General features: G+C 36.4%; 4 protein-coding genes, 1 non-coding gene and 3 pseudogenes across 11 annotated transcripts; 5 read left to right on the top strand and 3 right to left on the bottom strand.

Moving 5' to 3' along the window:
• The first annotated feature begins 3,808 nt into the window (after nucleotides 1–3,808).
• LOC115802059 (U6 spliceosomal RNA) lies at nucleotides 3,809–3,915 on the top strand. Its single transcript, XR_004022439.1, has one exon. It is a non-coding gene; the product is annotated as a U6 spliceosomal RNA (small nuclear RNA).
• A 132,098-nt stretch (nucleotides 3,916–136,013) lies between these two features.
• Nucleotides 136,014–136,183, bottom strand: LOC115802078 (U2 spliceosomal RNA; annotated as a pseudogene).
• Nucleotides 136,184–187,019: 50,836 nt separating this feature from the next.
• On the top strand, nucleotides 187,020–187,103 carry LOC149747886 (small nucleolar RNA U3; annotated as a pseudogene).
• A 71,809-nt stretch (nucleotides 187,104–258,912) lies between these two features.
• PTPRK (protein tyrosine phosphatase receptor type K) lies at nucleotides 258,913–837,097 on the top strand. 3 transcript variants are annotated; one of them, XM_089921990.1, is made up of 31 exons: nucleotides 258,913–259,009; nucleotides 388,116–388,238; nucleotides 475,215–475,486; nucleotides 557,131–557,212; nucleotides 559,720–559,835; nucleotides 577,879–578,053; nucleotides 614,345–614,638; nucleotides 714,182–714,484; nucleotides 721,683–721,792; nucleotides 722,843–723,044; nucleotides 726,632–726,737; nucleotides 734,732–735,005; nucleotides 737,989–738,025; nucleotides 788,847–788,985; nucleotides 796,977–797,137; nucleotides 798,959–798,994; nucleotides 803,247–803,431; nucleotides 805,142–805,229; nucleotides 806,319–806,395; nucleotides 809,086–809,122; nucleotides 810,425–810,522; nucleotides 810,954–811,070; nucleotides 815,546–815,700; nucleotides 818,416–818,551; nucleotides 818,737–818,886; nucleotides 819,768–819,941; nucleotides 822,785–822,916; nucleotides 823,056–823,181; nucleotides 825,831–825,994; nucleotides 826,524–826,659; nucleotides 830,151–837,097. In XM_089921990.1, the coding sequence occupies exons 1-31, from the start codon at nucleotides 258,913–258,915 to the stop codon at nucleotides 830,202–830,204; spliced, it is 4,356 nt and encodes a 1,451-aa protein (XP_089778116.1). In that variant the 3' UTR covers nucleotides 830,205–837,097. The 3 variants fall into 3 exon arrangements, with proteins under 3 accessions (XP_089778116.1, XP_022412086.2, XP_022412079.2); XM_022556378.3 differs by lacking the exon at nucleotides 798,959–798,994 and having other exon boundaries at nucleotides 788,850–788,985; XM_022556371.3 differs by lacking the exon at nucleotides 798,959–798,994.
• Nucleotides 837,098–850,144: 13,047 nt separating this feature from the next.
• Nucleotides 850,145–850,905, bottom strand: LOC111168253 (ADP-ribosylation factor-related protein 1 pseudogene; annotated as a pseudogene).
• A 37,199-nt stretch (nucleotides 850,906–888,104) lies between these two features.
• Nucleotides 888,105–1,061,135, top strand: THEMIS (thymocyte selection associated). Of its 5 annotated transcripts, XR_016395200.1 has the most exons (8): nucleotides 888,105–888,392; nucleotides 892,066–892,301; nucleotides 926,815–926,973; nucleotides 949,337–949,795; nucleotides 964,254–965,302; nucleotides 1,034,825–1,034,993; nucleotides 1,052,599–1,052,789; nucleotides 1,055,142–1,061,135. XR_016395200.1 is itself a non-coding variant. In XM_022556242.2 (7 exons), exons 2-7 carry the CDS (start codon nucleotides 892,211–892,213, stop codon nucleotides 1,052,628–1,052,630), a joined length of 1,959 nt encoding a protein of 652 aa, XP_022411950.2. In that variant the 5' UTR covers nucleotides 888,105–888,392; nucleotides 892,066–892,210; the 3' UTR covers nucleotides 1,052,631–1,054,254. The 5 variants fall into 5 exon arrangements, 4 of the variants coding, with proteins under 4 accessions (XP_022411950.2, XP_022411976.2, XP_022411969.2 ...); XM_022556242.2 differs by lacking the exon at nucleotides 1,055,142–1,061,135 and having other exon boundaries at nucleotides 1,052,599–1,054,254; XM_022556261.2 differs by lacking the exon at nucleotides 1,055,142–1,061,135 and having other exon boundaries at nucleotides 888,111–888,392; nucleotides 1,034,840–1,034,993; nucleotides 1,052,599–1,054,254.
• Nucleotides 1,061,136–1,104,811: 43,676 nt separating this feature from the next.
• Nucleotides 1,104,812–1,111,250, top strand: LOC111168242 (protein LEG1 homolog). Its single transcript, XM_022561866.3, has 4 exons — nucleotides 1,104,812–1,107,182; nucleotides 1,107,499–1,107,683; nucleotides 1,108,574–1,108,674; nucleotides 1,110,184–1,111,250. Exons 1-4 carry the CDS (start codon nucleotides 1,107,065–1,107,067, stop codon nucleotides 1,110,428–1,110,430), a joined length of 651 nt encoding a protein of 216 aa, XP_022417574.3. The 5' UTR covers nucleotides 1,104,812–1,107,064; the 3' UTR covers nucleotides 1,110,431–1,111,250.
• Nucleotides 1,111,251–1,115,448: 4,198 nt separating this feature from the next.
• C12H6orf58 (chromosome 12 C6orf58 homolog) lies at nucleotides 1,115,449–1,132,455 on the bottom strand. The gene is given in 7 exon segments (XM_089921989.1): nucleotides 1,115,449–1,115,652; nucleotides 1,115,655–1,115,780; nucleotides 1,123,565–1,123,803; nucleotides 1,127,533–1,127,633; nucleotides 1,128,567–1,128,751; nucleotides 1,130,205–1,130,291; nucleotides 1,132,134–1,132,455. Coding segments are annotated over 7 exon segments (1,086 nt in total). The 5' UTR covers nucleotides 1,132,435–1,132,455; the 3' UTR covers nucleotides 1,115,449–1,115,605.
• Between the last annotated feature and the right edge of the window lie 20,978 nt (nucleotides 1,132,456–1,153,433).

Here is a 1,153,433-nt window from a genome sequence, read left to right as displayed (position 1 = left end):
TACCTCACTGTAGTTTTGATTTGCATTTCTCTAATAATTACTGATGTTCAGCAGCTTTTCATGTGCTTCTTGGCCATCTGTATGTCTTCTTTGGAGAAATGTCTATTTAGGTCTTCTTCTGCCCATTTTTGGATTGGGTTGTTTGTTTTTTTAATATTGAGCTGCATGAGCTGTTTATATATTTTGGAGATTAATTCTTTGTCCATTGATTCGTTTGCAAATATTTTCTCCCATTCTGAGGGTTGTCTTTTTGTCTTATTTATGGTTTCCTTTGCTGTGCAAAAGCTTTTAAGTGTCATTAGGTCCCATTTGCTTATTTTTGTTTTTATTTCCATTACTCTAGGAGGTGGATCAAAAAAGATCTTGCTGTGATTTATGTCAAAGAGTGTTCTTCCTATGATTTCCTCTAAGAGTTTTATAGTGCCCAGTCTTACATTTAGGTCTCTAATGCATTTTGAGTTTATTTTTGTGTATGGTATTAGGGAGTGTTCTAATTTCATTCTTTTACATGTAGCTGTCCAGTTTTCCCAGCACTACTTAATGAAGAGACTGTCCTTTTTCCATTATATATCCTTGCCTCCTTTGTCATAGATTAGTTGACCACAGGTGTGTGGGTTTATCTCTGGGCTTTCAATCTTGTTCCATTGATCTATATTTCTGTTTTTGTGCCAGTACCATATTGTCTTTTTTTTTTTTTTTTTTTGCGGTACACAGGCCTCTCACCATTGTGGCCTCTCCCGTTGCGGAGCACAGGCTCCGGACGCACAGGCTCAGCGGCCATGGCTCACGGGCCCAGCCACTCCGTGGCATGTGGGATCCTCCCAGACCAGGGCACGAACCCGTGTCCCCTGCGTTGGCAGGCGGACTCTCAACCACTGCGCCACCAGGGAAGCCCCCATATTGTCTTGATTACTGTAGCTTTGTAGTATAGTCTGAAGTCAGAAAGTCTGATTCCTCCAGCTCCGTTTTTGTCCCTCAAGACTGCTTTGGCTATTCAGGGTCTTTTTTGTCTCCATACAAATTTTAAGATTTTTTGTTCTCATTCTATAAAAAATGCCACTGGTAATTTGATAGGGATTGCATTGAATCCCTAGTTTTTAAAGCTGGATCCATGGGGTTCTATTACACCATCCATTATAATTTTGTTGATTTTAGAATTTCCTTAATAAATAGATGCTAAATGATGAAAAATTGCCAGAAGCCCTTAAGATGAAAGAAATTTAACCTAACTTGATAGGAAATGGAGCTCCTAGAGGGGTTACATCCAACACATCCTTCCACACCTCCCATCCACTAGACCCAACTTTTTATTGCAGCTGTTGTTGCAGCTACCAGCTGTGCAGAGGTTGACACCTGCATCTTACTTCAGCTCATCCTCATCTCTCTCACTTTCTAGCAAGAGGATGATTCTCTATCCCACAGTTGAATTTTCAGTAGGAGTCTATTCAGCCATTCTGATACACAGGCAAATCTGGTAATGTAAGGGAGTTAACACCCCAAGGGCATCCCTTGGCCAGTGAGAGACTGGGGATGATGAAAATTACTCCACTTTTCCATTTCTCCAGGAGACAATTCTGCAGCCTCCCCACTGGTCTTTAGTGGAACTTAGTCCCAGTAGCTCTCAGTGGTCATCCTAACTACCTTTGGATTATCTGTTTCACTCTGTCAACTGCCCCATCCTTGTTCCCTAGAATAATTTAGTAAAATAAGCTGTCTGGACATAAGTTCTTGTCTCAAGCTCTGCTTCATAGGGAACTTAAGGAGTAAAAAGGTAATTAGATTATAAACTATGGTGAATTTTTTAAGCATTAAACAAAGCAGTTAAAATATTATGTCAGTTAAGTGCCCTGGGAAGTCATCTCTGAAATAAAGGCTTTGTTTAGCTATAATGCCTATAAAAGATAAAAGTTGGAGGAAGCAGAATCTTGCAGAGAAAGACTTGAGGTCATGATAGTGAAAATCTGACACTTATGAAAGGAAAAGGAAGCTGTAAGAAAGATTGGACAAGGAGATATTCTAACAGTGACGTAGGTTTAACAAAATCTCAGCCAACCAATTGGGAGCTCTGAAGTAAAGACTGTCTCATAGTAGAGTTCTGTATGTATTGAACAGATATGCCAGGACCAGCACCTGTAGCGGGCTCAGTCATGACTATGGGCTGGCTGGGAACAGCATGGATTGTCTCAAAGGCTAAGATAGAGACTGCAATTCTTCCAGCTGTAGATTATGAGATCACTGTATTAACTACAGTTGAACAAAATGTATTGATACTTTCTTGGAGGAAGATTCAAACAGCCCACCTCCATGGCTGCCAAAGGTACATTAAAAATAATAATAATTCATATATTTGATTACCTCTCTTTTTTCTAACCTTAGTGAAAAGGACTATATGAAGCTGAAGTTAAAATGCAGTAATCATTGAGAAATATAATTATACATTGTTAGTCACTTGTGCTGAAATCAATGAAGAAAATTTCACCAACTCTATGATCTTGTAAAGCAGTCTGTGGCTGAGTTCAGAGATGAGTGAGAAAAAGAAGTTTGAATTAATATTCTAAAGGTAGACATGAGGGATGTGCACTCAGAGTCCTGCAGGAGCTTCTCAATGGTAGTGGAAACAGTCACCACAGTAAAAGATTACAAGGGCTCCCAGAGAATGGGAAATTGAAAACATAAGTACATGAACCATATCAGCACCAATGTATTTCTCACAGACTGTGATCCTCCTTTCAAAAAGTCTCTTTTCTGGCCACTTTGAGTCCATAAACAGGAAGTCAGATATTAACAAGGCAATGTGATTATACATTAAAAAGAAGGACCAATCCATAACTATTGAAGAGTTAAGTATTAACAGTTACAAAGCATGTGTAAGTGCACCACAAAAAAGTCTAGACATAAACCTCACATCATCCCATTTGCCATTGCAAAAAACCAACAATCAAAACCAGTACTACATGTCTATCATATTGAATCTTTTTCCTTTTAGAGTTCTGCCTCACCTTATCATATTTAATCAACTTTAGATAACATTTAGGAAGCATATAACTGGTCACTCTTTTTTTTTTTTTTTTTTTTTTTTGCGCGGGCCTCTCACTGTCGTGGCCTCTCTTGTTGCAGAGCACAGGCTCCAGATGCGCAGGCTCAGTAGTTGTAGCTCATGGGCCCAGTTGCTCCACGGCATGTGGGATCCTCCCAGACCAGGGCTCGAACCCGTGTCCCCCGCATTGGCAGACAGATTCTCAACCACTGCGCCACCAGGGAAGCCCTATAACTGGTCACTCTTAAATTGATCTCACCAAGTATTTCCAAACAGTCTTTCTAGTATTAATTTCTAACGCTATTCAATTTCAAGATAAGAATCAGTTGAAAGGTATTGAGGGAGCATAGCTGAGGCATTAGACCTGAAGTGCTGTAGCAATGCCCATGGGAAAGGCTTCATTTGCTCACAACTCTCCATGGCTTTCGAGAGACTGCTTTTTGTCTTTGAGAAAGTTTATAACTGGAGAAGAGGACCCTTAGGCAATTTCTCATGGGAATAACAATCACAGATATTCTTAGAGAAAAAATGACTGTCTCTCCTTCCCTGTCACAACTCGGGGAGAAAACTTTTGTTATGGTCAGTAGAAGTAAAAGCACAGCTCTGTCTGAAGTACAAATGCAGAAAATATATCATCTTGCCTTGCCTATCAGTTACTCATTAGAAAACTACTACCATAATTCAGTTTATCAAATTTCCAATTAATTGTGTACATGATTCTCATTTGCTACTTAGGATAACTTAGAAAACTATTATTCAGAAAGTTCTGTAGTGCTCGCTTCGGCAGCACATATACTAAAATTGGAATGATACAGAGAAGATTAGCATGGTCCCTGCACAAGGATGACACACAAATTCGTGAAGCGTTCCATATTTTTATGAACGGATAAAGAAGATGTGGCACATATATACAATGGAATATTACTCAGCCATAAAAAGAAATGAAATTGAGTTATTTGTAGTGAGGTGGGTAGACCTAGAGTCTGTCATACAGAGCGAAGTAAGTCAGAAAGAGAAAGACAAATACCATATGCTAACACATATATATGGAATCTAAGAAAAAAAAATGTCATGAAGAGCCTAGGGGTAAGACGTGAATAAAGACACAGACCTACTAGAGAATGGATTTGAGGATATGGGGAGGGGGAAGGGTAAGATGGGACAAAGTGAGAGAGTGGCATGGACATATACAGACTACCAAACGTAAAATAGATAGCTAGTGGGAAGCAGCCGAATAGCACAGGGAGATCAGCTGGGTGGTTTGTGACCACCTGGAGGGGTGGGATAGGGAGGGTGGGAGGGAGGGAGACGCAAGAGGCAAGAGATATGGGAACATATGTATATGTATAACTGATTCACTTTGTTATAAAGCAGAAACTAACACACCATTGTAAAGCAATTATACTCCAATAAAGATGTTAAAAAAAAAAGCTCTGTAATAAGGATATTGAGAGGGATAACAATTTTATATCAGCAGTCCAATTTACTATACTGATTTTTTTGTGCAATATTAATATCGTTCATAAATGTCCTAATGTTCTTGATTTTTTTTATCTTTATAGAGCATAAAAAGAAAAGCTCAACCAAGCGCTATTCCATTTTTTATTTATGTAACAGTAAAATCTGTATGTATCTAATAACTGGTTGACTAACCCAGAGACACTGGAGCTAGGTCTACAATTAGTTGTTACATTTATATATAACAGAGCAAAATACAAGCAGCTATTTATGGTTACTGCTTCACCGATTCTGAGAATAAATTTGTAAAGTCATGTGTGCATGGTGTAACCGTTCCGTTTTTGTTGTGTTCAATAATATACACAGAACATTCCAGTGATTAGGGGATTGCCATATCACATTACCCCGTGATGAGCAACATCTCTTATTCAGTGATGAATTCAACAAATTCTTTCCATGTTTACCTCATGTCATTTTATAATTATAAATATCTCATAGATGCAGAGCCAAGCAAATCATTGATGGCAGAAGGAAAATAGTAGAATGACAAAAGGCAGGTCATAAAGATGTCTGACAAGGAAGAGAAGTGGAAGAGGCACTTGCCAACACTGAATAATCTGCTAACCACTCCCTATTAGGAAAGATCCAAGTGTTGTATTGTCCAGAGGTTCAAGAATCCTTCCTCCACCCACACAAAACCTTTCTTTAAGTCAGTAAGCACAAGCACTTAATGAACATCTGCCATGTTCTTACCTTGGAATTTGCACTACGTGGGATTCAAATATACATCAAGTCCGGACAGACGAGGAGTTTACAATCTATTTGTAATGCTGTAGCTAACACACAAAATCATTAAGGCCTAATGAGTGGGACTTATCTAAAGGAAATAGTAGACTGAATCCAAACAAACTCAGTAGGGCTGAGGGTATCTTCATGGAGTAGGTAGGGCCTGTGATGAGGCTTAAGGGTTGGCCATGATTTTGTGAAACTAAAGGAAAAACAATTTCAAGCACTGGAAATAAACACATAGGGTTAAGTTGATGTTACGTATCCTGATAGAAATAATCCTCTGATTTCTAATGGAGTTGATTAACATGGTTATTGGAGAGAATGTGGGTAAGCATTTTAAGGTACAGGGAAAACAGAAATAAAAATTGTCTATACAAAAGAAAAGAAAAAGATCAAACACTAAATGAGAGGTTCAATGATACAGAGCAGTGAGAGACAAATAAATACTTGTGATGACTGAAGTACTCAGTGATATAGGGCAGAGGAGACAAAGGCAACTAATATTTATGCACGACTTCTATGCCCAAGAAATGTGCTAAGTGTCTTATTAAACTGTAACCAAATTAGGTATCAATGGCTTTATTGCAGTGTCCTCCAGATATCCCTGATGGTATCCCTAATATTCTACAGTCAACCAGGACCAGTTTATAACTTTGGACATGACTCCCCCTAAAGACTGGGTGATAATGGAGGAGAATTCTTGAACAGTAAGTAACTTATACTATGATATAGAGTAGCCCAAGCCCTAGGAGCTATTTACCCTGGCCTGCCTCCCCAGGTCCATAGGCATCTCAGACCTCACCCCCAAAAACTCTCCTAGCACCTCCAAGCCTCAGAAATGTCTCTGCCCTGATTGAGGTACCCATTCAAACCTGTCTAAACCAGATTTTTTAAAGCGTTGAAACTCATTTCCTTCAAGAAGAAAATTTCTTTTTCTTCCAAAGTCTCCATTTTTCTCAATCTTCCATTTTTCTCCATCTTCGTTTTGCTTCCATTATCTCAGCAAACATCCATATCAAATCCTCTACATTTCTGATCCATCTAATGCAATGACTGCTGCCTGCCTCTCCAGGCTCTTCAGACTTCAGAGACTTCATTTCTTCCTACAAGGTTGACAGCCACTACTGGCTGTTGACCAATCAGCCTGCTTCTGTGCCATTGGGCATACTGGTATGTTGTTTGCCTGCCTTTTCTAAAGAATCATTACCTCCATTGTGAAATCTAGCCTAACTCCCCAAGGCAGATTTAATTTTTTATTCTTTTAAAAATTTCTGAGTACTCTTCTAGGCCAATCACTATTCTAGGAACTGGAAATTTAATGTTGAACAAAACAGGTAAGGTCTCTGCTCTTACAAATTGAGCATCCAATTCTGAGAATTGGAGACATTAGAGCTTTTTCATCAATATTTCATACCAAGCATACCTCTCCAAAGTACATGGTAATGTACTTTCTTGTTTCCTTGTCTCTTTCTCATTATATTATAAGAAGCTTAATAGCAAGTACTGGGACTGTCACCTGAGGGTCTCTGGTGCCTAGCAAAGCACCCGGAAAATAGTTCTGCTATTCAGCACTCAAGGGAGCATTGTCATCAGTCAATGTCAGTGGAATCATGGAATCACGTTTAATAAACTGAACTTTTCACATATCAAAAGGCTTTTTAACATTATTATTATTATTATTATTATTATATGATAGCAGCTTTTCAGAAAACAGCTCTTGCTATTTTCCAAATTTGGAAAGTATCCCCTGAGCCCAATACCAAAGAGTTTATTATTTTTCTTCTAAGGATACATTCCCTCTAAAAATACTTCAAGAATTGTATAAATATCATAAACCTTTTGCTAAATGATTTCTTGTTTAATAAACATCAATAAATGTTTATTGATTAGTTTCAATTTTGCCCTCCTCCTCAAGTGTTTTTCTTCATAAATACATTGAGTTGTTATTGTTGTTGTTTGGAGGGGGGCTGCTGGTGGTGGGTTTTTGCTTTTGCCATTGTTTTGCGTACTATTTAATGCATCTGTCTTCCATCTCTGGAAACTGGGAACTGACTGAGAGAAAACAAAGAACATCAGTAATCCTAAAACATGTTCATTCTTTATCTTTTTTATTTTTCACTCTAAGTCAACAGTTTCTGTTTAGCTCTCCTCTAAGGTTTAGATCTTTAGGCTTCACAAACTTCTGTTTCTTAGTTTATATACTCTAACTTCTGAAAGAAAAAAATGACTTCTACTTATCTAATTGTATCTCCACCAATTTCCTATAACTTAAGCTGTCACTTTCAGCTGCTGAGTCAAAAATATTCTACGGGGAAGATAGCAGCTTCTGCTCATCACCTTTTCTCTATCACAGATGGAGGCCAAATGTGCAAAATATACAGAAAGATTTTAGGACATTATTTTTCTGAGGCAACATGACTGATGTCACTTTGTATTCTTTCTCATCAACTTACTATCTTTTTTTTTTTTTTTTTTTTTTTTGTGGTACGCAGGCTTCTCACTGTTGTGGTCTCTCCCATTGCAGACCACAGGCTCCGGACGCGCAGGCTCAGCGGCCATGGCTCACGGGCTTAGCCGTTCCGCGGCATGTGGGATCTTCCTGGACCGGGGCACGAACCAGTGTCCCCTGCATCGGCAGGCGGACTCTTAACGACTGTGCCAACAGGGAACCCCGAACTTACTATCTTTATATTGCAATATGTTTACTATTTTTTTTATATTCCAGTATATGGTTATGACATAATTCCTTAACTAAAAATCAGCACTTCCTAACACCCCTTTTACTTTCTAAAGTCTCAGTAATGAGTCTTTATCTCCTTCTCAAATATCATCCTCTCATTGTTTAGACATCTCACTGTACCTTCTAGCTTCCCAGAGTTGCTCCTACTGTATTTAATCTAAACTACCAAACATTTAATATTAGAGCCATCTTGTACCAGTCAAAATGCAGCTGTCCTGGGTCAAATTCTCCAAATATTAGACTAGTTAACTACTTGAACTAATAATTTGCATTCAAGATTCCATTTGTAATTTTTACTGGTAAAACTTCGGCAAATTAAACTGACTTGTCACTATCATATGGTTGTCTCCATTGCACACTAGTTTCAAATTTTATTTCTACTTTGAAGCAACTTCATTTATTTACCTTGAATATCAATACAGTATTTCTTTATATGACATAAGTATAATTTCTTGTCCTCTCCTTTACCCAGCCAAGTATTGCTGTGCTTTTTTTTCCCTTCATGTAACCTGAAGGCACACTCAGAAGCTTTCCTAAATTTTTATTTTAAAATATTTCAGGGATGCCAATCCTCTCAACAACCATATTAAGGAATTATAGGGAAAGCAGTTGTGTTGCCACTTTAAATAGGGAGATGCTGGACTGCAAATAAAAGTGTGCACTTTTTACACAAGTCAGTTGTTGGTCTGGGAAAGGAGCTCAGGAAACTTGCCTCTTATGTTAGCATATCAGTAAATAGACTAATTTTTATTTTCACTTAAGATAAAATCATAAGACTGGAAGGGACTGGTTTCAGTTATAGCCTAGGCAGAATTCTATCAATGCTCTGCCAGAAGAAAGGTTAATTTCCCAAATATTTATAGAATTCTTTGTAATATGCTTCCATGATTTTTTTTTCTGAAATGATAAAGTCAGAGAACTGTAACTCTGTGTCTCAAATTAGAAGCCAGACTAACCAAGAGAAATGGCATGCAATTATTCTTGAAGAAAACAATAGCGTCATTGTGATATTCATAAATGCTTTTTTTGAGCATGCTCTCTAAGTCCAAAGCTATCTTGGTCTTAAGCTGTCATTTATTTATTAATTTGTTCAATAATTATTTATAAATATTATATGCCTATCCCACCCTTCAAAAACATAAGCCACAGTTCCTTCCTCACACAGCTTACAATCTTTTAGAGATTATTTATAGTGTGCTAACTCTTACAGTTGAAAATGTACAAAGCGCAGTAAAAGTACATGGTCAGGGCAACTCCATAAGATTTCAGGGCTCAATGACGTTTTCTAAAGGAAGCAGCATCTTAAAATGAGGCTTGAAGGGTGAAAAAAAGGGACAACACAGTCAAATTGGAGGTAGGGTAGTTAAAGAATATTGTAAGTAGAGCACGTACAAAGCCACAGATGAAAGACAGCATAGCATATTAGATGATCTGTAAGAAGTTTAACATGGGTAGAGTGCAAGAGTGGGAAATGACAAAGATGGGGGTGGTGAAATACCCAGGGCTAGTGTGGAAAATAAAATAGAGCAAGAGTTGACAAACTTTTTGTAAAGGGCCGGATGGCAAATATTTTAGGATTTGCATGCAGTCTCTTGTCTCAACTACTCAAATCTGCTATTGCAGAGCTAAAGCAACCTTAGACAATACATAAATGAATGTAATCCAATCGCTATATAGATCAATTTGTGGAGATCAAAATATAGAATATAGATCAAAATATTTAACAATATTTAGTCTTTTAATCCATGAACACAGTGTATCTCTTCATTTATTTAGCTGTATCATTTTACTGAGCAACGTTTTGTAGTTTTCATTGTATAGGTCTTCCCCTCTTTTTTTTTTCAGATTTATTATTTTTTCGTATTTTAGATGCCATTGTAAGTAGCATTATTTTATTTAATTTTCCTATAGTTTGTTGGTAGTATATAGAAATATATTTTTATATATTTATCTTGTATCCTGCAACATGTCTATATTCACTTATTAATTATAATAGCTTTTTTTGTGGATTCCAAGGAATCTACAAATCATCATGTTCTATACAAATGAAGTGACTTTCTTTCGAATCTGGATTCCTTTTATTTCTTTTGCTTACCATATTGTACTGGCTGAAACCTACAATATAAGGTTGATTAGAAGTGGTAAGATTGAGGGCTTCCCTGGTGGCTCAGTGGTTGGGAGTCCCCTGCCAATGCAGGGGACGTGGGTTCGTGCCCCGGTCCAGGAGGATCCCACGTGCCATGGAGCGGCTGGGCCCGTGAGCCATAGCCGCTGAGCCTGCGCATCCGGAGCCTGTGCTCGGCGACGGGAGAGGCCACAGTAGTGAGAGGCCCGCGTACTGCAAAAAAAAAAAAAAAAAAAAATCAGTGGTAGGATTGAATATCTTTGCCTTTTCCTCATCTTAGGAAGATAGCATTAATCTTTCACCATAAATTTTCACCTACAAGATTTGCTGTAGGTTTTTCTTGGAAAGCGTTTATTGTGTTAAAGGAGGTTTCCTTCTGTGATGGTTAATTTTATGTAACAACTTTGCTAGGCTATGGCACCCAGTTATGTCATCAAACACCAGTCTAGATTTGCTATGAAGATATTTCTTAGATGTGATTAACATTTAAATCAGTAGACACTGAGTAAAGCAGATCACTTGCCATAACGTGTGTGAGTCTCATCCAGTCAACTGAAAGTCTTAAGATAAAAGACTGAGATCCCTCAAAAAGGAAGGAATTCTGCCTCCAGATTGCCTTAGTACTCAAGGTTGCAACATCAACTCCTCCCTGGGCTTATAGCCTGAGGGTCTGCCTGGCAGGTTCTAAACTTGCCAGCCCCCACAATTACATGAGCTAATTCCTTAAAATAAATACTTTATTTTACCTCTCCCTTTCCCTCTTCCTTCCTTCTCTCCCTCCTTCAACCTCTCTCCCTTATCAACCCTCCCCCTTTCTCCAGGTAGATAGATAGATAGGTAGACAGATAGATAGATAATAAATAGAAAGATAAAAGTATAGATATCTTATTGGCTCTGTTTCTCTGGAGAATACTAATATACCTCTATTCCTAGTTTGCTGAATATTTTTAAAAGGAATAGAAGTTGGACTTTTATCAGTTTTTTCTGTATGTGTTGAGATGATCACATAATTTTTCTCCTTCAATTTTTTTCATTTTTGAATCATATCTTTAATTTTCAAATGTTAAATCAAACTTGTATTAACCACATGAACCTTGGTCATAATACTTTATCATTTATGTATATTGTACTTGATTGGCTAAAATTTCTTTAATAATTTTTGCATCTATGTTTATATGGGATATTAATCTATATTTTTATTTCCTTGTAGTGCATCTGTTTGGTTTTGATGTCAGAATAAAGCTGGCCTCAAAGAAAGTATTACTTCCTTTTCAGTTTTCTATCTATTTATATATTTTCTAGAAGAGTTTGACACTGCTAAATAAACTCATTAGATCTAGTAGGCTTTGTTTTGTTTTCTTTTGTAAAATGCATAAAGTTTATTAAGTATACATGTCATCCTTAAGTAAAGTTTTACATCTTCTTTTCTAATTTTCCTTCCTGCTTTATTTTACTGGCTAGAAGTTTAATTTCAATGGTGAATAAAAGTGGTGCGACTGATGCATCTATCATTCCCCATAAGGAGACTTTCTAGTCTTTCACCGTTATATGTACTGTTAATTGTAGTGTTTTCACAGATGTCCTCAATGAGGTTGGAAAGTTTCCTTGTTTTGAGAAAACTTTTTTACAAATCATGAATCAGTGTTGAATTTTGTCAAATGACATTTTTGCATCTATTGAGGTGATCATATTTTTTTGCTATGTTTATGTTCTCATTTTGTTCTGTTGAAATTACATTGATTGACTTCAAATATTAAACCAACCTTGCATTCAGGGAATCAAGTGAGCTTGGTCAAGACTTATTATCTTTGTTATATATTGTTGCATATGATTTGCTCATTGCTAGGGCTACCAAAAAGATGTACATGACTAAGTGGTTTGAAAAGAAATTTATTGTCTCACAGTTTTGGAAGCTAGAACTTAGCAACATTTAAATGGTAAACTCTTTTTTTTCCGAGCAATGATCAGTGACTGAAACCTCTTCTAATTTCTTTAACCTCCCAGCTTCTGCTTTCCTTTTGGCTCTTTGGAGTCTTGTTTATCATATACACATTTTAGGAATAATCTAAACAGTTGAAGGAAATGTGTATACAGAATTTGGGGGTGGGCATCCTTTCCTTCTTTGCTTCCTCACTTCTGAGGTCTTCCCTAAATTTCCATCTGTTCATGTCTTTTTCAACCTCTGTCTCTTCAGTCCGGTAAGACTGCAAATTTTTATTTGAATTCTATTATTCTCTATGTCTCAGGAAACTGGGGAGTGGCCTAGAGGGAAAACCAACTAAATAAGAATGTCATCGTGTTTACTGCTTTTCTGTAGAAGATTGTGGCCCATACACTTTCTGATGCTTTCAATTGCTTTTAATGTCACTAAAAAGTTTTTTTTTAATTCAGAGTTATAATAATTATCAACAGGAGGATAAGTCTCATAAAAATTACTATTTCTGGAATGTGAACTCTAATCAGTATTCTATTGGTTAAAAAAAAGTTTCATAATGCAACCCCCTTCATGATTTCTATATATTAATTTACTTTTTTTTTAACAACTTTATTGGAGTATAATTGCTTTACAATGTTGTGCTTTCTGCTGTATAACAAAATGAATCAGCTATATGTATACATATATCCCCTATGCCCTCCCTCTTGCGTCTCCCTCCCACCCTCCCTACCCCACCCCTCCAGGTGGTCACAAAGCACCGAGATGATCTCCCTGTGCTATGAACCTGCTTCCCACTATCTATTTACATTTGGTAGTGTATATATGTCAATGCTACTCTCTCACTTCGTCCAGGCTTACCCTTCCCCCTCCCCGTGTCCTCAAGTCCATTCTCTACATCTGAGTCTTTATTCCTGTCCTGCCCCAGGTTCATCAAAACCTTTTTTTTGTTTTTAGATTTCATATTTATGTGTTAGCACACAGCATTTGTTTTCCTCTTTCTGACTTACGTCACTCTGTATGACAGTGCCTAGCTGCATCCACCTCACTACAAATAACTCAATTTTGTTTCTTTTTATTGCTGAGCAATATTCCATTGCATATATATGTCACATCTTCTTTACCCATTCACCTGTCGATGGACACTTAGATTGCTTCCATGTCCTGGCTATCGTAAATAGAGCTGCAATGAACACTGGTACAAGGCTCTTTTTGAATTATGGTTTTCTCAGGGTATATGCCCAGTAGTGGGATTGCTGGGTTGTATGGTAGTTCTATTTTTAGTTTTTTAAGAAAACTCCATACTGTTCTCCATAGTGGCTGTATCAATTTACATTCCCACCAACAGTGCCAGAGGATTCCCTTTTCTCCACACCCTCTCCAGCATTTATTGTTTGTAGATTTTTTGATGGTGGCCATTCTGACTGGTGTGAGGTGATGTCACATTGTAGTTTTTTTTTTTTTTTTTTTTTTGCGGTATGCGGGCCTGTCACTGTTGTGGCCTCTCCCGTTGTCGAGCACAGGCTCCGGACGCGCAGGCTCAGCGGCCATGGCTCACGGGACCAGCCGCTCCGCGGCATGTGGGATCATCCCGGACTGGGGCACAAACCCGTGTCCCCTGCAATGCCAGGCGGACTCTCAACCACTGTACCACCAGGGAAGCCCCATGTTGTAGTTTTGATTGGCATTTCTCTAATGGTTAGTGACGTTGAGCATCCTTTCATGTGTTTTTTGGCAATCAGTATACCTTCTTTGGAGAAATGTCTATTTAGGCCTTCTGCCCATTTTTGGATTGGGTTGTTGGTTTTCTTGATATTCAACTACATGAGCTGCTTGTAAATTCTGGAGATTAATCCTTTGTCAGTTGTTTCATTTGGATTTTCTCCCATTCTGAGGGTTGCCTTTTCGTCTTGTTTATGGTTTCCTTTGCTCTGCAAAAGCTCTTAAGTTTCATTAGGTCCCACTTGTTTATTTTTGTTTTTATTTCCATTTCTCTAGAGGTGGGTCAAAAAGGATCTTGCTGTGATTTATGTCATAGAGTATCCTGCCTATGTTTCCTCTAAGAGTTTTATAGTGTCTGGCCTTACCTTTAGGTCTTTAATCAATTTTGAGTTTGTTTTTGTGGATGGTGTGAGCGAGTGTTCTAATTTCATTCCTTTACATGGAGCTGTCCAGTTTTCCCAGCACCACTTATTGAAGAGGATGTCTTTTCTCCATACTGTATACTCTTGCCTCCTTTATCAAAGATAAGGTGACCATATGTGTGTGGGTTTACCTCTGGGCTTTCTATCCTGATCCACTGATCTATATTTCTGTTTTTGTGCCAGTACAATACTGTCTTGATTACTGTAGCTTTGTAGTATAGTCTGAAGTCAGGGAGCCTGATTCCTCCACCTCCATTTTTCTTTCTCAAGATTGCTTTGGCTATTCGGGGTCTTTTGTGTTTCCATACAAATTGTGAAATTTTTTGTTCTCGTTCTGTGAAAAATGCCATTGGTAGTTTGATACTGATTGCACTGATTCTGTAGATTGCTTTGGGCAGTAGAGTCATTTTCACCATGTTGATTCTTCCAATCCAAGAACATGGTATATTTCACCATCTGTTTGTATCATTTAAATTTCTTTCATCAGTGTCTTATAGTTTTTTGTATACAGGTCTTTTTTCTCCTTAGGTAGGTTTATTCCTAGGTATTTTTTTTCTTTTTGTTGTAGTTGTGAATGGGCGTGTTTCCTTAACTTCTCTTTCATATTTTTCGTCATTAGTTTATAGGAATGCAGGAGCTTTCTGTGCATTGATTTTGTACCGTGCTACTTTACCAAATTCATTGATTAGCTCTAGTAGTTTTCTGGTAGCATCTTTAGGATTCTCTATGTACAGTATCATGTCATCTGCAAACAGTGACAATTTTAGTTCTTCTTTTCTGATTTGGATTCCTTTTATTTCTTTTTCTTCTCTGACTGCCGTGGCTAAACCTTCCAAAACTATGCTGAATAACAGTGGTGAGATTGGGCAACCTTGTCGTGTTCCTGATCTTAGTGGAAATGGTTTCAGTTTTTCACCACTTAGAATATTGGCTGTGGTTTTGTCATATATGGCCTTTATTATGTTGTAGTAGGTTTCCTCTATGCCTACTTTCAGGAGAGTTTTTTACCATAAATGGGTGTTTAATTTTGTCAAAAGCTTTTTCTCCATCTATTGAGATGATCATATGGTTTTTATCCTTCAGTTTCTTAATATGGTGTATCACATTGATCGATTTGCGTATATTGAAGAATCCTTGCATTCCTGGGATAAACCCCACTTGATCATGCTGTATGATCCTTTTAATGTGCTGTTGGGTTCTGTTTGCTAGTATTTTGTTGAGGATTTTTGCATCTATGTTCATCAGTGATATTAGCCTGTAGTTTTCTTTTTTGTGACATCTTTCTCTGGTTTTGGATCAGGGTGATGGTGGCCTCATAGAATGGGCATGGGAGTGTTCTTCCCTCTGCTAAATTTTGGAAGAGTTTGAGAAGGACAGGTGTTAGCTCTTCTCTAAATGTTTGATAGAATTCACCCGTGAAGCCATCTGGTCCTGGGCTTTTGTTTGTTGACCGATCTTTAATCACAGGTTCAATTTCAGTGCTTCTGATTGGTGTGTTTATATTTTCTAATTCTTCCTGATTCAGTCTCAGAAGGTTGTGCTTTTCTAAGAATTTGTCCATTATTTCCAGGTTGTCCTTTCTTTTCTTTTGTGGTACGCGGGCCTCTCAGTGTTGTGGCCTCTCCCGTTGCAGAGCACAGGCTCTGGATGCACAGACTCAGTGGCCATGGCTCATGGGCCCAGCCGCTCCGCAGCATGTGGGATCTTCCCAGACTGGGGCACACACCCATGTCCCCGGCATCGGCAGGTGGACTCTCAACTGCTGCGCCACCAGGCAAGCCCCAGGTTGTCCATTTTATTGACATATAGTTGCTTGTAGTAATCTCTCATGATCCTTTGTATTTCTGCACTGTCACAGTTGTTACTTCTCCTTTTTCATTTCTAATTCGTTGATTTGAGTCTTCTCCCTTTTTTTCTTCATGAGCCTGTCTAATGGTTTATCAATTTTATCTTCTTAAAGAAACAGGTTTTAATTTTATTGATCTTTGTTAATGTTTCCTTCATTTCTTTTTCATTTATTTCTGGTCTGATCTTTATGATTTCATTCTTCCTACTATTCTGGGGTTATTTTGTTCTTCTTTCTCTAATTGTTTTAGGTGTAAGGTTAGGCTGTTTATTTGAAATTTTTCTTGTTTCTTGAGGTAGGATTGTATTGCTACAACACAATAACTTCCCTCTTAGAACTGCTTTTGCTGCATTCCATAGGTTTTGGGCCATCGTGTTTTCATTGTCATTTGTTCCTAGGTATTTTTTGATTTCTTCTTTGATTTCTTCAATGATCTTTTGGTTATTTAGTAGTGTATTGTTTAGCCTCCATATGTTTGTATTTATTACAGCGTTTTTCCTGTAATTGATATCTAGTCTCATAACGTTGTGGTCAGAAAACATACTTGATACAATTTCAATTTTCTTAAATTTACCAAGGCTTGATTTGTGACCCAAGATATGATCTATCCTGGAGAATGTTCCATGAGCACTTGAGAAGAAACTGTATTCTGTTGCTTTGGGATAGAATGTCCTATAAATATCAATTAAGTCCATCTTGTTTAATGTATCATTTAAAGCTTGTGTTTCCTTATTTATTTTCAGTTTGGTTCATCTGTCCGTTGGTGAAAGTGGGGTGTTAATGTCCCCTACCATTATTTTGTTACTGTCGATTTCCCCTTTTATGGCTGTTAGTATTTGCCTTATATATTGAGGTGCTCCTATGTTTGGTGGATAAATATTTACCATTGTTACAACTTCTTGGATTGACCCCTTGATCATTATGTAGTGTCCTTCTTTGTCTCTTCTAATAGTCTTCATTTTAAAGTCTATATTGTCTGATATGAGAATTGCTACTCCCGCTTTCTTCTGATTTCCATTTGCATGGAATATCTTTTTCCACCCCCTGCCTTTCAACCTGTATGTGTCCCTAGGTCTAAAGTGGGTCTCCTATAGACAGCATATATTCAGGTCTTGTTTTTGTATCCATTCAACCAGTCTATGTCTTTTGGTTGGAGCAGTTAATCCATTTACATTTAAGGTAATTATCAATATGTATGTTCCTATTACCATTTTCTTAATTGTTTTGGGTTTGTTTTCATAGGTCTTTTCCTTCTCTTGTGTTTCCTGCCCAGAGAAGTTCCTTTACGATTTGTTGTAAAGCTGGTTTGGTGGTGCTGAACTCTCTCAGCTTTTGCTTGTCTGTAAAGGTTTTGATTCCTCCATCAAACGTGAATGAGATCCTTGTTGGGTAGAGTTGTATTGGTTGTAGGTTTTTCCCTTTCATCACTTTAAATATGTCCTGCCACTCTGTTCTGGCTTGCAGAGTTTCTGCTGAAAGATCAGCTATTAACCTTATGGGAATTCCCTTGAATGTTATTTGTTGTTTTTCCCTTGCTGCTTTTAATATTTTTTCTTTGTATTTAATTTTTGATAGTTTGATTAATATGTGTCTTGGCATGTTTCACCTTGAACTTATTCTGTATGGCACTCTCTGTGCTTACTGTAATTGACTGACTATTTCCTTTCCCATGTTTGGGAAGTCTTCAACTATAATCTCTTCAAATATTTTCTCAGTCCCTTTCTTTTTCTCTTCTTTTTCTGGGACCCCTATAATTCAAATGTTGGTGCATTTAATGTTGTCCCAGAGGTCTCTGAGACTGTGCTCAATTCTTTTCATTCTTTTCTCTTTATTCTGCTCTGCAGTAGTTATTTCCACTATTTTATCTTCCAGGTCACTTATCTGTTCTTCTGCCTCAGTTATTCTGCTATTGATTCCTTCTAGAGAATTTTTAATTTCATTTATTGTGTCCATCATTGTTTGTTTGCTCTTTAGTTCTTCTAGATCCCTGTTAAAAGTTTCTTGTATTTTCTCCATTCTATTTCCAAGATTTTGGATCATCTTTACCATCATTGCTCTGAATTCTTTTTCAGGTAGACTGCCTATTTCCTCTTCATTTGTTTGGTCTGGTGGGTTTTTACCTTGCTCCTTCATATTTCTCTGTCTTCTCATTTTGCTTAACTTACTGTTTTTGTGGTCTCCTTTTTGCAGGCTTCAAGTTTGTAGTCCCCGTAGTTTTTGGAGTCTGACCCCAGTGGGTAAGGTTGGTTCAGTGGCTTGTGTAGGCTTCCTGATGGAGGGGACTGGTGCCTGTGTTCTGGTGGATGAGGCTGGATCTTGTCTTTCTGGTGGGCAGGACCACATCTGGTCCTGTGTTTGGGGATGTCTGTGAACTTAATATGGTTTTAGGCAGCCTCTCTGCTAATGGTTGGGGTTGTGTTCCTGTCTTGCTAGTTGTTTGGCATGGGGTGTCCAGCACTGGAGCTTGCTGGTCGTTGAGTGGAGCTGGGTCTTAGCATTGAGTCAGAGACCTCTGGGAGAGCTCTCACCGATTGATGTTACGTGGGGCCGGGAGGTCTCTGGTGGTCCAGTCCTGAACTTGGCTCTCCCACCTCGGAGGCTCAGACCTGACACCCGGCCAGATCACCAAGACCCTGTCAGCCACACAGCAACTGAGGAACTCCCAGGCAGACAGGAATGTTAGAGAGGCTTCTGAGCCTGATCCGCCATCAGCCACTGAGCTTCTTCTGCCACCACAGCCTCCCTCTACTCTGTAGATGTATTTTTAATGTATTTGTGGGGAGGAAGGTGATCTCTACATCTTACTCCTCTACCATCTTGAAGGATCCCCCTAATATTTATTATAACAATAAATTTAATACATTTATTATTTATTTTAATAATTAAAATTTGATTTTATGAAGCTTTTAATTTTATAATATAATAAGCAAAAAGCATTTCTAAAAGTAACATTCAATACTATTAGTGAGGTGCAAATATATATTCCTTATTTTTCAACATAATTCCATAATTTAAAATTTTTTAACATAATACTTTAAAATAACATCATATAAGCATAACTTAAAATATTATATGCAATAAACTCCTTGGTCTGTCCATGTTTTTATTACTATTAGCATCTCTTGTTTCTTTTCCCTGTTTTGTGCAGACAACATGGTAACATACTTATATTAGCCAAAATTTGATGTAATCAAGAGAGGTACAAAAATCATTCTGTGTGTAGAATCATAAAAGACTAGAAATCAGCCCTGGGAGAAGGTGAAGGTAAAATGAGCTGCTTTTGAGCTAAATTCTATTCCCCCAAAAGAGTGACTTAACTAGTGACTACTGCACCTCTTTTCCTTCCCTCAATTTTTATTGGTACTTTCAACTATTAAGTAGACTTATCTCAGACCCACAATACATAGGACATAGTTGACCACAAACTTAAGAAAAATGACTAAAGACATGTTTCCTTTTAATATGTAGGACAATTAAATCCGTAATGATTAATTACACACTATTAATGTTTCACCTTTTTTTTTTAATGGGTGGGAACACAAAATTACAGAATGCTGTTTTGACTTGCATAATACTGAAAATGATGTTCAGCATTGTATTCCCATAAAAACTTTTCAAGAGACTAATATGTTGCCACATTGTGTTGAGTATAGGAGATGTGAAAATGAGCTAGATGTAACCCTTACCTTGCAAAATATATGGTCATTCAATAACTCATCCTCCTTCCCCAAATCTCTCATGCCTATATCTGCCTCTCTGTTCTCATTGCTTAGTCTCTAATATACATTTTATAACAACACCTCTAAAATATAGCTACTTCCTGTGAGGCAGAGCATTATGGTGGAAAAAACATGATCTTTGAAGGCAGAGAGACTCTTAGATTCAAATCTTAACATTAACACTCATGAAATGTATGTTTTTGAAGAAGTTACTTCAACTCTCTTGGCTTAATTTCATCATTAGTAATATATGGGCATTAACACCTATATCAAAGTGTTTTTGCAGGGAGTAAATGAGATAACAGTTGTGCAAGTCTCCTCAGAAATTATCAAGTCGAAATAAGTCTTTATTTCCTATCTTCTACTGGCATTGAGAAAATGGATGTAAACATATTTTATAAACCATAAATTAATCTAGTAATTTTAATTTTGTTTTGAATCCATCAATCATATTGCAGATAGACTAATCTCCTTAAATTTGCTTTAACACACAATATGCCTCAGAAACCTTGATCAGCTTTCCATTTTCTTCCTCAGGTAGTCTAGCTCCACCATCCGACTTTCAAGGTCACAAAATGTTGTTCACATCATCCCTATCCAATCATTTCCCGATTACATCTTGAGGTCTACTGTAATTTCTAAATCTTCTCTGTACAATTTGAACAGGCATGCACATTCTCTCCCTTCTAGGCCTTGGATCTCACTTCTAGGACTTCTAGTCTTTCTTAGGATGGTTTAGCAAACTAATACATGTCATTTTCGAATCTTTGTTAATGTTCCCATAAAACCAGATGGAACACTCAGGGTAGCAAAATCAAACACTGTGGAAAATAGGTGATGATACACACCTCAAGAACAATACCCAAATAGTTTTGTGGGATGACTCTGCAGGAGGAAGTAGAGGAAAGGCACAGGGATCTTTTAGAGCCATAAGAGCTAGAGAACCCTCAAATTATCAAGCTCTGAAAAGCTTGGGAAGGAAATATGGGAACATTAACTGATTTGGAAAAGGACTTGACAGCTTCCAATTTGTGGGTACAATACAGGAAAACATGGTAAGATCACATGGTGTTGGAGTAGTCTGAACCCTCAAAACTCTATTTAAAAAACAAACAAAACAATCAAAACTCCTTCCAAAATCTGCTGGACAGTAGAATGAGAAATAGAGGAGGGGCAAAGAAAGAAAAAGTCATCTAATATTGGAGAAGGGAAAAAAGACATAAGGTCTTGGAGAGTATGAAGACATATTTTCTCCAACACTTCATTAAACTAACAGAAGAGAGAGGTCTAGAACCATGAAGCTAGGAAATACAATTGTACCCACTTTTCTCTCCTAAGAATACAAGAAAATTAATCTGAAGCATTAGCAACGAAAAGGATTGCAGCCAAATCACAGATAAAATTATTGTAGCAAAACTGAAATTAAGGAGAAAGTTTATGTCCCTACAGACAATGAAAGTGCACTAGAATAATATTCCCACAAAACAGTTACCTAATCATTAAATATTAGTCCAAAGAATTTAAGAAATTTTTACAAACTATGAATTAATAGCTTAACTAAAGAATTATACAAATTCATAAATGTGATGACTAGACAAAAGTATGATTTGAAAGACTGCTGTAAAAAACTTAGAAAGAATTCTAAATAAAAGAAAAAAATCACTTCAGAAATGAAGACTAAACTAGAAGGGATACACATATACACGCACACGCACACGCACACACACACACACACACACACACACACACGCGCGCACACCAGCATGATTAAAGGCTTAAGAGAAAGAAAAGATGGAAAGGGCTTAATGTTTGAAAAGCAAAACAAAATAGAGATAGGGCTTCCCTGGTGGCGCAGGGGTTGAGGGTCCGCCTGCCGGTGCGGGGGACGTGGGTTCGTGCCCCGGTCCGGGCGGATCCCACGTGCTGCAGAGTGGCTGGGCCTGTGAGCCATGGCCGCTGAGCCTGCGTGTCCGGAGCCTGTGCTCTGCAACGAGAGAGGCCGCAGCAGTGAGAGGCCCGCATACTGCAAAAAAAAAAAATAGAGATAAAAGGGGATTCAAAAGAAAATGATAAACATCACTGGAAGTTAGGCAAGATCCAACATATGAAAACCATGACCATAAAACAGAACAAATACTAAAAACACAATTCAAAAACACTTTCTTGAAAAAAGAAAGGTTGAAAGTACATATTGTAAGGCACATTATATATGTGGACAAATGATCCAGAAGAGGATACACTGTCACATTTAGTAAAAAAAAAATGAATTTTTAAGAAAAAGGAAAAGGGGGCGGGGGGGGTAGTTTGAGCAGTTAGGCAAAAACATCAAGATATCTAAAAGGAAAAGAAAATTAAATTGTTGTTAGACTTTTTGACAGCAGTGCTTTATGCCAGAAGACAACTGAAGAAACAGATTTGAGAAACACAATAAAAGAAAATGTAAGCCAATAATTTTTATATTCAGGCAAATTGCCATACATACGTACAAGCATACTACATATACAAGCTGAAAAGCGTCCAACTCTTAGGAATATCAGGAGCCCAGAGAATATTACTTCCATGAGCATCCTGAAGGAATCTATTAAAGAAAAAGTTTCAGGCAAGTTAAATAAATTGGGAGTCATCAGCAAGATGTTTAGAAGAAGCTTTAAGGATATATTTATCTGCAGAACTAAAAGTAAATGATGGTTATAAAGGAAATAGTATAGTCACAAAAAACTACATTCTCTAAAAGTATAGATACACTACGATTATTTTACACTGAGTATGGGGAGCAAGAACTGATACTAAATGAGGTAGTCCAACAGATGGCACCCCAAAGTCATTTAAACCTAATTTTAAGTTTCTATATATAAATACCTGTCTATAGGTAATACTGCAGATAGAGAAACAAGTTAAATGATACCACAGGAAGAAAGGTGTCAAACCCAGAATTCCTCAGGACACCTGACCCAGGTTCTTCAACAAGTCAATGGCACGAAAAACTAAAGGAGAACCATTCAACATTAGAAATAACCTAAAAAACATAATAACCAAGCACAGTGAGAGTTCCTTGTTTGGATCCTAATTCAAACCAACTGCAAAAAGACATTTTTTAGATATTTTGGGACATTTGAATATGAACTGGATATTAGATCATAATAAAAATTATAATTATGTAAGATGTGATAATGGCACTGTGGTTATGTAAGAAAATGCCTCCCCTTTTCGGAGATGCATATTGATGTATTTAGAGGTTGAAATGACATGAATTCTGCAATTTGCTTTGAAATACTTTAGTATAAATAATTGGAGGATAGATGGAGCAAGTTTGTCAAAATATTGATGATTGGGTGATGCCAGTGTTTCATAATAAAAGTTTAAAAAAAGAAAAGAAAAATGGCACCCAAAAGATTCCCAAGTCAAATCCCTGGAACCTGTAAATGTTACCTTATTTAGAAAAAGAATCCTTGCAGATGTAATTAAGGACCTTGAGATGAGATCATTCTGGATTATCTGAGTGTTCCTTAAATCTAATGAAAAGAACCTTATGAGACAGACAGAGGAGAACAGACAGAAGAGCAAGGAAGTAATGTGGCCATGGATGCAGACATTGGTGTGGTGCAGCAAAGGACTGCCAAGGAATGCCAACTGCCACCAGAAGCTGGAAAAGGCAAGGAATGCGATCTTCCCTAAAAGTCTCTGGAGGGGATTTGGCCCTGCTGACAGTTTGAGTTTGGACTTCTGGCCTCCAGAACTATGAGAGAATAAATTTGTATTGTTCGAAACCACTAAGTTTGTGGTAATTTGTTATGGTAGCCCTATGAAACAAACACACTAAATTCATTAATAGTCATAGTATGGTGGGGGAAACTCAGCAGGGCCTAGAGTCCACTCTGTCCCATTGTCTCTGCATGGCCCAGCAAACATTTGTTTTTCCATCTCCATGTGAATTGCCTTCTCCCCTCTGTAGTCCCAAACAACTACTCCCATATCTTTTGTCTTCAGCTGAGAATAATATTTAAGGTGAGAATTTTGGCCTTTGTGGTGAGTTACTCAGTTTTCCTAGGTCTCTCCTATGTATACGTGTTATTAAACTTTTGTTTGATTTTCTCCTGTTAATCTGTATTATGCCAATTTAATTCTTAGATCAGCCAGAAGAACCTAGAAGGGTAGAAGAATATTTCTTCCTCCCTAACATAGGAAACACATTCACCTCTTAAGGTTCTGAAGCAACACATTTCTCACTGAGGAATACTGATCTGGTTCATATACTGGATACCATGAGATACTGCTGTCCTTGACTGGAGCAGATAGGGTATATGAAATGGGTTCAGGCATGCTGTAAGGAGCCTGCTGCTTAGGCTACACAAGTTAGTCCATCCTATATTGAAGTGGAAGTCTCAGTGGTAGCTAAAGATAGTGAGGGATTTATGGAAAGCCCCAGTAGGTGAATCACAACGCAGGCAGCTGGGGTGATGGAGCAAAGTCATGCCATCTACAGTATAATTCTACAGAGAATTATACACTTTTTGAAAAAAAGTTCCTGGTGGGCTACTGGGCCCTGGTAAAGATGAAACACTTGACAGTAGAACACCAAGTGGTCACACATAAGGAACCGCCTATCATGAGTTGTGTTCTGTTAGGTCCACTAAGTCATGAAGTCAGGTAGACACACCAGCCATCATAATAAGATGGAAGTGGTACATCTGGGATCAAGCTCAAACAAACCTAAAGCACATTAATAAGACACTAAAGCAGGCATCCCATAATCCTGTATCACCCACCATGCTTGCACCAGTGCCATTCCCTCAACCTACACTGATGGTCATATGAAAGGAGGAAGGTCCAATACAAACAAATGAAGAAATAGGAAAAAGGCTGAGTTTGGTTTACAAATGGTTGAGATTGCTTTGTCTTTGTATTTATAGATGACATGATGCAATATGGGAATTTCCTTGAAAGTAATCAGGAGTGGATAGCATAGAGTAATAAAGATTGGTCATAGGTTGATAATTGTTAAAATTGTATGATGAATACATGGAAATTTATTATATCATTTTCTCTCATTTTTTATGTTTGGCGTTTTCCGTAATAAACATTTTTGAAGTAAATTAAAGGTGATTATAGACAAGAAAATAAGGAAGTCCTTGGTAAATTCCATAATATTAAATCTTCAATATGAAATATAATTTCTTGGAATGATATTCCATATTTTTCCATCACCAAGCCAATTAGCCTACCAAGAAATTTATAGTGATGAATAGCAGTAGATTGGAATGTTGTGGTATTTAAAGGATTATTTTGTATGTAAGGGGTCATTTTGTGCCTATCGCATTGGCAAGATTATGAATGCTGAACTGAACTGTAAAAAGAATAATGTCTTTATCTTCAAAATCAAGAGCCCACAATATATTTATTGTCCTGTTACTACAAAATGTTCAGTTTGCAATCCAGTTTCTTTTGCATTTTAGTAGAGCAAATCTCTTAATTACACAGTCACATAAGTAGAATCATAGCATTTTAAAATTCAGAGAAAATTGAAAGATCATTTACTCTAACTCTTGTATTTTACAAAAGAGGAAACAGGATCTTTTAAAGTTCCCAAAGTACAATATTATTGACTGAGCTGAGACTAAAACCCAGAACTTCTGCCTCCCGACGCAGTGTTTCTTCCACTACTCACCCTAAAAACATGATAAGATAATGTCCCTTTCAAAAAAATCCATTCTGACTGCAACTGATGCAAACTTTCCAGTGAATATTGAAGAATATTGAAGAAAGGTTTCAATTTCAAAGGTTTCAATTTCAAAGGTTTCAATCAATTAACTTTAATTCTCCAAGATCTATCACAGTACCTGACATACAAGAGGCAGTTAATGAATGTCCACTGGAGAATAAAGGATGTGGCAGATCTACATGTCAACAACTGCAAAACTTCATCTGAAAACAAAATAATTGTCACTTTTTGTCAATGAGATGACAGAGGTGATGTGATATGTTTCTGATATATAGACGTAAATAGGTTTGAAGCATTATTGTTGGTGTGGGTTTTTTCTTTGTTTGTTTGTTCTGTGAAGTGAAACAAAACTCACTTCCAACAGTCCAACTTGGTATAAGCAGTATGTAAAGTGTTTCTTGATTTATGTAAGGCTCATAAAAACCCAATATATAATTTTACTTAATCTAAGTAATGAAGAAAAATTAATATAATGTAACATAATGTATTAAAGTTTTATACTTCATAATTAGAATACATGCTAAAATCTCATCACTATTTCTCCCAAATAATTTAAAATTCTTTTGAGTGGAAAACTATTTTTTAAGTGTCAAAGAAATTTAAAAAAAAAAACCTGACTAAATTCATTTCCATGCCTGAAACAATCTATGAAACAATTTTTAAAACTTAATAATTTTTATAAATAAATTCTTATCTGTTGTCTTTTATTTGTAAGGGAAATTCATTTTTTGCTCCTATGCACATTATCTCTAATAATGTAGAAAAGTTCTTTGAGTATGAACACCTCCATGTGAATCCAATAGAAACATTTTACTGCTCTAGACAAATGAGTTACAGCAAATTAAATAGCTGATTCTTGTGTTTATGAGGGCTTCTTAGTGCACCCTTGTGGTCAAGTCATACCTTACAAATGCAACCTGAAAAATTTCAGAGCATAAAGCGAAATGGAAAAGAAGCAACTGTGAGTCATCTGTTTGGTACTTTCAGAAAGCACCAGCCGTTGTGGCTGTGGAAAAAAAAGGTTTACTGTGACTTTTGTTTTTAGAAAAGGAGATACAAGATAAATGATTTGAATAAAAAGGCGAGGACAAAAAGATTATCTCAAATTAAGTTTGTAAGAAAGGCTATTGAAAATGATGTTGAATAATATCAACACTGAACAAATATCAGTAGATTCATTTGCTGCAATTTGCTTGTTCAAACTTCTGTGTTCTGTCATATGAGAAAATGGTATTTGGACAGTGCTTTCCAGTTTCTTTCAGTTTGTCAAATCTACTCAAAACTCTTCTCTACTTTTTTTTTTTTTTTTTAGTGGAACACAAATCCTTGTCCTGGACAGAAATGGATGTTTTCTTCACATCAACTGATATACCAAGTGAGATAAAACATAGTATTTACCTTTTTTAAACAATTAAGCAAAAGAGCATTGTGCATACCTTTGAAAATAAGACAACAAAGAAAAATATTTGCAGGTTGGACAGCAAATTTGAGATTTCTGACAAAATTAACTTTCAAAAAAAGTATTAATATTACATTTCTAAACATGTGTATTTCACAAGAAATAGAATTTGTCTGGGATACATAAGTTTATATAATAGCAAAACACAGTCTAAAACATTTCTCTTTTTCCTGATAACTTTTAATAAACTTGTGGTTAACTCAGATAATTTTATATTAAAGAGAATCCCATGCAAAAGTAAATAGACATATATACAGAATATTTATATAAGTAGTGTTTGTAATAACAAAAATTTGTAAACAATCAAAAGTACACTGACAGGCAAATGGATGACTAAATTATTGTATATTCACGAAATGCAATAATGTCAAATAATGAATGAATAAATGTTACATATAATAACACTAAGGAATGTAAGCAATCTAAATTTAAGTGGGGGAAGGTCAGTTGTTTGATAGGGAAGAGAAGGAGTGAGGGAGTGCAGACCATGTCTTGGCTCTATAACCTTGGTCTCCATGACTGAGGTAACTAGTCTCTGGGAGTGGAACTGACTACATTGATGGAGAATTATCAACACAGAGAGAAATAGACAAGATGAAAAGGCAGAGGGCTATGTACCAGATGAAGGAACAAGATAAAACCCCAGAAAAAACACTAAATGAAGTGGAGATAGGCAACCTTCCAGAAAAAGAATTCAGAATAATGACAGTGAAGATGATCCAGGACCTCAGAAAAAGAATGGAGGCAAAGGCCGAGAAGATGCAAGAAATGTTTAACAAAGACCTAGAAGAATTAAAGAACAAACAAACAGAGATGAACAATACAATAACTGAAATGAAAACTACACTAGCAGGAATCAATAGCAGAATAACTGAGTCAGAAGAACGGATAAGTGACCTGGAAGACAGAAGGGTGGAATTCACTGCTGCAGAACAGAATAAAGAAAAAAGAATGAAAAGAAATGAAGACAGCCTAAGAGACCCCTGGGAGAACACTAAACATAATGAAATTTGCATTATAGGGGTCCAAGAAGCAGAAGAGAGAGAGAAAGGAACAGAGAAAATATTTGAAGAGCTTATAGTCGAAAACTTCCCTAACATGGGAAAGGAAATAGCCACCCAAGTCCAGGAAGCTCAGAGAGTCCCAAACAGGATAAACCCAAGGAGACACACGCTGAGACACATAGTAATCAAACTGGCAAAAATTAAAGACAAAGAAAAATTAGTGAAAGCAGCAAGGGAAAAACAACAAATAACATACAAGGGAACTCCCATAAGGTTCACAGCTGATTTCTCAGGAGAAACTCTACAAGCCAGAAGGGAGTGGCATGACATACTTAAACCGATGAAAGGGAAGAAGCTACAGCCAAGGTTACTCTACCCAGCAAGGATCTCATTCAGCTTCGATGCAGAAATCAAAAGCCTTACAGACAAGGAAAAGCTAAAAGAATTCAGCACCACCAAACCAGCTCTACAGCAAATGCTACAGGAACTTCTCTAAGTGGGAAACACAACAGAAGAAAAGGGCCGACAAAAACAAACCCAAAACAATTAAGAAAATGGTCAGAGGAACATACATATCGATAATAACCTTAAACGTGAATGGATTAAATGCTCCAACCAAAAGACACAGGATAGCAGAATGGATAAAAAAATAAGACCCATATATATGCTGTCTACAAGAGATCCACTTCAGACCTAGGAACACATACAGACTGAAAGTGAGGGGATGGAAAAAGACATTCCATGCAAATGGAAATCAAAAGAAAGCTGGAATAGCAATACTCATATCAGATAAAATAGACTTTAAAATAAAGGATGTTATAAGAGACAAGGAAGGATATTACACAATGATCAAGGGATCAATCCAAGAAGAAGATATAACAATTATAAATATATATGTACCCAACATAGGAGCACCTCAATACATAAGGCAACTGCTAACAGCTATAAAAGGGGAAATCGACAGTAACACAATAATAGTGGGGGATTTTAACACCTCACTTACACCAAAGGACAGATCATCCAAAATGAAAATAAATAAGGAAACAGGAGCTTTAAATGACACAACACACCAGATAGATTTAATTGATATTTATAGGACATTACATCCAAAAACAGCAGATTACACTTTCTTCTCAAGTGTGCTCAGAACATTCTCCAGAATAGATCACATCTTGGGTCACAAACCAAGACTCAATAAATTTAAGAAAATTGAAATCATATCAACCATCTTTTCTGACCACAAAGCTATGAGATTAGAAATGAATTACAGGGAAAAGAAACATAAAAAACACAAACACATGGAGGCTAAACAATACATTACTAAATAACCAAGAGATCACTGAAGAAATCAAAGAGGAAATCAAAAAATACCTAGAGACAAATGACAATGAAAACACAACGATCCAAAACCTATGGGATGCAGCAAAAGCAGTTCAAAGAGGGAAGTTTATAGCTATACAAGCCTACCTCAAGAAACAAGAAAAATCTCAAATAAACAACCTAAACTTACACCTAAAGGAACTAGAGAAAGAAAAACAAACAAAACCCAAAGTTAGCAGAAGGAAAGAAATCATAAAGATCAGAGCAGAAATAACTGAAATAGAAACAAAGAAAACAATAGCAAAGATCAATAAAACTAAAAGCTGGTTCTTTGAGAAGATAAACAAAATAGATAAACCATTAGCCAGACTCATCAAGAAAAAGAGGGAGAGGACTCAACTCAATAAAATTAGAAATGAAAAAGGAGAACTTACAACAGACACCACAGAAATACACAGCATCTTAATAGAATACCACAAGCAACTCTATGACAATAAAATGGACCACCTGGAAGAACTGAACTAATTTTTAGAGAGGTACAGCCTTCCAAGGAGAACCAGGAAGAAATAGAAAATATGAACAGACCAATCACAAGTAATGAAATTGAAACTGTGGTTAAAAATCTTTGGGGCTTCCCTGGTGGTGCAGTGGTTGAGAGTCTGCCTGCCGATACAGGGGACACAGGTTCATGCCCCGGTCCGGGAAGATCCCACATGCTGTGGAGCGGCTGGGCCCGTGTGCCATGGCCGCTGAGCCTGTGCATCCGGAGCCTGTGCTCCGCAACGGGAGAGGCCACAACAGTGAGAAGCCCGCATACCACCAAAAAAAAAACAAAAAAAACACAAAAACACAAAACTACAACGAGGTATCACCTCACACCAGTTAGAATGGGCATCATCAGAAAATCTACAAACAACAAATGCTGGAGACGGTGTGGAGAAAAGGGAACCGTCTTGCATGGTTGATGGAAATGTAAATTGATACAGCCACTATGGAGAACAGTATGGAGGTTTCTTAAAAAACTAAAAGTAGAATTACCATATGATGCAGCAATCCCACTACTGGGCATATACCCAGAGAAAACCATAATTCAAAAAGACACATGCACCCCAATGTTCATTGCAGCCCTCTTTACAATAGCCAGGTCATGGAATCAACCTAAATGCCCATCGACAGACGAATAGATAAAGAAGATGTGGTACATATATATAATGGAGTATTACTCAGCCATAGAAAAGAACAAAATTGGGTCATTTGTTGAGATGTGAATGGATGTAGAGACTGTCATACAGAGTGAAGTAAGTCAGAAAGAGAAAAACAAATACCGTATATTAATGCATGTACGTGGAACCTAGAAAAATGGTACAGATTAACTGGTTTTTCAGGGCAGAATTTGAGACACAGATGTAGAGAACAAACGTATGGACACCAAGGGGGGAAAGCCGTGAGGGGGTGGTGGCGGTGGTGTGATGAATTGGGTGATTGAGATTGACATGTATACACTGATGTGTATAAAATTGATGACTAATAAGAACCTGCTGTATAAAAATAAAATAAAATAAAATTTAAAAAGAAAAATAAATAAATTTAAGTGGGAAAAATAAGTCCAAAACTTAAAATATTGCATAACATTTTTATAAAGTTAAAAAATTAAAACAAAACAATCTACTTGTTAAATACGTCTTAGCAATGACTAAGACATATTTTTAAAAGCAACATAATATCCATATATGATCCAAGATCATAGTGACAGAAGGTGGTGAGACTCAGGTTGGGGTAGAAATAGTAAAAACCAGGTCATTAGATGTTTCATTTTCTAAATTGGGTGTTACGTTAATTGGTACCGGTTATACTACTGCTTACAAACTAAACTAATATATAAAAACAAACTAATAAGATATGCAAGAGCCACTGATGAGTGTGTGTGGTAAAATAAAGATAAATATTAGTCCAATCCTGTTCCCCTGCGATACAAACTTAGAAACACTAAGATACAAAGGAAGATAAATGTTAATTAATGTATGTTTCTACAAAGTGCAAAAAACATAATAGGTATGTAGCATAGTTAGGCATTATAGATGCTGTAAAATTTTGTAGTTCATCCTGAAATCAATAATTCGCCTTCTAATGATCTATTCACATAATTTTACATGACGGCAGAGAGCACATGTCTTTTGTTGATCCTTATGTGTCCCACATAAGGATCAACAAAGGATCAACAAAGCACAGTGCTTTGCATAGAGCTCTGCTTAATAAATACTTTATGACAAATGGATATATGATTCAAATATTAACCCAGTCTATATTCAAGAAGGTCCCTAAAATAAAAAGCAGGAGAAAATAATTATTTTCCAAAAAACATTATACACATACTTTAAAGTCATTTATATAAAAAACACTCTGAAACACGTTCCAAAGTATACGACAATAATGAATAACATCATCTTTTTATGAGAATATTCTCTTGAGGATCTTTATCTAAAGTGTAGAAATAAAATTTTGCACTTTATTTTCAACCTTTATTATTTAAAAATTTTTAAATGCCGTATTTTCTTTCTAGTTAAATAATTTCTACTTGGTGGTTTATAATGAGACTAGGAATTCTGCCCACCAGCAGTCAAGACAAATAGTCTTTGCCTCATTAGAGAATCTGGTGTGTTATGAGAAAAAGCCAAGGCAAGAACCTGGAACATGAGATAGGCCATGAATATGGCAAAGGATTTTAAGAAGATGCCAGTTGGCTTGGGGAAGAAGTAGAAGAGCCTTTCCTGGAATAAAATTGAATGATCATGCCAACCTAGAACTGGGTGAAATTTGGCACTAAACAGAGAGCCCTGGAGAAAGGCCAAGATGACTTAGTAGGAAAGACGAGAAAAGGGAGCAGGTGGGTAAACTCCATTGCAAACTCAAGTGTTGAAAACAGCCACGCTCATAACTCTTCAGTAGAAATGGAAAGATCTTGAGGATATAAATATTAGTAACTTAATTGTACTTAGAATTCATTTAATTTAAAAAATAAAATGTCCCAGACATACAGAATTAGTCTATTTTCAACATATCCTTCCCACACCAACCCCCAATAACAACATGCTAAAGGAAATATTTCTTATTTGCCTGTTATGTGCTAAGTATTTAAGTTAAACCCAGAGAAAATATACTTCAAATGAAGAAGTGAAGGGTGAACAGAGTATACCTAGGAGAAGGGGGTAAGGACGTGTGAAGATGTAAAGATGCATGACTATCTCACATATTTGAAGAACTCCAGGTTAAGTGAGGCTAGAGTACAGGGTATAAAAGGAAGAAATGGAAGATACTGGATTGAAATGATTATGGCCAGATTTAGACAGAAGCCCTCAAAATCATATTAAGCTTTAATTAGATTTTATTTTTCATGCTAAATGCTATGAGAAGTCATGAAGTGTTTTAGCAGAGTTCTTGATCAACTATGTATTTTAGAAGGATTACTCTGGTTGCAGCAAAAGGAATTTATTAGAAGAGAGTGCAAATGAAGGAAGGGAGAGATATAGGAAACATTAAAGATGTCCAGGTAAAATAGAATGGTGGAACTTACACATCTGGCCAAGAAGGAGTAGCAGGGACTGAATTTACCTTCCTACTTGAAACAACTGAAAAACGAAAAGAAAATATATGAAACATTTTCAATATATCACATGAAGGGCAGTGATTCCTGAGATATGAGACTCAAAGTGGTGACTTCTACTACTGTCCCAGCTTACTGCCTTAAAACAATTTCCAGGTGTCTTTGCAGGGAGGGGTCACGAGGAGACTAACAGATTCCCTGGGTAGAGAAAACAGAGCTGAAAACCCAGAAAGACCAAGGTGACAAGAGTCAAAGGAAAGGGTATCAGTGAGAATACAGCTTCACAGAGATTGAACCCCAGAGAACTACTAGGTTCCCCTCTAGTATACAGACAAGTACTCACTGGTGCATTAATGTGAGGAGATCACCCAAGGCCAAGGAAAAAAAACCACCTTAAATAAATAAAGGGAGCAGTATCTGGTGCTCACCCAAAACCAGAAATAGTGCCTGTTCCCACCAGCATGACTGGAAAAACCTCGTAGTTCAAGGTGCATTGTGTAGAGTACTCAGAAGGGTCTCAACTCAGTAATGGAGTAAAATTAGACTTAAATGGTGCACTTGTCCTGAAAATCAAATTTTAAAAACAGGACCAGAATGAATCAAACTATTTCCAAGTATTAATAACTGCACTGAGAATAAAGATCAAGACTATTTCTAGAAATACAAAAGTACATAGCACCAAAGAAGTAAAATTTATATTTCTGCCATTCAATTAAAAAAAATCAGCAAGCACCCAAAGAAGAGGAAATTATGTTAGGACAAAAACCAATCAACTGTAACTGACTCAGAATTGGAATGGATGTTAGGATGAGCAGACAGAACATGAAAACATGTTCATCGTTATAACTGTTTTTTATATATTCCAAAGCTAGAAAAATTGAGCATATTAAGTAGAGACATATAAAAAGATACATAGAGATCATATATCATGATCAATTGGAATTTATCCCAGAGATGCAAGGATGGTTCAATATCTGCAAATCAATCCATGTTATACACCATAGTCACACACTGAAGAATAAAAATTGTATAATCATCTCAATAGATGCAGAAAAAGCTTTTGACCAATTTCAACATCCATTTATGATAAAAACTCTCAACAAAGTGGGTATAGAGGTAATATACTTCAATATAATAAAGGTCATATCTGAGAAGCCCATAGCTGACATCATACTCAACAGTGAAAAGCTGAAAGCATTTCCTCTATGATCAGAAACAAGACAAGGCTGCCCACACATACCATTTTTTTAAACATAGTATTGGAAGTCCTAGTCAGAGCAATGAGACTAGAAAAAGGAATAAAAGGAATCCAAACTGGAAAGAAAGAAGTAAAATGGTCAGTTTGCAGATGGAATGATACTACACACAGAAAATAATTAAGACACTATCAAAAAACTACTAGAGCTCATCAATGAATTCAGTAAAATTGCAGAATACAAAATTAATATGCAGAAATCTGTTGCATTTCTATATATTAACAATGAACTATCAGAAAAAGAAATTAAGGAAACACCCCATTTACCATCACATCAAAAAGAATAAAATATCTATGAATAAACCTACCTAAGGAAATAAAAGAGCTATACTCAGAAAAATATAAGACATGGATGAAAGAAATTAAAGGCAACACAGGTGGAAAGATATACCATGTTCATGTACTGGAAGAATTAATATTATTAAAATAATCATAAAACCCAAGGCAATCTACATATGCAATGCAATCCTTATCAAAATACCATGGGCATTTTTCACAGAACTAGAAAAAATAATTCTAAAATTTTTATCGAAACACAAAAGACCCTGAATAGCCAAAACAACTTTGAGAAAGAAAAACAAAGCTGGAGGTATCACGTTCCCTGAATTCAAACTATACTACAAGGCTACAGTAATCAAAATAGTATGGTACTGGCACAAAAACAGACACATAGATCAATGGAACAGAAGAGAGCCCAGAAATGAACCCACACGTATATTGGCAATTAATCTATGACTAAGGAGACAAGAATATACAATGCAAAAAAAGACAGCCTTTCAATAAATAGCATGGAGAAAATGGAACAGCCATGTACATAAGAATCAAACTGGACTACTCTCTCACACCATGCACAAAAATAAATTCAAAATGGATTAAAGACACATGTAAGACCTGAAACCATAAAACTTCTAGAAGAAAACAGGCAGTACTCTCTTTGACACTGGTCTTAGTAATTTTTTTTTGGATATGTCTCTTCAGGCAAGAGAAGCAAAAGCAAAAATAAACAAACAGGGGGGCTTCCCTGGTAGCCCAGTGGTTGGGAGTCCGCCTGCCAATGCGGGGGACGCGGGTTCGTGCCCCGGTCCGGGAGGATCCCGCGTGCCGCGGGGCGGCTGGGCCCGTGGGCCATGGCCGCTGGGCCTGCGCGCCCGGAACCTGTGCTCCGCGGCAGAAGGGGCCGCGGCGGTGAGAGGCCCGCGTACCGCAGAAAAAATAAATTAATTAATTTAAAAAAATAAACAAACAGGACTACATCAAACCAAAAAGGTTTTGCATTGTGAAGGAAACTATCACCAAAACAAATATACCACCTACTGAATGGGAGAAGATACTTGCAAGTACTATATCTGATAAGAAGTTAATATCCAAAATATACAAAGAACTCATACAATTCAACATTTAAAAAAAGCTAACAAACTGATTTAAAAATAGGCAGAGGATCTGAATAGAAATTTTTCCAAAGAAGACATACAGATGGCCAACAGGCACATGAAAGGATGCTCAGAATCACTAATCATCAGAGAAATGCAAATCAAAACCCCAATGAGCTATCACCTCACACCTGTCAGAATGGCACTTATCCAAAGCCCACAAATAACAAGTGTTAGCCAGGATGTGGAGAAGAGAGAGCCCTCCTGCACTGTTGGTGGGCATGTTAAGTTGGCGCAGCCACTACGCAAAACAGTATGGAGATTACTCAAAAAGTTAAAGACCGAACTACCATATGATGCAGCAATTACAATCCTGGGTATTTATCCAAAGTAAACACAAACACTAATTAGAAAGATATATGTACCCCTATGTTCACTGCAGCGTTATTTACAATAACCAAGATATGGAAGCAAGCCAAGTACCCATCAATAGATGAATGAATAAAGAAGATGTGGTTGGGCTTCCCTAGTGGCACAGTGGTTGAGAGTCCGCCTGCTGATGCAGGGGATACGGGTTCGTGCCCGGGTCTGGGAAGATCCCACATGCCGCGGAGTGGCTGGGCCCGTGAGCCATGGCCGCTGAGCCTGCGCGTCCGGAGCCTGTGCTCCGCAACGGGAGAGGCCACAACAGTGAGAGGCCTGCGTACTTCAAAAAAAAAAAAAAAAAAAAGAATATGTGGTTATATACATACATGTGTGTGTGCGTGTGTGTGTGTATACACACAAAATGGAATATTACTCAGCTATAGAAAAGAATGAAATCTTGTCATTTGCAACAAAATGGATTACCTAGAGGGCATTATGATAAGAAAAATACGTTAGACAGAGAAAGACAAATACTGTATGATTTCACATATATGTGGAATCTTAAAAAAAAAAAGTGAACAAACCCCATAAAACAAAAACAGAGTTATAGATAGAGAACAAACAGGTGGTTACCAGAGGGGGTTTGGGGGAAGGAAAGAAATAGGACACAGAGATTAAGAGGTACAAACTTCCAGTCGCAAAATAAGTGGGTCATGGGATGAAATGTACAGTGTGGGGAACATAGTTAACAACTAAGTAATATCTTTGGTCAAATATCATAGTTAGACTTATTGTGGTGATCATTTTGAAATCTATAGAAAAAAAATCACTATGTTGTTCAAAAGGATCTAACAAAGAATTGTAGGTAAACTATACTTCAAACATACAAACTCATAGAAAAAAAAAAGATCAGATTTGTGGCTACCAGGGACCGGGGATGGGGTAAGGGGATTGAATGAAGGCAGTCAAAAGGTACTACAAACTTCCAGTTATAACATGAATAAGTACTAAGAATGTAACGTACAACATGATAATTAACATTGCTGTTTGTTATATATGAAAGCAGTTAAGATGATAAATCCTGAGTCCTATCACACAAAAAATTTTTTTCTGTCTTTAATTTTTTATCTATATGAGCTTTTGGATGTTCACTGAACTTTTTGTGATAGTCATTTTCACGACATATGTAAGTAAAATCATTATGCTGCACACTTTTAACTTACTTACACAGTGTTGTATGTTCATTATATCTCAATACAACTGGAAGAAATTAATTAATTTAAAAGTAGAGACATAAATAAATAAATAAATATATATATATATATGTATATATATATATATATTACAGTGTGTGAAAATTAGGTAGTGTGATTCCTCTAGCTTTATTCTTCTTTTCAAAACTGCTTGGGCTATTCTAGTTCCTTTGCCTTTCCATACCTATTCTAAGATATATTTGTCTAAGTCTACAAAAAAGATCTTTTTGACAATTTGATAAGAATAGTGATTAATCTATAGATCAGTTTGTGGAGAATTGACATCTTTATTATGTTGAACTTTCTAATCCATGAACATTGCTTCCCTCTCCATTTATTTAGATCTTCTATATTTCTTTTACCATGGTTCTGTAGTTTTTAGCATGCAGACACATTAATGGATTTTCAAGTGCTGAACTAGCCTTGCATAGCTGGAATAAAATCTACTTGGTTATTATACATAGCATTTTTAATACACTGCTAGATTCAATTTGCTAATATTTTGTTGCTGATTTTAGTGTCTATGGTCATGAAGAAGTAGTTTGTTTTTTTGTACAATCTTCATCTGGTTTTCGTAGTAGGGTCATGCTAGCCTCAAAAAATAGGGAAGTGTTTCCTCCTCTCTTGTCTTCTGGAAGAAATTATGTAAAACTGATCTTAACTATTCTTTAAGTACTTGGTAGAATTCTCCAGTGAAACCATCTGGGAATGTGTTTTCCAGAAGCTTTAGAGATTAAATTAAAGATTAAATTAAAGATTTAAATTAATTAAAGATTTTAATGTGTTTTCCAGAAGCTTTAGAGATTAAATTAAAGATTAAATTAAAAAATAAATTAAAGATTAAATTAAAGATCAATTTCTCTAATATTCACAGAAGTATTCAGATTATCTATTTCATCTTGAGTGAGTTTTGGTGGTTTGCAGTATTTGAGGAATTGGTCTAGTTAATTGTAATTTGCCAATATCTATATCCTGTTTTGGATAATGTACTTTGTAATATGTCACCACTGACAGAAGCTGGAGGATGCATACTGTCTGTACTATTTTCGCAACTCCTAGTGAAATAAATTAAAAGTTGAATAAAAAGAAGTACATGTATTTTTAATAGTAATTGTTAACAGTTTTTTATATTGTACAAATTAATTCAACTATTTACTACTATGAGAGTACGAATAAGTAAGAATCTACCATGTGATTCTTAGTTTGTTGTTTATTTCTTTGATTGCAACCACTTCTGGTTTGAAAAGGCAAAAAAATAAAAATAACAAAATAACACTCAGCCTTCTCAATCCTTTAATTTAGTAGGAAAAAATCTCTCAATACTGCTGTCTGTACTCACTTCTTGTAGGCAGTATACCATACAATCGTGATAGGTAAGCTCCTTCAGACTGGAAGAAATCTTTTAGGATATGCTGATATTATTTCAGTTGATAGGGATTTATTTTAATTATAACAAGTATTCCCAAGACTCAACAGACTGTGAATTTTTTTTAAATTGAGAGATATTTAATTATGAGTCATAAACCTCTCTCCTACTTGCCTAAGCAAGAAATAAGCTCCCCTCAACTTGTTCTCCAGGTTATCTTTTTCTGGAAGTGCTCAAAGAATGTTTTGATTATGCTAAAAAACAGCCTGTCGGCTGCAGTCATCATGTCACATTTATACTCATCTTCAGCTCTCCTTTCAGGTTTAACATAAGTTCACACCCCCCAATAGCAGAAGCCCTTGGAAAAGAGTGGCTGCTTCTAGTAATGAAAACTCCAATGCCCCATGTTGTTGGGCTCTAAAGGACTAGAAGGATGCTGTATTCAATGCAGATGTGGGAAGAATAACCTTTTACTAACTTTGGGCTATACTTTGACTGTGAAAATAAACTCTGCTCTGCAGGGCCCCTGGGTGTACAACATCGACACAAAGAGTTCTGTCAAATTTGATCACAATCTCTTGCCTGAATACCACAAAGTTCTTTCAAAGGATGAAGGAAAGTAAATCTCTTTACAACCCCTGTGGTTGAGTTTAATTCCCTTTTAAAGGGCTCAAAAGTTGAAGAATCAGTTTCTCTATCCTCTTGCTCTCAAAAAATCTATACTCTAAAATTCTTCCCTCTTTTTCTAATTAGGAAACAAAGATACTTCTCACATGTGGATACTGATATTTGTAGCAGGTAGAGCTAGAGAAAAGTGTCAGCAGCATCTTTGCACTATCTTAGCTAGTCAAAACTTTCCTGTTACTAAAGGATATGTGGGAAGAAAGGAAAATGAGAACAGCAACAAACCAGACCTCATAGACACTGAAATATAGTGGTAGCTCTAGCAGAAAATCAGACAAACCTGGCTCTTATTGTTTTATCAGAAGTGAGTGTTTTGAGCCTAGGACTTAACCATTATGGCGAGCTATCAACATTCTGGCTCTCCATCCAGTATTCATGAGATTAAAGACTCCCTCTCAGTATGTTCAATATTCAAATGCCATAAGAGAAAGTCTGGAATTGTTCATTTAATCACCTATTATCGCTGTTTGGAAGAACTCATCAGGCAACTGATCATCCATCCTTGGGTCAGAAACTTACCTCTGATGCAATCAGCTATGGAAAAACCTATTAGCACTCTTCAATGTGCCAAGTTCCAAGAACATAACAGATTCTTCTGAAATTGAGATCTTGGTAGTAGATGGTCATGTTCAATGTCTGAAGTATCTTAAATAAACAGAATAAAACTGTTAAGCCCATCCATTGCTAGCATAAGCTTTGGAGTCAGAGAGACCAAAGTTCTACTATATGGGTGTCTCTTACCTACAAATGTATGTCTGATACATTTTGCCATGTGAGTATTTGTTGATTAAATGAAACAATTTAATCTATGTTTCTGTTTGCTTATCTTTAAAATAAAAATAAATATTAGTAGTACAGCTGTTAGACTGTTTGTGTCCCCCCTAAAATTCGTATGTTGAAATTCTAATCCCTAATGTGATGATGGTAAGAGGTAGACCTTTGAGGAGTAATCAGTTCATGAGAGTTGGACCCTTTTGAGTGCGATTAGTGCCCTTATAAAAAAAAAGAAATTGAATCTTGCTTCCTCACTCTCTGCCCTGCATCATGTGAAGGTACAAGAAGAAGACAGCCATCTATAAGCCAGTAAGTGGGCCCTCACCAACACAGGATCTGCAAGCACCGTGATCTTGGACCTCCTAGCATTCATAACTGTGAAAAATAAATGTTTTTGTTTAAGCCACTCAGTCTGTGATATTCTGTTAGAGCAACCCAAACTGACTAACACAATAGCTCACATATGACCAGCATTTGTGAATTAGTCAGTGAATGATAAGTGAGTTATTAATAACAAGCTACTAGTAGGTGCTACATTTTTTTAAAAAAAAAGGATACCAAAGTTAAATCATAATCAAAATCTTTTGGGAGCACTTACATCAAATACTATTCTAAGCACTTGACGTATATTAACTCATTCAATCTTCAAAAGAAACTTATGAGGCAGTTATTATTATTATCCCCACCTTATAGATGATGAAACTGAGGAACAAAGATATCAAATAAAAAAAAATGGTGGTAACATTCGTGACAATTTTTTTCAGTTCTTAAGATTGCTCGGTTGTCCAGAGAGTAGGCATAGAGGGAACTTTCCTCAACATAATAAAGGCCATATATGACAAACCCACAGCCAACATCGTCCTCAATGGTGAAAAACTGAAACCATTTCCACTAAGTTCAGGAATAAGACAAGGTTGGCCACTCTCACCACTATTATTCAACATAGTTTTGGAAGCTTTAGCCACAGCAATCAGAGAAGAAAAAGAAATAAAAGGAATCCAAGTTGGAAAAGAAGAAGTAAAACTGTCACTGATGGCAGATGACATGACACTATACATAGAAAATCCTAAAGATGCTACCAGAAAACTACTCGAGCTAATCAATGAATTTGGTAAAGTAGCAGGATACAATATCAATGCACAGAAATCTCTTGCATTCCTATACACTAATGATGAAAAATCTGAAAGAGAAATTAAGGAAACACTCCCATTTACCACTGCAACAAAAAGGAAAAAATACCTAGGAATAAACCTACCTAAGGAGAAAAAAACCTGTATGCAGAAAACTATAAGACACTGATGAAAGAAATTAAAGATGATACAAACAGATGGAGAGATATACCATGTTCTTGGACTGGAATAATCAATATTGTGAAAATGACTATACTACCCAAAGAAATCTACAGATTCAATGCAATCCCTATCAAACTACCACTGGCATTTTTCACAGAACTAGAACAAAAAATTTCACAATTTCTATGGAAAAACAAAATACCCCGAATAGCCAAAGAATTATTGAGAAAGAAAAATGAAGTTGGAGGAATCAGGCTCCCTGACTTCAGACTATACTACAAAGCTACAGTAATCAAGACAGTATGGTACTGGCACAAAAACAGAAATATAGATCAATGGAACAAGATAGAAAGCCCAGAGATAAACCCATGCACATATGGTCACCTTATCTTTGATAAAGGAGGCAAGAATATACAGTGGAGAAAAGACAGCCTCTTCAATAAGTGGTGCTGGGAAAACTGGACAGCTACATGTAAAAGAATGAAATTAGAACACTCCCTAATACCATACATGAAAATAAACTCAAAATGGATTAAAGACCTAAATGTAAGGCTAGACACTATCAGACTCTTAAGAGGAAAACATAGGCAGAACACTCTATTATATAAATCACAGCAAGATCCTTTTTGACCCATCTCCTAGAGAAATGGAAATAAAAACAAAAATAAACAAATGGGACCTAATGAAGCTCAAAAGCTTTTGCACAGCAGAGGACAATGTAAACAAGTTGTAACGACAACCCTCAGAAAAGGAGAAAATATTTGCAAACGAAGTAGCTGACAACGGATTACTCTCCAAAATAAACAAGGAGCTCGTACACCTCAATATCAAAGAAACAAACAACCCAATCCAAAAATGGGCAGAAGACCTAAATAGACATTTCTCCAAAGAAGGTATACAGATTGCCAACAAACACATGAAAGGATGCTCAATGTCACTAATCATTAGAGAAATGCAAATCAAAACTACAATGAGGTTATCACCTCACACCAGTCAGAATGGGCATCATTAAAAAAATCTACAAACAATAAATGCTGGAGAGGGTGTGGAGAAAAGGGAACCCTCTTGCACTGTTGGTGGGAATGTAAAGTGATACAGCCACTATGGAGAACAGTATGGAGGTTCCTTACAAAACTAAAAACAGAACTACCATACGACCCTGAGTCCCACTACTGGGCATATACCCTGAGAAAACCATAATTCAAAGAGAGTCATGTGGGCTTCCCTGGTGGCGCAGTGGTTGAGAGTCTGCCTGCCGATGCAGGGGACACGGGATCGTGCCCCAGTCTGGGAAGATCCCACATGCCGCGGAGTGGCTATGTCCGTGAGCCATGGCCGCTGAGCCTGTGCATCTGGAGCCTGTGCTCCGCAACGGGAGAGACCACAACAGTGACAGGCCCGCGTACCGCCAAAAAAAAAAAAGAGTCATGTACCACAATGTTCATTGCAGCTCTATTTACAATAGCCAGGACATGGAAGCAACCTAAGTGTCCATCGACAGATGAATGGATAAAGAAGATGTGGCACATATATACAATGGAATATTAGTCAACCATAAAAAGAAATGAAATTGAGTTATTTGTAGTGAGGGTGATTGATCTAGAGACTGTCATACAGAGGGAAGAAAGTCAGAAAGAGAAAAACAAATACCGTATGCTAACACATATATATAGAATCTAAAAAAAAAAAAAAAAAAATGGTCCTGAAGAACCTAGGGGCAGGATAGGAATAAAGATGCAGACATAGAGAATGGACTTGAGGACACAGGATGGTGGAAGGGTAAGCTGGGGCAAAGTGAAAGAGTGGCATGGACATATATACACTACCAAATGTAAAATAGATAGCTAGTGGGAAGCAGCCACATAGCACAGGGAGATCAGCTCAGTGCTTTGTGTTCACCTAGAGGGGTGGGATAGGGAGGGTGGGAGGGAGATGCAAGAGGGAGGAGATATGGGGATGTATGTATATGTATAGCTGATTCACTCTGTTATACAGCAGAAACTAACACAGCATTATAAAGCAATTATACTCCAATAAAGACATTAAAAATAGTTAATTAATTTAAAAAAAAAAGACCTGGATGACATCTCAAAAAAAAAAAAAAAAAGATTGCTAGGTTATTTGCTTGGTATAAAATATGCAAATATAATAAAGTAGTATTTTTAAAACTGGAAAATATTGATATTAGGCTAACGTAATTCATAATATTAGCATGGTTATCATTAATGTTATAAAATTTATAGATCATATATCTATTCATTAAGAGAATAACTATATTACTTTTAACATTTGTATAAAAATTAATTTGATCTTTATGAACATGTGAATTCACTGAAGTTAGAGAAAGTCTTATATCACTTTATTCTCTCAATAAATATCCATGTGTTATACTGTAGATGCTAACTAAGCTCAATAAATGTTTGTAGACTGAATAAGTCAATGAATGCTCAAAGTGGAATCCTCCTAGAGTCAAATGAACAATTTTTCTTCTTTCACATACGTCTCCTGCATTTACATAAGGTTTTTAATATTTATGTTTCTTTCTGCAAACTTAATTTCAACTGTAGCTTTCATATATGAATTTCTCATATCTCTATATAATATTATATTCAGTTTTCAAAACTTCATACTTTTATTGGAATTTTGTTTTATTTACTTAGTTCAATTCAATATCTTTCATAAATTACTCAATCTTCAAAAATATACTTCTGTTGTTATAAGACTGAATCAAATCAAGTTCTCAGTTCCTTAGGTAGACTGTTCATCTTAAACCCTTACATTACATTTAACATTTATAAGTTTAAAATTATTAACATTACTTTGAATTTTTACAAGTTTCTTACTAATAGCTCAGATATACCAGTTCATCCATTCATCTACAGCATAGCATAGAGAAAATAAAACTGTTTAAACAAAGAATAGTTTCTTCAGACTAACCTTTTCTTGTTCTTCATCAAATCTAAACACTACTAAACAACTAAGTTCAGAAAAATATATAATTTACCAAAATAAGGTTAAATTATATTTTTAATAAAAGAAGAAAAATTCTGTGGATAAATGACATATTAAAAACAAATATACAATATCTTATATTCCTATTTTCATCATAGCATATCATACTTAATCAATTATAAGAAATGAAAGATCATTAGAAGGTATTGCACTACAAGATTCTAAAATATATTTTCAACTTCCTACTATTAAACTATTAGATACTTTCTTAAGTATAAACAAACATACGAATAGCAGGAGAACAGCAAGTCCAGAAAGAGATATAAGTAAAATTAAGAATTAACTTTATGATAAAGTTGATATTTCAAATCAATGAATAAAGGTTTAAACAGTGCTTTGAGAACTCATTTACTAATTAGAAATTAAATTATTTGGGCTTCCGGGAAGATGACGGAAGAGTAAGACACGGAGATCACCTTCCTCCCCACAGATACACCAGAAATACATCTACACATGGAACAACTCCTACAGAACACCGACTGAACGCTGGCAGAAGACCTCAGACCTCCCAAAAGGCAAGAAACCCCCCACGTACCTGGGTAGGGCAAAAGAAAAAAGAATAAACAGAGACAAAAGAATAGGGACAGGACCTGCACCAGTGGGAGGGAGCTGTGAAGGAGGAAAGGTTTCCACACACTAGGAAGCCCCTTCGCTGGCGGAGACTGCGGGTGGAAGAGGGGGAAAGCTTCGGAGCCGCAGAGGAGAGCGCAGCCACAGGGGTGCGGAGGGCAAAGCGGAGAGATTCCCGCACACAGGATCAGGGCCGACCGGAACTCACCAGCCCGAGAGGCTTGTCTGCTCACCCGCCAGGGAGGGAGGGGCTGGGAGTTGAGGCTTGGGCTTCTGTCGGAGCACCGGGAGAGGACTGGGGTTGGTGGCGTGAACACAGCCTGCAGAGAGTTACTGCGCCACGGCTAGCCAGGAGGGAGTCTGGGGAAAAGTCTGGACCTGCCGAAGAGGCAAGAGACTTTTTCTTACCTCTTTGTTTCCTGGTGCCCAAGGAGAGGGGATTAAAAGCGCTGCTTAAAGGAGCTTCAGAGACGGGCGCGAGCCGCGGCTAAAAGCGCGGATCCCAGAGACGGGCATGAGACGCGAAGGCTGCTGCTGCCGCCAACAAGAAGCCTGTGTGCGAGCACAGGTCACTATCCACACCCCACTTCCGGGGAGCCTGTGCAGCCCACCACTGCCAGGGTCCTGGGATCCGGGGTCAACTCCTCCAGAAGAACGCACAGCGCACCTCAGGCTGGTGCAACGTCATGCTGGCCTCTGCTGCCGCAGGCTCGCCCCACACGCCGTGCCCCTCCCTCCCCCTGGCCTGAGTGAGCCAAAGCCCCCAAATCAGCGGCTCCATTAACCCCGTCCTGTCTGAGCGAAGAAGAGACGCCCTCTGGCGACCTACACGCAGAGGCGGGGCCAAATCCAAAGCTGAGCCCCTGGGAGCTGTGAGAACAAAGAAGAGAAAGGGAAATCTCTCCCAGCAGCCTCACAAGCAGCGGATTAAAGCTCCACAATCAACTTGATGTACCCTGCATCTGTGGAATACATGAATAGACAACCAATCATCCCAAATAAGGGGGTGGACTTTGAGATCAAGATTTATTATTTTTTCCCCTTTTCCTCTTTTTGTGAGTGTGTATGTGTATGCTTCTGTGTGAGATTTTGTCTGTATAGCTTCCACCATTTGTCCTAGGGTTCTAACCGTCCATTTAAAAAAATTTTTTTTTCTTAATAATTTTTTATTTTAATAACTTTATTTTACTTTATCTTCTTTCTTTTTCTTTCTTTCTTTCTTTCTTTCCTTCTTTCCTTCTTTCTTTCCTTCCTTCCTTCCTTCCCTCCTTTAGAAAACGAATCATCCCAAATTGAGGAGGTGGACTTTGAGAGCAAGATTTATGATTTTTTCCCCTTTTCCTCTTTTTGTGAGTGTGTATGTGTATGCTTCTGTGTGAGATTTTTGTCTCTATAGCTTTGCTTCCACCATTTGTCCTAGGGTTCTATCCGTCTGTTTTATTTTTGTTTTTTATTTATTTTTTCTTGTTTTTTTCTCTCAATAATTATTTTTTTATTTTAATAACTTTATTATATTTTATATTACTTTATTTTATTTTACTTTATCTCCATTCTTTTTTTCCTTCCTTCCCTCCTTCCTTCCTTCCTCCCTCCCTCCCTCCTTTCTTCCTTTCTTTCTTTCTTTCTTTCCTCTCTCTTTCTACTTCTACTAATTCTTTCTTTCTACTTTTTCTCCCTTTTATTATGAGCTGTGTGGATGAAAGGCTCTTGGTGCAGCAGCCAGGAGTCAGTGCTGTGCCTCTGAGGAGGGAGAGCCAACTTCACGACACTGGTCCACAAGAGACCTCCCACCTCCACGTAATATCAAATGGTGATAATCTCCCAGAGATCTCCATCTCAACACCAGCACCCAGCTTCACTCAACGACCAGCAAGCTACAGTGCTGGACATCCTATGCCAAACAATTAGCAAGATAGGAACACAACCCCACCCATTAGCAGAGAGGCTGCCTAAAATCATAATAAGTACACAGACACCCCAAAACACACCACCAGACGTGGACCTGCCCACCAGAAAGACAAGATCCAGCCTCATCCACCAGAACACAGGCACTGGTCCCCTCCACCAGGAAGCCTACACAACCCACTGAACCAACCTTAGCCACTGGGGACAGACACCAAAAACAACGGGAACTACGAACCTGCACCCTGCAAAAAGGAGACCCCAAACACAGTAAGATAAGCAAAATGGGAAGACAGAAAAACACACCACAGATGAAGGAGCAAGATAAAAACCGACCAGACCTAACAAATGAAGAGGAACTAGGCAGTCTACCTGAAAAAGAATTCAGAATAATGATAGTAAAGATGATCCAAAATCTTGGAAACAGAATAGACAAAATGCAAGAAACATTTAACAAGGACCTAGAAGAACTAAAGATGAAACAAACAACGATGAACAACACAATAAATGAAATTAAAAATACTCTAGATGGGATCAATAGCAGAATAACTGAGGCAGAAGAACGGATAAGTGACCTGGAAGATAAAATAGTGGAAATAACTACTGCAGAGCAGAATAAAGAAAAAAGAATGAAAAGAACTGAGGACAGTCTCAGAGACCTCTGGGACAACATCAAATGCACCAACATTCGAATTATAGGGGTTCCAGAAGAAGAGGAGAAAAAGAAAGGGATTGAGAAAATATTTGAAGAGATTATAGTTGAAAACTTCCCTAATATGGGAAAGGAAATAGTTAATCAAGTCCAGGAAGCACAGAGAGTCCCATACAGGATAAATCCAAGGAGAAATACTCCAAGACACATATTAATCAAACTCACAAAAACGAAATACAAAGAAAACATATTAAAAGCAGCAAGGGAAAAACAACAAATAACACACAAGGGAATCCCCATAAGGTTAACAGCTGATCTTTCAGCAGAAACTCTGCAAGCCAGAAGGGACTGGCAGGACATATTTAAAGTGATGAAGGAGAAAAACCTGCAACCAAGATTACTCTACCCAGCAAGGATCTCATTCAGATTTGATGGAGAAATTAAAACCTTTACAGACAAGCAAAAGCTGAGAGAGTTCAGCATCACCAAACCAGCTTTACAACAAATCGTAAAGGAACTTCTCTGGGCAGGAAACACAAGAGAAGGAAAAGGCCTACAATAACGAACCCAGAACAATTAAGAAAATGGGAATAGGAACATACATATCGATAATTACCATAAATGTAAATGGACTAAATGCTCCCACCAAAAGACACAGATTGGCTGAATGGATACAAAAACAAGACCCATATATTTGCTGTGTACAAGAGACCCACTTCAGACCTAGAGACACATACAGACTGAAAGTGCGGGGATGGAAAAAGATATTTCATGCAAATGGAAACCAAAAGAAAGCTTGAGTAGCAATTCTCATATCAGACAAAATAAACTTTAAAATAAAGACTACTGGAAGAGACAAAGAAGGACACTATATAATGATCAAGGAATCGATCCAAGAAGAAGATATAACAATTGTAAATATTTATGCACCCAGCATAACAGCACCTCAATACATAAGGCAAGTACTAACAGCCATAAAAGGGGAAATCAACAGTAACACATTCATAGTAGGGGACTTTAACACCCCACTTTCACCAATGGACCGATCATCCAAAATGAAAATAAATAAGCTTTAAATGACACATTAAACAAGATGGACTTAATTGATATTTATAGGACATTCCACCCAAAAACAACAGAATACACATTTTTCTCAAGTGCTCATGGAACATTCTCCAGGATAGATCATATCTTGGTTCACAAATCAAGTCTTGGTAAATTTAAGAAAATTGAAATTGTATCAAGTATCTTTTCCGACCACAACACTATGAGACTAGATATCAATTACAGGAAAAGATCTGGAAAAAATTCAAACACATGGAGGCTAAACAATACACTACTTAATAATGAAGTGATCACTGAAGAAATCAAAGAAGAAATCAAAAAGTACCTAGAAACAAATGACAATGGAGACACGACGACCCAAAATCTATGGGATGCAGCAAAAGCAGTTCTAAGAGGCAAGTTTATAGCAATACAATCCTACCTTAAGCAACAGGAAACATCTCGAATAAACAACCTAAACTTGCACCTAAAGCAATTAGAGAAAGAAGAACAAGAAAACACCAAAGCTAGCAGAAGGAAAGAAATCATAAAACTCAGATCAGAAATAAATGAAAAAGAAATGAAGGAAACAATAGCAAAGATCAATAAAACTAAAAGCTGGTTCTTTGAAAAGATAAACAAAATGATAAACCATTTAGCCAGACTCCTCAAGAAAAAAAGGGAGAAGACTCAAATCAATAGAATTAGAAATGAAAAAGGAGAAGTAACAACTGACACCGCAGAAATGACACTGCAGAAATACAAAAGATCATGAGAGATTACTACAACCAACTCTATGCCAATAAAATGGACAACCTGGAAGAAATGGATAAATTCTTAGAAATGCACAACCTGCCAAGACTGAATCAGGAAGAAATAGAAAATATGAACAGACCAATCACAAGCACTGAAATTGAAACTGTGATTAAAATCTTCCAACAAACAAAAGCCCAGGAGCATATGGCTTCACAGGCAAATTCTATCAAACATTTAGAGAGGAGCTAACACCTATCCTTCTCAAACTCTTCCAAAATATAGCAGAGGGAGGAACACTCCCAAACTCATTCTACGAGGCCACCATCACCCTGATACCAAAACCAGACGAAGATACTACAAAACAAGAAAATTACAGACCAATATCACTGATGAACATAGATGCAAAAATCCTCAACAAAATACTAGCAAACAGAATCCAACAGCACATTAAACAGATCATACACCATGATCAAGTGGGGTTTATTCCAGGAATGCAAGGATTCTTCAATATATGCAAATCAATCAACGTGACACACCATATTAACAAATTGAATGAGAAAAACCATATGATCATCTCAATAGATGTACAGAAAGCTTTCGACAAACTTCAACACCCATTTATGAGAAAAACCCTGCAGAAAGTAGGCATAGAGGGAACTTTCCTCAACATAATAAGGGCCATATATGACAAACCCACAGCCAACATCGTCCTCAGTGGTGAAAAACTGAAAGCATTTCCACTAAAATCAAGAACAAGACAAGTTTGCCCACTCTCACCACTCTTATTCAACATAGTTTTGGAAGTTTTAGACACAGCAATCAGAGAAGAAAAGGAAATAAAAGGAATCCAAATTGGAAAAGAAGAAGTAAAGCTGTCACTATTTGCAGATGACATGATACTATACATAGAGAATCCTAAAGATGCTACCAGGAAACTACTAGAGCTAATCAATGAATTTGGTAAAGTTGCAGGATACAAAATTAATGCACAGAAATGTCTGGCATTCCTATACACTAATGATGAAATATCTGAAAGTGAAATCAAGACAACACTCTCATTTACCATTGCAACAAAAAGAATAAAATTTCTAGGAATAAACCTACCTAAGGAGACAAAAGACCTGTATGCAGAAAATTATAAGACACTGATGAAAGAAATTAAAGATGATACAAATACATGGAGAGATATATCATGTTCTTGGATTGGAAGAATCAACATTGTGAAAATGACTATACTACCCAAATAAATCTATAGATTCAATGCAACCCCTATCAAAATACCACTGGCATTTTTCACAGAAGTAGAACAAAAACTTTCACTATTTGTATGGAAACACAAAAGACCCCGAATAGCCAAAGCAATCTTGAGAATGAAAAACGGAGCTGGAGGAATCAGGCTCCCTGACTTCAGACTATACTGCAAAGCTACAGTAATCAAGACAGTATGGTACTGGCACAAAAACAGAAAGATAGATCAATGGAACAGGATAGAAAGCCCAGAGATAAACCCACGCACATATGGTCACCTTATCTTTGATAAAGGAGGCAAGAGTATACAGTATGGAGAAAAGACATCCTCTTCAATAAGTGGTGCTGGGAAAACTGGAAAGCTCCATGTAAAGGAATGAAATTAGAACACTCGCTCACACCATCCACAAAAACAAACTCAAAATTGATTAAAGACCTAAAGGTAAGGCCAGACACTATAAATCTCTTAGAGGAAAACATAGGCAGAACACTCTATGACATAAATCACAGCAAGATCCTTTTTGACCCACCTCCTAGAGAAATGGAAATAAAAACAAAAATAAACAAATGGGACCTAATGAAACTTCAAAATTTTTGCACAGCTAAGGAAACCATAAACAAGACCAAAAGACAACCCTCAGAATGCGATAAAATATTTGCAAATGAAGCAACTGACAAAGGATTAACCTCCAAAATTTATAGGCAGCTCACGCAGCTCAATAACAAAAAACCAAACAACCCAATCCAAAAATGGGCCGAAGACCTAAATAGACATTTCTCCAAAGAACATATACAGACTGCCAACAAACACATGAAAGAATGCTCAGCATCATTAATCATTAGAGAAATGCAAATCAAAATTACAATGAGATATCATCTCACACTGGTCAGAATGGCCATCATCAAAAAATCTACAAACAATAAATACTGGAGAGGGTGTGGAGAAAATGGAACCCTCTTGCACTGCTGGTGGGAATGTAAATTGATACAACCACTGTGGAGAACAGTATGGAGGTTCCTTAAAAAACTCAAATAAAACTACCATATGACCCAGCAATCCCACTACTGGGCATGTACCCTGAGAAAACCATAATTCAAAAAGAGTCATGTACCAAAATGTTCATTGCAGCTCTATTTACAATAGCCCGGAGATGGAAACAACCTAAGTGTCCATCATCGGATTAATGGATAAAGAAGATGTGGCACATATATACAATGGAATATTACTCAGCCATAAGAAGAAAGGAAACTGAGCTATTTTTAATGAGGTGGATAGACCTAGGGTCTGTCATACAGAGTGAAGCAAGTCAGAAAGAGAAAGACAAATACCGTATGCTAACACATATATATGGAATTTAAGGGAAAAAAATGTCATGAAGAACCTAGGGGTAAGACAGGAATAAAGACGCAGACCTACTTGAGAATGGACTTGAGGATATGGGGAGGGGGAAGTGTAAGCTGTGACAAAGCGAGAGAGAGGCATAGACATATATACACTACCAAACGTAAAATAGATAGCTAGTGGGAAGCAGCCGCATGGCACAGGGAGATCACTCGGTGCTTTGTAACCGCCTGGAGGGGTGGGATAGGGAGGGTGGGAGGGAGGGAGATGCAAGAGGGAAGAGATATGGGAACATATGTATATGTATAACTGATTCTCTTTGTTGTAAAGCAGAAAATAACACACCACTGTAAAGCAATTATACTCCAATAAAGATGTAAAACATATATATATTAAAAAAAAACATAGCTTGAAAGTCTAAAAGAAAAAGAAAGGATACCTAGTCAAATATAAGCAAAAGAATGTTGCTGTTGCTATATTAATATGAGGCTACTCTTTAAGAAACAAAGCGCTATCAGGGAGCAAGAGGGTCACTACTAAAGGACAAAAGGTTCATTTTATCAGAAGTATTGCTCTGTTCTAAACTTGAAAGCTTATTAACAAAACCTCATAATGCAAACATTCACCATCTAAGATTTTTAACTTTCTTACTAAATTAATAGATCAAGATGATACAAATTTATAGAAACTATTTTAGCAATACAATTTATCAGCTTTATTTCTCTACCTCCCAAGTTAGAGAATGCATATTTATCAAGTTTATATTAATAAATAAAGCATCACATTTTAAAGAAATTAAATTATTTTCTTTTCCATTACATACAATGATTTTTAGGAGTTCTGCTTCTGACCAAGGTAGAGTACCAAAAGCCAACTAGCTCTTTCACCATTCATAATGAAAAATCTGCACAAAAATATATGAAACAACTAAGAGACAGGAAACAAATCAGTGAGACTTACATTGCCCTGGATTTCTGTCTGGAAGCACAGTCCATATCTAAGTTCATGGGGAAGATTCCAAAGAAAACAGAGTGATTTCATTGAATTAAAGAGTGAAAAGCTGGATTGAGGGAAGTTTAGGTAGCTGGAAATTACAGAACAGTATTCTACAGATGAGGGAGCTACACAGAAAAGGAAGTCCAGAAAGATGCACAGTGTTGCCCTTAATTCTTTGGCTGACTATGTGACTACTTTATATATTAAAGACTTCAAAACATTGAAGGACAAAGTTTTAAAACATCTAAAGAAATGGTGAGGTAGACCATGTTCATGAATTCGTAGACTTCTAATTGTTGAGATAATTCTACATAAATGAAATATAGCTTTAATATTTACAATTCCAACAAAACAAGCAGGCTTTCTGTGATAATTAATAAGTTGATTCTAAAATTATATAGAAATACAAAAGACCAAGAATAGTTTTTAAAAAGAACGAAGTTGAAGAGCATGCACTATTTGACATCAAGACAGTATAAAGCTGAAGAAATCAAGACAATTTATCTTTGGTATAAAGATCAAGCTATGGATCAAAGGAACAAAATAGACCTACACATGTATGGTTAATTGATTTTTGACAAAGGCAATTTAGTGAAAAAAAAAATGTAGTCTTTTCAATAAATGGTGCTGGAACAACTAGATATAAATATGAAAAAACATAAACCTTGACCCTTATCTTACAGCACACAAAAAACTTATCTCAAAGTGGATTATACACATAACCATAAGACTTAAAAATATAGCACATCTATTAAAAAACATAGGACAAAATGTTTGTGATTCTGGAGTAGGCAAAGATGGGGGAAATAGCATCATCCATTTTGGAAAAATTGGCAAGCTGGAATTTCATTAAAATTCAAAACATCTGCTCTTTAAATGACAGTGTTAAGAAAATAGAAAAAGCAATCCACAGACTGAGAAAAAAATGTCCTCAATATGTATATTTGGAAACTGACTTTTATCATCAACATATAAAGAACTTTTACAACTAAATATTTAAAAGACAAAGCACTTCCCCACCAAAATAGACAAAAGACCTAATTAAGTACCTCACAAAAGAAGACATACTAATGACAAACAACTACATGAAAAACAGTTCAATGTGATTAGTGATCAGTTAAATGAAAATTATAACCACAATAACTTACCACTATGCTGTAGACTGAATATTTGTGTCCCTCAAAATTCTTATGTTGAAACCTAATTCTGAATGAGATGGTATTTGGAAATGGGGCCTTTGGGAAGTGATTGGTTCATGAGGTAAAGTCTTCATAAATGGGATTAGTGCCCTTATAAAAGAGACCCCAGAGAGCTCTCATTCTCTTTCTGTCATGTGCAAGAACAGTCATCTATGAGCTAGGAAACAGGCCCTAACACTAGCACCTTTACCTTGGACTTCGTATCCTCTAGAGCTATGAGAAGTATTGATACATGTTTGTTGGTTCCCCAGTCTATAGTATTTTTGTTTTGGCAGCTTGAACTAAGACACACTATGCACCCGTTAGTATGGCTAAAATAAAGAAGATTAACAATACAAAGTATTTGTAAAAATGGGGAGCCCCTGGAACCCTGATACATTACTGGTAAGAATGTAAAATGATTTAACCATTTTGAAAAACTTTTTTGGCAGCTTTTTTATAAAGGTGTACACATTCCATGCAACTTATTAATTCCGTTCATAGTTATTTACCAGTTGAAATGGAAACATCATATGTTCACATAAAGACTTGTATATGAAGATTCTTAGCAACTTCATTCAAAATAGCTAAAAACTGGAGCCACACAAAAAGTCCACCAGTAGACAAACGTATAAATTTTGGTATATCCATATAACGGAATACAACTCAACAAAACAAAAATAATGAAATACTGATAGATACTAGAAAATATTTAGCTAGACAATTTTATACTAACAAAAGATTCAGACACAAAGAGTACATTGTGTATGATTTCATGCAGGGCAAATCTTATTTATAGTGACAGAAAGCATCAGTAGTTGCCTCTGGCCAGGGTTGAAGAAAATTTGTGTTTAAAAAGGAGGGACTGATAAGAAAAAAAAAAAATCCAAAACTTAGAAATAGGCAAATGTATGACTGCATGTCCTTTCAATGTCATGTTAGATCCTTTTGTAGCAGGTTTGTCTAACAAGTATTAGCTAACTCCTAGGGGCATGTACATTTGATTGTGGTATTTTGCAACTCTGTAAAGGTAGGTGTTGGTGAGTATAAAACTGACAGTGATGCGGATGATCCTGTTTCTATAGCAAGGCAGATTAATTTTGTCCTGTAGATATGCAAAATATTTTTATGCCATAGAAACCCTTATATATCCTGTAGGGTATTAAAATTTTTTGTATGTAATTTTTAAATCTTAATCTAGCATTCTTTCTTTCCATGGCTATAAATAATTCTATCTACCCTATAATTTTTTTAATCAGCTTTACCATTTTATTGATTCCATCAATAATGAGTTAAATATATCTTTGATATGTTATCATTTTTTAAAAATAGCCTTCTCCAAAGATTCCTGTGAGTTAAAATATTCAGATTACCACTTATTCCTGCTGCCCATTACTGTAAATGTACCTACCTTGTCTCTGATCCTATTTAAGCACTGACACTTAGGTTACGTCATTCTGGATCCCATCACCCTTAATAAAGCCAGAGAATAGATCTCACTGGCAGCATCTCCTGTGGTCATCACTAGCCTACAGAATACAGTCATCACTAGGCTTTTTAAGGACACTGGTGGTCAATGCCCTAGTTAAGTGAGGATCTTTTAGGTCTCTTTGGAATATATAAATATTAGGGAATGCACAGGTCATACATGATAAATATTTCAACACTCATATTTCCTTAGACTTTTGGATTCCTTCCTTTACATTATTCTAGGGAAGTTCCAGATATCAACCTCTTTCAATCTAAGTATCAGTCAACAACAAAACAAATTATTAAAGCTCTTTCCAGCTGTTCAAGTTAATATATAAAATCTAACATAGCTAGCAAATTTACACATTTCAAAAACTGATACAATCTAATGTTACATTCTGTTCTCCTTGGTCTAATACTCTTAAAAGGCACTCCCACATCTATTCCTCAGGCATCTGCAACATACATTAGAAATTTTCTGCAATTTTTTTGGTAAATGAGTTATTTCCTCCCTGCTCAGACTTTGTACCTGGCACTCTGAAGCATGCTGATAAATAACTGTAGTTATGAGTCCAGTAGCAACAAGGGTACTTGAAGGGTGTGGTAGGCAGGGTAATGGCCCACCAGTGCTTTCTACATTATAATCCCCAGAACCTGTGCATATGATACCCTACATGGCAAAAGATGTTTCAAGTGTGATTAAGTTAAGGATATTGAGATGATTATCCTGAATTATTCCAGTGAGTCCAATGTAACCACAAGGTTCCTTAAAAGTAGAAGAGGGAGAGGGAAGGGGAGGTCAGCATGATGGGATTTGAGAAGGACTCAACCCCCATTGCTAGTTTTGAAGATGGAAGAAGGGGATCATGAATTGCAGGTAGCTGGAAAAGGCAAAGAAATGGATTCTCTCCTAGAGCCTTCAGAAGAGAATGCAATAAATTATCCTGGATTTTATGAAATGTAAACGTAAATATCAAAAAGCATATATCAAGAAAAAATCAGTCCATTATACAAATTTGAAGAATTAATTTTATATATTGTCTAAAAAATTTTCTAATCTTGCTTTTGTCTATTTTTCTGTCTGTATAAGAGGTATCAGTATACTAAGTGGTCCTAGAGTTCTTCTTTCTACTCCCAGGAGCAAAAAACAACAAATCTTTTCCTGCTAATTATAAAGGAGAATTAGTATAACTGATTCACTTTGTTATAAAGCAGAAACTAACACACCATTGTAAAGCAATTATACCCCAATAAAGATGTAAAAAAAAAAAGGAAAAAATAAATAAATAAATAAAATAAAAAAGAAATTTAAAAATTCTCCAAAAAAAAGGAGAATTAAATCAATTTAATTTTTAGCATTTAAACATTTAGTACTGATTTAAAATCCAACCATGTCAGGGAAACTTCTCTATTTCTTTTACACTAGCAAACAAATGGTGAAGTCAGGGACTCTCTGGTAAGACTGACATTTCTTTAAGCTAGTGGATTTTTTAGGCCACTTGCAGTCCCTAAAGCCACTTAAGTAGTCATTGTTTCTGCCTGTCAAGCAAGATAGTTGTTAGCCTCTGTGAATATTTCCCTAATAGCTTCACCAATCATTTTTATCCCTGCTGCCAACCTGAACTTTCATTAGCAAGTGTGAAAAATGCTCACAAAGTAACATAAAGAGGTCCTGGACCAATTCAGTCTTTCTGAGTTTTTACTTATATCCTGTGAGAATTGTTATACTCCTAAGAAAGACTTTGGAAATCAGTACATATCTAATATTTTTTCCCTCTCAGTAAAATAGTAATGTCTATTTTTCCAGGTTTTCAGTCAAAAATCATGGAGTCATCTTAGTTTTTCTTCTTCTCACATTCCATATCCAAACATCAGCAAAGCCTGTTGGTTCTACCTTTGAAATGGAGTGATAATCTCACCCCTCTACAGATCCCACATTAGCCCAAGCATCACCATTTCTTGTCTGTTTTATGCTAATAGCCTCCCAATGTATCTGCCTGCTTCTACATTTGTTCCACTATAGTCTATTTATACACCACACACATAGCATTTTTTTAAAACACAAGCCAGATTATGCCCTTCCTCAACTCAAAACCCTCCAGTATATGCCCATTTTATAGAGAAAAAATTCCAAAGTCCTTATTAAGGCCCACAAAGCCCTGCATGTCCTGGCTCCTGGTAACACCTCAGACCTCATTTCTCACTCTCCTGTCCCAGTGCTCCAGCTGCATCACTTCTTTGTAATTCCACAAACATACAAAGCAAGCTTCTTCCTTGGTCTGAATTGTTCTTTCCTGAGATATTGTCCTGTCTCACTCTTTCACTTAATCTACGTCTGTACTGAAATGTCACTACATCAGGGAGGTATTTTCTGACTAGCTAAAATAGCAACCCTGTGAATTTCTCTGTCCCTTTCTTTATTTTTCATATTAGTTTGCATCACGAAACACACATACATATATATACATTTAAATGTATGTAGACATGGCATATATGTGTATGCGTACATATGTAGAGATACATATATGTGTGGTGTATATACACAAAATCTTTACCAACCAGACTGTACAACTGTAAATTCCAAGCAGATTATAAATTCCATGAGAGCAAAGACTTTGTTTTATTGATTGCTTTGTGCCCACGACCTAGGATAAGGTCTGACACATAGTAGGCACTTAATGAATTTTTTTAAAAAAATGACTAGGGCTTCCCTGGTGGCGCAGTGGTTGAGAGTCCGCCTGCCGATGCAGGGGATACGGGTTCGTGCCCCAGTCCGGGAAGATCCCACATGCCGCGGAGCGGCTGGGCCCGTGAGCCATGGACGCTGAGCCTGTGCGTCCGGAGCCTGTTGCTCCGCAACAGGAGAGGCCACAGCAGTGAGAGGCCCACGTACCGCAAATAAATAAATAAATAAATAAATGACTAAATCTCTACTAAAAGACTGTAATCCAGATAAGAGTTTATATACACACATATTTAAGAGAAAAAGAAAGTCCAAGACGCAACAGAAAATAAGAGTATCTTTCAAAGCTCAGACATTAAATTGAAGGACATGAATGAATTTATATAGTGCGTATGTGAATAAAAGATGATGAAATATTTTGATCTGACTAGTTTGTTTCTGAATTTATGCTCTTGAAGATTCACCCAAGAAGCAGGTAACTTGAGCAGGGGCTGACAGATCCCAGGTGCGTAACTATGCGTCTTTTCATCCACTTGTCCTTAGTGCCAGAAAAGGAATATGCACCACTACTGTCTGCTGTCCCCTAAAATTATTCTCCTAGTTATAGTACTGTCTGAACTTATGAAATTAGTGAAACCACAGTATGGAAATGCAAACCAGATTGGCTGGATGAGTTAATCAAAATTAGTCCTTAGGGCAAGAGCTCTGACATTTTTCATCCTTGATTAAAGATTCTAACAATATGTTTCAAAACCTAAAATAATAAAAGACAAAATATGTTCAAAGACTGGTAAAATTGTCTTGATATCTTTGAGTTTGTCAGGAAGCATCAAACTAAGACTAACTCAGGCAATTCATATTTGAGTATATCTCTTCCAGAGACCCTCTGCTTTACAATATTTAAGGGAAATCAGTTTAAAACAAAAAAAGGAGGTCAAAGAATCCATGTACATTAAATCCATTTGTGAATTAAACTGATAAATCATTACTGGCACTAAGATAAGTTTAAGAGGGGTATAGTAAAACACGAGGCATTAAAAACAGCATTGCATTTGGAAATGGGAGACATGGGTTCTAATTCTAACTCTTCACCTAATTTTCCAGACCTAATTTTTTGTTCAGTGTTGAACAAAACTGACTCTCAGTTGCCTTGTTAAAAATATGTACTAGATACAAGCTTTTAAAGGAATGGAAAAGGATACAAGAATTATTCGGAGGGTTTTGTCAAAGTATCCAGGCCCTTCTGTAGCCTCCCAGTCCCTCGCCAAGAGGCTAACCTTACACCCTTTTGGGAACCACTCCAGTTGTTACCTATAGGAGTTGGTTGTTTCCATCAAGTGTGTTGAGTAGGGAGAAAAATGGTTGAGGACCACAGGGAAATAGCTCTTTTCAGCTCTAAAATCTCATTTGTTATACAGAAATAAACTACAGATAAGTCTTTAGAATGTACAAAATCATCAAGAAGATATTTATCCTAGAGGGATGATTATAAGGGTTCCTTTAAAAATTGTCCAAAGTTGGTAGCTATCTTCCTTGTTTATACACTCCAATTACAAGTATTCCCCTATATTCAATGTAACCATTGTTTCTGCTATAATTTAAAATCTCTATTATTCTAAAAAAATAAATGTGTACTTAAAATACTAATAAAATTCCCCTTATTTTACTTGAAACTATTTCATAATTCCTTTTTCCATCTCCTCTCCTAATAATAATATTCTCTGGAAGAATCAACCTTAAATCTAAATTTATAAATTAAAAAGTTCCCATTAGTTCCAAATGTAAAAATTCTTATAGTTAGATGAATACTTTAGGTAGCAGTTTACTTATTTTTCATTCCAATTATATTCTATTTTATTTCCTGATTTACTGCTTAATTTAATAATGGGAAAGTTGTGATATTCAGTAAGTATATGTAATCTGGAGAGAAAAAAACACTGGTGAGGAATTTTGTGGGTTTAATAACTGTTTTTTTCTGTATTTTTTATGATTTACCACCAAATTTTTAGAAACCAAGACTATAAGTGATCATTTGAATTTGTTTTTAATTCCAAGAACAGTCTTTAAAATATTTTTAAGTAGCAACACCAAAAAAAGATGTTCAGTTACAGTTAAGACCACCAATTATAGTTAAACAATCACAAGTCTCGGTGCTGATGACCCCAACAAGCTGGAAGTGCTCCTTCTAACACAGGTGTAATCAGCAGCCACATTACTGGGCGGCTTTGAAGACCACAAGCTTCTGTTGCCTCTTGGAAATACCTTTGTCTCTGGTTTGAAATTCCCATTAATAGAATCACTTATATTGGATTATGACACTGACATCAAAAGACCACTATTACCTTGTGCATATGTTATATGAGTTGAAAATTGGGGAATTAACCCGTTCTTATTCACTTACAATGCAGCTCAGTTTTGTCAATTTGCTAACTGTCATCTTGAAAAACAGGAAGAAGAATGCTGAGGAAATTATCCTCATGAGAGTAGTAGAATTCAGAGAGAAGGTCTTGGGTATAGGATACAGTGCAATGAAACTAAACTTGGAAAGTGTTCAACAGTGGGGCTCTGGGCATTCATCCTAGTTGTAATGTGAATAGGGTTGCCAGATAAAATACAAAACATCTTGGTAAATTTGAGCAAATATTGCAATTTGGGACATACTTATATTTAAAAATAATTCCTTGTTTATCTAAAATTCAAATGTAACTGGATGCTTTTTATTATTATTATTATCATTATCATTTTTGTTGTTTAGTAAGTCTGGCAACCATGGTATGAAAGCAATACAACTTTGGGTAAGTGGTTTGAGAAAACAACCATTGTCCATTGTCCTCTTGCCTTTGGATGTATTCTTGTTTGCAACTACAACTAAAGGGAAAAAAAATCTTCAAAATTTACCTTGCCCACAGAAATGTTGCTTTTTCTCATCGAAATTCATCCACATTATTACACTCATTATACATCAACTCCTCCATTGAGTGTATAGCTTGTGTAATGTATTGCACCGAGCATGCACTATGATATAAAGAATGTAAAAAAATTCCTTTCTTTGCTGAACTTACACTCTTGTAGCACAGCAAGAACAAGCATGCAAACTAGCAATGATATAGCAATAGCACAGAGCATGTTATAAATATATAAAAAGAGAACTGAAAAGTACTGGCAGGTTTCAGAGGAAGAAAAAAAGTATTTCCAGATTGTTTGAGCAAAAGGTTAAAAGCTACATGAAGGCCTAAGAAGTGACTTATGTTTCCTGAGAATATGACACACTAGATATTGTCCAACCACAGAACACCTAGAAATGTGGGATAAAATATAGAAAACATGCTTTTATAAGCATAATTTATCTCATTTGAGAGTGAGGAAATTTCCAATGGTGGCTAAAAGAGTAAGAGAAGAAAGAAAAGAAAAGAGAAAGCACTGACAACCTGCATAGTATGCTAAAACCTCAGGATGATTCTTCAGGAAATATTTATTGATTTTAATAAACTAAAGGCTTGGATTTTAAGGCACAGATGGAAGTAGGAGACAAGATCTTGGACATAACTATACACTGAACTCATGCAGGTAAAAAGGTTTAGTAGGAAAAAAATTGGTCTGACAGCAAACATAGACAATAGGGATAATTCTGTATCTTTAAGAACAGAAAGAACAATATAATACAGTAGAAAGAATTTCTGCTTCTAAGTAGGATGTAGAGAAATGCAAAAAATACAGGCCTTTCATGGTAGCCACAAGAAAAACGACAAATAACAAACCTATACATAATAGTCTATGGGAATATCAAAGGCTGATGGATTCATGGAAGCCTTGAGAAGCTAAACCCCAGCAAGAAATGAAGCATGCACAGAAAAGTAGTGGGCCAAGATAGCTTCCATGCCTGGGGTGCATGCCTTTTCTGGGTACAAGTGGGCAGTAAGTGGGCTTGTCATAGAAAGACTTGGCAGAAATGAGGAGAAACCAGCTTAGCTTTTTAAAAGTGTACACTGGCAAAGAGGATTAAAATCTGGAAGATCCCCAGATATCAATGTACCTGACAATTTCTCCCAAAACTCCCTGAATTTTGGTGAACACTGGCAGTGGAAGAAGAGTATGAAACAGAATTCATGCAGTGTTATGCTTTCTGGGGTGCAAAGTTTCCAGAGCCCTGCTGAAAATGAATCCTCAGAGTCATACCTGAAAATGGCATCAAAAGAAAAGAAAATCACAGAACAATATCTATCATGAATATAGATGCAAAGATCCTTAAAATATAAGCAAACCTAATCCAGGAATATATAAAAAGATAATATATCTTGACTAAATGGAGTTTAACACAGAAATTCAAAGTTGGTTTAATATCAGAACATCTGTCAATGTAATCCACCATATTAACATAAGTCATATAATCATTTCAGTAGGTGCAGAAAAAAACATTTGACAAAACCTAGCACCCATTCATGATAGAAATCCATAGCAACTAGGAATAGATGCAATAAATCTATAACTACTTAAGTAGAACATCAAATGCTTTCACTTGATATATGAAACAAGACAAAGATGCCCACTCTTGACACTTTTACTCCAAATTTTACTGCAGTCTTCAGAGATACAATAAAGCAAGAAAAAGACATTTTTTAAAATAATAACAATATGAAAGCAAAAGGTAAAACTGTGTTTATTCACAGACTGCATCATTATATATAGACTTAATCTATAAAATGAATGACTAGAATGGATAAATGAGTTCAGCAAGGTCATAGAATACAAAGTCAATATCTGTTAAAAATCAGTTTTGTCTCTATTAGCAAGAAACAATTGTGAAAGGAATATTTTTTTAAATAGCATTTATGTAAGCATTAAAGAATACAAAATACTTGGAAAGAAATTTAAAGTAAGAGATACCTGTCCTATATACTGAAAATTACAAAAGTCATCCGAGAGAAATTAAGAAAAACAAACAGGGATATTCTATGTTCACGGAGGAGACTGGTTTCATGAGAGGCTGCTACAAGGGCTTTCTCATTCATCTCTCCAGTGCTGGTGAGGAATGAGATTCTGTTTCCCTCTCCCTGCTCCTTCCCTCACTTCCTTCAGTACCCTTGCAGGCTATAAAACTGCTTAGCTACAGTATAGATATAAAAAATATCTAAGACAAGGTTTTTGCCCCCAAGTAATTTATAATATTCACAAAAGACCAAAATTTCCTTGATTTTAGCAATGAACTGTACATATTAATTTTTCCAGTGTTGGCCGTAAAGGCAAAATAAATACCTCACAGGCAGGTCTTCCTCTACTTTGTCTATTAAAAAGATTCCATTGTGGACCTAGAGATTATCGTACTAAGTGAAGTAAGTCAGAACGAAAAAGACAAATGCCATATGATACCACTTATATGTGGAATCTAAAATATGACACAAATGAACTTATTTATGAAACAGAAACAAACTCACAGTCATAGAAAACAAATTTATCCTTACCAAAGGGGAAAGGGGGTGGGGGAGGGATAAATTAGGAGTCTGGGATTAGCAGATACAAACTATTATATATAAAATAAACAACAAGGTCCTACTGTATAGCACAAGGAATTATGTTCAACATCCTGTAATAAGCCATAATGGAAAAGAATATGAAAAAGAATATATATATATACATACATATATACATAAACTGAATCACTTTGCTGTACACCAGAAATTAACACAACATTGTAAACCAACTATACTTCAATAAAAAATAAAATAAATAAAAAATTTTTAAACTCTAGTGTGAAATCAAAAAAAAAAATCCTGTATTAAACAAGAGAAAAATCAACAGGTCAATTATACTCTTAATGATGATTATAAAGTTGAAATCAATTCATTTGCTATCAAGTTAAAAAAATGTAACTACCTTACTCAATAATAAATCAAGCAAAATGAACTACAATAAAAATTTACTATGTATTTGATCAGATCTAATTAGCACTTAATATGTTGTTTAAAACTTTTTAATGGTGTCTTTATTGTGTCATACTGGAAGGTGCCTTTTGAACAGGAACTCAACTAGAATGAATGAACTCAATGCATTATAGACACAATATTTCAGCACTAATTTAATAAGGATACTGGAAATGGATAACTAGTAAGAGGTTTTCATTAAATCTAAATGGGTTCTGCAGACTAATAGGAGGCATAAGCTCAGTATGTAAGATTGAGCAGTTTCTAAACAGCCATCTCATTTGATTCTGAGATGCAAATAAATATATCCATGGATGAATGTAATTGTTTTAAATGTTGCTATTTGAAAATTAAAACCTAAAAAGTAGTGCTTCCAGGGACTTCCCTGGTGCAGTGGTTAAGGATCCGCCTGCCAATACAGGGGACACGGGTTTGAGACCTGGTCCAGGAAGATCCCACATGCCATGGTGCTACTAAGCCCTTGTGCCGCAACTACTGAGCCTGTGCTCTAGAGCCCGTGAACCACAACTGCTGAACCCTCATGCCACAACTACTGAAGCCCTCATGCCTAGAGCCTGTGCTCTGAAACAAGAGAAGCCACTGCAAGGAGAAGCCCGCACACCGCAACAAAGAGTAGTCCCTGCTCACCACAACCAGAGAAAGCCAGTGTGCAGCAACGAAGACCCAACGCAGCCAAAAATAAATTAGTTAAAAAGTAGTGCTTCCACATTAAATGCTTAGTATAAATAATCAAGAGTAGATATTTAATTTAGATTTAGTATTATAGGACTCTTTTTGTGTTATGTTGTTATTGCATCTCACAAAATATGTTCTCCAATTAATTGGGCTTGATACTGCAGTGTGTATCTAATATATGCAAATAGCCTGTGAGTTTGAATTTATACTGTCACAATATTCATCTCTCTTCTCTGGAAGTATGGGTTTAGGTCACAAATGAGAAGACCATAATTATCGTTTGTTTCTTCCACCATTAAAGTATGAGTGATTTTGAGAAATTAAGCATTTCAGCACAATATCTTTAATTATACACATTTTTATTTGTGTTATACTCTCCCATGTTTAAGAGGAGCTAGTTTTGAAAGGCTAATCTAAATCTTGAAAGTTTGTATAACTTCAGGACTCTATTGCTATTGCAGGTAGAATTAAATGAGGATTTATACAAGATTCACATATAAAACTCATCAAGACGTTTTTATTTTTAGTGTCTTTAATTAAATTCACTGTGAATAGGTTAAAATTCACAAATATTACTCTCAAGTAAAATGTATGTATTTTTAACATATGTATCATATAATAGAGTGCGTGCATGATTGCTTTCAGCTTTCACTTATCATTTTAGTGATACATGCTCCTAGATAAGTGATTTAACCGAAAGGTTTTACATAATGGCACAGAATATATGGCATTTCCATTCCCACACAATGGATACCTCATCAACTCTATTTAAATTTGAATGTGGGTATAAAGTTATAGTGATGAGAGGCTTCTGTGACAGGACTGGTTAACTGTACAAAAAAATTCTGATCCCTCTTCACTAATATAAGAGTTCCTGTGGGAAGCCTACCCATCTGAAGTCTAACTGCCACCTTTAGGCAGTGACACCGATGTAATGTGAATCAAAGTGATGTCACCTCAGGCTGAGAAAACAGCCCTGCTTTATTTACACTCTCTTTTCTTATTTACCAACTAAACGCAGAGGACTTCGAGGTCCTAAAGGATGGTGGAAACACAAGATGAAAGGAGCCTGAGGTCCTGAATCACTTAATAAAAGGCAAATTATCAACCAAGAGCAACTATATTAGATATTATTTGAGCAAAATATAATCTTCAGTCATATAAACCAAAATTTTGTTTTGTTTGTGCTGTTTGTTAATTTTATAGCACCTGGTTTTATTTTAATTAATATAGATATTAGTAATTTGAAGTGGGATACTTCCTTTAAGAAATATTTTGCAGGGCTTCCCTGGTGGTGCAGGGGTTGAGAGTCCGCCTGCTGATGCAGGGGACACGGGTTCGTGCCCCGGTCCGGGAAGATCCCACATGCCGCGGAGCGGCTAGGCCTGTGAGCCATGGCCGCTGGGCCTGCACATCCAGAGCCTGTGTTCACAATGGGAGAGGCCACAACAGTGAGAGGCCCGCGTACCGCAAAAAAAGAAATATTTTGCGGTGTAGCACTGGCTTAGTGATTAGGCAGTAGACAGTGAGGAAACTGATATTAGAAATGGAAAAGATGGATAACTATATTATCCAATAGCAAAATATTTGGTAAAACTATAAACATCAATACATTGAAAGTTACCCAGCTTGTAGCTCTAGGGAAAGAGGTTAGAAAAAGTAAGAATGTTAATAGCATAGATTGGTTATTATCCCCTCCATATTTTGTATTTTCATGGATTTTAAATCTTCACATATTTTAAGCACCATAAATCATTACTATTATTGTTGTTTTTATGGACTCTCTAGGTTTGGATTTACCCACATATTTATCTGACCTCCTGAATTTCCATATTTCTATATGAAATTATTTTACTTCTGCCTGAAGAATTCCCTAAGTATTTCTGTTCATTCAGATCTGCTGGTGATGACTTCTCACTTTGTTTGTCTGAAAATGTCATTAATTATTTTGTCTACATTTTTGGAGGATTATTTTGTTTGATATAAAATTAATTCAGGCATGTCTTTTCTTTAATATTTTTAAGATAGCATTCTACTGATTTCTGGCTTCCATCATTTTCACTGAGTAATTAACTGTCAGTCTATGAAGATGAAGTGCCTTTTTCATTTTTGCTGCTTTTGAAATTTTCTATTTGTCTGGTTCTCAAAGTTTTGCTATGGTATACCTGGGTATGATTTCTTTGTATGTATTCTGCTAAAAGTTTTCCAGCACAGTTTTTCTTCTAGTCATTCTACAGCATCATTCATCAATGTTAGTAATTCTTAGTCATTATTTATTCAAATATTGCCTCTGCCACATTTTCTCTCTCCTTCTAGAACTCTAGATCATATCCATATTTCCATAGGTCTCTGATGTTCTTTCTCTTTCAATGATTCAAATTGGATATTTTCCATTGAATCCAGTCTTCTGTTGTTTCTAATCTTTTATAGAGTTCTTAATTTTAGTCCTAAACTGTCAAAGTTTTTTCAATTTCTAATTCTATAGTAACATTCTCTAACTTTTCATCTTTTCACACATTTTCCTCTTTTTTTTGGAACATATTAATTATAGTTATGTTAATGTTCCTATCTGCTAACTCTGGTTACTAGATTCCCTGTGATTCTGCTTCTATTGTCTATTTTATCTCTTAATTTTGATCCCATGATTCTATCTCATAACGTGCCCAGTGTTAATGAAATAGCACAAATTTTGTGTAAAAAATTGTAACTCCAGATAATATTGACTTCCTCTAAGGAGTTTTCTTTATGCTTGTTTGTTTTGTTGTTTTGTTTTTTTAATTCTCTCTGCCTAGAAAATACAATTGTATGGAGTAGCTATCATCTTAATCTAATCAGGGACTAAGCTAAGTAGAGTCTGATTACAGTTTTGTTAAGACTCCTCTGATTTTTACTCACTCCTAAGGTGAGCCTCTCATTGTTTTCATCTGAGATTCAAATGTGTTTACTAGTGCCTCTTTCTCTGGTGGATCTTGAACACTATTCTTGTATAAGAGAGGTAACAGTAGGCCAGGTCATGCAGGGACTTACATGTCATTGTATGAACTTTGGCATTTACACTAATTAAAATGGGGAACCAATGGAGCTTTTCAGTAAAGAAGTGACATGAAAATTAATTGTGTTTTAATGCATCACTCAGTTACTGTAATGGGAATAAATGGTAAAGAAACCAGACAAGAGGTAGGAAGACTATTTAGAAGTCTAATGAAATTGTCTACCTGTGGTGGTTCAAACAGTACTAGTTAGATGCTATATATACTTTGAATTTACTGCAAACAGGATTTCCGGATGATAGAATGTGGGATAAGGGAGAAAGAGAGCAGTCAAGGATGAATTTAGCTGCTTCCCTGGTGGCACAGTGGCTAAGAATTTGCCTGCCAATGCAGGGGATATGGGTTCAAGCCCTGGTATGGGAAGACCCCACATGCCAGGGAGCAACAAAGCCTGTGCGCCACAACTACTGAACCTGTGCTCTAGAGCCCACGAGCCACAACTACTGAAGCCCAGGTGCCTAGAGCCTGTGCTCCCCAACAAAGAGAAGCCACTGCAATGAGAAGCCTGTGCACCACAATGAAGAGTAGCCCACTCGCTGCAACTAGAGAAAGCCCGCATGCAGCAATGAAGACCCAACGCAGCCAAAAATAAAATAAATTAAATAAATACATTTTAAAATATTTGAAAAAAAAAAAAGGATGAAGTCAAATTTGGGGGCCAGAACAACTGAAAAGATTTAATGATATCAATCAAGATGCAGATGACTTTTATGGGGTTTGAAAAGAATGAGGTGGTGAAGAGGGGGCCAGATTGGGAATTCAGTTTGGGATTCATTAATTTTAAGCAGGTAGATATACAGTCTGATATTCAATGGAATGATCTGGCTGGAAAGAGAAATTTGTGAGTGGTATTTAACCACTGAAATTGATATAAATAAAACATGAAGAACCCCTAAATGCATGGAATTCAATTGAAAATTGAGAATATTTTTGTGAGATTTTTTTTCCATTTCTGTCATTTTTTTTTTTAAACATCTTTATTGGAGTATAATTGCTTTACAATGGTGTGTTAGTTTCTGCTTTATAACAAAGTGAATCAGTTATACATATACATATGTTCCCATATGTCTTCCCTCTTGCATCTCCCTCCCTCCCACTCTCCCTATCCCACCCCTCCAGGCTGTCACAAAGCACCGAGCTAATATCCCTGTGCCTTGCGGCTGCTTCCCCCTAGCTATCTACCTTACTACGTTTGTTAGTGTGTATACGTCCATGACTCTCTCTCGCCCTGTCAAAGCTCACCCTTCCCCCTCCCCATATCCTCAAGTCCGTTCTCCAGTAGGTCTGCGTCTTTATTCCTGTCTTACCCCTAGGTTCTTTATGACATTTTTTCCCTTAAATTCCATATATATGTGTTAGTATACAGTATTTGTCTTTTTCTTTCTGACTTACTTCACTCTGTATGACAGACTCTAGGTCTATCCATCTCATTACAAATAGCTCAATTTCATTTCTTTTTAAGGCTGAGTAATATTCCATTGTATATATGTGCTGTTATCATTTTAAGGCCATGTTGTCCATAAACAGCTGAGATAACTGCCTAAATTCCAATAAAAAGAATGTGGTTTTGCCAGAAGAAATGAGCTTATCAGCACTCAAATGGGAGAAAATTTGAAACTTTCAACACATATTTTTCAACTGTCAGTAACGCCCAGGCTAAATTTGATGTGAAAGATGTTCAGAACATTCAAATTCCTATCTAGGAAGATGACTGGATTTTACCACCATAGTACAGTCACTCTCTATTCTGTATTCATTTTAATCATTTCCATCAGTCTTTTTCATTACATATCAGTTCTTACAACCTAAAAATTTTCAATATGTCTTTATGTTAGTAGAAGACAGTAAACTAGTAATGACATAATTTTAAATTGCTTGGAAAGAAAATAAGCTATTGTAATAGAGATTAGGGTAAAAGACTGAAAAAGAAAATACTAGACACCTTCTTATAATTGGGAGTCAAAGATCTAGAGAACAGCTATATATGAAGTTGAATGATTTTGACAACATTGTTAAATAGGTTGGTGATACTTGATTTGTTTTCAATTTCTGACCAGAATTGGCATTTAGAGAAAAGGTAGAAAATGTAAGATACATCTGCAAACATTTCAGAAAGTCAGCCTCCTCATTTCAAATAAGTTGGCGATAAAAGAAAAGAAATAAAGTTATTATTAGTTTAAGAAGGCCAATTTAAAAAGACAAAATATATGTGTGATATATGTATACGTATATCATTTTTCTTAACTATGGTGCCTATTTTGAAAATAAATTTTAAGATGAAAATTTAGAATGAATTACAGTATTTCTATAATTAGTAGACATGTTTATGTTCAGGATACTGAGAAATGATACATACAACATAGGCTAGTTCATCTTAAAAACTAATCCATGTACAATCTGTGAAATATATTTGCAATCACCTATCACTCCCACTAAAAAAATGATGGTTTTGTGTGTGAGTGTAAAACAGACTTTCAAAATTTTTTCATGGTAAAGAAAAGTAATAAAATATTTCTAGAAATGTTACGAAGCAATAATAGAATCTGTCCAATTCATATTTCCAGCCCATGAAAAGAAACAGAATACTTTTTTTAAAACACAATAATATAAGTTTAAAGCTCTGCCTTCAAAACATATCCAGAATCCTACCGTGCAAAATCTAGAGTCTGGATCACCATCATTTCTCATCTGTTTTAACAGCCTCCCAACTATTCTTTCTACTTTGTCCTTTTCTCAGCACAGCAACCAGAGTGATCCTTGAGATAATATGACTCTACTGCTCTCACTTCTCTAATATTCACTTCACTCAGTCACTCCTGCCTCTTGGCCCCCTTGCTATCCTCCATCACCCCAGGCATACTTCTCTTCAGGGACTCTACTAGTTTCCTCTCTCCACCATACAACTTACTCCCTTCCTCTTTCAGGTTTTTGCCCAAATATCACCTTCTCGATGGGGCTTATCCTGACTCCACCATGCCCCTAATACTCCCATCTGCCTACCCTCCTCTGCTTCCTTTTCCATTGTGCATTCTTCTTCCCTAGTAGAGAGTGAGCTCTGAGAGGGCAGTAATCTTAGCTGTTTGATTCACTGATATATTCCAAATGCTTAGAATCACTCCTGCCACTTAGTGTTTACAGTAAACACTTCATTAATGAATGAATAAAAAGTTCAGCTTCAACTTGAAGAAATTATCAAAAATATTTTCTGAAAAAGAAGAAAATTTAAAACTGTCCAATATTATCCAAAAAAAAAAAAACAGTCAAGAGACATCACATAGCATGTTATAGCTATTGCTTTTGGATTCCAAGCTCGTTTCACCACTTAATTCCCATACATACAAGTGATTCTGCTTTGCCTAAAATTGCTGAATGAGAAATCACAATAGCAGCAAAAAGAAAACTACAGTTAAGTTGGGTTCATTTTGGTAAAGAAATAGGAAGGAGGCAAAGTTGAAAAAAATAGTGTTTTGTTTACTGACATAGTGGGAGTGTTCTAATGGACACATTATCACATTGTACATGTTTAGTATTTGTGTTTACATAAAAAGAATCATAGTCCTCTGTTTCTTTTCTAAATTTCCTTATGACATTGCTAAAGTACTAATATGACATAATATGGTATTAAAGTACTGAATAGATTTAATAAATAAGTCATTGAAAAGAAAAAGAAAAAGTTTTCGAACGTTACTTTGTGGTACTGACAAAAATAGTTATAAGTAAGCATATTTCTTATTATTAAAATATTAGTTTTTAGATAAAATAATAACAATACTGACATATCAAAATAGGATAAAAACAGCAGCATTTATATTTTCTGAAAGAAAGCATTTTCAGCGTGCCAATCAGAAAAAATATATATATACCTAATTGTATTCTTATGCCCCCAAATTATAATAACAAATTTATATGAATATTCAGTCTACTTGACTGACTCAACAGAGTAAGCTATTCTCTCCATTTCTACTATAAGGATACTGACTAATGTCCATTGATTCCTGAATGCTGCCAACTATTATCCAAGTGCCCTTACACTTCTGCTCAAAGAACTCATGCTAAAGAAAATCTTCAGCCAGAATGCATACCTTGCTCAAAGTAAAAAAAAGAACTTGTGGTGGATGGCTGAAAAGACTGTTCACATATTTAGCCATATCACATATCTTTTTCAACCACAGAGAATTAACACTAGAGAAAAATCCTCTGAATGCATTGAATGTGGGAAGGTCCATAGTAATAGCTTCTAACTTAAACATCAAGGACCTCAGGCAGAGGAAGGACCACACACTTGTTGTGAACCTGGGGAAGTGTTCAGGTAGAAAACATCCCTGATTTGTCATAGAGAGGCTATAGTTATTTACTAATAAATATTTATTTATTTTCTAATCTACCTTTCCATGCTGGCAGGGATTCTCATCTGTTTTACTTACTCTCATATCACCAGGACAAAGCTCAGAGCCTGGTATACTAAAGTACTGAAGGAGTTCAGAATATACCACTTTAGCCTATTTATTATTTTGAGCTGAAGGCACTTGAGAAACAGCAGATGCAAGAAGGGGTTTCTGACCTACCACTTTCTACCTAAAAGCAAGTCGTAAAATTTCCCATGAGAAAGATGTGTTTCCTGTACCATAGCGAGAAGAACATTCTTACCACCAGAGACTAGGAATCAACAACAAAATGGATCTATACAAACAAATCTGCTAAAATAACCTTTTTCTTCCATTAGTTTCCCCCGTATATTTCCTAATAACTGTACCACTGTCCTACTTGCCCCTAGCCCAAGACCGTTTGTCTTGTCACATCCTTACAATTTATTATTCTTTATTTAAAGATATATAAGTTTTAAGACCTAATGGCTTGTTTGAATCTTAATTTTTCTTTTCAAAACTCTCATGTACATGTAAAAATATTAAATAAAACTTGTATGGTCTTTTCCTGTTAATCTATGTCTGTTTAATTCTTAGGCCCAGCTACCGAACCTAAGAGGACAGAAAGAAGTTTTTCTCTCCTGAATAGTCAGTGAATACTTTTTTAAGTGGATATGCTTCCACTAGTAGAATTGTATGCTTACCAAGATTCAGTTGAATTTCCTAACTGTTGATGCCAGTTGAACTTGTTACTACAATTATGTAATTAAATTAAATTTTATGCAAATTGATGAAATGTGATTGATGATGGGTGTGCTATGTAAACTAAGTTAAATGCTGTGAAAGATTTCATAATTGTGAGTCACTAACACGTATTCTCTGTTGTATGAAGTACAGACAAAACTGTTAAGAGTTGACAGGAGACAAATCTAGAAGGAATTTGCTCTCAATATATTTTTTTTCAAGGGCATGGGCTCTCATTCTAATTTTAAGGAAACCAAAATCAAAAATTACGGAGTGCATTATAGATATGTTTATATAAAAAGGAAAAAGTAGAACTTCTCTCAGCCATTCCATCAAAGTAAAGATTTTGGATTTCCATCAGCAGATTAGCAAATATACAAACTGACTTTTTAAAATTAAAGTGGAATGTTGAAATATGTATCTATATTTGTTTCTGATATTCAACTTAAAGCAACTACTTCAGTTAGCTTTCTACCACTACTCCTGAATTGAGTAGGAGGGATATTGTTACATAATGTATAGAACCTGTAACCTAATACAGACTTTGGAAAGTTTTTTTTGTAATTATTTCATGTTGTTGATGAAAGTAACCAAGGTTTGACAATCATAATGAAAGAGCATAAAAATATTGTAGTTTTACTTCATGCTTTATCTGAGGCAAACTATTAATATTCCTCTTCCTTTGGAAACATTATCTTTGATGAAAACATTGTTTATGTAAATAACTGTTCCAGACAACCCAAATTTCCAAGGAAACATGCTTCAAATTCTTGAACAGAATATGCAAAAGGAGACCTCTGAGTGAGAGACAATGCCTGAAACAATAAGCCAATTTAAAGATAAAAAGAAACAACTGGCAAAGTGACTCCAGTGGCTTTTTTCAAAAGCCATGAAAATCATTCTCTTCTGCTCTACAGATTTTAGTGCCCAGTATCAATATTTGCCTATTGTCAATGGGGGAGAGATTAAAAATAAATTGGGTTTAAATGTTCTTGAATTTGCATGGTGGTGCCTTTGCCCCTGAATTATATCCATTCAGCTAGCTGATTGTTGAGATTAAATTGCCTTGTAGAGCAGTTTGTGACAGTTTTTAGCCTTCTTTCTACAGCTGAAATCAATGTGACTTCCCTGATGAAAAATGGAAACAACAGAGACTATAAAAGATATAGAGGAAACTAGAAAGCTCCTGCTACTTGTAACATTGTAAGTTGGTTGTGTATCCAGAATACATTTACAAAGATTTACCATTTGACCAATTAAATAATTATCTTATCACTATACAAAAAGAGGAGGATGAGAGAAAGAGAAGTAGTAGTGCTACAAAACACAACTACCTCTGACTCCTATAAACCAAGCTCTCAACCATACTATCTACTACTCTACTCTTTTAAACTCATAAGTCTAACAAATAGGTCTAATTTTCTATCCCCTAAATACACCATGCAATCACTCCTTTGCTGGTACAAAATGAACCAACTCATAGAATCTGTTTTGGAAGAGAAAGTTAAAGCCTTTGCCTATGCCTGCTCCAAACTGCAAAATTGGTTTTAAAGACTACCTTGTGAATCTAGCTTTTTTTTTTCTTTAGCTTATAATATTTTGAAAGAGGAACAACAGAAAAAAAAAAATCTAAAGAAGAATCATGTCAAAGAAAACCAGAGCTGGAGAGCAAAGAGTAAAAACATTTTATTCAAGACTATTGCAATAAAGGGAAAGAGACCTCAGTAAAGAACTGGTCTCAATTCCAAATCCAACAAGTAGAAACTGGAATTTATAGTCAAGGAGCTGAGGGTGGGGGGTGGAGCGGCAGTGAGTGGAAAATTACTAAGAGGAAACATGAAGATTACCTAAGGGAAGAGTCTAGCTAAACTGACATAACAGGATTCTTGATGAAGGTAAGCCAGGATGATCAGATAACAACTGGGCAATGGCAAGAAATGAAGAACCTGATCAGAAACCAAAGGTGATCAGATACCCAGAGTAGGGGATTCTGGCTAAACCAACTTAACAGGGTTCTTGCTAAAAGTGGGCAATGCAAAGAAGAACACAGAAGTCCAAAAATCAAGGCCTCACTAGACAGTATTCAAAGGAGTCTGACTAGGGACTTCCCTAGCAGTCCAGTCGTTAAGACTTTGCCTTCCAATTCAGGGGGTGCGGGTTCGATCCCTGGTCGGGACCTAAGCTCCCACATGACTCACAGCAAAAACCCAAAACATAAAACAGAAGAAATATTGTAACAAATTCAATAAAGACTTTAAAAATGGTCCACATCAAAAAAATCTTTAAAAACAAAAACAAAAGAGTCTGACTTAAGTTTGGTTAAAGAGAGACTCTTTGTCAGGCCCTAGGAGTAGGCAACGGAGAATTTTTTTTATAAACGACACTGGTAGAACTTTGCACCTTTTGCAAAAATAAGGTCACTTCTCTTATGGAGTAGTGAAATAGCATATAGAAAAAGCAGGCATGAGTGTAAAGAGCAAACTAAAATATTCAGAAAAGAGAGCCAAAATGCTGTACCAATATCTACTGTGACATCAAGTAGGAATGGATAAACACTAGTTAGAGTATGTGGACAAGATGGTTGGTATCTGAGTTTGAAATCCCCCTGAAGCAAACCCAGAGAAAAGGGCTAGAATAAGTAATTTGATTGGGAAATGATCCAGGTAAATATCTATAAAAGAGTGGAGAGAAAAGAAAGGAAAGGAAGCCAACAAAATATGTAATACAAGATACCACTATGGGCAACTGGAACTAAATCCACTAAGTAACTATGGTAGATGGTGTAGAACATGCTTTGGAGTTATCCTAAATGAGGGGCAGGAACCTGTGATGGTTACACACCATGTCATATCCAATTTTCTGTGGACTGTTTCCAAAGGCATTAACATTCTAGTACTTTTTGTTTGTACTGCATTTAGGTTAAGCAAGATACTACAGCCATAAAGTGCCCTCAACAACTCTTAGGAGAGTGGAAAAGCTTATAATTCAATAGCCAGATACTAAACAAATTTAAAAGGAGCTTACAAAACCTGTAGCTAACTTTCAAAAATTATCACAATACCAAGAAAACAAAACAAAGCATGGGTCAGGGCAAGAAAGCATGATGAAAGGGTGAACATTAAGCTGAATAAACATATACACAGGTCAAAATAGTACAAAGGGTACACCCTTTGATGAGCTCCCTTGATTCATAGTAATGACAAATAAAAACAGAAAAACTAAAATGGCATAGCCATACTGAAATTCACAGCAAATATCTCCATTGACCAGGAACGGAATATAAATGCAAAACAGTGTGAGAGCTTGATGTTTCAGGACAAGGAAATAGACAAAAAGACAAACAACCTTGTGACAGGAGGCTGAACCAAATTGATCACTGGCTTTGTGAATAGATCTGGTATTCCCAGTATCACCACTGGGCAAGGAAATATTGATTGTCATTACTTGACTTGTTTCTGAAATAGACGATCAAGGACCAGCTAGAAGCAAATTCAACATCCTGGGTGGGGAAGTGTGGCAGAGTGGGAGAGAAAGAGAGAGAGAGGAAGTAAAGGAGGGAGGGGAAGAGAAAGGGAGAGAAAGAAAGAAGGACAGTAAAAATAATACACATAAAGAAATATAATGTTAAGAGACAGCCAAGAAAATCAATAATTAGAAAATAAATTCATTTTAACTAATTTTATTGTTAAAAATTGGGGCAAGGATTTAAAACTAAATATGTTGAAGACTTTCAAGGGAAAAGGGAGACACAGTTCTCTTTAAAATTTCAAATTTTCGAATTCTTAAGAAATAAATTAAGAATATAGAAAATATTTAAATATACTAAAAATGAAAAATAATGTTAAATTAAAACACAATATATGTAATTAACATAGAAATATACAGAACGGCTAGGAAGGTGAGCATAAGGAAGGGTCTCATCCAGAATACAGTTCAGAGAAGGAAAATAAATATGACAAAGCAGTGAAGAAACATGGAGGATGGATTGAAAAGTTAAAATGCTGGTCCCATAGGGAGACTGATGAATATGCAACATTTGAACACATAACTACTTGAGAATTCTCCAGAACTAAAGAAAAGCATGAGCCCTCAGATCAAAAGTACACTCTGATTTGTTGGTAACTTCTATACATAGACACAGTGCACTAATACATACTATAGGGCATCAGGGATAAAGTGACACTCCTGAAAACTACCAGAGCAAAAAAGACAAATTACTTACAAATGACAGAACAGATACTTCTCATCTGCAACAAAGCATTTCAAAATTCTATAGAATAATTATATACAAGGACAGATAGATGGGAAAAAAAGAAAACTGCCAAGATAGAATTTATACTTAACAAACTATTATTCAAGAGTGAGAACAAAATAAAGATGTTTCAGACATAAAAATATCTAAGATCATTCACCCACTAGCCATTCTCTTAAAAAAAATTGAACCATGTATTTTATGGAAAGAAAAGTGAAGAAGGAGGTAAGGTAGGGAAATGATGAGCACTGAAATTTATAAAAATACTCTAGTAAATTCAACTAACTACCCTTCAAAAATAAAAATTTTGTTTTTTAAAGTAGGAAATTAAAATTCTTAGTTAAAATAAAAAGGTGAGGCAGTTTCAGACATTGTTCAATGAGCAAATCGTGCTAAGATCTTTATTGTTGTGAGTTTGAGAAACAGAAGTTCTAAAAAATTATAGATTTGAATTAAAAATTGTATTTATTTATGTTAATTTAGAATTAAACAAAACAATAATATTTAACTGCCAAATCCATACAGAAAATAATTTAAACAAATATATATATTCTACTTTTAAGCATCATGCCTCAAACAAAACCACACAGAAAGTTTGAAAATAAAGAGGTTAAAAAGATACAGTGTGCAAACAGAAACAGATACAAAGGTGTTGAAGCAATATCGATAGCAATATAAGGGAAAACAGAATTTTAAGCAAAAAAAATTAATAGGAATAAAGGTTGCTATACAGTCACAAAATTAATAATCATCTTCTGAGAAGAAAAAATAACCATAAAATTGTATGCACTTAACAATACAGGCCTGAAATGTAAAATGTAAAAGTCTGCCTGAATTATAAGTAGAAATTTAAAAATCCACAAACATGATGACAATTTCTGACAAACCTCTATCAGAAATAGATAGAATAAGGATAAAACACATAAGACAAACTATAAAAGATTTTGATAGAGCTATTTAGGATATTTATTAAACATATGGGAACAGGCACCCAATTAATTTTCCTCAAATTAATTCTTCTCTTCCCCCTTTAAAATAGAATTACCACTTTTTTCTGAGCATACATGAACTAATTGTTTTTGCCATAAAATTCAATAATCAGTAGAAAAACTGAATAAACCAATTATAATTAATGAATTTGATTTTGTAAATATATATGTGTGTATATATATATATATATATATACATTCACACATATTTATTTACTTAATTTTCACTCAAAGAGGTAATTTCCATAAAAAATTCAAGGAACAGATCTCAATCATATGTAAAATGTTCCCAAGATAGAATACTTTCCAACTAATTTTATGAGCCTAGTGTAGTCTTGATGCTAAGACTGGACCAGGACAGTTAGGAAAAAGGAAAATAGACATCAATATCTTTTATAAGCATATTTGCAAAAATTGTAATATTAGCAAGTCACAGTCAGCAGTATCTTACACACATATGCATACGTACACACGCATACACACACACACACACACACACACACACACACAAACATCTAGTTTGGTTTTACCATAAGGATAATTGAATGTTAATGTAAGATACCATTTTCTCATATCAAAAGAGTAAATCCATAGGTAAACCTCAATAGATAAATACATTTGAGCAAATTCAGCTTTCATGGTTTTTTTTAATTATAAAAATAGAAATAGAAGAGAATTACTATATCCTGGAAAAAGACATTTTAAAAAATTTGTAGGAAATATCCTTGACATTGAAGTCAGAAGAACAAGCAGACCTGATATCACTATCCTACTGAACATCATACTGATGGCTTCAGCCAATTCAAAAAGACAAGAAAATTAGAGAGTTACAAGAATATGAATTGAGAAGATAAAAGTGGACATATTTTCATAAAACATGGTTGTTTAATTAGAAAATCAAAGACAATCTAGACTCATAATGTTAGAAACAATGAGGCATTGAAAAACTTATTATCAGTAATCTTCCATTATAAAATAATAGAAAATGAGATCCAATTTGCAATGTCAACAAAAAGTAATTTATAGTTTCTTTGCAATTCTAAACAAAATCCTGACAGAATTTCATGGAACTTGATTTTATATTCCTAAAATTCATATGGAAAACAATGACTCTACCAATAAAAAATAAAATTTTGAAGAAGAAAAGTGGAGATGCTGCCCTACCATTATAAAAACTATAATAATTATGGCAATTATTACCTCAATTATAAACAAATAGAGAATAGACAGCCTAGAGATAGATCTCCACACATATGGAAAAGATATGTAACAGAGGTAATGCAAATCAGTGGGGAATGATAAAAAAATCCAATACTGAGTTTGTCCAAGTGGTTGTCTGTCAGGATACTTTGAGAGCATCCTTCTCTGTTTATCAGATCAAACTTGTTAATGTGCTGTATTTTTACTATTTATTTTGTCTCCTTGAAATATGAATTCCTGTTTTAAAATCTACTCAGATAGTATATTTGTTCATTTATCATTTAAATGTTTTCATTTTATAGCAAATTTAGTACCTTTTTCATATTTAATAATGCATTTTGCTTAAAAGTCTAAGTTGTCTGATAATATAGTTTTCTTTGATTTAGTTTTTTTTGAAGGGTTATCTTTTTCAATTTTTTCAATTTTGTGTCTTTATAATATTAAACATGTCATATAAGCAGCAGATATTCTGATTTTTACTCTAGTTTTGATAATTTTTGTGTTAACTAGAAATTTAGTTCAGTCATTTATATTTATTGTGATTATGGCTATGTTTAGATTTACTTGTATCACCTTCTTACATGTTTTTATTATTGTCCTGTATATTTTTTCTGTTTCTTTTTTGCTTTTATAAATTTCTAGCTTTCTTTTGGACTAGAATCTTGTTTTCCTCATTACAGTCTCCTATTAGTTTGGAAATTATATGCTTAGAGTGTAACCCATTTATATTTGTTGTAATTACTGCTGTGTTTGAATTCATTTATACCAAATTTTTATGTGCTTCCTATTGTTCTGAATTCTATTTTCCTCTTTCTTTTTTACTTTTACTAATTTCTTGTATTCTTTGAGATTGGTTTCCTTCATGACATTTTTTCCTTCTACCTGTTAGAAATTATTCTGTCAGTATACACTTTTTTAGTCACCCTTACAATTTTAAGAGGCATAGCTAACAAAGTCTAACGTGTTGAATCTTAATGTGAAATCTATTGTTTCATCTGACTCTCTCCTGTGGTCTATTATTTGTGTGTGTGTGTGTGTGTGTGTGTGTGTGAGAGAGAGAGAGAGAGAAAGAGAGAAAGAGAGAGAGAGAGAGAGAATGAGATTTTTAAAATTTTGCACTCATTTTTGTGAACTTGATGTGAGGAAATTCTTTGAGGACTTTTCTGAAGTTGTATTTCTCCAGAGAAGAATTGTGTTTGTGTTTGGAAATTGCCTAGAGGCACTAACAATTCTAGATAATTTTAAACTATATTCTCCATTTAAATGTTCTAGATCAACACAGTGTGAATTTGGATCTCAAATCTGCTTGAGGGTTGGTTTTTGGATATGAATTCTCATATTAGGTTTTTTTCCTTCTTCCCAGAACAAAAGTTGAGACAGGAAAATGCCCTTGCTGCCCACTTCAGCATTGTGGTTCTTTTCTCTGTATCTTTATAAAGAGTCTCAGCTTTATGCAAATGTCTCCTATAAGACTCTGCATCCTGCATAAGTTCTAGGCTTTATAGCCTATTCCCTGCATCATGTGCCCTTCCAAAGATAAGCTTCAGATCTTTCAGAGTGAAAGCAAGTTTCAGCTCTTCCTTATCTCCAGAGGTTACTGCTTTCATTTTGTGTTTGTCCTTTTTAAATTCCTTTCCTTTGTGCCACCTAAGCATTATATTTCAAGATATTTACATATTTTTAAAGCATTGTAATTATTTTGTTTGGGAGGGTCGTTTAAAGTATCTCACCCACTATATTTTTGGAAATAGTAGCAAACCAGTATTATACAATTGAGATCAACTAGCTCTTTTTTATTTTCTTAAGTTCCCAGTAAAAGCTCACATTAAATTTTATAAATCAAACTCTGAAATAAATTAGACAAAGTGAAATTTCTAGAGATAATTATATTAGTTCCAGTTAGCAGCCTAAATGTGCATTAAAAAAATTACTAAGCAAGTTTTAATACATGGCTTCAGAATAGGGACTAACCCTGCTTGAATAGTTCAGTAAGCTTGAAGTTCACAAGCCAGGACCAGATTTCCCTGTTCTTGATGTTTAAAAGTTGCTAGATAAGATATTCCTGTTTGCCATCCTTAGTTTCAAATAATAGGAGCTGGAGGCAATCTAGTCTTTGGAAATTTATATTCCATCCATTCTGACAAACTTAAAATTTTGTACACATTCTGAGGTGTGTAGTAAAGCCTGGCTTTCTAATCTGAATTTTCTTGAAATAGAGTGGACAGTCTAATCAGGGAGAAAACTGTGAACGTTGTTTTCTTTCTTCTGCTTTTGACCATATTTATTACTATGGAAATTGGAGCAATTTTCTAAGTCTATTTAATCTTTCCTGTCTCTGAACCTTCATAGCAATTTGCTAGAACTTCTGTTCTTATTCTTACAGTCTGCCTTGAGGTTGAGCTGCTTGTGGGCTTATCTTAGGCCCAGGATGAATGTTAAATTTCTAGACTATAGGGGTCTCTGAATTTTTTTCATACTGCTGGAAACCTTCACAGAATTGCATGTTGTAGATGTTCAATAAATGATGGGTGAATGACACAAAAAAAAGAAATAATAAACAAATACATAAATAAAATAAAGGTTGCCAGATCAGAAATCATGAGAGGAAACAAATTTAAGTTGAGCTTGCTATTTTTTGACACTTTCAACAATATTTATTTTTTATATTCTGGCCTCATAAACATAATAATAGCAAAAGACCATCTGATAATTATTTCTTGTTAATAAATAATTTATATAATGAAAATTTGTTCATTCTAATTACCATGACAAAATATTCAGAATTAGTCATTTATTTCATTGAAGTTAGGTGTTTCTATCTATGGTTTAATAGATTACTAATTATATAGGGGTATGTGTTTCACATTTTAATAAATCCATTTAACTTTGCACATTTGTACTATTGTAATGTCTGGCCTGCCCAATCAATAGTTTTCATTGATGAAGAAGAGTTGCAAAAAATAAGTGTAAAAAAATCATCCTTCAGGGCTTCCCTGGTGGTGCAGTGGTTGAGAGTCCGCCTGCCGATGCAGGGGACACGGGTTCGTGCCCCGGTCCGGGAAGATCCCACATGCCGCGGAACGGCTGGGCCCGTGAGCCATGGCCGCTGAGCCTGCACGTCCGGAGCCTGTGTTCCGCAATGGGAGAGGCCACAACAGTGAGAGGCCCGCGTACCACAAAAAAAAAAGAAAAATCATCCTTCAAGCTAAGATTGTGAATCTCAATTCACTTATCCAAAAAACAAAAAGAAAAGAACCAAATGTCTTATGAAGATCCTTTTCATATTCCATTAATTTCTGTGAAGCAAGATATTATAAAGGAATTAATAGGAATCTCACCATGGCATTTATTTAGAAATATTGCAATACTGAAATAACGAAAAATTATTAACAGTTAAAACTCAGACTTCCTCTGAATTTCCTGTGTATCAGTGTGGGTATGAAAAACTTTCATTGTGAATATGAAATAGTTATCTGTGTCTTTTGTATTTGCTGATCTCTTCCTTAATTCATCTGTTCACCAGTGTTGTTCACTGTGTGAATCTGAGTAGAATGTAGAGCCATTCAGAATTGCTTTCTACTTTGTTTACTCAGATGATAAGTTTGAGCAAAGTTTGATATGTCAAGAAGCAAGCTTATAAAAGAAAAAAAACAACAGACCTTAGAATATTTTGCCAAGACAACGGCACTATCCTTCGACTACTGATTAAAATGAAGTCAAATGAAGAGCCAAATAGAATTCAGTAGCATTGTATCCATATACCTTTTGGTAACAGATTCGATCTGATTGTTCAAGGTTTAAGAATTTTTCTCAGGGGACTTCCCTGGTGGCGGAGTGGTTAAGAATCTGCCTGCCAGTGCAGGGGACACGGGTTCAAGCCCTGGTCCAGGAAGATCCCACATGCCTCAGAGCAACAAAGCCCGTGCGCCGCAACTACTGAGCCTGCGCTCCACAACCACTGAAGCCTGTGTGCCTAGAGCTCGTGCTCCGCAACAGGAGAAGCCACCGAAATGAGAAGCCCGTGCACCTCAACGAAGAGTAGCTCCTGCTCACCGCAATTAGAGAAAGCCCGCACGCAGCAATGAAGACCCAAAACAGACAAAAATAAATAAATAAAATAAAATATATTTGTAAAAAAAAAAAAAAGAATTTTTCTCAGAAAGATGGGAAATGATAATGGTTGAATAGTGGACATGTTATTCACTGGTATCTAACCAACCACTTGGAGGTATGCTAAGTATATAACTCTCTGCAACTCTCTGCATACATGACCAGTGCTCAAACCTGAAATCAAAGGAAGAGACAATAATATAGTACACATGATATTAGAATATCATGTAGAATATAGAATATCACATCTATTTTATTATTGTTTCTTGCTGCTGATGAAGATGATAGGTAATAATTAGAGTATTTATTATGAGCCAGGTCTTTACCATGAATCAGTTTCATTTACTTCTCCAAGACCCAATGGAATAAATAGTGACATTAACTCTATTTTATAGAGGAGGATATTTCCCAACCTATACCATATCAGTCTCCTTAGTTAAAAAAAAATCAGTTTTTAAAAATCATATAATTGATATAATTGTTCTTTGTGATTAAATTATGAGGACAATCTCTTTTTAAATAATGTAAATCGGATCATTTTATTCATTTTTCCTAACCTCTTGGCCCCTTCATCTAGAGCAAAAAAAAAAAAAAAGAGAAAGAAAGTCACCCAATCAGTGTCACCCACTTAATCCAATACCAATCATTCTAAGAGGACAATCTTAAAGACACATTATATTCGGCTATCTAAAATCACTGACTCTTAAATTAAGCCAATAAAAATTTATTATGAGAACAGTGGCACAAAAGAAAGAATTTGAATTGTACCTACAATTCAAGAGGAAATACTTTTCTAAATTAAATATTTTCTAATTATAAAAGTAATATTTTTTAATTGGAAATGTACAAAAGTATAAAAAGGAAAAAATAATCATTAAAAAAATCCCACCTATCCAGGATAAACAACTGATAACATTATGGTACATATATCCTTTCAATCACATAAATATATACATGCTTTTTAGATTTCTTGTAAAATTGGTTATGTGTTGTTTTGCAATCTGATTTTTTCACTTAATAAAAATATTATAACATTTTCCTCTGACAGTAAGTATTCTTCAAGATGATTCTGAGATTATTTCTACTGTTTGTAATAAACATTCTTGAACATAAATCTGTGGGGATGCCAAGTACTTTTCCTTAGGGTGAATTACTAGAAGTGGAATTTTTAGCTCAACATATACACACTTTGGCCTTTGATATCTGGATCTTTTTCACTGGTTCCCTCAAAGTAAATACAAACGTGGCTATTGCAGTGTGATAACACAAATTAGGAGGAAGTTTGGTGTTTTTCCGCTTTACCCTCCAAATTATTCCTCCTATAACTGCTGGGCTAGAGGAGTAGAGGGAGGTATCACAGTTCTGTAGTCCCCCTGGTGGTTGCCCTCTAATCATGCAGTCTTCCTGCTCTTTTCCATAGCCGGGGCTCAGCGGCCCTTCTTTCTTCTGGACTTCAGAATACTGGTGCTTTTTTTTACTTGTCAGCCAACAAGAAAGCTCTCTCCTTTTCAAGACCTTGCTCTTTCACAGGAAATTGGGCCCCGGGTGACACAGTTCTTTCCTATCATATCCCTGGCCTTTTTCACAGGTAACAAAAACAGGATTGGGGATGGACAGATTTCTGGTTAGTGGATGGTCGAGCATGCCCCATGCATGGACCCTAGGCACAGACTTCCAGCTGAGCATCTACTTCCCAGTTCCCTGCAAGCAGGAAAGTTTGGATGACCAAAGAATGATGACCTCTAGAGGGCAGTATTGCCTAAAACCACAAGCTAGCTTGACAACTGTAGCTGACCCAGACTAAGTACTGCCCTCTGGAAAAAATGGTGCTGCTAGAACGTCTGTGTATTACGGTGTCCATTTCTCCACACGTTTGCCAACACCATTATTTTTTCTTTTTCTTTCTTTTAAACTAATTTGAAAGGCAACAACAGTATCTTATGTTGTTTTAATTTGGATTTCTTTGATTACTAGTAAGGGTGCCCATTTTTTAAATTCTGATTTTTACAAACAAAATGTACCTTTTAGAAAACACACAGCACTTAAAAATACACAAAGAAAGTACAGTGTGTCATAATTTCACCTCCAGAGGAAATCATTTTTATGTATATGCTACCAGAATGTCTCCTATGAAAACATACTTATATACACAGATAAATATCTTTTATGCCCAAACTCACAGACCTAAGCTTACCTCACTATTTTTACTAGCTACTGAAGATTTTACACAATGAATACCATAACTTATTCAGCTAGTCCTATATTGATGAACTTTTAGCTTGTTTCTAATTTTTCACATGACTAACAGTGCTACAGTGAATATTTTACATAAACCTCAGTGCACTTGTGCAAGCTCTAAGATAAATTTCTAGAAGTGTAATTATTGGGGCAAAGAGTTTGCACACTAAGTTTGATAGAATGAAATTACATGAGGTCAGAGATTTTTGTCTATCATGTTCACTGCGTTAACCCCTGTGCCTAAAACAGTAATTGGCACATTTATAAGCACTTAATGAATATTTGAGTGAATGCTTGAAAATATTTTGCCCAATTCTCCAAAAATTTTCACCAATTTACCCAACTGTTTATTAAAAGACCTTCTTGTTACACAGTTCTCATATTAGAGCCTGTTGAACCTCTCCTGAAGCCTTGAGTGCCACAAACAGGATGAGAATCACTGGAGTCACAAAACATGCACACAGCCTGAGAGCAGAAAGACCTTGGTAGATTCAGTGCACAACAATGTGAATGTACTTAGTGCAACTGAATTTTACACTTAAAATGATAAAATGGTAAATTTTTTTTACATATATTTTACCACAATAACCAAAAAAGTAGATTCTGCCATTTACTGAATAGGTGACACTGGGCAAGGATCTTAACCATGTGGACTGTTAGTTCTTTTTCAGCATGTTGGCATAAGTCAGAACTTGGTTAACAGGGCATTAAAATTGAACTGTTTTATCTCAGTTTTCTGCTAAAGCCCTGAGACCACATATCAAAGTCAGGTGCAAGACCACCAATGAGATTTGCAGAAAATGGTGAGAGGAACTGATTTTGTGGGTCTTCAACTCCCACCCATACTGAGTGTATAAAAGGGCTGGAGAATTTTGGAGAGTTGGTGTGTTAAGCTTCTCCCCTAGGAAAAGGAATTAGGGGTTCATTTGTCTTAATGTCAAAACCAAAGAGAAGGCCTTTGAAGAAACCATTTAGAGAGAGTGATGTATGTCTAAATATGAAGGTGAGACAGGAACTCTCCCTCGAGGAAACAACTGCTGTGAGACTTTCAGCAATGTGAGGTGAAAGGAGAGGAGCCTGTGAGGAACTCGCAAAAGTGCCTTAAGAGAAATGGGTAGTTTGAAACAACATCAATTCCCAGGGAGCTTAATGCCAGCTCATGAAAACATCAGTCAAGAAAGAACTTTCCTGCTCATTTCTTCTTTTCTCTCCACCAGCTAGCTGAAAGACCACAGGAGGGAGGAAGAAGGATTTACTCAGAGAAAACAGGAAACAAAGTCTAAGAGCAGACAGAAGACAATATAAAGTTGGGCAGGTGAATGCTGTCTATGCTTCATCAGTCTTAGAGTTTCTAAACTCAAAAAATACTGAGGGTGAGTGAAAATGCTGCAGCAAACATGGGAAACTGGCAGATTTCATGACCTGACTGCTGGAAGAGCAAACAGCACGTGGGGATGCAGTGAAAGAGATGCCTTAGTGGGCTTCTAGATTGCAAGAGGATGCTTGCTCAGCCCCCAAATCAAGTTTTAGTCAACTCTGAAAATGAAGTGAGGAAAATTTAATTTCCTATACCAAACTCAATTTTGCAAAAGATTATTTGAACCTTACAAGTACAATATACAGACTGCCATCTAGAAATTGACACAGAACAACTACCTTGGTCCAGCAATGGGACAAGCCTCATCACTTCCCTTCCCTTTCTGGAAGTTCAATTTGGGCTTGCTCTCTCTCTCCCTTTCTCCTGATCACCTATATCACCTTCTGTATCTGCCTAGCAAAGCATTCTTGTACAACCCAGCCCCAATTTCTATCTTTTTGGTGTTGAACAATATGATGATAGTCTCATATTGAAAAATATGGCAAAGAGTCCTTTAAAAATTGAGAGTTCATTTCTTCACAACCATTTTTTTTAGTTTCTCATATGTCTGACAATGTGATACATATTGGGCATGCTACAAAGAAAAAGACATTGTCTCAGCTTCAGTGAATTTGTAGATTAGGTGCAGAAAGAAGAAACTGAAGACATAATTATCAGGTAATGAGAAAATTATAGTAAAATATATATACAAATTGCTATAGGAGCACAGAGAAAGGAGAAATTTGTTCTTCCTCTGGACTTACAAAAACCTACATGCAGGAAAAAAATAGCTAAAGAACCAATTAAATGTAATTGAATCCCCATTTAACCATTCCCTTTCTTCCGGTTCAGCACACTGGAACATCACTGTGAACAAGCAGCAGGAATGCATCACCTGGCTATTGCCATGGAAACTGCTGGCCCTGCCTAACCACCTGAATGAGACTCTTCCCTCCAAGCTGACATGGCTCCCTTTGTATGGAAAATTTAGGGTTTTGTGTGATCCTCACTGTCCGTAAATAGCTGCCCTACTAATCCAACTACTGGCCAAAATGCCACTATTAGAATCACTCCTCTGAAATTGCATCACTATCTTCAGATGGCTACAGATAATCATACATTTGTTGCCTAATGTTTAAATGTCTCTTTGGGTGTTTCTACATGTGTGCTGTGTAACTGGTATACAATTTTGTGGTCAGCTGGCAAACTTAGCATAGCCTAGAGCTTAGCAGCATGCTTTCTGCAGTCAGGCAGCCTCAGTTCAGACCCTACCTCTGGCACTCTGCATAAACCATTGTGCTTCAGTTTCTTCATCTACAAAATGAAGATGTTATGAAGACTTAATGCCTAGCACATAATAAGCATTTTTTAACTAAAAGTATTGTCTTTATTTTCTGGAAACCCATTTAAAACAAGGAAAAAGGAAGAAGAGGACAAAAGTAAGAGTTTCTAAAGGAAAGAAAAAAAAAACTTAAGACTGTTAAACAAAATTCTTGGAAGAAGAGCACTCTTTGCCATTCTGAGTGATCTCTTTTAGTGCCACTTTATGTTTGAAATATTCCAGAGAGAAACATGCTTCCTAATAAAACTGTAAAACCTATCCTCAAAGTTGAACTGTGGAATAAATTTTGAGGTAATGATTGCTAGTCTGCAACTTCTTTGCATTATTATAAATAGAAATATTCTTTCAAGCAGACACACACACACACACACACACACACACACACACCAGAGAGTGAACATTATATAGTTCAGCATATCCTTTATCTACAATTTTATTCTAAGATAATTTTCATAAACCCATAGTTACGATATGCATAATCATTAATCACCTAACTCCTCCCATTTCATTTTATGAAGATATTTGTACTATTTTATTAAGCAACATCATTATCTTATCTATAAGTAAATTATTAAGTGAAAACCTCATTTTAAAATTTAATGGTTTTAAGTAATGCCCTATATATTATACCCTAAAATGCTTACTGTCTTAAGAGCCCTGCTTCAAAGCAACTAAGCAGATTTTTATTCTCAAAATAGTTTTTGCCCAAAAAAGCGCAACAACATTCCCTCATTCATAAAACTCTGTTACAAATTTGGTCTTTACAACAGGGCAAGGACAAGAAGCAAAATTACTAGCACTTAGTGCCAAAAGTCTTTTGCTCTTCTTTACAAAGTTGCTTAATTCCTTCTGAGATTAATGGACTGTCAGTGGGTTCTCAGCAATGACTAAAATTTTAATATAAGGAAGGGTGACCCCTAGTGTTGGCCTTTAGAAACCAAATTCAAGTAAAACCACAAAGGTCCAAAAATGTGGGGAAAAATTCAGTAGCATGCGTTATACGACAAGTCAAAAGACCTAATTTACTTGCCTTAATTGTCTATTGACACATAAATCATTATTATTTAAGATATTACTAAAACGTTTAAAGAAAATCTTTCAAACAACACAGTTCCTCCTACATAAACTCCTCCTACATAAAATGTACAAATTGAAAAAGAATAAAATAAGAGGAAAAGGCACAAGATTTGCTTGAATGAGAAAAGAGAAAACTAGCTAAGGAAAAAATAATGCCCAAACATTAACTCCACATTGCACTGTAGATGACAAATTATATAAGCCACAGCATTAGACTTGTGTGAAGTATTTAGTAAGGAAGTCTTGAGAATCATTTACTTCCTTACTAGTTTTTGCATAGAAAGGTTCACCTTCAACAAATGCAAAGTCACCAGTTCTGCAGTAAAAGGAAAATAATTCAGCTTAAACACCTGTCACTTGTGACAAAATGAAATGAGAGATCAAAAGTGACTTACTGCGTCCTTTGAACTCATTGTCACTCAACAAGAGAGACTTTGGCAAAAAGAAGACATGCTGGGACAGAGAAACCCTACATGTGAAGGGGAGTTCTTCCTGGAGAAAAAAAAAAAATGTAGTATGTAGGAAAGTCCTGCAGTTCTTTCCTATTAAGTTTTATTGCCATTATTTACTAACATTCTTGACTGGAGCTGACTTGACACCAGCACAGAGCTAAGCAAAAATTAGACATTTAATGCTCTCCTTTTGAATTTCAGGTGCCAAAGTGACATAAGAGTTGCCTAGGCAAAGTTTGTGCTGAGGACAGCACTGCTACTTCCTTTTACTCATATGAACTCAACAGGGAACAGTACAGACTGATGGAGAAAATAAGGAATAAGAAGGAAATTGAATGTAGTGATGAACTTCTTGATTTAATATGGGAGGTAGAACTTAAAAGGATAGCAGAACTTCTGCTATTAACAATGACTGCTGACACATCACCCATTACTCATACAACACATTGGTTCTTGGGATATGGATTCATTTTCTTGCTTTGTTCTAATGTGTCCATGAAAACAGAACCTTTTTCTTGGTGAGTGCTTCACAACTGGGACCTTAACCTTTCCAAATGCCAGTTCTATCAGCAAACAATTTCTATTGGTCATTTAAAATCTAAACTTTCCTTAAGTCCCTAAATTTTGTTCAAAGTGGATTTTTCTTTTTATTTTTCTTTTATACCCTCTGATTTTACTCTGTAGGTCCCCTTCACCTTTATCAAGAAAGAAGTACCTTTATGTTTCACATAAATGGTTCCTAATAAACATCTTTTATCTAACTTGTAACTAAATTATTTAGATCACACATGCTAAATTAAAATAATGCTTTGAAAGAACTGTATTAACAAAAAACACAATTTTACTCTCTAAGATGATTTAGTACTAAAAGATTTATTTTATTTCTTTTATGTTTCTGATTTCAAACATTTAGGAGAAAGTAAAATACCCTTTTTTAATCTGCATTTTGCATATTTTGTAGAAAGAATTTATGCAAACAGGTGGCCTCAAGTTTCTGTTGTCATTATACACCCACAACCAAGGACTTTCAACTACAAGAAATATGTCTCATAAAAAAATTTCATTTACTTAGCAAGAAGGTAACCCTTAATAGGTACATACATAATTTCATTTTGTATGACTGATTTACCTGCCTACTGATGCTCGTTCTATCAGAGCCTTTGCACTCTCTGGGAACTTTCGTTGCTTGTAAAAGCTGCATCAATTCCTTCCAGTGACTAGTTTCATAAGACACTGAAATGGTTTTTCTGAAGTTCAGCTTTCAAAAATGCTGAAATCCTAGAAAAGAGCTTATGCACATTTTGCTTTCTTTTATATATAACTCCCACCAGGAGCATAGAAAGCTCCTAAGAAAGGTTGGGAAGACAATCTTTCCTTGTCAAATAATAGTACAAAATAATGCCCTATTCAAACACACATATACACACACACATACACACACACACTCCTAAACCCAAATGCACATGAAAGTTAAGTAGTAAATACAGTGCTTTGGCAAGGTGCTATTCAAGGAAGCATGAGAGTGATGATATTAACAAGAACACATCTTCTTGGAGATGGAGAATCAACTTTATTCAAGATTTGGTGGAATAAATGATTTATTCTATTTCATATTTGAAGCCACAATTTCATATTAAAGTAAGCATATTACGAAGTGGAATTCAGCCAGACTTGAATTTTAGAGATAAAACATGGGCCTTCAAAGAAATTTAGTATTTGCTGGGTGCTTTAAGCTATTTTCCCAAGTCCTTTGGGTTTATAGAGATTTTATTTTTCTATTTGGAATGTTTCTATGGAAAGGCTTGTGGTCAAGTTCTCTGTTCAAATTTAGACTCTCCTGGGAGGGGTAACAAATAAAGCTGTTAAAGGGAAAGTGTATGTATCATATCCATGTGAAAATCAAGGGCAGCTGCCTATACAGAAAAAAATAGGTGATAGATGGATAAATAGATAGATAGACAGATAGATACATAGATAGATAGACGATAGATAGGAGAGCAATTTGACAGAGGGTGAGGTCCATATTTAAGGGCTACATAGGGAAGCAGGGATGGCTATGAGGAAAACTTGGGGAAGAATGACCATACAATGCTTATGGGTGGGATCAGGTTGGAGACAGGGCAACAAAAAGAAAGACAGAAATGTGGGAACATCCCAAGGATAAATAGCTGACATCACAGTTTTGTGACTCTACCTTTCTTTTACCATCTATATCCTTGAAACAAGGAGACTTTTGATACTAAAACTCAGACTTATATCCTCTCTTTGTTTCTATACAATGAAAACATTTAAGCTATAATTTAGATATATGTGTAGTATATCATAAAACTAGGAAGAAAATATGGGATTTTTTTGGTCTACCAAAAGTTCCCATACCATTTGGATTAGGTGCAGAGAATAGGCTAAATTAACAAAATAATATTAAATGAGATCAATGTAAGGTCTTGTGCTTAGATCTAAACTTTTGATTGCAAAAGCGAGAGTGTGATTTAGATGAAGTGACTGAATCTGGTTTCTAACACAGATCTGCCCAAAATTATTAAATGGAGAAGAGCCTATATGGAAAGAATTTTTCTGAGCCTAACTTTTGTCCCAAAAGTCTATGTCTCCGACTGTAATTCCAAGCTAAGCAACATGTTTATCCAATATCTCTGCCAACCTTATGACTTTTCCTAAGACTAGATTTTTATTTTAATCATAAAAAATTGTGTTCTTGTTGTTTAAAAAAAACCCAGTGTTATAGAACTGTATGCAATAAGTAGTAAAGTGTCTCCAGTGCCTCATGAGTTAACATTTGGATGTGCATATTTTGAGCATTTTCCTCTATATATTCAAATATATCTAAATGTATAAATATAGATTTTAAGCGAAATGAAATTAAACATAGTTTTTCAACTTGCTTTCTTCCCTTACTAATATCCCCATCAATCAATCAATATCCACCTCATTGCTAGGTCAAAGAATATGCACATTCCTCATCTAGATATGTAATGCCATATTAGCCCCCCAAAATATTGTAGCAAATAACATTCCCACCAAGCATAACTGAATATGTCCATTTCTTTGCCAACATTGATTAATTTAATTCAGATGAAATTTAGAATCATGACTATTAAAATTTTTATTTGAATTACACTCAATTTATAGATTAATTTAGGAACAAGTGATATCATTCCATGCTGAGTTTTCCTATCTAAGAACATCCTATATGTTGGTATTTCTCAGGTCACCAATTCTGAATATAAGTAAGTGGTATGGTTTTTTTCTTAGTCCTGTTATAATGATAGTTTCTCTAATGTTTAAGCAAGGTTATACTCCTCGAGTAAACTAAATTTTAAATCATATTTTCTAAGTGAGATTTAACGTGTCTCTGTGTGTGTGTGTGTGTGTGTGTGTGTGTGTGTATAAATGAGTCCTTTATGTGACAGGTTTTGTTAGCAGTATAATGCTACTATAAATATAGGAATTTTCATCTTGTCCTGTTTTGGGAAGCAGTTTTAAACAACCTAAAAATCTTACACAAGTTAGAAGAATTTGTTCATAAAATCATCTAATCCTATTACCTGTCTTAAGTACCATTTTTTTCTGTAATTGTTGCTCTGTTCAGGTTTCCTACTTTATGTGATTAGAATTTACCAATTTATATTTTCTCAGAGATAAATTCAATTAATCCAGTTTTTCACAGTTATTTTGTCAAATACTTGTTTTAAATATTCTCATATTCCTTCCCATATGTTTAATTAGAGCCCATTTCTTCATGATACCAACAATAACTAATATTTCATATTCTTAATGTATGCCAAGCACTGTATAAACGTAATTCTTACAACAACTCTTGAGATAGGTACCATATTTTTTCAGATGAAGAAATTGAGGAGTAAATCAGTGTTACTTATCCAACATCATACAGAGAGCAAGTGGTCTCTCAAGGGTTCAAACTCAAACCCTATGTTCTTAACATGTACACCATAAAAATCTGGCAATTGTTAGGTTCTTTAGGTTGCAAATTGAACTTATTTTTGTGAAAGGGAGAAGTTCTCACCAGACCCCTGCAGCACAAGTTTCAGGAGTTGGTCTTCTCTTTAAAACAGAGGTCATCAAACATTTTGCTTATGTATCTTCATAAGAATTGTTTTATTGAGATATAATAGACGTATAACATTTTACGTTTCCGGTGTACAGTATATTGATTTGATACTTGTAAGGAATTTTTAAGTTGAAAATTAAAATATTGTATTGTAAATTTAATTAGCTGCAAAAAGATAATTTTCTGTGTGTTATAAATATATGACTTTAAAAATGAAACTCCTCTATCATTTTAAAATGTATCCAGTGGACTCTAAATACCATAATGATTTGACACCCACCACAATCCTTTTCTTTTTAACAATCCATTTCTAAAAAGCTTTAAAAAGTCAAAAATTTCCATCATTCCTTGTTTCCTTTTTTATGTTTCACTTGACCCCATAAAACTTATACCAAGGTGATACATATTTTTATGTTTGAGCATCTTTTATTTATTAACCTTTAAAATTTTTCTTCAAGAAAACTATGCATATAAATTTAGTGTTTAATTTCCTTTGATTATAAGTTTCCAAGTGTTAAATTATTTTTTTTTCTTTTGGATTGAATTATTATTACTAGTTGCTCTCTGTTGAGTTAAACAAGTTCACAAATTTTAACAATTACCAATCATAAAGTGTAAACTTCAATTAAAAATACATTTCTTAGTGAAATGGAAGGGACTAAAGATTTTCTGTCTTTCCATTTATTTTTTATTATTAATTCATATATTTATTGGTGAATGTTAATATTGCTTGAATGAGATAGGGCTCAAAATTCAGATTATCTGTATTTTCATTTTCATAGATTTAAGTGCTGAGAAAGTTTGTTCATATAAATTAATAACTGGTCCTAGAAGGAGTTTTGATATAGTAATGCTTTGGATCCTTTTAACTCATCATCATTTACATGACAAAAATTACTTAGTGATATATCTTTTAAAATTATTATTAATGATTAATCAATGGAAATTCTATTAAGTTCTCGTGAAATTTTATTTAATTCTATGACAAGAAATCTCCTGACTTGCAAGAGGATTTGTTACCCAGTCATTAGGCCTTCACTTCTTCAATACTGACATCAATATTTCCAAATGTTCTTTCTTTGGCACCCTGGTGTTTTTTACATACTGCTGCAATTAACCATTGTAACATTCAAGAAGTCTGAGTGAGATGTATGTCATTTTTGTAAAGGAGAAAAGGGATATTGTGAAAATTAAAATGAGAAAAGCATAACTAGAGTATGAATGGACGATAAGGTTGTGGAAATTGATTCCTTTAATCTATCCATGAGTCCCAGTAACTTCTGGAGAGTCTGCACATATGTGCAGAAGCACAGTGAACCCCAGATGAAGTCTACTTCTCTAGGCTCTAACCATTCTGGATCTTGGTTTCTTACAATTTTAAACGTCAAAATTTCAGGGGGCAAATCATAATTGGTCCAGCTTGGGTGAGTTCTCCAGCTTACTCAGTGAATGATGGCTACTGGGAGAGGATCACATACTACAGACAGGGCCACTAAGAATCGATCACTGTGCTATACAGTAGGTCCTTGTTGATTTCTACTCAATATTATGTAGTAACCTATATGGGAAAAGAATCTGAAAAAGAATGGATATATGTATATGTATAACCAAATCACTTTGCTGTATACCTGAAACAACACAACATTGCAAATCAACTATAATCTAATATAAAATAAAAATTAAATTAAAAAAATGAATCAATCACTATTTATTGGAGGCCAATCCTAGAAAAGGTGAAGTTGTGAGCCGTACCACCCTCACAAAAGTTACCTGCAACAGGTCTTAATGTGTTTTCTCTCTTTTTTTTCTTATTCTTCAACTTGCCAATTTTCTCCTTTTCATTTGTTTTCTCAAAGAACCAGTAAGAACTTAGTCTTATTTTATTTATATTCAATTCCTGCTTATAGCTTTCTTCAGCCTTTCCACCTATTTTACCTTACTTTCTTAATTACACTTTTGTTTAGCTAGATGTTTAGTTTATTTACTTTCAACAATTTAAATAGATCATTTTACTGTTATAAATTTCTCCCCAGTATCACTCTACCTATATCCTTTAAGTTTTAATATGTAGTAATGTCATTCATTTCTAAGTAATCTATAATTTCAGTTGATTTGCAATGTCAAGACACAGTATCTTATTCTGTACTTGCCTATTGTCAAATTTCAATGGAGTATCTATAATGGTCATGTTTTAAATATTTTATATTTAAAATATGAGTAGTTCATGGCATGCTCTTCTCAAAATCCTACAAAAGATGTTCATCAAGTTTCAAATAAATTCCAGACTCCTTACCATGGCTTAGGTCACTTCCTTGATTTGGCCCTATACCACACTATCGTCACCTGCTATGATTTCATCCTCACTCTCCCAATCTGTCTACTCTGGCCAGTTTGCTTTTCCTGGAGTACGACAAGCTTGTTCCCACATAAAGGACCTTGCAATTGCTGTTTACTCTCCCTGGAATTTTCTTTCCCCAAATTTTCACTGGATACGCTCAGTCACTTCACTAAGGCTTCTGCTCGAATGAGACCTCCTTAGGGACAGCTTCGCCACTCCCTTCATTATTTGTATTAAAAGCGGGGAGAGGGGAAGGGATGAGGATAAAATATATATATTATATTTGTTTATATATAGAACATCTCTGGGAGGAGTTAAATGGGGAGCTGCTAAGGGACAGAGACTGTATATGTCCCATGGTACCTTCTGAATCTTATACTAAGCGAGTAAATCATCTATTTTAAAAGACTATGTATATGACATTAAGAAAGGGGAAAGATTAACAAGAATAAGAGGAAAAAATTGATAGGGGAATAAAAAACATTTGTTGGGTCATGGAGTTTCCGTAGATTTATGTAATGTGATGGGAGAGAAGAAGGCAATCCAGGAGATTTAAACAGCATGTATGAAAGCATAGAAGGCGGGAGAAAAATAAGGAACATGCTACTGAGTATTTTATGCAAATTTGTATCTTCAGGGCCTAGTTTACTAGAGACAAAAAATAAACCTGTCTTGGTAGGGCAGTGGAAGCTTGTTAAGGAATAATGGAAAATATTATTGCCTAGGAAGAGTAGGAACAGATGGAGATTTTAAAATTCAACGGAGAAGCTTTGTTGTGCTAGGAAAAAGCAAGCCATTGAAGGTTCTTGAACAAGGATATCGTATGTTCAAATGAGTGTCTAAGGAGAATTATTCTAAATCATTGTAATGAAAGGATTAATAGAGCTAAAACCTAGGGGCAAGGTGTCCAAGTAGATGACACTTATAGTTATTCTCAAAGGATATTGGGACCTGATTAGGAAAGTGGCTTTGGCTTATAGAAGAAAGTAATAAAGATAAGACATTTTTGTTTTAATCAACAGGATTTGGAAAGTGTCTGTATATGAGAAATGGAGAAGTGATATCAAAGTAAATTCAAACCACAAATAACCACAGGCTTTTTATATAAAAGCCACTCTGTTATTCATGTTTTTTCATGTAATGAACAAAATGCAAAGATGTACAAAACCTGACTCCTCTGTTCAAACACTTGATTTTAGTCATTATTTACATTTTACCACAAATCTTATAGTTTATAAACATCTCATAGAAAAATTTCTCATCATATCCCACAAATACTCACTTGAATTATAATCCATCCCATTGTATAGCAGAGATAATAAAAGTACTATGGGTTTAGGTGCTATGACCAGGTCACAGCACTGTTAAGCCAAGGGGCACAAAGCTGGGAACTGAATATTCAAACTCCAGGTTCTGTATATTTTCCCAATATTATGCTTTAGGAGGTGATCTTTTGAGTATTTACTATGTTCCAGCTATGTGCATTATTTTCTCATTTAATCTTTTTAAGCATCCCACAAACTAGGCATTATTAGTATTGTTTACCGCTATGGAAAAATGAAGATTCAGAAAAGTTAAGTGGCTTGCAACAAGTCATCCAGCTTATAAGTGATGGCACAAGGATCAGAATACAGGCCTGTCTAACCCAAGAACCTGAGCTCTGAAAACCACAGTATTCAGCAGTATCAGGATGGGAATAAAAAAGTGCCACAGGAACAAAGAGTTGTGAAAAGGTTCCTAAGAACCCTGGGATCAGGTGAAATAGCATTTTAGTGGGCTTTTGAAGAATGAGTTGACAGGTGATGAAGAGGACCACTGTGATATTGTGATATAATAAGAAATATATATTTGGTCTTCATCCCCAATTCCTGGCACAGAGCTCCTAAAATCCTTGAAGCTTCCTGAGTGATAGGGATGAGTATGGTCTTTTACTATTCATAGTAAGTCCCTTTCAACTGTATCTGAGTTTATGTTGAGAAGGTGATTCTTGATAGGTCCTTAGATAGCTTCAGGATTGGCGATGGTTGCCAGAGGAATCAACCATGTGATTAGAGGGTTGGAACTTTCAGCCCCACTCCCTAACCTCCCTCTGAGGAGGAATGAGGGGGCTGGAGGTTGAGTTAATAATCACAGTGGCCAATGACTTAATCAATTACTCCTACATAATGGAACCTTCATAAAAACCTTAAACGAAAGTGTTTGGAGAGATTACAGGTTGGTGAATGCATCCTTGCACTGGGAGGGTGGTGTACTCCATGGGGACAGAAGCTCCTTTCCTTCCAGACCTTAATCCATGTGCCTCTTCATCTGGCTGTTCATTTGTATCTTTTACAACATCCTCTAATAAATTGGTATTACCAAGTGAAATGTTTCCCTGAGTACTGTGGGTCATTGTAACAACGTAAAGAGGTGGTCATGGGGACCTCTGATTTATAGCCAAATTGGACAAAAGTGTGGATAACCTGGGGGCCCTCTACATGTGACTGGTATCTGAAATGGGGGCAGTATTGCAGGACTGAGTCCTTAACCTGTGGCTCCCAGTAGTTGGTGTCAGAATTGAATTAAATTGTAGGCAAGTCAGCTGGTGTCCACAGAGAACTGGAAGATTTCTTAGTGTGAAAAACCCACACACTTGATATCAGAAGTGCTGTGGGTAGAAACAGATCATTGTAGCCACCACCAGATGATAATCCAGGCTAATTGGGTTAGAAGTCTCTATTAGTTAAAATCAAACTTAAGTGAAGATTTTGAACTAAATGACTTGGCTAGTAGTTGTATTATTAACGCCCATAGGAAAGTTAGAAGACACTGGATGGGACAGAAAAAAAAGATTATAAATTTAATCCTGAATGTGTTACTGCACTATATTGAATGCCTAAGTACAATGTATGTCCAGTTGACTTTTGGAAAGTGGCCAGATAGTTGGAAACTGAAAAATATGAATTCAGGAGTCTATAAAATGAGTACAATAATATCAACCTCACGGGTTCATATTGAAGATTAAATATAACCATACAAACAAAAAACTCTTTAAAAATGGGAAGCCATTTTTTAAAAAATAATTTTTCACACAAAAGGGAGAGTTGCAGTTCTGGGGGAGATGGGATCTCTGAGGTGTATTATTTAATAGAGAGCACAACAGAGGAGTGAAAAGAAATATTTGAAAAAGATTGAGCATTTAAGAGATAGGAAGAGGAGAATTTGAGAACTGCAGAGCAATTTAATGTGCTTCCCCAGAAGTCAAAGAAACACAATTTTAAGGAGTGAAATGCATTAAAGAATTAAGTAGATTGAGGACTTCCCTGGTGGTGCAGTGCTTAGTAATCTGCCTGCCAATGCAGGAGACATGGGTTCAAGCCCTGGTCCGGGAAGATCCCACATGCCATGGAACAACTAAGCCTGTGTGCCACAACTACTGAAGCCACGTGCGTAGAGCCCATGCTCTGCAACAAGAGAAGCTACCACAATGAGAAGCCCGCGCACGGCAACGAAGAGTAGCCCCCATTCACCACAACTAGAGAAAGCCCGTGTGCTGCAACGAAGACTCAACACAGCCAAAAATTAATTAATTAATTAATTTTTTAAAAAGAATTAAGTAGATTGAGAGTGAATACTAAAGTTGACAATGAGTGGATCTTGAGAGGGTAATCCCAGTAGAATGAGAGAGAAGAAAAAACAATTACATGAATTTAAGATCATATGAATAGACCTGAAAGGGACATTGAAGATGTTTAGCAATAGAGGAAAAGAAGGAAAGAGGGCTGTAGCCAGAGGGGGATATGGGAACAACTGTGAATGTTAAGAAGGAGATTCTAGTCTGGAAAAGAATATCTGTAAGAATAATACTGCTTATGAAACAGGAAGAACTGGGTCAAGGACAAAGAGACAGTTTGGTTTTATACTATAAACATCTCTTTCTTAAAAATTGAAGGGAATCACAAACTGACAAGCCGAGAAGGAGGGAAAAGTGCCCTGAATCTTTCCAAATAAATTGGAAGAATAAAGAATAATCATTTGATGAGGACTAAGGATGGAACTTGAGGAAGAAGGGAATATGGAATTGGAAAGATTAGGGGAAAGATAAAAAAAACCTCACAGCAGCTACTCTTTTGAATATTTTGTTAGAGAACTATTGAGATAATTTTTTTTAAAAGAGAAGGCATGAGCTCAGTTAAAATTGGCATGAAATTGTGGTGAGCAAGAGCTGAACAATTCCTTGGGGTTTTTTTGTATGTTTGTTTTTGTTTTTTTTCCTATACAGTTGTGACGCCAGGGATAAGAATCAGATTACACAGGCAAAGCAAAACCCTGGTAAATCAGAAAATCAAGAGTGCTTCAGCCCTTTTTTTTTTTTTCCTGCAAACAATGCATTGAAGTCAGAATCTAGATTTCTACATTTCAGCTTCATTATGAGATAAAGAAACCAGTTTGGGGATCATTCTTGGACCAAGTCCTACTCCTTAATATTGCTGCAGTGGGAAAATTTTTCCAAAATTTGTAAACAATGATATTATACATGAAAATTTTTAAATCTCACTCATTAGTTATTAATTGCCTGTGTCAAAGAAGTTGATTTTTAACAGAAGACTGTGTTTAATAAGTAGTTGAAGAAATTAGTTATGATGTTTTCATATTTGCAGTTCCATAGCTGGAACATTGAGAAAAATATCATAGGAAGATCTACTTGTGGCTATATTTCAAGTTAAAATAAGTCAATATGGACATTTCTAGTAAGCAAGAAATTTTAAGGAAAGTCTATACCACAGGGATTCTGAACTGTTTACTGCAGTTTGTTTCCAAAACTATGCAGAATTTGTATAAAATGTTAGGCAAAAGAGAAAGATAATACATTCAAATTTATATTTTAAATTTTCTTAGAAGAAAAACGTCAACACATACACACACACGCCTTGAACTTGCAAAACTAAATGTAAGGACACTGGCATTCTAAAATTCTCCTCAAAGTGGAACCATTTCTTGTTCATGGCAGAAAAATAATTTGGTGGGAAAAAGGAGAGAAAAGAAACAAAGGAATGAGAAAGGAGAGGAGAAAAGAATAAAAGAGAAAGGAAAATTAATGAAGGGAAAACCAAATACAAAAAATTACAGTCTAAGAAATTGTATAACATTTGTCAAATACACATTAAGTTCAATGTTGGTCATAACATTTCTCTCATCTTTATTTTTTCTCCATTTTAGTTTGTTCCTAAGTGGTTCACTAACATTCTCACATCCTCCTGTACTATACCTATTTTCTCAGGAGGGTCAGAGGGGAAAAATGCTTAGAGTATAACCAATTACTCTACAGATACAGGCTTTTGGGAATTTAGTACATATACTAGTAAAAACCAGTGAGCTTATACAGCACAAATATTAAGTACAAAGTTCTTTAAACAAAACATAGTTCTAAAGTTTGAAGCTTTGTAAAACATAAGCTCAAAACATTATCTTACTTCAATTCTTATACTTATTTCACATACAACAAATAGAAACATATTTCCTAAAGCACAAAGAAGGAGGGAAGGAGGAACAGAGGAAGAAGAAATAACAGGCCATAGCATTGGATTTTTAAAAGTTACAGAATATAATGGAAGACTTATGTACAAAATATTAACTATGAGTCCAATATTTCTTTTTAATCTCAGCAAAATCAAATATTTTAATTTAACAGCTTCCAGATAACTAGCTTATTAGCAAACGATACAAAAGTAAAAAGCTTCAGGCATACCCCCAAGGCTTCTCAAACGGTACTTTCCTTCCAGATGGCTGTTAACTCTGACTCAGATGTAGTTTTCAGTCCAAATAAATGAATCACCTCTTACCATTTTCAGCTTTTTAAGAAACAATAATAAATTAATCTGGCACCCAGAAGTGACAATGAAGCTTCTTTTTATTATAACAAGCTTACTTGTTGATTATGACGTCTGATTGCCTTTAAGCAGTTGATATATGTTTTTAATGATATCATCATTAAATTTTAAACAGGAAATTTTCTTTATTGTTTTATTTTACATCTTTTTATGCATATGTTTTGGGGGATTGATTGTTGGTAATTTAACAGCTTTAAACTTGTGGTTAAGCAGCCATGATTTACTAAGACTACAAAATATAGGCACTCACTTGCAAAAACTAGTGCTAATTCTTGCCCTTAAGGTTTTATTTCTCTTATTGTTTCTTTCCCTCTTACTTTCTTTTTCTTCTATATGGACAATTTCCATCTTTCCTGACTGAAGACATGCTCTTCTCTGCACTCACATTATTGAACTGTTCTTAACTTATTATCCTGTCACAGGGCTTGGTTGTTAAATGGCAAAATTCCAATGACATACCTATGAGCTAAAATAAAGGCTAGGCATAAGAATGAGAAGCTCAGAAGATGACGTTGCTGACACCTGGTATAAGGAGCTGTTACTCAAATGAGATAGCAGTGTTATCACTGTGTCCAGGTCTTGGATCATGATTTACATTCAGCATCTTCCTGTTAGTAGTAACTTGCTGATATTTAGAATTGCATCTGTTTGAGAGAATTGCATGAACTTTAAAACAATTATTTATATATATTTACAAATTTATATATATGTAAACTTATTTTATCTTAAAGTTATACCATACATTCATACGCTGCTTTACTTCAAAGATCACTTAAAATAAGCATTATATTTTAAGTGCTGACTCCCTGTACACGTCCAAACTTTCAAATTTATAATTAAGCTTAGTCTGTTTGGTTTTCTAGTCCATTCATTTTTGTTTTATGGTGAAGACTTATTGTCTGACCAAAATATATAAGGAACCCTAAGAAAAAATTCATATTGCCCAATGAGTTTGCAAACTGGTATGATAATTTTCAGTTATATTCCCATAATTTCTTTTTCTCATGAAAGGGAAGTCACGTATGTGTTGAGCTGCACATTCTTTCTGTCCAGCGTATGTAAGGAGATGTTCATACTACATCCCCGACCCAAAGAAAGAGACCTAAAGGAAGGGTCATTAATAACTTCTTTCAAATGCCAGGGAACCTGGACCTCATTCTGAACACTCAGCTGTCTTCTCCATTTCCTTCAGTTACATATGCAGAAATACTTAATACTTTGACATTTTACTGGCAGCTGATTTCCTCTCCAAGCTTTGATTGTTCTTAAATGTTCTTCCATGTAAAGTAGGCTTGTACCTCTGCCCCATTGTGCTTGGAAAATGGGCCAGACCAGCAACATCAAAGGACCAATCATGATTTTTACTCTTTCCCTCACTTGTTCAACTGAAGGTAAGGGAGTGGGGAGTGGAGGTGATTGTTTTTGTTGAAATATGAAAACATTTATGTTCCTTTGGGTTTAATTTATAGCCCAAAAGTAATAACATGTATGAGGAAAGGATTACGAAAAAATTTGAAAGAAGGAAAGATGGTTGCTCAAATGCTAAAATCTTAAACACTTAAAAAATAACTTAAATGCATTATAATGAAAATATTGGTGAATAAAATTTACTTTTTTCTTCATATCATATCTTCCTAAAAAGAGAGCTCTTTCTGAAATCCCACAACAAATAATTTACTTCTCTAAACTTAACTTCCAATCAATACATCCTATTATTTTATAAGCTATGCCCTTGGTAATTTATTAAAATCCACACAGTTTGGTAGGCTTCAAAATAATTAGAAGAAAAATTGAATCAAATTAATGTCCCTATATCAGACTGACCAAAATTTATATTTAATTGATTTAATGTTTTGTTAATAATTGAATTTATTATAGACACACACACATACATTTAAGATTTTCATCTTAGTAAACCACACAAAATTGATAAAATAATATATAAACAACTCATGACAGTAATAAAAGACAAATTACAATTGTTAAAATGGACCAAGGATCTGAATAGATATTTTTCCCAGAAGATATACAAACGGCCAATAAGCACCTGAAAAGATGTTCAAAATCATCAGGGAAATGCAAATCAAAATCACAATGAGATATTGCTTTATTCTCACTAGGATGGCTATAATAAAAAAGGCAGATAACAACAGGTGCTGGCAAGGATGTAGAGAAATCAGAACCTCATACACCACTGGTAGGAATGTAAAATGGCACAACCTCTTTAGAAAACAGCCCAGCAATTCCTCAAATGACTATTCATAGAGTTACCATATGATCCAACAATTCCACTGCTAAGCATATACCCAAGAGAAGTGAAATATCCACTTAAAAACTTGTACAGGAATGTTCATAGCAGCATTATTTATAATAGCCAAAGGATAGAAACCACCCCAATGTCCTTCAATCAATGAATGAATAAATAAAATGAGGTATACCATATAATAGGGTATTATTTGGCATTAAAATGCTATGACATACTGATACATGCTACAACATGGATGAGCCTTGAAAACATTATGCTAAGTGAAAGATACCAGTCATAAAAAAACCACATATTGCATGATTCCAGTTATATGAAATGTCCAGAAAAGGCAAATCTATATAAAGACAGAAGTTAAATTAGCTGTTGCCTAGGGTTAGGGTGGTAGGAGGATGGTTGGGAGGAAATGGGGAGTGATTGTAAATGGGTACGGGGTTTCTTTTGGGGATCATGAAAATGTTCTAAAATTAACTTTGCCAATGGTTGCATAACTCTGAATAGATTAAAAACCACTGAATTGTGTACTTTAAGTGGGTGAACTGTGAGGTATGTAAAATATATATCAATAAGACTTGTAACAAAAAACTTCCTAGAACAATAGCTGTTGAGAATAACACATCACTTAATATTCACGGAAAGGGACCTGGCTTGTTAAATCACACTAACTAAATAACACAGTCATCTAGCACTCTTATTATTACCAATTTGGTGAACAATCCCTCTCCTTCCAATAAGAAAACCAAAAGATGATGTTTAGAACAACTAAAAGTTAGTCTTGAAGTTGTTTTCTTGCTCTGCTTAATAAATAAGAATTTTTTAACAAAAACTTTAACTAGGCATCCAATGGACAATTCAGGCTTTAACTTAGAGATTATTTGTAGTAGTAGAAATCTGTAAATGATAGTAACATTTCTGCCCTGCATTTGTAAGTGTGACTTCAAACCAGCGTATCCATCTCTGATAAAGTACTTTGGGACATGGAACAAGACCAGAAACAGACATTTATTTAATAAACATATACTGAAAAAATATAAAATTTTATAATTAATTGTTATAAAACTCCTCTAGCCTACTTCCCAGAATTCATGCCTGCATGAAGACACTTTATGATGAGTTTATTACTATTAAGGTTAGTTCTTTATTTTAAATATTCAATATATCGTTCACTTTTCTTATTACATAGAGTGATGCTGTTTGGATTTCCTTCATTCAGCAAAAACACAGTTTTACAATTTATGATGCAGTAAAGCAAACTTAATAAGCAAAAACACAAAGGACTTACCTTCTTTGTTCTTAAGAGATACTAAATAAAGAGACCAATGTCACCATTTATTTCATACTGTTTACAATTTATTACAATAGGAAGCAATTCATAAAGGACTCTATTAAATACATACCAATGTTTTATATTAAATATATTACATTTATATTTAAGTGATTAAAGTAATTTGAAAGAAAAAGTTGAAATTTTCACTCTGAGTAGTGTCAACTCTTATTGAATTATATTAAAATCACCCATCAACATTAGCTTGGACATATCTGCCTTTTAGTAACGAACAATTTATCTACCAGTAATATTTTATGCAAACCAGACTTTGAAACAGTCTGAGATGTATTTGGCAAAAGAAAATCTAATTTCTTATTATTGTTATATAAGCAACTAAAACCAATTTGAAGTCATATTTTTGAGATGTGAACTAGCCGAGATCTGTAGAGTTAAGTATAATGTGACAATTGAAAGAATATTAAAACTAAATTTTTGTAAAAAGTTACAAGCATCTATAGAAATTTTAGCACACATTAACAAGGAACTATAGTTTTCAGATGCCTGTGAATTTATTTAAATAACAACCTTTTTCCTTAAGAAATAATATAGCCTTTTTATTTTTATGCATTATGTACAATAAAAGAAAGAACAAATGTGCAGTGATATGGTTGAAAGGTTATTATTACTCCAACGACAGAAACAAAAGTATATTATCACTTGGATGATGTCAATGAAAGGGTATCATTACTTTTTCTGAGGAGAATATTCTGGTAAGTAAACACACAAATACAGTATTTATTACATTTTATTCCACATGTGTCTCCAAGGAAATCAAAAAGAAATGCAATTAGTTTGTGATGTTGGGGGAAAAATCTTTGGTTTCATTTGTTCAACAAAAATCTCTGAATCAATTATACTTTTATCAACTTTCCCTTCATATCCTAGCATTCTATTTCACCATCCACTCTATATTTCTCACACATATCTATCTCAAAGTTACCTTGCTAGGGAGAGTGAAAACAAAAATCCAAATTCTAAAAGCAAGTGTTTAAACTTTCAATGTTAAATCTATCCACAGTTATGTACATTAAACAGAATCGTGTCTATTGTATCTTTTTAAGCCTCTGAAAATAAGCATATTTATGCTAAGAAATGTCATTGTGATATACAAATAAATAAATTTTTCCAAAATTTAGATTATTGTAAACTAAAATTAAGCTAATTTGTTAGTTAAATGACTACTTATTAGCTCCTTAAAAATCAGTGTTCATTGTTCTTTGCATTTGTCCAAGTAAACTGTCAGGTGTAGAAACTTTTAAATACCACTAATGATGCTATAGGTACAACAGATCACACCTAAAGGAAAATACTTCAAAAGCAGAACTATTTTTGCATAAAAAAGGTAGCAGCTGAATCATAATATATTTTAACACTAATGTTTCTCTCACCAAACTTTTCTCTCCACATCTACATAGTACCAACCAAAAAAAAAAAAAAAGGAAACTACAAGCTCCAAAGCACATTGCGTGTCTTACCTCTATTGTCAGTCAGGTATCTGGGATAAAATATGTAGTCTCTACATAGACAAAGCTTTCACCATGAAAGTCAAGGAAGATACAGCTGGGCATGCTGGCTAAATGACATTTTCCTGTTGCCTATTGTAGTTGTCATTAACTAAAGAAAGTGTCTAGGTAACTAACGGTCAGGAAGAATATATACTTCACCTTGCAGTCTTGTGTAGACAGCTTGATTAACCCATCAATGGGTGGATCAATTCAGAATGATCACCTTTATACTTCTTTAGTCCCCTTCCAGAAATTTCTTCTTTTGAGTTTTTTTTCCCCTACATCACTGATAATTTACCTGTTCTTTTTCTTTTCTTCTCCTCAGAAATCTGTCATTGATATTTTGATTTTCTTATCTTTAATTCCCATTCGTTTTCAATTATCTAGGACAAAAGTCATGGTTATTACCCCTCTCTGTTTTAGGGTAAGTCTATTCTCAGCTTTTTTCACAATCCCTGAAAATGGACCATAATTCACTGTAATCATGGCAAGAATGAATTCCCAGTTTCCCACATAATTCTAATCCTAATTCTAACACGGCATCTAAGCAGTGGGAAACGATTGACATACGTGACTTATACCTAGACAAACCTGTTAGGAGGAATCATGCATTTAAAAGGGTGTGTGCCACAGTGGCATATAATTAGTATAATAATATCAGGACACCAAGTTTTTGTAATCATCTCCTTTATATGTACACACTTTAATTATTTTATTGATAGCAAAGACAGTATTTTCTTGTTGACAGTATTAACTCATGTGTTTTGAGCTTCAGATGGCAGAATGGGGACCAGTAGGTAGTAAAAGATTTTCACTATACATGAAAAAGACTTTTGCAGTAATTAAAACTTCCAACATTTCAGCACACATATCCTAATAAGGGCATGCTTCTAAAAAGGTACAACACCACTACTAAAACTAAGAAATATTAATAAAAATTTCATAATATCTTCTAATTCAGTTGTCATTCAAATTCCCCCAATTATGCTCAAAATATATTTTAATAGCTTTTTGAACTCCAATATCCAAATAGTCACATATTTCAATAAAGATTGTTATGTCTCTGAAATCACTTTTAATCTAGAGAATCCTTCTATTCTTTAGATAGTATTTCTTCTTTTCTCTCGACTTTTTAAATTTTTTTCTCTTGACTTTGACTTTTTAAAAAGTCCAGACAAGTTGGCTTTGAGAATGTCCCAAATTATCAATTTGTCTGATTGATTCATAATGATGCTATTTAACTTGCTTCTTTAATTCCAATACTTCTTGTAAAATGTAAATTAGATAGATGCTTTATTCAGAATAAACATTCTTGGCAAAATCACTTTATTGTCAATGATTTATATATGTTATATTACATAGAAGAGAAGACACAAACTGTCAGATCATCCTACTATTAGCAAATACTAAGACTGTCTACTTGGTTGGGGTAGTGACTGACAGATCTTTTTGTACTAAAGGTACATTTTCCCCTTTGCAATTAGCAAGCAATCTATGGAGTGATGACTTATCACTGTGAGACTATCGTGTTACCCAACAATCCATTGGCCAAAAGTTTTAGCCTCCATTGACATTCCTGCCTGAATCAGATACAACATTGATGCTGCAACAGTGATTTTTTTTAATGTATCTTTTTTCCTATAATTTATTAGTCTCTCTCTTTCTTTTCTTTTTTGGGATATCTCTGTTGACTGATGAATTTTTGTTTGTTTATTCAAATTTTTGTGATCACTTACCATCATTGTTATTTTTTTTTATGTTCAAATTTTCCCAAATTAGACCAGTCAGAGACCCTTCAATGTGATCTCTGAGTCCTTTTGACATGACCCCATTAGTCTCTGACCACTTCCTTTATTTCTAGCACCACAAGATGATCTGGCTTGATTGTATTTTCCTGGCCACAAACTGTAATCTCAGCCATTTCTCCAAAGAGGCTTGGTTCCTTTAGAAGTTAATGGTATTCAGAAACCAAGATCTGTGCCCTAGGTGTCTGCCGGTGGGATGTCACTACTTTCATGACAGTACCTTATTATTAACGAAAAAAGACAAAAACAAAGAAACTTAGTAACTACCTTAAAAAATAGAAAATAATTTTAAAATATATAAAAAAAGATAACACAAGTATTTCAAAAAACTACATGAGTCTGGAGATGAAGATGACTTTCCTAACCAATACTAGGAAAAAATTCTTACAGCAAAGAATACCAAAAGCAAAACCAATAATCAAACAATATGACTGGGGGAAATATTTGCAATCCAAATAGCAAAAGCTAACATCTATAATATAATATCCAAATAGACTTACATTCTGAAAAGAAAAATGCAAATGACCAATGGAAAAAAATGTATGAAAGTTTAAATGGGAGTTAATAGATGAACAAATCCAATCAACTACCAAACGTGTGAAAAATGCCAAAATTTGCTAGTCATCATAGAAATGTACATGCCTAGTCACATTTTACCTTCCTCACTGGCAAGCATGTTTAAATGGACATCTCTCTGATTTGTGTGGATATGGGAGAAAAGAAGCTCAGATATTTGGGAGAAAAGTGAGTTATCGCATCCATTTCAGAAAGCAATCCAGCAACATCTATCAAAGTAAAAAGTCAATACAGCCTTTGAGCCAAAAATCTTACTCCTATGCCTCAAGCTATAGAAACAAATGCACCAATACTTAGAACATATAGGTATGGATATGAGTGTGCCTGTTGTTTCACTGGTTGCTGCGAAGGGAAAAAATAAACCTAGAAACAAACTGAACACTCTTCAACGGGGAAATAAACACCATGGAATAGTATGCAGTCATTAAAAATAATTAATTAGAGCCACTGGAAGAATTTCCATGAGGTAATGCTGAATGAGAAAATCAAGGTGCTAAAAGGTATGCAGAGTTAGATTTTATTTTAATAAAACCAAAAGACCAAATAAAATCTCTAACATATGTACATGTGTATGGATACATATGGTTATATATCCAAGGCTTTAAAAGACACCATAAAGAAAATGAAAAGACAAGACACAGGCTGAGAGAAAATATATGCAAGTTATATCTGATAAACGTTTTGTGTCCTCGCTTCTGAAGAATGTGAGTCTATGCACTGTGACATCCACAGAGAAATGCTGGCTAGCTGAAAAATGTCACCTGAACTTAACATTTTGCAGGATGTGATTAAAATTATCAGCCACGTTAAAGTACGTGCCCTTAACTCACGTCTGTTCGCGCAGCTCTGTGAGGAGCTGGATGCAGAGCACACACAAGTCTTCTCTTATACACAGAAGTGAGATGGCTTCCTAAAGGCAGATCACTGGCCAGAGTTTTTGAGTTATGAGAGCCGCTCCAGAGCTTTCTTTTAGAAGAACAGTCACCACCGGCAGCACACTTCAGTGACACATAATGGGTCACAAAACTTGCTTCCTTGTGTGACATACTCAACCTGCTCAATGAACTCAATCTGTCGCTTCAGGGGAGAATGACAACTGTGTTCAGGTCGGCAGATAAAATGGCTGCATTCAAAGCTAAACTGGAATTACGGGGACGACGAGTGAACATTGGGATTTTTGACATGTTTCAAACATTAGCAGAGATTTTGCAAGACACTGAGCCAGGGCCTTCTTTCTCCCAGCTGGTGCATGATCACCTATCTCAGCTTTCAAAAGAGTTGAGCATTACTTCCCAAACACGAAAGACCCCTGAACTAGGGAGGAATGGATCTCAACCCATTTGTGAATAAGCCAGGTGAATCGACTGTCCGGGCTAGAAGAGAATCAATTGCTTGAGATCGCAAATGATGGTGGCCTTGTGAAGCAGGGTTTTCTGCAGTGACAGCAACCAAAACGAGATTACGGAGTAGACGACATAAGCAACACACTTCACGTGTCACTGTCTCCCACCGCCCCCAGATGGGACCAGCTAGTTGCAGGAAAACAAGCCCAGGGCTCCCATTGATTCAATTGATCCCATTGATTATGGTGAGTTGTACAGTTATTTCATTATATCTTACAACGTAATAATAATAGAAATAAAGTGCACAATAAATGTAATGCGCTTGAATCATCCCAAAACTATCCCCCCCCCACCCCGCCCCAGTCCATGGAAAAACTGTCTTCCACGAAACTGGTCCCTAGTGCCAAAAATGTTGTGGACCACTGACATAGAGAATATCAAAATGGTTCTGTGAAACAACGGAAATTTGAGGTGTGTCACACTTAAAAATAAACAAAACAATAAATAAGCTAACAGATAAATTCTTCAGTAGATCTTCACAGGTCATAATATGAAATTTAAACTTTTCTGGACTCTTTCCTTTGCAGAACTCTTTTTTGCGGAGCACAGGCTCCAGACACGCAGGCTCAGCGGCCATGGCTCACGGGCCCAGCCGCTCCGCGGCACGTGGGATCTTCCCGGACCCGGGCACGAACCCGCGTCCCCTGCATCAGCAGGCGGACTCTCAACTACTGCGCCACCAGGGAAGCCCCAGAACTCTTTTTATAAGCAGCTACCATATGAGCATTACCCAAGTCATGTTTTCCATACATAAAAATGAGGTCCTAGATGGGTAATATGAGGAAAGCTTAGAAAGGACTTTTTATAAACGTGTAGACAGGTTCATAAAGAGGGACAATGTAAATTCAAAAGGCTTGCAACAGGTGAGGAGTACTGCCAGCCTTAGGTCTAAAGGGGTTAGGAGAAGGAGAAGTTATAGGAACTCAGAGAGGGTAGCTTTATGAGAAAGGCCATCGAAAAGGAGTTGTGGCCTTCAGCTGAGGGAGCAGCTAATCTGTGGTGACCTGGTTACTTGGAAGAGGAATAAATATCCTAAATACTCTCTCCTCCCACTATTACCTTCTGAAAGTACAAGTGTCCCAATTAGGCTAAACACAACCAAAAACAAGCACAGGGACACTCAAGCATGAAATCCATAAACATCAGCATCCTGGGAACAATGTGAAGAAGAGTAGAGAGTAAATCTGGAAGGGTCAACAATGGATGCTACCCAACACATCACAGGTTGCTAACAGCTACACAAAAGGAAAGAAAAGGTATGTTGGCAAAATAACTGTTGGCTAACATAAAGCCAAATCCTAAGGCATGAGGAAGGATATAGTGTGTACTCTTTTCAAAACTTCATTTTTAATTGAACTAATTTAAAAGACACTTAGTAGAATTGGTGTTTCACAGAAATCAAATGCAAGGATTCACTACCCATACAATGGCTGGTTTACCTGACTCTCTCCAGCTACGTTGTAACCTTGAGAGCAGAAACTGTTTCTCATCTCTCTGTCCCCATTGCCTGAGATATATTTACTGAATGAATAAGTAAGTGAGTGAAAAGAATGAATCAACTCTATAGTCTAACCTAATACTCAAGGCTCACCTAATAACATTTCTTTTTAAATTTTTTTAATTCAAGTATAGTTGATATACAATATTATGTTAGTTTCAGGTGTACAACATAGTGATTTGACAGTCAAATACATTATGAAATGATCACCACAATAAGTCTAGTAACCATTTGTCACCATACAAAATTATTAGAGTATTAATAACATTTTCAGTATTACCTACCTCTATTTCTCTACTCCTGTCAAACTAATTCCAAGCATCCTATACTTTCTCCATTTGGTAACTTTGATAGCCCTGTGTTCTCTTCAAGAACGGAATTTCTCTATTGACATTAAGGTCTGATTATTCTTTGTTGTGCAGAGCTGTCCTGTACATTGTAGGATGTTTAGCAGCATCCCACTAGATGTCAGTAGCACTTCCCAAGTTGTGATGACCAAAAATCAAAACTGTCTCCAGACATTGCTAAATGTCCCCCTGGAATGGGAGGAGGAGGTAGGAAAGGGGAGTATTGTCCCCCATTGAGAACCACTGTTCTACAATACCACTCCTCCTTTTTTTCCTAGTAAAGCCACCTCTAAGATGCTACCTTTACAGAAATTTTGTATTTCTTGAAACTGTATCTCCCTTTTCTCAGCCATTGTAATAATGACTTTTAACCTTCTACAGAGAACCTATCTCTTTCCACCTTGAACTGAATTGCTTGAATTCTTCTATTAGATGCATTTGCCATGAAAATGAGAACATTTCTATATTTCTCAATGTAATTGGTGATTTACCTTTTGTATGTTTTAGTATATGCTCAATAAATGTTTTTTAAATAAATTAATAATTTTGCTTTTTCCATATGCAGAAGTGCCATAATATAGTCATGGGTGCTCTTTGCATTAAGTAAAGGGCTTTAGAGAAAGGTGAGTCTTTGAAGCTCTGGTATGACAAATTTCTTTTTACAATAAGGAGGTGGGAGCAATTTTGCTCACTCCCTGGGATATAAAAGAGGCTTATGACCGTGAGAAAAACAAAATTCAGAAAAACAAGCTATCCATGATTTCACAGCCTAACCATCAAAATTCAAAGCAGGATTTCACATCCTCTTTATAATAGTTTTTTTTTTAAGATTCCTAATTAACATAGGGATCCAAATTAAATATTTGAAGAGAAATTGAAGAGACCAAATGCGTGGTTTTCGTTGGTTGGCATTTACCATAACAATTTACCTTTAATAATGAGGCCTATAAAGTTGTTTTCATCTTCAAAATGCTCTAAGACATTAGTTATTGCAAGACTCCTGTGCAATAAATAATTATTATTATCTCTGTCTTTATTGATGGGAAAATGAAACAAAATTGTTTAAGAACTTTCTCCAGCTTACTTAGGTCAGCTACAGTGTTAAATACCTAATTCCTTTCAGCACACCTTTTTTTTTCACTCTAAAACCTGATTTAAGAATGATTTTTACAAAATATATTTTATGAAGTTTGTTAACAGAAACCTCAAATAATTTTTTTTTTTTTTTCTTCAGTACATGGGCCTCTCACTGTTGTGGCCTCTCCCATTGCGGAGCACAGGCTCCAGACGCGCAGGCTCAGCGGCCATGGCTCTCAGGCCCAGCCGCTCCGCGGCATGTGGGATCTTCCCGGACCGGGGCACGAACCCTTGTCCCCTGCATTGACAGGCAGACCCTCAACCACTGCGCCACCAAAGCCCTCAAATAATTTTTAATATCAGAGATATAAATAACAAACTCTCCTCTTCCACTAAATATTAAATCAAACTTCAGTCTTCAGTATTCCAGTTTAAACTATAAAATTTTACAAAGTGATAAGTGATTTCTAGAAATTACTTTTCCATTCCTTCAGCATCATTAGTAGTAACTGGATGAACATTTTCTTCAAGAAAATATGTAATCTTTTAAAAATTCTAGCTCAAAGAGAAATAAAGCTCAAAACATAGTCTGATGATATTCCAGGATTTACAAACCTAGAACTTCCCTTGGGAAATAAATGACATGAAATATACTATGTTGTCATATTTTATAATGTTTTTGGAAATAAAATGTTGGAAAAGTTTTGCATATTTCTGTCAATTTTGTGTTTGTGAATTTGCAGTTTCAGATGCATTATAGGATATGTTCACAGAATTAGGAAAACAAATTTCTTGTCCTATTAATTCCATAGACTATGGATGTGTCTTTGTATTTGCACCACTTACTTATAATATATATATTCAAAATGATGTCTATATCCACCCAGACAACATAAATGGATCTTTTCCTTGAGATTGTTAAACATTTCTGTGCCTCTTTTCCAAAGTGGTCACTTAAGTAGCAGCTTCTCACTAAACACCCAGTTTCTACAATCATACCTTGTCTTCTGTTGAGCATATTAACTTGTATGTAATAGGTCAATCTACAATTTCACTTCTTAAGAAAATACAAACTAACTCACCAGTTTTAAAATTGTATCCCTTAGCTGCTTAATAGTTTAGGATTGAAATGCCGGAAGCATTTAAGAAAGGAAGGAAGCCAAGACAGTGGATGATGAGAGGATACATGTCAGTGCTTAACATTTCAAATAAAGGTTGTCCACTCAGTGTAAAGGAAGGTGAGGAGAGGAAGGGATGTGATGGAGAAGTACTAGGAGTTTCCATAGTAGCAGAGAGGAGAGGTTTTAGAAGAACCATGGTCAGCGCTATTATTTCTTCACCAGTGGAATGACTTGACTGCTAACTCTCATGGAAGTCTTGAACTCTTGGCAGGAGAGAGACATGGCTAACCACCCACAGAACAGCCACTTCAGAGTGCTGCCCTGAAACAGCCTTTTTCTTACTATGTATACATTTTTAGGCATCCACATGCTTGCCACCACTGTGACATTAATCAGAATGTGTGGGTGAGTGAAATCAAAAGTAGAATGAGAAAATACCCCTGAGAGGAAACAGAAAGCAGCCAATGCTAACATTTCCCCTAAATTCACACGGAATATTCCAGTGTAAAACTATGGTCAGAAATATTTCGTTTGCTCCTTTGTTTTCTTGCAGAAGTTATCTGAGTCTCCAGTGACTGAATAAAAATTTGGCAAAAAGTGACTTAAGAGGTATATTAAAGTTAAACCTTAGATTAGGATATTGTTGCCTTTATTAAAGTACAAACATTTGGAAAGATGGAGGCAAAAAGGGAGGGATGGAAAGATGGATGGACATAAGAAAAAGGGACAGAAAATCTTCTTTGACTACCTATCTACCTACTCTATAAGATGCACCTGTTAACCATTTTATATACATCATGTTTAATTCTCACAGTATGCCTGTAACACGGATTTATATACTAATTTTTATAAGTAAAAAAGTGCTCGGGCTTCCCTGGTGGCGCAGTGGTTGAGAGTCCGCCTGCCGATGCAGGGGACATGGGTTCGTGCCCCGGTACAGGAAGATCCCACATGCCGCGGAGCGGCTGGGCCCGTGAGCCATGGCCGCTGAACCTGCGCGTCCGGAGCCTGTGCTCCGCAATGGGAGAGGACACAACAGTGAGAGGCCCGCGTACCGCAAAAAAAAAAAAAAAAAAAAAATGCTCAAAGCTATTAGGCAATCTGCCCAAGATTACTCAATTAATGTGAGTAATAATAGTAATTTTAAACCAGATCTAATTCTGAAGAACAACCTTTTTGTACTTCACAATTCTAATACCTTTTTACTAATTTATACTTAAGTGAACACTTAAAAGTCTAAAATCTTAGTGAGAGCATTGGGGCCAAAAAAAAAGTGGCAAAGAGAAAACAGTGGGACAGGGAGAGAAGACCATTCAAGAAAATAGGGCAAGAAAAAAGTTCTAGAAGAAAGTTGTACCCTCTCCAAAAAACTTTAAGAATAAAGGAAACCATGTAGATCAGGAGACTGCAAAAGAAGCTTGCAAACACTATATCTATGAAATGCAGCTTTGTGAAAAGCAATGACATTAAAATTAAACAAAACCAATTTATGATCAATTCATCAGTAAATCATAATTCATCAAAATTCTTAGGGAGTACAACAGTCCAATATGTGATAAATATTTATTTATTAATTGGTTATAAAACTATATAATATGATCCTTTCATAAGACTAATAAAAATGTGCTGAGAAAGAGAGAGAGAGAGAAAAGAAAGAGAGACCTTCATAGCACTGACTTATTTCTGGACAGCTCTGCCAAAAATTAATGCAATGCCATTAATCTTAACATGTATTTATCACCATCAGACAGTTTTCAATTCATTCAATGCCACTCATTTTTCAGCTACAATGACAGTGCCAATTAAAATTAATTTTTCACATATTTCTTCAGGTACTTTTAATGGTTTATTAAATTCCAGGAACTACATACTCCATCTACTATCTTTCTTCTATTCTCAAAGTTTGTAATTCGACATGAAGCTATCAATCTTAACATAATTTATCCTTTATAAGACCATGTTATTGTTAATTGATCCCAGTGCCCTCTAAATTTTCCAAGATGCTATATATATAACAGCTTATAGGAAAAACAGGTTTACCAAAATTAATTAAAATTTTTTTATGATCACATACATTTTCTATTTCACCTTCCACAGTATCTATATATTTCATATAGATATGAAGATCTAAAAATAGAGTACTTTCTGTTATTTGAATGGTTATTTTCTAAAAATATTGGTTCCTTAAACATCCAGAAAGTCAAAGAGGTTACTTATTTTACAGAAAGGAAAATAACAGAGAGCTCTAGATTATTTTTTCTTGATAAAATAGATTATAATTTTGAGTGGTTTGAGAATGGCAGAAAGTCAGAGGTTACATCTTTTATTGATTTTCTTTTTTTTTGGTGATTTTACTATCATGAAACTCTGATGTCCATCTGGAAACAGTGTGCCATGGAGTTATTTACGTTAAATGTTGGTATACCTTGATATACTATTTAGGATTTAGGATTTGGACCAGCTGCATGAGACAGAAAACAAAAATTACTAGTGGGCTGAACAAAACAGTAGTATACTTTTCTCCCATGTAAAATAATTTTGGGGGAAGGCAGTCAGAGTTTTCAGAGACCCAGACTTTTTCTCTCTTTCTACTCCACAATCCTAGTACATGCTTCGCATTCTAAAGGTCAATCATGGTTCAAAAAAGAGGAAAGGAAGACAAAGAGCATACTTCCTCTTTTTAAAGAAGGCTTTGCATAAATCCCACACAATATTTCCACTTATATCAATGGAAATAAGTTAGTCACATGATCACACCCAACAGCAAGACAGGAAATAGTCTTTTAGCTGGGCAAAAAATCAGAATTTTCTCACAAAAGAAGAAATGGACATTAGGGGGCAATTAAAAATCCATGACATGAGAGTGTTCCCTACTTGTCCCTCATTTTTAAAAGCATTCTTCAAATACTTTTTAAATCATCTGTTATATTCTTTCTTTGGGTAATGGCTTTCATTATCCAATATCCAACTTATCAACCCAATGTAATTGTCATTATCTTTAAAGCTATATTTATTATTCAGTCCTGTCTCCTAACTTCCTAGTTTCAAAATGCCTATTGTCATCTCTACTTGGATTTTCTACAGTGTGACAGACATACTGCTATGTACTTACCAAACCATTCTATTTTTTTGGCAGAGAGGGGGATGGTGCACACAAGAAGACTACATTTACCAACCTCCCTTACTATAAACTGAAACCATATGACTAGATTCAGGCCAGTGGAACACTGGAAGAAGTGATGTATTCTTAAAAGGCCCCATTTGATAGTTCACTCTTTCTGCTATATCTGAGTTAGGGGTGATGGACTCCAAGATGGTAGAACTAAAGAACTGAAGGAGTCTATAGGTGTGAGTCACTGCTTAGAGATGGGCAATCCAGGAAAAACCATTACACAAACCCCTATCAGACTTCCTATTAAAATTATGAGATTTGCAAGGTTATTTGTTCCATAAACCATTAATTACACTGATGAACACAAACAGGTATCAATAATTTAAAGGTTCACTATATGTTCTAGTGACTCAAATATAGTTCATACCAGATTAGTTTTGTTAGGTGGACAAACCATGTTTAGAATTACAGGTTTTCTTGATATCAACTAGATAGACTGAAATCCAATGTTAATCAAATTATGAACGTTAGAGGAATTATATATAATAGCATAAAGGGGAAACATCACAATCAATGAGGGCAAATTCTGGGGACTCTTCAAGTAAGTCTAATGGTTTTGATTAGCATTCCTTCAGTGCTGTGTATATCTACTATCTCTACTCCTTGTGATCAGAGCTGTTGTCTAATTTCTGTTTCCGCACAAATACACAGTATCTTACTTTGTATGGAATGAGTGTTCAATGGTAATGATGATAATGTTGATGAAGATGACAGTGATAATGATAGTATTAATAGAGTTGAAGTAAAACTATACATTGGTGTCATTTTATCAAGATTAGTGAATATATAATAAATACTTTCAAATAATGAGTTTGGAGGGGGAATAGTTTAAAGCTATTCCCCCTTTATTTAACTTTTCTTTTTTTCCCTTTTAATTTTTGGTTGCCTCACCTCTTGTATATGTACCAAGTTTTATCATATGATCACTTTCTCAAATTTTTTCACTTTTGAGCTTTCTTCTAAATGTGTATTTGTGTAAATGAAGCAGTACATTTAAAGCCTAATTGGCATCCTCACCTTTCATTAAAAACAAAAGTCAATACTTGCCACCTCACTTTTTTCCCTGCTGACATGTGACTAATTATTCTTCCAATGTCTCCACACCTGAAAGAAGTCACAAGAAGGATTCTCTACCCAAATAAGGAAGAATTTGAGTAAATAAGCAATACTGCTCCATCTACAGTTTTTGAACACTTAAACATGAATTGCAATATATATAAGTGTTTTTAGATGAAAAGTACAAGGACAGAGTCTTTTTCATGCTGTGTAAGCTGTGCAGAAATAATGGTGATATTTATTCTAGTTGTTTGAGCAGAGGGCACACTGAAGTCAAATGGAAGATGTATGACGAGAGGAATGAAGAGAAACTTTTACAAATATAATAGGACCCCTATTAAAGGAGCTTTAGAAAAACTTCAGTAAAAACTTGTACTGTTAACTATGACAAGAAAGACAAAAGAGAAGAAAGGGGAAAAGGGGTATTCAAAAGAGAAAGAAAAGCATGGACAAAAGTTTGTTTTTTGCTTTTTTAAGTACTGCAGAAAAGAGACAGAAAAAATTATGAGATATAAAAAGAGCACAAAATAATACAGGTTTATCCTATTCTACTTTATTCCAATTTTCCCTGAAAAGAAAAATGGTCATGAAAACAGAAAAGAGACAGGGTTATCGCAGGTAGGAAACCATTAGGAAACAAGCATGTGGAGTACAAGGACAGTATCAACTATGGAAGAAGACTGTTGCAAGTATAAAGGAGAAAATAACCTGACTCATTTGGTAACAGACCACTCTCCCCAATGCCCCCCCAAAAAAAAAGATTTTAAAAATCCTTCATGTTTAAATAGAAATACAGTCAGATACTAAGGAATTAAAAAGGCCTCCAAGTGCCTTCTTTGTGAGTGTCTGCCTTTGTGCTCACTTTCATGTCCTCATCCCCAGTCCCCAGCCTGAGCTCCCACCTTATACAGAGTGTCTGGCACAGAGTGAACTGTCATTAAATGTCTGAGGAAATGTTCATGAATTCAAAGTGCTCTTCTATAGAGGGGTACAAAAAGCCTTCCTTATGCCCAATGAGGTTTTATATGTTGGAAACTGCACTGAACTGATGTTACACTTATGTACTTGGTTTTCATACCTTCGATGAAAACCCTTCTCTATCTTGGAAGGTATCTTTAAACTGTCCAAGACTGCAGACTGGTAAAGGACACAAATGGAGCAGTAGAGAAGAAAGAGGATAAACAGAAAACAAATTAATTCAGCCAAACCTTCCTTAGTGATTAATGGACTGACAGATGTCAATGCCAAATCACCCTTGTATCTATAGACTCTAAGTGTTACTTCTCAGTATTACTCTACTTCTTGGATTAATACTTACTCTAAGTATTACTAAAGAACCAATTTAGAGGTTCATAATACAATGACTTTTGACCGGATGAGAGTGATGCGTAGGCATGGAATAAATATCAGAGTTGGCTATTCTATCAAAAGAACCTACCAATTCCAAATGATATGTTTCTTAAAGACCTAGAATATCAGAGCACTTGCTGATCAGACATGATGGAAGATAACAGGGAGCTCTAGACATTTTTTTCTTCCTGAAATAGATTATAATTTTGAGTGTCTTGAGAAATGACAAAAAGTAATGAGCTACCTCTTCTATTGATTTGTTATGCTTTTGTTGTCAGGTACCTCTGATGACTACCTGGACAAAGTCAGAAATATGCAATATCCAGTCGGGTTTCAGTGTGCCATGGAGTTAGGTTAAAGGAAGTGCAAGATCTACAGAATTTAATTTTTACATTTAGAAGAACAATGCGTGGATAACATAAACTAGGAAAATATGAGGAAAGCCATTAAGGAGTAGATAACAATATAGAATAGTCTATTTAAAAAAGGAAGAAGGAGCAAAATCTAAGTCAACAATGACCCCAGACATAGGCCTTAGGGGTTTTTCAGCCTATTTGGCTGACAGAGAAGTCATAATTACATACTGGAATTGATTTTATATAACAATCTTGTTCTGCAGAGGATGTTCCTGGATTTAGTACTTTTAACTATTATCTTGTAACACTGTACAACTTAAATCTGTATAATGCTTTTTATTTTTCCAGGTTCTTTCATTCATGTTAATTTGCTCTGTGAGATAAGATAAATATAACTTCTCCTGGTTTTGAAGATGAAGAAAACAAAGTATCAAAAGGTCACAGGGCTAAATCAAAGTATGGAACACACCTCACAATTCCCAGCTCATTGAGAAAATGGAAAAGTTAAATTCTTTGCCCTATATTTACCCCAACCCCCATCCAGCTGTACATTTCAACCACACACTTAACCTAGTTTGTAATTAAATATTAGTGAGATGTTTTAATTAATATCTTACCTTCCAAGAATAAGCTCCATAAGTGTTTTGTTTTTCTTCATCATAACTCTCGCACAAAGCATGGTCCCTGGCACACGAGAGATGGTCAATAGATGCTTGTTGCATGAACGGATGCATGATTTTTTTCATCAAATGGTACATAATCTTTGTCCCTTCATCTAATTGTACTTCAACTATATCACTTGCAGCTTTCTGTTACACTTGGTTATCTCTGCATGCATACATCTATTTCCTTCTGCTAGAGTGTAGATTCTTAATTATCTATGACCATCAAGACCTAATACAGGTCTCTGTCCTGATGTGGTAACCAATAAATGGTTGAGAAAAATTAATTTTTCTCCATGCAGTCTAGGAAATTTACTAGAATGATTTTTTAAATGCTATGATCACTGATTAGAGACAAGCCACCTACACAGTAAGCCCTTGATGAATTTTAGGACATACAACATTTTCCAAGTGAGTGAATAATTCTCTCTTGGTCTAGAGCCATGACACATATTACATGAGTCATGACTGCTGCCTGTCAATCCATGTGAGATCACCTTCTTCCTTCAAAAGACACCCTTCTGGGCTTCCCTGGTGGTGCAGTGGTTGAGAGTCCGCCTGCCGATGCAGGGGACACGGGTTCATGTCCTGGTCAGGGAAGATCCCACATGCCGCGGAGCGGCTGGGCCCGTGAGCCATGGCCGCTGAACCTGCGCGTCCGGAGCCTGTGCTCCGCAACGGGAGAGGCCGCAACAGTGAGAGGCCCGCGTACAGCAAAAAAAAAAAAGACACCCTTCTTAAGCCAGTATCAGAGAGCAGGTAAAAACTGAACATTCAGACTGGCCATTTGAATTCTGACATTTCTTACTAACATGTTAATACTGCCAGTAATTGCCCTCGGTTGGGGACTGAATTCCCTAAAACAGGTGGCGATTTTTTCTTGTTTTTACATGGGCATCAAGCCCTTACCCTTGAATGCGAGAAATGCCAGCGGTAAAAAATTCTGACCTAACATTCTATACAAGTGGAAGCTGCACTTCGTGAAACTAGAAAACTGAACATTTCCTCACACCTCAAAGGGAGAAGTGACATCTTCAGTTCTTGCTTCTCAATCAGGAATAAAGATCTCCCAATGTAAAAAGGGAAAACAGCAGTAATTCAGAGACATTTTAAAGTTCAGTAATATAAGACATAGAACTGAAGTCTGTGAAGAAAACCACTACTTTGAAAGGATAAAACTATCCACTCAACCTTCAGATACACTAATTAAAATGATATCTTCCTAAAGAAAAAATGCTAAGTCAGATACTTTACAAAATAACAGCCTAGTTTCACTGAAATTCAATTTCATATAAGCAAGAGGTTCTTAAATGTCATTCAGATCCCTACACAAATGGTATCCACAATGACACAGAGACAGTTTATTGATCATATGATTCAAATCTCTGAATTTCCTTATTCCCAATCTTTATTTAAGGGTTAAATTTTGTCTCACTTATAGGGACTTATAGGGACAGCTAAAGGCCATCCACTTGCTTAAGTTCCCTACAGAGCTGCATTTAATTTTATACCTGAAAAATAGCTGTCTGCCCGATCCATCACTAGTTCTTAATCACTTGCTTTTGGTCTTTCTGTTTTTACTCTTAGTAATGATAAAAATAAGAAAAGTGTCTTAATTGTAAACTATTAAAGCCTTAGTTTAAAACCTGCCTGTGGATTTCTTTGTAAATCATTTTAATTTTGTTCTTTATTTCTCAACTTATATATCACCTCCAGCCTTGCTCTAATGATGCTTAAGATTTGGTTTTACTATAGACGTGAAAATTATAATTTATAAATATGTCTAACATGAAAAAAAAAAACCCTCCAATCTGCTTTAGCTCCTAGAGAACACATCAGCTTGAACAAAAGGCTCCAGTTGAGTCTCTGGGAATACAAGAGTGGGTATCTTAGTTAGCCCAGGCCACTAACGAAAGACCATAAGTTAAGTGGCTTATAAACAACAAAATTTTATTTCTTACAGTTCTGGAGACTAGAAGTTCAAGATGAGCATGCCAGCATGACTGAGTTCTGATGAGAGCCCTCTCCTGGGTTGCGCACTGTCAACTTCTTGTATCGTCACATAGTGGAGAGCAGAGAGGGAAAGCAAGCTCTTTTGTGACCCTTGTAAGGGAAATAATCCCACTCATGACAGCTCATCTAATCCTAAATACATCCCAAAGTCCCCACCTCTTAATACATCATTTTGGGGGGTAGGGTTTCAACACGCGAATTTTGGGGGGACAAAACATTCAGTCATAATATGAAATAATTGCTATATCATGTAGAATGCTGAAGGGGAGTAGAATATACTACTTCAACATATGTCACTTGGCATAAGGACTATTTTGAGCCGAGGGCAATAGAGAAGCAGCAGATACAGGAAGAACTTTCTGCACTCCCCCATTTTTCCTAAAAGGAGAGCATAAGTTTCCATTTGTAAATGTGTTCCCCACTCCAGGAAGAGGAAAACAACTCTTATCTGCATAACAAACCGCACTCAATAACCCTTATCTACTATATATTTCCTAGTCATAAATCTAACTCTCTGTGTTTTCACTTTTTATCTGTGTGGTCTGCATACACATAAAAATATTTATATCAATAAAGAAACATATGCCTTTCTCCCATTGATCTGTCTTTTGTCAATTTAATTTGCAGTCTCCCAAACTTTGGTACTAAAAGGGAAGAGGAAAAGTTTTTCTATCCCAGCAATGCTTTTGGCTGCAAGAAAGAAAAAAGCCATTAAAACAAAATTGGCTTCAGTAAAGACATTTGTTAGGTCATATAGGAGTTCATAGGTATGGCAGGGTAGGACTGCTGAGTTGGTTAATTTGTCAGTCCATTATACCATGAAGAACTCAGGTTCTTTCCATCTCTTCCATTCTGCCATCATCAGAATGTAGACATATGTCCTTGGGCTTGTCTTTTCCTGATAGCAAGATGGCTACAGTAGCTTCAAACATTACATCCTCACACAACAATATTCAAAAGCCAGAATGAAGAGAGGACATATTCCCCTTCTTCACATCCCTAAATAAGAATGGCTAAGGGTTTCCCTGGTGGCACAGTGGTTGAGAGTCCGCCTGCCGATGCAAGGGACGCGGGTTCCTGCCCCGGTCCGGGAAGATCCCACATGACGCGGAGCGCCTGGGCCTGTGAGCCATGGCCGCTGAGCCTGCGTGTCCAGAGCCTATGCTCCGCAACGGGAGAGGCCACAACAGTGAGAGGCCCGCGTACCACAAAAAATAAATAAATAAATAATGGCTAAAAGTGTCCCAGAAGCTGTCCAAATGATTTCCCTCTACATCTCACTTGCCAAAATTCTGTCACATGCCCATGCCAGAATGAATCACTTGGCAGGGATATGGAATTACCATAATTGGCTTGGACTAATCAAGCTTCACCCCTGGAGTTGGGGAGGAAGCCAAATTCTCCTGATGCTCAACATCCCTGGGCAGAGCATGAATAAAATCAGTGAATGTTTGCATGTAGTCCCCCAACCAACACTATCTGTCATGGTTTCTAATGCTATCTCTTTGTTCTACTCATGCATTTCTTCTCTTTTACTTTTGCTATATACTTAAAATACTGACTTACTTGTTTTATTTTCCACCACCCCAACTTTGTAGCACGAGCTTAAAGAGTTCCCACTAGACCACTTTGTGGCATGTCTTATAAATAGGCTAACATTCAGTTCACAAAAGAAGCACTTACAAGCACATTAAGAAATGCAATTGTCCATTAACCTTCCTGATCTTTGATGATCACCAACATAATTCACTCAGGATACCTGGGGGGCAGGAAGTAGCCACAACATCACTCAGCAGATTCTATTACTTTAGTTCTTCAGACTCAAAAGATCGTGATGTTTGTGGTAACTTATAAATTCCTCAAGAGCAAGACTGTCATCTCCCACAGTGATATGTTATGGGTAGTTAATAAAGATTTATTGGATTAATTAATAAATTAGAATTATTCGTTTTGTGACTCTCTTCTACAGTCTGACTAGATGAAGATTGCCTTTTGGAAGCTCATTAAACCTCCTCTATTTATGGTCTGACTCTCCTTCACCCCAGAGAATCTAGATTCATCTTGCAAAAATGACCACTTGCTGTACATTAGACCAGGGGTCCCCAAGCCCTGGTACCGGCCCACAGCCCATTAGGAACCGGGCCACACAGCAGAAGGTGAGTAGCAGGGGAGCGAGGGAAGCTTCATCTGCCGCTCCCCATCGCTCACGTTACCACCTGAACCATCCCCCCACCCCCCACCCCTGTCCAGGGAAAAACTGTCTTCCACGAAACTGGTCCCTGGTGCCAAAAAGGTTGGGAACCTCTGCATTAGACTACACCATCCTACTTCACAACACTCCATAGGTTTGTGTTATTGCTTGACACAAATGTACGTTTGGGGATTATAATGACAGCATTATTTCTTCTCACATTACAGAGTTCAAAAGAGTCCACTTCAGAATGCTCTAACACGTGCTAGTGGGCAAGGCCTTTCATCAGTCGGCCTTTGTCACAGTCCAGGGTCATGTCATGCCTTTTGACAACTCCACCAATATTCTACCATTCAGTTTTCAATTTCCTCAGCGTTCTCTACTTTACACCTCTTCAGTGCATTTGCCTGTAGAGTTTCCTATGCCTGAAATGCCATTTCCTGCTTGGTCTACCTTTGAGACTTATCTTGAGATTCATTCTTTGGGCATAGCTTGCCAGATAACCTCAAGCAGAATTAGACATACTTTTTCTAAGCTCCTTTAGCTATGTTTTATTATAGCTTTGTTTTGGTTTGTTTTAACTTTTAACATGCTTGTTTCCCTATTTAGATGGTGAATTTCTTGAAGACAAATTCTGTCTTTTATTCTTTTTTATAAAATTTCCATTGCCTTTTACAGTACCTTGAACATAGAAAGTACTTATTAAATATTTGCTAAATTAAAATTTTGAATTTCACATAAATCTAAAACAACCAAAGAAAATTTCTAATATCATTATAGGACTGGGGTCCTGTGTGACTTTTAGTAACTTATTGCCAATCCTTTCTCAGTGCTTAGTAAGACTATAACTAGTCAGTCTCACAGACAGAAATACTCTTGAGGGAAATGTATTTCTCAGACTTAAATCTCACTATTACAAACATGAATGAAAACTGCCATATGTTGAAGACTTTTTGTTTTATAACATGTTTAATACCCAGGCAATTCAATGCCTCTCTCCAGCTATCCAAAGCACTTCAGATTTTTTTCCAATTCTTTTTCCTTATCTTTCTTTTTTCTTTTCTTTTTACTTTTCTGTCAGGTCACTGTAGAACTTTCAGACTGATAAAGTATAAGATGATTCTGAAATGTTTAATTTAAATACTCTTCAGTTACTTTATTCTTTTGTTCAAATGGAATATTAATGACAAGTAATATCATCTCTTCCAGACTCCAAGGAGCAAATTTCTTGCCTACTATTTTGGCACAAAAAACTAGAAATACCTCCACAGCTTTGTAACATTTTACCCTTTCACAACTAGCACTTTGTGGTGCCATAATTGTCCCGTTCACTTAGGACTTCTGTATCATCCCCTAGAATGTAAACACCTTAGGAGCAGTAACGTTGCTTTGTTCACTGATGTATTTCAAATGCCTGGAACAGTGCCTGGCTCATAGCATAGGCCCTCAGTCATTTTTGTGGGGGTGAATGAATGTACTTATAGCTCCTATATCCATGCACATATAGTTAAAAGGAGCTTTCAGGGTTTTTTCTTATTTTCTCTCATCCTAATTTCTTCTTTTTCTTCCTCATATTAAATCTTATATGAACTTATATATGCTATGCAAAGAAAAAAAATCTTACACCAACTTCATCTCTTTTCACTTCCCAGTCTTTTATACACCACAATCAATTTTAACTTTCAAAAGCATTTAAAGACCCCATTCCACCAATACTATCTTAATTGGAATCCAAAGACTTCTATAATTTGGCCCAACTTAATTCAGCTCTAATTCAATTTGGCTGCTTACTCATCATTTCTGAACCAATTTACTTTATATTTTCCCTTCTTATCATTTGTACTCTTGATCTCTCATAGAATGCTCTCCCTTTATCTGTATGTGTCTCCACCCATAGGCATCTTATGCAACTTTTAGGTGCTATGTTTATCTTACTTCCTCCAAGAAACCATCACTGATTATTGCAAAAGACCCCCAACCATGAAAGCAGTTATGGTTTTAAAGTTTGAGGAGAAACTAATGGAATATACAAATCCTTTCTTCAGAGAAATATGAATATACACATCTTCCCAATATTCTCCTAAGGAGTCAAAAATGCCTTTGGTATCCTGTGCCACTCACAAGTTAGCTTGTGTCTTCATGGTGTCAACATTTTTCTCTCCAACTAAATTATAAATCCTTGTAGAATATGGACCATGTCATGAATGTGTATACATTCTTATATAAGTGCCACAGTGTCTTAATTAGAGCTAAAAAAATTTTTAACTTAAAAATCTGTAGTTTATTGAAGTCCATCTTATAAACAATTGTAATAGAATTAATGACAACTGAGCTTGCATAAATTTTCTACTCATACTACCTACCGCATAATTACTTATGCATGTGCTCATAACTACACTTTAAAAAAAATTCCAAAATCATTTAATACCATTCCAATTTGAGAAATTCCAAAAATCTAAATATACTTTTTATAACACTTTGTTTATATAGGAAGAAAAAAAAGCAACCTTCTGGAGAATTTTGTGCCTTTGTTGTCCCATAGCTTCACTTTTCCATATACTTTCTGCTCCAAAATCAACCATCATATATATATTTCATAATATATAACATATATATATATATTATGAAAACAAATGGATACCTCAAGTCAAAACTGTAGTCAAATGCTTAAGTGCCAAAGTGCAAAAATGTAATGGTGGCCACAGAAGAGAATCAGAGAGAGAGAAAGTATCTCCACAAAGGAGAAAAATAATTTCACATCTTTAAAAATTTCATAGTAACATGCAGGAAAATATATTTTTAAATCCCTAAATGGAGTTATTTTATGTTATGAAATACTCCGCTCTAGAAGAAACTAAAATCCCTTCTCTATTATAACTTGTTTCTGCAATCTTACCTCTGCTATTAAAAATATGAAATACTGTAGCTTTTTAATATACAGCAATTTGTAGAGAATTGTCACAATCAAAGATAAAGCCAATTTCAAAGGAATAGGTAACCATATTAGAATTCTTCTGCAAGAATGTACTTGTTTCACTCAGATTCTCCAGAGGAAATAACACATTTCGAATATACAAAGTACCATTCATCATTTTGTTAAAAGTATAAATAATCCATTAGAGGGAAATGTGGGGGAAAAATAACCCAAGAGCACTATGTGACTCTGGAATGCAAAATTAGTTTAGACAAATTATTAGAAAACATACTGTAAAAAATAATCCTTTGCTCTTCACAGACTGAACAAAGTGATCTAGAGAGAAATTCACATTTTTTTTCATCCAATAAAACTCTCCCTCTAGAATAACTGAGAATATGAATCAACCTTTCAACAGGACAATTAATCATTCCTTAATCTGCATCATTCTCCAGCTTCTGCAAAATATCTTCACATTTTTAGGACTCTCCAAATGGATATATCACAGATTCAAAGATGGAATGAGACTTTCAAATGTCAGAAAGTCCCAGGTTCTACTTCCAAAAAAACTATGCAAATCACAAAAACCAGCTATTTATTAATGGGCTATACAGGTATAACAAACAGCCTCTGGACCAGCTCTAAAAGCCTTTCAGCTTCTGTGTTTGACCTGTTTGTTCAGTCTGCAGATTCATGTAGACTCTGTGGTATGATATTTTTATCAGAAGCCCCAAGGTTTCTAGCCCTGAAGATAATTAAGTCCCATGGAAAGAGAAGTTTGATCCAAATTTTGCTAACTCAGGAGTGAATTTGGGAGTCTCAAAACAGCTCTTGTCCCTTCAAGTAAGATTTTGAAATCTCAGATTCTTCTAATACTTATATGACTGAGCTTATGATACATCCAGGCTAACTTAGCATGTCTGGGCAAGATCTGGACTGTCCTTGTAAAACTAGAGGAATAAAAGTCTAGATCCACTCTTCCCTCTGCATACCACAGGCCACACTCCTAGTTCAAACCCTAATTACCTCATATTTGCCTTTTTTTTTCCTGTAATGGTATATTATTTACAATTTCTGTTATGAGCTATTCATGCATACAGCCTTTATTTGATGTTTAAATATTTTATTTTAATTTCATAAAATAACTTTAATAAAATTTATTTTAACAACCATTTACTTTGGCCAGTCATGTTTCTAACACTTTACAAGTATTATTTCAATTAATCCTCATTACAATTCTATGAGGTGTGTACTATTACTTTTCTCATTTTAAAGATAAAAATGCCACAAAGAGGTTAAATAATTTGCCCAAAGCCACATAATTTGTAAGTAATGAAGCTGAGATTTGAATCCAGGCAGTCTGACTCTAAAGTACATGCTCTTAATCACTAGGTTCTCTGAAATATCCTCCTTAGATAACCATTTTGATTCTAGAATTGCCATATTTCTTCCTCAAGAAAAAAAGAAAAGGAAAAAAAAACAGCTAGCCAATCAATTTAAATTAATACTCTTGACAAGGGCCCACTTGTTTTGGCCAATTCCACCATGGTCCAGCTAATGCTCACCAATGAAGACAAAGGGATTTGCTTTGTCTTATAATGAACTTGTCTTCCTTGACAGCACAAGCCACTACTTGTACCTTCTTCCTCCTTACAGTCCATGCTTTTTCTGCACCATGCACCTTCCCTCATAAGGTTCTACTAAAAGGCCACGTGGAACTGCAATTTGTTTGTAATTTCCTTACCAGAATCATTGTCTAATAGAATCTCCCCCTGCTAGCTGGAACACGACTTCTTGCCTGCTAGATCTACAGTGCCTACAACATTCTTTCTACATAACTGGGCTTTTGGACTTGGTCCTAAATAGCCAATTTTGCCCTGAAACGGTCATTGCTCACTCATGATATCATCCCTCCAAAAAGTATGGCTCTTTCCTTCTTCAAATATTGCTCAAGACTAATCTTAACAGTACTTTTAATCTAAGAAATATATGCATTTGTTTGTATGGCAACATATTTGTCATTACATTAACACATTTTACACCCAGTGAGCTCTCAATATTCATTTGTGGAAGGAAAAGAAGTTAGGAGGAAGAAGTAATGGAGGTGGGGGGGGGCAGAGGGCAAGAGATGGAGAATGACATGAAAAGAGTTGCTCATTTAAGGTATTGTTTAAAAGGATAATTTTAAAGCAAATTTCTTGTTCCCTTAAATTTTTAATCTAGACTTTGACTTCCAAAAGACAATTATAACAATTAACTCTTTAATTATATCTATGGCCTAACAGACCAAAAAATGCAAACAAGGATAATACATGTACCACCGACCCCACCCATAAAACTTTATCTAATAACCTTGAATTCCATTTTTAAAGCCCAATCTTTTAAGTAATGATTTTTTTTTATCATTTCTAAAAATATTACTCCAGGGGGAAAATGAGACCCAAAAAGAGAAATGTTAGCAATTAGAGTAGAATCTTCTATCTTATGCTAGATGGTGCATTTATAAAGCCACATAGAAAATATGAATCATCTTTATGACAACTGTTAAAAGAATCATTAGTACTAGTCTTGCATTAAGTAAGGAAATAAATTGCTTTGCTCAAAATTTATTCCAACTATTTTTTTACATATTTGCTAAAGCGAACAACACTTTAATTCCTAGAAGGGCAGCTAAGGACGCTAAACTCCTTGAAGCAAACAATTAATATGCATCACTACTATAAAACATCTAAGTGTTAGTATAATTAGACTAGATAAAATGTAGAGGCTTATTGCATTATTTTGATTGACCTGACTTGTCAAATCAAGTCACTGCCATCAAATAATACTTGATATGGACAAACAATCCCAGGCATGTGAATCCCATTTCATAACCCATTACAGTAGGGATTTTGAACAGCATAAATAAGAGAGTAGAGTTTTTTTAAAAGACATCTTATATAGCAATAACAATAATAACTTTCACAAGAGTTGCTATTTTCAAAACCCATGACATATTAGCTTTTCATCTTTCAGCTATACAAGAATTAAACTTTTGATATATTCCTTATTCACATACTTCTTCTTTTCTCTTTAGCCAGATACTTATTAGATATTTATCTAATAATTTACATTATGTCTGCTTTTGAAGAAGAGTCAAGTAAAGGAGACAAAACACAAACCAGTTCCTTATGCTCTTGGATAACTGCAAAATATTGATAAAGGAGACTTATATTTACTGTTTAAAAAAAAACAGTTTTGAGGGCTACAGTGGAGTTAATTCGTCAGCCTGATGGACCTCTCAAGCAACATGTATCACTATCATTTCTATATAATTGGCTCTGCTGCATCTGTTCCTGTTTGGAACTGCCTCCACATTGCCACTTTTTAATTTTTTTACAAAAATCCATTCATTCATGTCAGTCCTATGCTTTAAAATACTGGTTAGTTCTCCATGCCTACAGAATAATTCTTTATCATGGCAATAATACTCAATAATTTGACCTTAAATGAGTTCTAAGCCCCTTATTACTTCTCCACCATCTTGTTCCTTTACCCAACTCGATAGGCCTCAATCACTCTGGCTTCTCGTAATTCACTATACTCTTTCATACCATTTTTTCTGTTGGAATGATCTTCACTGCCTCGCAAACTCTTATGCATCTCTCAAGGCCCAGTATAAATGTTATTTCCTCTGTGAAATCTTTACCTACTACTCAAGGAAGAGGGGGTTGCTTTCTCCTCTGTTTTCCAAATGGACATTTATTCATAATTATTATATCATGCATTAAATTATTTGTTTACATGAGAGATATTGTAGTATATCGACAACAGTTTGCCATCTAGAGTCAGCCTAAGTTACCTCACCGGGTTTTTATATTAGATGATGTAGGTAAGTACTCAGTCCTTTATATGTGTTTTGCTAAATGAACAAGTGATTAAAAACTTTCACTTTCCTCTATATGAGTTGATAACTGAAGGATATCCTTCAAATATATAAAATAATTTACTTTTAAATGAAATGAAAGGAAAAAAGAAAGCACAAGGGTAATTATATGTCTTGGTTTATTTACATGTTCAATGTTTATCTCTATAAAGTAGAGATTCCATATCCTATATACAGACAGTAATGTCATAGAATTTAAAAGTATAACGTCATACCTAATGACTTTTAAAAAGTTTATTTTTAAGTGCTAATAATGAGTCTTTCATTGGTGATCTCAAGTCTCTTTTTAAACATATTTTTGTTCAGATTTTATATTTTTAATTTTGAATGCCGTCTTTTTCAAAATCTATGGTTTTGCATAAAAGGCACAATAAGTTATAAAACTAATAAAATACGTTCTTAGCTGGAGGAATAGTTGTTATTTCAAGGAGAAACCCCACAGGTGGCACTTTAAAATGAGTAATAAAAGGAGTTTAAAAAGAGGGACAAAACAGAGGATATGAAACCAACCTGTACATCCCCTATCACTAGTGATGAATAAATAACTAAACCTAAAATAAGACCAAGGTAAGAAAATCTAAAATAAGCCACGTCCCTGAAATAAGTGGACTGAAGGGTTACATGCAGAAAGTATTACTAATTTAAATATTCAATATTTTTGGTTTCACAGATCCAGATGTAATATAATCTTCATGCAGATTCTTTGAATGTGTCTTTCATGAACAGTTTGGGAAGTTTCTACACAGAGAATTGGGGGGTGGGGGGGAGGCAAATCTAACTTGCATCTACAGGATAAATACATACTTTTCCCATAAATTATATTTGGATGGGGGCACATTATTAAAGCAACATCACTTGAAACAAATATCAGAAAGCAGATTTTGTGTTTTGCAATAATTTTACACTGACTGAAAAGCTACAAAGGTTGGATCATAATCACTGAGACCCAGAGTGGAGCAGATGGATCATTATCTAAGTGCACAGGCTAGACCAGCAGAGCTCAAGCATCTTTCTGCCCATGGAGCTTTACGGGCCTTGTTAAGTAGGTAAATTTTCTGTATTATTCACGATAAAATGTCATCACAAACAGCGTTATAAACAAGGACAAAACAGATGTGCACTTATATGTGTATATTCTCTATATACAACATTTCAAATTTATGCCTTGCAAATCATTTAGAGAAAAACTATAGTATAATTCCAGATGGCTGCTTAATTTTATCATGAAATTTATTTCAAAATCTTCAGACTTTTACCACTGATAAACTATAGTGGCAAAGATATATGTGATTGATTAAAATCGATGTTTATAGCAGGTGGTCAAATTACACAAATCTGCTTTGCTGTGAAGCTGTATTAAAAACACTGCTCATAAAACTAATCTGCCATTTTAAGGAAACAGTTCTAGCCAATCCAGTAGCTGTTGCTTTCTTTAAAAATTTGACCATGCCCTACCAATATGCTAATACCCGTCTGGGACATAATCCATTAAAATAATCCAAAGATGCCAAATGAAATGATGACCAGACTCTTTCATTTGTTGACCCAAAATAAGCTGAAAACATTTCTAAAGCTTTATTTTTCTCAACTATTTTATGTTAAGTTTTATATTATGTTGGAAACTTGTGAGCAAAATTTCATGCTGACCACAGAAACATCTAAATTCTCTTACACTAGGATTTGTTATATACTTAAGTAAGACTGGCGAATGTTTCCCAATATGCCACCTGTCCACTCTAGTTTATAGAACCCAACACTATTTACAAAGATGGTATCTAGGGGGTAAATAAATTATGCAGATGATAACAAGCAGAAAATAAATGACTCCCATTGACCATCTCATGTTTGGTAACAGTGTTGATGGGAACAATGTAGTGACAGGACTGGACATCAAGATATGTCATCTACAGCTGGCTAGTAATATGCTGACATCAGCTGTGCCACAAGCACAACCAAGTGGATCATTTTGTTAGAATTCATTACTAAAAATAAAATTAAAATAAAACAAATCAAAAGAAACTAAATAAAATAATTGGTTTATATTTTAAAAGTCATAGATCTGACTTCAAGGAAATACTTATGAAATCTGGATTCCTATCAGAAACTCTGATTGTTGGGGGTAGAAAAAATGGGTGAGCGGTTTTTGAATTTTTTGTTTAGTTTAAATAAATTGAATTTTTAAAAAAGAAAAAACCCAGAAACTCTAATGAAGTAATTTTTTTAAGTTTTCACAATTTCATCTCATGGAATTTAAAAAAATCTAGTTAATAAGTGTGTGTGCATAGCACTTATATATATAGCTATATATATAATTTTGGTGTATATATTTACATTTTTTTTTAATTTTTTTAAATTTTTTTTTACATATATGTTTTTTAGATGGCATTTTGGTTTTATCACTCTAGCAACAGTTGATATTGTCACAACACTTGCTGGTATAATTTGAAGTCTTTAATGTTACAGGAAAAAAAAGTGCTATTAGGCTTGGGAAAGACGGATTGGTTATAGTCCATAGGATATGGAACCACCAAATTTATATCCAAGTACAAGATGTTTTGAAGTTTCTTTATCATTTATTTGGCTAACTCCTTCCATTGCCTGTAGGCAACTTTACATAAGTTTAAATATGTACAATGTTGAGTAGGATTCTCTCTTTAAAGCTGAAAAGTTTCAGTTCTCATCCATCTAAGAACTTGCAACTTTGCTCTGTCCATCAAAGGAACTCTAGCATTTCTGGTCACAGAGTGGGAAACAATTTATACTCATGATATTTCCTTGGTTCCTACAGGGTGAAGGCTCAAATCCTCTACTAGGTATTCAAGACTCTTTTTCATTCATTCATTCACCATTTATATTGAGTACAATTGCATCTGTTACAATGTAAGACTATCTACAATATACCCAATTTTATGACTCCTACTTTATTTTACACCTGGTTCATACACACACACACACACACACACACATACACACACACACACACACATACACATAGCACTCAACTGGACTGACCTGTCTACTCCTCCCTCAAATACACACTATTCCTTCCCATTATTGCTGTTTTCCACACACCATTTTAGGCAAGGATGACACTAACCCAATACACGCAGACTCAGAATCCCTATCTTCAAGAAGACTGCAAGCTTCTAAGGGTAGAGACTTTCTTTACTAAACTCTTAAAATCACTCTCTCAACAGTTCTCATTATTTCTCAATAATTACTTATTGGAAGAAGAAATACCTATAATATATAAGATTATAAGAAGCTAATTTAATATGTTGCATGGGTGCCTTTAAATGAGCTCTACATAATAAACCATGGCACTACTACATAAAAATATTTTGAGGGTTTTATGCAGCATAATATCCCTTTTATTAAACTGATAATAAGAGATACTACACTTGATCTTAGCCAAAAGACGGAGAAGCAATGTAATATCTCCTTTAAATCCAACTGAAATAACTGCTCTGAAAATTGCAAAATTCATAGATTCTCACTGTTAGTGTTCATGGATTATTGTTTATTGAAAAGAGTAAAATATTCTTCAGGCACATTTTTAAAATTCTAAATTTGCTTAATGCTATGAGTAATTATATAATCCAGCATCTCTAGTTTTAAGCCAAATCATTTCTCTATGCTTCTAAAAGTCAAATCTGTCCGATATCCCAGCATGATGAGTAACATCTATTAGTTTGGAGAGGATACACCTGCATGTGTAGTAGGTTCTGTTAAACATTCAGTATTCTCTTTGACAAATGACCAAGAGATTAGTTTATCTAGACACAGAATACCACACTCTGGAACCCAGCAGTACATTGGAATGACCATTATTCTTCCAAAGCAAGTTAACCCATCTGTCCAGAGCATACACTGGCCAGTGCTCCTGAACTATCTCTTACCCTCTTTACTTGTGTCCAATTTCTGGGCCTCAGAAGGCAAACAGAAAATGCCAACAGAGATCTGTATTCCTTAAAGTCAAAATCAGGAGAGATTAAGCAGGGTTTAAGAATGAAGCAGGAGACTTTAAATGAAACTCTTTAAGACATATTTCTTTTCCTTTGTTCTCTTATTAAAAGAGTAATCCATGGAAGTTATGGAGTAAGGCAAGAGAGAAAAGGACAAGGCTGCCTCCACCTTAGCCCTTTCTCCCATGGCTACTGCAGGTGTTTACTTGACCCAGACTCCCCCATGGCAACCTTACATAATGTTGTATAACTCTTATGACAAAGTCTCTTAAATCATCCAACTGCAAGATTGAAAATTTAATATAAAAAATATTCTACAGGGACAGTGGAGTAGGTATGGGTGGGTTCCTGTGTGGGCTGGAGGAAAAATAGGTACTGTTGTAAAAAATATCCATGCAGTTTTAGGCTTAAGGCCATCCATGGAACTTCCCTCACATTTCAGTAGGCCATTCTGCCATTCCAAATCTCAGACAACAACTAATCTACAGTCAGCAACGTGTACGAAGTCAGATGGCAGTTACATTTGGTGAGGAAGGAGGGACACAGTAACTGAGCAGAGAAGTTTGGGGTGCCAGTCATGTTGTGTTTCTCGATTTGGGTGTTTGTTACACCAGCATGTTCACTTTGTGGGAGTTCATCAAGCTTTTCACTTATGATTTGTGCAATTTACATGATATATATTTTTAAATTTTCTAAAAATGATAAAATTAAATCTGCTACCAAGTTAAAAATCTAACACTTTCCCTACTGTCAAATGACTTCGAGCCTTCTCAATTTCACATTTTATTTGCCAGTACAGAAATGGCCTTCATGCTAAGTCCTGAGAAGAAAAAATGATTCAACAACTTGAAAATTAATAAAGAAAATATGATACTTTCTGTCCTAGTATTACAAATGATGTATATCATCTAATATAATTAATGTCTACAGCTATGAATCTATTTATTTTTCTTTAAACCACCAGAATAGTACTATAATATCCCAGTATCTCATAAAAAATTCCCCTCCAGGGACAGAACTCAACTTTGGATATCACCATGACTTTTCACTGGGGGCTGTTTCTTTCTCTTATTCACTTCTTTGAAGTTTAGCAAGAACCAGTGTTTAGCATCCATGATCCTCTGCAACACTAGCCATGCTACATGGAAAGAAGAAGGCAATAAGGCAACAATTTCTGCACAAGTGTTCCAGCCTAGAAAGTAAAAGTGTCATTTTGTTCCTTTGCCTTTGCAGCATCCTGGGCTCTACTAAAGTGTATTGTTAGTGATCTCTCTTTCAAATACCAGTTTTTCACAGCTATTCACTACAGAAGAAATTCTAGTTTAAGATAAGTCCACCTTGTTCCCTAACAAGGGAAGGAAGTATTTATTATTACGCTATCAGCATAAGAGAGATGACCCATGGCAGCTATTTGTATAGCATGCCTGGTTGGCTGGCCGCTCATGCCTGCCTTCACTGCCCTCTTTTCAGGGTAAAGCAAGACAGAAAGGAAGTGGGTTCTGGATAGAATACTCAGCATTTGAAATATAGAAGCACCCAAGCTCCTCTATGGGTATGGAGGTAAAACATATTTTATTACCTAGGACTGTTTCAGTTATGAGTAACAGAAAAAGGCAAGTCATGGTGGCTTGTGGGAAACAAAGGGGGTAGGATAATCTATAGGCTTAAGAAACTGAACATTCAAAAGGCTCTAGATCCAGTGCCTCAAACTATATTGATAAGGACTTGGTCTCTCTTCTTCTCTCAGGTCTGCTTTTCTCTGCCTGGGCTTCTTTCAGTCAAGCTTACCCAGGGAGTAACAAAATAGCTGCTAGCAACTCCAGGCTACATTTTCTACTTTCAGCAACCACAATGGAAAGACCTCCTCCTTTTCAATAGTTTAACCCTAGGATTGTTCTGCAAGGTGTGATTCCCACCCTCCCCCGAAAACCATGTTCTGTAGGCACAGGAATTGAATAAAGTCATTGTCTAGGCCTGGATCATAGCCATGTAAGGGTCTAGGTGGGTGCTCATCTCTTTCAAAATATAAACCCTAAAACTGGGAGCAGGGTGAAAAAAAATTTTAAGAGAGAAAGGTAATGGGTTCTAGTGAGCAAAAGTAGATATTCAGTAGTAGGTATATTCAGATGAGTATTTTAAAATAAAATGTCAACTTCCTAAGGACAGTGGAAAAAAACACAGTATGTCAATTTACAAATAAAGTAATCACAGCTTTGTTCAGTGTCTTGTGTCAGTCTGAATTAATGTTCATAGTTCCCATTGTCTCTGACAAAGACAATAGTCTGCCTCTCCAAGAAGTCTCCTCTGAAGACAGAGTCCCATCTTTCCCTCTTATTAAACTATCTACTTAAGCCCTTTCACACTCAGCCTGTATCTTTCATCCAACTTTAATTCTACTACCATTTAAAATATCCTCCATCATTATTTCTTCTAAACTTTCTCTAAAGCCAAAGGAGTGCTACATAGAATACAAAAGACAAGACATGATCTGTATACAAGTTTACACTTTAGATAAAACTAAGGAAGGAAGTATATATATAATTTCAAAAGAATAAACTCATTCCTCCCAGGGGTCTATTAGTTAAGATACTAGAATGACATGATAATAAGATGGGCTGTTGACATCCTGTGCTAGTACTATATTAAGAACAGACTTGGAAAAAGGAAAATCTTTGAAAATGTATCTAAAAACAGCCTGCCAATTAGATGTTTTCCACAGAGCTTACAAAGGAAAGATTGTGGCCTCTTCTTCACAGATTTTTAAGAACCAAGAGAGATGTTTTAGGTTAGTTTGAATGGTATTGGGCCTGGAGTCAGGAAAATAAACTATATATAAGGCTTCCCAGGCTATAAATTCAGGGACGGTCAAACCACTCAAAGGATAATCTACAAATCAATTGTTATATGAGACATTCAGGAACAGGCTAAGTAAAAAACTTAAAGACAAATTGCAGGGTAAAATCCTGGACTGCTAGAAGATGGAGTCTTTTACCCAATTTTACCTGTTGTTCTCGCTATTTTACTAGTTGTTATATGGTAGATTCTCTCTGAGAAAAAAAATAACGTTCAGTATCAAATATTGTGAAAATAAAATGCCCCATAAAATCTGTATGATGGTATCCTTATTTCTTTAGGGATTTGAACATTCTAAGCTTTCAGGCTTTCGTGTGGTTTTGTAAATAAATGGTTTTCTAACCCTTTAAGACTGCTTCATGAAGATCTAGACTTCATTTTTCCTCTTGAAGGTTACAATTTTTATATTAATCTTTCTGCCAAATTTCTGTTGATTTCCACTTTTACTTATCAATATAAATAATATATATATTATATATTATATAATATATATATTATTATATATTATATATAATATATATTTATATTATATAAATAACATAAACAAAAATCAATATAAAATATTCTGTAAGTAAGCTTCTTGCTTTAGAATCTTGAACTCTTCAAACAAAATATGGTAAAAACAAAAATAACAGAACAGTATTGCCAGTAATTAACTAGTGAAAGATAAATAGAAAATTCTTATCTGTACAAATGATACATATGAAAGAATGCATAAAGCTAAGTCATAACAGGCAGTTTATCATTCCTCCAAAGTTACACCTTTTTTTAATTCCCTTCTTCTGATAAGAAAGAAGCTTTAGGGGAGACATTGTGTTCAACTAGATGAATGTTGTTTGAATGTTGTTTAAATGTTTTTCATGCAATACAGGTCTTTTATGTAAACTTTTTTGGAAATGTGCTAAAAGTTTTCTTACAAGAAATTTAACTTAGCTCTGTTTCTAAAAATACTGTCTGAAAGTGTAATCCAATCTCAAAATTCAAGAGAACTACTTGTTACTGCTTTGATACAGGTGGGAAAAAATAACAACCTCAATTTCAGTTTTAGCTCAGATTATAAAAGGAATCTCACTACATTCTTTTAATTTGAGATCATTTCCACAACATATCGGCTTAAAAAATTCCTGCCATTGCCATCAATCTCCTTAGCTTGTTTGTTTCTTCTGTCCTATTAACAGCTATTAATAGAGATAGACATTTAATCAACATTGGGAACTTCAATCAAAATCTTTAAAATAATTGAAAGAAATTAAAGCGTATGTGCTTTTTACTTGATTATTTCAATACATTTTAATTGTGGCTAGTCTTTTCTGTTACATTTACTTTTTCATTTCAATCAGCTTCAATATAAGTATGGATATTGAGTTACTTATATTACTTTAAAAAATATAAAATCTACACAGGCACTTTACTAGTTTCTTTATTAGTAGAAAAGCCATTCAATAATTCTGTGAGCTAATATTTATTGTCTCCATTTTACAGATGACATAACGGAGACTAATAAAGTAATTATTTTGTCCAATCTATATCCAAGTCTCTATAGTTTCAAAGTATTGCTACTTTGTTTGAGATTCTAAAGCAAAACAATAAAAAATTTGAATGCTTTTAAAATGTGAGAGGCATTACTAATCACATTAAGTTAAAATAACTGTTAAAATTTCACTTGTCTCAAAAACTGCATCCCCTTTTAGGTGTCATCTCAACTTGCTGTGTTTTTTCCTTACCACTCCTCCCCACTTTTCTCATCTCTTGGTACCTTTCTTTTCATAATGATTTATACTTCGCTTCACCTTCTGTAATGCTATATTTTCAAAAACTCATCTTTATCCATTCTAATCTTTCCTTTCTACTTGAACATCTTTCATCCCCAAATGCCAAATTTCTTCCCATTATAATTTATATATATTATCACTTGGTTAGACTTGACCCTATTTGTCACATTTTTTAAGAAGCCACGGATAATATTCACGTATTCATGTTGTAGTGCTCTGTCACCAAGATAAAAGTTATAGTTCACAACTTCTTTAAGTCTGGTGTTTGCTGTTTATGTTGGTGCAGTACTGTGTACGCATAACCAAAAATCAATAGGAAGTTAATGGAAAGCAAATATCATAGGGAGAATCAGGCACTATACTTAATGTACTCATACAGCAAGAGAGAAAACATTTCAAGCAAATGGATAAAAACAAGTTTGGAAAGTTGAAGAAAAAATGGATCACTTGTTGCTTGTTTTTTTTTTTTTGCGGTACGCAGGTCTCTCACTGTTGTGGCCTCTCGCGTTGCGGAGCACAGGCTCCGGACTCGCAGGCTCAGCGGCCATGGCTCACAGACCCAACCGCTCCGCGGCATGTGGGGTCCTCCCGGACCGGGGCACGAACCCGTGTCCCCTGCATCGGCAGGCGGACTCTCAACCACTGTGCCACCAGGGAAGCCCAGATCACTTGTTTTATATGATGCTTACCTTTAGGGAATCTATAACTTGGCCTTAGGTTCAGTATGCTTTCACTCTCTCATCCTATAAAAAATGTCTGTTTGGAACACCTTGAGGGAAACACCCAGATTAAGATGGTTCACCAGGGTGTGCTAGGAGGTTCATGTATCTTCTTATTCTCAGAATTCTAAGAAATGAACTCTCAAAGGCTTGAGTAGCTCTCAAAAGATAGATGTAATGAATAGCTAAAATAGAAAAAGCCAAGTTCTAAGTTGCTCCAGCCACTGACACCTCTATCCAGGGAGGTAGAATAACTCCAGCCTCCTGAATATTCCTATTGACCAAAATGCTGCCCTTTAGAAAATTAAGAATTGGGTTCTAATAGAAAAGGCAATTTTAAATTACAATATTAATTATTCATAAGCATTTCCTGAGCACTTCATTTACGCTCCATATGTACCCACCTTGGTGTTACATATCTCAATTATTCATTCACTGATTTATAAAAGAGGAGGTTGCATAGCACAGTGGTTAAGACTATAGGCTTTGGAGTCAGAGTTTGATTCAAAACTGCCTTCAGCCTTCTGCTGTAAAAGTCTAATGCATAAAGTTGTGTGAGAACAACAACAAAAAGAATATAGACTATTTAACCAACGATTTTGTGCACAGTATGTGGACAATAATGTAATCTAGTGTTATTATTTCTACCTGACAGTCATATTAAGTTACCTGTTATCACTGTAACAAACTACCACAAATTTAGTGACTTAAAGCCAAGCTGATTTATTATCTTAGAGTTCTGGAGGTCAGAAATTCGAAATGGGTCTCAGTAGCCTAAAATCAAGGTGTCAGCAGGACTGCATTACACCTGAGGCTCTAGTGGATAGTCTGTTTTCTTGCCTTTGCCAGCTTCTAGAGGCTGCCTACATTCCTTGGCCCATAGCCCTCTTTCCTTTTCATAGCCAGTAATAGTCTGGCTAGTTTCTCACATCAAATCACTCTGACTCTAATCCTTTTGCTTTCTTCTTCCACATTTAAGGGGCTTTGTGGTTACTTTGTACCCACCCCGAAAATACAGGATAATTTCCGTATTCTAAAGTCAGTTGGTTAGTAGCCTTAATTCTAACACCCCCTTGCCATGAAATTATGCCAATTTAATTTATTCACAGACTTGAAGATTAGCAGGTAGCTATCATTGGGGTGGGGCCATTCTTCTGCTTACCACATACTGAGTAGTTAAATAATATTATTTAATTTACTAACTATAACATTTTAAAAAGTTAGGCATAATAGGAAAAGATTGATATTTACAAGATCCCTTTTCAAAATAACCCAGTGGTATTAGATAACAACAAAGTCAGCAAACTGTCTATGTATTGTTCATTAAACTAAACATATTTTATTATTATTTTTACAAATAAAAAAATTTCTGTGAACAATAATCAAATCCAATTGTAAACTACAGAAATGTAGAAATATGTGATGGTAGATGAATTTTCACTAGAAAATTCAATTTTTTATAATTTTAAGAAGCAATAATATAGGTTACTTGTGAACAAAATTTTTAATTAACCTTTAAGATTAAACCCTTGTGCTAGAAATGAAGGGGAGATACAAAAGTCATAAAAAAACTATGCCTCTTGGAATTTTCTATCTGATCTCTAACAGAAGCCATTCATTTCCCAAGCCAGTAAGTAGCATGTGAACCAGTTTATATTTAAGTACATTAAGTCTTTCAGAACTACTTCCAGAGTGAGATAAACGTGGACTAGAGTCTTCAGGGACAAGGCAGGATTTTTGAGCAGCTACCTACAATTTTGACTCATTGTTTTCTCTTAAAGCTGGTAAATATTATGGACTCACTTCTCTTGTCCAATCTTGACTCTGAAATACAATTCTAAGTTTTCACTGACCCCCTGAAGCCTATGCACAAACTCCAAATGTGTCTACAGCCTTGGTGAAAAAGGTCTGTTCTGTTAGAGAATTAGATATGATTAGACTGATGAGGAAAATAATAAGTTTCTAAGGACAAGGAAGCATCCAAAAATGCCCAAGCACCTCCTATACAATCTGGCACATAATTCATGCTTAAAATCTGTAAGTTCTCCTACATTCTTTCTCCCCCCAGTGACTGAAGGTCTGGAGAAAAGTCTGAGCAATATGAGTTGGATAGCAGAAAGAAAACAAGTCTTACTGAAACAGTGTAAGGAAATATATATAACCAGCTAAGTTTACTTGATAGTTAAAGCCTTTCTACTTAGAATGGTAGATTTCTTAGGCAGGATAATTATTTGCATTCAATGCATCCCACTGACAAAACTAGACAATGTGTATTATTCTCTGCATTTTAAGCCACAAGACTAACACTTATTTCAAGAAGAAAATTAATGTCAAAGGCATAAAAAAAGAACTCGGAAATTTAAACCCATACACTTTTACATTTCTCCACTTTTTTATTACAAGTAATTATAAACTGATTTTTTTTTTTTATTCCACAGGCCTATTGGAACAAGTCTGCCACTTTAACATCTGACTTAGAAAATATATACAAAAACACTTTATTTCAGTTCCTCAGAGAATCATTCCATGTTATTCAGACTTGGTCAAGTTCCTTCTCTTAGTGGTTCTCCTGAATAGTACTCATTACAGTTAACAATGAAGTAAATAAATGTGTAACTAATCATTTAATATCTTCCTCTTCCCTCCCCACAAGAATATGCGTTCCATAAGGAAAGGGCAGTGTCTGCCTTGGTTTCTGCTATATGTTCAGTGCCTTATGCTTCTATAGCTGCCCAATGAAAAAAATTAACTGAATAACTAAACTGCTTATCCTTGAGATTCACCCTAGATTAATTCTGCATGGATTACCTCATTTTCCTAAATGTTACTTCCAGCCTTTTCCTATCACCCTTCCAACCTGCTTCAGTCCCATCTCCAGCTCTAGAGTACCTGGTACTTAAACTTCCCACACAGAATTTTTTTAAACCTGGCTCAAGTCTAACCTTCTTAGAAATTATAGAATCTGATATAAATCTGCATTATCAGCCTCTGACTTGACCTTATCATCTTTCTTCTGCCAACTGACTTCATCTGCTTCCCAGGAGATGATATACAGTTTATATAGTTTAGGGTAGATGTTGAATAACATATCTGATGGTTTATACCAAAATTTTACTAAAATAAGTTGAATACTTTATTAGTTGGAACTCCTGCCTTATAAGCATTATAAACTAATTTAGCTAGATTAAGCAAGAGAAAGAAAGAATTTATTATAAGGTAATAGGTACATTTCATTAATGCCTAAGGACAGGAATGTAGGTTGGCTTTTGAGAAATGCTGGAACTAGAAAAGTGGAACACATCAAAAACCTGGAAACTTTCTCCTCCCCTCTGCTTCTTGCTGAGTACTAACTTCACCTATTCATCTCTCTCTGAAGGTTACAGAGATACAGTGAACAAAGATGCCCATCCTACAGCATCCTAACATTGCATCTTACCCATTCAAGTGGCTCCCCTAATTTTCAATTTAAATTTTAGAGCCCAGATTTAAAATCCCATGAACATCCATCTTGATTCAGATGATGGGTAAACAAATTGGTGATGGGTAAATAAATTGTGGTATATTCACACAATAAATATTGTGAAACGGAATGAACTATTGAAACATGCTGCAACATTAATGGATCTCAGAAAAATTACACAGTGATGTATATAAATGTCAAATCACTATGTTTTACACCTGAAACTAATGTAATATTTTATGTCAACTGTATTTCAATTAAAAAATATATATATTAGACAGTTAAATGAAGCCGGACATGAAAGACTCTATACTGCTTGATTCCACTTATATGAAATTCTAGAATAGGCAAAACTAATCTATAACAAGTCAGTGTTTGTTTGGGAGGGAGGTAAGTGGGGGTTTTGACTGCAAAGAGGCACAAGGGTAGTTTTTGGATGAAGGAAATGTTCTATATTTGCAGTTTTGTGGAGGTTACAGTGTACACATTTGCCAAAATTCATCAAATTATCCAGAAATGAATGCTTTTGTGTATATAAATTAATGCCTTCAATTGTTTACTTCTTCTTAAAAAAGATGGCAGAGCTACACCATGGAAAATGGATAACAGTTTTCCCGTTGCTCGGACTTTTGAAAGAAAAAAATTAAAGGATTGATAACAAGATTTGAGTAAGAAGTGGTAAACTTCTGGGAATGAGTAAGAGTTTTATTTGTGCCCAAGTAAGTGCTCACAAACAGGCATCAACTGCAAAGAATTTCCTCAATAATAAAGTGGAGAAAATAACACTTTCTGTGGATATTAGCTACACTCTTTCCCCAGCCACTCCAGCTTGACCAATGAATGGGCTCGTGAACAAAGTACTCAAAGCATCAGTGACAGAGGCTATGCATGGGTTAAAAAACATGGTCTTCCCTTGAACAAGAACAATTCTGACTGTTATTATTGCTAAATATCTGACATGCCATCAGCTGAGCCGGATGCTAATCCCCTTTTGTGGCACCGTACCCAAGGGGATTAGCTAGCCAGGATGACCATCCCATCATAGAGGAGGAAGCAACATGTCATGAGAATAAACACGATAGATATGCATATGCCTTCCCTGTCTGCACTGTTTTGTAAGCACCACTACCCATAAGCTAATGAAATTCCTGATTTTCTATTGTGATAGCCACAAAACTTTGCTTCTGGCCAAAGAACACATTTACCGGCAAAGAAAAAAATGAGGAAAATGTTCACACCCATGGAATTTATCAGTTTCGTTATGTGTCACATCACTTCAAATTTCCTTGCTTGATAGAAAAAGTGGAATACCCTATTAAAGACAAGTAATAATACCTTGTTTAGCTAGGTGCTATCCTACAATATTTTGTGTATGTTTGGAACCAGCAACCAATATTATGATATTTTTCTCATAGCCAGAAGATATTGATTAAGGAACCAAGAATTGGGAATGGGAGTGTTTCCTCTCCCTGTTATTCTTAGCATCCAATCACAAAAGCTTTTGTTCCCATTCCCCACCTTTTGGCTTTACAGGTTTAGAGGACTTAATTCCTGAAGAATAAATGTTTCCACTAGTAGACCTAAATGTGATTCCACCGAACTTGAAGCTTAAACCTTGAACTCTTCATGCCCCTAAGCCAATAGGCAAAGAAGGGTTTGCTGTACTAACTGGAGTGATTGATCCTGACTATCAAGGAGAAATATAGTTACTGCTACATAATTAAGGCAGAGAGGATTCAAGGGATTCTCTGGGTTGCTTCTTAGTACACATATGTCCCATGAAAAATAGGTTAATAAAGTAGTGGAGCAAGCCAAAAAAGAACGGCCAGTAATACCTCCAGCCATTCAAAAATGAAGTTTTGCATCACCCAATCAGGTAAAGAACCATAACCAGCTAAGGTGCTAACTGAAGGCAAATGGAATGGGTAGTGAGAAAAGGAAATTATAAACACTGACTATGGCCTCTTATTTACTTGTGAAAATAAGGCAGGTAGGAGCTAAGCCTATTTCCTTTTCTGACTTATGATATACATATTTGCATATATCAATCCATTTGTTTTCTAACCTTCCTCTTCTTGTATCTAATATAAAGTGTATTAGTAGAGATTAATCTTATAATTCAGTCTGTAAGTTATAAGCTATCAAAGGAGAATTGGAATTAAGTTAGAAAAGGAATGGACATCACCTAGGGATAGATAGTGACTCATGGAATTGTGTGTCAACCTTTTTGAAGAAAAGGTGAGCTATATGTGGCCAGATGTATATATGGCTATATAAAGCAGAGTTATATCATATTATATAGAAGCATGAAGTTGAATGGTTGTTGTTTTTGAAGTTAAAATATGAGTAGAAAGGCATATATAGACTTTGAGTTGACAAACTGTGAACTATGCCAGACTGTTCAACTTGGCATCACTCCTGTTCCCACTTGCTTTGGACTGAATGTTTGTGTGCACCTAATATTTGTATGTTGAAGCGCTAATCCACAATGTGATGGTATTTGGAGATGGGGCCTTTGGGAAGTAATCAGGGTTAGGTTAGGTCATGGGTGGGGCCCTCATGAAGGGACTGAAGCCCTTATAAAAAGAGTAAGAGGACTTCCCTGGTGGCGCAGTGGTTAAGAACCTGCCTGCTAATGCAGGGGACACGGGTTCGAGCCCTGGTCCAGGAAGATCCCACATGCCACGGAGCAATTAAGCCCGTGCACCACAACTACTGAGCCTGTGCTCTAGAGCCCGTGTGCCACAACTACTGAAGCCCGCGTGCCTAGAGGCTGTGCTCTGCAACAAGAGCAGCCACTGTAATGAGAAGCCCATGCACCACAACCAAGAGTAGCCCCCACTTGCTGCAACTAGAGAAAGCCCACGCTCAGCAACGAAGACCCAATGCAGCCAAAAATAAATAAATAAAATAAAGAACTTAAAAAAAAAAAAAGAGTAAGAGACATGAGATCTCTCTCATTGCCATGTGAAGATAGAGTGTTAAGATGGCAATCTGCAAACCAGGAAGAGCTCCCTCACTAGACACTGGATCTGCTGGCACCTTAATCTAGGACTTCCTAGCCTCCAACACTGTGAGAAATAAATAGTTGCTGTTTAAGTCACCAAGTCTAAGGTATTTTTGTTATAGCAGCCCCAACTGACTAAGACAGCATTTTATCTTTTGGTCTGCTTAAAGGAGAAGAACTTGAAACTCCATTTCCCAGACCCCCTTTAGATGGTTCCAAGTTAGTCTGCAAAGGGCAAACAAGCAATAACATGCAGAAAGTAGCAAAGAAAAGAAGCATTATTTTCTGGCAGCAGTTAAAGAAATATGCATAGGTAGACATGAGATTCTGAGATGAGGGCTTCCAAATCATCCACTTCGGGTGCCTGAGGCAACATGAACATTAGTATAGTAGCCACTTCTTGGAGATTTTAAGATTCACAGCTTCCAGAGGAACTCCTGAAAATCCACTCTAGGTCTGCTAGCCTCTGGGTCTTGGCTTCCCTACCCTCAATCACCAGCCATAACTATGGTTACATCTGTAATTCTTGTGTCCAACCCCTTCCTGTTGAATAGTCAGAGAGGCTCCTGCTTTTTAAACGGAAACCTTCCAATACAGGAAAATATCACAAGTTTGAAATGGCCAAAAAGTAACTGAGAAATAAAAAGAAAAAAAGGAACAAATTACAACCAAAAACCACCCTTGATATCAGTTCTGATGAAACCATAGATCAGGGGATTTTGCTATATGATAGTCTACCTCAAGGGCTACTTGTATGGGAAATAGAAGAGCTATTGTTATCTTCATTTATTGTAAGAAATTATTCAAAAACTTTTTTCTGGTTATGCATTTTTTTGATAGGAAAAGTAGTTCACTACATGACTGTGAACTCAAAGCTTTAGTCGAAGGAATGAAACATCTTTTTGGTTCTTACTCTCAAGGCAGGATAATCCTTCACAGGCATATCTCTCAGCCAGATTTCAGTTAATCTCAGCAAATTTATTATAGGTGAGCTCATATTACTGTATATAATCTACCACATTTAATGTTATAACAATAGAATTGAAGTGTTTTGTAAATTATGCAACATTTTAGATCACTGAAAATATGTCATTTAATATCAGAGGGCATCAAATGATGAATGAATTAGTGCTCAAGGAAAACAAATTCCAGTTTCCTGCTCCAAGAAACATTTCATGCCAGTGACTAAAACTGGGGGGTTTGTTTCCAAATTAATCATAAAACTAATGCTGATTAGGAAGAGATCTTTATGCATGCAGCAGTTAAGTTAATCTGAACAAAGTCTCACTTCTAAGTATTAAAAGTTCAAAATGAAAGCTCTCTCTGTGATTTTACGTTTAGCTTAAAAAAGATTACTCATTTAACAGAAAATACTTGTGGTTGTCAAAAGAAACGTTATGGTCTATTAATGGTGCTGGTAAGAGCATTTAAATATTTCATTGTTACAGAAAACTCATCATTCAAATCACTGAATATTCACTTTTCATGTGTTAAGAACAAGGCTAAATTAAAGAGGTTATTCATTAAATATCTATTTATCCTATAAGAACTAAATGAAGATTTTCCAACTAAAAATAATCGTGGCCTCTTGCTACATTTTTAGCATGCTAGCAAATGACATATTGACGTATGAAGAGCTAAACAGCTACAGTGAACCCAATGCGCTTTTGGCAAGAAGTCAAACAACGTTCTATGAAGCAACACTACTGTCTACTATACAATGTGACACCTAAATCTATCAGTGACATCATATTCAGCTTCCAGATAAGTTTCACTGTTGACATGTTCCTCTTAGCATCAAGTGACAAGGGAAAAGTGTCCATTAAAAAGTTCTGAACTTCAGGCACTCCAGAGGCATGACAACCAAATCTACGTTCAACTAAGCATTTTGGTCAACTGATAAAAATGTAACAAGTGACAACCAATTGTGGAAGAAGTTGATTCTAAGGCAGTTGCACAGAGGGCAGAATACCTGAAACGGTTCCAGAACATGTTACAATCCAATCTGAAACAATGCATGAACAGGACAAGAGCCAGAAAGTGATAACAGCAGAGCAGCTACAGCTGTCAGAGATGGAGCAGAAGAGAAAATATAAGTTTGAGAAAGACTGAATAAAGCCACAATCTGCAAATGACCTCCAAAGAAGCAGCATTTTCTAATGGGCAGAAATCGGTAAAGACAAGAGCTGATTATTTTTAGGCAATATTGTTTAGTCCTCTGACAATGTAATGTTATTTATGAGAAAAAAAATGATAATAATTGTCATTTGTTGATACCTACTAGATGCCAGGCATTGTATCAGGACTTCTATTTCTTTATCTTACTTAATCCTGGTGATAACACTTCAAGATAGTCATTATGTGAATTTTATAAATGAGGAAAGTAAGGTTCAGAAGCTAAGCAACTTGCCCAAAATCACATAGCTAGCAAGTAAAAGTGCCGCAGAGGATAGATTAGGAGGATGTAGAAACTGGCCCAAATGATTCAGAAACTGGAGGTTGATTTTCTGGAAAAAGTGCTAAAAAATATACTCCTGCATTAAACAAAAAAAGTTCTGCAGACTGTAAATACTGTATTGTTATCATGTTTTTTCCTCAAGTTTGAAAGTAAGAATGGAGTCCTCTTCAATTTATTGAGACTGATGATTCAGTCACATGCTACCTCTTCATATAATTACCTTAGGTAGCTCTCTTTAGCTGTCTTCAGCTATTTTTTAAAATTTCCTTTCTTACTTTGTTGAGTCAACCTAGCAGAAAGTTCAGAATATCTACGATGTGTTTCCCTAGTAGTTTAAGAGAAAAATCAGGTGAATAAAAGCATCTGTATACTCAGGTGATGTACTAGCAAACCAACAACTTTTTCTAATTAGCTGCGCAAACTTCAGCAACTCAATAGCTTTGTTTTGTGCCTCATTTTCCTCCACTATAAAGTAGGGGAGTTGGACTGGATGACATCTAACAAATTTATCAGCTCTAAATTCTGCAGTTTTGTACACCAAGCTATTAACTGTGGCTGACTCCAAGGAGTGGACATCCATAGGAATGTCTGCCTTTACTACAGCTCTTGTTTTTTTCTTTTCTAATAATATGTAGTACTTTTGTAAACAAACATTACTATAGATTTTTGAATCCATTATTTTGTGATAACTGGCATAACAGAATTCTATTATCTTTGGTGCATACCACAGCAAATATCCACTAAGTGTCTTTTAGAAGTAATCCTCTGCATACACATTTTAAATATCTAGCAGAGTACCCTCCCTTCCTCCTTTTACACTCAGAGGGGATTGATTTCATTGGTCCTTTCAGTAACTAAATACCCCATTCTATTCAATTTCTTCTTTTCTTTCCCAACTTTATTTTACATACTCTAACAAGTGACTTGACTGGGCCCCTCACACTATCTGACCAAACTCAGTGTGACTTGAACTCTGAAAAGAAAACCTTTGCATTTCCCTTTTGATCGTTTTAAGGGTATGTCAGTCTCTGAATATCACTCTCTTGTTCTAGCAAGAATAAGTCTGGTCGCCACTGCCAGGTCGTTATCAAATTTCTCTTGCTTTTGTGATAAGCGTTTGGGATTTCAACTAACTGAGGGAAGGCTCCCTGAGACTGGGGCTACAGCTGGATTCCCTGAATTATCTGTCCCACATCTCTGTGCATCAATGGAGCTAAGCCTGACAGCTAGATTATAATGTTGCCTTTGTGTAACATGAAAAACTTTTCTTTTGTCTGTCAGATGTAAATTTACTAGGTCTGGCATCCACAAGGTCATTTTGAGGAAAGAATGCTTTGGAGTGGATCTAGTTTGAGTTTTGAAGCAGCAGTTGTTTTTGCCCTTTTTTTTTTTTAAACCATTTCTTTAAAAAGAACTGTTCTTAAGGTCCAGAAAAATGACTCAGACAATTTTCCTTCTATTGGTTTCTTTATTTATAAACTATAGCATACATCCTATTTACTCAGTCATGCAATTTTGAAGGATAATCCAGGACTTGGATTAAAAAAAAGAAAAAAACCAGAGTATCTGGCACCCATTCTCATCCAGTGTTGTAACTAACACAACTTCATTCCATCTAGGTGGTTAGATTTAATATCTCAACTAAAAGGGAGACTGGGGCACTCAAAAAGAGACCTTTTCCCTCTTATTCTCCCCTCCTTTCACTTTCCAGTTCTATTACAATAGCAAATGTTATTGTTGCCACTGTACTGCTAGATACCTCCCACATTGCCTACCTGCTTTTCAAATTTTACCTTTCACCATACTAAAAGCACATTTAGAATCACATTTCTCCCCAACAAATTGCAATGAAGATGTTCTCCAAGGCAGGAGTTATTTTAGTTACTGTATTCATTTCTTGGGTTGCAGTAAGAAATTACTACAGGACTTCCCTGGCGGCACAGTAGTTAAGAATCCACCTGCCAACGCAGAGGATACTGTTTCAAGCCCTGGTCCAGGAAGATCCCACATGCCGCGGAGCAGCTAAGCCTTTGCGCCACAACTACTGAGCCCACGTGCCACAACTACCGAAGCCTGAGTGCCTAGAGCCCGTGCTCTGTAACAAGAGAAGCCACCACAACGAGAAGCCCGTGCACTGCAACAAAGAGGAGCCCCTGCTTGCCACAACTAGAGAAAGCCCGCACGCAGCAAAGAAGACCCTATGCAGCCAAAAATAAATAAATAAATTTATATTTAAAAAAAGAAATTGCTACAAATTTAGCGGACTAAAACAATAGGAATTTATTCCCTCTCATGCTGAAGGCCAGAAGTCGAAACTCAAAGTGTCAGCAGAACTTTATTCCCTCCAAGGCTCTAGGGGAGTATCCTTCCTTGCCTCTTCCACCTTCTGGTGGCTCCAAGCACTTTCTTGGCTTTTGTACACATCACTCCAATCTTTGCCTCTACAGTTACATGCGTGTCTATGTGGAGTTCCCCTCTGCCTCTAACTTATAAGGACACTTGTGATGGTATTTAGTGCCCAGGGAACAGGCCACGGTAATCTCCTCATCTCAATATCCTTAATTTAGTCACATCTGCAAAGACCTTTTTTTTCCAAACAAAGTAACATTTACAAATTTGAGAGATTAGGATTTGATATATTTCAATGATATCTGACATAGAGGGCCTAGGCCATAAGTAATTTTACTTCTTTGGATCTGTAGAAAAAATATTCACAATTTATCTTATTAAAGAGTTGATATCAAGTATCTTGATGTTCATTTACATGATATCAACCTACACTGTCCTCTTAATTTTCCTTATCAACCTTGAATATTTGTCCCAAGATGGGGCAGTTGTCCCTAAACTGTCCCTACCTCAGAATGATTTCTCTACCTCCTTCAAATGTCTTCTCTACTTTTTATCAGTTCTCTGAAAAACAAAGTTTATTCTTCTGATTAATAAAAATATTTATTATATTAAAGGCTACCTTTATCTCACTCTGTATTCTGTATTCCTTTTTTATCACTTATTTTTTGAGTCTCCATAAGTTTCCAAGGTCTATGAGAGACACTGATTTTAATCCCAAAGTCCCCTGCTCTTAATTTACCCAGGAGTCCTAAAGGCTTTCGTGAAAACATTCTTGTAGCCTGTCTTGCCAGTAAAGTCTCCAAACTAGGCAGGCAGGTGTGTAGAAAGGTATGGCCAAGGCTCTGAGGACTGCAAGATATCCCCCGCTGACATACCAAAATTTCAAATACTTTTTGAGACACTCATTATACCCTCAGAAGTTCTAAAAGAGTACCTTCAGTAAAGCATGAAGCCTGCCAGCATGTCAGTGAATAACTAAAGGTAGAATGGAATAGTTTACCATTTCAACCTGAAGATCCCTTCACCCAAGGGAGGTGCCACAATCAACAGCCTGCCATGGGGAATGGTTTCTTAAGAGGGAGAAAAACTAAGTACTCAAAGTCCAGAAGAAAGTAACTCTAACCTGGAGATCCAAAAGTTAGCCCAAGCAAGGAATTGTCATATGAGCAGGAGATCCCACTGACAAGGTAGTTGGTCAGGGAGCCAGATGAAAGGAATCTTCCTGTAGAGAAATCAGGAATTATATTGTCAGAAATTTTTCGAAGCTTGTTTTTGTAATTATAAACTTAATGTAAACTTGTGGAAAAATTGAAAAGTAGAGATATGCATTTTAAAAGACTTACAGGGGCTTCCCTGGTGGCGCAGTGGTTGAGAGTCCGCCTGCCAATGCAGGGGACACGGGTTCGTGCCCCGGTCTGGGAAGATCCCACATGCCGCGGAGCGCCTGGGCCAGTGAGCCATGGCCGCTGAGCCTGCGCGTCCGGAGCCCGTGCTCCGCAACGGGAGAGGCCACAACAGTGAGAGGCCTGAGTACCGCAAAAAAAAAAAAAAAAAAAAGACTTACAAAAATTATTCATAATGCCGATCACCCAGATAAAACCATAATTAACGTTTTGCTGTATTTCCTCTAAGCCTTTTTATAAAAATACATGTTTATTGTAATATTAAAGTTATTTTATATATATTATTTTGCATCCTATTTTGTATTTTTGCTTAATATTACATGGAGATCATTTTCCAATTTTATGGGGTATTCTTTGCAAACATGAGCCCAATGAGTGCATACACACACACACACACACACACACACACACACACACACACAGAAACACATACCAACAAGCATTTAAGTGTTATTTTCCATAGACTTAGGTAGTCCATCTTTGGTCACGGTAGAAAGAATATAATCTTATATCTGACTCTAATATTTATAATTGTGTTATATCAGGGTATCACTTTTTAATAATAAAAGATTTTTTGTAAAGAAATGTACTTTGATTACAATTAGTTTTATAGTTTGCTTTCAAAATTATAAAAGTAGAATTATTTAAAAATTAAATAAATTAATTTTGTTTATTTAAATAAAGCAAATTAATGTTAAGGAAATCACCATTTTTACCATGCATATTTAACAGTTTTTAAAATATCTAGTTTACCCTCTTACTAATTTATTTTGAAACTTTTTCACTCATGCTTTTTATTTCCTAAAAGCTTTTTATTTCCTAAAATACAGATTATCATAGAAAATCCCAAGTTTCCCCATATCTTTCAGAGCATATAAAATCAGGGAATTTGAGGGTCAAAATACTGCCTTCTGGGATTTCATCTCCTTTGATCTTAAAATTCCATACAAATAAATTCTCATATTCTTCAAATTTAAAATTACTTTAAAGTAATCAATTAATTACTTTTAACTTGACTGTGAATTTTTACTTGTGAATGTTGTAAGTTATATTTAATTAGTAATCAAGAAGATAAAAATCCAAGTTTGAATGTTCTGGACTCCATTTAATCTATGTCTGGATCATTAGAGAAGCAGAAGGTGCCCAAAGAAGACTTCAGGACCACCTGGCGTAGCAGCAACCATCAGACAAATTTAGGGGCAAAGACGGCAGCATGAGTTAATGTGATAATAATCACATCATCTTAGGTAACACAAGCAATCAAATTTATTTTCTTCTGTGCCATTCTCCTTCCCACCTTTCGCTTTAATCCAATAAAAATGCCGAAGAAAAACCTTACAAAAGATCATGCCAAGGTTACGAGTTACTAAGAGGCACGACTGGAACAGCCAAGAGATATTTGGGACACAAAACTGATGGAGCTGAAGGTCCTAAAACGGTGTCCGAAGTGGAGTTGGAAGTATACAAACACCAAAGATCAAAGATGAACTAAACAGCTGATTACAAGTGCAGCAATAAGGTGACCTTGAAATTATAACAACTTAGGCTTCCCTAAGTAACTCCTAAACATTTCCTGCTCTGGCCAGACGGGGACATGATCATTCTAGAACCCAGCAGTAGAAGGCCAGTGAGCCAAGATTAAAATATAATAAACAAACTATTATAACAAGAGTAAAAAGCATGTGGTCACCAAAAAAGAGCTAGTCCCACATGGAGTGGCATAATGCTTCCAACTGTAGGTCATTAGGGTGCTGCTGATGAAGATCGTTTTGACCAGAGCGTCTTCTCTCTTTCTAAGTCCTTTTGTGTCTACTTGCTTTTCCTCTCTATAATTTTAATTTAAAATAAAATATTTAAACATCAGCTATCTATCTATCTATCTATCTATCTATCTATCTGATACTGGGCTAAGGAGATAGAGAATACAAAGCTGAAAAAGAAACTCTGTGCCTTTAAGGAGCTCACAAAATAGTGTGGCAAATGAACAGATTAAGCAAATAAGTGTAACTATATGAAGAGTGAAGTATTTTGTGCAGTCAGAGGAAGGAGAGATTATATTCAGTTTAAAAGATTCGGAAAAGGCTTCACAAAGAAGTGACATTTGAGAAAGAAACTGAAAATGATTCAGATTTTTGTCAAGTAGAGCTGAGGGAAGAGTAATTTGCTAGCAAATATGCAGTCACTGAATATTTTTGAACGAGAGTGGCAGGCATTGGAAGTCAGGAAGATGTCACTCTCTGTAGCCAAGTTTTGACAAGGAGGAGCTAAGGTATTGCCTCAACATCTTCAGTGGCAATTTTATTCATTCTGAAGGGAGATTTTGATACTCTTTCTAGCACTGTTTAATTTGTCCCAGCAACTCCCACAAATTTAAAACTGGTAAAAAATTTTATGGAATAATTAGCCATTCCTATGACAATTCATTCACAAGATCATAGAAATCTGAACAATGACCTGTTCCTAACTGATAACCTTTGGTTATCATTTGGTTGATAACCTTTCTAGAGAAGTATGTCTCTTTTCTAAAGCACATTTGTACATTTCTTAAAAAATTACCTACTCACATCAAGCAAGACAGACATAAATATCAGGACTTGAAATTTGCATTCACAGAGTGTAATCTCATATTTTCTTGAGTCATGCCCTGAAAACCTTGTGTGTGTTCAGGTATATGTGATCCATGTGCTTATATGGATACATGCAGTGATTTTCAAAGGCGTGTTAAGTTGTATGTACGGTGCTAAATTATTGAAATATTTAGGTAAAAATTCTAATTCACTTCCAACAGAAACATTTTTAAACCAATAAGAATTATAAAGGAAACTGCCGCTTCCAGGTATAACTCCAAGGGGGATTTCTAGAAAGTGCCTCTCTGTCTCTGTAGAGACAGAAGCTCTTCTGACCCTCACAAACTGGATTAGAGGACATCAGAACTCTATGGATGTTCTGAAGGCCAAGGGCTCCAACCAGCTCTGCTAAATTCATTGATAGAAATCTCTTCATCATTCTTGTCTTTGCCCCTTGTGTGAACAACAGATCATGGAAGTAAGAACACATCTACATATTCACTAAGGAGACCCTGACTTAGGAGGTGTTATACTTTCTGGAACTTTCCTTTTTAATTGTAAAGCAGTTCTATTTATTGAAAAATGTTTGCATTGGCCTGGAATGAAATAATTAATCAATTTAACTTCTCTGAAATTCTTGTTTTTTTTTACATCTTTATTGGAGTATAACCGCTTTACAAGGTTGTGTTAGTTTCTGCTGTATAACAAAGTGACTCAGCTATATGTATACATATATCCGCATATCCCCTCCCTCTTGAGCCTCCCTCCTACCCTCCTTATCCCACCCCTCTAGGTGGTCCCAAAGCACCGAGCTGATCTCCCTGTGCTATGCAGCTGCTTCCCACTAGCTATATATTTTACATTTGGTAGTGTATATACGTCAATGTTATTCTCTCACTTCGTCCCAGCTTACCCTTCCCCCTCCCCGTGTCCTCAAGTCCATTCTCCACATGCTGACTACTGTAAATAGTGCTGCAATGAACATTGTGGTACATGTCTCTTTTTGAATTACGGTTTTCTCAGGGTATATGCCCAGAAGTGAGATTGCTGGGTCATATGGTAGATCCATTTTTAGTTTTTTAGGGAACCTCCATACTGTTCTCCATGGTGGCTGTATCAATTTACATTCCCACCAACAGTGCAAGAGGGTTCCCTTTTCTCCACACCCTCTCCAGCATTTATTGTTTATAGATTTTTTGATGATGGCCATTCTGACTGACCAGTGTGAGATGATACTTCACTGTGGTTTTGATTTGCATTTCTCTAATGTTGAGCATCCTCTCATGTATTTGTTGGCAATCTGTATATGTTCTTTGGAGAAATGTCTATTTAGGTCTTCCGTCCATTTTTGGATTGGGTTGTTTTTTTGATATTGAGCTGCATGAGCTGCTTGTATATTTTGGACATTAATCCTTTGTCAGTTGCTTCATTTGCAAATATTTTCTCCCACTCTGAGGGTTGTCTTTTCATTTTGCTTATGGTTTCCTTTGCTGTGCAAAAGCTTTTAAGTTTCATTAGGTCCCATTTGTTTATTTTTGTTTTTATTTCCATTTCTCTACGAGGTGGGTCAAAAAGGATCTTGCTGTGATTTATGTCATAGAGAGTTCCGCCTATGTTTTCCTCTAAGAGTTTTAGAGTGTTTGGCCTTACATTTAGGTCTTTAATCCATTTTGAGCTTATTTTTGTGTATGGTGTTAGGGAGTGTTCTAATTTCATTCTTTTACTTGTAGCTATCCAGTTCTCCCAGCACCACTTATTGAAGAGGCTGTCTTTTCTCCATTGTATATTCTTACCTCCTTTGTCAAAGATAAGGTGACCATATGTGCATGGGTTTATCTCTGGGTTTTCTACCCTGTTCCATTGATCTATCTTTCTGTTTTTGTGCCAGTACCATACTGTCTTGATTACTGTAGTTTTGTGGTATAGTCTGGAGTCAGGGGGCCTGATTCCTCCAGCTCCATTTCTCTTTCTCAAGATTGCTTTGGCTATTTAGGGTTTTTTGTGTTTCCATACAAATTGTGAAATTTTTTGTTCTAATTCTGTGAAAAATGCCATTTGTTGTTCGACACGGATTGCATTGAATCCGTAGATTGCTTTGGGTAGTAGAGTCATTTTCACAATGTTGATTCTTCCAATCCAAGAACATGGTATATCTCTCCATCTGTTTGTATCGTCTTTGCTTTCTTTCATCAATATCTTATAGTTTTCTGCATACAGGTCTTTTGTCTCCTTAGGTAGGTTTATTCCTAGGTATTTTATTCTTTTTGTTGCAATGGTAAATGTCCAAAATTCTTAACCACCTACATTGCAGGTCCTGCATATCTAGGAAACATAGTTCACATAATCTTGTTTCAGGAAGTGGGTAGCCTCTTGGAAATATCCCAGCCTTTCTTAGGCCCAAAATGTTATTCCTGCTGCCATTTTTCACCAGTTCTCTCTCATAATATTTCATGTTTGGCATCCAGTTCAGTACTTTCTCAGCTCTCCTGTAGTGCCCAAGGCTATTTTGAGCTTTTGTGATCACTCTACTTTGAAATAGAAGTTGACCTGTGGTTTACAACAATACTGTTAAGTAATGGAATTAAGTATTTCTCTCCTCTCTCCTGTCTTCACTGTCACCAAGTTCAAACTTCATGTACAATGTTTTTCATATTTTTTAAGGGTTAAACTGGAAAACCTGAATCAGTTGGAAAGCAATCCAGCTCTGGGCATACATTTTCCTTGATGCTTTTAGTTTACTTATTAACCTGGGGAAGCCCCTCTTCCTGAGAGGTTCTATGGAGTTAAGAAAAAACAAAATTAAATACTGTCTTAATTTCTTCCAATACTGATGTTAAGTTTTATACTATATATATAATGACCTCTTAGAATGGCTATTATCAAAAAGACAAGAGATAAATACTGGTGACAATGTGGAGAAAAGGAAACCCTTGTACGCTGTTGGTGGGAATGTAAATTGGTGTAGCTGCTATGGAAAACAGTATAGAGGTGCCTCAAAAAATTAAAAATAGAACTACCATATGATCCAGAAATTCCACTTGAGTTCATTGCAGCATTACTTACAATAGCCAAGACATGGAAACAACCTAAGTAAGTGTCTATGGATGGATGAATGGATAAAGAAAATGTGGTATTTACAGTTGACCCTTAAACAATATAGGTTTCAACTGTGCAGGTCCACTTATATGCGGATTTTTTTCAATAAATACATACTACAGTACTAAATGATCCACAATTGGTTGAACTCAAAGATGTAGCACCAGGGACAGAGAGTACTGCCTGGAGAGTAAGTGTCCTTAACCTCTAGCTTGTTCAAGGGTCAACTTTATATACAATGGATATTATTCAGTCAAATATAGAATGAAATCCTGACATTTGCAACAACATAGATGGAACTTAAGGGCATTATGCTAAGTGAAATAAGTCAGAGAAAGACAAATATTGTATGATCTCACTTACATGTGGGTTCATGTAAGTGAGAAAAAAAGAAACGCATAGAAACAGAGAATAGATTGGTGGCTGCCAGGGTTGAGGAGGGTGGGGGAAATGAAGGTGAAGGTGAAGGTGGTCAAAGGGTAAAAACTTCCAGTTATAAGTGAATAAGTTCTGGGGATCTAACATACAGCATGGTGACTATAGTTAATAATACCATATTGTATACTTGAAAGTTACTCAGAGAGTATATTAAAAGTTCTCACCGGGCTTCCCTGGTGGCACAGTGGTTGAGAGTCCGCCTGCCGATGCAGGGGACGCGGGTTCGTGCCCCGGTCCGGGAGGATCCCGCGTGCTGCGGAGTGGCTGGGCCCGTGAGCCGTGGACGCTGAGCCTGTGCGTCCGGAGCCAGTTGCTCCACGGCGGGAGAGCCCACGGCGGTGAGAGGCCCGCGTACTGCAAAAAAAAAAAAAAAAAAAAGTTCTCACCACCAAAATAAAAAAAAAGGGTAACTATGTGAGGTGATGGATGTGGTAACTAACATTATTGTGGTAATCATTTCACAATATATATATATATCAAATTATCATGCTGTATACCTTAAACTTACACATTATATATCAATTATATATCAATAAAGCTGGAAAAAATTTCACATTACAATAGCTACATTATGAATTTAGAACCATTAATGCTAGTCTAGAAAACGACATTCAGAATTACTATTTAAATTAATAAAAGAAATACAAATAATATCATGAAAAGAAAGAAATAGAATCTGAGAGGCCAATTTTGTCATTTTGATTATATGAATTTAAGAAAATCAACAATTCCCTGAATTAATAAGGGTGTTGAAGGAGCAAATGTAACTCCTCCCCTCTTTTTTTTTTTTTTAAAACAAATGAGCAAAGGGTCTTGTAACATTTAGAAAAAGAAGTAAAGGAAATACTTTCATGGTATCAGAGTGGGTTTTGATTGATTTGATTTGGCTTCATCCTTCCAAGGTAAATCCTTTTGCTTAACAAAAATCCTTAAAATATCACCTGAATTTTCACAAGTGAGGCAATACCCACCCCTGACTTTTTAACTTTTAAATTGAGTGAACACTCGTAGGTCCCCATCTTACTTGACCTCTCAGTCACTTTTGACATGGTGACTGCTTCTTCTACCTTGAAATTATTTCCTCCATTATCTTCCAAGATTCTGCTATGTCTTGAATTTATTCTTACTTCTATGGTACTCTTCCTCAGCTTTCCTTAAGTTTCATCTTCCTCCTTTTCCCTGTAAATACTGGTTTTTCCCAAAGTTTCTTCATTTGTACTTTTCTGATTCCTATTAACCCTTTGTCCTGAAACATCTTAGCCAATCCTGTGATTTCATCTGTTCAGCAATGAGTTTCAAATCTATATTTGTCTCTCAGATCTCTCTCATACATCACTCATTTCTAAAGCAATAGATCCACAACTGAACTCACCATTTTTCCTACCTCTTTTTCATACCCACTCCTTCAAAACTCTCTGATGTGGATCATTAACTATTAGGCCAAGCCAGAAACTGAGCAATCAACTTTAACCATTCTATAATTTCCATCCCCTATTTAATTTTTCATACTGTCCTACTGATCTAACCTCCTTAGTATCTCTTAAACCAACCTCATTCTCTCAGCTCCTACCACTGCTGCTTTGGCTCAGGCACTCTTCACTTCTTACTTGGAATACCCAATAGCCTCCTAACAAATCTCTCAAGTTTATTCTGAAACTTCTCTATCCACATTTCATACTGATCCTAAAGCTGTTATTCTTAACTGAGTGACTAGAAGAAAATCACATAATCTCATCTAAATGTTAGGGAAGGAGTAGGGTGAAAGAAGAGAGTCTTCTTTAATTAAACAAATCATATTATTAATAAAGTAATTTGGAAAATCTTATTGGAGAGTAATAATTTTTATTTTGAACTTTAAAATCTTTTAAAGGAGGCCATAGTATTTCTATGTATATTGAAAAAGGGCATGTATTTTAAAAGGAAAGAAAGGAAAAAAAATATACTGAATAAGATTCTTCAGTGGGTCCACATTATCCTTAGAACAAAGAACCATTTGTTTAGCATGCTTTATAAGGTTCTCAATGATCTTGCTCCTATTTATCTCCCCTCAGCTTCTCATCAATGATTACTAAACATAAATACTATATAGAGCTACAAGTGATAAAGAGCTATTTGATGCCTTAATATCTTTGCAAATGCTATTTTCTCTGTTTGAAATACCCAGCCTACAGGCGTGCACACAGACACACACACACACACTTTTCCTTCTGGCTGGTATCTTCTTTTCCTTCAAGAAACCCATCAAGTATAACTGCCTTTAGAAAATCTTCTTTGACAACAAAATAAATTATTTCTAGTACAAAAAAAATGTCTCTAACTCTCTGCTCTCATCTTTAAATATTGTGTGAATTCCTCTATTATATTACTCATCACACTGGAATGAAATGCTTATCTATATTCCCTACTAGACAGTGAGCTTCTTGAGAACAAAGATCACGTTTTTCATCCCTATATCCCCAGTATCTAACCTATTATTTATTAGATGTTTTCTGAAACCACTGAGACTTTTTTAATGTTTTAGTAAATAAGAGGTAGTAAACAAACACCTTAATACAGATTTGTTTTGAATATTTCATACGTGAAATTCTTTAGCTTAAAATGTAATACCTCCATAATATTCAGAGAATAATCATCAAATGACTAACTCCAGTCTACAGATTATGTAACAGGGAAACTGAAGTCTGAAGTACTCAATGAAAGTCACTAAAGACAAAATAAAACATAAAATTCCACATTTTTTTAATTCTGTAAAAGTAAAAGCCAGTCAGTTAGTTAAATTAGGCTTAGTTCGTTTGGTGATTTTCTCTTTAATTGGCTTTAAAACTCAAATTTATAAGCTTATTAACAAAAGAAGACAAATTACTTCCAGTAGACAGAATGTAAAGAAATTTGGTGAATGCAAACTAGCCTGAATAAATTATATTGCAAATTGTTCTGGGAAAAAAATAGCCCATTTAAGGAAAATAAACTTGCTATTATTAGCTAAAATGGTCCTTTAACGTCTTTATTATGTGTGTTAATTATTATACAACCAACTAGTTAGGTCAGCTTAGATTTGTTCCTATTGAACATACAATTAAGAGTTACCATGAAATTTGAGCATACAAATAATGATGTATTCATGACCACCCTGAAAATATGCTTAAAACATTTGACTGCCTGCCAAAGTTGTTTATCATCTCATGCTAAAGAATTGCACAGGGAGCTGAAGAAATGAAAACAGCTTTTGTTTACAGCTCACCTGGCCTGTTACACAATTACTGTATACACAGTGTGTAATCAGAATCCAGGGTAAGATAACAGCTTTGCTGCTACCAACACAATCAGGAAAAAGAGTCACCTCCAGGTCTCACAATGCTCCCTGGCCATGGCCAACACTTGGGCATTCAGGCCACTGGTACCCAACAGGCTATAAATCAGGGCACAGAGCACAGAACCTTTAGTGTTTTATTCAAGGTCAACTCTGCTGACTTTCTGTGGTATCCCTGGACCTACTTCCTTCATTGTCTAACCCCCTAATTATCTACTAGGTTCATTCATTCTTCCACTCATTCATTTATTCTTTCACAAAAAATGTATTAAGTTCTCGCCTTGTAGAGGCTCTGTGTATCATACACAGTACATGGAGGATTCAAGATGAGAAAAAATGAGCAAGGTTCCTGCCTTTATGGATTTTATAGTTTATCTGAGGAAACAGGCATTATTCACTTAAATAAATATAATTCTTACCAAGTGTCATAAGGTAAAAATATATAGGATAATGAAGATATCTTATGAGGAAGTGAGAAAAGGATCTCCTTTAACTCCTCTTAGTCTTACTCCCTCACTCAGAAATTGTCTAGTAGCTGTCCATTGATCAAAGCCTTATTTTTCAAACATCTTCATGACTCCATACGTGAAACATGAAGATGTTTGAGAAATATTTTCAAGTGACAGGGGTATTCCTCAGATGTACCTAAATGTTTTTAAAATATTTTAAGTGTATGCCTTTAAATTCCATATATATTTTCAGCTTGTGTAATTTCTTGGAGTAATAATTATCATAAGCTTATTGTCCATTTTGTAAATGTAAAAAAGAGATCTTTTGGTCAGTGAATGGACTTATAGGAGCTTTTGGGCCTATTCTAAATGTTGAAGCTTTGATGGAGTTGTCCAGAAGTTATGGTGAATAAGAAAATTTAGCTAAGACTCTTTTCCATTAGAGTTAGACAGGAGGGAAAAAGAAGAATAGTTTCAAAAATCTCATGGTTATCTTGAAGGATAATAATAAAGTTATCTTGTGGGAGACAATTACTGTGCACTAAAAATGGCCCAGCACTCACACTACCAAGGTAAGATTCAGTCATACCAGGATGATATTTAAAGCATCAGAAACTGTAAACCAATGTCCACTGTTTAAAAACTTGAGCCTGACTGGTTTTGCATATGGAGCAAATTCTGTAAAAAATATTAATTTGACAACTGTCAGTTCCACATATTCAGAGTTAGTGTTACATGAACTGTCAACCACAGTCTGGTTGAAGAGGGGGTGGATATACTCTGGGGAACCTATCTTATCAGTCTGCCTCACATCATTTTTTTTAAATAAGGGAGCTGACAAAGTCAAGGGCAAAGTAAGGAGAGCTACAGTTTACAAATCTCTCAGATTAGAGTTTTACTGCTTAAGTACAGATGCATCCTTGGCTTTAAGATTCCCCCTTTCACTAGCACAAACTCCTCCTTTCCTAGCACCAGGGAATGATTTTGCCACTGAGGACAAAGATCAATAACATGTCCTAATTCAGGACACAATGAATTTTCCTGGGAGACCAAAGATATGATGTTACTTTCAGGTAACAGGGATTTCCCCAATTTTTTCAAGATTTCAGACTTGAGCATTCCACCTCATGGGAGAGTAGAAAAGGCAAAGAACAACAAAGCAGCCCTTAGCCAAAAAGGTCAGGTGTCCCCTCTCAGAGCCACAAGTTCTTGGAGTTCCTGCCATGCCTGCCTCTGCCCAACCTGTATGACCTACTTGACTTTGTGCCAGTCCAAGTGTTTCAGATCAAACCACCTGCTTAGTCCCTCCCCAGGACCTTGATCTAGGCTGCTGACTGAAGCTTCTCAACCCCGGCAACAGGCTAGGCCAGCTCGTTAGCCAGAGCTAGGGTGCTGCTGGCTAGTCCACTGCTCCCTCCTGACTCCTGTGGCTTCTCACCCACCTGAAGCTGTCAAAGCCATGGGCACAAGCTAGGTTTAGCTTTGAAAACAATAAATACATACACAGTCACTGCTTTTTGCAGAGTCTTGCCCTGGGCATTCATACTTTATTCTCGCTTGGATCAGCTCAAAACTTCTCTTGAAAAGACTCCCAGTTTGTGTTTCGTATCTGTTCTTTCTGACAAGGTTATTTTTTTTCTGCGTCTTACCATACTGCTTCACTTTTATTTACTTATATTTGCCAACTCCTGGTGAAGGTTTTCTACCTCAACTCCATGGAATCGCTATTTAAATATCCTAAAATTATTAAACTACCCATATCCATCCTGTCTAGCACAGTGGTACTACAATAGCATCATTTGTTTTCCAAAGAGTTTTGAGACTGTTACCTTTATCACATGTCAGTTAATATTAATTGCGGTTTCGAGATGACAATGATAAAAATGCAGTATATTTAGCAGATATAGCTTAATAAACCACATTCAAAATTGGAAAGTACTATACTATCCAGTGTAAGTACTTCCCTGCATGAGTGGCTATTTGCAAAGCTGATTTACAGTGTAGCAAATAAGAAAATGGGATGACATACAGCAGTAGAGATGCTGCAAGAATTGCCGTGCAGGCACTGTTCGCAAGTACTACCTACCATAAATTCTCACAAGATAAAGTGTATACCAGAGGATGCAATGAACCATTTTCTTTATACTTTTTCCATTCTGCCAGAACTCTAAAAGTAAAATAGGAAAAGTGAAAAAGAGCCTCTACTTTGAAATCAGAGTGGACAGTGCTAAAGAAGAGATGTGACTGGTTCCAACTCTGGATGGACTTACGTGACCTTGGGCAAGACTGAATCTCAAAATTCTCAGTTGCTTTCTTTTTTATTTTTATTTTTTTAAGGAACAAATATCTTCTCTATCAATGTGAGGATACTATAATATAAAATTTTTATGTGTCACTAAAAAATGGTATATACATGTGTATGTGATAAAACTATATAATTTGACATGTGACATATAAAAAATACATATGAAATAATGTCATAAAAGAAATACAGTGGTTGCATATACCTGGTTACTATATATGCACAGGGCAAGTTTGCCACTGCTCCAGTTCCTGATATTATGAGCTCCCCAATAACATGAGAATTCTAATTACAGGTAGGTAAGGGAATTTATTATCTTTTCTATTTACTTTAAAGAAGCGAGATAATTTTTGAATTAGTTTTAACTAGCAATATTGAAAGGGATACAAAAGCCAATAACTTGAAAATCGGTCTGAAACCAGCAAAAACATACAAAACAACAGAAATGCATAGCAATCAGACATCATAGAGTCAACTGTCTCTCAGATGTCCCTGATATATCTTTGAAATGATCTTGATAAAAGAAACAACCAAAGGATTTTTTCCCAATCCAAAGTGATAAATTTATGGTATATAAAAGCTATTAATACTAAAGATGTTGATAAACTTTGATGCTCATTTATATTTTAAACTTTTTATAATAAAGATATAAATAATTCCACATATTGGGTAGAATTTTATTTTATTTTTTAAGTTCCCAAGCAATAACAACAAGAAATCATCATTCTTATAGTAACATTCCAAACAAATCTGAGAGCTTTTCAGGATATTTTGCAACTAAAAAGAGAGAGTAGATAAATGAAAGTAAAAATTACTTCAGGCTTTCTTCAAAAATCAGTGAAGCTTGGCACATAAAAAGTATATTTTAGAAGTAACTTATTTGGGAAAGTCCTACAAATATTAAATGCCTAATATATACCAGTCAAAATGTTAGACGTGGGGGATATATTAGTTTAAAAGATAGCCAGGTTCCTACCTTCATGGAGCTTACACCAGTAGGAAATACACAAATTAAACAGATAATTACCAGGGTTAAATAAATAATTATAAGGGTACAAAGTGCTACGGACTGAGTGGTTGAAATACATGTATGATCACTACACAGAAAATAAAGTTTTAATTGGATGAAGAAAGAGTTAATAATAAGGACTATGAGTCGCTTGAGATTCTTGATTCATGAGATGAGAATTACACCATTAGGAGAAAATAAAGATCAGCATCAGTGAGTAAGTAAGACTGGCCGGTTGGATGCAGAGACCTTTTCAACTTAGATAGCATTTGAGTCTCTTCTCAGCAAGACTTGTAAGAGTTTCAGAAGCACAGTGAAAAAGTCTGTTGTATCCCTAGATTTATGTTACTATGAACTCCTGAAATTTAGTGATTACAAGACAGAGTAGACATTTCCTGGACACTGAAACTTACATGTAGAGTCAGTTGTCTTTATCATACTTATCTGAAATTCATAAACTTGATGCAATTGCACCCATTAAAGCAGAAAAATAAGATTATTTTTTCCTAAAAACTGTTAACCCACAGTTTTTTATATTCTAACTAACATGGAAGGAATGAAATAAAAATTCATATAAATTTGTAAGATATAAGAAGAAACTTAAAGACAACTACCTTCCCAGACACTCCCCAAATACATGCCTATGCACATAACTTCCACAGGGACATAATTTTACTCTCCTCTGACTTTATTGAAACTGTAATCAAAAGTTTTTTGGGCAGAACTTTTCCGTGTATATCCTAGCTTTGCAACTAAGTGGCTTTTTGACCTTTAACAAATTACTTAAACTTTTTGAGTCTTGGTACCTTCATCTGTAGGAATAGAATTAATACCTCCTTGACAGATTTGCGAGATTCCAACTGTGAAATGCTAACTCTTACCTAAAAGAGAGAAGGTACTCAATAAAGTTTCCCAGTTTCTTTCTTTCCCAGCTTCTATCCTTCTCACTTTGCTAAAACTAAGCAAGAGAAAGGAAAACAAAAGAAGAGAGAAGAGGAAACTTGTTTCTCCTTCCAACAGAGCTGGAATCAGAATAAAAGATGACTTCTAGGCACAAAGAGAAATTAGTGAAAACAAATTTGCATTTTAGCCATCAAGTAGTGACTGAGTGGAGAACCTCTGCCCCTATTTCAGTGACAAATACAAAATAGGTGCTTAATAATTATTAAATTAATTGAATACAATGAAAAGAATGACTAAACTGAATGCCTGAACTGAAGGAATAAATAAATGAACAGAAAAGGAAAATAAGGAAATAAGGAAAAGAGAAAAGAAGGAAAGAAAATGTAAAATGCAGTCAGTTCTTTAACTCAACATATTAATTCCTAAAAATGACTGTCTTTTGCAAAACCATGCAATTAAAAGGCTTATGGGAATAATGGGGCTGGGAGTACAACGCTCAAAGACTTTGTCAGTGACACATTAATAAAAAGATCAGAACCTAATAAAAATGAGGGACAGTTTTTCCCTCTTCTATATGCCCCCAGAAAAACTATTTAAATGCTTTTATTTTCTCTCTTATCCATTATAAACTCTGAGGTTTTGCTCAAATAATGTACTTTTGGTGTGAGTAATAGTCAGTTCTCATATATCCTTTCAGTTTCAAGATTCCATAATTAACACTACCTTAACAGTCCAAATCAGTAGGATATTATTATCCACATAGACTTAGCTATATGGTTTCATATCCTCCTCTCCTCTCCTCTATTTCAGTGTCTCTCTTCTATTTTACTTGTGATTTGAATACATTGTTATCTCAATTATTTTCTTCTAATGCAGAATATACTCCATGGTTTGCATAATCATAAATATCTTTCCTACACTCTGAAATATGGGTATCTTTCATGAGTGCATTACGATTCTTGGCTTGAAGTCTTTCTCCCTTCAAGATGTTATTCCACTCTCTTCTATATTACCTTTTATAGATGAGAAGTCCATTGACAGATTCTCTTTCCTTTGTAAGAATTTTTTTCCTTTTTTGGATAAAGGCTTATAAGGATCTTTTAAAAAACATTTTACCATGAAATCCTTAGGTGCATGTATTTTCTCATCAATTTTACTTGAACATCATTAAGTTCTCTTGGTTCTCTCTTCATCTCTAGGAAGTTTTCTACTGTTGGTTTAATCATCTATCTGGTTTTTTTTCTCGTTCTGGAACTCCATTTCTTCACATATTAGTTACCTTCCAAATGTCCTATGATTTCCATAAATCTTTTTTTAAAATGTACACACTGAGATATTTATTTCCTTTGATCTTTCAAGCCACTAATTTTCAGGTCACCGTATTCATTAACGTATACTTTAGGCATAACAGATAAACTCAGTTGCTTAACACAATTGCAGTGGATTTCTTGATCGCATAAAGTGTAAGTGGTAAAAGTTGGGATGGGGGGGTCTGCTCTGCTCAATCAAGCTTGTTTGACAGAAACTTGTTGTCTTCAACATAGGGTTTCCCAGGTTACCTCAGACATCTCCATCCAGCCAATAAACAGGGAGAGAGTGGAGGCTCACCATTAGAAGTTTGTCAGTTCTGGAGCTGGTGCACATCACTTCTACTCACATTCCATTAGCAAGAGCTCTATGGCATGGGCATTCGTTAGTGCAAAAGGGGCTGGGGAATGTAATCTACCCACACGCCCAGGACAAAGAAGGGTCAGGTTTTGTGGAACATATAGCAGTCTCTGTCACCTTACCGAAGATTGTCAATCCTTCAGTTCTTCTGGTAAATTCTTCAGTTAGAAAATCATATTTTATCTCTTTTGAGGGGAAGGAGTGGATTTTATTTTTGTTTGTTTATTTTAGCTTAAAAAGACTTCTTGAGAAGTACTTGAATCTCTTTGAGAGCTCTAGACTGCAGTTCAAATTATTATCTACCTCATCCAGAAGTTCAATTCTGTTTGGCATGTGTTTTGTTTGTTCTAACCCATCTTCCTCTCTAGTTGCTGGGCTCGTTTAGATGTTTTTGGTTTTGTTTCATTTTTCCTACTCAGTGGCACTCAAGTCTGGTTGTATAGTACCAAAGTGATGAAAGTTACACATATATTGGAGGCCTCTTTGGTGACCCACCAGCAGTGTAGAAATTCTTGCTAAAGCAGCTGTCATTCTCTCCCAGACTTAGGTACATGGAAAACATCTGAGAAGGGTGCAATTCTCTTCTCCTTTATTAAAAACAAAATGTTATTTCTCCTTTGGAAACCAATGAAAACCATGCCCACAAACATGGTGATCTTCCACTGGGTTTCCATGAACCTCTAAGGGCCAAGCTCTCTACAGATTCTGGTGATTAACAGCACAAGGCTCCTTTAGTGGTCCTGGGCATTTGCCCCACCAGAGTGGGAAAAATGAACGCTTTCTTTCCACCTAGTCGTTCTATGAGTCCTAGCAACCATTTGACTCAGGAAAGACAGTTTGGATGGCGTAGGTACGTAGTGGAAAGGAAGAACACCAAATGTAGGTTACCATCTTCCTAGAATCTCATGTTTTTGATATTGTTTTTAATCTTTGCACATTAATTTAAGGAAACATTTTTTTCCCAACAGCAAAGATTCAGTGTTAATCTTTTAAACTCTATCTGCTTGTTCCTGTGTTATTTAATGAAGAAATATATGAACAAAATGCAAAAAACAAAGATTCTACGATATTTTTAAAGAAATATAGTTGCATCCACCCGAAGTATATATAGTAATATAAACTCAATTACTGATGAATCAAGATCTTATTATATATACCTTGGGAAATAGCTACGATTTCATTGTAATTAGCATTGACTCTATAAACAGAACTATGCCTTTTTTTTCTTTCTTTAAATACCGTATGTAGGTTAACCAAATCGTCTAAACGTTCATTTTTACCATCAACATTTTAAAATAGACAAACAAAACAGAGGCTTTCCTCATGGCGCAGAGGTTAAGAATCCCCCTGCCAATGCAGGGGACACGGGGTCAAGCCCTGATCGGGGAAGATCCCACATGCCGCGAAGCAACAAAGCCCGTGCGCCACAATTACTGAGCCTGTGCTCTAGAGCCCGTGAGCCACAACTACTGAGCCCATGTGCCACAGCTGCTGAAGCCTGTACACCTAGAGCCCGTGCTCTGCAACAAGAGAAGCCACTACAACGAGAAGCCGGTGGTCTGCAACAAAGAGTAGCCCCCACTTACCGCAACTAAAGAAAGCCCGTGGCAGCAATGAAGACCCAATGCAGCCAAAAATAAATAAATAAATAAAAATAAATTTATAACAAAAACAAACTTCAGAATAAAATATTTGATTTATCATAAATTTTAAGCAATTGTCAATTAAAAATAATAAGATTTTATTCTGAAGACAAAATATAAAATAAGGTTCTATGTAACAGTAATATTCATGTGTCAGTGTATTAGTATTTTTTGTACAGCAGGTTCTTATTATTTATCTATTCTATACATATTAGTGAATATATGTCAATCCAAATCTCCCAATTCATACCACCACCACCAGCCTTACGTTCCCCCCTTGGTGTCCACACATTTGTTCTCTACATCTGTATCTCTATTTCTGTCTTGCAAACTGGTTCATCTGTAACATTTTTCTAGATTCCACATATATGCATTAATATACGATATTTGTTTTTCTCTTTCTGACGTACTTCACTCTGTAAGACAGTCTCTAGGTCCATCCACATCTCTACAAATGACCCAATTTTGTTCCTTTTCATGGCTGAGTAATATTGCGTTGTATATATGTTCCACATCTTCTTTATCCATTCATCTGTCAATGGGCATTTAGGCTGCTTCCATGACCTGGCTATTGTAAATAGTGCTGCAATGAACGTTGGGGTGCATGTGTCTTTTTGAATTATGGTTTTCTCTGGGTATATGCCCAGTAGTGGGATTGCTGGGTCATATGGTAATTCTCTTTTTGTTTTTTTAAGGAACCTCCATACTGTTCTCCATAGTGGCTGCATTGATTTATATTGCCACCAACAGTGCAAAAGGGTTTCCTTTTCTCCACACCCTCTCCAGCATTTGTCGTTTATAGATTTTCTGACAATGTCCATTCTAACTGGTGTGAGGTGATACCTCATTGTAGTTTTGATTTGCATTTCTCTTATAATTAGTGATGTTGAGCAGCTTTTCATGTGCCTCCTGGCCATCTGTACGTCTTCTTTGGAGAGATGTCTATTTAGGTCTTCTGCCCATTTTTTGATTGGGTTGTTTGTTTTATTAATACTGACCTGCATGAGCTGTTTATATATTTCGGAGATTAATCCTTTATCAGTTGATTCATTTGCAAATATTTTCTGCCATTCTGAGGGTTGTCTTCTCGTCTTGTTTATAGTTTCCTTTGCTGTGCAAAAGCTTTTAAGTTTCATTAGGTCCCATTTGTTTATTTATTTTTTATTCCCATTACTCTAGGAGGTGGGTCAAAAAGGATCTTGCTGTGATTTATGTCAAAGAGTGTTCTTATTGTGTTTTCCTCTGAGAGTTTTATAGTGTCCGGTCTTACATTTAGGTCTTTAATCCATTTTGAGTTTATTTTTGTGTATGGTGTTAGGGAGTGTTCTCATTTCGCTCTTTTACATGTAGCTGTCCAGTTTTCCCAGCACCACTTATTGAAGAGACTGTCTTTTCTCCATTATATAGCCTTGCCTCCTTTGTCATAGATTAGTTGACCATAGATATGTGGGTATATCTCTGGGCTTTCTATCCTGTTCCACTGATCTATATTTCTGTTTTTGTGCCACTACCACATTGTCTTGATTACTGTAGATTTGTAGTATAATCTGAAGTCAGGGAGTCTGATTCCTCCAGCTCCATTTTTTTCCCTCAAAACTGCTTTGGCTATTCGGGGTCTTTGTGTCTCCATACAAATTTTAAGATTTTTTGTTCTAGTTCTGTAAAAAATGCCACTGGTAATTTGATAGGGATTGCATTGAATCTGTAGATTGCTTTGTGTAGTATAGTCATTTTCACAATATTGATCCTTCCAATCCTAGAACATGGTATATCTCTCCATCTGTTTGTGTCATCTTTGATTTCTTTCATCAGTGTCTTATAGTTTTCTGAGTACAGGTCTTTTACCTCCTTAAGTAGGTTTACTTCTAGGTATTTTATTCTTTTTGTTGCAGTGGTGAATGGGATTGTTTCCTGAATTTCTCTTCCTGATCTTCATTGTTAGTGTATAGGAATGCAAGAGATTTCTGTGCAATCATTTTGTACCCTGCAACTATACCAAATTCATTTATTAGCCCTAGCAGTTTGCTGGTGGCATCTTTAGGATTCTCTATGTATAGTATCATGTCATCCCCAAACAGTGACAGTTTTACTTCTTCTTTTCCAGTTGTACTCTTTTCACTGCTTTTTCTTCTCTGATTGCCGTGGCTAGGACTTCCAAAACTATGTTGAATAAGAGTGGCAAGAGTGGACATCCTTGTCTTGTTCCTGATCTTAGAGGAAATGCTTTCAGTTTTTCACCATTGAGAATGATGTTTGCTGTGGGTTTGTCATACATGGCCTTTACTATGTTGAGGTAGTTACCTTTTATGCCCACTTTCTGCAGAGTTTTTATCATAAATGGGTGTTGAATTTTGCCAAACACTTTTTCTGCATCTATTGAGATGATCACATGGTTTTTATTCTTCAGTTTGTTAATAAGCTGTATCACATTGATTGATTTGCATATACTGAAGAATCCTTGAATCCCTGGGATAAATCCCACTTGATCATGGTGTATGATCCTTTCAGTGTGTTGTTGGATTCTGTTTGCTAGTATTTTGTTGAGGATTTTTGCATCTATATTCATCAGTCATATTGGTCTGTAATTTTCTTTTTTTGTATATCTCTGTCCAGTTTTGATATCAGGGTGATGGTGGCCTCATAGAATGAGTTTGGCAGTGTTCCTTCCTCTGCAGTTTTTGGGAAGAGGTTGAGAAGGATGGGTGTTATCTCTTCTCTAAATGTTGGATAGAATTCACCTGTGAAGCCGTCTGGTCCTGGGCTTTTGTTTGTTGGAAGAGTTTTTAATCACAGTTTCAATTTCATTACTTGTGATCGGTCTATTCATATTTTCTATTTCTTCCTGGTTCAGTCTTGGAAGTTTATACCTTTCTAAGAATTTGTCCATTTCTTCCAGGTTGTCCATTTTATTAGCATAGAGTTGTTTGTAGTAGTCTCTCATGATGCTTTGTATTTCTGCAGTTTCCGTTGTAACTTCTCTTTTTTCATTTCTAATTTTATTGTTTTTGAGTCCTCTCCCTATTTTTTATGATGAGTCTGGCTAAACGTTTATCAATTTTGTTAATGTTCTCAAAGAACCAGGTTTCAGTTTTATTGATCTTTGCTACTGTTTTGTTTCTATTTCATTTACTTCTGCTCTGATCTTTATGGTTTCTTTCCTTCTACTAACTTTGGGTTTTGTTTGTCCTTCTTTCTCTAGTTCCTTTAGGTGTAAGGTTAGATTGTTTATTTGAGATTTTTCTCTTTTTTTTTTTAACTTATTTATTTTTGGCTACGTTGGGTCTTTGTTGCTGCACATGGTCTTTCTTTAGTTGCAGCGAGTGGGCCTACTCTTCGTTGTGGTGTGTGGGCTTCACATTGTGGTGGCTTCTCTTGTTGTGGAGCATGGGCTCTAGGCACGCAGGCTTCAGTAGTTGTGGCACGTGGGCTCAGTATTTGTGGCTCATGGGCTCTAGAGCACAGGCTCAGTAGTTGTGGCACACAGGTTTTGTTGCTCCATGGCATGTGGGATCTTCCCAGACCTGGGCTCGAACCCATGTCTCCTGCATTGGCAGGCGGATTCTTAACCACTGTGCCACCAAGGAAGTCCCAAGATTTTTCTTTTTTCTTGAAGCAGGATTGTACTGCTATAAACTTCACTCTTAGAACTGCTTTTGCTGCATCCCATAAGCTTTGGATCATCATCTTTTCATTGTCATTCGTCTCTAGGTATTTTTTGATTTCCTCTTTGATTTCTTCAGTGATCTCTTGGTTCTTTAGTAACGTACTGTTTAGCCTCCATGTGTTTGTGTTTTTTACATGTTTTGCCCTGTAATTGATTTCTAATCTCATAGCACTGTGGTCAGAAAAGATGCTTGATATGATTTCAATTATCTTAAATTTACTGAGGCTTGATTTGTGATCCAAGATGTGATCTATCCTGGAGAATGTTCTGTGTGCACTTGGGAAGAAAGTGTAATCTGCTGTTTTTGGATGGAATGTCCTATAAATATCAATTAAATCTGGTCTATTGTGTCAGTTAAAGCTTGTGTTTCCTTATTAATTTTCTGTCTGGATGATCTTTCCATTGGTGTAAGTGAGGTGTTAAAATCCCCCACTATTATTGTGTTAATGTCGATTTCCTCTTTCATAGCTGTTAGCAGTTGCCTTATGTATTGAGGTGCTCCTATGTGGGTGCATATATATTTATAATTGTTATATATTTTTTCTTGGATTGATCCCTTGATCATTATGTAGTGTCCTTCCTTGTCTCTTGTAACATTCTTTATTTTAAAGTCTATTTTGTCTGATATGAGAATTGCTACTCCAGCTTTCTTTTGATTTCCATTTGCATGGAATATCTTTTTCCGTCCCCTCACTTTCAGTCTGTTATGTGTCCCTAGGTCTGAAGTGGGTCTCCTGTAGACAGCATGTATATTGGTCTTGTTTTTGTATCCATTCAGGGAGCCTGTGGCTTTTGGTTGGAGCATTTAATCCATTCATGTTTAAGGTAATTATTGATATGTATATTCCTATTACCATTTTCTTAATTGTTATGGGTTTGTTTTTGTAGGTCCTTTTCTTCCTTTGTTGTTTCCCACTTAGAGAAATTCTTTAGCACTTGTTGAGCTGGTTTGGTAGTGCTGAATTCTCTTAGCTTTTGCTTGTCTGTAAAGCTTTTGATACCTCCATTGAATCTGAATGAGATCCTTGCTGGGTAATCTTGGTTGTAGGTTTTTCCCTTTCATAACTTTAAATATATCATGCCCCTCCCTTCTGGCTTGTAGACTTTCTGCTGAGAAATCAGCTGTTAACTTTATGGGAGTTCCCTTGTATGTTTTTTGTCATTTTTCTCTTGTTGCTTTTAATAATTTTTCTTTGTCTTTAATTTTTGTCAAATTGATTACTATGTGTCTCAGCATGTTTCTTCTTGGGTTTATACTGCCTGGGACTCTCTGAGCTTCCTGGACTTCGGTGGCTATTTCCTTTCCCATGTTAGGGAAGTTTTCGAATATAATCTCTTCAAACATTTTCTTGGGTCCTTTCTCTCTCTCTTCTCCTTCTGGGACCCTTATAATGCAAATGTTGTTGCGTTTAATGTTGTCCCAGAGGTCTCTTAGGCTGTCTTCATTTCTTTTCATTCTTTTTTCTTTATTCTGCTCCATGGCAGTGAATTCCACCATTCTGTCTTACAGGTCACTTATCTGTTCTTCTGCCTCAGTTATTCTGCTATTGATTCTTTCTAGTGTATTTTTCATTTCAGTTATTGCATTGTTCATCTCTGTTTGTTTGTTCTTTAATTCTTCTAGGTCTTTGTTTTTTAATTCTTCTAGGTCTTTGTTAAACATTTCTTGAATCCTCTCAATCTTTTGCCTCCATTCTATTTCTGAGGTCCTGTATAATCTTCACTATCATTATTCTGAATTCTTTTTCTGGAAGGTTGCCTATCTCCACTTCATTTAGTTCTTTTTCTGGGGTTTTATCTTGTTCCTTCATCTGGTACATAGTCCTCTGCCTTTTCATTTTGTCTATCTTTCTATGAATGTGGTTTTCGTTCCACAGGCTGCAGAATTGTAGTTCTTGCTTCTGCTGTCTGCCCTCTGGTGGATGAGACTGTCTAAGAGGCTTGTGCAAGTTTCCTGATGGGAGGGACTGGTGGTGGGTAGAGCGGGGTGTTGCTCTGGTAGGTAGAGCTCAATAAAACTTTAATCTGCTTGTCTATTGATGGCTGGGGCTGGGTTCCCTCCCTGTTGGTTGTTTGGCCTGAGGCGACCCCACTGGAGCCTACCCAGCTCTTTGATGGGGCTAATGGCGGACTCTGGGAGGGCTCATTCCAAGGATGACCTCCAAGAACTTCTGCTGCCAATGTCCTTGTCCCTGTGGTGAGCCACATCCACCCCCAGCCTCTGCAGGAGACCCTCCAACACTAGCAGGTAGGTCTGGTTCAGTCTCCAGTGGGGTTACTGCTCCTTCCCCTGGGTCCTGATGCGCACACTACTTTGTGTGTGCCCTCCAAGAGTGGAGCCTCTCTTTCCCCCAGTCCTGTCGAAGTCATGCAATCAAGTCCTGCTAGCCTTCAAAGTCTGATTCTCTAGGAATTCCTCCTCCCCTTGCCATCCCCCAAGTTGGGAAGCCTGACGTGGGGCTCAGAACCTTCACTCTAGTTGGTGGACTTCTATGGTATCAGTGTTCACCAGTTCGTGAGTCACCCACCCAGCGGTTATGGGATTTGATTTGTGATTGCACCCCTCCTACTGTCTCACTGCAGCTTCTCCTTTGTCTTTGGATGTGGGGTATCTTTTTTGGTGAGTTCCAGTGTCTTCCAATCGATGATTGCTCATCAGTTAGCTGTGATTCCAGTGTTCTCACAAGAGGGAGTCTCTCGTTCTCCAGGATGGAATTTCTTCTGGACTCTGCTGTGTACCTTCCACTCTCTCCTCTTCAGAAATAGGACAGCCAGTAGTCCTTCCTCCAAGGAAACGGCAAGCTATGTCATGACTATGCAACAAAGTCGTTTTTACTCCATTGGAATCACTGTTTAAAATTTCATGTTGAGTTTTTACATTTCCTTAATATTCATGAAGGGGCTTGGGTGGTAGACAGAGTACAATCTTTAGTCTGTATTGGATTTTTGTAACCAGTACTTCCTAGATCTATTTGTACTAATTATTCTCTAGAATAATCCTGCATAACAAAGGCATTTTCTGTTCTTTGTGATTTTAACAATCACTCATTATAATTAAAATGGCTTGAAAATATATTATTTGCCCTGGAATGATGAAAAAACTTAGAAAGAACTAAAAGAGCTATTATTTTGACTTGAACAACAATTACCCTTTCGCTCCCATCACAACTCTTTCTTACTCCCAATACAGGGTTTGGTAATTTGGAAAAAAGAAGAGACAGGTAATGAAAAGAATTATGTGAAACTATCTCTTTTAAGCAATTCAAAACTTCACTTTTAGAGGCCAAGTGACTACTGTATTTATTATTCAATAAACTTGTAATTTCTAACAATGATGCAAAATTTTATAACAATCAGGCCATTTGCTTTTCCCAGGAAGCTTGCCATAATAGAATTACCTTTCAAACTGCATACTGTTATTATTCAATGGTATTAAAACACTCCTACTGTGAGCATTAATTTGCACAAACTACCATTACACTTGCTACTCATGAAAATACAAGTAATAAATTACACATTTCAAAACTACATTTGAATTTGAAAATATGTCCAATATCACTTGTTATCCCAAATAGAAGGAACTAGCTGTGGTAACTGGGTAAAAATATGATGGCTTACATCTGATGTTTTCCAATAAGAGAATTTCATGTGCAAGAAAAAAATGTAGTTGGTTATAGTTATGAGGACTGTTTTTTGTGAGCCATCCTCCTCATTTCTTCTTTGAGAGAAAGCCAATACAGTAAACTGTGGCTCTCCCATAAAATTTTAGGGTATATGTTTGTAACACCTAATTTGTACCCGATACTGGGAATATTGATAGAGACTAAGTCTGCAGGACGGGCACAGTCTAGTGGAACAATAGACATATCCATCAATTACTACACTTTAAGTTATAAGGGGGCTAAAAGATGCAGTGAGAGCTATATTAGTTAAGATTAAATTAGCGGCTATAATGGATAAATTCCAAAATTTCAATGATTTAACACCATGGAAGTTTGTTTATTTCTCACTCCTACAATGGTCCCATGCAGGAGTTACTAGTTGGGCAGTTCTCCTCCAAGCAATGACTCAGGCACCTGGTCTCTCTTTTTCCGACAGTTCTACCAGCCTCAATACACAGCCCCTGAGATATCCTTGAGGGGTTCTTAAACCAGCCATCTGAAAGTGGAGGATGTCATTTGGGAAGAATTTAGATTGGAGACTAAGAGCTCCACTAAACAGATTGTTTCCACTCATATTCTATGGCCATGTCAAACAAGTGAGGCTCTGCAATGTTTCCTTATGTGCCAGAAAGAAAAACAAATATATTTGTTATTCTCCAGCAAGGTCTGCGTAGAAGTAGGGAAATAAAGGGAAATTTCACAGGGATGTTAATTCTGCTACTAATTTTTCAGAGACATATCCACTTTCCAGGTAAACAATGCATTGCTAAGAACAGTTGAGGCAGAGGTAACAGCTTGTAAAAGCAAAGAAACATGGAATCATCTGGAGTATTGGTGGAAGAGTAGGCTGTACAGTGTGGGTGGAGTGTAGGATGCAAGGGTAGCAAGACATAAAACTAGAAAACCAGAGACCAGATTATTTAGTTCATCTCCACAAAATTTATTGCATATTATATTTTATATGCTTTTAGGAGTTGAAATGAGAAAGAACATACAGAAAAACCCTCATCAACAAAAAGCTGCTTCCAGTTCAGTGGAGATCACAAGAAGAGAAACCTGATTAAGAAAAAAGATAGACTCATGACATATTTAAGGAAAGAATCAATAGGACTTTGTGTCTGATGGATGGGAGGCGGCAGGAAAGATAAGAGGAATAGGCAGGGATGAAAAGAGAAGTATAAAATGACTTCCAGGCTTCTCATTTGGGAGACTGGATAACTAGGAGGGGGAAGGCAGCAATAGAAATATATTTGAGAATGGGTAGGGTCAATTAATGAAATTTATTTTAAACTTTTTGAGCTCTAGGATATGGGACATCTATCTCAAGACTAGCAAGTCTTAAAATTCACATTTTGTGTGATTACGATTTTGCTCAATCATGGTGAAATGCATCATGGTGGAGTAGGGGGGAGCACATCATGGAGAGTGGCCAGTGAGCTGCACTTGGAGATCTGCCTGAAAGACCCAGAGGAGAACCACACCTGCGTTACTATCAAAAAAATCCCACCCGGATTGCAAATTGGTGCAGCTGCTAGGAAAAACAGTATGGAGGGTCCTCACAAAACTAAAAATAGAGTTGCCATATGGTCCAGCAATCTCACTCCTGGGCACATATCCAGACAAAACTATAATTCAAAAAGATACATGCACCCCTATGTTCATAGTAGCACTATTTACAATAGCCAAGACTTGGAAGCAACTTAAATGTCCATCGACAGATGAACGGATAAAGAAGATGTGTCATATATACACAATGGAATATTACTCAGGCATAGAAAGAATAAAATAATGCCACTTGTAGCAACATGGATGGACCTAGAGGTTATCATACTAAGTGAAGTAAGTCAAAAAGAGAAAGACAAACACCATATGACATCACTTACACGTGGAATCTAAAACATGACACAAATGAACTTACCTATGAAACAGAAACAGACTCACAGATATAGAGGATAGACTTGTGGTTTCTAAGGGGGTGAGGGAGGGAAGGGTTAGGTGTTCGAGATTAGTAGTTACAAACTATTATATAGAGAATGGATAAACAACAAGGTCCTACTGTGTAACACAGGGAACCATATTCAATATCCTGTGATAAATCATAATGGAAAAGAATATGAAAAGGAATATACATGTATAACTGAATCACTTTGCTGTACAGCAGAAATTAACACAACATTGTAAATCAACTGTACTTCAATAAAGTGAAAAAATAAAAATCCCACCAGTCATCTAGTACTAGGGAGACCATCAGCAAGGAGTCCCCACAAGCACAACAGGCTGTACATGAAGGCAGGGCCCTCCCTCGACTCCTTGGTTGAGGACACCGTCAAGGGCCAGGTGTCGGCCAGCCAGGAGCTCAAGTAACGGGCCTCTATCTGGCCAAGAAATATGAATGGAACCTGTCCCAGGCCGAAAGAATGCCGTCCTTTGGGCCGGCCAGCACCAGCCCTATCATTTTCCGCGACATCAGCAAGGGTGCGCAGAGCCTCAAGGAGAACAGTGCCACCTGGCGGCCGGCCTCCCGGAGCCACCGAGCAGGAGCGCTGCGCCTGTAGCACAGGCGGGGCCCTGCGCCTCGACGTGACGTGACGCTGCGCGGATCCATCCTGAGCGTCTCCACGCCAGGGCGCTACCTCTACGCCACGCCAGCCACCAGCCCTGCCCCAAGCGCCCATCTCCTTGTGGAGGTCTGTGTCTGCACCGAGGGCCGGGTGGCCTCTACCAGGTCCTGAACAGGTAGCGGGGCCATGTCTTAGAGGAGGCTCCGGTGGCCGGCACCCCCATATTTGTCATGAAGTCCCAACCGCGAGGCCTTTGGCTTCACTTTCCATCTGAGTTCCACACCGGCCGCCAGGCCCTGTGCGTGTCTGACCGCCGCCGACCCTGCCCGCGGACCCCTTCCACCACATCGGCAACCCCAGCCAGGTCACGCGGAGACACGTAAGCACAAAGGCCTGAAGGAAGGCGTCCCAGCCCCAGACAACTTACAGGACAGATTATAGGCGGCCTCGCAGCCCTTCTTCCCAGGCGGGACTCAGCGCAGCACCTGCGTCCAGCTGGCAATCGACCGCAGCCACGAGCCCTCGCGTCCTCCTGGCGACGCCTCGCGAGACTGTCCGGAGCCCAGATGCCCCGCCTGACAGGGCTCTGAGGCCGACTGCGTGTCATCTCTCCAGGTGAACACTTGATACCGTTTCTTTCTTTATCTATTTCAAGATTTCAGAGCAACAGAAATGCCCTCGCAGCAGGTACTTATTGGCTGGTGGAAGTGGCTTTGGGGGTGAGACCCAACACTTTTTCATTTCTTCAGGGGGAAACTCAAATGTCCCCCCCAAACATTTAAAATTAACGCATTAAGAGGTTTATGTGGGTACAATTTTTTTCTTTTTTTTTGCTCAGTCATTCACAGCTGGCTGGAATCAGGCTCTATCTATTGTTTCTGTCTCTTCACGCTATTTGCAGTTATCTCCTGCTCGAACTTCTTCCGAGTGGGTCAATAACACTTTTATTCTATAATAAAAAAGCAGCCCTCCTATAAAATACCTCATCTAGCTATCACTCCATTAGACAAAATACTTTCCAAAAAAAAAAAAGAGAGAAAGGAAAAGGACTTCCTCACTTCCTCTGTCCACCAGAGTTCTGTCCAATCACAGGAATGAAACAGCTTTCATTAACGTATGCCATGAGTCATCTTCTAATTAACAAAACCAGTAGATTCTTTTCACCCAGGCTACCAGGAGTCTTTGGGAACGTGGCTTTTTTTGACCACACCCCTCCAATTAACACTATCTGCCCCCTCCGAGTGTGATGATAACGCTCTCTCTTGCCTCGTAAATATTACCCTCTGCTGCTATTCCAACATACACCAACTTGTGATGATTGAAGCTGAGGTTCAGAATGTTTTGAAAAGTTTAAGTAAGAAATCTATCATAGATGATAAACTCTCCTTCCAGAATGGTGCCATGAAATCATGACCTTTTGACCAAGGCAGATACTCTCCATCTGTGAGAACATCAACAATTATATGTCCAGCGTCACCCTCTCCTTCTTCAAGTCATGCAACCTCTCCTTTCCTCCTGATGACTGCCTGTCTCCCATTCTGGAGTTAGTGGTTGGGTGGGCAATCAAAGGGTCACGTTTACCCTGTCACACTACAGGATTGGAAATGTGTATTAGTGTGCTAGGGCGTTCAAGACAAAGTACCAAAGACTGGATGGCTTAAACAATAAAAATTTATTTTTTCACAGTTCCAAAAGCTAGAAGTCCAGGATCAAGGTGTCAGTAGGGTTGATATCTTTCGAGGCCTCACTCTCTGGCTTGTAGACGGCCATCTGCTCCCTATACCTTCACATAGTCTTCCCCTCTGTACACATCTGTGTCTAAATTTCCTCTTCTTATAAGAACATCAGTCATATTGGATTAGGGCCTGCCCTAATGACCTCATTTTAACTTAATTACATCCTTAAAGAACATATTCCAAGAAATACAGTCACATTCTGAATTACTAGGGGTTAGAAATTCAAAATACGTATTTGGGGGAGAATACAATTTGGCCCATACCTGGGTGAACCAAAGCTGGCCAATCAGTATATCCCATGCCCCTAAATAGAGAGGTTGGTCCCATTTGGGGATTATTTTCAGGCAAGATTATGCAGTGTCTTTTTGAGGATTGATAAATATGTGGAAAAAGGAAGGTCATATCCTACTTTCTGAGATCCACAGTTCCAGTAATGTTATAGGTTTGGAGCTTACCTATAAGCTTACAAAGCTTCTTTTTTGTAGCCACGTAGAGAAAAACTGTCAAGGATCAACATGAGGAAAAAAGACGTGAGAGATAGGAGGAGAAAGAATTCTGATATTATTTGACCACACATATCCAGCATGTCTAAACTAGGGAACTTCTATAATTTTTACCTGAGGCCATATGTTTTTCTTTTACTAACTAACGTCACTTCCAATTGAAAAAAGCCAAACAAACTGTACTTTGGAAAAATAGATACATTTGGCAAAGTAAGGTAGACTGACTGTTGTGTTGCTGTAAATACGAGTCAATCATAGGTTACCAAACATTGCTAACAGTCAGTGCCCCTACTGAAACGAATCTAAGGTGTGTTGCAGATCAAGTGATCACTACCCTCCAGAATTTTTCCCTGTATGGAACTTCTTGGTAAAGGGAGGCCATGGCAAGTCCTTGGTAATAACTTGAGAACAACTTCAGTTCCTCAACCAACTTTTTATTGGACTCCACCAACATACCCATTAATATGCAAGACAAGAAGAGCATGAACAAACAATTCACAAAGGAGAAATTTCTCAACGTTTCTTGCGGTATTAATGCAAAATAAGGCAAGGTGTCATTTTTCCACCATGAAATTTGTGAAAATGTGTCACAATCCGAGTGCTGATCTCATGAAGTATTTTCTAGCTCTCTTCCTTTTTTGTACATGGTAGATTTGTATTTCCTGGGCAACTGATGACTGGGTGAAGCCATATGACTAGTTATGGCTAATGGGGATGTGAACCTAAGTGCTGCTTTTCACTTCCAGCTTAGAATATTCCATTTCTGATTTAAAACCCTCCAGATCTCTCCTGGATAGGATTCCAGAGCAGAGTGCCCATCGAGCCTGAAAAAGATATATAGTTTGAGCAAGACATAAACCTAAGTGACTGTAAGTCACTAAGATTTGGGGGTTGTTTGCTACTATGGATAATATAGCCTTTCCTGACTGAAACAAAATGTAAAACATGACAACACCCTATTTTGACGATGCAGATTAAAATTGCATATTTATATATTGTTAGTGACAAGTAAATTGGGGTAAATTTTTGAAGTATACATTGGCAGGATGTCCTATGAGATCATTAAATTTTTAATCTCCTGGTGATATATCCTAATATAAAAAGGACAAAGGGAGAAAAGAAGTATTAGCACTGATAACAGAAGTTTTATTTTCTAGAAAATTTAGGGCCAAATTAGTTTTCATAAAGTTCCAGTGTATTATAAGTTAAAAGTACCTAAGCTGAGGTCAGGCCCTGTATTAGTCAGGGTTCTCCAGAGAAATAGAACCGATAGGCCATATATGGATATTTATTTAGGAATTTATTATAGATTTATTATCGGAATTGGCTTATGTGGTTTTCGAGGCCAAGAAATAGGACAATCTGCTGTCTGCAAGTGGAGAACCAGGAAAGCTGGTGGTATAATTCAGTCCAAAGTCTTGAGAATCCTAGGAGTGATGGTGTTAAGTCCAAGTCTGAGCACAAAAGATGGATATCTCAGCTCAAGTAGAGGGTGTGAATTCGCCCTTCCTCCACCTTTTTGTCCCATATAAGTGCTCAACAGTTTGGATAATATCCACATACATTGGTGAAAGTGATTTTCTTTACTCAGTTTACTGATTCAAAAGCTACTTCCTTCCAAAGATACCCTCACAGTCACACCCAGAAATAATATTTTACCAACTATCAAGGCATCTCTTAGCCCAGTTGAGCTGACACATCACATCTTCCCCTTGTAAGCTAATTTTTCAAAGAAATTAAAGTCCATACTTGTTCCTCTACAATTACTGCTGAATCCTGGCAGAAGCATCTCACTCAGACACCTGGGTGGGTTTCAAGTTTCTTCAGCAGCTGTGGCCTGGGATTTTTTATTACTGGAATGCTTGTGGTCTCTCATTAATGTTGATAAGTCCAGAGAGTTAGATGATCACACAAGATAATCAAGGCATGCACCTGTTAACAGTTTAATTTGTTTCTTAAATTGGCCTCTTTATTTTATGTAGGTCTCTCACCATTTGTAGGTTTTCGGTGACTATTTTTCATTTTCTTGACCTCTCAGTTTCTCTCTCAGGCCTGGCCATTTGTTTCATTTGTTTTTCAAATCATACTCTTTAGATCTCTGGGGTAACCACATGAAGTCAGTGAGTTTTTTATGTTCCAAAGGTACCTTCCCCACCCTAGAGTGGATAATCTCACCAAAACAGTAACAAACCCTGGCCTGGATTTAATCTTTTGCCTGGTTTACGTTTAATATGGTTCAATTTGTCTGTCTTCCCTTAAAGTCTCCATCTACTCATTTTTTGAACATATTCCCTAAGGACACAGGACTCTTAATGCTGACTATCCACCAGTAATAGCTTTGTCACCTCAAAACCCATCCAGCAGTTCTTTGAAGTGTTTACATTGCTCTTCCTTTCTCATATCTGCTCAGATTTCTGTAACCATTTGGTGTAGCTCCCCGATCTTCAAGGGGCAGTTCACTACTTGCCCTTTCCATAAGTATGATTGGAGTGAAAGGTAAGTAAATGGATTCCAACACCATTCTTGACTGGAAGCTGGGAATTAAGACAAATGACATTAGTCATGCAGCCCAGCTCCAAATCTGCTTAAACTTCTAGTTGTCCTTACTCCTTCATTGAAGAACTAATCCACATTAGAATGGGATCTTCAATCACATATCAAAAGAAGTGAGAGGTTTTAAAAGTTACAGTTTGAGCCTTGGGGCATTTCATTAGATTAACAGATGGTATGCAACATATTGGGAAGTACAGGAGCTAAAAATGGGATTAGCAAGGCTGTACTCTCAGGGATCATTTCTATAGCTCATTACTAGAGAAGTTTCCCTGAACATGTAGAGCACTGATAATAAACCAGTGATCTAGTAAGTTTAAAAAAAAAAAAAAAAAAAAGGCGGGGGGGGGGGGTAAAACTCCCATAATAATGGGAGTTTTGTGTTTTGTTGTAGAGGAACTCTATTTGTCTGCAAGACCCAGAGCCTTTAGACTTTAAAATAATAGAACAAACTCTGGAATTTACTAGAATAGCTTTGAAGTTCTGGAGGCCAGAAATCCAAAATCAAAGTGCCAGCAATGTTCTCTTTTTTTTTTTTTAATTATTATTTATTTATTTGGTTGTGCTGGGTCTTAGTTGCAGCATGCAAACTCTTAGTTGAGGGATGCACGTGGGATCTAGTTCCCTGACCCCGGATCGAATCCGGCTGGGCCCCCTTCTTTGGGAGCGTGAAGTCTTATCCACTGTGCCACCAGGGAAGTCCCCACCAGCCATGTTCTCTTAAGGCCTCTCTTTTTTGGCTCGCAGATGGCCATCTTCTCCCTGTTTCCTCCCGTGGCCTCTTCTCTGTGCATAGCCATCCCTGGTGTCTCTTTATCTTCTTATAAGTATACCAGTTATAATGGAATAGGGTGCCATCTTTAGGACCTCATTTAACTTTAATTACCTTTTTTTAAAGCCCTGTCTCCAGATATAGTCACATTGGGGGTTAAGGTTGGACACATGAATTTGTTGTGGGGGAAGGGGGCACAGTTCAGTCCGTAACACCAGGTACATGGTGTACTTCAATAAGAAAGTTAAAAAGAAAAGATGAAGCAAACTCCATAAAATGGGAACACTTTAATGTAAACAAAGAGACTGAATTCACTGTATGAGTTTAAGATATCCCAAACCTTCCAAGAAAAAATGTGATGGTGGGAGTGGGCATGAAGGTAGAGATGGGAGGCAGATGGGGGAGAGTAACAGGAAGGAGGTGAGAGAGAAAGAGATGTGGGGAAGGAGGAGAGAGGGGAGAAAAAGGGAAAGATGGAGAGAGGGGGTAAAGAGAGGAGAGGAAGAGAAGGAGAAAGAGGAGGGAAAGAGGAAAAGGGAGAGAACGAATAAATGGGACTCCACAAGAAGCAAATGTATGGTTTAATGGTTACGTAAATGAACTCTGGAGGGTGACTGCCTAGGCTTATGTCTCAGTTCTGTCACTTAAGAGCTATGTGACCATGGGGAAATCACTAAATCGTTCCATGCCTTAGTTTCTTAACCTCTCAAATGAAGTAAAGAATATACCTACCTCATATTATAATTTATAGAATCAAATGAGCTAATACATGTACAGACTGGCGTATGTTTAAGCAAGTGCTATATAAACATCTACTATTATCAGTCAAGTTTTAAGACTTCCACCTGAGATCCAACGTATAAACAAGAAATGAGGACCTGCCTACCTCTGTGAAGATCCAGTGACAGTGTGCAGCTTGGGAAATAGCCCGTTCCCTTTTTTCACTCCCATGCTTGCCTCTCCTGCTTGGGCCTAGGTTTGAATAATCACAGCCAGCTCTGAATATAGAACTAGACAGATTGCTCCACTGAGCTGTGCTGAGGTGGCTGGGATGTACACTGTAGTTCTCATGTGATTTTATTTATGCCTGATATTTCCCAGCATAAACCTAATTTCCCATCTAGGAAATGCTCATATCCTGCCTTTCCATGATAAGGCTAAGTGAGAAATCTGTAGTTCTCAAATGCGATTTTTTCTACATGGGTTATCTTGATACATTTTTTGCATTGAAACAACCAAAACAAAACAACACCTCAGCAAAGACCCTTTTATTCCCCTCCAGTTCACTGTGATACAGGTTGACAGAGCACACCAACCCTGAAGATTATCCTTTCTGAAATGTGAGAGTGTCGGTGTTTTGCTCATTTCCTACGTGGGCACTTCCAGAGGCTACAACACCATGCGGTAACTGGGAGCTGGAAAACCACAGGTAACGTTCACTCTGTGTGTTTATTAAAAGGTGTTAACAAGTAATTGCATGGCATCACCCACTTAGACACATCTGAAATGGTATGTTTACCCTAAGTCTGAGGTATGTTTCCTTGGCATAGATTTTTATAGCTTTTAAAAAGAATATGGTTCTATAGTAGATGCCAAATGTGTGGCTTCATCCAGTGCAATTCAGATGGCGGACAAGATGTGGTTCAGCAGTTATGGGGGTTGCAGTGAGTCAGCTATGGAGACAAACGTTTCCATGGTGACCTTCCCCATTCATTCAGTGTGAGGCCTCCTTACACCCATGAGGATTAATGACATGGCATTAACACAGATAATCATAATGAAGAGAGCTCTCTGACAGTGGGGCAACCCAACCCTGAATTTGTGAGGAAATAGGATGGAGGAATTTAGCCAATGTGTAGAGGAAGAAAATATTGAACTACAGGGAAAGGAAATCAATTTATTTTTCTTTTATAGAATAGTTTTCCTGCCAGAATGGACCCTGCTGCTGACAGACTTCTATAGTCTCCCCTCTGAGAATTCTCTTACTACTACGACAAAGTGAGGGTGGAAATAAGTAACCCAAAGAAGTGATTCACTAAAGGTCAACAGACACAGGATAAGAGAATATAGAAGGGGCATAGGCTTAAACTCTACTCAGGGACATAGGCTTAAACTCTACTCATCCTGGTTTGTTTGTTTGTTTAAATACTTTAAAATGTTCTTTAGGAGGTCCTTTTAGGAAAAGTCTTTTTCCTGAAAGACTTACCTTTTTCTATAGCTTCATGGCAAAATTTTTGTTCCTTTCAGGGGAAAAGTGCTTTTCACATTGTCCTAATAGCAGCAGTTTACTTCTGTGTTCACAGATGTAGGACATTGTACAAACAGAGAATGTGAAACATTAGGAGTCTACTCTCTAACTCGGATGCCAGCCTGGGTAAAATTATAGACACAAAGAGAGATTATGCTTTCTCAGCGCAGGATGCAGATTTTCACAGGCTCCCAGAGGATCGGGCCTTGTGATTTAGCTAGTTGTTTGCATGGTTATCTCATTTATTAAATTTTAAGATTCCATAGAGCAGAGACTTCATCTTATTCATCTTCGGCATTATCAGCTCCACTCCCACTGCACGCACACATGCAAATATACACAAGTACCTGTGCACACACAGACATTAATCTAGCATTGTTCTTTACACACCACACACCATGTTACTACATATTTATGAAATGAGTGCATTTGATCAGCAACATAAAACCTCAGGTGAGGCAGTTAAGCGCTTTGTATGTGAAGTTTTAGAAATCCATAGAGCTAAATTATAACAGTTTTTAAAACTATGTAGCACTGTTTTGCTTTTTTGAATGTTTACACAAGTAGATTTGACACAAATACAATAAAGCCTGAGAGGCAGTAAATGAAAAACATGTGTGAAGAAAATCAAGAGGCTCTGAAGGCAGCTGGACTATTCAGATTGATGAAATGACATGTGCAGAGTGCTGACGGCTGGACCTACTGTGGCATTTCTTAATCTAGCAAACATTTATTGAGAACCTACTCTAATAGCCATTTGCTCTGTGCCAAGCACTATTCTAAGTGCTTTATGCATATTAACTTATTTAATCTTCCCCAAGAGGTAAACACTATTACTAAAATACCTATTTTTCATGCAAGTAAACTGAAATACAAGTAATTTAAGTAACTTGCCAAAATCCACACAGATAGTAGAGCTGGAGTCATAAATTGAACCAAGCAGCCAGGCTCCAGATCACAAACTCTTAACCGCTATGTGATACTGCTGATCCTTGGGCTGGGAACTCAGAATAAAGCCATCATCAGGAGGTACATACGTTTTCTTTGTTTTCATAAAGCTTAGAGTTTTGAAGGAGAGACATGCTGAAAACAACCAATTACAATCACAAGTGACAAGGGCTATATGAGAGCCAAGGAAGAACTGTAGAGACAGGGCAATATAAATCATCATAACCTAAGGATTATGAGGTTTCTCATAATGAGAAGATCGAGATAGTAAACGAGGCGAGTGCCATTTCTGTACTGACCTTGTTTCCTGACGGTCATTGGTGATGAGATATGAATGGCTGAGCCAGAGGTGTTGAGTCATATTCAGGAGGGAATCTTTCCAAGTGATTCCTAAGGTCAGCTGATGATCTTTGAGAGACACACCTCTGGTAAGTGTGTCACAGGATAGAAAGATAGCATCTGACTAGACAGGGACCATCATACCAGGTAAAATGTGTCAGCAGAGACTTTTGGGAGGGACAGTATTGCCACAAAGCTAGAAGTGTAGATGTGGACCTTCTAGAAAACAGCACAGTAATAATACTGAGAAGCTCTGCTAGGGTAAGAGAATGCCATAGATGTGAGAAAATTTGGGGGAGCCAGGCACCTTCTAGAGGAAGTCCCTCTAAAAGTCAATCTAAATCTTAATGATCATTTTTATTCATCACCATAAAAGTTAGTACATATTGAACAGTTTCTATTTATCCAGCTTTATGCTAAGACTAGGGGGAAAGTATCATTATTACAATTGTTGTCGTCATCATCATCATCATTGTTTTATCCTGATCAAAGTTACAACATAGTAGAGCTGAAGCTTTGACCCATTGTCATCGCACAACCCCCAGAAGTTGTTTGTCACTTAAGGTTGCTGATTGCCACCCTTTTGACTCTGAAGTTTGATAGTCAAATCTATGGGGACACATTGAAAATAATGTAAGTTTTTTCTTTCTCACTTCACAGTTTTTATGAATTTCAAGTATTGGTTGATTAGCTTCTTTCATACAACACTAATTACAGCAAAATATGTAGGGACAGGGCAAAGTGGAGGTCAGAAGAAGCCCTAAAACTGGGGAGAAATGTATTTTAAAACATCAGGGAAATGAATAAACAAAGAATCAAGAAGACAGACATAGAAGTCAGAGCAAGTCAGGAGTTTTAGAGGCCCCAGCAAACAGCTTCTAGATGATACGCAGAAATAGAAGGGGTAAAAGCTAAATGTGTGGCCAAACAGGCAGGCCATCAGAAACTGCCAGGGGAGCCAAAGAACTGTAAGGACAAAGCATGACTTGTGGGACAGGAGGCCAGGACGGGAGCCCTGAGCCCAGGCGGCCTGCTCTCCTGCACCTACTTCTTAGGTTCCCTCCCATCCTGCTGAGAATGAATGAGCCTGGGTGGAGAACCACATATGGGGAGAGCAGAAGGCAGTAACCAGGAGTGAAGCTGTGAGTGGAGGTGCTGCTACATCTGAGTTAGTTTAAATTGTTAATGGCCTTTCAGTGTTCCCTAGGTATACCTCAATGATTAAAATAGCATTCGTTTTTAAGAAATAAATGACGGAAAAATCATTCTTAAAATCTTCTGAGATAAGAAGGGTCTTATTTGGGAGCCACAAAATTTTAATGCTTTCTAGTACAATTCTTTCCTTCTGCAATTTTGCAATTGCCCTGTACCTTGCTTTCTGTATCCTCTCCTAACCATCATCCCTTCCAGGCTCTTCAAAGAGAACAAAATGTGGCATACTGGGGCATCATTTGAAATACGTACTGCTCCTGACACCCATGTTTAAAGGCACTTTATGCATGCCCTAAATTGTACCTTTACATTTGATTACAATTACTTTACAGGATATTTGTTCATCTTTCATGCATCATTACTAGGACTGCTAAATATTGGGATAAGGGACTTGAACATATCCTTTATAAATTATGGCAATGCTTAGATAAATGTATTTTCAATATCTAGGCACAATTAGTTAACTATATTATTCCTTTTTTAAAATATAGGTTCAACATAAGGTTGTTGAACTCAAATAATGTACTTATTTAAAGATCTATACCTGAATGAGTTTCAAGGAGAGTCCTCAAAATCTAACCAGTTCACTAATATTGTGGACCAGGAAGTAACTTCCTTATTTTAACAATAGGAAGTATTTTTATGACCTATAGTACCTTGGGTGGTACTTTGGGGAATTATGAAGCAAGAATTTCCTTCCCTGTTTGCAAACTTCTAGCTACAAGTTATTGCCCTTGGTCTTGATGCTTCTGGCTGGCTTATTAAGGGTCTGATGTATTGTCTTTTGTCCTTTTGGCTTCTGTCACTGTCTTCATTTTCCTGTCCTTTTTGTGGTATCTTCTTGGTTCTGGAATCTCTTTTTGGTTGCTTTTTCTCCCTTGTACAAAATGCTGTCCTGTCTTTTCAGCATTTCAAAAGGTTTCCCCAGTGACTTGAATTTGAAGAAAGCTGCAGGGTCGCAGATCAGTGGAAAGCTTAGAATGACAGTGAAATCCCTAAACAGGGACTACTCTTTCTGAATAGGGAAACCTAAAAATAAAAGCTGTCTGCAGCTGGGACTGTGTGCCAAGACAACTATCACTGAAATGCAGAGGAAATCGAAAGCATAAATAAAAAACAACCTTGGTAGAAAGGACTAAGGTGTTAAATTGGTGCAAAGATCGAAATGTGGAAAAGGCCAACTTCATAGTAGGTGGTTTATCACCCACAGATAGTTTAATATGGTGGACGTTTGATTCATCCAAGAAATGTCAGCCCAAAGAATGCAAGGATACAGCAAAGAGGCTCTAAGTCAGCCTAACTGCCCCCAAACAACTGGAGAGCTCCACGTTCCCGGGCACCACTATCTGCTTTTCTTCATTCTGCATGATGAGCCCTGATCATTTTCCACCAACGTGCTCCTTTGGAATGGTGATTTTTTTGAATCAGCAGCCCCAATTCCAAGCCTCCCTCTCCTTAACCCCATTCTTGCCTGGACTGCATTTCACATCATCCCACTTCTGTGCTCCTGTAATCTTACTCTTACTGCTGTTCCAGTGCATTTTGACCTCCAGCTTTTCAACCCCTCCGTCTTAATCCTGTCTGTCATCCTTGCATAGTTTCACTTCCTTTTCTCCTGGAAAAGTTTAGACCCCCCCCCTTGGTTATCACTTGTTTGTACCCAGGCTGTGATAACATTTGAGGAAAAAGAAACATACAAATGTGCAACTAGTGCTACTGAAAATGTACAGTCATCTCTTCACGGGACCATCCAAGGCTGCTCAGCAATCCAACGTGTCCCTGTTTCAGCTCCCTCATCTATGAGCCACAAATATGACTGCAAATCTTCACCAAGCTTCAAAATCCTCTTTATTCTGTATGTCCCATTTTTTCTTAACATATGATCTATATGGGAAAAAGTGGGGCTCTCTATAGTACACAAGACTTCAAATTATTTCTATCTACGTGGCATGTCACGTACTTTCTACCAGCGTAGTTGAAAAAGTGCTCCTTCTAGTTCTTTTTATTTGATCACCCACTCTTCTGGCTTTCCTTCAGATTATAAAATCATGCTTATTTTTCTTAATTTAGCAGGAAAAAAAATCTCTCAAACCTATGTTCCTTCTCTAGCTACCTTTCCTGCATTCTCCATCCTTCTATTGTTAAGAATAGCCTTCACTTACCATCTTTACTTATTACTCACTTCACCATATTTCATTTATTTTAAAGAATATAATTCTTTAACATCATCATAAAGGAATGCATATACCTATTTTTAAATGAAGAATAGTAACTTCCAGATCTACTACTGTCCACCTCCCGATTTGGCTACTCTTAGGCACCTCTTTTAACACTTTTGGCAACATGAACACTACCATTTTAATATTTCTCTTCACCAATGGATGTATTTTTTTTTCTTCCCTTATTTAAATAGAGTGGATTCTTCAGTTCTGATAAGAGCTTTCTGAGTTCTTGTGTATCTGAAAATGTTGCTGTTCTACACTCATGCTTGATTAATAGGTGGCTTGGGCATTGAATTATTTGTTGAAAAACAGTTTCCCTCAGACTTTTGAAGTCAGTACCCCTCTATCTCCATCATCTAATGTAACTACTGAGAAGTTCAGTGTTATTCTGATTATTGTTCTTTTTTTTAATAGTCAATTTTAAAGTTAAAAAAAAATTCTCAAACATACAGAAAAGTTGCATAAGTAGCACAAAGAATTTCTTTTCCTGTTCTATTTGAAAATAAGTTATCAATCTGAAGCCTCAATACCCTGATTATTTTAGTATATATTTCCTAAAAACAAAGATATTCAATATGCTCCTACATAATAAAATGCAGCCATCAAAATTAGAAAATTAACATTGATGCAACACTGTCAGCTAACTGGTTTAGTTCTTTAGGCCACCTCTTTGGACCCTATTCAAGTTTGCCAGCTGTTCCAATAATGTTTATATTTAAAGGATCCAGTTCAGAACTACCTCTTACAGGTCTCTTTCGTCTCCTTCAGTCTGGGACAATTCTTCAGTTTTCCCTTGGCTTTTATAACATCGACACTTTTGAGAAGGACAGGTCAGCTATTTTGTGGGACAAATGACCCTCCAGTTGGGTTTGTCTCATGATCAGATTCAGGGTATGCATTCTTGGCAGGACTATAACAGAAGTGGTTCTATATTCCTCTCAGTGTATCATAACAGCTTTATAATGCATGGTCCATCTCTTTCCATTCTTTAGCTTTTAAACCTTTAAACCTGTGTCATTATATTAAAAGTATATCTCATGTAGACAACATGTAATTGGGTACTCCATTATTTTATCTCTTCCGACAGTCTTGCCTCTTAATTGGTGTACTTAAATCATTTGAATTGATGTAACTATTGATAGGGTTGCATTTAAGGCTCCAATCTTACTATTGCTTTCCATTTGTCCCATTTCTTCTTTGTTCATTTTTTTTTTTTCCGCTTTTGTGTCTTTTGGATCATATAATTATTTTGTAGTATTCAATTTTCTCTCCACTGTTAGCTTATTAGCTATATCTATTTGCTTTATATTTTTAGTGGTTTCTCTGTGGTTTACAGTATGCATCTTAACTTTTCACAATTTGCTTTTAAAAATTATTAAATTATTTAAATGATTTATTCAACATAAAAATAATATTATACCTCTTGATGTATAACGTGAGGACATTACAACTGTAAACTTACATCTCCTCCACTTGGCACTCTTGTTATCATATACTTTGCTTCATCAATCCCAAAATACATTGTCATTATTTTTGCTTTAAATAGTATGATATCATTCAAACAAGTGAAAAATAAACAAAACCAAAAAAAAGAATTTTGTGGAAGCTGAAAAGATTCTGGAGATGGATGGTGGTGATGGTTATACAATAATGTGAATGTACTTAATACCACTGATCTAGATGTACACATAAAATTGTCAAAATGGTAAATTTTATGTTATGTATATTTTATTACAAGAAAAAAGAAAATATTTTATATTTACTGCTAATTTACCATTTCTGGCACTTTTGAGTCCTTTGTATACATATATGTTTCCATCTGGGATCATTTACCTTCAACCTAAGAACTTTGTTTAATATTTCTTGTGGTTAAAATATGCTAGCAATTCTTCCAGCTTTTGTTTCTCTAAAAAAGACTTGCAACAAAAGCAAAAATGAACAAGTGGGACTACATCTAACTAAAAAGCCTCTGCAACAAAATGAAAAGGCAGCCTACTGAATGGGAGAAAATAATTGCAAATCATATATCTGATAAGAAGGTAATATCTGAAATATATAAAGAACTCATTCAAATCAATAGCAAAATGCAAAACAATCAGATTAAAAATGGGCAGACTGGGGCTTCCCTGGTGGCACAGTGGTTGAGAGTCTGCCTGCCAATGCAGGGGACACGGGTTCGAGCCCTGGTCTGGGAGGATCCCACATGCCGCGGAGCAACTGGGCCCGTGAGCCACAACTACTGAGCCTGCGCGTCTGGAGCCTGTGCTCCACAACAAGAGAGGCCGCGATAGTGAGAGGCCTGCGCACCACAATGAAGAGTGGCCCCCGCTTGCAACAACTAGAGAAAGCCCTCTCACAGAAACTAAGACCCAACACAGCCAAATATAAATTAATTAATTAATTAATTTTTTTTTAAAAATGGGCAGACTATCTGAACATACATTTTTTTCCAAAGAACACAAACAGGTAGCCAACAGGTACATGAAAAAAAAAATGCTCAACATCACTACATCAGGGAAATGCAAATCAAAACCCCAGTGAGCTATCCTCTCACACCTGTTAGAATTGCTATCATCAAAAAGGCAAGAAATAACAAGTGTTGCCAAGGCTGTGGAGAAAACGGAAGCCTTGTGCACTATTGGTAGAAATATAATGATGCAGCCACTATGGAGAACAATATGGATGTTCTTCAGAAATTTAAAAATAGAACTACCATATCATCCAGCAATTCCACTCCTGGGTATTTATCTGAAGAAAACAAAAACACAAACATGAAAAAATACGTGCACCTCTGTGTTCACTGCAGCATTTTTTACGATAGCCAAGACATGGAAACAAACAATTGTCCATCGATGGATGAGTAGATAAAGAAAACATCATATATACATCCCATGAAATATTATTCAGCCATAAAAAAAATGAAATCTTACCATTTGCAACAACATGTATGGACCTTGAGGGCATTATGCTAAGTGAAATAAATCAGACAGAGAAAGACAAATACCATATGGTCTCACTTATATGTGGAATAAAAAAAAAAAAAAAAAGACGAAACGGAGCTCGTAAATATGGAGAACAGATTGGTGGATGCCAGAAACTGGAGGTGGGGAGGTGGAAAGGGGTGGAATGCCTGAAGAGGATCAAAAGATACAAACTTAACAGTTATAAAATAAGTCCTGAGGATGTAATGTACAGCATGGTGACTATAGTTAATAATACTGTACTGCATATTTGAAAGTAACTAAGAGAGTAAATCTTAGAAGTTCTCATCACAACAACAAAAAATTTATAACTATGTTTGGTGACAGATGTTAACTAGACTTATTGTGCTGATCATTTTGCAATATGTGCAAATATCAAATTATCATATGGTACACCTGAAATGAATATGTTATATGCCAATTATACCTCAAAATTTTTTAAAATAAATAATTATCTAAATAAGTAAATAATTTAAAGTCCTTATTTGCGTGCTGTTTTTGAAAATATTTTGTTGGATATAAAATTCTTTTAGCATTTAAAAATACTGTTTCATTACTTTCTGACTTGCATGTTTTTGAAAAGAAGCCATTCTCATGTGCCTTTTTTGCTTCTGGCAGGTAGGGCTTAACTCATTTGTGAAGGAATTACAGTGCTCTGCTACCTTTTGGCCAATGTCTGAAAATAATTGTTTCATATATTTGGTCCAGTTTTCTAATTGTTTACGGAGAAAAGGCATATTCTATACCAATTTCTTCCTCATGGATAAAGCAGAATTTACCATCTCATCTCACAAATTATGTTAGATATAAATAAATTACTTCTTCCTATTAAAAGACAAGAGATTCTTCACCTGGATTAAAAAACAACCACCACCAAAAACTCAAGACCAAACTATAACTTTATTCATTTTCTATTTCTCTCATCTGTTTATTTGTTCCTGTCTTCTTTCTTGCTTACTTTCTTTTAGATTAACTTGATTATTTTTTCTTTGAATTCCTTTACTGGCTTTTTATTTTTAGTGGATATTTAGGGGATTTCAACATGCATTCTTAACCTACCATGGTCTACTTAGAGTTAATTTTATAACATTTTAAATAAAATGTAAGAACCTTGCAAAGAGTTCCTTTTATCCACTCCTGTCCTTTTTGTTATCGTTACCATACATATTATTTCTACAAATATAGAGTTTATAGTTTCAATCATATAGTTTGTTTTCTCAATCATAGGTTTATAGTTTTGGTTTTCATCATATGAGTTTTACAGAAACTAATTGAATATAATTATATGTTTAGCCACATACTTACCAAGCATAGGTGAAAGAGATGGAGTTAAGAATGTGCTTGGGTCCCCATATTCTCAGAATTCTATATTCCACCCTTCTTGTCATTCATGAAGGAAAGCAACTTCTCTCCCTCTCATGCATACTTCTGTTTTTGTTCCACTGTAGTAGAGACTTTGTTAACCAGAAGCAAAAGCTAGACTCTGAAATGTTTCATCTCCATTTCTTCCAGTATCTGGTGTGTTCTCTCTAAAAGAAAAAAAAAATGTATCATATTATTTTTCTTGCTTAACTTTGCTGACTCTTCCCCTGACCCATATTTTGCTGTTTGAAATCCGCTCTCTGTCTTGATATCATCCATTAAATGGGCCTTGACTCAGTCTTGTGCCTTGTCTCTCATTCTGCTTTAGCCAGGCTGAGCTCCTTGTTGTTTCCTGAATCCACCCTGCCATTTCCCAGCCTGTGTTTTTCCTCTGGTTCTCCTTTGGAGGAAGAGTACCTTCATCCATTGACCATCTGGAAAAGCTCATTTGAACACTCAGGTCATGCATCATCTGTACCCACAACGCTTCTGTTTCATCTCCCCTCTCTCAGATGGTAAAAACCAAACCTTCCTTTGGGCCCCCAGAGTGCCCTGTATCTCCTTCTGCCTTTGTTCTCCTAACATTTAACTGCACTTGTTTGTTTACCTGGCCTTTACAAGCATTTTTATATCATATAACACATCTCTTTCCTCTGTTTCTAGCACAGTGTCAGCACTAGAAGTTGCTGAATGAACAAATAACTAATTGACTGAATATATGAAGGAAGGAATATAAGTTTGAATGTATTAAGTTGTAGTGGGTAATTTTAAGGTGGTAAATATTTTAACAAGGAAGCAGTGTCTTAAACTGAAGAAGTTAAAGTGAGACGAAAATGTAAAGATTATATCACATAGAAATAGTTAAGAATGACAAAAGATCCTATATGAGATTTCTAAATATAAATTGGATCCCTGTGTACAAAGTTTTCCATTTTTCCCTTGAGAAATATATATTTGCATGCAATCTATAGCTGATTGGCATAGGATGCTCACAGCATCTGACCAAGCATAAGAAGCCAGCATAAGAGAGTTCAAGAAAAAGAATGTCTTCCATGGAAAGACAAAATGCAAATGCAAATGTGCTCAACCATTTCAGGAACTGGTAGAGGAATGGATTTAAAATTCTAAAAAATTTAAGTCCAAGGCAGAAAAGAATATGTCTCTTAAAAATCAGTGTTTCAGTGATGAACAATTTTGGCCAATTAAAGTTTAGACTAATTGCTATGGTGATTTTGGAAAAGAATGAAGCTAATGAGTTTCTGAATGTCAACTGCAATTTTTGAGTACTTTTAATTTGCAATCTCTTTATTTAATGGAGAAAGCATTGAAGACTCAGTCTAAATGTATTCAAACTGCATTTTAGTCTTTACAGCTGTACTTTACCATAGGAATTATATTTTACTATAATATCCACTCAGTTTTTTAGAAGTAAAGTCTTAGATATCTCCTTTAGGAGTGTCAAATCATACCCTCTGTCAGATTCTAAAAATAAGTTTGTTCAATGTTATACAGGATAAGACTCTGGCCTGATATACTAATCCTCTGATCTAGAGGAAAATAGTTGACAGATTGCTTGACCTAGCAAATCATTCAGATAGCTCTGCTAGGAGCAATGGCCCTGCCATTTTTTTTTTAATATAAATTTTTGATTCTTATCAATTTTCACTGGAGGAAACTTCAAGAAAAATGTCCAAGGGTTTTTGAATTCACTGTAGTTTAAATGTCTATTTCAAGCAGATAGAAAGCAATCCCCTGTCTTTCCTACTTGTGCAGAGGCAATTGGGGGAAATAATGAGTGACAATTTGTCTTCTCCTTCCTGCTTTATATTAATTACAATAAATGTAAAAATACAGCCCAGCCACCTACACATTTAAATCTACTTCAGCCTAGACATTTACCTAAAGATCAGTAGTTAGAAACCCTCACAAACTATGTGCATACATAAATAATGGGTGCTTTTCCTCCCACTTTAGAACTTCCCTTTTTATTTCCTAGTATTGATGTCTACAAAGAAAGGAGTGAAATGACACTACAAAGTCTAATGCACCAATCACATGAGCCCCATCATACATGGGAGAGAAGTAATGAGATGATTTTTTTTCATTTTTATGCCTGCACTTTCCCCTCTTGATTTTTAGCACCAAGGTAATATTTGATATCAGAAAAAAATACACCAAAATAAAAACATGAAAAGCAAAAAGAAAAACATGGCATCAAACCAAGGGTGACTTTCTGTGTCTGCATTTCAGATTCACACTGCCAATTATTTCAGACATAAGGAACTCAGAGACACAAAGATTACCTACTCCTACAAATACATTATTTTCCCCTTAGTTGTCAGGGTGGCAGGCAACACAAAACAAACATGAAAATATGTATTTTCAATGTTTTTATATTCAGTTAATGGTTTACTAGTCCAACATTCACTAAAGCAAACTACTGTAGAAAAATGCCTGCCCTGTGGTTTCTCTCTCTCTGTCTCTCTTGCAATTGAAAGGCTTTAATGAGAAATACCACTAGTTCTGACACTTTTAGTTAACATGCATAGGACTGAGTTATGAGCTTTGACCTTTCCCTGACTAACTCAGGGGCACTGATCTTTGCCTTTCTTTTTATTTTATTTTATTTTTTTGTTATTGTCATCCATTCTGTTTGTTTTCTTTTTTAAAATTGAAATATAGTTGATTTTGAATGTTGTGTTAATTTCTGCTGTATAGCAAAGTGATTTAGTTAAACATATATATACATTCTTCTTTTTTGTATTCTTTTCCATTATGGTTTATTACTGAATATTGAATATAGCTCCCTGTGCTGTACAGTAGGACCTTGTTGCTTATCCATTCTATATATAATAGTTTGCATTTGCTAACCCCAAACTCCCTGATCTTTGAAATAAACTTTGCTCAAGATAAACAAACACACAAATGAGGAGCTCAATACAATTACTTGAGCGCTAGATGGCATTAAATTTAACGAATAATATGTAGGTAATGGTCCATGTTATCTATAGATCTATTATGCTAAATTATATCTAATTGTCTGTACTTTTACAATAGACATTCATATACTTTTATCTCCATCAGTATTTGAGGCAAATAAATTCTAAGAGAGAACTTGCACCCCTCTCCAGTAGTGGTCAGTTATTGGAGCAATATTACACTTCAGTGATTTTTTTTAGACTCTCTACATACTACCTCAGTGTGCCTTCAAAATATTTTTCTGTAAATATTTAAATAATTTTTCAAAATCATACCATGGTATCTGAATAATTTAATAATATTTTAGAAATAGGAGGACTTTAAAGATTTTACAAAAAAAAAACAAAGATTTACACGCAAACCACTTCCTTTGACATAAGAGATACAGGGCCCTAAGAGATTAAGTGATCTTCCCAAAGTCAAACGTTGAGTTAGTGAACAAGGCAGAACTAGGAAACAAAGACTTCAAGTGTGAGATACATTCATCAGCACTAAATCATGACGAGATGTCAGAATGTTTTCATTGTCTTTTTTTTTTTTTCTCCAGCAGTTTATATTTTTTAAAGCTGCTTTTAATGGATTATTTCCTATGTGGTCCGTAGGCAGAGTCAAGATGGCGGTGTGGAAAGATGCGGCGTTAGCACCTCCCCACAACTAGGGTGCCTGCCAGCCACTGGTGGGGGACTCTAATGCCCAAGGAGATGGGAGGAACCCCAAAGTGAACCTGTGGCTTGCGGGATCTTGTTTCATGAGCGTGGGGTTGGATGGAAGTTCCTGCGGTGGGAGCTCCAAGTCCGAACCACTGGACTAATAGAGAACCTCAGACCCCAGGGAATATTCATCAGAGTGAGGTCTCGCGGAGTTCCTCATCTCAGCACCAAGACCCAGCTCTACCCAAGAGCCTACAAACTCCAGTGTTGCAAGCCTAAGGCCAAACAACCAGTAAGACAGGAACACAATCCCATATATCAAAAATAAAAAAAAAATTGAGATGGCAAAAAGATATGTCACTGATGAAGGAGCAAGGTAAAAACATACAAGACCAAATGAAGAGGAAATAAGCAATCTACCTGAAAAATAATTCAGAGTAATGATAGTAAATATAATCCAGAATCTCGGAAATAGAATGGAGGCATGGATTGAGAAACTACAATAAATGTTTATCAAAGATCTAGAAGAACTAAAGAACAAAGAAACAGAGATAAAAAACACAATAACTGAAATGAAAAAATACACTAGAAGGAACCAATAACAGAATAACGGGGCTTCCCTGATGGCACAGTGGTTGAGAAACTGCCTTCCAATGCAGGGGACATGGGTTCGAGCCCTGGTCTGGGAAGATCCCACATGCCGCAGAGCAACTGGGCCCGTGAGCCATAACTACTGAGCCTGCGCATCTGGAGCCTGTGATCCGCAACAAGAGAGGCCGCGACAGTGAGAGGCCCGCACACTGCGATGAAGGTGGCCCCCGTTTGCTGCAATTAGAGAAAGCCCTCGCACAGAAACGAAGACCCAACACAGCCAAAACTAAAATAAGTAAATTAATTAATTTTAAAAAAATAGGGCTTCCCTGGTGGCGCAGTGGTTGAGAGTCCGTCTGCCGATGCAGGGGACACGGGTTCGTGCCCCGGTCCGGGAAGATCCCACATGCCACGGAGCGGCTAGACCTGTGAGCCATGGCCGCTGAGCCTGCGCATCCTGAGCCTGTGCTCCGCAACGGGAGAGGCCACAAAAACGAGAGGCCCGCGTACCGCAAAATAAATAAATAAATAAATAAATAAAATAACAGAATAACTGAGGCAGAAGAACGAATAAGTGAGCCGGAAGACAAAATGGTGGAAATAACTGCCAAGGAGCAGAGTAAAGAACAAAGAATGAAAAGAATTGAAGACAATCTCAGAGACCTCTGGGACAACACTAAACACACCAACATTTGAATTATAGGGGTCCCAGAAGAAGAAGAGAAAAAGAAAGGGTCTGAGAAAATATTTGAAGAGATTATAGTTGAAAACTTCCCTAACATGGGAAAGGAAATAGTCACCCAAGTCCAGGAAGCACAGAGAGTCCCATACAGGATAAGTCCTAAGAAAAACACACCAAGACACATATTAATCAAACTAAAAAAAACTAAATTCAAAGAAAAAATATTAAAAGCAACAAGGGAAAAACAAAAAATACCATACAAAGGAATTCCCATAAGGTTATTAGCTGATTTTTCAGTGGAAACTCTGCAGGCCAGAAGAGAGTGGCAGGATATACTTAAAGTGATGAAAGAGAAAAACCTACAACAAAGGTTACCCAGCAAGGATCTCATTCATATTTGATGGAGAAGTCAAAAGCTTCTCAGACAAGCAAAAGCTAAGAGAATTCAGCACCACCAAACCAGCTCTACAGCAAATGCTAAAGAAACTTCTCTAAGCAGGAAACACAAGAGAGAAAAAGACCCACAAAAACAAACCAAAACAATTAAGAATATAGTGATAGGAACGTACATATTGATAACAACCTTGAATGTAAATGGATTAAATGCCCCAACCAAAAGACACAGCCTGGCTGAATGGATACAAAAACAAGACCCATATATATGCTGTCTACAAGAGACCCACTTCAGACCTAGGGACACATACAGACTGAAAGTGAGGGGATGGACAAAGATATTCCATGCAAATTGGAAATCAAAAGAAAGCTGGAGTAGCAATACTCATATCAGATAAAATAGAGTTTAAAATAAAGACTGTTACTAGATATAAGGAGGGACACTACATAAAAATCAAAGGATCAATCCAAGAAGAAGATATAACAATTATAAATGTTTATGCACCCAACATAGGAGCACCTCAATACATAAGGCAAATGCTAACAGCCATGAAAGGAGAAATCAACAGTAACACAATAATAGTAGGGGACTTTTAACACCCCACTTACACCAATGGACAGATCATTCTAACAGAAAATAAATAAGGAAACACAAGCTTTAAATGACACAATAGACCGGATAGATCTAATTAATATTTATAGAACATTCAACCCAAAAGTGGCAGAATACACTTTCTTTTCAAGTGCACATGGAACATTTTCCAGGATAGATCACATCTTAGGTCACAAATCAAGCCTCGGTAAATTTAAGAAAATTGAAATCATATCAAGCATCTTTTCTGACCACAACACTATGAGATTGGAAATCAATTACAGGAAAAAAACTGTAAAAAACACAAATACATGGAGGCTAAACAGTAAATAACCTACTAAATAACCAAGAGATCACTGAATAAGTAAAAGAAGAAATAAAAAAATACATGAAACAAATGACAATGAAAACATGAATCAAAGCCTATGGGACGCAGCAAAAGCAGTTCTAACAGGAAAGTTTATAGCAATACAATCTCACCTCAAGAAACAAGAAAAATCTCAAATAAGAAATCTAACCCTACACTTAAAATGACTAGAGAAAGAAGAGCAAAGAAAACCCAAAGTCAGTAGAAGAAAAGAAATCATAAAAATCAGAGCAGAAATAAATGAAATAGAAATGAAGAAAACAATAGCAAAGATCAATAAAACTAAAAGCTTGTTCTTTGAGAAGATAAACCAAATTGATAAACCCTTAGCCAGACTCATCAAGAAAAAAAGGGAGAGGACACAAATCAATAAAATTAGAAATGAAAAAGGAGGAATCGCAACTGACACTGCAGAAATGCAGAGGATTATAAAAGACTACAACAAACAACTATATGCCAATAAAATGGACAACCATGAAGAAATGGACAAATTCTTGGAAAGGTACAATTTTCTAAGACTGAACAAGGAAGAATTAGAACATATAAACAGACCTATCACAAGTAATGAAATTGAAATTAAAAATCTTCCAACAAACAAAAGTCCAGGACCAGATGGCTTCACCGGAGAATTCTATCAAACATTTAGAGAAGACCTAACACTAATCCTTCTCAAACTCTTCCAAAAAACTGCAGAGGGAGAAACACTCCCAAATTCATTCTATGAAGCCACCATCACCCTGATATCAAAACCAGAAAAAGATATCACAAAAAAAGAAGATTATAGACCAATATCACTGATGAATATAGATGCAAAAATCCTCAACAAAATATTAGCAAACAGAATCCAACAGCACATTAAAAGGATCATACACCATGATCAACTGGGATTTATCCTAGGGAGGCAAAGATTCTTCAATATGCACAAATCAATCAATGTGATACACCACATTAACAAACTAAGGAATAAAAACCATATGATCATCTCAATAGATGCAGAAAAAGCTTTTGACAGAATTCAACACCGATTTATGATAAAAACGCTCCAGAAAATGGGCATAGAGGGAACTTACCTCAACATAATAAAGGCCATATATGACACACCCACAGCAAGCATCATACTCAATGATGAAAAACTGAAAGCATTTCCACTAAGATCAGGAACAAGACAAGGATGTCCACTCTCATCACTCTTATTCAACATAGTTTTGGAAGTCCTAGCCACAGCAATCAGAAGAAAAAGAAATAAAAGAAATTCAAATTGGAAAAGAAGAAGTAAAACTGTCACTGTTTGCCGACAACATGATATTATACATAGAAAATCCTAAAGATGCCACCAGAACACTACTAGAGCTAATCAATGAATTTGGTAAGGTTGCAGGATACAAAATTAATGCACAGAAATCTCTGGCATTCCTATACACCAACAGTGAAAAATCAGAAAGAGAAATTAAGGAAACACTCCCATTTACCATTGCAAGAAAAGGAATAAAATACCTAGGAATAAACTTGCCTAAGGAGGAGAAAGACTTGTACTCAGAAAACTATAAAATCCTGAAAGAAATCAAAGATGACATAAAGAGATGGAGAAATATACCATGTTCTTGGATTGGGAGAATCAACATTGTGAAAATGACTATACTACCCAAAGCAATCTACAGATTCAATGCAATCCCTATCAAACTACCAATGGTATTCTTCACAGAATTAGAACAAAAAATTTTACAATTCATATGGAAACACAAAAGACCCTGAAGCCAAAGCAATCTGAGAAAGAAAAATGGAGTTGGAGGAATCAGGGTTCCCAACTTCAAACTATACAACAAAGCTACAGTAATCAAGACAAGTATGGTACTGGTACAAAAACAGAAATATAGATCAGTGGTACAAGATGGAATGCCCAGAGATAAACACATGCACATATAGGCACCTAATTTACAACAAAGTGGGCAAGAACATACAATGGAGAAAAGAGCCTCTTCAACAAGTGGTGCTAGGAAAACTGGGCAGCTACATGTAAAAGAATGGAATTAGAACACTACCTAACACCATACACAAAAATAAACTCCAAATGGATTAAAGACTTAAATGTAAGACCAGACACTATAAATCTCTTAGAGGAAAACATAGGAAAAACGCTCTTTGGCATAAACCACAGCAAGATCTTTTTTGGCCCACCTCCTAGAGTAATGGAAATAAAAACAAAAATAAACAAATAGGACTTAATTAAACTTAAAAGATTTTGCACAGCAAAGGAAACTATAAACAAGACAAAAAGACAATCCTCAGAATGGGAGAAAATATTTGCAAGTGAAACAACAGACAAATAATCTCCAAAATATACAAACAGCTCATGGAGCTCAATATCAAAAAAACAAACAATCCAGTAAAAAATGGGTGGAATACCTAAATAGACATTTCGCCAAGGAAGACATAAATGGCCAAGGGGCAAATGAAAAGATGCTCAACATCACTAATTAGAGAAATGCAAATCAAAACTACAGTGACCTCACACTGGTCAGAATGGCATTATCAAAAAATCTAGAAACAATAAATGCTGGAAAGGGTGTGGTGAAAATGGAACCCTCCTGCACTGTTGGTGGGAATGTAAATTGATACAAACACTGGAAAACAGTATGGAGCTTCCTTAAAAAAACTAAAGATAGAACTACCATATGACCCAGCAATCCCACTACTGGGCATATATGCAGAGAAAACCATAATTCAAAAAGAGACATATACCACAATGTTCATTGCAGCACTATTTACAATAGCCAGGACATGGAGCCAACCTAACTGTCCATCGACAGATGAATGGATAAAGAAGATGTGGCACATATATACAGTAGAATATTACTCAGCCATAGAAAGAAACAAAATTGAGTTATTTGTAGTGAGGTGGTTGGACCTAGAGTCTGTCATACAGAGTAAAGTAAGTCAGAAAGAGAAAAACAAATACCATATGCTAACACATATATATATATAGAATCTAAAAAAAAATGGTACTGTTGAACCTAGCTGCAGGGCAGGAATAAAGAGGTAGACATAGAAAATAGACTTGAGGACATGGAGTGGGAGGGCAAAGCTGGGGCGAAGTGAGAGTAGCATTGACATATATACACTACCAAATGTAAAATAGTTGGCTGGTGGGAAGCAGCAGCATAGCACGGGGAGATCGGCTTGGTGCTTTGCATGACCTAGAGGGGTGGGATAGAGAGAATAGGAGGGAGGCTTAAGAAGGAGGGGATATAGGGACATGTGTATGCATATGGCTGATTCACTTTGTTGTGCAACAGAAGCTAACACAGTATTGTGAAGCAATTATACTCCAATAAAGATCTATTTAAAAAAAAACAGAATCATGTGGTCCTGTGGAGAAAGCCAAACTTATTCAAATAAATGCTTAAATCCTAATTATTCACTAACACTTCATAGATAATCCTCAAACCTACTCAGCTGTGGGTCCCTGAATTTCTAACTGGGTTGATCTTATTTATACTTTATATCAAGCAATAATGTTAAGAAATTAAAAAATAAAAATGGATTATTTTCTCACCAATTTCCTAAAATATAAGCTTTTATTTTCAAACTTTCAGTTTTTTTGGGGGGGAGGGAATTAAAAAAAGTATTTTCTGTTGAAGACTTAAGGGTTTTGTACATTAGGAAAGAATAACTTAGAATTTGGAAATTAACTTTAGAACTTTAGAAATGTTTGTCAGTTTATATTTCCCCTGAAAATCCATTTGGTATTCAAGACATTCATTCATCAAAGATTTAGGGGTACTTCGTTATACAATGCCAAAAGTGCACATGTATGTTTGACATCTGATTTTGGTTTTTCCCCTTTCCTACTTTAAGCCCGTTTGGTATTTGGTGACAAGTAGAAGACTGCAAACTCAGTCAAGAAAAAAAATATTTTTAAAATAGACAAGTTAATAACTGTTTCATATTTTTTCAAGGGGTTTTATAGAAACTGACTGGCCCATTGAACTAACTGTGTTCTTTTTTTTAATGTGAACATCTTTGCAAATCCTTTAGTTTAATTTTGAAGAAGAGTATTTTGTTTGTTCTGTAGGATCTTGTGTCTAATGATGTAGCAGACATTAAGCAAATGTTACTGGAAGTTATTTGAGACTATGGCCTGGGACTTTTTCATTGTACAAAGTATAAAATCTGATATTTTATATTTATACATGTAAATGCCTCACCACTTACTGAGTCACTCGTGAGAGAAATAGACTGCAGATTTAAGAGATCAAACCATAAGGGATCAGCAAAGCCATTCAGAGTTCCCCAATTAACAAATTTATGAATCGATCTTTTTTATAACTCAATTTAATTGCTTTTCCTTTTGTTATAAATTAAGAACTGAATTACACAAACATACACACACATTGGCCTGGTGTACCATATTGAGAGATATGCATAAGTGATGGTTTTAAATTGACTTATCGTCTGTCCCGCCCTTACACGGATTGTACCCAGCCAGCCATTGCTCAGTGACAGAAGCTGCTCTCTGTGGGATACAGCTTTGTATGTACACCTCTAGTCTAACAATTATAATGGTGCTTTTTATCATAATCACAAAGCATTTAATTGCACAGAGCAATTTAGGAAACAGAGTCTAGGTCAAGACAGGTCATAATCTAAGACAGATAACACTGATGTGGAAAACATACAGGGTAGGCAGACAACAAAATAATAAGCAATGAGTAATTACAAAGATAAAACTTAGCAGTTTCACTGTATTTTTGTTCAGGGTAAATGCATTTTAGACAACTCACCTTTGACTGCTAAATGCTTTAAAGGGTCATCAGATGCTACTATTTCCTCACTGAGCTTTCATTACTCCAGAAATCATACTTTCTGAGCACTTTATCACTGGATAAAGCAATAGGGGTGAGGTGAGGAATATAGTGAAAAATAAATAAGTTCCAAGAGTCATTTCTGTACATCATTTAAGCCAGGTGTTCTCACCTCACACAGCATGTACACAGCTATTTACTAAAGACCTCCGTCCTTCATACAAGGGATGACTATAATTATCAAGCATTTTTTGCATTCCATAAAACATTGATTAAAACCACAAGAATAAAAATATTTTGGAAAAGGGTAAATAGGACAAAGAAATATATATTCAAGGAAATAGTAATAACAGCAATAATGATACTGATAACAAACAGCTATTCCTATTAAATCTTCCTACAATGATGTCAGACTCCTAATATTCTTTAAAAACCTTTTGGCTCTTATCAATATATCTTTATTTCAAGAAGAGAAGGAAAATTTGGGCATTTTCAGGTATTTGTGTATTAAGATGATTGGTTAGCAAAAAGAGAGGAAATTAAGGAGAAATGCATTTTTTTTCTTGGAATCTTTTCTGGTATGGACTAATATATTTTAGTACCTACAACCTGCAATTTTGGAGTCAAACAAAATACATCAATATGTAAACTGGTAAATATTTTAAAGGCTATCACTCCCTGGTGGTAAAAACTTTAAATTCAGTTTTCTATGCTTGCTAACGAGGAAACAAAATAATTATAAGTGTAAAACAAAAAGTTTGCCCTGAAATAAGGACTATAATAGTTTTAAGTTGCTAAGTTCTGATCAAGTCACACTCAGTTCTGCTTTAATGGAACATAGGTGTTTCTAAAAATCTCCACACTGGGCTTCCCTGGTGGCGCAGTGGTTAAGAATCTGCCTGCCAATGCAGGGGACACGGGTCCGATCCCTGGTCCGGGAAAATCTCACACGCCCCGTGCGCCACAACTACCGAGCCTGCGCTCTAGAGCCCGTGAGCCACAACTGCTGAAGCCTGCACATCTAGAGCCCATGCTCCACAAGAGAAGCCACCGCAATGAGAAGCCCGCACACCACAACGAAGAGTAGACCCCACTCCGGGCAACTAGAGAGAAAACCCGCGTGTAGCAATGAAGACCCAATGCAGCCAAAAATTAGTTAATTAATTAATTTTTAAAAATCTCCACACTATGCAAAAGAATGCAATTAAAACCATAGGGGCTGGGGCATGATACTCCAAAAATTTGTCAGCAGAACATTAAAAAAAAAAAAGTAAAAAACCTAATGAAAATGGTAGCACAGTTTTACACTTGTTAAATGGATAAGAAATACTACAATAAATATGGCACTTTACTTTGAAAAGGATCTGAAGTTTGTTTGTGAAAGGGTTGCAGTTTGTGAGTCATTGTGAAGTGTGGAAGGAAGGTTTTCTGAGTCACCAGGAAGTGAAGCATCAGATATGGATGAGTGTGAACCACTAATTATCCTTGTAACGTGTGAATGTGTGTATGTTTTGTACATTCCTAGGAGGCTCAGCTCAGCAGTGTACAGTTTCTTGTGTTTACCTGTTTTTTTTTATAGCAGATGAAACGGTGCATAAGCAAAATTTGTCTGATGTGAAACTTCTTTCTTAAAATATCAATTGCATTGGAACAAATCCACATTTTTAAAAAATAATCATTATAACATAACTGACTGTACAGGGTTGGTTGAATTCAAATTTTTATTGGTATGTACCAGAACATAACAAGAAAACAATTTATCTGGGTCTCAATTGTCTGGTACAGCTGAGTCTCAAATAGCAATTAAATGAAAGTAAATGATCCTATGAAGTACACATGGAAACCACAGAATAGTGACAGTTGAAGGAATTGTTAGACCAGAGCACTGGTTCTCAAACTCTAACGTGATCAGAATCAACTGCAGTGTTTGCTAAAACTCAGATTTGCCCACTCCCAAAGTTTTTATTTCAGTATTTGCACTTCTAAATATTCCCAGGAGATGCTGATGCTGCTGGTCCCTGGGCCATGCTTTGGGAACCACTTGGTTGAACCATACTAACTACTGCTGAAAACAGTTGACAGTACTGTGTGTCAGTACTTACACAAATGAGAAAATCTGTTTTCATCGTGGTTACCATTAAGAATGTGACTTGGGGCTTCCCTGGTGGCACAGTGGTTGAGAGTCCGCCTGCCGATGCCGGGGACGCATGTTCGTGCCCCGGTCTGGGAAGATCCCACATGCCGCGGAGCAGCTGGGCCCGTGAGCGATAGCCGCTGAGCCTGCGCGTCCGGAGCCTGTGCTCCGCAACGGGAGAGGCCACAACAGTGAGAGGCCCGCGTACTGCAAAAAAAAAAAAAAAATGTGGCTTTCTCATCAAAAGGATCCCAATAACCTTTCTCTAACTTTCTTTGCTCCTCTGTTAGTGGAAAAAACAAACAACAAAAAGAATAAAGACAAATTTAATGTTTAGGTTCACGCGGTATGATGGGCATTTTGATGACCACCTACAAGTATTTGTCATTCTCCATTGTATAGAAACCATGCACATGTGGTGCAATTGGCCTCCTCCAAGGATGAGCCTTGATTAGAATAAATCATTTAGGTTAAACTCATTCCCCCTGGGCATCCATGATTGATTCACTCAGAGAAAAATTTAGAACTTCAAGAGTTTGGGAAGCAATGTTTGCTTTTCTACAAACCTGAATTAAGAAACAGGTCACTCCAGAAGCTGCTGGCAGTCATTTTATAACCATAAGGCAAGACAGGCTGAGGGCAAAGCTGAAACTGCGGGAGGCCAGAGCCAAGAGAATTACTGAAAAATAGGGCTGGATTCTTCACTGAACAGAACATGAAGCTCAGGCTACCACTAGGACTCTCAGTTATGAGAGTGAATTAACCACTTTTAATATTTAAGCCACTTTAAGTTAGGTTTCTTGTTACTTTAACCTAGAATAAAACAAACAGGGACTTCCCTGGTGGTCCAGGGGTTAAGACTTCGCGCTTCCACTGCCGGGGCTGGGGGCGCTCAGGTTCCATGCCTGGTCAGGGAACTAAGATCCTGCATATGGCATGGTGTGGCCAAAAAGTTAAAAATTAAAAAAATAGAAGTAGCTGTGGGGAAAAATAAAAGAATAAAACAAAGTCAAAAAAACCCCACAGGGTCTTCCCTGGTGGCGCAGTGGTTGAGAGTCTGTCTGCTGATGCAGGGGACACGGGTTCATGTCCCGGTCCGGGCAGATCCCACATGCCGTGGAGCAGCTGGGCCCGTAAGTCATGGCCGCTGAGCCTACGCGTCCAGAGCCTGTGCTCCGCAACGGGAGAGGCCACAACAGTGAAAGGCCCGCATACCGCAAAAAAAAAAAAAAAAAAAAAAAAAACCCACAAAACTCCTACCTGAATAGATACAGACAAAGGCAAGAAAAGACCAGAGCTAATAGGTAAATCAAGCAGCAAGTATATGGGAAGGATGCAACGTCTCCATAAAAATCTATTGATAAACCTTCTACTTAAATCAAACTTTGGCTATTTATACATCCAAGGAACAAGATCTTATTAGTAAGGATTCCAGGGGGAAAAAATTTCAGTTCCAGCTAGTAGAGCCTGGAGAAATCCCCAAAAGGATCAAAGGAAACAAAGTGTCTAGAACGATTAAAGGTACCAGCTATTTCCATGGCCACCCTAGCTAAACTTAGGTGACCTATCCAGAAGATGAATGTAATCCCCATTCAGGAGTGCAGTTAGTCATTCTTTTTTTTTGGGGGGTGGGGGTACGCGGGCCTCTCACTGTTGTGGCCTCTCCCGTTGCGGAGCACAGGCTCCGGACGCGCAGGCTCAGTGGCCATGGCTTACGGGCCCAGCCGCTCTGTGGCTTGTGGGATCCTCCCGGACCGGGGCACAAACCCGTTTCCCGTGAATCGGCAGGCGGACTCTCAACCACTGTGCCACCAGGGAAGCCCACAGTTAGTCATTCTTAATAATTATTTTGGTCAACTTCACAAAGTCTCAAGTAAAAAGCATCTTTCTGACCTATTATCACATATAGATATCTGGACTGAGTAGACTCTACTGATTATTATAGAATTTTGGGCAAAAAGTGAGCAAACCCAGTTAGGCAGTCTTACTTCCACTCAACTTACAAAATTTCACCTTAACCAAATTTACTTCTGCCTAAATATGTTCAATTTTTACCAACAGAAAACAAACAAAAAACAGAGCCATGAAAAGTGAAATATCCAGAGTCAAGAAAAATAAATTTAATTTGCCAGTTTGCCTATCAGAAGAGAGATTCTTTCACTGTCATTTGGCCTAAGGGTAAATTAGGCCCACTAAACAAAATAGTAAACAGAAAGAGCTTTATTTTAGGAGTGAGATAATCTGTTGAAATCCCACCTCTGCCACTTAACTTTGGACAAGCTATTTAACGTTCCTGAGTACCAGATTTCTCATCTGTAAAATAGGGATAATACGTAATTTATAGAGGAAGTTTTCTGGTGTGAAAATTAAATAAGACAGCATGTAGAAAGCACCTCACAGTGCCTGATGGATATTAGATGCCTAATATATGATGGTTTCCTATCTTTCCCTTACTCTAAATACCTCATTAGCCTCTTAAAACAAAATATAAAATAGCTATATTTCACCAGATTATTTAGGCTATTCATGGAGGTGGGCAATCTGAGTCCTGTTAACCATAGGTGCCTTGAGGGTATGGCTGTATTGGAGGGGTTATCATTTTGAGGGTCCTCTGAACAGTACTGGGTAAGGGGTATCTACTGGCAAAGGAAGCCATAATAATATCCAGGGCAACGTTCAGGTATATACAAGAAGGATAACAATTAGTTCCATAGAAACCAGATATACAAAGTGTTTCCTATTAACAAAAAGGCAGAAATTCTTTATGTGCCACTTAACCAGCAGCTTTCACATTTGGCAGTGAGACATGAGACCTAAGGACTGAGTGTGTCCATGGAAAGTAAGTCATCAAACAATGAAGCTGCAGGAAAATCATGTGGCATTTTAGGACTCATTTATAAACACATTCTCCTGGAACACTTCTACAAAGCTGGTGAAATTGTGGTCCAATTTACTCCTGCTTGCCAAACAGTAACAATCTCAAACTGCTGAGTTTAAGAAGGAAAAAGATACCTTACCATGTATTAATGGATGAGTAGCTAGAGTTTTGTTTTGTTTTTTTCTGGTTGTTTTAACCTTATTTTGTCACCTGCAGTGTACTTTTTAAAAAGCCTTGTCTGAATGATAGGTTCAGCTAAGAAAATTGTAGAATATAGTCTGAAAAACAGAATGCATAGTTGTAATAGTTTTGTGATTTTGCTGCCTGCCACTGTCACCTCATTATTCAAATGGTGTACCTGGGTGTTATTCAGAATATGTAATGCTATAAGAAAATTTAATTTCATGGGATATTAATTCATAAAGCATTCAAAACTTTCTATCATATTTATGGTGAATCTGTAGGACTCTGCCTAAAAGAATATAGAGAGATTAAAGAAAATATTTGTCTGGTGTTTAGCATACAGAGATGATATTTTTCAATGAACGTGTCTGGATTCCTCGTTGCACCATTACCAGCTAGATGACCTTGGACAGATAACCCAACAATTCCACACCATTAGGTACCAAAATTAGAGAGGGCTCAGTAAGTACCACATAGATCGTTGTGAATAACAAATTAAATAATGAATATAAAGATATTTTCTAAATTGAAAAGTACTGAGGCAGTTTTGGAATATTTAATTGTTCTACGTTCAAGCAGCTCAGCTACTTACACCTGTGTTACCTTGAGAAGTTGTTTTGTCTAAGAGCCCAAGTTTTGCACCTATACATTGCAAAAAAGCAGTAATAACACCTATCTTCTTATCTGCAGAATTCAAATGAAACTGTATTCTCCAAAAGAGCATGGTCAACTGTAAAATATTATAAAATTTTAAGTGAATAGGTCTTCTTGTCCCAGGTATACTAACATGAATTCTTAAAACAGAGACACTTCAGTTAAAAATATTAGATTGTAAACTCCATGAAGTTAGCGATTCTGTTTTGTTCCTTGATGTATCTTGAACTCCTAGAGCAATATCTGATACATAGCAGGTACTCAATAAATACTTTTTCAATAAATATTAACATAAATATATAGAAAAATATATTGAAGTTTCTATGTTAAAAGTGACAGGTTGGAAAAAGGAGATGATTTGTGTGCTACTAAGAAATCAACTGACAATGAGAATGAAGAATTTTCCGGAGGGTAAGGAAATTATTTGAGAGAGGACTGTGTACTTTTATTCCATGATTTACATTGGGAAAGAATAGCCATATTACATTCTCCCGGGGGCCAAGCAATACATTGGTTTTCTTCCATATATATGAAAAAGAAAACAAATCAGTGAAAATAAACTAGAAGCAAGCATTCAGCAATCTAGGCAACTTTTCAAGAAAAAAATGTGATGTACCTCCTCAAATTGACATCCATTTGTCCCTACATCCTATATCTCTATCTGCATGTACACCTAAAGCTGAATTAAATAATTATTGATCATAATAGTGACTCAGAATTCTCAAAGAAATGATGTCACATTCAGTGTTGTTCTTTCTAATTCAGAGAAGTAGGTAATATGTTTCATAAGTATATCCTACCAAAAAAAGAATTATTACTTTTTTAAGTTGTGGTATTTACTTCTTTCCTCCAAACATTTTAATTAAGCATCTGCTATGTGTCATGAAATGTAGATAATTCAAAGAAAGAATAAATATTACCCATATTGTAATGGAGATTATAACTCAAAGAAAGATAAAGAGAAATTTAACCTCTTCTTTATTTAAATTATTTTATTCAGTCAATCTATTTTCCTAGACCACCAGTAAGTATATATCAGGTTTATTTTCTGTAAAATTTTAAAAACTAAGACATATTAATAAGCATCTGGGTTGATATGCATTTTCCTTTCTGGGTAGCTTTGATTCTTACTATTAGTTTTTTGTTTGCTTTTGTGTATTTTTGTATGTGTAAGTGTATTAGTCAGGGCACAATAATGTTATCCTGTGTTATTGTCTAGCAGCTTCCAATGTATATTTCTATCCAAGTATTCATCCACAGTGTATTATAATTATTAATTTACTTGCCTGTCTCCCCAACAACTATAGTCTGGGTTTATTGGGTTATGGATTATCATTTGACTTTGTTTCTCTAATATGTATCTCAGTACCTGGGATATTATATACACTAAATAAATGTAGAAGGATGAAAGAAAGGAAGGGAAGGAGGAAGGAGATAAACATTAATGTAAATACATGTCACAGTTTATTCCAATGATCACATGATCTGAACCTGAAAAAGTTTTAATATAGAAGTGAATACATTGATGCCAAACTATGCTGGAGATTTAAGGGCATACAAAAGCAAAAGAAATAAGGCAATAAGTGATAAGCTTGGAATCAGGAATTAGATCATGTCTATCTACATGCCCTAGTTAACCTCATATATTCTTTTTTTTAATATCTTTATTGGAGTATAATTGCTTTACAATGTTGTGTTAGTTTCTGCTGTACAACAAAGTGAATCAGCTATATATATACATATGTCCCCATATCCTCTCCCTCTTGAGCCTCCCTCCCACTCTCCCTATCCCACCCCTCTAGGTCATCACAAACCATTGAGCTGATCTCCCTGTGCTATGCAGCAGCTTCCCATGAGCCATCCATTTTACGTTTGGTAGTGTATATATATCAATGTTACTCTCTCACTTCGTCCCAGCTTGCCTTTCTCCCCCTGTATCCTCAAGTCCCTTCTCCACGTCTGCATCTTTATTCCTGCCCTGCTACTAGGTTCATCAGTACCGTTTTTTTAGATTCCATATACATGTGTTAGCATCCGGTATTTGTTTTTCTCTTTCTGACTTACTTCACTCTGTATGACGGACTCTAGGTCCATCCACCTCATTACAAATAACTCAATTTCGTTCTTTTTTATGGCTGAGTAATATTCCATTGTATATATATGCCACATCTTCTTTATCCATTCATCTGTCGATGGACATTTAGATTGCTTCCAGGTCCTGGCTATTGTAAATAGTGCTTCAATGAACATTCTGGTACATGTATCTTTTAGAATTATGGTTTTCTCAGGGTATATGCCCCAGTAACCTCATACATTCTTTACACCACACAAAGAGAAGTCACAGCCTACTGAGCTGGATGGAGTCTACTTTCACAATACAAGTCACCTTGAGCCACGAGAGGTTCAGATTTACCTAGCCAGACGAAAGCAGAACATTGTGGTTGTTGCCTCAGTGACACAAGCAGGAGGTAGAGGAAGCCTTAATCATCCTCTCTTTATTTTTACCTTTGGGCCTAAACTACCTAGATAATTGGCTTACCTCTCCATTCTGCCTAGAATGTGGAATGCTGGCAGAGCTGCAAGAGGAAACTTGCCCAGACTTAACCCATGGTACCAGTTTCTTCATTATTATTCACCCCACACTCTAAATAAACAATAAAACAACTAGAAACTCGCTGAGAAAGGTTCTGCCAGAATGACATGCCTGCTGCTTCCAGACTTGAGAAACAAACTCAAAAGTGATTTGCAGGAAAACGAAAGCACAAATAAAAATCTAGTCTGTTGCAGTCCTACAGAGCAGGTTTTACTGGTAGATCGGCAGTCTCACTACTACACTATGTGAATGCTCTGTGCTTCAGCCCTAAGGGCATGCCCTCAGGGTTCTGGGATGGCTTCCCACCACCATTCTGTCCACAGAGGGCATTTCTCACTGGTATCTGTTAGGACAGCTGGAAAGATATTATTTTACCAAAATAAACTTTTTTTATTAAAAGTTATGATTGCACCTGCAATACAGCCCAGCATGTGGCATGTCAGCTTTGTTGTACCTTATTTTCCTTACTATTCCAGGAAAGAATTCTATCAGTGACTGCCTGCAGAGTAGGGAAGAAACCCAAAATGGAGCATTATAACTTATAGCCTAGAGGATACCAAAAGAAAAGAAAAAACAGACACAACAACCTGGGATTCCATATCCTCCTTTCCCTTAGGAAAGGGAAAGATTTACCCGATTTTGAGTAGCTTAGTTCACATATGCAAGACTATTTTTTATAAGCCTATGAGAAAAGAAAGTGCTGCATCCAAGCAATTTTAAACAGATTTAAAATGTGGATGGATATTGCCAAATTACATGCCAAAAAAATGCCTTACGTATATGACCTCTCAAGTCTTACCCAAATCACATGCAATTCATCCTCCATACTGGCTGTGTGCAGGCTTGGGAGGCTGTGTTTTTCCCTATCTTTCTCCCTGTCCAATCCTTTGTCTTTCTAAATATTTAGCTTAGGGACTTCCCTGGTGGTGCAGTGGTTAAGAATCCACCTGCCAATGCAGGGGACACAGGTTCCAGCCCTGGTCCGGAAATATCCCACATGCTGTGGAGCAACCAAGCCCATGTGCCACAACTACTGAGCCTGCACTGTAGAGCCTCTGTGCCACAACTACTGAAGCCCCCGTGCCTAGAGCCCATGCTCCTCAACAAGAGAAGCTACGGCAATGAGAAGCCCGCGCACCGCAACGAAGAGTAGCCCCTGCTCGCCACAACTGGAGAAAGCCCGTGCACAACAACGAAGACCCAATGCAGCCAAAAAAAAAAAAAAGGTCTGGGAGTCAGAGAAGTATTAAAAAAATAAAATAAAATAAAGGTTTAGGTTAACCAGTCCCTACTCAGAGACACCTTTCTTCCCTACTGGGTTCCTTATGTGTTTTCTTCATCAAAATGTTTACAAATTATTACTGCTTAATCTATTTCCTTACTTGTATCTGTTTCCTTCAGTAGAATTTACATTCCCAAAGGGCAGGTACCTTCTTTGTCTTTTTGATCATTGCATTCTCAACACCTAGCTCTCTGCTTGACATATATTAAATACTCAGATATTTTGTTAAATGAATGAATGAATTGTGTAACCTGGTGTTAAATAACCATATTTAATTTATTGGCCTTGCTATTTATTTACTGCATAATCTTGAGTTAATTACCTCCCTAAATATCTTTTCATTTCCTTCCTTTTAAAAAATAATAGTAATTCTAACCACATAGAGATGTTGTGAGCATTAAGTGAAATTATGAGTAAAGAGCACCATGTGTAACAAAATAGAACTCAAAACAGTTATCTGTTATTGCCTAAACTAGAAAGAGGGGCAGGGAGATAGGTGAATGAGTGAACCCAACCAGGAACTCAGTGGGAATTGTATATTCACTCATGGCAAGTGGAGGCAATTTGAGTTGTTGATTGGCAGTTTCCTGGAGGCAGAAGACCAATATGTGGTCAACCACAATTTGATTAGAAGGTGCACATATGCCTCTAGAAGAAGGAAATCGTTAAGGATACTTCTCCCATAAGGCATTCAAGGGATAGGATTTCCACGAATTATTTTATTCAACTCCTGGATGCTGTGGTGTCTTTCTGTAGGTCATCCCTGGAAGGAACCAACTGTGAAACAGTTGTGAGAGGGATAGGATTTTCAGAACTTTATGTTCAATGCCATCCTACCATCACCGCCCATCACTTCATAGCTACAGACAGAAAAAGGTTGGGAGAAAAAATCTGAAACAGAATATTGAATCACTCTATTGCCTTTATTAAGGAAGCCAGAGAAATCTGTTGGAGGTTTGTGTTTGACTTGTAACATAAGAGATGAGATTTACTCAATTGGAAAATGGAAAATGTGGAGAATTTTTTTTACAAACTTAAAACATTCTACTTTGATACATATTTGTATGTAAACTATCCCCATAAAAGTAAGGAATCTTTTGGTAATGAATTACATTATAAATCATATAAGTGAATTAAAAGTGTCACAAGGACAATACAATATTTATTTTAACTTTGAAAATGTGTGCAGATTATCATTTGGTAGCCAACATAAAATTAAGACACATTTTAATTTTTACCTAAAAATTTTTTAAAACTAGCCCATTGTTGATTTGAATTGTTTAGTTAATTTGCTTAATCTTCTCCTATTGCTTTGTGAAGCCTTTAACAAAGTATATTAAACATGCTCTATTTCATACACTAGTCACAGGTTTACCAGAAGTTCTTTTTCTTTTTAATTAAAAAATATATTTATTTATTTATTTATTTTTGGCTGTGTTGGGTCTTCGTTGCTTTGTGCAAGCTTTCTCTAGTTGTAGTGAACGGGGGCTACTCTTTGTTGCGGTGCACAGGCTTCTCATTGCGGTGGCTTCTCTTGTGGAGCACGGGCTCTAGGCGCGCGGGCTTCAGTAGTTGTGGCTCACGGGCTCTAGAACAAAGGCTCAGTAGTTATGGTGCACGTGCTTGGTTGCTCCGCAGCATGTGGGATCTTCCTGGACCAGGGCTCGAACCCATGTCCCCTGCATTGGCAGGCAGATTCTTAACCACTGCGCCACCAGGGAAGTCCTCATTGATTGATTTTGATTGGCTGATTTTTCCCCTTAATGTGGGTTGTATTTTTCCCATTCTTTTTATGTCTAGAAAAATGTTATTAAACATCAGGCAATATAGATTTTACCTTATTAGGTGCTGGATATTTTGTATTCTAAAAATATTTTGAGCTTTTTCTGAGATAAAATAGTTTGATCCTTTGGAGTCCTGCTTTTAAGATTTTTTAATGCAAACTAGAGTTATTTTTTTAATGCAAACTAGTTAAATATTCCCAGTGCCAAGACTAGACCCTACTACCCAGGGCCCTGTGAATTGTATAGTTTTCCAGTGTGGCTGATAGGTGCAATGACTATTCTCCATCCTACTTGATAGATGGGTCCTGTTCCCTTTAATCACTTTGGGTGTTCTTTTCCCCTCAGTTACTATGGAGGTAGTTTTCTCAAATTCATGCACTGATTACTACTTTGCCGACTGTACGAGGGTGATTCTCAGTAGTTATCCAGAATTTTATTTTCATGTAGCTATTTCCTTTCTGGTACTCTAGCTGCCACGTGAACTTTAACTACATTCTCCTTGGATTCTTAGCTCAGCCTCCTCAAATCAGGAAGTCCACTGATCTCCACCTGAGTTTACCCTCCGTATAATCTGGACATTCTCTCAAGGTTGGTGCAATCAGAAGGTTCACCTCATTTGCTTCCTATCTGTGAGAGATCACTGTCCTTTGTTATTTGAGGGAAATGTCTTGAAAACTGTTCTTTCCTATATGTGTCCAGATTTTAAGTTCTTTCAGATTGAAGAGTAAATCTTATTTTTCTTGTTCTATCTTGGCCACAAGTAAGGTCAATGTGTCTTTTAAACTCCATCTATGTCTATATCTATCTATCTATATGGATTTTTTATATATTCAGTTTTTAAGTTGGAGTTTAAATTCATGAGTCTAACCTATTTACATTCATCATTATTACTCATATACTTGAATGTTTCACCAACCTTAACTTATTTTTGTTTACTGTTTCTTTTTAACACTTTATCTCTTAAAAAAAAACAAATCTAGTCTTCCCTATTAAGACAAGGAATTAGCAAGTTCTTAAATTCCTTAATTCTCCTCCACAACAATTCACATCATGTAATTTTTTTTCAAGACTTTTAATTCTGGATTATTGTGGATGTATTTCCTGTTTTTATTTAGTCTTAAATAAATGGCTACAATAAGAACAAACTTTGCCAAGCCTGTCAGTCACCTTTAATTCATATATCTTTTGCAGCATCTCTTGGATTTTTCTCTCATCCTACTTTACTTAAAACTGTTGTCTCTGTGCATTATCTCACGGCAATTCTCTTGAAACTTTCCATGCCTGAGAATTTTTATTTTTATTATGCTGGCATATTTGAAAATTCTATATTTTAAACTATTTTCCTTTAGTACTTATAAAATACCTCTTCATTATCTTCTTATGTATGTTTGTTGAAAAATCTGATATCAATCTGATTTTAGAGTCTGTTAGTCTTTTATATATGTATATGGTGTGAATTTGGCTACCCACACTCTTATTTATGTATTTTGTTTTTTATTTTTCTAATATCTTCCATAATTTTAAATTCATAATCTGCTTCTGTGGAGATCTGTAATCCAGAAATTCGTTTTGAAATGGCTGTGCTCCTCACGTGTCCTGTTATGTTATTCTGAGTGCTTTTTCTTTAGGGGTAGCTTCCGAGCTTTGCTGCCCATTAGAATCACCTGTGGAACTTTCAAAATCCCCAAAGTCAGGTCCCACTCCATAGCAATTAGATCAACATGTCTAGGAGTGGGAGCTAGGTGTTAGTATTTTTTAACATCTCCATGAGATTTCAACAAAATTTGGGAACCACTCTTCTAGAAGTATCAGCTTTGCTGTCAAGCAGTGTGTATTTCCCAATGTGTCAGCTCATTGAGTCAGGGAGTACCTGTGAGGGGGTTTGATGACTCCTAAGATGAAGAGTTCCAAATTCCAGAAAAATCACGCCTTACTCCAAAAACCTCTCAGGTCAATGCTTCACCTTTCACCACCCTTGGTAGAGTCAGTATTAGAGGGAGATACTCCTTAGATTATAATTCTTTAGTACTAAACTGTATAGAGAACCACTTAATCACCAGGCCACACCCTACACCAACAAAATCCAAAGCTGTTAAGGGTGGGACCCAGGCATTCATTAGTATTTCTTAAAGTTCCATAGATAATTCCATTGTGCAGCTAAAACTGAGTACCACTCTCCCAAGAATTTGGAGAATGAGGGTGGAGACACAATTGCCTGAAGTTGAATTGTCTTCACCTATTTTTCTTAGTTCCTTAGAAGGAAAGAACTGTTTCTACTGACCAAAATTTACTCTTGAGGATATTGGGACAAGAGTTCTGAGCAGGGATTTGGAGCAGATGTTAACTGTACCAAGATAAAAGGGGACAGGGGAGCAAAAACAGAACTGCATCTTATCCCAGGCTAAAACCATCTGAGGGCACACACACACACACACACACACACACACACACACACACACCAGTTGCTGAGAGAGCAACAGAGAGGTGATAACCCAGTGTTGTTCATGTTCCTGTTCTGGTTGCTGAAGGTTGAAAATAAAAGAGGAATCTAGCAGTCAGACTAGTTTAGTATCTTGGTTGAAATCAGCATCAAAATCAGTGCATATGAAAACCATTTCAAAAAATTAAATAAAATAAAAGCTTTGTACATAATGAAAAACAGAGTTAGGCTCTGGGTTCAGATGAAGTTTTGAACACCTTGTGGGCATGTGAATGTCATGCAAGATTTCTTGTTATGTAATTCCCTGTTATATAGAGCTGCCCTGCACATTGCAGGACATCAATCATCCCTGGCTCCTGCCTTTCCCTCCAAATAATAATATATTGTGCCAAAACGTGAAGGGTCTTGCAAGCCCTGATAAATTTGAACCTTATCCTAAAAGTCACTGGAATATGTTAAAGCTTTTTTTTTCTTTTTTAAGAAAGGAAAATACAAGGTTTAACTGAGCAGTAGTGAAGTAGACCAGGCTGTTAGTTCCTTAAGGGAGGCACCACCTTGGTGCCTTGACTAAACCGGGGTTTAGTCAAGAGCACGGCAAACGATAAACAGTAAATAGATAGGTAGACAGATGGGTGGAAACAAAGAGAAAGAAAGAGACAGGGACAGAGACAGAGAGAACAGAGGCAGGAAGACCAGTTAGGGAGTTAATATAATTATTTAGTTAATTATTAAAGAAGTACCAAATTAAAGTAATAATAGTGGAATAACGAGAACTGAATAGATGAGAAATACTTAGAAGAAATAATCAATAGGTCCTGTGAAATAATGCAACGTAGTAGCCAGAACAAGAATTCTGTAGCCCAGATAATCCCTGATTTAGGTAATAATTTCTTTTTTTTAAATTATTTTTTCTCTATGTAGTTCATTTTTGTTTTGTTTTGTTCTGGCCGTGCCACACGGCTTGCGGGATCTCAGTTCCCCGGCCAGGGATTGAACCCAGGCCAGGGCAGTGAAAGCCTGGAATCCTAACCACTAGGCCACCAGGGAACTCCCAGTAATTCCTTTTAAGCACAGAGAAAGGACAATCATATGAGAAGTCCAAAGATAAAGCTACTAAATTGTTCATTTCTGTATGATATGCAGTTTCTCAAACTCATCTATATTTTTCATATAATGTAGCAGCATACTCAGGTATATAATAAACTTCAATAAATACCTGTTGATTTTGTATAAATAAGCAAGGCTATATTTTATTCACATAATCAAGCTGCTCAAATTTCCATCACTGTTGCAGCTTCAACAGTGGGTCTTTCTGATATTAGCTGTTGTTGAATGAGCAGGGTTTGGTGCACATGTACAACCATTTTTTAACTGTTTTTCTAATTTTACACTTTATCATTGTGGATTTTTGCCAGTTCTTTTTGGACTGATCATATTTTAAAAACACCTACTCATGCACATCATTAATTATCAAAACCAGTAACATGTATATTTAAAAGAAAGCTTAGGGTGTGGCAAAGGAGTTTGAAGGGTGTTAGGTATAAAGGATATACATTGCTAATGTAGAAGTGAATTGAACAAACGCAGCAGTTTATGAGAGAATAAAATCATTTGGAATGTAGGAGATTAAATAGATTAGGAAAAAAAAAAGCAAAAGGGCAAGAAAAATTAAAGAGAAGTAGGTCATAGATATCAGTGCAAAGAAGAGGAAGTCCCTGACAACCAGAGTGCCAAGGGCTAAGATAAAATGGAGCAGATTACAGAGAGTTTGAAAAAGAGAGAGAAACAAGAATGAGCAAAGGCTTGGTCATTGATTGATTGGGGTGACTTTGAACATCTTACAGAAGGATATAAAGAAGATGGGTTTAGTGAGGAGAAGAAAAAAATTAAACACCAAAAATATTTATTGCAGCATTATTCATAAGATATTCACAAAATTTGGAAACAACCTAAGTGTCAGTCAATAGGTGAATGGATAAAGAAGTGGCATATATATACAAAGGAATATTATTCAGCCATGAGAAAGAAGGAATGCTACCATTTGCAACAATGTGGCATTATGCATTATGCCAAATAAGTCAGAAAAAAATACTGTATGATACCACTTACATGTGATGTGGAATCTAAAAAAGCTGAACTCAACAGAAACAGAGAATAGAATAGTGGTTACCAGGGGCTGGGGGTGGATGGGGGTGGCAGGGGGGAGATATTGGTGAAAGAGAAAAAAAAATAGCCACAAAATACAGAGAAGAAAACAACAAAAGACATGTTAGTAAAATTAAAGTCACCGTATGAAAGTTATTAAGTTATTAAGTGAAGCAACAGAATTGAGAGTGTTGCTACGGAGATGATAACTGAACTCAGAAAGAGAAAAAATCTTTTAGAGAAGTCAAACTGTAATAAAACCCAAAGGAAGACACAAGTATTTATGATGTTTTTCATATCATAGTTCCAAGTAGCAAATTTGTTTAATACATCTGAGCACAGAACAAACAAAAAGCTTTCAATGGTGTCAGAGAAAAAGTATACCTGGGAGGATATTGAAGAGGGCAACCTACCTGTGCTCTCAAATCTAATGCACAGAAACTAAATTATAGCAAGAGATGAGAATTAACTATCGAATAGTCAAGTAATTATGGCAAAGTTTTGGACATTGGGACAGTTGGAGCACTTGTGGTTGGCAAGACCATCAAAATGATGAGGCAGTTTGTCCTCAGTTCCTCCCATGTGTTAATCTTCCTTCCTTTTGAGTCCATCTAACCTCCCAGGTTCTTTGTCTTCTCAAGGCCCTATCTCTTTTCCCCAGGGCCTGCCACTGGATAAGCATGGATAATCACCATTAAAATGTTGGTTGATAATAGATTAATGTGTTTTGCATTTAAACAGGAAACACTTGTACAAATCCTTTTAGGCAAGTGGACAGCGGCATGTATCACTGGGTGTTAACAATATGACTGAGAGGAGGCAGAGATGTCAAGACTGCTGGTCTCCCCTAGGCCCTTAGATGCACATCTTTTTGTTGTTGTTGTTGCATGTACAGTATTCTATAAAGAAATATACTATACGTATGCCATGCCCTCCCAAAGGAAGATTTTATATCCCCATAGTCTAGAAGAAATTAAGGAAATTTGAATTAAACCTAATATTCATCATCCTTCATCCCCACCCTTACCTTTATGGAATTATAAGCAGTGGGGAGAATTTTAAGGTGGACAGCATTCTAGGTGATAGAAAGGAGAAAAAAAATGACTAAAAAAGAAATGTGGTAGTATAGATTAATGTGAGTGGTGAAAATGTACATTTTCCAAGCTAATAGTTCTTTGGAAACTTAATGATTTTGAAGGCTAAGGTAACAAAGTGTAGAAAATGGAAAATAATTGGAAGAAAGGGAAAAAATAGCATAGAGAGTAGGAAAGCAAACAGGATAGAATAACCTTATAATAATAATGTTATTTTTTAATAACTTACTAACAGCAGATCTTGATCAATTATAAAATGTTTCTTCCACTCTATTCTATTCTTACATACTTTGTGCCTCTTATCTATTCACAGCAGCAGATGAGCTTGTTCTCATCATAAGAGTAATTGAGTGTGAACATTATTTGAGCAGAGAAGGCTTTCTGAAGAAAGGTGTTGTATTGTTTATTGGTGGATACTGTCTCACACAGACACAATGCATACACAGATCTCTGATAATATTTTATATCACATTTTGTGAAAATAAAGTATTTTATAAACACTAATTAAATATCATAGAAGCTCCTATTAACAACATCTAAAGGGAAAGAGCACAGTGAACCTACCAGTCCTGAGATTATTGGACAAGTATGAAGAACACAAATTCAAGAAGACTGTTGTGACCTCCAGATATCTATTCTCTTCATGGTTCTGACAAATCTATTATAAACCTCTCCAATCACATATTTGATCAAAAATAAGCTGCATTTACATAATTATTTAGTAGTTGTTTTGATTCAAATTATCATTTTATAAAGATATTTGTGAAGTTATAATCCTATATATTATTCTAAAATGTTGCCCTAAAATGCAACTTAGGTTATTTTTTTTTTCTATCTCTAATATTGTTTCAAGCTTTCTTGTTTTTCCAGGGCACTGTCTGTTTCTGATTCTTCCTTTCTCCTGTTTCCTTTTCAATGTTTATTTCCTCTCCTTGATGTAATGTACCATCTTTTAATTATTTTGTGTGCAGCCCACCTGTTAAAGTTCTGTTTCTATCTTTTTCTTCTATTCTCTCAATCTAATACATTATCCTCTCTGAATCATCTGTGTTTTGCTCTCTCAGTATTAGGGGATTCCTAGTTATTTGCAAATAATATCGCAAGCTGATGCTAGATTGTAATAAGCCAGGGCCAAAATACAGAAAGGCAAGGGCCAGGGAAGGAGGCCAACAGAATAATAATTTGACAGGATCAGTGCTAAGACTTCCAGTCCTAAAATTATTTGAAATTTTCATTCATTGGTTTGCTTATATTGATAATTTTCCACTTTGATAATTGCTCAAAAAATGTTTTTAAAAGAGAACATCAGGGACTTCCCTCGTGACGCAGTGTGTAAGAATCCGCCTGCCAATGCAGGGGACACGGGTTCTATTTCTGGTCCGGGAAGATCCCACATGCTGCGGAGCACCTAAGCCCGTGAACCACAACTACTGAGCCTGCACTCTAGAGCCCGCGAGTCACGAGAGAAGCCACCACAATGAGAAGCCCGAGCACAGCAACAGAGAATAGCCCCTGCTCACCACAACTAGAGAAAGCCTGAAAAAAAAAAAAGAGAAAGAGAACATCAGCTGTGTTAAGTAGCTGATAAAGTGATGGTACACATATTGTGTTTTTCTTTGCAGAATTTCAGTATCTGAAGAACATCAAAATGTGTCCTCTTTTTGTAGTATAGCTTATTGACTTCATCAGTTAGATGTAGGTAATTTTCCTCTTGTAATTGTGCACAAAAGCAGTTTATGATTTGTCATCTTTCCTACAAACTGTTCTCTCAGCATTGTCTGCATTCCCAGCCAAGTCATGTGGTATGTAGGGCTTGAAGGGCCCTAATAAATAAAGAATCTCCTTGATTAGGAGTTATCTCACTTGGCTGGAGGGTATTGTGTTAGTTTCCCAGGGCTGCTGTAAGAAAGTGCCACAAACTCTGTGGCTTAAGACAGTAGAAATGTGTTGTCTCAAAGTTCAGAAGACTAAAAGTCTGAAATCAAGATGTCAGCAAGGCCATACTCTCTCTGAAAGTTTAGCAGAGGATTCTTCCTTGCCTCTTCCTAGATTCTGGTGGTAGCTGGCAATCCTTGGTGTTCCTTGGTTTGTGGCAGAATAGCTCCAATCTCTGCCTGTCTTCACATGGCCTTCTTCCTGTGTGTGTCTCTGTGTCTCTGTTTTCTCTTCTTATAAGGACCCCAGGCATTGGATTAGGGTCCACTTTAATCCACTATGGCCTCATCTTAACTTGATTACATATGCAAAAATTCTGTTTCCAAGTAAGGTCACATTCATAGATCCCAGGGTTAGGACTTCCACATATGTTCTTTGTTGACACAGTTCAATCCATAACAGATACCTTTCCTTTTGTTTCTCCCATTTGAAATCACAGTGATGAATTATCTAATATGATGTCATATATACTAGAGATGTTTAATTCACATTATTTGATTTTGATTTCTACACATATGCTTTTTACTATTAGTTATACTGGTGGTAATGGTCATAAGAAGAAAACTGCCGATGAGAAAGGATTTTCTGCTCTCATCTGTGAAAAAGAGGTTGAAATACAAGTTTTAGTAATGTATGCCACTCGATATTTTATATGTTGCTCAAATAATATTTTTGCTTTTATTTTTAGTACATTTTTAGAAACACAAAATCCTTATAAAAATAAATTGAACTATGCTAAAATATCCAGGAGTAAATTGAGAAACTATCTTCATATGAAATAAAACTAGGCCTACTTTAAAGCAAAGTAATGCAACTCAGGCTTTGCTTGAATGAAGAGCAGATGTAAGATCTGAATATTCAATGACTACTGAGCAGAAAGAGTAAATCTCTATTTTTTGTTTGCTTCAGTTAATTATACTAATTAAAATTAGAACTTCCACCATTAAAATTACCTGCAGCTGTATGGTTCTTGATGCTATTGTTGGTGTACACTGAAAATACTCCAACAGAGGGCACCAAGAATTGCTTGTGATTAACATACCCACACATTCTCGTCACTTTGGAAAGATTGCAGACAGCATAACAAAGTTATTGTGCTCTTGTGAAAGAATAATAGCATGTTTGAAGAGAGTGTATTAACCCTGTTGTAAAGTATTGATTACACTCTGTATTAAAGGAAATGAAAGAACAAAGATAAAGTGTTTTTAATTCTTTCCGTTTGCTCTTGCTTGTTTTATTCCATTTCAATTTACACCTATATTCAAGAACACTAAAAATATATCACCCAGCCTCAAAGGCAGTTTTATTTTTCCTACACACTTTTGTAACAATTTGATGCTTTAAAGAACAGATGTATAATTTAACCTAGGAAGTGATGAATAAGAAATAGTGTCCAATCTCAAATAACTGTGAACTCAATTTGCTATGTTCACTATTATAAAAAAGGAAAAAGAGGAAGAAGGAGGATAAGAGGGAGGGAAAGGAAAGACAGACAGAGACAGAGAAAGAGAGTTTTGTTATTTTTACTCTTTTGTTGACCTTCTGAAATTTCTATTTACTGGATAATCCTGGTTGTAAACTCCCAGAGAATATAATAATAAGCGAACAATCAATATTTCTGAAATCCCAAGTTTGAAATTAGAAATTTTTAATATTGTGCTGATCCTCATTAAAGACTATTAATGCCAATAATATGTTCACAAATATGAATATTCATCCAAACCAGCAACCCCTGTATATAAAGAACAAGCTCTTTGAAGATACAGAAATAATGGAAATTATTTGAATGTTGGACTGTTTTGTCATTGTTGAAAACAGGAAAGGGAATTACTGAAATTTTTGACTACAGAATTTATATTTACAACATTGTTGCTACTCCTTTGTTATACTACGTAAAAAAAAGCTATGCCTGAAAATAAGTAATATTTACATATTGATTGCTTCTCTATTCATTGTGGTGTAACAAGTCTTCAGGGTATAGCTTATGAGTATTGATGTATAAAAATAAATTGGATTCCAAATAAATTCTTTTTAATGTTCAAAGTTTAAAATTTGAAATATTTTTTTAAATGAAAAAAATCACAAGATGAAGCTCCACAGTTTTGAGTGGCAGCTGATGGCCATTTCATGCATTTTATTAGATATAATCCAATATTTAAAAATCAGATCAAATTCTCTTTTATTGTTAATGAACATGATTTGAAATTATCCTTGTGTGGTGATCTAGTAAGTATAAAAATCAGTCACTTTTTTTGAACTACTTTTAAGAGTAGAGTTCCTGTAATTGCATTCTCATCTTTCTTTCTCTCTTTCCTTTTGAGATGTATCTGTAAAGACATTTGGCATCTCATCGGCAAAAACAGCAGCGGGAGAAAGGCCTTCCTATATGCTCTTTCAAGAGAATTGCAAGTTTACGTGGGGTTTTAATAGACCTCAAGAATTTACTGACATAACATAGATTGCATGCTTTCATTCTATCTATTATTTGTGCCTTTCTCTTTTAATGGAAATGAAAACAATTATAGAGCAGAAAAGATAAAGCTCCCCTTTGAGAGTACTGTGTTATAGCCCATGAAGAGGTATAAACTGACAAATACACACATAAGGTAGGTATTTACACATCAGATGACACTAGTTAAAATTAATTTCTATTTTCAAATTTTGTAGGGAACATCTGTGAAAACCAACCTAAGGAAACAAATCAATAATATTCCGTGTAAGTCAAGGAAGGTTTTATTATTATTATTTTTATTCCGATTCACGTTTTTCTGGAACTGCTAGTGATTATCTGACATTTTTATACTTCTAATGTTGTTAATAAATTTTTTAAAGTTTGAACTTAAAAAATATACAAATTAGACAAAATTCCCTGAATCTAGCCCTGAAGATTTCCTTCATAGTGTGCTGATAGTTCTTCAATGTGCAAACCCCATCTTACATGCTGTGGTCCTGCATCAGTCAGGATCAAAATAAATTTGTTGATTTATTGCTGTTCAGATGGCTAATTTTTTGGTATTCAAATCTGCCCATCCTCTTTTAATGGCTATTTTAAAAAATGAAAAATTTTCCACATCAAGACTGTATCAAATATAACGATAGTTCATTTCTTTTTATTGCTGAGTAGTTTTCATGGAATGGATGTACTTTTTTTTTTTTTTGATGTTGGGGGTAGGAGTTTATTAATTAATTAATTTATTTTTGCTGTGTTGGGTCTTCGTTTCTGTGCGAGGGCTTTCTCTAGTTGTGGCAAGCGGGGGCCACTCTTCATCGCGGTGCGCAGGCCTCTCACTATCGCGGCCTCCCTTGTTGCGGAGCACAGGCTCCAGACGCGCAGGCTCAGTAGTTGTGGCTCACGGGCCTAGTTGCTCCACGGCATGTGGGATCCTCCCAGACCAGGGCTTGAACCCGTGTCCCCTGCATTAGCAGGCAGATTCTCAACCACTGTGCCACCAGGGAAGCCCTGGATGTACTTTTGAAAGACATTCAACTATTTAGGGACATTTTAGCTTTTTCCAGCTTGAGGCTATGGCAAATAAAACTGCTAAACAATCATGTACAAGTTTTATGTGCACATTAATTTTCATTTCTCTAGGATAGATGCTCAAGAGTACAATTGCTGGAATGTATGGTAAATATATATAGTTTTTAAAGAAGCTGTCAAACTATTTCCCACAGGGGCTGTAATTTATATTCCCAACAGCAAGTATGAGAAATTGAGTTTCTCCACATCCTTGCTAGCATTTTGTATTGTGACCATTCTTTTATTTTAGCTATTTTAGTATATGTGAAGTGATATCTTATCATGGTCTTAATTTGTATTTCTCTAGTGGCTGATGATGCAGAACATCTTTTTGTGTGCTTATTTGCCATCTGTATAACCTCTCCATTTGTTTTGAAATGTCTCTTCATTAGTTTTGTTTGAATTTTTTTTTTGTCTTTTATTGTTGAGTTATGAGAATTCTTAAATATTCAAAATAGGAGTCCTTTGTCTGATGAGGTATACAGACAATTTCTCTCAGTCTGTAGCTTGTCTTTTTATCATCTTAACAGGCTCTTTTGAAGAGCAAAATTTCTTAATATTGATGAAGGCAAGTTTATTGGATTTCTTTTCATCTAGAGATCATGGGGTATTTTTTGTTTTTTGGCAGGGTGTCACATCTAAGACTCTTCACTAAGCCCTAAATTGTAAAGATTTTATCCTATATAATCTTTGAAACATTTTACAGTTTTTGTTTTACACTTAAATCTATGATCCATTTTGAGTTAATATTTGTATAAGGTGCAACGTTTTGGTGAAGGAATTTTTGCCTGTGGTTATCCCATTGCTCTAGCACTATTTGTTAAAAAAGACTCTCCTTCCTCCATTGAATTGCTTTTATCATCTCTGTAAAAATTCAGTTAGCCATAGCTGTTTAGAGCTATATATGAGTCTTTTATTCTGTTCTATTGATGTATGTGTCTCTCCCTGAACCAACACCACAACAGTTTTTATTACTGTAGTTATGTATGTATTGAAATCAAGTAAAATAATATTTCCTACTTTATTCTTCTTTTTCAAAATCCTTTCCTGTTTTAGTTCCTTTGCCTTTCCATATAAATTTAGAAAAAAATCTTTTTTATTTCTAAAAGCAAATATCTGTGGAATTTTGACAAGAATTACATTATACTTATATATCAATTTGGGAAAAATTGACATCTATACTATGCTGAAACTTCCAATCCGAGAACATATTACATCTATCCATTAATTTAGAAATTTAATCATGTCTTCCCTCATCATTTTATAATTTTCAGCATACAAGTCCTGGACATGTTTTGTTAGGGTTACACCGAAATTTTTTGAGTGATTGTAAATGGTATTGCATTTTTAATTTTAGTGATCATGTATTCATTGTTAGAATATAAAAATGCAATTGATTTTGTGTCTTGATCTTGTGACTTCACTGAACTCAATTATTAGTTCTAGGAGTTTCTTTGTAAACTCCTTAGGATATTTTATGTAGAATATGGTATCTGCAATTAGAGACAATTTTGTTCCTGTTTCATCTGTATGCCTTTTATTTCTTTTTCTTAATTTATTGTGCCAGCTACAACTTCCAGTACCATGTTGAATAGCCATGGTGAGAGTAGACATACTTGCCTTGTTCTTGATGTTAGGAGAAACACAATAAATCTTTAACCATTAAGTATATCGGTTAGAGGTTTTCTGTAGATGTTCTTTATCAATCTGAGAAGTTCCCCCTCTATTCCAAGTTTTCTGAGAGTTTTTATCATAGGTAGATTTTGAATTTTGTAAAATGTTTTTCTATAATATGATCATGTGATATTTCTTCATCTTATTAATATGATGAATTATATTGATTGCATTTCAAATATTGATGTATCCTTATATATTTGGACTAAATCCCACTAGCTCATAGTGTATAATTCTCTTTACATTGCTGAATTCAATTTGTTAATATTTTCTTAAGAATTTTGGCATCTCTATTTGGAGGAGATATTGATTTATATTTTCTTCTTTTGTACCATCTTGTTTTGGTTTTAGTATCAGGGAAATACTAGCTTTATAAGATGGTTTAGGAAGTACTCCTGTTTTATGGAAGTGATTATATAGAATTAACATTGACTCTTCTTTAAATGTTTGGTAGGATTCTGCAATGAAACCATTTGAGTCAATATTTGGGAAGAGAGTTTTTAATTATAAATTCAATTTTCTTAATATTTGTAAGGCTATTCAAATTACCTATTTCATATGAGTTGTTAATTTGTGCTTTTTTGAGAAAATATTTCACCTCAGATAAGTAGTCAAATTTATGAGTTTAATGTTTGTAGTACAGTATTCCTTTACTATCATTGTAATGGCTGCAGGATAACATAGTGATATCCCCTGTTTCATTACTGGTGTTCATAATTTATGCCTTTTTGTTGTTGTTAGTTTTGCTAGAGATTGTTAAATGTATTGATCTTTTCAAAGAACTGTTTTTTTCTTTATTTTTTCCATAGTTTTTGTTTTCAATTTCATGTATTTCTGTTCTTTACTTTATTATTGTTTTTTAAATTATTTCCTTCCTTTAGGTTGCTTTGGTTTTTTCTTATTTTTCTAGGTCCTTAAGGACCTAGAAAATAAGTTTAGATTATTGATTTGAGACTTTCCCTTTTCTAATGTAAGCATTTAGTGCTATAAATTTCCCTCTCAGCATTGCCTTACCTATGTCCCATAAATTTTGATTTTTTTTTTCATTTTCATTTAGTTCAATGTATTTCTTTTCCTTGAGGCTTCTTTTTTGACCCATGAATTATTTAGAAGTGTGTTGTTTAGCTTCCTAGTGTTTGGAGATTTTCCTGTTACCATTTTTGTTATTGATTTCTAGTTTGATTCTGTTGCCATCAGAGAACATGCTCTTTATAATTTCAATTCCTTTTAATTTGTTGAGGTCTGTTTTATGGCCTACAATATGATCTATCCTGGTATATGTTCTGTAGCACTTGTAACTATTCTGCTGTTTTGTGGTAGAATTTTCAATCTCAATTAGATCTCACTGCTTGATGGTGTTGTTGAGCTCTTCTAAATCCTGTCTTGTTTTTCTATCGATTTTTGACAGAGGATGGTTGAAGTCTTCAAGCATAATTATGGTTATACCTATTTCTCCTTTCAGTTCTATCAGTTTTTACTTCACACATTTTACAACTCATTGTTCAGTGAGTACACATTTAGGATTTCTGTGTCTTCTTGGTGGTTTGACCCTTTTGTCATTGTATAATGGCCTTTTCTGTGTCTAGTAATTTTCTTTGCTCTTAAGTCTACTTTATCTGATATTAATACTGCCACTCCTGCTTTCTTTTTTTTTTTTTTTTTTTTTTTTTTTTTGTGGTACGTGGGCCTCTCGCTGCTGTGGCCTCTCCCGCTGCGGAGCACAGGCTCAGCGGCCATGGCTCACGGGCCCAGCCGCTCCGCGGCATGCGGGATCCTCCTGGACCAGGGCACGAACCCGTGTCCCCTGCATCAGCAGGCGGACTCCCAACCACTGCGCCACCAGGGAAGCCCACTCCTGCTTTATTTTGATTAAGGTTTCCATAGTATACCTTTTTCTATCTTTTTCGTTTCAATCTACCTATGTCATTACAGTTGAAGTGACTTTCTTGTAGACAGTATATGGTTAGGCCATGTATTTTTATCCACTTTGCCAATATCTGTCTTTTCCTTGGGTTTGTATAATTTACATTTAGTGCAATTATCAATATGTTAGGGTTCAAGTGTGCCATTTTATTTTTTGTTTTCTGTTTGTTCTCTTTCTTTTGCATTTATATGTTTTTTTCTTGCTGTCTTGCAGGTTACTTGAACATGTTTTAGAATTCCATTTTGATTTATCTACAGACAGTCCCTGACTTTGATGTTTCAACTTATGGTTTTTTGGCTTACTATGGTATGAAAGCTATATGCATTCAGTAGAAAATGTACTTCAAATTTTGAATTTTGATCTTTTCCTGGGCTAGTGATACAAGTGTGATACTCTTTCATGATGCTGGGCTGTGGTAGCAAGCTGCAGCTCCCGGCCAAACACATGATCCCAAGGGTAAACAACCAGTATACTTATAACCATTTTGTACCCACACAACCATTCTGTTTTTCACTTTCAGTACAGTATGTAATAAATTACATGAGATATTCAACACCTTATTATAAAATGGGCTTTGTGTTAGAAGGTTTTGCCTGACTGTAGGCTAACGTAAGCATTCTGAGCACATTTAAGGTAGGCTAGGCTAAGCTGTTCTATTCAGTAGATTTGGTGTATTAAATGCATTTTCAACTTATAATGAGTTTATGGAGACATAACCCCATTGTAAGTTGAGGGGGTTGTATATAGTGTTTTTAAGTGTATGTCTTTGTAGTTTTTAGTGGCCATGCTGTTTATCACATTATATGTACCTAACATACCACAGTCTACTGCTGTTGATAATTTACTAGGTAAAGTGACATATAGAAACCTTAGCTCCCTTACAATCCTTTACCCATTTATAATAAGTCTTAAATATTTCCTCTACATACCCTTAGAACCACATCACACAGTGTTATAATTATTGCTTCAACTGTCAAACACAATTTGAAAACTCAGAAAGAGAAGAAAAAAATTATTGTAAGTAAACACGTATTTACCTTTCCATTTTTTTCAAGATTTATTCTTTTATTATTTCCTTCCTGTTAGGGAACTTCCTTTAGCCATTATTTGAGGATTGGTCTACTGGGAACAAATTCTGTAAGTTTTTCTTCATCTGAACATTTCTTGATCTCCACTTTATTCTTAAAGAATATATTTGCTAGATTTAGACCTCTGGGTTGACAGACCTTTCCTTTAACCACTTGAAAAATATTGTGCTGCATTTTAGTGGTCTTCATGGTTTCTGATGAGAAATCTATTGTCATTTGAATTGTTTTCTCCCTTTGGGTAATGTGTCATCTCTCTCTCTCTCTGCTTTAAATAGTTTTTCTTTGTCTTTAGTTTTCAAAAATTTGATACTCATGTAGCTTAGTGTGAATTTCTTTGTGTTTGTCCTATTCAGGTTTATTCACCTCCTTGAATCACTCTATATTTACCTGAAAAAATTAAATTTGTAGTTAAAAACTTTCCCACAAAGAAAATTCTAGTCCTAGATGACTTTACTGGCGAATTCTGCCAAACATTCATTAAAGACATAATACCAAGTATTTGCAAAATGTTACAGACAATTAAAGAGGAAGGAATACTTCCCATGTCACTCTATGATGCTAGCACTAGTATGCTAATACCAAAATCAGACAAATATTTATGATGGACGTAGATGAAACAGTTCTTAAAATTTTAGCAAAACTGAAATCAATAATATATAAGTTAACCTAAGTAATTCACCATATTAACAGACTAAAAAGGAAAAACTCTTTGCAGAAAAAAATGCAGAAAAAACATTTAACAAATTCAATACTCACTCCTGATAAGAACTCTCAACTGACTAGGAATAGAAGGAAAGATCTTCAACCTGATAAGGGCCACAATCTGCAATTAACCTACATGTACTTAGAGTAACAGCATGGATGGGTTTCAAAATAGACTGAGCGAAATAACTCAGTGAGAAAAGAAATACACATTGTATGATTCCATTTATATAAAATCATAGTAAATACATACTAATCTATAGTGACAGAAAACAGATTAGTGGTTGTCTGAGGACAAGATGGAACAGAAGGCCCAGAGGAGTGGAAGGAAAGGGTGACAGAAAATCTTGAAGAAACTTTTGGGGGTGCTGAATAAGTTCATTATCTTGAGTGTGTTGATGTTTTCACAGATGTATACATATGTTGAAATTTATCAAATTGTGTACTTAAATATGTGCAGTTTATAGTGGGATATTTTTACCATTCTGAGTTGATAGAAATTTTACCAAGTTAAAGAAGTTTACTCTCAAATTCGTATGTTTCTATCCAGACCAAATGTCATTAACATATGAGCTATGTTTGCTTAATTTATATGATCATATTATCATTTGATCAAGTGCTATCTAATAGCATTTTCATAATAAAGACAGAGTTAATTACAATTGTTTTAAATAGGGCAATATTCATGTATTTAACTTTCATATGAGAAAAAAAAGCATTGTATTTCAAGAGAAGGGCTCCACATTGCATCAGATTTCTTAAAGATAATATTCATTTGAAGGAAGAAAGGACAAATGAGCAGGAAGCAGGGAAGAAAAGGTGGAAGGAATAAGGGAGGGAGAGAAGAAAAGAAGGAAGAAAGGAAGGGAAAGACCTAACATGGGCAAAAATTTATATCTTTTTGTTTTACTAACTTGACTTCTGAATTCCTTTATATAAAAATCATAAAATTTTTTTTATCATCAAAGAAAGGAGATATAAATATTCTGGGTTTATATATGAGATATAGTACTAAATGGAAAAAAATGGACCGGTACAGTAAACAATTACATGATTCACAGAGCAGGATGGCAGAGCACCAAGGGCCATCTATCAAAAACTTTGAAAACAGCTGGATTATAGTAGATAATCATGGGACTCTTAGCAGTTAGGATACAGTGCCAGGCATCACTTTTTGAGATGTGTTGCTAAAATGAAACTTCTACATTTAAACAAGATTACCTAGAATTTAGCATTCTATTTCCCACCATGATAAGGAATCATATCTTTTTGTTTGTTGGTTTTCAAATGGATATCCTTGTATAACATCTAGTGTTCTCCCCTGTTCTGTAATAGAAATAATTTCAATTCCACTTTTAATAGCTCACAAAAGAGGCTCTGAATTATTAACCCCTGATCAATTTCTAAACAAAGCTGACCTTTAATGTAATCCAAGTTTACTGAAATTTTACAAAATAGAAATAAAAAAGAAAAGTTGAGAGTCAATACAACAAGAGTGATCCTAAAGGAAATCCACGTCTACTACCTCTTTCCTGAAATTCATGGGGCAAGATGTATATCAAAGTTAAGAACTTTTAGAATTTTAGAGCAGTGATATGGTACATGTACCATATATCACATACATCTACAGTGGGGTCTGTAGAAGCACTGTAATCAAAGGCTCAGCTATTTTTGCAGGGAAATGTGTTAACATCCATAAGTGTGTAAAATCGAGATCATAAATAATCTCATGTTCTGCTAGGTTTTGCCATCATATGAGTTTCAAAACATCTTCTGGTATTCAGACTATTTTGGATTTCAGATTTGCAGATAAGGCATTATGGACCTGCAATTTCAATATGTTGAGAAGAAGAGAAGAAAACTGGCATAAAACTGGAGGAGATAGCCTTAAATATGAAAAATAAAGTATATGCACACATTTTAACAGATTTCCATTAACTTTCAAAGAGCTGATAATATAGATATAGGTCTGGTAGTTTTCAACTATTCTATTTCAATTTCATTTTTCCAGAATTTTTACAGAATGGCCATGTATTTTCTGAAAAGTGTGGCTATGGATCACGAAACCAATGTTTTTTTAGAGAAAACCTCAAGAATTATGAATGGTGGTGTGGTAGGCAGAACCGTAAAAATTATAATATATCATATTTAAGGTAGCATACTTAAGATATACTTTTATATATAATTATATTAAATTTAAGTTAGTAAATTATGTTCCTATTACATTGGAACCTCATTATGATACTATCATCAGGGTCTGTGTAGAACAAACTTATAGATAAGACCATCACAGTGAAATCTTTCAGGTCTAAAATGTAGTACATTGAGACTGAGGGCCAACTGACTTCTGTTTCCTTTTTAATGAAAGAAAACAAGATAGCAGGAAAGGAAGAAGAGAAGGTAGAAAGGAAAGAAGGAAGGGGGGAAGGGAGGGAGAAATCAAAGTGTGTTTCATTCTGGTGAATAATGTATTAGACATTTCATATTGGATGATAGAAATTGTTAGCTCAGGCTTCCTGCTTAAATTAAAATATGCACTTAATTTCAGCATGGTTTTCATACATAATATTGTTTTTTAGAAACTTGATTTTTATTCAGATTAGGTTGGACTTTGTTAAATTGAAAAGAAATTCTGAGTGCACAAAGTAGCCTGAGTATTTATAATGTTAGTACTATTAAAATGCCATGTGCCCATTCCCACTCCTAAGCAATTATAAACTCTAATGTTATTCTCTGAATCATCTAATGAGTAAGTCTTTCTCTTCATTTCGTTGACATCTTCTCCCTTAAATTTCAAAATGTTTACCCATATAAAGAAACAAAATTATTGTAATTAATTTCAAAATATAGTAGACAAGCAGCTTTCTCTTAAACATGATTATTTTTAAGCGTAGCTGAGGTCAGATGAGGGAAGAACAGAATAACTATTAAAACAACAATAAGAAAACCATTCTGTTCCCAGCACCATGTGAAGTCATTTCACATATGTTACTATTATTTAACCTTCATCACAACACCCTCATATGTATACTATTGTATATTTTACAGGTAAATTAATGAGATTTACCGAATTCACAGTTATGAACGGTTTCTCTGTCTCTGGATTTGGTAGCCTTTTCTTAATATCAGACTACTTCCTTTTTTCCTCATTCTGCAAAAGATTGTATCTATAGACCCATGTAAATATTTTCCTGATGCTAAGAGCTTAGTGGAATTCTCAACTAAATTCTCCCACTAAAACATCCAAGCATACAGATTCTCCCCCAAAGTTTCTGGCAACAGGCTTACCTGATCACTTTGGAGCTACACAAAGTAGAGTATAACAAATTGAATCAGGATCTCAGATGCTTAATTTGTTCTATTATCCCCACACATACAGCCTACTAGTTGTTTTTGCTTCATATATTCCCTAATCTGCAATCTGGGGCTTTCAATGCCCATCATTCTTGTGTCTCTCTATTAGAATGGGACATTTTAAGATTGAATGAAATTAGATATGCTTCAAGAGCAGCATCTCTGAAATATTATTATGCCCTATTGCAACTCACATTTCTCTCTCTTTGTCCAGAATGTTCGGGCAACTTCAAGTAGTGCCCAGATGTTTTGAGACATTTGATTAGCAGTAGTTATTCCTCTGAAAGTGTGAGGGATTTATTTTGAGATGTGTGCTGTTACTCTGACTGCTGCTATAAAGCAGCGGGTTGTTCTTTCCTTTTTGCCATAGGAGTACTTTATAATTTCAGTAAGATTCTCTCTGCATGAAATAATGTACTTTAATGTAGATTTCCTGCAGCAATCCACAAATACTTCTCTGTGGGATTTTACATTTCAACCAATTCAATGTACTCATATCACTTTTAAATTCATTTTTACTTACATTTTTATAATGTTCACCCTGACTAGTAATTTTAGCCTTACCATAGATATTTTTTGTCATGTTCTCTCTAAATCTTAAAGCCCTAGAACTCTGAACCACAAGGCAAAAGTTTTTTTTTTTTCTTGGACCTCCTTTCTAATATGGAATGACAAGTCTTAGGTCATAAAATATTAAATAAAAATGAAAAATTTCCTCAATGTTAACATGATTAGCTTGGATTAAAAAATAAAAGAGTCTGGCTTTTGCTAACTTGCATTACAATCTGACCGAGGTAGAGCAACATTCTTATTTGGGTACAGCCTACATACATATTTTTTTCCAATCCCAGACTGGTTCTTTTGGTTTAAGCTTTTTAATTCCAGTTCCAATTTCAGTAAACTTTATTGGCATGGCAAGGAATGCAAGCATGGCTAGAATCCATAAATTATGTTTGTGACTTTAGGGCAGAAGGTTTCACAGAGGAAATGGGATTTTTCTCCTTGCATCTTCATTTTCCATTAAGTAAGGGAAATGGAAGAGAATATTTCAGTCCTAGTAAGAGAGCAGAAGAAGGAAAGAAATGGACTTCTCAGTGGGGCTGCTTTTTGCAATGAGCCATGAGCTAGAAGCAAACGTTGTCTTTAAAGAAACAAAAGAAATACCAATTCAGTATTTTATATCAAAATAAAATGTATATATAAGAGAATATGTAGGTTCTGTGAGGCCTGAAGTCTAATACAACTATGTGGACCCTTTTTAAGAAAAGAAATTACAATTAAAATTTAATTAGATTCAAAAGTGAATATTTAAGGTGATAAAAAAACAATAAATTGTGTATTTTTAAAAGCTGACAAATAAACATCACAAAATTCAAGAAAAGCCTAACATTATTGTCATTAATTATAATTAATTAACTGCCCATCATACCTGTATAATACTTTTTTATGTGACGATTCCTATGTTTTCTTTAAATGGAATGAAAAGATAGTTCAGCCTGTCTTCTAGTCTTGTAGAACAAATGAGTTTTAATTAATGCTGGCTTAGAAACCTTTATTTCAGCCTCACAACTGGTAGTTGGTATTGTCATGCCAAGATGCCCCTATATTGGAATGCCCAAAATAGGTGACTTTAAAAAACAGACATACACAATGTTTGTAGTACTGCTTTAGCTGTGTGCCCTACAATCAATCTGAAGAGTTCTATAAATTCCATTTTGCATAATTCTCATCAAAAACAGAAAAATGTATGGTGCATTTACAGTTGTATATGCTGTGTTATTTAGCATGTTTCCAACAGAAGAGGACTTCTGTTTTGAGTAGTCAGCCTCCCCTTGCTTTCGCTATTCAATGTTTGGAAAAGTTATCTCAGGCTAGCTTCTGGCTCCACAAATTTCAAAACCCTTTTCTCCTCCGCAACCTGCTTATATACTCTACTGTCAATTACTGTAGAGCCAGTTCACATACAATTTCTGCTCTTCCATCTTCATATCATGACCCTGGGAGTGTCAGCACAGAATATCCATAGAAGTCATTTCTACACCAGGACAACCAGAAATAACTTAACTCTACATGAAAGTGATTGCAAACCACAAAAATGTGTTCCACTAAATCAGGATTTCTCAGCCTGGCAATATTGACATTTTGGGCCCAATAAATCTTTGTTGGTGGGAGGGAGGGACATTCTTTGAATTCCAGGTGTTTGGCAGCCTCTCTCTCCTCTATATGCCAGTAACATTCCGATCTCCCACCCAAGTTGTGAAACCCAAAAATGTCTCTAGACATTGCTGAATATCTCTTGATGGGCAAAATTGTCCCCAGCTGATAATCAATGCATTAGACAATCAATTGCATTCCCAGCTCATCTAATTAACTGAATACCAAAAAACTTCACCACTACTCCAATATGTCTCAGTAGGGCAAAACATGGCACAGGGAAAGATGAAGAGGAAAGAGACAAAATCTTAACCAATTGCACATATAATAACTTTTATCTTCCACAAATTTTACAAAAAGCTTATGGTGATATGTGCACCTTGTTAGGGACTTCCCATGGTTTTGCAAGGGGGTCAATGTAAGAGGCTTTATAGATTAAGGTTCATTAACTTTAATAAATCCATTTCTGTTTGTAGTTGAGACTAGAAAGAAAATAATAACCGTTGATATTTTTATACTCTATTATTCAAGGGTTCCCTAAACTTGGATAAAATGTTGCTGGTAGGCAGTGGTTGTTTAAATTGTACTGAATAGGGAAAAGCCTGGGTTTCCTCATTCATTATTACTCTCCTTGGTCTCTAGGGTGATGTGGCTGAAAGTCTGTTAGTGAAAAACATATGTGTAGTGTTCAAATAATAAGGAACTGAGCATTAAATTAAGTTAAATATGTTTCTTGCCCGCAGTGTGATGTTTTTCAAGCACAGTTGGTGATAAAGCCCTTTTTCAGGGAACAGTCTTATTTTCTCACCAGACACTAGTATCATTGGGAAAAGAGTTTGATGAATGCTGGTGTTATGGTAAGAAGATGGCATTTGGCACGAGGCAGTTTGGGGTCCAAATCTTGGCTCAGCTCTTTACTGCAATATGTCTGTTATAAAGTCAATTAACCTCTCCAAGTCTCTGAAATCTTATCTACAAAACTGGGATCAAAATACCTGCCCTATTGTATTATTGTGAGGTTTAAACACAACCCATAGAAAGTACCTTGTGCTTTCTATGGTACATGGTACATGGTACATGTACCCATAAATCACACCTCCTGTTAATGTTTTAGTGTGTTCCTTGAAACACTTTAAGGAAGCATTAATCTGAAATCATAGGGAAGACATTTGTATGGAGTTGTAATTCTATTAGTTTTTACTTAATGTAAATTGATTGAGTTTCTAGGGAGAATGAAATCTGCCTGGATTTGTTGAACTCCATGAAATGCTCAGTAGTAATTTGTGTAAAAATCTCTCAGCTCTAGAAGAAGCAAACAGCTTTTTCTAGTAGAGACTGATTCACCATTAATTTAATATGGTCTTACATGAAATAGTAGTATTCTTAGTAAGGTTATACATCAAGTAGCAACCATGGTTGTGTCTAAGTGGGTAGGAGTTGTGACATTTTACAGGTTTTCTTCTTTCTAATTTTTCTGTCATGGGTGTATATTATTTTTTGTAATGAGGAAATAAGTTATTTAAAAAATTTAAAATAGTAAACTCCTGAGTTCTTTGGTGTCAATGTTCTGGTAATGCTTATGTTCCTAGTAGGAGGGTAGTGCTATACAAAACACAATTCTTCTGAGACCTAAAAATAATCATAGCCTTTAAAACTAAAATCAATCTTAAGGATTATCTTTTCCTGTGATTTCCTATGAAATATGAAGAAATGGATTCCTGGAAGTTTAGAGTACTTGCAAGCAGTTAGTTAATGATAGAACCAGGACTCCTGTGCTTTTCAACATGTTTCTGTGTAACAAGCAATGAAGATCCTAGGTGACTGGGAGAAGGGTTGATTAAAAGGAATGTTCACGATTCATGTACTGTCAGTTCCATTATTCATATTTTAATTCCTTCCAAATTATCCTACTAGTGGAATCCCAACTGCCTTGTTGCTTTGCCTCTTAAAACAAACTCTCAATGGCAAAAGTCTAAAATAGTCACAGACTGTCTTATGATCTTCCCCTGTCCCCATCTCCCTTTTGACATTTTCTCCCAAATTCTGAATCTATGTCTTCTCCACTACCCACTGTCTTTCGCTATTCCTGGCTGCTTAAAGTCTCTATCCTGGCCTTCACGCCAAACCTCCCTATTTTAAAATGTTTAGGATTCCAAATTCTTCCCTCCTTCCCTAGCTCTGGTTAACTCCAACTTAAACTTCAAGATTTACCTCAAATCTGTGATCCTCACTCTGAAGCCTATACCCAGTTCCCAAGGCAGCACTGGTGGTTGTTCCTTACAGTTTTCATTTATTAATGTTGTGGTGTGTTTCTTTTCCCAACTGGCATATGAGTCAGACAAGTCTTCTCCATTTTTGTAACAAGTTAACCTGAAATAGGATGCTAAATAAATAGAGCCTGAATGAGTGAATTAGCCTCCTGAAGGTAGCTCATGACCGCTAGATGTTTAGGGGAAACGGATATGATAAAATAATTCAAACTGTGGTATAAATGACTGATAGAACTTCTACTCTACCCTCACAGGAACATTTGAATGCTTGATAAGACAAGTAAAATGATGGCATTTTAGACAAAGTGACTCTGGAGAGTGTCTATAATTCATAACACATAGGCAACCAGGCTGTCCTGTTACATAGTCTGATCTGTACTTGAAGTACGCAGCAACTAGAATAGTCTGGTACAAGGAACTAGTGAGGCAAAACACTGGGAAATCCTAGGAAGGCATTGGGAAGTTGGAGGGAGAGGAAGAAATGAGAAAATATGCCTCAAACAACTAGTATTACAGGTCCTAAAGCAGAAACTGGCAACGGAAACCTAGGATCACTGTTCCTCATAGAGATTTGGTCACCAAACTGCTCTTTCACGATATTAAATTAAATACAGCCTCTTCTATGGTTGACATCAGAATAAATTTCATCCTCCAGTTTCACATTTCAGTAGCGGAAACAGACAACCCAGATCCCAAATTGTCCCCATAAAAAGTGAGAGAAACAGATGGGAGGGGAATAAGCACAGTGAAGATATTTTGTCACCCATCCTTGCTTAGAAAATGACAGAAATTAATTGCTTCTCTATCTGTGTTTTCACAGCCGATTGTTTGTACCTCAGTTGTGCCTATCATTTTTGCCTTTACTCCTAATTCTTTTCCACATGTCACCCTCCAAGTCCCCACACTCACCATTAGATGGTAGCTTAAGCTCATGGAGGTATGGGACACTGTGTGCTACCTCCTTACCCTTCAATGCCCGGTAGAGAGCACTAAATATATCAGTAGAAAGAAAGGGAGGGGACGGAGGGAGGGAAAGATGCAGAGAGAAATTGCCCTATTAGAAAGGTATTGATTAGCATGAAGTGGGCGTATGGGGTGGCCGGCGGGCAGGGGGTGGCGGCTGAGGGGGGGTGGAGGTAATTGGATGAGCTGGAGTTGGAAAAACGGAGGTAGAAGGTTAAGAGGAAGAAAAAGGAGATGGAGATGATAGACCAATTGCAAAACCTAGTTTCAAATTCACTTGCATTTTCTCTGATTACTGCTGAGAGTTTTGCAGTCTGGTGTTTCAATTTGTATTGAACTAGTTAGGGCCAACTTTTCAAATTATTTCACTGCTAAATAATTAATCTACCCCTGGGCTCCTTAGTAAACTGATCAGCAGCTGTATTACTACCAGACAAAATAGTTCTGTTATGTGTCTTGTCACTTGCCAACTCAGGTGTAATTTTTCTTCATTGAGAAATCATACCGTTGGATCTGAATCACATACTTTCTTTTTAATGCAGGAGTAGGTTGCAATAATGTAAAGGCATTTCTAGTGTCTTACCTAGGCCCCTCAAACATGTCTATTTGTAAGATTTATAGATTCTGTACCAAGATTTATTTTTCTTAAGAATTTGGAAGACCTGGTAGGTCATCCTAATCCCTTTCTCTCACCAAAATCCAAGGATAACTGGCAGAATGTCACATAGAGGAGATAGAAACTTAAAAGCTACTAGAATTCTGTGATTTAGAGATGAATAAACTTAGGTTACATTTTAACCAGTAGCCTTTCCTTATGTAGATACCATTCCTGGCACCATTCACCCTGACAAGGGGTTAATTAGCACATACTTGAGGATGCACTATTAAATCTTAGGGCACTTTGACTTCCTGTGACTTGGCAATTTTTATCTAAAAAGGTTTACGAAGCAGGAAGGTTGAGTTATGCTATAGATCTACAAAACTTAAGTACCCATTCTCCTGGGGTAGTTTTGCTTATTTATTGGGAGACTTAGCTTTTGGTTTACAAAAATAAAACTAATACACTAAAATATAAATAAGTAAATGTATCAAGGTAAAAGGAAAACCAAGGTAGAAGAGTAAAATGAGACCACTGGAAATTTAGTATATAAAAATAGAGACCAATAAGTTGTACATAATTGCTAAATAATGACCACAAATTTAGCTCTGAGTTTCCCAGCAGCCCAAGTAAAAAAGGAAACCCAGATAGTTACACAATTATTCATAAAATATAAAAAGAAATGGTTTCAAAGAAAAAAAAATGTTATCTCTTAATCATACAATCTTTTCTTATACTGAGTAAAAATTTTACTTTTGCTAACATTATTACCAAAGTGACTTGAACCCAGGCTTGGTTTCAAATGCAAAATACAATAAAATTATCTATGTTTGTGACATTTTTGAGATATCACAATATCAGTTGTAATGATGGAAGTTATTTCTTGGCCATCTATATATTTTACTTGTTTATCATCCATCTCCCTCTGTTAGAATATAAATACAGTGCAGAGATTTTTGCCTACTTTGCACCCTGTTGTTTAAGCAGAATAGTACCCAGCACTGTGAGGCACACAGTGAATATTTATTAAATAAATGAAGAAAAAATCAGGTTGTGTAGGACAGGCTGACAGGAGAGATGTCTGAGTCATACCACCCTAATTAAGGGTGTATAACCAGTAACTGGATCCTACGCTATCAACCTGATTACGATTTGTTTACTGAGATATTTTACAATGGAAAGACAACATTCTGAATATGAGGTATGAACTTACCTTTCCTTTCTTGAAGCTATCTAGAAAGGGACAAAATCCTCAAACACTCAGATCTAAGATGAATTAAACAGCCCTAAACTGTTTTAGGGTGCAATCTCACTTTACCCAGGATGCCTTGGATTTAGAATCACAGCTCTCATTGCTGCAGCAGGAACTGAGTTCCGAGTATCATACGATGAGTTGTAAACCTAAACCTTCATTATCTCTGGGTGCAGATAAGTGATGTTGACAGCTGTTTGTTATGCACAAAAGAAAATATTTCATTAGCAGGAAGAACACAAAAAGAAATAAATGAATATGTCTGTATTCTTTATCAATATTGTAGCTATAAACAAAAATGTATTAGAAATGAAATAAAGGAAAAAATGAGCTTCAATATCTTGCATCAGAATAATAGTTTTAAACTCCAATGGCCATAGGAGTTAAGATTTTCTTACCCTGTTCTTTTGTTCTTAAACCTTCTCTTCAGGGGTTTGTTCTTTCATTATCTCAGAATTCTACATCTTTTCCTGCCAGACTATAAAGCCATTTGACCTTGAAAAGTCTTTTCATTCATCCATCCATCCTTTCATTCATTCCTCAACTATCATTAATAGAACAACTATGTGACAGTAGTTATTTTATGTGTGGAGATACAATGATAAACAATACACAATCCTTGAGTTCCACCAAATTAGAGTGACAGCGTATGCACCAATGAAACAAAGATTTGATTTCTGAGGAGGCAATTATCCCTAGAATTAATGACCAACTGATTCAGGTAAAAAAGATTCAAGCAAGTGGTTATGATGACATGGGCTGTGGGCCTTGTAGAAAATAGAGGAAATATAGTCTCAGCCCTTTCAATAGGTTATAATCTATAGAAGACAATACAGTGAAAGTTACCACAGGAAATATACCAAATGTAAATGATGGTTAATCTTCAAGATAACTATTATAAAGGCAATTTCCTAGTTTATGTGTTCCTCTGACTAAAGAATATAGTTATACCAAACCAAAATATTATTGCTAGCATTTATAGTAAAGGATTTGTCACAGAAGGTTAAGAAATGTATTCATTGCAAATACAGAAACTTACAAATACACTTTTAAAATTTTATAAATTTTCTATCACAAATGAACCTTTGTATGGTATTTCAATATATTTTTACCATTCAAAATTAGCGGGAGTTTTTAATTTGGAGGAAAGTTTATTTTATTTTTTTTCCAGTTTTATTGAATATGTTGACATACAGACTGTATAAATTTAAGGTGTACAGTATAATGATTTGAGTTACATACATCATATGATGACCACAAGAAGTTTATTGAACATCCATCATCTCATATAGATACAAATAAAAGAAAAAGAAAAAATATCTTTTCCTTGTGATGAGAACTCAGGATTTACTCTCTTAATAACTTTCATATATAACATACAGCAGTGTTAATTATATTAATAACGTTGTACATTACATCCCTAGTACTTATTTATCTTATATTTGGAAGTTTGTACCTTTTGACCACCTTTATCCAATGCCCTGTGCCCCTCCTCTGGCAATAACAAATCTGATCTTTTTTTTTTTTTTTTTAACGCGGGCCTCTCACTGTTGTGGCCTCTCCCGTTGCGGAGCACAGACTCCGGACGCACAGGCTTAGCGGCCATGGCTCACGGGCCCAGCCGCTCCGCGGCATGTGGGATCTTCCCGGACCGGGGCACGAACCCGTGTCCCCTGCATCAGACTCTCAACCACTGCGTCACCAGGGAAGCCCAAATCTGATCTTTCTTTTCTATGAGTTTGTTTGTTTTGAAGTATAACTAACACTATGTTAGTTCCTTTTGCACAATGTGGTGTGATTTGATATTTCTATAACATTTCAAAATGATCACCACAATAATTCTAGTTACCATCTGTCACCATACAAAGATATTACATTATTATTGACTATATTTCCCACACTGTACATTTCACCCCATGACTCATTTTGAAGTTTGTACTTCTTAATTTCCCTCACCTATTTCACTCATCCTACACTCCCATCCCCTCTGGCAACCACCTGTTTGTTCACTATAGCTATGAGTCTGTTTCTGTTTTGTTGTTTGTTCATTTGTTTTGTTTTTTAGATTTCATTGTACATATAAGTGAAATCATATAGTATTTGTCTTTGTCTGACTTATTTCATTTAGCATAATGTCCTCTAGGTCTATCTAGGTCTAATCCATTTGTTGTCACAAATGACAAGGTTTCATTCTTTTTATGGCTGAGTAATATCCCATTGTGTATATATATATATATATATATATATATATATATACACCACATCTTCTTTATTCAGTTCAACTATTGATGTCCACTTAGGTGCTTCCATATCTTGGTTATTGTAAATAATGCTACAATGAGCATAGGGGTGCATATATCTTTTCTAATTAGAGTTTTTGTTTTCTTTGGGAAAATACCCTGGAGTGGAATTGCTGGATATGTGGTAGTTCTATTTTTAATTTTTTGGAGAAAACTCCATACTATTTTCTATAGTGGCTGCACCAATTTATGTCCCCACTAACATTATACAAGGGTTCCCATTTCTTCACATCCTCATCGACATTTATTATTTCTTGTCTTTTTGATAATAGCCATTCTGACAGGTGTGAGGAGATAACTCATTGTGGTCAAAGTGAGTGTGGTTTTTTTTTGCGGTACACGAGCCTCTCGCTGTTGTGGCCTCTCCCACTGCGGAGCACAGGCTCCGGACGCGCAGGCTCAGCAGCCATGGCTCACGGGCCCAGCCACTCCACAGCACGTGGGATCCTCCCGGACCGGGGCATGAACCCGTGTCATCAGCAGGCGGACCCCCAACCACTGCGCCACCAGGGAAGCCCAAAGTGAGTGTTTTGAAATGGTATATTTCTTAACACTGCAGACTGTAGAGTCAGAGTGCCTGGATTTGTGCTTTAGCTCACCACTTAAGCAAATTGCTTAATCTACTTGAGCACCAGTTTTCTTATTTTTCATTTGAGTTTGTAAAGTAGGTATAATAACTTTAAGGATCAAATGAGATAACCCATGTGTATTAAGCTTCCTATTGATGCTGTAACAAATTATTACAAACTTAGTAGCTAAAAATTATACAAATTTATTATCTTAGAGTTCTGGAAGTCAGAGAAGTAGATTTCAGTGACTAAAATGAAGGTGTTAGTAGGGCTGCATTCCACATGGAGAATCTATTCACTTGACTTTCCCAGCTTCTAAAAGCCACCTGCATTCCTTGGCTCCTGGCCCCCTTCTCCGTCTTGAAAGCTAGCAGTGTAGCATTATCTCTCTCGTCTCTCATCTCTGCTTCCATCCTTCCATTTTTTTCTCCCTTATTCTATTGCTTCTCTCTTATAAGGACCCTGTGGATTACATTGGGCCCATCCAGATATTCCAAGATAATATTGCCATCTCAAGATCCTTAACTTAATCACATCTGTAAAGTCTCATTTGCCATGTAAAGGAGTATATTCACATATTCACAGCTTCCAGGTATTTTGGGGGGAGGGTGGGAGCTTGTCATTATTCTGCCTACCAACCCACATAAAGTGTTTTTTTTAATTAGCTAATATTATTATTTCCATGTACATTCCCATTGACCACCAAGCTTCTCTAAAGTTTATAAAAATTAGTTAACTGACCATTTTACATTATGCAGAAACTGAAACAAAACTAGGTTTTAATCAACTCAGCCTCTGATTCTTTTCCCAGACTATTGTAGTTTGTCATCCTTTGACTTTCTGCTGAGATCAGTGGACCATTAGCTTATATCAGCTGTAGTTGTCAACAAGTGAAGAGCTAATTGACTATTTCATTATGGCCCCGAAGAAATTACATGTGATTTTAATACTCCACTGTGCTTGTACGGCTATTTCCTAATGAACTCTGAGTTTATTTAGTTTAGGCAGTTGTGAAGCTTTAAAAGCATATAAACGGATGTTACGACATAAAGGTATTTTATATGTCTTCTGACAGAACTTCTCAGGTGATTTAAAACCGTTAAACAACGAAATGAGAGCTTACTTCCAGGATAGACAGGTGTTGCAGTCAACGAGAGGCACATTTTGAGAAAACTACTTCACAGAAAGCCTGTTCAAGGAAGTTCAAGCTCAAAAGAGTAGTTTACATCTCATGCCTTTTTTCCCCCCTGCCAGTCACAACTATCACTTTCTTCAAGATATAGCTTAAAACTGGTCATCCCCAAAAGCTTTTCCCTCCTACTGCACTTCATCAGGACCTAATATTTTGCTATCTATTTCTTCACATTTTGAATATATTATATCACACACACACGATTTGTTTTCTCTTATTTTTTTTGTCTGTTAATCTCAAATGTAAACTGCTATCCTGTATCTCCCATAGAGTAACTAGCAGCGTGTTGTACACTTAATAAATGCTTGCAAGTGGCAGAATGAGTTCTTTGCTTTGATTAAAGAGGACTTCAGCACTGAAATGAGCCCCTATGTTTGTGTGTAGGTTTTAATGGTTCATTTTCTTGTCTGACTTCCCCTGGTTATGAATGTGGTGGCAGCACCAACAGTGTAGGGAGGATTTTATTGGAGAACATTTAGAGGATTAGAAAAATCTCTAGAGCTTTGGAAGCACCACATTTTGTGTTCAGAATTCTATTTCATTCTTTCTCAAGACCAGAATAAGCAAAGAAGAAAGATGGCAAGATCCACAGGGCTCCATATGTGAAGCCAGCCCCCGCCCCTCCGAAGTAAGTGGGAGGAAGGAAGGAACATGATCACTAGAGAATTTCTCATTCGGCTGTATTAACTCTCCTCAGGCTGCAACTTTGCATACAAGCTTTTAACCCTGCAAAATGTATTATTAAATACATGATGTATTTAATTAGTTTTAAGAGTTATCCTCTTTCTTGGGTTTTACTAAAGTAAAAAACAAAAAAAATACCCCAGGATAATTTGTCTATTCAGAACAAAATAATTCAAACAGGATTCAATAGGATGCTGTATAGCTGGTGCCCTTTATGCCTTTTTTCTTATAGTGAGCCAGGGAAAAATATACTTTTTTTGGTGTGGAAATTGCCCACTAGTATAAAGGGTGAATAAGATACCATATAGATACCATATAGTACCCCAGAAAAAGTGATTTATCAAATACATACTAGGGTATCATGAAGACCAAACATTTTTTCCCTCAGTCTTTTATTAACATCATTAGACTAGGCTTTTTGAAAATGCGGAGAGACTCTGAAGTCAGAATATACCAGATCTGGAAGTGACTGTCACTGTCCCATCCCTCCACCTCAATCCAATTCACACTTTTATGATTAGCTTCCTTTTTGACCCATGCTTGTTAATTATATCCAGCTGTAGGCAAATTGCTCTTCCAAATTGACAACACTGAGCTCTCAAGCTGCTCACATTTTTTTTTTTCCCTTCCCTGGATAAAACCTTTGGATCATGCATTATCTTGACTAGTGTTTTCTAAACTAATCTTCAGTTATGGATATTTTAAAGGGTTCAAGGGACTCACAAAGTAACTCTGGGTTTGCGTACAGTGTGTTTCTTTCCACTTGATCCAAAATTTCCTAAGAGCATACAGAGAGGAGGATTTCCTTAGAGACATAAGCACATAGCTATCACAATTCCATTTGTTTCTGGATGCTCTGGTGTCAAGATCTCAGTAGTAACTGGCCAGGTTCCAGCACTACTCGTGGGATCAATGGGCTTTGCCCTACAGTCTCCAACGCTCATCCAGAACAATAGCTTTCAAAGGCATAACACTTTTTTTTTTTTTTTCTGGAAGTCCCTGTTCTGTTCAAGGGCTTTATTGTCAGAAATTCTCTGTCCCTTCCTTCCTGGAGGACTCTACTGACAACATACATACCCATGCAAGGCTATCACTGTGAGGAAGTGCTTTTAGTTTTTTGTTTGTTTGTTTTTGTTTTTTCTGCTTTCAGAGAGAAAATAGAATCTCATTTCCATCCACTAGCCTAAGAAGCTCTATCTGATGAATTTGCATTGAGAGTTTTGACAACTAATTCAAATGAACGTTTTTAGAGATGAGAATTAGGTACATAAATATTGGGGGAATGGGGGAAAAATGAAATTCAGAATCAGAATATGCAGTTCAGAGTGACAGCTTTGCTATTGACCAGCGTCAGATTTTGGCCAAGTATTTTAATGACTCTAAACTTGAGTTCCCTTATCAGTTAAGTGAAAATTAATAATGCTACCTGCCCTGCCTACTTCGCAGGGTTGGAGCGAGGATAGATTGAGATCATGTGGGTGAAAAGGCATTACAAACTGAAAAGCATAATATAAGCAATCAGTTGTTATTAACAAACTGAGAGTATTATCTAATTGCTTATAAATACATGCTGTGGGTACACTCATGGTCTCTCAGTGGGTAAATAAAACCTTGGTTTTGCTGGGTACATGTTTGTACATAATCCTTCAGTGGAACAAGAAAAGAACCTTTACTCAGCAATTAATATCATCCGGGCCCTTTCATATCTATACCTATAACTAAATTTACATCTTTACAAAATACATATTAAAATAGACTATATTTCATTTAGTCCTCTGAAAAATCTGATTGATAAGCCTCAGTTTCATATGAAAGAAATTGAGACACAGAGATGTTAAATGCTGCTTAAAGCAGTGCTTCCCAAATTCTGTTCCCTGGAACCCTAATCCTGAGAAATACTTCTCTTTTAAAGAGTTCTATTGTCCAAAACTTTGAGAAACAATGTATTCTTTTCCTCTCTCCAACAGATTCACTTTGCAAAATACCATACTGGTAACCATTGAAAAGTTCTGCAGTAAAGAAGCCAGCTGTAGTAAAGGAACCTGTTTAACTTTGCTCAATCTAGAGTTAAAGCTAATTTGATCTGAAGACCCTATTTTCCAATTTATCTTGCTAAATTTTGATAGAACTGGGATTCTACAGAAAACATTTTGTCAAATGTAGATCTAAATTTTTGACTGGAGTTATTTCTTGGTAAATCTGCAATCAATCAGACTACAAACCTATCTTCTTTAAAAAGATATACTATAACCACATACCAAAAACGGTAGGAAAATAGGGAAGGGCAGTTATAAAAATAAAAAAAACCTATCTTCTTTAAAAAGATATACTATAACCACATACCAAAAACGGTAGGAAAATAGGGAAGGGCAGTTATAAAATGTTACTATTCTACATTTACTTCTAATTATATCAATATTATGGTTTATCGGGATTTTTTTTCAGCCTTCTTCTTTTCTTATTTGTAATCATAGTATATGTTGACTTCATCTTCCAATTATTTAAATGTAGTAAAACATGCATAACATAAAAATTACGACTTTAACCATTTTTAAGTATACAGTTCCATGGCATTATGTACTTTTACATTGTTGTGCAACCATCACCACCATCCATCTCCAGAACATTTTCATCTTCCCAAACTGAAGATGTATCTGTATTGTCTTCTGATCTTTTTTTTTCCCAACATTTTATCAGAAACATCTTCCCACTTTGCAGCTTACTCTTTTTTTAATACCTTCATTTCTAGTGGCTGTGAGATATTCAATCCAGATAATGCTCATGAATCTGCCTATGGTTGGACTTTTGTATTATTTCCAGTTTTCCCTTTTGTAAGTGATAAATATCTTTGCGTCTGTAACACTTCCCATATTTTAGATTATTTCCTTAGAATAGCTAGTAGATTAAAGAATACAAACATTTTAGTGATTTTTTGAACACATGTTGACAATTTTTTTTTGTTATATCAAATTTACTCTTCTATTGTTTAATTGATACATTCATCCATTCTTTCAAATTAACAAAGACCTAGTAAATTCCTAATATTTGCCGAGTACTATGTGAAAGAAACATATATTCTCCACTCAAATGATTTCAATATACCATGGCCAGCATTAGGTATTGTGGCCAGCGTTAGTGACAACTAAGGACAAAAGTACTGATTTACTTGTCCAAAAGTTTTGTGGCATTGCTTTGATTTTTAGTGAGAAGACATCCTTGCTAGTTTGCTGACTCCATTTGAGGATTTCCTTGTCCCTCTTTGTTTCCCCTCCCCCACTTCTTACTCATATATGTGCTGTTGGACAAATTACTTAATCTCTTTGTTTCCTCATTTGTCAAATGAGAGTAATAACTGTACTGATGTCATAGGATTGTTGTCTTAACTCAAGGGGACTTTGTATATCTTAATGTCTCAACGAGACATTATGTATTTTAAACCAGTGCCTAGCACACTGTAAGCGCTCTAAACATTACTTGTTATTGTTATTACTTCCTGAATGGAGAAAATGAGATTAATCTTCTGTCAGTTGACCCAAGGAATGGGCAAGCTAGAACTGTGCGCACTTTGCCCTGGCACTGTATGTCAATTTTTAAACAAGCTTTCTGTGTGCTTAAACAAACAAACCTACCAAGTCATGAACTCTCTGTCAGGAATAGAACAGATTAATTAGTTTATGGATGGGGGAGGAGGGGTGTTTGTTTTTCCTGAGACATATTATTGCTAAGTTTTACAAAGTTCTGCTAAGTCCTTTAAAAGGAAAATATATGTCCTTCAGTTTTTTGTTACCTAGGATTTAGGAATATTCTTCAATCAAAGAAATAGGAACAATGATGTGCTAACAGTTATAGGTTAATGACTTAAAAAATAATCTACATTTCACCCTAAGGAAGAATGAACTTATTGCTGAATTGAATTGACAAATGCTGAGCTAGTCAGTGTGCCAATGAGCCAGCTATAAGACTGCCAGTTACGTTTAATCAAGCATCTATTCTTATCAAATTTTTAAAGAAGTATTTTCCTTGCTGATTGGTATATATATATGTGTATACACATATATATATGTGTGTGTATATATATAATGAGTTCTACCATCAACCTGGTCTTTAATAGCGTATACTTAATCTGAATAAAGGGATATGTGTCCTGGGAAATTGTGTGAATATTATATTAAATTGAATGTCACATTGTCCGTGATTTACAAAAGCTAAAGGTGTCTGAGTAACTGACAGATGTCAATCAAGAGATTCCATTGTTCTAGGAATTGTATATATGACACCAAAATTCTGAATAAAAATTGTTTATTCTACTGTGACCACATCTATTTTATTCGCTATTTTACAAAAATGAATAAAGTATGCACTATACAGTCTTCACAGAAGCAAGTATTATAAATGTGGCATATGGTGAAACCACTTCAAGCTTCTGAAGAATCAGCAAACTGTAAAATACTTTACTGTCATAATATAGCATTATTTTCCAACGGATGAAATCATTTGTTGCTGTTTTCATTGTCCGTGTAAAGTTCTTTTGTTAAATACTTATGTCTTAAATATCTCTTAGATATTAAAATCAAAACCAAAAGCCTTTCTACTCCAGCATACCCTCGTGAAAGGCAAGGATAATAAGCCCTGATGCAGTTGTTAGGTTCTTCCGGAGGGAAGTAGAAAGAGGCCGGAAGGTTTCAGAACTACAAGCAAAGTCAGTGAAGCAGAGAGTAAATCCAAATATTCGGCAAATGACAAACCAAAAAGGAGACATGCCAGCTGTTCACACTGGGAAGTTACCGAACATTTATTTTGGTTCAAGTTTTATTTTTATATGAAGAAGGAACAATAAGTTTTCTACGGGGGTGGGGTGTCTCATTCCTTATTACACGAATAGGGAACAGAGAGTTTGCGATGCAGGTGGGTGTTTCCTCTGGGAGCTTCTACACTCCCCTTCTTCCTACCGGCCACCGATACGGTAGGACCTCCGCCTTGGGGACAGAACGCCGGGGCGCCTCTGCTTGGGCGGCGGGGTTTCTCCGCGTTCATCCTCTGGGGTCTGGCCACACTGCTTACCCAACTCTCGCTTTTCAAACTGCGATTTCTGAAACAGGGCAGACAACGGCGCAGGTCCCCTTTCGCGCCCGCTGCCCCCGAGCGGCGGCGGGCGGCTGGGCCAGGGCGGCGAACAAAGGCGGCGCGGAGCGCGGGGCGCGCGGCCGGGGTTGGCGCGCGTCTCTCCGACAGGAGGCGGAGGCGGCGGCGGCGGCGGCAGCAGCGGCGCCGCGCCCGAGCCTGCATTCCTCAGAAGCGCCCGGAGCCCGCGGGGCGACGTCACCCCCGGCTCCGCCCCCATCCCTCCCAGAGCAAAGTAACTCTTGACTAACAGGAGAGCCTCTGCCGAGCATGGAGAGCTGCTGCCGCGGCCGGCCGGCGACTCGGGCAACGCTGGCGCCCCAGAGGTAGTTTGGCGACCGCGGAGCAGGAAAAAGTGCGGGCGGGAGGCTGTCCACTCCCCGCCCTCACCCCGCCGGGCCCGGCCGACCCCTCAGCTGTGGATTTCGCTGCGATACCCCCCGGCAGCTCTTTGCAAAGCGGCTTGAAACTTCTCCCAAAGTCGACATGGATACAGTGGCGGCGGCGCTGCCTGCTTTTGTGGCGCTCTTGCTCCTCTCCCCTTGGCCTCTCCTGGGGTCGGCCCAAGGCCAGTTCTCCGCAGGTGAGTGGCCGAGGAGGCGTCCGGAGCTCCGACGAATGCCCCCGACCCGGGGCTCGCCAGGGGTGGAGCCGGCTCCTCTCTAGGGCCGGGGGGCAAGGCGGGGAAGCTTTCGCGACCCGGGGTGGGCAGAGGGAGAGATGTCCCCAGACTCCGTGCCGGCTGGGACGCGGGGCACGGGGCTTGTCGCCACGGGGGCAGGTAAGTTTCCTCGTCGCGACCCATTGTACCCGGCGGAGGATCGCTCCGGGCGCAGGCGGGCAGGGCTGTGCGGGAGTGCGCGAGACAGTGCTTTTCTTGGGAAACTGGGAGCCTCGGCGTCCGGCGCCGGCTGCACCGCGCCGGGGAAGATAGAAGGAAAAAGTAGTTACGACTCTGGGGACTGCTACTCTCTTGCTCGTAGTGCGGGCTTGTTGCTCTCCGCCGCTAGAGCGTTCCAAAAAAAAATTCCCGGGGAAGCCATTGTCAGAAAGGTGGAGACTTGAAGGGAGTGACCTCGGCGCGCTTTGCCAGGTGCTTTTTGTCCCGGGAATAACCTCTCCTGACTATTGTCTAACTACTTCCCCGTCCCTCCCCCAGTCCTTGTCGCCTTCTCCAGCGTGGGGCTGCTCCTGCGTTCGCCCTGTGGGTTAGGGAGCTGCGCGGAGTAGGTTCCGTGTGTGTGTTGGCGGAGCCTGTAAGATGTTTTGAAACATGATTCTAAGGATCCACGCCGAGCAGTCCTGGGCAGCGAGGTCTAGGCGCCGGGTCCGGGAAGCCTGACCCGCGGTGGGGGAGCCCGCTCATCCGGCAGAGCCACCGCGAAGCTGGCCCAGCTCCTCCCGGAGCCGGCCTGCGTGATGGGGGCTACAAACGACTGCCGCCCGCCCAGAGAACCCAAGAGGAGGCATCCGGTGCGGTCTCGCCAGTTAGCCCTTTGGGTCCTAGTAAAGCCGCTTAGAGAAGTCCGTGAAACCCCATTTCTCCCTGTGCCGTCCTCCGTTCCCTTCCAGTTCTGTGACCCTTCCTGGCGGTTGCTTCTTTCGTTCTCTCCTCTGGGGGCTCTGAAGTTTCACCAGGTGGACGCTGGGGAGCAGGCTCCCGGGCGATTGTCAGCCTCCCGCCAGTCCAGACAACTTTTCTGGCCAGCCCACCCAGCTCAGCTTGGCTGGCGAGCGCATCTGCTTCCTTGGTTCGCGCGGTGCAGATGGAGACGCAGAGGTGGCCGAGGGCTGCTGGACAAAACGGGGGAAGCGACAGCCGCGCTCCTGGCTGAGGCCACAGGACGCGGAGAACGGACGAACTTTGCACTGTCAGTTTCTCTCGTTGTTGTGGCTGCCTGGTTTCCTGGAAGTAAACTCAAATCGTTGTTTTCCGGAGTAATGTTTATTTCCCTTCCGTTCTCTTTCCCCCCTTTAGAACTCTGTAAAAGGAGGTAGATAAATTCAGATGGCAGCATGTGCTGTGCACTCAGGCAGGTTATGAAATGCAGCGTGTACAGGAAAAGTTATGTATACAGGTGATGTATACAGAGGACAACAGCTATGTGCAATGAAAGCCTAATTTTAATTCTTTCTGGAGTAAGCATTACTGCAAGCATGTCTGACATATAATGCCCGTTGGTACTGGAAGCGTGCTTGATGTAAGACATTACATGCAGGCAAGTTGGAGTGGGTATTGATTTCTGCACGGTGTTTGTCAATGCACGGAGAGCCTACGCTTGAAAAGGCATGTAGTTTGTTAATTGAAAGTTGGAATTCTGCCAATTGTATGATTAAACTTATATGTATTCAAAATTTGCAACTATTAATGTCTCAACAACTGATGGATATATTTTCATCTATAAAGAAACTTTTCTTTTTCTCTTTTCAAATGTTATTTACCGTTTAATGAGCAAATAAATATTAAATTTCCTCCAGCGGAATGTACAGATGAGCTTTTCTGATCCCTGGAGTTCAGATATCTCTAATGAACAGTTATGTTCTTAGACATGCAGTTCCAAGTAATTTAACTAAATAAGCCTGGCTTTTCTTTTTTGACAAAGCAAAACATTCGACTTTATTTTATAGTTAAGTGAAAGAATGTGCAGTCCTAACAAATGCAATTGTGGCAGGACTGTATCTCAAAATTTTGCCATTCAGGTTTTGTACATATGCCCAGAAATGAATGTCTTTTATTCCCACAGTTCAGATTGTGGATCTGCCTTTCTCCATAAGCTAAACGTTTGTTTTGTAAAAATTTCCATTTTCTGCTTCGCATAAGTCATTTGTTATTCTTCTGTCATCAGATTTTATGGCAGTCAGATTTGTTGCAAAGACACGGGGTCAGAGATTGGAGGTGTATTCTTTCTTGTTTTTTTTTCTTACATTCTTTAAATGATGAACTTTTATTTCTTTTGAGAAATTTAAATAAAAATGCTTTAAAAGTGTAAAACAAATACATGTTCAGAACTTTAAAGTATGTTTTAAAATCACACTTATTAGGCCATTTTCCACTTTTAGATATTATTGTGTGCTTCCTAACATGGTGAGCCTCGAAAGCAAAACTTGAAAGACTGCAGATTGTTGGATCTTTGATATATCATGTACTCATCCAGTCTGCTTTGTTTAAACCACAGTTTAGGAACATTTTCATCATTTTGAATTTTTTCTTAGCTTTTGGGGTTAAGGTGTAAAAATGCTACATGGTGAGCCTCTTGAAAACCTGAACTTCCAGAGCTTCTTATAAATCTCAACTTATATTCTTTCAGTTTGAGGGCTCACTTAACACCTAAAAAAATGTGTTATATCTGTGTTACATCTGGGGAAATTGAGGCATAGAAGCATAAGGATGTGCTGAAGTTTATTCACTGGGTTGTGTAGTTGCCATCTCTTGATATAATGTGAGAAAGTTTTTTGTATTAGGACTCAGATGACTGACAAAATCAGTCATAGATGAGGTACCTGGAGACTCAGCTTTCTCATCTGTAAAATGGGGATAATAATACCTGTTCTGACCTTTCCTCATGCTTTTTATGAAGATGGTGTGAAATAGTTTAAATGAGCTGGAACTGTATATTGTCAAACATTATGCAGCTATCTGGGGTGTTATCATCATATATTAAAGTAGCTAAGTGCCTTGACTTCAGTCTTTTCTTGCTTCCCTAGTCTGTCCTGGTAAGCACAGACTGTTCAGGAGTGTGTGTGTTTGTGTGTGTGTGTATTTGTGTGTGTGTCACTCAGCCATTCATTCCTTTTAATTGTTGTTAAACATAAACATCCTAGATTGGCCAGACCATAATTTTATCAGCACATTGAGAGAAATTATCCTTTAATTTTTTTTTTTTTTTACTTACCTTCTGTAAATCCTTACTTGAGCTGAACCTGTGGAAGAGTCACTATTAACATTCATAGTATTCAAACTATAGAAGAAATTTATTTTTAGTCAATTTCTTTAGCTGTCTGTTTAACTATTGGCTGTTCACCCTTTTCATCTCAGTGGGAGAAAAATATGTGGCTTTTTAGATGCAGTCTTATCAGTGACCTAGAGAGGGACTATTGTCTCTCTAGTATGATGTGAGCCTGGAAATGCAACTCCAGATCCTGCCTTGGATATAGTTCCTGGCATGTCACACTGTAAGCATTTACTTACTTGATTCCTTAGAACCTTGCAACTCATCTAAGCAGTGCCACTTTCCCAGTGTCTCACTCTTTGCTGTCTCTGTATGTGAGTTAAATTTCTCTTATACTTATTATCTCTACTGGGAAGATACATCAGAGAGACAGCTTTTTAAAGGTTTGCCTGTTGGTTTTCTGGTTTTGATTGGCCACAATCTCTCGATCCCTCAATTCATTAAAACTCCAAGTTCTAAACTATTAATAATATGTAACCAGACATTTCTGGGACTGGTTTTTCTTTCACCAGTCTCCATATAACTGACTCTGTTGATTTTCCTACATTGCAAGATGTCATTTTGTGTCTGGCCAACCCAGACGGGAAGAGGCAGGTCTGGCTGCTATTTGGGCTTTGGCATGTGTGCTGCTGACAGCTCTTCTCTTTGTATTCATAAATGTGAATTTGAAAAATAAATCAACCCCTCTGCCATTCTGCCCCTCTCCCACACTCCTTCCCACTCCCCTCTAGCAACAACAAAGCCCCACATGCAGATACACAAAATCACAGCCTTTTTGTTTTCACCAGATACCTTTTGGTGCTGATCATGTTCTTAGAAACTGGAAATATGACTCAACCATTAATCAGAGCAAACGCCAGTCCTCCCACCTAATCTCATATTTTAGGCAGTGATGGTTTACTACACGTTTTTATGGCCTTTATTAAACATTTAATTCATGTGATATGGTCCTATATAGAGAAACTAGGTTGTTGCCTACTAATGCTTTTGAAGTGCTGTGTTCTAGGTCTGCTCAAGATGGTGTTAAAGACAGTGTAAGTCATGCTAAATATGGATCTGCTTCTCTGAGGCATGGAAAATGCTGTCCTCCTCTGCCTTGTGCTCTTCCTATTTCCCCTACTTGCTCTTCACGCAGGGCAGGAAGAGGATTGTTGGAAGACTGAGAGCAGGAAACATCAAGGGAGTTTACAGATTGTTCTTAAAGACAAAACAAAGCACTGGGATCGTGTGTGTGTGTGTGTGTGTGTGTGTGTTTGATCTTTAATTTTCTAAAGAGGGAAAAAAGCCCTATTTTTGATTTGTTTATTGGAATCAGCCTTTGCCTTTGCCCGAACACATTCATTTCTTATTCTGTGGATGTAAAAACTTCCCTCTGTGTGTTCCTCTCAGACTTTACCCTTTGATCATATGTGTCTGGTTTGTGTTCCTTTATCAAATGGTGTTTCTTTTTGCCTAAAAACGTTATAATTGCTTTTGAACATGACTTGTTTTTCTTTCATCAAAACTCATGCTGTTTGTCATAGTTCTGAATAATGGTATTTTGTCAATTCATGATATCTTAAATGGGTATTTGATAACAAAGTAAGTACATCAATCAAGCTAATTTTTTATTTCAATTGAAGGTAGAAATAAATTTGTAAATCCATGAAATAATCTTTTAATGTCACAGAGTATTTGTTTGTGCTTATATATCTCTCAATGCAAGAGAGACTTTGAGTTCCTTTTCTTTTTTTTTTTTTTTCTTTTTGCGGTACGCGGGCCTCTCACTGTTGCAGCCTCTACCGTTGCAGAGCACAGGCTCCGGACGCGCAGGCTCAGCAGCCATGGCTCATGGGCCCAGCCGCTCCGCGGTATGTGGGATCTTCCCGGACCAGGGCACGAACCCGTGTCCCCTGCATCGGCAGGCAGACTCTCAACCACTGCGCCACCAGGGAAGCCCATGAGTTCCTTTTTGTAAATGGGGTTAGAAAAAATTTGAGTGCCACATTGCCTGTTATTTTGAGATAGTGACATACATCTGGGCTTTGGAAAACTTTAAAAGTTATGTTTTAATGTGTGATGTCAATGAGAAGTCTGGAGGTAGATGGTTTACAAACTTCAAATTCCGTCTTAGTGGAAATTGTGTTTTTATGAGAAGTGCTCTTAAACATAGTTCCATGTAAAAGGTTTTATTAATTCCATGAAAATTCTGTTGGGAAAGGTATGTTTATTTTCCTGCAGTATTCTTATGGGAATTCTTTTGATTTGTAGTTAGTATTTTAGTAATAAAAACTGAACTTACATAATTAAAAAAGTTTTGTGTGGTTTTGCAGATTGTTGAGCTTCTGGGAAACATTGGGCTTGGGATGTAAGGATCACATCAATCCTGTTGTGGAACACTGCCATTTCCCCACTTAACTATGGTTGAGTTTTTTGGCATTCTCCTCTGTGTTTTGGTAATCCATAAAAATTACAAGCGGCTTATTTTGTCACTTACAATTGTTGTAGGAGCAAATTAAGTGGTCCTGAATGAAATAATCCATGTTTCCACTTTATACGATTGTAGATAGAGCTCTGTTAATAAAAATGATGAACAGAGCCGTGCTAGCTGAATCCTTTTACAGGTGTCATTCTAGGAATTATTTTCAAAAGAAGAGCTCAGAAACAAATCCAAATAAAATAGTGTCTAGAGTTACTGTTTGCATTTATTTTGTTGAGAAAATTGAAAGATGTAAATATGTGTATTCACACACACACATATCTTAACAATGATAGAACATCATTGTCCAAAGGTTCGAGTGAGAAGGAAACCAAGAATATCTACAGATGGGATCAAACTCCTATACTTATATTCTAGATAGAGTATTGAAAGTAGAGAATTATTTTGTCAGCTTCATAGATGAAGAAACTGAAATGGAAAATTATGAACTATATAGTATATAGTATACTGCACTGTACTGTACTTTAAAGGAGAAAATAAGAAACCTCATTCCAATAGATTGGTATCTATTTATATAAACTCTTCCAAATGCAGCCTGTGCCTTAACCAGCTGCTTGTAGGCTGATTCTCCAAACCCAGTCCAGGGCAGCAGCCGATCAGCTACAGAAATTCCCCTAGTCCTTGGTGGACGGTAGGGTGCTAGCAGCTGCTTAAGTGGCAGACTGGCCTCAGCTCCTTGATGTGATTCGACTTAGGTCGTCCAGCAAATTCAAGAGTAGAGAGAGGAAGACTTTCTAATGCCCTCATTGCCCATTTAAAGGCTGATGGCTGATTGCTTCATGGTCATTGGATTCATCAGTGGTAAGATGCCCTAGAATTTTGCTTACTTGAATTATGGTCCATGGACCAGCAGCATCAGCATCACCTGGGAACTTGCGATGATCTTGTAACCACATATCAGAGCCCACCCCAGACCTACTGACTCAGAATCTGCCTTTTAATAAAATCCCCAGGTGATTTGCTTGAACATTTAATTTTTGAGAAACACTGCTCTAGGACAAAGAAAGATCAGCTTGAAAAGATTTGCCACATGCTCTTTACTGTAGAGTTGTAAGAGTACTGTGAAAGGATTAATTACAACATGAAACAGATTTCCCTGGAATTATATTTCTGATCAGAATTTACTGAATTATAATTTAACACCCCAGATGCATCAAAACAGCAATACTGTTCAGGTTTTAAAAAAGAATACTCAGACAATTTTGAAAAAAATATTTCATGAGAGAATAAAAATAAGGCTAAGTACTTTTAGTTGTGAACGTATTATATAAGAATATTTAAAGGTAAACATATCATCTGAGGAACCAAACATGATATATGCCAATCATTTTTACTTTGCATATTGACATGTTGATATGGAAAACGATAATTCCCTCTTTTTTTAACTAGTAACTGCAGTTTCTTGTTTTATATTTCTCTTTCTCTTCGAAGTGTATTTTAAGGATTTTTGTAATAAGGAGCTCATTTATAGGACAGTCAAATTTAATGAATGGGGAGTTAGGTAGAATGCATTAAATATCACTGGTGTTCTTTTTACTATCCTTTGTGCTCATATTTAAGAACAGAGATTCTCGTCAGTTTTCTCCAGAGAAAAATTATGATGTAATAGACAGTGTACACTGTTCATATCAAAACACAGTTTTACTTGCATTTTGTAGCTTGCTTTAGCATTCTTTGAGAAAATGAATTTTCCCAGAAGACCTAATTGCCTTCTTATTAATGAGCCTGTAAGTGTGTTTTGTTATCCATTTACTATTCTAAATGTGTCTACTTTTGCTGGCTGTTTGAACAGTGAAGTCTCTGATTAAATCACGATTGCTCTATTTGTTTTTGCCATTCACTAGTGACTCAGAAAATACTGGCATAATGACATGGTTATGGCAGAAATTAATTGAAAACAAGAGATATAAATTAATGTTAACCCATAATGGTTGTATTGTGATATCAGGAGATGGAGTTTGGGGCAGTGCACAGCAGAATTCTCTACATGTTTGATAATATAAGTGAAAGTCTGCTTAACCTGTATTGTTTTAAATACACAAAATATAGTTACTGGATTAATGAACACAAATACAGTGCACAGCAGAATTCTCTACATGTTTGATACTGTAAGTGAAAGTCTGCTTAACCTGTATTGTTTTAAATACACAAAATATAGTTACTGGATTAATGAATACAAATCAGTGGCTTCCACATTTACTTGATTTAGACATTAGTGTTCAAAGGAAGAGGTTTAATTGTGGACAGATCAGTGTTAGAGAACTTAGTGATGGAGAGAAACTCTCAAAGGTACTTCCATACATCTTGAAGAACTTTAAAGTCTAAAGTCTCTGATTTGTTACCTTTTCTAGTTTTACACCAAATTCTTGCTGTTTGTACTAATTCTACTTGTCAGCAAAAATTAGGTTCATTTATTCCCTCACACATTAGAGGACAGAGCAAAAAGCAGTTGCCCAAACAACAATAGGAACTGCCATTTACTGAGTGCCTACAACCTGCCAGGCCTTATGATCGGTGTTTTATGTAATTTAAAATCCTCACCATAATCCTTTAAGATCAGCATCATTTCCATTTTGCAAACTGTGGCCTAGAGAGGTTAAGTATTAACTTGCCTCAGGTGACAGTGTGAGGGACTAGTAGAGCCAAGATTCATTATTGAATATATACACAGATGTAGCAATAAGACATTTTTTTGGTTACTTAGTGGCAGAAAGTGCAGCCTAGACTGGTTGCAACAAAAGGGGAATTTATTGTCTCTCCTAACTGATAGTTCAGGTGGAGCTTTACTTAGGAGTTCACATAATTCCACTGGGATGTGACCTTTCTCTGCCTGCTCAACTTAGCTTTGGTGTGCTCCAGAACTTCGGTCTTAGGCTTCTTGTAGAGGCGAGGTGGTTTCGGCAGCTTCCAGATTCTGGTCCTTTAGGAAAATGTGCACTATGTGCTGGGCACCTGAAAAGGCCCTGCGATTCACTGGCCTTGGATTCGGTGAATCATATCTCCAGCTCCTGAGGGGAAGTAGGCTGATTGGCTTAGTTTACTAGCATTCTGGGTTCAGCCCTAGATCCCCCAACCAGGTCGTGTGGACTGATGGGGGTGAGGGGACTGTGGATGAAACTATCAGTTGTCAACAGATAGAGGGATAGGTTCTGGAAAAGCAGCCAAACCACAGTGTGGTTACTTGAGATAGAATTAAATAAGTCGTGAGCAGTGAAAGCAGAGAGGGGTGCACCTGTGTGTGTATTTATACTCCTTCTGAGCGGGGGTGAAAGGAGGTGGTGGGGAAAAGATAGGTGGAGCAGATAGTTCCCTGCTCTGAACCAGTAGGTGGTAACATCAGGAAGACGCGGTGGTCTGAGCCTTAGTCTCTAAGGGGAAGGAGGTGAAGGAGGAAGAGAGGAAGGAGGCCATCAGATTGTGGCAGGTTTGTGTGCATTGCCGATCAGCTGTTCATAATTTAGGGAGTGTTTCTTTTTTGGTCTTTAAGCCCTGCTTTAAAGCATGCATTTTATTATTTTCATGGTTGTATTCTCTTTGCCTCAGTATTGAATAAGTCCAACATTAAAATTTGACAGAATTTTGAGTGTTAAAAGGGACCTTTGAAACAAATGCCTCTTAATTTGCTATAACTTGCCCAAAGTCATATAGCTTGAAAGAACTTGAGGTCAAACTTGAGATTTTGATTTATTTGGTCACTGTTATTAAAACATATGCATTGTTTTTGCTTAGTGGTTATTTATATAGATAGTTATTATTTAAGGTTTTAAAAAATTATTTTAGTTTGTACTCTGAAGTTCTAAAACCAGTGTTTCCAAAGGCAAACCTGACTTGACTGGCTTTGATTAGAACAGTGTTCCAAGTATGAGGTGATAATAAGTTGTGTGTCTGTGAATGAAAGAGATCATTTTATTTATTTATTTATTTTTGGCCTCGCCGTGTGGCTTGCCGGATCTTAGTTCCCTGACCAGGGATCGAACCTGTGCCCCCTGCAATGGAAGCTCAGAGTCCTAACCACTGGCCACCAGGGAATTCCCAGAAAGAGACCATTTTAGATAATTGCTTGTTTTTTTCAGTTATCCTGCAGGATTTATTTACATATATATGTGCGTGAACAGGTGTTTGCATGTATGCATTTGTTTGTTTTTAATAGATGCCAAAGGGTAAGCTACCATGATAAATGATACTAATTGACACAGAGAAATAAAACCTAGTTAACTCTTCACTTTGGAAACAAATTTTGAAAAACGCAGGAGGTGAAGGTGAACTTGTTTATAGTTTTGATCTTCTCACCTCTTGCTGCCTGACTTTATAATACATATCTGAAAACATGGGATGTTGGACAGAGTTGCTGTGAGAAGGTACTGAATAATGAATGAAGTGTAGAGAAGTAGCAGCTGTTTGCCTAGCCTCCCCCTCTCACGGTGAGAGATTTATCTCCCGGGCCTGAGTTAGATAGGCGGCCTGCCGCTGGCTGTGCCTGAGGATCAGGCGCCCAAATGTGGCTGTGCCAGTTTAGACTAGAGTGTCCTCCCTTCTCTGGCCAGAGCACCTGGCCTGGCACTTAGGGGTGAAAGCAGTGGTTAGGGAGGAAGGTTGTTGACTGCTGTTTGTTCAGCATGCTTCCTTCTGTCACTGGAGGTTTGCTTTCACACACCTTTGTTATCTTAAAGAACTTAATGAATTATTATTTTCTTCTCTGTGTGTTGCCTGTTTTCTCTGACTCTTTTTTTACCCCTTATTATACCTTCATCAGGTGTGTTAGCTGTGACTCCTGAATGGTGAAGTTTGTAATAATTTGCCCAACACCCTGCTTCTTTGAGGCAGAGTGCTGTATAGTCTTGATCTATTTTTGCCTCTTTATCTAAATTCGTATTTAAGTACTTGGGGAGTACATGAGGTGAAGGATTTAGCAGCGATCTGCTTCAGAGAGAGCAGAAGGATTCTTTGGATTCTTTGGAGGTCTGTGTACAGAGCATTTTAGTGCACAGAGCATTTGGGCTTCTATAAGGCTGTGTCCCACTCTTAGCTCTGTCACTTTCAGGCTCTGAGATTTGGAGTAATTCCTTTCTACTTGACCTTGATTTCCTTATCACTAAAATGGGAATATTACAATGAAGAGTCATTTTAATAGCTTCTCTAGTTACTCAATAGGACACTTTTAAAGGTAGAATGAGTAACATATGTGAAAGTATTTCTGATTGGAAAGTACCATAAAAATGTAAATTTTTTTGGGGGGGAATAGGAACTTGGATAATAAAGAAATTATTGTGTTGAAGGCACAAAATACATGGTGAAGAACGGAAATGAAAACAATAGATGCTTTGTATATTTGCATATCTAAGTTATGCATTGCCATCTAAGTTGTTTGCATATCTAAGCTTTTGGGGAAAGTGGTATGGAAAAGAAGAGTCAGTAAGATTCTTGTGAACAATGAGTAATTTTGTTATGTATCATAAAACTTAGCCCCCATTTTCACATATCTGTGTTTTACTCTTATGTAAGTTTTAATATATATGTGTAAGTTTTATATATATATATGTAGGTTTCATATATACATGTAAGTTTTACTCTCTTGTGTTCCAAAACATTTTTTGTACTTTCGCCAGATATGTTAATAAAGATTATGTGATTATAAAATATTTTTACTGATAATTTTTGAACATATGTTTTAAGGACTGTGTTCATATATAGAAAGTTGTATGTATAGTTTTTCTTCTTGAATATGTTCATGAAGAGAGAAAAAAATGCTCTTGCTTTCTGAGCTGGTTTGCCTAACTGGTGAGAGCACGATTGTAAGGTTTGCATCGGTTTATTTACTCTTCCACTCCACAGTTCTTTGAGCATCTACTATGTGTCAGTACTGTGGCAGGGCCTGGGTATGCTGGTGGGCACAGATATGACTTTTGTGACAGTTAAGCAGTGGTAACCTTCGCATAGCTCCGCATTTAGCAACTCACGGGTGAAGCCTGGATCTGTTTTGTGATTGACCTTACCCCTGTGGCTTGGCAAGTCTCAAAGCCGAAGTCTGTCTCTCACAATTTGTGGGTCCACAATGCAGTGTGTCAGCAGTCTTTCCATATCCTTGAGTCTACACATAAAAAACTAGAAGCTTACGAAAAAAGAAATTTTCAGAGATATGCTGCAGTGATAGTAAAATTCCACCAAGTGGAAATTCCCCAAAGTTGACTAATCGGAAGTGTAAACAAGTCGGGCAGAGGAGAGAGCACGTTTGTTTTCTGGAAGCTCGCTTTTTCTCTCTTTTGAGGCAGGATGAGGAAGGTGGGGAGGCATCCTCACAGCGGACAGTGTATGTAAATATGTCTTCACAACCTGAACCTTCTTGCTCAGAGGCCCTGGATTTTGGGCCGCAGATGCATACTGGCTGTGCCTGCAGCTGCTTATCAACGGCCACTGGTGCCTCGACTCTGACCTGTCTCCTCTCTACTGCTTCAGGGGGGCGGCCGCTAGGGAGGGGATCCGGAGAGGCAGCTGGGAATGAGAGTGGACCTTGACCATCCCCCAGACTGCCCTTGCACCTGCATCCTGGAAGCGGAGCAAATTCTATTCCTGGCGCCTGGGTCAATCAGTTTGAAGGGGAGCAACAGTACTGTCCTTTCAATACACCTATTGCCCTACTAGGAAATGGAGATTCTGAACATCTGTATTAAAGGAGGCCCACAGGACTTGCAGTGGGTGAATTAAGGAGAAAAGTAATTTTGGAAATGTGTAAATTCTTTTGAAGCAAAATCAAAGTTGCCAAATTACAAAGACCCAAGCTTCGAAAGTAGAAATTTAGAAAACTGTTTTAGTCGAGTCACTAACATTTTATGCCCATTTCATATTTAAGCAAAGGACAGTCAGAATATATAGCATAATATTTAATATCACAGACTTTGGAACCTGACTGCCCGAGTGTGAATACTGGTTCCGACATTTCCTTGCTATGTGACCCAACCACATTCCTTCAGTTCCCACATCTGGTAAAATGGGATGATTCAAGTACCTATCTCAGATGTTTGTTTTGAGGAACACTGAGTTAAAGTGCTTAAAAGAGTGTCTGGCACACTAATAAAATTCATCCACTTTAGCTTTTATTATCATCATCATCATCTTTTTGTTTCTGAGCAGAGAAATGTTTATTGCAGGGCCAAGCAAGGAGAATGGGCCCTTGGCCTTGGGGTTCATGCTCAAAACCCCCAACTCCCTGATGGTTTTCAGGGAGAAGTTTTTATAGGCAAAATTTGGGGTGAGGGCTGCAGGGTGCATGACTTTTTTCTGATTGGCTGGTGGTGAGGTAACAGGATGGTGTTCCAGGAATCTTGTGCTCAGCCTGAAGTTGCCATCCCCCATCTGGGTGGGGACCTTAGTTCCTGGTCTCAGGACTTAATGAAGCTCAGGTTCTTGATGTCTCATCACAGAAAGAATTCAGTGAGAGACAAAGTGATAGGTAAGAAGTGGATTTATTTAGAGAGACACACTCCATAGACAGAATGTGGGCCATCTCAGAAGGTGAGAGGCCATCGTCATCATTATTACTGGACTAAATTAAACAATGCTTGCAGAATATCCTGATCCCATGCTGTTATCTTTTAAAGTTTCTGACTGCATTATCTTTTACTTTAAAATAAACCCCCCAGAGAGTAGATAACAGGATGCCTGAAATAGATCAACTCATCTGCCAGTTAACAAAGACCACAGCAAGCACTATAAAGAATATAACTCAGTGTTTATGAAAACAATAGGCAAATTTACACTGATTCCTAAGAATCAGAATCTTAGAACGACAAAAACAAAACAAACCAAAAAACACTATCAAGTGATGGGTGGGGGAGCTAGAGTGAATGGGATCAAGTTTTTGTTGTAAAATACCTAAAACAACCTGTGGAAAATGCATTTAACATTTTTTAGGGAACTTGCAGGAGGTGGGAAATTTGGGACATTGGTGAAACAGCTTACTCCCTGGAGAGGTGTAAGCTCAGTTAAAATATGAAAACTCTAATTCAGGAATAAGATTAAAATGAGAATTGACCAGAAAGTTAAGTGTGGTCTATACCACTTCAAGAAGTGTCCATCCCAGTGAGACTAGTGTCTTGTTTAGGAGCAGCACTCCGATTTAGAAGTGAGATTATTAGAATTAAGCAGAGATAGGGAGGCTCCTTAGCTCCTAGAGAATGTAGTTTAACTAAAGGATATCTGTACTGCTTCATTTGCATTTGACACATGGTAAGTAAATTCATTACTGGCATTTAGAATAGCCATTTACCTATGAATTTTAGATAACTTTTTTTGTTTTCTTTTTCTTTTTGTTGATGTTTAGTCCTCCTTAGCCTTGGTAGTTTCAAATCCGTTTAAACCCCCAGGCTTTTTCAAGCCATTATCAACAGGGTAAAGCCCTTTTAGAGTCCTGCTGTATGGAGCCTGGGGCTGGTTGAACTTCTGACCACTGTTAACTCACTTGCACAGTTGCCCTTTGGCCAGTCAGTGCAGAGGAAAGCCTTCTAAACTTGAACAAGGATTTCATGTCCAATTCAAGCTTTGGATTTCTTGTTCTCTTTCACCTTCTTACGGCATCTCTTCTAGTTTTAATTGAAATAAACTTCCCTTTTCCATGGGTTATATCTGTGAAAATGGTTGCTCTCCAGATATAATTAAACATTCTTGTCAGTTTTTTTTTTTTTTTTAAATCAGAGAAGCTATTTGCACTGCAGGCTTGAATCTTGCAGAACTAAGTGCTCTTATAATATTCAGTTTACCATAATAATGCAATTTTGTATCCTCACTGGATGCTCCTACTGACATGGGTCTTTGTGATTCTGGTGGTAGCAGGTGTCTTCATAAGCCCCTCTCCATTTACAAAGTAAGTTTCTTAAGATGTTGTCATTTTGGTACGCTGTATGACCAGGTTCATGTCTTAATAAAAAGGAGCATTAAAAAACAAACATCTGGGCCTTCCCTGGTGGCGCAGTGGTTAAGAATCCGCCTGACAATGCAAGGGACACGGGTTTGAGCCCTAGTCCGGGAAGATCCCACATGCTGCGGAGCAACTAAATCCGTGTGCCACAACTACTGAGCCTGCACGCTAGAGCCCACAAGCCACAACTACTGAGCCTGTGAGCCACAACTACTGAAGCCCGCGCGCCTAGAGCCCCTGCTGTGCAACGAGAAGCCACTGCAGTGAGAAGCCCGCGCACCGCAACAAAGAGTAGCCCCCCACTCGCCGCAACTAGAGAAAGCCCGTGCACAACAATGAAGACCCAATGCAGCCAAAAATAAATAAATAAAATAAATTTATTAAAAAAAAAACCCCAAAACTTCTGTGGCACATGTAATCTTAAGTGAGTTGTTGGGTTTTTTAAAATTAATTAATAATTTATTTTTGGCTGCATTGGGTCTTCGTTGCTGCGCGTGGGCTTTTCCAAGTTGTGACGAGGGGGGGCCACTCCTCGTTGCCGAGCACGGGCTTCTCACTGCGGTGGTTTCTCTTGCTGCGGAGGACGGGCTCCAGGTGCGTGGGCTTTAGTAGTTGTGGCACGTGGGCTCAGTAGTTGTGGCTCGTGGGCTCCAGAGTGCAGGTTCAGTAGTTGTGGCACAGGGGCCCAGCCACTCCACGGCATGTGGGATCTTCCCCGACCAGGGCTCAAACCTGTGTCCTCTGCATTGGCAGGAGGATTCTTAACCACTGCGCCACCAGGGAAGTCCCAGCACATGTAATCTTAAGTATTGATCCATTCAAAAAAGTGGATATGTACCTTGACTGTTTGTTCTCTGCTCCAGAATCATGACCCAGTTATTTGGAAAGCAGACTGTTCCTTATATATTTCATAACAAACATAAGGGATATTGAATCAGAAAAAGACTGAGAATGACAGACCTATGTATAATAGGCCGTATACTTAAATATAATAATCTATACAGGAACTATAAGTTCTAGTTAGTGTGGTTCAGACTGTGGCTTCCAGTCTTTTTGCATGAGGGAATTCGACAAGCCCACAACCAGGTGCAGATATCTCTTGAAGGACCAGGTGCTCTGACTTCTTGCTCTTAAGGCAAAGTCTTAGATTTTGAGAGTGGATTGTGACCTTTCCTGGTCCATTCTTTTTTTTTTTTTGGATGTTTATAACATCTTTATTCATAATTGCCAAGACTTGAACCAACCAAGATGTTCTTCAGGAGGTGAATGGATAAATAAACGTGGGTACATTTAGACAATGAGATATTTATTTAGCACTAGAAAGAAATGAGCTATAGAACCGTGAAAAGACATATATATTACGAAGTGAAAGAAGTCGATCTGAAAGGCTACATACTGTATAATTCCAACTATATAACATTATGCAAAAGGCAAAACTATGGAAACAGTAAAAAGATGAATGGTTGTGGGGCAGTGGGGGAGGGGAGGGATGAACAGGCAGAGCACAGAGGAGCTTTAAGGCAGTGAGACTATTCTGTATGATACTGCAGTGGTGGATACATGTCATTATACATTTGTCAAAACCCATAGAATGTACATCAAGAGTAAAGATGGCCTTTGGGTGATAATGATGAGTCAATGTGGTTTGTCCATTGTAACAAACATACCACACTTGTGTGGGGTGTGGAGAGTAGGGGAGGCTATGAGTGTGTGAGGAGAGGGGGTATATGGGGAAAAATATGTATATATATATTATAGCTTATACAAATGATAATCCACTTAAAAAATAAATTTATTTTTATTTTTGGCTGCGTTGGGTCTTTGTTGCTGCTCTCGGGCTTTCTCTAGTTGCGGTGAGCGGGGGCTACTCTTTGTTGCGGTGTGCGGGCTTCTCATTGCCGTGGCTTCTCTTGTTGCAGAGCACAGGCTCTAGGTGCGCGGGCTCATTAGTTGTGGCTCGCGGGCTCTAGAGCGAAGGGTCAGTAGTTGTGGCGCACGGGCTTAATTGCTCTGCGACACGTGGGATCTTCCTGGACCAGGGCTCAAACCCATGCCCGCTGCATTGGCAGGCAGATTATTAACCACTGCGATACCAGGGAAGCCCCAGTAATCCACATTTAAGAGAGGAGAGGTAAGAAAGAGGGAGCTACACAATCAAATATACTGGGTATGAATCTTAGTTTGCTGAATTTATTTTCCTTAAATCAAGTTAATTCTGACTCTAAGACTTCATCCTTCCTACAAAAATCCATCTTGGGCACTGTTGGGCCCCTCCCCCTGATGCTGAAAGCTCAGCTTCTCTGTGCACCGGTGCCAAATCAAATCTTGGAGACGGAGTTTTGGGTGAAGTAGAAAAGGATAGCTTTATTGCTTGGCAGGCAAAGGGGGACACAGTGGGCTCCTGCCCTTGAAAACTATGTGCCCTCACCCAGGAGGATTTGATAAGGAATCTTGTTTTATTTTTTGGACGCTTGGCATGTGGGATCATAGTTCCCTGACCAGGGATTGAACCTGCACCCCCTGTATTGGAAGCACAGGGTCTTAACCACTGGACCGTCCGGCCCACTCTTATCAGGAATGCAGATCCTAGGTGAGGCCTGCAAATTGCTTTGAGGGCTGTTGTTCACTTCTTTGGCTTAGGTACAGGAATCCATAGGGCAGTGCTTTGGGTTTCCCACAAGTACATGCTGTTCACTGAAGTATCTATTTAAGATCTTTCCTGGTCTCTTCACAGTTTGCTCACAGTTTGCAATCAGGACAGTAATAGATAAAAGCACTCTCTCCAACCCCATCACTCATTCATAATTACACCACAAGCTTCCCTGGTTGCCGACACATTTTAGAAAAGCATGTAATTTTATTAAGAGTGTCTCATGTTGCTTTCAAATATAGTCAAGTAAAGAGGAGGAGAGAAAGGAGGGGCAGGATGTCATATCAGCATTTATTTTTTCAGGTGCCAATGCCTTGAAAGCAGTGAGAGTTTTCCTTTGAGGTGGAGACTTATACTTGTTGACACACTCATCTATTGTTGTTGGGATTATGGCTAGCCCAAGTGTTGTCTTTTATGTGAGCAATGACAAAAAGGATGTATCTATTCTGTACATTATGGCAATAGAAAACTTAAACTTTAATGACAGCATGTCAAATATAATATTCTTTTGAGCTTGTTAAAGTAGGAGATACCAGTCTAAATTATTAGCACTTTCCTTTTAGCAATACCTTGTTGGGGCAGGCAGCGTTGTTATGTGCATTCATATGATAGCTTAAGATCCCTGTTAGAGGCTGGTAAGCTAGTGGCCTCTTGATTCACTAAGATGTATATGGCAGAGCTTGTCTCAGTTCTTTCATGTTAATTTGGTTAAGTTCACCAAGCCTTTAATGCATGTCCATTTTGTGCCAAGCAGTGTGTTTAGCCCAGAGGGCAAAAAGATGAAAAAGTTGACTAAGTCTCTATACTCAAGGACCTCACAGACTAGTTGGGATCTAGAAATATATAAGGTATAATTCAGAGTAGGGGGGGTACTCTGAATGAGAGAGACATGGGGCAAGGACCATCAGGACATGGGCAAAGGATGCTCACTCCGGGGGTGATTAGTTAGGCCTTTCTGGATCGGAATGCCAACCATGGCAGAATTCCCAAGAATGGGCACACAATGCTCATGGAAAAATGAGGAAGTAATGGTGATGGTGGTAAATGTTTAATAATCCACTCTCAAAAAAAAAAAAGAACCCACCGAAATTCAAGTTTTAGCATTTGCCAGTTTCCACCATGTAAATACTCCTGCCTATGGCTGATTTCAAATTACCAACGTTACTGACACAGAGTTGGGAAGAGGTGCATTGTAGCACAGCACAGCATAATATTTGCACCATACAAACACAAGAGAAGGAAATAACCTCAAAACATAAATATAGTAATAGTAAAATAATTAGGACGTGAAGAGTTTTGAGTTAATAGCTCTGTTTTAAATGTAATTTATTCAAATGTAAGTTTTTATAATTTAATTTTTTAATGGCTGTGATTAACAACTGGCTCACAAAATTGCTGAAAATTTTAATAACTGACTGTCAGGTGCTGGTATAGGCTTGCTCAAGCGTTCCACGCGGTGCATTATAATCTTGGATATGGGTGTGAGGGGCCCAGTGAGGGAGTCCTCTTTAATTATGGGGCTTTTCTAGAACACTCTTTCCGAAGAGCAGAATTTAGTGTGAGAAAGACTAAGTCCATCTTGAAACCCATTAATGAGGATTCGGTTATCAACAAGGTTTAGGTTCATCGATATAAAATGCTGATGTCAGAGGCTTTGGAGCATCCACTGTAGAGCCTAATCTCAGGAAAAGTCCCAAGAAGACTGTGTTTCTGTTTAACTCAAGTTTCCTCACTGCCCAGGGTGAACATCTTTGGTGGAAGTTGTTGGTGTCAGTAGTCAGGCTCTTCTTAAGGACAGTTAATGTAGAGCCCTGCTAAGTCTACTTAAAGAGTAAGCTTGTCATTGCCTTTGAACTATGTGCATTTTCATGCTAAGCCATCTTTGCCAGAATATTACACAGTAGGTAGTGGGTTTCCAGCCAATATAGCACAAAAATTATTATATAATCCTGATAATAACACACTGCTTGTGGCCTACCCAGCATTTGTGTATTCAGAAATATTTGGAGAATAAATGTCAGTGACAGTGATTGGATTTGCATCACATTCTGCTTTACATTGGTGGATTTTTTTCTTGATGTATATGAAATTAACATCTACAAAATCTACCTTTTTTATATAAAGCGTATGTTTCTTAAATTTATTTGAGGTCTTGGTTTAATAATATATTATTATAAAATATAAATAATTTTATAAATAATAAAATATTTTATATTATTATGGAAAATACAATGAATTATGCAGTTGATAGCTAAAGTTACTTCTGTTTTTTTACTTGATTTAAACATTTTTTTCATTATTTAATCTCTACCAGTGTCAAATACAAGTGAAATGTTTGCTTTAACACATGCTCCTTTTTTTTTTTTTTTTTTGCGGTCCGCGGGCCTCTCACTCTTGTGGCCTCTCGCGTTGCAGAGCACAGGCTCCGGACGTGCAGGCTCAGCAGCCATGGCTCACGGGCCCAGCCGCTCCGCGGCATGTGGGATCTTCCCGGACCGGGACATGAACCCGTGTCCCCCTGCATCGGCAGGCGGACTCTCAACCACTGTGCCACCAGGGAAGCCCTAACACATGCTCTTTTATATTTATTTCTATAAAGCAAGAATATTCCATGTTCTAAAAAATGTCTTATAGGTTAAACCTGCTAAATGAAAATTCCTGTGCATGCCCGTATGCCTTTTTTAGGCTCTGCCCACAAAGAAGTTAGTGTCTAAAAGTAAGATATGCATACTTTAGAGTATATTGCAAGATTTTTTTTTGAAATTGGCAGACAGTGAATATGTTGTGTATGTTTTTTTCTTTTTGATAGGAGGGTTTGTGTGTTTGTGTGTGTATGTATGTGTTCATTGAGTTTTGCAATATGACAAAGTGCTGACAGTGCCCAAGTGACTTATTTTGGCAAAATGGATTTCTCTCTGTATATCTAATACAAAATCTTTCATCTCATATCTGGGGAAAATCTGTCTTCCAACATATAAGACAATTTCAAGAAATTGGAAGCATTCCAAACTTTACAATTTGAAACTAATTCCATAACAAAATGTTTCCAGTCTAATCAAAGCAAAATCTAGATTTTAATTCTTCTCAGTTAGTGGTCTCCCATTCTTGAAGAAACTGTGGGAAAAAAGAGACAAATATTACTGAGTATTAACAAAACATGTACAGGCATACCTCAGAGATGTTGTGTGTTTGGTTCCAGACCGCTGCAATAAAGTGAACATCAAAATAGAGAGTCACATGAAGCTTTTGGTTTCCCAGTGCATATAAAACTTATTTTTACACTATACTGGAGTCTATTAAGTGTGCAATAGCAGTATGTCTAAAAAACAGTGTACATACCTTAATTAAAAAATGCTTGATTGCTAAAAAAATGCTCACCATCCTCTGAACCTTCAGTGAGTTGTGGTAGTAACATCAAAGGTCACTGATCACAGATCACCATAACAAGTATAATAATAATGAAAAAATTTGAAATATTGTGAGAATTACCAAAATGTGACACAGCGACACGAAGTATGTAAATACCGTTGGAAAAATGGCGCTGAAAGACTTGCTCAACGCAGGGTTGTCACAGACCTTCAAGTTGTAAAAAACTCAGTATCTGCAAAGTGTAGTAAAGCGAAGTTCAGTAAAACAAGTTATGCCTGCAGTATGTAATTGAAACTTCTGTTTTCTGCACTTACATGGTCATAGAAAAGAGGCATATGTTCATATAAACTCTCAGGGATTTACTTTATAAAATCAGTTTCTGCTGTGTGACCTGGGATCAGTAGACTTTAAACTCAGTCTCTTATCTTTAAGCCTAGAATACTCTAGCAATTAATTGATATTCACAAAGATGACTGAATTAGCTGTATAATCAAAGATTTAATTATGCTAGGTATATTGTAATTCATAAGGCTGGAAAGCTTACCGAGAGTGGTCACAGTGATTGAAATGAAAGACTCCCCCCACCCCCATTCTGAGTTAATCACATGATTGTATTAGCTGGGACCACCCATTGTAGAGCATCTGTGTTGCATTATTTTGTATCTCAACACTGTTTATTCAGCAGGGCCTGATAACGATCTGTAATTCATTTCTCACTATATTTAGCCACTTCTTCACTGAAGCCTGATGACATGACACAACAATGATTTTACCTGAGCATCAGGATTTTACCTGATTCTGTGTCACTAACTGAAGCCATTAGTGTATATTTCTCTGGGTTGTTTACATGTCATGTCTAGACTGTCATTTCAAGGGCAAAAAATATATTCTTTTTAATGTTTTATGTCCACTAACCTATGATGACTGACGTTTACTTTTAGAAGTATTATTTTCAGTAACTAACATTTTAGGGTTTACTGGGTCCAGCACTGAGCTAAGAACTTTATAAGCCTCAGCTCAGTAGTTTCAAAATGCACGTGACCACCCATTTTGTGGGTACCAAATTCAATTTAGCTGGTAGCAACCAGTTTTTTAAAAAATGAAACAGAAGAATATATATTAATAACAGCAATAATAAAAATAAGCATGTATCTTATAGAGGATGTATTGTTTCTTGAAACTTTGGTCTTTATTACATAGATTTATTTATCTTTATGTTTCTGTGTACTGAGTCACAACGTGAGATGAATTTTCCTCTGTGGCTCTGACCAAAAAAGTGGGAAAGCCTCTACACTTCTTTTTCACATAATGCTCCCTACAATCCTATGAGGTAATCCTAGGTCTGTGATGTGTCCTAAGTCAACAGTTTATAAACTCCAAGGTCATTCTTTAGCTATTATGTTGTGGCACTTCTGTCAGATTACAAAGAGCACAGGTTTTGCTTAATTTGGCAAATTACTGATTTAACTTACCCAGGCCTCTTTCCTTACCCTCCATTGGGGAGAATGCTACCACCACCACCCTAACTCTTTACAGGCTTGTAAGGATCAAGTAAGGTAATTGATGTAAATATGCTCTTCTAACCTTAAAGGAGCTATACACAAAATAAGGTATTAGTAGTACAATAACTTGCTCTCTACCTCTTCAGAGGCTTCAATGACTACCAGGTTTGACTAGAGATGGTCGGATTTAAGTGCCTTTTAAAGTATTTTTCAAACTCAGAAGTCTCCAATTGTTGTTTCATGAGTAGAGATCATTCCTGTCGAGTACTTTTAATAGTTTTTGTTTCTTGTTTATGACAAGATGTTGTGAATAAAGTAGCTATGATTTTTATTTATATTTACTTTTCCTATTTTGGTGATACTCTTTACAAAACAACAGAAGGCAAGTGTACTTTGGACATACCTGTACAAGCTCATTATCTACATTTGTCTTCAAATAAACCCGCATCTTGGTTTTAAAAGAAAAACAACACTGTGTAAATAAAACTTGATTTTCAACAAAAGTTTGAAATACCAATGGTGATATTCAGTGGAACATCTAAAAAGTTCTAAATAAAAAGTTATCCAAGATGTATAGAAAGCAAAACAAACATAAAAAGAAAGCAAACATAAAACCTCCAATTGATTATAAAACTTTATTTTTTAAAATTTATTTTAATTTTTTTATTTTTGGCTGCGTTGGGTCTTTGTTGTGGTGCGCGGGCTTCTTATTGCAGTGGCCTCTTTTACTGGGGAGCACGGCACGCGGGCTTCAGTAGTTGTGGCGCACAGGCCTAGCCGCTCTGCGGCATGTGGGATCTGCCCGGGCCAGGGCTCGAACCCGTGTCCCCTGCATCGGCAGGCAGACTCCCAGCCACTGCGCCACCAGGGAAGCCCTGATTATAAAACTTTTGAGTGGAGGTATTTTAATAAATACAAGTAGCCAGTAAAGTAGCTAGTTGTCTACTGCCTGTCTCCTCTCCTTCTGTCTCTGTCTCTTTCTTTTCTCTTTCACTCTTTCTCTTTCTCTCTCTCTCCCCCAGTCATCTGTCTTTCTATCTATGTGGCCATCTGGTATGTTTTTACTCCGTATTTATTCTGTGGCCTAATTTCAGGATATAATGACAAAAACATGCATATTTTGCATTTTGTATGTCAGTATGGAATAAACTCATAATTCAGGATACATTCAGAGGCTTAGAGTTATGAACGTTATCGTCATTAAACAGATTTCTCAACATTTAGAGGAACAGGCAGTTATCTGGACAGAGGAGCATTGATGTCTCTCTTCTCCAGCAGCTCCTGAGTCTAGTCTTAACTAAAAGCACAGGAGGATATTGGGATGCAAATTAAGTAGAGGCAGGCTCTTTGCCAAGTGTTGTTTATTGAGCTGAATAAATGTCTCATGAGTGGGTTGGAGGGAGGTGGTTAGTTTAAGTGGGCAGGAAGAGCCCCCATACTCCAAGTGCTGAGATTTCTCAAAGAAATACCCCAAATGTGGATTCCTGGACCCCTGCAGGGAGGGGAAGGCCTTCCGGAATTGTCCTTAGATTGAAGTTAGGATCCTTCGAATGCAAGTGTGCCTGTGATTTATCTTTTTAACAACTTGAGAAAAAAAGTGTTAAGGAAATAAGATAACTACAGTTTCAGGGGACTTATTTACAGTTCCTAAGGGAACTAATTGTCTTACTTTTTCACACTTCAGATATAAACAGTATGCTAATAGCAAAGCACCCATACCTATTCATGAGAAAAATCCTCTAGAGGACTTAATGTTAGTCAACATGTTATAAAACACTTACTGTTAGAAACAGTACTTCGAAGTATAAAAAATTCTTTCTTTTAAAGTATTCAGCAATTCAAAATTTAAAATGATTCACAGAATCACCTCACACCACCTTCAATTAATGAGATTTTACTGTTTTTGTGTTAGTTAGAGCTGACAGAAAGGGAGGGGAAAAAACCCTTCTGATAAGTGATAATCACTTAAACTTTGGATCTAAACTAAGAGCACAGGGCTTCTCAAAATATGCATGAATTAATACTGGGAGAGAATGTGTAAGAGTGATGGAATAATGAGAAATAAAGGAGGGGAAATGGGAAGGATTCAGTCAAAACAAGAAAGCCAAAGTATTTAAGTGTACGACTCTCATTTTTGATGTTACTTGGTTAAGTGTGACATTTTACATTTACTCATTTCAAAGCAAGATAAAAATCTCAAGTGTTTAGAGTTAATTTTATTTCTGTCTACTTTGTGTTAAAAGTTTTATTTTTTCAGTGTATAGCCAGGGATAATTAAGTTAAAAATATTTAAAAAGGGAGTTTAACGTTATTCATTCCCTCATTCCTTGGCAGCTTAAAACTATTATATTAAGATTAGTGTTCTGTTACTGATTAGCACTTGAATGTTTATTTTATACCCCTGAAGTGAAAATTTACTTCACTGCTGGCAGTGTAGAATACAGTCATCTCCAATGTTGACAGTTACCATAAGGCAATTTTATAAGTGATTAGTCCCATGCTGTTGTGTGTGTGGAAGGGTTATGGCATAGGGTTATTTTGTTATCCTTTTCGGATACTATCCCTTTTAGTTTATAAGTAATCTAATGTTTGTTACCTGTTATGTTTTACTGAGTCCAGAGCCCCTCTGGCCTTCTTTAGTTTACTGTGATGCCAAGCATTATAAACATATTTTGAGTAAAAATTTCTGAGGGAAAACTATCCTCTTTTCTGTTTATAAAGAATTTTATTATAAAATGAGAGCAGTTCCACAAACCGCACCTGAAAATGTCACATCACATCATCATTAGTTCATTATCATACCTTGTGTAACATTTATTTAGAAGCAGAGTTGGTTTATACAATGTTTGTTTAGAAGATAATGAATTTCACTGGATAATAATAATTTTAAAGGCTGTGTATGTTGTTACTAATGGTCAAGCTAAAGGAAGTGACATTATTTTAAATATTGCTGTCTTTAGGATCTTCTAGGACAAGGCCATGTACAAATTAAATCTGGACCTGGTCTCAAAATCCCAGATCCTAAATTAAATTTAAGTTATTTCATTTTGACTTAATATTTTATATTAAAAATAGTCATTTATTAAATACTACTGTATGTATAGCATTTAGATAGAAACTTTCAAGATATAAAGTATATGATAAATTCCTTACTAGATAAAGTATATAACAATCATAGGAAGAATTTTATAATTAATATTCTTTGTTTTTTACTTTACTACAGGACAGGATTTTATGACTGGCTCCCTCTCTGTCTAACCTACTTTTCAACCTCAAGATTTAAGAAATTGTTTTTTTCCAGCTATCACATTGCTGTAATCTAAGATCAGACTTCCTCATTAGGCCTGCTTCTTCTCCCAAGACTTTGGAGGACACTCAATGAATCTTTAAATATACATTGAGCATCTTCACTGTGGCATGTTTTTAGGGACTGAGGACATGGTCCCTTACATCATGGACCTTTCCTCATGGTCCTTAAAGTCTAGGGTAGACTGATGTTAAACAGATACTTATACATAATTAAGTAATGATAAGGTTGTAAAGTTCTATAAAGAAATGTAGGGAGAAATATAAGGAGAAGTTCTCTCAGGAAGATTACCCTTGCCTTGAAGTCATTGAGAACCCAAGAGTGAACAGGAATTCTTGACTTGAAGAAAGCTGGGCAGAAGATACCAAGCAAAGAGCACAGCCTGCCTGAAGGCATGAAGACTGGAGAGAAGGTGGTATTTTGTAGCAACTGACAAAAACCGACCCTGGTTGGAGAGGAGACTGTGAAGAGGAGCTTGGCTATAAGTAATTGTGAGGATTTTGTTATAAGGAAAAAGGGGAACCAAAGTGGGCGAAAGACATCATCTGATTATCATTTTATAAGGATCACTCTGAGAACAGTGTGAAAAATGGTTTGGATAAGGCCATATGTATTTGGGGGAGACCAGTTAGGAGGACATCCTGGTAATCTCGGGGATGATAGTGGTCTGGGTGAGGGTAGGGTGAGAGAACGGACAGGTAAGAGAGGTATTTTGAAGGTAGGAACGGTAGAGCTTACTGATAGATTTGTGGGGATTTAGAGGAAAGGATGAGAGATGCTGCCTAAGCACCTGGTTTAAACTGTAACATTTACCAAGATAGAGAACATGAAAGCTGGGCGTTTTGGACCTTTGCCTCCCTAAGAATTTAAAAACAAATTTGCATGTTACTCTTCCCCTGCTTGATTCTATTTTAGGCATCATGACTGAATATTCTTACTTTACAAAATTGTTTCTCTTTCTACTGTGGTTTAAGGGATATGTGTAAATATATGTACATGTGTGTCTGTTGAAAACTTAGTCACTGAAAATTACCCATTTCAGTTCCAAACAACTGGCTCCTTATCCTCGGTCACCTTTCTGTATTGATTCTCTCTCCTTTATACTTTAGCTTCCTTGAGTGATAACCTTTACTCTTTTTGAAGTTCTTCCCCTGTTACCTTTCTCTTCTTTAGAGTATATATAAATACATATATCTGTATATGTATGCCCCAACCCTTACATATATACACAGCTTCTTTTAGATTGCATGGAGTTGGTGTGTAATAAGATATGGAGGAAGGAAGAACACTTTAAAAAAATTGCTTTCTTTAATGACTTGTCTTAGAAAATGGACACATACAAGAACTGAGAATCTTTTTTTTTTTTTGGAAAATAGCAAAGATTTTACCATTTGGCTGCTTACTAAAGTCAGAAAAATAGGAGTTCAACTCTTATTTTTCCCTACATACTTTGAGGGCATTCTGACAATTTTAATGTGAATTGTAAAATGTAGGAGGTACACTCTTATTCCCTTTCATGCACATAAATCAAGTTTCAGGCTCTTTCGGAAATGTTTACTAGAAAACATCACGGGCAGACTTTAAAATGCTTTTGGATTGCATGATGGCATGGTGCCCCTTCGATCGAAGGCTTGTAATATTTTATTTTCTTTCCCAAAGAGTCAAGATAAATCCTGTAAACGTTTTTTTCTTGTTTTGTTGTTTCTGTTGTACCATTGTGTTTGGCTCTAAGCTTTTACCCCCTAGGAAACAAGGGTTTTCTTACTTTGGAGCTCCTACTGAGTCCTCCAGCTGTTGGGCAGCGGTTTCAAGGCTGTTCCTTATTTACACACTGTAATTCTGGCTGGTCAGAAAACTTCCTAAGTCTTGTCTGAAGTATAATAATACGAATTGTAAGAGATGTATTTTGAAGGGAAAATCTTTGTCAAAACTTACCAGAATGTAGCTTATTTTATTATTTAACATAACACCTGATTTAATTAAATTATTATACGCTTTTAAAAAACTGGTCACGATGAACTTCAGCATAAGACCTAGTCTGCAAAACCTCAAGCAAATTCATGAATAGCCAGTTAGTAACAGCAAACGTGTTAAGCCATGAGTATATGCTAGGCATTATGTTGGGGTCTGTTTAGACTTTGCCCTCCAGGAACTTCAGTCTGTTGAGAGAAATGGACTTGTTGAGAAACGTTCTAACTCACTTAGGAATGAAATGCTGAGAGAGGACAGACTGGGGAAAAACTGGCTCTCCCTGGAAAAGTTGAGAAAAACAGCACAGGTGAGGGAACAGTTGGGTTAAGTCTTACCCTTGGAGCTTCCAGATGAAGAACAGGGGAGTGGCTTACATATTTACAGCATACCAGTATGATAAATTCTATAATAGTGTTAGGTTTTGGCATTGTGGGAACACACTGAAGAGCCGGATTACTCAATTGGGGGGCGGTTGGATGGAGTTTACCTAGTAAGTGATAGCAGCTTTGAGATCTAAAGACGTGCAGGAATGAGAAGGGTAAGAGAGAGCCAAGGAGGATTTTCTAGGTAGAGAGAGTAGCCTGTGAAGGGCCCAGAAATAAAGCAGTAAGAACTGGTACTGGTGTCTTTGAAGACACTAGAGGCGAATGTGACAATTTGTTGGGGCTAGATTGGAAAACCCTTGGGTCTTGTGCCACTTTTGAGTGTCGGCTTTATCTTGGAGACAACCTGATGATATTGAAGGGTTTTAGGCAGGGGAGCGATAGGATCAGACTTCCATAATTAGAAGATTATGTTAAATTCGTTTAAAAAATTGGGAACATTGGTGAATCAATTCCCAGGGGAAGCTTCATCACCTAGAACTCTTCCTGCCTTAATGCTTGGGCTCTTAGTTACCTAGCAGCCTCGCTTAGCTTTTAGCATCCTTTGCTTGTGGTAATTTTTGCTACCCTTGTCCTTTCTGCTATCAGCCATTTTCTTCTGCACCCGTCATGTTTGTGGTACACAGAGCCCTGACCAGGATCATGAAGGGCGATTGAAAAAGTAACAAGATAAAAAATTATATATTAAAGTAAGCCTAATACTTAAGTTGGTGGTAGATTTTGGTGTTCGTATGAGTACTTGAGTCTGTCTAAATTAATCTTTCTCATCACTGTTTTCCAGCTTGGGAATTGACCTCAGGTAAAATAATTGGAAATTATTGGTATAACCCAAACTACAGCACAGCTGCCGAGTGTGGATACATGGGAGCCAGGGTGCTTTTGTCTGCTTCCTCATAAACATTCTTTCCGCATTCTTTATCAGTACATAATCCTGAGATACAAAAAGCCTTTGTGTCCCACTGGGAATGTGAGAAAATCAAACCTATATATTGGTTTTGCTCCTGGTTAGGAACTACTAACATTTCTATATTAACCACACTGGTTTTGAATTGAGATAAATGTTTCCAGCAAATGTGTCCTACATTTCCCCAGAAGATATCACCATTCCCGTACAAGACATTTTAAAGACAGATTACTAATGTCTGTTTTCATCCACCTGGTACTGTGATTTGTGGGTACTCGTTAGAAATGTAAATTTAATGGAACTTAGCCTAATAGTAAGCACTTATATAGCACTTCCCATGTGCCAGACACCTTATGTAAATTAACACATTTAATCTTCACTACATCATCTGAGGGTAGGTATTATTGTTATACACTCTTAGGAACTGAATTGTGATCCTCGCCACCCCCCCCACCCGCCATTCATATGCTGAAGTCCTAACTCCGAATGTGACTATATTTGAAGGTAGAACCTTTAATGAGCTAATTAAAGTTAAATGAGGTCATAAGGGTGGGGCCCTAATCCAATAGAACTGGTGTCTTTATAAGAAGAGAAAGACACCAGGGATGCAAGTGCACAGAGAAGGGGCCATGGGAGGACACAGGGAGAAGGCAGCCATCTGCCAGCCAAGGAGAGAACCCTCAGGAGAACCTTGATAGCACACTGATCTTGGACTTCCAGAAATTCAAGAAAATAAATGTGTTGTTTAAGCCACTTAGTGTGTGGTATATTGTTATGGCAGCTCTTACAGATTAATAAAGACCAATTTTGCATATGAGGCATGGAGATATTAAGCAACTGGATCAAGGTCATACAGCTAGAAAATGACCAAGTCAGAAATCACACTTGGAAAGTGTGATTATTTAATCAATGTTGCCACTATGCTGTACTGCTTCGCATGTGGACAGAGCTTCCCACTAACTGGGCCTGGGTTGTGTGACTACATACTGCCTCTGGCATTTTCCCTTCCCTCCTTTCCTCTGCCCACCTCCTTGCTTTCTAGTGCACAGTATCCATGGCGTGTTCACTTTGGGCTGTACTGTATAGGAATGATATATCTGTAGAATCCCTTATTTTTATCATGGTTAGTAATTTGCATGGCTCAAACAATTTCATGGTTCAGAATGAGCAGGGTCAGCAAACACTGTTGACATTTTTCTTGTCATGCATTAACTTCTCAAATGATAGCAAAACTCACCTTCATTTTTTCCCAGCATTAGTCTCATTATTTCTGTTACAGGATGCTTTCATAGTATATCCCTTATTGCCATCTTTTGGAAAGGAATTTCTGGGAAAGGACAGGAAGAGGGAAAGGGAGAAATTAGAGGAAAATTTGTTAGAATTAAAGTGTCCATGTTGGGACTTCCCTGGTGGCGCAGTGGTTAAGAATCTGCCTGCCAATGCAGGGGACATGGGTTTGAGCCCTGGTCCAGGAAGATCCCACATGCCTCGGAGCAACTAAGCCCAAGTGCCACAACTACTGAAGCCTGTGTGCCTAGAGCCCGCGAGCCCCAACTAGAGAAGCCACTGCAATGAGAAGCCTGCACACAGCAACGAAGAGTAGCCCCCACTCGCCCCAACTAGAGAAAGCCCGCACATAGCAATGAAGACCCAGCACAGCCAAAAATAAATAAATAAATAAATTTATTAAAAAAAAAAAAAAAAGGTCTCCATGTTAATGCCCAAGACTGGTCTAACTAATGGATTGAGCACTTTTTAATTATTTTAAAGTACATTTAATATGTTGTATGTTTTAAAATGGTCTTTAAAATATGATAGTGTTTTTGGTAGATATTTACTTATACCTCACTAAACCTAAAGAAATGGTATGGTTGTAAAAATGCTGTGACCATTGAGGGTAGGTACATTGTGGGATCTTGCCTGAAAATACATACAGAATGGATTACATACATAGCTACATTGGGATTGGTCAGGGAAATAATTATTTCTGAGCTTATTAACCATTTCCCATGCATCTGCAAATGTGTAGGTTGTATAGGAGAGCAAAACTTAAAAACGAATACTTGGACTCTTGTCCTGATCTTCCTTTTAAGATGTAAGTAAAGGGAGACTATTTTATGTACTTAGTCAGGTGCCTTTCATATAAATAAAATTTGATACAGATATTTAGACACAGATGAAAATAATTATATGTAGTGATTAATGTTAAGATTTTATATTTTACTTAATTTTTTTTTTTTTTTTTTTTTGCGGTACGCGGGCCTTTCACCGCCGTGGCCTCTCCCGTTGCGGAGCACAGCCTCCGGACGTGCATGCCCAGCGGCCATGGCCCAGAGGCCCAGCCGCTCCGTGGCACGTGGGATCCTCCCGGACCGGGGCACAAACCCGCGTCCCCTGCATCGGCAGGCGGACTCTCAACCACTGCACCACTAGGGAAGCCCAATATATTTTACTTAATTTTATATGATTGACTATTACATGATAAGCATAGTTTAGTTTCTGAAATCATGTTAATATCACTTCACTTTTTATTATGATAGATTTGAAGAAACAAGAGAAGGTATTATGCTTTAAGTGTGAAACTTTAAACATAAACTGCTTTAGAATGATTTATGAAGTGTTTTTTTTCTATCATGGAATCACTTTGTTATCTATTTCTGTGTATAATTTCAGTAGAAAATATATTTTATTTTCAAAATAAGATACTTGTCTTTATAAAATAGTTACCTTATTTAATACCTGAATGTACCCTCCTCAATTTATGTTACTGAAATTGGTTGCTGTGGAAATATTTTCAAAACACTAGGCTTATGATTTGTGGAAAGTATATTAGAGAATCACATGAATTGTTGTTTTTTTTTTAAAGTATGCTCTTTTCTGAAGCCTACTCACAATAAAAATAAAAGGATGTAATTTATGAGAAAAAGAAATTATTTTCATATACAGTAGTTTTTTTTTTCTTTCCCATTAGAGATCAATGACTTTATGTCAGTGCAAAAAGTTTTTTTTTTTTATGTCTCTGAGCTTGGTCTAGTTTTAAACCATTTTATTTGCCAGTGAAAGGCGAAAGAAAGTAATTATTGCATGTTTCATTATAGATGAAACTCAGTTTTAAGAATTCTAATCAGATTTTAAAGAATTAAATGACATTTAAATTTATTTATTGAAAAACTTCAATACCACTGTAACAATGTAAGTATAACGATTTTCTTCCTGAGCGACATTCCCTCAATACTTACTCCCAGAAATGCTAAATCAGGGCTACTTATTGGCAAAACTAACTGTAAATAGTTTTTTTTTTCTTTTCTCTGCATTCAAGCAATTTTAACATGGAATTATCTAACAGGCCTCTGATACTGACACCAATTCCAATGTGTGTTTTTTTTTTTCTTTTTTCAACACCACCAAGCAATTAACTAAGTTCTGACACTGTTTACCTGGAGATAACATCAGACTCCACAGGTTAAGGGCTCAGCCCTGTAAGGCTATCCCTGCTCCTCCTTCAGATGCCAATCTCCAGTCCAGGTTGTCACCTATGCTTCTGATAGACTATAGATCGGTGGTTCCCACAGCCTCCTCCTTGGTTTTAATTAATTTGGTAGAGTGGCTACAGAACTCAGAGAAACATTTTACTTACTAGATCACCGGTTTATTAAAAAAGGATATAATTCAGGAACAGCCAGATGGAAGAGATGCACATGGCAAGGTATAGGGAAAGGGCTCAGGGCTTCCATGCCCTCTCCAGGCACCCACTCCCCCCAAATCTTCATGTTTTCACCAACCCAGTAGCTCTCTGAACCCAGTTCTTTTGGGTTTTTATGGAGGCTTCATTACAGAGGCAAGATTGATTAAATAATTGGCCATTGGCAATAGAGTTAACCTCCAGCCTCTCTTCCCTCCCCAGAGGTGTTTTGTGTTGTGAGGGGGTGGGACTGAAAAGTTCCAACCCTCCAATCACGTGATGGGTTCCCCTGGCAACCAGCCCCCTTCTCTGGGTACTTTTCAAAGGTCATCGCATTAACATGAACTCAGGTGTGGTTGAAAGGGATTTGTTATGAATATCAAGACCTTTATTGCACTTTTCACTTAGGAAATGCCAAGTGTTTTAGGAGCTCTGTGCTAGAAACAGGGCTGAAGACCAACATATATTTCATATTATAAATCACAGTATCACGGTGCTTAACATGGAAGGTGAGGTGGAACCCTTGTTTCAAGGATAATTATGTGCTGTTATTTAGGTTCCAAATATTATATTCTTTTGGGTCCTAGAGTAGGCAACTGTAGTTTGTGGATGCCCAGCATCTATTCTGCATTCTGAGAGCAGCATCCAGATTTTGCATTGTGAAAGTACACCTCTTCATTGTATGCAGTCTTGGAGGAACTTTTAGTCAGGGTGTCCTTTATCCAGAGGTGGATAGCTGAGACACATTAGGAAGATAAGCATCTTACCCTGGGATTTCTTAAAGTGAGACAAGAAAGTCATTTGCTAACAGGCGGTGAATTTGTAAGATTTAAAATGTTAGAGCTCATGGCATCCATCTTTCCTCCCTTGTGGAGAAAGCAGTAGAAGAGTATTAGAGGAACTGAAGATTTCCCACCCTGTTAAAAATCCCTGGTTCCGACTATTAAAACCAAGGCAGCAGGCTCCAAATGGAGTTGCTTATTCTAAGCCTCAGGTCACCAAACCAAGATTTAATTACAGTTTTATCTCCCAGAAGTGGAATCTTAAACCAGTCAATCAGGAATCACCTGATCAGCTCTAATTAGGTAATCTGCCAAATAGACCCTAGGGAAAGTAACATTGCAATAACCATTCCACTTTTTAGCCTAATATTCTTTGTTCTTGCTAGGAACTATGAAAGTCTTTCATTTCGTACAGCAGCTTGGAGCTGCTATCTATCTGCTAGATTGGGTGCTGCTGATTTGTGAATTGTTGAATACAGTCAATAAGATCTTTAAAATTTACCAGTTGAATTTTGTTTTTTAACTCAACTATTTATGAGAACTAGCTTTTTCCTTGCATATCTTATGGTTTATTATTCAACACTTCCTTTGATTCCACAAGTCAATACATTTCTCCTTTTGCCTAAGCTAATTTGAGTTCACTTTCTGTCACTTATGACCAAACTCATAATCAAATTGTTTTTTTCTGTGTTCATATTTCTTTTAAAATTTATTTATTTATTTGTGGCTGACTTGGGTCTGTTGCTGCATGTGGGCTTTCTCTAGTTGCAGCGAGTGGGGGCTCCTCTTCATCGCAGTGCACGGGCTTCTCATTGTGGTGGCTCCTCTTGTGGAGCACGGGCTCTAGGTCTGCGGGCTTCAGTAGTTGTGGCTCGCGGGCTCTAGAGCGCAGGCTCGGTAGTTGTGGTGCACGGGCTTAATTGCTCCGTGGCATGTGAGATCTTCGTGGACCAGGGCTCAAACCCGTGTCCCCTGCATTGCAGGCGGATCCTTAACCACTCTCCCACCAGGGAAGCCGTCTGTGTTCATGTTTTACCTCTTTTTTAATGCATAAATTATTGTCAATAGTTATAATCACAGCACGGATACAAGTTTGTTTTAAGCTTTTTTCCCAATTAATACATCTAATAACGCCTTTTTTCCCCCTAAATATTTTCTTTGTATTTGTCAGAAAAACCTGTATGATACATGAATTCTCACTATAATTTGTCATTTAACCTATGTTAAATATTTAGGGTTTTTTTCACACCTTAAAATTTTTTTTTTTCAATTAAAAATAACAAGGAACTTTGTACATATTTAGTAGTGTTCCCTGGGTTAATTTCTAAACACTTGATTATTGAAAAAAAGATGAGACTATTTTATTTTATTTTTATTTATTTATTTTTTTTGCGGTACACGGGCCTCTCAATGTTGTGGCCTCTCCCGTTGTGAAACACAGGCTCCTGACGTGCAGGCTCAGTGGCCATGGCTCACGGGCCTAGCCGCTCCGCGGCACGTGGGATCTTCCTGGACTGGGGCACGAACCCGTGTCCCCTGCATCGGCAGGCGGACTCTCAACCACTGCACCACCAGGGAAGCCCGGATGAGACTATTTAAAAACGTTTAATTCCATATTGGATTCCTGAATGGATATTCCACATTTGTATGGACCATAGCAATATATGTTTCCACCATTTACCTACAATTGCACCAGCTTTTGTTTATTGTAATTTCTAAAAATTAACACATTTTAATATGTTGTGTATTTAATTACTTATCAAATCCTATGTAGTTTTTGTTTAGACCATATGATCTGTCCCTTCCTTATAATTTTTATTGCTTTCACCCTATTTCAATCCTTTATCAATTTACTCATGTATTATTGGAATAAATTCCTAGCTAACATTTAATGTATCCAGTCTCTCCCATTGCGACTCATATTTTATCTACATCACCTATTAAGTGTATCACCTTGAGCAAATATTAAATTCTCAATTCACTAATCTAGATGGGGCTAACAATGGTACCTATCTTAGAATGGTATAATGCATGTAGAATACTTAGCACGGTATCTGGCACATAGGATGTAAGTTAATTATGAGAAATATATGCTTCCCTTGAAATCATTAGAATTTGCCTAATCTAGGGAATTTTTCTTTGCTGACTCATAACTGGTTTCATTACCCCTGGGAGTATCTTTTCTCTTTATAGGCAGCATCCTTACATAACTCCTTTACCTTTTTTGGGTACACGTGGTTCACAGTTATTTGGAAGATAAAGATTATTGATAAAGAGAATATAGATATGAGACAAGTATTAAATTTTTAGAATGCTTAAATTCTAATAGTCTGACAGAGTCCTTATTCACATTAAGTATGCTCTGTCCCCAAAGAAATGTTGGCTTTAGAGAGAAAACCAAATGTGTGGTACAGCAGTGTTATAGTTGGGGGGCAGGCACTTAATGATTTTTGTCACAGAAATCAGAATAATGAAAGAGCATGGACTCTGGAGACAAAATAAAACTGAACACAAATCCTCTGCCAGTCGCTATCTAAAGTTACATTAGTTAAACCATTGTTTGACTTCTCCTTGGTCCAAAATGGGGATAAAAATGCCTCTATTATAAAGATTAAATGAAAAACTGTTAGCTAGGTTTTCTTCAAAGTATGTTTAACACTGAACTGCTGATTATTCTTCATTCCTAGAAGGTATTTTGCATTATTGCTTTTCTGATTATTGTTAATTTGTTCTTTAATAACATGTTTCTAGCAGGAGCACCATTCTGTTTCTTCTTGGACCCTGTCAGCTTTCCTCCTCTGCTTCTACATCCTCTCTGTGGCTATTACATCCAATCTTGGTCCCCGTGGAAGATCTCCTTCCGATTGCTATCAATACATGGTATTTCCCTTTGTTCACTAGCATCACTGTGACAGCAACTGTAGCCCAAATAGTTCTCTTTTCTTTTCTTGCCTTTTCCTCCTTCTTTTGCTTCACTTCATTTTATTATAGCAACACACATGAGTTATCTCTGTGTGTCTTCTCCAAGAATGGGACTTTGTATTTAAGGTGTACAACATGATGATTTGATACACATAATACATAGTGAAATGACTACTACAATCCAACTAATTAGCATGTCATTTCCTCAGTAGTTGCCATTTTTTGTGTGTGTGATGGGTGTACCTGAGATCTACTCTCTTAGCATATTGCAGTGTTCAATACATTATTAAATATAGTCATCTGTATGCATTTTGTTTTTTAAAATTTATTTTACTTATTTTTGGTTGCATTTGGTCTTCGTTACTGCATGCGGGCTTTTTCTAGTTGCGGACAGCGGGGGCTATGCTTCGTTGCGGTGTGCATGCTTCTCATTGCGGTGGCTTCTCTTGTTGTGGAGCACAGGCTCTAGGCGCATGGGCTTCAGTAGTTGTGGCTCACCGGCTCTAGAGCGCAGGCTCAGTAGTTGTGGCTCATGGGCCTAGTTGCTCCGCGGCATGTGGGATCTTCCCGGACCCGGGCTCAAACCCGTGTCCCCTGCATTGGCAGGCGGATTCTTAACCACTGCACCGCCAGGGAAGTCCCTGTATGCATTTTCAACGAATGAATTGTTAGGCAAAGCATTTTAATGATACAGATCTTTATAAGATCACATTAGTATCGGGTGTTAGGCAAGTTTTCTCCTTTCCACTTTATTTTTCCCTCCAGTGAAGGGAATTGTTAGAAATTTGATGGTGGCATAACTGAGTGAAGACTTAGTAGCACAAGCACTGGTTTCTTGCCTAGAACCTGACAGTAAATGTGTAATGTGTGCTATTATAAACAATTGTTCTGTATTTAGAATGCCATTATTTTTTAAAGTGTCATCATGGGTTGATTGCAACAAAGCCAAAGAATACTACTAGGTACTTCTGATAATTTTCCTAATCGTATAGTTGAATTGTAATTATATAGCTTGTATTTATTTGTGGGTAGCATTAAAACTTCACATAATTGAGATTGTTATATGTAGATCATTTTTATTGTGGGTTCAGAGACTTCATTCTAATGCTTTAAATATGAACATCCTGTTGAGATTGTCTGCTGGCTAAAATGGAAATTTAATTTTTATGGGGTGAGTGTGTGTTTTGAAGCAAATTAAAATTTCAGCAGTTAGGGTTGTGGATTTGATTTGTATATATATATTTTAATTTATTTATTTTTGGCTGCATTGGGTCTTCGTTGCTGTGTGCAGGCTTTCTCCAGTTGCGGCAAGTGGCGGCTACTCTTTGTTGCAGCGCGTGGGCTTCTCATTGCGGTGGCTTCTCTTGTTGCAGAGCACAGGCTCTAGGCACCCGGGCTTCATTAGTTGTGGCTCGCGGGCTCTAGAGGGCAGGCTCAGTCGCTGTGGCGCACAGGCTTAGTTGCTCCGCGGCATGTGGCATCTTCCCGGACCAGGGCTCGAAGCCGCGTCCCCTGTATTGGCAGGCAGATTCTTAAGCATTGTGCCACCAGGGAAGCCCTGATTTGTATTTCCTGAAAGGAAGGAACGGTTGAGTTTTAAAACGTGATTTGATTTGATCAAACTCTGCTAAGTAAATTTATTTTTGAGGACACTATTTGTAGAAAAAATATAGAGGGGGATAATTTTCCATTGCCTCTTTCTGCATTACTGAAGTATAACTCAGTATTTTCTTAACATTTTGTTTTTTAAATAGAGCATTACCAAAAGTCATTTACAAATGACTAATTTGCATTTTAAAAGTTTACTTTACAAAGGATTACTCAGGAAATGTTTTCTTCCCTAGTGTACTTCTGACCCTGGGAACAGATAGTCTTATCATTTGATAACTGGCTCAACAACAATGAAATTTGTATCACAGATTCAGTTTTACTCAAGTTTGTTGAAGCTGGTGTTAGATTGTTTAACTTGTTAAAACTTGGAGATAGATGTTTATTGATGGTTAATAATTCACTTGAAAATGTAGTTAAGATTATAAACAGGATTAAAACAACCAGTAGAAAGCATTACTTTTTAAGAAGATTTAGATTTTAATTTTGCTCTTAGGAACGTTGCTAAGCATTTACTGTTAAGGCTTCTTTCTGTAAAAGGAAGTAGAAAGAAGAATTAGTGGAACTGAAACCCACTATTCTTGGGAAAATCTAGCTTTGATAAAAGATTACTGCTTATTAAACCTGTTTTATACTGTCTTGGAAACAATTTAAGACCAAGGGTGATGGATAAGCCCATGAATACCACATGAAAAAAACCAGCTTTTTTTTTTTTTTTTTTTGATTTGATAAATGTGGCCATTATGGCCATTGTAATATGTGTATCATCAGTTCCTATATTTGAAGGACACTTTGGTCAGTAGTCAGGGTATGTTTCTGAGGAATCCAGGGACATTGGGGATATATAACAAAACCATGAAGAGGAGAAAATAAATTGAAAAAGAAATGACTGACTCTGGAAGTTACCAGGACATCCTGCCCAGGATGTCATTATCAAATCTGTGTTCTGTTATTTTTATGAAAAGATAAAATCTATACACACCAGAAGACAATGGCAAACCGAGACATAATTGGTCTGTGATGATCAAGGACGTTTCATATTGCATTAGCCTAGTGCTTTTAATTAGAGTTTCAGTTTAATTACAGTATAATTCTAAACTAGTTGTAGGCACTATCTGATGATAGAGTATAGAGATTTTACTTAAGACTTCATATCAAGTGATAGCCATGATTGCATGCAAAATGACATTGAATGCACAGCGTAGCGTCCACGAGCTGTACATGAGGGAAATGTGTGGGTTCCTTTACTACATTAGATTTCCATTATTATGTTGTTTTCTGTTCCCTTGTTCATCTTTATGAGTAAATAGTTACTCAGAAAGTCAGGCTCAATATTACTATACTTAAACTACACTTGTTCATATGAGGAAAAGAAGATGAGAAAGAAAAGGAAGTGAAAAATCAGAATTATTAATTTTGAATTATATTCTATGAAAGGCTGCTTTTTTGTTTTTAAACACTCAGAGTAGTGGAAAATAAGATGTAAATGGGTCAACAGGATAAAATATGTTGGTAGAAAAATATCCCTTTCTTGTAGGCCTTGATAAGGTAATGTATTGCCCAAGCATTAAAAATGAATAAATAGAAAAATTACTGAGCCTAGTATTGGCGGTATTACTGCGCTATTAAGAGCCCATGTCTAAATACTTAATAATAGATATTCAGATTAGTAAAGTTTTATTTTATCAAGAATCTAGCATCTAAGGAAGTTAGCCCTAAGTTGGCTCAGTTAGGAAAAAAACGTGATGTCGATGCATCAAGTGGTTTTATGAGCAGGATACCACCTGGTTCCTCCTTGCTCTGACTTCATTTATTGTTGTCTGGGATAATGAGAACTGTTCATTGGCTTAAGCCTTTACTTGTAAGAGACAGATGCTATCTGATCTCTCCTGTCAGAAGAATTCCCAGAATAAGCCATTCAACCAAGAACAATCGGTGTCTTGTTGATTGCAAACAGTAGGGAATTCTCTGTATTCTCTTGTACCCAGCTTTTTCTGTTTTTGTTTGCCCACCAGTAGCAGAAACTGTTCATTGACTGACTAACTGAAGGGGCACATCAGTGGCTTTTTTTTTTTTTTTTAAATTAAATTTATTTATTTATTTATTTATGGCTGTGTTGGGTCTTCGTTGCTGCGGGGGCTTTCTCTAGTTGTGGTGAGTGGGGGCTACTCTTTGTTGCGGTGCGCAGACTTCTCATTGTGGCTTCTCTTGTTGAGGTGTGTGGGCTCTAGGCATGCGGCCTTCAGTAGTTGTGACACTCATGCTCAGTAGTTGTGGCTCACAGGCTTTAGAGCGCAGGCTCAGTAGTCGCACACAGGCTTAGTTGGTCCACGGCATGTGGGATCTTCCCGGACCAGGGCCCGAACCCGTGTCCCCTGCATTGGCAGGCGATTCTCAACCACTGCGCCACCAGGGGAGCCCCACATGAGTGGCTTTTGAGAAGATACTGCTTTTCTGTGATTTGGCTGTCCTTTATTACTGTGATGTAACCACTCAGTATCTGAAAATGTCCACATTGCCAGTACACTTTTAGCATTTCTGTTGAGCCTCTCTCCTACTGTGTGTTTCTATTTGTCTCTTCTGAAATATACCTTTTATTTTAAACAGGTCTCTCTTTTTAGTCTTTCTTTTCTTTCTCCACCTCCTTCTCTAATTTCTCATCACTATGATCACACATCATTGATAGTCCAGATTTTCTTTCAGTCTGTTCCCATTTCAGAGTAGTTTAAGCCATACATTGTGGCTAAAAACAAACACAGTGCAGTGTAATATGAATGATGAGAAAATATAGATACTGCCAGATCACAAGGAATATGTATTTGATTTCATTTATAGGCTGGGGTGGATATTATAGCTCTGGCTATTTCACTTGGTACTTCACTTCTTCAGAGGGCTGGGGAATATTGTTCAATATTATCCAGGTCTTATTAGGGCTCTTCAGTCACTTTTCTTGTTTGAATACAGCAAGAACATGCTTTCTGTCACTAGGAGTGAGGGTTAAAAACAAGCAGACAAACAACAACATATAAGAATACCTGTAAACTGCTAATTTGTATTAATGCCTGAAATCCATGCAACAGGATTTATGTATTCATTCATTTATTTTTATGTATTTTACTTTTTTGACAGTGATTCGATTAGAACAAAATTATATTCTGAGAAGAAAATGCACAGCAGCCAGTTGGTCCATTTTAGAAGCACTCTTTTTTTTTTTAATTTTTTTTTATTTTGCGGTACGCGGGCCTCTCACTGTTGTGGCCTCTCCCGCTGCGGAGCACAGGCTCGGGACGCGCAGGCTCAGCGGCCATGGCTCACGGGCCCAGCCGCTCCGCGGCATGTGGGATCTACCCGGACCGGGACACGAACCCGTGTCCCCTGCATCGGCAGGCGGACTCTTAACCACTGAGCCGCCAGGGAAGCCCTAGAAGCACTCTTGAGTTAGTTAGCAAGCCTTTACAGAGTGCTTGTCTTCTGGAAAATAGTATGCTATATAGTCCTGGAAGAGGTAAAAGACCTGTAAGACCTGGTTCCTTTAAGTATGTACATCTTGTTGGCAACTCTTGAAATGTCTGTTTATAAAAATTCTTGGTAGAAACTGAAGACCAGCTCACACTAAGTTAACAATTTCACAGTTTTAAACAAATGAACTGAAGGGATATAACATGATAAAAAATATGAGGTAACTGAGGAGTGATGTTTGAATCTGATCAAGAAGGGTGGAGATAGATTTAGAACTGGAAGAGAAAAAGGTGTGAACAGGTTTTTTTTTTTTTTTTTAATAAAGGGGGCCTTGATACCACAGTCTTTGCAGTACAATATTGCAGATGTTGCATGGGGAAATACGAAAATAATGAATCACGTCATCACTTACAAAGTGAGTCTGCATTCATTCATCTTATGTCAGCCCACTGACTCAAAGTCTGGACTGGTTAGTCTCTCAGCAATTGTTGTAGGTTGTAAGCATCCAACACTATAAAGCAGTATAAATACAAAACATTTGGTATGCAAAATTTTAAAAAGATAAAGGATTTCATGTTCTAAATCTTGACAAAACCATTGGTATATGAGGTAAGGCAAGTGACCAGTTAACAGTTGAGCTTAAGTAATTGGCTGTATATTTAGTTTTTGTGGTAGAACAAAGTTAAAGAATTCGTATGAGATGATGAAAATGCATTTTCAAAATTACTCCAAAAGATAAGGTGTAATTAGGGCTCTTAAATAATTTTTTTGCTCTTTGAAATTGGAATTAGAAATTCAAGACTAATTGAGTCCCATATTTGTCTTAAAACTGTTGTCAGGACTCAAGCATGGGTCAAAAATAGAGGATTGCCTTTGCAGGGTATTGTATGTACACTCAGCAGTGGGGTTAAAAGTTATGTTGGTATGAGCATAGCAAAAAGAGTGACTTAGAGAAGAGGGGTATAATGATGAGTAATGAGAAATGAGTTTGGAGAAACAGTGAAAGTATATTTAAGGGCTTGAATGGACCAGTGTAAGATTTTAGGCCTTCTATAGTGTGATGCATTCAGACTCAGAGTTGGCCTTGGCCATGGTGGTTGATGTGATTTGGGGAAGTGTCCAGATACAGTGGGTAGAACACCAGACTGGAAGTCATGAACCCTGTGTTCTGTAGCCTTAGCTCCATCTCCAAACCATTGATATATATGTAAACATGGGAAGTTACTTCACCTCTCTGAGCCTTTGCTTTTCATCAGGAAAATAAGGGTGTTAGACTGATCTGTCAGGTGTCCTCGGTATCTGGTAAAGGTTATTCTGACAATTCAGTTATAGAAGAAGAAAATGAAGGTGGGTGGATGAGCAAGAGACTTATTGTTAATTTATGTGTGAGGAGTAAGGGCTTGGGCTGGACTGACATTTAAGAATGAAGAGGAAAGGAGAGATCCGGGAGATATGGTAGAGGAAGAAACGGCAGAGTTTGCAGATGAGTTGAAGGTTGAGGATGAAGAAGAGGGAAAGATTCAAAAATAACTCTACATTTTGGAGCCTAGGGGATTGGGAGGACTGAGTGAACACTGTTGACAGTTATGGGAAATTTGCGAACACTTGCTTACTGTTGGGGGGAAGAAGATGAGCTCAGGTTTTCACATGTCAAATGTTAGTTGACATCTGAGTGAGTTGTCCTGCAGGCATCTGGAAGTACCAGAGTGAAAGAGGAATGAGAGAGGTCAGGCCTGGTGATGGCTCCTGGGTGTCAGCCACAGACTGTCTTCAGAACTGAAATGAATGAGCTCATTGAGGAAGAAATGGGAAGAAGAAAAGAGCATGGGGCTAAGGTTGGAGGGAAGATGGGGGAAAATCCTTCATGTAATTTATAACCAATGGTGTGGAAGTTAAGACCAATAATCAATTAGAGAAATGAGAGAAGGCCAAGGGGACCCGAGAGGTTGAGAAAGCCACTGAGTTTGGTTTTGAGACAGTAGGTGACCTCGGGTAGTCTCCTTGTACTATTTCCAGAATATTAAAGTGTAAGAAAGAATTTTATGGAAGAAGTAGAAATTATAAGAATAGATTCCCTATTTTAACCACAGGACAGAATATGGAAGTTCTAATAAGTAGGAAAATAAACATTATGAAGTAAGATTCAAGACACTCAATTTAGTGTGCCAAGAGAGAAGAAAAATGTTTTTCCCCCCTTTAAGTCTGTCTTCAGTGAGCAATTACAATCCTTTCTAATCATTCCAGTTTCAAATCCTACCTAAACTGTACTACCCTTTACTCAAACAAAGCATATCCTTTGCAGGAAGGCAGAGAGAGGAAACCCGTGTGTGACATATCCTCTTTCATAACTATTGAGATTAAAAGTATACCGCCTCCCAATCTGTTTACTACCAAGAGGCCCTGGGCCAGCTTTGTTTGATCACCCCCATCTGTAAACACTATTGTGTGAGTTCAGATGGATTTTGTTACAGTGGAATTTGGACAGTGGGATTGAGTCAATACAGGACTTTATGATGCTGTTTAGTTTGTAAATAAGAACTTGAAGGAGGATTTATAGTAGGTAACATCTACCCGAGAATGGCAAAGATTACTGTCTCCCTCTCTCCCCCCAGCTAATTTTCATTGTCGTAATCATTTCAGAAGTAAAATGCAGATTTTTTTTTTCCCCCATCTGAGACATCTAATTAGTTTCACTAACTTGGCACTGGAGCCATACATTTTGTTGAGCCTGGGGAAGTAAAGCACTAGTGAACACCTGGACTACTAAGTATACCACTAGCATTGTGGCAGGACCAGAAGTCTCCTGGATCTCAGATGGGCTAGTCACTGAGCAGTTGTGTTTTTTTTCCATCTAGAGCTATACCAGGTCCACTCTGGTATAGTCAGTATTCGCTGAGGCTTCACCCCAGCCTCAGAACCACCCTTCTACCCACTGAGAATATGTGGCTTTCTCTGTAACCTTCTTGGAAGGATTGGGTACCCCACTACCTTGGGTGACGAAGATTAACCCTGGAGGATGGTAAATGCTCAACTCACCCATTAGTCCAGGAAGAGGAAGTGCTGTAGGAAATGGCTGCTGAATTGTGAATCCTAGGAATTTTATTCTGAACAGTATATCTTATCCTAGAGCTGAATGCACTTTTCTTTTTTTTTTTTTTTTGGCCTCACCGTGAGACATTTGGGATCTTAGTTCCCGGACCAGGGATCAACCCCATGCCCCCTGCAGTGGAAGTGTGGAGTCTTAACCACTGGACTGCCAGGGAAGTCCCTGAATGTACTTCTTAATTTGTCTGCAAATTAACAAAACTTCTAAGATAATTGTTTTACTAATTTTTTTCTAGTTATAATTCTTCTTTTCTTTGATGTGGGTAGAACTATGAAAATGTTCTGCTAAGTAACAGAAACCCAAGGCACGATTATCTTTCCTTTTGCTGAAAAACAAACAAACAAAACCCCACATGTATGTGAGATCATCTCTTTCCTAGAGTGGCAAAAGCATCCTAAAAACGCAAAATGGCCTGTATCCACACTCTTGTTTTGCAGCATTATTTTGTTTGCCTTTGTCAAGATAAAGGTCATGTTCGGTTTCCCTGAAAACATGTATTCCGCTTTCCAGAGGCGATAGGTGACCAAAGGCATGTGAGAGCAGTCCCAGCATAAGTAAATAAAAGTACCCAGCAGTACTTCAGGTAGGAGGCAGTTCACAGGGAGGGAGAATAAACCACTACAAGTATTTGCCTCTGACCGGTGCATGCATCCCATTGCAGCTACCAAAGCTCAGACACAGTAATGGCGCTGGACTGGATCCAGTGAGGAAGGAAGAAGTGAAGTTCTTATGTATATTCTGTTACCGCTATCAGAAAACAAAGGCATGGGGAGGAGAGATGTGGGCAAGGTGGGAAGGAATCCATGAACCACAAGCAAAATTGTGCCGGTCCTTAAACTCTTTGATCTTTGATTCATTGAGGATTGATATCAAAACAGTGTCTCCAAAGATTGCCTGCATTCATTAGTTCCAAGTTGGGAGGAATGCCTTGCCCCTTCTTTCATTTACTTTTATTTAAAGAGCATCAGCACATCCCTTTATATGTAGTGCCCCGTTCTTTCTCTAATTTAATGATAGTGGCAATGGCATATGGAGAATGATGGCAGAGAGTGGAGCTATTAATGTCTCAGAGTTGAGCTCTGCCTCTTCCCTCAGACCTATGAAATGAGGGTGGTTTTTGAATAAGAACTTTATTATCATCAACTTTGCTGTATTCTGAATGGAAAAAAAAAGGCAGTATTTAACTTGTAAATTTGAATATGTTCTATATGTGCCAAGTTTACATCACAAATATCGGCTGCTTTTTTACACAAAAGTTTTTCTTCTCCGAGTGTTTTAGAAAGCACTAGGTAAGTGTGTTCTTTTTTTTAGTGTTTTTTAAATAATATTAGTTGATTTATGTTGGTTACTCCTCTTGAAGTTTAGCTTTAAGACTTTATAGGTTACAAAACAGAGATTGCAGCTTCGTGGTAAATGTTGAATATAACCATGAAAATAATGGTATTAACTTTTTCTTTTTTCTCTCTCTCTCTCTCAGCTATAATATATCTGCAAGAGATTCCTAAGTGTAACTGTGTGTATTTTTTTTAATAGAATTTGTTAGCTTCCTGAAATAAAATTGGCTTGCTTTATTTGTCAATAAGGGTGTTACTTTTTCTAACATTTAATGCAGGGTAATTTCACACCAAAATGGGTAAACATTTTTATTCTATGTGGCATTCTTGACTGTTCTGTTTCTTTTTAAAATCACATTTTAACTTCTTATTGCCTCTTTATTAAGTGTTTGGAAAACCAAACACATGGAAGCGTTCTTATTTTACATATTGGTGGTAACTAACAACCTAGTAAAATTTGATTTTTTTTTTTCAATTTCAAGATTGATTTTTTTAAAAAGCAGTTTAGAAAGAACCCATGTTTGTTGACATTTATCATCATCTAGACCTTAAATCACATGGTCTAAGTTCCTCATTAATTATTTGCAGGTTTCCAGGACTTAAGTAATAAACCATAAACCTGAAAAATATGCAGTAATTTGCTGCATCAAATCAAAATGAAATTATGATTTTTTAGCCATGAGTGAAACTAAATTATTTTAAAAGTCTACCAAATCATAGTAAAGAGAGTGTTGAAATAAAACTAAATCTACATATTTTATACACTTATTAAACCAAACCTGCTTTATTAAAATAACTTTATGATTCTCTAGTGTACTATTTATACATATTTAATCCAAAGATTAACACCTACCTGACAATACTGCTTACATAGTTTTGGATGAGTTGACCTCAGACAAAAAGGATGCTCCCCAGTGCACAGGACATGTTGGACATATTCACAACCAGGATACTATGTGAGATGTTTTTGAGGTTCAGTTTACATGACCCCAGTACAAACAAGATTGCTTTTTGGTGTGAGAGGAAATGATGCTGGTGAACATAAGGATTGCCATTGGGAGGTGTAGTTCATGGACAGCAGAATTAAATCTCTTTGGGGAATGACATCGAAATAATAAATGAAACATAACAGAAAACCTAAGCTGGGAAAACATCTTTTCTAATCTTTTGATCTGTCAAAACCAGCGCTAATTTTGAAGAATTGATGCAATGTTGATAGAAGGACTTTGATGTAAGTATGAAATACTGTACAGAAATACTTAACACTGAACATGGTACTAGGATGTGGCTGTAAACCCCCTCTTTATTAGGAAGTGCCATCTGTTTCTTCTCTAAAAGAAATTTAAAATGTTTTTCTCATCAGTGAAATATGATTGACTCTCACCCAAAATGGTATCCCAGCTTAGTCCTTACCTCTATGCTTCAGATCTACTTAAGGCAATAACCCACTGGGATGCTCAGGAGTGTTTATCTTAATCTCAACATATTTATAAGCAGCTGTATCATTTGCTCTCAAGCATGCTTCATACCAGTCCTTCAGAGTTACAGTTACCAAACTGATTCTTTCTCTTTCCTTCCTTACACCAAAACCTCTACTGTCTCTTTAAATTTTCCCATACCTGCACCTTCTGCTTATTGCAGCTGCTTTTTCGAAGACCCTCAAAATATCCTTCCTGGACTATTGCAGTAGTCTCCTTATCTGCTCTCCTGCCTTGGCTTCATAGATAAACTCCTCTAACCAATCCATCTTTCACTGTGCTCTTAAAGTGATTTGTCTGACACAAAAATCTGATCATGTGAGTCCTTTCTTAAATGTTCACTGCTTCCCTATGGCCAAAGGAATATAGCTTTTCCGTTTAAATGGTTTCTATGTATGAGGTACTCTTTAAATATATTATCTTGTATAATCCTCACAGCAAGTAAATGAGGTACTTACTAACCCATATTATCTCCATTTTACAAACGAGGAAACAGACACAGGGTTTAAGTACCTGGCCCAGGGTCACATAGCTGATAATGACAGGGCCCGAATCCGGCCCAGGGAGCCTGACGTTAAACCCACTGTCTGTAAAAACTATGCTATGATGCTTCTAACTTCTTAGCTTCTCATAAAGGCAGGGTTTGAAATCCAAAGTGGATGGAGAGAGGATGTACTCATTTTATATCTTCATACACTTGTGTGTGTGGCCTGCCTTGCCACTTCCTATAAAGGTGATTGTTTTAAATTTTATGGTATAAAATTAGTGTGGAAAGGCAATAGTTCTTGGTCTGAGAGCTGGTATATGATAACTACTAATGGTTCTTAAAATATTAGGTACATTGTATGGCTTCAGCTTTAGTTGAGTTATTAGGCATTTTTAAGTGTGTTTGCAGCACTCATATATGATCTTTTTTTTTTTTTTTTCTTTTGGAGGTGTCCTTTTCTGTCCTTGTGTAGTTGACCATTTGCGGTATACATTTTGCTCCAGAGAAAAATATAATGACACTGAGCATTGGTATGAAGATTCTTCACTTCTTGCTCCAGCCTCAGGCAATCATGAGTTTTTAGTTGTTGCAGAAGTTCAGAAAACTTAAATTTTGATAGAGCCATTTGGAAGCTTTTTATCTTAAAGTTTGATTTGAGAAAAGGAATATACAAATACAAATATACAGCCTCACTTTACCAACTCCTTACCATTCTTTCAATTCACAGTTTATTCTAAACATTTACTCTGTCTCCTGAGGCCACTGATTTTCCTTCTAGTGTCAGGTAAGATAGAAAGATTATTTTTTCCATTGAAAAATGTATTGTTTCCCGGTCGTAGTTCAAACGTTTGAGAATGACTCCAAACAAGTCAATGTCTAATGTATCTTCCATATGACAACCCTTCATCTATTAGATGACAGCCATCATGTCCCCCTGTGTCATCTCTCTTTTAAATACATATTCAGGTTCCTCCCACAACATGACTTTCAGGGTTTTTTTTTTTTGCCATCATGGTCCCACTTTGAATTAGAAGACCCAAGTATACAATAAATAGGTATGGTTTAGTGCCGCCTAGAATATCAGTGGCGGATATCTTAAATAGAACCTCATTATTGGTTGCTGTTATGGTTGAATTGTGTCCCTCCAGAATTCATGTGTTGAAGTCCCAACTCTCAGTACCTCAGAATGTGACTGTATTTGGAGATAGAGCCTTTAAAGAGGTACTAAAATGAGATTATGAGTGGGCCTTAATACAATGCAACTGGTGTCCTCATAAGAAGAGGTTAGGAAGAAAAAAAGAAGAAGAAGAAGAAGAAGAAATTAGGGCATAGACAAATATAGCGGGAAGACCATGTGAGGACACAGTGAGAAGGTGGCCATGTGTAAGCCAAGGAGAGAGGCCTTTTAAGAACACAATCTGCCAAATCCTTAATCTTGGACTTCTGCCTCTAGAATTGTGAGAAAATAAGTTTCTGTTCTTTTCAGCCACAAGTCTGTGGTATTTTGTTAGGGCAGCCTTAATAAACTAATATAGTCCCTCAATTTTGTACCCTAATTCCTCAAGCCCAAGACAATGGTAATTGAACCCTGTGGCCCTGGTAGGTTAAGTGGAAAGGAATGATTTATGCACAGACTCACAATTGAGATTACACAAAATGTTAGAGTTTTTTTTGTGTGTTATTTTGTCTTGGATGTCTCTTTTCTACTTTGTACTACAGAAATCAATGTTCATTTTTGAGTGAAAACAGTGGAAGTTAAAAATATCGCTTTTAAACATAACTGGTAATTCACAGGGTAGGTTTTGTATAATATAAGTGGGAACTTTACAAGATAGGTTTTGTGTGCTGATGAGCAAGGGATTCTGATTATTTGAATGTTGAGAACATTTGCCTGAATTGGTATTCTGGAGCCTGAGAGACTTTAGGACCATCAAAAACTAAGAGTTTTAGAAGTTCTAAAGCTCTCTAAGAGCTCCTTGAAAAATAACTAGCAACAGATGAGTCATTTAATATTTCTGAACATCTGATTTCTGATCATAAACTGATAACCATCTTGGATTCTGTGATATTACAAACAAATTAAGAGATTACCATTTTGCATCTATCAGTAAAAATTGACTTGAGAAAGAATCATTAGTGGATGTTAAATTGGGGGCAGAACAAGTTTGATGGAGGGCAGAATGTTTACCTGGTCTTGAAGCATCACTACAGATAAGAGTACTTATATAGTGGAGAAACAGGACATCAAAATTAACATCATTAAGGAGGGGCACACAGATATCATATGCACCTGGGTATGATACCATGAGAAAAACACAAAATTATTTTTGTAGTGTTCTGACAACAAGTGCATTAGCTGAATCTAATTGTGAGGAAACATCAGATAAACCCAAATAGTGGAATATTCTAAGAAATACCTGGCTTGACTTCTTCAAAATGACAATGTCATTAAAGACAAAGAAAAGCTGAGGGATTGTTTTGGATTAAAGGAGGAAGAGAGATGTGAACATTAAATGCAATGTATGTTCCTGGATTGAATCCTAGACTGGGAAATATAGGTAAAAAGACATTATTGAGACAACTGACAATAGAACATGAAGCATGAATTACATCAGGTATAAGCAACACTTTTTTTCTGTAAAAGACCACATAGTAAAATTTTTAGGCTTTGCAGGCCATATTGTCTCTCTTGAAACAACTACCCAACTCTGCTGTTATTCACATTGTTGCCATGGACAAAGCAGAAAAGAATGGGCATGGCTGGGTTCCAGTAAAATTTTATTTACAAAATCACTTGTAGGTCAGGTTAGGCTCAAGGGTTTGCTGGACCCTATATTATATTATATAGTCTTCCCGCTATATAATGTTAAAGTTTCTGAATGTGATAACAGTATTGTGGTTACCTAAGAGAATATTCTTGTGGTTTGGAAATATACACCATGGAAATACTGGGGGGTAAAGGACATGTATGCAGCCTACTAATTGTTTAGGAAACATAACTAAATTGTATACAGTTATATAGAATAAATATTAAATATATGGAAAGAGAAAGAAAACAAATGTGACAAAATGTTGAAAATTGGTGAATTTGGTTAGTAAAGGATATACAGGAGTTCTTTGTATCGTTCTTGCAACTTTTCTGTAAGTTTGAAATTATTTCAAAATAAAAAGGTAAAAGCAAATCAACAGAGTTCCCGATACTGAAAGCAGGTAGGGAAGCAAAAAACAAAAGTAACAGTCAACACACACGGGCACACACACATACAGCCACTCCCTGTGTTTGGCTGTGTTGCACCATCTGTGACATACAGAACCATGTGAATAAACAGAAGCTACAAAACCAGGCTTCTGGGGGACTATTCAAATAAAATAGGCAGAATTCATGAAGGGAAAAAAACAGAACAGAATTAAGAACAAAGGCTCAGCAGAACCTCCTGATTTCACATGGCTTTTATGCTGTCTTGAGGGACAAAGCCTTGGGGAGAAAGCAAGATGTGGAGGCGTTGCTTCTGCTTTTGCTCTGCCTTCCTTATCCTCCTCCCAGTCTCAGTCTCTCTTTCCTGCTCTCTCTCCCCACCCCCACCCCCCCACCTCACCCTTTTTGTGTCTGTTGTTGGCCTGTTTTTAGTCTTCTTCCTCTCTTCCTCTACTTTTCACCTCCTTCTCATAAGGTAACGCATGGATTTGCTTCTGATATATTCTTATACCTTAACTCTGGTAAAATCGTTGTAGAGAAACCATAATCAGCACAACTATGTTCAAAGCATTTGAAACCCAGGCCCTAAACTGCAATATGAAAATATCCAGTGTTAACCTCACACACACTCACATATACCTGCTGGACCTCTAGCTTGTGATTAAAAATAGGAAGGAATGTGGTTCAACTGTGAGTCCATTAGCCTGGTCCATTTCACAGTCAGGCTACTTTCTCTGTATTGATTGGCCTGCTTTTGGGGTGTGTGTGTGTGTGTGTGTGTGTGTGTGTGTGTGTTGGAGATTGTTTTGTATCTATTAAGTGCATTTCTGATTTCCATTTTTCACTTATTGGTAATTGTTTCCCTTTAAGACCTCTCTTTTCCCCACTAATATAGTCCCTATCCCATCTCTATCGCCCCATTTGCACCAAACTCTTCTTGACAGCTGTCTTTCCTTTTTTGTTGCATGTAAAAGTGTTTATTTTATTTTAAAAAGATGTATGATGTGATGATTTAATATACATACACACTGTGAAATGATTACCACAATCAAGTTAATACGTTCACCATCTCACATAAGTTACCATGTTTGTTGTATGTGCTGATAACACTTAAGATCTAGTCTCTTAGCAAATTTCAAGTGAGCAATGCAGTATTATTAACTATACATTATCACCATGCTGTACATTAAATCCATAAACTTACTCATAACTGAAAGTGTGTATGCTTTGACCAACACCTCCCCATTTCCTCCCTCCCCACCACCCCCATCAGTCCCGGGAAACCACTGTCCTGTTCTGTGTCGTGGTTCCACTTTTTTTTTTTAATCATCATTGTTTTTCTTCTGGAACAGGATTGTCCCATCCTTTTCTGCTTATATTTCGTAATATCTAGAATCCTCTGCCCCATTCATTTTTCTTTTTCCTATGCATTTCCTGCCCCAATTTTTGCTTCCAAATACACATAAAATCACATAATTATCAGAAAACTGGATATTCTGCAAATACCTTTATAATTAGGCATATTTGTGATAGTGGTTGGGAAAATGTTGCTTATATACGTACTCTCTGTTTTCATCTCTGGCCTCAATTGTTAGTTACTCTCAGGCATGGCATACTAAATTCATTTAAAGCCAAGAGAACATTGTTGCATAAAATTTGTTTTTAAATGTTGTCCTTCAGTAGTGTTTGTTGAAAGCACTATCACGGATTCTAACGATATGATATTTTGACTCTCCAACTTAAAGGAGACTTAAGTTAGCCCTTAATGTAATGTGGCTTTAACTCTTCTAATCTGGTTGCTTTTCACCTTAGTGGCACACTCTCCTTTTTAAGAGAAAGAAATTCACTGCACGGTTAAATATAGTGAAAATGAGTAGTTTTTTGTTTTGTTTTTCTTAAACTGTGGATATTAAGCAATATAACCAGGACTTGTAATAGTTTACAGGAAAGGCTTTTTAGACATTAAAAAAGGAGATACTGTTTCTTCTCTAGATAATGCGTTATTGAACCTGTAAAGGTCTGTATGTTAAGAATTATTTAAAAGCAAAATTCTTCACTGATTCTTCATTGATTTTTTTTTTTTTTCTGCCTTGCCTCTTCTAAGATAACAACAGTGAACAAAGGTGACTGAAACTCCTAACTGAAGCATTCTTTTGCTTGAACTTGGTCTTTTTGAAAGATGAGAGAAGTGACATAGTAAAACAAAGAAATTGTTAGAGGCCTAAAGTAAAAAACAGTAGGTTACAATGAATAATTCTGTGAACTTAGATTTACTTTAACATGATTTTTTTTTGTTAAAAAGCTCATTAGAGGTTAACAAAATGACTTCATAGAAAACAAGACTCAAACAATTCATAATTAGCATTTGTGAAACAGGGAAACAAAGAACTTTAGAGATCAAAGGAATCTTAAGAACATTCCAACAAACTCCATTATATGAAAAATAAGGACATTGAGGCCCAAGGAGAAGTAACTTAACTAATCGTTTTAGTGAGGCCTTAAGTAGACCATGAGTTTTTGTTTTTTAACTACATGGGGTGGTTAGTTTACCATTATGCTTAGGAATAACAGAATGTATCAAATATTTTGTTAGTTTTAAAGTTTTTATTATATTAGTTTTCTATGGTTGCTGCAACAAAGTTAGTGGCTTAAAATGACAAAAATGTATTCATTTATATTTTTGGAGGTCAGGGCAGATGGGGTCTCACTGGGCTAAAATCAAGGCAGGTCTGGATTTCTTCTGGAAGCTTTAGGCAGGGATCCATTTCCTTGCCTTTTGCAGCTTCTAGAGGTTACCTACCTTCCTTGGCTCCTGTCCCCTTTTCCGTTTTTAAAGTCAGCATGGTCAGGCAGGCCACACACTTGCCACAGTGCTGTCTCTGGTTCTCTTCTTCTGCTTCCTCTTCCACATGTAAGGACAATAATGATTACATTGGGTTTACCAGGTAATTCAGGATAATCTCCTTGTCTCAAAGCCATCTGATTAGCAACCTTAATTCCATCTGCAACCTTAACTCCTCTTTGTCACATAATCTAACATGTTCATGGTTTCCAGAGATTAGGATATAGACATGTTTTGGGGTCATTATTCCATCACAAGTGTTAATCTAAGTACTCATGTTAAAATAAAAATGTGACTAGAATCACCTAAATGCTTATTTGTTTGGAGGCACAGATACAGACTTTTTTGATTGTTTAATGTTCCTGTTTCTCCCATATCCTCAACTGTTATGTTAGGGCATTTCCTTAAAGGTGCTCTAGGGTGTTAATAAATAACAACAATATAAGAAATGGCCAGCATTTTGTTTTACTGGATTCGAAGTGGCTTTCCAGGTCAGGATATAAATTATTTTGGAGGTATTTTCAAGTTACTGGGAGTTGAGCAACTGAGCTCTCTTCCTGCGGATTCTTACCCTGATAATTTGTAACAACAACTTCCCTTGGCATATATCTACAGCTAAGCACACAAGATAACCTTTTGTTTCTTGATAGATGGCTTAATATATGCTTTCTAGGTAGATAAAATAAATGGAGGAAAGCACTCATTTATAGCGGTCATTTCTATTTTTTCAAGGTTAGATACTGGTCAAGTTTTGTTAATCTTGCCGTGGATATTGTGATCTTATTTTGCTACAACTGTGAAAAGTACATTTATCATTGCTATCAACAGACTACCTTGTTTCAAAGTTGTGAGATGTATTTATCAAAGGGAGCTTCTGTGAGAAAGGAACTTACATTGTGGTGATGAAATCAGATACATTAAGACTTTTTTTGGGAAAAGGTGTTTAATGTGTATATTGAATTACCCCAGCCTGAGGCAGTATTTCTGTTTGGTACACAGATTTTAGAAAATTATTTCTGATTGAGAGAGATGAATTGCAACTTTAAAGAAAGGGTTGGAGAAATATCTGATTAAAGGAAAGTGACAAACACTAGTTAGGTGGGAGGTAGGAGAAAATAGAACTAGTAGCAATATGTTTCTTTGTGCCTGGGCGGGGTAGGTGGACATGTCTATAAATGAATGGCCAATGAGGAGGTTTGGATGCTGTCCCTGGAAGTTGTGGAATTACTGGTGGGTTTGTTAGGAAATCCTTTTCTTTAAACAGATTCCAGAAGAATTTTTTAGTTATAAAATTTTATGTTAGAGATAATAGATTGAACAGTGATATGAAGTCGAGCACTGAAAAAAATAAGGAGTCAGTCTAAATAGAGACAAATTACATTACTTGAAAATACACTTTATATAATAAGAAATGTCCAGCAGTGGTGTTGACAGTTAAATGAGGGTCCTAATAAACTCCTGCCAAAGAGTATAGTTAACTAAAACCTTGGAATTCAAGATTTGTGTAATGCTGCCAGACTGAAATTTGTCCAATGTTCTGTGTGTTTTGCTTATATATTTAGTAAACGTAGGAATATCAACTTGTTAATATTTGTAGAAAGTGTGAATCCCAAATTAATTTGTCCTGATGACTCAATCACCAATAAAAAAGATTATCAAGTAAGATTTCTCAAATTAGGACAGTCTTTATTTATTTGACAAGGACTTGAGTGTCTACTAATTACCTGGTACTATGCCAGATGGTAGATGGAGGATACTGAATATAAGCAAATTTAGTCCTTGACCTCATGGAGTTTATAGTCTAATGAGGAGGATACTGGAAAAGCTTCCCGCAAAAGGTGAGTTGTGATTTGAGGGACAAATATAAATAAAGAGAGATGAATTGGAGGGCAAAGTGTTCTAGTTTGAGGGAACAGCATTTACAAAGATTGTGTGACTGAAGGTGCTGGAATCCACAGAGTACAGAGTGGGAGAACGTGTTGAGTGAGATGAAGATGAAGAGGAAGGTGATGCTCAGATTAAGGGTGGACAATAGGAAGTCATTCAAGGGTTGGAAAAAGGAGTGGTAATGGTGGTGATAAAAATGCATTTCTGTTTCAGAAGATCATTTTGGCTACAATGTAGAAAGCAGAATGGAAACAGGTAGGAGTGGCCCTGAAAAAGGAGTTGAAACCTCGGTAACTATAGGAGTGAGAGAAGTTGGTAACTTGGTTGTCTTGGAGGATATGGAAAGAAGGGGATGGACTTGAGAGAAAGTAAAATCTCAAGATTTGGTGATGGTTTGAATGGGGGATGAGAGAGAAGGTGGAGTCAAGATTGTATCCTGTTTTTTTCTGGGTAAATCTGGATGATAGGAGGTATTATTTACTGAGAGAGGGAGCCCTGGAAGAGGACCACGTTTGAGGGTGAGGATGGGGATGTAGATTATAAGCTTAGATATGAATATGTCAAAAATGTCTTTATGACAGACAAGTTGAGAGATCAACTTAGGCAATTGGATATATAGGCCTAGAGTGCAAAGGAAATGTTTGGATTAGAGAACTTTATGAGACATCTGTTTTAGTTTGTAATTGAAGCTATTGATACTGATAAGAGATTCCAACATTTAATAGCCAGTGAGAGGACAGTGAATCTGCAAAGAAAACCTAGGAGTGGCCAGAAAAGTTGGAAGAAGTAGTAGCTACACATCATGGAAAGCAAGAATGTGAAGAGGATGGAGTGGTCATCAGTATTGAATTCTGCCGAAATATCAAGAATAGTGAAGGCTGAAAAATGTGCATTGCATGGGTGATGTGTAAGTCACCTGTGACTTTAGTCAAAGTGGAATCAATGGCATGATTTCTTATGGTGGGTTGTAATTCTTCTGGGAATGGATCCTTAAACTTGCCAGAAGTGGTCATTTGCTATTTTATAGAATTCTGATCTGTATGCAGGGTTTACTTTCTTCTTCTTTTCCTCCTTCATTTAACTTACCCTCTCAAAACCAAAATAGGATTTGCCATTGTTAACAATGCACTATTTGCCCTGATATGAACATAACTTTTCTTTGTTCCTCTTGTCCAAAATATAATAGTAAAAGCATCTTTTGTTATTTTTAGTATCTCTCAGGAGTCTTAGTTCATTCACAGCTTTAGTCTCCCAACATTATTTGAGGGTACATTTCATCCGTGTAATTTAATTCTCTTAGTTTTATTTAAATTTTATGTATAGTAAATACCTTGGCTCAAAGAAAGTAATGTGTGCATTGCTTTTAAGTATACCCTACCTTTTCTAGCTGATTCATTTAAATCTCATATTCAGTTGTTTGTTTGTTAGAATGAGCCATACCCCCTTTCCTCTGTACTAGCAAAGTCATTATTAGTTTTTTCCCATCCCCAGTTAAAAATGATTTATTTAAAAAATGTCTGTATATCTGACCATAGCTGCTCTTCCCCGCCCTGGTTATTAGGAAGGAAACTAATTCTCTCCCAGGTTTCTAATCACTTTGCATTTCAAAGATTTTCAAAAATTTAAAAATTTCTAGCCATTTTGTATATTTCAAAGGCTTGAAATGCAGCTACCGGCAGTTCTTAACCTAGGGCCAGTAGGAGTCTTGTACATTATGCATAGAAAACTTTTCAACTGTAATTGTTTTATTTTTTAGGTAAAAAAAAAAAACCCCTATTTGTTGGTATACTTGCCATTCTTGCCCATACTATTGTCTTCTTTAAATGTCAGGACCGACTTGCAGTTTGTATGGATCGTCTGACACATGAATTAATAGGTAAGATATTGTATAGCCAGTGTATTTTTCTTCGTGTTAGATTTCTGCTATTTGTAATTGTAGCATTGACAAAGACTTGGAGGTGGATGTTATGAAGACAGCTTGAATCAAGTAAAGTGGCAGTAGCTGCTACAAAGAAGAGTTCAGTAGCTGTTTCACTTCATCTGAATCACAGTTGTCGGGGCTTGCTTCATGGGCAGGCAACCAGTGCAGTCATACAGGGCCTCAAATTCAGAAGAGGGCACACACTTGGGGTTTAATGCCCTGAGATTGCTGTCTTGAAATTCGTATTAATTTTATCTTTGATTTGAGTTTTGTAAATGGAGCCCCATGGGACAATGGAGCAGGAGATTAAGTAAGGCTTGGGTCCTCAGCTCACATGTGGTCCACCTCCCATTGCCTCTTGTCCCCATGGGTTGGGTTCTTGGCCACGTGCTCTTCTGTCCCACCCAGTCCAGTGATTCTTCACCCTCTGCCCTTGAAGGGAGCTTGGGTGCTGGTGAAGGGAGGGTTGAATCTAGTGTGTGCCTCCTGCTTATTGAGTTACAGTAAAGGGGCCCAGGCACATTTGAGGAGCTGTGATCACCCCGTGAGTATTCCCACGTCCAAGAGAGCTTGACATTAAACAGCAAATAAAAAATATTATGAAATATTGAGACACTGTGAAAGAAAGAAGGATAAAAGAAATATTTCCTGTTTTTTGTTTTTTTTTTTTTTTGCGGTACGCGGGCCTCTCACCGCGGTGTCCCCTCCCGTTGCGGAGCACAGGCTCCGGCCGCGCAGGCCCAGCGGCCATGGCCCACGGGCCCAGCCGCTCCGAGGCATGTGGGATCCTCCCGAACCGGGGCACGAACCCGTGTCCCCTGCATCGGCAGACGGACTCTCAACCACTGCGCCACCAGGAAAGCCCGGAGACTTATTTTTAAGTTGAGCACGATCATTCATTACCTCTCCCTGACCCCCATTGTGCATCTCAGCCATTCTTTCACCCTCAATGCACTTAAGTTATCAAACTGCTTTCGATGGAAAATATAAATTTTATTTGTTTTACTGACGGTCATATTTGCTTTGGACAAGGCCTTTTAATACATAAGGGTAGTGTAGGGCTGCCCATGGCAAATTCTCAAACCGCTTTTCAGCATAAAAATCAAACCCAAGAGAAAGAGAGAATAAGTTGTATTTAATCTTTACATCCGTAGCTCGTGTGACCTGTTATTACCGTTCCTGTAGACCAGCAATATTTTTGTCATGTTGTTGTTATCTTAAAAAAAAAAAGAAACCTCAATGACTTTATTTCTAAATTAAAAAAAAATTGGTGTTTTTGTTTGAATTTTCTCTTTTGTCATGAGTTGGAAGAGTTGATCACACTGGTGTTAAAGATGCTTACTGGGTGGGGACTGTGCTGGAGCGGTTGGGTAGCTGTCGTCGTTTTAACTAAAAGTTTCTAAAGGGCTCTTTGTGAAATACATAAGGGGATGTTCAAAGACTGCTAAGTTATTGCTTTTGATTTAGAGTTATATTAGTACAGCTTTTTTTTTTTTTTTTAGATTTCAGAGATCTGCTTTGTTAATTTTATACAAATTATCTTTTAGCTTTCTTTAACGTCTACTAAGGCAGATCACACAAATGGATATTTTGGGCTATTAATGCATGCCTCTGTTTCTCAAAAGTTCTAGTGATTTTAAGGAATTTACTTTGGCTTCTATGCCAGTATTTATCTAGTTTTTGGCTTAGCATTTTCTTTCCATCTAGAGGTTAGACTGACCCTCTGACTTAATAATTATTTGTGATTTTCGAAATGATTTCGCAGTTGAAGCAACTGTTTATCTATATAAAGATACAGGAAGCTTTTGTGTTGATTTTAATTTGGCTTTTTGCCTATATTATGCAATAATGAATAGGTGCTTGCATACCAGGCATAATTTAGTTTATCTCTAAGTTTGTCATGGAGTTCAAAGGTGAAATCATTTATTTAAAAGTAAAGTTTGACTTTTCTAGAGAAGGCTGAATTATTTTGTAGAAATTATAATAAAATTTGAATTAAAATGTTTCAAATTTTGCTAATAGCTACCTTAATTTTATGTTGTAGTTATCTAGAAGGGCACATTATTTAAAATTAAAGTGTAAATTTGTTGTATATAAAACAACTTAAGGTAGAATACTAATGATGTAGCACTACATACCAATAAGAAATCTTAGAGTGGCTGGTGGATGTTGGCTACATATGGCATGAAGTTATAGTTTATAGGTAAATTGAGGCTTTAGTAGTTTGAAGAAGAGAATGCACATCACAGACATGAGGCATATGTAAGTAAGCAGAGCTCCAAATCTTACACTGGTCACTGACCCTGGGAATCGCATGCTAGAGGTTACTGGGTGATGAGTACACTAACATCAAGCAGGCTTTTAGTTTTAAACTGTTCTAATACAGGCAGTTCAAGTATAAAAGAGCACAGAGCGAGGACAGGGCAAACTTGGAAGGGTAGTGCTGGATTCTCCCAGTTGTGAATAAATTCCATCACCTCTAAACCATTTCCAGTCACTTTATCTGCGTTTGTCATATAGGGGGTATCGCTTTCTAACTTAGAGTTTTGAAAAATGTTTCTCTCTCTTTCTTGGTGATATTTTGTCGAGGACAGGCATATATTGCCTTTCTAGTCTCCCCAGTAACCCAGTTAGTCGGTTAATTCTACCATGTGTCATACACTGTGGTAAGTACTATAGATGTGGGACTCAAAAAATGTTTCATTTAGAATTAAAATATGTCTGTTTTTTTTTTCCCCGATAGTCTTCCATTCTCAACTCTGTTTACACTTTATGTTCTTCATTTCTCATTGTTTCTAATTATTCTCTTCTTTTTCTGCTGTCCCTCTCCTGTTACTCACTAAATCTATCCTGTCTAAATGGTAGCAACTAGCCACATGTATCTTTTAGGCCTTAAAATATGGCTAGTCAAAATTGAGATCTGAGATAAATGTATGTTACATAGTGGATATGTCTTGAAGAAAAGAGTGTAAAATATTTTCATTTTTTTATTGATCACATATTGAAGTGTTAATATTTTGTATATATTGCATTAAATAAAATATTATTAAAATTAATGTCATGATTTTTACTTTATAAAATGCAGCTAACTAGAAAATTTAGAGTTACGTCTATGGGTTTAATTATGTGTCTATTGGAAAGTGCTTCTCTAGATCCTTCTACTGATTTTTTTTACTAATCCTCTTCAGACACCTTCCTTCCTGTTTTATCCTCATTGCCCCCCTCCCAATATTCTCAGAGGTCAGAAATTAGAAAAATGGCAAATCTCCTGAAACTGTCTTAACAAACAATAAATGCTGAAGAAGGTGTGGAGAAAAGGAAACCCTCTTGCACTGTTGGTGGGAATGTAAATTGATACAGCCACTAAGGAAAACAGTATAGTTACCGTTCTGTTACAGTATAGTTAAGTATAATTCCTTAAAAAAACTAAAAATAGAACTACCATATGACCCAGCAATCCCACTACTGGGCTTATACCCTGAGAAAACCACAATTCAAAAAGACACATACACCCCAATGTTCATTGAAGCACTATTTACAATAGCCAGGACATGGAAGCAAGCTAAGTGTCCATCGACAGATGAATGGATAAAGAAGATGTGACACATATATACAATGGAATATTACTCAGCCATTAAAAGGAACGAAACTGGGTCATTTGTAGAGATGTGATGGACCTAGAGACTGTCATACAGGGTGAAGTAAGTCAGAAAAACAAATACAGTATATTAGTGCATATATGTGGAATCTAGAAAAATGGTACAGATGAACCTTTTTGCAGAGCACAAATAGGGACACAGACGTAGAGAACAAACATGGACACCAAGAGGAGAAAGGGGAAGTGGGGTGAATTGGGAGATTGGGATTGACGTATATACAGTATTATGTGTAAAATAGATAACTACTGAGAACCTGCGGTGTACCACAGAGAGCTCTACTCAGTGCTCTGTGGTGACCTAAATGGGAAGGAAATCCAAAAAAAAAAGGGGATATATATATACATACAGCTGATTCACTTCACAGTACAGCAGAAACTAACACAACATTGTAAAGCAATTATACCCCAATTAAAAAAAAGAAAGTTAGATTGATTATTTAGCAATAACGAGCCGTGAAGTACTGATACATGCTACCACATGGATGGACCTTAAAAACATTATGCTAAGTGAAAGAAACCAATCATAATAGAAAGTATACTAAATGAGTTCACTTATATGCAGTGTGTAAAATAGGTAAATCTCTAGAGACAAAGTAGATCAGTGGTTACCTAAGAGAGGGGGGAAGTTGTTGTGAGGAATGGCTACTGGTAGGTACTAGTTTTTTTTTTAGGAGAGAAGAGATGTAAAATTACATAGTGGTGATTGTTGGGCAACTCTGAATATACTAAAAAACCACTGAATTTTATACTTTAACAGGATGAATTTTGTGGTATGTGAATTATATCTCAATAAAGCTGTTAAAACTAGATCATTCTTATCACATCATACTGTCATGAGGTTGGTCTTTTTGGTACTCCGCTTTCCTTTTTCTGCTTCTTAGGGCAAATTTTCCTTATTCTTTATTAATCAATTTAGCCTTCCTAGAAATTAAGTGTATGTCCTTTTTAATGTTAGTAGTGGTCAGGTGCTTTTGTGTTAAAAAAGGAAGAAATAGGTCAATATGTGTTAGAACTTTTGCAAGCAGTTAAAATCCGTTTTTAAAATTGGTGTGTGTGCAGAATAGTTATTTTAATGCAGTTTTCCCCCTCAGGGGACTTGTTAGGCAAATGTATTTAAGTATCATTTTAATGCATTCTTATAGCTTTTATTTATTCCTTATATCTCCATGATGTTTCAACGTCTGATGAATTGTGGCTTTTCAGTAGGACATCTGGATTTCTTATATATAAAAAAAGAGTGACAAAAGAAAAATAAAATCTTTTCTTCCAAGATTGTTACACATATCTATTTTATACTACAAGTGCATAAATATGTATTTTTTCCTAACAGTTCTGGACAATACATGGGTCTGTGTGCTGAAGAGAAATATTTTGATTGAATTGGTCCATTATAAAAAATGAAAAATGATTAGTCTGAAAGAGTATTTTTTAAACAATTTCTTTCAAGCTGCAGTTTTTTCTTTCACCATTTTCCTTTAAAGATGGCTGCAAGTTGTAATATCTTAAGAAAATATTATTTTTATATTTATACCTATAAATGTTAATTATTTTATATCTGTCCTCCATTTTGAGGTGCTTACTTTTCTAACCTTCAAAAATAAATATGTAAGTAAACAGTTATAAAACTAATATAAATTTTGACAAATGCTACCTGCCCCTTTCATCCATTTGACCTTAAGTGAGAAAAAAGTGGAGAAATTAAAGTTTGACTGTTTTATCATTTCTTATAGAAGTTCAGCGTCATTAATGGAGAAGCTTTTTTCTTGCATCTTTTCCATCAGCTGCAATTGTGTCTCCATTACATTAGGTGTGCTTTGTTTCTCCTAAGTGAAGAATATTATAATCGCCTGAATTGTGCCAGTAGCTTAATGAGCAAGGAACCCCCAAATTTGCAACTATAATCGTCCTTAATGATTGCTTCTTTTGGAGGGAAAAGGATGTTCTTCATGGGTTTCAAGCCACAGTTGGGCCATATAACAAATAAATAATCAGTGATGTATTATGACTCTCTGTCTCTTTGCGTCTTTTCCCTTTAACTATAGACTATTTGCTATCGACTGAATGTTGGTGTTATCCTAAAATTTATATGTTGAAACCTAATTCCCAGCGTGATGGTATTGGGAGGTAGGGTCTTTGGAGCTATTATTAGGTCATGGGGGTGGAACTCTTGTGAATTGGATTAGTGCCCTTATAAAAGAGTTCCCAGACAGCTCCCTTGCCCACCTCTGTCATATGAGGACACAAGGAAAAGACAACCACCTATGAACGAGGAAGTGGGTTCTCACCAGACACCAGATCTGCCAGTGTCTTGATCTTGAACTTCCTAGCCTCCAAGACTGTGAGAAAGAAATTTCTGTTGTTTATAAGCCACGCAGTCTCGGTATTTTGTTATAGCATCCCAAATAGACTGAGACATTACTGTTATCTTCAATGTAATGTTGTTATTTTGATAGATAAACACCATTATTGCCTTATTTATTAGAAATGGTAGTCCATGAAGGTTTAGCGCTCGGAGGAACTTAAAGAATTATAGTAACAGACTATAGGCACAACTCATTTTACTGTGCTTTGCCTTATTTTGCTTCACAGATAGTGCATTTTTTAAAAACTGAAGGTTTGTGGAAACTTTGTGTTGAGCAAGTCTGTCAGCACCATTTTTCCAACAGCGTTTGCTTACTTTGTGCCTCTGTGTTACATTTTTGGTAATTCTTGCAATATTTCAAACTTTTTCATTATTATTATATTTGTTATGGTGATCTGTGATCATTAATATCTGATGTTACTATTATGACTTGCTGAATACTTAGATATTGGTTAAAATTTTTTAGCAATAAAGTATTTTTATTTATTTTTTTAATTTTTTGCGGTACGCGGGCCTCTCGCTGTTGTGGCCTCTCCCAATGAGGAGCACAGGCTCCGGACGCGCAGGCTCAGCGGCCATGGCTCACGGGCCCAGCCGCTCCGCGTCATGTGGGATCTTCCCAGACCGGGGCACGATCCCGTGTCCCCTGCATCAGCAGGCGGACTCTCAACTACTGCGCCACCAGGGAAGCCCAGCAATAAAGTATTTTTAAATTAAGATATGTACATTTTTTAGACAATGCTATGCATACTTAGTAGACTACAATTTGGTGTATACATAACTTTTATAAGCACTGGGAAACCAAAAAATTTGTGTGACTTGCTTTACTGCAATGTTTACTTGATCACAGTGGTCTGGAACCAAACTCTTGGTATCTCTCTGAGATATGCCTATGCTAGCAGCTTCTTGTAGTCCATAGAGGGAGGGGCCAGCCTGAGGGCCTTTGTTTTTTCACTGGTCCAAATGACTGTTGTTTCTGTGGGTGTCAGGTTGTTTTTTTATAGCAGCTCTGGGTACAAAGGTTTCAAAGTCATCTTTTCAGAGTCCATAAAAAGCACTCAGATGGTGTGAGGATGGCCTATATCATTTGCCTCCAAGATAGAACTTGGTGGGGTGGGAAAAGGTGCCCTGATGGCTGTGGGTTTCCTTTCCTTTTTTCCATTGTAACAGTGGGCGGTGAACTTTGCCATGTTTTGGTACCGTGTCCTGACTTTTGTAGAAAATGGGTATATTAGTTAGTGTGATAATCTAATGACAAGGAGATGTTTTGAATTATTGGATATTAAAACTTTAAGGAACATAGAGATAATGATTTTCCAGATGTGGAGTCTACCAAATATCGCACCACACTTAGCATCCTCTTTCTTCCTTTATAATACACTTCTGATAAATTTAACCCATAGTACCCATCTTTAGATGTACAAGCTTTCAAGCTATGAGGATAGATTTTTATATGCACATAATTTTAAAATAAATGCATGTATTTTCAAAATTCAGTGGGCTTTAATAATCAAAGGAATATGTTTATTATTTAATGGCCATGAGAAAAGTTACTGATCAATATGTGTTTGCCTTTTTACTATGGTGATAGAGATGGGTGTGGGGAACAGTAAGGAGAAGATGAATATAATGGATTTCTTTCATATGTTTAACAAAAGATTACATTTAAAAATGCTCTGGTTCTTTCAAGTGGTGTGTTTTTTTTCTTGTGAACAATTTAAATGAGATAACCATTTATTTCTAGTCAACACTCAGATATCTAGTGTATTTATGAGCTTTTCTGAGGTTGTATTTTAACTTTCTTTGTATAGAGTTACCTATCTATCTATCTTGCAGGTGTGTGGCTACATACTCCTAATCTGTGAGGAGATTTGTAGCTTTTTATTAACTTTATTTTGTCTTTATTTTATAATAAAGACGATAAACTGGTTGGCTTAATTTCAAGGATAAGCAATGCCTGTCAGATGAGTTACTCTTCATCTCTCCTCCCTTTCCTGGCTTTGTTTCCATCTGTTCCCCAAAACATTTACATCTTTTCCAATTTTTAGTTTTGATGAGGGAAGGGGATTGATTTTGTTGTTGTTATTGTTTATCTTTACAACTCGCACCATTAGATTCAGGTGAAATGGCTGGAAATCTGCCCATATTTCCGCATAGTGTTGCCCCAGCAGAGAAAGTTGAGAATAGGAATCGGGCACTTGTCTACCGCTTGTACATTTGACAGTACAAAGTGTTTGAGGGCAATACGTGTGGAAATGTTAAGGAGTAACATCAGTAATGCTGTGGCTACACAGATGGTGTAATTAGCCCACAATGGGGAAGAGCAACGTTTTCATGTTTGGATAAAAAGAGCTCACTGTGGGTGGTAGAGTAAGAGGTTCCAAACGACAATATCTTTTTCTTTTTTAATTAATTAATTAATTAATTAATTTATGGCTGCGCTGGGACTTCGTTGCTACGCGCGGGCTTTCTCTAGTTGCCATGAGCGGAGGCTACTCTTCGTTGTAGCGTGCGGGCTTCTCACTGCGGTGGCTACTCTTGTGGAGCACAGGCTCTAGGCACATGGGTTTCAGTAGTTGTGGCACACGGGCTTAGTTGCTCTGTGGCATGTGGGATCTTCCTGGACCAGGGCTCGAACCCGTGTCCCCTGCATTGGCAGGCAGATTCTTTTTTTTTTTTTAAACATCTTTATTGGATTATAATTGCTTTACAATGGTGTATTAGTTTCTGCTTTATAACAAAGTGAATCAGTTATACATATACATATATCTCCATATCTCTTCCCTCTTGCGTCTCCCTCCCTCCCACCCTCCCTATCCCACCCCTCTGGGTGGTCACAAAGCACTGAGCTGATCTCCCTGTGCTATGCGGCTGCTTCCCACTAGCTATCTATTTTACATTTGGTAGTGTATATATGTCCATGCCACTCTCTCACTTTGTCCCAGCTTACCCTTCCCCCTCCCCGTGTCCTCAAGTCCATTCTCTGGTAGGTCTGCGTCTTTATTCCCGTCTTGCCCTTAGGTTCTTCATGACAATTTTTTTTTTTTTTTTTAGATTCCATATATATGTGTTAGCATACGCTATTTGTTTTTCTCTTTCTGACTTACTTCACTCTGTATGACAGACTCTAGGTCCATCCACCTCACTACAAATAACTCAATTTCATTTATTTCTATGGCTGAGTAATATTCCATTGTATATATGTGCCACATCTGCTTTATCCATTCATCTGTCAATGGACACTTAGGTTGTTTCCATGACCTGGCTATTGTAAATAGAGCTGCAATGAACATTGTGGTATACGACTCTTTTTGAATTATGGTTTTCTCAGGGTATATGCCCTGTAGTGGGATTGCTGGGTCATACGGTAGTTCTATTTTTAGTTTTTTAAGGAACCTCCATACTGTTCTCTATAGTGGCTGTATCAATTTACATTCCCACCAACAGTGCAAGAGGGTTCCCTTTTCTCTACACCCTCTCCAGCATTTATTGTTTGTAGATTTTTTGATGATGGCCATTCTCACCAGTGTGAGATGGTATCTCATTGTAGCAGGCAGATTCTTAACCACTGTGCCACCGGGGAAGTTCCGAATGACAGTATCTTATAAAGATTAGGAGAGTGATGGTTTCATACTTCACGGTTTAGGCATGTATGTATATACGTGTACATATACATAATCTCTCAGCCTATTTTATTTAAGTGTATTAACCCTTGTTACATTTAGAAAAATTCTCTGTAAGTGAATTCAGCTTAGTCCAGGAGCTATGGCTAAGTACTGTGGAGGATTCAGAAACAAATTTGGTCTTTATATCAAATAACCAATTTTCTGGAAGAAGTTCATAGGACAGTGGCAAATAGAGGACCCCACAAACATTTTTATAGCAAAAGTATATTGTTAATGATTAGTTGTATAAGTTACTTAACCAAGTGCAGTATTCTTCAGAAGGAAAATATTTTCAGTAGATGGTGGAAAGACGTTCAAGGACTGAGTGTGTATCTTCATCATCTAACATTGCCACCACTTCTCTACGTGAAATAGTTTGCTTTTGTCAAATTTGGTTTATTCTGAACGTGGTTATTTATATTTTTACGCAGCACAAAACTGATACAACAAGCAAGAAAACATACTGAAATGGATAAAAAGACCATAGCAAGCCCTTCTGTTTGTATAGTTTGAACGTTGTCCTCAGCAAAAATTCAGAAGTTGAAATTAGTTGTATTCTGTTCAAATTGATCTTAAACTCAAATTTTTATAATAATGTAAATTTAAAATAATACCTGACACTTTGGTTAATTATTAAAGAGATATTTGCAAAGATATTTTCCCCCCTTGTCAGCCCGTCTGCTCCTATGGTACAGTCATAATGCAGAAACATTGACATCTCAATTATTTCCATGGCAACAAATTGATGTCAGGATATCACATTTGACTTCACTGCAGGACCAAATAGAATTTGGATTACAGGGGTGGATTGGGAGTTCTTATTGAAGCCCAGGTCTTTAAGAAAGAGAATTTAATATCTTTGGGAAATAATTTTAAGCTTTTAAAACATGTAAGTGGGACTTCCCTGGTGGTGCACTGGTTAAGAATCCGCCTGCCAATGCAGGGGACATGGGTTCGAGCCCTGGTCCGGGAAGATCCCACATGCTTCAGAGCAACAAAGCCCATGCGCCACAACTACTGAGCCTGTGCGCTAGAGCCTGCGAGCCACAACTACTGAGCCCGCGCGCCACAACTACTAAAGACCGTCCTCCTAGAGCCCATGCTCCACAACAAGAGAAGCCAAAGCTATGAGAAGCCCGCACACTGAAACGAAGAGTAACCCCTGCTCGCCGCAACTAGAGGAAGCCCATGCATAGCAACAGAGACCCAATGCAGCCAAAAAAAAAAAAAAAAAAAAAAATTATAAAAAGAAGTAAGTGTACTTTTAAAGAGAAAAGTATAAAACTATACATAGGGCTTCCCTGGTGGCGCGGTGGTTGAGGGTCCGCCTGCCGATGCAGGGAGCGCGGGTTCGTGCCCCGGTCCGGGAGGATCCCGCGTGCCGTGGAGCGGCTGGGCCCGTGGGCCGTGGCCACTGAGCCTGCGCGTCCACAACCTGTGCTCCGCGGCGGGAGGGGCCGCAGCAGTGAGGGGTCCGCGTACCGCAAAAAAAAACTATACATGAAGTATATGAATACTCTTCTATCTTTCTATGTATACAAAGACATAATGAAGGGCATTTACTCTCTGTGTGACATTTGCAAGTAAGAGTTTGCATCTGATTTAATGTTCACTCAAAAACTTAGAAAACTAGAAACTCAGGCAGTTGTCAGTAGTACAGAATAGTAAAGGTCCAAAACCATCTTACTTTTCGTTAAGTAATGTATATAAACTGTCAATATGCGGTAGCTCAGCCTTAAATTATATTCTCTCTTTGTCTTTGGTTTAGGATATCATAATTATAGACGATCCTCCACACTGTATGGATGGCTTAGTTTCAAAGGTGTTGTGGTACTTTGCCTTCCTTCTTGTGTCATTTTGTGCTCCACTAAAGAATATTTAGTATTCTACTACTTATTCCAGATACGAGTTCTGCCCATTCTTAATTGCTAACTCTCAGGGGAAACAATTAGATTTGATCCCTATGAACAAGCTTCTCTATTGAATCTAATGTTATTTCTGACAGTTCTCTGTTCCATAGCCCTTTGTGTGTAATTTGTCATAAGGCTGGTCTCATATTCAAGTACGTTTGGGCTTCTGCCCTCTCTGACTATATAGTGAAGGCAGGGACCATGTCTTTATACTCTGTGTCTGGCAGTGGGTCCTTTGTTTTTTTTTTTTTTTTGAGGTATGCGGGCCTCTCACTGTTGTGGCCTCTCCCGTTGGGGAGCACAGGCTCCGGACGCGCAGGCTCAGTGGCCATGGCTCATGGGCCCAGCCGCTCCGCGGCATGTGGGATCTTCCGGACCGGGGCACGAACCTGTGTCCCCTGCATCAGCAGGTGGACTCTCAACCACTGTGCCACCAGGGAAGCCCTGGCAGTGGGTACTTCGTTTGTTGAAAAATAGATGTGATCTCATGGATTGTCAGGGTATACAGATTTTTAGAACCTTGGCGATGTCACTTCATTTGACTGCTAGAGTTTGAGTTTTGCAGGTGTAAAATTTTGGTTTAATCTGTTTTTAGGAGACTGATTCATCATAAGCAAAGTGAAAAGAAACTGACTTATGATGTATAATTGGAGGTAATTTCCTGATTCTGTCTATTAATTTCTTTTTTTTTTTTTTTTTTTTTGCGGTAAGCGGGCTCACTGTTGTGGCCTGTCCGGTTGCGGAGCACAGGTTCCGGACGCACAGGCTCAGCAGCCATGGCTCACGGGCCCAGCCGCTCCGCGGCATGTGGGATCTTCCCGGACCGGGGCACGAACCCACGTCCCCTGCATCGACAGGCGGACTGCCAACCACTGCGCCACGAGGGAAGCCTTCTATTAATTTCTTTTGCTGACCAAGTCCATGAAAGAGATAGCATTATAGATTAGATGTTTTCTAGGTGAACCAGTGCTGGAACTTGGTGAATTAGGTGTTCAGAGTATTTTGGTTGCTGTATAAATTGTCTCTGGACATTGCTGTGCAGTTACCTGCTAACCATCTCTAGGATGAAAGAGTTTTCTCACTCTGAACTGTACTGGACAAATACCACTGCCGCTGTGACGGCTAATTTTATATGTGAACTTGACTGGGCTAAGGGTATGCCCAGACAGCTGGCAAAACATTTCTGTGTATCTGAAACCCATGGTGAGGGTGTTTCCCCATGAGATTTAGCATTTTAATTGATAGACTGAGTAAAGAAGATCACCCTCACCAGGGCTGGTGAGCATCATCCAGTCCTTTGAGGGTCTGACTAGAACAAAAAGCCGCAGGAAACGTGAATTTGCTCTCTGGTTGAGCTGAGACATCCATCTTCTGCTCTCGGACATTGAAGCTCCTGGTTCTTGAGCCTCCTGTTATCGAACGCAAGTCCGTGTGCCGGATGCACAGTGAGGCCAAACAATAATACCAAAACGTCGGAGTTTGGAGTGGAGAAAGGCTTATTGCAGGGCCATGCAAGGAGACGGGCAGCTCATGCCTTAAAAAACCCCAAACTCCCCGAAAGCTTTCAGCAAAGCCCTTTTATAAGAAAGGTGAGGGAGGGGCATAGTTAGTTTTTACAAGCTTCTTGGTGTCAGATCCTTTGTTCTTGAGGTCAGGTGACGAGGTTCCTGTAAACCTCCACCAAAACAAATGTTATTCTCTGTTCTGACAAGAAGGGGCAAGGTCCCAAGGCTCAACTTTCACTCTGCAAGGTCCAGGCCCTGGCTAAGAGGAGGGGTCCCTGCGTGGGCCGGTTACCCTGACCGGTAGTGTTTGTCCAGCACCCAGTCTGGGTCCTCCTGCCAGTGCCCAGGCCCCGCTGAAGAGGTAGATCTCAGCTGGTGGCGCCCTCGGGGCCAGGTCCTCAGACCCTGCCAAGCTGTCATCACTGAGGGAGCCAGGTGCCCACGACCCACCCGGCTCTCAGGGTTTTCATTTAAACCGGAGAGAATCATTTGTATAGGATCAATAGGAATACATGTAGCAAACACCAATCAGGTGAACTCCCAGCTCACAGCAATTGCCCTTTTTTGAGAATAGCCCCAGCCACAGAGGTGGACCTGAACTAATGATCTGCAGTGTCCTTGCACCTTAACCGTGACCTCTGGCCACCTCCTAGGGGTAGATGGCTGATCTAAGCTGGCCCAAGTTTTGAAACTTGAACGGAGAGACTGAAGCTGGTTGAAGCTCTTACCTTGATGGCAGTGTCTGTACACTCCAACTGCTGAGGCCTCCATGCACTGTGACCCATGGAGACTTCTATCACCATTAGGTCACAGAGCTAGCGCTGGGGGAGAGGTTCTCTGCTGCTTCAAGGCCTGGGCCTGGCCAGTGGGTGGCCGTGAAGAGGACTCTGGAGCTCTGCGGGACACAGCCCTCAGCATGTCCCCGGGCCCCCCAGTTCACTGGCCGGCCCCAAGGCCAGAGGGCCTGGAGGGGTGCTGGTGAGAAGGCCGCCTCCATCCGCCTCTCACTGCACTCTTGGCCTCGAGGACCACTGCGAGGCTGCGTGTTGGCGGAGCAGGATCTCTAACCGCAGCACTAACGGTTGCACGCTAATGGTCACGCGCTGTCGCACGATAATGGTCCCCCGATAACGGTTGAGCTAACAGCTGTGCTCCCACCCCTGCCCCTATTACATTCCCACTCAGCCCAGGACTTACACCATTGGCCTCCCTCTTCTCAAGCCTTCAAACTCAAACAGAATTATACCACTGGTTTTCCTGGTTCTCCAGCTTGCAGATGGCAGATCATGGGACTTCCTGACCTCCATAATCTTGTGAGCCAATTCCTATAATAAGTGTGTGTATACATATGTATGTATATACATATGTATAATATTATGTAATTATTTATGTGTAATATATATAATATATATTATATTATGTATTTCTATTGGTTCTGTTTCTTCGGAGAATACTGACTCATACAACAACCAATAATTATGTTCTCTTCCCCTAAAATGGCTTGCATATCTTCGCCCTTGCTTTAATTATTACTTCAGACAATAGAGTGTGAGTAAACTTGTAATAGTTCACTTATGTATCATGTTCTAACTTTCCTAAGAATACACTCTGGGACTCTGCGACGATGACTACCAATGTATGTCAAAGGTTTACTCTGTACCTGACATTGTGCTAAGTTCTTTATGTGCGTGATCACATTCAGATTGTTTTAATAACCCTAGGCGATAACTACTCTTGCTTTCCTATGTGACAGAGTGGGAAAAAAGAGGTAGAGAAACATGCAGTAACTGGCCTCAAATCACATCCTGGGATAAGTGAGGAGCTGGGATTTGAATCTGATTCTGGAGCCAGGGCACTTGCCATTGGGCTCATATCCAGATTGATAGATTTTTTTTTAAAGGTGGGATATGCTGCTTTCTAGTATTTTTGTTGTTTTATTGTTGTTAATTTTTATTGTTTTCAGTATTGGAAGGTGCGCTTGTTTCCAAATTCTGAGAAAGTCTCACTGTAGTGAGAGCTTAAGTGGGAATGGTAGTTTCCTACCTGCAGTATCCCTGCTTCCAAGGTCACAGAAGCAGAGAATTGGCATGAGGCTAAAAAGAAAATGAGTGTACTTAATGATAAGAATTTTAATGAGATTTCAAATGAGCAAATATACCCATTTTGGGATCATTTAATTTTTTCCATGCAGCTTAATAGCATTGCAGTAAAAACTTACTAATTTAAGAATTGTGGGCAACACCTGTCTGAATTAACAAAGTCTAAATCATAAAATAATTTTGTAGAAATTAAGTTTTATTATTTTTCTGATACATATAATTAGCCTATCAATTAGGGGCCGAAAAAACTAAGCTTCTGAGTTACTTACTAGAATAGCTCATTTTACATTAGTACTCTATCTTCAATCTTCTTTATGCTATTAATTGCCTTCTAAATTACTCTGATATTTTCTACATAGAGATCAGTTCTTGGTAAAAGGCTTTCATATACAGCATTATATTTAATACTCACAAGAACCCTTGGTTTTCAGACTAGTCAATTTGATGTGAAAGGAGAACAGTAAAATGATTTCTTCAGGACAACATGGCTGGTTAGCCAGAGCCTGGTCTGGAACCTGTGTCATTTGAGGCATTTTATTATCAATACATTACTATATACTGTTTAGACAATCTTTTTTTTTTTTTTTTTTTTTTCCGGTACGTGGGCCTCTCACTGTTGCGGCCTCTCCCGCTGCGGAGCACAGGCTCCGGACGCGCAGGCCCAGCGGCCATGGCTCACGGGCCCAGCCGCTCCGTGGCACGTGGGATCCTCCCGGACCGGGACATGAACCCGCGGCCCCTGCATCGGCAGGCGGACTCTCAACCACTGCGCCACCAGGGAAGCCCTAGACAGTCATTTTTGAATTATCATCAAAGTTTGTTTAACAGCATCTGAACTTGTGTTTTTCTCCTTCATTCATCCCTCCCTCCCTCCTTCCCTCCCTTCCCTTCCCTTTCCTTCCTTCCTCCCTTATTATGAAGTATGCAGGGAATGTGTTTTTCTTTGGCAGATTTTCTGCTTTTTAATTTTCTTTGTGGTCATTTAAAATTTTCATTAAGTTCTTGTTACTATTCAAATTTATGCTCATTGGATCGGATTATTTTAGAATGTGGTTAAGTTACTGATTGCATTTGTTTCCTAGTGTTTTGTCATTTGGAATATCTATCTAGATTTAATCTGAAATAGTCCTTGTAATTGACTATTGCAGTGTTTCAAGACAGGAATAAAATAGATCCCTCTTCTGTTCTCTAAATTCTACTTGTATTCAGAGCCCTGAAGATTGTAAGTAATAGAATTGGCACTGGCTATTTTGAACAAAGAAACAAAAATCATTATAAGGACATTGGGGTGCCTAGTTACTAAGGGACGATGGTGAGTTTCAGGATCAACTAGAGTCAGGAACTTTTTGTCTGTTTATCTTCTTTCCCTTCTCTGCTTCCATCATACCCTCTTTTTTGCTTCCGTCTCCATCACCGCTTACTCTTCGTATCCTGTCCTCCTTCCTGACCTCCCTTATTCCTCTTTTCTCGTTCTTCTTCATGCCTTTACTCTTACCTATTTTTCCTCTTCTCCCTTTTCTCTCTCTTTCTCTTCCCTTTCCTCTTTTGTTTTCCCTCTCCTCCTCTCCTCAAACCCCTCCTCCTTTCCTATTAACCTCTTCCCCCTCAAGTACTTCTACTGCACCATATCTCAAGGAATATAAGGACTGATTGCCTCACATTTACTGGTGGTAAGATTGACCAGTGGCTTCAGGTGGTAAAATCCTAATTGTTCTATTATAAGATTTCTCATCAACCTTATACCTAATGATTCATTTGTCATTCATTGATGACCATTGCCTTATTCCATTTAGGGTTGTAAAATGGAGATTTCCTGATTATATCGTTCCTTCTCCGTATATTATCTAGAAATATTTTCTATAGAAGAACTTTTTTTTTAATCTGCTAGGGCTATTTGGTTACCTTGAAATACAGTTCATAATGAGAAGGTGGGACAATTCTCTTATGTATCAGTTTTCAGCATGCTAAGTTGGATCCTCAGCATGCCTCGTATTTTTAAAAATTTCTCCAGATGATTCTTATGTGCAGCTAGGATCGAGAAGCACCAGTCCAGAGCTTGGATGTATCTCAAATCCCAAAGTCTTATTGCTTATTATAAAAGCAAATTTACAAGATAACTATTGTTTTTACTACATGATATATTCTTTTGCCAAACTTTATCACAGCATACAGATTTCATTCAAAGCAATTTATGTAGGTGTGTTCTGGGAGTTGCTTGTTTATTTCTGTTAAATTACAAACTAAAGTAAATGAACCATAGAGGAAGCACTCTCAAGGCAACCTGAAAATAATAATATGCTAGCTAACATTTCTTCCAGGCTCATTCTGTGCCCAGCTTTATGCTTAGCCCTTTACAATCATTAGCCCATTTGGCCCTCAAAACATCTTGCAGAGAATCTAATTCTTCATGCAGTGGAGGAGGAACTGGAAGCTGAAATGTATCTACTTGTCTAAAGTCATGGGATTAGCAAAGGGTGGGGCTGGGGCTGATAGGTGCAGACAGCTGGGAGACCCAGAGCCTGTGCAGTGGATCCTGGTTCTCTGCTCCTGTCAGAGTGGGATATTTCCTATGTTTAATCCCATCCTATCCTTTGTGTGGATTTCTTTCACTTTTATTCTTTGGCAAAGAAATGGAATGACTCTGCGTTTTTAACCTCAGATTATGCCATAGAAAAATGGTCATATGTATAGTTGTATATGATGATTGGAATTTTATTAGACCATTATAAGTAGCATTTTTTGAATGGTTACAATGTGGTTACTTACCTTTATGATATCTTTCAATCAAAGTCTTCAGGTTAGCTGCGTTTAGTCCTTCTTTATGTCTGAGGAAATAGGCTTAAGGAGGTTAAGTGTTCAGTATCACACAGTGAACTTTGAACCAAGGCTCCTCTGCACAGGGTTTATTCTTAACCACTTTATGCTGACAAGGTAGAGGAAGAGTTAATAGGAATTAAGAGTGGTTTGGAGAGCAGCATGTAACCTTTTCCAGAAGCCATTTAAGGTTGTTTCTCAGCCAGTACAGGAGACCTACCTAGCAATGAACAACATGAATTTTAGAGTGTGATCCAGTTAACTTTCTCAATGTCAGAACTTGGTCATTTCTCTGGAGCCTGTTTACATTTTTTTAGTTACTCCCTAGTGTTGAACAGTGAAGGAATAAGGTGTTGACTAATCATGACCAGCTTAGAATTTTGCTGTGGTTTTTCAGTAGGTGTTGATCATTATTTGGAAATGAGCACTCAAAAGAGATCTTGTTGTATCTTACTCTTCTGTGGCTTGCCTCATTGTAGATGTGGAATTTAAACTTAAGAAAGTATGCTTGTATTATTTTCTCTAGTGATTAAAGCTTAGGTTTTAGAGGTACATAATTTTACCTTATCTAAAGTTTTTAAAATCTTTAAACTTATAAAGAGGATACAGTGAATCCCTACAATACTCTTGGGCAGTAAAGAGTAACCAGAAACAAATTAACTCGGCGGGGAAAAAAGTGATTTCAAGGTTATACCAAACGCACTTTTGCATACTTTAAGTGAAAAGGAGAGAAGACTCAGATGGGAGGCCTTGCTTATTTAAAAGGTGGGGGGGACCTTTTATATGAGAGTTGGAAAATCCAGAAAAAGTGAAGGGAGACCAAAACAAACAAAAACCACAGGAAATATGATGAGCAGAAATTAATAGTGGCAACTTGAACTGGTAAGAAGCATTCTGCATTCTGAACTGGCAGAACAGTGATGCTGACTTTGAGCGTGGGTTCAAGCTGCCACATGTCCTGTACCCAAACAGTCCTGGGATGACGAGGACATCTCCTTGTGAGACTGTAAGCAACTTGAGGGCAAGAACTAAGCACTTTTGGGCTTCCCTGGTGGCCCAGTGGTTGAGAGTCCGCCTGCCGATGCAGGGGACACGGGTTCGTGCCCCAGTCCGGGAAGATCCCACATGCTGCGGAGTGGCTGGGCCCGTGAGCCATGGCCGTTGAGCCTGCGCGTCCGGAGCCTGTGCTCCCCAACGGGAGAGGCCACAACAGTGAGAGACCCGCGTACCGCAAAAAAAAAAAAAAAAAAGAACTAAGCACTTTCATCTTGTATCCTGAGGAATTAACATAGTGCTTGACATTTTATAGGCTCTGTTGTGTGCATAGGAAAAGCGTATCTTAATTTTATTAAGGGTTTGGTAAAAATCCTATTGGAGAATTATGTTATAAAGTAGTTAATGAGCCTTTACTTTAGGTCAGTGGTTATTTTTTGTTTTTTTTTTTTGCGGTACGCGGGCCTCTCACTGCTGTGGCCTCTCCCATTGCGGAGCACAGGCCCTGGACGCGCAGGCTCAGTGGCCATGGCCCACGGGCCCAGCCGCTCCGCGGCATGTGGGATCCTCCCGGACCGGGGCACGAACCTGCGTCCCCTGCATTGGCAGGAGGACTCTCAACCACTGCGCCACGAGGGAAGCCCCAGGTCAGTGGTTCTTAAACCTTTTGGATCCGTAAGGATCCATTTATGATTTTAAAAATTATAGGGGACACAAAAGAACTTTTGTTTATGTAGGTTATGTCTAACGATATATACCATACACCATGTAAGAAATTAAAACTGAGAAGTTTAAAAAATAATAATTAAAAAATCCATTACATGTTAACATAAAACATATATTTGTGGGGAAAAAACCCTGCATTTCTGGAACAAAAAATTTAGTGAGAAGGCTGGCATTTCTCTACATATTTTACAGTTCTCTTTATTTTTATTTTATTTTAATCTACTTTTTTGGCTGCATTGGTTCTTCATTGCTGTGCGTGGGCTTTCTCTCGTTGCTGCGAGCGAGGGCTACTCTTAGTTGCGGTGCACAGGCCTCATTGCGGTGGCTTTTCTTGTTGTGGAGCAGGGCTCTAGTTGCACAGAGCCCTGTTGTGGCCCTGTTTCTAGTTGTGGCATGTGGGCTCAGTAGTTGTGGCTCGCGGGCTCTAGAGCGCAGGCTCAGTAGTTATGGTGCACAGGCTTAGTTATTCTGCAGCATGTGGGATCTTTCCGGACCAAGGCTTGAACCTGTGTCCTCTGCATTGGCAGGCAGATTCTTAAGCACTACGCCACCAGGGAAGCCCCTACAATTCTCTTTAATTTCTAGTTTATTAGAAGACAGCTAGGTTTTTGTATGTTTCTGCATTCAGTCTCTTGTAATATGTTCTTTTGGTGGAATATATGAAAGAAAAGGGAGGTGTATTTTAATAGACTTAGAAGATGTTCTTCTTTGATACTGCACTAAAACTTTACAGATTGTAATTTCATAAAAGTTAGTTTCAACGAAGAATCGAAACCTTTACAGTGAACATTTTGTACTTTGTTACAGTAACATACGTTGGTATTTTTGTTGTTTGTATAGATCTTTACCTATGCATGATTTGTAACATCATGCATTGGTCAGTTGGAAAATATCAGTTCACTAAGTTGTACAGATCTTCTGGATGTGGATGTATTTCATTATGTGTGTAATCAAACTAACATTTCTTAATATCAGAAGATGGTTTAAGTGTTGGAATGCTGTCAGGCTCAGGATGGTGGATAAAATTTTCAAGATATTAATTTTCACTTAAAAGTTCAGTTTTTATCATTGGCAACAGACACTGTCAGTTATTTTCCTTGAAGTGACAGGCTCACTTGCTCTTTTTCCCGAAAATATTAGTCATACCCAATTCTGAATAGGTTGTCTTCAGTTATTCATTCAAGTAAAAAAATAGTGTTTTATGAAAAGAGTGGCTAGTTCACCCCATATCTCAGTCTCATAATAAGTTAAGGGTAATGAGTTAAGGGTGTTTGACTCTTCAGTTACTGCATTCACATAGGGTCTAATCTACACACAAGTATTAAATATTTATTCCTAATTTTGGTTAACAATTTAAAAAATTGCACATTGGGGAGAAAACCCATTTTTTCTTTTAACCTGGGGAGTAGAGATCGTATTGTCTTTCTGTTTCCCACCCCCCCCCCTTTTCTTTCAGGTTTCCCTTGTGGGGAAAAAAGCAACACTAAAGTATTAGTTAGAACCATGAGAGACGTGTCCTTCTAACAATAATAATGCTTATAATGCGTTTTCTTCTTTTTTAAAAAATAAATCTACTTATTTATTTATTTTTGGCTGCATAGGGTCTTTGTTGCTGCGTGTGGGCTTTCTCTAGTTGTGGCAAGTGGGGGCTACTCTTCATTGTAGTGCGTGGGCTTCTCATTGTGGTGGCTTGTCTTGTTGCAGAGCACAGCACGGGCTCTAGGCACATGGGCTGCAGTAGTTGTGGCACGCGGGCTCAGTAGTTGTGGCTTGTGGCCTCTAGAGCACAGGCTCAGTAGTTGTGGCGCATAGGGTTAGTCGCTTCACGGCATGTGAGATCTTCCCGGACCAGGGCTCGAACTCATGTCCCCCGCATTGGCAGGCAGATTCTTAGCCACTGCGCCACCAGGGAAGCCCTGCGTTTTCTTTTCAAGTTATACAAGAACTTAAAACAGTTCCATAGATTGATATCAAATACCAGGAAAGACCAAAATAGTAAATTCTAATGAAATAATAAAATATAGATATTATTCTGTGTTTTAAATAATGCAAAGTTACATAGGTAAAGGAGTAGGTTTGTTGTTTTTTTTTTTTACGGTACGCGGGCCTCTCACTTTTGTGGCCTCTCCCGTTGCGGAGCATAGGCTCCGGACGCACAGGCTCAGCGGCCATGGCTCACGGGCCCAGCCGCTCCGCGGCATGTGGGATCTTCCTGGGCTGGGGCACGAACCCGTGTCCCCTGCATCGGCAGGCGGACTCCCAACCACTGTGCCACCAGGGAAGCCCCCGAGGAATAGGTTTTTAAAAATGTTTTACAGGAGGCTGTTTTCAACTATGTGCAGAATGCAATTTTGTGACGCCTCTTCCTGATGCATATGCATGTTTATGTTTAAAAATTACTCAGTACAAACATTTAAACACAATTTGTAAAACTGGAATATAATAAGAAAGGAACGCACAAGAATTGATGTGATCTTTCCTACTGACACATGGCAAAATATTTTGTCAGGGTACCACTTTTAAATGTTGTACTTGATTAATATTTTTTTGCGCTAGGTTAATGATTACAGTTGAAGTTGTAAATGATATTTGTAATTTCTTGCCCCTACCCTACTACAAACATACAGAGTAAAACATCTTTGATTCCTGATGGCAAAGAGCTAGCATCTTAAAGAGCCACACACATAAATAATTTATTTCCAATAATTATTTAATGTCTCATATATGCCATGCTCTGTGCTGGGGGCTAAAGATAAAAGAGGAGCAAGATAATAAGGTCTTTATACTTTAACAGAGGGAGACAGTGGGGAATGTAAGTGAGGAAAAAGTGTTATGAGGTCTATAATAGGAATAGATACGGGGGGCTCAGAGTTTAATTTTATGGAGAAGGGAGTATGTGAAACGAAGAGACCAGAGAAGTCTTTGCAGAACAGGTGACCAACTGGAATTATATGTACTCAAATGATGTAATAATTATAAATAGGAATCATTTATTGATTCTCTAGGACTGTAGAACCAAGGTTATTAAAAAAATTAATAGTTCTTAGTTTAGTCCACAAAAGGTTTATGAAACATCTATAGCATCTATTATGTGGCAGACCCTAATGTTGCTGGCATGAATGGCCTGGTCCTTATTATTAACTGGGTCACAGTCTAGTGGGAGAGTCACATAATTTCAGTATAATATAGTAATAAGTACTGTGAAGGTGAAATACACAGAAGGGCATCTAACATGGCCAGTGGCTGGCCAGATCAATAACACATTTGTGTTTGCTAAAACGTAAAGAAAAATGTTCAGTAAGTCATGGAATATTTTCTTATGTACATGACACCAATATTTCTAAATAAAAAGAGAGGCTTTGGGGCTTCCCTGGTGGTGCAGTGGCTAAGAATCTGCCTGCCAATGTAGGGGACACGGGTTCGAGCCCTGATCCGGGAGGATCCCACATGCCGCAGAGTAACTAAGCCCGTGCGCCACAACTACTGAGCCTGTGGGCTAGAGCCCACGTGCCACAACTACTGAGCCTGTGTGCCACAGCTACTGAAGCCCGTGTGCCTAGAGCCCGTGCTCCGCAACAAGAGAAGCCACTGCAGTGAGAAGCCCGCGCACCGCAATGAAGAGTAGTCTCCGCTTGAGGCAAGTAAAAGAAACCCGAGCGCAGTGAGGACCCAACGCAGCCAAAAATAAAATAAATAAATAAATTTTAAAAAGAAGAAAAGAGAGAGAGGCTCTGCTTTTGCATTGTGCCTATTTCTTATCATTAAGGAACATGGTCTTGATTATGCACACTGGAAAATGGCCAAGGTTTTTCCACTACCTTCAAGCACCCCTAACAGGTTAAGCCTGGTTCAAACCCTAATCCCATCACTAATTAGCTATTAGGTTCTTGAATCAGTTATGTAACTCCTCTAAACTGTACTTTCTTCATCTGTAATGAGAGTAAACATAGTAGTTAACTCCTTGGGTTTTAGTGAGCATTTAATGAGATAATCTACATACAGTGCTTAACGTGGTGCCTGACATATGGTAGATACTTGTTATATGTTAGCAATTATTATTTTGTCTTAAACTACTTTAACAAATCACATAGCAGTTAGACCTCAAAATAACTCCAAAATAGACTTCTTTCTTGTTTCCCAGTTTAGGTGGAAGTATTGGCATTCTTGCCTAGCCCCATGCTACTAACCAAGAGAAGCTTGTCTGCTCAGACTAGTGTTGGTAATGATTTCGTAGAGAGTAATGCTATCCAACTGTTTTCCGTTAAAGTGGGATAATAAATATTTTCTAATCCCACACTGTGTACACAGTGCTGTGCTAAGGATTCTAGAGGTAAGAAACTGGAAACTGAAATTATCTTTGTCCATAAGAAGCTTACACTTTATTGTCATAAGTAAGATAAGTATTTAAATAACTAGACATAGAACATACAGTAAAAAAAAAAAGGATCGATTATTACTTAGCTTTGTCTCATTTAAGCTTTAGATTTTCTGAGGGGTAAAAAACCATAAGATTGTAGTTGTTAGAAAAGGCCATTGTTAAAAAGATGTTTTGAGAATATTCCCCTACTGTTTTCCTTAGTTTGATTTGCAAGCTGGAGCAGGTATTAAAGATGAAGTGTTCTGGTGTGAACGGTAGCCTGGAGTGCTTGAAGCATTGCTAATTTCGAACCTTGTAATTTAGTTAAATTAAAACATAACTGCATTTAGATGAATGGGCCGCTAGTTTCCCTTCCCAAAGCAAACATGCCAACCTTTCATTACTTCTTATCTGTGCTATGGCTTCCGTGCTATTCAGATCTGCTCTTTTACACATAATTGACATGTTACGGTGGCGCAGATTTTTTTACTTTGAAAAAAAGAGCTTCAAAAAAGAAAAGAATTAGGGATGCTTTCCATAGCATATCGCATCAGTCATTTTACGTTTTGAAGTGAGAATGAGGGAGTGATTCCAGGTAACTTGATGTTCCTGGGGAAGGTGGTTTGGCTCAAGCTTTTACGAACCGGGGGGAATGAGTAAGTGACACAGTAGGTCTGATTACAAATACAGTTTATCTTCATTTGGAATCCATGACTTCTATTAAATTTAATTACTTCCCCCGTGGCTTCTATTAAATTTAATTAATTTCCCCTGCAGCTGGCGTAGTGGAGGTGCTGTTCCTAGATGAGGGTGATTGCTAATTGAGGGAGGGTTTCTTAGGCTTTCTCTTGTTTATCTGGAAATCTCTTACCCAGCCAGACATCTCAGGACATTAGTGAGAAGTCCCAGGTTACAGAGTCGTACATGAGTTCATCACCATTATGTAGAGAAATCTTTGAGGTTTTTTGTTTTGTTTTATTTTCTGTTCTGATCTTTCAGTTAACATGTCTTTTTGGTGAGAGGCCAGCCTATGTTTCTAAGCAGAGAAAACGGGCCCAGTCTTACCCTCGACAAGATGGGACGTGTTAGGCCCATCTACACATGGAGGTTTCTGGCAACTGTACCAAGGTTAACTGCTGTTCAATTTCGAAAACACAGAGGAAGAGAGGCAAAGAATTCAGCATTTGTGGACAGTGTATTACCCGTCTAACAATTATTATTTGGGGAACTCTCTCAAATTAGACAATCTTATTAATTTGGTTTTTCTCACCGGGACTGTAGAATTGTACTGATAATATAAACATCAGCATATATTCCTAAGGTAAAACCAAAAATTTCAAAACATTAAAAAAAAAATCAAGATATGTAGGGACTTCCCTGGCACCTCCAGTGGTTAAGACTCCATGCTTCCACTTCAGGGGGCATGGGTTCCAACCCAGGTTGGGGAACTATAAGATCCCACATGCTGAGCTGTGTGGCCAAAAAAAAAGAAAAAAACAAAACTGGCATATTTTCATTAAAAAAAATCAAGATATGTAAATGTTACATACCTGTTGCCCTTGCTTGGTTCCTACAAGTTGGCCACATGGTAGAAAGAAAACAGTGTATAACGTAAATAGATCTATATTCATTTAATGCATTCTTATTCTCAGCCTTTCAATTTTTAATAGAAAAGAACTTTCATTTTTGAGCATCAGTATGTGCCAGAAATTATATATACATTTTATATACACACATATTATATATATATGTATCTATATATAAATTTTCTTAGCAGCCCAGTATTCTTTATACATGAAGAGTTGAGGCTCAAGTTCTTGTTTTTTCTGTCAATAATTAAATGCCCATATATATCTATATGTAAATTTTCTTAGCAGCCCAGTAAAGTATTCTTTATACATGAAGAGTTGAGGTTCAAGTTCTTGTTTTTTCTGTCAATAATTAAATGCCCATTTAAGTGGTATGTGAAAGTCCTGGCTTTGGAGGAAATTCTCTTGTTCTTTGAATGGACAATACTTGGACGATACTCTTTTATCAACAAGCTCCTTCGAAAGCTGTTTCCTGTGTTTTTCATTATTTCATTCCCTGTTTTTTCTCCTACCTTTCTAGCCCCATCTGCTTAGCTCAAACTGGGAAGTCCATTATCTCTTCAAATTTCAATTTTAGTTTGATATCCTTGGGGCTTCATAGTGGCCTTCTCTTTTTTATTCTATATTCTCTTCTTGATCATTTAATCCTAGAGTTATTAGTACCATCAATAAACCCATTCATTACCCTAAATTTATAACTCCTGTCCTGACCTCTCTTCTGAGCCTGTTAAAACCAGAGTTGGACAGTAGTTAAAGTGGTAAAAACAGATTTTATTCAGGAACTATTGCAACAGGGAAATAGAGACCTTAGTATATAACAGGGCTTCATTTGAATACAACATGGACAAGTGGGGATTCATAGCCAAGGAGTAGGGTGGGTGTCAGTGGGTGGAAAATTCCTAAGAGGAAACATCAGGAGTAAGGGGGGGATTCTGGTTGAACCTCCTTGGCAGGATTCTTGCTGAAGGCAGGCCAGGGTGATGAGATATCATGAGGGGAAATGGTGGAAGATGAGGAATTTGATCTGATACTGAGGTCAATCAGATTTCCAGGGTGGGTGCAGGATTTTTGCTAAGATTGGGCTATGCAGGTCTGGCAAACATGGGGCCTAGTCAAGAAAAGGGCTCAGAGGAGCCTGTATAAAGTTTAGTCAAGGAGATGTCTCTGTCTAGCCCCAGGACCTTCCTTTCACTCATTCCATGTCTCCATTTGGTTATTTCCTAGTCATCATAAATTGAAATAATTGAACTCCTGTACAAAGCTGTGTTTTCTTCTTGTAGCCCTCCCTGCCAGCCTTGACTCAGTGGTTGCTATCAGAAACCTGGAAGTCAGTCTTAATCTCTCCCTCTCCTTCGTGCCTTGCCTTCAAGCATTAAGCGCTGTTTAGTCTATTATCAGATCTTTCTTCTTTCTTTCTTTCTTTTTTTTTTTGGCTGTATTGTGTCTTCCTTGCGGTGCACTAGCTTTCTCTAGTTGCGGCGAGCGGGCTTCTCATTGCGTGGCCTCTCTTGTTGCAGAGCATGGGCTCTAGGCGCGCGGGCTCAGTAGTTGCGGCACGTGGGCTTGGTAATTGTGGCGCACAGGCTCTAGGCACACGGGCTTCAGTAGTTGTAGCGCACAGGCTCAGTAGTTGTGGCACACAGGCTTAGTTGCTCCACGGCATGTGGGAGCTTCCTGGACCAGGGATCGAACCGTGTCCCCTGCCTTGGCAGGTGGTTTCTTAACCACCGTGCTGCCAGGGAAGTCCCCAGATCTTTCTACTTTATTACATTTACCCCATCCTCACCATTTTAGTCTATGCCACTGAGACTACTATATTTGCTCACTAATTTATTTAGAGTTCCCTCAAATCCATTCTTCACAGAGTATGTTATCTTGAAATTGTAATTATGATCCTTTTACTTTTCTTTTTCCCTCCTCCTCTCCTCCTCCCCTTTTCCTCCCTTCCCTTCTCCTTTACCTATGTACTCTGTCTACTCTGCCCTTATCTCCTCCTTCCTTTCTTCTTTTCCAATCTTCCTCACTCCTCCTCTCTTATCTTCTCATCTCTCCCTTCTACAGGTACCTGGCGAATGGAATGATTTAAAGACTTCTGTGTTTAACTCAACTGTGGAACTTATCCATGACTTAGACTGAGCTTATTAAAAGAAAGTATAAATTATCTTGTTATTATTTTTTTTAGAATGACCAGAATGTTTTTCTCTGCCACCATTTTAAAGAAGTTAATCTATTTGTTTCTCATATTTATTTCTTTGTGAAATGTAGCCTCTCTTGCTATGTTATAATGTTTTTATAACTTGATTTGCCAGATTTATTTTAAAATTGCAACCAACTTATAAAGTTTTGAGCTTTACAGTTCTGCTAAAAATACACATTTGTGTGCTATTCACCAATGCTATCAGAATTTGAATTGCTTTTACAGTAAATCTTGATTTTTCTTCTCAATTAGTCATTAAGGCTCCTGATCACTCGTTACTTCACAGATACTGTATTAATGTACTGGCTATACTAATTAGGGCCATGGAAACACATGAATTAGCACTCTCCGTTAACCCTTTGTATGCCTGTGACTGTCCTCAGTTATTCTACTCAGGACATAGTGGAGACTGCCCTAGCATTTTGGTACAACTTTAGTTTGAATATATTTTTTTGCCGTGTATGTATGAAGACATACTTTTATTCCTTGGAATCTCATCACTGCATAGGAGAAATGACCTAGGTGGTTGTTAGGGGACAAGAACCTGGGGTTAGAAACAAGTAGGTATATTTTATGGGCACTGGTGGCTCAGTTTTCTACAAGGGAGAGGCTTATGGGTGGCCATGGGTTGTGGGCAGGAGGCCAAAGGGCTTGTTATGAAGCTGCATTTGATAGCAAGCAAATGTTTATTTACTTGGAATGTAGTTTAATTGAGGTGATTTGGGGGGCCTGAGAAAAGGAGGGGGTAGGAGGTTAGACTTTATATTTCTCGTACACTCTGGTCCCACCAACGTTGAAGGAAATAAAGAGATAAATGACAGAGATAAAGTAATGGAAGAGAGAGTTACAAAAGGGGGTAGACAGTGTACAGAAAAGTGAGGTGACTATGGCAGTAAGGCTAGAAGCATTTTATCTGGCAGGGAAGAAAGAATTCAGTGAGGAAAATCCACCTGCTTCATTTATTTAGGGTTCCAGAACTAACTTTCGGATATTTAAACGTTTTACAAATCTGCATCTCTATTCAGAATTGTAACTAGCATAATAGTATTATAAAGTATATTGAGGACATGTCCACTGGTATTCATATTTGTCTTTTTTGATATTTATTCAAATATCTTTTTAGTACCTGAGATTTGACTTTTGGTGGTTCCTTGGTTGGTCTGGATTTAGAAGTCTGCGGACTCTGAAGGGTTAGTTATGCCTGCTCTTTACATGTGAGTAGCTACTGAGTGTTAGTGGCGGCTGTGGTTTCTTCTGAACTGTTTCTCGACTTTCTTTTCTGCTGGCTTCTCTTTAGGATGATGGTACAGACCATTTGTGTTTCTTAACCTTTTCTTTTTACTGTAATAGTGAATAACACTAGCTGCCTAGCTTTCATGTGTAACCACCCTATACATGTCTGCTTAAATTACTAATCTGTGATTACCTTTTAGGAAGGCAATATAAGTGAATCTGTCTTAATTTTTTTTTTTTGGAACCGATTGGGTTATACATTTATTATTTTGCCTTTCTTTATGGAAGACAGTTTTGTCTGACTCCCAAGCTAACATAGATTAGTGCTCTTCTGGGTTGTCTAGAGGAGAAAGATAAGTGCCTTAATATAGGGAGGCCAGGACTGGCCTTAGGAAGAGGAGCTTTGAGTGTGAACTCTGGTCCTCACAAGCAAGAAAACAAGTGCTTTTAATCAACTGACTTAATTTTCTAATCTTTGGTTTTCTTATTCATAAAAGAGAACTTCAGAACACCTAGGCCAGGCTGACCTAGCTCTTTGTTGATTACTTCTGCCCAATCATATGTTCTCCCTGCACTGCCTGAAGTTTTCATTTCACATTTTCATATTTTCTGAAATAGCACCACTTAAGGGCTAATGTGGATGATTAAGTCTACTTAAAAAAACATCAAATGCTTTTCAGGGGTTTAAGTGGCTACCCAAAGTTCCTATTGTAGGTAGGATGTGAATAAACTGTTTATAGAAAAAGAAATATAAACCTTTAAATAGGTGAAAAGATGCTCAATTACCCTCATAATAAAGAAATGCAAATTAAAATTATAGAGAAATGCTATTTTTTTCACCTATCAGATTGACAGATGTCCAGAAATTGGATAATTCTCTGTTATCAGAGGATTTGGAAACAGGCATTCTCTTACATGTTGTTGTTTGGTGTGTAAGTTGGAACACACACCATAGAGGATAATTTAGCAATGCCCATCAAATACAGATGGGTATATCCAATAACACCTCCCCTGGGAATTTATTAAAAGTATCTATGTACAAGATGTTCATTGCAGTATGTTTTTAATAACGAAAGATTGAAAGCAACTAAATGCCTACCAATAGGGAACTAGTTAAATCAATTTGTCCATTTATGCAGTGGAATACTCCCCAGCTGTTGAAAAACGAATGAGGCAGTCCTTTATATACCGATATGGAAAGGTCTTCAAGACATTTTATTAAAGATAAAAAAAAAATTTTTAAGGATACCCAACAACATGTATAATTTGCTGGCTTTTCTGTTAAATAAGGGAGAAAATAAAGTGTATTCCCATTTGCTTGCATACACACATACATGCGTATAAAAAACAACTTAGCAAGAATCCAGAAGATAAATGGATGCAGTTACCTGTGGAAGGGGAAATTTTCACTATATTCTTTTAAATTAAAAAAAAATTGAAACATGCAAATATATTATCTATTTTAAATTTAATTTTTTTAATTAATTAATTTTTGGCTGAGTTGAGTCTTTGTTGCTGCGCGCAGGCTTTCTCTAGTTGTGGCCAGCAGGGGCTATTCTTCGTTGCGGTGCGCGGGCTTATTGTTGCGGTGGCTTCTCGTTGCAAAGCACGGGCTCTAGGCGTGCGGGCTTCAGTAGTTGTGGCACACGTGCTCAGTAGTTGTGGCTTGCAGCCTCCAGAGCGTAGGCTCAGTAGTTGTGGCGCACGGACTTAGTTGCTCCACGGGCATATGGGACAAGGGCTTGAACCCGGGTCCCCTGCATTGGCAGGCAGATTCCTAACCGCTGCACCACCAAGGAAGCCCTTAGATTTAATTTAAAAAAACAATACTTTAGTATGAAATAATTTAATTACATTGTTTCCTTCTTAACACTTACTTGAAATGAGTTGCCCTGAGGTGAGGGAAAAGTTTTGATTAGGAAGGAAGGAGGAATGTGGCAATTGCCTAGCATTCAGTCCTCAGGTGAGGCAGGAGACGCCCCCCGCCATTCCCTACAATGGGGGACATCTTACAGCCCCTAGGAGATCTCAAAATTAGGTAGTAGGAGCTTTGCAAGAAAATGGAGGTAAAAGGATGCCAAAGGCTAGTTTGAATTACTTTGAAATTTTGCATACAGCCAACTAACTCCAAGCAAAGCAAAAGGTAGGATAGGGACATTCTTCTTCCTTATCCCTCTCCTGCTTCTTGTGTGAATCAGAATTGAAATCAGATTCAGAACCAAGTTTTAAAGCAAAGCTTTGAATTAGCACATGGTTGAGGTATATTACAGGCCAAATATATTTAATTATCTACTCTGGGAACCTTAACGTTTAGAAGCCTGGTTGCAATGAGTTTTCACTTTCAACAAGCTAATTCTCAAACATTTGGAAGACTAATTAGGAATAGCATGTAATCATTTGCAGGGCCCTAGACCCTGTCATCCATTGTAGACTTTACTCTTTGGTGTTTGGCCTTTTTTTCCCCATACTTTCTCTTTACCCTAAAGCATAGATTTTAGAATCCTGAAATCATACTATAAATCATGAAGATAATATGTTAAAGGAGATTCTGTTATTGTAAACCTACTATAATTCTTTCACAGTTGAATTAACCCTACGTACTAAGGCTGATGGTTTCAAATTATATCAGTGTGAACAGTTTTTCATAATTATTCTTTTATTAAAAATATATTGTACACTTGCCATGGGCAGAATTTATTTATGGCTGTGTGAATTCACTGGTGAATCAGACAGAGTTTTGGTGCCATTTAATTTGTAGTTTTATAGAAAAAGATGTTTATCTACTTTGTTCCTTCATAACCACCTCCCCATGCCCTTTGGTAATTTAATTGTAAAATATTATGAAGTAGGAGGAGAGGTGAAAGATGCATAATTGCTCAGCTGTTGTTTCTCTTTTAAGTAGTCAATTCACGTTTAGTAAAGAACTTTATCACCATTTATTGGACTTGATCTGTTAAGAAATGTTTCTCATTTTTAAAATGAGAATTAAAATTAAAAGTAATTCCTTGATTGCTGCTAAGAACTTTGTAAGCAAATCTTGGTGTGCTCCTTGTATTATAAATATATCATTGTGTAATGGAAAGAACATAAGATTTGGAGATCTGATTGGAATACTGACCCATAACTTCCTAATTATATGGTCATATTTAAGTATTTGTCTTTGAACTTTAGTTTCAGTGGGGAAGCAAAAGCTACCTCCCAGAGTTGATGCGGAGATTGGAGGTGTTTATTGTATGCCTGGCATAGAGTAGGAGCTCTATAAATGCTAGCCATTATTTGATAATTAGTTCAAAAGCAGCTAGCTGATCACTTAGAGCTTAAGAGGTGGTACTTGTATTTGGTAACATGTTCACATTTCAGCTTTAGAGCCTTATCTCCCTTCTCTTTAGGCTTTTCTCAGCCTAACTTGGCACCGGGGGCAGCCCTTGTTGGCTATTTATATCTCTTTGTAAGTTGATAATGCATTGCATCGGAGGTGGGGCTACAGCTCTTTGATTTGATCCCCAAATCAAAGGAGGTAAGATAAAGGCAGATGGAGAGAGCTAGAAGTAGATAGTTGGACAGAGGTAGAGGGATGAAGGCTGACTGGTTCTCTCTTCTCTATTCCCTCCCTGCGGCAAGCAGCCAGCTGTTTCCTTAATTCAAACTTCTCTGGGCCCCAGCAGTGATAAAGCACATTCTTCTTAGAGAAATCCCTTCTGGCAATTGCCATTTCAAAGAAGAAACTTAGAGTAGAAGAATCATTTTGATTTAGACTGTTAATGTGTGTGTTAAGAGTAGATAGAGTGAAGAGCCAGGGATTGGCAGCCATTTAAAGGTGGCATGCCAAATCTTCATTTATTCCTTCACTCCTAAGCAGAGGTGGAAATGTCAGTGGGGGTCACTCAGAGACAAGCCTCTCTTTTGAATCCGCTGTGCTGTGAAGTGGTTGAGTGAATCAGCTTCAACATACACATTCCATTGAACCCAGTACTTCTAGGAATAGCGACGCCTTCTAGCCAGTGGTAGGAAATGTCTGTTTTATCAATAAGTTCCACTCACTCACTCTCCTCAGGGCCCTTGTGCTATATCCCTATGGCACCACCCAACAGGAAACAGCACTGCCTGTACTGTTGCTTTTGGGTGTGCCTTCATAATTTCTCCACTCGCCTCATTTAATTTTATCTCATTCAATTTCTTTCTAGCAAGAACTTCTTTATCTCCGTTCTTTTCTCTCTTCCACATTTGGCCAGCTAAATTTTAGAAGAATCTTTCACAAAAGCAATATAGCATTAAAGGTTAAGGCTGTAGAGTGTGACTACCTGGGTTTTTAATTCCTCTTCCTACCTGGTGGTCTTGGGCAAGTTAGCTTGTACTCTGTGTCTTTGCTTTCTGTAAAATGGGGAAAATAATACCTACCTTACAGGGTTGTTTTGAGGCTAAAATAAAATGATGTATGTAAAGTTCTCAGCATGTCATTTTTTTGCAGAAAGTTACCCACTGATTGTTAGCTTTTATTATTTGGCTGCCACTGTGCCCTTTCATTTATGTGCCATAAATAATTTAAATTGATGAAATTAGTGTCAGTATATACTCAAAGCATGGAAGAGAAAAGGTGCTTTAGAGAAAGTAGCTTTGCAACAATTTCTAAAGTGAGCAAAACTGTCAAAAGTTGTCTTCAGAAACTTTATGTATCTCCAAATACGCCTCCTCCACAAATTTTCAAATTTCCTTTTCTTCAAGCTCCAGCAGGTGAGATAGATATATTTTGAAAGATTCCTTCTTCAGTTGGATTATTTTACCATTTTAATTGCTAGTATTACTACTTTATTATTTTCTGTCATTTTCTAATTTAAGTGCAGAATTTCAAAACTATACTTTAAAACTGGATTTAAACTGCCTACCAGTCTTTAGGGGGCTATCCTGGGAAAGTAAGCATTGTTTTAAATGATTTGGAGAAATGTTGGTTGAGACCTTAAAGAGTAACTTACAAATGATTTTTTTGTATATCGCCTAGGAGGTTATTCTTTGTTACTCTACCTGTGACTCTCCAAAACTTGTAAGAAGTCTAATTCTTGCCTTTTATATTGTCTTATTTTTTATATTTTATTTTTTTCATTTTGGCAAGCCAATTAGTTGGCTTCTCTTCTTAAACTACATTCAGTCCTAATGCCAAAATGTTTATTTCTGGTTATGTGAGCGCTTGATTGGATGACTAGAAAGGCAGGTTGTTTACAGTCTAATTTCTCAGTACTGGCTTTTCTGACAATTTTTGTCCAGCTTCACATATTGGCCAAGCTGTGACAATACAAAAGGGGTTTACTTCACAAATAGTCATGATTGCTCTCCTGCCCTTGATCCATCAACTCTTTGTGACTTGTACCTTGAGAATAGTCTCTAATCACTGTTTGGGTCAGCATTTCTCTTTCAAGTAACAAATAAGGAACTGCTTTAAAATCACCCACTAGCAAGACAGAAAACTATCATTTTCTTCTACTTTCATAAGCTGACCCAGGCTGTTCTGTATGACTCTTGGTCTTTGCCCAGCCTCTTCCTGGGTGCTATAGTAAATTCAGACCTAAGCCATTGGATAGTTATGTTGAGATAATTTCTACATCAAGAAAATAAATTTAATTATCATTATTGGTGATAAATGTACATTATACCTTCAGTCAAACTATTTCATCCTCAAAAGTCCAGCTGATTTTTAGGAGAAGCTATTTAATTACGCATTTGTAGGACTCAGAATATTAGACCCGGTCATAATGGCTATTGCAAGCCAAGCTTTTGGAAGTTTTAAATTTTGGAATTGTTTTAAACAACTGTGGAATCTATTTGGGAGAATTTCAACCATAGGCATTTAAAAATTTTTTATAATAATGACACATGAGGTTTACACATGAGGAATATTTAAATTCCTTCCTTGAAGTGAGATAATTCTATTTATTCAAGTTTATCTTGGAATGGACCAGCATAAGAGAGATTCTAGCACTTTGAATTTGATTTTTTTTAAATAAAATTTTTTAAACCTGTATTTTATTTTTTTAAACATCTTTATTGGAGTATAATTGCTTTACAATGGTGTGTTAGTTTCTGCTTTATAACAAAGTGAATCAGCTATACGTATACATATATAAAAATAAATTAGATAACGTTTACTGAGTTTTTGAAGGGTCAGTCATAGTCCATGTGCACAATCTCATTTAATACTTCGATGTATATATTTATATGGCAAGTTCTATGCCTGACTCATATAGCAAGTAAATAAACTGAGATTTCAGGAGGTGAAGCAGTTTGGTCAAGGTCACATAGCTATTAAGTGGTAAATCTACCCTACTGTTGCTGACAACTTTGCTCTACTGCCCTCTGTATTGCACATGTCTCCAAAAAAGGTGGAAGGGAGGTTCAGAAGTATCTCCTTACTCTTTAGTACGAGTAGTTTTGAAACTAAGTAAAACACCTTATTGGCAAAGCCCTGTATGCCTTCTTGTCTATCCTGGCTGGTTTGCTCAGGAGAAGAAGCCACATCCTGTAACTGTGCTCAGAGACTGTGGATTTTAGTATATCTACCTGTCTCCTCAGAGAGGTGGTGAAGATAATATAATATTATATTATCGCTTAATATAATATTGTCGCTTCAATTCATCTGGGCTGTTTTGTAGGCTAGCTTGTCATCCTTCTGAAGGAGTGATTTTACCTGTGTGGTTCCTAGACTGTTGTCTAAATGGATTAAAAAATAGGTGTGTCAGCTGCTACTTGCTAATGATAGTTGGGATCAAATTCTCCAGGATTGCCTGGGAGATCTCTGACTTGGGTTGTGGGTGGCTCTGTATGGAACTTCTCAAAAGAAAGTTGTCCTTCTGTCTTCTCTATTGTGGCTTATGGATCGTGTTCCTGTGACTGTCTGCTCTGCTCTCGTGCCTTCCTCATTATCTATTCAAAAGAGGGTGAAAGTTTCTTAGAAATTTCTAAAAAAAAAAAATTAGAAAATGCTATGGAAATTGAATAATTAAAGAATAAAAGATAAAATACTTAAATACTTATAAGATAAAATATTTAAAATATTAAACTCAGAATAAAATAAATTTACAAAATCAGCTAAATGAATACTTTGATTAAGGAAAGTATCAAGGAAAGAAAATTTAAAGTAACAAGATAAATACTAAATAAAAGTTTATAGCAAAAATATAAAAGTGAAATTGAATAAACTACATTGATATGTATGTGTGTGTGTGTTTGAGTGTGTGTGTGTGTATGTGTGCGTGTGTGTGTGTATATCTGTGAAACACAACATACCTATATGCTAGAGGTAACATTGGTTTAGACTAATCTCATGTTTCATGCTTTTGGTCAAATGACACAACTGAGCCCTTTGTGAGAATATTAGTTCAACTTTGGAAATCTTGAATTGATGACCCACCTTAAATAGTTTCATTTTGGGAGGAAAATAGGAACATAGGCATATTTTTGTAGGGTTCAAATGAGAGCTGATAATCTTATGGTTTGTAATGGATAGGTTCTACAGTTTTATATAAAGCATGTTAAATTGCTACATAACCATAGTTCTACAAAAGCAGTAACTCGCATTTGTTTAGCCCTTTGTCTCTAAGAACTGCTCTCAATTACATTATTGCATTCTCAAATGCACCAAAGGCACACTTTGATTTTATATATTACAGTAATAATTCCTAAAAAGTTTAGTTTACGTCAGCAGCTTTTTTCTCCCTTTGAAACTGAATCCTATTTAAAATATAGCAGGGTATGCATACAATAATATGTTATCACAATTTACCTGTTATGTAAGTGACGATTTTTGAATTTCTGTGGGAAATTCAAAAATTTTTCAGTGGGATTTTTGAATTTCTGTTTGAGGGTGTTTTTTGTTTTTGTTTTTGCGGTATGCGGGCCTCTCAACTGTTGTGACCGCTTCCGTCGCGTAGCGCAGGCTCAGCGGCCACGGCTCACGGACCCAGCCGCTCCGCGGCATGTGGGATCTTCCGGACCGGGGCACGAACCCATGTCCCCTGCATCGGCAGGCGGACTCTCAACCACTGCGCCACCAGGGAAGCCCCGTTTGGGGTTTTAAAAACAAAATCCTTTGAAAATAGTAGTTATAAATGTGACCTGTGGTGGTTTATGACAATTCTAACAAATTATATTACATACAACTGTAAGGGGCTATGTTTTCAACACTTTCTCCTCTCTCACCTTCCCCTCCCTCCCTCCCTTTCTTCCTGTATCAAAGGTAAGAAAATACTTAATACATTTTCCTCCTATTTCTACAAAGATAGGGGGTGGAAAACAGTAAATTTTTTAATGAAAATGTCAGGGTACCACGATATCTCTACCCTGTCCTTAGGCCAAGTCTTATTCATTTGGGTATTTCGCTTGGCTTTATAAGGAAACAGTTTTACTGTTGGTATCCGTGATTTAAAAGGAGATCTCACGTTAAGTTTTACTGTGCACTTAAATGAGGTTTTATAAGAGACTCTTGCTTCATTGAAAAAGAAAGAAAAACAAGCAGTTAGATCCAGTAGGATGCTAGACTATTTAATGGTTTAAGATAAGCATGTCTTGAGCTTTTCCAGTTCACAATGAGGACTGCCTTTCGGTTGATATGCTCTTGACATTATTTGTAGCATGTGATAAGTTTAAAAGCATATTTTAAAAAATGATTTTATTCTGGTATCATCAGCCTTGACTACTAGTTGAGTTGGAGAGATTGGAATCTGTTCTCTTATTTATTAAATGAAACATTTTTCGGAATGCTTAGCTCACAAGACAGTTTGTATTGTTTTCCAAATATGTTTTAGATATAATAGACACTTGTGTTTTAAGACTGTATATTTATTTAAAATTTATAAAGAAGCTCTCTAAAGAACATTCCCAACACAACACAAAATCCAAACATTTGCATAATAATGAAGAATATTTTAAAAATCACCATGTTGACTAATATTTATTTTTATGTGGGAGTGTGTGATAGGCATTGGAGAGGGAGGGCCTAGTATGTACTTGCTCTTTCTGGAAGATGCCATGTATATTCACATCTCCAGACCTCTGCTTAGGCATACTTGGTGCCAGTACAGGGCCTGGCACATTCTAGGCTGCTTAATCAGTATTTACTGAATTAACGTCTCCTTTTTTCCCAGTGTGGCCTTTCTTGTCTTTTTCCCATGACAAATTTTTGCTTATATTTCAATGTCAAATCTAAAAGTCACCTCTTTGTGGTTTCCCTTCTTTTTTTTGTATCAGCAGAATTAAATATTTTATGTGTGTTTTGTTACACTCTTATAATAGTATCTACTATGCTACATTAGTTATTGTTCTTTCTGTCTTTTTATCATCATTAAAGACATGTAACATGTTTTAGTTATCATGACATCACCAGCTTTTAAAATACTACTCCCTGGGCTTCCCTGGTGGCGCAGTGGTTGAGAGTCTGCCTGCAAATGCAGGGGACACGGGTTCGTGCCCCGGTCCGGCTGGGCCCGTGAGCCATGGCCGCCTGCGTGTCCGGAGCCTGTGCTGCGCAACGGGAGAGGCCACAACAGTGAGAGGCCCGTGTACCACAAAAAAAACAAAACAAAACAAAACAAAATAAAAAACCTACTCCCTGATATAATTGGCATACAATAAATGCTTGTTAAGTCAAATAAAATCTAACAGGGTTCAAAGGGGGGTGACTTAGAAGGGGAACTAACATGTGTTGATTGCCTAGTCTATGTTAAGCTCTTCATTAGTTACTTGAGAATTCAGTGCCACATAATATTTCAAATAATCTTGGGAGAGGTGGTACTATCCCTATTTTACCTTTTTACCTTCAATGAGGAAACTAAGTGGCTGACAAGTACAGAACTAGGCTTTCTCCTCTTTTGTCTCCTATCAAAGCTGTATTAAGCTGTCTCCAGAGTTTTTTTGCAGCTTTTTAATTTTTCTTTCTTAAGTCATTGCTAAGCTCAGATGGTAGAGTCTACTACTTTCAAATCTAAGTTTCTTCACTTAAATTGCTCATATTATAAAAGCACACCCAATTTCCCATTCATTTATCAAGGTGATTCCATTATTCCTACAAGCAACCTTTTCATCATCAGAATCACATGTAAAATCTCTTACATGGATTGAATTCTGATTGTTTATGACTAAAATACCTTAGAAGTGAATTAAAAAATGAAAACAACACCCATAATTTAAAATTAACTTTATACAGCATTGAAAATTATGCAAATGTATCTCATCATAGTGGATGTTCTCAATTGTATTTGATCTTAATTACTTTAAGTCTTTCAAGACAGAAGTCATACAATTAATAATATACACTGCGTTGTGTAGAGTAAGTTTACATTCTGAATCACTAAGGCCAACTTCTAGAAGGGCCTTTAGTGTGTGTGTATATATATATATAGATATACACATTTATATATTTGTATTTATATTTATTCACAGTGATGCCTCTTACTTTAAAACACTTCTCTGCCCCTGTGTCTCATCACTAGAATGCATTGGAATACATTGTAAGGGGATATATTTTACAGATGAGTTGGATAGGGATGGTTTTAGTTGTCAGACTTTCTTTTGCTCTCACTCTGGAAGTGGTGCTGTTACCTTTGTTTCAGCATAGTCTAGCTCTTGCTGTTAAAATGGTAGGTTTTAGGGTCTTATTTCCAGATTATTTTTTAATTAGTAGGAGAGGATCAGGGAATATGAATATTTTTATCAGGAATCCAGATAGATTCTGATGTTGGTAATTAGCTCAGTTGCTTGGAATAATGTAGTAGTCAATTTGAAGTCATAGGTTTATTACCTGGTGGACCACCTGGTGGTTCCTGAAAGATTGCTTCTACCTGGGCATTTTGTACTTGATGTTTGCTCTGCCTGGAATGACTCTTCACCACAAATCTTCACACTGGAATCCTTCATCCACTCATTACAGCTCCTCTTACGGGACGTGTGCATCCCCACTACTGTTCTGCATTACATTCCCGAATTTACCTGCCATTGCTTGTGGAATGTAGACTCTGAATATTTCATTGTGTTTTATTTTCGGAATGCTCAGAACAGTGCCTGGCATTTAATAAATATTTACAGAACAAGCTGAAAGTTTGTATAGATAGTTAGGCCTAAGATCTTTTTAGTGGCCTACTACGGATGCACATCTTTAGAGTGCTAGGCTGGCTTTCCCCTAGCCTAGGGGTATGATGCTCAGTGATAGGGTAGTCCTGCTCTAGAATTCCAAGCAGCTTCAGTTGTTGAATAGACTCAGTGCAAGTGAATCCTTAGGAAGAAGATTCATCAGTCCACAGTGCCTACAGATTCTTATATGATTCTTTATTTCACTGTATATGGAAAGGACAGTGCTAAATGTTTTATTGTTTATTGTCTCGCTAGCTGGTGTTGGTTGGTACTGGAAGTGGGGAGGCTGGTGGAGGGAGAGGTTAAGGAGAAAGGACTGATTCTGGTGTGGCAGTCATCTGGGACTGACAAAATTTTTAAAATTTTACTTTGAGGAACACAGAGGTAATTAATAAATTAATTAAATCTTTAAAAATAATTAAGTCATGAAAAGTTTTGAAAATCATGTTTTGTCTTTTATGCTGTCATTTTCCTAGAGAACACATTTCACTTGTCTATGAAGGAGTACAGACATTATTTTCCAGTATCTTGATGTACCTTCAGACTGTCAGTAATGGCAGGAAGTGTGCTGGTTGAGAGGAGTGGCTCTCCAACCACTGAATGTAATTGCAGAGTATTTCTTGTGTGCTTTATAGAAGGCAAGTAGGAGAGGATGGTGGCTAAGAGTTTGAGCTCTGGTGTCAGATTACCTGGGCTAAAGTCCCGGAACTATCCTTAGTGTCCCAGCTGTGTGAACTTGGGTGAATTATGTAACACCTCCCTAGGTTTTCTTATCTGTGGCGATAATGATAGTGCTTTCTTCATAGAGCTGTGGGGAGGGTTAAATGAGATAATGCATGTAAAACACATAAGCATCCTCTGGCACATCATGAGTGGCAACAATTGTTGTTATTAATACAGTCAGTGCTAGCTCTACACCCTTAACACATGCCTGTTCAGTACTGATGCCCATGAGAACACATCATGGGGAAATACATTAAAGGATGCTCATAATCTTTCAACTTACTGGTGTTTTATGTTTTGAAAGGAGAACTTGTGCTTTGGCAGTTGCAATGCTGGCTAAGTGGAGGACTCCCTATGGAAGGGTGAAATTGATGAATACCCGAAAAAGTCAAAGCTCTGAAATCTTCAGAGTGTTATCAGTTTATTAAAAAAAAGAAAAACGTTTCCTTGACAGTTCTAATTTGAAATTGGAACATTGTGTATTTAATTTCAGGTAAATCAAGAAAGAATGGCTTTTTAAGGTTATCTTAGGCAGGAACAAATGCTTTTCTTTTGTTTTCACCTCCTCCCCCTAAACATGGGTTATAAAGCCTTTTTAGTTACAAATGACAAGATAAAGTGACAAAATGTTCAGTAAAACTTTAAAACTACAACTGTTTCTTTTGAAGATGTTAGATTTTGTTCCTATATAATTTTAAAGATGTAGTGAGTATTGAAAGTGCCGACTCTTTTTATTCATTTTCTCAAAGCAGAAAGCATTTGATGGAGCATAGTGTGTGATCGAGGTCATAGGGAGTTATAAGAAGTTATAAGGATTAGGCTACATTTGAATTTTTCACTTAAGAAATAATCAAGACCCACTCTTGGGTGCTGAGAAGAATAAAAAGGTGAATAAGGCCCAGATGCTCCTTTCAAAGGGATTATAAAGACTGAATAAAATACTAGAAAAGTAGCTTTAATAGAAAGTAGAAGGTGGTAGATAATGAAAGAAAAGTAGAATCAGTGTTCTCTGGGAGGTATTTCTTCCAACGAGGGACCTCAAGAAGAGTTTTAAAAATGAGTTGGTGTTTGAACTGAACCTGGAATTGATAAATACCAATGCACTTTGGAGGCCACGAGGGGGAAATGCATCCTTGACAGGCCCAAGGGCCACAGGGCCTTGCATTATTGCAGGGCCAAGCAAGGAGAATGGATGGCCCGTGCTCAAAAACCCTGAACTTCCCGATGGCTTTTGGGAAACGTTTTTATAGGCAGAATTTGTGGTGAGAGCTGTAGGGTGTGTGGCTTTCTTCTGATTGGTTGGTGGTGAGGTAGCAGGGGTTGCTTCCGGAATCTTGCCCTCAGCCTGAAGTTGCCATCCTCCACCTGGGCGGGGGGCCTTGGTTCTGCGGAAGAACTCAAAGATATTGTTATATATATTCCTTGAGGAGGAACCAGGACCTGCCCCAAGGCTGCACTATTGTTTCTTGACTGCTCCTTCCTTGTTTCTGCATTCCCGCCCTTCCCTGATTAACAGCTGTTAGAATCTGCCCTTCAGAACTCAGGGAAGGTCAAGAAGGCTGAATGAAGCCTATTTCCTACAATCAAGAAGTAGGGGACACAGAAAGGATTTGTACCCAGGAGCCCCACGCGGTCCTGCTCGGTTTCAGTGTTCTCTACTCCTTTTTGGAAGAGAGAGGATACCAGAAGAGTCTCCTCCAGTCGTTTGGGCCAAAGGAAGTACAGGTTTGATTGAGAGAAAAGGAGTGACTGAGCATCAGAACCAGGATTCCCTCAGGATTTTTGCCATAGGCTTTTTCAAGCTGTTAGTGAAAGGGAGGGAATCCTTCTGAACTTCCACAGGTATCACTTACGTATTTACTTTCTAAGCCCTATTTCATCCAGCCACTGTGAATAGTGTGCCTTGAGGTTAAATGCTGCATTTTTGAGAGGTGTGGACCTTACCCTCAGTCTTCTGGATATTAATTTGACAAGATAAACAGGCTTAAACTTCCCTTCGCAAAGTGATTTTTCAGTGGTAGCCATTCTTTCCCTTCAGAAGATCTTTACTCTCTTGCTGGAAAAATAAAAAGTTTGTACCACATTTTATTTGCTATAGTTCTCTTAAGAGTAATTTAATGTGTTATTTTTCCTTAAGATTAAATGAATTAAAATATATGTTCACCGCTATACATTCTATTCTTACAGTCTGAAGAACTCAAGAAATGTTTATTAAAGAGAAAACACCAACCCTCTCGCCCAAACAGAAATATCGATCCAGCAAATTATTATGAAAAGACATAAGGTTTAAATATATAATTCTTACATTGCTCCAAAATATACTGTTTGACTCTATACACTGGCATAAATGTTAATGTCATGAAACTCATGATTGTATTTTTTTCTTCTCTTACTCCCCTGTCCCTGCCACCTCAATGAAACAACAACAAAAACTATTAAAGTCCCAGAACTTGTCCATACTAGTTTCATGGAGTTTAGTCAGTTTTTAAAATGTTAAGCTTTTCTTTTTCCTTTTATAATTTTTAGATTGATAGTGTTCCTAGGTCATGAGAAGAATCTGAAAATAGTTTTTATTTATTGTTAGTCACAGAGCTGTTATTACTAACCAGTGGTCACATCCTCATTAAAAAAAGCAAGAGGAAAAATTCCGTTTCCTCTTTTTAAATCAGAAAAGCTGGACTTCCCAAGGTTTTTTGGCCAGACATTTTAATTTGATCTTAGGTGCTCAGAACAGAACACACCCAACTTTACTCATCAAAGGGTTTTTAACTGCCTGAGAGAGCTGAACTTGTTTTAAGATGACTGTATGCTAGTCTGAGTTTGAACCGCAGAGATTAGGGAACACAGAGAGTAATTTTGAGGATTTTTATTTTAGCACAGCATGTATACCACTGACTGCCCAGGTTATTATGTTAGTCCCTTAAAGTTTTTAACCTCAGTTTTTTAACATTTCTAAAGATCAGAAATGCTCAGTTTATTTTTTTAAAAACATCTGTGATATGTTATAAACTATTTTGAGATCTTTGGGAAAAAACCATTCTCCCATGCTATAACGAATGGGACCAATATTTTGTTAGTTAAGAATCGTTTGGTTGTAGACAAAGATCTGATGGTTTGAGGGGGAAAGGAAATGTATTAGAAAACTACATGGGAATCTAATGAAGTCCAAGGATAAACTGAATAATAAACAAGTCATAGGGAGGTCAAGCACGCAGTCTGACCTCTGGAACAAGTAGAACCAGGACACAGAACCCCTCACGGTGCCATCTTCATTTAATTTCTCTATTTCTTTGTGTGTTGGCTTCATGTTTCTTTCTTTGAGGAAAGAAAGAAAACACAGTAGTGTTTTTTTCAACACAGTAGTACGACCATTGAAAGTTCTTAAATTTTATATCCTAATTTCTATTAGTGGAGTGAGTCTTAACCAGGTCCAAAATTCCAGGCAGGGAATTCTGATGTGTTGGGTTTGGTTCCACCCTTGTGCCAATTCACTATGGTAAAGGGAATGGTCAGAGGAACTGGCATTACAGTTCCCTGAATAACCATGTTGATTTGGAGTGAGGCTGCTGTAGGACCTACAGATATGTGCTGTGCAAAAATCCCATGTGTGGCCATGGCAAAAATAATGACTTGCATATGGTACTTGATTTGAAATTTACTGAATAAATTACTGGTAATTGTATCTGTATGAATTATCCTAGTGGCACGTGTTTTGTTTTCCAGAGTATAAGACAGTTTTGTGGTACTTCAGATCTTTCACAGAAAGAGAGTTGTATTTGTTGGGAAAAAGTGGAGAGGAGTGGATTTTTATTTTAGAATGATTATAAGGTATTAAAATAAATTTATACACACGTATGCACACACACAAGAACTGCAACATTAAATTCATAGCTTAAGTAACATAAAAAATGTGTGCATGGGGAAAAATAATGCATGATAGAAAATCTAACCTAACCTTTTATCAGCACACTTAGGAAATCTACAATATGAAAAGGGCTGCAGGCAGGGGGAACTCGGAATAGAGGTACAAAGCAGCTCTGTTGGCTCCTGGTTGCTGGCCTGGGCTCTGAGGTGGGTGAGCCTTTGTATGTTGCTTAGCAATGTGTGTTTTTTTTGTTTAAATGGATCTTGCCTCATGAATCATGAATTGTTAGTTTACAAGAGTAAGGTGTTCTTACAAGCCTGCCAAAACGGTAACCAAACCCAGGCCCATTTTATACCAGAAGGATTTTAAGAACAGAATTTTAGCTTCTCAGTTTTATTGTGGAGCTTGAAGAAATATTATTTGATGATAATTCTGTCATTATAATCAACCTCTCACTCTCTGCTTTTTGTATGAAGATCTTTGTGATTCCAGCTGAAAAAGAACAATACTGACTAATTCTACTGTTTAGCAACTCATTCTGGGTATATTGTGTGGGGTGGGAAGCAGAGAGGTGCTATCTTGTTTAGTTACTGAGTCCTTCCTTCCTGAAATGGATTGTAACTCTGGAAGCGTGAGTATTCAAGATAGTCTCGAATGCTTTGTAAAAAATCTTGTTCTCACTATTCAAGAAGTTTAGAATCTCTCTCAGAAGAGTGTTCTGTTTGATTAAAAAAAAAAAAGATTAAAAAAAAACCACCCAACCAAACAATAAATACTTATTTCCCCACTTTTACCTTATTTCCATTAAAAAAGTGAGAATCCACTTTTTTTATCCTTTCATCCAAAAAGGGAAAAAAAACTGACTAGTATCTTCTGCCACAAACACCAGTGTTCTTTTAAAATACTAAATGGAGGACTTCCTTGGTGACACAGCAGTTAAGAATCTGCCAGCCAATGCAGGGGACACGGGTTTGATCCCTGGTCCGGGAAGATCCCACATGCCACGGAGCAACGAAGCCCGTGCGCCACAACTACTGAAGCCTGCGCGCCTAGAGCCCGTGCTCCACGACAACAAGCCACCACAATGAGAATCCATGCACTGCAACGAAGAGTAGCCCCCTCTTGCCGCAACTAGAGAAAAGTCTGCGCACAGCCACAAAGACCCAATGCCATAAATAAATAAATAAATACTAATGGGACTATTTCTGACAACCAGTCCCCCTTTTCTGTTTTTATACCCCCATTTACTCCCACCTTTCCAAACTAATAAACTCAAAAATTATATTCCCCAACTTAATATTTTATGTGGTGAGATTCCCCCCCCCCCGCCAAAAAAAACCCACCTTTGTTGCTTTAATAATTTTTAAGACAAAATATTTTAATAGTTTTCTTTACTGGTTAATATACTAAAATAGAGTAAACTTTTATTATTTTAAAAATGACAAGTGGGAAAAATAAACTTGCTGGTTTCATGAATATTGGTTTAAAATAATCTGAGAATGAATGAATTTGTATATACAAGCAACTAGAAGCTGATGTAGGAAGGGCAGTGTGCAAGTTTGAGAGAGGCAGAGGAGCTGTTGAGGCAGGAAGATAGGATATCTCACCTGGGCAAAGAAAGTCTCTTCTGAATACCAAAATTGGATTTTATCATTTTCTCTAGAGTTGAGGATGACTTATACTAAGAACAGCCATTTAATTTGTCTTCATCTCATTCAGATAAAAGCTGCACACACTGTTTCTGTCCTATGCTGTTCACAGTCTGAATGTCCTCCTTCAGTGCTAGTTGGTTGAATCTTTTAAGGCTTAGTCTTGGTGCTGTCATTTCCATAAAATCCTGGCCATAAGTGGCAAATGTGAAAGTGTTCCTGCTTTCTTCTAAGCAGTTACATAATTTTGCTTGTGCTTTCTGTTGTAATTACCACAGATTGCTCTGTGTTGTTGTTTTGTATCCTTGCCCAGGCTTCTCCATGCAACTCTAAGCTCTCTGAGGGCTGCTGCAAGGTCTCACTCATCAAAGCAGGAGCCACTTATCTAGTGTAGGGTCTTGGATTTAGTAGGTGGTAATTAAACAGTTATTGATTTAAAACAACAGTTGATTCACAGATCAAAGAAGGAAAAAGATAATGCATTTTAGCTTTTTACTAGGAAGACTTTCAGGCAAATTTGTGCAAAGTTATAGCTTTGTATTTATTTTAATGATTACTTTCACTATGTGTAGGAAAAAAGACCATTCCCAGAATTCCAACCTCATTGGACAAGTTATATTTTTATCTTTTAATTTGAGTTAGTCATTTGGGCTGACTGTTTTTCTCTGTAGACTTTATAGCCAAAGACATCAAAGCCCTTTCCTTTTTTGGGGAGAACAAACAACAATATTTTAAGCAATAGGCAAAGTAGAGTGAGCACACATGAACAGTGTTTGGAAATGTATTGGCATAAACTCACGACAAAGTAGATCTTATACATGTTCGCTATTATGCATGATTATTCATTTGCTGTGTATTAATTGGGCTTCCTTACTAAGCATCTACTGTGAAGGATTTCATACCTAGCAAAACCAACCTCCTGAGTTTCCACAAGAGGAAAGTGTTGATCTTGGGAATCTTGGAAGCACACTTTTGGATCCTTTGGTACTTTCTTTTTTGTAGGGAAGATTTTAGATGAACAGATGTTTTTCTCACCATTTTTGCTTAACAGCTTTTTGTTGAAAACACAAAGAACATGTGATCCTTTTTTTTTTCTTTTTTTTTTAAACACCTGGAAAACATGCTGGTATCCCCCCGCCCCTAGTCCATGTCCTGGCAGATATTGCTATTGTCTTTGTACTTCCTCACTGGCTTTAGATCAAGCTTTATTATTCTCAACATAGCACTCAGCACAACCACCATCGGTCAATGAGATTTTTTTTTTCTGTACGCGGGCCTCTCACCTTTGTGGCCTCTCCCAATGCGGAGCACAGGCTCCGGACGCGCAGGCCCAGCGGCCATGGCTCACGGGCTCAGCCGCTCCGCAGCACGTGGGATCCTCCCGGACCGGGGCATGAACCCGCGTCCCGTAGCATCGGCAGGCGGACTCTCAACCACTGCGCCACCAGGTAAGCCCTGGGATCCTTTTTAATCCCAGAATTGTTCTTGCCTGGTTCTTCAGCACTGGTAGGGAGGGGTGCCCAGGGCAGCAAGTTTGTTGGAAATTTAAAGTCTTTAGCATGTTCTCAGGTCTATTTCCTATTGAATTCCAATGACCTGTTCTTCTACTTTCCATTGTTTGAAAGAGGCAACTAAAAGCCACATCTACTCCTTTTGGTCTCCATTTTCGTCTTTTCTTGGTCTGTAATACACAAATTGAATAGATCCCTATGTTTCAAGTAATAGCCCCTTTCCCCCAAATGTTTTATTATTATTTTTTTTTTGTGGTACGCGGGCCTCTCACCGTTGCAGCCTCTCCCGTTGCGGAGCACAGGCTCCGGACGCGCAGGCTCAGCGGCCATGGCTCACGGGCCTAGCCGCTCCGCGGCATGTGGGATCTTCCCGGACCGGGGCACGAACCTGTGTCCCCTGCATAGGCAGGTGGACTCTCAACCACTGCGCCACCAGGGAAGCCCTCCCCCAAATGTTTTTTACTCCCAAATGTTTTCTGAGCTTCATGTAGTAAGATCAAAAAGAACCCTGGTGCTACTATTTATAATTTACTTGGGGTTATTGGATACTACTTATTTGTAGACATTTGGAGAAGCCTACGTGAAGCCCTGATAAGAATTTCAGAAGGAAAGAAGGCCAAAGCCTTTATGTAATTGACTGAGTATATTGAGGAAGTGTTGTGGATGGTGACATAATAGAGTGCTTTACAGAACTAGAGGGAATCATTGGAGTGTAGCATTAATGAGCAGGGGGAGGCATCAAAAATAGGGATAGGAACCCATGCTCTTGGATTGGAAGAATCAAGATTGTTAAAATGGCCATACTACCCAAAGCAATCTACAGATTTAATGTGATCCCTATCAAATTATACATGACATTTTTCACAGAACTAGAACAAATAATCCTAAAGTTTATATGGAATCACAAAAGACCCAGAATTGCCAAAGCAACCCTAAGGGAAAAGAACATAGCTGGAAGCATAACCCTCTTAGATTGCAGACAATACTAAAAAGCTATAGTAATCAAAACAGCATGGTATTGGCACAAAACAGACATATGGATCAATGGAACATAATAGAGAGCTCAGAAATAAACCCACACACCTATGGTCAATTAATCTTCAACAAAGGAGGCAAGAATGGAGAAAAGAGAGCCTCTTTGGCAAGTGGTGTTGGGAAACCTGGACAACAGCATGCAAATCAATGAAGTTAGAACATTCCCTCACACCATACACAAAAATAAACTCAAAATGGCTTAAAGACTTAAATATAAGACAGGATACCATAAAACTCCTAGAAGAGAACACAGACAAAATATTCTCTGACATAAATTGTACCAATGTTTTCTTAGGTCAGTCTCCCAAGGTAATAGAAATAAAAGCAAAAATAAACAAATGGGACCTAATCAAACTTACAAGCTTTTGTACAGCAAAGGAAACCATAAACAAAATGAAAAGACAACCTATGGACTGGGAGAAAATATTTGCAAGCGATGCAACTGACAAGGGCTTAATTTCCAAACTATACAAACAGCTCGTACAACTCAATAACAAAAAACAAACAACCCAATCCAAAAAATGGGCAAAGACCTAGAAAGATATTTCTCCAGAGAAGACATCCAGATGGCCAGTAGTCACATGAAAAGATGCTCAACACTGCTAATTATTAGAGAAATGTAAATCAAAACAGGTATCACCTCACATAGGTCAGAATGGCCATCATTAAAAAGTCCACAAACAATAAACACTGGAGAGGGTGTGGAGGAAAGGGACCCCTCCTACACTGTTGGTGGGAATGTAAACTGGTACAGCCACTATGAAGAACAGCATGGAGGTTCCTTACAAAACTAAAAACAGAGTTACCATATGACCCAGCAAGTCCTCTCCTGGGCGTATATCCAGAGAAAACTCTAATTTGAAAAGATACCTGCACTCCAGTGTTCATAGCAGCACTATTTACAATAGCCAAGACATGGAAGCAACCTAAATGTCCATCGACAGATGAATGGATAAAGAAGGTGTGGTACATTTACACAATAGAATATTACTCAGCCATAAAAAGAATGAAATAATGCCATGTGCAGCAACATGGATGCACCTAGGGATTATCATACTAAGTGAAGTAAGTCAGACAAAGACAAATTTCATATGATATCACTTACATGTGGAATCTAAAATATGATACAAATGAACTTTTATTTACAAAATGGAAAGAGACTCAACAGACGTAGAAAATAAACTTATGGTTACCAAAGGGGAAAGGGGGGGAGGGATAAAATAAGAGTTTGGGATTAGCAGATATGACCTACTATATATAAAATATATAAACAACAAGGTCCTACAGTATAGCACAGGGAAGTATATTCAGTACCTTGTAATAACCTATAATGAAAAAGAATATGAAAAAGGGGAGTCCCCTGGTGGCCTAGAGGTTAGGATTCCAGGCTTTCATTGCCGTGGCCTGGGTTCAATCTCTGGTGGGAGAACTGAGATCCTGCAAGCTGCACAGTGCAGACAAAAAACCAAAAAAACAAAACAAAAAAAAGAATAGGAAAAAGAAACCGAATCACTTTGCTGTACACCAGAAACTAACACAACATTGTAAATCAACTATACTTTAGTTAAAAAAAATAGGGATGGGAAAAGAGAATGGTGTAGACAAAAAGGTGGTTTGATTAAAAGTCACGGACACTCTGTTCAACCTTTAAAATTTGGCAAGAACTGTGATGTGTCAAGTAAGTTACCTGCTGCTGCTCTTTAGTAGTGTTCTGGTACTGAGGAGGAGACAGGCTGTTTCCCAAGGGACACGTTTACAAGACATGGGTGCCATAGACATATGCTTGTGGTGCATGCTAAGATGTTTAATAAGGACTGTGGTGTCTGGTTCAAACCACATTTTTTCCTAAACGAAAAAACTTCATTTGGAATATTTGGAATTTTGAGGGGAGAGTTTGAAGGAACTATAATAACTATGTTAAGAAAATGGCACCTAATGGATTTTAAATGGTCATTACTTTATAATAAATAGAATTCATTAAATGTAATATTGGTAAAAATGCATTTTAATTATTTTTTGTGACAAGATACAGTATCTTCTGGAATGGTGAGCGTTTATCTTGCATGTTTTTTATAAAAACCTTAGTTAAAAAACACAGCCACTTGCACCTGATCCCTTTTTACTTTCCTTTTCATCTCATGGATATGGGTAGGAAGTAATGCAGTGCATTACCCCAGACTGTGAAGAGTGGGAGAGGAGTTGCTGAGAATGTCTCTGGGAATTAGAGATGAAAAGGGCCATGTTCTTTTTGCTTTTTCACACCTCAGGTAAATGAGATATACTATGATGCAGTTTGTTCCTCAGGGAGGAAAGGGGAACTCTGAATTCATGACAATGTTATTAGGAATGAGAAAATTAAGGAAGAGGGACTGTGTGACAAAAATACTGCTGTCATCAAAGAAATGTTATTAAGCAGATCAGGATGGAAGCTTCATTGTTATTGCCTAATTATTAAATATTTGTCTGTTGGTGAAGTTGGAGTGATTTATAATAACGTTAGATTCAGAAAGAACATCTAATGGTACGCCAACAAATTAGTTTTCTTGTATTAAAGTGATCTGTGCCTGTTAACATTATTAAATGATTCTCATGCTTTCTAATATAATATTTTTGAATTTGCAATATTAACCATTATATTTTTTCTATGAAAACAGTATATAAACTTCTCTTTGGAGGTATTGATATTTAATGCCTTATCCTTGTGTAAGGTTGCAGGGAGAATTGTGTTATCTATAGAGCAATTTTTTTTTTTAACATCTTTATTGGAGTACAGTTGCTTTACAATGTTGTGTTAGTTTCTGCTGTATAACAAAGTGAATCAGCTATATGTATACATATATCCCCATATCCCCTCCCTCTTGTGTCTCCCTCCTACCCTCCCTATCCCACCCTCTAGGTGGTCACAAAGCACAGAGCTGATCTCCCTGCGCTATACGGCTGCTATAGAGCAATTTTGAAATTAGGGTTAACCCTCTGTTGTTTTCCTATGTACGACCTTCAAAATGGCTCGCTCATGTTAGTATTTTAACTCCTAGGGTCTCTTACCCCTCACACATACCACATCTTTAATCCTGGACACTTGTTAAACCTAAGTAGTTTGTTTTCTGAAAATATAAACATTAAACCGAGGGAAAAAATGGGATTATTTTTTCACTGCATATCAGAGTATATACAAAAATAAGAGGAAAATATGAATTTTAAATAAAATTTTCTGCTTCACAGGATTTATACACATATTATGACATATGTAAACATATGATTTGCCCTTACTTAGTAAATGTCTACTGAATGATGAGAACATTCTCATTTGTTTTAAAATGTTTTTTTAAATTAGTTTAGAGAGTGAAAAGAATAAATCTATAAAATCTTTAAGATAAAGGAATTCATACTAAGGAATTTAGAAAATAGAAAGAAGCTTGTAATCCCACTAGTCTGAAAGAAATATAGCAATTTTTTTGACCTATCCTTTCCATCTTTTTTTGCATGCGTTTATGGATGCATAGGTATGTTTTTGTGTATCCATGCATCATCCTCTCATTTTAATTCTAAAGGAAAGCCAAGATACATTGAATATGTAAGCTTTTTATTTAAAAAATAATGCCTATCAATTTATAGTTTTAAATTATTTTCCTCAATCGCTTGCAAAAAAGAAAACATCTGTATACTACTGTAGTACTGTAACTGAAAGTGGGGTCCGGCTGCTTGCCGCTCAAAAGCCAATAAAGAGGCAAAGCTGGTGGAAAGGAATGTTTGCTTTATTTTGGATGCTGGCCTCGGGGGTGGGGTGTGGACTCCTCTCTGAAGGCCGACTCTCCCCCACTGACAACCAGGGGGCAAGGGCTGTTATAGATGGAGGGAGGGGGCTGCATGCAGAAACAGCACAGTCAGCTCTGACAGTCATCTTGAAACTGGTCTTGTGGTGGTCTGACCAGCGTCATCTGGATTGTTTTAAGTATGATTAATCTGCAGTTCCAGGGTCGGTTTGTTCCCGTTTCTTTGAGGCCAGTTCTCAGAACTGTGGCAGTTTATGTCATGGCTACAGTCTGGCCATCATGTAGTTAACTTCTTCCACCTGGTGGGAGTTTCAGTATCTATAAGACAGCTCACAGGATATGGCTCAGAATATCATCTATAGCCTGTGAGGGGGAACTAAAGGTCCTTGACTTGGTTAATGACTGAACTATTATTATTTGCTTCTGTATTTTCTCACTTCTCTGATTAAACTTATTCTTTGGCTACAGTTTTTCCACAGACAAGAGGCAGGCTGAGGACATGGGGGGAAGGACCATAGGGTCTGGCTCCGTTTCAGTAACAGTAGATCTGGTTTTAAACCTTGGTTCGTTCAGACCTTCACCAACTCTCACCCAGACTATTGCAGTCACTTCCTCACATCTTGTCTTTCTCCCTTGTGGGTGGCCCTCTACAATCTGTCCTTTGCACTACTTCCAGCCTGGTCTTTTTAAAACAAAAGTTTCACTGCTGTCTGTCAATAATAAGGTAAGTCTGGGATACTTGGCATGACATACAATGCGTGTTGTTACTGAGCATTGTTTACCTCTTCAGCTCTTCTCTTAGGATCCCTCTTTAAACCTGACACTCCCCCAAAACAAAGCTAATCCGACTTTAGTCATCCTTATTTTTGCACCTGCTGTTTTCTTTGTCTGGCGGTCTTCATTCTTCCTTCAAAACTTAGTTCATGTGTCAGATTTTCTGTGAAATCTTTGTTAACTACCTACCCAAGTATAGTGTTTATTAATCACTTCTCCTGTTGCTATATGTATGCTGTATACTTCTCATATTGTAATCGCTTACTTACATTTCTCCCGCTCCCTTTATGGCAGCCACTTAGTCCATTATCTAATGCAGTACTGATACTACTGGTACTTCAATTAGTGTTTATTGATTTGAGTTCTTTACTGGTAATTAGATTCATTGAACTCTGATATTACCTGAGAAGATGTTATCAGCCCCAAACATTTAATCCCAGCCATCACAAACTTAACACAACCAAGCTTTTTAAAAATCATACATATAATAATAAGGGTTTTCATCTTGTATTTTCAATTATTTGCAACAGTTTTTATTAAAACCTTTCTATGTTTCATGTACCTAGCTATGTTCACACAGCGTACTGTGATTGAGGGAACAAAATCCAGTCTCTCATAGATGGGGACTTAATGTTACTGTAACAATTGTTGGGTTATGGGTTTTTTTTTCATGACATTATCTTCTACAAGGCTCTTCTGCTGCCTCTTGTGTTCAGGTGCAACTCCTTAGCTCAAGTCTGTTCTCTCAGAATTGAGAAGGGGACTTGACAATTGGAAATTATCCTCAAGAGTCATCTCTGCCAAAGTGGTTTGTGAGAGTGATTTGTGAAAATAATGTTTTTTTTTCCTCACTACTGTACATCTCAAATGGAGCCTTATTCACTACTGAAATATGAATACCTTTTTGTGTGTTTATTAAAATAATAAAATATTATTTATTGAAAGGAAAAGCTTTCTTCAATTGTGGCAGTTGTGGCCTTGGGCATTAAAGCACAAATTAAGTTTTTATATGCTGCCTCATCCAGGTTTTTCTCAAGAATAAAAAGCAAAATTCTTAGAGAAAAATCTCTTTTTAAAATTTTTCACATAGAAGCCTTAGCATTGGAGAATTCTAAGGTTGTTGAGGAGGAGATTTGGAAGGGGACATGCAGAGAATAGCTCTTCCAGTTTGTGCTGACCCTTGAATCATGGGAGCAAGTGAGCAGAAATTAAAGAAATTTTATTAAAGAAAAACTGATTACCTGCTTTACTAACACCTAATCTAGACTGCTTATGAACAGTTACTGCTGTTTCCTCATTCTCCTGTATGTCATCAAGACCCAAGTTGCTTTTGTTTTTCACATGGATTGAAAAGTATACAAGCTTTTGAAAGAGATACAGGTTTCAGTTTACCAGTTAATAGTTATAGGACCTTGGCCAAATTGATGAACTGTTCTGTATCTGAGTTTTCTGAACTGGAAAAAAAAAAAAAAAGACTCATAAAAGTTAATAAGTCCCTAAAGGAAGCAGAAACTAAAGTACTGAGATTCTGATGCCCCATGGGTCACAACTTGGAGAAAAAAAAGAAACTGGATCCATTCAGTTTCATTTTCTGAAAATGAGAACATTTTCACTGATTCTGTTTGTAGATATTAAATGAAATTAAGTATTCATATTAAATGAAAAAATCTGAAAGTTAATATTTGTAAATATTCAATTAATTATATAAAATTAAAAAAATGTTTGTAAATTTTAAATGGTAGTATTACCTACAGTATCTGACACATAATATGTGATTTACAAAAAATACTTAAGTTTCTTTCTTTTTTCAAAAGTTGATCTTTGTTTTGAACTGTTTGGTTTCTCATATTCTAAACCACATTTAGAAAAGCTTACAGATGGCTTTATTACAATAGATTAACTGGGACAAGGCAGTGAAAGAACTAATCTCCAGAAAATGAAGTTTTGAAAATAGTGGGAAAGCAATCCAACTTCTCTTCTGTTTGATTCATTTAAAAAAAAAAATTAGGTGAATGATATACAATATCTGCTATCTAAAAAAATCTTCCATTCTGAGGAAATTTCATTTGTGCGCACTAGCAAAAAAAATATTTTAAAAATTAAATAGGCTGATAAAGCTGAACAATAAACATTGGAGGACAGTGTGTAATAGAGGAAAAAGAATTGCTGGACAAGGAGAAAGGGATCCTGGGACAGAGTGTCTCTTTCATCATTTACTGAGTCTGGGAAAGTCAGGTAACCTTAGAGAGTCCCCAGTGTAAAAGGAGGCTGGGATACCTTTCCTGCCTGGAGGTAGGGAGCTGATTAAGGTAAAATCTTGATGTCCCTTTTCGTTCTGATACTTAACATACCAGGAGTTGGATAAAATGTAGTCTTTTTCTATGAGCATTCATTTTACATAATATTACAAATATATTTAGTACAAACAGTCTTGTGCCTTAGAGTTTGGGAAGTATCACATAGAATTTTTTTCTCCACGTGCAGTTTCTCTTAAGGGCTGGATGGATCCAGTTTCTTTTTTCCCCAAGTTGTGACCCATGGACTCATCAGAATCTCAGTACTGTAGTTTCTGCTTCCTTTAGGTACCTATTAATTTTTATTAGTCTTTTTTTTTTTGGATCAGGGTTGTAAAGTCAATTCAATAGGATGGAAAGAGAAAAATTAAGAAATAGACTTCAGTTTGAATACGAAAAAGTCAACAGAAATGAAGCTTTGTTTGGAAAAGTTGGCTCAGTAGGGGAGGGCAGTCCTCATACAGTGATCATTATAGGCTAAGCTTCACATATATACACCTGTAGACCTCCTACTTAACTAAATTGTGGTCAAGGTTAAACAAAAAGTGACCTATGCTTAAATGATCATTACAGTCTTTTCCAATTCTGAAGTTTAATGGTTCTATTACACACAATAGGCTGTAGTCTTTGGGAAGATAAAATTTCTCAAAAGTGTCATACCATTCCATCGGAATTGTTAAGTGAGTTCACAGCCGTCATGGTGCAATACCATTGATACCACAGAGGTCCTTGCCTTGGATGTGAAAATATCCAAGCAGATGCAGAGAGGCCATCTGTCCTGAGACTCTAGAGGACATTCCTGTACTGGGTGGAGAATTGTACTCAGTGAGCTTGAGGATCTTTTGCAGCTTCTCGCATTCTCAAATTCTTTAATTTAATTTTATTTCATTTATTTACCTTTAATTTATTTTTATTATTTTTATTTTTGGCCACGCTGTGTGTCTTGTGGGATCTTCGTTCCTCAACCAGGGATCGCACCTGGGCCCTCAGCAGTGAGAGCGCAGGGTCTTGACCACTGGACGGCCAGGGAGTTCCTAAATTCTTTGATTTTAAATAAATGGGCATTTAAAATAAGTGGAGCCCTGCATTTTCCTAGAAAACTAGGGTGGACTTCATTGAGGTAAGGGAAAAATTAATGTTCTTTTAATACACTGGCCTAAACAGCACTCCATGCAGATAGACACTTGGCAGATATCCCTGATGTTTAGTTTCTTTTTCCTTATGGGTGCTTTGAGCTCTGTCAGGAGTCAGGTTAGAATGTCACTGCCTGTCCTGCTTTAGTGGTATATAGGCAGGCTTAAATACAGTCACCATCCTCAAATAGCTAGCTCTAGTAAATTAAATGTCGTCTACTACTAAAGAAATGCATGGGTTGTAGATGTTGAAATAAACTGGGTTAAAAATATTTATTACACAAAAGAGATGCTAGCTGAAAGAGGCATGTATCTTTGCTCTCCCAACAGTTTCTCACTTGTAAATGGCATCTCTGAAGGGATGTCCAAATTCCTGGTGTGGGCATGGAGAGTAGACAGCTGAGTCACAGCTGCTAAAATGAGATTATGCCTCCTTCCCCCTCTCCAAGAGAAGAAATGAAGAAAGAGGTGAAAGAGAATTCATGCCAATAGCTTACTTAAAATTCATGGTTTGAGAAGTCTATGAGATTCTTAGGCCGAGAGGAAGCCATTACTTGACTACATGGGAGTGTTTGGAGCATGAAATCTGCTTTTCCTAAGGGACCTCTTGTAATTGGTCATAGTTTGTGCAAAAATGTATCTTATTTCTCTAGAGATTTTTCCTGCGTTTGTAGGAATGACTGTGCTATCTGGCCTGTATAGGTTGCGGCTGCTTGTTTACTCTGCATTTTGATTTGGTAATACCTGGCTTGCTTGTTGGCTTTTCTCCTCAAGTTTGATGCTACTCTTCCCTTTGAAATGCTTATTCCCATCCATTTGAAGAAAGTTCAGAAATGTCAACTTTGCTTGGATTTGGATCCTGGATTGGTGCCTTACTAGCAATGTGACCTCGAACGAATAACTGAAGCTCAGGTAAACTGAGCTTACCTTAGCTTCTTCATCTACAAAATGGAAGTACTGATAGTACCCACTTGTTTAGGTTACTGTGAGGATTGAATGAATTACTTCACATAAAGTGTTTAGAATAGTACCTTGTCCATAGTAGCCACTCGGCATAGTTAGCTGCAATTATTGCTGTTGCTGCTGGTGCAGTTTTCATCTCTACTATAGTGACATGTGTATCTTTTACTACTTCTAACACATTTATACTTCTGTATAAAGAATATCCTATATATATAAAGAATATAAAGATATAAAGACTATCCCCTTTTGGTAGTAGCATTGAAGGTGAGTACAGAGAGATAGTAATCTACCAAAAAAGTTAACATGCCAGCTGAGAGGAAGAGCACCAAGAAATTAACATCTGTTCAATATCACCATTATAAATATTGTTTTAGAAATTCCTGTGGATTTAAATAATTATACATACACAAACACACAAAGGAGAACAAAAGTAGCATTATATAGACATTATGAATTTATACTTTGGAGTCCTGGGAGCGTGAATTGTAACATTATTAGATTTACAGCATTGGCAAAATGGCTGGGTACTATAAATTTTAGGAAAGTGGTAGCTTTCCTAAATCTTAGCAATAAGCAGTAAGATAATATAATGTGGGAAAGCCTAGAAAGAAATACACACCAAAATGTTTGCACTGATTACCTCTGGTTGGTGGGAATATATGTGATTATTTTTAAGTAACAAAAAAAACAAACCTGCTTACTATGTGCTGTGAACTGTGTTAAATATTTTTTTTCATGTGAAAAATAACTGTTGGCTTTACACTTTGTTTGCATTCTTATCAGATATTTTCATTAATCTCCTCTGAGAACCATAAAGCCTTTCTGAGTTTTATTTGTGAATTCTAATGCATCTAAAAATTGTAATTGCAAAAATACATACCAAATGGTACATATTGTAATTTCCTATTACTTTTATGTCTGCTTGAAGCTGTCAATATATAGAGAATAGTTCTGATTATAGGATTGAAATAAAGCTGCTCTCAATTTTGGAGTGGAAACTTGAAAAATCTCCTCCTTTCTCTGTATGAAAATACGTGTTTATATGTTCTGGTGTATAATGTATACAATCACGTTGACTGGTTTAGGTCTGCCTTTTCTCCATGGTAACATTGAGATTTGGAAAAAAAAAAAAAAGCTATGCCAGACACACTGTGTCCTTAGAGAGATTTACTTTGTGTCTTAAATGTTTAAGAAGAGGAGTGTGTTCATTGGTTTTCTTTGGAAGCTGTGGTTGTTATTGTGATTATAAATTTAAGTCTGGGAAGAAAGTTTTACCACTGAAGGCTCAGCCAAGTTAGTGATTGGGCAGGAAGTCAACTCTCCTGCCTTCAATTACTTACTTTGCAGTTCCCTTCCCCTGTGCCTTCTACACCGGTTTTTTATAGTACTGTAAAATTTTATTCTTTGACTCACACAGTTATCACTTCACCCTTGGAGGTGTAATTAATGTCATTGAGTTAGATTCAATAGTCTTTCACTCATTAAGCTTTTGTGGTCTTTAAAGAAATTACAGATAACCCAGTTCAAGACTGCATTTTGTAGACATTGCCACAGCCTGGGGCAAGGCCACATAACAAGTCACTAGCTTTTAATGACTTTTAATGTTTTGGTAGAAATAATTTTTCTTGAAAATATGACCATGTTGTAGCCAGTATCCCCACAGCAAAAATAAGTCTTTTGGTCTGTGTTACAAGATGCTTCACATACATGAAAAACAAATCCTAATATGAAGCATAGCCAATCCCTTTTATGGACTATGGAGGGGTGGGGTAGGGGTGGACTGCAGAATCCTGTAAATGGATTATGCTCATCTTGTGGGGAGATACTTGCTTGTAGACCTGATCGCAGCAAGGAGAAGATTCCTAGCCTCACACATTTCCCCTTCGTGTGGCAGTCCTTAACAGGTTGGAGGTTAAAACCTGCTGAGCAAGAATCTGAATGCCTCTTACTTGTCTTAAAAACTTCTGTGTATATGTGGGCAGTTCTTAAAGAGATGCAACTTCATACGATTCATGGTATCATGCGTGGTTGGCCACTTATACCTGAATTATGACTTTGCCACTTAGATTGAGTCAGGTACAGACTTCACTGTCATATCCATCTAGGCCTCACCTTAGTGGTCTCTTCCCCCTACCCTCCACCCCCTTGGACCCTTCACGCTCTTAGTCTATAGCACAGCTCCCCCACTCCCACCCCTCCCAAGTCTCTCTTGTTTCTTCCCCAAAAGATGCTTTCATTTCTCTGAGTCTCTGTCACCTAGTTTCTGTAACCCAACAGCCCTTCTCCCTGTTACTACCCACTCCATAGAGCATTTCCTGAAAGAATCTTAGTCAAGTACAACTACTTGGAATATCAGCTGACTGCTTGCTCTAAACCATGATTTTCGTGTCTCAGTTCCTCCAGTTCTACTTCCTCCATGCATCATCTTGATCAAACTAAAATCTGTGTTAACATCTAACTTGTGGTCTAAAATTAAATGCAAAATTGAGAGATAAGAGGAGGGGTTAGGAAGGTACTTGAAGTTGGAAGGTATTTTCCTATTTCCTCTAATAAGGTTAATTGCAAAAATTTCACTAATTGAATTATATTTCACTAATTGATTGAATTATATTCTACCAATTGAAAGTGCTTTTCTAGAAATAGGTTTTATTTTACTAATATCAGATTATTAGAAACGTTTTGAATTAAATAATAAGTCAGATAGTCATAATCATAATCCACGCATTTCATATGGAAATACATATATGTATGCATTCTCTGACAGAGTTATTAACCCATCCTTTGCAGATAAAGTAGCATCAGAAAAGTTTTAGATATGTTTAGCTCTCTATTATGCCGTAATCTACTTTTCATTCTGGTTGTACCTTCAGATGAGGCCTGAACTTACTGAAGTGATAAGTGGAAAGGAACTATGTTATATTATTAGCTGTCAGGAGAATACTAAGAAGTTATACTCAAAGCCATTCTTTTAGATACTTTTGTTTTGGAATGACGATGCTATTGCTGTAATCAGTCTTATCTTGAATGGTTTATCATAGACTGTTACTTCTCATAAGCAGTTTTTCTTTGTTTTCCCAATCTGGTTAAATATCCAGTTGAAAGAATTGGTGGCTATGGAGGGATACTTTCATATCATTGATCTCCTGCGGCATGTTCTTCTTTCCGTTTGTGCATTTGATTCAACATTTTTTTTACCTCTATCTTTGCATCTTTTTATTGTCTTAACATTTACCAAATAATTGTAGATTCTATATTGCCTCTTAATATATGCTTCATCTTTATCTTCATGAATCGATAGTGTTGAATATTTACGTTTCTCATGTGAATTAAGTACTAAAATACCTTACTAGTGCTCATTAGTACAAAGTTTGTGATTTTATTTGTGAATAATTTTGCTATAAGTGCCCTTCAAGCTTGAAGTTAGCCCTTGTCTTTGGATGCTATTGAGAAGACCCATACATAATTTGTTTTTCTTTTTCTTTTTTTGGAAATTGGTTGGCCTAGCTTGTATTTATAGGAATGAGGACTGCACGTATGTGAACATTTATGTAGGGTAGATTTCGAGAAGTGTTATTGCTGGTTTGAAAGGCAAGTGATTAAAAACCAAATTGCCCTCCCCCTCCCCCCAGCCAAAAGTGCCTTTTGCTCTCCTGTTGTTACCCCGTGTACTGTCAACACTAGATAGTATTAATCTTTAAAGTTTTGCAAATGATATGAACAAAAATGCTCACTTTTGTTACAATTTTCCTTTACTGTAATAGGATGGTAAACTTAGGTTTACTAAGACATTAATTAGGGGCAATTTGTTTTTACTAATTATTTGCTAGGATGGGCTTGTCAGATTTGCACTGTAATAATGTCTTTTATTTTATCTATTTTTAGAGCTTTGACAATTTCAAAATACAAGCTATGGCTTGAGGTGAGAAGTGAGGCAGGAAAGCTGTCCTGCTGCACAGCAGATACCGTACTTCAAATGCTATCTCCATACTGTTAACTGGTTTTAATCTATTATTCAAATCTGTGTGCCAGCTTCTCACCCCTCATATTTGAAAATAAAAAATTTCCAGGTTTTCATGGTTCATTCTGAAGAAATGTGTTTGCCTTTTATCTGTAAACTGTACAGTTCAATGGATTTAAAGTCGGTTGTTATGTTTTAGAGCAAAACCTGGAGGGAAAATTAAAGTATGTTAAATAAATGGGATATAATGCTTTCAGTCAATCATCCAAATTTGATGAGACAAAGATATTTCAAGTCTGTAGACAGTTTTATACCTACTATTCTTGGGAGCCAAGAGCCGCTGATATGCATGGAGTTTGCAACAAAAGAAAGTTAACTTACCTGTACGAAATTATTCTTCCAGGCCCAGACCTCTTTTCTGCACTGAAGCATTTTTTTATATTTTTGAATTTCACATGAAATTCTATTACAGGCAGAGTCAACATCTTTAAAATATTTTTATTATGTAAGAATAGTTGAATTGTGGTAGTTTATATTTTAGGAGTTCTGCTAGGGAGTAGAGTCAGTGGTGGCATGAATTTCTGACATATAACCGAATTTTTTTATCATATGAGCCGCTTTATCTTTTTACAAAGGCCCAGGAATGATGGGATATTGTGGTAAGCTCATTTTCTGTTTTCTAATCCTTCAAATTTTGGTCATACTACTTTAAAAATGTCATGTAAATATGAAACAATAATAAGGATCTCACCTAGATGTTTTCCAAACTAAAACCCAAACTTGACGCCTTAAACGTGCATAGCATGTAGCTTTACTAGTCATAGGGTATTGTGGAGAGATTTTTAAAATTAATTGGCACAGCATTCCTATGTAGTAGGTGGAAGTAGAAATGGGAAAGTGGAGCCAAATTGGTTGCTTTTGTTTTTTTGTTTTTTTTGGTATTGAAATGAGAAAATAAGGATACAGCCAGATCTGAATCTCACTCAGAGAGGCCCTGTGTAAAACCTTATTCGTCATTCTCCCAATTATGACTCTCTTCATTAGGGTTAGACTGACTGTTGACTTACATATCACTTAAATGTCTGTGTTGAGCATTGGTGTTTGCTGGTTGAGGGATCTTTATTTTATGTGGTGATTGCACTAAATGGTAACCATATGCACTGTCCTGAGAAAGGAAATTTGAGCAGAGAAAGTTATAATTCAGCCTTCAACACTGACTTGGTCAGAAGTCGAAGTTTTTAAAGGCTATTAAAAGTCTCACCAAAACATTGGTTAAAGCCCCGATTACTTTCTTTATGAGAAAGGGGGTAGAGATCTCTGACAATAAGGTCTCTAACATTACTCAATATTAATGTAAGGATTTCCTTGTGTTTGGGTGAGTGGCTTGTTTGCTGTGGACTTGGTAAAAGGCCAAACTGACTGTTTAAATGATGCTTAGAATGAAAGAACTGGTTAATACATCTGAAATCAGTAGTTAGAAATGATAGAAATGATAATGTCCAGCTTTTTTTCCTAAATAAAGAAAATGGCAGAAAGAACTGTCTTTACTCTTAAGAATATATTTTAAGAACTGTGGAAAACCCAAACATTGACCTGTATACCTTCTATATTACACCAAGTCAAGAAACATTTCAATAGGAAAGGGGCTTCATATTAATGAAAAAGATAATTTTTTCTTTTTACTTTCAAGATGCATTTTATTTTTTTCGAAGTGTATTTCAGTCTTACAAAACCGAACTGTTGAACTTCTTAAAGTGTAGCTAAGAATATTTGATTCCTTTGCCAATCTGCTATAAGATTTTGAATAAAAAACCTCAAGGCAGATCTTTGCCCTTTCTCTAGGAGGTTGGGTTATGGAATTCTGTTTTACATGGCTTCAGCATTTTGCAGAACTCCCTTCGTAAATGAAAAATGATCCATCACCCATCATGCTTGAGCTGAGTCAGGAGCAACTGCTGAAATAAGCCAGAATGTGTCTGATATGGGTGAAGTGGAGCCCACCAGGAATCCCTCCATGAGAAAGAAAGCAAAACAAAGAAATGTTTAAATGTGAGCTTGGATGGTTTCCAGTTTTACCAAAATGTAAATAATGGCTTCAGTTGTGAATTTTATTTTTCAGTACATTTACTCTCTATTACTTTGTTCAATGGGTTTCTCTAGATTGTGTATCTAACGCTAGACAAAAAAGATAAGATTTTACTGGAATAGAAAAAAATGATGAAAAATAGGAAAAGAAACTTGGGTAAATACATTAATGATCTTTGCAAAAGCACCTGGCTTCTTATCCTAGGATTCATGTCAGGGCTATGCAAAAATTGCCAGAACAAAATTGCTTTTGATTTATTTTAATGTTTTTAAAGGTAGAAAAGCCACTTGTTTATATGTGTTTTAGGGGAGATGAGGTGAAAGTGAAGGTTTCCAAGCAAGAGTGATAGGACAGTGCTATGATCATATACATTCTTAGCCTTAAGTCACTGTATTGAAATAAAATTCTTTGCTGAAGTTACTAGTTAATCAGCCTGGCTTTTATAGCTCTGTCCAAAAAAGAACCTTTCCTATTGCTGGCATCAAGTCTAGGAGACTTTGACATGTAATATGGTTGGAAGTTTACTACATTTTGTCCACAAAGGATGCAGCACCCCGTACTATCTCCTGGGTGAGATGGGTAATGAATGCTGTCTTTGTTGAGCAGTAGCTTGAGGTTATGCTGATTGAAGGGAGCTGTACCGTATGATTCTGAAGATGTCTAATCACACTTCATTTGAGGAGCCATTTAATGTCATGGTCAAGAGTAAAGAACCTATATAGTACCTGGGTTCACATCCTGACTCTGACACTTTCTTGCTCTGTAACCCTGGGAAATTTTAATTTTTTCTAGTATGAGGCACTTTTTATTAATATGTTCCTTTTACATTTTAATAAACCTCTTTTCATCTGTGAAATCATTTCTATGGCTGTTTGGCATGTAATCATCCATTAGCTCCATAATGAGGTTGGATGAAGTCACATATGTACTGTCAGGGCTGCCCAGGTCTCAAAGGCTTATTTTTGGACCTCAGCTTGTATCTGAGACCTGAAAATTAGGCATAGAGACTTGGATTGCTTACGTCTGTCTTCTGGGTACCCTCCCACAATGGACATATGCTTGTGTGTATTAGAAACAGAGGATTGCCATCTTGTTTTCTTTATCTCATATCTATTGGGTTGGCCAAAAAGTCAGTTATGGAAAAACCTGAACAAACTTTTTGGCCAACCCAGTACTTCCCTGATTCACGCAATTACTCTTAATTTTATTTCACTTATAGAAAGAGCACCCGACTAGTGACCCATAGTTGGAGATAATAAATGATTGAGTGAATAAGTGTATTTGTGTTCACACATACTGTATATTTGACTATTTGCATGCATGTATGCATGTATCAATATATTCTGGGTCACAGTGTAAAATATATTTCCCTTTGTTGTCTGAAAAGCTTGAAGCCCAGACTACAGGACCTTGAAAGCTCTCTCATATTCTCACTTTCTGATTTAGACCTCTGTCCAGCCAGACAGTCTGATGTGGTTTTAGATGTAGAACTGTCATTCAGACCCCATTTCCAGTTTCAGTTTCCTGGCTGTGGCCTATTGCCACTCGTCTTGATATATGAGAAAGAAAATCAAGTCATATGGAGGTGAGGCAGAAATCAAAGACCCTTGTTTGTAAGCTTTTAACCAGACTGTGTACTACCTATAATTTTCAAGGATACTTAAGATCAGAGTGATCTAACCCAAGGGTTGGTGAACTATGGCCTGATGGCTAAATCCAGCTTGCCACCTGTTTTTGTAATAAAAGTTTTTTATTTTTAATTTAATTTTATTATTATTTGGCTGCATCGGGTCTTAGTTGCGGCACATAGGATTTTCGTTGCAGCATGCGGGATCTTTCGTTGCGGCACCTGGGCTTCTCTAGTTGCATCACGCGGGCTTCTCTCTCCTTGTGGTGCACAGGCTCTAGAGCGTGCAGGCTTAGTTGCCCTGCAGTGTGTGGATCTTAGTTCCCCGACCAGGGATTGAACCCAGGTCGCTTGCATTGGAAGGCGGATTCTTAACCACTGCACCACCAGTGAAGTCCCATAAAAGTTTTATTTGAACACAGCCATACCCATTTGTTAGGTATTCTCTGTGGCTGCTTTCTTGCTACAATGACAACAGTTATGTAGTTGTGATAGAAATGATATGGTCTGCAAAACCTAAAATATTTATTAATTGGCTTTTTACAGTTGAAGTTTGCTGACACCTTGATCTAAAGTAAGGTGTTTCCTTATTGAAAGCATATCTGAAGAGTGTTCACAGGGAAAACTGGTAATGGTAATGTGATAATATTGTCTTTATGGGAACTCTCTTTAGTCTTTCTGGATAAACTATATGGAAACCATAAGTTTCTTTCTTCGACTTTTGCTGTTTAATATGTGCATAGGTTTGCATTTGTATAGCATATATACAGAGTACACTGTTAAGAAAGGAACATGAAAAAATAAGGTGCTGTTAAAAAAAACTTGTTGAGTGTTAGGGGCTTTACATGCATTATCACTAATCCTCATACAACTGTACTGTAGCTATTATTATCTTGATTTTATTGGGAAGGAAATTGAAGCTCAAAGAAATAAAATAGGAAAGCTGTATATGTGCTTAGCCATCTCTCCAGGCTTCATCTAGAAATGCTGTCTCTTTCTTGTACCATCTGAGTGGTGGTGTGTACCAGTTCCTTAAAATTCCTTAAGTCTTAATTGACGTTGAGGAGATGTTAATATTGCTTCTCTGCAAAGATGGAGGGGAGTAAAACTGGACTTATTTTTCTATTCTGGTTAATTTAGTCTTGATTATTCAGTCAATTGGAGTATAGCATTTGCTTCAAATCATAGACAATTTGAATAGAAGTCTTACTAGCTAAATAATCTTGGATTGTATGTATTAAACATATATTCTTGGCTAGAAATGGAACTCTAGAGATGAACAATTAGATAATTTAAGGGTGTGTTTGAAATGAGCTCTTCTCTCATCATTAAGAGTCATTTGTATCTATCAATAAATGTTGGGTTTGGATTTCCATCATGTGTTTCAAGTTCCTTTTCCTTTATGGAGGAGCTAGGCTCAAATAATATTTTCTTCTACTACTTAACTACTAGCAGGGCAAAAGAGTTTTTTTCTGGATCTGAAGTTGTTATCTTTTAAGGAACTCTTATTCATAAATTTTCTTATTTTTCTTCATTAGATCTTCTTTGTTATTGAACCAGAGTGACGCATTAAGACCAGTGACTCATACTTATGACCTCAAAGGCATTCGTCCTTTGCATCTACTTGGATTTGTTTTCCTATTTGAATTTCAGTACTTAAATTGAGAACAAGCATTGTTTATCCTTAGACTGGAGGTAAACTTTCTAAGCATTGACTATGATAAGTCAATTCTTATTTTGTATCTTCAATATTCCCAAAAGTTGAAAGGAAAAAATATTTTAAGATATCCCAGTAGATTTCAGAGGAAATATGAACTTTATTTAAAAGCATCAATTTTTACACTTTGTAAAAATCTGCTTTTCTGGGAGAAGACAATATTGACTCAGATTATGAATGGAATTATATTTAAGAGATTCAGTAATAAGTTACTTGTCTGTTCTTTTAAATTTTTTTGTGTGAAATGTATCGGCTTCTTTGTGATGAGTTTTGGGGCTTATACCAGTAAAATTATATTATGGTTCTGATTAGCATAGACAAAGGTGATCTATTCAAAGTTAGTTTAATTCAGTATTGCATGTGTCCTAATGTGACATATATTAATCTTTCATTGTGTTCTTAATGGAAGAAAGATTATTTCAAAGTTGATGATCACTTACATGAGCAAATTTGTGTATCACAGCTTAATTCACAATTGGAAAATATTAATTTGCCCATTTTTGAGGGTCATAAAACAACAGTGTTAAGGACATTGCATTTGCCAACATATTTTGTCTAGGACTTTACTCTTACTTTTCAAAACCCTGTATGTTCCAATCATTTTAAGAAAATAATAACAAAAATGATCTGTATTTTGAGCTAAATGAAGCTTGTTCTTTACAAATAGTAAAGAACCATGAAAGATAATTCTGTGTGTTTCTTGCTATTAGATTCAATCAGAAAATTAAGACTGCATAGGTGCCTTGGAGGGGAGAATGTGGAAGGTCCTAGTACAATAGCTTTCAAAAGAATGTCCTCCATAACATGTTCACAGCTGTGCAGGGCCTTACGGACCTTTTATTTTTCTCCAATTCAACTTTGTTCTAAATTAACCTGACCCTGGGTTTTATTGAAAAGTTTGATATCAGAAGGGATTTGAGTTTAGTATTCATTCTTTTATGATTCCACAGAAAGAATCTCTATTTCCATACTCTCTCATAGAGCTGTCTGTTTAAATAAACACTCAAGAATCTCTCTAAATGCTAGATGTTTGGGCAATATAATTTTGGGGATAGGAATACTTCTATTTTTTGTACCTAATGTTTCTTAGTACCTATCTTTTATTTGAGTTGCTTAGGAATGTAAAGAAATTCAGGCAAGTTCAAATTAGCTTGACTTTTATTTTCAGGTGAACAGCTTGCAAAGCCCCACAAATGGGTTGTCACAGTGGAAGCAGACTGTTGCAGTGAAAGATCTGTCCTTTAGCTGACTGACTGGCATAGAGGAATTAGCAATCTGTGAAATGGCTCTTCAGAAGTAATTTTCCTCCAAGGGTCAAGGAACTTGCAGTTGCTGTTTTGCTGAAATGATTTTGCTGTACTCCCTGTAGTCCTGTCACCAGTAGCAAATACAAAAACTGAAAATGTAAGGTGTTTTCCTTGTTCATTTTCATCCCCTCTGCCTCAGGACATTTCTTGAGCACCATTTCAGTATTGCCTCCTTTTGTCTAGCTCAGTGAAACTTTAAATTCATAAATTATGTTTTTATTTATGAATTAGAACCTTGCTGTTTCTCTTTTAAATAGATCATAATACTATATATAAAAATGTCTGAACAGAGGAGCATGTGTATAGAAGACTATGTATTAAAGAAGACTTTGTTTTTAGGGCCTTCTAGTGAGCCTTAAATGGTAAACTGGGATTATGCAAAATGGAATTAGCTCAAATTATATTATGTGCTATCTGTTGTAAGGTTGAACCAAATTATCTACCTCCGTTTTCCCCCATTACTCTTTAAACTCTACATAACTGTTGTTATTATTGTTGTTATCATTATTATTATTAATGTAGCTTGAATTGTGTCATACTCCTGGATAAAATCCTTTAATGGCTTCATACAATTATAGAATAAAATCTAAATGTTTTATAGTATCTAAAAATCTTTCATATTTAGTTTTGTTTCTGTTTTGTCCCCTACATACTTTTCATGCTCATTACACAGAATTATTTGAGATTACTTGAGACTGTCCAACATCTCATGTTTCTTTAGATTTGTTATGCCCTTGCTTTTGCTTTTTTTCTAATTTCAATCCAATTTCCTTTCTGGCCTGGCACATCCTTACTCATCTTTAGGCCTAACTCCGTGAAGCCTTCCAAAACCAACTCAGGTATAGGTAGCCAATTCATTTGTCATTTGTGTTCTTTGTGACTTTGGTCATACTGTTATGATCCCTTGTAACATACTGTATTTTATATATATATATATATATACTCTTCCATGCATGTCTGTCTATCCCATTCATCAGGCCAATAATAGTATTTTTTTGTATTTTTTTATACCCAGTCTGATACACTGTATTAGTCCTTAACTTTGAAATACAAAATTCTTTACAAAAAGATTCATAAACATCTTTTACCAAAGATTTATTCCTATGTTACACATGTGGTGGATAGATATATTGTACCTCTTAGATTAGAATTTATTGTAAATTATAAAATAAAAAGTCATCTTTAAAAAATTCTTCTATCACTCAACTCAGATCGACCAGGAACTTTCCCCAAGACTCTTGACTGATACAGGAGTGAAGTGCAGCAAATAACAGGGGTTGACCCACTTATTTTGTATAGCTCTTCCTAGTTGTTATTGCTAATAAGAATCCTGGAGGCTAAAATTAACAGTAGCTATGAAGGACAGCAATTAAGCCCATTTGTCTTCCAAATGAACCAATGTAGGTTCCATTGGTAGTTTAAATTTATATACAGAGGTCACTCACAAAGGGCAGTGGAAGCCCTGAAGGTATGGGTTGCACAGCAGTAAGTTATTTTAGGATTGTGAGAGCAAATTATATATTGAGAAAAACTTTCCCCTTGCTATGTGAAGATTCATTTCCTAGCAACCTCTTTTCATTGATTAATTTTAAATTAAAAAATAAATCATTTTTCATGAGAGCATTTATATAAAGGCTGTTTTAGGCATATTTAAAAGACAACATTAAGCTTTCAAGCTGCTGAAGTTTGGTTATCTTAAAGGATTGATGTGGTCATACGAGTGATTCAAGGATACCCATATATATATATTCCACTTTTGAAAAAGGTTCTTTGGGCCGTAGTGTCATCTGGACATTTCTGATTTTGCCTTCTTTGCATGTAATGCTGGCTTGTCTCTGTCATTGGTGAGGAATATAACTTTTTCATATTCAGATTGATAAATTTTTGATGAGGAAAGTGAATTCTCTGTTTACAGAGAAGAATTTACAGGCCTGAAGTTTACCACCCCCTAGCCTGCTGCTTGGTCAGAGAATTCACTGAGTTTCTTCACAAAGATTCCCATGGAAACTAAACAACTAAGCTACTTGAAGGGAGACAGGTTATTGGTTTTTCTCATTAAACCTACTGCTGAATTTTCATTACTTCTAATCCATTTTCTTTCAAGATTAGACATATAGGCCAGTTCTGAATTTCATGAATTGAATAAACTAAATATGTTGAGTTGTGTGTGCCTGTATATGTAGGCTGAGAAGCAAAAGTAATTATTCTACTTCTGCCATAAAATTACCCCAGAAAAGAAAGCCAGGAAAAATGACTGATGTAAAGGGGAAAGGCTACCTCCATTTTTTAAAAAGAGGTTATTAAATAAAGTGGAAGTAGTGAGAGTGATTGTAGGCTAATCTGATCGGTTTTATGCTTCGTTCAGTTTTTCCCACTTTTAAGTCGTAATTGTGTGTGAAAGCAATCTAAATGAAGTATGGAAGCATGTTTCACTGACCTCAAACACTTTAGACCTCATAAAGCTGTAAGTATTTCGTTTGCTATTATGAGTGGATTTCAAAGTGTTCTTCTAAAGCAAGAAATTTGGTAAATTTAAACTTCACCTTTTTGAACTTGCTGTGTAAAGAAAGACAATTTTCACTTTTTTCTTTCCTCTCCTTCTCCCTGCTAAAGTTGTTAAAAACTATTTAGATTGAAGGTGGTTTGTATATTTCCGGAAAGCCTCACTATTACATATATCTTCTAATATTATTCATATCTAAAAATCTCAGCCTTACTTCTGAGGCTCAAACCACTATCTTATTCACACAAGATACGGATAGAAATTTCATTTTATGTGAACATTTAGTGAAAATAGTGATAAATAGGAGTACATTTATTATTAAATTTATGAGTACCATATTGTACATTTCAGTATAATGTTTTCTTCTCCAGCACATTCTAATGTTTAGAATGTAACAGTAGTTCTTCTTTTCCCCTTTCAGGTGGCTGTACTTTTGATGATGGTCCGGGAGTTTGTGATTACCACCAGGATCTATATGATGACTTTGAATGGGTTCATGTTAGTGCTCAAGAACCTCATTATCTGCCACCCGAGATGCCACAAGGTGAGAATCCTTCTGTTTATCCAGTGTTGGAAAAATCCCTCTGGAATGAATAGCATTTTCTTATGTTAGGTATAGTACAATAATTTAATTATTATAATAAACTATTGTGGTCAAACTAATTGACCCCATCAAAGACCCTCGATGGATTCTTTGCCTTTCCCTCAATAACTTTATATAATCCTATTTTCCTCAAGAATGTTCACTGTATCTTCATTATCTCTAACTCTGGAAAAATAGAAACATTAGTTTTTTTCCCCCCTGTTCAATAAAAAAGCAAAATGGAAATGAAACCAAGTAATAAAAAAAAAATAAAATGAAGAACAAACCAAATAGTCTAAAAATGAGTTCAGCTCACTTAACTACCTATTCTATTAAATCACAAGATTTGATATAATCAGACTGAAGGGAAACATCTTTATTTCATGGTAGGGAGAGAGCTTATCTCATTCCACTGGCCATGAGCGTGCCAGTGGCTCTGAGGAGAGGCAGCCTGGAGACCAAACTGTCAAATGGAGAGATCTTTTCTGAGTGGATTGTAGAAAAATAGGGCTGAGCCCTACTTTCTTTACCTTGACCTTGTTATATCCTTTGAATTTTGGTTTTGTGAAATAGTACATCTTCTTATTGTTTAAGCCAGTTTGAACTGTGTTTTCTCTTAACTGACATAGGATATTAACATATACATACCATTTTATACACTAGCAGACTAATGTTTGTGCCTTTAATTCTGCATATTAATTTTGAATTAATTCCAAGCTCTGTGCATATATGTTTACCAATAACTTATTAAATTGAGAAATTGAAAATGCAGACAGGAATTTTAAAATACTAAAGAGAATGCATTATTTTTCTAAAATTTAGAAATAAACCAGCATGGAATATAATTATGTATGATCACATATATAATATACAATATAATTATATTTAATAATGTAATACATTAGTTACTATTTAATAATATGTAATCACTTTATTATAGTATATTATCATACATAATTGATGGGATGATTGCCTATTATTAGTAACTTAAGTTTTAAAATATATTTTCAGTATTTTAATCATGATTATAAACACTTTATAACTAATTTTTCTTATTGGTCCACAGTGTGATGTGCTGTTTGAGAGTAGAGGGTTGTCACTTATCCCCACCCCCACCCCCCCACCCCCAACCCCCCCAGACTTTCCGTTTTGGTATCCATAAGTTTGTTTTCTAAGTCTGTGAATCTGTTTGTTTTATAAATAAGTTCATTTGTATCATTTTTTTTTTAGATTCCATATATAAGTGTGTCATATGATATTTGTCTTCTTCTGTCTGACTTACTTCACTTGGTATGACAATCTCTAGGTCCATCCATGTTGCTGCAAATGGCATTATTTCATTATTTTTTATGGCCGAGTAGTATTCCATTGTGTGTGTGTATGTGTATATATATACACATATATACCACATCTTCTTTATCCATTCATCTGTCAATGGACAATTAGGTTGCTTCCATGTCTTGGCTATTGTAAATAGTGCTGCTATGAACATTGGGATGCATTATCTTTTTGAAGTATGGTTTTCTCCAGATATATGCCCAGGAGTGGGATTGCTGGATAGTATGGTAATTCTGTTTTTAGTTTTATAAGGAACCTCCATGCTGCTCTCCATAGTGGCTGTACGAATTTACATTCGCACCAACAGTGTAGGAGGGTTCCCTTTTCTCCACATCCTCTCCAGCATTTATTGTTTGGGGACTTTTTAATGATGGCCATTCTGACTGATATGACGTGATACCTCATTGTAGTTTTGATTTACATTTCTCTGATAATTAGTCATGTTGAGCATCTTTTCATGTGCCTACTGTGGCCATCTGAATGTCTTCTTTGGAGAAATGTTTATTTAGGTCTTCTGCCCATTTTTTGATTGGGTTGTTTGTTTTAGACTCATTTAGTTGTGTAAGTAGGTTTGTATTTTTCTGTCAGAGGTACATAACCTTATTTCTCTGGTATATTTTAATTAAAGAAACTCCTGTAATATTTCACCTGAGTTTTCTCTGTAGTACATTTAGACTGAATTTTTTATATAAAAGTAAAAAGGGTAGGCTGGGATGCACATATTTTGACTGTTTATCATCAGAGAACAATCAGAAAGATGTTGATTTATGGAAATGTTACCATTGTTAATTACTGTTGAAGATGGGTAATGAATAACTGAAGAGATACTGCTCTGGTGACCTTGCTGGTTCACCTTTGATGAACAGCTTAATCGGTGGTTACAGTACGGGATGATGTGCACAGAAAATGAAAGTGTTAGAAATTCAGCCACATCTTCCAATTAATAGGACATTAATTAATTAATCATGCAGAGGAGGGAAAAAGGTCACAGCCACTTTATTTTTACCAAATATAATTTGTGCTTGGTTTTCAGAGAAGGTGAAAGGAAGCATCCATGTATATATTCTTCTTTTACTGTTCTCTTTTTACAATCTATACTGTTTTTTTCATTTTCCTTCTGATATTCCTTTAAAATGCTCACTGAACATTATCTATTCATAAATTGGGAAAAAGGAGACATTTAGATTTATCTTATTAAAATTTTATGAATGATAAATTTATTTTAAAGTGAATAGTCAGTAAATGTTAATGCTTACTTTTTTCAGTTATTAAAAAAAGAGAACTCAAACATTTACCAACTCAAAAGTAAGAAGCCTGGGCCTGTGATGCACACTTGTTATTGAACTCTCTTTACAATACTTGGACATTGTTAATTGACTTCTGTTTATTGATCTTTTTGGAATGAAAAGGTAGACGGGAAGATGAAAGTGAGGGTGAATAAATAGATTAGAATAAGAAAAGAATTGGGCTTCCCTGGTGGCACAGTGGTTAAGAATCTGCCTGCCAATGCAGGGGACACGGGTTTGAGCCCTCGTCTGGGAAGGTCCCACATGCCGTGGAGCAACTAAGCCTACGTGCCACAACTACTGAGCCTATGCTTTAGAGCCCACAAGTCACAACTACTGAAGCCCGCGTGCCTAGAGCCTATGCTCCACAGCAAGAGAAGGCACCGCAATGAGAAGCCCGCACACCGCAATGAAGAGTAGCCCCCGCTCTCTGCAACTAGAGAAAGCCCACGCGCAACAATGAAGACCCAGCGCAGCCAAAAATAAATAACTTAATTAATTAAAAAAAAAAGAAAGAAAAGAATAAGAAAAGAATGAAGATGGGTAGAAAAGAAGAAAATTATTTCTTCTCATTTGAAGACGTAATGCTGTCAATAATTGCTTAAAGTGTACTTCAGCAAAACTGCCTTTGTCAGGTGACAATGATGGTGGCTGAAAGGCCAGCTAAGTACGTTTAAAATAGCATGCAAAAGAATGAGTATATCCTAATGGCCAAAAATCATATGAAGGTGTGAGCACCTGCTCAACTCAGTCATCAAAGGAATGCAAATTAAAACCACATTGAGAAACTTCTACACACTGAGCAGAAAGATGAAAATCAAAATTTGAGTGTTGGTGAGAGTATGGAGAAAGTAAAACTCTTCATATACTGTACTATAGTCAGGTATAAATCTGTACAACCACTTTGTACAGCCTAATGACCCAACAGATCCATTTTGGGGTATATGCCCAGCAGAACTGAGTACACATGTTTTCCAAATGACATGTACAAGGGTATTTACAACATCAGTATCCAAAATAGTCCCAAACTGAAAACAATCCAAATGTCTGTCCACAGTGCAATGAATAAATAAATGGTGATTAGTCACATAATGGAATATTACACTGCAGTGTAAATGAACAAACTGTTGCCATATATGATGTGGATGAATTTCACACACATAATCTTGAGGGAAAGAAACACAAAAGGATAATGTACTGTATTTCACTTATGTAAATTTCAAAACCAGGCAAAACAAATTGATGATGTTAGAAGTCAGGGTATTATTTACCTCCAGGAAGGGCTGGCAGGGGTTGGGGATGGTTAGTGCTTGGAAGGTGGCATGAAGGGGGCTTCTGGATGCTGGTAATACAGTCTTTCTTGATCTGGATGGTGTTTTCACAGGTGTACTCAAACTGAAAATCATTGAGCTGTACAATTATGAGCTGTGTACTTTCCTCTAGGTATCTTATATGTTAATAGAAAATGGCAAAAAACAGAGTAAATAAAACCAATGCTCACAAGGATACTTTGGGGAAACTAGGCTAAGAATTAAAAAATGTTATAGATTAGGATGAAAGATATATAATAGGATACCTCAGATGGGCTCAAACTCCTTTTTTCTCACCAACCTGGACCCCCCACATTCAAAGATAATGTGATCTTTGACATCTCTGAGCCTTTGTATGTTCTCTTCCCTCTGTTGAGACAATTCTCTGTTCACTTACCACTCACCAAACTGCTACCCATTCTTACTATGTCTCCTTAAGTTCCATCTGCTTTGGGAAGATTTTCCTGGTTGGCATGGAGCTTTTATATAATATTTCTTCTATCTTCACATTCAGATATGCTCCCCACTGTACTTGATACGTATTTCAATTGCTATTATAGTACTTTTTTTTTTTTTTAAGAAGATGTTGGGGGTAGGAGTTTATTAATTAATTAATTAATTTTTGCTGTGTTGGGTCTTCGTTTCTGTGCAAGGGCTTTCTCTAGTTGTGGCAAGTGGGGACCACTCTTCATCGCGGTGCGCAGGCCTCTCACTATCGTGGTCTCTCTTGTTGCGGAGCACAGGCTCCAGACGCGCAGGCTCAGTAGTTGTGGCTCACGGACCTAGTTGCTCCGCGGCATGTGGGATCCTCCCAGACCAGGGCTCGAACCCATGTCCCCTGCATTAGCAGGCAGGTTCTCAACCACTGTGCCACCATAGTGGTGGAAGCCCTATAGTACTTTTAAAAATACCTCCTTCTTTCCACTAAACTATAATGCCCTCATGAACATAAATCATATTTTTCATCTTTGATTTCCTAAGGCACTATTTCATTTTACTTAGGAAAATTGTCAACTTATATAATGTGGTTTAAATATTTTGGTCAAGGGTTAAACAAAAAAGGTCTTTCTCTTGCTAAAAAATTAATTGAATAAGAAAAAATACTTCATTTCCCAATATTATATTCAGCTCAGATTTTAATGTAGTTAGAAGACCTTCACATACTTACTAATATTTAGCTTTGCCTTTATAAATGATTTCACCTGTTTATTTTTGATATAATTTTAAATGTTATTAATACTAAAGAAGGAGCTCCCTTTTAGGATCTCGCTCTTTCTTTTGTCTTTTGCTAGTCAAATTAATCCCAATCTTCTACTCTTCAAAAGTCTAGTCTATAAAAATCAAATCCATAGAGAATGAGAAACGTTGCAGGGAACTGGAAATTGTTCTTCTATCTCAAATATATCTGTGTTCATGACCTTGTTTGTCAGTTGTTCCTTTATACCTGTGACATCATGAAACAAATTGGATAATTTTACTACATGTTCTGACCTAGATCTGAGCATAGAGATCATGATTGACATCTCAATACATTTATCTTCAAGTATAATTATAACTGCTTTTACTTTTTAACAGGTTTTTGTAAAATGACTAATTGAATTTTAGAGTCTCTAGAGTACCCATTTGACAGCATAAAATTACGCTACATTGTATCCTACCTTGAATTTGGTACCTTTCACTGATAATAATGTAAATCACTATACAGAGTTCCATCTGTAAAATGGAATAGAATAGACATTCTTTCTGTCTATGTATCTATCTCTGTATCTAAAAGGCATTTGTCATTAAATTAACCTGAAGATTGAAGTAAGAAAGCATTCCTCCTTTGTTGTAAAGCTTAGTGAGGTGTGATTCAGTAGTTTAAGGCCCTACTAGATCTCAATTTTGCCCCCTTATCAAATCCTCAAACTAAAATTTAGAGAGCAAATGGCATTACACTGAGAACGATAAGAAATGAAATGTGCCTTTATATTTACATATTATTTTTAGAACTGTGTATCCTTTTTTTCTTTCTTTTATTTTTATCCCAGAGTTTAAACATAAATTATTAGCCACGTTGTTAAAATAAGGCTTGCTTTCTTCAATATCTATTTGGAGAAACTAAATGTGTTTTGTACTCGATAGTGAGCATGCATGGGTCTCATGATTTTGTGCCTGGCTTTCTTCTGAGAGTGTTATATAGTGAAAATTGAATAAAATATTTGATTTATATGATAACATATATAACTAACAGGATTTCAGCTAAGTTTTTCTATGTAATGATAAGTCTCTTAGCTTTCTAAGACAAGACTTAGGCAAAATTTACTAAATAATATTAGTATCCAGTGTATCATATTTTAATATATCTAAGAAATTTCGAGGGAGTTTTTTTGTTATCTTACCATTTCTAACCTATAGTCTGTCTCTCTGGGAACCTTAGTCACTCATTAAAATGAGTGGATCACCTTGCCTAAGATTTCCATTACCCTCTTGTAGACAATTGATAATAAGGCATGTGTTTCTTTTTTGTTTAATTGATTTTTGTTTATATTTTTTACTTTAATTTTTTTTTACAGCAGGTTATTATTAGTTATTTTACACATATTAGTGTATATATGTCAATCCCAATCTCCCAATTCATCCCCCCCCCATCTTCCCACTTTCCCGCTTTGGTGTCCATACGTTTGTTCTCTACATATTTGTCTCTATTTCTGCCTTGCAAACAGTTCATCTGTACCGTTTTTCTAGACTCCACATATATGTTTTAATATACGATATTTATTTTTCTCTTTCTGACTTACTTCACTCTGTATGGCAGTCCCTAGGTCCATCCACATCTCTACAAATGACCCGAATTCCTTCCTTTTTATGGCTGAGTAATATACCATTGTGTATATGTACCACATCTACTGTACCCATTCGTCTGTCGATGGGCATTTAAGTTGCTTACATGACCTCGCTATTGTAAATAGTGCTGCAATGAACATTGGGGTGCATGTGTGTTTTTGAATTATGGTTTTCTCTGGGTATATGCCCAGTACTGTGATTGCTGGGTCATATTGTAATTCTGCTTTTAGTCTTTTAAGGGACCTCCATACTGTTCTCCATAGTGGCTGTATCAATTTACATTCTCACCAACAGTGCAAGAGGGTTCCCTTTTCTCCACACCCTCTCCAGCATTTGTTGTTTGTAGATTTTCTGATGATGCCCATTCTAACTGGTGTGAGGTGATACCTCATTGTAGTTTTGATTTGCATTTCTCTAATAATTAGTGATGTTGAGCAGCTTTTCATGTGCCTCTTGGCCATCTATATGTCTTCTTTGGAGAAATGTCTATTTAGATCTTCTGCCCATTTTTGGATTGGGTTGTTTGTTTTTTTAATGTTGAGCTGCATGAGCTGTTTATATATTTTGGAGATTAATCCTTTGTCCATTGATTTGTTTGAAAAAATTTTCTCCCATTCTGAGAGTTGTCTTTTTGTCTTGTTTATGGTTTCCTTTGCTGTACAAAAGCTTCTAAGTTTTATTAGGTCCTATTTGTTTTCTTTGTTTGTTTTTATTTCCATTACTCTAGGAGGTGGGTCAAAAAAAGACCTTGCTGTGATGTATGTCAAAGAGTGTTCTTCCGATGTTTTCATCTTAGGGTTTTATAGAGTCTGGTCTTACATTTAGGTCTTTAATCCATTTTGGGTTTATTTTTGTGTATGGTGTTAGAGAGCATTCTAATTTCATTCTTTTACATGTAGCTGTCCAGTTTTCCCAGCACCACTTATTTAAGAGACTGTCTTCTCCATTGTATATACTTGCCTCCTTTGTCATAGATTAGTTGACCATAGGTGCATGGGTTTATCTCTGGGCTTTCTATCCTGTTCCATTGATCTATATTTCTATTTTTGTGCCAGTACCATATTGTCTTAATTGCTGTTACTTTGTAGTATAGTCTGAAGTCAGGGAGTCTGATTCCTCCAGCTCCGTTTTTTCCCCTCAAGACTGCTTTGGCTATTCAGGGTCTTTTGTGTCTCCATAGAAATTTTAAGATTTTTCATTCTAGTTCTGTAAAAAATGCCATTCATAATTTGATAGGGATTGCATTGAATCTGTAGATTGTTTGGAGTAGTATAGTCATTTTCACAATATTGATTCCTCCAATCCAAGAACATGGTATATCTCTCCATCTGTTGGTGTTATCTTTGATTTCTTTCATCAGTGTCTTATAGTTTTCTGAGTACAGGTCTTTTACCTCCTTAGATAGGTTTATTCCTAGGTATTTTATTCTTTTTTGTTGCGATGGTGAATAGGATTGTTTCCTTAATTTCTCTTTCTGATCTTTCATTGTTAGTGTATAAGAATGCAAGAGATTTCTGTGCATTAATTTTGTATCCAGCAACTTTACCAAATTGATTGATTATCTCTAATAATTTTCGGTGGCATCTTTAGGATTCTCTATGTATAGTATCATGTCATCTGCAAACAGTGATAGTTTTAGGTCTTCTTTTCCAATTTGTATTCCATTTATTTCTTTTTCTTTTCTGATTGCATGGTTAGGACTTCCAAAATTATGTTGAATAAGAGTGGTGAGAGTGGACATCCTTGTTTTGTTCCTGATCTTAGAGGAAATGCTTTCAGTTTTTCACTCTTGAGAATGATGTTTGCTGTGCATTTGTCGTATGTGGCCTTTATGATGTTGAGGTAGGTTCCCTGTATGCCCACTTTCTGGAGAGTTTTTATCATCAATTGGTGGTGAATTTTGTCAAAAGCTTTTTCTGCATCTATGGAGATGATCATATAGTTTTTATTCTTCAATTTGTTAATATGCTGTATCACACTGATTGATATGTGCATATTGAAGAATCCTTGCATTCCTGGGATAAATCCCACTTTATCATGTTGTATGTTCCTTTTAATGTGTTGTTGGATACTGTTTGCTAGTATTTTGTTGAGGATTTTTGCCTCTATATTCCTCAGTGATATTGGTCTGTAATTTTCTTTTTTTGTAGTATCTTTGTCTGGTTTTAGACTCAGGGTGATGGTGGCCTCATAGAATGAATTTGGGAGTGTTCCTTCTTCTGAAAGTTTTTTGGAAGAGTTTGAGAAGGATGGGTGTTAGCTCTTCTCTAAATGTTTGATAGAATTCACCTGTGAAGCCATCTGGTCCTGGACTTGTGTTTGTTGGAAGATTTTTAATTACAGTTTCAATTTCATTACCTGTGATTCGTCTGTTCATATTTTCTATTTCTTCCTGATTCAGTCTTGGAAGGTTATACCTTTCTAAGAATTTATCCATTTCTTCCAGGTTGTCCATTTTATTGGCATAGAGTTGCTGGTAGTAGTCTATTATGATGCTTTGTATTTGTGGTGTCCGTTGTAACTTCTGTTCTTTCATTTCTAAATTTATTGTTTTGAGTTCTCTCCCTCTTTTTCTTGATGAGTCTGGCTAATGGTTTATCAATTTTGTTTACCTTCTCAAAGGACCAGCTTTTAGTTTTATTGATCTTTGCTATTGTTTTCTTTGTTTCTATTTCATTTATTTCTGCTCTGATTTTTATGATTTCTTTCCTTCACTGACGTTGGGTGTTTTTTGCTCCTCTTTCTCTAGTTCCTTTAGGTGTAAGGTTAGATTGTTTATTTCGGATTTTTCTTGTTTCTTGAGGTAGGCTTGTATTGCTATAAACTTCCCTCTTAGAACTGCTTTTGCTGCATCCCATCGTTTTTGAACCGTGTTTTTGTTGTCATTTGTCTCTACTATTTTTTTTTTTTTTTTTTTTTTTTTTTGCGTTACACGGGCCCCTCACTGCTGTGTCCTCTCCCGCCGTGGAGCACAGGCTCCAGACGCGCAGGCCCAGCAGCCATGACTCACGGGCCCAGCCGCTCCGTGGCATATGGGATCTTCCTGGACTGGGGCACGAACCTGCATACCCTGCATCGGCAGGCGGACTCTCAACCACTGCGCCACCAGCGAAGCCCTGGTAGAGTTCTTTTTTTGAAAGCAATACTTCTCAGCACTCAAATATGTAAAATTGATAACAAGGAGCCACTGGTTCCAGAACCTGCTTGCTTTGTACTTCCTACCTCCCTCCTCTACCTGTTTCCTCTCTACCTTCCAGCTCCATCAAGATGGCTTCTCTGAAAAATACTTACAGAAGTAAGGCTCCAAGAGACATTTTGCAAACAATGGTTAGATGCACACGAAACACTTTGAGATAAGCATCTCTGAAATGAGGGTACTTGCTACCATTACCTGTGACTTACTGGTAGTTTACTGGGTTTTACTATACCAGGAGCATGAGATATATTTTTAATCCTCACATGAACCCTACAAAATTAGTGACGTTTTAGACATAAGTAGAGTAAATAACTAGGTGAAAGCAACCGAGGGGCAGAGTTTGAAGTTAGGTCTGTTTGTCTAACATCACAGTTACTCTTGCCACAGTGCCCTCCTGCTTCATAGTTGTAGTGTGGCTGATAAATTTCCTTGACTTGGTCTTAGATCTCTAAATCCTGTATAAAGTCAGCTATATATTAGCTTTAATCTAGAATGATTTCCTACTACTTCATTTAAAATACTATTTCTTTCCAAAATTTAAAAGCTTTAAATGATTGTGTCTTAATCATCATATGAAATGAGATCTGAGACTCACTGTTGTTCGGAATTTCTGCCGAGCTTCAGGGTTTCCTCTGTGACATTCTCACCCCCTAGTGAGATGCTTTGTCCTTTTTTTGATTTACCTGTATGTTATTTTTAGTTATTTGATGAATACTTGCTTGCATGGCTGTCTGTCTAAGCAAACTTTTTGAAACACATATATTATCTGCTGTCTCATTAGAGCATGTATGTTAGCAGAAAAATTTTTGGACTAAAGAACTCAGACTAAAGGTTAGGGTTTGAAAATAATCTTAAGACTTTTTTTGCAATGGGGTATTTTAGGACTAGAATTATGGGCTTATTTCCATGTGCTCTTCCAAAACCATGTCATCATGTGTCTGTTGGTGCTTTTGCCCTCGGCACAGAGAAGACAGTTTACCACATTTAAGTTGCTTATTAAAAACAGTGGGAGTTGGAGGCAGTGCAGGGTCAGAGAGTGAAAGGCTGTAAAGGACTACGTGAAGGGTGAGTTACTTCATGAGGTCCAGTTTTTAATGTAAGTACTATTACCCTTGTGGACATAAATGCAGCATGAAGAATATCCAAATTACAGTGGACAGAAATGGCATGCTGAGACAGGAGTATTTTCCTGTTATTTCAAGTATGAAATGTATCTAGGTTGGATATGTCCCGATATATCTCAGGGGAAGAAAACAGGCCAGTATTTAAAAAAAAAAAAAAAGAGGAAGAAAAGAAATTAATATTGGTGTCAGTGCTAGAGAACTTCCAACCTCCTAAATGAATTAGGGCTAAGAATACAGAGTAATCTCAAAGACTATGCAGTCACCTTTAACATATGCCTTAAAATAAAATCAATACATGGCCCAAGGAAACAAAATTACTTTTCCTTGGGGGGAGTGTGACTGAAAGTACAGTTACGACCTTATACTTTCCTCTCTAAAAATAAACTTGCCTCATGATGACTAAAGAACTCTCTTAGACACTCTCAGCTTAAAAGCTTTGCCTTCAAACACAAGAAGAATAACAGGGGAAATAATTATGCAAAAAAGCAATGAAATCTAAGTGATTAAATTAGAGATTATTTAAAAATATGTGACGTTAATTTTCTCATATGGTTAACATTGTGAAAAATATAGAGCTATGCATATATATTTATCATTACATAAAAAGATACTTTGGAAATCTTGGAAGATTTTCAGTTTTCCAACCTTATGTATGTTGAGAGTATGGTGGTATGTCGACAGACCTCTTCCCCCTACTTCAGAAAGGAAATTACTGATTGAGAAATATTTCTCAACAAAAGTGAATGTTTTATATATTTAGAGCACGTGACAACTTATAAATGCCAGCAGCATCATGAAGTCTTCACCTCGGGACAATAAAAAGATATGCTGACTTGCTTCTTGTTGTTTATGAGAATAAAATTAAATAGGACAGTTCCACAAATTTCATAAGGTCAATTATATATTTCTGTACCTCCCTCCCTTCCCCAGTTCTGAAATAGTTGGTGAATTAAATAGAAGAGTAGAATGTCAATTCTGGCTATTTAAAAATTATGTTTTGAGTGTGTGATTTTTATCCAAGCTAGGTTAGACTTAATAGATAATTTAAAAAAAATGCTTTTCTGACCAATTCTATCCATTCCTAGGCATTTTTATATGACATTTCACTTAATTCTCATAAAAGCCCTTTCAGGTATGTATTAATGCTTGCTATAGATGAGGGAACTGAGGTTCCTGGAGGTCAAATAAGTTTCCAGAGGTTTCATGTCTTGGGAAACTCAAGATTGGGAATCCAAGTATGTAGAAATATAGGAGAAAGATCTCAATTTTGAACTCTATGTAAACAAATTGGAGTACAGATCCTTCTTTAGAGAATACACAAAAAAAAGCTTCAGGGCTGACTTGGAAGTATGGCAAAAGTTAATCTGTCATGCTTTCTCCAGCTCCAAATAATGGAAAGCCCAACTCAAAATGTCTTTAAACCATAAATAAGGAAAGCTGCTTTCACATAACAGGAGGTCCAGGATTGTCTAATTAAGTGGTTCAGTGATGTCCTCAAGGTTCCAGGTTCTTTTGTCTCTCTGCTCGTCTACTCTTAAGGTCATCTTTTAACCTCAGGCTAGCTCCCCTCATGGGTATAAGATCTGCAGCTATTCTAGGTATTAATTTCAGACATGAAGAAAAAGAGGTTGTCTCTTCCTTATGCCTGTTTTTATTTTTTTAATCAACGTAAAGAACTTTTCTGAGGTACTCATCAACAGATTTCTCTTCTTGTCCAACTGGCCAAAATTATGTCCCATATCTATGCCTAAACCAATCAGTGATGAGCAGAATAAGACATGATTGGCTGATACTATAAAGCCTGTCCTCCTCCCCTACCTGGAGCTGAGATTGAAGTTAATGCCGGTTTCTCCTGGTACATGTGGCTAGCCAGGTTGTAATGGAGTAAGGACGGGAGGATACTGGGGAGGTAAACAATGGTGCCCATTACAAAACTCTAATGCAGATATAGTAGGAGAGATATATAGGTAGTAGAATTCAGAAGCTGTGATATTTAGAAGAGTGAACAAATAAAGCAGTTATTATAGCAGCATGATATTCTCTTGTCAGCCTAGTGAGTTTTTCCTTGATTTCAAAGCATTTACTGTGTCTGAAACTTGAGAAATGGGGAATCTTCCCGCCTTAGTAAATTTGTTTTCTAACCGCAATTGTTACTATTGAGAGTTTCTATATTCTCTTTTTTTCTTATGACATAGAAGAAATAAGCCAACATAGTTTATAAAAACTCAAAACCTAAAAATGACTGAAGTATTATATAATGTAAATGAACACATGCTAAAGATATGTTTAATTCATTAATTCAGGAACCAGCAATATAGTAAGGCTGGTTCAAAAGATTATAGGAACAAGGGAGGCATTTATAGTCACTGAAAGAAAGAATGCTGAAGTAAGATTCCTAATTTTATACTAAATAAATTAATGTCTAGCAGGGCAATACATTTGAAACCTTTGAGGTTATCTTTACTACCAAACAGAAATCATTTGCCACTCTACTAGACAAAATTTTTTTGTATTTTTCTCATTTAAGTTTGTATTGCCATGAGCTTTCTGCAAATTAACATCTTCTCTCACAGATTTATGAAATGTCTTAATCAATAATGAATAGTGACTCAGACAAAGGTACATACAATTAAAGAATCAGCTAATTCTTGGGTGAAGGATGTGTAGTCATTCTTTTGCCTAGTTGCAAGTTTTGGAACTTTTTTAACCGTTCCCCCTTATGATCGTAAATACTCTCCAAAGATAATTCTTGTTAAAAACAACAACAAAAAAAGATGGTTGAAATATATGGAACATACCAAACAATTATTTTTAGTTTCTGTGGTCTCATAAGTTAAGGGAACAAATCTTTGTGGTTGTCCAAAGCCCCATAGGAAACTTCACAGTTTATGAGGAAAGGCTTTTTGAAATTTTTGTTTTTCTGAATTTAGGGTCTTATTATGCAGGCAGAATCAAACGATATATTGCAGGAGATTAGTCACTTGACTAAGATAGTAGCATAGGTGTCTGAGAACAAAGAATAATATCAATATTTTAATATTACTCATAGTAATATTTATTACCATAGTAATTATATTAATTTCTATTAATATTTAGTATTTAAAAATAAAATAGAATATAATGTCATTATAAGAAAACTCTTCTAGAAGTAATGAAGTTGTGTGTTTGTTTTTAAAAATCAAAACCATAATAAAATCAGCTTAATGCACAAAAGAAGTTATCTGCAGAGGTACAGAATCTCTGCTCAAATTACACAGAAAGTTGGGAATAATTTTTACAGCCTCTTTTTAAGAGGAGATTGAAATTGCTAAGATCAATTTGTTATTTTAACAGAAAGAAAACATAATTCTAGTCTGGCATTAATGTGATGTTTGGCAGTAAAAGCTAAGAAAAAATTACAAAAAAGCCTGTCAAAACTGAGCCAAAGTTTTCAACACAGTTCATCGCCTCTTTTCAGGACACATTATTTGCAGGTGTTATACTTCAAAAATACTCCAAAATAAATAAATTTTCCTCTGCAAACTTGTTACAGTTTCTTATATCCACTGAAGTTTTACCTGGACTAATTTCTTTCAACTTTCTAAAACAATTATACTTATTTTTTCCTTTAAGACAAACTTTCTATCTTTTCCCTTGCACATAATAGGTCATCCCTTGGTTCATAGACATCTCCACTTAATGTCAAAAGTCTGTTTCCAAAAAGTAGATATTCTATGTGGGAATGTTAAATAACAAGGAGTCAATTTCCTGTTGTTTTAAATGGGAAAAAATGTAATGTGTTAGATTGCTAACTAAAATGCCTGATCAGTTAATTAAAATGTAGCTGAAACATAGCATACATAATAGGTTATCAAAGTAGGTGGTATAATGCTTGAAAAAACTTTTTCCTGATCCAAAAAAATTATTATGATCCAAATAACTAAATTTGTTACAGAGTTTCTTTGTATGGAATACGTTGCTTTATATTCATTTTATCTGCACACATACCACTTGTAGTCACTCTGAGCTTTTCAAAATATTTACATAATTCTGATGTTTTACTGTATTTGGATGTAACACACAACTCTTGCCATGCATAGTTTTATTTATCAACTATATTGATGTTTTGAGTCATAAGTAAAAATATTTTTTCAGAAAAAATATTGGCCAAAAATCTTTGTATTGAGAGGTATCTCTATTAAGTTGGATATTAAACCAAGAATCATTCTGCTGATAAAAATGTTAACAAGGGAAACATTTTGTGGGAACACCTGTGTATGGAATATATCAGAAGTTCACCTGACACTGGTTGTCAGGACAAAGGTTTTATTTATTTATTTTTTATTGGGTAAGATTGGTTTATGACATTTTATGTTTCGTGTGTGTCACATTATATTTCTACTTCTGTATACACTATGGTGTGCTCACCACCAAACATTTATTTTCTATCCATCACCATACAGTTGATCCTTTTTACCCATTTCTCCACCCCCACACTCAGCCCCTTTCCCTCTGGTAACCACTACCCTGTTCTCTGTATCTTCATGTTTGTTACGACAAAGTTATTCTTTAATGAGAAAGGAGTAATTTTTAAAAAAGGAAAAAGTTAATTTGAAAGTGTTGATTTAATTGTTCGTAAAGAGCAAACCTGTTAAGGTACGAATATACTTCCTAAATTAGTAGCTGCTTCAACAAATAGATGATTCTTCTCTGAAATGTTTAAGAAATAAATTCAGTGTTAACTATAGATAGCATTTAGTATGCAGTTTGTCTCATGGTTCTAGCGTTTTACTCTACTCCATACAGGGCTAAGAAGTAACTTAGAATTTTACAGAAAGTAAAAATCTGTCCAACTGTAAATGACTTGTGGATGTAACCCTACTGCTGATTTTGACTTTCCGTTATTTTATTTATTTATTTATTTATTGTTGTGTTGGGTCATCGTTGCTGTGCGCAGGCTTTCTCTAGTTGTGGCGAGCGGGGGCTACTCTTCGTTGCGGTGTGAGGGCTTCTCATTGCGGTGGCTTCTCTTTGTTGCAGAGCATGGGCTCTAGGCGCCTGGGCTTCAGTAGTTGTGGCATGTGGGCTCAGTAGTTCTAGCTCGCGGGCTCTAGAGCGCAGGCTCAGTAGTTGTGGCGCACGGGCTTAGTTGCTCCAAGGCATGTGGGATCTTTCCAGAGCAGTGCTCGAACTCGTGTCCCCTGCATTGGCAGGTGGATTCTTAACCACTACGCCACCAGGGAAGTCCCTTGACTTTCAATTTTGTGGCTTAATGCATTGATATCTAAAACAAAGCTAAAGGATATGGTAGTGTTCATAAAGTTACGTATTTCTTGAAAATAAAGTTAAGAGACTGAAGCTTAAAATAAAGAGTAAGGTGAAACAATACCACCATTCACTTTCATGCACTGTGTTTGTTACGTAGACCTGCAGTAAATAATTGCTGAATGAACGACTCAAAATCTTTTAAAATATGATTGAGCTTTTCTCCACATTTTTTCTTGAGCGCATATATTATCTTGAAATTCAAATTATTTTTGCATAAATAAGTACAAGGAATGATAATATTGATAAAAAAGAGAAAAGGGGGTGTTTTAGAAAATGATTTGAATTAACTGCTGTTAATGTATTCTGTTGCTAAATTGGCCTTTTTAAACATTTCCCCATAGATGAATGGAATGGATCTAGTACTTACAAGGATGGTCTGAGTGGGTTTAATTCCAACCCTGTTGTATTTCATCTTTCTGTATGTAGAAATGATCTCTGGTACTTCTCTTGTCATTTTTATACTATTTTCTGATGGTTAACACTATAATAATATTTCATTGTGTTTGTGTGTATGCTATGTGAAATTTTTGGAGTTTCATATCTTTGCAGCAGTTTTGGAAGATGATATTTCTTGTTATGTTTTATAGTGTAACTTGGCTACTGAGAGTATAATTGTGACAATGAAACCTTGCTTGATGTGATAGGCACTGATTTTTAATTTCTTTTTTTTTTTTTTTACTGAATTGCTCACGTAGATTCATTGTCAGTGAAATCGAGAAAGAGTCTTCTTAGCTTGGTAGAGGTGAATATTTCTTCTGTTCTCTTTTACTCAAAACTAAATCAATGAAGACAATAAGCCAGTGGGAAGAGCTGACTATTGCTGTTATATGTCACATTCCTCATCATAAAGTCCAGGTTTCTCTCTAGCCACAGTGTTTATATAAACCCTTTGTACTGAAATCCATTTTAAAAAATAGGACAGCTTTCATGTTATTCTCTTGTTTGTGCAGGCTGAACAATTTTTTACTGGACCAGTGGCAGTGATCCAAATGTTGTTTGGAATTTCAAATGCTCTGTATCTGTATTTAGAAAGTGGATACCTATAGGCCCCAAGAAATCATTTAAGTGGAATGAATAAAGAGAAATGAGTGGTCAACAGAAATGATTTATAATTTTCATATAGGTTCTCGCTGCTTTTAAATATCCACTACCCTTTTTTTTTAATGGACACTTGACTATACAAGTTTTTACTGTAATACTATATTATAATAATATAATAATAATAGTATACCATTAAAGAAGGCATTTTCCTTTGTGCTCAATTTTCCTTGTATTTTGACACTTGAAATCCCCAAATTCAGTGTATTGTACCACCCTTGGGTGGTAGCACCAGACTAGTACCCTTAGCATCATCAAAATGAGTTTCCATTAAATCTAAAAGAGACTTCAGAGATTGTCTCTAGACCAACTTTTCATTTTACAAATAGAATAGTGTAGGAATAGGTTAACTGACACAGGAACCAGAGTAACCTGAATTCAAATCCACCTTCTGTTGCTTGCTATTTGGTTATGATACAGAACCTTTCTGAGTTTCCATTTTCTCATCAGTACATTTGGAATAATAAAATTCTCTCTCAGTCTCTCTCCCTGCCTCTTCCCTCCCTCCCTCAATTTTGTAGTATCAGTGAAAGTAAATGTCTGTGAAGCATTTGATAGTATCTAGCATGTAGTTGATACTTATTAAATATTATTTCTCTTTTTCCCTATGGCCCAAGGTGACATGGCTGGTTAGTAAACTCATTAAGCTGTAAGAAATTGGTTTGAATTTCTTTCACTTACTTTTTTTAGCAAGGAATAAATTGCCTTTCCCCATTATACTTTTTCAGCAGCTTTTTAGGAATTATTTTATGTCCAATTCAGAAAATTACCTTTCCTACATAATTGTTCACTTAATGCAGGTGCGTTGCACTATGACACATAATAATATCTGAAAATGATTTCCACAGAACAGTATTGCGGGTCAACTTGAACTTCTCAAACATTATTCTTAACAAGGATAGGATATTTAGGATACGGAAGTAATTTTGGAAAAGGTTTATTCTTTCTTAACTTTTTAAGACTTTCTACATAATTCTGTCTCTATTTGGCTTACTGAATTGCTCTGTGATCATTATTTTAACATTTGAAAAATGAAATACATCATTTTACTTTGGATTTTATTTAATGTTGAAAGCAGCTGCAGCCTATAATGTCCTAAAAGCATAGAAAGAAGATATGTGAAACCATTTGAAACATTGTGAAACTGGAAACATTTAAAAAAAGTGTCTTGTGCCACCAAAACTGTGTCTGTTACTATACAAATATCTTCAAGCAAACGCCAGCAAGCAAATCCACATTTGAAAAATTGCATCTGAATCTGTCTGATATGGTTTATTGTTATTATCTTTCAAATCTGAATTTTATGTCACGCAAACTGATTTTTATAGCTTAAAATAAAACTTGTACAAGTACTTACTCATCAACTACATATTTGGGAAAATGTTTAACCTTTCATCAGAGACTAGAGGTATGCTCAGGTTGCTAGTTGTAAGTTCTTGTTCTAATGAGAAAATAGATTATGTCGGCTCTTTTGATGCCTTGGTTTCCTCTTTTGAAGAATGAGAGAAAGGTAAGTTCAATTCCCTCTGCTCTGTATATATCTCATCTACATATTGCATTAATAATGAATTTTTACGGGGTTTATGAACCTTTAAAAATTGTCATATTGTATATATGGTGTTTGTGTCTGTGTGTAAGTATGTATGTGATTTTCCAGGGAAATAATAGATGCTGAATATCAGAAAAAATCACACAGAATAGTACAGAATTCTTTAATAGACTCCAAAATTGGACAGTTCTCTAAGGCACAGTTCTTAGGGGAAGGTTGAGTTTTTAATGGGGAACAGAACTCGCACTTTGCTCCTCTCCTACTCTGTTATTTTGTACTGACTCAATCAAAGATGATATATTTCTACAGAGTTTCCCCTATGTCCTTTTAATTTTATCTTGACTACTTCAAAGAGAGTCATATCTAGATTTTAAAGGATTTTAAAATCCTTCATTTTCAAAGGATTTTTCTCTGAAATTTTTTTCCTCCCACTTAACCTGTTCCTAGGTTAATTCTGTACTAGATGAACCCCCTGTTTGTTTTGTTTTTTTTTTTTCGGTACGCGGGCCTCTCACCATTGTGGCCTCTTCTGTTGCGGAGCACAGGCTCCGGACGCGCAGGCTCAGCGGCCATGGCTCACGGGCCCAGCCGCTCCGTGGCATGTGGGATCTTCCCGGACCGGGGCACAAACCTGTGTCCCCTATCATCGGCAGGCGGACTCTCAACCACTGCGCCACCAGGGAAGCCCATAGATGAACCCATTTTTGATGTTCTTCATGCCACATGGTGTTGGGATTGAAGCCTTATTTTCAGAGGTTTATATCCAGGATGAACAGGAGTTGGAAAGTCCCTTCCCTACTTTTTCTTCCATGTACGTGTCCATGGGAAAGCTTAGATAAAATACTTCATTGTGTTCTCCATTTCCTGTAACTTACTGTTGATTATTCCAGGTAAAACCATCAGTAAAAACAAGCAGAATAAATAAGAACAAAACATTATGAAACAAACAAACAAACAAAAAACTGAGGGGATTTGCTCTCCACTCTGTGAAGTGAATACCCTGGACTCAATACCTTGGACTCAAAGCTTTTTCTCCCTGATCTAGCCAACTAGTGTTAGAGAGGACAATATGACTTCCTAAGCATTTCCCAAGAGTCTGTGAATATCTACAACCTGTAAAGGATTTAATGTTTTGGGGAGATATACCCAATACCTTATGAGGAAAAGGAAGTAATCGAAGCAATTTTTACTGTGAGCTTATTATTTTGGAAGATGGAGGCTCTAGATTCTAACACTTACGACTTGGACATAAGTCTACATGATTTGGACAAATGGTCCCTTCTTTAAAGATAAAATCAGGATGCGACTTCCCTGGTGGTCCAGTGGTTAAGACTTCACCTTCCAGTGCAGGGGGTGCACTGAGCTAAGATCCCACATGCCTCAGGGCTGAAAAACCAAAACATAAAACAGAAGCAATATTGTAACAAATTCAATAAAGACTTTAAAAATGGTTCACATCAAAAAAAAAATCTTAAAAAATAAGATAAAATCAGGACATTAATAGTTGCCCTTCCTTTCCCAGATGGTAGTTGTAAGGACCAAAATAATACATGGTTGTGAACATACTTTGAAAACAGTGAAAGTAGATTTTAATAACCCCGACAAGTACCAAGGGTATCGTGTTGGTAACGTACATGGATTGGTCTTGTGTCTTTAATTATTCCATGTCATTTTAGTAGCCAGTACTTCAAAGGAGAGAGTGAATTATATGGTTTCCAGAAGTGCATTGTATTTCATATAATTGATTCATGGTATTTTATCCCATGACTGTAGGTAGCAATGGGAGAGTGGAGAGAGAGAGAGTGGGAAGCAAGAACCAGGTACACTGGAGTATGTGGAAATAAAGTGGCTGAAATAGGAGTTGACTAAGTTCCAAAAAGAACAGAGTAGAGCTTTTAGTCAGAAGCTAGGCAGTCTAATAGAAGACTTTCAGGGAGATGAGGCAAGTGGCCAATAATTAGGTACTGTGTTTTACTTTCTTTTCCTAATAGTGCCTACAGTAATACTTTACTGTGATAAATATTCAAAAATTAAAATAGCTTCTTACAATTTAGTCTCTAAGATCATTTTAGTCATAACAAATAACTCATCATTTCGTTCTGTTATCTTCAGTCTTATTTGAACTTTACATAATGTAACAACTATACTGGAATGGAGGTAAAGGTAGAAGATAGTTATACATAAGTAACACTAGCATTTTAAAAGAGAAAATAGAAGACATCAGGAAGTGACAATATTCTGCTCTGTAAAATTTCCCCCAAAGGGAGTATATATAATTTTTAGTTATGTAGAACATTTCATGGAATTATTTGGGCTTCTTTGAAAAAAAAGAGGTTCTACATATGCATTAACAGTAATTATTTTGGAGAATAGTCTTTGCTTTCAGATTCATGATGGGTGTTTTTCTCAACATTTATTTCTTCTTTATTTGTATTTTCAGTGGAGATTTGTCATGCTTATTTTTTCTCTGATCTTATAACTATACATGTATAGTGTACAGAAATTTATTTATTAATTTAATATTTATTTATTTGGCTGTGTTGGGTCTTAGTTGTGGCACATGGGCTCTTTGCTGCGGCGCGTGGGCTTCTCCAGTTGTGGTGCGTGGGCTCAGCTGCCCCACAGCATGTGGGATATTAGTTCCCCAGACCAGGGATTGAACCTGAGTCCCTTGCATTGGAAGGTGGATTCTTTTTTTTTTTTTTTTTTAACATCTTTATTGGGGTATAATTGCTTTACAATGGTGTGTTAGTTTCTGCTTTATAACAAAGTGAATCAGTTATACATATACATATGTTCCCATATGTCTTCCCTCTTGCGTCTCACTCCCTCCCACTCTCCCTATCCCACCCCTCCAGGCTGTCACAAAGCACCGAGCTAATATCCCTGTGCCTTGCGGCTGCTTTCCCCTAGCAATCTACCTTACTACGTTTGTTAGTGTGTATATGTCCATGACTCTCTCTCGCCCTGTCAAAGCTCACCCTTCCCCCTCCCCATATCCTCAAGTCCGTTCTCCAGTAGGTCTGCGTCTTTATTCCTGTCTTACCCCTAGGTTCTTCATGACATTTTTTTTCCCTTAAATTCCATATATATGTGTTAGCATACGGTATTTGTCTTTTTCTTTCTGACTTACTTCACTCTGTATGACAGACTCTAGGTCTATCCATCTCATTACAAATAGCTCAATTTCATTTCTTTTTAAGGCTGAGTAATATTCCATTGTATATATGTGCCACATCTTCTTTATCCATTCATCCGATGATGGGCGCTTAGGTTGTTTCCATCTCTGGGCTATTGTAAATAGAGCTGCAATGAACATTTTGGTACATGACTCTTTTTGAATTTTGGTTTTCTCAGGGTATATGCCCAGTAGTGGGATTGCTGGGTCATATGGTAATTCTATTTGTAGTTTTTTAAGGAACCTCCATACTGTTCTCCATAGTGGCTGAACCAATTCACATTCCCACCAGCAGTGCAAGAGTGTTCCCTTTTCTCCACACCCTCTCCAGCATTTATTGTTTCTAGATTTTTTGATGATGGCCGTTCTGACTGGTGTGAGATGATATCTCATTGTAGTTTTGATTTGCATTTCTCTAATGATTAATGATGTCGAGCATTCTTTCATGTGTTTGTTGGCATTCTGTATATCTTCTTTGGAGAAATGTCTATTTAGGTCTTCTGCCCATTTTTGGATTGGGTTGTTTGTTTTTTTGTTATTGAGCTGCATGAGCTGCTTGTAAATTTTGGAGATTAATCCTTTGTCAGTTGCTTCATTTGCAAATATTTTCTCCCATTCTGAGGGTTGTCTTTTGGTCTTGATTATGGTTTCCTTTGCTGTGCAAAAGCTTTGAAGTTTCATTAGGTCCCATTTGTTTATTTTTGTTTTTATTTCCATTACTCTAGGAGGTGGCTCAGAAAGGATCTTGCTGTGATTTATGTCATAGAGTGTTCTGCCTGTGTTTTCCTCTAAGAGTTTGATAGTTTCTGGCCTTACATTTAGGTCTTTAATCCATTTTGAGCTTATTTTTGTGTATGGTGTTAGGGAGTGATCTAATCTCATACTTTTACATGTACCTGTCCAGTTTTCCCAGCACCATTTATTGAAGAGGCTGTCCTTTCTCCACTGTACATTCCTGCCACCTTTATCAAAGATAAGGTGTCCATATGTGCGTGGGTTTATCTCTGGGCTTTCTATCCTGTTCCATTGATCTATCTTTCTGTTTTTGTGCCAGTACCATACTGTCTTGATTACTGTAGCTTTGTAGTATAGTCCGAAGTCAGGGAGCCTGATTCCTCCAGCTCCTTTTTTCGTTCTCAAGATTGCTTTGGCTATTCGGGGTCTTTTGTGTTTCCATATAAATTGCGAAATTTTTTGTTCTAGTTCTGTGAAAAATGCCAGTGGTAGTTTGATAGGGATTGCATTGAATCTGTAGATTGCTTTGGGTAGTAGAGTCATTTTCACAATGTTGATTCTTCCCATCCAAGAACATGGTATATCTCTCCCATCTGTTGGTATCGTCTTTAATTTCTTTCATCAGTGTCTTATAATTTTCTGCATACAGGTCTTTCGTCTCCTTAGGTAGGTTTATTCCTAGATATTTTATTCTTTTTGTTGCAATGGTAAATGGGAGTGTTTTCTTGATTTCACTTTCAGATTTTTCATCATTAGTATATAGGAATGCCAGAGATTTCTGTGCATTAATTTTGTATCCTGCTACTTTACCAAGTTCATTGATTAGCTCTAGTAGTTTTCTGGTAGCATCTTTAGGATTCTCTATGTATAGTATCATGTCATCTGCAAACAGTGACAGCTTTACTTCTTCTTTTCCGATTTGGATTCCTTTTATTTCCTTTTCTTCTCTGATTGCTGTGGCTAAAACTTCCAAAACTATGTTGAATAAGAGTGGTGAGAGTGGGCAACCTTGTCTTGTTCCTGATCTTAGTGGAAATGCTTTCAGCTTTTCACCATTGAGGATGATGTTTGCTGTGGGCTTGTCATATATGGCCTTTATTATGTTAAGGAAAGTTCCCTCTATGCCTACTTTCTGCAGGGTTTTTATCATAAATGGGTGTTGAATTTTGTCGAAAGCTTTCTGTACATCTATTGAGATGATCATATGGTTTTTCTCATTCAATTTGTTAATATGGTGTGTCACGTTGATTGATTTGCATATATTGAAGAATCCTTGCATTCCTGGAATAAACCCCACTTGATCATGGTGTATGATCCTTTTAATGTGCTGTTGGATTCTGTTTGCTAGTATTTTGTTGAGGATTTTTGCATGTATGTTCATCAGTGATATTGGCCTGTAGTTTTCTTTCTTTGTGACATCCTTGTCTGGTTTTGGTATCAAGGTGATGGTGGCCTCGTAGAAGGAATTTGGGAGTGTTCCTCCCTCTGCTATATTTTGGAAGAGTTTGAGAAGGATAGGTGTTAGCTCTTCTCTAAACGTTTGATAGAATTCACCTGTGAAGCCATCTGGTCCTGGGCTTTTGTTTGTTGGAAGATTTTTAATCACAGTTTCAATTTCAGTGCTTGTGATTGGTCTGTTCATATTTTCTATTTCTTCCTGATTCAGTCTTGGCAGGTTGTGCATTTCTAAGAATTTGTCCATTTCTTCCAGATTGTCCATTTTATTGGCATAGAGTTGCTTGTAGTAATCTCTCATGATTTTTTTTATTTCTGCAGTGTCAGTTGTTACTTCTCCTTTTTCATTTCTAATTCTATTGATTTGAGTCTTCTCCCTTTTTTTCTTGATGAGTCTGGCTAGTGGTTTATCTATTTTGTTTATCTTCTCAAAGAACCAGCTTTTAGTTTTATTGATCTTTGCTATTGTTTCCTTCATTTCTTATTCATTTATTTCTGATCTGATTTTTATGATTTCTTTCCTTCTGCTAGCTTTGGGGTTTTTTTGTTCTTCTTTCTCTAATTGCTTGAGGTGCAAGGTTAGGTTGTTTATTCGAGATGTTTCCTGCTTCTTAAGGTGGGCTTGTATTGCTATAAACTTCCCCCTTAGAACTGCTTTTGCTGCATCCCATAGGTTTTGGGTCGTTGTGTCTCCATTGTCATTTGTTTCTAGGTATTTTTTTATTTCCTCTTTGATTTCTTCAGTGATCACTTCATTATTAAGTAGTGTATTGTTTAGCCTCCATGAGTTTGTATTTTTTACAGATCTTTTCCTGCAATTGATATCTAGTCTCATGGCGTTGTGGTCAGAAAAGATACTTGATACAATTTCAATTTTCTTAAATTTACCAAGGCTTGATTTGTGACCCAAGATATGATCTATCCTGGAGAATGTTCCATGAGCACTTGAGAAAAATGTGTATTCTGTTGTTTTTGGATGGAGTGTCCTAAAAATATCAATTAAGTCCATCTTGTTTAATGTATCATTTAAAGCTTGTGTTTCCTTATTTATTTTCATTTTGGATGATCTGTCCCTGGGTGAAAGTGGGGTGTTAAAGTCCCCTACTATGAATGTGTTACTGTCGATCTCCCCTTTTATGACTGTTAGTATTTGCCTTATGTATTGAGGTGCTCCTATGTTGGGTGCATAAATATTTACAGTTGTTATATCTTCTTCTTGGATCGATCCCTTGATCATTATGTAGTGTCCTTCTTTGTCTCTTTTAATAGTCCTTATTTTAAAGTCTATTTTGTCTGATATGAGAATTGCTACTCCAGCTTTCTTTTGGTTTCCATTTGCATGGAATATCTTTTTCCATCCCCTTACTTTCAGTCTGTATGTGTCTCTAGGTCTTAAGTGGGTCTCTTGTAGACAGCATATATAAGGGTCTTGTTTTTGTATCCATTCAGCTAATCTGTGTCTTTTGGTGGGAGCATTTAGTCCATTTACATTTAAGGTAATTATCGATATGTATGTTCCTATTCCCATTTTCTATATTGTTTTGGGTTCATTATTATAGGTCTTTTCCTTCTCTTGTGTTTCTTGTCTAGAGAAGTTCCTTTAGCATTTGTTGTAAAGCTGGTTTGGTGGTGCTGAACTCTCTCAGTTTTTGCTTGTCTGTAAAGGTTTTAATTTCTCCATCAAATCTGAATGAGATCCTTGTTGGGTAGAGTAGTCTTGGTTGCAGGTTTTTCTCCTTCATCACTTTCAGTATGTCCTGCCACTCCCTTCTGGCTTGTAGGGTTTCTGCTGAGAGATCAGCTGTTAACCTTATGGGGATTCCCTTGTGTGTTATTTGTTGTTTTTCCCTTGCTGCTTTTAATATGCTTTCTTTGTATTTAATTTTTGACAGTTTGATTAATATGTGTCTTGGCGTATTTCTCCTTGTATTTATCCTATATGGGACTCTCTGTGCTTCCTGGACTTGATTAACTATTTCCTTTCCCATATTATGGAAGTTTTCAACTATAATCTCTTCAAATATTTTCTCAGTCCCTTTCTTTTTCTCTTCTTCTTCTGGAACCCCTATAATTCGAATGTTGGTGCGTTTAATGTTGTCCCAGAGGTCTCTGAGACTGTCCTCAGTTCTTTTAATTCTTTTTTCTTTATTCTGCTCTGCAGTAGCTATTTCCACTATTTTATCTTCCAGGTCACTTATCCGTTCTTCTGCCTCAGTTATTCTGCTATTGATCCCATCTAGAGTACTTTTAATTTCATTTATTGCGTTGTTCATCGCTGCTTGTTTCATCTTTATTTCTTCTAGGTCCTTGTTAACTGTTTCTTGCATTTTGTCCATTCTACTTCCAAGATTTCGGATCATCCTTACTATCATTATTCTGAATTCTTTTTCAGGTAGACTGCCTATTTCCTCTTCATTTGTTAGGTCTGGTGCATTTTTATCTTGCTCCTTCATCTGCTGTGTGTTTTTCTGTCTTCTCATTTTGCTTATCTTACTGTGTTTGGGGTCTCCTTTTTGCAGGCTGCACGTTCGTAGTTCCCGTTGTTTTTGATGTCTGTCTCCAGTGGCTAAGGTTGTTTCAGTGGGTTGTGTAGGCTTCCTGGTGGAGGGGACTAGTGCCTGTGTTGTGGTGGATGAGGCTGGATCTTGTCTCTCTAGTGGGCAGGTTCACGTCTGGTGGTGTGTTTTGGGGTGTCTGTGGCCTTATTATGATTTTAGGCCGCCTCTCTGCTAATGGGTGGGGTTGTGTTCCTGTTTTGCTAGTTGTTTGTCATAGGTTGTCCAGCACTGTGGCTTGCTGGTCGTTGAGTGAAGCTGGGTGCTGGTGTTAAGATGGAGGTCTCTGGGAGATTTCCGCCGTTTAATATTATGTGGAGCTGGAAGGTCTCTTGTTGACCAGTGTCCTGAAGTTGGCTCTCCTACCTCAGAGGCAGAGCCCTGACTCCTGGCTGGAGCACCAAGAGCCTTTCATCCACACGGCTCAGAATAAAAGGGAGAAAAAGTAGAGAGAATTAGTAGAAGTATGAGGAAAGAAAGAAGGAAAGGAGGAAAGGAAGGAAGGAAGAAAGAAGCAAAGAAGGAAAGAAAGGGAGGGAGGGAGGGAGGGAGGAAGGAAGGAAGGAGGGAAAGAAAGAAAAAAGAAAGAAAGAAGATACAGTAAAAATAAAATAAAGTGTAATATAGTTATTGAATTAAAAAATATTTAGAAAAAAAAAAAAGGGACGCATAGAACCTTAGGACAAATGTTGGAAGCAAAGCTATACAGAGAAAATCTTACACAGAAGCATACACATACACCTTCACAAAAAGAGGTAAAGGGGGAAAAATCATAAATCTTGCTCTCAGAGACCACCTCCTCAATTTGGGGTGATTCGTTGTCTAAAGGAGGGAAGGAAGGAAGGAAAGAAAGAAAGAAAGAACGAAGGTAAAGTATAATAAAGTTATTACAATTAAAATTAATTATTAAGAAAATTTTTTTTAAAAACCATGGACGGATAGAGCCCTAGGACAAATGGTGGAAGCAGGAGTATACAGACAAGATCTCACACAGAAGCATACAAGTACACATTCACAAAAAAGACGAAAAGGGAAAAAAATCATAGATCTCGCTCCTAAATTCCACCTCTTCAATTTGGGATCATTCCTTGTCTATTCAGGTATTCCACAGATGCAGGGTATATCAAGTTGATTGTGGAGCTTTAATCCGCTGCTTCTGAGGCTGCTGGGAGAGATTTCCCTTTCTCTTCTTTGTTCTCACAGCTCACAGGAGCTCAGCTTTGCATTTGGCCCTGCCTCTGCGTGTAGGTCGCTGGAGGGCGTCTGTTTTTTGCTCAGACAGGACGGGGTTAAAGGAGCCGCTGATTCGGGGGCTCCGGCTCACTCAGGCCGGGGGTGGGGGGGGGGGAAGGAGGGGCACTGCGTGCGGGGCGGGCCTGCGGCGTCAGAGGCGGCGTGACGTTGCGGCAGAGGCCGGCGTGACGTTGCACCAGCCTGAGGAGCGCCGTGCGTTCTCCCGGGGAAGTTGTCCCTGGATCCCGGGAACCTGGCAGTGGCGGGCTGCACAGGCTCCGCGGAAGAGGGGTGTGGAGAGTGACCTGTGCCCGCACACAGGCCCCTTGGTGGCGGCAGCAGCAGCCTTAGCGTCTCCCGCCCGTCTCTGGGGTCCGCGCTTTTAGCCGCGGCTCGCGCCCGTCTCTGGAGTTCCTTTAAGCAGCGCTCTTAAACCCCTCTCCTCGCGCACCAGGAAACAAAGAGGGAAGAAAAAGTCTCTTGCCTCTTCGGCAGGTGCAGGCTTTTCCCCGAACTCCTTCCCGGCTAGTCGTGGTGCACTAACCCCTTCAGGCTATGTTCAAGCCGCTAACCCCAGTCCTCTCCCTGCGCTCCGTCCAAAACCGAAACCCGAGCCTCAGCTCGCAGCCCCGCCCGTCCCGGCGGGTGAGCAGACAAGCCTCTCGGGCTGGTGAGTGCCGGTCGGCACCGATCCTCTGTGCGGGAATCTCCCCGCTTTGCCCTCCGCTGTGCACTACTCCGCGGTCCCGAAGCTCCCCCCTCCGCCTCCCGCAGTCTCCGCCCGCGGAGGGGCTTCCTAGTGTGTGGAAACTTTTCCTCCTTCACAGCTCCCTCCCACTGGTGCAGGTGCCGTCCTTATTCTTTTGCCTCTGTTTTTTCTTTTTTTCTTTGCCCTACCCAGGTACGTGGGAAGTTTCTTGCCTTTTGGGAGGTCTGAGGTCTTCTGCCAGCCTTCAGTAGGTGTTCTGTAGGAGTTGTTCCACGTGTGGATGTATTTCTGGTGTATCCGTGGGGAGGAAGGCGATCTCCGCGTCTTACTCTTCCGCCATCTTCTCCATCCGGCCCCGGAAGGTGGATTCTTAACCACTGGACCACCAGGGAAATCCTCCAAAATTTAAATAACTCAGAAAACAATCAAAAAATCACAAATAAGTTTCATAACCAAGAGAAAACCACTATCAATATTTGATGTTATTTTTATTTTGCTCCCAATGAGAGTATATGTACATTATATTGTGTTAGCATAGTGTTTATGTGTACATCTCTATGTATGTATACGTATGTTTACGTGATGAAATAATGACCCTATAGGATATAAGATTCTTCCCTTTTTTTTATTACCTAATATATTATCTGTATTTCCTTATCTTTCAAGATAATTTTGGAATGGGTAACATATAAAGATTCTTTGTCATATGAAAGTGACATACATTTTAAAATATTTCCACAATACCAGGCATATATATCTTCCCTTCTTTTTTATTATTATTATAATTAATGCTGCAATAAATATCCCAAACTTATATAGGTTATAATTGTCATCTTTGAGAAGGTTGGTTCAATAAGAACTATTCAGTCTTAGGCCTTCCTGGCAGTCCAGTGGTTAAGAATCCATGCTTCCAATGCAGGGGCCACGGGTTTTATCCCTGGTGGGGGAACTAATATCCCATGTGCCACGTGGCACAGCCAAAAAAAAAGGAACTACTCAGTCTTGTCCAGAGGCAGAGCATAGCTTATGTTTTATTTACCTTACTTTACTAATATATTTACTCTCTACTATATAAATGTAATAATTTATATATATATAAATGAAAGTAACTTATAATTCACATTTATTAAAATACAACTTTCACTTTAATATGTATAGTTAATTTGTTGTATTTCTGTAAAGATTTGTGAGGCTTCAGATCCTCAAAAGCATACAGTGTCCACAGATTACATCTGAAACATATTTCTTGACTGTATTGGAGTTAAACAGGGCAAGAAACAAGTCTTCTTTTTCACATTAAGAAAGGAAGAGTTTTAATGTGTTTAAAATACAACCTAATTTATATGCTCATAACAGTTCTGAAATGGATTAAAGTCTGTAGAGTGAATGGAAATTGCATGTAGTTCTCATTTTAGTTGACCTTCCATGTTAATTAGGACATTTTTTTCATTTATTTTGTAGTTAAGTACATTTTCTTTGTCTAGTAAACTTTGATTCTGGTTTTTTTTTGTTTTGTTTTGTTTTTTTTGGCTTCTTCTTGCTTTAATGAAGTTGATCACTTTCAGATCCCTTTTGACTTTCCTCAGTATTTTGGATAACATTTAAGTACTGTGATGAAGATAATTCAGTCAGTTCTAATGACCACCTATTACTTACCAACTCATTCATTAATTCACTTTACAAATATTCATTTAATAACGTATGTGCCAGGCATTCTTCCAGGCACTTGGGATAAATTCAAGAACAAAACAGATGAAATTCCTTACCCACAAGGAGCTTATATTTTGAGGGAAGAAAGATAGTAAAAAGTTAGAAGTAAAATATACAGTGATTCTGAGTGCCATGGAGAAGAATAAAGACTTAGAAGATTGTGATGGAGCAAACCATGCAGATATCCAGGGGAAAAGCATTCCAGGCAGAGGGATCAGTGAGTGGGAAATCTCTGAAGGAGGAACATGCCAGCATTTGGGCTGAACAAGAGTGAGTGTGAGGGGCTATAGTAGGAGATGAAGTCAGGGCAGTAATGGTGATTGTATAGGACCATCCACAGGACTTTGCAAGGTTTTAAGTGGAGCGACGTGATTTGACTTGTATCAAGACTTGTATCTCTTGTATCTCTTGTATCAAGAGATTGTTTCTGTGCTGAGACCACGAGATACCCATAGGTTGGCAAAAGGTTTGTCTCATAAATTTGGACTGACCACTAACACAAGGACAATTGGATGATGGAAAACCCCACATTCTTGATCACTATATATGAAAATGTATTTATTATATAATTGCCTTTAATAATTTGTAATGTATTAGTATTAGCATAATGGACTATTAGGATACTAGGACTAAAAGAGAAGATAATTTCAAGTAACATTTAGGGAATGTATTAAAGCAATTGTTGATCACTTGTTCTCAGAGCTCTCTGCATTTTAGAATATCTGGGGATTCTTTATAAAGGACCAATGCCACACCTTCAGAAACTCTTGTTTAATTGGTTTGAGTTAGGGCCAGGGCATAGATATTTATTTAAAGTCCCCCAGGAGATTCTAATGTACAACATCAAATTAATAAACATCAAGTAATGGAAGCAAAGGGCATGTTTATCTGTGTATGTTTTATGTAAACCATTTCTAGCATTTTGTGTTACAGTGGTCCATCCTGTTTTGTTATAGATGCATCCGTGCCTGATTGATGTATATGTACTGCACATCAAAATGTGAATTGACATAGATGCGTAGTGCATAAAGTCAGGGAATAAAGTTTAAGGCCTAAGCCTTGAAATTGTATTTAAGCATATCATCATTGGGTGAAAAATTCTAAAAATAGCATATGAACACTAGGAACAAATTGAGTTGGTTGACTAGAAGCCTTAGTACAAAATTTTTGGCAGGAACTTATGGTGTGCTGTTGTGCACCTTGCTTTTACTTGGAAATACTAATTAAAAATATATTGGAGGGGGCTTCCCTGTTGGCACAGTGGTTGAGAGTCCGCCTGCCGATGCAGGGGACACGGGTTCGTGCCCCGGTCTGGGAAGATCCAACATGCTGCGGAGCGGCTGGGCCCGTGAGCCATGGCCGCTGAGCCTGCGCGTCCGGAGCCTGTGCTCCGCAACGGGAGAGGCCACAACAGTGAGAGGCCCGCATACCGCCAAAAAAAAAAAAAAAAATATATATATATATATAGGAATGTTTCCAGTCTTAGATTACCATTTCCTGCCTTGAAATTGCTTGTCTCACTTTCCAACATTTACAGTGTATGGTGCATCCACATGGGACTGTATACACACCCAAATTCACATACACAGATGTACCAGCCTTTTCTGTTCATTTCCCCATTCCATGTTCTATTCAAAATTTGGCAAGGGGAATTGAAACAATTTATGACACTGACTTATTAGAAATGTCTTTGTGAAATACCAAGAAGTTAGATACACTCTTTTGAGAGCAGAGTGTCTATTCTATATTCCATGGAGTAGTCATTTGTACCAGTCATCAGAATATCATGTTTGAGCACTTAAAATATAGCCTAACTAAAATTGTCAGTCCTAGTTATCATTATCTGTCCTCAGTAACTTAAAGTTAAGTAAAAAAGACCAACTCCAGATAGCCTTTATTTGTCCTTAGGTTTCTGGCTTACTCTTTAACTCTTTGAAATTCATTTCAGGGATTAAATGAACAATGTATAAAATGTGCCTACTGTACCCCTGTCACTTTTCCTTTGATTTCCCTGGATATATTGAATGTGGGAATGGATTGACACCTACTATTTGGCTTAATTCTCTTGTTCTTGGATGTTCTTGTGGATGTGTATGTGAATCACCACATCCAGAGCATTAGAAAATCTTTTCTACAGACTCTCCCTCAGTTTTACTTATTTCTAGCTTGTGTTTATCACCATTCATTACCTAGTATGCTTGTGCCATGCCTCTGAAGTCCATTCCTTTATTATGATATAGGCACCTGGTAGCAGAGCTGTTCCTGGAAAACCTTATTTAGAAGTTTAAAAGTTCTATAGTCATAACTTGGATATAGAATAAGAAGACTTAGGCTTCAGACTACGTAAACCAGTTAATTTATGCTAGAGAAAGGTGTGCTAACTGCATAGGCCCAAAATAACAGGGACAAACCTAGGACAATTGGGACAGTGTTCATTCCATGCAGCTGTGTGTAATCTCTAAGCATTTTTCCTTGCAATAAAATGCCATTGAACTCATAGCTTAAGCAGTTTCATCAAAGAGCTGAGAACTTGGGATGAGGAATGAAATCTGGAATGGCCTGTCTTTCTTGGGGTTAAGTACACATTTACTTGTTATTCAGGGAAGCAAAAGTTTGTGTTTGGTTGGGTGCGTTAGTGGTTACAGTGCTCCCAGTATCCCATTTTGACCTTTTGGGAGGAAAGAGGTTGGGTAGCAAAGAAATGAGCTAGGGTGGAAATATGCTGATGAGGTGTGAGAAGGACAGTGGCCGATTGAGGAGACATTGAGTTGCTACAGTTGTTATAGTAACTACCATTCAGATAAGAGTAATGACAATATTACAACAGTAGTCAAAATCTAAATAGATTGCATTAAAATACTTTTATGAGAATATACACAATGAACATATGCTAAGAAGCTGTGCAATTTGGGTTAGAAATGCTTTGCAGTAAAAGTGTTATTTCATGTGATTGATATGGAAGTAACCATTTATTTTTACTAACTCCACATTGTAGTACAGATAGAGTCCAAACTGATTAAACAGAGGCAACTAATAAAATAAGTTGGCAGGATAATAATGGAGAGGGGCAAGAATCGAAGAGAAAGCAAATGTTTTTTGAGTCTCTTGTTGGTAGGGGTGGCAGGAGTGACAGAGTGTGGAAGAGCATGGTATAGTTCACAGACAAATCCCAGTATTTCTGTTTATTCAGTTTCAATTCACTGAGTTGTCTGATTATATAATTCAGTTGTTCATATTGTGCTCTTGAAATGTTTTGAGGCAAATGAAATCTTCTAAGAATTCAATTACACTGAAACAATAGCCCTAAGACATCATAAAGTTATTGCCTATGCTAACAAAGGGCAAAATGAGAAAATACGATGTATATTTAGCTGTGTTGGTGTGATTGCCTCGAACCAAATACTTAAAATTATTTCGAAGGCAAACAGACTTTAACAGTGAATTTTTTGTAATAAATCACAAAGGTAATCTTTTTATCCTTCAAGTAATAAAAGTTCTTTTTAATAAGTTAATGGATTTAAAAAAATATATAGTAACAAAAATCTAGAACTAGTTTACAAAATGGTGATTTTCTTTTTGGGTGGTACTTTTATAGTGAAATTTGAAATGTTTAGGTGATAATTTTTTGTTTTTTTCCCCACCAGATTAATTTTTAATGCAGATCATTGTTTATACTTTGGAAATGTGATAGACAAATTAATAAACCACCTACTGATGTATTTCATTCATTTTTCTGTTGGGAACATTTTATTTTTATTTTTAAAATGGGGATAACATTGATTTGTAAGATTATATAAGTTTCAAGTGAACATTGTGTTTCTACTTCTGCATACCCTACATCGTGCTTACTACCAAAACTTTAGTTTCCATTTGTCACCATACAGTTTATCGTCTTTACCCATTTCACCCCCTCCAACCTCACCCCTTCCCTTTTGGTTATCACTACTCTGTTCTCTGTATCTATGTGTTTGGTTTGGTTTGTTCATTTATTTTACTTTGTGTTGTTGTTTGTTTGCTTATTAGTTTTTTTATATATCACCTGTGAGTGAAATTGTACCATATTTGTCTTTTTTCACCTGACTTATTTCCAGGTGATAATTTTGAATTTAAAACTTAAGAGTTTTCTTGAGTGGAAAAGTTTCATCAGAAAAAAGTGTCCATTTAAATAGGTTTTGAAATAGAAAAATGCAAACTTGATAGGATGAATTATCTTGATGTTAAAAAAGGCACTGCTTCATGGATAATATTACTATGAAAAACTACTTGAGACCCCTAAAGGCCTATAAAAGAGAAATATTTTATTTAGGAAATGAAAAAAAATATTTGGAGCAATAGCTTAGGGAACCCTGAGTTCTATTCCCTATTTTACTGTTAATTCTGTAGCTGTGAGCAACTAATTTAACTTTCCAAAACCGTTTCCTCATTTGGGTAAAGAATGAATAATACTTTCCAGCTACATCAATAACAGGGATGCCCTGTTGGATGATGATGTTTATTTAGTACATTAAGCTCTGTAGGTGGGAAGGCAAGTACTACAATATGAGCACAAGCTTTTATCATTGAACTGCTTGTTATTTTAAAAAAATGTTTATTTAAAACGATATTTATTTTGGGTCTGTTATGTGCAAGAGACCAAATGGCATGTCCTTCCTGGTAGATTCTAAGCCTCTGAAATGCTGCTTCCATTTTTTACTCATTATTGTATCCTGTCTGTTTAAGATCTTGCTTTGAATCTTCTACATGGGAATAATCAGCAAATGTTTATTTAGGCCGTCAATATGAATGATGTAGTTTTATAAGTATACCTTAAGACATAAAATGTGTGTTATGTGTGTGTGTATGGGGGAGACAAACTGAATTAGGAGGGACTTTTGTTTTGAACAAGAGCTCCTAACTTTATTTGCCTTCACTGTTATTTCCTTCATGATTAAACTGTGCCTTACCCTCAAATTTCAATCTCTTATGTGCTTTTGTTTTATTCTGAGTTTTTTCCGCCAAATTTTGAATGGTTTGTCCCTCTACAAAACTGTTGGCTTTAGAGAAAAGGGACTCATGTTCCCTACTTTCTACTTATCTTCCCTCATGAGAATGAAATGCTCAGTTCTGAAGTAGATTTCAGAAATATGACATCCACATCTATATGGCATAGGCCACATTAGGTACACACTGAAATGCAAAAGAAGAGATATAACTTAAATACATTTTTAAGAATTTCTAAAGCTTATTTTTTAAAAGATTTATTAAATTTTCATAATCTGTAAGTTTCTCAAAAAATGTATATTGAGTTTGGAAGAAAGTAATTTCTATAAAATTTAATCGACTAAATGTAATTATTTGGGAATGTAATACAACAAAATTTCTTTTAAATATCCACCTCTATGTCAAGAATTTAAGGATGAAGAATAGTCAGTTTTCATCTCTAGCATTTTATTTCACCAGGTGAAAGGCAAAATTAAATCTAGATTTATCAGATCATGGCCTGATACATTTTGAATGTCTTATAGATGTCTATCCATATTGTGCTTATCTACTGAGGTTTTACTTAGAATGCTCAGTTTTGAACCTTATTTACCTATGGAACCTTTTCATTTTCTCTTCAGAGCTCTTTGAAGTTAAACTGTACTTTGGAAAGATCCTACTTTCTAAAATCATTATTATTGCACTTTCGAAAACTGCATCTCTTCTTCAGGAGTATATAAGTAGAAAATGATTCAGTGAAACTTCGGTAAGAGTGGTGGGACAGTGAGGAGGCAAAAATCGGCATCTAAATATACTTTCACGATAACTTTCTTTCCCTTGGTGAAATGCCTACTATATCTTAAAGGCAGAAATCTTGACTTGTGAAGTGCTGGTGGAATTTAAATTGCATGCAAAGTCAAGGCTCTTTAAAAGAAAGTGAACTAAGTCAACTGTGCAGTTTAGCTCTTGGGTGACTTTTGTTCTTTCGGAAAGAAGTGAAGAGTTTTATTCTTATATATTCTCTGAATAATGGAAAGATTTTCTGGTATCTGAATTTTAAATACCATTATTGTATTCTGTAATCTTACAGTACTTTGGAACTAGGGAGCGCTTTAGAAACCTAGCTCGATTTCCTTACTTTATGGATATGAAAATTTAGTCCCAGAGAATTAGCCATACTTGCTTGGCGAAGAGCATAGAGCTACTTAGAGTTCAGTTATAATAGGGGTGGCTGGCTGGTCTCTCACTCTGAACCTGTGACCCTAAAGAGTTAAAAAAAAGAACTTCTGACTCAGATACTCCTCATTCCAGTTAGTAGGAATCTTGGGTAAGTAGCACTTACTTTGTGTTAAAAATAAATTTGAAGTAACTTGAAAATAAAGATAAAGCTTCACTGGGGGAGAATTAGGATTACTCAAAGGAAGCTACAGCTAGTCAGAGGAAGCAACTCGTAAAGACAGGATCTTGCTCATTGGCCTTGTAACAGACTGCCTGCATTTTTATTTTTTTTAACAGGAGTTAATTGTTAAGGCACCTCTCTCCCTTTATTGGAATTGCTCTTACACAAATTGATTTTCTTTTGTTTGTTTAATTAGAGTAAGCGTGGATCATGGCCCTGTCTCTTTCTTTTCATCCCAGACCCTCCTTCAATTTATTTTCTCTGCTCTCTGTCACCCTAAATTCAGTTATTCTTTCCTTCAGTCTGTGCTTCCTGTTTCCCTCCTTATCACTAACACGCTTCCTTTTCCATGTCTAAATTTTAGTGAAATTGATTTTACAGTTTCCTGACATTTGTAGATTTAATGCCAATGACATAAAATAAGCACAACGATTCTGGAATGAGATGACATCTATGCATTTTGCATTATTTTTGATTGTGGAAGTGGGGAAGGCTATGGATGCACATTAGGGAGTCAAATCATAAAAATTAGGTGCTATATTCACTTCATTTTAATTACTTTATAACATTGAACTAACATTGTAACTCATCAAAGTGAGAATATTTTTTTCCCGAAGGTTCTCTCAAACTCTCAAGTAGGGCATTACTTTGTGTTGTTTTTTTTTTTTTTTTGCGATACGCGGGCCTCTCACTGTTGTGGCCTCTCCCGTTGTGGAGCACAGGGTCCGGACGCGCAGGCTCAGTGGCCATGGCTCACGGGCCAAGCCGCTCCGCGGCATGTGGGATATTCCTGGGCCAGGACATGAACCCGTGTCCCCTGCTTCGGCAGGCGGACTCTCAACCACTGTGCCACCGGGGAAGCCCAACTTTGTGTTTTTTATAGTAGTTAATGGTTTCCATTTTAGCACTGCTATTATGTGCTGAGAGACCTGTGTTTGACGTAGAGACCTAGTATTTACGAGGCCCAAGTTAGGGGTTTGATTTATATATGAAACAACTTCTGAGTGTCTAGAAGGAGAGACACTCTTTATTGCCATACTTACTATTATCATTTGTTTTAATATGAGCCTCTGTCAACACGACTCAGAGATTCAGCAAAGGGCAGTGGTAATCAAACCTGATTGCATAAACTCTAAGGGAGCTTAAAAAAAAATACCGGTGCTGGTTCCACCTGAGGCCAATAAAATTTAACTCCAGAGAGAGGGCCAGAGTGTTGGTGTTTTTAAAAGTGATCCAAGGTGTGTCAGGACAGAGAATATTGGATACACTATGAGGATTTCTGAATTCACCAAGATTTGGATTTGAGAAGTCTAGTATTTTGGGCCCAAGTGGGTATTCTCTTGAGTGTTTTACAGATATCTAAAATTCTAGAATCCTGTGATATATTAGTAATTTTTCTTTAAGTAAATGTTGTCAAACTGGATAGAATCAATGGTAGAAGTGTTGGGGGGGCCTGGATAATTCAGTATCGCTTATTGCCAATGCCGGAAAACAGCGTGAAGACTACCACGTGCAGTAGAACTGCATTTAATTTAACCATACATCACATCAACAAATATTTATTTAGGGCCTGCTATGTATCAGACACAGGGGTTAGAAAAGTGAACAAGATAGTAAACTATTCTGCCCCATGGAGTTAAGATCCTTAAAGGAAGATACTGCGTAACGACCAAGGTACTTTCATTTAGTAGGTCCAACACAGCTCCTATCCTCCATGCCCCCACCCCTGACATCCCTAGTGTTGGAACAACTGAGCATCAGATGAGTAGTTTGCTTGGAGTTAGAAGTCCTCTTCTATGAAGACACATATTTTCTTACATTGGAGTCATCCTCTGCATCTAAAGAAGCTGATACTGTGAGCTAGAGGAAGGAAGTGACAAGATGAAGGGTATAGCAGATCCACGTTTATTGTCTCATATGCATGTTCATGAAATCTAAAAGCAGGCAAACTGCATTTAAATTCCAGTGATTCTAATTCACTATCTTTCCTGGTTCTTGAACCCACACAGTTAATTTGATATCATTTAAGTACGTATATGAGCTGCCTCCACATCCTCATTGTATATTATTATTATTGCTATAAAACTGCAGGGCACTGTGGTCACAAAGGCTGGGGTCAGAAAGACCTGGTTCATTTCTCAACTCTGTCTCCTATAGTGATTGGTACCTTAAACTTCTTTAGGCCTTTATTTTATTCAGCCATAAATATGATAAAATGATACCTACTTTGTAGGGATCTTGTGCAGGTTTGACAGATATAAAGCCCTTAGCCTGGTACTTGGTATATATAGAGATGCTTAGTAAACAGAAATATTTGTGTTATTATGGAAAGGAGCAGCAATTTTTATTTAATACTTAAAATCGAGAAATAGGGACATTGTAAGAACTTTAACATACCACAACAGAAGAAGTGTGAGACATAATTTGTATAAATCCTTTAGTTTAAGGTTTAAGTGTTTTAACTAAATCTGTTGGATTAGTTAGAACTGCTTTGGATAGCTACAATGTTTTTGCCCAAGTGATTCAAACCTTCTTTTCTGCAGACTTTTTCAGAAGAGTGCCCTAGCATCTATAATTTAGCAGCTAAAGAGCTGGTCAGAGTGATAAGCTACACAGAAGCATCTAGGGTTCAGTTCATTTCTGTGCTTACTTTGGGCTTCTTTGACTCCTATAGTGACAAGTTTTTCTAATGGTGAAGAGCTAGTCCATCAGGTGTACTCTGGAAAGGCTTATCTGTTTTACACTCAAATAACTCATATCTTGTGACTGATTTGAACACAGAGGAAATCTCCTGGCTCAGTTCTTCCACCATGTTTGCAAAAAGATTCAGAAACCAGGAACACACTACTTTCTGTGGCTTGAGATATGGGTGACAGGTATCATGGTTATGATACGACTGATAGTTTCTTTGGAGTACTCAAGAGTGGCTTGGCATTTGGATATCAAACCTGATAGGGTTTAAACCAATCTTATCAGGTTTTCCCTCTTTTTGATTTAACTTAAACATTACGCAGAACAATTGTCTTGGAAAACACCCAACCCTGGAGCTAGTAGAGGGACCTGTTCTCTCTGTTCTAAAAGACTGATATCGACAGGTTATGTAACAAACACATAATCACAGTCCCAAAGTGCCTAAATGCTATCAGTAGCTGAAGTAGGCACACCATGCTAGTGGGTATGTACCACTGAGGTACTTGTACACGTGAGTGTGAATGGCCACTGACTAGAAGAAAAGCCAATTCCACTTCAGGTCAGTTATAAAAGGCTTTGGAAGGACTTTTATAATCTGAATTTTAATCTGCTGAAAGTACTTGCATTTTGCCAATAAATTTGTTCTTAGATAGATAACACCTCAATTTTCCTTTCACCTCTGCCTCTATTCAAATGAAATAAAGTCTCAAATGACACTAAGGCCCTTAAACTTTAAACCCAGAAATGACTTTTATTTTTTAAATTAATTAATTAATTAAGTTATTTTTGGCTGCGTTGGGTCTTCGTTGCTGCGTGTGGGCTTTCTCTAGTTGCGGCGAGCGGGGGCTACTCTTCATTGCGGTGCGCGGGCTTCTCATTGTGGTGGCTTTTCTCGTTGCAGAGCACGGGCTCTAGGTGCACAGGCTTCAGTAGTTGTGGCACACGGGCTCAGTAGTTGTGGCTGATGGGCTCTAGAGCGCAGGCTCAGTAGTTGTGGCGCACGGGCTTAGTTGCTCTGCGGCATGTGGGATCTTCCCGGACCAGGGCTCGAACCCGTGTCCCCTGCATTGGCAGGTGGATTCTTAACCACTGTGTCACCAGGGAAGTCCCAGAAATGACTTTAAAACTGACTAAATATCATTTGATTGTTCCTGGCTATGGAAATTTAGATTAAGATTGTTAGGAAAAAGAAAACTGAGCATGTGGGTTATACCCCAGGTTAGAGCTTGAATGTGGCCTATGATACCTGCAAGCTTTTATTCACATCCATGTTTACTTCCTGTGGCCTATTGTGCTAGGTTCTGTAAGGTGCTTCCAGGAAACTGGAGATAGGTTTGAATCACATTGTTTATTAGATATTCTTTGCCATTTTTGAAATATATCTAATGCAGATATATGCTGATACAGTATTTTTATAATAACCTGTTCTCAATTTTGCCACTAACAGTACAGAAATATAGCTCATCATAATCACACTGTGACTAGGAAAGGAAGTCATTGATTCCATCACAGCAGTACTGTTTAATAAACTCATACTTGCATATATGAGATGACAGGAAAAGGAAAGTTATTTTCTTTTTAAATTGATTCAGAATATTAAAGACATTATAGGCCTATGGGTCACCCTAAAAGGAAAAACCAGTATGTGGTAGAAATGATGTGACTATTCATCTATATTTAAATTAAAATGTGCACGTGTAAACTGTGTTTACATAGGTGAAATAAACAAGTGAGGTAACTGTTATCCATATAGTTTAAAGTAAATTATCTAAGCATTGTTGCTTGGGAAGTATTATTTATTTATTTGTTTGTTTAATTTGTTTTGGAGAAGTCAGTGATCATTATTGACTCTTGAAAAGCTTAATAATGCCTTCACTTTCCTTTTTGAATGTTTTCAAAAGCTTATCAAGATGTGAGAGATATTCATGAGAATAAATTGAACCTGTTTTCATGCAGGTGACATATCAGTTATCTGTTTCTAATGATATGTTTTTACAGTCATCCTGTATTACAACATGTGTTGAATTCAGTAAAGGTAACGCAGACGTCTGCAACTATCTGGCAGGTTTATGTATGGATCATTTTCCCCCCATAATAGGACAAGAAATAAAATGTAATTGTTTGAATGCCATTTGCTTCTAAGAAATATATAAAAATCTGAAACTCAGCATTGAGAATGTTTAAGAAAAATTAAGCCTTGAACAAACCCATGTGACTCTGAATCACAATATGTTAGACTTTTATTATATAACACAGTGTAGGTTTCCACATTTGAGTTACTATAATTATATAATAATGAGATGATAAAATTTGAGTATGGTCTGTTTATTGCATAAATTGTTAGATATCTAATTTGGAGGTCATGATAACACCAAAAAGTTCAGGATTTTGCTCTGTTAATTACTAACTGAGGGATTTGGTTTCCTCATCTATATAATGGGAGGGGGACTGATTAAATAATTTGTTCCTTTTACTTCTGAAATGCTGCAAATTTGATAAGGTAATGAACCATGAATATGACTATGGAAGTATCATTGGAAGGGTATTGTCTATCAAAAGCAGCATGTTACAAACTTAAATTCTGGGCCCGAAGGAAACACATAGGAAATTCTCCAGATTTACAAAAGGGGAATTTGCTCTTTAATGGGCTTTCTAGGGACTGTTTGAATTGTGTTGTGAATGTTTTTACTTCGCCATGATTGACCAAACATCAGTGGTAAAAGTAATAGATAGAAATGAGTGATCAGGAAACTGATCCCCATATAAAGAAGATGTAGTGTTTATGCCTGTTTCTAGTGAGACTGCAATTTATGAGCCCCAATAATAGGGAGGGACCTGAAGGAGGCTTCCAGATGTGCAGTTAGGAATGGAAGCAGATACTATTATACCAAGTAGTTTAGAACAGTCCATTGTTATGACTATCTCTTTGATTTTGGAAGGTCTTTTGGTTGAGCTAGACTAGATTATGTTGTAGTTCCTGATTAATCATGGCATTCAGGGAATTTATTTCTTATTGATGTTACATGTCCATAGCAGGTCATTGGGAACTTTGTACCCAATTGTAGTTGTAGTGACTACAACTCAGAGACCCATGCTAACTGAAGCTCTGCATGTTTGTAGTTGCACCGTTTGGATCACTGAACTTTCTCTATCTCAGTGGTAAGGGAAGACAGTGACTAGAAAATCTCCATGGGCATTCTGCTGCTTTTTTCATTGGTCAAAAAAGTCACATTACATCATCTAACTACAAGTGGGATGGGAAATGTGGACAGCAGATGGAATGCTTGATGCTCATCACTGCCTGTGACGCAGAGATGGTACAGAAGAAGGTTGCCTACTTCTTTCTACCTTTTTAAGTTTAGAGAGTTGTATTAACTACAAAAAATTTGAGTTTTATTACTGGATTTGCAGTACTTCTTTTCCTTCCTATCTTTATTTCTCTTTTTGGTACCAGTTATCTTCAGTTTATAATGACCTATTTCATGATAGTTCAATTTTCTGTTTACACTGTGTCATTAGCACACTGACATCTTTGTTTGAGGGGAAAGTATATGTACATTTGATATGGAAATTTAAATTTATTTTACTTTATTTTTTTGGTGTACATGTATTTTTTTTAATTTTCAATTTTATTTTTTACACAGCAGGTTCTTATTAGTCATCAGTTTTATACACATCAGTGTATACATGTCAATCCCAATTTCCCAATTCATCCCACCACCACCCCCTCCGCCACCACTTTCCCCACTTAGTGTCCATACGTTTGTTTTCTACATCTGTGTTTCTATTCCTGCCTTGCAAACCGGTTCATCTGTACCATTTTTCTAAGTTCCACATATATGTGTTGATATACGATATGTGTTTTTCTCTTTCTGACTACTTCACTCTGTATGACAGTCTCTAGATCCATCCACGTCTCAACAAATGACCCAATTTCGTTCTGTTTTATGGCTGAGTAATATTCCATTGTATATATGTACCACATCTTCTTTATCCATTCGTCTGTCGATGGGCATTTAGGTTGCTTCCATGACCTGGCTATTGTAAATAGTGCTGCAATGAACATTGGGGTGCATGTGTCTTTTTGAATTATGGTGTTCTCTGGGTATTTGTCCAGTAGTGGGATTGCTGGATCATACGGTAATTCTATTTTTAGTTTTTTAAGGAACCACCATACTGTTCTCCATAGTGGCTGTATCAATTTACATTCCCACCAACAGTGCAAGAGGGTTCCCTTTTCTCCACACCCTCTCCAGCATTTGTTGTTTGTAGATTTTCTGATGATGCCCATTCTAACTGGTGTGAGGTGGTACCTCATTGTAGTTTTGATTTGCATTTCTCTAATGATTAATGACGTTGAGCAGCTTTTCATGTGCTTCTTGGCCATCTGTATGTCTTCTCTGGAGAAATGTCTATTTAGGTCTTCTGCCCATTTTTGGATTGGGTTGTTTGTTTTTTTAATATAGAGCTGCATGAGCTGTTTATATATTTTGGAGATTAATCCTTTGTCCGTTGATTTGTTTGCAAATATTTTCTCCCATTGTGAGGGTTGTCTTTTCATCTTGTTTATGGTTTCCTTTGCTGTGCAAAAGCTTTTAAGTTTCATTGGGTCCCATTTGTTTATTTTTGTTTTTATTTCCATTACTCTAGGAGGTGGGTCAAAAAAATATCTTGCTGTGATTGATGTCAAAGAGTGTTCTTCCTATGTTTTCCTCTGAGAGTTTTATAGAGTCTGGTCTTACATTTAGGTCTCGAATCCATTTTGAGTTTATTTTTGTGTATGGTGTTAGGGAGTGTTCTAATTTCATTCTCTTACATGTAGCTGTCCAGTTTTCCCAGCACCACTTATTTAAGAGACTGTCTTCTCCATTGTATATACTTGCCTCCTTTGTCATAGATTAGTTGACCATAGGTACGTGGGTTTATCTCTGGGCTTTCTATCTTGTTCCATTGATCTGTGTTTCTGTTTCTGTGCCAGTACCCTATTGCCTTGATCACGGTAGCTTTACAGTATAGTCTGAAGAAGGGGAGTCTGATTCCTCCAGCTCCATTTTTCTCCCTCAAGACTGCTTTGGCTATTCGGGGTCTTTTGTGTCTCCATACAAATTGTGAAATTTTTTGTTCTAGTTCTGTGAAAAATGCCATTGGTAGTGTGATAGGGATTACATTGAATCTGTAGATTGCTTTGGGTAGTAGAGTCATTTTCACAATGTTGATTCTTCCAATCCAAGAACATGGTATATCTCTCCATCTGTTTGTATAATCTTTAATTTCTTGCATCAGTCTTATAGTTTTTTGAATACAGGTCTTTTGTTTCCCTAGGTAGGTTTATTCCTAGGTATTTTATTCTTTTTGTTTCAGTGGTAAATGGGAGTGTTTCCTTAATTTCTCTTTCAGATTTTTCATCCTTGGTGTATAGGAATGCAAGAGATTTCTGTGCATTAATTTTGTATCCTGCAACTTTACCAGATTCATTGATTAGCTCTAGTAGTTTTCTGGTGGCATCTTTAGGATTCTCTATGTATAGTATCATGTCATCTGCAGACAGTGACAGTTTAACTTCTTTTCTGTTTTGTATTCCTTTTATTTCTTTTTCTTCTCTGGTTGTCATGGCTAGGACTTCCAAAACTATGTTGAATAATAGTGGCGAGAGTAGACATCCTTGTCTTGTTCCTGATCTTAGAGTAAATGCTTTCAGTTTTTCACCATTGAGAATGATGTTTTCTGTGGGTTTGTCATATATAGCCTTTATGATGTTGAGGTAGGTTCCCTCTATGCCCACTTTCTGGAGAGTTTTTATCATAAATGGGTGTTGAATTTTGTCAAAAGCTTTTTCTGCATCTATTGAGATGATCATATGGTTTTTATTCTTCTATTTATTAATAATGGTGTATCACATTGATTGATTTGTGTATATTGAAGAATCCTTGCATCCCTGGGATAAATCCCACTTGATCATGGTGTATGATCTTTTTAATGTGTTGTTGGATTCTGTTTGCTAGTATTTTGTTGAGGTTTTTGCATCTATATTCATCAGTGATATTGGTCTGTAATTTTCTTTGTAGTATCTTTGTCTGGTTTTGGTATCAGGTGATGGTATTAGGGTGATAGAATGAGTTTGGGAGTATTCCTTCCTCTGCAGTTTTTTGGAAGAGTTTGAGAAGGATGGGTGTTAGCTCTTCTCTAAATGTTTGATAGAATTCACCTGTGAAGCCATCTGGTTCTGGACTTGTGTTTGTTGGAAGATTTTTAATCACAGTTTCAATTTCAGTGCTTGTGATTTGTCTGTTCATATATTCTATTTCTTCCTGGTTCAGTCTTGGAAGGTTATACCTTTCTAAGAATTTATCCATTTCTTCCAGGTTGTCCATTTTATTGGCATACTGTTGCTTGTAGTAGTCTCTTAGGATGCTTTGTATTTGTGCAGTGTCTGTTGTAACTTCTCCCTTTCCATTTCTAATTTTATTGATTTGAGTCCTCTCCCTCTTTTTCTTGATGAGTCTGGCTAATGGTTTATCAATTTTGTTTATTTTCTCAAAGAACCACCTTTTAGTTTTATTTATGTTTGCTATTGTTTTCTTTATTTCTATTTCATTTACTTCTGCTCTGATCTTTATGATTTCTTTCCTTCTGCTAACTTTGGGTTTTGTTTGTTTTTCTTTCTCTAGTTCCTTTAGGTGTACTGTTAGATTGTTTTTTTGAGATTTTTCCTGTTTTTGAGGTAGGCTTGTATAGCTATAAACTTCCCTCTTAGGGCTGCTTTTGTTGCATCCCATAGGTTTTGGATTGTTGTGTTTTTATTGTCACTTGTCTCTAGGTATTTTTTGATTTCCTCTTTGATTTCTTCAGTGATCTCTTGGTTATTTAGTAACGTATTGTTTATCCTCCATGTGTTTGTGTTTTTTATGTTTTTTTCCCTGTAATTGATTTCTAATCTCATAGCGTTGTGGTCAGAAAAGATGCTTGATACAGTTTCAATTTTCGTAAATTTACTGAGGCTTGATTTGTGGCCCAAGATGTGATCTATCCTGGAGAATGTTCCATGCGCACTTGAGAAGAAAGTGTAATCTGCTGTTTTGGATGGAATGTCCTATAAATATCAATTAAAACTCTCTGGTCTATGTGTCATTTAAATCTTCTGTTTCCTTATTTATTTTCATTTTGGATGATCTGTTCATTGGTGTAAGTGAGGTGTTAAAGTCCCCCACTATTATTGTGTTGCTGTCGATTTCCTCTTTTTAGCTGTTAGCAGTTGCCTTATGTATTAAGGTGCTCCTATGTTGGGTGCATATATATTTATAATTGTTATATCTTCTTCTAGGATTGATCCCTTGATCAATTATGTAGTGTCCTTCCTTGTCTCTTGTAACATTGTTTATTTTAAAGTCTATTTTATCTGATAGGAGTATAGCTACTCCAGCTTTCTTTTGATTTCCATTTGTATGGAATATGTTTTTCCATCCCCTCACTTTCAGTCTGAATTTGTCCCTAGGTCTGAAGCTACAAGAGATAGCATATATATATGGGTCTTGTTTTTGTATCCATTCATCAAGCCTGTGTCTTTTGGTTGGAGCATGTAATCCATTCATGTTTAAGGTAATTATCGATATGTATGTTCCTATTACTATTTTCTTAATTGTTTTGGGTTTGTTTTTGTAGGTCCTTATCTTCTCTTGTGTTTCCCACTTAGATAAGTTCCTTTAGCATTTGTTGTAGAGCTGGTTTGGTGGTGCTGAATTCTCTTAGCTTTTGCCTGTCTGTAAAGCTTTTGATTTCTCCATCGAATCTGAATGAGATCCTTGCCGGTAGAGTAATCTTGGTTGTACGTTCTTCCCTTTCATCACTTTAAGTATATCATGCCACTCCCTTCTGGCTTGTAGAGTTTCTGCTGAGAAATCATGTTTTAACCTTCTGAGAGTTCCCTTGTATGTTATTTGTCATTTTTCCCTTGCTGCTTTTAATAATTTTTCTATGTCTTTAATTTTTGCCAATTTGATTACTATGTGTCTTGGCATTTTTCTCCTTGGGTTTATCCTGCCTGGGACTCTCTGAGCTTCCTGGACTTCGGTGGCTATTTCCTTTCCCATGTTAGGGAAGTTTTCGAATATAATCTCTTCAAATATTTTCTCGGGTCCTTTCTGTCTCTGTTCTCCTTCTGACCCCTGTAATGCAAGTCTTGGTGCGTTTAATGTTGTCCCAGAGGTCTCTTAGGCTGTCTTCATTTCTTTTCATTGTTTTTTCTTTATTCTGTTCCACAGCAGTGAATTCCACCATTTTGTCTTCCAGCTCACTTATCCGTTCTTCTGCCTCAGTTATTCTGCTATTGATTCCTTCTAGTGTAGTTTTCATTTCAGTTATTGTATTGTTCATCTCTGTGTGTTTGTTCTTTAATTCTTCTAGGTCTTTGTTAAACATTTCTTGAATCTTCTTGATCTTTTGCCTCCATTCTTTTTCTGAGGTCCTGTATCATCTTCACTATCATTATTCTGAATTCTTTTTCTGGAAGGTTGCCTATCTCCACTTCATTTAGTTCTTTTTCTGGGGTTTTATCTTGTTCCTTCATCTGGGACATAGCCCTCTGCCTTTTCATCTTGTCTCTCTTTCTGTGAATGTGGTTTTTGTTCCACAGGCTGCAGGATTGTAGTACTTCTTGCTTTTCCTGTCTGCCCTCTGACATTTAAATTTACTGAGTTGACCTCTATTTGGTGCTCCTTGAAGAAAACCATGTTACACACATATTTATATTTATACTATGTAATTTGTCTCTTTGCAGTTTTGACATTAAATGTGGTTTTTACCCTCATTTATAAATGGTTTTGTTTGATACTGGGTCTTTTAATTTTTTATTTTTTAAGATTTTTAAAAATTTCATTTTATTTGTTATCATTTATTTTTGGCTGCATTGGGTGTTCATTACTGAGCGTGGGCTTTCTCTAGGTGTGGCAAGCAGGGCCTACTCTTTGTTGTGGTGCATGGGCTTCTCATTGCAGTGGCTTCTCTTTTTATGGAGCATGGGCTCTAGGTGCGCAGGCTTCAGTACTTGTGGCTTATGGGCTCTAGAGTGCTGGCTCCGTAGTTGTGGCGCGTGGGCTTAGTTGCTTCACGGCATGTTGGATCTTCCTGTACCAGGGCTCGAACCCGCGTCCCCTGCATTCACAGGCAGATTCTTAACCACCGTGCCACCAGCGAAGCCCCTGGGCCTTTTAAATTTTTAATTCAAAATTTAATATTCAGTAACTCTGGGAATTCAACGATCCTTAATCTGTCGTTTTAAATGTAGAAACCACGATTTCTGTTATTCTTTAGCAAAAAGTTGCACACCCATTCTTTCTCTTAATTCTCCTCAATAGTTAATGAGGAATCAAAAGAGTTGCCTTTATAAATGACTTTGAGTATAATTTAGATTCTGTTTATAAATCCTCTCCAGAGTAGTACATACTTAAAATGACCTGGTTATGTCTGTGTACTCAAATTTACAAATTAAGTACACAAAAGATTCCATTCCATGCTCTAAGATATAAAATATGGATTTATTTTAATAAAATTTGGTTTATATATTACTCTGTTAAAATGTTGAGATAGTATATGAGTGGGTGGGAATAAGCTGGAAACTATGAAATGTGTTATTTGCAAGGCATTTTTTTGACAAAGCTATCTCTATTTAGATGAATTAAACAACTTAATATACTATTTAAATATACAAAATGTTCCATATTTTTCGGAAATTTTACACAAGTTAAGGGATAATCCACTGTGCTTAATGGCCTTCGTAGAGTCAAACCTGTGCTATAAAAAGTTAAAAGAAAACAAACAAACAAAATAATGGAAAGTAGTAACTAGATATTGTTCTGTTGATGTTTTTTAATGGAGAAGTAGAGGCTTAGTTTCATAGAGAAAAAAATAACCATTCCTAGGCACAAAATGGGAGAGCAGATTTTCTCATAGGTAAATATTTTTCTTTCTTGAGATAGTAATTTTATGTGAATGATTTTCCAGGGACTACCTATATGTAGAGTTAAAAATTGTATTGTTGAAATAACTTGTGGAATCCTTATAAACTGTGCTAATTATTAAACATTCTAAATAACTGAAAAGCTAGTCCTTACAGATTTAGATACTTGACACTTGGCCATATTCATTTCAAGTAGTTAATGATACTTAATATGCTCTGAATTCTTAAGTGTAGGAAAGAAATAATAGGGATAGTGAGTGTCCTATGTCCCATTTTCAATATTTCAAAAAGTTTAAAGGCTATTGTATATCTACCATTGTAAATTTGTTCATTCTAACACAATATTGAAATTCTCTAATTTTTATTGAAATTGTATTATTTCAGAATTGTGACATAAGTTATTTCATGTTAGTCAGAGGTCTGGATTGGCAGTATTTATATATCTGAAACTAAAAAAAAAAAAAAATTTAGTACAGTAATGTTATATTGAAAACAAGCTCAGGCTAATTTTAGTCATAAGCGGCGTTGGAATGACATTGCCATCCAGCGCAGCTTAGTTTTTTCCCTGGTAGTTTCCTCTGTGCTTATCTAAAAGCATATAAAAGCACATTGACGTTTTATCAAGGCTCAAATCAACATAAAGAGAATCACATGGGGTCCAAGCGATTATGAATATTTTGGAGAAGTAGTCTAGGAGTTCTATCAAGGGAAGTAGAAAACATAGACTAAATTTGGCGGTGAGTAAATGGCTTTGTACTTACCATCCATATTAGGTTAATACTCTGGATGTGTTACTCAAATGCTAATTAGTGATTCACCTTGACGTTATGTAATAGCAGCTGTCCTCACGTCTTAATGTTCTCTGACCGATGAAATTTCAAGAAGATGCTGTTCAATAGAGCAAAGATTTGGAATTCTGTCTGTACCACTTACTGGCCCTTATACAAAGGGCCAGTAAAGAAATACAAAGAAATGCGAAGATTAAGTGAGGATTAAATGAAATAATATTTGACAAGCTTTAGTAGTCTGACCTTATACATATTAGGAGTTCAATAACTGTTGGTTGTTTTTCTGATAGTAAAGTGAACAGGCCCTGGGAAATAAGAGGCATTTAAGTTTTTTAAACTTTCTTAGATTTATATTAAAATGATGGGAATTTTATGGGATGTTCTCTTAAACTTTTTTATTCTCAAAAGATCATGCGTATCTCAAAGAGTTCTTTTTATTATAAAAACTTTGTAGGGGCTTCCCTGGTGGCGCAGTGGTTGAGAGTCCGCCTGCCGATGCAGGGGACGCAGGTTCGTGCCCCGGTCCGGGAGGATCCCACATGCCGCGGAGCGGCTGGGCCCGTGAGCCATGGCCGCGGAGCCTGTTCCCGCAACGGGAACTTTGTAGGATCTAATCTTGAGTAACAATGAATGTAAACATGCTTGTATTTGAAAGGAAATAAGAAATTTCTATTTATTTTAGATAAATGCATGTTAATGAAGAAGGCTTTCCCCTAACGTACATCACTCAGGAAGCAGTGAATTGAACTACAGCAGTGGAAAATGTGTGTGAAAGAGACCGGCCTTCTCTTGATTCTATACTAAAGGATAATTCCAGCTGAGCAGTCTATTGAAATATTACTGTGTAGCCTATGGCTAACTCCTCACTTATCAACTGAGCTAGTTGGGAGGCACTTACAGATCTGTTTCAGACTTTTTTTTGCGGTATGCGGGCCTCTCACTGCTGTGGCCTCTCCCGCTGCGAGGCCACAGCGGCCATCCCACTCAGCGGCCATGGCTCACGGGCCCAGCCGCTCCGCGGTATGTGGGATCCTCCCGAACCGGGGCACGAACCGCGTCCCCTGTATCCGGCAGGCGGACTCTCAACCACTGCGCCACCAGGGTAGCCCTCAGACTTTTTTTTGACCTGCAAAGATACACACATAAATTTTCACTTTCGGATTTCTAGTAAATGTTATAAAAATTTTATTCTTTAGAGAAAATTAAATTATACCACTGTATAGAGAATAACATTAGATTTACTCAAAAATATTCTTTTTAAATCCAATAAAATGAAAATGTTAGTACATTTATGGAGTATAAGCACTATTGCAAATTTAAAACAAGAATTTTTGCAGGCAATTGAAATGCATGATTCTTAAATATTTAATCATGTGTGTAAAATGTAATATAATGTAGTAATCCATGAGGCACAAAATGCAAGCATAAAGTAAATGAAATAATATCATGTGGCTATCAAACTGGAAAATGGAAACCATTTCTTAAAATTAACTGTTTCTTACTCGATAAATCTCTCTGAGATTCAGCAAAACAGTGATTTTTCTAGTGTTATATAAGCTGACTTTCCTAAAGCTTCCTTTAAGTCATCCACCATTTGTTTTCTTGGGCTGCCAGGGATGGAGCAGGTACAGAGTACTAGGAAATCCTGTCGTTCTTTTTCACAGTGTGACCCAAGGACCCCACACATCAGAATTTCTTTGGGTGCTTATTTTAACTGGGAGACTCCTGGGCCCAAACATCAGAATGTGGTATCTGGAAATTGTGCTTATTAATGAGCAACCATTGTGTTGTGTGGTTGCCCTCCATTTGGAATCCTGTGCCATATTTGAGTGCCAGTACCGTGGGGAGTATGTATCTTAATGAGGCAAGGCTAGATAGGATATTGCCTGTATCACATATCCTTCCTAACTAGCTTATGTGGTGGAAACCATGAGCAAAAATATCACATAGGTAAAGACTTTTATCCGTATGTGTATCAGTCTTCCCACTTTTCTCCTTCTGCCTTCAAATCTGAGCAGTCTATTATATTTTCAGGAACTACTCTTCCCATCTGAAATCTATTGCTGCTTTCCAGCTGCTGCCTGCAGATATTTAAAAATTGAAACGAGCATCTTGTTTCCTATTATCTTTCTGCCTACCCGTGTGCTGAGATAATGCACTGGATATTTTTGTTATTCAGTCGAACAAGAGTTCTATTTGCATGATTTATCAAGATAATTATTTGCTTTGAAACAGCAGATTGAGAAAGACATCTCACTTCCAGGTAATCTGCTACTGAGGAAAGCCCAGTATCGTTGAGTTATTGCACTGTCCAGTGAGAATTTTTGGTAGACTAAACCTCCCAGTCTTTGGGAAATGTCCTAGAGCTGTGCTCGAGGTTTCTTCTTTCATCTTTTTCTCATTCTTCTGCTGTGGCTGAAACTTAGGGATGTGCAACCCTTTCTACTAACATTTCTCTGTGGTTGGAGTAGTGTTTTCATTCAACTGCACACAGCTGGGTTGTTCGGAATAGGTAGCAGGTATTGAACTCTTCAGTTGACACAGAAGCCATGAGCTGTGGTGCAGGAGGAGGAAGGGCCAATTTGCACAGAAAAGTATGAGAGAGAACCGCCCGCCCCCTCCACTAATGGTGTCTGAATGGGATTGTAGGCTCTGGCCTGAATATGCCCTCTCCTTCAGGGCTAAGGACCATTATAGTAAATAGTGATTATTGCGGACCAAGTGGAATTCGGCCTCTGCTTTATTACAGCTGCTTAGATTATCACTGGCTGCTCTTATCACTCTTTACTTCTGAATAAGTAAACCTGTTTTGATGTATTTGAGTATTAAAGGTGATAAAAATACATTGAATTTAACTTTGAGAAAAGTTTACAAGTCTGAAATAATATTGTAATTGATGCAGGCTCTTTGAATGGGCCTATTCTCTATAATCATTCATGTACTTCACAGAAATTTCATGAGTGTAATCATGGCAAAGAGAGGTGATTGAATGGCTATATAACATCACTACTAGTTATTGTTAAAACATATCAGTACTTCATATATTCCTAAAATGCTGTATCTTAAATTTCTAGAAAAGAATGCACTGGTAAAAGAGATGTTTATAGTCAAGTTAGGAGGACAGACATAAACAATAGTTCCAGTATAGGAAGACATATTACCAATACAATATGATCAACAATAAGTTAATTATAGTAAAGTGCTTGAAATGGAAATATTGTATCATTTTTCTATCATTTTGAAAAATAAAGACAGTTGCTCTTGAATATTTATAATTAATTATAATTTCGAATGATAATTATGAATATTTATAATTATTTAAGCATGCATTTTTATAACTATTTGGGTGGTGTTGATCTCTTTTTCTGGTTACAGAGAGCTAGTTATTCTATAAATATAAATAGGCTGAGGCTGGGAACAGTGTGTGCTGTGACAGTGGCCAGAAATGCTGAATTCTTAACACACATGGTGGGACTAGGCATCTGGGTGCCGGAGCTCCCCATGTAGGCAGTGAAAAATAGACCCCTCTCCATACTTCTTTCCTACTCCTGCGTTTCTTGCCCTCTAAGGGAAGTGACTACTTCTTAGATCATGTTATACAACTTGTAAAAGGCAGTTAGTAATCAGAGGTCCTTGATCTCTATCTTTGCCTTTTTCCTGCTGCTTAATATTGTGATATAAAATGAGACTATTAAAATATGAACTCTGATCCATAGCTGGTTAAATAGTTTCTAAGTTACAACTACAGAATGAAAACACTTAAAGCTCAGATTTAATAGCATGATAGATGCTACCTTGCATTGTTTCTTCTGTAACTGCAAATATAGCAAAAGAAAATATGGAAGTGAAAAATGTCTCCGTTTTTTGGTTTATGAGGAATGGATCTTTGTACCCTGTCTCATCTCCCAACACTTCCGGGCTCCACCTCATTCTTAAATCGTGTCTAGAAATTTTAAACATTCTTAATTTCCAAGTCCCAGCTTCACCATGAAGTACTACCCTTACGTAAAGTCCTGCAATTCACATTTCTTCTACTCTTTCTTTGAAATTTAACATTTCCTCCCTTGTAGAATTAGAGAATCTATGTACCATGTTAGAAAATGCATGGGACTAAAGTGGAGTCAGAAATCATGGCTTATAGTTTCAACTCTGATCCTGCTTTATCTTCATGATGTAGAGCAAATTGAAGTATTTCCAGACTTACATTGTCCATACTAGTTTGGAAAGTGATCTGAAGTAGAAATATAGATTTGTGCATCATCAGCACAGATTGATGGCTGAAGCCATGATTATGTGGTAGATTGTCCATGAAACATTGCAATTTCTCTTGCGAAGAAAGAAACTCAGGTGAAAATCTTTAACTGAGGCATCGGCAGAGAATGAGGAGGCCATAAGAAAGTTGAGGAGGATCATCAGAGAGGTAGCAGGAAAAATAGCAGTAGTTGTGTCAGAAAATGCAAGAATTTAAAGAATGCAGAAGAATGGTAAATTCCTCTTGTTTCTATGGGAAGATATACTAAGGTGAGAAACGCCCAACAGATTCATTAATTAAGGACTCATTGGTGACCTTGGTGGAAATAGTTTTACCCAAAGAAGCAGACAAAAGCAAGGTTGCAGTGAAGTGAGCTCACTGTGCAAGTGAGGAGCCCCATTGATTATGCCTTCAGTAAGCTTGGGTGGAGATGGGGAAAACACAGGAGATAGAGAGGAATGTGGACCGAAGTGAGGGGCTGCTGTTGCTGCGACGATGGAGGAGGTTGTACGCAGGGGCTAATCAGTCAAGAGGGATGGACTAAAGAGACAGGAGAGAATGGGTATAACTGTTGGAGGAGGACCGGGAAGAGAGTGAGGCCCTGCACCTAGAGAGAAGGCTTAGCCTTGAACAGGATGAGTAGCACCTGTGGCCTAGACGTTTCTCCATTTGGCTCAGTTAAACACGTTGTGTGGACTGATTTTCCTTTATTTACTTTGCCCAAAACTATTTGCCTTTCAGTTGGCTCACCGATGTTTAACAACGGATGCTTTGAGAATGACTAGGGGAAAACCGCATTCAGCAGCAATCTCAAATTATGAAATTCCAGCAGAAAAAACTGTTTTTGTGTAGAAAAATTGGGAACTTCAGTGAAAATATTTTTTAAAAATTTACTTAAATTCTTTTCAGTTGCTAGAATTTTACAATATGATACGTACACATACACACTCAGACTCGTACATTATTATTGGTAGAGAACGGCTGCTCCACACACTCTAGGCCCTCTACAAATATGTGTGGACTGTGCCTTGTTAAATATATTAAAAAACCTTTCTTGGGTAAGAATGGAAAGGGAAAGTACAAGACCGACAGAATCAAATTTTAAGTATTTCAATTCTTCTATTTTAAATTTCAAATAATTTGGACATCCTGGATAGAAATGTACTTTTCTATTATCTTAGGTAAAATGGTTTGCCCAGCTGCTTCAGCCTATACTGTTATACTTTTGGACACAGCATAATTTACTGAATTCAGTTGTTCTGAGTGTAGGTGTAGGAAAACTCTTTCATCTTCACAACATAACATTCAGAGGGTAAACACTGCTAAAGAGAGCATGTTTAAACAGTGTACAATTATGAAGTCAATATACCTTTAAGAATTTCAGAGTTCACTCTTACCATAAGGAAAACATAGCCTTTTGTTTCTGTAAACATAATCTTAACCCTCCAGCAAAGTGTTAAATTCATTAAAACATCTACTATGCTTAATTTCTGTTAAATATGTGCCAGTGAAATAAAAATACTTATTTTAAAACATGCTGCAATTTGGACTTGAATGGGTAAGAGCTGACCGTGAGAGACTGAAAGCATGTGATTAAAGAGCAGTCCAGATGCAAATGGTCTGGGCTTGAATCTGAGCTCCATCATATATCAGCTGTGTAATTTTTAGTTAATTTAAACTGTCTAAGATTCATATTTCATATGAAACAGGAACAATAATAGTACCTTCTCACTGTCATACGAATTGAACGAGTTAAAATTTATAAAATGCTTAACACATTGCCCTACTCTTTCTAATGATGCTAGCCATTCTTACTGCTGTTTATATTGATTCCTGTGTTGGGTAGTAAAAGATAATTGAATAAAAACCATAACACATTCAGAATATATTATGTAAGGAAATGCACTTTATAAGAATGAGTATCCTAGGAATTTAATTTTGTTTGGGAGAAAATCATTTTCATATGTAGAAAACACAAATATGTTAAAATGTAAATAAACAGTGATTATCTCTGGGTGGTATGGTTATGAGTGCTTTTAATTTTAACTTTTTTGCATTTTTCATATTTTCTATGAGCATGCATTACTTTTGTAAAATGTATGTAGCAAATGTTATGAAATAATACAGATCATTCTAAATATGAAATATTTGGAGATTAAATACAAAGTTTAACAAGAATACAAGATGAGTCTTTTTATATTTGGGATGCAATTCCCTTCTAAAAAATTGAAGCACTTTCTGGATTTAATCAATGAGCATGGTAATTAAGTGGAGGTTTTTAGCAGATTTTACATCCTGGGATAAGATTCTTTTGCTACCCTGCAGCACACTTTTGAGATGGCTCATCCTAATGTCAGTGGGTGTCTGTTCAAGATGTGAAAACCAGCATTTTAGCATGGAAATTGCTGGGTAAAGAAGAGTAAAATTAAAATAAGATAAAACCAAAACCAAACCAAAACCCCATTAAACCATGTCTAAGTTATTTCTAGAGGGTTTTTTTTATTTCTTATATTATTAACAGTAGATAGTCATGAGATGATTTTAAACTCCAGAATTTGGGCAGCATTCTGTCACTAGAGTTCAGTATTAACATGGTTATTAATATCAGTATGACTGTGTTTGTGGTTTCTTTTCAGGCTTATGTTTTCATATTATGAGAGTTCACATTTACTGGGAACATTTATCACAATCTCTCTCAATATTTACATAAGGAGGAAATAAAGGATAGGATGAAGAATTTTTTGGCAATAATGCCTGGGAAAGTAGGGCATCACATACTAGTTGGTATATGGGACAAGTCCAAGCAGCCTTTGCTTGTACTGCTGTTTACCAATCCACCAGCAACATGGTCAGATTTCAGTTCCTCTGGTTTATTAACTGTGAGTAGTTGCATAAAACACAAACCTTACTGCTAGGTGTTCAGCCCACAAATCATTATATAAATAACACATATGCATCATGATCAATGACATATCATGTCCCTTCTTTCAAAATCTGTTGGTAAGCGGTCGCTGCTCATCTGTCTTCAGTTCAAGCAGACAGCAAGCATGTAGTTGTGTTGCCTTCTTGTCTCCCTGTGGTCAACCTACATGACATTTTATAGAAATGGGTAATGTAAAGAGTAAATTGTCTGACAAAGATCAAAGTGCAGCGAAGAAACAAAAAATGATAATGCTGGAAGTAAAATTTGAATTGAACTTAAATGGAGTTAGTAGAAGAAATTGCTGACCATAGAAATGTTGATCTTCAAGCTCTTGAGACTAGACATATGGACAGAGAAACTTACTGAAGGAGAATATGTTGTCATAAATGAGGAAGGGGGTTGTGACAATAAAGGAAAAGATGTCCCAGACGTGACACTGGCAAAACACTCAGATTAAAGGAATTCTTGTAGTTATTTCACGACATTACGAGTGCAAAGGATAAAATGTTGGAAGCTAATCCAGATTTAGATAAGAATATGACAAATGATGGAGGCATAAAATACCCACTAGCTCCATATATAAGACTTATGAAGAAGGCAAGCCCTGCTCAAACTACTTTTGATAACTGTGTAATTCAGTTTTTATTTTTGAGATAATTGTAGATTCATATACAATTTCAAGAAATAATAGAGCTCTTCTGAACCTTTCATCCATTTCACCCCCATGATACTCTTTTACATTTTGCATAACTGTAGTACAGTAGCACAACCTGGAAAATGATATTGATACACCCTGACCTTATTCAGATATTGCTGGTTTTACATGAACTTGTATGTGTGCACGTGTACACGTGTATGTGCATATACATGTGTGTGTATGTATGCAGTTCTGTGCAATTTTATCACTTGTGTATATTCATGTAACCAACCACCAACATAGTCAAGATATTGAACAGTTTTGTCACCACAAGTACCCCTTGGGCCACCCTTTTATAGCCACATCCACCTCTTCCTGCCCCTTCATCAGTATCCATTGGGAACCACTAAACATTTCTCCTTCTCAGTAATTTTGTCATTTCTAGAATGTTATATAAAGGGAGTGTGTGTGTGTGTGTGTGTGTGTACATACAGTATGTACATTTTTTAAGTCTGTGTAATTCCCTTGAGATCCATGCATGTTATTGAGTGTATCTATAGTTTGTTTCTTTTTATTGCTGAGTAGTATTCCGTAGTATGTATGTACCAGTGTTTTTTTAACCATTCTATCATTGCAGGACACTTTTGTTGTTTGGCTATTATGAATAAAGTCGTTACACTTTTCTACATGTTTTTGTGTAACTGTAAATTTCTATTTTTTGATAAATGCTCAGAGTGCAGTTGCTGTATAGTATGGTAGATGAATGTTTAGTTTTATAAAAAATTGTCCATCTGTTTTACAAAGTGTCTGAGCCATTTTATATTCTCACTGGCATTGTATGAGTGATCCTTTTTCTCAGCATTTTCTCCAGCACTGGGTGTTAGCACTGGTTTTTATTTTAGCCATTTTGATTGTTTTTTAGTGATCTCATTGTGGTTTTAATTTGCATTTTTCTAATGGTTAGTAATACTGAATGTCTTTTCATGTGATTATTTGCCATGTCTAAAATGTCTTCAGTGAGGTGTCTCTTTGTTGAGTTTTTAATGTCCTTTATATTAATGTTTTCTCAACATTTTTAATGCTTTATGTTTGAGTGTACCAAATAATTATTAGTTTCACTTTTTTCATTTCCCTGTAAGTTTATGATTGAAAATAAGAATTTTTTATAGTTTTGACAAAAAGTTTTAAAGGATGTTTGAATAATCATAAATTTCCTTATTGATTATAAAGGTTTATTTGCACAGGTTTAGCTTGCATGCTCATTTTTACAGCCCCACACTGCTGAGCAAAGTTGAGGACTGTCTGTAGCATTATAAATGTGATATGTGGTTTGTTAGGGGGGGATATACAGGATGCTGTGGAAGCTCACAGCCTTTGAGAATGTGATGTCTCATTTGGGATCTGTACCTGGATAATAGCTAGCCCGGCAGAGATAAGTGGAAAGGCCACCTTCCAGGCAGAGAGAACTGCATATACAAAGACTTGGAGGTATGAGAGAGCATAGCACTTTAGAGGATATAAAAGAAGTCCAGTATGGCTGAAGCATGGTGCAAGAAGGGCTATGGAGAAGCTGCAAAGATAGGAGATAGGATCAGAAAGATATTGTAATCTGTGTTACAACACATGGTCTTTATATGGGGTCACGGGAGAGACCCAGTTAAATCTGAAATTCACAGAGATCCCTTTGACCACAGTATGGAAAATGAATTGTAGGACAATACAACTAAAATATTTAATACTTTATAGAAGTGTTTTACATTCAGAGATGTTCTAGTGTTTGTGCTTGTTTTGGTGTTTGTGGGTAGTGGATGATTTTTATTTGCAGAATGGTTCCAACTGATTATATACTAACCCAAATGCCTAATATCAAAATGTAAAACTGGTTAAAGTTGAGCTATTCTGCTTAAAGTTGAGGCAGATAGTCCAGACTCCAAAGTGCCACCTGATTCTCCTTTCCTGCTTCTGATCAGATCTTGACTTCATCTCTTCAAACCTTGAATACAGTGTCCCTTGTAGGCTGGAGTGCATGGCAGAGAGGCCCCTTACCATTTCAACCATGACATTTTAGCTTTTACTTCTTTTGTGTAAATTTCATTGCATGATTTCATTTTCATAAAAAATCTTCCTAAGAAAATATTCGAAAATCCTTACCCTAAGCGTTTTGGAAATTCACCTTGGTAAATTCTAATTTAGAGAAGGGAAGTTTTAAACACTGGGATACATTTTTAATAAGACCTAGGTGAGAAAATGAACTATCAGGAACTTTCATTTAATCAATTTGACTTGTGAAAATTATGTCCTCAGAGATATCTTTTAGTTTTGAAGTTTAAGTTGCCATGTCCTTTACAGTTATCTATCAGACCTTCTGTCAGATCTTGAAGGAATTATAGTGATGATTTTTCTCTATCCTACCTGTATGGACATGTTGTATTTAGACTCGCACTTCATTTTCTTTGGTATAAAACCACCAGTCCCTTTATACAAAGTAGGACTACTGTTGTTTTTGGATTTACAGATGTTTTTGTTCTACATTTATATCAAGTCACCACTCATTTTGACACAATGGTGCTACCCTTTATTGCCTTGAGGTTCTGAGATTCCTTACTCTTGATCAAATTCCTCACTCTTCAGGCCCTTGGACTTCAATTAGTAGGATGTGTTAGAAGTTACAACTTCAAGATTGAATGAGTCATTTTTTAACCACTTTTAGAATCCTGGCTGATTTTAGGATTTGTCTCACTGGTGTGATTCAATACCTAGCAGTATTTACGTAAAGTTCCCTAGAATTGAAAAAGTAGACAGAGCTGAAACCATTTTTTTTTTTTTTTAAACTTCTAGATTAGAGAGTAGGGGCAAAAGAGTACTACATTAAATCGGAGATAAAAGACCAACTTTCTGGTTCCTAAGGAGTTAACACGGTTTGCAGATTCAAAGATCTGCTAGGCCAATAGGTAGTAAGAGCTTAGTGATAAGTTTTCCATTTAAAGTTTAAATATTAAAAAAGATTCCAATCCACAGTGTTTTTTTCTGTTTGTTTGCTTGTTTTTTGTCATGCTGAATTATAGGCCCAGTGTTTCCATTACTTTCAGTTATTCTAGAAAAGCTAGAAGTCTCGATTTTTATGTTAGTTTCTTTTTTTAAAAACATTGGCTTAAGTGTTTACAAAACACTCTGTAAGCCACGCAAAACATTTCTGTGGACAGATTGCACCCTTCATCTATCAATTTGAAAACCTTGATCCAGAATACACATTACTGGATTTTATCAATGTTCGTTTAATCGATGAATACCTCTCTGGGTGCTCATCCTTACCCTCTGCCCCCTTTTTCTTTAAGGGCATTTTGATACTGTTGATAAGTTTTCTTGTCCTCAAATTTTATCAAAGTTAGTTTCCTGTCCACCCTCCACCTTTGCACTCCCAAAACATGTAATATCTGCTGGGCTGTTTTTTTACAACAGACTGAAGCCTTTGAAGTTTGAGAACTTTTTTAATATCTGACCCTGATTGGTACCTTCAGTACTTTCTTCCTTGACTGTGAGCTAGTCTATGAGTATCCCGTAAAAATTTAGTGTCTTTGATCATCTAGCTATTCATTCTGGCCTCTTATTTCTGGCTCCCCTCCTGCTGCCTGGAGTTTTTAGGTCTTACTTTCTGTCATCCCCATCAAGTGCGTGCATGCGTAGGTCCACCTACGTGGACTTGGTACATGGTTTTCTCTCAGTACTGGCCACAGTGAAAATGCTGCTTCATGTTCTGAAGCTGGTGGGTAGATTGCCCACCTGTCCTGATTTTTCTGGGACAGTCCTGGTTTATACTAGTTACCTGCGCATTATTACATATAGTGTCCGTTTCACTCTGTGTTTTTGTTTGGAGAAAGTCTTAAATGGTCACCCTGGGCCTTTTCTTTTACAGTCGTTACTGAGTTTCCACTGTTGGAAACCTAGCCCAAACTCCAATACTCAAGTAGATTTCAAATGCATAAAATTTCCTTATTGCTCGAGTAAAACAAAACAGAATATAACACGTAAGTCTTTTCAACAGCACTTCTTTACATCAAAATTCTGCATGTATTTTACAAATAAAGCCCATGATGTCCACTGATTTCTGTTGAGTACTGTGAACATAGTCGTGTTACCTTTCCCTCTTAGCAGAATCAGCTTCTGAAGATACGCTTATTTGTTGTTTACTAAGTCAGTAAAACAGCAGAAGCTCTTTACCTAAATTGTCTCAGTGGGCCTTTCACCTCACGTTTCATTTATTCATTTATTTATATTTGATACAATAAAAAGAAGATAAAAAGGCCGAGATCATGAAAGCATAAAGCTAGAATGAATTTCTATTTTTTCCTGTTGATAGAGTCTCTCATTCATTCATTCATTTGTTCATTCAATTATAAACCACTATCTCAGGGATTTAATTCTTGAAAAAAATCCTCTGAGGAATACTTATGAGCAAAATTATTTCTGATTTTGTTTCCTGCTTACATTTCACTAAATGAAAGAGCCTAAGAGGTGTGAGGAATAGTAACATCACATATTTTTAGGTTTGCTGTAGTAATTCCCATTGCCCTTGGTTGACTGCATTTTTTTTTTCCTTTTTGTGGATTTCGTTCTTGAGTTCTTTGGGACTCTCATAAGAATTTTCTATTATGCCTTATTCATATGTCTTTTCATGATTTCTCATTTACCTTCATTTCTTTCTTTACCTATAATTGCCTTCATGTGTAGTATAAGGGAAGGTTGGTACGGTATGGAAATCTCTGTTTGCAAAAGCCCATAGCAATTACTATCATTCTTAGATAGTTGGGTTTTCATTTACTTTCTTATTTAATAAGGACACAGTCATTCCTGTGCTGTGGTGCCACATATTTTTATTCATTGGTAGCCAAATTAGTGATTATTTTTCTTATCAGTGCTCAACAGGATGTTTGATTTGCTCCACCTCCAATTTAGAAATTAAATTATAGACCTTCCAAGTTTTCATACATGGCTTATTAAGGGCATAGCTAAAAATACTTAATAACTAACTGAAAAGTAATTCTCTTCAATTTGACTGCTAGGATTATGTTTCTGGTAAAACTTCTCACATAATGCAAGTAGGAAAAAATAAAAATTGATTGTATATTTTGTTAAAATAAATTGAAGTATTTCAATTAAAAAATGGATATTTGGATTGTAATTGTCATAGAAAGTTTTTATAAATTGTTATGGCTTTAATACTATGAATAAAATACAATAAGCATAGGTCTTAATTGAAATCATATTTTAAAGATTTGGGGAAGGGTTTTGTTATGTTAGTATAACTAAGAGATATTTCAATATATTGAACAACTTTTTTTTTTTTGCGGTACACGGGCCTCTCACTGTTGTGGCCTCTCCTGTTGCAGAGCACGGGCTCCGGACGCGCAGGCTCAGCGGCCGTGGCTCACGGGCCCAGCCGTTCCGCGTCATGTAGGATCTTCCCAGACCGGGGCACGAACCCGTATCCCCTGCATCGGCAGGTGGACTCGCAACCACTGCGCCACCAGGGAAGCCCCTGAACAACTATTTTATTTGCAAGTGTAGGGTACTTTTTTATTGGCCTAGAGATGGTAGGTTTGGAATTCAAAAGTTTAACTAGAAGTCTTCATCAACATTTGACTAAAATAACTCATTTTTGGCACAGTTTTACTGCTTGGAACTGTCATTAATCAGATGTGTTAGTTAATATTACATTCTTTTCATATAATGAGTTAATTGGGAGTTTTATTTGCAAATTATGTAAATAAATGCATATTTGGAAATCATATAGCTTAATTTGATGTTTTCATACTAATAATGCTGTGGCGACTTTTGAATATTATTCTTCATCACAGCTTTTTACCAAAGCATCTGTGTTTGTGTGAAATCTACAATAGATGACCTATGTTGAGAACCATGTCTTAATATTTTTTGTCATGATGTTTGGGTTATTGACATAATCAAATTTCTATGGCTACTGTATTTCTGACAAAGCAAGATTTCAAGAATTTAGAATCAACATTTTGAGCAAAAATGAAAACAGCTAATTCATGTTGCTAAGTCATGAAATATTATGTTTTGTTGCTGGGTTGCACTTTTAAATTTCAATTACAAGGTAGAAATTGAAGTGTTATTAATATATAAATGTAGGAAACTTTTAGATTTCTTAAAGAGTTTATTTCCAGATAATAGAATTCACTAGCTGAATTTGTCACGGTTAAATATTAGTGTACATATATTTAACTGTATTTTGTATGAGAATAAGAACAGTAATTAAGCTTAAAAAATGTATGAAGTATGAGATTACTGTACCTTTGCATGTACCTTCTGCCCCCTCCGTCTCTCATACATACTCATATATAGACTTACAGATTAAATGAAAAAATTAAAGGTCTCTGATATAGGGTGGACTTCTCTGTTTCTTAGAAACATAAGCAAATGGATGAAAAATAATCTCAATATATTACATTGACCTTTCTTCACTATAGATTTAATTCCTGTTCTACAAGTTTAGATATACCTCAGCATGGTAGATATTGGCTCTGCAATGAGTTTAGTCCATCTTTCAGTTGCCTGAATTAGCAACATTCTTATGGTACCATTTTGACAAGGGAGAAGGTATGGTCTATTGATGCTATTCTCATTGTCTGAAGGAGACAAAGTCAGACCTCCCCCTGAGTCACTAGACAAAGCCACTGTGATTTAAATGATACCTCTTCTCACCTCTCCTTCCCATTACTCCCACTGTCCCACCACGCTTGCTGGTGAATGACTAAGATTTCTTTCACCCTCACAGATCAAAGATTAAAAAGTAATTTATATTATTGTTCCTAGTGAGATTGTAATAGTAACATTGTAATAGTCATTTGTTAGGAAGCCTCATTTACTGTTTCATGTGCTTGAGAGTCAAAGTATTATCACTTAAGTTCAGAGTTTTGATGCATATAAATTAATATTTTTTAATTCCTTTCCTATTGTTATTAGGATAACAAGCATGGGATTCTCATTTGTCATAGATTTACTATGCTCCGAGCCTCATATTGAGTGCTTTGCTGATACTCTCCCATATACTCTTCATGCCAATCCTATGAGGCAGGCTATGTTATCCCTGTTTGATCGGTAAAAGACCTGTGTTTTAGAAAAGAGAAATAATGTGCTCAAGATCACACATTAACATGTATTCAAGTGAGCTGGTTGACCCCATCTGAATTGTTGGGAATAATTTTAAGCTTTATAAGTGTTTTATTTTTCCCTAAGGTCTGTCTGTTTATTGAGAATTAGAATCTGCACTGGATTAATTTGTCAGGCAGCTGAAAAGAAAAACAATTCTATTTCATATAATTTATGAAATATTTTGGATTGGGACTTCACAGCAGACTATCTATGAATAAGATCATTATACTCAGGAAATTAATTAAAGTTTTATTATACTATAGGATGTATCAGAAAATTGGCTAAAACCTCCAACTTTTTTAATGACAGGATTACTCACTGTCAGGCAAAAATAAAAGACTGCTTCTCAGTGTTCACCTTTCTGTTTTCCTTTGCTTCCTTGACTATTTAAAATATTTGTCATTTAGGTATGTCTCTCAAATTCAGTGTTTTCAGATTTTTCATGTATAAAACATATGGCAAAATGAAATGATCTCTAAGGTCCCTAAAACCTCAGAATTTTGTGAGATTGTGGCCACTCAGAGCCTAACAGGGAAACATCAGCAATATAATACCCTTCTGTCTCCCTTTTCTTTCCTGCTTCTGACTGTTATTCATCGGAATATTTTTGAGACAGCAGGTGTATACTAAGGTGAAAGTACATTCTTTTCTGCTTTTCACTAAAAAGGTGAAAGTAGATAAATAGGACATTTATTGCCTGAGATATATGTCCTTTTAAAATGTAACTTAGAAAAAATAGATACAGTAAGTATTAAAAAAAGAACACCAACCACTTTCCTTTGTAGTTAAAATTGAGTGCTTCTATTTTGAGGATTAGATACATATAATTCTAATGGAAATAAAGCTTATACATTTAGATTCATTATCTCAGAGCATTTGGTATAACACGCAAGGCTGTATTAAACCCCTTCATGGTAACAAGATATATCAGTGAGAAGGGATACAAATGCAGGTAGTGTATTCTTCCTTTGCATGGTGATTAGCACATATATTATCTCTCCAGTCTGACTTATGTACTGAAGAGAAATCCTAGATAGTGTTGGAGGAGAAATAAATTGGAAAACATTCTTTCTTCTCCTGAAGCTGAGCTTCACATCATAACTTAATTATTTGTGTCTCAGATGTTGGGATTTTCTCAAATGTCAGTGATTGAATTAGCCAATACTTACTGATTCTTGACCCCTTCTTTAGTACAGTGCTGGATGCTGTGGCTTGAAGCAGTGTAGGGTATTGTCATCAGCAAGATGACTTGTCTTCTTGAGGAGATGGCGGACACACACAGAATAATTAAGGAATAGACAACAGGATGAAAGCAGCTACCATCCACTCGATACTTCCTTTGTGCCAGCCTCAAAGTTAAGTGTTTCATGTATATAATGGGAACAAAAATGTACCTTCTTGTCCGTACCTGAAGGCTCAATTCCCTTTGGTGTCACATCAAAGAGAAGCATATATTCAATATCAAAAAGCATTTAAAACAGCATGCATGCATTCACTGAAGACTCCTGCAGATTTATGTGTATGTATCAATGTATTTGTGTTTGTGTGTATGATACATATCATGATAAATGGAAAAACTGCTTTTATAAAACCTCTTTATATGGCTTCTCCAAGGTCCACATCACTAATTTTGGCTCTAATTTTGTGCATCTTTGTAAAAAAAAATCTTTATATTGGCTTTGTATTTAGAAACCTACCTTTTACATTCAGGGTCAGTGTTTTCTGTTCCGCAGATAACTTTCTGCCTTTTGTTAAATAAATGTATAGTTTCTCTAGATTAATTTAAAAATTTTCCCCATTTATTCTCTCTGTCAACAGGGGTATGACAAAAACTGAGGAATACAAACAAAAGTCATAGTTTCATTTTGTTGAGCCTGGCTGCATATGTCCTACATTGTGCTGTATCATCTTATGTTTTACAATATTTTGGTAAACACAGATCTCCAATTGTTAGCAAATTCAGGATAAGGATCCCGATGTAACTTGAGTTTAGTTTTGAAAGATGAGTGTGATTTCTTTGGCTGAGTGGTGATAGGAGGGTTTCTGAGAGAGGGAGCACCCTCAGTGGATGCAGAGAGGATGGCATAAGAGAAATATTCACCCTGGTACTGTTGATCAGAATACAGTTGCTGACTTGATCATAACAAAGAATCAATATGAGGGATTTTGGCTTTTTTTGACAGGTGGTGAGAAGAGTGATGAAGTATTTTTTTTTTTTGCGGTACGCGAGCGTCTCACCGTTGCGGCCTCTCCCGCTGCGGAGCACAGGCTCCGGACGCGCAGGCCCAGCGACCACGGCTCACGCGCCCAGCCGCTCCGCGGCACGCGGGATCCTCCCGGACCAGGGCACGAACCCGCGCCCCCCGCATCGGCAGGCGGATTCCCAACAACTGCGCCACCAGGGAAGCCCGATGAAGGATTTTTGACATAAGAAACCAAAGCGTAGAAATTTCTGGTTGATGTTTTTTCTATGCAATATTTGAAACATTTAAAGGGATAAATCTATTCCATGTACGCCTCCCAAAATTTCTATAAAGCAAGTGGTGTTATCTGTCTTTTGCTGATAAGGAACCCGGTTCTCTAGAAGGGGAAGCAAGTTGTGAAAATCACTTAACTTTTAAGCAATAGAGCCAGGATTTGAACCAAGTTTGATCTGACTTCAGAGTTCATTCACTTAACTATGTGCTTAGAAAAATAGACAACATTGCAGATGTTTCTTAGTTTAAGATCTGTCCTGTTTATTTCAACTGGACTTGGGAGAAATAAGAACTTTGCCCTTGTATATTTTGTTAAGCAGCTAAAAATGCAAACAACTCTGTTTCACATAAATTTATGAAATGTTTTTGGATAAAGCAGTTAACAGCTGAATTTCTATTTAAAAGTTTGTAAGGGAATTTGTTAATGGAAGTTTTACTGTACTATAGAGATAGCCTATATGAAATAACTTTTTATGTGAATTAGGTCATCTTCTATTTCTTTATTTTACTTTTATTATTTAAGTGTTAGAAAACCTTGTATGACTTTCATTAATGATAACAAAATATCTATTGTTTAAAAAAATTATTTATTAATTTATTTTTAGCTGCGTTGGGTCTTCATTGTTGTGCACAGGCTTTCTCTAGTTGCAGTGAGCGGGGGCTACTCTTCGTTGTGGTGCACGGGCTTCTCATTGCTGTGGCTTCTCTTGTTGCAGAGCATGGGCTCTAGGCACATGGACTTCAGTAGTTCTGGCAAGCAGACTCAGTAGTTATGGCTTGCGGGCTCTAGAGCACAGGCTCAGTAGTTGTGGTGCATGGGCTTAGTTGCTCCGCGGCATGTGGGATCTTCCTGGACCAGGGCTCGAATCCGTGTCCCCTGCATTGGCAGGCAGATTCTTAACCACTGTGCCACCAGGGAAGCCCCTATCTATTGACTTTTAAAAAGTGTTTTATATAGACATTTATAGTATCTGTCTTACAATGTTGTTCAGATATCCACAACAATGTTCTTTAGGAAGATAGGGGACATCTTTCTTGCCTTACTGATTTTAAAAGGAATCTTTGTGAATTTTTACTAATCAAAATGATGATTGATGTAGGTTTTGTAAGCTGTGCTTTTGAAGATAAGAAAGATTTCTTCTAGTCAAGAGATTTCTTCTTTGAAAATTTGCTAGAACGAACTTGTTAAAAAGATGATTTTTCAAAATCTTCTTTGAATTTGTTACAACTTTTTACTGTAGTTCTGTCATTTAAATTTTGTTCTGAATTTGGATTTTCTGCTTTGCTTTAAGTGGGGATCCATTTACAATTTATAATACATTTTAATGCAATTTATAATACTCTGTTCTACAGCCAGCACACTGCTATTCAAGGAAGATGAGGTGGTGTTGGGACAGAGGTATAACTACACGGTGCGCATTTTTTTCTTGACGTAACTATGTTCAGTTTTAATATTGAGATAAATAACCAGTAGATGGTTTTACTTCTTAGATTTAGCTTAGCAGGCAATCACAATTGACTGTCTTCTCCAGTCACCGTTTTATGTAGAATTGGCTTTTGGGCTTTTGGCAAAGTGGTATAGGCATGTATGGAAAACTTGACCTTAGTAACAAGTCAGGGTTGTCTTCATTTACTAATCATTCATTATTTAATTTATATACTTTCATATAACTTTCATTGTTACACAAATAACTAGAGGTGACTTACCTCTAAGATAATTACCCAAATGGCCAAGATAAATAAGGAGAAAAGACTCCTGCTATGCAAGAAAGCAAATATGATTATAAAATCAAGTTCACAGCCAATAAACCTAAATTTTCCAGCCACTAAGGCCTACATTGCTGTTCTAGCTGAACTTCAAATTAGATGCAAACTTCCTGGCACCACCTTGAAAAGAAAATACATAATTAGCTATTTAGTTTTTACTACTTTCAGGGGAAGCAAAGCCTTTCCTAGTATTAAATTCTAAAGCTGCGGGCAAAGAGGAAACCATAGAACATAAAGTGGTGGTTCTTACTTTAAGGGGGTGAATCCCTCTGAATACCTTTTGAAAAATGTTTTTCTTTAGAAAAGTTAAAGAAACTTTAACTTTCAGATATCTGTATTGTAAATGATAAATTTACATTTACAGCTATCTGTATTGTAAATGATAAATCTTCCTTGAGGCTGAGTTTATTATTAACTGAGCTAGGGCAGTGCTTCTCAAACTACAATCTATAGGTACATTCTCTGAGTTGTATGAAAGTTTTAAAAAGTATAAGGGATTTTTTAAGTCTAAAATTAATATTATACGTATTTAAGATGATGCAAATGATTAAGAAATAATTCAAAGGCATTATTTGCATTTGTGTTGATGTTATATCTTTGCTAAGGGAAAGTACAAATTGCATCATAGTTTAGGGCACAAATGAAGGTTTAACAGTAGTTCACACAGAGGAAAGTGATGGGAGCGTTTAGCTACTATGTGGCAGATAATATGTACCATAAGTGTGAGAAACTTATAGTAAACTGTGCCATTTATATTAGCTGATATCATACTATTTTTTACCATATATATTGTGTAGGTCCTGAGTTTGTATATATTAGCTTGAAAAAAGTTCATTAACAATAAATATAGTAAATAATCAGAAAAGAAATGTTTATACAGGGCTTTAAGTTTTTTCTATTATTGTATTTTGGGATGCATTGTTAAATTATTGGCCCAACAGAAACATGAATCGGGGCTATAAATCACTATCAAACAAAAGTAACAAAGATATAATAACACTGACTGAAATGGTGTTTCATTGTGATCAAAATCAAAAGAAGAATCAAATCCAAAAGTGAAATGTAATTATACAAAAACGTATACACGTTTTCACTGTTAAATGTAATATTTGCAATATTGATTCTGCAAAACATCATTTATTACATTAAATTAGTTTTAATTTAAATTTTATTGATTTTTACATTTGTTTGTATGGATAAGAGTATGATAATAAAAACTCTTGTTATAATAAGTTAATGCTCAGAGATTATCTGTGCATAGTTTAACACTGAGGCCTGTGAGAAAGTTTTCCTTTTTAAAGATTAGTATTTTACTCAGGTTTGAGAAACACTGAGTTAGGGGTTTAGTCCTAAATGGTTTCCTGCCCGTAGGGATTTAACAGACCATGCTTTCTTGCACATTTGAAGTTTGCTAAAGTAAAAGTAATAATGCTTACTCAGTTGCTGGGTCTGCTAGAATGAGGGGATTCCTTATGTGATTGGCATACCGAGACTGGTGCTTGAAACAGATGTTTATCAACAGAGAAAGTCTTGAAACCCTATCTGGTTCTGTATTTATGTTATGAGATTTATGTTATTTATGTATTTATGTTATGAGACACATGGGTTTACTCTGACCGTTCAGATCAGTGAACTCTTAGCTATTTTTACTGATTTGATAGAGAACCCAGAAATAGTTTATACTTAGACAAAATGACTAATTTTAGGAGGAAATTGTATCCACTGGAGAAATCTTATCCTTCTTGCAGGTCATCTGAGCAAATCTATGTAGTTGGTCTGAGAACTAGATTCCTCAGGCATCTGCCTCTCTCCTTTGCTCACCTCCTTAACAGTTTACATCTCTCTCACCACCACCCTTTTTATCTTGTTTCGTATTGGACGGGGCTTGGGGTAGTAATTTTGACCTTTGGATTTCATCCTACCTATGATGCTGGGCACCTAGCAAGGTGGGTGGAACCATTCTTACCATTACTACCTTAAGGAACTTGATCCTGAGGCCATTTCTACCTGTAAAAGAAGAATCTGAGTCCCTGTGGTAAGACTGGTGTCCCTCGTGGGACCTTTTCTAAATCTAAGGGAAGTCCTGAGCCCTGTGTCATTTGTGGAAGCCCAAGGTTGATATCAGCGTGAATTTCTTCATTCAGCAGATGTCGCTGCAGCTAGTATATCCGTAAACTTGTTTGAGTCTCATTTATTTATTTATTTTCATTTTTTCAGGTGTAGAAGGACATTTATGTGCTTTTCTGTGTTCCAGGAAGCAATTTTAGGCCAAAACTACTGTGGAGAGGATAATCACAATGGTGTTTCAATCACAACTAGTTCCAATTTTCCCTCTCTAGATAGGTTTGTCTGTTTTAGCATCTTGTCAGTGTTTTCTTCCCCAGAGCACATTGTCTTTTAAAATGAATGCTGCTCGGGATAAATATACAACACACTCAACAGGGAATTTTGGTTTTGTATTTGAAAAAAATAAATCAGGACACAACTGTTCAGATTCAAAGATGTGTTTAGTGAAGGTCAAGAGGTGAATATACTCGAGATACACAAACTAGTTATGTGTGCTTGTGAGTGCAAGATTAGGTCGCTTTCTTCCAGCTGCAGACAAAATCTGTTGTGAGGTCTTGGAAATCACTGAAATGGCTAATCACTATTGAAATAACATTTTGGTAAAAGATGGTAAGAACATTCATAGTTATCAGAGATAGCCATATAAGTTAGTGGTTTAGAATGAATTTCTCTCTTGTCTCCTGAAGTATTTCTATTAATATTAGTGATAAAAAGGTTTGCAATCAGATTGTTGTGTTCCGTGTTCCATAATAATATGTGACGTGACACTAACTGGATTAACTTTACTCTGTAGCATCATGTTTATAAAATATTTAAGATTTTGTTGAAAAGTTTATAAAAAGCAAAAAACACAGTAGGATTATGGAGTTTACTTACATGTGTAAATATAAGTGGAGATAATTCACAAATGTGTTTATAGCTAAGATCTTTCCTCTAAGATACAGAATCATATATCCAATTGCCTACTTGACATCTTCTCTTGTATGTTTCAACAAAATTAATGCTCCTTCTTCCTTAGATGATATTTATTATTCTTTTTGGCAGCCTTTCTTATGTTTGGTGAATTTCTTGCCTTATGAGTTCTCATGGCTTCAGAAAGAAATCCAACACCTTTAAGCCATCCTTATAGCTAGGGTATTGATAGGTGACCAAATCTCCACCATTCAGACTACCCAAAGGAGGTTTGATTAGTCAGCTATTGGCTACAGAAAGGAGGCACCATGAGGTTTTCTTCTGCAGAGAGTAGAAGCATGGACATCCATGGCCAGCAATGTATAGGACTCAGCCTGGGTGTTGGGAGGAGTGTTGTTTGCACTGAACCATGGGTCTCCATTAAAGAGGTCCTGGGGTATATTTTGGTCATTGTCTGGGCTTTCTAATGTTCTTTAATGGGTTTCTTTTTTGCTGAAAATGATATAGTAGCTTCTGTTTTTTACAATACAAATCTTGAACTGAACTTTCCCCCTAAAATGATCTCTGTCTGGTGTGCCAAGACTCAGGAAATTGCACTACTGTTTATTTGGGTATTTGAGCAAGAAACATAGTTGTACATTATGGACCCCTGTCTCTTCTTCACTTCTGTTTCTCATGCAACACCAATTCTTGTTGACTTTTACCTCTTATATAGGTTTTGGATGGTTGCTTCACATTATCTTTACCATCTACTATCATAATTAAATACGGGGTTCTCTTCGGGGATGCTGTAACTATTTCCTAACTGGTCTCTACACTATAGCCAGAGTGATTTTCCAAAATGTAAATCTGATTTAGGACAGCAACCTCTGCTTGCCCCAGCTTAACTCTTCTCTATGTCTTTCTGTAACAGTTAAGATAAAGGCGAAAGTCCTCATTTTGTTTATAAGGCCTTCTTGGGCTGTTCACTTCCTTCATCTCCATCTTCATCTCCCCCATTTTCTCCTACCCAGCCAAACTTTCAGTCTCTCTTATTCATTATACTCTGCCGCGTTCCAGGTCCTTCACGCAAGCTGTTTCTACTGTCCTAAACGATCTTCTTCTCTTCAGCTATAACTCTCATGCTTCAGATCACAGATCTTTCTTCATATCACATCCTTTCCTTTTTCTGAGATAAAGGACCTCATTATACAGTCTCACAGCCAACCTCTTTTTTAAGGAGGCAGAGATTTGTTTTGACATCTTTTTTGACCCTTTGATTATTTTTGTGATACTTCATCCATGTAGACAAGCCCCATGAAGGAAAAGTACTGAAATGGTATTTGTTAGAGCATTTTAAATACATTTCACTAGGTTTCCCAAGCAATTAAAAAAATTTAAATTATGTGTTACCTTTGTAAACTGAACTTCTTCTTATCCTCTTTGATAGGCAGTATAATATAGAGGCTAAAGAAGATGGTTTTAGTGTTAGACTTGGATTGAGTTCTGAACAAGTTAAGTTACTTTTCTAAACCCCACATTCTTCTGTATAACATTAAGCACTTTACATATTCAGTATCTTTCTCACTGGAATGTTGGATGATTTAAATAAGATATTTTTACTGTTTTAAATAGTTCCATTAATATAATCCAGTTAGCCTCGATCATCATGGTACTATGTGTAGCACATCATCTGCTATGTGTAGATCACTGTACAGAATCAGAGGCAGCAGAAGTTTAACTTTCAGAAGTTTACTAATGAGTTTGGAAAATTCTATATATTATAAACTCCAAGGTAGGAAATATAAAATTTGTTAATTACTTACAAAGGTATATGTTCAATCATAGGAATTCCTAGAGAAGGTAGGAGTTAGGCTCCACAGGGGAGAAAAAGAGACCACAAGCCTTCTAAACAAAAAGGAGGGGTAAAACAAGGCAAAAAAGCATGTTGTATCATTATGAATTGTGAACTATGAGTTCATGCTGGTGATTCATGGCAGATGAGCAACACAAGGTTTATATGGACCATACTTGTGAGGATTCTGAGTACCAGATGAAGTGTATGGTATTATCTGTGTCTGTGCATACACTTGGTTACATCTAGCGGATGTGTAACACCATGATTGGAGTGTCACTGCCAGTTCATGATACTTGCAGAGTTTAGTCACTACTTGTAGGATCATTTAAAAGTACTTACTTTTTTTTTTTTAAAGTTATGTAAACAGTTCTTAGGGAGATATTTGGTAATTTTATAGTTGGAAGGAAAAAATGTTGGAGACCTATCCCTGCTTCTGGTTACCCTCAAGGGAGAAGAACTTGATCCTCTTCTGTGTGCCTAAGGTGTTTCCACTTATCTTATGAATATTACTGAAATCCTGAAAGTACATCTCAATAGTAGATTGAGTCAAAATTTTGAAGTTATTGAAATTTCCCTCTTCCCTTCTCCACATTCTCCTTTTGCAGGGGGGCGGGGATGGTGGTTTGGGAAACACCTGTGCTTGATTGTTGGTCAGAGTTCCCACTGTTACTTGTTTTGGCTGAAACTATTTTCTATTTTAGCTTCGACAGTACATCCCAGAGGGAAGCTTTAAAAAGTTAGCATGGGAACTGAAACTCTACAATTTCTCAATGTTTGTGTTCACTCATTGAGCCTTCAGTTAACATTTATGAAAACAAAATACAGTCCTTATTTGCTCTTAGGGCAACAAGAGCACTGTTGGAGTGGAGGTCACTTGTTCACTTGCATCATGCAATTTTTCTGGTTATGTTTAAAAGGAATGTTTTGTTGGAAGAATATCCTTGGGTGATTATATTTGCTAAGAGGAAGTTGAATTAATCGTATTTCAGCAGTCAGAGAAGTATTTGCCTGTTCCTTTCCTCATCATTGACCAATACGGCAGTTTACAATTGACCAGGTGTGTTTTGGTGGGGCTTTTTTCCTTTTTTTTTTTCTTTTTTCTTTTAATAGCAGCTGGATTGGTAGCATTGGAGATGGAATAGCTTATCCTGGAGAACAGTATTATGCTTTGTTCTAGTATTGGGAACGACTAATTCCACTAGAGCTATCTTAAATTAATGTAGGCTCAGGAGACTTCAAAAGGGCCTTGTAGTTTCAAAAAATTTTATATCACATCCTTGAATTATAGAAGACTAATTGTCTTGTGACCGAAAGCAACAATCTCTGCATTTGAGGTGATGATATCATTCTCTTTTGCTTTTTTGTTCCCTGGAACTTCAGTTTCTTTTATCATATTTGGATGGTTTATGAAGTGCCTTGGGAAGACAGAAAGTAAATATAACCCTAGTTTTTTCTACCACTGCGTTCGTGCCTCTTTTCTCTTGTCTTTCCAAATTTTACATTTAAAGTGTAAGCACTTCTTTCTTCTCTTTTTCTCACCTCACTTGGACTCTTTTCTTTATTTCTCTATATTCGATTTCTCACTTTTCTCTCATGTTCTGTGTTCTCATTCCCTTTTGCTTGTTTTACACTTTGTCTTATGCCTCCTAAGGCAAGCACTGTTTTCAAAAACAAGCAGGCAGATTTTCTGTTTAAATAATACATTGTAAATAAAAAAGTAAAAATATGTTTTTACTTTGATAGTTCCTATTTCTGTAATCCCCATAACAATCCTCTCAAACAGTATTTTTATTGTATCTATGGCACTTATCTTTTTTGGGACTGATTTTCATCAATAAAATGGTAGCGGAGAGGTGGATGTCTGGGGTGAGTGGTGTCAGAGCCAGGCTGCAGAATCAGGTCTCTTGACTTCAGAGCCTGAATTCTTAACCTTTCCATAGATGGGAATATGATTTCCTTTGGGTGAGAGTGGAATGAATGTTATTCCTTCCTTTCAAATCCTTTATAAAGTGTCTTCTATTGTAATTTGGAACTTTAGGGTTTACTAAAAGAAGCAACTTCCTTGGTTGCCAGTTGAATTCTTGTAGCCTGATTATCCTTGAACCTGAGAACTCAGCTGAGAAATTTTGCTCAAGCCGAGTTCTCTGATTGATCATTGCTTGCCATTTCCTTATTCAGTAGTTGTTGACTCTTGTTACTAATTTTAAGTCAAAATAAAGTCTTATTCTTCTGGTATATGGTATATTAACATTTTAAAATAGCTTGTTGGTACCCTTAGACAGACTATGACTGCTGAGTAGGGTATTTTGTTTTTGGGAATATCCATTTATATGGAAATAAGTAAATACTGTACGCTCATTCCGGACGGACCTTAAGTTCTGGTCTTTCATTATTAACAGAATTAAGCTATATCCAGACAACAGGCTGGAACTGTTAATGTGATACTTAGTCTTTAGGCAGTTTGCAGAGACCGCAGCCTATACTATCTTCTCATACCTTTCAGTGTTCTTTTCAGTCTTGGCTCCTTTGAAAAGGCAAGTGATGATTACAAAATTGGCTACGGAATAAAGACTCTCTTGCCTTTTGGGGTAATGCAACATCTGATTATTCTCTCTGAAGTTGCTTTTCATTTTAGCAACTGCTTCTCAAAACATTTCAGTACCACATAACACAAAAGCTACACAGTTGGGAGAGCCATGGGGGTGGAGTGCCAAGATTTCAGAAATCAGAGAAATCTTAGAACAAAGATCTTCAACTTAGATTTATGAGTTTTATAGATGTTGGTAACGTTATGTGTGTGTGTGTGTTTCCAGTGTGTATTTATATCAGATTTTAAAGATAAAAAGTGAAAAGGGTAGAGTTAGAAAGAAATAGGCAAGAAGGAGATGGGAAGGAGGGATGATTCACATGGGTTGAAAGGAGTTAGGTAGAATCTTGAAGGGAAGGGTTGAGAAAGGTTTGAGTGCCTCTGTATTGGAAGTTTTAAAGTTTACTATTCTTTAACATTGTTATCTCATTTTTCACCTTTGAAAATGTTCTTTTCATACATTTTCCAGTTTTATTCTCTGTACTATTTGATAGAGAAAGGAATGAATATGACAAAGGAACACGTATTAAGGACCCGCCTAATCAGTGTGTTTTAGCACATCATACAGACAGTCTCATTTAGTCCTGACAGCAGACCTAAGGCGTTTAGGCATTCCAAGATAAAGAAACCAAGACAGAGAAAGGTTTAATTATTTGCCGAAGCCAGGGAGTTCAACAGATGGTTAAGGAGTAGGGAAAACTGGAGTCCTAAAAGATCCTGATGAGAAAAGCACAGCACGTTATAAAATTAGCCTCTCTTTAAGAGGGGGTGGGTGATTATTAATAATAGGTCTTTTTGATAATAGGTTGCACAGATTTTCTCTGTCATACAGGTGAAAATGAAAATTCAGGTAGTCAAAGTAAGGGCCAATTAGGTTCATGTTTTTGCTTTCTAAGATGTTGTAGGGGAAGGAGGTTAAACTGTAGCACAATGTTTGGCCCAGTTACTAGATCTTTTTTTTTTTTTAAAATATAAATTTATTTATTTATTTATGGCTGTGTTGGGTCTTCATTGCTGTACACGGGCTTTCTCCAGTTGTGGCGAGCAGGGGCTACTCTTCGTTGCGGTGTGTGGGCTTCTTATTGTGGTGGCTTCTTCTCTCTTGAGAGCACGGCCTTCAGTAGTTGGGGCACGCGGGCTCAGTAGCTGTGGCTCACAGGCTCTAGATTGCAGGCTCAGTAGTTGTGGCACATGGGCTTAGTTGCTCCGTGGCATGTGGGATCTTCCTGAATCAGGGCTCAAACCCATGTCCCCTGCATTGGCAGGCAGATTCTTAACCACTGTGCCACCAGGGAAGTCCCTCGTTCCTAGATCTTAATGTGTAGCAGGTAAACTTCCTGAGGTGACTAGTCTCCCAAGAAGGAGAAATGTTGTGCCATTTTACCTGAAACCTTCTTCTTACAGTTCTGTGTTTTCTGAAAGTTTCAGATGCTGTTCTTGAAAATAAAATACGTTTTATTTTCAAATGTAAGTTGGCTACCTAGAACAAAGCCCTTACTCAGGGATTAAGAGAAATTTTATTCCTGCAGAATGTTGATGAAAAAGTTGTATGTTTTGTCAAGGCAGTTGAAGGGACATTTTCGGGAGAGTAGAGTTGTTGGAATAGAATCCTGTGAAGTTGCAAGTTCTGTCCTTTTGTGTTGGAGTTTGGGGGACGAATTTACTTTTTCTAAATGTGTGCCTCATTCTGTCCTTTAGAAACAAACTTTGTAATGTAGGGGGTGAATCTAGTAGAAGACATTATCTTAAGAAATAATGGAAGGTAAATGTTTGAAGAAAATAATAATAGACCATGAAAAAAGTGAGGGGCACCTGTGTCAACCTTACCAAAATAATGGAATCTCTGGGGGGAACTGTCAACATTGAGAACATTGTTTTTTTCTTTTTTTTTTTTAGAACATTGTTTAAAGTTATTTGATTCAATGATTTTTTTTTCTTTTTGTTCTATCTTTGAAAAAACAACACTGCTACAATTTTTGAAATTCTTCATTTTTGCTCACCTTTATCGGAGTTCACCAAGAGTTTATATGTGCAGAATTCCTCTGTTAGGTGCTAGGAGGAAAAAGAGGTTTCTGATCTTGAAAAGACTGCCCTGGGGCTGGGGGGATGCACCAACCAATATGATATATTTGGTACATAAGAGAGCATTATAGAAATGCTACAGACATGCAGAGCAGGAAACTTGAATAGATGGTTGTCAGATGTTGTCATAAAAGCCTTCCACTCCATGCTGAAGGCTCCAGATGTTGTTCTAGATTTTTGAATGAACAAGATAGATGAAGTACAACTTTTTTGTGGAGTTTTTCAATCAGGTAAACAAATTAATTAGATTCGGTAAATGGCAAGTGCTATGAAGGCAATAACAAAGAATGGCATGTTAGAAAGAATCTTGGAAGGAACTACTTAACAGACCAAGGAATGTTTCACCAACATACGGTATTTGAGATGAGACCTGAATGATAAAAATAAGCCAGCTGAGGAGAGAGTACTCCAAGCGGAGGAAAATCCAGTGTAGAAACACTGACTCAGACATAAGCTTGGATCTTAAAAAGGCAGAAAGAAGTCCACTGTTTCTGGAGCATGTTGAGTGAAAGCAGAAAGGGGTAGGAGGCAATGTGAGAGAGGAAGGCAGGGGCAAGATTATACTGAAGCTGAGAGGTTGAAGAGTTTGGATTTAATTCTCACTGCAGCGTGGAGATGAGAAAAGATTGTATGTTTTGAAAAAATCTCGCTGCCTGTAGGAAACTACTGTAGGGCTGCTGGTGTGGAATTCATGAAACCTGTTAGGAGCCTCTTCTAGTTGTCCTCCTGAGAGGTGAGAGGGACTTGATAAACTAGTGAGGTTGAAGAAAAGTTGGATGGATTGAGGAGACAGTTTAGAGGCAATAGGAATTGCCAGTGGATTACAAGAGGAAAGTGAGGGAAAGGGAAAAAATCAAACTGATTTCTAGGTTCTTAGCTTTATTTACTTGGTATATCATGTTGCCACCTAAGCAGATGAAGCAAAATTGGGGTGAGGAGAAAAAGTTGATTAAAGGAAATGAGAAGATGAAAAATATTGTGAAAAATAAGACATTGCCTTCAGTTTAGTAATGGCCACATAAATGCTTAGAGATATTAATTTTACAATGAAGAAAAAAATCATCCCAGATGGACTGGGACCCAAATTGCTATTTCAGTTGTCACTGGTCTCTCTATCCAGCGGTCCTGATTATGGCTTCTTAAGCTGGCTGGGCATGAAATTATATTAGTGTTCATTAGTGTTTCTGGCATGTTCTTTGTTTCTGCTGCGAAAATCTCACTCAGGGCCAAGAACTAACTGTTTTGCACAGTGTGCTGGTGTTTTGGTAGCTATTCAACATGGTCTTCAGAACACACAAAAATGCTTTTCTTATTAAGGTAGAATATTACTTAGCCTTTGGACTTGGACTGAACTATACCATTGGCTTTCCTGGGTCTGTACTTCTCAGCCTCTGTAATCACGTAAGCCAGTTCTGTCCAATAAACCTCTTTCTTTCTCTGTGTGTGTGTGTGTGTGTGTGTGTGTGTGTGTGTTCGTTTGTTCCCTGATGTACCTTGATCAATACACCCTTTATATTAATACTGGTGTAAAACTATTCAGTTTTTTTGATTTTTATTCTCCAGACATCCAACATCCCAGTAAAGACTTTTGTTTTATAGAGATCTTTAAACCATGCAGTGACTGAATGAGGAAGTAGATTCAATATAAATAAGTGCACTGATAATATTCTCATTATAGCATGAAGTTAAAGAGAATTGTGCATATTAAAATATAGTGATTCTTCATATGTAGTCCAGGGACCACTGTGGGTCCTCAAGACCATTTCAGAGGAGATGTGAGGTCAAAACTACTGTCAAAATAACACTAAGATACTCCTTTTCCTTTTTTCCCTTTCATTTTCTCATGAGTGTATGGTAGAATTTCTCAGAGGCTACATAATGTGTAATATTACAACAGATTGAATGAAGAAGTAAAAATGAGAATCTAGGTATCCTCTATTAAGTGATACATAAAGAGATTTGCAAAAATATGCCTCCATACTATATTTTTTGGGAAAATGTAGTAATTTTTCATAAAAATATTTTATTTTGGTTATATATAAGGGCTTTATAACAGTAATAAATGTTAACATTTTTGTCAGAGCCACTCGTATATATACAAAACCTTCTCTTAGAGCAATGGTTCTCAAACATTTTAGTTTTAGGAGATCCCTTTTCCACTCTTAAAAAATATTGAGAATATCAAAGAGCTTTTGTTCCTTTGAGTTCTTGTCTATCAATATTGACCATATGAGGAATTCAAACTAAGAAATTTCAAAAACATTTTTCAAAAAACATTTTTCAAAAAACATTTCAAAAAAAATGTTTGTCTCCTTCTCACTCATTCAGTCATTCAATTAACCAAAGAAGTTCTCATTGAACCTCTACTATATGCAGAGTTGTTGTTTAATGCAATGTCAGTTCATTGCTAAGCTGCTCTAAATCTACCCTGCAGTACCTGCTGTATGAGAGTGGAGCTTGACCCTTTAAGCATTTCTCCTTTGTAACTAGCACAATGTTAAGCTTTGTCAGTAGAGGGTGCTGAGGGGGCATTTTAGAGGGAAGGAGCTTTTCCTCTTTTTTTAAAAAAATGTTTTGGCTGCATTGGGTCTTCGTTGCAGCACACAAGGTCTTTTGTTGTGGCACGCCGGCTCTCCGTTGCGGTGCACGAGCTTCTCTCTAGCAGTGGTGTGTGGGTTTTCTCTCTCTAGTTGTGGCACGTGGGCTCTGTAGTTTGCAGAACGTGGGCTCTCTAGTTGAGGCGCGTGAGCTCAGCAGCTGTGTCACATGGGTTGCCCCGTGGCATGTGGGATCTTAGCTTTCTGCCCAGGATGGCCCCCGCGTCCCCTGCATTGGAAGGCGGATTCTTTACTACTGGACCGCCAGGGAAGTCCCTGGAGCTTTTACTCTTGACTGAACTTTGTATTTTTGTTTCTTCTTGCTGGTCCTGCGTAGCTGTACGTCCCCATTGCATGCAGTGCCTCATGAGCTTGCAGCCCCAGCCCTGGCCTGGTGACTACCTTGTCCTGTCCTCCCAGCATTCACATAGCTCACTCCAAACCCTTCTATGTGGGAGCATTTCCTGCTTACCCTGCAGGTGTGGACCAGCTCTAGACTGAGTGACCCAGCAAAGGTCTTCACCACCGAGTGGGCTGCAACCACACCTTCTAAGGGGATCTGATTCTAGGCAGCCTCACTCGCTTTTCTACATTTTTTTTTTCTGCCTTGGGTATTGTGGTTACCTTTAGAGTTCTCTTTATACTTTTAAAGTCTCTACCCTCTTGTAGTTAATAATTCTTTATATTATACTTTTACTGTTACATTTACTGTGTGACTTCTCTCTTCTGATTGGACTCTGAATGAATCACGTGCTTTCTAAGAGAACATTATTACTATTCTGTGGGAGATAAATGTTCCTATGTAAATTATTTAAAATTTGTATAAGAACATTGTATTGTATAATGAAGGGATAGAACCAGAAAGGCAGAAACTGTGTATTGGGGCTGAAGAAGAATAGTGAGTAAGAATTGGCTAGGGGCTGAGATGAGGGGAGGATTTCTTATAAAAGCATGAGCCTGTTCTGGAGGAGAAAACTGGCATGATATGTGGAGAAAATAGTGAGTGCTCTTTCAGTTTGGGGAAACTGGTTTGTGAAGAGAAGTAGTGGGAGGTAATGTGGAAAAAGTACTTTGGGGCAAGATCATGGAGTGTGGTCAGTACTAAGCAGAGAAGTAGAAATTTCTCTCTGCTTACTTTATAGGGAAAATTCAATGGATATTGAATAGAACTGATTTAATAAAAATATTGGTAATGTACAATAAAGGAGTTTTAGGAAGAAGTATGGAAACCTATATATCATTCATTATTTTCTTAGCAATTAATCCTATTGTCTGTGTTACTATGTTTTTCCTAGAAGTTTAGCTTAAAGATAAAATTTTCATTAATACAGAAAATCAGTTGGGCATTATTTGTTTATCTAGATATTAGACTGTGGTGTTTGTGAATATGGGACTTGTTTTCTTTGTGTCTTCTTTTAAATAAAAACTGCTACTTAATCTAAGTACTTGCAGCCTCTCTCTTTTTTAATGAACTGAAAGAAATGAGAAGTTCCTGGTTTTTGTATTGTGTGTTTTTGAAAGCCAAGTTGCTGTTAATCTGTAGGATTCAACTAGGATTTATTTTTAAAAGGCAAAAAAACCAACAACCCTGTGTTTATTTCCTAAGTATTTATCATTATTCATTTGATGTTCCTGATGTAAGATAGCATTCATGTAGTCTTTTGTTTTTTTAGCATACGAATCTAATGCATGTTCATTGTAGAACATTCAGTGAATATATGTGAACAAAAATAAGAAAACAGAAGACAAAGTACAGCTTCCCCCCGATAGTGCAGTTAACATTTTGCTATGTATTTTTTGTTTGTTCTTTTCTAGTCATATGCATATTTATGTGTACATATGTGAATACACCCACACACCTACACAAATGCATTTTAGTATAAATATATATTTTCATAAATGAGTATAATATCTTATAACCTGCATATTTTACTTAACATATTATATCTTCCATTAAATGGTTTTAATAATATCATTTTTAATGACTTCATAATTATTGATCAAACTATTTTATCATAATTTTACAAATTGCCTCTTATTGGACATTTAAATACTTTTGCTTTTCTTTATTTTAAACAGTGTAATGATGAGATAGACATCTTTTTTAGGCTATATCTTTGTACATATACATAATTATTTTGCTAGTGTACATTCTTAGATTTGGAATTGCCAGACCAGAGGGCATATATCTTTTTATAAAGGTTTTTGATTCTCATTGGCAAATTACTTTACAGGAGGGTTACACTTTAAAACAATTATAACCATTTACATTTTTCTCCTCTGGCTTAAATGATATATTTGAGAACTCTATTGTTCAAGAGACTGTAAGGAATATTTGTAAGGCCACACTAAAGAAGTTACATTGATTAAAATTAGTACGTTATATGTGTGTGCACACAGATGTTTCATTATTAAGCCTTGAGGTAGCTAAATTACAACTGAATAGAACTAAACTCATCAGAAATCTAAGGGATTAGTTAGCTGATAACAAAACAATAGTAAATAAGCTTAAATTATAACAAAAAGAATGAAGGAAGTACGTATTACACACTTGCTTGACTCTTCTGGTTGGTAGCCAGTTATTCTGGGAGTCTGTGGAAGTAATTTTTAGAAGTTGATAAGAATAGCATAGTGTTCTCTATGTTTGGGATGATGGAAGGGAATCTTGTGTCAAACAGGCAGCTACCTCCATGGTGCCTAGGGGGTAAATTGCCACTCTTTGAAGCCAGATGGCAGAAGGATTTAGACGGCTTTTTGATGCTGGTGCTTCTTCCTTTCTGGAACTGTGAAATAAATACATATTATTGCATAGCACTCAGAAAATGTAGCAATAGTCAGGCTGCATTGAAAGAAGCCCATTTAGCAGAAACACTCTATAGAAATAAAATATCAGCACTTCTAAAAATTTGTTTAACTTGCACCAAATGCCCTTGAAGTGCTGAAATAGTTTGGACAAGGTTTTATTTTGTGGCTTTTGTCTTTCTAATGATCAAATTGATAATTCCTACAAATTAATTTACTTTGCTGATCCCATTTTCTTAATAAGAAAATTATTGTAGCTTAAAAGTGCAATTGGCTGAAAATTGCTAAATGGTCTTAATGGTAAATATCATACTATATAATTAAAATGTGAGACAAAACATTTTATTTCAAAGTTTATTTTACAATGGAAGAAAATAACGATTTGAAAGCCTGTAAATCATTTAGAGAGCACTACTTTAAAATTGACAATCAGAAGCCATAATTGATGCAGACTTATAAAAATAATTAAAACCCACTACTACCATAATATGTCAGTGAAAAAAGTTGTAATAGCGTGGAGAAATAGGTCACTAGGTTTGTGAAGAAGCTGAGGCCCAATAACACGAAGTAACTTACCCAAGATCTCAGGGCTGGTCCTACTTAAAAGCCATAACCATAATTGATCTGTTCTGCTGTGGTAAATATGAATGACATCTCTGCATTTCAGCCATGGACTTCAGAATGTGAGTATAACCAAGAATAGAAACATCCTGCTTCTATAAATTGTGCTGGGATCCAGGATATCCTAAATAAAAGAGAAAGACATAATTTCTTCAAAATATACATGGCCATTTTATTCTGTTAATGTGCAATCTGCGAGAATCAGGGGAGAACAAAGGAGAAAAGAAAAGAATTCCAGGTTACAAGAGAAGATGAGTAGTGGGAAAAAGGAAGTGAAAGTAATGTCAATTACTATCCCTATAGTAAGTTTATTCTGTACTTGGCTTGGTAACTGACAGTGTTATCACATGAAATCTTCACAAAAGTTCTGAACCGTAAAGTACCACTGACCAGGAATTAGTAAAATTTAAAATTTCGGTTTCTTCAGTAGTTGAAGCCCTCTTATCTGCTGTGATTTTAACTTGCTGTTGGGGGTTAATTGAACTAGTTAGATGGGTAGTCAATGAGTGTTTAGTGTGTCATGGCAACAGTTACTGTGTTTTAAGGAGGAGACACAGAGGGTTGATTAAAATTCTTCAAGTTCATCCGTAAGAGAGGTCCAAGTGTAACACTTGGTTCTGTAACACTGGGTTCTGTAACACTACATCTAATACATTTTGGTTAAAATTACACCCTGGGGAAAGATATTTTACAATAAAATTTGTGTTCTACCTTAAGTGTGATAAATGGGTGTCATTACTTAAAATGTAAATAGTTACATTTTTGTGATACATGTCTTTGTTAAAATCCAAAGGGACATGAGAAAAACTGGTTGTTTTTCTGAAGAGGTCCTAGGACTAATATCAGCAGCTAATGTATACTTAGCACTATATGACTTTGCCTGTCATGCAAGGAGTGTGTGTTTGGGGGTGGAACTATGGGGAATTGGGAGGTTGAGACTTTATGTTCTTTGCCTCCTCATGATAGATTACCAATGAATGTTTAAGCCAAAGGTAGTGGAGTAGATTAGTGATTTTCAAACCAGATTTCTTGCAGCTCTAGAAGAGCTTAGGGACTATTACAGAATTGGGGACAATAGCAATGGTGATTAGCTGACAGGTTAGTGGAGGAGAGTTCAAGTAGGTGAATCTACTGTGTCTCAGAGTCTCAGCTCTAAAAGTTTTGGCATGTTAAACTTCAGTCCTCACACTTACACTGCAAAGTATCCATATTCCCCGAACAAGTCCAGAGTTCTAGTACATTGCAGAAGGTCACACAACTTGCATAAATGATAATCTTGGGATCTGAAATCAGAAATGATTCCAGTGCCTGCACGCTTAGCCCCTCTCTGCATTAGTATTATGAATGGGGAAAAGGAAAAACACACTCCCTATGTAAACCAGGCCAATAACATATTTCTTTTGTTTGTTTATTTATTTTGTTTGTTTGATAAAAGACCTTTGTTTAGCAAGACTAGAGATTATTTAGAGTGGGATCTGGACTTGAACCAGGCTCTACATGGTCTGTTTGACTTAGAATAAGTTACTAATTGTGCCTCAATTTCCTAATTTGTAATAATAACATGTTGTGAAGAGTAAATGAATTTGTACATGTTATGTACTTTGAACAATGTCTGTTACCCACTATAAATTCAATTCATCTGCCTACTTGTTTGATACCTTTTTATACCTCTGTTCTGGAAGATAGTCTTTTAAAATTAAATTTAATACTCAGAATAGATTAGTATTTTAGCTTTCTTTCTATTATTATATTTCCCCTTTTGCTTATATATCTATCTAGCTTTATTTTATGTAATGTCATTTCAGGTTCCTATATGATAGTGGATTCTTCAGATCATGACCCTGGAGAAAAAGCCAGACTTCAGCTGCCTACAATGAAGGAGAACGACACTCACTGTATCGACTTTAGTTACCTATTATACAGCCAGAAAGGGTTGAATCCTGGCACTTTGAACATATTGGTTAGGGTGAATAAAGGACCTCTTGCCAATCCAATATGGAATGTGACTGGATTCACAGGTAGAGACTGGCTTCGGGCTGAGCTAGCAGTGAGCACCTTTTGGCCCAATGAATATCAGGTAATCACCTGTTCTTTTCTGGTTCATGCTTTGATGTCATTGGATCTCACTGTGTATGTAATACTTAGAGGTAAATACTAGCCCCATAGGAATGAGAGATTGTTTCTTTAGCTCTCCTCCAGTGCTATGCTTGAGGAAATGTTTGACTACATTGGCACAAAATCTTCAAAGTAGGGAAAATATTTCAACATATGGAAAAATGTAGTTTAGGTACAAAATTTGTTGGTTGTTTGGCAAAGAGCTGCTTATTGACAGATATATTTCTATGTCTCTGTTCAGGAAGAAATAGGCTTTTTGAGTTGAGTGTACGATTCAGACTGGATTGGTTTACTGGCTTCTTGAAGATAACATTTGAAAAATAAACATGAAATAGTGTTTCATGAAATATGTTATCTAAGGGGGAGGCATTTTCAGTAATTTTAAAATATTTTTGTCAATTACATGGAGTATAAAAATAGGCAAACAAAACGTCACCAAGAATTGAGTGGGGGACAGTTCTGACTTAAAGGTAGCACTAAAGAATTTTAGTAAGAGTTTAGAGTCTTCATTCTAATGATGAAGTGAATGCTTCATGCCATCCCACTGCCACTTGACTGCCTCTAATTACTTATTATTACTCATAAGTCTCCCTTACATGGCCTATCATGGCTTCTCCAGCCCCAACTATAAAAAAAAATAAGCAAGCAACAAAAAAAGTTGTCCACATGTCTTTGGATCTTTTTCCCCCCCAGAAACGTTTGATTTAATTATGAGTAAACCAGACAATGAATAGTGTCAATACCTACATTGTGATTTGTGTGACAGAGTTTATATGGTCGAACCAAAGAAGTCCATTTACCAGTTTGGAAAGTCGTTCAGTAATCTTCATTGTAAGGTTCAGGACCTGGTAACAGAAAGTTACCTCTTCTGAAAGTTCACTTCTGTGTTAGATCTTGAAATTTAAACTTTTAAAAGATTTGCCTGTTCGTAGCTTATTATAGAACCTAATGGGAATGAGTTTATGTAAAGGTATATTTTTTATTATTGTCGGTGAGTAATTTATAAGCTAATAGTGTTATTTCTGCTTTTTAAAAAAGCATGTTAGGCTGATCTTTATTCCTGGGAAGAGGGGAGAGGAAATCAATGCATTCTTTTAATTGCTTTGTTTTGAGTTGATTTTTTATTTTATTAAAAGTCTCTTACTTCATACAGGTAAGGTTCTCCATTGAGGGTTATGTGTCTATGAAGATTTCAATGGATTTTTATTAGGTACTAGTTGATTCCATTATTCCTGAACAGAAAGATGTTTCTCTTCAGTCCTGGAGAGCCATCTGCTTCTTCAGGGTACATAGCTCTGGGCGGGCTGCTTATGTGGTAGGTGAGTGGGTGGAGGTGTGTGAAACTAATGCTAAAGCACTGAAGCAAGATTAACGGGCACATCTGTGACAACAGTGGATTGATAACTGTCATTGCTGGGTCACCCTTACAGCACATTATCATCATACTGATTTCTTTAGAATCTGCTAACATAACACTAAAAAGAAAAAGCTCTGATTCAGCAAAATAAAACTGTCCACAGATTCAGCCTCCTTAAACTAAATTAAAGCTCAGATAACAAATCTAGCAAAATTATTAAAAATTTGGGTTCTGGAGTAAGGTTGCATATATTCAACCCTGTTTGTTGTTTGCTACCTGCATAGATGGTACATTAAAGAATCAAATTGTTAGTTGCATCTTTGAAAATAAAACCTATAGAAGTAGATTTTGATAAATCCAGCAAATAATGTATCTGTGGTATCATACAGCTGATCCTTTGTAACTAAGAAATGGCATGCATGTAATTACTTTTTCCTATTTTTTTGCTAAGATCTATCTTTGAATTACTGATATTAATAACATTTTCTTTTTTTTACCAAATTGTAGTTTCTATTTTATTTTATTATTTTTTATTGAAGTATAGTTGATTTACAATGTTGTGTTAATTTCTGCTGTACAGCAAAGTGATCCAGTTATACATACATATATACATTCTTTTTTATATTCTTTTCCATTATTGTTTGTCACAGGATATTGAATATAGTTCCCTGTGCTATGCATTAGAACCTTGTTTATCCATTCTACATGTAATAGTTTGCATCTGCTAACCTCGGACTCCCAGTCCATCCCTCCCTCACCTCCCCAATAACATTTTCTTATGGCACAGATTTCTGGAATGTTAATTTTAATGTTGAGTTATAGTACCAAGAGCTGGATGAACGCTTCTTTGTTCAGTCTCATTTTGCATGACAAAGCTGCCTAGGTTACTTGTACCTGTGGTATTTTAAAGCAAACAGTGCAAAAGCAACCTGTGCAAGTTTCAGCCTGGCTAGTGAGATCATTTTGGAAATCTTTTGTTAGAGAAAATGATTGCTAAATACATAGAACCTGTGGGTAAATGTCTCTTTGTTGCAGACTGAAATTTGAGCAATAGGTCATTTCTTAAGTGATTACTTTGCTTCCACATCCTTTTCCCTAACTTGCAAAACTTAACAATCAATGAGAGCAAATAACAGAGCAGAATATTTTTTATTCATGTGCTTAGTGCTCAATAAATTACTTGATTGATGTTTTCATCGATTTTGTCATTTAGATACCTAGTGGTATCTGTATATCAGTAAATTAGAAACAACTATATTAATGTAGCATTTTTGCTATTAGGAAATAGCATGAAAAACTTTTGACTATTGCTTAATGCAGACTCTTTATGGATTTTTAAAAATTAGAATATAGCCATTGCAATGTGCCATGTTATAAGCCTACTCTTTCATTCTTAAAGAAACACTGCATATTTTTAATGTTCTCAGACTCTAGATTAAATAGAGTTATGATATTCATAGATATTGTTCTCCTTGGTTCCACAGTTTACTCAGCTTCTCTTCTCCAGAGATCTTACACTCTTCAAACTTGTTCTTTAACCTCTCATTTTTCTTTTGTGTGTCTAGTGAAGACTCCTTTCTCTTCTTTGCTTGAGACATTCCTTATCTGACCACCCCTTTGGTACAACCCTTTTTCACCCAACTTTAGCAATAACAACAGAAGCAATCAAAAAGAAAGTAGGCTGAGAGAGCTCCTACCTTTAATTAGTATAGGATAACTTTTGTATGAAAACCGTGATCCTGGGAGTGAAAACAAAATACTCCTTACAAGTAGCTCTTCTCTTTTCCATTTTCCTGTTGAACTAAATATCTGAAAAAGATATAGCACACCTTTGGTGTGATTTTCCCTTCCCAGAGATTCCATCTTAGCAGATGACTAAAGAGAAGATTGATGTGGTAATTTAATTACTTAAGCTGTGGACTGTTCAATAATGAGGAGATGCCAGTTTTTAACCCCAAGAAACTTAACCTCTGATTTGAAAAAGAAATACATGAAATTGTGAAATGAAGGCAAAAATGATTTTCTGAATAATGAATTTTGGTTACCTGGAAGATCAGGATAAGGGTCCTTGTCTCTGGGACCAGCCATTCCTGGGCAAATGTTGACTCTACTATTTAGCGGATGTGCAGCCTGGGGAATATTCCTTAATCTCTTTGACTGCAGTTTCCTCATCTGAAAAATGAGGATCACAACAGTACCTACCTCACTGGGTTGTTCTGAGTACTGAATTAATACACAGTGTTTAGAAAAGTATCTGACACATAGTAGAGGTTTACCATAAATTAGGTTGACGTTATGATGAATAAACAAAAAGATTGTGAACTCTATTGGATTTAATAAGTGCTCAGCATTTTCTTCTATTGTGAAAGCATACTATTCTTTTCTTTTTGAACACAGTTTTTTTTAGAGCAGTTTTAGGTTCACAGCAAATTCGAGAGGAAGGTACAGAGATTTCCCCATATACCCCCAGTTCCCACACATGTATAGCTGCCCCCATTATCAACATCTCCCACCAGAGAGGTACAACAGAAGAACCTCTATTTGGTACAATAGATGAACCTATATTGACACATCATAATCACTCAAAGTCTGTAGTTAATTTTAGGGTTCACTCTTGGTGTTGTACATTCTAAGAGTTTAGACAAATGTATAATGACATGTATTCATCATTACAGAATCAGAGTATTTTTACTGCCCTAAAAGTCTTGTGTGTTCCACCTATTCATTCCTCCCCATCCCTACTCTCTTTTTCTTAGGTTTTTTGTTTATTAAAACATCTGATTTTTTGGCACATTATTAGCATGAGGTCACACCATGCTAACCTCTGGGGATATACAGGTAAAGTCCTTCTTCTCTTGAAGCTTACAGTCTAGCTTGGCCCTGTAGAAGATAAAAATGTAAATCAGATGTAGGGTCTGCCTTTAAGGAGCCTAGTCCAGATGGGAAGGTGAGATATATGTAGATAAAACTTTGAAACAATGTAGCATTATTAAATGACTTAAGAGGGGCAGATCTAAAATGTAGTGGGGAAAATGAAAACAAAAGACTTGTTTCCAAAGTAATTTGAGGCAGAAATGGGACTATAATTCTTGTTGCTTGATTTCTCTATTCCTAGATTAGTTTGCTTTCCTCCGTACCTCATTGTTTTTGTTAAACCACCATTATTTGGAATGGACACTTTCTATAGTGAAACACAACAAGCAAATGTAAATTGCATTTATGACATAAGCATTGCAGTGATACAACTAATATATAAGGAACTGTTTCTCACCTGTGTCTTCAGAAGCAATAGATGTCTTTTTAGCTCAGTATACTAATTATAGAAAGTATCATATTACATGTATTTTATTTGCCATGGTTACAAGTTGCTAATTCTTCCTGTTTTTATAGGCCTTAAGTAAGTACTGTAAATTTTTTAATTGCTCTAAACAGAAGTAAAAAGAAAAACAGCAACCCAAACATTATGAGTTATTATCTCAGTGTTAAATTTCAACTGAAGATCAGCATACCTCTAAAAGTGTTATTTTCTCCACTCTGGAAATCTGACCTGTCTTGTATGTGTAAAACTAAAATTCTGCTCTTGGATTAAATCCATTAGTTTCTTACTGAACAGTGAGGTTGTTACCAAATGAGGCAGGCAGACATAACTTCCAAAACTATTAGTGGAAACCTAATCTGCTGGTTTCCATTAACTGGGTGCACATCATTAATCACAAAAACGTTGCGTGATGAAAACTACAGGGGTTTGGCCTGAAATTGGAAAGTGATAATATAGCTGAATATGCCTTTTTTTTTTTCTTCACCTCCTAATTCACTGAGAAATAAATGCTGAACTTTTGCCACCCATTTTCTTCTTCACATTTTTCACTGGTTTAAAAAAATGTAAGAACTGGACAAGCATGGGGTCTTTTGTTTTTGTCTCCTTTTTAAAAGTTTATGTTAACATGCATTGCACTGATATTTTGGCAATGGAATGTTTGTTACACTCCAGAGATACTACTGCTTTGGATCCAAGAAGATTGGGACTTAAACCAAATGACTGTTTACTTAAATAAAAAGTCTCTAAAAGATGGATCTCGAAGGATGGAGCTGAAGTTACAGCATGCTCATGAACCATCCATGCAGAGTGAGGAAAGAGGATATCACTCCTGTGCCATAGCTCTTGGAATGCTCCCAATTTTTACTGCTCTTCATCCAACCATGTAGAGCCCCACTGAAGAGAGGAGGGTGGCAAGATTTTTCTTTTGTAGATGGATTTTCTTTCCTAGTCTGCTTGAGCTGCCATAACAAAATACTATAGACTGAGTGGCTTAAACAACAGAAATTTATTTCTCTCATGGTGTGAAGGCCAAAGATCAAAGAGTTGGTCTATTTGTTTCCTGGCGAGAGCTCTCTTTCTGGCTTGCAGAAGGCCACCTTCTCCCTGTGTCCTCACATAATGAACAGAGAGAGCTCTGGTGTCTCATCCTTTTCTTATAAGGGCACCAGGCCTATTGGATTAGGGTCCCACACTTTTGACCTCACTTAACCTTAATTACCCCCTACAGGCCCAGTCTCCAAATACAGTCACATTGGTGATTAGGACTTCAACACATGAATTTGGTGGGAGCGGACACAATTCAGTGCATACCACTAGGTATATCTTACAGCTGTAACTTCATTTGTAACCATTATAAATGACTCTGGCTCATTATCTTGTGTGACAATATTGCAGATATTATTAATTTCCTGTTGAATAGTCATTCTACTCACTTCTTTCCACGTTGGCTAGGTACCCTCCCACCTTACTTACTTTCCCAACTTACTTTGCAGGTAGCAGTGGTCATGTGACCAGCTCTGGCCAATGAGTTATGATGGAAAGTCAGCTGGGATACTTCTGGGAAAGGTGTTATTCCCTAATTAAAAAAGAGATACATGTTGTTGCATGAGAACATGATGCTTGGCACTACTGCAGTTATTTTGTAACTCTGAGGAAGAAGATAACTGAGGGTAACAGAGGAAAGTATGGAAGGAGCCAGTGTTCTACTCTCAGACAAAATAATAACACCAGCAACAATAACAATAACAATAATAACTTTCAAAGCAACTTTTAGTTGAGTATTCTCCTATGCAGCCCAAAGCATCCTAATATATCATGTCACATCTTTGTTGACCTTTCAGTCAATCCCACCTCTCAACACATGTTTGTAGATAGCACATGTGAGACATATGGCAGAATTAAAAGTATACGTATCTATCTGTGAATGAAACAATTAATATTTTTCAGTCCATTTGCAGGGAGAAGACAAAGCTATATACCTGAAAATGTAAATAGGACTGTAATAGAATGAGTCAATGACTGAAGGGAGTAGAAAGAAAGGAAGGAAGGATAATTTGTTGAGTGTCTACCATGCATAAGACACTGAATGGATACTTCCATATATGTCATCTTTACTTTGTTTTAATATTTGATCAAGTGCTAAGTGAATGTTTCTTATCTTCATACATGGACCAAGTTGCTGGTTATTAAGTGGTTGAAATTATTCCCCTTTTCCTCTTGACTAATTTAACCTTGCTTTTAAAATTTTGGAATTTAGCCATATCAGTGACATCTGAAGTTAACTAACTTCACAACTAAATAGGCTTATTTTAGTTCTGGTAACAGTAATTGCCTAACATGGGCATTTTGGCTCATTTTTACACTGGCACCATACCTTCTGTTTGATAGGCTGTTAACAAAGCAGCTTTTTGCTGCTCATTTTTACTCTTAATGTTTCCTTATTTGTTTCATTTAAAGTACTCCAAATAGGATTGAAAAAACTTTCACGTTATTATAGTCATTGTTTACTTAAAACTTATCATCCTATGAGGATGACTTCTCTCTGTTTCCTGACGGTGATTTGCTTTTATTATAAAACAAAAGTTCCTTTGGACTCTGTTTGCAGTGATTCATTGATGAGACTTACAGTGTGTAAACAAATGTAAACAAATGAAAAAAAGAGTCCTGTTAACACAGTAATTATTGCAAGCAGATGACAGAAGTCTGTTGTTATTCTACTAAATCATACCTGTTTTCATTTAGTGTAGCAGGAGCTGTCAAGTGTCCCTTCACTAATTCTTTTTTTTTTTGCGGCACGCGGGCCTCTCACTGTTGTGGCCTCTCCCGTTGGGGAGCACAGGCTCCGGACGCGCAGGCTCAGCGGCCATGGCACACGGGCCTAGCCGCTCCGCGGCATGTGGGATCTTCCCGGACCGGGGCACGAACCCGTGTCCCCTGAATCGGCAGGCAGACTCTCAACCACTCTGCCACCAGGGAAGCCCCCCTTCACTAATTCTTTTGAGAAATATTTCCATGAAATTAATGCACTTCCCTTTTAATAGCAGATTGAAAAATAATGAGCAGTAAGCAGAGTTAGGCAGTGTTTGTTCAGCCTATGACTTTTTCTTAGGAGTTTATTTCATCCAAGGGGACTGGGGAAGACAGATGCTCCAAAGGGTGGAAGAGATGCTCGTACCTCGCTTGCTCACTCACTTGCGTTCAGCCCAGCTTGTTGAATCCAAATTAACACACTACTGATTCCTTGTTTTCCATAGCTCAGTATCCATTAATTACATACATTAATGGGCTGGTCTTCATATACCAAGATGAAAAAAAAAATGTATACTACTGGGGTAGGATTCCTAGCCAAACACACAAAAATGTAAGAACCATTTCCTTCTAATCCGTTTAATCTGACAATGCTGTACCATTTATTAATGCAATACCATATCAATGAGAAAAATATAGATAACAATTTAAAATCAATTCCTTGTTCAGTGATTTTTGTCTGCTGACTTTGATGGTTAATTGGAATCCACCCCCCCCAGGGGCTTTTAATTTTCTGTCCAATCTGAATTTCTATGCGACCTCTTTGTCCATTTCCGTGTCAAAGACTGATTTTTCTTTATTTTAGGTTGTACGTGGTGTGTAACAAAATATCGCTTCCTCAAGGGAAAAACAAAACTAAGCTGGGTGACATTATGTTTTTATCTAAAATTTAACTTTTCTGCTGTGGTGATTTCAGTTTCCATTCTTAGAACATAACGGAAAAAGGAAAGGTTGTAATTATCTATTTTAGCATAAGCTTTTCAATTGAAAGAGTATGGTAGGGAGGAAATATAAAGGAAATGTCAGACATATTTGTACTTCGTATCTAGTTTACTATTCCTTTTGATTCTTCTGTTGTTAGTTTCTCTAGTTGTGGCAAGCGGGGGCCACTCTTCATCGCGGTGCACGGGCCTCTCACTATCGGGGCCTCTCTTGTTGCGGAGCACAGGCTCCAGACGTGCAGGCTCAGTAGTTATGGCTCACAGGCCCAGTTATTCTGCGGCGTGTGGGATCTTCCCAGACCAGGGCTCGAACCCGTGTCCCCTGCATTAGCAGGCAGATTCTCAACCACTGCGCCACCAGGGAAGCCCCAGGAATTTAAATTTTTGAGTGAGTTATTTTGTATTACCCTATATATTGATTAAAATTATTTTATGTATTTAATAAAATATTGTCAAAAATAAAAAAATAAGGTGTATAGTCATAAATTTATACCAAGTAATAATTCAATAAAGTAATAAAGAGTGGAAAATTTCTAGCACCTAGAGATCAAAGATTGGTTCAAACTTAAACATCTTTAGATCCTGGAGTTTTGCAAAAGCAGCACAAATATAATGCCTGGGAACAGATACAGCGATTCTCTGGGTTAATATTTATTAAAGGACACTTTTGGTTTGGTTGTGAAATTCAGTATGTTAAACTTACGAAAGAATGAATTCAGTTTAGCCCCATAAATATCAGAGTGAATTTCTGTCCTGTTTTTGTTTTGGTTTCTGTTTGTTTTCTTTTTCTTTTATGTTTTCCCCTCGTATTATCCACCCACTTCCTTTGGGGAGGGGTAGTTACAAGCAAACCAATAAATACATAACCAAATAACTATTTTTTGAGTATGTCTATAACATTAGGTTTTGTGATATGCTGCATGAGAAGTAGAAGTAGATGGTCTCATTTTTTTATGTTGGTAGAGAATAAAGTTGAGGTCATTTTATATATTGGGTAAAGGTTTAAATTAGAAGGCTTTTGGTCTGTGTTCAGTCCCAGATCCATTGATCATCACGTCCTTGTTCACTGAGTGACTCTTTTGTGTGACCTTTTGAGTTTCAGTCCCTACAATATGGGATGATAGCTAGTCTACTAAATTATACATGTGTTTTATGAGGTAATGAAAGCCTCAAAGTATTCTCTTTTTTTTTTTTTTTTTTTTTTGCGGTACGCGGGCCTCTCACTGTTGTGGCCTCTCCCGGTGCGTAGCACAGGCTCAGCGGCCATGGCCCACGGGCCCAGCTGCTCCGCGGCATGTGGGATCTTCCCAGACTGGGGCACGAACCCATGTCCCCTGCATCGGCAGGTGGACTCTCAACCAGGGCGCCACCAGGGAAGCCCTCAAAGTATTCTCTTTAAAGCTCTTATTTACAAATGAAAGGTACCAACTAAAGCTAGCAAAGTGAAAAAGAGATAGAATTGAAAAGATTTGGGATTCTGTCACAGCATGTTAGGGAAGTATATCCAAGCCTGAAGAAGGTAGGGGCCCCGGAATAGCAACAACAACATTGACTTTCTCTCTGTATGTCACTATGAATGACTCATTAATTTATCCCTTTCACAAGTATTTATCAAAGCAACCTAATCTATGCCAAGCACTATTCTGGCTGCTGGGGATATACAGTTCTGAATAAGTCTCAAGGTTCTTATTCTCCCAGGAGTTCTACTCTAGGGGTGGGAGTGGGGGGGGAACAGATAGATAAATAAATGAACAAAATATCAGAATGCAATAAGTGCTAAAAAATTAAAATAGAATAATGTGAGAATTAGAGTTCTGGAAATGATCTTGGACCAGGTGGTTCAGGAAAAACTATTGGAGAAAGTGATTTTCACCTGGAGAGCTGAATGGCAAAAGGGACCCAGGTGCACAAAGATCAGGGAAATGCAGCAGAAACAGAGCAAACAGCTAATTCAAGGGCCTAAATTTGGGGAGATTGGCATCGTGGAGGGACAGAGGACAGGTGGAGGAGTGGTCAAAGGAGACCTTTTCTAGGATGAGATGGGCAGGTTCTAGTTATGTGGAGCTTTGTCATCCAAGGAAAGACTTTCAACACTTCTAAAAAGATTTCTATAAAGGGATTCTATTTACTCATTTTTGGTCTCATCTTGGAAATGTTCCAAATATATATTCTTCTTTAGTCTTTTCACTGCTTACTCTCCAGTCACAGCTCTGCTTGTGTCCCCTCTTAATGGTAACAGTTCCCTGTTTCCCTTGCCTTCAGTTCTATTATAAATCAGTTACTTTTGGGGGGATGCTGTTTTGCTGATATTGACCTCCTCAGAGTTTGCCAGTGTTTCCTTTAAAGTCAAAATGTTTAGACTTCATTTGAGGTCCGTCATAATTTAGCCTCAGTCAACTGCTCCAATCTCTTTACCATTATTTTTTTACAGGCACCCTCTGCTTTAGTCAAACTGCAAGATGCTCTAATTGTTCTTTGGGCACTTTGCATGTGTATGTGAATGTAAACATGATATATATATATATCATGTTTTTATATATATATATATATATATACCTTAATATATAAATATATATACTATGTACCTTATATATAATATGTATACCTTATATATAAGTATTATATAATATATATTATATACTATATATATACCTTCTAAAATGCCTTTGTTTCTTTCTTTGCCTCGCCCAGGTTCTATTAATCCTTTAAGACCCAACGTTATGCCCACTTCTACCATGAAGCATTTGTTAGTCACTTCAGTTCTCCTTATATCTGTATTGCTTACATTGCTATTTAGACATTTAGCTTGTAGTATTTCAGAGAGTTTTATGTTTTGTGCCCCCAAGTGGATTATAGAACCTCTTTGAAAATGGACCAGGTGTGCCATAAAGACAGTGTTAATATTTATGTGGTGCTTTGTATTTTGAAAGCAGTTTGACAAATTAAAAAAAAAAATCATCTTCACAGTAGCATTTTGAGGTCATTAGGAAAAGGAGAACTATTTTTATTTTAGAGATAAGGACTGAGAGAGGATAAGTGACTTGTTTAAGGTCATGTTGCTAGTAGAATTGAGTTAGGTCCCCTAAAGGTAAATTCCAGTTCCTCTCTTATGTATCAGGTTGTCTGTTTGTTTATTGATAATGATTTTTCAGTCTCAGTCTCAAAAGAAAATTTGATTTGCTGATTAAATATTAAGTGATGGGATAAGAGTAAGGTTATAGTTATTTCACTTCCATGCAATATCTCAGGAAGTTTTTCCTTATTATTTGCTACTATTTCTTTAAAAACATTGAATATTTTTATGGTTTGTCTGTCAAGAATTGATTGGATGAAGTAAGCTGAACACTTAAGGGCCAGCTCAGAACTTTAGTGGATTGGATTTCAGTTCCTTTCCATAACCAAGTATTTATTGGGTTGTTACTACATGCTTGGCACTAATCTAGGCTCTGGAAGAAAACAAACAAGTATGAAAACAATTTCATACCTTTCTTTAAGGAATATAGAGTCCAGTCAGGAAACTGGCCATGTGTTGACAAGTTTGGTGGTAGGTGATGGTTAAATGGGGTTCTGTTATACAGTTATCTCTAATTTTATATATATTTGAAAATGCCATAATAAAACAATGGGGAAAAAAATCTTCTGAGGGAGATGAAACTTCCATATTGGCGGTCTTGTATTGTTATTTAATTAAATGGCCAAAGGAGTGAAGAAAACAATGCTATTAAAGGAGCTCCAAGAAGGAAGCAACACACAGGCCCTGTGGTCAGACAAAAATGGAGTGGGATCTTAGTATGCAAAAGCAGGAGTAAAAAGGGGTTTAGGTTTCCTCATTGCAAGCCATAGATAGCGCCCTCTGCTGTCAGAAATGAGAATGATCATATTGTGTGAAGGGACAGCCACACTGGTCTGGCTGAAGTGGAGGGTTTTGACCTGAAGAGGAGTGACAGATGATGTTGAATCGGTTGGACCCTATTATTCAGAAGTTTCCAAATCCAGGTGGTGAGATTGGTTTGTTAATTTGACTCCTAACTGTTTGTGGACCACTCAGAAAAGTCTAATCAGCAGAGCAGCGTGATGACAGTGATGATTTTTAAAAGTCATTCTTTTTAAGGCTAAGCTCAGCAGATCAAAGGTGGACCTTAGCTCAGCATTTGCTGGTTATCCCCACACTGCTATTATTCAAGCTCCATGTGTTCAAATCAGACTCTTGAAGTTGTGATGTTCGACATTTTTGCATGAAAACCTGTCGGGGGCAAGGCATATTTTTGTTATTTAGCTCCCTTTCTGCTAGGTAGAAATTTATTTATTATGAAAGGTAATCAGATTTTGGCAGACAAACTCACATTTGAAAATAAATGTCTATTCAAGGATTCTGCCTTTGTCAACAGAATTGCTAAATTTTGTTCATTTAAGCTTATTCTTTCCACTGGGATTGCAGGGGAACTTTCCTTTATTATAAAGGATGAAGGCTGTCCAGGTGATGTGCTTCTCCATCTGCCCGTTAAGTCCTTAATCTCCTACAGTGGGTGGCTTCTAATCCTTTATTTGCTTTATGTACCAGTGGTTCCAAGTTGGACAAGTTCTGTGTCACATATGCCAACAAAGTAAGTTTCCTTGTGCCGTAAAAGGGCATGCTATGACCCAAGATCTCTGGAAAATAAAGTGGCTTGCTGTTCATAAGCGGGCCTGCTGGTTTTAATACAACCCAGTTAGTAAATGGCATTCGCTCACTATACAACCAGGAGTGCCCTATTGATTGGCGGCAGGAAGCTCCTTGTTCACGTTGAGATTTCCTTTTTCAGAGTTGCTAGCCCCTGAGAATTGTCAGTGTGCTGGCTTTGTGATGCAGTGAAAGGTCCTTTCTGCTTTTTTTCATTGCTGTTTACTTCTCAGTTTGGAGCCAGCTGAGTTATTGAGTCAAGGGCCTGAGTTATAAGGCACAGAAGTTTCATTTTTTTTATTTACTTATTTTTAAAATTATTTATTTGATTGCACTGGGTCTTAGTTGTGGCTCGCTGGCTCCTTAGTTGCGGCTTGCTGGCTCCTTAATTGCAGCAGTCAGGCTTCCCACTTGTGACGTGGGAACTCTTAGTTTTGGCATGCATGTTGGGATCTAGTTCCCTGACCAGGGATAGAACCCGGGCCCCCTGCATTGGGAACGTGGAGTCTTCACCACTGCGCCACCAGGGAACTCCCAAGGCACAGAAGTTTTAAATGAGTTTGTTTTCGGATTTTCCTTGGTCAGGGTTCTTTTTGGAAGAAAGTCAAGCAAGTAATAGAGGAGGCAAAGTTATCCACTGCTCCTTAGTTATCACTCTTCTACCTTAAATTCAGTGGGCTACCTTGTCAAGAGGTTATTCCCTGAATTGAATTTCAGCTTTGAACCCCGCTCTAGTTCAGAGAGCGCTCACGTTGCAGAAACATTCTTCTCACTTCAGAAACGTAAACCTTCCTAACAAATCATCTTTACACCCGGTGAGATCTTTTATCTATCAGCTACCTTATGTGATAACTGGGAATCAGAAGGACAGGCACAATCCATGTCCTCTGTTCTTCAAGTAGAAGCCCATAAAGAGTATAACTAACCTAGTAGAGGATAGTGCTTGTTAAGACAGGGGATAGCACACTTAACTTTAAAAAAAGAAAGAAAAAGAAAGCGTTGTTCCTCGTCCATTACTTTTGCATCTCCGATTAGCTGTCATATAAATGGATGACACTGGTTTGTAGAAGCAGAGAATGGAACTTTTTATTTTATTTTTTCAATCTCATTGCCACTACTAAAACGACAGTGGGTAGGGAGATTACTTAAACCATGATTTGTGATCATATTGCCTGGAGGGGGTGAATTGGTGTCAAATGGGAAATTTTCTATAAAAATGGTGTTTGTTAACTTTGAGGAGAAGGAGAAATTTACTAAAATGATGAATATTTTAATTTGGAGGGGATCATATGCATTAAGAGAGACACTTGGGCTTTTTATCACAACCGGACCACACAAAATTGCTTTAATTTCTAAGTGTTACCACGTTCTCTCCTTCAGCAATACAAAGCAGTTAGGGCCATGAGAAGTTAATTACACCTTCTGATGTAAAAGAGTCTGGAGGCAGTGCCTGCAGTGAGAGGAGGTTCAAGCTGTTTTACAGAGCAGCTCCCTGCATCCCTGTATAGCTGTTGTTTTGTGAAGGGTCCAAGAGCCTCACTTATAGACCAGGGCTTCTGCATCTGGTCTCTGACACTTCCCTACTGTTTGGGTCATCCCCAGAGACTCTTGACTCTTCCTAGACTCTGGATTCCCTCGCCCCTCTCTGCCTTTAGCCTTGCTCCGGAGGCCCAGTAGCATCTACCACCCCTGTCCCAATGGAAACAATGTCCGTCTTAGGAGACAATCTTGTCCTTGGACCAGGAGCTAGGAGAATTGGGGAGTGGGAGAAGTGATGCTCTGCCATACCCTTTAATAAGACCCATTTTAAAAGTCTAGGGAGTACTCAGTTGGATTAGACTTGTGGGGAGTTAAAAGGAATGATGAGAAAGTTGAACTCTTTGAACTAAGAAGCCATTCTGTAGCAGAGGTGTAATTTATAGCCTATTGACTATTTTCTGACTGTTGAGTGAGACATTTAGGGAATAGTTACCTTATCATTTTTTAATGCCCAAGATTATAATATTATTTATTTAAAAGTGACATATAATCTCTACAGTTACCTCCTTTCTCCTGTGTCTTTCGTTCCTCTCTCCAGGCCCACCCCAATATGTCCCATGTGCCCACTTGCCTGCCCCTCTCTCTGCAAACATGCAAAGTTTCATCCAGCTGAAAAAAATGTGTGCTGTACTTCCATGCGTAGCTATCTCCACAGCCCAGCTTCTGCAGAGCGTGGTTGTTACTTGCTGCCTCAGGTTCCTCTCAAGGTGTTCTCATACCTTATAGCTTGGTTGTTCTCTCTTTCATGCATCTGAAAATTACTGTCTTGAGATGATGTCTCTAACATTTGTTTCCCGTTCCAATTCCCCTTGACTTCTGTGTAACATTTGACATTCCTGGACTCTCTTTTTCTTCCTTAAATCTAAAAGCCTATATTATCCTTTCTTTTTTTAAACGTCTCTGAACATTTATTCATCTTTATCCTTTTCTGGTCTTTTTTTCTGTCTCATTCTTCTAAATGTAAGCAGTTCTGAGTATTTAGTCAGTTTTCTTTTATTAATATTTATTTTAATGAGATATTTTATAAAAGTATGATTATGCACAAGATACAAAGAACAGTAAAACAAATGTACATGTACCCATAAATCAACGGAAGTAATATCACCAGACCCTTCTGAGAGTCTCTTTCCATTCAGACTTTCTTTTTCTTACCTTGACTTACTTAAAACAAACATTTTATTAAATTTTTAATGTTTTTGAGATACTATATAAATGGTATCGTGCTCCGTGCATCTTGGGCCACTTAACTGCTGCTGCCAACCCCACAACATTCAATATCCGTAACATCTATGTTTTTTGTGTAGCTGTATTCTTCTTCACTGCTGTATTGTATTCTGTTTTCCAATATGCTAAAAGTTATTATCCAGTTTTCTGCCTATGGATATTTGGGTAGCTCTTGGGTTTCCTAGGTGCTACGTTACAAAGGAATGTTGTGCATGTGTGTACATTCTTGTGCATCTGTCTTTGTGCGCAGGTACATGCTCTTCTCTTGCTGTGAAAGCAGTACACGCTCTTCTCTTGCTGTGAAATGGCAAAGTCATACGGAGTATACATTTTCGACTTGATAAGATGACCTTAAGTTGTTTGCCAAAGTGGTTGAATATTGGCATTCCAACCAGCATGGTGCAAACACTTCTATTATTGTATATTCTTATCAAAAAAATAACTATACTTGATATTGCTAGATTTTCAGATTTTTCAGAAAGGTATTTTTAGATTTTTCAGATTTCATTTTCCATGGAGTGGGTGTAAAATTGTAATCAAAATTTGCAATTCTTTTCCTGAATTTTTCTGAGTATTGTTGAGGTTGAGAAGATTTTCAAATGTTTGTATTTGTGTTTCGACTTTCTTCAAGTGCCTTTTTATGTCGTTCGCCCATTTTTCTACTGTTTTATCTGTTTCTTATCAATTGGTAAACATTACTTAGTCTGGATATTAATCATTTGACAATAACTTGTTTTTTTTCAGGTTTGGCTTTAAGTTTTCACTTTTGTTATAGTTGTGTAGACAAAATTTAACTTTGATGTTGATGATTTTATTGAAATTTCATGTACAGATTAAAAAAACATTTTAAGAAATCCTTCCCAACTCAGGTTATTTTTGTCTATGTTTCTTTTAAACATTTTATGATTTTCCGTTAAAATTTAAGTATTTAGGGATCTTGGAAGTGATTATATATATGGTGTGAAGTAGGGCTTTTTATGATCATCTTTATTGGTGCTGAACTCATGAATGTGCATTCTCCCCTCTCTCTAAATGTGTGTATATGTATTTAATTCATATTTGCATTTTGTTTTGATATATTTTCTTGAGCCCTGAGCCCTCTTTCCAACTGCCTTCTAAAAATTTCCATGTTGATGTACATCACCTTAAACTCATACCTAAAACAGAATTCCTTTTCCTACGCTTTCCCAGCCCTCACCCCTACATCTAACAAGTTCCTGAATTCTTTGAATGTCTCCTTTAAAATGAGTTTTTATCTGATTGTTTTTATTTCTGCTACTGCCCTTTTCATAATGCGACCTAAACCTCAGTTCTCTGTAATGTTTCACGTAGACTCCCTGCATCTCTATTTTTCCTAACCTAATCATGGGTGCTGACACTATATTGGTATTAATCTTTCTAAAGCAAAACTTCGAGTCTCTCCAATTAAAATACCTTTATTAACTCCTCGTTGTTCTCATGCTGAAGAGTCTAGTCCCTAAGGCTTTCCAGTTTTTCTTACGTCTAGCTCCAACTCTGCTTTACCTTATCTTCCTCTACAAAATCTCTCTTCTTCTAAATTCGTTTCTCTTTAAATTGTCTGGTGCTTTTTATTTTCATTCATTACATCATTCCATTGTGTACCCATTGTTCTACTTCTTGGAAAGCCTAAATCAAACCCTTTCTATCATTATTTTTTCATTCGTGATTCACTGACTTATAACTTTCTGAAGGTTTTTGTTGAACAAAAGGTACCAATTTTTATTACTTTGTTGTATTCCCTGTAGCACCCATCATAATACTTAGCATGTAATAGATAATTAATAAATATTGGTGGGTTGATTAGTAGAAGGATACTAATTTTATGCAATGCAATTGTATTTGGATTGTCCTGGGTGAGTTTTTAAAATTTTATTTGATTTGAGGAATTGGGTTTTAAAAATTCCTATATCAAACAAATTTTATTTAGGAAAGTGACAGACTCTATGTTTTTCTGAGAGATCCAATTTTTCAGTCTCCATGGAGAGTCTTTTCTTCCTAAATTACAGGAATTTCGTAATGCTAACTGTAAGTGGTTAATTTCTGTTTTTTTCTTGATTTCTTTTTTTCTGTATCTTTCTTCAGTTTCTCAGTATCCCTGCTGAAAGAATCCTTCCACATTCTAATAGACATTTTCTTTCCTTTCTATTTTCCATAAACAGTCTAAGTACTAGTGAAAAATGCCTAGACTATTCAAGCCAGATAGTGGAGAAAAGGAAACTTTAAATCCTCTAAGCTGCTAATAATATAGACAGTGAATTTAATATTTTTTGGTGATTCATGCAAGGTAGGGAAAAAAGGAAAGAAAATGGAAAATCTGTTCAAGCCTCTCCATTAGTCAATTTTATTTCAGCTGTTAATTGTTCTGCACCAAATGGCAGTGATAAATCAATGAAATGGTGGCTTTGAAAAGGGGGTTCTTAAAAATCTACTGAAGGGCATATCAACCTTTCTTTTCTCTCTTTTCAAACTTGCAAACAGTAAGTCTCCTCTAAAGCAATCGAGAAGAAAATGCTTAGAAGACAGGTAGAATAAAGAGCTATTTTTATTTTCAGAAACATTTTTGCTTAAGAAAAGAAATACAGAAATAACAAAATAGGCATAGAGCTGTGCTATCCAATCCAGTCCTTAAACTGCTATGATTAGAATGATTCATTTCTCATAAGTTTTGTTTTATAAAACACATGTTTCTTGTCTTTTACCTTTTTAGATTATCAGCCTGTTACCACTCTCCTAGATGTAATAGGGAACATATACTGATTGTATGTTAAAATGAATTCTCTGGGAATTTAATATTCTCAATTCTCTTAAATAAATCTTGAAATGCTTTTTGTGTGTGTGTGTGCATAGTCACATTTCTTAATAGACATAAAGATGGCTTTTAAATTTAGTAATTGGTTGAGTTATACATGTTTTCAACTGAAAGGCTTTAATGATCATTTTATCCAACCCCCTGGTTTTGGAGACTCATTGAGGCTACATGATCTGTGGGTGTTATACAGAGAAAAGTGTCTGAGTGGGCCTAGATTCCCTTTCTGTTCAACTACTTTCAAGATAACTAGCTATTTTAATCACATAACTTCTTCCCCTTAAAGTCAAAGATTATTTTGTGTATTTTTATCATTTGTATCCCTTGAAATTACTTGTTCTATACAATATAATGAATCACGGATAGTTAAATAAGTTAAAATATATTGGTAATGTTTTGCTTTCCTGATGATGAATGCTGCTACCTTCAATACCGATGTAAATTAAAGAATACATTACTCTGAAGGTTATCCTATAATATTTTTTTTCCATAAAGAAATTGTGTTTTTTTTTTCTTAGTATTATACTTTGGTTTTGCTTGGCAGGATTATGTGGAAAGAGCTCTTACCTCATCCCCAATTTACCACTGAGGAGCAGAAAACACTGGTGTGGCTCTCTTAGTCTTTTTAAGTGAGCCACAGGCAAAATACAGAACACACTTAATAGTAGTTTTAATGCTCCGGAATTGCATAAGTCATGGGCTGTGATTGGATCTTCCATGACTGTGTTTTATTCTGACCACAGTGCAGCTTTTGTTTTTTGACTGTAAACGCCTCTGTTATTTCTACAGGTATCAAGACTTCAAGTAATTGTTAAGTGAGTGTTGTAATTGAGATAATCTACCCCTGGAACTTCAATAACAGTGGAAATCTTTTGCTCTTTAAATTCTGTGTAAAAATAGTCCAAGCATTTTAAAGAAAAACTTTTCCATTTTAGAAAAAGAGATTTGCTTGAACAATTTATTTTAATGGAATAAAATTAAGTAATGAATCTTAATGCCACAGCTTTAACTGAAGTCTTCTAGCTTAAGAAAATCACTTTATAGGAGAGATTAGGTTAATCTCTTGAGGTAGTACAGAGTCACTTTTACTTAGAGACTACATGATTTATAACAAAGTAATATGAGTGAATATTGAATGGCATTCCACCCATATTTAAACACTCAGGCAGTGGCATGGAAAAGAATTGATGAAAAATATAATAGGACAAATACACTAATGGATGTGATCTCCAAATATTTATTACTGTCCCCATCTTGAGCCATAGGCATACCTTCACCCATATTCCTCTCCACCAGCCAAGGGCATCTTCCTATAGATTGACAGCTACCTTAACTCCTTAAAGGAAGACCACTAATGGAGATCCATAGTAAAAAAGTCTAGAGGTAGAGTTCAATGGATGAAAAAGGGGACTAACTTTGTAAGATCTAGCTGGAATGCAGAGCTGATAGGGTACTGGAATTAGCTTACCATTTAGAAGACTCTTTTAGTAGTTTAGGTCAGAGATAGAAACAGAGGACTGGAAATAGGCTGAGACTGACAGTGCGGACTTGAATGAAATCAATTGATTTCCCAGAAATGGTTCGGAGATGGAATTGATAGGAGTTGAAGGTTGATTTGGCATGTGGGATTAGAGTAAGAAGGAAGAGGTAATGCCGTGTTTTCTAATTGTGCAAGTGTCGTGGAGTGTGATGCTATTTGTTGTGATATGGGTTATTTGAGAGGAGGCAGATTGGTGTGTTTGAGTGTGTGTGTGTGTGTGTGTGTGTGTGTGTGTGTGCTGAGAGTTGTGGACCTGGATGATGCTGATTTGGTTGACTGTGGGTCATCCATGTGGAGTTGACTCATAGTTTGGATATCCTAAAGGTCAGGAGAAAGATCTTTTTAAAACAGATTTGGAAGTCATAAGCATGAAGATGCTGATAAAAATCAGAGGAGGCTATTATTGCCCAGGATGAATAAATGGAGTAGGAGAGTTTCATAAACATTGGTAATCTGTAGAAGAGTCCAGCAAGTCAAGTGTGAAAAGGAGAAAGAAGGGAGATACAAAAAATGAAGAGAAAACCATGAAATTGAGTGACAGGAAATTTAAGGGAAGAGAACATTTCAAGGAAGTTTGATAATATCAAGTCCTGCAGAAATCTCAAAGAAGATCAGATAAAAGGGGTTATAGACTTTAACATGGAAGACTTTACTTTTAACTTCTAAATACATGTTTTGGGTAAATAGAGAAAAAGAAGGGTAAATAGTTCTGGGGCAGAGGATATTCTTTTTTTTTTTTTCCTGACTTCTTATAAAAATAAGAGATTTTGATTTTTGTTTCTTTCTGTTTTGTTTTGTTTGCTTTTTTGCTGCTTGTTCACAGTTTTTAATTTAGTGGTAGGAACTTAAAATGAATGCACCTGTCAGCATCATCTGCCATTCCTAGTAGATGTTTCTGAATGTGCTACAAAATAACCTACCCGAGGCAAGCAAGACAGTAAATGTACATAGTTTTATTTTAGATTAGATAGATCATTGAGATAATATCCTTATCCTAAAAGAAGAATAAAATAATACAGTTTTCCAGCAGTAGAAACAAGGCAGTCTAGTTATCAAAGAATAGCAGCAATGATGATCCTTTTAAAAGAGTATGTAGATTAAGACAAAATTCCATAAACTGTATTTATAATAGTTAGATGTGCATTTGTAGAATAAATGTTTCTTCTAAAAAGAAGAAAACATAATTTTTGCTTTTAAAATTTAAATAAATATTTTAAAAATGTAGGTACTATATATGCTTGGAATCATAACGTGCTTTCGTGTTTAACATTTCTCTTCTTATGTTTTATCTTCTATTTTATTTTTTGTAAGTTTATTTATTTATTTATTTGGCTGTTTTGGGTCTTCGTAGCTGCAAACAGGCTTCCTCTGGTTGCGGTGAGCAGAGGCTACTCTTTGTTGCGGTGCGCAGGCTTCTCATTGTGGTGGCTTCTCCTTGTAGAGCACGGGCTCTAGGTGTGCGGGCTTAAGTAGTTGTGGCACGCGGGCTCAGTAGTTGTGACTCATGGGCTCTCTAGAGCGAGCGTAGGCTCAGTAGTTGTGGCGCACGGGCTTAGTTGCTCTGCGGCATGTGGGATCTTCCCGGACCAGGGCTTGAACCTGTGTCCCCTGCATTGGCAGGCAGATTCTTAACCACTGCGCCACCAGGGAAATCCCTGTCTTCTATTTTAAAGCAGGTAATGATTAAAACACAAAATTTACCTTCACTTGAATGTGAAACATACTTTTACTGAACAACTTTAAAATATTGAGACAGTGATGGAGAGTACTATTCTGGTTTCTGTACTTATCACCAAACATCAGGGCAGTTGAGAAAACTGACAAGAACATTTCTAATTTTAAGATCTGAAAAAGATAATGTGAGTAAAACATTGTTATTTCGGGAAAGGTAGAATTGTATTAAAAGCTATGCTAAAATTATTTACAGTCATACAATTGCTATATTTTATGCCTATATTAAAAATAAAGTGATATTTACTTTCTATTATTGCAAACATTAATTCATTTATTCAACAAATATTTTTCAAGGGCCTTCTTCATGTCAGGCACTGTTCTGGGTACTCACAATGTACCAATGAGTAAAAGAAACAAGTAAATTGCTACTCTGAAGCAACTTATATTATGGCAGGTCACAGGAGACAGTAAACAGTTATAATAATATTATAAGTAAGACTAGAAGGTAGTAACAGCTATGGGAAAGAAAATAGAGCAGGATGGTGGGGGCTGGTTGTAGTTTTACCCTCCATATTCTGGGTGGGTTTCACTGAGTAGGCTCTTGGGCAAAGATGGAAAGAAGATAAGGGTATAAACCTTATGGTTACCTGTCAGAAAAGCATTGCAGGTAAGGGAAGAGCCAGGGCAAAGGCCATATGGTGAAACATACCTAGTGTGTTCAGGACTAGCCGCTTTGGAGGCCACAATGACTGAAGGGCCGTGAACCGGGGAGAAGAGAAGGAGGTGAGGTTTATATGGAGGTTGGGTCAGCTCATTTTGAAACTTGTAGCGCCCGGGAAGGACTTGACTTTTACTCAGAGTGTAGAGGGTGTGGAGATTCATTGGAAGCTTCTGAGTAGAGGAGAGACTTGATTTTTGGTGAGTTTAATTGTTTTTCATGTTCTTTAGCACATACTTTATAAGATTGTAAATTTAAACTTTTTTATTAATGTTTACAACAGTGTGCTATAGATAATTGCTACAGTGTAGCCTACAGGCCATGTATGGAATTGTTGTGTGACTCTATAGCATCCTAAAGTTTAAGGTCTGTCGGCTCTGCATATGCCTCATTTTCAGAATCCTAAAAGTTTAATTTTGGAAAAGTAAGATTTATTTAAAGTAATCACCTTGATTCGTAGATGTGGAAACTAATTTGCCTAAGATTACTCAGTTGGATTTGCCAGAGCTAGGATTAGGGTTTAGGTTTCCCGAATATAAATGAGAATTAGAAGCGAGAACCAAAAACTACCTACTATGATCAGATTTGTACTCAGTGCCTTACTAATTTTCTTCTAATCCAATTTCACCACTTAAATTACATTGCTGCATCTTTAACACCTCTCTTTGTCCAGGTCTGAGTGGATCATTGCTTTTACTACTGGGTCTTTCCTATTAATTACTGTATCAGAATCGATCCTTCTTTTCCTCCTCAGGATCAGTTTTTAAGCATTCTTGCTTTATATGCACCTTGATAGATACTTATAGTCCATTCCTGACTGATGGTTTTTGCATATCCTGCAGCAGAGGTGGGAAAATTGTGATCAAATCTAGCTTATGACCTGTTTTTGTACATCGTGATCCAGTAATGGTTTTGGCAAAAGAAGACTATTTCATGACATGTGAAAATTATATGAAATCAAAATTTGTTGTCCGTAAATAAAACTTTATTGACACATGGCCATGGTCTCATGCTGCAGTGGCAGAGTTGAGTAATTGTGACAGAGAGCATATGGCCCTCAGAGCCTTAAATATTTTTTATGAGGCATTTTAAAGAAAAAGTTTGCTGACCTCTGTCCCAGAGCAGTGCTTCTCAGACTTTGCTATGCATAGAGTTGCCTGGACGACTTGTTAAAACCCAGGTTCCCAAGCATCATCACTCTCAGAGGTTCTGATTCCATCAGTATAGGGTGGAGCCTGAGACTCTGGATTCTACTCTCAAGCAATCCAAATCCAGCCAGGCCACAGAATGAACACATTTTATACCATTGCCTTAAAGTGGTCCTTCTTGAATTTAATGCCTATCTTAGCTGAACTTCCCCTGTCTTACAATCATTAACCAATTTTGGAGGAAGAAAGTGGAAAGGGTTGTCTTTGGTGAACCTTAAAGCAGCCAGCTCCAAGCAGCAGACCTAGTTCAAACACTGTGCTCTTAACATATATCTGAGCGTATTTTAATATAAAAATATCCATTCCTTCTTTCCTACTCTGTCCTTCCTACATAAAATCTTCTATATACTCCTGTTTATCCTGACTTAGATGCCTTTGCAGAAACTTCCTAATTGCCTTATATAAATGACTGTGTTAAACTGAATGGTTAATAACACTAACGGTATTTTACATTTTATTTTTCTGAATTATCTCATCCTTCTTGGACTGGTCAAGGTTCCTTTTGTCTTTTTAAACAGTGACAAATCAGGGCCATAAAGTTTCTATTAAATTACTTTAAATTTGAAGAACAGTGGTTCAAAAATATTCATATGGCGACACATACATAGTTTATTGTATAGTCTATGCCTCAAGTGCAAGCTAATCATATAGTTAATTTATGGAAGAAAATCCAGTATTCATAACCTAAGGATTTCCATACAGTATAATGAAATCACATATGTAGTTATATACTTGCTTATGTAGGATATTATATACTTCCTGTTTCATAATGTAATTCTGCACAAATGTATATTTTTAATGACTCTAGCTTTGCTCCCAGAGGTGTACAGTTTCTTTTTGAGTTGGTTAGCCCTCTGTCATTTATTCATATTTGCAGAATGGTAATAATTTCTACAGTCATGAATTATTTAATAAAACTTAATTGAATTTAGGATAAAGCAGAGGCAGGATATATATTATACAAATATTATGTAAACTCTACATTTAGCATATCTTAAGCCATCAGAGTGAATAAGGTGAAAATTAGACTCCTAGCCAATGTGATTTTTAGCTAAATCTAAAAGTTTTGTTGGTTACTGCAGGTATACTCCAGGTTCAAATATACTGTCTGTCTACCAAAATGAGAGAGATGAAATGCAATTAGCTTTATCTCTTGTCCTAAAACTTTAATTTAGTAAATTAGCTTAATAAAACTCAGTATGTAAAATACAAGCAGGGAACTGAGTCTACCTTCTTTTTGGGCACCTACCCTGTGCTTTTTGCACATGGGTTACCTGTGCTACTCAGTCATAAAAAGGTTGCTGAAATGAATCGAATTCTATTTCAGTCAGTGGGGTACCTCCTCTTTCCTCAGATTGTTTAATTATTATTGTTATTTAATTTTAGTAGACCCAACAGATTGTAAATCAGATAATTTCTGGGAAAATGTTTTGATCTATTATATTGCTGTGGAAGAGGTCTGAGTTTTACTTTCCCTAAATTTTATTAGGCACTTTACCTCTGTCATAGATAGGCTGGTGAATGAAGTTTGGTATTTCTGGTAAGGTTTTAGAAATCTCAGCCACGTGAAACAAAGAATAGCTCTATGGAAGTCTGAAACACAGAATCATTTTTGTAACAACAAGCTACCTCTACTTGCTTTATACTGATATCTTTACTTGCATCATCTATCAATACTTTGACTTTCACAACAACTGGATGAAGTGAAATATCATGTCCAATTTATAAAGGAGGAAACTAAAGACTTAGTGAATTTTACTTAATGAGGGTCACAAAGCTAGTTAATTTCACTTGTGCATTGAACCCCAAACCATCACACTCCAATGGCTATTCTTTGACCACTAAGGCATTTTGTTTTTTTAGTAAAGGTTTTTGGAATTCCTTCTGCCAGATAGGCGTTCTTTTAGATGTTGGGATAAAAATATGGATTACTGGCTTCCCTGGTGGCGCAGTGGTTGAGAGTCCGCCTGCTGATGCAGGGGACACGGGTTCGTGCCCCGGTCCGGGAGGATCCCACGTGCCACGGAGCGGCTGGGCCCGTGAGCCATGGCCGCTGAGCCTGCGCGTCCGGAGTCTGTGCTCTGCAACGGGAGAGGCCACAACAGTGAGAGGCCTGTGTACCGCAAAAAATAAAATAAAATAAAAATACGGATTACCCAATGCTGTTACCTTAGTTTACTGTCTTGTTGGGGATACAAAGGAAACAACAAATAATTACAGTAAAGTTCAAGTGCTATAATGGATGTTGTCAGTGTATTAGGGAACACAAGATGATTACCTGCTGCCTGAGACTGGCAAAAGAATTCATAGGGCACTATTCACCCTGTCCTGAAAGAAGCATGGCATTTTGTTTTGGGGAAAAGGGGAAAGTTCATGACAGAGAATGTAACACTTATAAATCTAGAATATTAAAGAGATGTTTTGGGAATTGTATTCCTGGAGCCTGGGAAAAATAAATGTATAAAACTACTTGACATAGAAGTCAATGTTTTGAAAGGGAAGTATGTTAAGTTCTCATTTATACACATACTAATTTTTAGTTTTGATTAAATTGCAATTAGAATATCAACAGGAATGTTATTTAATATGCTTAAAAATATTCTGGTCTTCATATAAACCAGTGTAAACCAGTATGCTTCAAAGTCTTTTTAAAAAGTTCATTGAACTTTCTTTTCAAATATAATATTAAAAGATTTATGTTTAAAATATATGGCATAATTTTTATGAGAAAGGTATGGATTTCATGAAGTCAACAACACACAATTATATAAAACTTATTTGTGTATGTGTTACTAATATTTGTTTTATTTTTCTTGTGAATTTTTATTGTAGTGTACAAATATACACTACAAATATTGTAGTGTGTGTTAATGTATTTCTTTGTATATTCTCAACTGTTTTTTGCAAGTTCGTAAAATATATAGTAATCTTTCTTATGGACATCTGACCAGCTTTTTAATTCAAATTTTTTTAGTATTTTATTGGTAGCCAATGACATCTTCTGCGACGAATGCCATATAGATCTTTTCCTCTCTAACAATGTTGTATTTTATTTCTCTTTCATGCTATAGTGCATTGGCATGAACTTCTAAAACCATAGATTTCCCCTAAGTAGTCAAAGGAGTTAAAAGTTCTGGTGAGAGGACCTCACTCTTTATCTGTAACAAGAGAAGTAAAAACAAATGCTTATCAGGGCCAACCTAATAACATAGATGTGCGAGCTGGACCAGTTGTAAGAAAATAGAAAGTGACAGAAGCAGAGAACTAGGGAGGGTATTCTCCACCCCCCCCCCCCCCCCCCCCCCCCCCCACCCCCCCCCACCCCCCCCCCACCCCCCCCCACCCCCCCCAGAAAATAGAAAGTGACAGAAGCAGAGAACTAGGGAGGGTATTCTCCACCCCCCCCCACCCCCCCCCACCCCCCCCACCCCCCCCCACCCCCCCCCCACCCCCCCCCACCCCCCCCAGAAAATAGAAAGTGACAGAAGCAGAGAACTAGGGAGGGTATTCTCCACCCCCCCCCCACCCCCCCCACCCCCCCCCACCCCCCCCCACCCCCCCCACCCCCCCCCACCCCCCCCACCCCCCCCCCCCCCCCCCACCCCCCCCCCACCCCCCCCACCCCCCCCACCCCCCCACCCCCCCACCCCCCCACCCCCCCCACCCCCCCACCCCCCCACCCCCCCCACCCCCCCACCCCCCCCCACCCCCCACCCCCACCCCCACCCCCCCGGTACGCGGGCCTCTCACTGTTGTGGCCTCTCCCGTCTCTGGAGCACAGGCTCCGGATGCGCAGGCCCAGTGGCCATGGCTCACGGGCCCAGCCGCTCTGCGGCATGTGGGATCCCCCCGGACCGGGGCATGAACCCGTGTCCTCTGCATTGGCAGGCGGACTCCCAACCACTGCGCCACCAGGGAAGCCCGGGAGGGTGTTCTTTTAACACACCATGTCAGTCAATCACAACACATATGCAGACTGATTCAGGTAAAGGACTGCTGTTAGGTGATCCCAACTGGAAAAGAATGTAGTACTCCTGAAGAGATTGCTAGTTGTAACCAGAGCAGCATTAGAAATATCAGTATGCTGTAGGAGCTGTTAAATTCTGGCTGTCAATGGTTATTGATGGTAAAACAACACCACCCCATGGAGAGCCTCCGAGTTCAAATTCTATAGCTCAGCCCCCTTCCAAATGTTGTGGCCTTGAACATGTTGTTTACTGTATTAGTTTTCTCTTGCTGCCATAACAAATCAACCACAAATTAAGTGACTTAAAACTCCGAAGTGCATGATCTTACAGTTCTGTAGGTCAGAAGTCTGATGTGGTCTCACTGGGCTAAAATCAAGATGTGTTTAGCAGTGTGTTTCTTTCCAGAGGCTCTTGGAGGGAGTGTTTCCTTGCCTTTTCTAGCTTCAAGAGACTACCCACATGCATTCTTAGCCCTTGGTCCTTTCCATCTTCAAAATGGACAGCAGCGGGTTAAACCCTTCAACATTACATCACTCTGATTTCTTCTGTAGTTACGTGCCTCCGACTTTCATGTCCCTCTTCCACTTTTGAGAACTCTTTATGATTATATTGGGCCTACCTGAGTAATCCAGGGTAGTCTCCCCATCTCAAGGCCAGCTGATTAACAACCATAATGCCCTTTTGCAAGCTTTATTCAATCTGCAACTTTAATTCCCCTTTGCCACATAAATGTAGATATTTTCTGGGGCCATTATTCTGCCTACTAACCTTTTATTTTTAGTTCCTTCATTTGTCAAATGAGACTGTTGTAAAGATTAACAACAAAGACAGTAAATTGTATTAAGTGCCTTGTCTGATGCCTGGTATATAGTAGCTGGCATTCAATAAGTGGTATCTGCTGTTATTTCTTGTTTCCTGCATTGCCTTTCCTGTTACGCTTCCACTTTCTTATTGTGCTCTGTATTTCAAAAATCAATCTTCACAGATTTTCTCTGGTGATTAGAAGTTTCAGATGTGTTGCTTTCATACTAATAAGCATACAGAGGGGCTTAAATAAGTTAGAAATTTTGAGAGCTTAAAAAATTAAATTGCTTATATGTAGAATCCTTTAAAGCATCCTCTGATTCTCTATCCTATATCCTAATGCTCCTGTTCTGTGAAACTACACCTTGTTCTCAAACTTGAGCAGGCATCAGAATGCCTGCAGGGTTTGGTAAACTTAGATTTTTGGGCCCCATGCACAGAGCCGAATCATTAGGACTAGGAAAGAACCTGAGACGTTGCATTTCCAACAATGTCCCAGGGGGTATTGAATGCTGTTGGTCTGGAACCACTGCCTTTTGAGAACTGCTGCTCTAAAAATAGCCATGAAGAAAATGGGGTTTATTTGGCTTTCTTCCTGTGTGCCCCTAAGTGTATCTCTGTGTTTTCTGTTTTGTTTTGTTTTGGTTGTTAGCTCCTTAAATACTGATAAGATCTGGGTGGTAGTGGAAAGTGTTAATTTTTAATGGAAACGCGTAAGCATTTCTTTAAATCCAGAATGCAAATATGGTCTCTAAAACATTGTTATTTGACGTGAAGCAAATTATAACCATGGAGTAGATATAAAAAATCTGGACCTAGATTTAAAAAAACTAGCCAAGGAAGACTATCTGACCAGGATTCATGTGGATTTTTTGCTTATTTCCCATCTTTTTTTCAGTCAGTTTAGCAGGCAGTTTTCCAATTGTGAAAATCGTAAAACTGAATGGTTCTCCATCTGATTGTGTTACTGCTTCACAAATCAAGTATCTTTTAATAATACTGTCTTGAAGTTAGTAAACATAGTGCCATTATTTTGCAACATGGGGCAAAATTATTTTATTCATGAAAGATAAAATGTTAAATTAATAATGTTGTTTGACACATCCTTGAAATTGTCCTTGAGTTATAGTACTATAAAATACCTAACAATTTGTGCCATGTTTAAACTCAGATTTACTTTGCTATAGAACCCTATAATAAGTCTCTGAAACTAATTTCTTCATAAAGTATATTACGACGGCACAGGTCAAATTTTCTGTATTTATCTATGTGGTAGAGAATGATATCTTAAAGAGAGGGAAAAAGACCTCAGAAAAGTCTCATTAAAACCTTCATGTATTGTTAAAAAAAGTTCTGCTGTACAGAATCAAGTGTTTTTTTTTAAAAAAAAACATGATTCTTTAAGAAGTTTAAGGTCATCGCATTGATTGGATAATAACAGAGAATCAAATGCAATGTTGAAATACTTTGAACTTTTGAGTGATTTAAACTATTTAAGTCAAAACATTCTTTCTCAATACTTTTGAACTCAGACTGGAGTTGGATTTTATAAATTCGATGTGTGGCTCATTTCCTAGAAGACTGTCCCTTAAAATAGACATTAATTATTGCTAACGAGTTGTATTTGTTGTAATATTAATATAGATTGAAAGATCTCAGTGACGCACAGCTTCCAGAACTCTGATATGCACAAGAATCTCTAGAATTTAGGGTCTACACCAGTGGTTTGTAAATGTCAGAGGGCCTAAGAATCATTTGGTTTGCTTCTTAAAGATGCAGGTCCAAAGGATTCCACCACTCAGAGATGATGACTCACTAGATCCTCAGTAGAATTTAGAAGTTCTCATTTATAGCATTTATTTTGGTTGTTTCAGATGCAAATTACTCAGGGACCCCACTGTGAGAAGTACTGGTCTAGGTTATAGTGATGGTGGGCATAGATTTGATGGGAGAAAGAATGGATCCTTGAAGATGGAAAATGGACAAAGGCCAACATAGTGATAAAAAGGAAGAAGAAAGGTCTGGAGCCTGACATAGAAGGTGAATGTGTGGTGTGTCTGTGTGTACGTGTGTGTGTCGTCTGTGTGTACGTGTGTGTGTGTATGTGTACATGTGTATATATAGAGAGAGGCATTGGGGAAGGCCAAGAAATGAGCATTGAGTAACATCCATAATTATGAAATAAATTAAATAAAATGAACCCCAAAATGAGATAAGCCAATGAGCGTACAGTGAACTAAAAACTTTCACTGTTGTGAAGCCAAGGCATTTCGATGTCAAGAAGCAAGCCACGCACCTGAAGAATGACCTTTGTGTCTAATAATTATCCTGCTGCAATGAAAAGGGCTCTGGTAGAGTTTCGGGTGAAGAAGCCATATCTCAGTGGGTTGATAAGTTAGTTGGAGTTTATAAAATACAGAAAGTAAGTAGAGAGTAGAAATTTGGATGAGAAGAGTATGTTTGGACAGTAGCCACAGGATAATCATGATCCAGGGAAGGGTTTTAAAAATGAAAGGAACTACTTGAGTATATTTATAAAAGGCTAATGGAAAGGAGCAAATAGAAAGGAAATACTAAAGATAACAGAAGAAATTGATGACAGATGAAATGAGATCCAGGAAAGCAAGTAGTCAAAGCATAGAGTTGGCCATGAAAAGGTGAGGTGAATTCATTGTCCAACAATGATGGAAAGCAGGAACAATGTTGGGCATGCACAGAAATTTATAGCTTGATGACAAGTTAAAGGAAGTGGTGTCTGATTTCTTTGATTTTTCTTGATAAAGTTTGAGAGAAGAGGCTTACTGTGTATGTGAGGTTGATAAACAAGCAGTGCAAAGGAATCAGGGTTACAAGTTAGAGAGGAATTTCGATGATCAACTGTGGGGTTTAAAGTAAATAAAGCACTGGCGCATCGGAGGTTTCTCTTAGGTGTAAAAGCAGAAAGTGAGGGGGAATTTTAAATTATGTTCCTTGGGAGAAATCCTGCTTTTGTCCATGAATGATTAACTGCTGTAGGAGTTGTCCTCCTGAGCAAGAGTTTTCAGACATTGGACATTAGGCAATAGAGTATTATAATCCCTGATAGAAGAGAAACAAATGAGATGATCCCTAAGATTGTCCTAGTTTAGCCTGGAGGTAGTTTCCAATCCTGGCATGGGGAGAAGACCCTAAACAGAATGCAGCACTTTCGCTGAGATCTCTCTTATCTCAGGAGACTTGAGGTCAGAGTTGGGGAGGCTGAAGCGGTGGGAATTCGTGGGAAACGGAAGTGTAGAGAAAGATGCACAGAGAAAGAGAGAGAGCTCCAGATATTTGCAGGATCCTTGCAAGTTGGCATATACATGAGTGAACCTCTGAGAGGCAGAATGAAGAATCACTGGAAAGCAGTAGGACAGATAATTCTCAGAATTCACCCAGAGCTCAGGCTTATTTGCATTTCCACCAGCCAGGATGGAGAGCCTTCATTACACACAGAGTATTAGGGAGAGCCCTCAGAATGATATTGCCTATTCAAGGGAGTAAATTGGCCTTATTTTAAAGGCTGCTCAAGACCCACCATAACAAAGCTTAAAACCAACACTTCAGGGAATCATATCGAATCACATGTAAGAATGTGCACCCACCCCCCCCCCCCCGCCAAAGTGCCATACTCTTTAAAGGGATACTACAAAATCTAGCACCAAATGTACAATCCACAATGTTTAGCATTCAATAAAAAAATTATCTTGCACGCAAAGAGGCGGGAAACTATGAACTATAACTAGTAGTCGGAAAAAATAATCAAAGAAACATACCCTGGAAAGACAGAGATGATGCCGTTTGCAAACAAAGATGTTAAACAGCTATTATATGCATATGTGCCATATGCCCAAGAGACAAAGGAAAATGTGAGATGATAAGGAGGGAAATGGAAGATACAGAAATGAGCCAAATGGAACTTCAAGGGATATTCCTATTGTTTTAAAGCCATAGCAATAGAAAGTATCAAAACTAAAGAAGAGAAAAAATACAGATGAACAGAGTCTCAGTGAGCTCAGAGTCTCATCAAGCAGTCTAACATGTGTAATCGGGGTCCCACAGGACAAGAGAAGGAGAACAGAAAAATATTTGGAATATAATGGCCCAATATTTTCCCAATTTGATGAAAACTATAAACTCACAGATCCAAGAGGACAATGAATTCCAAGCAAAATGAATGGCAATTAAACCACACCAAGGTACAATCACAGTAAAGTGACTGAATACCAGTGATAAAGAGAAAATTCTAAAAGCAGTCAGAGGAAAAAGGCATAACCCCACTCTCTGCCATGGGGAGAAGATATTCACAATAGAGCTGGACTTCACTTTCACCCTGGGGTGGGTTGAGACAGCCAGCATCATTCAGAGCTAGGTGACTGGGTCCCACACGGAGGGGAATTTAGCAATGGCAGGATCTTCCACAGGGCATGTGGAACAGCATTTTTGGGGGATTAGGGGGAGAGGGAAGGGAGTCATTGAGATTGAGTAGAACTATGAAAACTAATCCTCTGGTGTCTGAGGAGTATCAGGATTGTAATGAAGAGCCTCAATGTTCTTGACTTTGATTTGTGACCTTTTGATCTTAGAAATGGCTAAGAATCTCAGACAGTGACCAGTGTGGCCTCAGGACAGTGATGTGCTTTGCTACAACATTTGCACAGGGTTGGCAGAAATCTGTTTTCAGTTCTTGTAAAATGTTGGTAGGAAGAAGAGAGCTTTCCTCCTAATATTGTGTATGAGTACAGAGTATTGGTATATAAAGTCAGGAAGAATGAGGACTGCATTTGTTTTATTCAACTTTATATTCTCATGGCAAAGCACAGTGCCTGGCCCATAACTTGGGATTTAGTAAGATATTTAATGAACTTTTCCATGCTCTCTTAATTGGTGGCAATTCTTTAATACCAGAAACAAACTGAGATTTAAAAAAGTCTGCAACAAATCCCACATACTTACCAGCCAAGAACAATCACAATGGCCTGAAGTTTTGTTAAATAATGGTATGGTAGAGCCTTTTGGAAGTATTATTTGCAGTCTACTTTTCTGAACTTTAAAGGGAAGATGATGCTTTCTGACCTATTTAGTATGTATTATGAGCAATAATTATAAAATGTCATGTACTTTATAAAATGTTCTGTAAATGGATCTCTTCTATAAATATCATGCCGATTTTAAAAAATAGGTCATTGTGTTTTTGTCCTTCCAGACTCATAAAATTGAGAAAAATCTTTAGGAGTCTTGTTGAAACGTAGAAACATTCATTGTTACATTCTATACCATTCACTGAGTGAACATTTTAAGCAGGGGCCACATGAGGCCAAGAGTTGGAGAAGGCAGAGTTTCTGTCCTTTCAGATTAAACACATGGATCAGTATTGATGGCCACATCAGTATATGAAAAGTATCATGTGATTAGCTCAGGCTACGTTCTCTGACTGTGAAGCAGGGAGGCGGAGTATGGAGGTGCGCGTCTAATCAACATGATGTAGAAAAGATTTTAAGGATTTTAAAGAGGGATTTGAATGGTTAGGATTGACTCCTGGGAACAGGGAGTGGTATTTAAAAAGGTGTTTGGGCTTTTTCAATGAATTGGGAAAGTCCAAACTAATAGAATTTAGGATTAGTTTTGAAACGGAGAGCCAGAACATAACAGCCTGAATGGGGCCAGACTGTGAAGACCTGTGAATGCCAGGCTAACAAGTTTGAGCTGTATTCAGGAAGAAAATAGAGAACCACTCTGAAGGTTTACCTGTGATGAATATCTTCGGAGCCTTGCTTCAGGGAAATTTAAGTTTCTGCCATTTCTAGATCACAGGAGTCAGGAGTCAGGTGGACTTGTTAGTGGGCTCTTGTAGTAGTCTAGGTATAGTGTGCTAATGGCCTAAAGAGTGGAGTACAGTGTGATAGAGAAGTGAAGGGTGGATATCAGAGATATTGTTAGGAACTGCTTATATTATACAACAAAATGAATGGATCCTTAGATTGATGAGTTGCTGCTTTGCTGCATCCTTCAAGGGCAGTTTAATTATTTCTGTAATTATTCTATTTTTCTAATAAATGCTACTGATTTTAGTTTTAGTGTAAATATGCATATTGCTTCTATTCATATTGTTTTTCAGTCTATATTCCTGTATCAGAAAATGATCATTTAGGAATGATTAATTTGTGGAGTAGAATATTGAAAATTATTTAACCTACTAGGCAATGTTTGTGAATTTATAATAATAAAATAATGATTTGCATATAAAACTACACGCTTTTAAAAATGCTTTCCCCCCACAAAAGCCATATTACGGATATGAGAAGGAAGAACTATCTTTTACGTGGTTACATAACTGTGAAACTCCTCTCATAAATCAAAAAGGTACTAATTGTATTTTTAGCTCTCCTAAATAACTTTTACTCCTAGGTTAATATATATTTCTGACTCCTGTTTGCTGACTAGATTGGGCTGTACTTTAGGCCTTCTCCTTTTTGGTTCCCTGCCACCCTTCTCGTTTTCTAAACTGAGGGGGGCACCCTTGGAGGAAATGGTCTGTGAAGGACGTTTGCACACTCAGGACTCTGTAGCCAGGGCAGGTAAGGAGGGAGCCTAGGGGTGAATGCAAGCTGGGTTCTGGCTGTACTTGCCTTCCAGGAGGAATGGGGCACGTTGTCCAGGGAAAGTGTGGCCTGTTTTAACCCCTTGTGGTGGGCTGGTTTGTTGCAATGCCCATGGAAGAAGCACCAGGCTTTGTTGTGTTTATCTGTAGGACTAATATACCCATATTTCTTATATTTAGTTTCCCCTCTAATCTCTTTCAGCAGTTATCTCATTCACTTTGGTCCCAACTGCCATTTCATTTTACTCTCATAGCTATATTATTGCCTCTTTTTTCTTTTCTGGTATAGTAAATACATGATGTTTGTATGGTATTTTTGGAAAAGAACTCAGTGCTTTCTGGAGGTATCTACTAATTAATCTTTACAGAATCCCAATGAGGTAGATAGGGCTGGATAAGGGTATTCAGCACACAATTCACTAGATCATGCTATCTCTCTGTTATGACAGAGGATTATTATTATGTTAAAATGTTTATATATTGAGTACATAAATTTGTAGAGATTGATGTAAACCGAATCCTTTAGCAAAAATATGAACATGCTGTGGCATAAAATTGGAATTGTAAAGCATGGTTTATCAACTTCTGATGTTTAAAGAATTATTTCCTGTCCACACAGTGAACCTCTTTTGGATAGATTTGTTTCCTTTATCTTGTCTCTTAGGGAGCCAGGGGAGGGGAGGTGGGGCAGTGAGCTACTGAACTGGGATTCCAGCAAGTGACAAACTCTGATTCTTGATAGCATGATTTAAAAACTACAGCAAGCTCCTCTGCCATGTGTGAGACTCATGTACATGTATAGAATAGCTTAATTGACTTATATAATTAGTATTTCTGTCTTGATATACTGATAATATTTATTGAAACCAAGGCAGGTGTTTATGCTTTTATAGAGCTTGATGTGGCTCATCTGGATTACCCTTTTTTCAAAACAAAATCGTGCTAAAGACTTTCTGACTTAAGGCAGGAAGCTTCACTATGTTTCTTAATTAAAAGCAAGATGTAGTTCTAAGGTGCCTTAGTATTTCCCCCACTGTATCATATGGATTCGCTGGGAAAATAGCAAATAAGTGATGTGGAGAGGGAGGGCTGGAAAGGGAGGTCTTCCTATCTCTTCCCTTCTCTTTTTGCTCAATTTATGCATGCTGCCTTTCTCTTCCCACTCTTGCAACTGTTGAACAAGTAGGAAAGTACTGTTCTTAGATTCCCATTCTGTCTACACACACAAAGATAGCAGATTAATTCTGGTGGGGATTCTTGGGTGTATCAGAGAATCTTGGGAGCTGTAAGAAAGTTGAGTCTGTGTGTAGATACATGCACCTCTCTGTCTTCTACCAGGATTACAATAGAGAGGGATGTATTGTGGGCTTGGAATCTGTAGGATGACAAGTGCAGAGAGAAGTTTTTTGTCTTTTTTTAAATTTATTTAATTTATTTTTTTGGATGTATTGGGTCTTCATTGCTGTGTGTGGGCTTTCTCTAGTTGTTGTGGCGAGTGGGGGCTACTCTTCGTTGCTGTGTGCAGGCTTTTCATTGTGGTGGCTTCTCTTGTTGTGGAGCACGGGCTCTAGTCATGCGTACTTCAGTAGTTGTGGCACTCGGGCTCAGTAGTTGTGGCTCGTGGGCTCTGGAGCACAGGTTCTGTAGTTGAGGTGCACGGGCTTAGTTGCTCCGTGGCATGTGGGATCTTCCCGGACCAGGGCTCAAACCTGTGTCCCCTGTGTTGGCAGGCGGATTCTTAACCACTGCGCCACCAAGGAAGTCCGAGAAGTTGTTTTAATGTGTAGGCATATGGGCTCCAGGTTGATGGGGAGGTGTTCTCTTATCACTGAGATTGAAGGGAAGTGCTCCTTCCTGGGAAGGACTTAGGGGAAATAGGATTCCAATTTTACATAAGGCCCTGATTCTGGACCACTCAAGTGCCAGGCATGAGGGAGTTCCTGATGGTTTGTAAGAGGGAGAGTGGGGTAGTAAAAGTGAAATTAAAGGAAAACTAATTTATCAACCATTTAGCCTCAGAGAGCCTCCTGCTGGGCCCCTGAACTCCCTTTCACATGCATTTGGAGGGAATGTTTGGTGGGGGGCAGTGGGGTTTATCTTTCTTATATGTCTAAGGTACAGATTATTTCTGAATAGACAAAAGCTAAAGATTGTTTTCTTTGCCATTAGACCCTAAAGCTCAGTCCTCGCCTCCGGTCTTTGCCTTGTTTGGAGAATCCTGGTCTGGACAGGCCCTGTTCTCCATTTACCCCACCCTAGCCCCGGCTGCCCCCCAGGTGCCTTGGCTTTGGATGGCCATTTGATCCCTGACCAGCTCTGCAGGCTTCTGCAGAGGGGATCCAGTTAGTGGGGTCAGCACCATGTCGAACTATCTTTTTGTGTTGATGTAGAGAAATAATTTCTGCTTTTGTGCTGTAAAATGTGGCTGAATATTTGCAAATGTAGATTTCCTTTACCAACTCTAATTCTCTTAAACGGTCAAAATATGAAATCATTATTACATAAATTATTTTCTTGAAAGTTTGATTTGCTTAAGGAACAAAGCATGTTTTGGAAAATAATTATTCAAGTAATTTGCTACAAAAAGTATGGAAAATAGATTTTGCAATTACTCTTAAGTCCTAAACACTGAACATAACTATGATGACTATATTAGCATTTTCTAGATTTTTCTAAGTATGTTTCATAGTTGGGTTCATAGTATAAGTAAGCTATCATATCCAGTTTAAAAATCTAGATGTTTGACTATAATAATGTTTTCCCACCTCATTTTGACATTTTTTTGTGATTATAATTTTTTTTTTTTTGCGGTACGCGGGCCTCTCACTGTTGTGGCCTCTCCCGTTGCGGAGCGCAGGCTCCGGACGCGCAGGCTCAGCGGCCATGGCTCATGGGCCCAGCCACTCCGCGGCATGTGGGATCTTCCCAGACCGGGGCACGAACCCGTGTCCCCTGCATTGGCAGACGGACTCTCAACCACTGCGCCACCAGGGAAGCCCTGTGATTATAATTTTAAGACTGGAAATAATACTCCAGAAAAATGTTATAGTTGACTTAGTAATTCAGTTGATTTTATATTTTTTCTCAAATTTTGCATGTACATTTTTTATTTTACCATATTTTATATTATTTCTTTATATCTTAATTCCCTCAGGATGGCATTTGACCTCAAAAACGGTGAATCATGAGCTATATTATTGTTAAATTGCTTTCTAAAAATATTGTGTCACCAAAAGTTATTTTTTAAACATATGTTTTATTAGGTAGTATTATTTTCTTCTTTGATGAAATTTCCTGATAGTACATTCACAAAGAGGAGAAGGACAGTGACAGTTGTATGGCCATTAAGGTCATATATAAATATATTTTAAAATGTTTTCACTGAAACTGAGAAGCTGCTAAGCACCTATCACCACAATGGGTTCCAGGCCCCTAGGGATGAATCTGCAGAGCCCTGCCCCTAATCCTGCAAGCCCAGAGGGACACTGGCTAGAGCAGACTGATTTAAGAGATGGATATGAGGTTATTTTGTTTTTAAGCCTTGATATTTATCATAGATACATGATTTTTAAAAAGTTACTGCTACTAATAAAGGTAATTATCAAAAGCTTTTCTCTCTCTCTCTCATTGTTTCTCTATCTCTGTGTCTCTATGTCTGTGTCTGTTTGTCTTTCTGTCTCTGTCTCTCTGTCTCTATGTCTCCTTGTCTGTATGTCTCTGACTCTCTCTCTCTCTGGGTCTCTTCTAGTAAGTCAGTAATTAACAAACCCTTTACTGCCTGATCATGGGCTTTTCCAGACTGCTGGTAACTATAATTTACAAATTTGCTGGTAGTGAGATGCTTAGAAATGACTTGGTGGCGCTGTGGTTAAGAATCCTGGTGGCGCTGTGGTTAAGAATCCGCCTGCCAATGCAGGGGACACAGGTTCGAGCCCTGGTCGGGGAAGATCCCACATGCCGTGGAACAGCTAAGCCGTGTGCCACAACTACTGAGTCTGCACTCTAGAGCCCGCGAGCCACAACTACTGAGCCCACGTGCCACAGCTACTGAAGCCCGCGTGCCTGGAGCCTGTGCTCTGCAACAAGAGAAGCCATTGCAATGAGAAGCCCATGCACCGCAACGAAGAGTAGCTCGCCACAGCTAGAGAAAGCCCGTGTGCAGCAATGAAGACCCAACGTGGCCAAAATAAATAAATAAATAAATAAATAAATATATATATATATTTTTTTTAAAAAGAAATGACTTGGGATGGAATTTGAGAAGTGGTTAATAATAAAGGCTTTAGTGTTTACCATCAATTCTTTCTTTCACCCACCGACTAAAATTTAGGAGGGAAATGTGTAGCAGAAATCATATATAACTATTCTTTTCAAAATACAATGAGTAATATTTTAATAGTCACTTTGGGGATGCATTTTTGCATTCCTTTTCATGCCTAACTATCTGAAATGTTTCAAAAGAAACTTGAGAGTGTTTTCTTCCATTGGTTTCAATTAAAAAAAGGGGGAAAAATAGCTTTTTGGTTCACTGCTAAAGTGTATATCCACTTGGCTTCCAACTGCATCAATCCCTATCAGATGACTGTTGCTGTAACAGATTTACCTGGCAAGCAATTCTGTAGTCTGCTAAGGAAAACCGTTCACCGGGGAATGAGTCCATTTCACTTTGTGTTTTTAATTAAAGGTGTCTAATGCTGGAGTGCCTGTCGCTTTTCCACTTTTCAAACATCACAATTCTTCTTTATTTTTCTTAATGTAGGGTCTGATTTACATTAATTTCTTCGTTGTTGTTAATTGGAATCAGGCTGTAACACATTCAAAGAACAGACTTAAGCCCTAAGCAGTTTTTTCCAGGCAGCTTTTAAAAATCTGTCCTCAGTAGAAATTTGGGAGAATTGTTCCTCCAGGGACTGGTGTGATTTCCAGCTCTGAATTCTGTTATATTCAGCTTGTAATGGCTCACAGTGTGAGCTACTTCTAGTCTAAATAAGTTCTTAGGCCATATCTCAGGGTGATTAATGACTGAGTGGGAAAGGTAAACACAGCACTTTGTAGACTGAAGACCAGAACAAACCAGTCTGATTCTATTCCCTTCCCTGGCCTCTTGGCCCAGGTCCCCTTCCTGGATTATTCTTATTACTGATTGGAAGCCTCCACTCTTTTTTTCTGTATGAGTATGTTGGGGTGTAGCAGGAGCACAAACCTGAGAAATCAGGAAGTTTGTGTTGGAACCAAGGATTGTACATTGTCTCTAATACATTTTATCTTGTTAGATGTATCACATTATCACGGCCTGTAAATAATTTTTTTCCCCTAATTTTCTCAGCCAGTGTATTAGGTATTCTCTACGATCTTGTGTGTGTTTGGTAAGTATTAGCTAGTTATGTTCTCTTTCAAGTGTTTGATAATAATAATAAATAGACTAAGGCTAAAGACTGAGCCCTGTGGCTTTGTGCAGGATGGCTTCTTCCTGCTTGATAACAGTGCATTAGTCGCCTCTTTTTCCAGTATAGAAGTTAGACGAGTCAGAAAGTGACATGACTATGTTATTATCCATCTGTCATTTCTGCATATTGCCCATAAGGGGAGTACAAGAGATTTTATCAAAAATGCTTTAGTGAAATATGGACAAATTATGAACTGCATCATTTCTTTTATCTATTATTCTGGTAGTTCTAGCTTTTTGTTGGAATTACTCAGAAAATATTCATTTAAATATTAAGAGAATTTCACTGCAAACTTGGAAACGTTGATTTGTAGGATTTTTAACTCAGTATGTTCAGTTTGTAAAATAATGAGACTGTATTTGTCCTTGTGTTCGTATATTACACTCATTTTTATTATTCTCAGTATTCGCAAATAGCACATTGGATCATTCAGCCATTCATTCAGCAAATAGTTTTAAGTACTAGAGAGGAGACCATGTACTTCTCCAAGTTTTCTCCATAACTTAAGAATATAAGTTGTTTGGACTAGGAGGCTGGAATTAATTCAAGGTGCTATTAATTTAAGCCTAAGTGATTGACTGAGGTCATTTCATAAATCATGCTAGAATGTTATTCTAACCACAAAGAAACTAATGTCTACTCTTTCCTCAACCTTTACTTCTTTGGCCAGGAGTCTCTTATGAGCTAGGCTGCCAAAGCTCAACATCGACTCTCCACCCCAGTTATTGATCTCATTTCAGAATCAGCCTCTATATTACTATTTCTAGAGTCAGGGTCAGCAGGAATATTGTTTTGAGAGAAGAAGTTCCATATTTCATTAGGGTAAAATATGATTGTATTCTAACCTCTCTTTTTAAATTGATTCGCAGTGTTTTGACAGAGCTCTTACAAGCCTGTTCTCTAGTAGAGGACAAAAGATAACCATTTTCTTATAGATAGTTTTTCATCATTTTGTTATCTCAATCTGAAAGTAGCATGCATTGACAACTGCTCCAGCTGTTAATGTGTTATTTTCTTTTGTCAGTGTACTGTGACTGACATTTATTTGAAGGACCAATACAAGTTACCTTGGGTTATACTTCATAGGTAGTATTTCTTAAGCTTAGCTCCAATTTAAACTTCCTGTATTTGTTTTACTGAATTACTTTTTTTTTTTTTTTTTCCGGTCAGCTGAAGCAGACAGCTGCTTTCACATCAGTGAAACTTTTTCTCAGGTTCACACTGTTTTGCCGTGCTATAACGAATAGACTTTCCAGGCAGCAGATCATGCACTGTCTTTCAGTTAGAGAAGACTTAGAAAAACTTTTCTAAGGAAATCTCTATTCTTGTGGTGTTGCCCTCAACAACAAAGGGGCACCCGTGTGGACATGGTCAAGTTTTTTTAAGGCAAGATTCCTTAATTCTCATTAAAGTATATGAACTCCTTATACATAATTTCTTAAAGTTTAGAGTTTGTTGAAACATGTGGCTGCATTTGTTTGGCATTGTTGAATAGTTTTGTGCCATAGCCCTTTTCAGGAAGGGGAGCAGCCTTGAACTCATTGGAGCTCATAGTTTAGAGAAACAATATTTGGGGGAGATTGCTTGAAAGATAGGCAATCCTTTTTTCCTCTAGGTTTCCCATATTATCTAAAAGCCATCTCCAAATCAAACCAGATCTTGAGAGACTAGCACAAGGAACACGTCGCTTTGACTCCCAAAGAAATTATTTTAGTGAATCAAATTACACTGGGAGCTGCATGCTATATTTATTGCTAGAAGGCTTAGAACCAATTTATGGCTCTCTAATATGAAGTATATAAATGTTTATGGTAAACATATTTGAGCTTTATTTCTGGCTCTAATTGATGTCTTTATTCTCATTTTTCTCCTTCTTTCTCTCTGATTTTACACTTGTGGAATTTTCTTGTGGTTAATGTATCTTTTCAGCTGCCTTTAGTCTTTTCTAGAAAGGAGGCAGATCTAAATAAATAAATATAAAACATCTGTAAGCAGGAAGGAATAGTTAGGAAAGAAATAAATTTGTTTTCTTTTTGAACTTCTTTTGAACTTCTGTTCTATGTTTAAAGACAATATTTTTGCTGTCTTAAGATGTACTGGTAAATGCTGTTAGTAGACATAAATAAATTTATGTTTAAATTACTTACAGACATCATAAAACTTTACATATGTTGCCTCGAGCAGAATCTTTTGCTCTCGTTTATTCAATGATTTAGTATACTGGCATTTGTAATTAAGACATACTATCTTATATTAACAAATTATTTTAATATTTAATAATTTAATATTTAATTGATATTTAATTAAATAAGGTTATCTTATGTACATATTTCAAAACTCTTTAAAGGTTTACATGCACCATTACACTGGTTAAATTCTACAAAGTAAGCATGGCTTACATATAATACCCCCATTTTGGAGGGTTGGTTGGTTTTGATTTGCCCCAAAAAACAAAGAAAAATATATCATGTGGCAAAGAAAAGTAAGATACTCAATCTTGAAAGAACCTTAAGAGTTACTTATAATTTATCAAATATAACAAGTTATCTTTTTAGCCCCAGAAAAAATGAATATTTAAAGGGACCTTAGAAAGCATTTTGTCCAGCTTTCTCATTTTATGGGAGAAAATAATTGGGGTCCTAAATTTGCCACTCATGTGATATTGTACAATGGGTTATTGACAGTGGGATTTCAAGTCCTGTTTCTCAGTAACCAGTCCTCTTTGTGTTGTGCCATGTCTCCTGTTGCTGTTGTCCATTCTCATTCCAGAACACTCAAATGAATATTAAATCTCCTTGTAAAGTCTACTCATTGAGACCACGCTTACCCCTTGCAAGAGTTGAGTAGTCTAATCCTTATTCCCGATGATTACCATCAGAAACTTCAAATCCTGGTTCAGTATTTTTCTCCTTTCAGTCCCTCATTATTGTAACCATTCCTGAAATTAATGTACTGCTCTCACTTAACCAATTTAGTATCTCTTTTCTCTTTACAGACAAATAAACCCAGAGGGGGCTATAGGCACTTAAACTCCTTCTTTACCCTTTTCAGGTTACATTATGGAATCTTCCTGTTAGTTATAAACAAACAAACAAAAACCCCACAAATAAATAAATATATAGAGTAAACCATCTCAGGGCTCTGAGCATTGAGCTTCACACTGAAAAAAGTAAACAAAAGTATATAGAAATAATTCTTGCAGTGTTGCATGCAAAGTAGGAGCACAGGCTTTGGAATCATTTGAGTTCATTTACTGTGAACTCAGTGAAATTAGTCAACATCTGTGAAGCTTAGTATCTTCATCTCTAAAATAGGGATAATACCTACATCATAAGTGTGTTGTTATGAATAAAATGAAGCAGTGTCGTGTGCTGCACATGCTGTTGAAGCACAAGGTACTTGTGCACGTGGTAAGTGTTCATACTAGCGTCTGATGTATTGCAGTCACACAGATTTACTGATTCTTCACTGGGGAAACAGGAGCCTAACATAGTTTATGGTGTAATTGGATTGATAGTATTGCAAGGTGCTTTCAAATGTGATTCTGTTGAATAATTTTAGTTGTCAGACCTCAGCAGCAACAAAAAGGCCATGTTCATTCATATTGCTTTTGTTGATTAGCTTAATAAACCAGAAATTTGCCTTTTGACTTTTTCCATGATAATCAAAAATGGTACAGACAGGTATTCATTTTATCCAAATCAGGCTATTTCACTTGACACTCTTCCATGAGCTGGCCTACAGATTTAACGGTGAGACAACCTACTTGTAACTTTTAGGAGGTATTTCTGAATCATTTGTCTGCACCCAGAATAAAAATGCTTTCAGGTGTGTTTCTGTGGTGACCAACGGAACAACCTGGGCTTTTTATATGAGTGTGAATGCCAGTGATTTCCTCTGCAGATATATCTGCCCATGGGACTGTGACATAATTTTAAATTTACTTAGGAGAATTTTAAGTCCTAGGAAGCAGTTCACTATGACTCGATGGTAAATTTTAAAATGCTCTCAAAAGTATTTTCAAGTTATATTTTTAATACTGAGGTATCTTTATAGACTCAGTAATAATTTATTTAGCCAAATATTTGATTACAGTTGTAGTTTTCTGATTTTTATAGAATGGCAGTTTCTTTAAGAGATGGAAAATTGATTTAGTTATCAGAGACAAAGTCTGGGCAGGGAGACTGTACCCAGTGTCCTAGGAATGCACTTCTTCCAGGAAAATAAAAACAATAACAACAAAAACAGCAATATGCTGTTGCTGTTGTAATTTGTAAAAATCTTGTTTATTTGAAATAGTGGGTCATTATTTGGATTTGCTATTTCTATTGGCCAACATTTTAAAAATTATAATTATATCGTAAAAGTGGAATTTAAACATTTGCCCCTTACAAAATAAGATCTTGATCTTTTAGTGACATTAGTCTAGTGGTTTATGTTGTTTTCACTTTACTATAATATATTCAATAAACTATGTTCACTAATAATTGAAAAAGGAACCCTGGCTTATCTATATAAGTATGTATTTGGGAAAGAGATGGGGTGTAACTTTATAATAATAGTTTTAAATTTTATTCACTGAATAATTATTTGATTTTGATAGTGAGAAGAAAGCTTGTAAAATTCATACTATTATGGGGCTCTTGAGACATTACAGTAATAAATTGCTACTTCTGCATTGACTAATATTCCACATATCCTTACTAGAATTCTCCTTAACTGGGAATTCCATGAATGTATTCAAGGGTGATGATTCTCGATATTCCTGTATCCAAAATAGAAGGACTGTTGGTCCATTTCGCATGGACATCCTTTGGTCTAGAGTTCAATCTTGAAGTGATTACAGCCAAAGACATTGCATGTTAGATTGTAAACTTGAAGGAATTTCCAAGCCTCAGGTTCAAAATCTGGGGTCTGTGGATCACTAGGTTGTCCAGTTTTGATCTTGAACTGCTTATAAACTTAATTTTACAGACTCTATTAGTGTAGAGGATCTGTGGTTTTCACAGAGTGGGTTTTGGGACTTCACAAAGATTAAATACCACTGCTTTCTGTAAGTACTTGATATATTAACAGCGTACTAAAAATCCATTGTTTATTATTTTTAACTTACGTTTTCATGGTTAATCCATATGTGTTTAAATCCATTATAATTAACACATGCAAAACCTTATGGTTGATGTTAGGGTTCTTGTTTTAGAAGATTGAATTGTTAATATAATTAAGGGCGTTATTAATATGATAATACTTATTTTCCTGATAAACTTCCAATTAAACTTCTCAGTTTGATATTAATTTTACATGTATTTGTTCCATCTCTCCCAAATAGAGTGAATAAACCTGTCAAGTTTGTTAAGGGCACAGAGCATTGGCCAGAGATTATTCAACAATAGTCTTGGAAGAGAACCAGAGATACTATAATCACAGTTCGCCAAGTTTGAGTAATGATTTCTTCAAAGTTGAGAACACCTGTGTGCTCGTGTTTTTTTGAATCCTTTAGACTTTGATCGAGGAGGGGGGCTTCAGAGCTTAGGCCAGGATGCCAATAGAGATTTGCACCTGATCAGACCTTTCTTTTTTTGAGTAGATAGTAACTGCTTCTGCCAGAAAACCAGATCAAAGCATAGCAGGGGAGATTACTACATTGGTTTTATCAGCCACTTTGCAGTTACAGCTCTTGTAAAGCTGATAACAGTGTGGGGGGTGAATAAAATCATGTGCTTTCAACCTTCCTGTGGTGCTTTCATCATGATTTGTTTAAGAACCAGGGAGGACCACGTCTACAGTGTGTGGACACCTGGTCGGTCCCCTCTCCATCCCTGTCAAAGTTTAAAGCTCTTAACTAGTAATCATTGCTCTCACTCCAGGGCAGTTGGGTACCATGTTTCCTTTGCTATTAACGTGGCAACTGCTGTGGCACCTTTGGCACCTGTTTTCTGCCAGCCATCTCAGTTACCTTGGATTAACTTCAGATGACTGGTTTTTGGAGGTTTGTGTTTCTCCTACTGTTATCAAGGCAAAGGGTTGCAGTTTCTATTCCCTCCCTCCACAGACCACAGCACTCATGCAGCCTTTTGTCTGTTTTTTTGTTGTTGTTGTTTTGTTTTGTTTTAAAATTTCTTCAAGGCTGTTCTTGATGTTAAGGAGCTGAATAAAGCAAGTCTTACTTGCCACAGATTGGCAATCGAAGTCAGAATCCTGGCTCTTTTAAGATTTTTTTTTAAAAAAAGGGCCATAGCTACCCAGTCCTGCCCTCTTGTTTTATATAGCATATATACTAAAAAACAAAGCAAGAGTTAGAATCTTGGCTTCTTGATGCCTGACTGGTTCACTGATTCCTGTGTGGCAAAATGCTACACTGGCTACATTTAAATAGACTGTTTCCTGAGATGGTTTTATTTTTATTTTTTTGGTGAAGAAATAAATTAAAAATTTCCTGAGTAGCATTTTAAACATATGTGCACTATCTGAATAATCTTCAAAAGTGCATTCTAAAATCCTGGGTGCTCATACTATACACTCCCTAGAGACACATGTATATATGATGTTTCTGAGATTTCTGACATCTGTACCATATGTGGAAAATGCTCAGAACTGAATATGTGGAATTGCCTCTTTTATGTGGAATACGTTTATTTTGTAGCACTTTGGTTCTCCTCTTATAGCCAATGTGTACTAATTACTTATGGCCATTGTATATGGTCTTGTGAAGTTGGGGAATGAAGTTTAAGTATCTTGACCTTTGAAGCAGTAGAACTCAGTTAAAGTCCTGTTTCTGTCTCTAATATACTGAAATTGTTTTGAATCCAATTTAACCTACGAGTGTCTCTTTTTTTATCTGAAAAAAGTGTGATGTTACAATTTAGACACTTCCTAAGGTTTCCTCAGTACTGAAATTCTAGGAGATGACTTGGAATATAATTTTACTAGTTAAAATGATTATATTTGCGTATGAATATATTTGCATTTTTCTTTTGTTTTCATAAGGTATGATTGACATAGTCATAATTTATTGATGTCAGAAACTCTACTCAACTTATAACATTATTCCTATGGGAAAGCATAATCCTCTTTACAGCTATCTGTAAGATGTGGTTTCTAGGAAACCATCGTGGCCCAAAAGTAAGGACTGCCTGCTATGGGTTAAAGATAACCAGCTAGAAAGTACAGTCAGCAGAAGGGAAGTTAATTTAATTGGTTTAAAGACTTTCTTGTAGCCACAGAGAATGCTAAATTGATTTTGCCTTATTACATAGAAAAACTGCAGCACATTCATTAAACAGGAGGAGTTACTTTTGGAGAATATATTACCTTCTACACACTACACCAATGATTTTAAGATACTTAAAAGCAACGATCCCAAACTTATCATCTGTCAGTTCTTATCCCTGGGACTTGTGCAGGTGGTAAAGGAAATGCATGTAAATAAACAAAGATTTTGCATAAACATAGCTGGCTACTTTATGTTTTCAGTTATCAATAGTTTAGACATGCACTGTTTATATTTACTCTTTATATTTCAACTGTGTCCTGATTTCTATATTTCTATCAGTGACACAACATTCTCAGAATCTCTCTGGTTGGAAACTTTGCAGTTGAAACTGATTCAACTTTACCATGACCCAAACTGCTCTTCATTTTTTCATGATAAAGTCAGTTCTTGAATTGCATTGTCTTTGTAATGTGTTTTTGTCATGTCTGGGTAACATTCTTTATTCCCACCATTAGCTAGATTTCTATATGTCATTCTCCTGATTAACTGGCCTCTCTGGCATCAGTATACAAAGTTAAGGCATCCTGCAAACTGACTTTGGGGATTTAAAACCCTTTGCCTGTTTTTCAGGCCCCTCTAATCATACCCTTTTTTGCTTTCATGTTAGTTGAAATGTAACCTTTTGAGCCTCTCCAGCTTTACCTAACTTTTAGTCTCTCCTCTGTGTTTCAGCAGATCTATGTAGCTACAGCTACCATAGCCCATATAATGTTGTTTTGTAACTTCCTTCATTTTACCTAGTCTCTGGCTTCTTGATTGTTTGGATTGTCTTTATTTTAGCTTTGTAGCCAAATGTCCTGATGCATTGCCTGACATTATAAATAGATGCTTTTAAAAATTATTTTTTCTGCTGCTGAGCACAGGATTCATGTATTCTACTGTAACCTCTCTTCTCCATATTGTCTTGCTCAGTGCTGGGCACAAAATTAGTTGCTAAAATTAAAAATTGCCACTTGAACCCTTATCTCAATTTAAGTACTTCTGTATTTTTGATTTATGCTGTTTAATGATTTTTGTTTCACAGATATTTGCCTATTCAAAGCATTCTTAGTTTTAGTACTTAAAATATCACGTACTACTTTTTATACATGTAATTGTGGAAATTTAGTTTTTCTTCATGTATTTTCAGTGACAGGTTTACAGCATTTACTTGTAGCCATAGGCTTACAATTAGGCAATTTCATTCTTATTCTAATAATGGAGAAGTTAATGAATTTAATGACTGGATTAGTTACAAATTTTTGCAGGACAGTTAGATGCCATTTTCTTTTTTTATAAGATTGATAGACTCTGGAATTTTGCAGGCCATTTTATTAAACTGTTTGCCTTTGTTTTATCAAAGGGAATAAATTCCTGCCCTCTGGGGCTTTTCTGGAACTAATTATCCTTGAGCTTGTGAGCTTGAGACACTTTTACCACGTTGCTTTCCTGTCTGATTTGACAGGGGAATTAATGATTGATGTGATCTCTTTTTTCTGTCTGTAACATCAGAGAGATAGCTTATTGTATACGATTTCACCTGAATTGTTTCTTTTCATGAGGGTAAAAGTACAAGAAATGACTGAAGAAGATCACATAATAGATGAACAGTCACAAGGCATCTTCATTGAGTTCATATTTACATTTTATTGGCAGAAAGCAAATGATAAGACTAATGATTATTTCCCTCAGGATGTTGAGCATACAGTTCTCCCTTTCCTAACAAGGTAAGGAAAGAAATCTGAAAAGTATCTCTCAGGGCAATACATTAAATCTTCTACTTTTGTTTGTAGACTCATTAATAAACACTTTATCTTATTTTGTCTTAAGAGACTATATAGGTAGCAAAAAATAAAATACTAAGGATGGGTTCAAGATACTGAAAATAGTTTCCTTTAGATGACATTTATATTAAAGAGGACTTAGTACTCCAGATAAAGGACTGATTTAGGGGTAGATGATCATATTATTGTACAGTAATTTAACTAGAGCCATTATGTTTTAGAGATTGTAAAACAAATGAATTGTTAAAAATAATTTTACTGTTCAGTGGGGCACAGTGATTATTACAGAATAATGATAGTTTCTATTGGTAGTGCAGCTGGCAAATACAAGTAAACTGCTTTACTCTTTTTGTCTGTGTCTTTGATGCTTTGCCTTTCTGAATATGGACCGTTTCCCAAGAAGACTGAAAGCATAAGTGTTTCTAATAGTTCTCTGTTTTATATAAACTTTAATTAATGGTTCTCTCACTTTCTTTGCATTTTATATTTCCTCTCACGTAAGAAATGTCTTTTTGTGTTCAATAACGGATTACTCTTGGAATTTAGTGACAAAGGTGGGTTAATTTAAGTCATCACCATCAATTTAACAAGCACCTCTGGCAATATGTTTTTCATTTTTTAAAAATTGTATCATGAAGCAAAATGATAACAGCAATGATTATAGGATAATCACACACCTCTGGGCATAAGAATGGGAAAGGTGCAAACAAATGCATCTATTCCTTTGACATGATGATGATTTCATAATAACTGAGTGCTTCATTCCAGTCTTCCCTGCCGTTACTGTCCCATTTTTTTCCCTTATTCTATTAGACTGAAAGAGGAATAATGGAATTTTTCTCAAAATATGATGTTAAAATATGATGCTGGTAGTTTTATGATGGTTCAGTATATATTTCAGCTCAACTGTATATTTCCTTATAATCACAAGGAAATCAGAATGGTCCGTTAGCCCAAGAAGTTTATATAATAGAGAAAATAGATTTTTTTAAAGCTCTTTTGTTCATGCCTTTCCTAATAAGACTTACCAGATCTTTTTTCATAAATCTCAGATTTTAACTTATATTCCATTGCTACTGACAGCTTTGATATACATTCTTGTGTGTGTGGATTTGTACTATTCTTAGGATATTTAAGCTAGAAATGAACATTTTACTCAGTGTTTCAGGGACCATACATAGCCATGGTTCTAAGACCACAGACAAAGGAGTTTTATATGTTGTTGCTGTTAACTGTGGCGTCTTGTGGGTTGTTTGGTCAAGTACTTAGTGTAAACTGTTTTGGGGGAGATGTTTTGTGAATTGTTGGTAGTAGCTGAATATTGGGGGAAGGGTTACACAGTTTTAAAAAGCATGGGCTTTAGGATTAAATCCAGTTATAGTAAAATCCCAGCTGAATCGCTAGCTATCTTTTTCCTTATAAACTTATTTATGGCATCTAGACCTCAAACTTTTTCAGAAGGGCCTAAGGCACTGTGTGGCAAATAAGTGTTCGATGAATAGTAGTTCTTTGTTTTTTCCATCTCATGTTTGCCCTCATGTTCATAAGTTTGGTTGGACTATGTGTGTTGAACGGGTGGGTGGGTCTGAGGTAGTGGTTGATAGCTTTGTATAGAGACACGAATAAAGACACCCAGGCATTGTTCTATTCCTGGGGATAACATGAGTTACTCAAGAGATTCCTGAAATCCTGAAAGGTCATTATAACTGTTTCTTGTCAACATACTGGAGGCCTGTGCTGAGAGCTGTAGGAAGCCTCACTGAAGCCATGACCCTTCTTGATGGGACTCTGATAGGAAATGAAGAATTTATTGAATGCCTATGTATTGAATCCATGTTAGAACAGTTCACATGTTATCACGTGAACCCCTCAAATCAGCCCTGTGTTTCAAAGAATGAAGAAGGGATGTGGGAGGCTCATATAACATTCTCAGAGTCACACAGTAAATGATGATCCAGGATCCCAGCCCAGGTGGGTCAAGGCTGAATTATAAACCTAATCATGGCTATTTTTGGTTTGTATATTTTACATATATATGTGCCCACATGTTTTTATTCTTTGTTTTTATTATAGATGTGAAAAAATATATAAATAAAGGAGAGATTTTTCATCCCATGAAACACAAGTTTTAAATGATACAGCAGTTAATAGGTTTTGGTGAAGTAATAAACGATAGAGAAATAAGAGAAAGAACATAAAATAGTTCATATTTTATTGACTGACCTAGTGACTTCCATTCTTGTAAATTGGTTTAAGAAATGCATTACATTTTTGCCTGTTCAAAGATGCATTTATAGCATGTAGATGAATCAAAGACTTTCCTCCTTTTCCCATTAGTTTGTACAGACTTGTCAGTGATATTGATTTGTTGTTTTCTGGGTGTGCATTAATATGTGGATATGTTGTTTCTGCTTGTTCCTGAAAATCTAAATATCAAGAGTAGCATTTAATTAGCTGTACTTTTAGAAGATTAATAACATAATAGCCAATCTCATAATAAATAATCAAATGTATCATTGTAATATTTGTTGATAATCTCTAGAACAGAGTGAGATCTAATATTCGAGTGGATTGCTTAGCAGTTTTCCCCAAAAATTACACTCTTCTGTATGCCTTCATATTCTACTTCAATTTCATGTTTTCACTTACATCCACAGGCAAGCCCTGTTGGTTAAACAAGCTTGGAAATGCTTGGAAATGTTGTTCCCAAGAAGCACATAAAAGCTTTTGAGTTGAGACTTGGTTTAGTACAAGATTGTTTTATTTCTGGCACGCTGTATGCCTTGCCTGAATTCTCCCCTTTGGCATTGTTGTATACTTAGTTGTGTAATCACTACCCTGGTCTTCCGGACATGTTGCCTTCCCCGCTGGCGAACTAGAATCATGATTCTAGAGAGACCTTACAGATATTATGGTCCAGTGATTTAATTTTATGGAAGAAAGAATTGTGGCCCAGAGACATTGACCCAGTATCACCTGTAAGTGGCATAACGAGGATTAGAACCTGGGCCTGATTTCTAAAACCAGTGTTCTTTAGCTCATACCTAACTGTGTAGGCCTTTGAGTGTATTCAAGTTTTGGCTTGTAGGAGAGCATAGTATTTAATTTTTCTCAGCTTCATTTTTAGTATCTGTAGGGCATGACTGTTAATAACCGTCCTACCTACCTTGCATCTGTTTTCTGCGAAGCAAATAAAAGAAAGTAGTGCATTAAGATACTATAATGTTGTGGTTCTTAATAATGATGACTTGCATATTTAGAGCACTTTATAGCCCTTCACATTTGCTGTTAATCTGTGATGAAGAAAAGATGCCCACATAGAAATAGCAGGACAGCATATATCACCACTGTGTGGCATCATTGTTTAAAAGAGCAGGTTGTTTTTCTGTTAAGGAAAGGTTATTTTTTAAATCTTGGTTTTCTTGTTAGCGGTGGATACCTAGCATGCTACTCTAAATACCTTAAGCATATACGTAACCAGTTTGATGAGAGGTTTCAGGAAACCACTAGCCATTATTTTCATTTATACTTTGGACGGATTTCATAATTTTTGGTCATTTTCAGTTATTAAAATCCAGGTCAGCCCAGTTTAAGTTTACATGCTCTAATTTTGCCTTTCCTCCACTCACTGTCACCTAGACTTGCAGTTGAGCTTTTGAAGGAGAGAAGTCGGTATACAGCTGACTGTTTCTTTTGTCTTTTTGCCAGGACTGGGTTTGGAAGCAGACATAAAGGGGGCAGAGGTCTTCTTCCTTAACTGGACCTATGTCAGTTGTGGGGAGGAACCCCTGATTTTACTCTGAGTTTGCTTCTTTTATGGCTTTTTGCTTTGCTTCAAAGCTCCACTGATGGGTGTGGACTTTCCTTATAGCTGCCATAGGGATAATTTACTTGACATGGTATTCTGCTTCACATCAGCCCCCTCTATTCTCAAGGACTCCCTTGGAAAGAGGCTACTATGTCCCTCCCAAACCTTTACCAATGGTCCACCACTCTGACCTTTCCAGCTGGGGTGGCCCCTCACTTAGCTGCTGCCTGTGGAGACCTGGAGCTCCCAGTACCATCTCTCTTTCTTTGCACAGTCTCCGTGTGGAGACAGGCGAACTGCCCCCATGTCCGCAGGACAGCAAGGAAACTCCCCTGTACCTTCCAGACACATTAGTGCTGTGCAAGAGCTGGCTTGTACTGGCTCACAAAAGCTGATTGCTAAATTTTTAGGAATTTTGTGATCTTGCTGTTAACATAGCCATTACTAATTACATTATATAAGTGAAGAATCAAATATATTATATTGAAAACAAAGTAATAAATATTTAAAACTGATCACTTCCTAGTTAATTTACTGCATTTTATTATCTATACTCTTGATGTTGTTTGCATCTGTTGTCTTTTTATGGTGGAAAATACTATATAATAGCATGCTACTGCACGTCTCTTCCCACTCTGCATTCAGTAACTTCTCATTTGTAGCTTGAAATTGGCCATGGTGGGAGTATTTTCGCCACTGAAATAATAAGTGCCACAAACCAGGATCTGTCATCTCCCCTGCTTCCCAGTAAGTTGTTGAACATTTACCAGCATACCACTGGGCTCACTACATTATGGTCCCTTCTGATCCCTACTGCTGTAGGCCACCACAGCAAGTGTCTCTCCGTTAACAGTCTCCTCTTCATTCTTATGTGATTTTTACCAAATTCTTCCAAGGGCTTTCTCAGGAAGCATTTTTCTGGGAGCCATTTGCCTTCTCACAGGTACTCCCAGTCCTGATGAGTGATTCTTTTAGAACTTCCTTCTATTTGGCCTTGGAAAGGTTCCCGTGGGGTAAGGTTCCCTGCTTCCCCTCCCTCGCAGAGGTAGGCGTGCCCATCATGGACAATAATGTATTTCTCTCCCTTGTCAGATCAGCTGGCTGTGAAGTTAGTGGGCTGTGTAGGGCTGGACCTGCCATTGTTCAGCAAACCCTGAAGGAAGATAGGCTCTAACTGTTTATGAATTATCTAGAATGTCAAGTATACTTAGAACATTTTTTGCCTTTGGTTTTGTACGGCAGTTTCAAATTCTTGCAAAAAAGAAGTACCAGTTAATCTGCTATTATAAGAAGACTAAAAGAGCCAGAGTATTTTATATATTTTAGTTATTTAACAAAGTAGACTTTTCATGTTGATGTTTCATATTGACATGTAAACTAATAAAGTAAAATGTAGATATTTCTGTTGTCTAAGGCTCTGCTGTTAAACTGATTTCCTAAAGCAACTGACAGTTTAGATGATTTTGGGTAAAGTGTCTATTACTGTCTCCCTTCTTCTCTGCCCCACCACCCTCCATAGCCTGTAGGTGGGGATAGTTTAAGGTTTATCTTTTTAAAAGAAAACTTAAATAAATACTCTCATTTCTTTTCCTTGGGAAGTTAGTATTCTCTTTGTATGTGGAGAGTTTAACACTTTTCAAAGAATTCACTCCTACAAAAAAAAAGGTTCAAAAATTTAGGATTGTAAGACACATATTGATGATCAACATTTGTATTTTAACTTAAGACGCAATCTGATTCCCTTAAGATACAAATTTCCTTTTAAGAGAGTACAATTTATAATACATTTTCACTGCATAAACTTACTTGGTTTCAAAAATTTAATCTTGAGTTTGTCTCACACTGTTTGAATCTAGGGAGAAAGCATGTTGGAAATTGGACATTAAATTGGTGTATCAACAATTTTGTGTTGTAGTATAACTTTCACCCATGCTGCTTATTTTGTCGTCCGTAAAATTGGGATGAAATCCAAACTTAGAAAGTAATATTTGACTGTAATAGCAAACCATACAGCACCGCATGCTCCATATAAAGCACCCTCGACCTGTTTTGTTATTCGTACACATGGAGAGACTTTTCTCAGGCTGAGTAGCTACTGGTGTTGGATTCTAGATTTAATCATGTTACTCTTGCTTGCTGGTGCCATTAAATAATTAGTCCACCATGTAAGGGCTCAACTCAAAGCTTTCCTTAAGAGTAGAGCCTATTCTTGATTCTTACGGAATTTAGATTGCTCTTATATGAAAATTTACTGTGACACTCCATTTATGTCTTTTTTACTTTTGACTTCACTATCCTTAATATACCTCCTAAATGCTATTCTCCAAATTTGTTGAAATGCATATTTCAGAGCTCTATTGTCCAATGAGGTAGTGACTAGGTAGATGTGATTATTTAAATTTAATGAAAGCTAAAAATGGCAACATAGTGCCCATCAATAGATGAATGGATGAAGAAGCTGTGGTATAGATATATATTGGAATATTACTCAGCCATAAAAAAGAATGACATCTTGCCATTTCTGACAACATAGATGGACCTAGAGGGTGTTATGCTAAGTGAAATAAAGAGACATAGAAAGATGAATACTGTATTCACTTATATATGGATTCTACAAAACAAAACAAATGAACAAATACAACCAAAGATAGATACAGAGAACAAACAGGTGGTTGCCAGAGGGGATGGGAAGGATTAGAGAAATAGGTGAGGGAATTAAGAGGTACAAACTTACAGTTACAAAATAAATGAGTCATGGCGATGAAATGTACAGTGTGGGAAATATAGTTAATGATAATGTAATATCTTTGTATGGTGACAGATGGTAACTAGACTTACCTTGGTGATCATGTTGTAATGTATAGAAATATCAAATCACTTTTTTGTGCACCAGGAACTAACATAGTATTGTGGGTCAATTGTACTTCAAAAACAAACAAACAAACAAACTCATAGAAAAAGAGATCCTATATTTGTGGTTACCAGAGGTGTGGGTGTGGGAGAATTGGATGAAGATGGTCAAAAGGTACACATTTCCAGTAACAAGATAAATAGGTACTTAGGGATGTAATGTAAAACATAGTAAATATAGTTAACACTGCTGTACATTATATATAAAAGCTTTTAAGAGAGTAAATTCTAGGAGGTCTCATCACAAGGAAAAAATACTTTTTTCTTTTTTTTAATCGATATGGGATGATGGATGTTCACTAAACTTATTGTGGTAATCATTTCATGATTTATTTAACTCAAGCCATTATGCTGTACTTCTTAAACATATACAGTGCTGTATATCAGTTATATCTCAGTAAAACTGGAAGGTTAAAAAATTAAAACAAATACTCCTCTGTTTAGAAAAGAAAAATATATTTACTCAGTCACGCATTTCAAGAGCTGAATGCCTACATGTTGCTGGGCCACAATGTAGGGTGAATAGAGAACGTTTCCAGGTGGCACACAGTTCTGTTGGATGGTATTGCTCTAGACTCTGCATCTCCCTTATGTAGTACCTGTCCTTTAATAACTGTAGACATGTGGCTAGATTATATTGTATTTTAACCATTTTGCTGATTCATAAATTGGGACAAAATGTATCTTATAAAGAAAGTATAATAAAAATAAACCTATGATAAAGACAGCATAGTGTTTTACCTGTTAAAATAACTTAAGGACCAGCTTGGAAAATTAACTGTTATTTGGTTTTTGTAACATTATTTTTCCCCTCTAGAAACATCATCTTCAAATTTCAAATCCATACAACCCATTGAAAAGTCTCTGTGAATATTGATTTCTGCTTTTATGTCTTTGATCGTATGAGCCAAAGGATATAAAACAGTGAATCATCTAATATGTTGAAAAAGAAATTGAAGTTTTGTTTTGAATTTCTAATTTTAAACATTGGGTTTGATATAGAGTAAAAAGGCTGTGACAAGATGGGATTTATATTTGTGCAGGTAAAATAGAAAATGAAGTTCAGAGCTGGATAGAGTAACAGATCAAGTTGGGCATAAAAGAAATTACGGCTAAACAGGTTCAGGATGAAAAATTGATTAGAGACCTCAGCCTGTAACTAACGAGAGAAGTGGAAAAGCTAAGAGATTGCAAATCAGTTTTGTAATTTAGGTTAATATTTTGTTTTTTCAGATTTTAAAGGGGAACTGTGCCATTAAATGTTAAGCTATTAAAGGAGTGTTTCTTAGGCTCCTTTAGAGTAACTTGTTATGACATCCTATTTTTTTTTTCTGTAAAATCTAATGTATTTGAAATTTCAGTGACAGCATACTTTAATACTGGACTTGAGCTAAAAATGAAGTTTGTTGAAAATAATTTTTTAAAATAGTGGTTATATAAATCTTTAATTGCTTAGGAGATTAATAAACTGCTTTCAGAAATGGACATTACACAAGTATCTCCAAGGAGAGTGTTCCCATCTCTCCAACTCAAATTAGAAAAGCGGTACACTACAGCCCTATGACTAGCTGGCCTCCCTAACTCTCTCACTTCCTTTTTTCCTACCTGAAGACATGTGTATGGAAGGCATACTACATGCCACTTGCTATGCTGGACATTGAGGCTGGCAAAGACAAGGGCCATTTTCTCCATTTCCTAGGCCATACCCATAGTTAATACCATCGTCACCCTTTCCTCGAGTAACTGCAGTGGTCCCCTTAATATTGCTTCTGCTTCTGGCTCTTACTCTCCCACAAAATACTTATCCCCACAGTTGTCACAGTCAGTTTCTTTAGATCATAATTCAGATTAAGTCTCTCCTCTGCTATAAGCCTGTTCTACTACGTTTAGAATAAAATCTGATCTCTTTTTTAAAAAATGGATTTTAAAATATATTTTTGAGGAGGCCATGTCATCAAAAATGTAGTTCAGAGAATGATAATATAATCTATGGGCCTAAAAATGATTTTCTAAATTATGTCAGTAATATATTGATAAATTATAAAAATTCAAATACAGAAGTTGAAAAAATAAAAAAGTGAAACTCCTCCATATTATTTCACCCCTTCCACCCAACACCTCACTTGAGGTAACTACCATTGGTTGGGTCTATATGCTTTAAGACTTTTTTCTATGAAATTACAGTCATGATTTTACCTTCTCAGAGATTTCCCTGATCACACGTCTCATCCTCTGGTCTTTGTCACCATAACATACGTTCACTTATTGTCTTTCTTCTATATTAGAATGTTTTTTATGAAGGCACCAAATTTTTCCATGTTGTTCATCTCTTGTTCATTTTTAGGTGTTAGTAGATAGCTGTATAACATTCAAATGCATATGCTATGCTAAAAGGGTCAGTAGACAATGAAGCCAGTATTTTAATTCCATATTTATCTCCTTTACTTTCCCATTGCCTTGGATTTCTCAATTATCTCTAGTATTAGCATGGGCATTTCAGGAAAAGGGAAAGGAAAATATAAAATCAAGACTTAGCTGGGAATTCCCTGGCGGCCCAGTGGTTAAGATTCCGCACTCTCACTGCCAAGGGCCCAGGTTCAGTCCCTGGTTGGGGAACTAAAATCCCACAAGCTGTGAGGCCAAAAACAAAAAAAACCCCACTAACCTGTTAGCCAATTAAACCATGCATGATTAACTCTGTGGTATCATTGTATGTGTAAAGTATTTTGATCTTTTAAGCATAATCATATGTTATTACCTTGCTTGATTTAACATTATGCAGTGATCTTATTAAAGAAATTTGAAGGTATTTCCCATAACCTTTATCCTTTTACAGAAGAAAATAGGTACAAACAGTATAGATACAGCTAAATTAGTGTCTTTTAAAAATGAATAAAACTATAGTGTAAGTAAAAAGGAAATCATTTTATTTCCTGTAAACTCCTCCTGGTGCATCTCCTCAAAATATCATATTTAAGTAATTCTTAGTGGTCCTAATTCATTTCTGAATAAAAAATCCATTCTGGCTACTTTTCTTTCTGCCAAGCTTTTCACCAGTAAAGTTTAGGTCTATTTACAATTCAGAGAGCCCTCTGATTTTTGAGAGTCCAGAGTTTGAATTAGTTCAGTAAATCATTGCTTTTTTGGTGACATACAATATAGGGAAAATTAAAGATGAATTTCATCCCTCTCCTATCTATGAAAACTGGGTTTAACATAGAGTGAAAGGAATAAAAACTTTGTGTTTTATTACATGAACTTCACTTACTGTTTTATAAATCTCAGAGTGAAGGCAACGTTTATGACATTATTTTCAGTCTCATATTAAATTTAAGTAAAGCCTCTAAGATTATTTACTTTAAACACTGGTGTTTTGGCAGTAAAATTTTGGATTAAGAAAAGAAACAAACAAACTACACACACACACGTTTTCCTGGAGATATAATAATACATACTTGCTCTCTTCATAAATATGTATATAAATATAGGGATAAAATCTTCTCACATTGTTGTACTTGTGTGCAATAGATATTTCTTGATTGGCTGAGTAATATCCAAGCATATTTAGGTACAATTTTAGATGTTTAGTTCCTTCTGATGAGATTCCAGTCCTTCATTCTAGTTATTGCTGCCAGTGTCCTTTTTTAGGTGCAAATCAATCACATTAGGTACTTCTTTCTTTCTGATGACTATCAAATTACTCACTGCAGACATTTTTTTGATGAATAAATGAATAGCCAATTGTTTAAACTTTATAAAATTAGTATTTTATACAGACATTCATATATTTTAATTTTAGCTGGGTATCTGAAACAGAAAACCCATGAGTCCAACCATGAATTGATTTTCCATGCAAAGAGAAAGATACTGAAGCAAGAAGACAGGTTCTTAGAACCAACTCTTCCATTACTAATTGTAGGACCAAGACAAAGACTTCTAGCTCCGTTTCTTTATCTCTAAACCAAGGTAGGTCAGTTTAGATGCATGGTTCTCAGAGTTTAGCCTGCATCAGAATCAACTGGAGAGACTTTGTGGGTGAGGCCTAAGTATTTTGCATTTCTAACAAGTCCCCAGATGTTGTTGATGCTGGACCATTGGCCTGGCCTCTCCAAGGTATTTTTGCAACCTTCAACATATATATGATTTGCTAATATATTAATGTCACTGTGCAGAACCAGGGCAAAGTTTAAGAAGGTTAAATATCTTCTGAAGTCTCTGGAAAAGGCCTTTGAGTTTTAAAAATTTCTGATCTACTTCTAGATTCATTTGAGTGACTCTTTCGGGTCACCTACATCGCTTTAGGTTGGTTTCTATTGTTTATGCTGTTCATTAAAGAACATACTTGGTCATTACAGTGACTGTCACATTCCCTCACCTATAACCAAATCCTGCAAAAAAAATTAAGGCTTTTCCTCCTTTCTCATTCCCTTTTCTCAGTAAAGATAGAGCTTATCTTTCACTATCTATCTTTGAAGGCCAATTTTATTCCATTCCTTTTGTCTGCTGTGGGTAACAAAAATGGTTTATGAACCAATCACATTTTTTATATAGTTTTAGGCTTTTGTAATTATACAAAGAGTTCCAATGATTTCTTTCTCATCAGTATTGTTATTTCTAAAATTCCCTGCTTCTGATAACCCATTTTTTATTGATTTCCAGATACCCTGAGGGGTTATGAGTATTCTTCAAAAATAATATTGATTTTATAATATAGAAAGGGATGTCCATTTTCCTTTTTTGATTGAGATTTCAGACTTCAGTACTAGCTAACTTCAGGTCTCTGAGTATTCTAGATAAAAACTTTTTGTCTTAAAATTTTATCAAGAAAGATTCTTAAAGTATGACTGTGTCCTTCACTGATGTATGACACATGATTATTTTATTAACTATGTCACCGAATATTTTAGTTGATATTCTGTAAAGAACTAAATGAAATGTATACTTTTAGTTAATTAAGCTCAGAATTTTTTAATAAAAAAGTCAAGGCAAATATGTGTCTGCACATTTCTGTGTATGCACCCATTTTTCAGCAGTGCTGGGATGTCTAACATTATTGTAGTGCTAGGATTTCTTCTAAAGTTTCCCACTAATATCTTAAATTATATAATAGCTAGTTATATCTGTACTATTTAATCCTTAGAGCCAAAGATATCACTGTTCTTGCCCATTTACCTGCAAAATAAAATGGGAAAAAAATTTATGGAGTTATTTATCCCTATGTTCAACTAAGTACACAAATTGGTTACACTAATTAACTTTGTGTAAAAATCTCTCCCTTCCCTATAACCCTAACCTGTTTTTTCAAGAGGGAAAGGTTACTTGTAGTACTTTTGAAATTATTTAATTCTTAAGCCAATATGATGAAAATAAAGAGTTCTTTTTTTTACACGTGTTCTTAACAAAACAATTACTTATTAATACGTTTGCATTTGTGATGTGAGGGCTCAGGTTTAGCATTCAGTTGAACTTTGCCTTGATGTAGTCTGATCTGGTTATACTACCTGTTGAATGGTATTTAATTACCTGGTTCACTTAAAGCCTGTTTTTCTTTATAATATAAATGCATACTACCAACAGATTTTGTATGTTGATAGATTTTTAGTGTGATAATACGTATAGGTTGCTCTGCTCATTTTAATTTTCTTAATTGAGCTCCATGAGTATAGATTAAAGCTCTTGAGAGTCACTTATGTTTGGTGAGAAAAAGACTTACTGTGTTAGTTTGAAAGCATTTTTTTTCAGATATAGTTGTACAAGTGAAATGATCTACTTCTGCTATGTGTGAGATTGGACTGTTGGTGCTAAAATTTAAAAGGTTCTGCCTGTGGATTGCAGGAAGACAAATGGCACATCTCTAGAAGCAAGGAAAAATAGTGCTGAAATTCAGTGTCATGTTGATAGAAATAGCAACCGTAACCAGTCATCTTTTATTTCTGGCTCAGACAACTAACTATAAAATATAACCCAGATGGTGGAGCTATGATAGCAAAGATACAGAAATGACATTTTGCTGATGAATTTGCTACCCTTTGCTTCTCCACCTTCAGTTTTATACCAGATCTTTTATGATGTAAGTTGTTTGCTTATGTATTTAAGGACAGACCCATAGGATGAAAAATGTGATGAATGGCGTTTTTAGATCTTGGATTATTTTAGTTAACTTTTGTTTCATTTCCCTCTTCTAATTGCCTTTTTGACTTTTTCTTCTTATTGCAAATTCATACTCTAACATAAATTAGGCTGTGCCATGAATAGTGGGTCCTACTTCAATTTATTTCTGATACATATTTAAAGGCATTTCGAATATAGTATTATGCTCAGTCTGTCTGCCTGTCTTGGAATTGGGTATTCTAAAGAAGGAAGGGAGTTGGACACATTATACTGCCGTCTCTAGTCTCAGCTGGCTTCACCATAGTAGGCCTCCAATTGAGACAAAAAAGGTTTCATGTAAGGGTAGTTTAGTGATGCCGGTGTAGGATTGTTTAAAATGTTTTTTGTCTTAGAGATTAAGAACGGGTAAGGTAGTGGGTGTGTTACTCCCGTACTAAAGAGGTGAGAGAGGAGCTTCAAGATGGCAGAAGAGTAAAAAGTGGAGATCACCTTCCTCCCCACAAATACATCAGAAATACATCTACATGTGGAACAACTCCTACAGAACACCTACTGAATGCTGGCAGAAGACCTCAGACCTCCCAAAAGGCAAGAAACGCCCCCACGTACCTGGATAGGGCAAAAGAAAAAAAAAACAGAGACAAAAGAATAGGGATGGGACCTGCACCTCTGGGAGGGACCTGTGAAGGAGGAAAGGTTTCCACACACTAGGAAGCCCCTTCGCGGGTGGCGGAGGGGGGAAGCTTCGGAGCCACGGAGGAGAGCACAGCAACAGGGGTGCAGAGGGCAAAGCGGAGAGATTCCCGCACAAAGGATCGGTGCTGATCAGCACTCACCAGCCTGAGAGGCTTGTCTGCTCACCCGCCAGGACGGGTTGGGGCTGGGAGCTGAGGCTCGGGCTTCGGAGGTCAGATCCCAGGAAGAGGACTGGGGTTGGCTGCGTGAAACCAGCCTGAAGGGGGCTAGTGCACCACAGCTAGCCATGAGGGAGTCCGGGAAAAAGTCTGGAGCTGCCTAAGAGGCAAAAGACCACTGTTTCGGGGTGCACGAGGAGAACGGATTCAGAGCCACCACCGAAACGAGTTCCAGAGACGGGCGCGAGCTGCCGCTATCAGCACGGACCCCAGAGATGGGCATGAAACACTAAGGCTTCTGCTGAAGACATCAAGAAGCCTGTGCAAGCACAGGTCACTATCCACACCTCCCCGCCCGGGACGCTGTGCAGCTCGCCACTGCCAGGGTCCTGTGATCCAGGGACAACTTCCCTGGGAGAACACACGGCACGTCTCAGGCTGGTGCAACATCATGCCAGCCTCTGGCGCCGCAGGCTCGCCCTGCACTCCGTACCCCTCCCTCCCCCTGGGCTGAGTGAGCCAGAGCCCCCAAATCAGCTGCTCCTTTAACCCTGTCCTGTCTGAGTGAAGAACAGACGCCCTCAGGTGACCTACACGCAAAGGCAGGGCCAAATGCAAAGCTGAACCCCAAGAGCTGTGCGAACAAAGAAGAGAAAGGGAAATCTCTCCCAGCAGCCTCAGGAGCAGCGGATTAAATCTCCACAATCAACTTGATGAACCCTGCATCTCTGGAATACCTGAATAGACAATGAATCATCCCAAATTGAGGTGGTGGACTTTGGAAGCAATGATATATATATTTCTTTCCTTTTTCTCTTTTCCTGAGTGTGTATGTGTATGCTTCTGTGTGTGATTTTGCCTGTATAGCTTTGCTTTTACCTTTTGTCCTAGCGTTCTGTCTGCACTTTTTTTTTTTTCTCTTAGTATAAGTTTTAGAACTTGTTATCATTGGTGGATGTCTTTTTGTTTTGGTTGCTCTCTTTTTTTTTTTATTACTTAAAATTTTTGTTTTAATTTTAATAATTATTTTTTATTTTTTACTTTAATAACTTTATTTTAGTTTAGTTTTTCTTTCTTTCTTTTTTTCTCCCTTTTATTCTGAGCTGTGTGGATGAAAGGGTCTTGGTACTCCAGCTGGGTATCAGGCCTGTGCCTCTGAGGTGGGAGAGCCGAGTTCAGGATATTGGCCCACCAGAGACCTCCCTGTTCCACATAATATCAAATGGTGAAAGCTCTCCCAGAAATCTCCATCTCAACGCCAAGACCCAGCTCCACTCAACAACCAGCAAAATACATGCTGTACACCCTATGCCAAACAACTAAAAAGAGAGGAAAACAACCCCACCCATTAGCAGAGAGGCTGCCTAAAATCATAATAGGCCACAGACACCCCAAAACACACCACCGGACACGGACCTGCCCACCAAGAAGACAAGATCTAGCCTCATCCACCAGAACACAGGCACTAGTCCCCTCCACCATGAAGCCTACACAACCGATTGAACCAACCTTAGACACTGGGGGCAGACAGCAAAAACAACAGGAACTGTGAACCTGCAGCCTTAGAAAAGGAGACCCCAAACACAGTAAGTTAAGCAAAATGTGAAGACAGAGAGTCACACAGCAGATGAAGGAGCAGGGTAAAAACCCACCAGACCAAACAAATGAAGAGGAAATAGGCAGTCTACCTGAAAAAGAATTCAGAATAATGATAGTAAAGATGATCCAAAATCTTGGAAATATAATGGAGAAAATACAAAAAAGTTTAACAAGGATTGAGAAGAATAAAGAGCAAGTGAACAATGATGAACAACACAATAAATGAAATGAAAAATTCTCTAGAAGGAATCAATAGCAGAGTAACTGAGGCAGAAGAATGGATAAATGACTTGTTACATAAAATAGTGGAAATAACTACTGCAGAGCAGAATAAAGAAAAAAGAATGAAAAGAATTGAGGACAGTCTCAGAGACCTCTGGGACAACATTAAACACACCAACATTCGAACTATAGGGATCCCAGAAGAAGAAGAGAAAAAGAAAGGGACTGAGAAAATATTTGAAGAGATTATAGTTGAAAACTTCCCTAATATGGGAAAGGAAACAGTTAATCAAGTCCAGGAAGCACAGAGAGTCGCATACAGGATAAATACAAGGAGAAACATACCAAGACACATAGTAATCAAACTATCCAAAATTAAATACAAAGAAAAATTATTAAAAGCAGCAAGGGAAAAACAACAAATAACATACAAGGGAATCCCCATAAGGTTAACAGCTGATCTTTCAGCAGAAACTCTGCCATCCAGAAGAGAGTGACAGGGCATATTTAAAGTGATGAAAGGGAAAAAACTACAACCAAGATTACTCTGCCCAGCAAGGATATCATTCAGATTTGATGGAGAAATTAAAACCGTTACAGACAAGCAAAAGCTAAGAGAATTCAGCACCACCAAACCAGCTTTACAACAAATGCAAAAGGAACTTCTCTAGGTAGGTACAACAAGAGAAGGAAAAGACCTACAGTAACAAGCCCAAAACAATTAAGAAAATGGTAATACAAACATACATTTTGATAATTACCTCAAATGTAAATGGATTAAATGTTCCAACCAAAAGACATAGACTGGCTGAATGGATACAAAAACAAGACCCGTATATATGCTGTCTACAAGAGGCCCACTTCAGACCTAGGGACACACGCAGACTGAAAGTGAGGGGATGGAAAAAAATATTGCATGCAAATGGAAATCAAAAGAAAGCTGGAGTAGCTATTCTCATATCAGACAAAATAGACTTTAAAAGAAAGAGTATTACAAGAGACAAAGAAGGACACTACATAATGATCAAGGGGTCAATCCAAGAAAAAGATACAACAATGGGAAATATTTATGTACCCAACATAGGAGCACCTCAATACATAAGGCACATACTAACAGCCATAAAAGGGAAAATCAACAGTAACACAATCATAGTAGGGGACTTTAACACCCCACTTTCACCAATGGACAGGTTATCCAAAATGAAAATAAATAAGGAAACACAAGCATTAAATGATACATTAAACAAGATGGACTTAATCGATATTTGTAGGACATTCCATGCAAAAACAACAGAATACACTTTCTTCTCCAGTGCTCATGGAACATTCTCCAGGATAGATCATATATTGGGTCAAAAGTCAAGCCTTGGTAAATTTAAGAAAATTGAAATTGTATCTGGTATCTTTTCTGACCACAATACTATGAGACTAGACATCAACTACAGGAAAAAATCTGTAAAAAATACAAACACATGGAGGATAAACAACACACTACTTAATAACCAAGAGATTGCTCAAGAAATCAAAGAGGAAATCAAAAAATACCTAGAAACAAATGACAATGAAAACACAATGACCCAAAACCTATGGGATGCAGTAAAAGCAGTTCTAAGAAGGAAGTTTATATCAGTACAATCCTACCTTAAGAAACCAGAAACATCTCAAATAAACAACCTAACCTTGCACCTAAAGCAATTAGAAAAAGAAGAACAAAAAAAGCCCCAAAGTTGGCAAAAGGAAAGAAATCATAAAGATCAGATCAGAAATAAATGAAAAAGAAATGAAGGAAACAATAGCAAAGATCAATACAACTAAAAGCTGGTTCTTTGAGCAGGTAAACAAAATTGATAAACCATTAGCCAGACTCATCAAGAAAAAAAGGGAAAAGACTCAAATCAATAGAATTAGAAATGAAAAAGGAGAAATAACCACTGACACTGCAGAAATACAAAGGATCATGAGAGATTACTACAAGCATCTCTATGCTGATAAAACGGACAACCTGGAAGAAATGGACAAATACTTAGAAAAGCACAACCTTCCGAGACTGAACCAGGAAGAAATAGAAATTATAAACAGACCAATCACAAGCACTGAAATTGAAACTGTGATTAAAAACCTTGCAACAAACAAAAGCCCTGGACCAGATGGCTCCACAGGTGAATTCTGTCAAACATTTAGAGAAGAGCTAACACCTATCCTTCTCGAACTCTTCCAAAATATAGCAGAGGGAGGAACACTCCCAAACTCTTTCTGTGAGGCCACCATCACCCTGATACCAAAAGCAGACAACAATGTCACAGAGAAAGAAAACTACAGGCCAATATCACTAATGAACATAGTTGCCAAAATCCTCAACAAAATACTAACAAATACAATACAACAGCACATTAAAAGGATCATACACCATCATCAAGTGGGGTATATCCCAGGAATGCAAGGATCCTTCAATATAGGCAAATCAATCAATGTGATACACTGCATTATCAAATTGAAGAATGAAAACCATATGATCATCTCAATAGATGCAGAAAAAGCTTTTGACAAAATTCAACACCGATTTATGATAAAAACCCTCCAGAAAGTAAGCATAGAGGTAACTTACCTCAACATAATAAAGGCCATATGTGACAAAACCACAACCAACATCATCCCCAGTGGTGAAAAACGTAGACCATTTCCACTTATATCAGGAGCAAGACAAGGTTGCCCACTCTCACCACTATTATTCAACATTGTTTTGGAAGTTTTAGCCACAGCAGTCAGAGAAGAAAAAGAAATAAAAGGAATCCAAAACAGAAAAGAAGTAAAGCTGTCACTGTTTGCAGATGACATGATATATACATAGAGAATCCTAAAGATGCCACCAGAAAACTACTAGAGCTAATCAATGAATTTGGTAAAGTTGCAGGATACAAAATTAATGCACAGAAATCTCTTGCATTCCTATACACTAATGATGAAAAATATGAAAGAGAAGTTAAGGAAACACTCCCATTTACCATTGCAACAAAAAGAATAAAATATCTAGGAATAAACCTACCTAAGAAGGCAAAAGACCTGTGTGCAGAAAACTATAAGACACTGATGAAAGAAATTAAAGGTGATACAAACAGATGGAGAGATATACCACGTTCTTGGATTGGAAGAATCAACATTGTGAAAATGACTGTACTACCCAAAGCAATCTACAGATTCAATGCAATCCCTATCAAACTACCACTGGCATTTTTCACAGATCTAGAACAAAAAATTTCACAATTTGTATGGAAACACAAAAGACCCCAAATAGCCAAAGCGATCTTGAGAAGGAAAAATGGAGCTGGAGGAATCAGGCTCCCTGACTTCAGACTATACTACAAAGCTAAAGTAATCAAGACAGTATGGTACTGGCACAAAAACAGAAATATAGATCAATGGAACAGGTTAGAAAGCCCAGAGATAAACCCATGCACATATGGTCACCTTATTTTTGATAAAGGCGGCAAGAATATACATTGGAGAAAAGACAGGCTTTTCAATATGTGGTGCTGGGAAAACTGGACAGCTACATGTAAAAGAATGAAATTAGAGCATTCCCTAACACCATATACAAAAATAAACTCAAAATGGATTAAAGACCTGAGTGTAAGGGCAGACATTATAAAACTCTTAGAGGAAAACATAAGCAGAACACTCTGTGACATGAATCACAGCAAGATCTTTTTTGACTCACCTCCTAGAGAAATAGAAATAAAAACAAAAATAAACAAATGGCACCTAATGAAACTTAAAAGCTTTTGCACGGCAAAGGAGACCATAAAGAAGAAGGAAAGACACCACTCAGAATGAGAGAAAATATTTACAAATGAAGCAAGTGACAAAGGATTAATTTCCAAAATTTACATGCAGTTCATGCAGCTCAATATAAAAAAAACAAACAACTTAATCCAAAGATGGTCAGAAGACCTTAATAGACATTTTTCCAAAGACGATATACAGATTGCCAACAAACACATGAAAGAATGCTCAACATCATTAATCATTAGAGAAATGCAAATCAAAACTACAATGAGATATTACCTCACACCAGTCAGAATGGCCATGATCAAAAAACCTACAAACAATAAATGCTCGAGAGGGTGTGGAGAAAAGGGAACCCTCTTGCACTGTTGGTGGGAGTCTCCTCTATGGGGAACAGTATGGAGGTTCCTTAAAAAATTAAAAATAGAACTACTATACGACACAGCAATCCCACTACTGGGCATATACTCTGAGAAAACCATAATTCAAAAAGAGTCATGTACTACAATGTTCATTGAAGCTCTGTTTACAATAGCCAGGACATGGAAGCAACCTAAGTGTCCATCGACAGATGAATTGACAAAGAAGATGTAGCACATATATACAATGGAATATTAGTCAGCCATGGAAAGAAATGAAATTGAGTTATTTGTAGTGAGGTGGATGGACCTATAGTCTGTCATACAGAGTGAAGTAAGTCAGAAAGAGAAAAACAAATACTGTATGCTAACACATATATATATATGGAATCTAGGAAAAAAAAAGGTCATGAAGAACCTAGGGGCAGGATGGGAATAAAGATGCAGACCTACTAGAGAATGGACTTGAGGACACGGGGAGGAGGAAGGGTGAGCTGGCACAAAGTGAGAGAGTGGCATGTACATATATACTATACCAAATGTAAAACTGATAGCTAGAGGGAAGCAGCCACATATCCCAGGGAGATTGGCTGGTGCTTTGTGACCACCCAGAGGGGTGGGATAGGGCGGTTGGGAGGGAGGGAGATGCAAGAAGGAAGAGACATGGGGATATATGTATATGTATGGCTGATTCAGTTTTTTATAAAGCACCAACTAACACACCATTGTAAAGCAGTTTTACTCCAGTAAAGCTGTTTAAAAACATAAATAAATAAATTGGTAAGAGTTTTTTCCTCATGGTCTCTGGCATCATTGTCACCTGAAGCTGCCCTCTTGCCTTATTTCTCAAAGGCTGTGGTCTTAGGGCAGTGCCCATTATATCAGTCACTGGAGAAGGGTAGGAAAGGGAGGAAAGGGTTAACATTTATGGACAACCTTCCAAATTGTGTATAATCTCTTTTAATCCTCACAATGGCTCCATCAGGTCAGCACAGGGATTTGAGTTGACGTCTGTGACTCAGAGTTGAGGCTCTGCCTGATGCTGGTGTGCTCTTTTCTGTGTTTTGCGTGTGTCTCTGTGTGTGTCTCCATTATCATAAAAAACATATTAAAACCTTTTTTAAAATAATTAATTTATGGCTGTGTTGGGTATTTGCTGCTGCGCACGCGGTTTCTCTAGTTGAGGCGAGCAGGGGCTGCTCATCCTTGTGGTGTGTGGGCTTCTCATTGTGGTGGCTTGTCTTGTGGAGCACGGGCTCTAGGTGTGTTGGCTTCAGTAGTTGTGGCACACGGGCTGAATAGTTGTGGCTCGCGGACTCTGGAGCGTAGGCTCAGTAGTTGTGGCACACGTGCTTAGTAGCTCTGCAGCATGTGGGATCTTCCCAGAGCAGGGCTCGAACCCATGTCCCCTGCATTGGCAAGTGGACTCAACCACTGTGCCACCAGGGAAGTCCCTCAAAACCTTTTTGAGAAAGCAGTATATGCCTTCCTCCTCCCCAAAGCCATCTTAACAATGCAGAGAACATGCAAAGAACACAAAAATTCCTCTTGCATTTATTTTGTAAGTATTATTTATTCTTGTTTCAAGTTTTAAGTTTATCTGTTTTCAGAGATGGAGTTTGGGTGTCTCTTAGCCATATAATGGAGTCATGTGTTTTTTATACACATGAATCTACATCAATATCTTCAAATTAAAAGGACCATTGACAATTTTTACAAGTGTGTGTTTAAGGAATGAAAATTAATTTAAATAACTAAGGGACTATTAATATGAACGGAAACATTCTGGCTTAAGCTCTAAAAATGATTATTATTAGTTCCTTTATTTAGATCTTTTAGATACTTTTGGTGATTACATTAGAGATAGCCTGGGCTAATTTGAAGCGTAGGAATGTGCTATGCTTGCATATTTGTTTTAGCGTGGCGCTTTCTCAGACAGCCTTCTTTGGGCTTTTATTTTATACAGTCTACTCTGGTGTGAAATCTCTTAGGTTTTATTTTCTCCTTTTGATCTGTGGTCCTGCATTTTTTACTTTTGCCTGGACACTGGCATGTGCTTTCACTGATGTTCTGTTTTTTATCAGGCAAACACAATACCACTCTGGAAAGGGTTGCAGTTGCTTTTGATGCACGTGCGGTCTTGTTATACCTGCTGTTGTCATCCATGTTAGGTAATGTAGCAGTCCCTCTCATCACTTAGGCAATTTAAACCTCAGGATATTTTTGTAACATTGACATTTTATTCAAGAATACGTGTCTCCACTATACACAGAATTTGCATTCAAAAATCTACTTAGGTCACTATTATATTAGTATAATTGTGTGTGGAAAGATAGGACTGTGCGTGCATACGTGTGTGTGCTTCTGCTGCATGGTAGGCCTTGTAACTATACAAAAAACCTGTATGTATTCAGGTAACAGTGTAGGTTTTAGAATCTCTGGAACCCTCATTACTCTCTGCAGACTGCACAGTCCTAATGTTAAGTCGTGACAGGACTAGTCCGCCTAAGAAACTGATCATATATTTTTTTTTTTTTCGCGGTACGCGGGCCTCTCACTGTTGTGGCCTCTCCCGTTGCGGAGCACAGGCTCCGGACGCGCAGGCTCAGCGGCCATGGCTCACGGGCCCAGCCGCTCCGCGGCATGTGGGATCTTCCCGGACCGGGGCACGAACCCGTGTCCCCTGCATCGGCAGGCGGACTCTCAACCGCTGCGCCACCAGGGAAGCCCAGAAACTGATCATATTTAATCTCAGGACATCTTAAGGAAAATGACTGATTTTGAGTTTTTACATACCTGTAAGTCATAGAGGTGCTAAGGATAGCTAAAATCTGAAATATGAAAGGGTTTTAGATGAAGAATCAATTTTGGCTGTATTATATGTCTTAACTGCCTTCCATATTTAGTACACATTATAACCAGAATCCTCTAATTACTCTCGCAAGCAGCTTTAAAGCCAAAGAATATACCAGTATTTCTTTTGCTTACGTATTTTTTCTAGGTACCTTTTGCAGTTGCAGGCGTTTATCTTTTTCAGGAGCTAAATAAACAAGTAAGCAAGCAGTAGGCAAGGGCTGTTAACAATGCATTTGTTTCAGAAAGCCCCCAGGCCTTTACTAAAGACATTTTCACGTGTTAGACTCTTAGAAACCAACTATTACATGACTCAATAGGCAAGCCAGCCTGGCATGTAGGGGTCTAACAGGGAGAAGCTCCTTTTCTATAATACTTTCAGCAAATCTTTATTGAGAAAGCAGAACCCCAGACTGACAGTGCCTGTGAGAGAAGCTACAGTGGGTGACAGTGACGGCTAGCTGTACGCTGGACTTTTGGTATCACCTGCCAGTTATGTGTATATTAATTTTTAAGTATGAACAGAAATAGAATATTTTCACACTTGAAAAGAAACTGGATTCTATATTGTGAAGTTTCCACATAGGTATTTGACTTACTCAGTTTAAGATCTTCTGGGGCCTGTAAGCAGAAATTTATTCCTCACAGCATTATTTAACTATTCAAGGGAAGTGATTAATGTTTTCATGATTTCTAAATTAGCTTGGGAAAATTATCTGAAACTTTCTCAAGGGAGAGTCATTTTATTATGTCAACAAAATGTTATGAGTTAGGTAAAAGTGAATTAAATACCTTATCCCATAATTCCCCTGAAAGCAAAACTATTAGCTAGAATTAACTGATGCACGGTTGTTTTCTGTAACATGTTGGAACTCTTTCCGAGCCCCAGTTTTCAACAGGATTCTTGTGGTTCACTGATGCTGGGGGGGATAAACAGGTCACTGCCCTCAATGAGCTTATATTTCAGTAGTAAAGATAAACCTTGAAAATTTATTGAGACAATTAATTATGTTATAATAATCATGCTCTGTTTGTGGCTCTAGACTGAGGACACTTCTTCCCAAACAGTCTCTAAAAGGGCAGATATTAATACCCTGCAACTTAGGATCAGTTTAATGGATGGGAAACACCCTTGCCCCTTTGAATTCTTTCAACCATGCCATTACCCTCATGATTGCCTTCCTCTGGATCCCAAGTCATTTTCTTCTATTCATCCTGAACTTTAGTATTGGTGTCAGACTTCTTTCGTCACTCCCAAGGCCCACCATTATCCTGATGGCTTTGGTATATTTGTGGAAAGTCCCTAGGTAGTTCCTTCACCTCCTCATCTCCAAAAATCACCTACTTTTTTTTTTTTTTTTTTTTTTTTTGCTGTACGTGGGCCTCTCACTGTTGTGGCCTCTCCCGTTGCGGAGCACAGACTCCAGACGCACAGGCTCAGCGGCCATGGCTCACGGGCCCAGCCGCTCCGCTGCACGTGGGATCTTCCCGGACCGGGGCACGAACCCGTGTCCCCTGCATCGGCAGTCAGACTCTCAACCACTGCGCCACCAGGGAAGCCCACCTACCTTTTTTAACCTGCTGCTGTTATAATATCTCACAAGTGTTCTAGCTTTACATGTAAGCATCTCACCTTCTGACCATAACATAAATTAATCTCTTTCTACTTGATTAATTTCACTGAGATCATCCATCAGCCTCATGGGGAGCATCCGTTGATCAAACCATCTGTCTTTTGCTAATTCATCAATTTACTCATTGTATCAAAATTTGATTTCTTTGTAATCTTTTTTTGGTCACATTTTCTATTTCCATAAACTCCTTGATTCCTTTTTTTCTGTCTAATTTTTATGAACTTAAAATCAAGCAAATTCTATTTTAAATAGAATCACGCTCCATGGTAGATCAGGATCACTAGAAATTCACAGTCACTAACTTCAGATGGGCCCACAATACTCCTGGAGATCCTATCACATTTTTCTTTTCAATTCCTTTTCTCCTCTTCTGTCCATTCTACTCCATTCATTTCTCTCCAAACTCCAACCACTCCTCCTTCCCACTAGCCCATCCCTTGTAGCTGAGAAAACTGAGGCCATACAAGAGAAACTCCCTTATCTACCAATCCTACAAATCCTACTCATATCTTCATTCATCCTCTCCTTCTTTCCTCATGTTATAAAAGAAGTAGAGCCCCTCCTCTGACCTGTGATTTGGATCCCGTGCTATCCTATCTCACATTAACAGTTATTTCTCTCATGTACACTCAAACATTCCCTTCAAATTGAATCATCCTCATCAACTTCAAAACATCTAAGTGTTTTTCGTCCTAAAAATGATAATAAAAAGTTGAACGCTTCCCTTGACCCCATATCTTCTTCCATCCTTGGTTAGATTTCTCCACCGATTCAGGCATACTTCCTGTAGGAGGGTTACAAACATCTCCACTCCTCTGCTCTCTTCATTATTGTCTAATATGGTTTCCATTTCTGTTACTTCATATTGTTCTGTTACTTCATGTTCTGTTATTTCAAGGTCTGTTAATTCATGTTACTTTATTTGGTCACTCAATCACAGTGTTACATAAAAGAAGTGGTTTTGTTCCAGCTTTACTGAGATATAATTGACATATAACATTATGTAAGTTTAAGGTGTACAATGTGCTGATTTGATACAAGTATGTATTGCTGAATGATTACCACTATAGCATTAGCTAGCACCACCCTGTCACATAATTACCATTTCTTTTTTGTCGTGGGAACATTTAAGATTCACTCTCTTAGCAACTTTCAAGTATGTAATACAGTGGTTTTAAGCACAATCACCATGCTATACATTAGATCCGCAGAAATTATTCATCTTATAACCAGAAATTTGTGTTCTCTGGTATGACATTATTTATATGTGGAATCAAAAAAAAAAAAAAAAACCCTCAAAGAAACAGAGGCTAGAATGTTGGTTACTAGGGTCTGGGGCTTGGGAGAGGTGGGGATATGTTGTTTACAATGTACAAACTTCTAGTTATAAGATATATATGAGGGTATTTTTAATCTCCATCTTACTTAGAGTTTGATCAGCATTTGGTCCTGACATCTCTTCTCCTTCAGATATTCTTTTATTGGCTTTTATGATACCATGTACCTCCATTTCCCTTTTATATCTCTACACACTTTATTTTTTCTCAGTTTCCTCTGTCTTTCTGTAGGCTTATCTTCCTTTATCCTACCAGGGTGAAAAGTATGGCAAAAAGAGAGAAGGTGGCTTGGGATGGATCCTTGAGAATCCAATGTTTAGAGTTTACATGAGATAAAGAGAAGTCAATTATATTTAATGATGCCAACATACTTATGTTCATGTATATTATACATTGTGTGTGTGTATATATCTATGTATAATTTGTTATTGTTGTTGTTCAGCTAGCATCTATTGAATGTCTGCTGTGTGCCAGGTAGTAAGAATAAGCTTTGAGGACACAAAGTTGAGTCAAGCACAGCTCTTACTTTGAGGCCTCACATTGACATCAGAGCACTGATATGGATGGACCTGCAGCTTTAGTAATGTTGGTTAAGATGACTATTTTATTCAGGTGACTATTTTATTACAGATGACTGTTTTATTCATTATCCAAATTTGGACCGGAACATATAGAAATAAACCTATTTCTATTCTGTAGGTTTTCATTTTGTTACATTTATTCTTTGAAGGCAAATGTGTAATTTACTTTGAACTTTACATTAACAATATTCAGTGTTTAAAACTTCAAATCACAGAAAACATATTTGAGGAGGTTTATGGGAATGAAATACCAGTTTATTCTAAGGTTTTTAAAATTTTTTTTAATTTTCCAAATTCAGGGCAGGGAGTTAAGTTTTTGAAAAGGGCGGAGGGAATGGGAAGAAATTTCATTTTAGTACATGTGTCCTTTATGGATATTTTCTTCCCATGATAGCAGTGGTGCCCCTTAACCTAGAATGCTTACCGTGTGCCAGGAGCTGTGCTAAATGGTTCACGTGTGTTATCTCATTTAATTCCCCCTTAACCCTGAAGTGGATACTAATAGTTTCTTTTTATAGAAAAGGAAACTTAGATTTAGACTGTACATCAGTTAAAGTTACATAAGTAACTTTACATATGTTTTTCTATAAGTTAAAGTTAACATTTAAAGAATGTGAACTCAACGTATATCTGACTTTGGAGCCTACACTTTTAACACTGTGATATATTGAAAGAAAATTAAGTGCAAGTTTTTATTTCAGATTTTTCTCATGTCCATAATGTCTTGTCTTACATCGCATTCCATATATCATTTAATCATTTCACATATACCATTCAGTCTTCACAACAAACCAGATTTATGGGCAAGGCCAGTATTGCCCATCTGAGGCTCTGAAGACATGGTTAAATTAGTTGCCTGGGTTACATGTGATAGCAAACCAGCAACCAGAGCCCAGGCTTCTTACTTTGAGTTCAGCTTTCCATTGTATGAGGTACTTCTGCATTAATTCAGTTTGCCAAAAGATAAAGTTGTTCTTGTTCTTTAGGGTTCGCCTCCTCCCCTCCTTTAATTTGACTTGACTTCACTTATTTAGTTAGTAATCCAAGAATGTTGCTAGAGTAGCAAAAATTTGATTAGAATCATCACCTTCAGTATTTCAGGTAACAGAGTGGAGTGGAAACAGCATGAAAAGCAGAGCCCTTTCATTCTGTTCTCAGGCTGGCCTCCTGGATGGGTTCAAGTTGACATCTGGTATGGCTTCCCTTGCTGTCTTCTCCTGGGAAGCCCTAGTTTTCTATTTGACACCGAGCATTAGCTCTGACCTGAGCATTAGCCCAAGCAAGTTTTGCATAATTAAGCTATTGAGATTGGTTTTCCCTGAGTGGACAGAAGAGACTTACAAGGTGAGGGCTCTGTTAAAGTGATAAAGCTGATTAGATACTTAGCAGTAAAGGAATCTGATCTTAGAAATTTCCTCTTGCTCTAGTTAATGAGGCAGAGACAACACTTAGGGAAAATGAGTCACTAAAAAGAGAAACATTTTTTTTTTCTTTACTAAAGAACCAATTCTTTCACTCCCTTTTAAATCAAGGCCTAAATTTATTGTCCAGAATAAAGCTCAATTTAAATGAACAAATAAGAAACTTTTCCTCAGGGGTGTAGTAAACATGTTTAAACTTACCACCTACCAAGTAAAACAATTCGAGAAAGTAAAACTAAGATAAGCATAGAATTAAAATAATTTAATTAATGCTGACTGTAACAAACCTGAAATAATGAACTGATTAATTATTCAGCTGTGTGGTCTATTCATAAGACTGTATTTTTTCCAAAAATAATTTTCTCATTTTTTCTTTCTATACTTTCCCTTTCCTTGAACTACCATTCGAGCAAGTAAAACTTGTTTTCCTAGAATATACTTATACAAATGTCCTATATTAACAATGTTCATAATCTTACCTTTTGGTTTATATAGCACTTTTACAGATGCTACTGTTTAATCCTCACAAAACTTTATAATGAAAGCTGCATTATCTCCATATTATGGGGTTGGGACTTGGCTCTTACAGGTTATGTGATTTGCTCAAGAATTTGTAAATAGGAGAGTTGTGTGTCAAATACAAATTTTCTCACCCCCAAGAAAGTGGCCTGTACCACAATTGCTCCAAGTTATACATTATTTAAAGTCTCTACTTCTCTCCTCTATTTCTTGCTAAACCTTTGTTCCAATATTTAGAAAGTGACCTGACAGTTGTTATCATATCAAATACCTTCACGTGAAATGCAAATGATATGTATACACACACTCACGTATACACACACTCACACGTACACACACATATATTTCTGTCTTTATAGATTAGCCCTCCTTTCATCATGAAATATTTGTCTTCCCCCAAAAACCTCATTCTCCTACTTCTCAGCTTTAACTTATTCCAGGGAAATTAATAGTCATAAAGGGCAAACTTGAAGTAGAAAAGAACTAACACAGGAGGTAGCTTATGATGGGAGTGATTGGAGGGGAGGTGAACCATCCACCCAGCCTGCTGTGTCCCATTGTCATTGGCTTTGGGGTGGATGTAGATATGGTATGAGAATGGGAAGGATGTAATGCTGATTGGTGATACTGCTGTTTAGTCAATAGAATATCTAATTAGTTTGCTATTTAAAATAACACTTTAAAAATTTAACGTATTAGACTTTTAAAGGAAATTTAAAGTCTATTTAAATTAAATGTTCTACTGTGTTTGTTTCTTGATCTTGAGAGGAAGTGTAGTGAAGTTGATGGAAGATTAGATCCTGGAGGTTGACTTGGGTCCATCCCTGACTCTACGACTTGTTAGCTGTTAGACTTTGGTGCAGTCACTTAACTTTCTTTAAATTGAGGATAAAAATAATAACTACCTCATATAATTGTAGTGAAGATGTAATGAATTTGTGTGTGTGCAGAGAGAGAGAGAGAGAGAAAGAGAGAGGAGGGAAACAGCAGCAGATGTGAGCATGAATGAGCATGCTCAGTTAGAACAGTCTCTTGAGTATAGTAAGAGCTCAGTAAAAACAATCAAACTTATCCCCCTCCACTGTAGTAAAACTGTGTCAGAAGTTACCAGAGAACCCTTAATGGCTAACTTTAATTGATACTTTTTTAGTTTTCCTTGACCTCTCTCCTACAGTTCATGTTTTTTGCTATAGTCTGCATCTATTTTATTCAGACTCTTAAATTTCTAGTTTGTTGTTCTATTTTTACACAGTTACAGCAAGCTTCATTGTTTTCACTTTCTCCCATAGAGGCCCTAAATTTGTGCTGAGCTAGAACCACAGCCTGTTTCCAGAATTGGCAAATAGTCCCATGGGAAAGAAGATCCTGGGATCACACTCGAGAGATCCTGTCCTCCTAAAATTTGTGCTCATCTAGATGCCATTGTTTATGCAGATATCTGATGTTTTAAAATTATGGTCATTGTAATTTATCTGGCCTTTTCTAATCCTTTTGGTGGGAGTGTTGACCTGCCTGACTGGGGGGAGTGCCTTCCTCCACCCTTCTGTCTGAATCGTACTTTGTTGGCCTTACTTCTGCTGGCTGTCTTCTTGCCTTCCATTTCATGGTTTGCTGCTTTTTATCTTCTATGCCGTCTTACTCACCAATCTCTGTAACTTTCAAATCTATAGCTTACTCACTGCCATGATGATGACTTCCAAATCTATAGCTTTATTTTAAACCCATCTCTTCTCTTTGAGATATATCTGTCTAGTTATCTCCTAAGCATTTACCCCATATGTATCCTAGGCTAATGGAATCTGAAATGTACTTAGTTATCTTCTCCCTCAAATTTGTATCTTTTTCTGTATCACGTGTTCTGGCTAGGGATCCTGATAGTGTTGGGTCATGGGGTAGGCTGCCCCAAAATGTGCCTCAACGGTATACTGATTATTTTCAATTAGTTTCTTAAGAAATGGCCAGTGCAAGAGGGACACTCTGACCCTTCTTTCTGTCTTTCTGAAAACAGGAAATAAATCTCTCATGTGAAAGGTGTACCCCCTGCATCTGGAGGTAGAAGAACACCCTTATCACCCTTATCTCTTAGCAGAGATAGAGAATGCGGAGCTGAAAAGTCTGTGTAAACAAACCTTGCTACTTCACTAATTTACTACCCCAGGTCCAAACTCTGTTTAGGTTCTTCACTAATTGAACACCCAAAACTATTTCCTGTCACTTCCTCACAAATTTATTGTTTCTTTGTCTAAAAAGCATAAAAGCTACCTGCTTCAACCACTTCTTAGGTGCCATTTCTATGAGACCTGTGGGAAGTTTCCTCCTTCTTGACAACAGACAATAGCATTATCTACCTAAGGGCCCAGGCCAGGAATGAGAATTTTCCTATTATTTCTAAACAACTAATGAATCAATAATTTCTATTTTGTCTGTTTCCTTAGTATTATTTCTTTTATCTCTCCTTTTTCTTCTCATCTTTCTATGTTCACTGTTACTAGCATATTATTTGTCTGTTTCTAGTCTTACCTTCTTTGGGGCCATCCTCCACCTTTTAGCCAAATATATTTATTTTTATTTTTTAAATTTATTTATTTATTCATTTATTTTTGGCTGCGTTGGGTCTTCGTTGCTGCACGGGCTCTCTCCAGTTGCGGCGAGTGGGGGCCACTCTTCATTGCAGTGCGTGGGCTTCTCATTGCGGTGGCTTCTCTTGTTGCGGAGCACAGGCTCTAGGCGCACGGGCTTCAGTAGTTGTGGCACGTGGGCTCAGTAGTTGTGGCTCGCGCGCTCTAGAGCGCAGGCTCAGTAGTTGTGGCTCACAAGCTTAGTTGCTCCATGGCATGTGGGATCTTCCCAGACCAGGGATCGAACCCATGTCCCCTGCATTGGCAGGCAGATTCTTAACCACTGCGCCACCAGGGAAGTCCTGAGCCAAATATATTTGTAATGCACCAATTTGATTATATTTTATTCCTACTTTAAATATCAGTTTCCAATATGTTTCCTAAAATGTTTTGCAAAACAGTCCAAAGATAACCTATGTCTCTCCATGAATAAAGGAGCCCATAGTCAAATAAAATGTTGAAATGTGGCATGCTTAATCCGTTTTCTCTTGAAGCGTCACAGCACACATTACTAAGGGAAAGTCTTTACGAAGTTCTGTGATTGACTGTAACAACAAAATTCTAAAACAGCTTATATCTGAACATTGATTTTTTAAAATATATTTATTAAAATATTTATTAATAATATATATATTTTTAATTGATTAACCATTGAAAGGATATACTCCTGACTTCACTCCCATGGTATTCAAAGTCTTCCATGCCTACTTCTCTAATTTCATCTCTTCCCTCTTGAGTCTTTGTAGCTGTACAGATTACATTCATTTGGTTTCCCAAACACAGAGTTCTGTTCTATTCCATTGTATATGGTTCCTTTTGCCTGGAGTAACACTAATCTATCTGATGACCTCTGTCTTTGAAAATTCAGCTATTTAAAAGCTTAGATCAGTTGATGCCTTCGCTGGTTAGCATACTGCTTGGCACATTTGTAGGTGCTCAATATATGTTAAATAAATAACAAAAATGGAAAAAGTCAATAAGGGAAAATTTAGAGATATGAGATTTGCTATATCTGCCTATTCATTCTGCCTGTATATTGCCCATTCAGGAAATCTACAACACTTAATAATAGTTGCTTAAGAAATTTAGTGAGAACTGCTTGACCTCAATAATTTAATTGCTCTTCAAAAAGATGTTGTTTACCTGTACAAGGTTTAGGAAATTACTCACATTATAAGATGAAATTTTAATTCTTATTGGATGAAAATTAAATTTTAATTTTCATAAGTGTGTTATAGCTATTTTTCTTTCACTGTGAAAATTCCTTAAAAATGATTGTCGTAAGTGTTTTCTATTTCTTCCTGACAGGTAATATTTGAAGCTGAAGTCTCAGGAGGAAGAAGTGGTTATATTGCCATTGATGACATCCAAGTCCTGAGTTATCCTTGTGGTAGGTTGTGATTAAGAACTGTATTTTTCTATATCCTTTCAACACTTGTCTTATATTGGTAGTGACTACTGATTATCACTTGGTCATTGCTCTCTCTTTTGTTGTTGTTACTCCTAGCCTTTTGTTCAGTTTTAAAACAACACTGAAATATTTCTAGAGTTTTTGAATCAAATATTTTTCAGACTTGTACTACACATGTTAAAGGATTCTTTTAATTAATTACTGTTCAAAAGAAAACCACAGTCCCAAAATGGCGTCACTCATGCTAAAAGTTCATGATACAAAACCTAGATTTATACCTGATCCAACTGCCGTTTCAGTTTCTTCCAGAAATGTTATCTTAATTGACCAGTCTGGATTTCATGGTCAAGCACCAGTAGGATAATCTGTCCTGTGATCCCTCTCCATCTCCCAGAGGAAGAAGAGGTGATCTGAATCATAAAACCCTTGCTGTTCCTTTTCTTCCTCAAAGAAGATGTCCTGGCCTAAAAATAATTACTTCTTTTCTTTTTGCTAGTAGCTCCCTTGCCCCACTCTTCTTCTTATAAAAACCTTCCATTTTGTACAATCCCTTTGACCTGTCTTATAGTTAATAGTTGGGATGCTGCCTGATTCATGAATCCCCTAATAAAGCCTGTTAGATCTTCAGTTTATTTAGTTGACATTATTTTTGACAGAAAAAATTAAAAATGTAAATGAAACTCCAGGTAGGACTCGTTCCATCTTTTGGTATTATTAAATTGCCTAGGAAAGCAAAGAATAACAAATCAGTTCAGTGAAAAGAAAATAAGAAGAAGCTTCACCAACTTATGTGATCTGCTAAGTTGAAAGTTGGGGTGAAATGAAGAGAATGAATTAACTCATCTTATTCCAAACTTAAGACTAAGTTTTTAATGTCATAATAAATTTCTGGCTAATTCATATTAAACAACAAAACAATAGAAAGCACACAAAACAAGAAACTCAATTTATTAACACATAGTTTGGTATGTCCTTAGATGCACATTGATTGGTCTTCAGATGGGGTAACTACTTTTGTGTTTATATCACATACTCTGAAAGGCAATTACTGCGTGCATTCAGTAGAGCCAGGCGTAAAACGGTTGGTATAAATTCAGACTTAAGCAATATCTCCCAACAGCAGTGATTTATAGGGCCCATGAATTCTAGATGATCTGTTCAGTAACCCTCCTGGTGGAAATTCTCTAATACTTTGTAAGCAGCATGCACAGGGGGCACCGTACCAGGGGCCAAGGCTTATGCTCCTGCTAACTGGTTGTCAAACCCTAGTGTGCCTCAGAATCACCAACTGGATGTGGCAAATCACACATTGCTTGGCCCCTCACCTGGTTCTGATTGTTCCCAGGTGATACTAATGCTGATCGTCTTGAGTTCACAATTTGAGAACCACTGTTCTAGCTTGTGTTCTAGTGCAAGCATTCCCTTTTCTGAAGCACCTACTGAGATGAGGCACTGGAGAAAGATGTAGCAGGCAAAGGTGAAATGATTTATTACATGTGGTGTATTCTAAGGAAAAGGAGAAATTATCTCACTCAGAGTTCAAGCTGGTTTACTAAACTCCTTCAATCCATTCATATATGAGAACGGTGTTTCCATCTACTGTTCATTTACACTTCTTGAAAGAAGATATTAAAGAAAGGCTTTCATGAGTAAACAAGTTAAAAGGTACAGAAATTGAGCACAACAGTAGTTTCATTGTGATATGGTCCTTCATGCACTATCTTTACTCACTGAGGCTTAGCTTTTCCCATTTATGTTTCCTTTCAGTTGAAAACCTGAATAAGCTTCAGTTTTAAAAGGTAATTATAGAGAATGCTTGTTTGACAGTCATGTAACTCATGTATATTTTGATGGCAGTCATCACTTTTTTGTTGGTCTAATATTTCTTTTGGGTAACTTTCTTAGGACTATGAAGGAATAGGAGGTGGATTTAACAACAGTTAAGCTAATACTCTGAGAGGAAGGAAAACAGTCCCTTACCTTGTTCTTTGAAGTACTAGAGGATTATAGTTATTGAAATTTCTTTAGAAAAGAAAGATGTAACTGCTTAAATTGTAACTTAATAGTTCAACGGCCATGTATATGTCAGTTTTTGAGCTGTCATTCTGTGTTTTTCTTATAGTTTTCTATTATGCTCTGCTTTGTGCCTATTTGATCTCTTTTGTTTGCTTTGACTTGTAACTGTTTTATTATCACCCGTATGCAACATGCTACGGGGGTCCTCCAGCAGTAATCGTTGGGTGCTCACTCCGTATAGAATTGCTCTAGCAATTATGGGGCGATACGTAATAAAGCTATTAAAAAAAGAGAACTGAGCATGAGAGAGGCAACAGTGTCTTTCAGCACAGAGAAAACTCAAATTTTCTTCCATACGACATTAGTCTTGGCCAAAGGTAAAAGTATGAACAACATTATTCTGTTGGGAAAAAGTAACACAGCATGTTTTCTTCATGTGGAGAAAAGTAAGTTTTTTCTTGTCTTCACAGATAAATCTCCTCATTTCCTCCGTCTGGGGGACGTAGAGGTCAATGCAGGGCAGAATGCTACATTTCAGTGTATCGCTACAGGGAGAGACGCTGTACATAACAAGTTATGGCTGCAGGTAAGGCCGCATTGACAGCTGAACTAAAGGGTACACTTGATTTTAAAAAAATCACAAATTCCTTTTCCCTGTGTATGTGTGTGTGGGGCGGGGGGTGGAATATGTGTGTGACAGGTTGTCTTTTGTGTAGGTTTGATTTAATTCGCTGCAGATTCATTTCAGATATTTCCATTTTTGGAATATGAATAAAAATATAACAGTGTAAAGTTAATAAGTATTTGGGTGAGTTACTCATTAACTCCTTAGAGAATCATAATTCTCTAATGTTATGTCCAAACTGTAAAAACAATTTTTCTAGATCCATTCAAAATAGGAAAAAAATGAAAAATGTCTCATTTAACATTTTGAAAACAGCTTACAAGAGCATAGTACTTAAGCAGGAACTGTCATACTCTGATAAAGTTTTCAAAAGTATTTTAAGAAACCTTTGGGAGTATTTCTGGAAATGTGAATTGGAAGAGAGCCAATTAAAATTGGTTTTCAGGATTTTTGTGTATAAGGGTTAATCACAGATCTGAGGACAAGATATTTGCCTTGCACATATTAAATCCGCAATAAATGTGTATTTAATGAATTGCAGTTTAGCATACATGTTGGGGAAATGTAAATGGTGCATACAAAGAGCTTTAAAAGAATCTGTGAGAAAACAGTGACTAAGAATGTGCCATATCCTCAGAGAATATCTGTCAATCCTGGGACAGAGGTGGGTGGGGAGGTGGGAGGAGCTAAGAGCAACTAAAGCCTTGAGGCTGGACCTAGGGCAGAATATTTGAAGCTAGAATGTAAGAAATAATATTCTCTGAGCACCTTTATTATTATTATTATTTAATTCTGTTTGCATCAGAATGAGGAAAGGGATTTAATTAGTTAGAATTTTAAATTCCTGAGAATGCCAATAGAGACCAAAAAGGAAAATCATTAGCTTAGTTTCTTGAACATAGACATCAGGCTTTATTTTATGATATCTTTAGAGAGAGGAAATTAGTGTCAAGGATCATCGTTAGGTTTCAGGAAGTTGGGATCATAATTATAATCAATGATCATTGAAATCATACCAATATAATGCCTGATATTGTACTGGGTGTTATAAATGTGTTTTTTCATTCAATTCCCACATCCAATCGGATGTTATAACAGACGTATTTCATATAAATCTAATTATAGCTACTTTTGTAATTTATTTAATATGTGCATATCAGGATACCATCCTGAATACGTGAAAAGGAAATGAACTCTGTCCTTTTTTCCCTGTGATTATGCTAATTTCCACTACAGGTATTTAAATATAAGATAATTCTTCCTGTAGAGTGTATTGTATAATGTACAACTTGTTTCATCATCTAAACATCTAGTTAGAATCCCTCTTACTTTCTCTGTCTCTCAGCCTATATACTGATAGTATTAAGAATGTGTTTAGATATATTTTCTAATTACTTTGCTAGTCGTTTTTCATTTAGGTAGAGACATTTTTGGCATTTAATTTTTATTGTTATCTATATAGTCTTGTCTTGGAGAACCAGAGACTCTGCAGTCTGCCCCTGGATTTACTTACGCCCCAGGATTTAATGGGACGTTGAAATAAAAAGGGTTTTGTTTACTTAGACACCAGCTGCCTTGTGGCAACAAAGACTTTCTGGCCCCGCTGGTCTGAGTGGATTGCAGTCAAAATACTGCTCATTTATTGTTTGTTTCTTACTTTTGTAAATTGGCTCATTTCATTATAGTTTTAAAAAATTTTCCTCTTGCCATTTTTTAAATAAAGATGAGAGATAAAAATATTCTGTTCAATTTCTGTTCTGCTTTCTTTTTTCTCCTCTTCTTTCTCTTTACATTTTCCAAGGTAAATTTATATATTTCTCATCTATTTTGACATTGCCCAATTCTTCAGCAATTTACATGCTTATTCATGAAAAAGCTTTTCTGCCTTTTTCAATAATACCACTTAAATTACCTTAACTTATTCCCTTGAATCATTCTTCTCCATATTTAAGAAACATTGAAGATTATCAATTGCCTGGTTTAGGGTTGTTTTCAAATAAATAAGACTGAGACATAGAGATAAAGGTGTAGATATATAGATGTAATTGATATGTGTACATCTATAGAGTGAGTGAATCAGAAAGTGGCCAATGATTAAAAAAAATGATCCATCTTTTGCTGAAACTAGTGGAAACATAATAAAGGAAGAAGAATCTTGATTTGACAATGCATCTACAGGCCAACACACACAGATAGATGTCAAGTTATTTTTGCTTGGTGTAGAACAACTTCCTAAAGGTCAAGGGGCCCAGTTCTTAATTCTAACCTTAATTCTAACTCTTTAATTCTTATAACCCAGTTAATTATATTGGCTTAGAGAATTCATTGAACTTTTCCTGGCCATAGATTTTTTTATCTATAAAAGGAGGCGTAGGTACAGACCAAAATCCCTTCCAGCTGTAACATGCTAAACCAGGTCTCTACATTATTTTTGATGGTCTGAAACATGGCTTTGATCACCTTTTTTTTGTTTCATGGAGGAATGTAAAATATTTTATTTTTTTTTTTGCGTTACACGGGCCTCTCGCTGTTGTGGTCTCTCCCATTGCAGAGCACAGGCTCCGGACGCGCAGGCTCAGCGGCCATGGCTCACGGGCCCAGCCACTCCATGGCATGTGGGATCTTCCCGGACCGGGGCAGGAACCTGCATCCCCTGGATCGGCAGGCAGACTCTCAACCACTGCACCACCAGGGAATCCCCCTAGAATTTTTAAGTTACTAGTTTTGTGTGGGAAAAAAATCGTTCCTCAAATTAAGTATCATTGTGAGAACAACTGCTTAAAGTCTCTGCTGACTGCTGTGAACGAATGTACTCTGCAGTAACTCAGAATGAAAGGTCTTTGCATCCTATTACAAAAGTAATGGAATAATGGAGTAGCTGTTACACCTTCCATGGTCAGGTGTAATAAAAATGGCCATCAACTTTTTATGTCCTCCAAATCATTTATATAATATAATAATATTGAGCTTCAATTGGTAAATGTTTGAATATGGTGTAAAAGAGCAAAAACTAGAAAGCTTCCAATTTTATATTTTAAATGAAAAATGGTACACTACAACTGCCATGAATACCTGATAGTATATGACATTCAAAGTAATTTATGTATAGAAAAACATTTAGAGAATAACTTCGCACTTGTTTATTGTCTTTAGCTTACAATTGATATTTCAGTCATTTTTATTGTTTAAAATGACATACAAATTAGGTAAATTAAAGAATGGAGCATAAAAAAGCAGACACTTAGTGACTTACCTGAGATAATCTGGGATAGTCCATAAGACATATCATAGTGGGTCTGCTATATCTTTAGGGAGTGTTCTTTTTGTTTTTTTTTAATATTTATTTATTTAATTTATCTTTTTGGCTGCGTCGGGTCTTAGTTGCCACACAGAGGCTTTTCTCTAGTTGTGGTGTGCAGGTTTTCTCTCTCTAGTTGTGGCGTGCAGACTCCAGAGCACGTGGGCTCTGTAGTTTGTGGCACGTGAGCTCAGTAGTTGTGGTGCGTGGGCTTAGTTGCCCTGCGGCATGTGGGATCTTAGTTCCCCAGCCAGGGATGGAACCCTCGTCCCCTGCATTGGAAGGCAGACTCCTTACCACTGGACCACTAGGGAAGTCCCTTTACGGAGTTTTCTTTCCTGCAAGATCTCAGATTATAAAATTAGAGAGTCTTAAAAGAAGGTCATTCACTCTAGACATTTAGAAAACAATGACAAAATACATAAGCCAAATTAACCTCCTTGCACATGCTGAGCGAACTACTGATGCGTAAAACAATATGGATGAATGTTTTTAAAAGTCCATTGGTGTAGCATTATGCATAATGGATATAGCACAACCAAAAGAAATACCTTCAATAAAATATATCATGCTCTAGTGTAAAAAAAAAAAAGTCCATTGGTGTCAGCAAGCTATAAATCTGGTGAAATCATGAGGTTTTGTGGAACGTAGTTTAAAAAAGTATGTTATGCAGTTCATATTGGATAAGGGAGTTAGGATAAAGTCTTTAGTTGCTCCTAGAGAATTTCCAAATTCGTTTTCTTTCATAACGCTCAGTGAAGTAGCTCGCATTCTAGATATGAACACAACTTTTTTTTTTCAGCTTACAATTTGCAGTTTTCCCCACATGAACAGATGTTTTATAATGCTTACAACAAGTTTTAAAACTATACCATTTTGTGTTCCTAAGGAACCCCCAATGGTAGAGAATTTGTGGATCACAACTTAAGGCTTATGATAAAACCCAGGTTATAGGAAATAAGATCATCAGTGAGATTTTAATGTACAATTTAATGTTTTTCAGTGTTCAGTTTATAGTGAAATAAAATAATTAAAATGTCTGTTTATATTCCTGAGAGGTACCAGATAATTTTCTCACAGGAAGGAAAAAAAATAGGTTATATATGTTCGTGGGTTAAAAATTTTAGTCACGTCCTTTTTATTTCAACACAATTATATGGATAGTAGATAAAGTGATCGCAGGAAAAAGTGAATATATAAGGGAACGATAACATATGACACAGAAGTTCCACTCCTGAGTAGTTACATAAGAGAAATAAAAGCATGTGTTCACAAAAAGACTTGTGGAAGAATGTTTATAACAGCTTTTTTATTCATTACAACCAGTAATTGTAAAGAACCCAAATGTCCGTTAACAGGAGAATGGATAAACAATAAATTAGAAAGCGTGCACTACTGATGCCAGGACTTATAAAGCTCAGCAATGTTATGCTTTCTGGAAGAGAAGAGACACAAAAGAGTGCGTGACTCTCTAGATGCTAATCTATGGTGCTAGAAATCAGAACAGTATTTGACTGGGGTTGGGGGGTAATTAGGAACCGGAAGTGAGCAGGGAAACTTTTTGAGGTAAGGTAAATGTCATATAGCTTTATTGAGGCTTTGGGTCTATGGGTGTATATACATTTGTCAGAAGTTAAAATTTATCCAATTTGCTGTATATAGTTTAATAAACCATGAATGAGGAGAAAGTGAGTATATGAAACATTTCCTCAAATACCCAAATCACTGGCAGTACTAATCATGCTGTAGATCAGCGGTCCCCAACCTTTTTGGCCCCAGGGACCGGTTTTGGGGAAGACAGTTTTTCCACGGATGTAGGGGGTGCGGTTCAGGTGGCAATGCGAGCGATGGCGGGGATGGTTCAGGTGGCAATGCGAGCGATGGGGAGCTAAGCCTTACCGGTCCGTGGCCCGGGGGTTGGGGACCCCTGCCGTAGATGGCGATAGCCTAGTACAAACATTACCTGCATTTTTGTCCATCTTGTCCATTTGAAGTCATTTGATTAGGTTCAAGGGTGATTTTTAATCATCAGTGTAAACTGAAATATAGAGTAAAGCATGTTCTGAGTGTTCTATTATCAGAACACGTTATAACGTTCGAGGATGTGAAAGAGTTGAAACAGGAGTTGGACTGTAACTTACAAATTAGTATTCTTTCATGAAGGTCCAGTGTAAGTGGACACCTACATGACAAGTCAAATAGAACCCATTGCTGGAACATCTGTCAGACCATATGCTTTGGCCTCAGGTTCAGTGTAGAATCTAAAATGCTAATGACTCCATCCATCATTACAGAGCTTGGTGGGCATGCATCATTGGGTTGGACAGAGAAATTCAACAGTGGAGTTACTGAAAGCAGGGAATTGTGTGGGGAGATTTGGTGGCACCGTTCATTTTGGTGAATTGAAATGAGGCTGTTTAATGTGTGACTGGTAATTCTATGCAGATTGCCATCAAAGCTGTGGCAGTTGGGCCAGTCTTTCAGTAATCTCCCCAGGTGCTGACACGGTGCCTCCTGAGTAGGCCTGCCAAAACAGGAAAGTCAGCCATCACTTTGCCCTTGGTGAGGCTCGTCACTGCTAATGTAGTGTGATACAGCTAGTTTCTCAGCCAAAGGAAATGTCATTCCTTCTGGAGCAATAGATAATTAAGCAATACATTGAGAGTAAAATTAGTATAATTAGGTGCAGATTGCTCTAAAAAACAACCAGAGAGAGGCTGACCTTTTGCAGTACCAGCTGTTGCCAGCTGAGGGTCGATGAAAATGGTTGGTCTGAAACTTCTGGCCATAAAGTGTTTCATCTATCCAGGCAAATGTAATAGCCTTGTTCCTATACTACTTGGGAACATCGTCATGTAGCATTGGAAATGAGAAGCATGATTTTTAAAAAAATGAATAATTTGAAAGTACAAAAATTTTATCTGGTGAAATATATCACTACAATGTTTCAAAGGCCAACTAGTCATTGCTCACAAAGCTCTTTTTGATGCTGCCATGCTATAGTATTTTCCTGTGTCTATTTATACTGTCATATGAAGTGCCTGGAACCTTGTATCATGTTTAATTTCCACAAGAGATTTTACTACCCCTGAAACTATTTCTTTTTGAGAAAAAAAAATCTGGTAATTTTCCATTTATTATAATGAAGGGAAAATGTTGGAGGGAATTAATCTATGCCTAGAAACATGCAGTTTACAGTGGGCAATTCGTTGAGAACTAATTTGAGAGGACTATTTCCAAGCCAAACTGATTAAACGTTTAATATATGATCAGCTCATATTGGATACCATGGGGGTGGGGAGAGAAAGGAATGAGATAATGTGAAATTGTCCTAATGTCTAGACTTGGTGGAAGTTCTGACATTTTCGAGATTGGCCCTAAGAGTGGCTGACACATATCTGAAATATTAGAATAACAAAAGGCAGCATATAATTACTAGGACATTTGGTAAAGTTGAAGAAATGATGTCAGAATGGCTAAAGGTACATCGTATAAATATATCTTGAGATTTGTGGGAGACTGGATAAGTTTCTTAAAATCTTAGAATATTGGGAATATACAGGAGGGATTTAGTTTGTTTTTTATAGATAGTAAAGTACAATAATAACTAGTGGTTTGAAGCTATTTGGTGAGAGATATAAGCTGATTATGAGGAAGACCTTTGTAATTGTAGGGCTGTTGAAACCTAGAATGAGCTACTGTAGGAGGTAGTAAAATTAGGGGAAGTGTCCAAGCATAATCTGGTTAAGTGCTTGCTAGAGATGTAGAGAACATTTAAGCATGAGGCTGAATGCTTTTTTAAGATCCTTTCAGCCCTGAGAGATGCTTGTATAACCGAATAAGAAAAGATCATATGGAATCTAAGCCCAGTGCTTTTTCAGAGTTGAAAGAGAGCATCACAGACTGGAGTGTTTGGTGAAATCATTAAAGAAGATTTGATAGAGTCTTTGAAGGACATATAGGACTTGGATAAGCAAGGATTAAGTGGGCGTGGTTATCACTGCGGTTTAGTGTATGTGTGTGCTGGTGGGGTAGGAACATCAAGAGAAGAATCTTCTTGAAGTGTAAGGTTCACAATGGGAAGTTGAGGTAAATATAGTTTATGGCAGGGTTGGGACTAGGCCATGATGGAGACAAAAGCAAGAAAGAAGCTACTGCTGGCAGTACAGACATCAAGTAGTGAAGGCCTAGGATTGGACAGTGCCGGTGGATTTGGAAAAAATGTGAGGAGGGGAGGAGAGGGACCAATGAAAGAAGACACAGAGTTTGGGTCTGGTTGGTACCAGGTGAAAGAATTTGGAAGAGTGAAATAATAAAGATGGCTTTTTAAATTTCCTCAAACGTTTATTTTTTACAGCCAGTCTGTGGATTTGTTTTCTCATTTTCTGTCTGGGAACTAATTTACCTGCTCGACACATTTGTTTACTTTTTGCCCCTTCTGCCTTGATAATTGCATATGAGTTTTCCTAAATAGGAGTGAAAAATGAGGAGACATTCCCATTCCTTTTGACTCTTTAGCCTTAAAAAAATTTTACCAAGACAGTTTGAAGCTTGTGGCCAAATTAGAAACCTCTGGGTGTTCCTGATTTCACTTAGGAGAATTCATCTGTGGGAAGGCTGTTGGTGCTTTCAGCCTTGCCTTCTGTATCTTGTGGCTCACAGAACAGGACCCGTGTCAGAGAAGAGTATTAACCATGTCTGTTGTGCTTTCCTGACTCCTTGTAAACTGATAGATGAATGCTAGCCTGCTACTTAATTCTAATTTTCTCTGTTTATCCTGTTTAAGCATTAGTGATTTTTTTTCTGTGTATATGCTGATTTACAATTAATTCTGCTCCACTTAAGAGACCATGTTCTATTTGGTAGCTAATGGCTATCACTCTTGTCAGTCCTGCTTTTCCTGAGGACCTTGTTTTATTCGAGTTCATGGCATTATATTCTTCCTTCATGGCTTCATGTAAAGAATTATAATCATTGGTCTTGAAGTAAAATCACTGACAAAGTATCATGGATTGTAATGTTTATCTTTTACCCTTGGCATTTTGGGTGTGTATGTATGTAACAATGAGCATCAGAAAGTTTAATCATATTTAAGTTTTAGAACTTCCAAATATTCCTGAGGTCATTTTGGTTGGCTTTGTGTGGCATTCTACCATAAACAGTTCAGTGCCTTAAAGATACGATGCATTCTTTTCCTTCTTCAATAATTCATAAACTCTGAGCTTGTTGTCTACAGATTACATAATTGACCATAAATGAATGATGTGTGGAATAGTCTTTATCTTCTTTATGTATCCCTGGAACATGACTCGAAAGGCCTGGCAGTCATAGAAGCTCAGGGATTTCTTCTTATCAATATCTATAAATAACAATTTACTGCTTTTTCTGTACAAGAATAATGCATTCTCCTACTGTTCTCAGAGCTGCCCTTTCAGTGTTTTTCAGGTCACGTCAAGCACTTTACAACTTTCCATTGAGCTCCTGTGATCAGTGTTACAACATGGGGCTCTGGCAGTGGGCTGGGTTTCTTCTTTATGAAAAGCAGTCTGATTTAAAGATAGTATATTTATAAAATTCTTTTATTTGAAAATAAAACATAGAGAAAGCCTCACAAAAATGAAAAACTATGACTCAATGAATTTTTATGATACCCACCACACAGGTCAAGAGAAAGGCTTTGCCAGTCATCGTAGAGGCTCTTTCCAAGTGGTCCATCCCAGACACAAATGAGCCATCTCTCTACAAATAAGTTGTAGCCTACCCCTACAAATAATAATTATCATGACTTTCAGCCCTTGTATTTTTTTCCTGTTTTTTTTCCACTTACATATATTTAGTCTCCTTAGATACTATAGATTAGTCTTGTCTACTTTTAAAAATATGTTTTTTAGAATCCCTTTAATCTGTGTGTTTGTCCTCTCTTGTGTTTGTCACAATTTATCTGTTGAGGAACCCAGGCCATTTGACTTGTAGTTTTCACACAGTCTGCATTTTACTGATTGCATACAAATGTCCTCTTCAGTTCAACATGTTCCTTTGAGTTTCCTGAAAATTGGCAGCCGGATCTAGAGTCAAGTTTGATCCTGTGGCAGTGCTAGAGGAGGTGCATGGTGTGATTACCAGAGGCACAAAATGTCTCCTATTTCTTTTTGTGATTCTGATACCAGTTGATGCTTAATGCCTATATTCATTCCTGGTGGTTGTAAATTGTGATATTCTAATTTTATTATTTCTTTTGTATTTTGTTTAATTAATGAAGACACACTTATCATCATCTCCCATCTGGCTACCCAGTGTCATAGTTCATTTTAGGAAGGGCGTGGTAACTTCTCAAATCTTTGCTTTAATTATTGGTTTTCAATATAATTAGTTGGTTCCTATCGTCCTCCAAAGGTGACTGATTCTTCTTCCTCTTTTTTTTAATATCAAGAACTTATGGATTTAGGCATATTTAATAGACTTCAATTCATTGCAATTAATACTATTTTTAAGACTCAAATCATCCCAGGTTGGCTCCAGTGTCCATTGGATATAACTTCAGTAATCTTCGATAGCTTTCTTGTATTGCTATCTGATGTCAGTATCATCTTGCACATTTTCTCTTTCAGACCTGGTGCCCTGTTTTACAATTTTGAGAAATTATATTTCAGAACCATTATGTGAATGCTGAGGGGTATTCATTGCTAGATCTTTTCAGTGAACAGAACTAAGAAAAATATACATATATATTTAAAGGTAAAATAACTATTAGTTTATATTGATATTTCAAATTCAAGCCTAAAGTTTTTCACTTAATGTTTTCTTTATTACAGTTTGTCAGTTACATCTTTTTTTCCACACTAATATTTTTGGTTCTCAATGACACAGAGAAAGAGACAATTAGAATATCCCATAATCACTCATTTTTAAATCTCATGTTATTTTGAATACTTGTACCCTATCTCCATTGTTAGCATAGAGCCACTGCATATTGTACTCTCTCCCATTTAGCTCTTATTTGGTGTTAGTTCTATGTGTAGCTATGTTTTTTAATGTTCATCATCAGTATGTATGTCATGTCTTAGTAATTTTGGTTGTTTGAAACTTATTTTCTGGGAGATTCCACAGGACATGTAAATAATATTCCCTGAGTTCTTGGATGTTGATAATAGTTTATATGTGCCCTTGGTTCTTATGTCAGTTTTGAAGGTTATAAAATCCTTCATTTGCATTTTCTTTCCTTGAGTAACTTAAATGTGTTACTTCATTTTCTTGTGGCATAAAGCCTTGCTGTCAAAGTCTGATAATAAATTTTCTTTTCCTTATAAGTCTCCTACCTGCTTTTCTAGATAGTCAAAGGTTTTTTTTCTATTTCTTTAAAGATTTTAGTTTTGTAAGAATCTATATCAAGGTAGCAAATACATGGTTACCCAGAACTTAAACTTCTATAGGTATTTGATCAAGAATATCTATCTAATGGTGATATTTTGCATCTCTCTATTACTACATCATGCTATGGACTAGCATTGTCTTCTTTACCAATGACACTGGAGTTCTTTGTACCTTTAAATCTAATCAGATTAGAGAACCAATTCCAGAAAACCCAGAACCAAACCAAATCAGAAAACTCATCCCTAAAATTCTTTTCCTCCAGAACCATTTCTGGTAACAAAATCATCTCTGTTAGTCAGGGTTCAAACATGAAAAGCAGATCAGAAGGAGAGATGATAGATAGATAGATAGATAGGTAGGTAGATAGATTTTTTTGTTTTCAAGAGATTTGTTGCAAGGAATTGGTTTATGTTATTGTGGAACCTGGCTGGGCAAGTCTGAAGTCTGTAGTCAAGCACTTCGAGAGGGCAGGCTGGAGTATTCAGGCACAGACTGAAGTTGCTCTTCACAGGTAGGATTTCTTCTGCTTCAGGGAAGCCTCAGATCCATTCTTAAGACTTTTCAACTGATTGAATCAAGTCCACCCAGATTATCTAGGCTATTCTCCCTTATTTAATGTCATTTGGGTATGGACTTTAATCCCATCTGCAAAATACCTTAGTAGAGACACCTAGGTTAGTGTTTTGATTGAATAACTGGGGACTGTAGCCTAGTCAAGTTGATTGACATTAAAAGACCATGACAGTTATCAAATATATTATTCACTTAGATATTGTTTTGATTATTATCTTCATAATATTGCTATCATCAGGATTTGCAGTTAGAACTTTTGCACAATTGTCTCACCTAATATTCTCAGCATCTCTGTTGAATAAGCTGTTACAAATTGATATCCCCATTTTTAGATGAAAAGGCAGAGATTTGAGAAGTAATGAGGACCTGTGAGTGAAGCTAATAAATAGTCATTGCAGGACTAGAACGTAGGTATCATCTCCCATAGTTCCGTTTACTTACTCTGCCCTCTTGTGTGGCTCCTCGTATTGTTCATCTTGTCCCAATATTGCAAAGACACCTTCACTTCTTAGGTCAAAGTTCATTTTCTTGTTTAATACCTGACAGTTTTTGTGAAACTTGGTTAATTATCCTGATTCTAGTAATTTGCTATCGCCAGCACATTTTTACCCTATGTTATATCAGAATTACAATATTTGCCTCCTCTTTCTTTTTCTGTGTCAAATATCATTTGCCTTGTTCAGTACTTTCATTGCCGTACAGTAAATATGTTGTGGACTTAGTATTGTAATTTTAGGGTAATTTCTCCTAGAGGAATGCTATTTTCTTTTGGTTTAATCTGTTGAAATCAATATAATAATTTCTAACAGATATAAATGAGTGCTTTTCTCAAAATAGTAACAGTGTTTCTAATTTTAGAAATTTATAAATTTCTAAACCTTTAAGTTTGCCATGATCCTTCATTTTTCTAAAATTCTTTGATTTAATTGTTCAGTAATAATGATGATAGCTTTATCATACCTATGAGAAAGAAAAACATTTCATATGGCAGACAAGCCCCAGTAAGGAACCCCCAGGTCCTTGGAATTAATTTGGCTGGATCGTTGTATGAGTCACATCAACCCTGCTTAATTATAGTGTGCAAATTTACAGACATTGGTTTTGGAAAAAGGGCAAGTACTGACAAATTATATGCGGTCCTTTTAATATTATTCAGTAGGAACTTAAATACCAAACATAGGAAAACAGTCTCTTTCCAGTTTCTCCAACTCTAAGAGGATGGAGGAGACCTGTATCATTATGTGCCCAGGAAAGGCAGTGAAGAATAAATAAAGCAATAAATGTAATTTAATTTTTTCTTCAAGTCAATAGAGTGAAATAATCTCTGCAAGTGTTCTAAGTGCTGCATTATTGAATTTAAAATTAAATTGGATTAATTCTATTCCTCAAGCTTTGAAAAGAGAAGCTGAAATAAACTGTTCCATATTTTAACCATATCACATTAGCTTTTAGGATTTCAAGTTCAAAGTAAGTAATAGAAAACCAAACGTATTACATCACTTAATAGGAAGTCCAGAAATAGGGGGGCTCTAAGAGCTGTTGACACCATTTTATTTTATTTCAATTTTAAATTTTTCTCAAGAGAACAAAGTAAGGGTTTATTAAGTGGTAGTACACTCTCAGGGGGAGAGTGGGCAGACTCAGGTGAGTAGCTGCCGACACCATTTTAGAGACGTGATCAAGAACCTGATCGTGTCTTTCTCCTCAATGTGCCATCCTCAGCATTTTAGTCATGACATTGAGAAAAGGAAAAGAGGACCCACTGTGTTTTCTCTAGAAGTGAGGAAACCTTTCTGGAAGTGACTTGGCTTATTCCTATTATTTCTCATTGGCGAGAATCACACCCATTTTTAGACCTGTCAACTTTTCATGGGAACAGGACCTCCATCATGTTTTCAACCAGTGTCTCAAGCTGAAATATCTTGATGCATAACCGAGGGATCTTGTAAAAATGCAGATTTTGATTCAGTAGATCTAGAGCGATCTCTAGACTTTGCATTTGTAACAATCTGACAGGTGATCCTAATGCTACAATTTATTATAGATACTGTGAATTAACCAATATTACCACTACACTACTTTATGCCAGGAACTGAACTTGTCAAATAAATACTGCATGCACCCTGCATGATGAAGCTTACTTAGTTTACTAGTGGAGTCATAATAGTAATTCCAGTGACTTGCCTAGAGTTACTTGGTAAGTGACGAGTCTCAGCAACCTGTACTGGAGACAGAATAAATAAGAAAGCATGACAAGGATCTGGGGAGGAAGGGAGAGGAATGAAAAAACAAAGTGCTAGGTTATAATCCTTGGATCATATAATTTTGTGGTTCATTTCTTAGTATTTCTCAGGGTTGGGGATTTTGAAATGGAGAATCACATAAAAATCTCAAAGCAGGATAAAGAGCCTGGAACTGAAGAATATAAGGTAGAAAACTATATGCAAACACTGCTGTATAAGAGATAAATTTACCATTACTTCTTATTTCCTTCTTCCATAGCCCTGCCTACTCTGTTAAATTGATAGCTTGGAGGCAGGCAAAGACCTATTAGTTTGGATTATAAAAGAAAAAGTTATTATTTTGACTTCTGAAATATACATATCATGAATTGCTACTTTGAAATGTAATGCCTTACTGAAAGTAAATAAAGCAAATGAAGTAAATAAAGCAATGTCTAATATAGTAGATTACATTTCTCATTGATACAATGCATTGATCAAGGCTCAACAACAAATAATCAACTCACTGGACTGTACCTATGATACAAATGAAACAAAAAGCAGCTTTGGTTTATTTCAGAGGAAATACTACTGGATTTTGTGTCTTTAAACCTAGTTTTGAGTTTTAATCCTGCTACTAACAGGCTGTGTATCACATTTTTAATCTTTCTGAATTCTGATTTTATAATCTTTAAATGGAAATGACTATCACAGAAGGTTTGTAATAGAGAACAGTGACAGAACCAAGGTAATAGTTAATATAATATGAGGTACATGGAGATGCTTATTAAATGATTTTTGAAGAAAAATCTGAATATTATGACTCTATAATTATTTTTATTGTTATTTTATTTCAAGAGATAAATAGCACCTAAGTGTACTATGCTCATTAATTATAGAAACAATGTGTATCCTATATAAGCATATATAGTTATGTTAGTATAGTAATACACACAAATACAAACACAGTGTAATCAACTTTGTGATCTCCTGATGGTCCTCAACATCTCTGAGTTCAGAAAAAGCTTGGCATAAATGATCTCTAGATGTCCTTGAGGTTCTGTATTTTTGTAGCTTCCTTTTATTATTAATTTTAATTAATGATTTTTATATATTTTGTTATAAAAATTTATGAAAAGCTAAGGAAATTTTACATGACTTTTGTCTCTAAAAATACCAGCGATTTTAGTCCATTTTAACAAAGAACTTGAGTACCCACTAAATAATGATAACATACTACATATATGATGCTGTGGAAGAAAAAGTACAAAATTTGAAGCCCTACCTTCAGGATGATTTCAGTACACAAAAAGGTAAAAGGACATATATAGAATATATTGTAGAAGAAATTCAAGATAGAAATGCTGGTGATTACATTTTTATGATGATCTTTGAGTTTTTGAGACACTATTCATGGTAATTTCAGTGGGAATGGAAAGTGAAGAGTATGTATAAGTTGATGAAATGTGAGGTTGAGGCAGAGAGGACATTGTTAGATTTCATAGCTCGTGGCACTGTGGGCATCAACTAGGAATATCTAAGAGCTTTTGGTCTCCCTTGTTGGGTAATTCAGATTTTTCATGAGAGCAAATGACTGATTGCAGCAAAAGTCAGTAGTGGTCTTGTAATTGTTGCAAAGAAATAGTGTATATCCTGTATTGGCAGTGTATAACAATGGAAAGTTTTTAAAAATCCAGAATTCTTTCAGGCTAGTGAAAATCTCTGAAGTGGCTGCTTGTAAAAGTTAAGGGTCAGAAAGTAAGGTCTCACTGACAATGCAGAAGATTGAAAGAATAGGAGACAATGTCCCGGGCAATTGTGATTCAGACTGAGAAAACTATCTTAGCGTAGGGACAAGGCAGTAACGAAGGCTGTTGGGCATCACTGAGGCCAGAGTGAGTTTTGGGATCACTGAGAATATTCACAGAACTGTGGTGGAAAGGATAATCTGACCTGATAGATAAGTGACTGGAAGGCTCTTTGGGCAAGCTGGGAACTCTGGAAGTTGAGAGGCTGTTGAGTGGGATAGTGAAAGAGTGGCCTGCAAGTGAGGAACCAGGATAAAGGGTAAGAAAGTAGAAGAAAATGTGCCCTCCTTTGAGAAAAGTTTGGAGGAAAGTGTTATTGTGAGATGAATGTCAATTAAGATGGAAAGATGAAATAATAATCATTCAGAGGGAAACATTAAGGGTACTTAGTAACTCTTCACAAGAGAAGACAGATTTTTGAAAAAGACATGGTGTTAAAAGACGTGAGTGTTGTGTGTGCACAAGCAAGATGATTTAGAAGACAAGGTGGGCAGCAGGAGTTGGCTGGTCTTGCCAAAGGAAGAACTGAGAAAGGTGATGGAAGATGGAGAGTACCACTGGAGGGGTAAATTAGGGGAGGATGAGGTGAGGGCGTGTACTTGTCTAAACAGTGCTGAGTCATGGTCTGCCTTCCAATTAGAAAGATGGTATCAAATGATATGATAATTGAAAAACATGCTGTTTGAGATTCTCATGTGTAAAATTTTTGTTTGTTTGTTTGTTCGTGTGGTTTATAGGGAAAGAGAATTTAGGCTAGATTTTATGGATTTATATTTTAGGGCTTTTGAGTATAAGCTGCTTTTCCTCTTTATTATTATTCAAGGGAATGAGCAGGGGATCTTGGTGCAAAAATCATGGAATATGTGGGTCAGGAAAGAAGAGTCAACAAAACACTGAATGAGTGAAAAATTTTGACTTTAGTCAAAATTGGGACTTTTTTATCCTTAGGTATATATGCATATACAGACACATACGCATATGTATAACATAATTTGCACATATATATCATTTCAGATATGGAGAAGGGTGTTAAAGGTACAGTGGATTTTAGGATTTTAAAAATTATTAAAGTAATAGGGTGATTCCTTTATTATTTACCTGTTTAAAAAAATGCAAAGTGTTTCAAACATACAAAAACAATTATAAAAAAAGATAAATTGACCACTGACATACCCACCACTCTAATTTAATAGAAGTTGACATTTTTCATTTTTGTCTCCTATCTTAATTTTTGTTAAGGATTTTTTTTCTTTTTTTTTAGATTTAAACATGTATTTCAGTGGAATGCAGGAGATGTTCAACTTTTTTTTTTACCAGGACCCTACTGGTTTTAGTTTGCTTAGTTTAACTGCCACATTGAATTTTACTGAATGGATAAATCTCAGTTTATTTATCCACCACTCAGGAATATGTGGATCTTTCCCATACTTAACTATTACAAACGATTCTGTGTTCAACATTCTTGTACATATCTGTGTGATCACACATAGAAGAGTGATCCAAACATAGAAATGTAGAAGTGGAACTGTTGGGTCCTAAGTTTTATGCATATTCAACTTTACTAGATAGTAGCAAATTATTTTCTAAAATGACTGTAACCATTTACAATTCTAGTAATTTTACGGTTCTGTTTTCCATATCTAGTGATGAAATGATATTTCAAGTAGTGTGAAAGGGTACCAGGAATACTTAGCATTTTACCAACAGGAAGTTAGGATGAGGCTCATGACCAATTCTCTCTCATAGTTGTAGCTTTTCTTTGCCCTTTGTGCTATCTTTGACATAAAGAATTTTTAAATTTAGGTTGAGGATCTCTTTTCATGGTTACTAGACTTACACATATTCTCTTTCTATAGCCTGTCCATTTTTTGATAGGGTGGTTTGTCTTTTTTCTTATTGAACTGTAGATGAATTTTACATAACCTGGCTATTTATCTTTTGATGCTTATTTTCATGACAAATATCTTATTACAGTTTGTGGCTTGCTTTTTTCACTTTATTTATGATGTCTTTCAACATATAGAAGTTAGACATTTTATTATATTTGAATATTTCAACCATTTCCTTTATGGTCTTGTGTGAGGCACCCTGATACTGTAAATATGTTTTTCCAATAGTTTATTTTAAAAGTTGACAGATATGCTTTTAACTTTTAGGTTCCTTTGATTATTTCTTGCAAATGGTATAAGTTGGCTGTCATTAATGCCAAAGAGATAAAAATTTGCAAAGAGTACAGATTTTGGTTTGACTCTCAATTATTCATTAGTATTTTATAGTCACGATCGCATGCTACACATTTAGAATAGATGCATTGGGCATGGTCTCAGTCTCCTGAAGGGGACAAACCTATTAAGCACATGCAGTATAGTATAAGGGCGAAAAGAAGACTTTATATAGAGAGAGTCTGGCAGAAGGGAGGGGGCAGTGGATCATTTGCCAAAGAGCCATTAACTGTCCTGCTAATTCATATACTCTGGGCTAATAACAATTTTATGGAAAACTGAGATTACTATCATATAGTTTCAGCACTTCACCCCTTAAAGGATAGCAGTGTTTACTTACATACTTTTCCTGATTGAAAGACAATGGTAAAAATTTGTGGGACTACACAGATATTTTCCGCCTAATTTTAACAAACAAGAATAACTTATCACAGATGTTCATTGCCAAGATGCTTTAGATTTCTGGAAATATTAAGAACCTGATTTTTAAAGATTGGTTTCTGTTTACAGAGGCGAAATGGAGAAGATATACCAGTAGCCCAGACTAAGAACATCAATCACAGAAGATTTGCTGCTTCCTTTAGATTGCAAGAAGTGACAAAAACCGACCAGGATTTGTATCGCTGTGTAACTCAGTCAGAACGAGGTTCTGGTGTGTCCAATTTTGCTCAACTTATTGTAAGAGGTAAAGTAAAATTGCTTTCACTTTATGAAATGACATCACTTCATTAGAACAAATGCAACTTTTGTAGATATTTGGATCGATTTTTAAATCAAGTACTCTTCATCTCAAGTCACTATAAAACCATATCATTATAAAAGTTCTGAAAATGTCTTAAGGTCAAATTAAGACTGTAGTATAGTTTGTCAGGCAAGTTTATAGTTGTATAGTTTGTCAGGCAAGTTTTCAACAAATGATTTCTATCGAAGGGAATCTATTTTTAAAAGCTCTAATAGGGCTAAACATATAAAATATTCCATATTGCCATCATCAAGTTTGCATTTTAACTTTAGATTGATTTTTCCTGTTTACAATAGTTCTCTAGATACTTTAGTTTTTCAAAGCATTGTGGCAATTATGTCAAGGTCAAAGTTTCTATCCCCGTGTATACCCGTAAATTTTACCGGTATCAAAACCCAGTTGTGGCTGTTCACTAATTCTGGCCCCCTGTGGAATCTTAGAAAATTACACTTTCTAAGAGGTCCTCAGTATTCTGGGATACTAAGGCTACCAGAAGAATTGTGAGGGATTATGATGTATCAGTACATATCTTTAGTGAGTACTGGAAAAACAAGTACAAGTGCTCAATGTATATTACATTCATTGAAAATTGACTGAGTCCCTATATATTCCACTGTTCTAGATTGTGGAGATACAGTGGTTAGTAAAATACAAAGACTCTGCCCATATATAGCTTAACACTGAGGTATATTAGGCACATCATATAGGAAGATGTTGAAAATGTAGTATCAAGTCATGGTATGTGTCATGAATAAAAATAAATACACAAAATGGCAGGGATTGATATTTTAGTTAAGATTATCTGGAAGGCCTCTTTGAGAACGTGACAACTGAGCTGAAACCTTAAAAAAATGACGACATCAGCCGTGTGAAAATTTAGAGGAAAAGCAGCTTTGTTGAATAGGCTATCATGCATCAATCGATTATGACACAAATGAAAATAATTATAAACTATGTAAGTCTCTTCAAGGAGAAGTTTGGCAGATTTTAACAAAAACATCTAAAGTGGACTGAGATTTGTCAGAGACATCAGGGAAGGCCTTTGTCAATGACTTTCTTTGAGACAGAATCTGAAAGTTGAGAAAAAGTTGCCTGGATGAGGATTGTGGATGTGAGGGGCAGGGGTAAGAGAAAGAAGAACCAGCAAGCAGAGAGCAAGGCATGTGTCAGTGCTTAGAGGCTGGAAGGAGAAAATGAGATACATCCATATTCAAGTTAGTATATTTTATAATGCTTGACATCAAATGTATTTTGATGTCATGTATTATTTCATTTTAAGATTTACTTGATAGCAGAAGCTAACACACCATTGTAGGGCAGTTATACTCTAATAAAGATGTAAAAAAAAAAGATTTACTTGATTTTAATACTTTAACCTTTAATACTTTTAGAAGAAAATTGAAATTCAGACTATTTGATAATTGCCCAGAGCCACAAAGATCTAATAACTGGCTGAGCCAGAATTTAATTCCATGTTTCTTTTTTTTTTTTTTTAAAGGAATTTTGCCTTATTTGTTTATTTATTTTATTTTACTTTGGCTATGTTGGGTCTTCGTTTCTGTGCGAGGGCTTTCTCTAGTTGCGGCAAGTGGGGGCCCCTCCTCATCGCGGTGCACGGGCTTCTCACTATCGCGGCCTCTCTTGTTGTGGAGCACAGGCTCCAGACGCGCAGGCTCAGTAATTGTGGCCCACGGGGCTGGGGCTAGGTGCTCCGCGGCATGTGGGATCTTCCCAGACCAGGGCTCGAACCTGTGACCCCTGCATTGGCAGGCGGACTCTCAACCACTGCGCCACCAGGGAAGCCCTAATTCCGTGTTTCTTAACTCCTGGTGCCAGGATCATTCCTTTCCACCACAGCTTTATCTCGCATTAACATTATTAAATAAGGCTATTAGCCACTTGTAATGCTTTTGTCACGAGAGATTCTGTAGCTCATCAAAAAAAAAAAAAGTTTATCTTTGTAAATTGTATAGGACTCTATTATAAATAAAACTTCTCTCATGGCTCCTGAGTTAGCTTATATCACCTGCTTAAGTTCATGAAATCATAGCCCCAATTCATTGACAAATAAGAAAATATGATAATATTTAACTCTAGTGTTTAGATAGAGAGGCAGTTTGACTTATGTTCATATATGTTTGTATATTCATCTTTGGTGAGCCCTGTTGCTGAAGCTTTCTAACCTGAGCCTGAAGGTACTTTTGAAAAGCCTGAAGGTGTTCTTGGGTAATCTTCAGAGTGATTAAGATGCTGTGTATACAGGAAGGTGGGTGTATTCTTGAGTCATCATGCTCACTGTATCTTCACTGTACTTGTATGTGCGTGCACGATGTGCAGCCCCTGAAGCAGATGGTGGCTTTTAATAGTGCAGCTAGAGTGCTTCTGAATAACTTACAGTTATATACTTATATCAATATAGATATAAATACATAGATATAAAATTTTTTTGAGGGAATGGCCCCCGATGTATTCAACAATTCATAGAAGGCAGAGTTGAAGCTTTTATCCAGGTGTTCTCTTTAAAGATAAATTTCCTAATTTCAGATAGCCATTTAATGCCTGTTTATTTATTTATTTATTTATTTTTTGTGGTATGCGGGCCTCTCACTGTTGTGGCCTCTCCCGTTGCGGAGCACAGGCTCCGGACGCGCAGGCTCAGCGGCCATGGCTCACGGGACCAGCCGCTCCGTGGCATGTGGGATCTTCCTAGACTGGGGCATGAACCCGTGTCCCCTGCATCGGCAGGCAGACTCTCAACCACTGCGCCACCAGGGAAGCTCAATGCCTGTTTATTTTAAAAGAGATTTATTTTGGATTACTAGATTTCTCTTGTTTACCTGATCTGAAAAGTACATTTTATCAAAGCTTGGTGTTCTTTACTTGGAGAAACTCCATTATTTCTATTCTAGGAGTGTTGCTTGTGGAGTGAATAATTATTTCAGTAAGATTTATAAAAGGACACTTCTTGAGTTTCATAGAAAGTTTGGCTGTTTTTCTTTCCCTTTTTAAATTTTTTTATTTTTTAAGAAAGTCCTGGCATTTAACCTATATTTTGTTTTAGATTTTATATTGCACCTGTTGGTTTAAGATATGATGGCGCTTTGAATGTACTATCCAGAGTGTGTTAACATCTTAGAAATGTATTTTGATAGTTTTGGCAGTTTTCTTTTTCTTTTCAACATATTTTAGTTTGTTATGTATCTAATACTTACAGGTGATACTCTGCTTGTTGTTTTATTTGAAAACTAATATAAAGCAATACGTTTTCTTGTTTGTCCAGATAACCACCGAATAAATATTGCTAACAACAAAACACACCCTTCAGGGTCAGCTCTCCTGGTGTTGAAATAGTGCTGAGAATTAACTATGGTGACAGGTCTTGCCTCTCATTGGCACTTTCAAAGCTGACATCCTGTTGCATGCATACAAAAGATGGTAATTTTAAAGGAAATTTTTGGGGCAGTGATATGAATAGTCCTTAATAAGATCTGGCATAGTATTGCCTGTTGTCAAAGATGACCCAAGGGTAAGAGTTTATTAGTGCATTTTCTCCTAAACTGAAAGTGACAGGGCATGCTTAAGGCTTTTTGGTTGCTGTTTGTTACAAATGAAAATTTCACTGCAAAATTCTCATGTTGAAGAGTATTGATCCCTGTTCTCCCACAGCCAGAGGAAGAAAAAATAAAATATGCTTAAACAGAATATACTTTATCACGACTTCAGGTTTGCTTCCAGATCGTTTTGAGTAATGATAACATTTTGTTTGTGAAAGCCAATCTTTATCGACAAAGAACTTTTTACAGAGATGAGACGAAGAGCAGATGTTTTGCTCCATGTTTCTACAAAATGGAAGTGTAAAAAATGTGAAATAGTTGAAATGTTGTTTACAAGCTTCAGACTAAAAGCACCACCTTTGTAGTCTAAGTTAGGTTATAGATTCTCAATCTTGATCTCATTTGCAGTCTTCTCCTTTCTTTTCCACCTGGCTGAATCAAAGACCCAACTAAATTTCTAGCCAACTGACCCACAATGAACTATAAAATTCTGATTGCTACAACTGACACTCAATTTCCATTCCCATTTGTTAGATGTGTTTTTTAAATTTTTATCTGTGAAACTCCAATTACATTTTTGAAGTTCTTTAATGTGAAAAGCATAGCATTTTGTTTGTCTTTGTTGCTGGTTGGACTTTAAAACTTTAATGGCAACTATTAGCCATTATCAAAATTCTCTGGACTTACATTTTCTGTTAATATTTTTATCTATTCCTAATGAATACCACTGACCTCTAGCTGTAAAGTGAGGTGAATGTCAACACATGTAGCAGTGTAGGTGGGCCTGTAAAACAAATTTTGGTGTTTAAAATCATGAGGACTTTGGATTCTTGTTGGTACTTCCCTTTGTAAGACAATACAAATTAATGTAAAAAATAAAAATGTATTTGCTGACTTTTATAACTAGAAGGTGCAGAGATAGGCTCCAGGGTTGGTTCATTTAGTCAGGAAGGATCCAGGTTCTTTCCAGTTCTTCACTCTGCAGTTCTTAGTTTTGGTTTTTATCCTAAGCCAGTGTCTCTTCATGGTCATAGGATACCCATATGGCTACATACTTCTTTGGTCTCATCCACTTGGGGATAAAGAGGTTACGACCTCTCACAGATATCAAAAATTGCATGGCTGCATATGGAGAGACAACTGGAATGGCCAGTAGAGAACTTCTGTAAATGGGACTACAGAGCATAACAATGCTATTCAAAGGCAGTCATTAATTCTATTCAGGTAAAATAGGAATTGAGGGAATTTTTCAGAAGAAGGTACAACTTTACCTTGAAGGACATGCAGAGTTCGGAACTTGGTAATGTGGGAGAAGGGTGTAGTTTATGTTCCATTAGAGTATGTCTAGTTCATCTTTGCTTTGCTACAGCACCTAGCACATGTTTTTACACAAAGACGATAAATAAAATGTAGTTGAAGTCAGAGCGTTGGGGCTGACCCCAAAAGATACAGGGAATGGATGATGAACCGCATTTCCCCCTTACCTACAGATGGAGGGAAGATTGCTGGCATACAGGAAAAGATGATGGCAGTTGTTTTTTGTAGGGTCTGAACCTGTCGCTTTCCTTCTCATATGAACTAGGTAGGGTGACTTTTTGTTTAGCATGAATTTTCTTCTCACTTGAAAAGCAATCTTGATTTAACTAATATGTTGTATTCTATTTTTTTTTGCGTATATCAGTTAAAAATCAGATCTGACTGTCTCATTTTAGTATTTTTATATTAGAAGCAAGGACATTTGGGAAGTGGAAAACATGACATATTAATACTTTTCTTAGTTGGTGGTGAAAAGCCACGGAATTTCTAGCTTGAGTCCTTCAGCATTCTGCTTAACACCGCACACTATTGATTTTTAACTAGTTTTCATAGCACAGCTGCCAGACTCTTGAATTCATATAAAGGTCCTTTTTCTTAATGGTGACTTGAAGATCCCTTTTCTTTGCTTCCATTGTGAAAACTAGTCAACTTGACAGGAAATTTAGAGTTACCTTGGAGAATTCAATTTAAACATTTATGTTTTACAAAATCTGAACTATAATAAAAGTTTAAGAATGCATGGATAAACCACATACAAATGTCCCCCAACTGCCCCTACGTGGCTAGGAAAGCACCTGCAGTCAGTCAGGGGATACCAAATGTTTCAAATATGAAGGAGATCCCAAATGTTGCATATCTAAAAATGTTACATTGCTACCCTTGAGTATGATAAAAGGAACATTTGGAGTCTTCAGGTGATCCAATGTACAAGATGTCTGGTACATTTTTAAATTCTAAATGAGCAAAAGGATACTGGAGGTCCTTATTTCAGTTAGTATATTATTACTGAAGCTCTGTTCTATCGCCTTTGTGTACCATTATTACAAATACTTTTTGCTATTAATTTTCTCCTCCTCTGAATTTCCTCATGCTACTTGATGAAAATGGTAAAGTGTAGCACTTGTCTTGCCTGAGTGGTTATTTTCATGCTATTTATTTTCTTGTTTGTTTTTAAAATGAAAATGCAATGAGAGTTCTTTCCCAAAGGATTTCTGAGTGTATTTGCATTGGTGGGTCACGCATAGAGCTCTGCCTAATGTTTAGCAGTTGAGTTGCTGGTCACTGTTTTTTTGGAGTGTGTCTTTGGGGATTTTGCTTTTGTTGAAGCTTTCTTCTTAAGAATTTGAGAAAGATCAAAGAGGAAGCAGAATGATTTGCATGCTAAATAATTCTTTCTGTTGAACTCTAGGGAATTTGATTTCAGAGCACTATATTTTCCTTCTGAGCCTCTTAATTCTGTTCTCTTGGGGTCTGTGATAAATGTAATTTGCGTTCGTTTGTTCTAAAGGATATATATCAACTTCCCAGACTAACAGTTTGGGGCTAACTAATTTATATTCCCCTCTCTGCTCATTCTTTTTCTTTCTCTTACCTACCCCAAACCAAAAAGGAAGCAATGAAGTCAATTTGTAACTTCATTGAAAAATCAGCTAGCAGTCTTTATTGAGTATTTAAAATGGTAAGTAATAGGCACCAGGAAATTACAAAGAAACCGCAGACATAGTTTCAGCTCTCAAGCAATTTATAATTTAATTAATTATATAGGAAAATGTAGAATTCTTGAATATTTTGACAGAGTTTTGACTTTGGTCACATTTTTAATTCCATAGGGAGAAAAAAATAAGATTCCCCTAACAAGTAGAAAATATACCAATGGGTATTTACCAAATTTATTAAGCACTATTTTGGTAAATAATGTTGTACTATAGAGTCTTATACCATTATAAACAGAAGCTCTTTAGCTGACAGATTGAAATCAGTCATCAAGGCAGAGAGATAATTCATAGTGTTCAGTGGTACAATGTGTATAGATGGTGGTATAAGTATTGTGGTGGGACATGACTTGAGTTTCTTCCACTTTCCCACCACTTCATCTTCTTAGAGAGTCAATAATAGCAGGCTTCCCAACCAGTGTATGACTGACAGGTGAATTTCAGTGTTTAGCTTTTTGTAGTTAACATAAACTATTCACCAGTTAGATGTTCACATCTTTTTAAAAGCTAGCTAATACACATTCTGCTTACTAGTAAAATGGCATCAGGAACTTGACTTACTAAGTACAAACTAGGAAATACACAGAAACAGAAAACACTCATGAAATGTTAGGTAGAAGTTAAATATTAGGTAAATCAGTCAAAACCAACTTGTTCAACAAAGTCTATCGTATTACCGTAGAAAGCACTTTTCTTTCCAGCTGGGTTAATATAAATCATGTTATTTCCTTTTCTGAGAAACAGTCTAGTAAGAAATAAAAACAATTGTAAGGTCAACACAAATAAGTACAGATAAACATTTATGTTTTGTTAGTCCTCAGCATGGATTTTATTTAGTTCATAGTTACTAGTTTTTATAAAAAAGAAAAAAAATTGTACCATTTTAGTGTTAACAGTGAGGATTTGGAGACTAAGGACTGGACAGAGGTTAAATAATTTTGGGAGTGTATGTGCAGCTTTTCTCAGTACATAAATCCATAAGAACCTCTCCTTATACAGCTTTCTCTTAGCTCTGATGTTTGTTTTTAGAGAAGTGGCCTACAGAGGTGGTCTCATCTCTTATGGGCTATAGGGACAGGATTACATTTAACTTTAGGATATGATTTGGAAGGTAACTTTGTTTTGCTCTCCATTTCCTGCTTTCTGACCCCTAAACCAAGAGCATATTTTGTTGTCTTTTCTGCAGTGTTGTGCAATTCGAAATCAGATTTAGTTACGATGGCAGAGAATCTGTTCTTGTGTTAAGGCAACAAAGAAACTGCAAATGAATGAACCTGTACGCTTGTTGGAAAGAAATTTTACCCACATGGTTATTTACATCTTCCTAATTGCCACTGGCATTTTCTGTCATCTTCATATGCATACGGAAGAAACCATTGCTATTCTCATGTTACCATGTTACTCCCTCCAGTGACTTTCCTTCACATTAAGGAAAAAGAAAAATTACAGCACTTTCCTGGTCCAAAAGGCTTTAAATGAAACATGCCCTGGGTACCACTCAAAATTTATTTCCTATCACTCACTTCCTTCCTTAATCCACAGCAAGCATACTGACTCTTCCAAGCATACTCCTGCCTTAGGGCTGTTACACTTGCTGTTTCCTCCACCTGAACTTTCTTCGTTCCCTCAAATACATGTATACTTTCACATTCTTATCTCATTCGGGTTTCTCTCATTTCTTCCCAAAATACCTAAAGGCCAAATGATAGTTATTTTCTAGTACGGAAGAAAATTCATTGATTTTGTTATACAATTTTTTTCTCCAGAGTTATTTAGCTCTTAACTTTTCAAAAGATCTTTATGTAATGCCTACCATTACTATGTGCAGAACAAAGATTTGTACAAGAAAGTGGTCTCAGATACACTCACATTGTTGGGTGAAATACAGCAGATAGAAATGTGAATGTTATTTGACTGCTTCTTTAATTTTCCAAATTTTATTACATATCCTTTGGGTGCTCAGCACTTTCTTTACCTTTAATGCCATTGCTTTTATCCATATCACCATCTTCTTTTTACTGTACTTTTTACTTTTTCTAAATTTTTTGTGCTGATACTTTATTTCTTTATTTTTTATTGAAGTATAATTGATTAACAATATTATATTAGTTTCAGTTTCATTACAAAATAATGGCTATATTTCCCTGTGCAGTACAATATATCCTTGTTGCTTATTTATTTTATACATAGTAGTTTGTATCTCTTAATCCCATACCCCTATCTTTCCCTCTCCCCACTCCCCACTGGTAACCACTAGTTTATTCTCTATATCTGTGAGCTTTTTACTTAACTAAAAGTGCTCACTGGTCTCCCCACATCAGCACTTGCCTCCTCCAGGTCAGTCTTCACACAATAGTAGACAGACTGACTATATCACACAAAGTAAGTCAGTGTGTGCTCTTCCCATTCTCATGGCTTCTTGTTCATGCAGTATCAATCCCAGATGTCTCATTGCAATCTCTAAGGCCCATCATCATCTGGCTCTGTCCACCTCTCCAGTCCAGATTCTCCTTTGCTCACCAAACTCTAGCAACACTGGCTTTCTTTCACTTGCTTTAACGTGCTATGCTGTCTTCAACCTTAGGACCTAGGTGTTTTCTGTCTGCAGTGCATCTTCACAAGTCTTCAATATATTACTGCATTCCTAACATCTGCCTCCACCACTAGATTGACTAAGTCAAGGACTCTTCCTTTTTGCTTGTTTACTATTGTATTTCTATAGCCAGCACCATGGCCAATACCCAGCAGATATAATCAAATAATTGTTAAAGAAACAAAATATAGTATAGATTATAAAGTGCCATATGAATGACATGGTCTTCATGTGTAGAACAGAGGAGGACAGCCTCATCCTTGACTTTAGTGGTCAGGGAATGAGCTGAGGAAGAGGCAATGTTTCATCTTACCATTGATGGACGGGTAGGATTTGGATAGTTGAAAATAAGTAAGGTCATTTCAAGCAGAGGGTGTTACATAGGAAAACATATGCTCTTGGCGAGCAGTATTAAAAATGGATCATGACAGTGTTTTCCAGGGAAGAAGTCTGATATGAGCCTGAAAGTGTGCTTTGAGGCCTAACTGTGGAGCAATTTGAATGCCAGACTAAGGAATATAAATTATTATGTCATTTGATCTGGGAACTTTGGGGAGTTTTGCGGTAGGTTACTCATGTATTCATATCTGTCTCAGAGAACTAGGATGAGAGATGATTTGGAGAATGATGAGTTTGCAGGGAGTAAGTTTAGGGGGCTCTAAAAATCTTAAAAACTTGAGATGGTAAGGCATCCTTTAGGGGGATTGTGATGGAAAGGGCAAGTCAAGGTGGAGAGATAATGGTGGAGATATTGTTAAGAACATTGTGAAATGACAGGGGAAAGAACAGTCAGCCTGGGATACTAGGCGAAATATGGTATTATGGACAAAAATTTGGAAGGCCTGTAGAAGAACTTATTTGAGAGCATAGATGGTAATTTTAGTTGTAAACTCTTGATTGGGGTACTGGAGAGACAGGTTTTAAATCTTTAGGCACGTGGGAAAGGCTTCAACTAGTTGAAGGTTATTAAACGGGAATTCAACACAAGATAAATTAAACAATAGTGTATAGAAATTCTTCGTATTTTGTAAGCTTCCATTTCATTGTCTTTAGCCAATATCATTAGAATTTTTCATGTTGTTAAACTTAGGATAAAAGCAGATGTATGCAGTTAAATGGAAAATTTAGAAAGAGAACCCTGACATGGTTAAATATAATGTCTGTCTTTATTCCTGACATTATTCATATATAAAAACACATGTGAGATATATCATGTGTAAACACTTTTTCCCCTTCTGCTTCATGTAGATTCCTGGTTGGATTTGAGACTATCTGTTAAGTGGAAATCTTTTTCCTGTTCTCTGTAAAAACTTTTTACTTCATAGAAACAAAGCAAGCTCTCCAAAGACTTCACTTTCTCTGCTCTTCAGAATTTGAGTGCCCCGGATAATAATGCTCCTAGACATGTCTTTTTTCTTACATCAATTTTTTGAAGCATTGGAAGGGGGGAGGTTTTCTTTCTAAGACTTTTGGCCAACAGCATTTCTCAATCCTCAAAGAATGTCATTCACTGCAGCGGGTCATTTAAAAATATTTACTTAAGGATAGATAAAGAGTTCCCACCCGCCATAATTGTGCTATGTTAAACCCCCCACCAGGTTTGACATTTCTTTGTATTGTGCAGGATTGTTAAAAAGTAGTTACCATGACCGGACTGGCTGATGCATCACAATGATGAAAAGCCGGGTGTTTGGGATTCAACATGGATGATGGAAATGCAAGATGTCAGCGGAGCTGTATATTAAAGAGAATTTGAATTGGAAACCGGATCCCAATCTGCCACTGGGAACATTTTGATCATTTTGATTTATTAAACTTTTATAACAGCATTCAGATGGAGCAGAATTAAAACCTTTTATTCTAGGATAGTTTATGATACACCAACCACTGTGTAACTGGTATCAGTTTTGAAGGCTCTCTTAGCAATCAGTGAGGAAGGAAAAAAATGGGTAGGTGAGAGATTTATTTTAAAAGGCAGTTTTGACAGATATTCTTGCATTTAACTTTTAATCCCTGTCTTTTGTTTATATTGTGTCAAGGATGAAAACACATCTTGCAGTTTCAACCTACTAAGTACATTAAAGTTCTGATTTTTACTATTAAGTATATTTGAAACTCTGATTAATAGTTTTCAGATTAAAGTATTGCATTTGTGTACATACTATAGGCTATCTTTTTTTTCTGGCTTGTGTGCTTTTGCACTCAGAGGCATCTATATCTGTCTATATCTGTTTGTGTTTCTGAGTCTTATGAATAAATATTGCAATTCTGAAGCCTAACTTGCAAAACAAAACAAAACAAAATAATGTATTTTCCTACAATTATTGGAATTCTGTAACTTGGGTTTTTTTTAGATCATCTTTCAGCATCAGTAAGCATTGGTATTCTTTTCTGAACTGTGGCTCTGTAATAAAGAGAAATCAATTACTATTAGAGAGGCACTGTAGGTTAAAGGCATTACAGGTTCACATTTGGTTTCGCAGCTGGGAGAGGGTACTTAGCTGTGAATCAAGAATGATGCAAAAGATGGATGAGACAGAGTTCAAGGAGCAGTAATGTGAGGGTCCAGGGCTATCGTTTCAAGCTGTCTGTGCAGTAATGATGGATGGCTTGGTGGCAAGAAGTAATAATACCAGATGATGAAAGACGCATCTCATCCTCTTGAGCCACAGCATACCAGCTACCTGTTGGAGTTCTGCGGCATAATGATTCCTGATTTGCAACCAAATGGTTTTGCTGCATTTAGCAACCCAGATTTTTGGCAGCTCTGAAGGAAGCAAGTAGCATATCAAACACTTCTGGCATTGTAAATTTAATTACCTCATATTTATGCATAGTAGTTGTTAAGGGGATCTTATAAGCTATGCTAATATGGTAGGTAATTTGTTACCTCCAGAAATCACTTTCCATGTGTCTTCTGATCATTATCATGAAACATGATAAATGATCTAGCCCATGAGGTATAAATGAAAATGAAATGGATAATTGGATTCTATGTCTAAATTGTGGCTGGAATAGTCACAGCAATTATAATTGAATTTATCTCATAAAAATGTGTTTGGCAATATATTAGTGACCTTTCATTATCTTGAGCCTATGGTGTTACATGAAACTATTCTTAAGATACTTATAAGAAGTTTATCACAATTATTTTTAAAAATTCTCCAACACTTTAAATTTTCTTGCTTTACTTGCCTATATTTTTAAAGTACTATCTTGTTTATCTACAATGGATTTAAGCAACTGATTCTGATAATCTTCTTTTGATACTGAAAATAAAGTGTTCTGTTGTTGCCAATGCCTTGATTGAATGACTTAGCAACAGCTCAGGATACAACTGAAACTGTTTTTATGAATACCTTTTGTCATTAGCAGCACATTTCTTTCTGCTGGGTGTTAGAACTATACCTTCTTGCTGAATGTGTGTTTTCTTTGATTCCTATAAGAGAATTTCTCTGAAATACTAAAATAGAGTTTGTTTCAAATACCATCAGACTTTCATTCTTTCTCTCTCACTTCTTTTCAATTCACTTTAAATAACAAAAATATTATTTTATTATAAACTTTAAAAACTCCAATTTATTCATTGATTTGATTAACATTTTTGAACAGTAACCATAGGCTGATCATTGTAATTTTTACTAATAAAAATAACTATAAAAATAACTAAGACACATGATCTTTAGGGTCTTATAATTCTGTATGTAGCTATGGAGATATCTAAGTCTTTAAATTATAACATATTATTATACTTCTTCTGTGTGCATGATAATACTATAATCCCTTTCTCTTTTCTAGTTTTTTTCCATGATAGTCCAGGAAGCCAATAAAACTTCTGTTTATGACTCTCCTTTTAATTTGCAACTAAAAAATAACTATTCCAGATGTAGTTAATAAGAAGTACATGGAAATTAAAAAGTTATCTGTAAATGTGACTTTTCTTTTGACTGAAATGTCAATAAGGAGAGCATGTCCCTAGGGATTTGTTTCTCCTCTTGAATTTTTGTGCCTGAAATTTCTTCACTTTCCTTTTATGTTGGTAGTCAGTGTAGCTTAGCACCAACTCATAAGCTTATTTTAGTAACTGGTTGAAGTAAAAGGGGATGGTGAACATGGGTAAGCCATTTATTCTTCTTTCTAGGTGAATGTAAATTTAATAAATCAGAATATAAATATTTAGTATAACCTGTAATTAAAGCACCCATTTGTAATAATTTTACAATGTGTCAGGTGCTGTGATATATGGCTTACATGCATTATTTCTCTAATTTCATATTAACAACTTTTAACATACCCATTTTACCCATAGGGAACCTGAGGCTGATTGGTAAAGTTGCTCAGATCAGATGGCCTTTAGGGGCTGACCCCAGATTGTAACCCCAGTCTAACTCCAGAGCTCATACTGTTTTCACCTCACCGTGGCAACACTGTGCTATACCATGTGCTATACTGCTTGACTACTGTTTTTAACTACATCCTGCCCTGACAAGTAGCATGATACCTATAACCTATCATTTTATACCAGTGATTCTCAACAGAAGAATAGGGAATGTATGACACTTTTAAAATCAAATACAGGGTATTTTAAAAGCTGTGACCACCACACATGTCCCTATCCTAGATTCTGATGTACTAACATAAACATTTGCATGCATTCATGTTCACATGTCAAATTGTACATGCTCACTCAAGCTAGATTTCATCAAGCCTAGGAGGGCTTTGTTAGAATCTAGGCAGAATCTTGCACATCTGTGGTTTATGAAAAGCTAGGAAACTAACTATTCTGATATTCCTTCTGCATTCTTCTTGCCCCTCTTCCCTGAACATTCTTCTTGGATTTTACATCAAGAATTATGAATTGCCTCTGTAGCTCTACAAAACTTTGGAAATATTTTACATCTCTAATAAGATTCTCTGGATTTTAAAGCTTCCTTGATTGTGGAAAAAATAAATTATTCAAAATTCAATAGCCTGTCCTCTTTCTGAGGGTACAGTGCTTGATAGTAAAAGGAAGTCCATCAGCTCTTATCCTTAATTTCATAAGAATATTAAAAACTTCAGGCAGCTTCCTGGATGGCAGTCAGCAAGGTAGGTTTTTCTTTGGTCTAGTCATCTTTGATCAAGTCAGATGAAAATCTCAGACTCTCAGTCTTGTTCGTATTTTTAAAAATTTCTTTCTTTATAGACTACCTCTATCATCTTATCATTTTTAGCTTGGTGAAGTAGGATTTAGAAAACTTCTAATGTATGCTCTGGAGGAAGTTTTCTCCTCCACTTACTCTATTTTTATATTCAAGGTAGGGATGTGCTCTGAGTAGCTCTTCACATTGAAAGTCAAATCAGGAGCCAGATTCTCTTTTTCAAATTATTCACTTGCAGGGTAGCTCCATTTCTGTGTTTGCTGAGTAAAAATCCAGAGAGATGCTATGAGATGGGCTCACAGAGTTTTTCTTTGAACTAACAGTGACAGTGCAATCGAAGTTCAAATAACGTCAAGACACTAATGACCTAAAATTGGCATGATTCCAGAATGTTACGTAACAGTAAATTTCAATAGAGAGATGCTATGGGAAATGTGTGAACTGTGTAAAAGTAGTATATCATATATAGGTGAATTCAAATAAGTAATTCTCAAGAACGTATAGTTAAAAGCAGAAAAAGTTCACTTGATGCTTGTATATAATGTAGTCACCACATAATATGTTTTATTATACAAAGAACTCAACTGCTCCCTCCAAGATGAACTTGACTCCTCTTAAAAGCAGAAAGATTTTAATGCCTAAACTTTTGCAGATAAACATACCTCTTGTTTCTTTTGAACTCAGAGATTCTTAACGTTTTACAAGCCAAAAGAGCTGGTACAATGATGTATATAAGGAAAATGACATAAACTAGTCTTTGTGAGTGATTCAGGAATTTTCAAGAGAAATTTTGACCTAATTAGATTTTTGCCATAAATAGTGACTTTAAATTTCAAATCTCAGGATGAGATTCTAATTGTATTGTGTTGAGTTGTGTGTGTGTGTGTGTGTGTGTGTGTGTGTGTGTGTGGTGGCATGGGGGTTTCTGGGCAGGAGTCTGCCCAGAATTAGATTAGATACAGAGCCACCTTTCTCTTTACTTATTTTTTAATTTCTTATTTAAGTAGAGTGTAGATATGCAGAAAATTGTGCATTAAATATATAGCTTGATAAATGTATGGCTTGATGAATTTTCACAAACGAAATATACCCAGAATCCACATCAAAAAATAGAATATTACCAGCACCCCAGAAGCCTCCATCACTCCCCTGCAGTCACTAACCCAACTGCTCCAGAGTAACGATTGTCCCTGGTTTCTAATAGTAATAAATAACTTAGGTAAATGGAATTCTACAGTTTATACTCTTTCATCTGGCTTCTCTCTCAAACATTGTGAAATTCATTCATATTGTTGTATGTATCTGTAGATCATTTGACATCATAGTTGTAAAATATTCTATCTTGTGAATGTGCTACAATTTATTCATTTTACTGATGATAGGCATTTGACTTTTAAGGAACAGTTATACTCATTTTGGGGGAGCGTCTACCTGGAAGTGGAATTGCTAGGTAATAACATATACTTATGTTCAGCTTCAGTAGCTATAGCAGTTTTTTGAATTTACTGTATCAATTTATACTCCACCTTTCAGCTTGAAAGTTCTAGTTGTTCCATGTCTTCACCAACACTAGATACTATCCTACCTTAAATTACCTTTTTATGTTCATTCTTTCATTTGTTCATAAATGCATTTATTCAACAATCATTGATTGATTGCCTAATGTGCTAAGCACTGAAGTCTGAAGTCACAGACTTAAAGACAATATAAAATGTTTGTCTTTAAGGAGCTCGCTAACTAAAGAGAGAGAGAGAAATATATAAATAAATCTCTTACAAGAAAAGGTACATTTATTTCAGGCTAGAGAGCGTGTGCTGAGGAAGGCTTCTCAGAGGCAGTGATAAATGAGCTGGGAGTTTTGCTAAGTCTATAAATGGTAAAAGAGCACTTCAGGCAGCATATAAATGGTGAAGGTAGATGAACACAAAAGAAAATTTTCCCATAGAAAATACAAGTTGTTATATATGAACATGCGATTGGAATTGGAGAGTGGTAAGGCGTGAGGCTGGACAGGTAAGCAGGGGACAGATCATGGAAGAGCAGTATTTTTATGTTAAGAAATTTGCAACTTTCATCAAAGTTTTCCTTCAACCTCTTAATAAGACATAATTTTCCATTTATCTACTGCTGCATAATAAAATACCCCAAAACTTACTGGCATAAAACAATAACCATTTTATAATGCTCACAGCTTCTGGGAACCAGAAATTCAGAAACGCACAGCAGGGGTGGGTTTTTCCTGTCCCAGGATGTTTGCATCCTCAGCCAGGAATACTCAAATTGAACAGCTGAAGGTGACTCAAACTCTTGGAGGTGAGAATCATCTAGAAACTTCTTCATGCACATGTCTGACACCTGGACTGGAATAACTCCCCAGCTAACTGAACTTTTAACATGGTGGCTCAGGGCTCCAAGAGCAAATATTCCAGGTTCCACTGAACAGAGGGGAAGCTGCATGGTCTCTTGTGACCTAGCCTCAAGTCTCATTCCACCACTTCTACTGTGTTCTATATATTTAGGCAGGTCCAATATCACCCAGATTTAAGAAGATAGAACATGGATGCAACCTCTCAAAAGGAGGGTTTTCAAAAAATTTGTGGCCGTGTTTTCAAATCACCACAGTAACTATGTTATTTTGTGTTTTTTTTTAATTTCCTGTGTGTTATCTATAGTAGTGTGATAATCACAGAAACTAATATATTTTTCCCCTAGCCATTCTGCCTGTATCCCACACCTGGCACCATGGCTTAGAGTGCATAGGCTTGACCTTTGACTTCTTCCTTATCACCTAATTGACGTTTGATTTCATAAGGAAGAGAATATGAATTTACAGTCAGTAAAGTATCCACTTAACATGGTTTGCATTTATATATTAAAATTAACTTTTGAAGCAAGATGAAAAATAAACAGGTACAAATTAGTGCCTATACATTTTCATAACATTATGCCTTACAGGAGTAATGCATCTGATATAGCTCTATGATTAATTTCCAAAATAACTTTCTTGACCTTTGCCCAATGTCAGATTCTTAATTTAAAACTCAAACATGGACATAGACATACATTTAAAAATATAAGTGTATGGTTTTGGAACAAGAAATGGTATCCTTCAGGTACAACAGGGAGATCTCTCAGCTATCTACTTTTTTAAGTGTGTCATTTTACAAAAATTAATACCAAAGAAGCATGATACTTCTTCCTTCTTTTTATAATACTTAAAATTGTAGGCTTCCTTACCCAATACCTATTTATCTTAAGTTCACTGATAGAGGTACTGTTTACAAGATTCTTTGGTGCCTATGAAAATGTTTGCACATTTTACTTATGTTTGTTTTCTTCTCCCTACCAAATTTTCAATTGATCTGGCTAACGTTGCAGAAGGATGGGAAATTTGAAGTTCACAGAAAGAATATATGAATAGTTTGCATCAGTAGCCATTTCATGCCCTTATTTGTAAAAGGTGTGATATTTATCAAAGTAGAAAAGGGAGGTTTCTTGTCACTTAGCAGCAGCGGCTGTGGAAGAAGAGTCCAACGCCTTAGCTGTATAATTGCATTACTTATGGTCTTGACACCCTTTATTTTACACCTAGAAACTTTCCCTAGCTGTGCACTGATGGTTTACAACTTGGACTGCCTTCCAACATTTTATGTTTAGATGATATACTTTATTTTGATATTCTGAATGTCTAGATGCCCCATTATGGTGTAGAAATAGGGGTGGTTGAATGGAATGGAAATAAAAGGTCTCTTGCTGGCTGAGCTGTCACACTAGTGTAAAACGTCCTTGGGCAGGTAACTGTTTACATGGCTAAATATTTTTAAAGTGTCACTATCTTGTTACTTTATCAGATAGGTCTGTAATTATTATTGCCAGCCTCCTATTTCCATCTGATTATAAAACTAGGTGTGGTTATCTTATTTTTGATGACATTCTGACTAATGGGGATGATTAAAATAATTATTCAGAAGTCCTTGTAATTATGGTGACCACATTGATGGCTCTATTTTTATGGCATTCCCTTTTGTTCATTGTTATACTTGTATGCTCTTGAGTTACCCATAAAAACCTGCTTTTATTAGTTCAGAGACTAGGTTCAGAAATCTGTCCTCTGGTCCTCTGTTCAAGTCCCCTGACTCTTTCAAAGTTGCCATCAGGAAGAGTTGATCTAGAGTCACTGACCACATCTGATAAACCCATTTCACATCAAAAGTTATTGATTTCCTGATTTAATCAAGGGCATCTAACCCCATAGGACACATAATGGTTTTTTGTTTTGTTTAATCTCAGAATTGAGGAAATGTTCTATAATTGCTAACTTGTATCATTTGTTCTTTGAAATGAATATATATTAGGAATCTTTAAACTACAAAACTGACTTGGGTCTGTATTAGCTAATGACAGTTTCTTTGATGTGAAGATTTTGAAAGTCTGAAATTTTATGCTTTTTGAACTGGGAAGCATCCTAAAAATTATGACTATGCTGGAGTTAGTAGTACATTCATAAAGCCTATTATCTAAAGGAGATATCTATAGGACTGAAGTCTTATTTAATTGTTTTTACTATGTTATCAAAAATTCTCATAAAAAAGTAACTATATCACTTATATACATAGAGGAATATGCCTGTCTAAAAGATGGTCACTACCTACCTTCCAGAGTCATGTAGAAATAACGGGTAAATGATAGTTTCCTGATTGACTTGGGGTAAATAAAGTGTTAGATTTTACATGCCTGGGAACCAGGGTCATTGAATGGAGGGAGTGAATAGTATCTCCTGATTCCATTACTTGACTAAGTCATTACACTAAAGAAAAATAGCCATCTGTTGCTGGCTACCTATACATAAAAACTTCATGCATCATTTTGAATTGACTTGGAATAATCACAAAGTATGTATTCATACAAACATATGCTTATTATATGTTATATTACAATGAGTCAACACAGCAGAGTATTTAAACCCAACGATCAAGATGGCCAACTTATACTGTGTTTGGTTATAATTAAATTTTGGAAAATTTCATAGGTTTAAATTTTTTTATTTTGGAATTTAGATTCATGAGATTTTTTAAAATGTTTTTAATATTGTAGATTTGGAAGATTCAGGATATTTTTAAATAATACTTTTTTCTTGGTTATGTTATACGTGTTACATATACATGTATATATGTGTGTATTATGTGTGTAGATAGAGAAAGAGAGAGAGAGAAAAAAGAGATTATAATCTAGTTACAGAGATTTTGCAGTGAAGTTTTTCTTTCTTTCTTTTTTTTTTTCTTTGCGGTGTGCGGGCCTCTCACTGTTGTGGTCTCTTCCGTTGCGGAGCGCAGGCTCCGGGCGCGCAGGCTCAGTGGCCATGGCTCACAGGCCCAGCTGCTCCGCGGCATGTGGGATCTTCCCGGATCGGGGCACGAACCCGCGTCCCGTGCATCGGCAGGCGAACTCTCAACCACTGCGCCACCAGGGAAGCCCTGGAGTTTTTCTTTTAATTGCTATCTTTTGATTTAATGGAGTCAGCCATTGTGTCTTTACATATATTAATACAAAATGAATATAAATAGTATTACTCCAAATTCGTTGGCCTATTTAAATTCTAGGCATATTTAACATATTACTGGGACATATATTATCATTGCCAAACACAGTTCCCCTCCTTTCTCCTACCATGTATTTTTTATTGTCTTACCTCCTAAAGGTGACTGATGAGATGGTGATGTGATTACCTGTGTATGACCCTAGACTTGAGGGATCCAAACAAAGAGTTGAAGGCTCTCCCAGTTTTACTACTTACCTGATTGTTATTCTTGGAATCAACTGGATGTTCTTTCCCTGGAATGCATGAACAGTTTGAGCTCTGACCAAGCTGAAATGAGGGATTAAACAGCCATAAGAGAAATATTCTGTATTAATGACTCAATCTAATGGATCTATAATTTTCATCATAACATATGTGGTTTGCTGCCGTGCCATATGGATTGTGGTAGTGATGGAGTCTTGTAAAGCTGTTGAATTATTACAGTAATTCATAATGCTGAACCAATTCATTGCATAGATATAATTAGACAGAGTACAGTTTGGGGACAAAATGAGATAAAAATGTATAGTTATCTCACAGTTTTATATTACATGGGCTAAAAAGCAAATAAACTTTACTTTAAAAAATCCCTTTTCATATACCCTAAATATGAACCTAACCTTGTTTTTAGTTTCTGCTGGCAGATCTAAAACAGTATGCTGCTGCTGTGCCTTTTTATGTCAAGCAGGTAATAAAGTTATTGCAGCAGTGTTTTCAAATCAAGATGAATAAAATGCCATGGTAATGTATAGGATATAAAATTCAGTATGCAAAATTTGCAGTTTTGTTGCTGAAATGATTCTTCTAATTTCAGCACTTTAGGCAGCAGGAAAGAGCCATGTCATAGAGATTAAATACTGTAATTCCACAGACCTTGCAGTTAAAAAACAATGAATACATATCACATGGGGACTGAGAGACAAAATAGCTGTTTAATATGAAGAGTGGCATGTTTAGTATCAAATTTTTTTCCTACTCTGAATTAAATTTTTGTTCAAGAAACTCAAGTTATTGGTATACATTCAGCTATTATTAGTGCAGTTGTATATTTTGATAAAATGATTGATATTTTATGTTCAAATTTGTATATATATATGAAATTTTTCTTCACATGGAAAATCTTTTTTTTTAAAGTTTAATTGATTTGATTTGACTAAAAGACAAAAAAGAATTATTATATGGGTTTGTAACTGTGCCTTTTTTTTACAAGCTGGATAAATCATTTGATGCCACTCAGTCACTAAGCAATTGCCTAGAAAGTGTTCCTTTGTTCCAGTCAACTAACTCCTTTAATTAAATAGTAACATTTTGTAGGTGCTGTGTATCATTGTCAGAGCAATTGGCTAGCTACATGGTTCAGAGCTCAAGGTGGTAAATCTTACATTTTGACGACTTAATTTCATCATCCAAAAATAAACACATTAATAGATAAATACACAAAGTTTTACTATTGCCATCTCCAAATTATGGTTCTCACACTGAAGTAGCAATCTGTGTTTTCTTGTATGGAATAGACAGAATTTATGTGGATAAATTTTTCTTACAGTGGAATGGATAACTTTTTTTTTCAAGAAAAAAAATGTTGACCCAGCCACTCATTCTGTAATGATATTATTGAACTTAGGCACTGCGACAGACACTGAGATTGTAACGGTGAGAAAGTTTTATGAGCACGTTGCAAATTTTATTGGAAAATAGAGAAAAAAGAAAAAGCAAGAACTGTGGTCTCACAGTTCTCCAGTCACTGTTATTAGCTTTTTGGTGTATTTCCTTCTGGTGGTGGTGGTTGGTGGTTTTCCTTCCTTTCTTTCCCTTTCTTTCTTTCTTTCTTTCTTTCTTTCTTCCTTTCTTCCTTTCTTCCTTTCTTCCTTTCTTTCTTTCTTTCTTTCTTTCTTTCTTTCTTTCTTTCTTTCTTTCTTTCTTTCTTTCTTTCTTTTATTGATAGGGATATACTGTTTACTTTTTAAAATGAAAACAAATGACATTTGTTGTATAATCTTCACAACTTGTGTTCTTGAACTGTATGGTGAAATTCTATTGAAATACCATAATTTGTGTCACCATTTTCCTATTGTAGAATATTTTGATTGCTTAATTTTTTGCTCTTCTAAATATAGATTTAATCATCTCCTTACATTAAATTTCCAGAAGTGGGATTACTTTAGTCTATAAACACGTTTTTATTTCTTGATATATAGTTTTCCAAAAACATCAGTTCAGCCGTCGATGAGCAAGTTGTATACTCACATGCCCATTTAACTATGCCTCACTGACAATGGTCAAGCCTGTGTGAGTAAATGATCACATGTTTAGGGTTTGCACCCTCTTCAAAATTCTGCTCCAATACTCTTTTGAGAAATAGAAATGTAAGTAATTTTAGGTACACATAACCCATGGATGGCTGAGGGGAGATTATTTTTAACATTCTGGTGTTTTTCCAAAGGAGCCTTTGGTATTTTGGACTGGAGGATTCTTCATTATGTGGGACTATCCTGTGTATTTCATGATCAAGTAATCCTGGCCCCAGCCTACTCAAAGCAAGTGACACTCCTCAATCATTTGAACAAATACTGTCAGTGGAAAATCACTGGGAGAGAATGAAGAAACTCTTGTTTAGATGGATATAATTAATGCTGATAAAAAAACACATAATATAAACAAACATACATATCATTAAAAAAGGACTTTGTTATTCAATTGCATTTTTTCACTTTATTTAAACTATTTCTGCCTACTTATAGCTGTACAATCATGGGTGCTTACTTCATGCTTCTCAGAATTTTTTGTGTATGTGAAATTTTGTGAGTATGGGCAGTGGGGCATAGCACACACTCTTTCCATGGTCTACACCCATGTAATTTTCATGGAGATGATAATAGGTAACAATGGCTACTTTTGATTGATACTTGGTCTAGGTGCTGGCCTAGGAACCTCAGGTTTAACAACGTCCAAACTTTGTCATATCTTATTATTAATTTCATTTGACCAGTTCAAGCTTATGAGCCACCTGAATGATATGATTTGAAAAAAGTATCTTTCGTTGTATTGTTGGATTTAAAAGAATTTTAATATATTAAATAAAATTTTTTATTTAAAAATCTATCAATGCACAAATGTATAAACATAATTAAAATAGTAATTTATCTGAAAGATGATTTATAGAATTTACTACTTAATTAATAGGAGCAAACATTATGCGATAGTAGCCAAAAGAGTGAAAGGAGAGGTATTTGGCTGCGTAAGGAATTTGTTAGGACTGGAAATCTGAGCTTTCAGAGAGGTAACAGATTGAAAATCATGAAAGAACTGTTACTCTTCTCATAAATCTGCATTAAAGTTTATAAAATGTGGCTGCAGGAGAAACCTTGTTGAATATGTCTGAATATTTTCAAATATGTATTTCATGTTTTTGCCTCTAAGGAAAAAATGAAACAAATTATGTTGCCATACATATGATATTAAGTGTGCCAAAACACTACTTCTAATTATCTATAACCTGCTTTCTATTTCTTATGGGAGAAAAGGCCACCTTCCATTCATCAGTGTTATTATTTCAAATTTCTTGAAACACTCAAGTACCATTGAATTATATTGTTATCCTTTTGAGGCATAATTTAAGATCATTTAAAATTATTATAGGGTAGCTGATAAATAAATGCTTGAATTATTTAGTACACTGATGTTATTCTTCCTGCTCTCCATCTCTAATGTTCTTTTCTGTTTACTTGAGCATTTAATATGTGATAAGGAAGAAGATTAAACAACATGAAGCATGAACTTGTGAATATTCTTTTTTAACTGGAACTAGATCAAAATTTTAAAGAGAAGAATGATAAAGAAATAGAATAACATTGATTTGAAGTGATCTGTTCATTTAAGTAAACAAATGATAGCAAATAAGAAAATATCTATCTCCAAGGCAAATATTCTAATTTGATTTTTACAGGAATTTAGACATAGTAAGGGAACATTGACTCTTTATAGCCATTTTGAGTAGTAATTTTTATCATCTCTGTTTTCATTTCATTAAAAAAATAGCAAAAACCAGACAATGTAGTTACATTATTGTCTCTTAATTCCACTGCTCTGAACCTAGATAGGAAATTTTCCTAAGAGAATTATTTTCCTAGCTTCCTACTACCTGGAGAAAAGATGGAGCTGAGATGTCTCCCAGGAGGAAGGATGAGTTCATAGTCCATGTCAGTGATAGGCTGAAAAATGGCACCAAAGATACAAGATCCTAATCTCTGGAACCCATGACTATTACCTTATCTAGAAAAATGGTCTTTGAGGTTGTGCTTAAGAGTCTCCAGATGGGAGAGTATCTTGGATTATCCATGTGGACCTTGCATGTAGATATAATCACAAGTATCCTTACCAGTAGAGGGGAGAGACGGATTTGACTAGAGAGAGAAGAGGAGAAGGCAATGTGAACAGTGAAATAGAGATTGCAGTGATGTGGCCACAAGACGAGGAATACCAACAGCTAGCAGATATTGGAAAAGGCGAGGAACTGATTCTTCCCTAGAGCCTTTGGAGGAAGTATGTCCTGGTACCACCTTTATTTCGATCCAGTGATACTGATTTGGAACACCTGGCCCCTGGAATCATGCGAGAATAAATATCTGTTATCTTAAACCTCCACATTTGTGTTAATTTGTTACAGCGGCCTTAGGAGACAAAGGCATTGTCATTGCCTGCTTCTAAAGTGAGAAGGCTAATCTCGAGATACTTTTTTGTCAAGGCTTCTTTGACAAGTAAATAAAACAATTTGGAAGGAGATAGGATTGAGAGGTGTTTAATATATTTATTTGGAAAGACAAATGTAGAAGTGTCATTTACTTGATATTTACTTTGTTGAGTGACTTTTTTAGCTTCATAGCTTCTACATCTGATTTTGCATTTTATTAATTAACTCAATGTTGATAAGTGACACATATGTTTGTAATATAGCATTGTAATAGGAATAATTGGATGAGAATACTCTTTCATAATGACTTGATTTCAAGACACTTAAAAATTATTTGAAATAAAAAAGACAAATAAAGCAATTTGAATGTATAAGTGCAATTTTATAATAGGTTTAGCTCTAGAATAATGAATATAAGTCATTAATAGAAAGTTAGTTGGTAACAGCGGCAAAGTTTATCTTGTATTTTGGGGATTGCATGCTTCAGTTGTTACCTACTGTACATTTGGGATTTATTCACACCATACCTCTGGGTCTGATAGTGTATTAAGTTATGAAGAATATTAATATTGCTGCCGAACAATTACTTGTTCATTTGCTAACTGATTAAGATTCATGCATAATTTATTGAAATGAAGAGAGATTTTATAAATAAGCCTCCTTGTTCTCAAGGGCCTAAATACAAAATGCATATGCTAATAGGAGGCTACTTTTTACCTCCACCATAAAACTTTAATATGTATTGGTATATTAGTCTCATTAATGCTAAGTTTCACTTATAATCATGTTGTTAGTCAATGTATATGTTTTTAAGCCTCTCTGAACTTTGCCACAGTTCCAAATCTGAGCTACTGCTTTGATTACTTGACTGCTCCTTTTGTTGGCTTGACCACTGTAAGTGAGATGTAAAACTGATCAGAGTGAATTGTTGCCCTTCTTTGGGCCAAGAACCTGATTACATCAAACTCCGTTATTCATGTACACAAAACACTAGTGTTGAATATTAATTTTCCATTTTAAAATTTATATGCTCTCTGGCAGAAACAAAACAAAGCAAAATAGCATCAAATATAGGGCTTGTTGACATATTTAGAAATGTAAAGTCTTTTAAAATTCTTAAAATTATGCCTAGTTTACCAATGAGGAACTTGTAATGCTAAGAAGTTAAATAACAAATTCAAGTTTACCAGCTATTAGTGTATGCATTTTTTGAAACTAGATCTCTTGACCTTAAATTTCATTTTCTTTTACATGTCATTTCTTTAAAGATAGAAATGATAGAAGAAATATTATGCTTTACTTTTTCACTTGTTTCTAATCATATGTTTTGTTGTAGCTTTCCCCCTCCTCTCACTTCCATCTTCTGCTCTCCTCTTTTGTTTTCTCCCTATTTTCCATGACAGTGATGTGCAGGGTTTTGATGGGTGAGATTTAACATTCAATATACACTTATTAGGTCAGGTTTCACAATACCCATAAATTTACAGATTAATAACCAAGGCTTGTTATTTATAATTCATTTGACAAATTGTTTGTCATGTTAAATATAAGACCTCTTCAGGTTATTGTTCAGCTATAATGTGAGTGAGGCATTGTTGCTCTGGGTTAGAACCCCAGTAAGCTGTGAATTTAGCATCATTTCCTACTTAGATTAGTCAGTATATGAGCCATCTGGAATGAAAACAAACATTGCACATATGAGGCAGCTCAGTTTATTCGCAAAATACAGACTGCTTCTTAAAATATGTGGAACATTTAGATAGTCTGGGAAGATATTTGCATTTTTTCTATTACATCCATTTCTCTATTCTGTTTCATTTTAGTTTAAGGTTCAGAAAGTATATCAATGTTCTGTTTGTCTACCAAAACTTTTGTGAACTTGAAATACAGTTGTTAGACAAGTTGGTAAAACTTCATGATATGAATTGTCTAGCTTTATCTTTCTTTAGCTGATAAATGAAAATTCTAAACTATTTTGGTATTATTTAAACATTTTCTTCTGTAACTTCTCAGTTGAAGTCAGTTGTGAAATTGGAAATAATTCACCCTCTACCCAATTTTGACTATATATTGTTGAAACAATTTTTAAACCATAAGGAAGAGATTTTGTACTTAAAGTTTATAAATCAGGTGTTAAGAACTACTTTTCCATAGAAGTAGAAATAATTCTAAATGTAAACAGTTTAAATAGCATGTGAATTATCCTTTTTAATCTTAGCTTTATTTTCGCTTATTAGTTTTTCCCTTTGGCTGCGCTACGCAGCATGCGGGATCTTAGTTCCCAGACCAGGTATTGAACCCGTGCCCCCTCCAGTGGAAGCATGGAGACGTAACCACTGGACTGCCAGGGAAGTCCTGCTTTATTTCCACTTTGAACAGGAGCAATAGTGAAGCACAAGTTCATATAATTTTACTGATAACTGGTTTGAAAGCTGTTGTCATAATGAGCCATGATTTTTTGATGGGAGTAACTTTATATTCTTCAAGTGATTTTGGAGAGAAAAAAATTAGTATTACTCACTAGATACCTCTCCTCCCACCATCTATTATTCTTTATCTCAGTATCTGTTTTCTACATAACTCTCAATTTAAAATAATGAATTTGTCGATTTATTGTTATTATGTCTCCCTTGCCATATTACATGAATAACCAATGTGTGGGATAGCTTAGCAATTAGTAGCTACTCAGTAAATATTTGTCATGTGAATTTTGGAGGAAGCTTCTTGAAAATAACTTTAACCTGTGTAGAGATTTAGGCCAGGTGTCTTATTCCTTATATTAAGGATGTTTGTAATGCAGGGGTTCATAAGGTGGAAAGTTTATGGAGTTTAAAAGCAAATCCCGGGCTATAGCTGGAAACCTGTAGCAGAAGGTAGAACCTGTCTATGAGTTTTTTGCACTGTCGTATTCTAAACATTCATTGCCATTAAGATAGAAAATCCAGTTTAAAAAATATTGACTGTTTTTTCTTAGCTTCTGTCTATCTGCATCTTCTCCAATCCACCCCTACCTGCGACGGAGGGGAGGACACCAAGAGAAGCATTGTGTGGCTGCATTTAATAGTTTATTTATTTATTTTTTACCAGATGCAGAGCATCCTTTCATATTTTTACTGGCCATTTTGGTACACTCTTCTCTGAAGTGTCAAACTCTTGCTCATTTTTTTTTTTTCAGATTTCACTTTTTTTATACTTTTTTTAAAAACATCTTTATTAGAGTGTAATTGCTTTACAATGGTGTGTTAGTTTCTGCTTTATAAAAAAGTGAATCAGTTATACATATACATATGTTCCCAAATCTCTTCCCTCTTGCATCTCCCTCCCTCCCACCCTCTATATCCCACCCCTCTAGGTGGTCACAAAGCACCGAGCTAATCTCCCTGTGCTATGCGGCTGCTTCCCACTAGCTATCTATTTAACGTTTGGTAGTGTATATATGTCCACGCCACTCTCTCACTTTGTCCCAGCTTACCCTTCCTGCTCCCCGTATCCTCAAGTCCATTATCTAGTAGGTCTGCATCTTTATTCCCATCTTGCCCCTAGGTTCTTCATGACCATTTTTTTTTTTTAGATTCCATATATATGTGTTAGCATACAGTATTTTTTTTTCTCTTTCTGATTTACTTCACTCTGTATGACAGGGTCTAGGTCCATCCACCTCACTAAAAATAACTCAATTTCGTTTCTTTTTATGACTGAGTAATATGCCATTGTATATATGTGCCACATCTTCTTTATTCATTCTTCTGTCAGTGGACACTTAGGTTGCTTCCATGTCCTGGCCATTGTAAATAGTGCTGCAATGAACATTGTGGTGCATGACTCTTTTTGAATTATGGTTTTCTCAGGGTATATGCCCAGTAGTGGGATTGCTGGGTCATATGGTAGTTCTATTTTTAGTTTTTTAAGGAACCTCCATACTGTTCTCCATAGTGGCTCTATCAATATACATTCCCACCAACAGTGCAAGAGGGTTCCCTTTTCTCCACACCCTCTCCAGCATTTATTGTTTCTAGATTTTTTGATGATGGCCATTCTGACCGGTGTGAGATGATATCTCATTGTACTTTTGATTTGCATTTCTCTAATGATTAGTGATGTTGAGCATTCTTTCATGTGTTTGTTGGCAATCTGTATATCTTCTGTGGAGAAATGTCTATTTAGGTCTTCTGACCATTTTTGGATTCAGTCCTTTGTTTTCTTGATATTGAGCTGCATGAGCTACTTGTAAATTTTGGAGATTAATCCTTTGTCAGTTGCTTCATTTGCAAATATTTTCTCCCATTCTGAGGATTGTGTTTTTGTCTTGTTTACGGTTTCCTTTGCTGTGCAAAAGCTTTTAAGTTTCATTAGGTCCCATTTGTTTATTTTTATTTCCATTTCTCTAGGAGATGGGTCAAAAAGGATCTTGCTGTGATTTATATCATAGACTGTTCTGCCTGTTTTCCTCTAAGAGTTTGATAGTGTCTGGCCGTACATTTAGGTCTTTAATCCATTTTGAGTTTATTTTTGTGTATGGTGTTAGGGACTGTTCTAATTTCATTCTTTTACATGTAGCTGTCCAGTTTTCCCAGCACCACTTATTGAAGAGGCTGTCTTTTCTCCACTGTATATTCTTGCCTCCTTTATCAAAGATAAGGTGACCACATGTGCCTGGGTTTATCTCTGGGCTTTCTATCCTGTTCCATTGATCTATATTTCTGTTTTTGTGCTAGTAACATACTGTCTTGATGACTGTAGCTTTGTAGTATAATCTGAGGTCCGGGAGCCTGATTCTTCCAGCTCTGTTTTTGTTTCTCAAGATCGCGTTGGCTATTGGGGGTCTTTTGTGTTTCCATGCAAATTGTGAAATTTTTTGTTGTAGTTCTGTAAAAAATGCCAGTGGTAGTTTGATAGGGATTGCATTGAATCTGTAGATGTCTTTGGGTAGTAGAGTCATTTTCACAATGTTGATTATTCCAGTCCAAGAACATGGTATATCTCTCCATCTGTTTGTATCATCTTTAATTTCTCTCATCAGTGTCTTATAATTTTCTGCATACAGGTCTTTTGTCTCCTTAGATAGGTTTATTCCTAGATATTTTATTCTTCTTGTTGCAATGGTAAATGGGAGTGTTTTTTTAATTTCACTTTCAAATTTTTCATCATTAATGTATAGGAATGCAAGAGATTTCTGTGCATTAATTTTGTATCCTACTACTTTACCAAATTCATTGATTATCTCTAGTAATTTTCTGGTAGCATTTTTAGGATTCTCTATGTATAGTATCATGTCATCTGCAGACAGTGACAGCTTTACCTCTTCTTTCTGATTTGGTTTCCTTTTATTTTTTTCTCTTCTGATTGCTGTTGCTGATACTTCCAAAACTATGTTGAATAATAGTGGTGAAAGTGGGCAACCGTGTCTTGTTCCTGATCTTAGTGGAAATAGTTTCAGTTTTTCACCATTGAGGATGATGTTAGCTGTGCGTTTGTCATATATGGCCTTTATTATGTTGAGGTAAGTTCCCTCTATGCCTACTTTCTGGAGGGTTTCTATCACAAATGGGTGTTGAATTTTGTCAAAAGCTTTCTCTGCATCTATTGAGATGATCATATGGTTTTTATCCTTCAGTTTGTTAATATGGTGTATCGCATTGATTGATTTGTGTATATTGAAGAATCCTTGCATTCCTGGGATAAACCCCACTTGATCATGGTGTATGATCCTTTTAATGTGCTGTTGGATTCTGTTTGCTAGTATTTTGTTGAGGATTTTTGCATCGGTGTTCATCAGTGATATTGGCTTGTAGTTTTCTTTCTTTGTGACATCTTTGTCTGGTTTCGGTATCGGTGATGGTGGCCTCGTAGAATGAGTTTGGGAGTGTTCCTCCCTCTGCTATATTTTGGAAGAGTTTGAGAAGGATAGGTACTAGCTCTTCTCTAAATGTTTGATAGAATTCACCTGTGAAGCCATCTGGTCCTGGGGTTTTGTTTGTTGGAAGATTTGTAATCACAGTTTCAATTTCAGTGCTTGTGATTGGTCTGTTCATATTTTCTATTTCTTCCTGGTTCAGCCTTGGAAGGTTGCGCTTTCCTAAGAATTTGTCCATTTCTTCCAGGTTGTCCAGTTTATTGGCATATAGTTGCTTGTAGTAATCTCTCATGATCCTTTGTATTTCTGCAGTGTCAGTTGTTACTTCTCCTTTTTCATTTCTAATTCTATTGACTTGAGTCTTCTCCCTTTTTTTCTTGATGAGTCTGGCTAGTGGTGTATCAATTTTGTTTATCTTCTCTAAGAAACAGCTTTTAGCTTTATTGATCTTTGCTATTGTTTCCTTCATTTCTTTTTCATTTATTTCTGATCTGATCTTTATGAGTTCTTTCCTCCTCCTAACTTTGGGGTTTTTGGTTCTTCTTTCCCTTTTTGCTTTAGGTGTAAGGTTAGGTTGTTTATTTGAGATGTTTCTTGTTTCTTAAGGTAGGATTGTATTGCTATAAACTTCCCTCTTAAAACTGCTTTTGCTGCGTCCCATAGGTTTTGGGTCATCGTGTTTTCATTGTCATTTGTTTCTAGGTATTTTATGATATTCTCTTTGTTTTCTTCAGGGATCTCTTGGTTATTAAGTAGTGTATTGTTTATCCTCCATGTGTTTGTATTTTTTACAGATTTTTTCCTATAATTGATATCTAGCCCCATACCATTGTGGTTGGAAAAGAAACTTGATACGATTTCAAGTTTCTTAAATTTACCAAGGCTTGATTTGTGACCCAAGATATGATCTATCCTGGAGAATGTTCCATGAGCACTTTAGAAGAAAGTGTATTCTGTTGTTTTTGGATGGAATGTCCTATAAATATCAATTAAGTCCATCTTGTTTAATGTATCATTCAAAGCTTGTGTTTCCTTATTTATTTTCATTTTGGATGAGCTGTCCATTGGTGAAAGTGGGGTGTTAAAGCCCCCTACTATGATTGTATTACTGTCGATTTCCCCTTTTATGGCTGTTAGCATTTGCCTTATGTATAGAAGTGCTCCTATGTTGGGTGCCTAAATATTTACAATTGTTATATCTTCTTCTTGGATTGATCCCTTGATCATTATGCAGTGTCCTTCTTTGTCCCTTGTAAGTCTTTATTTAAACTCTATTTTGTCTGATATGAGAATTGTTCCTCTAGCTTTCTTTTGGTTTCCACTTGCATGGAATATCTTTTTCCATCCCCTCACTTTCAGTCTGTATGTGTCCCTGGATCTGAAGTGGGTAGATAGCATATATACGGGTGTAGTTTTTCTGTCCATTCAGCCAGTCTATGTCGTTTGGTTGGAGCATTTAATCCTTTTACATTTAAGGCAATTATCAATATGTATGTTCGTATTCCCATTTTCTTAATTGTTTTGGGTTTGTTATTGTAGGTATTTTCCTTCTCTTGTTTTACCTGCCTAGAGAAGTTCCTCTAGCATTTGCTGTAAAGCTGTTTTGGTGGTGCTGAATTCACTTAGCTTTTGCTTTTCTGTAACGCTTTTAATTTCTCCGTCAAATCTGAATGGTATCCTTGCTGGGTAGAGTAATCTTGGTTGTAGGTTATTCCCTTTTATCACTTTAAATATGTCCTGCCACTCCCTTCTGGCTTGTAGAGTTTCTGCTGAAAGATCAGCTGTTAACCTTATGGGGATTCCCTTGTATGTTATTTGTTGTTTTTCCCTTGCTGCTTTTAATATTTTCTCTTTGTATTTAATTTTTGATAGTTTGATTACTATGTGTCTTGGCATGTTTCTCCTTGGATTTGTCCTGTATGTGACTCTGTGCTTCCTGGATTTGACTAACTGTTTCCTTTCCCATATTAGGGAAGTTTTCAACTATAATCTCTTCAAATATATTCTCAGTGCCTTTCTTTTTCTCTTCTTCTGGGACCCATATAATTCGAATGTTGGTGTGTTTAATGTTGTCCCAGAGGTCTCTGAGACTGACCTCAATTCTTTTCATTGTTTTTTCTTTATTCTGCTCCGCAGTAGTGATTTCCACTATTTTGCCTTCCAGATCACTTATCCGTTCTTCTGCCTCAGTTATTCTGCTATTGATACCTTCTAGAGAATTTTGAATATCATTTGTTGTGCTGTTCATCACTGTTTGTTTGCTCTTTAGTTCTTCTAGGTCCTTGTTAAACGTTTCTTGTATTTTCTCCGTTTTATTTCCAAGATTTTGGATCATCTTTACTACCATTATTCCAAATTCTTTTTCAGGTAGACTGCCTGTTTCCTCTTCATTTGTTAGGTCTGTTGGGTTTTTGCCCTGCTCCTTCATTTGTTGTGTGATTCTCTGTCTTCTCATTTTGCTTAAGTTACTGTGTTTGGGGTTTTCTTGTCACAGGCTGTAGGTTCGTAGTTCCCGTTGTTTTTGGTGTCTGCCCCCAGTGGCTAAGGTTGTTTCAGTGGGTTGTGTAGGCTTCCTGGTGGAGGGGACTAGTGCCTGTGTTCTGGTGGATGAGGCTGGATCTTGTCTTTCTGGGGGGCAGTTCCACGCCTGGTGGTGTGTTTTGGGGTGACTGTGGCCTTATGATTTTAGGCAGCCTCTCTGCTAATGGGTGGGGTTGTTTTCCTGTCTTACTAGTTGTTTTGCATAGTGTGTCCAGCAGTGTAGCTTGCTGGTCATTGAGTCGAGCTGGGTCTTGGCGTTGAGATGTAGATCTCTGGGAGATTTTCGCCATTTGATATTACGTGGAGCTGGGAGGTGTCTTGTGGACCATTGTCCTGAACTTGGCTCTCCCATCTCAGAGGCAGAGGCTTGACGCCTGGCTGGAGCACCAAGAGCTTGTCATCCACACGGCTCAGAATAAAAGCGAGAAAAAAAAGAAAGAAAGAAAGAAGAAGATAGAATTAAATCAAATAAAGTTATTAAAATAAAAAATAATTATTAAAAAAATCTTTTTAAAGTAAAACAGAAAAAGAAAGAAGAGAGCAACAAACTAAAAAGCAAATCCACCAATGATAACTGGCACTAAAAAGTATACTAAGAACAAAAACAAAAACGGACAGGCAGAACCCTAGGACAAATGGTAAAAGCGAAGCTATGCAGACAAAATCACTCACAGAAGCATACACATGCACATTCACAAAAGAGAAAAAGGGAAATATATATATATATATATATATATATATATCATTGCTCCCAAAGTTCACCTCCTCAATTTGGGATGATTCGTTGTCTATTCAGGTATTCCACAGATGCAGGGTACATCAAGTTGATTGTGGAGATTTAATCCGCTGCTCCTGAGGCTGCTGGGAGAGATTTCCCTTTCTCTTCTTTGTTCGCATAATTCCCGGGGTTCAGCTTTGGATTTGGACCCACCTCTGCATGTAGGTCGCCTGAGGACGTGTGTTCTTCTCTCAGACAGGACGGGGTTAAAGGAGTAGCTGATTCGGGGGCTCTGGCTCACTCAGGCCGGAGGGAGGGAGGGGTACGGCGTGCCGGGCGAGCCTTTGGTGGCAGAGGCCGGCGTGACGTTGCACCAGCCTGAGGCGTGCTGTGTGTTCTCCTGGGGAAGTTTTCCCTGGATCATGGGACCCTGGCAGTGGCGGGCTGCACAGGCTCCCGGAGGGGAGGTGTGGGGAGTGACCTGTGCTCGCACACAGGCTTCTTGGTGGCGGCAGCAGCAGCCTTAGCGTCTCATGCCCGTCTCTGGAATCCGCGCTGATAGCCGCGGCTCGCGCCCATCTCTGGAGCTCCTTTAAGCGGCACTCTGAATCCCCTCTCCTCGCGCACCAGGAAACAAAGAGGCAAGAATAAGTCTTGCCTCTTCGGCAGGTCCAGACTTTTTCCCGGACTCCCTCCCGGCTAGCCATGGCGCACTAACCCCCTGCAGGCTGTGTTCACGCAGCCAACCCCAGTCCTCTCCTGGGATCTAAGCTCCGAAGCCCGAGCCTCAGCTCCCAGCCCCCGCCCGCCCCGGCGGGTGAGCAGACAAGGCTCTCGGGCTGGTGAGTACCAGTCGGCCCTGATCCTCTGTGCGGGAATCTCTCCGCTTTTCCCTCCGCACCCCTGTTGCTGCGCTTTCCTCCGCGGCTCCGAAGCTTCCCCCCTCCACCACCCGCAGTCTCTGCCCGCGAAGGGGCTTCCTAGTGTGTGGAAACCTTTCCTCCTTCACAGCTCCGTCCCACTGGTGCAGGTCCCGTCCCTATTCTTTTGTCTCTGTTTTCTCTTTTACCCTACCCAGGTACGTGGGGAGTTTCTTGCCTTTTGGGAAGTCTGAGGTCTTCTGCCAGCGTTCAGTAGGTGTTCTGTAGGAGTTGTTGCACATGTAGATGTATTTCTGATGTATTTGTGGGGAGGAAGGTGATCTCCGCGTCTTACTCTTCTGCCATCTTGAAGCTCCTCCCATTTAATAGTTTTTCTTCATATAATTTGCTTTAACTCATTTTAAAAATACCTTCAAAAGAATTTAGGGGGGCTTCGCTGGTGGCGCAGTGGTTGACAGTCCGCCTGCCGATGCAGGGGACACGGGTTCGTGCCCCGGTCCGGGAAGATCCCACATGCCGGAGTGGCTGGGCCCGTGACCCATGGCCACTGAGCCTGTGCGTCCGGAGCCAGTGCTCCACAATGGGAGAGGCCACAACAGTGAGAGGTCCGCGTACCGCAAAAAAAAAAAAAGAAAAAAAGAAAAAAACAGAATTTAGGGGCAGTTATCACTTTTTATAGATTAACACTTTCCTTTAAAGTCTTTTGGCCTCGCCAATAAATGTTCTTCCAGAGATTCAAAGAAGATCCCACCTGATAGCAATGTACTAATTAGAGACCATATGGACAGAGCTAGAGCTATGGGGTCCATAAAATTCAGTATCAAATTTCACCTCATTGTTGTTAAAGGAAAAAATGCTCTAATTCATTATTCATCATTTCCATAAGTTCAAACATTGTTATAATGTTTCCCAAAGTTTCTTTCAAGCAAATTATGTAAGCTATTCAAAATTAAATTACAGTGTACCTTTGACATTTGAGTTTAATACCTGATGCATTGCCTTATCACATGCTACTCACAAAGGCCAGTGATATACAATGATTTGTGATTTTCCCCCGTGTAAATTTCAGTTTCCTACACTGAGAGGTGGATGTATGGAAACAAGTCAGCACCGGGCATCAGCCCCTGAGTTCAGCTTTGCTATGCCGTCTTTTCATTTCATCTGCAGGAAGTCTTCAGAAGTAAAAAGAAAAAAAAAAAAACAAAACCAGCAAAAACAAAAACAATACTTGGCCATATTTCATGAACGAAATGAGTTATAGCAGTATTCATTAATTTTGAGATTTGTAAAGGTCTTAGTACGCCAAGAATGTCAAAGATCAACTGTACTGTGTTTAGTTGCTAATCAGAGCTATCCATCTCTAAATATTTTCTCTTTATTTCCCTTGGTAACCGTGTCTTAACAAATTTATCTCCTGGAGAGGTATGTTTTTAATAAAAGAAAACTTGTGGTAAAAGGGTCATATTCCATCTGTGAAAGTATTTGCTCTTTAAAAGTAAAGTTTCCAGACCACTCATTCCCAATTTTAAGCGTTTATTATGAACTCCTAAATAAATTATTCCTTAAGCCTTTAGACTTCAAGAGATATTACTATATCTATGTACTATAGTCGTTTGGATTTTTAAGTAATGAGATTGCACATTTGTCTCTCCTAGAACCACCAAGACCCATTGCTCCTCCCCAGCTGCTTGGTGTTGGGCCTACATATTTGCTGATTCAGCTAAATGCCAACTCCATCATTGGTGATGGTCCCATCATTCTGAAAGAAGTAGAGTACAGAATGACATCAGGATCCTGGACAGAAACCCATGCAGTCAATGCTCCAACTTATAAATTATGGCATTTGGATCCGGATACTGAATACGAGATCCGTGTTCTACTTACAAGACCTGGTGAAGGCGGGACGGGGCTTCCAGGACCTCCACTAATCACCAGAACCAAATGTGCAGGTAAGACTGAAGAGCCGGCCACTCTGCCAGTGAAGGAATCTAGCATAAGACATACAATATTCATACAATATTAAAAGTACTAATTATCTGGTACATGATTAGTCGCACTATTCTACGAGTTCCAGTTGTAGCCTTAAGCATGTCATAAATCTGACTGATTTAAGGGCAGTGTGAATGTTTCTCTTTTGTTTTTCAGTAGTATTATGAATCCACCGTCTTTTCTCGCATGGTAATTTTGCTTGGCTTGCTTATATTTAGTCCAAAGCCTCTGATTGATGCAGGTGAATGTATTATATAGAGAGAAAACCTTTGCAGTTCAAGCAAACGTTGAATACCTTTCTACTATGTGGAGACTGTCTTCCTCGATAATTTTGTTATGGTCAGTGCAGAGGCCATATCTGATAATACACATAAGAAAAGTTACTCTGAGCCAATCCTCAGTAAGATAACCCTCCTAGTCAGAAAATCCTGTTGTCGAGGATGAATGCAGCAGCTTGGCACCCAGCTGTAAAGTACAGAGGCTTTCCATATGTTTTTAAGCCTTGTATTGCCCTCCTAATGTCTGAAACAGAGTAGTGAAAATAATAGCACATGGAGAAAACACAAAGAAAGAATAAAAAGTGAAATAAAAAGTAATATAAAAGCATACATCCTAGTTCCTTATTGTACGATTGTTATAATGAGAGAAAATGTAAGCTATTTATTAAAAGCCACTGAAAAGCTTGTCTAAGTTATTAGAGTATACTTTTAGTGCACTGTTTATTTTATTTTTGAAAATAGTTTAATTTTTTAGGTCAGTTGAAAGAAACATTTTTTATCCATCAAGCATTATGTTGAAACACCTGCAGAGTTAGTACCTGGGCCTATGCGTCTTGAACATTTATAGATTTAGGTTCTGAAAACTGAAAACTAAGACCATGGGGATCTACGAAAATGTAAATGCCTGTAAAATGTCTTTTGTTTCTTTAACATCTGTTTAGCAGTTACAGTATTCTGAGGCTACCCACCAAGAGTACTGATCTAAGATCAAAGCAAAATCCATGCAATTACCTAATGTACTGTCATCCCTAAATATTTTTTATTCTGGTTCAATTTTTATATGTTAATATTTATATATTAATTGTAAATATCAATATGTTTCATATATTAATATTGAAAAATGCTCACCAATAGGAAGCTTAACGGCTCCATCATTAGTCTCAGATGTAGACAATAGAGTCTAGTAATTTGCTGATTGGTGTCATACATTTATCCTGTGGTTGAAAAATAGCTTAACCTCAAAAACACTGGGTAAGTCTCCATGGCTCAGCCTAAATCACACAAATTGCTTTTCAAATTTGTTGTACAGCTATGTCTTTTCATTCTAGGTAATGTGACAAATTATTCTTATTGTAGTAGATGAACTTCCTGAGGGGAAAAACAATTTAGCTCTACAACCTCAACTAGTCAGAGAAATAATTTAAAAAGGAGACAGTATGGAAACTGAGAAGTAGCTCACTCTTCCAAAATTAATATCCAGTGCTAACATAAAAAGATGAATAGTGATGTCCATTTTACTGAAGATATCACCTACACATATTTTCTGATAAAATTACCTTTTTCTGACTACATTTAATCCTTATAAGGTATATACAAATTAAAATAATAAGTGTTGATTTACTATTCCAGAGATCTTCCTTGTGACTTTTTGTGCCCTAACTTCTTTCTTTTAAATATCTCATCTGCCTTCTTATTTTTTTGTTTCATCAAAATAGATCCTTAAAAATTTACAGTACCACACAATGTGTTGTTAATATAATGTGATTTTTTAACTTAGGAATTATTTGAAATCGGCCATTGGTGTGAAGGCCAATGGAGATGGCAAATAAATGAAACTGTGGGGTTTTTTTTAATATATCTTTATTGGAGTATAATTGCTTTACAATGTTGTGTTAGTTTCTGCTTTATAACAAAGTGAATCAGCTATAAGTATACATATATCCCCATATCCCCTCCCTCTGGAGCCTCCCTCCCATCCTCCCTATCCCACCCCTCTAGGTCATCACAAAGCATCCAGCTGATCTCCCTGTGCTGTGGAACAGCTTCCCACTAGCCATCCACTTTACATTTGGTAGCGTATGTATGTCATTGCTACTCTCTCACTTCATGCCAGTTTCCCCTTCCCTGCTGTGTCCTCAAGTCCGTTCTCTACTCTGCGTCTTTATTCCTGCCCTGCCACTAGGTTTATCAGTACTGTTTTTTTAGATTCCATATATGTACATTAACATATGGCGTTTCTTTTTCTATTTCTGACTTACTTCACTCTGTATGAATAACTCAATTTTGTTCGTTTTTATGGCTGAGTAGTGTTCCATTGTATATATGTGCCACATCTTCTTTATCCATAGCAAGATCTTTTTTGACCCACCCCCTAGAGTAATGGAAATAAAATACAAAATAAACAAATGGGACCTAATGAAACTTAAAAGTTTTTGCACAGCAATGGAAACCATAAACTAGACGAAAAGGCAACCCTCAGAATGGGAGAAAATATTTGCAAACGAAGCAACTGACAAAAGATTAATCTCCAAAATATACAAGCAGCTCATGCAGCTCAATATAAAAAAAACAAACAACCTAATCCAAAACTGGGCAGAAGACCTAAATAGACATTTCTTCAAAGAAGACATACAGATTGCCAACGAACACATGAAAGGGTGCTCAACATCACTAATCATTAGAGAAATGCAGATCAAAACCACAATGAGATATCACCTCACACCAGTCAGAATTGCCATCATCAAAAAATCTACAAACAGTAAATGCTGGAGAGGGTGTGGAGAAAAGGGAACCCTCCTGCAGTGTTGGTGGGAATGTATATTGATACCGCCACTATGGAGAACAGTATGGAGGTCCCTTAAAAAACTAACATTAGAACTACCTTATGACCCAGCAATCCCACTACTGGGCATATACCCTGAGAAAACCATAATTTAAAAAGACACATGCACCCCAACGTTCATTGCAGCACTGTTTACAATTGCCAGGACATGGAAGCAACCTAAATGTCCATCGACAGGTGAATGGATAATGAAATTGTGTTTTAAGGCTAGTTATGCTGTATTAAGTGGATGAAAAGAACATGTTGATGAGCATTGATTTATCCCTATTGAATACTTATGTTCAGAATGCATATTGAGCTGCAGTAAGTAAAAATAGGACTGTAAAGTGTTTGAGATATTTTACTTTGAGAATAACCTTATCTGTATGGGAGGGGATAGAGTAAAAATAACTTACACTCATAGCTGCTTTCAAATTTATAAATGTCTTGACATTTTGAAATAATATTGGTCTTTTTTTCTGATATGTTATTTGAGAAACATTTAAGTTGTGGGCTCTGTGGCATAAAATGGTATCAAGCTCACTCATCTGTAGTTTTACTTCCAAATGTAAAAAGTTTTTTTTAAAACTATCTTTCACATGTGGGGAGTCTTTGTCACATATCTTTATTAATTTATGTCCTCATAAGGTGTGTTTGATGCAGGTTTTATGGTAAAAAAAAAGTGCTTATAAACTAGATTTCCAGGTACGTTGTAGATTGTAGAGAAACTGGTTACTGTTTTATAGGAATGTCTACTAATCTTGCTCTATTATTAGAAAAAGAGGGAAAGCGTATGCAATTATATATTCTATTAATTTTTAAATAATCCTGAAAAGCAGAAGTTGGATATAATTGATAAACATTGCATGTCTAAATACAGAGTCAGTAAAGGTTAAATTTATGATGTCCATCCACTTCTCTTCAAGGTTCCTTTCCCCAGGTTTAAGATCCCTCAAACCCTACCAACGCCAGCATCATCACTAGACTCAGCCTGGTGTTTTATAACAAGAAAATAGAACACAACTTACGCTATGATATTATCTGTATTTAGTACAAAAATTCTTCATAGTCTGGGGAAATGATCCCTTTAAGACACCAAGCATAACTTTTGGAGAAGTTCCCATCGAATTCTATTAAATTGTGCAAACTCTGAATACTGGTTCTATAAACCATTCCATTTTAACAAATATTAGGAGAATGTCATGGTGTAGGGTAGTGTTTTACCATTAATATCATGTGGTTGAGTAAATATTTATTGTTTTGAAATAGCTATTTTAATGCATTCTACATGATAGACCACCAAGAAGCCTTTGAAGATAAGTATAAATTTTTTTTAGCTATATGTATGTGTCTGATATCAATTTCACATGAATTTCTTATAAGTAACAAAGGGATGATGATTACTTTCAGTCTCTCAGAAATTCTTATTTTATTTTGGTGTATCACAGAGGAACAATTTTTGACTCCTAGGGACCTATCAAAGAGTAAATTAGTTACTATTTAGTGTCTTTAAAACTCCATTTTAATGTAGTTAAGCCTTTGAAATTTTACTTCTGGCAATAGTAAACTTTTTCATTCTTGGCAGAGATCTGTCAATAAATAATTTTACAGCAAATTAATGAAATGGTTTTATTTATGTATTAATGAGTATATTTTGTATTTTAAATGCAAGTGTAGATTTTCATAATTCAGTATTGATTGGTACTGCTTTATAATTATTTGGATATTATTATCCCAATTTTGTAGCTGGTGAATCTAAGATTCAAGAAAAACAAAATAAAAACAATGATTTGGCTAACCTCAGCCAACTGGGCAACTGGGGCTCACACCCATTTTCTGGAACTTGAAAAGCCTGAATTTTTTCCCCTCTTTTTCCTACTACAGGCGATCTTCCCCACCCCCCCCACCCCCTTTCAGAAGAAGAGTGTAGCCTGAGTAAATGAAAGTATGACGTCTGGGAGGGATGTACATTTTAAAAAATTGAATCTTCATGGCTGCATTATTCCTTGAGAAAACATAGCTTAATGTTTGCAACTTCAATTTTATTAAAAGCACAATTGATTAGTGTGTTGACACTCAAGTATACACTCTTAAATATTTTTAACAGTTAAAGAAGTGTAAAAAATGTTTTACACTATTCTTTTCTGAAAATGTCCTACCTAGTCGCCAAAGCTGTGTCTTTGTTTTCTTTCTGAAGTACATTAAAATCATTTGGTAAGTGCAATTACCTGCTTCAGGGTTACTCAAGTTAGGAGAGGTGGTAATTACAGCCTCTGGTGCCTGTAGCCACCTACACTTGCCTCATGCTTCTCTATGTGCCTGAGGGGTATGATTACTTCGTTGTTAGCTTACAGCCTGACCCATGTTATTGTTCACATAATGCTAAGAAAATACAGTTTTCTCTTTCTCTTATTAAATGGAAATAAAATATGCCATCATCAGAAATTGTCTGCATTGCTTGCTTTGGCAATTGCATGTTAAAATTGCTCTTTTAAATTGCCTTCTGCTTCTGGGTAACCCATTGTGGCACTGCTTTATGATTAACTGACATTTTAACAGCATCTCCTTCATAGGGAAAGTCAAGAGTTCAGGGTGTCCAGAACGTAGTATATTTACACAGTTGGGAAAGCTACTCTCTACTCTTATATTGAAGTTCAGTGCTCTTGGCAATTCTCATTGAAAAATGTAGATCTATGAAGCAGTGAAAAAGAGAGTGTCTTATTTTAAACGTAAACATTTACTAAAACTGCATTTTTTTCTCTCCTAAGTCCAAAATGGAAGGAAACAAAACAAAACAATACTCAGGCATACACCAGAAACCACAGAGTAAGGAATTAAATTTTGGCCTTTTAGCTATAGTATCATCAGCAAAGTGGAACCATATATTGATTTTTATTGTGGTCTAAGATAGTTATCAATCACAAAGACTATTTATCATTGAAACTCAGCCTTGCAGTTAAACAAAAAACAAAATAAACAGCTCTGTAAGAATTGGTATGGTTTAACAGTATAAGGTTGCCGTATGGTTTGATTTCAGTTGAAGGCTTATTATCAGTGCTTGTTTTAAAAATTTTTTGAAATTTATTAATATGATTTTTACATGGCTTCTTTATTGTTTTTGAGCAAAAAATTTTAAAGGCAATGCTATTATTATTGAAGTAAAAAATCCTAAATCTAAGAAGCCATAAGAAAAGTAATGGAAAACAACAGTTCTTCAATTTTCTTAAAAATCTAAAACAGTAAAACCCTCTTATAGATTTTTTTTCTTTTTTAGTGAGTAAAACCTGATTTTGTTTTTCAGATTCTGTAGGGAATATTTCAGTTTGAAAGACATTTATCTATTCAGAGAAATTTTATTGGCTTTGTCATTTGTTAACAGCACTGGGTTAAGTACTAGGTCTTCAAAGTTATACAAGCAGTGCCTTGCACTTAAGTTCCTAGTAGTCACGAGGGACAGCCCTATAAACAAAGAGTAAAATGCAAAGTGAGAGCAGTGAAGCTCTTCCTGTTTTTCAAGAAAGTGTTTCCGAGAAGCTGTCACCAGGAAAAGATGGCTTTTAAACTGGATCTTAAAAATTGACTATGAGTTTTTAAGGCAGAAAGAACAGAAAACAGAATAAAAAACAGAGGGAACCATATGCTTATCCCAGTTGTTAACATTGCTGATGTTTTTTGGATTATGAAAATAGATGGAGCATTGGCTGACTCTGGGCTGTGGTAGAACAGAAGCTGCAGGTGGGATGTGGCCAGGGCTAATGTAGCCCAGGCTGCTATCCTGTTGTTTTTAAGAAGCAGATTGACATTACTGGATTTACTTTTAGAAAGGTCATCTCTCTGTGGAAGAGGAGTTAGAACTAAGGAAAGACTGGGAGCGGAAAAACCATGAAATCATGCTTATAATCAAAATATGCTGTCTGTTATCTTCACTATAGCATGTCTCTCTTACTGTAGATCAGAAATAGGATATCTATAAATTCCTGGAAATATTGTCATTTCTAATAATCAAAGTTCCTTTCATTAAAGGGATTTTAAAGATATTTTATAGGTGATCTAACTTACTTTATTGTTTGATTTACTTTTCTTTTTCAAATATGTGGGTCAACCAGTGTCCTTAATGTGCATCCAAAATCCATGGTATAATACGTTATTGTAGAGGAGAAAATTATGAAGGATTGGAGAGAAATTCAAGAGCTACTGTGTATTTGATGGGATATTTATTCATTTCATAAATTTTATTGAGGTTGGAGTTGTATACATCGCCATGCTGAGGACCGTAGAAGATAGAACATTAGTAGGACAGGCTTCCTACTCTTCAGGAACTGACAGTCTAGTGTAAGAAACCATAATACCAATAAAAGTATAGTAAGTTATATAAAAAAAATACAAAGCACTTTGGAACTCCAGAGATGAGGGGGTTAATTTCTGACCCCAAAACCATTTTTCTCAAGCAATATGTTTGAAAACAATATCAACCATTCTTTCCTGAACACAGCTGGATTAACACTTCTGTTAGCCTTATCCCTAATTCCTTAACTGTGAAATAATGTATAAAACAATGTGCAGCCGGTAGTCACCATAAGGATGATTTGCCTTCTCTTTTTCCTTTCTTCTAACACATAGGGAAACTATATGCACAGATGGAGGCATTAAATTGAAAATATAATTCACATCCTAATTTTTTTTTATTTTTTAAAAGATTTATTATTTTATTTATTTATTTTATTTTTTGGCTGTGTCGGGTCTTAGTTGCAGCATGCAGGATCTTTGTTGAGGCATGTGGAATCTTTTTCTCGTTCGGCGCGCGGTCTGCTGGGGTTTCTTTCTAGTTGCAGTGCGCCGGCTTCTCTCTAGTTGTGCTGTGTGGGTTTTCTCTTCTCTAGTTGTGGCTTGCAGGCTCCAGGGTGTGTGGGCTCTGTAGTTGTGGCACACGGGCTTTGTTGCTCCGCGGCATATGGGATCCCAGTTCCCCCACCAGGGATCGAACCCGCATCCCCTGCAGTGTAAGGCGGATTCTTTACCAGTGGTCCACCAGGGAAGTCCCTCACATCCTAATTTAAATTATCCAAGTAATTTGTGTGGTTGCTTTTGAATTCTCTGGGGCCCATGGATGATAGCAATGTTATTCTAAATTTCAATGGAGAGAGAAATTAATTTATAATATAAGCAACTTCTGTTAAGTCTCCTAGTAGTCTATAATGCTAGGAACCCCAGTATAAGAGTCATGAAAGGTAAACAAATATGAAATCCTCTTTCCCCCTGCCCCTTTTGTTTTTTGCCTCAGGCATGGGATGTACTTTTAACCATACGTACAGTTTATGGCACGTTTTCTAATAGCTGTGTAACTAATTAAATAGAGTTGGGCTGCTTTCAGCTTAAAATTGTCTTCTTTTGACTTATTTCGTTGCTAGAAAGCATTTGGTACCAGTAAAAATGACACTTTTAATTTATCCACAGTACTTTACTACATGCTGAGTCTGTTAACAGTATCATTAAGTACTCTTTTTATTGGCTTCATTTGTTTTTATTGAATTTTGCATATGCAGTAAAGCTGACAGATGAAAATGATTTGAATAACAGCATTAGTTCCATTAAATATCCTGGATACCCCTCTGGTCCTAGGTTTTTATTTGATATTAGGAAGTAGAAATAGCAGTAAAATAATATCTTAATAATGTCTTAAGTGATAATAACATAAGAATATCCGAAGAAGAAAACAACATGGGTAGAATTAAGAAGCTATGGGTCAATCACCTCCTAGAGAAATGGAAATAAAAACAAAAATAAACAAATGGGACCTAATGAAACTTAAAAGCTTTTGCACAGCAAAGGACACCATAAACAAGACAAAAAGACAACCCTCAGAATGGGAGAAAATATTTGCAAATGAAGCAACTGACAGAGGATTAATCTCCACAATTTACAAGCAGCTCTTGCAGCTCAATATCAGAAAAACAAAAACCCAATCCAAAAATGGGCAGAAGACCTAAATAGACATTTCTCCAAAGATATACAGACTGCCAACAAACACATGAAAGAATGCTCAACATCACTCATCATTAGAGAAATGCCAGTCAAAACTACAATGAGGTATCATCTCACACCAGTCAGAATGGCCATCATCAGAAAATCTAGAAACAATAAATGCTGGAGAGGGTGTGGAGAAAAGGGAACACTCTTGCACTGTTGGTGGGAATGTAAATTGGTACAGCCACTATGGAGAACAGTATGGAGGTTCCTTAAAAAACTAAAAATAGAACTACCGTATGACCCAACAGTCCCACTATTGGGCATATACCCTGAGAAAACCATAATTCAAACAGAGTCATGTACCACAATGTTCATTGCAGCTCTATTTACAATAGCCAGGAGATGGAAGCAACCTAAGTGTCCATCAATAGATGAATGGATAAAGAAGATGTGGCACATATATACAATGGAATATTACTCAGCCATAAAAAGGAACGAAATTGAGTTATTTGTAGTGAGGCGGATGGACCTATAGTCTGTCATACAGAGTGAAGTAAGTCAGAAAGAGAAAAAGAAGTACTGTATGCTAACATGTATATATGGAATCTAAGAAAAAAAAAATGTCATGAAGAACCTAGGGGCAAGATGAGAATGAAGACACAGACCTACTAGAGAATGGACTTGAGGATATGGGGAGGGGGAAGGGTAAGCTGTGACAGAGTGAGAGAGTGGCGTGGACATATATACACTACCAAACGTAAAATAGATAGCTAGTGGGAAGCAGCCACGTAGCACAGGGAGATCAGCTTGGTGCTCTGTGACCACCTAGAGGGGTGGGATAGGGAGGGTGGGAGGGAGGGAGACGCAAGAGGGAAGAGATATGGGGACATATGTATAACTGATTCACTTTGTTATAAAGCAGAAACTAACACACCATTGTAAAGCAATTATACTCCAATAAAGATGTTAAAAAAAAAAAGAAGCTATGGGTCAAGATTGATCAAACACTAAAGGATGTGTTCTGTATGAAGGATGGGCTCAAGAGACTCAGCCTGTGAACTTCAGACCTCTTCAATGGTGCCATTGTGGTTACACTGGTGCACAGACTTGTCCTTGATTTTCTTCCTTTTTACCCGGAGAATCTACCTTTGTCTTCAGTTGTCACTGCCTGTTTACTTCCTTATTTGAATTATAATTTATTTTCTTTGCTTTGGAATAAAAAGCAAAATTCTTAAAGTCAGGCTTTGGCAAAAAAAAAAAAATTGCAGTCCCGTTTTCTTGAGCAGGGTTTGGTGGGGGAGGAGTACAGCTTATTTTTGGAACTCACTTATTTAGAACCATTCTAGTTAGTGTTTTTGAAGAGTGTTGGTCATTCTGTACGATTTCTTGAGTGGAAAAAATTACTTTATAAAGGTGTATCATTATTTTCATAATTTAACTTTACTCTTAAAATCTGAGGATTTTAGCCTTATTATAGCTAATAATTACTGTAAGGATGACTCTTCCATCCTTTTTCCTTTCCACCAACCTGTATATAAACTACAGAGGAGAAAAAAGCATATTTGAAGGAAAAATAATGAGTGGATTCTAATCTCGAGTATTGTAAGTTATGTTACACTTTGTGAACCCAACAAAAAATGAACTTCAAAGGGCAGAAATTCATGCGTTCATGTCACCCTAAGCAAGATACGTGCAAATTCAGCTGTCACTACATATGATATGGCCTAGAAATCATTGAGTGATGTCCATTTTAATTGTCTCAGCCAAATAATATGGGTGAAGTTTGAGTTAAAATAACTCATCTTTCATTCTCTGGCTTTGTTACTATTTCCTACCTCTATGTAATACTTCATAATAAAAAAATAGTCATCAAAAAAGTTTATTTTTATGTGTTATTGTAGTTTTAAGCCGGCACTGTTAAAATATATGAACATCATATTTTTTGTACTCTTACATGTGAATCTATAATACTTTATTGTCAAAATACCTTTGTTTTAACATATTATATATATACATATATATATATAATAGGATCCCCTTTTAACAGTAATTATAGAAGGAAAGTGAAATAATTTCTCTGCCAATTATTAGGCATTTCTTAAGTCAAGAGCACCATATACATAGGATGCTTGCTCAAAACTTACGGTAACATTTATTGGAAATCGTAATATATTGCTTTGCTATACCTTTTTCTTCTCTAAGATATATCTTACAGGTGAACAGTGGAATGGATATGTAGTTTTGAAATATAAATGGCAGTATTCTTTGACAAGTTTGTTTAGATACTTCATTAACTTTTTTTAAAATCTTTTTTTGCCATCCAGTAAATTATAACAATAAAAGAAGTTTAAGAACATGTTTTAGAGGTTTACTTTATCCAATACTGAACAACATAATCTTCAGCTGCCACTCATTTTATCACCATTATACGATGGCATTTTAAAGCTTTTGGGAAAAAATGTAACTTAAATACAAATTGGTATATTGATGAATTTGTGATTTTTGGACAGATATGTTGGAGCTCACTCTAGTAGTTTAAGAACTGCAATATGAAGATAACAATAGCTGTTCCTTCACCGTGCATTATCATGAAACGTGATGATGCTGTAGAGCATGAAGCTTTGTTGTCTTAAAACACAATTTATATACATCAGATTATTAACATAGACTTTCTGATGGGTTGGGCCAGCAGTTCTGTTGTCCTTCATTTAGTCAATGAATTTTGAACTCCTACCAGCACTATGGTAGAGCTGGGCAAAAAGTGAAGAGATGACAACTTCTCTCATTTATCTTGTTTTTAAAAGTAAAATTAACAGGTAACTTAGTTAACTTCTAACAAGTGACAGAATGTGGAAACTGACTCATTCTATTTTATTTTACTTAAATGGGTTATTTTCCTCTGTATTTCCGACTCACATAAAGTACATCAGTAGAATACAGAACTCTGCTTATTCTGGAAAGCAACAGGGAGAAAAGTTTTTCTCTGAGTACTCCTTCCAGCTGCTCAGATAATCCTTTAATTTCTGCCTCCTCTTTATTTCTGGCTTACTGTCCACCAAGAGAAACATGCATTTTTGTAAGGCTAAGTTATATCAATGAACCAGTCACTTTTACAACAGGTCAGCTCATTGAATTAAGTTAATATTTGATTTTCTCAGCTTAAATGAACCAGTTTAGGTTTTCCGTTAAAATTTTTGCAATCAGTTTTAACAATTTGGATACCACCTTAAAAATTATATAACTGAGGAATACTGAAAAGCAGAATTATTGTTCCAGAGTTCCCTTTTGTGTTTCTCCATTCTCTCTTCTGGTGAATTCTGCATCATAGGTATATGTGTGCACTGTGCATGTGTCTGCTCTCTAAAATAACCAGCTTTGCTCTGCTTAGGAGGAGAAAATGTGCTGGGGAGCACTAACTATCCCTAAGCTTAATTTTTTTGGAGGTGCCTTACTGGAAGTCCCAGATTTTGTAAAGACTTCATTAGAATACATACACCCGAATAGTTTTTATAAATTATCCATAACAAAGCATTACACTAAATTTCACAAATAGAATTTTTTTAAAAAGCATTTTCAACACTACAGTGTTTATGCAACTATTGTGATTTTTGTCAATGCAGTATTAGTTTTCTCCATGCCCATGCTTTTTTCTTTAAGATGTATATACCAGTTTACATTCTGCTTATTTTATTTGCTGTGATATTAACTCATTTCCCATGTTTCTACAGGACATTCTAACCATCATCTTTAGTGATTGCTTAATATTCTATTGGATATATGTGCTAGAATATATTTAACCATTCTAATAAAAGTTTAGGCTAACTCCAGTGATTGGCTATTGTGAATGTTGCAGTGAGGATTATGCACTTGTCCTTTTTCTACGTGGCTGAAAAGTACTTGACACATACTCTTCAACTACTCTGTAAGTACTGTATTAGTACACTTTAATGGACCAGCAAGGGCATGCATTCAGTCATGCAGTTTTAGCACAAGAAAGTACTTTATAATTAATCAAGTCCATGTCCCCCATTTATCACTATTCTGCACACTGAGACTCAGTGAGGTAATCTGATCAACATCTTACAGCTATTTGATGAGAAAATCAAAACTATTATTCAGATTGCACTTCTTTTTGTTTTTTTTAAACATTCATGTGACTCCCTTTTTAAAAGAAGAATTTTTTTTTTTATATTTTTGGCTGCGTTGGGTCTGCATTGCTGCTCACAGGCTTTCTCTAGTTGCGGTGAGCGGGGTCTACTCTTCGTTGTGGTGCACGGGCTTCTCATTGCAGTGGCTTCTCTTTTTGCGGAGCACAGGCTCTAGGCGCACGGGCTTCAGTAGTTGCGCACGGGCTTCAGTAGTTGTGCACGGGCTTCAGTAGTTGCGCACGGGCTTCAGTAGTTGCGCACGGGCTTAGTTGCTCCGGGGCATGTGGGATCTTCCCAGACTAGGGTTTGAACCCGTGTCCCGTGCATTGGCAGGTGGATTCTTAACCACTGCGCCACCAGGGAAGTCCCACAGATTGCATTTTCTTGTTTTCTTTTACATGAGTATGTCCTACATGCCAGATAGTGCCTTAAGTGCTGGGTATTCTAAAACGAAGGCTCTGCTCTGCAGCCACTCAAAATCTGGGGAATCATGATCATAGTAATTACCATGTATTGAGTACTTACTATGCACCAGGCACTAGTGTAAACTCTTAGATTCAAATCCAGGCTGCCTGATTGCACATCTTTGCTGAGCTGCCTGGAGAGTTTAGCAGGTAGGTATATAGGTAAATAATTAGACCAATAAGTGGCATAATAGATGTGCTTTCAGGCTTTATGGAAGCACAAAGGAGCCTTGAAGTAGGAGTAGAATTTTATGAAGCAGCAGATCATGAGCAATTATGAGCTGAGATTTGTGAGTCAGTAAAATCTAGATTAAAAGCTGGCTCTAATATTTACTACTGGGCAAGTAAGAATCTCTCTAATGTTTCATATTGTCATCTGTAAAATTATGATAAATAATTGTACCTGCCCAACTTGCTGTTTGTGAGATAATCAGTCACGTGCTAAAGCTGAGAACTGATTGTTAAATTTTCAGGAATTTTGCCAGCCAGTTTTAAAATCAGTATTAAAGAATAAATCATACAAACTTACAATTATATCAATTATATTTTAAACAAAAGTAATACATACTCAAAGGTTCCTAACTATTTTAATATAGTGAACCATTATCTACGTTCTTGAGACTATCTATGTCTATTTTATCTGTATGTTGGAGATACGACACAATGCTTATCTCTTCCAGTTCTGTCTTGGGAAGCTTAAAACTGTAGTGGGAATATTAGAGCATGGAGATTGGCAAATGCTGCAAATCAGGACTATTTTCTCTCACCACCTCCTCTGTTTTCTGGAGAGCCAAAACCATGTTGAAAGTGCTAAACATTTTCCAGCACACCACTAGAGATAATGCATGCAAAATGCTTACTTAGCGCAGAAATAACCCACAGTAAATATTAGCCATTTCTACATAACAAGCCATTTCACTAAAAACAACTTTTCTCCAATATTTAAAGAATTACTAACATGCAGAATATCTGAAAGAATTATGCATTGAATACCACCACAATTTTCCTTTTGTTGTACTTCCTATATCACATATTTATCGATCTTTCCAACTTTTTATTCATCTATCAGTACATCTTAACTTTTTAACATTATTTTTTAATACATTAGAATATTTTGTTCAAGGGAGTGATTTTTAAAGAATAGTTAAAGAATATGTAGTTTGAATATTTTTACTGAAATGTTTAGAATGGTTTGGTTTTTAGAAATATTTCTCTAGTGGTTGTTGGGAAAAGGATTGAAAGGAGATTTCAGGAGATTTAGAAGGCTTCTAATATCAATCTAGGCAAAAAATTGATCAGTACTTGAACTGAAGCAGTGCAGATAATGATTCCAATGCTGAGGCAGAGATGAAAGAGATTTGAGAGTTGCAATCAGTAGAATTTTGTGACACATTGGAAGGAATTCTGGCTTGGAAAAGTAAGGTATAGTGACAGGTTTTAACTTGAAGGGGTAAAACATTGGGAAAGTGTTGGAAGGGAGGTTGCTATGTTTAGTTTTAGAAGTGAGATATTGGGTAGGCAGTTATATTCATGGATCTACAGTTCAATAGAGAGGGTAGAGAGCAGGATATACAGATTTGGGCATCATCACCATTTCATTCGTGACGTTGGAGTCATGGGTATGCTTTCCTTGAATTAGAAATTCAGGTAAATTTTGTTCAACCACATTTAAAAAAATTTGGGGGAGGGTTGAATTATATTGTATACGTTAATATCTTTTTGCATGAACTATTCAGATTACTGAAACTGTTCAATGTTTTTATGTAGAACCAACTTTAAAAAATACAGTGGCTGTTTTTTATTTACAAATGCATTAAACTTGATCAGTATATACTTTAAAAAGACTGATTAGTTTGTCGAATTATGACATCCGTAGTTACATTTTAAGTGTTCCCCATAATGAGTAGCTCAGAGCATTATGCTAAAGGCAGAATCAAAATGTGGTTTAGTTTTGGTTTTCACCAGCTGATCCTAGGTGAACTTGCCCTCTGTTGAGTGCATTTCTGTCCTCTTTCCCATTTGCTCTCTGACCTCCTTTGGTACCTCATCTCAAAGATTCATGGTGTTCTTATGCAGAATGCATACACTTAGGAACTCCACACCATGACAGGAGAGGGTCATGAGCACGTGTAGGAGGGATTAACAGCAGCAGAGGCTTGGTCATTCTTTGGGATGCGAGTATGGGACAAACAGTTGTGTTTGCACTGATATCCTAATAGAACTTTGAGTTATAACAACTTATTTTTTCAGTTTTGTATCAAATTCTACACTTGAGTGCTTTGAAAATGAACTAAAATAATTATTGTGATTCTTTATACCCTCAAACCAGAAGCCTCTGTAGGACAAATTTAAATAACTAGACTTTCCAAGGATTTTCACCAGAGCAAGTGAAATAAAGTACCTATTTCAGTGAATAGCAGAAAATAAGTGTTTCTTTGTCAGATTTTAGTGGAATGTTCTTGTAGTCTAAAAAGTAGGTCGTCAAGACTGAGATTTTATTGTAAAACAGCAGTACAAATATCTTCTTAAGGAAATGACTCTACAGTTACCTATTATTAAAACAAAAACAAATTTTAGTGATTTATTCCTTAAACTATTCCTTACTCTTTGAGTATAATGCTAATTATATGGGCTAGGTTAATTGGATTTCTACTTTTTTTAGCTGATCACTTTTTCTCTCAGTTGCAATATTTTATAATTGTAATTTTGTAAGTAATAAGTAAGCCCTTTTTAAAGCTCTTTTTATTCTAATCATTTATTTAGTTGTGTACAATTTCAATGAAAGGATTCTCGAAATACATTCTAAAGTTGGTTAATCAATTCTTTTATTATCTTTTAAGAAGATGAGTTGGTATGACCTCTATTATGAAATTGACTCCGAGAGAAAGTGTCAAAGTTGTAAATCTATTAAGCTCCTGGAAATATATTTTGACAGAAATATGTATACATATATTTGTAACAGTAAAGTTAAAATTGGGTAATATTACTATTATTTTAAATTTAAAGTCACGAATTGATCTGATGCAGACATCTTTAGGAGTTAGAAATATTCTTTTAAAAAAAATAAGAGGGTATAATCACAGCCTTTTAATATACCTGTCATCAAAAGTCTGAATAATAGAGAAATGAACATGGACCTGCATGCAGCAGAACAGTAGAGCATAGATGCCCCCATATTACAAGCAATACACAATATTTTAATTTTCATGGGACTAGTAAACCATTTATTATATTATGGTTTTGGCAGTGAATAGTGCATATGTCTTCAGTTAAAAATATATCCTTGGCTTGGAGGGGTAGTATTTAAGAAGTTTGGAGTGAGAAATGGTTTGGCAGTGTAACAAGGCATGTTAAAGTGCCTACCTTGAAAGGAAAGGAAAAGAGATAGACATTTCCCATTACTACCTACTGTTAAGGTGCTCACATTATCCCTAAACAACCTCATGCTTGTGGCAATAATCATGCACTGTCGTTTTTTGTACTAATATGAAAGGGCAATTCAATCTTTTTGACAAATACTGCATCACTTCTGGCTTGGCAAATTTTCATCACACAAACCCAGTTGATACATATATAGGTTGTGACACTCTGGCTGAAATGACTTTGGATTAACTGTATCGAGGAAAGTAAAATTTTATTTAAGGTGTTATTTTTCTTCCATTTTTCTTTTCTTCTCTTCCCACCCCAGCCTACCCTCACTCTTGCCCTGAGTTCAAATTCATGCTACTTCCTTGTTCCTTTATAAGCTATATCATTATATCCAGAAAATGTCTTACAGTGAAATTGAAGGAAGCTTTCCATGGATGTTCGTAGTTTGCTTCTTTGTTTATATTTTCTCAGTTGTCTATGCACATTTATGTCCACATGCACCAATGTACAGTCTAAGGGATTCACAAAATTTTTGCTTTCTTACTGGAGCTCTTTTTTCTAAAAAGACCTATTGTATAGTTTTTATAACCGTAGCCTCTCAGAGTCATTCATAATCTCTGAGTTGGTGTGAAGTATGAACAAAAAAACAAAGCATTTTTGCTTTGATGATTTTATAGTTACAAGTTTTGTACTCCTAAAATGTCCTTTGCAATCATGCCTGTTTGGAAGTAGTTGTTTTACTTTTTTTCTTCTTTAGTTGCTACATCTTCTTAGTTGCTATATATCTCGTGGAGAGGAAATGAAAGGTTTATTACATTATTACCTTAAAAGATGACACATGAATTCTGTGCTAACTCCCAAAGTGGCACTCCTGAGAAAGAGGTCATTTCTCTGGGAACTTAATATGCCAGGTAAGATTTCTTTGTATTTTAAATAAAGTTACTGAGTTAGGAAATATTAACTTTAGAAAATGCAGACTAAAATCAATAGTTTTTCTAAACCCCCAAACAAGATTACAAAGGAATTATTCATGTCTTTAGCCTCTTTATCATTCTTTCTCAGTGAAGTAGCCTGTATTGAGTAAAAGCATAACAAGAATAACAAGTAGAAAAATAATTTTATATATGATTTTTAATTTAGAAATTAATGATTACAGTCTTTTTTCCATAGCAAATAGCAATGTAATAAACTTTTTGGGAAAAATTTTTGGTATAGTTTTTAATTTAAACTTGTACCTTTAAGATTGATTTCATTTGATAGACTGCTTGCCATCAAACTCGATATTAATGAAATCTTTACTATTAAAATTGGATTGTTTTTTCCTGGCTCTGTACATATTCTGTGCCATTTTGCTTTTCTCACCAACCAAGTTGTAATAGTATTTTGTATTGTGGTGAGGTTTGAACATATACTTATTTATAAGGCACAGTACAGGCTTTGTCTCAGGTTAAACACTGGAGTGATTCCAAAGAAGTTTTTTTTTGTTATCATTGTTGATTAATTTTGGAAATTTGTATATTTTAATCCTGAAGTGGCTAGTTGTTGTTTGATGATATTGATAACCTAAGTGAACTTAAGTGACAGAAAACATAATACCAGTGTTGATTTTACAGGATATAAAACATTATTCAAATAGTCTTTATTTTATTATTTATATATTTACATACAATTATATGTGTTATTTACATCCTTCTTAATTTCAAGAACAATTTGGGATGGTTTACTAGAATATACAAGATTGAACAGAAGAAAAGGAACTGATAAGTAACTTGGGAGAAAAAGGGACACTAGGGGAAAAAAACAGATAGATTTAGAGGGTAATAAGAGTAAACAAACATTTATGTCATCTAACCTGGTGTTATTAGGGAGACCATGGATTTGGTTCTGAGTTTATTAGTAGTAAAAGCAAAATCTGTGTTTATTAGTAGTAAAAGCAAAATCTAAAACACAGATTTATTTTGTTTATAATAAAAAGCTAACTGACACAGATTTATTTTGTTTATAATAAAAAGCTAATGTTTCAATCACTTACAGCATTCTAAGAACTGTGCTCAGTATTTGACACGTAATTATGTTATTTAATTATTGCAATGCCCCACAAAGTGGTGATTTGTTCAATTTTACGTATGCCAGAGAGGAATCTCAAAGAAGTTAAGAGTTTTGTCCCAGGTCACACAGCTGTTAACTGGTTGAGCTCGGATGTGAATCTGGATACTTCTGACTCCAAGATCCATAGCCTTATCCACAGAAGTCATAGTTTCATAAGATAAATAAGTCAGTTTCTTCAGGAAAATATACCTTGTCTTAATTCTGAGGCTAAGAAAAAAAAAATCTTCTCTGGAGCTCAGCCTTGGTTTAAGGATAAAATGGAGCCTGTCTAGAGGACTGTCTGTAATGCATATCCTTCAGGCAATCCTCTTGAGTATCTCTTTCCTCTTGTGGCTACCAAATTATTTTGTCTTGAGGCTATGAGCAAATTGATTTTCTAAAAGCTAGTCTCCTATGAACAGTTAATATTAAAGCCACAGGAAAACTTGCTGGTCAGAATTTTAGTATCTTTTTCCTCGTCAATATCTAGAAAAAAATACTCATATAATTGATACCTAATCTAGAGATTCATCTACCACACAGAATTTTGATAAATATCCAATGCTATATCACATAGTTTTAAACCATTTTTACATATCTGTTTGCTTTTTTGTCATCTTTTACCTATCGAACTATAATTGTTCTGTTGTATAAACTTTTACAAAGATGATAAATTAGGTTTTAGTTTCATTAATTTTTAATAAATCCTTGAATATTCATTTCCAGTACCACATGAACTTTATAATAAACTTTATTACTTATTTTATTAAGGTAGAGGTATTTTTGAAAGTTTGTCTTAGTGAAGGCAATGCAAAAAAATTTTAAAATATCCTCATTAGTGGTTATGAAAATCTTGATTATTTTACTTACCTAGTTGTGTGTAGGTTTTGGGTCTGCTTTGTATTACTTTATGTATGTAGATATTTTAAAAATAAGGTTTGTATTTCCTAATTGTTTTTAGTGCCCGTGAAGTCAGTTTGATTTTTCTATTGCATTCATATCATAGTTTTAAAGGTTGAAATCAAGTGTACAAGAAAAGAAAACAAAATCGTCTAAATGTTCTATCATGAAGGAAAAAAAATTTGATCATTAACTTTTGGTGAATTTCATTTCATGCATCACTTTCTGTGTGCATGTGTGTGTATGTATGCATATGTGTGTAAAGAGGAAAAAGAGAGAGGAAAGGGTTAATGGTTGGATAAAATAACTTGTAAAACGTATTCCATATGCACTAGTTCTTAACAATAAATATTTAATTAATTTTTATATAATAAAATAGGAAACTAGGTAAAACTAAAATAATGACCATCAGCTAGGTAAAATTTTCCCATCACAAGTGTTTCTTTCCATTCTTTCTTTGGTTCCTTCCTTCATAGAAGTTTTATTCAATGCAATGCACCAAAAAGTCCTGGGTGATTTTATAGCAATTCTAAACATAAACTTGCACACATAAAATTTATAGGATATCCATGAAAACATGTAGAATTGCATCTGTGAGATTTGTATGAGGGAGTGTTATGTTTGTTATAATATGGGAAAACAAATCTAGTCAATGAGGTCAAGTATGTTTTAAAGATCACACGAGGTAAGAAAATGGATCATAAATAAATATTAAAGGGTCAAAATCATTATTTTTTGAAATTCAGTATTTATTTTGGATGGTAACTCTTGACTTTTTGCTATAAACATGAATATCCTAGTTCACTACCACTAATTATTAATTAATAATGTATCAGAAATATTGTTATTTTACATTTTGATGTTATGTAACATTGGTATTTCATTTTGTAGCCATAATTCTTACTGCTTTTTCACACTACTTCCACATTTAAGTGCTTGTAACCAGTCATTTTACCATGATTTATCTACTCCTTTGTTTTTCATTTGATATATCCCTTTTGTCTGGAATTTTCCCAGTAGATTGTTTTGGAGAATGTGGTGTTTTGAAGGTATTTTTAAAAATGTATTAAATCTATGAACAAATATATCAAATAACCTTTTCTCTTAGTTGTAAGTTTTGATAATTATCCATGTAGAACCATATCAGTCCAGTTTATTAGCTTGTGGCTGAAAAATTATTCCACTCTGTGACTTGTCATTTAGTACCATTCCTCTGTAGATGGTCATTTACATTATTTCCAGTATTTTTTTCAATTATAAACAATGCTGTAATGAACATTTTTGTGTATGTCGTCTTCTAGAATATACACCTTTTCCTCTGGTATATAACTAAAGTTGGAATGGTAATGTCATATGGTATATCCATATTCACTTTTACTAGAAATTGTCAAATTGCATTCCAAAGTCTTATATTTGTTAATACTTTGACCGTCAATTATTAGAGTCCCAACTTCTGTACTTCTTCTCTAGTATTTGATATCGTCAGACTTTAACTTTTGGCACTCTGAGTGTAAAACTGAAATTTGTTATTTTAATTTATATTTACATATTTTAATTATTTACCTAATTAACCCAAGCTTGAACATCTTCTTACTTGGTCATTTGGATTTCCTTCTTTGTGAATTGTGGCAACTTAATTTTCATCTCCTTTTGTTTTATAGCCCCTTCTTTGAACTTTAGTTGTTTACAATTAGAACATTTTTATTCTCTGAAATATCTTTGAAAATATGGAATCACTTGAATGTCTCCCTGTTTTCCTTCAGCTAATTTCATTTTTCTGTATATTGTCTACCTTTTTACAAATGTTCCTTTCCTCTGGCCTTCCTCCCACCTTCAGTGATTTGCTAAATGTTTTTAATCTTCCACCATCCCCAACTGTATCTTTATTTTATGCCTTTTTAAAACAGTATTTATTAAATGCACATCAGCAAACTAGTTCATTCCAACTAATGATTAGAATGCAGAAATTAAGACCCAGTTCTGTATTTAATAACTTTTTTAAGATGGAGATATTAATTCTGTATTAATGGTGTCAAAGCCGACTCATATTTTTTATCACAAGTTGGAGGTGCTGGAGAGTTGTAGTTTTACCAGAATAAACCATAATATGCTGGTCAGGCAATTTCATGTAATATCATGTATAAAACTCAAAGTCTAAAGCTATTAATAATCCAGTACACCCAGTGGGTAAAGATTTTCTTTTTTGGAGAAAGCAACTGAGACATAAACATAGGGTCACAACTTGTAATAACTAAGGCTATAGGATCATGCTTTATTTGAGAACAGATGCCATACTTTCTCCATGATGAGAGTTACAAATTTTTCTGAATTTGAACATTTGTGTCAGAGTATTGCCTCTGTCTCTGATCATCATTAAAGTTCCTTTTCAAATATCTTTATACATGGATGTCTATATTTATGTGTAAGATGTGCCATATAGTAGTTTCAGTGATGGCCATTACTGGGCGATGTATAGAGTTGGTTATGGCATGTCGTCTAGAAGACAATGGTTGGAGATATTCATGAGGGATTTGTGTGTGTGATGGGAGGGAGTTGTAAGGAAAGATGATGGAGGAGACTGGAAAGTATTCCTTTGAAACAAGGGTTCTTAACCTGGGTGTTTTTGAATTGAACTCAGACTGCTGGAGAATTTGTACATAAAAAAAAATTACATCTTGTTTTCTCTAATTTCCAACTCTGAGTATTTCCTTTAATTGTGAATAAAGGCCACAACCCATGATAGTATTAGTAACATCGATGACTTTATTTCTAACAAACATCACAGATATTTTCATATCACATTACAGATGTTGTAGGTAACTTGAAATATCACTTACTGTTACCACTACTTTTAAATTGCAGTAGTTTATAGACCTGTCTCTATTTAATGCATTACTAAACACATTTATTACTGTATTACGTATTTAAAAGATAATATATACTATTCATTATAACTTGTTTCCAATGCAATTCTCTGTATTTTATGCATTTGTAAACCTTCTTCTCATAAGAGGACTGGACTTTAGTAGACTGCCAAAGGGAGTCATGACATAAAAAAGTGTAGGAACCTTTGCTATAAGTGTAAGCTAACTCAGCTTGCTTTTAACCTTCCTTTTCCAAATATGACAGCATCTCTCCATTTTCTCTGCCATCAAGCATAAAGTTCTAAGGGAAATTGAACTTTGAAATTGAAAAATATTTTTCTACCAATCTGTTTATCACATTGTTTTATTTTTATGGAATAAATGTACCCCAAATAATAGGGGAAAAGACAAATTGATCACTTATTTATGTCTGTTCTAGCCCAAAGACATTTAAAACATCACAGTGGAGAAAAAGCAGAATGATAACTGCATTTACAAAAATTTCTTGTTAGAAAAAAAGGATTTTGTTTTAATAAATGATGGCATAGAAACATCACAGTTCTATTCCTTAATAATCTTAGGTTTCATTTTGATGGTTTGAAATAATTCTAAGAAGAATTACTGATATAGTGATAAAGTAATAAGAACACCTAAAATTGTGCTAGTCACATAGAAAAGAAAAAGGAAAAACATGTCATTGTTGATGTCCACATACTATTGTTTTCTGAGGTCTTGATCACCATCTCTGAGAATGACACTCTACAGATCTTATTAATATTTGCAGCTTTCTGTAATTTGTTTCACTGCTCAATTTTGAACATTAATGGACCTCACCCAGATAGAGTTAACTGGAAAGAGAGTTTACTCATTGACTAACTGAACACCTAAGAACGTATTTAGCTCATTCTAGAATTGAAATGCAGCCTTTGTCCAGGATTTGACAATTATTTCTAAATATAATTGGATCTATTGCTTTTACCTCAGGCTCTTTCTCTATATGTAACAAGTTTAAGACAGTTTTAGTGAGTGTATTAGCTATGCCCACATTCTGGCTTTCTTACCACAGATAGACTTGGTCAAGCTTAAAAGATCTAGGCCATTATCTTTTTTTTTGTCTCTCTTACACACAGACTCACAAACACACCCACAGACATAGAGGAGAAAAACAAGATAAAATGAGTAAAATTAGAAAAAAAAAGGTTAATATTTAGTTCATTGGTAGTTGTGTTATATAGCATTTTTATTCACATGTGTAAAATCTGTCTTAAATAATATCAGTTAAAATGCTTGCAAAACATCGAAGTCCTGCAGTCCTACGTAAAAGATAAACATCAAAACTAATATCTCCATTAGGTTGTAAAATAGTATATTTTCACTTACTGTTATTTAAATATCATCCCCATTTCCTTTTTTCTAGTGCTAATGTTAACCTTGTGAACTTTAAATTGTCTGGAAGTTAATGGTCTGTTATATGAGTATAATAGTTCTTAGTGAAAGAATATTAGATTATGTTATGCAGTTTGAAATGTAACAATCTCTATCTTGTAATAATGACATAGTCTTGCTTGAAATTAAGAACATTTGTTTCTTTTTGCTGATGCTGTACTTAGTATAAATGAAGGATTTTTTTTTTATCTTGATAAACATTTATTTGCCCATCATCACACCCTGGTTCAGGGTGAAACATAAGAGAATGAAAATGAGCATACATTCTGAAGGGTAGAGTGTTCTTTGTGAAAATCAAAATTTGAAAATTATTATATTAAAGTTAGCAAATTCAGAAACATTATGTTCTGTCAGGACCCATATATGACCCTGTCAAGCTTTTTGAGAGTTTTATTTTTTTTAATTTTATAAGAGTTAAATTTGAATTGAAGCTAATGTAACTGACAAGAGGGAAATAGAAGCAATTGGCTTGCACTAAACAAGTTTGAATGGTTGTTAACGTGAATGACTTTCAGGCAGTGAATGTCAGAGAACAGTAGATTACTTTCTTTACCTCAGGCGTTTTAAGCCATCTCCTGTGGTAGAATGACATAATTTCTCTCCCTCTCTCTTGAATCTAGGAAGCAAAGTAATTGGAGTCTGGTAATTCTGGCCTATGGCTGATGAAGATAAATCATAACGAGCTATGGAATACACACTGACAATTCACATAGGGCTACTAGAACATGAACTTTCAGTGATGCATCAATCAAATATTATTTCCTTCTGATTTATACTCAAGAAAGCCCTGGAACTGTTAATTATGAATGCAATCATCATTTGTTATTTTTGACAAAATTTCACATGCTAAACAAATTGTTTCAAAATGTAAGCTATTGTGTCTTTTAGAACATGGGCTAGAGTCTTATCCTTTCAATTATATCCAGTATATATGATTTTAAGCTAGCATATTTAATACAAACTATTTGAGGTTTGAAAATAATAGAGGTGGAAGAGAATTCAAGACCATCTGGTCTAGCCCCTTTCCTTAAGGCTCATGAATGTATAAAAGTCATCTTGAACAGATGGAGGTGTAGTCCCCTAAAATTTTATAGAAATAGTTCTAAAGCTTCCTTCAGTAACTCATTTGATCACTCTGTTGTTTGCTCAGGGACTCATATTCAAACTATTTTCATTTAAATCCATCTTCTAATATCATTTTCTAGGCTTTCGAAGACTAAATCACCTCAGTGTTTCAAGTGGTCAATATAAATTTGTTAAACTACATACATATTAATATTTATTTAGTAGCATGTATTGATTATTTTCAGTGCATTAGACGCTGTACTAAGTATTCATTTACATTATTGCACCAGTTCAACAAAGGAAAGTAATGTGGACAAGACAGACATCCAACGAAAACCTGAGCTATAACTTTAATTCAAATTCTTCTGACTCAGTTCTTTTCCACTGAACTGTCTCCTCAGTGTGAGAGCCCAAACTCCTTCTTCCCTCTTTAAGTTAAATTTCCATGGCTTTGTGGTTCCTCTACTTTGTAACATGTTACTGACTCCCTTCCTTAGCTAATGGGAGTATAATCGATGTTTCTCAACCACGTTCTCATTGTCACCCACTCCCCTCAGAGCCATTTTAGAATTTTTAAAATCTCCTCCCATGAAATTTTAATTCCACACACACTATATACCTGTTTATGTACTGTATATTAAAAAAAGAGTAATATTTTTTGTCCCCTCCAAGAACCAATTTTCATCCCCTTGGGGTAAAATTGCTCCCCTTGAAAATGAATATGGTACATCTCTATTACTCTATCTCTTGGATTGTATAAGTGCACAGTTATTTTACTTGACATTAATGACGTCTATTTGTTGTAAGAGGAGTAATAATAAATCAGTAGTAATCCTTTTTCAAATTAAATGAGTTTTTCAGTGTCCTGAAAAAAGAATAATTTTGAATAATTGTATAAATATCAGGGCATAAGTGAAACATGATACTTCTTTAACAATATATAAATTGTGCTACTGGGAAAAAACCTCTCAGGACATAAGTAAATGCGATACGGCCATTTTTGTCTATTTTGTAGACCTTGTGCCAAATTTTGTATCTACAGACATCCCATTCTTACTATAAATCTATATTCTTTTCTGTTTTGACATCACAATCTATTACCATAGAAATGATTGATACCTTACATTTATCTTTCTGTCTTCACAGCAGGTTCGTAAGGAGATTGTCAGGGGAATAAATAGACTTTATTGGCACCAGCAAACTTTTAAAGATAATGTACTTTGTTTTATGTTCATCTTCATTTTCCTTTAAAATTCAAGCGTTACAAATTGCTGCTTCAGAAAGTGTATAAACTTTGCTTTTCATTCTGTGATTTCTTTCAATAACCACATTGGAATGTGATGTTTTATAAAGAATTAAAATAATTGGTTTTACACAATTTTTATTTTATACCTTAAATATAAAATTAGCTCGTACCACTGGCTAAGAAACTGTACTAACTGAACATATCCAGCTTTATCATGCTCTGTAGGAATATAGCAGTTGGTTGGTTCTTATATTGGGCAAGAAACCGGAAGGTGAGAGAAGTTACTTGGAGCTTCCAAATGTAGTCTGTGGAAAGTTTCTAGTCTGGGACTTGGATCTACTTCATTGGATCAAAAAAGTGAAAAACTGAATCTTGAAACATTTTCATACCTTTTTGGAGGTACACTCTATATGCAATTATTCACAGAGATGAAATTGACAACTTAGGTTTTAGAATCTTCCTTTCATAATACTATGCATTTCTTTTTTTCATGAAAGTTATTTTGTTGGGTACTGAATTTTACAACCCTTCAGATTTAAGAGAGGCATTTCAGCAGTGTCTTTTGTCACCTAAAACTAATTTTGACCTCATTGATGACCCCATCTATGTCCAGAAATTAAAAGGAATGCTATATAATAAATTGAAAGCAACACATTTGGCCCTCAAAATCATTTTCATGTATATTAGTCCTGAGGAGTTCAAAGGAACTTCAGAAATTATCACTTGTGAGGGGAGACTTTTGCCAACTGTGACATTTTCTGGATACATATAGGAAAGAAGGGTAGTATATATCAAAGTGAATGAAATAGAAGAATTAAACAGGTTTCCAGTTCAAATGGAGAGAAAGGGGAGAAAAGCTAAAATAAATGACTATTTGATAAAGGTCTCCGAAGAAGACAGAGAAATCCGAAGTGGCCACTGCAAATATGTTTCAAGTTACTTAAACAGTCAAGTATTTGAGAGCACTAGTGCTTCATGTGGTTTTAGATGTAGACCTCTGTAAGTTAACTCCTGGCGATTTATCTTGAAATGTCTGTGTGTTGTGGAAAAAGTACTCAGGCTTCCCTCAGCAGCCTTGCCCCTCTACTGTTAAGTGTGTTCACATCCCAGGGTTAACTCAACTCAGTCAATAAGAACTACACGGAGAGGCCATTCATTAAAGAGTTGTCATTTTATCATGATGCTTTAAAAATTATTTTGCTTGAGTATTTATATTTAATGCCTTTAGATGAGAGAGAAAATTAGATATTCAAATGATTGTGGAATGTTTTTGACCATTCCACAATGGTGATTGTCATAACAATCTAAAACAAATAATCAGGTCACTGATATTAGAAAAATGTCATTCTTTGTAGTGCTTGTGGTTGTTTTTAGTCAAATGTGATGTACTTCATATGTTTACTTTATGTATATATACCAATTAATCTAATAAATATATGTAAAAAATGATAATAAATAACATAATATAATTTATATGTTTTAAGAGGCAAGATAATCCTGACAAGTCTTGAAGTACCTTTCCTCTTTAAAAGGAAAAGTGATAGTGTCCAAAGGATGCAATAGTGTTCAGGGGGTTTAAGGAGACTGTGAAAAATCCATAGCCTATGCTCAGACATGAAAGCATAGTAACTCTCCAGTGGGGACTAGAGCAACATTCCGTGATCAGACACATTTATACCTCTGCAGAAAAAAGAAGGGGGATGACCAAACACTATAAATTACTTCATCAAAGTTCAGAATTTGGATAAACGATTATAGGCCTATGTTAACTCATTTAAATTCTCACAGTATCAAGATGAGGTATTAACCCCATTTTAAAGGCAAAGAAACGGAAACAAAGAGAAATTAGGTGCTTCTTTTTAGTCACACAGTTATTAAAAGAAGGAACCAGGATTTAAACTACGGCAGCCTGGCTCCAACAATCCGTATTTGTAACCCCTGATGCTATGGTTGCTTCTCTGACATACATACGTGCATATGTGCATGCATGTGTACAGACAGGGACACTTACACATAAGCAAGCAAGCAAGACCCATTTAGAGGTGGGTCCTTAAAATTCCAATCATTTATGTGATTGTTTTAAATAAAACTTATATTCTTATAATAATAACTATTTTATGTTGCATTTAAATTTTGTTGCTAATAGATATTAATTAAGTTTTTTATTCTCTATTTTAATAAATATTGTTGAAACTTGATATAACTTATATTTAGTTTGTTTTTCTGGAAATTCCAAATTTGGAGTTTTAACTTCAGGTAAAATGTATAAATTATTAGTTTATGCTAGGCATTGCAATTCTGTGACAGATGATAGAAAAATACTTGGATGACGAAACACAGAACAAAATTAGATGAAGATTTGAACAAAGCAACTAATAACTATTGAGGCTAAGTACATGATGGTTTATTACATTATTCTACTTTGCCATATGTTTAACATTTTCCATAATAAATAGAAAAATGAAATATAACTTTGTGCGTCTAACTGTATTTTCATCTTGTATCACTACCCAAGTAACAAGTTATGAGAATTTATAATAGCTAGAAATTGGGTTATCATTTTCATTATATTTGAAATTATCTCTAATTGCATTTTTATCTCCTCTTTGATGAAGTAATTCCTTAGGTGAATCATTTATTTTGTACCATATATCCAGTTAGTTTTAATTATGTGTACTACATTGTGGTCACAAAATGAGATAGTACAATTTATGCCTTTTCAGAATTCATTAAACTTTTCTTCATTAACCAAGTAAATGATGCTTTTTTCTTTTTGCACAGATATGTGTACTGTGAAATGTAGGCATTCTCTTTTAAAATGTGATATTTTACTATAATTCAATCTTTTGTCATTATATTATTAAGGTCAGCTATGTCACTTTTGGTTACAGTGATCTTTTAGAGATGCTAATAATAGAATTATCAAAAATAAATTTTGAGCCCAGGACCATAGATGGCTTTGCAGGAGAATTCTATCAAACATTTAGAGAAGGGCTAACACCTATCCTTCTCAAACTCTTCCAAAATATAGCAGAGGGAAGAACACTCCCACACTAATTCTGTGAGGGAACCATCACCATGATAGTAAAACCAGAGAAAAATGTCACAAAGAAACAAAACTACAGGCCAATATTACTGATGAACACAGATGCAAAAATCCTCAACAAAATACTAGCAAACAGAATCCAACAGCACATTAAAAGGATCATACACCATGATCAAGTTGGGTTTATCCCAGGAATGCAAGGATTCTTCAATATACGCAAATCAATCAATGTGATACACCATATTAACAAATTGAAGGATAAAAACCATATGATCATCTCAATAGATGCAGAGAAAGCTTTTGACAAAATTCAACACCCATTTATGATAAAAACCCTCCAGAAAGTAGGCAAAGAGGGAACTTACCTCAACATAATAAAGGCCATATATGACAAACCCACAACCAACATCATTCTTAATGATGAAAAACTGAAGCCATTGCTTCTAAGATCAGGAACAAGACAAGGTTGTCCACTCTCACCACTATCATTCAACATAGTTTTGGAAGTTTTAGCCACAGAAATTAGAGAAGAAAAAGAAATAAAAAGAATCCAAATCGGAAAAAAAAAGAAGTAAACTGTCACTGTTTGCAGATGACATGATACTATTCATAGAGAATCCTAAAGACTCTACCAGAAAACTACTAGAGCTAATAATGAATTTGGTAAAGTAGCAGGATACAAAATTAATGCACAGAAATCTCTTGCATTCCTGTACACTAATGATGAAAAATCTGAAAGAGAAATTAAGGGAACACTCCCATTTACCACTGCAACAAAAAGAATAAAATACCTAGGAATAAACCTACCTAAGGAGACAAAAGACCTGTATGCAGAAAACTATAAGATACTGATGAAAGAAATTAAAGACCATACAAACAGATGGAGAGATATACCATGTTCTTGGATTGGAAGAATCAACATTGTGAAAATGACTCTACTACCCAAAGCAATCTACAGATTCAATGTAATCCCTATCACACTACCAATGGCATTTTTCACAGAACTAGAACAAAAAATTTCACAATTTGTATGGAAACACAAAAGACCCCGAATAGCCAAAGCAATCTTGAGAAAGAAAAATGGAGCTGGAGGAATCAGGCTCCCTGACTTCAGACTATACTACAAAGCTACAGTCATCAAGAAAGTATGGTACTGGCACAAAAAGAGAAATATAGATCAATGGAACAGGATAGAAAGCACAGAGATAAACCCACGCACATATGGTCACCTTATCTTTGATAAAGGAGGCAAGAGTATACAGTGGAGAAAAGACAGCCTCTTCAATAAGTGGTGCTAGGAAAACTGGACAGCTACATGTGAAAGAATGAAATTAGAACACTCCCTAACACCATACACAAAAAACAAACTCAAAATGGATTAAAGACCTAAATGTAAGGCCAGACACTATAAAACTCTTAGAGGAAAACATAGGCAGAACCTCTATGACATAAATCACAGCAAGATCCTTTTTGACCCACATCCTAGAAAAATGGAAATAAAAACAAAAATCAGCAAATGGGACCTAATGAAACTTAAAAGCTTTTGCACAGCAAAGGAAACCGTAAACAAGACAAAAACACAATCCTCAGAATGGGAGAAAATATTTGCAAATGAAGCAACTGACAAAGGATTAATCTCCAAAATTTACAAGTAGCTCATGCAGCTCAATATCAAAAAAACACATAACCCAATACAAAAATGGTCAGAAGACCTAAATAGACATTTCTCCATAGAAGATATACACATTGCCAACAAATACCTGAAAGAATGCTCAACATCACTAATCATTAGAGAAATGCAAATCAAAACGACAATGAGGTATTACCTCACACCAGTCAGAATGGCCATCATCAAAAAATCTAGAAACAATAAATGCTGGAGAGGGTGTGGAGAAAAGGGAACCCTCCTGCACTGTTGGTGGGAATGTAAATTGATACAGCCACTATGGAGAACAGTATGGAGGTTCCTTAAAAAACTAAAAATAGAACTACCATACGACCCAGCAATCCCACTACTGGGCATATACCCTGAGAAAACCATAATTCAAAAAAGTCATGTACCACAATGTTCATTGCAGCTCTATTTACAATAGCCAAGACATGGAAGCAACCTAAGTGTCCATCAACAGATGAATGGATAAAGAAAATGTGGCACACATGTAAAATGGAATATAACTCAGCCATAAAAGGAAACAAACTTTAATTATTTATGGTGAGGTGGATGGACGTAGAGTCTGTCATACAGAGTGAAGTAAGTCAGAAAGAGAAAAACAAATATCGTACGCTAACACATATATATGGAATGGACTTGAGGACATTGGGACGGGGAAGAGTAAGCTGGGACAAAGTGAGAGAGTGGCATGGACTTATATATACTACCAAAAGTACAATAGATAGCTAGTGGGAAGCAGCCGCATAGCACAGGGAGATCTGCTTTGTGCTTTTTGCTTTTCAGTGCTTTGTGTAGAGCAGTGGGATAGAGACACAAGAAAGAGGAGATATGGGAACATATATATATGTATAGCTCATTCACTTTGTTGTAAAGCAGAAACTAACACCATTGTAAAGCAATTATAATCCAATAAAGATGTTAAAAAATAATAATTTTGATCATTTTCTCCTTTTTTTTACTAATATTTTTTGCTGCTGCTATTCTAATACTATAGTCTTAAATACATGCTCTTTCGTAATTTAGCAATTATTTATTATGAAATTATCTGTCAGTATACAGTACTTCAATTAATTATTAATATGTTGATCATTTAGTAGCAAATGCCTATAAGAGATGTGACATGAAAATGGGATCACTAAATTATTTATAACAATTGTGACCCATTTGTTAAGTCTAAGCAAATAACTGACTCAGCTTTCTCCTTCCTTCTTATGGAATTTTTCTATCATACTCATAGCCTGTTTCAGTCATAAATCAGTTCTTAGCTAAAGAATACATGTTTCCAAATTCCTAATCTTCCATCATCATTATTGATGGTATTTATGGAGTTTTACTTTTTTCTTGGGACCATGGAGAGTGAAGCTTATTTTGATAAATGGAGGCTGTAACTGCACCTTTATATTGGTTGTCGTAAACCCTTTTTAGCTATTTTAATATTTAGAAGAAAAGGCCATTTTTGTGGGAATATTGCATGAATACATTTCCATCAAATGAAATGATTAACAAGGACTTGATGAAGTTCATATTTTTCATTTAGCAGGAATTGTATCTAGAATGTTGTCGTTGTCTGTCAGAACAGCAATGTAGTGCTTTTATCTTAAATTCTTTCTCAACTGGCTGATTCTTGAAGGGGAGGGCAGTGTTTTTACTTACATAGTCATTGTAGCCTGAAAGATGGATTTCAATCTGTAGAGCTGTGGTGAAAATGTAATGCTAATTGTAGTTTGAATGGTCCAGTCACCTTCTGATAGTACGGTTTTATACCCAAGTAAGCTAAGTCATATTCTGGAAAGCACATTTTCTTTCTTCTGATAGCAAATGCATAATATGCTCTAACTAATGGGAAAACCCACATGCTGGAGAAAGATGAACATGATTAAATAGATTTAATTATTTTTCTTATACTACATATTAATAGCTTTCTCAACTATGTCCCTGTGGCCACAACATGTTGTGCTATGTAACATGCTGAGAAAATTGTGTCATTTTATCAGTTTTCACCATCTTGCCTTTTTTTCACCTTTGCCATTTTAACTTATTGCAGTTCTGTCATGTCTCTGATCTTCTTTTGATTTTGATTTCACATATAATGTATACCAGTTATTTATGTTTTGTTTTGTTAATCAACTAATTTCTTCATGTATTTTATTTTATTTTTCCCAAACACATTCTATGCTCCTTGAAGGCAAAAACTGTCCTAGTTCTGGGCCATATTTCTCATTGTATTCCGTTTTAGAGAGATGGAAGGCACGTGACAGATTCTAGTTTGAGTTATTTAATTTTAAAAAGAGCAATTGGTCTTCCGTGGGTCAGTTCTTCAGATATGTTTGAGTCCTGACCTGTCTTAGGCAGGCCACTAGATGTTTCCCCTGAGACTTAAGTGGTGCCTGATAATTCTATCACCTTCTGCCTTTCCTGAGGTGCTCCCTCTTTGTGAGTCACAACATATAAATGCTGCTCTCGTTTGTCATGATCCTCCAACTCTCAGCGAACTTTTCTTATTTTTCATCGTCATTTTGCCACCTAGGTCATGCGTTTTCCACATTTCACTCTACTACCACTTTAGGTGCCTTAACTAGCCAGATAGGTAACTCATTTCTTAGAGTATTTTCTTTTTAAATGAATCCATGCATGCATTCCTCAGACCCTTTGATTTCTAGCATTAAACTTATCAATTCAACCTCTTCCTCTGTACTACTCTCATTCTGTTTTTTCTAGTCCCATTATAAACCCTAATTCCTCAGTCTCTCTCAGCTTGTCCACACCCTCCGTCCTCTATCAGATTCTGTTACTTGAGTATTTTACCACTTTAGTCCTTGGCTCAGTTGAATAAACCTTCATGTCTCCCCCTTCATGATACCGTGTGAACAGAAGTTCTTTCACTGTACTGATTGGCTTTACTGCAAGCCCAGTTTACCATCAGTACTTTCATTCATCAGTACTCTATTCAACTCATTTCTGAGAGCAAATGCTGACCCTAGTAATGGCCCTTTCTTTCAAACACCTAATTATTCTCTTAACTCTCATTTGAAAATCTTACCTTTGATTTTAGAGAGAAAAATCAAAGCCATCTGATCTCAACTCTACAATTGATTACTCTTTCTTTCCTTTCTTTCCTGAACATAACCATTTTTCAGAATTTACTACTTATTACCTTCCTTCTGATCATGTGGCAAGTACGTCCTATGTCTTTTTCAGGTATAATAACCCTTTTCCAAATCCACTTAATCTTGGCTGCTTGTATCTTTCCAGAGACCTTTTCCTTCAAATAATTTGTCTTATGTGTTTCTCTCATTCATCACATAGATTCTTTCAAACAGCCTGCAAATACTCATATTCTTAAATCTCCATCAAAGAAAAAAACCTGTTATTTTGGGCCCAATGGTCTTTTTTTCCTTCACTAATAAAGTTCTCAGAAGAGTCGCCTGTTTCTACTATACTTTCTGTCCGTATAGTATTTACTCACTCGTTCATCGTCTGTTATGCTGTTTCTTTGAACACTCCGTTGAAACTTCTCTTTTAGAAGTTTGTAATAACTTTCTAATAGGCAAACCCAAGTCATTCCTCTTACACACCACCTCTCTAGAGGAGAAGATTTTGTATAAAATACAGTAAGCATAAATTTATAGGATATGCATATTACTTGCATACATTTATGCTACACCTGAATATATACGTATTTTAAAATTTGTTTTAAAATTTCATCTATGAAGAATTTATTTTTTCTGCTACTTGTTGGACATCAGCTCATTAGATGAGTATTGATCGCTGCCTGGGTTCTTTTACCATTTACATTTTCTTCTCGTATCTAATATAACAAAATAATCTACTAAAGTTGACATTATGTTCTCCTGTAGTGATGAATAAACATAGAAAGTTTAAGTTAGTTCTCCGAGATCACATAGACACAGTCTGGGTTTGACCTTGAATCTGCCTTTTTTTATAGCTTGCGTTTTCTTCCTTCCATATTTGTATGTTTATAAACTTGTGACTCCTCAATAGAAATATGAGATCAAGGAAGGAAGAAAGGGAGAGATAAACAGATGTTTATGTTATATGATAACAAGGCACACTTTCAAAGCATTGGTAGCAGTCAACTGTTTGCAAGTTGCAGTGAAGCAGGGAAGGCTGAGCAAAAGGAGCGACATTTGGGAGCCTCTGGAAAGATGAGCAAGACAGGCAGGGGACGGAAGGGATTTCGGATCACCGAGAGAGGGAACGGTGAGTGCAAAGTGCAGCCCCTTCTGAGTCCAGTGAACCTAGAATAGAGGGCCTATACCAATTTAGTTGGTTTCGATTGTTTGCGTCACAAACAGTGGAAGGGTTACGTAGCTCCTCTCTCACGTCCAGTTGTTTTTGCTTTTTTGAACACTCAGTTTATTTGGCCTATTGCCTCGTATATATTTGTGTTAAGTCAAAGGAGTAAAATCAGAAATGATTTTATGTGATATTAAAAGCTCTTAAAAGCAGCACTAGGCCCAGTGCAGTAATTATAGATCTGTTACCTCATCTTCACCCCAACCCCTGGGGGCTTTATTTTTTGGCTTGCTGCTACGGTGATTGTATCAAAAATTACAGCCAAATTCACTGAACTTCTTGGTATTCTCGGCAACCCAAATTGATACTATTGAATGTTATAAGACTACATCCTGCTTCTAGCCCAGGAGCATGCATTCTGTCTCTTTCACCTAGTGGAATGATAAGAATCACTTAGGGTTACTGAGGAAGAGCCCATAATTCTTATGAAATCCTGGCATGTTGTAACTCCCCGGCACCTTTCCACATAGCAAACATCTGTAATTACCTGAAAGTGATCTCAGTTTTAAAGGCATTTAGCAATGATTATTTCTTCTCTTCCCTATCATTTATTTGCACACATATCCAAAGCTGATTTAGTTTGGCAGAATGGAGGAGGGAGAGGGGAATGATGAGAGTAATAAAAATGGGCTTCAATGTCGAAAAATAAAGAGTTACGCTCCCAACACTGTATAATCTTCTATTTACTGAGACTTTGCCCACCCCTGCCTTTATTGAGAATTTACCAAGTGCTAGATTCTTTACCAAGTATTTGCATGCTTTATCTATTTAAATTCTCACAGCTACCCAGAATGTACATATCCTTAACCCCACTTAAAACAAGTGAAGCTCTAACCTTAGCGAGATTAGGCGAGTGTCACACAGTGAATGCTAGATCGAGATTGGATTTTATGCTCATCAGATTCCAAAACTGTCTACTGCACGTGCACAACACTGTATTGCTACTGCAATATAACAACTATTAAAAGTTTAAAACAGTGTTCTTAAGTCAGACAAATCTAAAACACCATTACAGCACATTTCACATTTATTATATTCTATTTTCATCTTATGATTATCATCAATTTATTATTTCATTAGCTATGCTATGTCATAAAGATTGTGTTTGATATTCAGTGACAGCCTATACCATAATATGAAGCAGGCAGATTCAATTTATGGTTCCCTTTGATTAAAATGCATCATTCATTTATGTAAGATATGGTAGATGAATTCCCCTTGAAATCATGGGAACAGGTAATTAAGTTCTGTCATTTTCCCAAACTTTGGCTTTGTTCTTTTTCTGGAAAGACATTATATAATCTTAGAGTAAACCAGATCTCATTCCCACAAAGTTAATTAACACGCAAATAAATTTCTTACATACTAGTAATTGTTTTTACTAAGTAAATCAATGTAGCTAGAAATATTTTTAATCAGAAAAATTTTAAACATTTTTTTTTCATAACACTAACATGTTTTGGAAGTCTTGCAAAGATAAGAAACAGAAAGCTAATGCATTCTTTCTGCACAATCAGCCAATTCTCGGTTTTTGCTCTGATTGGTACATTGAAGAAATGCTAATAATATATTTGGTGACCTGTTAAAGAATATCAAGTCTTCTCAGGAAATGAATAACAAAATGCTAATGGTTAGCATTAACCATCTGAGTCAGAAGGGATTATAGAAGAACATTTGTATATTCTCCCTACCAAGGGAGGGTTGCCCCGTGTAATTATCCAACACAGGAGTTAGTGGTACCTTCCAGATCACTTCTGGAGTAGAAATTCTTTGAAGGAAGAACTGTTTTGTTATAAGTATTAACTGTAATTCCTATTGCCTTGCATAGCCCTTTGTATAGTGTATGCTATATAATATATGATAATATATGCTAATGAAATTTCTGAATGAATATTTTTAAATAATCAGGATTTTCTACCTCACAAAGCAACCCTTTTTTATTTTTAGACAGCATCTACCTACTGAAGAAAATGTATTCTCATTCATCCTTCTGGCACTAACTAGCAACACCCTAATTATTCTTCCATGATGGTCCTGCAGATGTGCGAACAAGTTCGTCAGCGTCCCCCTTAAAATATTCAGTGGTTCAACCAATTCTGGAGGTGATAGGTTTTTCGCCTCCCTTTTTCTGGTCACTAAGATTACATTGCAATTCTTGGCAGCCGTTTCTTGGCTCAAGTTAGCAGCCAGTTCAAATTCCTGTGTGTTTTTTGTTGTTTCTCTCCATCATATGATTATTAGATAAATTGAGCTTTTAACCTTCTCCACCACAAGGAAGATTCCACACACTGTACGAGCAGTGAAATGGGGGAAATTGAGCAGGCGAGCAGCCTTTGCTTTAGTGGGTGTAGGGAGGAAGGACAACTATAAACTTACATTCATGGTTTTTGTCCCTCAGATATTTTCTTATGCAGATCACTGTCTCATTTCTCAGGTTTTATTGTTTGTATGTTTGTTTGGTTTTTTATCTTATGTTGTTTTCACATGAACTGTTGTTGGGCCAGGGCATACACATATGCATTTATATGAGAGAATTTTTAAAACACAACTGTAGTGCTCTTTGTTGAACCCTCACAGTCAATGAAGATTTCTCTCTTTGAGTTATTGAAAGCTATTGACTTTTATTTCGTGCATCCATTTTCTTCTTAAGCTTTGGTGCTTATTCCTAATGATATTATGTTTTTGTCAATTGTATAGTCTTAAGACTCTATAAAATTTATAGATATTTGTAAATAGCTCTCCCCTGGAAGAGAGGCACTGGTTAACTTGTTTGAATGATGACCGTCTGAAGGACCATCCTGGAAAAAAAAAATCAGTGTTTTGCTGTTTAGTGCTAGAAGGATGAATGTTTCCTCTGAAAACATAAAATGTCCCTGGTTTCTTATAATTTTAAATACAAAAATTATAGAAAAAGTATAACTATTTAGCCTTAAGCAGATTATTACTTTATTAGAATGTTTAAGTACTTCTAAATATTATCATTTTTATTCATAAATGTTTCCCATACCTATTTGCATAAACCATGTGTAAACGTTATGTTCTATACATCATACTTTTTTTTTTTTAATTTAGAAATGTTTATTCTTGGAGATCTCTCTATTTACCTGGGCTGTACAGCACTAGTTCCAGATCGAACTGCTTTAACAGAAATATATTTTAATATTATGTTGATGATTTTCACTCAGAACTTTTCTAGGCAACCATCATCTTTGGACAATCTCTTTGTCTTTTGTCAGTTATTTCACAGGCCATCACAAATTAGGTTTTTCAAAACCACTTAATAGTAAATCAACTATACTTCAATAAAAATAAACAAATAAATAATTTAAAATGCAAAAACAAACAAAAAAACCCACCCCCAAACCACTTAATAGAAAACATCCTGAAAAAATCCTGTCAAAGAGTAGAGTTAGCTCAATTTTTGTCTTATTTTCTTTTGTCTTTCTTTTCTTGGTTTCTTCTTTAGACTTGCATTATTTGGTTTTCACTTGTTAATTACTTTGGAAAAAATTGCATTATTCCTAATTATTATAGTCAATAACAAATTATCTTTGGGAATATGTTGAGTTTAAATCAGTGACTGCAAAAATTCCATATAAAGTATGTGTAGATCTATATTACACAATATATATTAAAACTTCTATTACATTTTTATATATGATGAAAACCAGTATGTTTGCTACTTAAGCAAATAGTTAAAAAATGAAAGTAATATTCTTTTTATACAAAGCAATACCTCAGAAGATAACAGGAGAGCAAACTGAGGTAGAAGAATGAGCTAATTAGATTGGAATACAAGATATGTTCCCACTTTAGTTCTCAAGGGCCCATTTTTTCAAGCTGTTCATTTGTATTAAAACATGTTCCAAGTTAAAGCAATCATATGATGCTTATAGATTGTTCAAGTGATATATGCAATTGTTGAGCATTGTACACTGCTCCACAAAATGATATTAAAGTATTAATTTTAATACCTGTCTTGGCTTCTTATATTTGCAGAATGGATTGCAGAAAAATGTCATTTTGCTGAATTCATCTATATATTAAAACCACACGGTAAAACACAACTCCAACAAACAACAAATTATATAAAGAAGTACATTGGAATTTTAAAATTTTAAATCGGGTTGAGGTATTATTTAGATAGAATAAAATTAAATTTGCCCTTTTCAAGACACAGTCGTATTAGTTATTACAAACCACTTCCATAATCAGGTTATAAAACATTTCCATCACTCCCAAAAGTTTCCTCATGCCCCTCTGTAGTCACGTTTCAATGTCAGTAGCTTTATTGTCTCCATTCTTGCAGAGCCACAACCAGAAAGGGAGTAGACCTCTAACCCCAGATTCAGTGGAAGTAGCTGACCTAGGTCAGGGGCCACCCCTCCATCCATAACCACATGTGGAGGGGCAGAGAACCACACCTGACCCAGCTGTGGCCAAGGCTGGGTTTGTGAGGAGATGGGGCGCCCATCAAACCAAATCAAAGAAAGAGCATTTCCCAGAAAATGCTTTGTCTTCCCAAAGGCACAGGCTTGGAGTGCTAGGAGCATAAAATAATGAATGTCTATTCATTATACTAATTTGGTAAAAATTAATTAACCAAATAGTTACAATTATTTTTTTTAAATAGGAAAAACTTTTAATATGCTAACTGTGAGATATCTAGTTTGCAAGGTAATAGATATATCTGATGTAAAAGGAAATTTATTTGTTATGCCCATATAATTTGAATTTATGTTTACTGTTTATTAAAAAATAAGGGTAATCTTTTGATCATGTTTAACTCCTCCAAATAAGACAGATTTTTCACTCCTGTTTCTTTACCTCAAGAATAAAAAACATACGACTTTTGAATTTGTTTTAATATTCTGAATCTCACCTAAGTATATTTGTTGTTTACTGTAATGAGTACACAGTAAAATCAGCTTTGATCCAAAGTCAAGGAGACTCAGGTCGCTTCATAAGTAAAGGAGCAATATGTTATGAATTGACTTATAGTTTTCTTGAAAGGCAATGTGATTTAATTGTTCATGATTTCATTTCATTAGGTGGTTTTCTGTATAAAGCTTGTTACAGGTGATTGCATCCCAAACATCTTAAAGTAATTGTAGACACTTGTTCTTGCATAGCTTTTGTGAAGTAAACTTTAAACAACATGTCTAACAGTTAAAACTTAGCCCCTGTCATGACGGTACTGCCCTTCCTGAGGGATGGAGCTCATGCCTGCTATTTTTTCCCTAACTTTGGAGCACTCAGTAAAGAAACATTAAAAGTATAATTTGAAAAGATACATGCATCCCAGTGTTCATAGCAGCACTATTTATAATAGCCAAGACCTGAAAGCAAGGGCCCATCAACAGACAGTGACTGGCTTAAGAAGATGTGGTATATATATACATAATGGAATATTACTCAGACAGAAAAAAGAATGAAATATTGCCATTTACAGCAACATGAATGGACCTAGAATATATTATACTTAGCAAAATAGGTCAGACAAAGACAAATATCATATGATATCACTTGCATGTAGAATCTAAGAATAATACAAATGAATCTATATACAAAACAGAAACAGGCTCACAGACATAGAAAGCAAACTTATGATTACCAAAGGGGAAAGGAAAAGGAAGGGGGGACAAACTAGGGGTATAGGATTCACAGATACAAACTACTATGCATAAAATAGAAGCGCAACAAGGATTTATTGTACACTATACAGAATTATACTCAATATCTTATAATAACCTATAATGGAATATAATCAGAAAACAATAACTGAATCACTGTGCTATACACCTGAAAGTAACACAATATTGTAAATCAACTATACTTCAATTTAAAAAAGTGTTATCATTGTGAAAGAAAGTGCACATGTATGTTTACAAAACCGCAGAAACCTTTCACCATTATCCAAATACTTGTGAGAATGCTGTACTAGTTGTCTTAGGTTATATATCTGGTGAAATGCATAGAGTTATTCAATACCATTGAATACCTGCTGTGTGCCAGGTAGTATGGGAACTCAGTAGCAAAAAAATAAAATTATAGACTTCATGGAACTGAACTTGTGTTGGAAGAACAAACAGTAAAAAATAACCATGTAAGAATGCTAAGTAAACTATAAAAGCTAGGAGGAAAACTAATGCAAGGGGATGGAAAGGGTCGGCAAGGTTTTATTTTGATAAATAACAGATGATGGTCAGGAAAGTCCTCTCTGAGATGGTGACATGAGAACTGAGGTGAATAAGATAAGGAGATAAAGCCATGTGGCTTTCTGAGGAAGAATATTCCAGCAAGGGAAACAACCAGAGCTAGGCCTGACCCCAGCAGTGCTGCTCTAAGTGTGATCATTGGGCTGGTGCCTGAGACAAGCTGTTTATCGCTGATGTACAACAAGACAAGAGAGAACGTGAGAGTGAGCTTTTATAGCAATTTGATATAGTAATTGTGTGTGTTGAATCTGGTATTTGATACATGGTGTGTGTCTTTGCTTTTCTATTTCAGTATTAATCATTTATTTTTATTGTATTCAACAGAAGTTTAGGTTCCCATTAGATTGGGGTGTAGGGGCTGGTCATACCGAAGACAATTTGAGAAACACTGTGTTAGAGGAAGAGAAAGGACCACTGGTGTAAGGAGAGAGGACCTTGGATCACTGAGCTGCTATAGGACAATGAAGAGGTTCTCCTGAGTCAAAAAGAACCAAGCTAAGCAGCTAAGAGTAAGAGTGGGGATGGAAAAGATGTGGGGAGAGAGGTGTGAAATAGTCCTCCCAGGCGAGTGAATAGATTGGGGAATAGAGTAGTTGCCTGGCTATTCTGAGGACCCACCTCAGGTTTGTGGTCAAAAATTGAATGTGAAACCAGTCATCATGGTTGTGCAGGGTTTATTTGTTCTTTATCCTTGGGCAAATTTCAGCTATTTCATTACAAGTGCAGAATAGGCAGAGAATGGTATTTAACTGGGAGTTGGGATTTCTCCAGGAAAGTATTAAGAGGAACAAAAGAATTGAGAGCTTATGAAAGGATGTACTTATAATGATGTTCTTGGAATCTAGGCTGGGCAAGGAGGGAAGAGAGGTCATAAGAGGATGATGATCAGTGAATGGTTGGATCAGTGGACTAGAAGTCCCAGTGAGGTCAAAGAAATCCTGCAAGGGGAGTACTGGAGAGCGTGACCTGAGAGGTGAGAATAGATAGTCAATGAGAGGGATGCCCAAATTGGTGTTTTGGAAATGTTGCAATTCTTGGTAATGACTGAGGTGGGAAAGAGGCCACAGTGATTGTGGTAATATGCTAAAGTACTAATGAGGAGCCTCATTTTCAGACTTACGTAGGACAACATAGCATCACACTACCATAGCGCTACACTACCACAGTTTTAGGTGAAGCTGTCACCATTAAAAAGAAAAATACGTAATTGTTCCAATGACATTTAACATTTCAAATTATATCATTAAAAAGGTTTTCATCAAATGCTCTTATTAAGTGAATGTATAGTTCCCTTCCATTTCTGTGTCTTATGAGAGGTGAACTCTGTTCTGTGTTTGGTGATAAGTCAGTATACTGGAAGAAAGGGAAGAGAGAGTGAGGAGTTAAGTTACAATCTTTGTGTCTGATATTATGTAGCTTAATACCAATCTCTTGCTTTTTCTTTTAGCTCCACTATGTCTGGAAGTTGGAGAGGAGGCATTTCTAGTGGAGGGATCTGCATGATAGGAGAGAAGGGGGGGGGGAGTGTAATAAATTTCAGGACCAATCAGCTTTGGAAAAATAATACTGAACATTTTGAATCATCTTTAACGTGGATAGGTTTTGAAAAGTGTTTTGAGAATAAGTCAGTGTTTTAGATCAGAGACTATAAATGTCTTGAAGAGTTATATTACAATAATATAAAATTATGTTTAAGAAGCAATGTACCAAATTGTCTCTGTTTTGCTGTGGCTTAATATATGATAGTACCAAAGCCTTCCTGTGTGTGAAATATGCATTTATATGTATAATATCAGGATACTTAGATGATGAGGTATTGCATGAATAGAAGAGCATTCGTGCCTTATTAGACTTTATTTTTTGTTAAAGACTAAGATTTACCGGTATTTTCTTCTTGAGTCCACTTCTGTATAAAAAAAGCACTTCAAAAGTTTCCTCTATGTTACCATCTCTATAAGAAATATATTTTTATTTGCAAGACACACGTCTGTGAAAGCAATATATATACGTTGTGGTATTTATATTCATAACCTCCAAAGGAATTTTATATTCATAACTTTCAATGTACTTCTGTGTTTGACTTGCCTGGATGAGAGTTGTGGTGGATTTGTTCACCTTAGATGATATTTATTCCTTTTGCTTCATTACACATAATCCACCTGTGCGAGATCTTAAGGCCTGTGGTAGACTTTATACTCTACTAGACAGCTTATCAGCTTCTCTACAGGCTTCTCAATTTGAATTTTAAAATAAAAACGAATGAATTTGTGTTGCTTGTTGAGCCCGTGTTCTGAGCTACGTTGGCTCTCTGGTTCTGGGATGATAACTAAAGAATCGAAAGCAAGTTCGTGATTGTCATTTACAATGGCTGTATTATATCTATACGGTCTTTATATATACATATACACATACATTTACATATACATATACTTATATGTCTAGATACACATTAATAATATGTAACTGTATGCACACATTTATGTTAGTGTATCTTTGGGGTATTTAAGGAGTAAGGGAAAAGAGTCGGTTATTGATTATCAGAAAGAATTTGATTCTTGGAAGAAAAAATACTTTCTCAATTTAGATGTGCAGTATAGTGTACCTTCTACTTAAAAAAATTATCAGGGCTCCCCTGGTGGCGCAGTGGTTGAGAGTCCGCCTGCCGATGCAGGGGACGCGGATTCGTGCCCCGGTCCGGGAAGATCCCACGTGCCGCGGAGTGGCTGGGTCCGTGAGCCATGGCCGCTGAGCCTGCGCGTCCGGAGCCTGTGCTCCGCAACGGGAGAGGCCACAGCAGTGAGAGGGCCCGCATACCGCAAATAAATGAATAATAAAAAAAAAATTATCAGTCTTATAAAATTAAAGGTAAAATTGGAAAACATTGAAATGTTTTCCTTCTGGCTTCTCTATGAAAGAAGGTTTAAACAAATTGTTAAAACTCCTCCCAGTACTTAAGAAAGGGCAAAGTATCAGAAACCCAAGGCCAAGGTGAGAGGGAACAATTTTATAATCAAAACAAATAAATATAAAATGCTTTTGCAGCCAAGGTTGAATTAATACTGTTGCTTTAGCGCATAAGAAAACTTTTTAAAAGGTAGTCAAAGGCTGTTCCTCTATTGCGTTTAGCTGTTTGAGGACTCCATACTTCAAAACACCATGGAATTTTAGTAGAGGAGTTTTCTTTTGTTTTGTTTATGCTTTTATTGTTCTAAGGTATATGTTAAGGACTAAAAGTATTTTAAAATCATCCTCTCACATTTATTTCTTTTCAAAGAACTTATTATTTAATATATTCTTTGTAACTTTTCTGGTAGCAGTTGAAAATATAAATAAGAATTTGTCCCATTTTTTAAAATCTATATCTTTTTCTCAACATATATAGAAGAATATTATTTTATCTTTGGAGATATGACAATATTAGTCAATAATTTGTACAGAAATTTTAAGCTTCTTTGTCAAGATTGTTCCCTTGAACCATAACGGGAGTAAATGTTAGTTATATATTTTCAAAGTTTCCTTTATGGTACAATGAATTGACATACTATTTAATAAAATATTGCACAAAAGAAAATAATCTAGATCTTCCTTTGTAGTTTAATTTCATCAAGAATCAAGCGTTCACATGCTTAAATTTTTCTCACCAATCATGAAATCAAGTTGTGTTTAATAGGTGATCAAAATGCATTGAGTGTAAAAGTGCCAGTTAATAGGCTTCCTAGAAGAAAAGTGCCGGACACCAAAACAAGCTTCAAGCCATGGAAACAATTCTCCTTTATGATCCTTGCTTCTAAATACAGTCTTCTGCTACCTGGTGAAAGCAAAATGCTGTGTCCTTTTTACATAGCTAATCTTCATATTTAAGGGGTATAGATTATTTCTGCCAGTATGAGATTATTTTGTTAAAATGAAAACTGAGCTTTTGTATGAATTTTAAAGTATTTTCAAATGCAAAAGCCAAGAAAAAAAATTAAACCTGTAAGACCAATTGCATTTATCTACCTCCTTCATTTGTATCTGGTCTTTTCTCCTGAAAATGTTTACCTGTAAAATGGGCATCCTAAATTCTAGTCATAATAGTTCTTGAGAGTGTATTCAGTAGCTCAAATAATCAATTTACTCCTTTTTGAAAAAAATCAATTTTTCCCGCAAATCATCGAAAAATTACACGTATAAGACTCAGTAGTCAATGTATTCAAATCACGTTTGTTATAAGAATCATGGAACCAAAAGACACCATAGCAATAATTCAGGCTGGGGATGGGACTGGTAAAATAGAGATCTCATAAGCATCTTGACATTTATTGTGAGATATTTAACTGCTGTTAAATATACTTTGAGTTATTTATTTCAAAGTTAATGTTTGAAATTAAAGGTAAATATGCTTATATATAGTTTTTAATTCACCAATTTCAAAGGCCTCTTGTACAAATTACATCTCATCCCTATAGCATTATAATATTGTCTCCTCATTTTGTTTATCTGGTTCTAAATGATGCCTTATGTTTAGGGTTATTCTTCAAAATGGTATGAACAGTATTTTAGCTGTTGTGTCAGTCATATACATCTAGATTCCCAGGTGTGCAATGAATTCTACATATTGCCTGTATTAAAGAGTCAGGAAGCAACGTATGCATTTGGATGGAAGAAAAGTGTGCAGTAGCATTTTGAACAGGAAATGAGGATATGTTTCCTCCACTGCAGAAAAGGGGGTGATGGGATGATCGCGTCCGAGTAGTCAGAGTTGTTCACAGCATTTGTTGGAGTTCTGTTTTCTGTTCTCTCAATTTTAATTTTAATTACTTAATGCAGGTTTATTTGGGTTTAAAAGAAAACGTTGCTAGAGAAATAAAAGCAAAACCACTGTGCCCTAAAGTGTAGAATTAAAACTAAGCGATTGGTATCTGACATCAGTTGAATTTGGAGAACTAAAGCAGTCTACTCTCCTTAGCTCTTCAGTACCACGTAGTTGACCCAGAGCTCCAGATGTTGATTCTCAAATCCAGGAACTGTCAATGAAAGATGACCTGGATTTAGGTATGTTTACATATTAGGATTAGTGCTAGAAAGAGAGAAACATTAAAGGAGAGGAGAGGAGAGGAGGGGAGAGGACGGGAGAGGAGGGGAGAGGAGGGGAGAGGAGAGGAGAGGAAAGAGATTTATTGACGCATTAACTTTATGATCAAAAGGAACCCTGATCATTCAAAAGGACTTCCCCAAAGTTTTATGTTTCTTTATTAGTGTAAAAACCTATTTTCCTATGATGATCTTAATGGGGGACCTTTGAGAGCCAAAAGAAGATAGGAGCTCTTTAAACTATAGTTTCATGAAATTCCACATTTCACATGTTAGTGACATGACTTTTTTTGGTGACATTTTATTCTTAAAATGTCTGCATGACTATAAAGCTATTCAAGCTCTCATCACTTCACATGTGGACCATGTAGCTGCTTCCAAGATGACTTATCTTTTTCCAGGCTTTCCTAGAAAAAAAAAATCTATTCTATACACCAACAGATTTATTTTTTCTTACACTGTTTTTTATCATACTTGGTTTCCATGCTCTAAACTTGTAAAGGCTTAGCACTGGTTGCAGAAAGTCCAAATTCTTCATGTAGAATTTAAGATTCTCGATAATGTGGCTGTTCTCTGTGTAATTTTACCTCCTACTGGTCTCTGACCAGAGCCAAAACTTCCCCTGGATACATTCTTTTCATTCTGCACTGTCTCCTGACCACAAGGGTTGTTCATGCTGTTTTCTCCAGACTGCTCCAGCTCACATGATTCTCCCTTTCCCTGAACTTTCACTGATAAATACCCCTGCATGTGTTGCTTAGTTGCCTACCTCTCACTCCGTTTGATTGAAGTCTCTTGGGGAGACAGAAACCTTGTCATTTCTGTTGTATTTCCCACATCGCTGCTCTGATGAGGAAGGCTGTCTGCAGAGAAAGCACTCAAATGATTATAGACTATGTCCATTAAGTTTCCCCAGTGCAAGACCCTTACTTTGTCTCCCATTATGCTTCTACTCCGAAAACTAAGCAGAGGATCTGAAAGGCTCAGGATTGCTGGTGCTCCAAAGACAGGGTGTCTAGTTCCCTGAAATCCTGAGTAATGGGTGGGAAAAATCATTGTTTCAGTATAAAAATGAAATTGATTAGCAAATGAAATAGTAATAAAGAAAAATGAGCATGATTTCACTTAACTGAAAGAGAGGTGAAAATAATCAAAACTAGTACTTTCAGAAAAAAGTCAAGGTGGTAAAGGCATCAAGGAGAGTTTAAGAAGTTTTGGGTAAGTCAGTTGGACAATAATTTCTAAGATGTAGAAAAAACATTGAATCATTTTGAGTAAGAAATGAAATTATGGAAATATGCAAGTAAATGAGGTTTCCCCATCTTTGTTGATCAGAAACAACAGGAACTTTTAACAACAGGTTAAACAATTGTTTAACAACAGGTTAAACAATTTGTTTAAACCTTCTTTCATAGAGAAGCCAGAAGGAAAACATTTCAATGTTTTCCAATTTTACCTTTAATTTTTTAAGACTGATAATTTTTTTGAGTAGAAGGTACACTATACTGCACATCTAAATTGAGAAAGTATTTTTTCTTCCAAGAATCAAATTCTTTCTGTTGCTCAGGAATCTGTACCCAGACTGCCTATCTGATCTTCCCTACTGAAAGGCAGGAAAGAATCCAAAAGGGAAAATGAGACACATAATTTAACTACTGTATATGGTTTGTATACCTACTTTATATTCATATGAAGTTGGCCAAAAAACAATCTTTAGTAGGCAAGATAAAATTATCTGGTCAATCTCTGGTATTTACAGGGACAGTACATGTTCAACATCTCTTTTATATTTCTTACTATCTAAACAAGAAGATGTAGATGATTCCATTTTTTATTTGAGGACTGAGTATATATTAGCTCTTTCAAAGAAAAATAATTTGACCCAGATCCAGAAACACATGTTCCCTTGATAATAATAAGCCTTTATTTTTATAAAACTATATATGTTGAAAATGAAGTATTTGTTGCTTAATGAATTTGTAGCAGGTGTTTATGTTTCAAATGGACAAGAAAAAAACTGTAGGGGGAGATAACCAATTTTGTGAGCTGATCCTCCTTTGTTTTTCTTGATTAATAGTTGGTATTCTTGGAAATAATTCATAAGAGATATATAATCTTTGCATTTACTGCTTGGAAAGTTCCATATGATCTACTAAATATTGCATTGCTATATTATTTTAGCTTGTGGGAACATTTAGTATAATTACTTTGGCTGTTCTTCACTAGAAGAACTAGAAGCCTCCCTTTGCTTCAAAAGGAGTATCTTGGATGCTATTTGGGTTCAGTAAATAGCTATTTGTTACTGTTAAGAGATACTGAGATTTCTATTTTAAATAGTGTTTGGCTAGCAGCGCTGGACATAACATCTCTAAGCTTCCCACCAAAATGACTATAAAGACCCAGAAAAAGATGAAAGTTCACAATATGGAAAACATAGACTTTTGGGCAGCTTGCTGCCAGAATTTGGGAGGAGTTCTGGATGTTTTTCCTGTATTTAGTTTCAGAAGACTTCAAGAGTACAGCAGTTGAAGTAATTTTATAGTGAACACCTGTATACTAACCAGCTATAATCATGTTACTCTACTTTCTTTGTCATACATATATCCATAGCTCTGTTGTTGGAACTGGATTTTTAAATGCAGTTGATGGGTTACCTGTGCTGTACTTCTGGATAAAGCTAACTAAGCTTGCTTGAAGCACGAAGTAAAAACTATATTGAACCTGACTTAATAAAAGTTTTTCTCAAAGTGAAAAACTGGGCAACTACTCCTATATTGTAGAAGTTTTGCTTTTCAAAGTAAACCCCATCTTCAAGAACCTACCTATTGGTTTAAAAGTACATCCAAGAAAGTAGCAGAGTATAAATGAGAAATAGGGAGGAGAGAATATGTGGTTATATTTTGCACCCTGCAGAGTAAAGTTCCTGCAAGTGGGACACTATAAACAAAAGAGGAAAATCCCAGGTAGCAGATTATGCTGGAGCCTCTCATTTTTAGGGTATTCCAGCTGTTCTGAACATTAGACTTCTTAGAATGGGAGAAGAATAAGATCCACCTTAGGGCTCTGGAGCTTCACCAGAGATGGTCAGCTAGATTCTAGAGCTTGGAAAGGAACCATGCACCTCAACTAGCCATCACATAGCCATGGGATCAGCCGTCACAAGAGGACATATGGAGTGGAACAAAGAGCAAAAGATGCATTGTTTTTGTTAGTTATCACCCCAAGTTCAGTCTAGCTCTAGGCTTATCCAAAAATACATAAATAAAGAAGTAGCATAGGAACTTTTTTTTTTAATAAAAATACTACAGAATTAGTCAACAATAGTAAATACCTGAAGGAAATGCAACAGCATCTACAGTGTTTTGAGGAAAAGTAGTGAGTCAGGAATTTTATACCAGTCTGATTAACATTCATATGAGAAGGCAACAGAAAGGCATTTTTATTAAGCAGGAATTTAGAAAATACAACCTCATACAACATGCATGAAAAAGGTAAGACTCTGAAGATGCCATGACATTCAATTAGTTGGACATCTTCCTTTACACATTTGGATCCCAGATCTGAGGAACTTAGTTGGGATGTATGTTTGATAGGTGAGGCCCAGAAAGAACTTTGTGTTGTCTGTAATGCCTTTCTCAGATGTTCTACTATTTCCTCATTTTCTGATACCACATGTATGAGTTTGCCAAGGTTGCCATAACAGAATGCCAGAGACTGCATGGTTTAAACAACAGAAACTTATATTATTACAGTTCTAGAGGCTAGAAGTTCAAAGATCAAGGTGTCAGCAGGTTTGATTTCTCCTGAGGCCTCTCTCATTGGCTTGCGGATGGCAGCCTTCTCGCTGTGTCATCACATGGTCTTTCCTCTGTGCACTTGCTGCATCCCTGATGTCTCTGTGTGTCCAAATTTCCTCTTCTTATAACACCCAGGGCCCACCTTAAGGGTCTCTTTTTAACTTAATCATCTCTTTAAAGACCCTTTCTCCAAATACCATCACATTCTGAAGCACTGGGGTTGAAATACGAATTTGGGGGGGGGGCACAATTCAGCCCATAACACCATATTTAATCAGGTATCTGATGACCTCTTAAAACTCTACCAGATGCTGTTCCTTCTTGAGCACTTGACAGAAATGGCCAACCTCTTTACTTGAGTGTAACACTCAGAGGCAAACTCAGAGCACATCCTGTAGACTTGGTTCGCTGTTACAAAACAGCAGCATTTGAAAATTAGCAGCACTGAGAGACTCAGAAATCACAGCAATATCCTAGATGCAAAGTTAGCTGAGAAAGCCTTGCTCCTAAAAGAAAGTGGATGGTGCAGACCCTCATGCAACTCCACCAGAGTGTCCATTTTGAGAGTGTATTAAGGTTCTAGCAGCCAGATGGGCATCACATTGTTCAAGGCCACTTCCTAGGCAGAATCTCAACAGCACTGAAAAGCAGTGCTGGGAAACCCTGGCTTCACGTGGCTGAGTTTAAGCGAAGAGTCAACAGGGGCTTTTTGTTGTAGAAGCAGCAAGTGGCTAAGACTCAGCAATGGCTTCCACCTGGGGGAGCCTAAGCCATAGTGAAAGGTGGACCCTGGCACAATGACTTCACCAAACCAAGAGCTCCAACTCTCCATCAATAGCCCTCCAACTTGTTAAGAAACGGAGTTCAACAGCAGTTGCCATGAACTATGAGGGTGAAAAGAGGAGGTCACACAGGCTTTGTTTGTGAACACAATCAGTCATGGTTAGACCTTGCCCCTCATCTTTAAGACTAAATAAAGAAGAAAATACAAAATGTGGCGGTGTATTAGTCAGGGTTCTCCAGAAAAACAGAGCAATTTGAATGGGGGGGGGCACTGAGGGGGGTGGATAGAAAGGAAAAAAGAGAGAAAGACTGATGTTTAAGGAGTTGACTCATGGGGTTGTAGAGGTTGGTAAATCCAAACCTTGCAGGGAAGGCTGACAGACCATAAAATCTGGCAGGAGATGTTGTTGCAGTGTTGAGTCCAGAGGCAGTCTGGGGGCAAACTTTTTCGGGGGATCTCAATCTTTTAAGGCCTTCCACTGATTGGATGGGGCCCATCCATATAATGAAGATTAATCTGCTTTACTCAAAGTCTACTAGTTAAATGTTAATTACATGTAAAATCTTCCTTTACAGCAACATCTAGTTTGGTGTTTGCCACACAACAGGGCACCATGGCAACATAGCTAAGTTGGCACTTAACATTAACCAGCACAGGTGACTAGGAAAGCTTCCCCAAATTTGATGAATGAAGAATACCACACTCACAGTGGAGGGGGAGAGCGCAGTGATGACAATATTATAAAAAATACTTCAGAAAATATCATATTTGACTACTCAGCCATAAAAAAGAATGAAATAATGCCATTTGCAGCAACATGGATGGATGAACCTAGAGATTGTCATACTGAGTGAAGTTAAGTCTGAAAGAGAAAGACAAATACCATATGATATCACTTATATGTGGAATCTAAAATATGGCACAAATAAACCTACCTACAAAACAGAAACAGACTCATAGACACAGAGAACAGACGTGTGGTTGCCAAGGGGTGGGGGTAGGGAGAGGGATGGACTGGGAGTTTGGGGTTGGTAGATGCAAACTATTACATTTAGAGTGGATAAACAACAAGGTCCTACTGTGTAGCACAGGGAACTGTGTTCAGTATCCTGTGATAAACCGTAATGGAAAAGAATATGAAAAAGAATGTCTGTATGTGTATAACTGAGTCACCTTGCTGTACAGCAGAGATTGTCACAACATTGTGAATCAGCTATATACTTCAATAAAAAATCTTTTTTAATCAATAAAAAAGGAAAATATACTTGTATTCTTAGTACAACTTAAAAAAAAAATAAAGCCTCTGAAATAAGAGCAGCTAGAACTCAGGAATATGTTTTTCAGGTTATGCATGCTTAAGAGAAGCTATAAATATGCATGTATGTTTGTCTTGGCATCATAGAGGTGCATTTGGCTGCGGAAATGGAAATATATGCATCACCACAAATGCAGTTTACTCTGTGCTAATCAGTAGTGAATAGTTTTATTAACGAGTATTGCAATAATATTATTGAAACCATTCAAAGTAAAAAATCAGAACTCATGGTGTGCCAAAACTGTTTTGCCAATTTTGTTTCAGGGAACAGTGTTTGAATCTTAAAATAGTTGTAATTTTATACCATTCTAATGATTTATAGGTAGAAAAAAGCTAGAATGTTTGGCATTGGGACCATTCTGGAATAGAAGGGACATAGACTTGCGATAAGTATTTGAAATCCACAGCATCCAGTGTATTACTTTTTACTTTGAAGATTTTCCTTTAGTCATTATTCCATACAGATAGTGATGAAAGTATTACTGTTTTATACTTGCTTGTGACTTTGCCCTTTAACAGCATACTCATTAAGATATCCAATTTGAATTTTTACATTGTGAAATGCATTTCTTCAAAATATAAACTCTTGTTGTTTTGATCCTCCAAATGAAGTTTAAAAATGTTATCTCATTTATAATTTTTTCATCAATTGTGGATACATAAACTTGAATCAAATGTAATCCCTTCATAAGGATGTTTCAAAGTAAAAAAAAAAAAAAATCTAAAGTCATTGCATGTTTTGTTTTTCAAATTTTGTCCAGGCAAATGAGAAATACCAAGATTCCTAATATTCTTAAGTTTAGCTCATCATATGTGTCTGATATTTACATTAGATATCAGAATGATACACATTTTAAAGTGGAAGAGATCTGAGAGATCGGTTTTCAGGATCATCATGTCTTATAAATCACATCGTTCTAGTCATAGTGTCCAAAGGAAAGTTACTGTATAGAGCAAGGGATATCAAACTCATTCGTAAATTATATGCCTAAATTCTAAATGTTTATTTTCAACATTTGATATTAAATAACTGTTTTTTTTGTTTGTTTTGGGGTTTTTTTTTTGCAGTACGCGGGCCTCTCACTGCTGTGGCCTCTCCCGTTGCGGAGCACAGGCTCCGAACGCGCAGGCTTAGCGGCCGTGGCTCGCGGGCCCAGCCGCTCGGCGGCATGTGGGATCCTCCCAGACCGGGGCACAAACCCGTGTCCCCTGCATAGGCAGGCGGACTCTCAACCACTGCGCCACCAGGGATGCCCTAAATAGCTGTTTTAATCTCTTCCTACATAAATACTCTGAGCTAAAATTTTCAGCATGTTTCTCTCATCCTTAAGATTGAATTTTGACTAATGACACTTTGTTGGAAAGGTATCTGTTCTACTTCATTTTGTAACTGATGTGATAATGTGAGTCAGTCTCTGACGGTCTCGGTAGCTTTTGAGTGTCTCTCTGTGGAGAGTTGCTCTCTTACTGGAATGGAAGATGTTGACATCCAAGTGTTCAAATCTGGCTGATGGGAAAATCATGATCATTCTCTAGTTTACATGTCATCAGGTTTTAGAAAATGACATGAAGAATAGCTATTAATATTTGCTAGTTTATCATTAGACTTAAATCAGCATAGGTAGAACTCAGGTTGTGTGTGGTGGGAAAATTTTTGTGGAAGATAGAATAAACCTGATATTCATATACTAAATGAAAACCAAGTGTGCCATAAATTTAACTAATGTCGCTTATATTTTGTCCATGTAGTAGTGGTGTCATCTGTGTGATTCTGGAAAGATCTATGATAAAGCTTGATATTAGTAATATTCTCTAGAATCAGGGAAGCAGCTGTAACTCATGACACTACTTCTTGTTTTAATTGCACAGCTTGTAAATATTTCTATTCTTGATCTTTTATCTTATAAAATATTTTTATTGTGCACTTTATTTCACTGCTTTGATTGTAGATGTAGAGCATTTTGTAGTACAGTGGTTTATAATTATTTGTCTGAAAAAAGTATTTGGCCTTTGAAGACATCAATGGCAATAGTTATTTAAATATTTTGTATACAAACTATTAACCAGTATCATTTTTCTTTAGTGCAAAGATCAGAGCTAAAATTTAAAAACACTAATGACTCAGTTTGCAGATTTTGAATCACATTATCACATTACCATAGCATTAGTTGCTTCTAACTTAACATTATGAAATAAAAATAGTGAAAAAAATCCTAGAAGAGTTAATCATGCTTTCTTATAAACTGTGAGATGGTTGTTTTGGGGATATCCCTTTTAAAACTCAGTCTCATTAAAAGAAAAAAAAAGCACGATTATAAAACTTCACTTGACTTGAAGGAGGGCATTTTATTCTGCAGGTATCCTAATTATACTTCTGGCTGGAGGGACACTGGAAGGTTTTAAGCCAAAATAGCAGTGAGAGTTGGATATCTATTCTATACTGAGATGCTGAGATGTCTGGGAACAGAAAAGAGCTAATTTTACTGTTGAGCAGTAGTTAATAGCCTACCTGTGTCCAAATGCACACCTGCCATCCCCTCACAAGCAGATGCAGACTAGAGCATGCTTAGTGGTGGTCTCTCACCTGACGTGGCTCCCCCTAGATTTTTATTAGGTCATGTGTCCTTTGTTGCCCCCACCTGATCACCATGTTTTGCCACCAAGAAGTAGTTTTTCAAGTAACACACAGCTGAGATTTGGAAGATTGCCAGAGTCACAATTGCTGCTTTATCTTCCAGTGACTTTGAAATAAAGCCACGGCATGAACTGAATGCTCAAAACTCTGTCCTGGCACAATCTGTAATATATTATTTCAATTATACTTTTTACTGCATCTTAGGGAATTGATTTTTCTTTTCAGTATAACACCCTCCCCTCAATTCTCTCCTCTTGAAATGGAAGAGAGAAAGAAAAAAAATTTAGTACACAAGGTGTTTGAAAGAGGAGCAGAAAGTAGGCATTTACAGTCCCATGAGGATGTGAAATGGATGGAAATTATAAGACAGAAGACAACAATTGTTCTTTCATGCAACAGCAAAGGAGTGGAAGACTGACCCCAGAACCTTGTAGCTTTCAAAGCAAGTTCCTTAAAATATAATTCAATTATTCAGTTGTTTGAATGTGTTTCATATCCAGTGCTTCCTTATTAGTTAGTGTGCCTGTTTCCAGAATCTTGGGCTTCTAAATAAGAGGTGAAATCTCCCCATTTTCATATACGTTCTCTACCAATGCCATCCTTTTGTCTGTGGAAAAACAGTTTAGTGTTCAACTAGTCCCCAAGCATTTAATTGCCAAGTGAATTTTCAAAATGTGATGTGGAGAGTTAAAATGACAACAGACATGTTCAGTGCTCAATAAGTCTTCTGGTAAATACCTGTATTTAATTTGCTTAACCCAGCATTTCCTAAATTAGAAAACAAACAAACAAAAAACCCTTTTACCCTATGATGCCTATTTTTTTTTTCTCACTGTCTTGGATTAATGTGTAGATAAGAGAATTGCACAGATTCAAAAGACAGACAAGAAAAATTGATAGGACTTGATGAGATAGGAATATGCAGGTAAGGTGAGCCAGGTTCCTAGGTCTCCAACTTGTAACTTAGTGGCTGATGGTACAGCTCACTGAGATGGGACACTGGTGTATATGTCCTGGCAGCAAAGTGGGCCTATTGTTCTTGCATTGAAGGAAAGCTGGTCAATCAGTACATTGCAAGATTTACTACTGAGAGCACATCCTTAGAAGTAATGTAATGTTTACAGAAATAGGTTTCGTATTCTAGCTATGTGAGGAAATTGAATTTAAAAGTATGAGCTAGAAAAATTATAGCCAGAATAATTAGAACAAATTATATTCCACATTAAGATGCCTTAATCTTTTGACCCAAGCCTTAATCTTTTGACCCAAGCAATTATTTAATTTATGCGTTATTATCATCTAAAAATATTCTATGATTTAGACAAAATATACCATATCATAACTCTTGCTGTATTCTCTTAAATCTTCTCACCCAGCAATAGGAGCAGAGTAGTGCATTCCGAACTGGCAAGATGATTGTCTGAATGTGACATTATCTGATGACACTCAGAAAGCCTTTAAACATAAAAGATATAGAGAAATGCTTCATTGCTTTCCTTGGATGGAATTTTTTTTTTCCTTTGAACCTAAGCAAGATTAATGTTCTCAACTGACTTGATGACACATCTAGTCATGAAATGACAATGAAGAGTATACGACATGGGAGTAGGGACATGCCTAATAAAATGCGCTACCTTAATTTTTTTCTAAATACTATTAGTTTGAAGTTGTTCTGAAGGTAATGATGTTCAACTTGTAAATGGATTGAATGGGCTATTACGTTTTTACATTTATGTGCATGCACTGATTTTGTTAGCAGTGATAGATCACCTTACGTCTGCCTTGACTCTTGTGTCTCAGAGAAGTGATGGCATTTCTTATTCCCTCCAGCTAAATTTAGCAAACATTTATTGAGTAATTTCTCTGTTGAAGGTACTGTGAAACTGCCTCTTGCATGAATGTAACAAAAAGGAAGACAAGGATCTGAGAGCATCAACCTAATTTAGGCAAATACTTAATTCCAGGCGATGAAAGCTAATCAGTGATTGAATGAAAAAAGTAACTAGCAGTATTACATTGAAGCAATGGATTCTAGTGTGATAAGGCAAAAATATATTTTTATTTTTCATATAAGCCAATATATTACTGAAAACATGCACCACACGTGAATAATACTGGTTAAATATTATATCTTGAATAGCTATGATGAGATGGCTTACTCTGAGAGGTATGGAAGAATCATTTGTGGAGACATTGAGCAAGGAGTAGAATAATCAGAATTACTAGAAATAAGCAGATGTAGGCCAAGTCCCAAGCCGACTTAAACAGATAACGGATAAGGCAACTTGTATAATTTTCAAAGCAAGAATGAAGACCCATATTAAACCAAGGTCTTTGGCTCTACAAATCATGAGTCAAATGAACAGTATAAGCAGCTAGTGGAAGTATTTCATGATGGAATCAATAGCTCCCTTTTAGCCTCACTTTTCAAAATGGGCACTGGTAACATCTTTGATAGAAAGAACTCTTGTTGCAGTACTTGGCTGAAGTATTGAAGTATTAGTTCGTGTCATTTCTGTGGCTTACTTAGCTCTCATCTGTCATCCGTTCCAAAAACATCTTTTTTTGTACCTTATATTAGCTTGTAAATATACAGAATTAACTCAGCCATCAGACTTTTCCATCAAAGAACTCTGGCATTAGAGAAGATGGACCACAACCTCTGGGAGAGCCTGACTTCTTCATCTCCAACAGGACAATTCCTTTGAAAGTTTTGGCTATGTCTTAAAAATTCATGTGAATTTTCTATTCTTTCTTCTGGCATTTTAACGTAATTTCTCCCCTAAATTTTTGGAATCCAAGGAAGGTTGGACGTAGTTAACTTGTGGTTCCTCCTGTTTCTGGTGGACACACACACATATACCTTCATTTGAGATACAGTATCATACAGATGTTGCTCTTAAGGACTTTACCATGAAGTTTTGAAACATTTGCTCTGAGTACTCTGAGAGTTCTGGGAAGGGAGGTGATGGCTGGGCCTCTGTCCATTGAGAAGGAAAATTTTCAGCAGGGCCTTGAAGGATAGGAGTGCTTTTGGTACCCTGAGAAAAAGAAAAGGAGAAGACCGTCCAATCTCAAGGAAGGTGCCAACACTTGCATAAGCAGCGTGCCTGGAGGATGGGGTGAGAGTATCTAAAGATGAAGATGGGAAGATGGATAAATATCACCTTTTAGGCTTACTTTGAAAACTAAGGATTTGGGTCCTCATACAGTAAGTTTTTCTTCAGCGTTGAAAGTCGTTTTCTAAAAATGAAATCAGTGTGAAAGCCCAACAGATACTTCTATAAACATACATTTATTTCAGAAGTTTATAAACTTTTCTTATAAACCAAGGGTATTTTGATAAAAACAAAAATTGAACTCTTGCTTTGGGATGAGGGCTGCTGTCTTACTGGCCTCAACATCAGGTTGATTTCTGCACTTTATTTTGGTTTCATGGTATCAGGAAAATCTCAATTCATGTAGATAATTCATGTAATTGAAAAAATGTATTTTAGTAGTTTATTTTGCAATCTTAGGATAATCTCTTATAAAGCTGATTCAGAGGCTTAAAAGAATAATTGGAAATTGTTGTTTTAGTGCAGAATCACTAAGAGACTTCAACTGCTGTTCACAGTGCTTACTAGCAAAGAGTTCAATTTGGGTGAAGCAAACCGAAATGTTGTAGGGTACCATTTCAAAATACTCTCAATTATGTCAAGGTTCTGCCCAGTCAGATATTCAGTACCAGTTTGCAAAGTCATTTTTACCTTACATTGTACGTTGAATCTAAATAGCAAGTTTTAGTTTCATCAAAGACATATTCCCGGCAGTAACATTTTGACCCTGTATCAAGAAAGTGAGTTTGTTCAGCTAAATAAAATCCTAAGCCAAAAGCAAGCCAAAACATTGCCTCTCTGTCCTAGTTGAGATGTTTATCTAAAAAGGCCTCCTCAGCAGAAAAAAATTTAAAAAGTAATTATTCTTCTCATTTCCAGTGGTTGATTAACACCTTGCCTCATGAGCAGCAGTGAGCTTTGGTTTGTAACGAGAAATTCTGAAAGTCCCTGCTGTAATTTATTTAAACACTGTTCGTGACTATGAAATACAAGCTGTAGGCCATTATCTCACAGAGTCTGGAAAGATGCTGTCCTTCCTAAACAGAGTGTGCTTGGTAGTACAGCACATCACAGCTGCCTGCACGTAGTTCAGCCTTTACTTTTGTACAAGCTGCCACTGCGCTTGCTCCCACCAATGCCATAGCATTTTCCTAACGTGCTGCCCTGTGTGGCCTTGGACAACTGAGTAGACCTCTCTATAGCTCAGGGCCCTAATTGGATAATATGATGATCCTAGTAATATTTCATAATCCTAGTACTATTTCATAATAATAGTTGTGAGAATTAAAAGAGCTAATGTCTGTTAAATAATTAGCCTTGTGCTTGGCAGATAGTAGGTTATAAAGGGTTGAATTGCGTCCCTTCAAAAGATAGGTTGAAGTCCTAATCCCCATTACCAGTGACGGGGACCTTATTTGGAAATAGTATTTTTGAATATTAATTAAGATGAGGTCATACTGGATTAGGGTGGATCTTCAATCCAATCACCGATATACTTGTAGGAGGAGAACAGACACTCAGGCAAGAAGGCCATGTGAAAATAGAGACGAAGGTAGGAGTTTTGTTGACACAAACCAAGGAGAAAGCACCAAGGATTGCCAGCAGCCACCAGAAATTAAGAGAAAGGCACAGACAGTTTCATTTCAGAGTCTTTAGAAGAAACCAACTCCCCTAACACCTTGATTTCAGATTTCTAGCCATAATGACAAAAGTGAACATTTCTGTTCTTTTAAGCTATCCATTTTGTGGTAGTTTGTTATAACAGCCCTAGAAACTAATACAGTAAGTAATCAACAATTTGTAGCTATTATTGTCAACAGTGTTATTAAAACTAAGTACATATTTAATGTCAGACATAAATTCTGTTGGTTTTTAATAACATGGCATTATAGAATATATGTTAAAACAAACTCAGAACTTTGTTTCATCCCATGGTCATGTTGTAATTTGATTCCTCCCTGAAATAATTTTTCAGGTTTTCACTGCATTCTACACACTGAGGTCTCAGACACTTGTTATTGCCACAAATAGTGAACCCAGCTGGCAGGAAGTAATCATAATATTTTCCATGTTAGATGAACCTTTGCTTCTGAGTGATAATTTTGGATATACTGCTTTTATACTGTTGTCAATATTGTCTACACAGGTTGAAAAATTACATTGTACAAATATGATCTGTCACTTATTATTGATCCTTACAACCTTGACCCTTCTATCATCAAATTTCTTCAGAAATTTTTTTAGTAGTACTTCTTTTGAATCACTTGAAATATTTTAGTATTAAAATTTAAATAAGCAGTACCCACAACTGAGCCCAACAGTTTAAATTCATTCTACAAGTATTTATTGGCCCCCTCATATGTGCCAGAAAGTTGCTCAAGGTATTTGGAACATGTTGGTGAACAAAATAAAGATCTCTGCCTTTTGGGGACAATAATATAGTAAATAAGTCAATTATATAATAAGTTGGAAGGTAAAAATTAGGAAAAATGTCTTCACCATGACAAGAACATGAGCCAAAGATACATACCTCAGCTTGGTTTGAAATTTAATTGAATGCACTGAACATACCTAAAAGTAATATCCTTCCCTTAGGATTGAGAACAAGGTAAAGATATCCTTCCTCACCAGTTTTATTTAACAACATACAGTAGTCCCTCCCCTCTTTTTTATGGGGGGATACATTCCAAAACCCCCAGTGGATGCCTGAAACTACCAATAGTACAGAACCCTATATATACTGGTTTTTTCCTATATATGCAATCCTATGATAAAGCTTAATTTATATATTAGGCACAATAAGAGAGTAACAACAATAACAATGAAATTGAACAAAAAAAATGTTATGTCATAAAAGTTACGAGAATGAGGTCTCTCTCTCTCTCAAAATATTGTATGGTACTTCTTAACCCTTCTTGTGATGGTGCGAGATGATAAAATGTCTATGTGATGAGATAAAAAATGGTGAGTGACTTAGGTATTGTGTCCTAGCCTTAGGCTGCTATTGACTTTCTAAGGATGTATCAGAAGTAGGATTCCCTGCTTCTGGTGATCCTGGATCACCGACCCATGTTGATGTAGATGGCTGGATGTCAGGACAGATGATGTGATGGTTGGGGTCTCAGGGGTTATGGAGTGGGACAGCTTGAGATTCCATCACGCTACTCAGAACGGTGCACAATTTAAAACTTATAAATTGTATGTTTCTGGAATTTTTCATTTAGTATTTTCAGACCACAGTTGACCGTGGTAACTGAAACTGTGGAAAGAGAAACTGTGGGTAAGGGGGGAATACTGTACTAGAAGTCCTAGTTAGTACAGTAAGGCAAGAAAAAGAAATAACCTGTATACAGATTGTAAAGTAAGAAATAAAACTGTCCTTACTCAAAGATAACATAATTATTTATGTTGAAAATCCCAAAGAACCTACTAAAAATCTCTTGGAAATAATAGCAAATATAAAAATGTCACATGATACAAGGTCAATATAAAATAGTCAGTTGCTTATTTCTGTAGCAACAGTAAATAACTGGAGTTTCAGGTTTTCCCTCTGAAAATGATTTACTCTCTTATTTGGATTTCCCTCTCACTGGTATAATTTTCTTCCCCCTCTTTCCTGCACATGAACACATATGCTTTTTTATCCATTTAATTCATGTCTTCCCCCCAAAACTTAAAAATTCCATCTTAATGATGTAAAGACAAAAACTCTGCTACAAGCAAATGTTGCATTTCTAGAGGCTAATAAAAGTAGGTAGTTGCCAAGTAAATGTATATGATGAAATAAGTGATTCAAATAGAACAATTAACAGATGGTAGGAATAATTATATATTCATATTCCTGGCCAACAGCATTTGGTAGATATAATTACCTTACAGGTGTTAACTGCCCTTCTATCATGGAATGAGACATCTCTGAACACTAGAGAGGCACAGTAAAATGACTGATGGTTAGTAAAAACTCTTTTGGCTCATTTTTTTAGACATGAATCAAAGAACTAAATTCAGTTCTTGGAGGCTAGTGCTAAGTTCAGCAAAAGTGAAACTTAAACAGGAGAGCGGGTGTGGTATAATCTTAATGTTGATTGCTGGGGTGGGAAAAAAAAAACAAACCTGAGCATAAAAAGGCATTTAAAATTCACTCAACATTTGGAAGGTACAAAGTCCAAAAGGCAATCATTTAGGGAAAAAGAGGCAGCTGTTATGAAGTATTCCTTTGAGTTTTAAAAAATTAGCTAAGTTTCATATGCAAAATAATATTATAATACTATTTTCAAAAAAAGGTTCTGTGTAGATAAGTTTGTATATATTTCATTATAGCCTTAAGAGTATTATACAAGAATGAAGAGAAAATATAACTTTTAATGTTAATCATTTTGACCAGAAATATTTGAAAACAAAGACAAACACATAAATTAGGTCAGTCAAGCATTGCCATTTTAATTTTATTTTTGTATTGTGAAGAATAAATATTTGGCACTTCCATTTAGCATTTCCATCAGTTGTAGCTATCAGCCCAAGGAGGTGTTAAATGAATCTCAGTTCCCCCCAGGAATGATACTGTCTGATAAAATTTGGAGATTTCCTCACTTCCCTTCTAACTTCTAGTAACACTGAATCTCTGAATTTGAGCTATACTCAGCATCATCATTTAATGCTTATTTATATTACTGTCATTTAATTTTTCATTATGCTTTTCTAATTGTTGGCTTTATTGTTTTACAAAGTAATAGTTTCACAACTATTTTGTAAAGTCCTTGAACATAAATACAACTCTTTTCAATTATCTTATTTATTGCTGGACAAATAGTTATTAATCAATAAATATCAATGGTTTCGATTGATAAAAACATTCTAAGTAATCTATTTTTAATTGTATTTCTTCTCTTTCAATTCTGTGCAAGAAAAACAGAATGGAGTTTTTTCTCTAAAAATTAGGGGGAAAATATTCCTTTAATTCATTTAGTACTTTAAAATGTATATTTTTGGTAACACATTTTTAGAGTTAAGTTGTCCCATCTAATGTATGGAGGCGAATTAGTATGGAGGAAAGTATTTATTGTGGTATATTCCTTTTTTCTCTTGTAATGAAAAGTTGGATTTTAGTAATATAAATGTTATTTTATTGAAATAGCTCATCATTTTCCTTTAACATTATATTCCCTATGATAACAGTTGGAATCAAGTTATGTGTTGAAATCCTTTAAAAAAAATCAAACTGAAAGGCAGGATTTGACTTGTCAACAAACATGGTGCTTTAAATTTCTCCTTCTTGTGAAGTTAAAGATGTTTTACTTTTCTGCCTTGATCATGGTGAATAGTCAATAAGTAAAGTTTTCCAAAAGCAATTAAATATATAAAATACAATCATTATCACACACCTCCACTCTTACCTGGTGTCTAGGTTATGACTTTGGTAATACATTAGCATTAAAAAATTGTCACTCCACCCACATGGCAATGTGTATGCAGTGCCTTTTTGATAGATTTCAAATAGTGGAATTACTGTATTCAAGATAAATAATCTGAAATTGAGATAAAGATTTATGTTCAGTGACACTCTTGCTTTAGGTTGGAAACAGCTCAGAAGCTTCTGAGTTGGAAATTGTTTAAAAAAAAGAAAAAACCTGCACTTCCAGATAGAAGACTTTTAAGAATAATATTTCCAGTATTTCTTAATATTAGGAGCAAAACGCCAAACTCATTATTGGGACTATAATTTCAATTTTTAACCATATCTGTGAGAAGAGATTTGTATAGGAAAGGACTAGGATTGGTATGAAAAAAAATTAATAGTATTATCTTTGAAAGTAGGATTAAGTTTAAAAATTATATAATGATAACAAAATATAAAACTGGAAAGTCTTTGATAAATTAACATATATTTCCATTAACATTTTTAAAAAATTTTATTGGATTGCAATATTGAAGAACCAGAATTCTTCCTACATTACTGTGACCTTGGACAAAACATTTAACCTTACTTTTATTTTTTTTTGCGGTACGCGGGCCTCTCACTGTTGTGGCCTCTCCCGTTGCGGAGCACAGGCTCCGGCTGCGCAGGCTCAGCGGCCATGTCTCACGGGCCCAGCCGCTCCACGGCATGTGGGATCTTCCCGGACCCGGGCACAAACCCGTGTCCCCTGCATCGGCAGGCGGTCTCCCAACCACTGCGCCACCAGGGAAGACCCTTAACCTTATTTTTAATATGGATATAACAATAGGAATAATCTCATATTGTTGTTGTTGGAATTAAAGGGAATGACATGTAAAGCACTTAAGCTCCCGATTTACACCCACTATGCTGTCATTAATTAATTTTTAAAATATGTTCAGTAGTTCAGTTGAACTCAGGGGACGTCTAGCAACAAACATCAGAAGCTTTTCTAATAAGCATTGTAGTTACTGATTTTCCATTCTTAAATGCATCATGGTGTTGCAAAATTCATCTGGAAACAGGCAAAAGCCATGACTGAGAAACTTATATAAAACTGAGGTCTTTCTCTTTTGGGATAAAGTCAATTTGGTCCTGAGTAAATTTACCTTTCTAGCTATTATTTTCTCATAGACAGCTTTAGCTTATTCCTGGAAAACACTGTCAAAGTCAGCATCACTATTAGAAATAAATCCTTTGAGGAAATACTTTCAAGCCACTATTATATAGTTCTGAATTTTTAAAATATACCTAAGGAAGTTTGTGAAATGTTTTTAGCAAGAAGGCAAATATTCAAAACCTTTTTATATTTTAAGAGACTTTGTATTCTTCACTTGGAGAATAAAGTTGATATTTAAGTAACAATCCATCTAAAATAGAATGTCATTTTGATCTTTGAAAATTAAAAGGAATAACAATCAAAAAGTATAAGTTTTTAACAGATCCACAGCTTGTCAATTTTCTGTTTAGTTATATTTTCATGCTAAAATTTTTTTAAAATACGTTTTTATTACTAGAGAGAATCAAGCCCGTATAAGTATGCTTTACTAGCATATTAGATTTCATTTAATTAATGGATTATGTATGAGTCTAACAGATGGGTGAAATTTGAATTTACTCATGTCACTTTAATTTGTTCGCCTGGCTTTTTCAAAGTAGCTGATTTATACTATTAGGGTATTTAAATTATGTTCCTGACTGTTCTGTTCAAGACTAAATAGACCCTTACCTGAGAGAAATCCAACAAATGAAGTGTACTGGCAAAATTATGTATAGGGAAGGGAAATGCTTGTGTGGTTCAGAACTTCTGAAAAAGTTCTTTACAAGACAAAGCTAAAGAAAGCTGATGACCAAGGATTAACAGGAAAATTTCCTTCTCAGATTTAAAACTGTAGAATTGATAGAAAGCAAGACCATAAATAAATGGACTTCTCATGTGGAAAGAGGTTAATAGTGGATGCCCTCAGGATCAATTTTAGTACTGATGGTATTAAATCTATTAATGATTTAGAAGACAAGATGGAGAAGTTTTGCTAATGTCATCATTTTTTTAATCATAAAACCAGGGAAAGATTAAGAACATAGCTTAAAGAAAAAGTGCATTTAAAAAAAATTCATAGGGCATTATAAACATAAAAATCAAAAGAGTGAATTCCAAACTTTTGTCTGTCCTGTACATGCATATTAATGACTCAGAGGAAACTGATGGGAGAAAACTTTTCAAGCTTTACTGTTAACATACCAGAAATGATGTGTAATTCAGCTTTCTTCTTGCTTTTCTGAATTCTGTTTCGCCTATTCATCAAAAGAAGTCTCCGTATTAGAGAAAAATATAGTAAGGAAAAGTAATATATATATATGTATATGTGTATATACACACACACACACACACACACACACACACATACCAAAACTATATTTAGAGCAAACTGCTTATTCCTTTTAATTCCTGAATTGAGACTAGATAGCTGACGCTAGTGCCATGGTATTTGCTCAATGCAGGCGTGCCATGATGCAAGTCCATGGTAATCTAGATTTATTGCCATTGGATGTAAATCAAGTCAGAGATCCCTTTACTGTGAAGTCTGACGGATAGAAGAATAAGTGGAGTTATTTTAAATCATAGGTCATTATAATTATTATTTATTAGCATCATTTTTGTTTGCCTGTGAATGTTGTTGTAATCAGAAAACCTTTGGATGATACCTGGATCCCTTCTACTTTTTGCATTGAGGCAGCCTCCTTGTGGAGTTTGTGCATTTTCTGGCTAAATCACAAATAAATAGCTGAATTATGAAAACACAAGAATCTTAGAACTTTGGAACAAGAATATATCAATAAATACCTATATCCCCCAAACTAAATAACACTGAAAAAGAAGCTATGTAGATCTTAATGGATTCAAAAAAAGTAGACTGGAGATATAAAATACAGAAAGCTGCCGAATATAAATATAATATTATAAAATGTCATCTTTGGGAAATACCAATTTCTGTAAACAATGCAGTTAAACTTATTAATTTGAGATTCTTCCTTCTAAAGCTTTCTGAAAGTCTGCACAACCAAGAATGTCATACTCCTTTTAGCAGTATTACCTAATCAATTCGTTTTTGCTCAATTGTTATTGAATATATACTGATAATTACCCCAAGTTACAATCACACACAGCTTAGTACAGAAATTGGTTTTCAAACTGCATTTTATAGAACTGTGTCTTCTGGGAGGAACTTTAGGAGATCATGAATGCTGTCATCCATAAATCTGGAATTCAGATAGAATTGTTCATCAAAACAGCTTTGCTATCTACCACATCTTACCTGTTTCTCTTTGGTTATTCCATGCCTTATCTGTTTGAAAGATTATTATAGAGAAGACTCCTAATTTTCTTCCAGATACATAATTATCAATATATTAACATGAACTTGTAGCATGACCTTTTCATAATCAAAGAATAAATCAAATGACTTGATATTTTAAATAAGGATCAGATGATATTGCTACTACCTTTCAAAGATTAAGTATCGAACACATTAATTAATTATAAATTAAATAAGGAAAGACAAGAAGCATATAAAACTTCTAAGAGGTTATGGACTCTAAATCTAAATTTAGATAGTTCTATATCCCTGTTAACCTTAAGCCATATCTCACCAGTTAACAGATTCTGTAGACAGAAGGCAGACTAGGACATCAAGTATCAAAGATACAATTGAAAGCATCATAGATTCCCTAAAAACATAACGAAGAAAGAAAAAATCTTTCGAGAAGCAACAGATCATTGAAACAAGCTGTGACTTGCAAATGTATTAACAGTAACCTGTGATTAGGCTTGGGGAAGGTAGTAGTGGGAATTCAGTGTGAGAGTAGAGAGAGGTTTGTGCTTGTATACCATTCTATGCATTTATTTTGCAATTAAAAATTTTTTTAAGTTTGTGGCTAGTATGCATTAAGGATTCAAGGGTAAAAAAGGATATTCATTGCATAACATATTCAATTAATTCTCATCTATTTTATTTTTAAGGTAAGACTTGGTCAGTATAAGAACATGTGAACATTGAGATTTTTAATTCTAAGCTCAAAACTAATAATAAAATGTACTCTTAGATATATATTTTTTCAAATCCCTTTCCATATATATTACTTAATGTCATAATCATATCAGCCTTGAGGGCTCTTTTAAGATAAGTATTAGTATTCCCATTTTGTTGATAGAAAAAAGCTTCTGTAAAATTGTAGTGTGAAATTTCTCTCACTCTTTTAATTAATCTTAGTTTCTGTTTTTTACCATGTACTTCCAAAGTTTATTTTGATAATCCGTTTTTCTTGATAAAATCATTTTCTTATAGCTGTATACATTTCTGTATATATCTTTTGGCATTCTGCACATTTTGACCTAAGCATATGTTGAATTGTGCGAGGGAAACACACATGGGAAAATAGAGGCAGGGTGGAGAATCCTAATTTATACATGAGCACAGAGGTTGTATTGCCTGTAGAACTTGCTTAGTTCTGATTGTCCTACATGTATGAGCCAGAGGATCTTGGGGGACAAGTGTGTTTGACTCAAAGACACAGAGAGTAAGTGACTGTGTTCAGTCACTGGGCCATTCAGGTTAGCTGGAGTCCAGCATGATTGTGGGTGTGGTGAGAGGTGCAGGCCAATAATCAGAAAATGCCCACAAAGCAGAGTGTGTGTGCTTTCAGGGCTGTTTGACATTATCCTGAATGTGATAGGGAGTAGAGGATTGACATGATGGCATTACATATTAGGAATATTACCTTTGAGAACAGTATTTTCATTTTTTTTTAATCACAAATTAAGACACATGCATAAACAGACTAGTGATTGCAGAAAAACATAAAGACTATAGTCTTTTTATCTATGGCACAACTTAACGTGGGTACCATCTCTTTCATAAGCCTCATCGCCTGCACTTGCCGCTCCTGTTTCTTTTATCGCCACCACACCTGCCTTTATTTCCATGGCCTCTGTGGGCTGCCCTATGCTCTGCCTCTGGGCTTTCAAGCTGAGCTGCCTGCCTGGAACGCTCCAACAACTGATTAATCAGTTCTCATACCCCTGCAAGGTGCAAATGACATGGTTCTTCTTCAAGGGAGCTTTCTTGATGCCTTATTACCAGTCAAAGCTCCCTTGTTGTATGTTGTCATAATTCCTTGTAGTTTACCTTTAAAACAGTAATCACAATTTTAATTAAACAATATATGATACCGGTAGGATATATATATTATATAAATAAAGGCAGTATGTATGTGTGTGTGTATTTATGTATATACATATGTATATCTGTTATTGTGTGTGTGCAGAAAAAGTTAACAATGACACTTTGTAATTTTTTCTAGATATTTTTCTTCTATCTGTGTGTACACATGTGTATTGTATCTGGGTATGGTTAACTGAAACAAGTCCATAGATATGTTTTGTGTCCATCATTGTATGGCTATTATACTAAGAATATATTTTCCTGTGTAATTAGAAACAAGGGAAGGCAGAACTGAAGGAGATTAGTACGGAGGCTGTTTCATTGTTCTAAGTGAGATCTGGGAGTAATAAGGAAGGGATGAATATTAGAGTAATAAATAGTAAGACTTGGAAGGGGATTTGATGTGAATGTATGGAAGATGGGGACAATTAGTTTATACAGGGTGACTCTTGGGTTTGAGCAAATGGGTGGGTGATGTAGAAGGAGGAACCAGCTTGGAAAGAGAGATAGGGAAAGAAAATGATGAGTTCAGTTACTGACATGAGTTTGAGTTGCTTGTAAGAACTCTTAACAACATTTACCCAGTGAATTAGGCTATTCTAATTCACCACTAAAGTGAAAGCAAAAGAATATGGCCTCTGAACTCAATGTGCTAAACTGTCTTTAGGTACCATGTTTAAAAAAGGCTTAGTGAATTATTAAGGGAGATTATGACTCCTCTTCCCCTAGAGGCATTTTTTACATACACAAAAGCATTTGTCTGCTGTGTTTTGAAAATGATCTTGCCAAGGCAAGGGAATTGCCAGCCCAGATAACCTGTCAAGAACTCTCACATCCCAGAGCTTTGAATCTGTGATAACTTATCTTTATCTTGACTCTATCACATGCTTCTTGTGTACCACAGTTTTCATAAACAAATGTTTTCCTTTTGCTAAGCCAATAAGAATTCATTGTAATTTACTAAAATATGTTTTCTCCATTATAAAATAAATGTCAAGATCTCATATTAAATTAAAAAGTACTAATCCTTCAATACCTTAGTTTTCTTTTTAATGAGTTTTCATCTGAGAAAACTACAACATGTGCTTCAAAAACTGTATCATATATACTAGCCTTAAATGCAGTTGTTTTTGCATTTTTTACCCCATTTGCTTCATTCAGTTTCTTTTCAGTGTGACCTAAACTAAGTGCAGAAAGCAAGGGCTTAGCATCATTAAAAGCTACAATTTAAATAGGTATATTAAAAAGTTTGAATATTAAGTTAGAGTCAATTTATAAAAAGTAAACTTTTTGTTAAGTAAATCTGTAACTATCCTCGTAACCATCTGTCTGGCTCATCAGATTTACTTCACCTTCCTCAAACATGGATAGCGAGAGTAGTGATTAGAAGGATAATTTTACTAAAGCTATGAAACCTTTACCATTACCCTCTCCTCCATTCTTATAGGGAAAATTGAGCATTCATTTGATTGTAAGTCATGTTTTGATACATCTCCAGTGTATTAGATATTGGGTTAGATTCTGAAAATATAAAAACAAAAAGGAATTAGAGTTGCTTACATTCTAGTAGTAGAGATAAATATATACATTGATAATTTAAAAGTGTAAGTTCCATGATATCAGTATCACAAAGCCTTATAAATGCAGATAACTGAGCAAGGAGAAGATGTGGGATCAGGGAAAAATCCCTGGAGAACATCTAAGCTCGTATAAAAAGAAAATATCTAAATGATATTGCGCTAAGTAATATTAAAGGATGGCAAGGAGGAGTTAGCCAGATGGAGTGTTGAAAGAGGGAGGGTCTATCAGAGAGGGAAGTGTGTTACATTAGGGGACACAGCAAAACAGAATTATGGAGGTAAGAAAGATGCATGTAATATGAAGAACTACAGATAATTTGGTATTCCAGAAACATGCAAAGGGAAACAGTGGTGAGAAGACAGTGAAGAGGTAAAGGGAGCCTGGATCGATGAAGGTATTATGTACTTTGCCAAGGAATTTGAACTTTACTGATTAGGTCAGTGTTATTCACAACTTTGGTACCTACAGATGGCATGTGCGAGTTTAAAGCAACTTAGAAAACACAGTTATAGGTACATTTTAAAATAAAACTTTATTTTCAATTAAAATTGATATTTGTCTCATATTAGAAAAAATGTCATTAATTGCAATTTTCATTGTTACTTGTACGTAAATTTAAGATGAATATTCTGAGAAACATCTTAAGTTCTAGATCCATTCTTTGTTTTCTCTTTTCCTTATTTCCTCTAACTTAGTAAGTACTAACTCTTAATTATAGGTCAATGGGAATGATCTCTAGCAAGTGCTGAGTGGCTCTCAGTTCTGGGTGTTTAAAGTTAATGTGGAACCAGAGATGATGAATAGATATTTTATTGGAAAATACATTTAGCAAATTGTCAGAGTCTAAGTTGACAAGTGTATCCTACTCAGAAGATAGAGAGTTAAATGTTCAATTAAATGTTTTAACTTAAGACATAATGCCAAATTGATATTAATATACTCTTGTTGAATTCAGGACTAGAATTTTTTTTTTCATGTTTCGTTGCAGCATTGGATATGTTTTTAAATATATGTACCAACAGGACACCAACCTCTATCTGTAAAAATATAAAAAACCATTATGTGTTGAACTAGATTAAAGTTGCAGCAGGTGTATTGTTGTATCGCTATTCAGTCATTTTAAGAAATCTTCCTGATCCTCAGAATTAAATATGGTGATATTTTGTCTTTGATGTGATAGGTTTAGACTATTCAATAAATTGAATATATTGTGGAAATTGGGTTATTTGGGCATGCCACTTGAAATCATTGAAATGGTCTTGTGGAGGAAGAAATGTGTTTATCACATCCTTCATTTCGAAAACCTGTGTGAGCTTCTTTCCCCTTGACAGTATGGCAGGACAGTTTTGTATTCACTGCCCTTTTCTTCACTCAATACACAGAAAATCAACGTGATTATATTCCCCACTTTATTATTTCCTTCAACACTGAATGAAGTTCTGGTAGCATTACGCTTGACTCTTGGCTGTTATCAATGAATAAAATATCTGTACTGACATTTGAGTTTTATTTAATTCTCTATTCAGAGTGCCAACTTTCCCCTCTGCATACTTAGCTGTGTTCCACCGTGTTGAATTCACTGCCTTGTTCCCACATCTGTATGTAGTCCTGGTTTGGGGAGATGACCAGTACCCAAATTTATGGAGCATTCTGCCCTCAAGTTTATTCCACATATCCATCAAGGGCAAATCCTCTGCCCAAATCAGTGATTTGTTCAACTGTTGAATGGAATGTCTGTTACTACTTCCAAGAGGCATTGCTCTCCCACATCATAGAGTTCCTCCATGTTGACATTATACAATGTCTAACAATGTTCATTGGTGTAGACATTTTGTCAATAATTTTTCCTGACTTTTTGAGTGTATAATATTTATTATTAATTGTCTCAGTGACTTTATGAGCCGCTCAGAAATAGTGTGAATTTGGAATCTGCTTTTGGTCCCGTCTCACCTTTGGTGACTAAAGTTATCAACTTCATCATGGAAAGCATTACTTTGCTCTTACTCTGTAAAAACTTGTTTGGTTTATTACAGAGATTAATGAGCTTGTTTTATAAATGCTGAGAACGTGTCAATAGATCTAAGCCACTATTTGACAATATTTTATTACAGACAGTACAGTGAGATTTAGAAATGTAAGAAACTGCAAGTTTCAAGTACTTAAGTTGTATGTAACCTTTTTTTGGTCTTTTTAAATCACTGCTTGTCTTAGCACAAAGAGATTTACATTATATTTTGACACTTGAATCTTGTTCACTCTTTATTTTAAGGACATGGATATGTTGTTCCTTATGTTTTTAGGTTTCGATAAACCAATTCTGAGACATTAATACATTTTTAATTGGTGCCATTTAGCAACAAAAACTAACAATTAAAAAAAATTTAACATGTGTGAATAATAGCACACACAGCTTGAAAATAAATAGATGAGAGAACTAGACCAGCACAGTACTTATGGCAGGTGTGTGCCATTAATAATGTAACAATTATTAAGGATGTTAAGTGGGTTACACTGAAAATCATAATGAACCTTATATTTCAAACTTTGACACATGTGAAAAAGGGCAAGGATGGGAAGGATGAGCTCATTTAGAGGGCTAGTTTGGCTATTCATTTGAATTTAGCTACTCTGATGTTATTTAAAGAGATATGGTCACAATTGTATAAATTAAATGTAACTACTAGAACATAGTAGGTATTTTACATTTCTAAAATGTTGTAGTAAATTTTAACCCCTTTCTGTGGAAAACTCTCTCTATATATATCATTACTTATGTTTTCCAGATTCCTTAATACAAATTCTGTACACTGTTAGAAACTAGTTTTGTTTTTGAGTCCGCCAAAATTTGAATTCTGGTTGAGCCATCAATAAGTTACTCTTATCCCTCCTAGTCTCAGGTTCATGTTTTATAAAATTTTGGGGAAAAAATATCTACCTTTTAGAGTTGCTGTGAGCACTGAGTGAAATAATACACTTGAAGCTTTTTCCATGGCATGCAGTATGTATTTAATGCTACGATGCCTGCATTTTTTTCCTGCGCTCTATAACCACATCAAAAATTTTAAATTTCGTTTGGCTTCTTTTGTCATTTTCTTGTTGTTGTTGTTTTTTTTTACTGACAGTGTTTAATTGTCATAGATAATTTTTATTTAGCAACATGACTAACTTGCTATTTTAGCATCAGAGAGAGGAAGCAATAAATTTACTGTAATTTTTTACTTGAGAGATCATTTTCAACTTCGTGTAAAATTAAGAGAAAATTGCAGGGATGAGATGGTTGACAAATGAAAAGAAGTACCATTGTGTCAAAGAGAAAGTAGAGGCCTCTTGCTGCAGGGTCTGTGGCCTGTGCCCAGGAAGGGGGCTGCATCTTGCTCAGCAGGAAATGCTGTCTCAATTATGCCTCTCAATGTGAGTCCTCACCCAGTGATGCAGAGCAGCAGTGAGGGGATCACACATTCTATTGGAGAAACTTGAAAGTCTTTCTCTCCCAAATTGTCACAAGTACGATTATTTAACACAGATATTTTCATCATATTTTTAAAAGAAACGTGATGGAATAATACGCATGTAACTTAAGGCAAATTGATATACTATTAACACTTTTTTGTTTCAGTCTTTGAAAACATAACTAATGATTCTTTTATTTAAAATGATATATATATTTTAGTTGAACATAAAGTTTGAAGATATTGAATAAATATTATTTATTTCCCCATCACTTTTTTGCACTGTAGTACTTTGGACTAGAGGTTCTGTTACATGCCTTTTGCTCACTCAGGGGACATCAATCAAAAAATGAGATGGTTGTGTTTAAAGGAAACAGATTTAATGTGTTAACTACTGCAAGTTATTCATTCTTTCATTCATTAGGTTAATTTTAAGGAAGTATTTACTATGTGACATTCTGCTTGAATCCATGATGGATGCAAAGAAATATGGCATAACTCTTGTTTTCACAAAATGCGTAGTTCCCTTGGAAGAGAGAAGACATTCTAAAAAACCAGCAAATATTCAAATTAGAGACTATTAACTTTACCAGGAGAGTAACAGCCATGATGATGAGCTTGAATAATTGTTTTAGTTAATATTTTCCATATATAGTGTTTAGGATGTCAGGAAAATATGGATGACATTCTTGAAAAAAGATTCCCTAAATGGTTATAATAATCAAAATGGGAATGCTTTAAGGAAAATGTTTCAAAATGTCTTTAAAATATATATTTCTGATGTACTTCATTCCTTGATGAACCAGAGAAATGAGTTATGCTTTACTTTAGAAAATGCACACAAAAATACATTCTCGAAGGGGGAAAAAAAAAAAGAATGAGATGGAACTGCCAAACCTCAGTTGCTGAGTACTACATTTTTTTTTTTTTCTTTGCGGTACGCGGGCCTCTCAATGTTGTGGCCTCTCCCGTTGCGGAGCACAGGCTCCGGACGCGCAGGCCCAGCGGCCTTGGCTCACGGACCCAGCCGCTCTGCGGCATGCGGGATCCTCCCGGACCGGGGCACGAACCCGTGTCCCCTGCATCGGCAGGTGGACTCCCAACCACTGTGCCACCAGGGAAGCCCTGAGCACTACATTTTAATTTTAATATATTTTTAAAGGCCCTTCCCTTATGGTATAATTTTTTTTAAACAAGCAAATCTTACATGCAAGTGAAATTCAGTAACCTTAATTGTTGAAGTATAATTATTTGAATTTTTATATGTGGTTTATTTATGAGAATGTATTAGTAGATGACTGAATATATTGTCCTATATTTAAGACAAATTATCATAATTTCAGAAGAATCCAAATTAACCACTTGGATATTTCTTTAAATTAAACCCAATTTTGAAGAATTCATAGTAAAGTACCTTTTGTTAAGCACTCAGATAGTTTGGGCTTGCCAAGTTCTTTTTTTACATTTACAAAAGACATGCTAAAATGTTCCAAGAAACCATTAGCGTATATTAGAATATTAAAAATAGCTAAAGTTTGATCATGACATTTGGTTGCTGGAAATGTCCTTAAGCAACCATTCAGATAGAAGGTAAATAAACAGCAAAACCTCTTAACTCTCCCTATAGCTTTACATTCAAAACAAGATTTCTTGAAATTTTCAGTCCTAGTGTTTAATTATTTATTGAAAACTTCACTTATAGAGAAAAAGCGTATGCATTCACATGTGAAAATGAGTGGGTAGGCTCAAGGGATTAGTTTATGTTCAGCAGCATTATCTATCCATTTGTAAAGTTCTCTGTTAGATTTCTGTTTGATTTGAGTTTTTATTTCAAGTTGGTGTTTTCCTCAGTACCTTACACACATATTCTCCAAGTACCTGAAAATGGGCCAAGTAATCCAGAAACTATGCTTTAAAAAGTTTATTTAACTTGACATTTTGAAAATTAGAAATGAATGCTTTTACTTTCTTCTTGGAGAGTAGAAGATGGATGAATAGCCATAGGTGGCAGGTAATCCAGTTTGGGGCGAGGCTGGGGAGGGGTGAAAACTTCTTCCCAAACTTCTCTGGGATTTTATTCTTACAAGTGATAATGTTTGTAGACCATCAATATAGAATTATAATAAAATTAATAGCTACATTTTATTTATAAAATGTGCCAGGTATTTTTCTAAGCACTTTACATATAGCATCTTCCTTTATTCTTACTACCGTTCTTTGAGGTCGGTACTATTTTTTCCCCAATTTTGTGGATTTGAGAATGATGCATACGGATGTTATGTAACTTACACTCTGGTAACCAAAAGTCTGATTCCACAGTCCATTCCCTTTAACCTATTTCATATATGTATATGGTCTATTCACGAGCAGAGGTCTCTGTTCTCCTATTGTGGCTATGTTCAGTAACTTAAGAAATGTACCACATGTAGAAACACACGGAGGCTAAGAAATAGTCTTGTGAAATTTGTTCTAGGTCACTAAAATAAACAGGCTAGTATAAATACAAGCAGTGCCCAAAGGAACTTGGCCCCAAGAATCAGAGAGCATGATTGACAGTAAACTCATGGTAAACAGTACCATACTGAGGCAGGCTCTAATTAAAGAACTAATTCTTTAGGTCTCCATGCAAATGAAAAAGATGTTTAATATGTGTTTAATGACAGCATCTGTTCTACAGTGAAACCTAAAACAAAATCAATTATTTATGAATTAAGCTCAATTTATATAGAATATCTAATTTTTAAGCTGAAGTATCAAATAATCTAAGGTACCAAAAATTTATTCTTCCTATGCTTTGAAAATAACATCCATTGACTTCAAGGATTTTTTTTTTTTTCTGTCTTGATGAGGTTTATTTTGATATGCAGTGTTCAAAGCCCTTAGGTTTCATAACAACCCCTTTAGGGTAAATTTGCTTAAAGTTAATATATTCATCGCTTTCTTATTCTATGCTTAGTACTGAATAAGAAATAAGTGAAGTAGTAAATATGTTCCTTGCCCCGGAGAAACTTGCTCTCTAGTTGAGAAATTAAGAAAAATACTTGAAAGATCAAAAAACAATAGAAGGCAGTTTAAAATGAATATCATTAAACCAGCCTGATATTCATGATAGATAAAAATGTTAAAGTACGTTTCAAGTTTCTGACATTAAATGAACACTTCCTCTGTCAAAGATTTTCCACCTTAGTTTTTCGAAGGTCTGCAAGAACGTTTTCCCCTCCTGTCACTTGATTTCTCCCAGTAATTTGACATTTTTATTATTCAAATTGAAATCTTTACTTTGCTTCTTAAGCATGAAAACATGTTAAGGCTATTTCTAGAGGATGCATGTGGTCAGTAGTTTACATTTCATTTTATAGCTAAATTCAGATGTAGAATTTTAAATGTGGCTTTTCTGTTATTAAAAGTTAGCTTCAATCAGCCAAAATATGTAGCTCATTTATTATGTGCCAGGAACTTACTGACTGCAGAAGATACAAAGATCCATTAATTCATCATTCATTCATCAGCCCAAATATTTATTGAATAGTGATTATGTGCCAAGCATTTCAGTATGACAAAGCAGGAAATAATAAAAGTAAAATATAGGGGCTTCCCTGGTGGCACAGTGGTTGAGAGTCCGCCTGCCGATGCAGGGAACACGGGTTCGTGCCCCGGTCCGGGAGAATCCCACATGCCGCAGAGCGGCTGGGCCCGTGAGCCATGGCCGCTGAGCCTGCGCGTCCGGAGCCTGTGCTCCGCAACGGGAGAGGCCACAACAGTGAGAGGCCCGCGTACCACAAAAAAAAAAGTAAAATATAAATGATATTAGATGGCAGTAAGTACTAGGGAGAAAAATGAAGCAGTAAACAGACACTGGATTTTAAATAATATGATCAAGGAAAGTTTCACTGACATGTGACCTTTGAATAAAGCCCCGTAGCAGGAGATGGAGTGAGACAAATGGCTATCTGGGAGAACATTCTAGGCAAAGAGAAGAGGAAGTGCAAAGATCCTGCCAGAGACAAAAAATGTGCCAGACATGTTTAAGTGGAGTCTACTGTGTAGATTAGACCAAGAGTAGTAGGAGATGAGGCCAGACTGGGAGCAAGGTTGGGGGTGGGCTGAGTAGGAGAATGTGCAGCACCCAGAAGCCCACTGTGGTGACTGACTTTCACTCTTACTCTGACTTAGGTGGGTATCACTGGAGGATTTTTCAGGATCCCTCCGACAACTGTGTGAAAGAGGAGCAAAAGAAGAAGTAGGAGTTCATTCCAGTTTAGTCTAGATTCAGTTTCACTGATTGCAGCCCCAGCTGATGGTGGCTAAGATCAAAGAAATAACAGTGGTGGACATAACCATAAGTGGTCAGATGCTAAAATTATGTTGCAGAGAGTAGGAATAGAATTGATGATGAAATGGATGTAAAGTATAAGGTGAAAGAAGGCCTTAGGAGGACTCCAAGGTTTTTGGCCTGGATACCTAGAATATGGAGGTATTTTACTGAGATGGAGAAGTCTTGCATAAGTTGTTTAATGATAAATAGGCTGTAGTATAGCAGTAGCTCAGTTTTGCAGATATTGTTTGAGATGCCCATTAGACCACTCAGCTGAGATGTTTGGAAGGTAATTGGATATACGAATCTGGGATTCAGGGAGAGAGCCACCTGGAGATTAATATTCAAAAGTGTTTATCTTTCCCATACACACTTTGCTTCTCCCTACATGAATGAATACAGTGATGGAGAAATACTGAAAGTATGTGGGTGGAAGTTCTTCTCTGTCCAAAATGGCAGCCAGGATTCTCTGCAACCCTGTTATTATTTTTGTTCATTTGTTTTTTTTTTTCCCCTGAAGGCTCTTCATATCCACTCCCTTCACAATGAAAATATCTAGTTATCCATAAAAGAGCTTGACTGTTACTGCTATGGTGAAACAACTGATTGTTCCTGTCGTTGAAGTTGTACAGTTTCATTTACCTCTTTGGTCCAATAGTGTTTTATTCTTACCACATTAAGATATGGCTTACCTGCCTGTGGACCTGTACCTCACCACAGGGAAAGGAGTCATGCCTTAATTATTTTTTAATCCTAAGGAAATAGTCTGGCCCATTTGTATTTACTTGCTAAATATTTGTTAAAGTTAATTATTCTAGTAAGAGCTGATTTTAGAGTTTATTCTGTGTTTTAAAAATTGACTCTATATGGCAAACGTATTAGCTGATTAATTATTTTAACATTTATTTAGCACTATTTCTTCAAGGCCCATTTTATATGTACTATTTATTTCTATATAGGGCATAGTTTCTGATTTCAAGTTTCCATATTAATATAGGAAACCTGAACACACAGACACACAGAATGAATGGAAGATATTATGCATTAAATGCCTTAATACAGGTACAGGTAAAAGTTTCTGAGAATTAAAGATCATTTATCACTTTGTCAGGCTTCCTGGGGCAAACTTTCACTGGGAAGATAGTATATTTCTAACTGGATGTTGAACTACTTCAATAGGAAGATCTACAAAAGGAAGATATTCTAAGTAGATGGAATGAAATGGACAATAGTACATATGTTGGGCAGCTCTGTACTAGCTTTGGTACCTGATGAGTTGACTGTCTACAGTGCAGGGCATTGGGAGAAGTATATGATATAAAGTTGTATTAGGGGATACTTCTATGTACTTTGTATTAAGAGATCCTTGGGTTATACACCAAGTTTTTTGGGGCTTTGGGTTTGCTTTTTGTTTTGTTTTTTTTAAACTCTATTTGTTTAGCCTACCTAGGAAACCTCCAACAATGGTTTGAATGGACAAGTTATGTAATTAGAAATACACTTTGGAAGATCTGGGTGAGGAAGGCACTGGGAAGTCTTGGTAGTAACAAGAATTTCAGGACCTGGGTTAAAGAGAGGGACTGAGAAATGCCATAGGCCTTATGAAATGATGTAGTAAATAGATGTGGTAATTTATGAGGGGCTATGTGAGGAACAGAGGAGTCAATGATATGGTCAAGGTTTTAGTCTAGGAACTAAAGCCTTAAATAGAAGCAGGGAGGTTAGAATGAGGCACTCATGAAAAGAAGATGATAAATCTTGTTTTAAAGGTATTGTATTTGAGCATCCAGGTGGAAATCTACAGGAAATTGAAATTCAGAGCCACCAAGAGATGGTTTGGAACAGGGCACATGGATTTGGATATGGAAAGAATATGATGACTAAAGTAGCATATGCAGAGAAAAACATAAAAATAATTCTTCAGTGCTTTTACACTTTTACACACTTTCTCTTTCATTTACAGTTTGTGAATGTCTAGAAATTAGGAACTTGCATAATACTTCTAAATTTAGCATTACTAGGACTTATTTGTGGAAACAAAAGAAAGCAATCTCCCAGGTTGTTGTTTCTATGTATTGTCACCGTTTTATGATATTCTGTGGAATCATTTAAAAATATTAGTAAATTTTATTTTATTTTTTATTTATTTATTTTTACATCTTTACTGGAGTATAATTGCTTTACAATGGTGTGTTAGTATCTGCTTTATAACAAAGTGAATCAGCTACACATATACATATATCCCCATATCTCCTCCCCCTTACATCTCCCTCCCACCCTCCCTATCCCACCCCTCTAGGTGGTCACAAAGCACCGAGCTGATCTCCCTGTGCTATGCGGCTGCTTCCCACTAGCTATCTATTTCACATTTGATAGTGTATATACGTCCATGCCACTCTCTCACTTCGTCCCAGCTTACCTTTCCCCCTCCCTGTGTCCTCAAGTCCATTCTCTACATCTGTGTCTTTATTCCTCTCCTGCCCATAGGTCCTTCATAACCATTTTTTTAAAATTCCATATATATGTGTTAGCATATGGTATTCATTTTTCTCTTTCTGACTTACTTCACTCTGTATGACAGACTCTAGGTCCATCCACCTCACTCCAAATAACTCAATTTCGTTTCTTTTTATGGCTGAGTAATATTCCATTGTATATATGTGCCACATCTTCTTTATCCATTCATCTGTCGATGGACACTTAGGTTGCTTCCATGCCGTGGCTATTGTAAATAGAGCTGCTATGAACATTGTGATGCATGACTCTTTTTGAATTATGGTTTTCTCAGGGTATATTCCCACTAGTGGGATTGCTGGGTCGTATGGTAGTTCTATTTTTAGTTTTTGAATGAACATCCATACTGTTCTCCATAGTGGCTGTATCAATTTACCTTCCCAACAACAGTGAAAGAGGATTCTCTTTCCTCACACACTCTCCAGCATTTATTGTTTGTAGATTTTTTGATTACAACCATTCTGACTGGTGTGAGGTGATACCCCATTGTAGTTTTGATTTGCATTTCTCTAATGATTAATGATGTTGAGCATTCTTTCATGTGTTTGTTGGCAATCTGTATATCTTCTTTGGAGAAATGTCTATTTAGGACTTCTGCCCTTTCTTGGATTGGGTTGTTTGTTTTTTTGATATTGAGCTGCATGAGCTGCTTGTAAATTTTAGAGATTAATCCTTTGTCAGTTGCTTCATTTGCAAATATTTTCTCCCATTCTGAGGGTTATCTTTTGTTCTTGTTTATGGTTTCCTTTGCTGTGCAAAAGCTTTTAAGTTTCATTATGTCCCATTTCTTTATTTTTGTTTTATTTCCATTTCTCTAGGAGGTGGGTCAAAAAGGATCATGCTGTGATTTATGTCGCAGACTGTTCTGCCTATGTTTTACTCTAAGAGTTTTATAGTCTCTGACCTTACATTTAGGTCTTCAACATTTTGAGTTTATTTTTGTGTATGGTGTTAGGGGGTGTTCTAATTTCATTCTTTTACATGTAGCTGTCCAGTTTTCCCAGCATCACTTATTGAAGGGGCTGTCTTTTCTCCATTGTATATTCTTGCCTCCTTTATCAAAAATATGGTGACCATATGTGCATGGGTTTATCTCTGGGCTTTCTATCCTGTTCCATTGATCTATATTTCTGGTTTTGTACCAGTACCATAGTGTCCTGATTACTGTAGCTTTGTAGTATAGTCTGAAGCCTGGGAGCGTGATTCCTCCAGCTCTGTTTTTCTTTCTCAAGATTGCTTTGGCAATGATTCAGGGTCTTGATTCGGGGACTTTTAGTTTCCATACAAATTGTGAAATTTTTTGTTCTAGTTCTGTGAAAAATGCCATCGGTAGTTTGTAGGGGATTGCATTGAATCTGTAGATTGCTTTGGGCAGTAGAGTCATTTTCACAACGTTGATTCTTCCAATCCAAGAACATGGTATATCTCTCCATCTGTTTGTATGGTCTTTAATTTCTTTCATCAGTGTCTTATAGTTGTCTGCATACAGGTCTTTTGTCTCCTTAGGTAGGTTTATTCCTAGGTATTTTATTCTTTCTGTTGTAATGGTAAATGGGAGTGTTTCCTTAATTTCTCTTTCAGATTTTTCATCATTAGTGTATAGGAATGCAAGAGATTTCCGTGCGTTAGTTTTGTATCCTGCTACTTTATCAAATTCATTGATTAGCTCTAGTAGTTTTCTGGTAGCGTCTTTAGGATTTTCTATGTATAGTACCCTGTCAAACAGTGACAGCTTTATTTCTTGTTTTCTGATTTGGATTACTTTTATTTCTTTTTCTTCTCTGATCGCTGTGGCTAAAACTTACAAACCTATGTTGAATAATAGTGGTGAGAGTGGGCAACGTTGTCTTATTCCTGATCTTAGTGGAAATGGTTTCAGTTTTTCACCAATGAGGATGATGTTGGCTGTAGGTTTGTCATATATGGCCTTTATCAACACCATTTTTTATCATAGATGGGTGTTGAATTTTGTTGAAAGATTTTTCTGCGTCTGTTGAGAGGATCGTATGGTTTTTCTCCTTCAATTTGTTAATATGGTGTATCACATTGATTTGCGTATATTGAAGAATCCTTGCATTCCTGGGATAAACCCCACTTGATCATGGTGTATGATCTTTTTAATGTGCTGTTGGATTCAGTTTGCTAGTATTTTGTTGAGGACTTTTGCATCTATGTTCATCAGTGATATTGACCTGTAGTTTTCTTTCTTTGTGACATCTTTGTCTGGTTTTGGTATCAGGGTGATGGTGGCCTCGTAGAATGAGTTTGGGAGTGTTCCTCCCTCTGCTATAATTTGGAAGAAATTGAGAAGGATAGGTTTTAGCTCTTTCCTAAATGTTGATAGAATTTGTCTGTGAAGCCATCTGGTCCAGTGCTTTTGTTTGTTGGAAGATTTTTAATCACAGTCTCAATTTCAGTGCTTGTGATTGATCTGTTTATATTTTCTATTTCTTCCTGGTTCTCGGAAGGTTGTGCTTTTCTAAGAATTTGTCCATTTTTTCCAGGTTGTCCATTTTATTTGCATATAGTTGCTTGTAGTAATGTCTCATGATCCTTTGTATTTCTGCAATGTCAGTTTTTACTTCTCCTTTTTCATTTCTAATTCTATTGATTTGAGTCTTCTCCGTTTTTTTTTTTTGATGAGTCTGGCTAATGGTTTATCAATTTTGTTTATCTTCTCAAAGAACCAGCTTTTAGTTGTATTGATCTTTGCTATTGTTTCCTTCATTTCTTTTTCATTTATTTCTGATCTGACTTTTATGATTTCTTTCCTTCCACTAACTTTGGGGTTATTTTTCTGTTGTTGTTCTTCTTTGTCTAATTGCTTTAGGTGTAAGGTTAGGTTGTTTATTTGAGATTCTTCTTGTTTCTTGAGCTAGGATTGTTTTGCTATAAATTTTCTGTTAGAACTGCTTTTGCTGAATCCTGTAGGTTTTGGGTCGTCATGTTTTCATTGTCATTTGTTTCTAGGTATTTTTTGTTTTCCTCTTTGATTTCTTCAGTGATCTCTAGGTTATTAAGTAGTGTATTGTTTAGCCTCCATATGGTTGTATTCTTTACAGATTTTTTCCTGTAATTGATATCTAGCCTCAGAGCGTTGTGGTTGGAAAAGATACTTGATACGATTTCAATTTTCTTAAATTTACCAAGGCTTGATTTGTAACCCAAGATATGATCTATCCAGGGGACTGTTCCATGAGCACTTGAGAAGAAAGTGTATTATGTTGTTTTTGGATGGAATGTCCTATAAATATCAATTAAGTCCATAGTGTTTAATATATCATTTAAAGTTTATTTTTCCTTATTTGTTTTCATTTTGGATGATCTGTCCATTGGTGAAAGTGGGGTGTTAGAGTCCACTTCTATGATTGTGTTACTGTCAATTTCCCCTTTTTTGGCTCTTAGCATTTGCCTTATGTATTGAGGTGCTCCTATGTTGGTTGCATAAATATTTACAATTGCTATATCTTCTTCTTGGATTGACCCCTTGATCATTATGCAGTGTCCTTCTTTGTCTCTTGTAATAGTCTTTATTTTAAAGTCTATTTTGTTTGATATGAGAATTGCTACTCCCACTTTCTTTTGATTTCATTTGCATGGAATATCTTTTTCCCATCCCTCATTTTCGGTCCGTATGTGTTGCTAGGTCTGAAGTGGGTGTCTTTTAGACAGCATATATACGAGTCTTGTTTTTCTATCCATTCAGCCCATCTATGTCTTTTGGTTGGAGAATTTAATACATTTACATTTAAGGTAATTATCGATGTGTATGTTCCTATTACCACTTTCTTAATTTTGGGGGGGTTGTTGTTGTAGGTCTTTTCCTTCTCTTGTGTTTCCTGCCTAGAGAAGTTCCTTTAGCATTTGTGTAAAGCTGGTTTGGTGGTGCTGAATTCTCTTAGCTTTTGCTTGTCTGGTAAGGTTTTAATTTCTCCATTGAATCTGAATGAGATCCTTGCTGAGTAGAGTAATCTTGGTTGTTTTTTCCTTTCATTGCTTTAAATATGTCCTGCCACTGCCTTCTGGCTTGCAGAGTTTCTGCTGAAAGATCAGCTGTTAACCTTATGGGGATCCCCTTGTATGCTATTTGTTGCTTTTCTCTTGCTGCTTTTATTTTTTTTTCCCTGTATTTAATTTTTGATAGTTTGATTAATATGTGTCTTGGCATGTTTCTCCTTGGATTTGTCCTGCATGGGACTCTCTGCCCTTCCTGGACTTGATTATTTCCTTTCCCATGTTAGGGAAGTTTTCAACTATAATCTCTTCAAATATTTTCTCAGACCCTTTCTTTTACTCTTCTTCTTCTGGGACCCCTATAATTTGCATGTTGGTGCATTTAGTTCTGTCCCAGAGGTCTCTGAGACTGTTCTCAACTCTTTTCATTCTTTTTTCTTTATTCTGCTCTGCAGTAGTTATTTCCACTATTTTATCTTTCAGGTCATTTATCCGTTCTTCTGCCTCAGTTGTTCTGCTATTGATTCCTTCTAGAGAATTTTTTGTTTCATTTATTTTGTTGTTCATCACTGTTCGTTTGCTCTTTAGTTCTTCTAGGTCCTTTGTAAACATTTCTTATATTTTCTCCATTCTATTTCCAAGATTTTGGATCATCGTTACTATCATTGCTCTGAATTCTTTTTCAGGTAGACTGACTCTTTCCTCTTCATTTGTTAGGTCTGTTGGGTTTTTGCCCTGCTCCTTCATTTGTTGTGTGATTCTCTGTCTTCTCATTTTGCTTAACTTACTGTGTTTGGGGTCTCCTTGTCACAGGCTGGAGCTTCGTAGTTCCTGTTGTTTTTGGTGTCTACCCCCAGTGGCTAAGGTTGGTTTAGTGGGTTGTGTAGGCTTCGTGGTAGAGGGGAGTAGTGCCTGTGTTCTGGTGGATGAGGCTGGATATTGTCTTTCTGTTGGGTAGGTCCGCGTCTGGTGGTGTGTTTTCGGGTGTCTGTGACCTTATTGTGATTTTAGGTAGCCTGTCTGCTAATAGGTGGGGTTGTGTTCCTGTCTTGCTAGTTGTTTGGCATAGGGTGTCCTGCACTGGAGCTTGCCGGTCATTGAGTGGAGCTGGGTTTAAGCGTTAAGATGGAGATCTCTGGGAGAGCTTTCACCGTTTGATATGGAGCTGGGAGGTCTCTGGTGGAACAATGTTCTGAACTCGGCTCTCCCGCCTGAGAGGCACAGGCCTGACAGGCCTGACACCCAGCCAGAGCACCAAGACCCTGTCAGCCACATGGCTCAGAAGAAAAGGCGAAAAAAAGAAAGAAACAAAAAAATAAAATAAAGTTATGAAAATAAAAAATAGGGGCTTCCCTGGTGGCTCAGTGGTTGAGAGTCCGCCTGCCGATGCAGGGGACACGGGTTCGTGCCCTGGTACGGTAAGATCCCACATGCCGTGGAGTGGCTGGGCCCGTGAGCCATGGCCGCTGAGCCTGCGCGTCCGGAGCCTGTGCTCCGCAACAGGAGAGGCCACAACAGTGAGAGGCCCACGTACCACCAAAAAAAAATTATTAAAAATTAAAAAAATTTTAATGTAATAAAAAAAGATAAAAGAAAGAAAGAAGAAAGCAATCAAACGAAAAAACTCCACCAATGATAAGAAGCGCTAAAAAGTATACTAAAAAAAAGGGAACAGAACCCTAGGACAAATGGTAAAAGCAAAGCTACACAGACAAAATCACACACAGAAGCATACACATACATACTCATAAAAAGAGAAAAAGGAAAAAAAAAGTATATCGTTGCTCTCAAAGTCCATCGCTTCAATTTTTGGATGATTCGTTGTCTATTCATGTATTCCACAGATTCAGGGTACATCAAGTTGATTGTGGAGATTAAATCTGCTGCTCCTGAGGCTGCTGGGAGAGATTTCCCTTTCTCTTCTTTGTTCGCAGGGCTCCTGGGGTTCAGCTTTGGATTTGGCCCTGCCTCTGCGTGTAGATTGCCTGAAGGTGTCTGTTCCCGCCGAGGCAGAATGGGGTTAAAGGAGCAGCTGATTCGGGGGCTCTGGCTCACTCAGACCCGGAGGAGGGAGGGGTACAGAATGCGGGGCGAGCTTGTGGCGGCAGAGGCTGGCGTGACGTTGCACTAGCCTGATGTGCACTGTGCGTTCTCCCAGGGAAGTTGTCCCTGGATCATGGGACCCTCGCAGTGGCAGGCTGCACAGGCTCCCGGCAGGGGAGGTGTGGATAGTGACCTGTGCTTCCACACAGGCTTCTAGGTGGCTGCACCAGTAGCCTTAGCGTCTCATGCCCGTCTCTGGGGTCCGTGCTGATAGCCGCAGCTCGCGCCCGTCTCTGGAGCTCGTTTAGGCGGCGCTCTGAATCCCCTCTCCTCACGCACCCCTAAACAATGGTCTCTTGCCTCTTAGGCAGTTCCAGACATTTTCCCGGACCCCCTCCCGGCTAGCTGTGGCACATTCGCCCCGTTCAGGCTGTGTTCATGCAGCCAACCCCAGTCCTCTCCCTGGGATCCGACCTCCGAAGCCTGAGCCTCAGCTCCCAGCCCTCACCCAGCGGGTGAGCAGACAAGCCTCTCGGGCTGGTGAGTGCCGGTCGGCACTGATCCTCTGTGCGGGAATCTCTCCGCTTTGCCCTCTACTCCCCTGTGGCTGCGTTCTCCTCAGTGTCTCCAAAGCTTCCCGCCTCCGCCACCTGCAGTCTCCGCCCGCGAAGGGCCCTCATAGTGTGTGACAACCTTTCCTCCTTCACAGCTCCGTCCCACTGGTGCAGGTCCCGTCCCTGTTCTTTTGTCTCTGTTTATTCTTTTTTCTTTTGCCCTACCCAGGTATGGGGGGAGTTTCTTGCCTTTTGGGAAGTCTGAGGTCTTCTGCCAGCATTCAGTAGGTGTTCTGTAGGGGTTGTTCCACATGTAGATGTATTTCTGATGTATTTGTGGGGTGGAAGTAGATCTCCACATCTTGCTCTTCTGTCATCTTGAAGTTCTCCCCCTAAAAATATTGGGAAATTTTAATAGAAAATACCTTCATCAACTATCTTGCATAAAGTATGATAAATAGGTTCCTTTTTTATTTTTACAATTTAAGGGGATTTCATTTTTTTCAAGTCCATTATAAAACACACTGAAACATTTGCCTAACCATGTAGACTGGCTCAAGGCGGTCCATGCTCTAAAACTAATTGTTGAATAACTTTTCAAATATAAGGAGAGGAATTCTTCAGGATTCCCATCAAGATGAATCACCTTTTACGTATTTCTGCCTTATGTGTCATCATATATAGGACTTAATGCAGATCTGGGACATACTCAATTAGAATAATAAAAGATATTTCACAAAGGAATAAAGTTGAAATAATATTCAGAAATCTGTAATAGAATATTTAAAAAGTAAGATTTTTATTGTGGAAAATATTAGCACCACCCCCCCCCCCAGCATCTGTTGAGTATATAGAGGTTTATTGTTTTTTTCTGGACAATCTCAGACCTTCAAATAGTGGACATAAAATATACAGCAGTTCCTTAAAAGTTTTTAAGGTAGGAATATTCATAAAACAAATTTGGACATGAATTTTATATTCACTAGTTTATTTGCTAACTTTAAAATGATTATATTTATTTTTCTAGTAATTAAATTTGTCCTTGTTCCTTTATCTTAAAAGAGATCATGAATCTTCAGTTGTAATGTAGGCTCAGTTTGTCCCAGGTGGAAGTTAAGGAGTTCATTATTCTTATCTCTGTCAATTTCCTAATTTACAAATGAGCTGAAGCAATTAATTCTTGCAAGTCTCCTGTATTAATTATAGTGCTAGGCAGGTTTCCTTGTGGTTTTGTAATTCTTTTTGTCACATTTTCACTCTGCTTACTATCTCAGCTTGATACTTGTTGACATGCTGATTCATGTTTTAGTGTACTAGAAGGGTTTTATTCATCTGGAGGAATGAGTGTAAAGAGGTCACACCTTATCATCACACTGGCATTTCTAGTGTGTGTCGAGCATGTATCTCCTTTTAATTTAATTTCTGAAAAATGTACAGGGATTTCTGCAGCTAAGCTGTACAAATCGATAAAATTTGTAATCAAGGCTGTCTAATCTCTAAACCTGATATAAAACTTCACAACTATTGATTACATGTGAAGGTTCTGCAAGCTGTTAATCATGCATGAAAGCATAGAATAAATGGTGGCTTCAGAAAAGGAAATGGACAAATAATCATCACCCCTGCAGTCCTTATCTGTCTTTCTGTTCCCCTGAAGCATGTTACCAGACTTTCATTTTATGAAATCAAATGATGTATTAAAGTGTGTTAACAGCCATTATCACTTTGAAAATTTGTATTACTCTAGCTTTTTTCTATTATAATTTAGAAATTTTCTCATCTTTCTTCAGAAAAGTGATCCAAAGCAAATTAGTTTATTTTGTAAGTTTCCAGAAGGAATGAAAGAAGGACCTAAGTTGGTGTATTAAAATCATAATCTTTGGTGGGAGTGAAATGAGCCATACATACTTGGAATATCATTATAATGTAATTGTTGTAGTTTATTTTGGGCAGTATCGGCGGGTCTTCATGCCATAAGATAGCCTCACTTAAAATGGGCCCTCCTAACCTCTCATTTACTAATATACTTTATAATAATTTCCGAGTTTGAATTGACTGGCTTGACTCATTCAAGGACAGATGTAAGGTGTTTACAAAGGAGTTATGTAGTTGAGGAAAACATGTACTATTTCTGCATCTAAGTAGTATTAGAGGGATTTGGATAAAAATGTATATGTAAATGTATTTTTCTGTTAGAGCTATCCACTCAAAAGTAAGGAAATTTAGATTATATTGCTGATTCACTTTATATATACCTGTAAACTTATATTGATATAAAAATTAAAATATTTTAATAGATGTTGTGTTGCAGCGATGGATTAGGGTGCTAGAAAACGACTCTAAATTATTATAGCTTTGAATAAAGTATTGACATGTCTTATACCTCATAGAATTATTAGTCCAATATTTAATATATTAGTATCTGTGGGAGCAGAGTGAAGAAATGAACCTGCCCTCAAAGAGCATATAGGAAATAAAGACAAAAATATATTCATTTAAAGTAGTTTTTTAAATCTTATACTGCCACAATATTTGGCACATGCCAGGCCCTTAATAAATGTTTACTTTAATACTAAAAGAATACTAAATAAGCATGTAGTGGCTCAGCACAACTCATTATTAGAGAAATAAAATTTGTAAAGTACTGTTCTATGGAGGGATCACTGACATAATCTTCACAAAAATATTAAGGTAATTTACCAAGTGAAGAGATTAGGGATAGGGATTATATCAAAATGCTGAACAATTACTAACCACAAAATCTCATCTGTGGCAGAAAGCCTCTGATGATCTTGTCTGGATCACAGATCTGCTGGTGGACTGGCAATTGGCTGGTCTAGATTACCTTTGCTGGCACGACGAGGTGACTAACTCAGCTCTGTCCCACGTGCATTTCTTAGTCCAGAAGAGATGGAGGTGTAAGAGCAAGAGGGGCTCACAGGACTTTTTGAGATACAGGCTGAAAGTTAGCACACCGCCACTTTTGCTTCATTCTGTTGACCAAAGCAAGTCATGAGGCAAGCCCCAAATCAAGCGATGGGGAAATAAACCCCACTTCTTTGGTGTGAAGGGTTGTAAAATCACATGACCAACAGTGTGGATACAAAGAGAGGTGAAGAATTGGAGCCGTAACAGAATTGAGTTCTTAAGTTCTATTTTCATTAGCTCTTGAACATAAAACATATTAAAATTAGTTGCTTTATTGTTCAGAAAATGAAGTTTCCAAGCATATACTATGGGCCAACCACTTTGCTTGGCATACAAAATATTTACCTCAATTTTTAGTACAACCTAAGAAGTGTGTCATTTATCTTCTTTTTAGGGGTGGAGAAGGCATTGAAAATTCCCTCTAGAGTTTTGTCATTGCTGTATACAGCTCCTCTCCAGTCATCTTATTTTATACACTGTATATTATGAAGTAGTTTTTTCCATATTACTTTTTTAGGGTAATATACAGCTCACTGTACGTTTTTGTATGTGATTAATGCTGTTGCTAAACATTTTTATGAAAAATAAAGTTTGTTTTTACACTAGGGGTAGATTATTCTCTTCTTTTTTCCTTAAATAAATTTTTTAAAATGCCTTTTTCTATTTTATGTTTTATCCAAGTATAGGTGGTTAGCTATACAAAATGTTTTATTTTTTGCATTGTTTAAAGTATAACATATAAGCAGAATATGCAGTATGAGAGATGAATTGAAGTAGATTGATTGTAATTACATGGTTCTTCCAACAGAGTCTGGTATTATTAGATAAAAATTTAAGTGAAAAACATTAAAGGGCCCCTAAATTTTCAACTCCCCATGTTTTGAGAATTAGGTTTAATAAGACATTCAATAAGATTTATCTATTGGAAAAATAGTTACTTTTGTCTTTTTTTTCCACGTCACTTTGGTAGTAAGTTCTTTTGAAAATCAGTTTCCTTAGCATTATTGTAGAGAGTATGCAAATGTTATTAGAATTATCTGATGAACTTCAGTCAGATTCTTGAGAGCAGTGAAGATGACATATTTTGGTTTAATTTGATGATGTGCTTCGTATTGTTCTGATGGTACTGGGTAAATATTTCTGTGACTCTGCAGGAGAGCTGAGTGAGCCATGCACCCCCTGTCATTCTATATCCCCGGAGGGCAAACATGTCATTTCAACAACACAGCCAGAAAGCCAAAAGAGCTGACAGTTGGTTTGTGGTTATTCCTGGACCTGAGGCTCCCTCATATTACAGTGCTAATCAAGTCATCTCACCAACTTATCATTAACTCAATTTGACCCGTGGGAGCAGAGATGAAATCTTTCTGGCAAGACTAATGAAGCTCTAAGACTGAAAAGATGTGCAGTGTAAAACCTTGATTATCCTCAGTCATTACCATGAGGAAAAGAATAAAAATACAAAGCATCAATAGAGAAAAGTAAAGACAATGTCTTCCAAAGCACTTCAGTTTTTTCCTCCCCCAAGGTATGCCAATGTTTTCTTCCTTTTTTAAAAAAAAACAAAATTCAACTTTGTTCAGAAATTTCATCTCAATTATTTTTTATTTTACACCAACAAATATTTTCTCTAACAGTCAGGAAGTTCACTTTCCTTGTGTTTGTTTTGATAAATGGAATGGAAATTGTGCTTTGCAGTCAGCTTCTAAGATTTCTGATGAAAAGGCAGCCAGGAGCAAGAAGCTCCCTGTCATGCTTCAGTGTTCTTAGTTTGTGACATCTTTGACAACATCTTCCTTTTCTTCTTGGCATGAGCTTTGGGACATCTTCTATTTCTCTCTGACTGACAGCTGGATAATAAGTTTTATCATTAAAAACTGATTCTAGGGAAATGTGATCCCTGCCCTCGATTCTCTTGTAGCTGCTAAAGCTTTTGTTTTCACAACTCTTTCAGAGTAACCGAGATTATCACTAGAGAAGGACCTGGATATTGACCTGTCGTGTCATGTGTTGTTTAACAAATGCCCAGAATTGAATTTCCTTTTATCTGTTATCTAGAACCACTTATTAAATCATCTTGCTGTTGAGAGGTGACTCAAAGTCAACAGGTCCTGTTTACTCATGTTGCCTTAATTTTTCTTAATCTTCAGAGGATTATTAAGTAGTTCTTCATTTTATCCTATCAAGTTGTGTTAAATATTTGACACAAAAACTATTACAAGCATAAATCCCATGCTTGATCTGTTTAGAATTTAAGTAAGGGCAGTGATATGTTATTTCTTTATTTATCTGCTAATTGTATATTACTGGTCATAGATTTGATATGTAACTTTTCTGCTATTTCTTTTTATTTCTTCTTGATTTCATGTGGCTTTTCTCACTGTAACAACTAGGAAATAGGTGAACAATAAAAGGAAAAATGGAATGGGAAAAGTGGAATGATCAACTTTTGGCAGAAAAATAAAGAAAACCATTGTCTCCCGAAGTCACACTCCTTCTTGGCCCCTTATTCTCCCCTAACACATTGCAACCTTTGGATTTTTCCACTTCCAGTGTCTGCACACTTGACAAAACCTCCAAATTAATTTTTCTAAAGTAGTTAATTAATTGTGTTAATTTCCTGCTCAGTTACTTTCCATTGGCTCTTAGATCAAGTTACCTCTTATCATGACATCCAAAGTTTTTCCAATCTTTTCCCAACCCATTTTTCCTATATAACCTCCTATTAGATAACTTGTACAGCAACCAAGTGGGATTACATATTTTTTCCAATTGTGTTTGTATTTATTCATCTTGTTTCCTCTGCATTTTTATTATTTATCCAAATTATGTCTATAGATCTTCCTGCCTTACCCATTGAGACCAAATGCAAATATCTCTTCCATTTGACAGGTGGAAGTTGTTTCTCTCTTGAATTCCTATAGTATTTTATTCCATTCATATACCATTTATATCATACTGCTTTAATTTTTTTTCTTAGCTTATCATCTTTACTGAATAAATGTTAAGCTCCTTGAGGTCTATTATTGTTTTATTCACTTTAGAATCCTCCACAGTGTCTGGTATCATACACTTTATATAATAGGCAGTCTATTTTTGTTTCACAATAGATGGATTACTTGTTCAAAATATTTTAATATGATCCTTTGCTGCATGAAGGTCACTCCCTTGCTATATTTATTCCCAAGTTTCTGCCAGAATTTTGCCCCACAACTTTTTCCAATTCCTTGTTTCTCTCCCAAATTTCCTTTTCCTAGAAAAGCAAAATGAGACAGAAGGAAAGAGAACTGTTTTATAAACACATGTATGGAATACCTAACAAAAATTTGAAAATGGAAAGTAAAAAATTGGGAAGAAGAAAGAACGTTTAGTAAATTTCAAACCACCTGACAAGTAGTGCATTGATGAATGTGATCCCCATTGTTTTATCATCATTGTGGTGACCTATGTTGTTATAAATACTGTTTACTGTGACGCCTCTATGTGCCATTCACCACACTAGGTCATTTCTTTAAATTATTTAATCCTTAAAACAGCACTTATGCCCAGCTTTATATAACATAGTGAGTCCTGAGCAATATCCGTCTACTTCCGTTTATTCTACAAAAGTTAATTATTCCAATTTTAAAAGTTTAAATTTTTACTTATGCATTCATATCTCAGAAATACAACACAGTTATTGGTGAGGCATAAGACTAATGGATCAGGTTGAGGAATTTAGGTAATTTTCTTGTCGAATTCTCTGATAGAATTTTCTTTGAATGGATTTCATAGTAGTAGAACCGTCTCAAGTCCCTGCTGTTTATATCCTGATTTTTAAAAATCTATGTATACGTGGTTGTCAGACCATGTCAGAGCTAACAGACTTCAGAGGTGTTGCCTAGCAGAGTGCCTATTGTATGCGTGTATGTATGTGTATGTGCTTATATATGTATATGTGAATATATACATAGATGTACCTGCATGGATACATATATGTAATTATAACATATATGTAAATACAGCTGAGAATATCCAACCTCAATAAAAACTGGAAAAAATAAAGCACATGTCAATTAAATAACTGTAATTAGACAGTGACTTCCTCTGAATTACTACAGATGCCTTAGAGCTCAAAATAATTGAATTTTGACTTTAGATGTGTTTCTGCATACGTGTGTGTATGTGTTTACTTTGTTGTATGTTGGTTTCTGAATATTGCCCTAGATGGCAGTAAGATTATATTTTAAGTCACTATTTTAGTAATAACAATTCATTTTGCAGCATTTCTTCAAGCCATTGTGAAAAATATAGATTTTATATACCATATTGACCTCGTAGAAAGATTCTTTGCCTATTAAAAAGCTATTTCTTTTCACAAATCTTTGTTTTTTTACCAGTTAATAAAGTGTTGGCAACTGATATTATGATTGTGGTTTATGCACATATGTATAGGATTTCTAAAGCTACCTTTTCCAGATTTTAAATTAGAGTTTTAAAGTCTAATTTATATTAGTGTCAAAGTTAGCAGCATTTAAATACACCAAAACAATTCTCACTCAAAGTGAACTCTATGTATTTTTTTACATACTACCAATACATGATAAATATATCTTTTGTCAACTCTTAAAAATGAATAATTGAGGATGTAGAGCTATTGTGTCTTTCACAGTGTCTGGGTATGCTTTTATTTTACTTTTTTTTTTTTTAATTTCAAATACGAGAATAAAAAGAGTGGGGGTAGTGAGTTACTTCTGCTTTTGACAGCAAGTCCCTCAGTATGCACACATTTACATCTCTTCTGGCTCTTCCAAGCCTAGAGAAACACCAAGTTCCTCCAAACTTTGACTTGCTCTAGGGCTATTCAGAATGTCAAGCAGTTCTAATAGGCAGTCAGCTAGCTGCAGCAGCTGAGCAGAAATTGAATAGCACATATATTCCCTACTTTCAGTGCTCCATAAAAGGGTTGAATGAAGGAAGCCGAAAGGCAAAAGAAATTGGATATAATGAGATTAGTTAGGAGAAGAAAATTTCTATTTATTTTTATAATTATTTAACTTTATAAGTTGAGAAATTTTAAAAATTATTTTATTATTAGTTTGGGAGAAAATGTAAATATGTAGTCAGTAATTTGACAGACAAATTGTAGAGTCTTTTAGTACATGAAGTGCTAAGTAGGGTTTTTTTCTTTACCATTTTGCATTCCCACTTTTTTTCCACATTCATATGTACACTTTTTTTATCTCTTTTTTTTAAAAGAGGCCTCTAAATTTGCTGTTCAGAAATATAGTCCCTCTGTGATGACTAAAGTCATGTGTAAACTTTAAACCATTCCTATGAATATCCACTTTTTTGTTGTTTTTTGTTCTGTTTTTTGGTGTTTTATTGGTCTTGTAGTTTCTACCCATTGCCAAAGTTACTAAGGTAAAATTTTCCTCCACTCCTACCAATGAAGTTGTGTCGTACATCTGTAAAACAGATTCTTTTTAAATCTTTATTTCATTTTATTTATTTATTTATTTAATTTGCGGTACACAGGCCTCTCGCTGTTGTGGCCTCTGCCGTTGCGGAGCACAGGCTCCGGACGCGCAGGCTCAGCGGCCATGGCTCACGGGCCCAGCCGCTCCGCGGCATGTGGGATCTTCCTGGACTGGGGCACAAACCTGTGTCCCCTGCATCAGCAGGCGGGCTCTCAACCACTGCGCCACCAGGGAAGCCCTCATTTTATTTTTTAATACATTATACCCCCTTTACTTATGTCTCTGACCCCTCATCCCCTGCTTCTGGCAACTGCCAATCTGTTTTCTCTAACTGATCTATGATCTTGGTTTTTTGGTTATTTTTTGTTTTTGTTTTTAAGACCCCACACATAAGAGAGATTATATGGTATTGTCTTTCTCTGTCTGATTTATTTCATTTAGCATAATACTGTGGAAGTCTATCCATGTTGCTGCATATGTCAAGATTTTGCTCTTTTTCATGGCTTAATAATACTCCATGGTATATATGCATAGATATGTATATGTAAACACATTTTCTTGATGGACACTTGTGTTGTTTCCTTGTAAATAGTGCTGCAGTGAACATGTGGGTGCATATATCTTTTCAGTTAGTGTTTTTATTTTCTGCAGATAAATACCCCAAAGTGGAATTGCTGAATCATATGGTAGTTCTGTTTTTAATTGAGGAACCTTAATACTGTTTTCCATAGTGGCTGCACCAATTTATATTCCCAACAGTGCACAAGGGATCCCTTTTCTCCACATCCTCACCAACACTTGTTATTTTTTGTCTTTTTGATGACAGCCATTTTGAGAGGTGTGAGGCAATATCTTGTACTTTTGGTTTGCATTTCCCTGATGATTACTGACGTTGAACATCTTTTCATGTACCTGTTGACCATCTGTATGTCTTCTTTGGGAAAATGTCCATTTGGATCTTGTGCCCATTTTCTAATCAGCTTGTTTGGGTTTTTTTGCTATTGAGTTGTAGGAGTTCTTTATATATTTTGGATATTAACTACTTATCAGATATATGATTTGCAAATATTTTCTTCCATTCAGTAGGTTACCTTTTCATTTTGTTGATGGTTTCCTTTGCTGTGCAGAAGCTTTTTAGTATGATGTAGTCCCATTTATTTATTTTTGCTTTTGTTGCCTTTGCTTTTGGTGTCAGATTCAAAAAAATCATGGCCTAGACCTGTGTCAAGGAGCTTACCACCTTTTTTTTTTTCAGGAGTTTTATGGTTTCAGGTCTTACTTTCAGGTCTTTAATCCATTTTGAGTTAATTTTTGTATATGGTGCAAGACAGTGGTTGTGTTTCACTCTTTTGCATATGACTGTCCAGTTTTCCCAACACCATTAAATGAAGAGATAGTTCTTTCCCCATTGTATATTCTTGACTCCTTTGTCATAAGTTAATTGACCAGATATGTGTGCATTTATTTCTGCGCTCTCTATTCTGTTCCATTCATCTATGTGTCTGTTTTAGTACAAATATCATACCGTTTTAATTATTTTAACTTTGTAATATAGTTTGAAATCAGAGAGCGTGATACCTCCAGCTTTGTTCTTTTTTCTCAAGATTACTTTGGCTATTTGGAGTTTTTTTGTGGTTTCATACAAATTTTAGGATTATTTGTTTTATTTCTTCAAAAAAATGCCATTGGAACTTTGATCGGGATTGCACTGAATCTGTAGATTGCTTTCAGTAGTATGGCCATTTTAACAGTATTGATTTTTCCAATCCATGAGCGCTGAGTATCTTTCATTTGTGTCTTCTTCAATTTCTTTATGCTTTTCTTAGTCTTTTAAAGTTGTATTAGTATGCAGGGTAAGTGCACATTGAATAGTGGTATAAAATGAAAAGATGTATGAAAGAGAATGATCACTCAGAAAAAGAGAAGTTTATAAAGGAATAAGATGTCAGGTTCAAAATGAAGGGTGTATGAAAACAGGTATATGACTACTAGACCTAAAAAAAATTAAAGCAGAGGGATAAATATTTATTGGTGTTTTCTCTTATTGTTGTATGGGATATTTGCATTCATATGCATCAGGTATTTTCTGGAGAAATTTCTCAATCTAGACACTTTTAGAACAACGTATGGACTAACTGCAACGTGGCCACTCAGTTGTATCTGATTGCTACCTAACAGGCAGCAAAGTCACAATTTATCTGGGAAGTTTTTGGATGATCATGCCTATAAGTGCCTGGCCAGTTTGTGGGCAGTGATGCCAAAGATTGTGTTTTTAGTCTAACTAGACGGAAAGGAAAATGTCATCATCTCACTCTTGTGCCTGGCGGGGAAAATGATAACATAGTGCTAGACATATAAAGAGATTTTTAAAAATGATTAAAAGACCACATCTTTCTTCCAGCCTACTTAACACTGAAACAAAAGTGGTAAAATAGGGGGACTGGATATTGTAAACAATCAGAAGATCAGACAGAATTTAAAACCAAGCTTTGGATTCTACCAAAGATTAATTTGCATATATATATATATTTTTTAATAGTTTTGAGGTTTTAAATTAAATGGCCACAAGAGTGTACTTCAGATTTCACATTAAATATATTGAACTGGAATCCCAATTTGGGTTTGCCATCTGTGTGCCATGCTGATTATTTTTACACAACTAAGATTTTAATCTCAAAAATGAAAATTTATAAAAACACCCATATTGGGCTTTTCATATTACTTATTTTTCTTCATTTTTCCCTACTGATTTCTATTTTTCATGAGCACTAACAATCCCTAGTGAGTTAATGGAGGCACCAACAAGGCCTCAACCTTGACCTTGACTTTAATCTCTTTGTCAAATCAATGTATTAAAGTTTTGCTGTGTATTGGTTTGTTTACTGTGTAGACTTTGCCATGGCCATGACTTTCATAGGGTAATTATTTTGATTAAGCTAGATGATTAAAGTTAGTCTTGCATGAGAAAATTATACACTTGGGAAGCAGTGATGGATGGATTCCAGTCTTCAGAGTGTTTAGTTCTGCCAGCATTTTCCAGTTGAATGGAAATTCACTTCCCAGTTTGGTTTCGGTGACACTGGATGGATTGTCAGACCTGAGCATTTCCTAGAGAAAGACAAAAAGAGATCAAGAAGAATAGATGACAATGTGAATATCCACATGTGTTCTTGCAATTTTTCTCAGATATTTCTCTGCTTTGATGAACAACATCATTACTGAAATAATAAATGTCAATTAATATCTGCATCATTTTTGTAAGTGGTAGTTTAGTGTTACGATTAGACTAATTAGTATACAGCATAGCTTGGTGACATGACAAATCAGAGAGCAGAACATGTTGACTCTTATCCATTATGATGTATTAGCCAATTCACTTGCTCAATAATGACCAGAGAAAGATGGGGAATAGGGCAGTAACAACAGAAACAACTATAAAAGCATTGTGGCCACATTTTCAAGTTTTTATTTTTCTGCCATGTTCCTGAGTACTATGGATTGTGGACATTTTACTTCCCATTTCTTTTCCCATTGGTAAATCATAGCCCTAACAGAAACCTTTAAGAATAAGATCATGAGTAATAAAGAAAATGAGAATAAACGATGACTTCCAGATTTTCCTAGGTTTACGCATGCTATGTCATGCTCAGTGTTAAATTTTTTCAAGATTATTCATGGTAAAGTTGACAGCTATCTGTGTCTTTGATTTATTTTTCAGAACCTATGCGAACCCCAAAGACTTTAAAGATTGCCGAGATACAGGCAAGACGCATTGCTGTGGACTGGGAATCCCTGGGTTACAACATCACTCGTTGCCACACGTTTAATGTCACTATCTGCTACCATTACTTCCGTGGTCACAATGAGAGCAAGGCAGACTGTTTGGACATGGACCCCAAAGCCCCTCAGCACGTTGTGAGCCATCTGCCACCTTATACAAACGTCAGCCTCAAGATGATTCTAACCAATCCAGAAGGCAGGAAGGAGAGTGAAGAGACGATTATTCAAACTGATGAAGATGGTATGCTCATACTTCCTTACTTTTAAAGGGAGGAATTATATGACAAGAATTATGTACTTGCTTACAGTTTTGCCTAGAGTCCCCAAAATTGAATTGGATTCCGAAATCTGCTAAATACTTTTAACGGGGTTAACTTTGGAAAGGATTTGCCTTTAACAAAAACCTTAATATTCTTCAGGGTAGCATCAAATACGAAATGAACGATTCCTTTACTGTTTTCCATTTTTATACAATATTAGAAAAGTAGCAACTACACTAAAAGTCTAACTAAAGTTTTTATCAAATGTTCAAAAATAATTTTCACCATTTGTGGCACTACATCAATTACCTATTGGTGAAAGGCACTTAGTTAAAATTTTAGTTTTTTGCATTTTACAGATCAGTAGTAATAGCTTTCATTTCCTTTAGATTTGAAAGCAGCATTGTTTACCTATTCTATTCATTTTTAGATAGTTTTATGTAATTATAAAAATAAAAGAAGGTCAAAGTTTATATGTTTAAGTCTAAATAAAGGTCCTTATCAGATATTGGCAAGCTATCATCTTTTATCCATCTTTTTACCACCCAAGTAATTGAATTATAACTTGCCCAATTTCTATGTGTGTATTACTTCTAAATTATTGAATAATAAGAAGAAACAGTTATATTAATATTATAAGTTACACACACATACTATAGTATGTCATTAATGTGAATTTGAATACATATTCTGATTTTAAAAAATGTATCTGAGACAAAAATGATTAATAATAACACTGTATTCTTCCAATGTAAGACATTTCATTTGCAATATTTCCTTTTATGAATGAAAGCGTGCAGGGGGAAAAAGTGTGCTATATAGTGAATTGAGGCAAAACCGAACTGGGAGTCAGGAATCATGAGTTTTCAGTCCTGGCTCTAATAACTCTGTAACCTTAGCAAATCCTTTCACCCCTTTAGTTCTCTATTTCTCAACTCTATATGAAAAGGTTAAATTAGATGATCTCTAAGGTTCCATCTACAATTTTTTTTTTTGCGGTACGCGGGTCTCTCACTGCTGTGGCCTCTCCCGTTGTGGAGCACAGGCTGCGGATGCGCAGGCTCCAGTGGCCATGGCTCACGGGCCCAGCCGCTCCGCGGCATGTGGGATCTTCCCGGACCGGGGCACGAACCCGTGTCCCCTGCATCGGCAGGTGGACTCTCAACCACTGCGCCACCAGGGAAGCCCCCATCTACATTTTTATTTGGGTTTCAGAAAACAGGATGTATTTGATACCTGAGTGTTCCCAATTTCCCTCGAGTTCTGAACTTTAGGCTCAGATGTATATTTTGATGCCTACCAAGTATGAGATTGCCATAAAATGGGTCAATATTCCATAGTTTCTAGAAATTCTCCTTATTACTTCAAGCTTTCTCACTCTGAGAAATGGAAATGATCTTGGACTGTTCTGGTTTTTTGTTGTAATAAAGGGAAGTGAAAGCCTTTTGACCTCATTTAGCTCAGATTTTCAAGGAAACAATATTGTCCTAAAATTATGCATATTCATAAAATTTCAAAGAATAAACCTAAGACTTATTCATGATAAATGTATTTTTGTCATCTTTGAGACAATAAAACACAGTCACCTCAGCTATCATGTTTGAACTTGCACTTAATCAAAACATTAACAACATTTTAAAGAACAAACCCTGCTTTTATACATAAACACACAAACACTTGTATTACCCCCCTGCCCCCCCACACATACACAACACACACACAACACATGCTTATGAAAGAAACAGTGGTTGAGTGTAGTTGTTTCATAGGTAGGGTATCAAAATGGGAAGTCTAAGCATGGATTCAAAAGCTCTGAAAAATCTCTGTCTCATTTTATAAAGTGGGATAAATATTATGTCTATATTATACTAGACATTTTTAAGTATAGTTGATTTATAAATTGAGTTAGTTTCAGGTGCACAGCAAAGTGATTCAGTTATTTTTTTTTCAGATTATATTCCATTATAGTTTGTTTCAAGATCTTGAATTTAATTCCCTGTGCTATACAGTAAATACTTGTTGCTTATCTATTTTATGTATAGTAGTTCATATCCATTAATCCCATACTCCTACTTTATCCCTCCCTCCCTCCATCTCCCCTTTGGTAACCATGAGTTTGTTTTCTGTGTCTGTAAGTCTATTTCTGTTTTGTATATAGATTCATTTGCATTGTTTTTAGGTTCCACATGTAAGTGATACCATATAGTATGTGTCTGTCTGACTTAGATCAGTAAGTGTAGGATTCTCTAGATCCATCCATGTTGCTGCAAATGGCAACATTTCATTCTTTTTTATGACTGAGTAATATTTCATTGTGTGTATATATACCACATCTTCTTAAGCCAGTTGTATGTTTATGGGTACTTGGGTTGTTTCCATGTCTTGACTATTGTAAATAGTGCTGCTATGAACATCGGAGTGCATGTACCGTTTTGAATTATTAGAGTTTTTGTCTTTTCTGGATATATACCCAGAAGTGGGATTGATGGATCATATGGTAGCTCTATTTTTAGTTTTTTAAGGAACCTCCATACTGTTCTCCATAGTGGCTGCACCAGTTTACATTCCAGCCAATGGTGTGCAGATATTCCCTTTTCTTCACACCCTCTCTAGCATTTATTATTTGCAGACTTTTTGGTGATGGCCATTCTGACCAGTGTGAGGTGATACGTCATTGTGGGTTTGATTTGCATTTCTCTAAATTAGGTTATTGACCATCTTTTCCTGTGCCTGTTGCCCATATGTATGTCTTCTTTGGAAAAATGTCTATTTAGGTTGTCTGCCCATTTTTTGATTGGGTTGTTTGGGTTTTTTTTGACATTCAGTTGTACAAGCAGTTTGTATATTTGGGTATTAACCCCTTGTCGGTCGCATTGTTTGCATATATTTTCTCCCATTCTGCAGGTTGTTTTTTAGTTTTGTTGATGGTTTCCTTTGCTGTACAAAAGCTTTTAAGTTTGATTAGGTCCCATTTGTTTATTGTACACTATACATTTTACAATCCGTGATTTCAGTAATAAGAATGTACACACATTTTATTGCCTGCACTTAAAATTGAAAAAAAAAAACGATTTCTTTTTTTTTATCTTTATTAGAGTATAATTGCTTTACAATTGTGTGTTAGTTTCTGCTTTATAACAAAGTGAATCAGCTATACATATATATATATATCCCCATATCTCCTCCCTCTTGCATCTCCCTCCCACCCTCCCTATCACACCCCTCTAGGTGGTCACAAAGCACCGAGCTGATCTCCCTGTGCTATGCGGCTACTTCCCACTAGCTATCTGTTTTACATTTGGTAGTGTATATACGTCCATGCCACTCTCTCACTTCGTCCCAGCTTACGCTTCCCACTCCCCGTGTCCTCAAGTCCATTCTCTACATCTGCATCTTTATTCCTGTCCCACCCCTAGGTTCTTCAAAACCTTTTTTTTTTTTTTTAGATTCCGTATATATGAAAAAGCATGATTTCTTAATTGGTAATGTTAGTCTCAGTTATGTGAGTTTTGTGGTTCTTCAGTCAGTCATTCTCTAACAATATAATTCATTTTGATGGTATTCTTTGGTATGAGTTTTTAGTCTGCTTTTCTTTCCACAAACCAAAGAATGCAGTCAGGCTTATATAATCTTTTTTCATATTGCATTAAATTTTTTAATGTATTTTTGGGTACACATATGACTAGATTACTAATCAGGAAGTGAATTGCTATGGAAATTTAAATTATGTCTTAAAATTTATCAAACTCATGACTGTGTTATTTATTTCATCTAGAAATAGTTTTGTAAAAGTAAAATGGCATTAACTATTCGGTCTAATTTCAATAATATTTCTTACTTTTGTTTTATTTTAACATCTGTTTTGAAGAATTTTTTTATTGTTTGTAATGATATTGAGGTGCATGTTATTATTTCATGATAGTACAGTCACAAAGTAATTCCTTCTACTGTAAGGGTTTTTTAATTTTTTGCTTTATATATAAGACTAAATGACTGAAGTACAAGCTTTCTATGAAGTATTTGCAAATAATTCAGGCTCCAAATCTGCTCATTATAAACTCTGCTTCTACATAGAGTACTTGATGTGTTTCAATGTTCCTGAATTGGGGGGGTGACAGAATATCTAAATCATAATCTATTGTTGGAAGATCGATGGATTATGATGATCTAATTAAGTCAGTCTTGCTAAGTTATTGCTGCCCCATATACATAGAAAAATAATAAATTATCAACCATCTAATAAAAGAATATAATTTCATGAAAAGAATTCTGGGTACATCCATAAACCATGAGAGCAAAGCTAGAATGATTTCCCACCAGAACCTTAAGGTAGAATTTATATTTAATTTATTGCATGCATTTTTTAATGCACGGGTAGAATTTTGTGTAAGAGATTTTGTTTTCACTTTTTATTCTAGCATTCATAAAAATCAATATTGTGAAGTTAGCTCAGCAGAAAAGCCTGGTTTGGGGACATTTTTTGACTAATACAAAGTTATTTTTAAATGTACATTTATTATATTTTAAAGGCTGTAAAGCTTATTTAATATAATCTTGCCCCACCCACGTTTCATTTTCCTCTCTTCCACTTTGAGAGTTATATTTTTAGGGACTTTTTTATGTGCAAAAAAAAAAATTTAGCTGAAACAGCTCTCAAATAAATTATAAGTAGGGGAATAAAAGTCAGCATTCTGTCTTTATTAAAAGTTGTTGATGTGGAAATGTGAGAGGACATTTCCTGCACTATGAAGACTGCCATGATGATGATCTGAGTAACTTCATGTTGTATTTGCACAAATCATATGTACATATAGATGTCTGTATAAAGAATTGTCTTCCTTCCATCATAGAAAATTATTGAATACAGGTTGTCTGTAGAAAATTATTGAACATAGTTTGTCTGTGCCCTCACTCCTTTCCTCCATATGTTTTATGTGTGTGTTTTGTAATTCACCTAAGTGTAATTCTTTCTCTCATTCACTGTGCTGGTCTCAGTGCAAGATCAGTAGTGTGGAACTCTCTTGGCTATAATTTTCCCACAAACTTTTCCATAAGTATATGAAGTGAATCCTGTTGACAAAGTAGAACATGTATAAGAAGAGCAGAGAAATACACGAATCCCAGGAAGGCTACTTTCCATTTCTACCCTTCTCTCAATGTAGAATTTACAAACATTTAAAATTACCCTTGGGACTTCCCTGGCAGTCCAGTGGTTAAGACTCCGCACTTCCAATGCATAGGGCACAGGTTTGATCCCTGGTTAGGGAACTAAGATCCTGCATGCCATACAATGCAGCCAAAAAATAAAATAGAATAGAATAAAATAATAGAATAAAATAAAATACCATCTATAGCTTTCAAATAATAAAATTAAAAAAAAACTATCCTTATTTGTGAACAATTTGAAACATATCCATGCCGTTTCATATTATGTTTTTGACCAAATCGTGTTTGGTGAACACGGGTAGTAATTATAATACCATCAAATAAACATTTACTCACTAGTTGAGGCTTTACTTCCTCCTCCCCCCAACAGCCACCCTCTACGAGAGGTGTGGAGAGGCAAATAAATACTTTCCCTTAACTACAATTGTAAGCTTATGTCATTTGAGTGGAATGGAAACAACAGGTATTCTCTTAGGAAACAAACCAAGGCCCATGGTAGCCTCAGCAGATGCCACAGATTACACACAGGGGCCATCACGGCCCCTCTGCCTCGATAACTGCATAGCCTGTGCCAATACTGTGGACCTGGGGGTCAAGGGGAGTGGATGCCTTAGGTTAACTTTTCCCGAAGCCCTCAGCTGTTAGATGCATGAATATATCTTCTGGAGTTTAGTCCTGGCATCTTTTCTGTTTACTGTGGGTTTTTTCCTTTATGAATTAATTATTAATATGCCAAATTATGTTGGCTCTCCCAGAGGTCATAACATCATTCATCGTCTGCTTGTAGATTGAAATAAATCTTTTTTGACATATCATTCAGAATTTCTTGTTGCTGCTGGCCACATTGCAATGCATTTACTTTGATCCAGTGATTTTTAATTTATTTCAGTCCTCACAAAATTGCTGTGTACTCTGAAACTACACTTCTAGATAATGTCATGTGTAAAGTTCACTGAAACGTTAGATTAAGGAAAAATATTAATTAAAAAACATATTTGCCCAATATTGGGTTGATATTTTCAAGAGAAAGCATATTTTTAGGCAAAGTAGGATAGACAGGTTATATTTTTAAGAATTATGAGAACAAGAAACTGGATATTTATGTAAATAAATAGCAACTGAATATTTAAATAAAATATATAAAAGGAAAATACACAATAGCAAAAGTATCTCGTATCTTGTATTTTGTCTATAGAAACTGACACATCATTCATTGCTGCCACTGGGTTATATGACATTTGCAAATAAGGACTGGAATGGTTTCTCAAATCTTGTCATACCTGGGGACACTTCAAAACCAGTTATGTTGATAGTTGAGTTCTAAAGAAGTCCGGTGTTATAAAATGGTTTGATTCTTAGCTTTGAAAAAGGGAATTTCATTCAAAAGACTGAAGCAATGACTTTAAAACCTATTCATCCTTAAGGAGTTTTTTAAAAATTGTAATAATCAATGCTCTTTTTTTAAGTTATAGAAATGTAATAAATATAGCTATAAAAGTCAGATTGACTGTTAATGAACATTTCAATTCAGTACTATATAGTTTGGCTTTTGAGTCTAAGGAGTGTTAATTATTATTATAATTTATTATTGTATGAACATTGTTATGGAGACACTTTAGGGGCTTATAATAATCTTCAAAAAATCTTTCAGGGAAATCTTTCAGGGAAAGCTCTGTTCTTGAAACAAATTACAAATGAGATCTTCATGTCATTAGAGGTATACAACAGAGAAAACTAGACTACACAATTTATTCAGCTCTCTAAGGTGATAGAATATTCTTCTGAATAAAAATAACTTTGCAGTTGTACATAACCTGCATTAGAAGCTTATAGATTGATTTACTTTGAATTCCCATGTATTCCCATGTATTAAAAACTTGCCATACAGCTTATTTTCTTTTTAAGGACATATTTTTATTTATTTTATTTACTTTTAACCTGTTTAGCTTATATGTTTACTTTTTCTGTTTCTGATATAAGGATCCTTATAACCAAAAATGTATTTATTTGTAGTGCCTGGCCCTGTACCAGTCAATTCTCTTCAAGGAACATCCTTTGAAAATAAGATCTTCTTGAACTGGAAGGAACCTTTGGATCCAAATGGAATCATCACTCAATATGAGGTACTGGGAGAATAAGGAAGTTTATTGAAATATGGATTGAAGGGGAGAGTAAAAGAAAATGTTAGAGAAAAATAATGGAAAAGAAGTAAGTGAGAATTGGGAATTAAAATCAATGTTAGTTCTTCTCTGTTTTAATTTATAAATTCCTTGATTCCAAAATTAAGCATCAAAACAAATATTGTATGGCACCTAGAGTTTTCAAATTCTTAAGTAAATGTTGTTGTTTTAGAGAAGTAGGATGGGCCTTGTCAAACAGACTTACTGGTGATTGTAAAGAATAAATTTTTATAAAATTAAGAAACTCATATTTCACACTATGATTTAGGAGAGGCCATTCAATGTCAGTTGTTTCAGAGTAGGGGAGAAACACCTGAAAAGCAAAATATATCATAAACCTGACTATTACAGAGCTTCATCTCAACTTTGAATATAAATCATTATCTTATTTTTAAATATGAGAACCTGAAAAGAAGAAAGGAAAGCATCATTTTAATTGCACAAATGTGTAGTTCTGTTCCTGGGTAATCAGTGTTGGTTATAGCATAAAACACGTACTTTCTAGTGGCAACAGAGTACATCACAGGAATGGGGAGTTTTGTTTGCAGAGAGTTTATTACACTATTCTATTTCACTTCTAGTGATTGGTCTGTTCAAATTATCTATTTCTTCTTGATGCAGCTTTGGTGGGACTTTCTGGGTTTCATATGCATTATATTATATATGTCCATAAGATTATATATAGATATATATTCATATTTAAGTATATTCATTTATCTTTTGATGGAAGAAAATAGATGTATATTGATCCAGTCAGATAACTCTAGGTTTATCTGTGGATGAATAGATAACTAAATAGAGAGACAGCCAGACAGACAATAGATACAGAATGACAGTGAAATAACCATATCAAAAAGAGAAGGAAAAGAAGTGAAAAAAATGTGATTCATTCCACACAGATGCCCTTGAACGCTATCTTACTCAAGGGGGTTTATTTAGAATGTATTATGACTTATATTGGATATGTAATAGGAAATATATTTCTTAAAACAGGTCAGTTACAGCAGCATAAGATCATTTGATCCTGCAGTTCCAGTGGCTGGACCTCCCCAGACTGTATCAAATTTGTGGAACAGTACACACCATGTCTTCATGCATCTCCATCCTGGAACCACCTACCAGTTTTTCATAAGAGCCAGCACAGTCAAAGGCTTTGGGCCAGCCACAGCCATCAATGTGACCACCAATATCTCAGGTATGCAAATGAATACAGGGCAAACAGAATTGGTTTGTAATAGCATGTCCTAGAGAATCACATATATACTGAGTGTAATTCACCTCATTTATTGAATCTTTAATATAATTAGTCATGATTGAAGGCACTTTAAAGAATTATCTGAATACAGATTATTATTTGTTATATGTCCAAACCCCCCAAATCTCAAAATCTCTGTCATTTTTTAATTGACAAAGGTCTTTTTAAAGACTATATTATATCATAATTAGAAATTTTTAAAAGTTCATTATGAAAGTTCATATTAAAAACCTATTATACGTTTGAGGAGTTGGTAATTATTATGGTATCTGATCTTTACTGTAAATGGATTTTATCAAAAGCATGGTAGAAGATCCTTGCAGTACTACATACTTTGTCTCTCTGTTCCATTTTTCCCTGACATTCTGATAATTTTATGACAAACAAATATGAACTTTTCTTTCTCTTAGAGATCTCACATAAATTCATCTAAATTTCAGAATGGTAATGTGCAGGAGAATTTTAGGTTGATTAACAAATACAATTAAACTTCACATTATGTTATGTTCACAATTTCATAGTTTGCTAGGAATTAGCTTTGTAATATGCCCTATATCTACCCCAGCGTATGTGTATTAATATTTTATCTTATTTATTTAAGATTACTAAAATGGATATATGTTACTTATGTAACTGAAAAGTTAAATTTGAAAAATAAATGTTTTAAAGGGTCAACCACTTAACATATTAAAATACTACTTTTGAATTTGTAAATTCTTTTTGTTCCTTCATGTTCATTTTTATTATAGTTCTACATAGCATATATTGGTGGCATATCATAATACATCATTAAAAAATCTCTACTATTCTTCTGAAATTATATAATTTGAATCAGAAAGAAACCACATACTCTAATTTTTTTAAGTCTAAAATTTTATTTGGAAATTTTGAATATAATATAAAACTTTAAAAATGTATGTCATGGAAAAAATTATTCCAATATGAGTTATGGTTCCTTTTGCATAGCATTTGATATATCTTAATAGTCTAATAAAAAAGAATTTTAAAATAGTATTCATTATGTTACAAAATAGCAAGGTATTAAAATTGCCAATTCTTTTCTTGATGGAACAATTCTAAATCATCAATTTAAATATTTATTGAAATTATTTTACTAGAAAATATGACTTGGTGATATGATGATATAATAAAACATATTTCCTACCCTTTAGAATTAGCAATAGTGCTATAAATAAGATCCTTCAACAGAGATATGTACAAAATTTACATAAACTTTATAAAACTGAGAACATTGAACAAGTGAACATTATTGAGAGCCAAAATTTATTGTGGTTCAAACACAATTTTTTTTTTTATTGAGTAAAAAAACTTATAAAGACCAGAACACCCACCTAGCATTTTCTTTGTGTTATTTAACTGCAGTTTCATTTGAAGCAACCTATGTACATGGATGCTTGATTTGAACTTTAAAACTTCGTTGCAATCACTGTATCTTGGGAACACATAGTAATCAAGCTAAGGCTAATGAAATTTATGGTTAGTGTGGTTCTCAGGCTCACTTGAACTTTTAAGGTAATTTATTGTTATTTATCCCTTGAGTCCAGTAATTCTATCTTTCAGCATTTTAAAAGCAACTTAAAGTGAAATCAAGTTATTGAAGGCATGATGCTTGGCAGTATTGTTTATATGTATGTGTGTGTGTGTGCATGTATGTATAATACACATATGATATATTATACACCCATATAAAATAATACTCATATACATATTATGCCTATATAGTATCTGTTGATTCTACTTGTAAATAATTCTCAGATAATTTGCCTCTTTCTAAACTGTTTCTTTCTTTCCATCTGGATCATATTTTAAGCAGATCATTGACATATCTTTCTAAGCAGCATCCTTGCCTTTAGACTTGCCTTGCTCCAGTGTTTTTTTCTATTCATCTTTGTACAACATATATTTCTTCCTTAATTTTTTTCAAAATCAAATATATTATATCCAATATGATAAAGCCCAAACATCCTTGCATGATTAGCATTTGTGGCCCTTCATTTTATGGCCCCTCCCATTCTCCACTCCTACCCATGAATCCGAAGTTCCAGGCATAGCAAACTAATTGTAGCTGTTAGAACACTCTGTGTCCTTTCACGTGATGATATCTTCAGATATTGTTTCCTCTCTCTGGAATATTATTCCATGCATTCTCTTTCTGATGAGTTTTTACTCTTACGGGCCCAGCCGCTCCGCGGCACGTGGGATCTTCCCGGATCAGGGCACGAACCCGCGTCCCGTGCATCGGCAGGTGGACTCTCAACCACTGCGCCACCAGGGAAGCCCCTACTCGTCTTTTAACATTCAGCTCAAGCACTGCCTAAACAGTGAAAGTCTTCTGTTTCATCTTCCCAATCCCCAACACTAGTTTAGACAGCTGTGGTCCCCCAGCATCCAGATCACCTGGAAATATCCTGTAAAGGTACATTATCAGGCCCCTCCCCAGACCTCCTGAATCAGAAACTGTAGGGGAGAGGGGCAGCGATCTGTGTTTTAAGAAGCCCTCCAGGTGCTTCTGATCTCCCTAGTTTGAGAACCACTGTGTTGGCTAATTAACTGTCCCCTCTTTTGGTGACCTAAATTTTGCTATAATTTTTTTGCTTTTTATAAGACTCTCACTCTTGATAAATGTGAATCCCTACTTTTAATTCTATAAATGTCAGAAACCACACTTCATTTGCTTTTATATTTATAGCATGTCTCGTAAAATTTGACACATAATAAATATTCAGTAAATGTTGAATGAATGAATGAAATACTCTAAAATTTTTATTAAATACTATTCTCAATTTTTCTTTTAATGCACACATTTCACTGTTCATATACTCCCTTAAACATCTTTCTGCATAGAAAGCATCAAAAGCCATTTGAGGTTATTCACCCAGTTCAAGATTAGGAAGCCCTCTCACCCCCAAGCATTGTCAAATATTTTGAAAAATTTTAAGTTTCTTTCTTTTCAAGAATGTGGCAACTAATGCACTAGTTCATGGTAAATAACAGCTAAAGTTCCCATTCCCATTCAACATACTTCCTAGATATGTTTCTGTTGTGACCACAGTGGTGAAAGCAGTCCAGGCTAATACTGGGTCATTCCACAACCATTAGGTCATAAGCAGCACCACCTCTCCCAGGGAGCCCTTTACCTAGGTTCCTGCCATTTCTATCTCCACATCTCCAGGTGCAGCCAGACCTATGCTGTTGACACCTTCCTCCCATCCCATCAATGCTGATTTCACAATCTCAGGACACTAAAAGCTAAAACATCTTCACAAAATGTTTGGAGTGTGTGTCACAAGCTGCCAGATTATAATTTAAATTTCAACAACAAATCTTTGCTTCATATCTTCTGTTGCTTTAGGTTCCTGGAGTTAACATTCAGTGGCATATGTTAAGGTACTGTTTAGATATAAGTATTGATTTTTCCCTTAGTCAGGATCATTTATTCATCTTGAACTATGATATATTTCTGTTCATTGATTGAAACCTTTTTCTCCTCATTAATCATTTATCAGCTCCAACTTTACCTGACTATGAAGGAGTTGATGCCTCTCTCAATGAAACTGCCACCACAATAACTGTATTGTTGAGACCAGCACAGGCTAAAGGTGCACCTATCAGGTAAGAGGGGGAGGGGATTTTGAGATATTCATGAACTGAACCGTTCACTTCTCTGTGCTGTTTCATTTAACAGCTTTGCTCTTTGATTTTATTTTCTCTAGTCCCATTTCATTTCCCTTCCTCTGTTGGCATCTATGGTATACGAGCTGTGAAGGTAATTGTCAGGTATAGAATGAGAAAATAACTCCTGTCCATTGCATTAAATCTGTTACGAGTAATTTCATGAGTGATTGAAAACTAGGAAGCTTTGAGGAAATAAAAGGAGAATTGCTAAAATGAATGCAGCCAATGTGACCTTTAATTCCTAAATTGTTGCTTGTCGGGAATTCCATAGTAAATATTAAAATTCAATTTGCCATTTACTTTATCCAGTATTAAAATCTCCCACCTTATCCTCATCTTGCAGAAATTATGAGCCATGTTATTTTCAGGGATTGAGTCAAATCATTCTAACGATTTTAATTCCTGGGTGGCAGGACCAGACTGGTCTAGTCAAGCTATTAGGCTTCAGATGAGCCCTGCCTCCTTTGCTTGTTTGACTCATGCAGTCGGGTAATCTTGTCTTCCTTCCTCTGACCACATCCCTACCTTCAACACTGCTACCAGTAACTGGAGGCTGATCTTGAGGCTTATCTTATCCAATGCTCGAATTTCTTTGAAAATGAGGACCCAATTTGATGTAATCCATTTTCATATCACTGTATTTATGGTACTTCACATCTTTAACTGGATCCTCATCACTCCCTTCAGATTCTTGAAACTAGTTGACTTTCTACCCAATTTCTTTTTTATTTATGTCAGTCTATCAGAATCTCTTTTCTGCTAATGCTTGTTGCCATTCCACTTTGTGGCCCATTACCTCCCCTCTGGATAAAAGCCAGACCTGTTTACCACCTAGCTAAACCTCCTTAGAGTATCCATTTGTTAGCTTTGTCTGCTATCACAGGCCCTAAATACAAGGTTCTATCTTTCCCTACTTTTCAGTACTACTAGCCTCTGCCAGACTGCATTTTACCATCAATTTGTTCCAACTCCAGTGGAAATATAAATCTTTCTCCTCTGGTGTACCTAATGTCAAACAAACTCCAATTTCCAAAGCCTCTGTTATAGCACATAGGAAATCCTTGTTATGCAGAGTTTGTACATTTAGTTTAGTTTAGTTGTACCAAGAAAGCTAAAATTATCAATGGTTTCCATATAAATTTATTGATTCAGTAGCATTCAATATGTGCCAGAAGCTGAGATGGATACTTAGAATAGAAATCATGAAAGCAAATGTAGTATGTACCCTCAAGTGGAGGTGGTAGACTCATAAATGAATGGTAACAATGCAGTATGATAAGTGAAGTGACAGCAGCTAGAAAATGTGGTACTAGAGCTGAGTTTTGAAGGAGAAATGAGCTTAGCCAAGGGTCACTTTGAGGAGAGGAGAGAGGTTGCTCAGAAGAAAAGGGACAATGGGCTTTCCAAATGACCACAAAGAGAAAGACTGGATATGTGACATAGTGTAGTGTGTTCTATTGATAGAACAGCAGGTCGTTCAGGTCGTTGAGAAGGAAGGGTGTGTGGGAGACGTAACAGGATCTGAGAGTGGAGAAGAAAGCAAGAGCCCTAGCAAGAGGCTGTTTAGTGTCCATCTAAAAACTGAAGGTGGCCACAGAAGGATTTTAAGTGGAAACTATCTTGAGCAATTGTATATTCTTAGAAAGATCACTCTGAGTAGAAACATGGAGAATGAACTGAGGGTAAGCCAGACCTGAAGGCACAACGGCCTCAATGAGAAGAGCTACTGGACCACACTACAATGAAAGCAATGGAAATGCAGGTGAGGCTATGCCTCCCGTATAAGGTTTTACCGTGGTAGGGTGTATAAAGCTTGGTGAGAGGAGTGATAGAATGGAGACTATGGGTGAGAGATGATGGTAGATTTTATTCTAGAGGTGATAACAGAGCAAAAAGTCATCTAAGAATTCAAGATATTGGTTTTTTGAGGTTTTCAAGTAATAACAAATATTTTTATTGTTTTATTTGATTACTACCCCAAATCAAACAAAAGGCGTGCTCTCTCTTTGGAATGAGTTCTTTGGTATATTATAAATTATATAATATTTCTGTATATTTGCCTATCTTACCAATGCTTTAACCTAGCTTTCTTTCTAAGGTGTCATGATGTGTACAAAATATTGTACACCCCAGTGAAAAATCCTGTTCTGAATAATGCAGAACTCAGTATCACCAACCACTTTGTTCTTCAGTATTCATTAAGATGGTGTCCATATGCTAATGTAAAACTTGTGCAATGTAGTTCTGGCAAGTGTGGTTCTTTGACAAAATTAACTTTTGAATATATAATCATTCTAAAGGTTGTAAGTTGACTTAACTAGACCTTTGAATCTCCTTACCAACTTTTTTGAGATCTAGCCTTAAAACTGTCATCACTTGACAATCATTACTATGATTCAAAATGAATATTGCCCACATTTGGAATCAGTTTCCTAGAATGCATAATTTATTTTTTTCTGAAATATTTTATATTCTTCTTAAATGAACTCAAATTCTAACCTGAGTAGGTATAATTATAAATTAGAATGTGTAGAATGTCCCATTTATTAAAAGATTGACCCAATGTAGCTGTGTTTTCAAATAATGAAAATAGCAGCAGAATATTGCTAAAACACAGAGAAGAATTCCTCATTGGTGAACTCAGTTTATTGTAAGGTGTAATAGTGAATGTGTGTTTTATCACAGCATTTTCCAAATATAAGCTCTACCTATTTTAAGCTGGCAGGAAGCTATCTATTCTAGGGTATAACTAAATGTTTATTTTGTAGGTAAAACCTAACCTTGCATTTTAAAATATTAAGTACCATATATTTTTAGATAGGTAACTAGGATATAGTCATGAAATGCCATCAAAACCATCATTTCTTCCACAGTTATATTAGGAAAAGAAATTGTCTGATGCTCAGTGTTAGCTTAACAGATATACGGATCAGAATATAGAACTGAGTTTAGTTGGAGTACAAACCTTGTATGTTGGAGTTATTTCCTGGGTCAGTTGGTCACATATACACAGCTTGAAACATTAGGACTACCGTCCTCATAGATCTGCAGAGTATTTCATTACAAAGAGATCAAATAGTTGCATCTGATTTTCCTTTGGCCCCATTTTATGGGCACACAGGTCATGTGGTCCAAGTAAAATCAAATAGATGTTATTTTAACTTAATGTTTATTCTGTAGAATCATAGTAGGTAGGATTTTTTTTTTCCTAACCGAAACCATGAGGAGGTGTGCCCTTTGTGTTAAATCTTCTTTCCAGCCTTTAGAGGACTTCAGCCCAGCCAACAACTTTTGCGACCTTGAGAAACTCTGAGCCAGAACCTCTAGCTGAGCCACTCCCAAGTTCCTGATCCCTAGAAACTGTGGGATAATAAATGCCTGTTGTTTTGAGCCACAGAGTTTGGGGATAACTTGTTATGCAGCAGGAGATAACTAATACAAGCACCCACAAAGCTGAAGCTTTCTCTTCCTTCAGGTTTCTGCTTAAAGGGCACATAGGTCTTTCTTGACCACTGCTTATAAAATAGAACTCTTCATCCTGTCATTCCCTATGCCCCATCTTGATTTATTTTTCTTTATTGTTTTTATCCCCTCTTCAACATGTGTGTAGTTTTTTTTTTTAATTTATGTTTATTTTTTTCTATTTCCCTAGTAAAATGTAAGCTTCATGAGAGGATAGACTTTTACTACTATGTTCATTATTGTAACCTCAGCACTTAAAATGGTGCATGGATACTATTATAATAGTATAATACCAGATAGTATTTGTAATGTAGCATGGTAGTGATAAAAGCAATAAATATTATAAGACAGTGGTTCTTGGCCTTTTCTCAACCCCAGAATTCCCAGAGAGATACTACTGATGGTACCTATCAATGCATCTGTGGCATTATCATTTGTGGGTGGATTAAGGACTAAATTGAAAAGGCATCCCACATGACTGAGTTCTACCCATAGTTCACCCTTTCGTTACCTCTACCTCAAGAATTACTTCCATTGGCTTTAGGAGACAGAGTAATTACTGAGTGAACTAGTTAGAGAAGGCTTTATGTCAGAAGTAGAAAAGCTAGAAAAGGAGAAAGGAGGAAACTCTTTGACAGTATATTTGGTATGTTTAGGTAACAATGGTCATACAAGTTTGAGATCGGTGATACACATTAGGAGGTAGTGAGAGCAAGATGGAGATACCAGGATGTGGTAAGATATTAACCCCAGTGTAGTGAGAATAGATTTTGATAATGGGAGAGCATCACATAATTTTGACAAAGCTGAATGTTGGAGAAGAGTAGTTAATGTCCAAAGTGGTGTTTTAGGAAAATAGCAGCAGTGTTCAAAATGATTCTCTTTTGCATTCTCCATGAACAGATCATGGCGTACAGAGAATACTCAAAAGATAATTGACAGAATGTATGGCTAGGTAGGTGGGTGCCTAGATTACCTGAAGGAGAAAATGAAGGCAAGAAAACTAGACCAGTAATATGAACATAAAGTTATAAATATCTCCCTAATGCTGGAAGCAATGGGTATAAAAAGAAATGGTATATTGCAAGGGAGCTAAAACATGATTAAAAATAAAATTGGTTAAAGTTAATGCCAGCATTTTGAGCTTTGTTGATTCAGAAACTAGTAGTTCCTCTTACAGAAATAGGAAAGTTGTGATAGACCTGGATTGTATGTTTAAGGAGTGAAGAAATGGAGAGCAGGAAACATGATGTGCACCAAAATGGTCATTAAACCTTTACTTCTGTGCATTATCAAAATGTTGGCATTGGGGCAGTCAGTAGGAACAATGGTGGTTATGAGATCTTGGGAAGTCTATTGATGAGAGGAACTGTAAAACATTAGAGCTAGGGAATTTCTCCTGAAGCTTTAAGCAGACATTTTAGATAAAAAAGTGAGGAAGTATACAATTGTATAATTTGTTATTTGATATCACCTAGAAGTTGTACAAGCTAAAACTTAAACCAGAATCACAGAGGGTATACTTTCTAATGGGTTAAAAAAAAATCCATTGTAGGTTGTTATAGGCGACTTTGAGTTCATCTCCAACATTTTTAAACATTAAATAAGGAAGAATATCTACCATGTCTATCATATAATTGCTTTGAGCTAATGGCAAAATCCCTGCGTATATTTTTTTTACAGTCTTATAACTGAAGGGAAGTTGTATGATGAGAAGTCATTATTTGGCCTCCTAAAAAACTAAAAATGACTACCTACCAATGTTTAATCAAATTAAATTACAGTAGAGTGAAATCATTTTTAGTTTTTTAACATAAAGAAATCATATTTTGAGTGTTAAGTAAAGGTTCATGATGCCAGTATATTGATTTTAACTTAATTGTAGAAATATTTTAAAAATTAATTAAAAGGAATGGGGAAATATGAAATATAGGTAGAGTGAATAAAACTATCTGATGGCTTTGGAATATTTAAATTTGCCAGAGTACTAAGCTCAAATAATATTTAGATCTTGCTAGAGTTAAGTACCATTAGGTAATTAGACCCCACAAGGATGAAAGAGCACAGACGCATTACATGTAATCGGTCACATCACTTCTAATTTGATTTCCCATTCCTTATTTTCTGTCCTTTAATTTGTATTGATAAATAAGAAAGTAGCAGGGAAAAAACAACTTTAGAAAAATGCGGAATATGTGGTAAAGAACAACCTACTCAGACAAATTGAACAATGAAGGTAAGATCATTTATTTTAAAAAGAACTTCATAATTTTTAGTTTGGGGCTCCATCTCAAGTTCGATGAGATCTTTCCCAAAGAGCAGATCGTACCTTTTCTTCCTTTACTCCCCTCCAACATCGGCAGTTTGCTTTTGTTCTTAATAGATCTGAAGAGACAAGCTGTCTTGTGTGAAGTTCCTTAATTTGGAATGTACAACCTATGTCATTTTAATAGAATTAGTTAAGACTGAATGTTCACCAGATGTTCTGGATTTTTCTAGAGGTATGGACTAATTAACAAGGAATTTATTTTTAAAGATTAGGTTAAACAATTAACAAGGATGGGTAATTATCATTATTGCCCATTAGCGCAAGAGTATAAGGTTAGATTTATTTGAGCAGTGTGCATGTGAGAGTTTATCTACACATATGTATGTATCCACAGGATACACAGATGTATAACATACAGATATAGATTCTAAATTAAAAATAAACAGAAAAAGAAAAGACTAGGTTTGCCTAACATACCATATGTCAGCTGTGATCTCTCTCCTTTTTTTTTTCTCTCCAAGGGCTATGCTTATGTATTTCCTGTATTTTAAAAGTGACAAGTGCCTGCTCCACAGACCCCTCAGAGAGCATGTATCTTGTCAATAGGGTTCCCTGGAGCTTAGAGAACCAACTTGGCAGAGGTATAGAGAATGATACAGTACATATAATTTCAAATAACATAGAATTCTGCCTTAGTTGCTTGCCCAAATCTCAATTTCTGACATTTGTACAATTTCTGTCCTATTTCTAAAGGAAAGGAGATGGATACCAACCTACCCATTTCTTAGCATTATTTTAATGAAAAATGGGAACTTGAATAATTAGGAAGAAAAGAAAATCTTTAATTTATAAAGCTCCTTTCTCTTATTCTATGTTAAGTTTTCTGTTTCTAGGTATAACAGAGTTTATATTAAATTAGAGTTTTATACTAGATTCTAAACTGGCATAAAATTTAATGTCTAATTGCCTTCGATGCAAATTTTATCTCTCTCTCACCTTTCTTTATTTTTTGGAAGTTCATTAAAGAAAATATTCTCTTGCTGCTGGAGATCCCTTGAATAGCAACTGGTTTCTCTATATAGAATGAGCATATTTGCCTGGAAATTCAAGATTCAAACCCACATCACTACACACAGCTTATTTATATTTAATTTATATGTGACCATAGTGCATTCTCTCATAATTGTCAGGACTTTAAAAATATATTTCTTTTAAATTCATTATATATATGTAATATACAAAATATATAAAAATATATTGATAATGTCAATTTTCTCAGGTGTACATTACCTAAAAGCAGTTTGCCTAAAGAATGTCCTACAAAGAAAATTATTAATACACCAGTTGCAGAAATTGATTAAAATTTTAATTAGTGATGAGGCAGATCTTTATTTTAAAGTTGCATTATTTTCTCTCTCCTTTCCTCTATAAAAGATTAGCTATTAGAGAAAAGTTTTAAGAGTTTTAAGAAAGGTATTAGAAGGTTTAAGTTTGAGGTTTAATAGGCCAAATGCCATCTGTTCCTACAATTTGTAACATTTTATTATTAACAACTCTAGCAGAAGGAGGCAGTCTATTTCGGTGGCGAGGACAGATTTCTGTCCATCTGTGCCCGTATTGCAGCGTGTCACTTGTGCTTTAGATCTGCATAGCTCTGAGCCGAAGTTGATGCCATGGCAAGGTCAAGAGGTGGAGAAGCCTGTCAGCACATTCTGTCTCTAACACGATGACAGCCACAAACTGGGGCTTCAAGCCCCGCCCTGAGGCAGTCACTCTGTTGGGCCTTGGAGCTGGGCCTTCCACACTATGATTTCAAAGGAAAATGTTAAGTTTAAACATTTTAAAATATCAGACAAAGAACTTAATGTATGATGTGTCTCTGCTTAATGTCAGGTTCCTTATTAGGGTGGTTCATCTCTCAACATTTAAAAATGTGTAGAGTTCTGTGGTGATTCGTCTTTTCTTTTTTTTTCTTCAGGTCCTTAGTAATTACATTGGGGTTAGAGGGAAGCAGAATCCATGTGAAATTCTATTTTACTGCAAAATAGCTTGAAAACCAGAATGCAGGAGGTTAAGTCTGACTTGAAAGACTTTGAAACGTTGCATGTTGACATTAAGTACCCTGTTCCTTTTTTGAGAAATCTCACTATCTAGAATCTCTAAATGTGTGCTTTTTTTTTTTTTTTCTTTTTCCAAAAAGTGCCTATCAGATTGTTGTAGAGGAATTGCACCCTCACCGAACCAAGAGAGAAGCCAGAGCCATGGAATGCTACCAGGTTCCTGTCACATACCAAAATGCCATGAATGGGGGTGCACCGTACTACTTCGCTGCTGAACTACCCCCAGGGAATCTTCCCGAACCTGCCCCATTCACCGTGGGCGATAATAGGACCTATCAGGGCTTTTGGAACCCCCCTTTGGCTCCACGCAAAGGATACAACATCTATTTCCAGGCAATGAGCAGTGTGGAGAAGGTGAGCTTCCTCCGAGATTTTGCTTTTTCACTGACCCGAGGAAAAGCTGCTGTTGAATTTTATAAATACTCAGTAACATTTGTCAGGTGAAAAAAATAAAAAGTAAGAAACAATCGGTGTGTAGCGGGTGTGTTGTTTCTGTTCCCAGCAACATGCACAGTTTGGGGCCTACTGTAGGGCTGAGGCTCCATGCCAGTTACATCGCACAGCATTCCTGTTTCCTAGTAACTGCTTCTCCTTGAGCCCTCTTCAGGAAAGCCCACAAGGGCAATTGTGAGTAAAATGATTTGAAAAGGTGGGTGTGCTGCTGCCGGGACTCCAGCCCCAGTAAATATGGAGCATTGTTCTGTCTTCTTTGCTCAATAGTGGCACGCTTCAGAAGATTAAATTTACTGCAGGATAAACAGAATGCGTGTTCCACAGCAGGCTAATAAACCCTTATAAACTTTTCAGGGGTTACAAGCCAAATAGTAAATAACTAGTAACAGTCCTCTGATTACAAAGTAATAGGGCGCCTGTGGTATATCGTGACAAAACCGAAACAGAAGGCAGCCTGGCAAGGGTGGGGTGCTGTGCGGTTAAAGAAGTCTGTTTTCCGTCTCCCTGGCTGCCCTTCTTTTTCCCATTCTGGACACAGTTGTTTTTGAACACTGCCATGGATCCCAAATGAGTATTGAAGAGGGAAACACAACAGGACGTTAGAAACTACCAGTGGTTCCATACGTGGGGAAATAGCCTGGCCTTTCATATCTTATGCTCTTCTCTTGAAAGATTTTCTTTCCTAAAACATATTTTTTAAATTTATTTATTTTTTATTTTTGCATGGAGGTGTAGAAAAAAAATGTTGAGAGTAGAAACCTTTTACAGCTTAAAATTCAATAGAAGAATGACATTTTTATGTACTTGTAGCTATATAGGAAATTGCTGGGTTTGGGTAATTGAGTCCCAATTACCTGGCAGATGTGAAATATGTGCTGTCCAATGGCAAAAGCCTTATTATATCTTGAAATAGTTTCATTGGAAGATATAACAGTCTATTTGCATTTCTGTAAGGGGCCATGAGAACTTAGGGTATTGACTGGCTGCTTTTGAATGAAAGCTTTATCTTTGTGCTTACCTGCATGGCTGGTTTACAGCATATGGAAAGAAAAATGCCACAGCATCTTCTAAGATGTACTTCAAAGCCAGAGGCTGCTCATGTTTTAAAATGCTCTTCTCATCTTCTAGTTTATTTTTACCTAAGTGGGAGTTGGCTGCCCACTTCCCACCCACACATCATTCCATGCCACTACCATGATGGGACTGCTCAAAAAAGAGACAACCATGGAAGTTTTATTCCATTCTGGGTATAAAGTAGTATGGTTCTGTGTTTGGGTATTCATCTTTAGAAAGGTGAGAGATTCCAGATTAACTTTTGTTACTTGGTCTGTGGTATGAGAGAAGTGTTAATGAATGTCTGTTACTTACAAAGAATTTCCTCTGGCACTCTTTAAAAGCTTTGATATGAATTTCCTCTTCTAATTGCTAATATATCTACATGTGGTTTAATCAAAGTACAGAGTAGCAAGAATATATTTCACAGTTATCTTGGAAAAAAGTTTTAAAATTGACATGGCTCCTATCAGCAGAGGCTGGTAATCCTGATAGACTTAACAGCAATTGCTTTTAGGAAATCAAAGTCCCTTTGAGCCTTTATGGGAATGTGAAACGGTTTCTTGGAGCTTACTAGGAAGGCTTCAGGTCACAATTAAGTAATAGAAGTGCAGATTTTCATTTTTAATTACTAATTTCCCCCTCAATGCTTTATTTTGTTTAATTTAAAAATAATAAATGCCTAAGAGAAAAGTATATAAAGTCTTGGTTTATCAACCTATAGAACTGCTGAAGATGGAGTTACAAATACACCTTGAAAACAAACAGCCTCTGTTGTTCACTGTCTTTAACATCTTTTTCAACCTCTTGTATATTCAAAGATATAAGCTGAATGAACTAAGTCCTGAAGGAATGAGGTGCAGACCTAGCACCGTGTTCCACACCCTAGTACCACCTCACAACATTTAAAAACAGAAGAAAAAGAGATTTTTTAAATTCTGAAATGTCTTGTCCTTCACCATTTCTACTTCTACTTCCTCGATCCCATCTGTCTAGCAAGAGGAGGAAAACAATCCCACCAAGAAATATTTATTCTTAACAACTAGATTAAAAAGGAAAAAAGAACAGATAAAATATGCTGCAACTGTGATGCAATTTTTTGATGATCTTTCTAACTTTCATCATTTAGCTCTTTAGTCATGCTGGGATCCAAGTGAAAGTATGTAATGTTCAGCTTTGGTCTGAGTCTACAGCTATGAGGTGAAAATGAAATTTATATTTGGGGGACTTCCCTGGTGGTGCAGTGGATGAGACTCCGTGCTCCCAATGCAGGGGGGCCTGGATTCGATCCCTGGTCAGGGAACTAGATCCCACATGCCTGCCGCAACTAAGAGTTCGCATGCCACAGCTAAGGAGGCTACATGCCTCAAATAAGGAGCCCTGGAGCCGCAACTAAGGAGCCAGCGCTTCACAACTAAGGAGCCCTCCTGCTGCAACTAAGACCTGGTGCAACCAAATAAATAAATAAATATTAAAAAAAAATTATATTTGGGCCTGATTTGTATTAGCTTTGCAAATACATTTTTCTTTCTGATCGTTCAGAAAGTACAATAAATGCAAATAGAATGCTATACTGCTTGTCCCAGACAAGATAGCCTGTTTCATTACAAGGTGAAGACAGATACCTACACCTTTAGAAAATACTAAAATTTTTAAGTTATTTTAGATTTTTTAAAAAGTCTCTTCGTGAACATAAATAAAAAATCATGTCCTTAATACCGCTATTCTTTATAAACCTGTTTTATAACCCCAGATTGATCTTCATACTAGTTATAGTTTATGAAATATCTATAACTGACCATTTTCTTTTTTCTTTTTTTTACTCCCTCAGGAAACTAAAACCCAGTGTGTAAGAATTGCTACCAAAGGTAAGAGGTTTGCTTTTTTTTTTTTCCCCAAATTCCATTCACCAACTTTCTAAAATGAAAGAGCTTTGTTCCCAGTTTCAGGGCTAATTAAATGTGGCACTTCTATTACAGAGTATTTGTAGTAGGGCCTAGTTAAACTGCCAGCCAAGTTCTGACTCACTTGGGTGTCTTTAACATGTAATGGAGTGATACTTTCCATCCTCTAGTATTTGACTGGAGGAATCTTGTTCTGAGAATAGGAAAGATTTAGAAAACTTTAGAAGGACTTGTTTCTGCCATTTATTAGTATCTGAAAGATCTTGTGCTGCTGATCAGCCAACATATTAGGAAAAGCTCAGCAATATCAGCTGAAAATAGCATATTCCTTATTTATAAACCTCTGTTACTTTCTGTGGTAGACAAACACAAAAAGACAGAGCTAGTCTAGGCATATGCAAGGGTATGGACAGAGACGGGTCCATGTTGGTAGTGCAGTTTGATTGAAGATGCTTTACTTTTTTTTATCTAAAAAAATTTTTTAATCCAACTGATGCCAAGAAATTAGATCTGGGAACAGCCAAGACTTTTCGTCCTGACATTACATATTATAGTTTAGTTGCCTTGTTTCTTTAAGAGAAAACATTTTCATCTTTGAATGAATATTTAGAGTTCAGAGTGGGAGAAAGTCTCCTGCATTCACAATGTTTATAATCTTTCACTTAAGAGTTATTTGGCTGTGCCAGCAAGGGAGAGAGAGCTACTTGGTGTATGTATTCTAGCAAGAGAAATGAGAAAAAGCTGTTCGTATGCAGAGGTGGGGCTCCGCAGAGGTTTGGTGCTTTGGGTGGTTTGCTGCCAGAATTAGTATTAGGCCCCCATTCATGAGCAGTAGTTGATTCATTTGGAGTAAAAATGAATGGCCATATTCTGTTTGTGCTGGCATCTTTCCTTTCATCATTTTTCTCCATCTAATCATCAATCTGCTCAATTAAGCATTTGTTTTATACTCTTGATTTGTAAAGGCAATAACAAAAGACTATTCTCTTGACTCATGAGGAGTAATAAAAAAGCTTCACAGAAGAGAAAAAATATACACTTTTTCAATTCAAATACTAAGATTCCTCGTGATATTTTAAACAATAAAGCAAGCCTAAATGAAGGAAAAGAGAAAGTATATACAGATGCATATAATGTATAGGCATTTATTTTATTTTAAAAACTTGGCATATGGATCAAGAATTAAAGTTGACATTTTTAAAAGATAATAGCAGAAGGCATTTAGGACCTATGCTTTTCCGGATTTGAAATAGAACCAGAAATGTAAAATGGTCTCATGTCAGCCTGCGAGAAGTTTTTTAGATATGGATAAATGATTCTAAAATTTTAAATTTTCTTATTCGGCTATTTAATTTTTTGCATTTACATGAGCTTAAGTGTCATTTTGTCCCACGCTCAATACAAATAAAATTATGATGACAAATATCATATTATGTTTTGACTGCAGGAGAGCTGGGATTATGGAAATTAGATTTACCATGTGGCATAGAATATTTGCCAGAAACTCAGAGGTAGTAAGATAGGGTCCATTTGTGGTAGTTTCTTCTTTGCCTAATAATCTAGCCCTGCTGTACTTCTGGGTCTCAGGTTGACAGCGTGGTTTACTGCGTGAAAGAAATCTGGCCTCAGACTATCTGGGTTGAAATCCTGACTTTGCCCCTTCTTACTGTTCTTTAAAGTTGAGCAAAATATTTAACCTCTCATTCTAAAAATAACAATGATAGGGCTTCCCTGGTGGCGTAGTGGTTGAGAGTCCGCCTGCCGATGCAGGGGACACGGGTTCGTGCCCCGGTCCGGGAAGATCCCACATGCCGCGGAGCGGCTGGGCCCGTGAGCCATGGCTGCTGAGCCTGCGCGTCTGGAGCCTGTGCTCCGCAACGCGAGAGTCCACAACAGTGAGAGGCCCGCGTACCAAAAAAAAAAAGAATGATAGAGTACCTACCCCTTACTAGTGTTGTGAAGATTAAAATAATTTATATGTACAAAATGCCTGAATAGTACCTAGTATACTACAACTATCAGTTAAGAGTTAACTGCTATTTTATCATCACCATAATTATCATAATCCTTTCGTACCTTGCTTCAGAAGGACATAATCTGTGTTATGTAGTAATGAAAGAAATAAAAATGAAACTAAGTTTTCATGATAGAGATTACTTGGGGAAAAAGTAAGAGGTTTTGTTTTTATTTTTTATTTGTTTATTTTTAATATATTTCTATCCAGATCTAATGTAATGCCTTCTCTGGACACTTAGCATTTTTCTACATAGAAAAAAACACATTATTAAGGTAAAATTACTTTTTGCCTGACTATGTTTTAAACTAACGACATACAAGTATGGTCAGCTTTCATACTAAAAATTTTCAGTATGAAAATTAAAACGTTTCTGGCAGGGCATGTTGAAGATACACTTATTAAATGACATAACCATATTGACTAGGAAGGGAAGAAGGAACCTTCTGGGCAAGGAATGATTCAATATTTCACAGGTGTCTAGTATACATAGGCAAAAACCTATTAAGCTGTATACTTAAAATGTGTGCACTGGGACTTCCCTGGTGGAGCAGTGGTTAAGAATCTGCCTGCCAACACAGGGGACACGGGTTCGAGCCCTGGTCGGGGAGGATCCCACATGCCCCGGAGCAGCTAGGCCCCTGCACCACAACTACTAAGTCTGCGCTCTAGAGCCCGCGCGCCACAACTACTGAGCCCATGTGCCACAACTACTGAAGCCTGCGTGCCTAGAGCCTGTCCTTCTCAACAAGAGAGGCCACTGCAGTGAGAAGCCCATGCACCGCAACGAAGAGTAGCCCCCACTCGCCGTAACCAGGGAAAGCCCGCGCACAGCAACAAAGACCCAACACAGCCAAAAATAAATTAAAATATAATAAATAAATTATTTTTAAATGTGTGCACTGTACTGACTTAGGGCACTGGAAATTCTTGTGGGAAACGTGAAAGAATTTAAAAGCCAAGAACAAGTAGCCCACACACTAAAATAGCATGATCATTTTGAAAATATTTTGACTTGTGAAAATTATTCTAAAAAATTTCCAATGTAATGGATTGTTTCGTGCCTTCTTGGAAGTCACACCTGTTGGTAGCCAACACATAAAGAGAATACAGACGTTGACTTGACTGGTAAAGAAAACATATGAATAATCAACGTCATAATGTCTAAAATAAATAGTGATGTGAATATATATTATGAGACAAAAGAAGTGTTCTGGGAGTTAGGTTCATTGCAGTTGGGATCATTGGTCCTGCTCTCTGACTCCCATTTAGTTAAGAAGTCCTTGAGAAGATATGTGTCAGGAATGGAGTGGAAGGGTTAATCTAAATTATACTGGAAATCATGAAAGTCATACCGTTTATCAAATAGCATATCCAAACCCAAAACTGTAAACATACGAAAAGGAATTTAGTCCGCTGCTATCTTTGGAAAGCAAAAAGGAGAATAAGTCTCAGGAAAGGTTTCTGTCGTACATCAAGAAAAAGGGCCAAGCTTGGAAAGCCACTTGTCCAGTGAAGAGCATCGTGCAACTTGCATGCTCAACATGCATAGGTACAAGTCTCTCTGACCACTGAAAAAACACTGTTTAGACTGATACCAGTTTGCTTTATGTCTTTTTACATATAATTTATAACAATGCTCGAAACTGGTATACACACACAAAATTATTTGTAAATTTGCAGCTAAGAATCTTGTGCCATGGTGCCATAAAGAATGTATCCCACTATAACTTTATTTTTTTCTCAAGGAAAATATTCAGTGAGTGATATTTTAATGGTTAGATTTAAATATGAAAATATTATATGATTATAATAGAAATTACTCAATGGGTTTTCAAAAGTAGTTCTCAGGAAATATGCTTTATCCATATTAAACTAACGAGATGTATTTCAATTGAATTTTTATTTTATCTTGGTCAATAATATCGCGCATATTATGTCATTTAAAATGTTCTCAATATGTAAATAATCATTTACGGAACCACATACTCAATTTACATAAAATTATTCTATAAGCAAGCAAGCATTGGTAAGTAATCAAGATATCAAATAATTCCCTAGAATAAAACTAAGAAATAAGACCAATAGTATATGAAATTGAAAGTATTATAATCTGTTTATATAAGTAGTTTACATTTTGAAACTATTTTGATTGTGTCCAATTTCCCCTCATGTTCATTTCTGGGTTTTTTTAGAAGAAAACTGATAATTTAAAATTTTAATTTCGATGGAGGTTCCTATGTTGGTAAAATCTGTCCATTTCCAATAAAAGCTATCAAGTTTAATAGAACAGAAAAGTGTAATATAAGTAAATTTATTTGAACATAGCATTTAAGGTGAAAAAGAGGATTTTTTTCTTAAGTTAATGAAATACAGCTACTTTTTATGTTGTGACAAACCCTTAAGTTTTCAAGTCAAGAATGGATTTTATTCCAAATCTCCATTTGTAAATAGTTTGCTTTGGCAAACTGCTGTTTGTCTACCCACTAACCATTCTTTGACTTCTTCCAATTTCATTTGGATATCAATATGCCAGTCATGTATTTAGCATTTATTTAATGCCTGTTTTACACCAAACAACGTTCTAGGCCTTGGAGATAGAGCAGTAAATAAATATAGACAAAGCCCTAACTTCTATGAACTTAAATTCCAGTAGAGGGAAACAGACCAGACACAAATTCTTTGCAGTAAGTGAGGATAGAGAATGCTGGGACTTGTGTCTAGGGCATCGCTATTTTGTATACAGTTATCAGAGAAAGACACACTGGTGAGGTGAAGGAAATGAGAGAGGGACCCATGCAGGGGAGCAGCTTTCACGGCAGAAGGGACACACGCAGAGACCTTGAGGAGAAAGTACCTTCGCTGCTCAGGGAAGGTGGGCTTAGACGCAGGGGATGAATCAGATTGGTCTTAATTAGTGATTCTCAAACTTTAGCTCGACTCAGAATTACCTGGAGGGCTTGTTAAAGTGGATTGTTGAGCCTCAACTCCACAGTTTCTGAATCAGTAATCCTGGAGAGGGGCTCAAGCATGTGCATTTCTCACAGGTTTGCAGCTGAGACTGATGCTATTGCTCAGGTGACTACACTTTGATAGTCACTGGTCTTCTAAGAAAATTTTTTCTTCCTGACTTTTGGAAGGAGAGATAGCAGAGACAACCCCCAACCCATCCATCTTATTTTGAGCATTATTTTGTAAGGATGTGATATTTAGAAAGTTGAGAACCAAATTGGCTAAAAAGAGGAGAACATTAAAGAAAACAAATAAGCCAACTCAAAGCCCTAACAACTCTGAGCTGAGATACCCATTGCTGGAACTCCTTAACTCCAAATATTGATGTGTGAAAAAAATAAATGTCCTTATCAAAACCACTACTGGTGGGTAATCTGTGACTTGCAGCAGGTAGTGTCTGAACTGACATTTGATTTTTATTTCCCCTTAGGAATAATAATGAAAAATAGTAGTTTGGTTCCAAGATGAGGTATAAAGGACCAATTATTTCATGGAGCGATTGGAAGAGAGCACTTAAAGTCCATATAGCTCAATCATTGACCTTTAAAAGTAGGGAATCTCCTGTTAGGTGTCAGTCTAGAATATTAGGAACCTGTTTGTTGCCTTGGCATAGGTACTTTGGTAGGATTATCCTTACTTGGTCCTCGAAGGAGCTGGAAAGGAGGAACCCACATGGTTCTTCTAGAAGCCATGGAAAGAAGAGAATTCCAAACACTAAAGCATGCATGTGTCCGTTCATCCATTCATTTAATATCAGCTTATTTATTCTTTTGATAAACCCAAAGTTGACCTGTGATTGTGAAAGGTGTTGGTTTAACTATTTTGTATATTCCCATCCTGGGAACGGTCTAAATCAGATCATTATTAATTCAGAATATTACTTATATTAAACAGTGATGATATAGGTCTTTGCCAACCCCTCAAAATATCTTGACTTCACTGCTAGCATGCATTTTAAACATGCATTCCAATATTAAGAAAAATTCTCTTGTTACAAAAGCGTAGGTGTGCATAGAAGATTTTATCCAATATATATGGAAGCATACAAACACTGGTAATATTTTATTTACTTTATTCTTTCTTCCCCCCTTTGCTATGTATTCCCTAATTACTGGATAAAGAATAATTTCTTAAAAAGCATTTGCTTCATAGTTTTAATTTTTTCTTATGCTCCTTTTGTCAAATTTTTCATTGGTGCCCTTTTCTCTGAGTGTGCAGATGGATGAAAATGCCTTATTTTAAGTGATCAGGCATTCAAAAATAACAAGCATGAGAAGAAAAAGAACACTTAGCCTGTCAAGAAGTTACAGTAATGCCATGGAAGCTCCATTTGGTTGTACCATGTGTGTAGAATCTTTCTGACTGAGTTCATTCCCACCATATTTATCACACATGAACTTGAGTATATCTCAACAATCTCGGCTCTTAAATTGCACTCTTGGGCAGTATCCTTCACAGCTGCAGAGAAGGGAGATTTGAAAGTAGGGGTGAGGTCTGCAGAAAAAAATATATTTAATTGGATTTCAGGCTCTAAAATCCTAACCTTAGTTTCTTAAATTGTACGAAGATGCTTATATTTTGCCAGCTACATGTTGAAGGAAATGGTAAAGCATCAGGAAGAAATTTTGAGATCCATTTATACCGCTTTTTATGCTGATGGAAACTAAGGTCAACTGTGATGCTTTAGTCTGGCTATTAAGAAATCCTGGGTAGGGGTGGGGCTTTTCTTGGTCCTGAGGATAGAATTAGCTTTGAGGAAGCTGCCAGCTCTTCTGAAAAATTGTAATCAGCGAGACTAACTTTGTTGTTCTTCCTCTGAATGCCTAAGTACTTTTGCTGGTACTCACATTACTTTCTCTCACAAGGGAAAGGAATGTGCATCATTCTTCTTGCCTAATGTGCATCATTCTTCTTGCCTATTGTATCTATGTACTCATTTTCAAAAATTAATCTGATTTGGGGTTTCATTTTTCTTCAACTCAGAAGGGAGGGAATTGCAGGCAAGTATATTAGTAATAGACTACAGCCCGAGGAAAATGAAAGTATATCTAAGTGAAACCAAGCAGGGAGGAAGTACAATTTTAATAAAGCTTAAATCAGTGATTCACGGCTTGGAACTAACCTCTGTCAGGCAGCAATATTTCCTTGTGCTCTGTCAAAGGCCTTATCCTGTAAATTCTTTTTTTTTTTAATACAGAGAAAGTTACAAAAAATTAACAGCTAGTAGATTTTTTTCAACTTATTTGCAAAACTAAAATATTCCTTTGCTTTTAAAAAACTAGAGGAGAAGAAAAGCATAATATTTCTACAGTGAAGTCAAAGGCTAATGATTCTCCAAATTATATATTCTTCTGAAATTTCTTAGGATGAAGAACTGTCTAGGTGGACTGTAAGGTTTATGAGGGTAGGGGTAACATCCGCTTATATTTGTGAAGTCCATGCCTGATATTTAATATAAATGCAGTCTCTTTGGAATGAATGAATATTAATTGTCCAGAATTATTTCACTTTTCAATGCCTTGAAGATATATTAGTCGTCTTCTTTTACTACATCTTTGTTTTATTGACATACTTTAGAAATAATTTGAAGTGTTTCTTTTTAATCTACAGAAAAAGAAAAAAATTAATGAATAAAAAGTTTGCCCTCTTGGTATTCCAGTCAGTTTTTGATTCCCTTCCATCTAAACTATACTACAGTCTTAGAATGGAAAAAAAACTATGTAGAAAGAAAAGTTTTGCTTGAGTTACTCATTTTATTTTTTCTTATATTAATTTTTACCTTTTTTCTTTATGAGGAGAGTAGGTTTAAAAAGTAAAGACTAGAAAAAATAGAATAAAAATTGTATATGTAATGTAATTATGTATACTGTCTAACTATTCTGCTAAAGTAATGGGCAGTTTTCAAAAACAGAAGAGTTACTGATGGGAAATTTCTGGCTAGTGATGATTTTTAATTCATTTTAAGAAGACAATTGAACTTTATTTACTTATTATTATACTTATTTCTTATAATTTTTAGCAGTTGTACATTATGAAAATATTACTAATTTATTTTGCAGACATTTCAGAAATTTCAAGAGCATTTCCTCTATTTTTGTAACAAACTATTTTTAAAATTGAAAATAATGCTTACATACACACACCTGTTATATACAGAATATTAACATGAGCCAGGAATGCAGGTGGCCTCAGGAAACTAGAAAGGACAAAGAAACGATTTTCCCCTTTGAGCCTCCAGAAGGGAACACAGGCCTGCCAAACCTCAATTTCAGTGCCATAACATTCATTTAGGACTTCTGACATCTAGAACCATAGATAATAAATTTGTGTTGTTTTAACTCACGAATGTGTGGCAATTTGTTACAGCATAAAAAGTAACTAATACAGATTTTGGTGCCTGGAAGTAGGGTCCTGCTGTAGCAAATACCTAAAAATATGGACATAACTTTGGAAGTGGGCAGGGGCAGGGGCTTGGAAGAATTTTGAGGAGCAAGACAGAAAAAGCTTGAATTGCCTTTTAACAGACTGTCGGTAGAAACGTGAATGCTGAAGTGTCTACTGACAAGTGTCTACGGTCAGAAGAAAACAAGGAACATGTTGCTGGAAACTGGAAGAAAAAGGATCTTTTTTATGTGCCAGAAATTTAGCTGAATTGTGTCCTGCAGTTATATGGCAAGCAAAATTTGTAAACGATGAAATTGGATATGTAGGTGAGGAGATTTCTAAGCACTGTTGAAGGTGCAACCTTTCTGCACGTTCACACCTTCACACACACACACATTTATTATTTGTTGACATTATTATCTTTATATAGTGGCAATACAGATTCCCTATTGTAGTCCTTTGATTTTGAACAAGGCAAATGCTAAACAATAGAAAACTTAAATTATTTTTATTCTTAGTAATTAAAAACAGGTCTTTAGAGTGAATCCCCACATCAAAAGGATTACGTTAGTTTTATTGCAGTATTATGGTAACATGAGCTCTGCCTCTCTTTTCTTCTGTATTTATCCGATTGTAGGAGTAAAATATTAAAATCCAGTTTGGCCTCATTGAAACACATTTTCAGAGTGTTATAGTGCATTGGTTTATGATTATTGCTCCATAATACACAAAGTATTCTTTATCCCCTATCAGTTTAGTGTCTGAAATTATGCATTCTATTCAGTTTTTAATGAAATGTGGATTACTTTAAAGATTATCTCTCTGATTTAATAAATGGCATTAGAGTAGAAAGTTAATTGGATCTTTCTTGAATGAGCAGTGACCACTATGTGTGATTGATAGGAGGAAAATACAGTGAATGACATTTTGTAATTTGTTTTATGTGTTTAAAACTTTTAGATTAGTAAAGTGGGTATTTTTGTGATCAGTTTTCTCAAGTAAATTATGTAGCACCTATTACCCTTGTAAAAATCATGGTAAAATTCTAATTTCTTTAAAAAATTTCTCAGATTTTGTGAAATTGAGATATAAAAAATGCCCCATACTTGAACACATATAATTTAGTGTGTTTTCATTTTAAAGACAGAAAATGAATGTTATCACCCAAACATCGAAATAGTTCTAGATTTGTCACCTTCCGTTTTTTACACGAATTTCAACTGAACTTTAAAATTCGGAAACTTGTTCACTTCTTTCATTGTCTACTCTTTATTCCAAGAGCCCCTGCTGTATTTACTGACAAAGGGATTACCACTTACGTGTCCTTGCTTTAGGAAATGCAGAAATTCATGTTTGTAAATATGATGCTAGAGGTGACAAAGTGATTATCACCACATTTTGTATATCCCAGGTGGTAGCAGAAGGAAGTTTACAGTTTAAGTATCACTGGCCTTTCATGAAATATACAAATTGCCCTTTGAAACCAGTGTTACTCTTCCTGATAGATGTTTGTGTGTGCAGGTGTGCCCTCCATATTGTGAATTCAAAAAGACAGTGTTTTCTTTGCTGGCTGTTGGCTGTTATTTACAACACCTGGCTTTACATCTGTGCCTTTAAAGTCACAGTCTTTGCCTTTGAGGAAACCATCAATTCTTGTATACCTCCTGCTTTCTTGGTCTCTTTGCTGCTATTCTTTCCCAGGTGAAAATCCAACTAGGCTATGCCTTTGAGGTAGGATTTCACTCTACTAGTAAAAGTGTCCTCTGCTCTCCCTAATACCGCCATCTCAGTTCTGACTCCTTTATAAAAAGCTGCTTTGGGGGGCTTCCCTGGTGGCGTAGTGGTTGAGAGTCCGCCTGCCAATGCAGGTGACACGGGTTCGTGCCCCAGTCCGGGAGGATCCCACATGCCGCGGAGCGGCTGAGCCCATGAGCCATGGCCGCTGAGCCTGCGCGTCCGGAGCCTGCGCTCCGCAACGGGAGAGGCCACAACAGTGAGAGGCCCGCGTACCGCAAAAAAAAAAAAAAAAAAGAAAAAGCTGCTTTGTATTGGCCAGGTATTCTTCTGACCTATTCAGCCAGTAGAGGAGATAGTTTGAAGTAAACGTGGTTCATTGGTGGTGATCTAACAGTGCACTAAAGACAAGAGCAAATAAGAAAATTTTTGTGGAGAAATAAGGAAGAAAGAAAACTAAAGGTCCTAGGAAGTATGTAGCTAAGACTCCACCTCACATAATTTAGCTTTTCTGTAGGCTTCCTACCATATCGATTTTCAGAAGTGCTCATGGTAAAAACTACTTTTGTTGGTCTGTGATTTTTTACAATTTAAGTTTCACATCATCATTGTGGACAATAGTCATCCCTGGACTACATCTTTGTCCATTGCTTAATTCCCTACACCTACCTGTTCCACCAGCTGCTAAACATTGGGAATTTGGTCATCCATCCACAATGTATTTATTGTGTGCTTACTCTCTGTCAGGCACTCAGCCAGATATTGAGCTTCAAGTAGAGGGTTGTGGGATGGAGAGCAGGACACCTGTATGCAGTTACTATGCAGAGCAGGTTTGAGGTAAAAATAGTCATTGGCCACATCTGTCTTAAATCATGAGCTATCATCTTCAGGGAGATTCCTCAACTCTTTTAGGATCTGTTCTTGGAAATAGAATGCTTCTCTTTTCATTTTGGTAGGATATTTACAGTCTATGTTATAGAGTTGCTATAATCTAGAATTAACTACTAACCTCCATTAAACAAATATCTTCCTGTATGAAAACTACGGAGGTGTTTTTGTTCAGATTTTATGAATCTAAGATTGTGCTGTAGATACAAAACTTTACATGTTTACCTAAAGTGGGGATCTCTTTCCAGACTTATTTATGATCATAGAGGCATATCTATATTTCTATTTCTACCAAAAGATAGATTTTTTAAAAATTTGCCATCATCCTAAGACAGTGGTCTGAAGCTTGCATTTTTTTTAACACCTTTATTGGAGTATAATTGCTTTACAATGTTGTGTTAGTTTCTGCTGTATAACAAAGTGAATCAGCTATATGTATACATAAATCCACATATCCCCTCCCTCTTGCATCTCCCTCGCACCCACCCTATCCCACCGCTCTAGGTGGTCACAAAGCACTGAACTGATTTCCCTGTGTGATGCAGCTGCTTCCCACTATCTATTTGACATTTGGTAGTATATATATGTCAGTGCTACTCTCTCACTTGGTCCCAGCTTACCCTTACCCATGTCCTCGAGTCCATTCTCTACATCTGCATCTTTATTCCTGTCCTGCCCCTAGGTTTGTCAGAACCTTTTTTTTTTCTTTTGATTCCATATATATGTGTTAGCATGTGGCATTTGTTTTTCTCTTTCTGACTTACTTCACTCTGTATGAGACACTCTAGGTCCATCCACCTCACTACAAAAACTCGATTTCGTTTCTTTTTATGGCTGAGTAATATTCCATTGTATATATGTGCCACATCTTCTTTATCCATTCATCTGTCAAAGGACACTTAGGTTGCTTCCATGTCCTGGCTATTGTAAATAGAGCTGCAGTGAACATTGTGGTACATGACTCTTTTTGAATTATGGTTTTCTCAGGGTATATGCTCAGTAGTGGGATTGCTGGGTCATATGGAAGTTCTATTTTTATTTTTTTAAGGAACCTCCATACTGTTCTCCATAGTGGCTGTATCAATTTACATTCCCACCAACAGTGTAAGAGGGTTCCCTTTTCTCCACACCCTCTCCAACATTTATTGTTTGTAGATTTTTTTGATGATGGCCATTCTGTCCAATGTGCGGTGATACCTCATTGTAGTTTTGATTTGCATTTCTCTAATGATTAGTGATGTTGAGCATCCTTTCATGTGTTTGTTGGCAATCTGTATATCTTCTTTGGAGAAATGTCTATTTAGGTCTTCTGCCCATTTTTGGATTGGGTTGTTTGTTTTTTTGATACTGAGCTGTATGAGCTGCTTGTATATTTTGGAGATGAATCCTTTGTCAGTTGTTTCATTTGCAAATATTTTCTCCCATTCTGAGGGTTGTCTTTTCATCTGGTTTATGGTTTCCTTTGCTGTGCAAAAGCTTTTAAGTTTCATTAGGTCCCATTTCTTTATTTCTGTTTTTATTTCCCTTTTCTCTAGGAGGTAGGTCAAAAAGGATCTTGCTGTGATTTATATCATAGAGTGTTCTGCCTATGTTTTCCTCTAAGAGTTTTATAGTGTCTGGCCTTACATTTAGGTCTTTAATCCATTTTGAGTTTATTTTGGTATATGGTGTTAGGGAGTGTTCTGATTTCATTCTTTTACATGTAGCTGTCCAGTTTTCCCAGCACCACTTATTGAAGAGGCTGTCTTTTCTCCATTGTGTTCTCTTGCCTCCTTTATCAAAGATAAGGTGACCATATGTGTGTGGGTTTATCTCTGGGCTTTCTATCCTGTTCCATTAATCTATATTTCTGTTTTTTTGCCAGTACCATACTGTCTTGATTTCTGTAGCTTTGTAGTATAGTCTGAGTCAGGGAGCCAGATTCCTCCCGCTCCGTTTTTCCTAAGCAAGATGGCTTTGGCTATTTGGGGTCTTTTGTGTTTCCATACCAATTGTGAAATTTTTGTTCTAGGTCTGTGAAAAATGCCATTGGTGGTTTGATGGGGATTTCGTTGAATCTGTAGATTGCTTTGGGTAGTATAGTCATTTTCACAATGTTGATTCTTCCAACCCAAGAACATGGTATATCTCTCCATCTGTTTGTATCTTCTTTAATTCCTTTCATCAGTATCTTATAGTTTTCTGCATACAGGTTTTCTGTCTCCTTAGGTAGGTTTATTCCTAGGTATTGTATTCTTTTTCTTGCAGTGGTAAATAGGAGTGTTTCCTTAATTTCTATTTCAGATTTTTCATCATTAGTGTATAGTAATGCAGGAGATTTCTGTGCATTAATTTTGTATCCTGCTGCTTTGCCAAATTCATTGATTAGCTCTAGTAGTTTCCTGGTAACGTTTTTAGGATTCTCTATGTATAGTGTCATGTCATCTACAAACAGTGACAGTTTTACTTCTGCCTTTCCGATTTAGATTCCTTTTATTTCTTTTTCTACTCTGATTACTGTGGCTAAACTTCCAAAAGTATGTTGAATAACAATGGTGAGAGTGGGCAACCTTGTCTTGTTCCTGATCTTAGAGGAAATGGTTTCAGTTTTTCACCACTGAGAACGATGTTGGCTGTGTGTTTGTCATATATGGCCTTTATTATATTGAGGTAGTTCCCTCTATGCCTACTTTCTTGAGGGTTTTTATCATAAATGGGTGTTGAATTTTGTCAAAAGCTTTTTCTGCATCTATTGAGATGATCATATGGTTTTTCTCCTTCAATTTGTTAATATGGTGTATCACATTGATTGATTTGCATATATTGAAGAATTCTTGCATTCCTGGGATAAACCCCACTTGATCATGGTATATGATCCTTTTAATGTGCTGTTGGATTCTATTTGCTAGTCTGTAGTTGAGGATTTTTGCATCTATGTTCATCAGTGATATTGGCCTGTTGTTTTCTTGCTTTGTAACGTCTTTGTCTGGTTTTGATATCAGGGTGATGGTAGCCTCGTAGAATGAGTTTGGGAGTGTTCGTCCCTCTGCTATATTTTGGAAGAGTTTCAGAAGGATAGGTGTTATCTGTTCTCTAAATGTTTGACAGAATTTGCCTGTGAAGCCATCTGCTCCTGGGCTTATATTTGTTGGAAGATTTTTAATCACAGTTTCAATTTCAGTGCTTGTGATTAGTTTGTTTATATTGTCTATTTCTTCCTGGTTGAGTCTCAGAAGGTTGTGCTTTTATAAGAATGTGTCCATTTCTTCCAGGTTGTCCATTTTATTGGCATAGAGTTGCTTGTAGTAATCTCTCATGATCCTTTGTATTTCTGCAGTCAGTTGTTACTTCTCCTTTTACATTTCTAATTCTGTTGATTTGAGTCTTCTCCCTTTTTTTCTTGATGAGTCTGGCTAATGGCTTATCAATTTTGTTTACCTTCTCAAAGAACCAGCTTTTAGTTTTATTGATCTTTGTTATTGTTTCCTTCATTTCTTTTCATATATTTCTGGTCTGTTATTTATGATTTCTTTCCTTCTGCTAACTTTAGGGGATTTTTTGTTCTTCTTTCTCTAACTGCTTTTGGTGTAAGGTTAGGTTGTTTATTGGAGTTGTTTCTTGAGGTAGGATTGTATTGCTGTAAACTTCCCTTTTAGAACTGTTTTTGCTGAATCCCATAGCTTTTGGGTCGTCGTGTTTTCATTGTCATTTTTTTCTAGGTATTTTTGGATTTCCTCTTTGATTTTCTCAGTGATCTTGGTTATTTCATAGTGTATTGTTTAGCCTCCCTGTGTTTGTATATTTTACAGTTTTTTTCTTGTAGTTGATATCTAGTCTCATAGCATTGTGGTCAGAGAAGATACTTGATATGATTTCAATTATCTTAAATTTATCAAGGCTTGATTTGTGACCCAAGATATGATCTATCCTGGAGAATTTCCATGAACACTTGAGAAGAAAGTGGATTCTGTTGTTTTTGGATAGAATGTCCTGTAAATATCCATTAAGTCCATCTTGTTTAATCTGTCATTTAAAGGTGTGTTTCCTTATTTATTTTCTTTTTGGATGATCTGTCCATTGGTGAAAGTGGGGTGTTAAAGTCCCCTCCTATTATTTTGTTATTGTCGATTTCCCCCTTTATGGCTGTTAGCATTTGCCTTATGTATTGAGGTGCTCCTGTGTTGGTTGCATAAATATTTACAGTTGTTATATCTTCTTCTTGGATTGATGCCTTGATCATTATGTAGTGTCCTTCTTTGTCTCTTGTAACAGTCTTTATTTTAAAGTGTATTTTATCTGATATGAGAGTTGCTCTTCCAGCTTTCTTTTGATATCCATTTGCATGGAATATCTTTTTCCATCCCCTCACTTTCAGTCTGTATGAGTCCCTAGGTCTGAGTTGTGTCTCTTATTGACAGCATATATACGGGTCTTGTTTTTCTATCCATTCAGCCAGTCTATGTCTTTTGGATGGATCATTTAATCCACTTACATTTAAGGTAATTATCAATATGTATGTTCCTCTTACCATTTTCTTAATTGTTTTGGGTTTGTTTTTGTAGGTCTTTTCCTTCTTTTGTTTCCTGCCTAGAGAAGTTCCTTTAGCATTTGTTGTAAAGCTGGTTTGGTGGTGCTGAATTCTCTTAGCTTTTGCTTGTCTGTAAAAGTTAATTCCTCTGTTGAATCTGAATGATATCCTTGCTGGGTAGAGTAATCTTGGTTGTAGGGTATTCCTTTTCATCACTTTAAATATGTCCTGCTACTCCCTTCTGGCTTGCAGAGTTCCTGCTGAAAGATCACCTCTTAACCTTATGGGATTCCCTTGTATGTTATTTGTTGCATTGCTTTTCTCTTGCTGCTTTTTAATATTTTTTCTTTGTATTTAAGTTTTGATAGTTTGATTCATATTTGTCTTGGCGTGTTTCTCCTTGCATTTATCTTGTATGGGATTCTCTACTCTTCCTGGACTTGATGGACTATTTCCTTTCCAATGTTGGGGAAGTTTTCAACTATAATCTCTTTAAATATTTTCTCAGACCCTTTCTTTTTCTCTTCTTCTTCTGGGACACCTGTAATTCAAATGTTGGTTTGTTTAATGTTGTCCCAGAGGTCTCAGAGACTGTCCTCAATTCTTTCCATTCTTTTTTCTTTATTCTGCTCTGTGGTAGTTATCTCCACTATTTTGTCTTCCAATTCATTTATCCGTTCTTCTGCCTCAGTTATTCTGCTATTGATTCCTTCTAGAGAATTTTTAATTTCATTTATTGTGTTGTTCATTATTGTTCACTGTTTAGTTCTTATAGGTTAAATGTTTCTTATATTTTCTCCATTCTATTTCCAAGGTTTTGGATCATCTTTAGTATCATTACTCTTTTTCAGGTAGAGTGCCTATTTTCTTCTTCATTTGTTTGGTCTGGTGGGTTTTTACCTTGCTCCTTCATCTGCTGCATATTTCTCTGTCTTCTCATTCTGTTTAACTTACTGTGTTTGGGGGTCTACTGTTCGCAGGCTGCAGGTTTGTAGTTCCCATTGTTTTTGGTGTCTGCCCCCAGTGGGTGAGGTTGGTTCAGTGGCTTGTGTAGGCTTCCTGGTGGAGGTGACTTGTGCCTGTGTTCTGGTGGGTGCGGCTGGATCTTGTCTTTCTGGTGGGCAGGGCCACATCTGATGGTGTGTTTTGGGATGTCTTTGAATTTAGTATGATTTTAGGCAGCGTCTCTGCTAATCGGCAGGGTTGTGTTCCTGTCTTGCTAGTTGTTTGGCTGGGACATCCAGCACTGGAGCTTGCTCTCCATTGCATGGAGCTGAGTCTTAGCATTGAGATGGAGATCTCTGGGAGAGCTCTCTCTGATTGACATTATGTGGGGCAGGGAGGTTTCTGGTGGCCAAGTGTCCTGAACTGGGCTCTCCCACCTCAGAGGCTGAGGCCTGACACCAGCCCGGAACACCACAACCCTGTCAGCCACATGGCTCAAAAGAAAAGACAGAAAAAAAGAAAGAAAAAATAATAATAAATTTTTTAAACATTATTAAAATAAAAGAAATTAAATAATAATTTTAAAAAAGGAGAGCAACCAAACCAGTAAACAAATCCACCCATGATAACAAGTGCTGAAAGCTATACTAAAATAAACATGAATATCAGAAACAAATCAGTAGCAGACAGCAAACCCAAGTTTATAGTTGCCCCCAAAGTCCACCGCCTCAATTTTGGGATGATTCGTTGTCTATTCAGGTGTTCCACAGATGCAGGGCACATCAAGTTGATTGTGGGGATTTAATCTGCTGCTCCTGAGGCTGCACGGAGAAATTTCCCTTTGTCTTCTTTGTTCGCACAGCTCCTGGGGTTCAGCTTTGGCTTTAGCCCCACCTCTGCATCTAGGTCACCCTCAGGCATCTGTTCCCACCCAGACAGGATGGGTCTTGCTTATTCAGTCTGGGGGGAAGAGAGGGGTATGGTAGTCATAATTGGAATGTGAGGCTAGCCTGTGGTGGCAGAGGCCAGCATGATGTTGAAACAGCCTGTGGTGGCAGAGGCCAGCATGATGTTGAAACAGCCTGAGGCGCTCCGTGTGTTCTCATGGGGAAGTTGTTCCTGGATCACGGGACCCTGGCATTGGCGGGCTGCACAGGCTCCGGTGGCGGGGGAGGGGGGGCGGATAGTGACCTGTGCTTGCACACAGGATTCCTGGCGGCTGCAACAGCAGCATTAGCGTTCCATGCCCGTCTCCAGGGTACGCGCTGATAGCCTCAGCTCACACCTGTCTGTGGAGCTTGTTTAGGCGGTGCTCTACCTTCTGTGGGCAGACAGGGAAGGAATCCTCTCTCCTCGCACATCCTGAAACAATGGTCTCTTGCCTCTTAGGCAGGTCCAGAGTTTTTCCCGGACTCCCTTCTGGCTAGCTGTGGCGCACTAGCCCCCTTCAGGCTGTGTTCACACAGCCAACCCCAGTCCTCTCCCTGGGATCCGACCTCGGAAGCCCGAGCCTCAGCTCCCAGCCCCCACCTGCCCCAGGAGGTGAGCAGACAAGCCTCTCCTCTCAGGAGTGCTGGTCGGCACCGATCCTCTGTGTGGGAATCTCTCCACTTTGCCCTCTGACCCCCTGTTGCTGCGCTCTCCTCCGTGGCTCCGAAGCTTCCCCCCTGCCACTCCCTGTCTCTGCCAGTGAAGGGGCTTCCTAGTGTGTGAGAACTTTTCCTCCTTCACAGCTCCCTCCCAGAGGTGAAGGTCCCATCCCTATTGTTTTGTCTCTGTTTTTTCTTTTTTCTTTTGCCCTACCCAGGTACGTGGGGATTTTCTTGCCGTTTGGGAAGTCTGAGGTCTTCTGCCAGCATCCAGTAGTTGTTCTGTAGGGGTTGTTCCACATGTAGATGTATTTTTGATGTATTTGTGGGGAGGAAGGTGATCTCCACTTCTTACTCCTCTGCCATCTTGAAAGTCCCCCCGTGAAGCTTGCATTTTTTAACTTAAAATGTCTTGGACATATTTTCAATTTAGTAAATACAGATATTCCATTGTGTGAATGTATGTTTAATCATTCCCCTATTGATGGACATTTAGGATGTTCAAAAGTGTTACTATTACATACAATAGTGAATTAAATGTTGTTGCCTAAGATGTTTATATTTTCTGTTATAGGACAAATTCCTAAATGTGATATTTCTAAGTCATATATATATGTTAAAATATTACAAATTACAGTCAAAAAGAATTATATAAATTTACATTTCAAACAGTATATTAGAATGCTGGTTTCTCCATACCCTTATCGCTACTAACTGATACCAGTCTTTAGGATTTTGCTTATCTAATGGGTTTTATTGTTAAATGATCCACATAATGATACCACTGATTGTTGCTTTAAAACCATCTGATAACGAATGAAGAGGTGATCACAGGAACACAGTTAACTATTTCTGTGGTGAATTTTGTTTCAAGTTGATGAATGAAAAAAATTAACAAACATTCCTAAGTCTTTTATTGAAGTCTGCTGCTTTGAGAAAAACCTGGAAGTACTTCAGTTTGCTTTGAAATATCTTCAAGTGCATAGCGGTTTTGTTACATTTCCTGAGCTACAATAGATTATAAACCATCTTGGTTTATGATACGCTTTTATTAATCACTGACCGTCTGATTTCAGAATTCTTCAGACATTCTCACATTGAATGGGGCAGTATTCATAGAAGTTGTGAAAAGTGTCCTTTTTCTTTATTCTTTAAAAGCAAACAAAATGTGTCAAAAAATAATCAGAGTGGAGGAAATCATGAGTAGCCACAGGAATATGTTGGGGTTCATTTGGTAAGCTGGTTGGCAGAGGCAAATGTGGAGAGTATTTTTAAATTCACTGCTAAGAAAAATTTTTAATCCAGTTTAAAGTAGCTATTTGAAAAAGTCACACAATACTTTGCAGAGTGACAACAAGACAAATGTCACAACAATCATAAAAAAATACATAAAGTACATTAGTAGTTTAAATTTCTCCTGGAAAAAAAAAGTGGTTACATCTCTATTAAGATATATATATCCAAGGTGAAAAAAAGTTAGAAAAATATGCACATCACCATCTAAGTTCAGTTTGAATTGTGTTTACCAGATGTTTTGATAGAAATCTTTTTCAGTGTTCAATATATGATGTCTGTGAAACATTGCTGTAAAACATCTAAGCTGTATATCCTGTTTGTTGATAAAGAACATACGTTTTGGGGAATTGGTGTTAAAACCACATGGAAATTTATTGTAAAGCAAAAATTACAGTTTTACTCTCAATATAATAATTGTTTTAAAATTCTTAAAAAACAAAGGGAAATTTCACCATGATATATACAGTCATCTAAAGTAATATATTGCAGAGAAAATATAAGAATATTTCACACTGCTAAACTGTGGATTACTTCTGTTTCAGAGGAATTCAGTTTTAGACCTACCCAGATAACCTGTGATGTGCTCATCTCCCTAATCTCTTGTCATGATCACAAGATATTTATTTACTGAAATGATGCTAAAAATGATTTTTGCAGATGCCTAAAACGTGACTTCCTTCTCTCTATTTTTCTGTATCGAAATAAAGACTTCATTGAAATAAATATGTAGTAAAATCCTAATTATGCTAGACTTACATATGTTAGTGTCATATGAATAATAAAATCTAAATTTGATTTTCTAAATATTTTAAATAAGCATCTTAAGCCTTGATAGGCCAAGGTCCAGGAGACTCTGAGAAGTCTGGGGCCTCAGGTAGAGAACTCTCTCGGAAGACTGACTTGCCCCGCATTTTCTTCATGCTTTTATTTGGATTCATTCACAGGAACAGTTGCTCATCATGCAATGGGTATCGGGAAATGACCTAAATTAACTTTTCTGCAGGAAGTAGAAGGACCTCAGGATAGGAGACTCCAGTTTCAAATTTCCCCTGAGATGTAAATTAATTCAGTCTTTATCTGGGATGACTTAAACGACTTAGTATGTAATGTCTCTTGTTTCTCCCAAAGAGGATCTATGGGCACCAGAGACCCAGGTCTAGTGATCAGATACACAGGAGTGCTTACTGAGAGGAGGCAGAAAAATCTGATCAGCTCAAAATAAAAGGGTGGGGGCGGGTGGCACTGTGAATAAGACTCACAACTAAAAGACTGAGTTAGGAGGAAGACTGAAAGAAATTAGGTCATTAATTTAAAAAAAAAAAAAGGGATTATCGGTAGTCCTTTTCAAGGAAGCTTTATAATTTTGTGAGGCACCTATTTTTTTTTTTTGGCCATTTTGTTAATTCTTTATTTCCTATATTTATTTCAATATGTTATTAAGAACATGTCATGCTGTGTATTAAGTATAAACAGTCTCAGGAGAACAAAGATGAATGAGATATGTTTATTGATCTGTAGGCACTGACACCCTACTTTTCTATGTTCTTTTTCTTGCCATTTTCCATTGGAGAAGGTTATTTATCTTCTCTTTTGTTTATGGCTTGTAACTATCATTTCCCCTCTTAAATATTTTTTTGGTAATAATTTCTTACCTATAAAGGTAGTGTTATTTATACAGCTATGTTACTAGCAGCCAACTTAGAATTTGGTTATCTGAAAAACTATTTGTCTCCAAAGATCTCCTGAATGGAGCTGCTCCCAGGACCATGATGTGGCCACCACAGAATATAAGATTTTGTAAAACTCAGTGGTTTTGTTGAACTCATTCTCCCTCGGCCCTTGGATTCCCTGTGCCTTAATTGCCTGGACCTCTTTTTGTTCATATTTTGAGGAATTTTTATGGAACAGAGGTTCCCAAACCATACTAGTCCTCAAAATAACAACTATTTGGTAAGACCCTCTTTACTGTCATGAAACAAAATCCATTCAGTGTACGAACATACATAATTTTTAAAAGTAATCAATAAAGTTTCCCAACACTTATATATAAAAGAGCTAAAGGAAGTAACTTAAGACAGTGTGTACTTCATTACCTAAATGATTGGACACAACCACACAAAAAACATATGGAATACTCTGATGTTTGCTGCTATTCTTAGAATCACAGACTGCAACATGTATTAATGCAGACTGCTCTGCCGTCCCACAACTAAATATTATAGAGCCTCAACTGTAATCATTGGGAGACCTTAAACGTCCCTACACATTTTCTAGATGCTTCCAGAAGTCACTGGTTGCCCTACTGAGAACCACTGTTATAGAACTTAACCTTCCATACCAATGCATATTTTTGGCATTTGTCTCAATTTGGTTGCTCCAAGGAATGCTTTGCTGTGGAACCTCTGTGAGCACAGAATCACAGAATATCTTCTTTTTCGAGTTCCCAAAATAGAACCCAGACATGCCACACTTGGACATGATACATTTTAGTGAACGTATCTTCAAGTGGTAGATTATAAATTGAAAATCTGAATTTCCTTGTATCATTGCCATGTTGCCATCATGTGTCCAGATGTATTGGCAGAAACCACTCACTGAAGGATTTGGTAATGTTTCATGAAAAGATAATTAATATAATTGTTTTTAATAAGTAATGTCCTTTGAGTGGGAAGACAGCATTTTAAGCAGCAAAAAAAAAAAAAAAAATGAGAACTCCCTAATTTTTTTTTTTAACCAGCATAAACAACATTAAATAAGTAGTTTCAAAATCATGTGTACTTCACTTTCCTCCTTCTTCTTTCTTCTATTTCTTTGTCACACAGTTCACATAGCCACAAAACACGACATTCCTTCACATATGTGCTTCTCTACCAATTTTTCACTTTATACCACTTTGATTTAAACGTTTCATTCAAATCAATCCACAAATATTAAGGAATTATATACTTTACATATCTCCAGTTCATGTTTCAGCATCACATCTTGTCCATCTACTGCTGATTTCCCAATCCTTTTTCTTCAGATTAAAAACAAAACAAGGACTTTCCTGGTGGCGCAGTGGTTTAGAGTCCGCCTGCCAATGCAGGGGACATGGGTTCATGCCCCAGTCTGGGAAAATCCCACATGCCGCGGAGCGGCTAGGCCCGTGAGCCATGGCCACTGAGGCTGCGTGTCTGGAGCCTGTGCTCCGCAACGGGAGAGGCCACAACAGTGAGAGGCCTGCGTACTGCAAAAAAAATAGCATCTGACACAATACTCTGCTCTCCAAAGAGGAATTGTAAAGTATAAAACTTTAACAGTTTTTTTTTTTTTTTTTTTTTTTTTCTTTTTGCGGTACGCGGGCCTCTCACTGTTGTGGCCTCTCCCGTTGTGGAGCACAGGCTCCGGACGCGCAGGCTCAGCGGCCATGGCTCACGGGCCCAGCTGCTCCACGGCATGTGGGATCTTCCCAGACCAGGGCACGAACCCGTGTCCCCTGCATCGGCAGGCGGACTCACAACCACTGCCCCACCAGGGAAGCCCAAAACTTTAACAGTTTTAAATGCTAAAGCTGTTAACATTTTAAAATTTTAAAAACTTTTTTGAAGGCCTGTTTTAAAATCTATGGAGACTATATAGGTTTCACAAAACCCAGATCCCTTGTCTTCTTTGGTATCATTCTCTACATCACTTCATTTACTTTACAGTACCCCGGATATTTACTATTTTTGTACTAGCTACATGAATGAATGAATGAGTGAATGATTAAAATGTGTTTGTTAAACATGCCAATATAAAATCTAAAAAAAGTAAATATGTTTCTTCAGTGAGGATTTCAATGATTCTTTTCCTTTACCAAAGGGTAGCTTGTACGAAACACTTTGGTTGAAACGCTGCTGATCACAAAAAGGCCATCAATTTGAATGTGTATTATAGCTTTTCAATCACGTTGTTGGATTATTTCCTGAAAACCTAAAGAAGTTGATTGGGCTGCTTTAGTTGCCTTTCTCTGTAGTGAGACACATTTAGACTAATGGCTTTAACTGTGCACATAGTTCTTTTTGTTTTTTATTTTATTTTTTTAATGCACTGCCCTTCGTATAAAAAAATAATATGGATAACATAATTTTGAAGATGGTTTAGTTACCATGTGTACATTTTGACCAGGGCATAGCTTGTACTGGAGAACCCATCTGGATTCAAGAAACTGGTCATATGTGTAAAGGAGTGTTTCTTTTTATGTAAAGACGTGTGATACCTGAGGGGTTCAAATTCTCATTGGCATTCATAGGACCCTAATTAGATCCAATGTTGTGTACAATACTATTACTGACTTGTGAAACTGACATTTAATCACCAATGTTACCTTATAATACAAAATCTTTCATTAAATATAAAACCACCATTTCATTTAATTTCTAAACCTGTGTCAGTAAAATAAAACAAAAATTTATCTTAATGCAGTAATAGCAGACATATGCTGTTCTATTCTAAAATCCTCAGAAATCTGGCAAGGTGAAAATTGTGAACATAGCTATGATCTCATGAAGTTCGAATATAGTCCTAAACGTTTTGGAAAGAGATTTGTGAGCTGGATTTTCATGCTCTAAATCTGACTTCAACAACTGCTACTTTCTACCACAGTTTAGCCAGTATACCTCAGTATCTCCAGACATTTCTCAGCAAAATCCACTTTCAGACTAAGAGCATAGCTATGGCATCTGTGTCAGGTTCTAAGTGCTCCCCTTATGTACCAAAGTCTGTAGTTCTTTTCTTAGTTACTAAGCAGGGAATACAAACAACTGGAAACGATTTAGAAGTACTGAAAATGTGTTCAGTCTTTTCCTATCTTCTTCACATCTCTTACTTTCTCCACTTCCCAAAAGCCCCATATTGTCTTCACCCACATTCCCATCAGTTTCAGACATAAAAACTCAGCTGCTTTCTTTCTGGAAAGATCACATAGCTTAGAACTAGTTTAAGGTACACTTCTGGGTTATCAAAATCAATCTTTAAAAAAATATTTATTGGGCTTCCCTGGTGGTGCAGCGGTTGGGAGTCTGCCTGCTGATGTGGGGGACACGGGTTCGTGCCCTGGTCCGGGAGGATCCCACATGCCGCAGAGCGGCTGGGCCCGTGAGCCATGGCCGCTGAGCCTGCGCGTCCGGAACCTGTGCTCCACAACGGGGGGAGCCACAACAGTGAGAGGCCCGCATACTGCAAAAAATATATTTATTTATTTATTTATTTATTTATTTATTTATTTATTTATTATCCAAGGGAATAAGATCTGGTGCCAGGTGCAGGCAATCCTGTCATGACTGTGCTTTTGCGCTTCACCTGGTGAACCTCACTGCCGCCGGTTTTCCTTCGGCAGCCAGACCTACATCTGTGCCAGATGCTACTGACTCCTTTCTTCATGGGACTGATTTAAAATATAAAACACTGTAGAACCTACATAACCTTTCAACCCTTGGAAACCAGAATTACTGCATCTGTTCATCCTCTTAGAGAGCTGTATGTTTTCACCCTGGTAGTTTGACTGTTCATATTTGATGCTTGGCTTTTTAACCTAATTATCATCAGTTTATAGGCAAGTAAGACATTATAAATATGACCTTTATATTTGGTGGAAAATTTCCTGGATTATAATCAGAGTTTAGAATTACTCTCCTAGAAGTGTGACTTGATGAAGCTATTGGAGCGGTGGCCTTCACAAACCTTTAACAAAATAGGGAAAGTCCTGTTACTGATCTTCATTAGGTGACTGGCTGAGCTTGTGGGAATCAGCATGACGCATCGCACAGAGCCAGAGGCCAGAAGGAGGAAAACCACAAGGAGGCTGGGAAACTGCACAGAACCCAGAAGCAGGGGTGGGGTGGGGCAGGAACCAACCAGTACTGACTTGAAGGGAAGACTGAGTTGGGAGGCAGAGCTTACACGCTGGAGGTGAGAGGCAGCAGCTGAGGAAGCCGCCAAAGTCTGCCTTCTGCAGAAGCTGGAAGTTAGGAACAGGTCAGAGGTCAAAATCAGACAGGATTTTGAGATCAGAGCAGGCACAACAAACAAGAAACGCTTGAACTGTTCAAATAAAGCCCGCCTTCCACAGGAAGTCCCTGCTCTTGTGACTGCTACTAGACTGCCGCCAGCTGGAAGCTGAGACAAGTGCAGCTTGGTAGCTTGTCGCACCTGGAGGGCCTTGACCTGGGGGGAGGGTGCAGCAAAAGACAGGGCCTGAGCTCCAGGACACTGATTCAGACAGGCCACTAGACCAACGGGTCAGGTGCTTTTCTTATAGGGAAAGAAAGTAAGGGGTGATTCATCTCTTAGTCACTTTAAATTTTAGTGTTTCTTAAGCTGTCTTAACTTAGTTCAAAATCTACAAATTGAAAGACAAAGGAAAAGACAAGGAAAGATGAGAAAAGAAGGCTGGGCTCAATTTAACTGCCGAAACATTTGGAGGAATGGGTTATTGGGGAACAGAAGCATAGGTGATTTTTAAAACCGGAATTTGAAGTTTTGAGTACTTGGCTTTTTCTCATTATCTGTCTGCTCCCTGCAAAACCCCACAATAAAGCTAATTATCACAGTCTAGTCTTACATAGAACATACAGAAGTTTTATACCGACACTGAAATTACCGCATCAGTTTTTTTTCTGAGAATGACTCAGGAGAGTTCAGTTTCACATCTCTCCTCTTCTGAGTTTCCAACATTTATCCTGCAGCATGTACATAGTCACACAACTTGTACTGTGATTTTGTGCATTTTATTTCCAGACAAGGTACAAAGTTTCAGAAGACAGGAACTATACCTTTAGCTGTGATGTGAAAGAAAATGTACCAGGCTTTGGAATCAGATAATCTGGGTTCTACGAATCAAGTTGTGTGGCCTTAGCCAAATCACCAGTCAGCAGCGTTACCTAAACTGTACCTCCCGTTAGATGAGTGGTTTTCGAGGATGGGGGGCAAGGTGAAGTCAGAGCATTCAAATCTTAAGTTCCTTATCTCTGCTTCAGCTACTGTGTCTGCCCTCTCATTTATTTCTTTTCTTGGGCTTCTACATAGGATTTTTAAAAAATTTCCTTGCTATTAAAAGTTTTGTTGATATGGTGATGTCTAACATCACTTCCAAACATGGAGTTTCATTTTATTTTAGTTTATCTGCCAGACATATCTTTAGTGTCTTTCTTTGGACCTAGTAAGTGTCTAGTAAATATTTGTTAGGGGAGAAAAATGAATGCTGTGACTCAGTCATGCAATGTTCAGATGTTCATGACAATTTCCATGTGAAAAGTTTTGCGTAGCCTGTGGCGAATGACATTTTTGACTTTTGAGGAGAACTCCTTTCATGTCAGCTTGAAATTTTTCTTGAACTTGATCTCTGACTTAGGGAACTAAGAAGGAAACCTGATGCGCACGTGCTTTGTGCAGAGAATGAGCTGCTTTTAAGAGAATAATCCAGCCGCTATCTGATCAACCATGTAGGATTGATTCTGTGGAAATGAAGAAACCTTCCTTTTTCAGTTGAGTCACACATATGAAGGCTTTGATAAGATTAAAATAATCCAAGGAAGCAATTTCAAGACACACAGTTAGAAACAGGAACTAAGAAACATCCATGTCTCACATGACACAGTCACCTAATGGAAGAATCAGGTTTTAAGGACCTTCTACAGGTAATGTCAGGATATACAGATAAATATGAACAGCTCTGGCTGAGCTAGAAACACTGCTGGCTAAGTTAGAAATCCTATGATGTGTATCTTTCAGAATGTCTCTTGCTGCTTTATATTCTTCTTTTAAAGAGCTGGTTATGCTGTCACTTGAAGGTTGTACTTCTGTATGATTCTTGTCACTTTGGGCACTCTTTTACCAAGCGTGTGGACTCATTCCCGAGTTTCTGTGAGTGTTAGCTGCCAGTGGCTCACAACTCCCCTCTGCTCTTCAGAATCATTTCTGGTTTAAAAGCATTCACATTTCCCAGGGCTTTATGTGCTCACCTTCCAACTCTGTCAGCTTACAGCCAATAACTAACTGACATGAAGGTACAAAAGCCAGCTCCCTCATTTCAAGGTGAGGTCGGCTCTGGGGCAGTTCACGCTCCTGAGCTTCCCCTTGGGATCAGTCTGAAGTTAGACTCCAGCTGAGACCACAGCCTTATCTGTCTTATCCTGCTTCCCTCTCTCCTTTTCTCCTGCGAGCACTCCCTTCAATCATGTGCATCCGAATCCTTCTCTCAGGCTCTGCTTCTAGGGAAGCTAACCCAAAGCAGTGATGCATTGAAGAGCATTGATCCTGTCATCTTCTCTCTTCCATCCTCAGTCTCCAGCATATCTGGAACACCACGCTCACAAGTATTTTGAAGAGTGGGCAAAGTAAGACATTTGACCTTCCATTGGCCAAGTCCTCACTGTGAAATATGGATAATTGAAGTCACAAGCAGTCTAGCACAATTTTAACCTTACTTTGAATCTGAATTCTTAGCTCACTAAAAGAATTAGGAAGTTGGAAGAATTGGGGAGCAGAATTATGACCATGTCAAAGTGGAATGAATTTACCATCCTAACCTGCCATCAGAAACTGTCAAAACATCATATCAAATACAAAAGGTCCCCACTGATGGAAGTGTACAAAAATACTCAATTAACATAATTATGTTGCACACCTACCTTCTGCCACATTGAAAAAAATAAGATGTGGCTCATGCTTTCAAGGAATTGTGAATAGTGAGAGAGCCTGACAGATGAGCTAATAATTGTGATAGAATGTGCCAAGACAGAAAAAAGAATGCTGTACAAAATGACACTTGCGATCGGCTGGTGGAAAGACCAGAAACCTTATCTAGAATAGGGACCAGTACGAGCAAAGTTAATGGAATGTTCAGGAAAAGCTATGTAGAGAAATTAGGCTAAAAGGTATGTTGATGCAGGGTTATAGGAGGACTGTAAGACTCAGGATTAAACTTAATCTTGAGAGCAGGAGCCAGCTATCAATAGTTCTTTAGGGTTTCATTTTCTCCTCTGCTTTAAAAAATTATTAAAACAATTTTATAACATGAAATGTTTTGAAACTATATCCTTACAGAATTATTATTTTTGCTTGTTTCCTTCCTCTTATCAAATGCTTACATAAATATTTTCCATAATTGTAGAAATTGTAATTTCTTATTATTTGTACTTACTGTTGTATCATGAGCTTGTCCCACATTATATGTTTTCATTTTAGGTGGCTAAATACTGTTATTTAATTTACATTCCCATTTTCATTTTCTCTGAAAGTTTTGTAAGATATTAAACAGGCCAATAGTAGGAAAACCACACATGAATGCTGGAGATAGATAGAGTTGAGTGGGACTTGGAATCAGAAACTTCAATAAGGGAAGCACTGCCAGGTAGACCAGGGAAGAGGTGATACCAGCCTCTGTGTCTTCATCCTCATCTGTAAAGGAAGATACAAATACCTCCTCCCAGCCTTATAGGTGCTTGTGAAAGTTGATTGAAATAATATATCAAAAGAACTTGGCATTTAAGAAGCTCTTAAGTAATCATTCATTCAACAGAGGAAGTTGTGAAAAAAATTTCTAGAAGGTCACTTTGGCTTTTAGGCGCACAATTTCCTGAAAGATTCATCGAACTCTTTGAAGGCAGGCGCTGTCTTAACTCATTTTCATGTGCTAACTATACCATTTGACTTACATTTTTGCCTAACGTACATATTTCTTCAATGAATGAACTAATGAACAGCCAGACAATAATCACCTATTTGCTAGAGGGACAAACAATTCTGTCTATTGGGAATCATGCTAGTAGAGTCTGCTTCTAAGAAAAATGATGTATGCGCTGTTCCAAGATACGATGAATAAGTGAAAATACTTTAGCCTTCACATGGTGATGTTAGGTATTTTCTTCTCTTGCTAGTGAAAGTGTGTGTTAGCTGTGTACATTAATGGGGCCAGACTAGTGATTGTTGTAAATTATGAGACAAGTGGTGAGGTCCCTCAAGAATCCAGACTTCTCTGGGCACTGTGAAATATAAGTCAAGTCTGGAAAAGAAGTGAATTGTCTTTTTCCTTTGTGGCACTGAACTCAGTTATAATTTTTTGTTTAACATCTGTCTCCCCTTCTGGACTGTAGGCTCCATGAGAGCAGGGCTTGGGTCACCCTTGAGTCTGCCCTCAGCCGCTTTCACAGCAGGTGCTCAAAAATATTTATTAAATGAATTAACAAATACAAACTGAATGAATGAAATGGGGAGATGGTTAGAATGTTCGGTAAGCCACAATTTCAGTGTGAAGATGTGTTCTGTTTATTGCAAGGGGAAGAGAAATAACATAAAATGATTAATAACTTCCTCATCTACCACTGAATCCCTGTTCCATTTTAAAAATAATTTGAAAAAGGTTTGCATGAGACACTATGCAAAAAAATGCTAGTAATATTTTTCAAAATTATGTAATCTTGCCAAAGTGTGTTGTATGTTGCATGCCAGTAATTTTTTACTCCATAATTTTGATACTTATATCTATATATTAAGTTCCTGCTATGTGCAAAGCACTTCCAGATGTATATTCAATGATCTAAATATGTATTCAGTGATCTTCAAAACAAACCTAAAGAGCAGGATTTATCCCATTTTAAAGTTGAGAAAATTGGGTCTCAACAAAGCAGAGTAACTTGCCCAGAGTACACAGCAATTTTTCCTGCTGCCCTTTTGATCTGTAAAACGGTGTCATACCTGGTTCTTTGGCTATTCTAATAACAGTAAAACAAACCTGTAAACTCTTTCTAAGATATTTACAGAGAGATCTCATAAAAATACAAGCTAGACATAATATGATTTTCATCATTATAATACAAAACCACATATGTAGATAAAATTTTCATGGACTGTAAACTTTTGGAGAACTGTTGATATACTGTCAGCTGCTTTATCAAATTTGTCCCCAAAATGCTCCTTGTCAATTTCTAGTTGCTATCTATTAATGGATTATAGGCTTTAGATGTATCATACTTAGTAACTCATTTATTCCATGCATGAGGTTTAAAATAATATATATACATTTTTTTCACTTTACAAAGAACTTAAGTCTTTTGTGCAATTTGAAAATGTCCAAATAAACATGTTCCTTCCCCTCTAGTTCTCATACTGAAAAATCACAATTAAAAATAACCTTTTGGGTAAATACTTCCCCTGTCTATCTAAACTTAGAATAGGACTAAACCAAGAATTTTGCTTTCCTTGGCTTCTTCCATAATAACCTACTATCATGGTTTGTCGGGGGGTTTTTTCCATCCACAATTTCTTAGCATGTTTTGCCAGCTTTTACTCCTTTTTTGGTGTTTCTTGGGGCTTGGATAGGGGCCCTCTTCTCCTCTCACTTGGATTTGCTGTACAAGACTTTACCATAGCTGCAGTCATGTTCTGTTTTAGGATGACTTTCAAACATGTATCTCTTAGATATCTCTTCCGAGTTACAGCCCTGTAGCTGTAATGTCTCTTTCTCACTGGCACATAGACTCAAGAAGTTCAAAACTAATCTGATCTTTCCCCTCCTACAACTTGCCCCTATTCCAGTGTTCTTTATCTCAGTTTATATCACTACCATCCACTGAGTAGTTCAAATACTTGGGAATTATGGTTGACTCTTTTCTCTTCCTAACATCCCCTATCCAACCAATCATCAAACACTATTAATCCACTACCTACATTTCTTAAATCTGTCTGTTTTTCTTCCCCATGGCCACTGCTACTAGTTCAGTCAAAGCCACTTTCATGTCTTGTGTGCACCGCTGTAGTATCACCATAGCTGGTCCTTCCAGTCTGCCGTTGCCTTCTTCCTACTGCCTCTTCATATTCTAACCAGAGAGAACATTTAAAAATGAAAATCTGTTTATGACACTTGTTTAAAATACTCGTTGTGGTTTCCAAATGCTCTTAAATGAGAGCATGTCGTTTCCGAATGCTCTTAAAATAAAGCTTAGAATCTTTAGGGTGGGGGCTCCCCTGGGGCGCAGTGGTTGAGAGTCCGCCTGCTGATGCAGGGGACATGGGTTCGTGCCCCGGTCCGGGAAGATCCCACATGCCGCGGAGCTGCTGGGCCCGTGAGCCATGGCCGCTGAGCCGGTGCGTCCGGAGCCTGTGCTCCGCAACGGGAGAGGCCACAACAGTGAGAGGCCTGCGTACCGCAAAAAAAAAAAAAACAAACAAAAAAACTCTTTAGTGTGGCCTACAAAGCCCTGCATTATCTGGTTGTAACCTAGCTCTCAAGTGTGGCCTTGTGTCAGTTCCCACTAGTTAGCCACACTAAGCTGTCTTTAATTGCTTGTTGCAAGAAGGCCTTTGAACCTGTCTGAAATGCTTACCCACCCTGTTACCTTTGTTTTTAACCCCTACTCAGGGCTTGGATCTGGGCCCTCTTCCTTGTACTCTTGCTACAAGGTTTTAGTATGGCTGCAGTCACTATACTACAGTATACTAATATTCTATAGTAGGACGCTCGCAAACCTGTTTCTCTTATCTCTGACCTCTCTGCGTAGTTACAGCCCTATGACTGCAGTATCTATTCATTCAACATTTTGTCTCACTGGCACACACCCTTGAGGCCTCAGTATAATTATCCTTTTCTTATTCCCCAAACTAGATTAGAATCTTCTCATAATACCCTATCTTTTATGTCAGAAGATTTTTCACAATTAGCTGTATACTGTCTCTTTTCCCCTTTAAGCTAAAAAGATAGGTTCTAACTCTTACGGGCTGATACATCCCCAGCATCTATCCAGCACCTGGCATGTAAAAGTATTCAAGTATTTGTTGAACAAATAAAGACTCTATACTTGTTGGCTTGGATAAAATAAATTTGTCTCTGATCTCCTATATTTTGAAATTTTAAAAGTGATGTACTATTTGATAGTACATATTATTTGAATGTACACTTTGAAAGAGGTTTTTTCCCCAGAGAAATTATATTATTTGAAAGACTAAAGCATATGCTATAATGTACTCCTTTAACAGTTATTTCTCTTCTTTGAAACAATAATTTTTATTCTGGGTAGCTATTTAAAATAACCAATTTCAAGTATAAATCTTGCCCCTCTTTAGTCATTCAAATCCTTAAGAAATATATATATATTATGTGTCTTATAGTAACTATCCTTTTTACTAAGAAAAGATCATCTTTCTCCTTTATAATTTGACTGGGGAAGCAAAGTCATATAGTCAGAACTACTTTGCCCAAAGTAGAGAACAAGCTTAATTAATTGAACAGTTATTGAACCTCAGCCATATGAAAGTCTCTTTAGCAACATACGGATGGATAGGGATGGGGACCAGGTCAAAGAACATCCATCCTGAGTAAGACAGTCCTTGCCTTTAAGGAGCTCACAGTGTAATGGGGAAAATATATGTATATTTAATGAAGTATGAAACAAGGAATAATCCAGACCTTTTTTTAAAAGACTGTGAGATTCTAATTTTAAAAAGATTCTTTTCAAAAAAAGACCATGAGATTTTCATATATGAAGTGGTAATTTGTTACCAGAGCAAGTGGTGGAAGCGTCATGGAAAAGATGGATTTGAGATAGACATTGAAGGAACAAAGGAGATTCGACTTGCAACAAAGGAATAGAGCAGGACCACAGCTGGAGATGCACAGAGTTTGGAACATGTGATGAAGCAAGAGGAATTAGGGTATAGGAATTAGGGTATATACTCCTTTCATTATATTAAGGGCTTTGTGAAAATAAAGTTGGCGTATATGAATGATTCTCATACCTTTTCCACATATAGCCCTTCAGCTCTTGAGAAACAGCTATTATGACTGCATTGTGTTATCTTACCTGATTTAAAGGAAGGACATTTTGGTACATTGTACACATAGAATAATAAAGTTTTGAAGCACATCACAGGCCCTTCTCTAGCTACTGTGTGTATGAGTATGTGCAGAATGTGGAGAGGTTCTGTTAGCAATAAAAACAAATAACTAAACAGTGGGAATGAAGAGAAGCAGACCTGTGACAAGCACTGTCAAAGGTGGCAAATTGTCATCTTTGTCTTCTCTGTTCCCTGCCACTCAGCACCATCACTTTGATTTCTTTTCTTTGGGATTCTTTTGATTAACTACCACGTTTATCTGGAAAAATTTCTTTAAAACACATTAGAAAGCATACAGATTTTAATAGGCTGAATAATGGCCACCTAAAACTATCAGGTTCTGATCTCTGGAACCTATAAATGTGACCTCATAAGGAAAAGGAATATCTGCAGATATAATTAAGGATCTTGACAAGAGGATTATCCTGTATTAACTGGATGGGCCCTAATCCAATCATGTGTATATTATAAGAAAGAGACAAAAGAAAACTTGACACCCAGAGGAGAAGACAACATGACCACAGAGACAGAGGTTGGAGTGATGTGATGCTAACAGCTGCCAAAGCTGGAAGAGCCAAGGATGGTCTTCTCACTTAGAGCCTTTGGAGGGAGCATAAACAGGCCAATACTTTGATTTTGGCCCAGTTATACTGTTTTTGGACCTCTGATCCCCAGAACTGTAAGGGAATAAATGGGTGTTGTCTTAAGCCACCAAGTTTGTGGTAAATTTGTTACAGAGACAGTTGGAAACAAATATGTATCTTAGGTGTAGCTGTTTAGTCGGTATTTTATCTTTTTTGAGCAAGGATATAACCAGTGTTTTCTAAACTACAAACCATTGATTTTCGTCTTTATTTAAATGTGTTTATGTAGTCTTTCTCTATAAGGTAAGACAATTTAGCAAAAATTTATAAGAATATCTTGTCTCCTTTGAGGTTCAGCTTAGATAACTTTGATATTACAAAAGTTGGAGAAAACAAACTGTCTGAATCAGAGACTTTGGAATAAGAATTTATAGAAACTAATGAAGAAAAACAAAACTTGGCCTCATAGGGAAAGAATGTCTTATGCAAATCTTTGTTGTTAGCCAAGTTCACATACCTAGAATACAAAACTCTGTTTCAATGTTTGTTGGGGATTTGGAAATAGCTTGAGATAATCTAATTTAAAAGGGCTGGTAAATTCCTTTAGCTTTGTATAATCTATTCCATATATGTCAGAGATATGCTTGTTGTACTGCAAAATAAACTAGCACTGTGTGGCCTTCCTTGAAAAGGTAAATATTGCTGTTACATTTTATTCTTTCATATTCATTTTATTGCTGCATGCTAATGAACTGCAAAAATGTAGTGGTAATACTGCAAAGTCTACTGGTAAATTCTGGGAATTATCATAGATCAGTTCAAATGTAGTTCTAATTTTATGTACTACAAAACTATTAAATTATTAATTTCCATTCCTGCTACTGAATTTATATTTATTGTAAATGCAAGCATATAATAGTAACCATTAATATTTTCTTTTCCCTTAAAAAATGTACTGGGTAGACAAGAGGATTCATAAGATTGTGGTTTGCTGATGCCATAGCAACATAGTCTTATATTGAGAGCATCATCTGTTACATTGCAAGTAGTTGTGGTCATGTGCTTACAATCGACTTTCAGTTGCTAAAGTACATGGTGACATGATAGGATATGATTTATCCAGATGTTTACACAGCTGTAACAAAGAAATATTTTAGTGTGCTCATATGGCTTGAAATGTTATATATTTAAAGGATTGAGTTACTGTTATGACTTGGAATATTTAAGTAGCTTGAACTTCATGAGTAGGTTCAATGCCTGTTTTGAAAACAAAAATATGGATGGACAGAGACTAAAATCTCTGAATTATCTGATTGCCCTAGAGATGTTCTCTGATTGCAAAAATAAGAGATTAAAATGGTTCTGTTTTAAAATATACTACTTGAGAAGTGATTGTTTCTTTGTTTTTATCATATTTTTGAAAAGAATACTTCCCAGAAGAGTTTTCATAGTAAACCACAGCAAAATATTGGACGTTCAAACACGCTGGAGGCAAATTCAGTGCTGGAAATAATATGAATGGTAGTATATTACTCAGAGTTCTCCAGAGAGATGGAGCCAATAAGAAGTTAGTAGGGAAGGGCTACAGAACAGATGAATGGGTCTGAGGTTGTCTGGTCCTCTCTAAAGAGGGTACTGGTTTCAATATACACGTTTAAGTCATACAGATGCCCAAGTGAGTGGTAACCACTGATCTCTGATAGAAGCTCCCTGCCTTCCTCTCAGTTCTTAATTGGAACACTAGTATAGCTGGGCACCCTCTCTGTTCCTGTCCAGAGGTGGGTCTCTTCACTTAGCCATGCAGAACAGTAAAATATGTTTATTCTTACCATGGTGTGCTGCGTAAAATTGCTTGTAAATTCTCTGATAAATTCTAGTAGTTTTCAGAGATTAGTTAAAATGTAATTCTAGCTTCATACCCTATTAAAATAGCACTTTTTTAAACTTGATACTAAATTTATGCATTTATTGTATTGCAAACATAATAGGGAATCATTAATCTTGTCTTTTTCTTTAAAAATGCTACTGGAAAACAAGAGGATTTATAAGATCATAGTTTGCTGATCCATTTTAAAAGCCAACTGGCTTCCCAGATCCGAGGAAGTGGAGCAAATTAGGCCCATCCCTTCCCACCCATGTACCCACCCCATTTTGTTCCACCAGATTAAATGGTTCAAACTGCAAGCAACATGGTTATTCAAGGTCTTGTCCTGAAGGAAGACTGTAATGGTGAAGAAGGGATAGATAGGGGAATTATAGCTGACTTAAGTATACTTAGTTCCTTTACCATCAGTGAGAAGCATGCTTCTATACTTAGACCTTCCACAAGAGGTTTCCTTTAAGGACACCTCTCCTTCCTTCCCCATTCTTTCCTTCTTAAAGCTACCCTGAGAGTCTTCAGACTCTCACTCCTTCTTTTAGAAACCATCAGGTGTGTCCTCAGAAGAATGTGTCACACTTGGCATCCTTCTTTCCTGCTACAAAATGAAGCCCTCAGTCATTAGCCAGATGTTCTATTTCTTCAGGCCTATGAGGCAGGTTAGAGGATGTTGAGAAGGTAAATTCAGGTGGATTATGACATGACTGCAGGAACCAAATTCCAGTGCAGTTTCCTTTCCAGCGAGAGTTGTGTCATGGTTGGTTCCTTTTATGAAATCCCCTGTGATATAATGATACCTTGCAAAGAGAAGAATATTTTTTTCTTTGAACACAGCACAGTTGAAACCCAGGATTGAATTTGTCTCCTATCAGCATGTTTTGGGGCTCATCATTTAGAATAATCAGACCTACTCATTCCCACTATCCACTGGTAGCAGGTAACATGTCCATGACTGAGCAAAAAGTTTGCGCTACCTGGGAACTGCCTGTTCACAAGCGAATTCACACTCCTTGTCAAGGCTCATTCATTTTGCTACCAGAGAGGGATGGGGCCAGCTGTCTTGTGTTGATTTGGATTCAATTCCTTTTGATTCTGTGTCCACTTCTAATGAAAGAGTAGTGGGTGGAATTTTGCCAGTTCACCCCTTATAAATGCAGGTTGGAAATCACAGGTGCAACATGGCTGTGCAGGTGAGAGTGGAGAGCTTGTGTGAGGCACACACACACGCACACATGCACACACACTACTGCTCTTGTTTTCTGCAGACTCAAGACTAAGCTTTTGGAGAAATCTCACAGATCTAATATGATATGGAAAAGAGATGTGGAGCAAACCGAGTGAACCTTATCTAGAGGAAATGAAAGGAAAAGAAGTTGAAAGAAGGAAATGAAAGAGTTAAAACAGACACTAATCTTTATTCTTGCAAAATTGAAGGAATTATTATGCTGCAAAAACCAATAAGAAAAACAGAGTAGAGCCTGTGATTTTACCTGATTTTTTGCTTGTAATTTCACCTTGTTCTTTGTCAAGGCAATTAGAAATCAATCTTCAGTTAAGAATCTTGGAATAATTGTTAGTATGCACATGATGTTATTATTAATAATTTATTGACTATCTTTAATGATCACAGTTCCTCAAGTTATACTTCGTTGTTCAGATTTTAATCTTTGCTTTACCTCTGTTGCCCTTTTCCTGGCTTCTGCTGATCCCACTATTGAGTTCACTACAGGTAAGAGAAGTTCAGTATTCTTAAAGAAGAACAGTGTATTGAGGATGGGATTTTATGAAGTAAGTGTCTTATCTCTGTGTCAGAGCATGTTGGTTTACGTAGTGATCTCCAGTACTTAAGGTTAGACAGGATCTAGCACATCATCTACCAAGTGTGTATAAACTTTGTAGAAGAGCACAATTTTCCTTTGAAACGTTTGGCTTTCTATATCCCCAAAATATAAAAACGTATTAGGTTGGGGGGACTGGAAAAGAAATATGCTTATAAAATCTAAGGCTCAGAGAAGCCCATGAAAAAGAGCAAGTTCACATTGAGGTTAATGGAAGAATTGTGGTTCAGCATTGTCCAAGAAGAGCAGATCTGCCAGCGAGTACTGAGGACCGGGAACCCAGCTGTGGGATCTGGTCATACTGGGGGACAGTGCCTCAGAGATCTCTTCAGAATAAACGACATTTTTCTTTTTCCCCATAAGCTAGGAGTCCTTGACAGTAGCAGGACTCATTTGGAGTGAGGTGCTTAGAAACCAGCTTTAAGGAATTCAATACAGAAAGTGGAAGATGTATGTGAGCAGTGGATTCAGTGAGCTTGGAGGTAATTGAAAAAGCAAATATACTAAAGGTCAAAGAAAAATGAGGCCACTTGTTTGAGGGCTCTGAGAATTAGCTCTTAAGGGAAGAAAAGTAAGGGACCAACAGTTGGGATGGCCAACAGGCAAAAAGACAAAACAAACAAAACAAAAAACCCACCGTGGTTTAAAAATTAGTCACAGTGGAATATAAAGCAAGGATAAAAGAGAAGAGGGTATTTCTCAGGGTATGGAAGAGCTGAAGCCACCACTGATGGGCATTCTTCTTCTGAGAATGAATTTATACCAAATACATACCTTTTAAAATAATAGGCAAAAAGCTTAGGTAGCCTATTTGCATTTACACTATAAAACTCTGTCTCCCAAACAGTGTCGTGCAGATTATTGGTGGTTAAATCTCTAACTCACGTGAGGGATTTGGAGATCAAGTATTTCCTGAATCCCTACTATTTGCTAGAGAGAGAGAGAGATGCTGGTGTATGCCCTCAAAGAAGAAAAGTTATGGAAAACACACACAGGAAACAAACCTTGATGAACTTTCTTTAAGATTATCTCATTTACTGCTTAGAATATGTATGAAAGAGTATTATTGCCCCATTTCATAAAAGAAACTGGTATTCAGAGAAGATGTCTAATTTCCTCCGAGTTCATATAATCAGTGAATGTTAACCTTGCTCCTCCCAAAACTCCACCCTACCTCTATTAGGCTGCGATTTACAGTACAGGTAAGAAACAGAATCTATAAGGGCATAGGAATTCAGAAGAGGTGAGATTGAAGAACAGAGGAAGCCTTCATTGAGGAGATAGAAATTTTCTATTGAAGGGGTCCTGTTTAGACAAGGGGAGGGCTTTGAGTGTAAAAATAAGGCTTATTATCTAGAAGTGTACAAGATGTAATTGATTAAAGTATCTTGGATTTAAGTGTTTGCTAGATATTTTGAGAAGTAGAAACTGTGAAATATAGCCAGGGCTTAGATAACTTTAGACCATCAAGAACCATTTAAAAATGTGGCTCCTAACTGTTCACTCACAGCCAAAAGATATTTTAGGATTAAAACCAATCTCAAGTTCTAAAACATTTATTAATCATTTAGACTTTATACTAAATTATCTTAGAAAAGCTGGAACTCAAATAAAATCACTTTTTAATCTGGCTCCTCTGTACAATATTAAGGCAGGCTATAATTTAGGAAATAAACACCTGTGAAAATTGCACTGCAACCTCTATTAATATGATTTAAACCATGTTGCATGCTCTCCTGAGATATGCCAGATTATTGAATTTTCCAAGGCTTGGTGGAAAATGACCTGCTGAAAATGAAAGTGGGATTCATAACTAAAAGCAGCCCCAAAGCAGCTAATCTTAACCCCATTTTACAAATAACGAAAATGGAAATAGGTTAAAGGTAGATCATATTTATTTTAGATTACATCACATCCTTATCACATCCACATTTGAGCACTAATAAAGGTTTCCTTTGGTTTCTGTTTCTCTATTATTTCAAATTATATTACATTCAAGTGTGTGTGTGTGTGTGTGTGTGTGTGTGTGCACGCACGTGCACGTGTATGTGTGTGTTTCCTGTTTGTGCTCTAAATGACATATTGGGATGACTGGCCCAGATCTGGCATTCTGAGTTCTGTGCCAACAAAAATGTCAAGTGCATTTGCCTTTTAATTAAATGCAGTGCCTGGATTTTAATATTCCAGATTTTTCCCTGAAGAAGAGACTTTCCTGATCTTGTAGTTTATAGGAGAAAAAAATATCACTGACATTATCATGAAGCTTTCTTCCCCCAACAACACCAGATATCTACATTATCACTTTATAAACATTTCACTTTAAGGTTCAGGTTTAGTTGTTCTGTAGCCTACTTTTATAAACACTGTGTGTGTGTATATGATCCAGCGTTGTTTGTTTTGACTTATTTCTCAGTAATCTTCAGCTCAATCTACTTTATTCTTAATAGGCCACTACTACTTGGATGTCCTACACATAATAATTAGTATGTGGAAAGTGTAGTTCCTTATCATTTACACTTTCCTTTCCACTTCCTGTACCTTTGGCATAAATGTTGGCCAGCTCATTATTCCCCAGGGTCATAGCATTATATTATTGGTCTTCTTATTTTTTTACTTCCCCAAGTTAATTTTAATTCACTCTACTGTTATTCGTTGATCACCTGTATTACTTGAGGTTTAAAAAAATAACATTTTTTTAAAATCAGGTAGACAGCTCTGTAATCTCTGAACCCCCTTTAATACCTAGTACAGAGAAAAGGTATTCAAAACATTTTGCTACTGATATGGTACACTCTTCCTTTTGTCAGTAAAAAGCCACACTATCTACCTCCAGGTTTTGTTCAGAGAGATCGTCCCTCACCTTTGAATCTAAAGAGGTCACCATGGTCTTCTGCCTCATCCCCTATTTTAATTCTCAGCGTAGAACTTCTCACTATCAGATGATGCTTATTTACTTGCGTCTCATCTGCTTCACAACACAGGGATGTAAATTGCATGAGAGCAGAGATATTCTCTGTCTTGTTCAGTGGTGAATCTTCAGAGCTTAGAACTGTGCCAGGTACATGCCAGGGACAACAGTTAATTCATTTATTAATGAAAGGAAGGAAAACCATGCCTTCTTCATGGATTTAAGATTCCATTCATCCATCTATCTACTCATGACTGATTTTTTCTAGAAAGGATTTGGTTTGACTGCCAATTTATTTGTACTTTTTTTTTTTTAAGTTTTTTTTTTTTTTTTTTTTTTTTGCGCTACGCGGGACTCTCACTGTTGTGGCCTCTCCCGTTGTGAAGCACAGGCTCCGGACGCGCAGGCTCAGCGGCCATGGCTCACGGGCCCAGCCGCTCCGCGGCATGTGGGATCCTCCCAGACCGGGGCACGAACCCGTGTCCCCTGCATCGGCAGGCGGACTCTCAACCACTGCGCCACCAAGGAAGCCCCCTTATTTGTACTTTTATCTCTCCAACTTTACTCCTTTCTTATGTTTAGGTAGTGATTGAAGTTGATACCTCTCTGATCTCTTTCTCTCACTCTCTCGCTCTCTCTTTGAGTTTGTACTGGCAAAAAATATTCCTAAAATAGGTGGCTAATCACATTTCTCCCAAGTGAAAGTGCTAAATAGGAGTCAGGAAGCATGAACTATATTTTTAATTGTGTCAATAACTAATACTGTGACCACGAAAAAGCCATTCACCTCTTCTGAGGTTTTTCCTTATCTAAAAATCAGAGTTGGACTTTGATGTTGAATAATTCTAAGAAATGTTTTAGGATGTCAGCAAACCAGATACAGTTCTATGCCCCTATTCAGGACCCCTGGTTGTTCCTCTTTTTAGTACTTGGCATATTCTGCTAATAAGTACAATTATTTAAGTACTTATCATTTTGCTTCTAGATTATATACTCTCTAAAGGAAGAGCATTTGTTCATCTTTCTGGTTTTTAGCCTAATACAGTCTTTTGTACCCCTGAGGTATTCGACAAATATGGGATGTGATAAAGAGTAATGTTAATAACTCTGTACTTTTAGAAATTAGACTTCTCTCCATTTGATGCTATTTATTTGAACACGTATTAGCTATGGTTCAAAAATCTAGATTTGGTAAAAGAGTTTCATCTGAATTTAATTATGTTTTATTTAATTATTACACTTACTGAGACCTTATGTACCAAGTATTGTCCTAAGGACTTTATGTATTTTAGCACATGTCATCTTTCCATCGACCTAGAACCTAGGTATTTTTATCATTTCTATTTTACTGATAAGAAAACTTAGGAATGCCGTGGTTAAATAACTTACTCAAGATTACCCAGCTAGTGAGTGGCAGAGCGGGGACTGAAACCCAGATCAATTGTTTTGTTATAACAAAAATATAGAGCTGGTACTTTTGAGGGGTGCAGAGATGGTCCGAGCCCTATGTCACCTCATGGTTACTGGCAGAAGCTGATGCAAGTTCTCTTTTTTAGATGAAAGCATGATCAATTTAGTTCTGCAGGATTCTCACAGACTAACATGAAGCAATTAATTCACAATCAAAGGTCCCCAAGCATTCATGAAAGTAATTCACTGTGAGGGATATAGCAGAAAAAACAGATCTTAATTCCCAGAGGACTGCAGGGATTAGGATTGTCAAGTACAGAATACAAAAGAGCTAAAGGCTGTGTACAAAATATATAAAGAAACAAAAGTGCAAATCATAAAGATTAGCAAGATACTCTCAAGAGTTACTAAACAAAGAACCATTTGCAAAGAACCAAATGGAACTTTTAGGAAGAGAAGCACAATTGTTCGAATTGAAAAATAAGCCTTTTGCTGTGGCTGGACTACTTTGACAGCAGCTTTAACAGAAGTGAAGGGATCATTTATCAGCTGGACCTTAATCTGAAAAAGTTACCCGTAGCAAAACATAAAGACCAGTCAAGATACTTCAGAGGAAAAGGACTAGGCATGGAAACATGCCCATCATATATTATAACATACTATGGAGCTATAGTACTTAAAACAGTGTTATGTCAGTACAGAATATTGCCTCTTGGGAAATAATGGAAAATCTGGAAACTGAATTTCTCCGTTTATATAATTTGGATATAGGACAAAAGTGGTTTTGTAGATCATTGGATCAATTGAAAACTTGTCCACAGATAACTGGATATTTATGTCAGGTGGAGGGACCTGAAATACCTTCCTACTGTATATTATACTCAGAGAGCAATTCCAGATAAAGCCAGGGTTAAATATGAAATATACAGTTTTAAAACTTTTAGAGAAAAAAAGAAGAGATTGTTTTTACGAATTCAAATAAATGATTAATATATTTGACTTCACTAAAATTAAGGACTGCTATTCATCAAGATAGTGAAAGAAATGTCACCCACTAGAAGGTATTTGCAACACTTATAACTGACAAAGGATTAGTGTTCACACATAAAGTATTACTATAAACAGATAAGAAAAAGACGAAACCCAAATGGAAAAAATGGGTTAAAGTTGTACACCAAGCATTTCAGAAAAGAAGTAAGCATAAATATTTCAAACAAGTATCTCAAAGATGATTTTAATAATCAAATGCATATTAAATATCATTTTCTAGCACTAAATTGGCAAAAATTACAAAAGTCTGATAATACAAAGTTTTAAGATGTAATTTAAACAGAGTTTACATACACTGCTGTGGGTATGTTAAATCAGTAACCATTTGGCATTATCTTGTAAGTTGGAATATTTGCAATCATAATAATAGTTGCAGTCAAAATCTGCTGGATGCAATCCAAGGGAGCACAGTTTGCCAAACCCTGGAATAGATCGAGGAGTATTTCAGTATTTGGGGAGTGGCTGATGCTTTTAACTGATTCGGGTTGTAAGATACCCTAAAGCAGTGGTCCCCAACCTTTGTGGCACCAGGGACTGGTTTCGTGGAATACAATTTTTCCACGGACGGGGTGGGGTGAGGGGTTGGTTTAAGAGGTAATGCAAGCAATGGGGAACAGCAGTTGAAGCTTCACTCCCTCGCCCGCAGATCACCTCCTGCTGGGCGGCCCGGGTGGGTTGGGGGCCCCTGCCCTAAAGTAATTGTCAGTAGATGAGATTGAAAAGGTTGATTAGAGCCTCATATTGAAAGGCCTTATATGCCATACCAAGAACATTTGCCATTCCTCTTGAATGGAAAGCAGTTAAAGGAGTCATTTAATCACATTTGCATCTTAGAAAACTCAGAGGATAAAAACTTAGAGGATAAATCTGAGGAGGCCTACATGGGAAGCAGAAAGGCTTAGTGAAAAAGCAGGATGACTGGGTCTTGATCTGAGGCAGTGAGAAGATGGAATGGAGAATTAAGGACAGATTTCAGAGGTAACTTGGTAGACAGACTCCACTGTGTTTAAGAAGTTAGAGAACACAGTAAGTCTCTACTTTACCAATTAAATAAATTGAAATGGGAAGCTTAATGGAGAATCCATATGTAAAATTAAATATTTGCCCTTCATTAAATTACTGTGAAATAAAAAATAATATTTTACATGGTTTTTGACTTTTAAGTACATTCCTGAAATGTGATACCTATTTCTTTTGCTTTTTCAAAAAGTATTTCTATTATTTCTTCAGGATTTTATATATCATTTTGAACTATGGTTTTAAAAACAAATTCAGAGAATCTAAGACTACAAAAAGTTGCCTTAAGCAGTGTGAAATTAAGTTTAAATATTTGTAATATTAATCTATACTTTAATTTCATAGTTGTTTAAAGCCTCCATAGACTTCTGCACTGTTATTTTCCACATCAGAAATTTTCAGATAATACCCATATCTTTATTAAACAAGAACAAAAATTATATTCTAGTTAATTATTTAAAGAAAATGTGTGACATATAGCTGTTTTCCCTTTTCACCAATATAAAACTATGACAGACCCTGTGTTTTATTCAATAATCTAAGACAAGTTTCATAAGATCATATGACATGATGAAGCAAGTGACTTCAAAGAATCACTGAGTTAAATAATGCATGTTTCAAGATGCCCTTAAGGCTTAGACATCCACTGTGGCAGACTATTTAATTAATAACATGCACTTTACAAAACTCATCATTATATATTTATACAATAGACTGCTAAGATTTTTTTAAAACTTTTTCAGTAATGTCAGTTCCCCTATTCATAATTTTTAATTTTTATATGATAGGCACAAAGGGCTAACATCTAGGCCATCTCTACCCAGGGCAGCAGCATCTACTTCTGCTTTCCACTACGAGTGTTTCAGTTTATAAAAAATATTTCCCGTCATTATGTCACGGGCTATTTCTAAAAGCTATATAACATAGGCACTGTTATTATTTTTACTTTTTGATGAGACCTTAACTCTAAGAGATGCTAACTTATTATTGCCACACAGCAAATAAGAGAAGGAACTAAGAATTAAAATAGAGTCTTGCTGATATCAAATCTCCTGTACTTCGCATGATGCTGGAATTTCCCTGCACTTGGGTTTGGTGGTAGATGTGGCAGACGGTAGAAGGTTAGCCTTGTGAAGGAATGGCTAGCAGAAGGGGTCGAAACTTCTAGAGGCAATTTAGAAATGTATGTACCAAGTTCGTCTTATGCCAACACCCAGAAAAACAAGATACATGTCTGGTCAAATATATCCTTGTGTTTTTTTTAAAAGACAACTGATTTTCTTTATGCCATTACAATCAACCATAGGCAGGTTTAGTTTTATTCTTTCATTTATGCAACCAATACTTTGTAGTTGCTCCTTTCCAGGTCCTACTGGAAATACAATGGTAAGCAAAATAAGCATGGCCCCTGCTTTAATGAACTTTATTTTAACAGCTGTGGGAAGCCGTTGGAGGGTTCTAATTAGTGGAGTGACATGGTACAGTCTTAGAAAGACTATGTGCTGCAATGTTGGTTTTGATGTGGATTAGGCTTAGAGAATGCAGTCAGGGAGATAAGACCGGTGGCAGCTGCAATTTGGGTGAAGGATGATGTTGACCGGAGTTAAGGCAGTAGCCGTGGGGATGGAAAAAGTAGAGACAGGAGATATTTAGGAAGTAGTAGTACTTTGCAACTAATTGTATGAGGAAAAAAAAGTCAAGTGATTATACATGCCAGTTTGCCCAGGACAATTCTAGTTTTTGCCTTTTGTCCTGTCATAATTATTAAGAGTATCCCCCTTTACTTTCAAAAGCATTCCAGTTTGGATGATAAATTATATGTTAATCCTAGAGATAAGGAGAGGAGGATTCAAGAATGATGCTCAGGTTTCTGGCTTTGAACACTATGTAGAAAGTTGTGTCATTTTCTGAAAGGTGACACACTAGGGGAAGAACTGGTTTGAGGGTAAGATTATGAGTTCAGATTTGGATATAGTGTGTTGAAGGTGACTTTCCTACACTGAGGTGCAGACATATAACAAGAATCAGATGACTATATGGGTCAACAGTTCAGGTTGGAGGCCTTAGTTAGAAATATGTGAATACGGCATCTCTCTCTCTCAAAATATCTTATTGTATGTACCCTTCTTCTTGCAGTGATGTGAGATGATAAAATGCCCACCTGATGAGATGAAGTGAGGTAAATGACATAAGCGTTGTGTCCTAGTGTTAGGCTACTACTATTGACCTTCTAACGATGTATCAGAAGTAGGATCATCTGCTTCAGGTGATCCTGAATCACGGAGCCATGACGAAGTTGATGGTTGGATGTCAGGAGCAGATGACGTGATGGTTGGGGATCCTGGGTGGGAAGGATTGGGATGGTGCAAGATTTCATCATGCTACTCAGAACAGTATGCAAGTTAAAACTTATGAAGTGTTTATTTCTGGAATTTTCCATTTAATATTTTTGGACCACAGTTTACCACAGGCAACTGGAACTATGGAAGGTGAAACTGGTTAAGGGGGGACTACTGTGTATTGATTTGAGAGTGACCAGCATGGGTGGCAACTGAACTGACAGAAGCGGATGAAATTATCAAGCCAGAAAGTATGGAAAACTGTGTCAAGAGGTTCAAGTTGTTGCTGAGGAACTCAAAGCAGCACCCAGTTTTAAGGGAAACAAGGGAGGGACTCACAAAGGAGATCTGGAAAGGAAAAGCTAGAGTCATAGGAAAACTGGGAGATGGCCAAGTAATGGAAGCCCTAGGAAAGGAGTGTTTCAAAGAGAGAGTGGATAGCAATGTCAGATGCTATCAAGAGGTTGCATGAAATAAGAAAAGTTGTACATTGAACTCAGTAACCAGTAAGTCATTAGAGATGGTGGTGATGGTGGGTTGGTGGCATTGGGAGACATAAGCCTGATTTTAGGATTTTAAGTAATGATTGGAAAGTGAGTGTGAACAATTTTTCAGAATTATAACTGAAGAGGAAAGAAAGCATTAGTGAAATACCTGGGGAATATGCAGAATTTGCAGGACGATGGTGTCTCTAAAGCCGCTGTGAGATCACCTAATATATTGTACTTAGAGGCTTCTATCTCTCATATCCATCATGAAGATGGATTGCATTTGTATCATTGCAGCTATTGTGTAATTTTAATTTTTAATTAAATTTATGTATATACAAAAAATATTTGTATATTTTTTACCTAAACCTTTTACCTAAATGTTTTCGGTAAATTCTTTTTAAGTAGTGGGAGCAAGGACACAATTTATAAAGTTGCTTTAACTATTTTTGCCAAAAAAATGCATCTCATAAATTTGCTCCATAAAAGTAAAATACTGCCTTAGTTTTTTTCCCACTGTCCAAAAAATTATGCTGCTCTAGGCTTCAGAACACTGGGAACTCTTTGAATATTCTTTGGCAGATAAAAAATGTAAAGATTTATGGCAAAGGAAAGCATTTCTGAAAAAGGTGCTCCACATTGCCTTTGTGTACGTGCATAAATTATAAACGGGGCTCAGGGGTGCAGTCACTATAATAGCTTTTTGCTCTCTTTGAAGAAAATAGAAAATGCTCACTTAGGGGCTACTGCTTGTGTTTCCATTAATGAATCTTCTAAGGTTGAATGATTTTAAATAGGATATTTATGTTCCTTGGTTTAGCAGGGCAAGAAGTGGGAGAAATACATGTGATTAAGGTATCTAATGTAATAAATTTATACAGACATTTAATAAAAATGCTGTTAGTAATAGTAATAATAAGTCATAGCTAAAGACTTTGAGGAGGAGTCACAATCAGGGGAAAACAACCACCAAATCATATGTTCCTGGAGAATTTGATTAGCCTTCAATGCTCAAGATTTATAATGATTTGAAGCATTGACGAACAACTCTTTTGCACCAGAGTTGTAATCATGACAAACAAGCAATCTTACCCAACTCAAATGAATGAACTTGGTGTTTTTTTCTTTCTTAACCACTTGGTAAATATTAATTGAAGTCCATTGTTTTACAAGTACATATATTCTATGACTTTAAAGTAGTAACACTGTTTTACATAATAGATTATAAATGTTTCACTACTTTGCACCTTGAATACACCTGCAAGGTTATCAGTATCCTTGGTCAGAAATTTACTTTTAGATTTGGCTTTTCTTTTCTGGAAATATGTTTAGATTAATTTATTAGCAAATCTATATTATTTAGTGAGACTTTAAAAAAACTCTTCATCTTCTGTATTTGAAATTGTTTAGCCATCACCTACATGTCACTTTTGTTATATAATAATTAATCACAGTTAGTATTAAGGCTGGATGTTCGTACTTCGTGATGATAGTCCATTTTGCGCCTGTGTATATTGTGAGGGTTGTCTGCTTCTGGTGGAGCTTAGCAGTTCTGAAGATTCTTATGAAATATAACATACGCTACTTACAGCATAATATCTTTGTAAAGTTATTCCATAATAGCATGTGTTTAATTGAATTAAAATGTTATATTAAAAATATATTTCCCGGGCTTCCCTGGTGGCACAGTGGTTGAGAGTCCGCCTGCCGATGCAGGGGACACGGGTTCGTGCCCCGGTCCAGGAAGATCCCACATGCCGCGGAGCGGCGGGGCCCGTGAGCCATGGCCGCTGAGCCTGCGCAACAGGAGAGGCCACAACAGTGAGAGGCCCACGTACTGCAAAAAAATATATACATATATATATATATATATATTTTTTTTTACCTCACTGAACAAGAAATAATCTTACAAAGACTTTCAGAAAGTTTAATTCTGTGAGTTAAGTCAGAAAATCACAAAGGGATCATTATCATTACCCTTTGAAAGCCACATGTAGCACAGAAACTTATGAGCATAAGCTTTAAATAGTGAATAATGATTCGTTGCATGCCCTGAAGTTTTTTCAGGAGATTTCTACAGCAAACATTGTCTCCCTATTTCAAGCAGTAACTGTGTCAAACCAATCCAATTTGAGAATTACAAACAATAAATATATTCTTTTTAGCTTTTTATCCAACTTGGAAATATACTCCCCCTGTTTTTATTGAATATATATGTATACATACATAAATACACACATACATTTATACATACACACACACTGATATACGTATGTATTTCTAAAGTTGCTCTTGGGAAAGAAGAGATCTCCATTATATTTAATGCATGTTTTGATGAATTGAAACATAATATGTAGTTTGAAATGTGGTAAGCATTGAACTACCTCTATTTGAGATTGGAAATTCCCTGAAGCCTGGATATAATGGAAAGTGTCAAGTCAGAAAGGAAAACTCCCTTGCTTACCAGAAGAAACAAACTGAAGGCTTGTTTTTCTTTCTTGAGAATAATGGGTACCAAATACTGGTCCATGGGGATTTTATCCTATCCAATTGAAATAGATACATTAAGACAGTTATAGAGAATTATTTTCCAAAGTTAACTGTGTTCTCTCTAACACTTTTCTTCAAACTATGTTTCCTACTGGTTTACCTTTAAAGCACCATTTTATGAAATGACACCGATATTAGATATATTAGTTCTTTTTAATTTCCTACTTGGAGAAATTAAAAGTTAACGACCTTGTGTCCATCCCCTTTGGGAGGAAACTGTGGCTGGTTGGAAAACTGAAGTGGATATTTAAATGTTCAGAACTGGAGGTGAAAGCAGAGGTTTGGGGATAAAGAAGCCAAGAGAGAGAAGCTAAAGAAGAAAGGATTGGAATGTAGAAAAATGGGTAATTTTAAAAGGGAATTATCCAATTATCCATTAGGAAGATCTGAGGTTGGATTTAGGGATCCTTTTGTTTGTTCATTCAGCCATCATCTCTTGACACTGATGGCTGCTTTAAGAGTTTCCCACATGTGCCTAATTCTAAGAATCACCTGTCCTCCGTCGCACAGATTCTTAGCAAGAGGGGCCATGGATCTGGAAACACTGAGAAATGCTGCTTTAGAAGATAGAAGATATGTTAGATTTTTGTCTCTGTTCTTTTTTTTTTTTTTTTTTTTTTGGTCTCTGTTCTTGAGCAATTTCTAATCTGTCCTATATCTCTAAGCCTCAGGTTTTTTAATCTGTAAAATGTAGATAATAATGCTTTCCTTGCCAGTTTTCAAGGCAAATGAGGTAAAGGAAGATGTCTTCCAAGGGTTACTGGAGATTGTAAATTGAGTAGGATTTATAATATTAATTGTGTATGTATGTGGAGGATGGTGGTGGCTTTGAGAAAGAAAGAAAGTGAGGCGATTATAAAGAATTAAAAAAAAAAATTCGTCTTCTCAGAGTTCTGTTTCCCAAGTTTATTACCTGGCTTTTATTTGTTAAGAGAATGTGAAATATTCCTTAATGAATCTGTTTTCCTTTGCTTATTCTTGTCTTCCTCCAAACTGTTTATTTCAAATCTTTTTTACCACATCATAAACTCACACCTCCAGCACTTAGACTAGGCATTTATTTAACCTAACCCTTTGTGTCCCAGACAAATGCCGTTGACACTGCTTTAAAGGCCCAAGCACAACACCTTGCATTTTAGTGGAGAAGTGATTATTGAATGAAGTGATAAAGAATGAATCTCTAAATTTGACCCTGTCTCTTTCCACTGTACTATTTGCTAAAACTCCTGTGTTCTTACTTTTAAGGATACTTGGAGAAAAACAGTTCCCTTTGATAGCTATTTCTAAGTTTTTATTTTTTTATGTTAACAAAATCTCTCTTCAAAAGTTTCTCTTTACCATAAGTCTCTCATGCTGGAGTTTAGCGTGCTACCGTATTTATATTTTCAGATTATCTTTATTCAAATAAAATAAGTTGTCTTTTTGTGGTAAGCTTTAGCTGGGAATAATTTTCCTTTCTGTGATAATTAGCTGCTTTCAGTAACTTATATTTTTGATTCATTTAGCAGCAGCAACAGAAGAACCAGAAGTGATTCCAGACCCAGCCAAGCAGACAGACAGAGTGGTGAAAATAGCAGGAATTAGTGCTGGGATTTTGGTGTTCGTCCTTCTGCTCCTAGTTGTCATATTAATTGTAAAAAAGAGGTAAGACCTGATTTTGTTCTGTCCCACCCACTTACCATATGTCACTGTCACTAGTTTTGAAGCACTTTTTTGTTTCCCTGAGTGCTTTTAAATTAGAACACACAACAAGAATTGAATTTTAATGATGTTGCCAGCATCTGGGTCTGTTTCTTATGCTTTGTAAATAAATTCTTATTGGTTATTTGCAGTTTAATTTTGGATATAAAATATACTTTTTGTCAATTTAACCTTGAAATTAATGTATGAATTTAAATTCCTCAAACGCTTGAGTTATTAACGTATCTTATGTTTTGAAGCATTATGTATTGCGAATGGCAAAATAAGAGTTTATTATGATATTTGGGTTATGGTCTATGAATTATTTTGTACTCTTACTCTGTTTTTCTAAATGTTGGCTACAAATAAGATAAGAAGAATATGGGCATTATTTTACAAAATTGTATATTAATATTCACTGACTAAATATTTCAGCACTTTAATATGAAGAGTCAATTTTTTTAAATTGAGCATTAGTCTTTTATACTATATCAACCAATATCGCCATCTTCTGGAATTATATGAAGATATTAAGACCTACAGGAATTTAAATTGAATTCTATTTGGGAGATTAAGGTATACTTCTACCAGAAAACATTTCAAAGAATACAGTTTTTATAACTTGAACTTTTTCCTATTCCATAAAGTGTCATTATCTGTAAGGCATTGTTTTAGAAATTAATACAACTCTCCAATCTTTCCAATTGTATGTTTTAAATAATATTAAAATTTGGAAGGATTTAAAAACAAATCTTTACAGAGTATAGTCCTAAAATACCTTGGTGTATAGAAGTGTTTGTCATTCATTAATTATATTGAATATAATAAAAGATGTTGCTTACATTATATTAAATCATATAATGTTTGATTGTTATTTTGTACTCAAAATAAATCATTAATAATATAGATAAGACTCATACTACATGTTTAATGATTCCATGAGAGTTTATTTTAATGTATTGCCTCTTTACAATTATCCCCTGGAGATATATATGTTGGAGAAGACACATCTGCATTAGAAACATTAGGTATGCATCGTAGTGTTTTGTGTTAAATTAGCTACATACGTGCTTTCCCCAATAGTGCTTTCTCTTTTTGCTGTTGTCTACCTCTGTGGTTGGAAAATACATCATATTTGAGACAGGAAGATTTAAGTATTTTACTAACACAAATTTGCCGATCAAGATCAATAAAATCTTTGAATATAACTTTCAGATCTTATGTTTCTATTTAGCTTAAATTTATATTTGGAGAGTTAAACTAAACAGTTTAGAGAGTTAATTAAACTTTGCTTTAGAGTTAAAATTATCTCAGCCACTTCAGATTGGATATGAAAACATAAAAATGGCCTCTGGTTATGTCTTCACTCAGTTAGAATTGGGTTAAACTTACTGATTTTATTGGTTAATTATTTGAAAACACTTATTATTGTAGCCTTTCTTATCTGTGGCCATCTGTTTTAAAAATAACCAAAAAATTGAAACATAAATTTTCTAAAGTACACCAAAACAATCTCTAAGCATGATTCTTTTTGTGTGGGTAAAATGCTCTGACAGCTCTCTAAAATTGCCTAATGCATCAAATTCTTTTTCTGGTTCATATTTTAAATGGTTGGATAAATGAGCCTTTCTATTAAAATGTTTAATGTTTGAGTTTTCATAATTATGCTTTAATTGATTGTCTTCTACTAGAAAGTATGCTAGGGCTTTTGTTTCTCTTCCTCATCACTACCTCTACGACTAGAGAAGTTGCAATTTTATAGATAGATGAAGTTACATGTTTAGATATATTACCTTCTAGTGTGTAATATAACTAAGAATCCCTTACTTACCTAAGAAACTTTGTAATGACTTTTAGTTGTATGTAGTATGTCACACATATATTGTGTATGACAATCACAAATATGTTTATTATACATACACAAAAGCATAGATACATAACAGTATTGGTTAGTATCAAAGTTAACAATTTTAGTATATAATGTAGTTTCCCTACATTATATACTAATACACAAATTTATAATAAAAATAATGGAAAAGCAAATTATTTTAGCCCCTTAGGATCTTTATTTTTGTGGGAAATTGTTAAGTTTCTCAAGACTTTGTCCCTCACTGGGAATAGTATATGTAGGTATATTTCTCATGTTGAAAAAAAAAATCTGTGTATTTTTGGTTGTTGTGTAAAGAAATGGTTTGGAATTTAATTTAGTAAAATTCTACAGCTAAGGGTATATATAAAGTAAGTTTTTAGGCTAAGAAAAGGGATATTGCATCTTTCAAAACGCAATGTCATTTTAATTTAATCACTGTTGAATTATTTCCAAATGTATGCCATTTTTTCATCGGTTATGTATTATTTTAAATTCGCAGCATGAATACATTAATAATTCCAAACATAAATTTGAAATTATGCTTCAGTACAGTAAATGTTTGTGTGTGATATCATGGTCACATACATCTACTGTAGAAATATCTTTGTGCGTATATAGTGTATGGTGCATATGTATATTCACATAATATATGTATGTACCTGTGTATTAATAAGATATAATGACTTATTTATAGAAACTTAGGTGTCATTCTGCATATATTCTGTATTAACCTAATAGATCTTTATGTTTTGTATCTAAAAAAAATAGTCAATTTAGTGTAGAAGTTCTATACACAGCTGTTCCATCTGTCATGACATTTAGATGGTAATGGATGATATTATGCTTAACTGCATGTTGAAAATACACAATCCATTTAATTTTTCAATTTTTTTGGCTATAAAAAAGTCAGCATGTTATTTTTTCCAAATTATGTATTTTATATTTTATTTTCTATTGCGTATCTGTTTAATTGCATGGCAAAAGATATCTAACCAATGCATGAGCAAATTGAAATACAAACCAAAAAAACATGAATTTTATTTTATTTTATTTTATTTTTTAACGCACATTTTTCTGCTTTATTGAATGTGACAGAGTCACGCTTTTCATTCACCATTGCTTCTCTTTTTCCACTGTCTGTGATTTGCTTGCCAGGAGGAGCTACTATTCTTACTCCTACTACCTGTAAGTAGAAAATGGGTGATATATGACTTTACATGTGTTAAAGATGCAGTATCCCTTTTCAAAAAAATGAATAAATAAAACCCAAACCAAAAAACAGAATGTTTGCAATTTTGGTGACATTTCAAAAAATATGTTTTCCTGGACTCTAAAACTATAAAGTTTACCTATTAACCTATTTTGTTAATCTTTTTAAAAAGGGATATTGTATTTCTGTATGTTCAGCTACTTTTAATTTTTATTTACAATTTTCCATAAGTAGCCGTAGTCTGCAGCCTAAAGCATCATTTATTTACTTAAGTCAAACCTGTACCTTATCAATGTGATGTCTCACTATCTGGTAAAGTAGAGATAGGGTTTGTAATTCACTAATACCTATCTTTACATAACACTTATGTTTGACAAAATGAGCCAAGTGATGTATTCATAGAAGAACATTCAAAATACCTTCACAGAATGTGAATCAGGTCAGGTCTTACTGTGATAACATCTCTCTCCACATTTCCAGGAATCCAGGATGGGTTATAACTTCAGAACACCTTTTGGGCTGCTAAAAGCATAATGTTGCAGTGACAAAGAAATAAAAAATTCTTTTTAGAAAAGAAATTTTGAGTTTGTTTATTATGACTTAAATAGGAAAATGACTTTGTAAAACCAAGACCAAAAAAAGAAAAAGAAAACCTGTCAACCTACACAAAACACAGCTAAGTGTCGCATATCTCCTTTTGTCCTCCAAAGTTTTAGCTCTTCCTATGCTTAGGTATGAAATGCTACTTTGGATGACGAAGGCGAGTATTGTCCACTCTATTTCACTAATCATTTTCAGTTTATTACCTTAAATTCCAGGGTATTCATCCAGTCCAAAGGAGTGATACAACAAAGTTTTCTTGGTCTTTGCTTGATCAGTATTTGATCCACAAAATTTTGAGACTTAAGGATGGTGATTAAGTACTTTTGGGGCATATATCCCACAATATGATTTCACTAGGTAAATTTAAGCTAGCTTTACTAAAAATTTTGGTAAGAGTCTCAATGAATATAACGGAATTGTGCCAACATTTTAAATATTATAAACATTTGGTTTCTTAAAATCTGCTAAAATAAGCAGGTGCAAACTAGCAGTACTCCTAGCTTATTTTGATGAATTATAATATCCTTGTTAAATCATGTTTGATGAAGCCAAAGGTAATTAAATGTACCATTTCATACAATGATGGAGCACTTTTCCTCTTTATAGCCCACCCATATATCCACCTGCAGAAGTTTATGCTGTTGGCTGTTTTGATAATGAAAGTCATTTGCACATCTGTCAAACTCAAGGAGTTGCAAAATGATTTGCTTAACTGTCCTGAAGTGTACATTATATATGCTGGTTGTTCAGAGAGAGACAAAGCATCAAACATGCAGGAATCAATAAATGTTTAATTATGAGAACATCAATAAGCTTACCATTAGCCATCCATTTATCTATAATGTTAGAATGAGATTGCCTTTCTAGTTGATAGGTAGCGTTTCGATATTCTAGACTATGTAGTAGGTTTTGATACTGTCATTGTAATACTTAGGGTTACTGGCATTATCAATCATAATTAGAAAAAAATGCCACAGACATATTTTTAAAAGCTGCTTAAATAGATGTAGTGAAGCTACTATGAATTAGACATTTTTAAAATAAAACTAGAAATAAAATAGAGTAAAACTTAAAAGAAAACCAGGTGTGATCTTTGAACTAAAATTCATTGGCATCATCATAGTAAACTGTCAGTTCTTGATCAAAACACTTAGCTCTAATGCTGATTTTTATTTCTTTTGTAATAACCTGAATTAAAGCCTACCTCACAGGGTTGTTGTGAGGATTAAGGTATAAGAACCAAGGTGATAGTGTACAGTTGGCAGATATTAACAAAGGTTATATATATTCACCCATAATTTGTCGATTAACAAAGGTTTGTGAATCTGAAAAGTCCTTCAGTGCCATGAAAACTTTTACCTGTCATACATTTGACAAGTTCATTACTTCTTATTTTTCCTCAATCATAAAATATGTTTAAAATTTTATGTTTTAAAGTAAAGCCTCAAAATTTAAACATCTTTTCCACTTGCCTTGAACTATCTATCTTCAAATTTTTTACATTATTTTTAATCCAAATTTCAAGTTGTCTTATTTTTATCCACTTCAATCTCTCAAATTTTTTGAGGAATGAATTCATGCTTTCTTCTTATCCAAGAAACAAAGATTGGAAGTTATTTCTTAAACTATTTTTTTTAACTTTAAAATGGCAAAACATTTGTGCTACATTCATATTATTCTCAAATTTATAACAACTAATGTTTAACTCCTAGAGCAATGGATGCTTCATATTACAGTACGCTTGGTAATGTGGCAATTTAAAAAAAAGTGAGTAAGTGGATATAGTATAAGGGCTTAGGCCTTGGAACCAGGTCATTCTTTACTGCTTATTAGATTAATAACCTTGGGCAAGTTATTTAACTTGTCTGAGCCTGAGTGAGCTCATCTATACAATTAGAATTCTCATGGCTTTTTCAGTTCATTGATCTGAGAATTAATTGAGTTAACAAATGACAAGCGCCAAGCATATACCAGACCTAATTCATCTATTCAACAAGTATTTATTTAGTGTTTGCTATATGTCAGACACTGCTCTAAGTGCTAGGGATATACAGATGGTCCTTCCCTTCATGGAACATACAGTGGGGAAAACAATTAAAAGGATACTCACAATAATAATGTGATGAGTGTTATTATAGGCAGAAAACATGTTGCTATAAAAATACCTACCAGGGAAACCTAACCTGAGACAGGTTGTATTGGGTTCAGTCAGAGAAGTCTCCCTGATGAGGCAAGACAGAATGGAAGTTAACCAGACACTAGAGGTAAAAAAACATTGTAGGTCAAAGAACAAATATCCTATAGGTAAGTTTGGAAATGTCCTAGAGGTAAGTTTGGAAAGTGAAGCCTATAGACTAACATATGACCTGCTGATGTGTAATTTGCCCCACACACTCTTTCAAAAAATAGAACCACTTTAAAGAATAAGGAAATTTAACATAAATATTCAGAGTCATGACTTCTCTTTAAAAATAATTTTAAAATGAGAAACTCAGCTCTGGGTTCAAATGCCAATATTCACTTAGGCAAGTTGCCGCCTAAACTGCTCTCCAGTTCTCTGCAGTCCCCACCCTGCTACGTGGTGTCTCATCACTGGCAGCAGCACTATTTATATTCCCTGTGTGAAACCTGTAAGAGTTTTACAGGGTTTTTGCCTCCTAACCTAGAAAAAAGAGACAAGAGATCTTTCAGTGAATAGAGCAAATATTGCTACTAAGTGATGGTGGTGGTGACAGTGGTTGTGATGGTGTTGTGGTCGTGATGGTGATGGTAGTTCTTGTTACAGTTTTGTCATTGTTTTCTTATTGATAATACTTATCATTATTATTATTTCTAAAAAAGTTAATGCCATTTCCATCCCTAAAGCCTAGTTTATGACTATCTTACTTAGGTATCAGATCTGCTATGTCAGTATATTGGGTATTGTTGGGTATGTACACCTGAAGCCAAGTACTATAATTCTCAAAGAAAAATATCTTACACATGAGTAGCTCTCAAATCATCAGATTAATTTTCTAAAGGAAAAGCCTTTGGACATAAACACAACTACTAAGTGAGTCTTTTTTTTTTTTTTAGGTATTTGTAGTATATTTACTCTAGTACGGATACTCATGAGAATCAGAAGAATTTATCCTAGCTAATAATCCAGCTGAGAAATGTTACTCTTAAAACAACTAAAAAATACTTCCAAAGCACCATAAGCTGCTGCCATAAACTTAGAAACATAATCTGGCCACTACAGGCATTTAGAGTCTCTTTATTTCTTTTTAGAGTGCCTTATTAATGTGAGATAAATGTTTTATGTGCCTGTAATAGGTTTTTAATTGCATGTTTCATGTGTAACATTCACAAAGAACCAGAATGTATTTCACATCCGTGTTATGTAAGATAAAGATATCAGTGTTTGAGTAGCTCAAAAGTCTAACTCTGCTAATTTCCAAATCCCCTGTGTCATTTGCCTTGCTGCATTCGTAAGGCCATTCTGTAGTTGGTACTCTGCCATGGGGTTCTGAAACACATTTTTAGGATTTGACCATGTTTGTCATCCAGTATTATGATCATTTGCATAATACCTCTGCATAGCATTTTCCAAACTTTTCTTAAAGTACTTTCCTTATAAAGTATATAATTTCCCATATATTCCTGAGTATTTCCATTATATCTAGCTGCGGTTGATTCTACGAGTTTCTGGGTTAGGTTTGGATTAATGTTATAAATATATTGCTACATATGTTAATTCTACATGTTGCATTTTTACTGAACAATAGAACAAAGAGTGAAGAATGGGATTTCTTTATCTATTTTAGTTGGATGACTATAGTAAAATATACTTGAAAAAGTAGTCATGTTCTTCCCCCAGAAGAACTTCTAAAAGTTGCTCAAGTGTGTTAATCACCCAGGAGGAAAACCAAAATTTAGCATTAGCTTAAGTTTTCCTTGAGCAACTCTACTAAGGAAGTATTTACTTACTGTTCTAATAAAGTATAGTCATGCTTTATGATAATTTATTTTAGTGATAAAATACAAGAAGTGATGAGACATTTGGGTTGATAGCTTGAATGTTGAAATATCCATATGACAAAACAATTTTATAGCAATCAACAAATATCGTTTGGATGTCAATTCAATAATTCCTGAAATTATGACATGTTTTTAGAGTTTCTAAACCAAATCTGTATTCTTATCCTCGGGCTTCCCTGAACTATTTACTGCTGGTGTCAACTCGCCTTCAAGCCTCACGCTAAGGTTTCCCTTTGGTATTTGTCTTGGCAGCAAGCTTGCTAAAAAACGCAAAGATGCTCTGGGGAACACCCGGCAGGAGATGACGCACATGGTGAATGCTATGGATAGAAGTTATGCTGATCAGAGCACTCTGCATGCAGAAGACCCTCTTTCCATCACCTTCATGGACCAACATAATTTTAGTCCAAGATGTAAGTTGTTCATCAAAATTTTAATCAAAGATTTTTAAAGTTCTTTAATGTCTTTCTGAATTCAACACATTACCTTTTGAATAGTGAGGGGAAATAAGAAAGAGAGATGGGAAAAGTAGCTGGAAAGAGAAAAAGTGATATAGAATATTATGGAGTTTATCAGAAGGCTTATTTTCAGTCTTGATATTGGATTTAGTTTAACTTCAAACTGTATAAATTTTATTACTGTGTTATAAGACATATCCATATACCACTCACCAAATCTTATGTTATTGCTTTAGGTTAAAATATACTTGATTGCCTACATAAAATTAGTTCATGTCAGAATTTATTTATAATTGTTTTGCCATTTGAGTCTTCCTTTGTGTAAGATAAAGTTCCTTTTGAGATAAGAAATATCATAATTCTTTCTGGAAGTTATTGGCATGGGAAAGTTATTCTATTTAATTATTCTATAGACTCCTGGAGAATTTCAGTAATAAAAAGTTAACCAGGGGAAAGAGGAATCTACATACTCTTAAGTATCTGGTGTGAAGTCCAAAAGTTTACTTGAATTGAGGGATTGGCAGGGAACGGTGAAATCCATCCATTCACCCATCCATGTTAAGGATTCCTCATGTTGATCTATGAAGGCAGATCTTTTAAAATACTGTCTTTTAAAATATTTCCTCTGAAGTAGTTTACTGCTTCACAATCAATATTATTATCTTCAAATTTTCTATGATTTTTATATCTTGTTCTATAGCACTGTCTTTATTTTGTTACTTTAAGTTAAATTACCTGTCTCTTCAAATCCCCAAGTAAAATTGGTATTTGAAGGAGGCAAATTTTGTTTATCCTTGGCCTTGTGTACACAGAGGCATTTTGTCACAGATCCCAGAGGTATGTTTACCTCAGTTTGGGAAACACATGTATAAGGAAAGAAGTAAACAATAGAAGTATTATTTTCGGTACAGATTATAAACATATGGAATGGTAAGATTGAGAAAATAAAGTATTTGTAGGTTGTATGCATTTATGGCTTTTCAGAAAGGGGTTTTTTTCTGAAATGTTCAGCTTGGTGAAAGCTTTTAGTAATTATTGGCCATCATTTTCCCTGATATATATCTACACCAAATTATTAGTTAGAAATGTTGTAATGAGTCATTTTGGATTTAGTTTTAATAATGATAGAGCTTTTCTGATCTATTTTATTTTCATTTCACTATAAGATAAATGATAGAGAAAAACATAAAATCTTATTATTGTTGAAAGTAAGTTTTGTTAAAAATATAGATGTATCATCTCTCTAACCACTTGCTTTAAAAATTAATCAGTTAAGGATTTGAAAGGATTTTTGTTTCCAAAGCTTTTCTATCTACTGACTGTGTACCTTATTAGGAGGCTTGAATTTAGCAGTATAACTATAAATATACACTTATGAACTTGGAGAAAGGATTAAATCTATTTCCCAAAGTTAACTAAAAATATTTATTTGGAATTAATATAAGATAATTACTTCTCTAAGTACCTCACACTTGATAAATCTAAAATACATGTTTTTCCCCCCTAATTTTATAATCTTTATAATGTCATGCTGAATCTTCTTGGCTTTTAAAATTGAACTGACTACCGAAATATAATTATAGATGCACCTTTCCTGGTATTTTGAGATAACCCAAGCTTTGAAAAAGAGAATTTTACCTTTGCAGGTTATAGTAATCAAAGAAAGTTTAATAGATATATTTCTTAAGAAATGATAAATCTATTTTAAAGGAAATAAAGAGCATAAAATACGACTTTAGGGCAATATGTTCCTTCATGAGCTTTGTTTTCCTACAGTGCCCAATGATCCACTTGTGCCGACTGCTGTGTTAGGTGAGGCCCTAATTCTTTGTCATCTTTTTTTGCATGGATCACCCTTCCTTGCATGGGTTATAGCTTTGTCCACGCAGTAATTATTTACAGCACAGGAAGCAGTTTGATTTCGAAAATATAGTCCTGGTTTTATCAAAGAGAGCAACTGTGGTCAACACAATTAGATCTAGTGCATTTCGAATTAGTAAGGTATGCTTTTTTGAAAACAACATATTCTTTCATTCTTGGTTTTGTTAGATTTGGAGTGAAAGTACAAGGGCCCCCAATATATACCTAATGTTTATACATGCAAGTAAGTAGAATGAACCCAAATGCACACATTTCAGGGGCTAGTGCTACCTGAATAATTAGTTTATATATAAAAATCTACCGGATTTAAAGGGCTTTTCTAGATCCTCCTAATTTTATAGCAACTAAAGAACACATTTCCAAGTAAACATTAGGAATGTGTGCATTTGCTTTAGTTTTTGTCTTTGTTAAAAATTTATAAATGCAGGTAAAGTTGCTACAATATTGATATGGAGTTTTGCATTCTATGTGCATCTTACGTAAGCATTATCTTTCAAAAAATTTAGAATAAGCCAAGATTTACCACTATATAACATCCAAGACAACTGATATTGCTAGTGATGAATAAGACCTTTTCAGCTCTAAAATTAAAATAATGTTTAATCCAACTGTATATTTAAGAATAGAATGAGTTTCATTTCAATTTGTACTCTATTCCTTGACTAATTATACACCAATGATTCATGACCAGCTTGCTCATATGTTCGCAAGTTGTCTTATCAGTTTGACCCCCCTGCTTCTAATATTTAAGATTCAACCAGAGAAATGTAGAAATTGCTAGATAAGTGTATCTTAAAAGTTCCCAGTTCTCATGTTTTATATTTAAATTTCTTTGAACACAAAACATTAGCTTATGCGTGTTTTTATTATCCATGTATTCAATGTTTAATTATATTTTAAAAATATGTTGGAACAATACAACTAACTCAGTTAAGCAAAATATACCTCTTTTTCACTAAAATAATTATTAAAAATTATAATTTTATAATATAAAGATATATTCTAAAAGAATCTGTCTCTGATTGCACTCTCCCTTTGATGTCCACACCAGCAAATGGCAGGGAAGTGAGCTGGGGAATTTGCCCCAAGGGATGGTCTGATCATGTAGGAAGGAGCCAGGAATCATGATCTTTGGGAGGCATCAAATGCCTCTGAAAATGTCATCTTCTGTTGAGAGCTGTAGAATGCTGTCAGCATCAAACTAATAAGTTAAATTCAATTAAGTTATTAAAAACTCAAAGAAAAAGATAGTTACCTCACTGTTAAAATTTCATTACAGTAATATTCAAGGACATGTAGAATTGGGTCTAAGTCTCAGTCCTCTTGTGGACCTACAGTATGAACTCATGAAAATACCTTTGTCTTTGCTTCTCCATCTGTAAAATAATATAATATTTCTTACCATACCTTTTCCTCAGAGCTTAGTAAAGAGAAAAGGAGATAATGTATAAAGTTTAAAAGACTATTGTAACAATTTTCCCCATGAAAGAGGATATTTTTGTTTAAGGAAGGCTAGAGTTAACACAATAGAATTATAAAATCTGTTCATTTAAACAGTCATTGTGCATTTTACTTCACTTTGAAGGTCAAGCTGATTTTTTTTTTATGTTTCTTCTTAAAAGCTAAAAAGCTCTTTAATCATACCAGATTTAGAAATGATTTGTTGCATTTTTTCATGATTCTTAGAATCACTGTGTTTACAGTTGTTTTGCATCCAGCTGATTTTGTATTTATAAAGCAATTTTTGAAGTCACTTCAAATATTGCTTGATATTAATATCTGCTTACTGATTTAAAAAGAAGTTAGAAATATTTGTATTGATTCATATTTTTGTTTTTTGTGTTCTACTGCTTCATTGGGTTAAAGTCCCTATAACTGGTAAGTGTATTACAAAGAACTCTAGGAAACCTTTCCATCAAGGAAATATTTGAAGTTATTCTTAAATGTGTGAGAAGGATAATGATTAGTACATGTACTCTAACTTCTAGTCACATTATTAGGTAATTTAATGAGGTAGAAATGTATAGAGATTAATAATTCATGTGTGATTATTTTAAAAAATACTGCTCATTGTACTAATGTATTAAAGCTTAATGCAAAACAAAAGGCACTGTCTACTTCATGTTGATAATCATGTAAGATTTGGAATATGGGTGAATTCTGTTTTTCTCACTGAGCCTTTTACAAATGTAAATATTCCACTGCTCCAGCAGGTACAACGTGTGCTCTGGGGCTGCTTCACAGAGCACTGACTACCTTATTCCAGCTTGGGTCATTGCGTTTTGCCTCCCTGACATTATTCTCTTTACTTCTCATCCTAAGCTTTATATTCTGTGGTAGTGCCCAAATCGGTGGCTTCTGAATTTAATTTTACTGGGGAGATGTATATATTCTTTATGTCAGTGTATTGATTACAATATTTTAGCAAAGATAGATCAATTGAGTGTTGTCTCATAGAAAAAACAGGAAACTCTCATAAATCATGTTTGCTAGCAAATGTTTGTGTGTAGAGGGGTGGGAAACCAGAGTAAAGAGCATTAATTCATTTGGGTGTTTTTAGGTCACAACAGAATCCAGCAGAGTTTTGTTTTTTTAGTTCAATGTAGAGTTTTAGAAGTAAATTCAAAAAGAAAAAATGCATTCATTCTGATAAGAGAAAGTAAAGTAAATGCAATCAAGCTAAATTATAGAAGCATACAAATCTGATTGTGGGGTTCTTTTTTTTTTTTTTCCTTCTCCAGGAAGAAAAAATGTTTATCATGGGGACAACAATTCATTTTTTGCCATATCCTATTTGTAGAGTTGGTGATAGAACAGGCAAATGTACCAGCACTTGAAATATGTTTAACTGTTAACTAAATATCGTTCTCTATAGTATGCATTATCATTAAAACAAAAGTTCCCCTAAGAGTGTATTTTCTCCTCTGTTAATGAGTATGACAGTGTAATGTTTTCTAAAGTAACACCCCTTAAAACATTTGTTTTTTTTTTAACATGGTAAGTTTAAATGTGATAACTATAAGCATGCTTCTTCTCATTGTAATGATTAGTACTGTGGTCATTAAAATAATATTTATTTTTCAGAGGTAAAATGTTCTTGTTCTTTTCTTCCTTCTTATGACAGAGACTTAAGAGTTTCTTTTCATTTTAAGCTAACAACACAGTTGAGATGGGGCCTATACTTAAATGTGGGTCGTGAGGGATTTAATGGATTTTTAACTAACTGAGTCATTGAAATATGTATTGAGTGACTGCTTTGCACCAGGCACTAAGAATAAAGAGAAAAATATGACTCTTGTCTCTACATGCTAAGTATTGAGAGTTTAGTGAGGAAAATAGATCAGTAAGTAAATGATTAAAATACATTGTAAGTGAAATGAATGTTGGAGAACAGGAGGCCATGGGAACACAAAGCAGGTGCTTTGTAGCTCAGCCTCGATGGGCCGAGGAAGAATTCCAAAGGAAGTACCTAAATATTTTGCCCCAGAGACATACCCCCATTTCTTTTATACAGTAGCCAGAAAAGTCAAAATGTATCAGCAATAAAAACACAACAATAATAATAAACCAAGGGAATGGAGATCAAGTATAAATGCACATGTAACCTGGCTAGCAGACGTAGTGGGCCCAGGGGCTGATTCTGTAGAATGTTCATGTTTCCCAGTCTGGGAGTGTATCGTGGTAAAAAGCCAGAGGTGGAAGGGCATAGTACGGCCACAGGGCAAGAAGAGCAGCCCTGTGGGCATGGGTTGCCTAGAGGGAGGTTGGGATATGGGTGGGAAAGAATTTGTTCAATTTAATCAACAATGAAAACACTCTCCAATTGGCAACTTGATCTTCTGGCCCTACTCTATACTGCTCTGACTGCAGGTACAAGAAAAAGTCAGAATTCAGCAAAATCTCCCACTTATAGTTTTTAAAAGTGGATCAGGTGTCTCTCTCTACATCTCACAGCATGTATTGTCTGACTGATAGACACATAATATACCCTGACCTCCTACCTTGAGCTGAAGTAGAAGGCTTTGTCTTTATAGGGGTGCTGCCCTAGGTCTATACTATATTTCTTTCCCTTCTTCCTACTATCAGAAAGATCATAAGATCTTAAAATCTTATTTGCATAGATATATATTAAACAAGGTAACTTTGTCTTTTTTTTAATCTTCTGGAATCTGAAAAATGGCAGATGAGAACCACAGTGCTACAGCAGAATCCAGTCGTCTTCTAGACGTACCTCGCTACCTGTGTGAGGGGACAGAATCCCCTTACCAGACGGGACAGCTGCACCCAGCTATCAGGGTAGCCGACTTACTGCAGCACATTAATCTCATGAAGACATCAGACAGCTACGGGTTCAAAGAGGAATATGAGGTGAAAGTTTCAATACTATATTGAATTTCATTTCTAACCATGATACCCAGCGCCATGTAACAGCTTTAACATAGCAAGCAGTGGAATTCTCTGTAGACTGTCTAATCCTTTCTCTGTAAATGTACAATCAAGTGTACATATGAGGAGAGGCGGGTAGATGGATTGAAAGAAAAGGGTACTTCCTGGGGATATATCTGGGTCAAAATTCATTTTAAGAAATAATAAAAGATTGGATCCCGTAATTTATTTGACTGTAACTTAAAAACCACTTTGTTAGACTTTATATTTCCCCCGCTCAAAAATCCATAGCAAGATACCTTGAGTCCCATTGTATCATTGCAGGTTCTGCTATTTGAAAGACCTAAGCAGTGGATGCTTTTCTGCCTCTTTGCTTGTTGACCCTCTGTTGAGAAATAAAATCTAGCTTTGTGCCCTAAATGTACTACTTGTCACTCTGAGTTTTGTTTTGAGGATTATAGGTTGAGGGGGGCTGGGAAGAAGAGCAGAGCACGGAAAATCCAGACAACAAAAAGAAGCTCAAAAAAGGACATGGGAAATTCTTCTTTCATCCTTATTGCCCCTTGCTACTCAAACCAAAATACCAAGATTATACTACAAAAGAAGTGATTTAAACTAAACATCCCAATAAACATAGTATAGCAAAAAAGAAACAGTTCCTCTGACACTTTTCAATTACTGAGAAATATCAGTCTGGGGTGTGCAAGAAAGTTCCTCCACCACTGTACACACATATGTAAAGTAAAAGAGAACAAACAGTACTTTACTTTGAAAGACCACCTAAAATACATCTAACTTTGTAAGGAATCTTCTAAACATTACCTTTAATTTAAGATTACTTGTTATACCTTAGTTTAGGAATGAGTAAAATTATTTTTGAATTTTGAATGTTGATTTTAGATATATGCAGGAAACACTATGCTGTGTTAACAAAATAGTGCAAGGAATTACAATATTCTGCCAGAGCTGGGGTGTTTTTTGTTTGGTTTTTTTTTTTGTTGTTGTTCATTACATGTATATTCCTGTGTACCTCGCTTCAAAGGTTGACTCTTTGAAGACCCCATTTCCTGTGTTGAGCAAAGTTTAAGTTTTTCTGCAAAAAGAAATCTATACCCATATTTTAAATTGCTGCATATGGTAATTAAACCAATCAACAATTTCATCTGTTCCAAGATTCTTGGAGATAGTGGCTCTTTTTAATTTCCATATGGTCTCTTGTAGAGACTCAGTCCTTTCCACGATCTTCAAAGAAACTGAAATGTGGTGTATTGCACACGATTTAGTGAATAATTATGGGAGAAAACAGGTTTTCTTTTTCCTGTTAGAAATGCTAAAGGAAGCATACTTTTGAAAGATGCTCATTAAAAGTAGTTTTGAAGTTTTTGATGCTTCCTCTAGTTCCATCTCACAAAGTTATAGTGATCTTAAATTTGAAATACTTTCAAGGTCCTTTTTTTTCCCCCTAAAGTTGTTTCTTGTCCTTAATTTGAACTCAGTCCAATCCAAGATGAGCAAGTAGGAGTCCAACAAACAAGTTTTGAGGTCTGAAAATTGAACTTGTTTACTGCTGTAGTACTCCCTTCCTCCCAGAGAAGATGGCTTTTACTATTTTGGTCTTCAGAACAAACAGACCTGATTCAAGAAAAGGAATTAAATTCAGTGCGCTTGTTAATTTTGGTTTTTTTTTTCTAGAGCTTCTTTGAAGGACAGTCAGCATCTTGGGATGTAGCTAAAAAAGATCAAAATAGAGCAAAAAACCGATATGGAAACATTATAGCATGTAAGTTCTCTTACAATTCTTGGTGAATGTAAATACTGTGTGTAGAAGATAAAGAGTAATTTACAATTCCTCCTTATATGGTTTTAAACTTTAAAAAAATCCCAGAGGGTGACACATCTGTTCATAAAATAATCTATTTAATATTAGAACAGCATTGGCTATTGGCAGGGATTCAGAAATTGTCATCATCCTCATTAATTAATTGACTCAGACTCTTCACCCTGTGGAGATAACGTGCCGCTTGATTTTATGTTTGTACATAAATATATGGGGGTGTCATTAACAGCTGAAAATATTAGAATAACAAATACGAAGGATTTTTTTCAGTGATAAATTGCTATAACTCTTCCACCAAACATATTCAAGGTGGGAGTGTTATTCTTTCCATATACCATATTTCCTTTCTTGGAGCCAGTGCCTGAACCCCAGGTGTTCCGTGTTACTTATCATAAGGGACTTCCTCCTGATGAAGTCTTTACAGTGTATTCATGAAATAAATAGATTATCATATGAAACCAAAGGGGCAGTAAGAAAAGTAACAGATAGTTTAGCTTGTAACTAACTGCTGATTTACTTAGACCACTTTATTCTCAATTTAAATTATTTTACACTGTCTTTTGAATACATCAGAATTTAACCTTGACTCTCACAAAGTAAGTTGAGAGCAGGGGTTCGAAATTCACTCCCTAGTTCTGTGTCTCATTTTCTGTAAAGTATGGGGAGAAAAGATCCCACCCATATAGAATCATGCCTAACAAGCAAAATTAGGAGTTAAGGCAAGTTCAGTTCTTTAGAAAAATTTATGACTCAAATGATAATTTATCAGACATTATCATGTCCCGTAAAAGCTTCCTGACTATACATGCTAGTCATTGAAGCTTTATTAACAGAATATTATCATTGTAATAAGTAATGAGCTCATTAAAGTTCTTGCATTTCTTCAAATGACTGGTATCCAAGGAAATTTTGAAAGTATATTATGGATAATCAGTTGTTAACCACCGAATTATTTTAAGTTTCTACTAGGGTCATTGTCTCAGAACAGGGGGAACATTTAATAGCTTTTATTTTATCCTTTAAAAAATTTAGATGATCACTCCAGAGTAATTTTGCAACCTGTTGAGGATGATCCTTCTTCAGATTACATTAATGCCAACTATATAGATGTAAGTATTTTTATCCTTCAGTATGCCCAACTTGTTGGCTTATATATGTAAATCTTTTTGCTTGTTATTACCTATAAAGTGATTGCTAGCTTTTTAAAATAAAGAACAAACTGTACACTTTTCCTTGTTCTACGTCCTAGTACTTACTGACGTTGTTGTGCTTTCTTTCACACCTGACTTTGGTTTGGGCTGTAGATTTGGCTGTACAGGGATGTAAGTACCACTATATGTAAATAACAGCACCCTATCATAAATATTTAATGTTAACTGCTCAATTACAGTTACTACTAATGCTCACTACTAGTTATCTCTGCATGCTTCCCCTAATTAGCCTCATACGGTGTACCTATGTTCATTTTTTTGTAACTCCTTTACATGTGTAAAGATCTATTTTACCTCTTTCCCTTTTCTATGTTTAGAAAAACAGGACCATTTTTAGCTTTTGACAACTTATTATGTACTCGAGTTTTATTTGTTGATGGTTTCTGTTTCTGGTTTTTATTCCTTACCCTTCCCCAAACATATGTGAGAAGCTGGATAGTATGATGTGTATTAGTGTTTCTGAAATTTTACTTTTTTACATTTGACTTCTGATGTTAAAAATGGGTAGGGAGACTATTTTGTGGTGTGTGGTATTGGTTTGTAAAGTATTGAAAATCCTTAGGCAAAATAATTACTAAACTGCATTTGTAAAATACACATATCACACATATATATTGAATCATACAAATGAAAGTTTGTTTTGATCATACATTCTGCTGTTCAGTTTTGGTTACAAACATATCTACATGTAAATTCTTTATTTAATGGAAAGTAATTATCAAATAAAATAAAATATTAAGAAGGCAATATATTACATTACATATAAGAAGGACAGGCTCTGTTCATACTTCCTGGTTCAAAATCACACTGGAAATTGTGAGAATGTTGATTCATCTCTCTGTGCCTCAGTTTCCTCATCTTTACAGTGGGGGTAATAATAATACCACTAACCTCATCATTTTGTTGTGAGAATTAAATGAAGTAATTCATGTTGAGCATTTAGCACAATGCCTAGCACATATTAAGCACTCATTAAACTTAAGCTATTTTTTAAAAAAAATAATCCAAACCTAGGTGTGCTGAAATTAATTAATTCTAAATATGCATTAATTGTAAGGCAAAAGGTAGAAATATCAAGTATTGCAGCATATATGATACATTTTTAGATATATAAAAGATATGAAAATGAGGACCCAACGTTTTCTAATTTCTATAAATAGGAAATAATTTTTATCACATTTATTAATCTCATGTTTTACTGTTATTTTGTGAATTGTCATTATTTATATATTTGATGAATGAATTTTATTAAGTATAGTCTCTGAGTATATTGGTTAAATTTCTGCTCATCATTTTACTCTCATTCAATATTTCAAATTTATCAGATATCTCAACATGGAAAACTAAACAGCCTACTCTCTAGAATAAATATATCAGCAGTTCTCTGACAAATTTGTACTTGTTCTTACCTATTTAGTTTAACCTTGGTTTTCTGCCAAGACCCTGGCAGGACATTTGGTCCTATCCAAAATGTCCATGGAGACATTTGGTCCACGCCAAAAGTCCTTGATATTTGGTGCCATCCAAAACCATTTGGCATGGACCTAGTAAGCTCATGCACATTTTAGATAGAACCAGATTTTAAGGACCTTTCAGCATAGACTAAGTGTCTTATGGACATTTTGGACACAACCAAGGGATCCTGTAAATATCAAGAACCTTGACATGGACCAAATGTCTTATGGATATTTTGGTTAGGACCAGATGGTCTGCTAACTCAGGCTTTTACTAAAGCCCTTTGCTCAAGACACAACAAAGTCAAAGCTTAACCTTATTATACCATTAACATTTTTGCTATTCACGGTCTTTTGGAATTCAAACCAGTTGAAAGCAGCTAACAACTTATCCCTTATCTGGAATAATTTCTTTATTGAAACAATATTAAGTGCTTAACCACATAGAACTAAAGGCACACTAAAAAAAGAAAGAAAAAAATACTAAACCTTTTGTTCAGGATAAGATGCATTTTTTAAAAGATTTCTTTCCCTATATATGTGTGTACCTATAATTATGTGTGTGTAAATTAATATTATCAGCACACACAAAATAGTTTTGGCAGATTCCTGAACGTATTATAGAACAGAAATATTCTCTAAAAAATCTCAGCAGGACTTTGACTTGATGCACGCATGCATTGTCCAGCTCTAACATTGGAATGTTCTGTTATTTTTTTATGGTTCTAATATGTCGTTGTCTATTTGTAATGCAGTGTGTTGTACTTTTGGATGACAAAATAAGAATTAATATTTTTGAACACAATTTTGCCAGGAATGAATGACTAAAGATTAACATGAAGGCATAAACATTTTAGTGAAACCAAACAAAATCTATGAAGTTATTTCCTAGCAAACAAAACTCAATTATGTAACATATATTTTAATCAGAGCCCTTAAAATATTTAATTTTTGCTTTATTTTTACCTTTCAGATAACCTAGGTTTGAGAAGTGAACTATGAGTTCACTACTCATTTCTGGACTTTTTACTGTAACTTAATCTTAACAGGTGGTTGTCTTCATCTTTTTATGCCTTCATTCATTTATTTCTGACGCTGATATAAAATGATGACCAATTTGTGCTCCTATTTTAGGGCTACCAGAGACCAAGCCACTACATTGCAACTCAAGGTAAAACTTTGCCTTTTTAAATGTAATAGAGTAACCAAACTTGCTTAAATCATCCATGTGATTTTTTTTGTAATTTTATCTGAATTAACTAAAAAAAAAGATCAGATTTTCTGCTTAACACTGCTTTTTATTCATTTGTATAATACAAATTGTTTTCTCTGTTTAAAATGTATATAAATTAAACCTTGATTTATTTTTTTAATTAAAAGTAAACGAGAAGCTGCTGGTAGTTTTGAGATTTGGTTCTTAGTATCCTGATGTCCCAGAGCACTAGTCAACAGGGATGGGCAGAGAAATTACTTATTTTTTGATGAAAGCAAGTTAGATCTCATCTTGTGTAAGGTACCTGTTTTCTTGCAACAGAGTCTGTCGGCCTGGCACGTAATAGTACCCAAGACCAACACTGCTATAATGAAATACTGGACTGTCTTGCAACAATTGTTTTAAAGTCAAGACTAAGACAAAACAAAGGGCTAAAGGGAACTTAGTCGAGTTCATTCTTCGTGGAAAATAAGAAGACAGTAAAGAAATCTTGTTATAGTGGCACACTGGGAAATAGAAGTATACTAACAGTAACACCAAAACTACTCTAGTTATCTCCCCAAACTGACCACTGACCATCAGAAGAGAAACCTGCACATCTTATTTTATAAAAGAGGAAAGTAAAACAAAAGTTAATTTGCTCTTTTGACAGAGGTCATTTTCTAAGTGTTTTTCACATATCTTTGGTGTAATTGAGTTTAATTATAAACTCTTTAAAGTTAGAAAGATCATCCATGGTGAATATTCTGGTTTCATGGTATAGGGCAGAGTAGAGCCCAGTAGCTGCTTTTGCAGTTCAGAGATGATACTGTAAGATTAGAATGTGTCCTTATATGTATGATAGTTCTTCATTAACCCCTAAACATGCACTGTTTATAAATGGTGTGTGTATATTTAATTGGTAATATGTGCTGTTTGGTTGATGGTGGTGTAAAACTTCCTATTTTGACATGTACATGAAGATGCATTAAAGTAACTTAGAGACAGATATAAGTACCCTAAAAACTAGTGATTTCTTCTTCTGAATTTGAAAACATAGAAGGCAAACTGAAACAAACAAATTTGTACATGCCTATGTTTTTGCCTTTAGTGTGAATTTAGATATGAACTGAATTTAAGTACTTTCAGTGACATTTTGTGTTACACCTTTAATTTTTCTTCTTTGGGTCATTTAGTTTATATTGCTTTTTATCTTGTCTAAACTTCTTAATAACTACAAAATTTCTCTGATAACATAATATTCAAATTAATTTTTTATAGGCCCAGTTCATGAAACAGTATATGATTTCTGGAGAATGATCTGGCAAGAGCAGTCTGCCTGCATTGTGATGGTTACAAATTTAGTTGAAGTTGGCCGGGTAAGAGGCACAAAAAAATCTGTGTGTCACAGAATATGACTGTAAGTTGAATAGCAAAACATAACACACTTAAAATAGAATATCATTCAATTGTTTGAAAAAAAATTCTTAGGCATACCATTACAAGTGAGTGCTCCTAAGTGAATCTTTGATTGCTGAGAAATTATTTCTTATTTAATAAATAAAATAATAAATAAAATAAAATAAGTGTTGATTTTATACTAGAATCTAATTGCATTATCAGGCTTGTATGTTTTTATGAAATTGCACAAAATCTTTCTATTTATTGTGTAACAGATTATTTTATCTCATTTGTAGATTTTTACACTGTCTTTTAATTGTGACCTGAAGAGTTATCACTGAAATTAAATCATCTTGGTTAATGGGTATTATATACTCAGGTTCACCTATATATACTTTTTGTTGTTTAGGTTAAGTGCTATAAGTATTGGCCTGATGATACTGAAGTTTATGGTGACTTCAAAGTAACTTGTATAGAAATGGAACCACTTGCTGAATATGTAGTCAGGACATTCACCCTGGAAAGGGTAAGTACCCTAAAGTTCTACTAAAATATGTATATTGAAACTTTTTTTTTTCTTAAAATCCATGTTAAGATTTGTCTTGATGATGCTATCAAATCTATTCATTCATTCATTCCACAGATATTTATTTGAGAGCATAACATGTGCCGGGCATGTTTCTAAATCTTGGGACACATTAAATCCCTGCTCTTGTGGAGCTTATAGTCTGTTGAGGGGAGAAAGACATTAAAAATTAACAAATAAACAAATACACCATATATTTTGAAAAGTACCATGGAGAAAAATAATGTTGGGAATGGAAGTAGGGAAAATTGCTGAGGTAGAGGAAGGAATGGCGTACAGTTTTAACAGAATGATCAGGAAAGGAGTTGTTGAGAAGGTAACATAAGTAAAGGCTTGAAGGAAATGAGGGAGTGAGTGATACAACTATTATATATCCCAGGGAAGGATTATATCCCAGGGAAGTTGTCCCAGGCAGAATATTCCTGATGGAGGGAAGAGTCATTTCAGAGACCTAAAGGCATGATATTCCTGTCACCATGAGAAACAGCCAGGAGTCTAGGGTATTCAGAGATAGGTAAGTGAAGGGGAAAGAAATATGAGATAAAGTCAGAGAAATAACAGAGCCAGATAAGTGAGCCCTTATGAGCTACTATGATGATTTTAGTTTGTATTAAAGGTAAAAGTAGCCAGCCATTGGAGGGTTTAAGCCCAGGAGTAACATGATCTGACTTTTTTTTAACAGGATCAGAAAGACTGAAGCAGAGTGGGCAGTGTAAGTAGACTGAAGTAAGACGTAGGAGCAATAACATACATTGTTGCAGAAAAGTTTAATAAATTTGGTCACACAAAAGTGTAAAATTATCTGTATCAAAAAATTTTTAATTAAAATATGTACACGCAACAAAACAAATCTGTGATTATTTAATATTCTTAATTCATAGCGTTAATATAAATAGAAAGGAAACAATAGAATCCCCCCCAAAAAAAGCAACTGCTAAGCTGCCTATTGAAAATGTTTAACCTCATGCTATACCATTTTGTACTTTCAAATCAGCCAGACCTTTTTAAAAAAGAATTATAATCCTCATTGATTTTAAGGATATGGTGAGACAGATATTTTCATATGTAGCTGATCGTACTTAAATTGACATAAACCCTCTGTAAATCAGTAAAGCAGTGTATCTACAGAACTTTAAAATATTGATGTCCTTTGACCAAGAAACTTACCTTCTATGAATCTATCCTAAAAAATTTATTAAAAATACAATGACTCATATATAGTCATATAAAATTATAGATAACCATAACTGTCCACAATAGTTAGTTAAATTATACATCTATGATCTGGAAATACCACTCTTTACAAATGATATTTATAAGTAATTTTACCATCATAAAAAATAATTAGGGGAAATATTAAATGGAAAGTACCATCATACAGAACAACATAATTATGATGATCACAACTATAAAGTATGTATGAAAATTTCTTAGACAAATCAAGTAGAAAAAATAAGCAAAGATGTAGGAGATTTCAAGAAAAGAACCATCAAGCATGATTTAATGAATAGCTAGATCCCATTATATGGAAAGAGAGAATTTGAAGTATACATTCTTCTTGTAAGTTCATTAAAGTTTTATAAAAACTCAATCATGTACTTAGTTATAAAGGAAATCTGAATATATAATGAAAATTCAAGACGTTTCCAAAATCCAATGGAAAATAAAAACAAATCACTGACCAATGATCCCCCAAATTAGGCTCAGAAACCACCAAAGCCTCTTTTGAATAATCTTTGAACTATAGCCTTAAAACTAAAATTATATTGTAAAGGTAAACAATTTCATGTCAAAATTTTCCACAAGTTATCTTATGAGAAAAATATATACTCAAAAATGATTTCTATTTTGAAAGGCAGTCTAAAATCTTGTGAAAATTCATAAAATTAGAAAATCAGAAAAAAAGTCAATAAAACAAAGGAAAAATTAAATATAAAACCAAAACACAAACAAAAAAGAATAAATTTAATCAAAGAGCTATTTCCTTGAAAAGAGGAATAAAGTAACTAAACCACTTGTCAATTCCAAATGAAGAACAATCAAAACAAAATATGCAACATTAGATAACACAAAAGGTGTATAACTACAGTTACAGTGCTATTAGGAAAATTATAAAAAATAGTACGTGTGAACTTGGAGACAGATTTTAGTCTAGGTACACTAATATTCTAGCAAATAATAATTTCCAAAATTTGACTCAAAGAGAGTTAGGAATCTGAACAGATAGTAAAAGAAAATAGAATGAGTGTTAAAATTTGCCATTAAAATTGTATTATGGTTTCATAATTGAGGTTTCTTTAACCTTTAAAGAATAACTAATGAATAGCTAATGCCTAAGTTAATCAAACTATTTAGGCCATAGAAAATCATTAAAACCAACTAAATGTATTTTAAAAGCTAGCATAACTGTGATAACAGAACCACATAGAAATAGGACTCTCTCAAGCTCTTCTCTCTGTCTCTCTCTCTTTTTCAGTCTCTCTCTCCCTTTCTCAAGTATGTACACACACATACATTAAAGACCAACTTCATTCAAGAACATGCTGAAAATTTGAATCCAGCAGTGAATTAAGAAAAGATCGCAACATGATCTTTCATGATTGTTTTTTAAGAATACAAGGATTTTACAACTGTGGTAGGAAATCTAGCAGGATATTTCATTATTTTAGTGCATTACAGGAGCAAAACCATGTGATTTTATTAATAGATATTGTAATGCACTTAATTTTATTTAAAAGACATTTATAGGCATACTCATATTAGAAAAATAAGGAGACTTGCTAACATTGTTAACATTGTAACATTATTGGGGTTTTATTTTTATTTTATTTTCTTGTTATTTAGAAAAAACACTGAAAAAGAGTGATTTTTTTTTACATCACATATTTGAAAATTACTCAGGAATATTTAAGTAAAATGAACAATAAGGGAACATGCATTGCCAGATATTAAAATTTTCTAAAAAGAGCGAGGTCCTTACAGCAACTCCAGCAAAAGGATCAATGCAGAGGAGATGAAGTGATTGTCTAAAGTCAGATCTTTGAATAATTTATGGCCTTCCTCACTGGAGCTGACTTGAAAAGTAGTTAAGAAAGTGATTTTATTTGCACAATTCCATGGTGATGTTTATCATTGTCACTATTATACTTATTTGTTGAACCCTGCTTTGTGTATGGTATTGTACTAGGAACGGGAAAGAAAAAGAATTATAAGATATGATCACTGGCTTCCAAGGTTTGGGTGGTATTAGTCTGTTTAAGATGGAATCTAGGGCTTCCCTGGTGGCGCAGTGGTTGAGAGTCCACCTGCCGATGCAGGGGACATGGGTTCGTGCCCCAGTCCGGAAGGATCCCACATGCCGCGGAGTGGCTGGGCCCGTGAGCCATGGCCGCTGAGCCTGAGCGTCCGGAGCCTGTGCTCCGCAATGGGAGAGGCCACAACAGTGAGAGGCCCGTGTACCGCAAAAAAAAAAAAAAAAGATGGAATCTAAAGATAAACTTTCTCAATTTAGTTCATTTATTTCATGCACTTTTCCCACCTTTTCTGAGGAACAAGTGAAACTGAGATTCACAGATCTCACAGTAGAGTTGGAAATATATGGATCATAGTGGGGTTTGGGGGGCTACAAATGTGGATTCTTAAAAATAAATTATGCAGCATTTCATCTATATTCTCCAAGCACTGCTACTACAATGTACAGGCTTCTTTTAACAAAAAGGAAGGGGGGAAAAAAAAGGAAGGGAAGAGCTTTGAAATGTGTATTGAAAGGGTTCTCTTAAATTAACCCAACAGGAGAGAGACATGACAATGGATGCTTTGCTTCTTTCATTTTGTATTTTTGTTGCCATAAATAATCCTCTGTGTGCTGAATTCTTTCACAGAGTTTAGAAAAATAGTCTGCCCAAAGAACAGTTTAGCTGTCTGTATATTTTTACAAACCAATCTAGAGTAGTACTGTTCTGGAAAATCCCTACATGCTATACATCAAAACTATTTTCAACATGGATAAGCAAGGCATCAAAATCTATTTGTGAGGTGAGAAGTAGAAAGTTGCTTTTATACACCACTTGAGAACTCAGTGCATTGGGTCAATAGGGCAGCATTTTAACTTCCCATTTCTTCCTTTTCCCCTAATCATTTTATGTGTTGTCATTCCAAGTAAGGAACAGACTGTCAAGGTAAATACAATTTACCCAGACTTATAGAACTGAGCAAGACTTCTAATTTTCTTTCTTTGGCAGTTGTCTGACAATAAAGGTAAGCTCCTAGGCCATGTCAGCATCCTTTTTCAGAAAAAGCATGGTCTTTGGTAAATTTCTGATTTTTTTCATTGTCAGTCAGGTCTAGTACTCGTGGTTGTCTTTAATGGCTCTATTTTGGTCCTTTTGAAAACACTTCTTTACATGTTTGCACAGAGGGGATACAGTGAGATGCGTGAAGTTAAACAGTTCCATTTCACCGGCTGGCCTGACCATGGAGTACCCTACCATGCTACAGGCCTTCTTTCCTTTATCCGGCGGGTCAAGTTCTCCAACCCTCCCAGCGCTGGCCCCATCGTTGTGCATTGCAGGTAAGTGGTAGTCCAAATGGCATTGACTGCGTGCAGTCAGCTTTTTAAAAATATCCAGACAAGGCTTGTAAGCACAAAAACTAATGCATACTGACAACAGGCGTCCCCACCCCCTGGGCCGGTAGGGCAAGAGGTGAGGAGAGAGAGAGAGAGAAGTGAGCGAAGCTTCATCTCCCACTCCCCAGTGCTCCCGAGCGCTGACGTTACTGCCTGAACCATTCCCCTACCCACCCCCCCGGGGGCTGTGGAAAAATTGTTTTCCACAAAACCGGTCTCTGGTGCCAAAAAGGTTGGGGACCGCTGGCTTACAAGGTTTCAGCTTTCATGTATTACAGATAAGGTAAAACAGTAATAAAATAAAAGTTAACTCTAAGGAAGATATAAAATAGAAACTTCAGAAATAAATATATTCATCATAATGTGTGTAGTACTGTCTATAATTGCGAGTGTAGAAACTCTCTACCTTTTAGTGGCAACATCTGTGTGCGTGTTGTGGTTTGTTTGTTTTTTTAAATCACTTTTGCAAATCCCATATTATATTTTGGAATGGTAGGTAAAGATAGAGATTTCTTGCCTATCTAGTAAATTCCCAATAGAATCCCAGCTTTTAAAACTAAATTTGGTAAAAATAAAATACAGTGTGTGTGTGGGGGCGGGGGAAGATACTAATTCCATCATTGCTAAAAGTTTTCTCATACCCTTTCCAGTTTATTGTCCTTCCCACACAGAGGCAACCATTATTCTGATTTCTATCACCACAGATTTGCTTTGCCAGGCCTTGAACTTCACATATATAGAATCATACTTATGTCTTCTTTGCGTCTGACTTCTTTTGATCAACTTAATGTTTTCGAGATTCATCCAGTGTGTTGCTTTTATCAGTAGTTTATTTCCTTTTACTGCTAAATAATATTCTATTTTATGACATAGATCACAATTTGTTTATCCATTTTCCTGTTGATGAATATTGGCTTTGGTGCCAATTTTTGGTTAGTATGAATAAAGCTTCTAAGAATAAAAAAAAACTAAATTTGAGGCATACAAATTTATTAAATGGTTTAAATTGCAAGAATTTGTGCTGTAAAACAGCTACTTCACAATTTTCTTTTTTAAAAGGCATCCATCAGAAAACCTTGAGGACTACATCAGTAAAATCCAGCAAATATACGCCAGAAAAATCTGATTATCCAGACGTTCTTCTGATTAGAAACTTCTCTTAAAACAAGCATTCAGAGACACTAAAAGCAAATTACATGGCCTCATTTTGAGATATGAGCAGAAAAATATGTACTGAATCTGAAAAGCTTTTCCTAAATGCGGCACACTATTCTCAAATACTGTCCCTTCCAAGCTACATAATAGATTGTGCTTAAGCATTTTTTTTCTTTCTGAAAATCCAGACTATTCAGTATTTACATGACCATGTATAAAAGGGGGAAAATAAAGCACAAAGAATACAATAAAAGTAAGGCATCCCATTAGGATCAGATACTGTGTACCTTGCAAAAAAAAATCTGTTCAATCCTCCTCAAGAAATCTGATATACTCTTCAATTACTTTCTTGTCTCAAACCCTGGGAACAGTGATTGAGAAGATGGTAGGCAAAAAAAAGAAATAGAGATAGCCACAATACCTTTTACTTAAATTTCTTAAATAACAGTAAGTTTAAGAGAAATGACCAAATCTGGACAACAAAGAAATAATGTTAATAGTCTATCTATGCATTTAGAAAATGAGATAAATGGGTTTTCAGTTATGGGGTGTCCTGACTTATCATAGAGGTTTACTTTCCTATGAATGGCTTGCTTCAGAAGTGCTCCAAGATTCTCGATACTCTCTTGAAACAGAAGTGTCATTTTCTACTTACACTTGGGTATCTGAATTTATGGAAAAGAGGAAGCTAACTACAAAGTGAATTTCCTGTAAAAATCCCAACTGTATCTTGTTTGCTCCATTGACTTCTATATATGATAGGAGAAATATTTGTAGAAATATTTCCAGTGGGTAAAATAATCAACAGTGAATTATGATTCAACTACTGAATTAAATACAGTAAGATAGTGGCATCTTTGTGACCTGTTAAGAATTATATTTCATACCTCACAATTCATTTTCATTTTCTCTTTGTATCACCATTCAAATATTCTTTTTACTGTTGGTCTCCTCCCCATTGATAACTGCCATTTTCTTCCCCACCCTCACTATTAACACTTCCCCTGAATTGTGACTCCTCAGATTTTCCATTTAAAGGTTTTGGAATTAATGTCCTTTTGCCTTGACAAGAGTCTGTCTGACTAAGACAGCATTCCTGCATTTTGCCCGAGTGCCCACAACCACATGAGTGTGAGTCTCTCAGTCTCAGGTGAAAGTTTAAAGCACGAATCCACTCCTTGATCAATTCTACGAGCTTGAAATTTATGTAAAGTGAAGACTGTAAGAGAGCTATGGAACTTGAGTGACATATATACATTATTTTCAAAACACAGTTTGATTTGCAAAGCTTGTATCTTTTCATTTGTTCCAATCCTCAGTTTACACCAAAGTAGATACTCTACATGAAGTTATTTGTTCATTAATAAGCATTTACACAGTAAGTACAAATTATGTCTTATACTTTGTTAAATCAGTTTGATTCCACTTATTTGAAAATCAGAAGGATCTTTCAATTTTCATAGACATGCTTCCTGCAGTTCTTTAGATCTGTTTATTTTTCAGTGCTGGTGCTGGACGAACTGGTTGTTACATTGTGATTGACATCATGCTGGACATGGCTGAAAGAGAGGGTGTTGTTGACATCTACAACTGTGTCAAAGCCTTAAGATCTCGTCGTATCAATATGGTCCAGACAGAGGTGTGTTGATTGCTGATTAACCTCTAGTGGCCTTTTTTTGTTGTTTGCTTTCCAATATTTATCAAACTAAATACTAGGTGTTTTTCACATAGAATCGATATTAGCTCATCAAGTCATATAGAAAAAATTCTTTGATGAAAGAACATTTATATTAAATATTATGAAATTTTTCTTTCTTTTGATAGGAACAGTACATTTTTATTCATGATGCCATTTTAGAAGCCTGCTTATGTGGAGAAACTGCCATACCTGTCTGTGAATTTAAAGCTGCATATTTTGATATGATTAGAATAGACTCCCAGACAAACTCTTCACATCTCAAAGATGAATTCCAGGTATTAACTATTTCTACAGCCTCTTTTATGAACAACTTATTACAATTTATTCTGGGCAGTCTTAATTCTTCTAAGAAACATCTTTCAAGTCAAATTTATAACCTTTGACCCTATTTTAAGTATAATATAATACCTGTCTCATTATACGTATTATGGAGTCACTTTTGTGTTAATGAGCTCATATCTGCTGTATCTTGAGGGCAGATGAGTTCAGACTCAGGGAAAAGTGTGGGAAAAGGTATCATAAAAGTCAAATTTAGTGGTAATTTGGGTGTGTTTAAAACCTTTTTCCAAATGTAGTCTTACGGATTTTAACCTTCTGTGTTACTCACAACGTGAGATCAAGAACATTAATAATAATAGCTAGAGTTTGTGCTAAATATCGTCTCTCAATAATCCCCAATGTTTTCATTGCCCTTAAAATACCCCTAATGCTATGTTACTGTGAAGTCAAGAATAACTCTAGAAACCTAATACTTTGATTCTTTGCCCAGTGCTCTTTCCAACATGCAATAGCATGTCTTCAAATATGGCATATTAAAATGTTATTACAAATGATAACTGTATGATGGGTCATCATCATGGGCCACTTTGATTGCATTTTCTTTGGTTAGGCAATACATTTTGCAGGTTGCTGTGTTGTTTAGCATCCCTTTCCCTTTTGAGAAGAGGCCCATTGTACAATGTGTGTATTGTTTCTTTGTCACTTCTCTGGCTTCATTAGCTTTAACTACAAAGTCTATCAGCGTGTCATCGTGGCAAATGCCATTGGCTTGCACAAATCCTTCACTTTCTACTTGGCCTCCTAAATGCTTGATAGATCAGTGTTGTGCTATTAAATGGGTCACTGTCTTTTAACCTGGGTTCCCTTTTCTTTTCAGACCTTGAATTCAGTCACCCCTCGACTACAAGCTGAGGACTGCAGTATAGCTTGCCTGCCAAGGAACCATGACAAGAACCGTTTCATGGACATGCTGCCACCTGACAGATGTCTGCCTTTTTTAATTACAATTGATGGGGAGAGTAGTAACTACATCAATGCTGCTCTTATGGACGTAAGAGACTGCTCTCTTTGTTAGTGTAAAGTGTCATGAAAAGCTGCAAAATTGATGAACACTGGCTAGTTCTCTTTTCAAGAAAATTTAAATGGCCTAAAAAGGAAAATTGGAAACTTTCATTGAAATACGAATTTTTTTTGGAGAATGATTTTGAATTTCCCTTACAATGATTCTTAGGCACTATAAATTTTAGACTTGACTATAAGTTTGGCACTTGGTTGTCAATTATTATAAAATTTCTGTACAAGAAATATCTACAGGTGATAGTTTTTATCCTAATTATTTTCAGGAAAGAGAATCATGCTTATCTATTTTGAAGTTTTAAAATCACAGAATGCCATATTCTACTGAAATTGTGTTAGTTTGGAAATTTTTATCTCTGACATTTAGTGTTCCAGTAATTTATAGCTAACTTGTTACATTGGTTATTAATTAATAGAGACTAGATATAAATAACTAAGGAAGGCATGGAAGATATCATGTTAACACATCGATCATAATGAAGGAACTCTCTTACCCCACCCCAGTCTTCACACTGTAGATGGTAGAGCATGTACTCAGCGTGTTAGCGTCCCATAGACAGAACAATACAGAAAGAGAATTTTAAATTACTCTTTGGCCACCTTGTTTTGCTTACCTTGGGAAGAAGTAAGAAGGGTTTCAAGTTCAGAATCCTTTTAGTTTATCACCTTCATTCATAAGCATCTCTAGTTTTTGCCCTTTAGGCTATGGAACTGTAGTAAGGAGAAATCAGAAGTCAGGGTTCACTCCTGGGTGACTAATAATGAAGCTTTCTAAGTAATTGCTCCTATTGTGTTTCCAAAATTAGCTTCTGATAGTAAGACTTAGAAAAGCCCACGTTCCAATTCTAACTTTCACCCAGTTGCTTTGATCTTTTTTATTCTACAGTGCAGAATAGTTTAAAGGCAAGCTCAAGTAGAAAGATGCCACTCCTGCTGTGACCAGAGTCTTGCCTAGTCATTACTCATATCTCCTGAAATCACATTGGATCCTCATTGTACTTTTTCTTCCAACTTTAATTGTCTGCAAAGGCAAACATACTAAATACAGAGAAAACACACAGAACTTTTTGTTTCTGAGCCAGTTTGGATTTGGATGAAAAAAGGCCGTGTGAAAAAGGGAAAAAGAAAATATTAGGAAAGAATATTGATGAGGCATGTGTTTGAGGCATTTTTTGTTTTTGGCATTTCTTTCAAATTTTTTCCTAATTTTCAGATTGTTTTCTAGTCAATATGAAGACTGAAGCTTGTATTCTACCTGTTCTTATTCTCTGTTTAATTCCCTGTGATTCAACACAGATATATTTTGTAGTTGAAACTGCCCTGTGGATTTAGTAGTGTGGTTAGGGCTTCAGAAATTTCGGTTCGGTTTGGCTAATAAGAGTGGGCTCACTGGTCAACACTCCCCACTTTCCCTTGCCCTCTACCCCCATCGTAAGGGTCATATACCCTGTGCCATGCCTGTGAAGAATTAGGAGGTAAGGCCAAGGATCCTGTGATTTCAAAGCCTTAGATGTGCTCTTGCACTTAGAGAGGAAGGAACCTCCCCTCCCCTGTGACTCAAAAAAGGAATAAAAGGCTTTTAGCCTTCTTTGACTTACTTTCCCATGGAGCAGACGTTTAATTGGAAGGGAAGCTTACTTCTTTCTTCTGATCCTTTCCCATGAGCTTTCATACCCTCTTTAGGAGGGTACTCACCCCAACTGTGGTGTGACTTTGTAAGGTCTTAAGGTCAAGTAGAAGCAGCCGGTGAATTACTATCTCCTCAGATTTATCCTGAAGTCTTCCATGGAGTGAAACGCTCTGGTTAGCAGCATTTCCCAAACGGTGATAGGATCTATGAAGTTTAAAGGTCAATTTCTACACTGGTTTAAGACACTTGAAGGACTTAAAGAGTAGTATGATACAAATGAGTTAGGAGATCACTGACAATTTTTATCAGCATTAAAGAAATCCATCTCAGGCAACTGTCTAGTTATATTTTTACGAATCATTAGTTCAGTTCATAGAAATATATATTTCATTTTTAGTGCAGATCATTAGTCTGTAGAATGACAGATTGGCCAGATGAGCCTATACTCTCCTTCTGGAAAGAGATAATGCTCTGTGTCCCAGTCAAGGGGCATTTGGTAAACAAGGAGACATTCCCTCTTATGTGGGCCCAGGAAATGCATTGGTTTTACTCTTTGGCACTTGAAAAATCTTAAATGATTGAAACCATCATTCTGATCATTGATATACGTTAGAAATGCCCAGAAAACTATGGAAAGTGGATTGCCTACAAGATGTGTTGATAATGTCGATATAATATAAAAGCACACGTGGTTTTTCTTATTTGGAGTGGAGGAGAGCCAAACAGTTCCATTCACAGCTGATAGCAGATAGACATAGGTAGATACACGGAGACACACACACATGCCAGGGAATTTTATGCCTTTAACCTCTTAGACTTTGGAAGACTGAAACAGCCCAACAGGTACCTCACGAAGGATGTTAGCCTCAAGATGTTTTCTTTTCTTTTTTTTTTTTTTCTTTTGGTATTTGTACTATATTTACTTTTATCAACAAAATAAAACAAATTCTTGGCTTCAATTACTGCTGAGGCATCAAAGTCATACAACAGATTGACTGATTACTAGTTGCGGTGTATTGCAGTGGTCCAAATCTGTTATTCCATGGCTTAAGCAGCAGGCTGGCTCCATCTCCATATGAAGCTGTTGTGTCTTACTGGCCCTACACTGAAGTGTGCTGAATCTGTTTGTACAACTAATTATTCATTTGAAGTTCTTATGTTCCCCCATCTCCCTTGTTTTTTCACAGAGCTACAGGCAACCAGCTGCTTTCATCGTCACACAGTACCCTCTGCCAAACACTGTGAAAGACTTCTGGAGATTAGTGTATGATTATGGCTGTACCTCCATTGTGATGTTAAATGAAGTCGACTTGTCCCAGGTTAATGGTTATAGGTTGCTTTTGTGTACTTACGCACAACTTAATAAGGTAGTAATAAAATGGTAAAATCTGCTTTATACTACCCTATTTAGAAAAAATAATGCTCATTTTTTTTTTTTTCAAAACATTCATCATCTAGGGCTGCCCTCAGTACTGGCCAGAAGAAGGGATGCTACGATATGGCCCTATCCAAGTGGAATGTATGTCTTGTTCAATGGACTGTGATGTGATAAACCGGATTTTTAGGATATGCAATCTAACAAGAGTAAGTCATTAATGATTTTAACTGAGCTGATCCAGAACCAGCTGACCATAATCATGATGGGGTATATTTCCATTCAGACAAAAGAGAGAGTAAAATTAATAAGCTAATAATCATTATATAATCATTCCCAAAGCTAGTACTCATCTTATGCCTTAGCACTAGAATAAAAATGCATTCTAAAAACAGGAAAGCAGACATGCTGGAAGCTAGGTTTCCTGGTCAGTTACTAGCCTATTGTATTCTATATGGAAATCTAAATTCAGATTCCTAGGTTCAAGTGAGTTTGATTGTCTGTGCCTGGCCCCTGAGTATAAGCAGACTTATCTCGAGGTTGACTGCATGTTTTATTAGCATTGATAGTCCAACCCAGAAGAGGCATGCAATTGAAAAATAAGAATATAATACTGATGACAGGAGGAAGTGATATGTCGGACTAGCCATTATAGAAGGGTTCCATGTCACTATTCCAGTTCTGCTTATAAGAGAGGGCCCCAGGCATGAAGGAAAAGATAAATCACAGCCATCACTGATTCTGCTCCTACAGCTCATCTACGACTTCATCTTTCTAAATGTCCCAGCATCTGGCTTTGCCCAAATCTATAGCTAGATCCAGTGCTGCTACCACTGTGCCTTTTCCCAGCAGCTAAGTAGGAACTGTGTCCTTCAGAAGTCTTTCTTTCCTTGACACTTCATGTGTTTTGCCTTCAGTGACAAATTGTGTGGGGTCTCTCCTTCAAAAAACCAAAAAGTACTAATAAAAACTGTTTATATTATATAACCACATAGCAAGCAGAATTTGAAAAGAAAACAGTAGTAACTTCCATGGAATTATGGTCTTTTTAAAGAGCTAGGTTACTCTCTTTTAGAGCAGCAATTCTATGTATATGTCTTGTTTTAAGTGTGTGATTAGAATTGTCATGTTTCAGTGTTTCTCACATCAAAATGGCTATATGTGTTTCTGCTTAACGTCTATATGTGTATAAGTAGAGAAGAAATTCATATCCAATTCTATTGCTCATTTCAGTGGAGAAAAAAAGGATAACCTCAATCATGTCATAATATTCATGCATATCTTAGATGTTAATTTAAAGGAATCTCATTATGTCTGCACATCTGTTACATTATGGTTCTAGTAATATTTTAGCTGAGAAACCGTAGCTGCTAAACTAAGAAAGTAAGACCTGTCTGTTAATTGAGCTTTATATGTTTATTTGAAACATATATGTTTCAAATATGTTTATATGAAAAATAGTCTAGGAACAGGAACTGAAATTTGCGTTACATTTTTTTTTGGTCAGCATATTTATCTTCCTCTATATTTGGTATTCTGGTCCTTATTAGTGCGTGATTTTTCTTTCTGTTCCCATTCTCATTATTTAATATCATTCACCTCACCAAATATTTAGTATGCGCCAACTAGAGGTTGGGTGTTATACTAGATAGTTCCTTGTCCTACCAAAAGATGCATGAGCCCTTGTCATGTGAAGCTTCAGATCTGATGCCTTATGATATGGCTCACTTGTGCATTACAAATTCTTCCTTACATTTTCATATGAAGGTTTACGGTCTTGATTCATTTATTCAACAATACTGTTCTTTGGAAAGTATTTTGCTAGGTTCTAGGGGTAGAGATTTTAAGGGAAAAAGATTTTCTTGTCCTTAAAGAATTTGTATTTTATCAGGGAAGACAAACATTAAACAACTTATATAATCATTTACAAATAAATGAAATTTTACAGAGAAAAAGTACAAAATACAGAGGATTTGGGTGATCTGACATAGCTGGGTGATCAGAGAAGACTTCTTTGAGTTAGTGATATTTAAGTCAAAATTTGAAAAAATTTGTAGGAGCTCTTTGGGCATGGGATATCCAGCTACCTTGGTTTACACAGGACAGGGAGGTTTCCTAGAACACATGAATTTTAGTGCAAAAACCAGAAAAGTCCAAGGCAAACCCAAGACAACTTGATCACTCTGTTTGGGACTGAGAAAAGCAAGCAAGAAGGAGATGTTCAAGGCGAAGGGGAGAGTATGTGCAAAGTTCCCAAGGCAAGAAATGACTTGATAAATAGATTAAGAGAAGGCCAATGTGTCTAGAACTTGAATAGGTTGTTCGAATAAAGTGAAGTTAGAGAAAGAGGTGGAACCTTATCATATAGGTATTTTTAAGCCATGGCAGCAAATTTGAGTTTTATCCTAAGATCATTTGGAAGCCATTAAATCAGGAAGTGACAAGATCATATTTGCATTTAAAAATAATCATGATGCCTTCGGTAAGAATGGTTTGAAAGGAGATCGAAGTTTGTTCAGGGAGATCAACTAAGAAGTGATTATTATGATTTGTGATTGAGAGTGCAATGATGTCAGTGGCAATAAAGAGGAGGTGAATTTGAAAGTTATTTACAAAGTATAAACATAGGAATTGATTATTGGATATGGAGTATGAGGGAGAATTTTGTATAACTGATAATTCTCATGTAACTTAGAATGTTTCTGCACTGGTATGTACATATTTTGGACTTGCATCAGCTAGATTCAATCCATTGTCAGTGTCATTTATGTCATGGTGTAAATTGATATGAACCTTTTACTTTTTAGTAAAAATTCTAGCCCCAACTTATTTACATAAAAATACTTTTCCCTCTGCAGCCACAGGAAGGTTATCTGATGGTACAGCAGTTTCAGTATCTAGGGTGGGCTTCTCATCGAGAAGTTCCTGGCTCCAAACGGTCATTTTTGAAGCTGATACTGCAGGTGGAAAAATGGCAGGAGGAATGCGAGGACGGGGAAGGCCGAACGATCATCCACTGCCTGTGAGTGTGGTGGCTTGGCTTGGCCATGTGGGGGGCCTTGGTGGTCATTTCCTTATTAGCCTTCACGTCTATGTTAAAGAGTAACCGACTCCCATCTTACAGACCTTGACTAGACATTCTTTTGAAACAATCTTCCTGTTTCTTGATTCTATAATTCACTACTAACTTCAACTTTTGTATTTTTTAAATTGATTATCGTATAGCTATTATATAGTTTAAACTCTTTTGAACACTACTCTGAATAACTTTTCTGATTTACACTGTGTACAAATCTATCAAAATCTCAAAGTATCTAGGTTGCAGCCATCTATGCCTGTAACATGTCCCTAAGTATAAGCTACTAAGTTAATGTCATCCTCAAGTATCTTTCCTTTCTGCTCTCTACACATACATGCACACATGTGAAGCAAAATTAAAACACAAAGGGAAAAAATTTTAAAGATAATGTTTTCTTTTCCCAAACATGATTGTGTGACCTGTGGTCACCAAAAGCTTCGATCTAAAATGCCTTTGCTTTCTTTGCTTTTAGAAATGGTGGTGGGCGAAGTGGCATGTTCTGTGCTATAGGCATCGTTGTTGAAATGGTGAAACGGCAAAATGTTGTCGATGTGTTCCATGCGGTCAAGACGCTAAGGAACAGCAAGCCAAACATGGTGGAAGCCCCGGTGAGTCACAGTCTTGTACGCAGAAGGGAGGGTAGAGATTAGTCAATCATATACCTACTTGTTGATTTGACTTGATACACGCATAGTGAATCATATGTATAAATGTGTCTTTGTGGGGACTTTCCTGCCTAATTGATGAACTGCCAACTATCCCTCTTTACCCACATAAACGTAATCACATATTGCCTAAGCTGCTAATGATGAAGAAAACTACTTTCCTTTAACTTGGGAAATGTGTAGGATTTTTGTTCGTTTCTTTTGAGCAATAAATATTTGCTACAGTAAAATTTGTTAAATGGTTCTATAATAAGAAAATCCTGCTATCTAGGTTTTATTCTTGTTTATTTTTATTTCTCAAACAATATTAACTGGTAAAACATTTTGAGGGATATACTCATAGGTTGCATCTAGCACTTTTTATATCAGTTTTTTTTTTGTTTGTTTCTTTGTTTTTTTAATTTATTTTTGGCTGTGTTGGGTCTTTGTTGCTGCGCACGGGCTTTCTCTAGTTGCCTCAAGTGGGAGCTATTCTTCATCACAGTGCGTGGGCTTCTCATTGCGATGGTTTCTCTTGTTGCGGAGCACAGATTCTAGGCATGCGGGCTTTTGTAGCTGCAGCATGCGGGCTCAGTAGTTGTGGCTCGCAGGCTCTAGAACACAGGCTCAGTCGTTGTGGTGCATGGGCTTAGTTGCTCCACGGCATATGGGATCTTCCCGGGCCAGGGATCAAACCCGTGTCCCCTTCATTGGCAGGCAGATTCTCAACCACTGTGCCACCAGGGAAGCCCTGCATCTAGCACTTTAGACACCCAGAGTTTTTAAAGGGCAAATGAAATTTGTTTTAGTCATTATCTATAATTCTTCATTGCTGGTCAAATTATAATTTTTTAAACTATCGCCTTTGACAGTTTTCAGCTTGACCAATTTTAGAACGTAGTTCATGTGATATTATTTGAATTAGCCAGGGCTCACTAAATCACAACACAGATTACAAAATAAGAGCAGGGAGGTAGGTGTATGTAGGAGCTCGTCTGGTTGAAGCTGTATGCAGAGGAAGAAAGTTAAACTTCTCTAGCACATTCGACTTCTAAAGTGATGGCTGTGGGTTACACATATGTGCATGGCAGGATAAGGTCAGGGGCAGCTGTGTAGTTTATGCTCACAGAAAAGTAAACCAGGAAAACCAAGACATCATTGTTGCTTGCCCTACATTTATCAAGATGATCAGATAACAAAAGTGAGCAATTCAATAAACCTTTAAAGTATTTTCACCACTTCCTGCTCATGGATTGTTCACACAAGAGGTGCATTGCTTCCTGAGACAAAATCTGAAGAGTTACATTTATACCGTTTCACTTTGAAGAACGGTCACAGACTTCTTCCCCTTCTACAAGTCCTCAAAGCCCCTCTACTCCAGCTTATACCTTAAGTATTGCTGTTGTCCCAATAAGATGATATTGGCTTTGACTGGGGTGTTGGCAATGGAGCTGGAGGAAGTGGGGTATAGATTTGAGGGATTTTTGAGGTAGAACTCTGAGTTCTTTTTACAAAATGGGCAGGTAATGGTTAGGTCTTTAAACTCTCTGCTGTCTGAAGAGTTTTCAATGTAAACTCTGCCTCTATCTCTCAGATCAAGTCTTCCAAAATCATCAGTAAGATCACTTCTGGCCGCAGCATTCAAATCATACTTCCAAATTTAACTCTGATTTCTCACTGTTCCTTAAAAAAAAAAAAGTCTATGATTAAACTCTGCCATTCTAGAACCTTCTTAAGAGTTACTATTTACCTTTACATTCATGTCCCATGAATCCTGACTAAACACCCAATTTGTGTTTTAATCAAGATTAATGATTAGTTCAGTGTGCTGTTGAATTGAACTGACGAGTTTGGTAAGAAAATTTAGAGAGTAAACCAAATTGCTAGAGACTGATTAAAGAGATGTAACAGTTCCCAAGCACTTTTTGGTTCTTGAGATGCACTTGCCACAGTGGTAGGCTAATTTAAATCACAGCTACTTGATAATTAGGGTAGGATTGATAAAGACCTCTTGGGGAAAGTTTTTATTTCCCTCATTTATTGCTGGAGACACCTGGAAGTTCTCTTTAGAAATAATATGTGTTTTAGATTGTTCTCTAATTCAGCCTGAATTTTACCCACTTGGACTGAATTGGGAAGATTTTAATACATGTTGCAAGTAATAATTTGTAATGCAGTCTGAATTTTTCTAAATTCTTCATAATGGAGCGACACACAGATGGACTGAGAGGAAAGGCAGTTTTAACTCAAAAATTTTTGTTAACCAAGTTGACTTAAATAAATAAAGGCAGAAGAAATAAATTTTTCTGGTAAAAGTAAGCTCAAAAAAATTTAAGGACCACTAACCATTTTTGAAAAATTTACTTAAATTCTCTGATAGACCAAAAACTGTGTCAAAAATTAAGAATTTGGAGTTCCCTGGTGGTGCAGTGGTTGAGAGTCCGCCTGCCGATGCAGGGCATACGGGTTCGTGCCCCAGTCCGGGAGGATCCCGCATGCCGCGGAGCGGCTGGGCCCGTGAGCCATGGCCGCTGGGCCTGCGAGTCCGGAGCCTGTGCTCCGCAACGGGAGAGGCCACAGCAGTGAGAGGCCCGCGTACCGCAAAAAAAAAAAAAAAAAAAAAAAATTGAGAATTTGGATGTTCACGTATGTAAGTCAAATCGTTATGCCGTACACCTTAAACATACAGTGCTGTATGTCAATTATATCTCAATAAAATTGGAAGAAGAAATTAAGAATTTGGACTTGTTGAGTGGCAGTCTGAAATGACTGGCTTTTTTAAATAACACTAAGGAAAGTATCTGAAGTGAGGAGAAAAATATTTGCATGTTCACTCTAGGATTATTTATAGTAAATAAAAAAATAAATGCAATATTACAGTCAATCCACATATTAGACTTTTATGAAGTATTAACAGAGGTGTTAAATAACATAAGAAAAGGGGATACATAACAATGCTAAACAACAGAAAATAAAATATAAAGTTATATCCCCAAACATAGATAAGCAATTAATATTTATTCTAAAGTAATTATTATTTCAGCCATGCATAAAAATGGACTGAATTAACACTAAGGTAGTATTTTAAACAGTTGTTTCTGATAACAGATTTATAGAAACTTTTTCTGATTATCTTTTTCTATACTTGAAAATTTTTCTGTACTGATCAGGTATTACTATTATAATCAGATAATACTGAAGATTTTTGTAATTTGATATAAAATATGAGGCAAAGACAACATATCTTTTTACATCAAGTTCCTTTTTCTTAAACAGCAATCATTAGACTCAAATGTAAAATATGCATGCCTAGATGCTAAACTTGTATATAGAAAAAAAATCTGTAATTCTTGAAAAATCTAAATTGAATGCAAGTATTCATTTGATAGCTATTATTCTCCATTCTTCTCCTTTTTCTTAACTTTGCTCCACCCTTTTGTTTTAACATCTTTCAGGAGCAGTACCGTTTCTGCTATGACGTAGCTTTGGAGTACCTGGAGTCATCTTAGTTGGGGGGAGACTTCAAAGTGCATCCAAGCAGAGCCCATTCATCTGTTGAGCCAGCAGCTGTTGTACGTGTCACACCTGTGCAGAAAGATTTTAATGTGGGGGGTGGGAGGCTTTTACATTTGAGAGGTAAAAGTATTTTTCTTATGAAGTTGTGTATCTTAATAAAAAGGACTCAGTTTCTATTACTGTATGAAAGCATCAACATTTCGTGCCACATAAATTTTATTTAATAAGAAGCAGATTCAAATGAGAACTTCTCAGTGTTTGTCCAGTGAACATGCAGCCTTTTCTCTCCTGCTTTGGTAGAGCAGCCACCACTTGTTGCATGAATTAATACTTTCTATGTGGCATTTTTCTCCCTTTTTCAGATAAAAGATGTTAAATCTTTCAAGGAAGAAGAAAGAAAAGCTGTGCAAATTCATAGGAAAGTTCATTTTTTAATATGTTTCAAGTGTAGCAGATCTCTATATAAATATATAAATATATATAACTGGCTTATTTTCCTTTAATGTGCAATGATGGCTGGATCATTTAAAGTTCTTTTTAGAAAACAACATAAGCCAAAGACTCAAGTGTAAATATGTCTATATGGAGAAAGCACATTATATTTATTGGTTACTTACATTCCTTTTTTGATGGCTAAACTACTACCACCACACAATCATTTTTTTTTTTTCTGAATAAAGCTTTTTCTTTCACTAAAATCAACTGTAAACAATTTTTGTAGATTATTTTTTGTATGTTTAGTGTAAGTAGAGGATAAACGTTTTATTCATAAACCAGGAAGCAATGTTCTTTATAGTGAATCTCTTGTGTACATGCTTGTGAATTAAATTTATGTAAAACACCTTGGCAATCGGGTCTTTTAATGTAGGACCAAATTTAAGCATTTTGCTGAAAATATAATTTTCCACAATTTCCTTAGGTCAGTAATGGTTTGGTGATCATATATGAGAATTGCACACATTCAAAGGCCTTGCTGATGACTTGCATAATGTTGAACATAACCTTTAAGCAGAATTTAAATTTTAAAGGAATTGGTCTTTTCAGCCTATGACCAAGCACTGGTCAAGAAATCAAGATGGCAACTTTTATGCTTTCAAGGTCAAGTGTTAGCAAACTGTAAACTGTCAAGGTGAACCAGTGTTTCTTTGGGTTCTGAGCGTAGGAAGTGTGAACAAATCGATGCCAGAATTCTGTTTTGTGCATCATCGTGGGATTCTCAAGTGAACCTTTCTAAATGTGGTCTTGTACACATGCTCCGTGTAGCTGTAACTTCATATCATCAGCTTGCAGTTTGTTATTGACTAAAGCATTCCAGTATCCTCTTTCTAGATTGCCAGTTCATGACATGGTGCTTATGAAGATTTAATTAAAGTAAGAGTGAAATAAAATTTTTATAATTACAACAGTTATTGTTTGCACATCATTTTCTCCCCTTAATTTTCATACCTTCACTCCCAAATAAATACCTTATTCTCATTGATACAAGTAGACCACATAAAATGTATTAAAAGTAAAACTTGGGACTTCCCTGGCGGTCCAGTGGTTAAGACTCCACGCTTCCCCTGCAGGGGGTGTGGGTTCAATCCCTGGTGGGGGAACTAAGATCCTACATGCTGTGTGGCACAGCCAAAACAAAAAACAAAAAACTGATGTCCAAGCAGTAATTTCTTTCACTTTTTTTCTTTAAATTGAATTTCAAAAACTCCAAATGAGTGGAAAGAAAAAAAGGCCAGGGGATTGACATTGATTTTTTTTTTGAGTTACTATATTTATATGTTACTATCCCTTTATATACATTTCCTTATTTCTTCCTTATAACAAACTTGACAGATAGTAATTGTCATCCTTATTTTACCAATGATAAAATTGAAGCTGAGAAGGTAAATGATTTGTCAACAGATTTAAATCTGAGTCTGATTTAGCAGCTCACTCTCTTCCAGTAAACACCTGCTTCCCTGATAGCATGGCAAGGGAAATTTGGCACTTCATTCTTGTTGTTCCTTTGATTTTCTCATAAAGTATTATCTTTATGGGTATCTTCAAACTTCCACTTGCTGTGTACATTATTAGAACATTTGTGACTTTCATTAGTAAGAATTTAGATAAGAGAACTTATCGTTTCCTAGGAAGACTAATTTTCATTTAAACACGGATGCATTTAACAAAAAATCCACAAACTCACTCAAGATTGCATTACCCAGTAATGTTCATGATGTTAATTGAAGGATTCTGCTTTGCAGCATGACCCTGATTTCATTTCTGTTCACAGGATTAAACCCACATGTAACCAAAATCACTATGAATACCGCTGACCACAAAACTCAGAGGTCCATGTGGCCTCCAAAATTCAAGCAAAGAACAAAAAGAGCCCTCTTTCTCTCTAACAGAAAATAAAAAATATCATGCTTGCTTTGTTCAGGTACCACCACAGAGGCCAGTGCATCTGGAGACAACTGTACTGGGGGAGAAGGGTGGGATGCTAAATCTGTTTTTCTTAATACTCTTATTCAAAAATTCATACTTTATACCGTTGTGGAGTAGTCCCATGCATGGCCATGTCCCACTCAGCTGTGTCCCTTTAGGCAGGAGATGTCTTGGTAGAACTCTTAAAATGTGCTCTGCTTTTCACAGTTAAAGGCCTCCTATCTCTATGTCATTTATTCTTTAAATGGCTGTCATGACATGGAATTTTATAGATCCTCTTCCTCTGTATTATCACAAGGGAAGTGTTGGAAGTGGGTGGGCAGAGACACACAGCAACTGGGGATTCGAGTTTTAACCAATCTTGAAAATAAGTGTTAACCTTCTTGTCTGTGCTGCCTAGCCTTTTTCTAATATTTAGTCTTTGAAGAAAGGGAAGGATTTTGCATGAATGTGTTGCAGCCAAATGATCTCTGACATTGAGAGATAAACAAAAAAGAAGATATTTCTGACTGGACCAGTAGGGAGAGGAGACGTGTTTACCTCTCTACTGATGTGCTCATTCAGTATTCACCTCACGATCTCTTGGGTTCCAGGTCCTCATGTGATAAGCCTGGGGATCAGACATCAACGGCTGCTCCCTCTCAAATCTGCTCTGTTGCCAGAAAATGGTGTCTGTAAAAAATGTTCCCGGCATATTATTTCATAAAGTCTCCCCGCAGCTTAGGGAGGCTTGGCGTGGGAGAGATATTATCTGAATTTGTTCACAGCTCTGGTCTATTCAAGCGGTCTGCAGAGTATTAGAAAATTCTCTCTCTGAAACTAAAAAGAAAAGCTCTGTCTTGGGATCTGCTTTAAGTAAGCTATCAGTGGCTTCTGGAATATAAATTGTCCAGAAATCAATGGAAATGTGGTAGATATATAAGACTTCCGAACTTCCAGCTTCCTCCAAAGTGAATTGAAATGCTAACCTGGAAGATAACAAACACCAGAGAGACAGTGTTGTTATCAAATCCCGAAAGAAACCACTGGAAGGGGTTTCTAAACTGTTGAAGCAAACATAAAGTCCCTATTGAATATCTGAAAGCTCTTTCTTTAATGTTCAGATCTGCTTGGGGGTGGGGGGGAATGGTAGGGAGATTTTATGACAGATACTATCTCTCGTGATGCACTTGCCAGTTGTAGAAAAGGAGCTACGATACCTGAAATCTAACCCAGAAAATTGTGTGCTGATTTATTCTGATGCAGTTGTGTTCATTTCAACTCAGCCTTATTAGTCTTACCAGTTTTATCAGTCTTAATTCAGACAGAGGAAATATAGCACTTAAGACAAAAATACAAACCCTCAGTACTTAGATGCAATCTATGTAGATATAGAATAAGAATAAAAATATCTAAATTGAATCACCAATGAGTTATTTCCTTAAATAGATGTTTGAATGTACAGACGGACAAAGGCCATGTGTTCCTACTTTGTTGCATGGTCTAAGAGATAAAATCAACCTGGAAAAGTAGAGAAAACAAGATCGTCATGGCATCCACTTGTTATTTGTTGAGAAAGAGGAGATGCCTGCGGAGCCGGCGGGTATTGTGAGTGAGAGAATTAGGCCAGGTATATTTCAGAATGGTCATTCAGGTTGTGTTATTACAACAGACAGCTTCAGTGTATGGATTTCTAGTAGGGGTATTTTTCATCTCAACAAAAATATATCTGCTTCCCATTTTTACTAAAACACATATTCCTTTTGGTCCATTTGGCTTTTTCCTACTTTTTTTTTTTTTTTTGCGGTATGCAGGCCTCCCACTGTTTTGGCTTCCCCCACCGCGGAGCACAGGCTCCGGATGCACAGGCTCAGCGGCCATGGCTCATGGGCCCAGCCGCTCCACGGCATGTGGGATCTTCCCTGACCTGGGCACGAACCCGTGTCCCTTGCATCGGCAGGCAGACTCTCAACCACTGCGCCACCAGGGAACCCTGGCTTTTTCCTACTTTTGACTGAAATATGGATAGTAGATATTCTGCCATCTTCAGCTCTACTACAAGAAACACAATAGCATGAAACTGATGATAAATGACAACTGTTGTTTGTCATGGGGACAAGAGGCAACGATGTGGGGAGGCCAACTCCCACTTGGACCCGAAAGCACAAGTGATGCCCAAAGAGAACGCTCCTCATCTCCCAGCAGTGTTCGCCGCATGAGAATATGGCCCAACAGTGTCTCATCTCTCAAGAGGATGTGGAAATCTAAACTTTTATGTGAACTCCTAAAAATTTTGAATACTAGCAACCAGTTAAATTCAAAAACAAAAATATACCTCTGGCCCAACTGTGAAAAACAAAACCTGTCAGAAGGCTGCATCTGGTTGTCTAAGTTTGTGACCGCCATTGTAGAATAATTGTTGTTTTACTGTTCTGACTTTCTAAAAATGTGTTTTAGAGGAACATGAGTTTTAGTTGTCTCTGAATAGCTATCATAACTGTTTTTCATACTTGTTCTTGGTTTCCTATTTACCGTATTTTCTCACATATTTTTCTGTTTTAAAAATATATGTAGTTGAATCTTAACCCTTAAGATGAAGAAAAACAAGGTCGATGTCCCCGCTCCCTCCTACCTGGACTAAATTCAGAAGAGCATATTTCAGAAAGTAATTCACACATTTCACCTAATACGCACCCCCAAAATGATGACTAGAAAATAATTCTTCTGGAGATAATAGTACTGAGAGCTCAAAAGGGGAGCCCTTGTTCTGTGAGCCATGGGATAGCCTGAACTGTTTTAGCACAAGTGCAGTAAAGCATCTGTGGAAGCACCACACTCCAGATTGTGATGGTACATGCTGACTTACCTGGCAGGTGCAAAACATTTTGGGCTCTTGCCAGCCCACAGTGGGAACCTGAACTCCAGTTCCATAAATCTAATTACCTGGCGCACAGTCAGCAGACTGGATTTCTCTTCACCTTCATGTTATATTCTTGGAATGATAGTGAGTAAGTATTTGTTAATTACTTGCTTTCCAGTGTTAAGTTCTATATTGCCTGAGTGCTCAAATGTGGTCATTGAGGAAAAAAATACCTTCACATAAGAAATCCACATGAAATCATGGATGTTGCAGGGATATTAGAGATTATCAAATCCAATGCCCGTATTGTTAAGTTTAAGAAATTAAAACCTAGAGGAGTCATATGTCTATCAGTAAAGGGTCAGATAATAAATATTTTAAGTTTTGCCCACCATTGGTCTTCGTTACCTTTGTCGTTAGACCTTCCTAAGAGAATGGCTAAAGGAAATTCTTCAAACAAAAAAAGAAATAATAAAAAAAAAGGAAATTTCAAGCATCAGAAAGGAAGAACAGTGGAAAGAGCAGAATTATGGGTATATACGATAGAATATCCCTTTCCCCATGTATGTGTTTTATAAATTATATTTGATTATTGAACCAAAAATTACAATACCATCTGACATTCAAGAAAGTAATATTTTTAAGTAGGAAAGAAAAAGGGATCTAAATAGAAGTAAGGTTTCCAGACTTTACTGTAAGTGGTAAAATAATGATACCACTAGATTATAATGTCATATATTTATACTGTAATGCCCAGAGAAACCACTGAGAAAACTACACCAAGAGAGACACTCAAAAACACTATATATGAATGAAGATAAAATCTTAAAACATGTTTACACAACACACAGGAAATTAAGGAAAGCAAAACTGGAATAAGAAGCAGAGAAAAACAATAATAATAATAAAAAGGCAGATTTAAGTGCTAACATACCATACTCAACAAAGACAGTACAAAAACAGTAAAATTATAAACAAATATATCGTGAATTTTACATAAAAATTTTCAAAAAAATATTAGCAAACTGAATCCAATAAAGTAAAAAATGATGCACATAACCAAGTGGGATTATTTCCATGTATGCAAGGCTGGTTCAACATTTGAAAATCAATCAATGTTATGCATCATATATCAACAAGCTAAAGGAAAAAAAAGCATGTGATTATATTAATTTGAAAAACCATTTGATAAAATCCAACACTCATGCATGATAAAAACTCTCTAGAAGGGAACTTCCTCAACTTGATAACATCTAAAAAATATTTACAGCTAACTTCATAAAAAATAGTGTAAGACTGAATGCTTTCTCCCTAATCCTGAGAACAAGGCAAATAAAATATCACTATTTTATTCAACACAGTACTGGAATTTCTAGCTTGCAATAAGGCAAGAAAAAGAAACAAAAGCCATACAAATTTGAAATATAAAATAAAACTTTTCCTGTTTACAGATGGCATGATTATGTAGAAAATCCCAAAGAACCTACAAAAATCCTAGAACAAATAAGTGAGTTAATTCACAGGATACAAGATCAACACAAGAATGTCAATTGCATTCTTATACATTAAAAATAAAAGTTATGAAACTGAATAACAATACCATTTATAATTGCTCCTAAGAAAATGAAATACATAGATATACACTTATCAAAACCTGTACAGGATTTACATCTGAAAATTACAAAATTCTGATAAAAGGAATCAAAGTATACCTAGACAAATGGAGAGATACATTTGTTCAGGGATTGGAAGATTCAACATAGTAAAAATGTCAGTTCTTTTCAATTGATCTATAGGTTTAATGTAGTTTCTATAAAAAATTTTCTAAAAAAGTTTTTTTAGATATAGATAAGCTTATTCTAAAACGCATATGGAAAGGCATAGCTAAAATAGCTAAATAATCTTGACAAAGAATAAAAATGTGTGGGGGAGGGAATCATTCCATCCAATACTGAGGCATCTATATTGCTATATTAATCGGAAGAGGGCAGTATTGGTTTTAGGAAAAAAATAGAAGATTTTCTGGATTTAGGACGAAGCAGAGTTCTTAGACTTAGCCCCCAAAACATGATTCCTATAACTAAAAATTGATAATTTGGGCCTCATCACAATTAAATAGTTTGCTCTGTGAAAACCCATGTGAAGAGGATGAAGGCCACGATTAGAAGAAAATATTTACAAATTATATATCCAGTAAAAGGACCAGCATCTAGAATATATAAAGAACTCTCAAAACTCAACAGTAAAAAAAAACACAATTTTAAAATGTGCCAAAAACATGAACAGACATCTCACTGAAGAGGATATACAGATAACAAGCTTATTGGAAAGATGTTCAACATTGGTAGCCATTGGGAAAATGGGTATCATAATGAGCGTCACTGCACATGCATCAGAATGGCTAAGACAAACCTTAGTGGCAACATCAAACACCAAAAGTTAGTGAGGTTGCAGGGAAACTGGACCAGGCATATATAGCTGATAGAATGGCAGAGCCATTCTGGAAGAGCATGACAGATTCTTATAAAACTGAACATGCAATAACATACAACCCAAAAATTATGCTCCTAGGCATTTATCCCAGAAGAATGAAAACTTAATGTTCACACATGAATATTCATAGCAGCTTTATTTGTAATAAACCAAAACTGGAAACAGCCCAGAGAGCCTATACCAGGTAAGTGGTTAAACAAACTGTGGTACAACCCTACTATGAAGCACTACTCAGCAATAAAAAATAAAAAACTACTGATATAGGCAACAACTTGAAAGAATCTCCAGGGAATTATAATAAGTGAAAAAAGCCAATCCCAGTAGGGTATATGCTAAAAAGCCAGTCCCAATAAGGTATACGCTATATGATTCCACTTACATAACATTTTGAAATGACAGAATTTTAGAAATGGAGAATATATTACTTGTTACCAAAAATTAGGAATGTGGGTATGGTGGGTGAATGGGAGGTGAGTGTGGTTATAAAAGGGCAACATAAAGGATCCTTGTGGTAATGGAACCATTTGGTATCTTATCTGTGGTGGTGGGTGAATGACCCTACATATGTGACAAAATTGGACGATGTTTCAAGTGACCTGGCTAGCTGCAGATAATAAGGGAAAGAATCCTTTCAATCCAAGACCCCAAAATAGGAAGAAGCTGGATGTGTACAGGGAAGAGAAAGTGGCCAGTGAGGCTGGCGCCCACTGAGCAGAGTAGTACAATGTGAGGGCAGCAAGAGTGGTCCACGGAAAAAAAAAAAAAAAAAAGAGTGGTCCAAGGGAAAAAAAAAAAAAAAAAGAGTGGTCCAAGGGAAAAAAAAAAAAAAAAAAGAGTGGTCCGCGGCATGTGGGCTTAGTAAACCAGAGCCAAGAGTTTGGATATATTATTCATCTTTGTCCTCCATTCTCTCCACCCTCACAGTGTAAAATCCATGGCTTAACGCACTGTATTACACATGGCAGATTTCAATAAATGTTTATTAGGTGTAATTTAAGCCAGATCTAGAATCTAAACCTCGTTTTCCTTCTGTTTTCCTCACAACATCATACAGTGTCTCTGATTCTAAAAAAAAAAAAAGCTGACAAATAAATGAAACCCACAGGCATCTGCTCCTGGGAACTCTCCAGGATTTTCCTTTGAGTACCCTAGGTAGCTCATTCCCCTAAGTACTTTGGCACTTCATACGTAGTATTCATGAGTTCAATGAGCTGTTTAGTGAGTAATTTGACTCTGGACCATGAGAAACAGAAAATAAATCTGGGTCTAAGGAGACTATGGCAATTCATCCAGTTCAATATCACTGATGGAATATAAGCAAAATCTTCCTCCATTCCAGTCCAAACACATAAATGACAGCAACATATAAGCGCAGAGGCTACTATGAAAACTGGAAATGAAAATCTCATCAATCAGAAATGGAGAGGCTTTCCTAAGAAGCATATAGAACGCAACAGCAGCGAGTAGGGGCTGAAACTGTGTAACCTGCAGGTGTCAGGGAAGATGGGCTAGCCCCACACTGAAGTCACAGGGCTGACTCTGGGCTCTTGGACCACACTGTGTCTGCATATTGGAGCCTGAACTGTATCAGGGCAGGAGAAGAACAGCCTGCCCTTGACTGAAAGATGGCATCACCCACCTATACCTAATAGAGACTCAAAGTCGAGAAACATGTTACTTACTCTGGGTAAGAATCCTGAGATTGTATTAGATTCTTAAGGCTGTTGTAACAAATTACCACAAACCAGGTGGCTTAAAACAACAGAAACATATTGTCTCAGTACCGGAGGTTGGAAGTCTGAAAATGAAGTGTAGGCCAGGCCATATGCTATCTGACATCTATAGGGGAGAATCCTTCCCTGCATATTCTAGCTTCTGGTGGGTTATCAGCAATCCTTAACACCCCTTGTCTTGCAGCTGCATTACTCTAATCTCTACCCACATCTTCACATGGTATTTCCTCCTGTGTCTCTTCTCTTATGAAACCGGTCATGTTGGATTAAGGGCTCCCCTTACTACAGTACGACTTCATTTTAACTTAACTAATTGCATTTGCAATGACCCTATTTCCAAATAAGTTCATATTCTCAGGTACTGGAGGTTAGGACTTCAACGTGTCTTTTTGGAAGACACAGTTCAAGCCACAACACACAGCAATAGATAATTAACACGCCCAGCCAAACTATGCAAGTGAAAGGCGGGAATGAAGATATTTTCAGACATAGTCATCCCATAACAGTGATGTATACAGAACTGTATCTGCAGTGGTTACTGCTAGACTATCCTTTTTTACATATTTATATATCCATAAAATATGGTTTTATTGGATTTTAAATATTATATAAATGTTATAGTGTGGGTATCCTGCTGCTGCTTCCTGTTTTTCACTTGTTATATTCTTGAGATTTACTTACTTTGGAATGCTAGTTCAATTTTTTAAATTTCTGTATGGTATTTGATTGTAGACATATAACCTATTTTATTAAAATTTTCTCTCATGGAGGAATGTATGTTATTCTCTATTTGCCTTTCAAGAGTGCATAGTTTTCTCTACTGATCTTTTAAGAGTCATCCTCTGCCCTTGTCTACCTGGCTGTGTGTCCTGGGAAGCTGACCTCTTAGGACAGCATCACTGATACTCCCTTGCTCTCTGACTTAGTGCTGGGTTTGGCCAAGGCCAGGCACCAATGGGAGACCAGGTGGCAGGAGGACAGTGTGGTGGTGCTTTCCCCCTGCTGGTCCACATTTTTTGTAGTGGCTGCCCTCTACCAACCTTTTGGAGGGCAACATTTCACCTCTGACTTCAGCTCTCCAAATTCTAGTAACACTGCTTCATCCTTCGGGTCTCAAGCTGATAATGACTTTCATTCCTTGCTACTTCTTGGGTGCTTTACCAATCTTTGTTGGTCCCCTAAACTTGCTAAAACTTGTAAAGAGTTTTTTTTTAAATCTTTCAATTTACTGTTTGACTACACCATCTATTTCTTGTCCAAATCTTGACTGATAAACTAACTGGTTCCAGAAGTTGCCCTAAGACACAGTCCATCAAATTGGATTACAGAATTAGGTCATTTATACATTTGATGAGTGCGTGGATGAACTCTTCACCAAGGGGAAATGGGACCTTGGCAATATGAGGCAAACAATAGCTGGTATCTTTCTTAAAACAAATCTGCCTCTGGCATGTGATATGTGCCTACTGAACTAGCAAATGTCTTTCCTTTAGTTTCCATCAGCAAGTATAACCTGCAACATCTCACCTTTGCCCAGGGGTTCAGCAGTACACCTTTGCTGTCTTTTATCAAAGCAATGTCTGATCTTTGTCATATTATAGTCTAGACTAGAGCAGTGATCCTCACCAAGTGTCATTTGTGATCTGGTTTCTGGTCCATGTTTCTTACGTGTTCCCAATGAATTAGGGAGCTTGCTCCAGAATGTGAACTATGGCACTAAGTACATTGTTCTGTTCAGCTGACAATTTTTTCTTAGCCAGACTTTTTCGATGAGGGAGCAGTGCATTGATTTACATTCTGGTATAAGCTCTTTTCATCACTGTCACAGACCATGGCTTTGAATAGCTGATATTCTGGTCTGGGGGGACCTTGATTACCTTGACATGGAACAGGATATTATGTTGGGACATCAGGAAGAAACTAATAACCAGATGCCTTAGGAAGAAAAAGCGTAGCTGAGGAAGGGAGGTAACCATGTGAAAGTTCACAGACCTCTGATGTTATGAAGTTTCTAGTAGGACAATGGTATAAAAATATCAAGACATTCCCTCTTAGAGACAAGTTGCCTCACTTTGCACAGCCCACAGTGGAAAGAGCCCTAGGACTTAGCTTATCTAAGGCATTATATTTGGGCATACTGCTCTGATCCATCTACAAGGTAACTTGTAAGGCTTCCTGTTGCAAGAGATATGTGGAGCAAGAGAGGGTCTGCAGCAGGTCCAAGCTTTTACACAAGGTGAACTGCCACTTAGGCCTATGACCCAGAAGACCGAGTGGTACTTGAAAAATGTATGGCAGAAAGGGATGAAGTATGTGCCAGCAATAGTAACACCACAAAGCAGATCCCTGAGGTTTTGGAAGGAAGCCTATTTCCTCTTCTGCCAACCACTATTTTCCAGTGGCAAAGCTGCTTTGTGTTTACTACTAGGCTCTAATAGAAAAGGAACAGCCCAATATGGTGTAGAACACCACGTGACTCTACGAATGGACTGTAAGAATGTCTACCATCGGGGGTCCCCTGGTGGCACAGTGGTTGAGAGTCCGCCTGCTGATGCAGGGGACACGGGTTCGTGCCCCAGTCCGGGAGGATCCCTCATGCCGCGGAGTGGCTGGGCCCGTGAGCCATGGCTGCTGAGTCTGCGCGTCCGGAGCCTGTGCTCCGCAACGGGAGAGGCCACAGCGGTGCGAGGCCCGTGAACCGCAAAAAAAAAAAAAAAAAAAAAAAAAAAAAGAATGTCTACCATCAGCTGAAGACATTATGAAGTTGGATGTGTGCAACAGCATTCATTCCCTTATGAAATGTGATAATGTGATTGGTATGTATGTATGTGTAAGACTGAGCCTGATCAGGTCAAGAAGCCACAGGTAAGTTTCAGGAGTGATGGCTCAGACTCCACCGACATCTGCTCCTACTCTTCACTTTCTCTTGCCTAACTCTTCTGGCCTTGTTGAGTTCCTAAAATCATTGTGGTCTTATTAGTCAGTGGCCAGATTGTTGACATGTCAGCACCATTTCCAGCTTTCTTGTTTTGCAGGGTCTAGGACAAGGGTTGGCAAACAACTGTCTGTGGCCCAAATTCAGCCTGCCACCTGTTTTGTACTGCTCAAAGCTGAGAATGGTATTTAAAAATGTAAATGGGGGCTTCCCTGGTGGTGCAGTGGTTGAGAGTCCTCCTGCCGATGCAGGGGACACGGGTTCGTGCCCCGGTCCGGGAGGATCCCACATGCCGCGGAGCAGCTGGGCCCGTGAGCCATGGCCGCTGAGCCTGCGCGTCCGGAGCCTGTGCTCCGCAACGGGAGAGGCCACAGCAGTGAGAGGCCCGCGTACCGCAAAAAAAAAAAAAAAAATGTAAATGGTTGGGGGAAAAAAATCAAAAGAAAAATAAGAGTTTATAACATGCAAACACTATCTGAGATTCAAATTTCAGTGTCTCTATGTACTTACTTTTCACACTACATTGACAAAGCCTAAAATATTCACCAACTGGCCCGTTACAGAAAAAATTTGTTGACTCTGATCTGGAAGCCTGGAAACTATGTTGCCCAAAATTCCTAGCAGATTAGATCCCACTAATGAGAGGTTCTCATAGGAGATTTAGAAGGAAGAAAAGAAGCAGAAGGTAGTTTTCTCCTATGAGGTGTTCGGAAACATCATGAGCTTTGGCAAACAGCTGATAGGAGGCGTCACTAGCAGCTTCTAGGCTTCCTCTTGTGAATTAGCCGCAAAGTTCCAGCAGAGATCACAAGGGACTCCTGTGCTTTATCGTAGCCTGAATCTGGATGGCATTTTCCCCTAGGCTTCACTCTTCCCACCCTTCCAAAGACTTGTGTGGGCTTTGCATTCCCATATTTAATTCCTTCTTCCTGGAAGTACCTACATTAAGTATTTCTGATCTTCTACCCAAACCTTTCTGAGCCAATAAGAAAAGTACTGAATCACTGAGGGAAAGAGAGTAACTAGCACATAGCTGCTGCCATAACTGGAATTATGTGTTCTTTGAGAGCATACGATAAAGGAATTCTTACCTATTCTGAGAAATCAGGTAAAGTTTCCCTGAGGAAGTGAAGACTGATCTTAGATCTGAAAGAATAAGAATTAACCAGGCAAAGGACTGGAACTTTCAGGCCAGAGGAAGTGTTATAGGAATGAGGGCTGGTACGCAAATAACACTTTAGAACGAAGAATATGGTGCTATAAAGAGAAAAATGCCAGTAGGACTGAAACTTCGAGAGCAACATGCAAGAGAAAGCTGGACAGAGAGAGAGAGAAAGGCCATATAATGCAGAAGCTTCTAGGCTGTGTTAAGGATTAGTGTCTTTCTCCCATGAACTATGGGAAACATTTTCATGACCTCTGTTGGTCATGAAAACTTTATGAAAGAGATGACATGAGAGAGGGGATTCACTAGCGGGTGGGAGAGTGGTGAGAGAGGAGGGCACTCCAACAATGGCGCAAGACATCTTAGTGAATTGTATATCAGCCAGTGTAGCTGGAGCAGAGTATAGTGGAGATTAATTTAAAGACAAAGTGGAGAACCTACCACTGCAAGGGTTTTGATTTTATTTTGTCGTCAATGAAACATTATTCAGACAACCATAACGACACTTCTGGGGATGGTTTTTGTAGTAAACAAACTAAAATATCCAATTTGAATTTAGGTTGAGAAATACTGCTGGCTTTTGTTAATGATAGTGTTTTTGTGGTTCTTGAAATGAGACGAGGCTTAAAGATACAGGAAATTGGTGGCTTTGGTAAAGACTTTACATTGTTTCATATTAACAAGAGCTGCTGCGGGGGTTTCAAAGGAAATAGGTTATGGCACTTTTTAATATTAGATGAGTAACTGCCACATCTCCTAGGCTGTGTCTTCAGTATCCAGCACTGGCAATCTTATCTCATGAAGAAGGCAAGAAAAGGATGCTAATTGAAATTTGACACACAGGTCTTGAGAGACATGCACGCAAGCAGTTTATTGGAGAACAGCATATGAGAGGGGTGAAGAAAGCAGGATTGAGCAGAGGGGAAAGTTTAACCATGATGCAGTTGCAACAGAGCTGGGATGGCCCTTCAGAGTTGCAGATTGCCCCGACTGAGGCAAAGAGGTTAGGTTTTGTACCCCTGCATCAACCAGTCACTGGCACCAGGCTACCCAGAGGGAAGGGACGTAACCTTGGATGAGGAAGTTTCCACAAACCAAGGGTAATTCTCAGAGAAGCGTTCAGCTAAGAGCTGTCAATAGTCAACACTTCTGACAACTGGGGAATGGGCACATAGGCTCCGAGGAGGGACCTGGGAGGTACGCCGCAGCATTTATTACAGTTTACCCCTGTGTGTCTCTTGTATCCATTTACTTCATATAATGAATTTATCCTATCTGAAATCAGCTCTTCCAGGATTCTGGTTGGCCTCTGTTACCAGGAAAACATGCAAGAGAACAGTTAACAGCACAAACTGAAGACTCCACTGCTGCAGCTAAGTTCGGGGATATACATCATCTCCCTCCTTTACTACTCATTCTAGATTTACCTCACCATTGACTAGCTCTCTGCTGGTCTTGATGGCTTATGTGGTTGAGTGATGCAGACTCTTATCCATGAGGGAGGAGAGCCCCTAGTCCTGTGCATTTCCCAAGCAATAACTGCTGTACTTGACTATTTACTGTCAATAATGAACATAGGAGAACCAATAGATGCCCCAGTGGACCACTTGGATGCCAAATGAATTCTTCCCTGTCCCAATTATGAACCAGCAGCCTTGCCTCCCTATGAATATCAGGATCAATTATACCTGCCATGATGGTGCCACCATGGCTTGCCTGCTGAACTCTGGGTACAAGAAGTTTGAAGTGTCCAGGGGTCAATTTTGACTTAAATTTTGGTGGGACTCTTACTGTGTCCTCTGGCGGAAGGGTTCTCTGTCTGGAAACCAGAATATCTGGAGCCATGGAGTCTAGAGTTAAAGCTCTAGGAAGCAAAACTCCAAGTAGGTCCCTGAGATTGATTATCATTAGAGACACTCTTACCTGCACCCCTTGGTTCCTGTGTCCAGGTGTTTATATATTGGGGACCCAGCACAACATAACGGATGTTGATTTTGGGGATGTGTCATATCATAAAGGATGGTGCCCCATTATCCAAGCTGGTGTCTCATCTGCACATTCCATCACCCCACCAAGATGGTAGTTTCCGGGTAACACAGAATGTAACAGGACCAATGGAACCCATGACCATGTGTTCATGACTGGACCACTTTTTCTTTAAAATGTTTCCTCTGGTTTTGTTTGTTGTTTTGAGGGATCCCATGTTGGTAAATCAAAACTCTGTAAATCTTTGTATAGTGATACTGGTTGAGGTCCTGAAAACAATAAAGGTAACCCGTACTCAGAATAATTGTTTGTTCCTGTCAATATAAATCACTGGTTTTTGCCGTGTAGAAGGAATCCAATGTACTGGTTGACTGTACATGACTGGTTCACCTCCTCAAGGGATTGTACCATATTGGAGGCTCAGTATTGGTCTCAGTTGCTGTCAGATTGGACATTTGCCAGTGGCTAAGGACATAGGCTGTGTAAGCATCAATTAGCTGTTGAATTCTGTCCACTTGGTTGTGGTGGATATTCTCTGGTATTAATATACAATACAAGGATCTTCATACTCCGTATCCCCCTTGATAAATATAGCCAATACATCTTTCCCAAATATCTTTGCCTGCAGTCTTCCAATTTTTCTCATATCAGGGCCCCAAACAAATAGCCAAGCCATTCGTCACTGTCCATGAATCAATGTATATTCATACATGACTATTTCTCTTTCCATACAAAGTCAATGACCAGTAGCACTGCCCAAAGCTTTACTGAGTGCTATAATTTTCTCTAGCCACTGTCTTTCAGGGCCACCACTAAGTGGGACTGTAGTGAAATAGCTGTCTATTTTCAGCCTATACCCATAGGCTGAGTCAACCAATTTATGAATTTAGCTTGGCCTTTTCTCCTCCAGTTTTACATGGTTACTTCTCACTTAGCTATTGCTACTTGATGAGAGAAGAGTGTTGGTGCAACGGTAATGGGTGACATGGCAGTCTGCACTATTTCACCAGTATCTCATTCCAGTTCACCATTGGTAAATATTCGAAGAATTGCACTGCAAATGATAGGGTCCTTATTGCCACATAGCCAGCAGTGGATCTGGATCCAAAATCACATTTCTGAGTTTGCTTCCTAGGTATACTCCTAGTACCAAATCTCTCAGGTTAAATTCCACAGTAAATAGATTCTAAGACTCTAGCATCTGCATGCAGGTTTATTGGGGAGTGCTTTTACTGGGGAACAACACAAATGAGGGATGAGGAAGGCAAAATAGGGCAGAGGATGAAACTGAACTGTGATTATTTGTAACAGAGGCCTCACCTGATCCTATGGAGGTTTCTGAAACTGGGATAGCCCTTCAGAATTGTCTCAGTTGAGTCAGGAGGACCAAGAAATTTTTACCACAACTTTGACTACTCATTAAATTCAAGCAGCCCTCAAGGACGTGTTTTAATATTGAGTAAGGCTATTTCTTTCAACCAAGGATACTTCTGGAGATGAACTCAGCTGAGAGCCATTGGCAGCAACACTCCTAGTAGCTAAGAGAAGGAATGCATTAGTTTTGAGCCCTTAACATTTATTTCAACTGAAGTAATAATCAAAAGCGTGAAAATAGTTACTAAAGTTACTAAGAGTTACTAAAGTAATAATCAAAATATGAAATCAATATATATTTAGGCTTTTAAAAAAAGGAAAACATGAAGAAATATGTAACCTTATAATATTTGTATTACACGAAGTGGAAAGATAAAAGAACAGAAGCACTAGGCCTTTGGGGCCAGTCCACCTTTAATGATTTATATTTCCCCTCCAGCTAAATTTGACTTTAAAGAAATCCCTGCCCACCATACCGGGTTTGAAGACCCAGAAAAGACAAGCACTGAGGATTTTATAATAATGCTCTAATCAACTTTGGGCAGAGGAAAATTTTCAAAACTGATACCTATGACACTAGGAGTTCTGGTTCTTAAGGAAACACAGGGGAACTCTCTTATAATTTCATAACCACTTTTAAAGAATTTTAAGTAGTTCCATTTTGCCACTTGAGACATCTCTTTTACATAAAAATTAGAGGAGGCATAGACTGCATCCTAAATGTTTGGTTTCAAGTCCTATCTGCCACCTAATAGCTGGATGACAAACAAGTTTTTAAGTTTCCCTACGCCTCAGTTTCCTCATATTTAAATATATGGGAAAGGTAATGAACCTACCTCATGGGTTGATAGGATTAAAGGCGCTAAGAAAAGTAATTTGTATGGTGACTGACATCACTCAATCAATGATTGTGGTTATTATTTTGTTGGCTAAGTAGGTGTTTTGCTATCCCTTCATACATAATCCTGATAATCTTATGGTATCTTAGCAGATTAGATACACTGTGTCTTCTCTATTGTGTCATGTTAGTCTTTACCGCATATTTCGGATTCCGCATATTGCTGTTGGGGCAGATGCAAACTGGTTCACTGAGATTAACTGTGGAATCTGTGTCAAAAATAACCCATTTATGCCAGGACTGACACTACAAATCTAGACCCTTGGTACCAAAATAGGAAATGGATTCTTAGTCCAGATTTTGCCATATTTCAGTGTTTTTAGAGATCATGAGGATTATGTGATATTCCTTTTTAATTATTTATTTTTGGATATATTAAGGCTAGATAAAGTACGAGTGCTATCATTGTAACATGTTTACAGAATAATCCAATCTTGGTAGGGTACAAGCAGGAAAGTTTAATTTTTCTTCACTATTGCTTTCAACCTGTTTGGTTTGATCTAGTCTTCATGCCTTGATGAAGAAGGGCAGACAGATGTCATAGCTTCCTGAGAACTTTCAATTAAAAGGAGTTCATGTGTTATAAGTTCCACATCAGACTACAACATGACTTACATCTTAATCCAGTTTTTAAAAGCAACTCCCTTCCCTATCCTAACTCACGCTGACCTGGGGCTTGTGGTCTTGAATTAGTGGAGGGCCTATTCATTTATTCCTCCTCCCTCTTACCTGACATGAAAGAAATCTGAAGCAGCACGGTGAAGGAGAAGAGAGATTAGAACCAAAGTGTAAGCTTTTAATTTACTTTTTACTTCTTTGGTTCTGCAATTTTTTTTTTTTTTTTTTTGCGGTACGCGGGCCTCTCACTGCCGTGGCCCCTCCCGTTGTGGAGCACAGGCTCCGGACGCGCAGGCCCAGCAGCCATGGCCCACGGGCCCAGCCGCTCCGCGGCACGTGGGATCCTCCCGGACCGGGACACGAACCCGCGCCCCCTGCATCGGCAGGCGGACTCCCAACCACTGCGCCACCAGGGAAGCCCGATCCTGCAGTTTTATTTTCTCTTGGCTACTGTTGATAGGTTGCCTGCTCTGGGACAGACATCCAAATGCCAGCTTGTGCTGCATTTCATTCTTTGGCGGAGTTGTGGGGATTTCTGCACTGCATGGTTTAATGATATCGACGATGTCCTCTCTGGCTGACATCTTGTCATGCCCAACTCAGACCCTACACCTGGTGGGTTTATTCCACAGTCTCTAACTTTTGAGCTTCCACTGTGCCAGCCATCCACCTTCATAAATGGGGACCTTCAACATAAATTCATCCTGGCTCTGTCATGGCAAACTGTTGGGAGTTGTGACTGTTTATGGCTCCCTACCTTCAGGCCCTGCAATAAGGGGCTGCTTCACTGAACTTCAGAGTTATCCAGATACGAGGTAGATATATGATTCTATGTCTGTGTATGCTCCCAAACTCCAGAGGACACAGGTTAAGCTACTGAGAATTCTCTCACTGCACCCCAGCTTGGTGCAGTGAGCTTGGGAGGGTCTATGAGTTTCTGACGCTTAGCAAATATGGGAGTGAGATGAGCATCTCTGGATTCTTCTCTTGGGCATCCCAGCTCTTGAGGAGAAGAGGGATGTAGAAAGAAGAAAGGAAGATGGGAAAAGCCACAGCCCTTTTCTTCAACCTAGTAATGACTATCTGAAAAGACAACAATTTTTACTTCCAAGAAACCCTTTCCAAACTTCTGGTCTTCTCTGGATGTGGGTGATGGTCTGATGATGGCAGGATTGTTTGACATACCTTCAAAAAAGTCCCTCAGAGTTGTGTATATTGGCCCTTCTTTAGGCTGAGTGGGTTCCTATAATTTGTGACGTATAAGGTTGGTAATTTAGACAAAATTCTAAAAGATAAAAAAAAATTCAATTTATCTCTGGGGTACGGTGGATAATTTAGCTCTTTGTTCTTTGGCTTTCTCATTTGCAAAAGGGATAAGATAATAGTACCTACATAGAGAGTTGTTGTGAAGCTTAAATAAGGTAATCCATGTAAAAGCTATAGCTGTTTAACACACTTTTTTTTTTTTTTAAACAAACCAAACGGAAAAGCCAAAAGGCAAAGCAACCTCAAGCCCCAGGATGGGTGGCGCGGGGCGGGTAGGAGCTCCTGCGGCTCCAGGGATGAGCGGTGGGCGCCAGAGGGCGCGGCTGCGCTTGCGTGACGTCCTGCCGCCCGGCGGCCGGCGCACGTTCCGCACAACGCACTTCACCGACGCTCTCGCGCAGCCCCTTTCCTGTGAGGGCCGAGCAGGCCTGGGTCAGGCTGTCACGCCCTCCCGATATTGGAGGTGCAGTCCCTGAACGCAGTTTGGATGTCGCGGATCCCGAGGCAAGTCTCAACGTCCTGCTTGCTGGCCAGCACCAGGATGGGGACGCCGCCCAGCGCCTCGCTCGTGACCATCTTCTCCAACGCTTGTACTCGGACAGTCTCTCCTCCGTGGAGCCCATGACATAGAGGACGCCGTGGCCCTCTGCTTGGTCCTTGTACCACAAAGACTGCAGCTCTTCCTGCCCCCCCCCCCCCCCGCTAAGCCGCACAGCAGGAGGCGAGCCTTTCCAACGTCCACAGTGCCGGTGTTTAGACCCACGGTGGTGGTGATTTTGGACAGACTCCTCCCCTTGGAGTTCTTATGAAACCGGGTTTTTGACCGCTCCAGGACAGTAGTCCTCACGGCATTGTCCAGACCCAGGATCAGGATGCAGTACTGGTCCTTCAGAAGCATGTCCTTGTACAGGTCTGACATCCTGCACCCACCCCGGGCCACTGGAGCCACCGCGTGCCTGACGCACAGACCGTGCGCCTGACGGCACGTGGGCCGTCCCAAGCACAGTTCTGAGTACACGGTAAGAATTCAATCAGTGTGAGCCACCATCGTATAACCTGGTATCTTTATTTCACTATAAATAAATGTTGATGGAGTGTATATTTATTCATTTACTTAACATATATTTACCACTTAACTGCCATAGGAACTTTGGGGAGAGGTAATGAACAAATCAGCCGTCGTGAAGCTTATGTTATAGCGGGGGGAGGGAAATAATAAACAATCGAATAAGATTTATAATGTGTCAGAGAAAGATTAGTGCTATGAAGGAAAATAAACGGGGAGCGGATCAGGAGTGCGAAGAAGTGCTGCTATTTTAAGTGATGTAAGGACTCACGGATGAGGTGGCATTTGAACAGAGATCTGAGGTAAAGAATGTTATTCAGCATGTTAGCAGAAAATGTGTTAATTAAATTCAGTATTACAATCTCCAAAAGTTTGATACTATTTATAACTCAAACAGATAACTAAGCCTTTTGCCCAATGAAGAAAACATTACCTTGAATTGAGTAGATTAATTCAGTTGTTCAGGAGAGAGTTTATACTGTATATTAAAAATATATATTGGTCTAGCCTGGAAATCTTCCTTTTTCTTGCCTTTTAGCTTGTCTTGTGATTTTTTTTTTTGTTTAAGGTCAGGCATGAGGTAATAGGAATTATAAACAGGCCCTTAGCGTGAGGTTCTATGTTAATCTGGCTAGAAGTTGGGCTGTGTTTAATGTTTGCTCTAGCCTTAGGTGCCACTGGCTTCAGATTCCTGGAGTGTACTTGTTTTTGTCTCCCTGTTTTTGGAAGCTTCCCTAAGAATTCCTCCTTAGACAAAGTCTGCACCTTGCAGCTCTTTCAGTGTTATCTATTGTTATTATACTGGAGTCCTGTTGGCGTGGTAGTAGGGTGTGTGGGTGGAAAAGTGATCTGTAATTTTATGATTAAAAGTCAGTCATGGGCTTCCCTCGTGGCACAGTGGTTGACAGTCTGCCTGCCGATGCAGGGGACGCGGGTTCGTGCCCCGGTCCGGGAAGATCCCACATGCCGCGGAGCGGCTAGGCCCATGAGCCATGGCCGCTGAGCCTGCGCGTCCGGAGCCTGTGCTCCACAACGGGAGAGGCCACAACAGTGAGAGGCCCGCGTATCGCAAAAAAAAAAAAGTCAGTCATTTAGTGGGCCTGTGTCCCTGGGTTTTGACTTTCATAAGTGTTTCTTTGCTTTCTCCATTCCCCTTTAGGTGAGACAGGAAGGCTAGAGGGAGCTGGAGTTGGGGGAAGACCCTTTCTTCTACCTAGGGTAAGTTGCTGGTAGAGTCTTTTTCCCTGGAGAGCAGGCCTTTGTTATAGAGAATGCTCCAGATGTATTTCAAAATGATGACTTTTCCTCCGCCTGCCAGAGCCAGGATGGGATAGTTCATAGCTCTTCACTGAAAACCTGGAGGGTTCCCAGAATGAAAACCAATGAAAGTATAGGAGCAAGATCTTATTTTTAAAAGAATAATTATTGACATATAGCTTATTAGAGATATGCACAAATCATAAGTGTACAGCTCAATAAATTTTCACCAAGAGAAAATACCCATATAACCAGCAACCTGATCAAGAAATAGAACATTGGCAGCATCCCAGAACCCCACTAATGACCACTTCCAGTCACTATGCTTTCCAAGGTAATCATTATCCTAACTTCTCACAGTATAGATTAGTTTTACCTATTTTTGAGCTTTATATAAATGAAATCATAAAGAAGGAATTCTTTTGTGTTTGGCTTTATTTCAATCAACATAATGTTTGTAAGATTAAACTGTGCTATTACATGTAGAAGGAGTTCATTCACTCTCATTATTGCATAGCATTTCATTGTATGAATGTAAGATCATTTATTCATTCATTCTGCTGTGATGAACCTTTGAATTGTTTCCTTTTTTACTTTATTAAGGAGAGTGCTGCTATGCACTAGTGTACATGCCTTTTCATGAACATATGTAGTTGTTTCTGCTAAGTGTATATCCAAGTTTATATCTAGGAGTGGAATATACACGTTTGTCACTAGTAGGTATTGAATGCCAAATAGACGTGCAAGTGTCTGTAACACTTTAAACATATGAGAGTTTGAGTCACTCCACATGCTCACCAGTACTTGCTATGATCAGTCTTTTTCCATTTAGCCATTTTTGTGCATGTTATGTGAAAACAGCAGCTGATAAAATGTAAAACCTACCTGTTAGTTTTGAATATTGGCTGCATGGCAGTCTTGAACTCCGAGTTCTGTCTCTTCAGCACCTTGATATTTTCAGAAGTTCTCTGTGGGTTCTCTGCCTCTGTTCAGCTACCCCCTGACTAGACCCATTTTCCAGAACCTTGGTCTCTCACTGTGTTCCAGAAATTGGCAGATTCCCTAAAGGAAGTATGTTTTCCATCTTCTTTTTTTTTTTTTTTCTTTTTGTGGCTTGAAACAACAATCATTTTGTTATCTCTCACAGTTTCTATGGGTAAAAAATTTGAAAAGGTTCAACTCAGGGTATTGCATGAAGTTGCAGTCAGTGATGTGAAGCAAGAACAGTGGAAGCTGCAACAGCTGGGCACTGGCTCTTCATGTAATCTTGGGGCCTCTCTCTTCATGTAGTCTTGAGTACCTCCATATGGATTCTGCATGTGGTCTAGTTTGGGCTTCTTACAGCATGCTGGCCTCAGGGCGGTTGGACTGCTTATGTGGTGGCTGTAGGACCTGGCTCCTCAAGTTCTGTGCTTTAGCAGTTCTCCAGCACCTTCAAAACTGTATGTGTGTGTGTGGTATATACATAATACATATAGACATACATATAGACATATGTCTATATGTATGTATATATACATATACATGCATGTATATATCACACATCATAAACAGAAGTAGAAATAGAAGTCCTATTTGATGAGTCTTATTTATTTGTTCTTAGGAACACTTGTAAGGGTTTCTCTGAAACAAAAAATGATTTTTGCTATTTGATTCGTTTGCTTGTTTTTTAAGAGAGAAAATTCTGGCCAACGTAGTCTCTAAACATTATATCTCTTCCACAGGAGAATCAATATAGAATAAGCTAGTCTGAAATTTGTGGATTTCCAATTCTAAATAGAGTGTCATGAATTCATGCTTAAAGCTTTTGGTATAACCCATTTTCAGAAGTGTTGAGGACAGCACTTATAATACATGGTATACATCAAATGCCCTGCATTGATCTACAGTTTAGTAGAAAGGCAGATGGATAAATGCATTGACATCATTTTGTCATCCACAAACATACCACTAAATGTATTTCTGAAAGTGTTGAAAAGAGCAGTGTGTACTGTCATTTTATGAAATGTACTGCATTTGTATTGAGAACTGATGGGGAAAAGAAGAAAATAATCCACTGTGAATGTACTTTAACCAAGAGATTGGATTTTTCTAAAAACAAAAAAGCAAAAAACAGTAAAGTAGTTGCCTTAAGGTCACAACACTCAAAGAAGTGGCGAGTCATCAAAACAAAACTAAGATAAAGCATCAGGAGGAAGAAAATGTCGAAAGACAAATATAGAATTATTTTTGTTCTTTTGGTTTTTTATTTTTCCAAATAAATTACTTGCAATTTAACCAAGGTCTACTCAAAGGGTAGAGAATTGTTCCGTGATTTTTTTAAAAGAGCAAATATTACATGATGCTGTTATCAAACTTATAACCCCAACCATATTTAAGTTGCTAAAAATTTAAAGCATGCTTTACTGTGTGAATGGCTACACCAAATAACAGATTTTCAATGTAGCGAAAACAGCCTTATATTGGAAGAAGATGCCATCTAGGATTTTTATAGCTAGAGAGGAGACAGTAATTCCTGGCCTAAAAGCTTCAAAGGACAGACTGACCCCCTTGTTAGGGCCTAATGCACCTGGGGACTTTAAATTGAACCCAGTGCTCACTTACCGTTCTGAAAAATCCTAGGGCCCTTCAGAATTATGCTCAGTCTACTCTGCCTGTGCTCTATAAATGGAACAACAAAGCCTGGATGACAGCACATCTGTTTACCTCATGATTTACTACATATTTGAAACCCACTGTGGAGACCTATTGCTCAGAGGAGAGATTCCTTCCAAAATATTACTGCTCATTGATGATGCACCTGGTCACCCAAGAGCTCTGATGAAGGTGTGTAATGAGAATAATGTTTTCATGCCTGCTAACACAATATCCATTCTACAGCCCACGGATTAAGGAGTGATTTTGATTTTCAAGTCTCATGATTTAACAATATATTTCATAAGACTATAGCTGCCATAGGTAGTAATTACTCTGATGGACTGGGGTAAAGTAAATTAAAACCTTCTGGGAAGAATTCACCATTCTAGATGTCATTAAGAAAATCCGTGATTCATGGGAAAAGGTCAAAATATCAGCAATAACAGGAGTTGGGAAGAAGTTGATCTAACCCTCATGAGTGACTTGGAGGGGTTCAAGACTTCACTGGAGGAAATAACCGCAGATGAAGTGGAAATAGCAAGAGAATTGGAATTAGAAGTGGAACCTGAAGATGCAATTGAGTTGCTTGGAATCTCATGATAAAACTTGAATGGATGAAGAATTGCTTTTTATGGATGAACAAAGAAAGTGGTTTCTTGAGATGGAATCTACTCCTGGTGAAGGTGCTGTGAAGATTGTTGAAATGGCAACAAAGGATTTGTAATATTTCATAAACTTACTTAATAGAGCAGCAGCAGGGTATGGGAGGAGTGACTCCAGTTTTGAAAGTTTTATTATGGGTCAGATGTTATCAAATGGCATTGCATGCTACAGAGAAACTGTTCATGAGAGGAAGAGTCCATAGATATGGCAAACTTCACTGGTGTCTTATTTTAAGAAATTACCGCAGCCATCCCAGCCCTCAGCAGCCACCACCCTGATCTGTCAGCAGCCATAGACATCGAGGCAAGACCCTCCACCAGCAAAAAGTTTACAGCCTGCTGAAGGCTCAGGTGATGGTTAGCATTTTAAATTAAGGCATGTACACTGTTTTTAGGTGTAATGCTACTGCACACTTAACAGACTACAGCATAGTGTACACGTGACTCTTATATACACTGGGAAACCCAATAATTGGTGTGATTCCCTTTATTGTGACATTTGCTTTATTGTGGTAGTCTGGAACTGAACCCACAGTATCTCCGAGGTATGTCTGTATTTTCTGCACCTAATTGGGTGAAGATTATCTTACTTTGAGGTGGTGACCAAAGCATAAAGGTCAAACAGTTGCCTGCCCTTGTCAGAGGCTCCCTCTTCCCCTTCCATGTTCAGGAATCTTGTGTGTTTAGCATTGGCCAGGTTTGCCAGTGCTGTTCAGTCTGAGATCTCAGAGCTGTTACTGGCCCCCAGTGTATGCCCTGAGATTGGAGAATGGTCTGCACCCACCATGTTATTGGATTTTTATGGTACTTCTGGCACGCTGGTGGACCTGTAGGCCTGAGAATTATAGGGGTGGACTGGAAGGCTTGAGTGCTTTCTCCTGTTGTCCAAGGAAGATAGGCCTTCACAGAGGGAAGCTCCCTCTCGTTCCCGCAGTGTAGTGTCAGAGAAGTTCAAAGCCAAAACTGTTTTGGGTTCCCAAAGCTACAGCTTCTTTTGTTACAATAAAGTGTTGTCACTGATAATACGGTGTTTACAGTGAAAAATAGGTAATATTAACAGTAAGAATTTATTACATTGCTTTTAAGCTTAGCATATATAACAGACATGTAGTTAATAATAGGTACTATTGGGGCTTCCCTGGTAGCGCAGTGGTTGAGAGTCCGCCTGCCGATGCAGGGGACACGGGTTCGTGCCCCGGTCCGGGAAGATCCCACATGCCGCGGAGCGGCTGGGCCCGTGAGCCATGGGCGCTGAGCCTGCGCGTCCGGAGCCTGTGCTCTGCAACGGGAGAGGCCACAACAGTGAGAGGCTCACATACCACACAAAAAAAAAATAATAATAATAGGTACTCTTATTAACTTCATTTCACAGGTGAGAAAATAGAGGCACAGAGATGTTAAGTAAATTACACAAGATCACGTAAAACAGAAGAATTGTCCACAGTAACTAAGTATCATCATTGATGGTCAAGTCCACAGAGATGTAGTTGGATTACTCCACTCTTCTTGCCATGCTGATGGCTGCTAGTGCAGATTCCTGGCCTGGGCAGAGGGGATAAACCCCACTCCTCCGGAGATGCTGTGTCAAGAGATCTCCATGCAAAAACTGGCCAGGGCTGTCAGGGCTACAGTTTTTGAGATGCATTCACTTCCCCAGAGTGTCAGTCTATTCTGCAGCAGATCTCCTTCCAGTTTTTTCATGTCAGAGATCAAACATTTTATTTTCTCCTTTTCCTCTATTCCAATCCACTGCTTCTGTCTCTTGTGGTAGTTTTATTTTAGGTCCTCCATTGTCCTTCCCTGTAACTAAACCTTAGTCAGGCCTTCCCTTTCTCTCTCCAGAAGGTTTCCTTAGTTTTATGATTTTCTCACTGAATGTAATCCTGAGGATGGTGCAGTGTGCAAATAGTATAACATGATAATGATGACGACGACGACGATGATGATGGTGAAGAAACTTTCCTATAATACAACTTTGAATCAGACTTTGGCCATAGTATATAATATTCCAGATATGCTAGTATCGGTCAAGTCTGTCTCTTTAGAGCTTCATCATGAATAAGGGAGTAGTCACAATATTTACCTCTAAGGCTTGGATAAGTGGATTTGAAGTTTCTTCTGGTTGTATTAGAAGAAAGATTATTATCAATTTCTGACTTGCCAAACAGCTACACAAAGTTCCTGCTGCTTCATGTTTGCTGTGCACACCATTTGTTAAACATTTTCTCACTGCACACGTCTTCCCTCTGAAGGAATCCTAAGAACCCTTGACCGCTGTTTTGATTCCATGAACGTTTTTTTGAGAGCCCATATATGTTATATATAGTGTTGGGATACCCAAACTCGAGTTAGACGAAGTCCCTTTCTCCAAGGAGTACTTTCTATCTGTTTGGGTAATAATCTCTAGGTCTAAGGGTAGGATATATCTAATACAAAAATGTGTTCCTTCCCTCAACTAAACTTCATCTAACAAATTAAGACATAAGTGTCAAAAGGCTAGACCTCTGATTTTCAAGGGTTAGCAAAAAAGAAAAAATGTTTCAGGTTTAACAGCTATATACAAAATATATAAAGACACTGGATTGTCAGATAATTATGTCACCCAGTTAAATTTGAATTTCAGGTAAACAATGAATATTTTTTATTTTTACTTGCTAAATCTGGCAACCTTAACAAAGTGAGAATGTGTGTTAATTTCTGTTTATGATAAATATTATAATTTTTTCAAGAAGGAATGACATAGTAGAAAAGGAAAGAGATTTGGAATCAACTAGATGTGGATTAAAGTGTGATTTTATCAGTATCTTGCTAGGTGACAGTGGGAAAATAATTTGTCTCTGAACCTCAGTTTTCTCATAGAAATGGTAACAATTATGGTCAGGTGTTGTTGAATGGCTCATTAGTGATATATAAAAATGGCTAGCATATAGTGGGGACTGTATTATTTTCACTTGCCAGTGGCGGTAATAGTAATAATAATAATAATAAAACATTTATTCCACACTATGTGCTAAGGACTCCACATGTATCATCCTCACTACAACCTCTTGGGGTAGATAAACAATTTTTTTTGTTTTAAGGATAAGACATATGAAGCACAGAAGGTCACACAGCCAGTTTATGTGCAAAACGGGATTAAACATTATGCCATAGTGTCTTTCCTCTATACATCATTTAGAAACAATGATTTTAGACAGACTAGTGTAACTAGCAGCAATACAAATATTTGATGGCTGTTGAGGATCAAAGATGCTCAAAAGAACGTTAGTGTGAGAGGCAGAAGCATAACTATGGACTCCTTTACCACCAAGGGCCGGCAGAACTAACTTGGCAGCGTTATTGGTCTTTTCAGTTACGTCTTGGGATGGAGATGCTTGTCACTGCTACTGCTGCTGCTGTTGATGATGATGATAATAATAAAATAATAACAGCAGCTGACATACATTGATCATTTACTATGGGCCAGACCATATTTTAAGCATTTTACATGATTAATCTACTTAATCCTTACAAGATTTATAAATAAGGAAACTGCGTCTCAGAGAAAATAAATAATTCACACAGTTCAATCACCTCTCTTTTACTTCAGCAATGAACATTTACAAAACCTGACCCTAGCTATAATTAATCCTTTATTCCTCTATGTTCCTGTAGAATTAGTCACTTTTAAACTACTTCTCATGATGTTAATTAAAACTTTTCTACTTTTTCCTTGAGAAAGAGATTCTTGTTTTACTTTTCCCTGTAGCCTCCCAGCATTCTACATTGGATATGGCTGTTCTGGTTATCTATTGCTACATGATAACCCATTCCAAAACTTAGTTGCTTAAAATAACAATGTATCTTTTTTCTGGGTGTTGACAGATTCAGTGGTTGGTTGTTTCTTAGGGTCATTCATGTGGTTGCAGTCAGGTGGCCTGTGGCTGGAGTCATCAAAAAGCTTCCTCACTCACGTGTCTGTCACTAGGGCCCGTCGGCCATCTCTCCCACATGGCCTCTGTGTGTGGTTAGCCTGGGCTTCCTCAGACAGTGATACTCAGGGGCATTAGCCTTCTCACAAGGTGACTGACTTCCCCCCAGGACAGGCATTGCAGAAAATAAGAAGTAGAAGCTACCAGTTTTTTAAGGCCTGGCTCAAAAAAGGAACAACATTAATTCTGCCCAGTCAATTATTCTAATTGGTCAGAGCTTTTGCAGAGCCCATCTAGATTCAAAAGGAAGGAAAATAGACAGCCCCCGCCACCTCACCAGATCTCAATTTGAAAAGTGTCAAAGAATGTGTGGCCATCTTTAATCTACCACGCTGGAGTTTCTCAGTAAGTGTTAGATAGGTGGATTAATGGGTGGATAAATGAAAAAGATCTAAGCCAAAGAAAGCAAATGGATGAGAAGAAATGAGGGGTAAAGATTAAAAATAAAAATACTTACAAAGAATACTACTAGTTAAAGTTTACAAGTACCTGGGAACATGTGACATGTTCTAGATATTACAATGGAAAACATATAGGTACAAGATACAATATATACATATGTTAGATATGACACAGGTTCTTCCTTTTCATACTAATACATTGGAATGGAGGTATTTGGAAATTTTTAATAGGCATAATGGCTCTTGGCATTGTCTTTTGATCGGATTGGCTTATTCTTCTCTCCAATTTTCATTCAAGTGTTTCTTCTCCACTTAAGAGTTTACTTTTGAAAAGCCAGAGACTTGGAGTACTCTACCGTTTTCCGCCATGTCTCTCCTATTCTTTTGCCTAAGAAATTTCAAATAATGTAGTGGTTTTATACTTTTTTTCATTCCCTAAATGCTGAAAGTCATTCTAGACCTCAGCTTCCATTTTATTTTGAAGACTTCCACATGGTAGGTAGAAGAATTCAGTTATTTCATAGCCATCATAACCAGAACAAACTTCCTTGACTCTTGATATGTTCATTGCTGCTTCTATCTCAAACCTTCTTCTGTCCCCATCTCTGAGAAATTGCTGTTTAAACTTGCACAAATTATTTCAACTTCCTCACTGCTTCTTAGAGAAGAGTAGAGAAAAATATGGGACATGAACAGGGACATAATGAGAGAGTAAAAACCACCAGGACTTTAAATGTTAAAATCAACAAAATATGCAAAATGCCTTGAGGCAACGTAATATCACTGTCTCACAGAAGGCAGAAAATTACTAGGAGAAATTTAAATGATGTGCTGGAGAATGTCAACTGCATTCGGAATGGAGCTTTGGATTTTTATAGGAATTGAATACACATTTCAGTCATTAAAATGAAACACTCTGAAATTGTTTCAGATTGAACTTTACATGGGCCGAGGAAGAAATTACAATTAAATATATCATGCCAAGTTTTTAATTTATGAAATGAGACATGGGGTTTTCTGAGAAAGGAAATAAAATGAAAGTTTGTCTCTAGAATCCCTTCCATTCCTAGGTTGTCAAATTTGGGGACCAAAATTTCACCTCCATATCCACCCCATTAAAACCCTGTGGGAAATGATGTAGATACGACCTTCAGTGGCTTCTAGAGAGTGAGTAATAACCAGAAGAAAACAGATAATAAATCCTCTTTGCAGTGATTTGTTTTTAGGTGTTTCTTCTTAATAACCCCTGAACAAAAATTACAATCTCCCCTCTGCTTCACTGTACCTCCACTGCTGGGGTCATGGGCTTTACTTGGTTACCACATTCTGCTTTTTATTTCTGATCTCATTATATTTCTATTTTGTTGATTTTGCGTCTCCTCAGTTACAGGTATCTGGGTTTCTAATCTAAATGCAATTCTTAATTACCCATGTAATTGATGATGTGGATGTGGCATCCTTGACCTTGGACAGTAACTAGGTGAACCACCCAGTTAACCAAAGATGCCCAGACTCTTTCTGGGGAGTCTTCTGAGACATTCACTCATGAACTGGGCCTCTGTGTCCCCTGCTCAGAAATATACAAAATCTCAAAGGGACTGCCAGGTATATCACCCGCTTTGCCCTGCAGATGGTAGGGGCTTCCAGCCATCCAGACAAGAATAATCCTCTGAGGATCACAGGTAACACAGGGATTCTTGACTGAGGTGACACCACCTTTTATATCCAATTAGACTTCTAACACACCACATCTTAAAAATCCCTTCCTGAATACTCTATCAACTTTGTTCTTCCCACTGGTCCCCACCAAACTTCGTTTGCTACCTCAGGTTGTTTTTAGATTCTGCCCAGCATGGGTTTTTTTGTTTGTTTGTTTCTTTTAATATCCTTTTCTTTCCCATATTACAACCCACAACACCAGATCTTTCTTCAACTGTGGAAGGTGAATCATTCTTTCAGTTAAAAATAAAAATGTGTAGTTACTCACATAAATATGATATCAGAATCTGGGTTCTTAGAAGATAATAGCCCAGCTTCACAAAGAACTTAGTTCTTTCTATGCTTCTTCCTTCTCTCAGTCCTGTCATTCTTCTCTCACACCTGAGACCCAGGATACTCATTTTTCAGGGGCACGAACCCGTGTTCCCTGCATCGGCAGGCAGACTCTCAACCACTGCGCCACCAGGGAAACCCCCCCTTTTCTTTTAAATAAACTTTTTATTTTAGAATAGTTTTAGATTTACAGAAAAATCATAAAGATCATACAGAAAATTGTTATGTATGTCCAATTTCCTCTTATTAACATCTTGCATCTTATGTACATTTGTCACAATTAACAAATCAATATTGATACACAATTATTAACTAAACTGTAGAAATTATTCAGATTTTATCAGTTGTTTCCTAATGTTATTTTACTGTGCCAGAATCCCATCAAGGATACTGTATTACATTTACTTGTGACATCTTCTTAGGCTCCTCTTAGCTGTGACAGTTTCTCAGACTTACCCCGTTTGTAATGACCTTGACAGTTTTGAGGGGTATTGGTCAGATATTTTGTAGAATGTCCCTCAATTGTGGTTTGCCTGATGTTCTTCTCATTGTTAGACTAGAGCTATAGGTTTGGGGAAGAAAACTCTAGAGGTGAAGTGCTATTAGTATTTCATCATATCAAGGGTACATGTGATCACATGACATCACTGTTGACTTTGATTATCTAGTTAAGGTAGTGTTAGGTTTCTCAACTGTAGAGTTAACTTTTCCCCCTTTCCAAAGTGTACTTTTTGGAAGGAGGTCATTATAAACACGACACAAAGCTTGGGGAATTATGCTCTACCTCCTGGGGGAGGGGGGAATATATCTACATAAATTATTTGCAGTTGTTCTGAATAAGATATTTGTCTTTTCCTTCATTTATTTATTTATTCAAACATTTGTTCATATCAGTATGGACTCATGAATATTTATTTTTTACTTTGGGGTATAATCTGATGTTCTTTTTCAAATCATTTCTAGATTTGGCCATTGAGATTCTTTCATTTGGTTTCTGTGTCCCTTTGAAATACCCTATCAGTGTGTGTGTGTGTGTGTGTGTGTGCGTGTGCATGTGTGTGTGTTTGTGTTCTGTTGTGTTTGAGTACTTCCTTTCTGGCACAACGAAATACTCCAGGCTCATCCTGTATAGTTCCTGCCCCAGTCCTAAAATTAGTTGTCCATTTACTTAATGAATTCAATACCAGTATACATGTATAGCAGTGTCAGAATTATATCCCATACCCCCATGGGAAAACACTAAATGGATGGTGGTTGTAAAAACCAGTCTCTCACTGTTGGTGTGGGAGGTTAGAAATAAGCAAGGGGAGGAAGCCAGAATGATCCATGCAGTAATAGATTAGCATTGAAGGCATCACTATGAACTCATGTTTAGCTTAATAGAAATACAGATATATATAGAAATATTTATAAATATGCATGTACATGAAGGATTCTATACACATAGACATATTTCTTTGCTCTGTCATCTGAATAAGCCTAGAAACAATGACATCTCAGAGGCAATGAGTACACCTATTACTCAGATCTTGGCTTCTAGTACCATCCTGCAATAAAAGGAACTAGGACTCCTTGGAGAAATGACTGATTATAGGATTGGGGCAGGAAATATACAAGATGAGCCTGGAGCCTGTATTTGCATTTGATTAGTTTTCTCATCCTGCTTTTGGTCTTTGGAAATTAAAAGTCCAAAGCACTCTTTTAATTTTCAATATTCTCAAACACAATTCTTTTAAAACATTATAGGCTTCCGGTGTATTAATTCTGATTTATTTCATTGGGCAAAAGCCATACCCACAGATCTCTTCAAGGTTAGCCCTTTTCTACCTTCAGTTTACCTGTGAGGTTGATGAGGGACAGTGCTCTTAAAGTTCACAGAAATCCTTCTGTTTAACTGAAAGGCATGCCCTTAAGGTCTTTTTCAGCCTTTTTGTCTGTCCAAAAGGTGCCAAGAGGCCCTGCCTTATGTTTTTCTGATACTCCGTAGTCACATTTTGGATTTGATCTTTGGCTTGGGGCCCCTCCTTATTTTGAGAGGCTTTTGATAGCTGAAAGGACTGTTTCGAGGGCCTTTGCCTACTCTTCAAATCCAATTCAAAACCTGAATAATTGTTTTTCAGTTCATCTCTTCTCTCATTTTACCATAGGCAGCTCAGAGAAACCAGGCAGTGCTCTCAACATGCGGCCTGGAAGTTTCCTTAGTTAGATCACCAAGTTCATCAGGTACATTTTCTGTTTTCCATGTTACTTCAGATGACAGCTTTGTTCAATTTTCTGTCACTATATAAAAGGATCTCCTTTCCTTAACCTTCTAATAATATTTTCCTTACTTTCCTTCAAGCTTCCACAGACAGCTTCCTTGAGGTCTTTTAAAACCTGACTAAAATTTTCTCCAGGCCTTTTAGGCTTTCCTAAATAGTCTCTTCAAGGCTCTTCCAGCTTCTGCCTGGTCTCAAATCCAGTGTCACATATTTTTGGTTTTTATTATGGTACCCACTTTCGGGTATTAAATTCTGTTCTAGTTCTCTATTGCTGCATTACAACTTATGGGTCAGCAACAATAATTTTATTCCCTGCTGTGGTAAATTTGGGAAGGGCTTGAGTGTGTAGTTCTGATTCAGAGCCACATGCAGCTTCAGTCAGTGACTGAAGCCGGAGAAGGTGAGAGCTGCATCCCTCTGTCTTCCTGTGGTCTTAGGGCTTCTTTATTGGTCTCCCTATGTGGGTTGGTTTGGGCTTCCTTACAGCATGGTGGCTTCAGGGTAGTTGGACTGCCTATGTGGAACCAGCATGAGAGTTTGAGCAAGCAAGAAAGAAGGTGAAATGCCTTTAGGTATCTATCCTCACAGTTTATACAGCATGGTACCTCCCATATTCAGCTGGTTTCGAGAGCCCCTATACATTCAAGGGGAAATTACATTCCATCTTTTGAAGGAGAAGGGAAAGGGTATAAAGTCACAGTTTTATTTTGTATACCTGTGATTAGGACAAAAAGCCTTTGCCTTTGGCATGCAAAAATATAGAGATGGTGGACCTGTTGGGAAAAAAAAGGCCAGGACCCTCTGGGAAGCAAGCCCCCTCTGCTGCCTAGAAATAAAAGTTAGAGATAATTACTTTTTTGCAGTAAAGTATACACAATGTAACATTTACCATTTTTAATCAATTTTAAGTGCACATTTCATAATGCTGTCCATTGAATACCTTCACAATGTTGTATAACGATCACCACTCTTCAAGAGAAATCATTGCTTTTGGCAGAGGACCAGTTCATGAAGACCTGAACCAAGTTCAGAGACGAGGAAGAAACCACAGCGTCCAAAGAGGAACTGTGCTAAGACTGAAAGATTTGGGGCTGGTGACCTAGGCTTAGTGCAATGGTTGTGGAGGGCTTAATCAGGTGTTTATGTATCACCCAGATACCCTGCTGTTAGCAGCCATGGTGGCAGGTGCTGGGCTTTAGAAAAGAGTAGAAAAGTATTGGAAAAATGAAGAAAATATGACTATATTTTCTCTAATTTTGTAAAACTCATCATGCCTGTTGCTTAGAGTTAAGGCTGCATACACTGATCTTCAAAAACTAGAAGAAGTTGACTTTGAATTTAACTTTCAGTTTAATATATTCTTAGCAACTGTGTTCACTAGAGTGGGGGTTATTTCATTTCTGACTCCTAGTAACTCAGGCATTAGAACAGATAAGGAAAGTGACAAGTCCGTTTTCATTCTAGCATTATAGCTCTTTGCTGTCAGGAAAGGCAGGCTGTTTTGCTTCTTTTCTGTAGGAAATTGTCAGTTGATAGGCAAAACTAATTAAAGAAATAGGATGTGTTCCCTCCCTTGGGAAAATCAGTCTTTTGCAAATGTATTTAAATGAATTCAGTATCCTTTCCTTTTAATAGTGCTTATCTGGGTGAAAACATTTATTTTAGATTTTATTAGGGCACCCAGAAAACTATGATGCCTCTTTAAAAATAAATTATAGTGTAAAAGCCACAGAGGAAGCTGACTGAAAGAAAAAACCTCAGGAACATTCCTTGTGTGTCTCCCGCTGTCTTATATGTACTTAAAGTATGCCAAGTAAGTCTCACAACACTTCCTGTTACCCGAGACTATCTTGAAGTGTCTCAGTAAATGTTTAATGCCTCTCTGTCTCTTATTCAGCATGCCAGGAGGAGAAAGATTTGTTTTTGGCAGAGGTGGGTTTTGACAGATGCCACAGGTTAATTCAGCAGGTGTTACTGCATTTGTGTAAATCAAGGAGGTTTGACAGCTGCCCAGAAGTACTGGCCGTTCTCTTTGGGAAACCAGACTTTGACACGTGGAATAGGTCACAAATGAGTGTCAATTCATCTGTTCACCTCACTTCGTCCTCCATAAAAACATGAAAAGATTGTTTTCATCAATATAAATACCCCTACTTTGAGAATGCTCAAGGCCATGGTGTTTGTGTTTAGAACTGGAGATGAGATGGCAGAGCTGTTTGGAGGGCTGACATGGGAATAGAGATACTAATAGTTCTAGAACCATCAAAAGGTTCACCATGTGCTTGGTGTACTGTGGGTGTGTGTGTGATATGTCATTTCACTCTTATGGCAATACTCTGTGAGTGATACAGAGTTTTAAAGATGAGAAAGCCAAGACTTGCAGAGTTTAAATGACTTGCTTAGGGTCTGCCTGGTGAGGTGCAGTACAGGAACTAAATGACTTCATGGTCAATGGTACCACCTACTACACTGTGTTGGAAAAGAGGCAGACAGGAAGGAGGAAGGAAATATGTGGACCTTCATGAAACTATTCAACCTCATTTGATAGGTATTCATTCAGTGCAATTTACCAATTGTAAAACATGGAAGACATTAGATTTGCATAGCTGATTATAGTTGCTCTCAAAACAGAGAGTAAAGTGAAGTAGAAAATTGCTCAAAACCAGAAGTCAAAAGATTTGGATTTCACTTCCACCTCTACTACAAACTAGCTGAGTGAACATGAGAGGGTTACTTAGACTCTTTTGTGACATGCAGAGAAAATAAAAATGAAAGATGGAGAGAGAACACTTTAAGTTCCAGATGGCTTTTTGATTTGTGGTTCCAGTTTTTACCTGATCCCCAGCTGCAAGCTTGCCATTAAACAATTCTGAAAGCTTATAATAATTTTACTCTTCAGATTAATCTAACTGGAATTGGTTGCTGTTACTTTCAGCTAACACAGCAGGAAATACTGAATCTGGTCCAACCTGAGTTTAACCACATCAAGATTTTAGAGCTCCACACCCCTTTGTAGACATACCAGGTTCACAAATTGAGCATTCTGAAGACTCAAGGTTTATATTTACCTTTACAAGGTTTATATTTACGTTGGTCTCCTTTGCTGGTGTGTGGGCATGAGGGGGAGGGGCCTTTCATGGCACCCTTCTTCCCTTCAGGAGAGGAGAAGACCTGGGCTGCTCCAGTGCCCTTATGTAGATAGTAATTCTTAGCATCAGCCTCTGTGATCAAATGTACAGCTCTTTGCAGAATAGTACCTTCTACATAAGACTTTTGAGGGCCATAGTTATCACAAGTGTTTTTTATATATATATATATATATATATATATATATATAGTCTCAGGGTTTTCTTCCTTCAAGTAGCCAATTCAAGTAGCCAGACACAGTTTAGATAAGAATTTCTTTAACAAAAAGGATTGCCATTACCAGCAGTCAGGTTGATAATCCTTCTCTTTCTTTAGGATTAAAATGCTAATCATAGGGAATGTGTTATGGGTTTATTCATTTACTGTTAATGGTGGGAGTCTGTCCTTTGGAGTCTTAAGCGCCAGTTTGGATTTAATGATAAGACACTGTCTATACTGCCATTAAGGTCTGTCTAAGAAAATGGCCAATAGAGAATGACTTCTAAGTTTAGTCAAGTCATGCATGATTCTTAACAACCACCACTGAACTTTGGAGTGAGAACTTTAACAGCCTAGTGGTCAAGGTTCCCTCAGATATCAATGAGATAAGGTGAGTCATGCTAACTTCAGCAGAAAGGAGAAATGTATTAGAAGCATATTATGATACCCCATATAATCCAAGGAAATGTTAAAAACCATTAGGCCTTTGAAATGTGGAAACCAGGAAAGGCAGATCTCAGAAGCAGGAGTTTGTGGCTAGTTCTGCAAAAGTTCTATCTTTAAAGACACTTAATTCCCAATTTCCAGCATGTCTTTAGTCCAAAATCTAAAATTCTGGGGAAGAGAATCTGATTGGCCCAGCTTGTCTCATCCCTTGAGGACAGATGTTGGTCCCTCCTCAATCAACTATGGTCCAGAAAGTGATCATACAATACAGTTATGGCTGGGAGGCACCCCAGCTAATCATTCCAAGAGCAAGGGCTTGGCAGATAGATCAAAAGGATGTTAAACGATGGTCATCCTGAGGAGCTTTGACACAAGGAAGCACTTAGAACTGCCGATTTGGGGGACTAATGTGAAAGACTAGGTAGAATGCTCATACATTCCAGATTCTTCTGCCCTGGTTCCTGTCTTGCTTTTAGCATCCTGTCAATTCTGTGTACATTATTCCTCTAATACATTCCTCCATATTGCTTTAATTAGCATTCATAAGTGTTACTTGCAACCAAAGGACTCTAGATGACACAGAGGTTGGTACCAGAAGCAGCTACTGTGTGTTACAGTCCCAAAGTATAACTGGAGGACCAACTCCATTCTGCTCTCTTGACTGACTTCCAGACCACATCTCAGATAGCTTTGGGAGGATTTGGAGACCATCGCACTTTTGTAAACCTTATTTTATAGTTTGTGAGATTTCGGATTATTTTAGAGTTTGAGTAATCCAGTACTTTGTTATTTGTCAGGCTTTGTTTTCTTTAGAAATAAAACTCTTTAAAATTTTTTTGGTCATTTACTTCTGTCTATTTCTATTTCCTGGACTTTATGGACTAGATTTCAAATCCAGTGATTTTATAGAATCAAACTCTTGGATTCTAGTTCTGGCCGGAGAGTCTCAATTTCTTATCAGTGAACCTGAGCCTAGATGTTTTGACTGGTCCAACAACTTAATGGTCTCTATCTTGTGCTTTGGGGCAATCTGAAACAATTGCCTGGTAGTATGTTATTTAAGGTCTTTGGCTGCAAGCAACAGAAATTGAATCTGGTTTAAGTAAAAAGGAAATTTATTTTAAGCGTATTAGAGAGCTCACTGACTACTAGAAGGTGGAATTATCAGATTTAGGGTCTAACAGTGCAGCAGGAAGTAATTAACTGTCTTGTCTTAGTGTTGTTAACCACCGAAATGAATGAACTTCATTCATTTTATTTTTCTTGCTCTCTTTATCTTATTTTTCTCAACATTTAAGTTTCCCACAGAGAGGATATGGTTCTAACTTTGGTCATCCTTCTAACTCTTTCCCTAGGTTTATTTTTTTTTCCAATAAAAGAATTTGATTGTAATGTTAAAAAAATAGAAATTCTTTCTAACACTTTCTCTAGGTTTCAAAATATGAAATAATTTTTAAATTAAACAAATATAAAGCTAATTCTCTGACTCTGCCCATTTCCATAAAAATAGGAACTTAAATGCTGGAAAAAAGTTTGCCCGTTCATCTTCCTTACTTGCTTCTCCCACAGGAAAAAATCCTTTTCTGGTAAGATTGGGATAAAGGTTCATGTGTGGTTCACTCTTTCTTTCTCTCTCTCTCTCTCTCTCTTTCTCCCCTGCCCCCAGGTGGGCTACTTTATCTTTCTTTGCCCCGCTTTAATTAGTAAGCACAGCCAAGTCAGAGCCCAAGACCTGTTTTCTAGAGATAAGCCAGAAAGTATGACTTGTGAAGGAGGTTGTGAATTTTCTAAAGTTTAGAATCTGGAACTTAAACTCTCTCAACTGTCAATTCCAAACTCTGGACTTGGAGGAAGGTAGTTGGAGACTCTAATTTAGCCGATCTGTTCTCTACCCCAGCTGTACCAAACAAACAACAAATAGATAACATACTGCCATCATCACTTTGCTTCCTATGTTTGCTTTCAGTTTTGTTTGTTCCTAAAGGGGAGGAATACTAAGCCCCATTCAACACCCCAACAAAAGCTTTAAAAGGTTTTTCTGTGGTTCTTCTAAACGTACATTTTCTATGAATAGGGCAAAAGATGGATCCATCAGTAATGTACTGTTATATTGGGACTTCAATATATGTAAAATTAAAATAATATAGAGTTGAGAATAGAATGTTGAGGAAAAAAAATTAACCAAGGAATTGAAAGACGTGTACACTGAATACTATAAAACATTGATGAAAGAAATCAAAGACACATGTAAATGAAAAGATATCTTCATGGATTAGAAGAATTAATATTGTTAAAATGTCCATTCTACCCAATGCAGTCTACAAATTCAGTGCAATCCCCATAAAAATTCCAAAGACATTTTTTACAGAAATAGTGAAAAAAATATTAAAATTTGTGTGGAACTACAAAACAACCCAAGTAGCAAAAGCAATCTTGAGCAAGAAGAGCAAAGCTGGAGACATTACACCTCCTGATTTCAAATGACATTACAAAGGCATAGTAATCAAAACAGTATGGTACTTTTTATAGAAAAACAGGCACAGAACAATGCAACAGAATAGAGAACACAGAAATTAACCCACACATATACAGTCAACTAATTTTTGACAGAGGAGCCAAGAATGCACAATGGGAAAAGGTTAGTCTCTTCAATAAATGGTATTGGGAAAAGTGGATGGCCACATGCAAAAAAATTAAATTGGACACTTACAAAAAACCCTCAAACTCAAAATGAATTAAAGATTTAAACATAAGGCCTAAAACCGTAAAATTCCTAGAAGAAAACATAGGGAAAAAGCTCCTTGATATTGGTCTTGACAATGATTTTTTTTTGGATCTGATACCAAAAACATAAGCAAAAAATAAACAAGTGGGAGTATGTTAAACTAAAACGTTTCCACACACCAAAGGAAACCATCAACAAAAATGAAAATGGAACCTACAGAATGGGAGAAAATATTTGCAAACTGTCTATTGGATAAGGGTTGATATCCAAAATATATAAGAAACTCAGACAACTCATAACTAAAGCAAAACCAAACAACCCAACTAAAAAATGGGCAAAGGACCTAAATAGTCATTTTTCCTGAGAAGACATACAAATGGCCAGTAAGTAAATGAAAATATATACTCAGCATTGCTAATCACCAGAAAATGCAAATCAAGACCACAATGAGATATCACCTCAAACCTGTTAGAACAACTACTATCAAAAAGTCAAAAGATAACAAGTCCTGCTGAGGATGTGGAGAAAAGGGAACCCTGTATATTGTTGGTGGAAATGGAAATTGGCACATTATGGAAAATGATGTAGAGGTTCCTCAAAAAATTAAAAATAGAACTACCACATGGTCCAGCAATCTCAACTCTGCATATATAGCCAGAGGAAATGAAAACAGGATCTTGAAGAGATATCTGTACTTCCACTCATTATTCACAGTAGACAAGATATGGAAACAATGTAAGTGTGTATTAGTGGATGCAGATAAAGGTAAAGAAAATGTGATATATATGGTGGGTGGAATATGATTCAGCCTTAAAAAAAGAAGGAAATCCTGCCATTAGTGATAACATGGATGAAGCTGGAGGACATTATTTTAAGTAAAATAAGCCAGACACAGAAATAAAAATATCACATAATCTCAGTTACATGTGGAATAAAGAAAAAGAAAACTTGAACTCATTATAATAGAGAATAGAATGATGGTTACCAGAAATTGGGGGGTCGGGGGAAAAGGGGCATATTGATCAAATGGTGCAAACTTTCCCTTATAAGATGAGTAAGTTCTGGAGGCCTAATGTACAGAATGCTGACTATATTTGTGTATTGTATACTTGAAATTTGTAGATTTCAAGTGTTCTCACCACAAAAAAAATTTAAAAAGGTAACTATTTGAGATGATGGATATGTTTGTGATTGTGTTAATTAATGACTATGGTAATCATTTCACGGTGTATGCATTTATCACGCGTGTTGTACACCTTAAATTTTTATTTCTCGATTATACTTCAATAAAGCTGGAAACAAATAATACAGAGTTGATTCTAAAAATGGTTCAGCACCAACAATTAGCAGTTCTTTGGGTTCACTGGTAATTGTAAAATAAAGTCAAGTTGTGTTTCAAGTCACTTCTTCTGATAACCGATCCATGTACATTTATAAAATATTGTACTTGGAATTTTATCTGTAATACTGAATTATTTCAAACAAAATTGAACTTTGTAGAGGTTATACAGCTATGTCCTGACTCTACTGTAGAAAAGGATCCTTTCACTTTTAAAATTCTATTGTTATGTGAAATGATATATAGCATAAGGGATTCATGCCATAGGGATTTCCAAAGTAACCAAAAAAAAAAAAAAGGAATATAATTTTTTCTTAGTATCTTCACAGATATGCCTTACAGGAATAATAGTATAAGACTTAGCATCTACCATTTCTCCACTATTCAGTAAGGGATTTGCGAAAAATATTTTCTCGAGATTAGGTCCTAAGACACACACAGTCCTTGATTGTCACCACCGATTCAATACTGGTAGTCCAGGAATATGGCACATGTGACTGAATTCTAAGGTATGAGCTATAAAATCTTATTCAGAAAAAAAATATTTAGCCTCTTAATGTGTTTGATATTTGCTTCAAAGACAGATTAAATAATGCATTGGAGATTCAAAGCCTGGATTTATAGTCCTGCTTCAACTGAGAGTCTCTGCTTGAGACAAACGCCCTAGCATTGGCCTGTGACCAGGTCTGGTCTTGAGCTCACTCTGTCATCTTGAGGAAAAGAAGAGGAGGGTGAAGTAGAACTTAACCTGCTTCAGTTTCAGATAATTCAGTTAAATACAAATATGTGAAAGCTGTTCATTTCTTCCTTTAGAAAATATTTTTTAGCACAGTGCTTGGAACTATGAAGCACATGCAGCTGAATTAGACACAAATACTCCCCTTAGGAATTTACAATCTAGAAACAGAAAAAAGTACACAAAAGGCCACTTAATAAGAGATGTTTGGCTAATGAGACTTCTGTGAAAGAAGAGAGGATTTTGAAAATGGTTGAAAGATCAGAAAAGGCTTCATAGAGCTAAAGGAATTAGAGCTGAACCTTAAAAGATGAGTGTAGGAGACATTATTATTCCTTTCTCACCCAGCATCTCTTTGCCTTTCTTCAAGGGAGGAATCATTTCCTACTTCACTCTTCATCGAGGTGTTTTTGTGTTCAGTGTCCGAATGGGCTTCAGACCTAACCTGGCCAGTCAGAGCATTTCAGTCTCCTGGCTGCTGAGGCTGTTCGGGGATGGATGAATAACCCAGCCAGACTGCTGAGAAAAGCACACAATAATGATCTTTTTTCCACTGGATTAGCTGCATGTTCCTGGAAGAATAAGTGGTTCTGGGCATGGGTTAACGTATCTGAAATCTTTGTACATGTATACTGGGATTGAACAAGTAAGTAATTGAATGGCAGGTAGTGGGAGGCAGATTTCTCCTGTTTGGAGTGGAAGGTTACAAATGAGCAAAGGGAGAAGGCTAGAATAAACTAGAAGTACTGGTTTGGAGTTGGAGACATCAGTATGAATTCATGTCTAGCTTTATGTAGATACAGACAAATGCATATAGAAATATTTATAGGTATGTACGTTTACAATGGTCAAAGCTGGAACAATTTGAGCTACAAAGTTTATAAAACAAAGTGGTATTAGAGTATAATCCAAAGTATAAAATAAATATCCATGAATCCATACTGATGTAAATACATGATTGAATTAATAAATAAATGAAGAAGACATTTTATAAATCTCTCATTCAGCAGAATTACAAATTATTTATGTAGCTACTCCCCCCTCAAGGAGCTGGAATGCAAATTCCCACCCCTTAAGGGTAGACTATGTTAATGACTTGCTTCCAAAGAGAATAATATGAAAGGAAGGGAAATGTAAATTGACTTTGGAGAAACCTGGTAAACACACTACCTTAGATGATTAAAGTTATCATCATCAGTGGCAAGTCATATTAGCAGCATAAATCCTTGATATGATGAAATGAGAATAGATTTCATCTCTGTGGTCTTTCTGCCCAAGCCCATAACCTCAGTCTAACCATGAGAAAAACATCAGACAAACCCAAATGGAGAGGCATTCTACACAATACCTGACCAGTACTCCTCAAATTGCAAGGTCATCAAAAACAAGGAAAGTTGGAGAAACTGTCACAGCTTAAGGAGCCTAGGGAATCATGGCAACTAAATGTGAATAGGTATCTTGGATGGGATTCTAGAGCAGAAAAAGGACGTTAGTAAAGATTTAATAAAATTCTAATTAAGTACAGAGTTTAGTTAATCTCAATATTGGTTTCTAACTTGTGACAGAAGCACCACAGCAATGTAAAGTGTTAGCAACAGGGGAAATGGGTGTGGAGGTTACAGCAAATCTCTGTACTAACTTTGCAACTTTTCTGTAAATCTACAACCTATTCCAAAATTAATTAAGTACAAAAAATGATTGTTGCTTTACTTTATAAGCTCCATTTTAAATGTGAAGTCCTCTAATGATCTTCTTTGCAGCATGGTGATAGTAGGAACTGGCTCCCCACACCTTATTCTATTCAGACAGTTTTATTTTGGGAATAGTGTTGCAGGAAATAGATTAAAAATATTAACTTATTTTTGAATACATACCATCAGAAAACAAATACTCACATAATGTGGTTGTTACTGTTTATGATGTTAAGAATTTTCTTCCCTGATAACAAACTCTTGAAAATAAAGAATGAAATAAATACATATCCTAAAACAATAAGCTCTCAAAATAATGAGGCCGGTTACAGTGCTCTCAGAGTTTAATTGGAAAACATAGTCACTGAGAAGGTAATTTGAACTATGACTATAAATTTTTGTGAAGAATCATCATCTCTAACAAGCCTTTTACTTCATTTATTCTTAGCTATTTCACATAAACAGAAAAAATTTTTCTTAAAGAAATTGGATGCACTAGAAAGTAATGAAATCTAGTCATTCTTTTTTTTTCTAACATCTTTATTGGGGTATAATTGCTTTACAATGGTGTGTTAGTTTCTACTTTATAGCAAAGTGAATCAGTTATACATATACATATGTCCCCATATCTCCTCCCTCTTGTGTCTCCCTCCCTCCCACCCTCCCTCTCCCACCCCTCCAGGTGGTCACAAAGCACCGAGCTGATCTCCCTGTGCTATGTGGCTGCTTCCCACTAGCTATCTACCTTACGTTTGGTAGTGTATATATGTCCATGCCTCTCTCTCGCTTTGTCACAGCTCACCCTTCCCCCTCCCCATATCCTCAAGTCCGTTCTCTAGTAGGTCTGCATCTTTATTCCCGTCTTGCCCCTAGGTTCTTTATGACCTTTTTTTTTCTTAAATTTCATATATATGTGTTAGCATACGGTATTTGTCTTTCTCTTTCTGAAAGTCATTCTTTTTGTACAAAGTGGATCTGTAAACCTCTCCAGTTGCTACCTTTTCAGTCCCTTTCTTTGAGATTTTTACTTGACGGGGGTGGGGTAAGGGAACGTAGTTTCTCAGCAAATTACCTTCTTTTCATTAGTTCCTGCCCTGGGTTTTCTTGTCACAAAAATCTGTAACTTTTCCAACTTTGAAAATTATTTCAGTCAAATTGTGTATCATGTGCTAACTTTGTAAAATAGAAGAACTTTGAGAAGCATAATGATCTCAGTCTGTATTGCTTATCTGCCAAGGGAGAAAATTAGGTTCTTCAGTCATTTAAATACTTTAGGAAATAGGAATCCTGGGTCATTCTCTCTTTAGCATATATATATGCAAAAAGTAATAATATATTTTTAGTGGGGGTTGTTATTTTATGTTTGTATGTTTTTATTGCTATCTCTATCACTTTCCCCATAATCAATTTGCTATTGATATTACAGAGTTTTGGTCACCTGTTACCACCCAGCCTTAACCCGGTAGCACCAGGTACAAAAAGGAGTTGTTTATAAAGAATAATTTCAGGTGAAGAGAAAGGTCTGTTACTCAAAAAACTGACTTGGGTTAAAGAAATACATAACCTAAGTTAAATTTACCAAGCTAAATAATTTACATTTAACATGTATTTTAATATTTTATTTTGATAATATATTTTATTTTTATAATGAATTTATATTTAATACATTCTTTTATTTTTAGGTCCAAATTCAGAAAGAAAAGTCCTGACTTTTTAAAGAGGTTGGCAACCTATCAGTGTTTAATTTGTATTGTAATTTATTTTAAATATTTTTAAAATTTATTTTTATTAATGCTTAGGACTGAATTGTTTCTCAGAGACTGTAAGATATTACCACACTGAAACGTGACATCCTCGATTATCCTTCAGATATAAGAAATTTGTGAAAAAGAGAAAAGAACTGTTAAAAATGGGAATATCCTTTCTGCAAGCATGTTGCAGTTAAGTTTTTAAATAATGTTATATCGTCAGAAGAAAACGTTAGAGTTATATCACAGAACTTGCATCATTTGGATAGAAAACATGGAGTCTCTTTTATTAGTGAAGGGGTTTTATTTTTTGATTAGTCATTATGGTTCTGAGGAGAGGGGTTGAGAACTATGGCAAGGAGAAATGCCAGCGACGAATTCATATGATGATGCCAACATCCACATCATTCCTCTCCCCAAGATTCATATTTCGACTGCTGCTCCGGCTCTGCACTGTCTGGCAACAGGCAGAACTCCGTGCAGAGAAATCCATCCATTTGAATAAAGCCTCCGCAAGGTGAGCAGGTTTAGCTACCTAACTGCGGCTTAACCTGAGGAACATTCTCTTTAGGGAAACCCAGTCTTAACTCCTCACGTCTCTTGGGTCTGGTGTCCCTCCTGTGTGTTCCCATAACGTAGGCTCCTCATCTCTACGGAGAACTTTATACAACTTTATACACTGGATTGTGATCTTAATTTGTGTGCATCGTCTGCTAAAATGTAACCTATCTAAGGGCTTATATATATTCTCAGTGCCTTGTATAACCAAAGGCACAGAGGAAGGGTCCACAGATGTTTGCTGAAAGAACAAGCATTAAGCATTAGGGTAGAAAACAGGATGACCAGAATGATAAACCTACTTGGGAAGAAATATGAGCCCTGCCTTGAGCTTTATCCAAAAAGAGAATAAAAATGCTAGGAGGCATAAGCTGCTTTGAAAGTGGGGCCATGATGAAGGTTATGAGGTACTTACACAGAGAGTCACTGGGGAAGGTGAAAGATTTCAATTTAGCAATCCTTTTAAAGATGTGCAGTTTTAAAGATGCCCATGTGGATTTTGACAAGATAAATAGGTTGTTTTATAGCAGATTTTAATTTTCATTCTAGATTATTAAAATAATTTGTACTCATTTCTCTGAATTAAAAATGTACACAATCACGTCTCCACTTGGAGATGGAAAAGCAAGGTAATAAAAGTACTGGAAACAGGGAGCCATTTATGGCACTGGGAACACTTTTGGTAGACCTACTATGATTTTGCCCATCGAACACCGATTTCTCCTATTTGGGGTAATATCACACTGCTTTTCCTTTGAGAGTTCTCTCCCAACTCTGTTTTTTGTGACTTAGCCGGGGCAACTGCCTAATAAAATCTGGGGTAGAGCACATGAACTTGATCTGGGCAACTAGTGTATTCCATTTCCTAAGTCCTAGTAGTTGGTTTAGAGATAGACATGTAATACAAGTTGAATCAATCAGAGCTTATCCTGGGACTTTTCCTGGTATAAAAAGAAAGTACACTTAGTCCTCCAAATCCACAGGTTTTTCATCCATAGTTGGTTGAATCTGTGAATGGGAAACCTGCAGATATGGAGGGCTAACTGTGTTCATTGTACTGTGCCATTTTATATAAGGGACTTGAGCATCTGATTTGGGTATGGCAGTGGGGGCTTTTGGAACCAATCCTGTGCTGATACTGAGGGATGACTGTAGTTTCTTTCCATTGCACTTGGATCTATGAAGATGTAGGTCTTGAGTTGCCAGGGGTCAACACAACCTGAAATGCAACCCATGCAGAAGAAAGCTGAGCCTGATGCCCTGATAATATTGTGTAGCTCTCCAGAAGCAGCCATCTTGTAGCTAGAATTGCTTCTTAACTCATCAATGACTTGAACCAATAAATTCCACATTTTAAGCAAAAATCAGGGCGTGATTCTTCTTTTCTAGGCAAGGCCAAATTTTTGATTTTTCAGAATAAAACAATGAAGAGAAAGTTTTAGAAAGTGAAGAGATTTATGTATCAGTCAAAATAATCTCTAAGATTGAGTCTTCACCCAAAGGAATAGTGTGTCATATTCAGATATTAAAATACTGGTATTAAATCCCTGCTTTGTAGTTTATGCAGTGAGGGGGTTTTGTTTCTTTTTGTTTGTTTGTTTTTTTAGTGTTTGGGTAGTTCTCACATTTTAACAAAGTAGCTACAGAGAGATTAGCAAAGGAATGGACATTTTATGCAAAGCTTGTTTTTAGCTTTTCTTTATTTTTTTCTTTATTTTTCTTTTTTTCCAGCATTACTTTTCTTAGGGCAGAAATCATTGGCAATGACAACACTAACTATAACTCTAGTATCTTGTTTGAGGTGTGTTGATGGGCAGGTCCATCTCTGTTCTTTAGTAAAAGCATTGAGGAGCAAGCTCAGAGAGTTTTCTCAACAGAAATAGATGTTTTTCAACAGGAACTTTAGAAGCATGTTTGAATTATTGGAATGATATGAAATGCATCTATCTGAGAGAAATGCCATTAGATATTTGATGAGGCTTACTTGAGAACAAAACCTTTCAGTCACAAGTATTTGTTCCCTCTTTTCCTAAAAGAAAGGACCAAATTTCATGCACAGGATGCTTCGTCTGTAAAGTGGTCAATTTGGCCACAAGTCCTGTGGAGCAGACTGTTTGAGTTGAGTTCCTGTCACTTGTAATTTATTTATTGCAAGGGAGAGACTTCGGATAATAACCACTGAAGAATAAAATGCTGAACAGTTTTAATAAGGGGAATGACTTGGTGAGATTCATACTTTAGAATGGTTACTCAGGCTTAACAGTGAGGTAGGAGGCTCTAAAAATGTGATAGTCTAAGAGCTTTTACCCTAATATTGGCAGGAGATGGTGGTGGCCTTCATTACATAGGCACAGTAGGCTTGGGGAGAGGTAGAAGACTTGAGAAATGTCCCAGCAGTAGACCTGGATTCCTTCAGTGATCATTTGGTAGAGCAGACGGCAGAGAGGAAAGTGTCACTAATAAGACCCAGGATTCTGGCTTGGAAAGTTGGATGGAGGGTGGTGTTTGTGTGTGTATGGGGCGTGGGGAGGTTGGGAGTGGGGACAGCAAGAGGAATGAAACATTCAATTTGGGGCATGTTGAATTTAAGGTTTGAAAAATATCCAAAAGGTTTTATGTAGATCTGGGTCTCAGAAAAGAGTATGAGACCAGAGAGACAGATTTAGAAGCCATCACCATACCAGTTCAGATCAAAGGATCAAAGATGATAATGGAAAACGCTTTGATCTATTTATTTTTGGCTAGCATTCCCTTTTCTGAGAATAAGTTACACACATTTAGTAGAGATCAGGTAATTCCACATAAAAGTAATAATGTGGCCATCATTTTTAAAAATGAGTATTAGTTGCAAACATATAAAGGTGAGTTAGCAAGAAAAACACCATCTTAAATTTTTCTTGAAAAATTTGAAAAAGCTGGAGATGCAACAGCCTTGTTTTCTTGAACTCAGACCTTCCGGTGCTTTATATTACCTTTTACATTACTTTTAAGATAAAATTTGCATTTGAATACCCAAGAAAAATGTTGTGAGTGAAAACACCACAATATTTAAAAAGCAGACAGAAAGGAGGCTGTAAAAAAGACCAAGAAGTGGCAGGTAGAAAAATAGAATGAAGAATGAGGAAAGCCAAAAAAAGGGTATTTCAAGGAAAAGGCCATAATTGTGAATATGAAGGTAAGATAAGGAATAAAAAATGTCTGCAGGATATAATAAAGAGGAACAGGGTAATAGGTGGCTTGGGTAAAAACAGTGCAAAAATGGTGCTAGAAACCACAGAATTTAAAAAGAAAGTAATCTTTATTTGTTCAAGAGAAAAAAACCTTAGTAGTTCATTGACTTTTAATCTTTAAATTTTTTTCTTCTAAAAATACACACTCACACACATTAGAATATAAAATTTGTTACCTGCTCTGTTTTTTTTATGCTGCTTCTCCTCTATCCTCAATTTTTAGCATTATATTGTTAGTATTTTCTCATAATAGTTTTTTCTTTGAAGTTTTTTTTAGTGGTAGCATAGTATAGTCATGTGGATAATAATACTTCCCCATTCTTGTACTTTAAGTTTTCTTTTGCCATTTTTGGCCGTTAAAAAGAATAAGCACTTCAATGAATGATATAAATTTTTGCGTATCTGATTATACTAGGTCAAATTATTTTAAATATAAGTTACTAGATCAAATGGATTTCAAGATAGATCACATCAGTTTTCATTATATGTGAGTGACTATATTCTGCACCCTCAGCAATGTGGATTTCATGAGTTAAATATTTGGTGGTTCCATCAGCTATTGAATATATATATAAATGTTTCTTACTGTGAAGGGGGATTCTTTGTCTTAATTTGGTTAATTTTTCTTTAGATACTTTGAAACTATGTTATTGGGTGCATTACAGATTTAGACCTGACATCTTCCTTGTGAGTTGATCAGTTTTTCATTAAGTACCTTTTCTGTCTAATAATCCTTTTTTGTCTTTAAATCTACTTTATCTGACATTGATGTAGTTTCCTGAGCTTTCTTTTGCTTAATATTTTCTTGGTATAGATTTTCCCATCCCTTTACCTTTAGACTTTTCTGTGTACTTACAATTAAAGTATATCTTTTTAAAGCAACATATATTTTCAAAATGCAATTTGCCAATATTAGTTTATTACTCACTGTTAATTTAATATTTATTTGTATATTAATTTAATTTAAATTAATTCAACAAAGAATATATTTGAGTTTATTTCTACCACCTTATTATTTGCCAACTATTTTAGGGTCATTTTTCTTTCCTTCCTTGCCTTTTTTTCTGGATTAATCAAAAAATAGTTTTATTATTCCATTTACTATATTTTAGTGGTTTTCCTAGAAATTATAACATGCATCCTTATTTCAGTCCAGTGCTAACAGTTACTTTTACAACTCCTCTAGAAGCCTAGAAACTTGCATATTTAAACTAATTTACTAGTTCTTTCTTTTGCATTATTGTTATATGTTACAATATACACATGAACTATAACTAGTTTGCATATATTAAAAAAATTTTAAACCATTAAAATTATTGTTTTGTACAGTCAATATTTAGTTAACCCATGTATTTACCCTCTTCATTCCTTCTTGCATTTTTGACTTTCAGTCTGAGATTATTTTCATTTTGCCTGAAAAACACCCTTTAGAATTTGTTTTAGTGCAGGTCTACTGAAGACAAATTTTTTTAGCTTTTGTCTGAAAATGTCTCTGTTTTGCTTTAACTTTTGTAGATCATTTTCTCTGGATGTAGGATTTTAAATTGGTAGTCATTTTCTCTCAGCATTTTAATGATGCTATTCCATGTATTCTGGCTTTATTGGTTTTTGTAAATAAGTCAGCTATAGTCTTACTGTTAATTCTTTGAAGGTGATGATGTTTTCCCCTTGTATTGCATTTAAGAAATTCTCTTTGACTTTGGTTTTTAAAGTTTTAGTATGTTGTTCCCCGGTATGTTTTTCTTTGTATTTATCCTCTTTGGTATTCTTGGCAATTCTTCAGTCTAAAGATCGATGTCTTTTTCAGCTTAGGAGACTCTCCAACCACTATTTCTTGAAATACTGCTTCTCCCTCTATTCTCTTTCTCCTTTCATGTTATGACTCAATTTACATGCACTTAAAGACCTTTTTAATATGGTGGAAATATCCCTTATATCCTATTCTTAATGGTCCCTTAATTTTTATCTCTTTGTAGATAGAGTGTAGATATTTTCTACTCCCCTTATTTCCAGTTCAACAATCGTCTCTTACTAATACATGTCCACATTGCTGTTAAATCACTATTGAATTCTTTTTTTCACTATTGAATTGTTAATTTCAATTATTGTGTTTTTCAACTCTAGAATATTCATTGAATAGTTTTTATGAATGGCGGTTCTTTTCTGAAATTCCTCCTTCTTGTCTTATAGTTTTGAACATATTAATAAAAATTATTTAAAATTGCACATGCAGTAATTCCTATATCTGAGTCCCCGATGGGTTTGTTTTAATGGCCTCTTCTTTTTTTCTTTGTCCTGTCTTCTGACATGCTTCTTCTCTCTTTTCTTCCTTTCTCCCTTTCTCCCTTTCTTCCTTTCTCCCTTCCTTCCTTCCTTATCTTAGATGTTATCTTTAAAAAATTTAGAAGTTCTGGAGTTCTCGTTATTTTTCTCCTAAGGAAGCTTTTATCTGGCAGCTAAAATGTGCAGATTACCTTAATCCAATCAGGGATTGATCTCAATTTAGTCTGGGCTTCGATTTTTGTGAGGCCTATTTTATTCATAGTCAACTCTCTCTTTTAGGGAGCAGTCTTCTGGGGCCCCTGCTGAAGACACAGGGCATTTACTAGAGCCCCTTCCTGCAGGCCCTGTCTTCCCAGCTCTGTGAGACTCTGACAAGCACTGCTGGATAGTTCAACTTCTTACAGAAGAAACTTTCTAGCTGCTGTCTCATACAGTGAACCCTGTGCTGCTTTTGAACGGACCAAACCCTGAAGGGGAAATGTGCTGAACAACTCATTCCTCTGAGTTTCCCTGCCTGCCTTGCTAGCCCCAAATTCCAATTTTTGTCTCCCTTGCTATGTGCAGCTGCTAAAGACTAAACTTGGCTTCTTTCCTCCTTTACCAGACCCCCCTTTTTTTTGACATACCTAGCAATAATCACTTTATTTTTATTTTTTAAATTAAATTTAATTAATTTATTTTTACAGCAGGTTCTTATTAGTTACCTATTTTATACATATTAGTGTATATATGTCAATCCGAATCTCCCAATTCATCCCACCACCACCCCACCCTCCATATATTTGTTCTCTACATCTGTGAGTCTATTTCTGCCTTGCAAACCAGTTCATCTGTACCATTTTCCTAGATTTCACATATATGCGTTAATATATGATATTTGTTTTTCTCTTTCTGACTTACTTCACTCTGTATGACAGTCTCTAGATCCATCCAAGTCTCTACAAACGACCCAATTTCCTTCCTTTTTATGGCTGAGTAATATTCCATTGTATATATGTACCACATCTTCTTCATCCATTCATCTGTCGATGGGCATTTAGGTTGCTTCCATGACCTGGCTATTGTAAACAGTGCTGCAATGAACATTGGGGTACATATGCTTTTTTGAATTACGGTTTTCTCTGGGTATATGCCCAGTAGTGGGATTGCTGGATCATATGGTAACTCTATTTTTAGTTTTTTACTCTTCTCTATAGTGGCTGTATCAGTTTACATTCCCACCAACAGTGCAAGAGGGTTCCCTTTTCTCCACACCCTCTCCAGCATTTGTTGTTTGTAGATTTTCTGACGATGTCCGTTCTAACCGGTATGAGGTGATATCTCATTGTAGTTTGATTTGTATTTCTCTAATAATTAGTGATGTTGAGCAGCTTTTCATGTGCCTCTTGGCCATCTGTATGTCTTCTTTGGAGAAATGTCTATTTAGGTCTTCTGCCCATTTTTGGATTGGGTTGTTTGTTTTTTTAACATGGAGCTGCATGAGCTGTTTATATATTTTGAAGACTAATTCTTTGACCGTTGATTCTCTTGCAAATATTTTCTCCCATTCTGAGGGTTGTCTTTTTGTCTTGTTTATAGTTTCCTTTGCTATGCAAAAGCTTTTAAGTTTCATTAGGTCCTATTTGTTTATTATTGTTTTTATTTCCATTACTCTAAGAGGTGGTCAAAAAGGATCTTGCTGTGATTTATGTCATAGAATGTTCTTCCTTTGTTTTCCTCTAAGAGTTTTATAGTGTCTGGTCTTACATTTAGGTCTTGAATCCATTTTGAGTTTATTTTTGTGTATGGTGTTAGGGAGTGTTCTAATTTCATTCTTTTACATGTAGCTGTCCAGTTTTCCCAGCACCATTTATTGAAGAGGCTGTCTTTTCTCCATTGTATATCCTTGCCTCCTTTGTCATAGATTAGTTGACCATAGGTCAGTAGGTTTAACTCTGGGCTTTCTATCCTGTTCCATGGATCTGTATTTCTGTTTTTGTATCAGTATTCATATTGTCTTGATTACTATAGCTTTGTAGTATAGTGTGAAGTCAGAGAGTCTGATTCCTCCAGCTCTGTTTTTTTCCCTCAAGACTGCTTTGGCTATTCAGGGTCTTTTGTGTCTCCATACAAATTTAAAGATTTTTGTTCTAATTCTGTAAAAAATGTCATTGGGAATTTGATAGGGATTGCATTGAATCTGTAGATTGATTTGGGTAGTATAGTCATTTTCACAGTATTGATTTTTCCAATCCTAGAACATGGTATATCTTTCCATCTGTTTGTGCCATCTTTGATCCTTTCATCAGTGTCTTATAATTTTCTGAGTACAGGCCTTTTACCTCCTTAGGTAGGTTTATTCCTAGGTATTTTATTCTTTCTGTTGCAGTGGTGAATGGGATTGTTTCCTTAATTTCTCTTTCTGATCTTTCGTTGCTAATGTATAGAAATGCAAGAGATTTCTGTGCATTTACTTTCTATCCTGCAACTTTACTGAATTCATTGATTAGCTCTAGTAGTTTTCTGGTGGCATCTTTAGGATTCTCTATATATAGTATCATGTCATCTGCAAACAGTGACAGCTTTACTTCTTCTTTTCCAATTTGTATTCCTTTTATTTCTTTTTCTTCTCTGATTGCCGTGGCTAGGACTTCCAAAACTATGTTGAATAATAGTGGTGAGAGTGGACATCCTTGTCTTTTTCCTGATCTGAGAGGAAATGCTTTCAGTTTTTCACCATTGAGAATGATGTTTGCTGTGGGTTTGTCATATATGGCCTTTATTATGTTGAGGTAGATTCCCTCTATGCCCACTTTCTGGAGAGTTTTTATCATAAATGGGTGTGAATTTTGTCAGAAGCTTTTTCTGCATCTACTGAGATGATCATATGATTTTTATTCTTCAGTTTGTTAATATGGTGTATCACATTGATTGATTTGCATATATTGAAGAATCCTTGCATTCCTGGGATAAACCCCAATTGATCATAGTGTATGATCCTTTTAATGTGTTACTGGATTCTGTTTGCTAGTATTTTGTTGAGGATTTTTGCATCTATATTCATCAGTGATATTGGTCTGTAATTTTCTTTTTTTGTAGTATCTTTGTTTGGTTTTGGTATCAGGGTGATGGTGGCCTCATAGAATGAGTTTGGGAGTGTTCCTCCCTCTGCAAGTTTTTGGAAGAGTTTGAGAAGGATGGGTATTAGCGCTTCTCTAAATGTTTGATAGAATTCACCTGTGAAGCCATCTGATCCTGTACTTTGTTTGTTGGAAGATTTTTAATCACAGTTTCAATTTCATTACTTGTGATTGGTCTGTTCATGTTTTCTATTTCTTCCTGATTCAGTCTCAGAAGGTTGTGATTTTCTAAGAATTTGTCCATTTCTTCCAGGTTGTCCATTTTATTGGCATAGAGTTGCTTGTAGTAGTCTCTTATGATGCTTTGTATTTCAGTGGTGTCTCTTGAAACTTCTCCTTTTTCATTTCTAATTTTATGGATTTGAGTCCTCTCCCTCTTTTTCTTGATGAGTCTGACAAATGGTTTATCAATTTTGTTTATCTTCTCAAAGAAACAGCTTTTAGTTTTATTGATCTTTGCTATTGTTTTCTTTGTTTCTATTTCATTTATTTCTGCTCTGATCTTTATGATTTCTTCCCTTCTACTAACTTTGGGTTTTGTTTTTTCTTCTTTCTCTAGTTCCTTTAGGTGTAAGGTTAGATTGTTTATTTGAGATTTTTCTTGTTTCTTGAGGTAGGACTGTATTGCTATAAACTTCCCTCTTAGAACTGCGTTTGCTGCATCCCATAGGTTTTGGATCATTGTGTTTTCATTGTCATTTGTCTCTAGGTATTTTTTGATTTCCTCTTTGATTTCTTCAGTGATCTGTTGGTTATTCAGTAACGTATTGTTTAACCTCCATGTGTTTGTGTTTTTTACGTTTTTTTCCCTGTAATTTATTTCTAATCTGAAACTGTTGTGGTTGGGAAAGATGCTTGATATGATTTCAGTTTTCTTAAATTTACCAAGGCTTGATTTGTGACCCAAGATGTGATCTATCCTGGAGAACGTTTCACGTGCACATGAGAAAAAAGTGTAATCTGCTGTTTTTGGATGGAATGTCCTATAAATATCAATTAAAGCTATCTGATCTATTGTGTCATTTAAAGCTTGTGTTTCCTTATTAATTTTCTGTCTGGGTGATCTGTCCATTGGTGTAAGTGAGGTGTTAAAGTCACCCACTATTATTGTTTTGCCATCGATTACCTCTTTTACAGCTGTTCGCATTTGCCTTATGTATTGAAGTGCTCATATGTTGGCTGCATATATATTTATAATTGTTATATCTTCTTCTTGAATTGATCCCTTGGTCATTATATAGTTTCCTTCCTTGTCTCTTGTAACATTCTTTATTTTAAAGTCTACTTTATCTGATATGAGTATTGCTACTCCAGGTTTCTTTTGATTTCCATTTTCATGGAAAATCTTTTTCCTCCCCTCACTTTCAGTCTGTATGTGTCCCTAGGTCTGAAGTGGGTCTCTTGTAGACAGCATATATATGGGTCTTGTTTTTGTATCCATTCAGTGAGCCTGTGTCTTTTGGTTGGAGCATTTAATCCATTCACATTTAAGATAATTAACGATATGTATGTTCCTATTACCATTTCCTTAATTGTTTTGGGTTTGTTTTTGTAGTTCCTTTTCTTCTTGTGTGGTTCCCACTTAGAGAAGTTCCTGTAGCATTTGTTGTAGAGCTGGTTTGGTGGTGCTGAATTTTCTTAGCTTTTGCTTGTCTGTAGAGCTTTTGATTTCTCCATCAAATCTGAAGGAGATCCTTGCCAGGTAGAGTTATCTTGGTTGTAGGTTCTTCCCTTTCATCACTTTAAATATATTGTGCCACTGCCTTCTGGCTTGTAGAGTTTCTGCTGAGAAATCATCTGTTAACCTTCTGGGAGTTCCCTTGTAGGTTATTTGTCGTTTTTCCCTTGCTGCTTTTAATAATTTTTCTCTGCCTTTAATTTTTGTCAATTTGATTGCTATGGGTCTCGGTGTGTTTCTCCTTGGGTTTATCCTGCCTGGGACTGTCTGTGCTTCCTGGACTTGGGTGGCAATTTCCTTTCCCTTGTTAGGGGAGTTTTTGACTCAAATCTCTTCCAGTGTTTTCTCAGGTCCTTTCTCTCTCTCTTCTCCTTCTGGTACCCCTATAATGCAAATGTTGGTGGGTTTAATGTTGTCCCAGAGGTTGAGATTATCTTCATTTCTTTTCATTCTTTTTTCTTTATTCTGTTCCATGGCAGTGATTTCCACCATTCTGTCTTCCAGGTCACTTATCCGTTCTTCTGCTTCAGTTATTCTGCTATTGATTCCTTGTAGTGTGTTTTTCATTTCAGTTATTGTTTTGTTCATCTCTGTTTGTTTGTTCTTTAATTCTTCTAGGTGTTTGCTCTTTAATTCTTCTATGTCTTTGTTAACCATTTCTTGCATCTTCTTGATCTTTATGTCCATTCTTTTTCCGAGGTCCTGGATCATCTTCACTATCATTATTCTGAATTCTTTTTCTGGAAGTTTGCCTGTCTCCACTTCATTTAGTTGTTTTTCTGGGGTTTTATCTTGTTCCTTCATCTAGTACATAGTCCTGTGCCTTTTCCTTTTGTCTATCTTTCTGTGAATGTGATTTTCATTCCACAGCCTGCAGGATTGGAGTTCTTCTTGCTTCTGCTGTCTGCCCTCTGGTGGATGAGGCTATCTAAGAGGCTTGTGCAAGCTTCCTGATGGGAGGGACTAGTGGTGGGTAGATCTGGGTGTTGCTCTGGTGGGCAGAGCTCAGTAAAACTTTAATCTGCTTGTCTGCTGATGGGTGGGGCTGAGTTCCCTCCCTGTTGGTTGGTTGGCCTGAGGCAACCCAGCCCTGGAGGCTCAGGCTCTTTGGTAGGGCTAATGGCTTACTCTGGGAGGGCTCACGCCAAGGAGTACTTCCCAGAACTTCTGCTGCCAGTGTCCTTGTCCCCGTGGTGAGCCACAGCCACCCCCCTCCTCTGCAGGAGACCCTCCAACAGTAGCAGGTAGGCCTGGTTCAGTCTCCTATGGAGTCATTGCTCCTTCCTCCTGGGTCTTGGTGCACACACTACTTTGTGTGTGCCCTTCCAGAGTGGATTCTCTGTTTCCCCCAGTCCTGTCGAAGTCCTGCAATTAAATCCCGCTAGCCTTCAAAGTCTGATTTTCTGGGAATTCCTCCTCCTGTTGCCAGACCCCCAGGTTGGGAAGCCTGATGTGGGGCTCAGAACCTTCACTCCGGTGGGCAGACTTCTGTGGTATAATTGTTCTCCAGTCTGTGAGTCACCCACCCAGCAGTTATGGGATTTGATTTTATTGTGATTATGCCCCTCCTACCATCTCATTGCGCTTCTCTTTTGTCTTTGGATGCCAGGTATCTTTTTTGGTGAGTTCCAGTGTCTTCCTGTTGATGATTGTTCAGCAGTTAGTTGTGATTCCAGTGCTCTCGCAAGAGGGAGTGAGCACACGTCCTTCTCTTCCACCATCTTGAACCAATCTCTTTACTACCACTTTTTGCTTTGCTTCTCAGCTTCTCTCTTGGTGCCAACTACTAATCCACAAATGCCTTGAGGGGAAAAGAAGTGTAGAATATTGGAATCCCCTCACCTTGTGTTTCCTTGCCTTTCAAGGTCTTGACTCTCAAGTCCTGACTGCCCTGATGGCTCTCTTGTTCTTTAAAACTGGTTTAAAAAAATTATCCACTTCTCAAGTTGTCCTTGGTGGAAGAGTTGGTCAAATCCAAGCTCATAGCCAGAAGCAGAAGTCCTTAAATATTTTTATTTTGCGTAAATAATAAGTGATCTTTGTAGATCCAGGACATTAACTTTTTATTTAAAGTATTTTTTCTGTTTTGTTAAAGCTCATTTTTAATTTATAGAAATATTTCATATGTCTGTTGTCAAATTTATTAGTCTTTTCCCTTAAGACTTCCATTGATGCTAAGAAATAGTTCTTTCCTTACTTCTCCAGATATTTTTCTATTTTTTCCTTTGGTTTATTTTTACTTATATTTAATTTTTCAATTGATATAAATTTAATTTTGTTGCATAGAATTTTGGGAAACTTATTTTAAAAATTATTTAACCACTATTTGTTGGATGAAATATTTTTCCCTAGTGCTTTGAAATTCCATCTTTTTCATATAGTAAATTATTACCTATACTGTTGATCGAAATAAAAATGCAAAACATGAGAGCTGTGAGTTTCAGTTTTATTTGAGGACTTATTGAGAACTATAGCCCAGGAGACAGCCTCTCAGATAGCTCTGAGGAACTTCTCAGAAGGGGTGGGGTGGGAGGTTAGCATATATGTAATTCTGGGGAAGGCATACATGCAATCAAGCACACAGCTCAGTGGAAGATTGCTGCTAGTCATGAGGAACAGATATTTCAGTTAATGATTTTAGTACTCTTCTATGAATGGGAAGATGCAACAAAATGAGTTCTTAAAATTTTCTCCTGAGAATATCTAACTATCTGAAGGCCTGTTCTGCCAGTTTTCCTGCAGCACCGACTGCCTCATTCCTGATCTCTGTGCTGAACTCCTTTCAGGATGTGTTGAAGACCAGCAACTGCAGTGGCTAATGACTCAGTTCTTGTAAAACTGGGTGGTGAGGGACCGTCTTTAGTTGGCAATGCTTTGCTTTATTTCTGAATTCTCATTGATCAGACTATTATTACTCCGGTAATCTGCTGTTTCAGTTATTAAACTTTAATAATTGATTTTACTACTTGGTTGTTCAGGGACTCTCTTATTATTCTTATTTGTCAAATTCATCTTGGCTGTTCATGTAAGGATTTCTTTGCCTACAGTGTCAGAAGTGATTATGATCCAAACTAAAGTAGTAATAGTGGAGATACAGAGCAAGAACAAAGTGAGTGTTATTGATTATTGCCACCTGTAGTGCTTGAGGGGTTTGGAGGCTGGATATAGCATCTCCCCTGATGCAGCCTTCTGGCTTGAGAAAGTGAGAGAATTGTAGTGTCGTTAACTAAGATTGAGAGAAAGAAAGAAGCAGAATGTAACAGAAAGGGAAGATCATTTGTTGAAAGAGCAAAAGCAGGAGTAGCAAAGACAATTGTAAAAGATTGGTAATATTTTGAAATAGCTTCTTTGACTAGTAAGGTAGAAAGTTGATGTGGGAAAATATTTTAAAAATCAAGTGAAGTCCAGTTTGGTTTAGATATCAAATGAAATTTGCTGTGGTACCAGTTCTAACAGATGTACGATTTTTAAGGAGCAGTCCATAGCAGCTCTTTTCATATATTGAACCATGTGAGATACAGTTAGGCTGTAAACAATTTTTGTAGTCGATTGAAGGGCCTAAGCTTGGGAGAAGGGCTGCAGAAGGCAGACTGATCAAGTTTAGGAGGTTTTTGAGCAAAAAAGTTGCAAATGAGGAAGTAGAAGCTACTGGTGAAAAAACTATTGATGTGGCCTTATAAATTTTAGTTTTGTAAAGAAAGAAATGAAGCCAGGCAGATTATTGCAAGTATCAAATATGATTTTAAGAGCTGAAAGAGTTTTATAAGCTCTATATCAAAATAAGGCAGTGCTGTTTATTTTCTTAGATATTTACGTGAAGGTGGAGCTGGGATGTGCCCTGACCCTCTCTACCTGGCTATGTATGCTCTTTGCAGCCTAAGGCTAAAACAGTTTCTAGACAGGGAGCCTGGAGTCCAATTTATAAGGAGAATATGCAGCTTCTTAGCTTCTTTCACTGTATTTATACCAACCAGTGTTCTTTTAGTCACCCTTAAAGAGACTTTAAAAATATCACCTTGAACTGTATACTCTAGCTCTAAAATATTGTCTTATTTAAATACAAAGACTAGAGAGTGGAAGATTTTTAAGAGATTTATTTTTATGAGGCTTTTCTTTCTGCCTTTGACTTTGGTCATCCTCACCCCTCCCTACTGCAGATTTGGACCTCATGATCAGAATTGTAGAATTTTGGCCTTGGAAGAAATGATACAACTTATTTGACTCTAACTTTTTCTCCATTAAATAAATGAGACAAATGAGGGACAGAGAAGACAAGGCTGATGTCACCTGTAAGTCAAAAGCAGAGCTAAACCCAGAAAATTCAGGTTTCCTAATAACGGATTTAGATACTTTCACTGTAGTGCGACGATTAGAAAATTAATATTAATTTACTGTATGACTTTGCATAGTGCACTCCTCCCCCACTCTCCTTTAATATTCAGTTTTAATGTGGAAGAATAAAAGTGGTTTCGATCCCCTCTCTTCAGAGTATCAGATTTCTGAAAAGAGCTGACACAAAGCACTTTCGTAACCAAATTTAATGTAAAAGCCCTGAGAGTATGCAAATAAAGCACAGAGCCAAACTTTAGAAGTGAAGTGAAGAGATAAAGAATTAATACGGTGCCCTTTTTAAGATTAGACTTTAGTCCTGAATTCCTGTTCTTGCCTGGTTGACAGACCACAAGCAACTGTGACCTCAAACATCCTAGCCCCTGCTTGAGATGCACACCTGGACCAGAGACAGACAAAGAGAGCTACTTGTCAATTCTCGCTTTTTTGGCAGTGTCTGTTCAGATATGCTCACCACACCCCCATCCTGTTCTACTTCAGTGTCAGAAGGAAATGAAGCCACAATGAGAACTAAAAAGAGCTGTAACACCTTTTGTCCCCTGCCTCCTCACTGCCCTCCCCACACAGAGCTACTCCACCCAAGTCGGGCTCCAGTGTGACATTCCTGCCTGAGAAAGGAATGATGAAGTGAGACTACAGTTGCAGACAAGTGACACCCAGAAGCCAAAAGCTTCTATAAGTACCAGGTCTGCGCAAGACCCAAGCCAAAGCAATGGCATTGTCGCTGGAAGAATTCATCCACTCCCTTGACCTCAGGACCCTCCCCAGGGTCCTAGAAGTCCAGTCAGGCTTCTATTTTGAAGGTAAGCACCTTCCCATCTCTGGCTAGAAAGTGCTCATAAGGTATATACTCTGGGGAATTTTAGTGGAAAATTTTAACAGAATATATGAATTCTGTTAGAGGAAAGGTGGTCATCAGAGAAAGTAATTAACTGAGGAATGGTCGAGACCCAATAGTATTGGAGAAGGGAGAAATGAGATAGGACTCTGGGGGGTGGGTAGGGACTAGGAATTGAGTGAAGCTTCTTGGCCTTCAAATAGTTCAACACGAATGATGAATTATTTCTGCCTTTTCTTTGAAATTGGTTGTAACTCGAGTGAAAAGTTAAGTTTTCCATATCTATGTTTCTAGAATATAAAATACAGTTTAAAAAAAGCAACTATTAAAAGCACAGCATTTAGAAAGAAAAATTCACCAAACTCTTAACCACTTCTAAAAGTTGCTTGTATCAGCGCTTCTCTCACTCTGCAGTGGCCTAACTTCCAATTTCTTAAATAATGGCATTCTTATTTGAAGGTATAGAAGTTAATGTTTACTAATTACAAGATAATTTTTAAAGAGTCTATGGCAGAGTTCTAAAGTCAGAGTTCAGATAAGATTATTGAATAAGTTAGTGTGCTTTGGTGTAACTTACTGTATTAATTCAGTAAAAGAGCATTAAGACCTACAACACATACAACACATACCGTAGAATCTTTAAGCAGTGGTTTGAATACATGTAAGACAGAGTCATTTTCTGGGCAAATATGCATTTTTGGTTCCCAGAGTCATAGAATTGAGGCAGTAGTAGAGTTAAATACAGACAAACTACTGGGAAGATGAAGAATTTTTGGTAGGCAAATCTTTCCCTTTTATAGACAAAATAATTTTTTAGGTATTATATTATGAAATAAAACAGAGCTTGACAAATGTCAGACCCAGTTCACACACACACACACACACACACAAAAGCACACATACACACACCTGTAGGCAATGAATTGGTGCAGGCAGCCTTCAGTTTTATATAGACCGTTTTGTTTAATTCATTTGTAAATTGATTATTTTGAATCAGACCATATTTTTCCATATATATAATATCATGAAATGTATCTTTGTTCTTAAGCTGGCCCCAAGTCATTTTATTGTCTCATTTTTTGTGCTTTTGAGGTTTCTCATAAGAAAGTTCTTCTTCATGTTCGGTTTACAAAGATATTTTCCTATGTTATTTTATATCAACTTTACAGTTTTATATTTCACATTTAATTTTTAAACTATGCCATGAAGGGGAGAGGAATCCAATTTTAGCTTTTTTCCGTATAGTAACCACAATTTCCCAGCACCATTTACTAAGCTAGTTATCCTTTCCCCTTTGATTTGTGTTGCTGTCTTAAAATTATGCTCACATCTGGGTTCTTCTGTCTCTGAAATATCTCTTCTATGTCATTAGTCTGTATTTTCTCAATTGTGTTGAAGCATTATTTTTGTAACTATGGCTCTAGAATAATAGTTCATGTATAAACCAATCTCTTGTTTTTACTCCTTTATTCTAAGTTGATGTAGCTATTCATAGACCTTTCAAACATGTCTTTAAATAAATCAACTGATTACTTTAAAAATCCAACTGAAATTTGTATTGGATTATATTGATTTTATAGATTAACTTAGGAAGAATTGAGTCTTACACTAAGTCTTACAAAAGAACATAGACTCTCCACGTGTTCAGACTATCTTCATCTTTTAATACTTTACTATTATGTTATACCTCAATTAAGAGAAAGAAGCATACACCTTGATGAATTTTCACAAATTAAGTACATTCATGTAACCACCATCATGGTCAAGAAATAGAAAATTACAAGTATTCTGGAAGTTCCATCTTACACCCTTTCTCAATCATTATCCACATTCCTCCCCAAAAGTAACCATTATCATGAATTTTGCCCATTTATGAACTTTATATTAATGGAAAATTATAATATGTATCTTTTTAAGTTTGGCATATCTGTTCAACATTATCTTTGTAAGATTAATCCATGCTCTTCTATTAGTTTATTTATTCCAGTGTGTATAATATTCCGTTGGATGAATATATCACAATTTATTTATCCATTCCACTACTAATGGACATTTGGATTATTTCCAGTTGGAGATGTCAATAGTAATGTTGTCATGTACATTCTTGTACATGTTTGTTCACATGTGTATAGCATTCAACTGGGTGTATAAATGAGAGGAATTGCCACATCACACAGTGTGTATATGTTCAGCCTGGGTAGGTAATTGAAAACAAGCTTCCTAAGTACTAATAGTTATACCACTTTACATTCCTACCAGCAGAATATGAGAGCTCGAATTAACCCATATTTTTGACAACCTTTGATATTATCAGTCTTTTTAAAATAATTGAGATTTAATTTAGATATAGCATTGTATTAGTTTCAGGTATACAAAATAATGATTCAATATTTGTATGTATAGCAAAATGATCACCACAGTAAGTCTAGTTAACATTTGTTACCACATGTAATTACAATTTTTTTCTTGTGATGGGGACGTCTAAGATTTACTTTCTTAGCAACTTTCAGAGCCTGGCTGTCTTCTCAAAAGACAAATATTTAATTATGTAAGTGATAAGCATTGGGCTTTTAAAAAATCTCCCTGATGATTAAAAATGCAACCAAATTTGAGAACTACTACTGTAAAATTGGTTCTCCCATTTGTTATTAGCAGTGCATTGGTTTAGAGAGAATTCACATCATTTTAAATGAATTCTTCTGATCCACGAACCTAGTATATCTGTCTAGTTATATGAATAGACCTCTTTTCACTTCTGTCAATAACATTTTATAATTTTTATTTGTGGAGTTCTTACATTTCTATTTCAGATTTATTCTTAGTTATTTGATTTTTTTTTTTTTTTTTTGTGGTACTTGGGCCTCTCACTGTTGTAGCCTCTCCCGTTGCGGAGCACAGGCTCCAGACGCGCAGGCTCAGCGTCCATGGCTCATGGGCCCAGCTGCTCTGCGGCATGTGGGATCCTCCCAGACCGGGGCACGAGCCCGTGTCCCCTGCATTGGCAGGCGGACTCTCAACCACTGCACCACCAGGGAAGCCCAGTTATTTGAGTTTTTAAATTCCATTATAAGTGGTATCTTTTGACATTTTCATTTTTTCTTTGTTGTGTTTGTTGAATTCTAAGAATATATCTTTAGATTATTTTAGATTTGTTATATACACATTTAAGTTTTCTGTGTATATTGATTGAATCTTATTTCTTCTTTCCAATGATTGTACTTTATTTTCCTTCAGTTGAAATACTAGCTAGTGCTTCTAGTATAATATTGAATAAGAGTAATGATAAAGGACCTCCTTGTCCCACTCACAACCATAGAGAGAAAGTTTTAATAATTTATCATTAAATATAAGTTTGTTTTAGTTTAAAGAAGTTTCTAGTTTTTTACCAGTTTTTTAAAAAGTCATGAATGTATGTTTATCAAATATTTTTCTATAACTTTTGTGGTGATAATATGTTTTTTACATTGATGTTTTTTGAATGTTAAGCCATTTATTTGTAGAATAAAATCAATTTGGTGATATATCACTGAATTTAGTTTATTAGTTTTAAAGAACTTTTATATTTCTTTTAGGGTATGAAATTGGCTTATAAATTTTATTTCTTATAACATCCTACTGAGGTTTTTGTGTTATGCTGAAATTATAGAACTTCTTGGGTTAAGTCTTTTTCTCTCATTCTCAAGATATTATATAAATTAGATGTCACTTTTTATTTAAATATTTAGTAGAATTCCAAATGAAGCCATTCTGAGCTGGGATTTCTAAAGTAGACATGTTTTTAATTATGACTTCAGTTTTTTAAACAGTAAGGTCTTCCCATCCATGAGCATAGTTTATCTCTCATTAAAACAAACAAACAAAAAGCTCATTTTTTGGATCATGTATTAGAATTTAAAAAATATGTCTCCATAGAGATCTTATGTATTCTAAGCTAGTTCCTAGAATGCAGACACGTACACATACTATATTGCTATATTGATAGATACCATATTTCCTCTGTTCTCACTGGTTACCACTGAAGTGGAAAAATGCAGGTGAATATTATTAGCAGTACTGATGAACTCTCATTAATTCTCATAGTTTATCTTTTTTATTTCTCTGGTTTTCCTAAATAGATATTGATGTCATTAGAAAAATATCAAGTTGTGTCTCTTCCCTACCATGTTCTACAACTGTCCGTTTTTTCTTACCTTCATAGTATAGTCCAGGGCCTCCAGTACTGTGTTAAATAATGGGAATTCTGAATCATAAAGAAAATGCATCTAAAATTCCTCCATTAAGTGTAATGCTCTAGAGCTGGTGTTTAACTATCACTAAATTAAGCAAGTTCCTATCTATTCCTTGCTTTCTAGGTATTTTCATAATAAATAGGTATTGAACTTAATACTGTATCATTGACTAAGATAATAACATGGTTTGGTTTCTTTAGTCTGCTAATGTAGATTACCTTTAAAGACTTTTCAGATTGAAAGATCCTTTCATATTATACATATATACATTTGAAATACAGTGTAGGAGTTTGATATTATATTTAAGATTTTTACATTTGATCGTAATTGAAATGAGCTAATAGACTCATCTACTATTTTAGATTCAAGATAACACTAGCTTTCTAAAATGAGCTACATAGATTTTGTTGTCTTCTATTTTCTGAGGTATTTGCAAAAAAAGAAATGGGCTTTAAACTCTTCCTTTAATTTGGTAGAATTCTGTAAGAACTACTGGACATAGAATTTTTTGGAGGGAAATCAGAATTTGGTTTTGTTAAAATTCTCTGTTGTTTTGCTTCTCTCATTGATTTCTGACTTAGTCTTCATTATTTTCTTGCGTCCTCTGTTTGCTCTCTTGCTCCTTGCTCCTTTTCTAGCTTCCTAGTTTAAATCACAGTCATTTTAAAAACGTTTCTTGCTTCTTGATAAGTGTGCTTAAACCTGTATTTTTCTCTAAATATTTCTTTGTTTCCCATAAATTTTGCCATGTAGTATTTTCACTCTTACTCAGTTCTAAGAACATTTTTTCCTTTTAAATCCAATGGCTATTTATTTTATTTACTGATAATATAAAATTTCCTTTAGCTGTTCTTTGCTTTTAATTACTAATTCTATTGTACATTGTTAGAGAACAATAGTCTGTATTATATTATTGTTCCTTTGAAACTGATTCAGGCTTCCTTTATGACATGAAACATGTCCTATTTTGGAAATATTTCATGTGAGCTCAAAAAGCATGTTTTGTTGTTTAGTACACTATCTCTCTCTATATACCAGATAGCTTGTTTTTAATTGTTTTGTTCAGATCTTGCTCTCACTGCTTATTTTTCTTCTGCGTTACCTGTCATTTTCTGAGAGGGTTATGTGAAATAGTCCTTCAGCAATTCATTTTTCTAGTTCACTCCTCATTTCTTTCTATCTTTTGTTCCATCATATTTTTGAGGTTTAGTTGTTGCATGTCCTTATGCTATGCGGGTTATATCTTCAACTCTATTATTATCACCCTTTTCCCTATATAGCTTTTTATTAAGTCCTATTTTGTTTGATAATCATATTGCTACTCCAGTTTTCATTTGGAATATATTTTCCTAAGCATTTATTTCCATTTTTTTGGTGTCTCTTGTTTTAAGTGCAAGGAAGTATATTCTTCCTCCTCTTGATGCTTCTCGTGTTGGTGCAGGCAGTGGAACCAGGCTTCACCCGTGCTGTGGTGATGACTCCATGACAGGAGATTTTTGGGGAATGGAGGTTTGAAGGAACTTGAGGAAGGCGACATGAAGTCATGTAAGGCTCTGTGGTACTGGATTGAATACTCCCAGTTTACAACAACAGTGATAATAGGCAGCATGATACACTCAATAGCATGTTGCTCAGACACTTATTTGATTGCCCTACCTCATGAGATAAGGCATAGATCTGTGTGTTATACATTCAGGACTTGGCCTCCTGACTGTTTACACATGAGAGATGATTTCATGGTCAACTTACAACATTCAACATTTGCTTTGTCCCTCTCTTAAGAAAAAAAAAGCTTCATCATAACCTTGAAAATTGATGTGAAGTTTTTTTTTTGATGTGAAGATCAATTGAGCTATTGTATATAAAATAGTTAGCAAAATGGCTGACCAATAGAAATCTTGCAGTAAATCTTAACTATTATTATTGTGATTGCCATAATATTGGCATATTATGAGGAAAACTGATCAACCATTTCTAAAAAGTAAAACTAATTTGAATTCTGCTACTGCTGCATATCCCAACATAAGTTAAAATGGAGAAAAAATATTAAAAGTTAAAATATTAACAATAAAAATGCTCAAAGAAGCCACAGAAGAATATTAAACTAGGGACTCTAAAAAATGAAAACATTGAATTTATGAAATAGAAAACTTCCTTCTTGAAAAAAATTGCATAAATGTGGATGAAAGACAAACTACAAACTGGGAAAATATTCACAATATTTATAGCAGATAGAATGTAAATATCCTCAGTGTATAAGGAATTTATTAAATAACAATAAACAAACATGAATATAAAATTTTTAAATGGGAAAAAGATATAAAAGGCAGCTTACATGCCAGAATCATATAAGAATTTTCAAATTTACTAACAATAAAATACAAATAAAGCAATAAATCACTCAATCATTTCTTAGGTCACAGATATTAAAAAGATCCACAAAACCCAATGTAGGTGTGAATGTGCAGAAATGAGAGGAGGCACAGGCGGTGGGTGTGTAAATGGTTACAGAATTTTTAGGTCTCAACTGGGCAATAAGCATCCACATATAACATGTACATAAACATCTGACCTCTAGAAATTAACTTAAAATATAATTACAAAAAGCAAAAATGATTGTATTACAATGATCATAGCAGCATGTTTTATAGACAAACATCAAGTGAGCCTCAGCATGTACTAGCTTATATAAATTACAATAACACATTACCAAGCATTATTCAAAAGGCTAGAATCATGGAGGGGATGGGGTAAGCCGCTACCCTATTGGAGCTTATGTTCCAGTGGCTGGAACAAATGACAAACAACCCACAGGTTTAAAATATACACAAGTACCATGAAGATCTAAATAGGTAGAGAGTAAAGCAAAGCAGAGGGAAGAGATGATCTTTTGATAGGGTGATCAGGGCAGATATCTCTGATGAGATGAAATTTGAGCAGAGGCCAGAAGAAACTAAGCTAATGAGCCTTGCACATTTCTGGAAGAACATTTCTGCTGAGGACAGAGCAAGTGCAAACCACATAACAGATTTCTTCATCTAATTAAGAAACAAAGAGGAGACAGTGAGGATAAAGCAGAGCAATTGAAGGGAAGTGTAGTGGGAGATGAGGCTGAGGACGTGGGGATGTACAAATTTTGTAGGCCTTAAAGGCCATGGAACACATAATTTAGTACAGAGTGGGGCTGGGGAAGCAGGTGGAGACCTCTAAGATAAAATGATCAGGGAAGGCCACTCTAAAGAGCTGATTTAGTAGCAGAGACCTGAATGTTTAGAAGGAATCAGACAAGAAAATATCCAGGAGATGAGTATTTCAAACAGAGTGAACAGCTAGTGCAAACATTTGGGGACCAAAAGGGGCTTAGTCTGAGGAAGAGAAAAATATCCCTGTATGTTGAACATACAGAAGAAAGCAGAGAGGAAATCTTATGAGAAGAGGTTTAAGGAGTGGGCAAGAGCATTTCAAGGAGTTTAGATTTTATCAGTGCTAATGACCAGTTTGCAGCAAGAGATTGACAAGACCTGATCACCTTTTTAGGAGAATCATTGGCTGCTCTGGTGTTAGTGGGGCAAAAGTGGGTTGAGACACATTAGGACCATGTAATAATCCAGAAGAGAGATCATGGTGCCTTCATTCAGCTGGAAGAGAAATGACCAATTTAGGATATGCTTTGGAGGTAGAAATGTCAGGACTTGATAATGGATTTGATATGAGGTGTGAGGAAGGGGTAGACTAAAGGATGCATGAGAGGACTTTGACCTAAATGATTAGGTTTGTTCATTTGACAAAGTTATGAAGATCTGCGGAGAGAGAGTTTTGGTGGAAAAAATAAATTATATATAATTTATTTTTGTTTATAATATAAACCTTAATATATCAGTTTCTTTATTGATATTTATGGTCATTCTAAGGCATACAAAATAATTGAAATTGTAAGAGGATAAAGTAAATATAAAATTAATAGTATTTTAAACAATTTAAATTTTTATTAATAATAAAACCCATTTTCTCTCACAAAAGTTAACTTTGTTATAACATATTAACTATTATTGAACATTATTGAAAATATTAAACATTTCCATTACTGAATACTTCAATATTTATAAAAATGTTGATTTAATATCGTGATAGAGTGATTCAAAGACATAGCTCTAATATATTTATTTCAGTACTTGTAAATAATAGCTCTTAAAGATATCTTATAAAGGTCCAGTATACAGCATGTATACACCATATAAAATATATGCTTAGGGAAGATTTATCATTAATGTTGGTGGCCATCAATCCATATGTGAAGTAACCTTCTTTATAAATCTGGTTTTGGCAGTTTCTTTAGACAGCAATTGTATGTAGCTGATGACAAGTTTGTACTAGGAATAGAAGTGTCATTCTGCCATCTTCTTGATAGGGTCTGCAATTCTCAAATGTCTTTGTAGGCATCTTACAAAGTTATTGTCTATTTTGTGATAGTTGAAATTAGATTATAATAATTCTTAAAACAACCTTACTTGACTCGTGTAAAATCCATTATATGGAAGTATATTGCAAGTATATGAATGAATTAGGACAATTCTTTTAACTCTTACTCTTTTGGAATTCCCAATCTGTCTCAATATATTGTGGACTATACATGTCATATGACCATCTGATGTAGGAATAAATTAAGATTTCTTTATTATTAAATACTAATGGAGTTTAAAATTAAATTTTAGAAAACCTTTGTATTAAATATTAGTATAGGTTAATTTTGTTTATATAAAAATGAGTATGAATTGAAGGTCTAACATTTTCTTCTCTTATCTCACATCTTGTAAAAATAATTATCATAGATTTTTCTCTTTCTTTCAAGTACATCATAGAATTGGACTTCCCTACACTTTTGTGGCCATAGGACTTGCATTGGCCAATGTAATGAGAGCAGAGATAAGGTGTATCATTTTGGACTGATGCTTTAAGAACTAGTTCATGATTTAACATATTTCATCCTGGTAGATCATGTCAAAATGGAGCCTTCAACAGTCTGGGTCCCTAAGTAACTATAATTATTAGAGACCCTTCCCTCACACACTTGAACTGGACATGTAATGAAATGAGAAATATACCTTTGTTACTTAAATCTCTGAGAATTTGAGGTTGTTCGTTATCTCAGCATAACAAAATTTCCTTACTGATATAAGTTATATTTATTATGACTGGAACTGCACTTACTATCAGTTAAAAAAATTAGACATTAGACATTCTGGAGAGAGTCATATAATGCCAGGAAAGTTAGTTGGTAATAATGTTACCGCATGTTTATGGAAAGGTGAGTTCGCCGCTCTGTATTCAGGAAATATCTGTTGCTTCTTTGACTATTCTGCATATTGCTAACATTACCATCTATTACTATTTACTTCATATATGTAACCAGTTTGGTGTTGACTTAAAATTTTTGCAAAAACAACGTTTGTTTGCATTATGATCTTGTTGAATGAACTGGATATTGAAAAAAATTCTATTTTTCTCTATAGAAATAATACATGCACATGGCTAGAAAGTTAGACAAAGTAGAAGCACAAATATTCAATAACTTTATCAAATAGAGAGAAATATGATTAACATTTTGATGTATTATCTTCTAATTCTTTTAAAAGTATGAATTAACTTTTAAAAGGAGAAAAATTGATGCCAATTTTCCCCCCATGATTTATCCAGAATATCACCACTCGCACTGCAACCTCCATCTTCCCCCTTGGTTCAAATCATCATAACTTATTGCCAGGATTATCAAAATAGCCACCTAATTTGTCTCCCTACTTCTCTTTCACTCCTGAAGTCTATTCTCATAGCATCCAGAGTCATGCTTTTAAGTGGTATGCCAGATTATGCCATTCCTCTGTTAAAGAACCTCCTATGGCTCTCCCATTTTTTCTTAAAATAAGGACCTTACAATGGATAATAAGGCCTTTTATTTTTCTCTCCTTACTCCCATTATTTCTCTGAGTTTATTGTTTGCTAATCTTCTTCTTGCCACACTGACCTCCTCACTGTTCCTCAAACTTGAGGATATGCTCCAGCCTTAAAGCTTTGCTCACACTCTTCCCTTGGGTTGGCAAGCTCTTCAACCAGATGTCAACTTGGCTAACTCCTTTCTCTATGAGGCTTACCTGACCACCCTGTTTAATACTGCAAATTTTCTGTTCCTCCTTCACTATGTTCCCTATCTTCATTATTATATTCTTCATTTTTTTTAACCAAAACACTATCTTCTTCTTATATATCGTGTAGGTTATTATTTATTGTTTATTTTTCTATGCTTTCCCATTAGATTTTTCTTACAGCTTAATTGATGTATACTTTTTTAAACCATAAAATTCATCCATTATAGGTGTTCAATTCAATGATTTTTAGTAAATTTATAGAGTTGTGCAACCACCACCAATTTTAGACTATTTCCATCACCTCAAAGAAGTCCCTTGAGCTATTTGCCAATCATTATTGCTTACATTTCCAGCCCCAGGCAACCACTGCTCTGCTTTCTATCTATAAATTTGCCTTTCCTGGACATTTCATATAAAATAAATCACACAGTATGTAGTCGTTTGAAACTAACTTCTTTTACTTAGCTTAATGTTTTTAAGGTTCATCTATGTTGGAGCATATATTAATATTCTGGTGTGTTTTTGTTGCTAAATAGTATTTTATGTATGGATATACCACATTTTGTTTATCCAACACCAGTTAAAGGTCATTTGTATTATTTCCCTTTTGGAGATAACATGAATAATGTACCATTTTACGTTCCCATTTACAACATATTTGGATTCCAGTTTCTCCAAATCCTTACCAAAACTTGGTACTGTCTTTTGTATCATAGCCAAAGGTATCTCATTGTAGTTTTAGTTTCATTTCCTTAATGACAAGTGATGTTGAACATTTTTTCCTGGGCTTATTAGGAATTTATTTGTCTTTTTTTAAAATAAAATGTCTCTTCAAATTTTTTGCCGATCTTTGTCCTCTTGTTATTGAGCTATAAGACTTATTTCTGTATTCTGGATATTTGATTTGCAAATATTTTCAGATATATAATCGAAAATATTTTCTTCCCTTCTGTGGCTTGTCTTTTCACTTTCATAATGTTATCTTTTGAAACAAAAAGGTTTTAAATTTAGAAACCCATTTATCAATTTTTTGGGGGCTCATACTTTTGTTATCATGTTACCTAACCCAAAGTCACAAAAATTTCCTCCTGTTTTGTGTTGGGGGCCTACCAGATCACTCCCAGTCTTGTTGATTTTCTAGAAATACAGAACTCAGAAAACCTGTTATACTCAGAGTTACGGTTTATCACAGGGAACGAATAGAAACTAAAGCCAGCAAAGGAAAAAGGCATATATGGCAAGGTGTATGAGAAAACAGGCATGAACTGTCAGTTATCCTCTCCCGGTGAAGATACACGGATAGTGCTTAATTCTCCTAGCGATGATGTGTCACAACAAGGACAAGGTATTTCCAGTTAGGGAAGCTCATCTGTGCCTTTGTGTCCAGTGTTTTTATGGGAGCAGTTACATAGGCGTTGAGGATTTGTGTGACTGACCTTAGCTACTGGGTCTCTAGGCCCTCTAGAGATTAAGTGGTATGATCCAGGACCCCAAGTGAACAAAAACAGGCATTCACCATAGATCACATTGTTCCCATAAACTATCTGGTGTGGCCCAAGATCCCAGATATACAGAAACACTCTCTCTGGCAGGATATTCCAGGGGCTTAGATGTTATCTCTCAGGAGCCAAGCAAGGGCTAGTCCTTTCTTTGAAATGTGCAGAGTTTGAGCACCCCAAGTAATAGTTAACCCATTACTGCACAGTTTTTTTTTTTACAAGAGTTTTATCTTATCTTTAGATCTAAGATCCATTTGAGTTAGCCAGAATTTTCAAAAGCCTTAATTCCAAGTAACAGAAGAATTAATCAACTTTCTACACAGTTACAAAGCATGCAGGGGATGATTTAAGTACAGCAAGCTCTCTCTAGCTGAGAGAGGTGAGGGAGTTAACCAAACAGATATCTGGGTAAATGGCTTTCCAAGTTGAGAGAATATCTTTAGCAAAGTGTTATGGTGAGAGTGTGTTGGCATATTCCAGAAAAAGTGAGAAACCAGTAAGTCTGGAGGGAGGAGGAGAGTGAACAGAAATGATATTAGAGAGGAAATTGTGGAGAACCATATATGGTCCTTTTGGATATTGTAAGAGTTTTACTCTTAGAAGAATTGGCAACTTGGAGATATCAGTCTACATTAGCAAAAACAACTAAAGCAATGCTAGAACTCTTGTCTTCACTATGACTAGAGACTCCATTAGCCATTTCTTCTGTTTATCAAAAAGAATACTGATGAAACCACGTGTACATTTGCAGAAGTCAGAGCATAGTTTTGCTTAAATAAGCCCATAAATATAATGTTCAAAAGTGCTTCTTATAGCAATTTTTAAATACCATGAAAATGTTCTTCCCTCTTGGGAAAAGTAAGATTTGGAGGAGGTAATATTTTTAAATATTATGTTTTGAATATAGTAAATATCATATTTCTTTTTCCTGCCAAAATATGTTAAAATCATGGAAATTATTCCTTTAAATTGTATATCTACAATTCTTTGTAAATCTACAATTCATTTCTTCCTTCTATCCTTCCTTCTACAAAATGAATAGAGTTTGATTCTTGCCCTTAAGGACTCCTTAGGCCAGTGAAGGAAGATAGATTTTTAAAAAATCAATATTTGTGATACAATGTGAAAGGTGCTTTAATAGATGTAAACTGTTTTGAGAACACTGGGAACTTACCACCCAAACAGCTTACCACACAAAAAACTTACCAAGAGGTGGTGACTTTTTTTTCTGCAGCCTATATAGAAGTTGAGCAGGCAAATAAGAAAATTTTAGAATGAGAGAAAAGTGTTTAGATCATTATACAAGTTTGGAAATTCGAAATATGGTTCAAGAAGAGCTCAGGGAATAATAGGTGATCAGATAATTTGTGGTCATATTTTAAGTGGCTTCTGAACTATAATAAGGGTATTGAATTCATGCTGTAATCAATAGGAACCTTTAAAAGGATATTATTTTTATAATGTGTTTTCCTGACGGTAAAAAAGTAGATCATGTTCATTGTAAATTTGAAAATTATAGATAAAGCTAAAGAATTTCTGAAATGTTTAAGGCAAAAAAATCATCTCAGATGGTAGATCAGACATCCATTCCTGTAGAGGTTTACTAGATGGATATGAGACAAACAACAAGGAGCTAATAGCAGCTACAAATAGAAGGGAAAAGACAGGATCGGTGGTCTTTTTGGGTAGAATATTCTGAACTTGGCAGTTTATGAGAAGCTGTGAGCAAGAGGGAGGGGTTGATGACAGACTGGAGGTTTCTGGGCTAAGTAAATGTGGTAGGTGATAAAAATATTACTTATAAGACTTGCCACAAGAGCAGCAGTCGTTTTGGAGATAGAGGCATGATTCAGTTACGTTCCAAAGAGTATGAAGCTCCTGTAGGACATTCAGATGCAGATGAACAATAGCCCACAAAAATGTATGTCTGAAGTAAAAAGCATAGTAAAATTCTCAGATTTAATGTTACAGAATAGTAAGTGCATGAAAGAAGTTTGTTTCAGGGATTGCCCTGTAGTCCATGTGTCAGGTCAGAAGAAATATGTGGATCTCAGAGAACACCAACATGGAAAATATGGATAGAAGAGGAGTTGGTCACGCCAAAAAAAAAAAAAGAAAGAAAAAAAAGTCTCTGTTGGAGGAGAAACAGGAGAAAGTGGGCTAGTTTGTCAATGAAAATAAATGAATTAGAGCACTAGAATGAGAGAGTGTCAGAGATAAATGTTTGTTATCAGCACACAGTTTATGGTAGCTTAGTGATTATGATTATAGCTCTAAATACTGAAGGATTATTATGGGCCAGGTGTCTTTGTATAGATTTGGGTGTGTAAGCATATGTAATAAATGTATAAATGTGTTTTATATATGTATATGTCTATACATAAATATATGTGAATATATCTAATACAACACATTAACACAATTTAATTAAATAATACTTTATATATTCTCATCTATACACAAATTTAGTACAAGTACACATATATATTTAATCTTATTAAATTTTTAAATTGTATTTATAAAGATATTTAATCCTTGGAGTTATCTGCTGAAATCATTATTATTATTTACATTTTCAAGTCACCTGTTTGCCTATTTGCCCCAGGGATAAAACTTATAGTGAAGTTTATTCTTGCTCTGCCTACTTGAAGAGTTTACAAAATTCTATAGTGAATCCTATCCTTAGAGAACCATCAATGCTTTTAGAAATGTTATAACTATTTACTGTTTGACTATACAGTTGGGTTATAAACATACACAAGAAATAACTTGTATTAATAAACATTTGTTTTGTCTTTTAATATCTTATTACTGATTACTGGTTACAATTGCAGTTTGATAAGTATTGAAATATGACATTAAAAAATTAAACTGGTTAGATAAGTATATTGAATAATGATACATAGTGAATTATGCATTATATGAACATGACTTTTATTTATTTGATGCATATATAAGAGTTCATATGGCAAAAAATTGTGCTATTTTAATTCTGACATAATTCTTTTATGGCTAATTGAATTTAATTTTCTTCAAGCTTAATCAGCTAGGGATATGGTAGTAAAATCAGCGAAAATTTGAAAATTATAACATTGTATTCAACTTGCATTTATTCATATTTCATAGGCTTTAAATATTAGGACAAAAGAAAACTTTTTTCACTTTTTAATATGAATTCACAATATTGATATTGGTCCATACAGACTCAAGAGGAATAAAATTATGTAAAAATCTAATGAAATATGGCCTGTCACATTCTTAAGAAAGAATTTCAGCTAACTCAAAACAGAGCACCAGTATTTCTCTACATGAGCTTATATTTATCATGATTTATTAAAGACAAGAATTACATTGCTACAGTAAAATTTGCTACATATTTACAACATATTCTGTTGAGCTTCACAGGTTTAAAACTGCTCTTGATTCTGGATGACCTAAGTTCACAGAGAGTGAAAGTTGAATACTTTTCATATCTAAGCTTTAAAATTAAGTAAAACATTATATCCCAATATTTGAAATTGATAATATGATTATTAAATAAATATAAATTTGCTCTATTTGTGTCAGTGGTATATGGTTGGACACTAAGATGACTGTCAGAATAGAACTTGATAAACCTAAACGTTCAGTTTTATTTGAAAAAATGTTGATTTGGTAATATGCAAAAATTATATTCATTAAGGCATAATCTTATTTGAAATGATTTTGAATTTTTTCCTATAAAAACTTTGGAATCATTTTTTATCTAAGGCTTAACACTTCTAAGAGCCAAATTGTAGCTGCTGTACAATTTGGCTCTTAGATTGCCTTTAGGCCATACACTACAGATCAATGAATTACCCTTTCAGTCTAACTGAACGTTACATTTTTAAAAATAGAATCAAAATATTTGAAGTTTAAAAATGTAAAAGAATTTTTAAAGTTTAGGGCAATTTTGTGTTTGTACTTGAATGGAACACATTTTTCCCTAAAACTTAGCTGAAGCAGGCCTTATTTTAGGAAAAATCCCTAAAATAGGTACATTAAAAACAAGCAAAAGAAGCTCAGATAAGATAATATCAGTTGTATTATTTTCAAAAGCTGTGGAGGAAAATAACTGCCAGCAAAATTTCTGTGTTGTTTACTTAAGTGGAAATGTTCCAAACTGTGGGCATTTTTGTACAATGGCACACATTATTCACATCTATTGTAGAATGTTCATACTTAAAATTTTCTCACTTAATTGTTAAGTACCAACCTTGACTATGCAATAAAAATATTAAAAAACGGAGAGCTAGCCTATGTTTTTACATATAATCATATAAATATAGATTATTCATATACTTCCTTCATCTTATAAGTATAAAGAAGTGAGTAAGCAATAAATTAAGTAAAACTTGTATTTTTTATTGGCTGCTAGATTTTCAACTGCTGTGAAATAGACATTTTGGTTAGGGTTATTAACTACTAAATTCATTTGAATAGGTACAAATTATCAGTCAATTATTTAACACTGAAAAACACTAAAGGAAAAGAAAAAACTTTGCCTTACATGTAGTAGTTTATACTTTTGTATACTATAATACTAATAAATTTTGTTAGGCCCTGCTAAATGACTGGTGAGTAAGCACTGAGAACGGGAGAGAAGGTAATTTCAAGTAAGGTGTTAAAAAAAATCTAAAAAATTATTTTTAGAAATGTCTGTTTTTGATGCAGTATTCAAAGTCTTGAATTTGAAAACTTTACATTTTAATTGGGACATCTACTTTTTCTACTTCTAATAAATATTTGGAAAGATTGCACCTTTTTAAAACTAAGATTTTAGCAAAGCTGTTAGATGAAATTTACTTAAATGAAACAGAATTTTTTCATGTGAAATAATATTTTTAAATGGCGAAAGACATTATTTGAGAAGATTTTGTTATTTTAAAGAAAAATAATTTATTAGGAAATGGGGACGGCTTCTACTAATCTATGTAATGAAATTAACTTTCTGATTTTCTGATTGTTATAATTAGGTCTAAACCGTTTTACTCTAGACTAGAAGGGTTGGTTTTAGTGATTCAGCACTTGTGTCAGTTAAGGAAAGAACACCTGCTCCATAAACGATGTGTGAATTCTAACCACAGACCAAAGGACTTTTTTTGGTTACTTCTTTATTGACATCCGGAAAGGCCTAAAACATATTTAAAACAGTTTTTCCCAGAACTTGTGAAATCAAATCATGTGAGTTTTGAATTGTGTTCATTATCAGAGACCACTCTGACTTTGAATATTAGTAACATAGTTACTAATTTAAATAAATCCCTATTTAAATATAGTGTACGTATTTATTCCAGTAATTAAAAAAAAAACTCAGCAACGATTTAGCATGTTCAGAGAGATAATAGGAACTTGACAATAATAAAAATTTGAACTTGTCTTAGAACAGACACAGGCTGGACCTTCCTCTTTTCCTTCCCTCCCTCCCTGCCTCCCTTCCATTCTCCTTTGTACTGTAGTCATACGCAACTGGATACGTTTACAGATGCTTTTTGACAGTAATGTACTTTGAGTACCAGTTATGTGCTGTAGTAAAACAGAAGCCGGTGGGGGGGTGGGGAGCGTATAAAATAACATCCACTGCTATCAAGTTTTTCTCTCAAAGAAAGGACAAATAATTAAGAAGATAATAATAGAGATGACACCTAAAAAAATTCCAGGTCGACTATACACGCACTGCATGCTTTAAAAAATCAGGATTAGGAGGTGACTGTGACCCCAGTGACCGGGCTGGGAGCGGGCTCTGGGGTCGGGTGTAAATCATGGCCGCCCGAGGAAGGTTAATGCAGGTGCAGCTTCCGTTGGCAGGTAGGAAAATACGCCACGGCGGGACCGGCCTGGAGAGGGAGGGTTGTAAATCCTGGAAGACCAGCTCAGTGAGACGCGTCGGATCGGACGCGGAGGGGGCAGCTCCGAGCTTGGAAGGTCAGCCACAGGCTGTGAGATTGCTGTGCTGACGTCCCCACGCTGGCTGCCTCGGTCTGGTCTCTCCCAGTGCATCAGAGCCGCGACAGGAGAAGCAGCTGACTGCCCCAAGGATCCATTTTCTTTTTCTTTTCTCTATACCCTGCCCTCTCGTAATTTGTCCATTTAAAAAAAAAAAGTGTTTTTCTACATTTCTAGTAAATCTACTCTTTTTAGAATAAGACAGCATTCTGGATCAACAAAATTAACCTCCTCATTTTATAGAGGCAGAGACCTATCCACAAAGTCTTTGTGCAATTATTCTATCCACTGATTATTAATAAAAAGAAGAACAAAACTTTCTTTTTCAAATAACAGGATCAACGATTATCTTTCTTAATGATACTTAACTATAAGGAAACATAAATAAGTGATTAAATAAATCCCCAAGAATATCCATTTATTCAGCTAATTCACTGAATGGCTGCTGAATACCTGGCAGTATGCTGAATTTGCAGTAACAAAGCTCATTAAGTCACCATAGCCCTCTCAAAGAAGTCAAGAATCCTCATGAAGTCAGACAGAACAGCTACAAAGGTGTGTCATGTGGTGCTCTACACTAACAAGTGCTTGACGGGTTGTGTGGTCACTCCTGGATTGATATATGATATAGTTTTGGTCAACTACTAATTAGAACATCAGAATTTTCTGATAATATACCTAATGAAACTTTTTTGGTATAGAAATAACATTATGTTGAAGAAGACTTCTTTAAAGATGACATTTAGTAAACTACTTCTTATTGCAACGTGCTTTAAAGTTTAAATGAGTGCTTTAAACCACTAAAGATGGAAGTAAGAATGGAAATTTTAATTTCTGCTGTTAAGAACGTTCTCTTCTTACTTGGAACAATAAGCCATTCGTTTGCAAGTTCTCATTAAAAATTTGACAGTGAAATTATCTACTGATAGATGCCATTCATCTGACAAATGACCTGCAGCATTGTATTTTTACTGTTGGGCTTCATGCTGGTTGGTTCTCTAAGTCAGTTTTCTCTAAAAAACAAAGCAGAATTATTCAAGGGAACATCATGTTTTAAAAAAACCACAAGCTCAATGCTCAGTAAAATTTAGTAGCTCTTATTTATTGAAATAAACCCATGGTGAATATTAATTTCATCCTATTTATTAAGAGTGACTGATTTAAAAAAAGTCATGCCAACTTTTCTGGAGAAAATGACTTTTGTTGCAAACTGACCAGAATGGATTTTGTCATTCACCGTTATTAGGTTATTTCTGGTAGATTTTGGTAGCCTTCAATCCTTCAAAGTACGTGGTCTCATACAATGAAATTTTGTCAAATGTAAGATGTTTATTTGCAAGCAGGCATCAAAACACTTATGTGACCTGTGTGTCAGCTTGATGTCGTCCCATCTATTTGTCTTTTTAAATGCTCTGACAGCACCTTGCATGAAAGGTTCATTAGAGACTTCTGCAGCAGTATTCCAGCTATCTTTCTAGTTAGATGACAAAACTGCTTTGAATCAACTGCTGAACCAGGATTGTGAAGCCCAGGGCCTATATTGGGCTCACTAGATTCTTATAGCCCTTTGCAGGAACAGGAGCTCCTGTGTTACATTTGAAACTAATCAACACATTTTAAACACCACTCATTTCACCAATAAGGCAATCTTAAGACTGGTATTCATTATTCTAATTAAGAAAACTATGTTAATATGAGATAAATGTAGGTGACACTTGTGATAGTTGTTTTAAGAGTATGAACTTCTGATTAATCTTTTTTGTGTTAACTAGTCACCCTGGGTTTATATTTCTGATTAGTGTACTTCAAATATTAACATTTTTCTCATCCCTTCCTCAGGACTATAGGTTAAAAGTATTGAACACATACATATGTATTTCATTGTCTATGCTGATGTATTTCAGGTAATAACATTAAATATTTATCTTTGCACATGTCCCAGATACTCTATTCTCACTCTCAGGGGAGCAGATCTATCCAGAGTTGCTTTTGTTTTGTTTTTATTCTTGAAGATTTAACTAACTAACTCCCAAATTTGTATCATTTCCCAGATTGACATATGTAGTCCTGATTTTCTTTTCCTTATTTCATGATTTATAACAGTATTTCTCAAACCTAAGTAAACTTTGGTATCTACTAGGGAACTTTAAAAAAAGAAAACCTATTCCTGGGTTCTACCCTGGAGAATCTGATTTAGAATTTTTGGAAGCCCTACTAGAATCTGTATTTTAAAATTTTCCCCAATTAATTCTGATGCAGCCTGCTGGCAAACAGTTGTTTAAGAGGAACTGGATAGGACCATCTCTGCTTAAGGATGACCATTTGACGTTAGAAACAATATATCAGGAACTGAGCACGGTGTTTCCTTCCCAGTTTTTCCACATTTTAGTACACCAGCCTTCTCTTAGTGCCCCAGCATCGTGGTCTGGGAGTCATTTTGGCCCCATTTTTCTGCTTTTCTTTAACCAGTTTGTGAAGGGCCATTTCAGTGTTTGCAGCTGCCATTATATTCAGGCTCTCCTCACTGCATACTTACACCCCATGGCACCTGGTAACTTCTCATTGCCTCTCCTGTCTTTTGTTGCTCTGCAAGAAGCTCTTAGGAGAACTTACTTAGAACCATGGCAATATATTGCCTACAGTTCAAATCTGCTCTAAGTTCTCTCCAACCACTGGCTTTTTATTTTGTAATCAGATCATCTTGGAAAGACACTAGATGTCAGATAATTATTTAATACATATTAATTTGTTTAAATCTGAAAAGTGATATTTTTACTTTCTGGAATGCCTGCCCCATGAATATTAATAACCAGCCTTCCACATCGACCCCGTTTGGCCATAATCATACATCACCTACTACATGTGTAAGAGACTATACTTTAAGTTGTTTGTTGCTGACATCATTAGTATGAGAGGACAATCAAGGTGATACAAGGATGCTCAAATTACCCAAGCTCTGAAGCACTTTACCAATAGCAAAACCTAGGCTCTCATATAAGCTTTATTTTTCTTTTAGTAGAAAAAGGAAATGCTTCTCAGTATGGTAGCCACTAGCCATTATGTGGCTATTTAAATTTAAATTAATTAAAGTAAACAAATTTATGGGTTCCTCAGTTACATTAGTTACATTTCAAGTGCTCATGAGCCCCATGTGGCTGTTGGCTGCAGTGCTGGGCAGCTCAAATTATATGTCCATCCTTGCAGAAAGTTCTAATGGACAGTGCTGCTCTAGAGTCCCTCTGGAAGTCCCAAAGGTAGGAAGAGGCTCACATCTTTTCCAGTATCAGTATAACCCACTGCCTCTATTTCTACTATCATGACTCTCCTAAGGACTTACTGCAGTTTGGGGGTTATTCATTTTCTTCAGGCTCCTTCTACTGCTCCCCTTTGTCTGCATGTGTTCCTGTATTTGCCTGAGGCTTTCTCAGTCTGACACTGGTATGAGAAGTTGCACTGCAGCACACACATAGTACACACACACACACATATATTTAAATTAAACCCTTTATTTTGAGATGATTGTGGACCCATGAAATTGTAAGCAATAATACAGAGAAATCCCATGTAGCCTTCATCCAGTTTCACCTGGTTGTAACATCTTACGAAGCTATAGAGTACAACATCACAGCCAGGGTATCGACATTGATACAGTCAAGATACAGAGCATTTCTATCATCCTGTGATTCATGTTGCCCTTTTATAGCCACATCCATTTCCCACCTCCCCCATCTCCTCCTTAACACCTTTTAACCATTATTCTAGTCAGCATTTTAATAATTTTGCCATTTCAAAAGTGTTATATAAAGAGAATCATACAGTATGTAACCTTTTGGGATTGGCTTTTTCACTCAGCATAATTCTCTGGAGATTCATCCAGATTTTTGAATGAATTAATAGTTCATTCGTTTTTACTGCTGAGGGGTATTTCATAGTATGAATGTACTACAGTTTGTTTAACTATTCACACGTTGAAGAATATTTGGTCTGTTTCCTGTTCAGGGCTATTATGAATAAAGCTACTATAAACATTTGTAGACAAGTTTTTGTGTGAAAATAAATTTTTATTTCTCTGGGATTAATGCCCAAGAGTGAAATGCTGGTAGTTGCATGTTGTTATTTTTTTTTAGGAAGCTGCCAAACTGTGTTTCTGTGTGGCTCTACCATTTTACATTCTCCTCAATAATGTACAAGTAATTCAGCTTCTCTGCACCCTTGCCAGCATTTGTTGTTGTCACTATTTTTTAGCCATTTTGATAGGTATGTAGTGATTCTCATTGTGGTTTTAATTTGCACTCAGTAATGGCTAACAATGTGCTCATTTGCCATCTGCCTATCTTCCTCAGTGAAATGATTGTTCATGTCTTTTGCCCATTTTCTAATTGGATTGATTTTTTTACTTTGATTTTGAGAATTCTCTGTAAATTCTAGATATAAATTCTCTATCAGATACATGGTTTGCAAATCTTTTCTCCTAATCTGTAGGTTGTCTTTTCATCATTTTCACACTGGCTTTTACAGAGAGTTCTTTTTATTATTTTGAATGTGTGTTTAACTTTGTCAAATGCTGTTTCTACATCAATTTATTTGGTCATATGCTTTTTCTTCTTTAGCCTATTAATATAGAGGATTACACTGATTGCTTTTTGAATATTGAGCCAACCTTGTATCTTTGGGATTAACTACACTTGGTTATGATATATAATTTTTTATATGTTGCTGGATTCTATTAGCTAAAATTTTTTGAAGGATTTTATTTTTGTTTGTATTGATGAGGGATATTGGTCTGCAGTTTTCTTTTTTGTGATGTCTGTCTGGTTTTGGTGTAATGGTAGTATTAGATTCATAAGATAAATTGGTACATATTCTCTCTTCTGCTTTCTGGAAGAGATTGTGTAGAACTGGTGAAAATACTTCCTGATAAGTTTTATAGAATTCTTTAGTGAAACAACCAGGGGCTGGAGATTTCTTTTTTAGGACTTTGTAACTATGAATCAATTCTCTTAATAGTTATAGGACTGAACCAATTATTCATTTTATTTTAGGTGAGTTGTGGTATATTGTGGTTTTCTGAGGAACTGGTTTGTTTCACCTCAATTGTTGAATTGTAGGCTAAGTTGTTTGTAGGATTCTCTTTTTTCCTTTTTGATGTCTGGAGGGTCTGTAGTCATATTCTCTGTTTTAGTCCTCTTATTTGTAATTTGTACCTTCTCTCTTTTTCAGAATTGCTAACGGTTTGTCAACTTTATTGATCTTTTCAAGGAATCATCTTTTGCTTCATTGATTTTCTCTTTTTTTATGTTTTTCTTTCCAAGTTCTTGAGGAAGAGGCTTAGAATATTTGAGATTTTGCTCTTTTTTAATATGAGCATTTAGTAATATATATTTTCTCCTCAGTACTTCCTTATCCTTATGAAAATTTGTGGTTTGAGATGTTGCAATTTTCTTTTGGTCCACAGATTATTTGGAGGTATGGTATTTAGTTTTCAAGTGTTTGGAGAATTTTTTATTATCTTTCTGTTATTTATTTTTAGTTTAATTCATTGTGGTCAAAGAATACTATGATTCAGTTCTTTAAGTTTGTTTAGACTTGTTTTATGGCACAGGATATCTCAGTATGTGTTCTGATGGGCACTTGAAAACAATGTGTATTTGCTGTGTTAGGTATATTGTTCTGTAAAGGTAGATTAGATCCTGTTGTTTGAAGGTGTCCTTGTTCTTCTGTATCCTTACTGATAATCTATCTAATATTTTATCAGTTGTCGAGAGATGGATGTTGCAGTCTCCAGCTATAATTGTGGATTTATCTATTTCTCCTTTCAGTTATATCAGTTTTAGTTGGCATATTTTGCAGCTCTGTTGTTTGATATATACATATTTAAGATTGCTGTATTTTCTTGGTAGACTGACCCTTTTATCATTATGTAATATCTATCTCTGACCCTAGTAATTTTCTTCACTCCGAAGTTTACTGTATCTGATGTTAATATAGCTACTCCTGCTTTCCTTTGATAAATTTTTGTGTGATATATCTCTTTCCATCCATTTTCTTTCAACCTGCCTATATTGTTATATTTGAAAGGAGTCTTCTGTAGATAGCATATATTTGGGTCATGTTCTTTTTAATCCACTCTATCGATCTCTTTTTATTGATGTATTTAGATCATTTACATTTAATGTAACTATTGATATGTCAAGGCTTAAGTCTATTATATATTTAGTTTTCTGTTTGGTTTCTGTTTTTTGTTTCTCCAACAGGGGGTGAGGTGTATGGCCTCATTATTGCCATAATAATGGGGTTAGAAGCCCAGTTTCCCCTTTCAGCCTCTGTTGACACTCAAAAAGGAAGGGGTCCTTCTTACTGCTGGTCAGAGTGGGAGTACTGTCTCCTCACTAGGCTTTCGCTGATACCACCCTTGATAGGAGGGATAATAGTGCTTATTACTCTTGCACACATGGCCTCCAGTTACATCTTGTGATGGGGTGGTGCCTTATTACATTGGCTAGTGGTAAAAGTCCTAATTTTTCACTGGACATCCTCTGACATCACCCCAAGGGGAGGAGAAAGTGTGCCTCACTACTGCTCGGTAGGGTTGGAAGTCCAGGCTCCTCACTTGGTTTCCCTGACAGAAAATGGGAGTTTATTACTGTCTCACAAAGATACAAGTCCCATCTCTGAACTCTGCCTTTTCTGGCACCACCTCAGCAAAGGGTGGGTGAGTGTCTTATTATACTCATTGTGGGTGAGATTCTAATGACTCTACTCAGCCTTTCCTGGTGTAGATGGTTGTGGAACCAAACATTTTTCTGTGGTATTTGGCTTGAGTAGAGTGATTATTGTCAAAAAGTTTTCTGTTTTACTAGGCTGTTCCTTTCCTGCATTTTTGGCTAGAGAGAACAGAATTTATTGGAGATTTTTTTTGTCTGTACCCATTGGCATTTCTAGGTTGCTAGTATCTTCAGCTTCAAGTCTGGAATACATGAGGTAAGGAAAATGTATGTCTACTTCATCTTTCCAGAAACAGAAGTCCCAGTTGAAGTCTTTTAATAAGACTTTACTATAAACTTGAGATTAGTATGCCTAGCACTCAATAAATACTTGTTGAATGGTTTTATAAATAAATATAATACAGATGTACTATTCATGGAACCCAAACCCAGGCCCTTTCTCCTAGTACATGCAGTTTTCTTTCATAGTAATTATCATTTTGTAATCATATATTTGTATGATTGTTTGATTAATGCCTTTTATTTCAGTGTATTAAATATTTCGTGAAGGTTAAGACTACATATCATTTGGTCACCATTATATCAGTAGTACTTACCATAGTTTTTTCACTTGGCCCATAGCATGTATTCAATTAATTTGTTGATTATATTAATGTGGAACCACAGATACAGAGGGCTGACTGTACAGTATAGGCAGGTTTTCAACTACCTGGAAGGTAGGCGCCCCAAACCCCAGTGATGTTCAAGGGTCAACTGTATTTGTTTGGGTGGGGTAAATAGACAAGGTAACTTGCAGCCAGAGCCACCAGCCAAAGCCACTAGTCATCCCAGACCTATCTTAGTTGGTCACCTCAAGGAAGACGGATTTCAACATGTTGGCATACTTGTAACCCATTTGTGGCATACCAAGGTTTGTTGGTACAAGGTGGGAAAAAATTGACCTTTGATGTATCTTTATTCCCAGCCCAAGTCCATCTCTCAAGTTTCTATTTTCACTTCTGTAATTTTCTCTTTCTTAGGATGACAAAGAAAATAACAATTTTTTTATTCAGGGAAAACCCCATCCCTATCCATAAGAAGACCTTTATTTTCATCTTAACCAAGAAAATCACACCAGTTTACAATAGTATAACATTATACTGAATTATTCGGTCTTAAACAACATCATATGAAATAATAATAATGACACCAATAATGGCTAATATTTACTGAACCCTAAATAGATGCCACGTTCTGGGCTATGCACTTAAAAATTGATTATCTACTTTGATCCTCAAAGCAACTATCAGAGGTAAAATTACCACCTCATTTTAAAGATAAAGAAATTGAGGCACTATCCCCATTTTATAGAAGAAGATATTGCCTGAAGTCACACATTTATCAAATGTAGAGCCTGGTTTTGAAACTGACTCTAGAGAAGGCATTCTTATCTGTGATTTTTACCTAATTAAATGCCTAGGAATGAATGGAGAGAAGAAGTGTGTGTGTGTGTGTGTGTGTGTGTGTGTGTGTGTGTGTTTAACAGTTGTATCTCTTAAGGGAGATAAAGTTCAACCCTGAAATTTCATCCTGCAGTCTCAACCTCAGCAACAGACCTCCTGTCTTTGGTGTTTCAAATAAAAATATACATTTTTTTCTTCATAAGACAATGTAAGTTTTATAGGCACATGTAACCCAATTTAAATCCTGAAATATACATACCTTTCCCTCCCCTTTTGGATCAGAGACTGTTAGCTGCCCCTCTAACTATATTTGTTCTCTCCATCTTCTGTGGTAATAAAGCTTTCAGCTGTGAATGCAGCTGCCTGGCTAACGATGCTGCACAGCTCTCTTGAAGCTTAAAGTGGCCACTTGATTAAGTTTTGGCCAATGGGTTGTGATAGTAGTATTTGACATGTGAAATTTCTATTGCATGCCACTGAAACAAAAGGAATGTTTCCTTCTCTTTATCTCTCTTTCTCACTAGCTGAATTTCAAACATGATGGTAGGAGCTGAAGCAGCCACCTTAGAACATACCCAACAGGCACTATCAAACCTCTTCTGGAACAGTCAAGGGCATGTATGTTTTTGAGGGGCATGATACCTTGTCACACAACTCCAAAATGCCACTGACATCCTTATAACTTGTGCTTCAGGTAGTTTTATAATGGGCAACCTATGCTGTAAGCAGTGGCCCTGAACATATTTCAATCGTTTGACACATTGATTTGTTATAAGGAACAACTGGTGATGGCTATCTTCACACATTTTAAGGCTGCTATGTATAAGAATTAAATAGTTGTTTTCTGTATGATTCTAAGGTAAAAATTGTTCTAATTGTGTGTATATCCCATAAGAACACATATTACACTTAAAATGTAGAGCTTTTTAACAGAATTGCTCAAAAGTAGAGTGGGTCACCTTAAAATAATTGGAATTCCATCAGTGAAAGTGTTCAGATATAGTTTGGACAACCAGTTGGTAGAGACATTGTATAGACACTCAGTCATTTTAATATGTTAGTAGGATGTGATGGTATTTAAGCTCCTGATACTAAGACCAGTGATTCAAGAGATCATTAGAATTAATGGCACTTGGCTTAGAAATATAAAATGAAATTGAAACTAATCCTACAGCTGCCATTGGGCTATATAAAGTTGTGATTATTATCAAGTTAGATGTTTTATGCCTCAATTCTGACAGCTGTCTGGAAAAAAATGATGGATCGAGGGACCCTGTATTCTTCTGCCAGATGTCTTTTACTAAGCCTTTGAGGGTAAATTAGCCCAATCTGAAGATTAAAATCTTTAAAAATAAATATCACCCAAGGGGGCTTAAAGAAAGCAAGAAAAGTCATAGTACAGGACTGGGCTGGAATAATTTATGCCTGGCTTGCCATCTTCAATTGATGGATAGTCACCAGGAACTTTATGTTGAGGAGGATTATTCAGCCTCATCTGGATTCAGCTGGAAATGTGCCATGGATGATTACTGATGGGAAGGGAGAATGGTAGAATATAGTATAGATATTTGCCATCTCTCTCATGGAGACTACCTGGCAAGTTAGTTAGACAGAACTCACAAAATTCATCTCTTAGGGGATTTCACCTGCTCCTGGCTTTGGTTCTTACTGTGTAGATCCAACAGTTCAAAGTGTCCGGGGTCAATTAGGTTCAAGCACTGCCTCATACAACTCAGAAGAGTATAATGTACAAATCAGAATGCCAATGTAGTAATTTGCAATTACGACTATTACTGTCAAGTTGATTAAACTTCCTGTGTCTTTTAGTCAGGGCACTCAGGCTGCTGGTGACATTGAGATAGATGAGTTAATAATACTAAGATTTTATGTATTAGGCTATAACTTTCCTTTTTCCAGTATGTTCAAATTTTACTCTAACTCTCTAACTCCCTGAGGCTACATCCTGTTTCCCTGCACTGACTGACTGTGGTCATATTTGTACTTAACCATTTAGAGAAGTGCTTCTCAAACTATCTGTAGTAAAGGTCCAATTTATTTTCTTTTCCCAATCCATTATGGACTGGTACTTTAACAAAATGTAATACAAATGAATTATTATAAAAATAAAATTAAAAATAGACATACAAAATTCAAGCATTTTTAAAATTATTTAAATCTATGAACATAAAATAACTTCAAAATTCATATTTCATAAGCAGAATAGTTAATGAAGTATTCAATACTAATGAACTTAGGGAAAATTTGTAATATAGTGAAGCTTCATTTTGTATGCACTGGATAAACACATTATAGTTCATTGGAGCCCATGTATAAACAATTCAATCAGTGCATTGATTTTATGATTTTAAATGGCTATAGAGGTCTATGATAGCTTTATTTAACATTTAGGATATAAAACATAGGCAAGTATTTATATTTAAGTATAAAAATGTACTTGAAATCAAGTCATTCCTAAAACAATAAACCAACTCCCAATGCAACATTGTTCATATAAGAAATTATAACATTACTTACGATGTAATTTTGAGAATTAAAATCTGGGTAAAACGTGGGGAGTATTTGGCCAATAATAATGTCCAGAGATGCAGAATCACTGATTTGTTCCATCATCATAAGGAAGTGTTTCATAGATATGTAGGAGGGATATCCATTTCATACATCTCAAATCCATTTGGTCTGACACTTGTTGACACAAAGAGCTGTGATGATGACTTCTATTGTAACACCAACTTACAAACCCTCTAATTACAGTTTTATTTAATCTATTAAATTGATTCCACCATTAAACAAACATCAAATTTTTAGCTGGTGAAGGAAACTGTTAATCTTTCTTCCTCAACCACTAAAACTTAATCATCTAAATGCCTCACATTTCACTCAGAGTAGTTGAAAAGTTGGACATTTTCTGGCTTCTGGGCTCACTATGATTTTAACCTGCTTTATTGACTCTCAGGCTCCACCGTTTTCCACCCATTGTGGTTTTCATTGCTTCCCCATGTTCAAATTTTATAAGACTCACCAATATTCACTATAGTTTCTAGCATATTTCTGTCTCTAAACTTGATTTCCAGGATAACACTTAAACCCTAAATTCACATTAAAAACCCCCATATTCTTAGAAGTAAGAGAGATTATACCTTAGGTCTACTTGGTGTTGGCCATCATTTTCCTTAATACTTGGTGCCACTGTTTGGCCCTCTTTATATTGATATTTTGGCAGAAGGGAAGAGAGTCTCTATGACCTTGAAAGATCACTTTTGATCAATATTCAGATATACCTCTCAGTGGTATACCCAGTATCTAACTGGTAGAATCCATCCCTAGTAAAGCTGCAAGCTTGCTGTTTTATGCTTATTTATGTGCAAACTACATTCAAATATCATGTTCATCTATTTTTAGATCTATTCTTCATGTAGTGCATGGGAATGACTTTGCCTTACAGGAGATGGAGATAGTCTCTTTATGGAATACTGGCCATGTAATAATAATAAAGAATAATCACAATTGTTTATGAGGAGCAAGGATAAATCTCTACCAGCAAGCCCAGTCTATAGACACTGTCATACAATATCAATCCTACTTTACAGAGTAAATTCCTAACTCCTCCAAACATATCTCAGATCATTTTATGAGCCTCATCCTCAAGTCCAGCAATATAAAAATGGTAAACATAATGAAAAATGGCAAATTTAACAAGCAGAGATTCATATTATAGAATTACCTGCCCTTAATATTCCTTGTCTAGGGAATTCACAAGGTGACCAGCTAATCTCACACTTGCTTGTACATTTGTTATTAGTTATACCAAATGAAGATATAACCCATGCCAAAGCCTTGGGTTGACTATGCTTTAAACTGTTAATGGAGAAGGACTTCTACTATATTCACAATAATTTATTGTCATTTTACAGTAAAGCTAAGTTATAATTTAACATTCACTAAGGACCCACTAATTGACAAAACTGTGCAATTAGCTGTGTGTATGTGAGGAGGAGTATAAATATAGTTAAGATGATGTCTCTTCTTTAGAATATCATAATAAATTGTAAAGTATACATAATATCAATGGTCAGAAAATAATACCCTAACAGCAGGCTGTGATAATGATCACATAGGGGCCATAATGGAGATACATGCAAAGTACTATTGGAGCACAGAGGAAAGAATTAATTCTTACTTAAGTGGGAATAAAGGAAGGCTTTCAAGAAGACAATGAGCTCGGTGCTTTGTGACCGTCTGGAGGGGTGGGATAGGGAGGGTGGGAGGGAGGGAGACGCAAGAGGGAAGAGATATGGGAACATATGTGTATGTATAACTGATTCACTTTGCTATAAAGCAGAAACTAACACACCATTGTAAAGCAATTATACCCCAATAAAGATGTTAAAAAAAAAAAAAAGAAGACAATGAATATGAGCTGAATCTTTAGGATTGGTTGAACTTTGACAGGCTGATGATGGGATGAGTGGCCGGTATGGTGGGGGTGGGAGATGGTGGGGGTGGGAGATGGTGGGGTGGGGAATGGAGGAAATGAGTATATGTTGAGTAAAGGGAAAAAAGCCTCTAGACAATGTAAGTTTCTTCTTCCCCGACTGCCACACATTTTCAATTTTGTAGAGGAAAATGAAGAAAATCTATGGAGCCAGTTGTTTTGGTTTCTTCCATGTGATCACAGCATTGCTTATATGGATTGTCAAATAAGGGATGGGCTCATAAAAGGATATTAATGTGTCGTTTTTATTGAGCAAAGTAGCATTTCAGAAAAGGTGATTTCAGAGGCACATGACTTTCATTACAGCCTTCAGGGGCAATGTTTGATCACTGAAAACAGGCTGCTTTGTTCAGCTTTCTCTGATGTTTGGCCTCATCCTGAACACATATGCTCTGACTTGGAAAGAATCAGTCTGTAAAGATTTAATAGATTCTAGATTTGCATATTCAAAATGCATGTCTTGTGGTTAAAAATGAAATGAAAACTATTTTTATATCTATATTTACACAAACACATAGTTCAGACACATCTCAGCAAATTTTTAAAAGGCAATTAGGCATATTATATGTGCTTGTTCTGAGATTATGAAAGTTGGCTGTTTTTTAAATTAACCATTTTATATTTTCACTGAAAAAAATGTATTTTAAGAGACACTATAATGATGATAACGATGTACAAGAACTCTTCAAGTTTCAGGGGTTTGAGATTTGCTGTATGTTCTTGTCACCTATCAGGGACATAACTTTCTAGAGTTGGGTGTCACTGACCTCTCTCTTTATTAAAATGAATTAATAGCTTTCTTGCTTAGAGAAAATTGGAAGTCACAAAGAATTAAAGATAAATGTTAAAGATTAACATTTCCATGAGGCTCTTTTCCTTACATGACTGAAAAAAGTGGTTTTCTTTTTTCAAAGCGAGAGGGATGATTAGAAAGAGACCTGAGGTGTCAAAAGCCTTTTGTGTGGTGACTAAAACTCACAGAATTTTCTCTTAGAATTCTCTGGCTTCTGTCCCCTGTGAATTGATATGTAATCTCACATAAACTCATCTTTTAATTTTGAATTCCAATGGAACCTTTGAAAGAAAGATGGCATTCCAAGTGAGTCAGTTTGCTATACATTACATCTGCAATTAGACATTTGTTGTGTTGAAATTAAGCCAAACAGACTTCCACTGAAACAGGATAGGTCCAATTACGTTCTATTTCGTGTGACACAGAAAAATCTTACCATCTCACTTTGCTGTTTAAAATCCTTCCCTTTCCCTGTCCTTACTTACAACATCCTCCATCTCAATGACACTGAGTGTGTCCTCTACCTGACATGTCCTTCTCTCTCTTGGTAAGTTTTGCAACAATCTCAGAACAGAGATTATTTCAGTTATACATTTGTTGTCTAGACCAGTGCTTTCCAAACCTTAATGTACTTATGAATCATCTGGGGGTCTTGTTAAAAATGCAGGTTCTGATTCAGCAGGTCTAGGGTCTGGCTGAGATCCTAACAAGCTCCCAGGTGATGCAGCAGGACACACTTTGGATAGCAAGCGCCTAGAAACATATGACCTCTCATTAAATTGGCATTAGTTCCTGGACATTGATAACTGAAAATGTAAATTCTCTGACTCTGAGGTTGCTTCAGACTTTGATTGGCTTTTTTGTTTATTGGTAATTTTATAAAGACACTGCACGATCCAGATTCCCTCTATTTCTCCAGTCTCCTTTCTTACCAGTTCCCATTTCTTACTTTATATTTGAGACATAACAAATTATGTGAAGTTTCCAGAATGTATCAGACTCTTTCGCATCTCACTGCCTTTTCAAATACTATATCCTCTGCCTGTCCTAACATTTTGTGATGCTTCCTTTAAAACTCAGCTCGGCTGTCATCTCCTCCACACATCTTTCCCTAATCTCTTTCCCATATAATTGCTTAATTAAATGCCTCCAATTTACTCCCACAATGCCCTGTATTTTCTATATTATAACTTTCTCATAATCTGCTTCAATTGTCTGCTTACTGTCTGTTCCCTTCAAAACAGTGCTTCTATGGGGAAGGCATATGCATTTTGTACTACTGCCAATTGCAATGTCTGACACATAGTAGGTATTCATTAAAGTTTGCTGAGTGAATGAAGAAGGGAGGTTGATGTGTTGGTAGTTATGCAATAATATAATGCAATATTTTTTTTCATGAAGCTTAAAATTGAATTGGGAGTAACAGAAACTAAAGTCATAAAAGGTTAAGTACAGGATGAGATAATACTGTAGAAGTAAAATGTTACTATGTGATTAATTTCCGAATGAGGATCATAGAAAATAATTATTCTGAGTTCACTGGAAGAAAATGTCACTGTGGATTTATTATTATTTTTTAATATACCAGTTTTTTCCATGAGGGATTTGAGATGGCTGACAACACAATGTATTGGAGTTAATAAAAAGTATGAACGCATGTGTAGTTAAGGCAATAGTATGAGAAAAGGAGGGAGTTTAGAAGTATACAAGGAGCTCATATACTAGCATGTCTGCAAAAATGATCCTCATTAAATAATAGACAGTAAGGTTGGTGTGCTAATTTTCATTTCCACTCTGCCTGGGAGGCTGACTTCTGTGGAGTCAGCAGCTCCATTGTCCTCTGGCTTCTGGCTGAATTGGGGCAATGGGGTGCCCTGGCAGATGATCCAATGGAGGAAAAAGAGTGAGATCAGGACATTTATGTTCTTGTGTTGCCTAGAACTGTCTGTGCCTGTGTGTAAATTGTCCCTTTATTAAAATCTCCTTAAATTGTTTTAATTTGCGTGTGCCCCCTGCTCTCTATAGAGACTCTGATAAAACCACAGAGCTGCTTAAAGCTAAATTGAATGCTGGGCTTAATAACTTTTATGATAACCATTAATGCTATAAAAATATTTCAGGTACTTGCTACATATCAGGCATGATTCTGTGAAGAGGTGTTTCAACAGAAGAATTCAGAAAACCAACCAACAAACCTAAAATCTTGTGCTCATATTATTTATATTTTAGTGTGGTAAAGAGGGTATAAATCATATTGGAAGCAAGGAAAAATTGATACGTTTCATATCCCACAGTTCTGCAATGTTTATTTACATCAGCCTCTAGTTTACTGCTTTATTGTAAAGCAATAATATCCCAGAGATGTAGTTTTGGGGTTGTTTCCTTTTTACTGGGGCTAGATTACCCAGAACTTTTGCTTCTCCTCTTTCCTGTTGCTAATCTTTCGGTTATTTCACTGCTCAGTGTTCCTCCGTCAGGAGATATAAAAGGGAAATAAATGGATGAAAAATTTAGCTTTGACATCTATGATAAAAGGTTTTTGAGGAAGGAGACTGAAATCCTGAACTAAAATGAAGCTTTTCAGTTTATCTGGGTTTGTCTGCCCCCTATTGCCATAAAGATGTTGAGAGTTGTTTCCAGCTTGTCAAAAACAAGAGATAAAATGGGCAAAATGTTATATTCATGATGATGAAGAGAACTAGGTCTTATAAATAGATATGGTGCTCTTAATATGAAGCCCTGGTGTACAAATGCTCTGTCTTTGGATGTTAGATTGTATTACAACCTTGTTTGCAGTACTTACTCAGATCATTGTTGACTCATGTGAGTTTAATTCTATGACCTGGCCAAAAAAAGATCATAAATCCCAGCAGGGGAAGACATGGTTGTAGCTTGACCTTGGAAATATGAGCTAAAGGTGCTGAGGACCATAAATTCAATTTACAATAATAACAAAAATAAGATTGTTTACACTTTGCCCAGTGGATGAAGTGAAAATCTAATATTTTTCCTGGTACATGCTGTATATTTTGCCAAGCTTGATTAAATTCCTGTTTAGCAGGTATCTGAGAGGAACTGAATAAAAACACTTCGTATGAGACTTTTGACTCCTAATTTGTTCTTCATTATTGAATTCTTTTTTTAAAAACTGTTTTTCTTTTTTTTTTCAGGTTCTATTTATGAAATGTTTGGAAATGAATGCTGTTTGTCAACAGGAGAAGTGATTAAAATTACTGGCCTCAAAATTAAGAAGATCATAGCTGAAATTTGTGAGCACATTGAAGGTTGTGAGGCTCCACAACCATTTGAACTGCCTATGAATTTTCCAGGTACAGTATTTTGCAACCATTTCTCATTTGTAAAACTGTATTCTTAAATGTTATATACGTCTCTACAACTGAAAACAATGAAAAAGTGGTAGTTTTTGGTTTTTTTTTACTCTAAGGCAGTGGGTGAAAAAATCGGGATTCTTATAGTTTAGTGATTTTAGGGACTAATAGAAGGCAAATATTTTCTCCCCTTTTCAGTAAACATTGTTTACTTAGGACTTAATATTTTCTGATAACAAATATTTAGTGAGTTTAACTATATGCACCATTAGTTGTGCCAGATAGTGGGAATTAAGAAATTAAAGATATATTTTCATAAGTTATGTAGAAATAATTAATATTTCCTAAACATATTTACCCTCTTTATTCCTAGCTCCCTGGATCACTGCTAAACTTCACTGTCTGGCCTTACTGACAAGTTTGGCTGCTCTTCTTTAACTAGTTAACCTTCAAAAATTAGGTCAGGTATCAGGTCTCCTAGAAAACTTTTGCTGACTCTATAATCTAATCTAGATATCTCTGTGTTCCCGTAGTATCTTGGGCACCATAGCATGCACCTTATTGGGTAGTAATTAATGATTTTCTTATTTGTCTTATTCTTTAGACCAGGGTTGGCAGACTTTTTCTGTAAAGTACCAGATAGTAAATATTTTAGACTTTGCCTGCCAAATGGTCTCCATAACAACTACTCCACTCTGATGTTGTAACATGAAAGAAGCTACAGATAAACCAATATAAACCAATTGGTTTATAAACCAATGAGCACTACATAAACCAATGAGCACAGTTGTGGTTCAATAAAAATTTATTTACAAAAACAGGTGGCCAACAGAATTTGGCCTGTGAACTATAGTTTGCTGAACTCTGCTTGAGACTAAAACTCTTTGACAGATGAAATATGACATATGTGACTTTATTTCTATGAACAAGCACATTTTCTGGCACAGGGAACGTGCTCAATAATTTCCTGTTGGTTGAATAATTGTTTATCAATGAATGATTAGTGAAAGAGGACAATCTAGTAAGCTGTTACAGCGTAATGTAGTTTATGGTATAACTGAAGTATGCATGGGTTCTGTGAGAGTCTTGATAAGACGGATCTAACTCCAGTTGGTTATGCTTCAGCACATGGATTTTGGAATCATTATATTTGAATCCCAACTCTGTCACTTCTTAGTTAGGTAACCTTGCCAAATTATTTACCCTCTTCTCATGTAAAATGGGAATAATAATACTATCTCTTAGTGTTGTTGGGAGGATTAAATATTGAAATATATTTATATTGGTTAGAGTGATACTTGTCATATAACAAGGGCTATAAAAAAGTGTCAGCTTATATTACCATTATTAACCTTGTTATCATCATTGGTGGAGTCAGGGAAAGCTTTTCAGAGAATGTTATTCTTGAGCTGAGGTTTGGAAAATTAAAATAATTTAACTGTATGAGGAGAGGATTATTCCAAGTGCTCCAATATTTTTTCCCTTTCAACTGAAATCTTATTCCTTGTTTAATTCTAATTACTCCTCATTACCCCATCCTATATAGCAATAGACTCCCAGTTAGATTTTAAACTCAAAGAATCCAATATGTTTTTAAACCATCCTTCCTTATTTGTGAATTTTCCATTTCTTGGGGGGTAATGGTTTCTAATTTTATTTTATTGTGGTCAGAAGACATACTTTGTCTTTTGAGACTAGTTTTATGGCTTAACATATGGCCTATCCTGGAGAATGCTCTGTGTTCACTTAATAAGAATATATATTCTGCTGTTGTAATATAGAGTGTTCTACAGATGTCTGTTGGTTTATAGGATTGTTCAAGTATTCTATGTCCTTGTGGATCTTTTGTCTAGTTCTATCCCTTTTAGAAAGTGGAGTATTGAGGTTTCCAACTGTCATTGTTGAATTGTCTGTTTTTCTTTTCAATTCTGTCAGCTCTAGCTTCATGTATTTGGGGACTCTGATGTAAGGTTTATATGTGTTTATAATTGTTACCTCTTTTTGGTGGAGTTTCCCTTTTATCATTATATAATATTCTAAACAATTTTTGTTTTAAAATCTATTTTTTTTCTAATATTACTGTAGTCACTCCAGTTCTCTTTTGGTTACTATGTTCATGGTCTACCTTCTATTTTTTGCTTTCAAATAACTTGTGTCTTTGAATCTGAAGTATGAATCTACAAGTAAGTCTCTTGTAGACAGTATAGTTGGATGGGCTTTCTTTTTTTAATCCATTCTGCCAACCTCTGCCTTTTAATTATTTAATCCATTTATATTTAGTGTAATTATTGATAGTGTAAGATTTACATCTTCCATTTTGCTATTTGTTTTCCATATGTCTTAGGTCTTTTGTGTTTCTCTATTTGTCCATTTTTGCCTTCTTTTGTGTTAAATAGATATTTTCTAGTGTACAATTTTATTTCCCTTTTTTTAAAAAAAAATCTTTATTTTTTAGAGCTATTTTAGGTTCGTTAGCAAATTTGAGCAGAAGTTACAAAGACTTCCCATACACTATACTACCTGTCTCAAATTTGCACAGCTTCCTCAATATCAAAATACCACTGTCTTTTCATGGTGTGTAACATATCTTTTTAGCACTGAATAATAGTTCATTGTCTGTATATACCACCGTTCATTTTGCTATTCACTTATTAAAGAACAACTTGGTTGCTTTCAAGTTTTGGCAATTATGAATAAAACTATGCAACTATGAATAAAATTATGCAGGTTTTTGTGTGAATATTAATTTTCAACTGATTTGGGTAAATACCAAGGAACATGATTGCTGGACCATATGGTAAGGATATGTTTAGTTTAAAGAAACTGCCAAACTGTCTTCCAAAATGGCTGCATCATTTTGCATTCCTACTAGCAATGAATGAGAATTCCTGGTGCTTTGCATCTTCATCAGCATTTTATGCTGTCAGTGTTTTGGATTTTGGCCCTTCTAATATGCATACAATTATGGTATCTTATTGTTTTAATTTTCAATTCCTTAATGACGTATAATGTTGAATATATTTTCATACGCTTATTTGCCATGCCATATTCTTTGGTGAGGCATCTGTTCATGTCTTTTGCCCACTTTCTAATAAGGTTATTTGTTTTATTATTGTTGGCTTTTAAGAGATCTTTGTGTATTCTGGATACAAGTCCTTTATCAGGTATGTCCTTTGCAAATATTTTCTCTCAGACTGTGGCTTGTCTTCTCATTCTCTTGACAATATTATTCACTGAGCAATTTTTTAAAAATGAAATCCAGCTTATCAATTATTTCTCTCTTTTTTTTTTTTCTTTTGTGGTACGTGGGCCTCTCACTGTTGTGGCCTCTCCCGTTGTGGAGCATAGGCTCCGGACGTGCAGTCTCAGTGGCCATGGCTCATGGGCCCAGCCGCTCCATGATGTGTGGGATCTTCCCAGACTGGGGCACGAACCCATGTCCCCTGCATTGGCAGGCGGACTCTCAACCACTGCGCCACCAGGTATTTTTCTCATAGATTTTGCCTGTGGTGTCATGTCTAAAAATTCATCATCAAACCTAAGGTCATCTAGATTTTCTGCTATATTATCTTTTAAGAGTTTTATAGTTTTGCATTTTACACTTAACTCTGTGATCTATTCTGAGTTGATTTGTGTGAAAGTTGTTAAGACCTGGGTCTAGATTCTTTTTTTTTTTTTTTTAACATGTGAATGTCCAATTGTTCTAGCACCATTTGTTGAAAATACAATTTTTCCTCCATTGTATTGCCTTTGCTCCTTTGTCAAAGATCAGTTGACCATATTTAGATGGGTTTATTTCTGGGCTATCCATTCTGTTTCACTGATTTGTTTATTCTTTCACCAGTACCACACTGTGTTGATTACTGCAGCTTTATAGTAAGTCTTGTCAGTTCTCTGGCTTTGTTCTCCTTTAATGTTGCTATCCTAGGTTTCTTGCCACTCCATATAAACCACAGAATCAGTTTGTCAGTATCCATGGAATAACTTACTGGGATTTTGACTGGCATTGCATTAAAGCTATAGATGCAGCTGCGAAGAACTGACATCTAAACAATATTATATATTCCTATTCATGAAGATAGAATATATCTCCATTTGTTTAGTTCTTTTATTTCTTTCATCAGAGTTTTGTAGTCTTCTTCATATAGATCTTGTACATATTTTGTCAGATTTATACCTATTTCATTGTTTTGGTGCTAATGTAAATGGTTTTGTGCCTTTAATTTCAAATTCCACTTGTTCATTGCTAGTACAAATAAAAGTGATTGACTTTTGTATATTAACGTATCTTGAAACCTTGCTATACTTATTAGTTCTAGGAGATTTTATTGATCCTTTCAGATTATAATTGAATACATTGTTGATATTATTATTATGAGCAACAAAATTTGTAAGATTAACTAAGAATAAGAAAATAAAAGTTTTTACTTTATCCTCACTCATTCCTTTTCTGCTGCTTTCCCTTTATGTAATTCCAAGTTTCTGACATATAATTTTTCTTCTCTCTGAAGAACTTTTTTTAACGTTTCTTGCAAAGCAGGTCTATTGGAACAAATTCCCTCAGTCGTTGTTTGTCTGAGAAAGTCTATAATTCTCCTTCACTTTTAAAGGATATTAGGATTCAGATTTCTTGGTTGGTGGGGTTTTTTTTCCTCAACGCTTTAAATATTTCACCCTCCTCTCTTCTTGCTTGCATGGTTTCTGAGGAGTAGTTAAATGCAATTCTTACCTCTGTTCTTCTACAAGTATGATAGGCAAGATTTTTTTCCTCTGACCTTTTTCAAGATTTTTTCATTACTTTTGATTTTCTGCAGTTTGAATATGATGTTCTTATGAAGTTTTTTTTAGAATCCTGTTTAGTGTTCTCTGAGCTTCCTGGATCTGTGGTTTGGTGTCTGACATTAATTTGGGGGAAATTATCAATCATTATTTCTTCAATTATTTCTTCTGTTTTTTAAAAATAAATTTATGTATTTATTTATGTAATTATTTATTTATTTATGGCTGCGTTGGGTCTTTGTTGCTGCGTGCAGGCTTTCTCTAGTTGTGGAGAGCAGGGGCTACTCTTTGTTGTGGTGCCGGCTTCTCATTGCGGTGGCTTCTCTTGTTGTGGAGCATGGACTCTAGGCACGTGGGCTTCAGTAGTTGTGGCATGTGGGCTTCAGTAGTTGTGGCACGTGGGCTCGGTAGTTGTGGCTCTTGGGCTCTAGAGCACAGGCTCAGTAGTTGTGGCGCACGGGCTTAGTTGCTTTGTGGCATGGGGAATCTTCCTGGACCAGAGCTCAAACCCATATCCCCTGCATTGGCAGGCGGATTATTAGTGCCACCAGGGAAGCCCATTGCTTCTGTTCTTAATTCTCTTTCTTTTCTTTCTGATATTTCCATTATGCATATGTTACACCTTTTGTTGTTGTCATACAGTACTTGGATATTCTGTTCCGTGATTTTGTTTTATATTTTTTTCCTCACTGCTTTTCTGTTTTAGAAAGTTCTATTGATATATCCTCAGGCTCAGAGATTCTTTCCTCAGCTATGTCCAGTCTACTAATGAGCCCATCAAAGGCATTCTTCATTTCCATTACAGTGTTTTTGATCTCTAGCACTTCATTTAGATTTTCTCTTATGCTTCTGTCTCTCTGCTTACGTTGCCCACCAGTTGTACTTTATCCACTAGAAACCTTAGCATATTAATCATAATTGTTTTAAATTCCTGGTCTGATTGTTCCAACGTTGCTGCCATATCTGTGTCTGATTCTATGCTTGATTTGTCTCTTCAATTGTGTTTTTTTGCTTTTTTTAGTATGCCTTATACTTTTTTTCATGATGGTTAGGCATCATGTACTGGTTAAAAGGAGCTGTAGTGAATAGGCCTTTAGTAATGTGGCAGTAAGCTGTGGTAGGAGCGGAAACATTCTCTAGTCCTATGATTGTTATAGTATTTTTGTGAGCTTGTGCCTCTGAATTGTGAACTTCACAAATGCTTCTCAGTCCCATTCTCTGCATCTTTAGGTGGCATGGGATGGCTGGAGTGGGTTGGAGTTGGGTATTTCCCTTCTCCCCTGTGGAAGACCAGAGCAGGCTAAAGCTGGGTATTTCCCTTTCCCCAAGTGGAAAGGTGAGAGTGGGCTTTTGTTGCATATTTTCCCTAAGTGGAAGGCTAGGGTGGGTGTTAGTTGCATATTTTCATCCCTCTGGGTCAATGAGTCCTGATAAAACACCAATAGTTTCTCTCGAGGGCAGGTCTTATTAAGAACAGAATGCTCTGGCCTATTTCAAAATGGTTTCTTTTGCCTTCCCCCCACCAGAAGCATGCGGGGATTTTTCTCTGATATTCACTGTGAGAGTCTGGTTAAGTTTTTGGTGGTAAAACTTACAAAATTGTGGGCCCCCCTATGACTAAGTTCCCCTGGAATTTTTTACTCTCAGACTTGTCCACTCTGAGCCTCTAGCAATTCATCAATTACAGGTCGGATTTGTCTACCCTGGTATTGGTTTTTGTAGCAGTTTCTTTTGTGGTAAATTGAGATTCTCTGTACTTGCCTGTCTGTCTCTCCAGTTTTGGAGGCAGTAGTTTGTCCTGTGATCTCACTTCTCTGATATATCTAAGAATAGTTGTTGATTTTTCAGTTTGTTCAGCTTTTCACTTTTTTTTTAGGACAGAGTGACAACTTCCAAACTCCTTATATGCCATGCCAGAAACCAGAAATCTGGTGGTTTTTAAAAAAATACCCATATATATATTTAGTTATTTTATCAGTGGTAGCCTGGGGATTACAATTAACGTCTTAATTTATAACAATCTAGTTTGGATTAATGAATTTAATTCCAATAGCATATAAAATTTGGCTCCCATATAGCTCTGTTTCTTACCTCTTGGTTCAAATTTTTATTATTATAAAAATTACATCTTTATACATTGTGTGCCTATCAGCACAGATTTGTAACTATTTTTTATGCAATTGTTTTAAAAATAAGATATGAGAAAAAAATTGAAAATAAAACATACATTTAAATTTTCTTTTAATTTACTTTCAGAGTTATTTTTATTGATACTCTATTTCTTCACATGGAATAGAGTTACTGACTTGTGTCCTTTCATTTCCACCTAAAGGACCCCCTTTAGTGTTTCTTGTATGGCAGGTTTGGTAGTGATAAATTCTCTCAGTTTTTGTTTATCTGGAAATGTCTTCATTTCTCCTTTAGTTTTAAAGGATTTTTTTTTTTCTGGACAGAGAATTTTTGGTTAATAGTCCTTTTCTTTCAGCACTTTTAAGTATGTCATCCCAGTGATTTCTGTCCTCTGTGATTTCTAAGTAGAAATTAGCTTTTAATCTTATGAGAAACGCTTGTATATGATGAATCTTTTCTTCTCTTCTTTTTTCAAAATTCTCTAACTGTTGGTTTTCAACAGTTTAATCATGATGTGTCTAGCCATGGATCTCTGAGTTTATTCCACCTGGAGTATGTTGAGATTCTTAAATGTGTAGATTAATGTTTTTCATCAAATTTTGGAAGTTTTTGCTATTATTTCCTGAAATATTTTTTCTACACTTTTTCCTCTCTCCTCTCCTTCTGAGGCATTCATTATTCACATATTGATATGCTTAATGGTGGACTTCCCTGGTGGTGCAGTGTTTAAGACTCCACGCTCCCAATGCAGGGGCCGTGGGTTCGATCCCTGGTCAGGGAATTAAGATCCCACAAGTGGTGGGGCGCGGCCAATAAAAAGAAAAAAAAAAGAGGGTGTATTATATGCTTGATGGTGTCTCATAGGTCTTTGAGGCTTTGTTTATTTCTCTTCATACTTTTTATTTCTTAGAATGGATAGTCTCAATTGACCTGTTTTCAAATTTGACTTATATTCTCTATTTGCTAAGACTTAATAAAATACTTTATTAAGTATTTCCATACTTCCTTTTCATTTGTAAACATAGTTTCTTTTAGTTCTTAAAATGTATTTAATATAGCTGTTTAAATTCTTTCTCCAGGAATTCTAGTGTCTGGGCTTCCTCAGAAACAGTTACTATCGATTGATTTTCTTTCCCCTTGTTTACGGGCCAGACATTCTTGTTCCTTTGCCTGTCTCACAGTTTGTTGTTGAAAAGTGGATATTTTCAACAATATAATGTGTCAGCACTAGAAGTTGCATTCTCCTCCCTCCTCAGGGCTTGTTTTTGCTGGTTGTTTAGTGACTTTTCTGAACTAAATCTGTAAAGTCTGCATTCTTAGTCATGTGTGGTCATTGAAGTCTCTGCTCAATTAGCTTGGTGGGCAATGAATGTCTGGACAGATATTTCCTTAAACAGCTGGAACCAAGAAGTCTCCAGTCTTTGTTAAGAGGTTCTGTGTTCATTTGGAGGCATGCTTTCAACACTCAACCAGGCAATTGAAAACTCTTGCTTAGCTTTTACTTCCTGTTCATGTAGCGCTTCAAAGTCAACCAGATTTGAGAGCTTACAGACTTCTCAGGTCTTTCTTGAGCATGCACACAGTTCTGGGCATGTGCACGGTAATATACATGTATGTGGTCTTCTAGATTTCCAGGAATATGTTGGAACTTCTCAATGTCCTTATAGACATCTCATTCCTCAGCTTTTCCTTTTAGGCTTTTTGGTTAGCCCATTTTTTTCTCCCAACTGTTAAACACCACTGCAGGCAGCCACAAAGATTAAATAATTGCCTCTCATTGTTTTTGACAAATGCTCTGAGGCCAAGTATTTTCCACTCACTGAGCTCAAAATAGATCAAATAGAGACAGCATTACAAATAGAATCTTCCAGGAAGTCACCAGACATATCAAATAATGACAATTTTCTGAGAATGATCTTGGAAGGAACTCCAACTTCTTTCTCCTCCATCTTGTGACTGCTAGGCTGCTGGCTTTGCCATGATTGTGGGCTGTTGGTTTTCAAGGCTACTGTGGAGTTGAAGGGGGTTGGAAGAATGGGAATACAAGCAAGTTAAGATGCCACAAAGTTTGCTGTTCTTACCAAGATTCAGCTACTTTTTCATTAAGAAATGTTCTCCAGATTGCTGCAATTCTTTGGTTAATTTCCAGAATTCTGAAAAAATTAATCCTGACTTTTTTTTTTTTTAACCAGTTTCTCTACTGCTTTTTGGAGGAGACAATTTTCAAAGGTCCTTATTCCACTATTACACTGACATCATCCACTGTTCTGTATTGAAGTAAAGTATATGAACACAGATCCTTAATTTCTTATTGGTAGTTCAAAAGTTTTGATGAAGATGACCATAACCTTGTCAAGGGTACCTAGGGTACACTTTCTTTGCAAATAAAGATGCTCTACTGAAGAAAGATATCCAGCCTTCAACCAGTAAATATAGCTTTATAGATGCAGCTCCAGCAAATGAAAACTCAAGCAACAATTAAGAAAGAAAAGCTTTGTTAATTTGTCAAGGACTCTTTAAGGGAACAAACTGGAAGGTGATTTTTCACTAAAATGTGAGTGGGAAACTAAACTTGCAATATACATAACTGGTTGCGTATCCTATATTAATGTTATGTTTCCATATATCTTTATTATGTCATCTCAAAAATGTTCAATATATTAAAAGAAATAAAAAGCAATCATTTCAGTTCTTTATGGAAATAAACATACTGCTTTAGAAGCATAATTTGTTATTTTAGAAGACAGCCCTCATAGCTAAGTCCTTTTATGAGCTAGGAAACATGCCATTCTTGCCAAACACAGCAAAAATATATTCTGATATTTGGTAGTTGATTGCGTTGTCTACATAGATCAGTAAATCATGTAATGTTTGGGTTATAATGAAGTTCCAAATTTCTGGATTACTTCTTGGAAATATTTGTTCCTCCTATATAGTGTTATTAAGCATGAATAATAAATGCTTTCTCTTTAGACATAAGAAATATCCTGAAAGAGTTTCAATACATTTTTTTCTGATGGACAGAGTTTATTTCTAAACAGCAAGTTTACATAATATCTCTAAACCATATGTTCAAGGAAGGTTGTGGTTACATCTATAAAACCACCATTAAAATTACAAGGCTAGATTGAAGATATTTTTCTGTTTGAAATTTTAGATCATATTTTATGAATTTTATTATTGTGGAGGAATTTTGTTGCTGGAGGCAACAAAATTTGTAAGAAATGTGATAGTAGAGCTTAGACATGGAACATTCTCTACTACTCTACAGTCTATCCTGACCACATCACACTCTCAAGTGAGAATCCTGATGATGTGCCGGACACCGTTCTAAATACTTTTGCATATAAAACTGTTCTAAACACTTTTATGTATACATAGGTTACTAATTGAATTCACATTTTACATATGAAAAAACAGAGTTACAGAAAGGTCAAGTAACTTGCCCAAGATCACATAGTTAAGTAAGTGGTTATGTTAAATCTACACTAGCACTGTTGAATAGAAATATAATGTGTATTCATCCAACATTATTTATGTGGCTATCCCAGGAAGCTTCACTTCTTCGACACATGGTCCACTCCATAGGGTTTCCCCTGAGTGAGTGATCAGAGCAAGCCCAAGATGGAAACCATAGTCTTCTATAACCTAATCTCAGAAGTGAAATACCATCACTTCTGCTATATTCTTTTGATCAGACAGACACATGCTGGTGCAATCTGGGAGGGGATTGCACAAAGGTGTGACAACCAGGTGGCAGGGACAGGAATCATTAGAGCCATCTTAGAGGCTACCTAGCACAGATATTTTTAAAAGTAAAAAAAAAAAAAGAAAAAAGTGAATTAATTTTAATAATGTATTTTAGGTAAAAATATGTATCTAAAATATTATCCTTTTAATATCTAATCAATAGAAAAATTATTGAGATATTTTATATTCTTTTCATGTTAAGTCTAAAACCCAGCATGTATTTTCCACTTACAGCACATATCAAGTCTGGCCATGCAAATTTCAAGTGGCCAAATTTCAAATGCTCAATACAATGCTCCAACTGTGGTACTGTAGTGGAGAGCACCAATACAGATCTAAACTGTTCCAGAGTCTGTGCTCTGAAGCACTTCTTGCTTAATCATAGAAAAGAGTGAGATGGTCTTTTTGTCAACCAACATCAGTGTTATAATGGGGATCCACAAATCCCCTGGATATGTGACATCCTTTCTAACTTTCCTGTTATATGCAGTAAACATTGTAATGTTAAAAAATCTAAATTAATGCTACTCCTAAATAACATGACATAGGAATTTTTAAATGAATGTTAGAAAATTTATTAACTATAAAATTGCCTTCATATGTTTAATGGATTTGAGTCATGCTTTAAAGACAAACTTTAGGCATTACTTCCTACATAAATTAATTTCTACCAGATAAATGGAAAAATGGACTTCATCTGTCAAGAGGTCAAGCCATCTTTAAGTAACCTTGCAGCTGCCAGGCCGACTTGCCACACTTCATAAATTAGATCAGTAATGAAACAATAAGCCCATATGAATGTAGTAGTTGATTCCTCATGGTACAGCAGACAGCATGAGCATCATGCTTTAATGGTTCCCCTTGAGCCCCATCTCCCACGGGTGAGATAGAACAGGCCAGGTGGGTGCCCAACGCACAGTGGAGGAACACTGAGTTTAGGAAATCCCCAAAGTATAAGAGGCTGATGGCCAATCTGCCATTCTTTGCCCTTGAAGAAAACATGTCTTTATTACCTTGGGATGTAAGAAAATCTCCTTGGAGGAGAGGAGGGAGACTTCAGTATCCTAAAATGCCTCTCAGGAAGGAGATACTCCCTATCATTGCCATACTGGTCAGGAAACAAATATTTTACCTCCAGTTTCTGAGGCATGTAGAAATGCTGTGGAGAATTATCTCCCAACATATCTATATCCCTTAGCAGTAAGACTGTTTCCAAAATCATTTTAATTATAAATGTGAAAAATATAGGAAAGTAGTAAGAATAACCAATGACAAAATTGGATTAATAATATAATTATTTCTTCAAGAAATAGATTAAGGTTAAATTATTAACATTTATGAAACTTGCTCCTTTATGCATGGATACCAAAACACCTAATACATACATAATGTATGTACATTCATACATTAAATATATTTAATAATAATTCACTTAAAATTCAGAACGAGTTTTCTCATTGTTTCATTTGGGAAACTATGTACTTAATCGAAAACATGTAATATTATATTCAGTGGTGATTTATTATATTTCATGTACCGTTGAAATGACTAAATCTTTCACATTTAGCCATTTTGTGATTGTAGCTATTTTTTAACTATAACATCTGTTTATAAAGGGACCTGATAGGAAAATTATATAAAAATATTTAAAATATATTTGATAGCTTTATAGTAAATAACTTTTTGTCTTCTGTTTTTTAAATGACTTATGTTAAAAGAAGTAAGCTACAGGGCAGAATTTGTTCTTATTTTTCCATCTGGATGTTATGATGACACATGATTCAGAAAAGCCCTAAATAGGGCTCCCTGCTTTTTGGACAATTTTCTATTCAAGGAATCATGGACCATTCTTCCAAGTTTTCTTGGTCAACCTCTCTTAAGACAGCTCTTCCCCACTGTGCTCACTTAAGCAAAATAGATTCATCTATGCTTATTATACAAAATATTTTCCTAGACAAAAAGGGGTATTCTGCATATACGATGCAAGAAAATGTGAAGTAATCTAAATGCACAAAAAAATCAGACTTTTACACTAATTTTTAGTTCCATTTTTTATTGGCCTATGTTTTCTTCTCTTCAGTACATGATCAGATTTTTTTTCTAAGTCTTTGGTCTTTTGATAACTAAAATATATATTATCTGGAACACAAATGGACTGCAGTTCTAGGTCAAAATGTTCTTTTCACTCACCCATGTACATTTGAGAATCAGAACGGAATTCTGTCAGAAATATCATTTTAAAATAGGCTTTTCTACAACTGGTACTGTTCTATAAGTTCTCATAGTATTAATATTTTGTGCACATCTTCTAAAAATCTATCTCATCACTTTTTGCTCTTACCATCTCCTTATCTTTCATGCACAATTCCTTCAAAGCTCTTTATGGTGTTGCCTCAACAGTATCACCATGGAGGAACTCTCATGAGAGGAACCAGACTGTCCAAACAAATTGTCTACTCGGTCTTCATTTCCTGAAGTGGACATTGGCAAAACACATTACTGTATTTATACATAATTACATATCAGAGATTTAGAGGTTCTGTCATTGGAACAAAAGATTTTTTTCAGTAGACTTTATTTTTTAGAGCAATTTTAGGCTTTCACAACAAAATTGGCATAAAGTACAGAGATTTCCCATACCTCTACATATGCACAGTCTCCTCCATTGTTAACATCCCCTACCAGAGTGGTACTCTTGTTACAACTGACAGATTTACCTTGACACCTCATAATCATTCAAGTTCTTGGTTTACATTGTAGTTTACTCTTGTTGTTGTATGTTCTATGGGTTTAGACAAATGACATGTATCCACCATTATGGCATCATACAGAGTATTTTCACTGCCCTAACCATCCTATGTGTTCGGTCTGTTCATCCTCTCTCCCTCACAACCCCTGGCAACCACTGATCTTTTTACTGTTTCCGTAGCTTTGCCTTTTGCAAAATGTCATACGGTTGGAATCATAGACTGTGTAGTCTTTTCAGATTGGCTTCTTTTGCTTAGTAATATGCATTTACAGTTCCCCTATGTCTTTTCATGGCTTTCTAGCTCATTTCTCTTTAGCGTTGAATAATATTCCATTGTCTGGATGTACCACAGTTTATTTATCCATTCACCTACTGAACGACATCTTAGTTGCTTCTAAGTTTTGGCAACTATAAAGCTGCTATAAATGTCCATGTGTAGATTTTTGCATGGACATAAGGAACACAACTTTTTGAAGTTATAAAATGTATTGATTTTTCCCAAATTTACCAATGCCACATCTATCTTGTAGAAAATTAGAAAAGGGAAGAAAATGCAGGGGTGAGAGCATAGCTCCCTATAATCTCATCACCAGAGCTGTTTAGCATTAATATTTAGTTTCCTTCTATTGTTTTCCAGTAGTACACCTACACACATACAGACATGTTTTAATATAATGAGAAGTAAGCCTATTTCTGAGGACTTGCCTATGTCATTAAATATTCTTCAAAACATAATTTTTATTTTCTGTATAATAGTCCATCATATGCTTATACCATAATTAATAAATCCATTCCAAACATGGTCATTTTGCAATTTATGCTATAATGAACAGCCTTTTAACTGAAGTTTTGCCTGCATTTCTGATTATTATGATAATTTCATATACATAAAATTATGAGTTCAAAAGTAAAAATGTTTTTAAAGCTTTTGATGCATATTGCCAAATCACATTCAATAAAGATTCTGCCAATTTACATCCCACCAGGAACTAATGACAGGGCCCATCTACCTGCTTTTTTCAAGCTATTACTTAACTGTCCATCCTTCCTCACTCCCACTTTTTAAATTAACAGCTTTATTGAGCTATAATTTACATAGCATAACATTCAGCTGTTTTAAGTATACAGTTTAAGGGTTTTCAGTGTCTCTGTCTCAGGTTTTTTTTTTTTTTTTTTAGCAACATGAATTTAAATAAATGAAAAGAGGTAATTGTTAAGTGCTTACTACAAACTTTGGGCTGTAGAGGGTACTCAGTGATTGTTAAATATCTTTAAAAAACTTTAGAGAGGTTTCTTTGCTTCATGAGACCCAGCATGGTTAGGCCTCTAATGTTCTCATTTCAGCTCTATCTTCCTTATTATGAAAATAAGTTCTTCTGGCCTTTGGGGGCAGCTGATCTGTTATGCTTAGTTTTTGATGATGGGGTAAATTTTCATCTCTTTCTAACATATTCTGTGTCTTTTTGCGATACTTTATTGGGAAGTTAGAGACTGTCACGTCTAGGCTGCTAGACAGTTGACATTTAAATCCCTCTTGATCAGATATTAACCATATGAAGCTCCAATTTGTTTATCTGTAGTGTCTAAAGTGATCAACAACAGCAAGTCCAGTCTCTCTGATCTTTCCTGCAAGCTATAGTCAGGGCATATCTCTGAATAGTCTGAACTAGTTCCAAAGGTGTTACCTGCTCCGGATCTCCCAATGCTCAAACAAGACATCTCAAAAACTGCTCTTGAGCTCTTGCTGACTAAATACCCAGTCAGATCTTCTGTATGAGGTCCAGCAAACTGTTTTCCAGAGCCAATCCAGTGGAAATGATGGTGGGCTTGCCAGCTGAAGAGTTATTGCCAATTTCAGGTGGGATTTTCAAATTTATGTTACTCGAGTTAGTTTTTTGGTTGCCTAGTAATATGGGATCAAAAGGATGTGCTTAGGAAGAAAATGTTCCTTTATATATGCTGGCGAATTTAGGAAAAAAAAAGTTTGGTTCTCTTTATTGTGCAAATCAAAATCTATTTAAATCTTAAGCTCTGAAATCCATTTAAAACTTATGGTTACGTTGGAAAATTACCTCTCTTCCTAATTTGAATTTAATGTAAACTGATTTTTAATTGTTTTGCATAACCATGGGTAACAGATTTTTTTAAACACTGCATGGTAAAAATCAGCAAATATGTCAGACAAAGCACAACATTAAAGGAAACACCACAGCATATGTTGACAGTTATGGAAGAATTGCTGCTGTTTTCACCCTTCACACCAGAATAATTTTTTCAATATTTACCTCCCATGTGTAGAGAGGGAAACATATGCGGTTTTATATAATCATAAGCATAAACAGGTGGCTACTTAGGTACATTTAATTTGCAAGCAACATCAATACTGAACAACGCAATCAGCACCACATGGCTCCCAAACTCTTTCCACTAACATTCCATTAGCAAAATTAAGATCATTAAAATAGAGGGAGGGTATACTCCTCCCTCAGTTGGCTTCAACTACCCTTCAGAGCCATGAATAAAACACATTTTCAAAAATGCCTTGGCATTTTGCTGCTTCTTTTGTTCAATGGAACTTCAGCAACTGTGTATAATGTATACCTTGTGAATAACTACAACCAGCACAATATTTGCATTTAAAATGTGCTTACATCTCCCTATAATCTGCTTATTATGGGCATAAAATTTTGGTGGTCAAATTCTAAGCAATTTATCAAAGCCTGGAGTCAGACAAATTCCTCAAAGCCACCTGGAAATATTTCCCCAAAGGCAGTGCACCTGAAGAGGTCACCTGAGGCTCCTTTCCATAATCAAACACTCTGGCAAAATCTGTAATGGTAGCTGGGAACATTTTTTGCTCAGCCTGTGTCAGATACTGAACTGTGGATTCTACATATTTTGTCTCATCTAATTTGATCCAAACTGGATCCTCTTTGGCCCTGTAAGTATTCATCTCTCTGATGTTATAACCATCCTACAATGGCTTAGAATTCCAGAGTGAAAGAAAATGGTATGAAAGAATAGCTATTATTTCTTGTATTTTGCTTTTTCAGTGCTTGCTCTGTGTCAAGTGCTATCTAAGCATGTTACATGTATTGACTCATTTAATCATCACAATGACTTTATGAGGTAGGTGAAACAATTTTCTCCATTTTATAGAAAAGGAAATTATAACCCTGAGAGTTTAAGTTCTCAAGTTTACACAGTGGGAAAAGGACTGAGGCCAAACTTAAACCCAGGTTGTTTGAATCAAAAATTCATACTTTTAACCACTTCACTTTCCTATTGGGATAGTAGTGTGTTGCTGGGCCTGAAAATTCTATTGCCTAAAGTCAGCAAGAGCCAGGAGTAGTAAATGTGTGATATTTTGACGGTCTCCTAATAAAGCCTCGTGAGAGATTTGGGGGACCTAATGTCTGTGGGCGTTCTTTCCAGTCCTGAAACCTCTATGTGTCTTCTCCTAACAAAAGGGGCAGTGCTCTGGAGAACTGTAAGAGTCCAGAGAACTGTGCTCTTGCCAAGGTTTATGAGAAGAAGAATTTCTGACATCTTCTCGCCTCATCCTAGGTCTATTACTCGTTCTCACTGCTTAGGAGAGAGAAAGCTTTAACATGAACAAGGATGTATGGCACTTTTAATAGTAAAGCCATGATTATAACAGATTTAGGCATTGATATCAAATTATATCATTTGATTTCAAAGTCTAACATTATTAATGTAAATTATTTGTTAAATATCTCAAATGTATTAGATATTGCATATCACTCCTTTCAAGGCTTTACTGGGAAAATAAAGGTCTTTTTCATGCACTGGTTGAACCATTGAGGTAAAAATGAATCAAAAGATTTTACGATTTATTCTTTTTATCACCAGGTAAAAGAACTATTAAAAATTGTTAATAGCTATTATAGATCATTCTGATTTCATTATACATGTAAAGACATTCACACGTAGGAATTCTACAGCCACACTTAGCATCTAACACTTAACAAACTTGGTCACCGTCTTAGATATGTCTTCTCCCCCTCCTAAATACTCCATTAAATTACTACACAAAATTTTCTTATGAATTTGACTTTCCTCACATTCCTTGTTTCTGCTCTTGGAGACTTCTGTCAAGATTGTTTGAATCGCTCATTAGTTGATGATTTTCAGTAATCTCAGAAATCTGGAGAATTTTCTCACAGTTTGGACATTATTATTATTATATGTTTCATTACTTTGCTCAAGAATTTTGAGTTTTTTGCTTTGGTAGGGTATTTCATGCATCTCGTTTTAATCTGAAGTTAAATAGAGATGCTTGAGCTAGGATTCTAATCAAAATACCAGATTTGGGATAGTCTTGAAGAAGATCGTTTTTGTAGGATGTGCTGACCTAAGAATTGTCTTGGAAATGTAACAAAATAATAGGAAAATGTGGAATGAGAAACCTATATAGGCAAGTATAAAATAACAAGGATGCTTAGGAACTTGATTGCAGGACAAATTGCCATTTTAAAGAGGCAGAGGCATACACTCACAAAAATAAGTGAAGCACACTTTGCTTTATTGGCAGAGAGACAAGACACATGATCAAAAATATGTAGCAGTCTGATTTGTCTCTAAATCTTCTCCTTCACATAGCTCAGTCCATTAGAAATTTTTGAGCAGTATCTCAAATATATATGTATTTATTTAAAATTATGGCAGCTATGCATATATATGCATGTATATTTGATGTGTTGTTCATCTATATCTCAAAGGCAAATTTCTTTATGATGATAGTGGATGTGAATCCACATGTTGATAACTTTAAAGTGTTAAAGAAGTTTCAGCCACTTCATATTTTATTAGACGAGAGTGTCATTGTTTTATTTCATAATATGGCTAAAGAAGAGATTGAGTGAGAGTAGAAATGTAGACTTTGTCCTTTTTTTTGTTCACTTGTGTTTATATTAGTTTTATTTTCAATACATGATTTCTTTGCAAGAGATGTGTGAAGCCATTTATCCATTTTGTGAGATTTACTTTATTTAAAAACTGTGATAATGTATTCTGGAAACCCACTTACATATGGCCAGGTGGTCTGCAGCACACTCAAAGAACATGATCTTGTGGACAGCGCTGTCAACCCCTTCAGCTTGTGCAGTTCCCAGGCCTCCCGCGTGCCTGTACCTCCAGGCACGTGGCCATCTGATGTATGAGGAGATGAGACTAGTGCCAATCAATGTCAAATATCAGTGAAGTTCACTTTCTTATGTTGCTTGTTTTAAAAAGTTCTAAGAATTTCTGCACCCAGAAGGACGGTGAAAGGCTGCACAAACAATTTACGATTTACAATAATAATGAAAGGCTTAAATATGTAACCATGTGATTAAGCCCTTGAGCTTTAGAGACACAAAATCCTACTTGTATCTTATGAGCTGTGTGATGATAGAGAATTTATGGTATCTCTTCAAACTTTCCTGTGGTTATTTGTGAAGTGTTTGTTTTTTATTTCTAGCTACCTCGTATTGTAATTTGGAAAATTGAATTCTATCAGACATGTAAATTTCCAGCACATTCTAAGCTGCTAATATTTTAATAATCCTAATTTTGATAATATGAGAGGAAGATGAGAATTAGTACATAAAATTCACTCTAAGATTCCTTATCTCAGAGATAGAGGAAATATATTTGGTTGGAACTGAAAGCAAGCTAGAAATTAGACAAAGAAAAAAGATTGTGAACTCCTTTCACACATTACATCATACACAATGATCTTATGTATATAAATAGTATTGTGATACACAGGTGGAAATTTTAATTTTTTAAATTACTCCCTATTTGGGTGAGAATTGATGAGTTAGAGAAAAAAGTAGAAAAAAATCTGATGAGTGTAAATTCTTCACTCTGAACCAGGAAGTTATTTTTGCTCTTCTCATACTGGAGAGTCTGGAAAGGCTGACCAATGCAAAGGGAGGGCCAACCTGTGAGACCCACATACATATCTTGTGAACTGGAATAAACATGTTCTCATAGGAAATGTCCTTGCAAGTCATTTGTGTGACAGGGAGGTGGCCTGATGTGGAGGTAAGATTATGAGACTTGGATTTAAAAGGTTTGGCTTGAGATTCCATAGCCATGACTATGAAAATCATGACCATTTTTATATCCCCCAGTAATAATATTTGTTTTACTGTTCTTGAAAGAATATAAATGATGCATATGAAGAAAATTATTCAAGCTTGCAACTTTTTAAGCAAATTTCAGTTGTTACTATTAATAATAATAATAATGATTGCAGATCATTAAGAATTGGATAAAAATATAAACTCCCCAAAAGCCTGAGATTCAGGGACAAGATCTTAAACACTAAATTTACTTTTTGACTATTTTTCAACTAATTGCATTTCCTCATAATTTTTGTTTCTCAAGTAACATACTCCTTATGAACAATTTCTCCTAGGTAAAAATAACACGAATATCCATTTTAATAGGTGACAATCAAATTTGGAAATAGAAATCTATTTTCTTTCTGCTTTTTAACTTTCATTGTGAGGATTACATATTGGCTTATTTTATTATCTCTCTAATGATCACTCAGCTCCTGAAATATGTTTTGTTTTGTGTTTTGAAAAAGTAAATTATATTTTCTCTTGTATAAAACTATTATTACACTCTGAGAAAAAGATGGAGAAAAAATTGGTTGAATTTAAAGCTGATCATATCTATGGTGCTATAGTTTATTCTGAAATTAAAGTTCCAATATGACATCATTCACATATATATGTATATATACATATATAGCTGTATATACTTGCCCTAGTTTATACGGTATCGAGTGGCTGTTTGTAAGAAGGGACTCTTTGGACTGGCTGCAATAACATATAAAGAAATGTTAATAAAATATTTTTCCTGTACTCTGCCACTTAGCATGCTAAACTGTGTCCTTAATCATCTCCTAAGGGAAAACACACAGATTTCTTAGATAGATTTTCCTTGCAATAGAGACATCCAACAAGACAGCTCTGAAGTGTGTGATTAACTTGAAATAATAGTGGCCCTTAGGGTTTCAGGCTTTTTCTACTTCATAACATTTTGGGTCTGTTATTACCTTAGGTGAACCCAATTCCCCAGGAAAGAAGATGCTGACTTAATTCTTCTGTGACTTATGTCATCAATATAGCGAGGATAGAAATGAAACCGTGTTTCTCTACGCTTATGAGATTCTAGGTAGCTATTATTTAAACTTATTTCACAAAAACTGCTGAATTTTTTATACCCTGATGATGACTGTGGACTCTTAGAAATAAATCTTCACATGGAAACAAATGAGATTAAACATGTGCATGCACTTGCACACGGGCACGAGCATACACACACACAAATTCAGTTACTGTGGAGAATTCGAGAGTACTATTTTATTGGATTTTCCCTGATACAAGACATAATAAAATAAGAAGTTCCTTCAAAGTAAATGTTTCTTTGCCTTACTGTCTTCAAGCACACCATGCAGGGAATGAACACTATTCGATTTATAAAGGTTTTCAGGACAGATTGCACATGCTACCTTCCTCAGCCTTTGCCAGGATTGTATCACCCACTTTTTCAGGACATTTATATTTAAAAGTAACCAAAATCCTGTATTTTTTTTCATTTGAGCAAAGATCGACTAAAAAATAACATCATAAATCTTTGTACTATAACCCAAAATACACATAAAAGACATTGTAACCTGGTTAATAATAATTTGATACATAGATAAATTTAATTGGACTGTATTTTTGACTAAATGAATAAATAACTTTTACAAGCTATATCATTCTAGTAGGATTCTTTATACACTGCCTTCTTAGTGTATGCTATTATATAATAATTGTCTTAATTTACTTTGAGGTTAACAAAGCAATTACCTAATTTTTCCTTTGTTCTTATTTTCTCTGGAATTTATTAAAATTTATTCAATAAATAACTTTCTGAAAGTGCTACAAAACACATGTGCTTATAAAATAAAAGCAAAATAATTCAAAGAGAAGAATGAAACTTAAACATGCAAGCATAAAAAGCTGTGTCTTAAAGAACAAAAATTCATTGTGTCAGTGACTATCCCAATAGTATTAGAGGAAAAAATTTGAAATAGTGAAACCATGGCAGAATTAGAAAAGTAGTGAGAAGAATGAATGATATATAATCAAGAGTATTCAATCCAGAACAACTACCTAACCTGGCATTTCTCAAGGAGAGTTATGTGGATCACTAATATATCGTGACATACTATTTTGTAATTTATTTATGAATGTTTCCCCAAGAGTTTTAGAATGAAAGAAATTTGGGAAATTCTGCATGTTATATTCCCCTCTTGTGAGTCACAGTACATCTAAAGTTTCTGAGAAATCTTAAATTACTTGGAAATATGTAGATATTTTTTATTGTAGTAAAATGCATATAACATCAAATTTACCATTTTAAAGTGTACAATTTAGTGTCATTACGTACATTCACAATGTGTTACAACCATCACCATGGGCTAGTTCCAGGTAATCGTTGTAATCGTTAATTTGACCATGAAACAGTTTCCTTCTGGAATATCTTTTAATTTTGGTGTTTCCAGAGAATATATATGGAAATATTGATCCAATCCTTTCATTTTAAAAACTAAAAATGCGATCTTGAGAGATTAAATGCCCTGCTCAAGATCACACATGTGGTTGGGAGATAGCCAGTATCTCATGCAGATTGCATTTCCAAGAAGTGGGCCTTTTCTATCTCACGCTATTTTCCCCTTTCCATCTATGTGGCCTGTCTGGATCTGACAATCCAGTAACCTACAGAAAATACATTAAGATTTTACCTAGAAGAATTCAAGATTAAAACAAATATCTCTAATCTTGAAAAAGGTACATTACTTTTAAATGCTACGTTTTACTTGTTTTATAACCCTCTCGCTGTGATTTTCTTATGAGAACTTTCTAATTCACAGAATTCTGTTCTCAGGTCTTTTTAAGATTGTGGCTGATAAAACTCCATACCTCACTATGGAAGAAATTACAAGAACCATCCATATTGGACCAAGTAGACTGGGGCATCCTTGCTTCTATCATCAGAAGGATATAAAACTAGAGAATCTCATCATAAAGCAAGGTGAGCAAATCATGCTCAACTCAGTCGAAGAGATCAATGGAGAAATAATGGTGAACTGTGGTGTGCTAAGGAATCATCAAAATCACTCATTTACTTTGCCTTTGTCACAAGAAGGAGAGTTCTATGAATGTGATGATGAACATATTTATACCCTAAAGGAAATTGTCCAATGGAAGATCCCCAAGAACAGAACACGAACTGTGAAACTTACAGACTTTTCAAATAAGTGGGACTTAAGAAATCCATTCCCTAAAGGCTTTTATGGTGCTGTGATTCTCAAGCCTGTTTATGAAATTCAAGGTGTGATGAAATGTAAGTATCCCCTGAGAATGATGCTTTATGAACATGATTGTGGGGTTTGGGAAAGAGAAAAGCTTTAGTCTAAAGAATGGAACTCTGTCCCTGACTTGCCCATTAAGCCCACTGAGAGTCAGATTCTCATCTATAAATAAGCAAATCATGAAGACTCAAATTCAGCAATGTATGTAAGCAAATATTTTAAATTGTGTGGTGCTATCCAAATGTAAAATGCTGTAATTGTCAGGTACAGACAGATTAAAATATTTATTTTTATCACTGCCAGTTAAATAGGATCAGAAAAGAGCTACTTTTTAGAATAGAGAATTAATTGGCTAGAAAGAAGCTTTCTTATATGGAGGTGGTCATAAAAGAGGTAAGACACAAAGTTTCTTTATGTGTCCCTTACTCCTATTTTTGTGAGAGCCTTTTTTCTTTTTTTTTTTTCAGCCATCCCTCATTGGTCATAAATCCTCCTATTAGCTTGGAGTCCTTCTGACTTAAGGGAAAATGATATGACAAATTAATTCACACATAAGTGTGGGTTTAAAAGGATTCTATTGAAATATAGTTGTTTTACAATATTATATTAGTTTCAGGTGTACAGCATAGTGATTCAATATTTTTATACATTATACTCCCTTTAGAATTATTACAAAAATGGCTATATTTCCCAGTGCTGTACAATATATCCTTGTTGCTTATCTATCTTATACATAGTACTTTGTATAACTTAATCCCATACCCCTATCCTGATCCTCCCCCTTTCCCTCTTCCCACATAAGTGTATTTTAATATGTAATCTTCATAAGATTTTTGCATTTTAAAATAAGAATAGCTGGAGAGAGCATTGTAATCCTACAGAAATTAACACCTTGACTTTTTAAGATTATGGCACATAAGCATAACAAGTATGGAACAAAGAGTTCTGTATTTGCAGTAAAAAGTCCTGGATTCTAACTCTGGTCAATAACTTAACAGGTGGTAGCTTTGGGTGAGCCATGTAAACTGCATCTATACAAAGGGGATGATGATATCCCTTTTGTCTATGACTTGGAGTTGTTTTGAGAATGAAATAAGGTTCTATTAAGATACTATATGTAATACACCCGAGGAAAAAAAAGCAATATGTAAAAATGTTTGGTCAAAGAGTACCCCTTGGATATCTCAAATTCTATTTATCTCTGCCCCCATTAATATTGTTGGTCACATGCAATTGTGAAAAACTTGACATGCCTTTTGAGTAGGTTTTAGAGCTATGTTAAATTTTGTTACATACATATATTTAACCAGAAATCAATTAATTCATTTGAGCAAAAGGTATAGGTAAGGAATTCCACTCAAGTAGTGATTTTTTTTTGTACTACAAAAAATTGAGGCCACAGCATGATTATTTTTTTAAGTTGACAAAATATTGAAGTCGCAGCAAACTTTAGACCTCACGTTAGTGTTTTGTCAGTTTTCCCAAAATGTACAATCAAAATTGATAACTGAGTTTTCCTAAAAAATGGATAGCATTTTCTCATTTTAAATTTTGTTATTTTTCTAAAACCATTGGCATCTCCTATCATGCAGGTGCAAATGAAGGCGAACCCAGAACCTAAGCACATGAACAAGATGGTTACAGCATTTAATGAATTTAGGTTAGGGATCACGAAGGCCTTCACTGCGGAAATTACATTTAAACTAAGATCTGAAGGGTGCATAGGAGATGGGCAGGCTGAGAGAGAGGGGTCAACATTGGAGGAAGCAGACGCAGCTTGCAGGAAAGCAGGTCAGCAAGAGACTGTGGTTCCAGTGCACCTGGTGTGAGACAAGAGAGGAGAAGGCAGGCTGAGACAGATATCAAAACATGCAATGGGGTAGTGGAATCAGTCATGGAGGATCTTGAAATATATGTTAAGGGGTTAACATTTGTCCAAAGAGCAAATTAATAATGGTTTTTCAGCTGGAGAAACAAGGTGGGAGAATTGCAGTGAGGCCACTGGTTCTGTGGCAGAGTACTGGGGGGTTAATACAATAGTGATAGGGACAGCTCTTCTTAATAGGTATTTCAGAAGTACAGCTAGCCAGATCTGAAGGTCTATTGGAAGGGGAAAGAAGTTAACCTGATTCCCAGGCTTCTGGCTTGATCTGCTGGTTGAATGGTGGTGCAGTTTATTACATATAAACATTGACAGAAGAGCAAGGGATATTAACAGAAGTGTTTAGATGGACTTAAATATGGTTTCGTGTTAGCTAAGGTCCCAGAAGAAAGCCTTTAGATGAAGTAAAATCCTTCCCCAAATGTTTTAGTCCAATTTCCATTCTTTAATGATATTAAAATTGAATTTTGATTTTAATTATTTTGGACCTTTAATTTCTTAAGGATTATTTTAAACATTAGTTCTCATTGTATAGCAATTTCAGGACAGATACTGTATGAGACTGCTTTGCATGTATACTGACTACAGAATATTTCCTGAAAATAGAGGATGGGTGTCCAACACAAAAAGTCAAATTTAAAAAATTATTGTTGTTATAGGCATTTTTCTTCTAAATATAAAATGTAAACTGTTTTTTAATCAATTGTGGTCTTGTTTTACATGATTCTTTCTTATATTGAAGATTCAAACTTGCCTTGAAGTCAAGGGCATGTTGCCTGCTAAGTTGTTTTCCAGTGACTTTGAGTGTCAGGCACAGTTCAAACTCCTCTTGACTTGATTCCTTCTTTTCTAAAGTGACAAGAAAAAGAATAGGTCTGTCAGGGGTAGGAGATTTTAGAGAAACCTTAGGGGGAAAAGCAAGATGGAAAAGACTGAGAACTATAGGAAGCTATGAAATATTGATTTGTGGAAAAGAGAACATAGCAAGTAAATAGAGAAAAGAGGAAATATAAGATATTCTACTCCTAGTACTAGTTTTTAATGTTACTAATGGGAAAATTTAGGCTTTATAAAAAAGAAATGTAGCACAAAGTGTTTAAATGGAATATTTGTTCCTGGGAACTCTTGGTCACAGGCCAACCCCCTCTAACTCTTACCCTACATTTAATGATTTTTTAAAAGCTCTCTTTGGAAAGAGGTATAAATAACCATCCAAGACCTCTAACTACTGGTTTCATATAAGTCATAGCAAACTCTGTTTGTGCCTTTAACAGGAAGATAAAATTCATATTAGTGTAACAAATGGAATGCATAATATTTGCAAATGAAAAATGGAGCCAGCCGTTTAAAGCAGCTTCAAAAAAAATCTTGATTTTAAAACTTTTTAATGGTGTATTGGTGTATTGATTTTTTTGGTGTATTGATTGATAAGTAGTTCTTTACTTGTGGAAATTTTAAGAGTTGGAAAGTTGTGTTTTGCTTTAGGAGAAAAACTTAATGCCATTCAAATTTGGGAAAAAGTTTCTGCTCAAGTATATGACATAATTCATTTATAAGCAGAGGGCTGAAATCACACGAGCAGAATGGTGATATCAGAAAGGCAGTATCTGAATATTGTATAATAGGTGACAAATGAATAGAAGAAAAAAATACATTGATCTTTTACTATTCTGAGACTTTGTCTTTCTCTCATGTATTTTCAAAAATAATTTCCATTTTTATCAAAGTCAAAAGTGTCAAATAGTAGTAAAAAGACAAAGTTACCAACAAACCTTGTGCCCTTGACCATTCCCAAATTTCCTCCACATTCTGCTACTCTGAGGTAACTCCTTTAAATATTTCGCTCCTGCTTTCTTGTATTTCCATTCACATTTCCAATAATATACGGATATTGCTATTTTTCAAGTGATCAGTTTTAGACAGTAACTACTGACTTCCATGTGTGGTGATGAAGATTTAATGGTCTTATATTCCTACTTCCTCTTCCCTTTCCCATTCTCTCAGTATATGATAAGTTATGGTTAAGCATTTGCAGTTTCATTATTGTGACAGTTCATTGCTGAATCAAGTGGTAGATAATGACCATAATTCCATTTCTGTATAGCTTTATTTTTCTGTAATAATGACCTTACTATTTCATTTCTTAGTTTTCTTCAATCCTTTCCTAAGTCTTGAAGTATTTTCCAACATCTTTGTAAAAGAAAACAAAAAAAGCCATTCATTGCAATTTTCCAGAGCCCAAACTGTCAGGAGATCTACCTCTTCTGTTATTTTTTTTATCCTGAAGTATTCCTCCTGGAACCCTCCAACCTCATGCTCCAGTCTGTATTTGTGGCTCTCTAGAACTAATACATAGGTGCTTGTCTTAGCTTGGGATACTATTATAAAAATACAGTAAACTGGGTGGCTTATAAGCAACAGAACTTTATTTCTTACAGTTCTAGAGGCTGAAAGTCTGAGATTAGGGTGCCAGCACTGTGGAATTCTGGTGAGGAAACTCTTCCAGGTTGCAGATTGCGGACTTACAGTATCCTTATCCTTACAGTATCCTTACACAGAGAGCAGAGAGGGGAAGTAAAGCCTCTGGTGACTTTTATAAGGCCTCTGATCTCATTGATGAGGGCTCCATCCTCATGACCTCATCTAATTCTAATCACCTCCCAAAGATGCCACCTCCTGACCCCCTCACATTATGAAGCTGAGTTTCAACATATGAATATTAGGGGACACAAACATTTAGTCCATTACAGTGTTGTCCTGGGACTTCGATTTAACACCATCCTGGTGGTTACTCTTTGACTTGCTTCTGTGTTTACTAGCAATTTCTGGACTCAAATAACTTATTGTTGCCAATATTGCCTTTGAGAGATTACATGGTATTCAGAAGTTTCACAGTAATGTGCTTTGTGGTAGGCCTGTTCTTTCATTGTGAGGAAAGTTTTCAGGTTGGAAATTCAGGTCCTTCATTTCTAGGATAAATTCTTTGATAATTGCCTTTCAACTGTTTTTTCTCTTCTGTCCTTCTGTAACTTCTAATCTCATGTTGAAGCTCCCATACTAATGTAGAACTATTTTCTTTATTTTATGTCTGTCTTTGGTTTACCTTCAGGGGAAATTTCTTAACTACATTTCCAACTGTTTTAATGAATTTTTAATTTCAGCTATCATATTTTTAATTTCTAAGAGTTATTTCTTATATCATTTTTTAACTGTTAACATGTTCTTGTTTTAAGGACTCAATATCTTATCTCTCTGAGAATATACTACTATTTCTTAAAGTTTTCTACTGTTCCTTGCATTTTATCTGCCTCTTTTGGCCTTTTTTAAAGTTTTAGTCTGTCATTCTTGTTAAATGTTTTCCTCAAATTGTTGGTGATTATTTCGCATTTGTTCATATTTACGTGTTAGACACATTTTTAATTTAATTTACAAGTGAGGCACTATTGATATACAAGCTCTTTGTTTTATGAATTTTAGGTTTCATTTTGTTGGCTTTTTCATTGGAGAATTCCCCAAATTCAGATCCTGTGAGTCTTTCCTCCAGGACTTGTTCAATTTCATCTGAAAAGAATCTTCTTGATACCTCCTGGGTGTTATGAAACTCTTGTAACTGAGTGGAGAAGTTGCTGAGGCTTTCACTGTTCCCCCATAGATTTAGAGTTCCCTTCTTTGCTTTCAGTTCCATGCTTCTCCCCTGCTCACCTATGCCTACTTTCCAGATTCTATGACCCTATACTGTTTCCTGCAGAGAGAGAGGTGGGAGGGGTTGTCACCTGTCTTCCCCAAATTAAAGCTGAAGACCTGGGTTTAACCATGCTTCAAACATTCACATAATCCCTTGTTTTGTCCTCTACCTTCTCCTCCACCTTCCGAGGGGCTTTATGCCTCCAATTCAAAAACTTTTGGGGAGTTGTGTGGGGCAAAAAAGGCTGACTTTTCACTGGACTCGAACTCCTTAGGCACATAGGCTTTCCTTTTCCTATTCTACCGAATCATTGACCGTTCTTCCATCTGAGTTCAATCTTTATCTAGTTTAAGGATTGCAGACATCTTTTAGATTCATTGAAACTTTTTCTTTCTTTTTCTCCTTTTTACCCTATGGCAAATTTGAGGGAAGAAAGAGTTGAAAAGCAACATATTTTACCCATAAACCTCACTACTTACTTAAATTGGTCCTAGGCCGGAGTTTTTCCTGGACCTAGTATAACCCTGAAAGGACTGGTTGCTAATATTACTAAGTGATAAGTGTAATTTATAAACTTAATCTTTTTAACACAACATAATTTTTAGTAATTTATGGAAGCATCTGAGTCAATTTCTTATGTATTTATTTTTATCTTCTCAGTGCTTGAGATAAAGTAAATGTTCATTATTCAATAAATTAAATACATGAATGAATGAATGAAGCAACTAAAATAATTGCTTCTGTCTATATATGTTGTACAGTACAAAGTTCCTATTTAGGTATCAAGAAGGTTTTCTCACCCACCATATCCAGATTTGATTTGTTACAATGACATATTTATGAACTTAATAGCTAAGGAGAATGAATATTCACTTTTTGGCACCAAAGTTGATATCACATATTTATATAACAGGTTCAATTTTTATTAGTGATGTTTTTCCTAATGTTTCCCTGACAGTACTGTGACATAACATGATCTTTAGAACCCATGGATGCTCTAGCCAGCTTCCATTTCATTTTCTTCCTTTAGGCAGAAATCTTACTGCTAATAAAAACGTCAAACAGCAAGCAAAGTACAGTTTTTACTATATAAGTGTGTATATATACGTATATACATATATATTTTTATTTATTTATTTATTCTTAAACTACCAATAAATAACGTTTGATCATTCAGTGTTCTCCAGAGAAAAAGTAAATAATATTATATAAATTGATATTATATATAATTGTATTATATTGTCTATACATGATTATATATTAATTAGTTATTTAATTAATTTTAAGGTCTTGGCTAATGTAATTATGGGGGCTAATAAGTTCTACATCTACAGGACAGGCTGACAAGCTGGAAACTCAGGCAGAAGTTTATGTTGCAGTCTTGAGGCAGAATTTCTTCTTCTCTGGGAAACTTCTGTTTTTGCTCTTTAGACCTTCAGCTGATTGGATGAGGCTTATCCACATATTGAGGATAACACCCTTTACTTAAAGTCAGGTTATTTGGATGGTAACCACGTCTACAAAATACCTTCACGGCAACACCTAGATCAGTGTTTGATTAAATAGCTGGCTACAGCAGCCCAGTCAAGTTGACACATCAATGAAGAAAACATGTTAATTGTATCATTCAGTATAAGAAAATGGCTCTTCACTTTTCTTAGCTTTTATAAACTAAATGAAAATGTAAAAGAGTAGTGTTACAAATAAAACCATATCAAATGCAAGGCTGTTCAAGGAAAGTCCTGATGATTTTTTTTTCTGCTACAAATGTTGGAGAGTGATCCAAAAGGAACTTTATCTATTTATAAATACAAACAGAAGTAGAACCAGAGGAGGACCACCCAACAAAATGGAAATTCACTGCATAGCTTCTCTTAAGTTGAAATGAAACTGAATAAATGGAAAAAAAATTAATTCACAGAATATTTGTAAAGAAAATTGAGACCAAATAGATGAACTATAAAGCAAATTTTAATTTAAAAGCCTGGAATGAGGCAAGTTCAGAAATTATTAGTGCATCAAATAATCATTGTATAATGAAGAGTATGATGTGATGCAAAAATGTAAACAAAACAATTCACAGAATAAATGAGAGCTGGAGACAAAATTTATCAAAGCACTTTAGAGAAAAATAACTATAGTCTTGGAAAGTAAATTAAAAAATCAAACTTAGAAAGTGAAAATTTGCAAAAAATACATGAATTGTTTAATAATAATAATATAGGAGAAACTAGAAATTGAGAAAAACTGCAGGCTAAAATTTACAAAATTTGTTAAGAAAAAAATAAGTAGAAACAACCATCTTGCTTCAAGACTTGAATAAGATTGTCTCAGTAGATTTCCTACCATGTACTGCTAATTCAGGCCTAATTGCAAAGGATAGGCCCTTGAATGCTGAGTTGAGACAAAGAATATTCCAGAATTGAGTATTAGCTCTTCAAGGAAACATGCATTGCCTAACATTAACCAAGCTTAAATGTATACCTTTATTTTCTCTTTAAAGATAATTTTTAGTGGGGTCCCCCAAATTCACACTTGGCTGAAAGAGTTGTTGCAGTGGGAAATGCAGAAAAGCATCACATTATGATTAACATTAGCCCTAACTGTACAGGGACTTTCCCTGAAAGAATAAGCAGAAAGACAATGTTTAATGAAATGACTCAGAAGCAGAGAGAAGAAACCAATGCTACCTTTTTAGAGAAGATGGAATGGAAATTTTTTTCACAAGAGCTCCCTTTGGAAAAACAGAAAACTTACCCAAACCAGAACAATTCATGTTTACCCAGGAAGAAAATTTGGGAAGTGTAAACTAAGGTTGCATGAATATATACTGTTTTTACTTTAGATTAGTTTGAAACTGAAAAACTTGTAATAAACAACATCAGGAACGTCTCTCATGCTCCGAGTTGCTGTCTTCTTATCTCTTTATCAATTTGAAGTCAAGATAACTTTTTTGGGAAATTTTCTAATTTAGCTCATTTTCTATAACCATTTTCATTTCTGGTGGTGGGAGGGAGGGTTACTTGTAAGATAAAAATGCTTGTTTAAAAATGTATAATACACACACACACACACACACACACTCACACTGGATATACCAAAATGTAAGCAGTGGTAGTCTAAAGCTGATAAAGATTGTAATGTTTTATCTCCCCTCTTATTTTTAAAAAATAATTAAATAAATAATTAATAATTAATTAATATAAATATAATATTAATATCAATTAATAATTAATAAATAATTAAAAATTATTTTTCTTTATAAGAAAACAAAAAATGTTGATTTATCTTTCTTTTAGACCCATACTTAGATATAATGAAATTTGCCATAAAAATTAATTAAACCCGTTTCAGTTTGAAAACTTAAGTATGTCATTTCCAAATTCTAGGTAATTTTTTTTTTTAATTTCTGAAAAATTTATTTTATTTATTTTTTTATACAGCAGGTCCTTATTAGTCATCAGTTTTATACACATCAGTGTATACATGTCAACCCCAATCGTCCAATTCATCACACCACACCACCACCACCCCGCAGCATTCCCCCCTTGGGGCCCATTCGTTTGTTCTCTACATCTGTGTCTCAATTTCTGCTCTGCAGACCAGTTCATCTGTACCACTTTTCTAGGTTCCACATATATGTGTTAATATACGGTATCTGTTTTTCTCTTTCTGACTTACTTCACTCTGTATGCAGTCTCTAGATCCGTCCACGTCTCAACAAATGACCCAATTTCATTCCTCTTTATGGCTGAGTAATATTCCATTGTATATATGTACTACATCTTCTTTATCCATTCGTCTGTCGATGGGCATTTAGGTTGCTTCCATGACCTGGCTATTGTAAAGAGTGCTGCAGTGAACATTGGGGTGCATGTGTGGTTTTGAATTATGGTTTTCTCAGGATATATGCCCAGTAGTGGGATTGCTGGATCATATAGTAATTCTATTTTTAGTTTTTTAAGGAACCTCCATACTGTTCTCCATAGTGGCTGTATCAATTTACATTCCCACCAACAGTGCAAGAGGGTTCCCTTTTCTCCACACCCTCTCCAGCATTTGTTGTTTGTAGATTTTCTGATGATGCCCATTTGAACTGGTGTGAGGTGATACCTCATTGTAGTTTTGATTTGCATTTCTCTAATAATTAGTGATGTTGAGCAGCTTTTCATGTGCTTCTTGGCCATCTGTATGTCTTTGGAGAAATGTCTATTTAGGTTTTCTGCCCACTTTTGGATTGAGTTGTTTTTTTTTTAATTTTGAGCTGCATGAGCTGTTTATATATTTTGGAGATTAATCCTTTGTCTGTTGATTCGTTTGCAAATATTTTCTCCCATTCTGAGGGTTATCTTTTTGCCTTGTTTATGGTTTCCTTTGCTGTGCAAAAGCTTTTAAGTTTCATTAGGTCCCATTTGTTTATTTTTGTTTTTATTTCCATTACTCTAGGAGGTGGATCAAAAAAGATCTTGCTGTGATTTATGTCAAAGAGTGTTTTTCCTATGTTTTCCTCTAAGAGTTTTATAGTGTCCGGTCTTACATTTAGGTCTCTAATCCATTTTGAGTTAATTTTTGTGTATGGTGTTAGGGAGTGTTCTAATTCCATTCTTTTACATGTAGCTGTCCAGTTTTCCCAGAAACACTTATTGAAGAGACTGTCTTTTCTCCATTGTATATCCTTGCCTCCTTTGTCATATATTAGTTGACCATAGGTGCGTGGGTTTATCTCTGGGCTTTCTATCTTGTTCCATTGATTTATGTTTCTGTTTTTGTGCCAGTACCATATTGTCTAGATTACTGTAGCTTTGTAGTATAGTCTGAAGTCAGGGAGTCTGATTCCTCCAGCTCCGTTTTTTTCCCTCAAGACTGCTGTGGCTATTCGGGGTCTTTTGTGTCTCCATACAAATTTTAAGATTTTTTGTTCTAGTTGCATAAAAAATGCCATTGGTAATTTGATAGGGATTGCATTGAATCTGTAGATTGCTTTGGGTAGTATAGTCATTTTCACAATATTGATTCTTCCAATCCAAAAACATGGTATATCTCTCCATCTGTTGGTATCATCTTTAATTTCTTTCATCAGTGTCTTATAGTTTTCTGCATACAGGTCTTTTGTCTCCCTAGGTAGGTTTATTCCTCGGTATTTTATTCTTTTTGTTACAATGGTAAATGAGAGTGTTTCCTTAATTTCCCTTTCAGATTTTTCATCATTAGTGTATAGGGATGCAAGAGATTTCTGTGCATTAATTTTGTATCTGGCAACTTTACCAAATTCATTGATTAGCTCTAGTAGTTTTCTGGTGGCATCTTTAGGATTCTCAATGTACAGTATCATGTCATCTGCAAACAGTGACAGCTTTACTTCTTCTTTTCCAATTTGTATTCCTTTTATTTCTTTTTCTTCTCTGATTGCCATGGCTAGGACTTCCAAAACTACGTTGAATAATAGTGGTGAGAGTGGACATCCTTGTCTTATTCCTGATCTTAGTGGAAATGCTTTCAGCTTTTCACCATTGAGAATGATGTTTGCTGTGGGTTTGTCATATATGGCCTTCATTATGTTGAGTAGGTTCCCTCTATGCCCACTTTCTGGAGAGTTTCTATCATAAATGGGTGTTGAATTTTGTCAAACGCTTTTTCTGCATCTATTGAGATGATCAAATGGCTTTTATACTTCAATTTGTTAATATGGTTTATCACATTGATTGATTTATGTATTTTGAAGAATCCTTGCATCCCTGGGATAAATCCCACTTGATTATGGTGTATGATCCTTTTAATGTGTTGTTGGATTCTGTTTGCTAGTATTTTGTTGAGGATTTTTGCATCTATATTCATCAGTGATATTGATCTGTAATTTTCTTTTTTTGTAGTACCTTTGTCTGGTTTTGGTATCAGGGTGATGGTGGCTTCATAGAATGAGTTTGGGAGTATTCCTTCCTCTGCAATTTTTTAGAAGAGTTTGAGAAGGATGAGTCTTAGCTCTTCTCTAAATGTTTGATAGAATTCACCTGTGAAGCCATCTGGTCCTTGACTTTTGTTTGTTGGAAGTTTTTTTTTGCTGTACGCAGGCCTCTCACTGTTGGGGCCTCTCCCGTTGCAGAGCACAGGCTCCGGATGCGCAGGCTCAGCGGCCATGGCTCACGGGCCCAGCCGCTCCACGGCATGCAGGATCTTCCCGGACCAGGGCACGTACCCGTGTCCCCTGTATCGGCAGGTGGACTCTCAACCACTGCGCCACCAGGGAAGCCTGAAACAGGCTTTTTGAAAACCTGATTAACAACAAGGAGGTCATGGAGGGAGCAGTAAATTAGAATGAGGCAACCCAGTGGCAGATGAGATCAACGTGGTACCTAGGACCTCAGTAAGGGCTTTCACTTTTACTGAAGTGAAAAGGACTGCCACTGTGGGGCTATGAACAAGAGAAGGATATGATCAATTTAACATTTAAAAAGACTGTCTGGCTTCCCTAGAAAGATTTGACTATAAGAAGTCTCTTTAGGAAGCCACTGCAATAAACCAGGCAAGAAATAATGTAGCTTAGATCAGAGTAGTTCTGAGGTAATGGATGTTGAGTGTTAGGAAAAAAGAGAGAGAAGCTACGGATGTCTCAGATTTCTGCACCAAACAAGGAGAATGAGCAACAGATAGATGAGGTTTGGGTTGAGAAGATCAGAATTTCAGTTTAAGCATGTTAACTTTGAGATGTCTATTAGATAGCCAAGTGGAGATCTTAAATAGATATCTGGAGTGCAGGAGAATTATTTAGCTGGAGATACATGTTGGGGAGTCATCAGCATACAGATGGTACTTAAAAACATGAGACTGTGTAAGATCATGTGGGTGTGAGTGTGGACAGAGAAAGGAGGAGAACGAAGAAACATTAAAAAGGTGTGTGTGGGGCGGGGGGGAGAGTGGGTGGTATGTAGAGGAGAAGTACCAGAAAAAAAGTTGAGAAGAATTATAGGATAAGAAGGAAGTAAGTGAGGTAACTCTAGCAAAGAGTCTAATGTACTCTGTCAAATGCTGCTGATATATCAAGTAGGATGAGATAGGCTAGCACATCTTCAGTGAATTTGGTATAGAAGTACTGAAGATAGGTCTGGAGTTGGGTACATAAAAATTTAACAGAAGTTAGATAGCCTGGCCCGGAGGCTTTCTCTGGCAATAAAGTTGTCCTAAGTTATTAAGACAATTCTTTCCCCACCGTACCCATTGTACCGAAATACAGACTGGGATCTAGCTTGCATTAGGGTCCCTATGGTCAATTTAAAGCCCTCAGAAAGTCCTTAATGGCATCTATTCTACCAGTGTCAAGTTGTTCCCTCAACTTGAGAAATGACCTGAGTCTATGAACCCATCTAGTCCTAGCTCTACAATTCTTAAACACCGTTCATTTTGATTCAAATAAGTGTGATTTTAAAGTTTCTAAAATTACCTTGGGGTTCAGGGAAACCTGTGGCAACAATCTCAAAGGTTTGGGTTTGCTAAACTTTATAAAATGAACTGGTAAAGGTTTTTTTTAGCGTTCCCCCCACCCCGTTCTTTTTTTAATGGAGAATCTTTATAATTTTTATTGAACTTCAGCCTATAGGCAACCATCGGTTTTTTTCTTTTCTCTATTTTATGTTCAAGAAAATAAAATAATGCAATTTCATACTGTGTTTTTAGGAACTCTGTTACACAGCATGTGCAAGTAATATGACACAAATTATAGTTTTCAGAGGCTGCATAAACAGTAATATAAAATGTAATAATATAGGTAATGTTTTGTAAGAGAAACATTCTGTCTTCTAAATCTTCCAAATTATTAATTTTCAAAAGCATACAGGGAAGAAAGAATATTGACAGACGGGTGGCTAGATGTACTGGGAAACAATGGTAGATTGTGAAAAGGCTATAAAACATTAAGTGTTAGGAAAATGTCAAGAAAATATAAACCATTATAAAATCCTGTTGATATTGACATATAACTTTATTTTTTAATGCAAGACCATTTATAAGGATACTATGTGGGACAGTATATGGAGAGCAGAGGATTTCAGGACAATATTTTAAGTGTCTCTGTAGTCTCAAAGAAAGACTTCTGAGACAGTGGGCTCTTGGAAAGAATACAGAGATTCATTAGTCCCCAGGGACACATTAGGCAAAGAATACATTGGTAAGCACTCTACCAGCAAATCTGGGGTCCCTGAGTGGCTCCTTTGACTGTAACCCATCCTATGCCACTCCTTTTCTAACTAGATGTTAATATAGCACCAGTGGAGAAAGAAATAGTTTTCACATTGGAAAAAGACTGCATTTTGATATCCATTTCCGTATATTAATCTTGAGTACTTTATATCCCAAGATTTTGCAATACGGTTATATCCCACAGGATAGAATTTGTATATAGAATGTGTCTTGGGCCTTATGCGGGAAGAGTCTTACTTGGAGTACCCAAACTTTCTTCTAAGATAATTTTATGTACAATATCTGGACCTCAAAAGCATGACCTAAAATGATATAATAAGTTTTCTGGAAAAACACACACATATACATTTAAACACGTGCACATATATTCATGTATGTTATGTGTGATAAAACTACAAAGAAAAGCAAGGGAATGGTTAACACCAAAATCAGGAGCATGATTACTCTTAGGTTGCAGTGAGGAGGATGTGATTTTGGTGAGGTTTGTAGGGCTCCAAGATACTGGTTAATGTCTATTTCTAAAAGTAGGCAGATTTATGGGTATTGTTTTTATTTACCGTCTATTTCATTTTTAAATTTAAAAAAGGAAAGTCATACATAAGAAATGTTATATCATGAGCATCTGAGATTTTTTTTAATGAAATTTATTTATGGTACCCCTGGAGTGATTTTAATACTACTTCAGAGCAACATTTTGATACACAAAATGTCTTTTTGTTTTTTTGTTTTCCAGTTAGAAAGGATATAGTCCGTATCCTCCCCAGTTTAGATGTTGAAGTCAAAGACATTACAGACAGTTATGATTCCAACTGGTTTCTTCAGCTGTTATCTACACAAGATCTTTTTGAAATGACCAGTAAAGAGTTCCCCATAGTGGCTGAAGTCATAGAAGCGCCCCAAGGAAACCAGCTACCCAGAAACGTTTTACAACCTGGGAAAACCATTGTGATCCACAAAAAGTGCCAGGCATCAAGGATCTTAGCTTCAGAAATTAGAAGCAATTTTCCTAAAAGACACTTCTTGATCCCCCCTAGCTATAAAGGCAAATTCAAGCGACGACCTCGGGAGTTCCCAACCCCCTATGACCTTGAGATAGCAAAGAGTGAAAAGGAGCCTCTCCACGTGGTGGCCACCAAAGCCTTTCATTCCCCCCATGACGAGCTGTCATCTGTATCTGCCGGGGACCAGTTTCTAGTGCAACACTCACAGACGACGGAAGTCCTCTGTGAAGGGATCAAAAAAGTGGTGAACGTTCTGGCTTGTGAAAAAATCCTCAAAAAATCCTATGAGGCAGCACTGCTCCCTTTGTACATGGAAGGAGGTTTCGTAGAAGTGATTCATGATAAGAAGCAGTACCAGATTTCTGAGCTCTGTGCACAGTTCCACTTGCCCTTCAATGTGAAGGTTTCTGTGAGAGATCTTTTCACTGAAGAAGACATTTTGGCTGCTACACCAGGACTACGGCTGGAGGAAGCTATCACAGACTCTTATCTACTCATAAGTGACTTTGCCAACCCCAAGGAGTGCTGGGAAATTCCTGCTGGCCGTGTGAATATGACTGTTCAGTTAGTTAATAATTTGTCTGGGGATCCAGGATCATTTCTAGTCAAGACTCTGGTTGAAGAGATCCCTGAAGAACAGTATTATATGATGCGGAGATATGAAAACTCTTTCTCGTACCCCCCACCTCGCCCTCCCAAACATCCCTCCGTGGAGGATACAAAGTTAAGCCTGCTCAACTTAGCAGAAGAAAAGACAGTGGGTCTGCCCAAGTCTCCCAAGGTAAGGCTGATTTTGCAGTTTTTCCTCTTGAGTATTTTTCTGGGGGCAAGTTATTTCAAGTCTCTTCTGAGTCTAGTTTTTGCTTACTTTTCTTCCTTTCATGCCATATTTGAAATGAGCCTTTCTGGTGCACAGTATTTGATTGAACATCAACAGAGCCTAAGCTGTTATAGCGTTTTGTATTTTGATGCTTAACTAGTAGATGTGACAAGAAGTTTAGGAATTAGAACTAGCAGGGATGACACATGATTACAAACTGCTGTTTCAGTGTGTTTTGGTAATTAGGAATGGCTTATAAGGTGCCTCCGAAGCAAACCTCTTTTGTTTTGGAAGTGCTGTTCACGTTTTTCTAGGTGGAGTTGTTTTAATACTTCATGCAGGAAACAAGCACACAATCAACTCCCTTCTTCTGGGGGCGGGGGTACCAGTAGCATGCATCTATAACACATGTCTTCATTTCGTTTTATGTGTGGCAAGATGTAAAAATATCTTGGCAGAACTGTGTGAGAACATGGGCATCTGCCCACATTCTGCCTGTCTGAGAACTGTCATCTTTAACAGTTCTATTGAAAAACAAAATCAATAAAATTGCAGGCAGTATGAGATCATCGCAGAATCCACAACTCCATAACCACTCTAAAGATGGGAGGGGAGGCGTTTCAGCTTCATTTCTGCTTAAAGTTTTTGCCTCTTGAAAACTGCCTGCTGAGTGCCTGGAAAGCACTTGCCCTTACACCATGGAGCTTAAGTCGTTTATCTGGCAGGCAGTGGTTCTCTGGTGTGTGGAAATAGTGCATTCTGCCCTGGCAGATGTTGTGCGAGCAGCTTGGGGGAAACAAAGCAATTAGTAAAATAAAGAGAGATGCTGTGTTTACTCTGTATACTCAGGAATGATAGCAGCCTCAGGCTTCAAGGATCTGGGTATGGAAATACATTTAATTCTACATTTCAAAGATTGAATTCTGATTGTATGCTGGGGAAATCCAGTAAACATCTTCAAACTCAATCTCAGGAAAAGATAAAACCAGCAGAAATTTCCTTTCCAGAAAAGTCAATTTTGAAGGAGTCATTTTGAAACTAAACTAAACAACTGTTTCCAAATAATGTTGATTAACAGGCTGCTATTATGTGCAGAGTGCCTGGCTTCTCCTGTTTAATATATTTTTAATACTGAATTGAATGATGTGAGAGATGGAGTGCTGTTGTCATTTTCAGTGGGAAGCAGAATAATGTCCCATCCCTCTACCCCCATCCTCTCACCCCCACCCAAGGTGTCTATACCTAAGCCTCCAGAACTGTGAATATGCTACATTGGTTAGTAAAAGAGACTTTGCACATGTACTTAAAATTAAGGACCTTGAGATGAGATTATCCTGGATTATTCAGGTAGGTCCAAGTTAATCACAAGATTCCTTAAAATATCTTTCTCACTTAAGGTCAGGGTCAGAGAAAGATGTGACTACAGAAGAATTTTAAAGAGATGCAGCATTGCTACCTTTGAAGATGGAGGAAAGGATCATTGAGCCAAGGAATGAAGATGGTCTCTAGTAGCTAGAAAGACAAGGAAGCTTTCTTCCCTAGAGCCTCCAGAAAGGAGCACAGCTCTGCTAACACCTTACTTTTAGTCAATGAGACTCCTGTTGAATTTCTGACTTATAAAACTCCAAGATAATAAATTCATGTTGTTTAAGGCACCAAGTTTATGTTACAGCAACAGTAGAAAGCTAACATAGGACATAAAATTGGGAGGGAGGAATAAATAAAAACTTTAGATAGAAAAATCTGTATTTAAGTTAGGACTTGTTTTGCTGGCAAAGTGGCTCTTTTTCCCTTTTTCCTTTTAATGAAAGTAGTAGCTCAGGTACCCTTGGAGAACCTCAGGGTATACAGCTAGGCTTCAGGGACAACTGGAAACAGGATCTAGAACACAGACAGAGTGGGTCTTCCTTTTCATCACACATTGGACATTACTTCTGACAGTTCCTGCATCTTGTAGTTTCATCACTAGAGAAGAACATAATCTCTTTGTTTAGTTCCAATTTTTAAAAAGGGAAGGACTTTGGATCACATGCCCATCTCTTGGTTCAATCAATTCATTGGCTGCCCCAGCTACAGCCAGGATTGGTGGGGAAGGGAATAAGGACTAATTGTCTCAAATAATAGAAATATGTCTCAAATAACAGTATGTGAAGGTCTGGAGATATAAAAAAGTAGATGCCTATTACAATCAGAAAGGAATAGATCAAAAATCCTAAACTTCTAAGAAACCATTTGTAGAAAACAATAAATTTAATAAATTTAAAATGCCCTTTGAAAGAATGTCAAATGAAAATGATCTGCGCGTTTTATTAGAGAAACTCACAAAACAGCAACGTTTCATCTAGGTTACTGCTTGGAAAAACCTTCAGTCCTCCTCCTATGTTTCTCCTTTACTCTCACATTACTGCCACACTCACAACACCTCCGACACCAGATGCATGGAAATTTTCCCTCAGCAAGCGATTCTTTGACACCAGTTTGGTGTCCTGCAATTACTTAACTCAATTCAGATGCTATCTACCTGGAGATAACATCAGATCCCACAGGTTAAGAGCTCAGTCCCACAGGTTAAGAGCTCAGTCCCGCAAGACTGCTCCCCACTTCAGATGCCAATTGCAAGTAGTAGGTCCTCAGGTTACCAACAGCCTCTGTCTGACTTGGCTGCAAATCAGAGGTCCCCAGGACCCCCTCCTCAGTTTCCGTTAATTTGCTAGAGTGGCTCACAGAACTCAGGGAAACACCTACTTACATTTACCAGTTAAAGGATATGATACAGAATACAGATGAACAGTCAGATAAAGAGACATGAAGGGTGAGGTCTGGAAGGGTCCCGAGAGCTCAGGAACTTCTGTCCCATAGAGTTAGGATACACCACCCTCCTGGAGTGTGGATGTTTCCACTAACCTGAAAGTTCTCTGAACCGTGTACTTCTGGGAATTTTATGGAAGTTTCCTCATGTAAGCATGATCGATTATTAACTCCTTTTCCAGTCCTTCTCCCCTCTCTGGAGAATGGGGATTGGGGCTGAAAATTCCAAGCTTCTAATTATGGCTTGGTGTTTCTGGTGACCAGCCCCAATCCAGGAGCCATCCAGGAGCCCACTCAGAGTCGCCTTGTTAGAACAAAAGACACTCCTATCACCCAGGAAATTCCAGGAGATTTAGGAGCCCTGTGTCAGAAGCTGGGGTCAAAGACCAAGTATTAAAAAAGAAGATGTTCCTAGTGCTCTTATCATTTAGGAAGTTACAAGGGCTTCAGGAGCTCGGTGCCAGGAACCAGGGCCAGAGACCAATACATATATTTCCTATTATCTCCAGCTACTAAAAGAAAACAAATGCAATCTCTGACTAAACTCATACATGTAGGATTCCAGATCAACTTAATAATTCCTAACTACTTGTTCATTTTTCAGGCCCCATATGGATTCTTGTGTCTAGTTCTGCGTCCCACTCCTAAAGAATATTGATTACCTGAACTTTGTTAAGACATTAAGAGTTGTTTGTTAAGATGTTAAAAAGTCTAGGAGCCATTTCCTTCTGTAAATGGTTTAGGGAACTGAGTGAGAGTCTAAACTTGAATGACTTGGTACTAGATGATATTAGTTATTTTATACATTTAAAGAGCTATTTTGTGGCAAAGATTGCATTCTTATTTTCCATTACAACACTAGCTGAGAGTGAAAGGGAGGACAATTTTGGAGTAATATGTTGGAAATTATTTCTTATCCCTGAAAAGGGTTCAACAGAAGCTAGGAAACCCTAGGTCAGTAATGGTGTCAGGAGATTCCTGCTTGGTTGAAAGTTTATCAATTGATTGAGAATCTATGATTCTTTGTTTATGATAAGTTTCATAATTTCTGGTGTGGTCGATAAAGAGCTATATTTTCTCTGAAATCAGTTTAAAATGTCAGAGGATGCTATAATTTACATGTGTGCAGACCTACTGACCTCCTTATTTTCAACAATTTTTCTCACCATGAAGGTAGGACTCCACTTAGTAGATCGTTTTTGAAATTTAAACAGATGCTCTGTCAGTTTCTGCATAGTATACTCGAAAAGTCTTGCAACCAACCATTTCTTATGATCACAATGTCATCCTTTTATATATTTCTTTTATATTTCTTCTGATATCTACATTAAAGCTCTTCTATTTATGTATGCGTTTGAAGTGGTTGGATAAGACTTTTTTTTAGCACTTTGCAGGCAAGAAGCAGCCACTGAAAACCAGCCTCTAAGGTTTTGGATTGTATATGGAATATTGCTTTAAATTCAGAGAACAATTTGTGATGGTTATTCAGGGTTTAACTATTCAAACTGACTTAACTTATTAAAATACCTTATTACATAGGTAGAGAAGAATATCAGATACTTCATTATATAGTTTACTTTTGTCTTCCTGGTGTCATTAGCTTTACTAGATCATTTCTTGCATTTCACAACAGGATAGTTGTACGGGCTGTCTAATTAAGAAACTAAATGTACTCAATGTTAGCCAAATTCACTTGTAGTAGGTATCCATTGTCGGTTATGAGCCCTACACATTCACCTTAGAAGTTTAGAAATTAAGACTGTCTGAGGACAGGTTATTGGAACTAGGATAATAGAAAGAATTGTTTTCCAAGGTAAGATTGTCAACTGTTCTCTAATACCTAAATAAGAAAAAAACAACTGTAGTAGAAATTTGAGAATTGTGGTTTGGATATAAGCAGGGGCAGATGAGATGGGGGATGGATTTCAACAGAATTGACTGCACACTTCCAGGCCCATGAAGTTTGACATTGAGGGATTTTATTCTTGTTTTTTAAATGTGCTCGTTAACTGTTTGGGAAAATAATGTATGAAGTCTAAAAAAAAGGGATGAGAATGTACCAAGAGACCCTTCAAATTTCCTCTTAGGCTTATAACAACGTAAAAATAGTACCTTTAAGATTTGTGCATTCTGATACTTGATCAGATGAAAACAATATTATAAAGTGACTAAATAAATGAGGCTGGGCCTAAAATTCTGTTCTAAATAGCAATGTTGTGGGGTAAACACTCCTTCCCTGGTGGTTTGTTTCTATGTCAGAATTAGTTTCAGATGGTTTGAAAGAGCATATTCTCGCTGGGGTTTTTGCCTGTCGTGGATATATATGGCTATGACTTCTGAGTGCCGCATAGGAGAAATGTAACTTCTGCATTCTCATGAAAAAGTCTATAACCAGATAGAAAAACAAACCTTTGGTTGAAAGATGAGATATTCCACTCCTTCGGAGACTGCATCTCGGACCAGAAATCTTGCATTTCACTAACTCTGGCCATTTAATGCCCAGGTGTCCACTTTGCTGCCAGAATTTCTAGATTTTGTCGGAGAAGAACACCCATGGGAGACATTAAGGCAAAGAGCACGGGAGGCAGTTATGGGAAGGTACTGTGAATTGAGCAGAAAACAAACCTTGTACCAGAATTAGAGTGAGAGCTGAAAAAGGCAGAAGGAAAGCAATAGTTTCTGGGAAGTGCAGAGAGAGAACACCTCAGCAGCTGCTGCTGGGAGCTAAGACTCATTTCTGATCTGGTGTGACAGAGTGGCTGAAAAGTGGTAAAGATACCCACACTCCTAGGCTAAATCTAGACCTTTAGAGACATCCACTCATTTGTTGTCTATAGCATATAGTCCCAAAGGGTGTGATTTGTTTTTGTTTTTGTTAACCTGATGTGGTGTAAAGACATTAAGCATGTTTGGATTTGTTACCAACTTTGCAATTCTGAAGACTGATGCCTGTCTATTCTTGGTGTGTCCTCTTGGTCTAACATAGAAGCTGAAAGTCTGTTTCCCTGTGAATAGAGAAAATTAACATTTCAGCCATTTTCAAAGACGAAAGGCAAAGAATGTGAAACATAGACATACTTAAAAAATTGGGGGTTTAAATCCAAATAACAAGGAAAGTTAAGGGAATCTATGATCTTACTTTAAAAAGACAAATTTTAACTTTGAGATACAATTTTAGCATACTTTAACAGATATTTAAGCTGTTCTTAAGGCAGATTACTACATCATGGTTTTTGAATTGCCTGTGGTTTGTGGTCTAGTAAATGGCATTAGCTTGTAAACAGCCAGCTATAGTAGGAAGAAATGAAAAAGATGGGAGAAACAGGCAAAGGATAAATAAAGGAAGTGCTGAGTTGAAAATTAGCCAAACTCAAGTTCCAACTGAAACCTTGCAGGTAGAAATCTGTGCCCAATGGGAAACACAGAATATTTATAAGTTCTTTTTGTGATTTTGGAAGTGGGAGGGTAATCAGAACTTTCAAACTTTTACTCTAGTTATGACATGTACTACCTTAATACTTCTAGCTGAATAGCCGAAGAATGGTTTAGATGAGTTTTAAATGAAAAATAATTGGTTAAAGTAAGACATTAGAAAATATTGCCTGATTTTAAGGGAATTACAAGCGTTAAGTGAACAAGCTATCAAACTTATAAAAAAAAATTATTTTCTCTAAAGAGCTTTTGTCCAGAGAACATTGTTTCCATTCTGGGGTGGTTGAAATATACTCCTGCTTGGAAATACTTGAATGAATCAAGAATTTACCCGTCTTTGAGCTTTTTACCAACTGAGAATGCTCTCACTGGGGGAGTGAGGAAGGGCTGATGAAAAACTTTAGTTAATATTGTTCCTTGCTTCTCTCTCCCATCTTTGGAGTCAAGAACTAAAATACCACCAAATATGTGATTATTATATTTTCAGTGTTAGTATTACTTTTTAGCTCCACAAAAAAATGTAAATTAAGAAGTATTTATTTTTCCAGTGGATTTGCAAAATCATTGAATGAAGTTTGGAGTAAATCATTTCACATTTAATTTTTGGCCTTTAGGTTAGAATAGTTTTCACTTTCTTCAATGTCCATAACCTGTTTAGAAATGAGCAGCCATAACAGAAGAATCAGCAGTTAGGAATGTTCGATGCACAGTACGTATGAAAGGAGGGCATTTGACTTTCCAACTTCCTATAATCCCTATAGTGACTTTAGTGTCTAGAATCTTTGAGATGAGTGTGGGCTCACTAGATATTTAACTGCTGTTTTTTGAGCTCACTACCTTCATTTTCTTTTAAAATTTTTAAAAAATCCAAAGAGTAATTGGAGAAAGCTAGAGAAGGTAAGTTCCAACTGGTTTTGCAGTTTCCAAAACTGATTTATCTGAGTTTTTCATTACTATACTTATCGGTTCTGAATTTATTTTAGAATAAAAACCTTGCCCCGAAATAAATTAAGAAGACATAAGCTATATATTTGAGCAAATACGTTTCTTGCAAGTCAACCATGACTTTTAATCACTGATGTCAGACCTACATAAATGAGAACATATGCTTTGCTTTGCAAACCAAATTTCCTGTGTAAATGTTAAGATAGAAAATGAGCGTAAGATGGTTCTGAAAGAATGCATAAGATAAGCTTCCAAAAATTAGTATTCTTTTCAAAAAATTTATAGAGAAAGAAATCATTCATACAAATGCATTATTTGAGGGCAAACTTTCAACCAGCCTTTTACAGCATTAAATTATTTTTCATTATACTTCATCCAGACTCTAACTTCAATATGATCATGATGTCCTGGTCATGCTGATCATGATGAAAAACACTTCTAATAACACAAATTGCTTTTAGTTATTTTGTAAGACATGCCATCGCTTACGACTTTTACTATGAACCAAGTACATAGCTAATTTTAAATCTGATGAGGAGAGGAAAAAATTAGGAGAAATCTTATAAAATCAGAAGGCCATTGACTAAAAAATTAGCCAAAATGGAATAATTGTATATATCAAAGACCACAAGAACTGTATAATAAGTCTATCATTATTTGTGCAGATACAAAATGTAAAAGGGCTGATTGTAAAATTATGGAGGTAGACAATATATAGTGTAGGAGATAAGAATGGAATTTTAACTTGTGATATTGTGCTTATTTAGATGACTAAGCTTTACATACCGTTTGTCCTTAAGGGAAGTTTGTTGTTTTCCAAATATTAACTAATGTTTAAAAGGTATGCAATTACCAGTTGTGAGATAGGATAAAACACAAAGTCATAAGAGGTGTGTTCCTTTATTTGCTGTCCAAGGATAGGAATTGCCCTACACAAGCTATTTTTCTCCTCATTGTCTCTGGTTCCAGCTTCTTCCCTGAGCTGTAATCATTTCTGCTTTTTCTATTCACACTGGACTCTTCTCTAGCCAAATCCTCTCTCACAGGGTTGTCAGGCATCCTGTGTTCAATAAAATTTTGCAAGGTCTATGATACAGACAGCTTCGGGCTGTATCAGTAATTTAAAAACCTCCTGCCCATTACTGAGCTCTTCCTCTGTTGCTGATATTATGCTAGGTGCTTACAGGTATTATTGTCTTATTTAATCCTTCACACTGCTTCATGAAGTGGGTCCTGTTATTTTTTGCAGGGGAGGTAATTGAGGCTGAGAAATATGTAATTGTCGTGGTTACAAGTGACACTTGGGTTGCCAAATTTTATGGTCAATCCTTAGTTCTCATATTATTTAGATACTAAGCAGTAAATGGCACAGTTGGATACCCCCTACTTTATGAAATTGTTTCTTTGTCTTCTGGAAAATCATGCCCTCCTGGTTTCCTTATGCTGCACTGGTTGAATTTTCTTTTGAACTTCTTGCTGCTTCTTCCTCTGTTCTTCCTCATATCTAAATGTTCAAGTGCCTTGGAACACAATCCTTAACCTCTTCTCTATCCATGTTCACTTTTTAAGTTCCCATCTATACTCACAAATTTCTCATTTTATACATATAAAATGCTCAGTAGAATTAGTCATGTATAAGGATTTATTAAGGAAAGCAGCTGGAAATGATCTGTTTTTTAAAAAATCTATTTAAATGTGCTTGGATGTCATCTTTTAAGGAAAGTTCAGTCTCTGAGAGATGCCAGCCTATAACAGTATGTCTGGTCTATAGCAGTTAACACTTTTCACATACTCTAGAAGATGTCAAATGTCAGGAAAGTGATGACATAAAAAAAGACGGTTCCTTCTAGCATGTTATTCTTGTAAATGTGGGTTTATTGCACTCAGGATTTTTTTTTTTTTTTTTCTGATCCAGTAATGGGAAAAAGCTGGAGAATACCTTGAATTATCTGAGAAGTTAGAATTTTAGGGAAGGTCTAAGGCCATTTCCAGCATCAGCAGAAAGTTCTTCAGTAACAATTCAGGTTTAGCTGAAATAAACTTCAGGAACTAGAACTAAGACTAGGACTAGTAATTCTGAAATTTCCCATCAAGTCAGTGATAACACTGACTTCAGGAACTAGAACTAAGACTGAAATAAACTTCAGGAACTAGAACTGAAATAAACTTCAGGAACTAGAACTAAGACTAGGTCTAGGACTAGTAATTTTGAAATTTCCCATCAAGTCAGTGATAACACAGATCCAGAGAGAACAAGAAGCCTTTTCTTCATTAAGGGAGCTATGGACCTATAAAAGGAAAAAGACTAATAAGGATTAATGGGTAAAGGATCTCAGAATAATGGAAACATTCTTAATAAGCCAAGAAAAATCAAAGCACATTACTGATACATAGAGGAAAACTAGAACTATATAATTGCAATAAAAGATTGAGGAGAAAGATTTAAAAATCTATTGGCTTGCATTTCTTTAAATGTTACTCTAATTGTGCATTGTACATACAATGCTTTTAAATTATTTATATCAATAATTATTTTTAAATGTTAAAAATAATTATTGTAATTGTTTACACTTATTTTAGTTCCATAGATACAAAGCCACAGTTATGTGCCATTTGCTGTGATAAGCACTGGAGACACATTAGGTGAATGAAATGCAGTATCTGTGCTCAGTGGACTTTCTGTCTAATGTATTAGACACAGGAAAACAGACAATTACAGTATGGAAACTGGAGAGAAGAGTCCTATTAAGGGGCCAGTATAGGGATTTGGAAGACAGCTTATTAAGATTTCCTATTGAAATGTGGGATTGAGCTCAGAAAATGATATTTAATGTCTGGGTTGAAATATGTAAGTTTAGACAAGTAGGAATAGTCAGATGTAAAGTGATGTTTAGTGTGATCTAGCCAGAAGGAACATCCTGTGTTGGCAATAGTATGGAGACATAACCTTATCAGGATCTAGGAGATGCTTAAAATGGCTGTAGCAAAAAAGTGATTAATATGAGAGTAGAAGACCAAAGAGGGTCAGACGTAAAAGGTGGATCATTACCTAATTTCTTAGCTCAGGGTTCACAATTTATTCAGTTCACTTCTTAATCACTCTGTTTCAGATGGAGAATGAGACTTTCTCAATACCGACTTATTAGTTTTCCTGCCACACCATGCTTTCCCAATGGACAGAACTCAGTTTTCATGTTACTCAACCTATCTATTACCTGGTTCCACCATCAGGTGATTGTGGACCTCTCTCTTCTTAGCTAATTTCCTAGGGCTTGTTACCATGTTCTTGGAGATCTCACCCACCATTCCTGATTTTTCCTCCCTTTAATCATTTATTTTTTTCTGTTTTTCCAAGAGGTACTTTTTTTGTTACTTTCACCTCTTCTTTGACAATAAACTTTGGTGCCCCATGAAACCCACAGCTTAAATGTTTATCTTAGCACTTGAAACAAACTAGTTCTCATTTTCTCCTTATCCTCCTAACTGTTAAAAAGGAATACTGCATTTCATTGTTTTAGTATACCAAAAAATGAAGAAAACCAAAATCAGTTGTATTCCATATTTAAGAAAAAAAGACTGGTCCTTTCTAAACTGCTCTGTTTTTTAAGGAATTTGGACATTCTAAAGAGAAAAAATGGAGGCTATTGTAGGGTTTCCAGTTGGGAAATACAATAAAATTTCTATTTTAGATACAAAACATCTAGAAAAGGCAAGTTTATAGAGACAGAAAACAGAGAAGTGGTTGCCTAGGATGGGGGATAGGAGTAGTGATGAAATGCAAACAGGCAGCATGGGGGAACTTTCTGGGTGATGAAAAAGTTCTAAAACTGGATTGTGGCAATAGTTGCACAACTATAAATTTATTAAATTCATTGAATTGTACACTTATAATGGTGACAACATCAATTATACCTCAATAAAGTTATTCAAATGTCTATTTTAGAAAAACACTCTAACTATAAAGCAAATAATCCAATCAAATAGAAGCAGGGAGACCATTTAGAAAGCTAAAGTACTAATATAAGAGATGGAAGATGATTGCCTCTGTGATTGAAAGAGAAATATTCAAGAGAATTTTAGGCGATGCTATCTGTAAGATGTGTGATTGTTGAAATGTAGGGAATAAGAAAGGCACTGGGTAAGGAAAATATCCAGACTTCTGACATACGCATCAGAGTGGATGGTGATGAAATTCATTAACTCAGGAACGCAGGACATAGGTAGAAGGATGGTTTTGCAGGGAAAAGGTGAGAGTTTATCTTAAAGTATGCTCAGTTAGAAATATCTGTGAGATGTCTGAGATGGGGTGTCTGGTGTGAAGTTAACAACGGTCTGTAGCTTGGGAAGGAATTCCAGGCTGAAGTTGATGATTCAAGTGTCAGCAAATATAAATGGTAAATGAAGTTCTGTGAGAGGATTATATGAAGCTGGAGAGTGTGTAGGTTATGAGAAAAAAAGATGGACTTCTGTGAGGAAGTCCAGCATATAAGGGACAAAAGCAGTACATAAAAAGCCTAAAAATAAACACTTGGAGAACTTTATTAACTAAATGCTTACAATGAATTAGTCACCATTCTGAACTTTTTTACATTGTATGGACTCATTTAATTCTCACAAAAATCCAGTGAAGGTAGTCCCAAAATTATTATCTCAATTCTACAGGTGATTAAGGCTCATCAACACTGTGTAACTTTCCAAGACCAAAAGTATGGATTATTACCCTTCAGGTAGAAATAACGGACAATATTTAAAAAGACTCAATGCCATTGAAAGTACTTGTGATTTTAGAATCAAAATTCAAACTACGACTGATTGATGCTTTTATTTTTCTTCACAAAAAATTGTAGAAATCATCCATGTACTTAATTTGTACATAACTTAAAGTTTCATGGGACTGTAAATTGTCAAAGGAAAATTTTCTGAAACACGGCATCCTCTATTAAGGAACCTCACTGATGGAGGCTCCTTTTCTGGAACATGGCGGGTTGTCACTGTGTAAATAAAGGAAGCTAGAGAATGGTGACCTGGGAATAAGGCACTGATGAGAGATCTCTAGCTCTAGCTCTATCCACTGCACACACTTAATTAGCCAAAGAAAAGTATAGTCCATGTCTAATTGGGGTGAGAAAGTGTAACCTTCCCTTATTCTTGGAAGTAGAAGGAAACCTGATACTAGTGAACAATACAACGACTACTATACTGTCTTTAAAAACATTAATTACATTTAATCCTCCTTCTGTATTTCTTATCTTTCCAAATGCCACTACCATCTACTGAGTAGCCTAAACCAGACACCTAGGAACAATTGTTTTTTTTTCATCTTCCCACTTTTCAATCATTAAATTCTATAGATTCTACTTCTTTAATATCTCTTAAACAAATACCGCCTTACTTCAGGTCTTCATCATTTCTTGTATGGATTATTGAGACCATCTTTTAACTACATTTGATTCTCGAACAACACACGTTTGAATTGAGTGCATCCACTTGTATGCAGATTTTTTTTACAGTAAATATAGTAACCTTTATTTCTGGTCACACTATATTCAAATATATTATACAAATCACTGATACACTGATCATTGTAAAGGGAAAATCTTACTGAGTAACTCTTCTGCTCTCTGTGGTTTTCCTTTGAATTTTTTATCGTCTTTATTTCTAAAGCCTTCCTCCTCTCCGTACCTTGCCTTACATTTACACTTCAGCCATACTGAATTTGTAGTTTGCAAAGACTTGATTCTTTCCTGAGTTCCCAATCTTTGAAAATGGAATTTTATTATTTTTATTTTTTTTAACAACTATTCATTGGGGACTTACTAAATTCCAAATAGCTAATTAATTCTCATTAAATCCTTTAAGTGTCCCTATGAGTGTTACTCTTATTCCTAATTTATAGACAAGGAAACTGAAACTCAGAGAATAACTGCCCATGGATGGACCTGAAAAACGTTATGCTTAGGGAAATGTCAGGCACAGAAGGACATGCACCTCATTATTCTACGTTTATGAAGTATCTGAAGTAATCAAATTCATAGAATCAGAGTGGAAAGGTGGTTGCTAGTGGAAGGAGGGGAAAATGGGAATTACTAATCAATGGACATAAGTTTCAGTTAAGCCAGATGAATTAGTTCTGGAGATCTGCTGTATGATATAGCACCTATATGCAACAAGTTTGTATTATACACTTAAAAATATGTTAATAGGTAGCCCTCTTGTTAAGTGTTCTTACCACAATAAAGCAATTTTTCACTTAACTTTTCATGGAACATGATACAATTGGAGGATTGAGTAGGGGAATGACATAAACTGACAACATTTTAAACTCATTCTGACTTTTGTGATGCTGTCAGACAGTAAGGGAGCAAGGATGGAAGCAGGGAGAGCAACTGGGGGACATGCCTCCATAATGCTGTCCTGAACCAGGGTGGTAGCAATGGAGGTAATAAGAAATGGTGAGTTCTAGAAGTATTTCGAGTGCAAAGCCAAAAATATGTCTTCTGGGTTGCATTTTTCCCTCTTACTTTCAATAAGGAATCTTCATCTTATAACTTCTCTACTGCTGACCTTTTAAATTTAGCTTATTTCTACCTGGGTTCTCTTAATAACATAATTTTCTTCTCTTGGACTTTATATGGGCATAATTCTCTTTTTAAAATATTGAAAATTTAATCTTAGATGGCTATGATTTAAAAAAACAAAAAAAAACCTGGAAATTAGGAGAACATGATTCTTGTCCTGGCTCTGTTACTAATTTGTCATGTGATCTGGGATAATCTTAGCATCCTTGACTGTACAATAAGGTTGGAGCAAATAATCAGTACCATTTCTTTGAGCTGAAGTATTCTACAAATCTCTGATTCCATATTTATACACTGGTCAGTAAAGAGTTAAAAGTAACTGAAAATCTTCATTTGAGTTCCATGAAATATCAACAGGTTGCTTTGCCATTCGTAAATAATTTTAAAGAGAAGAAACTGAAGTATCCAAAAATAAGCTTAAGGTATTTTGGGGGGATGGTGGTCTCCCTGGTGACATTGCCTATAAGAGAAGCCCTTATCTGGAATGCTTGATTGGGGCCTGTTTGGGCTTATTAATTCTGCATTTAGTAAGATTTGGCCCCTGTTTTCTCTTTTCTCTTTTTGTACTTCTCTGGGAAGATTTTCCCAGGAGCTGCCTTTTTCAGAACCACCCTTCCCTATTTCAGTCCTGCACTTCCAAAACCTGTTTTATTGTGGTTGTGTCACTCCATTAGACATTCATACAGCAATATCTCCATCACCTTTTTATCTGCTTCATCTTAAAGTTTCCCTGTATTTGACACCCTTCTTGAGATTCCTTTCTAGGGCTACCAATTCCATCCCCATGTTGCCCACTAGAATCCATTCTTTGTGTGTAACTTGTCTCTGTCCTCACCTAGATCATGCAGTGCATCTGATTCTGTGCAATGGTGCAGCCTAGTCCTTCCAGATGCTAACTTAATTTGTTTTCAAAGGAATATAACAATATTGTTTTCCCCATCTCAAGGGTGTTACATTTGTGACTTTATTTGGCGTTGAGAGACCAGAATTAAGACACTAAGAGGCTATGGAGTGAAAGGCAGAAATAGCTTGTTCTTGCAGATGGAAAGAAATTTACTCCCATTTAGCTAAAAGCACAAGACCTTCCTAATCAAACATTTAACATCATGACCAGGGCAGGGAAAAAGTATACTTGCTTAGTTATAATTGGTTCAGCTCACAGAAGTAGATTTCTCATTGTCTGTGCAGCTACAGGAAATATGGTTAACAAAAGCACATGTCAGCCTGATTGAAGCTGTCCTATAAAGCCCTGCCAGACCACTCAGTACAACTGTTATTTCCTATTATGAAAACTAAATCTTGAGTCATGGTTAAAGGTAATCAGTGTTCAAGAGAGTGGTCTGTAGAGGTAAGCAGTAATTCAGATTTGATTGGCAACATAGGCTTTTCAGGGAATAGTTCAGAATGAGAAGCATTTTGAGAGAGCCAGGAACAACTCAGAATGATGGTTCTCAGAATTTTCCTAACATTAGGTTATCGATAAATATGTTACATAACTTTCAAGTTGTGTCTTTCCTAGCAACTATAATAATAACACAAAGTGGTTTTGTGTACTCCATCTCATTTGACCCCTATAACACAACCTTGTGATATAGGTACCATTATCACCATTTTATAGCTAAGGAGACTTGCCCAAGGTTCCCAGTTTGCAGTCAGTGTCAGGGTGAGCCTTTCTCCCTGCTCTCCCGTCAGCAGAGCCCCTGTGCTTCTTATGTTCCCATGATGCCTCCTGGAAAGTTAGTGTATGAATGACTCTATCAGTTTTTTGCTGTATTGTTCCTTGCATGGAATCCATGTTGATTTTTCCATCATTGGCAAAACAGAGCAATAGTACCTTCATCGCAGGGTGATTGTAACGACAAAATCCTAAAAAATAACACATGTCTAAAAATTAACATATCGAAAGGGACTTACTATGGCCTCACCTAAAAGCTCAATTTCAGTTGTTTTATATGCAAATTTCATGATTTGAAATAAAGTTATATCCTTTAGGTAAAAGGCATTGTGATGAGGTACATCAGTAACTTAAATTTAGAAGCAAGCACATATTTGTTTTTATATAAAAATGCTGTTGGTACACATTGTTGGAGAGAGGGATGTTGTAAACCATTGTCCTCTTTGGATCTGCACTCTTCCTGTAGTTCTGTGTGCTAACCAGAAGAACAAAGACTGTGGTAAGCCAATACACTTGGATTGTATATTGGCGTTGCTACCAACTTTTCTTTGAACTTTATAAAATTAATGACTCTCTAATTCTGTTCTATCTTCCTCTGAGAGAGAGCAGATCTAAGTTTCTGGGTATTCCTCACTTTACTTAGGAGAATTTTCCAGTTCAGACCAAGTAATGAAGTTATCTTGGCCATAGTTTCCTTGGAATTCCTTAGCATTTTATTTTTTATTTTACTACTTTACTTGCTAAAATTAATATTGATATACATATCTCCTTTGTTAGACCGGCATAGTCTGTGCACCAAATGCCATAATTCAAATGAGTGTATGACTATCCTCAAAAGAGGCTAAATAAGTCTTTGTCTAGGGTTGAACAAGAGAACAAATTTTCAAGGCACTTGAAATATCTACCAGAGAAAAACACTTGAATTATATACAGAACTCATGTAGTTTCAGTGCAAAGCTAAATAACTTTAGGACTTATTTCTAAACTACATGCTAATCATACTCAATTATTTATCAAACTGTCTATCGGTTGGAATATGTAGGTATAACAAAGCAAAACAAAACAAACAACAAACAAACAAAAACAACCGTAACCCAGGATGGTCAGGCCATGTATGTTATTACAGGCTATCGAAAGGACTCTTTTTTTTTCCTGTGACTGAGATAGGGAACCACCAAAGGGTTTGGAGCAGAGATGTGGTATGATATGACTTATGCTTTAAAAGAATCACTATGGCCCTGAGTGGGCCCAAATTATTAACATCAGCAGTGCTCAAGACACCAAAGTTTGTTTCTACAGTGTGATCTAGATATTATGACCATTTAATTATACTTTTGAAATTTATTTGAAAATATTTTTACTATATCAAAATAAATAAAGTCAATTTTATTTCTCTAATATTTTGCCATATTCTGGGCAAGCAGGTAGAGGGTAATGAGGATTAAGTGAGGTAACCTTATCTGAACAGAATTTATAACATACAAAAATGTATTGTCTATTCAGTGATAAAAAGGGAGAATCTCTGCTGACGTGATCATTTTTGTTGTATCTCTTCAAGAAAAGACAAAGGAATAAAATGTAAAAAGAACTTATTTTCAATTAGGATACTACAGTCTAAAAATATATTTTAGTACCATGTTACAGCCAGTAAATGATTACTCTCAAAAAAGTTCATGTAGTTCAGACTAAGACAATAATTATGAATATCACTGATTTCTTTCATGAAAATGTCAATAATGATGAAGACAGCATTTTACCTTTTTTCCCTTTACATTAGTCTCCTAAACTTTTATTATTCAATAATAGAGAGTTGTAGAATAAATCAGGAAAGGTCGCTAGACTGTTTAGCCTCAATCCCTAGATCTGGTTACTGGAAGGCAGTTCTCTGTGAATGCTATTGTGCTACCACAGGGTCCAAACTTTCTGAGGAAAGACCAATGGCAAACTTGGTTAAAGGATGATTGAAGAACAACCATGTCCTGGAATACAGAGGTAGTATATTGCTTCAGAGGGATTATGAGACTTCTCTTTCCTGTACATATTCACTTATATCCCAGAGTAAAAGTCTCTCCCTATTCAGAGGGGAGGATGGACCACTGTGCCAGCCAAATCTCTGAGTGTCACGCTTTTGTGAGTCTGTGGTACAATCCCTCTGTATGTGTAGGGTAATATCATGTTGCTATAGCCTTGCCAGTACTAAGATGCTCTGTAAATGATAAACTGTGTTCTGATCCGTAGACTTTGTATTTCCTGTCAGGATATCTGTCTATCTATCTGTCTATCTATCTATCTATCTATTGATCGATCAATTGATTGATCTATCTACCTCCCTACCTATCTATCCATTTACCTACCATTTACCTATCTACCCACCTATCACATTGGTAGTCTGACTTCTCATCTTATAAGTAATGTCTCAGACCCATCACAATTTCAGATTAAACACTGATGTGTTCCCTTCATGAGGCTCGTGCCACAGTGATGTTTGTATTGATGAGGAATGAGAGTCATTTTATGATATTAGTTGTCAAGATATTCTGTGTCATTTGTTCTCTATGATACATTCAAAAAAGTGATCCCAGAAATAATGTGTGTATGCATATCGAGTTCTTCACACACACATACTTGCAGGACTGTTCAGATGGATAGGTGAAAACATTTCCCTGGCTGTGATGATGAGTTTAAATTTCACTGAAACATAATATGTTTAAGTATAGATATGATGTCATATAAAGAACATGGTGACATGAGTGCATCAGAGTGTCTTGCTGGCATACTCGGTGGATTGGTGATCTCTGGAGCTTTTTTTTTTTTGCATGAGTAACTATGCAAGGTTTTTGCTTTCTGGTTAAAAGAAGGTGATGTGGTATGTATGGTATACATGTGTTTGTGTGTATGTGTGTGTATCTGCATGCAAGCGTGATGGAGAGAGCCAGAGGTAAATGAAACAAGAAAGGTAGGAGACTTAGAATATGAAAGGGATAACCTGATATCTTATATTTTGATTGCCACAATGGGTATCACAGCTTCAAGAAGATGAAATGCTGAATAATTGCTGATGGTTGTTTTCAGTAAAAGTCCTAGTGATAGGGCTATTCCTAGAGAGTGTGTGGAGTCAGGTCAAAGAATGGCAAGTCCTACAAAAGGAGCTTTTCCAGAGAGCTGCCAGATTGGTGTAATAGTGGTAATGCTCTAAGAATGAGGCTTTTTCCTTTTTTAAAAAAAATTGCTTTATTGTGGAAAGAAAACTTAAGAGGGCTTCCTATTAACATATTTTTAAGTGTATAATACAAACTTGTTGCATATAGGTGCCATATCATACAGCAGATCTCCAGAACTAATTCATCTGGCTTGACTGAAACTTATGTCCATTGATTAGTAATTCCCATTTCCCCCTCCTTCCACTAGCAACCACCTTTCCACTCTGATTCTATGAATTTGATTACTTCAGATACTTCATAAACGTAGAATAATGAGGTGCATGTCCTTCTGTGCCTGACATTTCCCTAAGCATAATGTTTCTCAGGTCCATCCATGTTGTCACAATTTCATAGGATTTCCTTCTTTTTTAAGGCTGAACAGTATTCCACTCTAGGTATAGACCATATTTTCTTTATCCATTCATCTATCATTGGACATTTAGCTTGTTTTCACATCTTGGCTATTATGAATAGTGTTACAATGGATATGTGAGTGCATGTATCTCTTTGAGATCCTGATTTCAATTCTTTTGGATACATATCTATAAGTGGTATTACTGGATCATATGGTAGTTCTATTTTTAATTTTTTGAGGAACTCAAAACCCAGTGTGCCACTCTGCTGGCTGTAAGGTTGCTGGCTTTCACATCTACTGTGATTGCAAGGCTGCTGGTTTTCAAGGCTACAACAGAGCTAGGGAGAGAGAAATAGGACTAAAGCAAGTCAAGACCCTACAAAGCACACTGTTCTCATCAAGATTCAGTTATTTTTCTTGAATAATGACTTCTTGGATTCTTGCAAAATATTTAATTAATCTCTAGAGTTCTTAGAAAGTTGATTCTGATGATTTTTGCCAGTGTTCATTGCTTTTTTGGATGAGTGCAGTTTGGAGGTCCTTAGTCCACAATTCCTAACTGTTGATCTTGGGCAAATTAGTTAATATCATTTTCCCCTCAGTTTTCACATTTGTGAAACAGGGATAATAACATGCCTCAGAAAAGTTGTTGTGAGTATTAGGCAAATCCATTGAGGAAAAGCACTGAGAATAGTACTTGGCACATAACACCCAATAAACACTGACCAACAAGATCAGTTACATTCATTTTAAATATATAAGTTCAGATATTAACAAACTTATCCTTTTTAAAATTTTGGTTTTATATTTACAATATAATCACATTTTATTTTTTCTGAATTCGTTTATCTGGGTAGATAGATTTATGGATTATATTATACAAAGTTTCAGACCACAGCAGTTGCTAATGTTTTACATTCCATTACATTGAATATTCCCTAAAGCTTTCTGAAACAATAATAGATGGCCAACCTGTTGGAGATATTATGATTATACTTACTGTTCAAATATGTAGGCTGAAAAATCACACTAAAACAGGGTACTTACGCCTTTTTTTACTTCAGAAAAATAAGCCTGTTACATTTTTTATGTACTTTTTTCCAATGTGATATACAAAATTGTACTTTTTGAGAGGATTGTCTCAAGATGAAAATATAAAATTTATAATATTTTATGAGATACCTAGCTTATCAAGTCATTAAGTTTTTATGAAATATTTTAATGACAAACAAAGATGCTTCCTTAAGAGATCTCCTCCCAAGGGTGAGTAGATGTTAGAAGATGGGGCTCTTTCAGTGACTTAAATGTCAGCAAACTTGAGCCTGTCAGAGAAAGTAAATTCGAATATATGAATGGGTTTAATATACAATCAAAATGGATAATTTGGAATATTTAGCAATAATAATTATCTATGAAAAATCATCAGTTAGTTGCTCTCTATTTTATAAATATATCGAGCATAATAGTCATGTAAATATTCATTTCATGTTTTCCTTTGGGATGTACATTTTTAGTCAGTATTCTCAAGGCTCTGATTTTTGAATAAGCAAGCAAAGATGCCTATGTTTGTTTACCAGATGTTCTTCATCTTTAAGACTCAACTGAGATATTTTACTTATTAAATTTTTGAAGTATTTTTATATGTTAAAGATTACATCAAATCAGATCTAGGGGAGATAAATACACTTCACACAAAACTTTTTAATTATATATCATTCTGAAAAAAAAATTATTTCTTAAGAATCAACATTTTTAATATAATCATTTTTAATTTCATGTAATCTTTTCATGTGTACCATGGATATTATATATATATGTTGATATTGTGTGACTGCCTTTGCTATTTGACGGTTTGGAAAGAAAAATGCTTTCATAGGTAAACCCTATGATAATTAGACTCTTTTAGTTGTTAGTACCAAAAAATTCATCCCAAATTGGCTTTAGTCCCTTTCTCCTCTGCTCATCTCTGTGGTCGACTTAAAAACCAGTCACTTTGCAGCCATCAGAGGGGCACACTAAAAATGAAGGGATGGAAAAAGATATTCCATGCAAATTGGAACCTAAGAGAGCAGAGGTGACTATATTTATATCAGATAGATATATTTATCTGAGCTTATATATCAAAAAATTAGACATTAAGTAAAAAATTGTCACAAGAGAGACAAAGAAGATCATTACATAATGATAAAAAATCAGTTAAACAAGAAGACAAAACAATTTTAAATATATATATATACCCAACATCAGAGCATCTAAATATATAAAGCAAACATTGGCAGATCTGACAGTAGCAATAGACAGCAATACAATGATAATAGGAGACTTAAATAACCCACTTTCAATAATAGATAGATTACCCAGACAGAAAATCACTAAGGAAACAGGACTTGAACACCACTAAACACCAAATGGACCTAACAGACATACACAGAACTTTTCACCCAACAGCAAGCAGACTACACATTCTTTTCAAATGCACATGGAACATTCTCTAAGAAAGATCACATGCTAGGTCACAAAGCAAGTCTTAACAAATTTAAGAAGATTGAAATTATCTCAAGTATATTTTCTTATCACAATGGAAATAAACTGGAAATCAATAACAAAAGGAAATTGGAAAATCTCACAAATTAGTGGAAATTAAGCAATATACTCTTGAACAACTATTGGGTCAAAAATAAATTAAAAGAGAAATTAGAAAATATCTTAGACAAAAATGAAAGCACACCAAAATGAGATACAGCAAGAGCAATACTGAGAGGGAAGTTTAAAAACACCTACACTAAAAAAGGAAAATCTCAAATAAACCACTCAATTTTATACCTCAAGAAACTATAAAAAAGACCAACTAAGCCAAAATTAGCACAAAGAAGAAAATAATAAAGATTAGAGCAGAAATAAATTAAACAGAGAATAGGAAGACATACAAAAAATCAATAAAACTAAGAATTGGTTTTTTGAAAAGATAAACAAAATTGATGAACCCTTAGCTAGACTAAGAAAAAATGAGTGATTGCGCAAATAAAATCAGAAATAAAAGAGAAGATATTACAAATGATGCCACTGAAATAAAAATATCATAAGGGACTATTATGAGCAATTATAAACCAACAAACTGGGCAATTAAATTCCTAGAAACATACAACTTACTAACACTGAATCAAAACAAATAGAAAGCCTGAACAACCCAATAACAAATAAGGAGATTGCATCAGTAATCAAAAACCTTCCAACAAAGAAAAGCAAGGACTAGCCAAGGATGGCTTTGCAGGTGAATTTACCAAACATTTAAAGAAGTATTGGGGTCTTCCCTGATGGCACAGTGGTTAAGAATCTGCCTGCCAATGCAGGGGACACAGGTTTGAACCCTGGCCTGGGAAGATCCCACATGCCACAGAACAACTAAGCCTGTGCACCACAACTACTGAGCCTGTGCTCTAGAGCCTGTGAGCCACAACTACTGAGCCCGTGTGCTACAACTACTGAAGCCCGTGTGCCTAGAGCCTGTGCTCTGCAACAAGATAAGCCACCGCAATGAGAAGTCCGCGCACTGCAACGAAGAGTAGCCCCCACTCACCACAACTAGAGAAAGCCTGCACGCAGCAACAAAGACCCAATGCAGCCAAAAATAAATAAATAAATTTAATTAATTAAAAATAAATAAAGAAGTATTCATACTAATCCTTCTTAAACTCTTCCAAAAAATAGAAGAGAGAACACCTCCAGACACATTTTATGAGGCCAGCATCACCATGATACTAAAGCCAGACAAAGATACCACAAGGAGAGAAAACTACAGGTAAATATCCCGGAAGAACATGAATGCCAAAAGCCTCAATAAAGTATTAGCACACCAAATTAAACAGCACTTTAAAAGGGTCATGTACCATGACCAAGTGGGATTTATCCCTGGAATGCCAGAATGGGTCAACATATGCAAACCAATCAATGTGATACACCATATTAACAAAATGAAGGACAAAAGTTGCATAATCATATCAGTTGTTGCAGAAAAAGCATTGGCAATATTCAAGACCCTTTTATGACAAAATTCTCAAAAAATTAAGTATAGTCAGAACTTAACACAAAAAAGACCATAAATGAAAAGCCCATAGCTAACATACTCAGTGGTGAAAACTGAAAGCTTTTTCTCCAAGATCTGGAAAGTGGGCAAGGTTGCCTACTTGTCAATATATGGTGCTGGGAAAACTGTGTATCTACATGCAAAAATTAAATTGGACTCTTAGCTTTTACCATACACAAAAATTAACTCAAACTGGATTAAAGACTTACATGTAAGATCTGAAACTCCAAAGAGAAAGCATGGAGGAAAAGCTTCTTGACATTAGTTTTGGCAATGATTTCTTAGATACGATACCAAAGGCACAGGCAACAAAAGCAAAAATAGACACACAAAAAAGTGAGACTACATTAAACTAAAAAGCATCTGCGTAGCAAAGAAAACTTTCTACATAGTGAAGAGGCAACTTATGGAATGGGAGAAAATGTTTGCAAGCTATATATCTGATAAGAGCTTAATTTCCAAAATATATAAGGAACTCCAACAACTCAATAGTTAAAAAAAAAAAAAAAGGACTTGATTTTAAAAATGGGCAAAGGACTTGAGTAGACATTTTTCCACAGAAGACATGCAAATAGTCAATAGGTATACAAAGAGGTGCTCACATCACTGATCATCATGAAAATGCCAATCAAAATTACAATGGGATATCATCTCACACTTATTAGGATGACTATTATAAAAAAGAAAAAATATTACATATTGTTGAAGTTGTGGAGACATTGGAGCCCTTGTACATTATAGTGAAAATGTAGCTGCTATGGAAAACATTATGGAGTTTCCTCAAAAAATTGAAAATAGAACTACCATATGATCCAGCAATTTCACTTCTGGGTATATATCCAAAGAAAATGAAATCAGGCTGTTACAGAGATATGTGCATTCCCATTTTTGTTGCAATCTTAATAACCATGATGTGGAAACAATCCAAATATCCATTGACAGATGAATGGATAAAGAAGATACATACATACCATGCAATATTATTCAGCCTTAAATAGAAGGAAATACATGAATTTGTGACAACATGGATGGACCTGAAAGACATACAAAGTGAAATAAGTGAGTCACAGAAGGACAAATACTCTTGATTTCTCTTATTGAGGCATCTAAAGTAGTTAAGTATATAGAAGTAGATAACAGAACAGTAGTTACCCAGTGATGGGGTAGAGGGATATGGGGAGTTGCTCAATGGATAAATGTTAAAACAGATGAGCAAACTCCAGAGATTAATGTACAACATAGTGCCTGTAGTTAATAAGGTATTGTTTACTTAAAAATGTGTTAAGAGGGTAGATATCATGTTAAGTGTTCTTAACACAAAACAGCAACAAAAACAAAGGGTCACAAGGAAACTTTCAGAGATGATGAATATGTTTACTACCGTCATTGTGGTAATAGTAACACGAGTGTATACCTATGTCACACTCATCAAGTTGTATGTATTGATTATGTGCAGCTTTTTGTATACCAATTATACTTTAATAAAGGTGGAGAGAAGCAAAAAAGAAAGAAAGAAAGAAAAAAACTAATCTGGTTAGATGAAGTACTGCCTTCTGTAACTTACTAAAAATAAAATGCAACTGCATGCTCTGTACAATATAGAAAGTGAAACCTTATACTCTGGTGATTTTGTTTCAAAGAAAAAATGATTTATATAAGACAAAAAAGATCACTGTCTTGGTATACCATTAGCATTCTGCCTGTTCTATGTAAAGGTGCTGGCAAATTAAAAAAGTTTAAACATGTAAGAAATTTTCAAATTTTATCTGATAATTAGATTCCTAGAAAGAGATGATAATCAATAAACATATTAAATGTAAATGGGTATACATGCCAATAAAAGGCAGAAATTCTCAGATAATAAAAAATAAAGACCCAACTATTATCTACAGAAAATATATTTTAAATATAATAACTCAGGTTGAAAGTAGAAGAATGGAAATATGTATTCATTGGTTATACAAATATCCACCATTGGGAGTGAGAAGCAGTTAAAAAAGGGAAAGTTCTCTCATTTCTAAATCTTAATTTAGTCTCAAATTCATTTCCTATATTCTGTGCTATAGGGAAAATTGTGAGAAAGCATTTTTCTTTTATATTTGCTTCTGTTTGTTATATAGTGCCAACTGATTTGCTACTTTGGATCATTAGCTTATATTATTATTATTTCAATTATTATTACATATATTATTATTTTACTCCCTCAATAATTCCTCCAGCATTAAGAATGCATTGAAATTTCTACATTCAGTGTAGGTACATACTCAACAAAATTCTGGAAAGCACCCCATTAGTGTGTTTGCATTTGTGTATTTGTCAAGTTCCCACCTCTGTAATAGTAAATTAAACAGCATTCCTACAGTCTTGATTTCATGACAAATAGATTCTGATAATTAATATGCTAGGAAATCTAGTTGCTCCTCCAGAGACAATTGCAAAACTCATGGATGTCTGTGTCCTTTCCACATATGCTCTACAGTAAAAGAGAAATTTTTAATGAATTATCCTACTCAGAAAGTTCAAGTAATATTTTTAAAAAGCCAGCCCTTTTATCATGTAAATAATTATTAATTGAATACACAATATCAAAGAATCTGTGGGTAACAGAGCATAGCCCTAGCACAGTGGTGTTTATGCATCATCTGGTAAGCAGCACTCACCTTCTAGTTCTTGATCCAGCACTAAATAAATGTTCATAGTCTAAAAGAAAATTAACATGCTATTCTCGAAAGAGCCAAAATTGTTTTTTATTATTTTTATTAAAAACATAATTATTTGCATGATGATTTAGTCCTTATTAGGTTATGCTATCATATATCTTTTCTCTGTTTTGTATTTTAAGGAAAAAATCTTCAGATTTAAAAATTTCTTCTCCTTTAAAGATACTCTATTGAAAATGAAAAGAAAAGCCCCAGTCCGAAAGAAAATATTAGAGATTCTTATAGCTGACAAAGTGTTCGTATCTGTTATACATTCCAAAAAGTTACAACTCAACAATAAAACACACAAACACAATTGAAAAAAAAGAGAGAGAAAAAGATTTGACCAGACATTTTACAAAAGAAGTCATTTAAATGGTCGGTAAATATATGAAAAAATGCTCTACACTTAAAATCATCATTATTAATAGTTAAATCACTATGAATTTCCAAATGGCTAAAGTTAGAAAGACTAATGATATCAAGTTTTAATGTGCTTGTGGAGGAACTGGAACTCTCATACACTACTGATGGGAATTAAGTGAAACAACTTTTTTAGAAAACTATATGACAGATGTTTTTAAAAAATTATATATAAATCTTCCATAAGACTCGTTCCATTTTAAGGTACTTACCAAAAAGAAATGAAAACATATATATCCACACAAAGATATGTATAAGAATATTTATAGAGTCTTTATTTACTGTAACTCCAAACTGGAAACAATCTAATGTTATTTCACAGATGCATGGATAAACACATTGGTGTATAGTCACACCATGAAACCTTACTCAGCAATGAAAAGGAAGGCAAAGGCGTGAATGAATGTCGAAAGCATTATGCTGAGCCAAAGAAGACAGACATTAGAGAGTAAATATGATTCCAATTTATATAAAATTCTAGAAAGGGAAAACTGATCTATCAGAACAGAGCAGATCGTATGTTGTCAGGGGTGGGAGACATTCACTGAAAAAGAGGCGTGAAATAATTTGGGGGGGTGATGGAATATTCTTAAAAGTTTTGTTTTCTTAGGGGAAAAATGGCAAACCCAGAGTGCTGCTAGTAAAGTATTGTGGCCTCCAGTTCAAGATCAGACCAAAGGTGTGACTGTAATTCTCTTGAGACTTCAGGAAATTGTAAAAGAGTGTCTCAGTTTTCCTCTCAGTAGAAATTACTTCTAAGAATCTTGAGGATATGCCTCTTTGACCCTCTCTGCTGTGAGCCTCTGCATCCTCATAATTGACCCAAAGTAAAGATCCCACCTAGAAAATATATGAGTATCATTTTTGTCTAATGAATTTGATTATAATTTATACATAACAAACCCACAGGTTTTGAAAAGAATTATACCAGCTTAGACGGAAAGGAACAAATTATTCAAAACAAAAAAAGCTTTTGAGCCCTCAAACTTTGTCCTGGCAGGAAAGAGCCTGAGAACACTACTCAGCGGCAAACATGAACCATTTCTTAAGGAAAGACGATGTCTCAGAGGGTAGTGTCATGAGTCCTGAGCATGGGGCCAGCAGTCAAGAAGACCACCACCAGGGAACATATTTGGGTCCCAATCAACATATTTGCCTTCTGAGCAAAGTGAAATGGCAACTGTGCTCGCCTGGATCTCAGAATTTTTTCAGACCAGTGACCCCTATGTTACTCCCATTTTTCCTCCTCTTTTTGAGTGGAAGTATCTACTATAGTTCTCCTGATCCTGTCTCCCCATTGTATGTTGGGTATGTGGGGGTCACATAGCTTGTTTACTTCATGATCTACAGATCAAGAAGAGGTACCCATGACTAACGTCAATTGCACCTGCATCTGATTTACATTATGTGATCCTGGATTTAAAGTGTGATCCTGATGTTGAAATGGGATGCAACTTTGAGGGTTTAGGGAGTTTTGTGAGTGTTTTTTGAAAGCAGGAGGAATGTGCATCATCTTTGGCCAGAGGAATAACAGTGGTAGCTACTTTCCAAAGATGTCCCCTGTTGTGACTTTATTAAATAAACATTTGTTAAGTAGAGTCTCAGCTAGTTGGATGGTGAGCTGAGGTTCAACAAAAGATTGCAAGAGAATTAAGACTGAGAAATTTATTACTCACAGGTCCTGGAGAAAGTACATGGCAAGCCTGGGGGGACCACATAGCGAGGCCAAGGCAGGATGCAGCAGAGAGACCTGGCAGGAACTGGGGCACATGCCTTTATTGGGGTCCCAGTGGGGTGCTTTGGGGTTTCTGATCTAATCCTGGATTGGTCAAACCAAAAAAGTGAAGTTTGGTAAGCTCCATGGGGGTCTTATCTGTGGGGTGCATAAGGGAAAGACCTAGGAGGCAAAGGAGACTTTATCACAAGGGCCTTTGAGGAAGTCATATCAGGAACTTACATTTGCTTGGGACTCTGAAGGCTGTCATCTAGGACACGTGCTTACATGAAGGGCTGATGTTAGTTTAAGCCCCTCACAGGCTGCTTGGCCAAACAAAATGGAGGCCAAGACAACAATACCATGGAGTCGTTTAGCTATACTCTTAACAGCCCCCAATGAACCACACATCCTGGTCTTCAAGTCTCTCTGTAGTCCTCTATCACACTGGATCTGCACTAGCCTTGTGATTTGCTTTAACCAACTAAATGTAGTACAGGTGTCATTGAGACAGTTCCTGGTCTAAGCCTGAAGAAGTCTTCGGAGGTTCTGCCTTGCTTTTTAGGAGAGCCCTGAGCTGCCAGGTACAAAAATTGGCTGTCTTGTTGAAGAGCCCATTGGGATGCTCAATCATCATAGCATCCCAGCAGAGCTCAGCATTCTCCACCAAAGTGTCAGACACATAGTGTGCCACCTTGGATGCTGTAGACCCAGATGACATCCCATAGAGCTGAGCTTAGTTGATTCACAGAATGGTGAAGATAATAAAATGGTGTTGTTTTAAACCACTAAATCTTGGGGTGATTTGTTGTGCAGTAATAGATAACTGAGACACTCATACAAGCCACTAAAGATAAGATTTTATAGAATAAAAATGAATAAATTGGCTAATTATGATTTTCTCACTTTGAACTTGAGTTAAGTTTAACTCTTTTTCTCTGGTATATAATTACATGGCCACTGAGTCTTGTACAGCTGTTGCTGTATTAACTATTATGCTTTTGGTTGTTTAGCTTCTTTCTTAAGGTTGCTTTTTACAAAGTTAAATGAAAGTTTAAGCCATTTATAGATCTTGGAATGAAGAAGATACCAGATGTCACATATGTGATGAAAATATTCATAATCTTTCTGTTGTCCTTAAAAAAATCTTTTAACATCCTTTAGTGGAAGTTTAGATTTGTATCTGCTATCAGTCACAGGAAAGCAGATCTTTTTTTTAATGCATAAAGTATTTTAAAGAGATCTCTAAGTATTTTTAATAGTGTTTTTGTTTTAATGATGGAAAATGGGATAAAGAGACTCAAACATGTTCTAAAAATGTAAATTAATCTTTTGGAAGTTTCTAGCTTAGAACTTGGCATACTAGTCATGCTGAAATATATTAGGAGTATGTGTGATGATCAGAAACAGCGATTCTTTAATAAGTTGGTACTCCAAAAACATTCTGATAGGTCTCAATGCTTCCACATTAGCTTAATTATAGGAGGCCATTACAAAAAGCTACATTCTTTGCCTTATTCCTCAAGGAGCTGCATTTCAGGCCAAAGTTTTATTCTCTTATCAGCAAAATCTTGGGATTACCTCTAGCTTCTTAATTATTTTTCATTCTCAAAACCATGCAAAAAGTAACTTAGAGGCTTTTGGTATTTATTTAGTTTGAATCAACGTATCTTTATACACACACAGACATTGAACTCTGGAATTTATCCAGTACTATCAACTTGATTTAGCATAACTTCATTTTTATGCTAAGTAGCTCATGACTGGCAGAGCCAAGAGAAGTGTAATAAACAAATTTTACTTTTTATAGAACAAGAATTCCTTGGAGACTGAGTATTCTCCAACCTCCCCCCCTTAAGTGAGCTACCTAAATGAAAAGATTAGACTTCTAAATTATTCACTAGAACTTTTTACATTTTTAGACTTCTCTGAGAGTGTACACATCATAATGACATTAGATTTAAAAGTTATTGCTGTTGTTTCCAGGAAAAAGCCTTAGGAATTAGAATCTGTTGGCAAGTATACTTACTAAAGAGAAGAATGGAATGACAGAAACAGGAAAATATTTGAGTGATTCTGGCTATACAGAAACAAACTATCACATCCAAGTTTTTTCCAGAGGATAACCTCTAGAGCTTAATCTTTAGGCAATTAAATTATAAAGAAACATTTGTTTTTAAGCTCAGATATAAGGACTCTTCCTTAAAAATACCTAGTGAACAGGTAAACACTCTCTCAGAAAAGTGGACAAATGATATGAATAGCAAATTTACAGAAATACAAATGACAAAAAAATATGTGAAACACTTCTTAATCTCACTAAAAATCACAAATATGTAAATTTAAAAATACGATATTTTAGTTCACTAGGGGCAAAAATGGGGAAAAAAAGAAAGATAATAAGTTAATCAAAAAGTGTGAGGAAACAGGCTCTCTTATACCCTGTATGAATACTTTTTGACCTGGCAATTCCACTTACCATTATCTGGCTTAGAAATCCCTCCGTATGTGCATTCATAAGTATAAAAATTGTTGCATTGTTTCAAATAATGAACATATGGAAGCAATATAGATATCTATTAATAGGAGATGATTATATAATCTAAGAATAACCATAATGCATTTTATTTTATTTATTTTTTACTTTTTAATTTTTTTATTGAAGTATAGTTGATTTACAATGTTGTGTTAATTTCAGGTGTATAACAAAGTGATTCAGTTATACATACATATATATCTATTTTTTCGGATTCTTTTCCCTTATAGATTATTACAAAATATTGAGTATAGTTCCCTGTGCTATAACTTCCTTGCTGGTAATCTATTTTATATATGGTAGTGTGTATATGTTAATCCCAAATTCCTAATTTACCCCTCCCCCACCTTTCCCTTTGGTAACCATAAGTTGGTTTTCTAATGTCTGTGGGTCTATTTCTGTTTTGTGTATAAATTCATTTGTATCATTTTTTTTAGAGTCCACATATAAGCAATATCATATGATATTTGTCTTTCTCTGTCTGACTTACTTCACTAGGTCCATCCATGTTGCTGCAAATTACATTTTAAAAGAATGAGACAGATGTAGATGTATTGTAAAATAAAAGTATTCAAGATATATTATTAAGTGAAGAAAGCAAATTGTAAACCAAAATACACATTTTTCCATTTATTAAAAAATCACAAAACAAAACTATAAGTTTACGTATGACCATATATGTATTCTGATACATATATGTGATGTGATACATGCATGCCATGCTGAGTATAATGACCCTGGGGCAGGAGGAGGGAAAAATAATGAAGTAAGGGCTCTGCATATATTTATTCTGTAATTACACAGAAATAAAAAATGGGAAAAATTTAAGGTGCAACTTGAAAGAATCCCTTTTTTGGTTTTAAACTATGTTTAGGTAAACAATCAATAATCAAATACTTTCATAATTCCAACTTTCAAAGTGAGGTTAGTGATTGCTATGGAATATAAATGTAATTTTTAAGGTCCATTATCTAATGGGGTATAAATAAAATCTTTGTAATCCAGAACAATAAGCATGATAGACAATAGACAGCAAAGCCTGAGTGTATGGACTTAGTGACACTGAACATGTTGCTTCACCTCTGTTCCTCTCTTTCCTCACTTGTAAAATGGACCTAGTATGTTCCTGGGGGAGATCAAAGAAGATATTGTAGGAAAATATTTCATATGCTGCCAAGCACCTAAGTCCTCAGAAATTTATACCTATTTTAATTTATTCATAATAAATAAAACAAACTTAGAAATTTAAAACATCTTCAGTCACTGATTAGAACAAAGTGAAGAAAGCCAGGGAGCACTAACTCAAATGATTAACCCAATTTAACAGAATCCTTAAAAACATTAGTTTTATTCCACTCTATTTCTTTCCTCATTAAACTTTTCACTTGAAATGTAGCTTTAGCAAATCAAATAATTCTTCTAAATATAAGTAAATGTTTCCATGTCCCTGTAGAGCCATAAGCTGACCAGAATTCAGAATGCCACCTGGTAAAGGAAGGTCTGCAAAGTGAATTAGAAATGAACGTTGTCTTGCGATATGTTTGAAACACTGTAATACTTGCATTTTAAATTGAGCTCAACTTTGTATTGTTTAAGGTTAAAAGATTCTTCAGGGTTAGCCATATGATAAGCAAGAAAGACTGATTCTGTGCCACAGGAGCTAAGTAAGACCAGGACTGCCAAAACTATTAGAACCTGTTAGAAAGCAAAGCCAATAAGAGGAGCACAAATTGGTACTCCTACACTCAACATTGAGCTTTATCTAAGTAACTTTGTAGAAACGATGAGTAACTTGGGAACTTTTGTTTAGAAACATGATAATATTACTGGAACTGTTAAATTTCTGATCTGAATAATTGTCTGAATGCATAAATAATTCAGCTGATAATAGTGTTGTGTAATTTTAATATTCTGAACTTACAAAATGTAATTAATACTGCTTGAAGATCTCTTTCACATTTTGCCTTTATTCCTTCAAAAAAAGAAAGTTCCCTTGTCTTTTTTCTTTTTGGAGGATGAGGCATGCTCATATTTTAAAAGGAAGTGGTGATTAGCATCCCTATTCTGTTGTCTTCATTGGAAAGTATGGATTCTTTTTAGGTAAGCCAAGTCTCCCTTCAGACTACAAAACTGATGATGAAGCAAAAATATTCACACTTTAAAGTCAGAAGGAACAGCTTGCTGGGTTGACAGAGGCAAGTGGAGAGAAATGTGCCTGGAGTTGTTAATGAATCCAGAAACACAGCATGGCATTTAAGTTAGTTAGAAGGGGTGGAAGATGAATCCCTGGAATACAAATAATGTTAGTTAACATTTATTTTGCTCTGAAAGTACACTTCTTTAATTAAATGAAAGAAGCATCATATTCCTCTACCAATTTATAATCTGTATGAATGGAAAAATCATTAAGTAGCTAAGCTCAGAACTAAATTGACAGTTTGTGTGTTTGTGTGCATGTGCTCAGAGAAAGAGATTGTAAGAGGAAATAGGAAGCTGTCTTTATGGACCTTTGGGGGTTCTATCATAAACCATTAATAAATAGCTCACCAATTTATTGGACCTGTTGAATACATTTTACATTTTTACTTACCTGAGAAAGGGAATTCTCTTATTTCTGGAAGTAGAATAGAAAAGAGGCTAACTGTGTATCGAATAACTACTATTTTTACCAATAGTATAAATTAAACATTTTTTAAAACAAAGATTTCCAAATACAACTCAATTCATGGTTTATGTTACATGCAATAAAATTATTCGTTACTGTATCAGAGAAATAAAAGCTATATGGAATGTATGAAATTCACTTAGGGGATTCCTGGTGGGCGTCATAAAGATATACGCTCTTAAGAAGAGCTAAGACTGCAATGTAATGGACCTACTGGATGATGATGCAGAGTTTGTAGGAATTCTCATGTTAAGGTGCCATGGACAGAGAAAATTAACCAGTGATTTCCGATGGGTCCCACAAATTGAAAGTCATGAGGGCAGATGCTCTGAATTTTGCAGGCTAAATTTTGATCCATATTTTTTTTAGGGAATACTGTAATGGTCAGTTAGCATTCAAATATACTCAGTATACTTTTGATTAAACTGCTTTTGTAATTCTTTTATTTGGCATTACAAAAGTCTCTTCATTATTTTGCTAGCAATCTTTAGGCACAATAATATTTAACAATTTGTAATTTACCACAACTGAAATTGAATCTGTTATGTTTTGAAGCTAGTGTGCTGTACTTAGCTTCGCCATCCATCTCAATTTGGGCTTTTATTGTTCTCTCTTCATCATCTTCTACACAGCTACACTCCATGATGAAAACTTTGTTGCTCTGTGAAATATTTCCCAGAAAATAGCCAACTGATAATGTTGGTGAGTAGTAAAGAGACCTAAGAAAGTAGCAATTCTTAACCCTCAAATAGCTTTATGCATGATTTTGGCCTTGTGTTTGTAGGACCGTTAAGAGTCTGAAGAAACCACTTTTCTTTTTTTTTTTCATTCTGTATTACTGAATTTTGAAAGAAGTAATTATGTACTATAATAGTATTCTTGACTTTGAAAATTCTTGAAAGTCTCAGAGAGTATCCCTTGAGTATGCTAGGGTCTCCTGTAGCAGGAATAGATTTATAGGACACTTGTAGTTTACATGAAGCTTTGAAATTCAAAGTTAATGAGGTTCCCCCTTTCCCCTCCGCATGGTGGCCCATACAAATGGAGATGTCAGAACAAAATGAAGTATAAACTCCTACTGCAGTTGGGGGGGTCTAATTTTATTATAGTGTGGAAGGAAAGAGAGAGGACAAAACAAACAATAACATTTATATTCATCTCGTAAGGAAAAGCAGTGTTGGAACAGTTTCTGGAGATTTTAAGTAAGAAGTAAGAAAATATAGATATTCAGAAATCAAATGAGAGAATGTGCGGAATAAGACAATACACAAGCTGTTACTGAGTCACGGGTGTGATTACCAATGATCGCCATTGCCTTAGGGTAGAGCCAGCATGTAGAGCCAGACACAGGGTGTCTGTCCTGAATCCTTACCAAGGGCATTATTTTAGACAATAAAGCCTTAAGTAGTCAAGGTGAAGACAAGGGAAGGTGTTAATGAACTAGAGTCCCATTCAGTCCCTCATTGAGGCTATGATATCTCTGTACACACTTAATGAGCAGTTTATTTTATACCTTAACCTTGTTGCTCACAGTATTCTCCTGAACACATACATTTCATAACCACTTTTACTTTTTAATGTTTTAACATTTATTTAATATTAATTCTACTCAAAACGAAAGGGAAGCTACTAGAGTAAAAAGTCCCCAAGTTTGTAGACTACAGCCACATGAAAGAGAAAGACAAGCTAATATTTGGCAAATGACAGATATGCCAAATGGAAAAATATGCGGCAAATAACTTTGGTCCTGAGCGGTTTTGTGAGTATTAAATGAGATAAAGCTTACACAATCCCAGGCACCTAGTAAGCACTCAGTGTTAGCAATCGCCTTTATCAGTCAATCTTAGGATACAGATTATGTTACACCCCTTTCTGTGTTTTTCTAAACTGGTGATTGATAACTTTATGCTCTCATTTATCTTTCTTAATTAAATCTAATTAAGCCAGCTTTTAGGAATGATAAGATTTATCTGTTATATTCCCTCTAAGAATTATCTGTCCAGTAGTGATATAATGTGAACTACAAATATGAGCCATATATGCAATTTTAAATTTTGTAGTAACCATACCAAAAAAAGAACAAGAATAAAAAAGTGAAATTAATTTGATTTATATACTTTAACCCAGTACTTACAGAATATTAATTTCATTGATTTATATGTAATCATATAAGATTATTGAGATCATTTACATTTTTTAAGTTCAAAAATCTAGTGTGTATATTACATTTACACACATCTCGGTTCATACTAGTCATATTTCAAGCATTCAATAGCCAATGAGACTATTAGTTACATATTGGATGATGCAGATGTATATAAAGACAGAATAAACTAAGCTAAAGGAAGTCATCTCTAATTATGTATTTTCAATTATTTGCAAGTGAATGAGCTAATTTTTTTTCACGGGTCATGATGGGTAGGGAGAGTAGCAAAGCTAGGACCAAAGACCTATCCTCCAACTTAGATATTTCAAACTTTTGTAGGACTCTATGATTATCTAATCATTAGAAGTTATCTGTCCCTTTTTTTTTCAGTGCAATAAAGAGCCTATTAGGTTTTTCTTTGATATTTATGATTTTAGTAAGTTTGGTGGACAACACTGAATGTCCTACTTCTGTTTATTTAGCCTAAAAATGCTTAGAGAGAGAAATAGCAGGAAGAAGAGATAATGTAGAAAGGATGATAGAAATGATTAACTTAGCAAGGTCAAAGGTCAATGCCAAATATAATTTTCAGTGATTGATAAATATTGAAAACTGTTTAGATAGGGTAGAGAAAAATGATGTGGGAGGGTGGGTGCAGCTATTTTAATTAATTAGAGTGGTTAGGGAATGAAGTGAGCAATCATGTGTATTTCTGGGAGAAGAACAGGCCAAGGGAACAGACAATGCAAAGGCCTTGAGATGATAAAGTTCTTATTATGGTTGGAGTAAATATAAGAGGTAGAATACTAAGTTTGAAGTTTAGCAGGGAGCCAGATCATATAGGCAATGATAATAAGTTTAGATTTCTATTCTGAATAAGACAGGATGCTAACAGAGGGTTTTGAATAGGGAAGTAACATGATCTAATTTACATTTTGAAATGATCCTTTTAGCTGTTCTGTGAAGAGGAGATCATAAAAGGTAAAGACAAAAATTTTAAAAAGTCTTTTAAATAGTCCTGAGAATAGGTAATGGTGGCTTGGAGCAGAGATGTAGGGATGACTGTGATGAGACGTGATTAGATGCTGGATATATTTGAAGATAGAGCCATCATAATTCATTGATATATATGAGACAGAGTCAAGGATGACTCCAAGGTTGTTAATTTGAGCAGTTGGAAGAAAGAACTTGCCAGTTACTGAGATAGAGAAGATTGGTAAAGAAACATGTTTGAGAGGAGGGGAGCAGTTAAGTTTCAGATATAAGTTTAAAATGCCTTGGACATACAACTATACCCATTGGAGGATAGTTGAATATATATTATGTATTTAAGTCCAGTGATTAGGGAAGAGATTACAGTTGGAGATGTAATTTTGAGTGTCTTCAGTCTATATATGTGTGACTGAGCAAGTCCCAAAATTTAGTTATAAATATTATTCATTGATTAATTTGATTAACATTTATGAGAGTAATGTGCTATGTTCTATTTAATAATGATAAAAAGAAATTTCTTTGCAATCACATCCCTTTATTTTAAAGTATTAATTTAATTACCCTATGCCAAGTTATACTTAAATATTAAACTTCTTTTTTTGTGTGTGTGTGTGTGCGGTACGCGGGCCTCTCACTGTTGTGGCCTCTCCCGCTGCGGAGCACAGGCTCCGGACGCGCAGGCTCAGCGGCCATGGCTCACGGGCCCAGCTGCTCTGCAGCATGTGGCATCTTCCCGGACCGGGGCACGAACCGGGACTCTCAACCACTGCGCCACCAGGGAAGCCCAAACTCCTTTTTTTAACTAATTAAAATAAAGGCACTCTTCTTAAATTCTGAAAATATAACCATTTTCTGTAAGTAACACATAGTCATTTTATAAATTTATTTATTTAATTTTGGCTGCATTGGGTCTTTGCTGCTGTGCGTGGGCTTTCTCTAGTTGCGGCGATCGGGGGGCTACTCTTCGTTGCGGTGTGCGGGCTTCTCATTGCGGTGGCTTCTCTTGTTGCAGAGCACGGGCTCTAGGCGCACGGGCTTCAGTAGTTGTGGCTCGTGGGCTCTAGAGCACAGGCTCAGTAGTTGTGGCACACGGGCTTAGTTGCGGCATGTGGGATCTTCCCAGACCAGCGATCGAACCCATGTTCCCTGCATTGGCAGGCGGATTCTTTAACCACTGCACCACCAGGGAAGTCCCCACATAGTCATTTTAAAAGAGAATATCTAATATGACTTCAGGCTTTTAGTATATCTTTTTCAAGACTCCTTGAATCTCTAGCATTGAGTTCTTTTGTTAGTTAAGTATTTTATACGTCCTTAAATTGTGCATAGAATTGCACCAACTACCTAAGTATCTGCTTAAAAGTATAAAATTTAGACTAAAAAGTCTTGTAAACTTTTATTATAATTTGATCATGTTACCAATAAAGAGCCAGTTTCATTTTTCATAAAATGGTCCAGTAATACTTTCTTTTAAGAATGATTACCTAAATGATCTGTAGTCCATTCATTCTTTGATATACTCTAAACTTTTTCTTTGTATCAAGTCACACAATTATTCATATACTTGCTTTCTTGTAAAATATATTCTACTTTATTGAGCTTTTTTACACATTAAGTGACTTTTTGTGTTGCTGCTGTAGGAAACTCGACATTCCTGTTATTTTTTAAATTCAATAAATATCTGTTGAAAGCCTGCTAGGCTCTGAGTTCTTTATTTATTGTAGTGATATATATTTAAAATATGTATTTATTTCGAGGTAATTGTTAAGGAATTAGTTTCTTTCATTGTCATATAGAATTTTCATATATTTCTCTAAGAAATTGATTTATTTTTATCTTAAGATTAATATAAGTGTTAGAATTGATAATGTTGCCCTCACTTAGTATACTAGGAAGTTTAGAATCTTTTTTACAATCCAACTCTCTCAACTGTAGAGGACCTATGATTTGATGTTTGTATACTCTTTTTTGACTCTAATTTTGTTGTATTTTGAATTCTTAATTTTTTGTATTCTGTTGGTTTCATATATAATTGTGATCAATTCAGATCTCTTTTGTGATGAAGCTAAGTATATATGTATATATACATATATGCTTAGGTATATACATGTACATATTGTGGATATATCTATGACTACATCTATATGTATCTATGGAGAATAAGTTGTATTATCGTCAAAATATTTACTGCCCTTCTCTATCTGATTGTTCTTTACCAGGTTATTACTGAAGGAAGATAATATTCTCGGTACCACTGGTATCAGACAGGTCCAAGTGTCTTGACTTGGTTGATGAAATGTGACACATGTGACATATGCCACTTCCAAGCAAAAGGTTTTAGAGCCTGTACTTGGTTCTGCCATTGTTCTGTTCCCTCTGCCAAGAAATTAGTAAGTCCTAGGTAGTAGCCACTTGTCACCTTGGTCTCAGAGCTTAGCTACAGCTGAACCATGAAAAGCATATAACAAGAATAACAAATAAACCTGTATTGTAACCCACTAAGAGTTGGTGATTGTTGATACCACAACTAACTAATTTAAGCTAATACACTTTACTCATATATATATATATACATACACACATGCATGTATGTGTGTGTATCTTATCTGTTATCTATCTATATGATAAGTGAATTGATTTCTCTTTACATATAAAGTACCTAAACATATTAGTACCTTTAGAGATTATTACATTTTAAGAACATTTTTGTCTATTCAAAAATATAAATTTATGTATTTTTTCTAAGGTCTAGATACATCATCAGTAACTCCAAGTATAATTGTAGAAACAAGTAACATATTATACCATACATCATAGCTAATATGGCCACTAGCCACGTGGGGCTGTTTAAATTTAAATTAACTAAAATTAAAAATAGAGTTTCTTAGTTCAACTAATCACATTTCAAGTGCTCAAATAGCCACATGTGGCTAGTGACTAGTGTAATGGATAGCACAGATATAGAACATTATTGTCATCCCAGAAAGTTCTGTTGGCAAATTCTATTACAGAATAAAAGAATGTTCTTTTTACTTGCAGTACAGATATTTTTGATTTCCTACTTTTCCTTCTAAGTAAAGTGGTGACCATTTTTTGATAATGGCACTGTTTTATTATTATTTTTGCCACAAAATATCACAAATTGGCAGAAGCATTTTAATGAGGAAATGTCTGAATGAAAAGTCATTATATGTTGTCCACTTAATAGACGAAAAACCCAAGATAAATTGCTATGGCATCTTCTATTAGGATATAAATAATTGGACTGCAGAGCAGGCATATTTCAGAGTTCAAAGTGACATTACCACTCCCCCTATTAGAGCTAAATAGTGAGCCACTCTGATGAAACTCACTTTTAGAATTAATTTGACGAGTATATTAAAATACTACAAAATACGCTATCACTCTAGACTTTATTTCTTCAGCTAAATGAAGTAGCTGTCATTTTAGTAAACCGTTAATAATTAGTGAAAAATACTAGATGATGCATTTGAGTGACAGTTAAGGGAGTCAGAGGAAAAAGCCAAAAGCTTCATTTAAAAGTGCCAGAATGCTTTCTGAAATGTTCTGTATACTGATCATTCTCATCTTATTATTTTTATTATCATCTTGTCAAAAGTAGCCATTAGAGGCAATGGGCATTCAGCCATGTTGAATAAAATTGAATTTCGTCATGGAAATATTCTGTTAGAAAATGTCACAATAGTTTCCATCTTTTGTGCTTCTAAAAGTGAAACTGATTAGTAATAACATTAGGTACAGTAAAATGTGTCCAAGATTTCACAGTTGCTTTTGTGGCATTGATCTGCAAGTTAATGAGATTTTTGTGTGCTACCTTTTTAACCTGACAAGCCGCCCTGTACAGTTGTTCTTACAAAGTCATACAGATGAGTACCTGCTTGCATATTGGTAGTTTTGTATGTAGATTTTTAAGAGGTTACATTGAACAGGATTGAAATGAAATTCCTAATTTTTTAAAGATAACGATGATAAAGTCTTTCTTTTTTCAAAAAAGGAAGATAATTTAATGACATACCTTAGTTACATACCATGAATCCTTTTCTGTACTTGGATGAGTTAGTGTTGACTATTGATTGCTAAAGCATGACATGTAGGATGAGAATGTTACTGATTAACTGCTGCTACTCTGATTGTGGATATTGTTGGTACAATGCACAATTAAAAGTTAGAGTCAGTTGATATCAAAGTAAAAAAAAAAATTTTTAATGGTATCTTGATATACCAGATGGTTTCTTCCAGCATTCTGTAGGGTGTTGGGAAAAAATGTTTATTTTGGATCACAACATGAAATGTTAAACATTTTATTGGAAAACTCACAATTCTTGTTCCTTGATATCTCCATAGCTGTCTCAGTATAAATCCAAAACTTGCTTAGACTAGGAAGTCGAACTAACCAATCTCTTAGAATAACATTTAATTTGAAAAGTATTTAGGTCTTTTTCATTTAGGGAGTTAATGCCTCTCATGTGCTATAACCTTGAATTGTGTTGCCTGCATCTAATTGGTGATGTTGATGCTAATGCCAGATATAGTTTGGGAGCATCATGTGTTCCTGGAAGAAATGTGTTCTGTACACGCTGGCAGTTTTAGAAGAAAGAGGCCTCGCATACCAGCAGACCAAGACTTTTCTTTAAAGAATCTATTACCAAAATAACAAGCTGTCATACAGTTTTTTAAGGAGGTCTTTTGAAAAGAATGAATGTGATGAAGTTTTAAGGTAACACTTAACCTGATTTCTTGGGAAATTTTTCCAGGTAGTTACAATATTTGCTAGAAGCATAGCCCTACATACATATTTCATTATGAACATTATGAAAATTCCCCAAATTGTCAGTAGGTAATTTATAAACAATTCACTAATTTGAACAGTTGCCACAATTCGCCATTCTTTCCTCATCTGTTTTTGTTATCTCCAGGGTTGTCTTTCCCAAATCCCTAAAGCAGCATTCTGAATGTCCAGAATGCATTGCTATCTTGCTTCTTCCTAATATAACCCTCTTTTTAAAACTTCTATTCCAAGCTCCAACTTTATTTTATGATTCATTTAAAGCAATTTTCCTATCAACCATTATTGGTCAGGAGATGGGCACATGATTCAAGGTTGCCCAGTGAGACGAAAGAGAGGAAATTATATTCCTTAGTTGAGGGAGAGGTGTCTCTGTCTTACAGTGGATGTGAACAAAGAAGCATTTTGTGGAGTTGCTGCTAGTAGTTATCTTGTGACTATGACCAGAGTTAGACAGTGGACAGAATTAACATGCTAAGAATGGCAGAGTGCAGAGAAGCAAGAATCTGCGTCCATAACAGCATCATTGCGCCACAGCATCATGAGTTGCAACTTCATACACATTTCACTGTAAAAATTATGTATTAAATATCAGTTTGAAAATATCATTTGTATTAAAGTTCAGCTGCATTAAAACAACTGTTATGAGAAAGTCCAGAAGTCTAGGCATATGGTTAAGAATACTTTTATAGAAAAATTCTCTGAATCACTTACCCAAGTGTAGGAATACAACCCTTTTGTAGGGTGGGGACTGCTTGTGTAATCTATGCCTTGTAAAGCATTTAAGTAATGCGCAATGAATATTAAGTTGCCTCTTTATCATATTTTAACTTTCCCATAAATTTCAACCATTAACTTAAAATCGTGTCAGTAATTATCCAGTCTTGGAACAAACAGATTTTTCCTGCCTTGAATCAGATAAAAAGATTGAGTCTGACCATGTTTTGTGAATCCAAACATTTACTAAGAGAATAGCTCTTATATTAATGATGCATTGATATCCTGATTTAGGATTTGTGATTAGGCACAAATAAAATTGTGCCTACAATTAATGAGTTGTTTTGTGTTTTCTTTTTCAGATTGACCATATAAACAAAATCAGTACTTGAAATATATATGAGGTGATACTTTCCATGTAGGTCAAGGCTATGATGAAAAACTATGGTTTCATCTTTTCAAAAAGATGATATATAAACATAATATGTAATTTCTCTCACTTAAGAGAAAATTTTTTTCAGCTGCAGGTGATCAGAATATGCTATTACTTAGGAAAGGATACCAATAATTTCTTCTCTCCCCTGCAAGGACAGCTTTCTCATTACAACCCAGGTCCCATGGATTTAGTTGACTGAGACCTGGACAGAAGTGTGGTAATATCTCCTAATAACAATGTTTATAATGAGGCCAATGACACTTTATTTGTGTAAACATTTTTGACAAGTATTTCCAAGTGCTCTGGGAGATAGTGCTCCCATTTTATAAAGAAATGAGCAGAGGTTAGGAATGGCTTTTTATTAGTATCCCAGAAAAGATCAAGCAAAGTGCTTTTTTATTAATACCTTGATCTACCCAAAATTCCAAATCTATTTCTATATTCTGTAATACTCAGAACATGGTGTTTGTATGGTCAGGGAGCTGGCTGCAATTCTCCATGATGTATTATGCTCTAATAAACTTCCAGTTCAGCTATCAGTCCAGGGGATAAGGCCTATTTTATAGCTTAAACTTCCATCTTCAATCTAGTAAGGTCCAGGAACTTTTAACCCTATGGCCTGGTAATGCTTTGTCAGGGTCTTATAGAATAAGATTGCTTAACTGGAGTCTTAACCTCCTTTCAAAAATTCTATAAAAAAATCTCTGGTCCTATCAAGGCATCTATTTCAGACTCACCTGTTAAGTTTACTGCTACCTTAGTGATGCCACTTCCTGTGAAGGCATATGGGACATGAAGCAAAAATACTGAGGGAGAAGTGAAAATGTGATACATCCCTTTTATGAATATAAATCATTCTTTTCTGTTTCAAATATTCTTTCAAAGTAAGCTGCTGATGTGCATTGCTTCATATCTAGTTTCATGAAGACTTTTCTTCCCCATTAACTTGACATAGAGAGCATCAGTCCTGGGGTTGGAATAAATATTGAGTTCAGTTGCTTTGCTTGCAGTCAGTTTATAATCACCACATATCCTTATGCTCTTGTCATATCTGAACAATGGAGACTAAAGAAGTTGCTCACACTGTGAGGGGCATAGACTGAATAATTACGTGCTTTTCCAGATAAAGGAAAAACAGCTTTCACCCTGCAGTGAGCTCTAGATTCAACGAGGTATAACGTCCTCAGGGCTGGATCAAGTTTTAAATATGAGGAAATTTTTTACCAATGGCAATATTCTGACATATGAAATTGTTATAGAGGCCATACTGAAAGAATCATGGAATGTTAAACCGAGTGAGACCTTAAAGTTCATCTTATGCTGCTCCTTCATGTACAGATATGCTATTTGCTCCTAATACATTGTCTAGCCTGGAATCAATAAAAAAGTTAGGAGTCGAACTGAGAATGGACATTTAATCTCCTGGCTTTCAATTCAGGCTGCTTTCACTATGAAATAATTTGAGGTATGAATATCAAATTTTAATTAAGTAAAGCATTTCATAATTATATTATTATAGGTTAACATGGAAAATGAGTTTCTGAGAAATTGTGACTTTCTAGATGTTATGTAGTAGTAACAGAACTGACATTAACATCCTTCTTTTTTAAAAATCGATGTATAATTGACATACACCATTGCATTAGTTTCAGGTGTACAGCATAGTAATTCTATATTTGTGTATTTTGTGAAATGATCAACACATTAAGTCTAGTTAACATCTGTTACAGTACATAGTTAAAAATTTTTTTCTTGCGATAAGAACTTTTAAGATTTACCCTCTTAGCAACTTTCAAATATGTGACATAGTATTATTAACTATAGTCACCATGCTGTATATTACATAATTATGTCTTATTTATATTATACTTGGAAGTTTATACCTTTTGACCCCCTTCGCCCATTTTAACCACTTGTAACACCCCACCTCTGGCAACCACCAATTTGTTCTCTGTATCTATGAGCTTAGTGGTGTTTTTTTGTTTGTTTGTTTTTGTTTTGTTTTTTAGAGCTGAGACCATATAATATTTGTATTTTTTTCTATCTGACTTATTTCACTTAACATAATACCTTTAAGTACCTATAGTTTGACACAGTAGTGCAAGTTCGTTGTATAACATACCTGCACTGCTGTTTTTTCCATACAAAATTATAGCATAAAGATATTTATAAGTATTATAGACCATCTTTTTAAATGACTTTAAATATCTACCTTATGGAGTCACCACAGTTTCTCTAGTTATTCTGCATTATTTGGAATTTTAATTGTCATTTGAATGGTTGTTTCTAATTTTTCTCTATAAAACATTTTATATTTAAGATTAGTTCTTAGGCTTATTTCCCACAAGTAGAATTATGGGTCAAGGGTATAGTAATATTTAAAAGCCTTGATACCTATTTCCAAATCACTTTCCATAAGAGTTGGGGAATAATTTAAGCTCTCTCAAGTTAGTATGTGTGAGAGTGCTTTTTTGGTCACCTTGCTTGATTGCTTTGTGAAGTTAGAGGACTATGTTTAAATATCTCTAAAGCTCAGGGGCCATCTTGGCATAAGTTCCACTGTATTTTATTTCTTTCTGTTAGTCTTTTCCCCATACTTTTCAGTTATACATTTAATACAATATGAAGGATCTGGAGTAATATAAGGATATTAAGGGGAGTTGGGAAATTGAAGGAGGAAGAATGAGCAAAAAGAGACTACTAAAGACAAATTTTGTTTCTGCTGAAAATTTCCAAAGGATCAACCACTGTTTAACTTTCTGAGGTCAGTGAGCAGATGATTCTGGAAAATCCAATAAAGACATTTTCAGCTTCTGTAACTTATTGAAGAATAATTGCCAGGAGCAGGCAATGAAAAGTCTGTTCTAGGGGCAACTCTGATTATTGTATCTGATATCAGATTTTGGAAAGTTGGTCAATTTCAATGATTTAATAAAAGCTTTATTTCCAGATCTCAGTTATTTGTCGTTACTATCTAGTTTTTTTTTCTGTGCCAAAAGCAATTTTCAAAGGGTAACGTATTAAATTGTTAAAAGTAAAGCCTAGGGCTTCCCTGGTGGCGCAGTGGTTGGGAGTCCGCCTGCCGATGCAGGGGACGCGGGTTTGTGACCTGGTCCGGGAGGATTCCACGTGCCGCGGAGCGGCTGGGCTCGTGAGCCATGGCCCCTGAGCCTGCGTGTCCCGAGCCTGTGCTCCGCAACGGGAGAGGCCACAGCAGTGAGAGGCCCGCGTAGCGAAAAAAAAAAAAAGTAAAGCCTAGCGAGCTGTTGTGCTTTTACCTAAGGAAACACTTGTAGGCATAATACAGAAAAGACTAGAATAATTAACATACACTGCTTTTCACTATTCATATTTTCAGCATAACTTATTCTAAGTGCAAGATTTGCTTTTATGATACATTGTGTACCTGAGAAATTTGGGTTAAGATTTATGAAAGAAATTGAGTTCATCATCTTCATCTTCATCATCACACATATGTCAGGCAGCCTGGGACACAATAAGATGTCTGTGGTTTTGTTTGAATTCAGCATCTGTCCACAAAGCTAATTACCAAGGCAACTAGAAAATGCTTGTGCATCTTTCTTAAGAGAGTCTATCTTGAGAAACCTTTATACTCCATCCCCACTACCTTTAAAGACTGAATAGCTCATCCTCTGAACATTACAGTCCTGCCCTATTCTTTTCCCAGATATCTCATTCTTTAAATCCTCTTAAACACCAAGCATATTTCTAACATGAATTTCTTTCTTTCATTCCATTCACATCCATGAATTTCTAAATGTTAAGCTGACTTTTCTATTTAATTTAACTTTGGATAAGAGAAAAATTGAGGGTGATGACATTTTCTCAGTCTTAGACTTCATATATGGAGTGTTTGGTGCCCAGATTAGCATACAAGTGACAAACTTGAAATTAAGAGGCTCTAATGCAAAACTAGCACCAGAGCTGAGATATCATTATTTTAACCTAGAGAAGACAGTCACCTACGGGTGCTTCTTGCCCTTCAGTCTCCTCTGGACCACTTATTAGGATGCTGACCTTCCTCAGGAGAGTAGCCACTTTCTCTTTCTCCTTTCTTTTGTGAATCATCTTTTCACACACTGTATATTATTTTAAGAGTAATTTGATCTTCTGTTAGCCTGTTTAATAAATGATTTTTTTTAACTCAGGAAGAAATATTCTTCATGTCATTTTTTTATTGTGATGAAATATACATGAAGTAAATTTACCACTTTAATTGATTTTTAGGAACACAATTCAATGAGATTAAGTGTATTCATATTGTGCAGCCATCACCACAATCCATCTTAGGAACTTTTTCATATTCCCAAACTGAAACTTTGTACCCATGAAATAATAACTCCCCATTATCCCCCACCACTGTCACCAGACCCTGGCAACTACCGTTCTACTTTCCACCTCTGTGAATTTGACTACTCTAGGTGCCTCATATAAGAAATCATACTATATTTGTTCTTTTGTGTCTGGCTTACTTCACTTACATAATAACTTTAAAATTCATTCATGTTGTAGCATGTGTCAGAATTTCTTTTTTAAGGTTGAATAATATTCTACATTTTGTTTATCCGTTCTTCTGTCAATGGACATTTGGCTTGCTTCCACCTTTGGCTACTGTGAATAATGCTACTATGACCATTGATATACAATCATCTATTTGAGTCCCTGCTGTCTGTTCTTTTGGATGTATATCTAGAAGTTGCATTGCTAGGTCATATAGTAATTCTGTGTTTAATTTCTTTAGGAACTGCTGTTTTCCACAATGATCCATATACTTTTCTCCCCTCTATTTCATGTAATTCTCTTGGCTTCTCTGCAAAGAACTTCTTTAAATTGTTTTCATTTACTTGTTCTGCAGCAACCACTTCTTTTGGCATTTTTCACTGGTGTCAGTTTATTATTTGCTTGGGGATCAACTGTCACCTGATGGGAAAGTATCTGTGTTCCAATGATTTCTTCTGTGCTCCATTGACCCTGAGCAGCCTCGTGTAACCTTGACCATTATCTTGGTCAGCCAGTGACTGTTATTCCTATTTTGCAGATTGAGAAATTGACTAGATGAGCAGGTCTGTTATGAGAATGAGTTGGCATAGCAAAGGATTAACTGAAAGGCAGAGTAACCATAAACGACTTCCACAGGTCACTTAGGGAATTGGAGAAGCTGGTTGTAAAATCAGTTTCTAAATTCCTAGCTGAATACTCTGCTGTGTCTCTAGATTTTTGTATGCTTTAAGCCTTAAAATTTTATTCTAGAACAGTTGTAAATCCTTTGTGGCTTATCCTCCTCATTCGCTCCATTTTGCATTTTTATTTTGTTATGGAAAAGAGTGCATAATATGTCTGGGAGATTCTTCCTCCCTCTATGATTCTAAGTCTATAATGTTGCAAATGTAATTTGATAAGCAACAGCAAACAATGGTATTCTAGGAGCTATTTTCAAGATCAGAAGAAATATCAAAAGAAATGAAAACCATGATTTTATATTTAAATGAGCTGTAGATTATTTGACCTTTAAAAGTACTGAAAACACACCAGAAAAATTAATAGCAAAGTTTAAAGGAAATGGTAAGCTTATCCATATGTTTATAATTTATGTATTGTGGACTGTTATCTTTTGCTGTTCCATTAACCACATGTTTGTTGAAAATAGTGAGGTTAGATAGTATATTTGCAGATTTAAAGCTCACTTTCCTACAGAGTTACAGTATTTGTAGGGTTTTATTGATTCTCATAGATGGTATCTATAAAATTTAAGTACTTTTTAGGTGTGGGCAAGCAAATATGTGCAAATGTCTATATATACAATGAAGGGGAAAAGAAGGTGAAAATATTTTCAAACATGATTACAAAGGCAAAAATGTTTTAAAGCTTTTGATTTATATATATATATATATATATATATATATATATATACACACATGTATCTATCATAAAATACCTCCTAAATTCTTATTAGAATTTCTTAAAAAATATTGCAGGAAATGGTTTATAGTCGCATTTTGGAATCCTAGTAACTCATAAATGCTCTCTGGAGGTCTAATGCTATGTCCATCACAGATTGCTTCAATAAATAATTCCTCCCCTTCTCCACAGCCATTTGTAACCATACTAGCTCTCTTTTTAAATAGCAAAAGAAAAAAAAAATGGTCAGGTTGTTTATGCCTTCATATCTTTATATAGCAATGCAGCAAAATGAGGCAGGTCTTACATATGATCAACATTTTAAAATTCCATGGGAGGTTTTAGGCCAATTAAGAGGCACTTTGGGGAGAATCAATTGGATTGGCTGTGCAATTGGGTTTTATTATTAATAAAGTTATAATAAATAACCTTATTAATCTCTTTTGTTCTTTTTTTTAACCACTGGGCTATGACTATGAACAACTTGAAATTTACATCCAATAAAAAGTTTTAGCAATGTTCAAATCCACTAGAAGCTTCCAAACTTCAGTAGTATTTGTTTGACAAGATACTGTCATTAAACAGGGTCACAAACTGTAACTTCAACTCTGGAGTCAGTCACAAATACGGTCCTTACTTTTTTCTCCCATTGTTCATCTTCAGCCCTGCTTTATGGGCTCTGAAGGTGTTTGACTTTCTAGCACCTAATTTCATGGGTATTTTAGGATGTCCTTTGTGATAAGATATTCCCAGCTTCCCAGAAAAGACCCATTAAGCAGAAAAAAAAAAACCTAATTAGGTTCCTGTTGCCAAAGCTCTAATTATTTTTCTATTTCTTCCCCTGAAGGAGTCAGGGGAGAATCTCTGCCTCAAGGTCCAAGGATCCCTTCTCCAGTGGTTCTTTTTCCAGCCCTGTCCTGACATGGCCATGCATACAATGAGATGATACTGGAGAAAATGGACACGGGCACTGGCCATTCAGACCATGTCTTACTTGAAAAGAGATGCTAATCTGCTTGGTACCAGTGCACATCAGCTGAATGTGAGCCCTTCAATTAATGATATTGAAGCTACTTTATGTTTTTAACAATTAGTATAACAGAATCATAGAGTACAAGAATATTGGCAAAGTGGCAGACTGCAGATTTATACAAAGCCTCATTTTAGTTTGGAACAACTTGTTAGGTTTACAGCATTAAGTAGGCTGCCCAGGCCCTCCCTGTTTCACATTCCACCTCCTCCTTCCCACTGGCTGTTTGTTTCTTTATTCTTAGCCTTTGGAGTTAGTTGGAAGTAACTTTCATTTATTTTTGTCCCACAGTTTGCTCACACTTGCTATTTCAACTCCTTTGTTCCATGGAAATGAAAATTTGTTTTTTTGTCTTGGGCTTCTTATCCGCCTTTTGGATCTAGCTCCCAAATGCTTCTCTTTGGTCTGCATGTTGTGAGGTCTCCATCCCCAGGTGTTCACAGCACTGGCCTGTCCCATATACAGGACCAGAAGGCATCGATCAGATCTGTCTCCCGAGTTACTCTTCTATCACCAGGGTCTTCACTCCTGTCTCTGCATCCTCTTGTTCTCTAGGAGGTGTCAGTTCATTTGTAGTTCACTTAGCAACAGCAATTCATCTGGGTACTATATGTAAAAGTTATTCTTCAGAGCTATAGAAACATCTGTGCTTAGGTGTAACCAAGAAAATATTGTGTTAGTGACAGATACCCTGAACCCAGTTTGGACTTAGTGTCCTCATATGGTTAACCATTTGCTCTCAGGTTTTGGTGGGCTACACGTGGTCCCTAAAAATGTCTACGTTTTAGTCACATGATAATTTTACTCTGTATGACAAAAGAATGAATATTTCTTTGTATGGCAATGATGTGGTCAAGTTAAGGATCTTGAGAGGAGGAGGTTATCCTGGATTAACAGGTAAACCATAAATAACATCACACATATCTTATAAGAGAGCAAGTGAGGAACTTTAGACACAGAGAACCACAGTGGAAAAGGCAATGTGAAGATGGAGGCAGGTGCTGAAATGAAGCAGCTATGAGCCAAGAAACACCAAGGATATCAACAGCCACCAGCAGCTGTCAAAAAAGGCCCCTCCTCCAGAGTCCCTGAAGAGAACATGGCCTTGCTGACACCTTGATTTCAAACTTCTGACCTCCAGAACTTTCAGAGAATAATTTATGCTGTTTTAAGCCACCCAGTTTGTGGAAATTTGCTACAGCAGAGCTTCGGAATGAATATCAGACCCAGGTATCTCAGGGCTTCTCAGGGAGCAATGAATAGGCATTGATTTCCTAGGCATTTTAGAATTTTGCAGAAATAAGCTAGTCAGAAAACCAACCATGAGTTAATTAATTGATTAACTAATCCATCACATATGTATTAAGCGCTCACTGGAAATTTCAAAGGTGAACAAGCAGAGAGACTGGCAGCAGCACACTATGTAGCAGGGTGGACTCAAAAATAAGCAAAGTCAGGGCCTGCTAGTGCAATGACAAAGCAAAGCACAGAAGAGGAGGCGTGAAATGGGGCTGAGAAATAATCTTAAAGGTCACAGAAAGTAGTCTGGAATTTGTCCTTTGGGCTATAGAATAGCGCTTATAGAGGAATTTTAAATACCAGAGAAGTTAAATTGAAAACTCTAATTTTATATGAGAAACCTGTGACTCTTCACTGTTGAATAAAATAGAAATATCTCTGTTTTCAACCCTCATGAGCAATACCAGAGCCTCTCCTCGTTGCATTGTTCCCCTGTTTGATCTGGTCCCCAATTCCCCGTCCAGAGGAAATTTTACTTTTCTGTGCACGACTGTATCCACGTGCGCTACACTGTTTGGCAACTGATTGCAACCCCATTCTCTGTGGATGACTGTGAATTAGTTCTGGATAATGAATTTTTTTTTTTACTTAAATTTATACTGAAATCTAACATTTACTTTATATTATGTATATGAAAAATAATTTAAATTCTCTAGATGTGCAGCAGACTGTGTTGTATGAAGTGGGGTGACAGGGAGAGAATGAGAACCTGGGGCAGGGTGGGACTTTCCCATAGCTTTGTTCAGTAGTTGAACTTTTCTCTGTTGGTGTGAATAGTGTAGGGGAGGAAAAATATTTTTCCCTCTACCTTCTGGGTTCTCAGCTGAGACCCTTGTAATAAAAGGCAGGTCAACAAGAGGAAAGCAAACAGAAGTTTATTAACATGTAGTCCTCATGTGTACATAGGAGATACCCAGGGTAGCTGAGTATCCCAAAGAGGTAGCTTTAGAATTTCTGTTTAAATAGCATCTTAATCAGGAAAGGGGAGGGTGACATAGGCCCCTTAGGGGAGGGGAGAGTAAATGATTTTTAGGAAAGATGAAGGGGCCCTTAGAAGAATAGATAGGAGCAATTACAGTTTGTGACAAAGTTTTTCTGAATGTGTTGTCGACTTCTGGTCTCTTCTGTGATAAGTGCCAATCTCGACCTGGTTGATGAAACTCCTAGGGAGGGAAATCTACGACAATTGAGTTCCTTTTGGAGGATCTGTCTATTAGTCAGATAAGGGCAGTCCAGAGACAGTCTCTCCCTGCATTTGCTATTTATCAAGTGCCCACAGATCAAAATAATCAATATACCAAAGCAACATATTTTGGGGTGGCATGTCCTGAACTCCTACAGTCATATTTTGAATTTACATGTTCTGCTACCTTCAGTAGGAAAGACCCAAGGAGAAAAGGACAGAGCCCGACCTCAGATTTGCTCTCTCCAGTCACCATCATGCCCTTGACTGAAAAGATTCTTTTCCCAAGGCCCCTGTGAGAATATTCCTAATCTATTCCCTATAGAAAGTATAGGGGTTGTGAGAATTCCCGTATTGAAAAAGTAGTCCACTAATACTGATCCCTGTCAGGGATGTGAATTTGTTATAGGTACAAATAAAAAATAATTAAGTTTGAAAATGCCATAAGGTTCTCGCTAGCAATGCAAAGAATGGATAAATTCTCAATTGCTATAATTTCTGAATGCAAATGTCACTGATCATTGAGATAAGCCTTTTATTCTAGAATTAGTTTATGATATATTCATGCACATGTAGAGAGTAAAATTCTCCAACCTAACACATTAGTCAAAATGTCTCAGGGACATATGTATAAAAGAGGTAAAATTGAATGTATTTACATAGCTCCTTGCCAAGGAAATGAAAATGTTTTAAGTAAACACTATAGGAGCTGAGATTAGATGAGAATACTTGAGATACGGGTGGCATTTGAACACTTCTTACTTGGCTCCGCTTTGAGAAATACAATACTCTGAAACCTTCACTAGTGCATTTACCAGCCTCTTGGCATCCTGAACATCAAGAAAAGGTGCCAACTGTGATCCTGAGAAACTCAATGTAAGCCTAGAGTTTATGTAAATACCCTTTGTCCTGAAGATATACATATCACTTGAAAAACTAAAAACCTCTGCCCATGGAAGTCTCTCTTCAAATGAGACATTTAATCTTGGAGCCACGGAGTTCTGGCAGATTTCCCATATTCCATCCGAGTACATAGATGTAATGTCATTGCTTGGTCAGCAATGAACAGCTAGACTCTGGAAGGTAGCTGCGAAGAGTCAGGGAAGACTGCCATCTGGTGGGAATATAAAATTACTACTAAAACACAGTCACAGCCTCCCTCCCCGTTGCTTTATCAGTATTTGCTTACAACCTAACTTTTAAAGCAAGAGTGAAATGATATTTTACTTTATTTTTAAATTTTTTTCAAGAGTTAAAATTTTAAGGCTCTTTTTTTTCAAATTTTTATTGGAGTATAGCTGATTTACAATGTTGTGTTAGTTTCAAGTGTACAGCAAATGACTCGGTTATACATATACATATCTCCACTCTTTTAGATTCTTTTCCCTTATAGACCGTTACAGAGTATTGAGTAGAGTTCCCTGTGCTATGCAGTAGGTGCTTTTTAGTTATCTATTTTATATATAGTAGTGTGTATATGTCAGTCCCAGTCTCCCAATTTATCCTTCCCCCACCCCTTACGCCCCTGGTAACCATAAATTTGTTTTCTACATCTGTAACTCTATTTCTGTTCTGTAGATAAGTTCATTTGTACCCTTTCTTTAGGTTTCACATATAAGCAATATCATATGATATTTGTCTTTCTCTGTCTGACTTGTCATACTGAGTGAAGTAAGGCAAAGAGTAAAATGATATTTTAAATCAAACACCCCCTGAGCAGTGTTTTAATTAATAACCAAAACACTATTATTGGTTTGCGAGTCCCTTCCTGTTTTTTGTTCTCCTCTTTTACTTTTTCTCTGACATGAAAAAGTAAGGCACTGATAGATATTTTTCTTTTATCCCATTTGGTTATTCAGTTTTCCCTACTCATCATTTTCTGATTTTCAGAAACTGAAACAAACCTTCTAATGACAATAAGGGTGATATAATACACAACTACAATTGCATTAGAGATCAAGAAGAATATAGAGGAATAAATAAAAAGCAAGTAATAAAAGTAATCTGAACATAGGTCTGAATCATAATGATGAGCCTTTAGCCTAGACTCTCTTGTCTTGTTTGCTTTTTAGGCTATTGTATAATCTTTTGGTACTTGAGTTTCATTTATCAGTTTTGGTTCATGGCTTCTCTTTCAACTGAGCTTCAACTTGACATGATAATGACAAATCATGTACTTGTGTAGAGATTTTAAAAGTGCTTATATGACGCTGGGTCTAGATTTTTGTTTTATAAAGCTCATATCAATACATCGTTCTTAAATATCCCTTGTCATCAATTTTACTCTCTACTGAATTTCTCTTTCTTCAGAGTAATGTGAAAGTGAATTGAAGCATTTTCTGTAGAATTTCAAATGGTACATATGTATGCATGTATGGGTGTGTGTATGTTAACTGTACTCCATATTCAATATTTTCTTAGTATGAAATTAAGGTCTCTCCACTCAGTGTAAAAATTATACATAGTAAAATTAATTTCCTCTCAGTATAATACTTTAGACAAGAATTACTGAAATATCAAAAGAGATATGTCTAAATTAGGGGTTTTTTTAAGTGAGAATTTCAGATATAGGTAGAAAAGCACCTGGATCCGAACATCCTTCTCTTCTCTCTTTATTCACTATAATTAGCCAAGAACAAATGCCATCATGAATGGTGAACTGGCCATATTGGAGGATCTGGTCTGCATTACTAACAAATCCTCCGGGGGTGGTCCAGATCTATATGATTGGACTAACTGATTATTTCATTGACCAAGATTGTATGCAGTTTGATGAATGTCTAGAAGATTAGTGCCCCAAAAATCTTCAAGAAGAATGCATACTAGCTGATTTTCCTGGAGTCCCTTGGGAGAAACACTGATCATCATGAAATAAATACATCTCTATGTTCCACATCTTAGAGCAGGTGACACAGAGTTGCCCATGTAAGAAACAGCTTCATCACCTGTTAATGCCTACCATTCAGAGGAGCTGCCCTGGTGACTGTCATTTAGGGCTTTCCGAGGCTCTCAATATGCAAGGCAGATTGTCCCTAGTCTACAGCACAGGGCCTCTTGAACGCAGTGTCGCCTGATTCAGAAGTTGTCTGGCTAGTTTTTGTTCTTCGAGGTGCCTCTCGTGATCCCCATTGTTGACTTTGAACACGCCACCAGGCAGCCTATTTTTATTCCTTCGCTCCGCCTTGTTAGATTGCAGCCTTGCTCCCTGACCCCTCCCCCACTCCCTGCAACATTGTCCAAACTGCAAGTTCTTGTGTAGCTCCTAGAGCAGTAGAGTCAGGTCTCTGAAATTCTCCTCCTCTGAGACTGTAGGACACCTATCTATATCATCCTGGCCAAGAACTAACCACCAACCTCAACTTTAGAGAGATAAGAAGATTTAAGAAACTATAGCCTATTTTCTGAAATTCACTATATTTTTCATGTGTCCTCACATTGTACATGAGTTTATTATTGTCCTGATCTCAAGTTAGGCCAAACTACTTTTTAACTTTTTATTCTGGAAAATTTCAAGTACATGCAAACATAGAAAGAAGAGCATAATAAACTTCCCAGTATCCCTCACCCAGCTTCATCAACTACCAACTCAAGACAAATTTTTTTTCACCTATATCGCTCACTCTTCAGCCCCACTGATATTTTGGAGAGGGGAAAAAAATAATTTTACTTAATTTCATCAGCAAATACTTCAGTGGATATCTCTAAAATGTAGGGATTCTTAGAACAAACAATATCGTTGTCATACCTGAAAACATTAGCAATAACTCCTTAATGTTATAAAATATCAAGTTAGAATTCAAATTTGCCTGGTTGTCTCATAAATGTTTTCTTACAGTTTGAATCAGGATCTAAATAAGGTGTATACATTGCAATTGAATGACATGTTTTCAAGTCTCTTTTAATCTATAGATTTCTTCCTGTTTTTTTCTCAACTTGTTGGAGAAACTGGGTTAGTTCTATAGTTTTCCACAGCATGAAGTTTGCTGATTGTTTCCCTGTGGTTGCTGGGAAGCAGGAGTGGAAATGCATTTTCTTTTGCCAGTTACATAGAGCAACTTGTGTAGAAACTGGAATCAACTGTGATATTTTAGGGCCCTTTGTTGTTTTCCAAAACCTTCTATTTTTAGATTTCTTACACTTCACTTAGGATTTCTGTATATCAGTTTGTTTTTTTTTCCTGATCTACCACATGTGATATATTCTAGATGAAATATGTTCTAGATGTCATACATTCTAAGATTGCTTTGCCTATGAGTGGGCTTCCTTTCAAGATGTTCTGATGTGTTTTCTTGTGCATTGATAGTTGAATCTTGAAGCTCGAAAGATACAGATTTGAGTTTTTGGAAAGACTACTCTATAAAAAGTGCTACGTATTTCTAGCAAGAGATATATAACATCTGGTTGTCTTTTGTTTTGGGGGTTTTGTTTTGGGGGGTTTTGTTTTTATAAAGTTAGCAGCTGTTGATGATCATTGTTAACTCAAATTATAGAGCAGTCTGGCCACTGGATCTTGTTTTTGTTTCCAGAGAGTGGGTATCCCTAAGATGGGACCCTGCCTAGGTACACAGTGGCACCCTTGATTTCAGGAAATTGCACTACACTGCAGATTTGATAAACCTGGTCAAGGTATTTGAAAACTGTATTTTCCAGTTTAAACAAAACCAAATCTCACAAAATGGACAATTTTTTTAAATTACAGAAAAAATACTGTAGATTAAAGATTATACTACTAAGGACACCATTAAAAGAGTGAAAAGATAAGCTACAGAGTGAGGAAGTCTGTTTATAAAATAAATAAGGGATAGTAAAAAAGACTTGTATTCAGAGTATATAAAAAACTTTTACCAATCGATGACAAAAATACAGACAGCACAATAGAGAAAATGGGCAAAACACTTGAATGTTTACTTCACAAAATAGGTACTTCACAATGACCAACATAACACTGAAGAGCAGTTTAATCTCATTAGTCATCTGGGAAATGTAAATTAAAACCACTGTAAGATAACACTACAGAATCACAGAGTGGTAAAAAAAACTGACAGTACCAAATCTTAGCAAGAATATGGAGAAACTGAAACTCATATACTCCTTATAAGAATAGAATGGGGGAAATCATTTTGCAAGATCTACTTACTAAAGCTGGGCATACACACCCTCTATGACCTAACAATTATGTGCCTACAGAAATGTATGTATATGTGCACCCAGAAGGAACGTGTATATATGTGCACAAAAAGACATGCATTGGAATATTTATAGCAGTATTATTTGTAATAGCTAAAAACTGGAAACAGCTCTAATGTTCTTCAATAGTAGAGTACATAAATAAATTTTGGTATATTCATACAACAGTATACTCTATGAAGTTATGGATAAAAAGAAAGAATCCAGCCACAAAAGAGGATATACTCTGTTATTCACAGTATATAAGCTTCCAAACAAGAAAGAAAACTAATCTATGATATTAGAAGTCAAGATAGTGTTTAGCTTTGGAGAAGAGGAATTGGAAATGTGAGTGGGTTGGGGCATGAGGGAGCTGCTGAGGTGCTATTAACATTCTATTTTCAGATCTTACATAGGTGGTAGTGGTTACATAGGTGCATCCAATCTGTATCAAGTCATTGAGCTGTCATTATGTGTGCATTTTTCTGAGAGTATTATATACCTTAGTAAATAAATTTATTAAAATATTATACTTATAATGTAAGCAAAACAAAAAATAGAACTGACAATTTTCACACTTCTAATATTTCTCCATCAACCACATTGAAAGGAAAAAAAAAAGATGAATTAATCATCCCCATCAAGATGTCAGCCAAAAAATTGAAATTATCAAAAAGATTGAAATAAGGATTTACAACCACTATAAGCGACAACAAACTTCACCATATTTTGTACTGTGTTATGTGACATTAGCAACTGAGAAGATGAAACCTTAGTGATTAACAATATATTTTAAAACTAAGCAGTAAGAATATGAAGACAATTGTCTGTAGTCAGTGCTGTTTATAATTGTTATTCTAAATCCAGTACTTCATTATATTTAAAGTTCACTAAAACTAATATTAACTCTTTTGAGTTTTTCCAATAGTAGTAAAGAAAAGAATTCATATTATTGTGTAAACTAGTTCTTCCTAAAAATGACTAATGTAATACAAAGAAGCAATATGGTGACAAATTAAAACCATTTCATTTTATGAAAATACTCTTAGAAGATGTATAGACAAAAAATGCTGAAGATTTCACTATGCTAATACATGTAACAGGCATAGAATAGTGCCTGACACTTAGTAAGCACAAAATAAATGTTAGCTATTATTATTATTTGTACAAACAAATGACTCAGTGAGGGAGATTTTCTATAAAGTTGCAAGAGAGTTCAGTTTTTTCCTGACATGCATGTTTATTATATTTGCTAGATAGTGCTTCAGCAATAAAACCCATAAAGTATTTTTTGATGCATTGGAGAAGCCATGATTCTATACCTTAATAATTTCTTTAGTGAAAGCATTGATTTATGGGTGAACAAAGTCCAACTAGTTGATAGAGGAGCTGCCTTGTCTAGAAGTTTTAAAAGTGATCCTACAGGAAGGTTAGAGTGATGAATCCACATATGAAATGCATTCCCAGTGTCATTATACGCAAGTTACTATAGCAAAGAAATTGTAGCCAAAAGTTTACAAAGTCCTGCAGGATGTTTTGAATATGGTTAGTTTATAGAAGCAAAAGTAAAAAATATAGTAGTATCCTCATTAAACTTTGTGAGGTGGGGAATGATTATGACATTCTCTTGTGCCATATAAAGATTTATTTATAAATTATGACAAATTAGTTTTTCCAAAATTGAAGATTATTAGTATTAAGATTTATTTTACAAAAGTCAAGTGTTCAAATTTGCCTACCTAATCCATGACTCCAAGTGCCTGTCAGTAATCTGTAACCTAGAGGAATACACACACACGTTCACAATTGAGCTGGCCCTTCAATTAAAAGGACAAAAAATAACTGTCATAAAAGAATCATCTATAATGAAGACTTTAAAAGTGTATTGTTCTGAAATATTTCTGAATGCTATGTGCTTTCATTCCTGAAAACAATGTGCAACATATAAAACCTCTCATCTTACAAACTTTAAAAACTTAGAAACAAAATTTTTAACCATTTACTAATTCTTCCAAAGAATTTCAGTGGGTTTTGAACACAATAGTTAAAATATTAATTAATTAACTATCAACTCTAATCTGTTTAGTTTTTAAAAAACAGTTGTACATTAGGGAAGATAGGGTGTTACTAGCTAACTTCAACATTATCTTTGCAAAATTAGTAGACATTGTTGAAAAATATGCCTCATGATTTAGTGAGAGCGATTAACAATGTACTTTTCCCATTCGGATCAATGTATTTTTGTGAAGCATCATTTTCTGTGGTTTATACTCAGTTTAACCATTTAAACTCAGTTTATAAATCAACTGGATTGTGAAGGAAACAGTTGAATTGCTATAACACAAAGTGTTAAACCAAGATTTAGAAAATAATGAAAACTATTCAATCATTTTTCTCAGTATTGTTAATAAATGAAATAAAATTTTGCTTAAAATATTTTTATTTCAACTTTATTATTTTTAAAGTTTCTACTTTGAGTTTTATAATGCATATGATGCATTAGTAGAGTAAATACACATAACTATATGTACTTTTATGTATTGGCACATGCATCAAATTTATGTTTTATACTTAAATTTTTTTTGTTATGAACACGTGATCAGAATGGTTTAGAGATCACTGATTTAGAGGCTGGTAGGAAAGAGAAAAGATGGAGAAAGAGATGAGTGAACGAGGATCCAACAGAGTACAGTGTTTCTGGAGACCGAGGGGAAAACGTATTAAAAAAATGTGAGGTGGTTAACAGTTATGTGCAGCCGAAAGCTCAGGAACCACGAGGTCTGAATAAAGGCCATGGGATTTAGGACTGATGATTAGAAAGTTATTCGTGAAAATATTTTAAATCAAGTGGTAGGAACAGAAACCAGATTCCATGCAGTAAATACCAGTTAATACGTAAGTGGGAGGGAAGGAAAAGGAGCAGTAAGAATAGATCACTCTCACTGAAGTTTGGCAGAAAATGAATGAAGAAATGGAGAGGCAGAGTCAGAGAATACAGTAGAAGTGGGCAGAGTAATTGAGTCAAGGGCAAAGTGGGAGAGAAAGGGTCACAGTCAGAGGAAGAGGCACTTACTTTATAAAGAGGGCAGGATGCTTTGTAAGTCAGAAAGAAGAAGAGATTAAGTGACTTTCTAAGAAAAGACAAGAAAGCTGTGGAAATTGATTTCAGATGGCCATGATATCAATAAATTAAGTGATTACATAACGCCCTATGATTGAGGAATGCCAGGTTGCAACTGTGAGCTTGATAAAGGAGGAAAAGATTTTGGAACATCATCTATGGATGCCTCACAAGGAACTGAAGCAGAGATCCTCAGATTACTGAGCAACACTGAGGACCCGATGTCACCAGGCAACATGAACTTATGTCAGAGACAAATAGGAAAATTATAAGACTTTTTTTTTTTAAACCAGCAATGAGCTACCTCTTTGTGAGTGAGAGAACAGAAAGTGACTATTAGGGATTGGCAAAGAGAGTGGAATGGAAAATGAGAATCTCACAACCACAGTGAGAAAACTATTAACATGTGGGTTCTAAGGACCCCTTGGGTAGGAAAACAAGTGAGGCAAGGAGGAGGCTGATAGAGTGAAGTGACTTGAAGACTGAGAGGAAAGAACAGGGCTAACTAAGCAAGTGTGAGCACAGAAGAGAGTGCTAGAACTCAAGATCTTGATGATGGAGAAATTCTGAGGAACAATGAAGTCCAAGTTCTGACTGTACTTACAAGAGGTTAAAAAAGAGTAGAAAATAAAGTTCCACAGAGGTGTGAGCATGAAAGTCCTCTGACGTCATGCTGGTAGAGGGATGGCAAAGAGCAGGACAGGAACTGAAGAGGGCATTGTGAGCAAAGTGGGAGAGGATCCTGGAGATGATGGAAGGGTCATGCCAGGACTGTGTAGAAATTTAGAGAAGTTGTTGGATGGTGGTGCCAGACAATGCTTTATAAAGGGGTTGGGGAGTAGGGTGTGTGAGTAGAAAGAGGTCAGAAAGGCAGCCTTCATGGGAAAGGGTTTCAAAGGAATGTTGCCAGGCTTGAGGTGAGGAGGTGGGAAGCAGCGTTTAAGGACTACATCCTATGTTGGTCTCTTGTTCACGATAGCAGGGGATTTTTACATTTTAGCAACACTTTGATGGCAAGAATGCCATTTAACATTTCATATAATGCAAATAGCTGAAGAAATAGTAAATTGTACTCAACAAAATTGTTGCTAGCTCAAATAATAGTATAGCAATGCTTTAAATCAGGTTGCCAGGATGGATGCCTTTCAGAGACTCATGTGAAAGTCTGTGTTCTAACACCCAGAAGGTTAAAAAGATTTCAAATGTAATTTTTAAGAAATGAATTTAGAATTCTTTTTATAGATACAGAACTATTATATGGTACACTGCAGTTCCCATCTGCCATCTGCAGCAAGCATTGCTCTGCTGGACATTTTTCAAATGCTATTCATATGTCTACTGATTCAAAACTAATTTCACCAAAAACTAATCTAAACAAAAAAAGTGTGTCACATAATTTATGTTGCTGGAATTTCTGTTCTCCAATTCAAATTAAGATTAATTTTCCTGCCCTTTGGCCACAAATTACCCTTACAGAGTCTAAGAGTTAAGATTTTCCAATTAAGATAGGAGCCGTGAAAGTTATAAATAATAACCATGTAAATTAATACTTTTAAAATTTTCAGGAAGGCAAAATAAAGAAAAAGAAGAAAATTTATTTATACACAAAGAGCTATTCCCGTGTTCATAACAGCAACGCTATAAGTAAGGCAACCTTGGTATTTTGTAGGGGATGCACTTGTCACAGCAGCTCTAAAATAGAAAAAGTTTTTGCACAATTGTCCATTATCTAATGAGGCAAACATCTTTGAGGGCAGCCAGACTTCTCATTTATTTCCTTAAGAATAACAAATGTATAGGTTAGCTGTCTCTTCTGACCTTATTTTAAAATAAAGATATGTTGGTTAAGCATTTACCTCAAGTGTCCATTTCATCTTTGGCTAAATTCATAGAATATTAGAGTGGCAAGAAGTAGATTGAATTGAGCTTGACAGAACAGTGTAAAGAGGTTCTCTGCCCTGAGAGTCTGGAGGAAAATTCTTAAATTTCTTTCAATCAAGGTGTGTGATTATATTGAGTTCTTCTTGCATTTGAAGCTAGGATTTGATTTTTCCCAAGGCAGCGGCCAAATCAACGTCACATCAGGATGGTGGGACTTCTAGATGTCAAATTGTCTAGTTGCCAGTTTTCAGCAAAGAGAGAACAGTGCAACTGAAATATGTGAGTAGTTATAATATCTTCCTTTAGTACATAATATGTTCTGGAAACAGGTCTTTGAAAGTAGGCTTAAAGGTTTAAAGTAGGCTTAATAGTAAATGAAGGGCTTCTTTCCCAGAAAACATCGTATAATCTGTGATGTATGATGTATGATGGGTGATAAGATCTCTAATCACAGTTCCAAAAGGGACAGTCTTCTTTGGATCTTGTCCCAGCAAGTCTAGCAGGAAGAGGAGGTCCTTGAAGGGCAGAGATGGAAGGTTCTCATCTCTTATCAGGGAAGCAGATACAGGCATCTTTCTTTTCCATGGGCCAATTGTCTCTTCTCTGACCCAAAGGAAAGGGCAAGGCAAATAGAAAACCCCAACTCTTTTAAATGTCTGAGCTTCTGATGATACATGCAGCAGGCTGGGAAAAGGGGGCTTGGTCCCACCTGGTAATCACAATTAGGTGCAAGAGCATCTAAGTGTCAAGCCACATGCATGCACCTGGGACTGTTGCTGAGGCCCCCAGTCAGTCGCCAGCTCAGAGCCCGGCCAGTGTGATCCCAACGGAAGAAGAAGGTGTGCATGGTTGAGGGGGGAAGAGCCCTGGCTGAGGAGCGTAAGTGATGCCAGCAAAGGGTCTCACCCAGGAAGGCCACAGCCTGAAGCTCTGGGAATGGGAAAGGTGGAGATGGTCTTCTGATGGGCTGAAGAAATGAGGCCTGCCTACTACAGGCCTGGGCAACCCCCATGCCCTCCCACCCACTGCCCGCAAACAACCTAAGGCTGGAAGGGACAGGAACGGTGTCCAAGGTGGCTTGTCTTTGGAATTGGGCGGAGGAAGCTCAAAAGCAGTCTCTTTCAATTGGTATGAAGAATGTTTTCTTTGCAGAAAGGGCAGTTAATTTGTATACATGGATAATTGTGTGAAGCCTCAGATTATTGTCTGAAAGAGAGGACTATTTATATGGATTGATGAATTTTAGATTATTTTTCAGTTTATAGTCTTGCTTGTTTAAATATTTTCCTCAGGAAAAAAACCCAAACATTTGCCTCCATTTAATTGAATCTGTATAGTGCACAATGAGAATTTATTACTTTTTCTAAACCACTTGATAACCTTCTAAATTATTTATGGTGATTCAACCATATAACAAACAAAACAGAAAACACATGCAAACACACACATGCGTGCACACACACACACACACACACACACATTAGAAAGACTATATAGAGGATTACATGTTCTCCCGGAATGATAATTTGATTGTGCACAGCAAACCTGTATTTCTTGTGGTTGGATTTTGATCCTTTATTTTAATGTATAGGCTCTGAATTATTGTTACTATTGTTTTTGTCTTAAGTAGAATTTAATTCTGAGGAAGAAAGTTCATGAGAAATTTTTTCCTGAATATCATTTGAAATTTCTTCTCAGCTATCCCTTGAGTTCACTACTCTGAAATGAAAAAGTACAGGCAGTGGAAAGGAGCAGTTGTTTATATAAGCAGAGAAAGAGGTCACTTTTTTTAGTCTGTTAGGAGAGTGATTGACTTTTTGCAAAGTAAAAAGTAAAGTACATTATCTGGGATACTTCATGTCGTTTTAAATGAGGATGATGTTTAGTCCCTGGGCCAAGACAGTCCCTATATGGCTTTCTAAGTTTGAAAAGCAAACCTTATTTGCCCTTGGGGAGAAAAGACACAAAGTGAATGTAATCATGAACTGGGAATCTCAATAAATTGTTTGGAAAAGGGTAATTTTTACCCAGCAACATGGCCTGAGGTATGAGATGAAAGATAGATTTGAAAAAGTCTTTCAATGTTTTTCATAGACATCTAGGTTGACTTTTTTGGGGCAGTGTTTATTTGTTCCTTTCTTTGTACATGAGGAAAATATCCAGTACCTTGTAATTGGATCATTGCTTTCAGCAGGAACACTAAAAGCCGTACTCAAACTCCAAGCCAAGAATAACATGAAAAATAATTTAATAGTCATTTTATATTAGCAGACAGGATGTTAATGACTCATTTCTAATGACAAGTTAAATGGAAATTACACAAAATGAACAGGATCTATTTTTCAAGTACTATAGAGTGGTCACAAAGGTCCGAGGCCTGCCAGTTCAAATTTATCTGTGTTCCTCTCTATTCTTTGCACACATCTTATTTTTCTCATTTTTCTATGGACTTGATCTTCAGGTTGAAAGCTTGACATCACTGCAGCAGTGCCTGACAGAGGGTTTTATTGCTTCTATTATTATCAGGCCACAATCTCATGCCTCAGGAATATGTGTATACACACTCTGTTCTTAAGTTCTCACTTTCCCTGGCATCACCATTATTTGATTTATAATTTCCATAGATAGTAACCAGTCTAACTTCAATCAGACATATATATGGGATGTTACATAACCATAGTGTTTGCAATGATTGCAGCAATGAGTTCATTTAAAAGCATGGGATTTGTGATGTGTTTTTTTAATGGATAAAAGAAGTTAAAAATGTGTGTGCCTTTCGACTATATAATAAGTTTTACTGTTAGGAGTGAGTGGCTATCACTCCTAACATGTGAACATGTGACTATGTATTGGTCATTGATAAGCTGGCCTCTTTTTCTTTAAAAGTCATAAAAATTAAGTCTGTATATTATTCATGCATTTCTTCATTCATTTAATGTATAGCTATTTAATATTTACTATATTTAAATGCTGAAATAGGGACTAAGAATGGTGAATAGGAAAGACATAGTCTTTATTTTCAGTGGATTTCTATTTTAATCAGAAGATAGACACTAAACATTAAACCAGGTATTATTTAATTGCATTTGTGAAAATTGCTGAGGAGAAACTTGTAGGAGCCCCGGACTTAGTAAAATTAAGGAAAAAGAGTTAGTGAACAATGTTCTAGGCAAATGAAATAGCTGAGCCACAAGACAGGAGGGGAGAGGGGTGGGATTGTAGAGCTAAAGGACATTAGAATTGGAGTCCAGAGTGCTTGTCATGGCATACAAACCCCTGCCTCATCCCATTTCATAAATCTCTCCCCACCCACCCCTGGAATCATAAACATACACAGTAGATGGTAAATTAAGCCACGTGATTGTTGGGATTACCTAGGGGTGGTAAAAAGAAAGCTGGGTCAGTAACAAAACCTTGAGAAACTTCTACAGTCAATGTTTAGGTAAAGGAGGTTGAACCAGCAAAAAAGACTAAGAATGATTGGTCAGAAGCCAAGCATAAGGAGGTGACTAGACACAGCATATACTGCTGATGGGAAAAAGGTAAAGTCTGACAGATTACAGACCAGACTTAAGTTTTAGAACTAGGATGGATGCTATGTAGAGAAAAATAGGAAAAGATTCTAGAACACTAGTGGATCTGAGGTCCCAATGAGATCCAAGTATAGTCTTGGTGAAAGCACTCTAGGAAGTGAGAGCATTCGCTGTAGTAGAGAGAGAGACACTCTACTTGAGGACAGGAGATTAGGTGAGAGAGGAGGACATTTAGTGATTTTGAAAGTGGAAAATGTTCAGGTTATGTCAGGTTTCAGACTTGACTCTGGGCGTGAAAGGCTAAGGTAGAGAAATGAAAAGTTCATTTGTAATAAGGAGATCCAGTCAAGGTGTTGAATGGAATGTTTGTGTAGATGTGAACATCATTCAGGATCATGGGGCTAGAAGAGAAAACAATAATCCAGTCTTTTTATGAAGGATGAATTGTGACTAGAGATTAGTAGGTAAATGATACCAGCAATAAAGGAGATAGTGCATAGCTAGATGGCAAGAATGTCAAAGCAGCAGGGATTTTTTGAAAGGAGTTAAGGATGCAATGGACAGCACTAGGTGCCAGAGTATCATCAGCCTGAGGGTATCTAGGGTGTTGAGGAATAAGCAGCCATCTTCATTTGCAACAGAAGTGCTGTCCTCAGTGGAGAGTGGAATTTTAGTCAAGGTTGGAAGGTAGAGGAAATGTTCTGAAAGAAAGTTAAGTATGCAGTGAAATTTCCAAAGGCACAGTGGAAGAATCTGAGAGATAGGAGAGAAGAGAGGGAGAGAGAGATGGGGGCAGAGTGGGAGGTGGGGTGGGGCAGGGAACTGGTGCTCAGTGGAGAGCAATTGGCAGTAAAAAATGGAGCATTATGGGAATTTTATTGTAGCAGAAAATCAATACCTGGAGATGGTTTGAAGACTCAGGGACCTGGAGGGAAGGGCTAAGGAAACAAGGATTAGAGAACATGTCAGGGTTAGTAGCTTAAGAGATGACTGCCTCACTAGGGCCTGGGAACAGGAGCTTGGCTGTAATAACTAAAGCAAAGAAGAGCCTGGAAAGCCTGACAGAGCTTCACTAGAGGAGACCAAAATGTGGGGACTACCTCTAGCAAAGTGGGATTTTTAATTGTTGAAATGCTAATAGGCTAATATTAGCATTAAATGCTAATATTATAAAATGTCCAACCTCATGGAAGCAACCTAAGTGTCCATTGACAGACGAATGGATAAAGAAGATGTGGCACATATATACAATGGAATATTACTCAGCCATAAAAAGAAATGAAATTGAGTTATTTGTAGTGAGGTGGATGGACCTAGAGTCTGTCATACAGAGTGAAGCAAGTCAGAAGGAGAAAAACAAATACTGTATGCTAACACATATATATGGAATCTAAAACCAAAAATGGTTCTGAAGAACCTAGGGGCAGGACAGGAATAAAGACACAGGCGTAGAGAATGGAGATGAGGACACGGGGAGGGGGAAGGGTAAGCTGAAGTGAGAGAGTGGCATGGACATATATACACTACCAAATGTAAAATAGATAGCTAGTGGGAAGCAGCCACATAGCACAGGGAGATCAGTTCGGTCCTTTGTGTCCACCTAGAGGGGTGGGATAGGGAGAGTGGGAGGGAGACACAAGAGGGAGGAGATATGGGGATATATGTATATGTATAGCTGATTCACTTTGTTATAAAGCAGAAACTAACACACCATTGTAAAGCAATTATACTCCAATAAACATGTTAAAAAGGAAAAAAAAAAAAAAAGGAGAGAAAAAATAAATAAATAAAATGTCCAACCTGCCAGAGGTTTGTACCAAGAAACACCAGGCCTTTGCAATACTTGATCCATTCTGACCAAGAGTTCATTTTCTCTCCTCAACCTTTCATGTTAAGCTTTCAGGTTTAACAATTTTATTTAAATTCTGCGTTTCTTCTCTGAAGTCTGGGATATACTATAAATTACATAATTTGCATGAACTTTTTCTAACATTTCAATTCCTGACTTAATATCATTCAATTCCTCACTTAATATCATCAATTGAATTTGGTATGAAAAAGCAGGAAGCTACATTCCTTCTTTAATCTAGTTTATTGCTCAGTATTGAGAAACTATGATTTAATACTCATCTAATAACTTGAAATAATAATACTTTTTCCAAAGTATCTAATTCAAAATCAGGAAAAGTATTTTTTTTCAAAGCTATGTGATAGTACATGCTTGACAATAAATTTAAAAATTCATATCAAGTGATGGACTTAGCTTTCTGTGGGCTGTGGATGAGTCAAATGTAAACAAGCGTAGTGGGTTAGTTCTAGTTAATATCAACATTCAAACTCTGATCTTTTGAGTTGTCCCTGGTAGTACCGTCAGGATTCCATCTTTTGTCATTTAAGAAGGAATTTGAGAATTATCTACAAATGACTTACCACACTCTTAATTCTCTGCTTAAACAGTTTAAGAAATTGTAGTTGAACAATTTAGAGACTAAGTTATATTTATGTTTATATTCTCACAATACTCCTAGTATCTGGGATACTATATATAAATGGTTGTTGGATGTGCCAGTTATCTATTGCCACGCAATGCTGCATACTCACCAGAAAAACTTAGTGGCACCCAGTAAAAAACACATTTTTCATGAGGCTCTGGGGTTCAGCTGACCTGAATTAGTTTTAGCTGATCTGGGTTGGGTTTGCCCAAATATCTGAGTCTCTTCTGGCTGTTGGTTGTCTTAGCTTGGATGACTAGGGTAACATGATTCTGTTTTCTGTCCTGCTCGACCTCCAGAAGACTAGTCTAGGCATGTTCTCATGGCACAGGGGAAGGACAAGAATGAGCAAAACCAATTGTGCAAGCATCTTTCAACTCTCTGTGTCACATGTGTCAATATTCCGTTGGTCCAGAAAAAATCACATGGACAAGTCAAAAGTCACAGTAGGAGGGTACTGCAAGATTACACAGAAAGGACATGTATACAGAGAGAAGTGAAGAATTGGGGCCATGGGTGCAACTGGTCCACCACATTGAATGAATAAATGAACAAATGGATCACAGAATGATGGGAAGAGCACTGGGCTAAGGGTTGGGAGACATATCCCTGAGGCGTGGGTGGCACTGTTCATTCTATTAATTTGGGTAAATTGTTTAATCATTCTGGACCCTAATTTCCTTATTGGCTCTTTCCAAGCTTTAAAAGCCTTTGATTCAAGCTTTTAATGAATATTTAATGAATTTAATGCTGTACACAGTCTGTAAGAGAAACTTAAGGAAAGTTGTTCATTATGCTATCCTTTAGTGAACCAAAATGGCTAGTGTGGATGGCCAAAATTCACTGGCTACTTTTGACTCTATGAATCTGAATTTTTTTTTTTTTTGAATCTGAATATTTTGTAATCAGATTCAAACTGAAAAACTTCTATTCTGAATTTCGCTATGAAGCAATGTGCTGAAAGTTCAGTTTCCTTTTTAGGTCTTTCGTGTTTGTTCCTATCTGATGATTCTTTTGAAGAATACAATATGTCAGTACTACATCAAACACGATGACATTTCTTATATGTGAGATGTGTTTTAGAGTCCATTGATGTTTTGCCTTAATAATTCATTGTTAGGATGAATTATCATTCTAAAATTGACTAGAGGAGCTTTATCAAATTTGTATAACGCTGGTAAAAATGTGGGTTATTTTAAAGTAAATATTATGATTAGTTTTATAATATAAAAGGTACAGATAATACAAAATGAATCCTCTTCATTATATAATAAATAATTATGTAATATGTAATGAAATGCTGGATTACTAAACTATCAGAATAAAAACTGAGTGAAAAAGTTGTAAATAAAAATATTTTATAAGCTCCACAAGAAGAAAGTAATATACACAAATGGTCTCTGAAGATGATATTCTGTGTCTGAGATGACTTCTTATTTTAGTCACTTAGATTGCCTAAAAAATTCAACACCTAGATTACCAAAATAGGTTGATGAAGATATAATCTGTAACTCACTCTGACATATAGAATGTTCTGTTTCAGATATACAGAAATAACTTGCCATATGATAAATGTTTATCCTTGTCCTACCTCTGGGAAACATTTAGTTTGGACTGATAATTTACTTGTGAAATCAATCACCCAGCCTATGTCATTTCAGAGTCTCCATGTAGACAGATCCAAGAAGCTGCACTCAAGTCAAGCTGGCCTGGATTCCAAAGTACCAGTTGGTTGTCAAAATGATTTGGCTGATCTGGAGAAAGAGAAGAGAAAGACTGGGAAAACTGCAGTAGCAGGCACCAGTGCAACCACAGGTCCGTTAAGCCACATGATATTGGCTTTAACTGCCTTTATAACAGATGCGCAATGTACAGCTTCTTACTGCCATTTTATTTGGAATATATGACGTAGTCAAAGTGATGGACCTGACCTGCGAATCTCACTGAAATTTAGTTTTAAGTGAAGCATAGTATTAAGCACTCATATTGATGATAGGTCTGTTCATTGTTTGCTGTTATTAGGTTTTTCTTCTCATTTATGGTTTTCATGGCCAAGGAAGTGTTCTATTTTAATGTTGCTTTTATTATCATGACAGTAATATGTTTAAATGTTTGCTAAAATTAACAAGAAGGTTTAATGGCTTGAGAAGATGTCAAAATAATTGAGATGCTTTTAATTTTAAAAGTGTCAGATGAGTGACCTAATGCAGACTTGAATTATAATAGTTTAGTTTATAGAGATGGCGATCTGATATTTTTCATCTCTACTAAAAGCAAAACAAAAGAAAATGGACTTGTGGAGAAGTTGATATCATTCAATTAAGCTACCCAGACTAACTTCCATATTGTGGAAATCTTGGATGAGTTAGCACGGGAAATGAGAATTTTCTTTCTTGGCAATATTTTAAACACACCAAAGAAGCTCAATTTCATTATACTTTATCTTTAAAACTTCACATTTCATTTGTAGATAAGTTGAAACTGTAATTATTCTTAAGCATATGATTTGTTCTTTTCCCCTCCTTATTTGATTTTGTAGCCAGCACTCTTTTTTCCTCCCAGGGCATGTAAAAGTCAAAATACTACATATAAAGTCTCTAAAGTGTTTCTGCTGAAACTCTGTACAATTTGGGTTCTTTCATGTAGTTAACTTACTGGCTTCTGACACTCCTATAAAAATATCCCATAGAGCTTTTCTTATTGCCTTTTCATTGACTCTTTCTGAATGATAAAAATGAAATTCTGTAAAGGGCTTTGAAAACCATGCATATTGCAATTCCTCCAAATTTCAAATACTAACCAAGTGTGACTATAAAAGAAACAACTACTGCAGTGAAGATTACTGCACTGTGTTGAGTCTCAGGCTGTTATTAATTCATTGGAAACTATTTTTTCCTTAAGATTATGGATCCTAAAAGGTACCAGATAATACAATTGCTGAGATCAAAGTTTTTGTTTCAATCATAGGAAAACTTATTATCTGATCTTCCCCTGTGTGTGCATCTTCCTGGGATGCTATGTGACAGCCCCAAGTTTGCGCTCTGAATGAATAGTGCAGAGTATGTTACAGACCAGGGCAGAAACTGCTTTGAACCTATTGCCTATTAGTGATGGTTTAAGAAAAAAAGAGGACCTGAAATTAAAGTGATGGTTCTACTAACCATCACTTAGTAGTGATGGTTAGTAGTAAGACTTACTAACTTTACTCAAGAGAGTAAAGTGAAATCTCCTTTCTTACATTAATTTCAACATGCATTTATTTAAAAATTACCTAGTATGTGGATCTGGGCAATATTTTCACTTGCTTTCCCATTTGAAATTACAATAAATTATAGAGTCTATCTTCATTATGAGTTATAATTGAATGACAATTCCATACATAAAAATACAAAAGTAAAGCAGAAATATAATTCTTCAAAATTCATTTTTTTCTTGTGAAATATTATATATTTTCTTCATTAAAAAAACCTCTTTTGATCTGTACTTAACATTTACTGTACTTGGAATGGATAGCTCATCTGTGAATATTCATTAACCACCTTGGAGTTCAGGATAAGCAAATCATACTCTTTCTGAGCTTTCTCCTCTTTTAAAATTTGAGACATAAGTCAGTCATTTCCTAAATTCTCTTTGGATGAAAATGGCAGTTTTAGAGGCTCTGTGGCGTATCACAGAGAAAACAAAGCAAAACAAAACAAAAAAAACGTATTAAGACAGGGGAGCTGCATCTCCAGTTTTGCTCCTTCTAGACACCCAGACCTTATTCTTTCAGTTAGATGAAGTGGAACCATCTCAGATGTGTATCTAATAATTATACTAAAGGGAAGTCTTCATTTTGAAATCCTCCGTAGACAACTAGAAGATTCGCTGTAAATGGCTGAACACATGTTATCTAATGAGAGTTTGCTCTGTTGAAGCCAGGAGCACAGGAAACTCTACCTCCGGATTGGTGCTGTCATTCCCAGCTCCTCTTCAGTTAAGAAGCTGGTGAAAATGCTTCACCAGATCTCATGGGTGACCTTCCTCTCTGGGTCCCTGATTCACTCTGCTTACTCAACAAGGCCCATGTCTTATTTGGGGAACATTGTTATTAAGTCTGCACGTTGTTTTGTCCATAAATTACTAAACGAACAGTTCTTTAAAAGTAGGATGATTAAGTGGTTAACTTTTGGAGTCTGAACTTAAGACTGCTGGGTTTAAACCTTGGCTCCCCTACTCGCCAGCTGTGTACCATGTCTCTATCTCTTTATTTGTAAACTTGGGTTAGTAATAGCGCTACACCATAGGCTATTTTGACAACTACATTAGATAAAATAGGTTAAAGTTAGTATAGTACATAATAAACTCCAGTTGAATCATAGCTATGCTAATTAACTTCTGCATATTTATGAGTTGATGGCCAAGGAAAAATTTGCTTCCTGACAGTATATTTTGCAAAGTGCTGGCTGTGACCACCTGATGTGGCTCTTGCAGTCTCTGAGTTTCTGTCTGTACTTTTTTCCTTTGAGAACCTGTATCCTCTTGGGAATTTCCTCTATGAATTCTATGGATATGGGAAGTGATTAGAAATCTTTTGGAGATGAGTCACTGAGTCCTCTGAGTCTAAGAAACAATACAATTGTGCAGAGGCATGGAAGCCCTGAGCCTCCCTAATGGACCCCTTCCCCTCCTTAACTCAGCTGCAGTAGCTCAGGAAGAGCACAGAGCTTCCCTGTTTAATCAGTGGCAGTGCTATTGTTGGTAGATGACATGTGTTAAGTGCAAATGTTTGTTTTAAGCTGTTTGTTTTATGTCCAGTTCCCAGGATGAACTTGCAAGTGGAAAGTTTATTGAGAAGTACTCTCAGGAACAACACATAAGGCAGAGGAACGAAAGCAGGTCTGAACAGAGGGAGAAGTGAAATCATAATAGAGTCACAAGAAAGACCTCAGCTGATCACACAGGGAGCTCTGGAGCTGGCGTGGCTCTTCAGAGTTGTCTTGTATTAAGGCGAGGGGACCAGGTTTTTATAGCCCCTGCTTCAGTCGATCATTGGAAGCAGCTGCCTTTGAGAAGGGGGCATGACTGTGGGCAAGGTGACTTCCTTTAGCCAAAGTCATTTGGTATCAGAGGATTATCATTTAGTTGTGAGAAGGATCTGATTATTATGTAGGTCACACATTAATTGCAGAGATTGCTTCTGGTGATCTGACTGGCTAAATAGAAGGCCGTTTTCTTTTTTCCTCTTTATGTGTGTATCTAGAAACTGCGATCTTTGCCAGAAAGGATAATCTTTTTTTTTTTTTTTTTTTTTTTTTTTTTTTGCGGTACGTAGGCCTCTCACTGTTGTGGCCTCTCCCGTTGCGGAGCACAGGCTCCGGACACACAGGCTCAGCGGCCATGGCTCACGGGCCCAGCCACTCCGCGGCATGTGGGATCTTCCTGGACCGGGGCACAAACCCATGGCCCCTGCATTGGCAGGCGGACTCTCAACCACTGCGCCACCAGGGAAGCCCCGAAAGGATAATCATTTAAAATTTACCTATTTGGTTTTACTCTACATAAATGTTCTCTACTTAGTAAATTTTATATTCTCCTGATCAACATTCTCTAATGGAATTTCCTTGCTTTTGAAGCTTCTACTATATTCTAATTATTCTTACATCTTTAGACTCATCCTCCATTAATTAGACTTGTCAAGTAGTGAGAAGACCCCTGGGCCAGAAAACAAAAGCAGGTACCATAAGGTCTAGTCCCAGCTCTGTACATCCTAGATGTGCAGTCTTTCACAGGCCATTTTATTTTTCTGAGTTATATTTCCCTCATCAAAATAAGAGGTACCCCAGGAAATTTTTGTGCCCTGTCAATTCTGAAAGCATGTGATTACATGGCCTATTCTGATATCATAGAGTCACGGCGCTGTTGTTCACCTGTAAGTAAGACCCACATAGAAATGATTCACGACATTTAGGGACATTCTTATTATGGTAAATTAAACAGGTAACAGGAAACAAGCTCCATGGAAAAGCTCTTCACCGAGGTCAAGATGGAAGCTAGAAAGAAAGAATGCATTTATAGGAAGGTAAAGAAGTCTTCATACTGAGCTTTAATTCAATCTTATTTTTATTTTTTAACATCTTTATTGGAGTATAATTGCTTTACAATGGTGTGTTAGTTTCTGCTTTATAACAAAGTGAATCAGCTACACATATACATATATCCCATATCTCCACCCTCTTGCATCTCCCTCCTACCCTCCCTATCCCACTTCTCTAGGTGGTCACAAAGCACCGAGTTGATCTCCCTGTGCTATGCAGCTGCTTCCCACTAGCTATTTTACATTTGGTAGTATATGTAAGTCCATACCAATCTCTCACTTCATCCCAGCTTCCCCTTTCCCCTCCCTGTGTCCTCAAGTCCATTCTGTACATCTGCATCTTTATTCCTGTCCTTCCCCTAGGTTCTTCAGAAACATTTTTTTCTTTTTTTTCTTTTAGATTCCATATATATGTGTTAGCATACGGTATTTGTTTTTCTCTTTCTGACTTACTTCATTCTGTATGACAGACTCTAGGTCCATCCACCTCACTACATATAACTCAATTTCATTTCTTTTTATGGCTGAGTAATATTCCATTGTATATATGTGTCACATCTTCTTCATCCATTCATCTGTCGATGGACACTTAGGTTGCTTCCATGTCCTGGCTATGGTAAATAGAGCTGCAAGGAACATTGTGGTACATGACTCCTTTTGAATTATGTTTTCTCAGAGTATATGCCCAGTAGTGGGATTGCTGGGTCATATGGTAGTTCTATTTTTAGTTTATTGAGGAACCTCCATAATGTTCTCCATAGTGGCTGTATCAATTTACATTCCCACCAACAGTGCAAGAGTGTTCCCTTTTCTCCACACCCTCTTCAGTGTTTATTGTTTGTAGATTTTTTGATGATGGCCATTCCGACTGGTGTGAGGTGATACCTCATTGTAGTTTTGATTTGCATTTCTCTGATGATTAGTGATGTTGAGCATCCTTTCATGTGTTTGTTGGCAATCTCTATACCTTCTTTGGAGAAATGTCTATTTAGGTCTTCTGCCCATTTTTGGATTGGGTTGTTTATTTTTCTGATATTGAGCTGCATGAGCTGCGTGTATACTTTGGAGATTAATCTTTTGTCAGTTGCTTCATTTGCAAATATTTTCTCCTGTTTTGAGGGTTGTCTTTTCGTCTCATTTATATTTTCCTTTGCTGTGCAAAAGCTTTTAAGTTTCATTAGGTCCCATTTGTTTATTTTTGTTTTTATTTCCCTTTCTCTAGGAGGTGGGTCACAAAGGATCTTGCTGTGATTTATGTCAAAGAGTGTTCTGCCTGTGTTTTCCTCTAAGAGTTTTATAGTGTCTAGTCTTACATTTAGGTCTTTAATCCATTTTGAGTTTATTTTTGTGTATGGTGTTAGGGAGTGTTCTAATTTCATACTTTTACATGTAGCTGTCCAGTTTCCCCAGCACCACTTATGGAAGAGGCTGTCTTTTCTCCATTGTATATTCTTGCTTCCTTTATCAAACATAAGGTAACCATATGTGCATGGGTTTATCTCTGGGCTTTCTATCCTTTCTATCCTATCCTTTCTATCCTATCCTATATATCCTTTCATTGATATATATTTCGTTTTTGTGCCAGTACCATACTGTCTTGATTACCATAGCTTTGTAGTATAGTCTGAAGTCTGGGAGCCTGATTCCTCCAGCTCCATTTTTCTTTCTCAAGATTGCTTTGGCTATTCGTGGTCTTTTGTGTTTCCATACAAATTGTGAAATTTTTTGTTCTAGATCTGTGAAAAATGCCATTGGTAGTTTGCTAGGGATTGCATTGAATCTGTAGATTGCTTTGGGTAGTATAGTCATTTTCACAGTGTTGATTCTTCCAATCCAAGAACATGGTATATCTCTCCATCTGTCTGTATGGTCTTTAATTTCTTTCATCAGTGTCTTACAGTTTTCTGCATACAGGTCTTTTGTCTCCTTAGGTAGACAAAAGGTATTTTATTCTTTTTGTTGCAATGGTAAATGAGAGTGTTTCCTTTATTTCTCTTTCAGATTTTTCATCATTAGTATATAGGAATGCAAGAGATTTCTGTGCATTAATTATGTATCCTGCTACTTTACCAAATTCATTGATTAGCTCTAGTAGTTTTCTGGTAGTGTCTTTAGGATTCTCTATGTATAGTATCATGTCATCTGCAAACAGTGGCAGCTTTACTTCTACTTTTCTGATTTGGATTCCTTTTATTTCTTTTTCTTCTCTAATTTCTGTGGCTAAAACTTCCAAAACTATGTTGAATAAGAGTGGTGAGGGTGGGCAACCTTGTCTTGTTCCTGATCTTAGAGGAAATGGTTTCAGTTTTTCACCATTGAGAACGATGCTGGCTGTGGGTTTGTCATCTATGGCCTTTATTATGTTGAGGTAAGTTCCCTCTATGCCTACTTTCTGGAGGATTTTTTATCATAAATGACTGTTGAATTTTGTTGAAAGCTTTTTCTGCCTCTATTGAGATGATCTTGTGGTTTTTATTCTTCAGTTAGTTAATATGGTGTATCACATTGATTGGTTTGCGTATATTGAAGAATCCTTGCATCCTGGGATAAACCCCACTTGATCATGTTGTATGATCCTTTTAATGTGCTGTTGGATTCTGTTTGCTAGTATTTTGTTGAGGATTTTTGCATCAATGTTCATTAGTGATATTGGCCTGTAGTTTTCTTTTTTTGTGACATCTTTGTCTGGTTTTGGTATCAGGGTGATGGTGGCCTCGTAGAATGAGTTTGGGAGTGTCCCTCCCTCTGCTATATTTTGGAAGAGTTTGAGAAGAATCAGTGTTAGTTCTTCTCTAAATGTTTGATAGAATTCGCCTGTGAAGCCATCTGGTCCTGGGCTTTTGTTTGTTGGAAGATTTTTAATCACAGTTTCAATTTCAGTGCTTGTGATTGGTCTGTTCATATTTTCTATTTCTTCCTGATTCAGTCTTGGCAGGTTGTGCATTTCTAAGAATGTGTCCATTTCTTCCAGTTTGTCCATTTTATTGGCATATCATTGCTTGTAGTAATCTCTCATGATCCTTTGTATTTCTGCAGTGTTAGTTGTTACTTTTCCTTTTTCATTTCTGATTCTATTGATCTGAGTCTTCTCCCTTTTTTTCTTGATGAGTCTGGCTAATGGTTTATCAATTTTGTTTATCTTCTCAAAGAACCAGCTTTTAGTTTTATTGATCTTTGCTATTGTTTCCATCATTTTTTTCATCTATTTCTCATCTGATTTTTATGATTTCTTTCCTTCTGCTCACTTTGGGGTTTATTTTTGTTGTTGTTGCCCTTCTTTCTCTGATTGTTTTAGGTGTAAGATTAGGGTGTTTATTTGAGAAATTTCTTGTTTCTTGAGGTACGATTGTAGTGCTATAAACTTCCCTCTTAAAACTGCTTTTGCTGCCTCCCATAGGTTTCGGGTCATTGTGTTTTTGTTGTCATTTGTGTCTAGGTATTTTTTGATTTCCTCTTTGATTTCTTCAGTGATCTCTTGGTTATTTAGTAATGTATTATTTAGCCTCCATGTGTTTGTATTTTTTACAGATTTTTTCCTGTAATTGATATCTAGTCTCATAGTGTTGTGGTCAGAAAAGATACTTGATACGATTTCAATATTCTTAAATTTACCAAGGCTTGATTTGTGACCCAAGATATCATCTATCCTGGAGAATATTCCATGAGCACTTGAAAAGAGAGTGTATTCTGTTGTTTTTGGATGGAATGTCCTATAAATATCAATTAAGTCCATCTTGTTTAATGTATCATTTAAAGCTTGTGTTTCCTTATTTATTTTCATTTTGGATGATTTGTCCATTGGTGAAATTGGGTGTTAAAGTCCCCTACTATGATTCTGTTACTGTTGATTTCCCCTTTTATGGCTCTTAGCCGTTGCCTTATGTGTTGAGGTGCTCCTATGTTGGGTGCATAAATATTTATAATTGTTATATCTTCTTCTTGGATTGATCCCTTGATCATTATGCAGTGTCCTTCTTTGTCCCTTGTAATAGTCTTTATTTTATACTCTATTTTGTCTGATATGAGAATTGCTACTCCAGCTTTCTTTTGATTTCCATTTGCATGGAATATCTTTTTCCATCCCCTCACTTTCAGTCTGTATGTGTCCCTAGGTCTGAACTGGGTCTCTTGTAGACAGCATATATTCAGCTCTTGTTTTTGTATCCATTCAGCCAGTCTATGTCTTTTGGTTGGAGCATTTAATCCATTTACATTTAAGGTAATTATTGATATGTATGTTCCTATTACCATTTTCTTGTTTTGGGTTTGTTATTGTAGGTCGTTTCCTTCTGTTGCGTTTCCTGCCCAGAGAAGTTCCTTTAGCATTTGTTGTAAAGCTGGTTTGGTGGTGCTTAATTCTTTTAACTTTTGCTTTTCCGTAAAGGTTTTAATTTCTCTGTTGAATCTGCATGAGATCCTTCCTGGGTAGAGTTATATTGGTTGTAGGTTTTTCCCTTTCATCAGTTTAAATATGTTCTGCCCCTCTCTTCTGACTTGCAGAGTTTCTGCTGAAAGATCAGCTGTTAACCTTATGGGGATTCCCTGGTATGTTATTTGTTGTTTTTCCCTTGCTGCTTTTAATATTTTTTCTTTGTATCTAATTTTTGATAGTTTGATTAATATGTGTCTTGGCATGTTTCCCCTTGGATTTATCCTGTATGGGACTCTCTGCCCTTCCTGGACTTTATTGACTATTTCCTTTCCTATATTAGGGCAGGAATATAGGAAATAATCTCTTCAAATATTTTCTCAGTCCCTTTCTTTTTCTCTTCTTTTTCTGAGACCCCTATAATTCGAATGTTGGTTCCTTTAATGTTGTCCCAGAGGTCTCTAAGACTGTTCTCAGTTCTTTTCATTCTTTTTTCTTTACTCTGCTCTGTAGTAGTTATTTCCACTATTTTATCTTCCAGGTCACTTATCCATTTTCTGCCTCAGTTATTCTGCTATTGATTCCTTCTAGAGAATTTTTAAGTTCATTTATTGTGTTGTTCATCATTGTTTGTTTGCTCTTTAGTTCTTGTAGGTCCTTGTTAAACATTTCTTGTATTTTCTCCATTCTATTTCCAAGATTTTGCATCATCTTTACTATCATTACTATGAATTATTTTTCAGGTAGACTGCCTATTTCGTCTTCATTTGTTTGGTCTGGTGGGTTTTTCCCTTGTTCCTTCATCTGCTGTGTGTTTCTCTGTCTTCTCATTTTGTTTAACTTACTGTGTTTGGGGTCTCCTTTTTGCAGGTGCAGGTTCATAGTTCCCGTTGTTTTTGGTGTCTGCCTCCAGTGGCTAAGGTTGTTTCAGTGGGTTGTGTAGGCTTCCTGATGGAGGGGACTAGTGCCTGTGTTCTGATGGATGAGGCTGGATCTTGTCTTTCTGGTGGGCAGGACCACATCCGGTGGTGTGTTTTGGGATGTCTGTGACCTTTTTATGATTTTAGGCAGCCTCTCTGCTAATGCGCGGGGTTGTGCTCCTGTCTTGCTAGTTTTTTGGCATAGGGTGTCCAGCAGTGTAGCTTGCTGGTCGTTGAGTGGAGCTGGGGCTTAGTGCTGAGCTGGAGATCTGTGGGAGAGCTTTTGCTGTTTGGTATTACGTGGATCTGGGAGGTCTCTGGTGGACCAGTGTCCTGAATTCAGCTCTCCCACCTCAGAGGCACAGGCCTGACACCTGGCCAGAGCATCAAGACCCTGTTAGCCACACAGCTCAGAAGAAAAGTGAGAAAAAAAGAAAGAAAGAAAGAAAATAAATAAAATAAAGTTATTAAAATAAAAAATTATTAAAAATAAAAAAATTAAATGTAATTTTTAAAAAAGGAAAGAAAGAAGAGAGCCACCAAACCAGAAACAAATCCACCAATTATAACAAGCACTAAAAACTGTACTGAAAAAAAAAAAGGACAGACAGAACCCTAGGACAAATGGTAAAAGCAAAGCTATACAGACAAAATCACACAAAGAATCATACACATACACACAAAAAGAGAAAAAGGAAAAAATATATATATCTTTTGGGAAGTCTGAGGTCTTCTGCCAGCGTTCAGTACATGTTCTGTAGGAGTTGTTCCACATGTAGATGTATTTCTGATGTGTTTGTGGGCAGGAAGGTGATCTCCATGTCTTACTCCTCCGCCATCTTGAAGGTTTCTCCCAGGCTTCTTTTAAACGCTAGTTTAACTAGTGCCTTCTCTAGGGCAGTGTTTAATAGCTTCTCCTGCTAAATGCTTCTATTTTTGCTGGTGATTCTCAGCTGAATCAGATCATTGCTCTTTCTGCTTGTGTTGGAGGATCTCCTGCAGAGTCAGGGGGTGGCTGTGGCTCACCACAGGGACAAGGGCACTCTCAACCTTAATGTTTAAACCTCAGATTTTCCTTTATGATGGGAAACAAAGCATAAGGCACTTCTCTATTAAAACTATTTTGAGAATTAGACAATGTTCTATTTTAAAGACCTTGACTGAATGACTGAATATCTGTTATCAAGAGTTTGGTACTTTAGGGCTTCCCTGGTGGCGCAGTGGTTGAGAGTCTGCCTGCTGATGCAGGGGACACGGGTTTGTGCCCCAGTCTGGGAAGATCCCACATGCCGCGGAGCAGCTGGGCCCGTGAGCCATGGCCGCTGAGCCTGCGCGTCCAGAGCCTGTGCTCCGCAACGGGAGAGACCACAACAGTGAGAGGCCCGCGTACCGCAAAAAAAAAAAAAAAAGTTTGGTACTTTAGAAATAATAAAATGTATCCTTGTTTCTCAATTTAAAAAAATGTGGACTTCAATAATTCACTGTTATTCTAGATAATGTATAATTCTAAGCACAATAATTACTTTTACTCCTAAGGACTAAATAAATCATTGTTTAAGATATTGGATACTTTCAAACTGGTAATCCTAAAATCTGGTATATCTTTTGTTCTTCTACTTAACATCAATGCAGATTTTTCATAATGTAAACAAAATGATGACACCAGTAGAATTTCCCTTACATTTCCAGGGAATACTGTTTTCGGTTTAGAAATACTGACAGCCTAAAGTAAAACGTTATAAGATTGTTCTTCATTTTATAGCAACCTATTTCCCTCCTTTTGGAAGGCTTAAATGTTTAAGAATATGCTGGAAGAAGAACCGCAGTCATTTCATTCTTTGAACAATTCTGAAATATCATTTCCTATTAGGCAGTTGTGTAAGTACTGACAGCCTTGACCCTCATCTTCCCTAGAGATTAATTTATTTCCTGCAGTGCTTGCTTTTCTTGGAAAATCTGACTCGTCAGCCTTCACCAATGGGAGATCTCATCAGCAGAATGTTAATTATAAAGCAAAACAATATACCACATTGAAAGGGAAAAACAACTCTCCAGGCAATGCAACCTTTTTCTTTTCTTTTCTTTCCACTTCGTTCTTTCCTCAGTCTGTGGCTGGACAGGAACATTATCCCCTAGGGAAACATTCGGCGAGATGGTGGGGTATAGAGGAAATGTGCAGGCTTTGCCACCAGACAGACCCAAGACCAAACTCTAAGTCAAAGAATGTTGAATTTCTTTGGGATTTTGTTTCTTTATCTGTAAAATAAAGATAAAAATACCTGCCTCACATGAAATTCTATAATGAGACTGGCACAGTGTAGACACTAGAAAATTATTCTTATTATTATTATAGCCTTCATTTAGCACCTACTGCATATTGATTGCTGTGGCATAATATTAACCATGTCTCATATTAGTTTATAAAGGAATCTATTAGAAATTTGAAGAAATATATCTTTCAGCTTTAGGAGTTAGGCATATGAGACCAAGACACCTTACTGAGATAGCCTAGTTGAAGTCTTACTCTTCATTTCCTTTCTCTTCTCATTACTACTCATTTTTTTCATAATGCTCGCTAGATACTTATGAAATTACTTTTTTCACCAATAAGTTCTTTAAAAACTTCAAAAGCATTCTCTAAAATAAAAATTGTCAATTTCTGTTTGATTCAGTCTCAGAAATAAAACTTTGGTGAGTTAAATCTTGAGACAAAGAAGATCGTCAGCAAAGATTGTGGCAGCAAAGTAGAGATAAAGTTGAGAGATACCAAATGAAGAAACAAAATCAATTGTTTTAAGCCCAGAATGATCATTATTTCAGTAGTATGATTATGATTAACAAGTCTGTTTAAGTAAATATCTTTTTTCTTATTTCTCCCATGTGATTTTATGATTTGTGTGCAATACTAGAAAGAAAAGCAATTGAAGCATTAGATGATAAAACAGAAAAAGAGATGTCATGGTGTAAACCCATAACAACTGAGACCTGATACAGGGCTCCTACAGGAGACAGGAGCTCTGTGCATGGAGTGCAAATTACGATAGGTACTATTCTTTCACATGGCAAAATAATATTTTTCTTAAGACCAGTGACAGTATCTTAACTTGGGTAGAACAAGGGATTGGATCGATATGGTGACCTCTGCCTTTCACATTTATGGAGTCACGTGCAAATCATTGATTGATCCTTTTTAATGGTAAACGCATTTTTTGAAACTGTAGAGTTTTCCTATAAATAATAAGTTCTTGAGCCTCTCCCCAATTTCCTAATTTTCCTTATTAATAACTTCAATGTTATCATTTTAAATTTCCTTTCCTTTTTTTTTCTAAACTTTTTTCTTATTGGCAAGTGACAATCTTTTTTTTAATCCATTATTTCAGTCAATTCTGGTTCTTACTTCATTCTTGAGACCCATCTTTATTTTGATCAATGAATTAAGCAAAGCAAAAAGGAACTGATGACTTTCAAAATTTATCTCAGTGAGTCTCTAAGTTCTTGCGCATAAAAATTCACTTAATGCGTATGTTAAAAATACATATTCTTGGGATGTGCTCTCTAGAGTGGGGTTGGCAACCTCTGGTGGTGGGTCAAATCTGTCCCATTGCCTGTTATTGTACTGCCCCCAAGCTAAAAATATTTGTGTTTTTTTTTAAAGTTGAAAAAGAAAAGAATATTTCCTGACACATGAAAATTATTTGAAATTCAAATTTCAATGTTTATATAAAGTTTGATTGGACCACAGCTATGCTTATTCATTTACACATTGCCTGTGGCCGCTTGTGTGCTGTATCAGCAGAACTGAGTAGTTTTGACAGAGACCATATGCAAAGTCTAAAATTTTTACTGTCTGGCCCTCTAGAGGACAAGTTTGCTAACCTCTGCTCTAGAGAATCTGATTCAGAAGTTCTGAGAAAGGAACTAGGAATTGCTTTCAACGTGTTTTTTGGGTGATTGTGATACAGGGATCTTTGACGACACTTTGAAAGGTAATGCAGTAGAAGAATTGTGAACAACCTGTCTCTTCTTCTCCCCTTCTCTTCATCACACCCACTCCATCAGCAAACCCTATTGGCTTTATCCTCAAACAGTATCTAGAATTTGTCTATTTTTTACCTTGTTCACTGCTATCAACCTAGTCCAAGCCATCATCATTTTTCATCTGGATTCTTGTTATTGGCTTCCTAACCAGTCAATCTTCTTCTGCCCTTGCCTCAATATTGTCCATTCTCAACATGACAGCCAGAGTGAATGTGGTAAAACCTTAGTCATGTCATGTAACTCTTTTCTTCAAAGTCCTCCAGTGGTCTCTCTACTTCTCTTTTCTCTCTATTCTAGCTACATTGGCTTCCCACTGTTCCTCAGAAACGCTAGGGGTGCTCCATCTTCAACACCAACACAGGCTATTTTCTCTAAGTGGTATAGTCTTCCCCCCAGAGATCTACATGGCTTTTATCTTTGTCTCATTTAGGTCTTTCCTTAGCCATTACCTTCTTGGTGATTCCTTCCATACACACCTTATTTAAAATTGTAATCTCTTTATCTGGGACTACCAATCTCCCTTATGCCAGCTAACATGCTACACACTTTGCTTCTTTATTTTGATTGTGAGCCACTTTCCCCACATGAGGGCACCATGAGGACAGGAATTTTTATCCATTTGCTCTATCTTTAGATTTAAAAGAGTTCCTGGCTTACTGTGGGTTCTCAATAAATATTTCTTGAATAGCGAAATGAACCCCAAACTCCCATTCTGTACTGGACAGATAATGTATGACACTTATCAAACATGCAAAAACAGTTGCCAGGGGTATAAATATACGAGTCATCTTTGAAAAATGATGTAATATCTTGTAACCACCACAGATGAGAAGAAGAATAAAGCAGCTATTAACTTGTATCATTTGTTTTTTCAATCTCAACCAATAACTTAGTTACAAAAGATGCTAAAGGAAAGAAAGTAGAGGATGGGTACAAATATTAAAATGGGTACATGGATGAAAATTCAGTTGAAAATGTTTGGAAGAGATTTCAGGAAGTTTTACAAACAAGCTGCTTCCTAAAGCAGGTAGATGTGCTTACTGCAAGTTTTACTGTTCACCATCAGGTTGAGCAATTTGAGGACAGTGGCACTCAAAGTTCCCAAAAGGGAAAATGTAGGGCGTGACTAGCCTTGGTTCAAGTAACTGTTTAGGAAACACCAGCTTTATAAGAGAATGTAAAGCATTTTTAGATGTAGCTGAACTGGATTCCTCAAAAATAAGATGAAACGGAGATTTTCTTTGACTTAATACTCTTGTTCAAAAAATTACTCATCTAATTTTATGGTATTTTTAAAGCTTAATTTTGTGGATTAAACAGTAGTCTGTTCTTACAAAGATATAGATTTTGACTATGGAAGGACACTTTTACTGTCAAAGAATACATTTTAGAGAGAAAAACAAAACGAAACAAAATAAAACTTCATTCTCTATCTGTTCTTCTTTGAAGTATTTGGCTTGATCTCCAGGAACTGAGTGTACATGATTCCATGTCCCTCAGTTAATATGATCATCTAAGTAACTATGAATATTCAAAAGTAATCAGTCAATATTCAATTCAAAGTAAGAAACATCACCTCCAAATTAAGTTTGTGACATTTCCAAAGGAGTGGTCGATGAATGCCAAAAGATTTGAGGACTTTATATCAATTTGAATTTTAAAACCTAAATAATTGTCAGAGAAATCAGTTCTTTCACATTTTGAGATTTCTTGAAAGTTAATGCAATAAATAACAAAGTTTCTATGCAATGTGAAGTCAGCTTTGCTGACCACTAAAGCACAGGCGTTATTTAGGGGATCCCTACCCTGGGTGGAAGATTGGGCTAGATCAGGCAGGGAGAGGCAACTTATAAGGTCCCTTCCAAAACTAAGATTGTTTAAATCCTATTATTTTATATTGAGGTAATCTAATTATTCTACTCCCTCACCTCCCATTTTTCTGCTTAACCCTGTACTATCTTAAATCAGTTTATTGACAAGGGAGAGTGAGACTAATAACTGTCAAGATGACAGATTGAACTTTCAAACTACAGGCTTATAACAGTTTTATGTGAATATGAGCTAGTAATAGCAAGTAATATTTCTGTTGCACTTTACGTTTTACAAAGCACTTGCAGGTCCTTTATTTCATTTGATGTTTCCTCAACTCTGTGATTAAGTTATTACTACCAAAGCTCGTTCATTGGTAAGAAAATGGAATTCAGAGATTCCTCAAGATGCGCAGCGAGTGTGTCTTAGAATCAGGAGTCAGATGGAGTTCTTCAGATTGTGTCTCTGTACTACAGTATATCTATTTCATTTGCCCTCCCCACCTCTCCCCTCAGGAAAAGCAACGCTGTGAGGGGAAAATTCGGTTGTTATCCCTTTATGCAGATAAAGGCACAAAGATAGTAAATGGTAGAAGTGGGAATTAAATCTGGGCATACTGCCTAAAAATCCTGCGTTCTTTCAGCTGTAATATACATTCTACAGTGTGTAGTTTTATTGCTGTTTGTGATAAAAGAAAGACCTGAAAATCTAAAGGCAACAGTTGGGGATAGTGGATGATGAGGAGAGAGAATGAAATCAAGGAAAGCATGGGATCCAGGCGATCTTCCTCTCATTGGACCCCACCTCCCAGCCCCCAGCACCACTTAGCACTGAGGGGAGATGTTAACAGAGGAAAGTAAATTCAGGCTGTTTAGGGGAATTAACATGATGTGCTGAGAAGTTCTACTTCTTTCTGCTTTGACATCCCCTTTCTTCTCCAGTTATTCTATGAGCTCCTCAGAGGTCACGAAACTGTATATTTTGTCTTTATATTTCACACATATAGTAAAAATAGCTAACAGTTGGTGAGACAGTAAACCTCTTTATTGTAAAATATAAAACTCTTGACATTTATTGACTCATTTAATCTTTGTCATAACCCTATAAAATAAGCATTATTATCCCTTCCCCCCTCTTGTTTTCAAAGATGAGGAAATAAGGTACGTAAAAGTTAGTTAACTTCCTTAAGGTTATATAGAGCCAGTGTGTAGTAGAAAAGGAAGGAAGGAAGGGAAGAAGAGGAAGAGGGAGGAAAAGAGAGAGGAAGGGAGGAAGAAAGGAAGGAAGAAGAGGAGAAGGGAGGGAGGCAGGGAGGAAGTCATAGGCTAATGAGCGCTCAAGGGTGTGAGCCTCAGAGGGCTCCTCTCCAGGTCCACGTGGCTAGCACTTAACATATCACTAGTACAATGAGGTGTGGGCGAGTGAAAGAAATGATCAGTCTTCTGTACCTCTTGACCATTATAGTTCATGCTATTAGAGTTCTTTTCTTAAACCACCCATGCTCCACAAAGCCATAATGGAAAGAAATGTCTGTCTTCCCTGAACACAGACAGAATTCCTCTCTGCAACGTAGCTTGCTTTCCTTACAAGTGTGACATGATGTGTTAATGTCAAGTCTGTGTATATGTTCATTAGAAGCTAGAGATCGTACAACTTATGCTCGAGGCCTGTTGCTTTTCTTCAGTTTAACATTATAGGTACCCTTTTCTCCTCTGCCATCTTTAGAACTCCACTAGGTTTGGGCTTCATTCCATACCATTGTGTCACAGCTGAGGTAATGGGTCTGCAATCAGACATTTTTTAGAACACAATCAAGCTCCAGCCTCTTACTAGCTGTGTGATTGCTCAGCAAGTCTCTTAACTACACCTCAAGTTCAGTTTTTTTACCTTACATTACCTAGAAAATAGAGTTTTTATAAGGATAAACTAAAATGTAAAGAAAAGCATTTTGTAAACTGAAAAACACTTTATAAATTTAAGGTATTATCTCGCAGAAATATCTACTTTGTTTTGGGTTTGCATTAGTTCCTTGGGGTTTTTTTGGTTTTTTGGTTTTTTTGGCTCTTCTTATTTTGTTCTCAATTAGTTGTCAAAAAAACCCATATATGCATGTGAGTTTCCTACAGACAGTGTTTGAAAGCAAGTAGTGTCTTTCCTATTTCTAATGCATATTTCTGATGGACCCAGCTTAATCTTTTTTTCTTACAGAAATTTTCAAAAATGAAAAACGTCAAAAATAATGAGATGTGACTGAAGCCACTTGGGCAGTGAACATAAATGTTCACAATGGAAAAGCAAGCCTAGCCTTCTAGCTGAAAAAACAGCTATTCCCCAGTGGACCCCAGAAGAAATTTGACTGGCCACTGCAAAGGAAAAAACAACCTTAAAAGTTTTAACAGGTAAAACTTAAAGAGCAACCTGTGATATGGAATTCACATAGTCTATTCTGCTGTGCCAAAATCTATGTGCATTGTTTTATTGTTACTTAGGACATGTTTATTTAATGTGCACACTTTTTGTGGTTCTCATTCCCACTGCTGACAGTTAAGCAATTGGAAATTAATTTTGTATTTTAGTTTCCGAGTAAAACCAGTTGAAAATAAAAGCTCACCAAATATTTTCATTTTTCTCAATTTGTTTTACCTCTTTTTAGTGTTACCATCGTTACTGTTAAAAATAACAAAAAAAATTAGATCTGAGAATGATCTAAAATAATCAGGTTTCTTATCTGATTCCCTTGGAGCTGTGGAAATGAGTTTGACTTCACATTTTCATTTTGTTTTAGAAATACATGGTAAGTGTGTTTGAGACTTGACAGCCAAAGCCATTGTTAGTTACAGGAATTTTCCATTACTTTCTCCCGTGTCTCCTAATAACCAGAGTTCATTACTGCAATATCACCGAAGATCTGATAATATGCCTTATTATTTTATGTACTGTACACTAGATAACTCTTTAGATAAATGTTTATTAGGATAGTAGGAAAGCCATTTCATTTATTTATTATTTATGTACTAAGTGTACAGGTACAACATTATTTTGCCTCTAACAAAATGAAGAGACAGAGAATTATACAGGAATTTAATTGCCAACTTTGGACTTGGTTCACAGGTTGTACTCTATACAAAAATTTACATAATCTCATATCTCATAATTATTTTACATTATGTATAGAAATTATTCATTGGTTTAGTACTAAAGAGTTTCTGAAGATTACAAATCATGAAAAACTTTTCAACAGAAAAATATTACAGTTAGAAATCTTTCATACAATGTTTATATTTCTGATTTAGCTTACTTTTTGTATCTTTTTTTTCTTCCTTTTTCAGTGGAAATGAACCCTGATTTCCAATACACTAAGGATTATTTAGGGATTTGATGTGGTAATATATTGTTATTTATGATTTCTAAAATTTTCTGAGATGGTTTAACTTTTATCTATTTTGCTTATTTGTGCCCATAAGAACAAGAACTTTTAAAAGTTTATGTCCCCATATTTGATTATTGAAGTCCACTGAGAATCCTTTCTCAACAACCTTGGCAAACTCATAGAACTCATTGGCCAGTTTGTTATTTTTCAAATAATAATGAAAGGCTAGTATTTTTATTTGGTATATGAGAACAATTAAATCTGTGCTTTTAGTAGGTACAGTTCTTTGATTAGAAAATCTAGAGAATGTATGTCTTAGTTTGGTCGTAAATCATCCAGAGCTTTCTAGTGGAAATTATATATAACATTTCTAACAATGTAATTCCTTTTATGTACTGTGCTTCCAGCTCTCTTGAATTTGAAAGGTGTAATAAACTTCATGTTCATCTATGGAAGATTTTGGGAGGTTGAAAATAAATTTTCTTTTGCGTGTGTGTATGTTCTCTGTCACGTTTAATAACTATCTCCCGGTAACAGCTAAGATATTCTTTAGCTAGGATTGAAATGAATTCTTAACTATTAAGGAAGAGGCTACCTGTGTTAAAGAAGCCAGGAGAAGAGGCCTCTTTACCTCCTCACCCTGTTCCCTGCAGCCAGGGACCTACAGTGCTGAGCACAATGACCAGATTTCACAGGATGATGGGGCTGCATAGCTAGATGCCAAGACCTCCAATGATCAATGCTGCCCTCTTCCTAACTGAGTCAAACAGTTTTGGGAAGGGGATGGAAAGGGAGTGAGAAATGAAGAAAGGAGTGTTCTTTGAGGTGTGTTTGGCTCTTATAAACCAAGACGTTAATATAAAAAGGTTTTGTTTTAAGATCAAAGTCAACATTAATGAAACTTCTGGATGTTTATCCAAAGTCTTAAGTTACAAGTTACTTCTAAAGGGAAAAAGGTATGTAAAATTCCTGGGAAGGAAGAGTCAGAATTAGGATCTGAATATATCCTGATAGGCTGGAATACTAGAAACTGAGTCTAACAGAATGAAAGTACTCTTTTGATTTTACCATCAAAATATTTGCACAGTTTTACCACTTGTTACTGCTTCCTACCGGGCTACCAGTGTGACCCAAGTTCAATCATCTCTTCTTGGGTTTCTGCAGTAACCCTGTAACCATTCTCCCCATTCCTGCTCTTGCTACCAATCAGTTTATTTTTAACACAGTAGTCAGTCAGAAAGATCCATTAAAACGTATATTATTTCACACCACAGTTGCTTCCCATCTCACTCAGAGTAAAAGCCAAAATTCCTAACGTGATCTACAAAGCCCTACAGGATCTGTTCATGTTACTTCTCTGACTTCTTATCCCCTTTCTCAGCGTGCGAAAGTCGTGCTGGCCTCCTCACTGTTCATCAGACAGGACAGGACGGTCTTGCCTCCAGGCCTTTGCCTTGGTTTCTCTCCACCAGGAAAAGCTTTTTGCTCAAATATCTACACAGGTCAGTCCCTCACTTCATTCAGGTTTCATACAAATACCTGCCCTGACCACACTACCTCAAACTGGGACCCCAACCCCACCTGGTTCTTCCTACTTTTTACTCTTTACTAAGGTAAGCAAACTTGGTACTGGGTAAGCCTAATGTGTCTTGTATATTGATTGACAATCTGAAACGGAAACTTATTCTAATGGTCTTGTCCTTGTAAGAATACAAAACAAACATAAAAATATTAGAAAAGAAGTAATAATTTTAAAATGTTTAAGCACAACAGAAGAAAAAATTTTGGGGATAGTAGTTCTTAAGTCACCACCCAGAATGCAGCAAAAAAAGATGATAGGAAGTATAAAAGAGATGTTAAAAGACATTCAGATCAGTTTAAGAAGGCATGATATTTATTTAATTAGAGTTAGAGCAAGAGAAATTGGGAGACTGGTGCAAGGCTGAGGTGAGGCAATATTCAAAGAGATGATACCAGAGAACTTTCTAGAATTAATAAATGATACCAATTTCTCAGATTTAAAAAATACAGAATATCTCAAGAAGGATAAAAGCTAATTTCCCAACACATCATATAATAGTGAAATTTGAGAAGATGTCTACAGAGATAAGGCTGGGACATCAACTGGGGCAACAGTAAACTTTACCAAGGCCAAGACAGAAGCCAGAAGCCAGGGCACTGGGGAAAACACTCTTAAGAACTGTGAAACAACATAATTTTTAAAAATAAGAATAAAAGACCTTTACAGGTTAACAAAAACAGAGAGGACTTACAATCAATTGAATTATCAGCACAAGACTGTATAAAGGATGTACTCTAAGAAAGAAAATAAATCCAGAAATAAGGATCTGCGAATCAAGAAAGAATGGTACGTTAAAAGAGAATTCAAAGAATGGGAAACTGTACTTGCTGTATACACATCCAACAAAAGAATTATATCCAGAATATATAAATAACTCCTACAAATTATTAAGTAAAATGCAGACGACCTAATTTTAAGAAAGGATAGAGGGCTTAAGCAGGCATTTCATAAACAAAGATATCCAAATGGATAATGAGCATATGTAAATGTGCTCAAAATCACAGCAATCTTTAGGAAAATGCAAATTAGAGCCATGATGACATATAACATTACAAATCCACCAGATGGCTAAGTTTTTTTTTTTAAATGACAAGAACAAGTTTTGAAGAAAGTGTGGAGCAATCAGAACTCACACATATCGCTGGTGGGAGTTTAAACTGATACATCTACTTTGGAAAACTACAGTATCTACCAAAGCCAAACAAATAACTGCTCTATGACTCAGAATTTCCACTCCTACGTGTAAATGAAACAAAACTGAGTGCATTAACCTACGAATAGGACATGTACAAAGATGTTTGTAGCAGCCTTATACAAACTGGGCATAATCCATGCCAGTGAGCCATAGAATAGACAACTAGATTGTGGAAAAAGCTACAGCAACATGAGTGTGATGATACATGCAACAATGTGAATATATTTCAAAGCCATAACACTGAATGATAGAATTCAGACACAGAAATAGTATATGCTGCATGATTTCTTTTATATTAAGTTTAAGAGCTGGCAACACTCCTTTATGTTAATGGAAGGAAGTGTGTTGTTTGCACTTGGGTTGGTAATGCCAGGAGGAGGAACTGTCATGGCACCTGTGGGTGTGTCATTTAGCATATGCATATTACATATGCTTATTACATTAAGCATATAATAAGGCTCTCAAGGTCTACTGGAAGTCAAATCTTCCACCATCTTAGGCCTAACAGGTTCTAACCAGTTTTTGTCATATTTTTTTCTCAATGGCTGTGTCATTCTTTAAGGGTTGTGCCCTGCCCCCTTCCCTCTGTGTCAATAGTATGCTATTGGAGGAGAAAAGCTATATCATTTCTCTCTTCTCATTACATGGAAATAATTGCCTGATAATAACCTTATCTGGATTACTGGATTATATATTAGAAGTGTTAAAAGATAAAAGGTATCCATATATATTTCTCATTTAGATACTAAAAGTCTAAAATGTAAATTAGCTTTATCAGGGTTTCCCTTAGGAGAGTGGGAATTTGCCCATATATTTTGTTTCATATGACTTTTGGTGGTTTTTGTTGTCATGGTTTGTGTATGAATGAGTTAATTATTTCATTTTGGTATATGTATAGAAAGATGTACTCAAAATACTACTACTTTGCATTCTCACAACAAAGTCATGGAGAAGTGAAATTTTGGACATGGGTTTATAAAATCCTGGACAACTTGGTAGGCAGGAACAATCTAATTCCAGGGCTCATACCCCAAGCTGTGGAAATTAGAGGTAAAGGTAGATTTTAAATAAATCTGTAATCAGGACTGTTAGAGTGGGAATTAAATAAAACTGCTAACAGGGTCTTTTCAAATTCCCTATAGATATTAATACTGGGGATTTGAGAATAGGTAATTAGAATTCATTGGAAACTGGGGAATTCTCCAAATTGTAGGTTTTTCTTATATTTTAAAATAATGATTTATTTATGTTTTTTAAAATAATAATGAGTGCCCATAATAGTAAACAGTGGATCGTTTTGTGCGGCAGAATTTTAGTGTCAGAGGTTTTCAGTTAAGAAATAAAATATGGTAATAAATGCATGTTTTTCTCTTAAGAAATAATAAATTGTGATACGATGTAAAAATGTTGCTTACCTGAAGTAGGTATTTGATATTATAAAACATTTAAAGAAGGGAATATTAACAAAATAAATCTTAAAATCATTAAAAATTAAATGATAATAAGACAATTATTTATTATTTAAAAGTTATTATTTTTAAAATGAAATTTTACAACACATGAAGCAGTAATTGTCCCAATCCATAATCTTGATCTTTGTTTTGAGAAAATATTTCAGACATAGAAAATATTGCATTGATGTTGGTTGAATTATTAAGTTTGGGTATTAATGTACATGTTATTTCCCATAGACTCATTTCCATTTTAACAATAAAAATATTTTGTCTGCTTGATTATGATTTTGCCATTGAAATCAATACTGCTTAGGCTATATTAGATTTTAGGTCAGTTCCTGATTTCATGTCAGAGTATTTAACAACAGCACTCCTATTTTCTTCTCTTTGCATTTCTTCTGTTAAAGTAGTTACAAAGAGCTACAGCCTAGAGCAAATAGTTCATCACTGGAAATGCCAGGCAACATTACTAGGATACTGTAGCATTCCAACCTCTGAGCAAGGTTAACAGTACTTCACAGAGTGAAGGGTCCAAATTGCCAAACTAATGGCTCTTTTGCTTCTGAAACTTGATAGTCTAGGGAACACTATTCATCAATTTGTATGAAGTAAACTATGCATGTAAACTTGTTAATTTTAATTTTATTTGCAAGAATACCTCACTATTAGCAGCAGCTGGGGCCACAAATACCCAGTTACAACATGGCAACAGCAACAAGAAAGAATGAACAATTAGATTGTGGTGCTTCTCTCCTACAAGCTCCTGTTCTGATTCATAGACCTATCCACCTTGAAGTTTGACTCAATTAATGTCAAAACATATGTTTAAGTTATGAAGAAGGAAGGAGAAGGCCTATGATTTCCCATGATTTCTGCAACTATAAACTTATTAATATTTTAAAATATTATTTCAAATGTCTTGCTCCATAAATTCATTTTAGGATACCAACCATTTGTTATGTTATTTCTACAGAGTATATTTAAACCCATCATAGATAGGAATTTCAGTAAATTTTTTTAAAAATACACTTTTTGTATTGAATATATGCCCAGGATTGCCCAGGATTGAATTCAATATTTTGAATTATCCTAATTTATTTTTTTCTAAATTTATTGAAAAATGTACTCATTGGAAGAAAAAAACACAATTTCTATTTTCAAATGTTTCTGTGACCAATTACCTCCATATTCCAACAGCTGGCAGCCATGCTAAGTACTTTTAATGATAAAATCAGTCACTTTTATGTGACTGATCTATTAGTCATATAATTAAGGTAAAAAGTCTAAAAACCTTTTAGACTTCATTACCTATTTTTAGAAATTTTCTGGACAATAAGAATGACATAGAACTTTAATGATATCTTGTCAATAATTAGTCAAAATTCTTGTCATGTTATAAAGGTCAGAACAAATTTTTGAAAAAAGATTAAACCAAATTTATTTTGATTAATTTATATTACCATTGAACAAGTGTAAAGCAATACAAATTTTAAGCATATACAAAGTTAATAACAGTAAAAAAAGACAAAGAAAAATGAAATATATTTTAATATTTATAACAACTTTATTAAGGTATAATTGACACACAATAAACTGCACATAATTACAATGGAAAATTGGATAAATTTGGACATATATTTATAGATATAAAACCATCACCTCAATCAACATAATGAACAACATGCCATTCCTCTTACTTTTCTTTGTCTTTCTTCCCTGGGCTTATGTCACTACTTTCCATCTTCTTTCTATCATTGTAAATTAGTTTGCATTTTCCAGACTTTTTATAAGTGGAATTATGTAGTATATAATTTTTTGTCTGCCTTCTTATATTTAGTGTAATTATTCTGAGCATCATACATGTTATATTGCATATAAAATTGTTTATTCTTTATTTTGCTGAGTACTGTTTCATTGTATGGATAGACCACAAGTTGTTTATCCACTCACCTGTCGATGGACATTTAAATTGTTTCCAGGTTTTTGGCTATAGAAATAATGTGCTATGAACAATTCTGTACTAATCCTTCTATGGAGAGATGCTTCTACTTCTCTTGGGTAAGTATCTAGGAGTGAAATATTTGGGTCATATAGTGGGTATGTGTTTAACTTTTTAAGAAACTACCAAAATGATTCCCATGATAGTCCTATTTTTTCATTTCAATCAGCAGTGTATGAAATTTTCGGTTGTTCCACACTCTTGGTGTGGTAAGTCCAATGTGTGTGTGTGTGTGTGTGTGCGTGCGCATGTGCATGTGCATACAGGCAGTTCTTGCCTTGCACAGTTCCAACATGCACAATTTTCAGTCTATGGTTTAGTTAAATAACACCAGTCCCCCAACAACACAGTTCAAATTTCAGTTTCACAAAGAGCAAACATGGCTTCTAGCTCTTCAGTTCACAAATCCCTGAGTAAATAACAATGTACATATTGATCAGTGACAAATCACATCGATTCTTTTAAAGTATGTTGGTAACTGGGCACTTACTGCACATCTATTACCCAGTTCACACAAGAAAAGCAAAGAATGTAGTTGTATTGCTTCTTTGTCTCCCAGTGATAAATTCACCTGACGTTTTACACAATTGGATAATCCAAAGAGGGTTTCAAAGAAGCCAACCAAAATGAAAGTGTAGCAAATAAAAGAAACGTGAGAACACTGACAGTGAAACTCAAATCAAACGAAAATGGAGCTGTGGAAGAACAGCTCACTGTGAGAATGTTGGCAATGCTGCCCTTTGAGAGAGTTGAAGTATGCAGCCAGAGGAACTTGAAGGCATAAATGAGGAAAGTGGGTGTGGCAAAAAGGATGAATTCGTCTCAGAAGAGGTAGCAACAGCACAAATTTATATATTACAGGAACCCTCTGAGATATTTCACAACTTTGAAGGGATACAATGTTGGATCCAAACTTAGAAAGAAGTATGACAATTCATGAAGGTGTGCCTGCTCTGTATTGTAAGATATACATGAGAAAAAGAAGGCAGGGACTGTTCACACTATTTCTGATGTGTTTTACCAAGAAACATCACACTTCAATTCTCAATGTTGCCATTTTAAATTATAGTGTACTAGATAAATATTAGTTTTACTATTCTTTTTTATTTGCTTGTACATTTATAAATGACAATATGATTATTTAATGTCTAGACAAAATTCTTGGCATTTAAAGGTCATGGAACAATTTTAATTGTTCTCATTGACTATTAAGAGCACTTCGCACAGTTTCAGTTTGCAGTCATTTTTATGGTCCCTTACTACCATGTAAAGCAAGGAGTGAGGGCTAAATTATAGAAGTATATAGTTGGACATTTTGGCAATAAATGTATTACAGTTTTTAAAATAACTAAGAGAAAATGTTACAACTATATTATATAGTAAGTGATACCAAAATAGGAAATGAATAATTAGTGACTGTTGGGAACGGTGTCAGGGCATCACACCAGGCTCTCCTGCATCCTGGTGATGATGTATATTTCCCATTATTCTAAGGCCATGGGGAGTCATTATCCTTGATGTATTATTACTTTCTAAATGTGTCTCACATCCATCTACTTCTATCCATCTCTTTCTTGCCTTTACATGGACTCCTTTTTCTAACTGGCATGATCTTCTATCCCACCTCAATCAGGCTAGTGAACTGCAGCGTTCAAACATCTCCTCTGTGAATTCTGCAAGATTCATTCAAGCAGACACTATCATCCCCACTTCTCCTCTACCACTACAGTACATAGCATACAACAACATAGGTTCAATGTTGTGAATACTTGTTTGAATGTATTTTCACTGAGTTCCTGGTATTCAGGCGGTTTGTGTCATTTGTCTTTGTATTTGCAGTGACACATTGTAGGTATGTAATACATGATTTTTAAATGAATAAATTTTTAATGTTGTGTAAATTTAATTTACTATGCTGCCTTCAACATAGATTGTTATTTTAAGCTTTCTCTAGTATCATGAATGCATAATAGTTAAATGAAAGCATGAAATGAAAGACTTTGTTCAATGATGAATAAAAGAGAGACTTGAACAGTGGGGTATCTTTCAAGACAACATGTGTGACCCTGGAGCCATTTCTCTCCTGGGCTTGCAAAACATTTAGAAAACTAAAAAATAAATGCTGATATCATATGTAAAACTTTGAGAGCACTGATTTTGGAGTCAGGTTGACCTGAATTCAAACCTAGATTCGTCACTTACTGGTTGAATGATCACAGAAGTGGAACTTCATTTCTTTATTTATATAATAGGGTGGAGGGGGGCAGCCAATAACATCTGTCTCCAGAATTACCATGGAGATGAATTACGATGACAGATGCACATGAAGTACTACCCAGTGTCTGGCACTTGCAATGTGCATAAATAAACATTAATCTCTTTCCTCCATTTCTTCCCTCTCTTTTTAGATTGATATCCTGTTTATGTTTTCAGTATCCATACTATATGTTATATTATCAATTTTTGAAATAATCTTTTTGAGAATTTGAATTATGTTAATAGGAATTGTCTATTTTCTTTTTTTAAAGTGAAGTATAGTTGGTTTACAATGTGTTAGTTTCTGGTGTACACCAAAGTGATTCAGATATATATATATATATGTATGTGTATATATATATATATATATATATATATGCTTTTTCAGATTCTTTTCAATTATAGGTTATTACAAGATGTTGAATATAGTTCCCAGTGCTATGCAGCAGGACCTTGTTGTTTATATATTTTATTTATAGTAGTGTGTATCTGTTAATTCCAAGCTCCTAATTTATCCCTCCCCCCATTTCCCCTTTGGTAACCATAAGTTTGTTTTCTATGTCTGTGAGTCTATTTCTGTTTTGTAAATAAGTTCATTTGTATCATTTTTTAGATTCATGTAAGTGATATCATATGATACTTGTCTTTGTCTGACATACTTCACTTAGTATGATAATCTCTAGGTCCATCCATGTTGCTGCAAATGACATTATTTCATTCTTTTTTATGACTGAGTAATATTCCATTGTATATATGTACCACTCTTCTTTATCCATTCATCTGTTGATGGACACTTAGGTTGCTTTCATATCTTGGCTATTGTAAATGGTGCTTCCATGAACATTGGGGTGCATATATCTTTTCGAATTACTGTTTTCTCTGGATATACACCCAGGAATGGGATTGCTGGATCATGTGGTAACTCTATTTCTAGTTTTTAAGGAACCTCCATACTGTTCTCCATAGTGGCTGCACCAATTTACATCCCCACCAACAGTGTAAGAGGGTTCCCTTTTCTCCACACCCTCTCCAGCATTTATTATTTGTAGACTTTTTGATGATGGCAATTCTGACTGGTGTGAAATGACATGTCACTGTAATTTTGATTTGCATTTCTCAAATAGTTAGTGATGTTGAGCATTTTTCATGTGCCTCTTGGTCATCTGTATGTCTTCTTTAGAGAAATGTTTATTTAGGTCTGCTGCCTGATTTTGATTTTTTTTTTTTTTTTTGGATATTGAACTGCATGACCTGTTTGTATATTTTGGAAATTAAGCCCCTGTCAGTTGCATCATTTGTAAATATTTTCTCCCAAGGAATCATAGATTTTCTGAGAGTTTTTAACCTGTATTCAACTCTTACTTATTTATTTATAGCCTGGCCATGAAAAATATAAAAACCCCAAGAAGCTTTCTTTTGACCCAAGTAACTATTAGCTATTATTTCTTTACATGTGTATGAGCCCTCACTATCAGTGTATGTATATTCAAGGATTAAAACCTGTTGTTCTTATTGTCTTATATCAAACTGTTGAGTAAAATAAATAATGGTTCAAAATCCATGCCAGCTCTATCAGTTAAAATAATAGTTATCTATAACAGGAGTTTTTAAATATTAATTTAACTTCTAGGGTTAAAGTTGGTAAAATTAAGTCCTGTCTGCTTTATATAGCAAAATTTTAGCCCTTCTTATGACAAGTAAAGCAGCTGAACACTGTTTAATGCTCAATGTATTAAATCCTATTGCTCATACACCAAACAGTTGTGAATAATAATATGTGTATTGTATTTTTATATTATATATACATTAGAACTAATGCTTAGATTTCAGATTATATTGTTTTCTGTATTTATTTTATTTTATTTTAACCTAATTCAAAATACCTACCAAGAATTTTGGCATGTGACTGAATTCTAAGCAACAATGGAAATGAAGAGAAGGGTTGATCATACGGATGACCACTAGATGTTGCTAGTTGTCTAGTTTATAAATCTAAGCAGCCATTTTCTCAAAAGTTTTGCTTCTCCCTTATCTTCACCAGTGTTTTCCAAACACAATATCTAATCCCATGCTGACTGTCAGTAAAATTGGAGTTTATCAAAAGCTAAAATTTGTGACATCCAAGTTTTTAAAAAAATGCTTCTAACTCTCCACTCAATCTTTTTTTCTTTATATTCTAAAAGGTAAGAGATAGTTATACCTTCCAAACTAGAATTTAGCTATAATATCTAGAAAGTTATTCTTAATATAATTAAAAATGCATAAGCTGCCTCCTTCCATGCCCATATTAATTTAGATATTTTTACTGTAATGACTACAAATGATTCAGTTATGGTAAAATTTGGTCCAACAAGGCACACTTATTCTGGAGCTAGACTGAAAGAGTAACTGTCAAATTTTCAATTATAGACTGTTTCTTTTGCGCTATAACCTAGGAGTTGGGGAAGGGCTGGAGCAGAACACTAGGATTCGGGGAAAGAATTTTCGGTTTTGTCTGAAAACTGCAGAACTGGATAGGCAAAATTCTGGTAAGGCAGTTTTAATTATTGTTTCCTTTAGTTGGGCAGGTTTTCATGTTTAATGTTTTTTGTTGTTGTTGTAGTTTTGTTTTTGTTTTTTTTTCTGTTCAAGAGCACTGAAGGAAGCAAAAGTAGTGAGACCCGGGAAAGGAACAGAGAGGCTTCACATTGCCTCCAGGTCAGTCAAAGGGCATGTTGCAAAGGATCTCTTATCTGAGGACCCCATGGAGAGGGCAGGCCAACTGTGGGAGAGCCATAAAGGTGCCCAGCAAATGTTGCAAAAACATTGGATGATATCTAGAAGTCACACTTCGTTTTTTGATCATGCATTGTAATGACACATCTATGATTGAACTTCTAATTCTTTTCCTATCCATGCCATACAATGTAAGATATATCAAAGAATTCGTAGAACCTGTAGAATAAGGTGCTTTGTGGAGAAAACTTAAATCAGGCAACACTGTCCTATAAGTTAGCAAAGTCACTATGAAGGGCTGTTAATCTCCAGTAATAAGAATCCACTGTGAAAAATCCTTTCGAAAAAGATTTCTTATCAAGATTGTAGGAATGAGGGCTGCACTCCACAAAGGAAACCCAGCTTTTTGCAAATTTTGCTTCATAATATTCAAATCTTTAAAAAAAATTTGTAGGAGTAAATGCAGACTTATTGAGTTTTCTCTGAGTCTCACCTTCCCTAATTGTCAAGGAGATGATTCGATAGTATCTGCCACTGAACCAAGTGCAGGCAAACTTCTTATCAGGCAAGAATGTAGGGATACACTATTTCTAACACACATCGATCTCACTCTGGATAGTTGATGGCTTTAGATTATGTCACTTATTAACACCCAGTTTTGATAGCACACACATTTCTGGTGTTATATGTTAACAGGCAGCTTTATGTTTTGTTTATATACTGAATGTTAGGGGGTGATCTTCTAGTTAACCTTGTTTCACTCTTGTGCATTGCCTCATTTGTCATATCATACTGCTAGTTGTTTTTATTCAAGAGTGCTGTGATCATGTATAGTTCTGTGATCTAAATATTCAGATATGAAAATATTTACTCCCCATTACATAGCTGGTTCACTTCATTGTATAGCAGAAACTAAAACAACATTGTAAAGCAACTATACCCCAATTAAAAAAAAAAAAGAGTTATAAGCAGAAATTGGTAATAAGTGAACTTTTAGAAAATATCCTTGTAATTTTTTGCTTTGGGAGGGAGGGTACATGACTGCTTTTTCACACAGTATTTTCTGCCTATTTTAATTTATAAACACAATATAATATTTTCTGGGTTTTGCTTCCTCAACAATTGTTATATTAATAAATTTAAAAATTCAATGATATTTCTGGAGGAAAAATATGAGACCGAAAATGTGTTTTTACATCAAGAAGAAATGATGATTTGAAGTAATAAGAATCTAACGTTACTCATCATTTCAAATGTTGTCAGTAACTGTCAGGGACAAGCTATACGCAGCCCATCAGTTCTTCAATAGGCCAACAAAATTACTGGAAGATGCCTGTGAATGCTAACCTAAGGGGGAGGATCTTATTAATATTTAGGCAACAGTAAAATCACTCTAACTGAAAATCAATTTTATTTATGCATGTAATTTTACAGTCTTATAAATGAGGGGGGAACACCATTTGTGGTTATTATATATATGTAAAGCCTTTTATGCTTAAAACACAGGAAAAAGCTTACGTAGTATTAGATATGCATCTGGAATGATCTGAAATGCTTTCAAAGTGTATCATATTCATAATGACTAGAATCAGATTTGGGGTATATGCTTATGTGTTTTCCTGTTAGAATGTTAACAATTGTGAGAACTGAGGAAAAAATACAACATTTAATCTAATAACATCTTTAAAAACCTGGTTTTATAAAAGTGTAGTAAACCTATGTTTTCCATAATCAAACTTAGACCATGTCTGCTTTCTACAATAAGCCTTACTTTTGGCCAACAAATGTTCAATTTTAAGCACAAAATTGTTCCTGATCAACTCTGTAAAGGCCATTTCCACAATTATATCCATACAAAGAGTTAGTTTTTGTAGATTTGAAATTTCAGTTAACTAAACCCCTCCTTCTCCATCCTTCAAGATGTTGTGACTATATCTTTAATTTTGTTTGTAAAGAAAGGAATAGATGAGTACCTGTCAATACTTTGTTGAAGAGTATTGATAAAGATACATCATACTACAGTAACATTACTACTACAATAATAATTTACATTTTCATTAGAAGAATCTCAATTCTTAGAAAAATGTAAAGTCCAACACACCAAATACTTTACCTATTTTTAAATACAAAAAATTGTCCTTTTATACCCCAAAATAGTTAAAATGCATTTTGATTTTTTACTGCTGTTGGGAAAGATGAATGGCAGCTAATTTTTGTTATAATTTTGTTGTATGCATATAATTTTGTTTTGTTATACACACTAAAATTTAGCTGATCCCTTGATCAAAATTGCCCATTGGTCTGAGAATATCACTTTATGTCAGAATCAACTGAAACAAGGAAGGGTAATTCAAATAGATAAGAATTCATAATTGTAAAAGCAATGACAGCCATTACTATAATTTATACTTTTCTATGTAAAACAGGATTTTTTGAAGGATGGTGCTTTGTTTAGTTAAATTTAATCTATCAACATGGTAAACAGTTTCTTCATATTTTATGCTTAATTTTGTATGATAAAATTACTGTCAATAATTTGTGAATAATTGAACTTGATATTCACAAAATTTAATTTTTAAAATATCCACTTAAAGATAGCCCAGTTTAGAACATCCATTATTTGGGGTAAGTTGGATATTATGTTTCTATTGATTTTCATAGGTATTTCAGAATATTTTTTACTATAGATACACATAGCTGATTTTATCATTTCTGAGTGTATTTCCATGACTAAAGATAGGGACCTAAGGATCTGAAATAGTTCATAAAAATCAAGCTAATCTGAAAATTGAGTCTCCATTCTAGATATGGGCTAACTAATAATTTTCTCCTCATTCCATATAATTCTTTATCTAAGAGGTTCCATATACCTTGTGTTTCAAAGCACCTTTCTGGCAGTTCTGCAGAGTCCTGTTATCTTGTGCAGTTTCACAAACCACTTTTAAGGAAAACTAGGAAATATCCTAAAGGAAAACTTGATTTGTGGTGTTGTTAAGTCCTAAGATATAAAGACCACAGGGTGGTGATATGACATAGGAATAAGCTATATGGCAGTTTGGTTTTTAGAAAGTGTTGTATTTGTTTGTTTTCTTTTGTTTTTTAACAGTTTTCTCAGTTGAACAGAGTCTTTGTAATAGGATTTTAGTTGGGTATTTTATTATTCAAATGAATCTAAGAGTACATCAACTGTCAGCTGATAAGCACAAGCTATCTCCAGATTCATGGAGAAGGAAGAGCTCAGAAAGGCCATCCACAAATTAAGAACTTCTGAGCTTACTTCGACTTGCATATGCATAGATATATTTCAAATTAGCATAAAATTTTGAGAACTGAGCTAATAAGTACATTGAATTTCCCAGATCCCAGACTGACCGCTAAATAGGGCACATATCCAGTAGTGCTGTGGCATTGCAAGGCTTCAAAAACCGAGCTGACATTGAAACCATAGCCTACAAAAGATGGGTAGAAATTCACAGTGTGAACTTTACTGGGTAGATTATCTGCTAAAACAAAAATGTCACCATTCTCCAGGAGATTTAAACAATGCCCAGAGTCTCGTAATGAAACAGTCAAGATGTCCAGGACACAATCCAAAATTACTTGGCTTATGAAGAGAGATGAAAATGTCAATTTTCATGGAAAAAGACAATTTACAGAAGCTTAGGATGAGATGATATACATGTTGGAGTTGTTTGACAGAAACTTTAAAGCAGCTATCATAAAATTGCTCAAACATGTAATCATGAACATTCTTGAAACAAATGGAAATTTTTTTAAGTACTAAAGCAATAGAAGATATGTATAAATAGAAATTTTAACACAGAAATATATAATAATAAAAATAAAATACATGGTAGATGAACTCAGTAGCTGAATGGAATTGAGAGAAGAAAGGTAGAGCAATGGAAATTAACCATATGAATAATAGAAAAGAGATTGAAAATTCTGTATATCTCTTCCAGAAAATAGAAGAGAGGTAAACACTTTCCAACCCATTTTATAAGTTTATTATTACCCTGATAGTAAAACAAACACAGAGACCAATATTTATCATGAATTTTGATAGAAAAATCATCAATAAAATATTGACAAATCAAGTTCAGCAATATATAAAATGAGTAATGCACCTCTACAAAGCGGAGTTTATCCTAATCATACAAAACTGACTTAAAAATCAGTGGATGTAGTCTGCATTTTTAACAATATAAAAAATAAAATCTGTAAGATTATATCAATGCAAAATAAGCACTTGACAAAATACAAATTCTATTCATGGTTAAAAACTCTGAGAAAACTAGGAAGAGCTGGGAATTTCCTCAATCTGACTAAAAGACATTACAGAAGCCCCACAGTTAATGTCATACTTAATGATGAAAGATTGAAAGATTTCCTCCTATGACTGGGGACAAGGTAAGGAAGTTCACTCTCACCACTCCCATTCAAAATTGTACAGAATGCTTAGTGCAATAGAGCAAGAAAAAGAAACAAAAGGCATACTTTTCAGAAAAAGAAATGAAATATTTCTCTTCACAGACAACATGCTTGTCTACATAGAAAATTTCAGAGAATCTACAAACAAATCTAAGAATTAAGTCAGCTTAGTAAGATTGCAGTATACAAGTCTACAACTCAAAATTAATCTTATGTCTATATATTAGCAAAGTACAATTGGAAACAAAAATTAGAAAAAAAAATTAATACGACTGAAAATATTTTATCCCAGATAAAATATTAAGATACAATTCTAACAAACAAAAACAAACAAAAAAATAGGTCTTCATACTGAAAATTTTAAATTCTAACCAAAAAAAAATCAAAAGATTAGAAACCATAGTCATGCTGTGTTTATTGTTGAAAGACTCATTTTTGTAAGCACTTAAATTCTCCCCAATTTATATAAAAGTTTAACACAATGCAATTGAAATCTCAGCAGGATTTTTAATATATAGACAAGTTGATTCACAAATTTACATGGAATAGCAAAGAGAATGTCAAGGGAAGTTGAATAACTAAACAATTTTGTAAAAGAAGAATATATGTAAAGGAATAACATTACCTAGTTTTAAGACTTAGTATTACAAAGTTACAGTTATTAGGACAGTGTGATATAGGTGAAAGGGTAGACAGTGGATGGAACAGAGATTCCAGGAACAGACCCACTGACTCTAGAATAGACCCAATAAAGCCAGCTGACTTTTGACAAAAGAGCCAAAGAAATACTGTGGTCAAAGGATAGTCTTTTAAACAAATGTGTTGGGAAAATTGAACATCTGTATGTTAAAAATCAAACCTTGACATGACAACTTATATAAATATTAACTCAAAGAAAACCATAGACTTAAAAGTAAAATGTAAAATTATAAAACTTTCAAAAGAAAAAATGTTGGAGAAAATCTTTGTAACCTGGAGGTAGACAACAATATTAGACTTGACACCAAAATCATAATTCATAAAAGAAAATAATAATAAATTGGATCTCATCAAAATTAAAAAGGTTTACCTTCCAAAAGATGGAATTAAGAAAATGAAAAGGAAGACTAGGAAGAAATGTTGGCAAATCATGTATCTAAAATGTACTTGTACCCATCATATATAATAAACTCTCTAAGCTCAACATTTAGAAAACAAACAACCCAATTGAAAATGGGTAAAGAACTTGAGACAGTTCCATCCAAAGAGGGATATAAGGATGGGAAATAAGCACATAAAAAGATATTCAATACAATTTTCCATTAAGAAAATGAAAATAAAAACTATGGTAAATACCACTATACACTTATTAGGATGGCTAAATTACTGACAATATCAAGTGTGGATGAGGATGTAGAGGAACTGGAATTCTGTGGTGAGGATACCAAATAACATAGCTACTGCTATGGGTTGAATTGTGTCTTAACCCTCAGTACCTCTGAAGTTGACCTTATTTGAAATAGGGTTATTGCAAATGTAATTAGTTAAAACGATGTCTTACTGGACTAGGGTGAGCCCTTAACCCAATATGGCTGGTATCGGTATAAGAAGAAGAAATTTGGACACAGTTATGCGCACATGGAGAACATCAAGTGACCATGAGAGATGAGGTGATGCATCTATAAGCCAAGGAACACAAAAGATTGCCAGCAAACCTCCAGAAGCTAGGAGAGAGAGGCACAAAACAGATTCTTCTTCACAGCTTCAGAAGGAACCAACCCTATTGACACCTTGATTGTGAACTTCCAGCCTTCAGAATTGTGAGACAATTATTTCTGTTGTTTAAGCCACCCAGTTGGTGGCACTTTGTTACAACAGCCCTAGTAAACTAAAACAGCCACTCTAAAAAACACCTGGACAATTTCTTATAAAATTACACAGATACTTGCCATTGATATTACAATCCCACTCCTGGGCATCTACCCTAGAGAAATGAAAATGTATGTTTACACAAACGTTATGATTGTTTATAACAATCATGCAATGGATGATTATTTATAACAATTCAATCTATAATTGCCAAAACCTGGAAAGAACCCAAATATCTTTCAGTGGGTGAATGGATAAACAAACTGGCACATCCATACAATGGAATACTACGCAGCAAGAAAATAATAAAACACAAGCAGAACAAAAAAACTCAACAACAACAAAACTCCTCAAAGAATTTAGTGAACTACAAAGCCTGAGTGAAAGAGCCAGTATCAAAATATCATGCTGTATGATACTGTCTATTGGATTTTCTCAGAAAAATAAAACTATAGTCATGAAGTACAGATCAGTGGTTGCCAGAGATAGAGATGGGGGATGTGGTCATTATAAAGGGATATCATGAAAGAGTCCTGGGAGTGATGAAACTCTTTTGTGTCCTGACTATAGTTCATGTTTATATTACTCTATACAAGTCTCAAAATTTATAGAACTGTGTACCAAAAGGAAAAAAAGTCAATTTTACTGTATTGTAATTTGAAGATAAAATAGTCTGAGCTGATCTGTATGATTTACAGTAGCATTTAAAAAGGACACATCAAGTCCTCTTGGATTAAAAGAAAAACAGAATAGTGGTGTTGAAGCAAATAATCAATAAACAATCTATAATAAGAAATAGAAGAGAGTTTTATGTGAGCCAAACTGAGCACCACAGCCTCGGAAATACAGATTCAAGAAGCACCTAAATTGTGCTCCAAGGTACCACAAAATGGGGAGGCTTATAAAGGCAAAAATGCAAAGTTACATAAATTGTTAAGAATTAGGATTAGAAGTAAGGGTACTTGTTAAGCAAGGATTGGTTGGGGTCCAAAATTGTTACATAAATGCAACGGGAGACTTTGGGACCATAAGGTTGCAGCTGGCAGCTGCTAGCAGATGTTGTTTTGAAAACAGCTGGTGGTGTCCATGAGTTTGTCAGAGTTCAGGAAATTTAAGTTCTCAGTGATGCAAGAACATGTCTGAAACCATATCCACAATGGCCACCTGCCTCCATTTTGAAGGCCTGGACCACTCTTACTCCATTTTGATTTTTAAATGCATTCTTTTCTTTAATGGTTAAAGCAGATGTACAATGCATGTTTGACAGGCCATACGACAGGCTGCCTAGCTAACGTAAAGTTCAAGCCAAATCATGTGTAAGCCAGAATGACTTCCCCATACCTCAATACATGAAAATTTCTTCCATCAGTGTTATGGACTTGATTTAAAATGAAAGAGGATGTAATCACCAGAACATGTTGGTTGAAAATGCATACAATTTGTATTCATAGACCCCTCATGGATTAAATTATTTTTTAAAAAGTATAATTTCCCAGCTATTAGTATAAAATAAAAAGCTTATTTTTTCTCTTGGCTAAATTTTCTAAAGTATGTTTTTTCTTTATTTTTTAATAAATATAATGATATTAATATCTTGGATCAAACTGTAAAGAACATGATTTAGTTGATTAAAAGACCATGTGGTGAAAAATAAGAGTAAAATGATCAGAATACAACTTATGTGAATCTGCATAAAATTGATGTGGGAGAGAATTTTGAAATCAAGGATGTATATTCAGATTTCACAAACTGAAAAATGGGTAAGTGCATGGCAAAAGTCACTATTTCATTTGCATCAACATGAATAGAATTTGGAGGGCATTATGCTAGGTGAAATAAGTCAGACAACGAAAGACAAATACTGTATAATATCACTTATATGTGGAATCTAAAAAATACAGCAAACTAGTGAATAAAATAAAAAAGAAGCAGACTAACAGACATGGAGAACAAACTGGTGGCTACCAGTGGGGATAGGGAAGGGGAAGGGGCAATATAGAGGTAGGGGATTAAAAACAGGGTCATTACAGAATTATATGAAATAATGTGTGTGAAATTTTTGAAAATTGTAAAGCACTATAGAACTTGAAGTATCTTTAATTCAATTTTTTAAAAAGTTAAAAAAACTAAAGTGAAAGAAATTTGCTTTTAAAAGTCACTATTTCAAAAGTCAAAAAGAAAGAGAAAAAATTAAAAATTCTTTGTCACATAGAAAATGAAGTTTGTATAGAAAAATGCAAAGTGACATTATAACTTGAGGAGAAAATGAAAATTGGCAAAAACAGTCAAATCACAGCAAATGAGATAAAATATGTCAATAAACACATGAAAATTTATTCAACCTCACTTGTAGTCAGGGAAATGTAAATTATAAGTAAACAAGCAATGGGGTGACATTTTTTCACCAATCAGATATCCCAAATTGGTAAATAATACAAACAGTAAATTCATAGATGATTATACCCAAATTTTAGTACATTTAAATAAGTACATATATGAAAACATGTCCAACCACACCAATGTAAAATGCAAATTTAAGAAACCCAATGAAATACCATTAATTCACTCACCAGAAAAAATAAAGTTAAAAGAAATAACTAGTTGGGGAAAAAATTATGATGCATTACACTCATCTATTCAGGTAATATGTAGATAATATTAAGAAACAAACATAAACTATTTTAGCTAGGAATGCTGAAGTGAAGCTCATTCTAAAATATCCAAAGCTAGAGCTGTAAGACAGAGGATATTTATTACAGACCTGTGGTGCCAAAAAGTGGATACAACATTATTAAATGTTCATTACAGTCACAAAAATATTTTTAAAATATGTATTTCATGGCCTATTTCCCTGCAATATATGCATACACACACACACACACACATACGTATTTTCATTTGAGAAGCAGGTCACTAATACCTTTATAGATTTACTAAAGTTGAACCTTTTTTAAGTAGTCTTCTACAGAATTCAAAGTTAAAGTAGACTGAAAACAAGAGGGAAACTTGGTTTGAATTATACATTACAAAGATCACTGTGGGTGCTCATAGTGAGGTAATATTACTACTTCTTTTCAACCCAACCTTGGCTAGAACAAATAAATAAGGTACATCTACCTGAGCCATGATGCTGTCCTGTCAAGTATGAATTAACGGAGGTGGCTGTTTATGAGATGGGCAATAAATAGACAAATATTTCTTATCCTTGTGCTAAAAAACTCATCAAATGTGTACCTCTTGTTGACAAATGTTCTTGGGTTACCCTTGCAATAACTTTTGTTGTAAGTAGTATTTTTATTTTCTCTGAAAGCTGTTTAATCATACTGGTAACAACTCATGGAAGTAGTAATTAGAAACACGTAATTATACTGCACTGCTAGCTCTTCTTCCATCATCTCTTATGGCTTCAAGGTTTCAGATTGGTAGATAAAGAAAAATGGGCCGAGTTAATTGACCTTTCTGCAAGATATGATGATAACAGTCAAAAGTGGACTTCTGCAGCAACTCAATACATGCAGGGCTATTATAGGCTTAGACACTTCAGGATTAAAGTCTTGGGTCATTCCACAAGGACAAGAATTTTGATTAGGTTTAGAAGAGGTAAGTCACAATTTTCCCCCAACCAGTTCCAATAATGGCTACTATTGAGGATAGGTTTATTTTCTTCCTTGTTTGATTATTTATATATTTGTATCTTTTAAGTGGCTTCTTTTCCATTCCCTATACTTTAATATAAATTTGACCCTAAAATTTTACTGTTGGGTTACAGAATGTCCAAGGGAAATTTGACTGAACCTAGAAGGGAAGGGAAATGATCATGATGGATACAGAGAGTAAATGACAAAACTTGTGTTCCCCACTTTCTGGATAGAGGAAGAACCTGTATTCATTTGTAGGAAGGATGGTGCCGTCACGTTTGATGGAACATGTGGTTGATTTTATTGTTGGCATTTGAAAATTAAATAAGGCTAGAAGGATGTTTACATATGCTGAGTTAACAGAAGTGTGGACTGTGACAATTTGCCTATTGTTAGTTCATCATAATCTTTAATCCGTTGGAAGACATTTCCTTGATTTACGTGTGAAGGAAAGTTCTGGATACAATTGCAGGATTTGTAAGGTGGAAGAGAAGAAGAAGCAGCCCTAGTTCTTCTCTGACAGACGTGGGCAGATATCCGGGCAGGTTGCAGATGAGGTCTGCATCAGACTCTGGGAATTAGCCTATGAAAAATCTGCTTCAAAAAAAAATAAATTAATAAAAAAAAGAAGTATCTGAGAGTACTAAAAATATAGAAAAATACTCTATATTTCAGTCTCCTTATCTGCTGGATTCAGTGGCAGCTTTCCTTGAGCTTTGTTCCTCCAGCCCTAACAATAATTCTGCAATCAACTAATTTTTAGTGTTAATATTTCTGCCTGCAACATCTAGAGTGATTACTGTTTTGCTGACCAATTTATGATTGACAGACACACGTTCCAGATTATATTCTGCCACAAGCATGCAGCCCACATTTTTAGAGAACAGTACTCACTTGTATATGTATGTATAACTTTATGTTATATAAAAATATATATTTATGCTATTTAAAGTGTTAATTGTTTTTATTCAGCACAGTTTTCGTCTCAGTTAAATGTTGAGATAATCAGTTTTAAATCATAAATCTTAACTTTAATGTCAGTTATGTTTGTGTTTTAACAAAATCCCCTGTTAGAAACAAATAATGATCAAATTAATACTATTTTATGATAAGATAATAAATAGATGTTAAGTGAAGTGTTATTCAAAATTATTCTTACACAGAATGATTTCAATATAAGTATGAAAGAAATAAAACAGAACAATTGGTATTGTTGTGTAACTCTGGTGTAAGACAGCCCTCATAGTTTTTCAAGTGTTGGGGCACAGTGCACAGTATGTAAGATTTGCAATAAAAATAAGGTTTCTTATATCTTGCTGCTCTTCATCCCTCCAGTCTAGCACTCATCCACATGATACAAGATGACTTTCACTCATCCAACATTTACATTTACATTCCAGTTGACAGGAATGAAGGAGTGGTCCCTAAAATTCCACGTTTGGAAATTCTACACGTGACTCTGCTCATGTCCCACTCCACATGTCACAGGGCCATATCTACCTGAAAGGGATGCTGGAAAATGTAATCTTTGTTCAAGGTGTGTGTATGGAGGGGAAAACGATGCAGTGGGTATTATGTGTAAAACTTTATTGAGTTATATTGCTGTGAGATAATGGGGAAGTGAACATGGAGGACAGCTAGAGGTCTTTGCCACCGACTGTACTCCTATCCACTCAAATATTTGTGTCTATCCTTTCCCCACCAGTCTAACACTCTTGCCATTTCCCTCTCCAAGGAAGTCAACCTCAAAATCCTTCTAAAACCTGGTTAACCCGTGTTCACAATTTTTGAGTGCTGTGTGGTCCTGCCAATATGATCCAGGTGAACTCCTCATAGTAGAATTGATGATAAATTTAAAAAAAAATTTTTCTGTTCCTACTACGTAATACAACGTATACAATAGAAAAAGCATAACTAATTTAAAACTTTCCTTCTGAAAATGAAAGCATGGAAAGGTCCCAAATTACCTGAGTTTTGGTCACTTTCTATTATAAATTCAAGGCAGAGAGTGCTTCCTGTAGCAGAGTTGTAGTCTCTTATACCTCTTCTTACAGGTTGGCTACATTCAGTTTAAATTCCTGCCTCTCTTAGGAATTTGAATCGAAAAAATACCAAAATTCTGAATATTTCAGTCATGTCTTCTAATGGTGCAACTTTTCTTTGAACAAGGTTTTTAGTCTATTGTATACCTGGCAATCGTTTATACAAATATTTTGCCAGTGCAGAGCACAGATCACTAGGTTTCCAGCCTGAAACACCTCAATCTTTCTCACCTTCCCACAAATGCTTACACAAAGTAAAAGCCACAAATTTTGGACTCTCCTTCCTTCCTTATTTTTTCTTTTTTTTTTAAGAATCATATCAAACATGACCCTCTTTTAACATTAAATACTTGATGATACCTACTTTATAAATAGAAATTGAAAATCACAGAAAATATAAACTACCTACATACAAATTTAAAAACAACAGGATGCTCCAATTGAAACACGAAAGAGAAATGGAAGTAAATGAGTCTTAATGAAATACGTATTTTAATATATAAATGGTCAACTGCACTATTCCTATAAGTGGAATAATCTAAATTAGGCAGCTACAAGTGTAGACTCACTTGTATGTTTTTAAAGCAGGAAAAAAAAAGAATGGTTTTCCCATTAATGATGTCATTCTCCAACATGATAAACTATTAATCACCTAACAAAATATCACAGCAGTCTTCCCTGGAGTTACCTCATAGTGATATTTCTAGAAATTCAGTGAATATTAAAAATGCAAAAATATTCTGATTAGAAATAAAATGGAATTAAGATCTAGGCTCAGATAATTATAAACAGATTTCTCAACCACATAAGTTGTCAACAGGACATAGATATATGACTTTTTTTGTTTGTGGTTAACATTCCTCTAATTTGTCTGGAAGACTTTCACATTGGTCTCCCCCACCCCTCAACACACACACACTAAATGTTATTAGTGCCCTGTCCTAGGGAAGATTAGCATCTAAGTGAGGAATGAAATCCTTTCAAAACTATGTGGCTCTAATGTGAGAAGTACTGCCTGACTCTCCTTTCCTGCTGTGTTTTTCCTCTGTGTTCCCATAGTACTCTGTGCTGATGATAGCATTCATTGTATAAGCCATGTTCACTTATCAGCTTATCAGTATTTCTACACAGAATGAGCTCCAGGTAGCAGGAACAACGTCTTTTTCAATTTTACAGTCCTAGTGTCTAGCACAATGCCTAGCTCTTAATAGCACTCAGAAAGTGTCAGCTGACTTATTGGAAAACATAATGAATAAGAAGAATTTACAACATACTGTGTTAGAAGTGAAGTTGGTCAAGTCCTCATGTGGGTGTTCCTCAACTAACTCATCCTGTCCAGGTTCTGGTGTTCATCTTTGTAGACACAGAAAGTTAATTTTGTTTCTGTGCACCACATTGGCAGAACTCCAGCAGTTCACTTAACGTTAACCAAGTCAAAGAGAAACTCATTTAAAAGAAGGAAGAGTTTTCGTTAAATAGATAACATGGCTGTATACTCATACTCTCGGGACATGGCATTTTGTCCCTGCAGAGGAATCTACTGAAGAAACCAAATTGCTCAACAAACATAAAATCTGAGCAGAAGGAGTCAACAGTTTGGGCTTAGGGGCTTGGATAATTAAGTTAACTGTTTGGTCTTAGAGGCTTGGGTGATTCTGATGCATCAAGTCTTTGAAGATACCTTAATAAGAGACATTTCTTATTACATTTCTCTGGTCTTATTTGGAATAAGAAACATGATGTTTTTTTCTTCCTTTTCTAAAGGTATTTTATGGAATTATACTATGGATGGAATAGGAAAAGTTCCATGTTCTGTTAACATAATACTTCAAAGTATGATAACCTTTCTTTTTATTTTTGACATAATTATATAGTGTACACTTTTGTGGAGTTTCATTCTTTTGCATGAAGCTATTCAGTTTTTCAAACACCATTTTTTGAAGAGGCTGTCTTTTCCCCATTGTGTAATCTTGCCTCTTTTATCATAGATTAAGTGACATATGAGTGTGGGTTTATTTGTGGGTTCTCTAGTTTGTTACATTGATCTTGGTATCAGTTTTTGGGTCAGTACCATACAGTTTTGATGACTGTAGCTTTGTGGTATAGTTTGAAAACAGGGAGCACCTTTGTTCTTCTTTCTCAAGGTTGCTTTGTCTATCTGGGGTCTTTTTTGGTTCCATACAAATTTTAGGATTATTTATTGTAGTTCTGTGAAAAATGCCTTGGGTATTTTAATAGGGACTGCATTGAATCTGTAGATTGCTTTGGGTAGTATAGTCGTTTTGACAATATGGATTCTTCCAATCTCAGAACACCATATATCTTTCCATCTGTTTGTGTCATCTTCAGTTTCATCAGCATCTTATAGTTTTCAGAGCACAGGTCTTGTTGCCTCCTTAGGTAGGCTTATGCCTAGGTATTTTATTCTTTTTGATGTGATGGTAAATGGGATTGTTTCCTTAATTTCTCTCTCTTATCTTTTGTTGTTAGAGTATAGAAATGCAACATGAAAGATGATGTTTTTTGCAACACTTTGTAGTAGGAAAAACTGTTATATGGTATTATTGAATATCATAAAGAGCAGCATAAATCTTGGCATATATTAAAGAATGCTGACAATCTAGGAAGTTGTACTGTGTATATCTGATATCATTTATTTACCTGCAAGATATATATATAGCATCTATGTTTTATATATATATATATCTCACATACATATACAAGAAAGGACTACAAACTGATATATATATATATATATATATATATATGCTAAAATATTTATATATTAAAAGATTCCTCTGGGCAAGCATAGTGGAGTAATACTACAATAACTTTTAATTCAATCCTTATTGAAACAATAAGGCCATCTGAATGAGGCACACTACTGTAGTATTGAGAATGAATTAGTGGAGATGGCTATTTATGAGGTGAGAATATCTGGGAAAATCTTTCCTATGAAATTGAATGTGGACATCTTCTTGACCAATATACCTGGGTTTCCCTAGTGATAACTCTAATTTGTATTTTTTTTTTCCTCTAAAGTCATGTAGTCATAGTGGAAACCACCATGGGAAAGAAGAAGTTTGAACCACCTATTCCTGCTGCATGACTACTTCTCCTCCAGCCCATACCCCTGACCTCATGGAGAGTCTCCCATTTCAGACTGATGTATAAAGAGGGGAAAACATCTTTCTACATTGACTGAATACCTGATAGTTTTGCATGTTGTGCTGACAAAAACCAGAAACAGACCTCTGTAATCCTCAGGTGTGGGCCTGATGGAAAATAGGGGTGGAAAATATTCCAGTGGGAAGAACTTTAAATAATGCATCTGCTTCTTCACTTTGCTTGGAGGGAGAGATGGCCAGAGGTACAGATCTACACTAGTTCCTTGTCAGTGGTCAGACACTTAAAAAGGGCAGTGGTGGTGAAGGTGGCTTGGGGGAAATCATGCAAAGATTTCAACAATTTAAGTTTCCTCTAAACAAAGCTAATTTGAATATTACTCCGGTTGAAAGATCAAACAGCAAAAAGCAGACATTTCTAAGCCCCCAACAGGGTAATACTCCCTCAGAGTATCACCAGCCTTCCTGGTAGCAAGTGATTTGTAGTACTTTCCTTCCAACATGGAAGGTGCAGGAGTTACTACTGATTGAAATAGAACCATATTCTGTAAGTGCATTTGCTTTCCCCAATTAAAATCTTCTGCCATACCAACTTTGTAGACTTGCTGAATGCCCTAATTATTGTTATAACGTTTCACATTGCATTGTTTCTGATCAAGGTGTTCGTTTCACCAATACATATCCAGGGGATTCACTGTCTTTACTACACACCCATCACTGGAAGTAACAGACATGATATAAGAGTGAAAGAACTTATATCCCATTTAAACCTTATCTCATACAGTTAGGGTGATATCCGAGGAGGTTCGCTATATAACATGAACCAATTTTAATACGTGGTGACTTTTCTCCCATCAGAATTCTCAACTTGTGAACCAAGCAGTGGAGAATGAAAGTGACTCACTTTTAAATTAACCACTTAACTTTTCCTCTAATGGGCCACACACACATTCTCCTGTTCTCATGCCTTCAGTTTTGTGCTCTACTGATTTAAATGTCTTCGGTCTTTTAAAACTATATTGAACCAGAAGAAGTACTGCTACCCAGTCATTTTGGGCTCCTATATTTTTTAATCACCAAAAAAAACCAGATTTTGTATTTCTTAGGTGACTGATGTTCATTATCCAAGGGAATTAGGATTGCTGGTATACACAGGGAATGAGGAGAAATCGGTCTGTTTTCCAGGTTACTATCTAGTTAACTTTTTAGTACTTCTATAACTAGTGATAAAAATTAATAGGAGAGTTCTGAAAACCAAAATGAGCAGGACTACTATATTTCAGAGACTTCAAGAATACAGGTTTGAGTTATTCCACAAGTTAAACAACCAAGACCAGAACTTTGAATGATTATGGAAAAATCAAATTTTAACTTTCCCATGACCACTTGTAATAATGGCCACTATAGAAACCAGGCATATTTTTTTCTTTCTTGATTATTTATGTATTTATATATTTTAACTGGCTTCTTCCCTATTCCCTCTCATATTATTTTGTGCAAGTTTGACCTAAAATACTAGTGGTTGTGTTATAGAATGTCGAAGGAGGAGTTTGATTGAACTAGAAGGGGAGGGATCATTAATCAGAAATGGGTACAGAGATTGAAAGACAAAACTTGGGTTCCCTACCTTCTGGAGAGAGGAGGAACCTATATTCTTTTGTAAGAAGGTTGGCGCCGTCATGTTTGATGGAACATGATGTTTTTATGGGTATTTGAAAGGATAGGATTATGTTTACATATGCTGAGTTGACAAATGTATGGACTGTACAAATATGTTCCCTGTTGTTAGTTCATCATCATCTTTAATCCCTTCGACTGAAAGGGGAAGACATTTCCTTGATTCACGTGTGAAGGAAGTTCTGGATACAATTACCTCATGAAGAGGTACTCGTGCAGGATTTGTAAGGTGGAAGAGAAGAAGCAGCAGCCCTCATTCTTCTCTTACAGATGTGGGCAGATATTCGGGCAGGTTGCTGATGAGGTCTGCATCAGACTCTGGGAATTCTCCGATGAAAAACTTATTTCAATATCAAAAGTTACCTTAGGTCATAGGGGGCATTTTTATATTTGCATCCTCCTGATCATTGGACCTTGAGGTTGTGCTTCCTGGACCCTGAATAATGGCCCCCAAAGATGTCCACACCCTAATCCATGAAACCTGTGAATATATTACCTCGTATGCCATAAAAATTAAGATTGCAGATGGAAGTAAGGGGACAGATCTCCAGACGGGGATATTATTCTGAATTATCCCAGTGGGTCCAATCTAACCACATGAGGTTTTAAAATCAGAGAACCTTTCCTGGCTGGGTTAGAGAGAGACGTGAGGACAGAGGAAGGATCAGAGGGATGCACAATGAAAAGGACTCCACCTGCCATTGCTGGATTTAAAAATGCTGGACACAACTATTAAAGAAATTATATTGAAATAGTTAGATATTTGCACTTGTACGACAAATCACACGACTGTGAAAACTACTAATGAAACCTGATAAATGAGTATTTTCCTAAAAACTGAAATATCATGGGAAGCATTGCCTTTGGTGACATCATTTTCCAAAATGATAAAAATATACAATTCTGAACAAAAGTATACACATTTTTCCTTTGAAATGTGTGGTCATTATACTTTTGGAAAATTAAGCACATTTTTAAAGTACAAAAATATTTTATATATATAGACAATTACTCTCTAAACTCAGGAAACATGAAAAGGAAATCAAAAGAAATATAAAATAAATGTATTTTAATATGTCAGTGCTGAAGCACAATCACACCACTTACTTTAAATAAAATCATCTTAATATGACAGCTATAAATGCAGACCCATATACCCATATATATATTTGTACTAGAAGTAAAAATGCCATCAATGGCTTTTCTATCAGCGATTTCTTTTTTCCAACATTATAAAAACTCATCACTCAACACCATACTTTAACAACCTTCTCTTGAATTACCTCATAGTGGCACTTATAGAAAACAAAATGAATATTTAATGTACAACAGATCATTTCTATTTAATGGAATTAAGATCTAGGCCCATCCACTCTGGAAAACAGTATGGAAGTTTCCCAGAAAACTAAAACTAGAATTACTATATGATCTAACAATCCCACTTCTGGACATATATCCAGACAAAGCTGTAATTCAAAAAGATATATACACCCCTATGTTCATAGCAGCACTATTCACAATAGCCAAGATATGGAAACAACCTAAATGTCCATTGTCAGAGCAATGGATAAAGAAGATGTGGTACATATATACAATGGAGTACTACTCAGCCATAAAAAAGAACAAAATGATGCCATTTGCAGCAACATGGGTGCAACTAGAGTTTATCATACTAAGTGAAGTAAGTCAGAAAGGGAAAGACAAATACCATATGATATCACTTATATGTAGAATCTAAAATATGACACAAATGAACCTACCTATGAAACAGAAATAGAATCATAGACATAGAGAACAGACTAGTGGTTGCCAAGAAGGATGCGTTTGGTGGAGGGATGGAGTGGGAGTTTGGGGTTAGCAGATGTAAGCTTTTATATATATAATGGATAAAAAACAAGGTCCTACTGTATAGCACAGAGAACCATATCCAATATCCTATGATAAACCATAATAAAAAAGAATATGTAAAAAAATGGTATATATATGTATAACTGAATCACTTTGCTGTACAGCAGTAATTAACACAACATTGTAAATCAATTATACTTCAATTTTTAAAAAAAAGAGCTAGGCTCAGAATTGCCTATTTTCAGCTACATGAGTACTTAGCTGAGTATGGATGTAGGATAATTTTTGTGTGTGTGTGATTTCCCTCTGTGTGTCTGGAAGTCTTTCACCCTTCCCTCCATACTAAATGACATTAGCATCCCACCCTAGGGAAGAGAAGCACCCTCAGCAAGGACCCCTTCCTTTCAAGCCTATGTAGATATAAATTGGGAATTACTATTGACTTTCCTCTCCTACTAAGATGCTTTTACTCTGTATTATCAGAAGACTCCGGACTCACATGTATGTAAGCACTTACAACATGAGACTTGTTCATTTATCTACTTTCCTAAACTGGACAAAGTTCCACCATAGTAGGAACTATGCCTTTTTCAATTTTTTGTTCCCAGTCACGTACACAGTACCTAGCTCATATTAAACACTCAATAAATTTTTGCTTAATTACTGGAAATTGAACAGATGCAAACATTTAAAAACCAATGGATGGAAGTGATCTTGGCTGGTTCCTCAGGCAAAGACTCCTTAGTCCTTGCCCAGGATTTGCTGTTCCTCTTTATGGACACAAAGTTTACTCTGTTTTTATGCCCAGCATTGATTGAACTTGGTTCACATTAATCAAACCAAACAAAACAAAACTTTATTTTAAACACAGGATTGATTTATATATTTACAACAGATAAGCCAGCATGGCTGTATATTCATGCTCTTTAGGCGTGACCTTTTGTCCCTGCAGAGAACTCTCCAGAGGAAGTCAAACTCCTTCATGGACAGAGAACCTGGACAAATAAATGGCTTGAACCCACAGGTTTGTATGATTAAACTAGGGTATTCTGATGCATTCTCATTTCCTTAATGATCAATTAATAAGAAGACTATGACATTTCCCTCTGGCCTTTTTAGAACAGGAGACATACTGATTTCTTTTTTCAAAATTATTCTAAATACAGCTTCTTCTGTTAACACAATTCTTCAAAGTGTCATAAGCTTTCTTTTTATTTCTGGCATGTCTTAATTAATTATATATTGTACACTTTTTGAGGTGGTAGGACTTTCCAAAATTTTAGGATGACCTCCCCAAATAGAGATCTGATGTATATAAGTTATTTATCATTGGAGGGGGACCTTCAAGATGGTGAGGAGTAAGACGAGGTGATCACCTTCCTCCCCATAAATACATCAGTAATACATCTACACGTGGAACAACTCCTACAGAACACCTACTGAACGCTGGCAGAAGACCTCAGACTTCCCAAAAGGCAAGAAACTCCCCACGTACCTGGGGAGGGCAAAAGAAAATAGAATAAACAGAGAAAAAAGAATAGGGACGGGACCTGCACCTCTGGGAGGGAGCTGTGAAGGAGGAAATGTTTCCACACACTAGGAAGCCCCTTCACTGGGGGAGATGGGGGTGGGCAGGGGGGACGCTTCAGAGCCACGGAGGAGAGCACAGCAACAGGGGGGCAGAGGGCAAAGCAGACAGATTCCCGCATAGAGGATCGGTGCCGACCAGCACTCACCAGCCCGAGAGGCTTGTCTGATCACCCGCTGGGGCGGGCGGGGCTGAGAGCTGAGGCTCGGGTTTCGGAGGTCAGATCCCAGGGAGAGGACTAGGTTTGGCTGCATGAACACAGCCTGAAGGGGGCTAGTGAACCACAGCTAGCTGGGAGGGAGTCCGGGAGAAAGTCCGGAACTGCCTAAGGGGCAAGAGACATTGTTTCGGGGTGTGCAAGGAGAGGGGACTCAGTGCATCGCCTAAATGAGCTCCAGAGACGCGCGTGAGCCGCAGCTATCAGCGCGGACACCAGCGACAGGCATGAAACACTAAGGCTGCTGTTGCAGTCACCAAGAAGCCTGTGTGCAAGCACAGGTCACTATCCACACCTCCCCTCCCAGGAGCCTCTGCAGCCCGCCACTGCCGGGGTCCCGTGATCGAGGGACAACTTCCCCGGGAGAGCACAATGAGCACCTCAGGCTGTTGCAACATCATGGCGGCCTCTGCCACCGCAGGAGGGCCCCACATTCCAATGACAACTACCATAGCCCTCTCTTCCCCTGGCCTGAATGAGCAAGAGCTCCCTAATCAGCCGCTGCTTTAACCCAGTCCTGTCTGGGAGGAAAGAGATGCTGACGGCGACCTTCATACAGAGGTGGGGCCAAAAGCAAAGCTGAACCCCATAAATGCCCCATGCTACCAATCCCCAGGGCAAGAAACAGAATCTAACCATCACTCCAGGGACCACTGTCCTCATTTCATTTGCTATTCTTTCCCTCCTACCCAAAGGTAACTACTGTTGTAACACCATAGATTATTTTGCTTGTTTTTAAGCTTTGTATGAATGGAATAACACAGTAACTGTTTTTGGCTTCTTCCATTCAAATTTTAATTGTTGTTGTTGTGTGCAGCAACAGTTTTGTCTTTTTCATATAATAATGACAGATTAGTATATAACAGCTTAATTAACCATTCTACTGTAAAAGGACTAGTGTGTTCTTTCTAATACTTGACTATCACAAATACTTGTCGCAACATTCTCATTCTTGTCTTTCAGCAAGCATCTAAGTTTCCGATGAAGAGATTTTCTGGGTCAAAGTGGATATATACAAAATAATTTGTATTTTTACAGAAATTAATATTCATTCCAGCAGTGTCGATAGGTTCCTTTGCATCAAATTCTTTCTTATACTTGGTAATGGTCACTTTTCATGCTTTTATCCATTCTTTTGAGTAGTATCTCTTACAAATACTAGATTACTAAATGAGGTGGCAAATTTTTCGATATTAGCAAAATATATGGGTGTCCTCTTTTGTGAAGTTCCTACTTAAGGTTTTTATTGAAATGCCTATCTTTCATTTATTGATCTGTAGGAAACTATATCTTTTCAATATTAACCCTTTGTCAGTTATATATCTTGAACATATCTTTTCTTAGTTTATGCTTATCAGTTCTCTCCTTTAATGAAGTCTTCTTAATGTAGAAAATTTTTAGTGTAGATCAATTTCTCAATTTTTCTTCCTTTACTATTTAATCCTTTTTTTCTGGTTTTTAAAACAAATTCTACCCCATGATCTTCAATTGCTAGGCATTTTCGTGTATGCTTGTGTGTGTGTAGACTCCTATTTAGTTAGTCATTAACTGCAATTTTTCTTCCCTCAGCTCCACAATTTTATCAAAGACTCTTCTCATCGTGTCAATATTAGAGCAATAGCTTTCAAAATCATCTATTGCCTTGAGTGGAAAACTGTCCTCATATTTCATACTTACCATATATCTTCCCTTCTTATTACTGAACTTGGGCTGCCATAACAAAATACCATAGATTGGGTGGCTTAAATCACAGAGATTCATTTTATCACAATTCTGGAGAGAGAGAGAGACAGAAAGAGAGAGAGAGAGAGAGAGAGAGAGAGTGCTCTGGTCCCTCTTCCTCTTTTTTTTTGTTTTTGTTTTTTTGCGGTATGTGGGCCTCTCACTGTTGTAGCCTCTCCCATTGCAGAGCACAGGCTCCGGACGCGCAGGCTCAGCGGCCATGGCTCACGGGCCCAGCCGCTCCGCGGCATGTGAGATCTTCCGGGACCGGGGCACGAACCCGTGTCCGCTGCTTCAGCAGGCGGACTCTCAACCATCACGCCACGAGGGAAGCCCCCTCTTCCTCTTTAATATGAACTTCGATATGTAAATTTTCAGTCCATAATACTGAATTTTTTTCTTGGATTTTGATCTCACAATTTTTCAAAATTGCTGTCCACTCTCTGATGTCATAGAACATGTTTTTAATATTTCATTCAGTTTTTATAGTTGTTCTCTGCAAGAAAGAATTGAGGCTGCCATTTAAGTCTTTAAATTAGATGAACTCAAAAGAAACCTTGATCATATGTTTGTTTCCTTGGCCTGTTGTGTTCAAGAAGGTGATTTGATTACTATGTCAAATTCCTAGTCCATTTCTAATTTACTATGAATTAAAAAATTAGGTAAGCAGGGCTTCCCTGGTGGCGCAGTGGTTGAGAGTGCGCCTGACGATGCGGGGGACATTCCTTAACACTTTTCTGGCAAGCATTTAGTGTTCCAAAAATGGGAGCTCACTTGTTAAAGGGGCTCCATCAGCAGCTTTAAGCGTATGCTTAACAAGGGTTAGAGGTCCCGTGTATAAGTCAATCTAATTTGTTTCTGAAAATTTCTCTTCCTTCGTTAGATTTTTGGACTTCAGCAACATTTATGGACTTGTAATTACTAAAGTTTTGTAGATCATGTGATTCATGTTTAAAGCAGTTAGAAAAGTTATCACTTTCTTTCCATATCTCTCTCTTAATCATCAAGATTTTATATCATCCACTTAATCTCTATCTAGAATATCTTTTATGCTCAAAAGTCTTCTTTTAAGTAGGCTTCAGAATATCCACTTTGTCTGCCATACTGTTTTTCTTAACGTTGGCAGTGTCCTGATAAAGGAAAAAAATTACCCTCCTGACTGTCCCTATAGGAGTTGTTGGTTTCAAGTCTAGCAAGAGAGATTTATGGGGTGGGGCCTTTTGCTCTTGAATAATTCAGAGCTAGCATTTTAAGATAAAAATGCTACCGATAGTACCCAAACACTAAAAACTTGCCTCTTTTATGAATATTGTTATACCAAAATCTGTCACCACAGTCCCTGAGAATAAAGTACTTGGAAACTCTATTCCAGATGTTCAAATCTTATAGGTTTCAGAAATTCTGCTTCTGTCTATTACAAAGATACTCCGACTGGACTGCCACTTGCATAAACAACTGAAAACTAGGATAAAATATATAAAATTTATTTCCAGACATGGGAAAGTAATCAGAAGAGGGCAGTAATGATTTAGATAAAAGGAAACAAATCTAATGAGCCCTATAATAGCCATGGTTTTCTGCCATTTGGTAAGTTCAGGAAGAAAAACCCCAAAGACTCCAGAGTTTATGTTGACTTGAGGAGAAAAAGATTGGACTTTAGGGAAGTTGAAGCTATCAGAATTTGCAAGTATAATGCCAGGAAAAAAGGGAAGCATTCATAGAAAGAACTCCAGAAATTTGCACAGAGTTCTCCTCCAATCTTTAAGTTAAATAGCAATCTGCGTGTGTATAGAATGAAACTCTAAAAGGCCAAAGAAAAAACAATTACTGGGGGTCCTTAAGCCTTCAAATTCCCCAAGTTCATAGAAGGACAGCATTCACTCAAGTTTTCTCCAACCATATGGAAGAGATTTTGTTGAATAAGAAGAACATTCATTAGACACCCCATAAATGTGTTTTTAGTAGTAAGGATAACTAGTCCCAAGTAAAGGTGGCTCTAGAATTGTTCTCAGAAAAACTGTTTTTTTTAATTGAAAATAGTTGACATACAATATTAGGTTAGTCTCAGGTGGATTACATAGTGATTTGACATTTGTATACATTATGAAATGATCACCACAATAAGTCTAGTAAACATCTGTTCTCATACAAATTTACTACAATATTATTGACCATATTTTTATGCTGTATGTTATATCCTCATGGCATATTTATTTTATAACTGGAAGTTTGTACCTCTAATCCCCTTCACCTATTTTGCCCACCCCACCCCCAGCAATCATCTGTTCCCTGTATCTATGAGTCTGTGGAAAACAGTATAGAGCCTTCTCAAAAAATTAAAAGTAGAACTGACATGTGATCCAGCAATTTCACTTCTGGGTATTTACCCAAAGAAAACAAAAACAATTCAAAAAGATATATGCACTTCAGTGTTTATTTCAGCATTATTTATGATAGCCAAGATATGGAAGAAACCTTAGTGTCCATTGACAGATAAATACACAAAAAAGAAAGACACACACACACACACACACACAGAAATATTAGTCATAAAAAAGAATGAAATCTTGCCGTTTGCAACAAAATGGATGGACTAGAGGGCATCCTGTTAAGCTTAACGAGTCAGAGAAAGACAAATACTGTATGATCTCACTTTTATATGGATCCTAAAAACAAAACAAATGAACAAACAAAACAAAATGAAAACACACTCATAGATACAGAGAGCAAATTGGTATCTGCCAGAGAGGAGAGTGTAGGGGATTGTGTGAAATAGATAAAGGGGATTAAGAGGTTCAAACTTCCCGTTATGAAATAAATAAGTCACAGGGATGTAATACACCGCATAAGGGATATGGCCAATAATATTGTAAAAACTTTGTATGGAAACAGATCGTTACTAGAGTTATCATGGTGACCATTTCATAATGTATTTAAATGGTGAATCACTGTGTTGTACAGCTGAAACTAACATAATATCGTACATCAACTATGTTTCATCAAAAATAAACAGAAAGAAATTTGAAAGGAATATCAAAACTGTATCTGTAAAATTCACAAATATTTGGAAATTAAACAATAAAAGAACAAATAATACATGAATAAAAGAAGATATGACAAAGAACATTTTTTTTAATTTACTAAATGAAAATTAAAAAGTTGACAGTCCAAAATTAGTGGAATGCTGCTAAAGCAGTGCTTCAAAGGAAATTTATACTTTTTAATAGTTATATTGGAAAAAGAAATAGGGTCAAAAGCACTAATCATTTTCAACGTTAAGAATCAAGAAAAAGAAGACAAAAATAAACTCAAAGTACAATGAGAGGAAGAAAATAATGAGTGGAAATCAAGGAAATAGAAAATAGAAAAGAAGAATAAAGATCAACAAAACCAGTATCAGGTTTTTTAAAAACATGAGTAAAATTGATCTAGCTAGACAGATAAACAAAGAAGACATAAATTATCAATATCAAAATTTTATGAAGGAACATCACTACGTACCCTATAGGCGTTAAAAAGATAATAAGGAAATATTATGAGCAAAATGATGCTAATAAATTTGACAACCTAAATAAAATAGATTCATGAAAAGATACCATTTACCAAAACTGATTGAGCAGACGTAGAAAAATGAATAACACTATTATTTATTAAAAATTTTGAATGCTTGATGTAATAACTTCCCCAAACAGGATAGATGGCTTTACTGGTTGCCTTCATCCTTCCAGGCTGCTATAACAAAAATGCCATAGACTTACTGACTTAAACAAGCATTTACTTCTCAGTTTTGGAGGCTGGGAAGTCCAACCTCAGGGTGCTGAGAGATTCAGTGTCTAGTGAGAATCAGCTACCTGGTTCATAGAAGGCCATCTTCTCTCTGTGTCCACACATGGCAAAAGGAGGAAGAAGGGACAAGAGAGCTCCCTGGGGTCTCTTTTATAAGGACACTAATCTTATTCATGATGATTCCACTCTCATGACCTAAACATCTCACAAGGCCCTCTCTTCCTATTATCATCAAACTGGGGATTAAGATTTCAACATATGAATTTGGGGACGGGGGGACACAAACTTTCAGTCCATAACATTTCACCGCTGGCCTCCCAAATTTATGTCCTTCTTACATGAAAATTGTATTCATTCCATTCCAACAGCCCCAAAAGTCTTAACTCATTTCAACATCCTTCTAAAGTCTAAGTCCAAAGTCTCATTTAAATCCAATGTGGATGGGACTCAAGGTACAATTCATCCTGAGGCAACTTCTTCTCTAGCTATGAACCTATGAAACCAAAGAAATGATGTATCTTCTAAGACAGAACAGGCATAAAATAGGCATTTCTATTCCAAAAGGGAGAAATAGGAAAAAGAAGTGGTAACTTGTCCCAAGTAAGTCCAAAGCCTAAAACCTAAAAGGGCAAACAACATGAAATCTTAATGCTTTTTGATTTGATTCTTTGCCCTCTGGACTCTCTGGAGGGTCAACATTACCCCAACAGCTCAGGCAGGGGTCCTTGCTTATTGATCACTTATTGAAAATAAATTTTTTTGATTTATAGGGCAGAGCTAGTGATGGAAGTTAATCTTGTAGGCATTTTTTTATCTGCGTAAGTAACAGCATAAAACTGGGGAGCCCGCAAACTGAAACCACTGCCTTTGAGAACAGTGTATTTGCATACATTTTTTCAGAATACATCTGTTAATCTGAATTTGAATTGCACATTAGTGCTGGAGAAAAAGACAATTAGGATGCAGTGTCTGAAGATTTCTTGCCCTCCAAAAATAAATTCTGTCTCTGTCTGCTTCTTACTTATACCCTTAAAATCATTAATTAAGTTTGGGGTTAGGAAAGATTTACAATTCATGTGAATCTGCTTTGACAGTTATATTCTTTGTGTTAACACATTCATAATAAGAGAAATGCAAATTAAATACATACTGGCACACCATTTCTCTACTCTGAAATTAGCAAAGTGAGAAAACATGAAATCTTTAGTAGCAGTAGCAGGGCAAAGCAGTACAAGACTCACAGAAGAATCTGGCCATATATAACAAAGCAACATTTATCCTCACTTTAAAAAAGCCTTTTTATTTGGCTATGATTATAGATTCATAGGAAAGTGCAAAAAAATGTACAGGGAGGTCTCAGGCACCCATCACCTAAACTCCCTCAATGTTAAGATTTTACATTATCAAAACCAGGATATTAATATTGTTTCAATCCATACAGCTTGTTCAGATTTCATCAGTTACAGCCGTACCCATTTGTGTACCTGCATGTGTGTGTATCTCTGCAAATTTATCACATGTGTAGTTTTGTGCAATTACTACCACAATTAATATACTTAACTGTACCATCATCACAAGACTCTGTCCTTCTACCTCTTTACATCTTCACTCACCCTATCCCTTCTCCTGCCCAAACCCTTGGCAATGACCAACCCTTTCTTCATGACTATACTTACGTTATTTCACAAATATTATCAATATATAAATGGAACCATGTAATATGTTTTCTTTGAGACTGGCTTTTTTACTCAGAATAATTTTCTTGAGACTCATTCAAGTTGCTTGTTCATCAGTAGTTTGTTCCTTTTTATTGCTGAATAGTATTCTTTGACATAGATGTACAGTTTGTTTATACATCTATCCACTAATGCTACTTGGGTTTCTGGCTGTTACAAATAAAGCTGCAATAAATATCTGTGTACAAATTTTCTGTATGAAAATAAGTTATCATTTCCCTGGGATGTATACCTAAGAGGTTAATTGCTGAGTCGTATGGTAAATCCATTTTTAGTATTAAAAGGAACGGTCAAACTATTTTCCAGAGTGGTTTTGCCATTTTACATTCCCGTCAGCAACATATGAATGATCCATTTCTAACATCCTAACTAGCATTTGTGTTATCACCACTTTTTATTTTAGCCATTTTGATAGGCATGTAACGATATCTTATTGTGTTTTTAATTTCAATTTCGCAATAGCTAATGATGTTAAACATTTTTTCATGTGCTTATTTGACATCCATATCTCTTCTTACCTAAAATGTCCTTTTATGCGTTTTGCCCATTTTTTAAAATTAAAGAAAATATTTTTGAAGTAGAGTTGATTTACAATGTTGTGTTAATTACTGCTGTACAGCAATGTGATTCAGTTATACAAGGTATATACATTCTTTTTTTATATATATTCTTTTCTACTATCCTTTATCATAGGATATTGAATATAGTTCCCTGTGCTATACAGTAGGACCTTGTTGTTTATCCATTCTACATATAAAAGATTACATCTACTCACCCCAACCCCCTCCCCCTTGGCAACCACCAGTCTGTTCTCTATGTCCAGTGATTCTGTTTCTGTTTCATAGATAAGCTCATTTGTGTCATACTTTATATTCCACGACATCATATGGTATTTGTCTTTCTCTTTCTGACTTACTCCACTTAATGTGATAATCTCTAGTTGCAACCATGTTGCTGCAAATGGCATTATTTTGTTCTTTTTTATGGCTGAGTAGTATTCCATTTCATGTATGTACCACATCTTTTTTATCCATTCATCTGTTGATGTATATTTAGGTTGTTTCCATGTCTTGGCTATTGTAAATAGTGCTTCTTTTGACCATTTTTAACTGGATGTGTTTGTTGTTTTGAGAATTCTTTATATAGTCTAGATACAATTCCTTTTTAGATATGTGGTTTGCAGATATTTTCTCTCAGTCTGTAGCTTATCTTGTCTTCATAATAGAATCTTTCACAGAGAAAAATTTGAAAATTTTATGTTCAATTTTTCAATTTTCCTTTTAAGACTTATTCATTCTCTCAACAGAATCTTTCAGAGGACACTTGTGGGGTTTTTGCTGAGTCCAATTTATCGAATTTCCTTTTATGAATTTTCACTTTTAAGTGCTTTTGAATTCAAGTCTAAGAACTTCTGCCTAGTCCCAGATCCCAAACATTTTATCCTATGTTTTTCTAGAAGCTTTATAGTTTTATGTTTTACATTTATGTCCCTGATATACTTTTGAGTAGATTTTTTGTGGAAGGTGTGTAGACTAAATCAAGGTTTATTTATTTGTCTGTGGATGTCCAGTTTTTCCAGAACCATTTATTCAAAAACTATACCTCCTTTATTACATTGCTTTTGTAACTTTGTCAAAAAATGTGCATAATTTGTGTAGATTTATTTCTAGTCTCCCTATTCTGTCCCATTGATTTATGTGTCTATTCTACCAGCAGTACCACACTGTCATGATTCCTGTGGCTATGTAGGAAGCCAAGAAGAATGATTCTTCCCACTTTATTCTTCTAGTTCAAAATAGCTTTTAGCTATTATAGGGTCTTTCCCTTTCTGTAAAAATTTTAGAGTAAGATTGCTTATAGCTATTTTAAAAAAAGCTACATTTTGATATGTTGGTAACAATTATATTAAACTTACAGATAAATTTAGGAAAAACTGACATCTTTACTATATTGAGTTTTCCAAACCACAAACATGATATGTCTCCACAAGCATTTAGGTTTTCTTTGATTTCTTTCATCATGTAGATTTTTTTACATGTTTTCTTAGATTCAAACCTAAGTATTTCATTTTCTTTGGAGCGATTGTAAATGGTACTTTAAAAAAATTGGTTTCCACTTATTAATATATAGAAATGCTATTGATTTTTGTTTGTTAATCTTGTATCCTGGGTAATTTTCTTGTTGTCCTTCTGTTATTAATTTCTAGCTTGATTTCACTGTGGTCAAAAACCATACTCTCTATGATTTCAATTCTTTTAAGTTTGTTAAGGTTTATTTTATGTTCAGGATGTGTTCTATCTTTGTGACTCTTCCACAGGCACTTGAAAATAATCTGTATGTTGCTGCTATTGGGTGGAATGTACTATAAATGTCTATTAGATCCTAAAGCATTTATATGTTGGCTGTTTTAAAATCTTTGACAGATAATTCCAACATCTGATTTGCCTTGGTATTGACATTGATTGTAATTTCTCATGAAAATAGTGGTTTTTCTGGTTCTTAGCATATCTGGTGATTTCTACTGTGTCTTAGACATTTTGGTTATTATGTTAGAAGATTCTAAGGCCTATATAAATCTTCCATTTTAACAGGGAATAGCCCTGTTTAGGTTAAGCATATGAATCTTGTCTACTCTTGTAGTCTTTAATCTTAATGACATTTTTCTCAGCTCTTACAATGATATTCTGGTCTGGTGGTTATTCTGGTGCTGTTGGGCTCCCACTCAATCTCTGCTGGTGCTATCTGTAAGGTAGAGGTCACTTCCCTGAGGCACCTGTAGGTGACCATCTAGGTGGGGCCAGAAACTGCAGATGTGGAGGCCATAGAGACACAGGGCTTCATGCTACTGTCCTTTTGGAGGGTAGGACCGTACACTCATGCCTTGGCTGTGGAGCGGAAATTGAAATGGCATGGAATTTCCTCCTGCCACTTTGGCCAAAAAAATCGAAATGACCACTCATAGGATATTGGTTGAAAAAATATTGAACACCTGCACAGAGCAATGCTAAGTAGTTAGCAAAAAAAATTAAATAAAAAAGATATCTATGAGGACATATAGAGTAATTTCCCAGGGAAAAAAACTAAGTGAAAAAAATCAGGAAACCAAAGAATAAACATAATATTCTACATTGTGTAGAAGTATGGAATAAATAAGAGATAGATACAATAATATGGAGATAGATAAATAGACAGATAAATATAGATGTAATATAGATATATTCATTTTTAAAAAACACAGAGAAAGGATAAACCAGAAACTACTTAATTGGTTACCCATGATGTGTGAGCAAAAATGGGTTGGGAAGGGGTAGGGAAAGAAATTAAAATTTGCATATATATTTTCTCAAAGTTTTGATATTTAAAATGTTAATAATCTATGTTAAAAATAAAATTAAATGAAGACAGGTTAAAAACAAAAAACTGAATCCTAACATATACAAATTAACCTAATAACATATCAAAACGATAACACATACTTAGGCTTCACACATACAAATGTTGCCTTTGATTATTACACCGCTAGAATTTTACACCAAGACGAGCAGGTTAATTACAGTTTTTATATTATCTTTATTCAATTTTACATCAGAGATGTTAACTAAAGTGCAAGAATCCTAATTTTGTGCCTGCAGTCTGTGATGTAGTAAACCACCTCATGTCCTGGAAGATTATAAATGATGTCCTTAAGTAATTTTTCGGCTACTTCTGTTTCAGTGTCAGCACACATTTAGATCACTGTGTCATCCCTTTATACAAAGCACCAAGTTTATTTTCTCAGGTAAATTTGAAGACAGTTCAACAGATTAAATGATAGAAGACACATTGGATTTAGCAAAGAAAATGTGGGTGAAAATATTTAATGCATGTTTACTGATAGTTAACCAAGAAAAAATATTGTCAAACTTTCAGTGGATTTCACTTCCAGGTTATATTAAATTTTTGCATAAATTAGAAGTGGTTAACAGTTGATAGCCAAACTTTCTTGGTTAACAGTACCTGACAGGGGTCTCTTCAGTGAGGCTGAAAAGAGTTCTTCTAGTAGTGTCTTTTCCAAATAGACAAAATTTCCTGATAGCAAAGTGTAACTCTTAATGCCTTCATCTCCCAAGAGCACACTGTGAGAAGATTGCTCTACCGAAGCATTGTTAATTTTTTTTTTTTTTTCGGTACGCGGGCCTCTCACTGTTGTGGCCTCTCCCGTTGCGGAGCACAGGCTCCGGACGCGCAGGCTCAGCGGCCATGGCTCACGGGCCTAGCCGCTCCGCAGCATGTGGGATCTTCCCGGACCGGGGCACAAACCCGTGTCCCCTGCATTGGCAGGCGGACTCTCAACCACTGCTCCACCAGGGAAGCCCCATCGTTATTTTTAATAGAAACAATTACGCCTTTGCAATATATAAGTGTTTCCCTTTTCATCAGCTATGGGCCAAAAGAAACAGGAATCAAGTGCGTTGGGTATCCCACGACCATCTCAAAAGTTGAGAGTTTGTGAGTTCCAAAAGGATCTCACAGCAATGCTTTTGGCCAAGGTATTTGGAGGCCATCTACGAATTTCGCCAATTGAGTCTTAATAATGCATAAGTGGAGACTTCCCTGGTGGCGTAGTGGTTAAGAATCCACCTGCCAATGCAGGGGACACGGGTTCGAGCCCTGGTCCACAAAGATCCCACATGCCTCAGAACAACTAAGCCCACACACCACAACTACTGAGCCTGCGTGCCTAGAGCCCGTGCTCCACAACAAGAGAAGCCACCGCAATGAGAAACCCACAGACCGCAATGAAGAGCCCCCAGCTCGCCACAACTAGAGAAAGCCCACACACAGCAACAAAGACCCAATGTGGCGAAAAATAAATAAATTTTAAAAATAATAATAATAATGCATTAGTGCATTCAACTAAACCAGAGGGTTAAAGATGATAAGTGCAGTGAAATAGTTATAAAACTGGCCAAACAGCACAAACTTAAAGTACTTGGCCAGTAAAATGAGTTCTTCAATCACGAAGTTTTAGAGGAGTTCCCCAGGTAGGGATAATCTTTTCCAAAAGGACTTTTACCACGGAAGAGGCAGTAAGCTGTTTACAAGGGAGGGATTCAGTCTGATGTGAAAATATACAGATTGTAACTAAAACATTTTTACCCGTGAGACAAAGGAAGTTATATGAAATCCATTTTCTAGACTTTGGTCCGTTAGGCAGTTTAAAATGTCTAGGAGCAGTACGAGCAGGCTTCTCTGTGTTGTACTTCAGATAAGTGGGACAAGTAAGACAGGCACTTTTTGTGGCCTTATTAATGTTTCTCCCCCAATATTGATTCATGAAGGCTATCATTTTGACAGTGGTGAAGGGTGGGAATTTTAGAGTCTCCAGTGGGACTGGGTTGTTGTTTGGTCAACCCAGAGCTTTCTTTTTTTTTACCAAACCAACAACTGTTAAATTTGCAATCTTGTTTTTCCTTTCCTGAGGCCAACTGTTGGGCTTCTCTAGCCAGTTTCTCTAAGTTACCATTTGGGGGCCTTTGGAACATGACAGAGGTTTGGCTGCTAATGCTACCTTTAAGGGCAGCATTCCTTGTGGAAATATTGGCAGGGTGACTTTACTTAGCTAACAGAATCAAGTTTAGAATGCCCTGGAATCTTAATAATAGCTAAAGTTGCAGGTAAAAGTATTGCATTCAATAATTACTGAATATAAGGGCCATTTTAAATTTTCTTTCCACAGAATGTAATTCCTCAAAGCCCCATCACTGAGAATCAGAAGGACACTGGAAAGCATAATTAGAAGACTGAAGGCTCATAAAACACTTAAATTTATAATAATCTCTTTCCAATATCCTGGCTTATTGCAATAATAAATGAAACTGGGAGGATTTTGTTTCATTTAAGAGCCTTCATTTCCTGGAGTTGAAGATTAAGAATTTCGGCAGTCTTCCTTTGAGGTGATTCATCTAGAGTATGAGACAGCTGGTTTGCCAGATTAACTGACTCTAGAGTAGACCTAGTTTCCTATTCCATCCTGGTCCTTTTTACTATAAGGGCAAGGTCCCAGTTCAACTCATGAATAAACATAGAGTTAAAAACTACCTAGGTGGAATCAACATCTAAAGGAAGGCCAGAATTTCCTTTAAAATCAACCTGAAGTTGGTTGTAATTGTCATAAACATGTTCATCAGATTTTTGTGTGCAAGCCTGAATTTTGTTCCAATCAACAGGCTTTGGAAAAACCCTAGAAATCGCTTGATGAAGTCACCTAGAGAGAGCTTGAGCCTGATCATATAGTAAGTTAGTGGGCTGATCTCCCAGATGTCATTCTAGAGATCTTTCAGGATTTCCCTATTAGCAGGTTTTATGCAATGCTGAGCCTGGCCTTCACCAGCAAGCATATGAACTAGCTAATATAAGTCAGAGAAACCAGTTTGGTAAGTTTGAATGACAATATTAAATTCCTTAGCAAATCTGTGAGGATCTTCAGTTATTTGGGGAAAATCTTTGACAATGACTTGCAGTTCAAATTTAGTGCAGGGAATATAAGAAATTAAGGGTTTGCTCTCTGGATCCTCCGAAGGCTTAATTTTAAAGGGACAGAGGGGCTTCCGGGAAGATGGCGGAAGAGTAAGACGCGGAGATCACCTTCCTCCCCACAGATGCACCAGAAATACATCTACACATGGAACAACTCCTACAGAACACCTACTGAACGCTGGCAGAAGACCTCCTCTGACCTCCCAAAAGGCAAGAAACCCCCCACGTACCTGGGTAGGGCAAAAGAAAAAAGAATAAACAGAGACAAAAGGATAGGGACGGGATTTGCACCAGTGGGAGGGAGCTGTGAGGGAGGAAAGGTTTCCACACACTGGGAAGCCCCTTCGCAGGCGGAGACTGCGGATGGCGGAGGGGGAAAGCCTCGGAGCCGCGGAGGAGAGCACAGCAACAGGGGTGCGGGGGGCAAAGCGGAGAGATTCCCGCACACAGGATCGGTGCCGACCGGCACTCAGCAGCCCGGGGCGGGCGGGGCCGCGAGCTGAGGCTTGGGCTTCGGTCGGATCCCAGGGAGAGGACTGGGGTTGGCGGCGTGAACACAGCCTGCAGGGAGTTAGTGCGTCACGGCTGGCCGGGAGGGAGTCTGGGGAAAAGGCTAGACCTGCCGAAGAGGCAAGAGACTTTTTCTTCCCTTTTTGTTTCCTGGTGCGCGAGGAGAGGCGATTAAGAGCGCTACTTAAAGGAGCTCCAGAGACGGGCGTGAGCCTTGGCTAAAAGCGCGGACCCCAGAGACAGGCATGAGACACTAAGGCTGCTGCTGCCGCCACCAAGAAGCCTGTGTGCGAGCACAGGTCACTATCCACAACCCCCATCCGGGGAGCCTGTGCAGCCCGCCACTGCCAGGGGCCCGGGATCCAGGGACAACTTCCATGGGAGAACGCACAGCGCGCCTCAGGCTGGTGCAACGTCATGCCGGCCTCTGGCGCCGCAGGCCCGCCCCGCACTCCGTGCCCTTCCCTTCCCCCCCCACCCGGCCTGAGTGAGCCAGAGCCCCCGAATCAGCGGCTCCTTTAACCCTATCCTGTCTGAGCGAAGAACAGACGCCCTCCGGCGACCTACACGCAGAGGCGGGGCCAAATCCAAAGCTGAGCCCCGGGAGCTGTGAGAATAAAGAAGAGAAAGGGAAATCTCTCCCAGCAGCCTCAGAAGCCGCGGATTAAAGCTCCACAATCAACTTGATGTACCCTGCATCTGTGGAATACGTGAATAGACAACGAATCATCCCAAGTTAAGGAGGTGGACTTTGAGAGCAAGATTTATGATTTTTTCCCTTTTCCTTTTTTTCCGTGTAGATGAAAGGCTCTTGGTGCTGCAGCCAGGAGTCAGTGCTGTGCCTCTGAGGTGGGAGGGCCAACTTCAGGACACTGGTCCACAAGAGACCTCCCAGCTCCACATAATATCAAATGGCGAAAATCTCCCAGAGATCTCCATCTCAACACCAGCACCCAGCTTTACTCAACGACCAGCAAGCTACAGTGCTGAACATCCTATGCCAAACAACTAGCAAGACAGGAACACAACCCCACCCAATAGCAGAGAGGCTGCCTAAAATCATAATAAGTCCACAGACCCCCCCAAAACACACCACCAGACATGGACCTGCCCACCAGAAAGACAAGATCCAGCCTCATCCACCAGAACACAGGCACTAGTCCCCTCCACCAGGAAGCCTACACAACCCACTGAACCAACCTTAGCCACTGGGACAGACACCAAAAACAATGGGAACTACGAACCTGCAGCCTGCAAAAAGGAGACCCCAAACACAGTAAGATAAACAAAATGAGAAGACAGAAAAACACACAGATGAAGGAGCAAGATAAAAACCCACCAGACCTAACAAATGAAGAGGAAATAGGCAGTCTACCTGAAAAAGAATTCAGAATGATGATAGTAAAGATGATCCAAAATCTTGGAAACAGAATAGACAAAATGCAAGAAACATTTAACAAGGACCTAGAAGAACTAAAGATGAAACAAACAATGATGAACAACACAATAAATGAAATTAAAAATACTCTGGATGGGATCAATAGCAGAATAACTGAGGCAGAAGAACGGATAAGTGACCTGGAAGATAAAATAGTGGAAATAACTACTGCAGAGTAGAATAAAGAAAAAAGAATGAAAAGAACTGAGAACAGTCTTAGAGATCTCTGGGACAACATTAAAGGAACCAACATTCGAATTATAGGGGTTCCAGAAGAAGAGGAGAAAAAGAAAGGGACTGAGAAAATATTTGAAGAGATTATAGTTGAAAACTTCCCTAATATGGGAACGGAAATAGTTAATCAAGTCCAGGAAGCACAGAGAGTCCCATACAGGATCAGTCCAAGGAGAAATACGCCAAGACACATATTAATCAAACTGTCAAAAATTAAATACAAAGAAAACATATTAAAAGCAGCAAGGGAAAAACAACAAATAACACACAAGGGAATCCCCATAAGGATAACAGCTGATCTTTCAGCAGAAACTCTGCAAGCCAGAAGGGAGTGGCAGGACATATTTAAAGTGATGAAGGAGAAAAACCTGCAACAAAGATTACTCTACCCAGCAAGGATCTCATTCAGATTTGATGGAGAAATTAAAACCTTTACAGACAAGCAAAAGCTGAGAGAGTTCAGCACTACCAAACCAGCTCTACAACAACTGCTAAAGGAACTTCTCTAGGCAAGAAACACAAGAGAAGGAAAATACCTACAATAACGAACCCAAAACAATTAAGAAAATGGTAATAGGAACATACATATCGATAATTACCTTAAATGTAAATGGACTAAATGCTCCCACCAAAAGACACAGATTGGCTGAATGGATACAAAAACAAGACCCATATATTTGCTGTCTACAAGAGACCCACTTCAGACCTAGAGACACATACAGACTGAAAGAAGGGGATGGAAAAAGATATTTCATGCAAATAGAAACCAAAAGAAAGCTGGAGTAGCAATTCTCATATCAGACAAAATAGGCTTTAAAATAAAGACTATTAGAAGAGACAAAGAAGGACACTACATAATGATCAAGGGATAGATCCAAGAAGAAGATATAACAATCGTAAATATTTATGCACCCAACATAGGAGCACCTCAATACATAAGGCAAATACTAACAGGCATAAAAGGGGAAATCGACAGCAACACATTCATAGTAGGGGACTTTAACACCCCACTTTCACCAATGGACAGATCATCCAAAATGAAAATAAATAAGGAAACACAAGCTTTAAATGATACTTTAAACAAGATGGACTTAATCGATATTTATAGGACATTCCATCCAAAAACAACAGAATACACATTTTTCTCTAGTGCTCATGGAACACTCTCCAGGACAGATCATATCTTGGGTCACAAATCAAGCCTTGGTAAATTTAGGAATATCGAAATTGTATCAAGTATCTTTTCCGACCACAACAGTATGAGACTAGATATCAATTACAGGAAAAGATCTGTAAAAAATACAAACACATGGAGGCTAAACAATACACTACTTAATAACGAAGTATTTAATAATACTTTAATAACTGAAGAAATCAAAGAGGAAATTTAAAAATACCTGGAAACAAATGACAATGGAGACACGATGACCAAAAATCTATGGGATGCAGCAAAAGCAATTCTGAGGGAAGTTTATATCAATACAATCCTACCTTAAGAAACAGGAAACATCTCGAATAAACAACCTAACCTTGCACCTAAAGCAATTAGAGAAAGAAGAACAAAAAAACCCCAAAGTTAGCAGAAGGAAAGAAATCATAAAAATCAGATCAGAAATAAATGAAAAAGAAATGAAGGAAATGATAGCAAAGATCAATAAAACTAAAAGCTGGTTCTTTGAGAAGATAAACAAAATTGATAAACCATTAGCCAGACTCATCAAGAAAAAAAGGGAGAAGACTCAAATCAATAGAGTTAGAAATGAAAAAGGAGAAGTAACAACTGACACTGCAGAGATGCAAAGGATCATGAGAGATTACTACAAGCAACTCTATGCGAATAAAATGGACAACGTGGAAGAAATGGACAAATTCTTAGAAATGCACAACCTGCCAAGACTGAATCAGGAAGAAATAGAAAATATGAACAGACCAGTCACAAGCACTGAAATTGAAACTGTGATGAAAACTCTTCCAACAAACAAAAGCCCAGGACCAGATGGCTTCACGGGCGAATTCTATCAAACATTTAGAGAAGAGCTAACACCTATCCTTCTCACACTCTTCCAAAATACAGCAGAGGGAGGAACACTCCCAAACTCATTCTACGAGGCCACCATCACCCTGATACCAAAACCAGACAAGGATGTCACAAAGAAAGAAAACTACAGGCCAATATCCCTGATGAACATAGATGCAAAAACTAAGTGTCCATCATCGGATGAATGGATAAAGAAGATGTGGCACATATATACAATGGAATATTTCTCAGCCATAAAAAGAAATGAAATTGAGCTATTTGTAATGAGGTGGATAGACCTAGAGTCTGTCATGCAGAGTGAAGTAAGTCCGAAAGAGAGAGACAAATACCGTATGCTAACACATATATATGGAATTTGAGAAAAAATTGTCATGAAGAACCTAGGGGTAAGACAGGAATAAAGACACAGACCTACTAGAGAATGGACTTGAGGATATGGGGCGGGGGAAGGGTAAGCTGTGACAAAGCGAGAGAGAGGCATGGACATATATACACTACCAAACGTAGGGTAGATAGCTAGTGGGAAGCAGCCGCATAGCACAGGGAGATCAGCTCGGTGCTTTGTGATCGCCTGGGAGGGTGGGATAGGGAGGGTGGGAGGGAGGGAGGCGCAAGAGGGAAGAGATATTGGAACATATGTATATATATAACTGATTCATTTTGTTGTAAAGCAGAAACTAACACACCATTGTAAAGCAATTATACTCCAATAAAGATGTTAAAAAAAATAAAATAAAAAATATAAATTAATAAAAGGACAGATTCTGACAAGTTCAGAGGAAAAGGGAATGGGGAGAATTTCAGAGAAGGGGGAAGTTGGGTGAGAGTGTTATCATGGGGGAATTGAGGGTATAGAGGAGTTGTGGGTGGTGTAGAAAGAAGGGGGATGATGGCATCAGAGGTGGAGTCTGGACAGGGAGAGCTGGGGAAAGAGACAGGTGGTGCTGAAGGAGGAACCAAGGGAGAAGAGCATGAGGCTTTGGGAGACATTTAATCTTTTTTCAATTGTTTGTCTCAGTTCATCTTAAAATCTTAATTTGCGGAGATACAATTTTAGACTCCCAATAATATTGGGAAGCCTCAAAATACCAATTGAAATAAGCATTTCACTCAGTTCTGGAAATTTTTAAGCTATTGTAGTCCAATTTGGTTTTAAGAAAATTGTTTGGAGATTTCATAAATTCCCCATAATGGCCATTGATTTTTTTTTTTTTTTTTTTTTTTGTGGTACGCGGGCCTCTCACTGTTGTGGCCTCTCCCGTTGCGGAGCACAGGCTCCGGACGCGCAGGCTCAGCGGCCATGGCTCACGGGCCTAGCCGCTCCGCGGCATGTGGGATCTTCCTGGGCTGGGGCACGAACCCGTGTCCCCTGCATTGGCAGGCGGACTCTCAACCACTGCGCCACCAGGGAAGCCCCGGCCATTGATATTTTTAATTGTTGTTTGGCCAGATTGATCCATTTAGTTGCAAATGTGCACGAGGAAGGACCACTGTTTTTAAATATAAAATTGGCTGGAGTCCGGGGGGAGGGCGGAGGGCACTCTTAAAATTCTTAGGTAACTGGTATCCCATTTCTCAGATGTTTTTCTTTAGAGTGAAAGTGAGGTAGGAGGTAGATGGGCCCCAGGGCTGAGCAGCTGGGGTTTGTCAAGTGGAGTAAATCGGAGCTTTGTTTTCCCTGACACTCCAAGGACAAAATTAGTGGCAGGAGCTGAGCCCTGCTGGAGTAAAGAGATAAGACGACCCATCTATCACTCCTGAGGTCAAGGAAACCTCCCCAACTGCACATGTACAGGAAGGCTCCTTGGGGGGGTCAGAAACGGAGGGGGCACCATCCCATAGTAGGTGTTTTAAAGCCTCCCATAAGCCTCCGCTGGAATCCATCTTGGCAAAAAGATGTGTGCAAATATTGGATAGGGCCCTAAGATAGGTCAGATATGAGAAAAGAAATGAGATAATTGGCCAGAGGAGAGCAAAGACTCAGAAGAACTGCCCCTATATAAATGATTTGACTTTCTCTTTACTGTACTTCTCCTCATTGAGGACACCCACACCATTCCTCTCCAGGTGTGTATTCCTGTTTTGTTTCTGTCTAAATAAACTCTTTCTCTGTGTGCTCTCCCACATGTTGTGCTGTGTCTCTATTAATAAACTTTGTACCTGTTTTTGCGGTTTTTGCCTCCGTGAAATATTCTTGCTTTCAAATGGGGGCAAGAGCCAGGACAACTTTGCTTCTAGCCTCCAGCCCCTGGTGGTCTAGCAGATAGGATTCCTGGTTTTCATCCAGGCTACTCAGGTTCAATTCCTGGGCAGGGAACTAAGATCTTGTTTCAAGACCAGTAACTGCTGTCTCTCTGAGATCAAAGAACGATTTTCAAGCAGCTTGAAGAGCTTACAGTTCAAACAACTTGCAAGCCTAATACTGGGCAATGTTAAAAAACAGCTTGGTCCCAGAGAAGCCAGGCTAAAAGTCTTTTCAGCCAATTTCCAGAAAATAACCCCTTCCAAAGGAATAAGTCAAAGGCTAAAAAACCAACACGATTTCAGTGAAGCAAGGGATTCTTTCCCCTGTCCCAAAAGAATGGGTCTAAGGCATTTCAGCCTGCTGCAGTTGAAAAAGTCTAATCTCAAAATCAGACCAAAATGCCAAACAGGTACTTTCATATAGAACAAGGACTTACCCAGAAAGACGAAACTTAAAATAGATCCCAAGTAAAGCCTACAGAGCATCAAATGCAAAGAGAGCATGAGCTCAGATCTAGAAGAAAGACATACCTTCAAACTCCAGGGTCACTGAGAAAGCAGTGAGTGATAATGGGGTCAGTTGTGTGTACCACTCCTGTTTGATCACAAGCCCAGAGCCTTTGAAGATCGTCTCTGGTCCCTGCATGGACCGCCAAGGTGTTGACCAAATAAACAAATAAATAGACAGCCAAATATTTCTCGAGGGAATATGGGTTTTTTCAGGATCAGCAGAGAATTGCAGTTCAGGGTCTGCAACCATGCAAAACAACATGCAAGTGCCCGCATGGCAAGGGAAGGAGCACACTTTTATAGAAGAAAAAGGAAGTTGGGAGGGCTATAGTAAGCAAAGAATCCATGGCTTTTCATTGGCTGAATCCTTGTGAGGAAAGAAAAGGAGTTTTTCTTCTTCCTTCTTCACGGTTGGGATCTGCTAACATTGCAAGGTGTGAGAGCTCTCCATTCTGGTCTCCCAAATTTTAATTTAATTTAATTTGGGTTTCTGGTTTATTTTTTAATAAATAAATTTATTTATTTATTTTTGGCTGTGTTGAGTATTTGTTGCTGCGCACGGGCTTTTCTCTAGTCGCAGTGAGCAGGGGCTACTCTTCGTTGCGGTGCGCGGGCTTCTCATTGCAGTGGCTTCTTTTGCTGTGGAACACGGGCTCTAGGCACGCGGGCTTCTGTAGTTGTGGCTTGCGGGCTCTAGAGTGCAGGCTCAGTAGTTGTGGTGCTTGGGCTTAGTTGCTCAGTGGCATGTGGGATCTTCCTGGACCAGGGCTCGAACCCATGTCCCCTGCATTGGCAGGCAGATTCTCAACCACTGCGTCACCAGGGAAGCCCTGGGTTTCTGTTTATTAATTTTTTTACAACAGTGATGGGAAGGCTGACACAATTCTTTAAAAGAAAAATATTTTGTGCATTTCTGTAAACCTAATGTATCTAGTATATCTACAGCTTAAAAATGAGCCTTGTAAACCCAGCCCTTGATCCTTTCTCTTTAGCTGATCCCACCCAAAGGGCAGACTGTGGCCATGAATCTGGGGATCATCTATGTATCTCTGTGGACAGTTGGTGGGCTGGTGAGTTTAAGGTAACAATCAAAACTCAAACTGATGACCTTTCCTCAAAGAATCAATTCAATCTAGAATCCCAATTATAGAAACAAAAATAGAAATGAGAACTACTGCTTTTACAAAAAAAAAGGAAAAATCTCTTTGACCCAAATATTGTGAATGTTTTGACATGAGGTTTTAGACACTATTTTAAAAATTAGTAGTTAATTTATCCAATTATGAAAATATCAATTAGAGAAAACTAGTAATCTCAAAACTTGCTTTAAATACATAGGACAAAAGTAGGAATTTGTAATACATTAATAACTTTTTGTTTATACAGACCTTAATTATTATCTCTCTGCAATACCCTTCCTTGCTATGGTTGATTCTGGCATAATGGGAATATCATCAGACAATGTCACCTTTCTGTCACCATCCAAGGATCAGATGAATTTTTGTTATAATGTTTCTAGCTGTTATTCATCCTTTCCAGATACAATGAAAAAATGGAATAAATTTTACCAGGTTTTGGCGAGTTTTTTTTTAGGGTTTTAAGTAATACTCTTCGAGAGTAGTCAAGTAAATTTTGAATAATATTTAATGTAAGATTTTTTATGCATCGAACAGTATGTTCCTGAGGAATAAAGTTCTAGTATCTAAATCTTTATTAGGATGACAACAATATTCATACAAGTAGATTACTGCATGACATCATATCTCATTAGCACCCACATTAATATGAAGACTGCCCTACCCATTCTTTTCACACCAAATAAATTATATTCAAAACCTGTAGAAATTATGTCTTCATAGTGCATGTTCATCACATTTTCAGGTCAAGTGAGCAGTAAACTCTATAAATACTACTAGGGAATAGATTGCGGTGAATTTGATCAGCTTATTTCAACTCACTTTATAAACCATCACCTGCGCTGACTAAAATGATAATCTGACAATCAGAATCAAATGTTGATGTCCAAAGTGAAGTGTCACGGGTGAGAGAGTAAATGACCAAAGATCAGGTTTCCCTTTAGAGAACTTGTTCATTATACTGCATATGATTAGGTGAAAATACTCTTATACCTCCTCCCATTTCTGACTTTTAAAACTTTGTGGAAAGTTCATTGCACAGCAAGAGAAAAACAAATAAATGAAATACTACAGTATAAAATTCTGAGCATTTCAAAACCATATGGTTTATTTCTTTCAAATGGATTCAGTAATACTAGTAATTATTATAGCTAATATTAAGCTCTTTGGGGAGAATTAAGCATTAAGTTTTTTATACTTTAACTCTTAAATGTTCTCCCCTCATTTAGAATATTGAAAAATTATATTTATAAATAGAATTGATTTTCAGAAAGAGAGATTGTTATAATTGCATAAATATTAATAACATTTTCCTTCTTGGATAGCAGATAAAGTCGTATTCTAGAAACTTTGATGACCTCTTGAAGTACTTATGGGTTGCACATGTCTCATCCTTGAAGGTTGCTCGTAAAAAATTTCACAATAGGTAAGAATGGATCTAAAGTTATTTTTTTAATCTTACACTATCTTTCTATCTTACACCATCTTTTCACTGGAATCTTTTTCAATTTACCTATATGTCAACCATCGGGAAGTATTATGATAAAGATAAAACTGATAAGAAAACATTTTACTGGATAAAACTTGAAAGTATTTTATAAGTAGGTATATTTCCAGACCAGATGATACAGACAATACAGATATAACATTATTCATTACAAATTAAAAATGAAAATTTCTTTGTCAATAAGAAGAGAAAATGGAATGTAAATTGAAAACAGTATGGAGAGTCCTCAAAATATTAAAAATAGAACTACCATATGATCCAGCAATTTCACTTCTGGGTATTTTTCGGAAAAAAAAAATGAAAACACTAATTTGAAAAAAATATATGCACCCCTTATGTTCATTGCAGCATTATTTACACTAGCCAAGACATGGAAACAACCTAAGTGTCCACCGACAGATGAATGGATAAAGAAAATGTGGTATATATACACGGTGGGATATTATTCAGCCATAAAGAAGAAGGAAATTTTGCCATTTGCAACAACATGGATGGACTTTGAGGGCATTACTCTAAGTGAAATAAGTCAGACAGAGAAAGACAAATACTGTGTGACTTCACTTATATGTAGAATCATAAAAACAAAACAAAACACAAACAAAACCCCCAAAAAACAAAAACCAAGCTCATAGACACAAAGAACAGATTGGTGGTTGCCAGAGGTGGGAGGTAGGTGAAATGCGGGAAAGGGGTCAAAATGTACAAATTTCTAGTTATAAAATAAATGTCATGAAGACATAATGTACAGCATGGTGACTATAGTTAATGGTATTGTACTGCATATATGAAAATTTCTAAGAGAGTAGATATTAAAAGTTCTCATCACAAGAAAAAAGTTTGTAACTGTGTAGGGTGACTAATGTTAACTAGACTTGTGGTGATCATCTTGCAATATACACAAATATCAAATCATTATGTTGTACAACTAAAAAAAAGAGAAAAATTGTCTGTCTAGTATATATCATTAGGAAAAAATATCAAACTACCTGAAAATCAGGAAAAATTCTCTATAGGTTATTTCATTTTTCAGTGGTTACCTGAAATGAGAATCATGTATTCTTAAAGAGATATCCAAATCCAGCAGAAATTGAAATTGCTAATCCTCTTTGATTTATATCTTTACATTTTGAAACAATGAGAGTTGGTCACATTCCAGAGTTTATGCAAGTAGAGCATGTTTTATGAAAAAGGCAAAACATTTGACTAAAAGTACATATTTTCTGGGATGATAATTTCTAGATTTAAATTCTAAGAACGTCTCTTCAAAGTTTCAAATCTAGGGGCTAAATCAATACCATGTTTTTACAGTCTGTAATCTAAAAAGTAGAATAATGTAGTTTTGAAGAAATTAGCTGTTTTGTAAGTTCAGTTGGCAAAGTTCTGAGTAGACTAATTCTAAATGCATACTCCCCCTCACTTGTCTATTAGGTTACAACATTACTCTAAACAAGAAGCAGAGTTTAAAAGCAGCAGGGCTTTGTTTGTGGATTATTTAGCTCCACCCCTCTTCCCTTCAGCTTTGATTAGAACATATGGACTCCAGAAGGGCCTGCCAACACAAATGCTTGTTAGTGGGAATAAAGCCCCCTTCATCAGTGACTTTACAGGCTTTCAGAACACAGTCCTGCTTGGTGTAAATTTTCTCCACAAAGTGTATAAGTATACAGGGAAGTGACACAAAGACTTTATTTTTTTGTAAATTCTATATGTTGTGTTGATTTCATAGGTAATGAAATATCATTAGAATCATAATTATGAATCACTACAACAGATCGTCTAAAGAAAGAAATGTTGACTTCCTGTACGTATCTGTTTCAAAGTTTTCACAATAACCTTTGTAGGCTTTTTTTTTTTTTTAAATTTATTCTTGGCTGTGTTGGGTCTTCGTTGCTGCTTGCAGGCTTTCTCTAGTTGTGGCGAGAAGGGGCTACTCTTCGTTGCGGTGCACAGGCTTCTCAGTGCGTTGGCTTCTCGTTGTGTAGCACGGGCTCTAGGCGCATGGGCTTCAGTAGTTACAGCACGCAGTCTCAGTAGTTGCAGCGCACGTGCTCTAGGGCATGCGGACTTCAGTAGTTGTGGCACATGGGCTCAGTAGTTGTGGTGCACAGGCTTAGTTGCTCCATGGCATGTGGGATCTTCCTGGACCAGGGATCGAACCTGGGTCCCCTGCATTGGCAGGCAGATTCTTAACCACTGAGCCACCAGGGAAGTCCTCTTTGTGGGCTTATGATGGGTTTCATTTAATGGGACATATTATAGGCCCTCCCTTACTTAGCATGTCCTCTTTTCTTCGCACAAAAACAGCAGATCAGTACCACCACATTTTAGTTTGACAAGGAGATAAGAGAAACCTCTATTTATTTCTTGGACAAGTTTTGCTATTTTATTTTATTTTACTTTGTTTTAAAATGAAAAATATAATAATGATACTTGCCATGACTAGCAGAACCATGAAATAATTTTATGTGAACTTTCTTCAGCCAGTTCTACAGATTATAGACATAAAGAAAAAAATCTGATCCCCTAAATTTCTGGTTTTGGAGGAGGTATATTTCTCCAAAATTTCCAAATCCTAGGCTTACTAATAGTGGAAAACAGAAGAAATCACATAATGGTAAATTTGAAAATTACTGTATCATTCAATTTTCCAGATACTATTTACCATTTACCCTTGTTCTATTGAGGAAAAAAATATATATATATATTTTTATATATTTATATATATATATATCTAATTTCTATTCCCTAAAGCCAAATTCAGAAATAAGATATGAGTCAAAATAAAAGTGAATGCATTGTAAATTTAAAATTGTGTATGCCTTACTTAGGGTAACACGATATTTGAATAAATAAACTGAATTATAACGGCAAAACTCAATAGGATTCTATTTCTCCCTCGCATAATGATTCAGGATGTTTACTCAATTGAAAGGAGGCTTTCTTCCATGGTAATTCAGGGACTTAGGATCCTTCAATCTGTGGCTCCGTCAATCTTTACAGCTTCACCATTGTATGCTCAGTACAAAAATCAAAAGAATTAGAGAGCTTAAAGAGAGACCCCCTTTTAAAGGCCTAGGACTAGAAGAGATAAGCATAACTATCTCACATAACTTTGGCAAAAATACAGCCCCACTGGATGGAGGATGGGAGGGACTTGGGAAAGTTCATTCTTGTCTGAGCCCCACTGATAGGGGAATCACAAAATCTGTTGAATTGCCAGTCATCTTTGCCACATTGTCAGATACAGAAAGTAAAATCTAGGCCAAGATGATTTAACAAACTTGAACTTCCCAGTATGTAAAGAATGAGGGATTAGATGAATGGTTAGAGTTTATTTCATTTAAAAATTATAAAATTTCTAAATTTTTGTAAGCTCTACTTTTACTAAAATTAGCTTTGGATTTAGTAAGGAGTTTTGAATTCACTGTAGGCTACAATAAAAAAGAAAAAGATGCAGAAAAGAAACAGTAAATTGGAACATAGTTAAACGAGTTACCTAGCTTCCTCACTTCCTCTAGTAATTGCATGCTCCCACTGATGCTCAGAATTCAGAAACCGTGCTGAAAACCTTGGCAGATATTTTTAGTTAATTCAAGTATAGACAAAATAATAAATAGAATATCATTAATCAAAATATTTTTACAGTTGAACATGTCTGGTCCATAGTTAACATATATTAAACTTTTTAACGTAATATTCAACTACATTTTTGATATAAAAAAATTTAAGATTTTTCTTTACACTAGCAACTGCACTAAATTTTCTTGTATTTTAGCCTTTATGCCATGATATTTTTGTGACTTCAAGTCTTCATTACTTTGGTATTTTAAAAAAATTATTTATTTATCTTAACCAAACTTGGGAAAAGTCATGCAAGGGAAAGTATAGTCTGCAGATTATACCACTTGCTTGCGTGGCTGCCCTGCCTTACTCTTAGTGTGGAAAAATACGGGGAAAAGAGTGATTCCTGACTCCTGAGACTTTGATGTGTAAGTTCTAACCAATCCCAGTCAAAGACCTCCTGTAGAAGAATTAAGGGTAGAGCAAGAGTCCAGGGATGTTAATGGAAATAACTGCTCATAAAATAAAGTAATGGGAAATAAATATGATTTTCCCAACAGAGAACTAGTAGAAGAAAAAAGGGCAGTAGCTCAAGCTCAAGTCTTCTGTATCCTCTTTCTTGTTCATTAACTGATCAATCCATTCTGACATATTTGGTCCACCCAAAATTCACAACCGTTACTACTTTATTTCCTAATAACATTTCATTTTATGACTATTATTTTCCTTATTTTTAAAATATATTCAACATGTTTGTTATTTAAAATTCAAACACTACAGAAAGTTATTAAATGCAAATAAAACTTACCTTCTCCATCATCATCACTTAACCTCCATACCATTATTTCTTGCCTGATATATATACTTACATATATTTAAGTTTTGGGCCCACTTCTACAAAAATAAGTATATGAACTAGTGAATATAAATACATGAGTAAATTATTTGATAAAAACTCTGTATTTGCATAAAAGAGATTATATGAATGGAACTGTTCTATGCTATATATTTTTAACTAATCATGTATATTTTAGATATTAGCAAGTTAACAAATATTAACAGACATCATTCTCTTTAAATAATACATAACTTTCCACTGAATGGATTTATATTCTTTCCAATTTTAAGCAATGCAAAGTGACATTTGATGTCTACTTTCATTAATTTAATTTGTTGGAATGGTGACAGATTAAATTGCTGGGAATGAATGTATGATCAGGTATTGCCAAATGGCAGTGAAAGAGTGTGGTATAGATTATGTTCTTATCAAAATAAAGACACACACACAAAAAAACCCCACACAAACTGTTTATTAAGATTCATAATTCTGCATAGACACCAAAAATGAGTATTAGCAAACTTTAAAATTTGCAATAGTCTAATATGCAAAAAATATCACTTCACTTTTTATGGGTCTTATTCTTTTAATCACTGCTGTATCCACTATTCTCTTCAGTTACTTACGTATCTTATAAATTTGAATATGAAGGCATAACATAATTTTAAAGAGCAAAATATGTTTTATTTTAAAATGTATATGAAAACATGCTAATTTTATACTAATTCAAATTAATTTTGTTAAATTGAATTTTGTTTTAAATAATTTCATCTTTTGGGATCAAAGTTAAAATTTTACCTACAACTTTTAAATGTCTTTAAATTTTCTAGGAAAACTGTCTCTCGTTAGATGGAAAAATTTAATGAAGTTACAAGAAAACTGTTTCTAGAGATTTTGGAATTCATTCTTCATTGTCTTAACTAAATACTCCTGGAAATGTATAATAAAATAAAAATCCACAATGATAAATTTTCAAGGAACAGTGTTCTCCAATAATAACTAAAATGTTAACTGTCCAGTATAGATTCAGTTGAATAACTGGCAAATGCTGGTAAGTTAATAAAGGTAATAAAACGCTGATTGGACTTTTGGGATATTATTCTACTTAAATTAATTTCATGAAATTTAGAGGAACAGATTTTCATGGACAGTAGTCAAGAGGCAGAATATTTTAAATGAAAATCTGAATAGTGAATTTGAATTTCTAAAATGCTTAAAAATGAACTATTGGTTTAGAATGTATTACCTGATTTAGCAATGTTCTCTCTGAAAAAATTTTAAAATTATGTTCAGAATTTTTTAGTTCATATTTTATGGGATACTTCATTTTTATGGAATATTTCAGGGTCACAGAGGGCAACATTTTTCTCCTTTAAGAAGAGATAGGGCTTCCCTGGTGGTGCAGTGGTTGAGAGTCCTCCTGCCGATGCAGGGGACACGAGTTCGTGCCCCAGTCCGGGAAGATCCTACATGCCGCGGAGCGGCTAGGCCCGTGAGCCATGGCGCTGGGCCTGCGTGTCGGGAGCCTGTGCTCCGCAACGGGAGAGGCCACAACATTGAGAGGCCTGCGTACCGCAAAAAAAAAAAAAAAAAAAAAAAAAAATGAGGAAGAAGGTGGTCTTTTTCCCCTCCCCACTTTTCCTTGGATTATATAAGTGTAGCCCACTAAGTTCTCAGGGCACAGCACCCTTTCGCTAGCCTGCCTGAAAGCCTCAGAAGTGTCCTATTCTAATAAAGCACTTCTTATTTATCACTTTGCCTCTCACCGAATTCTTTCTTCGCTGAGCCATAAAGAACTGGTGCCCCCCAAAACTGACCTACTTTGTTCCTTTACTCTGCCCCTATCACTGGGAAAACCGTTATATGAAAGCTTCATGTGGCTCTACAAGTCACCACCTCCTAGCCAGTGGATACTGTCTCCTACGAGAGCAACCTTGAGAAATTTGATCCTTAAGCATTCATTATCAATTGTGGACCAAAGGAGGGGAAACTTACCTAATTGCTGTACACTTGTTGTCAATGAAAACACACAAAAAAAACCCCTAACAAACTAATTATATATTCTATTTGCCAGGTCAGTTTTATGAGTTTTAAAACTTTAATTGAATGTCAGTACTTCATTTTAAAATGTTCTGGACTTTGGTTATAAATCAGCAAGACATATTGCTCTAAATTTCATGAAATCAGGTTACATAGGATAACAACAGAAGAGCCATACAAGTTTATTGTCTGTTTATTAATTTCTTAGTGATTTGTGATAGCTTAATACAATTTTCTTTAGATCCTAAACATTTTAAGTGTTAATGAATTCAAAAATCAAGAATTATTAACTGAGCAAAATAATCATTGCATTAAGTTGAATTTAAAGTTAGGAATGCATGGACAAAACCCTAACAAATGAGCATAAGTCATAAACACCAAAAACAAGAAAACTGTATGATTATGATAGTGTTAAATTTTGAAATTACTGTTGTCCAATTTGTTAGAATTGTTCATTTTAATTCATTAATCATTTCCAGAAACGTTGGATTAAAGATTGCAAGGATTGCTTCAGAAATCTCTAGAGCTAGCTTCTTTGCAGCCTGTGTCTTCATTAAAATTTTCCATATAGTCAAAGATAGTGAATCTGGGAAAAATATAAAATAATTACATGTAAATTTAAATGTATACGCATTTGCTAAAATGTTTATTTTTTTTTAAATTCTATGTACTTTGGATACAAATATATATGTACATTACATGATAATTATACACATAAAGTTTTTTAATTTAAAATTAATTGACCAGATCTTCATACAAAAATCAGTAAGAAATATAAGCAATTAACCAGAAAACTGGGAAAAGCACACAAACACAGTCAAAGAATTGTAAATTCATATGCGTGAAGTAGCACTTTCTACATTACACACAAATTATAGAAATTGCTATATGATAGTAGGTTGGAGAAAATAAGAACCTTAATTCATAGTTTTATAACAAAAATGTAAACTCCTGAAAATTTTTTTGAATACCATTTGGCAATATATGACCCATCAACTTGAATACAGTTCCTTTCTACACATTTATTGGTAAAATAATAAATTATGGCAAGAAATGTATACATAAAATGCCATTGTTACATTATTGCTACCAGCTTATAACGGAAAATAATGTCCACAGTTATGGCATATTCATTAAATGAAACACTACATATCATTTAAACAGAGGGGGTTGGATCAATATGTCCTGATACAGAAAAAGCTCCATGAAGATTTTTTAGTAAAAAGTATAGTGCAGAGCAGTGAGTATAATTTCATTTGTACAGACAACATAGGTTTTATTTATTCATTTATTTGCACTGTTTTAAGTATTTTTTAAAATTCAATAAATTTGCACCAAGGACTGATTTTATAAAATTAGGTGGAAGACCAAGAGATACAAGTGAAGAAAGATGGTAAAGAAGACTTTGTTTTCATTCGATGTGTCTCTTAGACTTTTTAAGTTTGAATATATTACATATACTTAAAAATAAATCAGTAAAATGTACAGCAATTAAAGTGCATTTTAAATAAAGAGAAAATAAGAGTTTTAAAAACAGTTTTTGAAAAGAAGAAATATTTTAGGTTAGATCTGTTACTGTACAAGAGGTAACAGTTTGGCAGTATCCAGAATACTTGGTCCCAGGTATACTTCTTTTTCTGCCTAAGCTCTTTGGGGATAGGAGGATAATGCTTAATTTCCGTTAAGAGCTATTTTCATGAACATCCTTTTCTCCTTTCCATGGAGATAAAGCATGTTACCTGATTAGTGGGTATGAGCCTTCAGTTCATGCTTTTCAATTGGCTAGAGCTAATCTACTAAAGTCCTAAGATCCAGGAATAGCTTTTTTTCTCTTTTTCCTATCTAGACTAGTGAGGAAGTGATACTAGGATACTGACCTATTCTGCAAACTTTCCTTTGGGTGCCCTTTCCCAGGTCTAGAGTAAGGGTATGTAGTAGGGAGAACATTATTGCTGCATGCCTAAATCATATTCTTCAATTGTTATCCAGCATTAAAGCTAAGGTTCCATTCGCTCGTTCCTTTGCTTGTCTCAACTGGTTTTGATTTTGCACAGGGGCAAAAAAAATGTGATCTATTGATACTGCACAATTACCAGTACTCATTCCTTGAGGGATTTAACTCATATATATAACACTAGTCATTACTTATATTGGAGGCTGCAAAAGCTAATGTCCACAGAGACTAGGAAGGTAACATAAATGTTTGAGATTAGATAAATATAGAAAATTAGTAGTGGGAGTTGTGCACTGTGCAGCTGTGCACCCAAGGATTGCTGTGTCCATGGGACGCTGTTCACTGGGGCCAGATGTTTGCAGACCTGGCCATGTGAAAACCCATGGAGGGAATTCAGGGATCCTGGAATTTCATGTTAAGATAAATCTGGGGTGGAAATAAAGAGGGAGAATAATAAAGAGAAAATAAAAAAGAAAATTAGTAGTGATGGTAGCTATAAAAACTATTTCAAGGAGAGGCAGTTCCTACTCAACTTCAGGAACTTGGTGACATGCAGAAATATGGGCCCACCATACCCTGCATTATAATGTTTTTAGGAGAGTCTCAGAAATTTAGATTCTTTTCATGAAATTTATCATTATTTTCACAAATAATTTGATATTTTAAATATTTATATTTGTAGACCGAACGAAAATGCCTTGATCCATTATTGGGCCAGTGGTTTGCAAACTCTAATAATCGCCAAAATACTATTCAATCCTAGATGTTTCCTTATTGATTTTCTCCCTGGATGATCTATCTATTGATATGTTGAAGTCCCCTAGTATTATTTTTTTGCTATTTATTTCTCCCTTCAGATCTGTTAATACGTGCTTTATATATTTAGGTCCTCCTATGTTGGGTGCATAAATATTTACAAATGTTGTATCCTCCTGTGGAATTGAACCTTTATTATTATATACTGATCCTCTTTGTCTCTTCTTACAATGTTTGTCTTAAAGTCTATTTTTTCTGATATAAGTATAGCTACCTGAGCTTTCTTTTGGTTTCCATTTGCATGGGATATCTTTTTCCAACCCTTCACTTTCAGTCTGAGTTTCCTTAAAGCTGAGGTGAGTCTCTTGTAGGCAGCATGCAGTTGGGTCTTACCTTTTATCCACTCAGCCATTCTATGTCTTTTGATTGGAGAATTTAGTCCATTGACAGTTAAAGTAATTATTGACAGGTATGGACTTATTGCCATTTTGTTTGTTGTTTCTGGTTGTTTTATAATTCCTTTGTGCTTTTCTTCTTTTCTTGCTCTCTTTCTATGTGACTGATGATTTTCTGTAGGATATGCTTAGATTCCTTTCTCTTTACCTTTTTTTGTATCTACTATAGAGTTTTGCTTTGTGGTTACCATGAGACTTAACATAAAATATGTTATATTTATAACAGTCTACTTTAAGCCTACAACTTAAGTTTGAAGACATTCTAAAGTTCTGCATTTTTACTCTCACGCCCCACCCCCAAGTTTTATGTTCTCAGTGTCACAATTGACATCTCTTGTCTTATGTACCCATTAACAAGTAATTGTAGTTATAGTTATTTTTACTCTTTAGTCTTTTAATCTTCATACTAGATTCATAAATGATTAATCCATCACCATTACAACATTAGATTATTCTGAATTTAACTGTATTTTACCTTTATCAATGAGACATATTTCATATATTTTCCTGTTACTAATTAGCACCCTTTTGTTTCAGCTTTAAAAAGTCCCTTTAACATTTCTTATAAGGCTGCTTCATGGTGTTGAACTCCAGCTTTTGCTTTTCTTCAAAAAGCTGCCTTCAATTCTGACAAACAGCTTTGCCAGGTAGAGCACTCTTGTTTGGCAGGGTTTTCTTTCAAGCGCTTTGAATATATTGTGCCACTCCCTCTGGCCTGCAAAGCTCCTGCTGAAAAACCTGCTGACAGTCTTATGGATGTTCCCTTCTACATAATAAGTTGTTTTTCTTCTGTTATTTTTAAGAGTCTCTCCTTGTCTTTAACTTTTGATAATTTAATTATAATGTGTCTTGGTGTGGGTCTCCTTAGGTTCATTTTATTTGGAACTTAAGCTATCTTTACTCTGTTTAATTTTTTTTGTTTTTTTTTGTTTTTTTTGTTTGGTCACACTGGGATCTTAGTTCTCCGACCAGGGGTCAAATCCATGCCCCCAACAGTTCAGTGGAAGTGCAGAGTCCTAACCACTGGACCACCAGGGAATTCCATGCTTCTTTAGTTGGATGAATTTCATGGCCTTGTCTTTGAGTTCGTTGATCCTTTCTTCCACTTCAACAGTCTGTTGCTGAGCCCCTCTATTGAATTTTTTAGTTCAGCTATTGTATTCTTCAGCTCTGCGATTTCTATCTGGTATCTTCTCTGCGTCAAATTTTTTTACTTTTACTTTACAATGTTCATGCATTGTTCTCCTGACCCCAGTGAGCATTTCATGACCAATATTTTGAACTCTTTATCAGGTAATCACTTATCTCTGTTTCATTAGGGTTTTCTTCTGAGGTGTTATCTTGTTCTTTCATTTGGAACATATTCCTTTTTTCTTCACATTTCTTGACTTTCTGTGTTGATTTCTATGCATTGTATAAAACAGCCATCCCTCCCTGTCGTTGAAGGAGTGGCCTTGTATAGGACATGAAATTTATCATTTAACCCTGACCCAGTTCTTGGTGGTTTCTCAGTCTTTGTGATTGTCTAAGCAATTTTTTTTTTGTTCTTAGTGTCTTCCAGTAATTGAGGGTGTGCCAAGACCTGTCAGTGTCCCAAAGGGGAGGATCTCAGGTAGCACCTACATGTAGGCTGATTGTAAGCTGGATCCTCAGGCAATAGCTTTTGTTTGTTACAGTCCTGTGGAACCCATGAACTTCAACTCTGCTGGAGACTGCAGCCAGGCACACAAGGGGTATCCCCTGCATGGCAGCTGTAAAAAAGTGGGGCACCAAATGTGTGCACAATTTCCTTTCCAGGATATATCAGCAATCTGGAGTGAGACAGAGGAAGAGTGTGAAGGTGGCACCCAATGGGATTCCAGTCTCTGGAGAATATTGTAGCCAGCCCCTTGATATGCATTAAATTACAAGACTGCGGTTCAGTCTGCAGCTATTAAGATAAGCAAATAGGCCTCTTTCATGGAAAAGCTGGGCCCATTTCAGTCTGCTGCCTCTGCTTTGGGCTCTGAGGGGCTTGCCACAGTGAGTTTGCACAAGCCCTTTGAGAAGTATCTCTCATTTACTTTAGCCTCCTGGGTCTCATGGATGCAATCCCTGTTGCCTTTCAAAGCTAGATGTTTTGGCGGCCCGTCTCTCAGGTGGAAGCCTTAAAAGCTGAGATGGCAGATCCAAACCCTTCACTACTCAGGGAGAATCTGGGAGTTGTAAGATCCCTCCGAGGCATGTGTCACTGTGCCAGGGTGGGGGTGGGGGGTTTATAGCACAGATCTTCCTTCCTGTTTCAATGTGGGACTTTTTTTCTCATTCGCCTGATGTGTAGGAGTCACTCAGCTAGTTTATGGATTCTTTCCAGAAGGAATTGTTTTGTATGTAGCCCTAGATTAGGTGTGTCTATTGAAAGAGGTAAGCTCAGGAGCCTCCTATGTTGCTATCTGAATTGAAGCTTTTGAGATGCCCAAGCTCATTTTCTCCCACTTCTTCACGCATCACACTTCAGCAAACAGTTGTCCTCATTCAAAGAAAGAAACCAAGGATGAGGCAATGACCTCCTTGGTCAGGATGGGGGCAGTGAAGGGGTCATCTGGCCTCAGCCTTGAAACGTAAAGTTTGATAAGTTTTTAAAGCACTTTGAATTTCATTACCTTGAATCTAGCTTCTGACAGTTTTGAAACTTCACTCAGTCTTCATTGTTTATTTTCGATATCACCCATGAAAAAAACAAAAAACCTATGCAGGCTTTCTTTTCTTACTACTTATTTATTACTTAATATTATTTCTCAGCTTTAATATGAGTTCTCTAGTGTTAGAATATGTGTAGTCAAGGATTAAAAGCTGTTGCCACTGAAGATGGAGAGGTTGTTGAGAATTTTACATAATTAGAAAAAAAAAAACTCCTCCATGCCAATTCTTATCATCAGTGAAAATGTTAAAGAGCTAACTTGAGGCCTGAAAAGTTTGATTTTACTTATTTATTCAAATGAATTTAACTCAGGTTCCTTGGGAAGAGCATCATAAAATACTTCTGGAGACTAAAAAGTGTTAAATGATACTTTGAAAGTATTTTTGTGAATGTAAATATGTATTTCTATTGAATTAATTTAAAATGTTCATTTTTAAATGTCACTATTTGTATTTTAATTATGCTTTGCTTTTAATATGTTTTCCCTATCCTCTGCTTATTTGGAAATTCCAAGGCCTTTGGCACTGTTACTGAAGTCTGAGTGTCAGTGGGAATGTGGGGAGTGGTTGGCCATGAGAATAATGGATAGATAATAGTAAATGCCTTATTAACAGTAAATGCCTTATTAACAGTAAAGGCCTTATTAAATGCCTTATTAACTAAACAATTATGCTATCAAGGTTTATTTTTTTAAAATCAGTAGTTTTCAATATTTAATCACCAATTTTTTTCTTGTGAGAGTAACTCAAAACCACATATTAAATCCAAAGCTAAATTTCAATAAAATTGAATCTTGTAATAAAATATTGTAGTATGGGCCTTCCAAGCTTTCAAGGACTTTCAACTCTTGACTCAGTTCTTTACCCTTTACATCTTAACAGGTAAGAGCCAGCTTATACCATCCAGGCCTAGAATGCAATTTTACTATGTAATAATTTGGCAGAGATGGCTAGGCGACTCCTAAAATTCATGCATCTCCTTTCATGGTGTAGATTTGTCACACAAGAGTGGTTCCTGGGCAACAATTTAATTCCTTAGCCCCCTTTGTGTCCAGATATGGGACAATGTGACTATTTCATACCAATAGAGTGTGAGATGAAGTGAGAGAAATATCCAGGCTTTCTCCAACACTATAGTGTCTTTCTGCTGGTGAAATGTGAATAATGTAGAGGCCAGGGGCTGGAATAACCACAGATGTAAGGATGTTCAGTCTGCTACTCATTGTGTGAAGGAAAGCTGCCACGGACTGAGAACACTGCCCTGGAACCATTACTGGAGCAAGAAAAGACTTCAGTTGTATGAAGCCCCTAAGACATTTGGGTTTTTTACTCTACTTAATGCAAATAAGAGTTCAAAAACTTATAGTTTAATGTTTACTTTGCTTTTATATGTCTTTTAAATCTTTCAGATTCATTTTTTTGTTTTTAAAATACTAATATTTTAATTATGTTTTAAGTTTGGTTCACTGCATAAGAGCATGTCTGGAAAATTAGGATGATGTAGTGAGTCAAACTTGCAATTAAAGATTTCTTCTGGTTTTCACTCTGCTAGGAAACCCTACAATTGAGGGGCTGAAGCAGAATACTTCTGCCATGACTAGTAAGGCTGGATGGAGGGAACTCACATAAGTCAGTTTGCTAGTTTTCTCATTAATCATGGCAGGTTTTCTTTTTTTTTTTTTTTCTAAATCTGAGAGTGATATTAAGGATTTTCTTTAAAAAAAATACTATAACAACAAAAAAATATATATCTGTGTTTGTAGATGAATAAAGTACACGAAGTCGTCTGGTAGCTTCATGGGTAAATAAGGACCTGTATGGTCAGGCCCCATAAGATGGCTGCTCTCTTGCTGTCTGTATATGATTTACTCCACCCGGCACTGCCTTACCCTTAATTTATGTGCATGATTGCCTCCCCCTCCTAAGCTGAAACTTTAATCAGTAGCTACCTTCGTTATCAGCTCAGCCCTCAGCTAATGATTGTTCTAGTTCTCGGACCAGAACGGCTCCAGTATGTTGGGTGCTCAGCAGGAAACAGTGGCCCATGCAAGTTTCTAACCCAAAGAGCTGAGGGGAGGCATATTCCAACAATCCCCCTGGAAACCAAGGAGCCCTTCTGATGTCACGTCCCTTATAACTGATAGCCTCCCCCTCCCCTGTGTAGCGAAGGTTGTTACAGTGTCCTGCCGGCTATTGGCTGTACCACCGTGGGGTGTCGCTCCAGGCCCTTTGCCTCTGACTTCGTAAGATTTCCTGTCCGGTAAATGGCTGAAGTCTCTGTAGCTGACATGGCTGGGCTGTTGCAAGGATTGCAGGACTGTGGGGTGCAGTCTAACAGGACCCGTAAGAAAGGACAAGCCATGAATGCAAGGACCAAAATGTGTGTAATGGATACCCTTAAGAAACCATGACTTTCTTTCAGAGTATGTGCTCTAACAACATATATCTCTGGTAATCACTATTTCTTCCTTTATCTATTCAACACAATATTGATTTTCTTTAAGGTATTTTTTATAAGGCCTTTACCTGTAGCGTTATCCACTTGGTGAAGAAGATTTAGACCAAGCAGGACTGTGTTCTGAAAGTCAGTAAAGTCACTGATGAAGGGGGCTTTATCCCCATCAACAAGCACTCGTGGTGGCAGGCCCTTCTGGAACCCAGATACTTGAATAAAGGTTGTAGGAAAGCTGGCTGCAGCTAAATAGTCCAAAGCCACACACCAATCTCTTCCAAAATCTGCTTCTGGTTTAGAATAATATTCTAACCTAAAAGACAAGTGGAAACATCTACAATTATAATTACTCCACTCAGAATTTCAGCCTCGTCATTTTCTAGGAAAGATCACCTTCTGCCAACAAACTAAGAATCTAGTTTTTAGTTTTAGAATGTGATGGCTTGAGTGCCTGCCTTTGAAGATATAACTAATTAAAATTTTGAATTTGGAAAGGACCATCCCATCAGTTGTTTATATTTTATTTTGAATTTTTTATCTCTATTAACCAGATACCTTATACCTTGGGAATCATATAACCAGGTGTTAGACTATGACTAGCTAGTAGAAATGTGCAGATAAAAATCAAAGTTTCCAAGGTAAAATCTCTGCTAGACTCAGACAGCCTTAGTAAAACTGTTGACTTCCTAGCGTCAGGAGACCCCCTAAAACACTGAGCACCCTAGAGAGACAGATGTCTGATTTTCTGGTCTGATTTTCTGAATACATGGGTTTTATTCTAGTGGAGGAAATCTTCCAGGAAACCAAACTCTCACCTATTTGTGGAACAAGTTATTACAGTGGAAAGGTTAGGGTGTAGTAATTAGTTTTATAACTATATAATTCATGGCTCCTGTCCCCACCCACTGCTGAACAACTTGCAGGTTTTGAACGAAGTTGTTCCCCCTGAAACACTGTCTACTCCCTGCTTTGCTCACCAGCTACATTCTCTTTTAAGTCTCATCATAGGTGTCACCTCCTTCACAAAGTTTGCCATCCCACCTGAGGTGGAATCAACTATTTCCTACTCCACTATATTCCCAAAGCACTATACTACTCATATATTTAAAAGTTTGTTTTCTCGTTAGATTATATTCAGTTTTCTAGTAATTAGGTTATATTCTAATTTTTCTGTTTCCAAAGTACATATGTAGGGTCTATTAAACAGAAAACTTTTGCATCATGTTTGTCAATGTTAAGCAAATCGTAACATAACCCAGAGAAGAAACCTTGCTGTGTTTCATTCACATGCACACAGGTTCCTCCCTGCCTCTAACACCCAGAAGTGGAAGACTGCATACAGTGGACTCTTAATGAGAGAAGAGTTTGGTTTGGATTCACAGTTGACTATTTTTAGTCACATCACAGCTGATTATGAAGTAAGGATTAAAGGAAATGTGAATTCATAAGGATTTTGACCAATAGCCACATGTCCCTAGTAACAATGGGTTAAACAAATTGCAGGGGAGTCAGCAACACTAGGAAAGGGGGAAAGGGATGTGGGCACCAGATCAAGACACAGAGGCCATAGGAGCACAAGTGAAATTCAAAGGAAGCCTTTCACATTATTCTATTGAATGTGCTATTGAACAATTGAACCAATTAGTCAGTTAAAATATGTCCAAGCAAAAAGAAAAATACACCTTAAAAGGCTCATTTTAATTTAAAATATATTTTAAAACATAAAATATATACATGTACCAGCCAATCTGCGGATCCAGGACCACAGTTTTATTTAAGTATATGTAGACTACACAGGGTTCAGTATTGTCTCATGTAAAGAAACAACTAGTATTTATTTTTACCTAAAGAAAGTAACTCATGAGGTTTTAAGGAAGCTCCCAGGCTGTACAGATTGTAAACATGGCCTCAATTCTTCAATACTCTCTATGTCCCTGTTTTTTGGCTTGTCATTTTCCAGTGCCCCTTCCCCAGATACACACTACCATGTATAAAATAGATAAATAAGGATTTACTGTATAGCACAGGGGACTATATTCAATATCTTGTAATAAACTATAATGGAAAAGAATAAAAAATAATATAGATACATATGTATGTATATGTACATATACATGTATATAAATATATATATGTACATATACATGTATATAAATATATATATTTATATACATATATTATAAAACCAAATTACCTTGCTGTATACCTAAAACTAACACAATATTGTCAATCAACTATACTTCAATTAAAAATTAAATATTAGCCCACTTGACACAGCATAAGCTTAAAATGCATTTTCACACTTGGTTTCTCTCTCTTGCTATTCTGTCATCACAGTGAAGAACACCCAGGCTTGCCTGATGGAGAACGAGAGACAAGTGGAGCAGAGCTGAGCTTTCCCACTCACCCCTGTGGGGCCGGTAAAAATCAGCCAACATGACATGAGCCCAGGAAAGATCCGCAGAGCTGCCCAGCTAAGCCTCAGGCACGTGAGCAATCAACACTTACTGTCATATGACGCTGAGGGTTAATGGCTGTTGATTGTGCCTCACATTCGTGTGAGAAAAACTGGATGCAATACAGGGCCTCACATCTAATTAATTGCAGAGTCAGGACTGAAACCCTAGCAACTTGGCTTTAAAGTTCATGTTCTTTACAGCTGCCCTCTACCGCCTCCTGTGATGATGATAGTTAAGCATGATGCGTAGATAGATTTAATCCCCCAAATTACCCTGTGTAGTATGTACTGTTATTATTACAAGTTCAAAGTTGAGAAAACTGAGCTTATCACTGTTTGGATTGCCCAATTTAATACTTAGTTGTTGAAACCAATAGGTAAAGAAGGACATATGCTGTGAATCTGCTAATCAGGTGATTTATTTACCTTACTGGATGATGGAGTTCATGAGACAGACAACAACCAGTGGAATATGAGGTACCCAACATTCTTGCCTGGATTTACAAATTTGCTTGTATAATGCCAATGAGCCCTGATTTTGGTTGTTGTTGTTGTTCCTGTTTTATACTATACCCAGATTTCTAGCCCATACTTCACTCTTGGGGATTGACTCCACCCCCTAAGTAGTGTCTGTAATCATTGATTTTATGCACCAACTTGACTGGGCCACAGGGTGCCCAGATATTTGGTCAAACATTATTTTGGGTATTTCTGTGAGGGTATTTTTGGAAGATATTACCATATAAATCTGTAGACGGAGTAAAGCAGCTTGCCCTCTATAATGTGGATAGGCTTCCTCCAATCAGTTGAAAGCCTGACTAGAACAAAAATAAATCTTTCAGTGAGTAAGAGAAAATTCTCTTGGCTGATGGCCTTCAAACTGAGACATAGGCTCTTCCTGGTTCTATAGCAGCTGCAGCCTTTTTACTTGAACTGGACGTTGGCTTTGCAAATTATAGATTTGCCACCCTCCATAGTCATAGGAGCCAGTTCCTTACAAAAAATCTATATCTATCTATCATCTATCTATAAATCTATCATCTCCTATTGGATCTGTCTCTGTGGAAAACACTAACTAATACAGTGCTATTCACATCTTAACACAAATCATTCTTACACTCTCAAATCTAGGTGTATAATACTTCTAAGTGTACCTGTGGAGTGGCTTGATAATCTTCTAGGCTATTTAGTATGCAAACCCTGATGCTACTGAATTTTCTTCCCCAAGTATGTAGCTACCATATTATGTGCCTATGATTAAAAAAAACAGTGATAATTTCTTTTCTTTTTTTTTTAATAGAGAGAAATTGGTTGTATGTTTTTTTGGTTGGTTCGTTGGTTAGCTGGTGGTTGGTTGGTTTGGTTGGTTAGTACAAGATTTTTTTTCTCAAATTTTTGCCCCTTCTTCATAAAAAATTTTTAAGCCTGATCATACTAAAATAATCACACATCATCATTAAAATCCCCAATGATTAAATATAACATTTATAGGAAGATTTATATTAGAAAATGAATAAAAAGGCATAAATAAGACGAAAAATTATTTGCCGTATTAAGTAGAAATAACTTGGGATCCATTCTTACCTATCTTCAAAAATTTTGTAAGCATCTTTCAAGGATGAGAGATGTGCATCCCACAAGTACTTCAACAAGTCATCAAAGCTACTAGAAGGTGACTGCAAACGCTATAGTAAAGAGAAGAAATTTATTCATATGTGAGCAACTATAACAATTCTCTACAATTTAATTTTGTTCACATTTACAATTTAGCAATATTCTACATGACAGGAAAATTTTGTTTCTATGGATTAACTTGTGTAAGCCATTAGTGACTAACACTCTGTAAAGACTATAATAATTATCTATTTTAGTAGTAATATTGAGTGCATCTATAAGAGATGAACTGCATGTGTTTTCCCGAAAGTCAGCATTTTATACTGACCTAGAGAACTTTACTTTTTGATTAGCAGTTGTTTTTCTGCTACCATAGTTGAAATTACCACAAAAGTTTAACATTAAGAAAAGGGGGAAGTTACCAGAATATTTAATTTAATCACATCTTTAAAAATGAACTAATAACCTATAGAACTAGTAAATCTATCTTTTAGCATTGATTTTGGTTCATGACTGTGCTTAACCGATGTATTTTATTTTGGTCACTGAATATTTGGTTTTGATTGCCACGTAATTGTTTAGATATACCTATTTGTGACCGCTTATCAAATCACTTGAAACAAGTTAATTGACTATTCTAAAACCAACTCCATAATCATATTTCTCCCAAGTGTTATAGCTCAGTTGACTTGAAGGTTCAATTTACCAGAATAATCCTTTCATTCAGTGAGATATCCTATGTGCTCTCACATTTATGTATGGCTTATTTAGGGTGAGAAGAGTGGATAGATTTTCTGTTAATGCTGCATTGGTTCAGAGGGTGTAAATGACATGTAATGCCCTGCTGTAATGTAATGACATTAATATAGCTGGCATAAAATTTTACATTTTTATAGCATATAATGCACACAAAAACCTAAACAGAAAGCATTATACAAAAAAAAAGAAAAGAAATTACCTTACCACCTCCTAAGAGAATAAATTATAAAACTTAATAAAGGCACCTTGTAAAGGACATTCCACTTCTTCATCGTCTTAGGAAAGGATGACTGACAACTAGAAATATTAAGACAAAACTTTGTCTGGTCCTTGGGTGGTGGCAAAAGCAGGACTTGATCTGATGATATCCCCATTATGCCAGAATCAACCGCAGCAAGGAAGGGTAGTGCACACAGAAAGTAATTTATATCTGTAATTGCAAAGTACTTGTTATTACCACAAGCACTAATAAATGTGATAGAGGATATTTTAAAGTAATCTGTAAACCATTAAGCAAAAACTCACAGATCCAGGAACATGAAAAAAAGTCACTGCAAAATATTGAAAATCTCCCTAAGGATCCTATACATAACTTTAACATGTTTCTGTTAATGACCCTACAATTAGAAATGAATATGGGTTAAAATAGTTGACTACAATATTTTAAAACAAAAAGTAATTTCCATGAATTTGGTACCATTCATTTTTCAAAGCATTATGTAAAAATGAAAGAAAGATATCTACTTGTGCAAAGAATGATACAACACCTCTAGCTGGGGTTTTACCATGAAATGTGATTTTTTTCTAAATTATCTTAATATGGTTATAGTATTGATATTTTGTATTTTATTTAACCAAGTTTAATGTGCAGCCATGATGTCACAAAGTCTTTGTCTTACGTTAGGTCTTTAAAGCAAAAATGTTGGGTAAGTGTTGGCAATAGATCTCTGGATAATTAAATTAACACTGAATTAAGATTTTTAAAATTTCTCTCTAAATGGAACCTATTCCAGCAAATTTAGACATCATGATATAGTTGACTGTAAAGCTTGTTGTACTGATTCCCACTGGTGATGCAGAACATTTTTCATCATAGACATGTATTTTGAATGCAGTCCTACGCCCCAGGGTAGCAGGCTTATACTCCAAACTATGGAGTCCATGTGAGACAAAAGAAGCCTGAATTCTAGATCTGTAGTCATGACTATTTGTGAGTCTTTGAAAAGACTCCATTGGTATCCTATGAGAAAAATAGGTAAAGGTGTATATGATGTGTGTCACTGCAAGAAGTGAAATTTAATGTGACCTTGTTTCTAATTATTGGGAAATATCTCTAAGAAAGTGAGTGTAAATTAATTTCACTACTAAAATACAAAATAAAGCTAAAGAATTAGAAACTACCTTCTAATTATTTTAGTATTAAATATCCGACAGAGGCCTTAGATTACTGATTGATAGAACAATTTGTGGTAGATTAATCTCTGACATTTTTATGAGTTTCAAAGTTAAGCACATTTTATCTGAGCAAAATGAGAAGAAAGCATTATTTTCTTGTCCTCTCCTTTCTCATCCTTCCTCGTCCTTGGAGACCCTCTGGCTAGTGGGACCTCCCATCTAACTGCCAATGCTGGTCGTTCAAAGGCCATCGTCCTTTGCTGTTCCTCAATTCAGCCCCCATGTGAAATATGTCCTAAGGAATCATTATTAAAATTGTGGCCATAAATCCTAGAATGTGACATAAAGGCCACAAGGTACATGATGAAGTAAACTCCTTTTTACAGAGGAATAGTGCTGTTTTTGTTTTGTCTCTGTCCCTCAGATTTTAGGTTGAATATTTTCTTTGCGGGAAGGTTATTACCTATTTTTCTATTAAATGAACATACCAGCCCACCAGCTGTCCACAGAGATGCACAAACGATCTCCATATTCATAGCCACAGTCTGTCCTTCGGCTGGGATCAACTAATCTGCCTAGAAGAGAGAGGATGCACGGATTATTTATTATGCACATTTTGAAGCTGGTAATAATTGTTTCTTACCTAGGCGCAGTTTGTTTGCAAAGATGCACAAACATTTCTCTTTTGATAACTTGTGTTTATCTTCCTATCACTCTTTACCCTTCATTTCCCATCTCAGAACCAATTTCTATTCCTTGATCTAACATCACTGCAGTATTCCACTTTTGGATTATCTGTTTTGAATATTATTTGCTTTTGTAATTATTCTCCTTTTCCTAACGTAATCCTTCTCAAAGCAATGATTGATAAAGAACTTGTTAATGCTGTTAACCTGCATGAATATTACAAGTGTGAGTTTTCCTAATTGATTATTCCTCAGACTGCACACGCACGTGAGCGTGCACACACACCTGCACTCAGTCACATATACCTATGCCATGCTATTTCCAGGCTCTGTTCTGTAGCTTGATTTTCCATATTATTAAATCAGAATAGAATTTCTGGTGGTGGACCTAGGCATTGATATTTTTAAAAACTAGGTATTTGTTTTCAACGTGCAGCTACACGCGAGAACCTCTGCTTTTGTTCATTCTTTTATTCCCTAGTAGATTTTGTTTCTTTTTCCACAGTGAAATTCTGTCCACATTTCAAATCTCAGTTCAAATGCATTTTTTTCTTCTGATTACTCCAGCTGACTCCACTGTGTCCCTTGTTTTGCACTTTAATTTTTAACAAAGAGTTGTTATTTATTGTTCTCTGTTTAATTTCTAATACCTATCCTGTTTCAATTGTGTTGTAAGGTCTTTGACGGCAGGGAAACTGTCTGCAATACTTACTTACCTGCACCCCACAGCTGCTTTTAGAAAATGCTGGAGACATATAAGCCCATCATTGGATGAGTTTAATCAGGCTTGATCATAATATGTGAATGTAATGAAAGAATAAGAAAAGCATTCAGCCTCCATCTACCGCTGGCCCCCAAGGCCCCGGAGTCTGGCATGCCTCCCATGGTGGGCTACATGCTAATAATTTCTCCTGGATCTCTATCTTTTGGACTCTGAGGAAAGCCAGATGAATAGGAGTTAGTTTGAGTCTCAAGACATCACCTGACAAAGGTGCATGAATTGCCAACTTCGGTAGCTCCTGTATGTGACTCCTCCTCAGATCTTAGATAAACCTTAATCTTCTCTCTATATTTTTTCCATCAGAACAGAACAAATTTCCTTATTGGTGGTGTTATCAGTATGGAGTGAAGGAAGCACCCACTCTGTTTCATGAGCTTCTCCGCCAGCCAAAATATCTTATCATTTGTGAGTCTTTGGCCCAAATGTATCTTCTAACTAAACACTAGAATGTATTTTATTTTTGAAAGGAATCAATCTTTTGCAGAGAAACATCCTCATGAACAAGGTGCCACTCCTGTTCTCTCCATCTCCATATATAGGTTATCATAGTTAGAACTTTACGAAATTCAAACTAATTTGACATCACCTTCTGCTTTTAGTCCATATCTCCTTGACTGTTTTGTTCATCCCAGTGCTTAGAATAGAGTCTGGCACCTAGTAGGACTTCAATAAATATTTGTAGAATGCCCAATAGGTTGGATATGAAGTCTTTTTGTGTCTGGCAACTATGCCATATGCCCCATTGCAGTTTCTAGTCAAACCAGGCAACACAGAAAGATTGACGGAGGAGAAGGAGAAGCAGTAGAAAAATAATGGTTATGAGGGGAAAAGAGGAAAAAGAAAAGAATCAACTTTCAAAGACATGCTTTGGTGTATACAGAGTTCCACTTCCCAATTACAACATGGTTAGATTCGAAGATCATTAGAATAAAAACAAGGGTCATTCTTACCTGTAGTATATTGCCAGCCATGCTGTAAAGGCAATCCCCATAAAAAATTTTGTTCATTATCTGGTGCAAATTTTTCAAAATAACTGGCTGTTTTGTTCATGAGGATTTTATACATCCCCATTCTCTTAGAGTATAACCAGGGATCGATAACATACTTTCCATTCTCCACCCTGTAGTCGCTGAACTGACCAGGACTCTCATTCCACAGGGGGGGATACAGATCTGAGCGACTGAAAGCTCCTGCTAAAGAAACAGAAATGCAACCAACTAGTGCACAGGCCCACGGAGGAAGGAAAGCCATCACTCCAGAGCTGGGGGTGGAGATTGTGGGAGAGCTTTTATTGGGAAGTGGAGGAAGGAGTCATGGTATTTGCTTATATCCTAGCATATCAAATCTCTGTTCTTTTTCCCAGAGATCACAGTCCTTCCCTGGGAAAGTCTTACCAGTGAAAACAGGTTGCTTCCCCAGGTAAAGAGAACAAACTAGACGATACCAGAAGGGAGAGGGAAGGGAAGGGGGGCAGTTGGAGGTAGGGAATTAAGAGATACAAACTACTATGTATAAAATAAATAATCAACAAGATCATATTATACAGCACAATATACATATATATAAATATAGCCATTATTTTGTAATAAATTTAAATTGAGTATAATCTATAAAAATGTTGAATCACTATGTTGTATCCTTGAAACTAATATAACATTGTACATCAACTATACTTCAATTTAAAAAAAGGAAATGAAAAAAATCGGGGGCTTCCCTTGTTTAATAACATCATCAATATATTATTCACATGACAGTTGAAAAAAGCTGTTGAAAATTTTAATGTTGAATGAGTCAATATTTTAAACACTTTTAGGAAACTGCTACTATATTTACATTGTCCTTTAATGCCTATGAAGTTAAGCACACTCCTACACGTCTGTCTTGACCTTATTCATCTGGAAATATAAAGACATGGAATTTACTTATCTTTGCAGAAAAGAGTTTACATAGCAAACCTGAGATTGCTATTATAAGAAAAACCTGCTGGCAAGGTTGACCTTGGCTGGCATTTGTGTACTTGGCTCTCAAAGTTCCCAATCTACAGCTAAGTGACAAGCTGATTAACTCTACCTAGACTGTGCAAACAATAAGGTATGTGTGAAACACCTGCTTCCTAGTAGAGTCTGGAATTTTCATATGTGACCAGCCCCCTAGTAAACCAGAGGATGCCTATGTGACTAGCCCCCCATAAACATCTTGGGCACTGAGCTTTTAATGGGCATCCCTGGGTGGAAACATCACACATATGTTGCTGCACGTTTGTTGCTGTGGGGAGAGTGTGCCCTGTGTGACTTCTCACGGGAGGGAGAGAGCATATCTGGAAACCTACACATGCATTCCTCTAGACTCTGCCTGTGTCTTTTCCCTTAGGGTTCAGCTGCATATCCTACTACATCACTGTAGAGAATCTTATCTCTGAGTATAACTACATGCTGAGTCCTGTGAGTACTTCTAGAGAATGTTTGATTATAGGTCCCTGATGGAAAACCTTCAGATGCCCATTAGTTTATCTCTCACCAAAGACTAAGAAAAAACTTTTTATACATTTAGTTAGTATATTTATTGAATATGAAAACTACTAGCTCCCATACTGAATCACATATCTCTAGATTCCAGAGGGAAAGACAAAGTCTAACCGATTCTAATTTCAGGTGTAATTTTCAACTAATATAAAAAAAAATTCCTGGTGACTACAATTTCATTATAAAGGAATGGAATCCTCTAAAAGGGCTGAGTTTTCTCCATGCAAAAGCTATTCAACTAGTGTTTGGGGGGGGTAAAGTATGTGAAATTGATATATTGGCCAACATATAAAATAGTTGAATTTTGGAACTCCTGCATCAGAACCTAAAGAATAGCTTAGGTTAGGATGGCCTATAATATTATAGATAAAGCTACAGACACCTTCCAGGAGTTCCCAAGCCTAAATTATGATTTAAAAATATATCAAATATGATATTAGAGTACTTCCTTCTCAAAAAAAAGCTTTAATATATTGCACAGTAAATATGAATGTTGATATACTAGAATTTATGAAAAATATATGAAAGATCCACTTAATAGAAGTTTCTGTTGCAAGGGAGAAGCTTGAAGTGTGCCTGTGTATCCAACAGACCAAGCCAATTTGTGGGCAAAAATTCCTAGTTAATTTCCAATTTTCCTCTTCCTTAGAATTTTAGTTAGGAACATGGACAACCAGAATTAAGACTACATTTCCAGTATCCCTGGCCCAAGCAACCATGTTACTAATTGCTGGCCACTGGAACATAAATGGAAATGGTGCCCACATGTCCCTTACAAGAAGAGGACATGCCACTTCCTTATCCCTTCATCTGTGTTGTGGTTTGGATTGTGAAAGTGATGGCTAAAATTCCATCTCGACGCTTAAGGACAATGATACTATCTTGGGAATGGTAGAATGCAAAGCTAGATGCCAGAGAACTATGGAGCCATGCTTTCATCCTTCTTCTATTCCCCACCCTTGGTCGAAGAGTAAAAAGATTTAGAGTTTTTTGTATGCAAAGCATATGGCTTTATGCTCACAAATGAAGAGTCCTAGTAATCAATAAAAATTTTTGAGCTGTCAGAAACAGAAGGTATAGTCAAGGTTTCTAAAATAAACTATCCCTACTCCAATAAAAATTAGTTTTAAAAAACAAATAAAATAAAATAAGGTATCCCTAAATATTTAACTGGTTTATACTTAAGAGCATGTAAAATACTTTTATAGTTAATATTTTAATTACAGGTGATATATTTATACAAGTGTAATAGTATAGCAGATAGGCTATATTTTTCCTGATTAAATATTCCTTGGTTATACTTTTTGTCTGAAATGGATTATTATTAACTCCTTTGTAAAATTATCTTTATTCCCTCTACTATGGAATGAAATATAAAGGGAAAAAAGCAAAAACCAAAACCAAAATAAAAAAACAAACAAACACCAAAACTGCATCTTCATTGGAACAAGGACATGGATATACTTGAAAATTATACACTAGAAACATATTTAAAACAAAGATGTACCCTGAACTCCTTGACCTGGTATGCAGGTTAAACATTAACTTCTTGTGAGATCTAGAGCCACAAGAGGAGAATATCACTAGACACCCTGTTTGAAACCCTAGAAGAGAAGAAAGTGCGAGATAAATCACATCTACACATGATTTTAATTACCTAACTCAATCATCTCAAGTTCTATTCTCACAAATCTTCCATGATTCAGCAACTTGCTGTGCATGCAATAGATACACTTTCAGTGGACTTAATTTCATTTGCCTTTAAGAAATGAGATGTATTCTGAATATATTCTGAATAGGCCAATGTAAAAAGAGTTCAGTTACTCTGAAAAGTACAGTATGAAATGTTTCTTTTTTTCCTCTGGATACTTTCAGGAGTTTTCTTTGTTTTCAGCTGTTTGCATATAATATGCTAATTATTTTTTAATTTATGCATCCTGTTTGGTGTTTTCTGTACTTCATGGGTTTGTAGTTTTATGTGTGTCATTAATTTTGGAAAATTCTGAGTCATTAATATTTCAAATATTTCTTCTGCCCATTCTCTTTTTTCTTTTCTATTTTTCCCATCTTTTATTCATTTATGTTTTGGTAATTTCTATTCGCCTATTTTCAAGTTCACCAATTTTTTTTTGCCTCAGCAAGGTATATTAATGAGATATTGATATACCTTTCATAGACATTCCTCATCTCTGTTAACATTTCCATTTCTTATTTCTTAAGGTTTCTATCCCTTTGCTGAAATTAGCTGTATGATCTTGTATGTTGACCACCTCTTCCATTAGGGACTTTAACATATCAATCTTCGATATCTGAGTCTGGTGCTAATTTCTTTCCAGCTTGGAAGTACATTCATTTCTTTGACTTCATATGCTTCAAAAAAATTTTTGAACATGGCAACGTACCAAAGAGGAATAATAAATATTAATTTATTTTTGTACAAAGACAGGCTACATTGAATTCTGAGCTATTGGAACTTAGGTCATCTAGGTGGAAAAGTGCTATTCACCCTTCTCTCGTTCTAGTTTTAGGCCTTCTGCCATGTGTTCCCCTTTCCCCATGTTTACACAGTTTATATCTTACTTTCTCCCAGTGTTCTCAGAGTGACAGTTTGTTGACATATTATTCCCACACACAGAGATTAGGGCTTTTGTTCCATGAAATAGTAAGAGAGAAGGGGCCAAAAGGAGTTTTTTGTCCCTTCTCCAGAAGCAGCTACTCCCCCTCTCTGTTTGCACATGGAGGAACCTTTCTCAAGACTCTCTGTGGTCTTCCTTGTAAGAAATAATATTGTTTTTTGCTGAAGTGCATGGGATGTGAAAGGAAAGAGGAATCTGAAAGGTGACTCCCAGATATTTGGCTTGGCCTGAGACACATACGGGTAGAATCCCCAAGGCCACTGTATATCCATCCAGTCTTAGGCGAGAGGTTTAACTCTTTCCAGACTCACCCTTGGAATGGAAGACTTGAACTTGTCTTTTTCCAGCTTCAGTGTGTTCTTGCCTTGAGATTACCTAAACCACAATAACTCAGAATTCAATGCAACTCATCTTTGTACAAAGGTAGATTAATATTTATTATTCCTTTTTGATATGTTGCCAGTTCTAAGTTGCCAGGTCATTGAGTTGATTTATTTATGTACAGTGATGCTTTGACTGTCCTTTCTTTATTATCCAAACAAAAATTTTTCCCAAGGCCTTCACATCCTTTGTTGATCACAATCAACAGCTAGAGACATGTCATTCTGTCAGAAAAATGAGATTTTGGGGGGATAGCTGTAGCAAATATTCTCAAGCACAAATAGTTTCCTTCAAAATACTTGAACCTAGGCTCACCTTTCTTTTGCTACACTGAATCCTCTTTGAGCTTTTTCCATTGTGTCCTCTGCTCCATTTTATTTTATTTATTTATTTTTTAATATCTTTATTGGAGTATAATTGCTTTACATTGTTGTATTAGTTTCTGCTGTATAACAAAGTGAACCAGCTATAGGTATACATATATCCCCATATCCCCTCCCTCTTGCATCTCCCTCCCACCCTCCCTATCCCACCCTTCTAGGTGGTCACAAAGCACCAAGCTGATCTCCCTGTGCTATGCAGCTGCTTCCCACTAGCTATCTATTTTACATTTGGTAGTTGCTCCATTTTAAATAATTGACAAATATAATCCTCACCCCCTTCATAGACATTCCCTCCATTTCCATTGCTTTGTCTTTACTGACACTTGTCTTTCCTTCGACACTTGTCTCCCATGGAGAATAGTTCCTGGGCATCCTTATTCACTTACAGCTCGTAACTACCAGGCAGACTCACCAAGATGGAAACTACCCCACTGAACACCATACTGACACGTTCCTATAACATCATCATTTCATTTACTTTCACTTCCATTTCTCCATTCTTTTGGTGATTGCTGTGGATTTTTAACAATAATTCTTCCTTGTTTAAATGTTCTATTTAAAACCTTACCTGTTGTGTTTCTCCTTATTTTCTATCATTCATTATGTCAAAATGAATTCTCAGAATTAGACACTCCAGTAGAAACAGGAATATTTTCCTTGATAGTTTTGACACTCACCCTCTTGTGATAAAGGTCCATAATCCTGTATGGATAATATCACTGTGTTAGATATAATGGCCACAAAATCTGTGCAGTTCCACCCATGAAGGGATAGAGTGTATTTCTCCACTTCAACTGAGATGATTGGTGATTTGCTTTGCCCATAGAATGCAGTGAAAGTGATGCTGAGCAACTTGCCAGCCTAGACGTTAAGATGCCTTGCTGTTTCTGCTCTTGCCCTTTTAGTAATTTTTTTTTTTCGCGGCACGCGGGCCTCTCACTGCTGTGGCCCCTTCCGCCGTGGAGCCAGGCTCCGGACGCGCAGGCTCCGGACGCGCAGGCTCAGCGGCCATGGCTCACGCGCCCAGCCGCTCCGCGGCATGTGGGATCTTCCCGGACCGGGGCACGAACCCGTGTCCCCCGCATCGGCAGGTGGACTCTCAACCACTGCGCCACCAGGGAAGCCCTTGCCCTTTTAGAAAGCACACACCATGTGAACAAGCTCCATCTAGCTTGCTGAAGAGGTACATGGTGGAGAATCAGATGACAGGAAGCCAATCACCAAAGTTGAGGTTGTTCTATATCATACAGCTTCAATCCAGCCCCGAGATTACTAAAAAATCACATTAGTGAGCCAAGGCAAGAGCAACAGAAAATCTGCCAGCAGAGCCTAACCCAAATTGCTGACCCACAGACGGTGAGTTCATGCATGAATGTTGTTATAAGCTGCTAAGTTTGGGGGTGATTTGTAGCATAGCAATAGACAACTGATACAAATACACTAGTAATTTAGAATGCAAAAGTTTTTCAGGTTTTAGAAAGGTAAGTAAGTTTGAGAATATGAAAAATCATGATACATTCTAAAAACTTGCAGAGAGAAACATAATAATCAAATGACTTAGATATTCCACCAGTAACTGCAAAAAGACAATGGAGTAGAATTTTCAAAGCATTGAAGGAAAAAAACCTTAGATCCGAGGATTTTATATCCTGTCAAACTGTCATTTACGTTTCAGGACATAAGAAAATATATGCATTAAATAACCTCAAGTAGAGTCTGAGCCAAATCCCATAATCAAACACATTAAAGTTTATTCATTGCAACCTGAGGCCTTAGATTTCAGAAGACTGAATGAGTTTTGAATGAAGTATTCTAAACGAGAGAAAGAAGTCTACGAGATCTTGCAAGAGATCTATGAAGTTTATGCAGTCAAATGAATAAAACTAAACACCTTGATAAAATTTCTTTTCGTCTTAGAAAAATACCAAATGTAAAGTACATGTATTGTAAAATCGAGGGTAGTCATCAGTTAGATCCATTCAACTATGACTTGCTTAATAGATAATGAACTGTAACTTGCTTTCACTGATCAAGCTCACTCTTATTGTTTTTACAAAAACTTAGATGTCCTCCAAGCATCACACAGCCTAAACAATAAGATGTTTATCTGAGCTGTTTTTCAGGAACTTGGAATCAGCTGTGTCCAGTTTGAGCTTGAGTAGGTTAAGACTGGTTGGGACACCAACCTTCCAAACGGGCAATTGTAGTTCATCAACCCTGGTAGTTTGGAAGAGGAAAGGTGAGGATGTGACTTCCAGAAGTTAATTCATCTCCTGTTTTCCTTAGCTACTTCTAAACAGGGGTCTTTTATACTGCCCTGATTTTCTTCCCTTAAAGCAGCAGGAAATGCGGTCGTTTTATTATTTTTTTTTCTCACTGCCTGGCTGCATCCTGTTCCAGGTGAAAGCCACCACCATCTTCACACAGTCACTTCAGGGATTTCTGTAATTTTCTGTTTTTTTTCTTGGTACTTTTCCTATGGGCTAATCTTGGAGGAGGGAATCAGGAATTATTCTAAATCGGCATTTTGATAGAAAGAGGAAACAAAACTGAAATCCAATTGGAACTTTCTCCAGTTTTCCTCCATGTCATTCTATATTACCACTCTTGCTCAATTATGTTTCTTAAATATATTTTTATAATTGGGATTTCTGAATCCAAGGATATGAACATTTTTAAGGCTTTTGATACATACTGCCAAATTGCGATGAAAAATTTACAATAGTTTATGATATAGTTGCTAATGAGAGTCTATTTTCCCAGCCTAGGGCTAACACTGGACTGATAGTATCTACATATTTTTTTCTGATTTGATAAGTCATAGTTTTAATTTTAAGCTTTATCCTTGTGATGATAAATATTTTTATAAATTTATTAGCCATCTGTATTTCTTTATTATTGCATTTTCCCATCACATCTTTTGCCCACTTTTTCTTTGGGTGTATTACCTTTTTCTTATTGAATTAATAGTATTAATTTATGAATTAATTAATATTAATTTCTAATTAATATATTTAAAAGTAGTAATATTACTTGATAATTTCTCTGCTACTTCAGATTTATCTCTACAACTCTCTAGCAGCAAAATACATATGGCAACATTGAGAATGCCTAATACTTTGAAATGTCCTTCATCTTAAATAGAAACATATTTTTACATGTTTTTTTAATATTTTCACTTTTGAAAACATTTGTTCATGTTCTATAAATAGATTTTACCAATTACCCTATTAAGTCTTAATTTATAAAATATATATGAATTGACCCGTTGGAAATATTCTCTGCTTGACTTTGAAATTGAGCATAGATTTTTTTTCTCTTGCTTAAGTTAATTGTAACTTTACCTTACATTATTATGTTCTATCATTTTCTATACACCCTACTGCCCAGGCAACAGTGCCTCATTGTATTTTGCTCTAGCTTTTCCTTGTGTCACAGGAAATGCTTCCATGGCCTGTTGTAGTGTTCACAGTTTCATAGCCTGCACTACCTGAAATATCTTGTTGATGTGAGGAACTATTATATGGAGAACAATTTATTCTGCTTGTTTACTGATGCCTCAAGCGTGGGGTAGTGGATGGCACATTTTCAGACCAGGACTATTTAAATGTTATGACAAACTTTTCGGATCTTTCACTGATTACGCCCAGGCTGCTATGTTACTCTGAGTCCTTATCCTTTGTGCATCCTCAGACCCCCACTTTCTATCACCTCTGATTATCAGCTGTCCTCTTTCAGCTGTACTGTATTTATTACTTTTAATTTTTTTCTCACTTCTACTATAAGCTGGCACTACACTTAAACTCTCATTTTAAAATATACCACTCTATGTTTGTTTCTTTATTGTATTGATGGTTTCCTTTTTTAAAGTCATCCCACCTGTTCTTCAGCTTCAGTGGGGCTCAGTTTTTATATAAAATCTGCCAAAAAGAGCCATCTTTTTTTCTGGTTCAGTAACTTCTCTACAGCCTTTGGTTTATTTTCTCATTTTTCCTACTGTCATTACTGCTCAAACTCAGAAGACTGTATTGTGGGTCATAAATGATATTGAGAGCACAATGTCATTGATGTCTGGTAGAGGTCTGAATGCGTGCATGAGCTTATTTTAGAAGTGATTATTTTTCAGCTTATGCATCAGTAACAGAGTGCTATTTGCTCTGAATTACCCAAGATCTCAAAATAGTTTCAAATTACTCCATCTGTAGAGGGTACTTATTTCAACTAAATCCTGCCCAAGATGCCTTTTTCATGCATAAGGCCTAAGTAAGAATGCCTTTATTTTAAAATTATTACAGCTGTGAGACATTTTTTTGGACCTTACTACACCTACCTATGAGTCAGAAAATAAAGTATTTTGTAGAGAAATAAGCTGTTAGCATCTATTTGAAATTAAACTTTTCTTTCTTGAAAGAAGTAGGATGGCAAAGGGTCCTCACCTCCCTACTTGCCCAGAGATAGTCATTGGTTCTGCCAGAGTAGCCAGCAGGCCTTCCTTTCCATATCAGTGAATTCCAGGAAGCTGTCTGACCTTTAGAAGTTACGTAATTCCATACTATGGATGATTTATCTTATTGCTGGATGTCTCCTCATCCAGTAATCATTCTTTCTGTCCTCAGTGGGAAGCATAACTGCTGCCTCAGGCTCATCTCTTTGGCCTCGTTCACACCACACCATGTTGGAAGGGCCCTTGATGAGGTTTCCTCCAGAACTTGCAGTCAGTTTTCCTGAAGTGTTAGAGAGGGCTCTCCTTCTGAGTTTCTTTGGTTGCCCAGGTCTACTGAATATTTCAATAGACCTTAAAAACATAAAAGTTAGGGAAAACAAGAATTAGGGCATATGACTTCCTATTGCTATGCTTTTCTTTTCCAAACACACATTGGGGTAAGTAAAAAAAAAGCCTACAGGACTTTTACTTTTTCTACATTGCGTGCTGTTATATCCTAGACAACATGGCAAAAGAGGTGTCCTTTCTACACTACTTAGCAACTCAATGAACAGAGGTGATCAAGGCACTTCGTATATAAAAATGAAGGAGTTCTGCTTAAGCAGAAGCCGTGGGAGAGTATCACTCTCATACTGAGAAAAAAAAGTCATGTAATATTCAAAATCATAAATTTATTTCAGCCCATGGAGAAATGCAATCAAAGGCAAAAAGGTGAGCTGAATTCTAGAGAACATCAAGCCCTTCCAAGAGAGATGAGCCCTAAGAAGTTTTGCTTTTGGCAAAGCACAGAGAAAGAGGTGGCAGCCATAATATGGGTAAGAGGAAAGCAACTGAAATTCTAACAAATTCTTAAAAGCTGTGTGTGGGCTAATATGACAGTTTAGAATCCCTGGGATCCCAAGACGTAATAGGAATACAGATTTACTCAGCAGCTTTTCTTCCTGAGCTGCATCATATGGCTCATGAAAAAGATTTGGTACAGGTCAGGAGACCTGCAGGAGTTCCCTCCATAGATGATTGCTGCTAAGAGACAGGTGCAATATTTAGACCATTCTCTCATATGAAACAAAAAGCTCTCTGATGCTTCAGGAGGACAGAAAACCCTGTTGTTTCCTGGTCCCAGGAAAAGGTTACTTGCTGCTGAGGGAGAAATAGAAGTAAAGGACATCTGCTACTGCAAGGGGCAGAAGCCTCCTCATATCCAAGATGCTGTACTGATACCAAGGAAAGGACCACTGCTGCTGGAGAGAGGCAGTAAACTCACTCCCATATGAGACACCCACCAGAATGTAAGTTGGTGCAGCCACTATGGAAAACGATATGGAGTTTCTTCAAAATGTTACAATAGACTTACCATATGATCCAGGCAATGGAGGCAAGAATACGCAATGGAGAAAAGGTAGTCTCTTCAACAAGTGGTGTTGGGAAAACTGGACACATGTAAAAGAATGAAATTAGAACATTCTCTAACACCATATACAAAAATAAATTCAAAATGGATCGCAGACCTAAATGCAAGACCAGATACTATTAAACTCCTAGAGGAGAACATAGGCAGAACACTCTTTGACATAAATTGCAGCAGAAATGTTTTAGATCTGTCTCCTAGAGTAATGGAAATAAAAATAAACAAATGGGACCTAATTAAACTTAAAAGCTTTTGCACAGCAAAGGAAACCATAAACAAAATGAAAAGACAGCCTACAGAATGGGAGAAAATATTTGCAAACAATGCTACCAACAAGGGATTAATTTCCAAAATATACAAACAGCACATACAGCTCAACATCAAAAAAACAAACAACAAATTTTTTAAAAAATGGGCAGAAGATCTAAATAGACATTTCTCCAAAGAAGCATACAGATGGCCAACGGGCACATGAAAAGATGCTCAACATTGCTAATTATTAGAGAAATGCAAATCAAAGCTACATTGAGGTATCACCTCATACCAGTCAGAATGGCCATCTTCAAAAAGTCTACAAGTAATAAATGCTGGAAAGGGTGTGGAGAAAAAGGAACACTCCTACACTCTTGGTGGGAGTGTAAATTGGTACAACCATTATGGAGAACAGTATGGAGGGTCCTTAAAAAGCTAAAAATAGAGTACCATATGGTCCAGCAATCCCACTTCTGGGTATATATCCAGAGAAAACTATAATTCAAAAAGGTACATGCACCTCAATGTTTATGGAAGCATACTTACAAGTCAAGACATGGAAGCAACCTAAGTGTCCATCAACAGGTGAATGAATAAAGAAGATGTGGTGTATATACACAATGGAATATTACTCAGCCATAAAAAAGAATGGAATAATGACGTTTGCAGCAACATGGATGGACCTAGAGATTATCATACTAAGAGAAGTAAGTCAGACAAAGACAAATATTATATGATGTCACTTATATGTGGAATCTAAAAAAATGATGTAAATGAACTTATTTAAAAAACAGAAATAGACTCACAGACATAGGAAACAAACTTATGGTTACCAAAGAGGAAAGGGAATGGGGGAGGGATAAATTAGGAGTTTGGGATTAATATATACACACTACTATATATAAAATAGATAACCAACAAGGACCTACTGTATAGCACAGGGAACTATACTTACAATATCTTATAATAACCTATAATGGAAAAGAATCTAAAAAACAATATATATATATATATATATGTATATGTACAACTGAATCACTTTGCTGTACACCTGAAACTAACACAACATTGTAGATCAACTATATTTCAATAGAAAAATATTTTTAAAGTATACCTGCAGTAGGAAACCTTTTCCTGTAGGTCAAAATATACATAAATTTAAATTTTGAAAGATGTTATCATATGGAACTTCAGGAAGGATATATAATATTGATTTACACTATTAATCTTATTAATGTGCACATCCAAGCAACTCTCAGCAATGCTATTATAAGTTGCTGTAATTTTTGCCAATATAACTGATAAAATAAAATTTTAATTCTTTTCATTTTCTTTTTGTAAGATCAAGAACCTTTGCAAATAATTTTTAACCAGTTCCTCCTTCTTGAATTAATTGCCTCATCACTTTCTTATCTATTTTTGTGTTGGAATATTTCTTTTTCTTAATGATTTATATAATCTAATTATATAATATGGACTGGATATTAATTTTCTGTAATGTGAGGCATATATTCCAACTCTGATTATGTTGGCTTAAATAAATACAAAGATTATTAATTTTTCTGATACAAGTATGTCTTTATTGGATCTAATATATGAGTTGAGTGTATAAAGAGTTTCTTTTAGAATTAAGATGGTCAGAAAATAATAGAATAATTGCTATTTTTAACATATTAAAAAAGAATTACAAGAATCAACCCCAGCTATTACAATTCAATTTCCTTGAACATATATGTTTATATGTTTGTAATCCTAAGATTTTGCTGAAGTAATGTTAGCCTTTGATGGTCAGCTGTCTATAAAAATATAACTTTATGTCTGTAAAACTGTAACCTAAAAACAATAACATTATGTTAGCATTATTGTAAAACTATGATAAAATCCAGAAGATAGTATCAACCCAGTCTAAGGTTCTAAGTATTTATCAAATTTTAGGATATTACTTGAACTATTTTTACATTTTATCCCATTTACTTTTACATTGTTTAAAGACCTATAGTTCTGTTATATATCAATTTGTGTTATAAATTCTTATATAGTAACATTGTAAGCATGGCCATTAACTTGATTCAAAGTTAAAGTCCTTTTATTTGTATGATAAATTATAGCAGAAAAGCTTTTTCTTAAGGAATCGACATTTTAAAATTGGGAATAATATTTTCTCTAGAAATCCTTCAATTGCCCTTTTTTTCAAAATGATTTTAGCAATGCCTTAGTCATTATGTATCAATTAGCACAGAAATTAAAATTATAATACATATTGCTCTTAGGAACTGGGATTTCCTTCAAGGGATTGTTGACTCTCAAACTCAGGGAACCCCTGTTTAACAGAATCAAGAGGAGAGTAGCAAAATATAACAAAGGTAATATACAAGGAATGACACAGGGCAACAGAGTTTTGGTCGATGTTTTGGCTAATGACGGTCTATATGGTGAAGGAGATAGGGAGAAGATACAAAGAGCAAATAGACGAGGCACTAATGATGTATTCCAAATCCTGGTGACAAACACTTCTCTTTGTAGAAATTTAATGGACAAACAGACCATAAACCAACGATGGGTGTTCCATCAACAAACTCTAAAGTCACAACATAGTGACATTATGTGCCACTCACAGAAGATTGCTGGCCAGGACACAAACCAAAAATCAGTAAAAGCATTAAATACTCTGCTGTCATAGTTACTCACCACTGTGTTCCCCAGGAACATAGACTCAAGAGATCTGATCACGAGCGCTTCAGGCCCTGTGTTGATCTAAACCAGTGGTTCTCAACTGGGGGCGATTTTGCCAACTGGGGGACATTTGGCACTGTCTGGAAACATTTTTGGTTGTCATACCTGGAAGAGAGCATGCTACTGACATCTAGTGGGCAGAGGCCAGACATGCTGCTACGAATCCCACAACGCACATGCCAGCCACTTCAATAATTGTGTCGCCAGAAATGTAAATTAATGCCAAGGTTGAGAAACCCTGATCTAGATGAAGGAAAGCCAACAGGTTCACTGGTAACTCCAGGCCTTGTTCCCATGCAGGATCAATAAGAAGAGGTTGGTCCTACGGTTCAAACGTGCTAACCACCATCCAGAATCTGATGTTAGGAAACACGCATAGATCGTGTATCATTTCTCTTAGGGAAATTTATCATTTGGGTTTGATTAATAAAATCCTCTTGAAGGAAGGATGGATCTCTATTTTAACTTTTAACTACCATGTGGTGATAAATTATAAGGTCTATAGAAGAGAAAAATAAAACACATGTATGGGCTAGGATTTAATTTCCTAGCAATTTTGAGTTAACAATTACCATACCTGCCTCATTCTCCCTCTCAGGAGCCAGTGGACCATGATAGTAAGTAATAAATAAGTAGGGGTGGCACCTTGAGATGAGTGAGAGTTTTAAACTTTAGAACAGGAAGAAACATGAAAAATCATATAATCCAAAACACTCATTTTATGTCCTAAGGAACTGAGGTCCAGTCCAGAGACATTGATTTGTCCCAAATCACGTATTGCATCAGGAATAGAAACAGGCCTACAACCCAGCTATTACGATTCTTCCATCTGGCACATTTTTTTGCAAGAGGTGTGCCCTACATTTCGAAGGTTGTAGCAATGGACCAGTCAAGAGAGTGAGCTGGAGATGACTCTGGCCACGTGGAAGAACAAACAGTTCTTGGCAACAGGGGAGCGTTTCCGCAGGGTTGCCATACCAATGAGACAGCTTGCCAGCAAGGGGCGCACAGCCACCTTCTTGAAAAAAATTTCAATCCTCCTAAGAAGTTACCAAGAAGATAAATCTTACCATCCACAGTTTGTGTCATTGAAGACAACTTGTTTCGGGACTTTGTAGAATTTTGAGATGTTAACTTACTTCAATTTGACAGCTATAGAAGAGGGAGATGACATTTTTTTTAAGGACACCTTAGTTATGGATCAGCTTCAGTATGATTGAAAGCATGGGAATTATTGTAAAAATCCAGGCTGAGGGCAGAGAGTTGTCAAACCAAGTATTCAGTCCCTGAAAAAAATAACACAAGACCTTGGTCTTATGGTATCTTTAATAGAGTCACAATAATGAGTTAATATGAGATTATATCTTAGAGAAAATGAAGACAACTACGGCTAGATTTAGAATTAGTTTGACAGATCAGCCAGCGAACTGGATTATAGACGTCAGAGATCTAGTTGAGTTAAATAAAGATACAGAAGAGATTCCAAGCATGGAGTGCGGACAGAGAGAACAGGTTTGATTTGGGACCAAAGTGCTGTTTTCCACTGAAGAAATAAAATGAGGATGTAAATTGTCTGAAGATGTCTGGGTATGAGAATGAAGGTGAGGTACAGTGGCATAGACTGGAGGTGGCACTAACACTCATTCTGAATTGTGAACTAAGTTTAAAAGCATACAAACAACTGAGAAAAGAGCTTTGGTGTTAAGTGGCATCCCTTTGTTGCAAGAAACTAATTTTTTAAATCAAGCATCACAGAAGTTTTTTTTTTTAATTGAAGTATAGGTGATTTACAATGTTGTGTTAATTTCTGCTGTACAGCAAAGTGGTTCAGTTACACATATATACGCTTTATCATATTTTTTTCCATTGTGGTTTAGCCCAGGATATTGAATATAGTTCCCTGTGCTATACAGTAGGACCTTGTTTTCTATCCATTCTCTATATAATAGTTTGCATCTGTTAATCCCAAACTTCCAGTCTTTCCCTACCCCACCCCCCTCCCCCTTGACAACCACAATTCTGTTCTCTACGTCTGTGAGTCCGTTTTCGTTTTGTAGGTAGGTTCATTTGTGTTGTAGTTTAGATTCCACACATAAGTGATATCCTATGGTATTTGTCTTTCTCCTTCTGACTTACTTCCCTTAGTATGATAATCTCTAGGTCCATCAATGTTGCTGCAAATGGCATTCTTTCATTCTTTTTTTATGGCTGAATTATCTTCCATTGTGTATATATATATATATATATATATATATATATACCACAGAAGTTTTTTTTCCCATGGACTGTAACAGAACACCATCCTGCCAAAAAGTGTGATTCAAACAATGACGACATTTCACTGTGAAAGACGCAATAAAACCTACCACTGCAAAAAACATCGATCAACTGATTGGAGTAGTAAGTCTTTTGAAAAATCAGGCATTGATATGCTCAAACCTCTAGTGGCCCCACTGGAAAAATACTTGTTATTCAGAGAGAATAATAAGAGAGTAGGTTTTTTTCCCCCTATTAGTACACAGTGTTGATCTAAAATTCAGCCTTATTTCCTATGAATGTTCTTTGCCAATATAAAAAAGGAAAATATTTCATAGAATAATTTAAATTAAAAACATGTTTTCAACACATGTGCCTAGTTTTCACTTCTTTTGGAAAGCGACACCTATTTATATTCATATTTTCACTTTGGAACCACAGTTCTTAATGCAGTGTTAATTAAGTTAATCAGGATAACACTTTTTATTTTATTATTATTATTTTTTTTTTTTTTGCGGTACACAGGCTTCTCACTGTTGTGGCCTCTCCCGTTGCGGAGCACAGGCTCCGGACGCGCAGGCTCAGCGGCCATGGCTCGCGGGCCCAGCCGCTCCGTGGCATGTGGGATCTTCCCAGACCGGGGCACGAACCCGTGTCTCCTGCATCGGCAGACGGACTCTCAACCACTGCGCCAACAGGGAAGCCCAGGATGACACATTTTAGACAGCTACCACCACTGGTGTATGGTTGGAGCTGAGTTTTAATATATTATTTCCATCCGTCTTTAATACTTAAAGGAAGATTCACTTACATTTTGACACTTAAGAATTGAAAATAGTAGATTTTATTTTTGAAAGAGCCATTTACCATTTCAAGTTTGTTGGCTGAGCTGATTTATTTACATTATACCCATTGACATTGTAAAGAAATTTTTTTTTTAATTAAGAGCAATCAGAGAAAAATAACTTCCAGCAATTTCTGGAAGACATGATTACAGTGAGATTGAACTTGGTGAAGACAAACCACCCAGCAGTTCTCTAGCTTACCTGGAGAGTCGATGGACAGTTTTCAGAAAGATCTGAAAACACAATCAGGAAGGAAGGGAGAAAGAAAGGAAGGACAGAAAAGAAGGAAGAAGGAAATAAAAGAAGGAGAAAGGGAGGAGGGGGAGATCCTTTTGCTCTCACCTAGGTTCATGCCTCTTCTCTTCATCCTGCCCTGGTACAGGTTGTCACGTGCTCCGTTTCATCCATTTCTAAGGACATGGAGTAATGAGTGGAGCAGTGGGAAGCATTTAAGAACCAAGAAGGGCCCCTTCCTTGCATGTCTCCTTAGGGTTATTTTGCTGAACTTGTCTCTCCCCCTTCCCTTACTTTACATTGAATTTCCAAAAGGTGACTTTGTATCCAAGATTTGCCTCATACTTTGTCCTGGAAAGAAGGGTAGGTATAGGAACCATGGTCGCCAACTGTTGCAAAAGCCCCAATCTCAGGCTCAGGGAGTGAGGACAACAGTCTAGCAGAGGGCTGGTCTCCCTATTGCACACCCCCTGGGTGAGGAAAAGTCTCCCACCCCTTGGTAAATGGTACGCTTAGAAAGGCACCCAGGTGCCTAATATGAGGGAAGAGGGGAAATGAGTAGTGAGGTGGGATAGAAAATTGTGGGCCTGCAGGAATCATGGCGGATGTAGGCAAAAGAATATTTGCAAGTTCTCCTGGGGCTTTTGGACCTGTGAGTTTCCAGCAGGAAACTGAGGACTGAGGAAAATGTGGGAAATATTTGTAGAGAACATAGCAATTTGGAGTTGATTCTCATTCAAGGCCCACGGAAGGAAGGGGAAGGATTTCATCAATATTAGGGCCCTCATCGGAAGGGACCCATTTTGAGAATCGGCTCGCTTGGGATGGTCCTACCTGGAGGGGCTAAAAAGACCACATGGAACCAGAGACTTGGTCACAAAATCGATTAAAGCACACCTTCTTTGGAGCTCCATTCCACCTCTTTGAATTATCCTTCAGAGGCTCCAGGGAAGAGACTACTTTTTTCATCTGGTTTCCATCATAAACCAACTCAGCTAAAGCCTGAAGTCCTGTCAGCATTAGTGATGGGCCCAACGAACCTCTCCTTTTAAAGATTGACCTTAGGAGCTTCCCTGGTGGCGCAGTGGTTGAGAGTCTGCCTGCTAATGCAGGGGACACGGGTTCGAGCTCTGGTCTGGGAAGATCCCACATGCCGTGGAGCAACTAGGCCCGTGAGCCACAACTACCGAGCCTGCGCGTCTGGAGCCTGTGCCCCGCAACAAGAGAGGCCGCGATAGTGAGAGGCCCACGCACCGCAATGAAGAGTGGCCCCCACTTGCCATGACTAGAGAAAGCCCTCGCACAGAAACGAAGACCCAACACAGCAAAATAAATAAATAAATTAATTAATTAACTCCTACCCCCAACATCTTCTTAAAAAAAAAAAAAAAGATTGACCTTAGGAAGAGTCATGGAGGCAGTTGTGCTTCTAAATCCTTAGGTCAGGTTAGAGGCAGGGCCAGGCACAGCTGACCCAGGCAAGGACAAGTCCACTGCACTAGGCCTTGGAGAAGGATCTCCGACAGTGTGCTGAAGACGCGCAGACACTCCCTAGCCCTTAAACACACCTGCCTGGATCCCATTCTAGCTACACCTGAGCTGACTTGTCTCTTAGTGTCACTGAATAATTTGCAAAACTGTTCCTGGTCACTGCCAAGAACAGGCTAAGTTATGTCTTATCATGGAGAATTGGTGATTAATAGCGTTTGCTTCGTTTTAATGTACAAGGCTGTGGACCATGCCTAGAGGATGGCCAGGAATCCTGCATCCTGCTTGGATACAGAAGTGCTCTCCAGTACACTTTCCCAGTCTGGGGAACATGACCGAATGCCGATCCCCGAGGTTCTGAGCCCTGAGTGTGTATACCAGTGTTGATTCCGGAGGAATCCCAGGCAATTCCTATGTCACCTCCAAATTTCTCTACAAGGAAGGAATGAGGTAGAGGGGGAGATACTGCAGGACATGCTACTTTCTATAGCCTTGTAAAACATTTTTTAAATTGTGGTTAACATGATACTTAAAATAACTACTAGGAATCCAGATGGTTTCAATAAATATTCCAGATATACTTAGTAAAATATATTATCCCCGGGCTTCCCTGGTGGCGCAGTGGTTGAGAGTCCGCCTGCCGATGCAGGGGACACGGGTTCATGCCCCGGTCCGGGAAGGTCCCACATGCCGCGGAGCGGCTGGGCCCGTGAGCCATGGCCGCTGAGCCTGCGCGTCTGGAGCCTGTGCTCCACAACGGGAGAAGCCACAATAGTGAGAGGCCCGCGTACAGAAAAAAAAAAAAAAATTACCCACTCATTAATTCCAAATAAAATATAGTAATGACTACAGATATATATTTTATTATTTTAAGACTCCGTTAAAAAGGAAAGACAACTTTGCTTCTACATAAAAGAGATCTATATGCAAAACGTATCTAGTTTTACATCTTACTTCTCAATTCCTAGCATTTGCCCGAACCTTAGTATACCAGGGCCCTAGAAACTGCTCCCATGATGGCAGTAGATACAGAAATTGAAAATTAGACTAATTAACAAGCTGGAATGGCAGCTCTTTTTTTACCTAAGGGAAGGATGGAATGATGTTTCCACACATCATGAAATCTAGTTGCCTCAAGGGAAGAAAATATCACGTTCAAGTTACCTCTTACTCATGATTTTTTCTTTTCCCTTTGTGGATCATATCATAATTTGAATGACCTCATCAAATAACTGGAGGGTTATAAATATTAGCCTGATTCCAGTCTTATAGAGCATGGTATGGTGAATCCTCTAAAGATATATAAAATCTCTTATTACACATCTAGTGCTCCAGGAACAAATTTGTTGATCACATGTACTATTGTTGCAGCAAAAATAGAAATGAAGTTTTCCATCCCCTGAGAACAAGGAAAATAAAGGGAACAGTGAACAGGCTAGAGAAGAAACATAACCTGGCCTGAAAGAGTTAATCACTCCTTGTTTTACTTTAACTGTCACTAATTTGTAGTAACTAGATTTGTACTTTACAAAGCTAACCTTACTATGTAAATTATTCCGTAAATTACACTATGTAATTTACATTCGGCACCTATCACCCCTAACTCTGTGTGAGTTACATCCGGTGTCTCTCACTCCGAAACCTTATTATGTCCCGGCACTTATATTCTATATGCCCCTTCTAACAAATCACCCCCTATAGCTTTTCCGATAAACCAGAGGCCAACGGATGCAATTACCAGACTGCAGGACCCCAATTACCAGGTGGCCTGACGCCAGCGATGACTGTTTTGAAATAATGCAAAGGAAAGGAAAAATGCAAGACCTTCACTGCTTTGATCATTATCACATACCCCACCAGGACTGCGATCTCCAAATATAAAATCTTCCCTGATTTCCAGGGTGGGAGGGCATAGTTCTTGAGGTGCTAGCCTGCTGTATCTTCCCTTCTGCCTAGCAGAAAAATAAAGCCACCTCTTCCTCCAAAATCCCTGTCTCCGTATTTCTGTTTGGCCTTGGTGCACAGGGAAGCCGGTATTTCGGCAACACTATGAAATATCATTTCTGCAATAGAAATATGAGTTTATACTAAAAAATTATCAAATGATGTTGAATTAAATATAACCTTAAAAATATTCAGTCAAGTGGTCAGTTTTTTTGTGTAAGGAAATCACTTTTCCCTTACCTAAAAATTGTGCTGTACTATGTAGAAATGATAAATGCTAGAATCCTGCTCTTGTAAATTACACATTTGGTTGCACCAGAGTGGATACATGGATTCAGAACCAGGCTGACTGGCCAGCTCAGCACCCTACAGCTCCTTCTCTCCTATCCTAGCAGCAAACTGCAGAACAGGGCCAGTGCTCGCCTCTAGGATAAGCAGGCACATCTCCGGAAAGGCCTCTAGCACTTACTTTTTAACTTCATTCGTAGTAGCAACTGTTTGTTTCCCAGAAAGAAGACTATCTGTTTTACTAGGCTGTTGGTTGCCAACCTTGAAATCTGACGCATTTTAGACTGCATTTGATAGCAAATGACTATCTTCTGCAAGAGAATTCATTCTAATTTTTTTTCAATTCAAAGTTATTGTTAACATCAGCATTACAAGACTGGTTTCTTAAATATTAATTGGAATGATCCTTTAAATGTGCACTGTTTTATGACTAGGC

Source organism: Delphinapterus leucas, chromosome 12, assembly GCF_059928025.1.
Source record: "Delphinapterus leucas isolate spDelLeu-1000000601 "Yukka" chromosome 12, BTC_Dleu_Yukka2, whole genome shotgun sequence".
NCBI lineage: Eukaryota > Metazoa > Chordata > Mammalia > Artiodactyla > Monodontidae > Delphinapterus > Delphinapterus leucas.
This window is presented reverse-complemented; position numbering and strand designations above follow the sequence as displayed.

Coding starts and splice junctions, on each gene's coding strand:
- PTPRK (XM_089921990.1), top strand. CDS start 258,913: ATGGATACAGTGGCGGCGGCGCTGCCTGCTTTTGTGGCGCTCTTGCTC. Junction 559,836..577,878: donor ATAACAAGTTATGGCTGCAG/GTAAGGCCGCAT, acceptor TTCTGTTTACAG/AGGCGAAATGGAGAAGATAT. Junction 809,123..810,424: donor CCACTACATTGCAACTCAAG/GTAAAACTTTGC, acceptor AATTTTTTATAG/GCCCAGTTCATGAAACAGTA.
- THEMIS (XM_022556242.2), top strand. CDS start 892,211: ATGGCATTGTCGCTGGAAGAATTCATCCACTCCCTTGACCTCAGGACC. Junction 926,974..949,336: donor ACTGCCTATGAATTTTCCAG/GTACAGTATTTT, acceptor TTCTGTTCTCAG/GTCTTTTTAAGATTGTGGCT. Junction 965,303..1,034,824: donor GTCTGCCCAAGTCTCCCAAG/GTAAGGCTGATT, acceptor TCAATCACCCAG/CCTATGTCATTTCAGAGTCT.
- LOC111168242 (XM_022561866.3), top strand. CDS start 1,107,065: ATGAGCCTTGTAAACCCAGCCCTTGATCCTTTCTCTTTAGCTGATCCC. Junction 1,107,183..1,107,498: donor TGTGGACAGTTGGTGGGCTG/GTGAGTTTAAGG, acceptor TTGTTTATACAG/ACCTTAATTATTATCTCTCT. Junction 1,108,675..1,110,183: donor CGTAAAAAATTTCACAATAG/GTAAGAATGGAT, acceptor CTTGTCTATTAG/GTTACAACATTACTCTAAAC.